Source organism: Podarcis tiliguerta, assembly GCF_965153285.1.
Source record: "Podarcis tiliguerta genome assembly, chromosome: 17".
Classification (NCBI taxonomy): Eukaryota; Metazoa; Chordata; class Lepidosauria; order Squamata; family Lacertidae; genus Podarcis; species Podarcis tiliguerta.
The window spans coordinates 37,987,844-39,127,871 of NC_139550.1; the positions used below are offsets into that span (position 1 = coordinate 37,987,844).

The window sequence follows — 1,140,028 nt, forward strand, 5'->3', positions numbered from 1 at the left end:
TGGATGCCCTAGAAAAAGAAGAAGTGAGAAAAGATGTTAGATAGCCTCCAAAAACAGGAGCTGTCACCACATTGCCCTCCTTTGATTTCTCAGCCTGAGTGTCCTGCCTGTCTCCTCATGTCCCAGCACTCGTGCAATAGTGGGAAGAGAAAAAGTATTGACAACACACCCCTGGTCAATGGTTTGGGTAATGGGAGCTGCAGGTTAGCATCGGTCACCACTTAGAAAACCTCCCAGACTTATCCACGACAAGGCTAAGGCAAAAGCCATGTTTAAAGACGTGGATGTTAACCGTTGGCTAGGACGCTGGACCTGGAAGTCTAAACTAAACCCAGCCCAGGTACAGATATTCTGGTGACCCCTGGCAAATCACACACTCTCAGCTTCAAATGGCAACTGGTGCCCTGTATCCCAAAGATGTTGTAGGACAGATTTTCAAAATGTAGCACTTCAAAAGCTGTGTCTCTTCTTTGTTTGCTTCTCTCTTTATTTGGCATCCTCTACTCAGAGTCTTTATTAAGCTCCAGGGATGGTTTACTCATGGCGGTGGTGGATGGTTGATGGAGGACCCTGGGTGGGAGGTAGTGAAACGCTGGTCTCCCAGGACAAGAGGCTGGGAGGAGAAAGATCCAAGGTGGGAGCCAGGAGGGGCTACTACCTTCTGGGGGTGGTAAGGGAGGACTCCATACTCTATTAATTCTATTAGTATTTTTGGTAGCGGTTTTTGTTTATTTGCATTACTTTTCTATATCTTTTTGTATTTTAAAAAATGTAGCACTTCAAAAGCTGTATGATGATGAACCAAAACCTATAAAAGCCTCCAATTGGGGCTTTTACTGCATCAGCATCCACCTTACAAAATGCCCTTCTGCCCCAAAAGTTCTGTAGGAAATAAAACCATGTACCTCCTTTCACCAGTAGGTGGAACCCTATTATTTCTTACAAGATTTACCAACTATTGGCTGTTGGGATTTTCTGGTTTTTTTAAAAAAGGACTTTTCACATTTCACTCTTTACACTTCAAAGAGCAACATTTCAAGCTTTTAGCCTAGTTTATGTTGCACTTTATAAGTTGCTTTGTATACAGTTCCCTTTTAGAAAAGCAACTAATAATTGCAAAAGTTTTGTAATCCACTTTCCAACAAAACGGCCTCTAAGCAGGATAGAGCAAAGTCATAACACACACTTGCACAACAAATGCAGCAGGAGAAACAAGATATTTAATTTTGAGCCTTTTAGACAAGTATTTGAGCCTTAAAAAGTTTTTAATGCCCATCCAAATGCACCTGGGTAAGAACAATTCCTTTTTTAAAATTCTAAACATGCAGGGCAATTGCTGGGTGTCATGATGGAAAGGAGTTTGATAAGCAAGAATGGCCATGACCTGAGAATGTAAACAGCAGGATTCTGGGACTGGGGCTGCAGGCACTACAGAAGGGGTGGATGGGGGCGGGGGGGGGGGGAAGAAGAAGGGACGTTCCACCCCCTTCCTTCATAGTAAACAGGCTGAAAAAGTGTTGCTTGTTCTCATGGCTTTAATTGCTCCAGATATACCAACCAATAAACTGAACCAGAAGAGGGAAGGCAGGTAAGGCTCATGATGGGCTCACATGAAGTGATGACATCACGTGGCAGATAAAGCTCCAAGTCATCAAGGATCTGCAGCAAGTCACCGACAGAGGCATTGCGATTCATCCAGGCCCACATAAGATGCTGCGTCCGCCCATCCATCTTCTCATACAGGCGCAGCTCCACCTGATCCCGTACAATCCTGGAAGCTGAGGTACAAGAGAGCAAGGAAGAAAGGCCAGTTATGGCGGAAGTATCTGCTGTCAGGAGGCAATCCCAATATTCTGCCATGAGAACAATCCATGTGCTATATTACAATTCTGTTCTACTCAGATTTCAACAAGGCCCAGCAATATTTGTCTGCATTTTGCATCATCCACTTAACCTTCTTTCCCTGTTATGAGCAACTCCTCAAACTATACCCCTAAGACGTCTATACCTGGATGCTGCCTTTTGATTCAAGCTCAGGATAGGCAACACGACTAAATCCAATCTCGGGAGCTTTGAAAATTTAGCCTCAAGCCCACCCCCACTTCCCTTATGAACTTCAGCAGTTTATCTTTAGGGCAAATGCCTTTTCTCCCCCCCCCCCCCCCAGGTATCAACAGCACAGGAAGTTGCTTTATGGAAAGGGTCAGACTATGGGGCACAGAATCATTTGACTTTCAAAAGCACTCTATTGGGCTCATGCAGAGGTCTCTCTCACAACCTATTTACCTGCTCCTGTTTTGGCTATAAAGTTGGGATGTGCTGGATACTGCTGGTTTTGCAGATTGCAGACTGACCAAGGGCTCTGAGTAATCAGGTTTGACCAAGGCTACCCCAATCACAGTAGGCCATGTAGAAGAGCCAAATCAATTTCAGACGTGGTTCTGCTCTCCCACACCCATTTTCTACATTTATATTGGTTGCCGCCACCATTTTGTCAAGCAAATTTTCCAAACAGTAAGAAGAAATACTCTTATTCCCAGGAGGCGTCCAAACAGTAAGGATGTGTCCAGCCTGAAACTGGAAGCTATACCACATTTATCTCAGCTCCCATGTCTGTGGTCACTATTTCAGCTGCACTCAGTGCTATTTTTCTGGAAAAAGAGGTGCTGGAACTCACCATGAACACCTCCCTTGTTCTCTTAGAATGGCAATGACACCGCCTGAGAGGTGCCAGAACTGAGATCCAGAGCGTTCCAGCTGAAAAAAAGCCCTGGCTGCACTGAAGGTCAAAAGCACCCAGACAATTGTAAACTGGTTTCAGTATTAAAGATTCCATGGCAGAGAGAGATTATAGTTGGAATTGGGGGGGGGGGGCGATCATAAAAGAAGGAATAGAAAAAGATTTCATCACATTTTTACCCTACAGCTTAGCTGAGTTACAAGAAGTTTAAGGTTATATTGTTCAAAGCTTTTAAACAGAAACCAAAGAGGCTTCTGAGTCAGGTATCATCTCAGCATCTAGGTGAAGGCCACACCCTCACCTCCATTCAATGGGAATGTAGACAGAGCCCTGGTCGGCACAATTAAAACAGCAAAACCATGTGATAACCTGGGGAGAAACACCAGTTGTGTGAACCAGCACTTCCACAGGGAGTGTGGGGTGAGCTGTTGATGCATTGCAGGGGGTCAGACTAGATGACTCTTCATTCCCTTCCAACGTTACAATTCTATGATTCCAACGCCTGCCTCTGCAGTTGAGATCCCGCAAATAACGGTGGTGGCCTGGACAGTCACCACATGGAAACCCTGGTTCATTCAAGGGATGCTTCAGCCCACATGCCAAAGGGCTGCAAATATGCCAGGGAATATGCCTGGCCTCAAAGGGTGGTTGTTTTTAAGCAGTTTCCTGTGAAAAGTCACATTTGGTTCTGTTATGAAAAAATACCTAGAAAGCTGGCAATTATTATTATCAATAATATTAGCAGCTCTCCCACATAATGCCAAACCAGCTATGCTATGATTTTTTTCAACCCACTTGAAGCGCATGCACCCAGAGAAGCAGGTTGCTGCCCACAAGTTTGGGCCTCAGTCAGTAGCCTATAAAGGGGCCACCCACAGCACTGTGTTGTTTTTTACAGCCAATGTGCGAACAGAGCCTTAATACAAAAAGGCAAGTTGAGGCAGCCGATTCAAATGGCACATTTGGAGTGCTATTAAAGGCATCATGGGGAGCAGGCAAATCTGACCCATGAGAGACTCCCACTGGGATAGCCTCCTGGGCAAGCCCAACTAAAAAAGACAGGAGGAGCTGCACAAGAGCGCTTCATTAACCGAGGATGCAGGCATGTCTGCCTCGCTTGGATCTCCTTTAGCCACCCAAACACAATGGGCTGACCCCCATAACACAGCTGCCCTTCAGTAATTTCATTTCAAAACTTTATTTGAGCTGGGCCGGTGCAGGGGTGGGGTGGTGGGTGCGGGCACGCTTAAGTGAAGACTCTGGTGTTTGCTTGTCGCCATTCTAGCCAAAGACTTCTTCCATCCTGGGAGCCCTTGCTATGCCAAACCAGATCCACCTTCCCAGTCAGTAGCTTCTCAAGCAGCTGCTTTTTGTACTCCTGACTGGTGAAGGGGGGGATGAACTTCTAACCTTACACAAGATCCTCCCTGCACCTCAACAGCTCCCTCCATCCTCCTACCGCCATCAGTGCTGGCACGGACTGCAAACTTGATCCCTGCATGAACTGATCCAGAGCAATTTCTGCCCTGCGAAACAGAGACCTTCCAGCTGTAGAGAAGGTTTTGTGCAGATCACCAGCAAATTATTTTCCTAGAGGGCCACTTTGAAGAGGGGTTGGAGGATGATTGGCCAGTCACCTTCAACATCTCAAAATGGGTTGCCAGAATGTCCCACGGCCACAGCTGCTGCTCCTTCCACACATCCCTTTTGTCCTGGGGTGGATTTGCCACCTGGAGGCCAGATTTCCCCCCGACCTCTAACTGTTGATCTTCAGTTTGTGCAAAGCAAGAGCAATGGAAGGTGCCCCTTTTGAGCTGCCTGCTCTTCGATGCCTGGCAGCTGGCCGAGTTTCACAGTCGGCAGAGACCCCGAGGGTCATCTAGTCCAACCCACTGCCATTCAGGGATCTCAACACAAACGGCGCTGTATTGGATCAGACTAAGGGCAGTGCAGAAGTCTAATACGTAGTTGAATAAACAACAACAACGGCAACGCCAAGCGCATCTCGACCGGCAGCAAGCATTTCCCCCGGGGCAGCCCACCTTCTCCGCCCGCGGCCCCTGACCAGGGAAGAAGAACCCGCCACCACCTCCTCCTCGCCGGAAGAGCGGGCGGCGGCAGCGACAGCCCTCCGTCAGGCCGGGGCCGGGCAGCCAGTCCGCCTGAGGGCCGAGGGGCCCGTCTCCCTCCCCCGCCCGCCCGCTCACCGAAGCGCTCCCACTCGGCTCTGCCCAGCGCGTCCATGACTTCGTGGAACTTGCACATGACGGCGGCGGGCAGCTCGTAGAGGAAGCGCGACGCCCCGGGAGCAGCCATGGCCCGCCGGCCCCGACTGCCACTCTCCGCGCCCGCCGCGCCCCGGGCCAGGCCATAGGAGAGCCGGGCGCCGACGACGGAGGAGGAGGCCGGCCGCGGGAAAGGGGCCACTTCCCCTTTAAATGCCGCTCCGGGCGGGGGAGGGAAGCGGCCCTCCGCCGCGCCGCTCTGCGCCTGCGCCTCGCAGGACTCGCGGACGGGGCGGAGCCACGTCGAGCGCCACCCAGCGGGCGTCTCTATAGCAACGGGGCCGCCATTTCCGCTGCCCCGCCTCGCGGCCCGAGGAGGAGCCGCCGCGCAGCCGGGGGAGGCGGCGCCGGCCATGTCGCTGCCGCCGCCGCGGAGCCTGAGGCGAAACGGGCAGGGTCCCCTCTGGGCCATTGGGCCAGGCCGGCCCGCTTCTCTGGCAGCTGCTTCGGTCGCCTCCTGGACGCCGCAGCCCTGAGCTCATGGATGTAAACCGAAAGATGGACTTGCTCGGGAGTAAGTTCAGTTGTACACAGCGGGAGTTATTTCCGAGTAAATAGGAAACCCAGGGCGGCCTCCTTGGGGATATTCTGTTGAGACTGAGGGGAGCGCGGCTGGCAGCCCAAAACATCTGGAGGGCACAGGGCTGGCAAAGCTGGTGGAGCAGGAGACTTCTACAGTCTTTTCAGTATGTTACAACATAAAACTGCTGGAGCAAGTTAACATATTTTGTTCCCTTGTGCATTAAAAGGACCGTATGTAAGAATATAAGTGGGTTTGCTTCGTTCCATAGGATTCACACCTCAGAGTGCAATGGCAGGCAGAACTTAGAGCCAGCTTCTGTCTAGATGAGTCTTTCCCAACCTTTGGGCTCCAGATGTTACTGGACTACAACTCCCATCATCCCTGACCAGCTAGGGATGATGGGAGTGGTAGTCCAACATCTGGGGGTCAAAGGTTGAGACTCTATGGAATTATGCATACACATACACACATTGGGTGATAGCTGACTAAGTCAAACTGAGAAGTTAGTCACAACAACTTAAGTCCATAGATTTCACTCTCATAGTATGACTTAGGTGGAATCTACACACATATAAAAACGCTGTGAAAATGCTTTTTAAAAAAAGTTTTGAAAATTACATTGAATATGGCACATCTCACTGTCGCCATCTAGTGTCACATTTGCATACTGCACAATACAACACATTTAAAACGTTTTATTTGCAGCTATATAGCTGAGTGGATGAAATATACAACCCAGACTTATAAGTTTTTTTGTATTTAAAGCCCTAACAAACACAGTGAGACTTACTTCTGAATAACTATACAAAAGAATGAGCCTTCATCAAAGATTCCATCCTCTCATACTCTCCAAGTACCAAGTCTTCATTTGTGTTGCCATGTATGATTGTTGAGACTACTTGATGTGATGACAGAGAATGCTCAATTGCTCAAGGAACTGTATAGTTTTTAAGTCCAAATTCTGTGAGGGAAGAGAGAAGTGTCAAGTTTAGCTGAGGACGCAATATAAAGGCGAAGGGATTTGGAGGGCAGAGACAAGGAAGGGTGTAGGGCAGACAATGGACAGAAGTATCTAGGACAGGTGGCAGAAAAGAATTGAGAAGGCATGTAATTGATCCAATGGGCCAATCAGCACAGGGCTGTAGAAGGAACTTCATAGTACAGTTGTACCTTGGTTGTTGAATACCCTGGAACTTGGACATTTTGGCTCCCAAACGCTGCAAACCCAGAAGTGATTGTTCTGGTTTGTGAATATTCTTTTGGAACTCAAACATCCAACAGGGCTTCTGCGGCTTCTGATTGGCTGCAGGAGTTTCCTGCAGTCAATCAGAAGCCAGGATTTGGTTTGCAAACATTTTGGAAGTCAAATGGACTTACGGAACAGATTCCATTTGACTTCCAGGTATGACTATATTAAGGTTAGGAGGAGCTGTTTGAAAGGAATGCTGTGGCAGATGATCAGGAACCATTATAGTTACAGATAAGGCAAAGTAAACAACCCAGAAAGCTAAGGAAATGAGAGTGCTGCCTTAACCCTGTTTGTGCCAATGAACTGTTTTCTCCTTTGTCCCTTAAGCCTAAGCATATTTCCCTGGAAGCAAATTTTATTGCCATCATTTGAAGTTGCTTCTTTGTAAACACATAGGGCAGCAGCTTTTTAAAATCAAAAGTCCCATCCTGTCTAATAAGGCAGTAAGTTGCAATTTAAAGCAAACTAACAGAAGTTGTTCTGACTTTAAATAAATATTAAGCACTGCCAGGCTGAGTGCCAGTATTAGAGTACTAACTATAGGTTCATGTCAACAAATTAAATCTACTTTAATCTCTGACAAATATTAGAGGATGTAGAATCTAGAGAAATTTTTGTGTGGAATTGGCATTACTACAGATGTCACATTTGTAAGAACTCTGTCATTTAGCATGTTAGTGCCTACACTTTGGAACTCCATACAGTGGTACCTTGGGCTAAGTACTTAATTCGTTCTGGAGGTCTGTTCTTAACCTGAAGCACCACTTTAGCTAATGGGGCCTCCTGCTGCCGCCACGCCACCGGAGCACGATTTCTGTTCTCATCCTGAAGCAAAGTTCTTAACCTGAAGCACTATTTCTGGGTTAGCGGAGTCTGTAACCTGAAGCATATGTAACCTGAACAGTTTCAGGTTAAGAACGGACCTCCGGAATGAATTAAGTACTTAACCCGAGGTACCACTGTATTCAAAGCCTTTATAATTTTTACCTCAGCAATCCTTACTCTAACTCTGTAAAGAGAGGCCATTAGGCATGGCTGTGGTGTCCGTCTTTAAGGTGCTTTGTTGTTTTCTCTCCAGAGCAGGACTGGCGCAAGACATTTTGGCACTTGAGGCAGCCCCCCAAATGGTGCCTCCCACTCTCCACCAGGGAAGGAAGGGTCTACATCAGGGACAAGCAGGGGTGGCAAAGAAAGATTGACATGAGGATTGGCTGCCCTGGTGGACCTGTTGCCTGAGGTGGTCACTCCGCTTTGTTGTCCTGCCCCAGAGAGTTTCTGCCCTTGCCCACAGCAGTGGGCTGCAATAGCAGCATCTCTGAACAGGAACAGAGACACAGGAGTCAGAAGAAATGGAATAGCAGCAAAGGTTCAGGATTACTAGCAAGCCATAAGTTTACCTTGATGGTTAGCTAGCAAGAACTGGAGAATGCAATTTCAAAAACATTCTTATCAGGCTAGGGTTGTGATTAATATGTCATAGTGTACTGAAGTGCACTGAGGAATCACATGCCAGAAGTGTCAGAACTGCACCTTTGTACAGCTCTGACACTTAACAGAGCCATGGAAGTAACCAACCCTCTTTAGCAGGGCACATTTGACAACTCTGCATGTGTGCATGTTGGGTGACCCAAATGAAGCTAGTCTGGTGCAGTTAAATGACGGACAGACTACCCTCTCACACCAAACCATGTTTCTGACAGCACATCCTCTGTGGGGCTGTTGCTACCCTAGCCAGGCATGGGACAGGATGTCTGGCCAACTGAGGAGGAAAGCATTATCTTTGCCATGGAAAGGCACTCCTTAGTCATGATCACTTGATTGTATGTTTCAGAAACTGTCCTTTAGAGTGACAAGAATTTTGCCCATCCTCAGAGCCACTTGGGGCTAGGTGCTGGCATACAGTAGACGGCATAAGGCACTTAGTGACTGTCTAACTTATCACCTGTGACTGTTGAACCCTGACATTTGCTTTGGCAAGAAGAGACTGCCTGTGATCTGCTATGGGGCTTTGCAAAACTTCTGAGGACTATTCCTTTCAAAATGGGTTGGCAAAAGGGAGATCATGGTGTGCTCATGTCAGCAGCATTGCTGCATGGCGCCTTCACACCACATCTATTTATCCTTTCCACCTAAACCCAAGAAAGCTGTCTTGGTTCTAAATCAGTGTCTGTCTGTCATCAGTAATGGTCAGTTGGAAAGCAAGACACGGAATAGGGGTTCAGCCTGTGCTGGGTGCGGTAACACTCCCCCTGAAGACACAGGTTTGCAATTTGAGTGTGCTCCTGGACTCAGCCCTCAGCATGGAAGCCCAGGTCTCTGTAGTAGCCATTTGCAATTGCAGAGTCAAAGCTAGTGTGCCACCTATGCCAGTTCCTTGCCACTGTGACACACGTCTTAGTTACATCCCGTTTGGATTACTATAACATGCTCTATGTGGAGCTGCCTTTGAAAAGTGCTCAGAAAATTCAACTAGCTGTAAGAGCTGCAGCCAGGTTGCTGACTGGGTTAATTATGGGGAGCAGACAACTCCCAGTCTCTTGTCACAACAGCTCCAGTGGCTTCCAGTCTGAATCCAGGCGCAATTCAAAGTTCTGCTTATGACCTACATAGCCCTATATGCCTTCGGTCCAAGCTATCTGGAAGACCCTATTCCCTCATGCAAACCTGCCCAGGATTTGAGACCTTTGGGGGAGACCCTTCCCTTGGTCCTGCCACCCTCACAGGGACGCTTGGTGGGGATTGGGGAGAGGGCCTCCTTGGCAGCAGCAGCTGCTCCCAGATAACTTTGGAGCTCTCTCCCGAGAGAAGCCAGACTAGCTCCCTCTTTGCTGTCCTTCCACCAACAGGTGAAGCCGTTCTTATTCCAACAGGCTTTTGTTTTTGTTGTAATTACTGGTAGGTGTTAGTAGATTTTATATATGTATATAGCTTTAATTCTATTAATGTTTAATTGTTTTTTAATTATTATTTTTTCTGTAAGTTGCCTTAAGTCAAGGAAAAAGGAGGGGTATAAATAATCATCATTATCTTTCATTTTTAAAAAACACAGCTTCTAACCCACCTAGAAAGGAAATTATGGGACAAAGTATGCAGGTACCTTCTAAACATTTTATGTGAAATGAGAGTAAGTGTAATATGGCCACTTCATTTATTTTTTACTAAAAATGAGGAATGTTGCAGCAACACCATCTCTGTGTGTAATCAGTATAGTGTGATCACCACAATCAGGACACAGGTGACTTCCTATGACAAACATAAGGTTGTCTGGTGTGGTCTCTCTCTTTTTGTGTTATGCTGTGCTCTCCATGGGAGCCATTTTGTGACTAGCACCGAAGCACTCCCCAAATCCAAAATGTGCCCACTAGACAAAAAAGGTTGGCAAACCTCAGTCCCCAAACGCCTCCATTTTGGAACATTTAGGCTCCATTTCGGAAGCCGAATGGGCTTCTGGAACGGATTATGTTAGACAACTGAGATTTGACTGTAATAATTTTATTTTAGAGCTGTTATCCACCCATAGACCATGGGGACTTCGAACCCTCAGTCAGGTTATGAATACTAGTATTTGTTAAAGTAGGGATGCCAACATGATGCTCTCCATATGCTGTTGGACTCCAACCTCCAGCAGCCTCCAACCACCATGGCCTCTGCTCAGGGATTATTGGAGCTGTAGCCCAGGAACAGCTGGAGGGCATCATGTTGGCCATCCATACATTCAAGTGCATTCCCATCTTACTAAACCCACAGATAATTCTGAATCTGATAATCAGTTGAGGGGTTTAAAAAATGGGGGAGATATCATAAGGGAGGTATGTTCGTCACCACTCTGGTGCTATACCTGAGATGACCCCTTTAATTTCACCTATATATTCTTTAGCAAAAAATAAAAGTAAAATACAGGCCTTCACATGGGGGGGGGTGTTTGACACTGTTGCTGGGATAGTGGTGCAAAACCATCTCTTGCTCCCACTACCTGGTGCTTCCATGTTCACAGTTTCTCTCTCCCTCTCCCTCTCACACACGCACACTCACAGTTAACATTTTGTTGGGTAAGCAGCTATTCTGCGGTGCCCCCACCACCACCCACCATGGTAGGCCAAGGTAGATAAATTCTGGAATGTAATAGCTGGTGGGTAGTCCTTACAGATGTGGGAAATATTTAAAACATTGCAAGTTTTCAAAAATGAAAATTGTTTTCCATACCTGGTGTTCTGATTGGGCTGTGCCATTGGTCTAAGGCAGTGGTTTTCCAAACTGTGTCCAAGGGATTCCTAAGGTTTCTTATCCAGTTATTTTAATCAAGAGTACAAGACAAGCTTCCCTGAAGGACAATGCTAGAGCTGAACTGAATTAAATTTATTTTGCCACCCTCTTTGTGAGTAGCAAAATGGGTGGTGGTGGATTTTGTAATTTTCCAGGAGATGGTCTGCTGTTCTCAGATGCTAAGGCTGTTGAAGTAAGATTCAACTTTCGGTTCAGTTGGCTTGGGGGGCGGGATTTGGGGAGGGGGGACATCCTCTGCCTAAGGCAGCAAAATACATTGGGCTGGTCCTGTGAAGCAGTCTAACTGAACTAACAAACCCTGGGGCATGATTTCTCAAATAGCCACCCATGAACATTTGATAGTGCTACAAGGACTCCACTGACACACTTGGCTACAACACCACAATTGTTTTATGACTCCATCTGCTATCACAGCTTAGAGACTAACCTGAGAACCATTTCCCTATAAGAGAGACTTCCTATAACAAGAAATAAGACACTGTTTGCTATGCCTTTGCAAAGGAATATAATATAATATAATTAACAGTACAAGCCCTCTTTGTGTCAGTGTATTGTTTTGAGTGTGGAAATAGTCATCATTTTGTGCCATTTGAAAGAGATCTTCCTGAAAGTGACAAATTCTATGTTTATAAGTATTCTGGTGTGTTCTCTGGTCAAGACTGCCTTTCTGCTCAGTCCAAAGTTCTATGTAACTCAAACTTGGGAACAATGTTTTGAAAAGCAGAATATAAATCCCTGAAACAATGTACTCCTGCATCAGTATAAACTGGCACAAACAAGAGGGCGCTTTGCAACCAACTAAAAGACATCCTCATCCACAACAGAGAAAAAAATATTATATTTTAATGGCAGGGCAGAACAGTTCTACCTTGGTAATGAAAGGCTCAAACAAATCTGTAACATTTACATAGGTTTATAATCCAATTCTAGCACAGAATACAGTACTTACCAACATGAGATGCAACTAGATTACTGTGTAGAATGCATGCTGAGTGCTAAGACTGGGCCTGAACCTTTCTTTTTAACATAAAAAATAGAATTTGTTTCTTTTAAATGACCTTACATATATAAAAATGCGGTTGTCACTGTATCTTTATTGGAAGGGGGGGGGGATAAATCAAGTTGCTTGTTTTAACAACCAAAATAAGATAGAAACACCCATAAAGAAAGGACTGCTTTCTTGTAAGGCAAACGTTTTATATAATAAATAGGATACAAGGGTAGGGAGGGAGTTGGTGGATTTCTTTAAACATATACATGTACATTCAGACGGATTTTGTTATTTTCTTACTGAAATAATACAAATTTTCATTTAATAAATTTCTTTTTTTCCTTTTTTAAATATAGTCAGTGCTTTCAGTCTTTTTTTTTTTTTTGGCTGTACACAAAACCTACAAAAAGAGCAATCCGTTTTAAAGATTTATTAAACAATCTACTCAATAGTTCTTAAAAGTAATTGTCCCAAAAACACATCAACCAAATGCAAGGTGCGATCCAGAAGTATGGGTGTGGGAGCACAGGAGTGAACAATGAAACATTTTTAACTTGATTTCTAAAATTGTCAATCCCCACACCTACCCAGTTCTATCTGGAGGATTCTTGGAACATTTTTATTCCCCTAAGGCTAGATATTTGCTGTCCTAGAAATAGGAATTAGTAACATTTGGCGTTAAAAACAAATCAATGGGCCTCCTTTAGATACAGCCCCTCTGACAAGATGTTAAATGCACCTCTGAATCTAGCAGAAAGGTTCATAGCATTCCCCTTTATTGCCCTTGAGGTGCCAGGTCCTTCTGGTTTATTTACCCCCAGCCAAATGAATATTCATGTGAAGGAATCAAGCCACCTCTTGCTACATGGCCCACATGGTGGTGGACTGTTAGAAGAAGCTGTACAAAATACCCTGGGAATGCCTGTTTAAAAACGCTCTGCTTGTCACATCCCCAGTTAACCTCCCCTTTTTTTACTGCCAACAGACAAGACAAAAGTAAAGTATACGCTCTTCCTCCCTTAAAAATATATATACATACGTCTGAAACACTCAAAAGCGTTTGTGCCTGGAACAATTACTTTACAGAAATGTTCACGATACACACTCGTGGACCATAAAGAAAAAAACACACACAGAGATTTTCACCGACATTCCTTTTTTGACACCCCCCCTGCAGGGTTGGGGGGAGTGAGGGTGGGGAGATAAAACCCTACACACAATTAGAGTCCCAAACACCACAGGTTTTTTTTGCAACCTCCCCCCCACAAAAAAAAAAAGGTTATGGGGGGGGGAAGGAGGGAAATACAACCTCCCTCCCCCACAACAAAAAATTGTGTCTCCAGAATTTAAAAATAATAATTAAGGAGTCCGAAAGAGGAAGAAACACCACTGGCTAGCGAGAGAGAGAGAGAGTCGGCTACGTGAGGATTAAGAGCTGTACAGGGTAGCAAGCACTCAGCATACATTTAATAACAGTCCTTGTACTATTTGGTCATATGGTGATCACTACTGAGTTGTGAAGCAGAAGGAAGTTGGTTTGTTGTTAGCGGCATGTCAGTTGACGGAAGCAGGAGAAGAGAATGCCCCCCACCCTTCCCCCTGCCCCAGTGCGATTGAGGAGGGAGTTTGCCAGGTTTGTTTTTTTGCACTCACAACGAACCCCCCCCTCCCAAATGAGACATATTTCCAGGTTGTTCACCTACTCCTCGTGCAGCTACACACAACTGCAGCAAACACGGCCAACCTGCAGAGCTTGGAAAAGGAACTCTGGGCCCTTGATTGGAAGAAAGCCTTATGCAAGTTGATCTACGGAGTGAGAAATCCCCTCTCCCTACTTCAGTTCGGAAGAATAGTCTTCATTCCCCGCCCACCAGAAGTGTCATCTGCACTTGTCTAGATATATTTATTTTGGAAGAACAGCAGATTTAAGCTACTACCTCAGAATATTGCTGATTTTGGCAACTTGCGGGTGGAAGTTGGCAGAGAGCAAACTGTCCTACCCAGCCCTCTTCCTAAGGGTCCCTTGTGGGATGTGGCGAGATCTGGGTAGGGAATAATAATAATAATAATTTATTATTTATACCCCGCCCATCTGGCTGGGTTTCCCCAGCCACTCTGGGCGGCTTCCAAAAGAATATTAAAATACTGTGATACATCAAACATTAAAAGCTTCCCTAAACAGGGCTGCCTTCAGATGTCTTCTAAAAGTCTGGTAGTTGTTGTGCTAGCAAGCTTTCAAATGACTCAGCCTTTGAGCTGATGAATGCCAGTAGGGTCCCGTTATCATTGGTGCTACCAGCACTTGGACATTTTAGACATTATATACAATTATTTATGAGAAAGCAAATCTAATGCCCCCAGATTATCAGTCATGCAAGCATGGGCAGCGCCAGGAAGACGGGAAGCACAAAATCCTACTCGAATAATTCCCTGTCCACGCTGTCTGAATTAAAAAATATAGATTGTGAAATGACTTGTTTCTGTTTGGAAAGACTGCAGTATGAGAAAGAAAGCTCAACCTCCAGACACTCCTTCTTTGCTCCCTTTTCTGGAGCCGCCTCTGCATGTAAGCAAGATGAGAATTACATAGCACTTGTGCCGGCCAAAGGCCTTTGGAAATGAGATCTGGACTTCTGCTAAATTGAGGGGGGAAAGGAGTGTGCGACATGTTTTCAGTTGGTGGGAGGGGAGAGGTATGTGGAGTGTTGCCAATTCATGCCTGATGCCAGAGGAGTGCTCTCCCTCTCTGTGTGTGGAATTTAACAAGAATTTTGTTTTCTGTAAGGAGGAAGAGATATGCTCTAGACTAGAGGAACAGTACTTGGGGGTTCAGCTGAGAACCAAAAGGAGTTTTCAAACAGCAATGCTATCATGCAAAATTATTTTGCTACTGACGTGGCCATTAACTGACACAGACAAATCATGCTAATGGTGCTTGTTAAGATTCAAGTCCAACTGGATATAGGTTTGTATGGTCAATTGGAGTCCCTCCTTATGTCCTCCCTCCTTTCCCAAATGAGTGCCCTGCCCTAGAAGTTGACGGAGTGCAAAAAAATTAAAATGTTGGCTATACTCAACCACCTTGTTGGTTTTCCTCTCTTGAGACAAGAGAGGAAACCCCCTTTCAGAAATGGAAAACAGCCAGGGTTAAAAGGCAGTTCAGCTTTGTAATGGAGAAAAATTACTGGCAGGCAGGTTTGATGGGTCAGTTTTATTTCCCCTTGTCCTATGATATCAAATACCAAGAAAAATGGTCAAGAAGCAACATATAATAAATTCTCAACAGACCATATCATTCCTTGCTTGTTGGTCTGTTGTCCTTTTGTTTGATAGTGGTGCAATAAGCGGAAAAAGCAACCCCTCATTTATAATGCAATATACAGATATATAAAATTAGACATTTTTTCTGTGTCTACTTGGGTGCCTTAAAAAAAACAACACACATACACACAAACAAACAAACAAACAGAAAGTAAATCCCCAAACAAAAGAGTTAGGCCTAATGTTAAACTCTACACATTATTGGATAATAATTGAAACCGACGAAAAGTTTATTTTCACTTGACACAGAAACATTGGGTGGTTCACAATGCTAACAAGGTAGAAACCTTTTGCGCAGTCTCTCAAACGCCAGGCACTATCCACATTCGTCTTTGAGGCTGAGCTGGGTGGAAGTGGGCAGAGCTGGGAGCAGAGGTGGAGCTCACAACTCTCTATCCCTGTAAATAAGAGGACCTAGATTGCCAGACCACAACTGGTGTAACTCACTCTGGGAGAAGCAGCCAGCAGCAATAGCATCATTAGGTTAGTGGGGGATGGGGAGAGGCCAGGACTTACTTCACACCCCACTATTAACTTTTCATTGCACTTTGAAGGTCTTTTTTCTTTGGGCTGAACTAAATTTTTGGTGGAAGACCCAGATGTGAAAACAACTGCAAAGTGGAGCAGCAGAAAGGATGCCAACTGCAGCAGTTGGGGGGAGGGAGAGAAAAGAGAGAAGGGAAAAAGGCACGCAGGATTATAACCTTCTTCCGGGTTGTTGTTTCTCCAGTGCAAAGAAACTCCCTGCTCTGGCCACTTTGTAGTTGTCTGGAAGAAACGCAGGTCTGCCACCAACATCAAGTTTGGCCTTACATCACTGACAAAAATCTACTCCTCTTCTTTTTCCAGTACTACATCACACCAAGAAGGAGGATAATGGCATGAAGATGCCATTCTTTCACTTGTCTGGAATGTGGACACATGGGATCAGGATACTCCATGGTTTTGCAAGCTCTTTAAACCTAGATAGTGGTATGTGATTAGGCATTGGGGTGGTTCTAGTGTTGAACTGGGTATTGCTGTTCTAGCTTGGTATCTTCCAACATGTACACTTGCCCCTAGACACATTTTCTATCCAAAAACATCTAACTTCAATAAGTTGTACACAGAGGCTTTCTTTTAAAAAATATATGGATCTCTATTTGTAGCTTTTGTTTAGTCTCCCCAGTTGGCTACATATGGCTCATAACCCCTTCTACCCTCACTGCCAGTACCATGTGGTTTGCAATGGGCTTGTGGCTCATTGAAGACAGACTATTTTTCTCTCTTGACTTTAAAGTGCATCAATCTCTCCATGAAAAAACAACCAAAAAGAAATAAAATATTTCTCCCATGAGGGCAATTGCCTGCCTCAACAAATCAATTTGCTTTTGGACAGTAAGAAGCAGCTGGGAGGTCTGCCACCTGTACATGTTTTTGAAGCTGGGATAATTTTGGAACACAGAGGTGAAGTCACATCTATCTGTGACAGAAAGAGCCACGTTTTCTAAATGGTCTCTGCCAAATAGTGAGGAAAGCCCGAAGAGACCTCTTCAAAGCCTAATGTTGGCAACACTGATTCTCTGTGGCAGTCTACAGAAGACATAGGTATGGTAGCAAAACATACCGCCCGATAGCTCCAAATGCTGCGTGTGTTTCCTGCAAAGCTAGATCTCCACTTTGCAGCATAAGAGAGGCTGTTATGAATCCCAGAAAGGTAGTGGAATGCAACAATGGCCTGCACCTGAAGGAAGTTTAGACCAAGGGCACTCTCAGGGTTAAACTGTCATGGTAGTGGCAGACCTTCTTGTTTAAACACATCTGTCCCCAGCCATGTATAGAACAAGGAGGTGTGGGTCTAATTTTCAGAGCAAAAACAGCACACATGAAGCAGGTGGAGGAACCTGAACCCACCCTGGGCCTGCTTACCAACCCCATGCCGCCTCTCCACAGGCACTGTTCTCCCATCCCATATGATCCAACATGTAATCAGATCTTAGCTGGGAAGAAAGCTGAGAAGAGAAATGTATGTGCCAGAGAGAGGGTGTGCAAGGAGAAAGCAAGAGGCACATGTGCCCACATGTTATCTCCCCCCTGCTTACACAATCATTTTAACAAATACAGATTTGCTGCCACCTAGTCTGACTCTCAGTCATCAGCTGGACTGAGTGGAATTTCAGAGAAGGCCCATTCTGAGAAAGGAAGGGTTGCTGCCACCACTATGTTTATTCTGCCCATTATTTAGTCCCAAGGTTGCCCTGTTTTTTTCAGGACGGCAATGCCTGTCAGATGCAGCCTCAGGTGAAAAAACCTCCCCAAAGAACTTGAGACCAAAGGGAACTATATTTTCTCCACCCCAGGTTTCCCATAGCCTGGTGAATACTTGTTCCTTTCCCACCCACCCACCCCATTATATTTGTGCCTTTAAAAGAAATAATCAAAGAAAAGCCCTTTGAGAAGTTGTTGGGGTTTTTTTTTAGTTATCACAAAGACATTTTCTCCCCCACTTCCTTGTACTTTCTACCATGTTTCCACAGCAGTATCCTCAGACAGCCACTTCCATCCAAGTGAATGATGAACTGGCCTTCAGACTAGTTACCTTACCCTTAGAGCGGGAGCGGGTGGGTATATTCCAGAGTCTGTGATTAGCAGCAGACTTCAGTCCAATCACTAGCACAGGATTTCTCCCAGAAGAACAAAAATTAGAAGCCATCCCCAACCTTTCTGCCAATTGCTGAGTTATATACATGGGAAGAAAAGAAAAATCAAAATTTGGCTTTGACTGTGGTGCCAGCGCAGGAAGCCAAGCAAAAATGAGCAACTCAGTAAATTGTTGCAGTGAAGGTAGTCCCAATCCTAACTGGTCCTCCCACTATGAACCTGGAGTCTCTCAGTTATGACTAGTGCATTACCCTTTATCTATACTTAATAAGTGCAAGGGGGGGAGTCTTTTGACAGTTGCCACACATGGAAGGAATTTTACTCTACTTATCTGGTGCATATTTAGGCAAGTAGGGGAAACATAAAAATCAGTTGTCTCCACACTGAGGTCTCTCTCTAAGGGCCCGAAATAGGCATGCCTCCAGAGAGCCTAAAGCGAGATCCTTCAACATTTTTAATTCCAAGAATCTGCAGGAGGCTCCAATTTTTATTGGAAAAGAGGTGCTGAGGGAGAGGGTGGCTATACTGGCCACATGGCCATTTTCTTGATCTAAATTCTGCCCCTCTTATGCGGGGGGGGGGGGGGGGACAGTACTGTGCAGGTACCTGTATCCCCTCACAAACAGGGAAAATAGCAGCTTGGATGGGATGGGAATTAAGCTGTGTACACATTGAACATTTAAAGTGCACCCCCCAAAAAAAGAATCCTGGGAACTTTAACCTGTTAAGTGTGATGGGAATTGTGGTTCTTTTTAGGGGCAGGCGTCTTTGGGGAAGTCATGTGCTTTATATGTACAGTCGTACCTCGGGTTAAATATGCTTCAGGTTGAGCATTTTCAGGTTGCATTCCGCAGCGACTCAGAAGTAACGGAATGGATTATTTTCGGGTTTCACCGCTCACACATGCACAGACTCTCAAAATGACGTCACGCGCATGCGCAGAAGCGGCGAATCACAACCCGCGCATGTGCAAACATGGGTTGCATTCTGCTCAGGATGCGAACAGGGCTTGGAAGGTACCACTGTATGGTGTGTATGCAGGTACCACTGTATGGTGTGTATGCACCAAAGACAACCAGCACAGGGGTTGGATGAGAAGGAGAGAGTTAAATACCCTCTTCCTCAGCACTGCTGCTGTGATCAAAAGCAGAGCCTCCTGCGGCTTTAAGTTGTTGTTTTTTAAAAATAAAAATAAAAATCTGATTATGAAGGTCCAGAATCATATCTATTTTGGCCCTCAAAGAGCTGCAGAACAAGATGGGGCTTGAATCATAGAATCATAGAGTTGGAAGAGACCACAAGGGCCATCGAGTCCAACCCCCTGCCAAGCAGGAAACACCAATCCCCTGCCAAGCAGAAAACAGCTTGTTCTAATCCTTTTGCACCACCACAAAGTGACAACACTTTCAGAGATAACTCTTTCTAGTTCCTGCCCAGACTGCTGACTTGGACCCATACTCCCCCATCTTGTTCTTGGGGTACTTTGCTACTGCCTAGAATGGAGGGGGGCACAGATCCTGTCTGTACTACATATGCAGTTAAAAACAAAAATAAGCACACTGAAGTGGTCAATGCTTCCCTACCCCTCCTCTTCTATCTTCTGCAGACAGAAAAACAAAACAAAGGAGACATCCATTTGAAACCAAGTCCCCTCCCCAAGGTACACTACTCTTCTGTCCCTGGGGAGTGAGGGGTGTGCTCAACTGTCATGGAAGAGCTTGGTTGCCAGCCATAAGGAAGTCCTTGTAAATGACAAATACTAGGCTTCTCGGTGAAGCCACTGCCACATATCAATCCCAGCACAGAAGATCAGGTAGTTTTAGAAACATTCAGCTACCTTCCTGCCCCAGAACTAAGGTGGAGAGGTCAGCCAGAATTCCATCAAAATGTCCCGCTCCAATACACACAGGCACACACTTTCATGCCATTGCCTCACAGAAGGTGGGCAAAGGCCTCCATTAGTGCAAACAGTTCCCTAAACTAACATCATTGACAAGAACTGGAAGAACATCTCATTTTAACTCTTAGCATATGACAAGCACACGCACACACGTACACGCTTCAGCACACTCAGATTGCTTCAACAAAATCAAAAGGCCTCTCCTTTTGGGATAGACGTAGGAAAGGAGGACATTCTTACAAAGTTGCCCCCAGTATCCCAGTGGTCTCTTAGCAGCACAACTGTCCTTGGGGGAGAGAAAAACTTTCCTATCTGCTGGTCTAATTGGCAAAAGGGGGATATTGGTTCCCCAGTGCGCCACAGTCCCATCTCTTTCTCTCTCGTGTGTACACACACATCCTACTGAAAACTACAGAAATCCAACTAAGACTGGACAACTACATTACATGGCACTAGGGAGGTGGAGTGGAATACACACATGCCCACCCTCCCCACAATCTGTCCACCAGGCCTCTGTAATATGGAGGGCAAGCAGGATCAGGGCGACAGGCCAGAGTCTGGAGCTGCCCCTCCCCTGCCAAACAGCTTGCCTTGTCAGTAGTATATGCAGCAAAGCATGGCAGAAGGGGCTGGTGGGGGTGTGGGGGGAGAGAAGAGGGTGCCCCCATTCTGTAGAAAAAGTGCAAAGTGGCTTCCAGCTCTGGGAGGCATGTCTCTGCACCCCACACTGTGCTTGTCTGTATTGAAAATGGGGGAAGGATTGGAACAGAGGAAGAATAGTTTTGGAGTAGCTGAATGGTTGAAAGCCAGGGCACTCTGGGGAAAAGGGGAGTCCTGCCCAGCAGCTGCCTGGAGTCTCATCTGGGTGTGGGGAGCTGGGAGTGCCTGTCTCTCTCTTTGTTTCCTCTGGCGCTCACTTGCTCACTCACCCCCCTCAAAGTCAGCTGACCCGCTCTGACACAGGTGTCCTGGTGTCCACGGCCTCGTCCCTGTTTGTGGGCCGGGGCAAGGCCGCGGAGGACGACACAGTGTCTTTGCGCTCATGTTTGTAGGGCACTGCTGTGCCGCTGGGCTGAGTCTTAGGTGGCTCCTTTGGGCAGCCATCACTTTCCGGAGCCCTCTCCTCTTTGCAGCTCTTGCTGCTCAAGTCCTGGGGCTCAGCTGGAAGGCTCCTGCTGTCCTTGGGGCTTTCAGGGGACTGAGAAGGGGAGCTGCCCTGGGCCTCCGAAGGCGGCTGATGGGGAGGATGGTGCTGATCCTTCTTGCCAGGGGAGGAGGAAGGGGCAGAGGTTGGTACGGCGTTGCCACCCCGCCCTTTAGGACTGCTTTCCTTGCTGCGGCGCCCTGGGCTCTTGGCAGCCGTTCGCTGTCCCTTGGGGCTCCGCTCCCCAGTGTTGCTTGGAGGAGGTGGGCTTGGCTTGGCTATCTCTATGCTAACAGCCTCACGTGTCTTGCGCTTCTTGATGGGCAGCACTGTCTCCCGGACCGCCTGGACAACCGGCTCCTTGACTGCTTTCTTTTTGGCTTCGGCAACTACCACTGCTGCTCCACTGCCTGGCTTACGCCCCCGTTTCTTAGGCACAGCCTGGGGGTCCGATTCAGATTTCCGCTTGCGCCCAGGACGCTTGATCACCATGACCTGTGTGGAGGTGGTGGCGCCACCGGTGCCTTCTGCCTTGGCTCCTGCTGGAGAGGACTGCAAAGGCATCTTGACCAGCAGTTTTCCAGAACTCTTTTCAATCACCCGCTTCACTTGCACACCTTCCGAGGCAGCTCCTCGGGGCTTGGCAGAGCCGCTGCCCTTTGGTCGGCCCCGCCCGCGACCTGTGCCAGCCGTTTTAGTGATTTTGGGTTTCTTCGGAGGCTTCTGTTCTCGCCGTGACGGACTCCCACGTCCAGTCACCGTGAAATCGAAATCATTAGGATCCAGAGAGGTGTCCCCCACCTTTCCAAAATAGGCAATGAGCTCAACTTTGGAGCGGAAGGCCTTGCCCTGGGGGCTGCATTTGCAAGAGCCGGAGATATGAAAAAGGACAAAAAGAAAAAGGGAGAGGGGAGGAAGAACAGAAGGAAAATTAATGGAATCACACTACAAATGCATACTTCAAGTTTACTTCCTGACTTGAAAAAGTCTCTGCTTTTGAGGAAGGTGCACAAAACCCTGTAGTGGACAACCTTGTACATGCTCTGTACTTAACTGAATAAATCCAACATTTATGGAGGTGTCCAATAAATCCATCAGATTGGTAACAAACATACTTAAGAAAGAAGTAGGGTGTGAGGTCGTTTGATTGCTTTTCTGTAGGCTAGGCTCAGTTTCTCCTCACTTTTGCTTCTGTACCTGGCATCCGGAGGGGGCGGGGTGGTGGTGGTGGAAGGAGAGTGACAGCTAGTTTGTTAATTTTGTTTTGGGGTTTCTTCCCTACAAACACCTGGTATATTCTCTGATTTAAAAAAGTTTATCTGATGCTTTATTATTTCAGGCCTATCCCTTCTTTCCTCCCACTTTAAATTCAGTGGGAGAGGGAAGTGGTTTCCTGACTGCCACAGTGGACAGCCAATCACTGCTGGGTAAATTTAGCTTCTTCTAAAATGGTGTGTGTGTGTGTGTGTGTGTGTGTGTGTGTGTGTGTATGTGTTTCGTGTGCAATGTCACAGGAAGGCTAGCTGCTGGATTTAATGATGTCCAGTCTCCACTGCTAGATAACAGGGATAACCCTGCTCATGAATCTCACTGAGAAATCTGTCTAGCCACTGCCCTGGGTGCTATCACATCATCTTCAGCTGGGAAGCACCTTGGAGAATTGCTGCCAGTCTGCACAGACAATCCTGGGCTACAGAGACCAATTATTATGGCTTGAGCTTCCTATGTATGCTGAGCCTGATGGTGGACTTAGAATCCTAGTCTTGCAACTAGGGGCTCATCCACACTTTCGCTTGTCCCATGCCTGAAAAGGATGGGTCTGAGCGGTTTTCCACTTATCCTGTGCACAGGTCCGAGCAGCTTTACATTTGCTCTGCAGCTTTCCCCTGGAAGACACGTTCTTCACCACTGAATCAGAACAAATGACATTCCACAGAAAACCTGATTGCCATTTGGTCTGATTCAGTTCAAGGGAAGCAGCAGAGCAAATAGAGTTGTGCTTGAGCCCTATGATGGGGAATGAGCAGAGATTTTATGAGAAAATGGATGCAGGTGGTCTTTCTAATGCTTTCAGGCAAACATGAGGAAAAAGAAAAATGTTACCTTTTTAAATCAAATGACGATGACTGAAACTTCCCCTTCATTCAGTGCATGGATTCAAAATTAGTTTTTCAAAAGTAACACAAAGCAGAAAGTATGCTTAGGCTGTCAGTAGGTTTTTAGAGACTTTGGCAGCTGTACTAATTTTCCATTTTTAGGAAATTATTAATGTATGGAAGATAAATGTTAAGGGGGAAATGACGTTAACTCCACCTGCAATCTGAAATGGTACAGGGGAGTTAATATGCACATACACTCACACTGTGGGATTCAATAGAATTAAAGTACCAACTAGTTGAGCTCACAACAAGCAAATGGTCAGCAAGAGCTATGGTCTGCAAGTTATGCTCCCAGAGAGTGTGGGGACTAGTTATGGTTACTTACTGGTGAGAAGAAGGCATTGCACATGCTCAGAGGCACTTCTTGCCACATGTTCCAGGGCTGAAGCATGGCACAAATCAAATTCTGGAACTAGACCTAAGCACTGATTTCAATTTAAGCCTTGAAAAGCAGTACATGTTGTGAGCAATACACATCCTCCACTGTCACTCACTTGATAAGGTAGACGTCATACTTCCCCGCTGAGCGACCAGACTTCCTCTGCTTAAGCTTGCGGGTCCAGCCTTCCGGCAAGGTGGGGTCATCATACATCGGCCCACGGTCCCGGATGACAGAACGGCGCTGTTTTGGAGATGCAGAGGCTTCGGGTACAGCTGGAGCAGTCCCAGCTCCTTCCGACATCTCTGCCTTGCCTGCTTCAGCTGGTTCTGCAGAAGGCTGTGCAAGCTCATGCTGCTTTTCCTCTTTTCGCTCCTTTTTGAATTTTTTGGCTTTTGGCGACTTATCCTTGGGACTCTGTAAGTCTTGGTCCTCAAATCTTTCTTCCCTGCAAGGGAAAGAAAAGCTCATATTAGTTCTAAGTATGCCTCAGAGCAAAATAGATAAAGGATGTATGGGTGAAGTCAGTGCTCTTTTTCTGGGGGGGGGGGGGACGACGCAGGGGTACACATATCCCTAAACATTTTGTGAATCTAAGTTTGACCTCATTTAGAGGCAGTATTTCAATATGAGTAGGAAAATGAGAGTACCCCTAAACATTTTTAAAGAAAAAAGCACTGGAACGATTCATCCAACTACAGCTACAGTCAGCACAGAGCCAAAACAACACTTATAAAGCACACCCACCCATCACATCTTTTGGGAGCACAGTCTCAATCTACTGGGGATTCAGTAGATAGAAACAAGAAATTTGAGCACTCTGGTGTAGCATAAAATGATTATGGGCTATTAATGGGTTGAGCCTCAAAAATTCCTAAGATTTATTGCAGACATCTCCTGAACTGTTAATATGACGCCATTGTACTGGGCACCAGGAAGGCCTTCTTTAGGACAACATACTCCTGTATTGGAAGAACGGAACACATTTTTTCCAGCAAAAACAATGTAAATAAACACCAGCCCTAAATCACTGCCTTTCTATTCATCTTTGAAAGTGAAAAAATAATAATCATATAAGAGTACAGCCCCATACAGAAAATTAGTACATAAAATGTTTTACTGCTTTTTTTATATAGCTGATGCTCTATTCTCCCCTGCTAAAAAACCAAGGTTGGGATTTTTTTTGCTCCCCACCCTCCATTTGACTGTTCAGAGGGAGGACATAACGATGAGGAACTCTACAAGGCTTGGTTCTTCAAGAGCTTGGTTCACCCCCTGTTAAAACTTTTCTGCTCTGGCAAAGAAGATGAAGTAACATGCAGCAGCAGCTCAAAGAAAATATTGTATTTTTCGCCCTATAGGACACACTTTTTCCCCTCCAAAAATGAAGGGGAAATGTGTGTGTGTCCTATGGGGCGAGTGCAGGCTTTCGCTGAAGCCTGGAGAGGCTTCAGGATGCTATCTGCAAGCCTGGGGAGCCCGCGGGAGTTCCCGCCGGGCTCCCATGGCTTGCGGACAGCAGCCTGCAGCCCGAAACCTGGGGAGTGCAGCGGAGCACGCCCCAGGCTTCGGGCAGCTCTCTGCAACCCTGGGGAGCCCAGCGCGACTTCCCGCCGGGCTCCCAAGGCTTGTGGACAGCAGCCTGTTCTGGGGGCTGGGGTCGGGGGAAGCTCGGGCCTGGGGGGGAAATAATTTTTTTTCTTTATCCCCCCCCCCCAAAAAAAAACAGCACTGAGTGTTAGCAAAACAGCACTGAGTGTTAGCAAAACAGCACTGAGTGGTTAGCACATCAACACAGCTATCCTCCTCTTCATGCATTCTGGCAAAATCTTCATTGAAGATTCATTCACTAAGTGACATGGACAGATAGACTTGCAGTCTGTATACTAAATTAAATAACTCTGGGAACTCCTGCAACTGCCAAAGCGTGTTGGAAACTGCTATTTTAATTTCACGTGGTACGGTGAAGGGAGGAGGCAGGGGGGGTCCTTGCTGATATCTGGCAGTCACCCAACCAGTTAGACTCCACTTATGAGCAGAAACCCAGCCACTTCCTCAGAGAGCTTGTATTAGACCACAAGCCCCTGGCACACAACAACATCCTGCCTTTTAGCTGGGGCACAGGTACTATTTATTATCATTTTTTTAAAAACAGAAAAGTAAAATAACATATCAGATGATGTATCATGTAAATCAGTTAAGCTTCATGTTTACAATTCTGAACAAGCCAGGAATGCAAGTCAGCATTCAGCAATGCCAAGTGTTACCCTATTATTATGCACCTGCTAAAGCATTTTTTTTGTTTAGACAAGCCTACCCATACACGTACATTGGACATGTTAATCAATCTCCTTTACTGGCACAGAGAAAGTGCATCGTATACATAGATCAGAACACAATAGCAATAAACGAAATATAGCAGGAGATATTTTAGGATAAAACTGTCTAGACATCATGAGGTACGAAAATGGCTCTTAGGACCCATGGTAATGTAATTTCATGGCATCATTCAAAAATCTTGCCACATTCTCCACAATGTCATTCCTTCAATTATCCAGCAGATAAGACACCTTGGAAGAGTCAGTGCGATAAATCCCCTCCTTCAACAAGGGGGCCAAATAATTATCATATATTTTTATATAAAATGGGCAATAAAATAAAACGTGTGTGATGGATTCGACCTGTTTTGTGACACAAGGGCAGTATCTTTCAGAATATGGGATTTTTGGAAATCTACCTTGCAAAATTGCAGCTGGTAAGATGTTACATCTTGTGAGGGAAAGAGTTCTGCGTAGGTGAGAATTGTAAAGGTGATGTAAACAGAGAGTGTCCTGGCCAAACGAGGGTGGAATTCCCAACCCCAATGGGGAACAGATTTTATTGCCTGCGCTGCTAAGGGTTGGGAATTCAATCTCTAGGATTTTGCGCTTGATTGTCTGGAATGCTTCCAACTGTGGGAGCAAAAGCAGCGACTTGAGTGATAGGCCACAGGTTTTGATTTTGCTCTCAATGCAAGCTAACCATTTGGAGTGGTGGGATTCTGTCAGCATGTTGAAAATTAAAGACAACAGGTCGGACATGAAAAGTAGGCGGAGTCAGAATTTTATAGTGGTGAGCCACGCTTTGGTTCCCAGCAGCCCTTGTCCAGTTTCCAGAAATATGGCTGCATATGGCACACAATTTGGCAGCCCCAGGATTTTGCACAGAAATTTGGATTGGATGCATTCCTCTTCTTCTTTGATGATCACTCGTAGCTGAGTAAGATTCCATGAACAGTGAGTCTGTAAGTGACTTGTGAGGCCAATTCTAGATCCAGACATCCTTCCACAGTGGGGACATAGGTTTCTGAGTGGGAGTTGATCACGGTCAGGGTTTGCCAAATGTGCCTTCTCTCAGCTCATTTCTCCCTTTCGTCCTGAGTCTGGGAGTCTTCAAAGCCCATGACACCTTTGATAAAGGCTGTTCTCCAGTTGGAGTGCTCACAGGGCAGTGTTTCCCAGTTATCAGTGCTTACATTAGAGTATCTGCTCCGTTAAGTGCAAGCTTACAATTGTATTTCCAGAAAGTGTTATATTGGAAGTGGATGCCTAGGTATTTAAAGTTTTTAACCCATTCCAATGGCTTTCCACTGATCTCCCACCTATGAGGCTTCCAAGATCTTGAGAAAACAAGCACTTTAGATTTTGCAAAGTTCAGTTCCAATGTTGGTTATACAATATTCCTGGCAGCGGCACAGGAGCCGCTTCAAGCCAACCCTTGTGTGAGACAAGATGACTGAACTGGACAAGTATTTTTATTATGTACAGTGGTGCCTCGCAAGACGAAAAGAATCCGTTCCGCGAGTCTCTTCGTCTTGCGGTTTTTTTCGTCTTGCGAAGCAAGTCCATTAGCGGCTTAGCGGATTAGCGCTATTAGCGGGCTTAGCGGATCAGCTGATAAGCGGCTTAGCGGATCAGCTGATAAGCAGCTTAGCGGATCAGCTGTTAAGCGGCTTAGCGGCTTGGGAAAAAAGGGGGGGGGGGAAAAACCCTGCAGGAACTCGCAAGACATTTTCATCTTGCGAAGCAAGCCCATAGCAAATTTGTTTTGCGAAGCACCTCCAAAACGGAAAACCCTTTCGTCTAGCGGGTTTTCCGTCTTGCGAGGCATTCGTCTTGCGGGGCACCACTGTATATTTTAAAAACTGAAGTTTTTATATTTTGAATTTTTTAGTTCCAAATGCTTTAAACACCTGATTTTATTGCTATTTTTTAAAAAATAACAGTAATAGAATTTTCTATTATACAATAGCAACAAATTTTGCATATAACTTAAAATTTAAAATACTGATGAAATCTGGTTATGTAAACTGTTTAGAAGTTTTGATGATTAAGTAGTATACAATTTGTGTTAAGCAGTCCCAGCGAGATGTCTATGGGATGCCTGCAAGCAGAACTTGAGTGCAGCAGCACTCTCCACCCTTGCAATGAGTGGCATTCAGAAGCATCACTGCATCAAACAGCAGTGCTTTCCTTCTGAAGAAAGAACTAGCATGGCTATGATTCACATTGAATGGCCTGATCTCTTTTAACTTCCCTGCAGGGCTGCTGACAGGAGGCTACAGGGAGTACAAATAAAGAAGGCTCCATGCCAATAGAGGGTCCAGTCTATTAGCTTTCATTTTTTTATGAGTGTGAAGACTACTCTAATGCTTTAGCACATCTATTACAAAGGATGCCCAATCACTTAATCACTGTTGCTAAGCAACCTGAGGAAGGAATGCTGACCACCCCCACTTAGGACACAAGAAGGGGACCCTCCCGGAGCAACAGGAGAAGCTGGATGGAGCAGGATACTGGGGTGTATTTGTTTAAGCACTTTGCTCATATCCACATTATGTCGTTCCTCAAGTCTACTGCCTTTACAGAATAAAACACAACTGGTTAGCTTTGGTATGTTTTACTCAGAAGTAACTCCCTTGAAATAAAGGAGATTTCCTTCCTACTGAAAAAACATTGTGATATTGCAGCCTCTCTACCCCACAGAGAGTGTACTTTAAGGATTTTTGTTTAACAAGGTTGGCAAAATGTGTATTTTTGAGGGGTGGTGGTGGTGGTTTTTGTTTGTTATTATTTTCTGGACTGGCAAACCTTTGGTTTGTTTGAGTTTTTTACTGTAAGTATCAGGAATATGAAACACTGCAGTTAGCACAATGAGGCTGTTTTTTCTGGCTTTGTTTATATGATTTGTGAATGAAATGGCCCATCTAGTCCACCTTCACCATCTTGCAGTGGCCAACCAGATGTTTGTGAGAAGCTTGCAAGCAAGGCAGAAGCACAATGGCACTGCCCCCTTAGTTCCAGCAACTGGTATTCAGAAAAATACTGCCTCCGATCATGGAGGCACAGCATAGCAATGGCTAGTAGCCATGAATTTGTCTAATCGTCTTTTAAAGTCATCCACATTGGTGGCGATCACTGCCTCCTGGGGGAGCAAATTCCATAGTTTCACTATGGGCTGTGTGGCATACATTCGTATCTTTTTTTTCCACCCAGGAGCTCAAGATTACATGTGTTCCCACCACCCTTTATACTTGCACAGCCCTGTGAGGTAGGCTAGGGTAAGTTAATAGATGCATAAAAGCAGCAGCTCTTGTCCACAGATTGCAAGGCAGGGGATGCAGGGGCCCCGATCCACAGTCAGTATCTTTCTGTATTGATGTATGAATGCCCTGTACCAAGCCCTCTGAGCCTGAGTAGACCAGAGCCTACTCATCTGGGAATCTAGACCCCTACTGACCCCAGCATGGAAGCAATTCTTCAGTTTTATTTTCCATCAACTTTTCCACTTTAATCCTTTTTTCCAATAGTTGGAGTGGTCTGGCTAGCTCATGGGTAGGCAAACTAAGGCCCGGGAACTGGATCTGGCCCGATCGCCTTCTAAATCCGGCCCACAGACGGTCCGGGAATCAGTATGTTTTTACATGAGTAGAATGGACCTTTTTATTTAAAATGCATCTCTGGGTTATTTGTGGGGTATAGGAATTTGTTCATTTATTGTTCATTTATTTGTTCATTTGTTCATTTATTGTTTTCAAAATATAGTCCAGCCCCCCACAAGGGCCCCCCTGCTGAAAAAGTTTGCTGACCCCTGGCTAGCTCTTTTATGTTCGAAATGCAAATCTGTTAGAATGGTGGAATAATCTCCAAGTAACTTTCTCATGGGCTCCTTTGTTCCCTGATATCAACAATAAAGTTCCTTCTATCATTGGTCCACACCACATTCTAAGGAAGTAGCTTGGCTTTTACTAGTGTGAATCACCCCAAAGCCTTTTATCTCCTTGGGAACTACGCAGATCAGTTAAATGCTTGGGTTAACCAAAGGGACTAACCTCTCTCAGACCATTTTTTTCTGAAAGGAATTAAGCTCTGAAGCCTAAGTAGGTAAGATGCAACTAGCTAATATTAACTGACTTCCTTGTTTTATTTGGAAGTCTATGTGATTTGTTTCCTTTATCCCCTGCCCCATTTTCCTAAATAAAACTTTCCTAAATAAAAATACATTGACAGTTGGCTTCATTAGTTTAAAAATTCTGTGGAATTTATTGCTAAATTTTCCCCAAGATGGTATTAATCTTTGTGTTCTAAAAATTAATTCACAAGCTAATGTTGATGGTTGTATACTATGGACTTGGGGAAAGTAAACCAAAAACTTTCTTTTTACTTGTTTCTAAAGTTGTGCTTATGGAAGAGGCGCTTGTCAATGTGGTTGAGAGCTCCAAACCTCAATGTGGAGAAGAGCAGAGTCATCCTAACTGATTCACCAAAATTTCTAAGACGTCCTGTGCTAAAAAATGGCTACACTAAGAGAAATTCATGGTGGTATCTCAGAACTATCTAACCTAACCTGTTCTGTTTAAACCAGGGGTTGTCAACCTGGTCCCTACCGCCCACTAGTGGGCGTTTCAGGATTCTCGGTGGGCGGTAGGGGGTTCTACGCACAAGCTGAATCCTCCTTCCATCGAGCCCTGGTGGGCGGTAAGGAAATTTTACCATCAAGAAAGAAGCATTAGTGAGCGGTAGGTATAAAAAGGTTGACTACCCCTGATTTAAACCATGCCCCTCCTCCACACCATTTCTGCAAACATGTAAGGTGGCTTGAAAGTAGTTTAGACGTATGGCAGAGCAGAAAGGTTTGACATGAACTGTTAACCCAGTTGTATTTCCTGCCCGAGTTCAGTTCCAGCACCTACCAAAGCAATAAAGCTTTCACTTCCTTAGTGGGGCAGAATGGCAAGTGCTCATCGGTCAGAGGGCTGACTTTGATGAGGCAGGAGAAATAATACTAGAGCAGTCTTAAGAGACTCAGCATCAAAACCTCAAGTACTATGAGACTCTTTGAGCCCAGACTCTGAGATGCTACTCAGCTCCTTGAAGCTGTCATGAGAATGCACAGCATGCGTTTCTTTGGTCCATTTCTCTGCGCCACTCTTGGTCTCTCTCTGACACACATACACAAAGCTTCTCAGTTTTGCCTACACACAAATTGCACAACACTGCCTACAGACTTGAGAATCAGTCAAGGGTGAGGGACACTTAATTTTAAGTATCAGTTGTGTTCATTAGAGACTCCAGTGTTCACTACTGTCAACACTTTAACTCTGTTAACTCCATTTATAAACATTTAATTAATATGCTAATGCTTTCGGCAGATGTTTTAATAGGACCTATAATAGACTGTGGGTTATGGACACATGCAAGGTCTTTGGTCATTTTTTAAATTTTAGTTTATTGTTTTTAATTAGATTATGATGCGGATATACTGATTGACTGTTTTTATTGGAAAATCAATAATTTATTTATTTTTTAAAAAAAGAATGTAAGGTCATGCTTTACATGTATCCCACAAAGCTAGAGCTGCCATACGTCCAGAATTTCCTGGATGTATCTAGGATGTGTCTGCCAAAAAGAGCATCCAGGCAGAATTTTCAGAAATCAGTTAGAATGTCTTGCAAAATCTGGGCATATGGCAGCCCATATCGGAAGTGTTGATTTTTTTTGTGTGAATTCCCCCCAAAATAGCTCAAAAACTTACTTTTTTCTGCCAAAACAAAACAAGCTCAACAACTTTTGTGTCCAGATTTTCACTTTTTGAAATATGGCACCCTACACAAAGCAGACAAGATGGTTGCATGAAGAAACCCTAAGATACATAGAAAGATTTTGTTATTGTAAAAGTCACCCCAAGACATTAACAGAAGGACATGAATATGAAATTAAAGCCAATACTAATATTATCTCCAACATTCCTAAACCAGTCACTGTCTGTACTAGGGAGAAGATAGGAGTTAACATATTTTTCATTGGAAATAAATATTTCATGCTTAAACTACCATATGTTTGTTCTAATGTAGGATTACATTTCAGAGTGTCACCAGATGGACAATAATGCCCACCAACATCCTCAGTAAATTACACAAGAAGTTTATTCCTCCTCTGGGTTGTATTGCTTCTTTCCCTGCGGAGATCTGCATGGTATTGCCAGAGTGTGCTATTATCATTTGAGAATGGTATTGAAGAATAGTATCAAAAACACACAGACACACACAGATACATATTTTTCTACAAAATATATCCTTTCAAGTGTCCTGGTCAAACACTTTTTACCAGGAACCTATCAGCCCACACTCTAGATCAGGTGTGGCCAATACGATGTCTTTCAGATGTTGTTGAATTCCAACGCCTATCAGCCCAGCTAGCATGTCCAGTGGCCATGAATGGAGTTCGAATCCAGCAACATCTGGAGGACTCTGGAGGGCTTTATAACATTTTGCTCACACCACAGGAAGTCCTGAGTAGATGCACCCATGTGACGGAGCCTCTCCGTTACACTCTGGCAATATGTATTATAACCTCTGGCAACATCTAGGATACCCGAGTCATTTTTAATACCAGTTTAATAACTACAACATGAAATATTGATAACAAAGAATACGCAACAGCTGAGATATTGTAATAGCTCAAACTCCTGTACAGAATTAATACAAACTTATTAAGACAAAAATAAAAAGGAGCATGGTATATAATTTATAAAGTGGCAATAGCTTTATAAATAATTACAGAACAGCTGTAATTCTAGCAGGGTATACAGTCACTCTACATCAGCGAGCACTGAGGGAGTTTTCCTCAGTAATGTTTTCCAAACTGTTTCCCCCCAAAGAAGTAAAATAACTATGGAACATTTGTGATTGAGTGGATTAAACCGGTAGGTGTGTGAGAGAGACTCTGAGCTATTGAGCTTTATGTGGATGTAGCGACTAAGTCAAATTTCCATGATTTCCCCATAATTTCTCTCTTTGAAGCAAGCTCTGACGCTCTCTGAAACTACCTCTGATGCAAGCAAGCGTAACAGTTATAACACAATTCACTGTTGGGATAGGAAAATCTATCACTTCCATTTCTCACTGTTTCTTCTTTTCCCAATTGTAAGTTCGGTTTGCCCGATTTCTTCATAAGTTTGCAAAGAAAGGGAGGGAGGGAGGAAGTTCACATGAAAAGTTGCATGCAATTCATGCACATTTCTCGTAATATATTATTATAGATTTGGGAGGGACCTCCCTAAATTCTATAAATTAATAAATGGTAGGATTTTGATTAATTGGGATATAGATTAAAGTACAAGCAACAGAATTGTGCTAGACAAGGAATCCTTGGGCTGGCTTATGCAAACCAGCCTGGCTGGCCTAGAAAAAACCTTGGACAGAAGGATGCCAGGTTAACTAGGTGGGAAGTGACAGGAAGTGACAGGAAAAGAAGGGGAGAAGAAAGACTGGGATCCATCTTGGATAGGCTGGCTGAAGGCTGGCTGAGAAAGATGCCTTTGACTCTAGGACTGCACTGCTGTGGGGGACAAGCCCCTCTTGAAATGACCATGCTGTATGATCTGGACTCCTCCATGCAGATTGAAGGTTTAAATAGGTGAATAAACCATCTTGCTACCGCTTGGCACAGCATGGGGAGGGGCACCCAACTTTTGTAACAATATGCATTTTGAAACACAATTTTGCCCTAAAAGAATGCTTTTTGTACATTATCTTCACTACTAAAGGCAATCCTCATTTTGTGCGGGGGTTCAGTGCTGGACCAGAGTGTGTGTAAGCCCACTCCACCCCTTTTCATGGTGTCTTTATGACGTTTGGGGACTACTTCTAGGTTTGGTGCAGTGTGTGTGCGCAATCACGCATCATTTGGACACACCTAAATTGAGTGTTGCCTGTGTATGTATTTTTGTACATATTCTTCAGCTGGAGATCTGCATCGCAAAATTGGGAGAAGTATGTATTTTTAAGAAGAGCTGTCTTTCAGTTCCTGTACTGGTTCAGGAAGTTCATATGTGGAAGGTTCACATTAAAATGCAATCTGACCTCCATCCCTATTTATTTATTTTTATTTCATTCCAATGGAAAGATAAATAATTGGTTTGATTTGTGTAAGCCAGGTGTATCCCATCTTATATTTGTGCATCTGTGTATCTTGTTGATCTCAGTTTTGACTGATTGTGCTAGTGACATCTTTGGTCAAACTATAAAGCCTGATGGTTGCCCAACAACCACTGAGCCTCTTGGGCTTGCCAATCAGAAGCTCGGCAGTTTGAATTCGTGTGATGGTGGTGAGCTCCCATTGCTCTGTCCCAGCTTCTGCCAACCTAGCAGTTCGAAAGCACACCAGTGCAAGTAGATAAATAGGTACTGCTGCAGCGGAAAGGTAAACGGCGTTTCCCTGCGCTCTGGCAGTTGCCACAGTGCCCCATTTATTTCGCTTTCCCTTACCACATTCATCATCTCCCATTGAAAGGATACCAGGGGGGGGGAGGGGGGGGAAATTAACGCATTTCACCACCTGTTTTTGATAGCCAACAGTTGCAAACCGAATCAAATTAGCATTTCATATTTCTCTGCAGGACATTCCCCAAAGTTGCAATATCAGGGGCCCAAAGTGTTGTTGAATTTCAGTGCTTGACATGGGCACAACCAGCAACTTCCCCCAGGACTGTGCACAGGGATTCTTATGTACTTCCTAAGAAATTAAATGTATAGAATAAGTTTAAGAAGTCTGGCATGACAGATGAAAATGCATTGGAACTAGATGCACAAAAATAAGATGGGATATACCTGACTTACTAGAAGTACATGTGAAAAGGATCTAGGGGTCTTGGTGGACCACGTGCTTAACATGAGTCAACAGTGTGATGCAGCAGCAAAAAAAGCTAATGCTATTCTAGGCTGCATCAACAGAAATCTAGTGTCCAGATCAAGGGAAGTAATAGTACCACTCTAATCTGCCTTGGTTGGACCACACCTAGAATACTGTGTCCAATTCTGGGCACCACAATTTAAGAAGGATGTTGACAAGCTGGAACATGTGCAGAGGAGGGCGACCAAGATGATCAAGGGTCTGGAAACCAGGCCTTATGAGGAGTGAGGAGACTAAGAGGTGATATGATAGCCATCTTCAAATATGTCAAGGGCTGTCACATGGAAGATGGAGCAAGCTTGTTTTCTCCTGTTCTGGAGGGCAGGACCTGGACCAAGTTAAAAGAAAGGAGATTCTGACTACACATATGGAAAAAACTGTTCAAAAGTGGAACAATCTCCCTCAGGAGGTTGTGGACTCTCACTCCTTGGAGGTTTAAAGCAGAGGTTCGATGGACATCTGTCATGGATGCATTAGCTGAGATTCCTGCATTGCAGGGGGTTGGACTAGATGACCCTTGGGTCCCTTCCAACTCTATGATTCTACGATTCTATGACCTGCTTGCTCCAGCATGATCAATGACGGATTACTGCAATCAAGTACCAGGCCCTAAGGAAGCCAGACTATCCTCCCCCAGGGCCAGGGCTTTTGCAGTGACGGCTCCGACCTGGTGGAATGCTCCGTCCCACGAGACTAGGGCCCTGCAGGACTTGATCTCCTTCCACAGGGCCTGTAAGACAGAGCTATTCCACCTGGCCTTCAATTTGAATTAGCCTGATCCTCTATTCCCTTTTCCCTTTCCTCTTCTATGAAGAAACCCTTTCGGGACCCCACATTTAAATTCTTCCCTGGTCTCCTTGCTGGCCCTAGTAGGACCAACTTGGCCAGTTAGCCCTGGTGATCATTCAGTGTCTACTGACTGGGGTCCCCCCCAAATGACCCCTGAATTTTAGAATTTTATTGATATTGATGCTGCATTTTATGCTGTTTTTAAGTCGCATTTTAATCAATGTTTTATATTTGCTGTTAGCCACCCTGAGCGTGGTTTTTAAACTGGGCAGGGCGGGGTATAAATAAAGAATTATTATTATATTATTATTATTGGTGATGCTGGAAGCCTTGGTCTCACAGATTTTTTAGGGTCACTCTGGCAGCAGCTGGGGCAGGAAGGGATGCTCAGAAAGGGAGACGCTGGTCCAGCTGGCATTATCTAGGTCACTTGTAATCTGTGCCAGGCAGGGATTCCAGAGCCAGTTGTATAAGACGCAGCACTAGAGCACAGTAGAATGAAATGCTCTAAGTAGCAAGCCAATACAAGGGTTAAATGTTTTGCTCTTTGAAAGTCTCAGATCCACATTCCCAGCACCTCATTCTGCCTCCTTCTTGCTATTTATAGAGATTCTTGCCTTCTGATGTAAGAGGGGTTTCCCTCCCCTCCAAAATAGCTGCTGTCTTCAGTCTCTGGGAACTCCCCATTCATGCTACCAGCTGAGCTGAAAGGTGTGTCAGCCCAGTCTCTGTCGTAGAGAGCACTGAATGCTGTTTGAGGAACAGCCTTTAGGATCAACATCAGGAAAGGAGTAAACTTTTTGTGGTCAGGGCTCAAGGAATTAGAAACAAACAGGGTGATACACATTTCAGATGAATGTAGGTTTTAATGGGAGAAGGATAGATAGGTAAACAGTTGCGCATGAGCCAGGAAGTCAGCACTCATCCCAGCCATAAACTCACTGAGCGAGTTAGGTAAGCCACTCGCTCAGCCTCAGCTTACTTCAGTAGAATGTAGGGTAATACTGATAAGCTGCCTTACCAGCCTGCTGAAAAAGACCCTGCTGTGGCGATGAATTATGGCATCTGACGTGGCTGCAGACTACCTCCAGCGCTGCAGCCAGGATGCCCCTGAATTCTAGTTGCTGGGGAGCAGAGGCATTGGGTTAGCGACTGTGAGGACAGAGTATTAGATTAGATGGGTCTGATCCAAATACTAGTCGGTAAATTTGGGAAAGACTACTTTCACCAAGGATTCCTGGTTTTTATTTTTTAATTTACTGGGGGAAATGTCACCTCTGAAGGTTATTCAATAGTTGGACAATCATTCTGCACAAGGAAAAATACAAACAGTCTCACTGGAGCTACAATTGCATACTGCCACAGCGCTGGTCAACTTAAAAATTGAAAGTGTCATATTTGAATTTGGAAGCACTGAAAAATGCAGGCAGGTGCAAGCACCAGGAAAGACAAACTAGTGCTACAAAAAAACAAGAACCACTGTGGGAGGGGGAACTATCCAGCAACCAACTTCCCCCGCTAAAGAAGCAGCCACTGCATGGTACAGTGAAACCTAATGTATTTTTTCAATAAACGGGAATTCCAAGGTTTAGTAATGTTTCTGTGCTAGCTGAAATGTTTGAATCATTTTTTAAAGGAAAGATGTGAACCCTCAACAGTCAGAACTTAAATGTTGGCTTCTTTGAACTTGTATTGTTTAACTTCTAAACTACTCTCTGGAACTAAAAAGGTTGCAAACAGGGTGCTTTTTGCTGCTACAGTATTGTTCTAAATAAAAGCTGTTATCGACAAATTCTTCAGTCTATGGGCCATAGGTTGCCCACTTTTGCTGTGTAAGGGTACATCTTAAGTAACTACCCTCACTGGCCCAGAATAACTGGCACACATGAAGCTAGCAACAGAAATACAATGAAACATTTTTTATGATTACCCCCCCCCCAAAAAAAAAACACTGTATCTAGATGGATATACAATAGTGACAGGAACTCTGAAGCAGATGGTTTGGGGGGGGTAAGGGGATTATAGAAAACACTAATTTCTTAAAACATTCTTATTCTAGCCTCTATATCAGGAGTGAGGAACCTTTTTTCTACCATGGGCTGCATTCCCTTGTGGATAATCTTTAAGGAGTCAGATGCTGTTGGTGGGTAGGGTTTACCTTTGCTACATGCAATTTGTAATATTATGTATATGCCTTTACCATCCTCAGTGCCAGGTTTGCTTTTAATATGCTGGGCCACCAATTTCTTGCCAATGTACATGTAACACACAGTACTTCCAAGACGACAACCTTCCTGTGGAGATAAAAGCACAGCCCCACTCCATCGACAACATGGGACATTCCCTACATGTGAGTAATGCTTTATAAGGCTTACATTTTTAAGCAAACAAACAAAACCAGCTAAGGAAAACTGTTCGTAACTGTCCTTAAATGATAAATGAAATTTGCTCAAGTTTTTGAACTTTCAGAGAGAGAGAGAGAGAGAGAGAGAATATCTTGCAACTTGTCTCTTCCCTATTAATCCACTGAGCTAGAAACTCTTTTCAGCAAAAATCTTAAAGAGTCCCTAGGGCCAAAGGGTGTTTTGGATCTCTCTCACAAGGTGGAAAGAGAGCTCTCCCGGACTTCCGGCTGCTACGGAAAGGAATGTCGGTGTGCTAAGTGACATGGAGCTGGCAGAAAGGCTTTTGAGGGCAGCGCCAGAGTTCAGCGCACCCCAAAAAACTCCCACAGGAGTGCGGGGACCCAAGGGTTCCTGCAGAGTGAAATTTCTCGCCCCCCGCGCCCCCAGTGCCTGTTTAGCACACGGGAGGAAAGGGGGAGAGGCTTGAGGGCGCTTCAAGGCACCATCGCAGCCCCTGCCAAAGCTACATTCCGACACCCAAGAAGCAGCAGACCTTCCTAATTAGAGGTAAATGCCAATAAAACAATTTAAAGGCGTAATTAGACCATAAAACTTCAATTTGGCGAGACGGAGATAAAAGAGGAAGTCAGTCTCCAATCTTTGCGGACAGGCTCTGCAAGGGATTCTTTTTGTGAATGGAACTCAACTTTGTTTATTGCTATGGAGAATTGCTACAGCTAAATCTGACTGAATTGTCACATTCTAATGGCTTGCAACTGTATCCAGTTACCCAATGAGATATAAGTGGAAATCTACACAGCTGGAGGTTTAAGCAAATTTTATAAAAATTTGGAGGAGCTAAAGAAGAAAGGGAGCCTGAAGGGAACTCTTGCACATTTGGAGGCAACCTCCAATGTAGAAGTGGAAAAGAGCCTGGAACAGCTTCCCAAGTATCCTAAAGTATTCTAAAGTACCCCAAAAAGAAACTGGAGAGCTCTCCAAATAAGAGTGGTAAATCAAAGCCTCAGCTGCTTGCAAATTGGAACTTTAATTGCCTGTGGATAGGTAGCAGTGCTTTGCCGTGGTTCAGCTCCTACTTGGATGGTCACTCCCAGAGGCTGATTCTTGAGGAGTGCTTCAATGTGGAGTTGCTGAGGGCTCAATTTTATCCCCTATGCTATTTAACATCTACATGAAAACGCTAAGGAGTCATCCAGAGGTTTGGAGTACATTGTCAGCAATATGCTGGTGACATTATGCTCTACAAATACAAGATGGGTGACACCTGGCTTGAGAGCAGTACATGTGAAAAGGATCTAGGAGTCTTGGTTGACCACAAACTAGACATAAGCCAACAGTGTGATGCGGTAGCTAAAAAAGCCACTGCAATTCTGGGCTGCATCAATAGGAGTATAGCATCTAGATCAAGGGAAGTAATAGTGCCACTGTATTCTGCTCTGGTCAGACCTCACCTGGAGTACTGTGTCCAGTTCTGGGCACCACAGTTCAAGAAGGACACTGACAAACTGGAACGTGTCCAGAGGAGGGCAACCAAAATGGTCAAAGGCCTGGAAACGATGCCTTATGAGGAACGGCTAAGGGAGCTGGGCATGTTTAGCCTGGAGAAGAGGAGGTTAAGGGGTGATATGATAGCCATGTTCAAATATATAAAAGGATGTCACATAGAGGAGGGAGAAAGGTTGTTTTCTGCTGCTCCAGAGAAGCGGACACGGAGCAATGGATCCAAACTACAAGAAAGAAGATTCCACCTAAACATTAGGAAGAACTTCCTGACAGTAAGAGCTGTTTGACAGTGGAATTTGCTGCCAAGGAGTGTGGTGGAGTCTCCTTCTTTGGAGGTCTTTAAGCAGAGGCTTGACAACCATATGTCAGGAGTGCTCTGATGGTGTTTCCTGCTTGGCAGGGGGTTGGACTCGATGGCCCTTGTGGTCTCTTCCAACTCTATGATTCTATGATTCTACTTCTCCTTTACATCTGCAGGTGAGGCAGTGAGTGTGCTGGATCACTGAATTGCCTCAGTAATGGACTGGATGAGAGCCAACAAACTGAAGCTCAATCCAGCTAAGACTGAGGCACTGTTAGTGGATCGGATGGGTGGGAGATTGCCTGCTCTTGATGGGGTTACACTCTCTCTGAAGGAGCAGGCATGTAGCCTGGGGGTACTCCTGGACCCTTTGTTGTTCCTTGAAGCTCTGATGGCCTCAGGGGGCACAGAGTGCCTTCCATCAGCTTCAGCTGGTGGCACAACTGCGCCCCTATCTGGACAGGGATAGTCTAACTTCTGTTGTCTATGCTCTGGTAACGTCTAGACTGGATTAATGCAATGTGTTGTATGTAGGGCTGCCTCTAAAGATCGTTTGGAAGCTTCAGCTGGTGCAGAATTTGGTGGCCAGGTTGCTCACCAGAACAAGACAGATTGAGCATATTACACATATCCTGGCCCGACTGCACTGGTTGCCAATTAGTTTCTGGTCCCAATTCAAAATGCTGTTTTTGATCTATAAAGCTTTAAATGGTACAGGATCGTAATAGCTCAAGGACTGCTTCTCCCTATATAAATCATCCCGGAGTCTGCGTTCATCATCTGATACCCTTCTTCATGTTCCTCCTCCATGTGAGGTCCAAAGGATGGCAACACAAGAACAAGCCTTTTCTGCAGTGGCTCCATTTGTGGAATGCTCTCCCCAGGGAGGTTCACCTGGCGCCTTCATTATATATCTTTAGGTGTCAGGCAAAAACGTTCCTCTTCAACCAGGCCTTTGGCTGTTTAATATTCCACAGCCTTTTAAACGTGTTTGTGGGTGGGTGGGTTATTGCGTTGTTGATTTAGTTTGACCTATTTATTTGTGCTTTTACCTTGCATATTTATCTTGTGATCCACCCTGAGATCTTATGATGAATACAAATATTATTGTATTTGTCAAACAAACAAGCAAATAACTGATGGATACAGCCCCCTGGTTGTCTTTGTGCACATTTATGGTACAGAGGCACAGTCCTAGAAACCATTTACATGAAAGTAAGGGTTAACATACAAGCCACAAGTTTTGAAATCATAGCAACAATAGTTGGAAACCTACTATCCATTTCATTCCCATTTTACAAGTAAAGAACAGTACTGTAGTTATTAACCTGGGTAATATGGAAAACTTTAAATCAAGCTGTCAACTTGGATTCCACCACAATTATAATTCACTGCCAAGAATTTTCTGAAGGAACTGGGTAAGAGGACTTTATAAAGACACTTTTTTTGGACTACCTTCTTGGACCACAACATGCCATCCTTCTCTCTTCTGGGGGTTGGGTTACAGGTCCAGTTGAACAATGTATGTCCATTCATTTGGATGGTTCCATATCAGAGATTTATTTTTTTAAAAAAGGAGGACAATTACATGCATGCAGTCACGAACGCATACCCCAAAATATACTACAAGGAAGGTTAACCATAGCAAATCAATAAAAAATCCAGCCAGCCTTCTCATTAGATACACTGAATCTAGTTCTGTAAAAGAGAGATTTCTAAATGGCTGCAATTCCCATTTATAGCACAAGATGGCACTGGGGTATGGGAAAGAAAAGGACTTTTCCAGATGTCCAAGGACTTGCGATGCAACACTGCCAGTGAGGAACTAAGGGTCAAACAAAAGCTTCACAGGAAATCTGGGATTAGGGACATCTCCCCCCCCCATCCTTTATTTAAATTTATTAGCAGCCTCAAAATAGCACTCCAGAAGAAGGTGCACATTAAAATCCACCTCCTGTTGCACCTAATAGCAGCATGGTAGTGGGTAAAAGATGTGGATATAAATCAGAGAAAGGGTTCAAACACCTTCTCCTCAAGTTGCATCAAGTCTGAACCTCAGTGGGGTGCTTTCTGCAGCTATGAAGAGTGTTGTGCTCTTATATAGGATCTTTTCAATGAAATTCTAAACTCTTAAGACCAAAAACCTTAGGAATTCTGAAAACGAAAACAGCTCAGAAATGCCACCTGTACATTAAAGCAACAACCAAAGCACTCTGATCTACTTGCAAGTTCATTACTTTGATGGGTAAAGTTGGAATGCAGATAACAAGCAAAAAATCAATCTCTCCGGGCCATGATAAAAGCCCTGCAGAGAGCTCTGTTTATCAACACTCAATTACCACTACAAGTTATATGCAAAAACATAATTAACTTCATCCAATGGTGTGATAAGGAGCAGAAAAACAGCAGCAAGAAAGGGCAGTTGATCTTTTCGCTGTCCACCAGGGGTGCCAACAATAGGGGGCAGAAGGGGCTTCAGCCCCCTCAATGTTTGTGGGCAGGGGGCCAAGCCCCCCCCCAATATTGAGGGGGCTGCCATTCCCCGCTGCTGTCAGGTGAGCACTTGTGTGTGCTGGGCAGAACACGCAGGGAGGGAGATCCCCCTCCATGCTCCCTAAACTCCTGCACCGCCAGAGAAGCACTGGTGCAACAGGCGGGGCAGGACACAACACGTGATGCTGGGCCCCCTCAATGTGGCGGACAAGTAGGCACCCCTGTTGTCCACCATTCCACAAACTGTGGAAGAGAGAATCTGGAGCAGGGAAAATGTAAACATGGACAGATACTATACTATACTATACTATACTATACTATACTATACTATACTATACTATACTATACTATACTATACTATACTATACGGAGCTTCACTAAAATGCTTAAATGTTTCTTTGATTGTCCTTGAATTTTCCTACCACACTTGTCATCCTCTCCTAGCACATCTGTGTGGTGCACCACACCCTTGGAAAACCACTGCTTTAGTGTAAAAGAGGTTTGTCCCCTCTGTGACTCGTGCAGAGCCAGAATTATCTTCTGGCATTTTTAAATGACATTTTTGAAACATATCAAAAATAATATTTTTGAATCCTATCAAACAACAAAAACCCTATTGAATTAATTATGTACCCCTGATCAAAAAACATTATAAGCTGGATGTATTATTTCAAAAAAGTTTGCTTAGATGTTTTATAGGGTGTCACATTATGTAGAAGAATGAGCTTGTGGTGGTCCAACCATTTGTCAATACATTTGATCTAATGATGGTTGTATTTTTATCCTTTTCTGTAATAGTGATGTCAGCACACTGCCAGCACACCGCGGGACATGTACAAATTGCCCCACATTCATCCGGAGCTACAGTCAGAAGTCAGAATTGCACGTTGTCCTGACCCAGACGTTGTTTGATTGATTCACGTGTTTGTACAGTCGTACCTCGGCTCCCGAAGTGAGTTTTTGAAGCCGAATGTCTGATGGGGCTTCCACAGCGTCTGATTGGCTGCAGGAGCTTCCTGCAGGCAATCAGAAGCCGCGCTTTGGAAGTCAAACGTTTCAGAAGATCAATGAAGTTTTTAAAATTTGATGTAGCATTGTGTTTTAATTAGTTGGAAGCTGTCCAGAGTGGCTGTAGGAACCCAGTTAGATGGGCGGCATATAAATAAAAAGTATTATAACTATAATTATAATTATTATCATGTCCCCACACAGTGAGCAACATTTGCCATGGGATACAGCAAGTAGGGCTCCTCTCCTAATATAAAGACCTAGGCCTGAGATTCCCAATCCTATTTGGCCTACTGCCCACTTTTCGGGGGGGGGGATACTCAGCACCTCCCCCCCCCGAAATCTACCTTTTTTAAGTGAAAAAATAGAAAGATGCAGTGACAAATTTGCATTCTTTTATTTATCTATATTTCTACCTACATCCTATAACATAGTAAAGAAATATGTTGTTGTAAATAAGATACCTTGAAGCTCAACATTATAAAATTAAAACCAACCACAGTAACATTCGTATTACACACAGAAAATTCAGATAACGAAGGATAATATTAAAATTAAAATTAAAATTAAAATTACGAATAACATTATCAATAATCCTAATGAAAAGAATGAACCTGGTGTGCTATCAATTAATGTCTGGCTCTATTTTGTCAGCAAGCTGCGATCCATTTCCTGAGCCTAGTTGAGCCTAGTTGAAACCCAGGAAAACCCCTCACCTCCAGCACAACTGGCAGATCCAGGGGAGGTGCTGGCACTGTCCCGCAACGGCACCCGACCTTGCGGAAAGCATCATTATCCAACAGATTAAACATGTACGAACCATTTTTCAAACTTTTATTTTATTTTTTTCTTTCTTTCTGCTTCCACTGCCCCCTTATTTTTATTCAATGCCCCCTCAATTCCACCCAAGGCTACTACCACCCCTTAGGGGGCTGTACTGTCCACTTTGGGAAACACTGACCTAGACAGATTGGTGTTGGTAGAGCAATTCTCTCAGATACATAGGGTCCCAAGTCGTTCAGGGATGTTTATATCAATATAACCACCTTGAATTGGGCCTGGTTATGTACAGGCAGCTGGAGCAGACCCCACAAAACCAGTGTTCCATGACTGTGCACCTAAGTCCCCACCCATGAGCACTCCAGCAGCAACACTCTGCACAAGCTGCAGTTTCTGGACCTTCTTCAAGGGCAGCCCTACATAGAATGGACAGCAGCAGTCATTTCAGGAGGCTATCAAAGCATACAAAACTTTGGCCAGACTATCCTAGTTCAACAAAGGCTGCAGTTGGTGAACCAGCCAGAGCTATAAAGTTATCAAGGAAAAGAGCACACAAATGCTCAGCATAAACTCGCAAAAATATAAATTATGTCCCTGGCACTGAAAGGCCTTCCTTCATTGAATCTAGGGACACCACACGGTTTTGTAAGAAAAATATCTCAATAATGCTGAAAGTACTAGAGAAGCATTTAGTCCTCATGACAAAGAGCATTTCCAGACAAAAAGCTCCTAGCACCCTAAAAAAATGTTCTTCCATTCCAAGGTTCAGGTGAAATTTTTCCAAGAGGCTTTGGGGATCTGAGTGCTTTTAATGAAAGAGCTAATGCCATGCTGTTTTAGGGTAATTATCTGGATGTTTCTAACAGGGGTGTGTGGGTGTGATGTATTTTGTATAGTTGTATTCCATTAATGTTTAATTGTTCTTTAATTATTGTTCCCCCAACCCATGTTTTTACTGCATTTTATCTGTAAGCCACCTTGGGTCCCTATCGGGGGTGAACGAATAGGGCTGCCATATTACTGGGATTTCCGAAAGGACACTTGCAGGGTGTCCTGGTTTTTACTTTTTGAAATATGGCAACCCAAATGTTGGGAGATTCGTGATAAAGAATGCATCACTTCACAGAATGCATAGATAAAAACTATAGAAACAGCTGCCACAGGATTCAGTTTAGCTTGAAAAGGAGATTAGACAAATACATGAAAGATAATGCCATCAACCACTACTATTCACAATGGTTATATGCTGCATCCAGTACCAGAGGTAAGATACCTTTGAATACTAGCTGCTAGGGAGCTCCAGCAGGCATTAGCTACTGCAGTCATGTTCTGCTTATGGGCTTCTCAGAGGCATCTAATTCGCAAGTGTGGGAAATAGGATGCTGAACTAAACAGTTTTGGTCTGATGTATCAGGGCTTTTCTTACTCCTTTTCTATTGACACTATCCCTTAGTTTAGAGCAGCCTTTCTCAACCTGTGGGTCCCCAGCTATTGTTGAACTACAACTCCCATCACCCCTAGCTAGCAAGGCCAGAGCTCAGGGATGATGGGAGTTGTAGTCCAACAACATCTGGGGACCCATAGGTTGAGAACCGCTGGTCTAGAGAAAGCAAAGCCAACATGATGTCCTCTAGATGTTTTTGGGCTCCAACTCTCAACAGTCCCAGCAAGCATGGCAAATGACCAGGGATTATGGAAGCTGTAGTTCAGCAACATCTGGAGGGCACCATAGTGGCTAACCTTGTCCTAGTCCTTTAAAGTAGCTTCTATAAAGTTAATTAATATTTAATATGAACACAGTAAGAAAATTATTAGGCAAATATAATTCTAGTATCGTTTATTACAATGATGCTCCATTAAAAAAATAAGAATTTAGGTTTCTGAAATCAGGGTAATATCCTAACTTTGCTGCTAGTCCATTTTGGAAATGCCAATGTCTAGATACCATTTCTAAATCCAAACATAATCTTTGTGAGTTTACTACCATTTTACTACCATTTTACTACCTGCTTTAGGTATACCTGGGTAAGTATTAACTCCTGTTTGCGTCTGTAATTACTGATTGAATAAAATCCAGTGGGTTAGGGTACATTTATTAATCAAACAATGTGGTTTTAAGTGCTAAATTGCACATAGAATAATAGAATTGTAGAGATGGAAGGTTCCCCAAGGATAATCTAGTCCAAACCCCTGTATGCAGGAATCTTTGGCTACAGCATTTATGGCAGATGGCCATCCAACCTCTGCTTAAAAACCTTCAATAAAGGAGAGTCCACCACCTTCTGAGGGAGTACGTTCCACTGTCAAAAGCCATGCAAGACACTGTAGGAGGACGTGTATACACATAATAAATTTTATGTTCTAATAAAGGGTAAAAATCTAGGGAAAGACCTTTTTTCTTCAAGGGTTCAGAATTTGTCTGCTCAACATGAAAACTTCTCAACTGATTAAAACAAGGTTGTCCTAACTCCTTTGTGCCTCGCAGAGCAAGATTGTCAGGCTAAGGACAACCTAGATGTTACATCAGGACGTGGGTGGCGCTGTGGTCTAACCCTGAGTCTCTCATGCTTGCCAGTTGTAAGGTTGGAAGTTTGAATCCAAGTAACGGGTGGGTTCCAGTTGCTTTCTTCCAGCTCCTGCCAACCTAGCAGTTCAAAAGCATACCAGCGCGAGTAGATAAACAGGTACCGCTGCAGAAGGAAGGTAAATGGCATTTCCGTGCTCTCTGGCACTTGTCACAGTCCTCTGTGCTCCAGAAACTGTTTAGTCATGCTGGCCACATGACATGGAAAAGCTGTCTGCAGATAAACGCTGGCTCCCTTGGCCTGAAAGCGAAGATGACCGCACCCTACTGGACTGGACTTACGGTAACCATCCAAGGATCCTTTACCTTAATCTTACCTCACCTAGATGCTACATGGTTTCAACTTTGCATCTGCCAAGACAAGGGATATGTGAGGACTGTGAGGCACTTACAAAGCAAAATGGACAGCAGAGTGTATAAGAAATCATGTTTCATGTGTCCCTACTATCCCATCAACATTTCAGGGAAAACAAGTTTCCCAACCCTGTTAGAACCATGCATTTGTCAATATAATGCTTCCTTTGTCATGTCTAATTACACTCCAAATAAGGATTTGCCCTAGTTAGGGTTTTCTGACTTGCTGCTCAAAGTGTTTTACTTTTCTCAAACTCTTCCTGTTTGCATGTCTTGTTTTCTCTGTAATAAACAACAACAAAGCTTACTTCTTTTAAAAAAATGTTTTTTATTAAAGATTTTCCTGGTTTACAAAAGTATGTACAAGGTCTCTTTTTCAGGTTGTAAAGTCTTTTCTACAGATCAGTTACATTTGATATTAAACATTAGTATTGTGTACAGTATAAGGTTGGGGAAGAAGAAGGGGGGAGAGGAGGGGGTGAAACTTCTATTCTTTTATATAGTATACATGTGGGGTTTTGTGTCAGTGTCAACTAGGTAAGTTCTTCTGTTCACTTATTTCTTGGTAGTGAGAGCCCAGGATGTGGATAGTTGTCTGCAGTGAGGTTTGTTTGCATTTGTGATGTGGGGGGAGGGCTTGTTGGGTCAAGTAAGCCAGATTGATTTGTATGCTGTTGGTGGGTTCCTGTTGTCTTGTGCTGTGTATATGATAAAGGGGAGCCATTTGGTACCATTAGGTAAAGGTAAAGGTACCCCTGCCCATAAGGGCCAGTCTTGACAGACTCTAGGGTTGTGCGCCCATCTCACTCAAGAGGCCGGGGGCCAGCGCTGTCCGGAGACACTTCCGGGTCACGTGGCCAGCGTGACATCGCTGCTCTGGCGAGCCAGAGCCGCACACGGAAACGCCGTTTACCTTCCCGCTAGTAAGCGGTCCCTATTTATCTACTTGCACCCAGGGGTGCTTTCGAACTGCTAGGTTGGCAGGCGCTGGGACCGAGCAACGGGAGTGCACCCCGCCGCGGCGATTTGAACCGCCGACCTTTCGATCGGCAAGCCCTAGGCGCTGAGGCTTTTACCCACAGCGCCACCCGCGTCCCTAAAGGGGAGCCATTTGGTACCATTAGTTCATGTTTACTCCTGAGAGGTCTCTCCAGTGTCTGGCTACGATGCTTCTGGCTGCTGAGAGTAGGTGGGTTATAAGCTCTTTATAATGCGAGTGGTCATTATACTGGAAAATGCTCAGTACGGCCAGTTCTGGGGTGAATTCAAATACCTGTTTAGTTATTTTGCATATCTCTTGTAGGACTGATGTCCAGAAGGGTTGGATTTTGGGGCATTTCCACCACATGTGGAGGTATGTGCCTGTGGAAGTGCAGCCTCTTCAACCTTTTGGTGAGGTTCCTGGGCATATTAGTGCCAGTTTCTGTGGTGTTAGCTACCACCCGTAGGTGAATTTCAGACTGAGTTCCCTTCTTTTGTCTGAGATGGATTTAAAGGGAGGTTTAGACCACATTCCAGTCCGTTGGGTGGGGTTAATTTCATAGCCTATGCCTTGCTCCCATTGTTCTTTGATTGCGACAAGAGGGTTTGTAGGATTTTGGAGCACTATATTGTGGATACCATCCCTTTGCCACGTCCCTCTGCTGTTAGGAGAAGGTTTTCGAAGGTGGTCAAGGGCCCCCTAGTGGCTGATGATTTTACTGCTGGATTGTTTAAGGAGGTTGTGTAGTTGGTGATGTGTTAGCCAGCGTATTTGGGTATCACCTAGTTTGTTTTGTATTTCTTGTGTTGGTATGGGTTTGTTTTTGTAGAAGTATTTTAGACAGTATAGGCCTTTGGCTTGCCAGGTTTTTATCTGGAAGTTTTATGCTGTGTGTTGGAATACATTGGTACCTTGGTTTACAACCACAATCCATTCCGGAGGTCCAGTTGTAAACCAAAACAGGTTGTAACCCAAGGCGTGCTTTCACCAATGGGGCATCCCCCCCCCAATTGCTTGTAATCCAAAAAAATGCATTGTAATCCAAAAAAAGGGACATACACTCCTGGGTTTGATGTGGTTGTAATCCAAAATAGTTGTAATCCAAAGCGGTTGCAAACCAAGGTACCACTGTAGTGGGTTATGAGCCAGGAGGGTTAGTGGGGCTGGGGACAGTTTGCCTACTTTTTCCGATTGTGTGAACCTGTTTAGTGTTGTGGGGATTTTCTTTAGTTTGTTTTGGAGAAATGGGTATGCTGTTGTGGGGGGGTGTTTTCGATTGTGTCTCTCTCTAAGTGGACCCATTGTTTTGTCTCATCTTCTGGAATGTATGGGATTATGTGGCACACATGGTTGGCAATGCAATATGATTCTATATTAGGGATTCCCTATCCTCCTTTGGGGCTTATTCTTGGCTTTTTGTGTGAGTAAACGAGTGTAGTTTTTAAATAAACGAGTGTAGTTTTTCTGCCATTCCCAGAGTTGGGTTTGGGGAATCCAAATTGGGAAGTTTTGGAATAGGTAAGTTAATTTTGTCTGAGAGGGTGAAGTTGATGTTGTTCCATTTCCTCACGTCCTAGTTTATTTGTCACCACAGGGGCTTGTAATTGTGGAGGTATAGTTTGTTGAGGTTTGTGGTTATTTGTATCCCTAGGTATCTGAATTTTGTTTGCCAGAATTTTATCTCTGCAATGTTGGTGAATTTCTTTTGGCTCAACAACTTTTGGGGAGTGCTCCCCCTAGCAAAAGGTCAACAAGTTCCAGCACCTTGTTTTCTAGAAACAAAGCCCTGGTTTGGGTGATCGCTGTGTGTATGGGATCTGGTATCGTGACCATCAGGTTGTCTGAAGAGACCTAGTTTGTAGGTTTTACCTTTTATTTCCACACCCTTGATACTGGGGACTGCTCAGAGTCAAATTGCTAGGGGCTCTAGGGCCAGGATACAAACTTGCTTCTTGAATCCATGTCCAAAAGGAATCTGTGCTAGTTTTAAGACAAAGAGCCATCACAGTTACAAATTATAGGAAGGCAACAATAGCATCATATTCTGTCAACAGGCTTTAACAACAGCACAAGGCCAAAGCGTGTGGCTTCCTTGCAATCCTGCCAATTTTAGACAGAGATTCTCCCAGGTACGAGCAGCTCCAAATGCCTTGCTTTGTTTTGTTGGCAGGTGCATGCAGGTCAGTCGTTACTGCTTAGCTTCTTCCATCATGATTAACCTCTGGACAAGAAGTTGACTGGAAGTCAAAAATGCCAAGCTCATTTGATGCAAGTAGTTTATGAGGCATCTGTCAACTAATTTGGCACAAATGGCTTCCCACTTTAGAAAGTGCACGCCACCCCACTCATTTACAGCCATTACAGTTCTATTGCCAACAAGTTGAGCGGTGTGCAAGAGTACCAAACATGTGATTTTGTATACAAGTGACTCAGGACGACTTTCTAAAAACAAGAGACAAGGAGGCATGTCAAGCTTGTAATTTAGGCAGTCACAGCGTGTAATTTAGCACCATGTCATTAATTGCTACATTAATAATAAATCTGAAACCACTGGACAACAGGAAGAAGAAAAACCTTGAAGATGGCAGAAGCACTCTGTAATCTATAGAAGTTAAACTGTTTACTATGGAAGACAAGCTACAAAACATCACACAACTTCTTCATCAAAAATATTTGCTGAATGGCAATAGTTAAAGCAGGTGTTGCTCATAAGGCCATGTGGGTTTAAATCATGTGTGATAAAAGTCTTTCCATACTGGGGAAAAGTTGTTTCTTCCAAAATACAGAACACAACCTAAATGCATAATATTAGCCATCCTTGACCAAACCCAGCCTAGAATACACACACACACACTCATAAAGATCAAAGCTCCAGATTGAACCACATGGCACTATGGTATTATTTCCATAAACAAAGTGCAGAACATCCTTTGCAAACAAAAGCATTTTTGTTGCTTTCAGCAGCTTGCTGCAATTCAGAGCAATATGATTTACTCTAGGGTAAAAAGAATGCTGAATGCACTTAATCGTCTTGCTGGTCAAATATAACAACATTCTGTCCCTGAAAGTCTTCTTGCAGACTGCTTAGAAGCTCCAGCAGGATCAGAGCAGGCAACCTATTTGAACATTCACACAGGATTTCTGCAGCCTTCAAGTAACAATTAACATTTCATAGCACTGGTTCAAGCTTATGAAACTCACTGTCTTTCAGAATAACCAACTTCACAGGTTTCTGGCAAGGATAAATAGGTCCTTAGAACAAAAGTGGGATATAAATAAGACAGAAACACAAAGCAACAGCTCAGCCCTTGGCTGCATCTGATAAGCCCATCTCTTCTACAGTCTACAGAGTTTCTAGAGCCAGAAATGTAGTGCCCACTATGCATAAAACACAGGGACCCAATTTGGATGGCAAAATCCAGACACAACACTGTTAACTGTAGAATGACAAATGCATGTTCAAATGGACGTATTTTCCTGCAGGAAATATGGAAGCAGGAAGGCCATCTTTTCCCAACAGTCTCTTCAAAATGGAATCTCCAAAACACAGATAAGTAGTCGAACAGCTTACGTAGCAGAGTTATGCTTCCAAATTCAGAGCCTGGCACCATGTTCAGCCCCTCAAACTAAATTTTAGACAGGTTTGGGGCCCCAAGGGCAGTTATTCCAACTGATTATCACTATTGTTATCAACTTCAGGAAGCTTGACCAAGTAATCTGTCATGCATATTACCATCCTGAGCTGCTATTTGGCCTCTGACTGATACAGGCTCTGACTGATACCCCCACGTCTTGGCCTTTTTCTCTACCTTCTTGGTGAGCTGGGCCAAGCATAGTTGGCCTCACAATAAGAACTGATTCCTATAGAACAGTATTGCCCAACCGGGGGCCCCCAGGATATTCCAAGGGGGACACAGGTGAAAATTGCATAAATGGGGGGCCACTGCATGAGTCTAGGGACCACAGCGGAAAGAAGTAAAGAAAACACAGAAGTGATCGAGAAAACAGAAAAGAAAAAAAACCCAGAGAAGTGAAGAAAATAGAAAACAGAGAAGTAGAGTGAACAGAGAGGTGACTGTGCTTCCCAGTGGATGGATCACCACGGACATGCTGTGGCAGCTTTGCTTCCGCTTCCTTCTCCCTCCCACTTCTGCACTCCACCTCTGTGCGCACTAAGCTGTCCACATCTCATTTGTCACGGGCAAGGTGCATGAGGTGCTGTTTCTTCATGCAACTATTTCCGAGAAAGGAGGTATGTTGCCACAGACCATTTTTGGATAAAGAGTACAGTATCTAAAAAGTTTCCACAGCTTTGGAATAAAGCAAAATTGTTTTTCATGGCATTTCCTACTTTGTATTTGGTAGAATCAGGTTTCAGTCGTGTGAATTATTTACTCAGCCTAACGCGGAACTGCCTTAAAGTAATGGACAGAGGTGATCTTTGGTCATCCCTCAAAGCAATAGTATTGGATATATAAAAAGCTTGCTTCTAGTCATCAAGAACAAGGGTCAGATTGATTGAGAAATACCTAAAGTATAATTTTTTATGTAATTGTATTTTGTATAAATTATAAAAATTATTTAAAAAATGTTCTCTTTACAAACAAACCATTTAAATAGCTACCTTTCTATCAGTAGGAAAGGGGGGCCACAGGAAGGAAACAAGGTCAGAAGGGGCCATGGTCAGAAAAAGGTTGAGAAACACTGCTATAGAATCTTAGACTTGGAAGGGACCCTGAGGCCCAACCCCCTGCAATGCAGGAATCTCAACTTGTGAAGGTCCTGTAGCTTGCTGTCCCCAACCAAAAGTTGTTGAAACAACTCTCCACATCCCAGCTTTTCCCTTTCTTTATCAAGGAGACCATATGCCCTGAAGGCCAGTTTCAACAATACTGAATTGCTTCAAGAGAATTCTGAGATCAAGACGTATTTGCAGCTAGCTTTGCTGTAGCCACCAACTTGGGACAGAGAGCAGGTTCATGAGAATAAGGCAGCCTCCTCAAATGACTTTCAGTATTTCCGTGCAAATCTGTAACATGGAGTTGCCATGAGAAAGTCGAGGTTGGGGGAAAAGGTCTATTAGCTTGTACCTCCGTATGCATAAGGGGGACGCGGGGGACGCTGTGGGCTTGCCGATTGCATGGTCGGTGGTTCGAATGCCCGCGGCGGGGTGAGCTCCCGTCTTTCGGTCCCAGCTCCTGCCCACCTAGCAGTTCGAAAGCACCCTTAAAGTGCAAGTAGATAAATAGGTACCGCTTTCTAGCGGGAAGGTAAACGGCGTTTCCGTGTGCTGTCCTGGTGCTGGCTCACCAGAGCAGCTTCGTCACGCTGGCCACATGACCCGGAAGTGTCTCCGGACAGCGCTGGCCCCCGGCCTCTTAAGTGAGATGGGCGCACAACCCTAGAGTCGGACACGACTGGCCCGTACGGGCAGGGGTACCTTTACCTTTACCTTTTTACCGTATGCATAAACAGCTTATCAATGTGGAGGTTTTAGACAGCTTTAAGGTTCCTACCAGGTTGTTCAGCACTAGCTCCAAAGCTGCATTTAACCTACAGAGCCAGAATCATTTAACCAGAGTTCTCCTTATTCAGGGCTGAATCAAACTCCATGAGCCACTCTACATCATGGGGCTTCAGCACTGAGTGTTCAAATGGCAACATTCACCACTGCTGGAAGAAATGGTTTTAATAATAATAATAATAATAATTTATTATTTGTACCCCGCCCATCTGGCTGGGTTTCCCCAGCCACTCTGGGCGGCTTCCATAGAAACAAAGAATACAGTAAAATATCACAGATTAAAAACTTCCCTGAACAGGGCTGCCTTAAGATGTCTTCTAAATGTCAGGTAGTTATTTATCGCTTTGACATCTGCTGGGAGGGCGTTCCACAGGGCTGGCGCCACTACCGAGAAGGCCCTCTGCCTGGTTCCCTGTAGCTTTGCTTCTCGCAATGAGGGAACCGCCAGGAGGCCCTCGGAGCTGGACCTCAGTGTCCGGGCAGAACGATGGGGGTGGAGACGCTCCTTCAGGTATACTGGGCCGAAGCCGTTTAGGGCTTTAAAGGTCAACACCAACACTTTGAATTGTGCTCGGAAACGTACTGGGAGCCAATGTAGGTCTTTCAAGACCGGTGTTATGTGGTCTCGGCGGCCGCCCCCAGTCACCAGTCTAGCTGCCGCATTCTGGATTAGTTGTAGTTTCCGAGTCACCTTCAAAGGTAGCCCCACGTAGAGCGCATTGCAGTAGTCCAAGCGGGAGATAACAAGAGCATGCACCACTCTGGCGAGACAGTCCGCGGGCAGGTAGGGTCTCAGCCTGCGTACCAGGTGGAGTTGGTAGACAGCTGCCCTGGATACAGAATTGACCTGCGCCTCCATGGACAGCTGTGAGTCCAAAATGACTCCCAGGCTGCGCACCTGGTCCTTCAGGGGCACAGTTACCCCATTCAGGACCAGGGAGTCCTCCACACCAGCCCGCCTCCTGTCCCCCAAAAACAGTACTTCTGTCTTGTCAGGATTCAACTTCAATCCATTAACCGCCATCCATCCTCCAACCGCCTCCAGGCACTCACACAGGACCTTCACCGCCTTCACTGGTTCTGATTTAAAAGAGAGGTAGAGCTGGGTATCATCTGCATATTGATGGACACCCAGTCCAAACCTCCTGATGATCTCTCCCAGCGGCTTCATATAGATGTTAAAAAGCATGGGGGAGAGGACGGAACCCTGAGGCACCCCACAAGTGAGGGCCCAGGGGTCTGAACACTCATCCCCCACCACCACTTTCTGAACACGGCCCAGGAGGAAGGAGCGAAACCACTGTATAACAGTGCCCCCAGCTCCCAGCCCCTCTAGACGGTCCAGAAGGATGTTATGGTCGATTGTATCAAAGGCCGCTGAGAGATCCAGCAGAACCAGGAAACAACTCTCACCTTTGTCCCTAGCTCGCCGGAGATCATCAACCAGCGCGACCAAGGCAGTTTCAGTCCCATGGTGAGGCCTGAATCCCGATTGGAAGGGATCCAAATGGTCCGCATCCTCCAGGCGTGCCTGGAGTTGTTCAGCAACCATGCGCTCAATCACCTTGCCCAAGAATGGAAGATTTGAGACTGGGCGATAGTTGGCCATACTGGCCGGGTCTAAAGATGGTTTTTTAAGAAGCGGTTTAATGACCGCCTCTTTCAGCAGATCTGGGAATGTTCCCTCACAGAGGGAAGCATTCACCACCCCGCAGAGCCCATCGCCCAGTCCTTCCCGGCTAGCTTTTATTAGCCAGGATGGGCAAGGATCAAGGAGACAGGTGGTTGGTTTCACGCGTCCAAGCAGCCTGTCCACATCCTCGGGGGTAATGGATTGAAATTGATTCCATGCAACTTGACCAGACAGAGCTCTAGCACTCTCCCGCCCCGGCCCTGCTCCCACGGTGGTGTCTAGCTCCTTCCGAATATGAGTGATTTTATCTGCAAAAAACTTTGCAAAATCATTGCAGGAGATCTTGGGGTCTTTACAAGGCCCCGGTGGTAAAGGTGGTTCCGTTAAGTTGCGAACCACCTGAAAGAGTCTCCTGCTACTATTTTCTGCAGATGCAATAGAGGCGGTGAAGAAGGTCTTCTTCGCCGTCGCTATCGCCACTTGGTAGGCTCGACGTTCAGCTCTAACCTGTGTCCGGTCAGATTCGGAGTGAGTTTTCCGCCACCGACGCTCTAACCGTCTCAACGATTGTTTCATCGCCCTCAGCTCCGAAGAAAACCACGGGGCTGTCCGGGCTCCATGCAATCGGAGAGGGCGCTTCGGAGCCAGACAGTCGATAGCCCTGGTTAACTCTACATTCCAGCGGGCCACCAGGGAATCAGCTGAAAGGCCATCAACATGGGTTAGAGCATCCCCTACCACTCTCTGGAAACCATTTGGATCCATTAAGTGGCGGGGGCGGACCATCCGAATTGGTCCCACCTCCCTGCAGAGGGGACGGGTCGCAGAGAAGTCCAGTTGCACCAGGAAGTGATCTGACCATGGCACTTCTTTTGTTTCACTTTTACTTAGTGTCAGATCACCCACGTCACTAGAGGTGAACACCAGGTCTAAGGCATGTCCATGACTATGAGTTGGGCCAAACTTATTCAGGGACAGCCCCATGGAGGCCATGCTTTCCACGAAGTCCCGAGCAGCCCCTTGTAAGGTCGTGTCGGCATGGATGTTAAAATCCCCTAGGACAACCAAACTAGGTGTCTCCAGGAGAAAATCCGCCACGACCTGAAGCAGCTCGGACAGGGAATCCTTGGTGCAGCGGGGAGGTCGGTACACCAAAAGGAATCCTGTACTGCCCCTATTGCCCAACTTCCAGAACATGCACTCAGAGAGCTGGATCTTCCCAGTAGGACGCCTGGTGCAAGCTAGTGACTTCCTAAAAATCACTGCAACCCCCCCTCCCCGCCCACATGACCTGGGTTGCTGTGCGTAAGAGAAACCTGGTGGGCAAGCAGCGGCAAGGACAGGCCCATCTGCTTCCTCCAACCAGGTCTCTGTCACACATGCCAGGTCAAATCCTCCATCCACAATCAAGTCGTGGATGGCAGTGGTTTTATTCATCATTGACCTGGCATTGCACAGCAACACTTTCAGGTCATGTGGGTTTCCCCTGTTGATTCCAGTATCCATCCGGTCAAGGCCAGACCCGGAGGCAGGGATAGTCTTCAAACAACGACTAAACCTGCCTCCTCGGTAATGACATGGTCTGGTCTTAGCGTAACTCCGCCTCCTGCCCATGATCACCGAGATCGGATGTCCCAGTGTTTTCCCCCCTGTGAAACTTGTCCCAGCCATTGTGTTGGCTGGGGAGCCACTCCCAGGCAGCCCTGATCCCACCCCTTAAAAACAAAACACAAACTATACAGAACCAATAAAACAACAACAAAAAGGAACAGAACAATTGTACTAAAATTAATCCCCAACCAACTATCCATCCCACCCACCCACCCCCAACAAAGGAAAAAAGAAAAAAAGGAATAAAAATTTAAATTGCCACCGACTGCTTGAGGACATTTTAAAGCACATTGACCACCTGGAACAGGGAAGCAATGGCAGAACACTTCCCACACTTCCCCAAAAGTTTGTTCCAGATAAGGGCCTGGGCCACGCCCCCTGGGCCAGTTGGAGAAGGCCCTGGAAGGGAGCAGGCCCTGCAGTCCTCACCCAGCCGATGGTCCGAGGCCTCACTGCAGCAGGAGTCCCTTTATAGCCGGGAGAGAGGGCCTGGGCCACGCCCCCTGGGCCAGTTGGAAAAGGCCCTGGAAGGCAGCAGGCCCTGCAGTCCTCACCCAGCCGATGGTCCGAGGCTTTCCTGCAGCAGGAGTCCCTTTATAGCCGGGAGAGAGGGCCTGGGCCACGCCCCCTGGGCCAGTTGGAGAAGGCCCTGGAAGGGAGCAGGCCCTGCAGTCCTCACCCAGCCGATGGTCCGAGGCCTCACTGCAGCAGGAGTCCCTTTATAGCCGGGAGAGAGGGCCTGGGCCACGCCCCCTGGGCCAGTTGGAAAAGGCCCTGGAAGGGAGCAGGCCCTGCAGTCCTCACCCAGCCGATGTTATTAAAACATTAAAGCAGCCCAACACCCAACTTTTTGTTATAAGCAGGAAAGTAACCCAGATGTTCTAATCTAGAGACAGAAAACTGGCAGGCCAGAGATTCAACTTGATCCCCATCTCATTTGGGAACATCTCATTTGGCTCTGTTCTAACAGTCTCCCTGGCTCTTCTCAGTACAAGCAGAAACACAGGGCAAGAGCTTATTACTATTATTTATATCCCACCTTTTCCCTAGCCCGGGATTCTTTAACCTCCTACCAGGCTCTGTTGGAGCTCCTCCTCTCACACTGGGGAGGAGGCAGCTGAAGAGCCTTTTGCCTGCATCTTAGTGGCTAACAGGAGTGCATCAGCAGGCAAAGCCTGTGTTACCAGACTCAGCTTTTGCTCATGTCAAAATATAGTCCCTGCTAAAGGGTCAACTGTTAATCACAGTTCCAACCCCATTACTACTTCTAACCACATTTTTACCAGTCTGACCACCCACACATACCAGTCTGACCACCTACACAAGTCATTTTATTTTGTGGAGGGCCTTACCAATACATTTTGTTTAGGTTGTGCTTAATTTGCCTTGTTGAAGTTGATTCTATTGTACGCCACTTATTGTACTATCATAAATTGCAAGCCATCATGAAAACCCCATTTATGGGGTAGCTGGCAGGGTAGAAATTTGGAAGTAAATAAATCTATTTCCTTGACCCAGAAAAGCACTTGGATCCTAGCCACCAGATGGCTCCCTGACAGAGCCAATTAAGTATGGAAAGGGGAGAAAGAAAAAAAACTTGAAACCAAGTTTTCTGGAAATAACAAGCTTTACACATTCTATCAGACATAAGCATTAGCTGTTCAGACGGGAACAATATGTTTTCTCATCAGTTGACAGAAAGGTGAAGAACTGTTTTTTAATTTTTGTTTTGAGAGAAATGAATAAACAAACACCGTGCCATACATGCATACTAGGCAGTGAGAGGCAGGCCTGGCTGTATAGCATGGGCAAACAAAGAAGAAGAAGAAGCAGCAGTTATAGCTCATGCCCACAAAGTTTCACATGGCTTCCTCCCGGCCAATGTGCTCTCTCTCTTCTCTTGGGTTCTGCCTCTTCTTTCATGGGGTCGGGGCAACACAAGTACTAGAATGAGAGAATAGACAACTGGGAGTTGGGTTCCCAGAGGACAGGAAGCGATGGGAAGCAGCTGCTATTCAAGACCAAGGCTGTTGCTGCTGGAGGGTAGGGGAGCAGCAGTAGTGATTGCTGGGAGTGGGCTGCATGGAAATAAAGAGCAGTGTCAATCCTGACATGTAAAAAAAGGAAAAGGGTTTTGGGAAATGATACATAATGAAATAAAGAAGGTGTTGAAATGGGCTATTCCCAAATGACTTGAAGCTTTTCATATAGGGATAATAGGGATGGACTTTCCAAAGCAAATGACCAAACTACTTATGTATGTGACAACAGCAGCTACAATTGTATATGAACAGAATGGAAAGAAGAGAAGGTTCCAATGAAGGAGGAATAGCTTTTAAAAGTAATGAACTATGCGGAAATGGCAAAGCTGACAATAATATTAAGAGATCAAAATGATGAACTTTTTATAGAAGACTAGAGGCCTTTTTAGGACTCTTTGAAAAAGTACTACAATCAAATGAAATTGCAGGCAGGATTGGAGATATGAGAAGAGGAAGAAAAATGATAAAGTTATTTTATCAGGTGGATTTGTGTAATAGATAAGAGTTTGATAAATAACACAGTAGAAAATGGTTTGGATAAAAACACCGTGGAGGCAGGGTGGGAATTCAATATAGTGGTACCTTTGCTTAAGAACAGTTTAGTTTATGAACAACTTGGATTAAGAATGCTGCAAACCTGGAAGTAGGTGTTTCGGTTTGTGAACTTTGCCTTGGAAGCAGAACATGTTCCGCTTCCTGTTGAGTGTAAATTGAGTGCCCCGCTACTACGGGAAAGCACGCCTTGGTTTAAGAACGGACTTCTGGAACAGATTAAGTTCGTAAACCAAGGTACCACTGTACATGAAACAATGTAACTATTTAATTTGAAGTCAATTTACAAAAAATTAGACATTCCAATAAAAAGCATATTTAAAAAAGGAGTCAATCCTACTTATGACATTTCCTATATTTTTCAATGGAGCTCAAGGTGACATACATGAGGTTCCCATGTGGCCTCCCCACATGTAGACTCGCTCAGGTTCCACAAGACGGCTGCAACATATTTTATTTATTGATGTATAAAATTTAACCTTTCACCTTTCAGCTCAAATGCACACTCTCAAAGAGTCACACAACATATCAAAATCACAACATACTAAAGCAACAGGAGACAACAAACAAACAAACAAAGAAAGAAAGAAAAGGTAGTAGGAATTATCAACAGAAGCAGATAAAATAAACAAGGGACCTGGGTGAATAAAAAAGGTATCTGCTTGGTGCCGAAAAGATAGAAGACTCTCTGGGGAGATGGTGCCACAGGTAGAGTGCCACCACCAAAGAGGACCTATCTTCTGGTCACAACTGGCCCAAATTCAGAAGATGGGGGCACACAGAGAGGGATCTCATAAAATAATCTAAGAATTCAGGCAGTTTCATGTAGGGCACCCTACCACAGAATCATAGAATTGTCGAGTTGGAAGGGTCATCTAGTCCAACCCAATGGTGGAATCTTTTTGCCCATGAGATAAGGTGAGACAGAGGGCTCAGGCAGCAGACTGAAGTGGTGACAGGTTCTCAAGAGTGACAGGTTTTGAGCTTCAGGGTTGTTGTTTCCAAAGTTAACTGCCCTGTGCAACTTTGTGCATAGCAACAACATCATGAGGAGCCAAAGCTGTGGAAGCCCTGTTCTAGGTGGTCCTCATGTTTCTCTTTTCTGTCAGCATCCAAAACATTCAAAGAACTCCGTTGCTTGAGAGCTTCCTAACCCCTTCTGTGCAATGCAGAGTCTCCTTGGCCTGCTTAGCTTGGCTCAGAAGCAATCCAGCTGCTTCCTGTGTTGCTGCAGCTATTATTAAAGCAAGGGGTGGAGTTTAGGACTTGGGAGTTTTTAAGAAACAGAAGCAGCATGCAGTGTGCTAAGAAGACATTTTCCCCACCTGAGTAAGAGATTTGCCTTAAAACAAACTAAAGGGATGGAGAGATGCGTGGAGATTATTGGTGTTTACCATAAGACAAGGCCGTAGCTAAGGGGGAGCAAGACTGGTTTTTTGCCCCAGGTGAAGCCTCCAGAGGGGTGCCACTGAATGCAGGTGGGGAAGGTGCCAAACTGGGTCTTTGACCAAGATGAAATAAAGCCTAGTTTGAAAGTAGTTTGGGGAAATAAGATGAGGTCAGTGGGAAAAGAACAAAGTAAAGCAGAGATGCCAGGAGCTGGAGAAGTGGTACATTAAAATGCAACGTTCCTTCATTGTGTTTTTCTCTGAAGTTAAATGCAGAAGTAGATGGTATCTCAGTCAGAAATCAAATGCTCTTTAAAACAAGTCAGTTACACATATGCAAGATTGAGCAAAATAGTCACCCCACTAGAGACTCTTCCAAATAGTCTTTTAGTGTCTCCAGCAGGAACTTGTGCAATTCACTTGTGTTAGATCTAAAATAACTAAAATATCTAAACACCCACATAATACTGTGGTATTATGGCAGTGAAGTGTAACTTTTGAATAAATGTGTTTTTAATATAAAATAAATATAAAATAAAATAGCTCTCCATTCCCTGTTTTGTTTTGCTTTACTATGACAAATTCAAAGTAGCATCCGTAGAAGACTTGCACAGGTAGAACAGGCTCTATCACCCCCATCGGCAGCAGAAAACACACAGATCATGAGGCAGGGTGTCAAACTACCCCTTCTGGACAATCCTGACATCAGATGTCAACTGAGTTCATTGAGCCACAAAACTCTGCAGTTTGCCGCCTATTTGAGACTCATGTTTGCGGGTTTCTTCATAAATCCAATGGCTGGCCTCAGAAATGGCTGCAAATTATCTGTACCCTCTGCTGTTGCTGGAACCTCCCTGACAATTCCTTTAGCCCAGAATGGCCATTATTGCCCTGATGAAGAGGACAAAAGTCTCATGTGATTTTGTTAATAAGACATCATATTTCTTATCTTTTAAAAAACATATATATATATATATATATATATATATATATATATATATATATCACACACACACATATATATATATATATATATATATATATATATATATATATGCGCTTTGTTCTCATGGGAACCACTGCCCCTATGACTAGGACAGCTACTGGAGCATCTATTAACAGAACCCTCGGCCACTCTTAATACCTCTTTAGGTACGATATTTTATATATAAACAGCCCTGCTGAATTTAGATGTCATGGGTTTCCCCCACTCATCTAAGGCAAACAACTCCCCCCCCCCCCTGTGATGTGGGGAGTGCTTCCTTCTAAGGTAAAGGTAAAGGTACCCCTGCCCGTACGGGCCAGTCGTGTCCGACTCTAGGGTTGCGTGCTCATCTCGCTCTAGAGGCCGTGAGCCGGCGCCGTCCAAAGACACTTCCGGGTCACGTGGCCAGCGTGATGAAGCTGCAGCTGGCGAGCCAGCACCAGCGCAGCACACGGAAACGCCGTTTACCTTCCCGCTATAAAGCGGTACCTATTTATCTACTTGCACTTAAGAGTGCTTTCGAACTGCTAGGTGGGCAGGAGATGGGACTGAACGACGGGAGCTCACCCCGCCACGGGGATTCGAACCGCCGACCATACGATCGGCAAGTCCTAGGCACTGAGGTTTTACCCACAGTGCCACCCGCGTCCCTCGTGCTTCCTTCTACTGCTCTGGTAATTCCACTTCCTTTTCTGAAGGCAGAGAGAGACCCATTGCCAGCAGGGGGACAGAGGGACAATACACTCTCCTGGGCCTCCTCCAGAGTCACCTTGTAAGTACATGCCTTTTTGATTCAGGGATTAGCAACTGCAGTATGCATTCAGATTAACAAGACTGCATGCCTCTTCCAACTGGCAAAAAAGAATGGCTGCACGTCAGGTCTTGGGACAATGAGAAGGAACCCCGTCCAGGAGCCTATGGCAGCGGGTGCAAAAGTGGCCCCTTTTAGAAGCCAGAATAGTGAGACTGAAGAAGAAGGGCGAGATGAGGAAATGTCCTACCCTTTTGTTGCTCCCTGAAGGAAGTGAGCACCATCTTGGATCAACATTCCTTTCAGGCAGGAGACACCATCATGGGACATTAACAGAAATAAAAATTGCTTCTCAGACTTGTGTCTTCCTACAAGATCTGCCATATCCAATGCAGAACTTGGTATGAAGAGCATTGACATCAATAACAGGTGGAGGTGATCCGTACTCTGACCTGCCCATTCTGACCCCTGGGGCAAACTCAGAGCTGTTATCACTACCACACATGGTCAGAAGTAGGTAAGTTGGAAATTCAAGAAAACACACTTAATATTTTTTAATATCACATCTAAAAAATATTCTTAGACCACTGTTAAGCATTTTTATTGGAATGCATTATTAAAACTATAAACAGAAATAGAAATATAACAAATAAGATATCATTTTATTATAATATTTTAAGACAATTTAAAAAGGTGTTTTGAAAATTTGAAAATATTTTAAGATATACAACCCATTAGCATACACTTCCTAAAATGTCTTTTAATGGTTATCATACTAATTTTATAACATGCCAAAAGTGTCACTTATGATGTTCACTTCCATTTCATTTCGCTCTGCAACTTTGTATCTTTTAGTGTGTGCGTTTTTAGAAACTAAATGGTCAGAGGACCATCCTGAAATTGTACAACTGATGGTTCCTAAAAATACATTAAAGTCGGCTTGGCTATATATAATGCATGCAAGTGTGGTTCCTAAAGACAGACACCTGAAAAAGTTTATTACAAGCAGAAACTACTCAATTTGACTGTTTCCATTCATTACATTACCAATTAGATTAACAAAACTATTTATTTTTAGAAATTCATTTTTAAATGGAAAAGTACAGCAGTGGAAAATTTTCAACACCACCAGTTTTTCACACTGAATGGGTGGAGGGATGGAGAAGAGAAGAGGTCGATCAAATTCTGGCGCTCAATTTGGAAAGCTCTGAAAGCTCCAGTGTCCAACAGGTTTTGACTAGCTGCTTGCTGCCTCTGGGAATTTCTTGGTAGGTTTAGTCCCAGGTTCACACACCCTTAGAAACCTCTCCTCAAAATCTTTCACAGTAGAGACTTCCACAGGAATCACATGGAACACTGATTCCTGCTATCCCCTATGAAAAATGACTAAAGGCTGTAAATTCAGACCTGGAAAATAGTATCCAGATGAAAGAGTTTATATAAACACCCACACACCCACACACCCACACACCATTGCTAGGATCAAAGTTGAAACCCCTATGGCAGCTTTTAAGGAGAAAGTAAGAGACACAATGTCAAACTGCAAAAGATGAAAGCAGATGAAGACTCAGTCAAGCATCTACTCTTGGATCATGCGGATTGATCCTAAGGATGAGCCACCAGGTAGAAAAAAGCCTGGAGAAAGAAGTGAGACAGATAATGACACCATTAAACATATCCATTTTTGTACTTACAGTCTCCTCTCCTGCTAAACACTCTCCCCACAACGAGGGCTGGGCGATGTAAGGTTTACAACATCACAATATATCGCCAGGCAAACAATGTGATCTGGCGGTACATCACCATGTTCCAAAACCTGCTTCCTACCACAGCACTGCAAGGCGTCAGGGTGAAATTGCTGAGGTGGTTTCACCCAGTGCCTCACTGCACCAGGGAGAAAGCAGCTTTGTGCTCCCCAAGTTGAGCAACCTGCCCTTCTCCAGATTGCAGGATAAGAATTGAGGCTGCTCAGCAGGGGAACGCAAAGCCTCCCACTCCCCAGCTGAGGGAGCCCCCGATATTTCTCCTGCTTCCAAGCGAGCAAGCAGGAGAAGCTTTGGGACTGTTCGGCTGTGGGCTGGGAGTACCGACACACCACTGGCTTTCACGAGCCAGCAGTGGGCTGGGGGCTCCATTAACTGCTTGGCTGAGGTGGGCGGTAACCTAGTGCCCTTCAGCAGAGCAGTTTCAAAGAGTCCCCATCCTGCCACCAGCTGGTGCAAGCCAGTGGCGTGTAGGGGGCTCCATAAAACTGCCTGGCTGAGCAATGGCCGATGTATGCTTCTCAACCAAGCAGTTTAAAGAAGTGAAGGGAGGAACAAGCTGTATTGGCCCCTCTCCGATGCAGCATGTTTCTCCCTCTGCGCCGGTTTGAGGGCAAAGTGGGATGGCAGCTTCACTCAGCAGGATATCGCTGGTGAAACTCCCGCTGCCCCTGAGTCCCTCTGCCTCCAGTGCCCGGCTGCAGCTTGTTTCTCCCTTGGCGCGCTGAGCACTGGTGGCTAAGGAACTGAGGAGGAGGCTGTTTCACCTGTAATATACCACTGAGTGAAGCTGCCATTGCTGTCTGCCCCTCATACCAGTCCTGGGCGATGAATTGTTACATTGCCCAGGCCTTCCCCACCTGTGTTCCTTCTGATGTTCCTAGACTACAACTCCCATCATCCCTGACCATCGGCCACGCTGGCTGGGGCTGAGGAGAACTTGAGCCCACTAACATCTGGAGAGCCACAGGCAGGCCCAAGCAGAGCTTGTCAGAGGCCTGGGGCAAGGATCTTGTTCTCAGCATGACAGTGTAAGTCTGGCAAGCCCCTGACAGGACCCCACGGCCAGGCCAGCCCTCCAAGGCCCAAGGCAAGTAGACCCAGCTGCCCCACAACCTACATAGGCCTGACCACAGGTTCCCTAGCTCTCCTTATTTATGTGTATGTGTGTTTAACCAAAATTATTAGTACTTTTTTATAATAAAAAACCAACAACAACCATCCGTGTGCTTATGTGACAAACGTATTTTCCACTTTTTAAAAGAAGATACTAAGGGACTTGGAGCTCCTAAGCTGCAATTGTGCACCCTGAACTCTTGGAATAGGGTGGGATATAAATCTGAATTAATGTGTCAGTTTTTAAAAAAAGCTAAATTGAGATCAGCCAGGCCTATGCTTCAGTAACATGCACAGAAAATTAATTTATTTTTCACATGACAAATAATAATCCTAAATGGTTCGAACACTTTGTTGTTGATACACACCATAAACAATAACTGGTCAAATGCTATGGACTAGTCTCCACCTCACATCTGATGCCTAATGAGAAAGCAGTTGAAGAATATCCTAAGGCTGCATGAATTTGCTATCCGAAACAAATTCTAGATTTTAAAATGTCATAGTAGTAGCTTAGCTCAGTTCCCCCCTCTGCACACAGCAGACCTCTGCAATGTAGCATGCAATAAATTATCTCTTGCTTCCAAACAACATTAATGGGCAGCTACAGTCAGCATTGTGACTCAGTGGAAATGGTACTCTCTTACTTCTAGGATATATTTTTTACTCAGATCCAGTCCAATTACCAACCCATCCAAGTTTCCATTGTGACAAGCAATTTCAGTGCAGGCTGAGTAACATTTTTTTAAATCTTCATAATCTTCATAATATGGCACACATGGAAGACATAGATAGAAAACAGCTGCTGTCACAAAGGTCACACCATGAGTTGAGGGCAAGTTAACCTTTGTCCTGGCCTACTGAGCCCCCTATACAGTGGTTACATACGCTTCAGGTTACAGACTCCGCTAACCCAGAAATAATACCTCGAGTTAAGAACTTTGCTTCAGGATGAGAACAGAAATTGTGCTCCGGCGGTGCAGCGGCAGCAAGAGGCCCCATTAGCTAAAGTGGTGCTTCAGGTTAAGAACAGTTTCAGGTTAAGAACAGACCTTCAGAACAAATTAAGTACTTAACCCAAGGTACCGCTGTATTTTAAAATGCTGCTGAAGAACGAACAATGTTACCTAAGATGGTTCTTGTTGCTGAGTCACCATTTCAATTCAATAAATATCATTTGAAAATGGAGTTTCATTTCCAAACATTAGTGCAAAAGCATCAAGCTCCTGAAAACCGAGACTGTTAATGAGTATAAACAGATTAAGAGTTTTCATATGTTCGATATGTCTTTTCTCTTGCTTCTCACTCACAGAGGGCTGCTCTGCACCAGGAGTTGATACCATGAATTTAAACCTTACTTCACTTGTGGCATTGCTACAAGGCACAGCTTCCCATCAGAATCCCTCTCCTGGGTTAAGGGCTTGTGGTAAAGCAGTCTTTTATTTAAGGACTAGCCTGGTACAGGAGCGAAACTAGGTTTTATTTCACCTGGATCAAAGACCCAGTTTGGCACTCCCCATGTGCATTTGCACACACACACACGCGTGCGTGCACACACACAGAGGCTAGGGGCCTCAATGGCGCCCTATGGAGGCTTCACCCGGGGCAAAAAATCTGGCTAGCCCCCCCCCCCATGGCTCTGGACTAGTATATATACAGAAACCAGGAAATTCATACACAGGCAAGTGAGAAGGCTAAGGACAGATGGAGCACTCTGTCACTACTGTGCAGCCAGCATAGAGAGTACGTAGGCTGCAACAGTAGTATAGTTGTCAACCGTCCCTTATTTGGCGGGAAACTCCCTTATCCCACCGCTGTTGACCGCTGCTGTCCTGGATTGATGATGTCCCTTAAATTTCCCGGGTTTCAAAGGAAGCAGCTCCTCTCCTTCCCTCCCTCCCTGCCGACCAGGGAGGAGGGAGGCTCCAACTGTGTTGCTTGGCTGCGTTGCTCACCCAATAAGGAGTCTAAGAATGACTGGGAGGGTGGAGCTTGCATACCTTGTGCCAATCAAATCGGCCGCGTTGCCTGGGGACTCGCCTTTGCTCAGCGCTTCCCAACGGAGAGGTGGCGGTGGTTTTCCTTGCTGCATCCCCTTTGCCGGGTTGCTGCGCTGTGGGAACCACCACTTCGTTTGGTTGCTGGATGGGCTTACTGCCTTTCACTCGGAGGGGCTCAGAAGTTGAACATACCTGTGCTCGGAATCGGATGGATACGTCATCGACGGCCCACTCACTCTTGCTGGGGAAAAGGTATGTCAGGAGCGGGGGCACATGGTGGGGGGGGAGGAAAGGAGCTGGTTGAGTACAATGGCGGACGGGGGGGGGGCTTTTAGATTTGTTTTGGAGGCTCCTTCGATTGACTGTTATGGGGGAAAGGAAAGGAGCTGGTTGACTAAAATGCCTTATTTTGGCTGCTGATCCCTTATTTCCGAGGCTGCTGGTCCCTTATTTTCAAATCTGTAAGTTGACAGCTATGAGCAGGAGAGACACACTCAGCATGGAAATGCAGCTTTTGTCTCTCCTCTGCCATCCCCCAGCAGACCTGCAAAAAATGCTGCAGGATAGTAGCTTCCATGGGCTACTATGGGTGATTTAAAGAGATTTTGTCTCAGAGTAAAATAAGCTGTCTTGGTTAATGTGATAATCCATGGACCCTTTACCTCTCTAACTTCATGCAGCCCCCGCTTCCCCATTCAAAAGGCAACATGACCACATTTTACCTGAATATCTACTACATCATCATCATCATCATTATTATTTCTTCTTCTTCCAGCCAAGGTTCACAGAACAGGTTTCTTGCTGCCAACAGCTTACATAGTGGCAAGGCTCCAAAGATTTACTTCAGGCCCACCTCAGGCCTGAGCATGTCCTGAGAGATTTTTTACTTGCTTTTCCTTGAAATAGCAAAGCCCCATACTATATTACATACTACAGGTGACTTCCCACTTACACAGGGGTTATGTTCCCAGGTACGGTGTATATAACTGAAAATGTGTATAGCAGGGAACACCATCTAAAAAGCCCGTAAACACCCTCTAAACCCCTGGAAACTCATGAAAATCCCTTTTAAAAACCCAGCAGCCCTTCCAAACTGGCAAGAATGGTGGCAGTGGTGGCTCTATATCTTCATCATCACTGGAGGATGTGGAAATGACGACAAGAGGCATCCTGAAGTGCTTGGTAGTGGGTCAGATTCACTTGTTGCTGCTGCTGCTGCTGGCGCCTTGCAGAGGAACATGGTGATAGGTAGCTGGTGCTTTGTCTCTTCAGTTGGTCAAACATCTCCTTGTATGGTCACACACTGCCTGCAATGGCACGCTTGATCTTCAGGATGCGTTCCATGGAGGGGTCATACTGCACAATGATATAATTCACATGGTTGAGTGTGCCAAAGAGTTCAGAAAAGCTCTCCAGGGTCTAGGTGGATTGGTCATCCTGCTCACCATCCTCCCCTTCTTCCCCGCTTTCAGAGCTGGAACTTGATCTCAGCTCTTTCAGGCTCAAGGCCTGTTGTCCCTCAGTCAGTTCTTCCACTTCCTCCTGGATGAGGTCAACAAAGCCAATGTCATCAGCACCATCTTCACAATGTTCTCCACCTCAGTGGTAATGTCTGGAAATTCCTTGATACCATGAACACATTCCTTCCAGAGTTTGCCTCAGCATGTGTTCATGGTTTCAGGCTTGATTGCATCCACTGCCTGCTTTGATATAGGTTTGATTGCAGTTTGCAATGTTGAAGGACTTCCAGAATGACGTGAAGTTGAGATCCAGATCAGCATCCACTGCATTGATCAGCAAGACAAAGGTGAGCCTGGCATCATGAGCCTTGAAGCAGCGAATCACCCCTTGATCCAAAGGCTGGATGAGTGAGGTTGTATGGGGGGGGGGGGGAGGCAACCGTGACATCATCGTGCACAAATTGCAGTCCCTGCAGGTGACCAGGAACACTGTCTACCAGCAGTAGCACTTTGAATTCCAGCCCATTCTCCAGCAAGTAACGCCTCCAGGGTGAATAAAAATCAATTATTATTTTTTAAAAATCAGATTTTAAAAAATTTTATTGGATTTTTTACTTATTTAAATTGGATTTTAAAAATAAAACGCTTCTGGAGGAAAAATCTTTCTAAAGATAGTTTTCTATTTAAGTTACATTATAGTCCAAAGGCTATTCATCAGGAAATAAGGATTTGTTTTAAGTTTTTTCATGTGTGCTAAAACTCAGTCTAAGTTTTTTTTAAAAAAGTTTAACCACATCAGTTAACAAACATTGATACATATGCTATAATGTAATTGTTTTAGTTAAATAAGTTGTTTAAATTGTTTTAAGGAAATGATTATGTTTCTCCTTTGAATAAAGTGTAGCAGAAAAGTTGTCCAAATATAAACAGTTAACTTATTAAACCTCACAATAATTTCATAATTATCTGTCTATGTATTTCTAATAGTATAACCAAATCAGTAATTTGTGATTTAACTGTAAAAACTACTCTGAAAATTTATTACTCCAAAAATGAGTTGTAAATATTAAGATTATACCAGCAAGAATGAGTCTTTCTGTAAAAAATTTTTTAAATCAAGTCTTATTGACTAGTGATTTAAATTGTGATTTAAATCAAATCCATCCTGAATCCTCACTTCCAGAATGAAGCACTTGTGGAACCAGTCCAGAGAGCTTGCAGCAGTCAGACAGGCTCTCTTGTTGGACTGCCAGAAGACAGGCAGCAGGTGATTGTTTATGCCTTTGAGGGCACAGGGGTTTTCAGACCTTTACAGTATACCTGGCTTGATCAAGTGTACAGCCGCATTGCCACAGAGCAGCACAGTCACCCAACCCTTCACAGCTTTAAATCCAGGGGCTGTCTTCCAGAACAGGCCGGTCTCCTCCACCCGAGGTGCTTCTACTGAGACACAAGTTGAGCTGAGGACTCCACGCACTGCCCTTGCCTTCTGCCAGCTCTGTGCTGGGGCAACGGCGTGTGTGCCCACAGAGAGGTCTCTGAGTGCCCCCTCTGGCACGCGTGCCATAGGTTTGCACCCACTGAACTAGGCTGTGCCTGTTTGGGGACTGAATACAAGTGAAGCACAAACACCAGCATTAACGTAACTATCCCAAAACAGTCTTCTGCTCTCCACACCTTCTATAGTGTACAGGCTTGGGAAAACGATTTATAGGAAACTGATGGTAGGGGAGCCTGTAAGGTGCCAAGTTCCACCTCCAACTAGCAACTCTGCATCTAATGCTGGACTTTAAAAACAAAGCAATACACGGTGGGGGTGGCAATTGTGGACAGAATGCAACTTGCATGTGGTCCAATCCATCAAACATTTCACAGCCGGTTACAGTTTTATTCATTCCCTAAGAACTGAGAGCAATATACATGAGGCCGGGCAAAATCAGGTGCTGGTTCTAGTACAAATTATATATCTGGCTCAGAAAAAAATGTTGGTAGCTTTTGTAGTGGGGTTACATTGAATTGAAACATTATAGCCCCCACACAGATGCCAACAATAAATTGAATCCATGGAGCTGCAGTAATGCTTTATAGGCTGGCCGTTATGCATCCAAGGTCTGCACAGTAGCATAACTGCTGCCTGTGTGGTTCAAGGTCTAGATGCTGCAGATGTCACCCCAAGGAATACCAATACAGGCAACACAGCAGCCCAGCTTATAGGAGCATTAACATTAAGGTTAGCTTTAAGCTATCCACTATCAAGGGTGATTTCTGCCCAGTGTTCGAAACTCCCATTGTTCTAGGTGCATTTTGTGACAGGGAATTTCATTAGCGTGAGCCAGAACATGAGCCTAAGACAGGGGTCCCCAAACTAAGGCCCACAGGCCGGATAAGGCCCGAGGGACTCGTTTATCTGGCCCACAGCGACCCCCGCCGCCCGCTGCTGCCCGTACTTACCGGCACTGCACTGCACGGCTGACCATTTCGGGTCAGTTGTGCATGCACAAGTGTTATTTCCAGTGCACATCCAGGTCGGAGGCCTGCGCACATGCACACAAGCTATTTCCGGTGCTCCTCTGACCCGGAAGTATGCCGGAAATAGTGTGTGTGCATGCGTATGGGCACGCACTCCTCCGCCCTCTGGCCCGCTGCATGATTGGCGCTGGAGACACTGGCCTGAGGTGCAGTAAGTTTGCTGACCCCTGGCTTAAAATTTCAGATTAAAACTGCAGAGTGGAAGGAAAGGAAGACCTTTTTCTGCCTCTCCACTTCCAGATACTCTCTGAAGACTGGAGAAGAGACCCTCTTAAGAATATCAAGGGGTGGGGAGGGGTGCGCAGGGGAAGGAGTAGACAATGTAAAACATGAACACAATATGTTAGCTGCAGTTCATTCATTTTCAGCTTTGAATTCTTGTTATAAAATTAGTGCGCCTAGACATCCTGCTGTTACGCCCATAACCTAGGTTTAAGGTGCCATTTAGCTCCTAGCTTTCATATCTCAGTTTCTAACACTGTTTCTGACAAAGATGATTCCAACCAACCAATCCCATCCTTCCTTGTTATAAGATAGAAACTCTTAGTGGACTCTTAAGTCCACTAAACAAAAATCAGCTGAAAACACTGTAAGAAGTGAGTCCTTTGTATAGGACTGACTCCTGCTGTTTGGAAAACAGAACAACATGACACTAACACAAGCTGCCAAGTCTATATTTTTGTTACACAACATACACCCTGAATTATCTTGATGGCCTCTTTTTAAGAATCATTGCAGCTTGTAAACAGGACTGAAATAAATGTACTAGAAGGGCAGTATACAATTCAAATCAATGTTAACTCTCCTCCAGCCAGAAGATAGCTAGCTTCTAAAATAGCAAATCTCTTTTATGAAAATGACAATACATCGATCCAGTATTAGTTCTAAAAACAGTTCAGCCCAGATTTTCTATTTTGCCACCAAGTTTTTCAGTGCTGTAAAAGGAAGCTAAATATATTTTAATGCGCTCTGGTGTTTTGCATTCTAACACTCAAAATTGCAGAAGTTATATCTTTTGTATTTCAGTTTTCGTCTAAAGATAAAAGTTGCTAGTTCCCACTATTAGAAGAGATAAGAAAATTTGGGGAAGTTGCAGGGTTTAAAATAAACAAAAGTAAAACTAAAATTTTAGTGAAAAATATAGACAAACCGTAAAGAACGATGAACAGACAAGTACGGGATTAATAATAGGATAAAAAGGTTAAGTATTTGGGAATTTGGTTAACATCAAGAAACCCTAACATATTCCAAGAAAATTATATTCAGCCATGGAGAGAAATCAAGAAAAGTCTTGAAATATGGGGTTAGAATGAAGCTTTCACTGATGGGAAGGATGTCAGTCATAAAGATGAATGTGTTACCGATGATACTTCTCTTATTTCAAACTGCTCCAATAATCAGCAATGGAAGATGCTTCAAAGCATGGAGGAAATATATTTCTAGATTTGTCTGGCAAGGGAAGAAACCAAGAATTAAATATAAAATTATGCTAGATTGGAAAGGAAGAGGTGGATTCTCATTACCAGATTTATGACCAGATTATGAGGCATCATTTCTTTGCTGGTTAAAGGAGTGATTAGACTTGGAAGGGTTAGACTTGGAAGGACATTACAATACGTTTGACAATATTTATGGTATGGTAAAATTAAAATGCGTAAAGGTTTTATGCATCATGCAATCAGGAAAAAATATATACAGTATGGAATAAATATAAAAACCTGTTGGAAAGAAAGAAACCTTTGTGGCTCTCTCCTATTGAAGCTATATCTTTGAAAAAATGAAAAATGAATGGACAACATATACAGATTTGTTAATGGATGTAGACTGAGAAGTAAAATGAGAAAGGTTTAAATATGTTACAATATTATCAACTTAATGAGCAATTTGAATTAGATAAAATGAATAGATTTATGAATCAAACCTCACAATTTGAAAGAGAACCTATAGAGAATGTACAAGTTGTTATTGGAATGGGAAACAAAAGACAAACTCGTAAAATCAGCAATGATACACTGGGCAAGGAATATAGGTCATAACATTGAAATAGCAGCATGGGAAAAATTATGGAATACAGATTTGAAATTTACAGTGTGTTATACACTAAAAGAGAACTATATGAAAATGATGTATAGATAGTATCTGACTCCTAGTAAATTGGCTAAGATGTATAAATCGGAATCAGATACATGCTGGAAATGTAAAGAAAAGGAGGGTACCTTTTACCATACATGGTGGTCATGTAAGGTAGCGAAAGCTTTCTGGGAAATGATTTATAATGAAGTGAACAAAATGTTGAAGATATATTTTATTTTTTAAAAAAAACCAGAAGCTTTTCTTCTAGAGATAATAGGCTCAGAGGAACCCAAATATCAGAAAAAAAGTTTATGTATGCAGCAACTGCCCAGATGATTTATGTGCAGAAATGGAAAGAAGAAACAGTTCCGACTAAGGAGGACTGGCAGAAGATGGAGTATGCAGAAATGGCTAAACTTACGGGAAGAATAAAGAACCAGGAAGAAAAAAGCTTGAATAAAGAATGGGGGAAATTTGTGGATTATTTGAAAAATTATTGTAAACAACTTAAAATGTTAGCAGGGTTAACATAAAATGAGCAGTCAAGATATATGTGAAAGGGAGATCTTAAAAGAAAAATAAACAAATATAAAGAGTATGTTTGATTTTTAAAAAAATTGTATTCTTGTTATAAAATTGAAAAATGATTTACTTTTTTTTAAAAAAAGTTTCTAGTTCTCATGGTGGCAGGAATAAAACAGATGCATGGAAACTGCATGATCAAAACTCAGAAACCCAACAAGATGACAGAATGTACTGTTTAACTCATGCTTTATATGGCTTAATTCATTATTGCTGAATGCCTGGGGTGATCAACGCAACAGAGGCCTTTTGATGAACAAGCCCTGCTAGTTTTTTCGAAGTGGTGAAAGCTTTGATAACAATTTGGGCACAGAGAGAGTGGGAGCCCACATATTCTTCTACCCAGTTAGCCACTCAGCTGAAGTGTAATGCACACACACTTTTGGGGGGAGCCTATTCAATTCCCCTCACACAGAAAAAACAAAAACAAAACAAAAAGGGAAAAACACCCTGTGCTTTCTGTGTCTTTTCTTTCAAAATTCGAGACTGCGGAAGCAAAGAAAGCACAAGTTACATTTTACTGCTGTGAGAGGTGGAGAATTGCAAAACCAGAGCAGGCACATACTTTGGTAATTAGGAGATCTCCAACCTAAGTTATGGCCTGCGTGAAATCACATTTATTTTAACAAAACAAAGATGTAAAACACAGAGCTGACTGAATATCCTCAGCTGAACTCCAGTTGGTATGACAGACATTTTTCAGTCTGTACAACTAAGCCAACCTACACCAGTTAAGGAACTGGTTGACTGCTATTTGCGTATTCCACATGCCTGAGTGAAGAACAGGGAAGGAGAGACACATTTTTGCCAAGCGTATAAACACAATGCATAAACATAAGAATGCCAGATCAAGGGTCCATCTCAGGGGTCAGCAAACTTTTTCAGCAGGGGGCTTGGGGGGGGGGGAGACTATATTGGGGGGGTGAACAAATTCCTATGCCTCACAAATAACCCAGAGATGCATTTTAGATAAAAGCACACATTCTACTCATGTAAAAACACACTGATTCCCGGAACATCCGTGGGCCAGATTTAGAAGGTGATTGGGCCAGACTATTCACCTACCCATGGTCCATCTAGTCCAATACAGTGGTGCCTCGCAAGACGAAAAGAATCCGTTCCGCGGGTCTTTTTCTTGCGGTTTTTTCGTCTTGTGAAGCAAGCCCATTGACGGAGTAGCGCTATCAGCGCTATTGGCTAAAAAAGGGCTAAAAACGGCTTTTTAAGGGGGGGGATTAGCGGTTTTGCTGCTAAAATGCTTTTAGCAGCTTAGTGATTCAAAATAAGGGGTTTTGGAGCAAAAAAAAAACAACCCGAAAATTTTCGTCATTTTTCATCTTGCGAAGCAAGCCCATAGGGAAATTCGTCTTGCGAAGCGCCTCTGCAGACGGAAAACCCTTTCGTCTTGCGGGTTTTCCGTCTTGCGAGGCATTCGTCTTGCGGGGCACCACTGTTTTCTGGTTTCCCATAGTGGTAAGTCAAAAGCCATTAATACTGTTTGCACCACGGCAACTAATTACAGTACAACCGTAAGCACCATGTGTAACCTAGTCGGTCAATATGGGTAAAGAGGAAATGGGAAGGGATTCTGTTGTTTTTAAGTGCACAGAGGAACCCCACCACCTGTATTGGTCCTTCAACATACCCAGCCTAAAACAGAACAAACAAACAACATACACACCCCCCAAATTTTTTACATCTATGCATCTATACACTACTACTCATCACTGCAGCACAGATGTCTGTGGACAACCCTGCCTCCACACTTCAGAGATTAGCAGATGCTTGCGTTGGGGTTCAAAACCACCCAAATATGTTTGTCTCAAACACACAATCACTTTTCAAAACACTTCCATTTGCAAGCCTTGACTCTCCCTTCATAAAAATCAGTTGAATCATAATGGACGGATTTCAGGTACAATTTAAGATAACGGCCTTAAAAACCCTTAACTCCACTCCCTTCCTTTCTGCTTTTCAGCATTGTTCATCATTTCCCTGTCTTTCCATCTACTCCAAACCCTGAATGCACTCACACAGGCAACATGGAAGAAGAATCTATGCACAGCAGGATCACAGCTGGGAAGATTTTAGAAAAAATAAAGTACAAAGTGGTTCAGTTTAAATCATCGTGGCAAATGGCTGACTTTAAAATGGGAGTTAAATTTTGTAATTCATGCATTTCTTAAATAAGAATGTGTATTAACTGGTTTCTATCAAAATACAATTAACATATACCCTGTTTGTGACAAAGTAAAACATTATACTACCTAGGAGATTAATCCAAAGCCTCTGGTCATATAGACCACTAAATAATTTTTATTAACAATTTTCTTGGTTTACAAAAGTACATGCCTTTTCTCTTTTTTTCAGCCTGTACAGTCTTTTCTACAGATCAGTTACATTTGTTGTGAGACATTAGTGTTGAATGCAGTATAAGGCATGGGTAGGTAAACTAAGGCCCAGGGGCTGCATCCGGCACAATTACCTTCTAAATCCAGCCCAGGAATCAGTGTGTTTTTATAAGAGTGGAATGTGTGCTTTTATTTAAAATGCATCTCCGGGTTATTTGTGGGGTATAGGTAAACGTTCAATTTTTTTTCTTCAAAATGTAGTCTGGCCCCCCACAAGGTCTGAGGGACAGTGGACCGGCCCCCTGCTGAAAACGTTTGCTGTCCCCTGGTACAAGGCCAGGAAGAAGATGGGGGGGAAAGGAGGGGTGGCGGTGAAATTTTTATTTTTTTACAGTGTACATGTGGGGTTTTGTGTCAGCATCAACTGGGTAGGTTCTCTTTCTATTTGCTTATTACAATTCCTTGGTAGTGAGAGGGATTGGGGGGGGGGGGGTCCAGGGTGTGGATACTTGTCTATGATTGTCTGCAGTGAGGTTTGTTTGCATTTGTGAAGTTGGGGGGGGGGCTTGTTGGGTCAAATTGGCCAAATTGATTTGTATGCTTTCAGTGGATTCTTGTTGTGGTCTTGTTGGGCTGTGTATGAGATAAAGGGAAGCCATACTGGGGTGAGAGTGTCCTCTTCTATTTGTCCCCATGTCAGTTTCAGTCTGTTGGGTTAGCTTTTCTCATAAGGCTATTTCCCATTTGGTACCAGGACTCTCCAGTATTTGGCTATGATGCTTTTTAACATCTTTATGCACCCCCTCGCCCAGCTTGTCCGGAGTTTTGGGTTGGAGTGCCATCAGTATGCTGATGACACCCAACTCTATCTGTTGGTGGATGGCTATCCTGACTCGGCCCCAGACACACTGATCAGATGTTTGGAAGCTGTGGCTGGATGGTTACGTGGGAGCCTGTTGAAGTTAAATCCTTTGAAGACAGAGGCCTCTGGGTGGGACGGGGCGATATGGGATTGAGGGGGCAACTCCCATCTCTTGCAGAGGTGCAATTAGTGCCAGCATCGTCGGTTAACAGTTTGGGTGTAATCTTTGATACCTCCCTCTCTATGGAGACGCAGATTACAGCTATAACAAAGGCGGCATTTTTCCATCTCCGCCAAGCTAAGCAGTTGGCTCCTTACCTCTCTCGCCCTGACCTAGCCACCGTGATCCACACGACGGTCACCTCCAGACTGGATTATTGTAACTCGCTCTACGTGGGTCTGCCCTTGAGACTGACCCAGAATCTCCAGCGGGTGCAGAATGCCGCGGCGAGACTCCTTACGGGGTCCTCGCTGTGAGATCACATTCACCCGGTGTTATACCAGCTGCACTGGCTCCCGGTGGATTACAGAATCAGGTTTAAGGTGCTGGTTTTAACCTTTAAAGCCCTATACAGTGGTACCTCAGGTTAAGTACTTAATTCGTTCCTGAGGTCTGTACTTAACCTGAAACTGTTCTTAACCTGAAGCACCACTTTAGCTAATGGGGCCTCCTGCTGCCACCGCGCCGCCGGAGCACGATTTCTGTTCTCATCCTGAAGCCAAGTTCTTAACCCAAGGTAATATTTCTGGGTTAGAGGAGTCTGTAACTTGAAGCGTATGTAACCTGAAGCGTATGTAACCCGAGGTACCACTGTACTTAGTTTTTACCTCAGAAATCAAATATTTTTCCATGTAGAAAAATAGGCTTTAATTCAGGTACATTTGATAGAGGGTCATGAATATTAAAAGGCATCAAATTTAACATTTTTATAATCAATTCAATTTCCATCTAAGCCAAACTTTGAAGAAATTTCACTTTCTATATATTTCAATTTTATTTTATTACATCTATATTCCACTTCTCTGTCAAGGAACTCAGGATAGAGTACCATATTTTTCGCTCCATAAGACACACTTTTTCCCTCCTAAAAAGTAAGGGAAAATGTGTGTGCGTCTTATGGCGTGAATGCAGGCGGGAAAATCCCCCACATAGGCTCCGCGCGGCTCTTGCGGGCTTTTCTACAATGTGGGAGAAGGGCAGCCTGTCACTGAGGGGCTGTCCTTCTCCCACCTCGTAGAAAAGCCCGCAAGAGCCACGCTCCCTTTAAAGAGGGCACGGCTGTTGCTGGCTTTTGTGGGAGGTGGGGGAAGGGACAGAGGGCAGCCCCTCAGTCCCTTCCCCACCTCCCAGTAAAGCCCCCAAGAGCCACGCTCCCTTTCACGAGCCGCGTGGAGTGTATGTGCGGCTCTTGGGGGCTTTTCCCCCAAGGAGGGAGAAGGGCAGCCCGTCAGTGACTAGGCTAAGGTTACTAGGTTACTAGGTTAGGCTAAGATAAAATGACTGACCCTATATATTTATATATATATATATATATATATATATATATATATGAAATCCAATTTTTAAATTATTATTTTTCTCCTTATTAAGCAAAGAGAGTGAGCTCACTCATCCACCCAGCTGGATTGGACAACAAGTATCAATAGTGAAGAGTAGATCCATTCAAAATAAGTTAGAATATGCCTCAATTTATTTTATTTTATTAAGCTTATCTATGTACCCGCTTCGGGAATGCCTGTCACCTAGGTAAGTAATTTCAACTGTGTAGACAGCTAATAGCATCACTTGTATCTATTCCATGTATGTGCACATAGGAGCTACTTCACTTGATCATAAAGTATACAAATTACACAAGAATGTGTAATACATGCACTCAATAAATTATTATTATTATTATTATTATTATTATTACTTATTAATATTAATTTCATTTGTTAGTCCCTTTATAGACAAAAGTCTCCAGCAAATTAACAAATAGGTACGTGTCAGAACAGTTCAAAACTCCTTATCAAATGTACATGTAGTTTGGGTTACCTGATTTCTTAAGTCACAGAAACAGGAGAAAAGTGATGGCTTCACAACAGGGGGAGAGAATCTAGTTGTTTGGGGTGGAGTGCAGTTACAATGGAGAATGGATAGGCAACTTGAGTTCAAGGTTCAACCCCCCCACCAAAAAATATTCTAATCTGGCCACTAGCACACCCACACACCCAAAGGTACCTTTTCTTTTCACTTTTCATGCATCTTGGCTCCTGCTAGAGAAAGCATCTGAGTCAGAAGCACACAACTGTCTATAGCACCCTCCTTCTCTTCAGAAGATTTGATATAACCTTTCATGTATCATGAACCTCAGCTACTGGGTCTACAGCACAAACAAGGGCTGTATAATTCTGATTCCATATTACAAATAGCAACTGAGGGTCTGTCAAGCAGATTACAGTTATTTCTGCAAGATGACTCCCATGGTATCACGGCACGTGTCCTTGCACTCACCTCAAACAAGAGATCATATGTAAAGCACCAAATACACCAATAGCAATAGATAAATAAATAAACAGAAATAATAATTAGGGCTGTCAAGCAGTTTAAGTGTTTAAGTTTACTGTCTTGCCCTTTCACAGATCAATTCATTACACTGAGATGTACATTGTTTATCCTGTTTGCGCTCTGCATCCAGAGGGGAAGTTCAAAGTAGATTACACTCTAAAAATCTGCAAACATATAATTATAAACAAAACAAGGAAAATATATTTGCATATTACCATAACCTCAGTGCCGTGCCTTTTCTAATATACTGAAGGTATTACTAGAAAGAAACACTATTGAGACAAGAAAAGTTCCAACAATATTATTTTCTCATTCCGTTATTTGGAGGAAACCTACAGAACTAAAACAAACAAATCAAAACAAATACACCCTTAATTTTCAGTCCCACCAATTAGCTACTTTGTTTAAGGCAAAAGAAACTGAAGATCCATGATTTGATCTCCTTTTTTAAAAAACAAAATCATTGGGGTGAGAGGCAAATTGAATTGGAATAGCCCGGCTTGATCCTCCTTCTATGTGTCATTTAACAAATCTAAATACCCCCCACCCGCTGAAAACAGCTACAGGGGGCTTGCTATTTACGGGCCCAGTTGCACTGGCTGCCGTATGTTTCTGGGCCCAATGCAAAGTGCTAGTGTTGACCTATAAAGCCTTACACAGCTCAGGACCTCAATACCTTAAGGACTATCTCTCCCCCCCCCATACAAACTGACCCATACAAACTGACTCTGTTCTTGTCATCTGAGGCACTTTTCTATGTCCCCGGGAGGTTTGGAGGGTGGCAACACAAAAACGGGTCTTTTCTGTGGTGGCTCCCCATCTGTGGAATGCTCTTCCCAAAAAGACTTGCCTAGCACCATCATTGTATGTCTTAGGTGCTAGGCAAAAACATTCCTCTTTACCCATGCCTTTGGCCATTCAATAATCTATGGTCTGTTAAATGGGGGGGGGGGGAGACACTGTTATTATGATTATTTTATGGTTATTTTATTATTATGTTTTTATTATTGTGTTCTGTAAAGTGTGTTATTAATGTTGTACACCGTCCTGGGATCTTTTGATAAATAATAAAATAAAATAAAATATTTAACTAGTAAAACTGTGTAGAAAGCATTAAAATCCATCCTTTGCTCCAATCAGATCCCTCATTTTGTTGTTTAATTAATAATATTAAAAGAGACAAGCGATCCAATCAAAGCTCTTTAGCATCTTTTCAATTTTCACCATAAACATTTATTTTAATGTATTCACTGACTGAAGTTTACAAAACTCAAAAACAAAAACAAGAAAAAACCTCTCAGAATTGTTTAGTTTGATAACAGTACAAAACAGTGTCAGCAAGGAAAGGCTGATATTTTTTTAGGGGGGGGGGAGATGAGTTCCCCACCTCAATTTCCAACTACAGCAAACTCATTGGAGTGACAATACTGATTAGACATGATTGCAAGCAGTCTCTTTTATACTTGATTTTATTCAAAAAATAACCTTTTAAAAATGTTTTTGAATGATGGTATTCCTGGGAAAAAGGTGGTATTGAATTTTTCTTCTTTTTTAAAAGTCCCATGACCATGTATGTCCGCAATATGCCAACACTTCCACTTCTTCTAAACAACGAAAACTAGAGCACCAACATGTGCATTTATAAAGGGGCTCATGACAATCAGACCAAAGCATACGGAGCTATGTTGCTACAATACGCATTTGCTTTCAGGGGCTGGCTTTGGATTTTTCAGAGTACAAATCTGAACACTATGAAAACTCAGAGCTGGTTTGGTCAGAGACCATGGCAAGGCACCAAAAAGGAATGTGCACATCATAGGCAATAACAGCTCTGAAATGCTGCCTTCAAATCTGCAGGAAGCTGGGACTTGTGTGCACAGCGTCAGAATTCTTTCCCTCATGCACCTCAGTTTCCCATTCCCATTTGCTTGTGCCCTGGCTTAAGTGGAGGAGTAAACAACTGAGGTACACAAGACAAAGAAAGAGAAGAAAGATTTTATAACATATCTAAGACATACTTCAAGGGACGTGGGTGGCGCTGTGGGTTAAACCACAGAGCCTAGGACTTGTCGATCAGAAGGTCGGCAGCTCGAATCCCCGCAACGGGGTGAGCTCCCGTTGCTCAGTCCCTGCTCCGGAAGGTAAATGGCTTTTCCGTGCACTGCTCTGGTTCGCCAGAAGCGGCTTAGTCATGCTGGCCACATGACCCGGAAGCTGTGCGCCGGCTCCCTCGGCCAATAAAGCGAGATGAGCACCGCAACCCTAGAGTCGGCCACGACTGGACCTAATGGTCAGGGGTCCGTTTACCTTTCAGACATACTTCACCATTAATACTGACTAGATGATGTCTCCAACATTCCACTCAGTTCATGCATAAAGCTTTCTTCTGCTGTCAAAGCAAGTCACAATAATTATATTTCTTTCCTTTTATTTATGAATTGCTTCCCATGAAACACCCCAAAGCAATTAACAATTTAAAAAAAATGTAAATTCAGTTTCTAGTCCAATGTAGATAAAGACTGGCATGAACATCTCTATTTAAAAGGCTTGTTGGAAGATGAACATCTCCAACAGGCACTGAAAAGATAATGAGGACAATGCCTGTCAGGGGTCTCTCTCTCTCTCTCTCTCTCTCTCTCTCTCTCTCTCTCTCTCTCTGTGTGTGTGTGTGTGTGTAAGTTCCAAAGGGGAGGTGGTGCCACATTAAAGGTCTGTTTCCTACATTGTACATAGCTTTACTGAGATGGCATCCTGCTGGTAGCCCTCTCCAGCAGAACATTTGGGTGTATAAGGGGTGACATTTGTTGACAAGGCACATAAAGAAAGAAGTCTGACAAATATAACAAGGAGGAGGAATGGGGTGGGGGTGAGGAAATGATGACTTTGGAAGTGTTTGCCTGCACCCAGAGCTAGTGAAGAGGGATCTTCCAAAGCCTCTGCTATTGCCTGTGTGAAGAAGAGTTTAGAGCAGGGACCAGCAAACGTTTCCAGCAGGGGGCCGATCCACTGTCCCTCAGACCTTGGGGGGGGGGCAGACTATATTTTGGAAAACGAATTCCTATGCCCCACAAATAATCCAGAGATGCATTTTAAATAAAAGCACACATTCTACTCATGTAAAAACACCAGGAAGGCCCCCAAAATAACCCAGAGATGCATTTTAAATAAAAGGACACATTCTACTCAAGTTAAAACACACTGATTCCCGGACTGTCCGCAGGCCGGATGTAGAAGGCGATTGGGCCAGATCCAGCCCCTGGGCCTTAGTTTGCCAACCCATGGTTTAGAGAGCCCTTTGCTTTGGGGTCATAGGATAATCATTATGCAGAATCAATGCTGCTAGCCCTCCGAGCAGTTCAAAAACATGACTCGTTTTTAAAAAATAGCTGCTGGCTCTTAAGGCACAGCTGTGTAACACCAATACAGTCATACCTCAGGTTACAGATGCTTCAGGTTGCGCGTTTTTGGGTTACGGACGCGCTGAAACACGGAAGTATCAGAATGGGTCACTTCCGGGTTTCGGCGCTCGCGCATACGCAGAACCACTAAATTGTGCTTTGCGCATGCGCAGAAGCACTGAATCACAACCCACGTGTGTACAGACACAGCGCTGCGGGTTGCAGGCACTGCAGGTTGCGAACGTGCCTCTCACACGGATCACGTTCGCAACCCGAGCGTCCACTGTAGATACCTTCTATATCAGCCATTCCAAACCTGGTACCCTCCGATTTTTTGGACTTCAGCTTCCACCATTCCTGATCATTGGCCACATAGGCTGGGGCAGATGGGAGTAAGAGTCCAACTGCAACTGGAGGGGTTCCAGGCTGGAGAAGGTTGTTCTATCCTTGTATGGCATAAACAGGGGGGAAAGGCTTTAAATATACGGACAACAGTGTCACTTGTTGAGGAGCTCCATCTGTGAATGTCCATTAAAGCTAGCTTCTTCTTTCAGACAGAGAAGGGCTGGAAGTGGGGCCACTTTTCCAAATTACAGTTTTAAGCAGAAGGCAAACTCCTGCAAATCCTTATCATAACCAAAACCATAATGGGGAAAGATTAATTCCTCTCCTTTAGATATCAATGCAAATGTTAACAGCTCAGCATTACCATGTCTGCCATGAAGAGGCACATACAGAAAGCCTTCATCATTTTTTATTATTAAATTCAGATCATGGTAAGCAGTTCTACAAGTAGCTCATGCAGAAGATCAGAGAAGATGAAGTGACATGGAAAATAGCTGACTTTAGTGTAGCCTTTGAGGCTATATACCGTATTTTTTTGCCCTATAAAGGTAAAGGTAAAGGTACCCCTGCCCGTATGGGCCAGTCATGTCCGACTCTAGGGTTGCGTGCTCATCTCGCTTAAGAAGCCGGGAGCCAGCGCTGTCCACAGACACTTCCGGGTCACGTGGCCAGCGTGATGAAGCTGCTCTGGCGAGCCAGCACCAGCGCAGCGCACAGAAACCTTCCCACCAGAGCGGTCCCTATTTATCTACTTGCACTTAGGGGTGCTTTCGAACTGCTAGGTGGGCAGGAGCTGGGACCAAACGACGGGAGCTCACCCCGCCGCGGGGATTCGAACCGCCGACCATGCGATCGGCAAGCCCTAGGCACTGAGGTTTTACCCACAGCGCCACCCGCGTCCCTGTTTTTTGCCCTATAGGACGCACTTTTCCCCCTCCAAAAATGAAGGGGAAATATTTGTGCGTCCTATGGGGCGAATGCAGGCTTTCGCTGAAGCCTGGAGAGCGAGAGGCGTCGGTGCGCACCGACCCCTCACGCTCTCCAGGCTTCAGGAAGCTATCCGCAAGCCTTGCGAGCCCGGCAGGAGTTGCCGCCGGGCTCTCCAGGCTTGCGGGCAGCAGCCTGCAGCCCAAAGCACGGGGCGCCCGCAGGTGTCCGCAGGCCTTGTGAGCCCGGCGGGATTGTTCTTTCGGTGCTCATTCACCCTAACCCTAACCCTACCCCTACCCCTAACCCTTTCCTCCCAAAAAAACGAGGTGCGTCCTATGGGCCAGTGTGCCCTATAGGGCGAAAAATACGGTACCTTATTAACAGCCTCACACCCCTAATATTGCTACAACTTGGTGCTGTCTGATGAGTTTTGCTTTCTTCTCAACATAAAAGTACTACTTTTAACAAAACTCATACTGCCATACTTCACATAAAAAATAAAAAATGATGTGTATATTTAGTAATAGCTCTTCCACGCTGGTGCAAAAAAGAATGCAAACCAGACCAATGACTGTTCACAGAAAACCTGAGTATGAAGGTTGCTCCAGCGGACAACTTGGAAAAACGACAGGTATAATGCAATGAACAGGGTTTGTGTATATTTTGTGCAGATTTCAATATTGCCTGCAACATATACCTGTGAAGACTTGCTTGAAAACTGCACAATGTCTACTGAAATCTCCAAAGCCAGAAGGTGCTGAATAAGTCAGGAGTGGTCTAGTGGCCAGGAGGAAAAGCTTCAGTGCTCTGTTTAGCTGACAAAAGCATAATCATGTGAATGAAGCAAATGTATACAGTCATATCTCGGGTTAAAGTAGCTTCAAGTTAAGTATTTTCGGTGTGCACTCCACGGCGACCTGGAAGTAACAGAGTGCATTACTTCCAGGTTTCGCCGCTTGCGCATGCGCGAACGCTCAAAATGATGTCACGCGCATGCGTGGAAGCGGTGAAACGTGACCCGTGGATGCGCAGACGCACAGTCACGTGTTACGTTTACTTCAGAATGCAAATGGGGCTCCGGAACGGATCCTGTTCGTATCCAGAAGTACCACTGTACAGACATTCTTTATTTGCATGTTTCAGCTCACTTTTAAAAATAACACATACACAGTGCTGATAAGCTAATTGATACCTTTTTCCTGATAGTTCAGATGTTGTCCATTTATCCACTCAGAATGCACTAAAACCAAATACATACGCCTCTTTAATATGCCTACAGAAGCCTCTCATACAATGGACATGTTGGCCTCTAAGGCACCACAGCAACTCATTTCTTTATCCAGCCACACAAACATGCTGTAAAACTGCTGCATGTAAAAACAATGCAGCCTGGACAAATGTTTCCGCCCATCAAGAGTACAGCCCAGATTTAGAAGCTGTGTCATCATATCAATAGTGCTGCAAAGCAAACTTCAGTGACTAGCAGATCTCTGCTACTGATGCAGGTGAAACAGGAAATAAAAATTGCTTTATAACTAGAGGGCCCCTCCACCACCGCTGTAGGGGGAAAATCTCCTAGAACCACATCGTTTTATTTTATTTTTTTACCCTAAAGCCACCGTGGAGCCTATATTCCTTACACATTCTTCAAAAAGATTGTGTTATAAGAAAAAGTGCAGTATTGTTCAATGCTTCCTTCTATGTCAAAGTCAAAATGGGTTTTTAAGTAGTGAAGAGGCAGGCAAGATTAGACGCACATCTCAAATATGTGTTTTTCCAACAACTTTCATTCTACCGTGGTACCTCGGGTTAAGTACCACCCAAAGTTAGACATTAAGGAATTTATAAAAAAAAAAACTTTAACAAATCTACAGGATGTGGAAGTCTGACAAAGGAATTCTATACACCAATTATGTGCAGCACTGGAGGTTTTTTTTTGGGGGGGGGGGATACACAACCACAATGCCAGCAGAACTGGAACAACTATACAGTGGTACCTCTGGTTATGTACTTAATTCGTTCTGGAGGTCTGTTCTTAACCTGAAACTGTTCTTAACCTGAAGCACCACTTTAGCTAATGGGGCCTCCCGCTTCAGCATCAACACACACAAGACCTACAAAACCCACCTTGTATTTAATAACTGACTTGCTAGCCAGAGGTGACCAAGAATTGCATATATCTTGGAGTTATAGGAAAAAACTATAGAAACTACAGGCTTTGGGGAAACTTTCAGCAGAGGCCTTGAGGTATTATATCAAAATCAGAGAGCAATAATGTAGAAATAATGAAATAACAGAAGATTTCAACATAAAGAAAGGGACTAGGCAAGGCTGCCCTTTGTCACCTCTATCGTTTATTATGGTATTAGAATCATTAGCGATTGCAATAAGGAAAGACCCAGAAATAAAAGGAATAGTAGTAGGAAGTAAATCATATAAAATAAAGGCCTTTGCAGATGATTTGGTAATATCTACCAAAATTCCGGCAGAAAGCGTATTAAAAATATTAGATAGAATTTCTGAATTTGGAATGGTGGCGGGATTAAAAAATAAACAAAAACAAAATGCTAGCAAAAAATATGTCTGCATAAGCGAAAAAAGAGCTGCAAATAAATTCGGGATTAACAGTTAACAAGGCTAAATATTTGGGAATTTGGTTAACAAATAAAAACAGTAACCTATTTAAAGATAATTATTTAAAGATATGGAAAGAAATCAAAAAGGACTTAGAAATATGAAATAGGCTGAACCTATCGCTCTGGGGGAGAGTATCCACAGTAAAAATGAATGTGCTTCCTAAGATGATGTTTTTGTTTCAGATGAGCCCAGTGACTGGGGGTTCAGGATGTTTCAAGTCACGGCAGAAAGACCTTTCGAAGTTTCTTTGGCAATACAAAAAACTTAGAATTAAACATAAATTATTAATAGACAGCAAAAACAGAGGAGGACTTGCACTGCCAGACCTGAAACTTTATTATGAATCGGCTCGCTTAAGTTGGTTAAAGGACTGGATGACACTACAGAACCCAGACTAACTTGATCTGGAAGGTTTCAATAACCGTTTGGGGTGACATGCATACCTGGGATATGAGAAAGTAAAAATTCATAGAGGCTTCCTAAATCATGTTATAAGGAAGCCACTATGTAAGATATGGGGGAAATATAAAGATCTATTATAGGGGTAGGTAACCTAAGGCCCATGGGCCACAAGCAGCCCACAGGGGTAGTTTAACTGGCCCACAAGCCGCCCCCCAACTGAGTCGCCTGATCGGCGAGTCCCCGCCACTGCAGTGCCGGAAACTGCATCTGCGCAGAACTGGAAATCATGTCTGCACAGACGCCAGAAATCACGGGCCACAGAGGGATCTCCGCTGCAGTGAACAGGCCGAGGCAAGGTAAACTTTGCCGACCCTGATCTATTAGAACCCAGAACTCCCTTTGGAGGCAACAGCAGTAAAAGAAAAAGTATGGGTACAAATTGGGCTACATATAAAGATCCAGAAGAAGAAGAAGAAGAAGAAGAAGAAGAAGAAGAAGAAGAAAACAAATTGAAAGTGAAATAATACGGGGAAATAAGGCAACACCTGACGGGCTGGCAACAATATCATCAACAGAGGTAGTTACAGGTAGGTAGCCGTGTTGGTCTGCTGTAGTCGAAGAAGTGTGCATTTACACAAAAGCTCAAACAGTGGTACCTCAGGTTACATACGCTTCAGGTTACATACGCTTCAGGTTACAGACTCCGCTAACCCAGAAATAGTGCTTCAGGTTAAGAACTTTGCTTCAGGATGAGAACAGAAATCATGCTCCAGTGGCACGGCAGCAGCAGGAGGCCCCATTAGCTAAAGTGGTGCTTCAGGTTATGAACAGTTTCAGGTTAAGTACGGACCTCTGGAACAAATTAAGTACTTAACCTGAGGTACCACTGTAACAATAACAAACTTAGTTGGTCTCTAAAGGTGCTACTGGAAGGAATTTTTAAATTTTGTATCAATAGAGATATTCAAGAAAAACGATAAAAAAGGTTTTGCAATGGAAGAATCAAAAATAGATAAAGAACGAATACAAAATAAGAAAAGAATAATTTCTAGAATGTACAGGCTTAGAATGGGAGATAAAAGATGAAGAGGTAAAAGAAGTAATGATTAAGTAGGCAAAAGATTTTGGCAAAAATATCCAACTATTGGCATGGGAAAGATTCTGGAATAGAGAATGGAAATTTATGGTCTGTTATACACTAAAGGAAAATCTGTTGAAGATGTTCTACAGGTGGTATATAACTCCCAGAAAACTATCTAAAATGTATAAAACAAGCTCTAACACTTGAGGTAAAAGAAGTAATGATTAAGTAGGCAAAAGATTTTGGCAAAAATATCCAACTATCGGCATGGGAAAGATTCTGGAATAGAGAATGGAAATTTACGGTCTGTTATACACTAAAGGAAAATCTGTTGAAGATGTTCTACAGGTGGTATATAACTCCCAGAAAACTATCTAAAATGTATAAAACAAGCTCTAACACTTGCTGGAGGTGTAAACAGGCAGAAGGGACACTGTTTCACATGTGGTGGGGTTGCAGAAAAATTAAGAACTTCTGGGATATTATATATGAGGAGTTGAAAAAAATGTTTAAGCAAACCTTTATAAAGAAACCAGAAGCTTTCCGTTTGGGCATCTTAGATTCAGATATCCCAAATGAAAAAAAGAGAATATTCTTATATGCTACAATGGCAGCAAGAATATTAATAGCTAGAAATTGGAAAAGTGAAATAGTACCAACAAAAAGGGAATGGCAGGATAAATTATTTGAATATCTCGAATTGGCAAAATTGACAGATGCGATTAGGAGACAGTCTAACCAAAAATTCCAAAAGGAATGGGAAATTTACAGAGATTATTTTAAAAACTGTGTTCCCAAGTCAAAACCTGGATTTGCTTTGATTAATTTTCACAAAACACAACATGGATTGCAAGTATTGTATGCTGAAAACAGCAGAAATGAAGAAAGGATAAAAGGAGCAGTTTAAAAAATATACAAAGTAAACCCACATTGAGGACGGAAGCCTATTAGAGAAGAAAAGGAATTGAGATTAAAGAATAGGGTGACATAAGTCCGTATGTAATAACTTATCTATTTATGGTTGTATGTATGCTTTTTGTATTTTTTTTTTCTTTTTTGTTTGATGTTGTCATTTTACTATTTTGGTTTATTTTACTGTCTGTGTTTGTTCATCAAGTAAGAAAACTAATAAAAAGAAAAAAAGAATTGGATGCAAGTGAAGAAATGGGTAGGCTAGTAGCAAAGAAGGAACAAGTAAGTTCATCCTCCACTGCCAATGTGGAAACACAAACTGCAGGCGGCTCAGTTGGGGGGCAGCTCATGGGCTGGTTAAACGACCCCCATGGGCCACTTGGGCCTTAGGTTACTGACCCCTGTAATAGATCTTTATATTTTTCCCATACTGAGGCTTGCAACTTGTCTGGGCTCATTTGCAAAGCTCCACAAAACAACAGTACAGCACCCTCACTCCATCAGTTTTAGGAGCTCAGCCAGGAACCACTATGTGGTTACATCCTCTTATGCTGCTTACAACCACCATTTGGAGCACAAGACACCAAAGGAAAGGACAGCCCATGCAACACAGCTCCCACCACAGTTCAAAGAGCCCACATAGCCCTCCTGCTGTGGGAAGTAGGAAATGGTATTGCAAGGCCCACCAGGGGGAAGGGAACAAATGTCCCTACTCACCTTTTATGTTGAGGGGGAAAAGGAGCATGCACTCAAACCCACACTGAACAGCTCCCTAATCACTCAGCCGCAACAGCAGACAGGAAATACACATATCATGGGGAACTGTCAGTGCCCAGCCACAAGACCCAGTCATAGGTAACAGGAGTCCAGAGCCTGTAGGAGCCCTGCCTGGGCAGGGATCCCCAGGTTCAAAGAAAAGGCACGACCCCACACTTGGAAACTGAGCCAGTCAGCTACACAGATTGATAGGCCAGCTCTGCCATGTAGGATCCCAGAATGGCTCATTGCCAGGCCTCACAGAAGTTCTTTATGTAAGAGGTGCCCTTTCACTCTCTGTTTCCAGTCACCAAAGTTCCCTCTTGTGAGCTCTAAGAGTGCATGACATGGGGTCATATATAACTGCATGTGGGTTTGTATACTGGTAGTAGTGCACCGGGACGAAGTGTTGGGTTACACCATGTCCCAGAGTCAGCAATCTTTTTCAGCAGGGGGCCGGTCCACTGTCCCTCAGATCTTGTGGGGGGCCAGACTATATTTTTGGGGGGGCAGGGATGAACGAATTCCTATGTCCCTCAAATAACCCAGAGATGCATTTTAAATAAAAGCACACATTCTACTCATGTGAAAACACCAGGCAGGCCCCACAAATAACCCAGCCCAGAGATACATTTTAAATAAAGGGATACATTCTACTCATGTAAAAACACGCTGATTCCCTGACCAACCGCAGGCCGGATTTAGAAGGTGTTTGGGCCGGATCCGGCCCCCGGGTCTTAGTTTGCCTACCCATGCCACATCCAGTGCTGAGTTAGCAAATAGGGGCTGTTATTTCCCTGCCCCCTGCACATCAACTGAAGTCAATAAGCAGCAGTGAGTATGCCTTTCCTCTGTGATGCCTACATCCCACCCATTCCTTTTAGGATGGCAATCTCTGCATTTCACAGCAGAGTTTCTGACAAATCCCATATAGTGGTACCTCTACTTGTACGTTCACCTCCAGTTACGTATCCTTCAGGATACGTGCGCAGCAAACCCAGAAGTATTTTTCTGGGGTTTGCCACGTGTGCATGCACAGAAGCACTAAACCATGCCGCGCGCATGTGCAGAAGCGGCACCTCCGGATACGCACACCTCGGGATCCAACCGGAGCTCCAGAATGGATCCCGTGCGCAACCAGAGGTACCACTGTAGCTGATAAGCCAGCAAAACATGAGTGTAGGATTGTGCCCTGAATTACTACTACTTTTTAAAAGTAGCCTAAACTACTAAAAAAAAGCAACTTCCAGTCAAAAGTTGCAAAGCCTCAATAAACATCTTCATAACTACATCTGCAGAAGCTGAATATAAAAACCCTACCCTTACCCCACCCCCACAAAAATCTATATTATTAAACCCCCAAACACTTATAATGGGAGATGAAAGTGCTTTACAAATTCTGTTTCTAGTGTCAATATGAGTTTAGTGTGATGTTGTCCCCCCCCCCCCCGAGGGAAGCTTTTTTATATCCTATTTGGTTCTACAGAAGGTGTGGGAGTCTTTCTGCAAATCACTTCCATAATTCAAACTATAACGTGGCTACTCATGAAAAAGGCAGATTTATGACAGGAACCACAGGTCAGCACAACACTATTTAATTGACTAAACTCAAAATACGATACTTTCACAGACATAAAAAGGGGTTCAACAGCAACTTGTTAACTGAAGCCAGGGATCAACCAACAGTTTTCACAAAAGCTGGAACTGAGGATGTGTTCACATTTCTGCCTTAGAGCCAGTAAGTTGTGCCTGCCCCGAGGCCTTTCACAGCACTTCCCCCCAGATGTTCACATCAACACAGCTTCATTCCTTTGTTTTTGTACATGTCAAGGGGGGAGAATGTTCCATGCAAAGGTGATCCTAATTGGTCTCTAGCCAAGGTGTGAATGGCTTCAGGACTCCACTCCATGTGAAGCTGCTTTGAGAAATAATGCATCAAACAGTAGTATTTTATTAAAAAGTACAGGATACTTATGCATTTAAAAGCCAGCACTGGAAAAGAACTGAGTACACAGTAAACAGGAGTATGGACAAAACCTTAGGCTACAGGTTCTGACCCAGCATCCTGGAACCCACAACAGCTACTTTTCATATTTTGGTTGTGGGTGTTTGAACATCCTTTCAGTAATGCACACAGTGCTTCAGCTGTAGAAGGGCCAGGAAGTGTGTGCATATATATAAGCTTGCAGAGTTTCATTTCCAGTTTCTTCTGCATCTGCACAACACCAGCTCATTCCCTTTTTGCAAACCACTTCTTTTCAAGATTTTCAGTGTTCACCTTCTGTTGGCAAGCCCCTTTTGATCTGCATCTACCTCCATAAAAGCCTCAGCATCAGGGCTGTAGGGCCACGGGCAAGTATTGGTAACATCATGATTTTTTTGTGGCAGGTTCAATTGTAAGAAGAAACATTTAAAACGTATGTTTGCATCATATCATTTTCTTCCCCTCCCACATATATAGGTAGATTTATATAGATATAGATATATAGATATAAATATATTGTTTGACTAAGACGTATTTTAAAAACCAAAACACTTTTTATGCCAGGGAAGGCGCACCAGATTATACGGCACCAGATTTAAAAAAAATGAGGCTTGAAGAAGAAGATTGCTCTGAATTTTCACTTCTTTGATTTCAGTTTTAACCCATGACACAGCTTGTTGCAATTACAAAATGCCAATTCACATCCTCACAGAAAGAAGATTAAGGCATTTAATCACTTGCAGAACAGCTTCAACCATAACTAACTACCACATAGGACCAATTGATACATTATTTCCATATAGGCACACCTGTACCTGTAAAGCTCAAATGGTAATATAAATCTGTTTTAGAAGATGGACAGTTGTCGGACAAGCCACTCAAGTGGTTCATCAGCTTTAATTTCCTCTCTTTGGAATATTCATACCTTTTCTCAACAACGGATGGGGAACACTTGAGGGCACCACCATGTATTTTAGAACTAGCATGAAAAGCAGCCCTGAAGACATTATACTATTAGCTCCCAAACTGTTTGTCAAGGAGACCCATCTAACCAAGCACAACAGGAGCATCCACTGTTGGGGGCGGGGGGGGGGGGGCTGACTGCTTTCAACATCAAGAAAGGTGCAGGGACAGGAGAAAGCAACTTTTGCAAACCTTACCACATCACACTGAATAGCTGAGGAGACAAACGACTTGAAATGACAAGAGTTTGAGCAGGATAAGAGTTCATCTCCCTCCATGCCTGTTTTGATGCCAATCAATGGATGAATAAACATGGCTAACTCCATCATGTTGTGTGTGGCCCTCAATTCCACAGCAAACAGAGATATTGCGGCACCCCTTCGTTTCTTTTGAATATTGATTCTCTGTTAGTCTCCCATCAGTCCACGAACAAAACATTTAAACTAATCCTCAAATGTGTTTTTTTTCTAAGTTCTTAACAAATGGTTACACTGTGTTTTGTGATGCAGTTGTGCAGGGAGAGCGGCAGAGAACCAGAATGATACAGATGGCACAGCAATAGAAGCTGCAAACTGCACTACAGCACAGTATGATCTTTTCAAATAAACAGACACCAAAGCTGGAAGCTTGGTACATAGTACAGAGGAGAAATTGTTAAGGATCTAGTCAGCTTGCAAAAATACAATCCGCACAACGTTGCCAAAGCCAACAGAAAGCCTGGTTTATCAAGCACCCTTGCACAGCCAGCTTTACAACTTGCTTTTAAGCAGCTCTTCGCCTGCTTCCCAGGCCTCACAGTACCGTCTTCTTCCTCATCAACAAGAGAACATCACTTCCAATTCTAGTGGCCCAAAGCATACTTTTCCAAAGAATGGTCGCTGCTACAGCATTTAACAAGCTTCTGACCTGACCAATAATGCCCAAAGAGTGGCACTAAAGGGTTTTCACCTATAAACGTGAAAAACGACACTGGAAGCCTATGGCATCATCCACTTCTGAGAAATGATGCCCTTTAAAAATGAGCTGCAATTTAGGCCCAGTTACATATACTTTCCCCCACCCACACTGGGGTATCTAGGAAACTATCAAACATCTTTTTTGCCAGTAACAAATGCCAATGTCTATATATGCAGAAAAATAGGCATCTTTAAGCTACAATGTACAGTGGTACCTCGGGTTAAGTACTTAATTCATTCCGGAGGTCCGTTCTTAACCTGAAACTGTTCTTAACCTGAAGCGTATGTAACCTGGAGCATATGTAACCCGAGGTACCACTGTATAGGGGGCTCAGTAGGCCAGGACCACTGTATTTTAAAAAATAACCTCTGGGTTGCAGCCTTTGGATCCAAGCTCTTACTAGGCCTTGGGAAACTGCCTTTATCTAGCACAGGAAAGTTTAAAAGAGCTGAACAAATGTTTCAAACTAGTAAAATTTGCTAAATTGGAAATATGGCCTTAAAGATGACACATAGCTCCCTTTCCTGTTCGCTTTACTCTGCCTCACTTGCCCCTGGACACCCCCCTTTCTTTCCCTAAACCCTTAACACTGTTCACAGTCGTATCTCCACCATACACATAAACCATTTCTGCATGTGAACACTTAAATATTTGTCTTTTCTTCCTGAACCTTGTAGCCTCCTGTGTGTTCTTTAGATCCATCTTTGATTGAGGAAATTCTGTGGGGATCTGTAGGATCTGGAACTTCACGTGGAGTTTTCCTATTACAGTGGTACCTCGGGTTACAGACGCTTCAGGTTACAGACTCTGCTAACCCAGAAATAGTACCTCGGGTTAAGAACTTTGCTTCAGGATGAGAACAGAAATCGTGTTCCAGTGGCGCGGCAGCAGCAGGAGGCCCCATTAGCTAAAGTGGTGCTTCAGGTTAAGAACAGTTTCAGGTTAAGAACGGACCTCCAGAACGAATTAAGTTCTTAACCCGAGGTACCACTGTACATGCCTTACCACACTAGCTCTCACTAGGAACTTGCGCAGGGGCCATGCTCATTTTCTCTGTATCGTTCCAATTTTAGTATCTGTGCTACCGAAGCGAGCACGCTCTCAACAGGCACTTGAATCAATATTTTCTTTTCTAACATTAACATTTTAGGGACATTCAGGTAGGTAGCCATGTTGGTCTGATGCAGTTGAAATAAATAAAAAATTGTCCAGTAGCACCTTAGGACCAACTAAGTTTTCTCTGGGTATAAGCTTTCGTGTGCATACACACTTCTTCAGATACACTGAAACAGAAGTCACCAGACCCTTATATATAGTGGGAGGGTGGGATGGGGTTTTTCTCAGAAGGGTAGTAGGAGATGGTTGATTGACTCAATGGGTATTTTAGGGACATGGGGATTTCCCCATCACTAGTCCAGGCTTGTGCCCCAGGAATGTCACTTCAGTGCTGCTAACACAATGGTTTGACTTCCCCTCTGAAGGTGCACTCCATTTTCTCTTGAAACAGACGGATGCTAACAAGAGTCTAAAGTCGGAGCCAGCCTCTCAGCTGCAACCTATTCAAGTCCAGGTTTTAAAGAAGGAGGGAGCAGACAGCTTTCTGTGTCATGTGGCCAGCATGACTAAACCACTTCTGGTGCATGAGGATACCGCAACAAGTACCAGAGTGCATGGAAACACTGTTTACCTTCCCACCACAGCGGTGCCTATTTATCTACTTGCACTGATGTGTTTTCGAACTGCTAGGTTGGCAGAAGCTGGGACAGAGCAATGGGAGTTCACTACCATTCTGTGGATTTGAACCGCCGACCTTCCAATCAGCAAACCCAAGAGGCTCAGTAGTTTAGAACACAGCGCCACCCACGTCCCTAAAAAATCTCAACTAAACTATCCATAACAGATGGCTAGGTTGTATATATGTGTAAATAAGCCAACTATTATAAAGACACCACAGTCCACTGTGCCTCATTTTAAAAAGGAAGCACAGACCTTGGCTAAGTGCCTGGAACCCCTGGAATCTCATACCACTTGGAGTTTGGGGTAGCATGCAATAGTAATCTAACTCTAAAAGCAACAGGAAATTGTGTGGCATGAGGAGGAAAAGGAAGATAAAAAGGAAAGGGGCAGGTGCTTTGCAGCTGAAGCTGCCATTAAAAACAACCACAGAACTTGTATGCCAATCAAACCACCCTTACCACAAGTTATGCTGTTAACAAATTATTGGACTCAGAGACACTCCAAGTTGCAACAACAAAATGCCACCTAGTTGCCCAAAGAAAACACATACCTTGCCATCCCCTCTACTGGGAATTTTTTATTGATGCTGCTAAGCTTTGGAGCTTTTCCTTCTCCAGAAGGCATTAAGAACATAGTAGCCTAAACAAGCAGATGAAGCAGTAGGCAAACAAACATAATGAGCATGTTTAGAACAGATCCCTGAAAACTCAATAACGTAGAATCCCGGCAGAACAAGGCATGCCTGTGCCTTGGGCAGAATGCCAGCGACATCCAGCCCCTAGTTATCCCATGCTTTTAGTCAGTGTCTGTCATTACATGCATTATTAGCCTCCCAATGGACTATCACAACACACTCTACATGGGCCTGCCCTTTAAGGCAGTTCAAAGACTTCAGCTTGTATGGAATTTTGTACCCCATCTTTTAATGAAAGCAAGCCATAGACAGCATGGTCCCTTTCACACTAGGTCCCCTTAACACCACTGAGGCAATGTTCATGCAGTACCATTGAAATACTTCAATGCTTGCTCATTTGTTTAAAATCATAAGCGTTTTTACTCATAATTAAGCTCCATAAATTTCTAAATCAGTAAACGCGGCCTGTTTGAAATATGTCCTTTAGTCAGTTAGTCTTTTGCTGTTGTCTGTCATTTAATGCCCTTTAATTACACATTTCCTTTTTTTTAGTCAGTGTGATTTCACCATTTTATTGTTGTTGTTTTTTTTCATTTTTCTTTCTTTTTGACACAATAGTTTGCTTCCATGCAACTATTTTACTCTGAAATTGATGCCATTAATTCATTAGGTCATCACGGAACATCATGGTAATAATAATAATAATAATAATAAATTTAACAACTACTTTTATTATATTCAGAAAAGAAATGTTAACAACAATAAATAAATGTTTCACCATCATAATCAATAAAGGAAATTGAATCATTGCAGTTCTTAGGTAAGTTACCGTATGATAAGACTTTACTATGATTAAATAAAATAATTTTAAATTGTGTATGTAAGTTGCCTAGAGGCATTTTTGTATTTGATGACTAATTGATATATAATAAGGTGGCATTGCTTCCAAACCATTGCATTACTGTGTTTTCTACATTGCCCTCTCTCCCTTCCTTTCTATTAAAAAAAAAAACTAAACCTGCTTTGTGGCAATTTTTTTTTGTCTTTGACTGGCTGCTCCTCTGTAGACTGGAAGTATTGCTGTACCTGCTAGGAGGCAAGTTCTGTGGGGTAGCTGGTGATGTCCCACCTTTCCACACTGCTTGTCTTGTATTTTTTGTCTTGCTACATGGTCCCTTCACTCATAGTCAGTCTTGCTTGCGTTTAGGGCAGCGTGGAGCCTGCGGGCGCCCAAGCCACTACGTCACTCCCAGGAGAGACGCATGGCTCAGGTGGGCTGCAGGCCCTGCGGTGAGTGCCACCCGGCATTTTGTCACTCCCCTCATTGGTGACATCTGGGGCAGCGTGCCCCCACTGCACTCCCTTCCTCCACCCCTGCTTCTGAATGCCAGTTATTATCTTTAAAGTCGTAGGTGGCCTAGGCTCTGTGTACCTTAAGGAATACCTTTGCTTGTATATTTTCCCCAGTCTCCCAAGTAAGTGGGTAGGCCCTGCTTTCACCAAAATACAATACCAGGAGCGTGGAGTTTGGTAACTTCTGTTGTGCTCATTGGAACTCCCTGCTCAAGAGAGATCCACCAGATTTCTTATCAGCTGCATTTTTGTCAGCAGATACAACAGTTTTTCTCAGTCACTGATAACACAATTGTGCTTACTTGTAGATATTTATTATTGTTTTAACTCAGGGAGGAGTAACCCTTCAGATGAACAGAGGCAGTTAATACTGCACTGTTTGCAAACTAAGTTTCTTGAACTACCTGTGAAAGACAAATGTATCCAAACACACATTTAAGTCTACAAGATAAAAGGGCAGGGGATACAGTTCACCCATTATTATCATCGCAGGGCTGTTAGCAAAAAAGTGATGCTTTTGGGAGGCGTGACCAATTAAAGGCTACTCATTTCTGCAGAACTGTGAGAGATTCATATTGGTAAAGAATTCAAAAGAAATTCCCGAGTTTCCACTCTCTGCAAGATAGGCATGTTGATCCTACTTTTAAGGTAGCCAACTGTGGTTAATTCTAACAATAATGAAGCATGTCTGCCTTGAGCAAACATTTTTATAGATCTACAAAAGTGTAATATCTTGCCTGAATAATTAACTTTTGAAAGGCACAATGCAAAAAGATGCCCGGTATTATCTCATCATAACTTGCCAATAAGCGTTGATGTAGTGCTCCTTTTTGAGTGTTCAAAGCTTTTCATACCCATTACCTTAGTAACATATTCAACAATCCTATATGGTAAAGGTAAAGAGACCGCTGACCATTAGGTCCAGTCGTGACCAACTCTGGGGTTGCGGCGCTCATCTTGCTTTACTGACCGAGTGAGCCAGCGTACAGCTTCCGGGTCATGTGGCCAGCATGACTAAGCCGCTTCTGGCGAACCAGAGCAGCGCACGGAAACGCCGTTTACCTTCCTGTCGGAGCGGTACCTATTTATCTACTTGCACTTTGACGTGCTTTCGAACTTCTAGGTTGGCAGGAGCAGGGACCGAGCAACGGGAGCTCACCCCATCGCAGGGATCCGAACCGCCAATCTTCTGATCGGCAAGTCCTAGGCTCTGTGATTTAACCCAGAGCACCACCCGCATCCCTATATGGTAGGCTGGTATTATTCCAACATGGAGCTGGGATGGAGAGTATAGTGGTTTGCTTAAGGCTACTTAGCAAGTTCATGCCTAAGGCTCACAAAGCAATGTTGGGTGCTTATACACTTTCCAGAAACAAGGATTGTCAGTAGGTCATGCTGAAACGCTGATTCAGGCGCCAGAGGTGTTTTTGACAACACTAACATTAGCAACTAAAATAAAAAAAATTCATGCTGGTCAGTAATTGGCAGCCATCTAGTAAAAAGGCAAACTGCTAGCCTAGAAGAAACATTCTGCTTGCATATTTTATATTTCAGGCTCTATTCACCTAGTGATGTGTACAGGAAACAATAAAAGGTGTGTGTTTACAGAGAAGAACATCATGCCTCACAATAGTTAATTGTGACTTTAAGGTGCTGGTTTTGACCTTTAAAGCCCATTGCAGCCTAGGACCCACGTACCTATGGGACCGCCTCTCTTGGTATGCCCCGGGAAGGACCTTAAGGTCCACAAATGACAACATTTTGGAGGCCCCAAGTCGCAAGGTGGTTAGATTGGTCTCAACTAGGACCAGGGCCTTTTCAGTACTGGCTGTGACTTGGTGGAACGCTCTGTTACAAGAGACTAGGGCCCTGCGGGACTTGACATCTTTCCACAGGGCCTGCAAGACAGAGCTGTTCTGCCTGGCCTTTGGTTTGGATTCAGTCTGACCCTTATGTTTCCTTCCCCTTATGGTTTTGATCTATGGGATATTATTAAAATGAGGCTGCATTTTAAACTGTATTTTAACCTGTATTTTAATTCCCCCCTCCCCTATTAGCCGCCCTGAGCCCGGCTCTGGCCAGGGAGGTCAGGGTCTAAATAAAAATTATTATTTATTATTATTATTATTATTATTATTATTATTATTATTATTATTACAACTTTGTCATGGAGTAGAGGGGCACAATGCTGGGGGGGAATATGAGTATTGTTTGGGGTTACACCCACTAAGGATGAAATCTACAATCTCATGGCCTACGGACAAAGCTATGAATCTGATCATTAGTGTTTACAGGAAAACGTTCAGGTCTTCAGGTCTAAATCAAGCACTCAAGTTTGGCCTGAACCGTTTCAACCCCCTGTGGGCATCCTTAAGGGATAAGACTACAACTTTGACTCCATTATTAAAGAGTTACTGTAAGTGAATCTCTATATATTGCCTGCACTCACTCTTTCACTTATTAAACATTTGTCAAAATCTAAATTCCGAAAGATTTGGTTTGATTTCTTAAGTGCTACCATATATGCTATGGCAGATAGATCATAGTCTCGGTACATCCAATTGTGCGAGGGAACTGTGCAATGGAATTTAGCCTCAGTCGCCAAAGTTTAGTGTTATAAGCGTCGGTCACAGTGAATCTCAGGCTTGTGCACATTCCACCCCATCCTCACGTACAACCATGAAGACTGAAGAAGCTTTAGCTTCTGTTTTAGATTACCCGCAGCTTGCTATGACATCAAATCCAAGAAAAATGAAGTTTTAACTGTGGTTAGAGCAGGGTGGTCTAACACGTGGCCCTCAATGTGTGGCCCTCAGCAACATATGTCACCCCCCCCCAGCCCTTGTGCTGCTTTCCCAAAGCCATTAAGCAAGGTGCTGGGATTGGGGAAGGAGGTTTGAGGGCTCTGGCAAGGTCCTAGGGTCCTTCAACCTCCTTCCCAAAGCCTAATTAGCACTTTGCCAGCTTTGGGAAGGAGTTGGGAGGGCTCTAGGATGCTGCCAGTGCCTCACTACTCCTTCCCAAAGCCGGCTTCCTCGCTTAGACAGCTTTGGGAGGGCAGTGCATGGGCTGGGTGTGTGGGTGTCAAATTTTTGCCCCACTCCCCCTCACATGACAAGGCAGTGTGCATGTCAAAGTACTCTTGCGGTCCACTTGGTATCAAAAGTTGGACCACCCTGGGTTAGAAGAAATAAGTTAACCTCAAACCATTGTTTACAAAGCTGGCTTGCTTTCACTTACAGTTAAGATTAATAACAATTTAAGGTTCAGGCATAATGCTGAACTGGGCTTAATCTAAAAGAGAAATGGAAGCTTCCAAAATCCCCTCATAGCTATGCCAGAGGACAACAACAGTAGGGGCTCACTGCGACTTGTGCTTGACCATGGTTTAGCATTACATCCAATAGTATATGACAACTGGTTTTATTGTAAGACCAAGTACCTTACATTATACCCTTTATTTGCTGAAATAGTTTATATTCTCCTTCAAATATTTAACATTGCTGTGTTACCTTCTGTGTTACTCAACATATTTCTACACAGACACCAATTTAATACACATGTGAAAACAGTGCTCAATATGTTTTAAATCCACTTGTCTGTACTTGTCTTTGTCACATATTTTAGCCCAGCAACTGAAAAATTACTTTGCGTCTTAAATGATGCTCCAGTGGAAAGGTACAACCCTCATACTACAGTCTTCATACTACAATAAGAGAAATGGCTATATTAGCTACAAGAGACTGGACCAATATATTTGACTTAGAAACAAAGGGTGGGGATGGGGCGAGTCATAAGGAAGTGGGATGAGAAAAATAAACTGGTCACCTAATTCACACTTAGATATAGGAAGACACAATTACAGATACACTGTTGTTGTAAATTATATAAGCAGCTCTTCGTGCAAAAGGCACATATACAGTTTCCCACAACTGCAGCCTCTAAATGAGCAACATAAGATTCTTGGTCATCTGCAATCACAGCCAGCTCTACTTTGATATCTGGATCACACCAAGTATGAGGCATTTGTGGATGTGACTGAGGAATTGTAATTGTGAGTCCATGACTGAAGTCCATGACATACTGCCATCATTATGACAACACAACTAGATTTTACACAAATCATTAACAACTCCATGATTAAACCAATAGCCCAGTTTTCCACAAAAGCTTATTCTTCGCTAATTTATCTCATGACACAGTATTTAATATAAAGACAGATAGGTAGATAGATAGGTAGATAGATAGATAGATAGATAGATAAGTCATATTTCCATGTCGTGGGGCTGAGACAAAAGGAACTGACATAAATTTGGCATATTCATAACATTCATTCCAAGAATCTGAACAGAACTGTAACTTATCGTCAGATTACTTAGGCCTCTGGGCAATCAGGATTTTTCCAATCCCAGATTTGATACTATGGAATTAAAGAGTAGTATTTGAAAGTTCTCTGCTCTAGAAGTCTCCTCAATCTACAGCAGGCTATCAGTCAACCCAGGGAGCACACACATGACAGCGTATGTAGGGTCTGGAAAGCTCAACCTCAAAAATAAAAGACTGGTATAAGACACCCAGGATGACAGGATGACAACAGGACATCACTTAGGACTAATCCTATATGTGTGCAGGGGATATTGTTTTTGTTTATTACTTTGTTATGTATTTTGTATTTTTATATTCTGCCCTATGATCCTCAGATGTAGGGTGGTGTAAAAATGTAATTAATTAATTAATTAATTAATTAAACAATCCTCTTGCTATTTTTCCCTACTTCAAATAAAGGGGCAAAATGGTTGAAGATCATCCTTCATCCTTCTCCTTACACCTTTTGTGTACATATGACCTCTGAGTAGATTCAGCGTATTTAGGGATGGGGGAAACACACTGCCTCTACTAACAGACACCCTGGGATCACCAGGAGGGTCCTGCAAGGAGTTATGGGTATGTAGATGATGGGTATGTAGTACAGGCAACTTCTGTGGAGAGTTTACAGGCAGAGAAATCCATCCATTCTATTCTGCTAGCACTGACAAATCAGATGCAAGTGAAGGAGCACCTGCTTCAACAATTTGCCAGTACAATGTTCACTAGGAAGCAGAGTATCACCAAACAGAGCCAAAGGGTGTTCCCCCCCAAAAAATCCAAAGGGGGGCACCCTCTTAACAGTGCCACATAGGCCAAACATTTGCTTCACAGCAAGATGTCAGATTATGTTTTCAATAATAACATCCCAATTATAGAAAACTCTCTCCAGTTTAACTGGTGTTGATCCTGATGCATTTGCAGCACCAGTTAAAACACATTTATTTGCTCAAGTCTTTGGTGGAGATGGATACACTTGCCCTTGCAGAACCTGTTTGTTGCTGTTGTTTTAAGGTTATATTGTTTTTATCTAAATTTGGTTTTATCGTGTAATTATATTTTATATTCTACTACCACTCTAGAATTATTCTAATGAAGAGTAGGCTTGAAATCCTCAAATAAACAATAAATTTCCAACCAGATAAAGAACACCAATATTATAAGTGCTTTTTAATAAACAAATACCTGCTAAACATCTGTTAAAGGTAGAAGAACTGAAACTGAAATTCTTGGGGGGGGGGGGGAGAAAGAAGAGTACCCCCAGTGCCCCACCCACCTCTAATTTCTACCAGAGGCATGCTCAGCAGAAAATGAGTCACAAATATTTTGTATTTTATGCACCTTCCTATGACACCGCAAGCGTGCATATTATTAGTGTTCACAACACAGCAATTTCATGATCTTAATCTATCATGTCCCCCAGGGCACTGGTATTTTACTTTGGGAGTAGCTACAACCCTATGGGAGAGCAGAGATTTTCCCACATCAACACTAACATACCTGTGTAAAACTGAGTTCTTTAGACAAGTTAGATGTGAAACATGGTATTAAGATTCAATACCTGGATAGACAAGGTCTCACACAAAATTTAAATTAACATTTCACAAAAAGCCTACTCTCAAAATACCTCCCCCAAACTTACGACCTCTGCCTCACTTGTGAAAAGTGCCTGAAGTTTTTACCTTTTCAAGTTTCTCTCTGCAAAACTTGGCGAGAAACACAAAACTCCTGATATATCAAATGAATTATATGAACACCCTACTAGAAGCCACACCTTTTGTTTCACACCCAAATCTTCACCATGCAGTAAACAAAGGCTCCAGGACATACATTTGTAGCACTGTACAGAGATTTATGCGGGATAAGGTGGGGCAGATATTTTAACACAAGGAAGCAGCAAACATTCATAGCCAACTTATGTTTGGAATATATGCACAACATGAAGCAGATGCACTGCAGTGCTTATAAGGTTTTATGAGTAGAAGGATGGAAATGCCACCTAAAACCATAAGGGTGAAGGTGACAAACATGATTGTACCACTCCAATGTCTGACATAAGCACACTCAGTTGTCTTGAGCTAGGAGAGGATGTAATTGGAGAAGCAACTATCAACCAAAACTACAATAACACTGGGAACCTGGTTTACAAAGAGCAAGCAGTGATATTATGGACTGGGTAGGAAAAGTTGCAAATAAATAGTTTGACAACTAGGATTTTTTAAAAAAATTGTGGCCAATTTAAGCAAGGATAGGATAATACCTGCAAAGCCAATACATAACAGAAGCAGATAATAAGTGTTAAATAACTTATGTGAACAACACAATTTATTTCAAAAGTTATTCAGGATAAAATCATTAGTGATATTTTTCCCCTACAGCCAAAGCACAAGCGGTGAAGGCAAAAAAAAAAAAAAAGGAAAAAGGATGAAGACCAGTTTTTATCCCTCTCCATATACCTACAGACCACATATAGTTGTTTTGTGACTGAAATGTTGTGATCACACAAGACAGCTAACATGAGAGGTCATCAAATAATTGGTAAAGAATTGGTAATCATGGCATCTGAGGATTGACAACATCAAAGTACAAAGAAAATGACAGTTACCATAAATAGAGTGACACCTACTTTCCCCTTCCCGCTCAGAGGCAGAAGACAAGTGGCACAGGCCAGGCCACAAACATGAGCTAACAAGGGCCAAAATAGATGCCCATGTGTTTTTGAAATACGTGTTTGCCTGTCTGGCTATAAAGCATGAATGGAGGAATTTATTTTTAATACCAAAAAATGTGCAAGTGGAATGGGAACAAAATTCAAACCACGCACTGTCCCTACCTCGCTGGGCTTCATTGCTTTGACTTTTTCTCCCAATCAGCAAACTTGCTATATTGGGAATGGGCTAGGAAGGAAAAAATCTTTAAGATAAGTGGCAAGGAAAGGTAAAGCAGGGGAAGAGAGTTAATTCTCATCACCCAAATGCTTTTAGTATTAAAAGTTAACTCCCTCACCCAATTTTCAAAACGGACTGGAAAGTTTGTGATTAATTAGCACATGCACAGTTGGTTCGACCCTCAACGAATGAACCGCTGCCTCTGCCTCCAATTACTTTCTCCTCTCTCTCTCTGGAAGATGCAACAGTAAGGGCTAAGTCTGCTGGGCAGCCCAACGAAAAAGTTTATGTGAACAAGAAGATATCCACTTGTCCTTTCTTTCTGGACTACACAGCAGGGAGAACTGGGGCCAACAGGGCTGCCAAAAGTGTGTGCACAACCACATAAGGCAGAAGCAACCATCTCCCAATCATTCTGCTTGCTCACACTCTCTGTTTAAGCAGTATGGTGGGAAGGCTGGATACTGCCAAGTCAGGCAGTGTGAGCTGCTGCCGCTGACCAAACATGAACATGCTCACGCTGTCAGTGGTACTGGATCCAGCACTCAAAAGGACATCATAGATAGGGCAAGTTCTGCATCAGTTATCTTTCTACTGGTGGTGTAGCTGCAAGAAATCAGCCCAGGTAGCCCAACTGTGCAACCCAAAAAAGAGGGAGAGCAAGCAAGTAAGCAGAGTTGGCAGTTGTGCTTGTAAAAAACACAATCGTTTCTGGTTGCTCATTCATTCTGGGAAGATGCATTGGGCCCAATTCTCCACACCTACCCTAAAGAGAGAGGAAATAAGTGAGTGGATCAGGGATCGGGAACCTGCGCTCCCCATGTTGCTGGACTACAATTCCTACCGTCCCTGATCACTGGCCATACTGACTATGTCATGCCAAATACAATAACTCTAATGGACCAAAGAAGCTTCTTACCCTGAGGTTGAGCCTCCCAGAGCAAAAGCAATGATGGTGATAGTCTGAAGGCAATCACTACTCTTGCAAGAAGCAGCTACCACCTCCTCTTGCTTGCATATTCTCTCTCTGAGGGCAGTGAAGACAGACAGCAGCCACTTGTGTACCACCCTGAGTAAGGGTGTAGGGGAGCAGCCACTGCCCTTACTCATCCACCAGCTCTGGGAAAGGAGACCAGGCAGATTGGGCAAGTCGTGGCTGTAAGGAAAGTTCATGTCTGCTTCCAGTTAGTTGTCAGCCATCTAGAAGGCCCTACCAAGGTGCTTACTCTTTCTCTTTGAGTGGTGTGGCACAAAGGACAGGGCCCAGTAAGCCAACCCATAGCAAGCCATCAGCCACCAACCCTGTTTCCTTGCCCTGCCTCACTTTCTGTGTGATGCAGTGAGGAGGTTTGAACTTGCTAACCCCAATCCTCACCACCGCTTTGCCCAGTGGAAATGCACAGGTGAGTCAAGCGAGACACACACACACACACTGGGCACCATGGCACTTGGGATGGAGCCCAATCCTCCTTGCTGCACAACCCAGAAAATGAAAGTGAAGAAAATGGGCAGAGGCACCAGCTTACGCTGAGGGAGGCCCAAACCACCAAACCACACACAGCCTACAGGGACACGCGCACTCTGCCCACTGCGCTGCCCACTCTCTGTGGGCAACGATGGGGTAGAAGCAAGCGGAGTGAGAGATGGAGATAAAGTGGGCCTCAGAAGCAGGCTGCCAGGTGTCCCCATCACCTGAAGTCCCAGGGCGGGCTGGGCAACTTGGCATGAGGCGCTCGCCAGAGGGACTGGGGAGGGCAAGGCACCTGCCAAAGCAAGAGGGCCACGGCAGGGATGCGGGACGAGGGGCCACGGCTGGCAGATGCCACCAGGGAGCGGGCACAGGTCACCTCTGACCTCAAGCGCGCGCCCCGCGCCAGTCCCTCCCCTCCCCTGCCCCCCTCCGGGGGCGCGCCCCGCGCCCTCCTCCTCGCCCCTCCCATTGCTGGGCAGAGGGGATCGCTGTGACGCACTCGAGGCCCTGGGCGCGCAGAGGGAAAGGGGAGGAGGAGCGACTGCCAGCGGAGAGAAGCCAGCGGCCGCAGCCCCGCCGCGCCGCCCCGCCGCCCTCCCCGCCGCTGGCCATGGTCCCGCCCGAGCCCCCTGCGCAAGTGGTGCGATGGTCCAGCCCGGCTCTTCCCCACCCCCTCTCCCCGGGTCACTCACAGTCTCTCCTCATCTCCGCTCGGCGCCGCCGCCATTTTCTTCGCAGCGAAAAACCCGCGGGGGGGGAGGGGGGAAACCGAGCCGGAGAGGAAACCCGGAGAGCCAGACCCCGCCCTCTTCGCTGCAATTGGATGCCGATTCCCATCACTCAGGGTACCTTCACGGAGCTATTGGCCGGTGCTCTTCTACACGGGCGAGGCTGCCCTGTTCCCGGCGGCCGTTAGAATTGGCGGGAAGTGCTGTCAGTAACAACGATAAAAAGTGGGTGGGGGACAGGTGCCCGCGCTGCCTCTGATTGGTTCGTGAATGTTGTCTGCCTAATGATAGGCCCGTTGGTTCATCCTTCACTGACGAAGAGGGCGGTGCGGAGTTGCGGGCAAAAGGCTTTTTGAAATGTAACGGATCTAACGGTTTTTTCCTTTCCCTTTTCTCGAAGTGCCTCAGCGGTCCCTCCCCTTTCTGTGTGGCTACGGAGGATCCTGGCCTTCTCAGGGCAAAGCGCCTTCCAAACACTGATCATTGATGCCAAGACCATGCCTGTTACTTGGTCTTGAATGTGCCCATCGAGATATACCAAGGTCATGTTTCTGCAGCCATTACTCACCCCATGAGGACCCCATGCCCGCTGGAATGTGGGTGCAGCCAGGCTGGCCCACCCATGAGGCCAGGTGAGGCAGTTGCCTCGGACAGCAGAACCCACAGGAGCAGCGGATCCCGAAGGAGAGCTTTGTGGTTCACCTCGGGTGCAAATCTGGCCATGTGTGTAGCCTAGAACACCAAGGTCTTCTGGCACGCTTGTACTGATGCTCTCCCTCAGTTACTCACTATATTGCCACGCTAAGGCCACCTTCCTCCATCCCTCCCCACTAATTCGGTCACTCATTTAAAGCCTTTCGATGGTTCCTGAAATGTACAGGTAGTCAAAGATAAGTGCCCAGCTCTCATGTTGAAACAGCAGCACCAACACATTAAATCTCCCCTCATAATATTGCACTCTTGTCTTCTAGTAAAATAGCAACACAGTCTCAACGTATTTTCTACTCCTTACAACATGAATGCAAGCCAACTGCCATGCCTGATATGTTCCAAGCATCTGAAAGAAAATTATATCATGTAAGCAATTTTTGTTAACAACCAAAACAGTCAAAACAGCCGCTCAGGCCCAAGTACCTTGAGCACAGCATCTGCAATAACATGATTGCCAGGAACAGATTCAACACAGATAAGTATATGGACCTTGCTCTGTGCTGTGCTGCAGATGTAGCATGACTTTGCCCACAGATCTCAAGGGGGAAGTAACCATGTTACGATTATAGATGGAGAATACAGAGAAAATCTATGCATGCCCTCTAACATTTCAAAGTTGAAAATAACAACCATGTGGTAGCTTAAGTTTTCCTTTGGTAAACAGATGAAATACAGGTATCCCTCTGGAAGCTGTTGCCAAAGATGAAAATAGGGGTGCATCTGTATTTATAAAACCCTTATTTTTGCATCAAGATTCAGAGGCTGTGCTTGTTGCTTCCTTATATACTAGTATATATTCACTGGTAAAAGTATTGAAACTACTCATACAGTAAAATTTACTTATTTAATTCTTTGTAGTGATGAACAAATACATTTATAAAATTATGGTTTGAAATAAATGTATTTGTCTTAAAAAAGACAAATTTTAAGTTTATTATGTTTATTATGTGGCATCAAACTTCTGACTGCCGTGGTGAATTAGTAGTTATAGGACATACATTAAAAGTATTACAATCATTACAATGAAATGCACTTGTAAAGTTTAATTTAGACTGCAATCCTAAACTCACATAATTGGAAGTACCGTAATTCTCATTGAACCCAATCAGACTTACTTTTCAATAGACATGTATAGGGCTGCAGCTTCAAGCTCTTTGAATTATTGGCAGAGTTGCGGTAGCAGTGTAACTTAGACTTCATACATAACTGCTATAGCTAAACTTCAACCAAGTATTTTGAGATCAACAACACAATTTACACTGAACTAAGTTGTAGGGCTATCTTAAAAAATGAGGGAAAGGCAGATCCAGGAAAATACACAACAGTCAGCCAGATGTTGACACCAACCAAAATTATACAACAGATTATTAAGCAATCGCTCTATGAGAATTGTTTACAAGAAGCCACATGAGTTTTCCAAGGATGTCATGTGACGCAAACCTTATCTACTTAATTTTAATTGACAACCTTCTAACTATAATTCTATGATCCAAAACAAAGTAGAAATATCAAAACAGCCCCACATAAGTTCATCCCACACAGGAAGAAGGGTAAAGGAAGAATGTGCATGCAAAAGTGAGAATGTGTGAAGGAAGGAATCCTTCAAAATCAAAACCTTATACATATTGTTGTTTGACCCAAAAATGTATTCACTATCTTACAAAGGGTTAGTCAGCACAAACAAGCAAGAAATGCATTTATCCTTCTGCCATAATACATTTGATATTACAGTATTTTAGATGCCACAATTTTTTTGTTCCTTTTGCAGGAAAAGGAGGGGAAAGAAAACTCAGTGGCAGGGATGGTGAAGGGCTTGCATAATGCTGCCAGCAGTAGGCAATCTGGCCAGGTTGATAGTAGCGTCCCATGGTGGACAGCTCCTTGCCTGCGCCTCACTTCAGCGAAGCATGCAGTCATGACCAGGACTTGAAGGGGGGGGGGGGGAGTATGGAAAACAAGAGTAAGCTCCCATCCCTGTGACTTGCCATGTGTATTAACTGTAGTTGCATCTGCCCCTAGTGCCTTTCAGGCAGAAGTGGAATAAAAACAATAAAATAAGTTTTAATTGCTCCCTTTGCAGCTTCTGCCAAGTAGTTAGAATGTGGCACCAGCTTCTATACAGCCATAAATCCCAGTATTTTCATGAGACAATTTGCCAGGGATTCACACAAAAAAATGGGAATGTCCCAGGTGAATCAAGACTGTGCTGACCTTTAAGTCTATATATAAAAGCAATTCTACACACTCGGTCTCTTTTCTGTCCCCTTCAGTGAGACTAAAGGGTAAAGCTTTTCACATGTTCCGCAGTAAGACTTCAGAATCTAGTTGTAGCAGCCACTTAAAGTCACATAGTGGTTCACAGTAGGGTTGCCACTTCTAGTTATCAGAGGGGTGTATATTATTATTTTTTAAAACAGATGAATAACAAGCACCAGATTTGTTACTTCTGTTTCTAGTGTTTTCAACTCAGTACTTCAACAGTTTGCCACCAAGCCTGCCCACTCCTTACCTAATGGCCTTGCAACTTAGTGTTACCAACATTTCTTTTTTACAAGGCTTTTGAACCCTTAACAAAACAAGAGACAAAACAAAAATCCAGCAGGTGAGTTTCTCCCCTCAATGTACATACTTTCCAGAAAAAGCCTCCCCTGTTGAATTCTAGACTCTCATGCAGTTGTTAAAACATGCAACAAGCTTTCCAGAAAAGCAATTACAACCCATTTTCATTACGATACCAAAGTTGACCAATTCTCAAAAAAATTACTGCAGAGTCATGTGTGACCACAAACATGCCAGTGCCTCTGTTTTTCTCAACGTGACCTCACTAAGATTGGAGACACATTCTCTCATCCACTTTTGCTGTATAAACGCTCCTGGGTCAGTCAGCTCGATCACACAACTCGATCACACAATGATTGAATATGCTTTTGTTATTTTCTCATCCTAATTGATAGTTAACTAGTAAAGCTGTTATAAATTATTTATCCCCTAAAAGTATTATTGCAACAACCTTTTGACTCTTGCTATTTAAAACCTTTAGTAAAATACTAAAAAAAAGTAAGCAATATATCTATAAAGAGGTTAAATTGATATCAGCAGTGAGGACCACATAAATGAAGGGTCAACTAGTAAGTTAAACTGACGTTTCCAAAACACAGGACTGCCACTGCCAGCCAGGATAAACAATGCCGAGTTAAATGGAACAATAGTCTGAGATTGTGTAAGGCAACTTCCTATGCTAACAAAACTACATCCATGAGGAATATAAAATTTTATTATGTAGAAATAAAATAATTATGTATGTTATCCTTAAGATTAACTATTAACATTTTTGTGTTCCTTATATTGAATGTGTGAGAGAGGAGGGTAAACAAACCATAAAGAGCTATAATTTTATGTTTATTCCATAAAAATAAAATAGTAAATATTAAAATTTCCAATGATAATATCTTTTAAGTATTTATGGGGTGCCTTTAATGGCTGAAATCCACTGTAGACACCTTTGAAAAAATATACTTAACATATTTAACAAAAACATCAGAACAAAAAAGTATTACACTAAAATAAGCACTAGAAGAAGACATAATACTATTATTTTTAAAATCAACTCAATAAAATACTAAACTCCAGTACTAATTACAGGTAAGAAGTGAGCAGCCTATAAAACCTATGTAAGCAATATTCAGACATAATCACAAGATTTATACATGGAAGGTTAGGAAAAAGGAGCTGACAGCATTTCAAAGGGAAAATGTAGACTGGGTTTTACAGTATTAGGCAGCAATCCTATACTCACCTGGGAGTACGTCGCATTAAACTCAGTGGGTCTTGCTTCAGAGTAGACATGCATAGGTTTCCACAGTCTGCTTAGAGTAAACCAATATTGACCAGCATAATGTTTTGGTTTTGGAGTTTTTCTTGTGTTCTTATAATCAGACAATTTATCCATTATGGCATAATCTCACAATTTTGTAATAATTGTGTTATTCTTAGTATAGTTGATGTCTTCCAAACTTCTGCGTAAAGAGACAGCTTGTACTCCTTACATAGAAGTGTAATTGAAAATGTTTGTTTTGGAGGTACTTGTCTTTTTCTTTTTCTTTTTTTATGTATGTATGTGGTTCCCCCCCCTTTTTTTTGCATATTCAATGTGTGTGTGTGTATGAAATATTAAAATATGTTTAAAAAAATAAAAGAAGAAACAAACTTCTGTGTAAAGGAATTTAACAGCCACTGTAATATAACTGGCAAATTGATACAGTAGCCTTTGCTTTCCCAGTATTAAAAGAATACAGTCATTTGATACAGTACCACTGATTGTCCCTATTTTTTTTTTTTAAAAAGTAACTGTACACACTCATTTTTTTAGTTTCTTTTCTCGGAAGATGCCCAAATAGAAGCCCAACATTGTTCTTTAACTCCCACAATTCAAAAAGCAGCTAGGGAATTTGGGCACAAGCTTTCGGGGAGGGTTGGATAGTGCTGTTATATGTGCGATATTTTTCTTGTTAAGGGAGATGGCACTGAAAAAAATTGAGAGCATATTGTTAATTCTATTAAAATCAATAGGATTATTTTTAATAAACAGGCCCCATTCAACATAGGCATACCATTTTAAGCATAGAAAGTTAAACAAATCTCAAAGGTTGGTTTTCAATCATGTTAACATCATAATTATGGTTTCAGTATTTTCTCACTATACACAGAATGTATGGTCAATTGCTATATCAGAAAAAATAACAAAGAGATTTTGTGCATTGAATAACACAAATGCTGAAGACAATTTTGTTGAAATATGACATCCTATTATAAAATACTTTATTGATAACCCTGAAGAATGGCAACCACTGAAATCACAGACTGGACAGAAATAGACTGATCTGTCCTAGAGCAAGGAAGGGGGTAAATTGGGATTTTCTTTTTCTTTTTCTTTTTTATTGTTATTGTTACAGTATTGTTATACTGTATAATGGAAATTAATAAAACTTTATTTATTTATTTAAAAAGCATTTTCTTACCATACACTGGATATTTTGTCTGAGATAAATTTATTTGATCATAGGTTTGCATTCATTCATTCATTCATTTAACTATCTATATGTGATCACCGTAAGTATTAATTTTCCTGATCAGTAACATGTCTTAAATACATTGGCATTTTACATTTGGGCAATTTTTTTTTTAATTGCAGCCTAAAATCTTATTATAAGATATAATCTTATCCACTTTCTTGAGTTATTTAGGCTATAGTCCTAATCCTACTTAATAGAAGCAGATACGGTTAGGATTGTTCTATTAGTCATCACTCCAGCAGCAGAGAGAATAATAACTATCGTCACACACGTATTAAAATTACTTTTAAAAAAGTTTTTTGTTTATTTTCCATTTATTTGTTTTAAATATCATTTTTGTCTACAGATACATGGGGCTTCCTACAATTTTGATATATTTTGAGTTTAAAAATAAGCAAAACCATCTATCTATCTTAACTTGTAATGTATATGTTTGGTTCTCTCTGACACCCCCATTCTAAATTATATAGGGATGAAATTTGATTCAATTGACATTTAAAGGCAAACTTATCTAATCCACACACTCTGAAACAATATGAAAACCGAACTCCAGCTATCTCTCAAAATTCAGACTTCTTCAAATTTGGCAGTGCAGTTATTCAGCCAAGGAGGGTTTACAAAAATGCATACAATGATGTAAAATGTCTGTACAAGTGCATATATTGCTTAAAATAACATACTATTCTGAAGGAAATTGCTAAGCAAAAATGTGTATGTTAGGCAAAATTGCATGGAAATTTACAATCACAGCGCTGATGAATTTTCAGGAGAACATTTTTTTTAAAATGCAAACTGATGTGGAAATGTGAAAAACTGAACTCACATTGGGGCAGCACGGCGGGGGGGGGGGGAGAGAGAATCAGATAAACCATCCATTCATTCATTTTATTTGTATGCCACTTTTCCACACACAAAATGCTCAAAGTGGCTTACAACAAAGAAACAGGGATACATTTCAAACACTACAAAAACAGTTTCATAATAGCATAGCAAAGCAATAACATAGGAACAATATCATAACATAGCAAAACAATAACACAACAATTTCATAATAACTTAGCAAAATAAATATATAATAACATACAAACATGCACATTTCAATACTATAAATATAACAGCATCACTTAAACAACATGTGGCATTTAATAGCAAAAATAACAAAGGAGCTTCACAGTTATACCTTAGTCCTAGAATTCCCCCTCCCATGATGTTGCTCCTGCAGCAGCTTCTTATAAGATGCCCCCCCTCCCCACTTACGCGGGGGTTACGTTCTGTTATGTTTTGAATCGGTTTGTATGTACCAGTCTATAGTGGAAAGAAACACAACCAAGCAGTACATCTCGACCTAAAAATATTTTACAACAGGAAATAAAGGATGCTGACAGTGTACATATATATTTTTATAAATAGTAACAACAATAAACTTGACTGTAGTAAATAAAAAACGAGGAAGTGGTTATACAACAGTATTCAACCACCAATTTCTAGTGGCAGATTTTAAAGCTGTGGCCACTAAATTTTCTTGAATGCACTGAACTCATCAGTTTAGACTATTTGTATACAGTAATTCAGGAAGAAGAGAAAAGATGAATTTGGGGAGAGAGAGTCACATTATTTGGTTTCTTTACACAGATTCAAGCTTGTTTTTATTATGTATTTTACCTAGCCTTCACCAAAAGTTTCCAGGGTGGGTTATAGTAAATAAAAATACAATTAAACAACAACTCCACCCACAACTCTGAAACAGTCATAGCATAGAACATATTCTAGGGCCATGGTGGACAGGGGGTGGGGTGACCATAGAGCAGAGGAGTAAGAGGAGGCTTGAGCACCTGGCAGTTGCAGGTGCTGGGCACCTGGCTGAGGTGAGCCATGAGTGCCCAGCAGACAAGTAGCAGGAGATGATGGCAGGGCAGAGTGCAGAGGCACTGGGAGTTTTGCCTCAGGTTGCAAAATGGCCCAGCTCCGAGAATAAGTAAGTTTTTCTTGATTTTGCTGTTTTATCTTTTGTAAACCACTTTGAGGTTTTTAAACATAACAACAACAACAACAATATACCACCCTATACCCACAGATATAGATTTTATTAAATAATATAAATAAAAATAAGGGACTGAATGCTGGAGGGACACTCATGGAATCAAGTTAGGAAGGTTTCCCTCCCAGCTGTTTAGGTTTGAAGACAAAGGGTTGTCTCCAGCTTTCCATTCTAGAGGGAAACAGTTGTAACTTAAAGAGACCACATCCTATTTCTTAAACATTTACTGCTGTAGGGTTTGGGAGTCTCCTGCTGTCCCCAGCTGTGAATGGGCATCTGTCAATTTTGGTTTCACTTTCTCATTTTTCTCAATGTTGGTTCACCTTTACACATCACTTTGCATACTTTATTATTTCTTTAATCCTCATAAAAATTAATCCACATTTTAAGGTGAATTTATCCTAATATACACATTTTAATGCACTTTTGCCTAATAGACAAATATTGTGCCAGAATGTGCAAATTAGGCAAGTTTGCATTTAAATGTGGACTGAATTGAATTTCTCCTCCATTCCTTTTGTGGAATAGTGGTGGCAAGATACCCTCCTGCACTGTGCATAGTTCTGAGGAGAAGGAGAAAACAATGGCAGGGCTATTTTGAGAGAAGCAGGTGCTGGCTCAAGGGGATACTCCTTCTGCAGGAGTCTCCAGCAGGGCCAGTATTTCCAGGGCTCTCTCTAGCAGTGGCTCCTGTCCCCAGTTTTGTCCGTTGTCTATCATAAGGGTCCAAATCTGAGCCCAGGTCAACTGCATTGCTAAGATTCACATTACCTGTACCGTGTTGGTTTTTAAAGAAACTTGGGAGGCTGTAGAACGATTAGAGGAAGAAGGTGCTTAACCCATTCCCTGCCAACTCTCTTTCCATTCAAAATTAACCCACACCACACTCTGTTTCTCCTTACAGGAGTCCTAATGCATACTTTGGGTTATCATATATCTGGAAACAGATACTGAGAAGGAAAAACAGCCAGCAGAGAAAGACCCTGCTTTCTACCATTTTTCTTCCCTATTCAAAGCTGTAGCCTGCCAAGGCAGATTTTAATTTGTGATCACCACCACCATCATTACTGCTTCATTGCAAGTTCTTTATGTGCAAATGTATAGTTTGCCTTCTGAAAAGCTAACACTGCAGCAGAGGGCACTGTTATTCCATTATAGCTGCTGACTTTGATAGAGCTATATAGAGATGCAGAGGCCTTAGAGAAATTCAACTGTACAAATAAAACTGAGTATCCATTCTGAATATCCAAATTGCAATTAGAACTATATCATATTCTGGAAAAATAAATAAATAAAATAAAGTGGGTGACTATATAATTCACATTTTAAGCAAAGTCATAAAGGAGTTAGCTTGCTCCTCCAAGAGATAAAATTAGGAAAGGTTCACTTTCTTCAAATCCATATCAGATACAGTGGTACCTCTGGTTACGTACTTAATTTGTTCCGGAGGTTCGTTCTTAACCTGAAACTGTTCTTAACCTGAAACACCACTTTAGCTAATGGGGCCTCCCGCTGCTGCCGTGCCACTGCTATGCGATTTCTGTTCTCATCCTGAAGCAAAGTTCTTAACCCAAGGTACTATTGCTGGGTTAGCAGAGTCTGTAACCTGAAGTGTCTGTAACCCGAGGTACCACTGTAGTTTACATTAGGAGCAAGGGGTGTTTCCTCACAGTTTCAAAGATAAATTGGATATCACCGAATAAATTGGATTATCACAGGATAAATTGGATGCATATTTCATATCAAACAATAGTGTGGGTAAACTGTATGTGACTTCAATGTACATTTAGATTCTGATAATAATTCCTGATTATGCATTTCAATGAATGCTTATGTGCACAGATCTCATTGCTTAGAGCAAGCAAGGAAATGTGGGTTGCATGGTGAAGGAAGTTTAAAAGGATGATAAGTTAACTCTTCAAAAAGTAGGAGCAAAATGCAGAAGCAGTTGTGTTTTTTTAAGTTACAGGTCTGTGCTTATGGAAATGGGGTCCAACTTGGTTTCGTCTGCTGGGTAGGGGGAGAATAAGCTTAAACATATTCAAGAATAAGTAAAAATCAATTAGTAGGATGTGACAATGGAAAAAGCAATTTTGCACTGCAGTTGAAATTGACTGGTAATAGGAAGTACAAAATGCATTAATTCTAAAAGTTAATTAATCATTCTCACATAATTATATAAAAATTCCAAAGCAACCTAAAAATAGTAAACACACCATGAGCCCTACTAATATACATTGGAAACTCCAACTGTTCTATTTAGAAAAAGATTCATACTGTTAAAACCATAAAACTTGTGCACTCAGATGGTGTTGCACACAGGAGTTTTACAGGATTGCTGCTTAAAAGCACATTTTAAACACCATTAAGACAATTAATAAAAGGTGAGTTGACCAAAGCAATTAATTGCCACAAGATTTCCTGTGTCCAGTACCATAGAAGGGTTAGGAAAGAATTAGATTCACTTAAAGTGCAATTCTGTACACATTTGCCTGAGAATAAAACATCACTGAACTCAATGGGGTTTACTTTTGATTAGAGTTGTATAGAATTGTGCTGTCAGGGGGGTTAAGATCTATCTGTTATTGTGAGCCATGATGGCTAAAAATGAAGCCAGTTTTTAAAATTATCTCTGATTATTTCAGACCAGCAGCACAGAATGTGTATTATGTGGATCTTGCCCTGGTTGTGAACTTCTCTGGACAATTAACACACTGTACAAATTCTTACATTCCTCTTTCAACACTCAAGCAAGTTTATAGGTCTTATGGCTTTGCTTTAAAATGTGTACCCAGTGAAAATAAATGTCAACAATCAGTTTGAAGACTTTACAAATTCAGGAAGTGGGATGAATGTAAATTTAATACACACATATATATAATTAAAAGTAAAATCCCAAGAGTACATATCAGGCAAAGATAAAGTAGACCTTCTAGTAAGCAGCAGGTGATTGGGCCTCTCTTGTCTGGTCCCAGTATCTACATAATTAATTAATTAAACTTTTATACCACCCTTCATTCAAAGATCACAGTGTCATTCACAACACAAAAATACAAACTGAGAACACAAACAAAGACAAATCAATAACTCCCATCCTACCAACACATTTAAAAGTCCATAATCAGCCATAATCCTCTGGCACCCAAAGATAGTTCATCTATCAGAGTTTTTTCCTCCCTCCAGTTAGGAGAGTAAACTTTATTTTATAAGCATTATTATTGCAAACAAGACAATGCAAATTAAGCAAATATATTGAAAAGTGTTTTATTTAAATTGCAAAAACTGGATTTTATTTCTATGTATCCTGATAACGTTTGTCTTCCAGCAATAATGTTGGCAGAATGCCTTTGGCAACGGAATGCCCTTTATATTTTGCAAATGGCCCTACTCTGTGTTGTGTTAAGTTTCCTCCTTGCCCTTCCTGGAAGTGTGAAGCAGGGATGAGCTAGGCTTTAATTGGACCGGGACAGCTGTTGTGTGCTAATCCCCCAAGTTTAATTTCTTCCCATGTTCTCTGCCACTCTCTGAGGATTCAAAAGGATAATCCACTCCTCCTTTGGCCACAACCTCTTCTACACTCTCCTCAGAGTCAATAAGGTTAGAGTCTATTAGCTATTGCAGGGCTTTGTTGGACTCCAAACCTGTTCATAAAGACCCTTGACTTCCTAACAGAGTTCTAGTGCTTTGAATAGTTGCGCAACAGAAAGGAATCCAACAGCTGAAATTGTTCCTACCATGGAGATACACTGATGTTAATTTTTTCCAACTGTTGAATATCTGCCTATTGTTCATTTGTTAAAAGTGCAGCATCACTCCTAGGAAGAAAATCTGGTCGCCCTGCTTTCAATTCCAACCTGCTCCTTCAAGAACAGCCATTATGCCGTGGACTTTGCACCCCACCCTCTAAATTTCTACTGTCCATCACTCCTAAGATGTATAGATGAGGAGGAGGAGGATATGTATACCATCCTTCATCTGAAGATCACAGGGCAGTTCACAAGACATGAGACAAATATTGATTTGTTTAAAAAAAAAAATTCTCATTCTGTATTTTTCTGTTGTGAATAATAATACTCTGCAATTTTACAAGAAGTAAACTGAAGGCAGCTCTCAACATAGTAAAGGCAAGAAAAAAACACAATCACACACAACCAATAAAATACTTTAAAAAAGTAATTAAAACCATTTTGAAGGATGGGTCAGAATTTATAAAAAGCACCCTGGAATAAATCAGACTTTGTTGCCTGCTTTAATGCAGGAAGTGAAGGAGCCAGGTAAGGTGTTTCACTGTCCAGGTGCTATAACACCTCCCTCCCCCTGTCCACTTGTCGCACCACTGGTGGCAGGAAAACAACGATTAGGGTCTCTGTAGAGAAATGGAGTTAATGAACAAGTTCATATGTCAAATCGTGGCCTCAGGCTACTTAGAGACAATAACAGCACTGTAAATTGACAAAGAAACAGGCTGGTAATTAGTGAAGTTGTTAAAGGATAACAGTAATGTTATCTGACATCCTGGTTCCTGCCAGAATTTAGGGGAGGACACATTCTGAACCAACTGAAATGTATGAATTATCTTCATGGGTAGCTTCATATAGTTTGCAATAAAGTTGTCCAACCTGGAGGTGACTAGGTACGGCTGCCATTTCAAAAAATAAAAACCAGGACACCATGAAAGTTCTTGAGCTTTTTTCTTTTGTTTTCTTTTTTATTTTATTTTTACAATAATGTCAAAAAACTTGATTTTTCAATTGACTTTTATTACTTTAGTGTACAGTGCAACTTGAACATTATCCTTTAATTACCCCTTGTTTAGTTTTTGTTTATTGAACTCAGGGGTGTGTCTTAGTTAAAATGCTGGTCTCTTTCCTCCTATCCCCCCTTCACTTTTTCCCGTTATAACAAAATAGCACAACTTTTATATAATGCCATAACCCAGTGATAACCCATGCATCCTTCTGGAGAGCAAAAGCAAACTAAGGAGGAAATAATAACTGATTTCCCAAGCGCAGTGAACAAGAAAGAAATAAAAACAGACAGAAACTATAAACAGAAACTTTTAAATTTGAAGGAAATTGCACTTTTAGTAACAACAAAAAATATACACAAATCAAGTCAGGGAAAACATTAAAGGCTGGAACGCAATGATTTGACAATGGCATCTTGTGCATTCCCCACAAAAAGTGGGCAAACAAAGGATGTCAATGCACTGTAGGACAATTGTTGTCTCTGTGTTCTGCCTGAGTTAAAACAATTTTTGAGGCCTAAATTTTAACATAATTTTTTGGCTTGCAGTGCGCTGCCATTTACCTCATGATCAGTGTTTCCAGCCCTAGTCTACCAACCTGCCACACAGCCCCAGACCAGATCTCTCTTATTATAGCTTTTTCTATAATGCCTCTCTATCCCTTGCACATTTTAAATCCCTACATCCTTTTCTTTCTTGGGGTGTGTGCATGCGTGAGAGGGGGCAATTCCGTGACCTCAATCCTGAGATCCTCTTGTTCTACATTTTGTGGTTGGCGCCCTTCCTGTTCCTCACCTAGTGTGGAAAGGGTGGGGTGGACTGGATCATGCTGTGGGTCTCAGGAAAGATGCTAAGCCTAATACCTGATCCCTCTGGCTCAGAGCCGATGGGACAGTAAAGTAGGCCATGGAATAATGGAGGGTGGGTACAGGAAGGGTAGTAGAGAAGGGTAGGTTGAGATGAGAGATGCTCACATAAATTGGTATTGATAAAGAAGGATAGAAGTGTCTTCCTCCACTGTAGTGGTCTGGCTTCAGTTCCAGCATGGAACTACACTGTCTTCACTGTTGTACTCAACCACCGGCCTGTCAGTACTGTGAAATTATATTCCAACCAAAGAAGAATGGTTGAATAAATTATGCGAATACTTGGAATTAGCTGATTTGATAAGACAAAAGCCAAAAAATATAATCCAGAAACAATGGAAATGCTTAAATGATTATCTATGTAGACAAGGAATAAATGTAAGGTATTGGTTATGTTTAGAATAGATTTATGAGAGATTTAGAAAACTTATTGATTAGAATATTTGTGTGAGATTGTATGGAAAAAATACGGAATAACAAATACAATCTTGCTTAAAATGTATATAGGAAGTGCAGTGTAAGCGATGTAAGTCAATCAATGAAATTTTATTATTATTTTCATATTGAGATATTTGTAGAATAAATCTGAAAAATTCTTCCAACTTTTCTTCTTTTTTTCTTTCTTCTTTCTTTTTTTTCTTTTCTTCTCCCCCCCCTTTGTTCCTTTTTTCATATATATGTGCTTATTTATTATTATTACTATTAGAAATATATATGTATGTAATATTTTGCTTATATTTTGTAACAATTATGTTAAATGAACAATAAAATTATTTTTTAAAAAGGAATATGTTTGCACTATGTACAGCAAGCTTGTACTATACACCCTATGGAAACAGGTTTGAGTGTGAAGGCTCTTTTGTAATGAAGAGTGTGTGGTGTGGATTTGGTGGTTGTTTCCCCTTTTCTCCGGCAAGATAAATCCTGCATCCTGCTGCTGCTGCTGCTGCTTCTAGCCACAAACTTTGACCTCTGTAATCCAAGGCTGGAAATATTCCAATATAGCGGCTAATGCATTATATTTTGGGGCTCATGAGCTCATGTCTTCTCTGGGATGGCCCAGCTGGGGCAAAGGTAGTATAAACAGCCCTGTAAGAAATGCAGGAAGATAGAACTTTGCTGCCCCTCCTGTGATGAAATACATTTATGCTACTTTCCCAAGTTCCAATACCCTTTTAACTAAATGAAGAAATGGGCAGCAGTATCCGGACGACGTGAGGGAGCTGTGAAGATACAAATACAAGCAGGTTTGATGCTCAATAGAAAGGGCAGGTTAAGCCTCCCACTCCAAGTCATAAGAGAGATTACAGTGTATTTCTGTGTGCAAACACCTTGGTATAGCACACAAACCTCGAAATATATAAGCTCTCCAGCATACATGCAGACTACTCATAATAATGAGAGGCATTTTATTGAGGAATTTCATAAAATTATTTCTGGCAAGTAGATAAGGGTGATCTGCACAATGGCATACTTGGTAAACTGAATCTGGTGTTCTCGTGCTTGCAGCATTAGTTTCAAATAAATGAAGCAATTGATCCATTTTATCTAACTGTTTTGTGTTTGGAGGCACCCACAAAAACAATTGCAAAAACCACCCCCAAATTGGGGATATATTTTACTGGAACTGGATAGGGTCTCATTTTAGCAACTTACATTTTAAAAGATTGATTAATATTTCACAAAGCAAGCAGTGTTGTAAGGGGGAGCAGGGAAACAAACATTGGACATTCCAGAAAAAAAATGAACATGAGATAAGCTCTCAAGTACAGAGTACAGTATATAGTCTGTGGCTAATGAAACACCTGACACAAGGGGAGATGTTTTATCCGTCTCTTACAAAAAATGCGCACACATCCTGTCAGTGCACCTTAACATAACTCTTACGCTAACAACAAAACCAGGTCTAATTATAGCCTAATCACTATGCTCTCCCAGTACAGTAGAGAGAAAATGGGAGAAAACCAGTTATTAGCCCTGCCAAGAGCATCTCTGCACCAGCCAATGCCATTCTACCAAAGTTCCCTATCCTATTCTACACTCTATTTAAAGTTTATTCTTAATTTTAAGTTTAACCTTGCGCATTGTCCCTGGACCACTGCTTAGACTTATTTATTTGCAGCATTTATGAAATTCTGTTCCAGTGAGAAATTTCTCAAAGTATGATGTGATAAAAAGAGCAGATACAATTAAACAGTGTAGAATAAATGAACAAATAAATAAAAACATGTAACTTACATATAATAAGTAAAACGGCAATTTAAAACTGGGGAGTGGAGTGGAGGCAGATAATGAAGTAGTTTAGTGGGCTTCCCCATGGAGGTTGTTCTGTAACCACTTAAGATGTTTCATTAAGAATTAAGCAGTATACAAATTATGCTAATTATGTTAAATAAACAAATAACAGTGTAGGCACCACCATTGAAAAGTCTCCATTCTACTGTGCCTCAGAGACCTTACTTAAAGGGATACAGAGCAGGTCCCAACAGCTGGAACCAACCTGGTTCCTTCAATTCTCTGAGGCCTCCTCTGGGTACTTCCTCCAAGGTTGGTTCAGAGGGTTACAGGAAGGAAGAGGGCCTTTTCCATTGTGGCCCCTACTTGTAGAATTCTCTTCCCAGTGAGGTCTGCCTGGTGCCACCATTAACATCCTCTGAGTGCCAGGTAAAAATTTATCCCATGCGCTTGACAGATTAGGATTATTTTAACATTGATTGTAAAAATTTTTGCTGCTGTTTTACCTGGTTTGTTTTATGGGTTATTGTATGGTTTTTATTGTACTGCAATACTCTTATGCCATGCACTATGCAGGTTTTTTAAAAAAGTGTCAAATAACTAATTAATTGAAATAATAATAGAGAATTTGCAGGGGCTAGCTACATGTAACATGCAAATCGAGTACTTTTATTTTCTTTTAAAATTAATTACAGTTTTGGAGTGAGGAATTTAGAGCCAAGTAGTAGCGAAGTAGCTCAACACTTCCTTTGCCTTTCAGTTTCTGCACTACAAATTGCCTCCCCCTCCTTTTCAACACACACACACACACACACGCAATCCCAAAGCAGCTTTTCTAAATAGAACAAACCTAGGCTGGGCTCTAATCCAGGGGGTGCTGCAAAGGAAGATTGTTGTCTCTGGGTGATTTACAATTAATCAGCTGGGTTTCCAATGACAGCCACCCCACCCTGCCAAATTAGGCCACTAAAATTAAGAAAGCTTTAGGGAGAAAAGAAGAGCAGACTTTTGTGTGAAAGGAATATGAGCTCAGTTCTGGTACGGAAAATAAATTCCTGAGCCGGGAGCAATCAGAGGCACTCTTTTCCTAAATTTCCTCTCCACTGAGTACTTTTTAAATACCTGGCTCCAACTGGTGGATCTACAGGTTGAAATGAGAAAACAAAGCTCATCTTGAAAACCTGAAATTTGACCACCCTGTTCTAATACATTTGTAGTAGTACACTCCTTCAGTGACTTCAGTCTGAAACAGCTGTAAATTTTTCAAATAAAAAACTAACATGCACAATATTGAGGGTGCTATCCATTTTAAGCATTTTAGAGAATGGGAGGATATAAGTGTATAATAATAATTACTATCAAAAATTTATAGCCTGCTCATCATTAAAATAATCCCAGAACTTGGTGCAATATGAAAAATCAAAAGTATATAATCAAATAAAACATAGAACCTTCAACCCAAGTCATACTGATCCAGGAGGGCAAGCATGCCCATCTCCACCATAAACAAATTAACCACATCAACAGAAGCCAGGACAAATAAATTTGCTTTTAACTGGTGCCAGTCAAACCTGACATGCCAGGGTACTCCATCATTGGGGGCCCACTCCTGAGAAGGCCCTCTCATGCCCCACAGCAAATACTTGGTAAACATGGCATAGATAAGAGGGTGTTTCTGGATGTATCATTGGAGGTTTTGAAGCTGACGTTGGGTGGCCATCAGTTATGGATGCTTTAGCTGAGATTCCTGCATTGCATAGGGTTGGACCATATGACCTTCAGGGTCCCGTCCAACTTGACAGCTCTATGATTCTGTAACCAACAGACAGGTGTATATGGGGACAAGCAACCCATCAGGTATCTACTGTAAATCCTAAGCTGTGTTACAGCTTTGTATGTCAGAACAAACAGCAAACCAGCAGCTAGGGTGGTTCCATCAGAACTGGTATAATATGTTATTGGCCACAGCCTGCACCAACATACTGCTCATTCAAATTAAACTATAGTTTATTTTGTCTACTGTTTGTGATCTGCAAACCAGTCCTGTGTGTAGTTCATTTTGTCATAATTAACACATACTCGATTTTTCCTAACCATTCCTTTATTTAGAGATATTTTGCAGGTTTCCAATATCCGGGGGGGGGGGGGGACCCAATCAGATCACTATTTAAAATAAACAAATGCACAGCTGGCGGGAGTGGTGGATGGTTTTGTTTTTAACCAACTGCTGTTTTACGTAAGGAAATAGGTACAAGGTCTGAATTACTTTTAATTATAATTTAGTGGTGACTAAGGACAGATCATGAAGCTGACGCTCCAGTACTTTGGCCACCTCAGGAGAAGAGAAGACTCCCTGGAAAAGACCCTGATGTTGGGAAAGATGGACAGCACAAGGAGAAGGGGACGACAGAGGACGAGATGGTTGGATAGTGTTCTCGAGGCTACCATCATGAGTTTGACCAAACTGCGGGAGGCAGTGGAAGACAGGAGTGCCTGGTGTGCTCTGGTCCATGGGGTCACGAAGAGTCGGACACGACTGAACGACTAAACAACAACAATGTCACTAGAACAAGTTCTGGGGGTGGATATATAAGCATACTAAGGGCCAAGCTTGTATGGATGTAATTAACATGGATGGTATAAAAGGAAAAAAGAGCACATGGATTTTAACCCCCACCCCCCTGATTCTGACAAAGATGCTCCCCTTGTTATTTGCACTAGGAAGGAAGCCTCCAGAAGATCACCTCTTTTGTACCTCTTTTTAATAAAAGTGGGACCAATATGGAAATAATTGCTGATGATTTTCAACTGACCTAATGAGTGTTGTATCAATAACCACCATTAATTGATTTACTGTATTACATTTTATTTACTTACTGCATTTATTACATTTTTATTAGGATTGAAGAAAAATAAGCAAGTGGGAAAAGAGGAAGCAACAAATAGCAAGGAATAAGACAGATTGACATTTATATAAAAACTGAAGGACTAGAGGCCATTGGTTTATACTGAACATTTTTATTAAAAAAACCCACACCTGTCATATATACTGTAGACTGTCCACCTGGTAGAGCACCTTATTGGTTTTATACATATATGTAGTATTTCAAACAATACTTGGTGAAAACAAGTTATCTCCCTGAAGCACAATTAGCACTGCTGCAATAAATGTATGTACATTTTGCTGTGGCTCTCAAGGCAGGATTGTGGCAAACAATGACCAGGAAAAGAATGGCCAGTGGAAGAAGTTCCAAATTGGAGGTACATGTGCTAGGGATAGGTTCATTAAATTGCCAAAATCAGATACTTTCACCACTCCATTGATTTGTATAGGACCAGAGGAATGGAATTAGGATAGGAATTAATTCAGTTTTTCCCTTCTGCTGAATCAGGGCTGGTAAGTAGTAGCACAAAGGTAAATAGTGGTGTCAACGGAGAAGTCATTCACATTGCATTCCAGAAATTAGACACATAGGTGTGACTTTAGCAGGGCTGTTGAGAGCAGATGGAGTGCTAGTCTCAGTTCTGGGAAAAGCTCATAAGGTGAGTTAGAAATGGATCACACATCCCAAGTGTCAGGCTGGGGTAGCAAAGGGGAGGTTTGGCCTCATTGAAGTGCCTCAGTTCAAACGGAAGGAAGTTTGGATCTAGGATGGCAAGGGACGGCAGCCTGGGCTTGGGAAGTGCCAGCAGAGCCTCTGCTGGAGGTGCCCAATGAGGAAATAATTTTCTCCTCAAACTCAGCTTCTTAGCTGGTCTTGTTATCTGACCTGCCCTCCTCCCCCTTTGAGTCCTTAATCGGGCTCCACCGTCCGATTAAGTACCTCCAAAGCGGCTTGTCAGGCAGCTAAACCTGTCTTTCCTTGCCCCTTTGGCTACAACTGCTCTGCAGTCCTTGAGGATAAGCTTGGCTTAGCTGAGGCTTTCCAGCCTTAAGGACGATTAAGGAAGACAGGAATGCCGGGGGGGGCACAGATAATTTGTAGCCATACAAGAAGAGACCTCGGGACCCCTCAGGTATAAAGGCAACCTGTACAACCACGCAGTGACTCATGACCCGCTCGCCATGGTACCCCGGGCCGCCCGGCTGCTTGTGACTCCGTCCTCGCAAAGGGATGTGAACTGAAGCCAGATTCTCTTTCTCTTTCTGCCCCATCTCAAATAGCTGCCTCTCAGCCTGCCTTTCCCACCCATTCCCAAGCAGGCCCTCTGTTTCAGTTTTCTCCGCTCAATCCATCTTACTTTGCACACACTCCACTACCCTCTCAACTCCCAGCCCCATCATTTCCATCTCATTGTCCCCACTGCAATCCCCACCATGCACAAAGCCCGCTCTGACGCCCAGGATGACCTCCCGGAAAATTTCTTCATCCCAGTGCCCTTGGATGTTGCCAACATCACAACTCTAAGTCCTTTTCTGGTACCTCAGACTCATCTTGGTAGTCCAGGCCTCTTTATGAGCATGGCTGCCTTCATGTTCCTATTGGTTGTACTTGGGGTACCCATCAACATCCTCACCATCTTCTGCACTTTCAAGTACAAGAAGCTGCGCTCCCACCTCAACTACATCTTGGTCAACCTTGCTGTGTCAAACCTGGTGGTGGTCTGCATTGGATCTACCACTGCCTTCTACAGCTTCTCCCACATGTACTTCATCATGGGCCCTCTTGCTTGCAAGATAGAGGGCTTTGCTGCCACATTGGGGGGTAAGTAAATGTTTTGGAACTTAGTAGCATTGGGAAGAATGAGGAGGATGAGTGGGTGGATGAGAGAGCAAGAAGACACAAGACTGGGAAAGCTACAGGATTGTAAGGGATGAGTATGTGGGGCTATCTGAGGATTTCAGGGTACTGTGAAGTGACATTGTCAGTTAGCAAGCCAGAGACAGCTTGAATAAGGGCAATTGCACATTGTGAATAAGACAGCAGAGACTGAGGTTTGGGGAAAGCAAGGAATTGATAAGTGGCTGTTTTCTGCATCTGCATTTCCATATGCATAGGGGGCTGACTAGACTATCCTGTCCTCTGTTTTTTCACTCCCAACCAGGCATGGTGAGCCTATGGTCCCTGGCAGTTGTGGCCTTCGAACGATACTTGGTCATTTGTAAGCCTCTGGGAAACTTCACCTTCAGAGGCACCCATGCCATTGTTGGTTGCGTCGTAACATGGGTCTTTGGCTTGGTGGCTTCAGTACCACCCCTGTTTGGCTGGAGCAGGTATGTGCTGGAGAATAAGGTTATGTCAGGGAGGGGAAGGCTGAGCTGAGATTATGGGAGCAGAGGCAGTCTGGGTTAAGGCACTAAGATGGAAATTTATACCTTACATGGAATTGCCTGAGGTACCTCACCAGTTCTTTGCCATGCCTAATGTATTTAGAGTACAATTAACACCACTCGCTGCTATTAATGGAAACCTATTGCTGAAAAGTGTTTAACTTCCTTAGGTATATTCCTGAGGGGCTGCAGTGTTCGTGTGGTCCTGATTGGTATACAACAAACAACAAGTGGAACAATGAATCTTACGTCCTGTTCCTCTTCTCCTTCTGCTTTGGCGTGCCCCTGTCTGTTATCGTCTTTTCTTACGGTCGTCTTCTTATAACCCTGCGGGCAGTGAGTACTACCTCTTTCCTCCCTTCTGCTCCCCTCTGATGAGACACAGCACTAAGGAAAGGTAGCAGACAGCACCACCACCAGGGTGAAAAACTGCTTGGGTGTGTCACTGTCCAAACTCAAGAGGAGTGTCTAGATAGGGATGGGTAAGAACAGGTGAAGCGGCTGTGGAATGCCGCAGTCCACCAACCAGCATTAGCTCTTTCCAGTCTTGTTGCCAAGTATGCTTTTTGTGGGAGAAGCTAAAGATCCAACATGGAACTTTCTATATCATGCGTAGGCAAACTAAGACCTGGGGGCCGGATCTGGCCCAATTGCCTTCTAAATCTGGCCCGTGGATGGTCCAGGAATCAGCGTGGCCAGATGGGTGGGGTATGTATGTATGAATAAATAAATTATTATTATTATTATTATTATTATTATTATTATTATTATTATTATTATTATTATAGCAGTGTGTTTATACATGAGTAGAATGTGTCCTTTTATTTAAAATGCATCTCTGGGTTATTTGTGGGGCATAGGAATTTGTTCTCCCCCCCCCCTCTTCAAAATATAGTCCGGCCCCCCACAAGGTCTGAGGGACAGTGGACTGGCCCCCTGCTGAAAAAGTTTGTTGGCCCCTGTTGTATATTAAAAGCAAGTGTGGCCCCTCTTTGGCCTGCTTCCCCTCAGGGAGGCTCTGGTGGACTGCAACCCCTGCCTGGACGGGGATTTGAACTCGTGTCTGTTGTTTCCTGAAGTGACATGTTCTTGACCTCCATGCTACACAGGCACAGGTTAATGTAAAATTCTGTAGGTGCCACATGCCTAAGGGCCAAATGAGATGTGATATTAAATGTGTGAATGCATGTCAGGTGTCTAGTTAATGGGCAGTCTCCAACAAATACATCCCATCAGAGTAAGGGTTTATGCTTGCACAGTGGAACTTCCTCCCCCTCTCCTTCCCGCATGCAGTCCATAGCTTCCCAAAATCTGCTCCAGAGGATTGGGGGAACCCCTAGAACAGATTTAAGATGCACATGAGAGGGGGGGGGGAGAAAACTCCGTTGCACAAAAATACTTGAACTGGCAGGAGACTTACTTTGTGCTATGTTGGATACAACTGAATATCTCTCAATAACTGTCACCAGGGAGCCTAATAAGGATTGGTACTACATCATACAAATAGGCAACGTAAACAATCTACCCTGCTTCTGCAATCCTAATTAAAATGTCCCTAGCTGATACTCCCCCTCGGGTGGAGAAAAGAAGTCATTGGGACTGTTGTGGGGGGAGACATTCTCTTCATTGTGCATTCATGATGCATCGCACACATGATTTTATTGGGGTGGTTATATGCAAACTCTGTTTTTATTGATTGATGGATGGATTGTTTGGATTTGTTACCCATGCTTCACCAGAGTGGGCTACAGCAATTTAGATATACACTATTAAAAACATATCCCAGGGCAGGTCTCAGCAATTTAAATATATATTATTAACGGTAGTTTTAAACAAATTACAGTCACAAGAATGGTATGGGGCCTAAAATATATATATCCCCAGTGTCAAAGGCCACAGTAATATGCATCTTCAGTATGCAACAGAACCTACACAAGGAAGGTGCCGGATGCCCCTTTGTGGGCTGGAAATCCTACACTTTAGGGGCCACCACAGTGAATGCCCTGAACTTCTGAGGGTGGTGCACCTACTTCTGCTCATGCACACCAACTTACAAAGCTGATTGAGGGGACTGGTGTCACGCACACAGATTGCGTGTGTGATGTCACATGCCTGCGAGCGTCCCGAAGGTCAGCTTCTCCTCCCCTTCCTGTGGTTGCCAAGGGAAGAGGCCCCGGCTCCTGCCAACTGTTGCGCCAAGTGCTGTGCACACTGAGGGGCCTGATCAATACTTTTCAAGCAAGGCATCAACAGATTCGGCTGCAATGGCAGCTGTATATGTGTGTTGAGTTACATCTGCATACTTTCATGCACTGCACACATATGAAGGCACGCCAGCGTGTACAAATCTGTGTACAGATGCAGAGTTCCTGCCATCAATCTTCTAAACCAACACTTCCCAAACTTACAATGATCGCATACCCCTTATGGGAGCTTAGACTTACCAGCAGCCGCCTTTCGGGTGAAGATAATTTGGGGTTAGTTTTAATAATACTATTTTATCTTTGAATTGTCTGCTGCAGCTAAAAAAATCAATGTTAAAGTAACATTAAAATTTCTGTTTGCGTACCTCTAGGGGTACATGTATTGTGCTTTGGGAAACACTGCTTTAAGGAATTGCTTCCCCCTGTATCAGCTAATACAGAAAGTGCAATGAAGAAAATATGAAGGAACTGGAAGGAGTAGGAAGAGGAATTAATATTTGTTTTGGGAATAAAAATATGGGAGGAGTCCCATTCATTTCAGTGGGGTTTGTAGAGGAAAGCTGCTCAGTGGATTATGTTCCATATCAGCTAGGAGGTAGTGTAAGAAAATAATGGACTTGCACTGAAGGGAAGATTTTTAGGCCGAATGTTAGCAAACTCGTAAGAGCACAAGCAGTGATAGTTGTGGAACCTCTGATCATGGAAGGTTTAAATAAAAGGTAGAATGACGCCACTTGGCAACGCTCTATGGAGGAAAAACCAGGTTTCAATCAGATAAACCACAAGGTCCCTCCCAATGTAGTGATTCTTAGCCAGGACCTTGCATTCAGAAATCTACTCCATGGGTACTAGGCTCCACCATGAGAGACAGAGGTTGTGGTGATAAGCATAGCCAGTGTTTTATTACAGCAGATTCAACCCCCTTCACCCACTCAGGTAGTGCCTTTGCTCACTGTAGACCTAATCAATACACCAGGGCTGCAGTTTTCCATTTTCTTTCTCCATCAATATGGCAACCCTGTACTGTGTGCAGTCTGCCGCCTGGGCTTCAGTTATTCTCACTCATGGTTAATCATCTCCCCACCTCATCAGGTTGCCAAGCAGCAGGAACAGTCAGCCACCACACAGAAGGCTGAGAGAGAGGTGACCAAGATGGTAGTGGTGATGGTGATGGGCTTCCTGGTGTGCTGGCTGCCATACGCTTCCTTTGCATTGTGGGTAGTGACCCACCGTGGAGAACCTTTTGATGTTCGTCTGGCCTCCATCCCCTCTGTCTTCTCCAAGGCCTCCTCTGTTTATAACCCTGTCATCTACGTCTTCATGAACAAGCAGGTTAGCACGGGAAACATCTATAACCAAGCTGGTCTGGGTAGAAAGAGAGAGTGGCACATTTATCCCTGGTCCTGAATGGGGTAACTGTGCCCCTGAAGAACTCACAACTGTCCATGGAGGCACAGGTCAATTCTGTGTCCAGGGCAGCTGTCTACCAGCTCCATCTGGTACGCAGGATGAGACCCTACCTGCCCACAGACTGTCTTGCCAGAGTAGTGCAAGCTCTGGTTATCTCCCGCTTGGACTACTGCAATGTGCTCTACGTGGGGCTACCTTTGAAGGTGACCCAGAAACTGCAACTAATCCAGAATGCAGCAGCTAGGCTGGGGACTGGGAGTGGCGGCCAAGACCACATAACACCGGTCCTGAGGGACCTACATTGGCTCCCAGTACATTTCCGGGCACAATTCAAAGTGTTGGTGCTGACCTTTAAAACCATAAAGGGTCTTGGCCCAGTATACCTGAAGGAGCGTCTCTACCCCCATCTTTCAGCCCGGACACTGAGGTCCACCTCCAAGGGCCTTCTGGCGGTTCCCCCCCCCCCTGAGAGAAGTTAGCTTACAGGGAACCAGGCAGAGGGCCTTCTCAGCAATAACGCCCACCCTGTGGAATGCCCTCCCATCAGATGTCAAGGAAATGAACAACTATCTGAATGTTAGAAGACATCTGAAGGCAGCCCTGTTTAGGGAAGTTTTTAATGTTTGATATTTTAGCGTTTTTTTAATATTCTGTTGGGAGCCACCCAGAGTGGCTGGGGAAACCTAGCCAGATGGGCAGGGTATATTATTGTTGTTGTTGTTGTTGTTGTTATTCCATACCTCTTGTATGCTCTGTTGGATTTCCCTGGAATCATTTAGGGCTCTGGCAATCTCTCCTCACTGCCCTGAATGTTCATTTGTGCCCCCTATGACCAGGACTTCATGCAAAGAATATAAAATCCATCACTTGGCTTACATGTCAACATTTCTCCCTGAGCTTATCAAGGACTCTGGCATCGTCTCAGGATATGCACTCAGTGCCCCTCTGTCAAATTACCTGACCTACGGAGTATGCATAGCAGTACATGTATTTGGAGACATTTCCGTTTTGAAGAGAGCTCTGTGATTTTCACACTGAACTTGGGGAGCACCCTATGGTTCCCTGCTAGGTTGTCCCTAAAGTGTCAGTAACAGTGGACAATGAGAAGGTCAGTAATTGTTGAGAAGTTTCTCTGAAAGACGGCTTCTGCACCCCTGTCTGTCTTCGCCTGCAATGTGTAGCCACAGAATAATGTTAGGCATGTTCAGGGTTGCGCTCTGAGAGGGGCACTGTTGTGATGGAACAGGTCTGGCAAATGTGTCACAATCTTCTGCAATGTGCAGGGGTTCCTTGGCAGATGAACAGATGTGAACAGGCTTCCCTTAAGTTTGAAAATCAGAGCTGGAACCCTGGCATTCAGTACTGCACCTCTCTCGTATGGACTAGGGCTCAGAAAACTGTTGTGTCCTTCTTCCCTAGGGCTGTGACATCCCTGCTAATTAACCCTCTCTCCCTTTCAGTTTCGTTCCTGCATGCTGAAGCTTGTCTTCTGTGGCAAAAGCCCCTTTGGGGAGGAGGAGGATGTTTCGGGTTCCTCCCAAGCCACCCAGGTCTCGTCGGTGTCTTCCAGCCAGGTGTCACCAGCGTAACCATGAGCAATGCCCACACCACCCACTCTACCTCCAGGGAACACTTCTACTGTATGCAGCAACACCCTTTGCCCTGCACAGCAGGATGCGCCCAATGTGTGCATTACTCCTGCAAGGGTTCCATTGCAGTTCCATTCGTTGCATCTGGCATTTGGTTTCTGTACAGGGCACTCACATTACATACCCCAGCCGGCATTGCTCCACCCGTCTGTACAATTAATGTTGCACTACAAACAGCTGTTGTGCTCATGGACTGCTCTTCCTGTCCCACTGAGGTGAGCAAGGTTATCGGACAGACTGAAAAGCTATGGATGGCAATCAGGGGAGTCACTACCAGCTGCTGCAGAACAGTCAAGACCCTCGCCTTGTGGAAGTGACATCTGGCTGGTCCAGCCTTCCTGTCTCTGCCACTGCAGGCAAATCTGTAAAAAGAAGAGCGTCTGGGTTATATGTGAATGTCTTTCTGAGCTCTGGTTTATGTGCATTAGGAACTGGGTGTGCTATGAACGGTTAGCTTGACAAACTGCAGTGCATGTACTCATTTACTTCCACCTCCATGAGAGAACAGTCCCTTCTCACCAGCATCAGATCTGGCACATCTGGCCACAGGTGCCTGATTTGGAGGAGGGAAAATTTTATCCTCTTAGATAGTAAAATTGCAAGTCAACCTTCCCTTTCTCTTCCTCCTCCATATTTCATTACCTCCAGCAGGAGGCAGCAAAAATATATGTCAGTGCTTCCTGATAGTAGGTCTGATAACCCTCAAAGCAGAACACAACACCACAGATGAGCTTTGTGTTCCAGGTAACCCTAAACCTCTGAATGCAAACACTTTTGCATGGCAGCTGCAAGGCATGGATCACTAAAATTGCCTGATGACTTCCATTGGAGCAAATGCCAGAGATAGGTTACTGGGCTCTGTGGACCATTCCTCCTGAATTCCTTCCATTAACACAATGACTCATTGGGGTCTTCAGAATCAGCATGTCAGAAGACACAAAACCAGTTAACCAGTACCTCTTGAGAAGTTCCTGTCTAAAATATATTTTAAAACCTTCCATTAAAAAGGATGGGGATTTAACAACCCCTCATAGCAGGATATGTGAATACTGAGGAATTATTTCACAGGGCTGTCATGTCATTATCAGATATAGCTATTCCTTATAGTTCTCAGAAAAGCAATTGACTGCACCTTAGGCCACAAAAGTAAGAGCCAAAAGTGCTTTGAACATGTTAACATATTCAAAGCACGTTACATACGTTATCTCAATAATCGTAACACCAGCCCCTTAAGGCAGCCTGGCATTATGAGCTATATTACTGAAGGAGAGCTGATCAACATGGTTTTGCCTAAGGATACCTGGTAAGTTCATAGCTAAATCAAGATTTGAAAACTGCGAACATCCTGACATATAGTGTATGTTCTAAACAAATAGTAAGGGCCAGGAATAAAACAAGGTAAAAAACCCCCTCATAACTTACTCTTTTAGAATGCCTCATGACTTCATGTGACCTCCAATACTTTGAGTTTCCTGGGATGGATAAGTTACTTCCCCCTCTGCTCTTTACCTGTCATCCCCTCATGCCATTGCCAGGGTAGAAAAGAGAGAGAGAGAGAGAGAGAAACAGAAACAGGACTCATTAGGGAATAAAAGTGAAGGCAGTCTATAGAGCTTGAGGGGCCAGTCATGCCCCCCATAGCCTGCTGATAGCAGTAGCTTAAGAGGGCTGTCATGAAAGGTAAAGGGGTCAAGGGCTACCTGCCTTCCCTATCATTTGAGCATTGAGCAACAACCTTCGGCACTAGATAAACCAGGCTGATAGGCTTCAAACTTTGCCTCTGCTGTGCAGCCCCCTTTTAGCATACCCAAGAAGCAGACAGTCATTGCAGGGCAATGGTGGTTGTGTTTTGTAAATATCCAATAACCCCTCAAAATCCACCCACATCTCTGTAATTCCCTTCTATCTTCATGATTATCACCTTATAAATGGAATACCTCTCCCCAGTCTCCCCCAGTTACATGAATAAATACAATGGAGATGCAGCTTTGGAATCCACAGTGATGGCTGGTTATTTGCAATCGCATATTGTTGCTAGAGAAATGCCCATTGCATGCCCCGCCTTTTCCTTTCTCTATACATCTGTTGTGTGCCACCCTGTGCCATGCATCCTTATGACAGATACTTTCACTCTAGCCTGTTAAAGCAAGGAAAACCTGAATATCCCTATGGAACAATCTATAAAATTGTTTATAACTCTTGCCTCTTGCATTTTGGCAAATCCTCCATAATCCCCTTGTCTGAGATCACATAGGCAGATAGCCATCAGGGGACGTTCCTGAATCTGCCAGTGTTTGCCCAGATGCTCTGCACAGAGGACGCCTGCGCAGCATCCAGATTGTCTTATCAAATGCAAATGCTTTGTGTAAACTGTGTCTGGAACCATGTAAAACTGTCTAATCCTCAGGAATGTCACACCTTGGCCTGCCTGAGTCACTGTAACCCCACCTTATTGTGATTTATTTCTGACTATTCGGAAAGGAGATGCAAACCTTTAAGAAGAGATGCTATTGCTCTGTTCTGGGTCCTTCACCTGACAAGGGGGGCGGGCTGGGTCTCTGTTGCAACAGATAATAAAAGATCAGCTTTGCTTTCACTGGATTTTCTGCCTCAGCTCATTCATCTCTGACTGGTAATGAAATCGGGGAGTTGGGCCATCAAAAGGAACCCCCTATTTTCTGGTAAAAGTATGTGATGATAAAGTCTCCATTTCTTCCCTTCTCTGAGTGATGGGGGCTGGGCTGTGTGGAAAAAACAGCAACCCGTCCAGGAAGGGCCTTGAATTCAAAACACAAGGAGCCTGTACATGGACAAGTTGCTAACGTGAATCTGGGACAGGAGTCTCCCTTGCCCAGCCCCTCCTGCGGAAGCCTTGCCCTGGGGCCTTGCCCCCTGAAGAGTGTCAGGCGCGCGGCCGAGTTCTGCTAGTAGTGAACTTTTTCTAACTGTAAATAGTTCAGAACTAGCGGAATTCCTGACGAGAGCCCAGAAAGCTGGGGGCAAGACCCAACTAAAAGACGAGATTCATCACAGCAATACTCTTGGCAACTCGTTCTACAAGTCAGGATCCCAGATCTCTTACTGAAGGACTGTTAAAATAATCCACCACCTAACAGTCCTCAGACAGATACTCTACCTCCCCATTCAGATTCCACTTAAAATCCACCATGCTGGATCCACAGATACTTCTGATAACCGAAACCACAGAAATAGTATCATGTGTCTCCATATTTGCGAACTTGCAGTCCCCCACACTTTATCTAGCTCAGAAGGACATGGGCCCCAAACTATAGAAAGTATACTTAGCTTTCAAACTGTAGGTTCTGCCAGGTTTCCACAGCTGACAGAGGTACATGCACGTAGTTATACCCCACCATTAGATGTCAGAAACTGACAAAGCCAGAGAAGGTATATGGAGCAGTCAAAACCTTTGGCTGGGAAAACAAGATAATCAAGAGGTCTGGATGTGCAGTAACATTACGAATAAAAAGCACCATACTGTGGAAAGAGGTGATGAGCTGCAGAGACCTCCACAATATGCAAAAGCTGGAGGGTGTTGCACATATACGATCCGAAGAGAAACCTGAGCATGCAATGTATTTTTTTCTGTTTTGCAGCTGTGTGATTTGTGTGCATATTGTATTGTAATGGCCATTGGCTACAAACAATAAGATTGATTGATTGATTGATTGATTACACATATACATGCATACCAGCAGAGTCTGCCAGGCACTTGTGGTCTCTATCCCTTGGTGGCTCACAAAAAAAAGAGAGTACAACATCCCATAAGCAGCACAATTATATCTTGAGCTGATTGATCAAAGGTGTTGGGTGTGTGCTCTCCCTAGAACCAACTACAGGTGTCATGCAGGGAGGAGTGAGCCCAGTGCTTTTTTCAGCTGGCACTCACTGGAACTCAGTTTTGACACCTCTCAGGTGGGCACCATTGCCATTATAAGAGAACAAGGGAGGTGTTCATGGTGAGTTCCGGCACCTCTTTTTCTAGAAAAATAGCCCTGGCTGAGCCCCTCCCTCTCTCTTTCAAAGCACATGTGATTAATCATCAGGAGAATCTATAGCTGAAGGCACAACAGGTAGCCACAGTAAATGCTTTGTTTTTTCATAATTTAATCACAAATATATCCAAGGACAGACATTTTTGAATCTTCCCCTCCACACTAAAATATATACATGAAATGTCATCATTGAAGTAAAGTGCAATTGCACACACAAGCAAAGCATTTTCATTGCATCCACCATGTTGCATATTAGAAAGTAACCAAGGTCCTTCCCCCCCAGTGTGCACAGTTGCGCAAGTCATTTAAATATGCCCCATGCACTGAACTGCACACAAATGTACACCCTGCAAATATAACTGAAACCCCCTTCCACCCAAAAGCGTTACCCCAAAGCGGAAGCTTCAATGGTCCTCTCCTTAAATGTGACTGACCCTGACATCCATACCAACAACCCAAGGTACCTGTCAGGATCCGGTCCCCGCGGTGTGCCCCTGGCGCTGCCTCCTGGACCTTTGCTGCGTGGCTCTTTCCACCTCAGCTTCCTAGGGCTCTGCCCCCTTTTCCGTGGCCGGGAGATTAAAGTTTCCAGTTTCCCTTAATCGGACTCCCCCGGAGTGACCCAAAAATCCCCTGGATTAGTTGGGGCCAAGGGGGTGGGTGTCACCTCCCATCAGCTGAGCAGCTTGGACTGAGCGAAGCTCACTGCAGTTTAAGGGGGAGGAGAATTAGGGCAGGTGTGAGCCGGCTGGCAAGTAGAGAAGGGGAGCCAGCGGAGTCACATGGTTAAAATGGGGATCAGGACAGAGCGAGGCATTTGGATGCCTGTATGGAGCATCAAAATGGCGCACACACCAGATGCCGTTCTCACTGAAATGAACAGAAAAGCTCTTTTATAGTTCCTGTTAATTTAAATGGGGCTTTCAATGGAGATGGTGCCCAGTCGCTCAAAATAATGTTTCTTAATCCGCTGCTCAGAGTTCACATCTTGAGTCATAGTAAGGGTTACCGGCGGTGGGTGTTACATGTGGAAGCCAGAGACAGCATCTGCCATTCAAGAATCCAGTAATCTAGTTCTTCCTGTACCACAAAAACAAGTTCTGGGCGATAAATCACAATGATACCATGAAAACATTCTATTTCATAGAATCATAGAATCATAGAATCATAGAGTTGGAAGAGACCACAAGGGTCATCGAGTCCAACCCCCTGCCAAGCAGGAAACCCATCAGAGCACTCCTGACATATGGTTGTCAAGCCTCTGCTTAAAGACCTCCAAAGAAGGAGACTCTACCACACTCCTTGGCAGCAAATTCCACTGTTGAACATTTCCCTTCAACCTATATAATAGAGCAGGGATGCAGGAGCTTTCGACCCTCCTGGTGTTGCTGGGCCGCAGCTCCGATCATCTCTGACCACTGGCCCTGCTGGCTGGGGTTGCTGGGAGTTGGAATCCCAGAGCACCTGGTTCCCCCTCTCTGCAGTAGAGTCCTCTGGCTGTGTGAGTGCAGGATATGGAGTCCAAGAAGTGTGTGTGGTCCTTCCTGTTGGATTGCCAGAAGCCAGAAGGTACATACTGTATATTCTTGACTTTTTAGTGGATTCTGATGATCACATTATGGGGACCGAGAGTTCAAAAGAGCCCCATCTCAGACAAAAACAATATTCCGCTGAACAGCCTAATACAATATATGTACTTTATGGTCTGGATTCTTAGGCACTGATATAAACACAAGTTCACACTGAGGTAGTAAACCTGTATCTGGAAATACCCCTTCCAATTCCAAGTGGCTCAGATGATGGAATGTAGATATATAAATAAATTCCTCCTCATAGAAGATTAGCATGTCAGAGAGAATGCCATGCTAGACAGAGCCCCTCTACCTGACATGCAAGCTTTCTTTATGCAAGAAATTTATTTTGTGGGTGCTCATCAGCCCTGAGAACTAGGTTTCAGTCTCTTTAAACCAAATACTGTAAGTCTTTGAGTCTGTTGATGTGTAAGCAACAAGCATCCAATGAGAGAGCAGAGCAATATCGCTTGAGTGGTTTCTTTTGCTCAGGGCAGTTAGAATCTTGTTTTTGTGAAAGAATGGAGAAGAAACACAGGCTGTTAAAACAAAGTGAGGTCATTTTCAAATTGCATTTGAACAGTGCTATACACACCAGAAAGGGGGCAGGCATGTCTTCACCTGATGCACATTGCCTGTTTGGTTTCCCAACACCTGCAATCTCCCCAGCTCCTGTTCATGAAGCTATCCTTTGTGCATGCACAATGCTTTTTTCAATGTACACACCTCAGCTTAACTGCAAAGTGAATGTAGCTTACGTTTTCAAATCGGATGGAAGCCAGTTTGAGAATAAATGAACCAAACAGGAGTATTTATCAAGAAAATACAAGATAGATATGTATTATGGCTAAGGTCATGTGCACACAGCTTCCAACACCAGTGGCGGAAGCCCACTGAAGCGAGAGTGAATGGTAATGTGTACACAGCCACATTGTTATAAGGTCTAAGATATAAAATACAGTGGTACCTTGGGATGCAAACGGGATCTGTTCCGGAGCCCCGTTTGCATCCTGAAGCGAACGCAACCCGCATCCGCGCATGCGCGTGCCACGTTTCACTGCTTCCGCACATGCATGTGACGTCATTTTGACTGTCTGTGCATGTGCGTACATGCACACGCAGCAAAACCTGGAAGCAACGTGCTCCGTTGCTTCCAGGTTGCCACAGAGCACAACCCGAAAATACTTAACTTGAAGCACATTTATCCCAAGGTATGACTGTAAATGTTCATAAATGTACCAGGCAAACACATAAATAAATAAATAAATAAATAAATATATAAACCACATGTCTGAAACAGTATAGGAAAACAGTCCTGAAACCATTTTGATTCTCCCAAAGTGACCTCAAATGTTTCTCTGCAAGGAGGAAGGAAATGGGAAAAGATCCCCATTGTCTTTTGCTTACCTGTCTTAAGTGTGTATTTGTGTAGGAATAGGGTGAGCCTGTGACCTGGATTTGGGAACTGAGTATTTACCATCACAAAGGAATGGCCAGGTTGCCCAGGTAAATGCAATCAGTGACTGTTATTAGGTATCCTGGCAAACTGTCCCTTGAGTGATGTATGTAAGATGTATTGAGGGTGGCCTTGAGCTACGGGGGGGGGGGGGGATTTCAAAAGTTTATATAAGGACTTGAACACCAGTGTTCTGGGTTCCTCCTCCCTCCTGCATGGGGGGGGGGTGAGCATCCTGTTGCAACAGTTTAATAAAGACCAGGCTTACTAGCTGCTTTGCTTCTCAATATTCTCTGGTTGGCCTCTGTTATTTTTCTCCTACCGATAGAGAACCTACATAAGGACTCTATATGGGATCTTGGATACCCCATAAGGGGAAAAGGAGCAGTTTTTTCTAACAGATTCAAGAAGATGTGGGAAGGGGGAATGAATTGCACATTTATTCCCCCTTCCCACATTCCCATTCAATCTGTATCCAGTGCTCTCCCGCCACTGATTTAGTGTGCAGTGCGCACAAGACTGTTGTTTCTTATGAAGTACTGCATTTTGATGTGCTTCAGCCAAGCCACCTCCAATCGAAAATGTGGGAAATAAACAACCTAGCTGCATTTTAAGCTGGTGCAGCTCTAAAGGCAGCAGTTGAGATCAATGTTATCTCATTATGTTTATGGGTTAGTGGAGGAACAGGGACCCCCAGACCCCTGGGTGCCAGATTTCCCCTCTAAGTGCTGGGGTTAAATCAAAGCCATGAAGATTAAGGTGAGCCAGACAGAGGGGCAGAGGGAGATGATGGCCCAGCCATTAACCCATCGCAAAAGACAAAAGACAAAAGACCCTGCCAGTAACCCAGGGGGAGGTTGCGAGGGCAATGTGGGCATGATGTCACACAGAAAAGAGTTGTCCTTTTGCACAGAGGTGTTTTTTGGCAAGCTGTTTTGGGAACAAGAATGAGGAAGTTAAAGAGAACTCCATGCGGTGCTCATACCACCCAACATTTCTCCAATGAAAATAGGGATGTCCTATTCCATAATAAGAAGAATAAGAATAATTTTATTACTGCCCATCTGACTGGGTTGCCCCAGACACTCTAGGTGGTTTCCAATATATGCTGTATTTTTCGCTCTATAAGATGCACCAGACCATAAGACGCACCTAGTTTTTGGAGGAGGAAAACAAACAAACAAACAAAATTCTGAATCTCAGAAGCCAGAACAGCAAGAGGGATCGCTGCGCAGTAAAAGCAGCTCTCCCTCTTGCTGTTCTGGCTTCTGGGATAGCTGCGCAGCCTGCATTTGCTCCATAAGGCGCACACACACATTTTCCCTTACTTTTTAGGAGGGAAAAAGGGAGTCTTATAGAGCAAAAAATACGGTATATAAACATAATAAAATATTAAACATTAAAAAACCTTCCCTATACAGGGCTGCTTTCAGATGTCTTCTAAAGGTTGTATAATTATTTATCTCCTTGGTTCAGAGGTTGCATAACTCCATACCCTCCAACATTTCTCCAGTAAAAATAGGGACGTCCTAACGAAAAGCAGGACATTCCAGGATCAAATGAGAAACTGGGACGGCTTCTGTAAATCCAGGACTGTCCCTGGAAAATAGGGACACTGGGAGGGTCTGAAACCCTCCAAGTGTCCCTATTTTTCAGGGAAAGTCCCAGAATTATGAAAGCCATCCCAGCATCTAGGCCTAGGACCCTCGTACCTACGGGACCGCCTCGCCTGGTATGTCCCACGGAGGACCTTAATGTCCATATATAGCAACACCCTAGAGGTCCCGGGCCCTAAGGAAGTTAGATTAGCTTCAATCAGAGCCAGGGCCTTTTCAACACTGGCCCCGGCCTGGTGGAACACTCTGTCTCATGAGACCAGGGCCCTGCAGGATCTGATTTCTTTCCGCAGGGCCTGTAAGACAACAGAGTTGTTCCACCTGGCCTTTGGCTTGGAGCCAATTTTATTCCCTCCCTCTCTTTCTTTTTTCCTTTCTTTCTCCTCCTGTGAAGTGGCAGCATCTTAATGTTTTAATGTTGTATTTTAATCTTGTTTTTTAAGTTGTATTTTAATCAACTTGTTTTTATTGTTGGTTGTTAGCCGCCGTGAGCCCGGTCTTGGCTGGGGAGGGCGGGGTATAAATTGATTTCATTATTATTAGTAGTAGTAGTAGTAGTATCTGATTTGATCCCGGAATGTCCCTCTTTCCCCCACCAGTGCTGCTGCCGCTGCCCTTGGGCAGGAGGATGAGCCGGTGTTTGTCCTGAGCAGTGGCAGCTGCAAGGGAGCACCTCTTGCCTCTCCCTGGCCGCTGCCACTGGCCTCCTCCCAGGGGGAGAGGCTGGAGCCACCCAGCCCAGCCCCACATGACACACCGGCTCTGAGGGGCAGGCAGAAGGCAGGGTCACCCTGGGCATGAATGGGGAGCGCAGCAGCTTTGTGCACTCGCAGCTAATCTGGCCACTTTCTAAAATTAATTTATTGGTGTGTGCTTTTCTTTTTGCAAATCTACCAAAGAATAAAATCAAATCAGGATTAAGGGGTTTTCTCAGGAGGGTGGAGGGTGTGTGTGCTGTGTCCCACTGGTGTTGTGGTGGTGGAAATACTATGCAAGTGGGGGGAGGGACAAAAAATGTGGGGCCAAGGAAGGCCAGTTGGGGGGGGGAGTGAGAAATGTGCCTATTTTCCGCTGAGGAATGTTGGAGAGTCTTGGCCAGGCATAGGTAAACTCAGCCCTCCAGATGTTTTTTGAGACTACAACTCCCATCATCCCTGACCACTGGTCTTGTTAGCTAAGGATGATGGGAGTTGTAGTCTGAAAATATCTGGAGGGCTGAGTTTGCCTATGCCTGGTCTTGGCGCTGGCTGGAGGAGGCTGCAATGAGAGACTGGAGGCCACGTCTGGCTGCCGCTTTGAGCCCAAGCTCACGGAAGAGAGGAAAGGCGCAAGGAGGGACATTCTTGGCGTGTAATGTTCCTCACCTTCTTCATTAAAGACTTTAGGTGAAAATAGGTGTACAATAAGCCATATTTCTTAAAGATTCTAGTCTCCGCTGTGCCTTGATTTCTCAACCGAAACATAACCCTGGGTAAGTGCCTGGAACCCCCTGGAATCTGGCTGCTGTTTGACAGAGATGGAGAGTGGCGTGTAATATTATATTGGGTGGACTGTGTAAGTGCTTCTGTAGTGAGCATTAAGTCTAGAATTGGGGAAGGGTGAATGCTCTCAAAATGAATATTATTCCCAGGTTTATTTATATTTTGAGAGGGCTTCCAGTTTTTCTATCTGGATCATACTTCCAAAAGATAAACCCTGTTTAGAAAATGTATTTGGGGCTTAACAGCACCCAGAATATCCTTGCAGAGAATGCAGTTACAAATTAAAGAAGGCAGTTTTGGAATTCCAAATTTGGAACTATATCATGATGCTTATTTGCTGTCAAGTATTAAATATTGGAAAACCACTGTTGGTATAAATTTTCTGACATGGGTAACTCTAGAATACATACATAGAGCACCTTTGGTTGGTTGGACAATACTAGGATCAAAATATTCAAAATCCCAGGTGACTCTGGAAACCACTAAGTCAGTTAGATGGACTATATTGTCTAATAAAAACAAATTTGATTCATTCTCACATGCTAAACTTTCTGTGTGGAGAAACCCTACTCTAAAAATTGCAAAAAAGATAGTAACATGGAAAAACTGGGTGGAAGCAGGTGTGTTGACTTTGGACCAGCTGATAGATGAGGAAGATGAATTTTATACTTATGCTGTTTTAAGACAAAAATGTCGTCCATCAGATGAGGCCCAGTGGCAATATCTTCAATTGCAGCATCTCCTAACAAGAGTTTGGGCCGTCAGCCTTCTCAGCTTCTGAGACACCTGAGATATTGGAGCAATTGGATAGCTCACTTGAAACTAAAAAGCCAGTGATTACTTTTAAAAGATATTTATTACAACAAATAAGTTTGGTGTGCAAACTTTAAGAAATGATTGGAATAAAGAATTGGAACTTTCAGTATTATCCAGACAGTGAGAAAGTATTTTAGCCTCGAAACTCAAGATATTGATGGAGTTTAAATTAAGACTTATACAACAGAAAATAATATTCAGAATGTAACTTTTAGCGGAGAATATTCTTTTAACTATATACCTATTGTATGGAAGTTAAAAATGGGACAATTAAAATGGTGACCAAGAGACTGATACTGATGAATTGGAAAAATGAAGATATGATCCCCTTTAATCAGTAGATTGACAATATGACAATACTCGCAACTTATGAATGGACTGCTTACAGACATAGACTTTGGATAAATATGACAACATTTGGAATGAGTTTATGAAGAATGTAGTAGGATATTAATATTTACATATGTATTAGGATAATAACATCATATATATTTAAATAAGAATGTATGGGAGTATACTACATTGAATTTTTATATGTTGTTTCCTACTCTACATTTTTCTTTTCTTTTCTTCTCTGTATCATTTTATTTCTTTATACTGGTAATTGAAATTCTTTCAATAAAGTATTAATACCCAAAATAATATGGAATTGTCATGCTTTGCTCATTCATTTCTTATGGGACACTAAACCACATGATGCCACCAACCCCTCGTTGTCATCCTGTATCCCCCTCACCCATTTTGGTTCTTTAGTGTTTTAAGTCCAGCTTTTTTCAGAATGTAAGAATAGAACCATATCTTTAGCACAACCTTTTTTTTTAAGGCAGGGTTTTGAAATGGGCAATATAAACTCAGGAAATAAAACCTATCATAGACCATCACACTTTCAGTATGACCTTCATTTTATGACCCAATTATTTTTAATCAGTATTTTTATTACACTATACTGTATATTGATCTTCAGTGAAAGAGAGGCAAAGCACTAACATTATTATTTTTTTAAACTAAGAAACCTTTTTCTGTCAACATAATTAAAGGTGGTGACTAGATAAAGATATTTTAAAAATGATAAAATTAAATATTAACATGATAGCTTCATGGTGCTACAACACTGTAACTCTCTTTCATAAAAGAATAAATTATAACAGGAAAAGTATTGCAGTCCTAATTAAAAGATCAATTTAAAATGGGTTATAGAATGATGCCCCCCTCAGCGGTTCTAGTGGTTGACCTGTCTCAAGCCCATGGCTGTGGACAGAACAGAGTGGCCTGGGCACACAGAAACAGTGCAATACTCTTGGTACTACAGAAAATCAGTTGCAATTCTGCTTGCAGCTTTCAAAGGAAGAGCAATGACTGGGCACTGGAGCTACTTGTCTGGATGCAGCCCTATTTAGAGTTGGCTGTTGTGTTGCTGTACAGTTACACACATCTCTATGATTCTGTAACTGCTGACACCCTGTGAGTGTCCTTCACTGCTTTCCTTATGAACCTTTGGAGAATTACTGAATCCTGGCAGCTGAGAGATGCAGCAAAAGTACACACTGTTCAACAAGACTTATATGTAACATGATTTTGTAAGAGAGGTTACCTCCCTTTGAAAGGTATCCCTCAGGGAAGGCTTAAATAAACAGAAACATCTCAGGCAACTGAAGTGGCCACTTGGTGCGTTGGTGAGTATGGATGAGAGCCAGTGTAATCACACATTTCAGTGGGCCTACTCTGAGTATGATTAGCACTGGTTATTACCCACAGAAATTAATGGGGACTATGAAGCAACTTAAGGGACGCGGGTAGCGTTGTGGGTAAAACCTCATTGCCTAGGGCTTGCCGATCGCATGGTCGGTGGTTCGAATCCCCATGGCGGGGTGAGCTCCCGTCTTTCGGTCCCAGCTCCTGGCCACTTAGCAGTTCAAAAGCACCCTTAAAGTGCAAGTAGATAAATAGGTACCGCTTTCTAGCGGGAAGATAAACGGCATTTCCGTGTGCTGCGCTGGTGCTGGCTCATCAGAGCAGCTTCGTCACGCTGGCCACGTGACCCGGAAGTGTCTCCGGACAGCGCTGGCCCCCGGCCTCTTAAGTGAGATGGGCGCACAACCCCAGAGTCGGACACGACTGGCCCGTACGGGCAGGGGTACCTTTACCTTTATGAAGCAACTTGATTTCCGTATATTCCTATACAGCTTCTACTCATTTCATTGGGGGGTGATGAAAAAAAATAAAAATGAGAGGCACAAATACAAGATGGGTGACACCTGGCTTGAGAGCAGTACATGTGAAAAGGATCTAGGAGTCTTGGTTGACCACAAACTTGACATGAGCCAACAGTGTGACGCTGCAGCTAAAAAAGCCAATGCAATTCTGGGCTGCATCAATAGGAGTATAGCATCTAGATCAAGGGAAGTAATAGTGCCACTGTATTCTGCTCTGGTCAGACCTCACCTGGAGTACTCTGTCCAGTTCTGGGCACCACAGTTCAAGAAGGACACTGACAAACTGGAACGTGTCCAGAGGAGGGCAACCAAAATGGTCAAAGGCCTGGAAACAATGCCTTTTGAGGAACGGCTAAGGGAGCTGGGCATGTTTAGCCTGGAGAAGAGGAGGTTAAGGGGTGATATGATAGCCATGTTCAAATATATAAAAGGATGTCACATAGAGGAGGGAGAAAGGTTGTTTTCTGCTGCTCCAGAGAAGCGGACACGGAGCAATGGATCCAAACTACAAGAAAGAAGATTCCATCTAAACATTAGGAAGAACTTCCTGACAGTAAGAGCTGTTCGACCAGTGGAATTTGCTGCCAAGGAGTGTGGTGGAGTCTCCTTCTTTGGAGGTCTTTAAGCAGAGGCTTGACAACCATATGTCAGGAGTGCTCTGATGGTGGTTCCTGCTTGGCAGGGGGTTGGACTCGATGGCCCTTGTGGTCTCTTCCAACTCTATGATTCTATGATTCTATGATCCATTTCATTATGGATCACCACTTGTGTTTCCCACTCCAACGCCATTAATGGCACCAACAAACTGCTGCCTTGGGTGTTACCACCTCCCAACAGTGGTGGGCTTTGGGCTGTCAGATTTCAATGGTGCCCAGAAGCACATTGCTCCAAAACCGCCTCTGCTCCCATGTCCTTCTGAAGCAGTCATTCTCAAGGTGTAGCCCTGCCTTCTTCACACAACAACCCTGACAGAGACCCCAGTTAGCTTATGTATATGAGTTACAAGAGAGAAGTGAATACAGTGGTACCTCAGGTTACATACGCTTCAGGTTACAGACTCTGCTAACCCAGAAATAGTACCTCGGGTTAAGAACTTTGCTTCAGGATGTGAACAGAAATCGTGCTCCAGTGGCGCAGTGGCAGCAGGAGGCCCCATTAGCTAAAGTGGTGCTTCAGGTTAAGAACAGTTTCAGGTTAAGAACGGACCTCCGGAACGAATTAAGTACTTAACCCGAGGTACCACTGTATTGTCAGAAAAATTAGGGGCTGTTGTTCCAACTGGCCTGGGCCCCAACTCCGTCAGCATCTTGGATGAATGGCAGCGGTGCTTTGTGGTGCCGCAAGGACACACACCCTTCCGCCTTTCCCTTCCTGTAGCTCTTGACTTCTTTGTGTCCCCCCCCCCATCTTGTTTCTTGCGCTCACCTGTGCACAATGTTGCCAGGCTTTTAATCTCCTCTGATCTCCTGTTTAACCCTAATTAGCAATTAAGGTTCCATTAATGTTTTGTCCTGCTTTCTATTTATACAACTGGAGAGGAGAGGAGTAAAGTCCCATCTCATCTCTTCCTTTTACTCTCTCCAAAGAATGGGCTCACCCTCCATCCTGACAGGGCAGTGGCTCATAACCCCCTCTCTCCCTCCGAACCTTCAAAGACTTGCCTGACCACTCAATGATTTTCCTGCCTGTAGGATCAGTTGCAAATGTGCTGGATGCTGCAATGCATGATTGACAATTGTATTTTTGTTGCCTTTTTATTTCTCATATATTGTATTACAATTTGAATTCCATAGAATTAAAAATGTGATACAGTAAAATACAGCATATGAGAAATAAAAGAAGCAATAAAAATACAACTGACAATCAATATGAATATTTAATGCAATGGTTGAGCATTCTTTCATCTTCAGTGTCAATTCTGCAGACCACAGAATTAAGCTTGAAGATCACAGTCTGGGAACACCTGTGACAGGGAACTATCCTGCCTACGAAGGTGATCCAAATACAGCTGTCAGCAGCAATATAGGACAAAGAAAGCAAGGGGAGTTTTTGAGCCACAACCACACTCTTGTTTAAATGCAATTTCCTGGATATTTCTGATAGTTAGGCACATCAGCTTTCCAATGTCAGCCCTGTCCCTGCTCTCAGCAGAGCATTGCTCTTTATTTCGTTCCCCCTGCTGGGTGCTCCAGTTGGACCTTTGCCCTGACCTATACACTCAAGTGATATAACAGCAATTTACTCTGGAGCAGCAATGGAAGTGACCCAGCCCAGCTTAATATCTGCAATGCAGGAATCACAGCTAGAAAATCCTCAAGAGACGGCCATTCAACCTCTCTTTAAAAATCTCCAATGGAGGAGAGTACACAACCTTCCAAGGGACTTAGTTGAGACTCCTGCTTTGCGGGGGGTTGGACTAGATGATCCTTGGGATCCCTTCCAGCGCTAAGATTCTATGGTTCCATGAGCCTGTTCCACTATCAAACGGCTCTGAGGGTCAGAAAGTTCTTTCAGATGTTTAGTTGGAATCTCCTTTCTTGTAATTTGGATCCACTGGCTTGGTCCCTGCCCTTCAGAGCAGGAGAAAACAAGCTTGCTCTCTCTTCCGTGTTGTAGCCCTTCAGCTATTTGGCCCATCACAAGGAATATGGCCAACCAGAGTCTATGAAAAAGTTCCACTTCATTTTGCCGTCTTCACAAAACTTCTAAGTCATCAGTGTGACCATCAACATGTGGGATCCGCACCTTTTAAAAATATCCTTATGACTGCTTGTTTTCCAGACTCAGCCACCATGGTTCTTGATGCTATATCCACACGATTCAGATGCCCCCTTACCATTGAGATGTAGTCATTTATTGTAGTGGCTTCTTCAGGTGGAAAAGTTAAGAGGCCGTGCCATGTTACGGCCTCCAACCCTGTGTCGTTCAGGGGGTGCATTGCGGAGCACTAACCAGGACACCCCAACATATTCTGCTTTTTCTCCTACTTGATTTTCTGCCCCGGCCAACATTCAATCAGCATCCGGGTTGCCATATTTTGAAGAGCAAAAAAGAGGACACATTTGTGCCACCGGCACTGCCACGTGGCCCTCGCACTCTCCCTCACACACTCAGTTACAGACACACATACATTGCCCCCCCCCCACTGAAAATAGCAGAGCCGCCACCAATGCTGCTTTTGCTGCCCCCTACTCCTCTGGAGAGATTCAGCCTGCACTTCCCTCGCCATGAAGCGGGCAGCAGGGCTCACGGAGGGATTCCAGGCTTCCTGGCACAGGGGAGCTCGGTGCTGTGATCCTGGAGAGATGGCGCCAGGCAAGGAGCTGGGGGGACCGGGGCGGGCAAGCAATGAATAGGTGTGTGTGCTGCCGCCCCCCAATACATGTCTGCACTCCCCGCCTCCCCCTAACTATGCCACTGCACACACACACACACACACACACACACACACACTGTCCCCCTATTTCCCCCTCCCCACTACCTTGGGCAGCTTCCCAGCCAGTTTGAGGGACACAAGTGCATGCATATGCTCCCTTGGAATGAAAGAAAAATACCTGGACATGCTTGCAGATTCTAAAAATTCACCCAGAGATTTTTACCCCTGGAAAAAAGAACGTATCCAGGAAAATCTGGACGTATGTCCATCCTGACAAAGCCACTGAGGTGTGTGTTCCCCTTTGCATTTTTGCTCTCCTAAACATTTTTTGCGCTTCTACAAACCTTTGTGTTCCTTCAAGTCTACTGACTCCTCTCTTCCCCCACCCCACAGGAAAGAGTTATTTCTTTCTTTTTACATGCAACCTGCTACAGTTCAATATTTTGGGAGTCAGAAACTCCTCCCAACAGACCTATACCTCTCCTCTCTTTTGAGTGTTGATGACTTTAGCTGCACAGACATCTGTCACCATTTTGTGACGGGTTCCGCCCCTGCACGGCCATTTTGCGACTAGAGGGCCTCTTAAGTCTGTGCAGCCATCTGACAGAGGGGGCTGTTGCATTCACAGTGCTGTTTTATGCCCAGTGAAGCAATCTGTGCTGTGCTTTGAGGTGCTGTTTGCCAACATGTCCATTTGGGCTTCTGTCAGTTCCTCCTTTTTTCAATCCATGTTTCCACATCAGTTTGAATTTTTTAAAAGTCCTTATGAAAATTCATTGGCATTTTAATGCAAATTTCTCCTAATATGCACATTTTTTACAAAGCAGTTTCTCATAGTAGAATGCATTTTTATATATCTTCACAAATATATGCATTTATATGCATACTTTACCCTGGCATATGCCTTTTAGGACAAGTTCTTTGGCTGGAGAACTGCATTGCAAAATTCAGAGAAATGTGGATTTTGAATCAAAATCCCCTCCCCACCCCGTGCCTCCCGCACCCCCCTGAAACATAACTGCTGACTTATAGGTTGCTTCTCTGAAACCCACATTCCTCTTCCCTGGAGCTGACTTTCATACTGCCTAGTTAAACGTCCTGTGTAATAGCAAAGGTATGGAAAATGGACATGGCAGGGGGCAGTCATACATGCTGTGCTACTCACAGGAGCGAATGAAGCCAATTTGTTCAGTTATTATGACCAGAATTCCATAAAAGAGCTGGATTTTACCAGATTTTCAGATGGTTTTTCAAATTGTGGGTGCTAAACACACACACACATTTGGAATACCAGTTATTATTCATTTAGTTAAACATATCAGACATATATAAAATTTTATTGTACACAGAAAAAAAGGAAATAGAAACACTTGAGTGTCTGATATGTTTAATTAAATAAATAATAACTAGTATTCCAAAAACTTCACTGGAGTCTCAAAGTATTCCCAAAAAAGTGTACCTTCTTATGTTTTCTCATACCTTATTATATCTCCCTATCACCAGATGGGACTAAATCTTTAACACAGCCAAACAAAAGAGCTAATATGTGAAGACAATAAAGAAAGATCTAAAGGGTTTGAGACCTGGGTATCTTGAAGGACCACCAACACTTCCTGATTTTATGCTTATCACCTGAGGCCCTTGATGGAGTCTCCCCCAACCCCCTGCCTTCTGAAATTAGGCAAGTAGTGACAAGTAAGACGGCATTCCCAGGTGTGGCCCTCTGAGTGCAGAACACCCTTCCAGGGAATCCCATCTGGCACCAAATGGTGTCTTTCTGTTGCCAAGCAAAGACATTCTGCAACATGTTATCCTCAGCATTAGTCTGGCTTAAATTCCTTTTTGCTGTTTTATTGCTCTGTTTTGTTTGTTTCTTTCTTTGTTTGTTTGTTTGTTTCATTTATTAATTACATTTGTATGCATGCATATTGTGGTTTTTCCCTGCTGTGGTTGTGTTAACTCTATACTGTTTATGATGTTTATGGTCTGCGAACCAACTACACTAAACTACTACTACTATTGCATTTATAGTCTGCTTTCCTCCAAGAAGCTTGAGGTGGTGAACAGGGTTCTCCTACCCATTTTCTTCTCCCTGTGCCATGCTCCCGTCCCCAAGCACGACAACAGTGGCTCTTACTTGAAACTAAATATAGATATTTATTCAGGCTAATAAATGTGCAAACTTGGCAGCAGGATTTGAGTCCAAAAGTCATGGTCCAAAGGGACACAAGCAAGGCAAGAGATGCAGAACTGAACAGAACCAATGAATATGTCCCAACAGTCTCCCTCATCTCCTCCCCAGCTTTTGAATACAAGATGGGGCAAGCTCACTTACAAGGCTCTCTTCCCACGAGACCCCTGCATGTTCAAATGCACACTGCTTCAGGGTGAGTGTGTCTGATTTCACCTATGGAAGCAATGCTCCCTTGTCTCCAGCTCTGCCTCCTCCCCCTGTTTTGCTCCTCACCCTGAATGGGTGAAATACTCCCCCCATGCTCTTCCCCAATGAGGTGCTACACTCCATAGGAAGGCTGAGGAAGAGAGACAGTGGATCTGCCTTCCCCCTCCCCAACATCTGGAGTCATAAGGGGAGGACCTCCATCCTGTTTTTAAGCCTCCATCCTGTTTCATCTTCTCTTCTTCTTTCATCTGTGGTTTATTTATTATTTCATAAAATTTATACATAGTTCGATTGTTAAAAAACCCCTCAAAGTGGTTATGAAAGGAAGACAATAAAATCAGGGTGGTATGCAATGAAAGCCTTACTCAGAAGCAAGAGTTGATAGCTGAGGTGTGTGAACTAGATGTTAGAAGCAGGCAGAAGTCAGAGAGAGAAAGAAAGAGGGTGGGAGGGAGGGAAGGAAGGAAGGAGGGAGGGAGGGAGATATCATAGAATCATGGAACTGTAGAGTTGGAAGGGACCCCAAGAGTAATCTAATAGAACCCCCTTGCAATGCAGGAATCTCAGCTAAAGCGCCCATGGCAGATGGCCACCAACCTCTGCTTTAAAATCTCCAGGGAAGGAGAGTCCACCACCTTCCGAGGGATCCCATTCCACTGTCAAATGGCTCTTGCCATCAGACAGTTATTCCTGATGTTGAGTTGGAATCTCCGTTCTTGTAACTTGAAACCTCTGGTTCCCTCCAGAGCAGGAGAAAACAAGCTTGCTCCATCTTTCATGTGACAGCCCTGGAGATACTTGAAGATGGCTATCATATCTCCTCTCAGTCTCCTCTTCTCCAGGATAAACTTACCTAGCTCCCTCAAACATTCTTCATAAGGCTTGATTTCCAGACCCTTGATCATTTTGGTTGCCATCCTCTGCACTTTCCAGCTTGTCAACATTGTTCTAAAATTGTTTTGCCCAAAATTGGACCCAGTATTCCAGGTGTGGTCTGAGCAAGGCAGAATAGAGTGGCACTATGACTTCCCTTGATTAGGACACCATACTTCTGTTGATACAGTCTAGAATGGCATTAGCATTTTATTTATTTATTATTATTTTTGCTCCTGCATGCATCACACTGCTGACGCATGTTGAGCTTCTGGTCCACCAAGACCCCTAGATCCTTTCCACATGTCCTGCTAGTAGGCCAAGTGTCCCCCATCTTATATTTGTGCATCTAGTTCTTCCTGTGTAAGTGAAGAACCTTACATTTGTCCCTACTGAAATTCATTTTGTTAGCTTGGGACCAGTTCTCCAATCTGTTAAGGTCATTTTGAATTCCAATTCTGTCTTCTGTGGCATTAGTTACCCCTCCCAATTTGGTGTCATCTGCAAATTGGATGAGCATCCCCTCAAATCCTCCATCCAAGTTGTTTATAAAGATGTTGAACAACTACAGGCCCTGTGGCACCCCACTCGTCATTTTTCTCCAGGATGATGAGGAATTATTATTATTATTATTATTATTTATTTATTTATTTATTTATTTATACCCCTCCCATCTGGCTGGGTTTCCCCAACCACTTTGGGCGGCTTCCAACAAAATATTAAAATACAATAGTCTGTTAAACATTAAAAGCTTCCATAAACAGGGCTGCCTTCAGATGTCTTCTAAAAGTCTGGTAGTTGTTCTTCTTTTTGACATCTGGTGGGAGGGCGTTCCACAGGGTGAGTGCCACTACCGAGAAGGCCCTCTGCCTGGTTCCCTGAAACTTGGCTTCTCACAGTGAGGGAACCACCAGAAGGCCCTTGGCACTGGACCTCAGTGTCTGGGCAGAATGATGCGGGTGGAGACGCTCCTTCAGGTATACTGGACCGAGGCCATTTAGGGCTTTAAAGGTCAGCACCAGCATTTTGAATTGTGCTCGGAAACGTACTGGGAGCCAATGTAGGTCTTTCTTTGTTCTTTTCTTTCTTTGTTAGAGCCTTTATTAATTTTCCAATAAAAAAATCCAATTAACATATCAAATCATAATCCAAAAAAAATATAAAATAAAATAAAAAAGATCAAATTGTCTTCCAAATTGTAATTTTGATTTTAATTTTGATTTATCGGCTTCCCACAGTCTGAACCTCGAAGCATATCCAAATCTCAGTCCTGCCTCTCATTGATATTTCCATATCTCAATTTTATCTCTCCAGACTTCTTTGCTTCTGGCTCTGCGATCCTCAATCATGTCAGAAAACAGATAACCTAGGCGGTCCAGAAGGATGTTATGGTCGATGGTATCAAACGCCGCTGAGACATCCAGCAGAACTAGGAAACAGCTCTCACCTTAGTCACTAGCCCACCGGAGATCATCAGCCAGTGCGACCAAGGCAGTTTCAGTCCCATGATGAGGCCTGAATCCCAACTGGAAGGGATCCAAATGGTCCACATCCTCCAGGCATGCCTGGAGTTGTTCAGCAACCACTCGCTCTTTGGTTTTGGTCCTCCAACCAGCTACAAATCCACCTAACAGTTACTTTGTTCAACCCACATTTTGCCAACTTCCTCACAAGAATATCATGGAGGACTTTGTCAAAAGATGTTTGATTTCTGTTTGAATCCAAGGCTGCGGTTATGGGGAAAGCAAGACTCCCTTGGGGTGTTCATGCTGTGAACCCCTCCATCACAGGCTCAGGTTGTATATATGTTTAATGAAACATCTAACATAAGGACCCCCCAGTCTCCACTGTGGTTCATTCTAAAGGAAACACAAACCCAGAGAGCCCTGGAATCTTGCATCGCTCGGAGCTTGGGGTGGCATGCGCAAGATGATTGTCCTTCTGCTTAAGGAAGCATTTTGTGGGGTTTGTTTTGGCCTTGGCAGAGGACAGGCAATTCTGAGGCATATTGCTTTGTGGTTGGTGAGTCCATGGTGGGCTGAAACCTTGCCTTCAGCGATGAACAGCTATCTCCGGCTGTAGGAAAATTGGGCCAAAACGTCCTTTGGCCTAGTTAGAAAAATGGGCCATTAGGAAATTGCAAGGAAGGACCGTTCTGAGAGGGATTAGCTGAGCTCTTTTGACTCTCTAATCACCCTTCCATGCTCATCCCTCACCTGAAGTGTCCGGCAAAGACACCCATGGTGACGCAGGGTACGCGTGAGTCCTTCATGCCATGGTAAATGGGGGGGGGGGCTGAGACAGGGAGGGGGCCAAATCGCAGCCCAATTAAGGGATAAAACATTTAAGGGCTTTGGGGATCTTGTGCTCCAAGCTGGGTGCTTAATCCACCTGGGGGGGTAGGTATATAAATGAGTATTTGTCCTGGACCCTGGCACAGACAAGCGGATGGGAGAGACTGAGCGGTAGCGAGGGAAAGAGAGAGGAAAACAGAGAGCAACAGAGACAGAGAGAATCTAGTAGGAAAGAAAAAGAAAAAGGGAGGGAGTGGGACAGGGCAGCAAACAAGTGCAGGTGGAAGGTGGGAAAGAAGGCAGCAAAGGCCATGACAGAAGCCTGGGATGTGGCTGTATTTGCTGCCCGCCGGCGCAATGAAGATGATGATACCACCAGAGACAGCTTGTTTACTTACACCAACAGCAACAATACTCGGGGTGAGCCCAGCAGCAGGGCAGCAGAAATGGGGGGGGGGTTGGAAGCGTAAAATTGGGGATTAGATATGGAGGTGCAGTGGCATTTAGTTGAACCTTGATAGAGCAAGTGATGCAGCAAGGGGGATGGTTAGTTGGTTACAAGCCTGTCTAGGGGACAAGTGTTCAAAAAGTGGAATTTGCCCAAGTTTTTTGGGGAAAGGTTCTGGAAAGTTTTTGGGACTAGACAAGGAAGGGTTCTCAGCTGGTCCAGGTGGAGGTCTCTGTGTGCAACTAGAGAGAGGTGTAACCTTATCCACATTCCTGGTGTATGACTTGTGAAGGGGAAGGACCCTGTACGGTCTGCAAGGGAAGGGACACTAAGAAAATATGGGAAGATGCCTTCCCAAGTCTTGGTACAGTAGATTCCTGATGGATTATCTTGTGAGGCAGGCTGGGACCCCTCCAACTCCTAACCTTTTCCCTCCTTCGCAGACCCTTTTGAAGGTCCAAACTATCACATTGCACCACGATGGGTCTATAACATCACTTCTCTCTGGATGATCTTTGTGGTCGTTGCCTCAGTCTTCACTAATGGTTTGGTATTGGTGGCCACTGCCAAATTCAAGAAGCTACGGCATCCACTCAACTGGATTTTGGTGAACTTGGCAATAGCTGATCTGGGTGAGACAGTTATTGCCAGCACCATCAGCGTCATCAACCAGATCTTTGGCTATTTCATTCTTGGTCATCCCATGTGTGTGTTGGAAGGATACACCGTGTCTGCTTGTGGTAAGAGGCCAAGGGATTTCTTATTTACAATAATTTCTGCTTAATGCTCTGCCATCCTATTCCTTCCCCATGTTATCCCTCCTGGCTCATATATTTACCCCCATTTAATCACAAGCCAGAGTCCTGTTGTCTTCCAAGATCACCACACTCTTTCCACCCTGCTTCTCCTTGTCAGGAATTTATGGGGTAGAAGGAATGCCAGCCCCACCCTTATCCCTGCTTGTCTTCCTCCTATGAATTCTGTGCATTCCAGAACTCTTTAGCTATGGTGCTTAGCAAGTGCAAAAGTTTGATCTACAATGCCCTCAACTATGATTGTAGTTGCTGAGAAAGCCAGGTAACGGGAGATGAATTGGGACAGTCCCAAAGTCTCATGATAGAATCCATACTCCCTTTTTGTGACAACTGCTCCCTCTGTTCTTTCCTCTCCCACAGGCATAACAGCCCTCTGGTCTTTAGCCATTATCTCCTGGGAGCGTTGGGTTGTTGTCTGCAAGCCCTTTGGAAATGTCAAGTTTGATGCCAAATTGGCCATGGCTGGCATTGTCTTCTCCTGGGTGTGGTCTTGTATTTGGACAGCACCGCCCATCTTTGGCTGGAGTAGGTGAGTGTGAGGAGAGACTTGGACCGGCAGCAGCTGTGGAGAGAAGCAAGTAATGTAAGCACATGTACATAAAAAGAAGGGCTGATGATGGGGACTGGGAAGGTTAGACCCTCCTCCATTTCAACTGTGCTAGCAGGACAAGTGCCACAAGCTTTGCCAAAGTAACACAGAACTGGTCAAGCCAGGCAATGTCCACCGAGAAAGATTATAGGGAAAGAAGAGGTCATGGAGTTCCTTGCTGTGAGAAATCTGCCCCTTTTGCAGTCCGTGAGATATTACATGTAGCTTTTGGCATGGGGAAATTTTCCTGGGGTTGTGAAGCTTAAGTAGGGTATTCTATTCAAGTACTGCCTCAGGCAATGGGCATTTATGTATAAGGCTTAAAGCAGTTTGTGTCAATCAGCTTGTCACAGGAATATTCAAACTATAGAATGGTTAGAATGTTTATTCATATCACAAAGGCCACCACTCCAGGTGTGTAGCCAGGATTTGCGGGGGGGGGGGAGAGAACCTCAGTTAGCTATGTATTTTTTTAACCCCCCCCCCTCCCACTACGCCCTTGCACTGCTCTGTTTTCTCTTTTGAACTGCTCTGGATGAGAGACAGTCGTTCTCTCATCAAATAGTGGTGGAAGAGACTCAAAGGTGATTTAAGTCCTGTTTGTGAAAATGGTCTCCCTCTTTCCTCTCCCTGTCCTGCAGGTACTGGCCCCATGGTCTGAAGACATCATGCGGTCCAGATGTATTCAGTGGCAGTGAGGACCCTGGAGTTCAGTCTTACATGGTTGTGCTCATGATCACCTGTTGCTTCCTCCCACTGGCTGTCATCATTCTCTGCTACCTGCAAGTGTGGCTCGCTATCCGTGCGGTGAGCACCCACCCTATCCTAGGACCCCACCTCTGCATGCCCTGACTCTCCCTCAGGCTCAGAACAAAGCTTCACATAGGAGCAGTCACCCTTAATCCTGTCCCTTTTGCTGACTCTCCTATTTCTGAAACTGCATCTCTCCCAAACTTGAGCTACCATACCTCTGGGATCTTTGTCTGGGATCAAACCACCAATTGCTAACATTCTACCATGCCTTCATTTTACTACTTCCACTGTGGAATCCCCTTGGTCACATTGCAACCAACAGTAGAATGTTCTCTCCGTAGCTGCATGCCAGACAAGACCCCACAAATATAGTGGGATTTTCATTTCTGTAGCAGACCCCACTCTCTGCCCCTGCTTAATTTCTTGGTGAGCCCCTGTTATCCAGATCCAGTTGGCACCCCCCCCCCCTCATTTCCACTGGGTTCCTTCCCTTTTCCATTGCTTGTGAGAAGATAGCCTGGTTGAAACATACCTGGATATAGTCTCCCATGAGACCTTCTCTTGTTTTACCTAAACCAGGTTTGTTGCAGGTTGAATCCCTCTCACCCATGTTCTGTGTGTGGGAATAATCTAAACACCATCTTTAATCTCACCTCCTCTTCCTCTTGTACAGGTTGCTGCCCAGCAGAAGGAGTCGGAATCTACACAGAAAGCTGAGAGGGAAGTATCAAGGATGGTAGTGGTTATGATCATTGCCTATTGCTTCTGCTGGGGACCATATACGATCTTTGCCTGCTTTGCTGCTGCCAACCCAGGCTATGCCTTCCACCCCCTTGCAGCTGCCCTGCCTGCCTTCTTTGCAAAGAGCGCCACCATCTACAACCCCATTATCTACGTCTTCATGAACAGACAGGTAATCTGCTATATTGTAAAATGGAGAATTAAGAGGCTAGCCAAGATATTAAAAGTACTGAAAACCAGAGTTGTACGGGAAGGGATTTATGGACAGAAAACCCCATGTAGGATGAATGGCCTTGTAGATGACGCATGTTGTATAACTATACACACTGGAGTCATGTAGAACTGCTCGCCAGTTCTGATTAACCTTGTCTCCATTTCCTCCACCCACTCGCCCTCTCTCTTAGAATCATGGAACTGTAGAGTTGGAAGGGACCCCAAGAGTAATCTAATAGAACCCCCTTGCAATGCAGGAATCTCAGCTAAAGCACCCATGGCAGATGGCCACCCAACCTCTGCTTTAAAATCTCCAGGGAAGGAGAGTCCACCACCTTCCGAGGGATCCCATTCCACTGTCAAATGGCTCTTGCCATCAGACAGTTATTCCTGATGTTGAGTTGGAATCTCCGTTCTTGTAACTTGAAACCTCTGGTTCCCTCCAGAGCAGGAGAAAACAACCTTGCTCCATCTTTCATGTGACAGCCCTGGAGATACTTGAAGATGGCTATCATATCTCCTCTTAGTTTCCTCTTCCCCAGGCTAAACTTACCTAGCTCCCTCAAACATTCTTCATAAGGCTTGATTTCCAGACCCTTGATCATACTATGACTTTCCTTGATAAGGACACCATACTTCTGTTGATGCAGCCTAAACTAGTATTAACCTTTTTTGCTCCTGCATCACACTGTTGACTCATGTTAAGCTTGTGATCTACTAAGACCCCTCAATACTTTTCACTTGTACTACTGACAAGCCATGTGTCCCTCATCTTAGTGCAGCTGGTTCTTCTTTCATAAGTGTGGAATCTTACATTTGTAGAACCTTACCTCTTCCTTTCTCTCCGGCAGTTCCGTAACTGCATATTGCAGCTCTTTGGCAAGAAGGTTGATGATGGCTCTGAGGTCTCCTCCACTTCCCGTACTGAAGTCTCATCTGTCTCTAATTCCTCTGTATCACCATCATAAGAGCCCCATGCCTGGATGGACACCGTGACAGAACTCAGCCTCCCAGGAGAGCCCCAGTGATTGTGAGCCTCCCCTTCCTTCTGTGCCGTATGGATTCCCTTTGAGCATATGAAATACTGGCCTGCCATCTCAACAGATCCTCTCCTTTGAACTTAGACTGTGCCCCAGGCTGGGGTACTGCTGTTTCTCCTGTGGTTGGGGGAGGGAAATGTTTCTGTTTTTCTCCGAGAATTGTTTTTGGATGGGGGTGAAGGATGCAGAATTCCATGCTCAAATATACCAGCATTGTGCACCTTTCCTGGGACATCAGGGGTTGCTTGGACACTCCTTCCCCTCAGCTGTGATCCTTAAGTAGTCTCCCACTTGTTACTCTGTCTCCCAGAAGGGAGCAGAACTAAGGGGGCTCCTTGTGGGAAGTATATAGCTTTTGTAAAGCAACTCTGTCCAAGGCCCTTCCTTGAAACTGCCCCGAAGACCACACATCCCAAGTTCAACACACTGATTCCTGTGGATGAATGAGTTGGTGGATGTGAACCAATGTAATTCACAATATGACCATGCAGCACCTATTTTGAATCCCTTTTGCTCTGTCCTTCCTATAAAAAAAAATCACTGGTACCAGAGAGTGCATCACAGGGGTGGACAGGTGAATAAAGTTTGTCCTCCAAGGTGTCTGTGCCTCAGCAAGGTTGGGTGTATTGAGTTCTAGCTCTGTCTAGGAGCTGACGTAATTCTAATGTGGGACAGAACCACGGAGAATCAGCATGAGCCACCTTGGACACCACTGAGGACTTAGTGCTTCTCCCCAACACGGCTCAACTGGAACCTTTCTGTACATAGTGTTTGATACTAAAGCCTATTGTGTCCCTGGGACATCTAGCTAGAAATGCAATGGGGGGAAATGCGGGGGGGGGGGGGGGACTGACTGCAGCAAGAAGAATGAGATAGAGAATAAAGATTTTTAACTTCTGTATAAAAGCTCAGTTTTTATCCTACAAACTATGTAACCAAACAGTGTTTGATGCATGGGAAGGGGGTGCAATAGTTGCCAGAGTAATAACTGTGGAGAGAGGAGAGTAGTTTTCGTTGCTTGCAGGTGCAATCAATCAATCAATCAATCAATCAATCAAGACAACCATGAGGCAAGGTGAAGCAGTTGCCTCTGGCAGGAGGGTTTTCAGTACTATTAAGAGTTGAAGAATGGGGGACAAGAGATCTAACCCACCAGGCATAATCCATTGGGAAGTTCTTGTGTGCAAATTCTATTGACATGAGCAGGAGCTGAATATGAAAAGCACTGCCATGGAGAGTGCCTTTTGTTAATTAGGGGGTAATATGATGCAATTAGGTTTTTCTACCTCAGGACAAGTTCCATTTGTGGTTTTTTTTCCATACTCAAGTCAGCTTTCAGAACATGTGTGTGTCCTAGCTCTCTGCCCACTTCCTACTGAGTCACCTTGCTTAGCATGGATACCACCACCCAAGCTCCTTACAGATTTTTGACCCATCTTGGATGTTGCAACCTAGAGTTAGGCTTATCACCTGGAATGATTTTTCAGTTAACTATCACATATAGCTTGGCATAGCCACAGGGAGAAATAGACACGTCAGAAAGCACAGGGGAATAGGCTCTTAATTTTTAATTAATAAATAAACGAACAAGTAGTTAAATAAGCATTAAATAAGCATTAAATAAGGAGTGTTGGAGAGCATCAGGATGGATAAGGAAATATGTGTGCCATTTTGTTCTCTGTCTACCAGGCAGAGGGAAGCCATGTTCTCCATTCCTGTTGACGAATGACGGGCAAGTACTTCCAGGCAGCGCTTATGATGACAATCACAAGCAGAGTGGCCAGGGCACGCCAGCGAGTGCGCAGGAGAGGAAGGGAACAGGCTGAAATAGTAGAAACACACACCAAGAGAATGGTGGCAATGGTCAGCAGCAGGTTTATGAGCTGTCCATAAAGTTTATACACACTGGCCTGGGGTAGCTCCATTGCCTCCTGTTGCTGGGTTTGCTGCTGCATTTCGAGTTTGGCCAGCCGGGTCTGGTAGGAGTCCAGCACCTCCTGGCAGGGGTAAAAGGAAAAGGCATGAGGTCCAGATCAGATCAGGTTCTAGACCACCTGTCCCCACAATGGCTGGTCTTTCCCTCAGATAAACCTGTTTGGGTTCCCACACCCTTATTTCTCACCTGGAATGTGCAATTCTTAAATTATAATGCTATTCTTTGGTGGTCCTATCATATATCTTGTTAGCAATCTCAATTTGCCAAGTGCCAGTTCTTAGGTGGTCAAGTGGCACAATGCTCATACAAAAGGGAGGCATCAGCAAGCTCAGGGAGACCCCAAGGTGTGCAGAAGTAGTACACAAAAATATTTGGTGAACATAAATTGGGGAGGGGGGCAAAACAGCCCAATGGAGTTCAAGCACATTCTGTAGCAATAGAGTGCTTACTGAGAGATGGGGAAAAGAAAATCCTTGGGAACAGGGGTGCCAACTTGAATAAAATATTGTGGGGATCCAGGTAAGCCCCACCCTGCATAATCAATCACATGAGGCAGTGCATGCAGACCATTTTAATGGGAATGCACATCAACTTTGTGGGGGCCCAGCCCCCCCAAATATTTTATTGTGGGAGCCAAAGCCCCCACAGCCCCTAGGAGCTGGCTCCTGTGATTGGGAAGGGGACTGAAATGGAACATCCTGAATGGGAGCATTCCCCACTGTATAATTTTGTTATAGGTCCCATAGTTGATGTGATAATGATGTTACAATATATGCAAGTGAAATACTTGCCAATAAGGAACGTATCAGCATATGGGTAATAAAACCATCCACTGGCCAGCTTGAATCAGTACACACCCACCCACCTTGGGTATCACTCTACAAAAAGGTCAATGCCACCCCACCCTCCAATATTCTAAGCTATATAATTAATATTGACCTGAATCCTCTGAGCTTTCTAGCATTCTACTTTGACATAGGCAATACGACATGACATCCCTGTGGAAACACAGGCTGCATCTAAAGCTGACTGTTATGGCCTGCCCCATAATGTGATATACCTCATTGCCTCTGCATCCACACATTCTGTCATGGCCAATAACATGAGGATCACTCCATTGTCCTACTCGCTGCCCTTCATAATAGTGCCATGCATACATCTTGGGCTCCTAGACATGGGAGCTCCTTACCCAGATGTCCCGGGACCTCTCATAAGACTGATAGACCATTTTCTCCTCCGTGCATGCCAGGTCATGTTTGAGGTTGGTGATCTCATTGAGATTTATCTGTATCACATCATTCACCTGCACTTCGAGATGGTAGTACCTGGAGAAGGGTGGCACAGTCAAGGAGGGAGGAGTGAAGTTCTGCAGTCTGGTCCTTTATCCCTTGCTTCCCTCTTTGCACACACACCCCAAGCCAGCTGGCTGATCTTATTACAGCCTGAGCTTAAAACACTGCCGGTAAATGGATTATGATTGAGTTGGCTCTGTTCCCTCATTTGACACTTCCAGTGACAAGACACAGGTGAGCAGTGAAAGAGAGATGGCCATGATTACCCAGCAGACTCAAGGGCACCAAGTAGTGTGTGGTAAATATTAGGGCGCTGAACCAAAGAAGAAACACTTTTGGGTGTCCTTGAAGATCAGGCCCCACGTGAGCATGTTACCAGGATAGTTTGACACCCAAGAATTGGTACTGGGGGAAATGTGATTCTGGCTGTGTTGAATTTGCTGTTATGCTAAGTATTCTATAGAGTATAGAAAAAATACCAGGCAGGTTGCTCACTGCTGAAGTGGAATTGTTGGGGGGGGGGCGGTTATCAAAGCAAACTCTTCTATAACACTGCCATTCTATTTGAAATGACAAATGTGTTTACTAGCAAATCAAATGCTAGCTCAGCCATCAGCCTTGCCCCTCATCCTATGCATCAGATGGATTGTCTACTTTTCTATTTTTTAAAAAGTGTTGCATAAGCAGATAGTTCATTACCTTATTTTTAAAAAACTTTTTTGAGACATCACTGGCACAGCCAAACAATATTGTGTTTCTGCTTCAGACTTGCCAAACATTTTCCCCACCCAGAGCTTAAGCTTGGAGGAAAATAGGCACATTTGCATCAGCTGCCATTAATGTGCTTTCAGAATGTCCATTGCTCTAAAAATGTGCCCTTTTGTGGAGGCTAGGTATCTCTTCTTTGAACTGAAGACATTGACATTCAGAATTCCTTCATTTCTAAGGACATGATAGCTCTTCCCTTTTCCTTATTACAAGAAAATTGGGACCTTGGTTCCCATGTAATGTAACAGCAGCAGAAAAAGCATGGAGATCAGAAGGAATTGGCAAGCTAGATCCTGTACCATGGTATAGGTACAGTATAAGCTATGGGGGGAAAGGAATTTGCTTCTGTGCCTCTGTGTGAATCAGCGCTAGTTCCAGGTTTTTTTTTTTGTGGGGGGGCCAATTCACACTCAATGCACCCCTCTCCAAAGCATCACTATCCAGTTCTTTGCCCTCTCCCTCTGTTTCCAATCCACACAACTACCCAGAGGCAGAGCACAAGGGGAATGGAAGTTGCTTCTAACCCATCTCACCCTCTGCAGTGTGGACCTCTGCAGTTACCCAACAATGTGCTGGCCCTGGTGTTGATGCAGATGGAAAAAGGGAGTGTGGCACACAGTTCAAAAAGCCCATGTATCCAGTAATAGAAGTCTGATCACATTCCTTGGTGGGCAGTCTTGTGGCCAGGCCTCAGACCATGCAAATGATCCAGTGAATGGCAGGCTCGATCGCCTGGCTCCCAGCTATTGGCCAATACCAGCAGTCCTGGGATGGGCGTTCCCCTGGTGGTGGGCTCAACCAGCCAATGGGAATGCTTGGGCCCACTCCCAGGGGGCGTTAAATTGCGGCCTGCCCAGAGGTCTTCCCTGCCTTTTTTTTTTTTTGGATCCCCACCCCTTGATTTGATTGCTTTTAATTGTGCTTTCACCTTGCTATGAACCAAGCCGGTCACCATATTCAGGGCTGGGCAGGAATTTTTCCATTTGGCAAACTGGCACTCACCATCTGGTTCTCACCTTTCTCATAGCAAATCACAACTTTGTAAGGCGGTTAGGAATTGGGTAAGCCTAGATCTTGGCTGGAGGGGAGGTTGTAGCCTCTGCCTGCCCCCTTTGGGAAAGGGTATCCTGTTAAAAGGATCCAGGAGGAATGGTTCTGTCTGACACCTAGGCAGGGGCGGGGGCCTCACCACTCTTCCAAAGGGGGCCCTGTGGGGGGGTACCCCTATTTGATATAGGTCAAAGGGCATTTCCCCCCTCCCCAAGATGTGATTTATCCTTTGATGCACTTCCAGCAGATGCACTGGAGTGGAATAGTAACGGCTTTACCCAATGCTTATGCCAAACCATTCTTTACTGTAACCAATTGTTACAGGCAAAATTGTTCAAGGCAAAAACCCAATACAGTGGTACCTCGGATTACAGATGCTTTAGGTTACAGATGCTTCAGGTTACAGACTCAGCTAACCCAGAAATAGTACCTCGGGTTAAGAACTTTGCTTCAGGATGAGAACAGAAATTGTGCGGCGGTGGCAGGAGGCCCCATTAGCTAAAGTCGTACCTCAAGTTAAGAACATTTTCAGGTTAAGAACAGACCTCCAGAACCAATTAAGTTCTTAACCCGAGGTACCACTGTATGCTGTTGTCCTGTGTCATTTCCCTAGAGAACTGTGGGGTCATGGGGCCTTGGCACACAACTCTAGATTCTGGCCCTAACAGCAGAGCATTGAAGATCTTGAGCCACAGGCTCTGAACCTGTGAGACTGAGCAGGGGGACAAGGAGACAGGAGACCAGGAAACATCAAACCTGAGAATGGGGTGTCAGGAGATGGGATACTGGAGCCAACTGCCCTCATTAATGTGGGTGCCCACCTCTTCTTCTCCTCCTGCAGCAGTTCCATCAGCTGCTGTTTGTCAGCCTTCCATGACTCATCCAGCTTGTGCCACTCATCCTCCAGGACCTTGTGGTCTTCTCTAAGATCAAGCAGCTGAGCTTTCAACTCTTGAACCCTCTGCTTGATCTCTTCCTCAAGGATTTGCTTTGAGGAAGCCTCTTGAGCAGACCTGTTTTCTTTGCTCTCCGAGATGGAAGGAAGGAGTTCCTCAACAATGCAAGTTTCTGTAGTGCGGTTTCTGGGCATGCTGAAGGATGGCTGGTGAGACATGCTGTTCCTGGGAGTGGTGAGCTGCTGCTGGGCAGGAGTAGCACTGCTGCTGCTGTCCTGGCTTGTAAAAATCCTCTGTTCCAACTTCTTCAGCTGAGCCCAGGAATCCTGCAGACGCTGTTCTAGTTGGGCAATATTGGCTGAGGAGCGCTGGTTGATACGTTCAAAGGCCTGCCGGATGGAAGGTGCTTTCTCTCTGTCTGCCTTGCCCACCAGCTCCACATAGCATGAGGTATTGTCATCCCGATTGGCTTTCTCCACCCGCAGCATCTCAGATAAGTGGAATATGCGATGGCGTAGGACATCCTTTGGGTTGCGGTTGCTTAATTGGGAAGCGGTAGAAACAACAGAGACACTGCGGGGCCGAGGGGGCTCCACCTACCACAGGGACGAGGTGGGAAGATGATCAGAGAAAGAGCCAATGACATCAGCTATGAATTCATGCTGGGTCCCCACTAGCTACATCACAAGACACTGAATTATACTTCATCTAGAATGCATTCTGCCATGGCCATTATTGATCTTTTTATCTATCCCACAAAGCACTCTGCTGTGCTTCCTCTAAGGACTGATACCATTTACAATTTTAATCATAAATTTAACAATACAATTAAAAATAAATTGGGCAATAATATTTGAATGTACATGATACTGCTCCAGTCACTTGGGATGAAGGACTGGGGTGCTGAACAAGAGACAGCTGACTTGGCAAGCACTCCTTGTAGGCTAAACAGTCACTCAGGTTGTTCACCACCAACACTTCCTGACTCCTTGATTCAAGCTAAGCAGGACTAACATCACAGTTCCTATTGAAATTATAGCCTTGAGCCTTGTTCACCATCTTCCATCCTCACTACCTGCCTCTCCCCACAATGGGATTAGGCACTTATTCTTCATTGGCATTGGGGAGGGACCCAGGTTTAGTGAGTGAGCAGGACTTGAGGGGAAAAGCCTTCCTTTGGTCCCTGCTGACTGCATTGGTAAGGCATGAGAGAGAAATGTTTCCTGACTTCTCCTGTCATGGGTCTCTGTGCACACAGTGACATCATAGTGTTTTCTCCCCTAAAGCCATGGCAGGTGCAGCTCCTGGAACCAATTATCACAGATAGTGGGCAGTTAATGTGTGGAACATGGGCTGGGGCTTTTAAGAGTCTCCCCAAGAGAGCCACATGCCCTGGGGGAAATGAGGCTGTATCTTTTGGTCACTCACTGAACTGGCAGAGTCTTCTGCTTGCTGAAAGGATTCTCCCTTGGTTGAATTACAGAGATCCACCATGGGTGCTGTAAGGAGACAGGCATGTGCATCAAGAGCAATTCATTCAAGAAATGAAATTCCAACTAAAGATGCGGAAAAACTTTCTGACAGTAAGAGTTGTTCCACAGTGGAACTCTCCTTGTGGACTCTCCTTCCTTGGAGGTTTTTAAGCAGAGGTTGGATGGTCATCTGTCGCAGATGCTTTAGCTGAGATTCCTGCATTGCAGGTTGGACTAGATGTTCCTTGGGTCCCTTCCAACTCTATGATTCTATGATTCTATCTCATCCTGGACCCAAGCCAAGGGCCCCAAGAGACACTACGCAAGGGACAGTATGTGTCCACCTTCATCTCCATTACTCCAAGTCTTTATCAACATTGTCATCATCATCGTCATCATTATCCTTAATTATTAAATGAATATTAGACATTTCCCATCCCATTTGTTAAGTATCAAAAGCTTACAAACAAACACATTAAAAGCATAATAATATATTCTAGAATTTTCCCCTCCCCCAAAAAATGTTTGTGATCAGGAACACTTTGGGGAGGACCGGGGGGCCCTGAATGCATGATTTTGAGGGGGTGTGAGCCAGGTAGCCTCCAAGCAAGGATCCCCACCATGCCTGTCACTGGGGGTCTTTGGGCCCAGGAGCCCAGCCTGTCCTGGCCTCCCCTCACTGAATGACCGGCTGGCCAGTGCTGGGAAAATTCATCCGCCAAGGGCTGTGTTGGTCGCCTGGGCTCCTCCTGCGTGGGTGGGTGGGCAGGTGGCACAGCCTGGCGCCGTGAACCGCCTGTGCCCTGGGTGCCAATAAAGGACACAATGCCACTGTTTGTGATTGAAATGTGAACAAGTTCAATCCTCTTAATACAGGGATGGTGCACCTGTGGCCTTTCAGATGTTGTGGACTCCAACTCCCATCAGCTCCCCCAGTCAGCATGACCAATGGTCAGGGGTGATGGCAGTTGTAATCCAACACAGATTCCGCACACCTGACTTCATATAATGCAGTTTCCCCTTCCCACTAATCAATCCTAGAGCTCTGCCAACAAGACTTTCTACAAGAGAATTTCCTGGTGCATTGTGCTTTATGTGTTAGAGTTGTATGTCCTTCAGCTTTCTGCCTGAGGCAAACACCTCATTTGCCTCATGGTAAGATCTCTGCGGGTGGCGCTGTGGGTAAAACCTCAGCGCCTAGGACTTGCCAATCGCATGGTCGGCGGTTCGAATCCCCGCGGCGGGGTGCGCTCCCATCGTTCGGTCCCAGCGCCTGCCAACCTGGCTGACTGACCGGACCCAAAGGGTGCTCATCAATGGTTCCTCTTCATCCTGGAGAAGAGTGACTAGTGGGGTGCCACAGGGTTCTGTCTTGGGCCCGGTCTTATTCAACATCTTTATCAACGACTTGGATGATGGACTCAAGGGCATCCTGATCAAATTTGCAGATGACACCAAACTGGGAGGGGTGGCTAACACCCCAGAGGACAGGATCACACTTCAAAACGACCTTGACAGATTAGAGAACTGGGCCAAAACAAACAAGATGAATTTTAACAGGGAGAAATGTAAAGTATTGCACTTGGGCAAAAAAAATGAGAGGCACAAATACAAGATGGGTGACACCTGGTTTGAGAGCAGTACATGTGAAAAGGATCTAGGAGTCTTGGTTGACCACAAACTTGACATGAGCCAACAGTGTGACGCAGCAGCTAAAAAAGCCAATGCAATTCTGGGCTGCATCAATAGGAGTACAGCATCTAGATCAAGGGAAGTTATAGTGCCACTGTATTCTGCTCTGGTCAGACCTCACCTGGAGTACTGTGTCCAGTTCTGGGCACCACAGTTCAAGAAGGACACTGACAAACTGGAACGTGTCCAGAGGAGGGCAACCAAAATGGTCAAAGGCCTGGAAACAATGCCTTATGAGGAACGGCTAAGGGAGCTGGGCATGTTTAGCCTGGAGAAGAGGAGGTTAAGGGGGGATATGATAGCCATGTTCAAATATATAAAAGGATGTCACATAGAGGAGGGAGAAAGGTTGTTTTCTGCTGCTCCAGAGAAGCGGACACGGAGCAATGGATCCAAACTACAAGAAAGAAGATTCCACCTAAACATTAGGAAGAACTTCCTGACAGTAAGAGCTGTTCGACAGTGGAATTTGCTGCCAAGGAGTGTGGTGGAGTCTCCTTCTTTGGAGGTCTTTAAGCAGAGGCTTGACAACCATATGTCAGGAGTGCTCTGATGGTGTTTCCTGCTTGGCAGGGGGTTGGACTCGATGGCCCTTGTGGTCTCTTCCAACTCTATGATTCTATGATTCTATGAACCTAGCAGTTCGAAAGCACCCCTGGGTGCAAGTAGATAAATAGGGACCGCTTACCAGCGGGAAGGTAAATAGCGTGCCGTGTGCTGCGCTGGCTCGCCAGATGCAGCTTGTCATGCTGGCCACATGACCCGGAAGTGTCTGCGGACAGCGCTGGCTCCCGGCCTATAGAGTGAGATGAGCACACAACCCTAGCGTCTGGCAAGACTGGCCCGTACGGGCAGGGGAACCTTTACCTTTACCTTTAAGATCTCCTTTGAGTAGGGGTTGCATATATATTAAGCAAATAGATGTCTTGGAGGACATTTAGAGGTGGGTGTGAGGGGTGATGAGCCAGCACCTCAACCCCAAACAGTCAAAGTGATTTACCAACTTCTGTAACCACTAGCGATAGAAGGATAAAGTCCTAATTAATGGAGGCCCCAAATATCTGAAAGTCTGCCTCCTCAGGTGTTAAGAAAGGCAGAGAGGGCTGTATTGGTTATTCCACCTGTGACATACTATCTCACTGAAGATGTGAACTAGGTAATGTGACTTATTTTCTCTGTGTTTAAAAGTTTCATCTCTCCCTGTTGACAACACTAGGTAGGCCTGTTTGTGGTAGTGTTTCTTTATTATACTACAGCCAGGTGTTTTACTTATGTGAAGGATGCTGTGTGTTCACTTATTCCCCCACACAGAGATTCAATTTAAGGAGGATGCACTTCTGGAACAAAACTAGACTTTTAATTAATTACACTCATGGAGGTTGGAAAAGATTGTGAATTGAACCAATGTATGGTGAATTTGCTCTCACTGAATCCTTGCCGCAATAATGCTTGTACATCATTCTGATTACATAAAATACTTGGAATGTGACAGATTTGGAATGTTAACAGATATTATGAAATGCCAAAAAACTTAGTGAATGCTAGGCCCAGACTAATTGGTTGTCATTATGACCTATATACTAGAGCCAAGGCTGTAACATAAATCAGTCGCTTTGGACAAAGGCCAAAATTTCTGATACGTCATGCCAAAAAAAAAAAGTACCGTACATACTGGTAAGTACCGGTACTTGCATCATTGAGTCATACATGTATCTACCACTAGATGGCAGATGACTGATATTAGCTGGCCATATAGCCACGAAATTGCTAAAATAGGCCTGAGGTATTGCACAGCCATAAGCTGTTCCCAAGTAATCTGCCTAGAAGTCATGTTTCACCAGTTTCCAGCTGCAGACATAAAGTCTAGCTCCACCAGAATAATAGAGAGACTGTCTTCAGGCAGATATTGAAGTAGGTATCATAAATGAGGGTTGGGGGGGGGGAGAGAAACAAAAACTATGTGACTTGAGTTCATTAAAATTCAATTACATTACATTTTGCTTTCTCAAAAGTTGCCTTGGGTTTCTGCTCAAAATCTCCCTAGGAAGCAGAGATTTGCAGCACCAGGACATTTTGCTATTAAAGCAAGTGAAAAGGTTTATATTAATAACCACTTATGATTTATCATCTTGGTAACCCAGCTTTGTGCACAAGTGTGCATACAGTAATTCTTTTTTTTTTTTTTTTTTTTTGTTCAGTATCTACAGCATGGGTGTCAAACACAAGGCCCGTGTAGCCGCCGCTGGCCGCCAGCCTTCACCTTTTATTCTCGCTTTTTTTTTTTTTTTTTTTTTGGAGCCTGGATAGCTCAGTTGGTTAGACCATGGTGCTGATAACACCAAGGTTGCAGGTTCGATCGCTGTATTCATAGAATTCTAGGATTCTATGATTCTACAAGAAAGCCGCCTCTTCAGCGCATGCGCGGCAGCCTACAAGCCAGAGAACGTCTGCCCTCTAGCGGCGCCACGGCCTCCGATGAATTTGAGTTTGACACCCCTGATCTACAGTATCTACTGTAGTATAAGAATAAAGTGCAGATTGCTCTCCACTTACAGCCCACTTTTTGAGGGCGATATCTGATGCTGAACAGGCCTCCTCCATTTTCTTAGTTCACATGGGCCTCTGACTTTCCACTAGAGAACAGCAGTAGCCTGAATTAGCCATTTGTATTTTGGACTCCAACTTCCTGGCCAGCATGGCCAATTGTTAGACATGATGGAAGTTGTAGTCAAGCAATATCTTGAGGGCCAAAGGTTGCTATAGGTTGATGTTTTATTATGTTAGTTGGCCAGTCATTTTCTGCATATGGGGTGCTTCTTATCTGTGTCTTTTATAGGTTGTGCATAAAAGCGATGCTGACCAGGTTACAGTTATTGAAGCATGTGCTACAGTCCATGAAGCCCTTGCAGCTGCTGCTGAGCTGGCCAAACAAGGTAATGGAATGCTGGGTTCTTTCCGCCGCCCCCCCCCCCCTTGTGGAATTCTCTGATCTTTTGCTTCCTCTTAAGCATCTATATCCCTTTATAATCAAACACTTGGATGCTGCCACCATAACCTCCGATGCCATAGCCATCAGAGGCCAAATCACCACTGCTGAGGATCACTAGAGAATAAGCAATTTACTCATCATGTTTGCTTCAAAATGACTGGGGAATGAAGGTTGTGACTGTGGAACCATGGCACAGGATGCTTGTGAAGAGAAACTATTCACGACAATTCTGGTTCCTCTTGCTTTTTTGATGACATGTTGTGTCTGCAATTGCCAGTTGTACAAGTGTGGCTATATGTTAGCACTGGAATATCACCACTCTTCCAAATGCCCTGCAATTAAAAAAAAAAAGTGGAAGGCCCTCCCAAAGGAGGCGAATCAGTCTCCTTCACTGTGAACTTTTAGGATATACAGTGGTGCCTCGCAAGACGAAATTAATTCGTTCCACGAGTCTCTTCGTCTAGCAGTTTTTTCGTCTTGCGAAGCAACCCTATTAGCGGCTTAGTGGATTAGCGCTATTAGCGGTTTAGCGGCTATTAGCGGCTATTAAAGGCTTAAGGGATTAGCGGATTAGCTGCTAAAAGGCTATTAGCGGTTTAGCAGCTTAGAAAAAGGGGGTGGGGAGCAAAAAAAAATCTCAAGACTTGCAAGACATTTTCGTCTTGCGAAGCAAGCCCATAGGGAAATTCGTCCTGCGAAGCGCATCGAAAAACGGAAAACCCTTTCGTCTAGCGGGTTTTCCGTCTTGCGAGGCATTCGTCTTGCGGGGTACCACTGTATTTAAAATGATTCCTGTTTACTTGGCCAACTGATGGCTGAAAATTCTGACCCTAGCAACTCTGTTATGATTAGTTTGAGTGTAGGTAATTGCTTTTAGGAATTTTAAACTGTTTTAGAAGGTTGTTTTAAACTGTTTTTTTAGTTGTGCACCATGGACTCTCTTGGTGGATGGCTGTGTGCCTTCCCCTGTGCTAGGACCTTAATAAGAATCTGCCAGATCTATCAGCAAAACTTGGGTTGTAGGGATTTCCCATCAATAGGCCACTGATTGATGCTAGCCTGCCCCCATCCTTCTGCCTGATCTCAGGAACTTTATGTTTTGCAGGCAGGGTGGTTAAGTACTTGCACAAGCTTGGGCTTATTACCATCTGAGTATTCCTCCTTGGGTTTGGCTAGGTCCCTGGTTATTGAGGAGACAGTACCAACACCACAAAGTTTGCTCTCTGTGCCCACTTGTATCTACCTGATATCCCTCTGCAAGAGTTTCTCCAAACAATTTATTGACAGCACAGGTTTGTCTTCTACTTGTGGGGAGAACACTGCTGCTGCTACACTCATAATAATAATAATAATAAGAAGAAGAAGAAGAATTTATACCCCACCCTCCCCAGCCAAGACCAGGCTCAGGGTGGCTAACACCAAATATAAAAACAATTGGTTGAAATACAGCTTAAAAAACAAGATTAAAATACAACATTAAAACTTTAAGATGCAGCCTCATTTCAGTGGAAACTCAAATCTAAAACGTTTTGGGGATGAAAACGTCAAGTCTTCACCAAGGCTAACTATCCAGACAGGTTCTACATGGGCCAGAAAAAAGCCAGGGAAGTCCCCAAATACGAGTTCCAACAGAAGGAGAAAGGAAAAAAGAAAGAAAGAGGGGGAGGGAATCAAACTGATTCCAAGCCAAAAGCCAGGTGGAATAACTCTGTATTACAGGCCCTGCGGAAAGAAATCAGATCCTGCAGGGCCCTGGTCTCATGAGACAGAGTGTTCCACCAGGCCAGAGCCAGTGTTGAAAAGGCCCTGGCTCTGGTTGAGGCTAATCTGACTTCCTTAGTGCCCGGGACCTCTAGGATGTTGCTATTTAAGGTCCTCCGTGGGGCAAATCGGGAGAGGCGGTCCCATAAATATGAGGGCCCTAAGCCACAAAGGGCTTTAAAGGTCAAAACCAGCACCTTAAATCTGACCCTGTACTCCACCGGGAGCCAGTGCAGCTGGAAAAGCACTGGGTGAATATGATCCCATGGCAGAGACCCCGTGAGGAGCCTCACTGCAGCATTCTGCACCCACTGGAGTTTTTGGGACAGCTTCAAGGGCAGCCCTGCATAGAGCAAATTACAGTAGTCAAGCCTGGAGGTGACCGTTGCATGGATCACTGTGGCCAGATCGGGGCGGGAAAGGTAACGGACCAACTGCTTGATGCGGCGAAGGTGGAAAAATGTTGCCTTGGCTGTTGCTGTAACCTGCACCTCCATGGAAAGGGAGGCGTCAAGGATTACACCTAAACTCTTAACGGAAGGCAATGACACTAATTGGGTCCCCACAAGAGAAGGGAGTTGGTCCCTCATCCCTATGCCATCCCGACCCAGCCAGAGGACCTCTGGCTTCGAAGGATTTAGTTTCAATCGGCTCCCACGAAACCATCCAGCCACAGCTTCCAAGCATCTGGTCAGTGTGTCCGGGGCCGAGTCGGTGTGACCATCCATCAGCAGATAGAGCTGTGTCATCAGCATATTGGTGACAACCCAGCCCAAAGCTCCAGACAATCTGGGCAAGGGGGCACATAAAGATGTTAAAAAGCATCGGGGAGAGGATTGCGCCCTGTGGCACTCCACACACCAAGGAGTGGTGCAATGACATCTCCCTCCCTAGCACCACCCTCTGTCTCCGACCAGAGATAAAGGAGCACAGCTATTTTCAGGCTATGCCCTGTATTCCCACGTCGGCGAGGCGGTGGTCCAGAAGATCATGACCGACGATGTCAAAGGCTGCTGACAAATCTAAGAGAATCAGCAGTCCCGACCCGCCTCAATCCAGTTGTCTACAGATATCATCTGTTAGGGCGACCAGAGCCGTCTCAGTCCCGAAACCAGGATGGAACCCAGAATGAAATGGATCTGAAATGTTATATGATTGACAGCTTTGCAGTAGCCTGTTTGTGAACATCTAACTTTCCTCTTTCCCACCTCCCTCTTCCCACCCTAAATAGCCTCCTGTCAATTGAAAAGAGAGGGTTTTTTATAGAAAGTTTGGTAGAGCTCTGTCAACACTTTGTCACTTTGAGCTCAGGAAGACCAGAACTGAGCAGAGGCACACTCCCGCACTGGAAGGTTATCCCAAGGCTAACTTGCATAGCCCTGCTCACTGGAGCAAGTAGGAAGAAAAAGTCATTGTAAAAGTCCTCTTCCACTGTAAGGGGGAAAGTGTACTTTGGGAACACACAACGAATGATATACAGATTACCGTAAATCTGGCCCAGTTGGCTTGCCAGTCATATCTGCATGTATAAACAACTTTGTAGAATCATAGGCTTGGAAGGGACCATGAGGGTCATCTAGTCCATCCCTCTGCAATGCATGAATCTTTTGCTCAATGTGGGGCTCAAAACCACGACCCTGAGTTAAGAGTCTCATGCTCTACTGACTGAGCTATCCCAGGATAGTTCCTCATAACTTGATTATGTCTCCTTTCTTAAGCCAAATAGGGGTGCATTGGGTTAAGAATCAATGACCATGTTTTCTGTGTTTGTAGGCTCCTTCGCCCAGGAAAAATGGCATAGATAAATCTAGTAGTTAAGTAGTAGGTCCCCTGTAAGCTGTGAAGAGCACCTTTGCCAACAAATACTGCTTTCTGCCTTTTGATTGGTGGAAGGGATAATGGAATTATGAAAAGTGAGGGTTTAAAAGAGCAAAGGTGTCTCTCAAACATTAACTTTTTGACTTCTTGTTTCCAGTTTTGACATAAATGCTAACATTCACAGGCTTTGACCTGTCCAATTTACCCTTTTCCCCAACCCTAAGCCATGGTACTTGATTTTTAAACTACTCTTGTATTAACTAGGCTCAAAAGCTTCCTGGCAATTATATGTGGACCAAATAGTACTTGTCTTACCTGAACCTGTTGACACCTACTCCCGTACCTGGCTCCTACCCTACTTGGCTTTCTTCTCTCATGCCTGACATTCCAGGGCCCTGTTGCGTAGTAAATGTTTCCTGGCTGTTTCCTACCAGAAGGTATTGACATAGAATTAGTTTTGCCTACAGAAATGCAACGGGATGTCACATAAATGCTTTTGCCTAAAGTTCCTGTTGTGATATTAATTCTACTCGCAACCATCTTCCTGTTTTATATGTACTATATCTGCTATTCACAATGCACATCCAGCAAGTCAATAAAAAACAGCACGTTCTCAACTGTTACCTTTCTGGATAATTTGCTTCATAACAGTAAGAGGTAGTGAAAGGACAGAAAAAAAACTGAGGAAGGTTTGAGCATATGCATGGAAGGCAGGGGGAAAGAGAGAGAGAGATTTTTAGAGCAGAACTAGATGTTAAGACAGAAAACTGGAGCCCCACGTTGGGTTTCTCCCCACCCCCTCAGTAATATGTAGTGAAAATTAGCCATGGCCAAATGAAAGCATGATTTTGCTGGGACAAACTTAAGTTCTATTGGCTACATTTCCCCTGGACAAGAGCCTTGCTTTTATTTGTAAAAAAATTATATTTTTTTATATTGGAAGCAGGATTTTGCAAGATGCACTGTACTGCTGTGCTGTAGTAGCATACGTCATCTCTTGCAAAACTTAGCTTCACAATATTGTTGAAAAGACCCAGAGGGTTGAAAACAATACTTTGCAGCATTTTACAGGAAACAGATTTAAGCAAGAACAAACAAGGTGGTGAATAATATTGTGTGTGTGTGTGTGTGTGTGTGTGTGTAAAAGGTAAGAGGTCCTGGCTCAGTAAATAATAATAATAATAATAATAATAATAATTTATTATTTATACCCCGCCCATCTGGCTGGGCCTCCCCAGCCACTCTGGGCGGCTTCCATAGAAACCAAAAATACACTAAAATATCACACATTAAAAACTTCCCTGAACAGGGCTGCCTTAAGATGTCTTCTGAATGTCAGGTAGTTGTTTATCACTTTGACATCTGCTGGAAGAGCGTTCCACAGAGCGGGCGCCACTACCGAGAAGGCCCTCTGCCTGGTTCCCTGTAGCTTTGCTTCTCGCAATGAGGGAACCACCAGAAGGCCCTCAGCACTGGACCTCAGCGTCCGGGCAGAGCGATGGGGGTGGAGACGCTCCTTCAGGTATACTGGACCGAGGCCATTTAGGGCTTTAAAGGTCAGCACCAACACTTTGAATTGTGCCCGGAAATGTACTGGGAGCCAATGTAGGTCCCTCAGGACCGGTGTTATATGGTCTCGGCGGCCGCCCCCAGTCACCAGTCTAGCTGCCGCATTCTGGATTAGTTGTAGTTTCCGAGTCACCTTCAAAGGTAGCCCCACGGAGAGCTCATTGCAGTAGTCCAAGCGGGAGATAAGCAGAGCATGCACCACTCTGGCGAGACAGTCCGCAGGCAGATAGGGTCTCAGCCTACGTACCAGATGGAGCTGGTAAACAGCTGCCCTGGACACAGATTTGACCTGTGCCTCCATGGACAGCTGTGAGTCCAAAATGACTCCCAGGCTGCACACCTGGTCCTTCAGGGGCACAGTTACCCCATTCAGGACCAGGGAATCCTCCACACCTGCCTGCCTCCTGTCCCCCAAAAACAGTACTTCTGTCTTGTCAGGATTCAACCTCAATCTGTTAACCACCATCCATCCTCCAACCGCCTCCAGACACTCACACAAGACCTTCACCGCCTTCACTGGTTCTGATTTAAAAGAGAGGTAGAGCTGGGTATCATCTGCATACTGATGAACACCCAGCCCAAACCTCCTGATGATCTCTCCCAGCGGCTGCATGTAAATGTTGAAACGCATGGGGGAGAGGACAGAACCCTGAGGCACCCCACAAGTGAGAGCCAGGGGTCTGAACACTCATCCCCCCCCCACCGCTTTCTGAACACGGCCCAGGAGGAAGGAGCGGAACCACTGTATGACAGTGCCCCCAGCTCCCAGCCCCTCAAGACGGTCCAGAAGGATGTTATGGTCGATGGTATCAAACGCCGCTGAGAGATCCAGCAGAACTAGGAAACAGCTCTCACCTTTGTCCCTAGCCCGCCGGAGATCATCAACCAGTGCGACCAAGGCAGTTTCAGTCCCATGATGAGGCCTGAATCCCGACTGGAAGGGATCCAAATGGTCCGCTTCTTCCAGGCGTGCCTGGAGTTGTTCAGCAACCACTCGCTCAATCACCTTGCCCAAGAATGGAAGATTTGAGACTGGGCGATAGTTGGCCATCGTGGCCGCATCTAAAGATGGTTTTTAAAGAAGCGGTTTAATAACCGCCTCTTTCAGCGGGTCTGGGAAGGCTCCCTCACGGAGGGAGGCATTCACCACCCCACGAAGCCCATCGCCCAGTCCTTCCCAGCTAGCTTTTTTAAGCCAGGATGGGCAAGGATCCAGGAGACAGGTGGTTGGCTTCACTCGTCCAAGCAGCCTGTCCACATCCTCGGAGGTAACAGATTAGAATTGATCCCACGCAACTTGACTAGACAGGACTCTAGCACTCTCCCACCCTGGCCCTGCTCCCACGGTGGAGTCTACTTCTTCCCGAATCTGAGCGATTTTATCTGCAAAAAACTTTGCAAAATCATTGCAGGAGAACATGTGGCCCGTACTGGGCCCCAATGTTGCAGGTGGTTCCGCTAAATTGTGAACCGCCTGAAAAAGTCTCCTGCTGCTGTTTTCTGCAGATGCAATAGAGGTGGTGAAGAAATTCTTCTTTGCCGTCGCTATCGCCACTTGGTTGAGCTCTAACCTGTGTCCGGTCAGATTCGGAATGAGTTATCCACCACCGGCGCTCTAGCCGTCTCAACAATTGTTTCATTGCCCTCAGATCTGTGGAAAACCACGGGGCTGTCCGGGCTCCATGCAATCGGAGAGGGCACTTCGGAGCCAAACAGTCAATAGCCCTGGTTAACTCCACATTCCAGCGGGCCACCAGGGAATCAACTGAAAGGCCATCAACATGGGTTAGAGCATCCCCTACCACTCTCTGGAAACCATTTGGATCCATTAAGTGGCGGGGGCGGACCATCCAAATTGGTCCCACCTCCCTGCAGAGGAGATGGGTCGCAGAGAAGTCCAGTTGCAACAGGAAGTGATCTGACCATGGCACTTCTTTCGTTTCACTTTTACTTAGTGTCAGATCACCAACATCCATAGAGGTAAACACCAGGTCCAAGGCATGTCCGTGGCTAAGGGTTGGGCCAGACTTATTCAGGGACAGCCCCATGGAGGCTATGCTTTCCACGAAGTCCCGAGCGGCCCCTTGTAAGGTCGTGTCGGTGTGGATGTTAAAATCCCCTAGGATGACCAAACTAGGTGTCTCCAGGAGAACATCCGCCACGATCTGAAGCAGCTCGGGCAGGGAATCCTTGGTGCAGCGGGGAGGTTGGTACACCAAAAGGAATCCTGTACTGCCCCTATTGCCCAACTTCCAGAACATGCACTCGGAAAACTGGGTCTTCCCAATAGGACGCCTGGTGCAAACTAATGACTAAAGGAGCATCTGCCTTGTATACAAAACATCTCAGCTTCACTCCCCAAAGGCACCTCCAGGTTGGGCCAGGGAAGCCCCTGCCTGAAACCCTGGAGAGGCACTGCCAGTCAGAGTGGACGGCCTTGAGCTAAATCCACCAGTGTTAGGCAACTGACCTGGTGCAAGGCAGCTCCCTGTGTTCCCACTTGAAAGCTGTGGAAAATTTGTGGATCTTGACAGCTCTGCAAGGCTGTAGGTTGTGTTTTTGCTGCAACAGGCTAATATGGCTGTCCTTTTGGAAAATGTCATATCGATGGAGCCATATAAATTAGCAGTGTTCTTATTAATCATCCTCACCGGTATTGGGTTTCTTTAAAATCACTCCCTCCTTCCCCTTCAGAAGTCTGTGTCTTTTGGGGTGTATATTTTATCTGTAAGCCACCTTGAAACCTTGTGAGGAAGAAAGGTGGGGTACAAATAAATTTTTTTTAATAATAATAATAATAAATATAAAGGAGCAGAGAAACACCATGCCTATCTTTTTGTTTGTCTTTCTCCTTTATTGCTATTATTATTATTATACATTTTTTAGAGAGTGCTTGGTCCCCTTGGAAAAAATGACCCCTTATCGCCCATCCACGTTCCCTTTGAAGGCACTTGAAGGGGGCTCTGTCTTCCTCTGAGGAGAGAAAGCAACACCTGTAAGTATCATGCAAGCGACCATTAATTCCTGAACTTCCCGACCCTCCCTCACCTCACGCAGATTTCGGAGGGCGGGAGGATTAGGGAGGTTCCTACTAATTAAATCTGCCGAGGCTGCATTCTCATTGGCCTACACACACGTCACTCAGCGTGCGACCGGCCCCTATGTCGTTGACCGTTATAAAGGGGAAAGCACGAGGAGACTGGAAAGCGCGTTGGCCGCCAAAAGAGGGGCGGGGCAAAAGGCTTCCGTAGGGCAGACCTGGGAATAGAATACGGGGCGTGGCTCCCGGAGGATCTAGCCAAACAGAAGGCAGGAGGGGCGCAGTTTTGAGAAGCCGATAGCAAAGCGTATCCCATATAGCACAGCCCACTCCCACCAGGCCTGCTGCTCAGCCTATCATATCAGAGGAAGAGCGTTACGTGAAAGAACCGGCCAATTAGAACTGCGGCGCGCCGAGTCGGTTGCCCGGAGAGACCAATCAACGTTATCTCCCCAACGCTCTGTCAGACATAATGGCGCGCCAGGAATTTCAAACGTTCGAGGGGGGAGGGGGAGGAGCGGGGCTTATAAGGGGCGGAGCGGGCGGAGGATGAATAGCCTGTTGATGGCGGCGGCGGCGGCGCCTGGCGCGGCTGGCCCGCGGAGTGTCACTGCCTGACGCCGGCCGCGCGGAGCGGCGCCTGGGGACGCCGCGTGCGGAGAAGAGGGAGGCGTCCCGCCCTCCCGCCTGAGGCGGAAATCCCCCGCGTCGGCCTCTGCCGGGGACCGGAGGAGTGATCTTCGCGCCCAGCCGCGCTGCCGCTCTGCCATTGGAGGACGCGGAGGCGGAGGCCACGCCCCTCGCCCGCGAGGTGAGGGCGCAGGTGTGTTTGCGCGCCGGCGGTTCTGCGCGCGTCGAGCCCGGCCTCGGCCCGCGGGAGCGGCGTCCTTTCGCCTCAGCCCGCGTTCAGATCCGAAAGTGACCGCCGAGTGCCTTTTCATTACGCCTCTGGAACCCCAGGGCGTTAGAACACTGGGCCGGGTGGGGGTGGGGGGTTCGGGGGTTTTTGTGGGGAGGGGAAGCGGCAGTATTCTCAAAGCGGATTCGCGCCAACAATATTCCTTGCACGAGCTTGCAAAGCAGTTTTCTCGGCCCTCTTCCGGCTTGTTGCCAGTCACGCAGTAGGGTGGTGTTTCCCACCTTTTGAGATGCGTGAAAAAGCGAAATAAGCGGTCATTTAGAAGACGGGAAGGGGGAAGTAAACCCTTCAGAAATCCACAGCAGGGCAGTATTTTTTTATTGGGACCAACCAAAATGTCGCAGAACAGTGAGGTTTTGAGATCTCGGAAAGTGGCAAGGCGTCACGCAAAGCACCGGGTGGGGGAGAAAGTGTGGGGTTTTGTGGCTGGAGCACAGGTTCCGATTTGATTCTGTGGCTGGAAGCACAGCTAAAGGTGGGTACCGTGCTCCATTACTTAATACAGAATGTGAAGCAACAATCTTCTGCACTATGAAGAAGTGAAGTCAAGTTACACATTCCTAGACTGCTTAATCTGGATTAGTTACTTTGGCCAATGCCCTAGCATGTGTTCATGGGTAAAATGGGATTAATGGCAGGAGGTGGTCATTCTTCTGGAGTGCAAGGATGGTAGGTATGCATGTGTTGTTTCTCCAAGACAGGATATTACAGCATTTTTCTGCAATTGTTCTTACTGTTTATGGGAGCATTCCTTTGATACTTGTGGTATCTTGATTGCCGCAGTTTTGACTCCTGTTGCTTACTGCCTTTTCAACTTTGGGTTTCAGCTGTTTGACTGTGTCCTCCTTCTCACCCGCTCATACATTCAGCTCTAGCCTAGTTCTCTTTAAAATGGCCAGTTTGCCTTAGGGCTATACCAACTGAACCTCCAGGTGAAAGCTTGTGTGATGTAGTGCTCTTTCATACGGTCCATTCTCTTGTGAGCCCTCGCCTGTGGTATTAAATTGGTACAGCCCTGGCAAATCCATTTCACTTTGGCGGCAAGTAAGCCTCTGCACTTATTACAGTACTAACATTGCCCTGCACTCATTGAGTCATTGACAGACTCATAAAGGTAGCGCTGTAGTCTGTAACTCTCATTGCATTGGTGTGGAGGGAAGTCAAGTGGTGGTGGATCAGCTTATGTGTCATCAAAGCAGAAGTCTCTCAAGCCTGTCTGAAGACTGTTGTGAAAGCAGAGTTTAGTTCTAGCTTTTTTAGCTGTATCCTCATTTCCTCTAGTACCCACCGTAGGAACTGTGGTAATCTTACTAGACTTAAGGTGTCATAAAGCTCTTTGTTTTCTTAGCAAAATGATCTGGAGAAGATACAACTTGCTTCATTTCCTGTGATTGCAAACTGCAGTATAGTATTTGGTTCCGTGGGTACTCCTGGAGCGGGACAGGTGCAAATAAGGTGTTCTGGGTTGTAAAGGGAAGTCTGGCACCCTTCTCCACCTTTGCTATCCAGTACTTCTCCAGCTAGTAACATCTATTTTCTGGGGAAGGCAGAGGCATGCTCCTTTGTCTCAAGGTAGACTGGTGCAAATAACATTTACTTTCTAAGCAAGTAACTATTTACAAGTCTGTGGTGGACCATTCTTTGATGGAGTTGTTTTGTTACATCCTTTAAAATGCTTGATAATGTTAAGGAGTGGATGACAACATTTTGTTATATTTTGTAATGGGGAGCAATGGAAATCAAGGCACATATCTTCTAGGTCAGCATATAGCTTGGTTTTGAATGTCTGGCCAATCAAAAAACATTTTCCGCCAAATGCCTGGTAGTAGAAGATACATTGATCCTGAAGGAATTTTCCTAAGTGGAGGCTCATCCGTTGCACTCTGGGTGTGCTGACCCCTGCGATTTCCCTAAATGTAAACCTGACTGTGTAATTTGTGGTAATTGTCAAAGCATTAACAGCAGGTATTAACTAATAACAAAAAGCAAGTTGTGAACAGTGACATGAACTCTAATCTGATACTCCACCCGTTAGACAGTGATATTTTATTCTGATTACTGCTTGTGTTATTTTTTTAGAGAAGCTTGCAGTTATAATGGTTAGCCAGTGTGAAGCTTTGTTCTGCTGCTGTTTGCCCCCTCACTATTACAAGGAAAGCAAACCTCACTCCTGACCTTCCTAAGCATGGCTGCATGCTTTCTCTGTATCCCTACCACTACCACCACCAAATTTTCCATATTCCTTATGGAAGCTTGCATATTCCTAAATGATACTTCCATGCACAGAGGCGGTACTGGATGCTGTGTAAAGAATGACAGTTGCCTTCACTCTGGGGTTCTGAGTATCTGAAAGGCATCTCCCCAGTTTCCAGACATCCCTTGGTCTTTTCCTGTAAGTCAGTTCTTCTCATAGGGAAGATGCTACTTCTATCTAAATTATAAATTATAAAACAATGTTGTCCCCTATATCCCTAAGAAGCAACTCCTTCCATGTTGTAGTCAGTACAGTCTGTCAGTAGCAGCCTCTCTTAGTATGCTTCAAGGAGCATGTTCCATAGGCAAGGTTTTGCATGGAGGTGTTTTCACTGGATGTTCTTTTGAGTTCAGAGGGTCTATCAAAGCCAAGGTCTCCTCTAGAAGCAATACATTTATATTCAGCCACATATATTGTGAGCAGGGGAGCTCTCATTAAACATAATTTTAGGGCAGGTTGAATTTGCCTCTCCCAGTGGTACTATTATCTTTCCATCTGATTCCCTCTTGGTCATTAATTATGCCATGCTGAAGTCCTTGGAGAAAGAAAGTGGGATACAATTGCTGGGCTGAGGACTGTGATGTTTCTGACCAAATAGGCACCAATGTTTGGCACAGTAATGGTCTAGCTGCGACCGTTGCATGATGAATCATACATGTTAATTGATTTTTAAGTAGTTGTGCCTGCATGCTGAGATAATGGATTAAAACTCCCAGTAAATATTTTATAGGAGGGACACGGGTGGCACTGTGGGTTAAACCACAGAACCTAGGACTTGCCGATCAGAAGGTCAGCGGTTCGAATCCCCGCAACGGGGTAAGCTCCCGTTGCTCGGTCCCTGCTCCTGCCAACTTAGCAGTTCAAAAGCACGTCAAAGTGCAAGTAGATAAATAGGTACCGCTCTGGCGGGAAGGTAAACAGTATTTCCGTGCGCTGCTCTGGTTCTCCAGAAGCAGCTTAGTCATGCTGGCCACATGACCCGGAAGCTGTACGGGCCAATAAAGCGAGATGAGCGCCGCAACCCCAGAGTCGGCCACGACTGGACCTAATGGTCAAGGGTCCCTTTACCTTTACCTTAAATATTTTATGCCTTGGTGTCTGGGGCTAACATCTAAACTATTCTTTCTCAGATGCCTCCCAGAACAATAACTCTTTGCCTGACTTTGAATCATTAGCTCCATAAAAGTTCAAAATGTGTTGGGGTGCAGTAATCAGATTAGTGGAGGCTAGTACTCTAATTTTGTATCTTTATTTGCTGTTTGGGTTTTCTCAAGCTCCTGGCTAACTCCTAGCTAATGCACATCTGAGCCATCTTTGGTCTGTTTTGTCCATGGTGGGGGTTAGGTCAAGTCAGACTTGTAAATGTTACTGTATGAAGCCACAAATTAAACCTTACTTGTCTATAAAATATGCCTTACCACATACATGTCTATACAGTTAATTGCCTATAACTGTTTTAGAGGTTTTACTGCAACCAAGCGGCATATATTGTTAAATAAAAATGAGTAAAATATGTCTCTTTCTTTAGTATAGGTCAAAGTAATCAATAGATTAGACTTGCCTGGAGATGTTACTCATCCATGCTAAGAGTTGGCCTAAGAACCCCAGATTTTAGTTGGAGCCCCAGTGGCATATTTGAGTTTTGAATGAGCAGGGGAGATGAAATCTGGGTGTGCAAGGGATCTCCATAATGGGATTTAAAAGGGGATTGACTGGCAGCTCTGTCTATTGGATAGAGAAGCCTGATAGTTTTATCTTCTGTGCTTCCACCTATGCTTTCCTGCCTCCTAGCAAATATTTATCTGTCATTGGCCAGGGGCAGCATGCCAGCAGCCTCCATGGCCCAAGATCCAGAAAAGCTTCAAGCAGAGGTGGAGCGACTGGTGGCTGAGCTGCAGGAGGCAACCCAAGAAAAAGTCCAGGCTGCACAGTATGGGCTGGCTGTGCTAGAGGAAAATGGTGAGCTCAAGCAGCGCTGTGGTGAGCTGGAAGGCCAGTTGGAGGTGCTACGCATGGAGCTGGTCCACATGAAGGAGGTGAGTGAAAGTTTCCCCTGTTCTGCCTTGGGCAAGGATGCCCTTAACATGTTTCCAGCTTGGGCAATGAGCTCTTAACCATAATCTCCCGCCTCCTTCTATCTTGCCTAGGCTTTAGCAGAGTCCCACAGCAGTCACAAACGGGCAGCAGCTGATGGCGAGAGCCGAGAAGAATGTCTGCTCAGAGAAACTGCTTCCAAAGAAGCCTGCCTGACTCAGACCATTGAGGAGCTTCAGAACAATGTAAAGCATCTGAGATCCCAGCTGGACAACAATGGGGTAGAAAATGAGCGTATTGGTGTGGCTCTGCGGGACTTGAGGAAGGTAATGTGATTGTGTTAAGAAACTGCGGTGGGGGTGGTCCATACGGGTTGTAGTTCAGGACTGTCTAGCACACAAGTCTGTACATATGTATTTTCTAAAGTGTATTAGGTTAGTTGCTAAATTGATAAAGGAATGAAATATTTGTAGTAAGCAGTTAGCTGCATTTTGCACAATTCTGTTTCCACTGTTTTATTGATTGATGTACCACCTATATGCCATAATAGTTTCTAAGTTAGGAAGGGGCAGATGAGGCCCTCAAGTCATATAAAGCACTGCAGCCCCAGTATCTGGCTACTGTAAGTCCTGTTTGTTTCCATTCAGAAAATCTCACCAACCACTGCCCATGTGTATCCAAGATTATTTCTGCAGCCATCAAGACTGGAAGTTATATTTTTTGTTCTTTAAACTAATGAAAGCCAGCTACATAGAATACTGAACTAAATGCTTATGGGTTTAGAGTTTATAAAGCTAGAGTATCCCACCCATTCTGGTGAGCTTGATGAACCCTAGAGGTCATCCGAAACTTGAAGCTGGGGAGGTGCTTTGGGGAATCATCTCAGAAATCATGCTGTGCTTTAGAGGTCTTCTGGTGGAGTACAGGGTCAGATTTAAGGTACTGGTTTTGACCTTTAAAGCCCTTCACGGCCTAGGACCCTCGTACCTACGTGACCGCCTCTCCCGGTATGCCCCACGGAGACCCTCAAGGTCCATAAATAGCAACACCCTAGTGGTCCCGGGCCCTAAGGAAGTCAGATTAGCTTCAACCAGAGCCAGGGCCTTTTCAACTCTGGCTCTGGCCTGGTGGAACACTCTGTCTCATGAGACCAGGGCCCTGCAGGATCTGATTTCCGCAGGGCCTGTAAGACAGAGTTATTCCACCTGGCCTTTGGCTTGGAGCCAATTTGATTCCCTTCCCCTCTTTCTTTTTTCTTTTCCTTTCTCCTGCGATGAGGCTACATTTTAATATTTTAATGTTTCAATATTTTAATGTTTTTTAATTTTGTTTTTAAGTTGTATTCATTCAACTTATTTTTATTATTGCTTGTTAGCCGCCCTGAGCCCGGCCTTGGCTGGGGAGGGCGGGGTATAAATATTAATAATAATAATAATAATAATAATAGTTGTTGTTGTTGTTGTTGTTGTTGTTGTTGTTGTTATAAAGCACAACACAACTATGGTAACCCTCATAATGGGAGGAGGGCCGGGGCTTGTCTGTGTCTCATTGCTTCCAAGGTTTTTGAAGTACCTCAAGCATGTTCTACTTCCATCTCCAAGTTTCAGGGGAGGTCTGCAGTGGTTGTTTGATTTTGCAGCTTGAAATGTGTGTCTAATGCCTCAGAATGATAGTGTGGCAATTCCCCCAGACTTTGAGTTGGGAGGTAACTTGGAGGATCATTTCCACATTTGTTCTATGTTTCTGAGCTGCTCTGAGTGCTCACACAGTGCAAAAGCAGGAATAAGGTTTTGCCCTTCTGCTATTGAGAGGACCAAGATCTTGGCAACCATAGAATTTAGCCTTGGTAGCCAGCCAACTGAAATGTGTGGGCCTCTTTGGTAGTGTATAACATAGAAAAACAGAATAGCAAAAAAGGGGGAATCTAACACAATGGTCCTACAAGCCAGAGTGCAAAAATGGTTAGCTGTGAAATGGGAAAAGTAGTAGTGATTTGTTCCTGGAGTATTAAGACGTCCATGAGAATGTGAGACGTTGCTCCCTGCATTTTGTTATTTCTACAGTGTACTCTGGGTGAAATTCACCGTCATGCCATAAAAATGTTCTGCTGTGGTTGACCACCAATAGCAGCTTGTACTTGCAGCTTGATGTAAGTGTTAGATATACTTCTAAGTGTGAAACCATGTGGACACTTCTCCCTCACTTTGATTTAATAATCAAGTGCTCAGGCATTACTGGGCCATGTTAAAAAGATGAAGGGGACCACAGGGACAATCATGCTAGCTCTGCCTCCCGTTGCCATGCTGGTTATCCTCCAAGTTGGAGGACAAAGCTTTGAAATGGGGGTTGGGTGGGGTCCCTGTGCTCAAGAATGTAAGAAGAATCCTGCTGGAGTAGGCCATCTAGACCAACTTTCTGTCCTCACAGTGGCTAACTTGATGACTGTGGGCAACCCTCAAGCAGGACCCAAGCACAAGAGGACCCTCCCCTCTTTAATTTCTAGCAACTGGTGTTCAGAAGCAAAGCTGTCTCCCAACTATGGAGGCAGAGTGCTACCATAATGGCTAGTAGCCTTATCCTCCATGAATTTGACCAGTCCTCTTTTAAAGCCATCCACTGTGCTGGTCCTCACTGACTCCTTTGGAAGCAAGTTGCATGAGCTGTATGAACAAGTACTTTCTTCTGGTGGAGGCTCCTCATGCAGCTTTGACCCCCAGAAAAGCAGGGTTTTAAAGCTTAATGAGGAGCCTCCATGAATTAACATGGAAAAAGAAAGCTTTAAAAAGTGTTTGTAGGTAGGATGAAGTTGCTTTGGGTATTGGATCTTGCCATTAACCTATCCTATATCAAGTTCTTCCTTATCCATTCCTGCCTTGATGCAATACCATATGATGGGTGTTTTGTGGCATGTCTGACTTGGTTCCTGTTTTCCCCTGTCTTCCCAGGAACGTCAGATCCTAGAATCCGAGAAGGCCCGGCTATGTGAGGAGATCAAACAGATCAAGACACGGGAGCTGCGTCAGTTGCAGGACTGTGCTGAACTTGAAGAGGAGAACATCTCTCTGCAGAAGCAGGTCTCCGTGCTCAAGGGCAGTCAGGTATTGGTATCTTCCACATACTATAGTGGGCCTGGCACTGTACACTTGAATGTGTGCCTTTCATACAGTGGTGTGGACCAAATGTAAACCACACTGTTGTATAGCATCTGCTTTATAGGAATACTGCTTCAGTTGTCTTCACCTGCTTGAATTTTGCAAATGTATGTTTGCTTTCACCTACAACCATGTCCCAATGGACCTTTGCTGGCTTGTGGATGGAAGTGGGGTGATACTAATACAGCTGCTATAGAGACACTTCTAAGATGGCTGAACTCTGAGCCTTGATTAGTTGATTCTGAACCTCAGCAGTCTAGCAGTATTGCAAGAGCAATCTTATAGGACTTAAAACATGCAACCAACCATCATAAACAGTCTAAAAATATTTAAAGCTGTAGTTCAAAACGTTAAGGGTGGAATTCAATGTCGTACTAATATGAACATTCTACCAGTGCAAGAATTCTGCTTGCAGGGTAGAATTCTCCTCTCCTCTTCCCCATTTGCACTGTTCTGAAGGTTCCCCTGACCCTCCCAAGCTGATATGGGGGTGCAGGAGGAGGCAGGGAAGCCACATTGTGCTACTAGGACTTGTGCCAGCTCCTGCTAGTGCAACATTAGTTGAATCTAGCCCTGTTTTAAAGTGTTAGCCATTTAAAATCTTAAAACCTTTTAATTGTCTTGGAGAATTTAAAAAAGAAAGCATTTGCCTGCTGCTAGAAAGACCGTAGTACAGTCATACCTTGGATCCTGAACGCCTTGCAAGTTGAATGTTTTGGCTCTCGAATGCCGCGAACCCGGAAGTGAGTGTTACTTTTTGCAACCCGAACGTCCAACAGAACTTCCGTAGCTTCTGATTGGCTGCAGGAGCTTCCTGCCCCTTGGTTTTTGAACATTTTGGAAGTTGAATGGACTTCCGGAACAGATTCTGTTTGATTTCTGAGGTATCACTATTAGGAACGCGAAGCAAGCCTCTTATAGAATCATAGAGTTGGAAGGGACCCTGAGGATCATCTAGTCCAATCCCCTGCAATGCAAGAATATTCAGCTGTCCCTTACAGGGATTGAACCTGCAGCCTTGGCATTATCAGCATTATGCTCTAACCAACTGAGTTAAGGGTCATTCCATATCAAGTGATCCAGTTTTTTTACCTCATGTCATCCAGTTTTCTTAATATTTTCTTCCTTAATATTTTGTAATATTAAGTTTAAGTTTTGATCAATCAACAAGTATACATTGGATCACCTTATATGGAATGACCCTTAAGAACCTTCAATAGTTTAGGCATGGCAGGGGATGCCTCTTGGAAGGCCTGCATGTTAAAGTACTATTAATATTTGTTGAATTTATATTTGTGTTCTCATTTTTTATTTTTATGTTGTGATCCCCTCGTTATCTTCATATGAAAGGCAGTATACAAATTGAAATTATATACAGTGTGTGTGTGTGTGTGTGTGTGTGTGTGTGTGTGTTTGCGTTTGCCTTTGTACCTGGGATCTGTGCAATTAATTGGGTTTGGAGGAAGTATTTTTTATCAGATTGAACGTATTTCTCCAAGGCTCTTAACTTCAAAGGGATCAGAACTCTTAAAAGCTCTGGGGGGTGTAATTGCTATACTCAAGTTTGCACCCCACAATACTGATTTCTCTGCAGTGGTGTTAATAGTTGGGGAATGGAGCAGGCCAGTTCTCGCCATCCTTCCATTCTTAAGTTCCTTTCCCCTTGCTTTTTACTGATGCTTAATTGCTCGCATAGTCCAATTTCTAGATTCGAATACCTGTTGCTATGTCTCTTTCTGTGTTGAGTTAAACTAATTTTTTTTATAGTTCCACAATTATGCAGACATATTGACTTTGCTGATGCCCTTGTTTCACTAAAAAGTACAGGACCACCGCCTTTGCTACTAGGATATAGGATTTGCATTTTAAAATTATTTTGAGCTTGTTGCAGAATAATGTGCAAGATGAATAAAACAGAATTGTTTAATAGCTCTGTCAGGACTGGTCGTTGTCCTCTTCAGATCACCACACAAATGCTTCTTGTTCTTTATAAAACTTTTTATTGCATATTAACAAAACAATCTTATAAACGGTTCTTAAATATTCTTCCTCAGAGTCACTTCTTTCAGATACCTTCTGAGCTCTGCTTCTCCATGACCAGCCACCCTCAAAATGGCGAAGGCGCCTCTCCCTTCGTTTTCCCGCTCTTTTTTCTAACCTCCTGGCCTGTATCTCCTCTCCTCCGAATCTGAGCTAGAACTTAACCCTTGCCTTTCCTGGGAACAGCCAGCCCCTCCCTGTTGTTCCTCTTGCTCCCTTCTATTAGATTCACTGCTCTCCCTCCCCCCTTGGGGAATGCTTTCTCCCTCTGATAAACTGAAAACTTCTAACTCTTCCCTGACATCACCCCCTCCCCTAAGCCCCCCTTCCTCCTCCTCGCTCTCCTCTGTTTCTGAAGGACCGAACCCTCTGAACTCTTCTTCCTCGCTATCTGTCTTTTCAAAAATTTCTTGAAGATGCCAGTTATGGGGTTTTGGCTTGTGGGGATATTTTCTATGAAATTCTCTCTGCAATTCTGGAACGTTAATTTTTTCTGCTGATTCCCATGAGTTCTCAGACTCATCTAACCCCTTTCCATGCAACCAAATACTGTAATTTCCTCCTACTTATTCTCGAGTCTAATATCTCTTCCACTTCAGCCTCCTCTTCCCCCATCATGGTGGGAAAAGGAGGTGGTTCCCTTGAAATTTGATACTTATGTGCTGGTACAAACACTGACAATAAAGATCTATGAAATACAGGGTGTATTCTCATATTTTCAGGTAAATGAAGCTTGAAAGTGACTGGGTTAATTTGAGCCTTTACTTGGAAAGGTCCCAATCTCCTTGGTTCTAGCTTTTTACACCTCCCTCGTATTGGTAGTCCCTTGGTAGACAGCCATACCCAGCTCCCTACTTGGATTTCTTCCCCAACTCGCCGGTGCCTGTCTGCAGCTCTCTTGTAAGCCTCTTTAGCTTCTTCCAAATCCTCTTTCAATATCTCATGAATGCACCTCAACTCCTCTATCATTTGTTCTGCTGCTGGTACTGCTAACTGCTCCTCTTGACCTGGGAATGCCCTTGGGTGCAAGCCATAGTTTGCCACAAATGGGGCTCTGCCCGTAGACACATGCATTGCATTATTATACGCAAACTCTGCTAGACTCAACTTCTCTAACCACCCGCTCTGCTGATAACCAGCATAACACCTCAGATATTGTTGTAGTGTTGCATTCGTTCTTTCAGCTTCCCCATTGGTTTGCGGGTGTCTCGCCGACGTGAGGCTTAACTCCACATCTAGTAACTGCATTAACCTCTTCCAAAATTGTGATGTAAATTGGGCCCCTCTATCTGAAATGATTTGTGATGGCAAACCATGCAACCTAAAAATATTATGTAAAAACATCTTTGCAGTTTCCTGTGCGGTCGGAATTTTGGTACATGGTATGAAATGTGCCATCTTGGTTAGCATGTCAACCACCACAAAGATCACTGTTTGCCTATGGGATGACGGTAGATCCGTTATAAAATCCATAGACACCACATCCCAAGGCCTTCCCGGCGTGGGCTTAGGTTGCAACAACCCTGCGGGAGCTGCTCTGGGTGCCTTGGCTCGTTGACATACTTCACAACCTCTTACATATTGCGTTACCTCCTCCCTCAACTTTGGCCACCAGAACTGTCATGTGATCTGATACAGGGTCTTTTCTCTACCAAAATGTCCTGCAGTCGGGTTATCATGATGTTGCCTCAACACTTTACCTCTTAATTCACCTGCAGGTACATACAGCACCCCTCTCCTGTACAACAATCCATCTTTTTCTTTGAAACCTTCCTCTTCCCCTCTACCTTTTCTCAGTTCCTCCATTTTCTTTTGTGCAAACTCATCTGTTACTGTCAATCGCTGGAATTCCCTGCCGTCCACTACTACGGCTGCACACCCCCACTGATCCGATCTCAGTATTTCTCGCAACTTGGGAGGTGCTTCCCCTTCCATATACTCAGGTTTGCGCGATAGCGCATCTGCACGAACGTTTTGATGCCCAGGTATATACTCAATCCTAAAATTAAACCCAGCAAAAAACTCCGCCCACCTAATTTGCCTTTGGTTTAGCTGTCTAGCAGTTCTCCAATACTCTAAATTCTTATGATCTGTTTGTACCACCACCTGATGTGACGCCCCTTCCAAAAAATGTCTCCACACTTTAAAGGCAGCATGCACAGCTAAAAGTTCTTTATCAAATATGGTGTAGTTTTGTTCTGATTGATTTAATTTTCTAGAGTAGAAGGCACAGGGTCTCCAGTCCCCTTCCTTGTCCTGTTGCAGCAGAATGGCCCCAATAGCCCTATCAGAGGCATCAGTTTCTACCTTCATACGTTTACTAGGATCTAGGTGCATAAGATATTTTTCTGAAGCAAACACCGCCTTTAGTTTATCAAAGGCCTTCTGTGCTTCCTCAGACCATCTGAATGGCCCCTTGCCTCTTAGACAATCAGTCAGTGGCGTTGTGATTTTGGAGTAATTACCTATGAATTTACGATAGAAATTAGCAAATCCTAAAAACCTCTGTAGATCTTTCTTAGTCTTAGGTGCCTCCCATTCCACCACTGCCTGAACTTTACTGGGGTCCATGTGCACCCCTTTGTGGGAAATGCAATATCCCAGGAACTCCACCTTTTGTGTATGGAACTTACACTTCTCTAACTTCACATATAACCTGTTGGTCCTCAATCTTTCTAACACCTGTGTGACATGTTTTACGTGTTCCTCCATGCTTTCACTATATATTAAGAGGTCATCTAAATAAGAGACACAGAACTGATCCAGTATACCTGCTAAGACGTGGTTGATGAAGGTTTGGAATACCCCTGAGCCATTTTGCAAGCCAAAAGGCATTACCAAGAATTCAAATGCACCATACTTAGTACAAAAACTGGTTTTCCACTCATCCCCTTCTCTGACCCTTATCAGATTATATGCTCCTCGTAGATCAAGCTTGGTAAAGACTTTGGCTGACCTTACTCTCTCTAAGAGGTCATCTATACGTGGCAGTGGGCACACGCGAGGCTTCATTTGGCTGTTAAGGATTCTGAAGTCACATACTAATCTCGGTGCCCCTTCCTCCCCTTTCTTTTTGACAAAAAAGACGGGAGCACCCCCCGAGGCTGTGGACTCTCTAATAAAACCTCTCTGCAAATTCTTTTGCAGGAACTCCCTCAATGCTGCAGATTCTACTTCCGACATGGCATATATCTTGCTTGGTGGCAACTGTGCCCCAGGGACTAGATCTATCTTGCAATCATAGGGCCTATGTAGTGGAAGTTTATCCGCTTCTTTTTCACAAAAAACATCCCGATAAGCAATATATTGTGACGGAATCTCACTTTCATTCCCCATCAACTTCCCTTCTACCTCTGTTCCCATTACTTCCACTGAGATTTTTCCCTTTTGCCCCAAACAATGTGTCATACAATAGATTGAACCAAAAACCAAAGACCTTTGATGCCAGGCAATCACCGGATTGTGACGATTGAGCCAACTCATGCCCAGCACCATCGGGTGTCCAGCTAGTTTGGTCACATGAAATGCCCTGGTCTCTGAGTGATGACCCATATCCATTCTCATTGGTGGAGTCTCATAAGTCACTTCTCCTGACAGTAGCAGTCTGCCGTCAATTGTTTTCACTCGCAGTGGGAAATTCAAAGGTAACAAAGCGATTTTGTGTTCCTGTACCAATTTCTGGTCTATGAAATCTGCTGACGCTCCTGAGTCTAACAGCGCCTCTACCTGGACCCTGTGTCCATTGGGTAGTTGTAGTTGCACCTTCACCGTTAGTCCTGGGATAGGTGGTTCTGCGTGAGAGCCTTCTATTGCTTCTCCACCCGGCTGCAAGCTCCCATTTCCAGCCGGGGACATTCGTTTCCCTGATGCAGTTCCTTTGGGCAATTGTCTTCTCCCATGTCTGCTCCAGATAGAGACTCCCATCCTTTACGATTGCGACATTGTCGTGCTAGATGCCCTGGTTTTCCACAGACGAAGCAACGCCTCATGTCTCTTCCTCTCCCTGCATTTCCTCTTACCATGGAAGAGGTAGTAACTGGGAGGGGTCTGGCTGCTCCTAATTCCATGGGCTCTGGCCGCTCTCGTCCTGGCATATTGCCCGCTCTGCTCTCTGTACTTTCAATAATATTGTTTTCCCGCCACCGTGGTCGCCATTGTTCCTTCCTTTCATTAGCCCTCCGTTCCACGCGTAGGCTCAATTGCAGGCACGTTCGAACCAGAGAATCCAAGGAACTAGGCTCTGGCATTTGGGCCAATTGGTCTAAAATCTCATTATTCAGTCCTTCCCTAAAAAGGGCTGCAACTGTTGGGGAATTCAGATCCCATTTTAATTTCTGCACCAGCAAACTAAAGTTGGACCAATAAACTCCCACAGTGTCTTTTCCTTGTCTCATTCTCAACAGCTGCCTTGCTGTGGTTACTTCATGCGCAGGGTCTAAGAAAATCGTGTCTAGATACTGCAGAAACATTTGTAGATTTCCTAGGGCGGCATCCCTTCGAGATATTAGGGGTATAACACAGTCCTTAGCCCTCCCTTCCAAGAAATTAATCACATAAGCAACCTTCTCTCGCTCAGATTGAAATTCTTTATCCTTTATCTCAATTATGTAAGAAATTTCTGTCTTGAAAGCCATGTATTCAGAGCTTTCTCCCTTGAAGCTACGCGGACGTACAGTAAATGTTTTACTCACTCTATCTCCACACGTCGCTTGCAGCATGGTTCTTTGTTCTCCCAGTGCTGCTGACAGTACGTCGACTTGACTTTTCAACTGTAAGTTCTGTTGCCATAAGTCCTGTAATGTTAGCTGGAGCGCTGGGGTTTCTCCTTGCCCAACTGGCGCCACAGCTCCCTCCATTTTGGCTTCTCCTTCTTTACGTATAGTGAAGAGGCGCAGAGCAGAAGGTATTCTGTCAGGACTGGTCGTTGTCCTCTTCAGATCACCACACAAATGCTTCTTGTTCTTTATAAAACTTTTTATTGCGTATTAACAAAACAATCTTATAAACGGTTTTCAACTTTAACTATTCTTCCTCAGAGTCACTTCTTTCAGATACCTTCTGAGCTCTGCTTCTCCATGACCAGCCACCCTCACAATGGCGAAGGCGCCTCTCCCTTCGTTTTCCCGCTCTTTTTTCTAACCTCCTGGCCTGTATCTCCTCTCCTCCGAATCTGAGCTAGAACTTAACCCTTGCCTTTCCTGTGAACAGCCAGCCCCTCCCTGTTGTTCCTCTTGCTCCCTTCTATTAGATTCACTGCTCTCCCTCCCCCTTGGGGAATGCTTTCTCCCTCTGATAAACTGAAAACTTCTAACTCTTCCCTGACAAGCTCTTAAATGCCTGTCCAGCTTATCTACGTCATGAATAGGCCACTCAAAACTCACTCAGGTTTTCTTGTTTTGGTGTCTGGAACTGTGATGATAGGAAGTTCCACAATACAGGTGCCTGTCCACAATTCCACATGTCTGTCTGACACTTACATAAGAGGACATGGAAGAAGGGCTTGCTGCTGGATCTTAAAGGATGGTGGGGATTGTTTTCCATCTGTTGGTGCAAAAAGAAAGTGTAAGCATGTGTCATATTCAGTCATGCCAAACTGGTCCAAGTGATGTTGAAGCTGAAAGATGTGGGTGTCAGTAATGGCAGGGCCTGATGAGCAGCAGCCAACCACCTCGTATTGTGCCCTTTTTTCCTTCCTCAGGTGGAGTTTGAGAGCATCAAGCATGCCCTTAGCTGCCGAGAGGAAGAGCTGGTGCTTGCTGGGACTCAGCTGCTAGAGCTGGGTCGTCTCCGGGACCTGGCAGAACACCAACTTCAGGAGGCACTAGAGGCTCTGCAGGCAGAGCGTGAGCAGAAGCAGGAATTGCGGCGAGAGCTGGCCATCTGCACAGGAGGGCGCCATGACTCCCTAAGCAGCTTGCAAGCCAACCTAGAAGAGCTTAGCCACAGCCGTGCAGAGGAACAGGATAGTGGCTTTGCCAATGCCAGCAGCCTTGGGAGCATGGCTTCCACACCCCACAGCATCCGGCCTGCACCTGGTCTTGTGGCAGACCTCTTCAGTGAGCTTAACTTGGCAGAGATTCACAAACTGCAGCAACAGCTGCTCCAGGTAAGCAGGTTTAGCTCTGTGGATCAGGGAGAGGTTTGGTTTCAATATGAGATGACTAACAACGTGAATTGCATTCCTGTTGCACAGCGGAGCAAGATGTGCTATGTTTTAGGCCAATGCCAATGGTTAGCTATCCCCACCCCTCACCCTACCCCAGCTGGCTAACTTGGGGTTTGCAGCTCTGTTAGAGATTTAGTCCACTGCCATGTACTGTGTATCCAAATTCTGAAAAAGTCCTTGCCCCAGTCTCTGTAGTTACTGTGTAATACTTCAAGGGAGGGAATCAAATTGTTGAATGCTCCATTGTAGAAAAACAAAGCTAGTATTGGCAAGAAGATTCTAGTTTAGTCTTTGCCCCTGGTGATTTATATTTGAATGTGCAGAGACTTGTTTTTTACAGGAGGGCATCATTTAAACCAAATTCTTCTTCCTTGGACAGTCCATCTCTTACTTTGGCTAATAGGCAGTTGTCATTGATCTCCCACACAAGAGTCCTCTGGTGCATGTGGGGAACTTGTTAGGAGGGATGTGCTTCAGTTCTCATTTTATGCTGGGCTTGGGGAATAAACAGCACTAGCTGTGCAAAGCCCAGTGTGCTGATGCAAGGCAAGACCCCTTGTTTTTCCTCTTCCACCTCCCCTCCTGCCCAGAGCCCTCTTGTACCTGCAAAGAATGCAGAGCCTAGGGCTTGCCGATTAGAAGGTCAGCAGTTCGAATCCCCGCGATGGGGTGAGCTCCCGTTGCTCAGTCCCTGCTCCTGCCTACCTAGCAGTTCGAAAGCACAAAGTGCAAGTAGATAAATAGGTACCGTTCCAGCAGGAAGGTAAACATCGTTTCCATGCACTGCTCTGGTTCACCAGAAGCGGCGTAAGTCATGCTGGCCGCATGACCCAGAAGCTGTACGCTGGCTCCCTCGGCCAGTAAAGCGAGATGACTCGTCTGCAACTGGACCTAATGGTCAGGGATCCCTTTACCTTTACTTATCCTTTGCTTTTATCCAGCCACACGATTGTCAGAGAACCTGGGGAGAGTGAGTGGTCTCTTGTGCCCAGCAGAATTATTCCCTCCCTGTACGCAAGCTATGAAGAACTTAAAACCTTGTTGACAGCGGCAAGAGTTATCATAGCTAGGAAATGGTAAAAGCAAGGTGGATGCTGAATAGAAGAATGGTACAAAGAAGTGTGGGATATAGCGATTAATGATAAATTAACGTGTGCTATTAAAGTAAGAAGGGGAATATGGAAGAGAAATGATTTTGAGAAAATATGGAGAATATTTCTGGAGTTGTTAAAACAGAAAGGAGTCAAACCATCTCAAGTCTTAAATTTTTGGAAATTTATCATGATAAATGATAAGTCTCATGGTGGGGTGCACATTTCTATTTGTATTTTTTCTTTAAGGAAAAATAAAAAATTAGAGAATAATAATATTCCCTCCCCATTCACAGAGGATGCAGGAGTGGGATATTTTGGTGTTGACTATCTGGCAAGGGCAACTCCAGCTAGATTTGTAGACCCTTGATTTTTCCATCTGTAATCCTGAAGTGGTCCAGTGCAGCATTGGATGGCATCCCCTAGAACTGCTTGCCATTCCGTTTTGCCTCAGGCACAGAGCATGAAGGTATTACAGCACAAATAATGGCCACCATTCCAATATGAGCAATCAGGCTGTGATGTCAAAAAGTTGGTTCCTGTTCTTTAAAGCTTAAAATGTACTGCAATGGGACCAGTTCCTCTTTCTGTAGGGCGGGGAGCATGGGTGTGGCAAAAGCTAAGAAAATGCTAGGCTGGGAAGTGATTTTCTAAGCAAGGTTTTAGAGATCAAAATTATGGCTTGATAGTATTGATCCACAGTGAACTCAAAGGAGCTATTCTGACTGCAAGTCGCTCAGATGCCAGAGGCATTGCTTTCGGGTTTCTACTCTGCCAATAATCTTGTCTGTGGAGTCTGCTGTTTGTTTCTGTCTGTCTGTCTGTCTCCCCACTCCGGTTGAGCTGGAAGCTTCTCAGTCGCCTGTAGAGTGAGTGGCAGGAAGCCACTAAAGTTATTCCGAGCAGCTGCACATCCTGCCCAGCTGGCGTCATGCTCTGGCCTGACCCTGTTGCACTTTCCCCACCCCCTTCAGACTGCTTGTCTGCAGATTATCTCTCCCTCCTGCCAAGCCAGTTGTCTTGGCAAAGGAGGTTTGAATGCTGTTCTACTCTTGCAAGGTGTTGGAGACATTTGTCCACTTTTTGTCTAGAATGCAGCTCTCTCTTCTTCCATCTTCCTTCTATTTTTAACAGCTTATCTTGTATTAGAGATCACCCACAGTTTGGAGAGCCTCCTGAAGGTGAATGCTATGATAGTTGATTCTGGGTCACTTCCGGCTAGCCTCATTCTGGCCGCCCTTGGCCAAAGGAAATACCTGGCTGCGAATCAAAAGCCCTGAAGCTCAGCTTCTTTTTGTATGGCTCTTTAAAGCCCAGATGGAAACTTGAGACCTGGGAGTGGCAAGCTCTATAAAGAGAGAAGCCTGTCTCTTCTGTATTGATCCCTCCAAAAGGGTCACGGTTTCGGAATAGAACTGAGCAGCCTTAATCTCGGGTAAGGCTGCAAAACCAGCGCTGTCCTTGCTCATTCAGAGCACTTGCCTATTAAGAGTGTCCTTGCCAGCTACTCCCAGTTTAGTTCCTGTTTTCCATGCCAGGATGTAGCTCTGCAAAATACACTGCTCTTGAATATGTCCCAACAACTTAGAGTTCTATTGGCCTCCTTGGATCTGGATTTATCTTATGGCACATGCCTTGTGTTGGGAAACATAAACACCAAACTCTATTCCCATCCCCTTTCTAATTTCCTGTTTGCATTATTAGGCAGAAAATGAGAAGGCCTCGCTCGCTTCAGACCTGCAGGACCTTAAGAAACAGCTGAGCAGCACCCAGGAGGCTCTAGCCCAGCAACAACTGTGCAACAACCATGAGGTGGAGCAGTTTCAGACCCTGGATGCTGGCCCTAGCAATGGCGGGGACCACCCATCACCCTGTAAGAGGGAGCGCTGCCATGAAGAGTTAGAAAAGGCCCAGCTGGCAGCCCGGCAGGAGAGAGAGGCAGTTGCTCAGTTAGAAACGGAGTTGCGGGTTGCCCGAAGGATGGCACGGGAGAGTCAGTCACGGCTGGCGCAGGCCCAGGAAGAGCTCCTGGGTTTTTCTGAGGAGATGGCCGCTCTGTATCATCATGTCTGTGCCTGCCACAGCATCACCCCTCAGCGTGTTGTGTTGGACTATTACCGGGAAGGTCGTGGAGCCCGGAGCATGTGCAGAAGACGGTCCTCCCGAAAACTCCTACTCACAGAAATGGAGACAAGCAGCAGTGGGGACCAGTCCCCAGCCAGCAGCCCCAGTTCCCCCTGTGGGTTGGAGCCCCTCAATGTGGCCAACCTGACCGCCGTCTTGCGAGAACAACTAGGGCACCTGCAGGTGGCGCTCTCCCTGGTGCATCAGCAGGGCCTGATGGGGCACAGCGCTGAACTGGAACGTGACAAGGAGGCGCTGGTGGAGGAGGTGCTGAAGCTGAAGTCCCTGCTGAGTACTAAGCGGGAGCAGATCGCCACCCTGCGCACAGTACTCAAGGCCAACAAGCAGGTGGGTGCAGGAGTAGCCTGGTTGTGGTGCGAGTCAGCCCTGAGTGAATAGGATGGGGAGGGTGAGAAAGGTGTGGGCCTGCAGATGGGACTGGGAGCACCCTCGGCTAGTGCAATGAGCACTTTTGGTGGGTTGCCCACTGCCAGTAGCACCTTTTTCATCTTGCTGCTGCTCCTCCTGCCAAACAGTGCAGGTAGAGGAAGAAGAATGGAGTTCTGCTAGGCTACTGGTGCCAAATGGGCTCATCAGTGAGAGTTATGGGAATTTTCTTACACTGACTGCAAAACTGAATGTGTTAAGAAGTCACAAAACAGGTATCATCAGACTGTGAGTATGTTGTGTCTAAAAGTTAATGAATCTTTGCCTAGGCAGTATTTTGCGATCTTGCAAATTGCAGAATTATATATTTATTTTACACAGGTTTCTTCTGTCTATCATGGGAAGAGCAAGGGATTGTTCCAATTATTTTTATTGATTTTCCAAATTATTACAAATCATTACTGAATTAATTCAATACAATTTCCAAAACTGATTTCCCGCTCTTCTTGCAAGATATGTCCATGATAGACCCCCGTTGCTGTTAGTTCTCAATTTCTAGTTAAAATCACCCCATAATTCCAATTATATTTTCCATCAGCTGCCCCTTTACAACCCTGCAAAGAGCAAATATATTTAAAAAAACTTAGTGTGTATATTTGATTGCAGCATGTGTAGTATTTCAGTAAGTTATTATTTCGGCATTTATTTTCCAGCTTGAATATTTTCACATGTTCAAATCAAAGTTCTTTCCCTGGTTCACTGATTTATTACAGTTCTCCTGTCTCCTCCATCTGTGCTCGCCTTACCCAAACTCGCATTCCTTCCTACTGATAACAGTGTCAAGCTACAGCATAAATTAACTCACAAAAACTGTTTACAGAGAGACCATTTTAAGAGCAACCCAGCCATTGGATTCCATCACTGCAATGCCTTAAAAACATATTTTCCATTACATATGTCTTTCTCTTTAAATCATCCTCTTTGTGTCTTCCATCCTTCCATCATGTCAGGTTAACTGTGGATTGTTATTAGCTGCATTTTCTCCTCCCACAACAGAAATATTTTGATGGTGGCTTACAACAATGAAGGCTAGAAACATGTTCTAAAACTAAGATTCTCTGGAGTGGAATTGTATTCCCAACCTCTCATTCAGTGCTCCCACATGGTTTTGGCCCAGAAATAGGCCTGGATGTGATGTGACATGGCCTGAGATCACAGGCCCTTGCATACCATTTGTTTTAATGTTTCATAAGCTGCTTTTTTGGAAAGCCACCAAGAAACAAATAATAACAACAACAATCAAAGAGCAGCAGACTGGGGAGGCAGGCTACAGGTCTGCCTAAATAATAAGGTGCTTTTCACTAGCCTTTGGAAAGCTGATGGGTATGGGGCTAAGTGGGCCTCCTGGGTTCCAGAGTTTCGGCACAACAGCTGAAAAAAAACCTTGACACATTTAACCACTAGCTGTACCTTAGATGGTGGGGAATGCAGAGCAGGACACTTTATCTAGGTACCCAGACAGCAGGCCCTGCCTTCCAAATACCAGTGCCATATTTAAGCTCTGGACGGACTGACAGCATCCAGTGCAAACCAAGAAAATGCACTTGGAGGGGGTGGTGGCTTATAGCAACCCTGTTAATAGAATTTCCCATTCTCTGGGAGGGGTTTATCCACCCCACTTCCTTTGGCTGCAGTCCTGGGGCACTCTTACCTTCCTGTCCTTGTCCTGTTCTGCTGCTCCTCCCTGGTCCCACCAGCACTGTTCTCTTCACAGCCCTGCATTCCTAGCAACATTGCTGCTTTCCTCACTGTTTGCAGCATGAGCCCTGTGCTTAGGCTGTTGCTAGGGTTCCTCCAACTTTCCAGGCCTGGGAAAGAAGGCAGAAAGGGCTGCATCCCAAAAGAGTGGTGGTCTGGGCTTGCATTCAGTGTTAGAAACTCAGATAATTAAGCTAATCACCAAATGGCACCTTAAACCTATGTTATGGTCACCACAACATGATGTCTAGGCATCATTTTTTGTTTAAAAAAATTGAAGCTTGTTGTTAATTTTGTTTCTATACCACTTTACATTTTAAAGAAAAAACATTGGTGGTTTACAACACATTAAAACATCAAGTAAAACAAACAATCCAGAATAAAACAAATTCAAGCTTCAAGGAAAACACTTCAGATCCTACTCCAAGTGACATTTTTCTTTCCCCATATTTATTTACCTACTTATATAAACGACTCCACAGCAGAAGTACTCTAGGAAGCCAGTTTGGAGTAGTGGTTAGAGTGTCAGACTAGGACCTGGGAGATCACAGCCTCTGAATCTTCCTCACAGGGTTGTTGTAGGGATTAACTGAGGACAGAAGTTAACCATGTACTCCTTGGAGAAAAAGGTGAAAAAGGTCAGATATAAATGCAATAAATATGCTCTTCAGCTTATCTGCTTAAGAAAGCTGGAGAGGCCAGTCAGGTGGAGATGTCTCCCCCACCCCCAATTTTTTTTCTTGATTTTCACAAAATTAAAAACACAAACAAACAAACATAACTCATAACCTTATTAAAACTAATCTTCTTAAGTGACTTCCTTGTATCCCCCTATTTGAATTTCAATGCTTATCATTTTAACGGTTTTCCAAATCAAAGTTCTTATAATTTTAACTTAATCGCTTAACATCACTCTTTCTTCCCAATTCAGCATTAAACATAATAATTCATCACATTACTTATTTAAGTCCAAAGCCTAACTGGTGATTGCAAGCTTTTTCCAATTAATTTAACTTAACATATTTAACTAAAATCATTAAATTTCATCCATTCTTCCTGGTCCTCCTCCTCCTTCTGGTCACGGAATCTTCCGTTCAGGTCGACTAGCTCCAAAAAGTCCATCATCATCATCATCATGATGAAAATGAAAGATGGAGATGTCAGTTGCCAACCTGGCATCCAGAGATCTCCACGTGGTTGCAGTTGAACCTGCACCTGTTGAAAAACACACATGACGAATTTCTGACACAGCTTGCATGTGTCCCTGGAGCTTGCATGTGTAAGACTGGATATTGGGAATACTCCTTGCACATATACCAGGATTGAGCAGTCCTGGGATCTTTCAAGCACCCTAGGCTGGAGGCTCCTTGCTGGAGCATCTTCTCTTGCTTTTAAAAAAAGGGCTGAAGCAAGAATGGGGCCACCCATGAGTGTAATCCTAGAGACACATAAACTTGTTCAGTCTCTGAAAGAAGGTGCCCTGTTGATGTGTTCCCTGTTGCTGACCTGCAAGTGAAGTAGCCTCTTGAAGGTATTTCCTTATCAGCAGGCTGGTAGCCCCATGTGCCTGGCTCTTCCAAGATTGTTCTTGTGGGTAGAATGGTTCCGGCTGCCTGTTTGAGTCTCCTATGCAGAGCAGCATAGAAGGGTGTGTGCGCTATGTTTGTGTGCCAGTGCTTTAATGATACTTTCTGCATACGGCAAAGGGTGTTTCCATGGGAGAGAAGCTATAGGTCAAAGAATTGGAAGAGACTTCAATGGTCATCTAGTTCAACCCCCTACAATGCAGGAATCTCAATTAAGCATCCGTGACAGATGGCCATTGAACCTTTGCTTTAAAACCTTCAAGGAAAGAGAGTCCACCACATCCCAAGAGAATCCCTTCTACTGTCAAACAGCTCTTACTGTCAAAAAGTTCTTCCTGGTGTTTAGTTGGAATCTCCTTTCTTGGTTCAAGTCCTACCCTCCAGAGCAGGAGAAAACAAGCAAGCTCCATCCTCCATGTAATATCCCTTGAGATATTGGAAGGTGGCTATCATATCTCTTCTTTTCCAGGCTAAACATACCCAGCTCCTTCAACCATTCCTCATAAGGCGTGGTTTCCAGGCCCTTGTTCATCTTGCTCATCCCTCCTCTGCATATGTTACAGCTTGTCAATATCCCCCTTAAATTGTGAAGCCCAGAACTCCAGGCGTAGTCTAACCAAGGAAGAACAGAGTGGTAGTATTACTTCCATTGACCAGACACTAGACTTCTGTTGATGCAGCATAGCATAGCATTTGCTTTTTTTGCTGCTGCATCACACTGTTGACTGAGGGTCAGCTTGTGGTCTACAAAGACCACTAGATCCTTTTCAAGTGTCCCCCATCTTTTATTTGTTCATCTGGTTATTCCTGCCTAAATGCAGAACCTTACATTTGTCCCTATTGAAATTCATTTTGTTAGTGCATCATCTGACCCTTGGCAACCTTCCCTTTTAGACTGCAGAGGCCGCCCTCTCAAACCTTAAAGGCCAGTTTGAGGGCGAGAAGGTGCTGGTGTCGGAGACCATGGCCAAGCTGCGTCATGAGCTGAAAGCCTTGAAGGAGGATGCTGCTACTTTCTGCTCCCTGCGTGCCATGTTCGCCAGCAGGTTAGGAACGGGCATCCCAGGGAGCTGTGTGCATAGTAGAGAAGGGGCAGTGGGGCAGAGGTTGGAGGTAAGCCACCTCTTGAAGTGGGTGGGGGCTGGCATTGAGCCTTTGATCTACTGCTGCTCCTGTTTCATGTTGGAATTGTGCCACTATCCTCACACAAGTGCTGGAACTGAGGACTTGCCATGTAGATTGGAGGAATCAAGTAATAGTGGTATTGACTGGTTGTGGACTAGGAAGGCTGGTTTCACACGATGCATAGAAAGAGATGGAAAGCTGCTTAGACCGCAGAAGTTGCACAAGAGAAGGAAGCTGCAGGGGCGAGGTAATGCTCTTTGAGGGGGTGCTGAACTAAAACAAAACTCCAAGATGTGCAATGTTTGTCATATTCTGTGACACCAAAGGGTGGAATATAGAGCCTATATATTGCACAGCATAAAACAAAATTTCTTAGATTCCTCATAACTTGTTTTGACAGTTGGCCAAACTATTCATATTATTGAAGCCCTATTCCTATAGCTTCTGAGATATTGCAAGGCATTGCTCATGCATTTTCCAATATAATTTCACAACCATAAGGACTAGAAACCACCCTTAATTTAAAGGGAGCCAAGATTTCAGCAAGCAGTGATTAGTGTCCAGTGGGATATTCCATTCCTTTTCTGGCATTTGATGGGACCCTGAGTATATGCAAAGCACTGAGAGCTGGTGTAAGGCCTGCCCAGGATTCTGTGGTGTTGATCCTTTTTGACACTCGCCTTGAACTCACCACCTCCATCTGTCTCCAGGTGTGACCAGTATGTGAGTCAGCTAGATGAGATGCAGCGGCAGCTGGCAGCTGCTGAGGATGAGAAGAAGACACTGAGTTCCCTCTTGCGCATGGCCATACAGCAGAAGCTGGCACTCACACAAAGGTTGGAGTCCCTGGAGAGCCCGGCTGAGGTGCCACGGGGAAGTAGCAGGAGGGCACTCAGGCCAGCCAAGGGTAGTGCGGTAAGAACAGTTGGAGCAATGAGTTCTGCTATGGGTGGGTGGTGAAACAAAACCCCCTGAAGCCATTTACCTGCTTAGGATGCAATGCTGCCCAGCTGCCTTTGGGAGTGATACACAACTTCTTCAAATTTATCAGTTCAAATTTCGCATAGAACTGTGGCAGGGTAAGAGCCCTGAGAAGGTGTAGCCTTGAGTGATGTATAACCAGCATACTTGTTCAGCTTTAATAACACTTACTTATCCAAGCAATTATCTCTGGAGATGATAAACCAGGAGAGTCAGTGTGGTAATGTGGTTAGAATGTCAGACTAGGACCTGAGAGACCAGGGTTCAAATCCCCACTTGTCCATGAAGCTCACCCCCAGTCACTGCCTCTCAGCAGACTGTTTTGGGGATTGTATGAGGAGCTCCATAGAGAAAAGGTGGGATATAAATGCAGTAAATGAAAATTAAATGATGACACACGTGAGAGCCAAGGCTCTATTGTCCACGGACCAATAGCAATCCCCTACCCCACCTTCCATGCAGCCTTATGACTGAGAGTTAATGTGGCACTGAAGCCTTTGTGAACCCACTAGGTGGCCTTATGCCAGCCCTCAGTGTCCTCCCTCCCACCCCAGTCAGCAATATTGCTCAATACGTTGGCACCTTAAACAGTTCAAGTGCTGTGTGAATGCTTAGCTGTAATAGGAGTATCTATGCCAGGGCCAGCACAGGAGAGCTATAGGAAAACAAGCAGTACTTTTTAATGCATCTTTCTAACTGCCTTTCTTCTCTCCCTGGTCCCCGTTCTCCTTTCAGAGATGAGACAGCCAGTATCCAGTGCAGGATTTCCAGGCACTTCTCATTCATTCAGTGCCTTCCATTGTGGTCACAGAACTCCATTCATTATTATTATCTTTTGCATAACATGGAGAAGCCTGGCACCTGCAAGCTGTAGCCCATCAAGAGGAACCCTGTGCCAGCAGCAGGCCTCCAGCCAGTGTTTGCTTCCTGCCCTCGTGCCTTAAGAGTTATGTGAAGATGCACACACCTTTTCTCTGTTTGCCTCAGTGCTGACCTTCCTAAGCGCCTCTAACACTGTGCCTTTTTGTGAGACACTGATGTCTGCCTTAATGACCAGGGCTGCCTGCTTTGGGTCTGGCTGTGAAAAGATGGGTTCTTCCCTTCTCCTGAATTTCTTTGCCCTGCTGTACTCTCCCAGGCCCATCACTTCTCTACCTGTCTCTCCATGGGGTTTTGCACATAGTTAATGACTACATTGCTGACTGCACGGATTGTGGGGAGAAGGAAAACTAGCACCATGCAGCCATGAGACATGTTGTGAGATGGACCCAGCAGTGTCTCCTGTTAACCTCACCATCCTGACACCAGCAGTATAAGAGTATGAAACAGTTTACTTTGTAGTCTGGAGCAAGATGAGCCCTGGTTGTTTGCCTCAAATAAAGAATTGATTTCCCTGCAACCCTAGCCTTTTTTCCTTAACTAATTCAGAGCATTAAATCATAGTTATTACAAAATATGATAAATAACATAAGATTACTAGAAAACCACTCTTTGATTTTAGACTATACCACTTAAAATGGTACTATAACAGTGTTCCAATTCATTTATGTACAGTAGCAAGAAAGGATAATCTAAGTTGGGGTTTTGTGGCTCTTTCAGTGTTTGTCTTGGACTCCAACTTCAGTCAGCATGTCAGAGAGGATGGGAATCCTGGAGGGGCTACAGGTTCCAATCTCTGGCCCAAATGGAAGCCATGTTTTTAAATACCATATTTTTCACCCTATAGGACGCACTTTTCCCTCTCCAAAAATGAAGGGGAAATGTGCGTGCGTCCTATGGGGCGAATGCAGGCTTTCGCTGAAGCCTGGAGAGCGAGAGGGGTCGGTGCGCACTGACCCCTCTCGCTCTCCAGGCTTCAAGTAGCTCTCCGCAAGCCGTGGGAGAGCTGCGCGACTTCGCGCAGTTCTCCCACGGCTTGCGGAGAGCTGCCTGCACCCAGAAGCCTGGGGCGCGCTGATCTCAGCGCCCTTCGGGCAGCTCTCCCACGGCTTGTGGATAGCAGCCTGTTCTGGGGTCGGGGGAAGCTCGGGCTTCCCCCGCCCCGGGGGGGGAATATATTTTTTCTTTATTTCCCCCCCAATTAAAATAGGTGCACCCTATGGGGCGAAAAATACGGTACATTGTCCATTTGCCTTCTAAATTCCATAAGCTTTGGGTAATATTCAACTATGTTTTGCTCAGAGGAGACCCATTTAAATTAATGAACATAACTAAGTTAAGTCTTTTTCATTTTAATGGATCAAGCTTGAATAAAACATGAATGCCACCCACTCCCACTTGGTGATCTTCATATCCACATATGGCGCGGGTGGTGCTGTGGTCTAAACCACTGAGCCTCTTGGGCTTGCTGATTGGAAGGCTGGCTGTTTGCATCCCCACGATGGGGTGAGCTCCCGTTGCTCTGTCCCAGCTCTTGCCAACCTAGCAGTTCAAAAGCATGCCACTGCAAGTAGATAAATAGGTATCACTGTGGCGGGAAGGTAAATTGTGTTTCTGTGTGTTCTGGCATTCGTCATGGACCTCCATGCACCAGTAGCAGTTTAGTCATGTTGGCCACATGACCCGGAAAACTGTCTGTGGACAAACACCAGCTGCCTCGACCTGAAAGCGAGATGAGTGCTGCAACCCCATAGTCGCCTTTGTCTGGACTTCACTGTCCAGGGATCCTTTACCTTTACCTTTTACCTATATCCACATATCCTTACAGCTTCTCTAACCATTCTGCTGTCCTTGGTACACTTTTCTGTTTAATAAATAACATCCTAGTTTTGGTGGTTGCATAATACTTTCCTTCCACTTTTGTCTTTTTACCAAATTCACTTCTAAAGGATGACAAACTTTGCTAGACCTCTTGGGGCAGACCCTATCCTTAATTCCTTTATCCAAGCTTTTGTTGCCACCATGCTACAAAGTAATGCAACTTCTTTTTCTATGGTCCTTCTCACTAAGGATATTTTTAAGAATCTTATTGTGAAGGCATCATGGCTGGGTGGAGATGGCTTTCTCTGTGCAGGGAAAACTGTGTCTATGACTTCAGCCAAGAAGACTAGCCCATCTGGCTTGCTTGCACAGCTTTCAAAAACTACTTTGTGCTTCAAGCAAATTGTGCCAGGCACAGTGTGTGTGGTGTGTGTGTGGGCCTCTGTGCATTTAAACAAAAAGCAAATGGACCACAGCTTGAAGACGAGGAGGCAGTGTCAAGAGGTCAGATATCAACGAAAAGAAAAGAGCTCACTCTGAAACTCACCTACAGGTGGTACCTAACACCAAGAAAACTAGCGCTAATACACCCAGGAACCTCACCAAAATGTTGGAGAGGTGCACCTCCACAGGCACATACCTCCACATGTGGTGGGAATGCCCCCAAATCCAACTATTCTGGGGAACAGCCACACAAGAAATATGTAAAATAACTAAGCAAGTATTAGACATCACCCCAGAATTGGCCCTACTAAACATCTTCCAAGACAATGCCCATTTACACCACAAAGAACTCATAACCCACCTACTTTCAGCAGCCAGAAACACCATAACCAGACACTGGAGAGACCTGTCAGGAGTAAGCATGGACCAATGGTACCAAATAGTATGAGAAACAGCCCTACTAGAAAAATTAACCAATAAACTGAAACTGACATGGGGACAAACAGAAGAAGATGCCTTCTTCTAAAAAGGGTATGGCTCCCCTTTATCACATACACAGCCCAACAAGACAATGACAATAATCCATCAACAGCATACAAATCAATATGGCTGACCTGATCCAAAACACCCACCCACCCCACTCACACACGAAAACAAAGATCACCACAGCCTATCACAAACAACCACGCCCTAGGCCAACCCTAACCTCTCTCACCACCAAAGGAACACAAGTGAACAGCACAAGCAACGCTGACACCAAACCCTACATACATTAAGCATAATAGAAACATCGCCACCCGACCCCACCCCCACCCATCTCCCCACCCCACCCCTTTTTTTCCCCTCCCCCTAATGTCTCAACAAATGAAACGGATTTGTAAAAATGTTACATGGAAAAAATACAAGAGACATTACACATACTTCTGTAAAACAAGAAAATCTTTAATAATAGTTAAAAAAAAGATCTGTAGATGGTTGATGCCCCCTTCTGGCAAAAATGGAAAGTAGTAACACACAAAAGCTTGGAGGCTTGGCTAAGCCCCGCCTCTTGCTCAGGTACTTGGAGCAAAGCTGGGTTTGTTGCTGTGCTTTGTGTCAAATGGGTCTCAGCCCTTCATCCTCTGGGCTAAGGCTGTGGGAGTGTTCTGCAAAAAGGGAGGAAGAGAAGCTAAGTCATTAGAAATGTTGCTGTGCAGAAGAAGCATTCTTCCTTTGTACACTGGAGTGAGACACCTAGTGTGTGCAACAGATCATACTTCTGTTAAGTTTCCAGCATGGAGAGATTCACCGTAGTAGTGCTCCCTCATCAGTACCCAATTTGCCATAAATCTATCCCAAAATATACATAAATACACATACTCACCAATAGAACAATCCCAAGACAGCTGATCATAATATAAAGTTCAGCATATACTTGCCCTCAATCAGTCAACTCTGCTACTGTGGCCAATGCTGTCATTCAAAAGGTCAGGTAGAAAACAAATACTTTCCCCTGGTGCTGAAAGCTAGCTAATGCCACTTCTAGCCATTTGTTTTTCTTGCTGCTGCATTACACTGTTGCCTCAAACTTATACCTTCCAGGTTGACTCCCCTCAAATGTCTACTTTTTCACTTAACTTTTCCACTACAGTGGTACCTCGGGTTACATACGCTTCAGGTTACATAGGCTTTAGGTTACACACTCCGCTAACCCAGAAATAGTGCTTCAGGTTAAGAACTTTGCTTCAGAATAAGAACAGAAATCTGGCTCCGGCAGCGCAGCAGCAGTGGGAGGCCCCATTAGCTAAAGTGGTGCTTCAGGTTAAGAACAGTTTCAGCTTAAGTACGGACCTCCGGAATGAATTAAGTACTTAACCTGAGATACCACTGTACAGCCAAACTCCATCAGCCTTTGAAAGAAAAGTGTTTACAATATTCCAGATTTGTGCACGAAAAAACAGTCAAAAATAAAATGTGTGCTGCTCCACTCCAGCCAAGGATTGTTTATGTGCAAGGCTGATACTTCCTTTCCTTTTCCTTTCCTGACTCCTGTATGTATATTTAATACGGCTGTTTTATGCAAGAGCTTCTGCAGAAAGAGCTAATTAAAAACTAAAATATTATGGACATGCCTTCAACAGCAACCAGTAGAAAAGGGCAGGCTGCATTCTTTCCTCTGGGTTGATGGAAACAGAAGTAGGGGGTACATTGAGAGATGGTGCTTAGTGACATTTTACTACATGTGGAAAAGAAGTGCCAACAATGTGCTTCAGTACACCCAAAGTCAGGTAACATACATTTTATATCTGATATTCCCTTACTGGATGATCTGTTGATTGGGAAAATCTAAATTTAATGGGGGGGGGAGTGTGGTCTGCCACTTGGATGAAGAGGATGTCACGCACACAAATTGGAAGTGGGGAGTGAGTTTAATTGTGAGACTTGCATCTGCTGGTTTTTAAAATTTATTGATGCTCAGAGATACACAATAATACATACCCCTTACAAAGTTATCTCTTTTATAATATACTGGTATAAAACAGCTACCTAGTCTAAAAAAGAACAAAGGCAAAAAGGGGAAAAGACAGGGGGGGGGGACCTAAAGAAAGAGAAAGCTGGTATTACAATTAAATCCCATCAGCAGAATAGGAACCAACTGACAGTGCCCAAACTCTACCACGTGTACTTCATAGCATGTGTACTTCATTGCTGTCGTTGGTATAAAGTTGTAGGCAGATAAAATGACTTCCTGCAATGGATATTACAATTCTATTATTCTATATAAATAGAGGGTCATCTAGTCCAACTCCCTGCAATGCAGGAAGCTCAACTACAAATCTGCCTAACAGTTACCTCATCCAGACCATTTTACCAGCTTCTCTGCAAGAATATCATGGGGGGCTTTGTCAAAAGCCTTAATGAAATCAATATCCACAGCATTCCCCTGATTCATCAAGCTTTCCAAAAAAAGAATTGAGATTTGTCTGGCATGACTTGCTTTTGAGAAACCCATCACAGCCTCCATTTCTAAGTGCTCCCAGACTGCTTAATTATCTGTTCTAGGATTCTGTTTCATTTCTTCTAGCCTTTTCCTAGGTCTGATCTATCAGCTGCCAACTTTTGTTTCTCCCAATACTGGGATTGCTGCTTTCTCTCTAGCCCTGGAACACATGGATTTTTTTGTTTTGTTTAAAATGATGCATTATTAAGTGTAGTTCCTCAATGTGGGGGGAAGTCCATACCTGTAGGCTTTTCCTGGTTGATGTCTATGCATAGTGTATGGATGTCAGAGATAGACATCCTTGCATGGGACTTCCTTCATGCAATAGATGTGTGAAGGGGGCTATTGAATACAATATGCCATAAAAACACATACAAAGCACATCCTTTCCCTCAAATAATTCTGGATGCTGTTGTTTGTTAAGGGTTGCTAAGAACCGTGAGGGAGTAAACCAGGGTGCCAAGAATTCCTTAAATGTGCTTTAAAGGTATAGTGCAGGGGTAGGCAAACTAAGGCCCAAGGGCTGCATCCAGCCCAATCGCCTTCTCAATCCAGCCCACGGGTGGTCAGGGAAACTCATGTTTTTACATGAGTAGAACGTGTGCTTTTATTTAAAATGCATCTCTGGGTTATTTGTGGGGCACAGGAATTCGTTCATTCATTTATTTTTAAATATATAGTCCAGCCCGGCACACATGTTATTTCTCAGTCCCCCCCCCCCCTTCTCTTGAAGCAGCCCCGCGGACTCCTTCCCGGTCCACACGCAGACAGGCTGCGGGCTGTAAGATTGCAATCCTAAGGCAGGTTTTCAGGACCGGCCCACCCAGGAGGTGGTGCCTCAGGCGGCGGAATCCTGCCGGAGACGCGGGGGGCGGGATCCGATGAGATCTCCCCACAGCGGCCACTTCTGCCTCGGATCTGCTAGGGGGGCTCTTGCATTTCTAGCCCCCTTTTCCTTCCAAGGGGCGCGCGGAGGAGGCGGGGGAGCTGGGAGCGGGCGCCGGCCAGGTCCTCCCTGCCGGGGCGGAGCCGCCTCTCTCTGCCCGCCCTCCGGGGCGCCTCGGCTCCGCGTCCTTCGGCCGCCGCGTCCACACGCCTCTCGCGCCATGGCTGGCGCCGCCGCGGAGCGCGCTGGCTGGCTACTGCTGCGCCGGGCGGGCGCCTCGCTCTCCCGCTGCCGCCGCTTCGCGACGGAGGCGCCCGGCGCCCAGCCCAGGCCTCCGTACGGGAGCCGCCAGCCGCAGGCTCGGCGGGGCGCCGCTGCCGCCCCCGGCGCCGACCAAGAGGCTCTGGCCGGCAGCGCGCCGCCTCCCGGGCCGGACCGGCCCACCTTCCTGTGGGCGCGCTACGGAGAGCTGAAGCGGCTGGTGCAGGGTGAGCGAGGGGCTTCGACTGGGGAGGAGGAGGAGGAGGGCGCCCGGCCCCGGCTCCCTTCCCCCTGGGGAGGCTGCCGCCCCTTTGGCTTCTCTCCCGTCTCTCCTCCCGCAGGACCCCCCGTTTCTTCTTTTCCCTTTCCATGTACTTTGTAGCAGCGCCCTTCCTGTGGTCCCTTTTGGCCGACCCGAGGGAACCCGGTTCCTGACACATTTTTAAGCGAGGACTGGACTCGCGAATCTCCCTTGCTGCTTCTGTTGCGGTGACTCTGCTCCGGAGCCTTCGTGCACTCGAGCTGGGTCGTGGGATCCCCTCCCCTTTCTTTTGGAGACATGTCCGGGCAGAAACAGCGGGGAAGGGGCTGCTTTGTGTCTGGCTTTTCAGGCAGGGCTTTGGAGGGGGGAGGAAGAGCGCAAGACCCGCACGGCGGCTGCAACAACAGGGAAAGGCTCACAGTTCCTGTGGCGTGGATCTGTTAAGTCTTGAAGGAGCCGCGGGACTCTTCTGCAGCAAGAACACCAAACACAGTGAATTTTAAAGAATTGGAGTTGTTTTATTACAGTAGTTTTAATTGATTTAAATTTGCACGCAAAAAACAGGTAAAACAAATCTTTGGAAGAAAGTGGCATCCTTTCTTTGTTTTTAGATTATGCATCCATGAATCTGGAAGAGCCATTCCTTCCTGTGTGGGAGAGAAGCCTCTTCTAAAATGATGCCTGCTACCCTTGATTTTTGTAAATATTTGCGTATTTTAAAAAAGTATTCTTTCTTTAAATCTGCCTGATTAATACAGGTGGTGGAGGCACTTATAAGACTGACTGGAACGGATGATTAATCTGAACATGGTAGTACTAATCACCCCCAGTCCAAAGAAGCAGATCCTGATTTCTCAAAAATATGATGCATACATTTTGGGTTCTCCTTCTGAATTCCAGGTATCGGGGGCGTTCTCCCAGTCCTTGTCAGGGACCAGCCAAAAGTATGCATCTAGCAAGCTTGCTGGGGCAGGGGAGAACAGTGCAATTTTAGAGTGCCCCCCTTATAAACCACTAAACATAGATTAGTTACTCCTTAACATGATTTAATCAATCTGTTCTAGTTGCAGCCAGGGATGGGCTATAGCTCAGTAGCAAAGCTGCTGTTGTCCCTTCTATTTTCTTCCTCTTTCTCCCTTTTTCTGTGGTCAGGATTTTTATCAATATTACAGAGATCGGGAGGAGGCATGGGCTGGCGAGTGGACTTAATTGTGCAATTTATGTTAAAACTTGTGATAAACAATTAGAAGGTAATGTAACTTCATGGTATGAGAATACCACCATTACATTACCACCATTACTGTTCCCCAGCCCCCAGCATCTTTAGTGCCTGAAGCCTTGGAGAATTGTGGTAGAGAGCATAGATGCCTCAATTTAGCTTGAGACGACTTCCTATTCTCACCCGTTTTTATACATGTTCATCTGCGGAATTGAAGATTCTAACAAACCCTGTACAGATGGTGTTAGCTTCAAAGTAAACCAGTGTGCTTTTGTATATTTAGTGTAACGTTAACGGTATTTAATCCAGTTTTGTAATAAGGATGGACATACTTATTTGGATGCACAAAGTGATCAAAGTCCTGCTCTTAATTCCTGACTTTCTCCTAAGTGCTACAAAAATTGCCATGTCTCTCTCTCCTCTCTTCTTCCCCTCCCACTGTCATTCCTCTGCACCTCACAAAAATATGCATTACAAAGCTTAACAGTTTCTTCCTTCCTTCCTGGGCACTGCCAGTTTCTGGAACTGTGGCATCACTACCCACAAAGTTTATTTGACCACACCAGGCTGTCTGACCCAGCAGTTCCCTCTGTGCTTTGCCTGTTGACCACAAAGAATCTTATGCATTTCAGCATTTGCTGAATACAGTAATTTTTATTTCCAGCTCAACCAGTTTATTGGGGGGGGGGGTGACAGAAGGCAACGTGTATTCCGTGCTCCGAGATGAGCTGACTCATCACTTGGCATAAGGCAAATTCGTCATTAGTGTGCCTGCTTGCACTTGATAGGGTTAACTAATGCAGGATGTCTGCTGTTGCACAAGTGCTACGTGTTTCGAGCAGCAAAGTGTATGTGCTGCCCAGGTATAGCCGTCTGTATTCTTAAAAGACTGAGAGCTGTGTGGACAACTGGATGCTTTATATTTTGGCTGTGAACCAGTTCTGCCACTTGTTCAAGCTCCTCCCTGAAGGACTGAGGAATACAAGGAGCTGCCTTCTACTGAATCTGACCCTTGGTCCCTCTGGCTCATGTGGACAGGCAGGGGCTATCCAGGATCTCATACTCTCATACAGGGCTCTCCCCAGCCCTGCCAGGACATGCTATCGGGGATCAAGCCTGGGACCTGCGTGCAAAGAAGACAGTGTAGTTGAGAATGGCCAAGATCCATTCTGTTTCCAGTGGTGCCCATCCAGCTTCCAAGCCAGCTATGAATGTGAAGCCATAATAGTGCTTAGAGAAAAACTAATTTGGAGGAGCAAAGGGGTGGCAAAGGCTATTATGGGGAGATTTAATCTTTGTTGTCTAGCAGGCAGTCCCAAACGTTGGTTCATGGAGATAAGCTTCATTTAGGTGGTTAAAAGAGTGACTGTGGATTTGTGGTTGAAGAAGGGATGTTTTGCCTCCTGAGTTGGAGGCAGGAAGCCTCTGAATACCAACTGCTGGCCATCAGAAGTGGGGGAGGAGAGTGCTGTTGGCTTCGGGTTCTACTTGTGGGCTTCCTGTGGGCATCTGGTGGACTACTGTGAAAACAGGATGTTAGAATCATAGAATCATAGAATCATAGAGTTGGAAGAGACCACAAGGGTCATCGAGTCCAACCCCCTGCCAAGCAGGAAACACCATCAGAGCACTCCTGACATATGGTTGTCAAGCCTCTGCTTAAAGACCTCCAAAGAAGGAGACTCCACCACACGCCTTGGCAGCAAATTCCACTGTCGAACAGCTCTTACTGTCAGGAAGTTCTTCCTAATGTTTAGGTGGAATCTTCTTTCTTGTAGTTTGTATCCATTGCTCCGTGTCCGCTTCTCTGGAGCAGCAGAAAACAACCTTTCTCCCTCCTCTATGTGACATCCTTTTATATATTTGAACATGGCTATCATATCACCCCTTAACCTCCTCTTCTCCAGGCTAAACATGACCAGCTCCCTTAGCCGATCCTCATAAGGCATTGTTTCCAGGCCTTTGACCATTTTGGTTGCCCTCCTCTGTACACGTTCTAGTTTGTCAGTGTCCTTCTTGAACTGTGGTGCCCAGAACTGGACACAGTACTCCAGGTGAGGTCTGACCAGAGCAGAATACAGTGGCACTATAACTTCCCTTGATCTAGATGCTATACTCCTATTGATGCAGCCCAGAATTGCATTGGCTTTTTTAGCTGCCGCGTCACACTGTTGGCTCATGTTAAGTTTGTGGTCAACCAAGACTCCTAGATCCTTTTCACATGTACTGCTCTCAAGCCAGGTGTCACCCATCTTGTATTTGTGCCTCTCATTTTTTTTGCCCAAGTGCAATACTTTACATTTCTCCCTGTTAAAATTCATCTTGTTTGTTTTGGCCCAGTTCTCTAATCTGTCAAGGTCATTTTGAAGTGTGATCCTGTCCTCTGGGGTGTTAGCCACCCCTCCCAGTTTGGTGTCATCTGCAAATTTGATCAGGATGCCCTTGAGTCCATCATCCAAGTCGTTGATAAAGATGTTGAATAAGACCGGGCCCAAGACAGAACCCTGTGGCACCCCACTAGTCACTCTTCTCCAGGATGAAGAGGAACCATTGATGAGCACCCTTTGGGTCCGGTCAGTCAGCCAGTTACAAATCCACTGAGTGGTAGCATAGTCAAGACCGCATTTTACCAGCTTCTTTACAAGAATATTATGGGGCACCTTGTCAAATGCCTTGCTGAAATCATGTTGCGCTAGATGAGCCATTGGGTGATGGACCCAGCAGCCTCTTATTATTATAGAATGGCACTGAATGGCCTTCATATTGCTCATTTAAGTAAGGGGGAATCCAAATGACTAGTTCTTAATTTCTAAGAATAAATAAATAAATTAAGGCTTGGGGTGGGCTGAGGCTGAGGTCTATTTAGGAGCCATCATGTCTGCTTTGTACCTTAATCCTGTATATGTGGAATCTACCTGTGGTCACTCAGTAGTAAGGAAAGGCATGCACACTATACATAGTTAGAGGCATGTTTCTTTGTTGTAACTTAATGGATTTGAGGACTGGAAAGCACATTCAGAGGCTGAGACGTGGCAGACATAAAGCCCTGAGGGTAACAAGGACTCCTGGCTATGCAAGATGCCTCCTGAAATGTTCAGTAGTAACAGATTGCTGGTGTGCAAGAACAGACTTAGAGGTGGGGAGACTCTCCAAGGAGGTCAGATAGACAGTCGCTTGAAGTATTGCAATAAAATGAAATCCAAAAAAATAAAAGAAGTAATGCAAATTCAATTAAAAAAAAAACATTATCAATATTTAATGTGATGGATGTACCATCTCCCTCCTGTCTTCAGCCACAAATCAACAGACACACCACAGACCACCTGCATGAAGCTCATGAACCACTGGTGGTCCATGGACAGAAGTTGGGGAACCCTTGATTTAAAGCATTCTTATACCACCTTAATGGTTATGGAGAATCATGGGAACTATTTTTTTAAAGATGCTGAGAACTGTAGCTTTGTAAGTTCAACACCCTGAACTAACTAAGTATGGTACACTGGAGGGGGGGGCAGGAGGAGAGTGAGGCTGAAATGGAGATGGTCCAATTTTGTGATCATTTGGGCCCTAGTTCTTACATAAATGGCATACCATGACACAGGTAGTGGTTCACATGATGGGTTGATCCTTCATACAAAAACACTCCATAGAAAGCTGGCATACTGGGGAGAAGGCTAAGCTGGACCCCTTCTCCCTGCCTTGCTACTTCTGTATTAAAGGTTTTCTTTTTTAAGGAGAAGCATTTAGTTCTATGACTCCTAGCAATCATCTGAAGTTGTGCAGCTCAGATACAGATTTATCACACCATTGAGAACTAGGTTCTGGTCTCTCCCTATTCTGTGATGGAAAACAAGGTCCTGATTAGCTGAAACAGGACCTGTTTTTTCAGGGATCTGACCCTTCCCTTAACAACTAAATTCCTATTTCTTAGCCTTCTGCTTTTCAGAGAAACCAGTAAGAAAATGGCCATGCACTCCTTTCAACCTGTCTATAGCCTGGTTAGCACATAATGCTAAATCATGTTTTACTTAGCTCAAGTGGTGTTTGTTTGAATGCCTGATCTCAGCCCAGCTGGGTAACCATGGCTTCTTTTCTGGTTACAAACCACAAAATGAAGCCATGGTTTGTTGTTGGCTTAAGAACCATGACCTGTTTTAACTGTGGTTTGACATTATTTCCAAACCCAACAGGCTTGCTTAACTATGATTTGCTTGTTTCCTGCAGCCACTCATGATGACACATAGGCAAGAGCATCTGGAAACCAAAGCAAGCTTTGGAGAAAGGAGCCACGTCTTATTTGTTCGTCTGCAAGATGATTTGTTGAATAAACCATGGCTTAGCATTATGTGCAAACGCAGCTGTAGAGGACTTATCCCACTAACTTTGGTTCATGAGTGAGGGACATGTTTTGTCAGTTACCCACTCTCTAACAATCTGCCTCCTGAGATATTTTATTTTATATAACAGACCCAGGGGGTCACCCCACCCCTTGTTTCTGGCTTGGGAGTCATCTTTTCCTAGAAGAATTCTCCCCTTCTGGCTAGAATGAAACCCAGGTAGTCTGTATTCCCACAGGTTCTACCTTCCCTGGCACAGACTTAGCCTTCCAGTCTAAATACCTTCTCCAGACTCTCAACCCAGTCTTCCTATCTAAGCTGTGAGGCTCCTTCCTCTTGCTGTAGATTGTCTCCTCAGTGTGGTTGTTCAACTCAAATCAGAACCAGTTCTCCCTCAGACAAATTCTATCCGAATCCCTTTCTCCCATCTCAAATCAAGCCCTATCTAAAAACTCCCTCAGAAACTGTTCCTTGTATTCTACCTCCCATCCATGCAATGAGTCAGGTCCCCTCCCCTCCATCCCTGGATCACAATTTTATTACCTTTTGGAACTAAATAAAACCATATATTTGGCTATTTTTGGTGAATCTCTATGTTTCAAAAAATGGGATTTCCTTGCCTTATTATGGCACTGGGAGTGCAGTATAGGTTGTCGAATGGAGAGAAATGTATAGAAAAGGTGGTGTGTGCGTGTCATTGCAGCATAGCACGCAATCTCAGGAGGCCAACGTTTCTGATGTGTTGAGTACCCCTCCCTTTGTAAGAGGCATCCATTTGGAAGTGTGTGGTAATTGCTTGTGCTTCCATCTTCCTCCAGATTTGCTCCCCCCAGGGGTCTGCAATCTTCTGAACCCTTCAACAATCTACTCCAACAATGAGATTTCCCTGAGTACTATCGGAGTTTATGGATTTGACTATGACTACACACTGGCGTTATACTCACCTGCCCTCCACTCTTGCATCTACAACACAGCTCGGGACATCCTTGTGGAGCAATATAAGGTACCTCTCGAGCTTGCATGTCCTGTTGACTAGAATACGAGAAAAGTAATTGGCAAAATTGGAGGGTGCTTGGCTTGGACAAATGGTGGTGACTGAAGGTTTGAAAACCTTTGGGTGGGGGTGGGGAGCCTGTGGTCCACAGGCCAAAGTTGGCCCACCAAGGGTACCTGCTTGATCCATGAGCCCGTTTCCCCCAAAACTTGCCCTCCTGCCCCCACACCTGACATCATATGTACACTTAAACCATGTTCACAATTGTGCATTGGCAAGGGAAATCAGGCTTCGGATATACTGCCCGTCAGCTAAGCAGCGCTGGATTGGTGCTGAAGTGCTCCCTGTGTGGAACTTCCTCACACACCGGATGTCTGCAGAAAACAGGTTGTGGCTCTACCCCCCATCAGCTGGTGGGCAGTAAAACTGGAGCTGCAGGCATTTTAAAGCACAATGCAGGACTCTTGTACTGTACTTTGAAGTCAAAGGCACTTGCTATCATGGTGACACCAGGTGGTTGGCAGCCAAGGCCAGGATCTGACCAGTGGAGCTAGAAAGGTTCCCCAGCCCTGCCTTAGGCTAAGCAAGACATGAGAGGAGGAGGCAGCCGTGTTTGTATGCTTGTCCTGTTCTGTGTAAACTGTATGTGTTTGGTTTTTGCATCAAAAGGGGCGTTCAGGTGGACGAAGCTGAACCCTCTGCTGTCTTTACCTCACCATGCTCTGTCACTGCAGGCACTTTTCTGGCAGCTCAGTTATCCAAAGTGGCCCAGGCTAGAAAAGACATTTGAAGCAATGGGGAAAGGGGAGGGTTTAGCACTCCTCATACAAGTGCTAAAAAGTTAACTTTTATCTCTTGTCTTATATGTGAACAGGGCAGACAGACCAAGAGGGCTGCTCCTTTCATGCCTCCTCTGCCTCTTAATGGGTAGAATGTGCATTTGCCCTTCATGCTTGGGAACCTGTATGGGCTTCCCAATGTTATTGGACTCTCAACTCCCATCATCCCCAGAAAGCAGCACGGCTAATGGATTGGGGCTGATGGGAGCTGTAGTCCATCAACATCTGGAGGGCCACAGAGGTTCCCTATCCCTGCTGTCTGTGCTTGCCTCTGGGATCCCAATGGTAGCTGATAAACATGGATAGCATGGTTCCAAGCAATTCCCCGCATTGACTTCATCGAGAAAAAGTATTATCTTTGAAATCCGCTTCCAAATGACACTTGAAAGGCTCTAGACTTTTTAAACTGATTGACCACCTTGCAAATTGTATGTTTTGTTCTGTCCCATCAGTATCCAAAGGGCATCCTGAAGTATGAATATTGGCCGAACTTTGCCATCCGGGGCTTACACTACGACATTGCCAAGGTGAGACAGAGACAGGTGGCTTGTCCTGTTGTTGTGGCAGGAGAGCAGAGGCTGGAAGAGCAGAGCTGTGTGTGCATGTGTCAAATCTCACTTTAGCCTGAAGTCACCAGGTGTTCTTTGCCAAACTGCAGTGGCCTAATGCAGTAGTGTAATCAACGTGGAACATTTTAAAAGTCTTCTTAAATAAATGCTAAGCATTATTACTTGTCACCTGTGCAAATAAGGGCCACTTTCAGCAGGAGGTTAATTGTAAGCCAAGGGAAGAGTTTGTTCTTTTTTTCCATTGTGGTCATCCATGTAGCACAAATGTGGGCAGGCAATGCGTTATACATAGGGCTGCCTCGGAAGGCGGTTTGGAAGCTTCAACTGGTGCAGAACTCGGTGGCCAGGTTGCTCACCAGGGCAAGACGGTTTGAGCATATTACACCAATCCTGGCCCAACTGCACAGGCTGCCAGTTAGTTTCTGGGCCCAATTCAAAGTGCTGGTTTAGACCTATAAAGACTCAAATGGCTAAGGACCACAATACCTCAAGGACCACCTTCCCCCACATGAACCTACTCAGACCCTGCAATCATCATCTGAGGCCCTTCTTTGTGTGTGTCCTCCATGTGAGGACCAGAGTGTCCTTTTCTATGATGGCTCCCTGCTTGTGGGATGCTCTCCACAGAGAGGCTCACCTGGTGCCTTCATTACATATCTTTAGGTGCCAGGCAAAAATGTTTCTCTTTAATTAGTCCTTTGGCTTTGGCTGATCAGGGCGGTCCAATTTCTCATACCAAGTGGGCTGCACGTTGCCTTGTCTCATGGGGGGTGGGATCATCAAGATTTGACTCACACACCCGGCCCTGCTTTGGAATGAAGGCACTTGGCTCTGGCAGGGTCCTAGAGCCCTCCTTCCCAGAGTTGGAAAAGCACTAACTAGGCTTTGGGAAGGAGGCAAGAGGAATCTAGGACCCTGTCAGTGCCCTCACACCTACTTCCCAAAGCCCAGCGCCTTGCTAATCCAGCTTTGGGAAGGCAGTGCAAGGGATGGGGCATCAAATGTTGCAAAGGGCCACCGTAAAAGGCTTTGGGGGCCACATGGAGCCCTTTGGCCATGCGTTGGACCACCCTGTGTGTTCTTTTAAATGTGTTTGTGGGAAGAGTGCTATTGGTTTGTTATTGCTCTTGTTTTTATAATGTATTTTGTGTTCATATTTTGTATTTTTATGTGGTGAACCGCCCTGTTATCTTCAGATGAAGGGTGTTATACAAATTCTATAAATAAATAAAGTATTGTTTCCTGAACTAATTTGCAATATGGGTTTCCTGTGTGCTGACTCCACATTTCTCTTCTGTCTGCCATACAGGGCTTGCTCATGAAGATAGATGCCTTTCATTACATTCAGCTGGGCACCGTTTACCGGTAAGTGTTGCTCACATAGAGCAGAATTTCATAGCTGAGATATTGGAATTGAGGCTGTTCCTAGACCTAATTTTTAATATTCTTCTGTGTGGTCATGCCTAAGATATAACCCTGACTCCCAGGAAATAGAATTTTCAAGTTGGGAAGCAGTCCCGAAGGCATGCGGTCCTTTTAATTTCCCTTGAAAACTCTGGTTAAATTTGTGTTAGCCATGGCTAGCTGTGGTTCACATGGAATATTAAACCATGGTTAAGTCAAACAAAGCAAGGAAGAGGGGAAGGAGCATCCATCCCTTGCTCTGGCTCAAAATTTGCAAACTAGTTTGTAAGGAGACCGCATCATGTCTGCACCAGTCAAACTGGAATTCATAACTTCGTAGCCACATTACTCACGTGCAGTACTTTGATTCAGCTGCTAAATGATGCTCTCCTGGCGACACTTCAAACTCCTAAACCTTTCCCCTTTTTGGCATTCTCCAGGGGCTTGAAACCGGTTCCAGATGACGAGGTGCTGGCGCTGTATGACGGTACCCTTCATATCCCCCTCCACCAGGCTAGTGGCTTCTATGGAAAGGTTGGTTCCCTTGCTAGCCCTGGAGTTGGTTTGAAGGCCATCGGCCAGTGTCTCTCGTTGCTCAGTTTCTGACTGAGATGTGGCAAGAGGGGACCAGGTGCCAGCAGAGTGTAGCTCCTTTTATTTGCCTTCCTATGTATCTCTGCTATCCAGGGTCCACCAAGTTATAAAGGGAGCTTAGTTGGCCTCCAGTTGCATCTACTTTCTAGGCTGGACCTCCATATTCACATGATTTCTCTACCAAGTATTTGGTAGGGCATTGCATTGTCTCAGGAGTTTTGCAGGGAATACTGCAGGATGCATGGCAAACTGAGATGCTGGAGTAAGGATGAAGTGGTCTTCTTTGAAAAGGGGCATCCATAGTGAAGTTTTCGTCATGTTGGCAGAGCACCCCACATGCCAGTACTGGCATTGCCCTTGGAGCCAGTCCTAGATGTACATAACCAGAAGTAATGTGTCGAAGAGGTGTGAGCCTCTCTAGCCGAAGGTGTAATGTTGCCCTGGCTCAGAGGACTCAAGCGCCATCCCACTCCCCAAGAGTCAATGGCAGATAAAGCAGACTTGGTCCCTTTAAATAGGGTTGCCATACGTCTGGTATTCAGCCCTCGTAAACAGCGTCCGGGTGGAAATCGATGAATGTCCAGGAAAATCCGGGTGTGTGGCAGCCCATGTCAGAAGTGTCGGTTTTGGTGAATTTCATTAAAAACAATGAACAGCTTAACAACTTTGCCCCCCACCCCACCCCTGCAAAAAAGAGCTCAACTTTTGTGTCCAGTTTTTTACTTCATGGGCGCAGAGCCAGCAACTGAGATAGAGCTGCAGCTCCTGTTTAAGGTTCAGTCTGAGGATGACTGTTGCTGAAGGAAAACCTGAGCTCTGCTCTTACTGTGCAGATAGCCTGAGCTCTGTGTGTGTGTGTTTGGCTCAACATGAGAGGAAATTGTTACTTTATTTTATTTATTCATTCAAAGATCTAAGGATAATCCACAGCATAAAAATACAAGATAAAAACACAAAATGCATAATAAAAACAAGAACAAACCAAACCAATGACCTCCTCCCCCCACTCTCAATGCACCACTTTCACATCCTAAGGTACCACCGTCCTGGTCCTGATCCAGTTCGGAACATTCCATAGGTGCTATTTTATGTTTTCTAAACAAATGAACGAACATGAAACTATGCATTTAACATAGTGTGTTGTTTGACACTCAAAATGCAGTGTGGGTAGGCAAGAACTTCCCGGTGAAATAGTCTCACGGCAGCCCCTTTCCCCTGCTCATGGAGGGTGCTCTGTACCTCCTAGCTGCCTTTATCTAATCTTCATGTCTCTTGCCTTCCCCATTTTTCTCCAGTCTGGATCTATGTACAGTGGTACCTCGGGATGCGAACGGGATCCGTTCCAGAGCCCCATTCGCATCCTGAATAGAACATAAGACGCATCTGGGCGTGCCGCGTTTCGCCGCTTCCGCACATGCGCATGACTTCATTTTGACCGCCTGCGCAAGCGGCGAAATCCGGAAGTAATGTGCTCTGTTACCTCCGGGTCGCCGCGGAGCACAACCCGAAAATACACCCTGAAGCTTATTTATCCCAAGGTATATCTGATAAATCAAATGATGGAAGCGGAAGTAAATATGCTCACTCTCACTTAATTGTGGATTTTGAAGGTGGTTGGTGAATGTAGGGCTCTGATGTGTAGCTGGACTGGATGAACCAGGAATTCTGCAAAGTTGGACACTTACAGTCCCTGCACTAGCAAGAAATGGGTGATGAGTGCAGGCAGTTCTGACTGAGAGTTGCTGTTCAAGCCAGGAACAATCTTTTGTTTCTCCTTCCGTCCCTTGGTCTTCCCAGGGTCCAGCCATAAAGCAGTTTATGGACATCTTCTCTCTCCCTGAAATGACCCTCCTGGCCGTAGTCAATGACTTCTTCATCACCAACGACATTGATTACGATCCCATCCATCTCTACAAAGACGTAACGGTGTGTTTCCCTCCACTTTCCTGTATATTCTGCTCTTGTTGCTGAGTGTTGAGATGTAGGCTTGTGTTGAGAATTGGCAGGAGGATTGTTGCTTGCTAGGTGTCCTTTTTTTGTGGGGGGGGGGGAGGACTCTGTGTTCTCTGTGGTTTACCCTGCAGGCAAATTGAGGAGGAGGATTTGAGTGCTCTCAAGGGCTCTGTTCAGTTCTTTCTTTTTTACTACTTTGTTGTGGGAGGGAGTGACGTATCTCGCCACAGCAGAACAGGCTGTCCTGAACCAAGGAGAGAATTGGGAGGGGCTGCCTGCTTAGCTGCCAGGCAGGCTTATCAAGGAGCCCAGCTGCCCCAAGGCACACGGCATGGGCCTCTTTCTCCTCCTCTGCGTGTGTTTTGAAAAGGCAAGTCTCCTTCTTAGTTGTATCTTTGGAAACTTGAGACATCTGGCTCTGCCTCTCAGACTCCCAGCTTCTCTGGAGCCTGCCTGTCTCCTTGATCCAGGGCAAGAGGTCAGAACAGGCATTGTCATAAATAGCATTGCTCCATTGCTGCCTCCATGCACGTAGGCCCTTTGACTCTTCCAAGAGACCTCTCTATTGAGCATTCATTCCAGTTTGTTTGCAGGAAGATTAGATGGCAAATGCTCATTAGCAAGCCAACTTTCTGATTTGTTTGTGGGGAGATTTGATGAAATTGTGTTACCCCACACTTCCCAGTGCATTTGTCCATCACTTTCCTTATCACAAGAAGTCTTAGGGGGGGAAGCAGGTTTGCTACACAAGACCTCCCAATCAGTGATAATTGCACAATTCTATTAGCCTCCCTGAATGTGAATTTGCCTGTATCTGATTGAATTCCACCTGAAAATAGGGACAAGCTTAGGGACATGCTTGTATTCTACAGTGAGGGGGGAAAGTATTCGATCCCCTGCTAAATTTGCCTGTTTGCCCTCTGATGAAAAAATGACCAGTCCGTAATTGTAATGGTAGGTTTATTGTAGCTGTGAGAGACAGAATAACAACAGGAAAACCTCCAGAAACCCAGAGGACAAAAGTCAGAGATTGAAGTGCATTATAATGAGTGAAAGAAGTATTTGATCCCCTATCAACCAGCCAGATGCCTGGCTACCTGGTATCTTCACTGTACGTAACGAGCTGAGATTAGAAGCACCTGCTGTAAGGGAGAGGTCTTACCTGTAATCCCAGACCTTTGTCTTCTGGGTTTCTGGGGGTTTTCCTGTTGTTATTCTGTCTCTCACAGCTACAATAAACCTACCATTACAATTATGGATTGGTCATTTCTTCGTCAGAGGGCAAACGGGCAAATTTAGCAGGGGATCAAATACTTTCCCCCCTCACTGTACTTGTTCATATGAGAAAGATATTTCAGGTATTTCAGAAGTCTGCACCCAAAAGCAGAATTCTTCAGCTTGCCTAAATTACATAAATCAATCACATTTGCACATTTGTCGCATTATTTTGCACTTGCTGATTGTGCAAAAGGCGGCAGAGAGCTTTGCCAAGATGCCACAACTGAGCACCCTCCCCCCATAGCTTCTAGTATGTCATGACACCTTCAGGCTTAAGGGTTAAAGGTTTTTCTTCCTCAGACTGTGCAGGATCTTGGAATGCACAAGTCTTGAGACTTTCCTTCTGGGTCAGACAGGCAGTCTGAGTTGCTTAGCCTTCCTGAATGGAGTTTGGGGTTCTTCTTGTTTTGAGCCATATGGTCCTCTCCAAGCAGTTCCTGTGGTGCAGGCGTCTCCTGTGGTGGTTCTTCCTCCTCCTGCCTACTTGTGATGAGGATTATATATATGGACATTCCTATTTCAGGGGCTCAAGACCTTCTGGTCCCTTCCAGCCCTACTGGTTTTTTACCTGTACCCCATGGATGTTTCTACACCACAAATTTGTGAGTGTGTTTTAAAACAATTATCATGACCCCCAGCTAAGGAATCCTAGCAGCTTTCTTTGGCTAGATACATACCAGGCTGTTAAGGCACAGATCCAGTTCCCCCATATGTTCTTGTCTGCACGCCTATCCACGTGAGCAATGGAAAGCACTGTCACAGTATTTCCTGTCCACGTTGGTGGCTAGTAGTTGATGGGATGTATTCACACTGTGTCTTATTGTCCCCTCCTCTCAGTACTTCCCCACCTTCCCTAAGTTCCAGAAACGTGAGGCCCATTGTGGGTATGCACACATGTATTCATTTTCCTATGGAGGCAGCCAAAAAAATTTTGGATACAACTTTTCTGTTATACCAGATTTGCATTAAAAATAGATTATTATTTTTTTTAAAAGACCACTGAGGAGAGCTGTCAGGTAGGGGTGTGCAGCAAAATGTCACCACAAATGTAAAAAAAAACCCTGTCTGCAGAGTGCCAATGGGATGTTGTCAGTGCCAAAAGTGTATACACATGGAGTGCTTAGAAACCATTTTAAACCACTGTGTACACACCACTTTTTTGGAAAGTAGCTGGGAATTTCTCTGTGTTTGAAAGAGGAAGAAAGACAGAAACAGGCAAGGACCAAGCTAGTTGTAACTGTAGCAAGGTCTGCTGCATTTATTTAAACAGGTAAAAACACCCGTGGGACTTCTCAAATCAGATTTGGGCTGTGGTTCAAACGGAGAGGTTTTCCCCTTGTAAATGCACCCCCCCCCCCCCGGACACACTGAAGCCGCTATTTGCCCTGCGGAGGAAAACAAGCAAGTATCAGTGTCTCTGAACTCCCTCCACCCACATCCCTGTCAGGGAAAGCAGGGCCAGAAAGGAAAGGGTTAACCCTCTTCCTACAGTTCTGGAGTCCCAGGTGGATTCTTGTTACCCCCCCCCCACAAAAACTGGTGGCTACTATTACTTTTTTTTCCTTTCTCTAAACTGGTTTGGCCATCGGAATATGTTGTAAAGCAATGGAGCAACAGAGGCAAGTGATTTGTGGGAGGCTGGGGCCAGTTTGCAAAAGTTTGCAGTGCCTCCCCACCCAACTAGGTAACCCAGCTTGGGATAGAGGGGCCAGTGGGGTGATTCCGGCTCTTAGCCCCCCCCCCCTTTAGCCCAAAGCCAGCTTGGAAGGGGTGCAGAGCAAGGGAGCAGTATAGCCTTCCTTTCCAAAGTACCATCTCTCGAAAGCAACTTTCAGGGTGTTGGTGAAGCATTGGAAACGCAGGTCTGGGGGAGCTAGACCAGTGTGCACACTGTTAAACTTGTTTGTGTATTTCTGAGGTGTTTTTTAAAAACTATTATTAAAAAAAGTTTTTCAATAGGATGCCATCCGGGATGTCCATATTAAAGGCTTTATGTACAAGTGGATTATGCAGGATCTGGGTGAGTATCCATCTGCCAAGGGGCTGGAGGCAGGGCAACCACGCAAGCAGAGGGCTGCAAGGGATGCAAATGGCCTTTCCAGACCTGCTGCCTTTCCCAAGGGAAGAGCGTCCACCCACTAGCTAAGCTGTAGAACAAAACACACTGGTTAGCTAGCCTAGTGTGTCAGAAGGGAAATGTTTTTCTGCATGAAGTGATTTAGCAGAATGGCACAGAGGCTTAAGCAAGTGAACCGAGCAGTGGACTGCTTAAGGGAAGGCAAAACCAAAGATCAGGCCTGGCTAGAGTCTCTTAGTCTGTGCATTCTCTGTGCCTGGACCAAGCACATTCCACACCAAGAAAGCTAAATTCTGCAGTCACAGGAGAAGCCAGGAGACTGAAGCCCCGCCCTTCGTCTCAGAAATCAGAGAGGGATTGGCCAGGTGCTTTCATGTGCATCTGCACAGCCACAAGGGCTGGAAACTTGCTTTAAAGGGGGGGGGTTGCATTGTGCCACATTGTGTACTTTTTGTTCACTTCCACAGGGTAGGCATATACACAAAGCCCAGCCTAAGTCAGAAAACGAAAACAACAATCCTTCTAGCACTGCTCCTTCCCACCCAGTGAACCTCGTTTCAGTTTGTCTCTTGGTTCTGTCTGCATGGAGAAGTTTTTAATGCCCATCTTCCCTCTGCAGAGAAGTACATCCTGCGTGGGGATGAGACATACGCCGTGCTGCACCGCCTGGCCAAGTGTGGCAAGAAACTCTTCCTCATCACCAACAGCCCTTTCAGCTTTGTGTGAGTCTGAACATGGCAGGGCTGCAAGCTAGAAGTAGGCTGGGCATTAACATTGTCTCTGCTTAAATGCTGATATTGAACCACTCTGTTGGGATCTCTAGGGCTCTCCTGCACCAGCTGCTCCTGCATTTTCATAGAATTGTAGAGTTGGAAGGGAGCCTGAGAGTCATCGAGTCCATCCCGCTGCAGTGTAGGAATCGTAACTAAAGCATCCAGGACAGGTGGCCATCCGACTTCTGCTTAAAGACTTCCAATGAAGGAGAGTCTATCAAACAGCTCTCGCCATCAGAAAGTTCTTGTTTGGTCAGAATCTCCTTTCTTGTAGCTTGAAGCCTTTGGTTTGGGTCCTGCCCTCTGGAGCAGGAGAAACTAAGCTTGCTCCATCTTCCGTGTGCTGGCCCTTGAGATAGTTGAAGATTTTTTTAGGTTTGACCTAAAGTGTTACACTACTAGCCCTAGCTCTTTTAGGCGGCTCAGGCAGACAGCTTACACTAATTTGACAGTCTCATGGCAGATACGAGAATAAAGGAGGAAGGTGAACAGGGAGCACTACTGTGGGCTGTGAGAAAGGAGTGAATTGTAGCCGCTTTGAGCCCGGGTTTGGCCGGGGAGGGCGGAATACAAATAAAATATTATTATTATTATTATTATTATTATTATTATTATTATTATTATTATTATTATCTCCTATTATTAGCCCTCTGCCGATTCTACTGCTGGAATATCTGCTGCCCTTCTCAGGCTTCCTTGGTCTCTGTTGCAAGAGCCCATAGAAGCTCCCCCTGCTGTCTGCTACTGTCTCCTATTCCTAATGTGCCTTTTTCCTCCTTTCCAGCAATAAAGGGATGCGGTACATGGTTGGTAAAGACTGGCGGGACTTCTTTGACGTGGTCATAGTCCAGGCAGACAAGCCTCATTTCTTCAATGACTGTGTCAAGTAAGTGTGGCCCACTCTCAAGCTCCTGCTGTGGGTTCCAGATCCTGTATGCCACATTGAGGGATGAGTTCTAGTGCATCCACCTTGGGCGGTTGTGGGGCAGAGCGCATAGCCTGAAGTCTGGGAAGCAGTGCTGGCCCTCGCACACATGCACCGTCTTATAGATCACACCACTCAGTATAGAGACTTGAGCCTTAAGAACCTGGTAGGTTGCCCCTGGCCACTTTGCAGAGAGCCAAATATTCGTTTGTTTGCTTTCCGTTGCTGGAGGTGGGGGCATTCTGTGTAAATTTGAAATCCTGCTATCTACCCAACTGCATCATTTTCCTCCTTTCTTTCTTTTTTAAAAAGTGACTTAATACTGACTTGCTTGATTGCCCTCAATATTCCTCTGCTTGCTTTTGTGTGGGGTGGGGAAGGCTTACACTGGCTTGGGACAGAAATGATTGTCTGCTTTTATGAAGATAGGGGTGCTTTGTAAATTATACATGACTTCTGAATATTCTGTTTTCACTTCCTGTCATTCTTCCCCTTCTTTCCTGTCTCTTGTATACTTTCTTCTCCTTCCCTTTTTGTGTCTTATTGACATTTAAACCACATGGAACGGTTTAAATAAAACCACATGGAGGTTTTATTACAATCAAGAGGTACATATATTTTTGTTAAATAAGTAAAAGAATGAAAATAAGTCTTTAAGGAGGTGCATCTTAAATTGCACTTTTTATAATATTGCCAAAATGCAATGCAAAGTCACAGCTCCTGGTTTTCCTTGGCTCCAAGAGCCGCTTCACACAAGAATTTGCAGAAAACATCTACACAATCTTATGTGTAGGTTCCCCACAGAAACAGTGTGAGGGTGGGCAAGTGAGAATGATTTTGTGGGTTTGGAGGCCAGATGCTGGGTCCCAGGAGCTCATGCCCCCCAGCTCTGGGAGAGCAGAGGGTCTTGTTGGCACCCCACCCACCACTTGCTTCTCTCCTCAGACCTTTCCGGCGACTGGATGCTAATGGGGATCTGCAGTGGGACAAAATAACTAAGCTGGAGAAGGGGCAGGTATATAAGCAGGTGAGGAAATGGATTGTGGATGATAAAAATGTCATGGTGGTGGGATTGTCTGTCTTCTGGAAGAATGGAATTAATATACCAGATCTTTCCATGCTTGTAACTTGGGCATGTCAGTCCTTCAGCATATCATCTTCTGTACACACACACATACACTTTTCTCCACTTGGTTATTCTTGAGGCAGTCAAATCAGATACCTAAGGGATGGGGGAAGTAATCTCCTCTCTCGCAGGTCTAATCCAGTTCCACCCTATGACAGGAGCCTGTATGGCCCTTCAGATGTTATTGAACCACAACTCCCATCAACCTCAGCCAGTATGTCCACTGATCAAAGATGATGGGAATTGTAGTCTAGCAGCATCTGGAGGATCACAGGTTGCCTATCCCTGCCCGACAGTTTCAAGTAGGGTGTGAGGAAGAAGTCGGGAATGGTGTTGAGCTGGCCAACAGGGCCACTTTTAACAGCCACCCTTTGCTAAGTTGTGTGCGCTCGCTCTCTCTCTGGTGGTGAGGACACGGCCTAGTCTGGGCTCACCCTCACCATGGCACAGTGGGCAAGCAAGGGAGAGGAGAAAAGCCCACTGAGGGCTTCTTGCTCAGCGCTCTCTGTTTCTGGAGGTTGGCACCAGGCTGCCTTCTCCATACCAGCAAGTAATTCCATATCTTTTGTCAATTCTAGGTCAAAATTCAGCCTCTTATGTTTAACCTCATTCTATATTAATGTAAAAATTGTGTAGCCATTTTGTTCCTGTATTTATAGAAGTCCTTTAACTGACTTCACCTGTCTGGTGATTTTAATGCACCCTTTCTCATTCCAAAAAATAAAATATAGGGCAACCTTGTTGACTTCCTCCAGCTTACAGGCTGGCGTGGATCCAAAGTTCTCTACTTCGGCGATCATCTCTACAGTGACCTGGCGGTGAGATCTTTGGGCCTTTTTCTCTGGGGCAGGAATGGAGTGTGGCCTGTGGGAGCTGTGGCCTGACTTGAGTTGAAGGGAGGGGAGGGGGGTGAAGTTGCTTTGGGCTTGCCTATGCCTTCCTCCTTCCACTGTACCTGTCTCCCCACAGGACCTGATGCTGCGCCATGGCTGGCGAACAGGGGCCATAGTTCCCGAACTGGAAACAGAGACCAAAATGGTGAACACAGAACAGTACTCACAAGCACTCACCTGGCTGCAGGCCTTGACCGGCTTGCTGGAGCGCATGCAGGTAGAGGAGAGTCCACTTGGTGGCTGAGAATGGAATGGGGAAAGGGCACAGAGCTCTTCATGGAGGGTTGCTCTTGAGAGATGGCAAAGGATGCTAAAATAGTAGAGCAATAATCCTAAAATCCTAGAATTGTAGAGTTGGACGGGACCCTGAGGGTCATATTGTCCAACCCCCTGCAATGCAGGAATCTCAACTAAAGCACACCTGGCAGATGGCCATCCAACCTCTGCTTGAAACCCCCCAAGGAAGGAGAGTCCACCACCTTCTGAGAGAGTCCCTTCCACTGCCAAACAGCTCTTCCTGTCAGAAAGTTTTTCCTGATATTTAATCGGAATCTCCTGTCTTGTAACTTGAAGCCATTGGTTATAGAATCAATCCATTGGTTATAGAATCAATAAGGTGCCCTAAAGACCAGTTAACATAGAAGAAATGAAGTTTCTAGCTAGGTTATGGGCTGTGGACATGAATCAATAGGTAAAAAGGCAGATTTCTTCTGCAGAAGTTGGTTTAGTGAGTTTTAAGGCAGGATGGGATCATCAGATGCTTTTCTAACCACTTGGTTTGTTTCTCCAAAAGATGTTCAAGGATCCAGAAGCTCAGAAGGTGTTCCAGGACTGGATGAAGGAGCGACAAGAGCTCAGGTAGCATTTTATCTCTGCCTTCCCATTAATTTTGCCTGCCATTCCTCCTCTGTAGGTACTAACTCCTCTCTCCATCTTTGTGCATATAAAATTCTCACCACCTAAACAGACTAACTTTTTTACTTGGAACCTCGGATCTCACCATACCTAAAAGAAAGGCCTCAGCTCTTTTTGGAAAGGTCTTCCAAAATATTTTTTTCCAGTTCATTATATATCATTTCCCAATATTCTTTGGCTCCACCACACATGATTGAAAGTCCCATCCATAACTTTACACTTCCAACATTTACCCAACTCTGACTTATACATTTTTGCTAATCTGGTGTCAAGTACCATCTATAAATCATTTTCAAATAGTTTTTCTTAAGAGCGTAGCAGGTTGTAAATTTCAGTCCTGTTTTCCACAGCTTTTCACACAAATCTAACTATATTATGGCCTACATCTCCTGCCCAACTAATCATTGCCAATTTCACCATTTCATCCTGTCTCTCATTCTTGTAATAACATACATTTTAGAAATTGACTTATCGTTATTTTCTATCAGCTCTTTCTGAGGTATGTTCCATGAAACCTTATTGTTTATTGACGCCAAATGTTTCATTCACTTGGCAGTATTGCAACCAATCTGTCACTTGTTGCCGACTCCTTCCATCTTCTTCAGGCTTACACTAGTATCTGTAAAGTCCAGTAATTCTCCATACGTTGGCCATATTTTTTCCATATTAAGTTTTTCACTGCAATTGTTTTGATGGGTCAAAGCCACAAATGTGTTTTCCTTTCTAGCAGGTTTTTATATTTTCCCCAGACTCCATAGATATTTCTCCTAATTCCATGATTCATAAAATTTTTACGTATTCTTGCTTTGCCATACCATAGATATGTATGCCAACCAAATTTAACACCACACCCCTCCAAATTGAGCAGTTGAGTGTTCTTCAACTTTATCCATTCTTTTAACCAACACAAGCATGCTGCTTTATAATATAAATGCAGATCTGGCAGAGGGAAGCCTCATTTTTCCCTAGTATCAATCAATATCTTATATTTAATTCTTGGTTTCTTCCCCTGCCAGATAAATCTAAAAATATTCTTCTGCCAAGAAATATCCTTCTTTAAAACAGCTTAGGTTATTAATTATTGGGGCAATTTGAAATAAAAATAACTTTTCCAACAACACGTTCATTTTTATGACCGAAATTCTACCCAACAGAAAGCTGAGATTCTTGAAGAGGTGCATCCTTCAGCTATCACTGCATGCTGCAGTTTCCATGAAAACACATTGTCCTGTTGCAGCTTGCTAGGTCACCTAGCTAGGTACAGAACCTAGGAAGCCAAAGATCTAATTTTGTATGCTGTTGCCTAATAACTCTTTCTCTTTCTCTTCTCTGTGTCCCCTCAAACTTGCTGCAGGGCACTCACCAAAAACCTCTTCAATCCTCAGTTTGGCAGCATCTTTCGCACCTGCCACAACCCCACCTATTTCTCACGCCGCCTGTGCCGCTTCTCGGACGTCTACATGGCCTCGCTCAGCTGCTTGCTCAACTATGACCTCAACTACACCTTTTACCCAAGACGCACTCCCCTGCAGCACGAGGCTCCCCTCTGGATGGATCAGCTGTGCACTGGCTGCATGAAGACTCCCTTTTTGGAAGAGATGGCTCATATCCGCTAGGGACCTGCGCAGGCAGGGCTGCAGAGGCTCACGACTCTGCCTAAGTGCAGCAGTGAGGGCTGACTTCTTGAATTAGAGTCCCTGCGGGTTATTCGTCCAAATTTACAAAGCAAGAGTGCTTCCTAGGAATGTCTGAATTGTTACGGCCTAATTCATCTTTGCCAAGTGGTCTTCAGTATCCAGTCTTGCTTGCAGGCATCAGAAGTGCCTTGCTGGCTCAGACCAAGGTCCAACTAGTCCAGAATTCTTTGCAGGATTCCCAGGAGCTAAGTAGGTTCTTGGGCCTATCTCAAATTGGCCAGGAGCCCAACAGCAGAGTTTTGGTTGGCCTTCTTCCTGCAGGTGCTCTAGGAAGCTGGGAAGCCTGTCAACTGCTTGTCCGCTGGTGGAGCACCTTGGAATGGCCTTGCAGTCCTCTCTGCCCTGCCCTGGGGTGGATAATTTCACAGGCAAACTCACTCAGCAGCTGCGTGGGGGTGGGGGTGAAATGTTATTTTTGCTCCAACTCACAAAACTACTCCGCCCCCACCCCTTGCAGGGGTGTTCTGAAGTGCTTGAAGTTTACCTTTTCCCCACTGTTGGGTTTTTGTGAGGGTGATTTTTGCTTGCAACCATGGAAGGTCTGGGGTACTGTGGGGAGGGGCTGGGAGGGAAATATCCTGTCTCTTGGTGGGGGGACAGGAGGTGCTAATGGGAGGGTAGGTGTTTGTAGCTCGTAAGTCAAATTTTGTACCTTTAATAAAGTTCAGGGTGAAACCTGTTCCTGGTATGTTTATTTGCCAGAAAAGGGGGGTACAGGATCAGAGGTGGGGGGGGACGTGTTTTGGCTCCCAAACGTTCCCTCTTCTACTTTGTCCTAACATGTTTACTCTTTTCTGAACCATTTGCCTGTGATGAGGAGCGGTTTTGGGGTGCATGTATATTCCTCACTTTAAAAAAAATCCTTTTCAAAGTAATCTTCCATTCTCTTCCTATGTAAATTAAGTAAAGTGTACATTAAGATTTCTTACTCTGTCTAGCGTATTCTGCTAAATATGAGGGTCAATGCAGAACTCTGAAACTGCCCCTGACCAACAGGAAATGCTGTTCACATCCTTGGTCTTAATAAGCATTTCCCACACATTCTTAAAATTTAACTTGAAGGACTAGAAACACACTCTCTAATGGCAGCAGCTGTGTATTGCACAGTCCAGGGCATGGATAGGCAAACTAAGGCCCGGGAGTCAGAGCCGGCCAAACTGCCTTCTAAGTCCAGCCCACAGGTGGTCTGGGAATCAGCATGTTTTTACATGAGTAGAATGTGTCCTTTTATTTAAAATGCATCTCTGGGTTATTTGTGGGCATAGGAATTTGTTCTCCCCCCCCCAAAAAAAAAAACAGTCTGGCCCCCACAAGGTCTGAGGGACAGTGGACCAGCCCCTGCTGAAAAAGTTTGCTGACCCCTGGTCCAGTGTTACTTTGCTGCCACCTCATGGCCACATAATAAGCTATGTGGAGAGTGATGTCTGGAATGTTACTTCGTGCCATGTGCCCACATAGAAAGACGATGCTACCTTCAGCTGTTTTAGGCACACAGAGCTACAGCCTTGTTCAGCCATTTGTTCCATGGGAGAGAATGGAAGGTGACAGTCCAAATTTCCTCTGCATTCTCCTAAAATGGAACTATTGCTACATCCTTTCCCATAGCCCCAGAGCTTCCGTTTAACTTGCAATACTTGCTTTGCAGGGTGGGGTGAGGTGCTGTTCTTTAAGAGGCTTGATTTGGCTCTGGGATCTCCTGCTGCAGGTCACTAAAATAGTTAACAAAGTGCTTTATAATTTTCTTTACCTTCTAAAAGCCAAGGGAGTAAGCGCTCATTTTCCCCAGAACAGCAGTAAGAATAATGAAACATTATTCTTTATATGGATAATGAAACATCATAAAGAAACAATGAAGCTAAACAGGCAGCAATCCTGCACACACACAGGAAGAGGTCCCATGGGGAGTAAGTTTGCTTGGCCCTGCACTGTAAGCTATTGAGCCCCAAGAGTGTCTTGCTGAGAGCCCTGGACAAACCTGCGGCCACGCTGCCCCTCTCCTCTCACCCCTGTCATTCCTTGCACCATAAGACTTCAGGAGTAAAGGTTGAACCCCCCCCCCCCATAAATACATATGAAGGCTTTCATATTTCTGCCAATATTTTGTTGCAAAATAAAGTCTGCTCTGTATACGGCTACATGCTGAGAGGCATAGGAAGTCCTACAAATAAACTGAGTTGTATAGGCTGTCCCTGGCACCTGAAGTCCCCCCCCCCCCCCCGTCCCCAACTGAAATTAAGGCTAGCTGCAGTGCTGAAGGTTTGACACAGACCCTGGACTGGCTCCAGTAGAAAGCTTTTTTGAAGTCAAATTGGGGGGCAAATGTTAAAAGTTGCCACTGAAAACCCACAATGGTTTCTCCTGGTTGCAATAGGCTCTCAGAGTTCATGGTCTCTCTGCCAGTGCCAGGCTATTTTGTGGTCTAGGCAAGACTACTTGCACCCACCAAAAAAATTGCTAACTTCAATTTTCAAAATTAGGTGTCTTGTGTGATAGGGAACCTTAAGAACAACGGGAACATTAATTCAGGAGCTTTTGTTACGATATGAAGAGAAGTGCGGTACTTGTGGTGACAGACTTTTGAAGTCTTTGAGGTATTGCTATAAGCTCACAGCACATCTGTGCCATAAGCACACAGCACATTCAGCATCATAGAGTTATAAGGGCCATCTAGTCCCACCCCCTGCAATGCAGGAATCAACTAGATCATACATGACAGGTGGCCATCCAACCTCTGCTTAAAAGAAGAGCCCAGCAGCTCCCGAGGGAGTCCATTCCACTGTTGAACAGCTCTTACTGCCCCAAAGTTCTTCCTGATGCTTAGTTGGAATATTCTTTCTTGTAACTTGAATCCATTGGTTCAAATCCTTTCTCCAGAGCAAGAGAAATCAAGCTTGCTCCATCTTCCATGTGACAGCCCTTGAGATACAGTGGTACCTCGGGTTACAGACTCTGTTAACCCAGAAATAGTGCCTCGGGTTAATAACTTTGCTTCAGGATGAGAACAGAAATTGCGTGGTGGTGGCACGGCAGCAGTGGGAGGCCCCATTAGCTAAAGTGGTGCTTCAGGTTAAGAGCAGTTTCAGGTTAAGAACAGACTTCCAGAACGAATTAAGTTCTTAACCCGAGGTACCACTGTATTGGAAATTGGCTATCATATCTCCTCTTTTCCATGCTAAACATACCCAGCTCCTTCAACCATTTCTCATAAGGCATGGTTTCCAGATTCTTGCCCTCCTCTGCACACATTCCAGCTTGTCAATATTCTCCTTAAATTGTGGTGCCCAGAATTGGACACAGGATTCTAGGTGTGGTCCAACCAAGGCAGATTAGAGTGGTACCATGACTTCCCTTGATCTGGACACTAGATTTCTGTTGATGCAGCCTAGAATAGCATTCGCTTTTTTGCAGCTGCATCACAGTGTTGACTCATGTTCAGCTTGTGGTCCACCAAGACCCCGAGATCCTTTTCACATGTTATATTGGTTCAGCTGCTTATTCCTGACTATTTCTAGAACCTTACACTTTTGCTTACTGAAACTCATTTTATTAGTTCTTGGTTTCCATGGGTTTTCCCAGTCTCATTGGCTTCGAGCTCCTTCTGCTCTCCCGGGCCGAGGTCTCTGCGCCAACCTGCTGCCTGCCGGGCTGCAGAAAGGGGCGCAGGAGCAGCGCCGGGCGGAAAGGCCGCGCTGGGGCTGGGGGGTTTCTTCGCCGGCTGCCCGGCTCTCTCTCCCCCCGGTGGCGCCCGATGCCCCTCCAGCTCCGCGCCGGCGAGGGGGGCGCGGGCCGGAGCGCGGGCTGGGCGGCGAGCGCCAGATCCAGTTTCCCTCCGCGGGCGCGCGCGGGCGGAGGCAGAGCCGAGCGGCCAGGCGGCGGCCGGCCGGGGAGCGAGCGGCGCGTTGGCCGCGGGCGCCTGTTCGTGGGCGCGGATGGCGGCGGCCGGGCCACGCGGCCTCCGGGCCGGGGAGGTGGCGGGGGCCGGGGAGCGGCGAGGGGTCGGCGGCGTGACCTGGCAGCGGGACACCGCGGGCAACTGGATCCGGCGCCTGGAAGCAGCAGGTGAGGGGCGCCGGGCCGAGAGAGCAGCTCCGCCGCCCGAGCCGCGCATCCTGAGCCCCTTGAAGTGTCCTCGGGGGGAAATGGGAAAACTCCTTAGCAGAAGTGAAAGTAGGGCGGGCCTCTTCCTTTTATTTCAAACTCTCTTCAACTCTCCTGGGAGGAACAAGCCGCAATCACCCGCCTCCAGATCTGTTAGTTGGTGAATGCTAAAGACACTCTTAATTTATTTTTATTTTTTTAATGTTTCTGGTGTGCTGCTGAAATAGGAAATGAAAGAAGCAGCACGCCCGTCCTTTCTAACTATTCAAAAAGACAGCACAGTTGAGAGAGTGGTCGGGGAAAGGACAGAGGATTAATCACCTAAAAATATTGAATTGAATTGACAAGCCCTAATCTGAAACCAACGTGGCTGAAGATTGGGAAAGGAATTTGAGGATGGGGCAAAGTTGCCCTAGTCCTGCCTGACGCCATTTCTTCTCCAACTCCTCTGCACCGACCCCCATGTCCTCTCCCTCCTTAGGATTTCACCTGGACCCCCCATGCGCCCAGCAGGGGACCTGAGCAGGCGGGGAAGAAGGCCCCCTTTCCAGAACATAGCTGTCAACTTTCAGATTTGAAAATAAGGGACCAGCAGCCTCCCCTGTCCCGGGGACAGTCCACGGGAGATCTAACAATCTGGGAAGCAGCGGGAAACGGCTCTGGAATAAGGGAATTTCCCGCAAAAAAGGGAAGGTTGACAGCTATGTTCCAGCAGGAGTTGCAGGCCTGGCCCTCCAACTGCGAGGCATTAATCCTCTTCTTCTTCTTCTCTGCTCCTTCCAGCAGCTGCACGTTCAGAAAGCGCAGCCAAGGGTGCTGAGGGCCAGCCTGCCGCCTCTTCGCGGGCCACAAGCCCTGCCAAAGGCCCTCGGAACCAGCAGCAGCTGCATCGAGAGTTATTGTTCACCCATCGCAAGTATGGCTAGAAGCTCCCGGCCTGCTCTCGCTCTCTCGTGTTTCTTGAGTGTCTTTCCAGTGGGTCTGTGCTGGTTGCTGGGCAGAACAACCCACACCTCTGGGTTCTTTCAGCTTTGTTCCCATCCCTCTTAAGGCCTTTCCAGGTGACTGTGTTTCTTTCTTGCAACGTTAAATGTATAGCTTGTTGAGAGGAAGCCAGAGATCCTTTATCAAGGAAATCCATTTTCCAGCACTCCAAACGCAGTATCTTGTTGCTCAGAAAATTGCTCTCCTCCCCTTCCCTGTCTCCACTGCTGGTCTGCCTATTGCAATGGTTTTTGCCATCTAGACCCACTTTGTGGAGGTGTCAGGAACACCTGTGGCTTTGTTAGCGATGGGCAACACTCCCGTTTCTCTATGCCATTTCACAACTTTAAAAATAAATAAAAGTCAATTTGGATGGCATTCTGCAAGCAGAGTTATACACATATAATAAAACTTTCCTAGTTTATTCTGGACTGAAGTGCTGGCCTTCAGCCAGAATAACATTTCCTATGTATCTGTAAACTTGTGAGAAAAAGTATTCTGAAGCTTCACAACTATCACCCTAGTTTATCTATCCGTGAGAGAAATGTGTTGAGGTATTAACTCAAACGATGATACTTCACCTCCTTCCCTAATGTGAAACTGCTGTAACAGTTTGTGCATATTCATGTTTCCCATTTTGAGAGAGAAACATAAAAAATTGTATTTTTCTAGGAATGAGGAGAGTGTACCCAATTTTGGGCTTGCAGCTCATGGGGTAATGGCCCTAACGAAGTTGGTGCTGTGCTAGTCCATTCCAAGCATATTTGCATATTTGTTATTTAGGTGACAGCTTCTCTCCCACAATGTAAAGTTAAGGGAGAAGTGGTAGGTGGTTTATTGTAGCAATAAACAATATCTAAGTGGACTTTATTTAAATTATGTTGGAGGTGTAACACCCTAGAAGCAGGCTGATTTCTTTATGTGACAGAATTGGGGGGCGGAGGGTGGGAACCGGCTCAAACCATAAGTGCTCGAGGGCCTTAGTATGATGGACCACTGTCCTCAGTTTTTCCAAATATTTGCCCACTTTTTGAGGGTCCTCTTGAGCTACTCAGTAACACAGCAGAACAGGTTCCACTCAAGCATGTTGGTAGAGCATGAGACTTTAAATCTCAGGGTTGTGGGTTCGAGCCCCACATTGGGCAAAAGATTCCTGCATTCCATGGGGCTGGTCTAGATGAGCCTCAAGGTCCCTTCCAACTCCACTTTTAGGATTCTAATGCCAGGGAAAACTCTTTTACTCCTTCTAGCAATTAATGGATGGCTGCATGGAATGTGGGCTGGGCTTGTGATTATTAAAAAGAGCTGATTCCCCCCCCCCCCATTATATTTTAGGGTATCTGGATTCTTATTTTTTAATAATAATACTAGTTTAAAAGCAAAATCCTATACCAATCTAGCCAGAAGTTAAGCCCCATTGAGTTCAAAGGGGCTTTTCTCTCTGATAAGTGGGTATAGAATTGCAGCCTGACTCAGTAACCAAAGAGTTATGGAGAGTCTAATGTTTATTTCCCCTGCTATCTTACTGATGCTCACATGCACGTCTGGTTCTTCTATTTGCTTTTACATTTTTGCCTTTTTCTTTGTGTGTGTAAGTAATTCTGGAAGGATGGGAAGAGGTTTAGCAGAGGCAGGAATCAACAGCATTGCGGAAATATTTGTTAATTGTTAGCCTATGTGTGAATAGTGTAAATGTGAGTAAATAATTATATACATACATCTACATAATTCCTCTCACATTTGCTCATGAATGTGTTTATGTGAGAGAACTAAGTGGGAATGGACACAGATAAAATATTGTGTCTACACAGAGAGAGAGCTCCAATTGATAATAATTTTTGTGTATTACTTTAATATTCCACCTTTCCTCCAAGAAGCTCAAGGTAGCATACATGGCTTCCCCTCCCCCTGTTTATCCTCATAACAATCCTGTGAAGCAGGTTAGGGCGAGAGACAGGGACGGGCGCAAGGTCATGCCGTGGTGCGGATTGTGGCCTCCCGTGTCTTAGTCTGGCATTCGAGCCCCCGCACCACCCTGTCCCTGATAATAATGCCAGCTCTGAATGTGCTGCCCCACTCTTGCTGCACAAGTCATGCCCACTGCCAAGCTGGAGAAAACTGTGGCACTATCCTCTTCCACCCACCTACCTGAGAGATCGCCATCCTTCTGCTCAGGATTCTCTTTGTAACCTGATTCGCATCCCCAGCCCAAGAGGCTGCAGGTGTCGCCTTTCCTTCCTCTGCTGGCCTCCAGCCAAGCCCAGCGTCACCCAGGAGCTGCTTTCCCTGGCCACGCTCACTGGCCTACTTCTGGGGCCAGAACAGGGCAGCTTGGCAGGGGGTGGGGGGTGGTGGCTCTGCTCTGCCCACAGAAAGAGCAAAGCCCACCACTCCCTCAAGCCAACTCTGATAATGGGGAAATTGCTCCTCAAAGCAATTGGGGGCAGGCAGTGAGGGAGATGGCGGAATCTGTCCATTTCTGGTCTCACATTTTTCTAACCTTATGTTCAGTCATCCACATGTCTTCAGAAATTTTCAAGTAAAATAAAACAAAATAAATCCTCATGAAAATTCCTTCAACATTTTAGTGTGAATTTATCCTAATAAACAACTTTTATATTCAATTTTGCCTAATGTACACATTTTTGCATGCACTTTCTCATAATATATGCCATGCATTTTTGTGTTGTTTTCATAATTTCTTTTCCAAAAAAAGAGTACTGATTAAATTTGTATACCACCCTTCATCGCAAGATCTGAGGGTGGTTCATAATATAAAAATACAAAATGAGAATACAAAATACACGATAAAACAAAAACAAATAACCAGTTCTCCATCAAACACATTAAAAAAATGATAGAATGTTAATCAGCCAAAATCTCATTATTCTGTCCCCATATTTTTTATTCCCCTTGATTTCCCCTATAATTTATCAAAGTGATTTATCAACTATCATCATCATCAAACCTTTTATTGGCATCACATACAAACATCCATAGCAAATCAATACAGAATTCCCACCTTCCCAGTGACACAAAACATTAGTCAAACGAAAGAGGCAAAGCAGGCTAACATTACATCTCTATGTCTCCAGGGAGATCAGACGTCTGCAATGTGTTTGAGTGCCAAAAAACCAGATAAAGATATTTAGCCACTAACTTGGTGAGCTCCTGATTATTCCCCAGTAATAGAAAATGTATGACCTCTAACTCTGGTTTCCACCTGGGGATGCAGAGTTGATCTAGGAACTGCTGGCACAGATCAACATATAGTTTACATTTAAGAACCATATCTGTAAGAGTTCCCACCTGATGGTCTTCACATGGGCAAATTCTTTCTCCTTCCACCATTCCCGAGAACCTTCCCCATATGAGGTTTGAAGGATTTAAATTAAACCTGGCCAGCAAAAATGCCCTTCTTTTTGAGGATTAAGCAAAAATTCAAGATCAATTGTGGTTAATTTCATATGCCCAAGAAAGCTGACAGTTAAGAGGGGAACATGTTTTCTCTGCTGCTGCTACGGCTTTTAGTTCCTGGCATTCATTGTCCCACAACCTAGTTTTTATTTTAGCCTTGGCAGATGGTGGGGACATCAATTGCAAAAATTCCACTGACAACCCAAGTTGCTGTACCATTGTAGCCCCGGGGAAAGAAAGGGATCTAGCAAAACTTCACTAAGGAGAGGATCTTTATCTGTTGTGAGGCAGATGTTTAACCAGCATGTAAGAAATATCCCAGGCTACCGTCTCTACCTTGTGTGACCTCCCTCTAAACACAAGGCTGCATAGGGTACACAGCGTGGGACAGTAAAAATCTTGAAGAGGAAAGCTGCCTGCACTCATTCTACCAGCTGGGTAAACCCTGGCAGCCAGACTGGAATTCCGTAGAGCAACTGAGCTATATCTTTGGCGTTGAAGACCTTGAGGGCAGAGGGGATATGCGAATTACCTCTTGTTCTAAAGAAACGCCTTGTGGCCTGCATAGACATCTTACTGACTCACCGCCTTTGCATGGTGCGAGGACCAGAGAAGCCTACGATGGAATGTGATTCCCAGGTAGCTGAATCTGAATACCTGCTGGGTGGGTTCCCCACCAAATACCCAGCTCTAGCTTTTGCGTGAATTCCCAAAAACCATTATTTTGCTTTTATCAGAGTTCATGCACAATTTCATTCTGGACAGATAGTCAATTCAGGAATTTAACAAACGTTTTAGGCCAATTCTTTTCCGTGAAAGCAAAATCATATCATCAGTGTATAGAAGGATGGGAATGCTTGATGCATTGAGTTTTGGGCTGTGGGCATCCACCTTGTTTTAGTAAAGAAGTGAGGTCGTTAAGAGAAAGATTAAAAAGAGAGGGAGCGAGTAAACAGCCCTGCTTTACTCCTCCATTTATAATGACAGGATCTGTCATTACATTCCCTGGTGTTGTTCTTATGCGACAGGTGTTCTTTGCGTAAAGCTTTTTGATCAAGTAAAGTAATCTAGGTTCTAGGCCCATTGTCTCCAATTTGGACCATAACAGCCCCCTGTCAACAGTGTCAAAAGTAGCCTTGATATCAAGGAAGGCCACATAAAGACATTCTTTTTGAAGCCACGTGCATTTAGCGGCTAAATGAGATAACACCTAACAGTTGTGTAAAGTAGATTTCCCTGGCCTGAACCCTGCCTGATCTGGACCTATGATGTTATTTTATTCTTATCAAGCCAAGTAGTTAGTTTATTTAACAGATGTTTAGCATACCATTTCCTGATGTTTGACAGTAGACTTATTGGCCGATGGCAGCTTTTTGTCACCCTTTTTAAAGATTGGGATAATTATAGATTGCTGCCATGAGTTAGGTATGATACCAGATCTATCTATCATAGTGAATAGTTCCTCTAGTATTGGAGCCCACCACTCTGGCTTGGCTTTGATCAATTCAGATGGAATAGCATCAGGGCTGGCAGCCTTTCCTGCTTTCATCTGGTCAATTAAAGTTATAACTTCAGTGATGGAGACAGGGGACCACTCATCTGCAAAAGTAAAAGTGGTATGGTCTTGACTATCAGGTGGAATACAGTCATCAAAGAAAACCGCCTTAAAACGCTCTACCCATTACAAAGATGGAATCAATGTCAGTGAATCATCCTGTGTCTGTGGGGAGTCTTTACAATTGAGGGAGCTATTTCTGGTCGCCAGAAGCACCAACCCAGTCTCAAGAGATGTTGCCTTTTATAATTTGCTGTTGATTTCCTCCACTGTTCTGGCAGTCAGCAGACCGTGGTCCGCGAGTGTTTCTGCACAGAGCGGTGCCCCCTCTGATAGTAGTTCATGGGATAGTTCATGGGCGCTCGTCTCAGCATTCTCCCCTGGGTGATCTCCACCCATTAAAGTGTTCCCACCTACCTGGGAATGTGCTCTACTGGATGTGGTAGGTTCTGAATTCTGTGCTCTTACGAAATCATCCAGTTTACTCTGCTTGCACTTCTGCTGTGGGCTCACTTGTGGAGAAGAGACCGGTCGCTTCTTTCTCCTAGTCATTTTCCTGGAGATGCAGCCGCTACTAATTTCTGCTGTAAATCGGAAAGCTCGGCGTCCTCCCAAAATAGAGCAATTAATCTCCACTCCTGCTGATAAGTAGTTGGTAGATTGAGTGGAGCTGGAGCTAATTAAGGCTTTCTCTGAGACTTGACAGGACTTTCTCTAAGACTTTTAACTTGAGCTTTTAACTCAAGCTTTGTGAATATATTAGTTAAGGAAAAGCTGCCAAATGTTGTAGATAAAATACTGAGGCTGATAAAAGCTGATAAAACTAATAAAAACTAATAAAAACCGCACAACTGATGTGGAGCTCAAGTCAGTGCTTCCACTAATGACGCCATCTTGGTAAAGTATCTTTATCAACCATAGTTTCTTCTGTCCACTAAACCAATCTGCCCGCTGCCACGCCTCAGGTGCCAGGGCTCCATGGTGGGGGCACTTGATTGTGCCCCCTCAAAATTGTGTGCCCAGAGCCACAGCCCCCTGCTCCCCCCATGCTATGCCTCTGCTCCCAATAGCACTTCTCCATGCAGAGGACCTGTTACTTGCTTGCTCTTCTACTTGCCTTGAGCATACCTGATGAAGCCTTTTTGATAACCTCTTGCAAGCCTGATCTCATTCTGAGGGTTGGCCTAGCCTGTCCTCCCTGCCACCGCATCTGTGATTTCCCCTTTCTTCCATTTCTATACATGCCCTTCTTAAACCTTGGCTCACCTCTAAGCTCCTTAAGCAGTCACACGGGTTTCTCTACGTGCCTCTCACTTTTCTTTATTGTTAGACTTATCTGCCATTGTGTCTTCATTATTTCACCTTTAAGAAACTCCCATTTTTGAAACCAGCCTTCTTAAAGTCCATAGCATAGTTGGACATGCACTCTGGACTTTAAAAAGGGTGCTTTTAGTAAGTTTAAGGAACTACTGGGTGAGATCCCATGGTCAGAAAGACTTGAAGAGAGTCCAAATTGGATATTTAGTATATTTAGGTTGCAGGAGTGCTCACGATAGTGTTTGTTTCTAAGAATTCCAAAGCACCACATTCCCCCCAAATCTCTGTGTGTGTACTGAAGGGCAAACTCAAATCTACTCGCTCACCTGCAATGAGATGCCTTGTTGCCTGTGACTACTAGGCAAGGGTTTAAGCACAAAAAGCACACTATCCTTTGTACTTTCTTCAAAGAAACCTGGAAATTGTAGTTTCATTGAGACAAAAGCCCAATGTATTTTATATATATCGATGCCTAAGCAGCTGAAAATCTAAAATCCTTTTTACTCTCTGCCTTTTGGCAAAGGGAGCCAGGCTGCTTCTGAAGGTGTTGACGCCATTAAAAATGGGAAAACAGTCAGTTTGTAAATAAAATACTGTAGTTTTACTATGCCAAACTGTTCCTGCTTTGGCTTTCCCACCAGAACTGTGTGGGTTACACTTGTACTTTGTAACTTACTGAGTTGCCCAGAGTAATGCAACAACTCCAGGCCAATGTTGTGGAGAGTAGATTAGGAACATTAACACACAACCCTGTTAGCTTTACAGGGATCCTTAGACGGTTGAAGTCATCTTACACCCTCTTAATTCAGTAGCACTGGCTTAAGCCGTGAATTTGTTACTTGGCTCAGTGAAGGCAAAGTAGGTTGGCAGGTGGTTGCCACAGACATTAGGGAATGAGCTGCTGAGGGTGGGAAGGGACAATTTACGGCTGTCTTGTTTTGACTTCCCTCCTCTCAGAGGCCTGAGCCTTCGTTCTAAGCCAGAGCTGCTGCAGGTGCTGGAGCACCGGAACCGGCGCCGGGACGGGGTGGAAAGTGGCGTGGAGCAGCCGTCCCTGGAGCAAGAGCTGCTGCGCTGGCAGCAAAGGCGGGAACAGGTAACGCCCAGAGAACGTGACTGTGGCTGTCTTGATGCGGCTCCCGCAATCTCCTGAAAGGCCACTTGCCAGCACTGCCATGGTGTGTGGGTCTTCTCTATGGTTCACTCAGAAACACCTCAGAGAAACAGGGTTTTTTTTTGTCTACAGAACCAGCAACAGGAAGAAACAGGTGATACGGTTGGGAATCAACCAGAGTTCATCCAGGTCCGGGAAAACCTACGAAGGACACACTATCCACGAGATCCCCCTCCTCTGCGTGCAGCCCCTCCCCCAATATCCAGCCCCTTCCTGCGCCCTCATCTCACTAATCGGCAGCCCTTCAGGATCTCAGCCCCACGCTCATCTGTGGTCCCCAAGCCTCCAGCCCCACAGCTTCAGGGCTCCCTAAAGGGCTCAAGTCTCTCCTCAGCTCCCCTTGCCAACACATGAGCTTCCTGCCTCCCACCACACTTGTCACTAATACGACCAGACACATTATGGCTCCCTTCTGCTCTAGAGCTAGAGAGGCAACCCCACAGCAGCCTTTGTCCTAACTGGCTGGGCCTATACTGCACCCAAGAGCTGGAATAACCTGAAAGGGAAGGGGGCCAGGGGTTGCTCTGATCTGGATCCCCCTTCTCCACACCACTTGTCAGTCAGATAATAAAAGCCCTCTTAAACAGAACGTCTCGCTGCTTGTTACCTGCAGTTTTAGAGAATGACCTGCTACTTCATCTGAGGGAAGGGAGGAATAAGCAGCAGCAGTGACAATGGAAAAGGTGAATTAGTGATTGTCCACACAGAGATAAAAATGAAAGACACAATCTTTAAAAATACAAAAACAAAACCCTTTGTGGGGTTTATTGGATATTTCATGTTTGCACACATGTTTAAAGAAAAAGCTATTGATAAGCTACATATATCCCCTCATTTCTCTTTCCCGCTCATGTGAAATAGCCACCCATGCCCAATTAATAAAGCACAAGTTACAAAAATAGCAGATTAAAAATACTCCAGATTAAGCTAGCTGAAGTTTGACCAGGGAGGTGGGGAGCTGCCATGATTTGGGGAGGTTGATAGGATCCCTCCATCTTTCAGCCCCTCTATTCTACCCTCCACTTGGGGGTTACAAACAAGAAGGCACTTAGTGACGGCCTGAGAGAGATTTCCCAGGCTCTTTTTGAGGAGACGGCCTAGGTGTACAATGTGCCCCCATAGCTGAGGCCTCACTGCTGAAGAAACTTCACAAAAGGGTTGTCGTCAGCACCGCCCTGAAGGAAAAAGTAGATGAAGGCCAAGAAGCCAGCCAGCAACACAAAGAGGAAGAGCTGGGGCCACAAGGGCAGGTAACGTTTTGTTCCTGTGGCCCCTTCTGCTGCTTGGGTCTGGCGCTCGGGATGGATGGCACGGCGTGGCTCCACCCCCAGAGTGGACAAGCCAGGTGATTTCCGGTAGAAGATGCTTTGGTAGGAACTGCTGTCCCTGAAAAGGCAATTCCAGAGGAGAGAGATCATTCCTGCCACCTTCCACTAGGGCTTAGCATGAGCCCCACCCACCCTGCATAAATTAAAGGTAAAGGTACCCCTGCCCATACGGGCCAGTCGTGACCGACTCTAGGGTTGCACGCTCATCTCGCTCAAGAAGCCGGGAGCCGGCACTGTCCGAAGACACTTCCAGGTCACGTTGCCAGCGTGACGAAGCTGCATCTGGCGAGCCAGCACCAGCGCCGCACACAGAAACGCTGTTTACCTTCCCGCTATAAAGCGGTCCCTATTTATCTACTTGCACTTAGGGGTGCTTTCGAACTGCTAGGTTGGCAAGACCTAATTTATGCAAGACTGCATAAATTAAAGTCTCCCTAATACAGATTGTCATGGTACCCACCGCATACGTCAACTTTCCAAAGGGCAATGGCCCCATGTCTGCCAATGACCCCTCTCTTTTCACATTTGTAAGTGGCTGGCAATTCTAGCCACAAGTCTGGGTATGTCTCCTTTCTGCTCCTTCTACACATCTCCCCTTCCTTGTACCCAGCCAGTGGGGAAGCCTTCTATAGAGAATGCAAGAGGCCACCCTAGGGCTAGGTTGAACTGGAAAGCATTAGCAAGTGCTGTTCTTCCTAGGTGTGTTCTTCCCTGCTGTGGCATTGACAAAACAGACAACAGTGTTTCAGCAAACCATTGTGCAATGACAGATTTGGGCAACTGCCAAAAGCAAAACTTCCTTATCACTAATTAATATGAGGCACTATCCATGGATTAAGTCTCAGTGAAATTAAGAAGCGCTTCAGAGCACAGTAATGCTGTTTCCCAGCTCCAGTTTGTTTCAGTGGAGCTCATAAAAGAGAACACCCTGGTGAATTGTTCTGCAAAGGTCCTTCCTGCTGAGAACTGGTGTAGCACAGTGGCTCTATCACCTGAGCAATGAATCTAGACATCCCTCATTCTAATATCATGTCTGCCCAAAGCAAGCCCTTTCCCCCTCTCTCCACCCATCCCCTGGCCACAATCATTCTGGCTACCTTACAGAGCAGAAGATAAATATGTGCAAAGTGTTTTGAAACTCCGGAAAGCACCACACAGATGCTAAACTTTTATTATCATTATATAGCTAGTTCTCAGTCGCTCCAGAAGACAGGATTAGAACCAATGGGTGGAAATGGAAAGCAAGCAGATTTTGGTCTAACCATTAAGAGAAATTTCCTAATGGAAAGTGTTGTTTAACCATGGAATGGGCTACATTGAGAGCCAGTGGCCTTTCCTTCACTGGGGGTGGCCAGGGCTAGATGGCCACCTGCCAGCGATGGCTATAGTTGCTTCTGGCATTGCAGATCCTGCACTGAGCCCGGAATTAGGCTGAATGGCCTCCAGGATCCCTCCCAGCTCTCATGCTGATTATGACAATTACAGGGCTTGGCATCCACTGCCTGAGGCAGCAGGCTCACCTCTAGGCACTTGGTAGCACCACATTTAGCCAGTCCTGTGACCACCCCTAGTTTTATGTCTAGAGCCAATTTAGGTTCCAGAACTCCTTAGTAGCCTGAGAATAAGCTTGAGCCCTAAACCTGTAGGAAAGCCATCTCCTGGCTAGAAGGTGGTGCCAGACCCAGGAAAGGGGGGGGGGGAATACTGAGCATCCATCCAGCATGGGCCACGTCTGCCTCAGCAAGGGGCCAAGCATCTCGCTCCACCACCAGCTCTGCCTGGAATATTGTTTCCCGCAGGTGCCTCTGCATTATCCCTGCTTACCTCACAGATGGGACATCCTTCTGGCTAGAATTGTAGGGATACGGCTCTGCAATCTGAAAAGATAGACAGATGCCCATCAGCACAGGGCAGCTATGAAGGGACCCTTCCCTGGGTGAATTGGATGAAGCCCAGCGTGGGTAGCTTCCTCGTTCTTGCCACAAAGGTGAGGAACAACCTACTGGTTGGCGGGCACTTGGTGCCTCTGGACGTGCTCCACTGGTCAACGATGACACGTAACTCTGGTAGGAAGATGTGGACGTCTCAGAAGAATTGGCATCCCAGTCTGGGGGAAACAAAGACAAAAAACAAAGCCATTAGATGGAATAGGCAAGAGTAGGGATGGGGAAGGGCGGGCCAGGAGATCTCCCCAGCCAATAGTGCAACAGCATTTTTCCAGGGGGGTTGTGATAGCCACATCCCAGCTCTTGTGAGTGCTGTGCTACCTGGGGAAGGGAGACCTGGCCACAACAGAGAATGTGCCCCCTCTGCTTGCACCCACCCTTCTCCCATTTGAGGTTCTTGTTGCCACCAGATAAGAGATTATTTGCCAGGCTGCCCCTTATCAAACAGTCTCCATAATTTCCCTGGGGTCTCTCTGTTGCATCCTTAGGAAGCGGAAGTTATTGCTATAGGCATCAAGGTGTTTACATTAAGCTGAGACCACACAGGTTTATGAAACCAGAGATAAATTTACTAAAATGGAGACATATTGAATTTAGAATGTGCAAATATCACAATGAAAGAAATGCAACTCCCCCAAATTAGAGAAACTAAAAATATTCCCTTTGGAGCAAACCTAAATACAAAGTGGATTAATGCAACCCTCTATCCCTAACCTATTCAGACCCTAAAACTCACCAGGTTCTCAGGAGAATCCCTATTTATGGGTTGCAGCCTTTTCCCTTGCATTGCCTGTATCCCCAGCCATCCCGTTTCTTCTTATCATTCTGAGATCCCAAAGAGGCCTTTGCTGCTTCTTACCAGGCTCAGCAAACTTTTGTATATCATGTGTGACCTCCCTGATTTGAAGACCCTCCTGGTTCCATCTGTTTTCAGAAGCTCCCCATTTCAATCACAGACCCTTCCCTTTACATGTTTCAGATGAGCCCTCGGATGAGCAACGTGCAGTTCATCACATCAGCAGTGACAGGTCCCTTTTTCTTGATGTTTAGGGCCTTAGAAGCAAACGTATACATTCCCATATGATACACAGATAGTTCAGGACAGTAAAGCTCAATTCCTTAACAGGTGTATCACAGCTAGGAAGGATTAACCCTCCCTATGTGCTGCAACCTCCCATTTGGTCAAACTCCATGCAGCAATTAGGCTTGGGAAAAGATCTTCAAGTGGAGGCCGGATTCAAGATTAATTGCTGCAATGAAGGTGGGGAATCTTCAAAGAGATTTCTGCAATCTTCATGAGAACTGCAGCTGGAAAGGGAAGCGGCAGTCTTCAAAAGGGTCACCCTGCTCCCTGCCAGCGATTAAAAAGCTAAATAAAAAAACCCCAAGCCTAATTGCTGGGGAGTGAGAGAGCCTGTGTGTCAGGTGCTGGTTGCACCCACTTTTGCATTGGCCTTAACCACCACTAGCAGGCGGTTAGGGAATGTGGCCTGCAGCCTGAAAAAGGCTCCCCCTTCCTGAGATGGAGTGTAGTGCTAAGTATAGTATCAGCTGATGGACTGAATTCAAGCCCACTAGATGATGTAGCCTTCTGGTCTTCAGCTGGTAGGTGGGTCACAATAACAGCAGAATTACCACCATATAAATACATGGTAAAAAAAAATCAGAAATGGGTCCCCAAATGCAAAGGGTAAAAGTGGATCCTGGGTCTGAAAAAGTTGGAAACTACTGGGGTAGCCAACTCCTGCAGAAAGTGAGCCCCATAGCACTAGCAAAGCCCCTGCACAGCACTTCCCAAGCACCCAACCATTACTGGATGTTTGGGAAGTGCTGTGCAAGGGACTTGGGTTATCCCACTCCTCTGCCAGCTGCCCATCTGTTTAGTCATCCAATGGCAAAATGCTGTTAAGTGACTGACAGCTGGGTTGTCCCACCCACCTGTCATGGTTGGCGTGTGGGAGGTGGGGGCAGATAAGGATCTGGCCTGACAGGGCAAAGAGGGTTCCCCACCCCTATGCTTCAGCTCTGATTCTACATGGCTGGTTTCTCTAGCCCCCCGTCTGTCCTACCTTCAGTCGCATATGTGGAGCGTCCTTCATGGCGAGGCAAACGATACTTTTCACTCAGGTAGGACCTGGTGGGACTGGAATCTAGGGAAGGACAGGGTGGGGGAAGATATTTAGCAAAAGGGTTTTCCTCTCCTATTAGATTTCATGGCTTTGTTAAAAATGAGATTTCTAGGCTTTGTGGCTGTGGGGAAATGTTAATAGGGAGAGTGGGAGACGGGCAGCAACAGCAGGCAGCAGAATAGGCTTCAGCACACTGCATTTCTGCACTCACATTATGTGGATTGTAGATTAATCTGTTTGAGGTGCAGCATGTTGGTTTTTACAGGGCGTGCCTTCCTTGTCGCAGCTAACCCAGACTGTCGGAACACTGCAAAATCAAAACTGCTCACCTAAATTCACCGATACTTAGTTGCACTTTGTCCCATCAACAAATCATTGGGACAAGAGATCCTAGACTAGCTTAAAGTTAATTTTCATAGGATTTTGCTTTGTAAACCGCTTTGAGGGGCTTTTTTATAATCAACTAGTATATAAATTTTATGAAATGAAATAAATGACTAATCTTAGTCTACGTATGAGATACTGAAGCCAAGCTGAGACAATATAAACCGTTTGGCTTATCAATTTTAATTACTGTATTTTCAGAAAGCAAGACTTGAATGTGGAGACCAGTGGAGCCCCCTACCTTCATTTATATACTCAGAATAGTATTCCTTGGATCCTGGAGAGTCATAGTTTTCTGTTACGTAAGTCCTTGTAGAGCCAAGAGCTGGAAGGGGCAAAATGAATTGGAGAGTTTGGTTTGGTGGCAGCAGTTGTCCTTTGTTCCCCAAAAGTACTAGGAAACTGACAACACACCCAGGCTGTGCTGCCCTGCCCTGATCTCCCCTGAAGAGATGGTCCCCTTAGTGATTCCACCCTGACAAAGCTACCCTTTTTGCTCCCCACATCTCCTAGATTGATGCTGTAATGGTCCCTAAATTCCTCCCTACAAACCGACTTTCTGTTTTACTGGGAATTCAGGAGTTGTTTCTAAAACGTCTCACCTTCTCGCCCATAGTTGAGGTTTGGCCTGCTCTGAGGACTCACAAAGGTCTCTCGGATGTAGCTTTCGCTGGTGGATGGCTCTATGTTTGTAAAAACACATGGGAAGGAGGGGCATTAGGACAAGTGTCTGACGGGGTACCTTTCCCTGTTTTCCCCCAATTATTCTCACCTGTGGACAGTGATCCTTTTCCAGGTGAAGGACGCTTTCTACGCTCAGTCTCGTATTCATAGACTTTCTTTTCATAAAGTTTCCGGGTTGATCCTGAAGGATAGAATCCAAGCTGAAGGTTAACTCCTAGATGACAAAAGTTTACTGCTCCCACAAGACTCTCACCCATGCCTCTTTCAAACAGCTGCCCGCTTCAAAAGCCCACCTGACCTTGCAGCCTTTTCCACACACCCTCTGCCGCTTGAGGATCACGGCAATATTGATGGCATGCAAATACCTCAGTTAACCAACAAGGTTTTTTCAAAACAATTATCCACTTTGGCAGCTTTCTTTTCCCTCCATTCTATCTTCTAATGTTAAGGGACAAACCAGGCAAGATAAAGGCTCCCACATTTGTTCTTTGTGGCTGCTTTTCTTAGTCCCCTTGAAAGCACGGGCTGGTGATTATTGATTTTTAAAAGGAGGACATGGTGAATTCTCCCCATCGTACGCTCCATTCTTCCAGACACCTCTCTCTCCAACCTAGCCATACTCAGAATAAAGAGCTGGACAGGAAGGTGTGTGACAGGAAGGATCCACCTTCCCTTACCCACTGTTCCCTTCTGCTATGTAGAAGGCAGGCTTTTGGGTGGCTTTTTTTCTAGAAAAAAAGGTGTTGGAACCTTGTTCTCTTATAATGGCAATGGCGCCCACATGAGAGGTGCCGCAACTGAGTTCCAGCAAGTTCCAGCTGAAAAAAAAGCCCTGGGTGGCCTGATCCAAGACAAGACTGGGCTACTACATCTTTACAAATTCAGCATACAAGAGGGAATTTCAGTACGTAAAGCTGAAAACCCCTCCCCTTGTTGGCATCTCTCTCGAGAGACAATGGAGTGCGCCTAAAAGGGGGGTGGGGAGAAGACAATTGGTGTGTTAGCAGCAAACCTGGGGTGCAAACCTGCCCAGTCCCAAAGGAAAGCGGAACAATATGTTTGGCACCAGCTTGGCTGCAGGAGTTGCCGGAAGGAGGGCGTACAAGGTGCCACCCAACCGTCTTCGGGACTCTACTCCAGATTGGTTTAGGATTTATTCTTTAGCCTTTTCTTCTCCTGAAGAAGTGGAGTGGAGGTTTAGGATCAGAGATTTCCTCCTCCTAGATGGGTTACTTTCCCAGGTGGACAAGCCCTGGCATCTGTCTCTCATTTCCCACAACAGCACATGCAGAATCCACCTTCTTTACCATTCTTTACTATTGTCTGCTCAGTCCAATTCTCTTTTACATCTGTCCACTCTAACAGATTCCCCTGTTTACACTTTATATGTAAGCTGTAGGCCTGGCTTACTGAGTTTTCCCTTTCTAAGCTCCAATCTATTTCATTCCCCTGAGAGAGACAGGTGTAGTGCTAGAGTCCATACCAACAAGAGGCCCGTGTGGGATGCTGTATTTCTTCAAACGGGCAATAAGCTCTTTATCTGTCAAACCTTCATACGCCTCCATGGTGCTACCTAGAAAATACAGAATGGGGTTGGGGGAGCATGAAGGGAGAGTTACACACAGTACTCCTCATGCCATGATTTTAAGAGGAAATAAATAGATATAAATATATTTTTAAAAGACTACACCAGCAATTAAAACAATTCACCCTGAAACAAAATGCAAGCTGGTAACAAATGAGATTGTGACAGGTTCCGCACAAAGAACTGTTTCATAAGTGGGGATGATTTCAGTGAAGTGGGCAAAACGAAGTCAGGCACTCACAAAACCAACTACATAAGAATGAACTAAGGCAGGGAAACAAAAATAGTCTGCAATCCTAAACACAGTTCACAGAGAATTAACTTCCATGGAACTCAATGGGACTTACTAGTAAACATTCCTAGGATTGCTCTGTGCATCCAGTATCCAATAAAAGGGATTGTGAGGGGAATGTGACATGAGAAACCATGGAAAATTAAGTGCTTTTTTTCTCCACTGTCCCAAGAGAGGTGAGACAGGCCCCAAAGGCAGCACTGCCTCAGCAAGAGCTCTTAACACTTACAAGCGATTGATTGCTAATGGGTTGGGCAGGGCAGGGCAATGTGATTTGAAGCAAAAGCAGTTTATTGACCTTGAAAGGAACAGTTGCCAAAGTCTATAGAAAGGGCATGTAATTTCCCAACTGCTCACCAGGTGGTGAGAAAGGGGACTGACCTCCTCCTGCTCTTGTAGAATTGGCTGCAGATAGAATACATTTCAGGCACATCCAGAGGGATTTAATACTAAATATGTGATTTTCAATTATTATTTTTCTTTAAAAAAACTGAACTGGGAAAATATCCAGATTCAGCTTTCACAAACACGTGTACATATACAAACACCCACACACATTTTTAAGCCCTGCTAATTTTAAATGCTATAGAAACATATAAAAATATTATTTCCTAAATGTTTCTGCAAAAATTCAAAGTATGTGGAAGGGGATGCCAGATTCAATTCTCCTGTTTGCCTGGTACTGGATAGCTGGATGTGTCACCTGGCCCCTTGTCCATCTCTCCAGGCAGGAAAGGAGACCTGGGCCCCAGAAGCCTATTTCCAGCTGGCCGCCTGGGTGTTTGATACACATTTTATACATAATAGTGGAAATTTTACAAATATTACAAGTTTCTTTTTAAAATACGTAAACATTTTAAGTGATTTTAAACTTTTGGTACTGAATAAGGTACAATATGAATGGTCTCCTCTTTTAAAAAATGGGAGCAGTTGAAGGTGGGGAAGGGAACCCAAGAGAATATTTGCCGTATCAATCCAGACTACATAGATTTGAAGCAGAATGAGCTACGTGCAGGCAAAGTCCTGAACTCCTCCCAGCTGCACATGTTCGCCCCGGAATGGAGAAGGCAGTTCAGCAGGAAGAGCAGGCGGAGGCCGGAGGCGGGCAGGCAGGTGCCCGGGGTTTCTCAAGAGCGGCAGCCTGGCAAAGCCGGGGGAGGCGAGGGCGAGGCGCCGCCAAAGGGCCGCGGAACTCGGGTATCGCATCGCTCCCAGGACAGAGGCCTGTCGGGGCTCCAGAGCATCCCTTAGCCGGGACGCGAAGGCCGAGGGAGGAGCGTCAAGCGACCGCGGCCAAGTTTCCCAAAGTCAAGGCCGCGGGACCGAGGCGGCCAAGCCGACGGCGGCACGGCCTTGGGCGACGCGGCTGGGGAGCGGGCGGGCGGCACTCGGAGCGGGGAGGGAGCGCGGCACCCGCCGCGCCCCACGTGCTCCATCCCGGCGCGGCTTGCCCGAAGGGGCGGCGAGCGAGAGGCCCCGCTCGGCCTTGGCGCTGCCCAGCCTTCAGCCCTGGCCCCTCTCGCGCTCCCTCCGAGGGGCCCCGGCTGCTCTGCCCCCCGGCGCCCCGGCTCGGTCTCGGCGTCCCTCGCTCTCCGCGCTGCGCCTGCCACAGGCAGCGAGCCTCCTCGGGAGAAAGGCCTCGCCCGCCGGGCAGCCGCCGAATCCGGCCACGGCCGGCCGAAGGGCGCTCGGCGGGGCGGGCGGGGAGCGGCGAGGGGGAACCCGCCGAGGGAAAGACGCGAGGAAGGCGAAGCGGGCGCCGCGCCCTACCTGCTGCTGCTGCCTCTGCTAGGGGCGCGCTGGGCCGGGCACCATCGCCGAGTGACTCAGGCGGGATCTCGCCTCGCCGCGCCCGCCGCGCCGCCCTGCCTCTCGGACCCCGCCCGGCTCCGGGGCGGGCCTCCCTCGCGCGCCCTTGCCCCGGGCTGCTTGCCAGCTCGCGCAGGCAGCTGCGGGCCCGACCAGGGAGAGGCCGCCCGCCGGAGAGGAGACGCCCGCCGCCTCCCGGCCCGCTTGTCCGCAGCGGGGCGCACGAAGCCGGAGGCCCCGGGGATCTTGGCGGGGAGGCTGGGGAGTCTCTCCTCGCCTTGGCCGAGCGGGTGGCAAGCGGGACTCCGGCCTGATTTACTGCGGCGCAGTTTGGGGGAGAAGGCGAGAGAAGCCCCTCCTCAGGCAGCCGGACATCTAGCAAGGAAAACCCACCTCTTTATTTTATATCTATGAAAATTTTATATTTAATTCTCGGTTTCTTCCCTGCCAGACAAACATAGAAATATATTTTTGCCATTCTTTGAAGCATCTTGCTATGCCTACTATTGGAGCCGTTTGAAATAAAAATAGCATTTTAGGCAAAATATTCATTTCTGTAACCAAAACTCTGCCTATTAGAGAGAGTTTCATTCTTCCCCATAACTCAATATTTTTTCTTACATCTTTCCATGTCTTTACATAATTATTTTGAAATATATTGGAGTTTTTCACTGTTAACCATATTTCCAGATACTTCACCTTTTTCTCAGTTGTCAGCCCACTGGCCATCTGCCAACCTTTTTTTGCCTGTGCATCCATATTTTTCACTAAAACCTTAGTTTTAGTTTTATTTGTTTTAAGACCTGCAACTTCTCCATATTTCCTTAAAGGTAAAGGGACCCCTGACCATTAGGTCCAGTTGTGGCCGACTCTGGGGTTGCGGCACTCATCTTGCTTTATTGGCCGAGGGAGCTGGCATACAGCTTCCGGGTCATGTGGCCAGTGGGACTAAGCCGCTTCTGGTGAACCAGAGCAGCACACGGAAAAGCCGTTTACCTTCCCGCAGGAGTGGTACCTATTTATCTACTTGCACTATTGAGGTGCTTTCGAACTGCTAGGTTGGCAGGAGCTGGAACTGAGCAATGGGAGCTCACCCCGTCACGGGGATTCGAACCACCAACCTTCTGATCGGCAAGTCCTAGGCTCTGTGGTTTAACCCACAGCGCCACCTGCGTCCTTCTGTGCCACCCACATCCATATTTCCTTAATTCCTCCAATAACTTAGGTACACTTGTCAATGGTTCTTCTACAGAAAACACCACATCACTTGCAAAGGCTTTTATAATTCCGTTGGCCCATCCATATCCCCTTTATGTCAGAATTATTTCTTACCCTCCGCATCAACACCTCTAGGACTGATACATGATTGAAGCAGTGATAAGGGGTCCAGTAATGGTAAAAGATGATTGCCTCAAAAGATGGCAGAAGGATATTTCTAAGTTTGTCTGGCGGGGGGGGGGGGAGGCCAAGGATTAAACATAAGATATTTACAGATATAAAAGAAAGAGGCAGTTTTGCCCGCCCAGACCTCAAACTGTATTATGAGGATGCATGTTTGGTGTGGATTTGGGACTGGATAAAACTGGAATAGGAAGAAACATTAGATTTGGAAGGTCATGATAATAGATTTGGATGGCATGCATACTTATGGTATGGGAAAGGGAAAGTGCACAAAGGATTTTACAACCATATAATCAGGAGATCACTAATGAGGTTGTGGGAGAGATACAAAGATTTAATAGAACAAAAAACACCTTGGTGGTTATCACCAATTGAAGCTTCGTTACTCAAACCACTTGGCACAAAGGGGAAGTGGCCTACATATAGAGAGAGATTTGCTGAAAGACCAAGAAGGGAAATGGAAATTAAAAGATTATGAGGAAATATATCATTTTCAAAGTTGGTTACACTACAGACAATTACATGAGATGTACAAGGAAGACAACAAGAAAGGGTTTAGTTACACAACTTCTACATTTCAAAAGGAAGTTATAGAAGAAGAAGTGAAAATGCTGAAGAAAGCATATAGTATCTTGCTAGAACTGGAGACAAAAGATGAGGAGGTCAAATCGGTCATGATCAAACAGGCACAAGATATAGGACATAATGTACAATTTGAGGACTGGGGAAACTGTGAAAAATAGATTTAAAATTTACAAACTGTTCTCTTTTGAAATAAAATTACATGAAAATGATGTATAGGTGGTATATAACACCAGTACAGATAGCAAAAATGTATAAAACTGGGTCAATCACATGTTGGAAATGTAAAGAAAAAGAAGGGACTTTTTATCATATGTGGTGGGAATGTAGGGAAGTTTAAAAAAAACCTTGGGAAATTATATATAATGAATTGAAAAAAATGTTTAAATTGACATTTGAAAAAAAACAAACCAGAAGCATTTTTGTTAAGGATTGTAGGACAAGACTTGCTAAGAAAAGTAAAGAACTTATTTATGTATGCTACAACAGCAGCAAGAGTCTTGTTAGCACAACAATGGAAGAATGAGGAAATACCATCAAAAGAACTGTGGCAAGAAAAATTGATGAGCTATGCGGAATTGGCCAAATATAAACTGCGTGAAAAGGACAACTGTGACTTCAAGGAAGAATGGTAACTTTTTACAAACTATATAAAAAGACAACAAAATGAATTGGACTCTTTGGCAAGTTTTGAATAAACATTCACAAATTTATTAGCTGAACATGTGATAGATAAAGTAAGGAAATGTACAATTTTACAACATGCAGAAAACAATATATGTAAATAAATCAGGGAGGGGAGATGAGGGAAGTCCTTGGGGGGGGAAAGGGGGGGGAAATAATGTAACTGATTAAGAGGATTGGTAAATTGTTATGTGGAAATTGGTTAATAAAAATATTTTATTTTTTTAAGAAGAAGAAGAAGAAGAAGAAGCAGTGATAGGGGGGGATCCTTGCCTTGTCCCCTTCTGTATCTTACATTTTTCCTGTAATGGCATTATTTACAATCAGGTTTGCAGTTTGTATAAATTGCCTTAATTCCTTTTATGAATATGACTCCTAATTCCATATTATTATTTTTTGTAATAACTTAATCATAAATGACCAAAAGCAAAAAGAAATTCAATAGGGACTAATCTGAGGTGCTGCACCAATATAAGATGAGGGATACGTGGTTTGCTAGTCGTACATGGGAAACGGATCTAGGGGTCTTAGTGGACCACAGGCTTAACATGAGTCAACCTGAGAGTGATGCAGCAGCAAAAAGTGCTTGGAGCACTTCAGGGTTCAGAGCCCCTGAGCCAAGCTGCCTGGCAGTTCTGGAGGTATAGCTGATCTTCCTCCAGCAGGTGAAATGCAAAAGTCAGGCTGTCAGTTCCCGGGGGGGGGGGCGCTCCTCCGCATCTGAGAGTGCAGAGTGCAGTGGGGGGCAGGTCTGAGGGATCCACTCCCTGCTCTCATTTTATCCTATACCCACCCCTAGGGAAGGGATGTGGAACCCCAGCACATCCGCAAAGAGAAGAACATGGGACAGGTGAGTTCGTCCCAGAGCCACTGGCAAGGCTATTCTAAGAGTTTTCTCTTGTATTCCAAGTCCTACTACAGGGGAGGGACACCCCAGGCTTTAGGGGCTAATCCTGGCCTTCTCCCCAGAACATGGCTCCCCAGGGAAGGTGCCCCTCCCACTGACAGCTGCCCCCTCCCCTGCCTTGCCCCGCAGCCCTGCTTCCTCCATCGGTCGCTAGGGGGGTTGGGTTTCCAGATGCTGGCCCAGATGGACTGTGGGTCGATCCAGCCATCTGTCTCTGTACATCTTTGGACTAGCTGCCCCCCCAGCTCATTCCTGCCCTCTTCTGTCCCAAAAAGGAGACCACTTGCTCACCTGACGCCATGGACTGCTCTGGGCCTTGCAGGGGGGCCCACCCTGTTGCTGCATCTTAAGCACCTGAACCTAGAAGAGACAAGACAAGAGAGCGACTCAGAAGCCGGCAGCCCCAATTCTTGGGGGATGTTTGTGTGTGAGGAGGGCCATATGGCCCAATTCCTTCCATCTCTGCAGTTCAGTGACCTGAAAGGGCATCACTAGGAAAGAGGCAGCCCAGACCACAAAGGGCTGGCAGAGAGAGAAAGGAGGCCCCAAGTGCTCTGGGTTCAAGAGCTCCAGCCCAAAGGAAAGAGAAGCATTGCCAGCTGTTTAAGGGCTGCTCTGCCTCATCTTCTTAGGACAGCCCTGCCCTTCCTAGAGAGGGAGGTGACCCCTAGGAGGGTCCTCCAAGCATCAAGGTGTCCCAGAAGAGGAGCAGAACATGAGGCAGGTGGTGGAGTCTTCCTTGGAGCCAGAGAGACCCCCAGGAAAGGGGAGAAGGCTGAGGTCGTAGGGCAGCTGGAGATATGCAAAATGGAGCCAGGCAGAGGTGTAGTTGGAGGGCTGGACTAGGAGGACCTGGGAGAGCAGGGAGAGCAGCCATGAAGCTCCCTGGTGGACCTTGGGCTAGCCTAGCCTACTTGGCAGGGCTGCTGTGAAGATAACAATTGGTGGCTGGGAGAACCATGAAGGCCACCTTGAGCTCCTGGGAGGAAAGTGGGCTAGGAATGTCCTAGTAAATGTAAATGATGAGAGAGGAGAGGAAAGGGGAAGGCAGGGGAACAATGTGGAGGAGCTGAGCTCTCTGGAGAAGACTGGCCGGGTTGATTTCCAGAGAGCCAAGGCTGTGCAGGGGACCCCAGGACTCGCCCCCCAGGAGACCAAGAGAAAGCAAAGGAATGCTACTTACAGTCTGCACATTTTGTTCACGGAAAATTCCACCCCCTCTCTAAAGTAACTAACTATCTAAAATGCCTGCCAAAGCCTAACTCTGACCCCACCCCCAGCACTTCGCCTAAGCCTAAGCCCAACCCCTGCCCTAACCCTACACTTACCCCTAACTACTCCTCTCTACACAAAATAAATATACAGTGGTACCTTGGGATATGTTACCCGAGGTACTGTATATGGTAACGTAATTTTGAGTTACAAACGTGGCAAACCCGGAAGTGTATACTTCCAGGTTTCACCGCGCGCGCATGCGGAGAATCACTCTGCGCGCTTTGCGCGTGCGCAGAAGCACCGCCTCCAGATATGGACTTTTGGGGGTAAGTACGGAGCCCCAGGATGAATTAAGTTCATATCCGGAGGGTCCACTGTATACAAAATATATACAAAATGTGCACATGTGCACAAAATAAAAATGTAAAATAAAAAATATGAAAATAAAGAACGGAAAGTAAAATACAAAAGTAAAATAAATGTTTAAATAAAAAGTAAAATAATAAAATCAAAATAAATCGAATCAGATAAAAGTAATTAATCAAATCAAAATCAAAATAACAATCAAATGAACCCCTCTCCTTATTGTCTCCAACCACCACCAACTCCTCTCTCTACTACTCAACTCGCCTCACTACTAACCCACAATGGCTGCCTGCAAGTGTGTGGCCTTTAAGGGAGAAGCAAGAGATGTCACAAAGGAGGGCAGGTCCTTGTCACCGTGGCAACAGTGGCCCCTCCTGAGAGGTGATGCTTCTCTGTCAGAACTTCTGTTCTGCGTCCTTCTGCAGGTCTTCTGTCCTGGGCGGCATCTCCAGGGTGGGCTGGGAATGTCCCCCCCCCCATCCGAAACTCTGGAGAGCTGCTGCCAGTCAGTGCAGGCTACTTGAAGAAGGATATTGAGCAGCTGGAAGGTGAGCAGAGGAGGGAGACCAGGATGATGAAGGGTCTGGAAACCAAGCCTGATGAGGAATGGTTGAGGCAGTTGGGTATGTTTAGCCTGGAGAAGAAGAGACTGAGAGAGGAGAGCCATCTTCCAATATCTGTGGGCTGCAAGAGGGAGTAAGCTTGTTTTCTGCTGCTCCCGAGGGGAGGGGAGGAGAGGAGATTCAGACTAAACATTAGGAAGAACGTTCTGATGGTAAGACTCTCTGTGACGGTGGTGGACTCTCCTTCCTTGGAGGCTTTTAAGCAGAGGTTGGATGCCAATCTGCAAGGGATTCAGCTGCAATTTGGGGAGCACATAGCACTGGCCTACTTTACAGGGTTGTTGTAACCACACAGGGCTGCTGAGCATCCGAAAGTGCCTGACAAATGTTCAGCCTTCTATTTCATTGTGAGGAACAGCTGCAGCGCATCAGGAGGCGTCCCTCAACTTTTGTTTCTTCTCTCTCCTGCAGCCAAAGGGGCCGGGCTGGATTACCAAATAGGCAGAGTAGGCACTGGCCTATGGGCCCCACACTTTTTAGGGGTCCCGCGACAATGGATCAAAATAATATTTTGATCTTGAAAGAAAATGACAATCAAGCTTTCTTAGTTCAATGTTACTCCAGTGTGCGCATGAGGCCTGCCCCCCAACCAGATTTTGACTGCCAAGGGGCCTCCACAGGGTTTAATTCAGCACTGCCCAGTGAACGGCCCAGTATACCAAAAGGAGCATCTCCACCCCCATTGTTCAGCCCGGACACTGAGTTCCAGCTCCAAGGGCCTTTTGGCGGTTCCTTCCCTGAGAGAAGCAAGGTTACAGGGAACCAGGTAGAGGGCCTTCTCGGTGGTGGCAACTGCCCTGTGGAACGCCCTCCCATCAGATGTCAAGGAAATAAACAACTCTCTGATTTTTAGAAGACATCTGAAGGCAGAGGAGTAGGAAGGGGAGTAGATGGGTGCAGAACGCCACAGGTGTTTCGTGAGCCCAATTTTTTTTAACAAAAACCCTCATATTTTTGTCATTTTGTCACCCCCCTCAGTGATGACACCCGGGGTGACCCACACACCCCGCACCCCCTTCCTCCACCACTGGCTCTTCTTGTGTTCTAATTAAGCTCTTTAAGAGTGGGTGCATATCTGCACCGGTGCTTGTTTTTTGCAGTTGTACTCACACAGCACCTCAGCTTCCTGCCGTCCACATCAATAGTGGGCTGCAAATGAGCGAAATTAAGTAAAAAAATTAATTCATAATAAATTCTCATCATGAAAAACAGGTTTTAAGTGCTTATGCTCACAATGTTAAGTAAATAAATCAGAAAATAACACTTGCAACTGTAAGTATCTTATATTTCCTTCTTTTAATAATTTCAATTTGGGGGTGACAATAAATTTTATGCCCTGGGTACCACCTGACTGTGCTATGCCACTGGGGACAGAGGGATCTTTTCCCATTTATGAAGGAAGTGTCCCAAGGGTCACAATTTGGGAACACCATTTATTTATTATAGATTGGACAACCATATATAGATAAATATCTAATATACTAAAATGTTCTGTCTGCATATCTCCACCTCTCTCTTCATTAAACCTATGGACAGGCGTATGTCAAACTTTTGGTCAAAATAACTTTTGACTTGGATGCTGGCTGCAGGCTGATCACCACTGCATAGAAAGGGAAAACGTTACAGAATTTGCAAATATCGCAACAGTACCAAAATATGTGGACTATTGCAGAAAAAACGACACATAAGTTGCAGCTCTCCAAGGGCTGAATAATACATGGTGGGATTTTATTATTTATACTTTGAATACAGACTTAATTGTCTGCACCATTATGTGAAATTTCGCTATATCGAAGGACTTCTGTCCTCTAAATGTTAAATTATGTTGGAGCTGTGGGTCTTGTTCTGCTACTATACAGTTACTTATACTGTATACATTTCTGTTTCCCAAGGAAAGGATTTTTGCAACCCATTTTCTGAGAACCTTGTCAACACTTTCGTTTCTATTCTTCTGGGATACTTATTGTTTCTGTTTCCCAGAGGTTCCTGGAGGGCAGCCTTAGTCATGGAGAGGGACTGAAAAGAGGGTAAAGGAAAGTGAAGAAAAGAGGATCTAAAGCTGAGCTCTATGTAGCTGAGGAAGTGGAACCCTTTGGCAGTTTCTGATCATGAAAAGGCACCACCATTCGTTTGTTCACACATTACCTTTGTATTTCTTGGGTTTCCAAATCTTCAAATGTTAGCAGCAGCATTCAGCGGAGCTGCCTGATGACTCTGGAAGGCTCCTCTCCAGAAAACGCTGTCTGGCAGCCACTGGTCTCAGAGATCACTCTAAACCTCTTGTTGACTAGCTGGATGTGCGTGTGCACAGCCATGCACACACACAAATAAATACATTTAGGACACCCATAGTTTTTTATTGGAATTGATTCCTATATTATTGCTGATGCGAAGAGTTTCTGAGTTTTATCCAAGTTTAATGACTCAAAAAAGAGGAAAGGGAAGGCTCTTGTGTGTAGTGTAGAAGCAAATGCGGCATTTAATATAATCATAGAATTGTAGAGTTGGAAAAGACCTCCAAGCACCATCTAGTTCAACCCCCTTGCAATGCAGAAATCGCAACTAAAGCATCCATGACAGACGGCCATCCAACTCCATGTGACAGCCCTTTAGATAGTGGAAGGTGGCTATCATATCGCCTCTCAGTTTCCTCTTGCCCAGGCTAAACATATCCAACTCCCTCAACCAGTCCTCATAAGGCTTGGTTTCTAGACCCTTGAAGTAGTCTGGCAGGAAAAGAGCCTGAAGCCTGAATTTTAAAAGGGAGACAGTAGAATTTGAGGTACTAGCAGAGTTACATGTAAACTTTAATACACTAGATCTAGGGAGCTTTAACACACCCCTCCCCAGGAACAATTAGAACTATCAAAATCTTTAGACATTCCTCTGACTAATATGAGCCTTAGATCACCAGAAATCCTAAAAAGTCTCTAATAATGAATTACAGAATATTGTGTGTGTTGTTCCTGGGGGGTTTTCGGGGGGGGGGAGGGATGATGAGCAATCTTAAAAGAAGGGGGGATGCAATTATCTAGCAGAATTTCAACAATTAAAATGATGGCTGTTCCAAAATTTACTTCTCTGTTTTACACATTGCCAATGGAGGCTCTACTTTATATACTCCAGTGATGGCAAAAAAGAGAGGATAGGGTACTTTCAAAATAAAAGCCCTAGGACAGCCAAATATTTTTGATATAAGGACAGTGGTACTGGTGGCTGGGCCATACCATATATTAAAAATTACTATGAGGCTTGATGTATTTTTTCAAGGAGGAAAATGGTGGGCAACACATCCAAATAGAATACCACTTACTGAATTGACCCTGGGAACTCAGCCAGCCAGAACTTACCCAGTCCTTGTTCCACTGGAAAGCCAGAGGAAGGGCCTGGGTTGTGATTTGTATACTTCTACTGCAGAGCGCCATCCCTATGCCTGCTTGTGGCTGTTGTTCATGCTGGGAAAAGCCAAGGGGACTCGCAACTTGAGTTCCTGCCCAGTGAGGAGTGTGGCATCATCTGACATCTGGACCCAGCACTTTGCTTGATGTTTGAGGTTGCTTGTCTGCCATCTCCCCTGACCTTGGGGGAAGCATCCCTAGTGGGTATTGGGGTCCCCTGGTCTTTGGACACAGATTCCTCCTCCTCCACCGATTCTGGACCAGGCTTGGTTCTGACAAGGTTTTACAATGCTTCAGGGAAATGCTCAGCTTAAGACCAAGAGGCTTTTGTTTTAATAACTGTGGTGGATCAAATACTGAGGACGTGTGTTTTTCTCATACAAACCTTGGGCACTGGAGGCCTTGTCAAGGGTTGCTCATTTAGAGGGGCACAGAGAAGAAGACAATCTCTTGGATATGAAGAGAAATGGCTTCTGTGACTCAGAGCAGAGGTGGGGGACCTGTGGGGGACAGTTGTTGGACTCCAATTCCTCATCATCCCTCACCACTGACCATACTCCCTGGCACTTTTAGTGTTAATGGGCCACACCTGGGGGAATGTTGGTTGCTCCAAAAAAATGGGATGCTATCCTCAGGGCTACACATCTGGTGCACAAGATTTAGGTACCAGGTAAGATTTTCCCTGTTGTCTTTGTCCATGGAGTTTTCTTGGCAGGGATACTGGAGTGGCTTGCCGGTTCCTGCTCCAGGTGAATCATGTTTGGTCAAAACTCTCCACTATGACCTGTCCATCTTGGGTGCCCTGCTTAGCATAGTTCATAGCTTCTCTGAGTTATTCAAGCCCCTTCACCACGGCAAGGCAGTGATCCATGAAGGGGATCCTCAACTGATTGGTTCAAAATTGGGAAAGGAGTACGACAAGGCTGTATATTGTCTCCCTGCTTATTTAACTTATATGCAGAATTCATCAGGCGAAAGGCTGGGCTGGATGAATCCCTAGCCGGAATTAAGATTGCCGGAAGAAATATCAACAACCTCAGATATGGAGATGACACGACCTTGATGGCAGAGAGTGAGGAGGAATTAAAGAACCTTTTAATGAGGGTGAAAGAGGAGAGCGCAAAATATGGTTTGAAACTCATCATAAAAAAAAAAAATGAAGATCATGGCCACTGGGCCCATCACCTCCTGACAAATAGAAGGGGAAGAAATGGAGGCAGTGAGAGATTTTACTTTCTTGGGCTCCATGATCACTGCAGATGGTGACAGCAGCCACGAAATTAAAAGACGCCTGCTTCTTGGGAGAAAAGCAATGACAAACCTAGACAGCATCTTAAAAAGCAGAGACAACACCTTGCCAACAAAGGTCCGTATAGTTAAAGCTATGGTTTTCCCAGTAGTGATGTATGGAAGTGAGAGCTGGACCATAAAGAAGGCTGATCGCCGAAGAATTGATGCTTTTGAATTATGGTGCTGGAGGAGACTCTTGAGAGTCCCATGGACTTCAAGAAGATCAAACCTATCCATTCTGAAGGAAATCAGCCCTGAGTGCTCACTGGAAGGACAGATCCTGAAGCTGAGGCTCCAATACTTTGGCCACCTCATGAGAAGAGAAGACTCCCTGGAAAAGACCCTGATGTTGGGAAAGATGGAGGGCACAAGGAGAAGGGGACGACAGAGGGCGAGATGGTTGGATAGTGTTCTCGAAGCTACCAACATTAGTTTGACCAAACTGCGGGAGGCAGTGGATGACAGGAGTTCCTGGCGTGCTCTGGTCCAGGGGGTCACGAAGAGTCGGACATGACTAAACGACTAAACAACAACAGCAAGATTTTTCCTATTCATCTGGTAATTTCATTTTAGTTTCTTCTTCTTCCTCCTCCTCCTCCTCCTCCTCCTCCCTGCCATTCACCCTGAGGTCCCAGGGCAGGTTACAACAATGTTAAACACAACATTAGCAACAATTTAAAACAACATTAAATCTCAAAACTAGGGTGCCTCCTAAAAAAAATATATATCTCAAGTCAATTGTCAAACGCCAAGGTAAAAGGTTCTACTGTTCCAGGTCTGAGTGCTGCTGCTGCTGTTAAATGTAAACCACGTTGAAAATTTTTGCTTAAAAACCCCTCAGGGGAAAAGAAAGTAAGTCAGGGGCATAAGCAAGCAAGCAAGCAAGCAAGCAAGCAAGCAAGCAAGCAAGCAAGCAATGATCAATCCCGGATTCCGTAACTCATCTGCCCATTTTAGGGACTCTAGATAAGCGGCTCTTTTAGGCAAGTGCCCTCTAGAGGGCAAAGAGAGATTTGCCTCCAATCGAATAGCTCCGTCCCTTCTCACCTTAACTGGTGGATGCGCTTTCACGGTCCCTGCCGGATGGAGCTGCCCGCTTTGCCCCCCCGCCCCGCCCCGCGCCGTCTTTTGTTTCTGTTCTTCACTTTCGTTTCTATTCTTCTGGGATGCTTTTTGTTTCTGTTTCCCAGAGGTTCCTGGAGGGCAGCCTTAGTCATGGAGAGGGACTGAAAAGAGGGTAAAGGAAAGTGAAGAAAAAATTATCTAAGGTTGAGCTCTGTGTAGCCGAGGAAGTGGAACCCTTTGTCAAAATTACAAAGTGAATTAATACAACCTAAAAAGAAGACCATCTCTAAAATGTACAATTTGCAGTTAGAGTGGGAACTGAAGGATGAAACAACCAAAGAAGTAATGATAAAGTGGGCAAAGGATTTTGGTCATACAATCCAACTGGAAAATTAGGAAAGGTTGTGGAAAGTGGATATCAATTTCACAGCCTGTTATATGATAAAAGAGAACATGATGAAAATGTTTTACCGCTGGTACCTCACTCCGGAAAAATTGGCTAAGATTTACAAAAAGCAGTCAAACGTATGCTGGAGATGTAAGAGGGAACCTTTTATCACACATGGTGGGGATGTAAAATTGTAAGGAAATTTTGGAAAGAGGTATATGAGGAGCTGAAAAAATTATTCAAGATTTCGTTTGCCAAAAAGCCAGAGACTTTTTTGTTAGGCCTAATATCAAATGACATTCCCAGAGATAAGAAAAATGTATTCCTTTACACAACAGCAGCAGCCAGAATACTGATTGCAAAGAACTGGAAGGGGGAGGAAACCTGCAGGGGTAAGCAAGGAAATAATAAAAGAATCAGCCGAACAATAATTAAATTATAATAACACAAGAAGACGGAAGAAGTTAAAAAAAATTGAGATCACACATGGGTGGAGGGGAACGGGGGTATAGGGGAATCTGAAATATTATTTATGATATAAAAGCTTCAATATAAAATTTCTAACTGTGTTGTATTTGTATACAGCAAAGACAAGTTTAGAGTAATTAGGTATATTTAAATTTACTTAATTATGTAATAGGTTTACGTTAGAAAATGAATATGGATGTTGAATTTGATGTTTGTAATTTTTATTTTTTCGGTTTTGGAAATAAAAAAAATAAAAGAAATAAAAAATAAAAATAAAAATATATCTCTCAAGTCAATTGTCAAACGCTAAGGTAAAAGGTTCTACTGATTCAGGTCTGAGAGCATGGCTGCTGCTGCTGCTGTTAAATGTAAACCACTTAAAAACCCCTCGGGGAAAAGAAGGGGCATAAATCAATCAATCTGTAATGATGATAATGATAATCAATCCCGGATTCCGTGACTCATCTGCCCATCTGAGCGGCTCTTTTACGCCAGCGCCCTCTAGAGGGCAAAGGGGGGTTGCACCCACTCGAAGGGCTCCGTCCCTTGGCTGCTGAACTGATGGATGCGCTTTCCCGGTCCCGGCCGGGCGGGGCTGCCGCTTTTGCCCCCCCCCCCCCGCCGCGCCGTCACGTCCGGGGCCGGGCGGGCCGGGCTTGCCCGAGCATGTTGCTTTCGGTTTCCCCGCAGTCCGCCTTGAAAAGCCTGCCGCGCGCCGCCGCCCAAAGTCCTCGCTGCGTTTGTCGGGGGAGTCGGCAGGGAGCTGTAGGTCACCCGGTGAGTTTGACTTGGCCAACTGGGGGGGGGGGACCCCGGGAGTTTTCTTCTTCTTCTTCTTCTTCCTCCTCTTCTGTCCTCCGGTGCTCAAGGGGCAGGTGGAGGAAAGGAACTGCTGAGAGGAAAATCGCCAGGTGCTGTTCTTCGGTTTTTTAAACCCTGGGAGGAGTGCGATTTGCCACCCGGTTTTCTTTTGCTCCCCCCCCCCCCCGGAAGCGCCTCCCAATGATTTCCTGCACTTGCTCCCGAGTTTGTCGGTGTGCATTGGGGGTTTATAGCATGTAAATTGCTTTCCTAGACCGAAGCCCGTCCGGTTGAGCCTTCCTGCTTTCCTTTGGCGGCCGGCCGGACTTCTCTGGCCTGACAGGGAGGCCCTTCCCTTCTTCTTGGTCCCGCTACTTAGCACAGTATTCAAAGGGCTGCTGCCCCAGACCAGGGGGCTCCATTGGGCTCGCATAGCTGTTGATCCTGAAACCCCTGTCAGCCGACTTAATTGTATGCTTTAGACTTTGAGATTCAGGAAACTGTATACTTGTTATCAATGTATGTTGCCTTGGAAATGTTACTGTCTTGAAAGGTCACTTAGAAACAACTTAAACCAAAAGATAAATAGATTGAATAGTGTATCCAACATAAAGCCATATTGTACTCTGAGTAGAACCATTGACATTAAAGGACATGATTAGTGCTGGCCCATTAATTTCAATGGGTCTTCTCAAAGCAAACATTGGATACAACCCAGTAAGTTTTGCTAATAGGAGAGGAAAATACATATTGCCCCACAATGCAGTTTTAGCAGTTTGTTGTGTCTCTAGGCTCATCCTCTCCTGTTGTCGTCTTCTGCTTATTTTTTTTAAGCACCAGCCACTTGTCTTCTGGAACACGCTGCACTCCCTTCATCACTGGGTGGTCCTTTTGAGTTAACTCTCCAGTTCTGTGATGTTGTGTGTGCATGTGACAAGAAGAGCATTCTACATGTTTCCATGCTGCATTCACACATTATGCCTCCTGCTGTTTCATTCTTGCATGCCTTTTGAATGGAGCTTTCTTCCATTGCCAGATGATGAGAACAACACTTTTTAGAAAGCTTTTCACTGTACTCCAGAAACCCTTTATGGGCAGTGGATTTGGACCCTATTGGATCTGATGTGAAATTATAGATTGCTCTGAAAGAGAAGTCTGCGGTCCAGGGCTCCTGTCCATCACTCCGGGGCAGGGCAGGGGCCGCTCCCAATCAAAATGACAAAAATCATTTTAAAGCATTGAAAGTACTCAGTTAACTGAGGTTGTGCCCCCCCCCACCAAAGTCTGCCCCTTTTGGGGGGATATTTTTACCCATGATTTCCCCAAAACAACAACTCTTGAGAGGGAGGGGGGCAGCTGTCCCCCTGCCTCACCTTGGCTGTGCTCATGCCTCAGTCTGATTTTGTGACTGGGGTGGCCAGAGGTAGTACGCAGAGGGACATCATCCCATTGTCAATCCTTTTTGGTGTATTTAAAAGTTTATCCATAGTGACAGAATGCCCCACCTGTGCCCACAGAGAGTGTCAACATACCAAGGATTTGCTCCTTCAAATGGCACCTTGAACCAATTGCTGCCTAGGAGGCAAATGCCAACTTCAGCCTTCCTGGCCCCTCTTTGCTGCTCCTGTTCCTGCACCAGGTGTACTGCTGCCTGTTGAGAAGCCAGGAGGTGGAGCGGGCTAGTCTTGCCCTGGAGAGCAATTGTAAGAACTTTGCTGCATTTGCAGCTGTTTCCAGGGAGAAACCTCTGGCGTGGAGAGTTGTTTTGTGGTGGGAGTACAAATGCAATTTGTGCTCAATTCGTGGTGTATCTGGGTTGTTGCTGTTTTATATTTTTATTGACGATTTATTCTACTTTTGTATTAAGGCTGTAATTTCTCCTTTATCAGTCTGTTCACTGCTGGTGTGGGGGACTGAAGTGTTATGCATGCAAGCCTGGGTGGAGCTGTTAACCTCTGGTGAAGAGATGAGCGACTTCTGAAGTTTGGCAGTGCAGCTGAGACTGCTGTGGCATTTGTGTGAGCTGAAGCTCTGTCTCTCCACATGTAGGGGAGAACTGCGCTCATGTTATTGCTTTTCCTTATGGCCTGGTGGTGTGGATTTAATCTCTGCTTGCGTATATAAAGATTCTAATGTTCTTTTCCTCTGTGCCAGCCAGCCATGGCAGCTCTGCAGGACTTCCAGACATTTGTCTTCCTCGATCTTGAAACCACCGGCTTGCCCCATGACCAGCCTCGCTTGGCTGAGCTCTGCCTCTTTGCTGTGCACCGCCGTTCACTCCAGTGCTCTCCGCTGCCGGGCACCCCCCAGCTACCCCGCATCATAGAGAAGCTCACTCTCTGCGTTGATCCCCAAAAGCCCTTCACCCTTGAAGCAGAGAGGATTACTGGGCTGAGCAACCGAAACCTGGAGGAGAATTGCAAAGCAGATTTCAACCGCGGTGTGGTGGATATCCTAAAAGGGTTTCTGTTGCGGCAAGAGGGCCCAGTCTGCTTGGTGGCTCACAATGGCCTTGGCTTTGACTTCCCCCTGCTTCGTGCAGAGCTGTGGCGAGTGGACGCTGACCTGCCCCTGAGCACCGGCTGCCTGGACACACTGCCAGCCTTGAAGGAGCTGGAAAGATCTCCTGGCATGAGCTACCAGCTTGGGGCACTGTTCCAACATTTCTATGGCCGTGAGCCTATCAGGGCCCACTCAGCTGAAGGTGATGTGGTCACTCTTCTGCTAGTGTTTCTTGCCAAAGCCCCTGAGCTAATGACATGGGCAGCTCGTAATGCGCAGAGCTGGGGGAAGATTCTGCCCATGTACCTCCTAAGCAGAAGCAGGAACTGATAGCAAGAAAGATGACATGACCTCTTTCCCCACAAGTGCGCATCCACACAGATCAAACCTTGAAGTGTCCTCCTGTACTTCCTGTGTGCAGTGGAAATGTGGAAGATGTTTGTACTGTGAGAAGTTAGTGATGTACGGCAATGACTCTTCTTGTGCCCAGACCTTGGTTTGGGGTGTGTGCCTGCAGCATTTCTAATCTTGTATTGGACACCTGTTGATAAAGTGGCTAATTTCTTATCTATCGCTTGGCTCTGGGTGGGGTTTCAAGGTCAGCTGCCTCTTAAAGGAGCCCTGGGATCCCATACAGGCTCTGAGAATGTTTGTTTGTAAGAGATAACAGGGGCTTGGAAAGAACCACGGCATAGTGAAGGCCCTGCATCCCAGCCCCTGTAGGAGTCCATCCACTGCTGTTCTGAGGGGGTCCTAGGGTCTGAAGGAGCCATACGTATTGCTTATTCTGTCTGTAATCCAGCTGGGATAAACACCTCCTATCCTTCACTCGTGGGTTTGGTCACTGCATTTGGAGCCAGTAAAAGAACCAGTCCCGTTGGCAACACGCTGCAATGACCAGCCTCGGAAGGCCAGGCAGATGCAGCAGGTGGAGTGTTTGCCTTGGAATTGTGGGGCTCAGTGTCACATCTCCACCATAAATCTCAATGGGTAACTTTGGGCAAGGCACGACCTCTCATGCCTGATGGGCGCAGTTTTTAAAAGGTGAAACCAGTGTTGCCTAAAAACAAGTTTTAGCTACATTTTAGTAGGTTATTGAAATTACTTTTGTAACTGCTTTGAAATAGCTTAGGGGTTTAGAGAAGCCGTCCCAGTTTCTGATTTGATCCCAGAACGTCCTGCTTTTTCTTAGGATGTCCCTGTTTTCATTGGAGAAATGTTGGAGCGTATGGCAAAGGAGTGTTATAAGGATGAAAGGTACTAAATAGATATTTGGTAGTATAGTTTAGCAATGATGCTTCCCTGTTTCAGATAGAGGGAGTCCCCAGGACACATTCTTCCCACTCCAGACATGTTCTCTAGCGGGGGGGGGGGGGGTGTGGCTAACCTTTGGACTCCATACTTTCCATCCAGCATGGCCAACAGGGATGATAGAAATTTGTGGTCCAGCAACATCAGGGTTTCCTGTCCCTGGTCTAAAGGTACTTTGATGCAGCCACGTTGCTAACATTAGGCATGCTTGGGGTCTGATCAGTGCCTGGGTGGGCTACTGCTTGGAAGCCCCATGTATGATGCTCTGAACTCTGAGGCTGTAGTCCCATGCACACAGTTCTATGGGGTTTTCTGAGCAGACATGCCTCAGATTGCACTGCCAAGGAAACAAAGGGTATGAATGTGATAAAACGAATTAACAAGAATAATTTATCCAAACTTTTTTGTAGGGGAATTCATTTTTATTTGGGGGGGGGGGATAAGGCACAACCTTCTCCCATATGTCTACAGTGGTACCTCCGCTTATGAACTTAATTTGTTCTGGAGGTCCGTTTGTAACCATTCATAACCCAAGGTGTGCTTTCGCTAATGGGGCCTCCCGCTGCTGCTGCACCCCCGGAGCATGACTTCCACTCGCATCCTGGGGCAAAGTTCACAACCGGGAGCATCTACTTCCAGGTTAGCGGAGTTCATAACCTGAAGCATTTGTAAGGAGGACGGTATGTAACCCAAGGTTCCACTGTATTTACTGAAGTAAAAAGTCTATTCACTAAATTTGGTGAAAAGGTGATAGGGAGAATTATTTTTGAAATGTGCATGTATGGCTATCTTTCTACAACTCTACATTATAAACAATTGTGAGGTTTTTGCATTGTCCCTTCTTACCTACAGAAAGACAACAGATGCCAAGGATTTTTTTTCTTCCTGAGGTTATATGGAAGTAGGGTATAATTTAGGTGTCCCATCATTAATCATTGTATAAAGCAGCTATTTAAGTATTACGATTAATTAAAACATTCGGAGCATACCAAGTTACATATGAATTGCCATAATGAACTTATGTCTCATGAGCAGTAAACATACTTAGCATTTTAGAGTGTTAATTTCCCAAATACATTGTTAATCACTGTCCTCTGTAAAGTTGCTCTCTATTATTATCAATGCACACCAGTGCTTTATGGGGCTGAAATTTGATGAACTGGTGTCAAATCTGAACGAGAAGTCCTACAAAAGAAATTTATGAGGCAGGTATTGGGGCTTCCTCCTGGGACTCTGTTGACTCATCCGAGAGCTGAGTTGGGTCTCCCCTCAATAGCGGCCAGAATTGATCTAGCCTATTTTAGCTACTGGCATAGACTTTGAGGACCATATTCTCACCAAGCTCAGCTGGTTGGAGCAGCTAAGGACAGGAGGTTGGGTACAAAAGTGTCAAGACAAGCTTAGGGCTTGAAATCTGCATCCCCTCCATGAAATATTTATCCCTTAGCAAACGTAGAAATTGGATATTTGACCATGACGCCAAGCAAGCCAGAGCATTCACAATTGCTGCCTGTTATTCTGTTTGGGACCCTCAAATTAAGGACAACCATTCAAGGCCTCACTACCTTGGGATGCTGACTTCCCCACATAGGGCCTTTGCATAGGGCCTTTGTTGAGCTTCGGTTTCAGCAGATGCCCTCAGCATCCTTAGAGGGGAGATACCTTGGAATACCTCAGATGGCATGGAAACGCATTTATGGATGTAATCAGGTCGAGGATGTCTTGCACCATTTGTTGGTTTGCCCCTTATATACGGTGCCCAGAGAATTTTTATCTCCTATTTTTATTGGTTCTCAGATTGATACCCCCAGGAAGTGATAGTTAAACTCTCTACAAATTACTTATCTGTAGCCAAATTGCTCTGGCAGCTAAGAAGCTTTGCTTGTTATATTAATGCATTGTGATTTTAAATTTTGTGTTCTAAGCGTCTATGCTGTAGACTTTTATAGACTTCAGTTTGTGATTTTAGAGGAAAGCCTTGCTTTTGCCCTCTGTGTGTGAAGTCTTTGGCTATATACAATTAATTCAACTGAATGAATGCATCAAAAAAATATTAACAATGAATTGCAGAATATGGGTGGGGCAGACTGAAAGCGGCTTACCGCTGGCGATTGCAACCCTATACTCACTTACCTGGGAGTAAGTCTGTTGAACTCCTCAATGAACTTAGTTTTGCATAGACACCAATAGATTGTGCTGAGGTATGTTTTGAACTGGGGACTTCTTAGTTCACAGCTCGGTCTATTAGCTGCTATGCTCTCATCATTACCACCAGGTGCCTTCCATGTTCAGTTGCTGGTTGTCAGTATTGGCTGTTCAGGAGTATTTACAGGTGGCCTTATATTTGCCTTATATTTGTCTCTGTTGAATCATGCTTTGATTGGCCTGATCTGCTGCTGGATTAACTAAGACTTTTCAAGAAGTCATTTGTGCTGCTCACCATTGCAACATCTTATGGGCAGTGAATTACATAAATAATTGTGGGTTCCTCCTAGGATATACTTCCTGTTTATCCTGTAAGCCTGTTGCCTGTATATTTCATTAGTGGCCTGATTTCTTGTGTGTGCCTCTCATTTACTCTGTTGCAATGCCCAATAAAAGCTCTTTTTAAAATTGCTGTTAGTCTTCTACTTTATGTTTTGCAGTGTCAAATGCCAAGGCCAAAGGTGTACAACATTTAGTCAGTTAATCGGGTAGATTAAAGTAGTGCCTGACTGAGCAGATTTTAAAAAACTGTTTTTAATGCAGGTACTTACAAAATCTATCAGTCACAGATGGCATTTTCCTACTTCTCGTGCATTAGGGCAGTCTTTGATAACCATTAGCCCCAACCACCATAACCAGTAAGGAGGCATGATGGGAGATGTAGTCCCAAAAAATGTACCTAGAGGCCCATTTGTTCTCCATCCTAAATGAGTGCACTGGCAGTTAGTGCTTTATCAGCTCTGAATTTCCAGATTAAAATGGCAGGAGTGTCTGTCTGGCACCTCACATTCTGACTCAATGGATTTTAATGGGGGAGGGAGAGGTTTTTGAGTCGGGGGGGGGGGGAGGCAAGGCATATAATGCAGTCACATTTTCAGCCTGATTTCCTTCGCCCAACAAGCTTCATGTTTAAATACATGAAACTCTCACACTTGTGATACCAAGACAGAATTACCAAAAGAGTCAGTGTACAGCAGGGTTAGCGTGTTGGAATAGGCCTGGTGAGTCCTGGGTTCAAATCCCCAATCAATCACAAAGCTCCCTCAGTGATGCTCATCCTCAGTGATCCCTCATCATCGCCCCAGCCCAGCATACGTCAGAAGCTTGTGAAAACCAAGTGGAAAAAAGAGCAGCATTTGCACCACCCCCAACTCCTGGGCAGAAGTGCTGGATTCTTCTTTCTTACATCTGTACTGTTTCTTATCCTGTGACCTCAGGTTGGAAGAGTGACGTTTCACCTTCTACTTTCAGAAAGCCTTTCCACAGCAAAGTGAGGTGTGTGATTCTCCATCTCCAGTCCCCAAATAAACTTGACTGGCCCTGGCTACCTACTATGTGTCTGGAGGGACATTTGCTGGTCTGCATCAGGCAGCAATATACCTCGGCCAGCCCTGCACAAGTGCCCCAATGCTGAAGGACCGTGCACATCAGCCAAAGTATCACAGTGTCTTTTGCACAACTGTTCCGGGCACCCCTGCATGCATACAGTGGTGCCCCGCAAGACGAATGCCTCGCAAGACGGAAAACCCGCTAGACGAAAGGGTTTTCCGTTTTGGAGGTGCTTCACAGGACGAATTTCTCTATGGGCTTGCTTCGCAAGACGAAAATGTCTTGCGATTCCTGGGGTTTTTTTCCCGCTCCCCACCCCCTTTTTCTAAGGCACTAAGCTGTTAATAGCCTTTTAGCAGCTAATCCGCTAATCCCTTAAGCCTTTAATAGCCGCTAATAGCCGCTAAACCGCTAATCCGCTTGCTTCACAAGACGAAAAAACCGCTAGACGAAGAGACTCACGGAACGGATTATTTTCGTCTTGCAAGGCACCAGTGTATTTTGTCTATGCAGGGTGCTGGCCCTGCCCCAATGGATGTCAGTCTTGCCCCGACCCCCTGAATGGCAATAAGGAGGCCTCCAGCCAGCTTCTGGTTTGTTTATTGCAAGTGAAGACAAGGAGGAATAGTCAACTATAATTTACGGGTGCTTGTTGGCATTTCTGTTTGTATCACTGAAAACCCCCAATAAGTTCAAGGGTTCAGGGTTCCCTGCAATACTTTTCACAAACACCTAAGCAAGAAGAACAAATGACCTCAGAGTTCCAGATTTCAAATGTAATGCTGTTTCGAAGTGGCAGGCGTTTCTGGAAGGACAGCTGATGGCATTCTTGTTTGTGCCTTGCAGCAAAGCCTCCTCCCAGCCCTTAGCAAACAGGGCTTAATGGAGAAATCAGTCAGTCAGTCAATCAGTCAGGAAAGGCTATTTTTTCATCTTTCAATTGGGTGCGATACAATATGGGATTTTCCTGCACATGACTATTTGAAACACATGGGTGTTGCTCAGAAGTACTGCTGTGAGGAAACATTAAGAAACCCTGGGCACAGTTTCCTCAAAATCACGTCTGTAAAGCATCACCAGCAAAGGCCTGGCCTTCTGTTTTTCAGCAGCCCCTACCTGACACAGAAGTATGCAAGCTTGTATTTACATAAATGGGGATGAATCCTTGTGCTGTATCTTCACAGTAGCCTTGTCAAGGTAAAGACTGTAGTGTTATACCTCTCAATTATCCTGCTTTAAACAGGACATCCTAGCATTACAGAAGCCCCCCCCCCCCCGGCTTCTGACTGGATCCCGGGGGGGACATGGCTAGCGCAGGGGAAGGGTGTGGCAATAGAGGCCACCAACCAAAATTTTACCACCCACATGACCAAAAATAAAAATAAAAATAATGCAATAACCTGCTTCCACACCAGAGGTAACTTCAGATGCATATTGAGTTATTTTTACTTATCAAATGTTCTGCATTAAGCTGGGGGCAGGGATATAAAATGTAAAAAAGGAGGGGGAGATTAAATGTTCTATAAAGTTCAGACTGCAATTTCACTGCTGATAGCATCGTGTGGATGCTGTGAGCAGCACCAGTTCAACCATAAACACCTTCCGAAAGCTATGATGGGCAGATACTTTTCTAAACTGCTGAGTGGCGGGGCTCATCCAGACTTGCCCTTGTCCCCCCAGCTTTCTCCCCCACCACCCGAGGAAACCTGATCTTTACCGCTGAATGGGAACAAATGTCAACTGGGTTTTCTCCAGATTGATGTTTGCTCCGATTTGGCGCTAAAGAGGTAAGCGGAAGTGTGGGCGAGTCCTCACACGGACCTGAAGTGACTGGGTGAATCAGAGACCAGAGGGATGCTATGAAAGGGGCCTTGGCTTTCTCCAAGAGGTTTGGCAATTTCATCTCACTAGGAGGATTTTGGGAGACATAGGGCTCCCAAATAACAAATGCAAATGCATTATTTGCTAATGCATCCATTACCTGAGCAGGTGTACAAACTTGGACAAGGGCATGAAGGGACAGGTCTGCAGGACATAGGTGGTTACATCCATTTTAGTTCATTCTTACATTTGAGTTTAAGAGATATAAAACATGATAATAATGACACAAAATAAGGACACTTCAAATACTTATTTTTTAATACATTTTCTTTCCCTTTTTATTTGGTTTTTATCCACTTTTTTCTCTATACCTTTTGGGTGAGGGGGCAGATTTGGGGGATTAATGCATATTTTTCCTGTCATTTTGCTGCTGTTGTCGTTGGTATTTTTGTCATTTAAAGATGGAAGAAAAAATCACGATATCGACCGGGGCAAAGAGCCGGACAAACTGAAACGCACAATTACGGCACGATCAGATACACAGACACTGAGTAATATATAGTCAGAGTGCCTCTGGGAATGTTGGGAGGGGGAGATGGGGAGGGGGATGCTTTGGCTGCTATGGAAAATAGGTTGGTTTGGAGGCCACAGGCTGCAGATTAAGAGTACAGGAGCAGGAATTTTGGGTTAGGCCAGGAAAAGAAATAGGTCCATAGGAAGAGAACCATAAAGATGAGAAAAAGAAAGAGGTGAAAAAGAAGATTGGGAGAAGGGTAAATCAGACAGTGAAATGAACTGGAGACTGGGGGAAGGAGGGGTGGGGGGAGATCAATATTATCCTGATCCTAAACAAATTTACTTGGAAGTAAACCCAGATGGAACCAACTTCCAGCTAACTGCTAAAGATTACGACCTGAAACCACAACCACAAGATTACACCCTACAATTCTATGTGAATTAATCAAGAATAACTACAACACTTCCTCACAACTGTCATGGTGCAGCAAAATCCCCATATAAACCATAGGCCTCCTTTCTGTGTATGAAGGGCAGTATACTAATAAATAATAATAATAATAATAATAATAATAATAATAATAATAATAATAATAATAATAAATTATTGTGAGTATGTGGAACCACCAACGGGCTCAGTACCCTGTGGAAATTGTGCAGAGGCCCAGTCTGCCTGGGTTCCCCGTTGGACCTAGACATTTCTGAGCCACAACAGATGCTCAGAAGTAACATGGCAGCTCTACATACAGGTTCTGTGTGGAGGTGTCAGTTCATACAATCTGTACGTCCTGTGCAATTCCTGTTGGGCTGTTTGCCTGACAGAAACCCCACACGCTTCTCACAACGGCCTCAGAACTAAGGTCGTGGGGACACACCTGAATCACCCTGACTGTGAGTACAATGAGTTGAGAAAAGGGATCCAAGTGGCTCCACTTTCAAGTATCTTGAATATGCAATCTTAGAAGGAGAAGGAAAGGGGGGGGGGAGGAAAAAGGTTGTATAACAGAGTCTCCCCCTTGGTCCTCCCCCCGCCCTGAGCTGTGGGCCCCAAGCTGCACCGGTGATCATGGCATACATGCTGGTATAGGGGGAAATAATGTAGCCCCCAGAAATACAACTCAGTGGGAATGATACCCCACCCCACATTTTGCCCTTCGTCTCCCCTCCAGAATAAATCCTTCTGCAGAGATTACGTACGCACACACACAACCTCCAAACCGTAACAAACACAGCAATGCTGTGGGTCCCCCGTTGGGATCACCCTCCTTTTAACACCCCACATCCCTAATACAGACCAACAGGGAGGAGAAGCAGGAGACAATTTCCCCCAATATTTTGGTTGCCCTCTATCCTGACCCTTAAACTTTTGGGAGGAGGGGCTGGGAATGGAGAAGTGAGTGTTAAAAACCTTAATTAAAGCGCTGAATATAATATTGAACCCCAAACCCCTTAATAAACCCCAAATCTGCCGGGCATTCCGACACTGAAGATGGCAACTGAATCTCCTCCAATCTCAGACCCCTCCCCCACGACCGGCTGGTGTTCCCGGGGGGCATGCGGAGGGGAGATGGAGGAGCATTTGCCAAGAGTGGTGAGAGTCATGCCATGCTTTCCACAACATTGGGTGGGTGGGGTTCCAAGGGAATGGCGGGGGTAGGTTAGAGAGGAGACGGGAGAGCGAGTAGTAGCTGGGGAGTTGGGGGTCTGGAGCCGAGATGGCGGGGGTAAAAAGGGAGCCGTGTGAAGCCACAGAGCTGTCCCAGGGGTGGGAAATGAGATCGGGCAGAGTGTGTGCGCACGAGGCAATGGGAGAGGGGGCGGTCTATCTCTAGTTGTAGTTTCTCATATATATATAATATATATATATAAACAGCACAAACATCTACATTCATTTGGGAGGGGGAGGGATGACACCCCACCAGCCCCCTCCCAGTGCAAGCACCCACCAGCCCCCCCTTTCCCCTGCTCAAGGGGACATGGGGGGCAGGGACAGGATGGTAGCTTCCTCCACACAACGCCTCCTACTGGGGGTAGGGACCTGTGGGGAAAGAGAGAGAAAGAGAGAGAGGAGAGAAAGTAGATGAACACAGAAAATAGGAAGCTTTCCTGTGACAGAAGCAACACTTGCACACAAAACACCCCCAGGAGCAACTAAACAGAACTGAAACGTATCTCTGAAGTGTTTCTCCAGTGTGGGTGGAGGGAAGGGCTCTTCCTGGCTCAGCGGCTCAGGGGAGGGGTTGTCCCCAACCACGGCATTGTCACCCCTACCCCCCTGGCCTTGGAAGACCACCACACAGAGCCAAGAGGCCGATGGGCGCCAAGCAATGATTGTCTTCCTCGCAGGCCTGGCATGACAGGGCAAACGCAGAGGCCCAGGAGGACACACCACTGCTAGTGACTTAATTTTATGTTGATGTAGCCTATTTCCCCTGTTTCTGGGCCTCCCTCCCCCCCCCCCCGTGGATCCTGCTGCCTGAAGCAGCAGCCTTATCTTGCCAGCCCTGGGTAGGGCCCCAGGTGAATTCTGGGGCAGGTAAGATGGCGGCGTCTGCTGCAGCTGCTTTGCTCAGTACTTCTCTTTTCAGCGCTGGGCTGCCCCTCTTGCAGCGCTCCCTGGCCAGCTTGCTTAGGGCAAGAGCCTGGAAGGCCCCTGGTGAAAGTTCCCCTCAAATGGTGGCAGCCCTGGCCGGAAATTTATAGGCTTCCTGAGTCTGAATGGTTAAGGGGAGAAGTTTTATTTCCACGCTGGGAAGTTGGATACAAAATGCATTTTAAGACATGAAACTCTACTAAGTGGATTTCAGATATGGGCTAGCTTCCATTGACAAGAAGCCCAGCTGTTTTAAAATAAATAAAATAAAGTCCCATTGCTAGAGAGCAGTATCAGACTCAGTTGCCCAAACTTCATCAGACTACTTGCATGAGTGCTGAGCCGGCAAACTTTTTCCCCTACCACAGCTCTTCTGAAGAGTGTCTTAGCTCAATATCTGGTGCAAATCAGTATTTGTTAACAAAGAAAACTGACACGCAGCCAATTTTCTCTTATTTCTGATTATGAGGGTTTTTCTTTCTGGCTGGGACCATGGCATACACAATTTTACCAATTAAAATCACTCCCCCACCAACTCATACAACACATGTATGATATTTTACTTATTAAAAGAATTCATTTCTCTCAGTTGTTGTTTGTCAGCAGAGCAAAACATCTAAGGCATGGTGCAAATTGCAGCTTGGGTGTGTAGCGAGTGAGGGAGGGGGAAGCTTAATTTGGAAAGGAATTTAATCCCTCACTCCCTAAGTACCACAGTCCCAATTTCATTTGGGGTGGGTAGGAGAGCTGCTATTAACTTTTTGACCCAAAGGCATATATAAATTTGCACAAAGGAATCTTGACATCATTCTTTACGGCTGCATGCAAAGGACAAAGCCTTGCTTTCATTTACATCCTGACAAAGGACTCTTTGCTTATTGATTCAGCTGAGAGTGTGTTGTAGAGCAGTTTGAGAAAGCCTCGACTCTCGGAGGTCCCTGGCCAGGCTTAGGAAGCTGCCTTCTGTGCACCAAGAGCTGAGGACGACTCCTCAGGGAAGGAGACACGCTAAGGCAGAGGGGGCTTCTGGCCATGAAGACCAACGGAGGGGAAGGAGTCCTAGCAGCAGCCAGCTGCTTCTGTAGTCCATGATGGAGTTCAAATCTGAACCTGATATCTGGGGCAAATGTGCCTAGAGACCTACAGACACACACAGACCAACAGACCATTCAACAGTAGCCAAAAGGCTCTCATATCAGGGATCACGGTCATTATGTCAGCAATCCAGATCAGGTGAGGGGAATGTTTGGCCCTCTAGATGTTTCTAAACTACAACTCCCATCATCCCTGGCTGCGCTTGCTGGGGCTGATGGGAGATGTAGTTCAGCAACATTGTAAGACCAAAGGTTCCCTTCACCTGAATTAGATGCTCACAGTCCAGATGTGTAGGATGTTATTCTCCTCCAGATTCCACACCTTTCAGCCTCAGGCACAACTGTGTATTAGGGTCTACGCTGCTATAATATACAACTGGATAAAAGGTGCATGTCCCAAATATCAGTGAGCTGCCAAATAAGACCACATTTGTTGCTAAATGCCATGTTACTTCACAAAGCATAACAGCTAGCAGCCTGCTATTATTATTTTTTGCATGCTTTGGATGTGGGGAAGCATTCGAATCTGGGTGTGCTCACATTAGTAGCTTGAAACGCAGTGAGGTCATTTCATCTGGTTGTGTTTCTAGCCAGATTTGCATGGAGTTGTTCACATCGCAGAAGGGGCACAGATGTATTTACCTGATGCACATTACCTTTTGGGTTTCCTCACCCTATAATCACACACCCACACCCAATTCCTATTCAGCTGGCACCTGTGCTTGTGCACTCTTCTGCACAACGGCTTTTGGGGTGCCACATTCTGAGGGTTGTTCATGTCTTAAAGGGTGTCAGGACTGTGTATGAGAACTACAGGTTGACTTGCAAACTGTCCCTTTCATAAAATTGGTGTGTGGTGATCAGGTTCCAGTGGTCAAGGAGTGACGCTTCAGGGCCCTGCATAGCTCCTTGTTCCTCCTCCATGACCAGCAAAACCATAATAAATGACACAAATGTGCTTAATTTGCAGAACATGGGTCTCGACTGCAGGACTCAGCTTTTCCTGCAGAGTAATATTTTTAACATGTTGCTTGCACAGCCTTATTCAAGGGCGAGAGAAGAGAATTCCCCCCCCCGCCTCCCTGTCCAGCCAGCCAGTAGCACAACTCACCCGCCTACATCTGGTTTGCGAAGGAAGTGGGCCCGCCTTGGACACCTTGCTGCCCATACTCTCCCTGCTGCCCATAGCCCTGCTGGCTGTAATCAGGCTGGTAGCCACCCTGCTGCCCATACGTGTCTTGCTGCCCATAGCCTGGCGCTTGGTTGTAGGCGTCGCCAAAGGCCTCAGGTGCTGGCGGCTTCTCCTGGGCAGGTGGGTACTTGACGAAGGGGGTGCTCCAGCCCGTCTCTTTGAACACGAACCACAGGTTCCCCAGCCAAAGCACCAAGTTCAGGAAGCCAAAAACCTGGGGACAAATGAAGACGGGGTGGAGAAAGGACAGTTAATTGCAGAGCCTTCCTCACCAATCCCAGTTCCCTGCTATTTGAGAAGCCTCTTCTGGAAGAGTGTGTGTGTGTGTACATGCACACAGGGCTGGGCTGGAGACAGGTGGGAGGAGTGGCAGATTTGGAAAAGGAAGAGAGGGACATATCGTGTGCCTTTGCTACTCCTCCTTCAGCTGTGGATGCAATGCCATTAGCTGCCTGCCTGGGCCCAGCGCCTCTCTTGGTGACCCCACAGGGCAGAGGAGGCAGAGGGGGAGGGGTGCGTGGGCCCAGCCACTGCCACTCCTGCCACCCTCAGCCACTAGCTCAGTTGCGCTGGTCCCCAGCATCGTCCCCACCCAAAGCCGGGTGAGGGGTTTAACTGCTGCCACCAATGCTGCTCCTGCTGCCACCTGTTGAAGCACTCTTAGCAAAGTACCATTCCCGGGAGGACTGCCATTTTCTGATTTGCCTCGAGCAGCAAAATGTCTTGGGCCTCCCTGGGTGGGTGTGCATGTTAATGCTGCAAAACAGGGGAAATTTTGAAGCCCATTTGCAGAACAAAGAAACTCTCATGGGCACCCTGCGTGCATACACGCTGCAACCTACACAAGTTTGCTTTACTAAAGAGTTAGGGCTTGTCCCCATTTCCACTTCTTCCGTGCCTGGAAAGCACAGGTCTGAGCAGTTTCCTATTTGCCCTGCCACTTTCCCCAAGGAAATCTGTTCTTTACCACTGAATTGGAGCAAAGGTCAATCTGCAGAAAACCCAACTGACGTTTGCTCCGATTCAGTGATAAAGATCGGGTTAGTTGAGCCCTTAGGATCTTAGCCCATCTAGTATTTCCTACACTGACTGGCAGCAGAGTTTCAGTCAGGAGTCTTTCCCAACCTAATCTGGAGATGCTGGGGATTGAACCTGAAACCAGGTGCTTTACCTGTTTGCTGTCTTTCCAGTCTTCTCACTGAAGAGAACCCTAGAGCTTCTTAGAGCATAGTTTTGTTTTAGGAAGACAACCACGTTAACTGTGTGTGCCTCCCCCTGCCCTTGGATCACGTCCAATACTCAGCTGATGCTGCCTGTTTGCAGGGCAAGAGGGGTGCGAGTGGGCAAGTACCCACCAGGGAAGACTGTCCTTTATTAGGACCTTCTCCTTGGAAACCCCCAAAGGTTTCCCTGCAACAGTTTGAAGATTACCATTTGCTCTAATACTTCATAAACATTGCAGCTCATTTATTCATAGGTGCTTAGCCACAAGTAGATCAGCTAAAGGGCTGCTGCAGTGCTGCTCCCTTGGAATGGCTCCCACCAACAGCCACATTCTCAAAAATTAAATCTCAGGCCTTCCATCATTCAATCATTTTTGCCGCTGCAAACTGAAGGTTGATTTTTATAAGCACCTACACCAGATTATATCTCATCTGAAGAATCACTTTGGCTTTATTTTGGTCAACATGACCGATGAGGTGAGGCAGAAGACAGTAAATGGCCAAGCGGCAAGGGAAGGAAGACTCCTAGCCTTACTGGGGCAACGGAGACTCAGCCATTGCTTCTTGAAACATTCTGATAAGGATGTAAGATGAGGGTCTTCCCTTTCCCCCTTAGTCACTGCTCTGGAGACAGCAGCCAAATATTACCTCCCCTCCACCCCACTGATACATCAGCCAGTTTGGAGAGGGAGAGATCTGTTCTGGCAACCCTGGGAAACTATGGACTGCAGAGCACTGACATCTGTCAGTTCCCCCTAAGACAGCTACTCTTCTGAAAGCTAGCAGCTGTGCCATCATCTTTGCAGATTATGAAATAAGATTAGAGGATGTTCCAAGCTTCTCTTTTAAGGCTGTAGTTCTTCAAGTCTGCTTGGGGTCCTGTGCCACATTGAACTCAGTGGGATCTACATTTGAGTAAATATGCAATATGTATATAAATGAACAAAAGCAATTCTGTCCAGAAAGCAAACATCTTTTCCTCTTATTTCTTGCTGTAATTTATTTTTATTGTTGTTTATAATTCTTTATATATCATATTTTAGTATCATATTTAGTATATTTATAATTCTTTATATATCATATTTTAGTATCATATTTAGTATATTTATTGACAGGTGGATAAAGAACATCAATCAATCATTGGCAAACATACATACCCACATATTCCTGCATGCATAGATTATTGTTATTCTCTTACACTAACATGAACACCAGCAAAACTCACCCAAATTAAAGAACTCTCAGTCCCACTGATAAAAAGTTGTTGCCAGTGATTAAAATGGGCCCCAATGATTATTCAATTAAAGTTTCAAATGGATTAATTTTAAAACCAAATTAAAGATGTGGTGTCCTACGCAGATTTACTGTATTTTTCGCCCTATAGGACGCACTTTTCCCCCTCCAAAAATGAAGGGGAAATGTGTGTGCGTCCTCTGGGGCGAATGCAGGCTACTTGGCTTCAGCGATAGCAACGCGAAGCCTAGGAAGCCTGCGCTCCGGAGGCTTCGCGTTGCTTTCACTGAAGCCAGGAGAGTCTGCTCTTTGAGGCTGGTGGTGGGGGAAAGCAGCGCTTCCCCCCATCGCCAGCCCCAGAGGATCGGGGGGCAGCGGGAAGGCGCGTGACGCCTTCGCGCTGCTCCCCGACCCCGCTTTGAGGCTGGCGGTGGGGGGAAGTAGCGCTTCCCCCCATCGCCAACCCCACAAGCTGGTTCGAAAAGCCTGCAGGAGCCACGCACTTTAAAGGGTGTGCGGCTTCTGCGGGCTTTTCTATGAGGTGGGGGAATTGTCCGCTGCTCCCAGAGCTGCGGGGGGGTGGATCATTCCCCCCCTTGATTCCCCCCCCTGAAAACTAGGTGCGTCCTATGGGCCAGTGCGCCTTATAGGGCGAAAAATACGGTACTTTGAGGAAACATAACAGTATGAATGATCTACCACCCTACAAAATACGGAACTACATATATACACATGAATACCACACACACACACACCACCACCACAAAACACATAAGACACCTTTACAGCAGCTGAATGCTCAAAAGCACCCAGAACTGGCATGGCTGAGCACTGGCCCATACTGAACAACTGGCATGAGGCCGCTGGACCTGCTCCTTCTCTCCACCCCTGCCACCGCCTCACCTGCTCTCCCTCCTTTTGCTCTGGCCCAGACAACGGGGGGGTGAAGGGGAGGAGCAGCAGGGGCACCAATCTGCCTGGCAAGCAAGCAAGCAGCGAGTAGCAACAGCAAGAACATTAGTGTGGCGTCTGACTCACTGAAAGAGAGTGTTTTGCCCTAGGGCTCTCCAAAATCTGGAACTGGTACTGAACGCACAGGCTATAAGATGCCTTCTTAGAGGCCAGAGTACAAATATACACAGGTTGCCCATCCTATGGCTCAGCAGCATCCCATCCTCCTTGATTCCAGGGCTCAGGAGTCTGCCCTGGCTGCCCTTAGGCTCAGTCACTGAGATCCTCAGGGGAATCACTGTTAATAACCCCCCATGACTTAGATCAACCTGGAGCCATGCCTTCAGTATTGTGGGACCAATCTTATGGAACTCCCTTCCATAAACCCCTGAAGTCAGACAGATCACCTCCCCACTGAACTTCTGGCACCTACTGAAGACTTTTTAAAATTCCATCTGGGATTCTAACCGAGGTTCCATTGTACAGTTTTAACTTGTTTTTGTTTTTGGGTTGTATCTTTGCAGACTGCTTAGAGATTATAGTAGTTAAGGGGTATATAAAACATTGAAGCAAGCAAGCAAGCAAGCAAGCAAGCAAGCAAGCAAGCAAGCAAACAAGCAGATAAGTGCTTGGAGGACTAACCACAGAGGTGTTGAGGCCGGAGGTGACTGGCTCCCGCAGCTCATTGCACTTGTTGCCTTCACTCCGGCACACAGCCATGCCTTCAATCACATTGTCAGGGTCAGTGGCCTCCTTGACATCTGAAAGGCCCTTGGCCCAAGCACAGGAGCTCACCAACCACATGAAGGTGAAAACAGCCGTGACGATGAAATCCTGCAGTGGGGGGTGAGGAAGGGCAAGAGGTTACAACTATGGTTGCCAAAAGATGAGGCAGGTCCTTGTAGGAGAAGCAAGTGGCTACCAGTGGATTGTTAGGACCCAATGGTACTCAGACCCTGGACCAAAGACACTACCCAGTGTCCAAAGAAAATCCAGGAAGAGGTGGAGTCACCGGGGCCCACTGTGAAACCACTGCGCTGGTGATACTTGTCCATTTGGATGTGTCTCACTCAGCTTGGGCTAAATATGGAGCTCCCCCCCCCACACACACTTGTCCAGATCCCCTAACCCAGACCCAGTTCCTGCTGCAAAGCTCCTTAGCTGCTTTGGGCCTCCTGCTTCACACTTGCTCCCAGGACCTTCTGGTCTGTTCAGAATTGGTGGAAACACACAGAGAATTTCTGGTGTGCAGTAAACTAACCAGCTGGTCACAGTCAAGCCACTGTTTCTAAAGCCCCAGGTAGCTAGCACAACAAACACAAATGGTTTGTCAAGCCCCTGCTGAGCCCCTCATGCATCACTGCTGGCTGCACCCAGCATGGTGGGTCACCATCACCCTAAAGTCCAGCTGCACATCAATATTCAGAACTTCAGTTCTTCACTCAACTTTCTTCCTGTAGTCCAAATACTTTAGAAACCCTGCCTTATTCCCTCCATCCCTAGACCAAGCTTTATGGCTCTGATGTTGCAGCATATGAGGCAGGAAAACAAGCACCTTGCCCAGAATATAACTATCTCATAATGTTGCCACTACTCTTTGACGGTACTGAGTTAGACACTGCTAATGGCCATTGGTCTAACGGCAGAGGTGGCTCTGGCAACAGGCTTTCCTAATGTGCCACTACTCACAGCACCCTTCAGCTGCTGTGACGTCGGCTTCTGGTTGTTAGGAAGTGTCAGGGTTTGGGGCAGTTGCCTAAAGGGTCCCTGGGTCATCCTGTCCCTGCATTCAGCCACATGTCTATGCTGGAGTTTGGGCACTCCACACCCTGGAGTTTGGGCACTCACAATCATGGGTCCCTTGTTGTTCTCCCTGTACTTGTCCTGCATAAATACGTAGACTACAATAACGGCAAGGGAGTAGAGGAAGGCGAAGACAGCAATGGTGACAAAGAATTCAGCAGAGGAGGAGCAATCTCCAATCAAGAAAACTTTGTCCTTGTTCCCTTTACAAGTAGGAGCTTCAAAATACACCTGGTGGAGCCTGGGATGGAGAAAAAGAGTGAGAGTCATCATAGCATCACAGAACTGGAGAGCTGGAAGGGACCCCAAGTGCCATCTAGTCCAGCCCCCTGCAACGCAGGGATCTCCACTAAAGCATCCATGACAAATGGCCATCCCACCTCTGCTTAAAAACCTCCAAGGAAGGAGAGTCCACCACCTTCCATCAGAGCTGTACATACCCTGGGCTGTTGCTCTTTGAATTCTGCACCAAAGCAACACACATCTGGTGCCAAGAGAAGCTGAATTTTGAGTTAGAGGATTGTGCAATTATGAATGACTTAGGGGAGGAGTGCTTGAATCTATCTTATCTGCAACCTTTAAGACAAAGGTCTGCAACCTTTAAGACAAAAAGAGCCACTTGGACCCATTTCCGAAGGAAAAAAAACTGGGAGCCGCAAAACTCGTCATTATAAAAATAACTTTTTTGCCACTTTTTTATTATTTATTTGTTTGACCCCTCAGAATTACTCCTCCTCATAGAAATAAACGTTAAATTAACAAGTTTCCTTTTTGTGTGTGTGTGACCAGCGTACATGCCCCCTTTGAATGTAGCGGGCGGGCGGGAAGGTGACGTCGGGACGGTGCGTGACTAACGCACGCACCACCCCCATGCGACGTCACAGCCAGTACAGCGCCCGCCACAGTGGGGAGTGTCGGGGCACACAATGTGCCTCCTCCCCTCGCTAGTATCCGCCCCGGATCCACGGCAAAGGTGTAAAAGAGCCACATGCGGCTCCGGAGTTGTAGACCCCTGTCTTATACCAAATCACTCATTAGTCTGACTGACAGCATCTCAAGCCAAGGTCTTTCCCAGCCTTCTTATATGAGGTTCTTTAAACAATGCTAAGGCATTGCACCAAGAATTGCTTTTGGGGAAAGTTGTTGATTGTGTTTGCATTTTGCACAGATAAGTGTTAAATGAACAACAAATAAACTCAAGGCAGGAGGTGGAGAGAACAGCCCCTCTCCCAACAGCTGGGGCTTGGTGTTGCAGTCATCCCTTCCACTGTGGTTGGAGAAATTCCTTGCCCTTGATGGTGGATTAGCTGCCCTTCTCACACTATAGCGGGGGCTGCTCCCCCCCCCCATGTTATGCAAGGATCTGTGTGCGCTTACTGAGTGTGAGCTTGATGTTTGTGTCTGCTACCAGTGTGTGTTTACCAGATTTTGAGGTTGTGCAGTACCATGCAACTTATGCTTATGTAGTTGGGAGTGAGTGGATGGAAGCAGCGCTATACCTGCTCTGGTACAGGCCCTCAGGTGAGAGATGGGAGAGGAGTATTACATCGTTCAGTGGGGGTTGGGCATGAGTCCATTAGTGCTTCAGAGATTAGGAGCATGTATGTATGCTTGGCAATGACCTGTTGTGTGTGGGTTGTGATGTTGTTGGGTGTGAGTGGATTATGCATGAGTGGTTGATGGAGGTGATGCTTGAGACAGGGAATGGTTGTGCGAAATGGATGGCATTTGTTTGCACATTGTATAGATGGAAATTTGATATTGTGGCGTGCTCTGATTTGTTCTGTTTTTATATTACCTTTATGTATATGGACATTGCTTATATATTTTGTAATGTGACTCATCTGACATGGTTTCATGGTGCTTATTGGCTACAGTATATATAAGCTTATGGATTTATCTACTGTAAACCACTCTGAGATCTTTTGGACAGTAAGTGGTTATAAATGGAAATAAAAAAATACAAGAAATTGTATTTTATAAGCTGTAAGCTGCCTTGTTATATTTTATGAAAGAGTGGGTTATAAATTTTCAAATACATGAATAAATAAAACTGTATGGATCTGCCTCTGAATAATCGCTGCTGAGGATTCAACTCACCGGAAGGGGTAGGCAAACTCCACCTTTATATCAAGATCACTCTCAGTCTTGTTCGCACATTCAACACTCATGCGGAATTCTCCACTGTAGCTGCCACATGTTGCAAATGCAAAGATGGAAAAGAACTGGAGAGGGGGGGGGGAGAGAGAGGCAGCAAAGGTTAGTGCTCAGAGGATCCTGGGCCATTTCACCACAACCCGTTGATCTTCTGCGTGGATCCCGATCAACAAAGGATCCTGCTTGACTTCCCAGCATAGTTTGATGTGACAATTCTATACGAGCATAAATGCCTGTGACTTAATACCATGGTTTACCACCATTTAGCATCACCACATGTGACAACTTACATACGCATGGTATTATTCCATGTAGGAAGACAACTAGTGGTGCGTGAGACAGGAAGAGGAGCTGCAGGAAAGAGGCCTAGAAATGTTCACACAGAAACCCACTGGTTTCACAAATGATTGTACCCATTGTACTACACATCAGCAATGGTTAAAAAAAAGTATGGCCCTGCACAAGCAAAAAGTTGACGTGTGGTAAGAAATGGCATAGATTTCAAACCTACTTGGTGGTCATGTATAAGTAATCTGCACTTCTGGGAAGGAGTTATAAAAGAGTTTAAAAATGCAAAGAGAACTCCCTTTGGAAACACTTGTTATTTTATTGGAGAAAGTGTAGGCTGTTCTACAAAGGAAACAAGATTGTAAAATTGTAGCTTGCAGCACTTAAGATCATTGCTAGTTACTGGAAGCTTCCAACAACAAAGCAGTGGCTATGGGAAATATGGCAGCGGGCGTCAGTGCACAAATGTGCATATTATAACATCAACGAGGTGGTTTAAGAGCGGGTAGAAACCCCTTGGAACAAGAATGAATCTTCTCTCTGTTCAGCCATTTTTTCCACTCCAAACTGACCCCCCCCCCAGCTGCATCCCCCTGTTATTTAGGGAAAAGATTAAACTTTGGTTCTGATGTGAACAGATGAATATGAGTTTTCATTTCTAGCTATTAAAGCTGTTAAGGGTGGTGGTAGTGGGAGAAAATATGTGTCAGCTGCTGCTACATATATGATTTATAACCACAACTTATCTTTCACAACTTCTCCCAGTCTCCTGGGAATTATAGCTCACTGAGGGTGCTGAAAAGTCTGTTAGAGAATCCCAACGCTGCCTCACTCTGCCATCACAGGAACACAGTTGCTTCACCCTCTTTAAAGGGAATAAATACTGAACCACTTATATGCCTTTGATGTAGGCATATTCTAAGCACTTGGAAACAGAGATGGTCCAGGTGACAGAGAGGCAGTCCCAAACCTTGGCTCCCAAACACCTCCATTTGGAACATTTCAGCTCCCAAAAGCCAAAAACCTGGAAGCAAATGCTCCAGTTTTTGAACATTTTTTGGAAGCTGAACGTCCGACACAGCTTCTGCTTGAGTGCAGGAAGCTCTTGCAACCAGTCGAAAGCTGCGCCTCAGTAGTCGAACATTTTGGAAGCTGAACAGGCTTCCAGAATGAATTACGTTCGACAACTGAGGTTTGACGGTATTCAGAGAGACCCAATCTTGTCTAAGCTTTATTTTCCTAACTTTACACACCCCATTAGAACCCGCTTCTGCTGACATGCTGGTTTTCTATGTGGAAGGGATTTTTGTGCATGCCATGGTGTCGTGTGTCCTGACACTGTACAGCAGGGATGGGAAAGATGTTGTTGGTTAGAGTGTTGGACTAGGATCTCGGAGACCAGGGTTCAAATCTCCACTCGGCCACAAAGCTCACTGGGCGGCCTTGAGCCAGTCACTCACCCTTCACCTGACCTGCCTCACAGCGTTTTGGTGAGGATAAAACAGGGAGGAGCAGAACTCTGTATGCCACCTTGAGCTCCTTGGAGGAAGGTGGGATATAAATGCAATAAATAAATATGTAAATAAAATACTCAAGAATGATCTGTAGGGCCAAGTTTCCTGCCTTTGATGTACAGCCCAGTTTCAGATTAACCATCTCTGTGTGAACTAGGCCTTAAAAAGGAATGAGGCGGCACTTAATATCTGGAGCACATCCAAGTTTCTCTGACGTTTATTTGTTTTTGTTTGTATTAATGCTTTATTGAAATTAAAAGGAAACAACGAACAAAAGATTTATCCATAAAAAAGAAAAGAAAATGGTAATATTTGTTACATCATATCACAATAAGGTCTTCTTGCATTTCTAATGACTTTCCATCACCCCATTGTGCATCTACCACTTAATCTATCTAGCGCACTGTTTGTTTTCATTTTCTTTTGTTAATTTTCATCAGTAATATATTGTCTTATAATTATCCATCATACCACATAAGTCATTTGAGGTCTGTCACTGATGTCATATTATTACAATACTCCTTAAGGTATTTTTTGTACATGTCCCATTTTTTAATAAATGTTTGATCAGTATGACCTCTCAGTTTCTGTCATTTTTGCCAACTCGGCGCACTCTAGCAGTTTACTTTGCCACTCCAGTTTAGTTGGAATTTTCTCTCCTTTCCAATTCATAGCGATTAATATTCTTGCAGCTACCGTGGCATACAATAATATTTCCCTCGCTTTTCTAGGTATGTCTGTGCCTGGTATCCCCAGGAGAAAAGCCTCCAGGTTTTTTTTAATGAAGGATACTGTAATCATTAAAAAAAAAAAAAATTAAGGATACCGTAATCATAGGGACGCGGGTGGCGCTGTGGGTAAAACCTCAGCACCTAGGGCTTGCCGATCGAAAGGTCGGCGGTTTGAATCCCCGCGGCGGGGTGCGCTCCCGTTGTTTGGTCCCAGCGCCTGCCAACCTAGCAGTTCGAAAGCACTCCCGGGTGCAAGTAGATAAATAGGGACCGCTTACCAGCGGGAAGGTAAACGGCGTTCCGTGTGCTGCGCTGGCTCGCCAGAGCAGCGATGTCACGCTGGCCACGTGACCCGGAAGTGTCTCCGGACAGCGCTGGCCCCCGGCCTCTTGAGTGAGATGGGCGCACAACCCTAGAGTCTGTCAAGACTGGCCCGTACGGGCAGGGGTACCTTTACCTTTTACCGTAATCATTCTTCTCTGACGTTTATTTGAGTTGAGTGGTAAGGCAGACCACCTTGTGCCATTTTATGTGCCTTGGCTCTTGACACACAATGTATGCACACACCATTTGAGAGGACGTTCCCTTCTCACAGCCAAAACTCCTTTCTCATGAAAGGCCCTCTTGCTGGAATCATAATGTCGCAGAGTTGAGCACCAGTTGCCTCCTCTCCTGTGGAGGCCTCAGGACCAGCCCCTGTGGAGAGGAATGCAAGACTTTCTTGGGCTACTGGCTTTTCTTAGGCCAGCAGGAGGTGCCGGGGGGGGGGGGGCAAACAGACAGATGGTTCTTTTCCAGCTGCGGCTGCTGCTGCTGCTGCAACCTTCTGGGGCTCTGAGCAGTAATCCCAGCCTGGGGGCGGGGAGGCTTTTGGTTCACGGTCATCCCGGATCAGCTGAGAAACTCACTGTGCAATCATAGGTATTTTTAGAGTTGAGCGTGAGCTCAGTATAAAATGAGAGATATAAAGAGGAGGGGAGGGGAGTCTTCTTCCCCCTCCCTTTAATCTCCTCCTTCCGGTGGCTGAGCAGGGACCAGATATTAACCCAGCACCTGACCCACTTTGCCGTCTGCCACCCGGAGAGTTTGTGTCGCCATTCCTGCGCTCAGCTTCAGGGAGGAAGGAGATACCCAGGGTTTTAAGTGCATGCTTTGCTTTGATGAAACCGGTTTCTTTCTTTCTTTTTAAAGTATGTCATTGTGAATTTTATAGCGAGGAGCTTAAACATCATTCTAATTAAGTGGTTTATAAAGAAGCAATTACAGTGAACAAATGGGACTGGCAACATATTGACTGTTGCTGTTCAGGATACTCCAATTTCTCCCTTCTCCTTTCAGGATACTCCAATTTCTATCCCCTCCCCACCTCGCCTTCCAGAGTCAGCTGGCATTCTGTGCCTGTGCAACATGTTTGGGTCCCATTGAGCTGTTTTGGGTTTCTACTGCCCCCTTAGGGCTTTTTCCACCTAACATTTTGTTTTGGGGAAATCCTGCGGTTCCCTGAAACCTACAAATACCTACCTCTTGTGTGGATGGTGCTATATTGGCTACATAAGGATCCATCTTTGAAGACTTTCCTTTTAGCATATACTGTATAGGATAAATCAGTAAAAGAGGGGGAGACTGGGCAGGACGGCTCCAGAGGAGGATGAGCAGAGTTGTAATGCTTCAGCCATGGTTGGAAGGAGTAACATTAGCACACCTGTGTTTCATGTGCACTCATTCACGCTCAGTGTTAGGGGGCTTTTGGTGCATCTGGATATGAAGCCGGCTTCCAGGTTAGGTGCAGTGGAAGGATTGGCTGAACTGCACAAGCAGCCTGAGCTTGTTTCTTGGGGTGACAACATTTATAAAGGTGCCAGTGAAACAGTGTGCAATCTGAGCATTGCACTCCTGTACTCGTTACAACATGGTGAGGACTGTGTACTACAGCTGACTGGAGTGGCCCAACATCCTGGGCCCATTTACATGATTATGTGCATGTTGAGCTTCTCATAAGTTTGCAGGACTGTTGGAAACCTTTGTGCAGCAAGTGTGACATACATCAATCCTAAATAGTAGGACAAGCATTACACTGGAGGACACCCTTCTGCAGCCTTGATCTGCTTCTCTGGTAAAAACCACTGGGAAGGTGCTTGAGGCCACTGCAGAAGCTGCGCTTTCTCCTCAATTCCTCTTCAGGAATTGCAAGGGCATTAAAGGTACTGACAAACCCTATCAAAATCTTAATGCAGATGTGCCTCTCTAGACAACTTACTGCACGGCACACAAGAAAAGATGGATTAAGAATTGCCAGTGGACCTGAAAGATAAAGGGATTTAGGATTTATCTAAAGCCTCTGTGGCAAGAATTGCATGCATCTGCGAAAGAACAAACCAGGGAAGGTGTCTAGGGGTGCTCCAGGTGGCAGCACTAAGGAGGGCTCCCCATTGCCATTGCTCAAGTCCTTCTGGGTGAAGTGCCAAAGCACTAATTGGCAGGGAAAACATGGGCAGCTGCAGATTTTGCCAGCGAGGGAGGTCTAGAATTGTTCCAGACCCTAATGAGATAGAGGCAGTACCGTGCCACTTTAAATAGCTGTGGCTTCCCCAATAGAATCCTGGGGGTTGTAGTTTATGAAGGATGCTGAGCACTGTTAGAATACACTCTTTCCCTCACAGAGCTACAATTTTAGAGTGACTTAACTATCAATTTTTCTTCCCAGTGAACTCTGGGAGTTGTAATTCTGTGGGAGGAATAGGCAACTCTTAACAACTCTCAGCAGCCTAAACTACAATTCCCTTGACTCTTTGGGGGAAGCCACTACTGCTTAAAGTGGCCTGATATTGCCTTAAATGCATAGTGCAGATGGGGCCAAAAGGCCCGAAATAGTGGGGTATCAAAAGCCCAGAAGGTCTCCAAACACTGTTGTGGTTAATGCTCAGAGTGCTATACACTTCTCTTTCTCTTTCTACTGCAGGAATGACAAGAAGTGGTGTTAGCTGAGTTTCCCAACCACCACCACCACCTTATCCTCCTGCTTTCTACCTAAGTCCAGCATAGTTGTACTTATTTGTAAACAAGCATCAGGAGAAATGCTGACAGTGGCAGGATCCCAAAGGATGTTTGAGGGTTTACTTATACAGGTATATATCATTGCAAAGAAGCTGGTAAAATGTGGGTTGAAAGAGGTAACTGTAGGTGGATTTGTAGCTGGTTGACTGATCAAACCCAAAGAGTATTCCTTAATGGTTCCTTGTCATCTTGGGGGAAAGTGACCAGTGGTTCTGTCCTGGGCCCATTGTTGTTCAGTGTCTTTATAAACAACTTCGATGAAGGAAATCTGCTCCTCAGATTTGCAGATGACACCAAACGTAGCTGATGCCGCAGAGGACAGAATCAGAATTCAAATTGACCTTAACAGATTGGAGAACTGGGCACAAGCTAACAACAAGAGTTTCAGTAGGGACAAATGTCAGGTTCTGCACTTAGGCAGGAAGAACCAGCTGTAATAATATAAGATAGGGGACACCTGGCTTAGTAGCAGTACATGTAAAAAGGATCCAGGGGTCTTGGTGGACCACAAGCTGAACATGAGCCAACAGTGTGACGCAGCAGCCCAAAAAGCGAATGATATTCTAGGCTGTATCCACAGAACTTTAGTGTCCCAATCAAGGGAATAGTATCATTGTGTTCAGACCATACCTGGAATACTGTGTCCAGTTCTGGGCACCACAATCTAGAAAGGTGGTTGACAAGCTGCAACGTATGATCAAGGTTGTTGACAAGCTGGAACGCTGATTAAGGGTCTAGAAGCCAAGCCTTATGAGGAACGATTGAAGGAGTTGGGTGTGTTTAGCCCGGAAAAGAGGAGACTGAAAGGAGGTATGATTGCCATCTTCAAATATGTCAAGGGCTGTCACATGCAGCAAGCTTGTTTTCTCCTCCTCTGAAGGATAGGACTCGAACCAGTAACTTTAATATCAGGAAGAACTTTCTAACAGTAAGAGCTGTTTGACAGCAGAGCAGAATTCCTCAGGAGACAGCGGACCTTCCTTGGAGGTTTTCAAGCAGAGGTTGGTCATCTGTCAGGGATGCTTCCATCGTGATTCCTGCATTGCAGAGGGTTGGACTAGATGATCCTCAGGCTCCCTTCCAACTCTACAATTCTAGGAAGGCTTAAGCGTCACCCAGAAAGCTGATGTTCTGAATTTGTGGTAGGGTTAGAGCTCAGTTTGGTCCACGGTTCCCTGCTTTACAGCAGTTCCCCAACTGTGTCCTTTCTCTCTCTCTCCTTTGTGCGTGCATTTGAAGGGGCTGGGGCAAAATGTTCAGAATGGGCATGTGTTTTTAGGGTACATTGTGTGAGCTGAAGTAGTTACTTAAGGTTTAATGATGCCAACAACATCATTTGGAAGAGGAAGCGGAAACCTGTGGCCCTATACTCTTCTCATCACACAATAGCGCTATGGAGGTCCTTTGTCTCCTTTGGTTGTGCTTGGTGCATATTTGGTGGGTGCAAGCTCCTTCCACGGCTCATCTTATGTTCTTCTTATAGACAAATTCATGGAGGACAAGGTGATCAAGGGCTACTAGGCACAGCGGCCATCTTCCACTTCCACTGTCAGAGCTTAAGGCCTCTGAATGCTGGGAAGGGCAGGAAGGCAGAAGGCCCTTGTGCTCAGGTCCTGTTCTGGGGCTTGGCACAGGCATCTGCTTGGCCAGAGGCTGGACTAGGTGGGCCATTGGCCTAATCCAGGAGGCTCTTCTGATGTTCCTTGCTTCCTCCTTTGTTCCCTGAAAATTAGGGAAACTGAGGGATCTTTTTTCTGGACTTTTGTACTCTTGATTCTTTGTGCATGTTTTTTTTAATTTGAACAACCTCAAGGATGGCCTCTCTCCATATAAACCCTGAGGTCATCCTCTGAAGCCCTTTCTCGTGTGCCGCCTGCACATGAGGTCAGCAGAATAGCAACACAAGGAGAGGCCTTTTCTGCAGTGGCTCCGTTTGTGGAATGTTCTCCCCAGTGAGGTTTGGCTGGCACTTTCATTATACATATTTAGGCCCCAAGAGAAAACGTTCCTCTGCACCTAGGCTTTTGGCTCAGTGACAGCCAATGTCCCTTTAAATGTGTTGTCAGAAGGGGGGATTCTTTGTTTCTGTTCTTATTTTTATTATGTCTTTTCTCTTTTTCATGTTGTAATTTTGTGTTGTGAACCACCCTGAGATCTACAGGTATACGGTGGTATAAAACTTTAATCAATCAATTAATAATATAACAACCTAAACATTATATCTTGCCTTTATCTGTGAGGGAGAGGCCTGGGGAACTCCCCGCCCCCCCCCCCATTACTGGCCATCTGGCTAAGGCTGGTGAGAGCAGCATTGCAAAGAGACCCAGAGAGGCTACAGGATCCACCTGTCTTGACCATGGCCATTCTTTGTGGCTTGTAGCATTATTTCATTATTTTGTGGGTTGTTCTGACTAAGCCTTTCAAAGCAATTTCTATTGTCTCCATTTTCAGTGGCTTACCTAGTTAACAAACTGTGACCATGACTCTGTAAACCAAGGTAATGCTTTAGCTTTATCAGATCTGTATCAGATGTGGCTATGAATTGCAGTTGTGTTGAGCTCTAAGATTACTCTAAGCACAGTGGGGGAAATATCTGATATTACTCCTGATTCTGCTCCTTGGGATCTAAAATGGCTGGTTCTTGCACCACAGTTGCAAATACTGTACTACACGAGGGGTTTGAACCCCTTTTGTTGTAGCTAAGAAGACATTCCAGATAAAATTACATATGTATTTTCACCTTAATGAAATTAGTCTACCACCAGTTTTGTTCTCATGGTTAGGGCTCCTGGATCAGAATTACTGCTAATAGATACTGCTTGGGTCTATTTTAAGGCAGATTAGTTAATCCACAGCATGCTTGAAGCTTGATTCTCTGGTCTCCTCTGCATGGCAAACAAGCTGATTTGACGAGGCAAAAGAGCTGCTATGTGCAGATTAACACCAGCACAACAAAATACCCAGGAAACTGGACCAGGGCAGCAGTGGTGTGAGGCCCCAGCAAGTGGAGTTGGAATGGCAGAGAGACACAGACAGAATGGACCCTTCACAGGTGCCATCCATCAGGAAATTATCCTGCACAAGACCTATTGCTATGCTCTTGCACAGCTCCCCTTCCTTTCAGGCAGACAAGGTTACTTCCCAGAGGATTGTGTCCTCGGTCAATTAGGGAGGAGCACCTGGATTTTCCATCTCATACACCAAGACACTCCAGCTCCCACCAGCTTTTTGAAAGGCTGTTCTTTCAGGCATTTGTTTCTACATTAATGATACTTTGCTGTTGGTTACTGATGATCATTCTGCTTATGAAGCCCCCCTTGTCAGGCCACAGTTGGGAAAATGCAGCTTCAAATCCCCCCTCAGCCATGAATCTCACTGGGTAGCCTTGGCCAGCCACTCTCCGCTAACTCCCTTACATAGTTGTTGCAGTGATTAAATGGGGGGGGGGCGGTGAGTGTGGAGAACCACAAGCAGCGCCTTGAGCTCCTCAGACACAATGAGGCATATAAATGTAATAAATAAATGCTGAGCAGAGGGCAAAACCTACCAGAAATTCGTTTTGTACAAATGAACAGGAACTGCACAAGAGGTACTGCATGCTTCATTGTTCAGTTGTAATTACCATTGTTTGGAAAACAACATGACAGGTATGTGCCAACAGCAAAAATAAGTAAATGAATAAATCTGTTTTCAGTAATCCTAAGAAGGCATGTTAGCATCATCTCTTTCTCTCTCTCTCTCTCTCTACACATACACAGTGGATAAGAGACTATTTCTTCAAATACTGATATTGTTTAAAATAGTTATTGTGCTTGTTGTCTGCAAATGCTCCAGGACATGTGTGTAAGAATGAATTTTTTTAAAAAGCCCTCTCCATCTTTTATTGGGGAAAAGATCAAGTATTTCTCCAGAATCTGGATTTGTTCAAATCCACACAGCCAAGAAGTCAGTCTAGATGTGCCACTGGTTATGAAAAGCTTTAGGAATACTTGACATTCTGAAGGTGCCGGTGGGCAGCCTCCATAAGAGATGGGAGTCTGCAAGCTCTCTCTCAGGTTGAAGACAGAGGCCGGGTGAAAGCAGAGCTCACAACAACCTCTCAAGCTGCAAGGTGAGCCCATCTTTCTCCCAGCTTTGCGACCCAAATGACAGATGTATAGATTGATGAATCAAATACTGGCTCAGAAGTCAGTGTTGCAGGGATAAGGACCTGTCAAGCCCGCTTGTTGCAAATATAGACCTCCAGTTGCTGCTGGACTCCCACTCCCACATCCCAGGGGACGTGTTGACTGGGGAGTTCAATGACACCTGGACACCAAAGATGCCCCACCTCTGATATGCATGTAGATAAAGAAATGATCTCATTTGCCTGCTTGAATGCATTGCATTTAAGTGAACCGACCTTGCCTAGGAAAGCTCTTTTTCCTGCAGCAAAGCAAGCATGATTTCAAGGAGCAGCCCCAGATGTCCTTCCCAAATATTAAAGTCGGTTAGGTAAAAGCTGTGTAGCGCTTCCCTTCCTGCATGAAGGAGACATTTTTGTTTCAGAAATTTGGACTGGAGATTGCACTAAACTATGTGCTGGGTTTCCCACAGCCCTGTGATTCCCTTGGCATAGAGCAGGGCAGGATGTGTCCTTTGCCCACTCCTGCACATCTCCATTCCCACAGTCCCCTATATGTTGGGGGCTGAACTCAGTTAGTTTCGCTGCATGGTCTAGAACCCAGAAAGATCAGGGTTTTAATAAATTGTGCTGGGAGCCTACTTGAGCACAGCAGGCTCTCCACGGCAGACAGCCAGTCCCTGACCCGTGGGGGAGGCCACAGGGGCATCTCAGATCTCTGCTTGGACAATGGAGAGGAGAGGACAACTGAATGGGGAGTTCAGGTGACAACGATGTTCCAAACCAGGTGGAAGTGTGTCTTTTTTCTTTTCTTTTTAAAGCACATATTTCAATGGGTTCCAACAATCACATTTTAATCTTGAGCATTTGGACACCTGCAAAATCTGTCTGGGACTCTTGACACATGTGAATATCAGCAGTCAAATTTTGGACATTCATTGTATCATATAGAAGAGAAATTGAAAGCTTTTTTTCAGCTTGGTGGCACATTCCCCCATAGGCCAGCTGGGGCGGGCTGAGGGGGTACACGTCTGTGGTGAGAGGGGCAATGAATGTGACTCTTTTGTACAGTCCATCACAGTTTTCTTACATCTCTCTATCCAGGCAAGCAAAAGGCATCATTACAGTCCACAGACACATTCCAGGGAGGCACGAGAACAGGAGGAGCAGAGTGGAGGGCCAGTGGAGGGGGTGTCCTCAGGGGCAGCGGCCTTGGGAAAGTCCTAGGGCCCAGACTGACAGGCCTGGCCACTAGGCCTGAGGTCCCCCCCCCCCCCCCCGGTATGGAATGTTCTGCTTAATGGCAATGCAGAGGCTTTATTATAGAACCTGGCTGCTGCAGAGGAAGTGGCAGAACATCATTTTATCTTGTGGCTGGTTCCAACATTAATTCTACTTGAGATCAAAAGGCCAAGGAACAAGGTAAATGTTTCCCCCCCTCAAGTCTTATAATCTGTTCTCCACCATGTGAAATGAGCTGCTTGGGTTTCCCTTCCTCCCCCAGCACAGTGTTGTTCTTTGACACTTTCCTATCTGAGCCTGAGGTGTGTGCCTCTTGTGACACCACTTTAACAGATGCACCCTTTCCTTACATCAAAACCACCATCATTTCCAGGATGCAGCCCTCTGCTGTTTCCATGCCTCCTGCCAGATTGCCACAGTGACTGTGGCATGTGGGAATGCCAGCTGAGCAGGTAAATAAGAGCCTGGCCTGCTCCTGTGCCATTAAGGATAGCTGGACCTGTAGCAGCCTGCCAGCAAAGTAGTTTACCTCTGAAATGTGGAGAGGAAGCTACTGCTCTCTCTCCTTCTGTCCCCACATGATGTTAAGGCACCACAAGTTCCTTCTGTTGCTCTTACTGCTGGGACAGAGCAGGGTGGGGTGGGGGGTAAAGCAAGATGGGTTCCTTGTTCCATGCTTCAAAGCACTCTGCATTAAGCAGCTCAATCCTGCTGGGACAACCAACCTAAAGACTGACAGATAGTAAAAAGTGGGAGAATTTGCTGTTATGGATATTAATTTTTCATACCTTTATTTTTAGATATTATGACTGATGTGGAAATTGTGCAATTTGTTGTGCACTTTTGGTTGTGTTTCATTTATTGTTTATAGCTCCTTTTGTTGTGTTTGTAATTATGAAAATCTTTTCATGATGTAAGCAACCTTGAGCAAGGTTTTAACTAAGGAAAGGTGGCATACAAATAAAATTATGATAATGATGATGAATCCAGCAAAGAATGGGAGGAGCAGAATGGACAGCCTCTTTCCCAGCCCGTCTTTGGCCTACACAGAAGGTGACTAAGTAGAGGACTTGGACTCACCCATTCTAGCAACTTCACAAAGCCTAGAGGCTCCTTGAAGATCCGGAACTGCCCGACGGCCACCAGCTGTGAAGAGAGAAAGGACAAGTTTGGTTTAGAAGCTGCTGCCTTGTAGGAACTGCCTAGGGACCTAGGAAGCTGCCTTCTGTGGTGTCCCACCGATGTCATCACTGTCTACTCTGAGCACCAGAATTTCTGGCAGAGGATTCCCAGCCTCATCTGGAAGTGCTGGGGCCTGGGTGCAAATGCTCTCCCACTGAGCTGTATAGGATGCTGCTGCTGCCTTATAGTGATCAGGGCAAGTCCCGTCTACGTCAATGAGCCCTCCAGGGTCACAGGCTATCTGGCTATGCTGGGAGAATCCCAAAAAGGATCTGAGTGCAACTGTGGAGGCAATTCAAAGTGTCTGGAGCACACCAGGCTGGTGAAGACTGATCTATCACAAACATTCTCCAAACAATAATTAACTGGATTAAATATTTCACAGAAGCGGCATACAAAGAGGAATTTGTTCCTGGAACCCCACCGGGAATCGGGCACAGAACGGCAGGAATTCAGCTAAGTTGGAATCATGCCTGAATCATGGCACTACCCATATCCCAGAAGTCCTGGCCTTCACTGCATAATCAGCAGCATCAAGGAAGGGGAGGTGATAAAAACAAAATAGCCCTGAGTCTGCTTTGAGCCCAAAATACCAAAGAGGCTGCCTCTTAACTGCACTGGCTTTCCAACTAACCTCCACCAGTAAGGTAAAGGTAAAGGGACCCCTGACCATTAGGTCCAGTCGTGACCGACTCTGGGGTTGCGGCGCTGGGGGCAAATGGTTTTATCCCACTTCGGCACAGTTTGAACTGAAGCATTTAACCTTTCCCAAATCACAGAGATGCAGCACATTTACCGGCTCTCAGATGAAACTCCCTTTCATGTCTCTGTGTGAGTCTCTGCTCTGGCCTGACCCCTTCTAACCAGTGACTCATGAGGAGAGATAAGAAGGTGAGCTCCTCTTATGTGCTCTAAAACCAAACCTTTGCACCTTATGTTTATTTATTTTGACAATTTCTATATCACTTAATTATAGTTGCCTCTAAGCAGCGTACAGGATATGGAATACAATGGAACAAAAAATGTGCTATGACTATAAAATCAAGAACCCAATTTAAAAGCCTGTGGAATACAGAAGTCTTGAATATTCAGTCATTCTCACCACCCATATATAACACAGCACTTCCCTAATGTATCACATCTTATCCATATCACACATAACCTCTTTTGGACTCAAAGACAACAATATTTTCTTACCAAAATAACTTTGGTTGCTAACCTGTTAGCCTTTTATTAGCCTGACCACTGAAGCTGAGTTTTGTCAGGTAACCACCAGTACTGGTGTTTAAAAGGCCAGTAATATCCGAGCTCAATCTCTGGATTGATTGGCTTTGATTCTATCTGTCAGATTCCACCCAATGATCCACCAGCTTCCTCCTGGTTTAGGTAAAAAGGTAAAAGGTAAAGGATCCCTGGATGGTCAAGTCCAGTAAAATTTGACTATGGGGTGCAGTGCTCATCTCACTTTCAGGCTGAGGGAGCCTGCGCTTGTCCACAGACAGCTTTCCGGGTCATGTGGCCAGCATGACTAAACAGCTGCTGGCGCAACGGAACACGGTGACAAATGCCAGAGCACAAGGAAATGCCGTTCTCTTTCCCACCGCATCTACTTGCACTGGTATGCTTCAGGGTTAGCCCCTGACTTGGCCAGATTTTCCTCTGGCTATCTCCTGAACTTTGTCCACACACGCCCTCAAGGAACAAGTAATTTGATTCTAATACCACCGTAATTGAGGCAACCACATACCAAGCACTATGCCATCATAGCCAAAACAGTTGGAGGGCACCAGGTTGGGGAAGGCTGCCACAGAGAACTATTTCCTCTCAAAGACCACAAAAAGCAAGGCAAGACGCATCCTCTGCCCTGACGTTTCTCTGGGTGCAATTAGTCCTGCAGTACACCCATAAAAAAACCAACTTGTAGGAGAGATCAGCCTCTCCTACCTTGCACAACACAAAACACTCTGCCCTTCTGAAGGAAGCAATTCACCATCTACTGAAATAATACTTAGCATTTCCATGTGCTCACGCATTTTATAAAAGTAATGCTTACAACAACTATGTAAGGTAGGCCAGTGTTATTGTCCCCATATCACAGATCAGAGCTGAAGGGCCAGTGATTTACTTAAGCCACCTTGAGAGTTTATCTGCTCTGGGATGGGCTGAAACAATATCCATCCAAAACAGCCATTCTCCATAACGTTCTATGATCCGCACACTCCAGTGGAGGGAGGTGAAAGTAAAATAAACTACAAGAGTAGCACCACCCACATATAAACCCCTTCTCAGCCTTTACCCACAAAAACATCACCACTAACTTCAAAGTCTGTGCATCCCATAGCCCCACCATGCATCATCTCTCATGCTTACAGTTGGCGAGCTCCATTCTAGTTATGACACACACATCCCTGATTTGCACACTCAGAGGCAATGCGACAACACTGCCTACGCACATCGCCCAAGACCCAAACTGTCCTCCAACCACCGGTCTATATTTCCTCCTTGCAAAACAGAGCAAAAAACTCTCTTGCCCATGAGCAATTAACCCCCAGCTCATGACCCAGCACAACGCTGCACCTGCACAAAATCATCCCTAACCCTAAAAAGACATTCAAAACAACCCATCCTGGGCACCATCACCAGTAACCTCAATTAGCACCTCTGCTTTACATCTATCACGCTCCACTGAGAAAGTGGTTCTAGTCAGAAGCACAGCTAACAGTTCCCCATCCCAAGACGTTAACATAGTGGAGTCGGATGCTCCTGGACACCCATTCAAGGGCTGCATACTTTGGCCTCTCTAGCTGGGCCAGCTTGGCAAGCAAAGACACATCAAGCAGTTCCAGATCTGAAATCACAACACCTTAAAGCACACAAACATTAACACATGTTTAAAAGACAAAACAAGCCCAACAGTACCAAATTTAGCTACATTCTATCTACCAGATGCTGCCCAAACCCCAAAACAGCTATGATTCACTGACCAAACACCTTTTGAGGTTTATGGAAATATGTTCTCTTTTTCCTCTGCTGTGTGAAATTTCTAAGTGAGAAAAGAGAGAGTGGGGCTGTGATCCTAAGCACACATATATGGGAGTAAACCCTCCAAAATGCAGTGGAACTTACTTCTGGGTAAATGTGCACAAGACTGAGCTGTGAGAGTCTTAATGCAAAGAAACTGCCCACACCCTCTTCAGGATCGCAGCCTCTCCCAACACAACGCAAACTGACATCTCAACTCCCCATTTCTGGACTCTCTCCTTACCAAGCAGTTCTGCAAATGGCCACCACCAGACACCCCCCACCCCTCTGACTCCTTGACTAGTAGCCCCACTGTAAAGCCAAAAGTCCAACCTAATTTCTGGGTGCTCCGTCCAGAAATTCCCTCCCCAAACATGAAGGCCACCTTCCTGTGCTCAACTCCCCCAGGCCAGCTGCCCAAGCGAGTGAGCAGCAACCCCCGCAGCTCCAAAAGCGACACCCCCATCCTATGCAAAATCCCTCCCCCCCCATGCATCTGACTGCAGTTGCTCTGGGGAAGAGTCGTGCGAAGACGCCCCTCCGCGGCATCTCCTCCTTGCCAGCCCCCGGGCTCGCAGCACGGGTCGGCCGGATTGCGCCCTCCAACCTTCTTTATTGCCCGACAGCCGCCTCCCACCTCGTCCTGCCACAGATCCTGGAAAAATAAGAGAAGAGAGCCCCCCCCCCCCGCTGCGCCTTGAGGTTCTTCTGCAGCCATATTGATGCTTCTCCAACACCATCTGCTGCTGCAGCAGCCGGAGAGGGGGCCCTTCTGCCCGACGCCTCCCGCCGAGAAAGGCCGCCCGCCCCCCCCTAACCTGCACTCCCCCCTTCTGTTGCAAAACAACTCCACGTGCCCCCCAGCCCTTGCCCACCCCAGCCTGCCTCCCGCCCCCCCGCAGGGTGCACTTGCTGCGGCCCGCAGAGCCCCCTCCGCGTCCCCCCCCCCCCGCTTTCTGCCGGCGGCGGGTCTTGCGTGCGGGGGCAGCGATCGCCCTCCCCGCCCCTGTTTACTGCAACGGAGAGCATCCCGCCCCCCCGCGTCCTTCGGCTCCCCAAGCGCCGTCCCCCCGGGCGTAGCTCTACTGCATCGCCCAGCCATTTTCCTGACCCCCCCCCCCCGCTTTCCGATCTGCTGCAATGACCGCCGGCAGCATCTTGTCGCCTCGCCGCGCCGACGTTACTGCAGCCCCCTCCCCGAAGCCATTGCGGAGGAAGAAGCGGGGGGGGGTCCCGCTATTTCGAGGGCATTTTCATCCCAGCAGCCTCCGCCCCCCCCGCCCTCACTGCAGCAATTGCTCCGCAGCCCCCCCGCCCTGAGCTCCGCGCATCTGCTGCAAATCGCGGCGGGGGGGGAGACTGGCTTACCCCCCCGCCCCCCCGTCAAGGGGCTCCTGCCCGCAGCCCGGCCGGGGGGGTCCGGGGGGGCGTCGGGGAGCCGCTCGCCGGGTCTGACTTGGAGGCTCACCTGGTTGACGACTTCCATCTTTGCGGGGAAGGCGAGCGCGACGCAGCAGAGCGCCGGGGAGGTTGGCTGGGGCGGGGGGGGGGGGCAGCTGGGAGGGCGGGGCGAGGGGGGGCTGGAGAGCCGGAGGCTGACGTCACAGGGCGGGCGGGCGAAGCTGAGCGGGAGCCATGTCCTTCGTGGGCAAAGGGAGAAGAGGGCCGTGGGAAATGGAGGCTGCTGGCGGGGGGGGGGGGGAGCTGTCTGTCTGTCTGTCTGTCTTGGCCCGTGTCCCTAAGGAGCAGGACCCTCGTGGTGCTTGATGCAAACCCCTCAATATGTAGAAGGCAGCGGCGAGCAAGAAGCGGGTCTGTGCCCCGAGACCCTTACAGTCCCAGGGGCGGCAATGGAGGGAGCTGCGAGGGAAGGTCAACGGGGAAAGGGGCTCTGTTCGGTTCAGTTTCTCTGCAAAATGGACTGGCGGCTTATTAAAATGATAAAAAGACAACTATGCTGCATCACACATTGTATTTGTTTTCTAGATCTTTTGCTGGCTTGGAGGAATTTTGCAGGGTGTGTGGAAATGCTGTGCATTCATTCTGTCTGTTGCAGCAACAGTGACGTGTAGGAAATTACAGGGCGACAGCGACTGTTAGGCATCGGTTGCCTGTTCTCCAGCTATATGTGACCTGCCCAGGATGGCTCTGGGTTACACAGGCCCCTGGATGCCATTTTGCTTCACTGATGTGAGCTGCACAATGGTCCACGATTTGCTAGACTAAAATATGGCAAGCCTGGAAGCTGCTTCACTTGTAATTTCCAGTCCTGGTCCCAAGAAGGTGGGAGCTGATACTCACTCTGAGGCTGCAATCCTAACTCCACTTACCTGGGAGTAACCCCCGTTGTACAAAAGAGGAGAGAAGTGAAGAGACATGGTCAGACTTGCAGTTTGGCTGACCTTTTTGTTTGGTCAAGGAACATACCTATTCCCTTGCAGGGAATCTGGCAGGAGCCACATGCTGCCTCCAGGCGATGAGGAAGCCATCAGTGGGTGGAACAGGATCATCACATTTGAGACCCTTTCTGCCACCCGCTTCTCCCCGCCCCCCAATGGCCAGAGGGCTGACATGATTGCTTGTGTCTGCATGGGCATAGCCACGATTTCTGTTGGGGGGGGAACCTCAGCTTTCCCCAACACCCTCCAGAGGTTGTTGGACTACAACTCCCATAAACCCCTGAGAACATGCTGTCTGGGGCTGATGGGAGTTGTAGACCAAAGCACCAGGAAGACACCAGGTTGAGGAGGCTGATCCAGCTGCCTAGAGGGAGCTGCAGTTCTACTTACGGTTCAGCCGGAGCAACTTTCAAATCTTTCTTGTCTGACTTCCCCCGGCAGATTCCACTTGGAGCTATCCAGGGTGCTGCCCGCTTTGCTTGTTAGCTTAGGTGGACCTTGCCCTCTGCTTTGCCTGACTTTGCTAACCTGAACTTGCTCTCTGCTTTGCTTGACTGACATTGGAACTGGGTCTGGCTCTTTGGAATCTGACCTCAGCTCTTTTGACCTTGCCCTGCTAGAACCTGACCTCTACTTGACCAGACATTGTTTTGAGATCCTGAACAGGCACCAGCCATGTGACCTTGTTTCTCTGGAGTATGTGCCTAGCACACCCACCCACCACTTAGGATACAAACCTAGGAAGAGTTACGCAAGTTTAATAAAACCCAGCGGGGTCCTATAGAGGCAGCAGCCAAGGCTGGCTGTATACGAATATATGCGTTCAAAGTAATTCTTTGACTCTGGGAGTTTTGATGTCAGCAATCTCAGATTTCCAGGCAGTCTTACATTGAGAAAAGTGGTCCTGCTTCGCATCTTCTGCCTTCTGGGTGGGATCTTATGAGTAAATGTGGACTTACAAAAGTCGCAGTGTAACTTACAAGCCCACCTTTGTTATTATAGCTAGTCTAATTAAGAAATTGGCATGAAACCCAAACTGGCTGCACTGCATATGGAGCTGATGGGAGGATTGTTCCCTAGCAAAGCAGTTTAGCAAAAAAACCAAAACAAAACAAAACCCCACTGCTAAGGGGAATTGTGTAATTTCCTTGTGGGGATTGGTGGTGGTGGTCAGTCCACTGAACATCTGTCTGTATTGGTAGGTGACTCATGGAAGGCATTCTGTCCAACCTTTAGCCATATAACTGAAAACCATTAATGTGACCTGTTCGATTATCCATTCAGGTGGGTGGTGGACCCTCCCTGCTCTCCATGTACGTGAGTACAAAACAAGGGCCCCGTAAAGTATACTGGATTAAATTTTGATCGCATTTATGAAACACCGTATTCTACAAAGAGTTGGTGGAGGTTAAAGAAAAGGAAAAGTGGGAAACTCAGGGAGAAGAACACCTTATTTTTTCAATTGCCCCCCCCCTTCTGTCCAGTATTAGAAGCTGCAACTATGATTTATAATGTACATAGCTGGTAGGAACATGACTGGCAACCCCCATCAGTGCCTGGACCTCTGTGGAAAGACACAATGGGATGAACCGACAGCAGCCCCTGGTCACAAGGCCAGCCCCCATATTGGATGGGATACTATGGCTGAATAATATGGGTATGAATAGGGGAGCAATCCTAAACATCTTGTGATGCCTCTCTTATCTTCTTCTTTTTGGGTTGATGTGCATCACATAGTCTTATAAGAATAAAATAATATATATATATATAAAGAGGCAGCAGCATCTTTCAAAGCATCTTTTTATTGCTTCTGATAGAAAAAGACATTGTCTAATCGCCTTGGAACCCCCCCCCAACCTCTTCAAAATCCACAATCCTTGCTCAGAGGAAGAAATCCAGAGGTCCCTTTCTCTTTCTGGACCACTGGGAAGGAGTCAAAAGCCTGGAGAAGGGGCAGCAAGGAGCAGACTGCCTAAACCAGGAAAGTAGTAGGACAACGTTTCTAGCGGCTGCTTTTGTATCAGCCAATGGGAGGGCAGCATTTTGTCTCCCATCCTTTGGCAGTCACTCCCACCATAGCACAGCTTTGGGCAAGCCTATGCCTGTAGACTACAAAGGTTGCAGAGTGCTAGGTATCTCGCTGCAGCAGTTCTCCTCCTGTGCCCCGCCAGGGGGCACTTCCTGGTCAATAAGAAGTCACGCAGGCCATCTCGTCGCCCAAGTCCTCTTCCTCACGGGAGCGGAAGGGCTCCTCATCGCTGTAAACGGGACCTAGGCTCCCAGCCCCACTGTGCTCCCCGTCGCTGCTGTACAAGGCGTGACCACCACCACCTCGGCTGCTGCTTTCGCTACCAGGGACCTTGCGACTCAGCAGGTCTGTGGCAGCACTCTCCATCTCATCAATGGTCATGTGGCAGGCATCAGCAATCTCCCGCTTGGTGAAGGCCACAAACTTTGGGTCCCGTGCATAAAGGCCTAGACCCTCAGAGATGAGCACCTGGAAGAAGAAAGATGAAAGGGGTCTGCTAGTCAAAGTTATGCAGTACACAACCAACCAAGTCAGTAGCTCAGTTTGGACATCACACCAAATCATGGTTAAGTAAGCTTACCTATGTTGTCTAAATTGGTAAACTAGTTTCAGTCAGCTGGCAAACTGGAAATAGAAATCATGGTTTGAAGTGACCTTGAAAACCATGGTTTGTGCTCACTGTGGCTTAGGATGATTCCTGAACTGACAAACCATACTTATGGTTATCACTCTGCCTCAAGAAGCTGCTGCACAACGGAGGTGGGAGCACACTTATGAAACCAAATAAGCAACCATGGCCAGCCTGTTGTATATTTGGAAGTTCAAACCATGGTTTGGATTGTAAACTATGGATAACACAATTCATGGATCGGCATGCTGTCTTAATAGAGCCAGTGGATTCCATAGGTGAGAGACCCAAAGAGCCAGTGGATTTCATAGGTGAAACTGTTGTCCTCCAACATTTAATACCACAAGCCAAACACTAGAATGGATATCAAATCCAGTAATTTGAGAATCACATATTTCTGCTAAAAGCAAATGCCTGATTTTAGCCTGCACAGTGTTGGGGATGCGCTAAAAAAACTTGTAAAGCTGTGCCCAGTACAGCCTTCGAAGGCAGCCAGGAGTGAGGCTCTGGCTCTTTCTCATTCTGCCATTGCCAGTAGAACCAGAACGAACTCTGCATAATAAGGATGACACCAGCTGATGTGCACTTTTGGTTTTAGGCTGCAAAATCTGGCTTTATTTGGCATGTAATTTGACATAATTTTCAGTGCAGCACACATACAACCCTCCTAGCGATAAAATCTCTTCTGCCCTAAGCAGCATACCAGAGGACTAAACCAGAGGAGCTTTCCATACTGGGGCTGGTGATATCCTTAAGTAAGAAAGGTTCACAAGCTGGAGGGAAGGCACAACTTGCCACTCCCACCCCCCACATTGTATTTATGTGTGGTTGTAGGCACACTTGCATGAGGCTGAGTAACCAAGGGAAAACAAAAGGATTTAAATACATACCAGTGTTTCACAAACTTGGGTCCCCAACTCCCATCACCCTGAGCTAGTAGGATCAGTGGTCAGGAATGATGGGAGTTGTAGTCCAACAACAGCTGGGGGTCCAAGTTTGAGAAACACTGATTCACCCACCCCCACCCCAATCAAGGTGACAAAAACTATTCTTGCAGGAGGGATGAGGGGGCAGTGGAAGGTGGGTCCCAAAGAGCTTCATCCCAGAGACAGAGAAGTCTGCCTTGCACTCACCGCCTCCACCAGGCTGTCGGCACTGCCAGGCTTGTCGCTGTAGCTGTGCTTGAGTGGGCCGGGCACACGCAGCTGGCCATAAGAGCGGTAGGGCAGCTCAGGCTCATTCATGTACCAGCGCCCTCGCGACATGGGCGGAAGGCTGTTGCTGTTCTTCTCCCAGCTGTGCCCTGGCAACCCGTCCTCCTCCACCAGGATTAGTGGGGCATAGAGCAACCGGCCCCGCTTAGGTGGCGTGGCCCACGACTGTGAGGATGCTGTTGAGGAGTGGCTGCCACTGTGCCACGAATCATAGCTGCCATAGCCCTGGTACAGAGGAGAGAGCTGGTGAGATGGCCAGTGGATGGGATGGCCTCAGCAGTAGAACAGAAGTATGGTACGTATTAAGTCAGTCTCTCTCTCTCTCTCTCTCTCTCTCTCTCTCTCTCTCACACACACACACACACACACACACCCTGTGCAAGAATTACCTGTGCACGTGCGCGGCAGGGTGGCGCATTCTGGTGGTAGGTGCCTGGGATGGGGATGTCATCACAGCTGCCTTGACGCTGCAGGCACTGGATGCTGAAGGCTGGTTTGCGGCCTGCCAAAAGCAGGGAGGTGGGGAAAGGAAGGCCAGAGAAGGTATAAGAGGCCACAAGTGTGGGGTGGCTGCCCTCTGCCACACCAGCCCATTTGGCTGAACCCACTGACCACCAAACTGTTTGTTCATTTGATATATTACACACCAGTGTTTTCAGAGGGGCTCACAATGTTTTTAAAAAGGTTTTTAAAAACAAAGACACACCAAGAAACATAAACTCTCACGCCACAATAACATACAGAAGAAAGGACAGCAAAGCAAACAAAAGACAAAAAAACAAAAACATACAGCCGAGACAATAACTCTATAGTGGTTTAAAAGGCCTGTTGTTTGTTTGTATATCTGGGGGGAAATGTCTTGTTGTTGGAGGGAGGTAGTGTGAGTTGTGGGGGGGCAGAGGTGAGTAGGCCGTATTGCTGAGTCTCTTCCAATTCCTGGATCCAGCAAGGAATAGCAAGGCCAGGTTCTTTGTAATGGCCACCTAAGTATGGGTCATTAGTATAAGTGAGGAAGCTGCTCTGTCCCTGCTCCCTCACCTGCCTGGTAGTGGTAGTGAGAAGGGAAAAGAGTTGTGAGATCTGGCTAGAAGAAGCCAGAAGGCCAGAGAGGGGGAGATAGATAGATGATAGATAGATAGATAGATAGATAGATAGATAGATAGATAGATGATAGATATAGATATATATAGATATATATGTCTGCTGCCCCTCATTCCAAATAAGTTGAACCCTGGGTAAGTGTTGAGAACCCCTGGAATCTCACATTGCTTGGCGATTGGAGTGCCACGCAATACCGTCTCTCTCTACATATACACAGTGATACCTTGGAAGTCAAACGGAACCCCTTCCAGAAGTCCGTTTGACCTCCAAAGCATTCGGAACCAAGGCACGGCTTCCAAGGCAGGAAGCTCCTGCAGCCAATCGGAAGCTGCGGAAGCCCCATCAGACATTCGGCTTCCAAAGAACATTCGCAAACTGCAGTTGGCAGCGTTCGGGAGCCAAAATGGACGAGTAGCAAGGTGAACCCTGAGGAACCATTAATGAGCACTGGTCAGTCAACCAGCTACAAATTCAGCTAACAGTTACCTTGTGCAGCCCCCATTTTACCAGCTTCCTTGCAATAATATAATGGGGAACTTTTTCAAAAGCCTTACTGATTCATATTCTCTATGTCCACAGCATTCCCCTGATCCATCAAGCATGTAACTCTATCAGTGTTTAAATGCTCCTCTCATGAAGAAAACTCCCTGTGCATAAAATAGCTGCATTCTGACAGAAGACTTCTCCCTGCTAGCTTTCTATCTGCAAGAAGCTACCCACCCACTCCCAGGAGAACTTGGAACCAAAGTTTGAACTAAAGTCTGAAGAAGTACTGTCTATGAAAAGCTTTTCTGCTTGACTCTGCAGCATATACGGTGGTACCTCGGGTTAAGTACTTAATTTGTTCCAGAGGTCTCTTCTTAACCTGAAACTGTTCTTAACCTGAAGCACCACTTTAGCTAATGGGGCCTCCGGCTGCTGCCATGCCGTTGGAGCATGATTTCTGTTCTCATCCTGAAGCAAAGTTCTTACCCTGAGGTACTATTTCTGGGTTAGTGGAGTCTGTAACCTGAAGCGTATGTAACCCAAGGTATCACTGTATTTAAAAAGGGGGTGTATTTATGACCCAGAGGAGCCATGCAATCCAGCCCTCCTCCTCCACTTACGGACTCCCAGAGTCACTTGCCCAGGAGACCCAAGTTCCCTGCCATCCTGACCTGTGGGTGTGGGAGGCAGGAGGCGCCTGCGCTTGGGTTGCCTGCCGTCCAGCATGCCATTGACCATCCCATTGTTGATGCGCCGGGAGGGGAGGGGCAAAGAGCCGCCATAGCTGTTGTCCCAACGACGGCGATGGGGCTGAGGAGTGTGAAGACAGGGCTGCCTGCGTAGGGAAGAAAGCACACAAACCAGTGAATGACAAAACAGCCTTCGTTCCTAATGGCCCTGGAACCCTCGTTCTTTGCAGCCTCGGCGCTGAGTGAGCATGCCGGCCCCAAGGAAGCAAAGGCCTGGAAGGGATTTGAAAAGGCCATCAAATCCAACCCCCTGCCAGTTCGGGAAATCCACTATGACAGGTGGTCAACAAAACCTCAAACGAAGAGTCCACCACTACCATCCGAGGCAGTCTGTTCCACTCTCAGTTTGCACCAAGAGGAATTTCTTCCTGGTGTTGGGATTTGCCATAATCACTAACTGTCCACATACTGTGGCCCTTCAACAATGAGGGCCATATATCATAAAGACACCAATGTCTATGCTGTCCCTCAGTGGCGACATTGGGTCCGGATGCCCCTTTCACGTAGTTATGGTCCGCGGATGGAGGAAATTATGTGATTCTTTACTATTTGACTTCTGCATGAAGGAGAAGGATTGCAGCAGAAGGTGCCACATTATTCCTCCACTGAGATGTTATCTGGAACAAGGTGGAACTGGACTACAGGGAAGCAGTCATTTTGTTATGGCAACTTGCAAATAAGGCCAGGGCCATGTCCAAAGTTGTTCTGTTCTGTCCCAGGACCAGACTCTTACCTGTCACGGGAGGCCAGGCTCTCAGAGTCCTCTTCCCGGCTATAGTATCCCTGCTCCACTGAGGTGTCCTCCCTGTAGTCTTCGGTGTGTGTGGCTTCTTCATGCACTGTAGGTGGGATGCCGCTGCTATCAGAGCTCCGCCTGAAGAGGTACAGAGGGCTGTAAGGAACTCTGGAATCCTGGCTCCTGCCTCCCCACTCAGCCACACCACACCCTTCCTTCCCCCGCAAGCCCAGGACCTCATCCCGGCCGGCACCTGCTCATCCTGCGCCGGGTGGGGATGTTGGGCAGTTCAGCAGGTTCCTCATTGCCCCCAACGTTCTCCTCATAGTGGGTTGGTCCATTAGTCATGTGGGAGAGGCTGACGCTTGAGGGGTGCCGGGAGCCCACAAGGCCATTCATCAGAGTCTTGTTCTCCCCGTCTGGTGAAGCAGCTGTGACGTGGTGGTCAGGTGCACTGCCATACAACGCCTCAGAGCTCTGTGGGAAGAGAGAAGCCTGGGCATGTCATAAAAACCAACAGTGCTTCTGAACAGTCCATTGCTGCCCTCAGATCACTTCACACATTACAGGAGCACTGAAGGTCTGCAGCACAAAATCTGGCTGCTTCTTTAAAATATGAATGTGTGAACTTTGATCTCCTTCATCTCTCCAGCTCCTGACCACTTATGCATATTCTTTCTTCCTCAAATTTGCATTCTGCCAGTCCTTCCCTCCTGAGGCTCCTCTGCCCTCCGACGTTCTCTCCTTCACTACTCTGCCTGGACCATCCTTACTTGCAGCTCTAATATGAACTGGCTTTTCTTTATGACTTCCAGTGCAAATCTCCAGCCCTGATATAGGGATGCCAGAGAGATCCCATGCTGAGAACAAGGCTAATGTTTTCTGGCTGCTCCAGCCAGAGGCAGCTTCCCTTTTATAATGGGAATTTGGGCTATGAGCAACCCTAGCATCTTCCTACCTCTGTGCCTTTCCAGACATCTTTTTTTATTGAGCATTCATCATGATTTGTTCTCATGATGCTATTGCTGCAATTATATGCAACCATGCTTTCAATACCATTGCGCCTGCGGATGTGCTGGGGTTGTCACAGGTTTCTGTCAGCACAAAAGTGCCTGAGCTTCTGGAGTCGGTATTGACAAGCCATGAGCACTTTACAACTTTGCAGAAAGAATTCTTATTTCCTTCCTCCAAATCTCTCACAACCTTTGTAATTTCTTCTCTTCTGGAATTTGGAACAACATATTGTACACACGTCTGTTCTCTCAGCAATTCAGTTGCAGCCTTTTCCAATTTGGGAACAGAACAAGGGGCGTGGAAAAGCAGCGGAGAACTGGTTAGTGGAAACATTTCCAATTTGGCATTCCACACTAAGCTCTCTGGGAAGGTGGTTGAAAGAGCAGAAACCAGGATTTACCTTTCAAAAGAATTTGCTCTCCATCACTTTTTACGTAAAACGATTCTGTAAATTATTTTCAAATCTGCTAATTAGATATACTATGACACTCTATCATAATAACTGAATAGAATACAGTTCTGGAAGTTTGTATACAGTAAATATTAATTTAGCATCCTTTAGTTTGAATGGAGGGTGGTAGCAAACAAAATTAAAACCAAGAGGAAACAAGAGACTATGCAGTGCCTTAAGTTAAAGCAGCCATCCCCAACCATTTGGGCGTAATAAACAAGAGTGATGGGAGGCGCATTCCATCAATGCCTGGAAGGCCATGGATTTCTCACATTGTCTAAGCTTTGTCTAACTTCATCTATCTCTTCTATAGATTTCCTGGCAACTGGCAAGGAGGCCCCTGGTGGTTATTATTCCACTGCCTTCCTCACTGAGCTGCTCCATGTGCTCCACCTCTAGAAAATTATTTCCCAACCTGAGATTTGATAATAACTACTGTGAATGTGGCGTGAAATGTCCCTTCTGAACTCCAGTGGACAATGTTTTTGGCCCTATGGTAATCTTCCTCTCTGGCGATCACTCGTAGCCAAGTAAGATTGTCTTCCATGAAAACGGTCTTAACAGTGAGTCTGTAAGTGGAGGTCAATTCTGGATCCACATGTCCATCCACAGTGGGGACAGAGGTTTCTGGGCAGGAGTTGATCATGGTGAGGGATTGCCAAGTGTGCCTTCCTCTTAGCTCATTTCTCCTTTTCGTCCTAAGTTCAAGCTTCTTCAAAGTCCATGACACCTTTGGTCAAGGCTGTTCTCCAGCTGGAGTGCTTGCAGGCCAGTGTTTCCCAGCTATCAGTTATCCCTATGGTAGTAGTCCATGATAACCAATACTCTGTCTGCTTTTCTGCCCTGCTCAATTAGTGGGCAAAGAGGAGGCATCACTGAGGTGATGAACCTATATTTGGGCTGTACCATGGGAGCTGCCATGACTGAATTCTGCTCTGTTAAAAAGAGAAATCCCAACTTTAGCATTCTTCCTAACATGTGTTTTCCAGGTGCAGGGAATGTTTTGATATGGAGCAGCATTCAGTCATAGGATTCTTCCATATGTTGAGTCCAAAGTGGTGCACTCCAGATGGAGGTTAACTCACTCAGAGAAAACTAGACCAAAGGCTCACCTTATAGGTCACGGTTTCCTCCTCACACACAGTTTCCTCAGCTTCCTCCTCTTCTTCCAGGTCACAGGACATGGCCCGGCGGATCTCAGGCCCCAGGTCTTGCAAACTTTTCAACCCAGCCTGAATGGGAGAGAAGCACCGAAGCAGCAGGATCAGCCAGCCTGGTATCCATGTTGCATTCTCTGTTCATTAGGGCAGCTAAGAGGCCCACAGCAAAACAAGGATACTCACCTGCAAGGCAGTAGAGTTGCTTGGGGACCCATCTGGACCAAGCATTCCTTTCTCCTTCCGCTTACGGAATTTACGGAAGTAATCCTGGATCAGGAATGTGGCATAGAACTTTCCAACAGTGACCTCCTCCTCTGCCAAGGGAAGACGTTAAGTGCACTCTTGTTAGGAATCTGTGGCTTGTTTTTGGGAACATCTGTATTTCCAAAAAGCTCCATGGAATAGGTGGGCTGGTTTTTAAAGGTCACAGTGTCCTATGGCATCTTAAAGAGTACAACCTTAATTTATGGTGGCAGTCTTGAAGGTGCCACAGGAGCCCCTTTATTTCCTCTGAAACAGATTAACATGGCTCTTCTGCAGATCTGAAGGTCTATTTTTCCCAAAGATGATCTCCATCTTGCGCCAAATACAATATGACTTTATTTCCCCCCAGAGTGGCTGGGGAAACCCAGCCAGGTGGGCTGGGTATAAATAATAATAATAATAATAATAATAATAATAATAATAATAATAATTGCAAAATTCTTCATATGTGCAAAATCCTTCATAAACAGGGCTGGCAATGGGCAAGACTGGCACCTGCTCCAAGGTCCATGATTGCTGGAAGTGCCCATAAAGCCAACACAGCCTCTGACTTCCCCATTTCTCTTGATACTCTGGAGGTATGTGGGTAGGACACATTAAAGCATGGTGTGGTTTTGCCCGGTGCCTGCTGTAGATCACTTACTTGGTGCTCTGCAAACACGCAATACTCTCCCAGTCCCCTAGGTCCACTGAACTCCTTGCGTCATTGCTGCAGGAATCCCAAATATCACTACAGCATCATGTCTTCCAAGCTTCCTTTCCTTATCCTTTGTTGAACTTGCCAAGGTGGCCCTCAGAAGGTAAAGCAAATGCCACCTCCGGTTGCTACACAACAATGCCCTAAGCAACCTAGAGATTACTTCAGTGCTTGGAGCAGCCCTGAGAGCAAACCAGCACCCTGTTAAATGGGACTCAGAGTAGGTTCTGGATGGAAAGCCAAGAGTGCTTGGTTCAGTTTTTATCTCTGGGCAGTGGGGATGGAACAGAGTCCGGTTGCTAGGACAAAGGGGCACTGACCTTCCGGTGGAGGGATAACTTCATCCAGGATTTTGGGCTTGGTCCGCTTCCAAATCTTTTTGATTACAGCACGAAGCTCCTTATTTGCCACATCCAGGTCTCCTACAAGAGTGGGGGGAGAATGAGGACCACACCACACATTTAAAGCACATGGCTCCCCCACAAAAACCTGGGAAGTATAGTTTACGCCCAACAGAGCTACAATTCCCCAAATCCTTTAAATGTGCTTTAAGTTTGTGGGTTGGATCTGAACAAAACCCCTCTTCTAGATTCCTGCACTAGGGGGTTACAGTAATGCCTTGGCACCAATCCGTGCCCTTGCAGTCTACTCTGGGGTTTGCCTGTGACTTCTCAGGACCCTGCAGCTCAAGCCCAAGTCCTTGCAATGGCTGTTCCACTGAACTAGTCCCGCTTACATGATTCTCTCCATCTATACATATGACTGGGGTGGGGAGGTGACAAATGCCCCCCACAGATCACCCCTATTGCCTGCTTCTGTGGTTAGGCAGATGTTCTGTGGAATATGAGCAGTGGGTTCTAGTCAGTTATGTTTCTTGCTGCATTTTTGTGCCTTTAAAATGTTTTTTTTAAATTGTGTTTTGTATTTTGTTGTCTATATGAATTATGTAAAGGTGGTGCTGTGGTCTAAACCACAGAGCCTAGGGCTTGCCGATCGGAAGGTCGGCGGTTCGAACCCTCGCGACGGGGTGAGCTCCTGTTGTTCAGTCCCTGCTCCTGCCCACCTAGCAGCTCAAAAGCACATCAAAGTGCAGGTAGATACATAGGTATCACTCTAGCGGGAAGGTAAACAGCGTTTCTGTGCGCTGCTCTGGTTTGCCAGAAGTGGCTTAGTCATGCTGGCCACATGACCCAGAAGCTGTACACTGGCTCCCTCAGCCTATAGAGTGAGATGAGCGCCGCAACCCCAGAGTCATCCGCGACGGGACCTAACAGTCTGGGGTACCTTTACCTTTATGAATTATGTAAGAAATTTGATTGGATGAGTAATCCCAATACAAAGATAATGAGTAACAAGCAAGCGAACAAACAAATGCCCAGGGTCACCACTGGGGGTGCCTTGTGAACAACGAGGTGTGCATAGGGTGGGTGGGTGGGGGTCCAAGCCAAAGCGGAGTGGGGTGAAGGTGGGGCAGTGGAAACCGCAGGTGGTCTGACCCAAAGGACAGTTGCAGGAGGTGGGGAAGGAGAAGTGAAGCTTAGGACCAGATCGTATTTTTAATGCTGGGTCTTAGCCCTGGAATTTGGAATGTAGGGTCTGCAGAGTGTGGCTGAACAGCCCGCTTTATTTGTGGCCACCATTGACCCTTTCAAGGTATTTCTTTCCACAATCCTGCAAAAGCCTAGCAGGGAAGGAGAGAAGTTTCTAACTTTCCACTTTCTCTTCTGTGGATTTCCAGGGAAGGAGTATTTCAGCCAGGTGTGTGGCATAAGATGGGAGTTGCAGTTGCTACTAGCAACTGGGCAAGTGGATTTGCATAAATCCAGTTACGTGCTTGGAGAAAAACCATAATTCCCGGAGAGTATAAAATGTTCTTTCTCATTAGCTAGTAACAATTCTGCATATACTGAGGACAAGCGCCATGAGAACCGTCTTGCACCTCACCTTCTGTTTTGATCTTGAGGGATGTCCGCACCAAGGCAAAGAGAGTGGCATTGAAGGTGACAGTTCCATCGGAGTTCAGGGGCATGTTCATCGCCACCAGCCTCTGCAGAGACAAATGAATTAAAAGCAAGAATCCTTGTCACCTGTCCTCCCCAGCTACCTCTCTACTGCAGCCCCATCCACCTCATTCCCTTCATAAAGTCCTCCAAGGGAACCCATGAGGACTGATAGGCTCTGGAGCTAGAACCCGGCCACGATGTTCTCCTAGGAAGCGAGAACCCAGGAGTCACACTCAGGTGGGCCCCTTGAGATTACCTTGCAAGCTACTCGGTGGGGGCAGAGTTTCCCAAAGCCCAGCGGGGGCTGTATCCGGCGTAGTAGAGTCACTACATCAAGGTGCTTGATGCGGCCCCTGGAGGAAGAGAACTTATTTATTAGTTGCAGGTTTGATCCCTGTAAGGGACAGTTGCATATTCCTGCATTGCAGGGGGTTGAACTACATGGTCCTCAGGGTCCCTTCCAACTCTAGAATTCTGTGATTCTATTATTTATTGCATTTATATTCTACTCTTTTCTCCATGGAGCTCAAGGTGGTGTACATGGTTCTTCCCTTCCTCATTTAATCCCCACAGCAATTGTGACTGACTCCAAGGGGAGCTTCAGGGCCAAATGGGGATTTGACCCTAGTCTCCCAAGTCCTAGTCCAACACTCTAACCACTGCACCACATTGGCACCTCAAGTGGGTGGTAAGGAGCTGTGGGATAGGTGGGGTGCTGCTTCCCTCAATGGGACTATGAGTGGTGGCAGACTAGCCATGGCCTAGAAAAGACCCCTATTCCTTATCTGAACTATGTGAAGCAAAACCATTGCTCTCCTCCAGCTCTGCTCCTCTGGGTCAGGAAGTGACAGGTCCAAGTACACTGTTTAGCAGGGGCATCTTACCCATAGGGGCTAATGGCGCGGGGCGCCAGGGCACCAAGTTCTGGAGGGCGCCAGGGAAGAGGCAGAGGCTGGACACAGCACCTCCTGGCATCAGCTCGCCGCCCTCGCCTGCCTCTGCCATGCCACGCCAAAGCAGCGCCACGCCCGGAGCCTCCGTCTGCCGTGGCCACCGCAGCACGAAGCGGCCAGCTGAGTCAGGAGGTGCCGTGTCCAGCCTCCACCTCTTCCCCGCTGGAGAAGCCGCCCTCCAGCCGCTGCCTGCCTCCTCCAGCCCCGCCAGCAGCGCCGGAGCACCAGAGGGAGCATTGCACCATGGCGCCAGATATGCTTAAGATGGCCCTGCTGTTTAGGGCCCCTTGTGGCACACAATTACACTGGCAAAAATGTTAAAATAACTCCCCTCTTATTGCCTGAGATTTCAAGATATTGTATCACGGGACCTCTGCAAATGAAGCTATAAACCAGGAGAAGGACAAAACGTCTCTCTGCTGCCCCTAGTAGAAAGTTCCAGAATTTCTGGATGATCGGAACATTCCATTGCATTTCCAGGTAAGTAGTTACTGTAATTGCAGAAAAAAGACATGTGTCTCTTACTTGGCAGCTGGATCGTACTCTGACCAGATCCTCTTGAATTCATCAAGATGGTGGGGACCCAGAATGGACCAGTCCCGGGTCAGATAGTCAAAATTATCCATGATGACAGCAACAAAGAGGTTGATGATCTAGAAGAGGTGAAATGGCGTGAAGGTCAGTGAATGCACCCAAAGAGCCCATGAGAGGCAAGGAGAGCAAGACCTCAGAGGCAAACAGCCTGTTCCTCTGAACATCAAGATCACTAGGACCTACTCCCAAGTAAGTGTCTTTTGAGTTGTAGCCACCATTGGAAGGCTTTCCATGAACCAGAGCTCATAAACTCTTATGGAAACTGCTTTCGGGGCTTTGACTCAATGTTGGAATGTGCACAATTAGCACCATGTTGAGGACAGATAAATGAAAGTCCTTCTTCAGACAGTTGGACTATGGAACTCACTTCCCCTGGATGGAATGGCTTTAAAAGAGGATTAGACAAATTCACAGTTGAGAGGGCTATCAATGGCTACTAGCCAACGTGGCCATGCTCTGCCTCCAGAACTGGAGATGGCAATGCTTCCATGGGAGGTGAGAGGGCTGCTCTTATGCTCACGTTCTGCTCCCTGGCTTCCCACAGGCATCTGCTGATGCTGAGCTAGAGGGGCCATTGGCCTGATCCAGCAGGTTCTTCTGTTCTTATGAGGAGAGCGCATGAGAGCACGGGCAAAGCCCATTTCCGTCAATCCACATGTTTAGGATTGGAAAATGCCCAGTGCCAGCTAGAGGCAGTAGTGAAAAAAATGGGTTAAATCTGGCACAGACCATCTGCCTAAGATTTAGTGCTGGTACAGGGATACCACCAAAAGGTGTAAGGCACACACTGAGGCACTTTGCTGTTCCTCCTGCACTGTCGTTCTCTTGCACATTGGCTAAGCAGAGCCGTAGCAGAAACATTTTGAGATCTCTGGGCAAGGACAGATAAGAACGCAACCAAGGGATGAGGAGGAGAATTTTGAGAGGACAAATGGCAGGGAGGTAAAGGGTTAAACTTTAATGGAGAGCAGGAGCTCTCTCTTAAAGGAAACCAAAAATATTCTGCCCATTCCCGGCCCACCGCAGTCCCCCGCCTGGTGCAAACAAGGGCTTTCACGTGTTGGCTACAACTGGGAGCCTGGCTTTGCAAAGCAGGATTGGCATCTGTTTTTTTGGAACTGGCTGAGGCGGAAGAGAGCCGAGGGAAGTCTGCTGCAGAGTCTCACCAAGAAGGCGCAGAGCATGAAGAAGCTGATGAAGTAGACAATGGCAAAGTTGCTGCCACAAGTGAACTCCTCGCCAGGCTCATAGTCGGACTCAGGGTCACAGCGTTTGCCAGGCAAACTGGCCAGCATGATCTCCTGCCAGGCTTCCCCTGTTGCACACCTGGAGGAAGAGAGAGGTGGGAAGAACATGGTGAAAGCCACCAACTGGGGCTAAGGACCGAGGCACCCTGTGGGAAAGGGGCAGAAGCTTTGCTGCGGGGGGCACTTAGGAAGATGTCATTATTCCTCAGGGGCTCCTGTTTTTTCCAGTCAGCTCACTGGTTCCACACACCGAGGGACCACCAGAAGGTCTTAAAATGGGCTTAAGTTGTTAAATGCAGAAATACTTTTGCTTTGTGGAGGCAAAGAGGCACCTGAAGAGCAGCAGCACCGCCTGCGGGAAGGTCTGGAAGTTGTTGTTGCGGTTGATTGGCGTACCGTCCTGCATGGCCACTTTGCCAAAGGTCTGAAAGGCAAGGAAAGCACTCTCAGAGCCATGCCAAGATGCCATGAACAGATTCCAGCTGCAGAATCTCTGTGAAGCCAACTGGAATACAAACCATTAAGCCCTCCTCTCCCATGAACTAGTGGAGAATGAAACTGCACCAGCACCACACAGCTAGAACTATGACAGGAAGCAGGATGGTGATTACAGCACTGGACCAGGTCCAAGGCTTTCCTGTATGTGGTGATAAGCGAAAGCCCACTTAATGTTTCTCACAGGCATCACTCATTCAGCCTGCATGCTACAGAATCCTATGCAGTACTCCGGTTGGAATAGCAGGCATGCACATGTGTTTGTGCATGTATAAGTAAGTGTGCTGGGTGTCCCTTTTCTTAAAGCATGTACCCACACACATGACGCACCCAGAGCCCCTTGCACAATAAAGGCACACAGTTCTAGCAAAGCCCATTCATAGCACACAAATTGTGGCATGAATTAATTTGCTTCTTGGCAAGCTTGGAGAGCAGTAGGGGAGGCTCCGTCCGCTCACCTGCATACCGATGACTGCGTAGATGAAGAAGATCATGGCAATAAGAAGGGCAACGTATGGCAAAGCCTGGAGGTGGAACAAACACAGAGTGAACTGGGAGTACTGGACCCACCCACCAGCTACCAGGCTCAGACATGCCTGGTTTAGCCCAGTACACAGCACAGCCTATAAAGATGCTTCTGTTTGTGCTCAGCATTTCTCTAGCATGCTCTTCTCCTCCCTATGTGTTGGATGGAGCACAGCACGCTTTGATCTACTGTGGGAGGGAAAGGCCACATCCCAGGAAATCCCTCTGACCTGGAAGGATTTGATGAAGGTCCAGAGCAGGGTGCGGATGCCCTCTCCTTTGCTGAGCAACTTGACCAGGCGCATGACACGGAAGAGGCGGAAGAAGGTGATGGAGATGCGAGAGCTGTCCTCCGAGCTCTGTGGAGGCAGAGAGAGAAGTCAGGTTGCAGCACCCACATGACGACAACAAAGAACTCCATGCAAGTCAGGCATGAGGGATCGTGGCCGTCCAGATAGACTCCACTCCCAGCAACCCTGGTCCTCATGGCTACAGCTCAGGGATGATAGAAGCTGGAGGGCTGCAACATCTGGAGGGCCACAGGTTCCCCACCACTCCTGTCTGATGTATAGACATGCTACATGCAACTTGGTGCACAGCAGATGCAAAAGGCAGGGAGCCTTTTCAGGCCCAGGGCCACATTCTGTTCTAGGCAACCTTCCAGCGGCTGCATGCTGGCACATGCTGTATCAAGAGCAAAATTGGGAAGGCAGCAAATGTAAATTTTGCTTTTGTACAGTAGATTAGTTTCTGCACACACTCGGGCATGCCTTTCTACCCTCCATCCAGACCAGCAAGAGGCATGATCAGAGCTCAAGGACACATTCCAGACAGGCAAAAATGCTTGTGGTGCAAAGCAAGGCCAGTGGGGGGGGGTGTTGCTTGTGGGCAGGGGGCATGGCCAGGAGAGGTCTGGAGGGGAATGCTTAGCACTTGAGCCTGAGGTTCTTCACTCCTGAACCGAACCCACCCACGTAGGGAAGATCCTTTTGGCTCAGGTCAGGTCATTTCCCCAGCAATCCACAGGTCAGCAGCAGCCTGTGGGAGTTCATAAACAGAGCCTGGTGTCTGTCCAAAGCACCTGGTGCCAGGAGGAACACTGCCTCTGCACAGGGAGGCTCCATATAGCTGTCCTAGGCAAGACATATGTATCTTGGGATCCCATATTCACACAACCACAGGGCATCCTATACACAAGACAAAGGAAACAAAAAGCCCTTTTAGCATCTACCCTGAAGGCAGAGCAATCTGATGGGAAGGCCTGCTACAACTTCTCCCAGGTTCAGAGCTGCCTGCTTTGCCCCGGCCCAGGATCAAGGGGAAGAGGGTTGCCAGGCAACTGTGCTATCTCCTTTGTTGGGCATCTTTCTGCTGCTGTGGGTGACATAAGGAAGTGCCTGCTTGTGAAAGTGGCAGCAGTGGGGTTGGATTCAGCAAGAAAGAAGGTGAAGCAAAAGCCCCAGATCCAGGCAGCCCACCACTCAGGACTACCTTGATAATCACATGAACCCTGTCAATGTTTGCACACATCGGGCCAATGCTGCCTTTGCACACACAGAAACCTCATGCCAGATGCATGTTCACCCATCCAAGGGCAGGCACGGTGTGTCAGGAGGACCCAGGGCCACAGTAGATGAATGGTGTCAGGTGAGGGAGGGTTCAGCCTGAGCACCACCAACCAGCACTAGCCAAAGCGTAAGATTACAAAAGACCAAGCACGCCTGCAAATAAAGCCCCCTGATGCCAAAAGGCAAAATGAACCAATTGATACTAGTCCCTGACTCCCTATGAAAGCAGAGTGGGGGCAGACTGGCTGGCTTTGCTGCTCCTTGTGCTGATTAATACGCAATTTTGCTTTGTAATTATGCAGTTTTGCCTTCCCCCACCTTGACGGGCATTAGGTCTGGCAACACATCAGCTGCCAACACCTGGTGAATCATATGTGCAATTACTCAAACATAGCACACTCACAGCTATAGACACACACACACACACACACACACACACACAGCATTTGCACACAGTTGCCTGAATTTGGAGGCCCTTAAATGATCACTTGCGACCCCCATGACACCCAGTTACTCTCAATATCTGACCCTGCCACCACAAGACTGCTTGTTACCCCCAAGCTTACACCATCTGCAAACACTTAATTTATTACATGATATACTGCATTTCCTCCAAGGAGCTATATGTGGCGTCTCTCTCCATTTTAGCCTCACAACAAACCTGTGAGGTAGATTAGGCTGAGAGTTTGCCACCCAGCTTCGTGGCTGAGTAGGAATTTGAACCTGGCTCTCACCAGTCCTAGCCTGACAATCACTGCACCATACCGGCTCTCTTATGAACCTGTTTGTTGCATACACTTAGCACTGACGCAGCTAGCCCTTCCACCACCCCTTTCCAAACTTTCTTGAGATTAAATACATGTGCAATACCTCTCCAACATGACCTCCATTCTAACGCAGGATAATGAAGGGAATGATGATGGCAAAGACGAAACGAGGGTTCATAACATCCAATGGGAGACAGCGGCATGGCAGAGAACAGGTGAGAAAGTGAGAGAGAAATAGCAGAATGGATACATAGATGGATAGACAAAAGGCAAAGAGACAGGCAATTATAAAGGTGGATGAATAAATGAACTCCAAAAGATGCTTTGCTTTTAAACCATCTAATCAGTTTGGTTTATTGCATTATGCAGACGCAAAAAACTTAAACTGGGATCTAGCACAAAATTTTATATCTTTGTTTAAAAGCAGATTTCCAGACCTCAGGGTACTATGTTTGAGTTATGCTGTCAAAAAGATACAAGTATTCAGGGTATTCATTCCATACATGTGCGGTGCTGCAACACATCCAAACTCTTTCAGCAACTTTGCTGCAGGTGTGCTAACATTTTCCAGCAGAAGAAAAAAGCTGAGGCTGTTTCAGAGGACACATTTCATGTTGGGAATGACTCACGTTGACTTCAGTGACTGCGATGTCAACTACACTCCCGACCACGATCAGAGCATCAAAGGTGTTCCATGCATCACAGAAGTAGTGCTGGGGGAAAGAGAGAGAAAAGGCCACTCTGGAACAAATCCTGCATAGATTCTTGTGGAAAAGCAGCCAGAGCTAGACCCACATGCACTTCTTTTTCCTATAGGTTCTAGAATTATACAGAATCATAAAATCTTTGAATTGCAGAGTTGCAAGGGACCCTGAGGAGAAACTTCTGTCCTTCTCTCAGTTCCGCTGATAGAAGGTAATTCCATGGTTACTGTCAATCAGATGGTCTGACTATTAATCACTCTGGAAGATAAGAGGGGTTGAATGGGAGGAACCTCAAATCCTTTGACCTCTGCTGTCTGCACCTGGGGGCTTGGCTGCAGGTTAGAATGAGCAGGCAAGAGGGGGAGCTGACATCTCCGTAAGAACCCCTTGTGGGTTCCTTCTTAAATGCTTACGGGACAAGATAAACTGTCTTAGAGATATTTATCTGTCTGCTGGTGAAAAAATATAATCTGAAGTCCTGTAAAAACTGCTTTCTGTTTCTAAGTATAACAAAGGGGAAAATGGCCGTTCAAACGTCAAAGGCAGAGTGAAAAGCCTGATTTATGGTTGGCTTCCTCCCACTGTAGACTTGCTGAATTCCAAGTGTGAACAGCATTCTGGGAAATGCTGCAAGACCTACCTGCTTGGGCTGGCCTTTGGAGCTCAGGCCTGTTGGAAACAGGTGGAGGGTGAGGAGGGAGTGAAATGAACATGAAACTTGATCCTGGTTTGCTTTCTTATGCACTCTGGGCCTTTGGTGTGAGTTGGGCTATGTATCGAATGACATTCATCATACATTTTTTTCGGACTCCTTGGAAGTGTTAGCTTGAAATGCAGAAGGCTCCTTTTGCAATATTTTTATATGCTATAGGATCTCATGCAAAGAGGCTCTCTATAGATACAATAAATCCCTGATGTAGATTTCTCCCAAGAAAGGCCATTTTCACAGAGAAGGCTTCAATTACTCTGGAACTTCTCTTGCCAGTGCCTGGATCCAAAGATTGGTAAGGTCAGGCATTTGCTGAGGCCTGAAAACTGATAAATGGCCACTGGCTTCACTTTCCACAGGCACCAAAGAGCATAGGAGGCAATGGGAGGAAATTCTTGGATTGCATGTCCTGTCTCTTCCAGGATAAGGGGCAACCTTGAGAGTGCCTTGCCTGATACTCCACAAAATCCTGGAGTCAGAATTGCATGTCACACTAGTTGCTGGAGCAAATGATCATTATCAATGCAGGGGATTGAAACTAAAAGCCTCAGACCCTGTGGGATTATTATCACTCAGCTGGAAACTTGTGAATACTGGCATAATGCCAAGATTCCTGCCAAGCTCCAGAATTAACTTGAAAACATATGGTTGTTTATGGTGAGACTCTAAGCCAGGTGTGGAGGACCTGTGACTCTCCAGGTATTGTTGGGCTCCAGCCAGCATGGCCAATTATAAAGGTTTGATGGGTGCTGTAGCTCTGCAAAATCTGGGGGGCCGCAGGCTGCCCACCTCTGCTCTAAGCAAAGTATCTCTTGAGTAGAACCCCCAGCTCCCAAACCTTGGGCTTGAAGGCAATGATCTTCAGCACCATCTCGACAGTGAAGAGGCCTGTGAAGACCATGTTGAGCAGGTCCATGACATAGTTGAAGGGCTGGGACTGTTCGTAGTGCTGGAAAAGGAGAAAATGCACAAAGCATGTAGGAGCACCTTGGGGATCTTGTGGTCCTCAAGCTGGGAGCTGTTGTGATTTGGTGCTTTGCAACCTTGTTCTCAAAATCCACCCAGCATTCCCAGGTTCTTTTGGGCTCCTATCTACCATACCACACATTTGTTGGTTGGCAGCCAGAGGCCCTTCCACTGGTCCTGATTTACTGATCAGCCATGGCACACTGTCTGTGCACACACCTTTCAGCAAGTTTGTACCATGGACTCTGTCTTGTCTCCATCACCTATCTTTCTACCTTGTTGCGAGGTGTGACCTGGGCTTCTCCTGCCTTCTCCCCATCCTCTCCAGCACCCCACCTTCCACTCAAGGGTTGTTCCCTTTGGAGTGAATATTGCCTCAGCTTCAGAATGCCTGTCTCCTTTAGTGTGCTTGCCTTTGGGGGTCAAAATCCCAAAGTATAAGTATGCCATGCACTTCACTGGTCCTAGGTATTTTGAGAAAGCAGGATGGGGGGGGGGAATCCTGATCTACCCTCAAGTCCCACTGGCTCATATTCACTCTTCTGCAGGGCTTTTTTAAAAGCTGGAACTTGAAAGAACTCAGTTCCAGCACCTCTCAGGTGGGCACCATTGCCATTCTAAGAAAATGAGGGAGGTGTTCATGGTGAGTTCCAGCATCTCTTTTTCTAAAAAAACAGCACTGCTCTTCTGGATGGTCTCCTTTAATACCAAAAATAGCTGTCCACATGAACATCTCCCCCAGAGCCAGCGTTTCTCTGCCCTTGAAGCCCTGGCACCTCACAGCCATTGAACACCGCCACTGTGCATCACATTCCCTTTGTTCTCATGACAAAGTTCTGATTCCTGCCATCACTACAAGCCTTGGTACTCCAACACCTCAGTCCTTTTCTCTCTCTATTTAAAATAAAGACAATGGTGTGTTGTTGTTGTTTTAAAAATGATACAAGTATCAAAATATGCATGTACAATAGGCCCCTCTATACAATAGGCAAAATATTACCCTGTGTATGGGTTGTTTAAGCATAAATTCCCTTTCCCACAACACAGACTTCTCCCACACCAAAGTGAGCCCTATTCTACCAAGTGAGCTTCTTGGTCTCTCCACTTCTCTTTACATTCTGAACTGTGTGCCTGTCATCTCACACCTTTCTCACTAAGAATCAAACTAGTCATGGCAGGGGCTGCCTTGCTTGTTGACTCATGTGTCTGCTCCACTGATGTTTGGAAATGGGGATTGTGAGGTGGATGGGCCTAATTCTTTCTTTAAAAAACAACAAAAGGAGCTTGAAGGTAATGTGTGCCTCTTCTCTCCTGATCTTATCTCACGGTGCTTCAAGCCCACTCAGTTTCCTACATTGGGAGCCAGGCTGAGGCAATGGAGCACAGGAAACTAAGGAAGGGAAGAGGGTTCTGTTTCATTCGTCCACATGCTCCTTTTGTTGTGTAGATTTTTTGGCTTTAGACATGAACAGGACAAGCAAGTGAAGGACAAATGTCCCGTCTCTTTGGCCTCATCTGCCTTCCATCACCAATCTCCCCCTCACATACCCTCACTGCCCTTCTCATTGTTACCTGTTCACTCTCACCTGCACAGCCAGTGCAATGGTGTTAAGCATGATGAGCACAAACATGATGTATTCAAAACCAGTTGAGTTGACCATGTACCAGAATTTATACTGGTATTTGTTCTTGGGGATGTAGCGCCGTAACGGCTGGGCCTTCAGGGCATATTCCACGCACTGCCGCTGTGGAAAGTAGAAGAGTTTTAGCTAGAAAACAATGAACAACCCTCCACTAACTGCCCCATAAACATCATCACCACTTCAAGGTATCTTTGAAAGCTCTCCAGATCCCAGGCATGTTAGGGAGGTCTTATTCAAAGATATTGGTTCTGGAGCCCCAAGTTGACATTTGATATAGACTTAAGGCCACAAGGAGACTAGTAGCCTTGCTGCATGAGCAATAGATGCTAGTACCATAGGTCTCTGCAGGCAATCAGTTTAGACCTCTGGCAAGAGCAACCTGTTATTCCCCTTGTAGATTGCTAGGTGGGGAGGAAGAGGAGGGACAGAGAGGGGAGGGTGAAGGATAAGGGTGAGAGAAAAGGAGCGAGAAGGGATAGTCCCACCCACTTTTGGTTCTGGTCCCGTCCCCTGAGAGATTATACCCCCCCTGCCAAGGAAATTCAGCCCTCAACAGAAAATGTTCCCTGCCCCTGCTTTATTCAGTACAAGGAATTGCGGGACAGTGACTGGAGGGAGAGAGACAGAAGGAAAAAGCCACAGTCTCCACCAGCTCCATCAGAACTGCACAAATTTGAAGTAATCGACTGCTGAAGTTAATGTGGCAGCAGAACAATGAGGATGGGTTGGTCATGGTGGCAGTGAGGTTGGGAATAAGTGGGAATGGTGATTTGCACCAGCAGAGCATGAAGTGAGGAGAAAGAGATACCTGGTTCTTGTCCAGCTCACAGTTCTTGTATTCCTGTTCTCCCTGTGCCCGGAAAGTGATGATGACGAAACCCACAAAGATGTTCATCATGAAGAAGGCAATGATGATGATGTAGACAATGAAGAAGATGGAGATCTCCACCCGGTAGTTGTAGATGGGCCCCTCGTTTTCTGCATTGGCATCGATAGCCTTGTAAAGTAGCCTGGCAAGGGCAAAGTGGTGAACAGAGAGCATAACAGTGAAGAGGAGAGACAGACCCATAAAAAGCATGAACTACCATTCTGTGGACAGGATATACGACCATTTGGATCCCTTCCAATCAAGAGCCTGTGCCTCATCATGGAACTGAAACTGCCTTGGTTGTGCTGGCCGATGATCTCCAGCAGGCTAGCGACAGAGGTGAAAGCTGTTTCCTGCTTCTGCTGGATCTCTCAGTGGCCTTTGACACGATTGACCATGACATCCTTCTGGACCGTCTAGAGGAGTTGGGAGCTAGGGGCATTGTTATGCAGTGGTTCCACTGGGAGCGGCCTCCAGGCAATAAAACACTGGTCTTAATGGATCCACATTGGTTCCCAGTACGTTTCCAAGCACAATTCAAAGTGTTGGTGCTGACCTGGCACCCAAATTTCCAGGGCCAACACCCATAAAGGAGCCCCACTGACCAAGATCGCCATCTTGGCTGTGACTTGACATGGGGTGTGGATAGGCAGTGATAGCACACCTAAGCCCTATGCTCTGTTAAAGCACACCTCAGAGTTCCTGGTAGCAGTGCAGGATACATTTTCTCTGTTCATGTAAAGTGCTAAGGGTGTGAGTGTGTCTCAAAGCAGCCCTTGCTTTGCAGCAGTCAGGCTCCTACATCTTACTTCCCATGCCACTGAGGCATAGTCTTCCTGCCCAAGTAACTGCAGGCAGAGCTGTATTCCTCAGAACTCCCACCAAGGCACCAATTCAAGCTTCCCCAGTTGACTCAGCCCCTGTTCATGAGACAGAGGCTCCACCGAACTCTACAAAGCCTCATGCTAGCAACCAGCCCAATCTGAGCAACTCCTCCACAAATGTGGTGTTCCTGTTCCCTGCCCTCCCTGCTCCCCAGCTGCCCCTCTCAGAATGCCAGCCTTTTTCTGCTTTGGACTTTGCCACTTGCCTCTGGTGGATCCACCTGTCTGGTAGAGCCTTCCCTCCTAATACTTGGCCAAGTTGCCCCAGGAGTCCCAGAAATTGATGCCAAGTATTGGTCTAATCCAGTCAGGAATTTTTATAGACTGCAAAAAGTGTGGGAGATGATTCAGAAGGCAGACATAGGAAGAGGCGTGGAAAAATGGGTGGATTTCCTTTCCAGTCTTCAATAAGTCACACAAGCTTCTTTATTATGGCAGAAGACAACGGGTAGAAAGCTAACAACACGATAACTTGCGTGTGGCAAAAGAGCTGTGTCACGCTTTATCATGTTCACATTTTTGTTTTACATAGTGACATGCCAGAGAATTATGGGAATGGTGAGAATCATCACAAACACAATTATATACACACATGTGTGCACACCCTGTGCACAATCCCCAGTAGAGTAACTCACGCTGGCCAGCCTTCAAAAGTAGAGACAGTGAAAAGGGCCATCATGCCCGACAAAACATTGTCAAAGTTGAAGTCACTGTTGAGCCAGGCACGCTCCCGCACCATTGGGTGAGCCACATCTCCATCCTTGTAGACAATGAATGTGCCCCTGTGTGCAGAGGAGGAGGAGGAGGAAGAGGAAGAGGAAAGGAAGAAGGAGCAGAAGGAGCTATCAGTATGGGCTGCACCTGGGAGTCATTGAATTTAGACAGGCAGACCAGATCCCAGAGTGTAACCCTAACACAATTTCCAGCTGCAAAAACCACAGTTCCTTTTACTGCAAAGCTACCCAGACACCCTCCTTTCTGCCTCTCAGACCCCTCTCTCCTATCTTAGGGACAAACTAGATGCTAATAGTCTCCCACCTTTCTCTTTTCTTCCTCTCTTTATTTTTAAACTGAAAAGCAGATACATGGAGGCAGCTGGTCTGAGTGGAAGAATAGCAGGGATTGCTTAACCTTTTCCCTTTTTGCCATTTATTTCTTCAAAATTATCAGCAGCAGCTTGGGGAGGGGAAGCAGAAAGACAACAGGAAAGGAAAGGGTCAAGGAGCACCTCCTCCCTGCTACTCTTTGGGTCACAATCACAGACTCAGAGGTTAGTTTTCAGCAAAAGAAACAGGAGAGGGGAAGGAAGAAAGGTAGGAGGTTATTACTGTATCTCCCATGTGATGTCTTGTTTGGGCCTCACAGACACCCACAAACAACCCTTAATTCACAGGCCATTACACGGTACTAGATCACCTAGCTTTCATCTCAGATCAGCCATACATGGGAATCCATTACATTGCTGCAACATTTTGCCAGTTGAGATCTGTCCAGGAGTGAGGGAAAAAGAAAAAGGCAAGAAGAAAGCAGGGCCAGAGAGCTGCAGGCAGCAATGTTAACAACAGGCCCCGGTTTGATCTGTGGGGTGGCTAGACATCTTGGTTGGTGTTCTTGGTATTAGGCTAAAATGCCAATGCCGCCTGGAGAACTTGGTTGGGGAAGGTAACGGGACGCTCTGCTCTTCTTGAGGGCAGGGCTGAGACTTACTTGCATTCATACGGAGTGTGCTTGGCCTCATCTGTGCAGCTGTAGAACTTGCCCTGGAGAGAGAAGTGGCAGGAGATTGGAGATCGGGCACTGATGGGGAAGGAAGGTATCCACCCTGGGGAAATTCTTATCTTTCTACCCTGTGGGCTGCCCCCCACGGCCCTGGGCATGGAGGAAACAGTAAACTAGCCTCACACAGGGTGGGGCAGTCAGGGCTTACCTTTACCCTGCCCTGTAATGAGACACCCACTTCTATCGACTTTTCATCTTAGGGTAGAGCAAGATGTTATGCTCAGCCCAGGTCAGTGTCAGGTTGTCATCCATCTCCCTGTAAACTTGCCTCAACCTCATCATATCATGTACTTCCCCACCCCAAGTCATTGGGGTCGTGCTGGCCCAGTGGAGGTGGGAGGTGGGGAAGGGCCTGCCTAAGCTTAACAGAGAAAGGTTCACAACAGTCTTATGTTGGGCATTATGTCTAGTTGCTCTTTTCACATTGCTTTTCCTTTACAAGATCTCCATACTTCTCTGTCTTTCTCTCGGTCTCCCTTTCCCTCTCTTGCTCACTGTCCACCTTCATCAAATATGGCAGTGTGTGCTGAGGGAAGCTACCAATCAACTAGCTGAAAAACAAGAGCAACACTTTGCAATGCAGATGATTTACCGTATATCATTATATGATTATTATTACTATGTTTACCCATGTAACTTCTATGGCTGTGCCTTTGCCCATGTATTTTCTTTCTTTCTCTTTGAGCTGATTCCCCCTCCCTCCTTGTGATGACCTACAGCTGAAACAAATAAGCCGCCCGACTAGTGTCTATAATGAGGTACAGGATTGGTTGCTAAGGTGATGGTATTTGGAAGTGTTTTGGGTGCAAGCCCCAAAGAAACACGCCCACACTCAACATGTCCTTGATCCAAGCACATATACACATCTTGCACACACTCATTTAATCCAAACCGCCCCAAATAAATTAGCACTCCTTACCTTGAAGAGCTGAACACCGATGCAAGCAAACATGAACTGCAGCAGGGTGGTGACTATCATGATGTTCCCAATGGTGCGGATGGCCACAAACACACACTGGACCACGTGCTGTCAGAGAGGGAGGCACAAGGGATGTGAGGGGGCCAGGAGGGAACTTGGGCGACCCTGTGGGTGTCAGGGCTGGTGCAGGACATTTTGGCACCTGAGGTGAACCATAAAATGGTGTCCTGCTCCCCACCAGGGAAGAAGCGGGGAGTGGAGATTGACATCGGGAAGAAGGGGGAATAAAGGTCTACCTTGGGATCCACTGCCCCTGTGGATCCTGCCACCTTGAGGCAGTTGCCTCGCCCTGCCTCATGGATGGGCCAACCCTGAGTGGGCTGGGGAACACAGGCACCACATCTTCATGCTGTGGGACCTCCTTCCAGATCCACATTGTAGAGCCACCACCTGCCCTTGCAAGACGTCCCTCACCTTCAGCCCCTTGGCCCGGTTGATGGCTCGGAGAGGGCGCAGCACCCTCAGCACTCGCAAGATCTTCACCACAGAGATGGCACTGGAGCTGAGGTGGAAAGAGGAAGGGAGGTGTGGGAGAGTCTTGGGTTGAAAAACCAAACTGCTTACACCTTCTTTTCATTTCCTATAAAATAGCTCCTAAGAACTTAGTAAGAAGAGCCCTGCTGGATCAGGCCAAGAGCCCAACGTAGTCCACCATCCTGTTCTCACAGTGCCTAACCAGATGCCTCCAAGAACCCTGGAAGCAGGACCTGAGCACAAGAGCCCTCTCCCTGCTTGTGAATCCCAGCAAGTGGTATTTCAGAGGCTGGAAGCGGAAGATGGCCATCCCAGCTGGTGGTGCATCACTACGCAACATTGCCCTTTCATCCCGGACCAGGCCAGCACAATCCTTTTCTTCTTCTTCTTTTCGGGGCCTACTCCCAAAGTATCTTGACCATTCCCCAATCAGACTTACTGGATGCCAAAGGAGATGAGTGAGACACTGACAACCAGCAGATCAAGGAGATTGAACCAGTTCCGGCAGAAGGAGCCTTTGTGCAGGAAGGCGCCGTAAGCGGTCATCTAAGGACAGAGACATGCTAAGCACCCCGGCTCCACCCAACTCCTCTTTCTCAGAACTGTGGCTGGAACCCAGAAGCTTGGAGATTAGGTCCCCAGGTGCCCTGCGCCAACCAAGTGACCCTGCCTTCCCCCCACCCAGGCTCAGTCCCTTTATATTCAAGAGCAGATGTGCTAACTTAAGAGGCAGATTGGGGAGGGGGCTGATGTCCCACCTGGGTGTGATGTCACACACATGCACAAGCACCAAGCATCCTGAGGGCCAGCTTCTGCTTCTGCTTCTCCTTCTGCTGCTGCTGCTGCTGCTGCGCCTGCCAGGAAAAGAGGCCCTGGCTCTGCCGACATTGTGCAGCCTACAATGAGCGCTGAGCACCCCAAGTGCCACACACACATTGGGAGGACCCAGGGCCTCTTTCCTTGGCAGCCAGAGAAGAAGCTGGCCCTGGAAGCTGGACCCTTGGGTCCCTCGAGCTCAGCCCTGTGTCTGCACTGACTGGCAGCAGTTTCAGGAAGGAGGCATTCCCAGGCTTACCTGGAGATGCTGAGCATTGAACCTGGGATGCTCTGTGTGAAGGGAAGATGCTCTTCCATGGAGCTGCATCTTCAGGATCTCTTTAACAGCTAAGGCTGAGTCACGTGAACCTGAGTTACGTGACTCATGCTTAACAATGTTGATCAAGACCAGCCTTCTTTGCAAGAACCGCAGCAACCAGCAGGCATGAGGCGGTCTGCAGTCTACCAAAGATCTTGGTCTCCTTATGCCCACCACTGTTCTGCACAGTCCACAGCTGTGTTGGAGCTAAATTCATGGTGGGTAGTAAGAGTCAAAGGCCTCTAGACAGGAGCTGAGAAGTGCAGCCCTGACCTTTCTCTCCTTGTTGCTGGGAGCCACATCTTCTCTCCCACCCCCCTACTCCCCAATGACTTGTTGCTGACCCCCTTCCCCACCCCAACCCCAACCCTGATTGCCAGCCATGGGGCTATGAGGGCACTAGCAGAAGCAGCTAAGGTCTGGTTGTTCGGTGCCACCCTGCAGACGTGGCCCACGTGCAGCTGTGGGCAACCCTAGAGACTTGGCCACTGGGGCATCCACTGAGGGCTGGCTACTCTCCCCTTCCTCATCTTCTGGTACCTTGAGTAGGATCTCAACAGTGAAGATAGAAGTGAAGGCATAATCAAAGTATCCCAGAATCTGTGTAATGAGAGGGGGGAACAGGAGAGGGGTGGGGGAGAAAGAGAATGGAAAAATGAGGAAATAAGAGAGGAGTGTGAGAGAGAGAAAGGGCGGAGCAGAGGGTGAGACACTCTTCTGCCTCTAGCCCCCTCTCTTCCATTCTACCCAACCACCTTTCCATATGGCATGGCTTACATTGTTGCGGAAGGAGTGTGCTCGGATAGGGTCCTCTGCTGCCAGGGAGATGCTGCTGAGGATGATGAAGACAAGGATGAGATTGGTGAAAATGTGGTGATGGATCAGTTTGTGGCACCCAACACGAAGCCTGGCGAGAGAAAGAAAGGCGGCCACCCTAGTGAGCCAGCAACACAGAATAGGAGCAGCCAAGGCACATGCAGACTCCCCTGCGAATCAGGAGGTGGAGATGGGGAGCTAAAGGGCGATCCTGGCAGATGTGGGCAAGATTAGAGGGAAGAGGCTGGGTGGTGCCTTGGAAGTGGGCTGGACTGACATGGGGAGAAAAGCCAGCAGCAAAATCTCTGAAGCCAAGCAAAGATTGACCTTGGGATTTGCCTACTCCCTTGACCTTGGGTTGAGATACCTGGGAAGAAGGCTAAAACTCCACCACCAGCGTGAACCCTGGCAGTTCTGGGTCTGCCCAAGCATAGCCAGACAGTGCCTCCAGTTGTCCCCTACTGCTCTTAACCAATGGGTCCCCAAAGTGGGACCACAATGAAACCAGGATCTCTGGCAATTTTTTTACCATAGTCTTACACTGGTTAGTCATGCCCTCTGCCCCAGGAACCCAGGCAGCACTAGAAATCCCTTGCCAAACCTAGTTTCAAGGATTCTTTGGGGTGGAAGACACAACAGTTAAATGGATATATAAATTAGTAGCATAGATATGCTTCTACATGTAGGTTATTAGGGCACTCACACCAGGGACTCTGACCTGCACAGCCCTGGCACCAGAAGAGGAAATTCCTGGACCTTACCCTACAACTCTTGCAGAATTGTGAACAAACTGAGGTCACATTCCACTGAAAGAGAAAGCCAGCCCCACCGTCTTCCTCCTTGGTTCATGCCTTTCTGTACTCACGGATTTGTCTTGCTAAGGCAGAAGAAGGAACTTCCATCAGGAATTGGTAACACCTTCTCTGTGGGGGTTTCCTCCAGTTTGTCTAGGTGAGACTCTGCCAAGCTCTGCTGATCTCCTTCTGCCTCTTCTTCCTCTTCCTCCTCACCTGAAACAAGACATGGTGTAGGATTAAGCAAGGACTGAGGAACCTTTGGCCCTCATCTGAAGCTGAACTACAACTCCCATGAGCCTCGACAAGCATGGCCAATAGCCTGGGGCGATGGGAATTGTAGTTCAGCAACATCTAGAAGGTCAAAGGTTCTCCACATTTGGTTTTAAGGATTCCTCGGGAGCCATATTCATTACAGCAGTGTGTGTGTGTGTTAATGAGAGAGAGAGAGAGAGAGAGAGAGAGAGAGAGAGAGAGAGAGAATAATGTCTAACTATTATGAACTGATGTGATAATTATATAGTACAGTCAAACCTTGGTTCCGAATGCCTCTGTTTTGGAACGTTTTGGCTCCTGAACGCCGAAAACCCGGAAGTGACTGCTCCAGTTTTTGAATAGTTTTTGGAAGCCAAATGTGCTATGTGGCTTCTGTTTTGAATTTCCCTATTGTATTGAGGCTTCTGCCTTCAGTTTTCGGTTGTCAAACCTTTTGGAAGTCAAGCGGTCTTCTGGGGCAGATTACGTTTAACATCCAAGGTTTGACTGTACCATAAATGTGCATGGTGCACGACAGAATAACAGAGTAACAACAGAGAAGAGGTGCAATTGCCCCAAGAAACCTACAATTTAACAGTTGATACAGGAAGGGAGGAAGGTTGAGGGGAGGCTATGCAAAGGCTAATGGAAAAAGTGAGCTGCAGCAGGAGAGAAAGAGGCTGCATAGAACCACAGAATTTCAGGGTTGGAAAGGACTCTGAAGGTTATCTAGTCCGACCCCCTGCAATGCAGGAATCCCAGCATCCCAGACAGATGGCCATCCAACTTCTGCTTTAAAATCACCAGGGAAGGAGAATCCACTACCGTCCAAGGGATCCCATTCCACTGTCAAAAGGCTCTTACACCAGAAAGTTATTCCTGATGTTGAGTCAAAATCTCCTTTCTTGTAACATCAAGCCTTTGGTTCCCTCTGGAGCAGGTGAAAACAAGTTTGCTCCATCCTCCATTCAAGAGCCTTTTTGATATTTGAAGATGGCTATCATATCTCATCTCAGTCTCCCCTTGTCCAGGCTAAATATCTCCAACTCCCTCAACCATTCCTCATAAGGCTTGGTTTCCAGACCCTTGATCATCATGGTTGCCCTCCTCTGCACACGTTCCAGCTTGTCAACGTTCTTCTTAAATTGTGACGCCCAGAACTAGGCACAGGGCTCTAGGTGTGCTCTGACCAGGGCAGAATAGAGTGGTACTATTAAGTCCCTTGAACATTATACTTCTGTTGATGCAACCTAGAATAGCATTAGCTTTTTTGCTGTTGCATCACACTCTTGACTCATTTTCGGCTTGTGGTCCTCTAAGACCCCTAGATCTTTTTCACATGTCCTACTGGCATGCCCAGTGTTCCTTCTCTTATATTTTTGCAGCTGGTTCTTCCTGCCTCAGTGAAGGACCTTGCCTTTGTCCCTATTGAAATCCATTGTGTTACTTTAGACCCAGTTCTCCAAGCTTAGAGTCTGAACTCATGTTTCCATTGATCCCCTTCCTGGTTCCCTGCAATACAGTAGCTGCCTTTTATACTTAAGGCTTAAATATCCCAGAGGAGCTCAAAGGCAATTTATGTTGATGCCTGATAGTTGTTTACGTGGAAGAGAAAAGCTGGGAGGAGGAGAGGCAGAATAAGCAGCCTGGTCAATTGTAAGTTTTACATTCAATTACAAACCAGGCTGCAGTCAAGAGCTGCTTTGGTCTCGTGTGTGAAAACATAAATAGCCTTTTTGTCTCCGCAAGGTAACAATCCTCATGATTGTCATAGTACCATACACAACGTTTCTTTCCTCACCTGCTTCTTCACTGCCTTCCTCTACTTCCTCCTCCTCTTCCTCCCCACATTCCACCTGAGGAGAAAGCAGACTGGGCATCACCAATGAGAGCAGGAGAGACTGGACTTAATACAACAGTTTCTGTAGTATTTGCTGGCTATGGCTACAGACAGAGTGAGGAGAGAGGAGTGTCCAGTTCAGCCTTTCTGACCTTCAGGACTAAGGCAGGAAACTCCTCCACCCTGGACTTGGGCAGACTGCCACCACCCTAGAGGTGGGGGGTGGGCACTTCCTCAGGAGGGTTCAAGTGCGAGGCTGCCTTAGACGTGTGTGTGTTTGCGTGTGTAATGGGGGTGGGGGTGAGATCTGAATGAAAGAGAGAGATCCTTCTCAAAAGTTTCCAGGCTTCCAAGTGACTGTTGTGCTTGCACGAGGGCCTGTGCAGAGAAGGGCATGACAAGCACCTCTGCCTTGTACATGTGCGCGCATGCAGCTCAATTCAGGATGCATTTTTTCCTGCCAGGGGCACTTCCAGATCTCCTTTTTATTGTGGATCCATGACAATCTGTGTTCACGATGGTTTCCGAGCAGTTGTACTCAATCCTACTTTTAATCCTGTCTGTGCCTGCAGAAGCTTTGGGGCAGACGCACTGCTTCATTTCTAGCCAGCTTCAGTAGCTTCCTGCTGAAATCCTGTAATTTTTCGTACCATAAATGCTCTAGGATTTATTTTGTCCCACTTTTATTGTGCTATGGGGCAAGAGTGCCTCTCTAAACAGCAATAATACAGCAACACTGGGAAAACATGCCAGAGTAACAAATAAAGCAGAAGGATGTGGTTCAGTATAAATCCACCACTACTGCACTATTATTGTACCAATGATATGCCTGCAAAGAGAGAAAGAGGCCCTGGTCTTCTACAACCTGCAGAGTCTGTTTTATCACCAAGCAATAAAGATGAGGAGTCAGCCACAAATGATATGACAGGAAAAACACACTTCTTCTTCATATGTCTGCTCCATCCATGTCTAAAGCAGGCTGGGGGGAGGGCAGTCTAAGCAACACCAATTCTTATATTAAAATAGATGTGTGGATGAGACACTCCCACTCCATTCCTACCAGAGCTTTTCTCCTCAGCCCATCACACTTTTACCATCAGAACAGCGCTGAGAGAACAGTGTGCTGAGCCTAACTCACTTTCATGGTCCTTTTGTTGTAAAAATTAGACCTCTCAGTTCCTGCTTTTGATTCAAACAGAACAGACGTGTGAGCTGCAAACATGGCTGCACTGCCTCATTTACTTCAGCCCTTTAAGGAGGAGCAGGGCAAGTTACCTCCATGCAACCTGTTGAGCCACTACAGCTCTCCACCATGTGACTAAAAGCTAGCAAGCCAGTTCACACATGCACACCTGGTTGAGGCCTGTGCTTACTAGAAATAGGCAGAAGAGGGCACTCTCTCAGAGGCTGAAGCAGACATGATGCAAAGGCCATAATTAAATCTCCAGGCCTTTCTTTGTCCTCCACCCCCTTAAAAGCAGCCACAGCAATGGCTCCAGTTATCATAAGAGGTGAGGTGTTGGGTGTTTATCATTCCCCTGTGACATTTTTTGATCTGACCACACTCCACTGAAGCTGTCATAAACCCCAGGGGTGGGGGGATGGAGCTTTATGTACCTGGATGAAGCCTGTATTTGGGTGGAGGATAGAGGTAAAGGTAAAGGGACCCCTGACCATTAGGTCCAGTTGTGGCCGACTCTGGGGTTGCAGCGCTCATCTCGCTTTATTGGCCGAGGGAGCTGGCATACAGCTTCTGGGTCATGTGGCCAGCATGACTAAGCCGCTTCTGGCGAACCAGAGCAGTGCACAGAAACACCGTTTACCTTCCCACCAGAGCGGTACCTATTTATCTACTTGCACTTTGGCATGCTTTCGAACTGCTAGGTTGGCAGGAGCAGGGACTGAGCAACGGGAGCTCACCCCATTGCAGGGATTCGAACCGCCGACCTTCTGATCAGCAAATCCTAGGCTCTGTGGTTTAACCCACAGCGCCACCCACGTCCCTCTGGGTGGAGGATAGGGGGTCATAATAGCTGTGTGTGTGGTGGGGGATGGAGAGTGGGGGGTTGCATGAAGGGGTGTTCGGTCTTGCAAGTCGTTGCCTGAAGTCTGAAGTGGCACAGCCCAGAAACAGGCTGTGTTTCTTTACAGTGCAATCCTTACATCTGGTCCATGCTGCTAAACAGGGTTAGGTTGAAGTGCCAATGACCTTCTGCAGGTGGCGACTTTTGGTACTCAGTAGGGTAGGAAGCTTCCACCAGTGGCAGATTGTGGAAATTCTCCAAATGGGTCTTAGCAGGCTACCAGTGGCTATACCTGTGGCACAGCAAAATCTGAAACAAAACCCCTTCTGCCCTGGCCAGCACCATGCAGAATCCATTCTGGCTTGTTCTGGACAGGGGAGGAGGTGCTGGGTGCTTTCTCTTTTAGATTTGGCCATGCCACTGGCCAGCAGCAGCCAGCAGGGTTTCAAGTGCAGTGGTTGATCTGCCCTCCTGCTGCTCCCTGGGCAGAATTCGGATCGTTCTGTTAGTGAACTAGGCCATAAAGACACATAGAAATCAGCTGGCTAAGGCTGGTGGAAGTTGTAGACCAAAACCTCAGGAGGACATTGGATTGGCAAAAGCTGCCTTAGACAGTGATAATGAACAGAAAGTTATATATCTATTACTCATGTGGAATTGCTGCCTACTGATCTGTGGGAGGACTACTTGCATCTCTAGAAGCAACAAGGTCAGAAAAGAAGGTCAGGGTTTCAGTTCTCACCTTCACATTTTTCTCTTCTTCTTTCTCATTGCTCTGCTCCCCCTCTGGTGGTGCCTCTCTGAATTGTGGCAGGGAAGAGGGGGAAAGATGAGAGTTATAGAAAAGGGTAGGAAGGAAAATCTAGACTCTGCCTCAGGGGGAGGAGGACCCAAGGGGGAGGCGGGCTTCTTTAAATGTGCCCTTTCTTTCAGAACAAAATCATCAGAAGGAAGACTTACAATGAGCAATTTAAAAACAATACAAATAAAAACAAAGCTAGAAACTGAGCAACATTTGGTCAGTTCACTTTCTTCTCCAACCTGCCACCCCCCCCCCCCGGATTACAGTTCTCACTTCTCCTTGTGTTCCCCCTCCTTGGAGGTATTGATGTTGTCGCCATCTGCCAGATTGTCCACAGCAATGGCCAAGAAGACATTGAGCAGAATATCTGGGGTTGAAAGTTCAGAAAAATGTAACCTGATGCAATGGGGTAATAACCACCCCGAGCCAACACACCCTCAGGATGAGGGCTGTGCCCCCGTTAAAGACATGTGAACAGATTAATCATACGAGTTTTATTTGTTCATTCTAGCAATCAAATCTATATAAGCTGTAAAAGCAATAGTTCTGAAAGAAGTTGTATACTATTCTTTGCTGTTAGATTATGCACTATGTATCCTAGTCAGCATCCTCTTAGGAGAGGCATTTCATCCTGTGTGTGAGGGAAGCGAGAGTGTCTCTTTCTAGATGATGCTCCTCATCTGCAGTTTCATAAGCATTTAAAAAGAATATATGCTGCCCAATGAAACCATGTATCCCAGCATTCACAGATGCAAATGCCCTCACTCCTGCTGCCTGCCCTGTATCCGATCCCTATTTAAGCACTGCAGTAGCAACCACTATTCCATCCTAATGTAACCATGGGAAGGTCAGCTTGATTTCTAACTTCAGGGTCTGGAAAGGTGAGGACCTGAATTAAATTTGGGGGCCCGACTCAGCAATTTTTCATCAGCAATCTAGCAGCCTAGCATCAATCCTCTTGGACTTAAGGTCCATTAATCTTCACCGCCAATCAAAGGATACAGTTGCCGCAAATGAAGAGGATGATGAAATAGACACAGACCAGCATACCTGGGAAATAGGGGCCGCCATAGGCCATGATCCCATCATACATCACTGCATTCCAGTCCTCCCCTGTCAGGATCTGTGGCATGAGCAAAGGGAACAGCAAATATAATTAAGATAGTTCCACAATTAAATGTTGTTGTTTTTTAACTGCTTATTTAAAGTACTTATATGCTGCCCGCCAATACATTTATCCCAATACATTTATTACAATGCAATTTAAAACAAATCAATAATAAAATCAATTAGAGGTAATAAATAATGTAATTAGCACAACACTCAACTCTACAGCAGTCTTCCTTGTGGTATTCCAGGGATGGGGAACTTGTGACACTCCAGATGAATGCAAGATAAATACTCACTGTCATATAATCATCCCGTAAACAAATCAGAATATGTGCTTAATAAAGACCAGACCCAAGACTTGCTCATACTTGCTCATCTTGCTGCTTTCCCCTGGGGAAAACCCACTCTTAGTGCTCAGTTGGAGCAAACAGCAATTTAAGTTTCCCCCAGACTGACATTTGCTCCAAGTTAAAGAGTGAGTTTTCCCTAGGAAAGGAAGACGGGGAAGGAGAAAACTGCTCGGTTGGACTCGTGCTTTCTAGGCATGGGATAAACAGAAGTGTGGAAGAACCCTTTGTCTAACCACCAAGTAAATTTTGAGCAAGCAAATTAGGATGACTGTGAACAAACCAGTAATCATTTATGTTAAATTCTTGGAAATATTTAGGGACTATGAGATAGTTCAGATTGTGAGCTTAAAATATAACAAAATAAAATATTCAGAAACAGTATAAACATGAGCCGATCTTTGTATATATCAGCTTCCTACCATCTGAATCTCTCTTGCTTATAGCCCCTAAATGGCTAGCAGCACCTTACTCTAAAGGCGCCAATAAAAACTTGGATCTTAGAATATGGTATCCTATTTTCAACTACTGAAATCTCAATACCTAGCCTCTGTAATACGGTAAGAAATGTTTCAGAACTATTGTTGCTTATCCTAGTGGGTATGCTTTATATAATGATATCCATGTGTTATTAGAAGTATTTGTTTAGTAATAAAAATAGAAGATGAAAGCAAATATTCTCTTGTACCTGGTTACTGTATACGAAACCAAAATTGAACCTGACACAGTTTTAGGTATGCACTTTGTTAAAGTGCTTTTATCAGCTACAGGTGGTAAATTGGCAGCCTAGGGCTTCCAAAAGACTGTGATTATAAACTGAGAACACAAAGTCTAAATTCATGACACCATACATGTCTTTCTTTCCCTATCAACACTTAAAACCCCCAGAAAGCTAGGACCAGTCACAGTTTTGTGTTGCTTCTCCCACAGAATGTGTAATTAATATTATTATAATTGTGGTGATGAGGTGGGGTAAACCAAGGCCTGTATTTTTAGAATTTTAGGGTCAGCTAAATTAGAAGTGATTATGGCATACAGATCTGAGGGCAAGAATTGAAAGCTTAATGGAGATTGAAAGGATCTCTTTATTTCTGCTGTGAAACCACTACACCCCAACTGTTTTACTTCTGGTGGGATATATTTCCCATTTTGGAGTCCCAACCAAGAAAAGAGAGAACTGAGGTGCAGAGGCTAATAGGGTTAAAAGCTCAGGTTGGCGCTCAGGTTGGTCTGCACTCCTGCTCCTTCCTTATATGCAATTGGCCACAGAGCCGATATGAGCATACTAGTTTTGCCTCTCGTTCCGTAATGGATACCCATTAAAACTGTAACATGTGATTCTATGGAACTTTAAGCTCTTTTTTCTTCTGTGCACCGGGGTCAACAACCCTTCAATTATTGAAGGGATCACACTGCTTCCTTGTACTGTTCTTTAAGTCTGTTTCAAGGACACAACTGAGTGGCTTCTAAGGTCACCCAGGAGTCATGGGAAGCTGCATTGACAGCTGTTGCCATTCCCTCCCTCTTGAACGTTTTTTTAAAATAATAATAATAATAATAATAATAATAATAATAATAATAATAATAGTGGGATGGGGAAGTTGACAGGATTGGGATCCAGGTGGGAAATAAGGGGCTTCAACCCTTTGTCCCTTACATAGCCCAATCCCCAGTAAGCACCCAAACCTGTCGAAGGCTGGTCCCAGCCCCCCCCACTTGTACCCCATGTGTGTTTTTACCTGGAAGACTGTGAGCAAGGCCTGGGGGAATGTGTCAAAAGTACTGCGCTTGGTCTGGGTCTCATCAAAGTTGAACTTGCCCCCAAAAAGCTGCATGCCCAGCAATGAGAAGATGATAATGAAGAGGAAAAGCAAGAGCAGCAAGGACGCAATGGACTTCATGGAGTTCAGCAAGGAGGCCACGAGGTTGCTCAGCGAGGCCCAGTGCCTGGAAAGCAAACCAGGGATGGATAAATGGGTCGAGGGACTTGGGGCACTTCAGCTCACAGGTAAGAACCAGCACTACTAGAATAGGGATGGGGAAACTGGCCTCGCTGGCCTCCAACTCTCACCAGGCCCTGCTAGTATGGCCAATAGTCAAGGGACAATGGGAGCTGTACTCCAACAACATCTGCAGGGCAACAGGCTTCCCTCCCCTGATGTAGAGGAAGCAGATGTAAATTGATCTTAGCTTCTGAGGGAAGAGGCTAATATGTGCAATAAGTACATACTGACCACCTGCCTAGGGTTCTATAGTAATACATCTTCAGGCCATAAGCAAATCAACCTGAATTTTCTAGCAGGCAACCACCTTGAATTAAGCTAACCCTGAGTGCATGCCCCAGCCCTAAGCAATGCCACCCAATCACCCATGACTACGACCACCACCTGACCTGGTGACTTTGAAGATCCGTAAGAGGCGGACACAGCGAAGCACAGAGATTCCAAGAGGTTGCATGATCTCAAACTCTACCAAGACAGTCTCCAGGATTCCACCACATACCACAAAACAATCAAAGCGGTTGAAGAAGCTGACAAAATAGGCCTGTAGTCCCAGGCTGTACATCTTCAACAGCATCTCCATGGTGAACAGCGATAACAGTACTTTGTTAGCATAAGCTGTGGCAAGAAAGAGTAGAGGGTCAACAAGAGGTATATGGGACAGCCTTATGCTCCTAGTCCTCAATGTTAATTAAGTACCACACAGTACACTGGGTGTCAGACAGACTGGAGGACAGATGCTTTTTCACAGTTTCCATCTGCAAAGTGGGAATAATATGTTGAAGACTCAAAATATTTTGAGCTGGACGAAAATGGCAGAGCAGAGAGGAGTAAATGGAGACTCCTCAGCTCTCCATTTGACCATCTTCTGCACTTCCCTGTTGATCCTTTTCTACAGAGTAACTCACATATACAAGGCACTTTGGAATGGATGGGGATGAGATCAGCTGCCCAAGTATTTTTCAGCAAGCCTACAAGTTCAAAACAGGGATGGTCAACTGGTAGCCCGCAAACTAGACTGACCAAGCAGCTGTAGGATTTATATCATGCACTTCCAAACAATTCATGCATATCAGCTCAAGTATGCGCAATTTCAATATTCTCAGGGACCATATCATTTGTTCCCCAGATATCAGTCCATCCAGAGGTAGGAAATCCACACAGATGTGTAAGCGGTCATGCTCCATATTAAAGCTGGTGTCAGTTAGGATTTCCAGTTAGGAAGAGCATGTGCTCAGGGCAGGCAATGCATTGCATACAAACATATGCAGTTACATATTACATACTCGGCACAGATAAATCTAAAGAGAGGAATGTAAAATATCTGAATATCTGTGTTTCTTATGGCTTGGACATGTTTTTCTTTTACTTGCAAATAGAACTGTGGGCAAAGTTTTTGCTATGTCTTGGTAAAGGTTTGTTAGGGCAGGAAAGAGCCAGATAAAATTGCCTTACAATAGGGATGGAGAAACGGTGCCCCTTGAGGCATCAGTGGGCTCCCTTTACCCCCCCCCCCGCCCCCAGCCAGCACATGCTGCCCAGTGTCAGGTCACGGATGATGGAAGTTAAAAGTCCAGCAACACCTTGAGGATCATGGTTCAGCCACTCCTGCTACAGAACAAGAACAGTAGATGGCAGTCAAGAATTTCTAAAGCAGTGTGTGGTTTTGTTTAAGAGAAGTGGAACAACCAAATTTTGTTTCCCCCCAAAATCCATAGTTGGGGAAGGGAGGCAACAACCCCCCCCCCACCTCAGCCAATTGTATATTAAAAATTAATTCAAAACCATGTTCCTGCTTCTCAGTCCTGACCACAATCACTAAGCTACCCTCTTAGGCCACATCCATACCATACATTATCCACTTTAAACAGCAATGGTGCTCCAAAGAATCCTGGGAACTGTAGTTTGTTAAGAGTGTGGGGAGTTGTTAGGTGACCCCTGTTCCCTCACAGAGCTACAACTTCCAGAGTGGTTTAACAGTCAATCCCCCTTCCCAGCGAACTCTCTTTAAAGAGGCATGATACTGCTTTAAATGCACAGTGCAGATGGGCCTTAGAGGCTCTCCCTGCTCTGCGCTAACTCCTGGACAATACTCCCTTGCTGGCGCTAATACACATTCCCTGTGTCTTGCAACCCTACCTTGGATTTGCGTGAGCCAATCAGGCTGATTGTAATGCTCAGAGGCAATTGTGAGAGTGTTGAGAAAGACAAGGAGCAGGACCATCCAGTAGAAAGAGACAGATTTGACAGCCAGGCGACATTTCTTCCGGAAGAGACGGTTGATGCGTCGCACTCGGCGGCTGCAGCAGAGGGGGGATGGGAGAGGGACAGATATCACTGATGAGAGCCAGAGAGCAGGAGAGCCCTGGGCAGAGGGAAAGGCAGCTTTCATCCTACTCACCCAAATTTGGTCTTGGAGAGCTTGCCTCTGTGGAAGACAGGAGAAATTCAACAAGAAAATGAAACACAACTCTCTCTCAGCTGCAGTTGAAAGCTGAGAAATTACAAATTGATCAAGGATACAGGGGCAGCAGTTCTTAGAGGAGGCTCACAGACACTGTCAGCATTTCACATTTTACAGATATCCCAAACCCAAATTAGGGTTGCCAGGTGGCACCCCCGACATTTTATTTATTGATTTATTTTGCTAGCCTTTATGCTACACCTTTAACTGCAACCTGACAGGCAGAAATGAAGCAGATGAAAAATGTCTCCCATCACTGCATCTTCATGCCAAGAAAAGATTTCAGGCAAGAACACTAAAAAATAGCGTATCTCTTTCTGTTTCTACTATCAGGTAGTAAATATAGGACCGTCGCTAGAAGAATCACCTTCTAAAGTTGTCTCAGCTTTACCGCAGTTGCTCAGTTTTATGATCTGGGCTGGAATCTGACCTCTTGTAACCACTGGGTTAAGCCATGGTGCACAGAGGTTAAAGCAACAATCAAGAGTTGGGACAGCCCAACAATGTGTCTCCCCCTCTGCCCATCTCTATTCTGCCCTACCCTAGCAACTATTTTCTCATGTTCAGCTGCCAGGGGTGCCCCTACTATGAGGCAAGATGAGGCAGTTGCCCGAGAAAGCATATTTTGAGTGCTATCAAGGGAGACAGAGTGGGACAGCGGGTGGTAACTAGACCTGCCAACGAAAGCCACTGCAAGGGCTTCTGCTTTTCTTCCCCTCGCCTCCCCCCATCCCTCCCTCCTCCCCGCCAAATTGGCTTCAGCAGAGATCAGGATAACCCCCAGAACAGTGTACAGGGGGACGAGAGGGCAGATTATTCCACCAGGCAAGCAGGAATGCTTGCACTGACAGAGTAATCTGCTTAGCATTATTCTGAATTCCTCCCAGGAAGCAACATATGGGACCCAATCCACTTGGACTTTCTCATGTGCAAATCTTACTAAAATGAATATAAGCTGCTGAAGAGCACTGATAAATTGTGCCATATTAAGTCACAGCGGTAAAGGAACTGTGTCATGTTTAACTTAAGGGCCTAAAAATGCCTGGTTACATTCTTGGCAAGACACACTCGCCCTTCAGTGCTGATTTGGGCACCATTACAAAGCCCTCTTGCCTGAAAGGAGAGAACACACTGTGGTAAACAGGAGGAAGTGGTTAGCAATGTAGGTTAGGTTCAAACTATGAAGCTCTTTCTAGGCTTATTTTAAATCTAGAATCAAAGCTATCTGGATGGTAAAGTTGCAGCCTCTCCACATTTGCCCATAGTCTTGTTTTCAGCACACTGAGCTAATTCGCTCAGCTGCCTAGCTGCCACTGCTGCTCTGCCACTCCTCCATCTCTTCTATTTTACACGGAGTATGTGATGTCACTGTGGTGCTCAGCCTCCTTCATTCAGCATGGAAACAGAAGAGGAGGCAGAGTGGTGCAGCAGCACACAATCATTGGCAGAGAGGAGAAGTGTCAGAGCATCTCAGCAGCAGTGCCCACCTGCCTTCTTGCTTGTCAGCCCACCCACTTTACTTCATGCAAGACCACCTGCCCAGGTGACTGAGCCCAGACTAGACCTGGAAGAAGAGGGTAGCAGCAACAGGAGTGCCTTCTATAAGCTTCAGCTGGTGGTGGCCCAGCTGTGCCTCTATCGGGACAGGGATAGTCTAACTTCTGTTGTCTACACTCTGGTAACCTCTGGGTTAGATTACTGCAATACATTATATGTGGGGCTGCCTCTGAGGATGGTACAGAAACTTCTCCTGGTGCAGAATTCAACAGCCAGGTTGCTCATTGGGGCAAGACGATTTGAGAATAATGCCAATCCTGGCCTGACTGCACTGGCTGAGAGTTTCTGGGGTCAAGTGCTGTTTTTAACCCACAAAGCCTTAAAGAGCTCAGGACCACAATGCCTCAAGGACCATCTCTCCCCATATTAAGTGACCCAGACCCTGCAACCATCTCCAGAGGCCATTCTTTGTGTGCCTCCACAGAAAACCCAGAGGGTTGAGACATGAGAGCAGACCTTTTCTGCAGTGGCTCCATTTGTGGAATGCTCTCCCCAGGGAGGCTCACCTGGTGTCATCATTATATATCTTTAGGCGCCAGGCAAAAACGTTCCTCTTCTCCTAGGCCTTGGCATTTTAAATTGGGGGCGGGGTACTGTTTTTGTTTGTTAATACGTTATGTTATTTTGTGGGTGGTTTTTTTTTTTTGTAAACTCCCCTGTGAGTCAACCCCAACCCAAAGAAACTGAAAATGTAACATTACTGTACTAATCCATTCTGCCCTCCCTCCCTTTGACTAAGGAAACTCACAAACTCACAAACACACATCGCAGCAGTTGTTCTGGTGATGCTCTTCCTCCCCAACATTCTCCGTATTCACCGAGGTGGTTTCACTGGCAGGGAGACTGGCTGGAGAGAGAGAAAAGCAAGCGGGATTTTCAAAAACAGCACAAAGTCCTCTCTGCACCATTTCTTATAATTATCCAGGCCCACTGCCTGGCATTAAAACCACAACACTGACTTCCCTTCGGCGTCATGAATGTGACATTGGTCACATTCATCATAAGAGTAGGTTGAAAGTTTGAAAAGTTAAAATTTTGGCTGAATTAATGAAATAAAGCAAACTGCCTTTTGTAAGTAAGAAGTAGTTTGAAAAATGGCTACCACCTCTGTTGCAGTGACAGTGGTGCTGAAATTCCCAGTTGCCATTGGCTGGGGCCACCATTTTACTTTCCCCATAATGCCCTTGTGAGTGATGGATGTCATCATGTGGGGGGCGGGAATGGCATCTGCCAACAGCTGTCCACTGGGAGCAGCATAATGCAGACCAGAGGCCGTCTCTGAGACAGAAAATTCACTGCACTCCAAAACATCCCACAACATGAGCTCAGCCCAACACAAGAAATTTGTTTTTGTTGTTGTTGCTCCCAAATGTACTTCTAAGGCTGAATACAAAAAAGTAATAAGTAGTTTGAAAAAGCCTTCTCTTCCAATGGTGTACACATCCTGCCACCTCTTATTAAACAAGTTTTGCAGGTGTTTGAAACAATTCAAAAACCTGCTTCCCAAGAGGCAAAAATCAGGAAATGTGTAACCATATTAAGCATTTTCAAACTGCATTCAACTTTGGAAGACAAAAACCTGTCTCCAGCTTAAGCATGAAGATGGATGTAACATAAAAAGAAAACATGAATGAAATCAAAGTAGGCTGTGGATGAAGCATAGGTGGGGGATTGGACAGAAATACATGATGCGTTTTGAATATATATTTTTCTGCTTAGCTCTTAAAGAGAATGAAACATGGCTACTTATGGAAGAAAATGAGGAAATTACTGTGGGTGTCGGTGGAGTGACTGCTGTATCTGAACCATTTCTTCTTCTTCTTCTCCGTCAGGTCTGCCACAGTCACGCCTTCCATAAGCAAGGCAGGGATGAATGACAGGATGGAGGGATGAATGGGAAAGGAAATAATTTAGGGAAAGGGGTAAATGAATGAAGAATAACAAACTAATGTGAATTACATAACAAAGACAATGGAGAAAAGTGGACAAGTTTCTCTGGCTCTCTTCAGATTGCTTTTTCTTATGTCAAAGTTGCCAAGATTAAACAAAGAAGCAAGGGCTCCTCCACCCCCAATTTGCACTTCCTAGTACTGAAAGCTACAGGGGCAGACTTGCGCTTTCCACACGGCAGCTGATACTGTGCTTTCTGGGGATCCAGGGGCGAGCGAAGGCATAGGGACACCCGGGGCGGGGCTAAGCAGGTGCATGTGTGGCATTGCTACGTACGATGCATGCACTGTATGTAGCGACGCTGCACATGCGCTGTACATAGCAGTTTGCCAGCGGCGCCACTCCAGCGCTGTACGGATGGTGCCAGGATCATCTGCTCGCGGCTGCAGCCACGAACGGAGGATCCTCCACATGTGGCTGTGGCTGCGTGATGGCTGCTTGCACTGCAGCGGCAGCGCAAGCCCCCGCAGGGTGCCTTCTTGTCACACCCCCCCCCCCCAGACAGGGTACCTGGGTCGCACCGCGCCCCCATTGCGCCCCCACTGTGTACACCCCACTAAGCTCCATCCAAACAAATGGGTGTGACACAGCCATGAACCTTTATGAAGGTACAATCTGATACAATATTTTTCATCATATTTCAGTGCAAATGTTAAAACTGATCAAAAACATTATTTTAAAGTAGTGTTGAACAAATTTTAGAAGTTTACTAAAAAGTGTTTTAGTGCTAACTAACAGATCAGCAGAGAAAAACGGGCACTAAAATGGTGCTGATTGAAAAGGCAACATGTCATTTTTAATTCTAAAAAAGTAGATTTTTGCTAGAGCACTTTCCCCTCATTTATCTATTTATATAGCTCTGTCTAAAATAGACATAAGGAAACAACAAAGGAGGGGGGATGGAGGCAGTGGGAAGCAGGGGAAACACTTGTGATTATTTTCATTACACGTACCTGTGCTATTTTTCTAGAAAAAATGGTGCTAGTACTCACCATGAATGCCTTCTTTGTTTTCTTATAATGGCTATGGCACCTACCTGAGAGGTGCCAGAACTAAGTTCCTGTGAGTTCTGGCTTAAAAAAAGCCCTGATATATTCTTTGCCTTAATTACAACAGGTCCACACTTTAAAGCTCTGTGTCTGAGCTCTCTCTCTCCCTTGCTCCAAAGCTTTCCCTGTGAAAACCCACTCTTTACTGCTGAATTGGAGTAAACGGCAATCTGCTGAAAACCCGCATTGCTTTTTGTTATGCTTCAGCTTTAAAGAGCAGGTTTTCACAAGGAAACCTGTGCCTGGAAAGTGCAGGGCTAAAGGTAAGTGTGGATAAGCCCCTAGTTGGAGCGCACTGGGACTCCTCAAGTTGCCTCCATTTCTGAGAGGGGAGGCAGAGAGGCAGAAGGGTGAAAGGACCCAGATTCTCCAAATTTGTCCTCAGCTGACTGGGGAGGGAATACAGATGAGATGAATAGGAGACTCATAAATATCTGTCTACTCACAATGCTGACCTTAGTTGCTCTTACCACTTGCTCAGCGACCCCAAAGTAACTAATGAGGTCCCAATGAACTAATTAACTCAGTGCCAGGGGTTTTACCCTTGGAACTCTCTTCCGTTTTCCCTTGCTGCAAATTATAGCCATGGGGAAGGGTACGCACAAGTAAAAGCATGCTACTAATTGGCCAATTCTGGGCATTGCTGAAGGAAAGAGCACAACCCCGGTATCCCTTCCCTCAGCAAACGGCAGAGGGAGAAAAATAAAGAGACAGAGGGATTGGCCTGGCCTGCCCTTCTCTTCTGTTCCTGCCACCCAGTCGTGTCCCCGACTGCCAGATCCACCTGCTTCCCCAGTAGGTACACGGCATCCGACTCCCCTCCCTCCTCTCCACAAGAAGGATCCCTTCCCCAGCTGCCAGTTTGCTCAGGTTCTCACTAATCTTCCATCGCTGCTGCTTGGATTGATTCCTCTCTAATCCCCTCACCCAGAGCTGCCACAAGGCCCAGATGGTAGCATCCAGGCCACTGACTAAACTGTCCCCTCCTTCAGCAGGGCACTGGTCTCTGGCAAAGCAGGGCTAGGAAGCTGGCAGCGGGTGGCAGGCGGAGCCCTTACGAGTGTGCTTCTCGTCTGCCTCGTCCCCTTCCTCGTCAGGCTCGATGTCCTCGGCCTGCGTGATCCAATCCAAATAGCCCTTCAGGTCTTCCTCCATCTGCTGCTTCTCCCGTAACTTTTGGAAGTCACCCCGGGCCTTTGCCTTCTCTCGCTCCTTGGAAAATTCTCTGTGGGGAGAAATGGGTCAAATTAGCCGCACAGGCCAGCTTAGCCATCTGCTGAAAGACACCTACTGGTGCAAAGCCCGCCTGCCAGTAGCACAGCCTTTGATCCAGCTGGTTGTCATGTGTTTGGCACAGCCGGAAAGCTCTCTCGGTGCTTAAGGGACACACAGGGCTGAATAAAACATCAGAAAGTCAGAGCAGGGAATGGGAAATTAAGTACAAGCTCCCACCTACCTCCACAAACATATAATACATACACTCCAATGTCAGGATCATCCACGTGCCAGCTACCCACAGATCTGGCCACCTCAGCTAGGCCACAGATGTCACAGGCAGACAGCAAACAGAAAATACACCACAGATGGTCAACCTGTGACATGGGGTTATGACAGTTCGTGGCACTTCTGAAGCACTCCTGAAATCTGCAGCACTCCTGGCTATGGCATACGAGAGTCAGGCCTGAATTCTTGCCTGACACGCTAGTTCTGCACTGCTCTGCTCTACAGATCCATAGATTAGAGGCGAAACCATAACAAGGCACAGGGTGACAAAAGAGCAGCCCTGCCAGATCAGACCAAAGGCCCATCTAGGGCAGCATTTTGTTCTCACAGAGGCCAGCCAGATGCTAATGGAGATTCCACAGCAAGACATGAGCACCACAGCACTTTCCCACTCATGGATCCCAAACCTGTGAGGTAGATTAGGCTGAGAGACAGTGAGTGGCCCAAGGTCACCAAGTGAGCTTCATGGCCGAGTGGGGACTAGACTGTTGCTCTTCCAGGTCTTAGTCCAACACTCTAACCACCATACCAATAGGGGTCTCTATTATAACGTCTAACGCTTTGGGCATGGCTTGTGTCACACTCAAGGCTGCCCCAAGACATTTTGGAACCTGCAGTGAACCACAAAATAGTGCCTCCACTCTGGCCAGGAAAGAAGGGGTGAGTTAAGATCTACATCTGGAACAATGGGGAAATAAAGATCTATATCAGGAACAAGAGTTGGAAGAGACCAGCAGCACCTCCTGTTTGCAAAGAGGCTGCAGTAGAGGCAGCGGGGGTGGGGGGCTTGCCAAGGAGATCTTGCTCTCCAAGAAGTGTGCCGCAGCTGTTGCTGCCACTGCAGCAGTGGCAACAGTGGGCGATGCTTTCCTTGGAGGGCGGGTCTGCTGCCCCTGTGGATCCTGCTGCCTGAGGTTGTCGCCTCACCTTGCCTCATGGCTGGGCTGGCCCTGTGCACACCTGCTAAAAAAAATCAGTCACCACTGCTATTATACACTATATCAAAGTGGCCTGACAAGTCGGTAACTCAGCAGAATGGCTCTTCCCTTTGCCTGGCATCTGGCATCAGTCATTCTGGCCCTAAATCCATAACCCTCTAGCTTCTTCTGCTCCCTTCAGTGGGGGGGGGGGGGGCGAGCGGTACAGCATAGAACCTGGACCACATCAACTGTCATATGCTAGGCTAAAAGATATCATACCAACTCATGGTTCACGCTAAGCAGTTAACTACACAAGAGAAGTCATGGTTTAGAGAGGTGGTCTGCTACCATTTCCCGTTTTATCAGTAAAGGTAAAGGTACCCCTGCCTGTACGGGCCAGTCTTGCCAGACTCTAGGGTTGTGCGCTCATCTCACTCTATAGGCCAGGAGCCAGCGCTGTCCGCAGACACTTCCGGGTCACGTGGCCAGCGTGACAAGCTGCATCTGGCGAGCCAGCGCAGCACACAGAACGCCGTTTACCTTCCCGCTGGTAAGCGGTCCCTATTTATCTACTTGCACCCGGGGGTGCTTTCAAACTGCTAGGTTGGCAGGCGCTGGGACCGAACGACGGGAGCGCACCCCGCCGCGGGGATTCGAACCGCCGACCATGCGATCGGCAAGTCCTAGGCGCTGAGGTTTTACCCACAGCGCCACCTGCGTCCCACTGTTTTATCAGTAAAAAAAAGGTAAAGGTAAAGGTACCCCTGCCCATACGGGCCAGTCTTGACAGACTCTAGGGTTGTGCGCCCATCTCACTCAAAGAGGCCAAGGGCCAGCGCTGTCCGAAGACACTTCCGGGTCACGTGGCCAGCGTGACATCTCTGCTCTGGCGAGCCAGAGCTGCACACGGAAACGCCATTTACCTTCCCACTAGTAAGCGGTCCCTATTTATCTACTTGCACTTAGGGGTGCTTTCGAACTGCTAGGTTGGCATGCGCTGGGACCGAACAGCGGGAGCGCACCCCGCCGCGGGGATTCGAACCGCCGACGTTACGATCGGCAAGCCTTAAGCGCTGAGGCTTTAACCCACAGCGCCACCCGCGTCCTACTCAGGTTTATAACTTCATTCTACTAGGTGTGTCTTTGAGAAGGTAAGCAACCATTGTAAACTATGCTTTCTTAATTCAGATATCAGACTAAACCATAGTTAACAAATATAGTACTTCAAACCAAGTTTTCTGGTTTGGTTTGCCCAACAATAGTTTGTCAATTTAGACATCACACAATACCATAATTACATTTTCTGGTTTTATTTTATGTCCTTCCTACCCTCTTTTTGCTTATGCCTCATTCTTCCTATCTGACTGTGAACCCGTGGGAACGGGTTTGTCCCCTCACATTACTTTAAGCACCCAATGAATGAATCATAACAATTCCACGATTTATGCAAGCAAGTGATACTACATGCTACCATGAAAAACCAAATATAGAATCACTACTACTAGACTTGCGAGGTGGAAAGTGGGTGTCAGTGCAGAATCTTTCCCACTAAAATATAACCATTTGATACTGCAAATGAGCAAAATCAATTCAACAGATATTACAAAGTACAAATGCAACCCATGCTACCTTTGGCAGATTCTGGATCTCTCACAGAAGTCACCTCCCCATTTGAATGCTGGTGGAAGCATTTTGTGTGAATGGTTACATGCTATCTATTTATCCAGCTATCCAGTTACAACATGTATGTAGGCACAAGAAGCAGCCCTCAAAGGCATCCCAGAAATACACTGGCTGATTCACATGCTATACTCACTCCAAATCAGACTTACCCACTCAGCACACCCAAAACCAGATTGAGCACGAAGAAGGAGCCAAAGATGACAAGGCTGACAAAGTAGAGCCAGGGCAGCTCGTGACCCATTGCATCCTGCATCTGGAGTAGAGAGAGGGACAATAAGCAGAAAATGATATGGATTGCTCTGTATGAGCCACTGGCAGTGCTGCTCCCCCCCCCCCAGTGGAGGAAGGTGCCTCACCCAGTAGAGCACATCGGTCCAGCCTTCCATGGTGATGCACTGGAAGACTGTCAGCATGGCAAAAAAGAAGTTGTCGAAGTTGGTGATGCCACCATTGGGTCCTTCCCACTTCCCACGGCACTCACTATTGTTCGTCAAGCATTCCCGTCCGTGCCCAGAGAAGGCACAAGGTGATGGGTCCTCCTCAGCCTCCAGGTCTGCAAGGGATGCAGAGATATTTTTTTTGGGGGGGGGGGTGGACAGACAGGGAGAAGAGTGACAGGTCCATTCTAGTGCTGAACCAAACTATGTTTCACAAACATCTGCATATCTCTCAAACTGTGCCCTGTATTTCCAACACCCCCCACCCCCCACTACTAAAATACACACACAGCAAAAATTCACTTGATAGTTCAATGTTCTTTTAACATTTAGGCATTTAAGCATATCAGTAGACAGCTTTTAAAATCCAGTCATGCATTTATGTTGCTGAAAATGAAACTGGCTATTTGGGTTAGAATCATAGAATTGTAGAGTTGGAAGGAATTCTGAGGGTCATCTAGTCCAACCCCCTGCAATGCAGGAATATGCAGGTGGCTTGTATGGGGATCAAACCCGTGGCCTTGGCGTTATCAGCAACACACGCTATCTAACTGAGCTAAGAGAGGTTGCATGTGTAATAGGGAGCCCTCGGAGCACCCACAATTGCCTAGCCTTGACTCCCATAGGTTCAGGTCGGGGTCACAAGCAAGAGACTTCAGCCAGGAGATAGAAGCAAAATGGTGGCCTGTAGGCCTGATCTTTATTGTTGCAAGACTTTCCACCACCACAAACACGAAGCAGCCAGAAGCCCCAAACATTGTTACATCAGTTTTAAAAGTTTCCCATAATACATTTCCAGAAGCATCATCAAGACATCATCGCTACGTCACAGAAAAGGTGTGGTCACAGGTAGAACCTGAGATCCAGGAATGTACCTGTCAATCAAATATAGTCTTTCACAGTACAAACTCCTTGCAAAGGTCCTGCAGACAGACATGACTGTACATCTCAGGAATTATGGTGGGCTCACCAACCCCTCCCCTTATACCTCACTTCCCTGGGTCCTAAACGTCATTGGAACTGAGACTGATACAATGAGTAATTTCTTGAGCCAGTACGTAGATACATTTACCAGTGAATTACTACATTTGGTATTGACACTTCCCCTGTTTTCCCTTGTTGGAGGCCTGAGGCTCCGTGGGGAGGCGTGGGCACCTTCTGCAAACTCTGCTGTTAGTCCTTTTCTCAACTTTAGGGACTGCCCGTCAGGGCTCTGCAGCCTCTGACCAAACAGGCACCTTGCGAATGGAGCTTTGAACCCAAATGAATGAGGTTTTGAGAATGTGCAGTGAAGATTCCCTGTTCTTGCCTCGTGATGAGGCAAGGCTCGGGGGGGTGTCTCTCAACCTCTCCCATTCAATTTCCCTGTAACACATGAAACTCACTATGTAGCTCCGGATCACATTGTGAAAGGCTCTTTCAAGTTTATAACAACAACAACAACAAAGCAGATGATGATAAAAGATAGCTGCAAATCGGTATGAAAAAATGTTTGAAAGAGAAGCCTTTCACATTCTTCAGAACTGCAGCTCTCACACTGAAAACTGAATTCAACAGAAATTCATCCCAGCAGTGCTATTCCCCATTCTGGAAGGAAGGAGTAGGATTATTCCCTACAGTTCATTTGCACACACTTGGATTGGTCTCTCTCCCTAAAATTTAACATTTTTGGAGGCAAGAATGATCTACCTACCTCCCCCCCCCCCCTTGCAGAACTATACCTGAACCAACGATGAAGCAGGTCTTGTGCATGCGGCCGATAAAGAGCTCCAAGCCAATGATAGCATAGATGATGATGACGAAAAGGACAAGCAGCGCAATGTGCAGGAGGGGCACCATGGCTTTCATGATAGAGTTCAAGACAATGTGCAGGCCTAGTTGGTGGAGAGGATTCAGAACATGGTGTTAACTTTGCAGAAGCATGATGAGCAGGGCTGCAACATGCAGCGCAATCACAACTGGCCATGTATACAGGGGCACATGGCTGCAGGTGGAGAGCTCAGTCTCAGGAGCAGAATACAACCAGAAGGGGTGGAGGCATTCCCCTTCACAGCACAATGAACATTTGTAGAGAACCTGAAGCTAAATCATTTGCAGATGAATTGTCTCTGGGTCAAATTTCATACACGGCATTGAAGGAGCTGCTCCTGCTATCCATTGTGCAATGTGCTTGCAGCAGTGCAGAGCATGGTGAATACGGCTGTGTGCTGCTGTGCATAGCATGTAATACAATGTGGAAGCATGAACTAAAATGCAAGTGGTGCTTTAATGTGGCCCTGCACAGCAGGCATGCAGTTTGTGGGAACTGTATTTAAGGAGACTTGCAGAGTGGCTGTAAGTCACAATAATGCAATCACACGGAATGTGTTGATGTGCTGCCTAGCAAGACAGCATGCAAATATGTGCACGTGGTATGCTCTGGGTAATACTGTGTGTCTGCATGGAAGCCAACATGAAGCTCAATGTGCAGGTCTGATTGTATACAGTGCAATGCCTGTGATGCATTGTAGCGTATTAAACATGAGCTGCAGTATAGTACTGCAGTGTGATCTAGTGCAGAATGATAGCATATGTTTTGGCAAAATAAAGTGACTCTGGCTAATGCCACGACATGTAGTGAGGTGCAATAAGGCAACCATTATGTGGCATATGCCCCAAAATTGCTGTGAATGGTCTTTATTGCTCTGTGGTATAGCAGCGCAACTGTGCACAATGCAGTGTGGATATGGCATCACAAGAACACTGCGACAACACATGGTACAGCACCTCTCTGCTCAATAAGCTACTCTGGCAAAGCAAAGCAGAGTGCAGCCACTATGCAGCTAGCAGCAAAACCAATACAGTGGTACCTCGAGTTACAAATGCCGCAGGTTACAAACTCCACTAACCTGGAAGAGTAACCTCGAGTTGAGAACTTTGCCCCAGGATGAGAATGGAAATCAAGTGCCGGCGGCACAACAACAGCAAGAGGCCCCATTAGCGAAAGCAAGCCTCTAGTTAAGAACAGTTTCAGGTTAAGAACAGACCTCTGGAACGAATTAAGTTCATAACTAGAGGTACCACTGTATGTACAGTTAGGCACATGATATGTGGTACAGCAGAAATACCATATACAGTACAGTGTATATGTAAAGGTAAAGGTAAAGGTACCCCTGCCCGTACAGGCCAGTCTTGACAGACTCTAGGGTTGTGCGCCCATCTCACTCAAAGAGGCCAAGGGCCAGCGCTGTCCGAAGACACTTCCGGGTCACGTGGCCAGCGTGACATCGCTGCTCTGGCGAGCCAGAGCCGTACACGGAAACGCCGTTTACCTTCCCGCTAATAAGCGGTCCCTATTTATCTACTTGCACTTAGGGGTGCTTTCGAACTGCTAGGTTGGCAGGCGCTGGGACCGAACAGCAGGAGCGCACCCTGCCGCGGGGATTCGAACCGCCGACCTTTCGATCAGCAAGCCCTAGGCACTGAGGCTTTAACCCACAGCGCCACCCGCGTCCCTTCTTCTCAGTGTATATGTACAGTGTATAAATGCAGCTCAGAGCATCAACCCAACGGCATCTCAATTTGACCCAAAGCAGTGCAAATAATGGTGCACTGATTGTTATTGGCTTCTTTCTTCAGAGACTACTACCAAGGAAACATATGGGGGGCCCTCCAGACATCCTTTTTATTGCACATCATGATTATTTGCGCTCTTGATGTTTTTGGGGCAGTTACATGTGACCCCACTTTCAATACTGTTTGCACCTGCAGAAGTTTTGGAATGGTCAGACGGCTTCATTTCCAGTCAGCGCATGCCCGGTAACCTCCATCTGAAACCCCTTAATTTTTATACCCCAAATGTTCTGGTTTATTTTTGTCCTCCATTTGTTGTGCTGATAGCTCCTCTGGCTAGCATTGGGGAGACATCACACAACAAACTAAAGCAGACTCAATTAACCACTACATGTATGATTATTGTGTCAAGAACATATTGCAGAAAGTTCACCAACAATTAAGCACCAGTCCGGAGGCGCCCTGTTTGTAAAAGAGAAATATGCTTACTAGGGACACCAGAGACGAGGCGCAGAGGTCTCAGGACACGGAAGGCTCTCAGAGCTTTGACATCAAACCCACCCGGCTTCCCACTCATGTGATGAGCCTCTCCAGGCTTGTGGGAAACTTGTTCCAGGATGACACTGAAGAGACTGGGGGGGGGGGGGGAGAAAGGACCATGATGAGACAGGCAGGGGACCTTTCTTCCCATGAAGAGCCCACCCAAACACAGATAAAAGAATGACAAACTAGCTTCTAGCCCCATAGACCCATTTATGGCCTTCACTCTCTAGGGCTAACAGTGTGAAGCAGGCCCTGGGGGGTATTATTGTTATCATCATCATTATTATATCCACTCCATGGTCCCAGAGCGGGTTACGACAATTAAAACACAATGTTGAGGTGACAGCCATTGATAGACCAATCCTATATTTTAATCCTTTTTAAAACTACCTTAAGGAGGGGGTGGTCAGATCTAATTCTAGAGATCGGTGTTCTTCATTGGATGAGGACTCAGAGTATTGATCCTCAGGCAATAAGGACTATCCCCTTTTCAAGATCATTCCCCTTAACCTAATCCCAAAGGGAACTAAGGATTTGGGGATTGTCTGGGGAGATGCTTGAGCCTCCCCCCCCCCCCACAAAACACCAGAGCTGGGCTCTAAAATGTGGGGTATAATAAAGGCAATTAAGCATAATTCCTTTTGCTCTCCTCTGAGCAACAATAGCTGGCCTCCACATATCTGATAAATTACACTTGAATCCTCAGGGCATCGTATACAAGGTTATTCCATTTTATCCTCAAAATAGTGAGAAAGCGGCCTGGGCTTACCCAGTGAGCTTTACCACTAAGCAGAGAAGAAATCTGAATTCAGCTCTCCCTGGTCCATGCCCAACACTGTCTACTGCTGTACACTGCTGCTCAACAGATGGCTCATGATCCATGCCAGCATCTGACACACCATGGCAATAGGTCCTGGGGCACACATTTAATATAATGACGTGCAGCCATTTTGGGTGGTAAAATGTCCTTGATGGCCCTGATGATGGTGGAGGGGGGTTTTACTTGGGACTTCTGCAAAGAAGGCTTGCCTGAGGGTTATAGCTCCAGGAGAAATATCCCACCCCCGCCAGTGGATGGCTTGGTATGTAGCACATATTGCAGTCTGAATTGCATGGGCCATGTGTAGGGGACCTTCGGTCCTCCAAATGTTGCCGAACTAAAACTCCAGTCAGCCCTAGCAAGTATGGCCAATATGTAGTTCAGCAATATCGGAAGGGCCACATAGACCCCACACCAGTCATAGGTTAATTTGTAAGCAAATGAACAAGTGGGATGGCATAGCCTTTTAGCAGACTTGCCATGTCTCTGGAGCTGACCTCAAGTTTCAGGATCTTTATCAGATGGCGAGAAACCTCCAGGCACAGCAGGGGGTGTAGGAAACTGCCTTGAAGTAGGTCTGCCCAGTGCAAGGCGGGCTCTTTAGGTTATTTAGGTTATTGGTTCCCCCCCCCCACCTGATCCTTTCCACCAGAGGTGCTGGTTCTGAACCTGGATCTTTCCATGCGCAAAGTGTGGCCCCTCCCACTGAATGAAGAGGTCTGGCTATCGTCCTCTTTTATTTGTGTTATTGATTTTTATAAGTATATATACCACCCAATACTTTTTGATTCCAGGGTAATTAGCAATCACACAAAAACACCATTAAAACTACAATAAAACAGCATAAGACAATTTAAATGTACTGTATCTAAGAGTCACGGTGAATTTGGATAAAGTGTTATCTACATGATCTCTGTTGGGTCATATATGCAAGATAATTGCCCATTTTGTTTATTTTATTTAAAATGAAATAAAATTAATATATATAAAAAAGACATGATGAATAATTGAAAAATGTTTTCAACTGGCACCTAAAAGGTAGCAAAGAAGGTGCCAGTCAGAACTCTCTGGAGAGGATGTTCCCCAAACTGAGGACCACAACCAAGTATATCCATGTTCACCAGCTGCTTCACCTCTGGCAGCAGAGGCATCTGGGGAAGCACATTTCAGGTGGCTTCCATAAATGGGCAACTTGGTGTGGTGCAGGGATTCTTTTGCTTGAGAGCTTTTACAATTAATTCCATGTCCTTCCCCGGCCTCATGTCCATCAGACTCCCCTTTCAGGCACCAGGGTGCCAGGTGTCAACCCTTGTCCCGACCAGGGACCATAGTGGGCCTCATTCCTCTCTTAGCAGGCCCCACACTTTGAACTACCAGGTACCACCCCTTAGGTCACAGGTAGGGATGGGTGAATGTCTATTTCAGTTTCTCATTTTCTAGGCTTAAGCACAGCTCTTCACATTTCAACATCAGTTTGCTTTATTTTTTAAAAGGCCTCATGAAAATTCATCAGCATTTTAGTGCTGCTCTGCTCGTTCCCTTCTACTTTATTTGATGTTGTGTCTGCATGGCCTATTTACAATAAGAGTCCTATTCATATGTTCAAGGCATAAGCATTTAGCAATGGGCACTGGCTCTGGCTAGCTGACCATTTCAAGTCCCTTCAAACACAAGACTCGGGCCTCTCCCTTCCTACTAACATTGCCAGGTACAGACCCCCAATAGGGCTTCCTGTACTTTTAACTGTTTGAAAGAATTATGGCAGCTTTGTCCATCACCGTGGTAAGAAAGGACACATCCTTTGGCACACATTTTACAGAAACAAGGGCTTTTCTCAGGACCTGGATCTAATTCCTCAACTTCGTTCATAATCGCTTGCTATACAGACTTATTTGCATTAAGATGCTGCAGAAGAGCTGCGCTACTGCAGTTTCCCCAAATCTCCCCTCTCTCTGTTGCCAGGCAGTCCATTTGGAGAGATATACTTGGGACTTTTGGCAACCTGCAGAAGTGATTTGCACTCACTCATCATGCCACGGAAAAAACTCACCCCACCACAACGATGACAAAATCAAGAAGGTTCCAGCCATTGCGGATGTAGGCGCTGGGATGCATGACCAGTCCATAGGCAAGGATCTTGAGGAAAGTCTCCACCGTGAATATGATGAGAAAAACATACTCCACTTGCTCCTGTGGAGGAAGAAGGCCAGTAGGCCCAAATTATACTTCCAAGCTTCTGCTGCTTGTGTCCTGAGAAGCAATCTATCACTTTACAGTAGTACCTCAGGTTACATATGCTTCAGGTTACAGACTCCACTAACCCAGAAATTGTACCTCGGGTTAAGAACTTTGCTTCAGGATGAGAACAGAAATCGTGCTCTGGCAGCGCGGCAGCAGCAGGAGGCCCCATTAGCTAAAGTGGTGCTTCAGGTTAAGAACAGTTTCAGGTTAAGAACGGACCTCCGGAACGAATTAAGTACTTAACCTGAGGTACCACTGTATTGGGATTTGAAACCAGTCACATGTTCCAAAGTCAGGACAATCCCAAAGAGCTCCACTTGAAAGCTCCAGTTCTGGAAAGTTACACTAGAGAAAGAGACTGGAAATTCCCATCAAGGGAAATGGGCAAAAAATTCTCTGGATTAGCATTATCTCAGTCCAACACCAGCGCAAGCAGCTTACAGAGTGGGCAAGGAAATAGGAGGGAGAGAAAAGAGTTGGGAGTATCACACATATACATGGCTACAGGAATAAGTGTGGCCACTTGCACACGCACTCCCCAGAAAAGAGGAGCACGCATTTGTCACTCACGGCATGCAAAATTCAATATAAATAAACACAAAAACACAGAGAAGAAAAGATATGTGGAGCTATAGCACATAACCCAGAAATCCTGATCAATAGGCCATCCCTATCACATCTTTACTGAGACCCACTAGTAAGAGAACCAGAAACACAGTGCAGTTAGCACTACTTTCTGCTTCTTTCCTTTTATACCAATAAATGTTATCCTCTCCTTCAATGAGAACAGAATCTCTGGACTCTGTCCTGCCATTGTAAACAACAAAGCCCTCCCACAGTGGCACAGTACATGTACTGTGTGAACTGTAAAAAAATTAATTCTTAAAAAAATGGCTGGCAGAGAAATGAGATCAAGTTCTGTCTTTGACTTCACTGGTGTCAAGCATTTCTGGATTTACCCTGGAGGGGAGAAACAGAGATCAGAAACTGGCCCCCATCCAGTTTCAGTCATGGATTATTCTGGATTTAGTCCAGGGAAGCTGAGATCAAACTCCAGCCCTGACCCCAGCTGCAATCAGCAGATGACTTCAAATTCACAGGGGAGCTTCTGTGGTCTCACTGCAAGACCCTCGGTCACCAGAGTGAACTAGGAAGCTGTGGGGATGAGGGGGCAGGGGGCAGCCTGTTGCCTCAGCTGCCCCCAGTCAGGTGGTGGATTAATGGTTATTAAGAGATAATAGTTTTAATTAGCATTAACGTGTTGCCTCAGACAGAAATCAAGATGTAAAAGTGGAATCATTAAGGAAGAAGGAGGCCACGGCAAAGGAGTTTACTGGACTACAAGGTGAAGAAAAATAAGGAGCAGCTGCGTGATCCAGGATTTGGGGTATCTCTAGCCGGAAGGTGGCATGTGGTGGGTTACAGCAAGGAAGCAGACCTTGGAGACAATATTCCTGGCTTCACATGATGTTGTCTTCCTTGGGCCTACCCATCTAGTTCAGTACCTGTACTATCTGACAACAGTTTTCTGAGGTCTCCAGCTGTCCAAAATCCTTTTCACTGCATCCTTCAGCATGCAGAATATGTGCTCTGCCATTGCACTATGCTCTCCCCCACTCCCCACCCTTCCCTCCAAGGCTTTGGGAAAGGCACTCACCAAGTTGTGGTTGGAGACATTCGAGTCATCCTCAGGGAAAGGGATATAGACTCCTAAGGCCACACAGTTGGCGAAGATGGTCATAAGAATGAGGATATCAAAGGGTCTGGGAACATTCAGTTAAGGCAACAAACAGGAATTTCTTCTCCCTCCTTCCCCCAAGGAAAAAGAGAGGGCCTCCCCACCCCCACCCCGAGTCAGATGTCTCCCAATTTGTAAGAATAGGATGCTTCCATTCAACGATGCTGATGGCAGCACGGCGGATGGGATTGTTCAGCCTGAGACAGAAGAGGGCTCGTGGGGAACGGTGCACCACGTTGGTCCCCTGGGTTTTGTGCTTGTTGTGCTGGAGACGCTTCTTCTGGGCACTGCTGCCTGTAGAGCCCAGTGTATCTGAGCCCCCACCAGCAAGTGTCCATGCCAGGGCCTGGCCTGTTGCCTCCACAAAAGCCTCGGCCGCCGAGCGTGGGATCTCGGGGGTGCCAGCTGCTGCAAGGTGGAAACAGGGCAAGGGGGAGTTAAGGATGGATCTAAAGGCTAACTGCCCTGTTTCTTAGAAAAGGCACAAAAAAGAAATAAGGTTCTGAAAAACACAAAAAGGTTGGTTAATATAGAAATATGGCAGAGCACGTTCCACTGTGGGAGACTTTTCCAAGACTAAGGCCTCTGTGAGCTCAGGCTGAAAGAAAACTTCAGATGTTTGCCTGGCACCTATGGTTTGGCCTCAGGACTTCACACTCATTCATTTCCATTATCAGTCCCAGTTATACATCAAAACACCTCATTCTGATTGCAACACCAAAGCCATACACTTCTCTGTTTTTTTTCAGCTGCTGTTCCAATCTTAAACAGTGTCCAAGCCTCCTGCTCTTTACTTTTGAGAACCACTATAATGCAAAGGTTTGCCTGATGCCCCCCAAAGCTGGACCCAGATCATTCGTCTTCTACCAGCCCCTACTTACCACTGTCTTATTCCTCTCAGTTTCTTCTGAACACACCCCTAAATGCTGCAATCCCAAATGCACTAAGTAAACTCCTTTCAGTAACACTTACTTCTGAGTAAACATGCCTAGGATTGCACTGTAAGACTCCTACCCACCTCCCAACAGCTTGTCCCTAAACTAAACTAAACACATCTACATCTACTCACGTCCTCCGTTGCACTCGGACATCTTGCTGCCTGGTTGTGGGGGGTGAGAGGGCAGATGAGGAAATCTCCAGAAGATGCTAGCACTTTAGACCAACTACCTCTTCCCCTTGCAAGGGGGGGCTTCCCATTCTTTTGGCCTTTCTCCCTGGGCGGGGAGGAAGGACCAAATTCACCCTACGTGCTCTCATGGGAGGGCAGGAGCAGGAGCCTTCCAAGCCCTGTAGATGCGCTCCTTGCTTTCCACAGCAGTGCTCCCGCTGAAAAGGATTTGAGCCCCTGCTCGTGTCTGCTTCTCTCTCACACTCTCTCTCTTTCTGTCGCTCTCCCTGCTTCGTTCCCTAGCTCTCGGTTGAGGATTAAGGCAGATTGCCTACTTTAAAGGGCAGCGCAGGAGGCAGGGAGGAGGGAGCTCACACAGCTGGTTAGGTCACTGACTGTTGAGAGCTGGGGACATCCCAGCCACACAAGCCAGCCTAGGCCTGGAAAGGGGTAGTATGAAAGATGTGGCTGAAATGGGAACAGCCTTGTCATAATCCAACACACCCTACCTGAGTGTTGTGTAAAAGCAGCATAAGGGAGCTCTTGTAAATGATGGATCTCTCCGTGACCAAAACCAGACCGACACCAAGTCTTTTCTGACAGCAAGTTTCCTTTCTTCAGACAGTCTGGCTTCATACCTCCACCCTCAGTCACCCTGGCACAGGTTACACACAAAGAGCCCATTTGCATGTCTTTTTGGGGTGCAGGATGGGATGGGATACTGAGATGGTTGTTCCCAATGTAGGGCCTTGCTCACTTACCTCAGGGCATTCTGGGGTGAACAGACCCAGCTTTTGTACTCCTGTGCACACTACCGCACAAACACTTTTACCTTTAAAACACATTCAAAACACAACCTTTCCCTTAAAAGAATCCTGGGCGCTGCAGTTTACCCCTCAAAGAGTTACAATTCCCAGCAGCCCTTAACAAACTAAAGTGCCCAGAATTTTTTGAGGAGATAATCCGCTTCTAATGTGCTTTAAAGGTATGGAGATACAATGTCTTATGAAAAGGACAGCAACTGGCATAATTAATTGGTGAGTCAATAAAAATATTAAAATTTACTATTGTTATTTCATAATATCGGGTTGCTTCTTAAAAACAATATTAGCCTGATGCCAACAAATGTGGAAAAAGAAGATAAGGTAGTCAAACAAATGTAAAACATTGGCACAGACTATACATGTATGAGATACAATTACTCTAGATCGAGTGCACTCTCAACACTGGTTTGGGAAGCAGTGTTTTGTCTTATGTTTCACATTGTTTCATGTGAAATACTGCATTTTAATGTGTTTTCCCCAAAACCAGCTTCAGAAAAAGAATGACATTAAGCCCATAATGTGTATACAACCTTTGTTTTCCTGCCTTCTGGCACAGGACAGGAAATGTAAAGCATTGCTTTCTGGCTGGTATGTCAAAATTCATGAATGGCTCACACGTGCCAACTCTAAACAGAGGTGGACTGTACCACTATATTTCATTGTTTGATTATATATATATATATGCATATACAGTGGACAACTTGGGTTGCGAACGTGATCCGTGCGGGAGGCACATTCGCAACCCGCAGCGTTCACAACCGCAGCGCATGCGCGGGTCATGATTCAGCACTTCTGCACATGCGCAAAGCACGATTTAGTGCTTCTGCGCATGTGCAAGCGCCGAAACCCGGAAGTAACCCGTTCCGGTACTTCCTGGTTCGGCGCGGTGCACAACCGAAAAACGTGCAACCTGAAGCGTCTGCAACCCGAGGTATGACTGTATAATATATGGAAAGAATGAAACAGAAAGACAGAAAAGTGAAAGGAAAAGAAAGGGGAAGAAAGGACAACTAAATATAAGAATTAAAAAGGGTGAGAGTTTATTTACAGTTAATATTTGAGCAGGTGCAGCTTTTGTTAGCTATACATGGCAATTTGCACTTGATAAAATGTCTCCTTTCATATAATGATTGTTGATGATCCCCAGCAGGCTAGGGACAAGGGTGAAAGCTGTTTCCTAGTTCTGCTGGATCTCTCAGCGGCCTTTGATACCACCAACCATGACATCCTTCTGGACTGTCTAGAGGGGCTGGGAGCTGGGGGCACAGTGGTTCCACTCCTTCCTCCTGGGCCGTGTCCAGAAAGTGGTGTTGAGGGTTGTGTGTTCAGACCCCTGGGCTCTCACTATGGGGTGCCTCAGGGTTCTGTCCATGCTTTTTAATATCTACGTGCAGCTGCTGGGAGAGATCATCAGGGGGTTTGGCCTGGGTGTTCATCAGTATGTGGATGAGACACAGCTCTACCTCTCTTTTAAATCAGAACCAGTAAAGGTGGTGAAGGACCTGTGTGAGTATATGGAGGCAGTTGGAGGATGGATGGCAGCTAACAGATTGAGGTTGAATCCTGACAAGATAGAAGTACTGTTTTGGGGGGACAGGGGGCGCACAGGTGTGGGCGACTCCCTGGTCCTGAATGGGGTAACTGTGCCCCTGAAGAACCAGGTGCACAGCCTGGGAGTCATTTTGGACTCACAGCTGTCCATTGAGATGCAGGTCAATTCTGTGTCCAGGGCAGCTGTCTACCAGCTCCATCTGGTACACTGGCTGAGACCCTACCTGCCCACAGACTGTCTTGCCAGAGTGGTACATCTCTCGCTTGGACTACTGCAATGTGCTCTACGTGGGGCTACCTTTGAAGGTGACCCAGAAACTACGACTAATCCAGAATGCGGCAGCTAGACTGGTGATTGGGAGTGGCCGCCAAGACCACATAACACTGGTCTTGAAAGACCTACATTGGCTCCCAGTATGTTTCTGAGCAGAATTCAAAGTGTTGGTGCTGATCTTTAAAGCTCTAAACCATGGGTGGGCAAACTAAGGCCCGGGGGCTGGATCTGGCCTAATCGCCTTCTAAATCTGATCCGCAGATGGTCCAGGAATCAGCATGTTTTTACATGGGTAGAATGTGCCCTTTTATTTAAAATGCATCTCTGGGTAATTTGTGGGGCCTGCCTGGTGTTTTTACATGAGTAGAATGTATCATTTTATTTAAAATGCACCTCTGGGTTATTTGTGGGGCATAAGAATTTGTTCATTTTCTTTTTCTTCAAAATACAGTCTGCCCCCCCCCCACAAGGTCTGAGGGACAGTGGACTGGCCCCCTGCTGAAAAAGTTTGCTGACGCCTGCCCTAGCCTTGGCCCAGTATACACTGAGGTCCAGCTCCGAGGGTCTTCTGGTGGTTCCCTCACTGCGTGAAGTGAGGTTACAGGGAACCAGGCAGAGGGCCTTCTCAGTAGTGGCTCCCACCCTGTGGAACGCCCTCCCCTCAGATGTCAAGGAAATAAACAACTACCTGACTTTTAGAAGATATCTGAAGGCAGCCCTGTTTAGCGAAGTTTTTAATGTTTGATGTTTTATTGTATTTTTAATATTTTGTTGGAAGCCGGCCAGAGTGGCTGGGGAAACCCAGCCAGATGGGCAGGGCATAAATAATAATAATTATTATTATTATTATTATTATTTACTGAAGTTCTCACCCTGGGCCAGCAGGGGGATACTGTTGATAGTTATGCAAATAAGGGATCGAAAGTGACATTCAGTGACTGGATAGTTTTAGAAAATTGTTACAGTTATGTTGTACTGGAGCTCTATATAAGCAGGCTGACTGAACCCTTCAGTTCAGTTCTGTTCTGGCCTGTGTATAATCAAGAGCTGTTTGAAGAATTGCTGTGTCGTCTGATATGTTCACCTACAACTTAACAATTATTATTATTATTATTATTATTATTATTATTATTATTATTTAAAAGTAAAGGAGCCTTTGTATCTTGCCATCCTAGAGTAAGAATTGGAAAAACAGACCTAGAATAATAGAAATGCATTGTAGTATGAATGAATTTTGTTTTGTATTCTTTGTTTTATAGAATACATATAATAATGTTATGTTACTAAGCAAATTTAATAAAACAGTAAAAAAAAAAAAAAATAGAAATGCAGAGTTGGAAAGGACCCCAATGGTCATCTAGTCCAACCCTCTGCAATTCAGGAATCTCAACTGAAGCATCCATGACAGAAGGCCACCCAGCCTCCTGAAGTAGTCCGTTCCACTGCTGAACAGCTCTTACTGTCAGAAACTTCTTCCTGATGTTTAGTCAGAATCTCCTTTCTTGTAACTTGAAGCCAGTGGTTCCAGTCCTACCCTTCAGAGGAGGAGAAAACAAGCTTCTTCCCTCTTCCATGTGACAGCCCTTAAGATATTGGAAGGTAGCTATCATATCTCCTTTCAGTCTCTTCTTTTCCAGACTAAACATACCCAGCTCCTTCAACCATTCCTCATAAGGCTTGTTTTCCAGAACCACATTTTACCAGCTACTCCAGAATATCATGGGGGTCTTTGTCAAAAGCCTTACTGAAACCATGAAACACTATATCCACAGCATTCCCCTGATCCACCAAACTTGTAACTACAGTGGTACCTCGGGTTACATATGCTTCAGGTTACAGACTCCGCTAACCCAGAAATATTACCTTGGGTTAAGAACTTTGCTTCAGGATGAGAACAGAAATCAGGCTCCAGAGCGCGATAGCAGCAGGAGGCCCCATTAGCTAAAGTGGTGTTTTAGGTTAAGAACAGTTTCAGGTTAAGAATGGACCTCCGGAACGAATTAAGTACGTAACCAGAGGTACCACTGTATAAGCATATACTGCAGCAAAATTAATAATGGGATCCATATTACAGATGGGTGATAAAGGAGGGACGTTAGGCCTGAAAAGGTTTAAGAGTACTGATTAAGGTTGCAATCCTACCATGGCCATTCCCAGGCAAGTGGGGTGAGCCTTGTAGCCTTGGAGGACTCATTTTCTGATAATCTTTTGGAAGAGGGCTAAAAGGTTATCCTGGACACTCCCTCCTCCTCAAGTTACAGAGCTGTGAGCTTTGGTTTAACTGGTTTTACCTCTTTACAAGGGACGCGGGTGGCGCTGTGGGTAAAAGCCTCAGCGCCTAGGGCTTGCCGATCGAAAGGTCGACGGTTCGAATCCCCGCGGCGGGGTGCGCTCCCGTTGTTCGGTCCCAGCGCCTGCCAACCTAGCAGTTCGAAAGCACCCCCGGTGCAAGTAGATAAATAGGGACCGCTTACTAGCGGGAAGGTAAACGGCGTTTCCGTGTGTGGCTCTGGCTCGCCAAAGCAGCGATGGCACGCTGGCCACGTGACCCGGAAGTGTCTCCGGACAGCGCTGGCCCCCGGCCTCTTGAGTGAGATGGGCGCACAACCCTAGAGTCTGCCAAGACTGGCCTGTACGGGCAGGGGTACCTTTACCTTTACCTACCTCTTTACAAAGGTGCCTCAGCATGAAGTAAGCTGGGCTGCAAGCTGGGAATCCTGACAGAGGAGGGCCCCAACCTTGCCCTGGCACACGGGGCATTTCTCCTGCTTAAGCCCTACTGAATGGAAGGTCTGTGATGTGGCTGCATTCATTTAGAAGGAGCTTGAGTAAGGGAAGGGTCTGGGTGGATTGGGCCCTTAGGGTTAATTAGTTGTGGGTGGTGGCACCAGCGCCATTTGGATGGTTCTCTTCAGGTGGTCAAATATTGTGACAGACTTTGTGGTTTTTAGAGTGCTCTGTCTTTTTATTTTTTCCTTTCTGCTTTTCACACTGCTTGTTTTGGTCTGGGTTGATTGCTTGGCAAAATTAGCCTATTTTATTACATTTTTATAAACAGTTCATTGTAATAAGGTGCATTCATCTTTTTAGCGTTAGTTGATGTTTGATTTGTTTTTGTTTTTTTGTTTTCATCCTTGAAAAATTCTGGTGCTATAACCCTTAAAAAGGCAGGTGCTGAAGATGGCTCAGTTTAAGGCCTACTGCGGAAAGATGTGTTTCAGTTGCTAGGAAACAGTTGCCTCCAATTATCCACCTTCAACTCCCTCCTCTCCCCGCCCAGCAGCAGGAGTGTCTAAGGAGGTACAAAGACTACAATGCCCAGCATGCTCTCTGTTCTTGCTGGATTGGAGACCACATGGTGTAGCTGAACCATAGTTCTTATATAGGCACACTCATAGGTCTCAAGTTTTGGGTTCACTTTGGAAGCTTTTTTATCTCTTCCCCTTTACACCCCATCACAATGAAACATTATTTATTATTATTTATTACTGAATTTATATACTGACCTATACTCAGAGGTCTTGGGACGGTTCACAGAACAAGATCAACGTAAAAACTGCAATATACTATATAGAATCAAAACAAAAACAACAACCCAACCACTCTCCCACACACAAAGAGCCACATTCTAAAACGACATAGGATGTCAATCAGATCAACCAAAGGCCTGGTTAAAAAGGAATGTTTTTGCCTGGTGCCTAAAGGTGTATAATGAAGGTGCCAGGCAAACTTCACCGGGGAGAGCATTCCACAGATGGGGAGCCACTGCATAGAAGGCCATTTTAGTATATTTGTGCAAACTGCAAGGTGAGGAGTTTGTCCTCTTTCTAAAGCAGGAATCATTCAATGTCATTTATTTCAATTACCGGTATTTATTATCTACTATTACATTTATTTCCCACCTTTCCTCCAAGGACCTCAGGGTGGCGTGTACACAGTTATGCCATGCCAATGGTTATTATACCCCTCCGCAATTTTATCCTCACAACAACCCTGTGAGGGAGGTTAGGCTGAAAAGCAGTGAATGGTTGAGTTTGCGTTGGGACTCTTAGAGGGAAAATTATTTTATTCATTTATAGCCCACCTTTCTTTCAATGCACTCTTCCCCAAACCTACTTACCTTCAGCAAAATGGTGGTCTTAAGACCATACCTAGAATAATAGGCGGGGTATAAATAATAAATTATTATTATTATTGTTATTATTATTCTTATTGGGGGAGATTTTGCTCTGGAAAGCCAAACCAGTCCAGCACTGCCTGCAGCCTGCAGGGCTCACATACATTGCTGGGCCATTTTGTAAGACACTCCAAAGCACAGACGAACCTAAGAATACAGGGACAATGAATTAACACTGGCATTTATTGAGCAATTTATGTAACTTCAAATTCAAAATTATAAAGACTTGTGTTAGAAAGAGTAGGAACCCTCGTCTCTTTAGTTGCTATCTGTTGTGTGATGGGGACACTCACTGCTGCCTAACCAAGGAAAAAATAATGACCTTAAATTAATCCCCATTACAAATAACCTTATTGTTTTGCATTTAAGCCCCTCCTCCTGCCAGGACTGCGCCGCTCTTCCCCTTGCTCGACCGGGGCGGAGAAGAGCCTCCTGGACCACAAATCCCAGCATGCTGCGCGCGGGGAGACCCGGCACTACATTTCCCGCCTTCCCCTCGGGCGGGCCCCGTGACCCAGGCGCCGGGCCCAGCTGAGAGCAGAGGGAGCGGTGAGTGCTGCTGCTGCCGCCGCCCGACTGCGGGCTTCCTGGCTGGCTGGCTGGCTTCGTCCCTCCGGCTGCCTCTTCCCCTCGGCCCCGGGGTCCCGCTGCTGCTCCTGCCGCCGCCCCCACCTGGGCAGCCCCGCGGCCCCTTCCTCCCGCGGGCTCGGCCAGGACAGGCGGGCTCTTCCCGGGCGCCCCTCGCCGAAGGAGGGCTGCCGGGGGCGCCCGGGCCAAGGCCTGATCCGAGCGGGAGGCAGCGGCGCTCCCGAAGGCCGGCTGCCGGAGACCGAGGGGGCGGGAGGGGCTCGGGTTTCCCCCAGTGGGCGCCCGGTTGGCCACCGTGAGAACGGGGCGCTGCGGGGCCCCCCTTTGGCCTGATCCAGCGAGACTCTTCTCGGGTTCAAGGGTAGGAAAGGGGCACGTGCCAAAATTCGTCCTCTCAAACCACTTGGCTTTCCATGGCTTTTATCGCGCGTCGGCGAGGGGGGGGGCGTGTGTTGAGGATATGGACATATTGCCGGGGTGCAACCAGAGAGCAATGATAACGTGCGGAGCGGAGCAGCTGTTGACTCTCCTGCTTCTTCCCGAGGCCTCTTGCTGATCTTTGTCTTTCTTGTGCTCTGGAAGGAAGCTGAGCTTCAGTCGTTTGCCCCTCAGCTGACAGAGGAGAAGCAGGGCGGGTGGCAGCGCCCGTGGAAGCTGCCGTGGTGACAAGCTCTCCTGCAGCATCAGTACTGCTAGGTTTACTATGTTGCTGCCTAACGGCAGCCCCACACACCTTCTGTGTGTCTTACAGCATGGCTACAGTTGTGAAGTTAAAGTTTACTCTGTGTTGTCCCACGTGTTCCAAAAACAGGTAATCCCTTCAGTTGCTGTGCCTCAAACCAAGAACCCCAGAAGAGCCTGGCTGGTTCAGGGCAATGGCCCGTCTGATCCTGCGTCCTCTTCTCAAAGTGGCCTGCTTATGGGACGCCTGCACAACCAGAGTGCAGCAGTATTCTCCCCATACGCAACTGGCATTTAGAGGCATATTGTCTCCAGCAGTGGTGGCAGAATAACAGCAATTGTGGCTGGTGGCCATTGATAGGCTTCTCCTCCTCCAAAAGGGGAAAAGCAGAATGAGGGCATCTATACTGTATTGCAAGTTGTTCACAGGCATTGCCCACTTTGGCCTGTACATCCTCCTGATGCCTTCAGGCACCCATTGTAGTGACCTCCACATGTGGGACTCCCAGCTCCAGCCAGTATGGCCAGTGGTCAGGGACGATGCGAGTTGTAACTCAACAATACGTGGTGTTGCCCCTGCTTTAGAAAACCAGAGCCACTGGAATAGGGGGATCCTGCCACAAACCACAGCCTTGGTTGCTAGTATTCTGATGTGGTATTTGTGTTATTCACATCGCCTTAGAATTTGACTCCCTCCATCCACCCCACACCCAGCTGGTGATAGAAATAAAAATATGACTAGAAGGAGGCAAGAGAGAGGCTTTTGAAATCATGAATGGTGTAGCAAGAAAGGTGTTTCTTCTCCCAGGTTCGTCTTCTCTCAGAACACTAGAACTTGAGAGCGGCATAGGAGACATGATAGCAAAAGGGAACTTTCTGCTACAGAGGCCGGACACCTTTGAATAGCAGGTACTAGTGAGGAACAACGAGGAGTGCCTGTTGCTTTGCTCTTTTCCTTTCTAAAATTTATTAGAAATGCATAAAATGACTACATACAAATGCAATAAAACCGAGAATACAGTACAAAGCAGTACATAATGTAACAATAGCAGTTCCAAAGCAGCTCAAAAAACCAGCCACAATCTGTTGATTAAAACCTGAGGAAATAAAATAGGTTTTTAACTACCTGCGTATATTATATGAAGCTGGTGCCAGGCAAATGTTATTTTAGGTAAAGGTAAAGGGACCCCTGACCATTAGGTCCAGTCATGGCCGACTCTGGGGTTGTGGCGCTCATCTTGCTTTATTGGCTGAGGGAGCCAGCGTACAGCTTCTAGGTCATGTGGCCAGCATAACTAAGCCGCTTCTGGCGAACCAGAGCAGCACACGGAAACGCCATTTACCTTCCCACTGGAGTGGTAGCTATTTATCTACTTGCACATTGACATGCTTTGAAACGGCTAGGTGGGCAGGAGCTGGGACCGAGCAATGGGAGCTCACCCTGTCACTGGGATTCGAACTGCCGACCTTCTGATCAGCAAGTCCTAGGCTCTGTAGTTTAACCCACAGTGCCACCTGCGTCCCTACCATGTTATTTTACATGGTCTTACATTGGCAGGCCATATAGGTTCTCTCCAAGAGTTTTGTGAGGCTGGTGGGAGAGCTTTACTTTCTTTTCCCTTTACATATAAAAAAAAGGATACCAGGTTTCAGCAAAGGTATTTTCCTTTATAACCCCATTTGCAACTCTTCTAAGCCCAGTTAGTTGTCCTGAACTAGCTGTATCCCAAATCATTGAACCACATCTCAAGGGGTAGCTGTTGCCTTCCTGGTTGGCTGGTGAGTTTCCCAGAAAAAATTGTCTGTCCCCCTTGGGGGGAAATTGCCCTCTGTGGCCCCTGGCTAGGAATGTCCTTTGTGCTCTTCATATGGAGAGCTGCGCTTTGTTCTGGTCTTCACCTCTACTATAGACTTGGTTGCCTGTGGCAAGAATTGCCTCCAGGCAATAGAACAATGAAATCTTTTAAAGCAGAAAATCTTTCAATTGTGCCTACCCCCTTTCACACTATTGTAAACCACTTAGAGGCTATTCTAGTTAAGCAGCATGCAAATTGTTTAAATAAGTAAGTAAAACGTGGGCAGGCAGGTATGTATGAGATATATTTGTAGGCAACTTACATTTTGAGAGATTATTCACAAGATTGGCCTAACCGGCAAACAGGAGTAAAGTTGCAGAAAGAGGGGGTTAATATTCCAGCCTGTTGTAGAGGAAAAAGGTGAAGATGAATTTGTCCCAATGTCGTCATGGAACTTGCTGCTTGTAGGTACCCCAGCTTAAGCCCTGCTGCTATAAGCATCCAGATTATTGGTTGTTGTAATGCTTCTTCTTTTGCACAGGGTTTCCTGTATCCATAGATGTATTGGCATCATGGAAGAGGTGGACAAGATCCTCATACATTCCCTTCGCTTCTCTGGGACGTAAGGCCATCTTTATGCTGCCTGTACTTCTTCATAGTAGTGGGTGGGTGTGGTGAGAAGTCAGGTGCTCTGGTGCGTGGTGTCCATAGGAAATCATGGGTTTGGCGGACAAAGACAGAAAAGGGTTTGGAAGCATGCCTTCATGCAGGATTTGACGCAGGGGTGTAGGGTGGCTGGCTGCTGTCTCCTGTGGGATTTCACAGGCCTGGAGCCTAAAAAGCTGAAGTCAGTTTCTAGAAATTCAGAATACTTTTCCTGGTGTGAACTCTAATAAAGCAAAGGCTGTGGTCCAGGGAATGGGGTTTCACAGGAGAGCTAATAGACCCAGAAGCTCATGCCAGGGCTTTCTCTTAGGCCAGGCAAGAAATTAATTGGGGTTAAAAACTTACGGCTTTTGCTGTGTTCCATTGGCTCTTTGTTTTTGCTTGGGGAATCATGCTTTCTTGCCGATGCTTTGGCTCCAGCTGGGTGTTTCATGGCTTCTCAGAGCTTCGTGGGAGCAAGCAATTGGCAGTTGCCTAGTGACCAAGGTTGGATTAATCAATGGTATTGCAGAAGCTCATAGGTGGCTCTGTGACTCCCTTTGAACAGCAGTAATAATGTCCATGTGTATTATTATTATTTATTTAATTTGTTCACCACTCTTCATCCACAGATCCCAGGGTAGTTCACAGCATAACATTACAATAGAAAAACCACAAACTACATATTGGAATTAGAACAAGAACAAACCAATAACCCCCCCCCCAACAACAACACATTTAAAAGGGCATTTAAAAGGCCTGGTTGATGAGGAACGTTTTCTCCTGGAGGCTAAAGGTATATAATGAAGGTGCAGCCAAACCTCCCTAGGGAGAGCATTCCACAAATGCAGAGGAGGCCCGTTCTCATGTTGCCACCCTCCAGACGTCTGACGGAGGAGGCACACAAAGAAGGGCCTCAGAAGATGATGTAAGGGACCAGGTAGGTTCATATGTAGAGAGGCAGTCCTTAAGGGATTGCTCACTGGGGCAAGACAGTCTGAGCTTATTGCACCAATTGTTGCCCAAGTGCACTGGCTGCCAGGGAGTTTCTGAGCCCAACATCTACATGAAGCTGCTGAGTGGGGTCATCTAGGAGGCTTATATTCCCCGTGTGCTGTAGCCTTAGCCACCACTCCTACACCAACTCTTCTCTGAAGAGGCTCTTGGCAGTACAGGTAGTCAGTTGTCTTCTTGCAGTTCAGGGCCCTGGGAAATTATTATTATTAATAATATTATTAATATTATTACATTTTGTTGTTCTATCTTGCCCAAAGTGACTTACAACCAATGAAACAAACAAACACCCCAGTTTAGATACATTCAAACCAAGGAGCCTGTATCCCATGTCCCCACAAGCTGCTTATTGGACAGGTGGTACAATGGCAGCAGAGGACAAATTGCAAAAAAGTATGGCAGTTGGCAAGCCATTCCCACGTTCTTCCATCCTACTGAATGGATCGGAAGATGTAGGTAGGCTCTTCTGTTGCAGTAAAGGAAAATGGTCAGTGCAGGGGACTCTAATCCCTGTGTCCTTCTCCCCTTCCAGGGATATCCCAGAGGAAGTGCAGAGCATCCGGGAGTTTACCACCGAGTTGATAGTTGAATCTGTGGTGCGATGTCTTCGTGTCATCAATCCTTCTGTGGGGTCAAGTCTCTGCCACGTCCTGCCTCCAGGGATGTCTGCTCGCTTCCGAATTGGCATGAGCCTAGCGCAAGCTTGCCAGGTAACTACAACTAAACCAGGGTGTGGATGCATTGAACAAAGCAGGCTCTTCATCTCTGAAAGTTTGTGCAGTGGTAGATAGTCTCTCATTAAGTGCCATGAGTTCTGGGCTTGAAGGTGTTGTGAGAAATCTGGTGTAGTATAGAATTTTGTTTGCTGGAAAAGCAAGCTTCTAGGTCTCAGGGTGGAAAGCCATGGGCCACTTTTGTTAAAGGATCCAGAAGTGGCTGGTCCGTGACCTCCAGTTGTGTTTTCCTGCCCTATCCAAAAAAAATTCTGGCACTCAAGCAAGAAACCTAGATTGTGTTCACAGCAGACAGTTGTGCAGTTGACAAAAGGTTTTTGTTTTGTTTTTTAGCAACATTAAATTATCTTCTCCTCACATAAATATAGCCCATGCCACTATGGTGCCTCTGTCCACCTCAGAGAAGTTATTGGAGAAATGCTAGCAAGACTGTGTACTTGAATAATAGCCCAAATTCTGTGACAAGAAAAGCAGAGATGTTTTACTAAATTTGCATAATTATTACATTTTCAAGTTGCCTTTTCTAACTATTGTGTTTAATTTATTCTGCCTTTGCTCATCTTTGTGGCCAGGAGCTAAACAAGGCTCAGAAGCTCAATCCCCTCTGGCTTTAGAAATTTCTGATGGCCTTGAACATTCACATTTTTAATAGCCATAAGGGCTAGAAACTTGCAACAACAACAGCAAAATGCAGAGAATCCAAGGGCAGAACTAAACATGACAAGTAGTAGACACCATTCTTTTCATATTTCTCATGATCCTGCCATTTCTCTCTGTTGCCAGCTCACTTCTGGTATCTGTGCTGGAAAGAGGGAGAAGTAGCTGGAGCAAATGACTATAGCGAAAGGTTTTCAGCTCTCCTTTTACTATTAAATAAAAATGCATTTCTGTTACGTGAGCAAGTAAGTGAATAATGGCTGGTCTGCATTGTTGCTTAAGGACATGCAGAATATCCCCTGTCTCCCTCCTGCTTTCTGTAGAGAAAGTCTGTAATATCCTCACTTTGACTTCTCTGAGTGGGGTTTTCCAAGGTGGGATGTTATTGGGCACCTCCATCCCCATCCCAGACATGGAAAATGTGGGCTTGTCTTGCAGGGTTGCTGTAGGGGTTAAAACAAAAATTGGGTTTGAATACTTCAAAGCACCACATAAATGCTACGTTAGGAAGCCACTTGAGCATACTTCAGGCCAATTAGTTTGCTTCACAGTATCAAATGGTGGTGCTTATGCCAAACCTCCTTGTACATAGATAACTAGCATGCCAGGGAGAAGGGTCAACTTGGCTTTCTCCCAGAGGTGTTGTTTCATTTGTATGTGTAAAATAAACTTCCAGACAGACAGTGCTCGCCCATCCCTTGCAAACCATGTTACCGTTATGGCTGTTGCTCTGAGGTCATAGGATATGTTGCAAGGGGAGGGGAGGACACTGGGTGTTGGGAAAGAGCAGAGGAAGGGAAAGTCAGCTGACACTGAGAGAGGAGGAGGGAGAAGCTGAGGGAGCATAGCTGTCAACTTTCAGATTTGAAAATAAGGATCAGCAGCCTCACCTGTCCCGGGGACAGTCTATGAGATATCTAACAATCCGGGATAGCAGCGGGAAGCAGCAGGAAACAGTGCTGAAATAAGGGAATTTCCCGCAAAAAAAGGGAAGGTTGATATCTATGGAGGGGGCGGGGAGCAGAGAAGGAAGCAGAGGAAGAGTTGGCAATTTCTGTGCCAAAACCAGGCCTAAACCCCATTTGAAATGGATATAGAAAATCAGTTCCTTCCAAAAGTGCCTGGATCTGGTCTGCGACCACTCGCTCTAGAACCTTGCCCAGGAAATGGAGATTAGCCAGTAGTTAGTTAGGTTTTCCGAATCCAGGGAAGGTTTCTTAAGGAGTGGTTTTACCACTGCCTCCTTCAAACAGGCAGGGACCTCCCCCTCTTGTAAAGAGGCATTGATCACCTCCCTGGCCCAGCCAGCTGTTCCCTCCCTGATGGTTTTTATCAGCCAAGAGGGGCAAGGGTCTAGAGCGCAAGTGGTCACCCTGACTGATCTGAGCACTTATTTCACAAATAGGGCACCATGACACTTTCTCCTTTACCCATTGCTACCCACCAAAGTTCAGATAGTGGGGAGAGACTTAGCAAGGTCTCAGGCTGACTGCTGAGTTCTGGCAGGCTTTTGTGGAACCTGAGCCCCCCCCCCCCCCCCAGCCATGCAGAGCTTTGTCAGTCAGCTAGCAAGTCGCGAGAGACAACAGGCAGGATGGCCACATGGCCACCAGGTGTTTGAGTTTTGGGTTGTGTGTGTGTCTGCTTTTTCTTTTCTTAATAGTTCTCATTGAAAATTGGTTATGTTAACTGCTAGAAATATTTTTAATATCCATGGGACTCAGCGAGCAATTGCCAAGTTGTCCTTCATCATCCATTGTTGAGAAGTAGTTGCATGGCATTACAGTTCACAAATGGCTTGATTTCGCAGGACTGGCCTTCCATGGTCCTATCCTGGACTGTGTTAGCCAGGCGGCCTCTTGAGAGTTCTCATGTGAGCACAAGCACCTTGGACTGTTGCACCAAGGAAGCAGGGCTCCTGGTCCTTTGAGCCAGCTTGGAACACCTTTATTTTAGATGCTCCACCTCTCTTTGAACCAGGCACCAAAGAGCCTCACTCCTCGCCTTTACCCAGCAGGCCACTCCCACTCGGCCCCACTGTGGGACTGACATGTTACTTTCCATCATTTAGGACCTGGGATATCAAGGGGAAGTTGGCTATCAGACCTTCTTGTACAGCAATGAGCCCGAAATCCGACGCCTCCTGCTCTTCCTGGTAGAGAAGCTCCCACGCGATTCCTCGGAGGACGCCAACCAGCCTGTGGGTATGGAGGAAACTGGGCAAAGACAGGTCCCGGGCACAGGGAGGCCAAGTGGTGGCAACTTCTCTAACCTGCTGTGTCCTTGCAGGCAAATCAACGACACTTCACAGAGCCATTGCTGCTGCCATCAAAGAGCAACTGGCGGTCCCCTGGGTGCCCCCTGCCTGCCGTACCCCCCGCTTGCAGCTCTTACAGGTGTGCTTCCTCACCCCTCTTATTAGGCTTATGGCCCCACTCCCCGGGTTCATGGCTTCATAAGCAAGATCTGTTGCTGAAATTTTATTTCTAAGACTGCTGACTTCCTTAAAAATGAAAGCCTTTCCAGTCCCCATGTTGTGGAGAAATGCAGAAAACCTTTGCAAAAGGTCATTTTGGATTTTGGGTGCATATGACTATCTAGGGTCTGGTCTGCACTGTTGGGGCTTTTTTCCTTGCCGATAGATTTTTTCATAATCCGCAGAAACCCAAATACTGACTTCTAAGGGACGCGGATGGCGCTGTGGTCTAAACCACTGAGCCTAGGGCTTGCTGATCAGAAGGTTGGTGGTTTGAATCCACACAACGGGGAGAGCTCCCATTGTTTGGTCCCTGCTGCTGCCCACCTAGCAGTTCAAAAGCACATCAAGTGCAAGTAGATAAATAGGTATCGCTCTGGCGGGAAGGTAAACGGTGTTTCTGTGCGCTGCTCTGGTTCGCCAGAAGCGGCTTAGTCATGCTGGCCACATGACCCGGAAGCTGTCTGCGGACAAACACCGGCTCCCTTGGCCTATAGAGCGAGATGAGCACCGCAACCCCAGAGTTGTCCGCGACTGGACCTAACGGTCAGGGGTACCTTTACCTTTGCCTTTAAACAAACCATGCAGAAATATGTAAATCAATCAAATTTCTATGCATCCATTGGTATATCTTAAACAAGATATTGCTGTATTTTTCTTGTTGAGCATGTAAACTCCTTGAGCAAGTAATTCATTTTATAACCCCACTCCTTGCCACCTGTTTTATATTTCTCTTTCCAGAACCTGTAAGCCCAGAATCTATTTCCGCTTACAGTGTTTCTTATCTTTCAGTGGGCTGAATGCTGATTCAGACTCTCTCCCCTCCCCCCTTATCCTTGCTAGGGTTCTTGCCTACTGAAGCGATTCCAAGCTCAACCCTTGGTCCTGCCTCGAGAGTCGGACCCCTTTTTGGGGAAGGTGCCCTCAGGTGAGTTTTGCCCTGTAGCTGGGGGCGGGGGGGAATAAGTAAAATGGAGGGCATGGAATGGCAGGTTTTTCCCGTTCTCCATTTGTTTATTTCCCTCCCACTCATGTAAGGTTGCAATCATGTAAGCAAAGCCAGCATAAATTTGGGGCCCACTTAGTTCCTGCATGGAACCCCTCTTGATATGTCTAGACTTGTACGGCATTGTTTTCTTGCAACAAGTCTCTGCCCTTCCCCTCAGATCCCCTTTGATTAGAAAAGAAGAGGGTTTTCCAGAGTGCTGAGAGTCCCCCCAAGTTAGGGGAGGCCCTTTTTTTAGCTTGTAGCTACCCAAAGGGCTCCTCTTGCATCCTGCCATTCATGGCTGGGTAGATGGTGCCACCAGCAGTATGTCCTTGGTGGATCTTTGGCAATTGCATTCTGGGAGCATGTGCGTACGTGGGATTGTGAATAATAATGATAATGATGATGATTTTATTATTTATACCCCACCCATCTGGCTGGGTTTCTCCAGCCACTTTTGAAAGAAATGCCATGCCAATTTCCAGTATTTGTTCATGCAATCGGCTTCCCCACCCATGGTTGTCTGGCCAACTGAAAATCAGAGCCCAAAAAACATTTACTTGTTTTTCTTCTACTTCTTCATTGTATTTATTTTATTTTGCAACACAAACACACATAACACTAAAGAAAAGGAAAAAGGAAACTTAAAAAGGAAATACAAAAACCAGTACAAACCAAATAATGAACATATAACCATATTTCAGTTCTTCTTTTCTTCTAGTTGACTTCCTTCATCCTCAGCACGGTTCTACTTTCATATTTAGTTAACTGTTTCCTTCTCACTTCATCCCCCCCCCCTTTTCTTTCTATTTTAAGCTTTCACACCATAATTAGTTTTGTAAAAGTTAATCAAAACAAGTCCAGGTATTAATCTGTATTTTCCCTTCTTTTTGGAATTTTTGTTTAGACTGACCCCTATTTGCATCTCTCATTCTAGCCAACGTAATGTAATAATAGAGAATAATAGAGAAATTAATAGAGGAAGGAAAAACAATAGAAGAACCCAAAGAAATTTGTGAAAAATTTGCAAACTATTATAGGAAACTATATCAAGAAGAGATGGAAAAATACTTAGCACAGAACAGACTTCCAATGATAGCTTGTGGAAAAATTAAGCAATTAAACTTACCAATAACGATGATGGAGGTGCAACAATCAATTTCAAAAGCAAAGACAGGAAAATCTCCAGGTACGGACGGCCTGTTGGCAGCATACTATAAGAAATTAGAAGATACACAGTCAGAACCAATGAAAACAGTCATGAATTAAAAGAAGGAAGAATACCAAAATCATGGGAAGAAGCGTACAAAAAAAATATATAGAAAGGACCCTCAAATTTGGAAAAGTGGCAGGATTTAAATTAAATTAAAAAAAATAGCAACTTATTTAAGGATAATTATATAAATATCTGGAAAGAAATTAAAAGGGATCTAAAGATTTGGAACAAGCTAAAATTATCATTCTGTGTAGGAAATCAGTAGTGAAAATGAATGTGCTCCCTAAAATCATGTTTTTATTTCAAATGATACCAATTATTGGAGAAGTAGGATGTTTTTATTGGAGAGGTAGGATGGCAAGAGATTTATCAAGATTTATTTGGCAGTATAAAAAACCAAGAATTAAACAAAAAATATTAATAGATAATAAAAATAGAGGCGGATTGGCACTACTTGATCTAAATTTGTATTATGTTTTGGCCTGTCTAAACTGGTTAAAAGAATGGATGATATTTCAAAATGTAGACTTATTGGACTTAGAAGGGTTCGACAGCCATTAAGGGTGGCATGCCTACCTAGGACATGAAAAGGTGAAAGTCCACAGAGGATTTCTTAATCATATTATAAGAAAGTTGATATATAGAGTATGGGGAAATTATAAAGAGTTATTAGAACCCAAAACGCCCTGGTGGCTCTCACCTTTAGAGGTGATGGCAGTGAAAAGGAAAAATAAGGAATCGAACTGGGCCACGTATAAGGATTTATTTGAAGAAAAAGGTAACAAATTGAAATTGAAAAATTATGAGGAAATAAAGCATTGCCTGACAGGGTGGATTCAGTACCACCAACTAAATACAGTGGTACCTCGGGTTACATAAGCTTCAGGTTACATACGCTTCAGGTTACAGACTCCGCTAACCCAGAAATAGTGCTTCAGGTTAAGAACTTTGCTTTAGGATGAGAACAGAAATCGTGCCCTGGCGGCACGGCAGCAGCAGGAGGCCCCATTAGCTAAAGTGGTGCTTCAGGTTAAGAACAGTTTCAGGTTAAGAACGGACCTCCGGAATGAATTAAGTACTTAACCCGGGGTACCACTGTAAGGTGTTCAAAGCAGATTTAAAAAAAGGTTTTGCAAGTGAAATTTCAATATTAGATAAAGAATTATTACAAAATAAGACAAAGGCAATTTCTAAAATGCATGGAATCTTATTGGAATGGGAGGTTAAGGATGAATAAGTAAAAGAGGTAATGATCAAACGGGCTGCAGATATAGGTAAACCTATTCAATTATCATCATGGGAAAAATTATGGAAGGAGAGTTGGAGATTCACAGCTTGCGAGGTGATAAAGGAAAACTTGTTAAAGATGTTTTACATATGGTATTTAACACCAAGCAAAATATACAAAATGTATAAAACAAAATTAAAAAAGTGTTGGAGGTGCAACCAAGTAGAGGGGACGCTACTACATATGTGGTCATGTGACAAAATTAAGGGCTTCTTATTGGGTATACTAGATTCAGCTATCACTAGTGAAACAAGAAAATATTCCGTTACACAACAGTGGCAGCGAGAACCCTAATTGCAAAAAAATTGGAAAAATGAGACAGCACCAACAAAAAAAGAATGGCAAGAAAAATTATTTGATTACATTGAGTTGGCTAGAATGACAGATGCAATTAGGGGTCTGTCTAAACCAAAAAACATTTTATCCCTAGAATCCTGAGAGTATGTTCTGCTGAGTCCAGTGGTCCTTAGTCCCAAGTTAGTGCACATAGGATTACAGTGTAAAGGACTGTGAACGCCCTATAAACCTCTGGGGACCCTTGAAAAACCCTTTAAAAAACCAGCAGCACTTACCAGACTGGCATGAATGGTGACAGTGGTGGCTCTCAGTCTTCGACAACACTGAAGGATTATGTGGAAACAGCAAGGCAGGTAGACCAGTCCCCCAAAGTGCTTGGCTGTGGGGCAGATTTACTTGCCTCTGGTGGTATTTTGCTCTTTTCAGGCTGTTTTTGCCCTTTTTGCAGTTTAAATTGATTTTTTAAATTATTTCCCAGCACCACATGTATATGTGGTCATGCGTGAGTTGAATGCATGTAGGTGGGGAAACACCTGTAAATTCCTTTCTCTATAAACACGTAATTTTTGGTCCAATTCGCCATTTCTGAATGAGGAACTTGGAGCAGGCTGCTGAGTGCAGGACTTGCAGGCCTCCTCCTGGGTTAAGAAAGGGGAAGAAAGTTGGCTCAACTTGATTGACCCCAAGGCAGGGGCTGGGGCTAACCAGTGTGTGTCAGTGTAACTGGCCTCATCCTCTTCTCCCTAGAAAGGAAAGAGTTCTTTGTCAAGTTCCTGCCCCCCGTGTCAGCCCAGCTGTCCCGACCTGCATCCTTGATGCCATCCCTGTTGGAGCTTAATATGGCTGAGCTGAGCACGGCCCAAGACTGGGAGAACGAGTGGAAGAGCCAAGGCCTTGGATCACGCATGACTCCGGAGGTGGGCACAATGGGTGGCACTCGGCCTCTTTATCCTGACTCGGTGGCTGGTGGCAGCAGCATGGCCATGATAGTTTGCATTGGCTGCCCTCTAAGGAAGGGTAGTGCCCTGTGTTGTGCAGGGTGTGGGTGAGGCCAGAAAAATTGTGACTTGCCTAAGACCACCTTAGTGATTCATGGAAGAAATGCATCTGAACCAGGAACTACAGGTGTGCAGCTCATTCTCTCTGCTATTACATGGTAGTCGTTGTAGCACTCTAAAGTCACACCAGAAGTGGGCTCCTCTGTCTGAGTTTCCTTTCTTCCATTATGTATGGGTTGTCTTTTGTTCCCTCTCTGACATCCACATCTCTTGAGAGGAGAGGAGAAACTGTGTCTAGAGAAGTCAAGGTACCTTCCCTTTAGATCAGGGAGGGCCTTCCAGGTGTGTCTGGACAGCAGCTCCCATCATCCCTGATCATTGGCCAGGTTGGCTAGGGTTGATGGGAGTTAGAGTCCTGCTCTGGTAGGCAGGGGCAAGCAAATAGGAGAACTACGACACATAAGCACACACACTCCAATTCAGTCCAGTCCTGCTGCTCTGCACTTTTGGGACTTGGGAGGAGCTGTGCTCCCTCTTTACCCTTTAGCTATTGATGGAATATTTTTTCACCTTCCTGCTTACCCTGCTTGCCTCTTGAGCACACCTCAAAGGAGCTGCAATAGCCCGACCCAACACTCATCTCCACTCAGCAGAACATGCCCACAGTGAGGCGCTGAAGAGAGTGGTTTGTGGAATGATCTGAAGGCCACAGGGATGGGTGGAGCCCTGGTTTTCCAAATGGCAAGAAGGAGATGCTACTTCTTGGTTGGCCTACAGCAGGTCTGGAGTTCTCCGGGGAGGTCTGTCTAGGATACGACATACAAAACCAGAGCCACTTTTTAGTAAGACACCAGAGCAAGAGGCTCAGGGAAACTGCTGCAGGTCTGGCAGTCCTCCTCTCACGTCAGCTCCATTGCAAAAGGGGATATTCTGCAACCCAATTTCCAAAATGAATGCAAAACATTTTAGAAAAAATATATAACGGTGAGCACTTGCAGAAAGTGCAGTGGTAGATCTTGTGTGCCTGCCCTCTACGTTAGATATTTTTTTCCTCCTCCTCCTTTTAGTCCAGGAATTTCTGGTCATTATAGAAGAGAGATTTCTGAGTGCTCTCCCAGCTAGGAGAAATGGATCTTCCCTTAGGTTGAGAGAACTTTAGAGATCCCACCCCTGACTTCAGACAAGAAGGGAAGTAGCAATCTTATCTCTTCCTGCCTCCACCGCACACTCAGATAATTGTCCTTCCACGAGGTCCTTCACAATGTGTGGAATGCCTTCCTGGATGCCTGAGTTTTCTGAGAGGACCATCCGCATTCCAAAGTCTGGATCTTACTAGAGGTGTTACGGTTTGGCCTTGGTAGAGGGGAATAGAATCCGCTCGCCCTGATCCCAGCTGAGGTGGCTTGTGTTCCCAAGATTATTTGCTTGCCACTCCCCACCCAGTCTCCAGTCTGCACTGCCAAACCCCGCCCCTTATTTCCCTTTGCCCCCCCTCAGGAATACCACCAATGGAAGCGTCAGCGGCTGCAGCGGCGCCTCCTGGACCAGTTCCGGCAGGCCTCTCCTCGTGCTGGGCCTGCCCACCAGCGAACAGCCCAGGACCTGATTCGGCTCCTGGGTGCTTTTGGTGATGGCCGTGAGCATGCTGGGGCTCTGGCCAAGGGCTCTCGCTTCACCCACACTCAGCACTTGGCCTATAAGCAGGTATGAAGGGGGTTGGGGAGGGCCTAGAATGGGGGGTGGGGTGGGCTTAAGGCACAACAACAACGTTTTTTTGGATCAAAGTGATTTGAGTTATTCAGCAGCACCAGCTAAAGAATCTCATTTGTTGAGGTAGGTTGGGGAGCAAGCAAGGAGGGGTGGAGCATGCAGGGGAAGAGGTGATGGCCTATGATTACTCTCGGTTTGGTCTCCCAACAGGAGGCAGAATCGCCAGTGCAAGTGGAAACGCTGCCAATGTCCCGGACATCAGAACAGGTAAACCAAAGAGGGGGGGGGGGGCTCTAGTGAGAGCCAGTTCTGTTTGCCTAAAGGCAAGAGCCCAGATGGGGAAGGGGGTTGTGGCTAAAAAATATTGGGGCATGCTTTATGCCATCTCATTCTGCTTTTTGAATTAATAAAAACTGCATGTATGTGCCCACAGGCAAGGGGGCACATGGGAGGTGATGGTCTCTTAGGTATATTGAGTCTTAAGCTGCTTTGGGGTTTTATTACCATCGCCTTGAATTGTGCTGCAGAGAGAACAGGAAGTCAGTGCAGATGTTGGGGATCCTCATGTCACATATTGTCAGCAGCTTGCAATTGGTGGCAGGAGCTGTTGAAATAACTTGGTGAACACATCAAAGAATCTTCTTTTAAAAATAATAGGACCCAGATTTCCTCTTAGAATCTTCTCTTCTCTTCTTGAATTCTTATAATTCTGATACTCTGGGAAGAGCGGCAGCTTTACAAATCCTTTGCAAATAAAAGGACTTGAAACATTTGTCTGCCCCCTTTTTCCAGACATTCATCTTTGCAAGAATAACTTCTTTAAGATCTTCACACCACAGCTGATCATTCCTCAGCATTTGTTTACATCTTGTCAGCAGGGGTGCCTTTTTACTTTAATCCAAATTGTCCAAATTTGGATTTGGGGGGTGGGGGTGGGATCTGCAACGAAATGCAGCTGTTTACCATGGAAGACTCATGATGGGTTTTTGGAGCCAGAGCGCTGCTTCTTTGACCGCTATGCTAAGATCTTCGCCTCCACCAGCCACTTGTTTCGGCATTAACAGGCTTCCATGGGGTCACGCACCTCCATTACAAGAGGACAACTTGCCTGTCACCCCCTTTTCCCCCACGGTGGGCTCTGTGGTGGGTTGTTGTGGTTTTACATGGAGGAAAAACCATGTGTGTTTTGTCTCAATGCCTTTTGTTGTGCATGTGTGTTTTCTAATTGTTGTGTGAATATCTTTTATTCACACATCTTCACCCAGAATAGTGGCAATTTTTGGAACAGGGAACTGGATATTCCAAAAAGCCTGCCATATACTTTTGATGAAGGGTGGTTAAGGAATTTCAAGTAATAACAAAAAGAAATTATACTTGTAATAAGAGATGGGTTGAGCTGTAGTTTTGCATAAACGCAGGGTTTATTAAGACAGGATTCCAGCTCTGATTCCTCAAGCATCACTCCCCCCCCCCCCACTTACCTTCTCCTCACCCCCTTTCCACCCAGGACTTACGGGAACGCCAAGCAACAGAACTGGAAGCTTTGGAAGGTGAACTGGGCCATCTCATGGAGCAGATTGAGGCTCTTGAAGGCCAGATCGCCACACTGGGGTTGACTCTCACACAGGTGAGAAGAATCAGTTGGGGGATGGCAGCACCACTGTCTGGCTGAGCCCCACCAGCTAAAGGGCCTCTAGGACCTCCTTCTGGCTCTCAGCAGCACTTGCAGCACCTCTGGCAGAGGAAAAGCTGAAGGACTCCCAAGGCCCTGATGGGGCATGGTCTCCAGAATGAGCTGCCTAAAGGTTTGTGGTTGGCAGAGTGGGAGAAATATAGCCCTAGCCCATGGGGCAGATCTCCCGAGGAAGCCCCTCTGAAGCAAGTGGGGGCTGTGCAAGGACACCACGGTGTTCGTGGGTGCCTGCCCCCTCCCCCATTTGGGCTTCACCTTGGGTCAGTCCTGAGGGGGATCCATTTCTTCTTCAGGTGGAAGGGGAGGTGCGGCAGCGGCAGCTGGGAGTGACAGAGCGGGACCAGGTGCTGCGAGTGAAGGGCTGTGCTGTACAGCTACTTCCCGATGCAGAGAACAACATGGCTAAGCTGCAGGTAATGGGCCAGGCAAGAGGAGGGCAGAAGCCCCTCTTTCCCTTGTTGGGAGTGGAGCAGCCAGGAATGAGGAGGCTGCAGAGGGTGGGGGTGCTGGCTGGAGTTTCCATGGGCACCATTGAGAAAGGTTTTAGAAACCTACAGGTGGTTCAGTGGCAGGATGCTTGGTAAAGGGGAGACAACAGATGGATGTGGACATGGGTGGAGGAGGCTGTAGTTGTAAGTGGAAGCAGGGAAGAGGAACACCCTGAATCCGCCTTTGGAGGGAGCTTTTATTAAGCACCGTTGTCCACCACCCACTTGTGCACCCATCTTATCAGATGTCCTCAGTGGGATTGGAGCAGTAGGGGAAGGAGGAAGGGGTTTGGTGCATGTGGGTGTACAGGGTCTCACCTGCTATCTCCAAAAATGGCATAGAAGACCACATAGCAGATGAGAGAGCCCAGGAGGCTTAGAATCTCAGGTTCACTTTTGATCTCCTGCAGGTGGTGGTGGAGAGCAGCGCACAGCGGGTCATCCAGCTGGCCGCCCAGTGGGAGAAGCACCGGGTGCCTCTGATCCAGGAGCTCCGGGAGCTCAAGGCCCTCCATGACTCCAAGGAGGTGACGCAAGCGGAAGGGTGCGAGGAGTCCTTCAAGGGTTGGGAGGGAGCCTGGGCAGCCGTGACACTCTCTTGTCTGTTCCTCTTTGCAGCTGGAATCATCACAGCGCCTGTCAGAGATCAGGGAGCTGCATGAGCGGATCCGATCAGCCGCGGATGAAGCAAAGCGCAAGGATGATCTCTACAAACAGCTGGTTAGCGACGTGTCTTAGGGTGGTGGTTTGGGGTGCAGGGCTCCTGGCAAAAATGCACAAGGTGATTTATGGTCCATTGCTTCTTGTGCAGTGAATATTCCACAGAGAATGAATAATGAGAATCCTTTCCCCACTCCACATTTTACTGTTACTCTGTAATTGGGATATAGTTGCTAACTTTAAATGGGTGACAGTATCTCAGAAAAATGCTTACAACCACCAGTACTGCTGAGAGGACTCGCCTGTTTCATAAGTCAGTTTGTTAACTTATACTAGTTACAATTCCACCTGGTCTCATTGAACAGGTGAACCTGTGTCCAGGCTACATCACATTATGGAACGCTCCCTCATGAAAAAAACAAAACAGAATCCTGCCCATTGAAGACTAGCATGCCTGAGGGAACTAGGCTGGCATTCCCCCTTGCATGTTAGCTTTCTTTGTGCAGGGATTTGTTGTGCGAATGGTGTAGTCCAGGGATTTGTTGGTCATGGTGTAGTCCAGACACGTTTGCCACCTCAAGTGAGTCCTGGGTCTCTGCACAGTGGGATGGGGCTCAGGGGTAGAAACTCCTTAGTCTCTTCCAGGAGCCCCTGTACCATTTGCACATCCGTCTGCTTGTTGTAACCCAGTCCCATTCCTGCTTTCCACTCTGTCTCCAGCTTATGGAGCTAGAATCCCTTCCCAAGGATGTCTCTCGCTCTGCCTATACCCAGCGCATCCTAGAAATTGTCGGCAATATTCGTAAGCAGAAGGAGGAGATCACAAAGGTAAAACAATGGGCACCTGTGAAGTTCTTTCTCAAGCCTTGTCTTGCGTCACTGTACACAGGTGAGAGCCCTGTGTGATGAGCCCATGGCAGAAAGCTGGTGGGGAAGACTGAACATTTCAGGGGTCCTTGCATATTAAAAGCAGCGGTGACATTATCTGCACATACATAACATTTAATGTCAAGGAAAAAGTTGTCCTAACCTGGTTTGAATGTGCAAATAGTGATGAGTAGTGAGCTTTCACGTTTTGCCTCATATGCAGTACTTTTCCATGATGGATCCTCACACTTTTAAGCTCAGAGTCAACAAGCTGAGATAGCTCAGTTGGTAGAGCAGAGCCTTCCAAACTTTTTCATGTTGGTGACACACTTTTTAGACATGCATCATTTCACAACACAGTATCAGTTTTACTAGCAAGCAGGAGGTTAAACTAACCCCTCATAAGATTGTTTGCACAACACACCTCACACTGCAGCTGACACACTAATGTCACAACCACAGTTTGGAAAGCTCTGCAGGAGAACTTGAGACTCTTAATCTCAGGGTTGTGGGTTCAAGCCCTAGGCAAAAGCGTCCTGCATGGCAGAGGGTTGGACTAGATGACCATCACCTCTACAATTTGCTGATTCTATGTGATGCATATAAAATATAGCCATTTTTTAAAAAAATAGCCTCCAAAATAAAGCTTCTGTCTTTGCCACTAGGAGGGAAAATGTTATATTCTAGTTGTAACTGTGAGCCACAGGAAATGACAAAAACATTTCCTCCTGCCCAGTTCCTACCTCAGAGGTGGGATGAGGCTCTCTAGAGCAGGGGTCAGCAAACTTTTTCAGCAGGGGGCCAGTCCAATGTCCCTCAGAACTTGTGGAGGGCCAGACTATATTTTGGGGGGCAAATGATGCAAGAGCCCCATGAGCCCCAGTGGCTGCTTACCTGTCTTGCGAGCAGCAGGGACTGGCGGTGGTGGCAGAGGGATGATGAGCGGCACGCGAAGGGCTCCGGAGAGGGGCTGCTTAAAATGGGGGCCGCTCAAATGCCACTGCTGCTGCTGGCACCAACAAAGCCCAGCCCCCTTCCTCTCTAGGCAGGGCGAGGAGAAGCCAGGAGGAGGGAGGGAGGCGGTGCCGGCACCACCACCATGTGAGGGAGAGGGAAAGCATGTGTGCACACTGGCGATCCTTGCAGCGATTCCCAGACCGTCTGCGGGCCAGATCCAGAAGGCAATTGGGCCTGATCTGGCCCACGGGCCTTGGTTTACCTACCCATGCTCTAGAGTTACACACTGTTGTAGCCCTTACTAGCACTTGTGATTTTGAACCGATTTTGTGTTTATAACTTCCAATGCAAAGCCTAGAGCACTTTCACCATAGAAGTATCAAAGGGCAGAGCGTTTGCTGTTCCGAATCCATAGGTGGATACAGTGGATGTCTCCCCCTACTTCAGATCTGGACTATGTATCACTCTAGACTTTTTCTATCACTTTGGTTCTCACAAACTCCCCTTGGCACTATATAACACAGGGTTGGTACCCTGTGTGGAGGGTGTTCAGGAGACAGTTTTCAACCAAGATGCAGAACATACACTGGGAGGGGAGCGGCCAGGGAAGAGTGTGTAGCTTTCCAAGCAGGGGGTTGTGCCTTTTCAGGGAGCAATTTTTTGGAAGTGTGGTGTACCTCTGACTGAGCATTCTGTATGGCAACAACTGTGGCCTCCTCTGCTTCCTCAGCTCCCTCTGCCCTTGATGGAGAGGCTATAGCACAACGAGAGTCAGTCTGCACAGCAGGATTTACAATCTTGGCACAGTAGTAAAGGGTTTTTTGCACCCACTTCCTGCACATTTAACTATGCTGATGTGCCTAACTGATCAACATATTAGGAAGCTGCTTTATAATCTCTTCCTCCGCCACTTTCTCCTTCAGGAATAATACCTATTGGATGTCGTTGGAAAGTGCATTAAACCAATGGTGATAGATTTAGTAGCTTTAAAAAATCTTCAGCCTGTTTTTTCTTTGAATTGACTTTTAAAAATACATAGGGTGTACTGTTGGTCACCCCTAGGGTTAAGCTACATGACGGCAGATTCATCTGTTGAAATGAAGTACTGCCACAATTTACCAGGCATGCAAGGGGTGGGGGTGGGGTTTGAACAGCATAAAGGCCATGCAGGTGAGGGGGGTGAATCCTCCCACCCCCTTGGGTAGTCTCCTCTCAGCTTCTTCCTATCCTGGCACTTTTTTCGCAGCTAGGCTCCAATTTCAAAAATGGCTGAGAGGGAAAACACTTGAGCCGAGCTATAGGGAAGGAAGCGCTGAGCAGAATGGGCTGGGTGTTTGCAGTCCTCACATGGCTGTGCCTTTGGCTGCTAAAACTGGGCTACCCGCTCCTGGTTTGATACATACTTGGAGCAGTTCCAAGTTTCAGATGCATGGATCTGCAACTTTAACATGCACATAACCCCTCCCTGCAATAAATCTCCACCTACAACAGACAGACCCAAGAAAACAGACAGACCCCTGGCACTTCAGATGTGAGAAAGTATGTCTGTTCTGCCTCCATCCATCTGTTAACATTTTTCATTTCTGTCCAGAACTTTTGAATGAGAGTCCTATATTGGATATACTGTAAGTTTTAATTTTATCTGTTGAGTGTGTGTTTTCTTATTAAAGATATTTGTAAAGCATTCTGGGGGTTTTGTATAAGGGGTGGTAATGTAAGTTGGATGGATGGATATACACACTTCATACTCTTTTGTACGTACGAAAGGAACTTACAGACATACAAAAATCTACACCCAAACATTCTCTCCCATGCAGATAATAGAGATAAGAAATGCACACTTGCTAAGAACCAGGCTGGGCACATTCCCCCTCTTTCACACTACTATTCTTCATTCTCAGGCTGATTTAAACCCAGTTGTAAACTGCCCTGTGCTCCTTTGATGTAGGGCAGTACACGAAATGAAATGAATTAAAAGTATTTAAAATAAAACAAAAGCGGGTGGGTGGGTGGGTTGCCAGTTTAACAAGAAACTAAGCAGAGTCCCCCTGAGATTGCTGAATAAATGGAAGCTGCCTTAAAGATTTAAAAAGGATGCCACTACTGCCTTTAATTCATACTAAGACAAGGGACCCTTGCACTCCCATGGGGCCTGCAAACTCTCATAGCCGACATGCATGTGTCTGATCATGCGAAGATGGCGCCCCTCAGCAGCATTTCCCTGTGCCAGGGATGATCCTGTCATGCAGGCAACCAGCAGGAGCCCAGCTATGGTGACCACAAGTACTATCCCTCACCCCAGGACAGAACCAGCTGTTAGTTTACAGCCTGTTGTTGTTACCACTGTTGTTATCTGTCTTTGTTCCCGAGTTTGAGTTTTCAACCTATTAACAGTCTCCATTTTCTAATGCCTGCTATTTGTGCTTCTCAAGATCTTGTCAGATACCAAGGAGCTCCAGAAGGAGATCAATGGCCTCACTGGGAAGGTAGACCGGACCTTTGCTGTCACTGATGAGCTGGTTTTTAAGGTGAAGGCAAGGGATCAGATTCTGGGGGGTGGGGAGATGGAGAGCAGCGCTTTGACTGACCTTCCAGTTGCTAACTTTTCCATCCCTCCCTTCTGCATTCTTTCTTTCTGCAGGATGCCAAACGCGACGAGGCTGTGAGGAAGGCATATAAATATTTGGCAGCACTGCACGAGGTAAGCCTCAGCAGTAATATATTAATTCATCTATAGATATAGAGCTGCAGTTAGAGCTACATCCCTTTCCAGCTGACTCTGACTCTTCCTCTTCCTTAGAACTGCAGTCAACTGATTCAGACTATTGAGGACACCGGCACCATCCTGAGGGAGATCCGGGACTTAGAGGAGCAGGTGAGGCCTGCCAGAAAGTGGGTGGAAACAGTAACATTACTCTCTTGCAGTAATCTGAACTTCTGTGTGGAGGAATTTTTTTCAGAAATTAGGATACCAGGAAATATCTTTTAACAACTCCCTCTTTAGAAATAAAAATGCAGCTGCCAAACATGGACCCCTGTCCCTCTGTTCTAGCTTCCAGTCATGCTTTCTCTCCTGCTTCCTTACCACCACCCCTGTGCCGAAAGCTTGCAGATTCTGCCATCTGTACACATCAAAGTCCTTTTGATTTTTTAAAATTAATTTTTAAACTTGGGGGTTCTGGTCTCACTCGCTCAGAAGTTGAGATTTCAGTCTAGAAAGAGGGACATTCCACGCCTGCTCTGCCTATATCCTCCCGCCTGTTGTCTGCCGCTTCTGCTCTTTTGGATGAGGCTGCCCCTTGATTCTCAGCCCTCATTATGGACTCTGTCCGTTGTGATTCTGTAGACTCACCATGCACCTCAGATATTTTTTTTACTTCCAGATTAACAAAAAAAGCATGACTCTTGCTGTTGAGGTTGCAAGCAGGAAGTGTGGGTGCCTGAACATACTTCCTGTGGACAGGATGTGGGACCTCAGTGGCCTCCAAATCTGTGTCTTTCTCCCCCTTTCCCATGATGAGTAGGAATAGAATTACGATCCCAGGAGTTGAACCTGAGCCCTCCTGCATCTTGCCAATCCCACCTGCCACTCGCACGATGTTCCTTCCTAGATTAATGCTGCAGTCTTATTCACATGATATGCACGAGGTGTGGTAGGTGGGGGGTTGTTTTAAGCATTACCAGATTTAGCAGGCAAACTTGGTTCAGCACTCAAGCAGAAATAAGTGGTGTTGGGTTTTTTAAAGATCCCCTTAACACTTGCTTTATTTATTTTAAAATATTTATAGGCTTCCATTCTGAATGCAACTCTTACATGGCTGCTTACATAACACAACTGGGATACCATCATAAAACAATAGTTCTCCCTGCTGAACACTGCTACCCATTCATAAAATAAAATGTCTCTTTTCCCAGATTGAGAGTGAAACCAGCAAGAAAACCCTGAGCAATTTGGAGAGGATTCTCAGTGACTACCGGGCCATGAAGCAGGAAAACGCAGCACTGCTTAGCCGTACCCGAGAGACGTGAAGCCCCCTTCCCAGTGCACAGCTACAGGGGGCTGGTGGGGTACCTGGCCTCTTTTTAAGTCAAGACTGCTGTGCCTCTATCAAGGGACGGGGCACGGGGAGTATGAGCAGGGCTCCTCCTTCCAGGCTCTCTCTGCATTGTAAGTTGCCTAAAACCAAGCCAGCGTGCGGCACATTTTGAGGTGGAGGGTGGGATTGGTCCCTAGTGCCATTTTTCTGACATAGATTGTATATTGGAGAAGTAGATGTGGGGAGTTTCCTCCATTTATTATTTCCAAGCAAACCTCCTATCATCTCTTCTCAAAAACCAATAAAATCTCTTCTTTTTGCAGCGTACTTGTGCTGGCTGCGTGTGCAGTAACATGGGGGGGGGGGTTACAGGGGAGGCTTGCATAGGCTGCCATTTCCCCCCTCTTCTGGATTTGATCTTTTTGCAATATTGCTTTCTTGTCTGGAAGCAGGCTCAGTTGTGGGTTGTGTGTGCATGCTGAGGAAAGCTGGTGGCTATAAGAAGCCAGCTTGATTCGGGGGGGGCATGTGCACACACACACTCGCTGCCAGGCCGCCTGCAGGGGGAAGTCTGCACTGTGATCCTTCAGCACATGGTCCCTAAGGAAACAAAAAGTGCGGAGAGGACTCCAGCCTGTGGTGGATGCGCCTTTCTGTTCTTGGCTGGCCCAGTCTCTCTTGGGTTGCAGAAGACCCTGCTGCTGCTGCTTCTTGGCTGTCCAGACATGGGTGTGAATAAGTGGAGTAACGCTGGTTCCTTTTCTTCTGGTACTCAAACTCGTCCAGCGTCCACACGGCTCCTTTCACATTCTCCACACGCACAAAGCACTTGTGCAAGCTCAGGTTGTGTCGAATGGCATTCTGTTGGTTGAGAAAAGATGGGTAGGGTGCCCTGGCCATTAGACCCGCCTTCTCCTTTACCCCGACTTAACTCTCGTCCCTCTGCCAAAGTCTCCCTCCCTCAGGTGCCCTTCAACCCTCTTAGCAGGATCTTCAGCCCCTTAACCCTGCTCTATGGCGTTCTAGAACTAATATTTTATAAAGTACTTGCTATAGAAATGAATAGAAATGTTTCATCTGCAATAAACACTGTGATCCCAGGAATATACAGTAAAATAAACAAGCCATCTTACACTGCCTCAGTTTGCCCCAAATGCTAAGCTATGTATGCTGTGGCTTAGTGGGTGCTTCCCAAACTTTTTCCTCCCATAGAGGGCTTGAGCTTTGCTTAGGGTCTTAATTATTAATTTTCTGTTGTAACAATGGTAAGGCATTGTGCTTTTATTGCTTCTTTTATTAAGAACATTTTTATATGGTATTTATTGTAGTGGTGCAGTAATAAAACTGCTAGCACATTTGCAAAGCTAAGCAAGGTCCAGTATTGTTTATAATTGAATGGGGGACCATTGCAGCAGGTTGGCGTATATGGCTCTTGGGGTCCCTTCCAACTCTAAAATTCTATGATTGTATGATTCTATGTATTGCAATTTAAATTCTATGGAATTCAAATTCAAACAGTATAAGAAATAAGAGAACCAATGAAATACAATTAAAAATCATTATGACTATTTGACGGATAGGTGAGCCATTTCCTGTCTTTAACAGCAAATCTGCAGACATGTCGTGGGCTACTTGGGTGAAACTCAGTCCATGGGCCACACTTTGGGAACCCCTGGCTTAGTGTCAACATGCAAGTGTGCTGATGCACAGTAAGAAGACTGTAGCCACTTTTGTCCTCCTGCACTGCCAAGCCTTAGTTTGACATAACATTCTGTGTGACTTCAGTCTTGTGGCTTGTCTTGTGCCAAACCAACCATAAGCAGTAAGCCAAGAACAAACCTTGTTTAAAGCACATGATTTGTTTGAAGAGAGACAAACAATGAGCCTGGGTTTGTGTATAATGCTAAGTTAAACTAAGGCTTGGCTCCAGGTAGTGTTGCAGGAGCAAGAGAGGAGTGAAGAGGCTGCCATTTTATTACTGTGTACCAGCAAGCTTGCTCATTAACACAAAAGCCATAGCTTGGCTTAGCATTATGTGCAAGCCAGGCTACTGAGTCACAGTTCCAGCTAACCAAGATCAGTCTACTTGAAGATTTTCTACTGGGGGTACTTAGGACTAAGCCATCAGCCTTCCCCATGGTTTCTTGGGCAGTAGAGAATCAAATACCTTTATTATCTCTTGAGTGTTACAGGGTGGGGTGTGTTTCTGAGGCAAGGTTCTAAAACTCACCTCTTTCAGTCTGTTCATTATTATTATTATTATTATTATTATACTTATAAAGTGCTGTCCCACATTTTTCACCATTCATTTCTGTCCTGGTTCCCTAGTCTGGATAAATTGTTTTTCCAATTCTGCAAAGTGTACACATCAAAGTCCTTTTGATTTTTTAAAATTAATTTTTAAACTTGGGGGTTCTGATCTCACTTGCTCAGTAGTTGAGATTTCAATCTAAAAAGAGGGACATTTCATGCCTGCTCTGTCCATATCCTCCCGCCTGTTATCTGCCTCTTCTGCTCTTTCAGATGAGGCTGCCCCTTGATTCTCAGTTTAAGAATGGGATCCCCTTACCTTCCAGGTGGTTACATTGTGCCTGAAGTAGCCAAAGTTGTTAAACCAGCGATAAATCTCACTCAGGCTGAGCTGCTTCTTAGGAGATTGTAAGATGGCCTGCAAGTAATAGGCAGGTATGGTTAACAGCCTGGTTTTGAGGCAAAGGTATCTCAGCGTCTTCTTGAAAAGCAACAAAAGGGCCTTCTGTGCTCCCAGTATTGTTGTGCTAAATTGGATGCATGTAGAAGGTGATGGGAGGGAGGGAGGTTCAGTGTGCCTGGCACAGGGCTCACCTATGTACCCACAACTATGTCCTATGGTGGCTGTAAAAGGCCTCAGTAAATAACACCTCAAAAATCCACAATGCAGAAAGGACTGCTTGTTCTTCCTGCTCAGTTCCTGGTTGCACTGTCTTCTGAACAAAGGAGAGGTGAAAAGAGCATCCCTCACTCTCTGAGCAAGTATGATGGTGACTGATGCAGATGCCCACACCCTTTTCTGCTCTTTTAGATGTGGCAGCCACTTTGTGTTATGCCAGGTGTGCATTGCAGCCATGTGATTCATGCTCAGAATTCTAAAGATGCTCACTAGCCCAAGAAAGATGGCAACCCCTGCTTTTTGAGAGCCCATGCGAGCATTGTACAGTAAGTTATGGAGCCTGAATCAAAGGGTAGGCTGAAATGTTTTGTTTTCTCTGACAGCTGCCATGCACATCGCTGGAAGTGGGCCCCAGTGGGTACTAGGCTCAACTCAACACTTGTATGTTGTTGGAGAGCTGTAGCCAAGCATTCTATGTGTGACATATGCCTGTCATTGTACCTCTTAAAGTACTGATGCCTAAAATAGCTGCTTGAGTTGCTGACAGCTAGGTCTAGCCCTGCACAATCCCCCACTTGCCACTAATTACACTTCCATGTGAAGTATGTGATCAGATGAATGGGCTTTTTAAAAACCCAAACCGAAAGACCCTTTAGATGCCCTTCAGTCCTCACTCGCTTAGTGATCCAGGTAGAACTTTTTCTGTCAATGCAGATAGAGGTGACCTGAAGTCCTCCAGGGGTTGATGGACTCATAGAATCATAGAGTTGGAAGAGACCACAAGGGCCATCGAGTCCAACCCCCTGCCAAGCAGGAAACACCATCAGAGCACTCCTGACATATGGTTGTCAAGCCTCTGCTTAAAGACCTCCAAAGAAGGAGACTCCACCACTCCAACTCCAACTCTCACCAGCCTCAGACAGCATAGCCAGTAGGCAGGAATGATGGGAATGAAGTTTGTGACTCATGTCAGGCTTGTGCCCACCAAGACCCATAGGTTCTTTTCACAAGGGATGATCTGGAGGGCCAGATTCCCCATCCCATTCTTTAGGGGTGTGTTGCAACCACACAGTGAACTTTTCAGAAAGTTGTTGGCTACAGGAAACAGACACAAGTGGAAGGCAACCGAGTACAGAGAAGGAAGAGGTTTGTGGGCAAAGGATAGTGCTGCTGAAGCCAGGAAGTAGAGAAGGGAGGCAATAGCATATAGGGGCAACAAGAATGGTGCCTATTGCAAGGACATTCCATCATACTGTATCTGGAAAACAACATTCATATTTTGGGGTTTTGATCTGGTAAAAAGCTGCATAGCATTTAAAAAATATAGTTGTATCCTATATGTATGGGATTTTGTATTTACCTTTTGCTAAATAACTTACCCAACGAATAAGGGCAGCGTACGTGAAAGGTGGGCGGTTGAGAGTGTGACGGTAATATTCTATGCTGGGGCTTCTCTCTGTAGACAGAAATGAGGCTGGAGGTGTTAGTAGGAGCAATTCTTTGCTGGAGATTTCTGCTTCCAAATCATCTTCTGCTTGAGAGCCCAGTCAGCCAAGACACTCTTTCCTAAATGGCAGACTTCAAACCTGTGTGAGATCCCTTAACTCTACAGCAGTCAAGACTGACTGTGGCGACTTGTGGGAAAGGGCACTCTGCTCATGCTCAGGGACATTTCTTTGTATCAAGCCTTCAGATGCAGCATCTAAATGGCAGGAGGCTCAGATTTTAGGATGCTTACTCACTTCTAACTCAAACTGAGGCAGCATGACAACAAGCCAGCCTCAAATCAGCTTCAAAAAGGAATGGGTGCCATTTTACCCCTTTGTTGCTCTTGTCCTCTTGTTCAAGGAGGACCGTAGAACACAGATGATTCCATTCTGACTGTCCAGGACATCCATGAATCGAGCTTAGCATTGTCAAGGTCTCTATATGATGTTACCAGGGACTGATAATATGGGCATGTCCTTTAAGAGGAATACACATTACTAGTCCACAGAGCACTCCAAGAACCCCAAGCAGAGGTGAGATGGTATGCTAACTGACTCACCTGAATGGCTAAGAGTAAAACATGGTGTGAAATTCAGTGCATGGACTCTGATGTTTCCACTGTGTGTGGCTAGAATTACTCCTGAACTGTTCCCATTTCCTTTCTCAGAAACTGGCATTGTTTTCAGTCACTGCAACCCTGTTGTGGCTCCGACAACCCTCCCCACACCCTAAACAGACAACAGAATTTTATATTTCATGCCCACTCCTGAAATCTAATGGCTGGAATGTGCCATCCATTTCTAGAGCTTAGTGAAGGGGATGGAACCTGGCCTCCATTCTCCACCAACACATCTCACCTGAACAGAGGTGGGCTCCATGGCTGTTAGAGTGGCATTCCAAACCCTCAAACTCATTCCTTGGCCCTTCAGACTGGCATGAAATGATTGGCACTGGTGCATCTGGATGCTGTGAAAGGAAGGCAGGTGCCAACTCTGCGCGCATGACTAACAGTTTCTGCTTCTCTTGTGCCAGCTAGATCATGGGGGAAGGTGGAGAAGAACGCACAATCAGTTTCTAGATGCACCACGCATGTCTCCTCCTGCTTAGTCATAGCCTAGGTTATCAATCGGATGTAAGTTCCTCTGAACAAGGGACAGAGTGCAAAGGGTCTGGAAAATCTTTTCATTGTTTTTTAAAGAGCAAGTTTTGCCTTTGTTGTTGTTTTAGAAAGCAGCAGTGGCCATGCCTGCTGAAAACTCTCTGATTCAGCAAACTGAGCTTTTGCTTCCTCAGAAGACTTCATTGTTCTCTCCCCAACCTGCGGTTGTCTACTATTCACTTGCCATTTCTTTTTTAAAAAAAGAATCTTGCTTTCCTCTTGCTCCTTTTTCACCTAAATGCAATCTCCACACACCAACTCTGGAAAAACTCATGGCTTTGGGAAAATAATGCCAACTAGTGGGAGCCACAAAATAGTGGGATGCTCCTGTTCAGGTTCCCAGCCATTCCATTCTATTCCACTCCCTCTTCACCCCACCATACCTACTGGGCATGTGCTCAGCCCAAACTGGGTCATTTGAGAGGTTCCCCCACAAGATGTTAAGATTTACTGTACGTGCTTCCCAAATCTTGCTCCCTCTTGTGTGTGAGTGTTGCCATTTTGGCTACATAAGATGCTATACTTGGAGGACCATAGGCCTAGCAAGCTCTCTGTTCTGCAGGCTTCCTTCACAGTGACTGTGTCAGCGTCCACCCCCCTCCCTCATCCCACCACCTGCCAACTTTGTCCATACCTGCAGAGCTAATTTGTTCACCAATTCTTCTTGCACCAGCCACTCTCTGCGCATTCTGCACATGACTCTGCAAGAGAAAACAAGTCCGAGACATTCAGCCACTAGGTTCAACTGTCTTGCTTTCTCCCAGGGACAATGCCAAGGACGTGCTCGCAATCTCAGGCCCATCCTACAAAAATCCTGGTTTTGTGTTTTGTTGTGTTGGGGTAACAGGAAAGCATATCAGAAGGAAGCAGGCCTCTCAAACATAACTGTCCTTTATTGCTATGTAACAAGAATGGAAAATGAAACTAACTGGAGCTTTGCAGAATGCAAACTACAGGAGTTCAACAGGTCCAAAAAGTACTACATCGAAGCATAACGCCCCTTGGCCTACCCAAGACCCCTCTCCCCTTAGCAAACAAAATATTTTAACCAACCTAGAGGTGCCTGTTTGCAGTGTGGTCTCTGTATTTTGCTGATGGGACTCTGATTTGGCAGCTGCTGTGGGCGGAGGGGGTTCTCTTACTTCCATCACTTAGTGGCTCTAGTATCGCCACAGGAGGTGTGGCAGGAGCATCCACTTTTGCCCACGGCCCTGAGATTAGGAGTCTCATGCTCTACCAACTGAGCTATCCTGTTTTATTTCAGTGTATTATAAAAATATATTTTGTAATGGGTATGATTTTTGGTATACATTTGAATAATATATTTAATAAAGGAAGCTGCAATGGGAGGTATAGACCTGTTTACCTTCTTAAAAAATTAAGGCATCTAGTAGGGGTGCTTTTGGTACCAGAAACGTGTGGTTTTGAAAGAGGTATTCAGGGCAGTCAGACAGCTCACCTTTCCTCATGGCTGTGAAAGCAAGGGGTGTTGTCCATCGGTGTTCCTTTCGCAGGGGACCTCTCTCTGGGATGGAGTGCAGGGGGGGCTGGGAACTGAACCCAGTCCCATTTCTCAGTGTTGTTCCCTGAAACAAAGGGAGACAAGAATAGGCAGGGAAGCTGCTGTATTCCCACTCACAAATGCCCTCCTTCCCCTGCCTCTACTTACTGTGGGGTGGGGCGGGGCCTGGACTTGCTGAATGGGCTCCCTGGGGTAGCAACAACCCAGAAGGGGGCAGGACGACAAGGGGCCGTTCACTGCCATCTGTGTGAGTGACCTGAGGAAAATAAGAGAGTCAAATGAAATCCAGGAATCTCAGTTGTGAATCCTCCTGGAGTCTTTAAGATAGGGATAACCCAAGACTTCCATGAATCTTAGTGCTCATCCACATTTCTGCTTCTCCTGGGTTGGAATGGTTTTTCCACTTGTCCTTTCTAGGCACAGATCCAAGCAGTTTTGCATTTGCCCAGCAGCTTTCTTCTAGAAAACATGCTCTTTACCACAGAATCTTTCCGCAGGGCCTGCAAGGCAGAGCTGTTCTACTGGGCCTTTGGTCTGGGCCCTGTCTGACCCCCTTCTTTCTTTCTATGGGACCCCGTGTGTAAGTGGCCTCCTTGGTTCTTTCCATTGGCCCATATGGGACCAGCACGGGTGGCCGGGCCTGGTGAACATTTAATTCCTTACACCTACAGTTATGATTTGTGGGTTCCCACTTAATTTTATTTTGAATTTAAATGTGATTTTGAATTGTATTTTAAATCTAATTGCTTGATTTTGTGTTTTTAATGTATTATATATTTGGTGTTAGCCGCCCTGAGCCCAGTCTCGGCCAGGGTATAAATAAAATTTATTATTATTATTAGAATCAAAACAAACAGCAAAAGCAAAAGCAACGCGAAGCCTCCGGAGCACAAGGGGAGTTCCCGCTGCACTCTGGAGGCTTCGGGTTCCTTTCGCTGAAACCAGGAGAGTCTTCCTGGCTTCAGCGAAAGGAACCCGAAGCCTAGAGAGCGAGAGGGGTCAGTGCGCATTGACCCCTCGCGCTCTCCAGGTTCCTTTCGCTGAAACCAGGAGAGTCTTCCGGGCTTCATTGAAAGGAACCTGAAGCCTAGAAAGTGAGAAGCCTCCGGAGTGTGGTGGGAGTGCTCCCTCTGCGCTTCGGAGGCTTCGTGTCGCTATCGCTGAAGCCACGGAGCCTGCATTTGCTCCATAAGACGCACACACATTTCCCCTTAATTTTTGGAGGTGAAAAAGTGTGTCTTATAGAGTGAAAAATACAGTAAATATGTGTGAACAGTGATTTTTTTCTGGGGAGACGCAGGGGTATGCATACCCCTAAACATTTTGTGAATCTGTTTGGTCTCATTGAGGGGCAATATTTCAATATGAGTAGAAAAATGACAGTACCCCTAAACACTTTGTTAGAAAAAAAGCAGTGTGTGTGAATATACCAGATTTCTTAAAGGCGCTTGTTTCTGCTGTGCCTCCTCTTTCCAAGGAAGTACAAACCCTGGTTAAGTTCCAAACCCTTGGAATCTCTTGCTGCTGCTTGGCAGAGACTGAAGTGGCCTATAGCAGTATATTTACCAAAATCCCAACAGGTACACCTTGGCAACTGTCTGATCAGGACAACCTCTGGCACTTGCTATGAGTGGGGTTGACTCCCCACCAACTTACTTCTTGCTTGCGTGGTGCAGCACAAGTCAACACTGTTGGCCGCATCTGAGCACCTCTTCTTGGACTGGGCTGTGGTAGAGTACGGGGAGGTGGACTGGAGGATGGCTTGGAGCCAGGCATCAGGAATGAGGAACGCCTGCAATAACATTTCATGAAATTTAAATTTCTCATTAAAGGTATTGTTATGAGTTTGTGGAGTTCCCGGACTCCCTTCAAATTCCTGGGTGTCACACACTGGATTTAGCATGTTAAAATACAAGCCAGGAGCCAGCCTGGTAATAGCCCACTAAATATGAGTTAATAGTGGGACAAAGTGGGTGGCGCTGTGCCAGAGGGCAAATGGGAGGGGCCTCTCTCTCCACTCATAATTAGTTAGAAGGACAAAAGCCTTTCAAGTGGAGTTTTAGAGTTGGAAGGAGAGCAGTTGTTTTAAGGATTACAGCTGGGGATGATGTGGGTAAGGAGGAAATATGAGTGCAGTCTTAAACACAGCAAGCTGAGCATTCTTGGTTTCTTTTTGCATCCAGCAGCAATGGGAGAAACGGGATCCTCTTGGAGTGTAATGTTTTGAACCCCTGCATCGTAGACAGGGACGCGGGTGGCGCTGTGGGTAAAAGCCTCAGCGCCTAGGGCTTGCCGATCGAAAGGTCGGCGGTTCGAATCCCCGCAGCGGGGTGCGCTCCCGTTGTTCGGTCCCAGCGCCTGCCAACCTAGCAGTTCGAAAGCACTCCTGGGTGCAAGTAGATAAATAGGGACCGCTTACTAGCGGGAAGGTAAACGGCGTTTCCGTGTGCAGCTCTGGCTCGCCAGAGCAGCGATGTCACGCTGGCCATGTGACCCGGACGTGTCTCCGGACAGCGCTGGCCCCTGGCCTCTTGAGTGAGATGGGCGCACAACCCTAGAGTCTGTCAAGACTGGCCCGTACGGGCAGGGGTACCTTTACCTTTTTATCGTAGACAGGGTGGGCAGTGTGAAAAGTCTATATAGGGCTTGCACACCATTGTTCTGGGTCCTCCTGCCTCCTGCGTGTGATAGTGAGTACCCTGTTGCAACAGTTAATAAAGATCAGGCTTACTAGCTGCCCTTTTTCTCAATATTCTCTGGGTGGCCTGTTATTTTCTCCTTCCAATAGGGGACCTACTTAAGGACTCTATACGGGCTCTTGGATACCCCATAAGGGAAAAGGAGCAGTATTTTCTTATAACAAGACCTTAAAATTCTTCTAACATTACTGTTTGGTTTTATATTGTTGTAAACCACTGTGATATATTTTTATGATACAGTAGCATATAAATATGAAATAAATAAATTACAAACTAGACTGATTACAGAGAGCTTATAAACAAAATAGTGTAGTACTCAGTGGGTAAAGTTTATTCACACAGAACACAAAGTGCTCTGTATGACAACCAGCTCCCCGTCTCCCTTTGTGTTTCAATATATTCCACCCCTTCTTCCCTAATTTGCTAAAATTATAATAAATATTCCAAATTCTGCTAAATGCAAAGGAACTGCTAGGGAAAAAAAGATTATTGTTGTAACTAACAATGCATAAACAGAAAGATCTGCCTAGATCTCTGGGTTATTTGTGGGGCCTACCTGGTGTTTTTACATGAGTAGAATATGTGCTTTTATTTAAAATGCATCACTGGGTTATTTGTGGGGCATAGGAATTCTTTCTCCCCCACTTTCCCCCCCAAAATATAGTCTGGCCCCCCACAAGGCCTGAGGGACAGTGGACCGCCCCCCCCCACCGCCGGCGCTGAAAAAGTTTGCTGACTCCTGGCCTAGATCATAACTGAAATCTCGGTGGTGCCTCCCCATTCAAGAGAAATATACAGGGTAACAACTGGGGAGGAGTGGTTGAGACTTGGGACACACGCAGGATAAATCCAAGGGAAAGTAATAGGCTATGTTTTTCAACCAGGAATGAGGAAAGGGTTTTTTTGAGGAGGGATCCAAAGAATGGGAGAGATTTTATATCTTCACCAAGGACATAAATATGGTTGTGTTTATTACATAATTGACTTAAGAAGAGTCCATTCTAATATGGAAGGCAACACTTGTGTGAATGTTGTTAAAGCAGGATAGAAAATGGGAGACAGAACTACAGCTCTAGAGACTCCTATACACGTCATCTCAGATGTAAGTCTCCCTGAGTTCAGTGGGGTTTACTCCCAGGATTGCAGCTATGTTTAGTATTCTGGGCAAGGCAAATTTTAAATTCAAATTGCAGCAAAACCAAAGGAAATGTTCCAGCGTATTTAAACATCATTTGTAGAAGCAGTTTGGCAGGTAAACAGATTTGCTAAGAGTTGAGTCTCTTCTGAGTTCAATAGGACTTACTTCTCAGACATAGATTTCAAATTTTGTTCTCAGGACAGATAAGATTGCCCACATATGCTTTTGCACAGGTGCATGGGTATTGGTTGCTACCCAGCCTGGTGCAATAAGTGATATTATGTCTTATGGTTGCCTTTTAGCTAAGACTGATGGAAGACATGAGCCTTTAAATCCGTTAAACCAAGAGCCAATGCAGGAACCTAGTTTTGCCATCTCTCTCCCTTATATCTGCAGTGTGGCACACCTGGATTTTTGCAGGTGAGGGAAGGGGGACAACAGTACTGCAAAGGGAAAGGTCATGAGGAACTGCAGCTGTTTTGTCTCCTGCCGCATCAGGAGGTTTATATGATCATATATAGTGTCTGTGGCGCAAGAGGACAACTTTTGCCCATATGCTATATGACTTAGTCCCTGGTTCATACAGCAGCCCGCAGCCAATGTCCAGAGTCTGCTGTGCCACAATAGAGAAAGGAGACACCAGTCGTCTCTTAGAGCAAGGGACGACAGACTTCAGGCAGGCTTTTTTATGAGAGTACCAAACAGCCAGTGCAGAAAGCACGCTTAAAAATTCTGAGCCAAGGAGGTTATTTTTCAGTGTATAAAATTATGCATGGCATGGAGAGAATGGATAAGTTTTTCTCCCTCTCTCATAACACTAGAATTCATCCAAAGTTGAATGTTGGAGGATTCAGGACAGATGAAAGAGGTCCACCTTCCATAGTCTGGAACTCATTCCCACAGTGATGGCCATAAACTAGATGACTTTAAAAGAGGATTAGACAAATTCAGGGAGGGTAAGGCTATCAGTGGCTACTAGCCATGGTTTTGCTTCACCTCTTCTCTTGGAGGCATCATCATCATTACTCTCAATACTGGTTGCTGTAAACTGCAAGAAGGGAAAGTGCTGTTGAACTCAGGTTCAGCTTGCAGGTTTCCCATAGGCCTCTGGTTGGTCACTGTAAGACTTGGATGCAGCACTAGATGAGCCATTGGCCTGATTCCTCAGGGTTCTTAGCTTCCACATGGAAATCCACTCCTGATTACTCTACTGAGAGTCAGAGATGTGTGTCGAACTACACAGTCACCCAGAAATTTACCTGTAGATCTCAATCTATTTTATGCCCATGCCATCTAACCCCCCAAATAAGTAACAGACAGTGAGCATGGCAGGGAAATGAAAAGATCAGTGCTGCAGATTGTCAGTGCTGCAAGAACTACTCAGGAAACACATAGTAAGTAAAATAGGCATATGCACATGCTTTTAAACACCCCTGCACATGCACCTGAGAAGACTTCTTCAGCTAGGTGTATTGCCAGGGAAGCAGCCAGTAGATGGTGCTCCTGTTTTTCAATTTAGTTTCTATTTCCATATATAGTCACTGAGATAAGGAACGCAGCTGCAGGCATGGGAAAGAAAGGAGTGGCTTTGCTCTGAGCCAGCTCATACTTCAACTTCAAAGGATGGGAAAGGGATTCCAACATGAACACCTGCCGCAGAAACACTGGGAAGCTGCTCCAGGACGCTATATAAGGCCCCAACTCCATCAATTCAATGAGCTCTTGATATGAACCATTCCAGAGGGTGAAGATAAGGCTCTTGAGCCTAAGTTAGAACTGTCTGCCTGCCTGAAGCCCCAGAGATCTCCAAGGGCTGGGGAAGATGTGAAGCTGAAACTATTTTGTGACTATATCTGTTATTATTTCTCTCACCAAAAATCTTTGCTTATTGCCTATACTAATAGCATTATATTTTATATTAGTTATTATTGGCTTTATAGTTTTTGTTAGTTATTACTTTATTCTATATTGTTAATCTGCCTCTCTGCTAATGTCCTTTAATTATCTTTGTTTTGTATATTAGCACCTGTTTCTGTTTCTATGGTTATTATTATAATTGTTAATAAAGGTTGCTTCTGCTGCCTAAGTGTACGTATGTTGCCCTCCATTTGCTGAGATCCAAAGAACCTGCTGCTTGGTGGTTACTACGGCCGGGTGGCCACTAGGGAGCAGCACACTAGATTTCCCAGATTCCCACACGCACACACAGTTGCTTAAATGTCTTTATGTATGCATATTTTGCTTCTATATCTTCCACATTTGATGCATTGGCAACAAACAGTGCTGACTAAAGAGAGTAGTGGGCATAAGAAACTGTTCTGTATCACTAGCTGACATAACATCTTCCCACTGGGCCATAGTTTGCTTGCAAAAGGACTAACTCCTTTGTTCTGCCAAAAGGCAACAGAAGCCTGGGAGACGTCAAGCAGTAGCGTAGCTAGCCAGGGGTAGGTGGGTGGGCTTAGAGTGGCAGGGGGGTCTGTAGGGTGGCGTGGTGGCTGCTGTGCATCTGGGGGTGGGATTCCAGGCAGCAGGGGAGCTTGAGGGCAGCGTGACGGTAGTCGGGTATATTGGGCGCTGCCTGAAATTGGCTGCCCTAAGAAAAGCTCAACAACTTTGGTCCACCCCAAGCACTGGTGGGAGATGCTATGAATTGATATTTTATGTAAAATGAAATGATTTGGGGGGAAAGGAGCACCTGTCAAGTAAACAAACACCTAAGTATAATAGAATAGGTTTCTGAAGATGCTGAGGAAAAGTGCATCCTTTTGAAAAGGTGTTTTGTCCAATGCTGGTCTTACAGAAGGGAGACCCACTGAAATCAATAGACATAACTAATGTTAGTCCATTTAGCTCAGTGGGTCTTCTCTGAAGAGATGATTATGGGAAATGTTTAATGCCTTTCTTGGCCATAACATGGGGCTCCATTTTTTAAAGAAAACAAAACATATAAAACATCAAAACACAACAATACGATAGAGCACAATTCAAAAAATCATTGGCAGTTAAAATTTTCCAACACAGAATATGAAATTTAATGCCTGCCAGCAGCACTTTAAAATTTTGCCAGCACAGTTAATTACTTTAGCTATATATTTTATTTTATATACTTTAGTATATATTTTTATTTATTTAATCAAATGGATATAATAACATATAAGCAATAAGGAAATAAAGGAGGAATGCAATTTAGTTAAAATTAAACATGCATACACACACAAATATACAAATCTGGGTAATTGCATCACAATCCCTTGGAAAAATAACATTGATATTGGAAAGTAGTATCATGCTCTTTTAAAATATTTGTTTTACTTGTAAGTATCAGGGTGTTGCCCTTGGGGTCTTAATGATATTCTCACTTGAAGCTGAAGAGTTACTAAGAAATCCGTTTCACTGGAGGCGTTTGAACATTGTTGCCACTGTTTAAATGACAGAATTGTCTGCCATATAGCTGAAAACAAATCTTTTTTTGATTGTCCTCTACTGTACCTTAATTTTGGAGTTGATTTTTCAGCAACAGCTATGGACAAGATTTGACTGTACCATAAATTTAACCCTATTAGACGAAGGGCATTTTAAGTTTGAGAGTGGTTTAGCAGACATGGCTTGCCTCTCCAAGAATCCTAGGAGCTACAGGTCTGTGGAAGTGCTGTGAAGTCATAGTGTGAGATCTCTGTATCCCTGCATGGGGCTACTGGAGTCGCTTGCATCGCATGCATGGCGGACAGAAGGGTACAAAACCAGCCTACTACATTTAGGCACTGTAGAGATGAACTGGATGAGGAATTTGGATGAGGCATTGGTTTGTCCAGCTCCAATCCGGAAGTGCTATTGACAGGCGGCATTTACATATCATGTTTCCTAAGGACTACACAATAAAAATAGTATTATAGGACTTAGGGATTGGTTTGGATGATGCCCATGGCCCCCCAACCAAGCCAGTGGTTTTGTAGCTACAAAATGAAGGCCTGTTCAAGAAATAACTGAACTGGTCTACCCAGTTTCTTTGTTAGGTTAATGTAGCTGACTCAGGTAAGCACTCCTAACTGCACAACTAAAAAGGTTGCCATGCTACCATAGAGACAACTAGGTTCATGATGTTCTCCAGGAGGGGAGTAGGTATTTTCCTCACCCTGTCACCTGACCAGCCACAAGGAGAACAATAGCCAGAGCCAATGTATGAGAGAGTTTGGCTGAAGCTGTAGGACCTCTGGAAATGGAAACCTAATAGGAAAACAAGTTCTGTTGGAGTGCCAATGCCTCGAGCCTTCCACCCTGTGCTCAGATTGTAGATACAGTATGTGTAGTTTCTGTTGAGCTTCATTCAAAGAAAACCGAACCTCAGGTGGGCACTGGAACCCCGAAAGTCTCTCACTGCTGCTCAGAGATTGCGCCGCACACAACACTAGTATATCCATGAGTTATCAGTGGAATATATTATTATTATTATTATTATTATTATTATTATTTACTACAACATTTATAGTGCTCATCAACAGAGTCCTCTAGCTGGTATGCCGGTGTAAAAAGCGCCCCCCCCATCAAGATTCCCCCCCCCCCGCTTCAGCCTTCCTCTAACCGCTAGACGCCACACCCTTCCCTCAACCTGTTTTGATGTCATCTTACTTGTTATCAGTAAGCTTTGCTTATGTTCATTTCCTAGAAAGGGGGAGAAAATGCCACCCCGCAATGGGTTTCAAATTGCTGACACCTGTTCCCAGCGTATGTGCGTCATATGGTATTGGTGCCGAATGCTGAGTTCTTTCCTATACGTCAAACTGAGCATCTAACCGCTTCCGTGAGGTTAAAAATTCCCTTCACATGGTAGCTTTAGTGGACTGAGGGTTCGAAATACAATGGCCCACTAAAAGAAATATCCAGCTCGAGCATACAATGTGCATTCAGGCCCAACTAACACAGAGTTAAAGCATTTGAACCTTCTTTAACCATCTGTTTTAAGAATTCTTAAGTTACAGAATAGTAAAAGGATAGGTCTTCCTCACTTTCCAAAAACATAGGTCCCATCTGCCATATTATGCCACTTTAAACAGTCATGGCTTCCCCCAAAAAATCCTGGGAATGAGCTTGTTAAGGATGCTAAGCATTGTTAGGAGACCCCTAGTGCCCTCGCAGAACTACAATTCCCAGAATAGCAATCAAGCCCTCTTGTCAGGGAATCATAGGTACGTGAGGGAAATAGGCACACATGAATGGCTATGACTATAATCAATGAGTGCCAGTTATTCCATGTCCATTGAGATTTTATTCCAATGTAAGTTGTTTCTGAGTCTCAAACATGCCTCCTTGTGTCTCCTTATGGATGCATTTTTGTTTATGTGGGATAGCAGCAAGGAGATAAGCACAGTAAACCAACTGGCTTCTAATGTGTGATGGTTAATTCAGTTATCGAAACTGCAAGCCAAATTTATAGAAATTATCAGCCATTCTGAACTTCTATATTAGTGGCAAGAAATTACATTTAATGAAGGCCAAAAACAGATGCTGAAGTATAACAGGGACCTTCAAAAAAATGCTAGTTCACCCCCCCCCCCATGTCAGCCAGGCACTTGTCATGCCCTTCCCCAGTGGGCTATTCCACCCCACGCCAGATTCCATTTGGGTTTTCCAAATTAGTCAACAATCAGTGTGCGCTGAGTATGCTCAGTTTTTACTGTGCTGTCATGGGGGGGGGGGTGTCTCCCTTGTTTGTTCTTTATTTTTGCAGTTATATCCCACTGCTCGTAGAATCATAGAATCATAGAGTTGGAAGAGACCACAAGGGCCATCGAGTCCAACCCCCTGCCAAGCAGGAAACACCATCAGAGCACTCCTGACATATGGTTGTCAAGCCTCTGCTTAAAGACCTCCAAAGAAGGAGACTCCACCACACTCCTTGGCAGCAAATTCCACTGTCGAACAGCTCTTACTGTCAGGAAGTTCTTCCTAATGTTTAGGTGGAATCTTCTTTCTTGTAGTTTGGATCCATTGCTCCGTGTCCGCTTCTCTGGAGCAGCAGAAAACAACCTTTCTCCCTCCTCCATGTGACATCCCTTCATATATTTGAACATGGCTATCATATCCCCCCTTAACCTCCTCTTCTCCAGGCTAAACATGCCCAGCTCCCTTAGCCGTTCCTCATAAGGCATCGTTTCCAGGCCTTTGACCATTTTGGTTGCCCTCCTCTGGACACGTTCCAGTTTGTCAGTGTCCTTCTTGAACTGTGGTGCCCAGAACTGGACTCTCAGCCTAACCTACCCAACATGGTTGTCGTGGCACACATACTTCTCTCCATTTTACCCAGACAACCATGTTGGGTAGGTTAGGCTGAGAGTCAGTGACTGGCCCAAAGTCATCCAATGGGCTTCCTGGCACAGTGGGAATTTGAACCCTGGTCTCACAGGTCATAGTCTATCTCTAATCAACACTCCAAACCAGCTCTTTTTTTAATAAAGGTTGTTATAGTTCTATAAACCTTGGTTTCCCACCAAACCTGCTGAGTGCAGATACCTTCCTATTTTTCCTCATTGGCCCCATTTCGGCTACAGTCATGTTGGCAGTCACCATCTGAATTTACTATTATTATATCATATGGGATGGTTGATCTAGAAGACTCCTAAAGGGTTTGCTGTGAGATGCTATGCAGTCACCCTCAATTCAGAGACAGAACATATAATGGGAGAGATGTAGGATCTCTCTCTATATGCGATGGAAACAGTATCCCCACCCCACCCCCCAGCACGCAATAACCCCTCTAGTCTACAATTAAAACCATACAATTGTTCTATTGACTTTTGCTGGGAATTCTTGTCTGGAAGAGATGGGCCATGATCTATTAATTGCCCATTGCTGCCTCAGATGTATTATTGAGGAGATTTGTGGAGGAGAAACAGCAATGGGAAGGGAGTGCTTCACCCTCTGCCCCCACACCTGTCACTTTTCTGTTGGAACTCACCTCCCACCCATCCACATCCACAAGCAAGGAAGCACCTGGAACTCCTTTAAGGTAAGTGTTTGGTGGAAATGAATTGTGGGGAAAAGTAGAGGGTTGGGCAAGAATTAAACACAATCTTCTCCACTCCAACAGAGTTTGCTCTAATAGAAGTGGCCATTCATTTTTATTGGACATTGTTGCATGTACCGTATAGTGTAGTTCTACCCTCATGCCTCTTGGTATGAGAGTAGAACTGAGGTATTCAGGATCCTTGCCCCCTCTGCTTGAAGGCTCTAGCTATCCCATATTGACTTTCCAGCTGGAGGTGGGGACAATACAAGTACATGTCTAAATAGACCTTGAACTGGTCCAACAGCCTTCCTGGTTAAGACTAATAGAAGCTATAATCCAAAATATCTGAAGGGTGTCAAGTAGGGGAGCATTGCTCTGGGGCAATTTGTGATATATAATAAATATGATGCATATAATACGTGGTTCAATTAAACTACTGAGTGCAATATGTTACTGCAAAGAACCAAGAGAAATTACTGAGATATTCCAAGATTTTCAACAGGAAATGTTACATCACATCTCAAATTGTAGCTAATTTATATTAAATCACCCAGAGCTGCAATATCAGAAAGTGAATTCCCTCCTTTTTTCCTTGCCTTCTCTTCCTTCATGTCTAAATCCAATAGTAAATTAAAAATGTATATATCATGCTACCTTTGATCTGCCTTTCAAGTTGCAATGAGGCAAGACAATTAAAAGTCTCAACAAATTGAAAAAGGTGACGGAGAGACTAAAATCAAATTAATAATACCATTTTAGGAAACCATAATTAATATTACATATGGGATGTTGTATGTCACAACATTTTGTCAAGCATTTTAACTCAAATTTAGTGGAGGAATAAATACATTTAGAAATACCTAAAGGTAGAGAGATACCCTTTAGACCAGGGGTTAGCAACCTTTTTCAGCTGTGGACCAGTCCACCATCCCTCAGACCATGTGGGGGCCAGACTATATTTTTTTAGGCGGGAAATGAACGAATTCCTATGCCCCACAAATAACCTAGAGATGCATTTTAAATAAAAGCACACATTCTACTCATATAAAAAACCAGGCAGGCCCCACAAATAACCTAGAGATGCATTTTAAATAAAAGGAGACATTCTGCTCATGTAAAAACACGCTGATTCCCAGATCGTCCGTGGGCCAAACTGAGAAGGCGATTGGGCCGCATCCGGCCCACGGGGCTTAGGTTGCCTACCCCTGCTTTAGACTCCTAAAAAGGTTGTATAACTCAATAAATGATTAAGCCAAAGTAAACTGCGCCAATCAAGCAAATGTGAATTGGCTTTAGTAAGCTCTATGTTTGAGTTTTCACCATGCAAAATATTTCCAAGTGGCTTCAGTAGAGAGGGATGTTCTATGCACACCTCCTTTTGTACATATGGAAATGCCCATCACTGCTATCTGTGGAGAAGCTTATTTGCTAGTTGATTTCATTTATCATTATTGTTTTCAGCGCTGAGCAATTGAATGCCTCTACAAAGCTTTTTCTTTTGTTTGTCCCCAGCATCTGATACGTGCTGGATGATACGGTCATCATTAACATGGCTTGTAGCCACTGATAACCTTATCATCCATGAATTTGTCTAATCCCCCTTTAAAGTAATCCAAGTTGGGGACCACCATCACACATTGTAGTAGGAAATTCTCTAACTTAACTATGTGTGATGTGAAGAAGTACTTCCTTTCGTCTATTGTTTCTCCTGCTATTCACCACGAACTCCTAGCTCCAAAATTCGATATTCGTTAGTATTTAAAAACTAACAAAGCTGAGTGAGTTACCTTTCTCCCACCCCAATAGACACTGCAAGCCTATGCACCAGTGTTAGCAGGTACACAAGATAAATGAGAACATAAACAGCTTCATTTGGATGGGGTGCCACTGAAAAAAAATAAGGTGTGTAAATTCTATACCCTGGAGAAGTGAAGTTACTATTCTCAAATCCAGTAGTTTATATTAAAAGTAACTTGAGCCAAGTGATGCACCTCAATAGAAAACAATGTCATCACTTCAAGTTCTGTGACAGGTGAACTTCAGGTCTAACAGAATATAGTCCGTTCAGCCACTCCGTTGCTAGAAGGACAAATAACAGAATCTGGCCTTGCTCATTTTCAAGCCAGAGAGTGACTGCTGCAAATCAGAGGTCGGACTCTATCTCACCGGCTTATAGTCTAATAATTCTAGACTGACCCAAATTGAACTATAATCAACGATTTTATTCATCCCATTTTATGGTATCTCCCCCTTCCTAATGCAAAGAATGGTTTTATCAAATCCTTCAAGCTCAAATATTCTGAAAAGCAAATCAACTTACCGCCTGGGGCTTTTCCGATCAGATGAGGTCAGCAGATGGATAAATTGTGAAGAATCCTCAAAAACAAACCAGTATTTATATCACGAGGAAGCCACAGGCAGGCCTTGTCACAGCCCAATTTCTCTATGTACTCTGCTTATCACCAAGGGTTGAGGTACTTTTTCTCCTCTGACTATATGGAAATTATGAAAAATTCGATCTTTTTGTCTGTGTCAACCTACCCTTTTGCTCAAGAACAACATTTTTTTCTTTCCTCATTTGAGAAATCAAATGCAACAGAACTGTCTCTGACTTTAGCTTAACCACACAGACACAGAAATGTAGGTATATGGGTTATGCGAGTTTGTGTGTCACACAAAATTATACAAATACACAGGAGAAATCACACTAGACCATTTAGAGGAAATATAACTATAAAAAGGACAATTGATTGTGTAACATTTCTAATAACACTGACCCACAGAACTTTTACGAATGAGTTCCACATTTCTCACTGCCACAACATCCTTCAACCACCACCATGCACTGGTGAAGCTTATTTGAAATCCAAGGGAGCATTTGCTTTCAGTTCAGTTCAGTATATGGTCGAATATTTTTAATCATGTATTACTTATAATGTGGTATCAACGCTTCAAAATTCACCTCAGCTGCCTGCCTCTTGACCTGCCAAGCTGTGAACTGCATACTTTAGTGTGCACATGTGTACATGAGCAGGTTTGTGCACTAGTGAAGTGATGCAACCCCCCCCCCCCACCTCCTCACTCCCAGGAATGGTATTCAACTAAGTTTTACTCAGAGAAGAGCCACTGAAATTAATGGACCTAACTTAGGCATGTTCATTAATTTTAATGACTCTAAGTAAAACATACTTGAATACTATCCCAGATATTTAATTTCTAGAGACTTGGGGAAAGTGGCTGAAACCTGATATTTTAATTATTTTGGCAGCACACATAATTTGTTAAAAAGTATTCACTGATAAGCAAAATAGGAATAGTGATTTACTATATTTTCTGGAAGCATCTGTCTCTGATAAATAGGACAAAGTTCCATGAGTGGTACAGTTAAGCAATTTTAGATTCAGGATTTAATGGTTTTATGAGTGCGGACTCTAACTGGTATTTCAACTTGTGCATAGCCAGCACCTTAGGTTTGAAAGCCATCCTGAACCTCATGCTCCTGAGGGGCGGGGGCAGGGCACTGCAACTCCTGTTCTGACAGCACCACTGACAACAGCATCAAACCACCAAGGCAGGGGAAAATAAAATCCAATTACTAATGTACTTATTTAAATAGTTTGTCTGCAAGGTGACCATATACATGGTACTTAACCAAAGAAGAAGGAAGGTATCCCTATCAAAAGGAGAAAGATTCCAATTTAGAAATAATTGATATACGGTAATTTAATTCTTAATCAGAAATATAATATACCCCACTGTAGCTGTCCAGGTGCTAATTGCTGATAGGCCTCGACTTCCCTTTCCATAGTTATTTATCTTAAAATTGCTCCTTGACCAGACAGCTCTTTTGATAGAGGACCTCTTCAAACAGGACTGTTGTCTTTTAAGGAAGACACATAGCCACCCTACTCCTTTCTCCCCTTATGCTGGATTGTCTTGAACATTAAATCCATCAAATTCACACTTGTGAGGGAAGCTTTGGCACTTTTCTTTGTCCCCCCCCTCTCACCGGTGTCAGGCACCATGGCAATGCTGGCAGTGATAGAGCCGAGTCCGGCATATGTTTGGCGCGCAGCACAAAACTGCCACCTGTTGACAGCCACAGTATGAAGGGGAGGCGGGGAGTAAAGGACATTTGCCTTGGTGACTATCATCAGCCCTGCAGGAAACTCATCAAGGAGAAAGAACTACAATTCCCAGTGTGCCTTGTAGCTAAGTTAAGGTGTTAAGGTGCGTTTGGAATATTTTAGGATTGGTCCTTGGAGGAGGAACGCAGTGCTGCCATTGCAGACTTGTATGTGTACTCTCTCTATTTTTTCATTATTTGTTTAATTTGTTATTTATTAATTGCATTTATACCCCACTTTTCCTCCAAGGAGCTCAAGCTAGTGTACATCCTTGTTTAATTCCCCACAACCTTGTTAGGCCGAAACTAGAAGCCTTCTAAATTAGTAGTAGTAGAAGTAGTAGTAGTATTCTCTGTCTTTTTATCCTGACAGGGACTCAATGTCTATGTTGACAGTGGCATAGCTGGGGTTGCTGGTGCCCGGGGGAGTGCAAGTGTTGTACACTGCCCCCCCCCCCCCCCCGTGGACTGGGCAGCCCGTGTGGAGGTTGAACGGAACAGTTGCCTAACACAAAAAATTATTTGCAGCCTCAAAAAGGGTTAATTAAAAAGCTTAACACACTTATTAACAACACTAGCCCAATATACTTTATGCATTGGCCAGTCTTTTAAAGAGCCCACAAAGCTTAGAATCATAGAATTGTGGAATTGGAAGAGACCCATAGGGTCATCTAGTCCACCCCCTGCTATGCTGGAATTCTCAACATGCAGTCCCCCATCCAATTTGAAACAATACCAGACGCTGCTTAGCTTTACAAATGTGTTGGCAATTTTATTTCACTATACTGAGAGCCAGAGTGGTATAGTGGCTAGAGCATGGGTAGGCAAACTAAGGCCCAGGGCCGGATCCAGCCCAATCGCCTTCTAAATCCAGCCCATGGATGGTCAGGGAATCAGCGTGTTTTTACATGAGTAGAAAGTGTGCTTTTATTTAAAATGCATCTCTGGGTTATTTGTGGGGCATAAGAATTCGTTCATTTTTCTTTTCAAAATTTAGTCTGCCCCCCCCCCCCCCAGATCTGAGGGACAGTAGACCGGCTTCCAGCTGAAAACGTTTGCTGGCCCCTGGGCTAGAGTTTTGGACACTCCCCCCCCCCCGGCCATGAAGCTCACTGGGTGACCTTGGACCACTCACCATCTCTCAGCCTAACCTACTTCACAGGCTTGTTGTGAGGATAAAATGGGGAGAACCATGTGCACCACCTTGAACCTATTTGGAGAAAACGTGGCATAAAAATGTAATCAAAAATAATAATATTGAAGTTACTAGGAAGTCCCAATTCACACAGGAACATACACACACTGCTGGAAGGAAGGTTCTGGTTTCTGAAATGCTATACAGTGATACCTCGGTTACATACACTTCAGGTTACAGACTCCGCTAACCCAGAAATAGTACCTTGGGTTAAGAACTTTGCTTTGGGATGAGAACAGAAATTGTGCTCTGGTGGCGCAGCGGGTGGCCCCATTAGCTAAAGTGGTGCTTCAGGTTAAGAACAGTTTCAGGTTAACAACGGACCTCCAGAACGAATTAAGTACTTAACCCGAGGTACCACTGTATTGGGATTTGAAACCAGTCACATGTTCCAAAGTCAGGACAATCCCAAAGAGCTCCACTTGAAAGCTCCAGTTCTGGGAAGTTAGATAAAGCATGTGTTACTGTTTGTTTCCTTTAATTTCCTGTAGGAATCCCAATTTACCAATGAGGAGATAGTAGCTTTCAGCTCCTGATGAAGATAATTTGTGTGGGGTGTCTATGGTTTTTTTTGGGGGGGAGGGGAGAAATCTCTAAAAACTTGCACAACAAAATATAGCACAAAAATAAATAGCCCTCAGCCACTACCCTTCAAATCAGGTTTAGCTACAATCATGACCCCCCCCCCAAAAAAAACCACCTCGGTTCGTTTTCGGGCTTACTCCCAGGTAAGCAGGGAAGAGATTGCAGCCCCGTTTGCTTTAAAATAAAGGGATTGCAGCCCTGCGGCGCATCTTCCCTTCCTTCGGGAGAACTCCGCGGCCCTCGGCTTGGGGGGCGCAAGGAGGACCGAGCGAGGGAGACTCCCGAAGGAAGGCGAAGCTCGGGCTCTCCCTCCGGGGGGGGGGCCGTGGAGCCGCCCCAGGTGCCCCCAAAACAGCCTCACGGCGGGCAGAAATGCCACAGAGGAAGAGCTCCCCCACTGCGCCTCTAATTCCGCCCTGCCGAGCCCGTCTCAAAGTCCGCCTGAGGCCGAGAGGCGAAGAGCCTCGAGCGCCCCCACTTTCCCGCGCTTTGGTGGCCATAGAGTAGAGTCCTCCAAGGCATGTAGAGCGGCCCTGGCGTGACCATGGATGCCCAAACCACAGCAAAGCCGAAGAGTCGCTTTCTTCAAGGCACGAGTGGGACTTAAACTGCCCCCTCTCGTAAAAGGGAACAAACTCTGCTTCTCCTTCCCACTGAAACTACACCCCCCAGCAGGCATTGCGGGAGCCTCTTCATTCCCCCCCCCGAGAATCCCCCTAAAGGGCCGGCGATGGGCATGGCGGGGCGGGGAGGCTCGCCCTCCTTCCCTCTTGGGCAGCCCCGGGCGGGCGGGCGGGCGCAGGGCGTCCCGGCAGCGGCTTCGAGGCCCCGTCCTCGCGGCTCCAGGCTGGCCTGAAAGAGGCGCCTGTGTGTGTACTGTATAACATTAAATATATTCAATATGGTAGATGTGTACGTAATTACCGGTATATAGATTCAATTGCGGATATTAATTGTGTGGTTTAACTGCCATGTTTTGCTTTCAGCTGTGTCCTGGGCCCCCAAACTAGTCCTGGGCTCTACAGCTGGAACAGTCAAAAACTGGACTCTGGACTCATCCAGGCCTAGAGCAGGGACCAGCAAACTTTTCCAGCCATGGGCCAGTCCCCTGTCCCTCGGACCTTCTGGGGAGCCGGACTATATTTTTCTTGGGGGGGGGGGGGATGAACGAATTCCTGTGCCCCACAAATAACCCAGAGATGCATTTTAAATAAAAGCACACATTCTACTCATGTAAAAATATGCTGATTCCTGGACCATCCGCAGGCCGCATCCGGCCCCGGGCCTCAGTTTGCCTACCCATGGTCTCTAGAGTGTAGCTCACGCTCCATAGAGAAATATTTTTGTTCTGAAATTTAGTAATGCTACTTTGCATTCCTCACCAGGTGTGGTAATGAATTTGCCCAACTGTTACTTTGGGTGAGTTGACTATGTGGCAGCAGAGCCATTTGCCTCCTAGTGGAGTTAAGATGGCTGAAGTTACTGTGGTTAGAGACCTGTCCAAACACAAACAGTATTTGATTCTTCAAAAGAAGCTGGTTTTTGGCTGTTGCTGGAAGACAGAAAACTCATCTGAAACACACCTGGTACTCAAAATCTCCTGAGAAATAATGGTTGCTGCTCAAATGTCCCCTTCCGTAGTTGCTTCCTAGTTCAAGGGCCAAACTAGACGTGATGTGCAATGCTTCATTACAAACTCTTGTATATACAGTATACCTCCAGAGCACATTTGAAGCACATTTCCTCCCTCAAAGAATTCTGGGCCCTGTAGTTTGCTAAGGGTTGCTGGGAATTGTAACTGAGGGGTGAACTACAGTACCCTGGATTATTTGAGGAAAATACTGTAATGTACTTAGAATGTGTTTTAAATGTACATATATGTGTGCAGTTTATGTCTGTATGTGTGTGTTTTTAAAATGCATAGCACACACAAGGGGAGGGTATATGAGGAGATTAGGTTTAAACCTTTCCTCCCTTCAGTGTTGCTAATGAAAATGCACCCCCAATGTCCTACTAGGGAACAACATTTACAACTGGGGTTGTCCCCACAAGCTAATAGCCTAGGGGGATTATTCTGGAGACCACAACAGGAAAGGAAAGGGTGTACTGAGCTGATGAAAATCTGGGTCCCATGCCTGTTATTTAAAACAAAAACATATGTGGTTTGTAAGTGTACATTTAGTGCCCAATGCAATTTGACCCTTCATTTTAAAGAAGAAAGAGCTATAACCTCCCCTAATTAGCACTTGCTAGCTAAGGTGCACTAACGGAATTGCCATATTTTGAAGTGGCCTCTGATTTTAGGCTTTTAAAGCCAGTTTGGTATTCAGATTTTAGCAGAACATCCATATGCTGTGAAGCAGTTCACCTATAATTAAGCTGTTAGGACCTGAAGAACAGGCCACACTGTTCTTTCCTGCCCCCTCCCCAAGGTGACAACCCTATACACAAAGTAGGCCATGAGGTAACTCAAGAGAAGCAATGTGTATTTGTCAGCCATCTCTTAGTTCTTACTGGAGAGGATGATCTGTGTTACACAATAGCTTTCAGAAAGGATGTGGGGTTTGTGCACTAAGTTTAGATGGGCTGCTTTCATGTGGGTGAGGCCACATCCACACCATATAACTAAAGCACTCTTACACCATTTTAACAGTCACAGCTTCCCTCAAATAATCCCAGGAAATGCAGTATAGGGGAACTAAGAGTTGTTAGGAGACACCTTTCAATATTCTTTGCCGGAAGTCATTTACTCTTAAAGTGGAACAAGAGTGCTCCGATGTGTAGCGGGGGGGGGGGGGAGCAGCGGCCATCGCCCTGCCCCCGAGCACACATTCAGAAGGGTGCAACTGGGCCACAGTGGGTCCGAAGGTGCTAGGAGACTGGGAGGGAGGTGGCTCCCTTTTCTGGCCTGGTAATGCATGGTGTGTCCAGTGCACATGTCTCCTGGGTGGCCAGATGAGCTGTGAGTGGGCAGCCAGCCAGGACCCCCTACTGGGGCAGAGCCCCCTCTCACTGCCCACCCCATCAGTGCCTTGGGGTGGTGTGCCACATGCTTCTTGCACCATGGCTGCCACTGCCATGCATGCCGGTCACTGCTGCACCGGGCAGCCCCCTCGGTTCACTCCTTCCCTGGGGCCACTGCAGAGCCATCAGCCAAGCTGCAGACACAGTGGACTGCCAGTGTGAGCCTTGGTGAGTGGCATGCCAGCTCCTGGGCCTGACCAGTGGAGCTTCCTGGGGGCGCGCTACAGGTGAGCTGCAGCACCCCACCCCTTTTGCACCTTTCCCTGGGCACTGGCAACTGATGCTACACCACTGAGAGTGCTACAAATGTATGAAGCAGCTGCTACCCAATATTTTGCATCGTTATTCCAATGTGCACAGCCCTTTCTTTTTCTATCTGGACAGATAGTTTCTACGGTGCAGAAACTAGATTCACTAGTACATGTAATGTGAAATGGCCATGCTTTAGCATTAGTGCATATGCTCCATTTATCCTTGTTTCTTGGGAATGACCCCTGTTTCCTGGTAGCTTTCTCTGGCTGCTTTTTAGGCAGATGTTGGGAATGCCTTTTCTAAACACTAGTGTACAGCGACATGCACTATTCCAGCCCCTCTAACATTTTTCCAGGGAAAATAGGGACACCCTATTCCATCCCCTCCAACATTAATCTAATGAAAATAGGGATGTCCTATTCAATCCCCTCCAAGATTTATCCAGCGAACGGAAACCAGGACATTCCGGGATCAAATCAGAAACTGGGACAGCTCCTGTAATTCCAGGAGTGTCCCTGGAAAATCGAGACACCTGGAGGGTCTGATGTTGACCACACAAAATATATGTAACTAGAAGGGAGAAAGCTGAACTCAGTGCAGACTACAGTCCTATGACAGCAGAAAGGAAACAAAGCCATATAATAACTGTATGACAAAAACTGTATGCCAGTATTGCCAGTATATGCCAGTATTGCAGATAGAAAAACATACTGGGCATTATCCAACTAAACAGTTCTGCTAGCGAAAGGAGTTTTAGCTGCGCAGTGGAACTTCCCCACCTTCTTCCCCCTGCATGGGGTGTGCAAAGCAAGTAGAAGGAGGGGGATTTCCACGGCGCGACTAAAACTGCTTGCACTAGCAGAACCGTTCAGTTCCATACCATCATATACATAAATCCAATGCTTTTTTCTGGGGGGGACGCAGGGGTAAGCATACCCCTAAACATTTTAATAGCTGTCAACGTTTCCCGTTTTTTAAGGGACATTCCCTTATTCCGAATGGGATTCCTTGCAAGAAAAGGGAAAAGTTTACAGCTATGCATTTTGTGAATCTATGTTTAGCCTCACTGAGGGGCAGTATTTCAACATGAGTAGGAAAATGAGAGTACCCCTAAACATTTTTTTAAGAAAAAAGCACTGCATAAATGTGTATAACCATAAAGGTTTGTGTGTGTTTTACTCCATGTACACGCAGGAATCTAGCATCCATATGCAAGCTTGCATTTAAACAGCAAAGTGGCACATTTTGCTAAGCCAAAGTGATCATGCAGGCACCTGGAGAGGAGCTCACTGCCACTTTGCACCTCCCTGGTCCTTTTTGCACAACAGTGTTGCACTAAATTAAGTCAAGATTTGGCTTGGTGTGTTGCCTGAACTCGGACTTGTGTTTTAACATTCTCCTTATTAGGGATCGAATAATCTTTCAGTTTTGGTTCTCTCCATTTATATCCCCCCCCCCCCATGTTAAATTCAGTTCTCCACATTCATTTTACATTTTTTAAAAAAGATCCTCATTAAATTTCATTAGCATTTTAGTGTGGATTTCTCCTAATAAACACAGTTTTACATGCGTTTTGAGTATACATTTTTGCAATAGTTTCCTATCCCTCCTCATCACTGACCACATTCACACACTGAGAACCAGACCATTTTATGGAGTCAGTATAATTCCAATTCACTCTTTGAAAGCTTTGCATTACAAGCAACCCCAACCAATTTTGAAAAAAATGAAAATCAGCCCTGGAAGGCTGCATTTTTCAACAAAGTGATACATGGCAGACAGAGAAAGGTGCTTAACTCTTTCTTGTCTGGCTGTTTTTCCCCTGATCAACACAGCTGTTCTCCTCCTCACAATGGAGTTCCAAATGAGTTTGTAAAAGAGTATGGTAGTTATACATCTGGAGCGCTGCAGCAAGGGAAGCAGAGGGGATGTAAATGCTTTGAGCAATAACAAATCCACAGTAGGACATGGTTAATTACCCTCTCCATTTATTGTATTCCTCTGGTCAAAACAGAAGCTTCCTAATGCTGATTTTCATTAAAACAAACAAACTAGGTAACTGTTGGAGTAAAGGTTGCCCCATATCTATTGCAGATTCTGGAAGACATGCAATCCCATACTAGTTTGCATGGGTGCCAGTTTAAGAACCCATTTCACTTCTGCCCTAACAATGGACTCAATTATCCATTTTCTAAAGTGGTCACTCAGTTCATAAGTTTTCTTTCCACTAACATTTGTGAACAAGCTGTTGACTTAACAGAACTGGAAACCCATGGATATGTGCTTGTCAATTCTGGATTGTCCTTCATGCATCTGATGTAGTGGACTGGTCCGCTAGAGGTTATGCCGTAATTAATATTTTGTAAGGGTGTTTCCAGTCAGGGGTTTAATACTGTAAAAGGGTCACTGAGATATCACAAAATTGGCAGCGGGTTTTCTTTAAAAGGAACTTATCAGATTTCCCTCAGAAAGCGTAAATCTAGATTAAAATGTGAAGAAATACAGGCTGGCATTTTGATAATGTCTTAAACACATTCCAAAAATGTTGCATGCATGAGGAGCATCAGTCCAACCGTAAACACCCATCTGGAGCCAACAACCTAGTATTTAAGGTACCACAAATCTTTGTGTTGTTTTCACACAGACAACACTGCTAACGATTCTACATCTATGGCACCACCCTTGACTCCCTGACCTACATTTGAAATACTGTACAGGGCAATATTTTTCTAATCTGTGACTGAAGTTATGTGGTAAGGTACAAGGAAGACAATTAAAACAAAATACAGTATTCACTATTTCTCCCCTTTTTCTATTTGCAAGTAACTTTTTTTTTTTTTTACTGATCTAGGTCTGTGAGGACAGTGCAAACAGGGACAAATTATAAATGCAGATATTTGTCTACTAGGATTAAAGATGTGCCTGGTATATAAGTCATAGAAATTTATTGTGGCAAACACAAACACTGCCTGCAATTACCTATGTGGCTTTCTCCAGGAGTTATTAAATTTACACAACAATGCACATCTAGATGTGTGCAATGCATTAACAAACTGTGTGTGCATATGTGAGAGAGAGCACCATCAACCGCTGATCTGAAACACCTGGGGGCTTCACACTTATTCTACATGGCTACAGGTCCAGTATGTAAATACAGGGAAAAGGTCAAGAGCACTGATTAATTGTTGCCTAGATGACTGGATGTAAATTTTTTAAAAAAAAATCTTAGCGTATATGATAATGTCTCAACAAAATGTGTGTGTGTGTGTTGCTTTTTAGGTCCAGTCCTAGGATGAGCAACGTGGGACATAATCACAACATAATCACACCTGGGACAGCCAAGAAATAAGCAAATAATAGCTTCCCCACTACCACCATTCCTCAACACTGAATTAATGGTTGAGTGTGAAACACTCCAGTCTTTTCAACACCTCACCTTAGGGTATTTTGGTGGTCTCATCCTCTTGACACGTCCTGGAGGTAGTATGCTTACTTGGAAGGTATTTGCAGACAGAAGAAGCCTTCTGAGCTACCACACCTGAGCCCACCTCGTTTTATTGGTGTGGCCTCTTACGTCATTCTTCAAGTCCCTCCCTAGCTGTAAGGTGCAGCCCCTCTAAGAAAAAGGTGGGGATCCTTTTTTGTGGGGGGAGTGAAAAGCTTTGATTCTTCAGCTTTTATTTTTTTATGGGTCAATTTCTCATATACTCTCTTGAAGACAAACAAATATAAACACCTGAGGTAAGCAGCCCTTGCTGTGACATACTTTCACCAGGGCTTGTTTTCTTTTTTTCTCCTACTAACAGTCCCGCCTGAGAAAGTGACATCGTCCTGCTACTTGCACTGCAAGAGAGTATATGAGAAACTGGTGTGGCAGCTGGGTTGGCAGCCCCTGTTAATCTTCTCAGCATTTTAGTAAGGAAACTACAGTGGTACCTCGGGTTAAGTACTTAATTCGTTCCGAAGGTCCGTTCTTAACCTGAAACTGTTCTTAACCTGAAGCACCACTTTAGCTAACGGGGCCTCCTGCTGAGGTTCTGTCCTGAGCCCATTGCTGTCCAACATCTTTATAAATTACTTGGATTAAAGAATTGAGAGAATACACATCAAATTTGCAGGTTATACAAAACTGGGTGTCATGGACTGGCTGGATCCAGAGGAGTAGTGGGAGGCACCAGCAGAGGAATCCCCAAGGGAAGAAGGCTCAGAGCCAGGGGATTAGTGGTGGGACAACAATGAGTAGTCAGAGAGAGAAGAGGGAGAAGACTGGGAGGAGGTTCGGAAGCTGAAGAGCACTTAATGAGCAGGAAGAGTCTATGGCAGAGAGCAGTCCAGACTCAGAGGCAGGAGAGGAGGGGGACCAGGAGACAGAGATGAGGCAGGCTGCTGAAGAAGACAGGGGGTCTCCCCCTCCTGCTGCAACCAGCTCCCCTCCCCCCTGGTCTCCCAGAACCCATAGAGGTATGAAGGGGGTGGAGCAAATAGAGACAAGACATCAGAGCCTTAGGCCGCTGGGGAAGGAACTGCGACAGGAGCTTTGGTGAATGGTGGGGAGGCGGGGACCTTTCGTCCTCACAACTGCCTCATTGGGGCAAGACCTACTGGGAAGAGTTGCTGTGATCACTAGGCCTGCACTGTTTTGGGTTCTTTTAATAAAGTGTTTTAACTTCACTGACACCAGGTGTTTTATTGCTGCCCTTAACTTCAGCTCCTGACAGAGAGGTAGCTAATGCCACTGAAGACTTGGGATTCAAGATGATCTTAACAGATTGGAGAACTAGGCCAAAACTAATTTCAATAAGGACAAATGTAAGGTTCTGCACTTAGACAGGAAGAACCAACTGCACAAATGTAAGATCTGGCTTGAGAATGAGGGAGCTGGGTATGTTTGCCTGGAAAAGAGGAAACCAAGAGAAGATATGATTGCCATCTTTCATTATTGAAAGGACTCTCACATGGAGGATGGAGCAAGCTTGTTTTCTCCTTCTCTGAAGGGTAGGATTTGAACTAATGGATTCAAGTTACAAGAAAGGAGATTCCGACTAAACATCAGGAAGAACTTTGACAGTAAGAGCTGTTTGACATTGGAAGAGACTCCAACGAGAGCTGGTGGATGGTCACCTGTCATCGACACTTTAGTTGAGATTTCTGCATTGCAGGGGGTTGGACAAGATGATCCTTGAGGTCCCTACCATGATTCCATTATGACATAACTGTTAACTGTAATGTAAACTGTGTTGTCTATTATCTAAAATAATTTCAACCTATGGATTCCACATAATTGACATAGAACAGAATCCCTGCTTCACCCATAAGCATGCACTGAAAGGGTAGGGGATGGGGAAGAATTGAAGGACTCTGTAATCACCCTGATTGTGAGTACAACAGAATGTCTAAAAGGTGTTAAGACTTTGGCAACCCCAGCAGCAATCCTATGCACCGTTTTCTGGGAGCAAATTTCACTGAAGTCAGTGGAACCTATTCCCAAGTAAACACGCATTGCATCAGGGTGTGATCCACAGAGAGTGCTTTTGAATGTGTTCCATCCAGGGCTTTTTTCTGGTGGTACTCAAGGGAGTGTAGCACCAGCACCTTTCCCTCCCCCAGTAAGTGTGGCACTTACTGCAACAGCTTCATGGTGAGTACTGGTTCTATCAATCTGGGAGGAAGGATATACAGTGGTACCTCGGGTTAAGTACTTACCGTAATTCGTTCTGGAGGTCCGTTCTTAACCTGAAACTGTTATTAACCTGAAGCACCACTTTAGCTAATGGGGCCCCCTGCTGCTGCTGCGCCGCCACCGCGCAATTTCTGTTCTCATCCTGAAGCAAAGTTCTTAAGCCAAGGTACTATTTATGGGTTAGCGGAGTCTGTAACCTGAAGCGTATGTAACCTGAAGCATATGTAACCCGAGGTACCACTGTAGAGTGGAACCTCGGTTTTCGAACGTAATCTGATCAGGAAGTCTGTTCGATTTCCAAAATGTACAAAAACTGAAAATCAAAGTGTTGTCGGCAAAGTGAATGGTGAGAATGGAAAAATGTGCCACGGAAGCTGTTTGACTTCCAAAGTGCATTTGAAAATGGAAGCATTCACTTCTGGGTTTTTGGTATTTGGCTTCCAAAACGTTCAGCAGCCAAGACATTTGAAAACCAAGGTTCCACTGTACAGTGTTTAGGGAATGTTCTCATCTTGGGCTTTTGATTAATAAACTTCACTTTCTGATTTTGTATATATGATGCTATTTATAACACACCTAATCAAGCTTCCTGTGCTGGGTGTAGCAACCAACAGCTAGCTAGCTTGTGTATTTTTTGCTTATGATCACTAAACATACTAGATGTCTGCAGCAACCTGCTTTTCTGTTAAATATATTTTGATAAAACAATTCTGCTTGGCTATTCTGGGCTTGTTCTTTTAAACTGTTTTCCACTGTAATAACACACTAGCATGGTTTGGTGTTTGAAGGGTGGAGGAAGAACACACAAGAACACGGCTGTGTCTCATAAAGAAGAAAGTGCCTAGGTTTTGCCAAAAATGTTCTGTTTGGTTTTATCTTCTCTTCTTCTTCTTTGACGATCACTCGTAGCCAAGTAAGATTGTCTTCCACCAACATGGTTTTAATAGTGAGTCCGTAAGTGACTGTGGAGGCCAATTCTGGATCCACACATCCTTCCACAGTGGGGACATAGGTTTCCGGGTGGGAGTTTTATATGCCCTTTTTAATTATTTAAATAATTTATAGAATGCATGAATGCTCTTTGAATAATCAGTGTTGTCTGATTATGACTGGCTGGATCCAGAGCAATCTCCATGCAAATAAAACAGGATGAATGCTCAAGAAACAGGTTGTCTTGAAGTTCCTGTCATTGGTGCATTAGTGGCAGATTTAATAATGTCTCATCCACATATTGTTCTATAATAAATATAATAATATTTTTTTTATTTATACCCCACCCTTCCTGGTTCAAAAAAAGTGGGCTCAGGGCGGCTAACAACAAATTTAAAACACTGAATTGTAATACAAAATAGAAGCAGCATAAAATACAATATAAAAGCATGAATAACAATAAAATTCAAAGTTCAAAAATCAATTTGGGGGAAATCCATCCAATAAATATTAGATAGTCACCAGGGCTAGCTGGCTGAATTAGTCCTACTTGAGCCAGCAAGGAGGCCAGGGGAGAATTAGCTGTGGGGTCCCAGAGCGGGTAATCTTCATAAAAGGGAGGGGGAGGGAAGAGAAGGGAAATAAAAGATCAGGCTGAATTCAGATTAAAGGCCAGGCAAAATAGCTGTCTTACAGGCCCAGTGAAAGGAGGTTAAATCCTGTAGGGCCCTAGTCTCATGGGACAGAGCATTCCACCAGGTCGGAGCCATCACTGAAAAGGCCCTGGCCCTGGTGGAGGATAGTCCAACTTCCTTAGGGCCTGGGACCTCTAAACTATGGTTATTCATGGACCTCTGTGGGGCATACCAGGAGAGGTGGTCCCATAAATATGAGGGCCCTAAGCCACAAAGGGCTTTAAAGGTCAAGACCAGCACCTTGAACCTGACCCTATACTCCACCGGGAGCCAGTGTAACTGGTAAAGCACTGGGTGAATATGCTCCCATGGCAGAGACCACGTGAGGAGCCTCACTGCAGCATTCTGCACCCGCTGGAGTTTCTGGGACAGCTTCAAGGGCAGCCCCGCGTAGAGCGAATTACAGTAGTCAAGCCTGGAGGTGACCATCGAATGGATCACTGTGGCCAGATCGGGGCGGAAAAAGTAAGGGACCAACTACTTGATGTGGTGAAGACCAAACTGCGGGAGGCAGTGGAAGACAGGAGTGCCTGGTGTGCTCTGGTCCAGGGGGTCACGAAGAGTCGGACTAAACAACAACAAATGGTATATTTCCAAGGTGTCCTTCATTAATCCTTTTAGCTCTCTGGACACATTTCCTTCCGAATCTCCATATTCTCTCCTTTGAACACAAAGACATTTTCTATCAACAGAATGGCCCCCATCATTCCAGAAGATATTGGCCTCAATCAGCATCTTGCTTTTTTGCATGGAGCACACTACCTTTATTATTTCCTGTATGGCAGTGTAACCACAAGATCACTTACTGCCTTCCTTGCTATTTCTATTAGCATGTTTAAAGTTGAGAGTTATAATCTTTGTTGTGAAGATGCAATCACATCTGGACTGTTTGATTTTTCAGCCTCCTAGCAGACACCTATTTTGTGCTTAGCCTTTTAGTTAGGTGGGTTGGATTTGTCCTTTTTATAAGCAAACAGTTTAAGTTCTTCTTTTATTGCTGTTCCTATATTTGGTTTTTATTTTATTTATTTATTTATATCCCATTTGATTATAAAAAAGAAAACCCCTCTGAGCTGTTTATAATTTTCCTGTACCATACTTTGTAAGTCGTTTGAGTCATTTTCGTGTAAAAAGCAATGAATAAACTTAATACAGTGGTGCCTCGCAACACGAAATTAATTCGTTCTGCGAGTTTCTTCGTCTTGTGAATTTTTTCGTCTTGCGAAGCACCACTGTGCATTGACGGTTTCCCATAGGAATGCATTGACGGTTTTTTAAAAAAGGCGCAAGACGTTTTCGTCTTGCGAAGCAAGCCCATAGGGAAATTGGTCTTGCGAAGCAACTCAAAAAACGAAAAACTCTTTCGTCCTGCGAGTTTTTCGTCTTGCGAGGCATTCGTCTTGCGAGGTACCACTGTAAATGAATAAATAACTCTCACAAATAAGAAAATACCAGATTGATTCCCAATTTGCTTAGAGAATAATCAGTGAGATCTACTGCTGAGATTACTATCAGGTTTAAAGACAGTGGCATAGCTGATATGTCTACTACATTTAGAATCTCAGTATTGCACCTTGCCAACAAAGAGACATCACCTTGCCAACAAAGGTCCGTATAGTAAAAGCTATGGTTTTCCCAGTAGTGATGTATGGAAATGAGAGCTGGACCATAAAGAAGGCTGATCGCTGAAGAATTGACGCTTTTGAATTATGGTGCTGGAGGAGACTCTTGAGAGTCCCATGGACTGCAAGAAGATCAAACGCATCCATTCTTAAGGAAATCAGCCCTGAGTGCTCACTGGAAGGACAGATCGTGAAGCTGTGATTCCAATACTTTGGCCACCTCATGAGAAGAGAAGACTCCCTGGAAAAGACCCTGATGCTGGGAAAGATGGAGGGCACAAGGAGAAGGGGACAACAGAGGACGAGATGGTTAGACAGTGTTCTCGAAGCTACAAACATGAGTCTGACCAAACTGCGGGAGGCAGTGGAAGACAGGAGTGCCTGGCGTGCTCTGGTCCATGGGGTCACGAAGAGTCGGACACGACTGAACGACTAAACAACAACATTGCACCTTTCCTTGTTTCTGCATCTAGAACTTGTATCAGCATCTGCCACTAAATTTTCCCACTACCCAGATGCCCTCCACATTCTGCTCCTCTTGTTGATACAAGTACTGTACAAGTAGATTATAAACTATGCCTTATATTTCTGCCCATTTCCCAGGATACTCTGACCTTTGCTTCTGCAGCTTAGCAGTTTCCTGCTCTCTTAAAAGATCCTTATCCATTCTCCTTTGCTGCTACATATTTTATGCCTAGAACTCCCTTCTTGAGTGCATACACCTCTCATATTTCAATTCTTGTTTTCGTGATACTTGTATTTAGAATCAACTCTCCTCCAATAAAACTAAGCCTACGTGGGAGCATGTGATGTCATTTGTTCACATTCATCCCTGGTTAAATTTATTTATTCCCCACAATCTTTCTTTCTTTCTGTTGTTGCCCCATCCACACTGGTTTACTGTGTGTTTGCAGCCATTTGTACTCCCATTTAATTTGTATAGTCCACAAGACATTAACCACCCCCGGGCTCCAAACTGCTCCATTCAGGATCACAGGTTATTGTTTTGGTGATTTGGATGGGTGGATCAATTGTTACTAGTCCTCTTTCCATGCCCTCTACTTCCCCAATTCTTTAATTTATATTCTGTCTGTGCTTGTAACTATTTTAAATACACTCCTAAGTAAAGCTATCAACACCCAGTAGCTCCCAAATATCTCTAGGTATGTGTATGTCCTAGTATTTTGGGGTCTTGCTTCACCATTGAAGATGAAGCTGGAAGCCACAACCCTAAAACCTCTGTTATTCCAAGGATTTTGCTCTCCCCACCCCCAGTTATTTTTATAAGTATTACATACTTTAGGACGTACTAGTCCCAGAAGATAGATCCATCCCAGAATAGTGTTGAAAATATGGGCTGCAAGATACTTCTACACACCAACTTTTGAATTGGTCTCTAATTAGTTATTGCTAGGAGAAAGATTTCCAAAGATTTCATATGCTAATCCCTATAAATTAAATATTTTGGCTACTGGGTTTTTACTTCAATAACAAAGATTTGAATTGAATTGAAATTAAGTTACTTTTCTCCATCTTAATCCAAATAAACAGCCCTAAATAGCCTCGGCCCAGTATACCCGAAGGAGCATCTACACCCCCATTGTTCAGCCCGCACACTGGGGTCCAGCTCCGAGGGCCTTCTGGCAGTTCCCTCCCTGCGAGAAATGAGTTTACAGGGAACCAGGCAGAGGGCCTTCTTGGTAGCGGCTCCCACCCCTGGAACACTCTCCCATCAGATGTCAAGGAAATGAGCAACTATCTGACTTTTAGAAGACATGTGAAGGCAGCCCTGTTTAGGGAAGTTTTTTAATGTTTGGTGTTTTATCATGTTTTTAATATTCTGTTGGGAGCTGCCCGGAGTGGCTGGGGAAACCCAGCCAGATGGGAGGGGTATAAATAAATTGCTGTTGTTGTTATTATTACAAATAACTACAAATGCATTTTCAACTGTTCATCTTGAAAATACATTTGTTGCATAGTACTTAATTCCTATCAGGAAGGTTGCTGTCATTTTAGAAATGTGTGGCGAATCCTAGAATGTATCTGCCACATGAACAGTTGGGATGGAAGACTTCAGGTCAGCCTTACTGGAGAACTGGATCGGACACCTTTGCTACCATGTACAGATTTTCGAAATTCTGAAAATTCAGGATTTTGGCTGCGCTGCATAGTGCGACAATAGAAATATATGCATGTATGGAGGGCATATTGAGTTTAAAAAGGTGATGATTCGTGGGCACTGGCTTGTATTCGACTAACCCCCTTTCCGGGCGCCCCTGGAGAGGCGAGGGGGTCACGCTCGCTTACGGGGGGCCGCGTTCTTGCGCTTGCCGGGTGCCACCCTGGATGCAGCCGAGCCTCGCTTTCGGAGCTTAATGTTTGAGGACGTTTTCGGGTCGGGCCCGCTGCCAGGCACCATCTCCATCTCGGCGGCTTACGTGCCGGGGCTGACGGAGGCCCGGGGAACCCGCGCCCTGCCCCGCCGGCCCCTTGCTCTCCATCCCCGCTTCTTTCCGCGCCCATTTGCTGGCCAGCCGCGTCAAGGCGCACGGCGCGCGTGGCGGAGCGAAGGGACAGCGGCGCCCAGGACCCGCTCACGGCCGGCCGGCCGGCCGGCGGGCGAGGGGGACCCGCGGGCGGACGCCGCGCACCTGCCGCCGCCGCCGCGCCGGGGCTTCCCTTCCTCGGGGCCGGCGGGCGCCGGGCTGGGCAGCGGCCGCCCAGGAGGAAGGCGCCCTTTCTCCGCGCTTCGGCGCGCTCTGGAGCGGAGCCGCGGCGCGAAGAAGAGGCCCGCCGCCTGCCCTCCGGTCGCCGCGCCGCGATATCGCTCGGCGAGAGGAACCTCCGCGTCCGCGGCCTCGTCGCTTCTGAGGGAGGGAAGGAGAGCAAGGCCTGCCTCGCCGTTCCATTGGCGCCGGCGCCGCTCTGCCCGCCCGGCCGGCCGCCCCGCCTCCGTCCCGCCGCCGCCCCCGCCGCCGCCTGGGCGAGAGCAGCCGCGTCTGTCTGCGCCGCCGGCCTCCCTCCGCCGCTCGCCATGGCCCGCGCGGGGGCCGCCTCCTCCCCCGCGCCGCCGCCCCCGCTGCCCGCCTTGCCCCTGGCTCGGGAGGCGGCCGCGGCGGAGGAGGAGGACGACGACGAGGAGGAGGAAGACCCCCCGTCCCGGACCCTGCTGCCCCGCTCCTCCCCGGTGCCCAGGCCCCAGCACCCCGCCGCCGCCGCCGCCGCCGGCGGGGGAAGCAGCTCCTCCTCGGGCGACGAGGACGAGGAGCAGCCGCAGCCGCAGCAGCCCGAGCCGCGCCAGCCGCCCCCTCGCTTGCCAGGGCCCCTCTGCCCGCAGCCCCCGGGCCCGGCTGGCCCGCTCTCCCCGCACGGCCAAGGGCAGCAGCAGCAGCCCCCGCCGCCTGTCCCCGCCGCCGCCGCTGCCCCGGAGGAGCCCTCCCAGAGTGCTGCAGGCCGGCACGTGCTGTTCGCCGATGCCCTGGGGCTGCCCTTGGCCCGCTGGCGGCGCTACCAGCCCTGGCCGCCCCCCTCTCCCGAATCCCCCCCTGAGGTGGTGCCCCCCTCGGCCTCTTCTCAGCCCCCCTCCCCTCCTGCCCCCTACTTTCTGCCCTCTTTTGTGCTGCAACCGGCGGGGCAAGGTGAGGAGGAGAAGCTTGGGCGCCTGCGCCAGGCCAAGGTGGAGCTGGAAGAGTTGCTGCCCCCAGAGCCAGGGGAGCCCCGGGTGTTGCGTGGCACCGTGCGGGTGCTCAACGTGTCTTACCACAAGGCTGTGCATGTGCGGGCCAGCCGAGACCGCTGGCAGAGTCACCGGGACTACCCTGCCCTCTATATTCCAGGGGGTTCACCCGACGGGGGCCTGACGGACCGCTTTGCTTTCCGCCTGGAATTTGGCGATGAGGATGAGGAAGAGGAAGAGGAAGGAGGGCCCCGGCTTGACTTTGTGGTGCGGTACCAGACCGAGGAGGGCGTCTACTGGGCCAACAATGACGGCAGGAACTACAGTGTGGTGCTGAAGGGGGCTGCACCTTCCCAGGGTGTGCCAAAGAGGTCTGGCAAAGAGGGCGAATCACGAAGACTCAAGAGCTGTATGAGGCCAATCAAAATCAGGTAATGCCCCTCAGTGGTCTATGTGCCCATTTCCAAAAGCTCTTGGCACCTGCACCCAATCCTTGGCCTGGGCCCTTCTGCTCTCACATCCCTCATGAATCCACTAGATACTACTCTGTTCAAAAGAGGGGGTTGGAACCAAAGTTTCTTGCTTCCTTAGCCCTGTGAGATATCGCTCAGCCCCTTTCAGGATAGAACATCTTGCCCAGCAGTATTGTTTCCCAGTTTGCTTGGACCCGATGTGCAGTAACCTCTAATATTTGCAAATTGGAGATGCTCTTTTAGGTCACAAATTTCCTTTTGAAGAGAGGGACTAGCTACAGTTTTTTGTTTGGCTTTTTTTTGCTAAAAGGAAACATAAAATATATGGTGTATTAATTTAAGCACTAAGTAGGCTTGTCTCAAAGGCTCTCCTCCTATCTCTGAACTGCTTTTAATGGGTCCCCTTTTCCTCTTTGTCTCTCACTTGTACCAATGATTCTTTAGTGAAATAAGGGCATCCCTAGGGGAGGTGCAAATAGTTGTCAGAGGTGTCAGCTTGGTTTTGGCCCCTCCCAGATAATGCCTTAGGGTATTTTCACACATGGCCCTAAAAACACCATTGAGTTCATATGTTAATGTGTAGAATGTGGAAGAGAACCATTTTAAGGCAAACATGTATACTAGTTACTGTTGGTTTTGCATACTGATTACAGAAAAGCAAAGTCTTTTCAAGGCAGTTCAGCAGTTAGATGTGGCAGGCATGATCACTGCACACACTGGTGTTTGTCACTTGTAGATAACATACAGATGTTTAAAGTCATCTGTACAGATGTTTAATCTGTACACATTAATTTGTCAATCTTGGTTGGTCCACGTTTTTTAGGCCTTGTTCTTGCTTTGATGTTAAATCTATGTGTGACTTATACCACTTCAGACTGAAGATGGAGGCTCATATGAACCATCACCACCCAACTGTTCTTCCCTGTACACATGTCATTGTTTGCTGATAACCCAAAATCTGCTATCTAAGGTGATCAGCCATTTGGTAGGCTGAAGCCAATTGCTTCACATAACAGATTTTGTGGTATCATTAAGGGATAGTGACTTTTGAGTTATATGTTTACCACTATACCAGAAGGGCATTGCTTGGATTTTACTGTAGGAAATGATGGTGTGTGCATGCACAGGTGTCGCCCCACTTACATGGGGGTTACATTCCGGGTCCCCCCCCCAATAAGTGAAATCATGTAAAGTGGGAAGCAGCCTCTAAATGCCGATTTCCTCCTCTCCAGCTCTCTCTCCCATTCTCTCCAATCCAGACCAAAATATTTAGGGGCTGGAGGATGCATGAGAAAGTGGCTGTTGCTGTTGCGCTACCCCTCACGCCAGCTGTTAGGTGAGGAGGCTGAGCAGCGTAAACAAAGCCCTGCTGCTGCTTCGGTCTCTTTGGGGCTTCCTCCGCCCTCTCTGACATCCTCTTTGGGCTCTGGGAAGAGTCTCCTTGCAAGCCACAAGGACTTTTCAGCTCTCTCCTACCATTTTCCGGTGTGATTCTATTTATTTATTTATTTTATTTCCTGGCACCGTGTGTATACACAGTTGCACATGAGTAGAATGTGTGTAAGTGGGGAGATGCCTGTAACTTCAAGTTTAGCCTTTAGTGGCTTGTGTGAAAACCAACTTACGTGAAGAACCCAGAGCCAGCACTACCCCACTTTGTTAAGTACTGTAACAAAGTAGAGTGTGACAGACATTGTGATCACCACCACTGCTAAGTATACAAACAGAATGATAAACAGTTCTGTGTTCCCCCTCCATTTCCTTCCTTTGTTGTCTTAGTTTTCATGAAGAACCCAGAGAACTTCAGGTTTTTGTTTGTGGTAGACAGGCAAAAACTACTGAGGCATTTCAGGGCTACTGTCCATTTAATTACACGTTTCCTGTATTTCATTACTTCCCGTTGATCAACAGAAAGCAATAAAGAAGGACTTGCAAATGGGATACTTTATTAGCATTAGACAGAACCTTTGCTGACTGGGACAGATTTGTGAGCAAATGTGGTGCAAGAATACTGTCCATGGGAAAGGCCATTGAAGGATATTAAAAGACTGCATTAAATGTGATGTGTAGCCTTTGTCTTAATTCCTTTTTTATGCTAATAATCAAAATTTTAATTGGACCAAAGGGCTCCAATCTGGAAGCAACCCCTCACACACTCTGATTCTCAAAAAAATATATAAAATAAAACCTTCCTACTACTATGTAACATTGATTTGGCCTGTGGTGTTTCAGAAGGCACTTCCACTTTGCCAAAGCCTTCAGACGCAGGATAGAGTAGCAAGCTGGAAGAAGATAGTGCTCTTGTACCTTTAATAGTTGTACAGAAGAGGAGATTTCAGCAGATGTTCCTTGAATGACAAGCTATACCCGCTGAAATCACAGGAGTGTGAAAGTGTAGAATTCCTATCCTATTTTTTTCATTTGGCTCTGCTATAACAGGAGGAGAAAGAAGATGGCTGGTTAAGCAGATAGGGAAACCACAAGGGGTGGGGGAAGCAACAACTCTAGAATTGAAGTGACAGCCAGCCTGTTCCCTCAGTTGTGGGCCTGGAGAGGGAGCAAAACGCTCCCACTACAGGGGCCAAAAACAATTCCCTTGACTTGAAGCAAGGTTTCTCTGTGAGTAACTATCTGCTCATGACTAAGGGTCTGCTCACAAGCAAGTCAAGGTAGCAGGGACTGGGTGTGACTGGCTGGGGAGAAGAACATGGGAGTAGCCAGATTTTTTTGCAGGCTTTTGTTAGGGCAGGACAGAACCTCAGTTAGTTAAGTATTTTTATTGATTTTTATTGATTGGGGGGGGCAACTCCCCCCCCCGGCTATGCCCATGGAGAAGAAGGGGAGACCGAGGAAGAAATTCTGCAACTAGAGAGAGGTGGAACCCCTTTCCTGCTGGCTCGGGCCAAAGAGGCTTCAACCATCTCCTTGCTCCCTCGCATTGTCCTATTAGCACTTTGGGAACAGTACAGAAATGCAGAGGCTTCTTGGAAATCTTCAGGGTTATTGTAATGTGTGAGGTCTAACCATTTTGATCTGTTGTATGTTCCCCGGATAATGACAAGGGACTTGCCTTTTTTTTTTTTTTTGTCCTAGTTATATCTGGGAAAGCACAAGCAGTTGTTTTTCTTGCCTTGGGATAGGTTCAAAATGTTTGTGTTCCCTTGAGCTATGTCTTCTAAAAAGTGATGGTAATACCATGGTACCTCGGGTTACATATGCTTCAGGTTACATAGGCTTCAGGTTACAGACTCCACTAACCCAGAAATAGTACCTCGGGTTAAGAACTTTGCTTCAGGATGAGAACAGAAATCATGTGGCGGTGGCAGCTGGAGGCCCCATTAGCTAAAGTGGTGCTTCAGGTTAAGAACAGTTTCAGGTTAAGAATGGACCTCCGGAACGAATTAAGTTCTTAATCCGAGGTACCGCTGTAATTAAATAATACTTATTTCTAAAAGTATGGAGAAGGATGAACATGTATCCATCTTGAGCCTTAGGATAGAAGAAGTGATTATCTAGAAATTATTAGATTATCTAGAAATACAGGATTTTGGTGACCACATAAAGCATGGGAGGAAGAAGAAGAAGAAGAAGAAGAAGAAGAAGAAGAAGAAGAAGAAGAAGAAGAAGAAGAAGAAGAAATGGGTTAATTTTTGCATTTTATTCAGTGCTAGCATTATATGTGACATTTCACAAAGCATAAGGGTCCCTGCACTGAGGAGTTTTCAATCTGAAATTCAGTATAGGGGAAACAACAAGGGGAGGGAAGTGGAAGCATGGGGTAAACACATAACATGCCATTGTTTCAGTTGTACATGCTTTGACTTAGTTACAGAACTAAGGAATTGTGCCAAATGCTTCATGGAAAAGATAGATTTTGAGAATGAATTTAGGAGACATAAAAGGCCTCATACAGGTGTTCTGGGATGCAGGTCCAAGCATATGGGAGAGGAAGGGAGAGTTTTGTTGTTGCAAGAATTTGTAGCAAGCACTTTGACTACTTTAAAAGCACTATGTGAAAGACTAACTTCTATTATTAAACATTTTAAAGCATTGGCTACTTGATTGATGTTTTGCATATTCCATTGGTATTTATGTTGTTGGCTTGGAGGGAAAGAGTGCTGAGATTATTGGGACTAGGATGGGTGAAGGGCAAGGGTTCATAATGTTTTCTTTTTATTATTACAAAAGTATTTTTCTTCTAATAAAGTAAAAAACAAAATTATATATATTTTTATCAAAATATTTAAAATGAATATTAAAATGTGCATGTGCAGAGGGAAGAAGTAAAGACAAAATGCTTGAAACTTGTTTTATTTGCAGCCTCAGATGGAAGCATGTGATCTTTGTGGTCTCTTGACTCTACTGATGATAGTATATAAAGTGAGCAGATGGTATCAGTGGAAATCCCCACCGCCCTTCACCTGCAGGATTGTGTTATATTTGTAACTTGCTTTCTCAGGTGATATTTCTTAACTAGGGTGGAAACGACCACAGAACCATGCTCTGTTCTGTGTCTCATGTTGTAGACTGAATCTGGGTGGAGACAGATAACATTTTAACAATGATGACAGCAACCTCTTCACTAGTGGGGTGTAACTTACCTTAAGTGCACATATAATATTAAGTTGAATGCTGGATTATTCTCCCTTCCCCTCATGCTTCAGACAGCTATCTACTTTTCATGTTTTTATGTTCATCTTTCACGTGGACTCTCCTTTCTTGGAGGCTTTTAAGCAGTGGTTGGAGGGGCATCAGCCATGGATGCTTTAGCTAAGATTCCTGCATTGCAGAGGATTGGACTAGATGACCCTTGGGGTCCCTTCTAACTCTACAATTCTATCATTCTATTCCTCTCCCCACCTCCCAAATAATCTAACAACGTTTCAGATTTGCTCTGTAGATGGAGGAGAGGTTTATTGGTGAGGTCATGGACACTTGTTAATAATTTTCCCCCGTTGCAAACTAAATTATAATGAAAACTTGCAGAACCATTTTTAAGTTTGTCTCAGGATGGAAAAATATACTTGTGTTTTGAGGCTTCTGTTTTTGAACGCGCCTCAGAAGTCGAACGGCTTCCGCTGTGTGTTTTTCAATTTTCTCAATTGAATTTGCAGACAGCCTTTTGCACCTTGGTTTTTGAATGTTTTGGAACTCGAATGGTCTTCCAGAACAGATTATGTTCGAGAACCGAGGTACCACTGTACCAGTTATCTTTGAAGGGGACAAACCAATGATAAATGCTCCTGTGCATGCCTCATTGAAATGAGCAGGGACTGCTTTTGATCAGCTCCCATTCATTTCAATGGGGCTTGGATCGAAAAAGCTTCTGTTGGATTATGTCTTAAAATTTCAAGCAAAGGGCAGGGACAAAACAATAGCAGCACAGAAAGGCAGGCAGAGAGAGAAATGCACGCACATCCATGAATTCTGCCAAACTCTGTAAGCATCTGAATCTCTTCCACATCCTCCCATTTTGTTGATAAGATAAGGATCAGTTTATCAGTCCCCACTTGCTTTGTTGGGTGTTCTGGGCCTTTTCTTGGAATTACTTTATGTTCAATTAAGTTACATAGCACCCAAACCCAGAGCTTGGGAATTTGTCGTTATGATTGTATGGGCTTTGCACTAACAAGTAAAGAGCAAAACTCTGCAGCAGGGTAACCTCAGTTCTACAGCAAACAAAGCTGAATACTGAGACACGTATAAATTCTACAGAATTCCCATATATTTGCTTATTTGGCAAAAAGTATTCTGCTTCCGCTACATGGAAGAAAGAAGAATTTGGCAGGATACTGTCCTTTTCCCTGACAAGTACCGTATTTTTCACCCTATAGGACACACTTTTCCCCCTCCAAAAATGAAGGGGAAATGTGTGTGCGTCCTATGGGGTGAATGCAGGCTTTCACTGAAGTCTGGAGAGCGAGAGGGGTCGGTGTGCTTCCTAGGCTTGCGAATAGCAGCCTGCATCCCGAAGCCTGGGGCGAGCTGAGCAGCGCGCCCCGGGCTTCGGGCAGATATCCGCAAGCCTGGGGAGCCTGGCGGGAGTTCCCGCCGGCCTCCCCAGACTTGCGGATAGCAGCCTGTTTTGGGGGCTGGGGTTGGGGGAAGCTCGGGCTTCCCCCACCCCAGCCCTGCGCCTGGGGGGGGGAAATATTTTTTTCCCCTTTATTCCCACCCCCAAAAAAACTAGGTGCGCCCTATGGGCCGGTGCGCCCTATAGGGCAAAAAATACGGTAAATATTATTTCTCCATATGCCTTTTGAGCTTTCATCAGACATTGGCAGCACAGCTTCAGGTTTCTATTTGCAGCCGTCAGGGTTAGAAACTTGATTTTAAAAAATAAAGCAGAGGTTTGGAAGATGCTGAATTCTGAGCTTTTCCTGCCTTTCTGTGCTATACCCATAGTTCAGACATGGCTATAGGACATATGGAAGTTGTGTTTGATGATGGACTCTAGATAGCTGCACCTGTTGAGGAAGGCAGAAGTAGTTCAGTAACCCCTTAAATCTTGCTTTCCCTTGGGGATGCGTGAAACTACTGCTAACTAAGTTGGTCTTAATGCTTCAGAAAGATTTAAATGACAAGAGACTGGTAGTTTCTCCAGTAAAGCATTCAAGGTTTCAAAGACCCACATTAACCTGAGTGTGGCAGTTAGTTTCTAAGAGATTGTTACTGAGGCTCAAGCATGCCTGGAAGCCATATTTTTTTCTGATCAGTAAACCCGGTCTACCCACCCCCCTTCCTAGACATTTAGAGTTGTGACTGAAATATATGCTGCACATGCAGTGTTAGAAACTCAGCTATATAAGCTAATCACCAAATGACACCTTAAACCAGTGGTTTTCAACCAGGGTGCCATGATGGTCAGGGGTGCTGCGGGCAACATTGACCTCTGTCCCTCTTCCCCTCCCTCCTCTGATATCCTCTCATGTCTCTGCCTCCCAGAGGCTTGCACAGCTGTTTATTGCAGCAGCCCTGGCTTTGTTGCCTCTGGAAGGCACCTCTGTTTGGGGTGTGGGGAGGGTTAGCTTAGAGACCAGGGATGGAAGCAGCAGCTGCCCAGAGGACTCTCAAGGAGAGGAGGCTGAGGGAACACTCCAAAGGGTGAGAGCCTGCTAGCTCTGCAGGCAAGGGGTGACATAACTGGGTTCCTGAGCCCCTCAGGAGTGTCACAGGAAGAATGTAGTTGCTTAAGGGAGCCGTGGACTCAAAAAGGTTGAAAACCTCTGTCTTAAACCTGGGTTACAGTTGCCACAATGGAATGTCTAGGTGCCATTTTTGTTGTAATACTGTTTATTGTTGTTGTTGTTGTCATAGGGATTAATTTAAGAGTGCGGTGAACCATGTACTCCTTGGAGAAAAAAAGGTGATGCAGTATATAAATGCAATAACTAAGGTCTTCTGCTTACCTGCTTAAGAAAGCTGGAGAGGCCAGTCCGATGGAGATGTTAGTCACCAACCTTTCATTCAGAGATCTCCACGTAGTCACAATTTGACCAGTGCCAGTAGCAAGATGCACCTGGTGCCTGGGGAATTTCAGACACTGTGCACATGTTCAGATGCACTCCAGCTACCTTTATTACTTCTTTACCTGCTCTGAACCTGAGTTCTGGTGTTGAAAGCACATTCTGGGATAGAATTGTAATGGGATCTAGCTCAAATTAAGAACCCTCTTAAATGTTTTCTGGGCATGGATTAGGATCCTCAGGTTTTATTGAGGATGTCTGGGATGGCAAAGGAGCCTTGACTCAGAAGACTGTGTCTGGAGTGGATAAGGGAAATTAACAAAATCTTCTTTAAATATCATTTCAAAATATATTCACAATGTGTTATCTGTCTGTGGTTCAGTTGAGATGCAAGGTGCTTCCATGAGTACCCCTAAAAAATTTAAATCTTTTTAGTCATTCTCATTATGGGGTGCAACCTCAATTAATTGTTAGATGGTGAAAACAGAAAGAATCACATCATTCCCCCCCCCCTTTTCCTCAGAAGAGCTAATGAAATTGGCATTTGACAGGTAGGAGAGTTCATGGATTGCAGAGGCTGTCCAAGATAGGGAGGCTTTGTCCAAAAATGCATGCACAGTTTTAGACAGTTGTGTACAATGTGGTAAATGAGGCTGAAGTGGCACAATCTGTTCTATGCACAGAGCAGGCTGCAGCTACCACATACCAAGTGAGAAAGAGAAGCCCAGCTATCTTGTCGGTTCTACAGAATGCAGTGAAAACATTGCTTGCTCCTCTTCCTTGAGTAACAAGAAGAATTTGTTTACCTGCCCAAGGGTGGGTCAAACTAGGCTACCATGCTAAGAGAATGAGGTTGTCACCTTCCTCTTTCCACCTACAGTGCCTCTGTCTTTAGGCAAAAGGCTGTCCACTTGCCCTGTTTTTTTCTACAGCTACATCCAAGTAAGGGTGGAGGGGTAGTATTGGAAGGGGCAGGCAACCTGTAGAACTTTCGTTCTCCTTTGCATTTTTCCATTATGGGCCATTATGGATACACTTTGATGGAGTTCTTAGTCTGGGCATATAAAATCTAATTTATTTCTACTCTGTAAATTAATTGAAGGTAAAGGTAAAGATAAAGGACCCCTGACAGTTAAGTCCAGTCGCGAACGACTCTAGGGTTGCGGCGCTCATCTCGCTTTACTGGCCGAGGGAGCCGACGTTTGTCCACAGACAGTTTTTCCGGATCATGTGGCCAGCATGTCTAAGCCACTTCTGGTGAAACCAGAGCAGTGCATGGAAACGCCGTTTACCTTCCAGCTGGAGCGGTACCTATTTACCTACTTGCACTTTGATGTGCTTTCGAACTGCTAGGTTGGCAGGAGCTGGGACCGAGCAACAGGAGTTCACCCCATCGCGGGGATTCGAACCACCAACCTTCTGATCATAACAGCCCCTGAGGAAAGTATGGTCTCTAGCTTAAAGCAAGCAGTGTTTGGGCATCTGAATTCCTGAGTTCTGTTCCAAAACAAGAGAGAGTTCTACACAAGTTGTGACCTACCAAGTTTATCAGCCATTGGTGGCAACTTGCCCGGTGCTGGGTCCGCCCTGCCCCCCGGCTGTTCCAAGTGATCTGCAAAACCAGGAATTCCAATGAACCCCCGGAAATCTGCCATACTTGGTTGGTGGGTTGTATTTGATCTGTTTGTTGAAATGTATTTTGCAAAATCTGTGAATCTTGTCCCCCAATTTGAAGAAGACTGAGAAGAGAAGGGGATGTAAACATTGAATCTGTGTCAAACTTACATTTTCCATTGGGTGATAAGACGCAAGTTACTAACTTATCACTGCCACTCACACATGTCTGCTCTCACTGTCTAGAAATCCTCACAGACAGGCAGGTGACACATTTGTTCTTTACCTTGTCTGTGTTCCTGACCTCAACCTTTCTCCTCTGTCATCTTCAGAAAGGTTTTGATTCCCCTGAACTGTGGTGATTTGCCACAGTTATTTGTCTACACCGGTGTGAGTGAAGCTCTTTGTTCGTTCGTATGAAACTCCTCCTACCCTAAGACCCTGTACAAAGTCTTTTCTCTAGATTCCTCTATCCAAGGATGGACTGTTATCTGCAAGAAGAAGAGCCTTAGTAGTCCATCCACATAGTCTTCACTTCCTAGAGAAGGTTGCTTGACTCAGTCTTTTCTGCACTTAGGGGGATAGTCCTCTTCAGAAGAAATTTGGGCTGCCAGGAAAAACTGCTTTATGCCTGTTGCTAAAGTGATCTTGTATTACTGAGTTTCAATTTTTTTTCTATCAATCGTTTTAATTATTACTGTAGCGGATCCATCTAACCACCCCCAATTTAAAGAGAGTGCACCCACCTCACTGTACGCCAGTTATACGAAGTTAGAATCATAGAATCATAGAGTTGGAAGAGACCACAAGGGCCATCGAGTCCAACCCCCTGCCAAGCAGGAAACACCATCAGAGCACTCCTGACATATGGTTGTCAAGCCTCTGCTTAAAGACCTCCAAAGAAGGAGACTCCACCACACTCCTTGGCAGCAAATTCCACTGTCGAACAGCTCTTACTGTCAGGAAGTTCTTCCTAATGTTTAGGTGGAATCTTCTTTCTTGTAGTTTGGATCCATTGCTCCGTGTCCGCTTCTCTGGAGCAGCAGAAAACAACCTTTCTCCCTCCTCTATGTGACATCCTTTTATATATTTGAACATGGCTATCATATCACCCCTTAACCTCCTCTTCTCCAGGCTAAACATGCCCAGCTCCCTCAGCCGTTCCTCATAAGGCATCGTTTCCAGGCCTTTGACCATTTTGGTTGCCCTCCTCTGGACACGTTCCAGTTTGTCAGTGTCCTTCTTGAACTGTGGTGCCCAGAACTGGACACAGTACTCCAGGTGAGGTCTGACCAGAGCAGAATACAGTGGCACTATTACTTCCCTTGATCTAGATGCTATACTCCTATTGATGCAGCCCAGAATTGCATTGGCTTTTTTAGCTGCCGCGTCACACTGTTGGCTCATGTCAAGTTTGTGGTCAACCAAGACTCCTAGATCCTTTTCACATGTACTGCTCTCAAGCCAGGTGTCACCCATCTTGTATTTGTGCCTCTCATTTTTTTTGCCCAAGTGCAATACTTTACATTTCTCCCTGTTAAAGACTATCATTTTTCAATTTACCACAGACTATCATATGAGGGACTTGTGTGAGGGGAAACTTAATGATTTAGAGTCTCAGGCAGGAGTTGATCAAACAAAAAGGAAAAGTTTATTAAACAAAGAGAAGTTTGTGAAACAAAATGGGTCAGGAAATGCGTTCTTTCAAGTAGAAGTTAACTTATTACTAAAATGAGGTAAAAAGATATCACAGGCTTAAACATAATACTATAGGCACAGCTCTTCTTAAACTTCAGTTGCTAAAAATCAGGTAGATGTTCTAAAATATGTGGCAAGATGCTTAAATCAGTTTCTGTTGCTTAGCTATGACAGGTGGCTCCATGAAATATTTTTATTATGGCACAGTTTCCTTCACAGATTAATACTGGGCTTCATGAGCAAGAGGCACTTTTCCTCAGGTACCCACTCACTTAACAATCCCACTCCTGAGGCATTCCAAAATGGCATAAGAGAGCCGGGGGATCACCTCCCCCCGGTTACTGGCTTGGGAGTCTTCTGTGCCTCGGAGAACGCTCCCCCCCGGCTGGACTGAGACCAGGTTCTTCCTCTCCTGGCTCACTCCTGGCTGTCTGTCTTTCCCAGACCCTCAACATGGTCTCAGTCTAGCCAGGCTCACTCAGCCCTCCCAGGCACTCCTGTCTGTATGTCTTTCCCAGACCCCTATCTAAGCTGCGAGGCTCTGTCCTCAGGGTGAATGTTCACCCAAATCTGAGCCAGTTCTCCCTCAGCCCAAACCTATCCTACTCCCCCCTATCTTGCTGCCTAACTCTCATCTCCAATCCAGCCCTGTCCGTCTCCCTTTTATTCTCCCTCCCAAAATGCCTTCCTCCCCGCTCTGTGGCGAGCTGCCTTTGCAGCCAATCAGAGAGAGGCTCCAGCCCTCTGGTGGAATTTCAAGGGGACTGCATCACCAGACTCTGGTCTGGCTCTGGTGTCCGTCACATTCAGCTTCCAAAAATAGTTCACAAACCGGAACAGCTACTTCCGGGTTTGCAGTGTTTGGGAGCCAAAATGTTTGAGAACTAAGCTGTTCGAAAACCAAGGTACAACTGTAAAATAAGCACAGGAGAGAGAGAAAGAGACTGTTCTTCAAAGGATCTCAAAGGAAGGCATATTGGAATGTGCACGGAATCCTGTGATGCAAACCCCCCTAGCAAACCCCAGAAAAACAGTTTTTTTGTAAGAATTTGTGGATGCAGCAGGTATTATAGGTATCTGCTGGTTCTGGCACACCAAAACTCAACCAGACCTATTTTCCTGAAAGCAGGCCAGTCGGTCCAGTGAATATGAATTCAATTCCACCCCACCCCCCCCCGATGAAGTAGGATTTCCATGGACGTACTGTGTATTGGGTGTTAGGAGAGGGGTAGTACTTCTGGCGGGGGACATGTGGTGCTCCTGGGGAAGTTTGCCCACTTTTGTTCTCAGCCTGCACTCACCTGTGGCTCGTTGAAGCTGCCAGCACACACCAGCGGCTACACCCCAAGAATGGCTTCGACCGGCTGGCTATACCAGGTGAGGGTAACCAATGGGTCTCGAATTCTCATGAGTTAAGGACTTCTCCTGCATGTGAGGACAAGCTCTGGCTGATTGAGTGAACAAGAGCAATAGTGGGTCCAGTGGTCAAGAATGTGTTTTCTGCACGTGCTGTAGAGGGAAGTGAGGGGCAGATGGGGCTCATCAACCTGGGAAGGTAGCCCATCCTAAACCTCTGCTGCCTTGCAGGACATGTTTGGAAGAAGAAACGGCTAAGGAACAAAGCCTCCACAAATCTGGAGTGGAGTCCCTAAGATGCTTGGATGATGCCTTGTACGCCTCCTCCTGGCAACTCCTGCAGCTAAGCTGGTGCCAAATGTATCGCTCTGCTTTCTTTTGAACCACACCAGCACGGTCTTGTTGTCTGGGCAGCCTTGGGCCTCTATACACACTGCCCAGGCTTGTGCCTCAGGGACATCACTTTGTTGCTGCTGACGCAGTGGTTTGACTTCACCCCCGGAGGCAGACTCCATTGTCTCTCAAGACAGACAAATATCAACAACAACTGTACCTTTTTGGCCCATTCCACAGATAGGGGTTGGGGTGGGTTTTAAGGACATTGCTGCAGGTTATTGCTCACTGAACTTCTCTTGCAATTAGTGAGATCATGCTCAAGAGATTATTTTAATAATCTGATTAAAAACAACTACACCACAATCACTGTTGGTTCAACAGACAAGATGGTACCAGAAGACTGGAAACCTGAACAGTTACTGCTTCAGCAGGCAGAGCCCACTGTAAGGTGGAGTGGAGGTGTCTGCAAGGTGAGGATGAAGAACAGTTTTTACAAAAATGGGTTTGGAAAACTTTACAGGGATATTAAATATTCTAGGGATTTGGTGACAGAAAGCCAGCGTGGTGTAGCCATTAGAGTGTTGGACTAAGTTTTGGAAGTCCAGGGTTCAAATCCCCACTTTGCCATGAAGTTCCCTAATTGACCTTCGGCCAGTCACTGCCTCTCAATCTGGCCTACCTCACAGGGTTGTTGTAAGGATAAAATGGGGAAGAGGAGAACTATGTATTGCCACCTTGAGCTCCTTGGAGGATAGGGGGGACATAAAGATCCCTTCATGGATCACTGCCTTGCCGTGGCGAAGGGGCTTGAAGAACTCAGAGAAGCTATGAACTATGCCAAGCAGGGCACCCAAGATGAACAGGTCATAGTGGAGAGTTTGGACCAAACGTGATCCACCTGGAGCAGGAACCGGCAAGCCACTCCAGTATCCCTGCCAAGAAAACTCCATGGACAAAGACAACAGGCATATAAAAGTTATGACGCTGGAAGATGAGCCCCTCAGGTCGGAAGGCGTCCAACATGCTACTGGGGAAGAGCGGAGGACAAGTACAAGTAGATCCAGAGCTGATGAAGCGGCTGGGCCAAAGCCGAAAGGACGCTCAGTTGCGGATATGCATGGAAGCGAAAGGAAAGTCCAATGCTGTAAAGAAAAATATTGCATAGGAACCTGGAATGTAAGAACCATGAACCTGGGTAAGTTGGATGTGGTCAAAAATGAGATGGCAAGAATAAACATTGACATCCTGGGCATCAGTGAACTAAAATGGACGGGAATGGGCGAATTCAGTTCGGATGACTATCATATCTACTACTGTGGGCAAGAAACCCGTAAAAGAAATGGAGTGGCCCTCATAGTCAACAAAAGAGTGGCGAAAGCTGTACTGGGATGCAATCTCAAAAATGATAGAATGATCTCGATACGAATCCAAGGCAGACCTTTTAACATCACAGTAATCCAAGTTTATGCACCAACTACTGGTGCTGAAGAAACTGAAATTGACCAATTCTATGAAGACTTACAACACCTTATAGAAGTGACACCAAAGAAGGATGTTCTTCTCATTATAGGGGATTGGAATGCTAAAGTAGGGAATCAAGAGATAAAAGGAACAACTGGCAAATTTGGTCTTGGAATTCAAAACGAAGCAGGGCAAAGGCTAATAGAGTTCTGTCAAGAGAACAAGCTGGTCATCACAAACACTCTTTTCCAACAACACAAGAGACGACTCTACACATGGACATCACCAGATGGGCAGCATCGAAATCAGATTGATTATATTCTCTGCAGCCAAAGATGGAGAAGCTCTATACAGTCAGCAAAAACAAGACCTGGAGCTGACTGTGGCTCAGATCATCAGCTTCTTATAGCAAAATTCAAGCTTAAACTGAAGAAAGTAGGAAAAACCACTGGGCCGGTAAGATACAATCTAAACCAAATCCCTTATGAATACACAGTGGAAGTGAGGAACAGGTTTAAGGATTTAGAATTGCTGGACAGAGTGCCTGAAGAACTATGGATGGAGGCTCGAAACATTATACAGGAGGCAGCAACGAAAACCATCCCAATGAAAAGGAAATGCAAGAAAGCAAAGTGGCTGTCCAATGAGGCCTTACAAATAGCGGAGGAGAGAAGGCAAGCAAAATGCGAGGGAGATAGAGAAAGATACAGGAAATTGAATGCAGAATTCCAAAAAATAGCAAGGAGAGACAAGAAGGCCTTCTTAAATGAGCAATGCAAAGAAATAGAGGAAAACAACAGAATGGGAAGAACCAGAGATCTGTTCAAGAAAATTGGAGATATGAAAGGAACATTTCGTTCAAAGATTACCATAATAAAGGACAAAAGTGGTAAGGTCCTAACAGAAGCAGAAGACATCAAGAAGAGGTGGCAAGAATACACAGAGGAACTATACCAGAAAGATATGGATGTCTCGTACACCCCAGGTAGTGTGGTTGCTGACCTTGAGCCAGACATCCTGGAGAGTGAAGTCAAATGGGCCTTAGAAAGCATTGCAAATAACAAGGCCAGTGGAAGTGATGGTATTCCAGCTGAACTATTTAAAATTTTAAAAGATGATGCTGTTAAGGTGCTACACTCAATATGCCAGCAAGTTTGGAAAACTCAGCAGTGGCCAGAAGATTGGAGAAGGTCAGTCTACATCCCAATCCCAAAGAAGGGCAGTGCTAAAGAATGCTCCAACTACCGCACAATTGCACTCATTTCACACGCTAGCAAGGTTATGCTTAAAATTCTTCAAGGAAGGCTCAAGCAGTATGTGGACCGAGAACTCCCAGAAGTGCAAGCTGGATTTAGAAGAGGCAGGGGAACCAGAGACCAAATTGCAAACATGCGCTGGATTATGGAGAAAGCTAGAGAGTTCCAGAAAGACATCTACTTCTGCTTCATTGACTATGCAAAAGCCTTTGACTGTGTCGATCACAGCAAACTATGGCAAGTTCTTAAAGAAATGGGAGTGCCTAATCACCTCATCTGTCTCCTGAGAAATCTCTATGTGGGACAAGAAGCTACAGTTAGAACTGGATATGGAACAACTGATTGGTTCAAAATTGGGAAAGGAGTACGACAAGGCTGTATTTTGTCTCCCTGCTTATTTAACTTATATGCAGAATTCATCATGCGAAAGGCTGGGCTGGATGAATCCCTAGCCGGAATTAAGATTGCTGGAAGAAATATCAACAACCTCAGATATGCAGATGACACAACCTTGATGGCAGAAAGTGAGGAGGAATTAAAAAACCTTTTATTGAGGGTGAAAGAGGAGAGCACAAAATATGGTCTGAAGCTCAACATCAAAAAAACGAAGATCATGGCCACTGGTCCCATCACCTCCTGGCAAATAGAAGGGGAGGAAATGGAGGCAGTGAGAGATTTTACTTTCTTGGGCTCCATGATCTCTGCAGATGGTGACAGCAGCCACGAAATTAAGAGACGCCTGCTTCTTGGGAGGAAAGCAATGGCAAACCTAGATAGCATTTTAAAAAGTAGAGACATCACCTTGCCAACAAAGGTCCGTATAGTCAAAGCTATGGTTTTCCCAGTAGTGATGTATGGAAGTGAGAGCTGGACCATAAAGAAGGCTGATCGCCGAAGAATTGACGCTTTTGAATTATGGTGCTGGAGGAGACTCTTGAGAGTCCCATGGACTGCAAGAAGATCAAACGCATCCATTCTTAAGGAAATCAGCCCTGAGTGCTCACTGGAAGGACAGATCGTGAAGCTGAGGCTCCAATACTTTGGCCACCTCATGAGAAGAGAAGACTCACTGGAAAAGACCCTGATGTTGGGAAAGATGGAGGGCACAAGGAGAAGAGGACGACAGAGGACGAGATGGTTAGACAGTGTTCTCGAAGCTACAAACATGAATCTGACCAAACTGCGGGTGGCAGTGGAAGACAGAAGTGCCTGGCGTGCTCTTGTCCATGGGGTCACGAAGAGTCGGACACGACTGAACGACTAAACAACACAACAACAAAATCATATCCCTCCTCCTCCTCCTCCTCCTCTTTCGCCTAAGGCTGCTGCTGTACTGAGTTGGGTCTTCTACCTATGTGCCCCTAGGAAAGGGTGTTGCCACTGCAGTTGTTCCCTGAGATGCTCCAATTTTCTGCTTTTGTCTGTGGAGACATTCTAGGAACTGGGGCCCTGGTCTGCTGCTTCCCCAGACAGACGAAACCATAGACTGCTTACACATTTCCACTCTTATGATCTAATGAGCAGAAACTGCCACAGCTGTTTAACTGAGTCCTTAAATCCTTCCCCTCCCACACCTTGCAGGTAGACAAAAACTGAAGGTCTTGACTGGTTTCTAAAGACACAACTTTTCATCCGATTGTTTGCTCAGATCACTCCCCCCACGTTGTACCACAAGCCCCTGCATGAAACTAGAGAGTACCATATGGGAGAAGACATTAAAATCTGCCAGTTGGAATTAAGGCACTGCTTTCACTTTTCTAAGAACTTGGTTTGGTTTCTGCAGCTGGGTTTTCAGGGTTTCATTTGCAGTTGATATGACAGTTAAAACAGTTTATAAAAATGCAGCGAAAGAAAGAGCAGAGAGTGAGGGGAGAACTTGTCTCCCCACTTTAAATATATTGCCATTGTAGACATTTTATGCCATGCTGTTTTGAGTGCTGTGTAGATCATATCCACAGGGCTGAGGGTAGGTTCCCTTTTCTATTGGCCTTTGAACAAGGCCTCATCCAGAAAGGTGATTTGCATGCTTTTGGTCTGATGCTATTATGTTTTTCTAGAGTTTGGAGTGTCCCAAGGATAGAAAGGAAGGGCCCAGTTCGATGTAGATGATGAGTGTGTATGTGTCTCCATGTACTGGTTTTACATTTAGAGCTGCTGCATGATTAATTAGGTCATCACGTGTTCCTTGTGTCCTCTTTGCTCAGGATTGGGATTGGCAATTACAACTCAACATGGTTATATGCTGCTGCCTTATGGAAATCTACATATTGTGGGAAATGGTTTACCCATGGGACTTCTGGGAGAGACGAATGGTGATTCGGTTGTCTCTCTGTTAGCTGCAGTAGACAGAAGATAATTGCATGGTGATTGATAATAGTCAGACACATAGTCTGGCTATTAAACCACTCTGGAGATGAGGGGTTAGTGTCTTGGACAGGAGTTAGGACAAAATGGCAAGCTGAGTAGTAGTGGCAGTGGTTGTGGTTGTTAATACCACACACATCTGGCTGGATTGCCCCAGCCACTCTGGGCGACTTCCAACACATAAAAATGTAATAAAACTATCAACCATTAAAAACTTCCTGATAGAGTAATGCCATCATGCCCAAACGTCACATAATCCCCTTACAGGCTCTCTCTTTAAAACATCCTTGGGACAAAGAAACTGTAATGAGAGACACCCACCCACTGAGGAAAATCTACAATTTGAAAATCTGTGAGTACTACCTTCTGTTGTTGAGAAAATAGAAAGGAATCAAATTGTTAATGTGTCTAAAGCGAAGTGGAAGGCTTGATTTATGCTGGATAAGGAAGATTTAAAGGAACAATAGGAATTCTTTACTCTTCTCTTACCAACTTTCAGTTGGCCACGTGACCCGGAAGTGTCTCCAGACAGCGCTGGTCCCTGGCCTCTTAAGTGAGATGGGCGCACAACCCTAGAGTCGGACACGACTAGCCTGTACGGGCAGGGGTACCTTTACCTTACTTCCAGTTTGCGAAATTGAAGGTTAGGTGGCCATCATTAGCTGTGAAAAAGGAATCTTTTTGTTTTGAGATAATGCATCTGCAGCTGTGATTTTAAGGGGAAAACATTAAAGTGGATTAAGTGGCTAATAGAACATTTAAAAGCATCCTGTATGACAAAGGTACTTTTGGATCAACCAGTGACCATTGGTATTGTTAAACAGTTGATGGCTGAACAATTAAAAATGATCAGATCAATGTTTGATCAAGGTGAAGAAAATGAACCAGAGGAATATGAAGTAGAAAATGGAAATGGGGAATACCTCAGCACTGCCTCCCCCGGCATATCCAAAAGGAATTCAGCAACATCACAAAGATAAAACTCTGCCACACCAAATTCAGGTACCTGGGGGTACAAATAGCCAGAAACCTCAACAAACTAAATCTCCACAATTACAAGATCCTGTGGTGACAAATCAACAAAAACTTGAGGAAATGAAACAACACTAACTTCACTCTCAGAAAAAAATAGCCATGATCAAAATGATCTCCCTCCCAAAACTAACCTACTTATTCCAAACCCTCCCAATCTGGGTTCCCCCAACCCAACTCTGGAAGTGCAGAAGAAACTACACTAGTTTATTTTCTGGCACAAAAAGCCAAGAATAAACCCCAAATACCTGCACCTTCCCTCCTCAGAAGGAGGATGGGGAATCCCCAGCATATTACATTGCCAACCAAGTATGCCACATAATCCAATATATTCTAGAAGACAAGACGAAACAAAACAATGGGTCCACTTGGAGAGCAACATCGTCAAAAACACCCCCACAAAAGCATACCCATTTCTCCAAAACAAACTAAAGAAAATCCAAAAAACATTAAACAGGTTCACACAGCAAACTCTCCCCAGCCCCACTAACTCCCCTGGCTCATCACCCACTATTCCAACACGCAGCACAAAACCTCCAGATAAAAACCTGGCAAACCAAAGGCCTACACTGTCTAAAAGACTTCTACAAAAACAACAAACCCATACCAACACAAGAAATACAAGACAAAGTAGGGGACACCCAAATACCCTGGCTAACACACCACCAACTACACGCCTTCTTAAACAATCCAGCAGTAAAAGCAGCAGCCTCTAGGCCCTTGACCACTTTCAAAAACCTCCTGACAGCAGAGGGACACGGCAAAGGAATGGCATCTACAATATCCAAAATACTGCTCCAAAATCCCACAAACTTCCTTGACACAATCAAAGAACAATGGGAGCATGACATAGGCTATGAAATCAACCCCACCCAATGAACTGGAATGTGGTCTAAACCTCCCTTTAAATCCATCTCAGCCAAAAGAAGGGAACTCTGAAACTCACCTACAGATGGTACCTAACACCACAGAAACTGGCGCTAATATGCCCAGGAACCGCACCAAAATGTTGAAGAGGCTGCACCTCCACAGGCCCATATCTCCACATGTGGTGGAAATGCCCCCAAATCTAACCCTTCTAGGCATCAGACCTACAAGAGATATGCAAAATAACTAAACAGAATTCACCCCAGAACTGGCCCTACTGAACATTTTCCAAGATCATAATGACCACTCACATTATACAGAGCTTATAACCCACCTACTCTCAGCAGCCTGAAGCCTCAGTAGCCAGACACTGGAGAGTCCTGTCTGGAGTAAACATGGACCACTGGTACCAAATGGGAAACAGCCTTACTAGAAAAGCTAACCAACAGACCGAAACTGACACGGGGACAAATAGAAGAGGACTCTTTCACCCCGGTATGGCTTCCCTTTATCTCATACACAGCCCAACAAGACGACAACAAGAATCCACCGAAAGCATAGAAATCAATTTCGCTAATTTGACCCAACAAACCCTCCCCCCCCCCCCCACTTCACAAATGCGAACAAATCTCAACAAACCATCCACACCATGGACTCCCCCAATCCCTCTCATCCCTGATGGTATGGTGGTTATGATACTCCCTCTGGAAGAAGATTGTGGGGGAAATAAAATGGAAGATCCTAGAGGAGGAGATTGGGATACTATCCTAGACATTACAGGAAATGGAATACAGCAGGAGATGGAACTGAATATACAGAACTGGACATGAACTAGTGAATATATAATGAGGGTAGACAAATACTGGCCCACTGTGTGATCACAGAGGAGAGACTCTAAAATAGAGTCTTAATACTTAATATGAAGTAATGGTGCTAGGAATTAATGGAGGTAAATTTAAAAGAAAAATTATGGTTAAAATTTTACTTAATATGAAGTAATGGTGGTAGGAATTAATGGAGGTAAAGTTAAAAGAAAAAATATGGTTAAAATTTATAAATAGGAAACCTATCTTGGACTTTTCATAGGAAAAATAAATCAATCTTTCTGAGAATCCTTAGCCTAAAAGATAATTGTTAAATAGAAAATGGAGGAGATGGATGTTTATATGGACCGAAGGTTTTTAAGTAATCAGTTTTATTTTTTTAATAACTGGCAGATGGAAAATCAGAAGTTCTTCTTTTGTGTCTTTCCCCCCTCTTCTTTTAAATTTTATTCTTCTTTCTCTCTCCTTTTCCTTTCTTTATTTTTATTCTCCTTTCCTTCCTTTCTTCTCTTTATACTTATTTGATTTGTATCTTCTGTAGTAATTTTACTGTATTATGGGAAAATCTTAATAAAATACCTTAAACAGGAAAAAAGGAAATGGTTTATCCATTTGTCTGTTTGTTCTCTATGCATTCAGACACCTCTTGAGAGATCATTGCTAGGCTTGGCATGAGAGTTCCAGAGATTGGGGTGGGGGGGACAGTCTTTGTCAGTGTTGGGACACTGGGTACCAAGATGGCAGACAGAAATGTCATTTTGGAATGACTTCACCCATTTGGGGGATATAAGTTCATCCGTCTCCCACAATATCATGCCAAACTCAGCATAAAGGTTCCTGATGTGAGGTCAGTGAGTTTTATTGTTATTTGGATGGTGTACCATTTTGATTAAAATGGCAGACTAACACATGACTTTACCTGAATTTTGACGTGACTCATAAATTACACAATCCATCTAAAAATCACAATATATTTGGGGTTTCTAAAAATTCCCAGGTAGTTCCAGAAGTTACCCACCAGTATATTAATAAAGTATGTTCACAAGAAAACTTTTAAAGCTACACTGAACTCAGGTTGCAGCACCAACGTTGCTCTAGTAAAAGCAGTTATTTGTGTCATGTTGGTTCCCACTGGTTCTTGGGGCCAACTTAGCAATGGATGTAACTTAGAACTGCACTCACTTGTCTGTCTTCTTTCTCGTTACAGGTCAAGTGAAAACGAGCTGCGAATAGAGGACATAGCTCAGACAGTCTGCACTGAAGGTAGGTCTTCCTTGGATGTTTCTGGTCTGGCAATCTAAAGCTGGTCAGAAAATGGTGCTGGGAATGGGGTGTGCAACTGCATAGGATAAAAGGTAAAGGTAAAAAGTAAAGGATCTCTGGACGGTTAAGTCCAGTCAAAGGTGACTATGGGGTGCGGCGCTCATCTCGCTTCAGGCCGAGGGAGCCGGCGTTTGTCGACAGGCAACTTTCCAGGTCATGTGGCCAGTATGACTAAACTGCTTCTGGTGCAACGGGACACTGTGACAGAAACCAGAGTGCACAGAAACACTGTTTACCTTCCTGCTGCAGCTGTACCTCTTTATCTACTTCCCCTGGTGTGCTTTCGAACTGCTAGGTTGGCAGGAGCTGGGACAGAGCAACAGGAGCTGTCTTGCGGATCAAAAGTGCTGATCAGCAAGCCCAAGAGGCTCAGTGGTTTAGACCATAGGATATATAAAATTGCCTTGTTCTGAGTCACAGTATTGGTTCATCTAACCCAGTGCTGTCTACTCTGATTGGAAGCAGGTCCTTTCCCTTTCTTCTATCTATTATCTTTTTAACTAGAGATGCCAGACCTGGGATCTTCTGCAGTGAAGGCATGTGTTCTTACTCTGAGCTAAGGCCCCTGCCCATAAGAGAAGGAGATGGATGTGATCAGGTGAAGCACCATTATCTTGCTGCTTCTCCAGTTATTATGGTATTCTCTTGAAGCCACAGGTGGCATGCAGGCCATGAACAGAAGAAGCCTAGGTCAGACCCAGGTATCCCTCTCATTCATCATCCTGTCTGTAGACATTGGCCAGCCAGATACCACAGGGGCATTCCCAAGCAGGCCTTGATGGAGGTTACTCTTTTGGCCATCATTACCTGAGCCTGTCCTGCTTGTAATTATTTTTAATGCTGTGGATAATCAGTATAATTCAACTAAGTTTAACTTACTCATGCTCATTAATTTTAGTGGTTCTACTCTGAGTTTAATACCACCCAATATTGCTCTGGTTTCTCTTCAGTTTGTATAAATATTCTGAAGTGGTCAGTCCTGCAGGTTAATTACTTAATTTCCTGTCATATGAAAATATTTCCTTTCCTTGCAAACACGTTCAGTTCTCCTCAGTTACTTCAGTGCTAGTGTGTGGTTCCCCGCCCTCCTTTACTCACTCCAACCTGACTTCTCTGTGGTGGGGGTTATGCATTTATCAATCCACTTTCTGGATATTTAAAGCACTTTGCACTGTCAGAGTTGCTGATATTGGATATCTAAATAAAACAAAACAAAACACTTCACATATGCTGTCTTGGAACAAAAATCCCACAAGGTGTGCCAGTATTATGGTTCCATAGAGCTGAACTGTATTTTATACTTGACATGGGGCTGCTGCCAAAAACGGCAACCCTGTGTCAATGTTCTCCATGAAGCATAGGATCATTGTGTAGTGTCTTGACATCATCATTTCAATTCATTGGCTGCCCCAGTAGGGGTGAGAAAACACATGATGTTGTCACAAGAATTCATAATATCGTAGAATTGTGGAGTTTGAAGGGACTTTGAGGGTCATCACGTCCAATCCTCTGCTATGCAGGAATCTCAGCTAAAACATCTGTAACAGATGGCCATCCAATCTCTGCTTAAAAACCTCCAAGGAAGGAGAGTCCACAACCTCCTGAGTGAATCTGTTCCACTGCTGAACAGCTCTTACTTCATGTAGAGAAATTCATGCAGAGGTACTGCTGGAGATGTCTAGAGTCTCCTGTTCTGAGACTAAGATAGTTAGCAGTTTGAGCCTACTTAAAAAGCTCAGAGCTGAATTTGGGATCTTTGTGGTAGCCACTACTCTATGCTAATTCCCAAGGAATCAAATGCTTAATATACATGAGAGATATTTATTGTATATCCAAACAGACATATATGACATTAGCAGCTTTTTCTCTGAACTCCAAGTGATCCTTTAAATTTCTGGTTTGTGTATTCTGTCTCATTAAAGAGCAATTTTTAATCCTTCATTCACTGTTGGCTGCGGCCCTCAAACATCTTATTACTAGACTAGCCCTGTGGACGCTGATGGGACTCCTCCAAAGTGAGTGCCTGGAGGCTAGTAGCTATGATATAGTATCTGACTGGAGATCCTCTGGGAAACACTTAAGGTTTCCTATTTCTAGGCTCACATGTAGAGGGATTTTGTCTTATGTCATGCCCTTCATGGCAGCCACACCCCTGTGGCAGCCATTTTGTGAGCAGTGCCCATTGCATTTTCTCAACATTCAGAATGTGCCCATTGGTCCAAAAAGGACAGCAGTCCCTGATTTAAATATTTTACTTAAATGTTTTATTTCATTTTTTTATATGCATTTGTGTTCAAAGACCTTCTGGTACGATACAGATTTTAAAAATCTGCACCATGAAATAAATAGAAATGAGATTCTAGTGCAGTCTGTTAATCAAGTTATTGCCCAGCCCATTAATTGCATCTGTGCAAGGCCCATTGAACCAATTAATCTATTTGAAGAATTTATAAGCCACTCATTATTTAAAAATATCATGGCAGTGTACAATAAATCATTAAATACAAAGTTCAGACAATAAGGATACATTCAAACCAGCATGAGTAATTTCCAATAATGCTGCCCTAAAAAAGCCAGGGTGAATAAAAATGACGTAAGGAGGTACTTAAAAGAACCAGTGGCTGGCACTGCCCTCGTTTCCAGGGGGAGCTTAGTCCAAAGTTACCACAGCAAAAGACCTGCCTCAGATCTAAACAAATTTTGGGGTGCCTCCCTTGATGACCTATGGGGTATGAGCAGGATGACATAGAATGATGTGAGGTTGTACAGCAGCAGCACTTGGCGGTTTATACCAAAGGCTCTGCTCTTGGGAAAGGCAAATTCTGTGAGAAGAAACACCAAATATTGGGACCTGCAAAGGGCAGACCCTGCATTCTCTCAGGAGCTTGTAGACTGAATAATTGAAAATAGATCATAACATTGTAAGCTGTATAATCATTGCCAGGGTGATGGCTCATCCCCTGCCCTCCAAGCTGCTGTTGTTCTTGCTTGTTTTCAGTTTTCATTTTAATAGAGCTGTTCTGCCCTAGAGCAGTTCTAAGAAAAAGAGCAGTTAAAAAATAAAAAATCCACCCTTCCTTCTTTCATTTTGACTGATGGAAACAAAATCAGAGTAAGAGGTGTGGCAGTATAGGGTACCTTGTGAAACATCACTACATACACATAAAAAGACACCACCTGGTTGCACAATGCACTTTAGCTGGGTAACATGCAGTTTTATATTGGATTTACTTCCCTTATCTGATTAGCCTGATAGTCTAAATTTAATGAGGAAAAACTGGGGGCTGCCAGTTGGATGAGGAAGATATTACATGCATAATATACACACGAGTGGCTTCAAATCCATATTAAAACCCTGTGTGGATGAGCCCTAACATAGCTACGCCTCTGTAAATTGTTATACTTTTAAGTATGTCTTTGCAACCAAAAGGGCCAGAAACCTATGGGTTTTAAAAATATATAAATATAAAAGATGAAATTGTCAAGAAACTGAACTCTGTGCCCAGGAGCAAATTCTATGCTCTCAGAAGTGTAGAAGTACCCAGATTGTGCCCAGCAGTTCTGAGGCTGGGAGTTGCACACATTACTGAAAAATGTTTCCTTTCCTTTCCTTTCCTTTCCTTTCCTTTCCTTTCCTTTCCTTTCCTCTCCTCTCCTCTCCTCTCCTCTCCTCTCCTCTCCTCTGCAGAAAAGAAAACTGATAGAGGCTTGGCCAGTGAATCCCTAAACTTTCCTGTTCTGCAGCCCCCACTCTCAATGACACAGGTAAGGAGTCTCAAATCACTCTGGAGAGCCAATGCTCAAGTAGGGAACCTGTGAGCCTCCAGATGTTGTTGCTGGACTTCAGTTCCCATTGGTCCCAGCCAGCATGGCTGAAGGACAGGGATTGTGGAATTGGTGGTCAGGCTACATGTGGATGGCTGCAGGTTCCCCCTCCCTGTTCTAGCATTGGGCTGAGCCTCTGAGGAGCTTCCTTTCTGCTCCCTCCTCTTGATTAAAGCTTGTGTCCAGTTATTCAGATTCATTTACAGTTTGCTCTGTCCAAACTTATCTGCCAAGATAAGAAACAAGCTCCATGACTTATTCATCACTGCAACAGTGTTGTGAGTTGAAACCAGTAAATGCAGTAATACAGTGGTACCTTGGTTTTTCCGAATGTAATCTGTTCTGGAAGACCGTTCGAGTTTTTGAAACGTTCGAAAACCAAAAACTCAAAATGGAAGCCTCAAAACGGAAATCTCAATACAGAAAACTCAGTACGAAGGCCACATTTCCGGTTCAACTTCCGAGGCGCGTTCAAAAACCGAAGCATTTACTTCCAGGTTTACGGCGTTCGAGTTCCAAAATGTTTGTCAACAGAGATGTTAAAAAACTGAGGTACCACTGTACTTAAATACTAAATTCAATACAGTGGTACCTTGGGTTACATACGCTTCAGGTTACATATGCTTCAGGTTACAGACTCCGCTAACCCAGAAATAGTACCTCGGGTTAAGAACTTTGCTTCAGGATGAGAACAGAAATTGTGCTCCAGCGGCGCGGCAGCAGTGGGAGGCCCCATTAGCTAACGTGGTGCTTTAGGTTAAGAACAGTTTCAGGTTAAGAACGGACTCTGGAACGAATTAAGTACTTAACCCGAGGTACCACTGTATATGCTTCTTTATAACCAATGTGGTGATCTGCAGTTGAGGCTGAAGGCAAATGAAAGTCCAATTTGGAAGAGTCCTCAGTGTGGTCCTGTCCTGGTGGAAACGGGCTGGTTTGTAGCAGGTTTGTAGCAGAAGTGCGGTTTGGCTAGCTCTTAAAATGTTCCTAAGAACCTGCTTCTCCAGATACAGTGCTGAGTTCTTAAAGAGCACTATCACCTGCCTTGTAACAGTTACTGTTCCACTCATGCCATGTTGATGTTATCTTTGTATTTTGACAGTGCTAACATATCTAGCTCAGAATTTTTGATGTCCTCATTGGAATCCACACCTTCCTTTTCCATAATGTAATATTTTATTTATATACCTATTTTCACCTCACATTTTATCTTATCTTATATTTTGTTTGTTTGAAAGTTTCATATCCGACCTTTCAATCAAATGACCTACAAAACAGCTTATAACACATTAAAATTATACAAAAATTACCTAGCAGCCTTTTTTATCTGTGGCTGCTGATGGAGCCCATAGTGGCCTTAGCCTTCTTTCTGGAGTTCCAGGCCAACCTTTCCTACAAATTGGCACAGATTAATCACATGTATGACAGAAGGACGGAAGAGGGAAGACATGGGAGAAGGCTCTCTGGCCTATTCCATCTCATGCAAGTCAAACCAGGGGTGGTGAGCTCTTGAGCCAGATGTGGCCCATAAAGCTATTTTTAGTGATCTGCTGGCCCTCTGCCAAAACCATTGTGGGGGAAGTCCTCTTCTCCCTCTGGTGCAGTGCCATTACAACAGGAAAAAGCAAGGAGATCTAAGATTGGAGCTTTCCTCTGCTTGTTTTTCTACCTCATGTTGCTTGTCATCCGCACAGCAGTGCTGGGGTAGGAGAAGAGGAAAATCAAGGTGAAGGAGAGCCCTTTTTCTTTGGAATCACACAGGCAACGCAGCAGTGGGGAAAAACTGGACCAGCTGTGTGTCTGCCCACCAACCACCTTGGCATGCAGCCTTGGGGGGGGGGGCAATCTTCAGCCCTTGGGCTGAAAAGGGTTAGTTGCCCCTAACTAGCCCATTCCAGTGCTAACTAGCCCATTCTGAATAAGTTGGAGTTTGTACAGTAAGTTGTTAATGTTTCTGAAAACAATATAAATAAATTACAGCTCCCCAAAAGGTCCCAGTGGCTGCTGCCAAGGCAAAAAGTGTAGGCACAACAGCAAACCAAAATAAAGTCCTTAAACCAGTTGTGGGAATACTGTTGTATATTTCTATGCTACAAGAAATGGGATGTGGGCATCTAGGACTTAAAAAAACACACATTTGTATTAATTACATAAAAAGGACATATGATATTTTATATCCAGAATAATCAGTTTTTCAGTATTTTGCCATATATCTAAAATATATTTAGTACCGTATTTGAAATATTAAACTTGTTGCTGGACATTTTCTTCAGGTTTAGCTCTATTCTGCTCAATAAAACAAGTCTAAGGTTACAGTTCTGCACACACACTTAAAAAGATAAAGGTACCCCTGCCCGTACGGGCCAGTCTTGACAGACTCTAGGGTTGTGCGCCCATCTCACTCAAGAGGCCAGGGGCCAGCGCTGTCCGGAGACACTTCCGGGTCACGTGGCCAGCGTGACATCGCTGCTCTGGCGAGCCAGAGCCGCACACGGAAATGCCGTTTACCTTCCCGCTGGCAAGCGGTTCCTATTTATCTACTTGCACCCAGGGGTGCTTTCGAACTGCTAGGTTGGCAGGCGCTGGGACCGAACAACGGGAGTGCACCCCGCCGCAGGGATTCGAACCGCCCACCTTTCTATCGGCAAGCCCTAGGCGCTGAGGCTTTTACCCACAGCGCCACCTGGGTCCCCCCGCACACACACTTACCTAAGGATAAATACCACTGAATTCATCAGGACTTATGTCTGAGTAAACATGTATAAGACTGCATTGTAAGTTTTATTTTTAAAAAATTGGTAGTGTGTGCTTAGCTCTGGACACTTGAAGGACTGCCTCATGACCTGTCAAATTGTCATCAGGGCCTCTGAGGGGAGAGGACCTTTTCAGTTGCTGCCAACAGGCTTAGATTCTCTTGCCTGAGAGATCCACCTGCATTCCTCCTCTTGACCTTGCAGATGGTAAGGACTCCTGTATTTCAGAAGCCCTTTAATAATATGGCAGGTTAAACAGCCTGTTGTCTGTTGCCACTGGTATTTGTTGCTTGCTGCTTCTGTTTTAGGTGGTTACACTGCTCTCTTGTGTTTTAGTATTATAGAGAACTTAAAAAAAAATCTAGGTGTTTTGATTTTATTAGGTGCCTTGGTATTTTGCAGAGAAGGGTGAGAGAAAAATGCTTTTAAATTATTGGTTTTCAGCCAGTGAGCCATGGCACCCTGGGGTGACTTGAGGAACATTCAGGGGGTCTCCAGGAGGCCATCCTTTCATTAACTTGCAACCCAGACCTTCTTCCTGCATTGTCTCCCTCTCTTTCTTTCTGAGGAACATTCAGGGGAGCTGGCAGCTTTAACTTCCAGCCCATTATCTTCCCAAAATAAAACAGTAGCAAAAAAGTGGGGAAACACTTTTGCATGACTGTCTGTCTTCTTAGTATCAAACTTTATATTGGTCACAAACCAGCATAAAATAAAACATACAGATTTTATATCTTCTTAAAATCTCTTCCCCCATCCAAAACCAAAAACCAAAAGTCCTTCCAGCTTCAGTAACCAACAGCTCCTTAGCTTTACAGGGAAGGCTTGAGAAACGCAAGAAAATAGCTAAGTAGCTTGATGGCGTGTGTGCTCTATAAGGAGGGATTTAAAAATAACCCTGAAAGTGTGGAGTGTTTTCTGTGTTTCTCTCTCCTTCTACCCCCAACATCCCTCCCCCCTTCTTCTCTACTTCTCCCTTCAGGCAACCCCACTCTGCCTTAACAGTCACCCAGCTGTATGGGGACAGGGAGAATTTTTATTTTTATTACTTCAAAAACGGGACAAATTGGGGGCCAAAGAGGACAGGGGACTCTGTGTCCCCCAAATGGGACTCTCCTGTAATTATAAGGGACAGGTGGCAATCCTACTTTAATGTGACCTCTGCGTTCCCCTTTATTTAATAGAATTATTTTTTTAAAGAGAAAGAGTTCTCTCATTATCGAGATCACTATTTTTAATAGGTTTAATCATTTTTATTAAATACAGAAGGCACATACCTGTATGAACACAAACTCCCCTGAAACATAAATGAAGAAGATCACAGGGATACTTAAAACAATAACTGACAGCAGGGGTGGATAACCCCAGTATGGGGGCCTGATGAGCCACTCACAAGGACATGTCTTGTCCCCAAGATTCTACCATTTTTGGTAGTGGTGGCAAAAAGAAATACGGTAAATCACAACATTGGGGAGGCCCAGGATTATTAAACTGCCCAGTCCAGCCCCTGATGGGAATACAAATTGTCTTCTCTTGAGTAATAAAATCAGTGCTTTGAGCAGAGAGGGGCCTCTGTATATTGCCTGATATGCCTGGGGTGTGGGGTGGCCACACCCATGGCTGGCATGCAGTCCATGAGGAGGAGGAGAAGAAAAGGTTAGCCACCCCTTATTTAACAACAACAATCTTTATTACGGTCCAGAGACCCAACAAAACATTACAAATCAATACACAGCTCATACAGCCTACCTCCAGGTTAATCAAACATTTTGTTTAGAATATAGGGCTCATTTGTTCTTTCAACCACCGATAAAAACTTTACCACTGCCAACGTTCTAGCTTTTGTCCGGTCTTCCAGTAGGAACCTGACATAGTGAGCCTCTGATTTTCCCAGGAATACTTGGGTACTGTCAGGTTTTTGATGTAAGATGTTAACTCAAAGACATGCCCATATTGAACTCCTGCTGCCAGCGGACTACAGACTGCGTGTGATCGAGATCGCAAGTCACTGTGTGCATTGTCCCATAATCTTTGCTTTAAAACCTTTTGGGCGCCTTCATAACCCAGGTAATACAGTTGCGGGGGGGGAGAGAGACCAATAGAGGTGGCTTTTTTAGTCATGGTTTTCTGCCATTTGCTGACAAATTCCTCATTGGTCAAATGTTGGTCAAATGTTGGTACAGACCCTTCCCTAGATTAAACACTGAAATCCTGAGCCAATGTTTTAAGGCAGCCCACCACGCTCTAGCTGAAATTGGGCATTCACCAGCTTCCAACAGAAGTACGGAGTTGGGGACGCAGTTAGGTACCTGCAGCAGAGATCATATAAATTTTGCCTGAAAGCCATCTAGCTTTGGCAGGTCCCCATTATGCCAGACATTTGCTGCATACAGGAGTTGGGAAACGGGCTTTGCGTTGAAAACCCTTAAGGCTGCTGGAACATATTTGCCGCCCTTTATGAAGAAGAATCTATATATGGCTAGCTTTGTAATCTCCGCCTTTTGAAGGGAGGTTTGCCAATGGTGCTTCCAAGATCCTGTATGATGGAATGTGAGCCCTAGGTAACTGAAGTATTTTACCTGTTCAAGGTTATGGCCATCCAGCACCCATTTAGACTGGGAGAAACACCCCCCCCCCCAATTTAAAGTTTGACAGCTACAGTATATCCATCCCATAAACTTTTCTTAACTGCAGTATACTTAATAACTAGACTCCATTGTTTGGTTCACAATGATTAGATGCAGTAGGAAACTGATTTAAAGAAGCCATGATGTCATCACCAAAGCGGTGCATGGACACACACTGGCCGCCTGTGGGCAACCTGCTAAGCCATGGTTTAACATTCTGGGAATAAACCTTGGTGCACCTTGTGCTCCCACATGCCTTCCTCCCTCTCTTCCACCATTGCAGCCACAAGGGGGTGTTTGGAAGCTTTTGCTTAAATTTCATAGCCATTTTCTCTCTTTTTCAAAATTTTATTTATGCATTTTCAAAATTTCAATACATACAACTTACAGTTATCTTTAATTATCCCATATCCCCTGACTTCCCCACCCATCCCTCCATGGCTTCCTATTTGTTTCTTGTTGAGCTGCATATTCTTTAATACCACCCAATTTAATTCTATACAATATTCTAATTGTTTTTAACTGCTGCTTATAGGTCTAGCCCTACATGGAAGTTTATTTGACTATTATATTTCTTTAAATACTCTCCAAAGTGTTTCCACTCCTCACTTATATGTGATTCATCTTGATTTCTTATCTTCCCTGTCATAATTGCTCACTCCACACATTCGATTAACTTATTTTGCTAGTCCTCTTTTGTAGGGATTCCTTTGTCCTTCCACTTTTGTGCATAGATTATTCTAGCTGCTGTAGCTGCGTTGAGAAAAAAACAAAGTTCCCTCTTAGGAATTTCACCATCTGTTATACCCAGTAGGAAAATCTCTATTCTGGGGGGAAATGTCAGCCTTAACATCTTTTTAAATTCTACATAAATCATTTCCCAATATTCATTAGCTTGTTTACATGGCCACCACATGTGCATGAAGGTCCCCTGCATCTTTTGGCATTTCCAACATAGTTTTGATTATTTTTTATACATTATCACAAGTTTGCTCAGAAACCCGTTCATAGCCATTTTCTCAACATGGTTGGTTCAGTTTTCTTTCCAGCAGCTTGCAAATGTTGTTCTTGTGGCGACCAGAAGATTTTCTTACACTTGTTTTACAGAGATTTATAACTGTCCAGTATGTTAAATAGTTCTGAATATCTATTTTTGTAGCACTCTCTTAATTCAAACCACCCACCAATTGGGATCCCTGTATTAATAAAAAATTCCAAACGTCCTCTTTCAATTTTACATTTCATATATGTTTCTCATTTCTATACATGAACTCTTTCTCCCATCACCCTCTCAATGCCATGCAAGATGATTTTTGAACACATTTTTGCCTCAGCCTTGAAATTTTTTCAGGGAATGAAGTTTCTATAAATGTTGTATCTTATTTTTTGAGAATTCAATAAATGCTGCATTTGGAGATATTGATAAAAGGAGATAAGCTTAAATGTCATATTTACAGTATTATTAAAGTACTATGGTTTTAAACATACCACCATGTACAGTTCATTCAAACAATTTATACCTCACTCTTTAGAACTTTTTCTGACAATTTTAGAACCAAAATTCCTCAAAAAGAAAAATAATATTCTTCCTAAATTTTAGAAATATTGATTTGGTAAATCAAATACAATGGACTAGGGCAGCCTTTCTCAACCTGTGGGTTCCCAGATGTTGTTGAACTACAACTCCCATCACCCCTAGCTAGCAAGGCCAGAGCTCAGGGATGATGGGAGTTGTAGTCCAACAACATCTGGGGATCCACAGGTTGAGAACCGCTGGACATGGGGAAGCAAGGGACTTAACTGCAGCAAATCACAAATCTGCTCTGCAAGGCAACACTCTTCCTGCTTTGAATGGGAAACCCAGCCTGTCCCACACTTTCTCTGGAACAGTTGGTAAGGCCAATGACTTCTCATCCTCCTAGGATTTCTGCTCTTGCCTTCCCCACATTCTCCTCCACTTTTCTTTTTTGTGTGGCAAATATTGTTTAATAAGACTTGTACTAGCACTCAAAGTGCTCAGGGTGGTAGGCACCTGGACTTGTCTCACTCTAGACCTCCGAACAGTCCTTCACTTGAGTGTCTGGCTCCACATCTGGGAAACCATCCCTGGGCCATGCTGACTGGGGATCATTGGAGTTCTAGTTCAGCAACATCTGGAGGCCCACAACTTGTCTAGTTCAATGGAAATGCTCCATCCACTACACACTTCAAGTATATTTATCTGAGAGCCAATAAACTGAAACTCAATCCAGATAAGACAGAGGCACTGTGAGTAAGAGGTTCTCTAGACTGGATGGGAGATCCCCTGCTCTGGTCGGGGTTGCACTCCCTCTGAAAGAGCAGGTACACAGCTTGGGGGTTCTGCTGGATCCTTTGCTGTCACTTGAGGCTCAGGTAGTCTCAGTGGTGCAGAGTGCCTTCCATCGGCTTCAGCTGGTGGCCTAGCTACGCCCCTATCTGGACAGGGATGACTCTGTTGCCTGCTTTGTTGACCTCTAGGTTAGATTACTGCAATGCATTATAGGTAGGGCTGCCTCTGAAGATTGTATATCTTTAGGTACCAGGCGAAAATGTTCCTCTTCAACCAAGCGTTTGACTGATTAATATTCTGCAGCCTTTTAAATGTGTTGGTGTTTTTTTTTTGAGGGGGGGGGAAGCTATTGGTTTGTTGTTTTCGTTTTAACTATTTGTGTTCTTAACTTGTATTTTTATCTTGTGAACTGCCTTGAGATCGTTCGGTGGAGGGCTGTATATAAATCAAATAAATAAATAAAATACTTCTGGATCCATTGCTGTTGCTTGAGGCCCAGGTGGCCTCAGTGGAACGGAGTGCTTTCCATCCGCTTCAAATGGTGGCCCTGCTGTGCCCCTTTCTGGACAGGGACAGCCTAACTACTGTTGTCTATGCTCCAGTAGTTTGGATTCCTACAACATGTTAGAGTTTCTGGGCCCAATTCAAAGTGCTGGTTTTCCAGCAGCTCTGGATCACAGTACAGTGGTACCTCGGGTTAAGAACTTAATTCGTTCTGGAGGTCTGTTCTTAACCTGAAACTGTACTTAACCTGAAGCACCACTTTAGCTAATGGGGCCTCCTGCTGGTGCTGCACCGCCGCTGCCCAATTTCTGTTCTCATCCTGAAGCAAAGTTCTTAACTGAAGGTACTATTTCTGGGCTAGCGGAGTCTGTAACCTGAAGCGTATGTAACCCGAGGTACCACTGTACCTCAAGGACTGCCTCTCCCCATCAACGGAGGCCTTCTTTGTGTGCCCCCTCCATGTGAGGTCTGGAGAGTGGCAACACAAGAATGGGCCTTTTCTGTGGTGGCTCCTTGTTTGCAGAATGCTTTCTCCAGGAAGGCTCATCTAGTGCTTTCACTACATATCTTTAGGGGCCAGGCAAAAACATTTTTCTATAATCAGGCTTTTGGCTGATTAAACATTCTATGGTCTTTTAAATTTGATTGTGAGAGAGGGTTTATTGGTTTGTTTGTGCTTTTGTTGTATTTTGCTTTCCAATTTTGTATTTTTATGTTGTGAACCACGCTGTGATCTTTGGATGAATGGCAGTATACAAATTTTAAAAACAACAACAGCCACAATAACAACGTAATTACTGCCACTCCATGTTCCTTCTGGAAGAAGGTTAGGATGTAAATTTAATTAATAAATAAATGCAATAATAACTCAAAGGGGGCTTTTTTACAATCAAGCAGTGTATAAATTTTATGAAATTGATAATACATAAATGATAATTTAGTAACAAATTAATTAGAAAAATAGCCTCCTTAAAAAACAACTTGCCCATTTGCATTAGATACAAACTGGAAGGAAAATGTGGCCAAGTCCCAAGTGCTGGCAAAGTCAGGTTCCCCAGTTGGAGAAGCAGCAAGGAACCCAGAACAGAGGGAGCAGCAAGCAGGCCACGGAAGGCCTGGTAGCTTGCCTCAGTGATGAGCTGCACATGTGAGAGAATGTGGGGAGTGGCATGAGGTGACTCTGCAACTCACCTGAGCCCAGGACCAGGAGGATTCTGGTCTGGGGCAAGTGTCCCTCTGAGTGAGCAGCTGTGGTGGCAGAAGTAGCGCCTGACCCACAGGGCTCCTGGCAGACATTTTGCCCTTACTTTCTTTTAGGTGTAAACCGGATCATTAGACTAAAATGCCATGAAGATTTTCCCCAAACTATGTTCATGAAACATTTTGCCAAGCAAATGTACTCGTGGAGTCCCTAGCCCTGGAACTGTTTGAGATTTGATTAATACAGTATCTGTTGGGACAATTGGTCTGGAGTTGAAAATGGAGGGTAGACAAGCAGTACATGTGAAAAGAATCTAGGAGTCTTGGTTGACCACAAACTTGACATGAGCCAACAGTGTGACGCGGCAGCTAAAAAAGCCAATGCAATTCTGGGCTGCATCAATAGGAGTATAGCATCTAGATCAAGGGAAGTAATAGTGCCACTGTATTCTGCTCTGGTCAGACCTCACCTGGAGTACTGTGTCCAGTTCTGGGCACCACAGTTCAAGAAGGACACTGACAAACTGGAACGTGTCCAGAGGAGGGCAACCAAAATGGTCAAAGGCCTGGAAACAATGCCTTATGAGGATCGGCTAAGGGAGCTGGGCATGTTTAGCCTGGAGAAGAGGAGGTTAAGGGGTGATATGATAGCCATGTTCAAATATATAAAAGGATGTCACATAGAGGAGGGAGAAAGGTTGTTTTCTGCTGCTCCAGAGAAGCGGACACGGAGCAATGGATCCAAACTACAAGAAGGAAGATTCCACCTAAACATTAGGAAGAACTTCCTGACAGTAAGAGCTGTTTGACAGTGGAATTTGCTGCCAAGGAGTGTGGTGGAGTCTCCTTCTTTGGAGGTCTTGAAGCAGAGGCTTGACAACCATATGTCAGGAGTGCTCTGATGGTGTTTCCTGCTTGGCAGGGGGTTGGACTCGATGGCCCTTGTGGTCTCTTCCAACTCTGTGATTCTATGATTCTATGATTCATTTTTTGGTCTGCAACTGCTTGCATAAAGTGTTCTACGCTGCAAAGTGTAATACACTGGTGGCATTTCTTAACATTTAGTATGAGCAAAAAAGAGAAGTCCCTTGCAATCATAATGATGACCCTTGATGTTAGCAAGGTTTCCCAGCAGCTCCACAAATGGTTGTGTTTATTGCTTTGAATATAAAATCACATTCTGCCATTTTCTCTATGTATCTTTTCTTCTTCCTCACTTTGCCTAGATTCCAGAACTCACAATCACCACCAACTCCCCAGAAAAGAAGGAACCTTCTAAAGACAATCTTGTGGATTTCACCGATTCCCCACAGGCCCTTGCTTTCAAGGTCCATCCCTCATCTCATGAGGAGCTGAAAGTGCCCTGGGGCTTGGTACTGGGAACCGAAACCCTTCCCTTAGGGCAGTGGGATGTGCCTGAGTTCAGCAAGTGTGACCTCACTACAGAGGGCTCTTTCATGGAGGAATGCATGGAGGAGCAATTGAGAAGGTACCAAGAGTTGCCCTACCGCTTGGAGGAAGATGCCATAGACCGGGAGCTGGAGCAGCTTTATCTGTCCCACTTGAGCCGGCTCCGAGCAGAGGAGCTTGGAGGAAGAGAGGAGTGGGCTGAGGAAGGTTCAGGCAAACCTAGCAGCCCTGCACCGTCTCTCATTGCCTTGCGGCAGAGTGTCTTGACTGACCGTGACCTGATAGTCAACTGGACAGGCCCCGAGAGAGCACTGAACAGCTCCCTGGCAGAGGAGATCATGCTGCACTATGCCAAGCAACGTGGTGATGACTCCAGGGACAGTGAGGAGGAAGGATGCACGCCAGGGTATGCAACAACGGCACCATCTGAGTTGGTAGGACCAGGTCGTGATAGTCCACCTGTCCTACTAGAAGGCTGCTTTCTAAACCACCTGGAAGAGGGAAATGTCCAACGTGGCTTATCTAAGGACTCTGACTCTCCTGTCAGCTTGAGAGTGGTGTCACCCAACACCTCACGACCTGCCACTCAGGAGGCCATGGTGATGCCTCTGGTAGTCCCAGCCCGGACCCTAGTGCCCCTTCCACAGCGGCCCACAGATCTGCTGTCCAGCCCTCTTGGTACCCATGGACAGAAAAAGAGTCAGGGCTTCTTGATAGGGCAAGGTAGCCTTTGGTTGGGTGAGGGGCTTAATGTCCACAAGCCTCCTGAAGCCAGTCCTGGTTCTCATAGTGAACTTGAAAAGATCTTGACACGGTCCCTGCGGTTTCTCAGCCTCTTTGTCTTCCTGCCTGTGGTCTTCAGCAGCTGCATGCCCCTCGTAGCCATTATGCTTTACCTCCTCCTGGACTGGTTCTCATAGTTTGGCATCTCTCTCTGTGAGGTGTTGGAAGGCCCATAAGAGGACTGTCTGCAGCTTGGCTCCATTCCTGTTTTCTTCTGAACAACCATGGTTTGATTGAGAGAAAGAGAGGGCAAGTCAAGTCCTCCTGAGAAATCATGGCATGTCTTAGTTGCGGCTGCTTATAATTTCCCAAAGTTTAGTGCACTTTTCTTCCTTTTTGTTTTGTGAAATCATTTGAGGATGATTTTTAAATGCATTCTTTACCCATGAGAAAATTCCGAGGGCTAGCTCTAAAAGATGGCATGGCTGGACACCCCATGAGTAGCAAAGAGCCTCCCATCTCCACAACATATTGTTTTCCCTTGGCATGAAACTCCCAAGAAGGGCAAAAGTTATGTGAGAAAATTCTTGGGTTGCCCACCCCTGCCACTTGAAAGATAAAGGGACCAACTAAGGCTGCCTTGCCCAAAGGCCTGTCAAATGCTAGATCCATTTCTGTGTGGTAATGTTTCTAATTTTTGTCCGATATGAATTTGCAGGAGGCATCTATTTGCAGGAGGAAAGCATTGCATTTTTCTTCCCTGGAAATAAATTTCCTTGTTGGGGTTGGCAGACTTTAATCTGAATTTTTAAGCCTTCTCCTTTATGGTGTTTGGCTTTCAAAGATTGAAATACTAAGCATACATACCTGGCAGGAGTAAGTCCCGTTATTTAACAGGAGAAAGTATACAATTGCCCTTTAATACTTAAGAGATGCACTATGAACAGGTTTCAACTTGTTCCTTGTTTTGTTGGGGGGGGGGACTTATTGAAAAGAGATAAAACTAGACTCTTTGGAAAAAGGAACAAGCATTCACATTTTTAAAGTCTAATTTAAATTTACCCATGTCAGATTTTTTTAAAGGGCCTTTTCTTATTTAAATCATTTTAAAAATGAATTCAGTGTATGCTTCCTCTGAGCATAATACTGCAGAGTATGGCAACTAGATTTCTGGGCAGGCTAAATCTTGGAGGAATTGTTGGTTAAGTACCATTCAGAGTCCTTTTAGTAGAAAAGATTAATAATAATAATAATAATAATAATAATAATAATGTCCCTTTAAACTTGCCCTTGACCACCCATATGTGAGGGAAAAAAATGGTGAATGGAGCAGAAATAAGCTAGCTGCCTCAGTTTCTAGAATACTTTTTTCAAGGGCTAAAAATAAAACAAACATACAATATATGAAGAAAATATTTGAGTTGAAGTTACTCCACTCCTGCTTAATCCTGAACCATAAAGGAAGTTTTTATAGCTCTTCCAGAAAGTATATATGCTTGTACTTTTGACAGATTATGGCACCCAGTATAGCAATTTTATTACTTCAATTTAAAAATAACAAGAAAATGTCCAAACTTGCCCTCAAAAAAACCCTAGAATATTTGTATTCTTGGGAGCGAGGAAAATTGTAAATATTATTTTTCAAAATACCTTAGCATAGTCCAGCAGGACATTCTCCTGTGCAAATGCCAGTGAAATTTAAAAAAGCTTTTGTATTCTTCCTTTTCATTTCACTGAAGTTTCTGCAGGTGAACCTGGATTGAGCCCTCAGTTCCCATAAACTGGCATTCCTTTTTTCAAAAAGGCAAACATCAAGATGCTTTCCATTTCAAACAAGATGGTAACCCTTTCAGTGTTCTGTCCACCAAACCCCTGCAGAATTCAGCCGCTGCCATTCCAGGTGGCTTGTCTAAAAGGTGGTGCAGCACATTTCCTCCATGCCACAAGCCCGAGCCACACCCGTTTCTTAATGAGATCCTCCAGACTGCTGGTTTAATCTCTGCTTTAAGGACTCCTTTCTGCTCATGGATCTACCCTTGCTTCTCTGCCACCAGCAGGGTCCAGTATAGAGGACTACAGGAAAGCTGCCCTAAACAAATGGCCCCCTATTTATTTTTGTACCTGGTGGGAAATCCTGACCTTTTCTACCATAGAACTAACCCTAAGATAGAGAGTTTATTTATTAACCACTAGCAGTGCAAGTCCAGAGTGCTGGGGGTTGAAGATGAAAATAATTTATTATTCTATATCAGTGTATGTGTCTGCAGCAAAACAGTAGATTGAAAACACTGTCTTCATGTGCAATAGGCTAAACTGGCATTGAACCTGCCATGAAAAGACAAGCCACTTTCATGCTGCTAAACATGCTTCGTTACTTCCTCTTGAATGTTGTGCTCTCAACAGCTGCTGTGATATAGTTTGTGAGGCCTTGTGGAGGAAGAGGGAGGTCTTTGTGGGGGTTCTGAGGCCACTTCCCTCTGCTGATTCAAACTTGGCCATGCTTTCTCATCCAATGGCAAATATTCTCATGTAGGGAATGTAGGTATTTTTGGAAGGTGGAAGGTGGAATGTTGCTTGTGCTTCGTGAATGGAGATTGGAGTCCAGTCCTGATTTTACAGTCATCAGTGGAAAAATCTGTATTCACCAAACGGAAGCTAAGTTCAGAATGTAACTAACAGCTACAGCGCTGTGTGTGTGTGTGTGTGTGTGTGTGTGTGCGCGCATATATATCTTTGTTGAGTTGTCCCATGGTTATGGTCTTTGTCCTTCCCAGGGGGGTAGGAAGGGGGAGGCGGTGGGGGATGGTCTGCCCCAGGTCCCTCACTGAGGGGGGTGACACTTGGCACGCCACCCGCCTGCCCACGAGTCCCAAGCCTACCCCAAGCTGTTGGGGTGAGGCGGGGAGCTGCGCCGCTTTGCCAGCAGCATTCCCCCCTTCCCCCTTCATTTTGACAGCTTGGGGGAGGCTTGGGAGTTGCGGGCGGGCGGCGGGCCAAATGTCCACCATGGGCAGCTCGCTCTGCCCCCACAAGCGGTTTGCTCCGTCCCCGGCTGCAGGGCACACGCGCCGCTCTGGGCACCCAAGCGGCTATCCTGCGCCTGGGAGGGCACCCCCCTCAGGAGCACACCCACCCTGGGCAGCGCGGGCATATGCTCCACCGCTAGTCCTTCCAACACTGATTTCTCTTCGGCCTTAGCCAATCTGTCTGCTTCCCCTAATGGAGACAATATGTCTGAAGACCAGTTCCACCTCACAACAGTATTTGAAGTCTTTTGAGCCACCCACCTGGCTGTAATGCATGTGTCACTTCCATTCCACCCATCTGCAGAAGCATTAGGTAAAGCCAGAGGCATTCTTGCAATGAGGCAAGGTGAGGTGGCTGCTTCAGGTGGCAGATTTTTGGGCAGCGTTGAGGGTTGTACAGTGGGAGGCAGACAGATTTGAGCTTATAGTGTATAATCCAACAGGTAGAACTCCGCACAAGGGGAGAACTTCCCTGTGGAATGTGTCCCCTGTTAATTTATAGTGAGGGAGGAAGTACCTTTGAATTTTTCTGTATTAGACACCAAAATGTCTTGCAACTGTCTAGGTGAAAACTAAGGCTGTTTCTCATGTTACAGTGCAAAGCATGCTAGGCTGCCTCGTTTTTTTAAAACCATTTTTAGGCCAGGTTCTTACTCAGAACTGCATCTGGGTTGTTCCATTTTAGACTTCAGTTACATGTAGGACTTACATGATTGAATGCCCCTCTGTCTAAAACTGCACATAGAAAACTAGCACATAATAACATTTTTCCTTACATGCCAGTTTCCTTGTGCAGAGATTTTTTAAAATTTTGTTTGAAGAAATGCTTGGTTATAAATGTTCTCACTTGCAGCCTGAGGTAGGTGCAGCTTAGGTGCTGGTTTACTACCTCAGTAAGAACCTGGGTCTGAGTGTGTTAACAACAGCAAAAAAGTGTGGAATCAGCATTCATACATGGAACTGCTGCCTCACTTGGCTTCTGCCAGTTCCCATGTGCTGTCTATAACCCCTCACCAACTGAGTCGTCCCTTTCCAAGAGTCAGTGGTTTCTGCTCTCTGAACGGCATTAATAATAATCAACCCAGCAGGAACCGTATAAAGTTTCAGATAACCTTTACCATGCATATCAAGAATGTCCTGGAAAGTGTGCATATTAAAACAGGTTAACTTGTTATTAATAGGCCCCCTTGTGCCTTGCCTGTAATGTGTGAACTAGCTGTAACTGGCATTGACCTCTTCTGGATCCTGAAATGTACAGGTTAGAAACAACAAGCACAGAAAAGCCAGCCTCAAATTATTGAGGGAGCCAGTTCCTTCTGTGTGTGTTCATCCTCAGAACAACCCTCTGAAGGTAGAGGCCAGTACTTGCCCAAGGCCATCCAGTGAGTAGGGGTTAAGTTGGACTTCTCAAGTGGAAATCCAACAATCATAGATTCTTAAGATTTGGAACCGACCCCAAGGGTCATCTAGTTCAGCCCCCTGCAATGCAGGAATCTCAGCTGAAGCATCCCTGACAGATGGCCATCCAACCTCTGCTTAAAACCCTCCAAGGAAGGAGAGTCCACCACCTCTTGTGGCAGTCTGTTCCACTGCCAAACAGCTCTTACTGTCATAAAGTTTTTTCCAAATGTTAGTCACAATCTCCTTTCTTGTAACTTGAAGCCATTGCCTTGAGTCCTGCCCACAAAAGCACGAGAAAACAAGCATGCTCTCTCTTCCATGTGACAGCCCTTAAGATATTGGGAAATGGCTATCATATCTCCTCTCAGTTTCCTCTTGCCCAGCCTAAACATACCCAACTCCCTCAACCATTCCTCATAAGGCTTTGTTTCCAGACTGCACGTTCCAGTTTGTCAACATCGTTCTTAAATTATGGTGCCCAGAATTGGACACAGTATTCCAGGTGTGGTCTGACCAAGGCAGAATACAGTGGTACTATTACTTCCCTTGATTTGGACACTATACTTCTGTTGATACAGCCTAGAAGAGCATTAGCTTTTTTTGCTGCTGCATCACACTGTTGCCTCATGTTAAGCTTGTGGTGCAGTAAGACCTCTAGATCCTTTTTGCATGCACTGCTAGTAAGTCCATCCTATATTTTTGCATCTGGTTCTTCCTGCCTAAGTGCAGAACCTTACATTTGTCCCTAATGAAATTCATTTTGTTAGCTTGCGCCCAGTTCTCCAGTCTGTTTAGGTCATTTTGAATTCTGATTCTGCCTTCTGCGGCACTAGCTACCCCTCCCAGTTTGGTGTTATCTGCAAATTTGAATTTGCAGATTTCAGTTCCTTATCCAAGTCATTTATAAGGACGTTGAACAACAACCAGCTCAGGACAGAACGCTATGGCACCCCACTTGTCACTTTTTTTCAGGATGACAACAGTATTACTGTTGCTTTGGCTCCCTTTGCTAGAAGAATGTTTTCTCATCCAACTAGGGAGAATAATGTGGTGACATAGAAATGGACAAAGGTACACACATACAACATGTTTCTGAAGGCACATGAAGCTACCACCTTCTTGAAGCTAAGCAGATCTTAGGTCTGGTCAGTGGCTGGATGAGTGACCACCTGGGAATTACATCTATGCCCTTTTGGCTTCCATGGTGGAAGAAAGGTGGAGTATAAATGTAAGAAGATAATCAATCCATATCGGATGAGCTAGGAAGAACTGATAATATTTGTTGTCCCCTGTCAGTAGGATTGCAGGGAAGTGTGTCAGGGCCTGGATGTTGTGCTTATTTTGAGATGGGGCTCACACTAAGCGCTGTGAGAGCTGCTAGTCTGGAGGATGATAGTGTAAATTGGGAAGTCCAAATCTCACCTCAGCTACTATAATTAGTTATTAAATTCATATACCACCCTTCATCCATCAATCTCAGGGTGGTTCACAATATAAAAATATAAGATAAAAACACAAAATACACAATAAAACAAAACACAGACACACAAACTCATTACTGAGATTATATACATGAAGTTCTTTGAGCATGCAGAAAAAGCAGTATTTTAAAACTATGGTCCCAATCTATTTAAAACTAGTTGCCCTTATTGAAATTGAACCACAACTAACTTGACCCATTTATTTCCATGGGGCTTGCAAGTAACTAGTGAATTGAATCATGGTCTAAGTATTAAGAGCTAGAGCAATTGCATATGTTGGGAAGACTAGTCCAAATCTCATTTTAGCTGTAAATTTGCTAGATGGCCTTAGGCAAGTCATACCCTCTCAACCTTAGCCCTCTATCTGGTATATGGGGATAATAATTTGACCCTGCAAGGTTGTTGTAAGAATTGCTGAGATTATGTAAGGGATTACTTTAAACACCCATCTGAATGATTATATAAATACTACATTAAGATGAGGTATAAATAAAAATGTAATTATTTTCTTGGTTCTCAAATTTTATTGCAAAGCAAGACTGGCACTAATATTACCACGTTAGATAGTGTTCATTTGGCTTCTGTTTTAAAATTGTTGTTAGGTTATACCTTTCTGCCAAGAGTCTGATCTAATAGGGTAAGGGGTACTTTCCTGGTCACCTTGTGGCTGGTTGGTCAGTCTGTGCTGACTTCTTCCCATGGTGGAGCAATGAGTCCTGCACACCAGTCTGCCATTATTGTAAATTGCCCGTTGCATATGTAAAATGTATTGTGAAGAGTTGCACTCAATGTGTGAAAGCTAGCAATAGGTACTTACAGGACTGATTTGCTGTGATCAGATTCAATCCATGCAGTGAGAAAATGGTTGCACTGTTTGAATTAAGACTTAGAAATGAACTCTTGTGCATGGGTCCTTGAGCCTGAGCTGTCAGAAGACTCAAGAGAAGTGGCAATGGTATGGCCTCGAAACAGTGTTGCATAGTGACACACATTAATTGATAAAACCCCAGCATTCTTTCCTCAACTTTCCATCCCAGAGCCTTATTTCTTTCAAGTATTTTCTCAACCACAAACTTCTGCTGTGGGAGTAGATCTCTGTAGAGACCAAGAACATGGAGGATGGTTGGGTGTCGTTTTTTCTGTTGAGTACCTGTTGCCCTTTGTCACTAGCTATGGAGCAAAGGAAAGCATGGACCATGTTTTTTCAGGGGTGTGTGTGTGAGAGAGAATGTGTGTGTACTGTATGTACATCAACTGAGCTGTGCCTGAATTGAAAGCACTAATAAAAACATCCTGACCACAGCATGTGTCCCTGGCAATTTTTTGGGTTGGTATGGGTGTTTGCTGAACTGCCATCTGTACTGTGACCTTATGCAAGCTTCAGTGTCAACTTAAAGGCATACATTCAGGTAGAGGAGAAATGCTCCAGATTTGTAGATGCTGCCTCCCTCACTGCCCTGTTTCCTTGCATCAGTGACCCAATTAGCAAGTTGGAGAGAAAGTATTATCTTCAAGAATGATAATAGATTTGCATTGAATTTATGCCAGTTTAACCAACATGAGTCTCTCATGAGACTTTTTTGTTGCTAAAGATTCCCAGCCTCCCTCACAGGGCTAGAGTTCACTGGGGAAGACTGCCCAGTCAGGGTTTGAGAGTCTAGCATAGACATAAAGGAACATGTCTCCTGAAGTCAATGATGTTCTATCAGCCCAGTCATCTGTGCCTGAAAGTACCACGATGCTGTTTTAAATTGTACCTCTTATTGTCACCAAAACTGGGAGGACAAAGCCATTCTATCAACAGGGGGAGGGAACCTCACTGATATCAAAAAGCCATGGCAATCTATTGCCTGAGAGATTTCCATGCACATCCGTAAGAACATAAGAAGATCCCTGCTGGGTCAGACCAAAAGCTGCCTATATACATTAGCTTGGAAACCTGTTTCCCACAGTGGGCAGAAACCCACAAGCAGGACATCAGGGCAACTTGTGTTCACCAGCAAGTGACATTCATAAGTGTTCTGCCGCATACTGGTGGTATTGTATAGCCACCAATAGCTTTATCCTCCATGGTATAATCCTGCTTTAAAGCCACCCATGTTGGCAGCCATCACTGCTACATCTTGTGGTATAAAAGTTCAGCACTTTGGAAGTTATTTTGAGCACCAGGAGTCAGTTACAGAAACAATGTGGACAAGAGTGCCTTTGAGCATGTGTAGGGTACTTTTATCAGTTTTATATGATGTAGAACTTGAACTTCCAAGTCAGTCCCTGTGGCTTTCAAATAGCATGTTTTGGCACCTGTCATTTCACTCTGAAAGAGGCTTCATCCACTCCAACTGAGACTAAAGAAGAAATCTTAAAACTAGCATTTTAGTGAGATTTTTTGCTTGATCTGTTTTCAAGAAAAAGCTGCAAGTATAGGAGAATTTTAGGGTGAGAGAATATACAGCTGTATAATCAGAGTGGAGGTCCTTCAATTTTATTGTACAGAAGACATCTGTTCTGGTCTCCTGGTTCTTTGCAGCCCAGCATATTTTCTTACTTTGCAATAGGCCATTAGCAAACAGCAGCTCTTTAGACCAAATGCTGCTCCCTGACTGATGCCACCTGCTTCCCCCCAAAATTCCCAATGGCACAGTTTAAGTGCTGAACTCGTGTCTGGTTCTGGTAATGAACTAAATCTGGGCCAGTCAACTGAAGTGCAGTATCTCTGGCTTATCTAGACAGAGCAAGCCCTTCTGGGTCAGAACATAGGCCTCTCCAGCTTCTGCTTTCCCACAGTAGTCAGCTAAAGGCTTCTGGAAAACCCACACTATAAACGCAATAGCTATCTTTCACTGTTCCCCAGAAATTGGACACTAATTATTCTTTCTGACAATTCAACATGGTAGTATCTGGATCCTCTTATTAACTCTGCTATTCCTGATGTTATGGAGGCTTTGTTGTCCTTTGCACACCAGGTAAATATCATTTCTGTTAATCTTACTAAAAGCTGAGAGAGATTTTATTCAATGCTTCCCATTTTATTCATAATGTTACAGTGGTAATGCATTTTACCTTAACTGTCTTATTCTTGTTAGTAACCTAGAGAATATTTTATATTGAACAGTGGTATATACATTTATTAAATAAAAAAAATCCTAGCAGGACCAGCCAAAGACATCTCACTGCCTGAGGCAGGTCAGCAAAGGGCTCCCCACCATCACACACCTATGGCTAAAGTGCATAATACCCAAGGCCAGCTGAATTATTTCGGCACCTGATGCAGTCAAAATACTATATAATCTTTGGGTTTTTTTAGAGAGGTACATGTACAAATGTACATATAAAACCATAACAAATATGAGAAGAACATGTTGGCTGTATAAAACAAATTGTCAATAAATGGAAAGACATCTACTGTTGTTAATTCTCATTATTGGAAGTAACCACATTGCTGCTTGGGATGCTGGTGGCCCAGGGGGACTAAGAGATTTAGTAATATAATTAATGAATGGAAACCATGTACCATCAAAATTATCCCATTTTGCTTTACCCTCAATAACTTGTGTATGTTGGGTCAAGGGTTCAAATTACACTATGTCCCAAATGTTTTGTACTATCCCTCGTTTGTGGACACAAAGCCCCTCCTTCCAATGTCTAGCTGTAACCAGTAACATCACTAATAATTCTCTATATACTCAGGTCCTGCTATCCAAACTCTGAATTCTCAGGAAATTGTTTGTTAGGTGAGCATTCGCATAACGGGGCAATGATTTCTAGTGGTTCCTATGGGGAAATTTCAAATGCATTCCCAAACACAGAATTCTGACCCCAAATGGCAAAATCCCACTCCAACTAACCAACCAACCATCTAGGAAATCCTGTTGAAACCTTGCAAAAGGCAAAAAGGAAGGAAGGAATGCTTTCTTATTTGTCAGGTAGATCCCCCTCTCTCCCACCATGGTTTCTGGTGAAACAGCTGCTGCAGACCAGCAAAACACAAAAATAAAGGCTTAGTTAAGGCTGCTTGTTTGTTTACTGTGCTACACACAAGTCTGGCTGTTTGGGTATTTCTATCTGGTGTACTAATTCTTGTGTTTGGATAAGTGACTAGGAGCGTTTGGATCTTGGTACCTGTGTGTATTGAATTCCATTATTATTATCACTTTCAATGGAGTGCTAGAATAAGATCTAAACAGAGGGTTTGGTTGGTAATTTCGCCAAATTTAGAAAACCAACCACGTTTGAACATTTTTCAGCTGTAGGGCAATCCCACCACACGTGAAGCACCCATCCTCTCTCACCGCATCCCCTATTATTTATTAACAAATTAAATCACTTAACCATGGGCTGCACTTTCCCGACACCCGGTCGCCTCACTCTTGGCCCCGATTCCTGGAGGGAAGGAGGCTCGAGAGCGGGCGGCTCGGCTCAGTCCCATCTTTCTCCTTCGTCCAGGTGCTTCTCTAGCCACCTGCCGGCCTTCCTGCCATCACCCCCGTGTGAGCTCGGCGTGGCGCGGCGTCATTTCAAGATCTGAATTGCAGAAGTTTTCCCGAAGGTGCGCAGTCCAAGTGTCCCGGGTCACGGGGGGGGGGGAGCCGTGGAGAAACGGGCTCGTGTGCGCGCGCAGCTCCGCTCCCCCGCCCCCCCCGCCCGGAAAGAGAGGGGCTGGGAAGAGAAGTCGGCGATCCCGGCTGGGGCTGCCCGCTGCCTTCTCGCGCCCCCCCCCCCCGCCCTTGGCGCGCTTGGTCTCTCCCATCAGCTGGTCCTGATGTAGTAAGGGGGGAAGAGCCCCCCCGCCCGCCCGCCAAGCCCCTCCCTCCGCTGCCGGGGCCGAAGCCGTCCGGAAATCCCCGAGCCCGCTCCCTCCTCCGCCCGCCTCTCGGCGCCGGGCGCGCGCGCGCTCCCCGCTGCTGCCCATTGTCCTCCCGCCTCGCTTCCGCCGCCCGCCGCCCGCCCGCCTCCCCGGGGAGCCGGAGACCCCGGCCCAGCCCAGCCATCTTCCGGCGGACGGGCGCGAGATGCCTTGAGTGGCGCGGCGGCCGCGGGGCGCTCGGAGGAGCCGCGCCATGGACGGAGGCAGAGCCGAGCGCCGGGACCCGCCGGGACTGGCGGGGCAGAGCCGGCCAGGAGGCGGTGCGATCCGGCGCCTTGGCTTGCCCTGATGCCGCGCTCCGGGAGAAGGTCTGGCGAGGTGCTGATTTCTGCGGTCGGAATGGATCCGTCCGGCTAATTCTTCTTCTTCCTCTTCCTCTTCTTCTTCTGAGCGGCGTTCCAGCTGCTCGCTGCCTTTCGGGGTGGAAATGGACTGATCCGGGGGGGTCTGGGCGGAGGGAGAGCAGGCAGCCTGGATTGTGCTGCTGCCTGATTGACTGGAGAGCAAAGGAGAGCGGCTGGGATTTCCGGGGGGCGGCGGGGGGAGATGAAGTAACCTTGGTCCAGACATGGCAAATCGGGATCCGTCCAGCCGGATGCCTCCTTCCGCCGGGCGGCGGGCGCTGCTCCCCGGCTCCCCCAAGCCGCCTCCCCAGCGAGGGCCGCTGCTGCCGCCGCTGCCCCTCTCCTAAGCCTTCGTCCCCATGGCGAGAAGCGGCCGAGGCTCCGATCTCTCTTCCAGAGGCATCCCTTCCCAGGCTGACTACAGAGGACAATAGCGGGGCCAGGATCCGGGCCTGCCGGAAGAGAGCGAGCGGGAGGGGGCCTTCGCGATGACAGCCTCCCCATCCCCATCCCTGCCTGGCAGGAGGAAGCAGGACTGGCCCTGTCTCCAAGGCAACAGCTCCGGCATCCCAGCCTCCGGATAGGGCGTGAGCCCTGAGCAACCCGGACGGGGAGGCGGATTGGGACGCGTCCCCCAGCCAGCCGCTGATTTCTCAGACCAGAGGAGCGAGGTGAGCAGGCCCGCCGCCAGCACCCGCATGCTTCCCCCTGGTGATGCAGGGCTGGGATCTGTGCCCCCCCCCCCAGTCCAGTCCCTCTTTCCTGGCATCGCTTTGTCTGCTTAACTCTCCATCCATCCAGATACAAACACATATCCCCTGCTCATCTCATTCATCTGGCTGCTGCCTGTTAGTCACCATGGCAAGCCCCTCTCCCCTCCCTCTCCCCTCCCTCTGCCGCTTCTTCATTTGACTCTTGCTTTTCAGATGGAGCCACCACCTGTTTCATTTCTGCCTCTGTGTGTGTGTGGAGGTGGAGGGAGGGTGCTTTTAACACCCCATGTGCTCATGACCAAGCTGGGTGTGGGAGTCTTATTTCCATTTTGCAAGAGCTACAGGCACCCCACCTTCTCCTTGCCTGTTTGTTCCTTTTGTCTGCTCCGCCCTGTTGCTCCTGAAACCCCCCCCCTTCCATGGTGGCTCTCCCCCCCCCCCCCCCCCGCTTATATGGAGCTCTTTGAAGATAGGCGAAGAGGTGGAGAAAAATCTTTAGCAGACGTAATGCTCAAGCACCCCCCCCCCCCCGATTTGTTATTCAGGGAGCATTCATATATGAGAGGGTTGACCCTTTCTGTCAACGGAGACCACTTTTGTAACAACCCAGCCTCCAACACAGCAGCAGCTTTTTAATACTCATTTTCACCACTGAAATTTGCATCGAGTTTGTATCCAATGAGATACAAAAATATGGAGCAGATTATGGGCAGAGATTATGGGTCTCTTTGTTCCATCTCACCAGGCCTTCTCTCAGTTTGACAAGCAGTTAAGGGGCAACTCTTAGTTCATTTCGGTGGACTGTTCTGAAATAAAAAGCACATTATTCCCAAATCTGGAGAAAAACTTTGATGTGGGGCTCACTTCCTTTTCTCCTTCCCCTACAGCAGATACCTTGGTGTAAATTAGTAGTAAACTAATTGTAAATCAGAAGTATTTCAGTTGGAACCATTTGTTTCTAAATCCCTGTCACTTAATGTAAAGTAGAATTGACTATTAGATATTTCCTCTCACCCAAGTAGAAGCCAGATATAAAATCAGAGGTGATGGCATTTGAGGTTATGGGTCTGGTTTGTTTGCATTCAACTTTGTGCTAGTGCTGGTCAGGTGAAAATATGTTGTGAATGGTTTGAATTTCTGTTGGAGCCAATTTACTAATCCCTGTAATTGTGCTTGTGTGAATGCATAAACAGACACCTTGACAGCAAAATCAGACAGCAAACCTTTATACAAGTTACTTATTTAGGCCTCAAAGACTAAAAATAAAATAAAATGATCTAGTAACTTTAATGGGTGTGTTTGCAAGGTAGATATTGTTACTGGTAGGAGGACATTACTTGAGACAATAAAGTTACCCTGGCTGAAGCTGATATAAATGAAATGTTATTTCACTGACGTCAAGGTTGCTTACTATCCCTGCCACTCTTCCTTTTGAAAGTAAGCAGTGAGCCAGGTATGTATCAAAAGTTTAGCAACTGAAATCATGATAGGATTTTTGTTTTATACTTTTGTGTAAAATCTTAGTAAATCAATTGTAAGGCTATGGTAACTCACTGGAGTCACTGGAGTCAATTGGTGTGATTTCCTAGAGTGAATCAGTTTAAATTTCTGAAACTAAAAGGTGTCTAATCCCACTGTTGACTTAATTTTAATAATAATGAGTCAGTACATATGTGTGTGGAAAATTGGTGACAGAACATCCATATGTGTTTTAATGTGATATATTACCTGAATGAGTATTCATTGGATTGTGTGTAGTAAGTGTGTTTCATTGGAAGTGCTAGTTTGTCACTGTGTGTGTGAATGAATGTGTGTGTGAGAGTTCTAATATAACAGAGGCAGGCTTGGCAATAATTATCTGTGGTGTTGAATGGCTGTATTGTGCAGTCTTTATTAAGACTGTTTATTCAGAAATACCACTGACTGCAATGGGACTTGCCCTCTACTCAATAGGTTTAGGAGTTCAGTCTTTGTGCATTCTTGCCTGCCAGCACCTGAGTTTGAGGATGTGTTTGTGCATTGTCTGGGCCTGACTGAATACAGGTATCTGTGTCAAAGTGTGTTTCAAATCACACATATGTGCATGACCATAGCAGGATCTTGATATTTTTGTGAATGGATGTGATTCCGTGGATAGTGTGTGCTTAGGTCTATAAGTATACTTATTCATAATTAATTTCCCATTATTTTCTCTTTGTTTACTCATAAACCCTATGGACTAACTACGTTAGTCTTTAAATGACACAAGACTCTTTGTTTCCTGCTTGCCCACCCCCCCGCCACCATCCCATGACTGTAAATGTGACTTTGTGTTTTCTCAATAAAGTGATATATCTGCCAATTAAATTGGACAGTGGTATGCACAGGTCAATCAGATAATGAACATCACTGAAATAATTTGTGTGTCTGGCAAGATATAAGTGCATTGTGCTAAGAAACAGATGGCCGTGAGACTCTTCCCTTATTCTTATCTGTAAGTTTTTACAGGCGTGCAGTTGTGGGCTTGTCAGGTTCCCTGTGGTTGTGTGTATGACTCAGTGAGCTATCATGCGTGTTGTCAAAATGTGTGTATGTCCCCAAGCATATCTGCTGTGCATGTATTGTACTGATTGTATTATGAGTGTGTCAGGATGTGCTACTTACCAGTGGCGGAGAGGAACTCCCTTCACAATTCCCATTATAAGCAGCAGGTGTCAGTCCTGGAGCAGCCGTTGCTTGGCTTGACACTGGCCCCACCTTCTTTGACAGGCCTCAGGCTGGTGGCGTCATCTGTGTAGAGGGAGTCCTCAGATATACTGCTGGAGCTCTGGCACATAAAATCAGGAAGCTAAAGGGGAGGCATATAGCCTAAGGATCAGCAACTGGCCTAAAATCCAGGCCCTTCAACTGCTCGGCTCCCCAGAGCCAGCCTACGGGCAGGAGAGGTGTGAAGACAGTGGTTGCTGTGGGTCCCTGGCCCACTTCATAGCCCTCAATAGCCCTCATGTAAAGTGAGTTGCTGAGCAGCAGTTTAATGAAGCCTTTACCACAAGCCAGAACTATCTATCTCCCCTCTGACATAAACCCCATGTAATTCATATCAGAGATTGTGAGATCCTTGACATTTCCGTTAAAAGGATCTAAGGCAGCAGGTCTGAAAAAGAGTGCCAGTCAGAGCAGGCGGCACTTGGCAAGAGGGGCCAGTGGTCTGCTTTTTAACAAAGTGTTCATATGGAATGGAGTTGGTCCCCACCACCCAACAGCTTGAATTTAGTTGGAATGACCCAAGCGGAGGCAGAGAAAGAGTCCTTTGTCACATGTGGAGAATATCTTTTTGATCCCTCTGGGCCACAAGTTGGATACAAAGCATGTAAAATCAATTTATTCATATGAACATTCACTGCTAGAGTTTGTAGGCCAGGTGAGGGGGAGGGAGAGAGAAGCATCATTGACACGTGTATGTATTTGTGCGTGCTTATGTGGAAATTGTGTGTGCTCACAACTATTACAAGCAGGAGTGTGTAAGCCCACAGTGGATACGTACAAGATAAGCCACATGCTTTGTTTCCAAGTATACATTACTTACACATTGTGTGTTTCTGTGTGTATATTTGTTTAGAAGGTGCATGTGTGTGAATTTGTATATGTTCTGCTGAATCATAGAATCTGAAATTGTAGAGTTGGAAGGGACCCCAAGGGTCATCTAGTCCAACCCCCTGCAGGACAGGAATCTCTACTGGACTCCCTCGGGAGGTGGTGGACTCTCCTTCCTTGGAGGGTTTTAAGCAGAGGTTGGGTGGCCATCTCTCAGGGATGCTTTAGCTGAGATTCCTGCATTGCAGGGGGTTAGACAAGATGAAACTTGGGGTCCCTTTCAATTCTGCAATTCTATGATCCATAACAGACGGCCCTCTAACCTCTGCTTGAAAACCTCCTATGAAGGATGGTACCTCACCTTCCAAGGGAGTCAGTTCCACTGCAGAACCGCTCTTTCCCTTCCTGATGTTTAGTTGGAATCTCCTTTCGTGTAACTTGAAGCCATTGGTTCAAATCCTACCCTCCAGAGCAGGATAAAACCAGCATGGCAGCCCTTGAGCTATTGGAAGATGGCTATCATATCTAAGACTCCTCTTGTCCAGGCTAAACGTATCCAGCAATCTCAACCGTTTCTCATACAACTTGGTTTCCAGGCTCTTGGTTATCTTACTTGCTGTCCTCTGCACACATTCCAGTTTGTCGACATACTGTACTTCATTGTGGTGCAACATATGCATAAATTTTTGAATTGACAGAGTGACAATTTTCATAAATTTATGTATGTAAAATTGCATAAATACATTGTACGTCAGGTGTGGGGAACTTTTACCCCTTCAGATGTTGCTTAACTACATCTCCCATCAGCACCAGCAAGCATGGCAAATGGCGTGGGATTTGTAGAGGAGCACAGTTGTATTGGAGAGCCGCAGGTTCGCTTCACCTGTTGTGCTTATTCCTGTGGTGGGGGCACACACAGTATTATTACTCATTGCAATGTATTATATTGAGAGCTGGCATGTGCGCGTGTATCTTTCATTACATGGAAGAAAAACCTTTCAACATGAACAAAAATGGACAGGCTTCACGCCGACTGGCTGGGTTGGGTGCTCTGCAGATGGTTGGAGCAATGGGTTCCCCAGACCTACTGTTAAGATCTAGAAAGCCTTTGCCAAGCTATCTTGCTTAGTAGCAGGGGTAACTTGACCTGAGGGCTGTTGCTGAGGGAGGGAATTTTCTTATTATTGTGATTGTTATTATTATTACTTTTGTATACCGCCCTATACCTGCAGGTCTCAGGGTGGTTACAACATAAAAACACAAAATACAAAAGAAAAAGAAAAATAACCCCAATAACCCCCCCCACACACACACATTTTAAAAGGGTGTTGGATGTCAATCAGCCAAAGGCCTGGTTAAAGAGGAACATTTTTGCCTGGTACCTAAAGATATGTAATGAAGGCACCAGCCACGTCTCCTGGGGAAGTAAGAAAAGACTTCTCCCAGACTGAGCTGGAGCTTCCCCACCTCCCTCTCCCCTTCAAAAGCAGTACCACTTCCTGAATATTGCCCGTAGTTGAGGCAGAGTAGCATCACTCTAGACGGGTGGGGAAAGGTTTCCCCACTGCCCAGGATAGCAACAGCTGAGTCACCTCACTATCTTTCCCAACACAATCTGTTTTTTTCTTTAGAAGTGAATGGAGCCAGGGGTGTTAGGGGAGGGGTAGTACCTCTGGTGGGGGCCACATCATGCTCCTTCTGGGGTAGTTTATACACCATTGGTCTCCTCCCTGCACTCAGCTCTCACCTATGGCTCCTTGAAGCTGTCAGCATGTGGCGGCAGCAGCCACACCCCAGAAATGCTTTGGTTCCGGTTAAACCAGGTGAGGGTAGCCAATGGTCTCAAACCCTCAGTGAGTCAGGAACGTCCCCCTGCATGAGAAGACAAGCTCTGGTGGATCATGCAAATGAGTGATTCTGTACATTCTGTAGAGGGAAGGGGAGACAGATGGGGCTTCTCCACCCGGGAAAGGAGCCCATCTAGGAGTAGAAAAACTCTGGTCCTAAACCCATGCTGCCTTGTGAGATAGCTTTGGGAGAAGAAAAGGCTAAGGAGTGAACCCTACACAAATCTGGAGTTGATAAGATGCTTGGATGGTGCCTTGTACATCTCCTTCCATAGGTGCCAACTCTTCAGCCCCCCCCCCATGTCTGTTGGGATGGAGCTGAGCCCACCCAATCTTAAGGGGTCAGAGGAGGCTGAGCGCAGAGATGTGCTCCATGCTTGGCCTCCTCCTGATACAACAGGCAGCCTCTGGTCCCGCTGCACCACCTTATTCCCTAAGCGATGCCCGTCCCCAACCAGTGCTGCTGCTTTCCCCTGTAGGGAAGACCCACATCAGTGCCTCTGCTGCTTGCCCAGCGCCATTCTCATGATGGAGTGGCCAGGATGGTCTGGAGCATCCCAGGGGCTTTTCACCAGGGCAATGGGAGGCCCACAAAGCCTCCTGGAGTGGCGGCAAAAGGACGACTCCCCTTCCCAGCAACGGGTCTCCCAATGGGTCCCCACCTCTGCTGCACCTCCTGATCCAGCCTCAGGAGCAGGGTGAGCGGGGACTATCAGTCCCATCCTGCCTCCGCCCTGTTCACCAAGCTCACTTCCTCTGCAGGGCCAGCTGCAGTGAGGCCAAGGAGCCAAGAGCCAAGCAGTGTGCCACGCCTCCCCCCAATGCAAGAGTCACATGTGTGAGGTTGTCATTGTGTGTGTGACACGCAAGATGAGCCCCCCCCCCCAATGCTAGGCACAACTTGGCACCTCTGCCTCCTTCCAACAACTTCTGCAGCCAGGCTGGTGCCAAACACTTTCCTTTCCTTTGGACCACATCAGCAAGGCTGAGAAGGAGGTCTTGCCTTGGCCGCCCAGGACCTCCCGACACACTGCCCAGGATTGCACCCTGGACAGGTCACTTTGGTGCTGCCAACACAGTGCCTTGACTTCACCCCTAGAGGCACACTCCATTGTGTCTCAGTACAGACTGATGCCAACAACAAGAATGGATCCAATGGAGTTCAAAATGTGCCCCACAAACACTCAGGGGACCAATTAAATGTTATGGTGTGCGTGTTCTTCTCACTGGAAAGGCAGACACTTTACAAGCGTCTTACAATTTAAGAAGACTTCATCAGAGTAGGAACAGGGCAGCCGCCTGATACCAAGTCAAATCCGTGACTCATCTAGTCCATTATTGTCTACACTGACTGGCAGCAGCTCTCCAGGGTTTCAGGCAAGAGCCTCTCTCAGCCCAGCCGGGAGATGCCAAGCACAATGCATGTGCTCTACAACTGAGCTATGGCTATTCCCCCAAAGGCGTAACTGACTATGGGGCTGAATGCTCCAGGGTATGCAGATGTGGCATTTCTGTGTGTCAGGGGGAAGCCAATGTTCCTAAGTGATAAGGACACTCACAACAACTTGACAGAAGCAGGCAAATGCAGCCCACACTACTACTCCAACCCCCTTTCCTGACAGCTTCTCCGCCCTCTAGCACTTTCTCACTACTCTTCCCAGCTCCACTACCACCGGAGGCAGACTGACTGCCAGGACAAGTGGCTGTTGGGCATGATGCTGGTGGATTCTCTGGGACAGCTCAGTTGGTAGAGCATGAGATTTAGGGCTGTGGGTTCAAGCCCCATGATGGGCAAATGATTCCTGCATTGCAAGGGGTTGGACTGGATGATCCTGCTTGTCCCTTCCAGCCCTACAATTCTATGATTCTGCACCAGACCCTCAACTTATCATCATCATCATGTTATTTCTATGCCACCTTTCCACAGTTAAAGCAATGCTCAAGGTGGCTTACAATATGAAAAGATTTACATAATTACAAATAAATCAGTCATAAAAAAGCAAAGTAGTCATAAAAGTCATGCTGGCCACATGACCCGGAAGCTGTACGCCGGCTCCCTCGGCCAATAAAGCGAGATGAGCGCCACAACCTCAGAGTCAGCCATGACTGGACCTAATGGTCAGGGGTCCCTTTACCTTTACCTAGTCATAAAAATAAATAAAACACATTAAAAACTACATAACCAAACTGAAGAATTTCCACATAAAAATAAAGATACAAAAAGTTAATATCAGTAGTATCAGTTAATATCAGTAACAACAGCAAAAACTTCCAACAAAACCTCTCCCAAAATACCCCAGTCCTTGCTGGGCAGCAGCCGCAGTCCTGATGAGGCCCACCAGGCCCGTCCTGGGCCAGGAGGAGAGAGGCAGGACCAGGGCCCTCAGGCACTGGCAGGTGAGCTTAGAAGAGGAAGGGGAGGAAGAGGAAGCAGGAAGCCCCCCTTCTCTCACAGGCTCTCTCTACTCCTCTTATCATTTCAACCACAGACAGGCCAATTTTGTGACCCTGATAAAAAAACAGGCATTAGATGGACAATGGAGGAAATAGCCAAAGTGCTGCTGCTGCTGCTCCTCCTTTCACTGGCTTGGTTTGGATATATTGGCTGTGTGTGTGTGTGTGTGTGTGTGTGTGTGTGTGTGTGTGTGTTTGTGTGTGTGTGTGTGTGTGTGACCTGCTTTTCTCTCTTCACTGAAGATAAGGCAGAAGCACACTAGATCTGTCCCAAGTCCCGTGTGGGTGCCTCACCATATTTTATTGTTAACCTTAGAAAATGCTTGTTTCTAATTTTTGCTTTTGTTTTTAAAACAAGACTTACTCCATGCCTATCCTCCATGTATATTGTACTTCCTCTAGTCTCCCACCAGATTTCTGATAAAGGACCATGGCTGCCCATCTTCAGCAATACTGCAGCACCAGGTGTCCCCAGAGCATCCCTGTTTCTTTTGGTATTACTACTTCTTTTCGTGGCAGAACTCTTGTGCCCTTAAATCTGCAGAAATGTAGCAGCTGAAGCTTTCCCCCTTTGTGAGCCAGGAAAAGTTTCACCAGTATATTTCTGCATGTCAGGCAGCTGTCAGGAGCCCTACCAGAAAACAACCACCGGAAGGCCATTGCTCTTCCTCCCCCCAACAAACCTTGACTCCCTCTCCAGTGGTCCAACTCTGGCCATTAAGCTGGCGGCAGCAGCACCTGCTACTCAGCCTTCCAGATCAAGCTGCTGGTATTTACCATATTTTTCACCCTATAGGACACACTTTTCCCCCTCCAAAAATGAAGGGGAAATGTGTGTCCGTCCTATGGGGCGAATGCAGGCTTTCGCTGAAGCCTGGAGAGCGAGAGGGGTCGGTGCGCACCGACCCCTCTTGCTCTCCAGGCTTCGCACAGCTCTCTGCAAGCTATGGGAGCCTGGCGTTGGGCTCCCGCGGCTTGCGGAGAGTTGCCTTCATGCTGAAGCCTGGGCGCTCTGAGCTCAGCGCGCCCAGACTTCGCGCAGCTCTCCGCAAAGCGCAGGAGCCCGGCGCTGGGCTCCCGCGGCTTGCGGAGAGTTGCCTGTTCTGGGGGCTGGGGTCGGGGGTTGGTGGAAGCTCGGGCTTCCCCACCCCAGCCCCGCGCCTGGGGAAAAAATAATTCCCCCCCCCTTTATTCCCCCCCCCCCAAAAAACTAGGTGTGCCTTATGGCACGGTGCGTCCTATAGGGCGAAAAATACGGTACTCACCTCCTTGGGCAGAGCAGACTTCAAGTGGAAATAAGGACATGCTTGTAACACCCCTATTCTCACCAAGGAAAAATCACTGCCTGAACCTCTCCCCCTTCCCACTTTTACATATCCCTGAAAGCTTCTCTATGGTTTTTCCTGAGCTGGAGGGTTACATATTAGTAAATCGTCTATTAACAGTTTGCTAATGTTTAATATTTCATATTTTACTTATATAATAGCTGTGACTCAAAATGCATAGCAACATTTACTATCTGGGCAGGCAGTTTTGGAAGGGAAGTCTGTGCTCTGGCATTTTGTGCAGGAACCAATCCTGGTACACAAACTACATTTGACATGAAATATGTCCTTTGCATCTAATGTCCCTGGATTTTTAAATTTAAAAATATGCAGATAGAACCAACTGGGAGTGGCTGATAATTAATGGGCCAGAGCAGGGGGAAATTTAAACCCTTCTCTTCCTTTGCTGGTCTCAAACAGAATTCATCTTTTAAAGTTAATATGTACTTAGGGTGGTGGCAAATACCAGCTTTGGGAGAGGGACTTTTCTCAGGAGCATTATATTTTCCCATCTACACCTGGTCTGATCCCATTAACCATTCCTTCCAGTTGATACTATTTGCTTTTTTAAAAAGGTGTCACATGTGGTTTGGCCCCTAGGGCATATATGAAGGGGACCGGTTAAAGGCAGTACAGGCAGCGACTGTTTTAGGCGCATCTCATATGTGTGTAACCATGCTCATGCGCATTACACCGAACCCGGACGTGACCCCAAAACATTACAAAAAAGGGGCAAGGTGGGGCAGGGGCGGAATGGAGTATTTGCAGGCTTTTTCAGTGATGTTTCCAATATACATGATTTCACTTAAATGGGTCCTGTACCTGATAGGGGATTGGAGCTGCCCTTCCTGCGCCCCCATCGCTGAGCTTGGGGTGCAACAGGGGCACCAAGGGAGCCCAGGTGGAGCAAGGCTGGTGGGAGGAGGGCAATTTCACTCCACCACACCTGTCTGTAGCTAAGGGACAGGTTCTGATCTAGTTCTCATGGCGATGGCAAGCCTCTATCTGGATTCTGCAGCTTCTGACTACAGGTGGGGAGCATGTGATGTCACGTTCTTCCACAGAAAAACAATTCCCCAGCATGTCAGGGAAGAGGCAAGAGGCATTTCCTATGTCAACATTTCCCCTCTTTTGATAGAATCCTAGAATTGTAGAGTTGGAAGTAGGGCTGGGCGACGTATCAAGACATTGTACAAAATCAGTTCAAAGTCTACATCATGGTAATGGTTTCATAATATTCGACACGGTGATATATTCCAAATCATGGTGTGTATGTGCGCTATGTAAAAAATTGTGATGTGGTTAAAACCGTGAAGCCTCTTGTCACTTCTCTCATAATTCCTGCCGCCCCTGTTCCTCTGTACTGGAAAATAACAGTTGCAACAATATATTAAAGGTAAGTAAAAATGTATCAGTTTTAGACTGCTAAGTAGTAGCAGTTGCCAAGACATTACCCCCATTTGCCTCTACGGTGGTACCTCGGGTTAAGTACTTAATTCATTCCGGAGGCCTGTTCTTAAGCTGAAACTGATCTTAAACTGAAGCACCACTTTAGCTTAATGGGGCCTCCTGCTGCTGCCACGCGATTTCTGTTCTCATCCTGAAGCAAAGTTCTTAACCCGAGGTACTATTTCTGGGTTAGTGGAGTCTGAGACCTGAAGCGTGTGTAACCTGAAGTGTATGTAACCCGAGGTACCACTGTATATAGTTATGATATACAGTCAAACCTCAGTTGTTGGATGTAATCCGTTCCGGAAGCCTGTTCAGCTTCTGAAACGTTTGACAACCAAGGCACAGCTTCCGCCTGGTTTCAAGAGCTTCCTGCACTCAAACGGAAGCTGCATCAGACGTTCAGCTTCCAAAAAACGTTGAAAACCTGGAGCATTTACTTCTGGGTTTTCGACGTTTGGGAGCCAAAACGTTTGAAAACGGAGCCATTCAGGAACCGAGGTTTGACTGTATCAGTTTATCGCGATGCTTAACTGGTGATAAAAACCAGGCATTTCTCAGCCCTGGTTGGAAGGGGCCCCGAGAGTCTTCTAGTCCAACCCTGCAGTCCAGGAATCTCAACTCAAGCATCCATGTTGTGTGGAAGAACATTCCGTCATGCCAGTCCCCACTTATAGTCTGAAGCGGCACAGCCCTATCATAGATTTCCCACTTCCGTGAGTAGAAACTTTTTTCTCTTTTTCTCTTTACTGGGCTGGTAGTTTGTTTGTATTATTGCCCCAAAGCCACATTTATGGCATTTGGAAAACACGCGGGCTTGGGGCCTAACTAGGTTTTTACAAGATGCAGTTCTGTTCCCACCAGGGATAGTAAGAGGAAAGTGACTCCCACAGATTCTCCTCTTGAGCCCTTCAAAAATCTGCTCTGGGTGGGATTGAGGGATCCTGTAAAGCAGTATGAGATAAAGCACACTCTCCTTCTGCTGTCAGGTTCCTCCACTGAATCTCACCAGTCCCTAGGCAGAACTCTTCCATTTACGGATGCCTAGTTAGGATCCTCAGTCAGTTTTGTCAGTCAAAATACTAGATATGAGCAGATGGGTATGCCAGTGGGCCAGTCTGCCTGACAGTCTTCTCTTTTCCTCCATCTTTGCCCCAGGTGAGGAAGAGGTCTCCTGGCTCTATTCTAATCTGTGCTGCAGCTTGATCCTTTATAGCTTTACTGAGTAAAACTGGGTTTACATCCACGTATGGATGGGACTGTTGTGTTAATAATTCAAGGATATAACGGGGTGCATGCCATTGTATGGCACTGGGGTTTTGTAGGTTGTGTACACACTTGGGTGTTAGTAGTGTACATGGGTTGCACAGAAATGATTTTTCCATGTGAGCTTTTGGGCACTTTCATCCACACAGGACCACTTCCAGTTTAAATCGGTCTTGATATGTCCCGCCTGCGCTAGGGAGATGCATTCATTCTATGCATTGTTGACCCCTCTCCCCAATGACTACTTCCCTGACCTCCAGAAGTTCCAGCCACCTGAGGTCCATCATAGGCACATGCCCAGGTATTTCCTTTTTAAAAAAATAGTTTTGTCCATGGATTAGCACAATAACAAATGTCCGCCAAAGTTTTAAGCATTTTCCACAGTGGGCAAAATAGCCTATTTTAAACAACTGCTTTTGAAATACTTTTTTTTTTTAATTTTACCAGAGTCAACAGCCTTCTAAGGAATGCCTCTGTAGGCCAGGCAGGTGGGAGGCTCAGGTGCCTCTGATCTCCAAACACAAGAAGTTGTGGGGCAGCTCAGAGAAAAGCCTGCCTTGCCCCACCCTCCAGTCTCTGCTTCTCAATTTGTATTGTATTATTTTATGTACTGTGACTTTCCATTGTTTTATTGATTATAGTTTAGAAATTATTTATTATAATTGTTAAGAGTGGATTTCTGTTTAATTTTTATATGCTGATATTTAATATTATTCTATACTATTTCAATGGATTGTTGAATATTACTTTATTTTATATAAGTTGCTTATTTTAAAGTTATGTTTTATTATCACATTTTTGTATTGGATTAGATTGTTATAAGGTGTACATTCTTTTTTCTTCAACTTGTAAACCACCTTGGGTATAGAAAAATAGAAAGACGGTATACAAATTAAAAGTGATGATGATGATGATGATAAAAGTACATTCCACACATGGTCAAGTCAGGATGGGAAGACTGATTTGGGGGAGAAGGATTTAAATACAGTGTTTTTCTATTTCTTTCCTCTTTCCTTTTCTTCCTCTTGTACCTGCAAAGGCCATTTTATTTTTAATACAGCTGTTTTGTGCAAAGGCAGTTCTGAAACAAAACAGTTGTTTTTTAAATAAAAACAAATTATGGTGAGTTTGCCTTCGTCAATAATGGGTTGAGCTAGGCACATCACATCCTTTCATTTAGGCTGATGACTATTTTGACACAAAATGACTATTTTGTGCTCAGGTGATGAGGGCTGTGGTGATAGATGAAACCAGCAAAACATCACCAAACCTATAAACCCAGCCCATAATGTGCTTCAGTGTATCCAGTCTTAGGCAACATGCAATTTTATGTTGGAATTCCTCTCCTTAGCACATTATCTGCAGATAGGGGAAATCAGAATTAAATGGGGTTGGGGTTGAGTGTTGACTGCTATGCAGATCAGGGATGCATCAAATCCACTTTAAACTGCTGTGTGTCGTCTTCTTCTTTGGCGATCACTCGTAGGTCAGTAAGATTGTCTTCCATGAACACGGTCTTAACAGTGAGTCCGTAAGTGGCTGTGGAGACCAATTCTGGATCCACACATCCTTCCACAGTGGGGACATAGGTTTCCGGGTGGGAGTTGATCATGGTGAGGATTTGCCAAACGTGTCTTCCTCTTAGCATGTTTCTCTTTTCATCCTGAGTTTGAGTGTCTTCAAAGTCCATGACACCTTTGGTAAAGGCTGTTCTCCAAATGGAGCATTTACAGGCCAGTGTTTCCCAGTTGTCGGTCTTTACGCTATATTTTTTTAGATTTGCCTTGAGAGAGTCATTTAACCCCTTTTGTTGACCACCAACATTATGCTTTCCATTTTTAAATTCAGAATAGAGTAGTTGCTTTGGAAGATGATAATCAGGCATCCGCACAACATGACCAGTCCAATGAAGTTGATGTAGATTTGGGGCAAGGTGACAGGTGAGTTGTACACATGCATCTATAGTTTTGCTAGGTCATTTCACTGACAGGGCTTCTGTACCCTTATTTGTATCGCCTGTCACGGCATGACAGGGATAAGGGAAATCACATTCTCCTTTCCCTGGGATCCTTCAAGACACAGGTGCTCTCCTGGGCTTTGCACCTCGGAATAGTTTTAAGTATCAGAGCTTTGTTGCAGTTTAGTAAAAGTGCTTGAACATTCTCCCACACAACCACACTTTCCATGGTTCACTAAGGAGAGGAAACAACAGTCAAACCAGTCTACGTCTGCTGTGTAGAGATAGCTTATTTGTACCTTAGTATGATTGTTGACTGTATCCTGGTATTTTTGCATGAGTGTGGGAGAGAGTTGGATTTCCACCTGTTGAGTTGCTGAGGTAGCAGCTGAGCTGTAGCAAGTGGCAGGTAATAGTGTTTATCATATTTTTCAAAAATAATAATATAAATATCACAATATATTTAGCACAATATCAAGAGAACGCTGAACATACGGATATTTCACATTAAAAAATCATGTGTAATTTCTTTATTTATACAAATAAAGTTAAGGATAAGTAAATTAAGAAATAAGAAAGCTACATCTTTACTTTGTACTTCCATTTTCTAATAGTCAGTACTGTAAAGGGGTTTAACCCTTTCACAAATCTGAGATTCTTCTTCTACAATCTCTAAGTCTCATTGTATCACTAAGTTTAAATAACTGTGCTAGTTGCAGAAACATCCTGTAACTAAAAGAGTTTCCCCCCAGTGTCGTCCCCCCCAAATTTTCCCACTGAAAAGCTGGGTTGGTGGAGGGGAAGTCCTGAGAGCATCTTTACACATCTCTACTCATCTGGGCAACCCCCGAGGACTGGGTTCAAGTGCTTTAAGCACATCTGATCAGACATCTGGGGAAGGAGTGGAATGCTAAATTTATATTGGCCCCTTGGCAGGAAAATAGTGCATGACTGGTTTACCAAGCTGTTAAAGGCACACTCTGGTAAGTTACTACTTAATACACAGCCACCTGTTTTTACTTGATGCCTGCTGGGGTGGGGGGGGAAGGGTGGCTAAGGAGAAAGTGTGTGTGTGGCTAGAGCATGAGACTCTTAATCTCAAGAACAAGGGTTCGAGCCCATGGCTGGGTGAAAGATTTCTGCACTTCAGGGGGTGGACTAGATGATCCTCATGGTCTCTTCCAACTCTACAGTTCTGTGATATTTGTGTGTGTGTGTGTGTGTGTGTGTGTAAAATTCAACATCTACACAATCTGCTTACTGATTTCACTAAGTATACATAGGATTGCTAGCTTTGTAAAATGAGCTTCTTCTGGTGAAAGACCTTATTGGGTAGGATAACAAGGTAGCAAAATTCTTAGGTGCACTGAGAGTGTAGTTACTATTGACTAACAAAATTGCTTTGTCATTTTGAGCTGAAATTGTCTTCATCCACAAATTGTAAACTCATCAACTATTTATATATATAAAAATTTAACTTGCAGTGCTAAATTTAGAGAGATTACTCTCTCCCATGCAAGTGCAATAAACATGAGATCATTCTTAGAGCACTTTCCTTCTCTGACTCCCTGACTCTTGTATGTGACTCAAAACGTACCAAGCAGCTTTGTAGAAACAATCTCTCCCTTGGCCAGTGTCAAAATTAAGCAATGCTTTCCAAATCTGTGTATTTTTTCATATCAGTTTAACTGTCATGGCTTCTTCCAAAGAACCCTGGGAATTCTGTTAGGGATCTCAGTTACACAGGTCTCCTCTTGATATGGCCTATGTGTGTGGACCTGCTAGAACTGGTGGCAATTTCTCTCTCTCTCCCCCCCCCCCTTTGTCCCAGGCTTTTCATTTTGCATCACCACCAGCCCATAGAGAATATTGAAGTGACCATGACTTTGGGTCAATATTAAAAAATATTTGACTGACTGATTGACACTGGGTGTGTTTTATGAATTATGGAGTTGGAAAGGTCCCAGGGGTCATCTAGTCCAACCCCCTGCAATTCAGGAATCTCAACTAAAGTATCCATGACAGATGACCATCCAACCTCTTAAAAACCTACAAGGAGGGAGAGGTTACCATGTGTTTTGAGGACTATTTGGCTCTTTGGAATAGTTGGCCATTTCACTCTAGACTGGTGGATGGGACTTGAGACTCTCCAGCTCCCATCAGCCCCAGTGGCCAAGGAGGATGGGAGTTGGGACTAGCTGCAGATGGAGGAGCACAGGTTCCCCATCACTTCCCTAGAGGGCACTAACTACAGTCAAACCAACTTCAGCTGATATAACAGTATTACTATGCAAACAGTTGCCATAGTTCTTATCTTAATTATTCACAAAAGAGCCTTGTGAGTTAAGACACAATTCTTCTCAACTTATAGATGGAGGCTGAGAAGACAGGGACTTGTCCCAAGACCATCAAATTGGATGCTATCCCTGACATGTCCAAAGCTGGCTCAGTGAAGTAGGGAAAGGAAAAGGATTAATTATTTCTTGTCTAAGATGATGTGTTTCTCCAGATTGAGCGAGGGCATTTTGAGTTGGCCACAAATGAATATTGTGAAAATCCAGCTCAGCCAGTCACTTTCTCCCAGTTTCATCTACCTCATAGGAGTGTTGTAACAATAAAGAGGAAGCTCATGTATGATAAGCTCCTCAAAAGGAGGGGAGGACAAGAATATAATATATATAACCAAGCAGGCAGACCAGTAAGCTGCTTACTGTAACATGAGCCCTCAAATCCACCACAGGGTGTTCTAGAGTTCACCTGGCTCTCTAGTTTGTGTAGACATCCCTCCACTTAGCCCGACAAAAATCCTTGTGTCAGTCATAGATGTTTGTCCTTTCCTTCCAGGAGGCGGAAGGGGATCTCTCCTTTGAATTTCAAAACACCTGTAGTTATTTCATAGAATTTGGGACAGGTTTGGGAGCTCATATAGAACATAGTATTAAAAAAGAAAGAAAGGGAAAGGGGAAAAAGTTTGTGTTACTACCATGAACTAATGCTTCCTTACTCCCCTTTCCTCCAACCTTTTCCCCACAGACAATGCCCCCCTTTAGCACTGGGGTCATGGGCCATCACCGGGCACGTCGCCGCTGAGCCAGTTCCCCCCTTTCCTTTCCCCACCTAAAGATGGCCAGTGCCAACGAGACTGAAGAAGCCCATGGCTCAGCGCCCCACGCAGCCTCCACCTATGCCAAGCTGCTGCTCTTGGGCCTCATCATCTGTGTGAGTCTGGCAGGGAACCTGTCCCTCTCGCTGCTGGTCTTGAAAGAGCGTGGCCTCCACAAAGCACCCTACTACTTCCTGCTGGACCTGTGCCTGGCTGATGTGATCCGCTCAGCTGTCTGCTTCCCCTTTGTCCTCGTCTCAATCCGCCACGGCTCTGCTTGGACTTACAGTGTGTTGAGCTGCAAGATTGTGGCTTTCATGGCTGTCCTCTTCTGTTTCCATGCTGCCTTCCTCCTCTTCTGCATCAGTGTCACACGCTACATGGCTGTGGCCCATCACCGCTTCTATGCTAAACGCATGACCTTCTGGACATGCGTGGCTGTCATCTGCATGGTGTGGACTTTGTCCGTGGCCATGGCCTTCCCACCCGTCTTCGATGTTGGGACCTACAAGTTCATCCGTGAGGAGGACCAGTGCATCTTTGAGCACCGCTACTTCAAAGCCAATGACACCCTGGGCTTCATGCTCATGCTAGCTGTGCTGATCTTTGCAACCCACGTGGTTTACATCAAGCTCCTTCTCTTTGAGTACCGCCATCGCAAGATGAAGCCTGTCCAGATGGTCCCAGCTATCAGCCAAAACTGGACGTTCCATGGGCCGGGAGCCACTGGGCAAGCTGCAGCCAACTGGATTGCTGGCTTTGGCCGTGGCCCCATGCCTCCTACCTTGTTGGGCATCCGGCAGAATGCTCACGCTGCCAACCGGCGCTTGCTGGGCATGGAAGAATTCAAGGCTGAGAAGAGGCTAGGCAGGATGTTCTACGTCATCACTTTGCTCTTTTTGGTTCTCTGGTCACCCTACATTGTGGCCTGCTACTGGAGGGTATTTGTCAAAGCCTGTAGCATCCCCCACCGCTACCTCTCCACAGCTGTTTGGATGAGCTTTGCCCAAGCTGCTGTCAACCCCATAGTTTGCTTTGTACTCAACAAGGACCTCAAGAAGGGCTTGATCACCCACATTCCCTGCTGGAGGACAGAGCCTGAACTGCCCAGAGAGCCTTATTGTGTGATGTGAGGAGTGCCAAGGGTTGGCGAGAAGGCATCTGCCTGTGCCAAACTGAATTTGAGTTTCATTTCTTTCTTATTTATATATCACACAAGATGCCAAAAGATGGGTCGTTCTGCTTCCCCTGCAATTTTGGCCATGGTTCCCCAGAGTACTTGGTGTCACAATGGACTATGAGCGCTTCAGTTATCCCAGGGCAAATATCCCAAACCACTCATTAACTACAATGAGATCAGAGCTGGATTCTGGTCTCAGCTCCCCTGGGGTAAATCCAAAGCTATACGATGACAGTAACTGGTCCCCAGTAGTGTTCCAGCCAGTGCTTAGAAGGGGTACAAAATATCCTGTGCATCATGGAGCTTTCCTCTTTTTATAGCCCACAAACTCTATCCAGTTGCTTCAATCAGACACTGCAAAACTCCATAGAACCAACACCAGAAACTTCTGTGTCCATTATTTCAAAGTGTTTGATCTAGCAGCTCTAAAGGTGTGTCTGGCATCACTGAAAAGAGGCCAGATTTTTGTATTTGGATCTCCCAGAGTGAAGCCAAATCCATCCCACTCACTGGAGCAAAACCACTTCATGCTCAGCAGGGCTGATTTGGCTTTACAGCTGGAGGGTGTTGATGGAAGCAGGGCTCTGATGATGGAATCTGCTTCTGTAGAAGATTAACTCTCCCATTCAGTTATTCAGTCCATCAATTAAATCAATTCCACACGGTCTCAGAGTCTGAGGCTAAGTTTAGGGGGGCCCCACAGGGAAAGGAAGGATAGAGGGGCGGGGGAGGAAAGGAGGCAGTAGACACAGCTGTTTAAAGGAATGCCATGGAGCTAGCCTTGACTTGGCTCCTTGTCAGTCAGAAGCTGTAACCAGGGAGCCTTGGAAACCCCACCTCAGTTGCCATGGCAGCAACCAATCCAAGGCCCTGCAGACCATGTCACCCTGGAACAATGCAAGCAGGAAGATGCGGGTGGGGTGTGGGGGAGGAGGAAGCCACCAAGAAAATCCTAACGCATTCCCTGAAGAGTGGGAGAAGGCAGAGACATCAACATGCAAGGCAGACAGTGGAGAGCATCCAAGGCTGCAGAAAGTGTAGGGTAACCACAGGAGAATCATGTGCAACGATGTCAATATGGCACATGCCCTGCTAAAATGGAAAGCAAAAACACTACTGTTGCAAGGCATGTGCCACTATGCTCCCGCCACCCGTTTATTCTCACGCATTCAGATCACACTGCACATTGCTTCCCCCTTGCCATGTCACATCATAGAACTGTTTGCACTGTTCTTGTGAGACAATACCAGATCATGTGTGGAAAGCTCTCCCTTCCCAGAGTTGCTGTCTCGTACCTCTGGGTTTATTCCAGTGGACAAGTTGTCTGTGCTTTGGGTCATTGACAGAAAGAGGGCAAATAGCCCTATGGCTCAGAAAAAGGCCTGGTTGTTCTAGTGTCTCTAAGAAGGGAGGGTGTCAAGCCTCGAAAAAGGGGGTGTGGGAGGAAGTGTTGCTGTCTCTGAGAGAAGAGGGGTACACTGGGTGGAGTGAGTGGGAGAGAGGACTCCAGTTCTGGGTCGCAGTGGTTGGCTTGTTTATTTATCTATTTATTAAAGAGAAAGGGAAATGTGGGGGTTGGAACTCCTGGGGCCTGAAGATTAGAGAATCTGGGAGTCCTGAGCTTGCTGGGTTCACCCTTAGTTGTGATACCCATCGGTCCCATTTTGGCTTTACCCCTCAGGCAGGTACTCCCAAAATTCAGGAAAATGAATTACCAGACATATTTATTGAGGAGTGAAGGTGGGGAGACATGGGACATCCTAATTCAATGGGACTATTGTTAATGCTGAGGTGCTCCTCATGGGGTGGGGAGGGGAGAGAGGATTCAGGAGGAAAGAGGGGGTTGAGAAATGAGGCCTAGAAGAAGCACTGCTGGGAGTAACGTCAGAGAAAAATGGAGGAGGATGAGTGGAGGGATAAGTCAGGGAAAGTATTAGGAGCAGCGCAGTTTGGGAGGTGGGAGTAGGGATCGGAAGGTGGGGACATCGCGAACCAGGTGAGGATGCAGGGATTGGGGCTGTCTCCCACTTGTTCCCCTTCAAAGGACCCAGATGCTGACTTTTGCCTCTGAAGACAAGACTGTTCGTCTTATCCTCCAGTCCTGCACCCACTGAATGGCCTTAAATCACTGGCCAGCATTATGGCCACCCTGCAGAAAACTGTATTTGAAAAAATATGGGAGATGAACACAGATTATTTCCAGGATGCTTTTTCTGGAAAGAGACTTGAAAGAAGTTGAAATGTTTTTGTTTTTAAAAAGGAAATCGAATAAAGAAATTGCAACTTTAGTGGGAGAGGGAGGGTTGGGTGGGGGGCACAGGACAGATGGATGGATGTGTGTCCCCTGCAACATACACTTCTGAACTTCTTTCAGATGGGGGCAGCTTGAGGGGGTGGGTAGGGAATGACTGGATTGAGGGGTGGAAATTGATTTTTGGGGTGGGGACTCTGTTCTATCCTGCCCCACCACCCCCTTTTTGTGTCAAATTTGTTTCCATTCCCTCCTTTTTCTGGGGATTTTCTCATTTTCTTTTCCTTTCCTTTGTTTTTTTATATAAATATATAAAAAACATGGAATGAAATGCAAAATTCCTGGGTGATTTTTTGAGTCAGAAACAAAAAAAAAAGTGACTACAAACATTCCGCTGAGGGCTAACATGACATGGAAGATCCACAATCAGAATTCCCAGCAGTGTTGTTAGGCTTAAAGCAGCCCTGCATGTGTTACACTTTCCCCTGCACTACTTCTTTGATAGAAATTGCCCCCCCCAAGGTACTATTAGGTATGGAGGGAGAAAAGACAGGTATGTTGTGGGTACTTGCCCTCCCTTCCCTGCTTCTAACAGCTGGTGGGGGTGGGGGTGGGGTGTAATTTCCCCCAGGGGACCTGCACAGGAAAAATGCTTAATTCCTCTCTCCCTGTGCTGTGGCCCCAATTATGTCATGTGAGTTGAACCTGGAAAATACTGTCAGAGTTCTTGGAAACTTCAATTTTGACCAATGGAAAGTTAAAGAGCACGAGGATTACAGTTGACATCTTTACTGTGTTCAGATGGTGCTTTTGAAAGAGCAGAATGCCTTTTCCAACAGTGAAAGTTAAAGACTGCAAAGTGAAAGTCTTCTTTTGTGCAGAGTGCCTTCCTCTATGATGGGAAGCACTTTAAAAACGTAGACAGAGTGCCTTGGAGTATAAGCAGTATGTCCCCTTCAGCCGTGGGGAAATAATGGAATCACCAACCCCACAATTTGTTGTCACTCTGCAGACTCCTCTTCTGGCAAATGGCCAGGATGAAATGTTGACAAATTGGCAATCCTAATGGGAATTCTCAGCTGTAATCCCAGATGGGATTTAATGCAATAAACAACTTTGCACATGGGAGCCCATCTGCTTTCAGTGTTAGGGCCCCAATATAGGGGCAAATGATATTAATGCATTTGCATGTAGATGCACTGGCCAGTGAGACAGAAGATGTCTCTCTCTCTTACTTTTCCCATACCTCCAATCTAGCCTTTATGATTCTGGATGCAACACAAAATTACCACTAGGAAGGCCTGAGTCCCAACTCTTAAATAATAAAAAATAATAAACCTATATATATATATATAGGCAGCAAAAAATGAACATTTGAAAAGCTTTTGTAAATAAAAAGGTCTTGATCACCTGGCAGAAGCCATCTAAACCTGGCTGGCAATGATTTCTTAACGGGCCCAGCAACAGGGGCTCCACCCCTAGCACAGCCCACCACTAGTAATAGGGGTGGTTAGTCTCTCTTCTACCCCAGGAAGAGGCTCTGGCTGAGCCCTTCCCTCAGGATCCTCAGCCACTCAGTACTATTTGTCTGTGTCTCCTACTTGGCAACAAGTGGCGGCAGGGTGTAATAAAGAGGCAGGGCCAAGCCTCTCTTGCTGGTCCAAATGCACAAGAGGTGGCTAGGTGTGTGACAGGGAGAAAAGCCATAGGAACAGGGTGGTATTGTTATAAAGGCTTTTGGCCCATGACTTGTGATTGCCTATCCCTAGTGTATAAATATGGTCTTCTCTAGAAAAGCTATTCTATATGGGCACTTCCATACTGCTATTTTTGATCACATGCCAGCAAATTCTAAATGTGCAATTACAGTTGAGTAGGGAATCTTATGCAACAAGTCCACTCCCCCAAAAGACTGGACATTTTGTGTTAAGTTGATGGGGAAATGCGCTAGGATGAGCAGGGTAACACTTGATGTAATGTCAAATTTGGCTGCCCCACAAACAAATGGGGATGAATGTTCACCTCACAAACAGAAGGTACACAGAAGAGCGACAACCTATAGCTGAGGGAACAAGGGTGTCTCACATCCCGTGGATCTCCTTAATATCTTTACTCAAACAGAGGCAGCCATGTTTCTTCTGGCACTTAAGCCCAATCAGGAAACACACGCTCTGGCAGATAGCCAGTTAAGCCAGTCCCAGAAAAGGTGCATTGCTTTTGTCTGGTCTCCAGAGCTGCTAGACTCCACCCTGACATGCTCTGCTCACATTCCACCAGATGTTCTCTGCCTGCCAACCTGGCTCCATCCACAGCACCTATCTTGAAATAAGAAGCTGGCTAACCTGACACAAAACAAAGAAAAGTTGACACGGAATTTAGAGAGACTGCAGTCATTCTTAATATTTATTTATTTCTCAATCAATCAATCAATCAATCAAAATGTATATACAATTTGATAGTAAAGAAACCTCCAAGCAGTTTACCAAGATGTGTTGGTGCTGCACTATAAATGTAACAGGTTTCCCCACAACTGTAGGGACCTTGCCATCCTGTGCTGCATTTTGAGGTGACCAGGGAAAAGCTACAATGCTCTTAACTGTGTGGCATTTCAGAACTGCTGCATTGGTGAGAGGGATACGCCACTTTCCATTCTTGAGAAGGAAGGTAGGACATAAATGTTATTTAGCACAGGAAACTTGGTTTTTATTTCTTCTAACCTTGAAAAACCCCTCAAGGTATAAATAAAACCAGTAGCTTAAAATATTCATTATTTTTTAAAATTATGAATTTAAATGCAGGTCAACTTTACATATCTGGGTCAGCCTGCTGAAACAGATTTTTTTGGCAGGTGCCCCAAACAGTACAGCAAAGGCACTTGCTTGATGTCAAGGTGCAACTTGTGGGGGGTGTTCATCATAGGAGAAAACATGCCAATGTAAGCCACGTTTTAGCAAAGACAAAAATATCTTTATAAAAAACATTATCAGCAGGAGAGGCTATTTGGACAATGGTGTGCTAAAGGAAGAAAAGGAGACTGCAGAGCTGAATGAATTCCTTGCATCTGGTTTGGAGTGGAAGCTTGCAGGATCTTGGAGCTCACTTTCACAGGAAGGGAGCCTGAGGATTTGAGGCAAACAGCAGTGACAAGAGATGAAATTCTAGTCCCTATGGGGAAAGGCTAATCTGAGGCCTATGCCATCTGGTATCCTATTGGCTTGGCAGTCACCCACTTGGCTTTAAACTGCCTTAACCCGTTTCCTGTGTTCCCTAGGCAACCCCACCCCCCATATTTTAATGTGAACATTTGTTTCAGGCAGTGATCAATATCACAATGACTTATCTTTAGGGCAATTAGCATATGTAAATGAAAACTACCAACCACCAGGATAGCTGACAACTAATTTAGAGCCTGTACAGAACACTTCTAGTTCAGAGCTGCCTGGGCTTCAGTCTTGAGGAATCCCAGTTGACAAGGACAAAGCTTTGGTTGCACAACCTCCCTATCATCCAACTGCTTCTTTGGCTTTCCACAAATCAACCCTGGGAGAAGAATCCTTGCTTCCAAAAGCTGGGTCATAGAACTGTAGAGTTGAAAGGGACCCAGGGGTCATGCTGCCATGCACCCATGGCAGATAGCCACCCAACCTCTGCTTAAAAGTCCGCAACCTCTCGTGGGAGGCTGTTCCACTGCTGAACAGCTCTTACTGTCAGAAAGTTTTTCTGAATGTTTAGTTGGAATATCCTTTCTTGGTTCAAGTCCCATTCCCTGGACACTAGACTTCTGTTGATGCAGCCCAGAAGAGCATTAGCTTTTTTGGCTACTGCATCACCCTGTTGACTCATGTTAAGCTTGTGGTGCACTAAGACCCCTAGATCCTTTTCACATGTACTGCTAGTAAGCCAGGTGTCCCCCATCCTATATTTGTGCATCTGGTTCTTCCTGAAGAACCTAACATTTGAGCTAATTTCCTGCAAGACGTTGCAGAAATCTCATGAGATGCCACATAAATCTTCTGAGTTCACCAAGATCTTGCCAGAAATCAGGGCTGATGCCAGTGCTGCTTCTCTGCCAGTGCCAAAGGTGCCAGGGGCCCCACAGGGCACCACCTTAGGGACTTCTGCCTCATGGCCCTGGCAAGTGGATCACAGGTCTAAACTGTAAAAGTGCCATTCAAGAGTGCCATACAGCAAATATGCCACAGCCTCACAAGTTTTTGGATGGCATTACCTGGAAGCAGGTCAGGAATGTTGTGTGAGAGTGAAGCAGGAATGGAGACCTGTCTCTAGACCACGTCCTGCTCCTATCCAGGTATGGCACAAACTCAAACTGCCAAGGCACTCACCTACTCACCAAACGGTCACCTATGATTCAGAAAGAACACTGACACCCCTAGATACTATCACTAGTCCCTGGTTTTTTTCCTGGAAGCTCTCTTTATACTGCCCTACAATTCTGTCTTCCCCCAACATTTAGCTTAAAAGGCCAAAGTTGTACTGTGCCAGTTTCTGTGAGGGGCTGAGATGCAAATGAGGTACAGGAGTCTATTATTTTTAACATATTTAAGTATTGTCAGACAATGTTCTTCATCCAGCATAATGGAGTAGCCAGTACTTACTTCTAAGCTAGATGAAAAACAAATCTCTACATAGAAATTGTGGGCAAATCCTAAAATGAGTTAAGGTTTAAAAAGGTTCACGTGAAATTACTATCAGTATTTGGATTTCAAAGATAACCCTAATCGTTGAAAATGTAATCTACATTAAAAAGTAACTTATTCTCAGTTATAGCTGAAAAGGCCATAATCAAGTTCTCTGTTTAACATAATATTATTTGCATGTACAGAATGACATTTTTGAGTGCCCCAAGTGCTTTGCATATTACCTCAGTAGCTCCTTGGAGACACCGCGATAAAATCTGAGGGCTCTGGGGGAGTCGGAAGGGACATTTTAAATGTGGTGAACTCACTCCTGCTCTTCTTGTCCTTGTTCTTTGCAACATACTTCCTTTACCACTAGAAGCAATCTCTAGGAGAAATTGCTTCCATCTTCTTCTTTACAGGTCCAGCACCCCCAACAGGCATACTATAAAATGAAAACCTGCTTCCATAGCCTGTGCTCACATTGCCACCTTGTGGAACCTGCTCCCACAGAAGCCTTCCTTTTCCCATTATGCCACTCCAGCTGCAACCAACTCTCTTCATTCCTTTTCTACACAAACATCACTGTAAGACTGCACCATACATGCACTCTTAGGGGAAAACTCTTTGCCACATAGGATATTTTCAGCTTCCTCAACAGGTGCCTTATTATACTACATTTATTTTTATTTCTAAGCCCAGGTAAAAAATGAAGGGCTATTCCAAAAATGCCTCTTGATCCTCTTCATCAAGTTGCCTCATCAGGACAGATTTTTCTTGCATTGAGACAGATACTGATCTCTGTTGCCAGGTACTGTCTCCTTCTATCAGCAGTAGCTCTCCCGGTCCTCGGGAAAAACTATCTCACTGCTGCCTAAGATCCTTTTATCTGGAGTCGATGGAGATTTAATGCTATGACCCTAACCCTACTTACCTGGGAGTAAGCACCATTGAATTGATTAGTACTTAAAGGTAAAGGTACCCCTGACCATTAGGTCCAGTCACGGACAACTCTGGGGTTGCGTGCTCATCTCACTCTATAGGCCGAGGGAGCCAGCGTTTATCCGCATACAGCTTCCGGGTCATGTGGACAGCATGACTAAGCCGCTTCTGGCAAACCAGAGCAGCACACAGAAACGCCGTTTACCTTCCCACCAGAGCGGTACCTATTTATCTACTCACACTTTGACGTGCTTTTAAACTGCTATGTGGGCAGGAGCTGGGACCGAACAATGGGAGCTCACCCTGTTGTGGGGATTTGAACCGCCAACCCTCTGATCGGCAAGCCCTAGGCTCTGTGATTTAGACCACAGCGCCTTAGTTATGAGTAAAAAGGGATCACTCCTTTGTATTATTTTGTAATTTGTTTCTTAAAAGAATGACACCGGAATATATACTTGCACCAGGAATGTTCAGAATTATGAGATGATGCTGCCATTCTAGTGTATTTCAGCCTCATTTTACGGTCACTCCCACTCAGTCCAAGTGTTCCACAAATTCCTGCCCTAAATCCAACTGAGTGTAAAAAAAATCTTTTGGAAAGAGCCTCAGCACATTGGTGGAGCACATACATTTGGTTTTAGATTCAATCCTTGCCACCTCCAGCAAGGGCATAGATCAGGGATAGGCAACTTAAGGCCCATGGGCTAGATGCGGCCCAATCGCCTTCTCAATCTGGCCCGCTTTGGTCCGGGAATCAGCGTGTTTTTACATGAGTAGAATGTGTCCTTTTATTTAAAATGCATCTCTGGGTTATTTGTGGGGCATAGGAATTAGTTTATCTTTCCCCCCCAAAATATAGTCCAGCCCACCACATGGTCTGAGGGATGGTGGACCGGCCCACGGCTGAAAAAGGTTGCTGACCCCTGGCATAGATGGTGAACACCTCTACATATGATCTGGGAGAACTACTGTGAGACGCCTGGGTAGCTCAGTTGCTTAGACTGTGGTGCTGAAAATGGCAAAGTTGCAGGTTAATTCCCCATATGGGACAGCTGCATATTCTTGCATTGCAGAGGGTTGGACTAGAATCCTCCGGTTCCCTTCCAACTTTACAATTCTATGATCACTCTATGATCTCTGATCACTAAACTACATGGGTATTTGTCTGTGACCCATGCATTAGACCGAATCAGACAAGTATCACTGCAGTTTATTCTAACAATGGTTCTTCCAGATTCTGTGCAGAAGCGCTTTCCATGGATGTGCTCCACCGAAGAGCCAAGGCTGTTCCTGAAAGAAATGTGTTTACACTCTACTGAGTTCCAGTGCAGCCTCCTCATGTCAGTTTCTGTCCTGGATACAAGCCTCCTTTACTGTCTTTTGCTTTCTTATGTCTCCTCCCTTTTATTTCCAAGTCTCGAAGGAGCTGCAACATTCTGCCAGGGTTTCTGCCATTTGTTTTCTGCATCGGGCATCGAAATGTCGAGGAACTGCCTGCCTTCTGTCCTCCCAACTGGAAAGGCAGTTCCTCACTTTCCCTCTGCCCAGGTACAGGACGTCATACTCACCCTTCCATCACTTTACACTGAGTTATATTGGCCCTTTTAATGTCCTTTCACGCATCCCGGAGAGGCCCTTTCCGAACTCTTCGCAACCTCCCCCCCCCCCCGCACCTTATTATTATATTTTTATTAATTAAACCTGTAAACTGCCCCGTAGACCTCAGGGCGCTCCACAACAAAACATTCCGAAACCGCCCGGTGCCGCCAGCAAACGCGGCTACCGCTTCCCTCCGAGTCCTTCGCGAGCCCGGCGGCCTCCCTCTGTGAGGCGGAGGGACATCGGAGACGCGAAGGAAATGGCCTCTCGGGCCGGGTCTCGAATTTCCCGCCTTCCGCGCGCCCTGTGTTTCGCGCCGCTTCTCTCGCGGGAACTCCGCCTCGCGTCCCTCGGCGCCTGCGCCAAAGGAGCACAACCGCGCCCGATGAGCCCTGGGTGCGCATGCGCTTCCCCGGCCAGCGGGCAGAACCGAGACGCTTCGTCCTTCGCCGGACGTGGCCGAAACGCGGCCCGTAGAAAAGACCTCGCCGGGGATTGGGCGAGCGACAGACTCGTTGACCTATCAGTGCCCGCCTGCCTCCCACGTGGGAGCCCAGCCAGCCAGTCAGCTCCGGGGCCGGGCGCGTGTCGTCACTGGCCCGCCCCCGCTCGCCAGGGACCAACCAGCGGCAGCTGCGCAGGCCTCTCGCGCTCGGGCCGTTGCGAAGCCCGTTTCGGGGCGCCCCTCCCCCCCCCCGCTGGTCCGGCCGTTGGGCCCGCGGCCTCGGGCGACGCCAAGGAGCGAGCGGAGCCGGCCATGAGCGGCGAGGGCGGGGCCTGGGAGCCGGCGGCCGCCAAGCAGCGGCGTCTGGACCCGGCGCGCCAGTCGCAGAAGGAAACCGAGGCCGCCCAGGCGCTGGCCGACATGACGGCCTGGAGCGGCGGGGGCGCCGGCCGGCAGGGGGCGCGCGAGGCCGCCGCCGCGCCGGAGGATGCGGCCGGCCAGCAGGAGGCGCGCGAAGCTGCCGCCGCCGCCGCCGCCCTCCTCCCGAGCTCCCCCGCCGGGGACTCGGGCGCGGAGGGGACCCCGGGAGCCGCCGGCGACGAGGCCAAGGGCAGCCCCGGGGCGGGCGACGGCCGCGAGAGCCGGCGGAAGAGGAAGGAGGCCCGCGAGAGGCGGAGGCCCGTCGAGGCGGAGGAGGAGTGCTCCATCATCTCGGTGGGGGAGGACGACGACGACGACGAGGAGGAGGAGGAGGAGGAGGAAGGCGGGCCCGGAGGGAGGCCGCCGCCGCGCAAAACGGAGCAGTACCTGGAAGCGCTGGAGGCCGTGCAGTTGGAGCTGGAGGCGGTGAACCAGCAGGCCGGTCGCGCCTTCGCCCAGCTCAAGGCCAAGTTCGGCCACATGCGCCGCCCGCACCTGGAGCGGAGAAACCTCATCATCCGAAATATCCCCGGCTTCTGGGTCACGGCCGTATCCTGCCGCCGGAAGAAAGCGGGCTTTGAATCAAATAAAAAGCAAAATGAGGATTGTGCTGTTTGTACTGGGTAGGGTGGGCAGGAGCGGGAGAAATGGGGCTGGGCCGAAGGGAACATGGACGCGTTTGAAGCTGCCCTACGCTCAGTAGGGTGGCTGCTCTGTCCAGCCCAAAGAGGACTGCCGAGGCTTCTCCGAGGTTTTAGGCAGACGAAGAGTGCCCTGGGTTTTGAAAGTTAAGGCCCTCTGTATCGCTGTCCCAGAGCCTCGGGAAAGCAGTTCTCTCTTGTTGGGCTATTATGAGCGCTGGATCTTGTCTTGGCCAGCAAGAAGCAAATTGCTTCCAGAGGCTTCAATAAGGTATTCCTCCCTTTCTGGATTTCCTCTTGTCCTTCTGCCTTGGCAGGAAATGACAAGCTTTAGCAGACTACTAGGAATTGCAATTTTTATATGCAAATTTTCAGGAAAGTGGTTGAGTGGAGTTTGTTTTCTTGATGTGGAAGAGAGTTCCTCAAAAATATATAGTCATCTCTTCCATATGATGGATGTGAGAAGTGCAGTCTCAGATTTTCCTGCTATTTATTAACTATATTTGTATATACCCCTTCCTACCAGAATCTTGGACTGCAGTATGTCGGTTTCCTTCCTTAACTTTAATTTTACAGTTTCTCAACCATCCCCAACTTTCAGCCATGATCAATGACCGGGATGAAGACACCCTGAGCTATATGACCAATCTGCAGGTGACTTCAGCAAAGCTGGTGCATGGGGGCATTGATAGATAGTCAAGTTATGGAGGGAAGGAATCCAATTGCAGCCTGGAAACCTGGGTTCTTTCTGTTTGAAGGACAGTGCCGTGGGTCAAAGGTTTCAGGCTAGCCTTATGATTCTGACATTCTTTGATATGCCAGGTTGAGGATTTCACCCATGCAAAATCAGGCTGCAAGATCAAGTTCTACTTCAACAGCAACCCCTACTTCCAGAATGAGGTCATTGTGAAGGAGTTCCAGTGTGGTTCATCTGGTATGCAGTAGGGACAATATTTATGGGAACAGAACCCCAGATATGATGTGCTGTTGCTCACATCTTCTCCATTTGTGTCTCCATCCTTTCCAGGAAGACTAGTGTCCCACTCTACACCTATCCGCTGGTGGCGTAGCCAGGATCCAGTAGCACATGGCCGGAAGAATTTTGGCCGCAGTTTCTTCACTTGGTTCTGTGACCACAGCTTCCCAGCAGGGGACCGTATTGCCGAGGTGGATAGTATACCCTGTCCTAAATTGCTCCTTGCATCCTTATATCCACACTCTTTAAACTCTTTTCTGCTTTCTTATAGATAATTAAAGAGGACCTCTGGCCTAATCCGCTGCAGTACTACTTGATGGGGGAAGGTGGTGAAAATGGTGAAGAAGACAGGTGAGGATGATTTGGTTGGTTGTTTTGCTGGCCTTATTCCCACTGTGTTTTCCAGGGGGGAAATGAATTGGAAAAAGATTCCTATGCAAATAAGGGTAATTAGCATCTAAAATTGTCTGATGCCTGAGTGATCTAATTTAGTAAGTAAGCAAGGTTTATTGTACTAGCCAAAGGCCATGACAAACCATACAAACACTATCATGGAAAGAAATATCTGTATAACTATATAAAAAACAGCCACTTCCTGAACTATCAGAATAAAATGCAGATGCACACATAGATTGGGGACTCCACACAGAATCTAATTTACAGTGGTACCTCCGGTTATGAACTTAATCCATTCTTGAGGTCCGTTCGTAACCGGAAACCACTCGTAACATGAGGCACGCTTCCGCTAATGGCGCCTCCCGCTGCTGCTGCGCTGCCGGAGTGTGATTTCCGCTCGGATCCTGGGTCAAAGTTTGCAACAAGGGGCATCTACTTCCGGGTTAGCAGAGCACGTAACGTAATCGCTTCTCGGCCTTTTGGCTAAGATCAAGTGTAGAAAAGTAACCCAAATAATTTGTATGGGGGACGTTGACAACACTGTAGTGTTTTTATTATGTTTAGTAAACAGAAATGAAAACTTGGAAACTGCCAAGGTGGCCTAATATTTTTTTGCATCCATTTATAATTACTAATGAACATATGAAACAGAAAAGTAAAGTACTGATAATGGTTTCCTGTGAATGCACCAGTCCTACCTCCTTTACTCTTCCTTGCTACCATATGACAGAAACAAGTCATGATCCCTGGCTTTTACATCAGAACCAGGTTATCGTGGGTTTATTTTACTCCAAACTGCTCATACTTTGTTTGAGTGAAACAAACCATGACCTCACGTTTGGACATCGTGCTAAGCCAGGGATTGTAGTTTGTTTCACTTCTGTGCTAGTACAGAGGAGTAAGGTAGAAGAGGTTGGTTACATGGCTCATGAATGATAAACCATTTAATTATGTTTTACCATGACATGCAGTCTGGGCCACTGGGTCTATTGGGTTGTGGTAGGAGTGATACTGTGGGCAAGAATAGAAAGCTGCTGTTGTGTGTGTATGTGAACTCTGTCAAGTTTTGTGGCAGCAGAAACTGCATGAAGTCGCAGGGAGGCTGACTTATGAAGAGAGGGATTTGTAATTTGTAGCTGGGAGGCCAGCTGAAAATGATGGATAAATGCTGACACATTCCCTCCTTCCCTTGATGTTTAGTGAGACAGAGAATGGTGATGACTTTGTGGTGATTGTAGATGATGATGGTGAAGAAGAGGATGCGACGGATGTGCATGAGATCATGGATGAGGAGGAGGGTGGGCGAGGTAAGTAGTGGTGGAATAGGGCTGCCCCCCCAAAAAAAAAATTGTGGCAGCTTCTGGACATCAAAGAGAGTATGCTAAATGAAAAATCGTCCTGGCAAGTCAGGGCTTGGGGCAGGGAGGAGGAAGATGTTGATCCAGAAGGGAATAGATGGCTAGCTTACCTCAGAAGCCAGGGAATGGGATTGAGGAAGAATGGAAAATCAGAAACGGGAAGGAAAGGGCAGTTCTGGTTGGTAGGCTAGGATAAGAAGTATCTTGATGTCTCCCACTTTGCTGATACAGGTGAAGCTGTGGAAGAGGTCCTGAGTGGCCAAGAAGAGGGTGTTACCGGTCCCTGCTCCTCTCTCCGTGAGGAGCCAGATGGGAAAGATTCTGAGGCAGAAGATGATGGCTAGATCATTATGGAAAGACTGTCTGGTTGGACTTCCTCATGGTGACCTCAGTGGCACTTTGACCAATTGCACTTGGACATGGCAGGATATGGTGGTGGGAAGTTTCAGGAGCAGTCACATTGGTTATTTTGTACCTTTATTTATTGCAGCGACTGCATTTCCCTCCCTGCCCTGGGGGTGTGTATGTTGCCACACACCAGCACTCCCCCATCCCCATTGTCTGATGCTTAGCATCTCTTCCTACCTGCCTGCATGGGGGCTATATGCATACTTGCCCTGTCCCCTGTTGGCTACTCAGGGTATAGCCTGCCCAGTGGCCTTTTCAAAACAGCTCAGGGTTCCTTTCTTCCATTCAGCATTATTAAGCTGCTGACTTTCACACCTTCCCTGCACTTCTCCCTGTGAGGATTCTACTCATCCTGTAAACACTTCAGCTTTAGAATGCCCTCTATAGGCCAGTTAGTGCCTCCTGCAGTTGAAACATAGCCCTTACCCTGCTTCCTCCCCAAAGAGTAAGGCCCAACATTTTTGGAATTCTTCTGACAATAGTACTCTGCCAATTCTCAATGGGTTTAAAATGGTCCCTGCTGATTCAGATGCAGGCCTTGCACCTGGAGGCTTTGCCGAAGCAATAACAGCTCCCTAGTTGCACAATGTTCTGCTTGGGGTTGTTGTGTATGAGGGAAAAGAATGGCTGGCTGGGAGGAGGACTGAAGCGCTCTGCTTTTGTGCCCAGGGATTTCCCAAATGTTCTGGGGTACTGTGGTGGTGTGGGAATATTTCTTGCAGCAGCATGGCACTATAGACATGTATGTGATGTCACCCCACTCTTTAACTATGTATTTATGCATAGTTTCCTAGCAATGTTTCTAAAGCATCATACCTGGTTGGACCCCTTCCTTATCCTTATCCCCATGGAGGCTGCTCTATGCAATGCTACTGATATTTGTAGAAAGGCAACTGTTTTCCTTGGCTGAGTTTTTTGTATATTTCGTATCAGGACTTTGTACGTTTGTTTTTTTTTTACTACAAAAAAGCACTTAATATACAAAGAGCTTTCCAACTTGGTGTGTGGCTCCTTTCTTCCACCAATGCTTGTTGGAGGTCCACAGCCACAGCTATTCGCAGAAAATGTGTGGAACACAGTTATGCAAATAGGCATGTGCCATCTACATACTTCAGTCTGCACTATACATTAGAGTTCTTTGCAGTACTTTATTGAAAAGAGGAGTAGTGTTGAGCAGTAGGAGAGTGAATAAGTGTGGGAAGGTGATTTCTGAAATTTGAAAAATGGGCTGATAAGGTATTGGTTGTAAAAGCTGCACCTCAAAGGGGTGATGAGTGCAGGTTCAGCATGTCCAGCCACAATATTTTCAGAATAAGTCCCCAAAGAGCCCCCTCCACACACATGGGACTTTGATTTAAGAACTTTAATAGGGAAATGTTGCCAGTGTGCACTGAAGTACTCTGGCTTACAAGAGAGGTTAAATATAAGATAAAAATGTTTCTTTGGATGTGTTTGAAGCAAGAGGAAGAACAAGCAAGTCATAGATCCTCTGTATGGAGAAGACTGAGAAATCCTATTGGATAACAGAAGGCAGAACTGCTCAACACCTACTTTGCCTCAGTCTTCACCCAAAAGGAAGGCAGTGCCCAACCTGGTAATAACAGAATAAATGATAGAATAAATAAAGGAGGGAGCTGCAGCCTTAAAAAGGGAAAGAGGTGGTAAGGGAGCCTGATGAGCTGCACCCAAGGGTACGAAAGGAGCTTACAGAGCTCCTACAGAGCTTTTGTAATTGAGAATTCTTGCAGACTGGAGGCAGGCAAAAAGTGGAAGAAAGACCCTGGTAACTACTGACCAGTCAAGCTTGACTTTGATACCAGGAAAGGTCCTTGAACAGGGGAGCACTTGGAAAAGGATGCTGTAATCACTAAGAGCCAGCATGGTTTCTCAAAACAAGACATGCCAGATTAATCTCTTCTGTTTCCGAGTTACAAGCATGATGGCTGTTTCTCAACAACTAAACTAAGATGTACAAACATTAAACTGCCAAATACCAGCAACACTGGCAGTTGTTAAAGCCTGTCAGTAGTGGAATCATGTTTTGGTTTATTAAGAGTGCATTGATGGGGGGCGGGGAGGGGAGGCTTTTTTGCTTGCTGCTTCTTTTTAAATTGCATCCGATAAAGCATCTCAACGTGATTTCTCAATGCAGTACAAACCACATACAAAACTATTGCATACATAAAAGACTTTAAAAAGTCAAATTCAGATACCGACTTGGAAAAAAATCTTCATTTAGAAGGTTCAGTTGAATGAGGAAAGTCTTCAGCAGGTGCCAAAAATGCAACAGACAGTGCCTATCCTATCTGATAAGCAAAGGGAAGTAGTTCCAAAGGCCTGGTTCCGACATCATGCAGAATGGAACTCCTGATAGAATGATATCTGCAGATTTTCTTCTGCAGAATGTAGTGATCAGCTGGATGTATCAGGGATAAACAATGTTTTGGGTAACCTGGTTCCAAACTGTATGGACATTTGGTATACCAGCACCAATTCCTTGAACTTAGCTCAGTAGCTAATGCAGCCAGTGCAATGCTTTCAGTAGTGGCATAATATTATGGTGATATTCTGCCCAACTCTGCAGTTGAGCCATCACATTTTGCACTAGTGGCACCTTCCAGGTCAAACTCAAGGGCAGCCCCGCATAGAGCACATTGCAGTAGTCCAATCTGGAAAGTAGTGCATGGACGACAGACAGTGGCCAGGGCCAGTAGCTGTCTTGCCAAGGTGGAGTCACAGAGGTCACCTGGGCCTCCAGCACCAGAGATGGATCCAGGAAAAGCGCCCGCCCCCAACCTCCTGCCCAGATCCTAAACCCGCTTGTTCAGGGGGAGTTTGAAACCATATCAAGTCAGCCCATCAGGTTGAGTTACTTTAGCCATGCTGCTTCTTAAGACGCAAGACATATTCGACGTGGGGAGCGCTCAAATATGCAGCCGCCTCCTTTTGCACTCGGGGCGGGAAGGAGGAGTCCTGCCTTTGTTTCTTTTTTAGAATGTTTGAGTTCATTCTGGTTGGAGAACAATGGCTTGGCTACAAGGCAGCAACTTGAGCGACGGGATATTTTCTGGAAAAAATACGAGATGGCTGGTAGTTTAGGAATTTAAACTTTGTATTCAGAAACAAAAGCAATCCTCTCTCGGCCCCTCCTTACCCTTAGAGGAATTGAGCAGCCTTCTCCCCGGCGGACACGCGCCCGTTCTCAGTCGCCCAGGTGACTCGGCCGCGCCTCTTTGCAAGCCGCCAGCTCCGGACTCCGCCCCCCCCCCTCCCCGGGACCGGCGCGGCTCCGTCCGGCGGAAACAGGCGCGCGGCCCCGCCCTCCCGGAGGCTCCTCCCCGGCGAAGGGGGCGGGGCCTCCGGGGAGAAAGATGGCGGCGGCGCTGAGGAGCGTGAAGGTGAGGGGGCGGCGGCGGCGGCGGCGGGGCTGGCGCCCCACCCCGAGAGCGAGGCCGGCGCTCCTGAGGGCCGTGAGAGAGGCCGAGGGCGATGCCTTTCCCGAGATGCTGCCGCGAGGAAGGCGCGTGTCTGGGGAGGCGCCCTCGCGCGCCCACTTGGGGTCTGCCCGGCGGGCAGCAGCGCCACGAGGGAGCTTCTCCCAGGGCAGTCATGGGGTGGTCTTCCCTTTGCTCCCACAGCTTTATGACAGGCGCCCCCCCCCTCTGTCGGGGGGAAGGAATGATGGGCACCGCTGGCGCCTTTTTCAACCCCAGGGAGCCTGGGCAGCACCGGGGGGGACTGAGTCTGAAGGCATCGAACACTTTAGAACCTCTTGCTTCACCTGAAGGATAACTGTCTCTTGATTCTCTTGACTTCCAGGGAATGGTTGGCCTGGTGACCGGTGGGGCTTCGGGCCTAGGCCGGGCCACGGCAGAGCGGCTGGTGCAACAGGGAGGCAGCGCTGTGCTTGTGGATCTGCCCAAGTCCGAGGGGGAGAGCGTGGCCAAATCGCTGGGAGAGAGGTGCATCTTTGCTCCGGCTGATGTAGGGATTTTTCAAAGGGGGGTTTGATAAAGAGTTTGTACCCAGAGAGGAGCAGCTGAGTTAAGTGGGTTCCTCTCCTTTCCCAGGTAACATCGGAGTCAGATGTGAAGGCTGCCCTAGCACTGGCACGGGAAAAGTTTGGCCGTGTGGATGTGGCAGTGAACTGTGCTGGGATTGCAGTGGCTGTCAAGACCTATAATATTAAGAAGGACCTTCCTCACAACTTGGAAGACTTCCAGAGAGTTATTAATGTGAGCATTAAGAAAACCCTAGTCCATTCTTGTTATTGGTTTGTCATCAAGTGTTCTTGCTCCAACCATTTCCCTAACAATACTTGCCTCACAAAAACAGCAAAAAAATTGAGATACCTTACTGAGCAGTGGGATCTGTAACAAAATGTTGTCGTGTGGAGTGTTCCTCTTCAAGATGCCTGTCAGCCAGCCATACTCTGCTCCTTTTCAAGTTACAGTGGTACCTCGGGTTACATATGCTTCAGGTTACAAACTCTGCTAACCCAGAAATAGTGCTTCAGGTTAAGAACTTTGCTTCAGGATGAGATCAGAAATCATGCTCCGGCGGTGCGGCGGCAGTGGGAGTCCCCATTAGCTAAAGTGGTGCTTCAGGTTAAGAACAGTTTCAGGTTAAGTACGGATCTCCGGAACGAATTAAGTACTTAACCCGAGGTACCACTGTACTCCTTTTCATCCTCCTTTTTCCATTTCCAATTCAACTCTCCCCCCACCCACTACTCCCTCAACTATTTCTCATAAGGTTTGGTTTGCAGACCCTTAATGATCTTGGTCACCCTTCTTTGCACCCAGTATTCTTAAATTGTGGTGCCCAGAACTGGACACAGGACTCTAGGTGTGGTCTGATCAAAGCAGAACAGAGTGGTACTATTACTGCCCTTGATCTGGACACTACTGTTGATGCAGCCTATAATAGCATTAGCTTTTTTGCTGCTGCATTCCCTTCTTACATCTCAGCTCCTCTGTAAGCTCCTTTTGCAGCCACACTGGTTTCTTTTGGTGCCTCCCAATTTTCATTCTTGTTGGAATTGTTAGCATTTGTGCCTATAGTTTACCTTTAAGAAACTTCCAACCATTCAGCCTCCCTGCTATTTGAGTATTTCTGACCATGTGATCTCATGGTGTTTTTGAAATCAGCCTTCTTAAAGTCCAAAGTGCACATGTCTGACTGCACTTAGCTTTCCCTTGCCTTTGTATCATGAAACCAAGTAAATGATTGCTTCCTCCCAAATTTCCTAGTACTTCCATTTCATCAGTCAGTTACTCCCTGTTGGTGAGGACAAGGTGATAGATGATCCTCTTGTTGCTTCTTCTACCTTCTGGGAAATGAAATTGTTAGTGAGGCAGTGGAGGAATTTGTTACATTCTTGGCAGAGCTTGATATCCAACAGATATTGAGGTAATTGAAGTCTTCTATGACTATTACCTCTTTCTTTTTTGAATGTTTGGTAATCTGCTCCAGGAAGGAATCGTGCAAATCTTCAGTCTCGCTTGGAGGTCTATAGCACACCCACAATAAAGTTACTGTTGTTTCCCTCTCCTACAGTTTTTACTCATATAATCTTTTACATATAACACTATTCATCCCTTCCTGTTTGGTCTATTCCTTTTAAACAAGTTGTACCCCTCAGTTTCCACGTTCTAGTCATGAGTCTGACCCCACCAGGTTTCAGTAATGTCCACTATATTGTATTAAGAACTCAAATTCATCTTGCTTGTTTCCCATACTCTGTACTTTGGTATAGAGACAAGCAGAACAAGTCATTCCTTCCAGCTACTTCCTTCTTGTAGTTTCCTGCCCTTTAGCAGGTTTCTGTTGCAGGACCTCAGTTTCCTGTTCGTGAGTGAAACTATTATCGCCAGTACTGGGGGTTCTCCTTTCAGCTGTCTTCCTGCCCCTCAGGATTTGGATTAAAGCTTTCCTGATCAGGTTCATGAGACTCTGAGCAAAGACCTTCTTGCCAACTGCTATGAGGTGCCACCCATTTCTTGCCTGAACTCCTTTCTCAAGGAAGCAGAGACCTTTCCTGACAACACCATGCATACAAACGATGCAGCCAAACCTTTCCTGACAACACCATGCATACAAGCCACTGTTTTCCTTTCAGTATTTCCCTCTTTTCCTGGGCCATGACATTCAACAGGGAATGATGGAAAAACCGCTTGTGCTTCAAGGCCCTTCAGATTCCTGCCCAGATTATAATAGTTGCTTGCTGTATGTCAAAGGCTGTGTTGGGCAGTATTGTTTGTACCCCCATCAGAAGGAAGGATTGAGTTTAATATTAATATTTGACTTAATGATTTTGAGTGACAAGAGGGTGTTTGCTAGGCCCAGAGTTCTAATGTGATGAAGTAAAGGCGATGTCTTTCACTATTGGTTTGAAAGGGGTAAGGAAGGGCCAAGCTTTGGGGTGCATAACTTCCACCTGCCTGTGTTCCTCAGGTGAATATTGCTGGAACATTCAACGTAATCCGTCTAACTGCAGGTGAGATGGGACGGAATGAGCCCGACTCAGATGGGCACAGAGGGGTAATCATCAACACTGCCAGTGTGGCTGCCTTTGAGGGGCAGGTAAGTCTCAAGCCTCCCCTGCCAGCTGTATGAGACAAAGGGAATCCCCTGTGTTACAACACGAAAGAATCAACAAAAGGCAACACGTGGGCTAATAATGTATTGGCAATATTTATTAAACACTATCAATTGTTTCTTAATTCATAAATAAAAGCCATATAATACGTGCAAGAAGTCACAGGAAGAACTGTTCTGTTTGCTGTTTGTTGTTGCTGTGCTTACAGCACCACCCGGCTCGTTCATTCTCAACCAAACTTTGATATAGATATGAACTGTGGAAAGGCTTTCTGCCTCAGCTTCAGTGTTTCTTTGTGGTTAAACACCATTCTAAGCTTGTTGATGTAATATTTATTTGACTTCTGTTAGTTCATGACTTCTTGCACGTATTAGCCCACATGTTGCCTTTTGCTGATCACATCCACTGCCAGCTGGCCTGGTTGGCAACACCCAGCTGACACTACCTTAAAGCAGTATGCACACAGGTGTCCTATGCTTAGTGCCATTCTTACAGAAGAGCGGGACCATAAAGGTCTTTGTTGGATTGCAACTCCCACCAGCCCCAGCCAGTATGGGCAGTGGTCAGGGGTTATGTCTGGAAGACCTGAAGTTCCCCACTTCTTCTGCACAACATCAGTAGAATAGTCTAGGGTTAATAATTGCTCTGCTTTGTCCCAGAAACATGGAGACTGTTACTGAGCAGAGGAAAACATCTTGTATCTTAAGCTTGATAAAACAGATCATCATCATATTAAAATTCATAATAATTCTATGCCACCCATGCTCCAAGTTGGGCAGATGTTGTATTGACAGGATTAGCACCAGGTACTCCCACTATGTGTGCCCCAGCTTCTACTGCACTGTACAAGGGATGCACCTGACAGATGACAATGCTTTGCTGGCATTTCTGGGAGCGCTGTTGCCTTACTTGGGTTGTGTGTACATATGTGCCCGTTCTGAATGTGTAATGGCAGGGGAGTACAGTAAAATGGAATATTCATTTCATAAGGTTAAAGAAAATCACAGGTTTGCTCTTGATTCACAAGATGACAAGAGACTTTGTATTGAGAGGCAGGGTTTAGGCATCAAAGCTGAATTAACTCAAAGATGACCAGCCTCTAGCTTTGAGGCAGCCAGTGATTCAGAAAACTTCTACCCAGTAGTAGAGAGAGTGAGAGACTTACAGGTTTGCCTATGAAACTCGGGCAGGCTTGTGTTCTGCCCTGTTCTCCTATACCACACTGGTCTGCAGACTAAAGGTGTACCAAGGCTGAGGCAAGGGGCTATATATGTTTTTCAGCAAGGAATAGAGTAAGGATTATCTTGTACCAAAGACACTGGCCATTGTTATGTTACCTTCAGAGTTTCCCCACAGCTTTATAAAAGGTAACCTAACAATGGCCAATGTCTGCTCCTGGATGTTGCTGCACCATAACCCCCATCATCCCTGGCCATTGGCTGTGCATTCTGGGTGAGGCTGATAGGAGCTGTAATTCAGCAACATCTGGAGAGTCGAAGTTTCCCCACACTTGCTTAAAGGAGTTTGGATGGAGGGCTGGGAGGAAATTTCCCCCCAAACCTGTTTAAGGACTTCCAGTGACTTGCTTTCTACCCCCTCACCTTGCCCCAATTAAGAGTGACTTCAGATTACTGCCCTGCCCTGCTCAGGCTTCCTATACCTCTGGCAGGCTTGTTGCAGTGCTACGCAATCTCCACACCCTCCACATATGCATTTCAGAGAACACTTGTGACTTTAATAAGGGTTTAGAGCGCCATTGTTTTTTTTCCCTCCCCAGGTTGGCCAGGCTGCCTATTCCGCTTCCAAAGGAGGCATTGTGGGAATGACACTGCCCATCGCTCGGGATCTTGCACCTTTGGGGATCCGAGTAGTTACCATTGCACCAGGTAGCACTCCTTCCTTGAATCTGGGCTTTGGGTAAGGAAGGTGCTCTTGGAGGGTGCTCAAGGCTGTAATGGCAGGATTGTATACTCCACAGAACTTGGTACAGAATTCATTAGTGGGGGTAGTGCTATCTGCATACATTTATGCAAATTTGCCTTTTCCATATCCTATCCAGAATATCTTGTATATTTAGTCATAGCCATAGGGCTGTATGTGGCACTGAACTTCTGGAATCCTTATTGAACCACCTGTCACATTTCTGATTTCAGCAGGTGCTGACCATGCACTTTTGAACCTATCTTTGCAGCTGTAAGTCCTAGAAACTCATTTTAAAACAAAAACTAAGCTTCTTAGGAAGCTAAATTCTGCACCCAGCAATGCATTCTGTGCTCCAATAATTGTGGCACACTCACACAGTGCTCTGCTTAATAGGCATTGTAAAAGTGTAAAGAACAGAGACTGGGGCAACCCTGAGTGTGCTTTTGTTTTTTCCAGGTCTCTTTGCAACACCTCTTCTGGCATCACTTCCTGAGAAAGTGAGGACATTCCTGGCACGGCAGGTGCCCTTCCCAAGTCGTCTTGGTGCTCCGGAGGAGTATGCCCACCTGGTGCAATGCATAGTGGAGAACCCCATGCTCAATGGTGAGGTGATCCGGCTTGATGGGGCTATCCGAATGCAGCCCTGAACTGTAAGCTTGGCCCTGGAAGAGCGAGAGGGTTTGCTTCCCCATCACAAGTCAGGGATTGTTTCTCTGCCCACTGGACCATAATCATGGTACTTTTGAATCTGCTGATCATTACAGCTGCCTCTGCTATGCTTCTTCAGCTGGAATCTAGGTTAGCAAAAGCAAATGATTAACATCTGGACTATAATAAATGAATTAATTGTATGTTCCTCTTCTCTTCCTCTTCTCATCCCTTGCTAGTGGGACAGTCTAGAAAACCCTATGCTGTAGTCTTCTAATCCACTAATAAGTCCCTGTTCCAAATTTGCAATGCAATCCAGGAGCCCTGTCTCTGTTTTACTACCAAAGACACCTGTGATTCTGTTTGGTGTTGATCTTCTTTGTCTCTTTTACTCAGTCTATGATGAGGATAACATGCATGTGCAACACACACACACACAAATCTGAGAGTGAAGGAAAGCAAAGTCTTATTAAAACAAATTGTGCAAATAAAGTAGGCAACTTATTTCTAAAGCTTTCAAATTATTTAGAGCTCTTGGGGGGGGGGGAATAGCAGTAGTAGTGTGGAGTAGCAAAGCAAGTCAGGAAGTATGAAAGGAAGAGTGGTAGTTAGAGGGGAGTATGTTAGTGTGGGGCAGTGAAGTCCTGTACCCTGGCTATGACCACAACCAGTTTATACTGCCTGTTCTCTGGTTTTTGAATTATAAAACTCAGATGCCAGACTTCTGTAGCCAGGAAAAGCTGTGTATCAGATAGTGTTGCTGCCCATGAAAGCTGAGAATCGCAGCTTATGGGGGCAGAGTGGCTTTCTGGACTCCAGCCTTAAGTCTTGCTACTGCATAACTGCAAGCACCAGCAAGTATGGTCAGGCCCTGCTGAATTTGTTTTTAGCTTGCAGGCATTAACATACAATAAAGGGGTTTTATTATACTTTATATTGTATGGCAATGATGATGAGGTGTATGTTTGTATACCACCCTTCATCCAAAGATCACAAGGCTGTTCAGAACATAATGTATTTTATATAGACTTGTTCACTTCTTAGATATTTTATATTAAGAATTTATGAATTCTTAAAATAATGTTTAGTCCCTGTTGAGAGCAAGAAGCTGAATGTGCAGTTTGTCCCGATGGCTTTGATCTTGTATTTCTTGGCTGTTGTGGATAAGCAAACCATTCTGAGCTAAACCACCTACAGATCCCAGAAATACTAGCACCTGATCCTGAGGAAAAGCTGTATAGAGATGTTCCCTTGGAGTTCCACATTCTCTTGTTAAGGCACTCTGTTCTGTGATGTGTGTGCAAAACAAACCACCCTAGCCCCTTACTCTAATTCTCTTCTCCGAGGACCCATTCACACATTAGGGAAGCCGATTCACTCTACACTTCACTTAACAATCATATGGTAAGACGTTTATGCAAAGTAGCTTGCCATGTGGCTGGGCAACATTTTACACTGGTATAGACATCCACGTGGAGCGGTCTTCAGGCAATAACATGGAAACTATGGTCTAACAAATATCGGTTGCTTTGTCCTTGTAATTCTACATTACAGCCAGCAGATGACTCCCTTTGTAAATACTGCACAAAAAATACTTTACTGAAAGCAAAGCCTTTATTCCAGCCAGATTTGGAACTGGGTTTGTTATGCTTCAGTCAGCGGCTGCTAGTGTTAAACTGCAAGTGGTACTGGGCTGTGGGTACATTGGAGTAGACCTCTTTCTCCATATACTGTAAACTGTAAAACAAAGAACAGAAGTGTGTTCAGTGGAAATGTTTGTCACTTCATTAGTGCCAAGGAAGAGTCAGCCTTGGCGTCTGTTTTCAGTAGCAGGACGCAACCTAGGAAGAAAAGATGAAAATGCCTCTGAATATGTGCCTAATGCATCTCCCTCACCTCTGGACCACAACAAAGAGTAGTAAGGATTAGGGGGAAGAAAGGCATTGAGCGCAGGTGGTGGTGCTTCTAGACAATGCTCAGCCTGTCCTTCAGGGTACCTGCAATTCTCTACCTGAGGAGGCTGCCTCATTTCCACCTTCCGGGGGCAGGGAGGAATCTTTCATCCTTGGCCTACTCACTTTGACCTCTGTGCATCTGCCAGATCCTGGTTGTAGGCATCCAGGCTCTTCCTCAGCTGCTGGCGGAAATTCTGCTCCTGCTGCTCCATCTCCATGGCGGCACGGCCAGCCAACTCCCGCTGCCGGTCCCATTCAGCCTCCCTCTGCTGCTCTTCTTCCCGCAGCCTCTAATAGAGTGGGAGAGAATAGGCTCAGGCATAATGCGGCTGATAGAAGTGAAAACTATTTCACCCCTGGGTAAAATCTCTACTCTTGCTACAAACTCACAAGCCACTGTTCTCTCAACCGTTACCTAACCCCCTCAAATCTTAATATGGAGTTGGTACTGTCCTCCCTTACAGGGCTATTGTAAGGTGTTCTTGAGTTAAGCAATGTGAAAGCTAAACTGTGATTTATATTTTGTATTTTGAACTGTGATTTATATTATATATATATATAGAGAGAGAGGGGGGGGGCAAACGGAACCTTTGTAACATTCCAGCTGCCTACATCTGTCACTTCCTACTGGCATAGGAAAGTACCATTAGAAGCTCAGAAGGATGCAAAGATAAGACTCTGATCTTTCATCTGGGAAAGAAACACCATCCAAAATTTTGTAACCCCCCCCCCCCAAGCATAACAGAGGAATTCAACATAGCACCAAGTGGGGTGAGTATGCACAGAACAAGGTCTGCTTGCGCAACAGGACTTCCCATCTCCTTCCCCTGTGTGCCCCCTAAACCTACTTTGGGGGTTCCTCCAACTCTCCAAAGCAGATTTAGGGGGTGATGGGGTCCCACCGCGTGTGCGGCCCTCATTCCATGCATGCGATAACTTAGTTGAATCCCACAATAAGGAAAATGCTCTTAAAATGCATAGATAAGGGCTGTGCTTAGGCCAATGTACCTGCTGCTCTCTTCTCTCCTACATAATGGACCATTCTTGAGCTTACAAGGGAAAGCATTCCATGTTACTTAGCTCCACTGTGCTCTGGACAGGTAATGGATTGCCACCTAGTGTACACACACCTTGCATATTATGCAAAGACCTACCTACTCATCTGTATTGCCCATGTCAGCACATTCCCACCATTTTCTGGACATCCTCTTAGTTGAATTAGTTACGAAGGAACTTGTGTAACTCACAAGCTTTCTTGCTGCAGCATCAGCTATGCGGCCACTTGCCTGCTTCTCCTTACACTGCTCCTCCTGTGCTTTCCGCACAGCCTCCACTTCTGCAGAGGTCATCCCCTTCCAGCGGTCCGTGATCACACGGTGTGGGCCCACAAGGCTTTTGGCGATGTCAGGGTTTTCTGTCAGGAGGTCACCTGTCAGGTGGTTGTAGATTTCTGCATAGTTATTGTCCTGCTCACGCTGCTGGGCCAGACGCTGCTGCTCAGCAACCTCTGCAGCCTGGTTTGGGAAAGGAGTAGATGGGATGCTGTTGCATCTAAAGCCTTGTGCTCATGTCTTTCTAGCCCAGCCTTTCCCAACTTGGTACTCTCCACATGTGTGCACTACAACTTCCACTAGCCTTGGTCAGCATGCCCAATGATCAGGGATGATGGAAGTTGGAAGTCCAAAACATCTGGAGGTTGAAGAACGATGCAGATGAATAGCTAATTAATGTAGGAAGATGGTACCTGGGCTCGATTAAAGTCAGCTATTGCCATGGCTTTGGCCTTGCGACACTCTTCCTCCAAACGTGCCAGTTCCAGGGCTCGTAGGTCCAGCTCTATCCTCTTTTTGTCCTCCAGGCTGTCTACAAGGAAAGCAGGTGTTCTGGCATGCAGTCAAGCTATGTACACACACACCTGATCCTCCCATAAGGCAAAGTGAGGCAGTAGATTGGGAATGGCATAAGAGTAGCAGAATGGGAGACAGACACTAACTGTTTCAGTAGGGCTTGTGATGCTGGCAGTAAGTTAAGTGATGACTTCCTTCTCCAGTTCCAACAGTGGAAGACTGGTCAAGGAGAAACATGGTCACTGCTTGCATTAGCACCTGTTGTTGACTAGACAAGCCAGTGCTCTAACTTAACAGCGTACCACTGAGCTAACAGCAGAACATGAGAAGGCCATGTCAAAGCAATTCCACCTAGGAATTGTAGGGCAGGCAATTCCCAATCATTCCAAGATACTGCATGCACCAACCTGCCCTGCCTCCTTGTGGTGACAAAAATGGCACGGGGATCCGTGGTCGTGTATGTGCCAATTGTGCTGGTCTGTGCACACTTTTGAAAAGTACTAGCACACACCTGGCCAAGAAACATACACCAGAGAGTTAGTTGGCTACTCTGCCTCTATCCAGAGCAGGGGTTCTTAACATGGGATCCATGGATTGGCATCGGGGGGGGGGGGGGGCTGTGTCAGGCACAATAAAGATAAGAAAGAAAATGTTTCCAGTGCAATGAAACAAATTGTTCGCAAAATTGTGTGTGTGTGTGTTGATTTCTACCTACACCCTACAACATAGTAAATAAAGATGTTGTAAATAGGCAAGCAAGTTTCCCAGGACTGGGTGAAGCTGAAAAGTGTTCACCCAAGCCTGGGAAAACCCCCGCCTCCAGCAGGACCACTGGGTCCAAGGGAGGCATTGTCGCCATCACGCAACAGCACCCAACCTGGCGGTAAGTGTCATTACATACCCACCGTGCCCTTATTTTTATTCAGTGCCCCCCCCATTGCACCTGAGGCTACTATCACCCCTCTGAATCGTTCCAGCGCCCCCCAGGGGTGGTATCACCCACTTTGGGAAAGACTGCTCTTAAAGATTCACCTCCAACTTATCAGTCCAGTTGGGTAAATCTTTTTTTAAAAAAAACAAAAATATATATTGATACTTATACAAAAATATACACCCATTACAAAGTATATTTCTATAATATACTGAGATAAAACAGCTACTTAGTCTAAAAGAACAAAGTCAGAAGAAAGAAAAGGAAAGGAGAAACTTAAAGAATGAGAAAATGAGAGAAAAGGAAAAGAAACCTAAAGAAAGACGAAGAAGAAGAAAATAAAAGGACTTCCAGCTCTATGTTATGCAGCTACATATAATCATTCCTTAAGAGCAAAACCAGTATTCCAGTTGGGTAAATCTTGTTGGTGCCAAAAATATGAATGGGAGAATTCCTGGATGCCAAGACCCAGTTTTTGGGCAAGAACTACAAGAAAGAAGATTCCACCTAAACATTAGGAAGAACTTCCTGACAGTAAGAGCTGTTCGACATTTGCTGCCAAGGAGTGTGGTGGAGTCTCCTTCTTTGGAGGTCTTTAAGCAGAGGCTTGACAACCATTTGTCAGGAGTGCTCTGATGGTGTTTCCTGCTTGGCAGGGGGTTGGACTCGATGGCCCTTGTGGTCTCTTCCAACTCTATGATTCTATGATTCTATGAACTCTTTGGTGAGAGAACCCCAGCAGAGATTTAAAGTCATAAAATATATAGCAAAGTAAAGCATGGAAATGCTTGTAGAAAATGCAGAATTCCTTCATTTCCAACTTGTGAGTAATACAAACGGTCTTAAGAAGAGCTTAAGGGAAACAAATAAAGCTTGCAGTTCTACATTTTCACCCAGAACTGAGGCCAAGTATGTCGCAGGGAAACTGGGTGTGCAGAATGATTTACTCCACCTGAGGCACTTGAGTGTCTTGGGCAGGGCCAATGCTGGGACTAGCTAGATGTTATTCTCCACATTCCTTTGTCAACCACAGCAGCTGCATGGCCTCCTCCCACAGAACCCCAGCTTCGCACTCCTGTGTCCCCAAGCAAAGGATCTCGAGGGCATTTCACACACCCCATCCTGAACATACCAGCATATTTACGGTCAGCAAGGTCCTTCTCCCGTTCACTTCTCTGCTCCTCCAGGATGCGTTTGTTCTGCTCCTTTAGAAGTTTTTGCCGAGCGTTCGCATTCAGGTCCTCACCAGCAAAGCGCTGCATGCTAGAAGGGCCACAGCGAGGGTCATCGTCACTCACGCGGGCTGGGTGGCCTTTGCGTGCCGCCTCTGGGTCATGGATGTCCCACTCCCGGCGCATGGAGGGCTGTTGCTCCCGCTCGCGAAAATCCAAGACAGCCTGGTGAAGCTGCTTTTTCCGTTGGCGCTCCTCTTCTTCCAGCATTTGTGCAATCTTGTCGCACTGCACCCGATCTGCATCTGCATAAGAACAGCACAGGATGCTGTTAGTCGTTGCTCTGTCTGCCTCATGAGAAAGAACTGACTGACAAACCTGGAGATATAAAGGGAACAAGACAAGGATGTCCATTATCACCATTATTGTTTACCGTATTGGCCCAAATATTAGACGCACCCGCAAATGAGACACACCTTTAAAATTCAAGGCTTATTTGCAGATGCAGGCTGCCTCCCGGCATTACCGCCTCCTGGCACGACCTCAGCAAGCCAGCACCAGGGGGAGGCTTGGGAGCGGCAGGCAAGCTGCGCGCCCTTGCCTCATGCTCCTGGGCTGCTTCCTGGGGGGGGGGGGGGAGAGCCGTGCAGTAAGGTCGCAAATATAAGCCGCACTTTAACTTTTCATGGCCGGAATTTCGAAAAATACGTGCGGCTTATATTCAGGCCAGTACAGCATATTGATTTGGGAAATGTGCAGAAAGCAAAGAAATTGGAGTTCGAGTTGGGCATCAGATATACAAACTTAGGGCTTTTGCAGATGATGTGGTATTATTTGTTGATAATCCTTTGGATAAAATGAAGATAGTATTAAGGGAGATAAAACTATTCGGAGACCTAGTTCCTTTCTATATAAACAAAGACAAAACTGAAATCCTAGCAAAAAATCTGACACATCAAGAGAAAGAGGGTCCAGTCTTGGGAGGGACTGCTGTCTCCCCTCCTCTGAGGACTGCTGCTACCGCTATAGCAACAAAGAGGATAGCAGAGAGTTCTGCAGGGACCAGGTCCCTGGGCAGGCAGGCACAGTGGGAACAGCTACTGCTCCAGTTGAGCATCAACCAGCTGCTGGGGCAGCATTACAAAGCCTGCTTGCCCTGAATTCCACCTACCTGGCCCTGCAGTCCCTCCTTGGGGACTGCCATCTCCCCCCACTCGGAGGACTCCTGCTGCTGAGAGGGGGGTGGATGGCTGCTGGGGCAGTTGCTGGGGGGGAGGTCATCCCTTTGAGTGTCACACTTTGAGGGTGGGATGAAGGCGTGGGCCAGCCCCCTTGTGTTAAAGTCATCATTTTATTGGGGATGGGATTTTTATTTGTATTGGGGTTGCTTTAAAGTGTTTTTACTTGTATTGCACTGTATCTTTTTTTTTCAGTTGCATATTTTGTTTTAAGGGGGAGGGCAGGGCTGCCTGGGAGTGGGCCCAAGTTGACAGAATGGCTGGGGCAGGTTCCACTGGGTAGATGTACACCCAATCTCAGTGATCACTGATAGGAGGAGGAGTTATGCTGGGACCAGACCATGTCATTACTGAGGAGGTAGGTATAGTCATTGTTTGAAGGCTATCCCTGCCTCTGGGTCAGGTCATGACCAGAAGGATACCGGAATCAACAAGGGAGACCCACATGACCTTAAGGTGTTGCTGTGCAATGCCAGGTCAATGATCCACAAGACTACGGCCATCCATGACTTGATCGTGGATAGAGGAATTGACTTTGCATTTGTAACAGAGACTTGGTTGGACATGGCAGATGGGCCTGTTCCTGCCGCTGCTTGTCTGCCAGGTTTCTCATACAGACAGCAACCCAGGTCATGTGGGCGGGGAGAGGGGCTTGCAGTGATTTTTGGAAGTAATTAGCTGACACCAGGCATCCTATTGGGAAGACCCAGTTTTCTGAGTGCATGTTCTAGCCACAGACATGCCTTAGACCTGGTGTTCACCTCTGTGAAATGTGGGTGATTTGACACTAAGTAAAAGTGAAAAAAAAGAAATGCCATGGTCGAATCACTTCCTGGTGCAACTAGGCTTCTCTGCGAACCTTCCCCTCCGCAGGGAGGTAAGACTGATTTAGATGAACCCTGCCACTTAATGGATTTGAACAGGAGTGATAGGGGATGTTTTATCCCATGTTGATGGCCTCTCAGCCATCTCAGCCTGGTGGCCCACTGGAATGCGGAGTTAACCAGGGCTATTTGGCTCTGAAGTGCCCTCTCCGATTACATGGAGCCTGGACAGCCCTGTGGTTTTCCCCAGAGCTGAGGGTGATGAAACAATCATGGAGATGTCTAGAGTGCTGGTGGTGGAAACTCTTCTGAATCGGACCAAACACGGGTTAGAGCTCAACATATTTAAATTTACCAAAACATTTACCTGTGTGACACAGAATCAATTTGATGCACCATCAGAAAATCCAGTGTCATGGTAAAAGAAACACGCACTGAGTTCCAACATAGGAAGACAGTCATGTTCAGGCTACATTTCTGCAGGTATACCAAAATTGATGCCAGTGAGTTTAACACCTGACAGTACAATAATTCATCATTCAGATATTAACTATCTTGTTAGCTAAAAGCAGGCCCAAACTTCCCAATGAAGTTTTATGTTGATTAAAATCATTCTTCATTTTAAACATTTTATTTTTTCCTGTTTTTTGTGTACTACAAATACAATATGTGCAGTGTGCATAGGAATTCATTCATATGTTTTTCCAAAATATAGTCCAGCCCCCCCACAAGGACTGAGGGACTGTGAACCGGCCCCGGCTGAAAAAGGTTGAGGACCGCTGGTCTAGAGGGGCTGGGAGCTGGGGGCACTGCTATACAGTGGTTCCGCTGGTACCTCCTGGGTCGTGCCCAGGAAGTGGTGTTGGGGGATGAATGTTCAGACTCCTGGGCTCTCACTTGTGAGGTGCCTCAGGGCTCTGTCCTCTCCCCCATGCTTTTCATCATCTATATGAAAATGCTGGGAGAGATCATCAGGGAATTTGGGTGGGTGTTCACCAGTATGCAGATGTCAAGATACTGTCAGTGGCTCCTGGCTGGTTGCCCAGGAAAGTATAAAAACAAGGGAAAGTATCTATCGGTCCTTTTTTATTTCAATCTTTACAGAGAGAGGCTACCCAGCCTCTTGGATAATGGTGTTGTCCCAAGTGAATCTCCACACACCCCATCTCTCCCACTTCCTCATTCGTCAACGTCATCACCTCTTCTACGGGTGCTGCTACGTGTCCCCTGTCTTTGAGTTCTTTGCTCTCCTACCTGTAAGGCTCTCCGGGTTCTGGGAGATGGAGGGTCTGGAATGTTTTCTAATGACAGCGTGTCAGCGTGTTGCTCTGGCTCTCCCATGATTTCCCAACTTTCCCCCTCATCTGCCTCTGGGCTGCAACCTCCCTCAAACCCCTGTTGTAAATCTATACTGTCTTTCTCTTTCTTCTCCCTAGAAGGGTCAGGATAGGTAGGCGATCTCCACCATTCCTCCTTTGCCCAGTCCCTGACAGCAGATGATACCCAGCTCTACCTCTCTTTCAAATCAGAACAAGTGAAGGTGGTGAAGGTCCTGTGTGAGTGTCTGGAGGCAGTTGGAGGATGGATGGCAGCTAACAGATTGAATCCTGACAATACAGAAGTACTGTTTGGGGGGGGCAGGGAGTGGGCGGGGGGGATTCCCGGGTCCTGAATGGGGTAACTGTGCCCCTGAAGGGCCAGGTGTGCAGCCTGGGAGTCATTTTGGACTAACAGCTGTCCATGGAGGCGTAGGTCAATTCTGTGTCCAGGGCAGCTGTCTACCACCCTACCTGCCTGCAGACTGTCTCGCCAGAGTGGTGCATATTCTGCTTGGACTACTGCAATGTGCTCTACATGGGGCTACCTTTGAAGGTGACCTGGAAACTACAACTAATCCAGATTGTGGCCGCCCTGACCATATAACACCAGTCCTGAAGGACCAACATTGACTCCCAGTATGTTTCCAAGCATAATTCAAAGTGTTGGTGCTGATCTTTAAACTACAACTAATATAGAATGTGGCAGCTAGGCTGGTGACTGGGAGTGGCCACCAGGACCATATAACACTGGTCCTAAAGGATCTTCACTGGCTCCCAGTACGTTTCCAAGCAAAATTAAAAATGTTGGTCCTGTATACCTGAAGGAGCGTCTCCACCCCCATCATTCAGCTTGGACACTGAGGTCCTCTGAGGGTCTTCTGCTGGTTCCCTCACTCCAAGAAGTAAAGTTACAGGGAACCAGGCAGAGGGCCTTCTCAGCAGTGGCACCCTCTCTGTGGAATGTCCTGTCATCTGTTGTTAAGGAAATGAACAACTATCTGACTTTTAGAAACCTCTGAAGGCAGCCCTGTATCAGGAGGTTTTGAATATTTGAGGTTTTACTATGTTTTTATATGTACTGTAAGCTGCCCAGTGTGGCAGGGGTATAAATAATAAAATGATGATGATGATTAAACGGACATTAGAGTGGAGAAAAGGGTGAAATATTTGAGTATTTGGTTAACAAATAAAACACATCACTTTTTCAGAATAACTATGTTAAAGTATGGAACAAGGCAAAACAAGACTTAGCAAGATGGGGAAGGATGAAAATCTCACTATTAGGAAGAGTTTCAGCTATTAAGACAAATGTATTACTGAATATGCTGTTTATAGTTTTGATTACAGTGGTACCTCGGGTTACATATGCTTCAGGTTACATACGCTTCAGGTTACAGACTCCGCTAACCCAGAAATAGTACCTTGGGTTAAGAACTTTGCTTCAGGATGAGAACAGAAATCGTGCTCTGGCGGTGCGGCAGCAGCAGGAGGCCCCATTAGCTAAAGTGGTGCTTCAGGTTAAGAACAGTTTCAGATTAAGAATGGATGTCCGGAATGAATTAAGTACTTAACCCGATGTACCACTGTATACCGATTATTGGTAATGTGAGGTAATTCAAATACAGTGGTACCTCGCAAGACGAATGCCTCGGAAGACGAAAAACTCGCAAGATGAAAGAGTTTTTCGTTTTCTGAGTTGCTTCGCAAGACGGATTTCCCTATGGGCTTGCTTCGCAAGACGAAAACGTCTTGCGCCTTTTTTTTAAAGCCGCCAATGCATTCCTATGGGAAACCGTCAATACACATTGGTGCTTCGCAAGACGAAAAAATTCACAAGATGAAAAAACTCGCAGAACGAATTAATTTCGTCTTGCGAGGCACCACTGTTATGGCAAAGAGGGTTATCAAAATTTATCTGGCGGGGAAAAAGCCAAGGATTAAATTTAAAATATTAACAGATCTTAAAGAAAGATGTAGATTCAACCTGCCAGATTTAAAATGAAACTATGAAGCTGCCTGTTTGATATGATCAAAAGAGTGGATATATTTTTAAAAATGCAAACCCCACTGAGGTTGATGCATTTATGCACTTTCTTTCATTTGAATTTAACTGTTGGGGAAACTGACTTGCTCAGGCCCCAGACCAATGCCCGGAGACAAGTGAGATAAATGACCTCACAGAGAAATGGGGCAGAAACACTTACCGAAAGCTTCATCACGTCGTTTCTCTGCAATTTCTCTGAGTTTTCGCTCTTCCACCTGGGCCTTCAAACCTTCCACATCCACCTTAAAAGTGACATTACAAGTTAACTGCTGCATTGGATGTGGCTGTTTCAGAAGCAAACAGAATGCAGGATTTTGCATGCTGCCCTCTCAAATAAAGACAACAAAGAACATGCAGGAACCTGAAAGATGCAATGGCATAAGCTCTCCTATTTCATGTCAGCTAGTTTAGAATATAGCTTTGAAGCTGCTGACCAGAGCTATTTGGCTTCTATCTTTCTGTACCAGCTTTGCTGATTTCTGGTTCATTACTGGGCTCAAGTCAAAATGCTGTTTTTACATTTAAAGAAGCCCCAAATGGCTTAGGATAAAGAAGGACCACCCGCTACCACATTAGTCTGCCTGTTCTCACAGTTCCTCTGGTAGGACCTGCTACATGTCCTACCACCAACTGATGCAACAGAATAGGGTCCGGTTTTACCTAATTTCCTGCTGCTTTTGGTTATTTTTTTATCTGCTATCCTGGCTTTTGTGTGTGGTTATGCTTCAATATTTTTACTTGCTTTATTTTTTGCTGTAAGCTGCCTTAAGTGCCTCTGTCCCCTTTGCTATCAATTATCCTATCTTTCTAACAGATCTGATGCTTTTAAGGCTTAAGGTTTAAGCTTTTGGCCTGCATATATAGAATATACGACCATTGAGCATCTAGACCATGAAATATAGGTGCTCCTGAGGAGTGATCAGGAGTAATCTATTACGTGAAACACTGAGATGAACACTTGTCATCTGTAAATGATGCCTGTAATAATGGAATACAGAAAATGAACAGTCCTTGCTTTCACTCATAATACTTCAACCCCTGAAGTTGGAACCTTATTCATGAGATTTTTTGCTGAGAGTTTATTCTTGTATTTATGAATCACTTCCTATGAATCAATTATTTATTGCATTTATATCCCACCTCTTTCTCTAAGGAGCTCAAGGTGGTTCATGGTTCTCCCCCATCTCAACTAAGCCCCACAACAAACCTGTGAGTTAGGTTAGGCTAAGAGGCAGTGAGTAGCCAAGGTCCCTAAGTGAGCTTCATGGCCAAGTGGGGATTTGAACCAGTTCCTAGTCTGACACTAACCACTGTACCACACTGGCTCTCCAAAGTGATTAATGTATAGTCCGGATGCCCTTAAGATTTTTGGACTACAACTCCCATTATCTCCAGCCAGCATAGCAATTAGTCAGGGATGAAGGGAGTTGAAGTTCAAAACATCTAGAAGGCAGCATGTTAACTGCCCAAAGCCTAGCCCACATCCCCAATAAATGACCTCTTGCTGTGTCTCACTGAACAAGCTGACAAGCTGAAAGCTGAGTAAATTCAGAAAGGAGTGTTCAGGTTAAGATGTCTGTGCACAGGGATTACTTCCTACAGGTATCTCAGTTCTGAGGGATAGTTAAGGAGTCCTTCCCAGAACTTTGAAATCAAGGCAGTCCTCCTCCGAAAACATGGCTCTATAAGCCCTCCATGTCTCACCCCCATCGTGCGAAAGCGAGCATTAAAGATGCGGCTCTGTCTTTGCTTCTCCCGGTTCCTGCGGGCTTCAATGGCAGCTGCCTCTTTTATATCTGGCTGGATGTCCACTTTATACATCTTTGCACCTGTAACTGAGGGTTGTGTTTTCTTGTCAGAGGAAGAGAGATTTAAGTTTTTAAGTTTTTAAAGCAGACCCAGTTCCATCCCATTGCTAACTAATCTTATCTGAGTGGTGGGAATAGATACCTAGGCCTGTCTCTCTATCTATTCTGGAACAATTTGCAGATAGGTCTTGGGTAAACATGGAATAAGCTTTTCTCCAACATCAGATCTGCCTAGTTCAGCGCTGGGAAACCTTTTCAGCCAGGCGGGCCAGATTCTTATCTGTCCCCACCTCATGGACCAAGCTTGACAGGTGGGTTGCTCTGTCCACCTGTCAAAGTACTTGGGAAGCGTTTCCCAAGTGCATGGCAGCCAGCTAGTTGCGTTGAAACTTCAGTGCGAAGCACTTTGCAAGGCCTCTGCTCAGTGCTTCTCAAGCATTGAGCGTATGACTGGCAAAGCTGATTGTGGCAGGGATCGCCTGCATGATCAAGTTCCCCATGAAAGACCATATCTCTACTTCCCACATTTTGTGGTTTGGAGAAAACAACCTTATAAGCCAGAGGTTTCCTAAAGGTGATCTAGTGATTGCTGTCTTCTCCAGTGTTCTAACACAAGACTGCCTTTATTTCAATCCCCCAACAAAGCAAAATGTTGAAAACAATTCACTTTCCCCTTCCTCCCTGGTGGGGAATGGAGGCACTACTTGGGGTCCACTTTAGGTACCAATAAGGGACGTGGGTGGCGGTGTGGTCTAAACCACTAAGCCTAGGGCTTGCTGATTGGAAGGTCGGCGGTTCAAATCCCTGTGGCGGGGTGAGCTCCCATTGTTCAGTCCTAGCTCCTGCCAACCTAGCAGTTTGAAAGCACGTCAAAGTGCAAGTAGATAAATAGGTACCGCTCTGGCGGGAAGGTAAACGGCATTTCGATGCGCTGCTCTGGTTCCCCACAAGCGGCTTAGTCATGCTGGCCAAATGACCTGGAAAAACTGTCTGTGGACAAACGTCGGCTCCTTCGGCCAGTAAAGTGAGATGAGCGCCGCAACCCCAGAGTCGTTCGCGACTGGACTTAACTGTTAGGGATCCTTTACCTTTTTTACCTCTAGGCACCAAAATGTTTTGGGCTGACCCTGGCTGGTGCTGTGCTGCTTTATTGTAGTTATTTGTATGGTTTCAATAGATTTTATATACAGTTTTAATTTTATCAGTGTTCTATTGTTTTTTAACTATCCCCCCCCCCATGTTTTTATCAATAAACTGCCTTGAGTCCTTGTCGGGAAAAAGCAGTGTGCAGACCCTCCAAGTGTCCCTATTTTCCAGGGCCCTCCCCGATTTAGAGAAGCTGTCCTGCTTTCTGATTTGATCCCAGAATGTCCCGCTTTTCCTTAGGATGTCCCTATTTTCACCCGTGAAGTGCTGGAGGGTATGCGGCGTCTGTGCGCATATCATATCATATATCAATGAGCGCCCTGGACCTCCCAACCGCTGTCCCGCTCTCACCTGCTCCCTCCCGAAGTTTGCGGCCTCCTGGTTGCTATGCCAACAAGCCAGCCTGTTCTGAATTCCGCGTCGATTTATGCAAATCGAGAAGCGGAGGAACCTATCAGCCAAAAGAAAAGGGCCGGCGGGGCGGGAGCGCCTTGGGAAGAGGGAGGACCCACGTAGGCAAACCCCAGCGGGCCATAGCGCCCTATCAGCTGTCGCCTTTCCGAAGGAGGTGGGACCCGCGGCTTGGGAGCAGGCGGGCGCCGAGTCCTCGCGAGATTTCCGCGCTCGCGTTCTGGTGGCGGCCGAGGGGCCTGGCGTGGTCCGGCGCGGGGCCTTGAGCTTCTGGCCGGGCGGCGTTGGCCCGTGTCCCTGCCGGCCCGGAGTCCCCTCGCGTCCCCGCCCCGCCGTCCCCCGCCGCCGAAATGGGCTTCCTCAAGCTGATCGAGATCGAGAATTTCAAATCGTACAAGGGGCGGCAAATCATCGGGCCCTTCCGGCGCTTCACGGCCATCATCGGGCCCAACGGATCCGGTGCGCGGGCGGGCGGGGAGGCGGCGGAGGAGGAGCGGGGTCGGGGCTGGGGCTGGGGCGGCGCACCTCCGTCCCGCGAGGGGAAGGCCTGGGAGGGATGCCTCCGCCTTGGGGCGCCAACTTGGTTCGCGCGTTTCTGTCAGCTGTGAAGGACCAGCCTCTCGGATGCGCCGCTTTGAGAGAGTTTTTCACATTTGGGGCGACATGTTGGGGGGTCGCTTTTTCGTTTGTCTGTTTGGCACCAGGTGTCGCCCGCTGACAGGCGCACCTGCAGACCCCCCCCCCCCCCCCGTCATGCAGTTGCTGAGAAGACAAACCCGACCAGCTGGGGTTTTTTCTTCAAAATAATGGTGCAGGTAGAGGGAAGGCATTAATGAGAAGCAACTTGGTTATGAAAGTTTGGGGTTTAAATAGCTGGAGGAGGCACCCTACTGCGGCAAAGGGTGTGTGGGGGGGGAAGGCACTCCCCCCAAACTGTGTGAAATTTGAGAAGGGACAGCGTTAAGCGGCAGGGTTGAGGACATTCTTAGTGGTGATATTTGTCAGGAAAGGGGAGTGCTTATTTTTTTAGAGAGAGGTTCAAATCATGGGGTGCCCATCCCAGATCAGAAGAGGCATCCAAAGCAAGAAATAAATTTGTATATGCTCAGAGGCAATCTTCACAGGTTACAGGGATGTGGTATGTGCTACAATGGTTTTAGGGCCCAGGAAGTGAAAGCTCATATGACACCCTGAGGGAAAGGCATATGGCACTTTTGCTAAAATGCATCATGGTTTATTTTGTTGTCCTCCATCCAGGCAAGTCAAACCTCATGGATGCCATCAGCTTTGTGCTTGGCGAGAAAACCAGCAATCTGAGAGTAAAGACGTTGCGAGACCTGATCCATGGAGCCCCTGTAGGGAAGCCAGCTGCCAATCGGGCATTTGTCAGCATGGTTTACTCTGAAGATGGTGCTGAAGATCGTACCTTTGCAAGGGTCATAGTAGGTGAGCTTTGGGGCAGGGTGAGGAAATGGTTGGGTGTGTGTCATGCTGTAGTATTGGAGTCTCTGGTAAGCAATGTTGCTGGGTGGCTTGAGCAAAGAAGACTGGGCTGCTCTGAAAGGGGTCGTGTGGGGGGAGGTCCTGAAGTGAGTCCCATTGTGTTCAGTGGGGCTTATTTCCTTGAAAGTGTGAATAATAGTGCAGCCTTTACATGCTTACATGAAAGTAAGCCCCTATAGAACTTATTTCTGAATCGCCTATCGGGCCTAAATCTGCTAGTGCATTCTTCCAAAGAAATCCCATCCTGCTTTTCACATTTACTTGTTTTCTGTGGATGTCCTTTGTAATACATTCTTCCATCCCTATTATCATCTTCAGAATTGGGGAGTAGGGTTGAGGAGCTTCTGGAACTTGGAAGTCTTGGGTTTCTAGTGTTGACTGAATGAGATGTCTGTCTTCTAGGAAGTTCATCAGAGTACAAAATAAACAATAAAGTGGTACAGCTGAGCGAATACAGTGAGGAGCTGGAGAAACTGGGCATTCTAATCAAAGCTAGGAACTTTCTAGTCTTCCAGGTAAGCCCTCCTCCCCCTTTATAATCTCCCCAAACAGACGTGCTATAGTAGAACATAAATTTATTGGCATTTCCCCACTCAGAGTCCACGTTGACAGCCATACATGAGCAGACGTTCTCGTAACACTTCCAGAGTTGCTGACACTTGAGCAAAGGTTCATTTAAGAACATAAGACCTGTAAGATCAGGCCAGTGGTCTAACTGACTCAGTGTCTTGTTCTCACAGTGGCCAATCAGATATCTTTGGGAAGCCCACAAGCAGGAATTAGGTGCAACAGTACACTTAATTGGGATTTCCAGCAACTGGTATTCAATGTTACACTACCGTCAGCAGGTAGTATACAGCCATCATGGCTACTGGTTGTGCTTTGTGGGATATGGAATGGGCTCCACATGGATTCTGGGACGGGCTCATGTAATCCTACTAGGAGGAGAGCAGAGATGTGAGATTCAAGCTAATAGGATCCAGTGATGACTAACCTTTAATTTAACAAATAATTATTTTAACAAACCTTTCTGCTGTGAGGAAGGGCTCTAGCTCTGCAGTGGAGCAGTACATACTTGTTGGTTTGTTAGTTACATTTATATACCACCTTTTCTCCAAGGAGCTCAAGGTGGCATACGTACTTCTCCTCCTTCCCATTTTATTTTCACAACAGCAACTTACCTGTGAGGTAAGTTAGGCTGAGAGTGAGTAACAGGCCCATGTGAACTTCATGGCTGAGTGGGGAACCTGGTCTCCCAGGTTCTAGTTCAGCTCTCTAACCAACAGGTTCCTGTTCAGTTCACAGCATCTCAAGGTATGACTGGGAAGGACTCCTGTTTAAAACCCTGGAGAGCCACTACTAGTCAGTGTAAACAGTGGTTGACTCTGTCCAAGGCTGCTTCTTATCTTCCTATATTCCTCCTTCTAATAGTGCTATTCTAGTGCTACCCTAAAGTACAAATGCAGACTCCATTGCCTCTAGCCTATTGTTTTGCCTCTAGCCTATTGAGCTGGGAAGCTGGCAGCAGTGTGGTTCTGAAAAGACAGATAAAAAAATCAGACTTACACAGGGTCTAGCTGTGCCACAGACTCCCATTGCTTGTGTCATTGGTGGCACCTGTGTCTCTGATTTGTCACATATTATTCAATCCATGCCAGAAGAATGGAGGTGACTAGATAAGATGAATCCCTTGGCTTGTTCTGATGCTGCCTGTTTTCACTGCCCCAGGGTGCGGTGGAGTCTATTGCCATGAAGAACCCCAAGGAGCGCACAGCACTCTTTGAGGAGATCAGTCGCTCGGGGGAGCTGGCTCAGGAGTATGACAAGCGCAAGAAGGAGATGGTCAAGGCAGAAGAAGATACTCAGTTCAATTACCATCGGAAAAAGAACATTGCCGCAGAGCGTAAGGAGGCTAAACAGGAGAAAGAAGAGGTAAAAACTGAAAGCTGCCATTGGACTGTGCTTTCCTTATGGGTCCAGAATGTTGTCACACTATTCCTTGGCACTTCAGTTGTGGAAACAATTTATTTTTCTGCAGTTTGAGTGGAAATCCAATCTGTTTTCGACCACCTCTTCCACATCCTTATTCTTCCTCGTTTCATCTCCTCAGCCACCAACACTGCCCTCAACTTCTGCTGATTTTTTAAAAAAAATCCAGTTCCAAAGAGCGAAATCACTCGTTCCACTCCTCAGTCCCCTGGGCTCATAAAATGTCATGGTCAAAGTGGGCCAGTTCTGGTTATGATAATATCAACACCATCTCTTTCCCCCTATCTGGGTGAAGCTGCTTATTGGTCCTCAGTTGGGTGGGAGTTGCCTCTTAGGTACTGTATTGCTGTGATTGGTGGCATGGTTGTGCCTTCCGTGTGTTCTGGCACCAGCACAACAGTTTAAGTGTCTGGGATTTCCCCATTCTAGCTCTAGGTGAGGTCTGGCATTTCTTTTGAGAATGGATAGGACCTGGCATGCCCTTCTTGCTATGTCTTCCTCTTTCTGTTATGAATCCTTAACCCTCAGTTCCCTGTTTTGTTATCTAAACAATTTTTTTGCCCATAAATATGACCTTATACTCACTTCCTTTTCCTGATTAAAATTCTAGTTTAAATAATAATAATTTTATTCTTTATACCCAGCCACTCTGAGGAATTGATCTTTTATTTTCAAGCATCTTCATTCTCCTCCCCTCCTTATTGTCTCTCCTTATCTCTTCTCTTTGTTTGCTGCCTCATTCTTTTTGTCCTTCTGTGACATTTTTTCCTACTTAAATATAAAATTGGCCTTACAGCTGTCTTCATCTTCCCCTCACCTCCTTTGGCTTCAGGGTGCCCTGCCTTATTACATTCATATTTTGCCCTCCTTGCTCTCCTTTTAAGTACTTTTTAAAAGTACAGTACTTCTGAATTCCTAGATTCCCTGAGAGGGACTGCGTTTAGTGGGACATAATCCCAGGTAAGTAAAGATAGGATTGCAGCCTAACAGTGCAATCCTAACTATGTCTGTTGAGAAGTAAGTCCTGTTGAATTCAATGAGGCTTACTGCCTGGTTAAGTAGAGATAAAATTGAAGCCCAAAAAGTGTGGTGATGTTGCTGTTAAGGTAAAGTGGGTTTAGTTTGAGACTCTGTTCAGTGCTTCGGATTAGAGGTCCTTTAGGCTTGCAGCATGCTTTGCCACAGCTTATGCCTTATGTTCTCCTTTTTTGGGGGGCAGGCAGATCGGTACCAGCGCCTGAAAGACGAGGTTGTGCGAGCTCAAGTCCAGCTGCAACTCTTCAAGTTGTACCACAATGAAGCTGAAATAGAAAAACTGAACAAGGAGCTGGGCTCCAAAAACAAAGAGATTGATAAGGATAAGAAGCGGATGGACAAAGTGGAGGATGAGCTCAAGGACAAGAAGAAGGAGCTGGGCAAAGTGATGAGAGAGCAGCAGCAAATCGAGAAGGAGATCAAGTAAGCTGATAGGTTTTAGTATAGTGGGAAGCAAAGAATCAAATTTCAGAATTCTGGGATCTACTATAAAAGCAAAACCTGGAGATTTGGTTCTACCAACCCAGATCCAATCACCATGAGGTCTCCTGCATATACAGGATCTGTGTTAACACAAATCTGGTGTACCAACAAACCCTAAAATTGAACCGGACAACTGGTCAATAGTTGCTTAGTTGCTGTGGTTTTGCGTGTGGGGACTTTGAGGCTAAGGCCAGGGCTAACTAATCCCAAATAAAATCTTTCCTTGATATCCCTGTCCTAAAGCAAATTGATTTAGAGTGTTGTCAAAATTTTTATGTACAGCAATAGATTGAAAGAATATCTCAAGCAAGATAATTTTAGTGATACTACAATTAATCTACTCCAGAGATCTTCAGACAGTGTTTGGGGAGAAACTTAGGGCGTCCTTGGAAGCTCATCAGGAGCGCTTTGATAAGAAGAGCATTAATGCTAGACGCATTATCCCCAAATTATAGAACTGTTTTATCTACTTCTACAACAGGGGTGGAGAGACTGTGGCCTTCAGATGCTGCTGGACTTGAACTTTGATCACCCTTACCATTTGCTGTGCTTTCTTGGGCTGATGGGAGTTGTAGTCCAGGAACATCTGGAGGGCCACAAGTTTCCCCATCTTGACTTTATAGCATGCTGATCTAGAATGGGAGTTTGTCTTGGGCTTTCATGGAAACTGGGTATGCAATTGCCATACATAACAAAAGCATGGTGTTTTGCAGGGAAAAGGATTCTGAGCTGAACCAGAAACGCCCACAGTACATCAAGGCCAAGGAAAATACATCCCACAAGATAAAAAAGCTGGAAGCTGCCAAGAAGTCCTTGCAGAATGCCCAGAAGCAGTATAAAAAGCGCAAGGGTGATATGGATGAACTGGAGAAGGAGATGCTATCTGTGGAGAAGGCCCGGCAGGAGTTTGAGGAACGCATGGAAGAGGAGAGCCAGAGCCAAGGCCGGGACCTTACACTGGAGGAGAACCAGGTATGGTCAAGGGAGTAGCTGAGATGGGATCTGTGGCTCCAGACAGTGTTGGAAGGAGGAGACTGTTAGTTTGCCTTTCTTGGTGCAGAAAGTATTGATCTGATGTGTAGAAGTCTTTCCTATTCTAATTAGTTCAAGAGGGTTTTGGAAGCTTCTGTGTGTGAAAGAAACTGGTGCAAGCTGGAAGTTTCTAGCTGACACATAAGTGTCTATTCTATTCATGATGTTTGGGTTATTCCTTCAGAGAAGCTGAGTACAGCTGGCTTAAACTGGTCCTGTTATCTCTTTCTGTCAAGGTCATGCTGCCTATAATCAGAGGCCAGAAGGAGCTTGGGTTTCGCTTTCTATCTCTTTTCTTCTGGTCTGGTGTTCTGTATATAGTATGCTCAGTGTTAAGGTTTTAGTCTTATTATAAGTTATTATAAATCTACTGCAACTGGATTCTTTATAGACAGTGCCAACCCTGAATGTATTGGATTTGTGACCGTTATGCCCATTTGCCTTCAGTAGCAGTAAAACTTTGCTGGATGAAGTATTAATTGCCTCTGATCTATTTTTGGGGAATCCTGCAACGTGTTTAAGTTTTTACTCTGCTAACTATATGTTGGAATCTGCTCTGGATCAATATGAGTAGTATTCATGTCAGAGACTTCATGTGACTTTGGAAAATAGAAGGAGCTACCTTATACTGAACTCCTGCCCTAAGCAATTTTAAAAATATTTATGCAATTTATGTTCCACCCTGCTATAGCAAAAAATACTCATGGTGTCTAAAATGCAATACAGTCAAATAGCAAAATAAATTGTATCAGTAAGTTAGAAGTGATTTAAAAGCAGCAGTTTTTTTAAAAGCACAAGAAGTCATAGCTCCCACCCTCCATTCCTGCTGAAATAAAAATAGCATTTAAAGTAAGGTTACCAGACGTCCCCGTTTCCCAGATTTACAAATTAGTCCCCTGACAAAATCCATCTATTCAGTAGGAAGTTGAAAAGTGTCCCCGGATTCATTGAAAAAAAATCTAGTAACTTTAATTTAAAGTGCACCTAAAAGAGGGCAATGAAGGGGCCAGGCATTCCTCTTGGGGGAAACTGAGAGAGAAAGTTCTCTCAAAGGCAACCACCTCTGTGTCCTGGGCAACTGTCTCCAAAATGTTCCGCTCTCTTTGCTTCCTACTTTTATCAAACAGGTGAAGAAATACCACCGGCTGAAGGAAGAGGCCAGCAAGCGAGCAGCCACACTGGCCCAGGAGCTGGAGAAATTCAACCGTGACCAGAAGGCAGATCAGGACCGCCTTGATCTGGAGGAGAGGAAGAAAGTAGAAACTGAGGTGAGTTGTTTTCCCTGTTGGAGCAGGCCTTCCCCATTTCTCTCCTATTTCTAGGACTTGGCCTGCATTGCCACCACTCAGGATGTGCATTGCCCCATCCTTTTAAGTAAAAACAGAAACTCACCTGCACCTAGAATAACTAGATTTTGTCCTGAATCTGCATGTTTATAACAGTTAGACAAACTGAGTGAAGTTGCTTAACTCCTCTCTTACTTTGCATTTATCTTTTACTGATCAGCTTAGGTTTGCTCTGCTTCTGTGTTATGTGCTGTCGCTTTTTTATGCACCCCCACATAATTGCACCTAGTCCCTCTCAAATTTTTGCATAAATGAGTTCTCCTGCATTCCTTCCCATTCTCCCCATCACTTTTCCCGTCCTTCCCTTCCCTTCTCATCAGTCATCTCAGACTCCCCCACCCCCTGCCTTTTTGTCATCCCATCGCCAAAAGCCGTGTCAAAGAAGAGAGAGGGCTTTAAGCACAAAATGTGTGAGGAGCCATAACAGCAGCTTGTATATAGATAGGCATCATATATTGCTTGAAACATTGGTGACCATATATTGCATCATATATTGCTTGAAACTGTTGACACTGTATTCCTGATTCCACAAGGCTTTATACAGCTGGATCTGATCCAGTTCCGTAGTACAGATCAAACTGGCCTTGAGCCTTTGGATGAATTGTCCAAAACCGGTTTCAAGTCCATATTGTGATATCAGTTTCATAGTTTTTCACCTGGAAGTATATTGCGAATCATGGGGTGGGTGCTATGCAAAAATTACAATGTGGGAAAAACCATGAAGCCCCCCAAGGCTTCTCTTGATTCCTGCATCCTGTTAACTGCTGGCTCAGCTCTCTTCTGCCTCCTGCAGGGGGCAGTGAATCGCAAGAGCAGGCGCCGGCAAAAAATCACAATGTGAGAAAAACCGTGAAGCCAGCCAATGCCTCTGAGTAGCTCCATCCTTATTTCAGGCATCATGATATGGGTATTTCATTTTATTTCACTTTTTATTTGAATACCAGCTTTCTATATTGCTATACACAAGGCAGTTTACAGCAACAAAATATACAACAAAGAATACACACCTTATAATACCGTATTTTTCACCCTATAGGACGCACTTCCTTTCCCCTCCAAAAATGAAGGGGAAATGTGTGTACGTCCTATGGGGCGAATGCAGGCTTTCGCTGAAGCCTGGTGCGCACCGACCCCTCTCGCTCTCCAGGCTTCAGGAAGCTCTCCACAAGCCGTGGGAGAGCTGCCTGTTCTGGGGGCAGGGGTCGGGGGAAGCTCGGGCTTCCCCAGCCCCGCGCCTGGGGGGGGGGAGAAATTTTTTTTTCTTTATTCCCCCCCCCCCCCAAAAAAAAAAACTAGGTGCGCCCTGTGGGCCGAAAAATACGGTAATCTGATCCAATACAAAAAGTTCTAATAAAACATAACTTTAAAATGGAACAACTTATATCCAAAAAGTAAAATTCAATCCATTAGATTGTAATCTATTAGTAAAAGTAAATAATAGTAAATTAATCTATTAGAATAGTACACAATAAAATTAACTCTCAAAACATCATATCATGATGTTTAGCTGGTGATATATCACAGTGCTGAAAACCAAATATTGTCCAGCCCTGATGTAAGTGCAGCCCTCTCCAAGATGGCAGCAGCAAGGCCAGCTCCACTGGGTTCTCCCATCTCCCACAAGCACCATTCTCCGTCCTGCCTTCCTTCAGGGGGAAGCCCTGGCTTTCTTCATGTGCTCCAGTGGCAGAAGGGGGAGTGGACCCAGTGTCAGCCACTGACTGACTGAGTCCGGCAGCAAGAGTGCCAGTGGCACAGCCGTCTCTTAGACGGTTGGGCAGTGGAACCAGCCAAAGCAGGCAGTGCCTACAAAGTGAATGGTTTGCATAGGAATGGCTGGCAGACAGATACAAGGTGAAATGTATTGATTGTTGTGCTGCGAGAGGGAGGAAAGAGAACTGCTATTCCAGTTGGTGATGGGCAGGGAAGTTCAGCCTGTGAATTGCAGCACCCTGCTGGGACTGCAGGGAAAGGGGTGGGATAATAATCATAGAGTTGGAAGGGACCCCAAGGGTTCTCTATCCAATCCCCTTCACTTCATCCATGATAATAGCCATCCAGCCTCAGCTTAAAAAGCTCCAAGGAAGGACAGTCCACAACCTCCCCAGGGAGACCATTCCACTGTTGAACAGCTCTTGCTGTCCGAAAGTTCCAGATTGTCAATATCCTTCTTAAATTGTGGCGCCCAGAACTGGACACAGTATTCCAGGTACGGTCTGATCAGGGCAGAATAGAGCGGGACCGTTACCGCATTTACTTGAGTCTAATGTGCCATCGAATCTAATGCACACCTCAGTTGGCAGAACCTTGAAACAAAAAAAAAAGTATTTGCTGGCGAATGTAATGCATGTAGACAAGAGGTTCACTCCTTACAACAGACAAGCTGAAAGTTTTGAGGTGCTGCAGGCTTGGCAGGGGAGAGGAGCCAAGCAAGGTGGCAGGGCTGTGCAGATGACAGGGAGCTGTCCTCCTCTCCTCCTCCTCCTCCACCTGCAGTAGCTTCTTGAGGGGGGCACAGCTGTGCGCCCCTCAATGGAGCAGTTTAAAGGACCCCACACCTTGCCTCTGGCTCGCACTAGCCAGTGGCTAGGTGCAAGGTCCTTTAAACTGCTCCATTGAGGGGTGCACAGCTGAACACTCCTCAATGGAGAGATGGGATGGAGCTCGTATCCTGATGCCGGCTAGCGCAAGCTGGCAGCGAAGTGCATTTTTACGCAAGTCTAATGCACCATCAAATTCAATGTGCATCCAATTTTTCACAGCCTAATTTGGCAAAAAAGGGTGCACTTTAGACTCAAGTAAATACGGTACTTCCATTGTTCTGGACACTAGGCTTCTCTTGAGGTAGCCTAGAATAGCATTAGTTTTTTTTGCTGCTGCATCACACTGTTGACTCATGTTAAGATTGTGGTCCACCAAGACTCCAAGATCCTTTTCACATGTACTTCTGGCAAGCCAAGTGTCCCCCATCTCCAGGTAAAGGAGTTTGAATAGCTTACTCCATGACAGTGTGGGAAACCTCCAGCCCACAGGCCAATCTCGGGCCATTTCCCCCAAATTACACCCACTCAGCCATCAATTGACATCATGGTGATGTCAGCTGATGGGCAGGGAGACATGGTTTATTCCTGTCTTGGCTGCATGCCCTGTTCCTGGCAGGGAACAGGATTGTGCAGTCAAGGCAGTAGGGTTTAATCTCCATGAGATCAAATCCTGCTCAAAAGCCCCTTTTGAAGCAGCTCATGTTGTTCTCCCGCGGGCAAGTGGCAGCAGCAGTGGGAAAGAAAACACTTCACCACCAGCCAACTGCCTGCTTGCAGGAAAATCACATGAGCTGCTGAAAGCAGTGCTTTTGAAACCCGGTGCTAAGCAGGATGGTTCTCCCTTCATGTGAGCTGACGCTAGGTGATGTATCAATATATCACCCAGGACTGGTATGAGGGGCAGACTGTGATGGCAGCTTCACTCGGTATATTGCATGTGAAGCCACTGCTGCTCCTGAGTCCCTCTGCCCTGAGTGAAAACCAAGCATTAGCTGGGTGCTGGAGGTAGAGGGACTCAGGAGTGGCGACAGTTTCACCACCGATATACCACTGAGTGGAGCCGCCATTGCACTCTGCCTGCATACTTCATCGGTGAGGTGCAATACAGCTTGTTCCTCCCTCTGCTTGTTTAAACTGCTTGGCTGAGGAGCCTTCTGCTGCCGTTGCCGTTTTACGGAGCCCCTGACCTTCCCCTGGCTGACACAAGTCAGCAGCGGGGTGGGGGCTCCTTTAAAGTGCTCCTGCTCCCCAGCTGAGGGAGCCCCAATCCTTCTCCTGCTGATGGGAATTTGGACGACACCAGGTCAGGGAAGACTGCTGTCAGAAGATCTTCTGAACTCTCTTAGGAATTAATTGGTTTAGCAAGTTCTCAGGAAAGAGGTATGTCAGGTCTTGGGGGACTTTTTACCCTCCAGCTGTTGCTGAACTACAACTCTCATCACCTTTTTTTGTTGGGGCTGATGCAGTTCTGGAGGGCCAAAAGTTCCCCACTCCTGCTGTAAGGGAAGCTTGAAGGTTTGTATTTCCTGCTTCCATGAAACAAGTGGATTCCAGAGACGTACAGCCTTTCCATACCCAAGATCAATCTTTCACCCTTACTTGGAATGCAGGATATGCTTTTTATGTTTTCCTCTTCGTATAACCAGAGGAGTTTGATCCTCCCACAGCTTTTTTACCTTGTCTCCCCTTTGCTCTCTGTCTGTCAGTCTCTTTATTTCCCTAGAAGAGGGCTTCAGTGCCTCTTAGGTGATCTAGCTTAAGTAAGTGTTTGTGGCTAACTAATTTAAGACCAATAGATTAAGTGACCTTGTCAGTTGGTAATATTGCTTGTTAAAGTGGTTCTCATTCAAGGGGGGTCAGAGACTGGTCTTTGGCATTGGTTGAATAGGGCCCTGGCTTTGAGCTAAGCTCCACTGGTGCTTGCTCACATTTGGCTTATTCATTTTGTTTTGTAGGCCAAGATAAAGCAGAAATTGCGGGAGATTGAAGAAAACCAAAAACGTATTGAGAAGCTGGAGGAGTACATTGCTACTAGCAAGTAAGGGCAAGGAAGGGGCCACATAATATTGTGTGCCTTAAGCAGACTCTGGTGGGGAAAGGATAAGGAAGTTGGGCTCTCTTTTGGGATTGCTTAGGAGGCCCACTCTTCAAGTCATCATATTAGTCCCTCCCAGCACAGTGCAACCAAGCCTGATGCAGGCGTGGAGTGATCAGGGAGTTCTTACGGCTCATTCTTTAGGCAGTCCTTGGAGGAGCAAAAGAAGCTGGAGGGGGAGCTGACGGAGGAGGTAGAGCTGGCCAAGCGCCGGATCGATGAGATTAACAAGGAGCTGAACCAGGTGATGGAGCAGCTGGGGGATGCTCGCATTGACCGGCAGGAGAACAGCCGGCAGCAGCGCAAGGCTGAGATCATGGAAAGCATCAAGCGCCTCTACCCTGGCTCTGTGGTAAGTGTAGAAGGACAATAGCAAGCTCCTCAAGGCAGAGCCGAGGGTATATGGCAGAGGGTGGGTGGGGTAGAATTGGAGGCCAGGGCCCCTCCTTGCCTCATTCCATTTCCTTGTTTCCCACAGTACGGGCGCCTAATTGACCTCTGCCAGCCGACCCAGAAGAAATACCAGATCGCTGTCACCAAGGTCCTGGGCAAGAACATGGATGCCATCATCGTTGATTCAGAGAAGACTGGCCGGGACTGCATCCAGTACATTAAGGAGCAGCGAGGAGAGCCTGAGACCTTCCTGCCCCTTGACTACCTTGAGGTGAGGCCTAACAAGGCCTGGGCATGCAGGTGGATTACTGCAGAGATAGAGAAATCTCCATGTTTGTGCTAGCCTGCCGATGATCAGGTGGTATCTTTTTTCCTACCCTGCCACCTGTTCAGCTCCCAACACTTTCTAAAGGTAGCTCCCTCAGACTCATTCTGAGGTAGGCTTTGCACAGAGCTCTTGCCCAAGGGACTCAGTTTTTCCCCCTTTTGCTCCTTCCCATGTAGCCACCTCGCTTCAACGATAAACTGCTTTTAAAACAAAGGTACACATGTAAAGTTATGAAGGTGATGGGGAAGGACTGCCTCCACTTCAGTAACGTTGAGTGATCTGCAGACTGACATAAGCTTGTCACTGTGCATCTCTGCCTTCCCCCTGAGACAAAACGCCTATATATTGCAGGTGAAACCAACAGACGAGAAGCTCCGGGAGCTGAAGGGAGCCAAGTTGGTGATTGACGTGATTCGCTACGAGCCGCCTCACATCAAGAAGGCCCTGCAGTATGCTTGCGGGAATGCCCTTGTGTGTGACAATGTGGAGGATGCCCGTCGCATTGCCTTTGGAGGGCACCAGCGTCACAAGGTCTGAGAAATCTTGCGAGCCACTCTTAAGTTTCTTGCCTCAGCCTCCTCCAGAACTACAAACACAGTCCTAGTCAAGATTCTACAGCAAGGAACCTTGAATTTCTGTTAACTGCATAGATGTATTACAGACTAAGAAAACGTGCTGGTATTTCCTTTATTTGGTTTCTGCTTTTTCTAAAAGGACACCAAAGCCCCAGCTTCTTGTTAATGAAAAGCTTCCTCTGGTCTCATCTTTGGCTTTGGAAAGTTTACCAAAGCTTGTTCATTCACAACTGTCTTTACAGCCAGGAGGGCTAGATACTTTTAATGAAAATTTAAAGATGAGATTTTTCAGGATGCTAAACTGTGCACTCAGTTCCCAGTTTGGTGTTTGCACAGAACTGCAGAACACCCTTGGCCCTGTCTTTGCTGTAACTCAAAAAGTGCTGCTTCCTTCTGCATATTGTGTACTGTAGCATATTGTTACTGTAGCCATCACTAGCTGTGGGAGACTGATAGCCAAGACCTGAGGTGGCTGCTTCTTCTTGGCGTGACTTTCTGTGTTCCCCTCTTTGTCCTTTTCCAGACTGTAGCCCTGGATGGGACCCTCTTCCAGAAGTCTGGGGTGATCTCAGGAGGTGCCAGTGACCTGAAAGCCAAGGCCAGGCGCTGGGATGAAAAGGCTGTGGACAAGCTGAAAGAGAAGAAAGAGAGGCTGACAGAGGAGCTAAAGGTTGGAATGGCTTTTAGTTGCCAAGTTCTGCTACAAGCTCTAGATAGCATCAATAGAGAAATGTTGCCTGGGAAGAATTTGGGGCATCATTGAAGATTATTGAAGGATAATCTGGCAGTATTTAACTTGTTTATATTTTTAACAGGATTTATATACCACTTAATTGTAAATAAGACCTCTAAGCTGTTTACAAAGAATACAAAATACATATTAAAATTGTTAGGAAAAAGCAAAGTTAAAATCAAGTTTCAAAAAATTAAAGTACAAATAAAATCAGCAGTTAAAATATACAGTGTAAGCTAAAATTCCAGTTAAAATACTTGTTAACTTTTCATGGAGATACATCAAACCACTGAGCACTTTAAAAGCAGTAATTTTCAAGACTGGGAGAAGTGACAGTCAAGGCAGTGAGTACTTCCTTGTTCCTTACTTTCTCTCAGAGCCTGACAAGAGTTTATGGTTTGGAAAGAGACTTTCAGACAGGAATTGAAAATGATGGAATGTTCCTCTCTACAAAAATGGCTCCCTGAATTTATAAAACTAGCACATAAAAGTGCAGTCTAGGCTATGGAAGGTTGTTTTCTGTCTGTAAAAGTATTCAGTTGTATAAATTCCCAGTTGTAGTTTGAAGTGGTGCAACGCAGGCAGGTGATTACCACCTTTTAGGCTGTCTTCCTCAATATCCTTCCTAAAAAGTAAGTCCCACTGAACTCATTGGGGACTTCTGTGAAAACAGGCTTAGGATTACCGTATTTTTCGCCCTATAGGACGCACTTTTCCCCCTCCAAAAATGAAGGGGAAATCTGTGTGCGTCCTATGGGGCGAATACAGGCTTTCAGGAAGCTATCCGCAAGCCTGGGGAGCCCGCGGGAGTTCCCGCAGGGCTCCCTAGGCTGCGGATAGTAGCCTGGCGTGTGGGGCACCCTGAAGCAGACATCCGCAGCGTGGGGAGCCCTGCGGGAGTTCCCGCAGGGCTCCCCACACTGCGGATAGCAGCCTGCTGCACGGAGCGCGGGGCGCGCTGAAGCAGAGCGCCCTGCGCTTCGGGCAGACATCGGCCAGCCCCACAAGCTCGGGGGACAGCAGGGGGGGAAATAAAGGAATTTTTTTTCCCTTTATTCCCCCCCCCCCCAAAAAAAAGCTAGGTGCGTCCTATGCGACGGGGCGTCCTATGGGGCGAAAAATACGGTATACTGCATGGTGCATCACTGGCTGCATTTGCATGTGATATAATGTTTAGCATTACAAGGACGAGTCACAGTGAGCATCAGACTCATATGCTCTCCCTGCTGCCGCTCCCATTATGACTGCAAGGAGTTCAGAAGCTTTTGCTTCTTTTACATTAACCACTGCTTATCTTGACATCCAAATCTGGGGAAAGTATGGTTAGTCTCATCCAACCAAGTGGAAACAAGCCAATTTCAAAGCCAATTTACAAAGTTAAGATTAACTGCTATTTAGTTCAAAGTAATGATACAATTTATGGTTAATCTAAAACAAAAGTGGAAGCTTCCATTCTCCGTTTGGCCGTACTGGAATAGGAAAGGTGGAAGCACTTGAGCTGTAACTCATCTACATAACATGAAACTATGTTTTAGCATTGCACGCAAACTGGGCCACTAGCTCTTCGCAATTGTGTGTGTGTTCAGTTAAATAATTTTTATTAATTTTCAATTACAAAAAATCCAATATATGCCATATTGTATTAGTGCCAATTCACAATTCCAATTCAAATATAATTAAACAGCCAATTACATAATCATATTGTTTTTACTCCTGCATGCTAGATTTCAGGGTACGGCATTTTTGTTTTCATTCTGCTTCCGAAGGTTTGTTTAATCCAATTCCATTCAATCTTAATCACAATCCCTTACCCACAGCTACAATGTTTTTAACATTTATATTAAAACATTTAGTATTCGTATATAAATCGCATTTAGTGATTTATATTCCTGCAAGAAAAGTACCTGTGCATGAAGTTTGTTTTATATTTATATCAATTTATTTTGTCCATATTGTTTCTTCTTAGTGTCCTCCATGACCTGCACCGCTCAGCCACTTCTAGTCTCTCTCTCCCCCTTTGTCTCAAAAAGCAAGGCTGTTATTGCAATTCTGTCATATGCCATATTTATTTCGTTACAAGAATAGAGATAGTCTGGCAATGCTTCGACAAGCCTCTGGTTTCTCTCTCCTTTCATCTTTTCACAATAACGATCTGGTGTCCCACCAAAGCCTGGCAAGCCTTCAAAGACCCCTCTAAGGCAGCGATACAATGAAAAATAAATCCTTCTGAATGGTTCAAATCCATACCCATTTCATGTACAGTTCCATTAATTTTTTAACAATCGGGGTGGGTTTGCCAAATCATTTATGTAGCAAACAAGATGTATATAAAAAGGGTAAAGGCTCCCCCCCATACCGTCGTTTACAATGAAAGAATTTTTTCTTTCTATTTCATATCTCTATGTCTTTGTAGCCATTTCATTTTATCAGGTGATAATCTTGACCCATCTATCCCAGCATGTGTCTGTAAATTAGTTCAAATTCTACTCTAATAAACAAAAGAACCTTTGCACCTTAATTGCTGTGTTGAAGGGTTATACTGATAAGCAAAGTACTTTGGCACTCAGCTCCTCCTGCCTCCTGGATTCCATGCCGGAGGGAGAAGCAGGTATCAAGGTGATCTGCAAGTGAAGCTCACCCCCCCCCCCCGGGTCTTGGGGGGAGTTTGCAAGGACAGTTACCCTCAAATGATCCTTGTTTATGCTTTGCTAACGATCTCCACTAAAATGGGAGTGGCATCCATTAAGGCAAACCGGAACCGGAAGCCACAAGCATGTGTGTTCAGTATAATTTGTCTGCAATCACTCCCCCAATGGACACCTTAGTTACACAATTTGTATTACTGTTTTTCCTATGCTCATGGACTGTCCCCATTGCTCAGATCATCAAGCATTTTTGGGATCATCAGGCATTTTTGGGAATAACTGACTTAAATTGATTCCTTCAGTCCTTAGCTAGGGGGTGCCATTGCGCCATCAAGTTTACTTTTAAAAAAAAGATTTCCCAAACAAATAGCGATAGCTTTACTAGGGATGAAAAGCTATTCTGTATATGTGCCACACATGCATAACTTGGTTCCAGGTGTATCCATCATGAGACTTGTTCACCAAAATGATTGAAGTGGACACATTCCAGAGGAGCAGCTGTACTTAGTATATTTTAGCAAAACTGAAGAACAGTGGTACAATAAATACTAACTAGCTTTCAGATGCAGTTGATGAAATAAGACACTTGTCTACAGAGAAACATGCCTCAGCAAACCCTTTTTTTCTTCTTCTTGTGTTACAGGGCACCATCATTTTTGCTTGAAATTACACTGTTCACGCAGTGCATAAATGCATCTTTTCAGGGGACTGGGTCTAGCTACCTGTCGGGGAGCTGTTTTCAGCTTTCTGAGACAGCATTGGGGCTCCTCCTTTACGCCTTATGAATTTATTCCTGGAATTTAGCTGCTTCACATTGGCTGCAGCATAACAACAAAATTGTTTTCTCATTCCATTTTTCTTTTTGCACCCCACTCCCCCTACATCTCCTTTTCTCATTTCCAGGAGCAAATGAAAGCCAAGCGGAAGGAGGCAGAGCTGCGCCAAGTCCAGTCCCAGGCCCATGGCTTGCAAATGCGCCTGAAATACTCCCAGAGTGACTTGGAGCAAACCAAGACCCGTCATCTTGCTCTCAATCTCCAGGTATGACGGCTTGCTGGGACCCTGCATCCTTCAGGCCTCCAACTTCCAAGGTAGCTCTCTGAGTTTTGTAGGGGATGCTGCCTCTTGCCTTAGAGCTAAAGCAGTAGGTGCAGCAGAAGATGCTTGGGGATGTTCATTTGGAGGGCTGTCCTGTGCAACCATCAAAGACTACCAAGGTTGGGCATGCAAGTTCACCCCTCTACTGGATATAAACTCTGAAGCCCCAGTCTTGCCATGATCAATTTGCTTGAGAGAGATTCCTACCATCCGTTCCTTCTGAATTATATCCCTAATAGAATGCTGTACCCAACAGGAAAAGTCCAAGCTGGAAAGTGAATTGGCCAACTTCGGGCCCCGCATCAATGACATCAAACGCATCATCCAGGGGAGGGAGCGTGAGATGAAGGAGCTCAAGGAGAAGATGAACCAGGTATGATGGATCAAGACAAAGGGCTAGACCTTGCTGTTAATGCTTGTTACATACATTTATTTATTTATTTATTTATTTATTATTACTACTACTATTACTTTTATTATAAATTATTATTATATATTTCTATCCTACCCTCAATCCCAAAAGAGCCTAAGGTGGTTGTGTAACTTCTTAAGGAAAATCTATACAATGACTAATGTATCTGCAGCAGTCTTTGTCAACATAGTGCACCTGCAGGCTGCACTGATAAGATTTGTAGTCCCAAAACATCTGGCGAGCACAAGGTCAATAATGTCTGCTGAACAACTACATATCTAAGCAATATAAAAATCATCTCCACAAGAGGCTGCCTTGACTGTGTGCCCCAGAATCATCACACAGAGGCTGTGTGGCATTTCAATCAATGTGGAAAAAGTTTCCTGAAAGTGGATATTTGGTGTTAAAAAACCCACTCAAAACTACTCTGCTCCATCTCATCCTGCTCCTCTCACTTTAGTTTCTTCCCATCTTTGCCAGGTGGAAGATGAGGTATTTGAGGAATTCTGCCGGGAGATTGGGGTGAGGAACATCAGGGAGTTTGAGGAGGAGAAGGTGAAACGCCAGAACGAGATTGCCAAGAAAAGGTAACCAGCCCAACTTTGTGCCCTCATGAAGTCTCCCAGGTTGAAGAATGTGGAAGCCGTGTGAATGCATGGATGGGTTTGGATCTGAGACCCAATTTTAACCCCTGTCCCTCTGCAGGTTGGAGTTTGAAAACCAGAAGACCCGTCTGGGCATCCAGCTGGACTTTGAGAAGAACCAGCTGAAGGAGGATCAGGACAAAGTGCACATGTGGGAGCAGACTGTCAAGAAAGATGAAGCTGAGATAGAGAAACTCAAGAAGGTGCCAGGGTGGGCCGGTGGTGGCTAGGAGGGTTTGGTCCAGCAGCTACCTGTGGCTTGAAGGTGGGGAAGAAGGCAGTAGAGTCTATGGTCGAGCTCATAGTCTCTCTGTTTCTCTCTGCCCCCCACTTAAGGAGGAACAGCGGCACATGAAGATCATTGATGAGACCATGGCACAGCTGCAGGACCTGAAGAACCAGCACTTGGCCAAGAAATCTGAGGTGAACGACAAGAACCATGAGATGGAGGAGATTCGGAAGAAGCTGGGCGGGGCCAACAAGTGAGTCTTGGCTTCTGGGGGCAGAGGCTAGGGGATGTAGGAAGGGAGGCTGTGGAGGGATGCTTGATAACCTTTCCCTTTCTCTAAGGTGGGAAGTTTGTAAAATGGCTGGAGGTGAATCCTGTGCTAGATCTGACCAAATGCAGTAGCGTCCTCCTTCTAGGGGCAGCCAGCCAGAAGCCTCTGGGACAACTCCCCTATGGGTTGTCCCTAGCATCTAGTCCTTGGAGGTCCACTTCCTCTGGACAGGAAGGTTCTGTTTAACTGTTGTAGTTGATAGCTGTTGATGGCAAAAATGTCTCTATATTTCTCTTCTTTTTTTATTTGATTCAATTTAATATTTGTACTAAACATTATCCATATTGACTTTTGCTCTCAGGGAGATGACTCACTTGCAGAAGGAGGTGACAGCCATTGAGACCAAGCTGGAGCAGAAGCGCAGTGACCGCCACAATCTGCTGCAAGCCTGCAAGATGCAGGACATCAAACTGCCCCTCTCTAAAGGCACCATGGATGATATCAGTCAGGAGGAGGTAAGCAGAGTCTCCCCCGTACAGCAGAGGGTGGGTATGAGGCCCAAGCAGGAGAGTGAGATGGTTCTCTTTTGTTTTGATTCGGGTGCAGGGTGGCTCCCAGGGGGAGGAGGCAGCCAGCAGCTCACAGAGGACTTCCAACATGTATGCGCGAGAAGCTCTCATTGAGATTGACTACAGTGACCTCTCTGAGGACCTGAAGGTGAGCTTCCCCTTGGGCCTGCTCTTCCTGGGGAATAGTTGAGGGGGGGGGGAGGTGGCCTTTTGTCCCCAGGCTAGTGGCAAGTCCACAAAGCAAAAATGTACATGTGTTCAGGTCACTTATATATTCTTTTACTTATTTAAAATATTCATGCCCTGTCATTCTGTCAAATGATCTACGAGGTGGCTTCAATCCAAAATAAAAGCTGCATTTAAAACCAGCATAATAACAGAACTGCAGGGCAGAATGAACAGTAATAAATTAAAAATGAGTAAGAAAATGCTGGAACATTGTTTGTTAGCTTCCCCCGATCCCTACAAAAACGTAAACCAAAAGCTTTAAAGTACTTCCACAAGTCCCTTAATGAGGAAGCCTGGGGAGTTGCTCTCAGGAAGGAATTCCAGATTCTAGGTGCACGTAAATAACATCGGCAGCACTGGTAATGGGGGAATTCAGAGCAGCATCTTCAAAGTTGCATCTGAGTGAATGGGCTGGTTCACGTAGGTGACAGCCAGTGCCCAACCCCTTTAGGCCTTTACATTCCTGATTCTGCTTGATAGAGGGTTCTCCACTTGTCAATCTTCCCCTGATTCTTCAGGGATAAAATGGGGCTGTCTTCCCTATGTTCTTTGTCATCCACATGTCATCGTCCCTTTTGTCTCCGCTGAACCATGGATGATCCGTGTGCCTCATAAACGTAAGTTTGGAACTTCTGTTTAGAAAAAATGTTTTTTTTTTATCTTTTAACTTTGCAACCTGACTTTCTCTTTATCTGACCCTTTTGTTCTTAAAGAAGTCTTTAAGAAAATTGGAATCTGGAGTTGATTGTGTACTCTGACCTCTCAAGGATCGCTCCTGCATATGCCATAACAATTGTCCGTGCCATAGATTGAGTTAATGGGCAGGGGAAAGGGATCCTGATTGGACTGTGCCCCAGAGAGTTTGCCAGAAGGGCTTTTCTCTCCCATATAATTAGCCCCAAAGGTCCTGAGGATTCTCACCCCAGACTTCGGTTGGCTAGAGAGGGTAGTGGCATGGGGGCGTCACTAAGGCAGATGATGCATCGGGGTTCTCTGGCAATTTCTGGGTTTGTGGGGGGGTGGGGATGATGACTATTAGAGTCTCTGGCTGCCTGAACCGCCTCCCATCATTCCCGCCTACAGGATTCCCAGGCTGAAGATGAGATCAAGCAGGAGATGAACCAGCTGCAACAGAAGCTGAATGAGCAGCAGAGCATTTTGCAGCGGATTGCTGCTCCTAATATGAAGGCAATGGAGAAGCTGGAGAGTGTGCGGGACAAGTTCCAGGAGACCTCTGATGGTACTGGATCCCTCTCCTGACCTCTCTTTAGAGGGCTGGGGACCCGGGCCGAGGGCTTCTGCTGGAGGGCTTCTGGGAAGAGCCATGCTTACACTTCTTCCTTTGCTCTGGTAGAATTCGAGGCTGCCCGGAAACGTGCCAAGAAAGCCAAGCAGGCATTTGAACAGATCAAAAAGGAGCGCTTTGACCGCTTCAACTCCTGCTTTGAGTCAGTGGCCACCAACATCGATGAGATCTACAAAGCCCTGTCACGAAATAGCAGTGCCCAGGTGAGGACACCCCTGGCCTACCATGGACAGCTAACAATGTTATAAACGCTTCTTGTGTGTGATCCATGTTTTGACAAACATTAAAGCCAGGGAACCTAAATTCTGAGTTGAGCAAAGCTGAATTCTGCGTCCGGTATGAATTGGATAAATGGAGGAAATTTGCACAGTGTCTTATTTTTATACTGTCCTTCCTGCTAATATTTACTCTTTAGCACCATTTATTCTGTGCTTTTTATTCATGTGGAGGGCAATAAGCTATTTCCCTGCCTTCAGAGATCTCAGCAGGCAGCACCCACTTACATCCAAGCATATCTTCTGACCCATGGGAGCTAGCAACTTGCTGTTCTATCTTCTCATTTTTCAAACAATTTTAAATAGAGCAGGAAGTCAAATTCAACACCTAGAGCCGCATTCAGCGCTTTTTATGTATCTCCACAGAATTGTACCATACATACAGACAAATACTATGATGTTCAAATATTTTAGGGATTATTAAGGGTGGCATGTCTTTAAAATTGGATGAACCCTATAAAGAGTGTGTGTGTTTTCCTCCCATGATCGACCAAAGGTTGTTTTATTGTAAATGGAAGCCAATTTACTACAAATTGGAAATCAAAATTCCATTAACCATGGGAATCAGATTTTGAGAGTTCACTGCCAACAGATTATAGAAATTGTGTTCATGCAAATTTGCTTTCTAGTTGCAAACAGAATTGTCTTCTAAAACATCAATCTAAACCCCAGAAGACTGATTACAGCCTAGCTACTGTTCTTTTTATTCATATGCAAAATATGCTATTTATTCATGTGTTGGGCTTTGAAATGCTGTCCCATATTGTCATCAGACAAATTGTACCAACTGGCATTCGCTTGAGCCTTCTAGTGCCATGCTTTGTGGAGTCAGGCTCCTGTGTGCGTATTCCATGCTGCAGGGGGAACTGTGCATGCTGCCTCAGTCAAAGCAGCTGCAGGAACACACTTGTTTGCTTGCTTGCTTGCTTGCTTGCCTGCTTGCCTGCTTTCTGAGGAGTGGGGGACCTAATAAAGCCCTCATTGCCCCTAAATAGATGATGGACTCTGTTGTCAGCCAGCTCCTCAGTGGTGGCTTTTTGCAACTATATTTGATTATTTTTAATAATGTGCCACGTTTCTTGGCTTGCTGAGTTATACTAGAAGTATCCAAATTAGTTTGAATTCCACAATACTGTTGTTGCCCAGAAGCCTCTGAGGTAGCTCTCAACCCACCCCTCTTGGGTGTATTGGACTAGCAAAGCCCTAATACATCCATCTTTCCATCTTCCCTTACAGAAGTTTATTTTCATAGGGTCTCGCTCTGTTTCATCATACTGTGAAATTGATCTAAGCAGCTGTCTTACAGCACATTAGATCATCAGTCCACTTAGCCCATCCATCACTGTCAACGCTGACTGGCAGCGGCTCTCTGATTTCAGAAAGCCTGGAATTTTCCCCAGCCCTGCCTGGAGATGCCAGGGGTTGACCTGGGAGTTTTTCAATGCAAAACATGTGCGCTACCCCCTGAGCTCTGGTCTTCCCCATTAAAGATGGTTCTGAGGTATTGACCACTGGTGTGAAGATTTCTGATTGTCTCCCTTCATCCCTTTTTCTCTAGGCCTTCCTAGGCCCCGAGAACCCAGAGGAGCCTTACTTGGATGGCATAAACTACAATTGTGTAGCCCCTGGCAAGCGCTTCCGGCCCATGGACAACCTGTCTGGTGGGGAGAAGACAGTGGCAGCCTTAGCTCTGCTTTTTGCCATCCACAGGTAAGGTCAGCCTTTTACTAAGGGGGCGGGGAGGGACATTGCACACTGCAAAGGTTCACAGTCTCATGTTCTCTCCTGCATCTGCAGTGGATGGGTAGGAAAGGCCTCTGCCAGAGACGCTGAAGAGCTGCTGGTCTTGGTGGACCAGTGGTCCATCTCTGTGCAAGGTGGCTTCATATTGCTGGCTCTCTCTCTTTATCCACAGCTACAAACCTGCTCCATTTTTTGTCTTGGATGAGATCGATGCTGCTTTGGACAACACCAACATTGGGAAGGTTGGTAGGAGGCTAAATCAGATGGGGCAGCTGGACATTACTGGGTCAGATTTGAAGAAAAGCAAAGGGAGGGTTGGGCTGATCAGTTCTCCTTTTCACCCTTCTCCCTCTGACATCCCCACAGGTGGCCAATTACATCAAGGAGCAATCTACGTGCAACTTCCAGGCCATTGTTATTTCCTTGAAGGAGGAATTCTACACCAAGGCCGAGAGTCTCATTGGTGTCTACCCTGAGGTATGGAAGTGTAATAGAGAATTATCTTTCAGTACTGCTGACACCTGTCCACTGCCTGCCTGTATTAATGACAGTAATGTGTTTGGACCCCCCTCTGACATCCATTCCTTTTTAAACCTTGTACAATCTAGAGAGATGAAGGCCTCAAAATGATGTGACCTTGCCATGAAGGAAGGTGAAATAGGGTTGGGCGATGTATGGATTTCAGATTGGGATATATCAGCAGCTAAATTCTGCGGTAGGGATGCAGGTGGCGCTGTGGGTTAAACCACAGAGGCTAGGGCTTGCCGATTAGAAGGTTGGCAATTCGAATCCCCGCGACGTGGTGAGCGCCCGTTGCTCGGTCCCAGCTCCTGCCAACCTAGCAGTTTGAAAGTACGTCAGAGTGCAAGTAGATAAATAGGTACCTCTCCAGCGGGAAGGTAAATGGCATTTCCATGCACTGCTCTGTTTCACCAGAAGCGGCTTAGTCATGCTCGCCACATAACCCAGAAGCTGTACGCCGACTCCCTCGGCCAATAAAGCGAGATGAGCGCTGCAACCCCAGAGTTGTCCATGACTGGACCTAACGGTCAGGGATCCCTTTACCTTTACCTTTTTAAATTCTGCGGTATACTGATACAGTTGTACCTCGGAAGTCGGAACAGAATCCATTCCGGAAGTCCATTTGACTTCCAAAACATTTGGAAACCAAGGTGCAGCTTCCTGCAGCCAATTGGAACCCACGCCACCTGCGTTGGATGTTCGGGTTCCGGAGAACGTTCGCAAACCGGAACATTCACTTCTGGGTTTGCGGCGCTTGGGAGCCAAAACGTTTGACTTGCAAGGCGTTCAGCTACTGAGGTACGACTGTATATCACAATGTCTGAAATGTATCTGGTCGCTTCTTCCTCCCCACCTTAGGGGAGGAAGAAGCAGTCAGACACATCACCCAGGCTTTCAGCTGAGCAAGCCCCTTAATGTACCACTCTGGCTCCACGCAAGCTGGAGGGTAGGGTCACAGGGGCTTCCTTAAACTGCTCAGCTGGGAGGTGGGAAGGCTCTCACCCCCCCAGCTGAGCAAGGCCCAATACTGCTCTGGCTCATACAAGCTGGAGGGTCTCAGGGGCTCCTTTAAACTGCTCAGGTCAGAGCAGAAAGCTTCCTGCCTCCCAGCTGAGTAAGTCCATCTGTCTGCATGTTTGCCTCCACGCGAGCAAGCGGCCGCTCTCTTACTCCTGACCACCGCTGCCAGCACAGCAGAGACAGGTGGACTGTTCTGGCAGTGGCTGGGGGACTGCGATGTGTTGCCAACTCAAAAACTCTGAAACCGGTATTGCAATCTGAACGTAGTATCAGTTTCAGACAATAAGTTGAAAAATCGCCCAGCTCTAGCCCAGAGAAGGGGGTGTTTGGGGCACCATGAAAGGCAGCAGCTTAGGAGGCAAACACTTTTTGGGGAAATTCTCTGGCAGGTGCCTCCTTTCAGGGCCTGGGGGTGCTAGTCTGCATAGAAGCCCTCGAGGGAAGACTTCAGACATAAGTATGTGGGGACAGTCAGGTTGCAGTTGCTCAGTGACGAGTGAAAGGTTGCTCTTTTTACGTGCTCGGAGGTGCTGTTTTTTTATTACCTCATATCTGCTTTAGTTTTTTGTTTCAGAAGAGAGATGACCAAAAAATGGAGGGGGTGATAACCAAATGGATGTTTGGAAATATTACAAAGTTTAAAAAGAAACAGAGGCGTACCTAGGATCCCTTGCACCCTTGGCAAGGGGGCTGTATTGGGGTGGGGAGGCCATTCCAATAAAAATCACTTTACTGCAATAGTCACATTAGAAATTACTACATTTTACACTACCCAAGTACTCAAAGCTTCCAGAGTGAGGACGAGGCAAGGAGGAAAGGTGAAAGAATTCACACACCTTTGTGCTGCAGTGTGAGACGGGCAGAAAGCTTCTCCCGTGTTTGATTCTGCCATGATAGCAGCAGCACGTTGCTGCACACATAGTCATATGCTTCATAGTCTGATAGGTGGTTTTTGCAGGGGGTCCGTCTGGGCCTGTGCCCCCAGCAGGGGATGGTTTCACCAACCCCTAGATACTCCTCTGAAAAGAAAGAAGGGTGGGATTAGAAGACTAAGATAACCTGCCGTACAGTTGGTTTCCCCACTCCCCTTCTCCTAAAAATCCTGCTCCCTCCTTGTCCAAGGACAAGAGCGACTCATGGGAGCCTGTTTGCCCTCAGGAGGGCTGCTCTGTTGGGGTGATCAATGAGAGTAAAGGAGCAGCTGTCACATGACTTTCCCTTTCCTCTCACAGCAAGGAGACTGTGTCATCAGCAAAGTCCTGACCTTTGACCTCACCAAGTATCCGGATGCCAATCCAAACCCTAATGAGCAGTAAAAGCAGAAGAAAGAAGCTGGACACCAAGGCTCACTGTTTTTTTCAAAACCTTCCTCCGTTGCTCCCCTTTCTGCCCTCCAAAGGCCTTAACTGTTGTCTGCCCTTTATTTATCCTACAGAATGTTTAGCGGGTTTGGGAAGGGGAAGTGTTGAGGGACTGGGGTATTAATGATGACTGTAGGATAGCATTTTTGTGTGCTTAATAGCAGATTGTTCCTCCAACTGTAGCTGTAGAGCAACAACACCCTGTTTTTAAAATAAGAAGTCAGCATCTCTTATTGCTGGGGATGGGAAGAAAAAAGGAGGAATGTTGTTCCTCCCTTGTACCTTAATTTGCTTTTAAAACTCTTTATAGGACCAAAATCATGGTGGGTTCAGGAGGATTCCTCCTGTGCCAAGCTCTCACCTGTTAAGGTGTGGCTTCAGATCTTGCTTTTTTCTAGCCTGATATCATGTGTATATGTGTTTGTGTGTGATTGAAATTAAAATATGTTACTTCCATCCTCTAGTAGTATTCTTGTAGCAGATCATGTGGGAGGGGAAGGTTGGTCAGGTTGGGATGGTGGTGGGAGAATGCACATTAATTCCTTCTATCAAGGTGTGCCAAGGTTGGGCCAGTGTCACCAAGCCGCTTGAACATTATTCTACACACACACACACACACCCCATAAATCCTGGATATTGCATGAGTGCTGACAAATATGTCAGGGATGGACGCAATTTACTAACAGGGTCCTTATGCATACAGTTCAGGGGAGGGTGTTTGGTTTTTTCCAAGGCAAAGACATATCTGATACCAATTTGTTGTTTGCTAGCAACTGAATTGCATTGTAATTTTGCAAGGGGCAGTCAAACTGTTATAATGACACTCCAGATGTTCTGATTTGACCTAGAGCCGTTGCTGGCCTTGATGGACCTGTTAATTCAAGGGATTATAATAAAAACCATGTATATGCCATTTCTTTAAAAAACCAAATCTTAAAATTCTGTGCCCAATCAAGCAAATTCTCTACCAATGAAAGCTGAATTCTACAGTATATATAGTTTGAGCTGCGTGTATCTATTTTTACATGATTCTGGATAGTTCTTCATAGAATTGTAGAGTTGGAAAGAGGGGCTGAGCATGGAAACTCGTAGACAATGCTTGGTGACATCTCAGAAGCCAGAAGGGCAGCTGAGTTGGATCCTGGTGGGCAAGGAACGGGGCTTCAGTCATTTCCCTTGCTCCTTCCCTTTCCCTAAACGAAAGCCAAGATCTAATCAGTGCTTTTCTTCTAGAAAAAAGGCGGCCAGCATTGCATATCCTTCAGTACCCCCAGAAAAAACACACACAATGTAATTAATATTCTGCTGTTTCAATATTTGTCCTGAAGTTTGAATATCTGATGTGACCAAACAACATTCTTTCAACGGTGATACGTTCCTGTGGTGGCTGCTTTGCACAATTGTTTGCCTCATTTGACCACACTGCTGCTGCTCCTGCTCAATCCAGCTGTCTGTGGTTTTGTTATGGAAGTTCATGACATCATGTCGGCTTATAGTATTGTGACATCAACAGAATCGTAGATTGTTATAGCCAATGGGATCAAAAGACAATAAAGGCAACAACAATAAATGGAAAATGGGGCCAGGAATGGTTCAGAAAATGTTAATGGCTTATCTCCCTATCATCCCTGACCATTGCCTATGCTGGCTGGGACTGGGGGGGGGGGGGGGTTGTAGCCCAAAACGTCTGAAGGTTGGGGAAGACTGTACATGAGTGTGAAAAACTGAGTACAGAAAGGAGAAATCACACAATCCATTATCTTGGCTTAGCCCTAGGCTGGTTGAAGAATTTAGGCGGACTTGGTGCCCAATTTCCACTGAAAATATGGGTCCTATATGACATTAGATTGCCTTTATACTGCTAGGATAGTCTCCAAGCCAAGACTAGGTTCTGTTTTCCAGTGGCAACTAAGCCTTGGAGACCGAAGGGACTGAAGCCAACACATTCTAACTGAATAGATAATTGCTCACAAGGCCTTACTTTGTGGGTGTAGTTATGACCCTGTCAAATGTTCCTGGGAACAGGTCAAAGGATGGTCTTCAAAGCAATTTGGTGAGTCTTGGAAGATAACACATGGGAGGCAATGGGAGGTGAGATCTCTACATACGACACAGGGCAGCTAGGAAGTAAGGCTCCTTCGCAGGAGTAATGGATTGCCTCAAGAAGAGTTTGCTGGTGTTGACTGTGATAACAGAAACGGGTCCTGAGGATCGGTGACACTATGGGCACTTTGCAGCCTGCTGACTCTTAGCACCAGTGGAGCACACTTTGATGCCATAGAAACCACTGATGTCAATCCCGTGACTAAATGTTGGGGTTTTCTGTCAGGAAGATGGCAGGTGAGGGCAAAGCAGGCTTGCTCTATGCCCTGCAGATTCTCCTACATCCCACAGAAAACCAGGAGTCATTTGCTTCTCACAGGCTTGGAGGACATTTTGTTCTGTCAAGGGTTGCCGTTTCCCACCAAGGGCTGCAGTCAGAGCCCCAGATGGGCAAAGCACCTCCACCCCCACCCCCTTCAGCAGCATGAAATGAAGCCACGGACTGTCGTTTCCCCACTCCTGGCTGTGTCGACAGCGATACAGAGGCAGAACATCTTCTGCTGTCTTATCTATGCTCAGACCTCTGGCTTTGTGGCTCTGCAGTGGGAGTGGTAACGAACCCTGGGGCTGGGCAGGTGGCATAGGAGCCAGCTCCTAGGAGCCGTGGGCGCTTCAACCCTAACCCTAACCCATAATAAAATATTTGAGAGGGCCACCCCTCCCCCCAAGGTGATGGGCATTCCCATTCAAATGGTGTGCATGCACTGAGTCGTGTGATGGATTAAGCAGGGCAGGGCTTACCTGGTCCCCCACAATATTTTATTCAAGTTGGCACCCTTGGCCGATGGGAGAGGTGGGAGTGAGGAGCTAAGGGTTTCTCTGCTTAGTATACAGAGACCTTCTTCTATCCACCCACCCTCTGAATCCTTGTCATGGGGGAATTCTGGTGTGTGGCTTACAGTATTTGTACAGCAGAAGCAGGAGGTGCCAGAAGCCCAGTGCATCTGGTCTGGTTCTTACCCAGGTGGGAAACCTGCCTGCAGACTGTATAGCATGGACTGCAGGTGATTTAATGCTGCATTTAAAAAAAGTCATTGTTCCTTAAAAAACCTCAGTAACTAGCAGAGTGGAGAGGAGGCCAGGCTGCAACAGCCCACATGTCGACTGACCTCCTCAATGAGACCTGAACCCCAGTCAGCTGCAGGATATTTATAATGTTATATAGAATCCCTCCTCCCCATTTTCTTGCCTTCTTAATTTAATCCACATCCCTTTGCTTTATGGCTTCAGGGTTTTTGAACTGAGACAACAGCACTTTTGCCCCTGTAGCCAACTCATAAATATTTTTTACTGAACCACAAGGAGAGCCTGGGAGTCAAGAACTACTTGCTCCTATTAAGGAAATGAGGTGGGATTATTTAAAATAAGAGCTGGGTGGTGAGAAGAGGGAGAAGTCTGCATGTTGACACTTAGCTGGGCACGAACTCTGTCCCCTCGCAGCACTTAGAGGGCATGGCTAGGAGCTGCTCGTAGTCCAGGTTGCCCTGGAAACTTCTTGCTGCAGTTTTTTACAGGAAGCTTGTATTCTCTAAGGTTTGGAATGAGACGACTTGATGCCGCTTATTTCATGGAAGAGCTCAACCTGCACCCCCCCCCCCAATAAAGGCAGCTGCTGCCCTTGCTCTGTGCCTGCTTGGTGCTGGGAATCAACAACAGAAAGGCGGTGGCTGGTAGTAGCATTCAAGAAGAAGAAAGGTGACTTTTAAAATCCAGTGGGCTCAAATAGAAGTCCTCTCTGCCTCAGTCTACTCTCTCTCTTTCTCTCTCTTATTTTGGGTGGGACTTGATTGTCTTGGTGGCTTCCCACCCTTCTATTTTCGCACAGCTGATATTTTTTAAAATCTCCACGTGTCTTGTTTCCATAACAACAAAACTGCTCTGCTACTAAGTGGGCTCATTCCCCAAAGAAGGGGGATGGGGTGTGTGAGGGAATTTGACCTTTTGACACAATCAGAGGCAAGGCACAAAGTAGTTCTGGTACAGTGTTCAGGAAGTCATGGTCAAGGTATTTTGGTAACTAAGGTAGATGAGCCAAAGAGCAACCTCCTCTTCAGTAAGTTAGCACGAGTCCAAGTCACCAGCGAATTCTCCTGCAAAATCTCAGTTGAAGTCAATGAGAACTCTTCCTGCAGCTCAATTAATTTCAGTCTTGGGGCCTTTTCAGGAGAGCTTCTAGTACGGGGGGGGGGGGGGGGAATAACTGTGTGAGTCTGTTGCAACAAAAATAACTTCAGAGTCTTGTGTCACCTTAAAGATGAACAAATTTATTATAGCAAAAGTTTATTGGACTCCAGTTCAATAAAGCTATGCCATAATAATACTTGTTCATATTTAAGGTGTCACAAGATTTGGTGCAAGCAAGAGTTTTTGGTGGATTAGGCCCCTCAAGGCAGTCTTTTGGTCACCCAGCTAGACTTCATGTCACCTAAGATGCTGCCTTGGCTCATCGTAGACACCATCTTTTAATGTCTGTGTCATGTGTTTTTACACTTTGTAAATGGCTTGTCTGCCTTTTTTTAACATTAAGCAACACATACATTATTATTTTTAAAAATCTCCTTCTCTTTAAGGGCATTTGGCATCAAAGCCCACCAGAATCCTCCACCAGACTCTGTCTCCATTACTCATCGATTTATAGCAAGGGGCTCCAATCTTGGTGCAGTGTGTGTGTGTGTGTGTGTGTGTGTGTGCGCGCGCACACACACACACACACACACACTCTGAGTGTACCTCCTGGTACTGATTATGGGTTAGCTAGGCCCTGAGTCATTGCAAAACCCCACTCACCTCCCTAGCCTGAGAATTTGGCTCCCTCTCAGCTCTGTTTTCCTCTCTTGCCATTTTTTTACTGTTTAACCATGACTGGTATGTGTGTATGTGTGTGCACATTGTTTAAGAAAAGGGTGGGGAGAGGCAGATCTTGGGCTTCATTAAAAAGGCTGTGGAATGCAGCTACATCTGACTCCTGGGGCAAAGTCCAACAGGTAGCTAAACACAATTTTGTTGTGAGAACTTTCTGATAGATTACTCCACATGTTGCTGTGTACCCATTTAAAGCACACAAACACCCTGAATCCTGGGAACTGTTGTATACCCATCACAGAGCTACAATTCCCAGCACCCTTAAGAAACTATTGTTCACCAGATTTTTCTTTGTTTCTTGGGGGGGGGAGGGTTATACGCTTTGAATGTATAATATGCAGGCTGTCAGTGTCATTTACATGTTGCACTTTAGAACCCCACATATTCTGGAACATCTAATTTTTTATCTTCTCCCCTCTTGCTAGAAAGAAATGCAGCCTTGCTAAAGAAACACTGGAAATATATAAACTTATGCAGAGGCTGTGCCTGAGCTACCACTGAGAGAAAGCTATGGGGGAAGTTGTCAACTCCATAGATGACTATGGGGTTGTGGCACTCATCTCACTTTCAGTCCGAGGGAGCTGGTGTTTGTCCGCAGACAGCTTTCTGGGTCATGTAGCCAGCAGGACTAAACCACTTCTGGTGCAACAGGACACTGTGACAAGTGCCAGAGCACACGGAAACACCGTTTACCTTCTCACCGTAGTGGTACCCATTTATCTACTTGCACTGGTGTGCTTTTGTACTGCTGGGTTGGCAGGAGCTGGGACAGAGCAATGAGAGCTCACCCCGTCGCAGGGATTCGAACCGCCAACCTTCTGATCAGCAAGCCCAAGGGGCTCAGTGGTTTAGACCACAGCACCACCCGCATCCCTACCATAAATAATAATTTATATATAGTATTCAATATATGACCCCCTGTAATCTGAATTGCTGCACTCCACGCCGAAGTACATGGTGAAAACCAAGCCATAGTGATTATTGGGCCCATGGATCTTCAAAATACTGTGAGGCAGAGTTTTTATATTATTATTATTATTATTATTATTATTATTATTATTATTATTATGTTGCAAGATATCAAGGGTCTGGAAACCAAGCCTTATGTGGAATGGTTGAAGGAGTTGGGTATGTTTATCCTGGAAAAGATATGATAGCCACTTTCAAATATCAAAAGGGCTATCACACAGAAGATGTTTTCTCCTGCTCTGAAGGGTGGGACTCAAACCAGTGGATTTGAGTTACAAGAAAGGAGATTCTGACTAAACAGCAGGAAGAACTTGGAGGTTTTAAAGCAGAGGTTGGATGGTCATCTGTCATGGATGCTTCAGTTAAGATTCCGGTATTGCCGGGGGCTGGACTAGATGACCCTCAGGGTCCCTTCCAACTCTACACTTTCATGATTCTTAGAGGATTATTTGTAACAGGAAAACTGATTTGCAGGGTTATTTTAAAAAAACAAAACCCTGAGGTGCATTGGTGTGACTTGCTGCACTTTGCTTGCTCTGAGTTGCCGGCTGTGAGGCCAGTTCAGTTCGTGTGCTGCCAATGGTTTGTGCAAGCCTGCCTCTGAGAAGGGGCCCTAAGATAAGTGGCCCTGAGCTTGCAGGGTTATTGGTGAGCTTCTACTGCATTTCCGTGAATTGGAGCTGGGCACTTGCACCCCCACTCCACCCCTGGGTGATGGTGATCTGTGTGAATTAGCGAAATAGAGTTGCCATTTGGATTTCCCATCTCAAGCAACAAAACGTCTGGCCCCCCCCTGCAGCCTCTCGTGCCATAGCCCAAATTGCTTGCAATTTAGACCTGTGTGTTCATTTTCAGTGACTCTCCAAAACCATACTGTATTCTGCAGAGTATCCAGTGATGTCAAATGCTGTGCAAAAATAAACTATAGATCTTTTAAATTGTTATTTTTAAGCTCATTCATTAAGCATGCCCAGGGACGCCTCAGCAGGGCAAAGCCACCTTCTCTTTGCCAACGGGCCTGCAGAATGCTAGTCTTGCTTCAGTTATCTCTGTTGGTGAAGCTCCTGTCCTATGTGCACATCCCTTTGGGGATGCAGGCCAAACTGTATGAAGGATAAATTTTCCAGTTCTTCCAGTAGTGTGAACTACAAAGGCAGAAGACTCTCACTGGCTCTCTTAGCATGCTCTTCCTTAGTGATGCACTAAAAGAAGCTGGTTCAGCTTGTCATTCAGGTCTGCATTTGTCTGGGAGATTACGTTTTTCCTGATGCTTCTTGGTGCTGCTGCACAAAAGCAGGTAACGCTGAGTGGGCTTTGATCCTGCTGTCTCCCTTGGGGATGGAGGGGAATATCTGTCTGGCTGCATTGACAAATCTGGGGGATCAAACAGGCAGCTTCAAATGGTTTCTCTTCTTGCCTACCTTATTTGATAGCAAAGGAACCAGAAGTCTTTGATTCTAGCAAAACTATGTTAGTTCTAATAAAGATTGCAATACCTAACCTGGTTCCACTGTGTTTGCGCACTTCATCAGATCAGCTCACCAGTGGGGGTGGGGTGGGGGCTCCCCTGTGGATGAGACAAAGACTGCCAGCCCCCCCCCCCCAATCCCACATGCATTTCAAAAACCATATTTTATGTGTTGGTTGGCATCCTTGCAGAATTCATGTGTTAGCTGGTTTATTCCGTTATCCTGCTATTGAATTATTTCCAAAGTAGAACTTGGTATATGCAAACCTCCATTCATTTAAATGTTAATATGGTATGGGGGCGGGTTGCTGATCCTATTTATATTGTTCCCCTCTTTAACCTTCCTTCCTTGAATTGAATTTTAGTTTTGAAGGCTTCATGGGACAGGAGCCTATATTTTTCTTATGCTATAAAAGCTATATAAATGTAATCTGTGTGTGTGTGTGCGCGCGCAATATTATTATATTAGAAGTTAATAGGGAGCTGTCTTATATCACAGCAGACCACTGGCCCTTCTAACACAATGTTGTTTATGCCAACAATTCCTAAACTCTTTCCCCCACAAACCACTTGAAAATTTATGAGGATTCTGACAAACCTCTTTGTTGTTTTTCTTCCTGCTGCAGCAAATGTATTGCACTGTGCTAGATGCTGCATGGTTTTTACATGTATTTTTACAGGCACACCACAGACCACCTGAATGAAACTCATGGACCACCAATGGTCTGTGGACCAGCCTGAGAACTCTACACTGAGTGGTAGTAGCTCTCCAGAGGTTCAGATGGAAGTCTTTCCCAGCCATACCTGAAGATGTCCCAGGTCGAACCTGGGGCATTCTGCATGCACTACCACTAAGCTGTGACCAAGGGAAGCCTGCTATCTGAGGGAGGCAAAACCCCTAACTGACAATTCTCCTGCCTATTTTGCATTGGCCCAAAGACATAAAACAGCATTGCCTTTCCTACCATATCATACATCTGATCAGTGGTGCAGGAAGCCTCATGTTCTTCCCACCCACCCCACCGAGTGTAATGGCAAACACACCCTTGAAAAGCCCCTGGAGAAGAAAGCTGTGCGGGGGCAGAGGAGGATTTAGGCTGGGGAGAAGAGTTGAAACAATGCGTTCCTGCTCTTTGCTGCTCAGCTCTTGCTGATACCCCCAGGAAGCAGCTTTTCTTCTCTCTCTCTGTTTTAAAGACTACTTGGGCTGGTGTTACCTATATTTGTGTGCATGCACACAGGACAGTTAAGCCTATGAGTTGGTGCCGGGAAGCTCAAATCTCACTTCAGCTGCAACCTAACTAGGTCCTGTGAGGTAAACAATGATTCTCTCAGACTTGAGTTTCCATCTTTGTTACTGGCCTATGTTACAAGTATGTTGGAGAGGATGTCTGTGACAAATGTATGTGAAGAACTTTGGACACCTAAAAGTTGCTGTATAAATGCTAAGTTATGAATTTATCTGCCTACTCCTTTACGTCTGCAATAAAGGTGTTATACATCTCAGCATTGTCTGAAAATTATTTATTGGCCTTTAGTTCTGCATCTATCATATGGGTGTTGCTGTGGAAATGGAAGGGGCACAACACACTAAACATACTCAGAACAAGGCCACTGCCCTGCCTTGTGTGAAAGGGACTAATGTGGCTCACATCCACGTCCGCCCCATTTTTACAGACTGCCTCCTCTCCTCCATACGTAACTGTGTGCAGTACTGTACCCCAATGGTGGCCAAGCGCCACAGTCGCCTTTGACTGGACTTCACCGTCCAGGGGCCTCTCCCTTTTTACCTAGTGCACACATAAACTGCTGCTGAAAAGGCCTTCACGGATTATGGCCCTGTTCCAGCTGAAGGGCATTGCGACGGGCAATGCAAACCTATATATGTCTATTCGTGAGTAAGCGCCGTTGCTTTCGGGGGCGCTTCTTCCCTAATAAAGGGGGTCTCTCGCTGTGCCTTTGCAACTTGCGTCCTGCTGGAAGCCAGGGGCTCCTCTTGCATCAGGGCCGCGTTTCAGCACTTGGGGCGCCCATTTCTAGGGGCAGGTCTGAAATTGCGCGATCATCTCAGAATGCGAAGCCTCACCTGCCACGAGCACAGCGGCAAAGAGCCGCATCCCTGAGCTGCCTGCTTGGCTCCCGGCGGGGCGGAAGGGGCCTGGGGAAACTTGCTTGCCCGGGAGCGCCCCGGCCCAACTCCGCGCAAGCTCCCCTCCCTCCCGGGCGCGCGCGGAGGGGCAGCGGGAGCCCTTCCCGGGCGGCGGGCCTCCTGCAGCGGCGGCGGCGGCGGCGGCGGGGCGGGCTGGGGTCGGCCAGGCCGGGAGGCGCGGCGGCCGCCCTCCGGCTTCGCCCCTCCCGCGGGGCTGGAGCTCGCCCTGGGCTCGCCGGGCGGCGCGCTCGCTCTCTCGCTCGCTCGCTGGCTGGCTGGCTGGCTCGCAGTGCGCAGTGCCTCTGCAGCGGCGGCGGCGGCGGCGGCTGGTGGTCGCGCTCTTTCGGCGGGGCTCCCGCAGGAGGATGGTGTCGGTAGCCCGGCAGCCCTCGGCGGGCCGCGGGGCGGGTCCGTAGCTGGTGCGGGGTGGTGCCCTCTGCCGCGATCGGGAGCCGGAGGCGCCGGGCGCCGGGCGCCGCGCCAAGCGCCCGCGCGCCCCTCTTCCTCTCGCTCTCCATGGACGGGGGAGCGGGGGGCGGCCCGGGGGCGCCCGGCGCCGAGAGCCCCAACCGGGCCGTGGAGTACCTGCTGGAGCTCAACAACATCATCGAGAACCAGCAGAAGCTGCTGGAGACGCAGCGGCGCCGGATCGAGGAGCTGGAGGGGCAGCTGGAGCAGCTGAGCCAGGAGAACCGGGACCTGCGCGACGGCGAGAGGGACCGGGAGCGGCACCGCGACCGCGACGCGCAGTACCACCACAAGGAGCGGGAGAGCCACTACCAGAACCGCGCCGAGCGGGACGGGCAGTATCCGAGCCGGGAGCGGGATGCGCCCCAGTACCCCAACCGCGGCGCCGAGCGCGAGAGCCAGTACCAAAGCCGGGCGGCGGAGCGGGAAGGGCAGAACCCCTATCCGAACCGGGACAAGGAGCGCGAGCTGCAGCACTATGGGAACCGGGACGGCGGGCAGTACCCCAACCGGGAGAGCCACTACCGGGAAGCCTGCCAGCTGCATCGAGAGCGGCCCCCGCAGTGCCACCCCCCGGCGCGCGAGAAGGAGCACGAGTACCCCCGGCCCCCCCGGGAGCGGGAGCGGGGGCAGCTGAGCCGGGGGGCGTCGCGGAGCTCCAGCCCGGGAGCCGGAGGGGGCCACAGCACCAGCGCCAGCACCAGCCCAGCCACCACGCTGCAGAGAAAGTAAGGAGCTGCTCCGGCCCCCGGCAGCCCCGCCGGCCCCAGGGCCGCTCTCATTGCACAAGCGCTTGGGGAGGCCGTAGGAATTGGTGGATGCCGGGCAAGCAGAGTCAGGGAGGCCGGCTCCCTTTCTTGCATTGCAGGGGGTCCTGGGGTGCATTTTTGCTTTTTAGGATTGTGAGGTGTGGTGGTTTGGGGAGCATAGCTATGTCCTGGGACTGCCCTCCTGAAACCGCTCTGCATTTCTCTGCTGCCTCTGATCTAGGCCTCTTGAGTCTTGTTGCAGTCACAGTTATTTCCCAACACCGCCACATGCATCCCAATCTGCACCCATCCCTTGCTAGCCTGGCAGGGTCCATCCTTAAAGTCAGGTCTCATTCATCCTCCTTCTTGAACCCTCATTCCCTGTTGTGTGCACTGGACTCTGTCTGGGATCGCTCTCCCCTGCAGACCCCTGCTTAGCCTGTCTGGAACACCCATCAGTACCTTCCAGCCAGAACCATGGGTGTAGCCGAGGGCAGCTGGGGGTTCTGCTCCCCCAAACAAAAGCCTGCCCTGTAAGAAAAATCCTAGCTACGCCCATGACTAGAACCTGCTGACCCTATCCTTGAGCTGGGCTTCTTCCCTTCCTGTTTTACACCAGCCTCAATTTCTTTGCTCCTTGCCAGCTTTTCCTTATTCCAGAACTCACCTCTCTGTACAGAGCAATACTGCTCTGTGCTACTGCCAGTAGATATGCTGTGTTACTCTCACCTGCCACCCTGGGTCCACCATCCTTTAGGAGAATTGCTTTTCAGTTGCTCTGCAGGGGGGGGCGGGGGGCGGTCTTATAACTGCAATGGACTGCTGAATGTGCTCTCCTGCCAGTCCTGCATCTTTCTCACTCTGTAATATACCAAATGGCTCTCCCCACCTCACTTTTTGGGGATTTAACTGTGCAGTGGATCCTAACTTAATCTCCTTGAAAAACTGGTTCTTTTGCATTAGTGCTCCTAGATGATTCCCTCCACATATTTCAGGACTCCCAGCATTGCAAACACAAATCCAGGGCTAAAGTCCTACTTATATTTATTTGCGTAACTGCCCCCCCAGCAACCTTCTGAATCTTAAGGTGAATTTTCTCTGTCCTGTGTAAGGGAAAAGAGCTGCCTCTGAAAGTGACAGGATTTTTCTGTTAGTCCCAATAGCCAGTCTCTAACAGAGGGTCCCTTTAGTGTTTCCTTCTAGCTATTTGGTTTGGCGTGATGTTAGGCAGGGCCTTTTGCTTCTGCTTAATAGGAATGTGTATGTGGTGTACATACACTAGGGATGGGGAACTTGCAACCCTTGAGATGCCCAGTCCCCATGCCAGAGTTCAGAATTGGTGGAAGTTGGAGTCTAGCAACATCTGGGGGGCACAGGTTTCCCCATCCCTGATACACACACATGTATAAAAGCCCCCTTCCCTCTGAGTAATCCTAAGAACCAGCCCATTGGCATAGTTTTCACTAGTGGGGTGGTTGACAGGAAAGAGCTACTGCTTAGGACAGGGACTGGATCCTCCCAGCCCCCAGATCTTGCTGAAATGTGGCTTAAGGGTTACATCCAAAAAAGTAGTGTTGCTACCGAGTGAACCATTGCTATGATGAGCGGTGAGGGTCTGAACTGATGCTTGAGGGATGTGCATGTGTGGGTGTGAAATGATTTTGCATGGGTTGCCCAGTGTTATGTACTGAGTATTGAGTTCAGGGACTAAGAAAAGAATATTGGGGGGATGAGGTACCTGCTGATTTGTGGAGTGTGTAGGAACCATGCCTTCTAAGTGCCTAGGGGAGAAAGAGTAGGATTAAATGACTTGGAGTGACAAATATAGGAACCAGGACTGCTGGGTTCCTGGTACATCAACCCTGGAAGAGAACAGGATTCGTGTCCCCCTGCCCCCTTGGCTCACATCACCTTCTTGCTCCAAGAATAGGGAGCTGGTGGTTCTCTCTGTGTTGCTGGAGTTCAACTCCCCTCCCCAGCCAGCATGGTCAGGAATGATGGGGGAGTCAAAAAAATCTATGGCAAGCCACAGATTGCCCATCCCTGTTCCAGATGCACTTGGTAAGAACCATGTTGAAATAATTGCACACTTGGCACCTGGGGCTTAAAAGTTTCCATCTGCTCCTCAGTGGTAAAGCACATTCTTTGTGTGCAGTCAGAGGACCCCAGGCACAACCTTTGGCAGGTCCAGGTCAGGCTGGGAAAGACCCCTTGGTGGAAACCCCCAGGGGGCTGCAGCTAGTCGGGGTCTGAGCTGGACAGACCAATGACAGTTTCCTACGTTAGCTTACGAAAATGCATGTCGTAATATATTTGATACTCTGTATGGTGTTATAAGACTCTTTCTGGTCAACAGTCCTTACAATTGCCATGTAAGGTAGGTCAGAAGTATTTTTCATGTACTGAAGACTTGGGGGGAGGGGAGATTGAGAGAACTGACTTTCCTAAGGAGCAAAACAGGCGAGATGTGAAGCCGGCATTTCCCCACCCTTTGAACATGGGTGCAGGAGTTCTTCTGAAGCAGACTGTTTGAAGAGGCACACCTGTTTATTTCAGCCCTCCGGCCCATGTCCTCTTTGCTAAGGCTCCCCCTCCCCTCTCCCCCTCCCCACATTGTTACTAGTGCATCTGATCTCCTCCAGCAGCACCCCCTGCTCTGATGCTGATGCCTTCTGTTTGGGGGGATATGGGGGTGTTTGAACTAAATCACTGTACCTGGGAAGCTGATCTCCAGGACAGGAGATGTTCTAGTTGCCCACGAGTTTTGGCTGAAGAGATTAGGATGCAGTTAGCCCTGAAAGCTTTGGGATCTGCTTTGGAAATGGCAGCAGGAGAGGCTGTGTGGGGTGGGAATTGACGAATCCAGCCGTGTGTTCTTTCTCTCTCCCTCCTCATCCCCGCCTCCTTCTCCTGGATAGAAATTAGCAAAGTGGTTTGATGCTGCAAATGACTTAAAACCAGCACAAATGTGTCTTGCCATTCCCGCCCACTTGCTACCGACACCAGGGAGGCGCTTTTTGAGAGCCTGGAGAGGTGGGTGGCTTCTCTGAGCCTCTTCTCCTTGCTGGTAAAAAAACCAGAAGTGGCTAGAGGCACCTGCTCTGGCCTACAGCCTTTACTCTGTTTTTTGCATTTGAGCTGGAAACTGAGCACCGCTCCCTTCACGCCCCTGCCTCTAAGGTCGCTAGGAGCCAGAGCTGGTGCAGCATAGTGGCTGAGTAGGATGTGTGATCTGTGTATCCTTTAATTCAGTTCTCATCGCTGAGTGGTCTTAAGCAAACTGTCACACCTCAGCCCTCCCTCTGTAATACGGGGGTGATACTAACACTGGCCCACCTTAACAAGGTTGTTGTACAGAGTAGTGAGAGATGGTGTGCAAATGCTTTGATCACTCAACAAAGCACGATAGGAATATACTTCTTTCCCGGCACTTGGAAGAGAGCAGTGGTCTTCCAATGCCGCCCATTTGTCAGCCCCAGAAGATGGTGGTAGCCCAGCCAATTTTTTCACCTCTTCCACCTGAGGGAGATTGGAAGGGAATGTATTTTCCCATCAGTCCATCGCGGTTTGCTGCATGGGATGAAAACATGTGGTTGTTGAAAGCTTCTCTGGGATTGATTTTTCTCACTCCACTGCCAGCCATCAATTGGAAAAACGGTTGCGGTCCACTCTGGAGGCAATTGTAAGTCTGTGCTTGGGAAGCCAGGGAACTAACTGTTCTCGATATAAAGTCTGCCCTGCTTGTTTCTTAGCATAGGTGCATAAGCAGAGCTACAAAAGCCGTTTGTCTCATACCGTGAGACAGAAATGTCTAGGCATGTGAGTAAAAGCGAGAAGGGAGCAATAGCTAGCCTGCCCAATGGCCCCTCCCAATTGTGTGCATGGCTCATCAGATATTTCTGGGGAATGCTGAAGAGTATGTTTGCATTACGTAATTCTGGTGAGCTGCAGAACCACTAGCCCCAGAGTCAGTGCTGTGAGAGAGGCAGGGAGAGTTAGGAATGATTTAAGGCCAGATTTTCTGGGAGACTCTGGCCAGATCTCAGGCAAGGAGCCTACAGTTCTGGCTAGTGCTGCAGCTATGTTGATCTGCGTCAGTCTGTGGGATCTGCTCTGCACTCCCAACCACAGGTGCAGCGGGCTTATAGCCCAAAGTGGATGTTGGTAGCAGGTTGATGCTCTTCCTTGCACATCTCCCTTGTTCCCTTTCTTCTGTCCCTCTAGGTGAGAAAACAGTGTTGTGATGCAGACAAGATCATTCATTGATATTAGGATTGCAACTAATGTAATCAAGGTGGCACCCTGACTCGCAGCATTCCTACAAATCAAGGTTAGGAACTGGTTGTCACATGATTGCATCAATAGGAGTATAGCATCTAGATCAAGGGACGTAATAGTGCCACTGTATTCTGCTCTGGTCAGACCTCACCTGGAGTACTGTGTGCAGTTCTGGGCACCACAGTTCAAGGACACTGACAAACTGGAACGTGTCCAGAGGAGGGCAACCAAAATGGTCAAAGGCCTGGAAACGATGCCTTATGAGGAACGGCTAAGGGAGCTGGGCATGTTTAGCCTGGAGAAGAGGAGGTTAAGGGGTGATATGATAGCCATGTTCAAATATATAAAAGGATGTCACATAGAGGAGGGAGAAAGGTTGTTTTCTGCTGCTCCAGAGAAGCGGACACGGAGCAATGGATCCAAACTACAAGAAAGAAGATTCCACCTAAACATTAGGAAGAACTTCCTGACAGTAAGAGCTGTTCGACAGTGGAATTTGCTGCCAAGGAGTGTGGTGGAGTCTCCTTCTTTGGAGGTCTTTAAGCAGAGGCTTGACAACCATATGTCAGGAGTGCTCTGATGGTGTTTCCTGCTTGGCAGGGGGTTGGACTCGATGGCCCTTGTGGTCTCTTCCAACTCTATGATTCTATGATTGCCGTTTCTGCAAGGACCACCATGTGGCCAGCCAGACATATTTAAGTCTCAACAACAGGCTGGTGTGTAGGACCAGCTGCAGGTTGCTAAGAAAAGGGACAAGTTTCATATTGCACGAAATGTATTCCTGTTGCCAAGAGTGGCAGCCGTTCATTTAATGCACTCTCTCCTCTGTACTGCATCTTTTTAAAATAATAATAATAATAACTTTTTATTAGATTTCCAATATTTGCCCAATATTACCACACTTTTGCCAATTATACAGATTTGAATCAAAATAATTCAATTAATTCAAAATTTATACAATTTAATAAAAGTAGTTTCCCGCACTCCTTGATCAATGCTTTTGTCCAGTTCTTATATTGCTGCAGTTCATATTTTTCATTAACTTCTAATTACATTTCAGTTGGTATATTAATCATTAAGATAACGGCTGCATTTTTAATGATTACTATTCATGTTATTATCTAACTTTTCATAGGATTTCAAATGAGGTGCTCTAATTATTTTCCTTTTCTCTGCGTGTGTCAGCCTCAATATGTCCAGTTATGAAGTCCTTGGCCTTTGCTGCCCTCCAACTGCTGTTGTCTCTCATCTTAACTGGGGTGCGGCTATAATCCTGGAGAATTCTCAAAATATTTCACTAGCTCCCTCCCATTGTGCTCTCATCTTGCTCGGTGTTTTCGGACAGCAACATACTCCAACAGTCCACCTTTCTCACTACTCAGTCTTGAAGTTTCTACAGCCTGAGAAAGAGGGATCCAACTTCTGCCACAGGGGATCTTGGAGTACTTCATTTTAATCAATAACCACCAACGTCTCTGTGCCTCACATGTTTGCAGCCCCAAATTCCTTTCATCTTTACAACTGCATTTTGGCCAAAGTTCACTTGAGTTATATATTTTCTCTGTTGTTTTTAAGAGGGGATGGTAGAGAAGGTATCCACTCTAATTTCCCAATATAATCCATTCCAGCGTTAGAGCTCTCCCTTCCTTCCATCTCTTTAAACCACACACAGCTAACTGTTCTTTTAATCACAAGTTTTATTCCATACTGCAAACCAACCTCATTTTACATCTTTAAAATTTTGCGTCTGGAGAAGTTTGCCAAATAATTAATAAAGAAGCTCAAAGTAAACAGGAAACCAGAGGCTCCCCTCTCCGCCATCCACCGCCCACACCGAATAAAATCTTTTCTCAGTTCCAAAGCTCAGATCAATGCAGCTGGATAATTCTGCAGTTCTGATGACAACATCTTCTCTTGGAGTGTGCCTGACTTTAAAGCCAATTAGAAATGCAATTAACAGGAGAACCTCTGCTTCTTAATGCAGGGTAGGAGGGCTTCACCAGGCAAAGTGCTTTTTGCACTCAGTGCCTCCCTGCCCCCTGCATTACATGCCAGAACGAGAGCCAGGTACTGAGACTGTGAGTGAAGCCTGCTCCACCCTTCCCTGGGAGGAATGTCCAAAAACGATTTACCCTCTATCATTCTTGTTTTCCTTCGCCTTTGATCCCTGCGGTGTCGTGGGGGGCTGCCTCTATTAAGGCAGATAGGCACCAGAAACCCCTCTGTACTGTATCCAGGGGAACTTACCCATCTCCTGACAACATTATGTTCTGTATATCCCCAGCTCTTGCCGATAGCAAACTATGACACTGAAGCGAGGAAGAAACAGGGATATCATAGACATGAGTAAGTGCTATATCATAGAAAAAGTGGATGTGTAGTGGCTGCTTTTGGCAGCAGTCACACATGTAGCGTAATATCTAATGTGGCCTTAGGTGAGATCATGTCCCAGAAACCAATTGTAACATTAGGGAGGAATCTAGATTGTACTCTTACTTCATGCAGGGAGCCACATATATCAGAAGCAGTGTAAAAAACTGCACTTTTGTGCAGCTTCCGGAGAGGTAAGCACTGCTTGAACGCTACTGCTCTAGTGTACTCTGTCAGAATAATGTTCTGTCTGTTCTTCCTGAGAGAGAGAGTCAGCCCTGTCTGCATCCATGGAAATATGCCACAGGTAACATTAACAACCCTCCCAGGCCTAGCAGCACTGTGTTCTGAGGGATCCAGGTAGAGGCTTCAGCGGTGTTTGCCAGGCCAAGAAGACCTTACAGAATGCCCCCTTTCCCCCTTCCCCAGCCATCACCATCATTGATTGCATTTCTATCCCACTTTTTTCTCCAGGAAGCTCAAAGTGGTGTAGATGGTTCTCCCCCTCCTCATTTAATCCCCACAACAACCCTGTGAGGTAGGTTAGGTTGAGATACAGTAGGTTAGGTTGCCCACGGTCACCCAGTGAACTTCATGGTGGGGGGGGGGATTTGAACCCTTGTCTTTCCCAGGTCCTAGTTCTAACCACTATACCACCCTGGCTCTCAATAATCAATTTCCAAAAGTTCTGTGCCAGTTCAGTTTCCTAGATCAAGGAGGAAGAAAACAGGTGAATGTTGCTGAGTGTCCCCATGACCATACTCCTCAGCATGTAAATTCTGTGGCCTTTCTTTGTTATCTGCACAAGGGTCCTAACTAGCAGCAGACCTAGGGGCTATTTCACACGTGCATGTTCACCCAGGGGGGACTGGAGCATCAAGTGATGCTTTGCATGAATGAGTAAGCACAGACCAGACCCACAGAAAGAGCTGTCCTCACACCTCGGAATTACCTTAAGCATAGTGCTTGTCTCTGGAGCCTTCTGGCTCATACTTGCAGATATGAGTGTGCTTTTTAGTTGGTAGGATCTTGCTGGGGTGTAGGAACTTTTCTCTTGGCTCTTGGGGAGTTATCATTGCCTTTGCTTGTTGCAGAACTGTGGCAGGATAGTGCTTCACATACATTTCCCCAATGTTCTTACTGCCACTTGTCTCACAAACACAGACTCCAGTAGCTGCACATCAAAGCTTCCTCTAGGGCATTAGTGTCGGGTTGCAGTGTAGGTCATTTCACCCTGTGCTGCAGCTCTGTGCATGAAGGCAGTGTTGCACACTCTTGGGAGCTTGCTCCCAGCTGTTCCCCCAGCTGTCTCTCCAGCAAGCAGCTGCTTTCTGCATCTTAATAAAACAATACATCTCTTTGCAAACAGCCCCACCCTTTCCCAAACCACTTGGAGAGAGTGCCTGCTTTTAAAAAAAAACTTGTCTGTAGGTTTACCTGGAAATAAGTCCTACTGGTTTACTCCTGAGTAAGGAAGCGAAGCATGCATTGGAAATCATCTGAAAGAGAAAACCAGCCCTAAGGAGCTGTTTAGGAAGACTGGAGAAGAAATGTGGGTTGTCTCAAATTTGGGCCTCTTTTTTTAACACTTGAAATTATTCCAAGAGGGGGAAGCGGTGAGAGGAAAAGTCTGAGATTGAAGCTGTGTGGCAGGCAAAGAGGAGGATTACTGTGTGATGATAAGGGTTTGGGGCTTTTAAGTTGTGCACAGGATCTTCATTTGAGTCAGGGCCCGCAGCCAAACTGTTTTCTGCAACAGGGCAGCCTTTGCAAATTGGGTGCCCTTCGGATGATTTGGATGGCAACTCCCATCATCCCATCCGTTACTAATGGCTCTCTTTGTTCAGCCCCAATGGGAAGACCCTTGAGGGGAAAGATTTGGTACTCTCCAGTTGGGCAACTGCTAGCATTAGAAGTTCTTATGTCCTGAGAGGTAAATTACAAGGCCTAGTTCTCATTGAGGTGGTGAACCTATTGGGACTGTCTCACTTCAGACAGTTGGTGTGGACTTGCATGATGGAATGACCCTCCACCCACACAGAAATTCTATTTATAAAATAAATCTGTCAAGGAGAAGGCTTCTAAGCTAGCTTTCGCTTTGACATGCCTGTTTTCTACGTGGAGGGATTTTTCAAAAATGACAAATAAATATGGAGCAGCATTTTATCAGTCCAGTTCAGCAGTCCAAAGTGGTACAGCCCAGACATTGATTTACCACTCCTAAGCTTAACTCTCTCCAACACATAGCAGTAAGGATGTTCATTAAATTGTAAGTTTTCATATTTCATTTCAGGCAACAGTCCTCTTCTTTCTTCAGACATTCAGAAAGGTGCTTTCACTGAAAGCTTAACAATATATACATGTATTTAATAGAAAAAACTACTCTTGTGTAAGTTATTTTTACACTTCTTACAGGATTTGTAACATGGGTCATTTGCAAGAGGGTCCACAACTAGTCCAGGGGGGTTGACAATATTTTTTCTGCTCATCAGGTGAGGTTCATTCATGAGCAGTCTGTTAAAAGGGACAGGAGTAATTTCCTTAGCATTGATGAGGTTTACAATATGATCCTAAGTGTGTTTTCTCAGAAGTCATCAGTAGGACTTGAAGTGCAGCCAATTGTGTAGGTTTTGGTGTTAGTTAATATTTGTATGTAAAAGTTACTTTTAAGGATTTTATTTCTTTGCCCCATCAGCCCTGAAATCCATTCCCAGAGTGTTTCATCTAGGCAACATCCCAGTGCTGATGGCAAGTTCTCTTCTTGTACCTTTCAGAGCTTATCAAGACTTCCTTTTGTGCTACATTTCTAAGCACAGGACCGGCCTTTTTAAGCTCTATGTTTGAGCCCCCCCCCACCTGGCACTTTCCCCAGGAAAACCTGTATTTTACCACTGAATTGGAGCAAACAGCAATTCATGGAAAACCCAATTGCTGTTTGCTCTGATTCAGCAGTAAAACATAAGTTTTCCCAGGGGGAAAGCTCTGGGACAAAAACAAAAAACAAAACCACATGCTGGGACATGGAGCTTTAAAGTGCGAACTTATGCCTGGAAAGCATGGTGCAAAAGGAAGTCTTGATGAGTCCTCATACACAAACTGGGTATCAGCCCTTAGTTATAAATAAGGTTAAAGAGGTTGACATGGTCTAAATTCCATTGAGTAAGTGGGGCTTACTTCAGGCACATGGGTATAGGATTGTAATCTAAATTGATCTCTGCTTTTATGCTGTGAACTGCCCTGAGTACTACAAATGAAGAGTGGATTACAATAATAATAATAATAATAATAATAATAATAATAATAATAATATATTGCATTGCCACTGAGCCAGAATTTGAGTGACTAGTGGAGTTATGGACAGGGTGAATAATCTGGGCTGCTGGAACCTCGCTGGCCTGGTTATCACTGCGGTGGTAAATCTGTGTCTGTGCTGGACCACTTCAGACTGCAGCTGGAGCCTCACTTAGTGGGATGGCCAATTGCCTCTGCAGCACCTGCTGCTCTTTCTCCAGGCCAAGGTCTCTTGCCAGCCCTGATTACAGGATCTTCCCTTGGAAGAATCCCCCCACAACACTCCAAGGAAAGCGCAGACTTTGCCTCATCACCACAGGCAAACATGAAATTATATGTTTTCTTAAGAAAGCATAAGTAAACCAAGTAGGCATAGAATTAGACACAGAAAATAATATGCAACAAATTTATCACATTTATATTTTCCTTGAAGGAATCCAAGGCAGTGCATATGCTTCCCTGCCCCCCATTTCATCCTCACAACTTTGTGAGGCAGGTTAGAGGATTAGCTACCTATGTACCAACATTTAAAGCACATGACTTACTCCAAAGAATCCTGGGAACCGGTTTACCCCCAGAGCTACAATTCCCAGCACCCTCAATAATGTGCTTTGAATGTATGCGGTATATTCAGCCAACATCACCCAGTGAGCATCACAGCTAAAGGAAGATTTAAACCTTGGTGTCTCCAGACCTATACCGACACCCTAAGCCACTACACTGCACCTCACTGACAGCTAGCTTATCTTAAATTCAATTGTATTTGTAAGTGGTAAACTTACCTTGGCCTCAAATGCCTTTGCTAAAGCCAAAGTTTGGGTTACTGTTTGTAGAAGAGTTAGCCTGCAATGGATGTGGTCAGCTCCATCCTTATTTCAGACATTGTGATATATCGATATATCACAATGTTTAGCTGGTGATACAGTATATCACGATCTTGGAAACCAGATATCGCCTGGCCCTATGGAAGAGGACCATGGCTGCTGATCCCACTGCTGAGTTTGTCATACCCACTGCCACTGTTGCCTGTTGGGTTGTGGAATGTATAAAAAGAGCCTATTTGTGTCTACAACTGTATGTGTACAGAGCCTGCGTGTAGGGAAACCTGTGACCCTCCAGGCACCATTGGTCTTCAGTGCCTCTCAGCTTCAGCCAGTGTGGCCAGTGCTGATGGGATGATGGGAGCTGAGATCCAGCAACAACTGGAAGGCGACCGGCTTCCCATCACTGGGGTGCATCTTCCACACACTCAGGAAGTCTGATTGTGCGTAGATGTGTCGCAGGGCCTTTTATGCTGAAGATAATGGAGTTCAGGGATTGGAGGTAGCAGATGCACCAACGTCAGCAGCAAGATCAGTGAGCCTGGTTCCCCTGCCACATTTTGAGGGTATGCATCTGTGTGGGTGGGAAATGTCTGAAGAGTGCATCTGGTTTTTTTAAAAAAAATACTTCCATATGTAGTAATGTAATGAAACAAGTTAACTAAGACTAAGGAGCTGGCTGGTGATGAAAACAACAGGTGTATGGGACTGAGGTGGCAGGAAGTAGTCATACTAGATTACAATGTCCGGTTTTGTTGAGGTCAGCATAGCATTCCAAACCCTGACTTCTGAGGGAAAATGTGGTAGGATTTGTTGGCAGTTTCCTGTATGCCAGATGTGACATTGTCAAGGGTGGCTTCTTGGTTTGAAGGCACTCCTTACATGGGAAACGATGCAGGTAGACTGCTTGGGCTTCCTCTGTGTCTGCCCACTAGGATGGGGAACTGGTGGCCTTCCAGATGTTGTTGCTTGTGGTCCAGCTTCATCTGGAGGGCCACAGGTTCCTCATCCTTACAATTCATGCACTATCCAGGATGGAGTGTGTGTGCGCTTTTGCAGCTGTTGCTGGCCAACTGCTGTATCCCATTCCCCTCCCTTGCTGCTGCTATGTGGTAGCTTTTGAATTCTCCCTGTCATTTTCAATCAGAGTGTATCTCTGTTGCAGCTGGATGACTGGCTGCGATGGGGACAGTAAGGTTTGATTTGCAGCAGGGGAGTGCTGGGCCGCAGCGGGATGGGACTGCGATGCGGTTGGCGAAGCCCCTGGTGTATACCGAGAGCAATCAACACTGACATGAGCAACCTTATAATAGCATCAACTGGCACCCCTTGGCTCCCTTACATTCAACCACTTATACAAGTTAGACTCCTGTTTTCATACCAAATACACACTGAGAATATGGGGGAAGCCCACCTTTTCCAAGAAGAAGACAACCTGGCTGTGGCTGATGGGAGTTGCCTTTGTCATTTATATACACAACCTCACTGTCATGCTGCACTTGTTCCTGGGCTGAGCTTGCTGTTTACACTGCTAGGATCAGTTTCTCACTCAGAACGCTGGAGATCTACCCTTCATGCACTCGATTCATTCAGGCTTTATTGGCATAACTGAGACAAGGAAATCATAAAAGAGAAAAAAAACCCCATCCATAAAACATTGGTAATCCAGACATTTTAAACACATAAAACATATAGAAGACTCACTAGCCACTATTAAGTACAATTAAGTAGTTTTAAAATTGCTTTAAAAATATTGGCTAAATATCCTGAAACAATTGCAGCAGTTTTGGGAATATCATCTCAACAGATATTGAATTACAAATTATTTGCAAGTAGATACTTTGAGCATCAAAGGTGTGGAGGAGCAGCCACTTCACAGGGCATGTTCTTAAGGATGTGTTACTGGGATCCAGTGTGCTAATCCTGATTTAGGGGGCCAGCTGGATTGGGAGCAACCTATTCAGGTGACTTTTCTCGTTTAGGAGGTGCTGGGTCCAACCCTGACTCAGTTGGTGCACAGACTGGCAGCCTTGGGGACAGTGAATAAGGCTGTGACTTTTTAGGGGGGGTTTGACTATTGAACAGAGCTCCAGATTGGGCAGCTGGTTGACTGGCTCTGGGCACTATTTTTTTTTTAAATCTACTCTATTATTTTTTTAAAGCAGCCAGTCCCCCTCTGTGACAGAGTTTGGAAGGTTGCCAGGAAACCCCAGTTTGCTGACACCAAGATGCTGCTGCTTGCTCCCTGGGGCTGTGTGAAATGTCATCAGTTCTGACCAGCCTGATGAGTGCAGCTCCAACAGCCTGTACGTTTATGTATGTGCGTATTTGTTGTTTGCGGGCAGCCAATGCCAGAAAGCCTGCTGGCTCTAACTCGCACAGAGGGTTAATTTAGCCCTTGCATATTACATCTATATTTGTCTCCCCCCCCCCCCCGCCCCCAACTGCAAGATATTCTTCATCCTGCAATGAGAGCTTTGAGGGAAGAGGACTGTTATCACACAAGAGCCCTCATCTGCCACTTTCAGGAGCAAAAACATTTTGATCTGTTGATTTGAGTTTACCTATATGCTGCTTTTCCACAATTAGCTGGGCCCAAAGTGGCTTACAGCAAACATGCAAAACATTAGAAGACAAATATGCCATATACAGAGCATGTTGGTAAATTAAAAAATGACAAAAAGCAGCAATTTAACAAACAGCACAAATTCAATATTGCACACGCACAAAACAATCTAAGTTTAAGTTTATGTACGAAGCTAAACAAGAGTTAACTGGCAATCAAGTTCCTGGTAGTGTTCTTCTTGCATTCCATGGAGCCTGGCTTAAATACATACAGTGCTCTCATATCCTTACCCCAGAGGAGGCTGACCGCAGCAAAAGGCAAATGGTGAGGGTGGCAAAGGTGGTCAGTCTCTTCCCCAGCTTCCTTCCAATTGCTGGTGCAGGTCTTAATGCCTTATTTTGTCTGTCTGGGGTGTTGCAATCCTCCATGTTCTAGAGCTGGGAAGCTTAAGCATGAAGGAAGCAGCAGAGTCCCAGGGAAAGGAAGGAAGAAGAGGAGCCTCTATTTGGAGGGGGGGGCAGGTAAGCCTTTATTTTTAGAGCCCATAACTGCCAATGCTGTGTTTTGTTTTCCTCCCCCGCTTCCTACACAGGGCACACTTTGTCAATTTTCTCCCTGACAGAGCCCCTAGCAGAGATCAGTGTCTGGCTGCATAATCAGCCTGTGGAGTGGAAGTGAACATGGCCCTTGGGGAACAGATAAGGCAGGCTGTAGCCTCGCGTGCCCTTTTTGGCACTGCTGCAGCATCCAGCAGATCATTGCAGTGCCAGGCCGGATCACTGGCTTCCCTGCCAGCACCCCCTTGTTCCTTAATGACATTTCCTACGCAGCTGGTCCCAAGGCAGATCAGGGTAAGGAGCTGCAGTTGAGCTCCCGTTGGTTAACAAGTTGGCGAATTCTTTTTGCGTCCTCGTGGAGGCTGGAAGCCAGAAGCAGATGGTGCTGCTGGTATGTGTCAGGACAGCAGGCCTTCACTGGGTAGTTGAGGGGTGCAGCGAGAGCTTCTTCCCCTGCCACTCCAGCACCTGTTCCTAGGAAATCAGCCTCCTGTAACCCCGTCAGTTGGGTCCAGAGACTCAGCAGGAGCAGCTTAGTGGCTCTTTCCATAAACTAGATCTGTGTGTGGATAAGGAGCAAGAGGAAGGCTTGGTACCACTTGCTGATTTCCTGATTTGGGATTCTGAGTGTCCATTAATTTGCTCCAAATCCAGGAGGAAAGCCTGTTGTTGTCTTAGAAATTATTCTGTTCCCAAAAGAAACTGCCACAATTGTTCTTAGACTGAAAACCATCTCTTTGACCTGCTCCTTTCTCTGTGTTATATACGAGGGATGAGCTTTCAGACACGCTGCCCCTCCTCTGCGCCATCTGATGTGCCGTCCTCAGTCAAGAGCTGCACCAGCCTGTTCTGCTGGCTCAAAATAAGCCAAGGGGAAAAGAAAATAGTAAATGTGCTGTTTTAAACTTCTGTGGCTTGCAAGTTGATTAATCAAACAATTTTTGTGTGTGCAAGTAATTTGTCGGGAACTCCATAGTAAGCGTGGTGAAAGACCTACGGGAGCAGGAAGGGCCCCCGAAACAGGGCTGCTCTTCTGCTTGCCAGTAGAAGCTCTTGCGCCTTAGGCCAATATTCTCCAATCAAAGGACTGGGGGTGGAGAAAGACAGACAGAGACAACTATGTCACGTGACTTGTTTTGGTTCTTCAAATGAATCTTCGGTTCATACTCAAACCTGCAGTCAGACAGAGGGAAAGGAGCAAGTTAGGTGGTAAGCAAGCGCCTCGCTTTGCAGTGCAGCCAGCAAAGTCTTGTTTGGCGGAGCTGTTTTGCATTAGCCCAGGACTGCGAGTGAGAATCTCAGCTGCTGACGGGCTGCCTGCTAGCTCTTCCTCCTCCTTCTGCTTCTCTTGTGTGAAGCAAGCGTCAAGGAAGCTTGCGGCAGGCCTTTGGCGGACAGGAATGAAAGTTTATATTGTGAGGTGCTCCTGCTCCACCCTGAAAGGCTCTTTGGCTTGTGCTACTATATCCCTGCCCTGTGCGTTGTTTGTTGAGCTACCCCATGGCCTAGCTCCAGATGATGTCTTAGCCTGGCTGAGTGTCTGGTGCTTCTGAGTAATCAGCTACTCAGTAACCTCTCTCTGAAGGAAACGTTTTCAGGTCATTTTCCATATGGTGGATGTTACTGGGATAAGAAAATTGAGGAGGGGGGATGATATCAGCCTGCAGTGAATTTCACTTTTTATGTAAAGGGGGAAAAGTGTCTCTTCAGATTATTTTTCTGTGGTTGGAGTGGGGTGGCATGAGACTTGCCTAGGGGTGCAGTTCTCCTTCTCATCGACAACAAGGCGAGTTGTGACATCTCTGTGGTGGTGCACTGCCATTGCAATTTAGCGTTCCATTGCCTGGTTAACCTCTGGGTCTCTTTGAGGGAGACTTGGCCAGCAAATTTCTAAAAGGAAAACTGCAGGCTCTCAATCAGACACACTGCCACACCCTGCCCCACTGTGGTGAAAATGTCTCTAAGCGCATGCATCTAGAAGCTGATTGCGATTACTTGATGGCGATAAATGCTCTGCGCACAGCCAGAGGTTACTACTTCCCATTTCCACAACAGAGCCAAGGCACTTAGACATAGGTTCTAATGCTATGCTCTAGTGAGTCCTGACTCAGCTTAAATTCTTACCTTTGTTCAAAGCTGGAATAATTAGCTCTTTAATTTTCATGGTTTGGCTTTGGAGAGGCTGATTTTTTAAATAAAAAAATAAATGATGAAACTAGAAACAAATGTTCCCTGACCTTTTAAGAGCTCTAATATACTTGGGTTTCTTGTTTTTGGCAAAACTTCACTCTCTGAACCTCTCGTGGAGGAGGCACATGACGAAGGGCCTCAGATGATGATTGCAGGGTCCAGGATGGGGGGAGGCATCCTTGAGGCATTGCGGTCCTGAGCTATTTAAGCCTTCATAGGTCAAAACCAGCACTTTGAATTGCACCCGGAAACTAACTGGCAGCCAGTCCAGTTGGACCAGGATCAGTATAATGTACCCAAACAGTCTCGTCCCAATGAGCAAGCTGGCCACCGAATTCTGCACTAGCTTGAAGCTTCCAAACTGTCTACAGAGACAGCCCTACGTATAACACATTGCAATAATCCAACCTAAAGGTTACCAGAGTTTTCATTAAGAAAGAGAAACTCCCTAATGGGATGAGATGTTAAAGGCCTGTGATCTCCTATTTTTTAAAAAAGCCTGTGGGTGAGGAGAGGTGAATTGGATCAGGACTTCAGTATTAGGGAAAGGGTCTTCTACTACATTATTTCCCCAGTGCAAATCATGCCCAGGTTCCCTTGGCTTCATAGGAGAAACGCTGGGGAAATGGTGTAGCAGCGGAAAGAGTTAATAGCCCTCAGCATTATAGCCTTGATCTGTTCTGCCTCCTTAGAAGCTGCTTTAAAAAAAGTAAAAGAGATGGCAGATCCACTCCTGGATCTTATCGAGTTTGGCCCTTAGTCCATACTCTCTTAACATTTCTCCAGTGAAAATAGGGATGTCCTATTCTATTATTATTATTATTATTAATTTTATTTATACTGTGTCTATCTGACTGGGTTGCCCCAGGCAGCTTCCAACATATATAAAAACATAATAAAATATTTTAAAACTTCCCTATACAGGGTTGCCTTCAGATTTCTTCTAAAGGTTGTATTATCGCATAACTCCCGTACCCTCAGATGAAAATAGGGATGTCCTACCATACACTTCAACATTTCTCCGATGGACGTTCTGAGGAAAAACGGGACATTCTGGGATCAAATCAGAAACTGAGACGGCTTCTGTAAATCTGGGATTGTCCCTGGAAAATAGGGACACTTGGAGGATCTATTAGTCACCAGCCCTTTTGGGTGCAGTTGGGGGGAAATGTACAGGCAGTCTTCCGTTGAAGTATGAAGTAAACCTTGCTCCCACCTTTCAGTTTTCTACCAGTTAGTGCAGACGTACTGGGAAGGTTGATATGGCATTTGTCTTTATTTTGTTAAAATTATAACTATGTAAAAGTACAAGGCTACTTGTATTTAGGCTTTTAATAATGATAGCTGAAGTTCTCACAGCTTGATTTGGTACCAGTTTGGTATTTGTGAGCTTTACTTGAGCATTCTGAAAACACTTGTCTTTTTTCAGAGAATTCTTTCCCAGATTATAATACTGTCACATGCAGATGTAGGTACAGTGGTATTTCAGGTTACATATGCTTCAGGTTACATACGCTTCAGGTTACAGACTCCGCTAACCCAGAAATAGTGCTTCAGGTTAAGAACTTTGCTTCAGGATAAGAACAGAAATTGGACTCCGGCGGTGCAGCAGCAGCAGGAGGCCCCATTAGCTAAAGTGGTGCTTCAGGTTAAGAACAGTTTCAGGTTAAGAACGGACCTCCGGAACGAATTAAGTACTTAACCCGAGGTACCACTGCATTGTTTTGTCCCCTGGGTATTGGTTTCACCTGCCCTGCATCCAGCCCATAGTACCAGCCATTGTGAAGAGCACTTGGAAATTCAACCCCTTGCCCCAGCCCTGCTCCAATGCCAAACACATGCAAGAACAAGAGAGGTGGGGAACCTGTTGCTGGATTACAACTCCCATCATCTCTGACCACATTGACTACATTGTCTGAGGCTAATGGGAGCTGGAATTCAACAATATCTGGAGGGCCACAAGTAAGGCTTTTTTTCCAGCTGGAACTCGCTGGAACTCAGTTTTGGCGCCTCCACTGCCGTTATAAGAACACAAGGGTGAGCTCATAGTGAGCTCCAACACTTATTTCCCCCCCTAGAAAAATAGCACTGGCCACAAATTCCCTGGCTTGAGATCTGGACGGGATGAGACACTGACTGTATATGCTGAATTTGCAAGAAATAATCAAGACACTTGATTGAGCACAACAGAGAAGAAAGCAAGTGGAAGGCTGCTTGATTGGGTAGTCTGTGACCATGAAATTCACAGCAATCAACTTGCGTTTCATTGACAGTAAGCAGTTATTATTAAATAATTATTATTTACTCTGAATGTGTGCCTGCAAATCAACTGGCTTTGGAGCTTGAGTAGCTGTATGCAACTAGTCAAACCCAGAGTAGAGCCACTGAAATTGAGGAACTTCTGTTATTCATGTCCATTAATTTCAGTGGGTCCTGCTCAAAGTATTGAATGCAACCAGGTGAGGGTTTCATTATAGGATATCCTTAAAGAACTTATGCACATTTGCCCATGGGTGCCTGCTTTGCTGAATGTTGACCACACAGAATCAGAAATTTGGAGCTGAAAATGCTGATATAGCGCAGTGCTCCAAGTTGGGGAAATTTGTTGAACCAACTAATGACATCACTAGCTTTTCCTTTCCACATTGGCTAAAATCTGACCCCCACTTCTTAACCTTACATGAGTAACTTTAGTCCGTAGTCCCTTAAGGTAAAGGTAAAGGACCCCTGGACGGTTAAGTCCAGTCAAAGGCAACTATGGGGTGCGGCACTCATCTCGCTTCAGGCTGTGGGAGCCGGCGTTTGTCCACAGACAGATTTCTGCGTCATGTGGCCAGCAGGACTAAACTGCTTCTCACGCAACAGGACACCATGACGAGTGCCAGAGCACACAGAAATGCCATTTACTTTACCGCTGCAGCGGTACCTATTTATCTACTTGCGCTGGTGAGCTTTCAAATTGCTAGGTTGGCAGAAGCTGGGACAGAGCAACAGGAGTTCACCCCGTCACACAGATTTGAACTGCTGACTTTCTGATCAGCAAGCCCAAGAGGTTCAGTAGTTTAGACCACAGCGCCACCCGTGTCCCTAGGTACAGGCACTGGTGGAGGAAGAGGAGTGGGGGGGAGAGCGCACTGCCCCTGGCAGCACAATCCCAGTGGGATTGCGCCAGCCCTGCGCCTGCCTGCTCTCCGCCCCCTGGTGCTGGAGCATGAAGCTCCGCCACTGGGTACAGGCTCATTCGAGAGGAGAGTGAAAAGGTTATGCACCATAATATGGTACCTCTCCTACGGAGGTTCCTTTGTGTGCCACTGACTCCTAATTCCCATATAACATTTATCACTTTGCCAGTTCTATAAAGATACTCTGTTGACCCAAATGTGTTTGGTTTGCTGGTAAAAATATACTCCCCTTACACCTCTTAATGGCTGCTGGAGTCCTCAGGTAGGCCAGAAGTCCAGGCAGCAGAGGGATCACACATTAGGATTTTGAGGTGAAGGAACCATGGAATTAAAGTAGCTACGGACTGGGATTGGGTGTAGAGAATGAGGTTGTGCCAAAATTTCAAGTTCAGTTATGTAGCAAAATTTCCATGGAGCTATTTTTAAAAACTGTTTCCTGAGGTGTGGGGAGGACATGACATTTCCCCCCAAAATATCATTATTTTTTGGCGTGGAGATTACCTTCTACTGTGAAATTGTGAACCTTTCCCCCCACCCTTGACAAACTGTACTATGCATGGCAGTTGCCTTTTTGAAGGAGGCGAAATGTTTGCCTCTGTGTACAAAACAGGGGCCTGTGTGTGTGTGTGTGTGTGTGTGTGTGTGTGTGGTTTCACAGTGGCCTAGCGTGGGGAGGGGCTGGGGAAGCCATGCCCCCCGGCACGCTTTTTTGAGGGGGCACAACCAGGTCTCCCCACAACAGGCTCCGTCATCGAAGCTGGAGGCAGAGAGAGAGAGGTTGCAGGCTTCCGGGCTGGCGGGGGGCAGTGATGCCTCCGTCTCCTTATGGCCAGCGAAGGGACACCTGCCTGGGCCCCACCCCTGGGCAGGAGGGAGGGGAAGGGTGCTGCCACCACCAGCCACCAAGGAGGGAGGAAGAGGGCATCCCCCAGGGGCAGAGGTGTGTGGGGGGGGGAGCCTGTGGCAGCATCACTGCCCCCCTCCTCCGCTAGGCTCTGGCTTAGGCGTGCGCCCCCCCTGCCGCTTTGCCAGGCTGGGATCCGACAGTCCGACCCAGGGCCGGATTGAGGTTTGATGAGGCCCCAAGGAGCTCCTGAAGGTAATGGGGCCCTTTATGTGTCCAGCTGTCCTTTGTCAACAACAATTTTTGCTGTTTTCTGTGTTGAATATATGCTATATGGTAATTTAGGGACCTAAAGCCATTTGCACGTAACCAAACATATATTTTATCAAAGTAATTGTTCAACTGAAATACAGTTAAGAAGTATATTAATATTGATTTTTTGGGGGGGGGGCACAAGAGAGTGGGGCCCTAAGCTATGGTTTGTTTAGCTTATACGTAAATCTGGCACCTCTCAGAGCCAGGCCGGGCTGCCAGGCAGCGTGTGTGCCTTTCAGATCAGCCCCATCAGCCTGATCTGAAGCCGCGGTGTCAGTGACGAGGGCAGGGCTGGTGCGGCTACAGCAGGCTCCCTCCAATGTGCCCCGGTGCTCTGCACCCCAGTGTGCCTGCCCCAGGCGCTGGTAGCACATGCTATGCTGCTGCTAAGAAAACCACAACCAACTTTTTTCAGCTCATTACTGGTGGGCTTTGAGGGGAAGCTACAGAAGTTGGTTATCCCCATTATTCACCCCTAATCTCCAATTAAAGGACTCCAATTTTATTATTTAAATAATAGTAGTTATATTTATGCATTTTCAAATTTAAAGTTGCACACATTTATAAACATGGATTTATGTATCCAGTCTGTATGGGCTCCCCAATCTATCCTTCAGTGACATTCTAGTTCATATTTTTTGGATTTCTGCATCCCCAATAGACTTTCCACCCTTTTTCGTCCTCTCTATTCATTTACAGTATCTTGTCCTTTGCTGGTCCTAAGTTCATCCAACCTGGAAAGTAACTTTTTAAATATTTTCCAAAACAATCCTACTCACTCCTTATTTTTTCCTTATCCCAGTTTCTTATTTTGGCCATTAAACCTGCTAATTCCACACATTCTATTAGTTTATGCAAGCATTGGTCCTTTGCCAGAGTTGCCTCCTCCTTCCAGTACTTTGCATAAAGTATTCTTGTGGCCGCTTACAAAATAGATTTTAAACGTTCTTTGGAATCTCTTCCCCTATTATTGCTGAAAGAAAGGCTTCTGGCTTCTTAGGAAAAGTGAGTAAATATTTTTTTAAATTTCTCATAAACCATTCCCCAAAATTTCTTTGCCAGAAGGACTCCAATTTTAATACTAAAGAAAAACAGACCCACTCCCACCCCAGCAAATCCACCTTTGTCATTGTGTGTCTCCTTGAAGTCTGGGTGGGACCATTTTCTAATACAAAACTCTTTTCTTCTGAACCCTCACCCACACCACAACACTTTACCTTCACGGTGACCTGAATCATAATCTCGCACTGACCATTCTTGTCTCTTTGTTTTGCAGGTCGGATGGGGAAAATTCAAGAACTGTCAGGTCAGTTGCACTGTTTCTTTTAAGAAAAAGAAAAACACATTCCCTATCTCCCCTCCCCCACCTTTCCCTCTCTTCCTGTTATGTCCACCCACCCACCCTGATTGCTCCCATCCCACCCAGAGACCTGCGTGGTTTCTTATGTGTGGTCTCCCTGGATAAATTTCTGAGTTTGGATCTTTTCCTCCATGGAGAAAGGGTTAATACCTGGATGTGGCTTGGACTGAACACACACTTGTGGGAACCAATGGACAGGGCAGAGAAAGGTGTCCTTGCCCACGGGAAAAGGGTTGTATTTCCTTAGATAGAATGGCATACAGCAGGATGTGGAATGGCTAAGGAAGCATGCTTTGATTTAAATCAGATTCCCGTAGTCTTAAAATACTGTATCAGGCATTGATGTATTACTTCTTGAGTAAGGTTAATAATAATGAAAACAATGCTATTGATAATAATATACACATTATTAGTAAAACATATAAATACTCATCAAGCACCTATTGCTTTTCATTGAACAAGTAAATAACCTTGATCTCTGCCCACTGGCTTAGGAATTAAAGCAGACATGATGCATGAAAAATGAAGGTGGGATAAGAGAATATTATTATTATTATTATTATTATTATTATTATTATTATTATTATTATACCCCACCCATCTCGCTGGGTTTCCCCAGCCACTCTGGGTGGCTTAAAGCATATCTAAAAACATAGGAAAAACATCAAGCGTTAAAAACCTCCCAATGCAGAGATCAAGGAGATAGTCCTGGCAGGGGGTACAGTTTGTAATCCAGCAAGCCAAACACAAGCTGCCACCCATATATTAGGTGCTCAGTCAGGTGCTTGACAGTTGCTGTTTTTATACTTTCCTAGGCAAATCAAGAAACACTGTAAATTCAGTGAGGCCCTGGGAGGCCCCTGTGGTTTTGGCAAGGCCTGGGCAAGAGAGCTACAGTGCCCCTTCCCCCCAATACACATATCTATGAGAAGCCTGGTATGGGCGGCAAGAGGGTGGTAGCAGCAGTGCTGGACTGGCCAGCCTGGGATTCACTGCTCCTTTCCCAGCACTGTCAGGGATTGCCGCCGCTGCCACAGTCTTGGGGAGGGGAGTGCAGAAAATAAGTACAGAAAATAAGTACAGGGAGGCCTAGGCTGGCCCAACTCTGTAGAGAAGGAACTGTTGCTTTTCCTCCTTGCCTGTCTCTGCCACATGCTCTGTCTCCTTCTTGGGAAGCTGCTCAGTTCTATTTGGCTGATTTCCCCCATGTGCCCCATGCCAGGTCACCAGGGCATGTACTGTGTGTAAGAGAAATCATGCCCAAGGGAGACTGTGGCATCAACAGGGTCCTGAGAGATGCAGGGTCTCAGTGGTTTTGTTTTGGGAGCTCTGGCTGGCCATAGGCCCTCTGGTCAGCGCATGGGCCCAGTCAGATGCTCCACTATGCTAACCAACAAAGCTGGGCTTTGTATGGTGGATGGACTGTCTTCAGCTCTGTGGGCCACATGTTGTGTGGGCTTGGACCATCTCTTGGTGGAGGGTAGAGTGGCATGGCTGTATCTCTGGCATAGGCAGTGGGAAATTTTCTATTCAGTGGAATCTAGTCCAGTGAAAAAATGACATGGAACGAAGCAACTTGGGGCTCTGACATGTGTGGGGTGCAAAGCACTCATCTGTTCTAGTCCCAGCTGTAGTACAGGTAAGTGGGAAGTAGTTAGTGACTACGACAGAGCTAAGAAAAGATTATAACATGTAGCCTTTACCTCTTGTTCCCATTCAAAAGCTGCCATTGGGTCACAAGATCTTTTTAAAAATTTGTTTCATTTATTACATTTCTACCCCGTCTAAGTAATGTGGAATTGGCCTACATAGATTTCCTGCAGCTTCTTCATTTTGTCCTCACAACACCCCTATGAAATAGATTAGCCTGAAAAATAGCCCTTGGGGAAGCCACCCCAAGAACTCTGTGGCTAATTGGTGGGCTGAAGCCGGGACCTCTAACCGCTACACCCCTCTGCCACGTTGGGCCGCTTTACCTTTGCATCGTTAAGGGCAACCCCTTTTTGCCTAAGCTTGGTCACATTCAGTTGCAAATTGGATGTGCCAGGAAAGTTGCATTGGTCCTGGGATCTGTGTTGGCTCCTCCTGTAGCAAAAATATTAGGAATGCTGACTCCAACTCCCGGGTACTAGAGACCAAGATGGCAGAGGGGAGAGGAAGAGGGGAAGCACAATATGCAGAATAGGAATGCTGTGGTCTGTGGGCATCCCACAGTCTCTCACTGTTGTGTGCACTTCCAGTGGCATGGAATTCGTTTGTACCATAAAGGTGGGGTTGCCATATTTCAAAAAGTGAAAATCCAGACACAAATGTTGTTGAGCTTTTCTTGGCAAAGTAACATTATCCCCATGGTTTTCAGATTATGTCTATATTTTCCCAGCTGCAGATTGGCCTTGTAAGAGCTATTTTGTGTTGGCTATTTTGCTGAGAAAAGAGACTATTCCCTGAGGGTAGGGCTACAGGTGGATTTCTGCACAATAGTGGCAATTTCAGTTGTGAGTCTCTCAAAATACTGTGGACAACCTTTTGAGCCCTTAGCATGGAAGCAAAATGGTCTTCCTGTACTCAAAATACCAAGATCAGATTCTTCACTTTGCTGCTGACTTAGTCATGCGGATAACTTCATCACTCTAAGACTATATCTGCACTTTGGGAGTGTGGGAGTCTCTATATATCGAGACTGTCAGTTCTTTGGGGCAAAGACTGTGCTTCGTTGTGTATCTTGTGTCACTTCTCCCACAGTATCTGAGGTCCCTGATTGGTGAGGCTCTCCCAAGTAGTTGAACGACGAATTGTATTAATGAATAAACTGGTAAGCTTTCAACTGTTCTCTTGTAAAAGCAAAATACACCTGGAAAGTCTAGTGCCAAGGTATATACAGATATTGATACCGATAAAATCAACTATATCCACACTAAAATGTGTGTGTTGTGTTCATGCATGCACACGAGCAGTAATTACTTTCTGGTTTAACTAGGGAAAATATTTCTTTCTATTCCAAGCTTAGTCAAGGGAATTAAATCCTATGGATTGGAGCAAGGGCAGGGAAGTTACTGCTTGAGCGCTTGACTTCTGTTGTCAACTTTTAGGATGTGCCTGAGTTGTGCTCCTATTTCCTCCATGAAGTTGGATGAGCAGCTGGGTAGGGGTGGGGCAAAGTTGTGGGTGGGAAGTAAAGCCAAGATGACTTGAGACTGCTTTCTTTAGGGAGTAAAATGACGACTGTTCTGTCCCCAGAGTTCTCCACTTCAGAGTCCTAAAGCACTTCATGGGTAAGAGCTAGCAGCAAGGAAACCTCCCTGGTTTTTCTTTAATTATATTTAGGGTGTGCTCAAATATAATGTTCTTCCCTTGGGGAGGCTTACTGTGATTAACGTTTAGGAATTGCTCCTGGTATGAATTAGGATTATGTATTTTAATTTCTGGCCATTGGGAATGGTGCCTGGTACGTTGAGGAAGCCAGATTTCCAGATTTTCCAGCAGCTGCTAGGAATAGAGGGCTTCAGAAGCAGTTGTAAGGCATGGGTGTCTAAGCTTTTCGGCCCCGGGGGCTCCATGCCAGTTGTGAACATGGCCACCAAAAGCTGGTACCTTCACACACACATCTCCCATACACCAAAGCATGTGCATATGCACACACAGTATATTCTGGGAATACACATACATTGTATGGGTTTATCTACACCACATACTTTAAATCTGGCTTAATAGTCATTCCCAAGAACTGGGGGAATTGCAACTGGGGGGAGAGGGCAGGGATGGATGGGGCTATGCTAGACAACTCTGACAGAATCAATTTAGCGCAGCTAGACTCTTAACAACTGTGAGTCTTGTAAATAAGTCCCTGCCCCCCCCCCAACTCCACAATACTTACTAGCCTGCAAAAATACTTATTAGCCTGCTGGGGGCTGGCTGAGGAGATGGAGAGCTATGTCCCCATTGCAGCTACTGTTTGTAATACTGTGCTGGTGTGGAAGTTGAGGCTTCCCTCCTCTGGCAGCCCTCTTGGCTTCTGTGCTTGAAGAGGGACAGAGCATTCTCACTCACATCCATAGAACTCAGTGGAGTCACCTGCATGAATCATAGAATCATAGAGTTGGAAGAGACCACAAGGGCCATCGAGTCCAACCCCCTGCCAAGCAGGAAACACCATCAGAGCATTCCTGACATATGGTTGTCAAGCCTCTGCTTAAAGACCTCCAAAGAAGGAGACTCCACCACACTCCTTGGCAGCAAATTCCACTGTCAAACAGCTCTTACTGGGCAAAGACTGTTCATGAAGTTCTTTATCACCTGTGGCAACTGGACAAGTGCTTAAATACAAGGCTGGTACAAAATTTCTATGTGGGAGGTGAGAAATAATGCAACCCTGACAGTAGAGAACTTGCCCAAAGCTACACCTTTCATGGCTAACCTCCTAAATAAAGTCAGGTTGAAGTCTAACCTCCTAGTAAAGGCAGAATATCGCCAACATGTTGCCCCACTATTGAACGAATTGCTCTGGTTGCCAGTTACCTACTGGGATAAATTCAAGGTGCTGGTTTTGGTGTATACTTCTTCTTCTTGTTTAGCGATCCCTCGTAGCCAAGTAAGATTGTCTTCCATAAACACAGTTTTAACAATGGCTCCATAAGTGACTGTGGGGGCCAGTTCTGGATTCACACGTCCTTCCACAGTGGGGACATTGGTTCCCGGGCAGGAGTTGATCACGGTGTGGATTTGCCAAACGTGCCTTCCTCTTAGCACGTTTCTCCCTTGCATCCTGAGTTTGAGTGTCTTCAAAGCCCATGGCACCTTTGGTAAAGGCTGTTCTCCAACTGGAGCGTTCGCAGGTCAGTGTTTCCCAGTTGTCAGTGTTTATACTACATTTTTTAAGATTTGCCTTGAGACAGTCTTTGAACCCCTTTTGTTGACCACGAGCATTACGCTTTCCATTTTTAAGTTCGTAATAGAGTAGTTGCTTTGGAAGACGATCATTAGGCATTCGAATAACATGACCAGTCCAACGAAGTTGGCTGTTGAAGAATCATTGCTTCAACACTGGTAATCTTTGCTTCTTCCAGTACACTGATATTAGCTCACCTGTCTTCCCAAGAGATGTGTAAATTTTTTCAGAGACACTGTTGGAATCTTTCGAGGAGCTGGAGATGGCATTTATAAGTGGTCCATGTTTCACAAGCATATAGTAAGGTTGGTAGTACAATAGCTTTGTAAACAAGCATTTTGGTTTCCCTGCGAATATTCCTGTCCTGAAACACTCTGCACTTCAATCGGGAGAAAGCCGCACTTGCAGAGCTCAGGCGATGCTGGATTTCGGCATCAATGTTGGCCCTTGTGGAAAGATAACTGCCTAGGTAGGAGAAGTGATCGACATTTTCCAATGTTTGCTGGTGCAGCACTTTGGTTTTTTGGATGTTGAGTGATAGGCCAAGCTTTTCTTAAGCTTCTGTAAAGATATTTAGGATGGTTTGGAAATCATCCTCTGAGTGTGCGCACACTATGTTGTCATCAGCATACTGAAGCTCTATGACGGAAGTTACGGTAACCGTACTCTTTGCTTTCAGCCTGCTCAGATTGAAGAGCTTTCTTTCCATCTGTTCGATATATGATATCTACTCCGGTGGGGAGTTTCCCTTCGACAAAGTGTAGGATCATGGCAATGAAAATAATGAACAGAGTTGGGGCACCTGATCCCACTGTGAATGGTTATCTGCGATTGTTATCTGCGATTGTTGTGGTCATATTATCATGGAGGAGCTGGATGATGTTCACAAATTTATCTGGGCAGCCAATTTTCAGAAGGACAGTCCACAGGGCATTATGATTTACAGCCATACGCAGAACCAGGATACCTGAAAGAGAATCTCATCCTGCATATGTCCAGGCCATCACTGTGCTCTTCAGGTGAGGGCCTCCTGCAGGTACCATGTTATCAGGAGGTCCATTGTGCACAATGTAGGAATCAGGCCTTTAGTGTTGTGGCACCTGCCCTTTGGAATTCCCTCTCCTTGAACATTAGACAGGCTCTGTCTCTGTTGTCTTTTAGGCACCCTTAAAACTTTCTGGGTGGTCAAATGGCAACTGTTGCAATCCATGTGTAGTTTTTAGCTCCCCCCCAACCCCAACCCCCATAACTTTTCAGATCCAAATGTTCCAGCGTTTTATTTAAATCCCCTTTTCTTGTGCTGCAGTGCTAGGGTGTCCTGGCAGTGTGCCAACTTAAATTCACTTCTTGACAGGGCTTTTTTCAGCTGGAACTTGCTGGAACTGAGTTCTGGCACCTCTCAGGTGGGAGTCATTGCCATTACGAGAGAACATGGGAGGTGTTCCTGGTGAGTTCTGGCACCTCTTTTTATAGAAAATAGCACTGCTTCTTGGTGATGTAGCCACTCCCATGTACTTCCTGTTGGTGTAATTTGGTGGCAATGAGCAAAGGCTTAGCATATCTTTATACTTTAGAAAAGTGGGGAGAGAAGTTTGCCCTTGGGCGCCATGGAAGAGTGCTGCTGGGAGAGCAGGCTCACTCTCTTTTGCTACTGGACTGACTGGCATTTGGTGGAGCTGGCTGGTGGTGGTGGCAAGTAGGTGCATGCATGTACGTGAGTGGAGTAAGGAGTAAGTGAGGACAGTGGTTATTTCCCCCTTTCCTTCTGCATTCGCTCTTGGGGCTGCAAATACATCTTTGGCCAACTGTGAGGTAAAGGGGGGGAAGAGGACTAGCAAGAAAGGGGAGGGTGACTCCGGAGGGAGCAAGAGGCACCAGTGGCATCAGGAGTAAAGAGAGACATCCACAGCCGTCTTAAGTTTTTGGTGGCAGCTGTTAGTGGTGAGTAGGCGACCCGATTCCTGATTGTATTCCCTGTCCTAAAAGTCAGGTCTGTCTGGAGTCTCCACCTCTTGCTTTTAATATTTGTGCGTGTCTCTTTTTCTTCCTTAAACAACAAGCTTACACATAAGCAGAGTTATATAGGGAGAGCCTGATGCCCTGGAGTCATAGTGCAACTAACTTCTGCTGATTTAAAAAGGGGGGAGGTTTGAGGGCAGCTGGGGGGGGGGGACTGGAAGTGTCAAAGGGGGCCAGTGTGGAATCAAAAAGATGGGAGGATTGAAGAACATTTTTTAAATGGGCAAAGCAGCAGACGGTCTAGAACAGGTCTGCACAACATTTGGCCCGTGGGCCACTTGAGGCTTGCCAAAGAATTTCAGACAACTCACGAAAAATGCAGAGGATGTAAAAGAAAGTAAAGATGTAATGAGTGCTTTGTCTGTCCCCCACTGAAGCCACCTTCCACTAGTCACTTCTGTGCCCGTCATGCAACTTGGTGAATGGCTTGCCACTGTGCACTCTCTTCTGTTTGTCACATGACCAGCGGCAACCAAACATTGTCAGTCTGTCTCTAGTGATTTTCATCAGGGAAAAGGGTGGACGCCATTCTTCTAATCTGGATCCCTTATGGCTACTTTCTGTAAAGAAAAAGACATAGGGAATCCCAAGCATAAGATTCAGACATGCCATTAAAATACCACCTAACCCTCTTTTCCATCTCTGTCTCCTTTGTTTGTAGGGAATGTGGCAAAAAGTGTTGGGGCTGCAGTTTTGGCAGGGGAGGTTTCCCTTCACATCTTGCTCTGTAATGTTTTATTGACAGCAGGATTACAAATTGCTCCCCTCGTGCTGCATTGGTCCACTGAGCTGTTTCCACCTTTGGTTGCTTTATTGCAATGATGCAGTCAGCCCATGTCCCAATGCGACAGCAGACGAGCATGAATGGATTGACACATTGCTACATCTCACGGGAAGAAAAGTTCAGGTGATGTGGCAGAGCATTGTGGGAAAACTGCAATGTGGCAGGACCATATTTTCATAGGGTGTGCTAAAGAAAAGGCAGAGTTTTCATGCTTATCTGCTGCAGAAAATTGTGTGAGAATGCTGTGCTGTCCACGCCACATCCCATAATGTGCCATTGTTTGGCATGCTGCTTTCTAAAAAGGTAAATCTTATGCAGATCGTACCTCATTAAAGAAATGAAAAACATTCTATGATTTCTGTAGTTGGTCTGTTTTGCTAGGTATTTTATGGGAGCAATTCCACAAATTGAAATGTTACTCTAAAGGAGCAACAGCCACCTCAGAGCCCAAAATTCTGCGTTGAGAAACCACAGAGCACTGCAATGCCTCCGCACAGCTCTAGCACAAAAGGGTTTGTGCTGGACCCAAAGGGTGCTCATCAATGGTTCCTCTTCATCCTGGAGAAGAGTGACTAGTGGGGTGCCACAGGGTTCTGTCTTGGGCCCGGTCTTATTCAACATCTTTATCAACGACTTGGATGATGGACTCAAGGGCATCCTGATCAAATTTGCAGATGACACCAAACTGGGAGGGGTGGCTAACACCCCAGAAGACAGGATCACACTTCAAAACGACCTTGACAGATTAGAGAACTGGGCCAAAACAAACAAGATGAATTTTAACAGGGAGAAATGTAAAGTATTGCACTTGGGCAAAAAAAATGAGAGGCACAAATACAAGATGGGTGACACCTGGCTTGAGAGCAGTACATGTGAAAAGGATCTAGGAGTCTTGGTTGACCACAAACTTAACATGAGCCAACAGTGTGACGCGGCAGCTAAAAAAGCCAATGCAATTCTGGGCTGCATCAATAGGAGTATAGCATCTAGATCAAGGGAAGTTATAGTGCCACTGTATTCTGCTCTGGTCAGACCTCACCTGGAGTACTGTGTCCAGTTCTGGGCACCACAGTTCAAGAAGGACACTGACAAACTAGAACGTGTACAGAGGAGGGCAACCAAAATGGTCAAAGGCCTGGAAACAATGCCTTATGAGGATCGGCTAAGGGAGCTGGGCATGTTTAGCCTGGAGAAGAGGAGGTTAAGGGGTGATATGATAGCCATGTTCAAATATATAAAAGGATGTCACATAGAGGAGGGAGAAAGGTTGTTTTCTGCTGCTCCAGAGAAGCGGACACGGAGCAATGGATACAAACTACAAGAAAGAAGATTCCACCTAAACATTAGGAAGAACTTCCTGACAGTAAGAGCTGTTCGACAGTGGAATTTGCTGCCAAGGAGTGTGGTGGAGTCTCCTTCTTTGGAGGTCTTTAAGCAGAGGCTTGACAACCATATGTCAGGAGTGCTCTGATGGTGTTTCCTGCTTGGCAGGGGGTTGGACTCGATGACCCTTGTGGTCTCTTCCAACTCTATGATTCTATGATTCTATGATGAACTCCCCTTATGGGTGGAGTGTGCCTTATGGGTTATGTTTCCCATACCGCCACCCTTGGTGGAACACATAGTCTGCTGCCTCACCTTTGGCTCATAACAGACCTGCTTTTGATTATGACTGGGCATCACTGCTAAGCAAGAACAACCCTTCTGATCTCTCCAATAGCACAGTGGAAGTTTGATGGCAGACAAGCTTTTCTATAGGGCTGTTGTATCATGGCAGCAGTAGGGTAATATGGTGACTACTCTGGAACGGTGTGATATGACTTGTTTGGCCTGATGTTCTTTCTGATGAATTTGTGGGAAAGCCGGGGAAAGCATTTTGTGCTGTGATGGTGTTCGATGAGAACACTGCTGTGCAATGTGACTTTACTGCAGAGCAGGAAGCTCTGGGGTGATTCTTGGTGTTGGTGCTCAAAGGTTTGAGCCCAGTACACTGAGGCAGGAGGAGAAAGGAATCAGTTTGTCTTGGCTGTTGCTGCACCAGCACCCACTGAGTGCCAGCAGAACATGTTTGAACAGCAGTTTAATGGGCTGCCAACACGCCCAGGCCGGCTTCATTAGCTAAAAGCCTGTCCTTGCTGGGAGCTTTGCCAAAGTTTAGCAGGAGTTTGGCAGACCACATCCCTGCAGGGGTCGGAGGCAGTGACTCTGGATAGCTGGGACCAGAGTTGGAGCTTCCCAAAGGTGCACGGATGGTGGCAAAATCCAGCAAGGCCAATAAACGGCTCCAGCCTAGTGGTGAGGCCTTAGGCCTTACTGGATACCCTCATCTGCCCATACTGACTGCTTTCCCATCCCTCCGGAAGATGAGCAAGGAGAAGTGGGGCATTGGGTCACAGAGACCGCCATCTATCTTAGTACTGTCCACACTAACTGGCAGCAGGGCCCCAGGGTTTCAGGCAGGGGACATTCCCAGCCCTGCCTGGCGATGCTGGGCTTGAGCCTTCTGCATGCAGAGCAGATGCCCTGCCCTTGAGCTGCAGCCCTTCCGAGCCGTGAATGAACTATTGTGGGACTGCATCAGTGGCATGCTTTGGGGGCAGGACCAGAGCCGACACTCCGGGGGTTGCTCCTGATGGAGGAGAGCAAAATGCAGCCCTCACCCCATTCTCCCCTTCATTCGTCCTTGTGCCTTCCTCCTCCTTGCCATGCCCTCAGCTCCTTGCTCTCTCCAGCACCCCATATTTTGTATATACAGTGGTACCTCAGGTTAAGTACTTAATTCGTTCCGGAGGTCCGTACTTAACCTGAAACTGTTCTTAACCTGAAGCACCACTTTAGCTAAAGGGGCCTCCTGCTGCCGCCGCGCCGCCGGAGCACGATTTCTGTTCTCATCCTGAAGCAAAGTTCTTAACCTGAAGCACTATTTCTGGGTTAGCGGAGTCTGTAACCTGAAGCGTATGTAACCTGAGGTCCCACTGTATTAGTGTGTGAGAGGTGGTGGTGGGGAAGTGCTGAAGTTTCTCCCAGGGACATACCATTCCTGTGACGCTTGCTGGGGGAGGGGAGGGAGCTGTTTCCAGCACCTTGCTATCACCGTCCCCCCCCCCACCTGCTGTCAGCAATGCAGAGCCCCAAGGAGCCGCCTTCACATGCCACTGTCTCTGTGGCAGAATTGGTGGCTGCGACTGACTGGGGAGACAAGAAGCTCTTGGTTGTTTAGGAGAGAAGTGGGGTTTTGCCACCAGCTACACAACTCCAAATAGGGATCTCTCCTCCCGCGCCCCCCCCCATTAAAAAAAAATGTCATTACTCCAAAGTCAGGGGCCCATCTTGTCCTAGTTGGGGGGGATTGAGAGCTGGGAGCCAGGACTCCCTGGATTGCACCCTCAGTCAGAAGCGCGGTTGGTGTTGCTAAGCGAGCTCTTTGGCATGCCAACCGCAAGGCTAATGTAGCGGCAGGTTGCTAGGATATATTCAGGGTGGAGGGGAGGGGGTGTTGGGAGATGACAGTTCGGAGGAGGGGGAGTGACAGCGTGCAGGGCCGCTGCCAGGAAGTGTTGCCACAGCAACCAGAAGCATACACAGCACCAACTTCCCAACAGCTGTTTCCATGGTAAGGACCATATTTCTGCCTCCGGTGGCAAAGATCAGCCCCACTCCACCCTGGTGTGGGGGCAACTGATGTTACAGGATGGCCTCAGCCAGTGCCGAGATGCACCTGTTTCTGGGGAGGAGCACATGACTGTTGAATGTGACTATTTGGAATGCCAAACTTAATCCTGCAATTATGACCAAGAACTGCAAGAGATTCAGAGAAGCCTGAGCAGGGTTTCATGGCAGGGGATACACCTTTTTCCTCTCAACAGCTGTTGGGAAAAGAAACAGCAAGCTTTTGAATAAGCATGATCTGAGCAAGGCAAAGGGTGTTCCACCCCCTGGAGACAGATTGCCCTCTCTGCTTGGTGTTGCCATTTCCCTGCTCCATCGCTCCCCCCCCCCCAAGGGGCTGACTTCTGTTAAGTTAGATCTAAAATAAGTACACATATCACAGAAATGGAAGGCCTCCCTGTCTCTGGGCTGTTAAAAAAAGCAAAACAAGAAGTTGCCCCATATTGGGGAAGAGAGCTTGCCATGTTTGCTCTGTTCCAGTTGCTTAGCATCTCTGCGAGTTCCCACTCTGTACTCCAAGCTTTTCAGCTGAGCCTGCCTATCCTACGGCCTCCCCCCCCCTCCATAAATAGGAAGGCACGACTGAATCTAAGGTACCTGTGCAGAGGCCAATTAGCACTGATTGTGGGTTGCCAGCTGCCCAGCAGGGTGGCAGAAGACCCCATGCTGGCATCTGAAAGGGCATGGCTCTTCCAGGATAGCTAGACTGCTGGGGAGATGCATGGTCTTGGCTCCTGCCTAAGCTCTGCTTCACTTCCTGCTGCTGCTGCTCAGTCATCTCTTCTCTTCTCTTCTCTTCTCTTCTCTTCTCTTCTCTTCTCTTCTCTTCTCTTCTCTTCTCTTCTCTTCTCTTCCCCGGCTCCCAAACCTTCACTGGCAGCGGCAGCAATGATGTTTCCTAAAAAGGACAGGTAGGAAGCAGGTGTTTGAACGGGTGCCAAGCTGAGTAAAGCCATGGAGACCCTACAGTGATGGATTCTTAGATACAAATGGAGCTGGCAGCCGGGAATTCCCTTAAGGTGGAAGGCAGGCAAACTGAGGTTTTGCTGCAGAATATCCCACGTTAAGCAAATTCTGGTAAGCCACAGTCAGAGAGCGGTTACATAAACAAGGTGTCCCGTGCCAGAGGTGTCTGTTCCATTCAAGGAGTATCGCAGTGAAGTGGTCCAGACGAGAAAAGATGAGCTGCAGGAAGCCACCCACTCCAACTGTCACCTGGTGGAAGAGCCCTGTGCCCCCTTTGCATCGGCAGAAGCATCAAATCACCCAAAGGCGGGGGCCAAACTGGTTAGCAGGGCAACTGGGAAAGGCAAGGCGGGTTAGCTAACAGAAGTGGGTACAAGTGGGACCAAACTCAGAGGAAGCATATAGCAGAAAAAGATGGAAGAGCCATGAGCAATGAAATGTGTGTGTCTTCGTTGAACAGAAGCCTATTTTTCACTGAGGTAATAAAAGCTATTTCTGGACTGTACCATTAAAAACTGCAGGTGGAGGAGGCTAACATGATGGAATTCTTCTCTGTGGAACAATGTACCCTGCATGTGACACACTGGTTTTCTCTGTTAAGGGGACTGAGTGGTTGTTTGTTTGGTTGATTGATTGATTGTATAGTGGAACATATAGTGGTGCAGCGATAAAACTGCTGGCATATTTGCAAAGCTAAGTAGGGTCTAGTATGGTTTCAAAGTGGATGAGGAACCATGTGTTTCAGGGGGTTGGATTAGATGACCCTCAGGGTGACTTCCACCGCCTTGCCCCATGATTGCAGGGCCCAGGGCCATATGACATCCCTATGCCCCATGTGATGCGCACATGCCACCACAGAACGTTTTTAAGGGGTTCAGCCCCTTCATTGAAAATGCTGGGGGGGCTTGGCCCCCACAGACCTGCAGAGATGGCACCCCTGTGTTTTGACAAGAAAGGAAAATTTATATAGGTGTAGGGAGGTGAGGAATAGAAGCAGCTAAGGAGCCATTGAGCTGCTTAGGCCCAAGAAGGCCCTTGGTTTCCACAGAACTGTAGTAACACACACGGAGTCAGACTTTACCTCAGATGCCAGGTAGTCTACAGGTTGAGCTCACTCCACTATCCAGCTGTTGGTCCAGGACCAGCACAGCCTCTCTTGACTCAGACAATATTTTACTCCAAATCTCTTAATGTCCACCCTTCCCCATGGCTTCATGTAGATTTCAAACAGCAATATAAACCTGTGTAGCCAAGCTATGTCATAAGGCCAAGCTATGGTGACTCAGTGCTATTGTCTGGACATGATCCTGCACGTGGGAACAGTACCACAAAATTACTGTGCCCTCCAACTCCCAAACCATACAGTCAAGAGCATGGGTAGGCAAACTAAGGCCCGGGGGCCGGATCTGGCCCAATCGCCTTCTAAATCCAGCCCACGGATGGTCCGGGAATCAGCGTGCTTTTACATGAGTGGAATGTGTGCTTTTATTTAAAATGCATCTCTGGGTTATTTGTGGGGCATAGGAATTCATTCATCCCTCCCCAAATATAGTCCAGCCCCCCACAAGGACAGTGGGCCAACCCCCTGCTGAAAAAGTTTGCTGACCCTTTGGTCAAGAGTGATGCTGTGGTCAATGGTGCCAAAAGCTGCTGAGAGTTCAAAGAGGATCAAAGAGGATTGTATTCCCCTGGTCTTTCCCCCATGCCTTTCTCAGTAAAGATCTTCAATCATGGCAACCAAGGCTAATTTGGTCCCAAACCCAGACCTGAACCTAGACTGGCATGGATCTTGTAATCAAGTTTCTTCCAAGAGCGTCTAAAGCTCAGTGAACACCACTAACAATCACCTTCCCTGAAAAGGGGATGTTAGCGTTGGGCTGGTAGTTGCTTAAAACCTCTGGGTCCCATGTGGGTTTCCTGAGGAGTTGGCACTCTCACTTGTCTTTCAAGGCATAAGGCCCTGCCCCATCTGCACCTGGTCACCCTCCCCTCCTTTCTCCTAGCTGCTTGAAATAGGGTGGGGGTGGGGGCATGTAGGAGGCCCATTGTCCAAAGCATCTTGCTGAGATCCTCTGGGTTCACTCTGCAGCAACGGCTGGTGAAGTGAGCAGTTGGGGCTGCAGGATGTAGGGTTTCATGGGACGTTGGGAGGGTGCTTTCCCCCAACACTAGAAGGATTGGGAGTCTCCAGGTGGGCTGTGGGAGTCTCTGAAGGACAGCAGAATTTGTGTGTGTGCCAAAATCAGGGTGATGGCCACTTCCTAGAATCTTTTTTATGATAGTATCCTCTCATTTTCCCTCAAATGTTCCAAAATCTGATTCATCGTAACCATTTAAATAATTCAACTGAATATTTGAGAGTTGTACATTGAACACTGGGATATCTCTCCGGAATAAAATAAGTGCACACGAGCATCTTTGTACAAGCTGTGTGTGCACATGTGTGTGCGCACAGGCACATCCACTACAAAGTTGGGAGTGCTCGGGATTGCTCTATACACAGCATTACTTCAAAATGCCCACAGTAGCTAAATCAGGTTAAATGTCCAGAGAAGGTCTGAATTTGCATAATTCATTCATTTAAATTACATAATTTGAGGGTTGTGGAATAACTATTGCCATATCCCCTGCTTGCAGGGCTTCTTAGTGAAAAGTAAAGGTATAAATATTTGTATAGGACTAGCAGAAGGTGAGTTTTTCAAGAGTGAGATTGGGGTACCCTGGGAGGAACAAATCTGGATAGGGAAATGCAGACAAGAGGAGGGGATATTGGTTGGGGTTGGGGGTTGGGTTTTTTGGAGCCCTGGTTTCTATGGAGATGAGAGGCTGGTGCCCTCCAAAGTCAGCATCATTTCTAAAATAATCCTGCCTGCTCCCCACTCCCCCCAGCTTGTTTCCTGGTTTTAATTAGTAGCTAGTGTGTGAGTCACAGAGAACTGGAGGGAAAGGGTGTAATCAGGGGAGACAATGGGTCTGGGGCGCTCCCTCCTCGCACAGAGCCTGAGTACGTGAGGGGGTGTGCAAGTGGGTGCGACATCCGACATCAAGCCAATGTCGTGGTGGAATATGGGAAGCGTGTGAGTGTGGTGCATGCGTGCACGTGGGTGTAGCCAAGGGGGGGGAGCAGGGGGACAGCTCCCACCCTAAATCAATCAAAATCAGTACAAGTCAATACAAATCTGAGAGCCTGACCCCCAGCAAAAGCCTGCCCTCCCCTAACAAAACTCCTGGCTACACCCATGTGCATGGACCTCTGGGGGGATGAGAGTGTAGTACATGCAGGGGGGAGAGAAAAAGGTTGCCATTGTCTTTCATAGAATCATAGAATTGTAGAGTTGGAAGGGACCCCAAGTTCAAGCCCTGCAATGCAAGAATATCAACTGAAAGATCATTGGCAGATGGCCATCCAACCTCTGCTTCCATTGTTCAGCAGCTCTTACTGTCAGAAAGTTCTTCCTGATGTTTAGTCAACATCTCATTTCTTCTAACATGAAGCCATTGCTTCAGGTCCTACCCTCTGGAGCAGGAGAAAACAAGCTTGGTCCATCTTCCATGTGAGAGCCCATTTGATATTTGAAGATGACTTTCGTATCTCATCTGTCTCCTCTTTTCTAGACATACCCAGCTCCCTCAACTGTTCTTATAAGGCTTGGTTTACAGATCCTTGATCATCTTGGTTGCTCTCCTCCATACATCTCTCAGATTGTGAATATCTTTCTTAAGTTGTGGTGCCCAGAACTGGACACAGTATACCAAGTGTGGTCTGATCAAGGCAGAATAGGGTGGTACTATTATTTCCCTTGACCTGGACACTAGACTTCTGTTGATGCAGCCTAGAATAGCATTGGCTTTTTTTGATGCTGCATCACACTGTTGCCTCATGCTAAGTCTGTGGTCCACTAAGATCCCTAGGCACTTTCCACATGTACTACTGGAAAGCCAGGTGTCCCTCATCTTAGATTTGTGCAGCTGGTTGTTCAGTGTGTCCCTATTGAAATTCATTGTGTTATCTTGGGCCCAGTTCTCCAACCTGTTACGGTCATATTGAATCTGGATTTTGTCTTCTGCGGTATTAGCTACCACTCCCAGTTTGGTGTCACCTGCAAATTTGATTAGCAGCCCCTCAAATTCATTCATCTAATTCATTTATAAATATGTTGAACAACAATGAGTCCAGGCCAGAACTCTGAGGCACGACCCCACTTGACTCTTTCTTCCAGGATGATGAGGAACCGTTTGTGAGCACTCTTTGAGTTAGCTACAAATCCATCTAACAGTTAAGGGGAACAGGATTTTTAAAGAGTGGCAAAGAGCGATTTCAAGATATATTTGGCAGGGCAAAAAGCCGAGAATTCAATTTAAGTTACTTACAGATGTGAGAGAAAGAGGAGGCTTTGCCCTGCCTGATTTGAAATTATACTATGAGGCATCATGCCTTTGCTGGTTGAAAGAATGGATAAAATTAGAAAATAAGGAATTGTTAGACCTAGAGGGGTTTGATAACAGATTTGGATGGCATGCGTACCTATGGTACCTATGGTGTGAGAAGAAGAAAATCCATAAAGGTTTTGAGAACCACATCTTCCGAGGTCCTTTGATTGAAGTTTGGGATAGGTATAAAAACCTATTAGAACCTAGAGTACCACACTGGTTATCTCCATTAGAAGTTATGAGTGTAAGGAAAATTAATATGAGAGGCAATTGGATCACATATGGCCAATTGTTATTTAAAGAAGGAGGAAAATGGAAAATAAAACCATATGAACAGGTTAAAGAACATGTATATGACTGGTTGCATTATTTTCAAATAAACGAAATGTTTAGGAAAGATATTAAGGAACGTGGTTATGCAGACAAGGATTCAAAATTTCAGATAGAAATAATAAATAATGATTTTAAAATTTTATCCAAAATGTATAAATTGTTGCTAGAATGGAATTTGAAGGACGAGGAAGTTAAATCGGTAATGATACATTGGGCCAGAGACATTGGTTACAACATACAATTAGAAGATTATGCTGGGAAAGATTATGGAAAGAAAATTTAAAATTTACAGCATGTATGACACTAAAAGAAAATGTTATGAAAATGTTTTAAAGATGGTACATAACACCGGTAAAATTAGCGAAATGACATGTAATAAGTGTTGGAAATGTAAAGATAAAGAAGGCTCCTTTTACCATATGTGGTGGGAATGTAAGAAAGTGAAAGGCTTCTGGGAAATGATATATAATGAATTGAAGAAGATATTAAAATACACATTTGTAAAGAAACCAGAGGCCTTTCTGTTAGGAATTTTAGGAAATGAGATAAAGAGAAAGGACTGTAAATTTTTTCAATATGCAGTGACAGCTGCAAGAGTATTACTGGCTCAGAAATTTAAACAATAGGAAATACCGACGATGGAAGAATGGAGAATGAAGCTGTTAGACTATGCTGAGTTGGATAAATTGACTGGGAAAATTAGATATCTAAGAGACCAAAAGTTCATCAAGGACTGGGGAAAATTTGTGGAATATCTGAAAAGTATAAGTGAGGGACAGATAACACTAGAGGGATTTAAAGAAGCACTGTGAAATTTGAGAAGTATTGTTTAAAGGGAATAGAAAAAGAAAGGTTTAAATAATGACAATACAAACCTAAGGAATGCGTAATTTAAATAATGACTATGGATGATTTACGGAAAAGCTGAAGGAAGTCCAGAAAAGAGATAATTTGTGAAAAATTGGATGTGAAATTATTGTGTGTTTTTGTTTTTGTTGTAAACTAATAAAAATTATTTTTTTAGAAAAACAGTTACCTAGTCCAGTCCACGTTTTACCAGCCTTACTGAAATCAAGATAAACTAAGTCCACAGCATTCTACTGATCCACCAAGCTTGTAACTTATCAAAAAAATAAATGAGATTCGACTAGCATGATTTGTTTTGAAGAAACCCATGCTGGGTCTTAGTGATCACATAATCCTTTTCTAAGTGCTCACAAGCCAACTGTTGAATTATCTGTTCTAGGACCTTTTGTGGTATTGAAAGCAAGCTGACCAGTCTGTATTTACCTGGGTCTTCTTTGTCCCTCTTTTTGAATATGAGGACAATATTTGCCAACTTCCAGGCTGCAGGGACCTCACCTGTTCTCCACAAATTCTCTGAAGCTCCTTTAGTACCCTTGGAAGCAGCTCATCAAGCTCCGGAGATTTGAATTCATTTAAAGTAGCTAGGTGTTCCCTTTCCACCTCTTCTCCTATCTTGGGCTGTAGCTCCCTCCTTACACCATTTATTCTGTTATCACCAGGTTGGGCACTGCTTTCCTTTTGGATGAAGACAGAGGCAAAGTAGGTTTGATCAGTTACTCCTTCTGTCAGGAGTGCTCCATATGTCAGGAGTGCTCTGATGGTGTTTCCTGCTTGGCAGGGGGTTGGACTCGATGGCCCTTGTGGTCTCTTCCAACTCTATGATTCTACGATTCTATGATTCCTTCTGTCTGTCGCTCAAAGCATTTCTCCATCTTCTCCATGCAGAGGACCTGTTACTTGCTTGCTCTTCCTTTTGCTTTGAACATAGCCAAAGAAAGCTTTTTGTTCTTTTGAACCTTTGGCCTGCCAGACCTTCACCCTGCAGCTGTTGGCTACTCATGTATACTCCTCCTTTGTGATTTCCCCTTTCTTCCATTTATTATACATAGCCTTCTTAACTCTCAGTTCATCTGTAAGCTCCTTATCTTACTTTTCTTTCTTGTTGAAATTGTCTGCCTTTGAGCCTTCAATATTTCACCTTTCTGAAACTTCCATCCATCTTGGACTCCCTTCTCTTTGAGTAGGTATGACTATGGGATCTTACTTAGTAGTTCTTTAAGCTTTTTGAAATCAGCCTTCTTAAAGTCCAAAGTGCATATCTGACTACACTCAGCTTTCCCTTGGCTTAGTTTCCAGTTGGGACATGAGATGATTGCTACATGTTGTTATTTGCTTTCTCCAGCACATGATCTTGGAGGCTCTATCCAGCTTGTCATGGCTGTTGTCCTTCGTGTGAGGACCACATTTCACTCTGAAGGTACATAATTCAGTAGCTGAGCACAGGCTGCCAACAGGCCCAGGTTCAATCTTTGACATCCCTGTCTTGAAGGATTTTAGTGAGCAGGGCAGAGTCTGGAAACCCACCTGCCGAAGAAGATAATACTGAGCTGGGTAATTGACTCAGTGTGAAGATGTACATTTTGCAAATGCCAGATAAATTACATGTGCATCTTCCTAATAAAGCTGATGTACATTTAATCTTTTTAAAGTGGTGTTTATTTATGCATCTTAAGTTGTGTAGCTTCACAATATTCACAGCAGTCTTTAGTGAGCATGATTTTGCCTAGATTTGTGTAAGAATGTGGCTGTTGGCGTGTGTGAAAGTGTGTATCTTTGATTTTATTATATGTGTATGTGTTATGACATATTTTGTGTATTTTTAAATGTGTCATATTCTGTATTGGCTTGCTTGCCTGAGGTGGGTGTTTTTGCGCAGGCGTGCTCAGAATTCACCAGCGAACCTCATCACTACAACATCTCTGGGGAAATGGGTGGATCAGGTTTCTCTATAGGGATGGCAAAATGGACCTGGAGAAAAGTTGCTGTACATTTTAAACACATATTAAGTCATCAGGTTAAATCCTATGAACTGGCTCTATGTTTGCATAAGGACTGCCAGTTATGGTAAAACTGTGTCATTTCTGACACTTCAAGATTTCTTGCAAATATGCCCATGCATAACCTCACGCCTTGGCAGGAATCATCAGGGATAGCTGCATTAGCTTGCTCCTGTCGACTACACAAGGGCTTGAGCCTGGGACTTCATGGACTGATCTGGAACTTTTGTTTGCTCAGAGCCTGCTTTAGATACAGAGGGATACACAACACCAGAACCCATGATTGGCAGGCAGTATATAAAGATTCTTGATCAGCCAGGCATGGTACAAGTACAGGAAGCCCGGTCTTCTACCCTTGCCCAGTCAAGAGAAGTATATTTTACCTGCTGCATTTCAGCCCAATTCCAGCTGTTGACATCAGGGCCCTGGGTTGGAGGACACACTCTCTGGGTCTGGATTGAGGTATAGCTGTGCACAAGCTTCAGCCTGGCTCTACACTAACAAATGGTATGCAGTATTATGTTGAGCAAGAGCAAATAATGAAACCCAACTCCATTGGGGAAACGTGAGTGGATTAATGGACCCTTGTGGTGGCAGGAGAGGAAGGGCGACTGCTGTAGTTGACAAACACAAGAAAGCATGTGCTAATGGCAGTTTTTTTCTTTAACTGTTAAGAGAGGTTTCTCCCATCTCCACATTTTCTCTGCTATCCTAATTCCTCTGTAATGCTGGGGTTTGTGAAAATCTGAGCATTCCCCTATGTGAGTCGGTTGAGACCTTACTTTTCAGGGCTAGTCTACATAAACGGTTGTGGACAATGAGCAGCATGCTTGCATACTAAGCATTAATATGAGAGGAGCTATTTAAGAAAAATAGCAGCAGTGACCTCAAGGGGGATGGGAGTAATGACTGTTCAATGTGTCCATATGGACAAACTTTGCAAATAAGATACAAATAGCTGGGGCAAGTTGCAGTACAGTGGTACCTCGGGTTAAGAACTTAATTCATTCTGGAGGTCTGTTCTTAACCTGAAACTGTTCTTAACCTGAAGCACCACTTTAGCTAATGGGGACTCCTCCGTGCTGCTGCTGCATGATTTCTGTTCTCATCCTGAAGCAAAGTTCTTAACCTGAGGTAATATTTCTGGGTTAGTGGAGTCTGTAACCTGAAGCGTATGTAACCCGAGGTACCACTGCACTAGGCATTTCTCTCTCAAGTTGCATCTAAATCACCTCTTTTCTCATTTTTCACTTTTATCACTCATTGTTCAGGTATAATACTCTTTGTGCACATCTCATGAAAAAGAGCTTCCTATTTCTAGGCTGTAGAAACTCAAGTTTTGTTACCAACAGCCAAATGGTTAGTTGTGATAGCAAAGATGTTGGCTGTCAAAAGCTGTTACTGGTTTGGGGTTTTTTTGCCAGTACCATACTGTGCCATCACCCAATGAATGAGACACGTGAATGAGACACCCAATGAAACAGCCATGTGATTATACAGGATGCAGCTTTTACATTAAAATAACTTACAGGATACAGAGTTGAGTGGAAATCTCTACCACATACAGGACCCATTTAATAATTCCTTAAGATACATCCTTGGGAAGAAAGAGAGAAATTTGGCTTTTGCACCTATGCTATAATAGGGAACAAAAATATTCTGACATAGAAATACATGGATGGTCATTAATAAATGTTTATTCATTTATATAGAAAATATGAATAGACCACCCCTTATACAAAATATCAGAATGGCATGCAACAAAATTTACAAAAGAGATAAAATACCATTAGAAACAATACAGAGTGATCATAAAAATGATTGGCATGTCCTAAGATCTGAAGCCATTGAATAGGCCTGTCAACATGAAGAAGGCTTCAGGAGTCTCCCGAAGGTTAGAAGTGAGAGTGCCTGACGCCTCTGCTAGAAAAGCATTCTACTGCATGGTGCCAGTGGGCAGCTGAAGTTATTTGGGCTTCTGAAACATGGGGGACAACTAACAGGGTTCGAAAGATCTCAGTGACTGAGCTGGCATCCCAGGGCTCAAGCAGTCCTTAAGATAACTTGGACCCAAGTTCTTCAGGGCTTTGCATAGTAACACAAGAACTTTGGACCTGTCCCAGGAACGTGCAGTTTATTGAATGGGATGCTCCCTTGATGGCTGCATATGATTCATCATAGAGAAAAATTTCCATGCAATTCACTTGTAGACTCCAAAACAGGGGTTAGCAAACTTTTTCAGCAGGGGGACGGTCCACTCTCCCTCAGACCTTGTGGGGGGCCAGACTATATTCTTTGGGGGGGGGGAATGAATGAATTCCTATGCCCCACAAATAACCCAGAGATGCATTTTAAATAAAAGGAAACCCCAATGACATTCTTACTGGTGAGGTCTGTTTTGTTTTTGATCTATGTTGAATGCAATGTTGGACACCATCCCAGAGCAGTTGACGCATCTGGGTCTCTCTGACCTAAACTACTGCACAGCTAGATACCAAGCTTTGAACTGTGCTGAAAAGGAAGAGGGGGAAGATTAATATCATGCACATGAATTCTCCCTGTTCATGCATTCATATAGTAATACATTGGCAACACTTGAGCCACAGGTAAGGCTCTGAATTTTCATAAATTGCTCCCGTACAAATGGCCTAATAATACTGATTCTGAATGCAAAATGCAAAATGGTAGGGAGAGCTATAAGATGGGCTGATGTGCTCTGGATTAGTTCCTGCAAAATAAATATATAAAAATATCTAGTGGATAAAATAAAGCATGGGCATAAACCAACTGCTCCCTGCTAGTAGGGATCCCCACAAGCATTCTCCTGAACCTCTGTTCCATTGAGCCTTACCTTCCTCTCTATCAACCCCCATCCAAGTAGGCAGAAATCCACCAGATGGGTACAAATTGGATGTGCAGGACCCTGCAGAGTGGGATGATTTTAAATCAGCAAGGTAATAAGGGCTGATTTGATCAGTGATTTAATTCCAACTTCAGACTTCACATATTCAGACCCTATTTTAGTGGGACATCACGCATTTCAGAAGCCCTCCCCAATTTCTGATTGGCTCTGTGAACGTCCCGCTTTCCCCCACTTAGCCGCTGGTGGCAACTGGCACAAACATATTTTTTTGCAAGCAGAACCAGGAAGCACGCACCTTTTCCTATCTCTATGAGGTGCCTGCATGGTGCTCATCATCCACCACAGAGGCTGCTACCTGGACTTCTCCAAGCTGTTGGCCAGGCTGGTGCCCAGTAAACTGCCCATGAGCAGGTGGGTAATACTCCCTGAGGGGATTTCTGCTGGGACTTCCTTAGCGGGTCTCTCCCTCTCCCTCTCCCTCTCCCCTTCCCGGCTTTAGGGTCTGCCATATACTCTGCATACCTCAGTGCTAGGATCCTCACCCCACCCAAGTGTATTATCCATTGATTGCAATTAAGTGGACTTTATTTTGCAATATTAGAAAGATCTAAGAAAAGAAAGAGCTTGCTAATAAAAAGATCTCCTAAGCTCTCTCAGAACCTAATTAAAAGTTCTTTGTCTAAGGCCAATGGGCATTTGGAGAGCAAGTGTGGAGATTAACCAAATGGGTACCTTAGAATATAAGTTAAAATACACCGCTCTTGAGTAAGGTCATGGGGAAAACCCCTCTCCATTTTGGGGTGCGTGTGTGTGTGCAGGCAGCGCAGAGCTTGCAGGTGCCCAAAGCGCCACGCCACTCCCAGGAGAGACACGTGGCTGGGGCACGCCGCCCCTGCAGTGTCGCGCCCAATGCTCCCCGCCCGCCCTAGCTACGCCTCTGGGTGTGTCCCGTTTTATACATCTTGAAATCTTAGCAGGCTGAAGAATCCCTAGCAAAGAAAGTGGGAGGAAAGAGCAGAGGAAATGGCTGAAGCACTTGGTACCCCACTTCCCCCCTAAAAGCTTTGCTCCTTTCCTTTGATCACCACACCGCTTGGATTTTCATATTGTATTTCTTTTTGCCATTGTGCAACCCCCAAACCAAGGAGATAATTATACATCCTTTGGAAGGCATCTGAAGGCAGCCCTGTATAGGGAAATTTTTTAATGTTTAATGCTTTATTATGTTTTTAATGTTGGAAGCTGCCCAGAGTGGCTGGGGCAACCCAGTCAGATGGGCAGAGTATAAATAATAAAATTATTGCTGTTGTTGTGTATTATTATTGAATAGGATGTCCCTATTTTCCTTGGAGAAACGTTGGAGGGTATGCATGTTTCCTGAAAAAAACATGCATACTAATTGGTAGCTTTAACAATTAAAACATGTCTGTTTGTAACTGAGCCTGTACACTACTCAGTAGCATAATCTGAAACGTCTTGTAGTGCAACCTCATGCCTTTTGCGCTAGAGAATTTTTATTTGCTTAGGGGAGCAATTGTGAAAATAAGGATTTCTTTAGTGACATAGAGCGTTCCACATTATCAGGGGTGGCTGGCTACAGGGCAGCACACCTAGCTGGGGCTCAGCTGAGAGACTGTTTGGGACCTCCTGTTCTTGTGTCCATGCAAATAAGTTTTTTAGTGCAATGGTGTAAAATGACTGTTGAAAGTAGCTAAGCAAAACAGGAATGAAAGGCTCCAACAAAGGAGGAAGTGGGATATTGAGACCAATTACTGAAAGACCAAAAGCTCTTTAACAAGGTGCAAGCTTTTGTGCATGGGGAAGACTGAGTGTGGTAAACATTGACAGATCATGGGATCGTACCAGGTCCTTCATCATTTTTAATAGCACACTGCCCAGAAAAGCTGCTGTTCTGGAAATGGCTCCTTTAGGCGGCTTGTGTTGCTCCAGTACAAAAAGCCAAGTCAGACAACCAAGCTGCCTCCAAGTGTCATCTGTATCAATCACCTAAATGATGAGAGAGAGAGAGAGAGAGAGAGAGAGAAAGAAAGAAAGAAAGATTGACTTCTGAAGTGCAAAAAGGGAACTAAAGCAATTGCCTGGGCTCAGTGTCTGCAATACATTTGCAAAGTCAATCTTGTCAGAAGATCCCAATCTGATCCCAATCTGATTTGTAGTCTTGGTTGACCACAAACTTAACATGAGCCAACAGTGTGACGCGGCAGCTAAAAAAGCCAATGCAATTCTGGGCTGCATCAATAGGAGTATAGCATCTAGATCAAGGGAAGTTATCGTGCCACTGTATTCTGCTCTGGTCAGACCTCACCTGGAGTACTGTGTCCAGTTCTGGGCACCACAGTTCAAGAAGGACACTGACAAACTAGAACGTGTACAGAGGAGGGCAACCAAAATGGTCAAAGGCCTGGAAACAATGCCTTATGAGGATCGGCTAAGGGAGCTGGGCATGTTTAGCCTGGAGAAGAGGAGGTTAAGGGGTGATATGATAGCCATGTTCAAATATATAAAAGGATGTCACATAGAGGAGGGAGAAAGGTTGTTTTCTGCTGCTCCAGAGAAGCGGACACGGAGCAATGGATCCAAACTACAAGAAAGAAGATTCCACCTAAACATTAGGAAGAACTTCCTGACAGTAAGAGCTGTTTGACAGTGGAATTTGCTGCCAAGGAGTGTGGTGGAGTCTCCTTCTTTGGAGGTCTTTAAGCAGAGGCTTGACAACCATATGTCAGGAGTGCTCTGATGGTGTTTCCTGCTTGGCAGGGGGTTGGACTCGATGACCCTTGTGGTCTCTTCCAACTCTATGATTCTATGATTCTATGATTCTATGATTCTATGATTCTATGATCCTTGTGGCAAATTAGAATTACCTGCAGGTGACCTGTCAGAAAAGATTTTGATACTTGTAAGAAAAGTGGTTCTGCTTATCTCTGTCTTTTTCTTTCTGGCCATCAAATATAATTTGCACAGGCATGTTTGGCTAGGCAGGCTAGTAAAAAATGTCCATAGGCTAGCAACTTTTTTTGGACTTAATTTTCAAGACTAGTAACATTATCATGCCATTCTCACTGTATTCAGTTTCACGCCCACAGACATCATCTGCATAATAGACTATAAATGCCATACTTCACTCATTTCTCCATCTCCAAAACGCACACTTTATGTTCTTGCATAACGGGTGCATCCATCATGGACATCTTTCTGTGCAGCTCTTGTCCATTTGCAATGCTGTTTTATGCATGAGAACTTCCCAGTAGACTGTGTGCAACAGGGTCTCCAAGACATGCCTAGGAGCCCCTCTCGTGGAATCTACACATGCTTATTTTTGTACACACATGTGCAGACATGCATTTGAATGCCAAGCTATTTATTCACCAACAGCTCCATTTCAAAAGCCAGCTCAGGTTGCTTAGTAACAATGTTATAGTTTGCTGCTCGCTTACAAAGCTTCATGTACTTTAAAAGTGAGGGAATTAATAGCTGAGGACATTCTAAACCTTGTGTTGCCTATCTTAAAAACACGTTTTAAAAAACCCTCTTCCAAAGCAAGGAAGCACAACATTCCAACATAGCAAATACTTTGCCTGGGTGGCCATTTTGTACAAGAAATATAAAGTGCCCCCTTCAGACATGCCATTTGAAAGAGCCAGGAGCAGGCCTGAGTTTCTTATTACATCTGACGATTCTTTAGAAGCAACTATACATGTATCTGGCAAACATGCCGGTTCTACAAACTGAATGGCAATTGTTAGATGCACTAGGAATGCAAAGGAAAGAGTGGTTGTGAAGAGGGGGGTGGGGTGGGGGTGGGGTTTCAGCTCTTGCATTGCCTTTCTCCTCTCCTTAACCCTTCCTGCCTACCTGCCCCTTCCCCGTCCATCATCCCCTCACGCTGTCAGCACCCACATTCTGTTGTCTTCACTCCCACCTCATCTCCGTGCAGTAGCATTATTCATCTTTGAAATGTTCAGTGCACAACAGCTCAGAGTATGACAAAAGGGACAATGTTGGGAACTGGCTATTATAGAGGTTGTATAGAGCTATTTTGCGAAACGCTTGACCATCTTTGTATTTACCCTCACACCAAGATCATTGCTGTTCTCATTTTACAGATGGGGAACTGAGTCTGGCAGAGAGTGACTTGCCCACGGCCGTACATAAAGGCCATAGCAGTCGGGCTCACAAGATTCAGCACCCGCTGGGCACACTTAAGCCTCTTGTTTTGTGTCCTGCTCTTAGTGGATCCCGTGAGAGCAGTCCTTCCTCTTCTGCCTGATGTTCTTCCAAATATTCAAAAACTCTCAACAGATCCCCCTTTAATCTGTCCTCTGGGCTAAACGTGCCAGTTTCCTCCAGCCTTTCCTCCTGCGATTTGTCTTCTAGACATTTGTCATCCTCACAGCTCTTCTCTGAATCCTTTCCAGTTGATCAGCATCCCTTTTGAATTGTGATGCTGAGAAATGAACACTGTTCTTCAAAGGAGATCTTACCTGAGCCCAACTTTGAGCTACTTCCTGAGATTTGGACACATACAGTTTTTGCTTCAGTATTATTCTGTGGACTTGTGCACCTTCCTGTTCATTGGTCTAAAGTTACCTTTGCAAAAACAAGTTAACCTAATTGTTTCTGTTGGGAATATTTGATCAGAATGGTGTGTGATTTTACTGATTAATGTTCAAAATTGTGAGGTTTGGGCTATGCAGCATATTTGTCTCCTTTTCATATTGTCCCCTGGTTCAAAATGGTTTGGTAGACATTAGAAATATATATTTTAATCTAGTAAAATGTGTTCCACACATGTAGCCCTAGTTATTTTGAAGTGTTAAATTACCAGGGAAAGGTACCCTATCCTAAAAGGCTTACAAGTTTCAGGATGTATTAGAGCAGTGGTTCCCAATTAGTTAATTACTGAGGACCCCCTATTTTTCAAAAGCAAGCCACAGACCCCCCTACTTTTGAAAATTTTGATAACTCTATGGTAGTTACCTGCAAAGCATTTTTTAAAACATAATGTTAGGTAGCTCCTAATAAGTAAAGGATTTTAGGTATACTAAAAAAACAGACTAGGGCTGAGCAGTATCTGGTTTTTAACATTGTGATATATCAGCAGCTAAACATTGCAATGTAGGAACGCGGGCAGCACTGTGGTCTAAACCACTGAGCCTAGGGCTTGTCAATTGGAAGGTTGGCGGTTTGAATCCCCGCAACGGGGTGAGCTCCCGTTGCTCGGTCCCAGCTCCTGCCAACCTAGCAGTTCGAAAGCATGCCAGTTCAAGTAAATAGGTACCACTATGGCAGGAAGGTAAACGGTGTTTCCGTGTGCTGCTCTGGTTTTGCCAGAAGCGGCTTAGTCATGCTGGCCACATGACTTGCAAAAACTGTCTGTGGATTAATGTCAGCTCCCTCGGCCAGTAAAGCGAGATGAGCGCCACAACCCCAGAGTCGTTCACGACTGGTCAGGGGTCCTTTACCTTTTAAACACTGCAATATATCACAATGTCTGAAATCAGGCATGGGGATGCGGGAAGGAGCAGCCACAGAGATCGGATGGGTGGGGGAGAGGAAGTGGGGTAACCTCCACCACATGGTTTGGGTGGGAGGGGATGGGGGTGCATCAACCCACCATCAGTGGGGCAGCCAGCAGTGGGGCAGCCAGCAAAGCTGCACGTCCACTGTGGCTGCTGCTGCTTTCCTGCTGACTGAGAAAAGCTGCTCTGCCCCAGTGCCAGGGGAAGTGAGGGCAATCGGCTGCCCTGGTCTCCCTCAGCGTGAGAGAAGGCAGCTCAGATCAGCAGCGTTATCGGTTGAGATCATCGTGCGATATCAGCGGTGCCTTGGAATTGGTTGCCCTGCTCTCCCTTGTGCGAAGAGTGATATATTGCTGTGTACTGTCAGGTCAAAATTGTTATTGCGGTGTGATTTCAAAACCAGTTTTGCCCAATATATTGAAAAATTGCACAGCGCTAAAACAGAACATAAAATTTGTGACATTACCATGGAAAATGACAAAAAAAAAATAATGTTGGGGGGAGGCAAGAGATGGGGCCTCACGCTCCCTAGCTGCATTCCATGGACCCCCAGAGGTCCCTGGACCCCTAATGGAGAACCACAATATTAGGGAATATTTCCCCCTCTATAATCCTTCTTAGTTGTTAATATGGTCAAGTGAGATTTTGCTTCAAGTCTTATCTATGCGAGGGGTCATGAGAAGGAGAGAACAGAAGGGGGCCCCGTCTGTGCTGGCATCACAGCTAGGGAATGCTCTCCTTAGAGAGCTTCATATTGAGTCCTTTCCTTGCTTTGAGAATGTTAGATAAAACTCACCTGTTCCGCCCGGGATTTGATGTGTCTTGAGAAGGTTTGAGTGTTGTTGCTCTTAACTTGGGCGGGGGATAGAATTGGTTCTTTGAATTGTTTTATGATGATGATTGTTGTTTTGTAATTCGTAATTTTATTGTGGTTCTACATTGCTTCAATTATTTGTGGAGAAGTGACTAATAAATGTAGTCAGTCAGTAAATAAACTGCTTTCTGCAAAAAACAACAGTATCTAGTTGTCAAAAATATCAGCAAATTCCAGATGAATTGAACTTGACTTTGAAGTCACCAACCATACACAGTGCCATAGCTTTTGAATTGGCTTTTTTCCTGCCCATATGACAAGTGTTTCACTTTTCTTTTTCTTTTTAGACTGGCCCCCCAATTCTACACATCCCCAGGGTGTTGGGATACACATATACACACGCCCAACCTCACACTAATCATCTGGTGGGCAAAGGAATAGATTTCTGGATGCAGCAGCAGCAGCAGCATACGCACTTCTTCTGTTGTTGCACATGGGAATCTGCAAATGGACAATAAACATGACAAGTGGGACTGTTAACAAAATGTTGGCTGCTGCTCAGGGTTCCGTTTCCCCTTCCCTTTGTCAGTCAGCATTCTCTGTCTACTGAGTACACCTAGTCCTCATTGGGCTGCTTTTGGGATCACTACTTAGAATTAGTTTCGTAAATATTTTTACTTCTTTCTGCAAATCTTGGACTTCCATTTTATGCATTTTGCCAACCCAAGGATTTGCTCATGGAAAAGTGTTTGCTCCCCTACTGTTTACCGTTTTCCCTGTCCCAAGGGCTAGCATTCTGTAGTAACTGAGCATGCTCAGTCCTCATTGAACCACTCTCAGTTCCACCCCTTAGTGTAAACCAGGAAAGGACCTATCCAGATGGGTACATGGTTCTCGCTTTACTTCTTTGATCTGTGCATCTGTTACAAAGAAAAACTGTATTTTGCAGACCTCAGGATTACCCCAGTATCTGCTTCTTGTGATGCAGCAGAGCCTACCTGAAAGAGAGAGAGAGACCACCTGTCCTCAGGCTACTGCTTGTTTACTAGAATGGCAGATCATTTCTAAGGTCTCAGCACTCATGACCACCACCATCAAAGTGTTTCAGTAAGCACTGATCTACAGTTAGAGACCTGGGCCTTAAGGACAGAGAGTGCAGGGACAACTCTGATTTGGAGAAGCCGTCCCAGATTCTGATTTGATCCCAGAATGTCCAGCTTTTCCTTATTACTCACCTCAGCACCAAAACACAGGCAAATGGGAGAACATTGCATTTTACAAGAGGGCAGCAGAGAGAGAAGGAAGAGAATTTGCCTTGCCCCCCCCCCCCCCCCGCTGAAGCAGCTGACTGAAGGAGGGAGTCTGTTGAGAATGAGTGTGGCCCACCTTGGAAAGCTCTAAGCAAGGGTTGGCATTGAGATTGGCATGGCAGGGCATCTGCTGAGGGCCTACTAGCAAGAGCCCCCAGTGATGAGGTAGACTCATGGAAAAGGAGGGCCAATGGAAGGTGTCTTCCCAAAACCCTCCCAAACCTGGAGCCAACACTGCTTCTGGGAACCAGCTGAATCTTTGCTCTGCCAGTTGCCTTTTCCGCAAACTCACTTCTCAAGAGGAAAGGTCGGCACCCCTGACATGGGTGTTGCTGACGGTTGTTCCACTTGCTTTAACCTGTGATTCACCCTTCCTATAGTGTATACACATGGCAAAGCAGACATTTGTGTGATCATCAGGAGAGCCTTCTTGGAACAGACCAAGGACCTGTCTGGTCCAGCATTCTGTTCCCACAGTGACCAAGCAGGTTCTTTGGGAAGCCTGCTAGCAGGCTATGAGGACACAAAAGCATTTTCTACTGGAGACAGCATTTTGGTGCCATGGCTAGTAACCATTGATAGTGGTATCCTTCATTAATTTGTCCACTCCCCACTTTAAAGCAATCCAAATTGGTGGCCATCACTAGATTTTGTGGGAATGAATTCCATAGTTCAACTATATGCTGTATGAAAGAGTAGTTTCTTTTGTGTGTCCTGATTCTTCCCCCATTCAGCGACATTGGATGCCCCAACTTCTAGCATTCTGAGAGAGGGAGAAAAACTTACTTGTATCCCATTTTTCTCCACAGGGGATGGTGTGCATGTGGGGGTACATGGAAGCCATTTGCTGTAAATTTCATGTAGAAAATTAATCTTGTGTGAAGCAGCCCTCAAGGACAGGATTCTGGGCAAAAGCATTGGATCTGGTCCAATATGTTTGCTTGTATACTTTCTCCATCAGTTGCCTCTGGGTATTCAAATGATATTTAAGTAAATTAATTAATGACAGTATGTTAGCTTTAAAAAAGCAACTCTGAGACTATCATGTGCTGTGACTTTTTTTTAAAAGAACAGTAAGGAAAGCATTTAAAATCATTAAAAGCACAAATGTAACATATACAGGTAAATAAATGCTGCAAAATATATTGTGCTTTAAAAAAAGCATATGTACCAGCAAACAGTATAAAGCAAAGTATTTAAGAGATGCTCAGTATAAACTATATGTTTGTGTTTAAGCAGTATTAATTATCCAATGTTCGTTCTAAAATTGGCTGCCCGCAAGAGCAAAAATAGCTGTGGATTCCATGATGTGAGTATTCCGGTTATATAATGAAAATTCTACTTGTGCAATAGTGGGTGTGCCTGTATTCAAAGCAGGTTTAAATTTTGCGACAGCCTTGCAAATAAGCTTGCAAAAGTTAATTTCCCACAGAAATATTTCCTAGCCTGCTTGTCCAGACGTGTCTATTGACTTACATAAGAATAGAGCCTCTGCATCAGGCCAGTGGCGCATGTAATCCAGCATCTTGTTCTCACAGTGGCCAACCAGATGCCTCTGGGAAGCCTGCCAGCCTCCCCCTGGGGAGCCTCTCCCATCCTGAGGGTTCCAGCAAGTGGTCTTCAGAAGCGTCTTGCCTCTGACTGTAGAGGCAGATGGCAGCTATCATGGCTAGTGAAAGTGAACACTGGTAGCCTTCCTGTCCATGAATCCGTCTAACCCCCTTTTAGATCTCTCCAGGTTGCTTCTTCTGGAAGTGAATTCCATAGTTTAACTTTGCACTGTGTGAAGAAGGACTTCCTTTTGTCTGTCCTGATTCTTCTAATGTTCAGCTTCTTTGACTATCCAAGAGTTCTAGTATTATGAGTGAGGAGAGAAGAAAAATCTCTATCCATTTTCTCTATGCCATGCACATTTTTATGAACTTCTCTCATGACGCCTCTCGCTCGCCTTTTCTCTAGAGCTAAAAAACTTCCAAATGCTGTAATTTGAAGGGTTTCTCCTATGGACTGGCACCTGACCACCAAAGAGTCCATTTGCAGCTCCCCCTGCCCACTCAGCTGGAACAGAGGCTGGAATCTGGACTGCATCATGAGCCGCCAGCACTCAGACGTGAATAGGGAGCAACTACAGGCTGGCATCTAAAACCATCAGCCAGCCCCAGGGTCCATCTGCAGCTTTATATTTTTTTTAAAAAAGATGAAATCAGCCATCAGCTTGCAATGACTGTCCATTTTTATGAAGGTGCCATGCTGTAAAAATTATGTAAGTGGGACCTACAACAAAATGTTGCAGTGCAGGATTCCAGCCAGTCAGACATGTCCTCTTCCAGGATTCCACACTTACTTACTTTGCCAAACATTTATTAGGCATTACAAATATAGGCCATCATAAAACATCTATATATAATTTTTTTAAAATATATACAAATAAACAGCCATGTAAAAATATGTAGTAATGAGGAATTCATTGGAGTTTCTTCCCGCTAAATAGTGCCATTCACCACTCTGAGAACTACTATTGATAAAAACTCAGCCACCCATGCAGTTACTACTGGGTTAATGTCAGACAGATAGAACCTGATGTTTTCATTGTGCCGTGATGTTTGTTGCTGTTGTTTAGTCGTTTAGTCGTGTCCGACTCTTCGTGACCCCATGGACCAGAGCACGCCAGGCCCTCCTGTCTTCCACTGCCTCCTGCAGTTTGGTCAAACTCATGCTGGTAGCTTCGAGAACACTATCCAACCATCTCGCCCTCTGTCATCCCCTTCTCCTTGTGCCCTCCATCTTTTCCAACATCAGGGTCTTTTCCAGGCAGTCTTCTCTTCTCATGAGGTGGCCAAAGTATTGGAACCTCAGCTTCACGATCTGTCCTTCCAGTGAGCACTCAGGGCTGATTTCCTTAAGAATTGAGAGGTTTGATCTTCTTGCAGTCCGTGGGACTCTCAAGAGTCTCCTCCAGTACCATAATTCAAAAGCATCAATTCTTCAGCGATCAGCCTTCTTTATGGTCCAGCTCTCACTTCCATACATCACTACTGGGAAAACGATAGCTTTTACTATACGGACCTTTGTTGGCAAGGTGATGCCTCTACTTTTTAAGATGCTGTCTAGGTTTGTCATTGCTTTTCTCCCAAGAAGCAGGCGTCTTTTAATTTCATGGCTGCTGTCACCATCTGCAGTGATCATAGAGCCCAAGAAAGTAAAATCTCTCACTGCCTCCATTTCTTCCCGTTCTATTTGTCAGAAGGTGATGGGACCAGTGGCCATGATCTTTGTTTTTTTGATGTTGAGCTTCAGACCATATTTTGCGCTCTCCTCTTTCACCCTCAATAAAATTCCTCTTCACTTTCTGCCATCAAGGTTGTGTCATCTGCATATCTGAAGTTGTTGATATTTCTTCCAGCAATCTTAATTCCGGCTAGGGATTCATCCAGCCCAGCCTTTCGCATGATGAATTCTGCATATAAGTTAAATAAGCAGGGAGATAATATACAGCCTTGTCGTACTCCTTTCCCAATTTTGAACCAATCAGTTGTTCCATATCCAGTTCTAACTGTAGCTTCTTGTCCCACATAGAGATTTCTCAGGAGACAGATGAGGTGATCAGGCACTCCCATTTCTTTAAGAACTTGCCATAGTTTGCTGTGGTCGACACAGTCAAAGGCTTTTGCATAGTCAATGAAGCAGAAGTAGATGTCTTTCTGGAACTCTCTAGCTTTCTCCATAATCCAGCGCATGTTTGCAATTTGGTCTCTGGTTCCTCTGCCTCTTCTAAATCCAGCTTGCACTTCTAGGAGTTCTCGGTCCACATACTGCTTGAGCCTTCCTTGTAGAATTTTAAGAATACGTGATTTTAAGCCGTGATGTTAGACTACCCAAAAATGGGATAGTATGTGTTTGCGTAGCTCTTTGTGCAGCGGTCAGTAGAAAAGAATATGTTGGCCACTGAGAACAGGGTGCTGGCCTGTAGTGGGCCATTGGCTTGATCCAGGAGGGCTCTTCTTATGTTCTTCTGAATGAGTTTGATGCTAGTATACAAAACATCACCTCACTTTCTGGTGGCCCCACTTTCTGTTTCTTCTCTGAACCCGTCTGCTTATACTTCATTTTTACCTAAATTGTGAAACGCTGCTACCTCCCAATGTAACATGCTGGCCTCACGTTCACCTTTGGCCAGTCTCCATTGGGCCACTGAGGCTGGGGGCATCCTCTTCCCAGGCTCTTGTGGGGCAGTGTGAGGAGGCATCTCTCTTTGGGCAGCAGGGGGAGGAAAGTTCAGAGACCAGAGGCAGCAGCTGCAGCTGCCCGGAAGACCTCAAGGAGAGGAGGCTGAGGGAACACTCCACATGGGAGGGTGTTCAAAAAGTGTTGAGGGGCTGCTGGCTCTGTAGGCAACGGGTGACACAACTGGGCTCCTGAGCCCCACAGGGGTGCCACAGAAAGAGTGTAGTTGGTCAAGGGAGCCATGGGCTCCAAAAGGTTGAAAACCTCTGGTGTACAAGGTAGAGGGTTGGACTAGGGCCAGAGAGACCTGGGTCTGAAAATACCTACTCCAGTCATGACACTTACTGGGTGACTTCAAGCTTATCACTTTCTCTGGGCCTTACCTGTCTCACAGGGTTGTTGTGAGATAAAAATTAGATGGGAGTGTATTATTATGAGAATGGTGTGCGCGATAGAAAGGGGTTAAATATACCAATTGTAGGGAGGGAGGGAGGGTGAGTCGTGACTTGGCAGAGTCAAAGGGAATGTATGGCTTTATTATGGTTTGTTGGAAAAGAATATGTAAGGAAAACAATAAAAAATTACTTTTTTTAAAAAAAAGAAAATTAGATGGGAGGGGAGACCCTGAGTACCTTGGAAAAGGTGGGGAATAAGTGTAGTGAATGAATAAATAAATAACCAGTCTCCGGCACCCTATGCTTGCACTAATATTTCACACTTTTTTGGGGGGGGGAAACCCCAGAGTTTTCTTTTTAATTTTGGCTGGTGGTGGCAGAAGATGCACATACCCCAACTGTACATCTGAGGTGTGGGAGCTACCTCCATTCTACCTAACTCTAGAAGTTTCAGGAATCCTGTCACTCTCTGGTGCACCTGGACACTGAGAAATGCAGAAATGGCCCCCTGGAAATTTCCAAGCATGAGAATTCATGAGAATTACCAAAAGCAGCTCAAGAGGTGGTGTGTGTGTGTGTGTGTTTAAATATCAGGCTATATTTTTGTGGCTATATACTTTTCTGTATATAGTTGCTTGTGCGGAATATTCAGAAGCATTGCAGGCAACCCTGCCATTCATGCCTAACAAGTAACATCAATTGTGTTTGATTGGGGGGGGGGGGGGTCAGCCGATGTAATATAAGGTACAACAGTTTTCACTGTGTTCTGCTTCTAGTTGACTTTCAAAGCATGTCTTTCCTGGTCTTAGCAACTGGAGGAGGGGTTGGCTCTGTGCCCCTGCATACCGTCAACCTCCACACACACCTCTGAATGCTCCTACAGTCAATGGCTCTGTGACAATTCAGGGTCTTTGAGAGCCAATGCTGCCTCAGTCCCTAAAAAGAGCCACTCCTAGGCTCTGGGCTCACTTCCAACATAACGGAGGACAAACCTGTGGTACACAGTCGACCTGACCATATGGCTCCTGCTGCCTCCAGCATATTGAAACCTGTAACTCAATTGTAAAGTCTTGCTAGGGCACTGAAGCTGTGCCAGCTGGCTCTCTCTTGCCGTGACTCTCATAATTAAGGTTGCCAGATGCTGCTCCAAACTGAGCTCCTATGCTTTTACGAGCTGCATTGCAGGGAGAGGTGGATTCTCTCATTCTTTACTCTGCTGCAGTAAAAGAAGACGAAGCAGCTACCAAATCTCTCTGTGTGATGCTGCAATTATTAAAGGGAGCATCCTGCAGGACTAGGTGCTGACAACTCTGCTTCTGTTTATAAATGATAAACTGAAGCAGATCAATAATCGTAAGGCATCTTGTAAAAACTAAGACTGCAAATCCAGATCTGGTATTGCAGAGTCCGTCTGGAGGATGCTCCACAGCACTCTTTTTTTAGTGCCTCAGATCCACACAACTACGTCTTAGGATAGGTGCAGATGCAGTGAGGAGGGTGCTGTGCCCGTCTCTTCAGGGCAAACATAATTTTTCTGTACCTGCTTCTGGCGTATTAATGAGCATGTGTCTCCTTTGGGAGACTGTTGTGAGGCTAAATTTAGGAAGGGCAGGAGGCAAATGTAATTATAGTCTGTCTGTGTTAACATTCTTATGTTAATGAACGTATCACCTTAATACTTTGCATAAGTGTATCAAAATGCGACAGACATGGGACTATTGGTGCTGGTGGCATGTCCTGATCTGTGGTGTTACAGTGGGGGTGGGGTGGGGGGAGGTGACGGCAACTGCAGAGCAGCCTCTGCTCACATAAACCAAGATTAATGCTACACAGAGGGCAACAGGATGTTGACAACACTTGGAAGAAATACAGGCTGGCATTTTGGTGCCAACAGCATTATGTGGTTGCGCAAAAACAACAACAGAAACCCTTGCATGCAAGAGGAGCCCTGATCCCACAGTAAAGACCTGTCTGAAAGCACCAAGAGTCCAACAGCGAATAAGCCAGGCTTCAGTCTATTGATCTAAATGGCCTAACCCTAAAGCCAGTTATCTGAGAGTGGTAGGCCCCACCAAGCACAACAGGGCTTACTTCTGAGCAATATGCATAGCATTGCTCTGTAAATGTACAGTATCTCTTGCTGCTCTACTCTGACTACCTTCGTGAACAAATCAGCATTGAGATAACACCGTCCTTGGCTCATACTGAGCGTTTGCTGGGCATTTATGGGTGCCAGATGCATGCTGGGTGCTGCACAAAGCATACATGTGATGCAATCCCTGCGCATGGGGGAGAGGCCAAGGTTTGAGCCACATGCTCCGGAAGGGGATAGGAGAAGGTCAGGAGACAAATAAGAGATGATGTGATGGCCAAAACCGTGAGCTGCAAGTCCCAAAGTTCCCTGTTGGAATCTCACCTCTGTAATTCTGTCACCAAGAAGGCAGCTTTAGGCAAGCACCTGTTTGTATGTGCCCCTCCCATCACAGTGTCAGTACAACCATTTTATGCTTGCAAGGGGGATGTGTGTGTCTTGTGACTGTAGTTATGCCAAGTAGAAGGACTTGTTCTCTGAAGAAAATTGTGGCTTGCACGTGTGGAAGCGGAAGAAAAGTGAATCAAAGTATTATATTCCCAGAACAGCTGCATGAATGTGCTCCCCACCTGCCTCCTTAGTCTGGCTCTGCTTCTGCCTGGTTGCGCCCTTGGTTTCCCCTTGGTTGGGGGAGCTATGGCCTTCAGCTGCACTCCATCACCCCGGACAATCGGGCATGCTGCCTGGGGCTGATGGGTGCCGGTGCCTCAGGACATCTTTGACATAAGGAGAGCCAGCCCTTGTGGGATGAATGACCAGAGTTCACACTTACAGCGGACTGAGGGCTCATCCCTGGGACTTGCCTCAGTCTTGATGCTCAACCCTGGGCTAGGTAAAGTAGTGAGTACTTTCAAGAGTGTACAGAGTGCCTGTTGCTGCTAAGCAAAATCAGCTGGAGTTAGAACTAGAGGAGCTGCCTAGGTGAAGCCAAGGAAATGTGAACAGCAAGAGTCTAGTGGACGGGGTGTTTCTGTGCAGTAAACACTGCCCTCTAGTGCGTATTCCCTCAAAGGATGTGAACGCTGTGCTGAATGAAGCAAGGTGGTCATTTGCTTTCCCCCCTTTGGGATCAAAGGGCACTGAGCATTCCTAAACAGAGATGGGGAGACTGAGAGTCCTGCCTCCCAGTGCAAAGGACAAGACACCACTTCCTTCCCCAAGGTGGGTCCTCACCACCTCTGCACCAGCCCTCGCCAATCTGGTGCTCTCCAAGATGTTGTTGGACTGCAATGTCCATCAGCTCCAGCCAACACACCATCACGGGGTGTTTCTGTGCTGGTAGGAATTGCAGTCAAACAAACAACGGGAGGGCACCAGATTGACAAAGACTGCTCTATATCTTCTTTTCCTAGCAAAATAATATATGTGGTTTGTAGCATTTCACTCAGTTTTTAAAATACATATTTGTATATGTTTTTGAACTGTGAACTGGGTCAGAATTGGCCTGAATATAAGCCTCACTTTCTCCCAAAATTCCAACGGTGAATAATTAAAAGTGCGGCTTAAATTCGCAACCTTACAAAAATGAGCTTTTATGATATCGCTGCTGAAACAGACATACAGTAAAACGGAACAAAAAATGTTTCATTGCCGAATTGCGAGCTTGAGGCTGTTCATTAGCCATTTATGGGTGTGAGTGTCTGCAGAATTGTAGCAACTGAATAGCAATTTGTGATTTTAGCGATTGTACAGTAACTTTTGCTTGCAAGTTCAAAGGCTTAAATTGGCTCAGAGTTACAATTCTACCAACCTCAGCGATTTTCAGCCTGTAACCCAATTTTAAGGGAGCGGCTTATATTCTGGGATTGTCCTTTTTTCTCCCCCCCTTTGAATTTTACAGGTGCGACTTATTTGCAGGTGCGGCTTATATTCAAGCCAATATGATATGTCCTGATCTGTGCATTTATTTGGGACATGCAGATCAGATTGGTTTGTATTGGAATTCATGTAGACTGAATTTCTCAAACATCTTCCTTCCATCCCCTAACCTCCAATGTAGAGGCAAAGAAAACACCAGGTATGTTCAAGTTGTGCTCAGTGAATTCATGGTATGAAAATGCCAAATGAACTGTCATTGCTCTGTGGTCTGTTACACCCTGACAAAAGAAATTGAAAGTGATAGTAATCAAGACACAAATTCTTCCCTATGAGCCAGGAAGCAGCTTTGTACATGTACATAGAACAAATACACATACTTTCTAATTGCATGCCATCTCACCCCTTAGATCAGAAGTTCTCAAACTTTTTTCTCTGGGCCAGATTAAAAATTTGCTTGTGCCACACTGATTTTTTAATTGATAATAAGTACTTTGGAAAACAAAAAGAAACAACTCTTAGCAGTGCTTGATATACAACCTAGAACACAACTACTTTATAATATGATCAGGGGACATCCAGAAAGTGTTAAAAAATGCAGCTACATAAGAACATGAATCATTCCCAAAATATAATAATGATTGTCCTTGAATCTTCCCACCACACTTGCCATCCGCTCCTGCTAGCAGCTAGAATAATATAATGTGCCACACCCTTGGAAAACCACTGCCCTAGATGTTAAAATATTTGGAACTGAATAACTGGCGTACATTAAAACACTTTGAGATGTAATTGGGATCTTTCCTGCTGACCAAAAGAGACCCCCATGTTTTACTATGAGTGGCTTGATACAAGCTAGTAAAGCAAAACCTCAGCCTCTCACAATGGATAGGATTGGGAAACCTTATTACTGAGTGGGTGGGATGGTTGTATACTGTGTATGTGTGCATGTGCATACACAGATTTGCCTATTTACGACTTTGGTCCTTGTAAACAAAACAACAGAGTAGATGCATCAGGTAAAAATAACAGTTAAGCGGGAGGGAATGATATAACTCTCAGATCACATGGGCAGAGGGGGGGGAGGAGTATGTTACTTGCCATTAGTTATGCTATGTGCACGAAGCAATTGCTGTTGTCAATACTTGCAAAGAATCTAGCAAAGGCGAGTTCTGTTCTTAAGTTTATCTAGATTGGGTAATAGTGGAGAGCTAGGATGAGAGGTATGATGGTAAATTATTAAGTGCAGGAGCTCAATAGGACAGCCCTCATAGCCGTGGCTCCAAGAAGAGGCAAAGAGTCCAGGCAGCTGAGGTTCAGCTTGTAAAACATAGTGGGCATTAGGAAAAATTCTTCAGCCAGCTGAAATGCAATCTTTAGCTTTTAATTACAAAAGGAAATGAAAGTAGTGTCAGCCTCTGCTAGATTCCCTCCCTCATTCTTTGACTTCCTCTATTCTAAGCTGTTAAATCAAAAAACAAATACACTTGAAAGCCTCCTTATCACCTCATTCTCTTGCCAGAAAAGAAGGCTTTGATACTTTGGTGCTCAGGCGGATAATCTTCCTGCTCTTAAAAGTCATGGAGCTGCACTCTGTCCCCCATTCTGATTCTATTACCCCACTGGCCTATATTACTCCCCCCCCCCTTTTCTGGAATAGGAATCAGTTTTAACTGATGAGGGGTAGGGTTGCCAGCTTTTCAATCTGCCTCTGCTGCTGTACCTTTAACAGTCACTAAACCTAGTCACTAAATTTGCACACTAAATTTGCGCATCTGCATACTGCAAAAAAGTTCTCTTGTTGATTTCTGCGGATCAAGCAAGCCAGATTTTTGTGTTGGCAATGCTGAGCTGGAGAAGACAGTTCTTATTTCTGTGCCTTTCTTGGTTCCCTTCCTACCACAGGTTGTGGATAGGTTTTCTGAGCAAGTTCAAACAGTGATAGAACCTAGTAAGAGAAACTGACAAACGAGTGGCATGTGTCAGTTGATGTATTTGGGGGTGTTTCTTTTCTATGCAAATGGCCACAGTATGAATTACTGTAAGCTGGGAAGGTACAGGGATGTTTGGACTCTTGGATGGGCTGTGGCTGCATTCACTAACACCCATTGCCAAGGTGCCAACTTGAACAAAATATTTTTTGGGGGGGGGGCAGGTAAGCCCAGCCCTGCATAACTGATCACATGATGCGGTGCATGCACACCATTTGCATGTCAATGCCCATCACCTTTGGGAGGGCCCAGTCCCCTCAAATATTTTATGGGCGGGGACAAAGACCCCTTGGCCCCTAGGAGTTGGCTCCTATGCCCATTGCAATGGGGGCAGGCAAATAGCAGGTTCCAAGTCCTTTCATTCTTGTTTGGTTTCTCCTGCTGTTTTGCTAAATTGTAGTGATTTGCGAGTGGCGCTGTGGGTTAAACCACAGAGCCTAGGACTTGCCGATCAGAAGATCAGCGGTTCAAATCCCTGTGGCGGGGTGAGCTCCTGTTGTTCAGTCCTAGCTCCTGCCAACCTAGCAGTTCGAAAGCACGTCCAAGTGCAAATAGATAAATAGGTACCACTCCGGCGGGAAGGTAAGCGGCGTTTCCATGCGCTGCTCTGGTTCTCCAGAAGCGGCTTAGTCATGCTGGCCACATGACCCGGAAGCTGTACGCCGGCTCCCTCGGCCAATAAAGCGAGATGAGCGCCGCAACCCCAGAGTCAGCCACGACTGGACCTAACGGTCAGGGGTCCCTTTACCTTTACCTAGCGATTTGCTGCTGGGTCAAGCATTACACTTCTCGTATTATTTTATGTCCTTTGCTCTTTTGATGAGTCTGTTCATTTCAAACAAAATTGATATAAGCTGAAAAATGATTTTCTAAAATGGTCTAATGAGATTGAATAGTTCCTTTAGAGGGAAGCGCCGTCTTTGCGCCGTCTTTTCCCCCTCCGCCCGCACCAGCTCTCAAAGATCTTGCCAACAAAAAAACAGCATTTAACATGTTAACTCAAGTGCTCTCCCTCCCCCTCCCCTGCCCAGCCCGGGATTTCCGTGGAAGGCGATCAGCTGACGGAGGGGGAGCAAAGGAAGAGCGACGCCTCGCTTGGGGGGGGGGGAGATCACCGCCCCCCCCCCCCGCTGGAAGAAGTGGGTGTGTTGCGCGTGGAAGGAGAGAGGTTTGCGGGAAGAGGAGAGACAGAGGCGGAGATGGAGCGCGACGTGTGAGTGGAGCTCTGGCGGGGCGGGGACTCTGCCCCGGAGTACCTGCAAAACGGGGCCGGGGCTGCCCGGAGGAAGGAGCGGGGAGGCAGAGGAGGGCCGGCCACTTTCCGGGGTGCATGATGCGCTGCCTTGGGACTTTCCCCAGAAATGCGGGGCTTCTCTCGGCCAGGAGTCGCGGCGCTGCTCACTCGCAGAAACCATCCCCCCCACCCCGCTGCAATGGAGAACCTGGGAGCGGGGAAAGGGCGGATCCGTGGAACTCTTTCAAAGCCCAAACACGAAACAGGAAAGCAAGGCAGGAATAATAATAACAACAATACAATTACTTTATTAATGAAGTGCTAAACCTCTGTCTCAAGGCAGTTAGCTGGGGGGGATCACGCATATTGCAGCCGTCTGCTAAGCTGAGGACTTTCTCTTCTGGGGCTGTGTGCTAAGATGGGGCTTGTTGGTCCGGCCTGCTGGAATCGCAAGCCCTCCCTCTTTCTTATTCATGGCTGATTCAAGTGACCCGTGGCAGGGCATTTTCTTGAATTCCTGTTGAGAGCCATGTACAGACCACCACCCCCCCCCCGCCTATTTCCTCATCCTTCTTATTCCCTCACTTGAGTTCTTCAGTGTTTTATAATGTGCAGTAAAATATGTACACAGGAAGCAAAACTTATCTATGTTGTTTGTCCGGGTGTTCTTAACTGTGCCTGTGGAGGAAGTAGTGGTAGAAAGAGAAAAGAGAAGACTGGTTGGGAAAGAAAGTGACTGGAGCAGGAGCAGGCACTGGTTTTGTGCAGAAGCAGCATGCCTCTGGACAAAGAACGGAAGACCCATCCTTTCGAGTTTTTGTTTGCAAGCAGCAGGAGCAGTGGCGTAGCATGGGTTGCTGGTGTCCAGGGCAGGGCAAATGTTGTGCCCCCCCCCCCGGGGACTGGGCAGCTGGGGTGGCTCCGGAAGACGGCAGGAGCTCAGCAGGGAGCCTGCTGTGGAGGTGCCTGGTTGCACCCGTCTCATAATTTTGTGCCCGGGGCCACCGGCCCCTAGCCCCCCTCCCACTATGCCGCTGAGCCACACTTGGAATCAAGAGCAGCAGGTTAGTCATAGGGTTGCCATATTTTGAAGAGCAAAATGAGGATGCTATGACGGCCATTCAAAGCAAATAAATGCAATTTGTCTCAAATTTTACCCCTGAAAAAGAGGACGTGTCCTGGAAAAAGAGGACAAGCCTAGGACAGGCCCGGGTCTTGTTCAGAAAGAAAGTGCTTAGGACCTCTAAGTCCCTTGACTTCTCCTGTCAGTGCCTGGGCACTCAGGCCGGCCTTGAAGTCTCACATCTTGGGCTTTGCTTTGTAATCTGCACTGTGTCAGGACTGGTTGGGGTTACTGAGCGTTGAGGCGAAGACAGTCTGGACATGCTCAATGGCACATATGCTACTTTTGCCCCGGCAAGCCACTCATTGAGATGACTCGACAGGAGGCTCAAAGCCTGCTTGCTCCAAAGGGGGAGGCGTGGGAGTTGGACTGCATCTTCCCTCCAGGCTCAGGGTGGGGTACCTTTTGCATCCTGCTGCAGCATTTCCTAGAGGCGTCCAGAGCAGCCATTTCTTATCTGGGAGAAAGTAAAGGGGTCGCTGTGCCTTCTGCTCACAGCCTTTGCCAGTTGTATACCCTTTTATTTTGTATCTGGGGACTTTAGTGGGAGCCAGTGAGAACCAAAGCTATCCTGATCACCCACCCTTTTACATGCTTAATCATAGCCACTCTGGAATTCCAAGTTTTGGAGGGGAGGGGTTGCACTGGAATGCAACAGAGAGCCCAGAAAGCGGCTTTTAGACAATTAGGCAGATATTCCAGGACTGAAATCGGGGGCTGAAAACAGGATATGAGGCAAAGTCTTGCTTAGGATGAAACAGCACAAAACATGTTGAAATGGACCCGCCTTGAGCTCTGGTGGCAGCTGCCCTGCCCTTCCAACGTTTCTCCTTTGCCTGCTTCCTCCTTTGGGGTGGGGTGGGGGTGTTAATCTTCACCCCTTTCTCCAAGTTGGTTGCCTCCTTCGTGTTTTGAAGAGAGAGCAACAGGGCTTTTGAGGGGAGGGAGAAGGGGCTATTATAGGAAGAAATGTGGACCTGGGTTTCTCATCCTCTTCAGTGTCCCTCTCTGGAGTCGCACAGGGGAGGGTGGTTGGGAGAGGCAGAAACTTGCTGCTTTCATCCTGATCCCTCTTTGCTCTGAACTCTGCAGTCCCAATGGTCCTTCCTGCTCCTCCTGTGCAGCTTCCCTAGCAGATCCTTCCTTCTGACCTTGCGTGACCCAGGCAGCTCAGTGGGCATGCTTACCAACATGTACACATACTCTCCAGTCTTCCCTGCCTCCCATCAGGTGCACCCCCAAGTGCTCACCTTCGGAGCCTTTCAGGTGAGACTTGCTTTTGCCCCCGAAGCTTCCCCTCCTGCAGCTGTCATCTCAGAGGAAGGGGCAAACTGCTGGCTAAGAGAGGCGTGGGGCTGGCAGAGACCCACAAGGCTGCCAAGAGAGTTCCATGCCATGTTGCACATGCAGCTGTAGTCAACCAAAGACCTGCACATCAGTTTTCCTGGAGGGTGAAGGACCCCTTTGAAACATCACTCCATGTGTATTGCAGCCTAGCCCTGCTGGCGCTTCACCCTCAGCCCTGGTGCCCTGCACTTCTGACCAGGATCCCTCTGCTCCACTCCTCCTCAGGAACAAGGACCTCGGCTTGTTGTCAGCCTTGTTGGCTCTCTCTAGGCTAGTTCCCTGCTTTTTCTGTCTCACCTACTGTAGCTTTTGTCTCCTTGATCCCTGAATACCTCCCCACCCAAGTGCTTTCTTGCTCTTTCATGCCAGGCGGCCCTCAGTTCTGTGACCCGCCAAGTGTTCTGCTGCCTATCTCTTCCTGCACCTGTAGCTGCTGTGGCCTCCAATCCTTGTCCCCAGGGAACTGCTGCTCTCTGTTTCTCTTTCTCTTTCCCTCCCTCTCCCCCCCCCCCTTTCCATGGCCCAGTGTGTGGCTGAGTCTCTTCGTTTGGCCAGGGGGTGTTGCTATGTTTTTTTTCTGTTTGTTCAGTGCTGTCCTTCTTTTTCTTGACTTTGTGTTTTTTCTTCTCTTCCTTCCCCTCTCTCTGCCCATCCATCCACCCACTCCTTCTGGCATATTCCTTCCATCTGTGTCCACACATATCTCTTCCTTCATTTATTTCCCTACACACATCTCCCTTCCTCTCTCTCCCTCTCTTTCTGTCTCTCTTTCTCTCTCTCTGTTGCTCCGTCTCTCTGCTGCCTTCTATAGGTCGTCCACGTGTCCCACTCTGCACCAGTACTGCTGTTCTGCTCAGTCGCTTCTCCACTCGCAGCTAGCTTCCCCTGCCAGGCACACAGGCTGCAGGTAAGCCACTCACACCCACTACCCGCAACTTGCTCACTCCAAGCCATTCCCATGTCTCAACATGCTATGCTTATCCACAAAATCCAGTATTTCCTAGACTTCCTGGTTCCCCTGACAGCCCTGAGGGTTGGGTTGCTTGTAGCTCCCTAGGATGCAGAAGGCTGGGGGGGGGGTGTCATAGCACAGTGGTGGAGCCCCTGCTTGGTATGCAGCAGCTCCCAGGCCCTGGCATTTCCAGGTAGGGCTGGAAATGCCAACCTCCTGGCCACTTTAGACAATCCCGAGCTTGATGGGCCAATGCTGTTGCTCAGGGCAAGGCAGCTTCCTTTGTTCTTAACATCAGACGGAATGGGCTGGATTTCTGGGGTCTTTTCCAGTAATAGCAGAATGTTCTGGTCACCAAGTGGGAAAAGAGCCAAGATGATGGGGGTACTGCTGTCAGCTGTAGATAGTTACTTCAGCTGCGGCGAAGGGTTTGGCAGGCCCTTGGGCGAGATGCCTTTGGTAGTTCCCCTCTTCTGCGCTGCTGTCACTGCTGCCAGGGGGCTCTGGAGGCTGGCCTTAGGCCCACAGGGAGTTAGCAGGCGCCCAGCAAGACAACTGGTGTTGGCCTTGTGAACCTGTGGGGCTTTTGTCCCCATAAAAGGAAATACTGGATTTCATTTCCTCCATGCTTGCAACATCCCTTTGCATTTGCCTTACCCATGTTTCTCAAACTTGGGTCCCCTCCCCAGCTGTTGTTGGACTACAACTCCCATCATCCCTAGCAAGCAGGACTAGTGGTCAGGGATGGTGAAGTTGTAGTTCGACAACAGCTGACGACCCAAGTTTGAGAAACACTGCAACCCTTCACTCCACCCTAGACCCTGCTAATCTCCGTTAACATCTTAACACAAACTACCTTCTCCCTCACACCACGCTGCAGCCTCAGGTTACAAAATAAGGACACTCTCATCTCTGTTTATGCCATGGAGATAAAGAAGCTGGGGTGTGGGCCCATTTTGTGCTCTGGGGCTAGTTTTGACAAGGGGGCTTCAGCTCACGCAGAGACTGTGTGTGTGGACGCATGCAAGTGTTTGCAAGAGCCTAGAGCAAGTGTGTCAGACAGAAGCTGTGTGAGCAAGACTGAATGTGCAAATGAGTGATCATAAAATGACAGGGTCCTCAGCGAGTGTGTTGAGGAGTTTCAGCAAGCCTGCCCAGAGCTGCTGTCTCTCTGTCTGTCTTTTTTTCTTTTGCTGATCTTCAACAGCAGTTTGATATACAGACATTAAGTAGATGTAACTTTTCCTTGTATGGAGATAAGAAGAGACGGCCAGCTTTTGAACTGTCCCCCTTCTTGCTGTGGCTTGATCTGCAGCAGTTAGCATGGCAGGTGGGAACATGGATCTCTGTGCCATGAGAAATGCCACCTGCTAAATCCTGGAGTTCAAAGTGAAACCACAAAGAGATAAGTTGGGGGCTGGGTAGGTGGGGGAATGTTTCACGCACTTAATGTCTACCTGTTAGACTGCTGTGAAAAGCAGAGGTTCCCTGCCAGAAAAGAAATTGGCAGCATTATGACTTTTTGTGGGGGCAGGTGTAACTCTTGAACAAGTCTACTTCCTACATTTGTAACAATTTCTCTGTAGCAAATAGCCATAGCCAAATGCAAAAGAGGACAGGCTCCTACAGCTACCACTGTTTAGAAGACGGGATTCCAGCAGGTGCTGAATTGGCCTTTTCTACACAACTCTGATGGGTGCAAGGGTCCCCTCTTCTCTGGCCTTTGGCCATGCTGATAGGAAAGCTGCCTTTCCCACGTAACTTTAAGGGGGAAGAAGATCCATGTCCTCCTTTTTACACATCATAGCTATCAGAGCTTTCCTGGTTGCTAACACACACACACACACCCCCGGTGCTTTTAACAGCTGTGTGACAAAGGAGAGATTCAGCTTTCTTCACCTGCTGAATTTCTGTTTATCATACAACTATTAATTATACAATAGCTGGGCAAGCAAAAGTAATAGAGGAATAGAAACAGACAGCTCATGTGCATAACGAGTGGTTGTGACGGACTCTGTGCATACATCTGCCAGACCTGCAGAGTTTGTGGCCCATCACAGCCTTTAATGAGAGCTCCACCTCTCTTTTAAATCAGAACCAGTGAAGGCGGTGAAGGACCTGTATGAGTATCTGGAGGTGGTTGGTGGATGGATGGCGGCTAACAGATTGAGGTTGAATCCTGACAAGACAGAAGTACTGTTTTGGGGGGACAGAGGGCAGGTAGGTGTGGAGGCCTCCCTGGCCCTGAATGGGGTAACTGTGCCCCTGAAGGACCAGGTGTGCAGCCTGGGAGTCATTCTGGACTCACAGCTGTCCATGGAGGCGCAGGTCAATTCTGTGTCCAAGGCAGCTGTCTATTAGCTCCATCTGGTACACTGGCTGAGACCCTACCTGCCCGCAGACTGTCTTGCCAGACCTTTAAAGCCCTAAACGGCCTCAGTCCTATATACTTGAAGGAGCATCTCCACCCCCATTGTTCAGCCCGGACACTGAGATCCAACTCCAAGGGCCTTCTGGCGGTGCCTGCTCTGCAAGAAGTGAAGTTACAGGGAACCAGGCAAAGGGCCTTCTTGGTAGTGGTGCCTGCCCTATGGAACAACCTCCCATCAGATGTCAAGGAGATAATTATACAACCTTTAGAAGACATCTGAAGGCAGCCCTGTATACGGAAGCTTTTTAATCTTTAATGTTTTATTATGTCTTTATATATGTTGGAAACCACCCAGAGTGACTGGGGCAGCCCAGTCAGATGGGCGGGGTACAAATTTTATCATCATCATCATTATTATTACATATATCTCACTATGGCTGATAATCCTTATGAGGCTCTAAACAATGTCTTTTGAGTCCCCATGTATGCCAAGTGGTCCACATTCAGTCATACTTTGTGCAGAGCTGGTCTAAACTGTAGGCTGGTTTGGACATAATACATGTATTTTGGTCCTTGTTCATAGTGCTTCACCTCCCCAGTAGGAGCTAAGATAAGAGAAACTTAATGACTGAACCAGCACAGATGACTAGTAACAATTCCCATAATTTCAGCAACTTTTCATGTTTCTTTGCAAGATAGTCTATCTCAGGAAAGGCAGTAGTGCTTGTTTTGGGGCAAAAAAAGTTTTGTGAAAACTACTCTACCGTCATATGGTCATGATTGTAAGTTTTGTGATGGAGAATCTCTGGCCCTCTAGATGTCTCTAGGCTACAGCTCCCGTCATTTCTGTTTACTGGCTATGCTGGCTGAGGCTGATGGGAGCTCAAGTTCAACAACTTCTAGAAGGCCACAGGTTAACTACTCCAGGTGTACAGGAAAGTAAGTAAAAAATTCAGTACTGCACATGAATTACAATTGCCAAACACAACTGTTCACGTGGACAAGGCAGTGCTAATTGCTTCTGCATTTTTTAAGCAGTTGGCTTAACCATGCAGTTCAGTTATGTTATGTATATGGCTTTATGTATTCCGTTTCTGCTACACAGAAGGTATCCCAGGTCTCTCTGCGTTCTAGAGAGGAAAGAATCATTTATGGTGGACGGAGGATAGCATTCTCATAGGCAACTCCAGATGTTCTTAGACTACAACTCCTTGACCATTAGCCAGGCTGGCTGGGGCTGATGGAGTCCAAGGACACCTGGAGGGCCACAGGTTCCCCATTCTTGGTTTAGGAATAGAGAGTTGAACCAGACCTTCTGAGAGGCAAAGTGAGTCGGCTGCTTCATAGAATCATAGAATCATAGAATCATAATCATAGAGTTGGAAGAGACCACAAGGGTCATCGAGTCCAACCCCCTGCCAAGCAGGAAACACCATCAGAGCACTCCTGACATATGGTTGTCAAGCCTCTGCTTAAAGACCTCCAAAGAAGGAGACTCCACCACACTCCTTGGCAGCAAATTCCACTGTCGAACAGCTCTTACTGTCAGGTGGGAGGGGCCACTAGCTCAGCAGTAAGAGCAAGTGCAAAAGTTCTCTGGTTCAGACCCTGTCATCTCCAGTTGAGCAACCTCAAGTTGCAAGGCTTGAAAGAACTGGCAAGCCACTGAGAACTGGAGAAGATCACACCAAGCTGGATGGACCCAGTGGTCTGACTCGGTATGGCAGCTGCGTATGCTTATATGAATTCCATTAAGGGCTGCAGAGTGCTTGGGCAGGAAAGTGTCCAAAGATTGTTCCCATGTCAGCATGTGGACGAGAATGCCCAGGGGCGAGTGGGGGCAGCTCCAACGCCAAAGTGGCTTGGGCTGATCCTGCTTTGTAAAGCTCTTTTCTCATCTTAACCTTCAAGTTAAATTACCATTCATTTAGCCTTCGTTTTATGAACAAACACTTATATATAACACAGGGGATTATGGGAGCTGTAGTGCAGGGAGACTCTGGGGTGCTATTGAATGTCTTGTCTGTCACAGGATTGTGGAGTAAAGGTTGAGACTTTTTTGTCCATTTTTTTGTCCCAAAACCATAATCAATTTGTATAAGATGACATGCTGGGCATGGTAATATTTGGTGCAGACAGAATCATGGGATCAGTTTCCACAGAGTTCATGTATCCAAGAAACAGTCAAGCATTATGAGCATTCACAAACTTTTCTCTTGATTTGGCTCCAGCTACTATTTGGAACAAAAATTGCAAAGAAATTATGAGGAAAATGCAGGGCCTGGTAACTCTGGGATATCATTGCCTTGACTTGACCATACAAGGTTGTGTAGTGGAGTTTTGAATATGATTCTCCCTCACTCACTTTCTGAGTAGAATGTCTTACACAAAATTTTAAAAGAACAGTACCAAAAGAATAGTGCAGAACAGAGTCACCAGGTTTATTTTTCTGGCAGGGGCTCCTGTGTTGTCTGACATTCATTAGGTGAAGCTTTCTCCCATCACTGCATCTGCCTGCCAATAAAAAATTCGCCTGCTGAATTTCTGTTTCTTGTGCTGCTAGGAGGAAAAAATAAACGGCAGCCTGATCTATGTGCACTGGTGCCCAGAAATAACCCTGTGGAAGGACTCAGGACTGCTTGCCTTTGCTCTTGTGAACAGAATGAGAGGAGTGGGGAGAGGAGAGAATGAATAAATGGATGGATGGATGGATGATAATGAATATTAATAAGACAGTGATGTATTCTGTAAACAAAGTGTGATGGTGCAGTAGTATTTGAATGAATCGTGTAAGAGAAAAGTGGAATTAAGTTGGCAGACAGGATAGTTAAACGAGGATTTATTTTGGGTTGTCAGGCTGCAACCCAGAAATCCATGCTATACCCTTAAGCAGGGCACCCGGTTCCTTTCCCTGTCCTGTGTCACACACTTGGAGGCTAGGTTCATTACAGTATTGGGGGAGGGCAAGAGAACTGAGGGGGGGAGTGGCAGGAGAAAACACAGCTGTGTCCACCCCCCATTTCCTCTGTTGCATTAAAGGTACAATGCAGAGTTCCAGGATGTGACCTGGAGTCAGCAGCCAGCTTGGTCAGTGGCCAGGGATGATGACAGTTGTAGTATAACACCATTTGGAGGATGAAGAATGATGGAAAAATTGTAGGTGCATTCTCTTTTGTGATTTGGAGAATTCTGTTAAAGAAATGGGGCTTTTTCCGGGTTTTGGCTTAGCAATCTTTAAATGGCTTGTGGGGAGAAATGAAAAGCCAAAGGTTTGTTAAGTTTCCCTGCTTGCCTTCCAGCTTGAAAGATGCATCACATCACCATCTCCACTCCAGCCATCACCCTGCTGTCCCCCCCCCCCCGGCAATGGAGGGTTTGTCTGCAGGATTATAATCCTTCTCTGTCTGTCTGTCTGTCTGTCCCCTTCCCATTTTCTAGGGATGATGACGAGGCTGAGGACGTCCACCAGTTTTGTTGCCCTGCCTCTGAGTGCAGCAGCCCCTCCTCTAGGTAACCTGGAGGGGGTGCCACCATCCCCCTTCCACGTCTTGCACTTCTAACCTGGACCCTGAGACCTCACTACACCAGCTTCAAACCCTGCCCCCCCCCCCCGGCACCCCAGGGATGGGCTCAGAGGCCGTTCCAGAGACACCCTTTCCCTCCTGCATAGATCAAAGGAGGGGCTCATGGCAAACAGCTCCTGCCTTTACTCAGCTTGGAAGCAGGCAGGTTCATCTCATTTGTCATCTCTGAGTTTGGTCTTTTGCCGTCTCTGTTCTCTTGCTCTTTGCATCCTTTTGTATTTTGATATTTTGGTTCTTCGGTTGTGTGAGCTTTCTTACTAGCTCTTATGCCCTTAATAATCAGTCCAGCATACAGAAATTTAGCAGGGGAAGTATTTGTCATCTCCATGACAAAGGGTGGGGGGAAATGTCACTTTAAAAAATTTATTTGCAACAAGAGCAGGGGCCGTAAACAATAGCAACAAAAGTACTTCTCCATTTGAACTTGACTATCAACCACCTTCCCCCACAACGGGGGGTGGGGGGGTGTTGCTTTGACCTCTACTTTTGTGTCAGTGACACTCCCTCACTGTTCCAGACTTTGGTTTTGAGCTTTGAATTGGCTTTTTGAAACCCCAGATTGCCAACATTTCTGCAATTGACCCTGTCTTAAACAGCTACCTGATAGGCAGAAACAGACTCCTACATTTCTTTCTGGTGGGGGCTGCTTGCAGGAGCCTGGCTGATACAAAGGTGGCAACCCAGTTTCACTCTAGCCCCCCCCCCCCCTTTTGGTCATCTTTAACCCTCTTACGTTTTGGTGTAGCTAATCTCTACTGTCCATATCTTGACTTTAGATCTCCTTTTATCACTCAAACTTGCTTCTGCCATTCTGTTGTAACATTGCTAAAGAAAGAAAGAAAAGAGGACATGCTCCTGCTGCCAACGCCTCCCTGTGGCCATGCTTGCTTTGCTTCCTAAATCCAGACATGGTTGAGTTGCCAGTTTCTACAGTGCCCCTTCTCCTCTGCCTCTAACAGCAGCTGGCAGGCAGAAGTTAAGCTGGTGAGACCTTTCTTGGTGGGGGTAAGGAGATGGGAGAAGCTTCACTTACTATTTATGGCTGGCATAAAAGGCACTGGAGCAGGGCTGTTTCAGAAGCTGGCAACCCTACTGATTTGTGAGGGAGTTGGCTGTGCTAAGGGGCTTGGTCCCAGAGGAGGCAGCGATGGCAGCCAACTTGGATGGCCTTAAAAGAGGATTGGACAAATGCATGGAGGAGGAGAAGGCTGTCAGCTGGAGGCAGAGATGCTTCTGAATATCAGTTGCTGGAAACCACAGGAAGGGAGAGTTGCCCTTGGGCTCGTTTCCCACATGCATCTCGTTGGCCAGTGTGAGAACAGAAGGCAGGACTAGATGAGCCATTGGTCCCTCTTGTGTCTTACTGGTGTGGAAGGTGCCTTTCACAGTCCAAGGAGCAGTCTTCTCAAGCCAGTCTGCAGGTTCAGAGGATACAAATCCTACTTAAGGGGCTGCATAGGAGGCTGACACTTGAAGGACAGAGTCTTGCTTTGAAAATGAAGCTGGATAGAATTTTATTTGACCTTTAACCTGTAACTAAATATTGAGTTGACCTTTCAGCTCCTGTGTCATTTTTGACGCCCTTTGTAAAAGCTGACCTGTATTCTGATGTTTAGTATTTGCTGTTGGTTGTTTGGTCTGTAGGAAACATGGTTCAGGCACCAATCCTGACCACACTTCATTCATTCAAGGAAGCGCTCATTTACTTGGGGGATGGGACAGGTTCTGAACTCATAATTTCACTTTCTTCAGTGTGTCCTTGCATCATGGCTGTGGTGGTCTTCTAATCTCTTCACACATTACATTTTAAAATTGTGAAAAGCTTGTGTTACAGCTGCTGCATCAGGCAGGCACACTTCCTGGGAGCCTCTGGCTTCCTGCCGAGTCTACACGGTACACTTTTACTGCCACATAATGGGGAGACTGCCCCACCCCTGGTCTTGTCTCTGGAACGGACTCTGCCAAATATCCCTAACCTCCCCCAACCTTTTGCTCCAATCTCAGTTTACACATTTTTCTATGCAGACGCATAAGCCTTAAATATTACCCCCCCTTTCCTGCTTTTTCACCCCCCCCCCACGGGGAAGAGCATTTCCAAACAACCTTTGCTGCGCCCCTCAACTCTAAATGCAGTTCTTGCACTGGCCTCTAGGGGTCCCCCTACATGCACTTTTTCTGCCTGTCGCTGCTCCGTCTCAGCCTTCCTTGCAATTTCAGGATGCTACCCGAAAGAACATGGAAACCAACCAAAAAGAAAACCCTCTTTGGAATCAGCTTTGATTGTTTGTTCCCTGTGGGACTCTGTCCAAACTGGGCACCAGCCTCTACCCTGCAAGACTATGTGCCCTTGGGACCATCTCTCTTTTCCTTTCTCTCTGTTTCTCCTTCCGGGCTTCAGGACCTGCTAGCCAACCCCCCAGGGAGCCACCTTGGAAGCAGCAGCTCTCTGCTTAATCAAGCAAACTGTTCCGGCGTCACAGACACTGGGTGTGGGCCGGGAATCCTGGACACTGGAGGATTTTGCAGGCTGTGAAGTGTGCAGACTCTGCGTTCTTGTGCTGTGGGAGGGGGCACTCTCTGTTTTGCTTGTGCTGTCCCCTGGGTTGGCACCATGCATAAGATCTTGTATTCCCATCTGGGCCACCTGTGGATTTCATTGGAAGAAAAAAATGGCTAGGTGGAGGCAGGGCGGGCGAAGAAAGCTCAGGGGGTATTATCTACAATGAGACGTTTTGCCAAATCTGCTCTACTACTGCTGAGATTTTGATACTCAGTGTGGGAAATGTTTCCGACTTTCCCCATATTGTCAATGTGAAAAATGAGTGTGCGAGTGGTGGAGTGTTGGCTGAGCCAGGGCCACGTGTGTGCAAGTTCCACTCGTGGTTCCTGGAGTGGCCACAAGAGAAAGCCGTGTTAATGGCACATGCATTCTCCAGTTCAGTGGATTAGACAAACTGGTGGCTGAGGTGGTGGGACATATGGAATTCTGCCTGATAATAATCCCTGTGTGCTTTTCTGGGGGAAAGAGTCTTCAAGGGATGGCCTCTGGTGCAGACATCTGGGGAAAGTCAGTGACAAGGCCCAGGCTTTGCTTGCCAAAGGTCCCAGGTTATTTCCATTTAAATGGATTTGGGTGGCAACTGTGGCGTTGCGTCCTTTTTTGGTGCCCAGGGTACACGCGCACGTGTGTGCATGGGCAGGGCAAGCAGGGCTTTCGCTGCCAGCGGTGCCAGGCACGCATGCACAGGGCACAGAGGGTTCACAGAGAGCTCACACACCAGCTCAGCCCTGGCTGCTGAAGGAGGAGGAGCCCGATTGGCCAACGCAGCCCTTGGTGAGCAAATCCCCCCGATTCAGCAAAGGGACTGGGGACGCGGTGGGCTCTGGAGCGTCAGGCAGGGCAGGCTGGGGATCCCTGTGTGGGGGCACCTGGCTCGCACCCCCTAAAATTGGGTGTCTGGGGCTGTGCCCCCCCGGGGGTCCCACACTAGCCCCTGGGTGGCAGGGCTGCGAAATACCTTTGCCTGAGTGCTGAGCCTTTGAGCCTCCAGGTGCTGCTGGACGTTGCTCCCATCAGCTCCAGCCAGCATGGCCAATGGTCAGGGTTGATGGGAGCTGTAGTCCAGCAGCATCAAGGAGTCTCTGGGTTTCCCATTCCTGGAGTAGACTGAGCTGCTTGATGGACCACTGGCTTGACCAAACCAGGTTCATGCATACATCTGTTCTCCTACACATCAATGGTTGGGCAGAGCGGCTTTTTCAAAGGCAGCAGCCGCCTCTCCTTTAGTGAAAAGGACTCTGGGAAAGCCACGACTTTAATCCGATTCTGCCGCTGGGGCAAAGCAAAGAGGTAAGCAGTAGTAGTTTAATCCTCATTGGTGTGGCAGTGTGAATTACAGCTGCTGTTTGCAAAGTAGGTGCTGATTCCTGTGTTACCATGGCAACATGCTTACCATCGCAAAAATTGGCGTGTGGTGGGGAGGGATCTACATTTCTGCACAGCTGGGAAAGTACAATCATGGTTAGTTCCCATGCCAGCACTTTACCTCCATCTTGGTAGTTCAACCACATGGAAGCACGTTATTTGATGACAACTGTGTCACCGTCGTAATATATGAATCAGGTGACCAGAAAGCTCAGATTCTGCTTTTGGACTCCAGAGAACTGCTACAGCTGAGCATCCACAGAACACGACAGTTCTGTGTAGGAAATAATGTGTGATGATAACACATGTCTATATTTTGCTGTGCTATGGCAAAATACATGTGTCCTGTGGTCATGTGGGATATTCTTACATGTGGCTTGCATGTTATTTCCTGCATGGACTTGATTTCTGTTTTCTGGAATTCATCATGTTTGAAGCACTCCTGACCCTACACAGAGTCTGTACATTTGCATCTTAATTGGCTTGCTCTACTATATGTTGACTGTACAGTGTTTGTGCCTTTTCCTAGCTGGGTTTTGTAAAACAAAACAAAACAAAAAACAAGATCTACTTTTTTCTTGCTGCCCTAAAACCCCAATCTATTAACTATGGTTAAGTACAGTAAACGAGAGCAGGTCATGGGACCCTGCAGTTCTTGATCCCCCTCATCTGGCCGTCTTATTCATAGTTATTTCTGCATTGACTGTAAAAATGGCTGTCCCTAACTAGGGTTTCTGCCTTAAACAGAGTTTGCCAACTAGTTTCAAATGCTGATTAAGATGGGAACTCTGGTTTGCATTATCCATGGTTAATGCTGCTGTGATAAGGGTGTGAGCCCAGTCTTGATCTCCCAATAGTCATGATATCAGGAATGATATCCCTGTCCCTGCTCTCTATTACATACTGACACTCAAAACTACATGTTACGAGGAATTTATGGCTTCTGCAATTCTACATCTCCACAATAAAATTTCATTAAGCAAGAAGCAGGACATATCACCATACTGAATATTCCCACTCCCTTGGAAGTATTACAGGGGACACAATGAATGGAGATGTTCATCTACAACAGCATTCCTTGTAAGGTGCAGGCTAAAAAAGAGGTTTGCTTGCTCATACAAAATCGTTAACGAGGTGGGGCAGAAGAAAAAAGCATTGCGCTCTGTGCTGGGTGAAGAAGCAGTTCCATTCAAATTCTCCTTATTTCTACCCACTTGACCAATATGTTTTCACACACACACACACACACACACACACACACTGCCCACAACCATGAGGGCTAGATGCTTGCTTGTTTATTTTTTTAAACGAAAGCTCAGATTCTCAGGATTCCACCAGTATTGGATTCTGGTAAGCCATAAAGCGCGTTCTGCTGTGCAACTGTGGGCCTTGGCACATTTTAAAAACCACTTTCCCCTTCTACAAAACTATGGCAATCTTCTGCAAATTGTTGAAACTGCACTGAACTCCTCCCCACCCTCCTGTACCATTGGTGTGAATAAGGAATGTAGCTAGCACTACCTGCCATACAGCAGCTGTGCAAAACAGGAGCAAACTTGATGAGTTGCACCATTTCAGGTGCAGTGTGTGCCGCACCAGTTTACAAGTATGCAAAATGGGTGTGTACTGCAATGAGGTTTCTTCATGTTAACCTGCCTTTGTCCTCATTCCCCTCCTGTGCCCCTGAGGGTTTTCCTACTCCCTGTTGGATCTTGAGTGCACAGTATGAGACTTTGCACTGCCCCTACATGCAAAACAAGCGTGCCTTGCACACCAAGGGAAGGCTGTGTCTTATGAAGCGGCCATAATTACTTTAACACACTGACCAGTTGCTTGGTCCCACACTAGCTGAATAGCCATTTGCCAGCCAGTTATGAAAATGGGCTTGGACATATTGTGCAAACAGGTGCTGCTGGGGGGGGAGACTGGGGAGGAAAGCTCCTCTCCTGCCCTGCCCCCACCTGCCTGTGGAGCATGTCAGGAATACATGCCTCTCTGGGGCAATTCCCTCCCCCCACCTGTTTTGGTCCCCTTTGCTCAGCTCCTCAGTTTCCCTGCCAGGTATAGGCTGCCCCACATTGACGTGTACTGCTTGAAGAAGCCCGTTGCTCCATGTCTTCCCACCCCAACTTGTTTCTGTAAATAAGAAACAAAAGAGGCTTTATGACAAATACTCTTGTGTACAAAAATGATTTCGGTCAATAAATCTAAGGCTTCTGTCTTCTCTGAACCAAACAATAAAGAAAAGAACAATTAAATGGATCCTGCAGACTGCTGTTGCCTCTCCTCCCTTCTTCTCTCAAATCTCGCATTCTCTGCAAGGCTGAGTCGGAGCTGGGCTGCTGCTTCTGAGACATTTGGAGGGTGGGGAGCTGGAGGATCGGAAGGTAGGGAAATGGAGCAGGTGGCTTCCCTCTGTTTTGCTGTCCTAAAGCTACTTTTCCACAGGCTTTTATTTTTGCCCTTATTAGGGAGCGGGTAGCAGCTTCCTGTCCAAACGTTACCTTCTTCATATTTCTCTCCCCTCCCCAGTGCCGCGTTGGGGGCTTTGAACAGATCTCTTCACCTGCATTTGTGGGGCATCTCCTGGACCACTTTGTCACAGAACTATAGGTGTATAAAATATAAACTGGTAACCACAGCGTCTCCATCTAACCCCATGATCTCAGTAGACAGAGAGAGACAGATGGCAATAAAAACTTCTGCTTTATTCTAGAGGTAGCATTTGAGGGCTGGGTGAGGGTTATCTTTTTATGCCCAGTACATTTTGGGAAGGTACAGTCATTGCATTCATTTAGACCAGGCATTAAAAAATACTTCCTTACGGCTTTTCTGCACAATAAGTTTTTTGCCACATAAATGTGACTTTCATGTCTCATTTGTTGCGGGCATGTGGGAAGAGGAGTTGGCTGTTCCATATGAACTGCATTCACAAGAGAGAAGCCTCAGAATTGGCCAAAAATATTGCACCATTTCAGTATAAGAAAAAGCATGCAACGGGGAGCAACTTTCAATCAAGACAAGTGGCCAATAACTGTTGACTTATCTAGCTCATATCTAAAACCCATAATTCAGTAAAATATCTTTTCCAGTGGCAAATTCTGCTGACAACAGGACACAGCCTAATATGTTCACGGGGTGCTGGTCATTTCATTGTAATCCTTATCATATCCTCAGCCTATTGCATGTGACAGGGAGATGCAAAGACTAATGTGTCATATCAGAATGTTAAATGCAGATTAAACCTTCATACACCAAAGATTGGTCTAAGGTAGGTATAAGTTTAATACATCTTGCTTACTTATGGTGGATTCCCTCAGCTGGCCGTTGCTGGATCTCATTGAGTGCATGCTGTACAGTTATAATTAGCAGTGTTTGCACTCTCTTTTTTTTTTTTAATAATATTTATTAAGATTTTTCAACAACGTAACATCAAAACAAAACATACCCACAAAAAACAAAGAAAAGAAAAAAGAACAGCAAAAGAAAAAAAGGAAAAACAAAAATCAAAAAACCCTCTTCCCCATCCCCCTACACAAAAATCCCAAAAAACAAAACACAAAAGTACCCCACACAACACAAAGTCTCACATTCCCTTTTTTCCTTTAACTTGTTTCCATGACTTCCTCCCACCTCCCTCTTTATATTCCTGATTTTAATCTAATCGGCAAATTCCCTCCGACTTTTGATACTTTTTCCCTTATTTACCTTTACCTCTTTTTTTTTAAAAAAAAACCAATAATAATATAAAGAAAAAGAATTTATCTTAAAACTTCTGATCTTAGATTCTATAATTATATACCCTTATATCTTAATTTTTCATTTTCTTTATCTTACTCCTGGAACCAGTTAACTTCCTTCCGTCATCCCCTCAAAATACTTATTAAAACCATATTTTATCAATTTTACTTAATAATCTCCAATTTTTCCCCCATCTCATCCCCCCGGTTTTAGGTGCTGCCAATCCTTTTTACAAATTTTTAAAGTCTTTCCAATCGATAAATTCAGTCCATCAGCCAGGCTGCCTGGTGTCCGAGGCCTTTAAATCATCTTTCTGGCCTGTCTGGAGAGTCTTTTTTGAGCTTAAAATTGTGTCCCAAACCACATTCCCCTCAACCTCTCCATTAACCTTTATGAACAAGCTTGCCCGAACTCTGTAATTCCTCTTGTAGACCAAAGAATTGTCCAAAGTTTGCTCCACACACTCTTTAAGGTTGCTGAAATTCACCTCTTCAAACTTTCTCAGAGTGCCAATTTCCAAGATATATCTTATCAAACCTGTGTCTCTTAGTCCATACATGGCACTCCTTATCCAGATCTGTCCTTTAAACTCTTTGCTCTCATAATCCACTTTTTGTCCATCAACTTGAGGCTCTATTACTGTATTTTCCACCAGGGGTTCCTCTTGTAAAGACGGAACCTGTTCTGTTTGATCCATATTCTTCTCAGTTGTCCTTCCTTGTTGATTTAATTCCAATCCTTGGGCCGAGTTTAGTAATTTTTTCCCTTCTTGAGCCAGGCTGTGAACATTTTCCTTCAAATCAGAAATGCCAAATTCCAAAATAGACAGGTTTTTTTGAAATTGCTCAAACAGAGCTGCTATTCTTCCCTCCATGTTCCCAAGTCTGTTCTTTCAATGTTATCTTGCTGTCAAGGTCGAATGCTTATTTAGTCTGTAAAGTTGCAGCCTGTGTGAAAGTTTCTATCCAAAGGTATAACAATTGTAACATTCCAACATGAGTTTCTGTAACTTTCCACAGCCACAAGAACAGTTGTCATTTAACTCCTTTTTTCCTTTCCCAAACAGTAAACAACAGATTGAGTTCTCTCTTAATCCTTTTCTTCTTAATAATTCTTAATAATTTATTTCTTGTTATAAAGATTCTTTTTCTTGTTTTGGCCGCCCGGTCCCGGGCTCGAGATGGTAAAGATAAGTTCAAAGTACCCTGCTCTGCAGGACTATAAACTGTTAAAAGCAATCTCCCCCTCTTCCCTGCTTCCGAGGGGGGGTTTAAAGGGCTTAGGTGACAGATTTATTACCTTGTGAAGTACTTTTTAAAGGCTCCAGTTCTCACACTTTTGCCTTGATCTTTCTACAAAGTGGAAGGCAGGCTTCCTGTTTTAACCTTCCATCTGATGCCGAGTTTCAGTAATTTATAATCCAATTTCCATTACTTACGAGAGTTTCTTTAATCCAGATGTCCACAGGAAAAGTTAGCGCTTCCTGACAGCAGCTGTGCGGCTTCACTCCCTGAAAACAGCGATCGATCCAAAGTGCCGCGCCGCTCACCCCACATCGCTCCGGAGCCCGTAGCCGGGTCTCCCCGCGAGTAAGGGAGGCGCTACTGGCACCAGCTGGATCCCAAGTCCACGGTCTTCCTCCGACCGTGGTTTTTAGCGGGTCTCCGCCTCGCCGTAGGCGGTCAGACCCTTCTTTTCAGAGAGCAGTCTCCTCCGAGACGAAGGAGGTCTGCTGCAGCCAGGAGCGCCAACCCGGAAGCCAGCAGTGTTTGCACTCTCGGCAGACCCCTATCTAGGAACATCCATAGGGCACCAGGTGGGGGCTACCTTAGGGACACAGCAGCAGCAGGTTTGAGAGTGGGGTGCACAAGGGACATGGAAACCCCTGCTCACCGAAGCTGCAGCTGGGAGCATCCTCAAGGGGCTGTACGCCACTCATTCAGACAGGCCACTTGGATGAGCAAGTGGGATCCCCATCTGAACCAGCTCTGAATCCTCAGAGAGATTTCCCAGGGCCACAGAGCATGTCCTGAACTCTTGGTCCTCCAGACCAACTTCATTGGTGGATTCATATCTATCTGAATTTTAGATTGGAGCATTCTGGAAGAAGAATGACAGGCTGATGCCAAAGAGCCAATTATGAGTTCAGTCCCAGGCCAGGATCTCATGCCATGAAACACCTTTGTATGAAATTGGGTTTTACTGTGAGGCAGAGATTCGGCAGGCAAAGCAGCGGCTGCATGGGCAAGGTGGAGCTGGATTGCTCCACACCCTTGGTATATTCCTGTGTTGCTTTGGTTCTCCCAGCAGTTGAGCCCTGAAATGCACTTTGTAGGAGGCAGTGTGTGGGGTGGAAGAGAAATGGTTGATGCCCTGAGCTTTGCAAAGCGAAATATCTCTAGGGGGGTGTGCTTACCTCCCACCCAGGGGTCCTTTGCTGCGGAGCCACTTCCACAGTTTACCATAGGTGAACTGGTAAGTTTTTGGAGCTGAGACATTTTTCAGACTTAGTCCAAGCAAGTCTGGGTGGTGGATTGTTTGGCTGGCAGAAATCTCCTGGGATCAGATATCAAAGGGAAGGGAGAGGTAAGCAGGTTTGTGAAAGGGGTGTCTCCCATTTGACATTCACTACCCACCAGTCAATTTTACATTGGTTGGAAGGAGATGAAGTAAACTGGGGAGACGGGATTCATGGCTTCCCTAGCAATCCACCCTACGCAGAAGCATCTGTGGTCGTGGGGCTGCAGCCAGGCAGCCCTCCATCGTGCCTCTCAACCCAGTTCCAGTGGAGAAAGAAACACTTCTCTCCCACACCATTGTTCTTTACTTTTTAATTGCCATTTGTACATGTTTAAGTCCTTGTAAGGGACGTGGGTGGCGCTGTGGGTAAAACCTCAGCGCCTAGGACTTGCCGATCGTTAGGTCGGCGGTTCGAATCCCCGCGGCGGGGTGCGCTCCCGTTGCTCGGTCCCAGCGCCTGCCAACCTAGCAGTTCAAAAGCACCCCCGGGTGCAAGTAGATAAATAGGGACCGCTTACTAGCGGGAAGGTAAACGGCGTTCCGTGTGCTGCGCTGGCTCGCCAGATGCAGCGATGTCATGCTGGCCACGTGACCCGGAAGTGTCTTTGGACGGCGCTGGCTCCCGGCCTATAGAGTGAGATGAGCGCACAACCCTAGAGTCTGGCAAGACTGGCCCATACGGGCAGGGGTACCTTTACCTTTTTTAAGTGCTTGCAGCCCCCACCCCCAGACCCAGGCTTCTTCCAGTCCCAGCCACGAAGAGATGTCAGTAAGGACGGGGCTCCTGTATTGCTTCAGGAATGGCGCAGAACCAGAGTTGGCGTAGATGCAGCTTGCCAGGAGAAAACCTCCCCCAGCTGAGATTCTACAGAAAGTTGGAAGGTGCAGGAATTCTACACACACACATCCTCCAGCATCTCTTTTTCTTAAGTCTCTCCCCAGGTTTAAAGCTGCATACAGCACCACATACACGTGTGACTGTTCCCTTGGAGAAGCCGCCAACCCCAACCCCCTCCACCTCCACCTCTTGTGTGTCAGGGGACAGGGCTCATCCACTTACCGGACTTCGTGACGCCTGCAGCTGGGGTTGCAGTATTTCTTTCTGTGGCCAGGCTTCTGTGCCTTTAAGATCTGCTTGACGTCCTGAATTCTAACAGTTGCAACTTTCTGCACCACTGTCTCAATATGCCTGGCAAAGCTGTACCTATTAGATGTCTGCCTGTTGAGCAGCTCTTGGCACAGGATGCCCTGCTGGGAAGATGAAAACTGGCGGCTTTGCTCCAGTTCTTGTAAATATTTCCTCACAACAGTTTGAGAACTTAACTTGCTGGAAATTCTGTGTTAACACCTGACTGTGTTCTCTTCTTTAGATTTGCTCACTACTGCATCTGGATGAGACACCAAGCTGCCTGTTCATTGTTATTATTGTTTAATTGTACGTATCTTAAACTTACCCAGCATTCAGGTTGCATCTTTGCAGGCTTAACACTAGATGGCAGCAAAATTTGAGTTCTGATCTGCCTTCCTCCTACTTGGGGGCACTTTGGGAATTGCACGGCCGTCCACCCTGCCCCCCCCCGCCCTTCTTTAGTGGTTAAGGCAAGGCCAGTGTGGTTTCAGGGAGAGATGGGCAAATGCGGGTGCTAAGGAGTGGGGTTGGGGTGAGCAGAGACTGAGCTTTTTCTCGGGTGGGGTGGGGCTGGAAATTGGACTTTTGAATCCTGGCTTTTGTTCACAATGTTGGGCAGTGAGCTTGTGGTTCAATCACGGAGACTCAGGACTTCTTCTCTCTGCCCCAGGATTCAGTGTATTCACTCTGTTGTATTTTGCTCTTACTAAGTTCAAAGTAACGCATGAGTTGGATGTTGCTCAGTGGGTCATCTAGTTGAACCCCTACCTCTTCTACCAAGTTGAAGTGCGCCACCCAGAGGGTTACTGATTCTAAAGAAGTGGCAGGTTTGGCCCCTCGAATTCTGCTTCTAGAAAATTGGAAGAGAGAGTTGATTGAGGGAGGAGCTTGTGCCAGTGCTCCCTTATGCTGCTCTCAGAGTTGGAAATCACTGTGTTTAAATAATTGTGCAACCCAGAACTTTGGACCCAAAATAGGTATACACACACACACAGAGAGAGAGCGGAAATACAAATATACACAGGTATTAATAATTTGCCATTCTGATTTCAATTGAGAATATTTGAAATGAAATGCTTTATACTTTTTGGCATCACTTGACATTGTTTTGTTTTCAGTAGCCATCAAATATGAAATCTCTTCAGCTGTTGTTTCTCAGATACAAAGTACTATTATATGTCAGCTAACAAATTTTATTAAAATATCAACTGTCAAATATTAAATATTGAAATAAAATAGCATAGACAGCCAAGTCCGCAAATCAAATATTCAGAGACTATCCTTTGAATATGCAGGATTGAAATTCACAGAGGATAATATATAGAGGAATGTTGGGAGCAAATTGATTTCAGCTCTAGTGTTCTTAATCCTGAAACACAGACCCAGTTCACACATCACATGAAATCTGATTAAAATAAACTGTGATTATCATAGAATCGTAGAGTTGGAAAGGATCCCCAGGGTCATCTAGTCCAGCCCCCTGCAATGCAGGAATCTCAAACTTTTCACATGTACTACTGGCAAGCCAGGCGCCCCCCATCTTATATTTGTGCAGCTGGTTATTCCTGCCTATGTGAAGAACCTTACACTTGTCCCTCTTGAAATTCATTGTGTTAGTTTGGGCCCAGTTCTTCAATCAGTTCTGGAATCCCGATTCTGCATTTTGTAGCATTCGCTGCCCCTCCCAGTTTGGCGTCATTAGCAAATTTGATGACCATCCCCTCAATTCCTGCATCCAAGTCATTTATAAAGACGAAAAGCAATGGCCCCAGGCTCCAACTGTCACTTTTCCCAGGAAGATTAGGAACCGTTAGTGAGCACCCAATTTGTCCATCACATGATATTTCAGTTTGAATTAAACAGTGGTTTTAATGTGAATGAGCATCATGCTGTTGCACATAGCTCAGCAGTTCCCTCAGTGCTCCTGTGCTGTTGCTGCTCCATGGGCTGACTTGTGGTGTCATCTAAACCTGGGCTCATGATTTGTTTTCTTAAAACAAAACATGAGAAGTGAGTCAAAGAACAAACGGTTACTTTGAAGGAAATAAACCACACGTGCTGTCTGGGGACATCGGGAGGGCTATCCTCGTTTTTGTGATGTCTAAAGGAGGCGCCCACAGCTCCCTGCTGTGACTGGAGCAGACACAGGTCCTCTACCAATGTGTGTGGCACCATCAATTCTCGTTCACCCCTCAGTGAGACGGTGATAATTCTGTTATTATTTTTATTTTTAATGGATTTATAGTTTGCCTTCCCATGACAGGTTACAATATACTGTAACAATGCAATGAAGATCTGAATGGAGCTGGGGAAGGTTTGCAGCTTCTGCTTCCTGCTCTTAAATGCCATGCTGCAGGTGGGCAGACACAGGGCAGGGTGAAAAGGGGAGGTTGATTGCCCTGATCTTTCCCCACTCCTCAGCTGGCATTTCAGGGGCTGCCCTTTGGCTCTCCCATTTTGACCCACTTCCCACAGCCCTGGTTATAAAAAGACCGGGGGGGGGGGGATGCAGCTCTGCTGTTGCCAAGCAACGCTGCCCTGTGACTGCAGAAGGGAGCATCCGGCCCTGTGCGTCTGCAGGGATCCTCTGCCTGCCTGCCTGCCGAGGTTGGAGGGAGCGGGGCAGCGCACAGGACCCGGCAGGTAGAGCCTCTCTTTCTGTATGGGCAGCCATGCCACTTGAAGGTGGGTTTGCAGTGCTAGACTTGCCGACACCCATGCCCAGTCTTTGCCAGCACATATGGAGGCAGCTGCCCCCGCACTGCTTTGAGGGCTGCTTCTCACTTGGCATTTTATACTTGGATACAGAAACCAGGTACAAAATTATGCTTGCCTGGTAGCACCTGGCAACAATACCCATGCAGTTAAATAATTGCTTTTTTTGATTAAACACTTGGCATTTTGCAAAGAATTAAGCCTCAGCTTCAGTGTCTTTTGCTAAGAAAAGTGGGTATTTTAACACATGCATGCTATTTACAGCTGAATTAAGGCAGTTATTTTGTAACTGGGTCCAAATGAAAGAGACGTCCAGTCTAAATTGCACCTTAATTTAATTGTTTACATTTGTAGCCTTCCCAGACCCAATAGCTTGGGGTGTGTTAGATAATACTTTAAAATGCTCACCGTATGGATTTGACTTGGCATGCTTAAGGGCATATTCCCGATTTAGTTTTAGATGTATTGATGGTATTATTTATTAATCAATTTCATTAATTTCTATGAATTCTGAACTGCCCTTTGCCAAAGGGATCCCAGGGTGATTCTGCAGATCTACACAATTAAAACATCAGCATATGTAATGAAATAAATCAATCAAAACATTAAAATCTAAAATTAAAGTCAAAAAAAATTATTCCGTTTAAAACAATCCAGACAATTATTTCATAGTAGTGGATGTAATTTCTTATGTATGCTGCTGGACACACACAATTATTGATTGACTGACTGATTGGTTTGTTTGTTTGTTGCTCTGTTGTTCCTACTTCTATATCCCGCCTTCCTCCAAAGAGCCCATTTCCTCCTCACAGCAACCCTGTGAGTTAAGTTAATCTGAGAGGCAGTGGCTGGCCCAGAGTCACCCGGGGGGGGGGTTTAATGGCTGAGTGGGGCTTTGAACCCAGGCCTCCCAGGCCCCAGTCCATCACCCTCTTTTAGGCCTCTAGAGGTCATCACCAGCTCTTTCAGCCGAGCTCTAAAGGCAATAGAAAGTCAGTTCATACACTGCATATTCAGCTACAGTTTTGATATGCATGTGCTTAATACAGAAGCCCAATCAGTTGCCCATGTTTAATTGATTGACTAATTGAGTGGATATTTTTATCATTGTTATTTGTTGCTAAATTTATTTGTTGCTAAATTTATCCTTCACCAATGGATCCCAGGGCAGGTTATAACTATTTTTAAAAAAATTAAAACCCAGAGTTTAAAAAGTGAAAACAAATGACAGTCACAGGAAGAGAGTAGGTCTTGAAAACACCCATCTCCGGGGTCAAAGACCAGGGGGATTGGATTCTGCACTTACTCCAAGGAGCTCACGAGCAGCTTGCTTCTATCTTTATGATTACTACTACTATCATTATATCTATGTAAATGGAAGTTTACAAAGAACAGGTATGACAAGAGGGTTGCACTCTAAAATATTTCCCAGGAAACAACAGACATAGGAAAGAAATGGAGGCAAGGATCAGTAGCGGGGAAATATGTGGTGATTTCTATTACGTGGACTTAAGCTGAAGTATAAAGACTAGTGGGGTACCTGTATTTTACAGGGCCTGATCCATATTGCTTTAGCAGCAGGGATTCATAGATTCATAGAATTGTAGAATTGGAAGGGGCCACGAGGGTCATCTAGTCCAACCCTCTGCAATGCAGGAATCTCACCCAATGTGGGGATCAAACTCATGACCCTGAGATCAAGAGCCTCATGCTCTACCAACTGAACTATCTCAATTCCCATTTTCCAAATGGCAGGGATAATGACTTGCCACAACACATCCATGACAGAAGTGGGACTTGGACTATTTCCCACACCATGCTCACCTTCATTCTGGCATGCCCCCGGGCTGAGAGAGTGGAACATTGACAAGGAAGCAGGGACAGCATAAACTCTCAGCTCTGCGGGAAAGAGTGTATGGCTGGCACACCTACACCACATATATGTACCTGTCTTCTACAGTTTAACTGACGCAACTTCCTCCAAGGAATCCTGGGAACTGTAGGTTGCTGAGAATTCTGCATGTGAGACTCTAACAACCTTCACCAAACTACACTTCCCAGGAGTTCCTGAGGTGAAATAATCACCATTAATTCAGTTCAAATCAGTAAACCAGAGGTGCTGTTTTGCATCCAGCTTTGCTGAGAGTTTATTCCTCAGCTGTTTTCTTCCAAAGGACAAAGCACAACTTCAGGAGTAAATAAGGTATCTGTATGGATATACAGTACAGTATTGCACAGTCTCTACACCACAGTCAGGTGGGTCTCAGGATGGGAAAGACGCACATTGGCAGTGTGAACTGTGTTACAGGGGCTGGTCCTGTAGTTGAAGACATCTTCTTTTTGAAGCATTGTGCAATTTAAAGAAAAAGATCCATATGAAGGGAGAGCCAGGCCATGGAAGTTGCCCATCAACACTGAACGCCCTAGACAACAGGGCACCTGGTCCTAGTCTTCCCCAGCATGGAGAGATGCACTGCAGTGCTGTTTAAATTGTAGTAATTATTTCTGCCAGTCTACATATCTATCTCTATTTTCCATTTAAATTATAGTAAAAAGATTCTTTCGTTTAACAAAATGTATATGGTGTATGATTGTATGTTTAAAGCAGGCACCAAAAAGAGAACAGGGAGGCACCTGCCTGATGTCAGCAAGCAGGGAGTTGTTACAAAGTACAGGTGCTGCCACATTAAAATATTACAACTCTAATTAGTATAATACAACTATTTTAATTTAAATAGAAATACAATGCATCTTAGCGGGGGAGACTGTGACTAGGTGGCTTATTTGCTTGCTCAGTCCAGGTGATAACTATTAGTGGTCAACTTCGAGGCCTTTGCTCTCACTTCTTGAAAGTATTTTTGAACCTGATACAAGGCCACCCTACCAAGTGCCCATTTTCTTTGCGTAGCTGTTCCCCTTTTCAGAGAGGCAGCAGCACCTTTTTGACATCTGCAAACCATTAAACCACCCACCACCCACATTTCAGACCTACTGTATTTGCATGTTTAGCAACCAAAGTTGCTCGCAGCCAGAAAAGAGGGAGAGAAACAAAACCCTCAGAGGTTCATGTGTAGGCAATCAAGTCTATTGAAGAAAACTTTGCTGCATGTCATTTCAGGCATGAAGGATTGGTGTGAGAGGCATGGCAAGATCCGTAGAAATAATAATAATAATAATAATAATAATAATAATGCATTGTACAGATATGAACATTTCTTCTATACCTGAGACCTTAGAATTCTTATAACAGCCCCACTTTGGAGTCATGTGAGATGATGGGGCATTTAACAAATGTCCATGATGAGACAAGATTGGTCCATGAGCCAGGGGTTTCCCACCCCTCATAGTAAAAAAATAAAAATCACACAAAGTGTTTCACATACTTCCGTTAATAAACTTTGAGACCACTTTAGCAATCAGTATTGCCATCTCCATCCTGCAGGTAGTGACTTTGTAGCAGAGACATAAGAACATAAGAGCCCTGCTGAATCAGACGAAAAGCAGATCTAATCCAGCAGATCTTGTTTCTCACAGCGCTAGCCAGGTGCCCATTGAAAGTCCACAGCCAATACCCCTCTTCTGCGCTTGTTCTCCAGCAACTGATGTTGAGGAGCATGATTCCTTTGCTGTGGCTTGTGGCTCACACAAATAAAGAGTCTCTCTCTCTCTCCCCCTCTCCAGGAGAGTTATAATGCCCCTGAGTCTAGAAGCAGGATAGCACCCTACACCCCCAATTACTTTTCTCCTAGCTGATCCCACTTTCAATACAGGAGATAATTTCTGTAAGATTTGTATACTGGGAGCCCCCTCTCCGTATCCATTTTCTCAACATGGGGGCCAATTATTGAGAGGAGAGAAGACCAAGGAAAGGGGTGGCAGCGAGGTTGGAGAAAGCTTGGTTTATGTTATCTATCATATGCTCATATGCTATCATATGTTCACAAATTTGTAAAATTTAAATTGAGTTATTGTTTTTTAAAGCCACTGACTGAAGAAAAGGGTTGGCATTACAGAGTTCAGTCTGGCTGGGCTTCTTGCTTTGGTTCAGTATGAGGTGAACACGAGATGGATGCTGTTAAGTGCTGCAGGAAGGCTGGAATTCAGGAAAAGCCAGTTGGAAACCAGCTGTCTGCTCTGTGTTGCAGGACCCTGGGGAGTTTGGCTGCAGCGTGAGCGTGCATTGAGTGTACGTGTTGGCACGGGAGGTGGGGGGCACACAGCTCCCTCCCTCGGCTGGCGGAGTCGCCATTCAGGACAGCAGGTGCTGTGGGGTGTCTCTGGTCGCCGCTCACTCAAACAGGGCTGGAAATCTGGGGGAACAGCTGAGGCTCCAGAGAGCTCAAACGCGGCAGCAAAGGGCTCTGGGAGCTCAGCTCTGCACAGTGAATTTGAGGGGGGGGGGATTTCTACTGCCAAGGACTCTGAGCGTTGGTGTGGACTGAACGACTGGAACTTGGTTGCGTTGTGCCTGCTGGGACCTTAATGGGGGTGGGCAGCATGCAAATGATTTCTCCTGACACAGCCAAGGAAAGACAACCTTCACTCCTCTCATGCCACCACAAGTAGTTTGCTCCCTGTGACTCGGCATCTGCCCCCGTCCTGGACGCTGGATGTGGCGGTACTGCATCTCGGTGCGCACCCTGAGGTATCTATCCTTCCCAGCATATTGGCATGAGTCATGGGGAAAGAGGGCAGCGCCAGGTTAGAAGAAACAAAGTGGGTCTTCGCTTAGATGCGATCAGGAGGGGGCGGGAGTGAGCATAATGGAACTCTGCAACAGACACTGGGATTAGTTTGGAAGATATGGGGACACCTTGCATTCTGTCTGCTTTGCCCACAGATGGAACCTAAAATGCATTATTTGGTTCGTTCGTTGCCTATCTAGCCTGTTCTGTTCCTGGGACTAGGGAATAGCACTTGGCACCCCATTCATCTTCCCAATGTCACTAGGAAGGAGGTTGCTCTTGTTCCCGTTTTGCAGATTAGGGGCTGGCACTAGAGAGCTAGAGGCTGGCTCATGGCCCAACCAGAAGAGTGGTCTCTGGGGCTGCTCAAAGTTTATGCTGTGTGTCTGCTGCTCACCCATCCCATTCCAGAGGCAGCTGCCCTTCCACATTGGATTCTGCTTGGGCTAAGGCAGCCTTACCTTTAATTTAAATCAGTGTCTGTCAGGGTGCAGATTCTGGATGGTATTAAAGGTGTTAGAGAGAGAGGCAGGCAGGTGTAACCTCTGGAAGGCACAACCCACCAGGAAATGGTCCTCTGCAAGCTTCAGAGCTGGCAGTGATAAGGGGATGGTGGTGCCGGCACTGATGGAGAAAGCCGCTGGCTCTCATCTTTTCTGTGGCAAGAGGTAGTGACTATGGCCCCTATGGCTGAAGGGTGTGAAAGGAGGCCAAGCCAGACACTGAGAACAGGTCCTGCCAAGGAGGACACAGTGACTCAGGAAGAGAAGAACTGCCTGGGGGATGTGCTGTTTGTTCTTCAGCTATGACAGGAATGCACACTGGCAGGGCACAATGCTTGCTGTCTACTGGTTCAACAGGCTACTCCAGTCCCTGCAGGGGGCACTCCTAGGGTGCCTCTCAGGTGTCTTGGCCTCTAAGCAGAGGTGGCCCCATCATGAGGCCAGGCGAGGTGGTGATTTGGGGTGTCATTAAGGGCTAGAAGACAAGGCAGAGCTGATCCCGCAGGTTCCCCAATGAAATTAATGGGAACCATGCCTGAGAACTTCATGACAGCTTGACTTGAGGTTCACGAGAGGGGATGCCATTTAGATTTTAGGCCTCAGTACCAAAATGTCGTGGGCTGGTGCTGGAGGCTCATGATGCTGGTCAAATGAGCCAGCTGTTGCATGACACTCCTGGTGATGATTGGGAAGAATGTATAAGGAACTAGGCTGTGTAACGACTTTGTAGTCAAGGGAATTGGGTGGCAGGGGGAGAACTGAAGAGGAAATTGAAAGAGGAAGCTGCCAGATGGGAACAGAACACTTGGGTGGGGCGTCTCAGTTGGAAACCCCCCTCCCCCACTACAAGGGACATGCAGAACTGAAGACTACAAGAAAGCCATGTCCTTGATGCAGGGGAGACGAAGGCAGTGGAATTAGAGTGAGGAGCAGCTGTGCTGGGATGAGTCTCCATGAATGATTAGCAAGTAACTTCCTGCTATATCTGTGTTGGTTGGTGTTAGACAAAGAAGTTTGGGAAGCAACTGCAGTTTCCAGGACCAGCAAGAGCAGGGGGAAGTTACAACAGCAGCTGTTCCAGGCCTAAAGATCAGGCCCAGGCCGAGAGGCTGCTATAGCAAGGAAGGGACTAAAGCCTGGGGAAGAAGAGCTGCCTGCCAGGCTGGAAGGGGGATGTGAGACCTTTCAGCTGGACGGGTGCCATTCCCTATGAATCATGAGCGAGAGGAGCACCCAGGTCCTGAGCGCAGTTACTTCTGGGTTATGCTGCATATCATGGGGTGGGGGGTGGGCTGGAAGCAGTGAAAGACAGGCAGTGAAAGACACACAGAGACCCTGCAAGTGTCCCTATTCCTTAGGGTGTCCCTATTTTCATTAGAGAAATGTTGGGGGGTATGGAGTATCCAACCTGCAAGCCGTCTGAAGGCAAACCTGTATAAGGAATGTTTTTTTTTAAAATGTTTAATGTTTTATTATGTTTTTATATATGTTGGAAGCTGCCCAGAGTGACTGGGGCAACCTAGTAAGATGCGTGTGGTATAAATAGTAAAATTATCATGATGGAATGGGACGTCACTATTTTTGCCAGAGAAATGTTGGAGGGTATGCACTGGGTGGGTTGGAAGCAATGTCCAGGCTTGTGCTGCTTCCCATCTGCACACACACCCATCCTGCATGCCCCCCCCATATTCACCCCCCTCCCTTTGGCAACCACTCCCCTTTAAAAGAAGATACACAGTAGCTTCAGGGAGGTGGCCGTGTTGGTCTGAGGCAGTAGAAATATATATAATTTTTTTTTAAAAAAATGTCCAGTAGCACCTTAGAGACCAACTAAGTTTGTTCTTGGTGTGCATGCAGACTTCTTCAGATACCAGATATTTCGTGCATGCACACGAAAGCTCATACCAAGAACAAACTCAGTTGGTCTCTAAGGTACTTCTGGACAATTTATTTATTTTATATATTTCTACACAGTAGCTTGACTGAACGACTAAACAACAACAACACAGTAGCTTGTGTAATTTCAAGCCGCTGCCAGGCCACTCCTGCCTAGGAGGACCCTGGCTGTAGGTGTTTAGGGTTGCAGCTGTGGCAGCCCAGGTCTTGGTAGTTTCAGTTGACAAGGATAACAGCTACAAGAGATGGATGGATGGTTGGGTCCAAGATTGTGGTGGTGGTTGCTCCCAGTTTTATGTTTACAGGTTTCCAGTGCAGCAGGCTAGAGCTGCAGGAAGCTGAAAATGGGAGTCCCTCACGTTTTATCTTTTTGCACTGTGACTGTTCTCAAAAACGGAGTGTCTCTGTTTGTTTGATTGCTTTTTATGAAGTCAACACTAGATGGGAGCCCTGGCTTCAGTGGGAAGAAGATTTAAGTAATCAAATGAGGGAAACAGATGTTGGGGAAGGTCAAGTGGGGCCTCTTGCTGCAGCTGCTCAGATCCAAGGTAGCCTTTCCATGAGTCCCTGGGCAGTAGATTCAGGTTATACCTGAAGACAAGCAGAGGTAGCCAGCTGTGATCCATGAGATGCAGTCAGTTGGTAAGTTCTCTCGCAGAAGGAACAGGAAAGGAAGTTTCAGGAGGGCTTGTGCCAGAGGATTTCCCAGCGAATTTCAAGTGGGGGTGGGGGGGTTCACTTTTGTCAAAACTGGCCCACCAATTTGGCTGTATTCGATTTCATTGGGAGGGGCAAACTTCCAAGGTATGTGTAGTTATAACTGAGGCTAAGGGTGTGCGGCACAGTGAATTTTAAGAGCATTGGTTGTGGTTACTTCTGTTTATCTCTTAACTATAACAATATCATCAAGACAAAACAAGCAGGCACCACATTTTAAAAGCAAATGCTTACCAAACACACAGGACTATTTAATTGTGTATAACAGTAGTCACTCAGAGTGCACAACCTGCAAATTGGTCAAAGACATCAGTGCTCCAGAAGATCAATTGCATGTGTCTAAAACACTGGAGAAGTGAAAAGTCCCCTTTCTGAAGCAGCATGCCTATTGAGCAAAATATGTACAAGTGAGAAGGCGCAGCTGGCATGGGGGGGGGGTGCTTCTCTAGCCCCATAGCCAGCCTTATCATGAGGGTTCAGGGTGGATAACATCAACTTTCCCAACATGAGAGGTCACCCTTATTCCCATTTTACAGTTTGAGGAACTGAGGTAGAAAGGGGGCCACTTGCCCAAGCAGGGATGCCAACTTGAATAAAATATTGGGGGGACCCAGGTATGTCCTGCCCCACATAGTCACATGATGTGGTGCACACGCAACATTTGAATGGCACTTTTGAAAAAATTGATAAATAATTTAAAAACACACACATTTGAATGGCACTGCCTATCAACTTGGGGGGGGGGGTTGGCTCCCTCAAATATTATATTAGGGGGTGAAGGGACCTCGGCCCCTATGAGTTGGCTCCTATGTGCCCAAGGCTACCATACTGAACTGGGATTCGAATTCAGGAATTCCACGTCTGAGGTGCCAGCTCCTGAACTATGTTGCCTCCCATGCATGCAGAGGCTCAACAGCTGCCCCCTCCCTCTTAGTTGCCATTCCTTTTCCAGACCTGGGGATGGGTTCCCACTTTTTAAAAGAATGACTTTGTTTCTGCAGCTTTTTAACAGTAGCCTAAAATTCAAAAATGGGACGCGGGTGGTTCTGTGGGTTAAACCACAGAGCCTAGGACTAGCTGATCAGAAGGTCAGCAGTTCGAATCCCAGCAACGGGGTGAGCTCCCATTGTTCAGTCCCTGCTCCTGCCAACCTAGCAGTTCGAAAGCACGCCAAAGTGCAAGTAGATAAATAGGTACCACTCCGGTGGGAAGGTAAACGGTGTTTTCGTGCGCTGCTCTGGTTCACCAGAAGCAGCTTAGTCATGCTGGCCACATGACCTGGAAAAACTGTCTGCGGACAAACGCCGGCTCCCTCAGCCAGTAAAGCGAGATGAGCGCCGCAACCCCAGAGTCAGGCACGACTGGACCTAATGGTCAGGGGTCCCTTTACTTTTACCTTTAAAACTCAAAAATATAGCAGCTTGATGTTTTTGCTGGCGGAGAAAAGCTTCTCCTGATAATTTTTTGTATGCCAGGCTGCTATGAAGCCCCCCCACATTATGTCTTCAACAGCTGCATATTGGGAAGAATTTCACATGCTAAATTTGTCTCTTGTGTAACCATTAAAGGCAGAGGTGCTCTGACAGGGGGAAAAAGATAGCAACTCAACTCCCTAATACATTATTTCTGCTCTCAGAGCTGGAGACAGAACTGTTGAAGATCAAGATACAGAACCTTTATCTTCTTTGCAGTGGACCACCTGGCAGCAAAGGAGAGCTTGAAGTCTGTAATCACAACAAACATTGAGCAGTTATTGTGAGCTGTGGCTGGCCTGCTCTGCTCTGAGCACACCTGGTTTTAGTACCTGGGCAGCTGTCCCAACTCCAGGAAAAGGCTCTAGGTTAAAGGCTGCTCTGCACAATGCGATGGGACGTCATGATGTTGCAGCATGGCACGTGCACACTGTGCACCCACAGTCTGGGGCCCAAGTCAGCGCTGCTGGGAGAGAGAGAGTTTTGGTATGCGGGGGCACTCAGTCATGGGAGCCCCCACCTGCAAGCGAAAGTGGAGCAGGCCAGGTTTACCAGCTGAGTCTGAACTAGCTCTCTGGTTTCTGCTGCTTGCTGTGTCTGTCATAGTTTATGGTGAATAGGGCAGCCACTTCTGCATTACCACAGATATGAATATGCTAATATTTATGTATAGATACAAATGTAAAAATAATTACTATCAGAACTTAAGAGAAGCAGTGTGGGATAAGACCAAAGGTCCATCTAGTCCAGCCCTCTCTTCTCAGAGAACGGCCATCCTACACTGCATCCCTCCCTGCTGGAGAAGACCGTCTGTGGCCACTGCAGCCAGGTAACCTCTGTGCCTGCTAAGGCTGCCGCCGCCCACGTGCTCTCTGTGCATGGGTCGTTATCTTTAAAATAGCCCTTCAAAAAGAGGATGCCTTCCAATTAAGGACTGTTCTCTATAAAGTAGAACATATCGTCACTTCAGTAGTGAAAACAAATGAACACTATTCATTCTTGTGGGAGAAAAACGGTCTAGTAGTTTAGAGCAAAGGAAGGGGTCTGGGACCAGAACTTGTGGGTTTGCTCCATAGTTAAGACACATACTAGGAGTGTTAGGCTGTGCCAATGTGAGAGTAATTGTGCATGCAGTGTTTGTAAGAGAGAGAAACTTTGGGCTATTTATAGTGTGGGTGTGACAGATGACATGGCCTTTGTGTTTTGCGTGCTGGGTGTGGAAATTCTGGATTGTGGGTGACTCTTTGGGGGCTGTTCTCCTTGGCCAGTGGTTAAGCCTATTCAATCATGTCAGATGAGTTTAGCAAGTGCTCACCCAACTAATAAGATGCTAGACTGACGCAAACCTTCCCCAGCACAAACTGCTCAAGCAGGAATGTCCTACAGCTAGTGACCAATAGCCCTTCCTGTTCTGTATCCTGATCATAGAATCATAGAGTTGGAAGAGACCACAAGGGTCATCGAGTCCAACCCCCTGCCAAGCAGGAAACACCATCAGAGCACTCCTGACATATGGTTGTCAAGCCTCTGCTTAAAGACCTCCAAAGAAGGAGACTCCACCACACTCCTTGGCAGCAAATTCCACTGTCGAACAGCTCTTACTGTCAGGAAGTTCTTCCTAATGTTTAGGTGGAATCTTCTTTCTTGTAGTTTGTATCCATTGCTCCGTGTCCGCTTCTCTGGAGCAGCAGAAAACAACCTTTCTCCCTCCTCTATGTGACATCCTTTTATATATTTGAACATGGCTATCATATCACCCCTTAACCTCCTCTTCTCCAGGCTAAACATGCCCAGCTCCCTTAGCCGATCCTCATAAGGCATTGTTTCCAGGCCTTTGACCATTTTGGTTGCCCTCCTCTGTACACGTTCTAGTTTGTCAGTGTCCTTCTTGAACTGTGGTGCCCAGAACTGGACACAGTACTCCAGGTCAGGTCTGACCAGAGCAGAATACAGTGGCACTATAACTTCCCTTGATCTAGATGCTATACTCCTATTGATGCAGCCCAGAATTGCATTGGCTTTTTTAGCTGCCGCGTCACACTGTCGGCTCATGTCAAGTTTGTGGTCAACCAAGACTCCTAGATCCTTTTCACATGTACTGCTCTCAAGCCAGGTGTCACCCATCTTGTATTTGTGCCTCTCATTTTTTTTGCCCAAGTGCAATACTTTACATTTCTCCCTGTTAAAATTCATCTTGTTTGTTTTGGCCCAGTTCTCTAATCTGTCAAGGTCGTTTTGAAGTGTGATCCTGTCTTCTGGGGTGTTAGCCACCCCTCCCAGTTTGGTGTCATCTGCAAATTTGATCAGGATGCCCTTGAGTCCATCATCCAAGTCGTTGATAAAGATGTTGAATAAGACCGGGCCCAAGACAGAACCCTGTGGCACCCCACTAGTCACTCTTCTCCAGGATGAAGAGGAACCATTGATGAGCACCCTTTGGGTCCGGTCAGTCAGCCAGTTACAAATCCACTGAGTGGTAGCATAGTCAAGACCGCATTTTACCAGCTTCTTTACAAGAATATCATGGGGCACCTTGTCAAATGCCTTGCTGAAATCAAGGTAGACTACATCCACTGCGTTCCCTTCATCTACCAGGCTTGTAATTCTGTCAAAAAATGAGATCAGGTTAGTCTGACATGACTTATTTTTCAGAAATCCATGCTGACTATTGGTGATCACAGCATTCCTTTCTAGGTGCTCACAGATTGTTTGCTTAATGATCTGCTCCAGAATCTTCCCTGGTATTGATGTTAGACTGACTGGGCGGTAATTATTTGGGTCCTCTCTTTTCCCCTTTTTGAAAATAGGGACAACATTTGCTCTCCTCCAGTCTGCCGGGACTTCGCCTGTTCTCCAGGAATTCTCAAAGATGACTGCCAGTGGTTCTGAGATCACATCTGCCAGTTCTTTTAATACTCTTGGATGCAGTTCATCTGGCCCTGGAGACTTGAATACATCTAAACTAGCCAAGTATTCTTGTACTATCTCCTTAGTTATTCTGGGCTGTGTTTCCTCTGCTGAATCATTTCCTCCAAATTCTTCAGGTCGGGCATTGTTTTCTTTATCGGAGAAGACTGAGGCAAAGAAGGCATTGAGGAGTTCAGCCCTTTCTGTGTCCCCTGTTTGCATTTCACCATCTTCTCCTCTGAGTGACCCCACTGTTTCTTTGTTCTTCCTTTTGCTACGAACATACCCATAGAAGCCTTTTTTGTTGCTTTTAACCTCTCTAGCAAGCCTGAGTTCATTCTGTGCTTTAGCTTTTCTGACTTTGTGTCTACACGTGCTGGCTATTTGTTTGAATTCCTCTTTGGTGGTTTCCCCCCTTTTCCATTTTTTGTACACATCCTTTTTTAATCTTAACTCAGTTAAAAGTTCTTTAGATAGCCACCCTGGCTTCTTTAGGCACCTTCCATGTTTCCGTCTCATTGGTATTGCCTGAAGTTGTGCTTTTACTATCTCCCTCTTAACAAACTCCCAGCCATCATGAACTCCCTTTCCTTTTAGTATTACTGTCCATGGGATCTCACCCAGCACTTCCCTAAGTTTTATGAAGTCGGCTTTCTTAAAGTCAAGAAATTGAGTCCTAGTATGCTTGGCTGCTCCTTTCCGTTGTATAGTAAACTTCAGAAGAGCATGATCACTTGCGCCTAATGATCCTTCCACTTCTACCCCACTAACCAGGTCATCAACATTGGTTAGGACCAGATCTAAAATGGCTGTTCCTCTTGTTGCTTCTCCCACTTTCTGGACAATGAAGTTGTCTGCAAGGCCAGTGAGGAATCTGTTTGACCTTATGCTCTTGGCTGAGTTTGACATCCAACAAATATCCGGGTAATTGAAGTCCCCCATTACTACTATCTCCCTTCCTTTTGCATGCTTGGCCATCTGTTCCAGGAAGGCATCATCTATGTCCTCCGTTTGGCTTGGGGATCTATAGTAAACTCCCACAATGAGGTCACTATTATTCTTCTCTCCCTTAATTTTGACCCAAATGCTCTCACTTTGGCTTTGAGATTCTAAATCTTGGATCTCTTCACAGGTATACACATCCCTGACATATAACGCCACTCCTCCTCCTTTCTTGTCTGGTCTGTTTCTCTGAAATAGATTGTATCCCTCCATTTTTACATTCCAATCGTGGGACTTATCCCACCAGGTTTCAGTGATGCCTATTATGTCATATTTAGTTTGCTGTACCAAGAGCTCAAGCTCATCTTGTTTATTTCCCATGCTTTGTGCATTAGTGTACAGACATTGAAGTCCATTAGTCATTCCCCCGTGTCTCTTATTTAAGGATTTTTTCCTCCCACCACTAGGTCTGCTTGCTGTTTGCTCCATTTGGTCTATGACATTTGGATGATCATCTTCATCAATTAATAGACTCCTACCTTCAGGAGCACTGTCTCCCTCCCCCGCATTAGTCAGTTTAAAGCCCTCCTGATGAGGTTTCTTAGTTTTTTGGCAAAAACATTCCTCCCAACCGTTGTGAGGTGCAGCCCATCGCTTGCCAGAAGTCCATCCTCAAGAAACTGCAGTCCGTGATCTAAGAATCCAAACCGTTCCTGTTTACACCATTTGCGAAGCCAGCTGTTTACTTCCACTATTTTCCTCTCTCTCCCTGGGCCACGTCGTTCAACTGGGAGGACAGATGAGATGACGATTTGTGCATTTAATTGCTTCAATTTCCTGCCCAGAGCCTCGTAGTCTCTTTTGATCTTCTGGAGGCTATTGCTTGCAGTGTCATTGGTTCCCACATGAACCAAGAGGAAGGGGTATTTGTCAGTGGGTTTTATGATTCCTTGCAGTCGTTCAGTTACATCTTGGATCTTAGCCCCGGGGAGACAGCACACTTCCCGAGACATCTTGTCAGGCCCACAGATCACTGCTTCTGTTCCCCTCAGTAAGGAATCCCCTATCACCACTACACGCCTTCTCTTAGGTTTGGTCAGGGTTCTTCCGTGAGCGGTCCGTTCCAAGGTCGCCTGCACATTCCCTGAGGACTGACTTTGCTGCTCATCTTCATATACGTGATCGACTGTAATGAGGGAGAGATCCTCAAATGGAGTCTGCTCTTCGTCTTCCATGCTAGGGGAGAGGACCTCAAGGATCAGCAAGGAGGAGAAGGACCACCCCCTACACCTTGTGCCCTGATCTGTAGCAGCGGCCTTATGTGGATTATAACACAAGGATTCTGTTGGGTAAGCAAAAGGAGTTCCTTTTGAACACACCAAGCTGAAGGTGGCAGGAAGAGAGGTATAAATTAAGAGTTGCAACCAAAGGTGGTTTAAAGTGACTTTTTGGAAGATGCGGCAGGTCCTGCCTGGCCGGGGGGGGGGGCGGCTTCTTATCTCTCTAGTGCAGGGGTCTGCAACCTTTAAGACAAAAAGAGCCACTTGGACCCGTTTCCGAAGGAAAAAAAAAACCTGGGAGCCGCAAAACCATTGCGACATTTAAAGCATGCACGCCGCTGCCCTCCGATCTGACAGCAGGTGGGAAGGTGACGTCGGGACGGTGCGTGACTAACGCATGCACTGCCCCCATGAGACGTCACAGCCAGAACAGCGCCCGCCACAGTGGGGAGTGTCAGGGCGCACAATGCGCCTCCTCCCCTCGCTAGTATCCGCCCCGGAGCCGCGGCAAAGGTGTAAAAGAGCCACATGCGGCTCCGGAGCCGCGGGTTGCAGACCCCTGCTCTAGTGAGTGTATCTCTCTTTTCACACATGTTTATATTGACTTTAACAACTTGGCTTAATCCCAAGGTTCTGGTGGGATTTCAGTTGACCTGCAGTTTGATACGAAGAAATTAATGTCCTTCTCTAGCCTGTCTTAGTTCAGTGTAAGGATGTCCCCTAGGATTATTGGTGTATGAAAATATTAGTTATTGCTTGTGGTTTAGCTCTGTGACTTTACAGAGAGAGAGAAGCATGAGTTGAGGTTCAGTGACACAACAAGCCAGACTATGTCTTGTTCGTTTGTGGCATGGCAGAAATCGGAATAACTTTTGAGCAGCATTTTGAGCACATCAAACCATTAAACTATCATTAATGTGATGAGAGAACCAGGTCAGTACTGCATATGCAAAGCATTTTGAATTCTCAAAGTATTTGATCAGTGTGAAATTAATGGTAACTCACAGAGCTCAACATGGAAGAACATAAAGCCCTTGTTGGATCAAACCAGAGGTCCATCTAGTAATCCTTTTTCTAACATGTCCAGCCCAATCCCTTTAGGAAGTCCATAAACAGGACACGAGGGAGGCATCTCTCTCTCATTGTTTGTCACCCAGCAACCTGGAGGTGCTCTGCCTTAAGCGTTGGGTATTCTGTATTTAGTAGAGGTTGATATGCCCAACTGCCATAAATGTATCCCATGTTTCTGTCAGATCTGTGCATTATTTAATAAATTGCAAGTGGTTATGTTTCTGGTTCTGCACCTTGAATATATGTCTGTGGTTCTCAAACTGTTTTCTCTGGGCCACACTTTCAAGATAAAAATTTGCTTGCATTACACCATTTTTTTATTGATAAGGGAAATACATTGGGAAACTCCTGGCAGGGCTTGATTTGTAACATAGAACACAACTACCGTACTTTGTTATATGATCATGGGACATCTGGAAAGTATAAACCAACGCAGCTACGTCAGAACATGAATCATTCACATAATAAGGTAAAGGTATATATAATTATAAAGGAGCCTCTTACTTAAGCAGTGCTTTTTTCTGGAGGTACTCTGCTTTTGCTGGGTAAATATATTAGGTCTAATTTGAGGCAAACAAACTCTCATCTCCTCATCAACACAAATAAGCCCTTTTCTTTTCTGATCTTTCATATTTGTCAGAGTTGAAAATTCCTGTTTGCAACAGTATGTCATGGTGAACTGTAGAAGAATAGACAAAGCCCTCTCTTCAAACGGCGATTCTGGGTCACAACTAGGATTGTCCTCAGTATCACTTGATGCTTTTGCTCTCATTTTGAAAAAAATATAAATCCATATTCTAAAAAATATGTATTTTGATACTATGTGTTCAGTGTTTTAATTTGTTGGAAGCTGCCCAGAATGGTTGAGACAACTCAGTCAGATGGGTGACAGACAGACAGACAGACAGACAGACAGACAGACAAACAAACAAACAATTTGTCCTTGAATCTTCCTGCCACACTTGTCATCCTCTCCTACCACCTGTGTGACGTGCCACATCCTTTGAGAACCACTGATATAGATTTTGATGCTTTATTGGAATATACAGTGGAGTACATTCAGTGAGGTGTCTTTGCATTGACTCTCCTGACAATAGCACAGTTTGTGACTTTTATATTTTGTTGCACATATTGTTGATGCATCAGTGAAATATGCAGCTTTAGATATTTGTGTGTGTGGTTTGTTAGTAAGACTCTGCTGATGGTTGAGTCAATGTGTGCATTTTTTTAATGTTACCATGTGTCTGTCAGAAGGCATGTGCCTGCCTATGCTCGTGAACATGTGTCAGTGTTTGTATTGGCACCGGTATGGGGGGTGAGGATAATATCCCTAGACACACCAGGACTGACTATCCCCGACATGTGCTCACTCCCATAGCCAATGTGACTTGAGAGGAGTAGTGATTATAATCTCGACTCCAGCAGCAATTGGAATGGCAAGAAGAGTTAATTGGCATTGAAATGTTATTTATTGAGCAGCATAACACCCCCCTCTCTTTTCTGGAGCCTTTCTGTGAGATAGCTATTTTGGAACTGTTGCCATGACAATGGGCAGGCATGCAACAATTATGGCGACTCCAAATTGCTGTTCTATTTAGGGGTGACATTTGGGAGGGGTTCTACAGCCAGGTAACGTCTGCTAAAACAGAGAAATAAAAAAACCACCACCCTGTGTTTTGACTCCAGGATCCCCTTCTTAAGGTGGTCGACCTTGAGCTTAGGCATAAAAAGCAGGAGACTTGGCTCAATTGCTTTCTCCTCACACATCCTGGGAAACTGTAGGTGGGAGTGGAAGTTCCCTTCACCTCCTGCTTTTCTCAAGGGGTAATTGGATCTGCAGCCTCTGCACTGGCCGCAAATCCAGGGTTTCCCAACCTCCCCTCTTATATGTCAACTGCTTTGTGTGCGCAGGAATGGTGTGTGTGTGTGTGTGTGTAAGACATAAAGTGTCTACTTCATGGACAAGCTACAGCCTCATCTGTATTGCAGAAATAAATGAAGAATTCCATTTGTTCAGAGAGAATTCTCTCCCTCTGCTCACAGAAACGTGCTTATCCTCCCATAGTCCAGCCCCAAGTGGGAGGGGTGTCTCTGTACTTCTGGGCCACTCTTTCCACAAATCCAGGCTGCACACCCTCCCTTTTAAAGCTTTTGAGCATCTCGACTCCCATAACATCACTATGGTGATGATGGTACCCATCTTCTTCCTTGCAGCAGCCATAGCAACCCAGCATCTCACCCCCTCCGCTCATCCCCATGGCAACCACATCCAAGGCCTGCTCTGCTTCATCAATAATTTCCTAGCTGTGTTGCTGTTGTTGTCAGTTGTTTGAGGATGGGGAACAAGGTGGGAGGGCAGTTGCAGTTCAGCCACAGAAAAGAAGGAAAGATATGGTCTGTCTGCATTACATGCAAGTGGGGTGCAAGGGGTGTGTGAAGACAGAGGGGATTGCAGTAGTTTGAGGGTTCACTCTGCCCAGTGTTTATATATTTGCATAAGATGGAGAGAGCATTGCTTGTACATGAACATTTTATCTTTGCAGGTTATTTTACAGTTTCTGTTTTTAAAATTTGTGTGTTGGATGTGTGTTATGGCACACTTGCACGTTCCAGGATTTATTTATAGCCTTGTAAGACTGGATAGATGGAGCAATGCTCAAAAGGGGCTCACAACAGGAAAATATGTTTTTCAACAACCCAATCCTATCTATGTCTTCTGAGAAGTAAGTCCCACTGAACTCAATGGGGCTTGCTCCCAAGTAAGTATGTATAGGATTGCAGCTTCCATCTGATAAACTGTATATTGTCAATGATTAATAATATGGTCTGAGGGTTGTAGGAGTGATAGCTTAGGTGTTTGTGTTGTAAACATGGGTAAAGGCAATATTGATCTGAATGTTTTTATCACTTTGTATATGTGTGTACATAAACAGTTATATAGTCACGACTATTTGACCCACCCCCGATACTTGTCACTGCCTGCCAGTGTTTCTTTGCTCACATGTATGAGCAGTATGCAGTCTTGCTTATGTTCATGCTTCTCTGTGTGTGCATGGGAATGATTGAAGGCTTGTGAGTCTTAGAGAGTTTTCTGAGTTGTTTTCGTGCTGCTTCCTCATTGTGTGTGTAGGTAGGTAAGTTTCCATGCTCACAAAGGCACACAAGATTTGGGCCAGGAGTGGACCTATGTGAGTGTCTTTTATAGTAGCACCCACACAGCTAAAGAGTACATACATAGAGTATCAGGTATGTTAATTTCACCCCAGTATTTTGAGTTCATCTCATGTAACCACATGAATAAGTGCATGTTAACTGTGTGATTAGGCAGTTTATTCAGGACAAACAGAGGACAGTATTTCTTCATGTGACACTTAACCAGCTTGTGGAAATTATTGTTACAAGACATGGTGATGGTTAGTAGCTTATGTTTCTTCCCCACTGTAATAGCTATGCTTTGTTCATTCACTTATGGGGCAACATTGACATCAAATTGTAGATCTCTGTATGTGCATATTTTAATGGATTTTAAATTTTTTTAAGAAGATCCTAAAATACATGTGTTCAGGTGATTTGACCCTTCCCTGCTTATGCAGCTATGTCATGTCTGCTTAGGTGGATTGACAATAACAGGATGTAGAAATGTCAAAGAATGTTACACCCCCATAAAATGTGGGATTGCAATTCCTCATGTAACTTACAGCAGGAGAGTGATGACTGGGCAGCACTAGGACTTATCAGCCTGTCTTGGGAATAGATGGAGATTAGATCTGTCAATAAGCCATGAAGGGTACAGGGAACCTCCAATATCCTGGAATATTTAATATTACATGTTGAGTTAAACAAATGAAGTGTACTTGCCACCTGGGCGGGTGGGCGGGTGGGGACATTTTAGTCTTGGAACATTTTACTTTTATTTTATTTTGCTTTTGAGCCAGTTGCTGAGGAAGGAAGGAGCATGGCCACCTCCCCCCTTTATCTAAGCCTTGAAAATAAAAACAATAAAATTTGTGCACTGTAGATGACTAGATAGCATTTGTGTAGGGCTCTGCCGCCTGTTTCCACTACACAACCCTCCCTGACACAACCCTCCTCAAGCCCCACCACAGTTAGCAGAATGTTTGTTATTTCAGCAGCTGGAAGCCGTGAGTCAGGGGAGGGCAGTTACCTTTTCAGTTCCTGCTTGTGGACTTTCTGCAGTGGCAAATGGGCTGGCTGCTGCTGAAAACAAGGATGCTGGTCTAGTTGGCTCCGTGGTCTGGATTGAACTAGACTCTTCTCAGCAGGATGGTTTCCTTGGTATAGTGTTCCAGATTATTTCTTTCCCCCACCCCAAAATTGAAGCTTGTCAGGCTACCTTTTCAACCCTCTCCCCATCATCTCCCTGGTGTGAATAAGGTGGCATTAAATGAATGAGGAAGGGAAAATGAGCTCAGCATTTTGGCTTGGCTTGGAAGGTTACCTGTTGAAGTGTATGACCTCCAACTTACCATTTTGCCAAAAATGTTAGCATGATTTGAGAATTAAACCGTGCCCTATCTGAGGGAGCTCCCTCACCCCAAACATTTTGGTGCTTAAGGAAGACAGTCTAAATGGCAACTTCCCCTTCACACACACACACAAACACACACTCATTCACAGGGAGTGCATTCTCCATTTTCCCCGCACAAGAACAAGTGTTGTGCAAATGCACTGTCAGGGGCTTCCTGCAGGGGATGTGCCCCGTGGTCAGATCTATCTGCCTGCTGCTTTTTTGGGGTCTCAAAATTTGCCCCCTGAGACCGCTGTTGACCATATCTCCCCCCTAATTAGCTGCTCATGTACCTTCCCCCCCCCATCACCACTTGCTTTCTACAGTTGGCAATAGGACAGCAGTTTAAGGCCTGAACACCTCAGAAATTCAGCAGGTGCAGCGTCTCCCAATGAAACAAGATGTAACAAAAGATTGCCATCTTTTTTGTGCTTCTCCCTTTTGTAGCAGCCTAACAAGTAAAAATTTAGCATGCAGAGCTTTTCCTGCACTAGGAGAAAACATCAATCTGCTGCTTTTCTGTGCTTTAAGCTTCTGTCAAAAGAGGGGCCATTCAAAAACTGAAAAGATGGGACAACCCATTTCCAGGTTTGAGAAGAGAGGGTGGGCTGAATGACAATTGTTACAAACAGCTGACTAGATCAATAAATTAGACATGTATGTCAAATTCACATACTGACTTCCTTAATAATATTGGTGCCTGTTCTGTCTCAATACAAAGGAGGCGGTTTAGGGGCATTTTAGTTTGAAAGCTGAGTAAAGGGAAGCATGATAGAGGTATATTAAATTTAGTGGAGAAAGTAGAGACTAGAGTCATCCAGTGGAGCTGGCTGTTGCCAGATCTAGAGAGACCAAAGGACGTGCTTCTTCTCATCATCCGTTGCTCAACTGTGCAACTGGCTACCAGAAGATGGAGTGAGGACCTTGAAGGAATTCAGACACATTCTTGAAGGATAAGGCTATCAGTGGCTACTAGGTATGATGGCTATGCATTCTTTCTGGTTATGCTGGTGAGGTGGGAAGCAGAAGAGTGTGCTCTGGGCTCTTGTCTGGCTTGTGGTACTGGTTAGCCATTGTGGTAAACAGGATGCTATCTATACTAGAAAGGCCGCTGGTCTGATCCAGTGCAGCTTTCGTAAGCTATTACAGTGGAGAAGCCTATATTTCTGGAATATGTCCCTGTGGATGTGCAAAGTGAATTTTTAAACCACCAGGCCCTTGGCTGATTAACATCCAGTACCCCTTAAATGTGTTGTGGGAGGGGGTGGGGTTATTGGTTTGTTTTTGTTCTTGCTTTTGTTATATATTTTGTGCTTTTTTTATCTTGTACTTTTATGCTGTGAACCGGCCTGAGATCTATGGATGAAGGACGGTATACAAATTTATTTAATTAATCATACTAATCACCCAGCCAGAGCTTTCCAGAACTGCAGGGGTGGCATTGCGGGTTAAGGGACCTGGCAGCCACCAGCTAGACAGGCGGGAATTTATTCTTTTTTCGAAACTTTGTCCTAGCCGAAATCCTCATCCCGAGGAAAGAGAGAGAGAGCGAACCAAGGGGGGGGGGGTCCCCAAATCCCGAAGCCTGGCTCCTCCCTGGCCCCGCCCGCCGGAGAAGCGCGGAGTCGAAGGGAATCCCGGCGGCCGCGCGGGGTTCCTTGGCCCCCATCGCGGAGGCGGCGCGCCTGGCGGAAGCGGGCCCGCCCGTCTGGGGTCCGGGGAGGCGGCGCCCCTCGGGGCCGGCAAGGAGGGCGGGCCGGGCGGCGCAGGCTCCTCCTCGGCTTGGCGCGCCGCACGCAGGCAGGCAGGCAGGCAGGGATGGAGGAGCGGCGGCGGCGGCGGCGCTGCTCGGGGGCTCCGAGGAACCGCGGCGGCGGCTGAGACCCCGCGGCGCTTCCCCGCCCGCCGGCCGGTCGGTCCGGCCATGTGGTGCCTGCAATGCTCGTCCGAGCGCCGCCCGGGGCAGCTGCAGCACAAGCTCCTGCGCGGGTGAGTGCGCCCCCCGGCCCCCCCCCCGGCCTCCGCCTCGCCCGGGCTGCGCGGGGAATATTGCAGCCGGCAGAGAAATGCCGCCGCCTCTCTCCCCCCCCCCCCAATATCAGTCCTCCTCGTCAGGGAACTCCCCGCTCCCCATCTGCTTTTTCCTTCAGCGGATTCAATGTTGCGCGCGGGGGGGGGGAGTTTTCTCCCATACCCCACTGGGTGATGCCCACCCATCCAGGAAATACCCCTTTCGTAGCCTCTCACATCCCCCCGCCTCACAATTTGTCAGATTTTAAAATTTATTAAATTATCTTAGCAGGAAACCTTTCTGATGTCTCATACGGGTCTCCCACATAATTTCTCCTTACCATCCCCCCTCCACTTATTCTGCAGGAATCCCCTTCTCCCCTCCTGCCTTCCTTACCAGTAGCAGGAGCCACGCGCCCCAAAGATGCCCCTTGGGCAGGAATGTCCCTTGCCCCCCCCCCCCCCGCTGTGCCCATCGTCTGTTTGGAACTGCCGTCCTTCTTTCCTCTGGATTTTCCTTGGGTTTCTCAGCAGACAAAGGAACATGGAGACAATTGCTGGGGGGCTGCCCAGCAACCTCAGCCTGCCCCTCTGCCATCAGGCCTGGTTGCCCCCCCCCCCTTCCTTGGTCTCGGTGTCACTCTGGTAGAACTCCGCAGGAGGGTGGATGGGGACAGACACACACTGAATTGGCTCCTCCTGTTGCTGGCTCTGGATCCATCTCCTTGCCTTCTGCCTTGGCAATCCCAGCGGAAACAGTTAGCGCTGGAAGTTACCTTATACTGGATCAAACCACCTTGCTCAGTCGACTTGTAGGGACAACCGAGGATCTTTCCCAGCCCTTCCTGGAGATGCTAAGGATGGAAGCTGGGGCCTTTTGCCAAGCCAAGGTTTGGTTTAGTGCAGTAGTGGTTAACATGTTGTACTGCGACCAGAGGGACTAGGGTTCAAATCCTTACCCAGGCATGAAGTTCATTGGGTGCGTCTTGAGCCAAGACACTGTCTCTCAGTCTAGCCTACCTCACAAGGTTACTGTGAAGATGAACTGAAGAGGGGCAGAACCACCTGTGCCCCCTTGAGCTGCTTGGAGGAAAGGAGGGATATAAAAGTAATAACAAGAACATCAGTCAGTCCCTCAACTCTCCACAGGTCAGGTCTTTGAATGCCTTTTGCAAATACCCACAGGCTCCCTTTTCCATTTCTTTTTAGCTCCATTGCTGGGCTTGGCCTCCCTTTGGCCTTCAGGGCTTGCGCTCCGGCTAGGTTGTGATGTGGGCCTCCCTCCTTTTAGTTAGCTAATATTAATTGTATGAGCGAATTGGTCCTCACTCTGGGTTCCAAGATATAAGGAAGAATTTTTGAAGACCTCACACCTGGATGAGATCCCAACTTGGACCGTGAAGGGAGAAACAGATTTGGGTGGAGAAGTTAAATTCTAAGGCACTACAGCAGTCATGAAATAGGTTTCATCTTTGTCCCAATTGAGTTCCTCCACCTTCACAGCCATGGTCCCACCTACCATCACAACCTCTTACTATGCATTAATTAATCTGGAATGACAGCTGTGCCTTCCTCTGTACGCACAATCGCCAACATGGATTTGGGTCCCTTACTTTAGAGGGATAACATTTTGGCATGTCTCTGCTTGTAGACAACTTTCCGCTTCTAAACTCAACATGGCGTCTGCCCATGTGGTGGTGTGAATCCTTACATTTTGCAGCCAGCAGTGGCAGCGCTTATTTCAGGTGGAATTCGCCAGAACTGCTATCTGGCATCTCTCTGCTGGGCCCCAGAACTGGGGGAGGGACCTGACCAGCCTGAGCAAAGCCCAGCTGCCCCTCCAGCAGGTGAGGAGACCCCCCTGGGGCTCCAGAGAGGGGCAGCAGGGCTTTGCTGAGGCTCTTCAGCCTCCCAGCTAACAGCTGACCTGCAGGGGAGCCTCACCTCTGCTGAGGATCCCCCTTGTTGCTCCAGGTCACCTGGGAGGGGCAAACTGCTCAGCTGAAGTGCGGGGCAGCTGCATGCCAGCGGCCTCTGGTTCCCTCTTGGGGCTCTGGGGTGGGTCTTCTGAGGGAGTTGCGTTCCAGACCCCTTTTGTGTAGAAAAAAAGCACTGAGTAGTGGGGACATTTTAAAATGACATGACTGAACTTTGCCAACTACAGACTTTCCTCATGGTTGCAGTGTAATCCCCCACCCTTAATCTGGTGACAAATGCGGTGGTCACACTTATAAGAAGAGTGCATGTACAAGTATGCCAAAATTTAGCAGAAATACAGTGGGGAAAATCAGGATGTGGGTTTGGGTGTGGCTTCCTAAAAATCCTAACCTTCATAAGGGGGTGGGAAAACAATCTAGTCCTCATGTTTGTGAAGATTTGGCAGTTTCTGTTTACCGTATTTTTCGCTCTATTGGACGCAGTTTTTCCCCTCCAAAAATTGAGGGGAAATGTATGTGCGTCCTATGGAGCGGATGCAGGCTTGTGCCATAGCCGCGCGCAACCCCTCCGGCAAGGAGAGGCTGCACGGGGCTATGGATTCTTTAGCCCCACGCAGCCTCTCTCCACGCGGCTAAGGGGGAAGCCAAAACAGCGAGTGGGATCCATCCCGCTCGCTGCCTTGGCTTGTTCCATAGCTGCGCACAACCCCTCTGGCAGGGAGAGGTTGTGTGCAGCCTGTACGCTGCTCTTTGGGGCTGGGGGGGGAAATATTTTTTTCTTGATTTCCCCCCCTAAAAACTGGGTGCGCCCTATGGTCCGGTGCGCACAATGGTGCGAAAAATACGGTATATTTTGACTATGTATTTTGTGTTTTTATATTGTAATTTTATATTTTGATCCGCCCTGAGACCTGCAGGTATAGGGCAGTATAATAATAATAATAATAATAATAATAATAACAACAATGGCATCCTTACAGCATGTTGGCATTGCTTGCTGAAATCAGAAACCAGAGGCGTGGTTGGATATAAATCCCAGGAGTGACATTACAGCTCCTATATAGTCCTTTGCCCCTCCCCTAGCAAAAACAGTATAAATTTAGACACAGCAGTAAAATTACAGAATTCAGCTTTTGATGTTCAAGAGTTTGAGTTATATTGGCAAAGAATATGTGTAGCCCTTCTCATAAGTATTATTATTATTTTTTAAATTTGTATACTGTCCTTCATCCTAAGATCTCAACATAAAAATACAAAATGAGAACACAAAACACATAATATGTAATCGAACAAAAACAAACCAAATAACTGCCCTCTTAGAAACACATTTTAAAAGCCATAGAACAGGGGTGTCAAACTCAAATTCATCGGGGGCCGCATCAGCAGTTTGGTCACCCTCAAAGGGCCGGTTCTATCTGTAGGACCATGTGTCCACTCTTTATTATCATAAATTATTGTCACTGCATTCAATTATTACTGTTTTTTGTAATAATGTAGACGGTCCACTTTACATTTATTTTAAGGGTGTTTGGAGTGTGCGCGCGCGCCTCTCTCTCTCTCTCCCACTCACCCCCCCCCCAGCCACCCCATATTCCCAAAGAACAACTTGATCACGGGCATCGTCGGTCCTGGAAAGGCTGGCTGTGCAAAGATGGAGAGGGAGGCGAAATGAAGTGGAAGGGAAGCCCCGGGCTGGTGAAATCCAGTGCGGAGGAGAAGAGGATGCCTCCCGCAGGGCGAGTTTGCACGCCGGGAAGGATTGGGAAGCAATAGCAGGACGTGCGAGGAGAGAGGGGCTTTCGAAGCCACCCACCCTGGGAGCGGACTCTCCTTAAAAAATAAATAAATGATGATGATGGATTCTTAACATCTGGTGGGAATTTTATTTTCTTTCTCTTCCTGCTTTCTCCTCCTCCCACCACCAAGCTCGCCGCCGCCATCACCATAAGCATCTCTTTGCATTTGATGTGCGATTCTGGGAGGGGGGAATGTAGAGGAGTTGGAGGCAAGGCGAACGGATATAATAACGCAGAGAGTTTGGCGAGGAGAAGACGCGGATGCTCCAGATTGCTGGCTTGCTCCTGGCTGAAATCAGAAATCCGATTGTGCACTGGGTTGTGATTGGAAATCTAATCAGATCCTGGGATCGGCAAGGGGGGAGAGCGTGAGAGCAGCGGAGGGGGGGCAGAGAGGGAGAGAAGAAAAGAAGAGCCCCAAAGTTGGCGTTACTGAGAAAATAATTTCAGGTGTTGCAAGGGGACGCACCTCGGTGGAGGGCGGAGGGGGAGACACGGGAAGCGCGGCCGTGGGAACCCCCAATGTAACGTGGACGCACATGGATCCGCTCGCAGAGAAGGAGCCGCTTGGCCGGAGCTGAGCAGACATAACAAAATTGTGTTACTAAACCAAACAGCGGCTGTTTCAGACAGATGGGGCTGCTGCTGGTGGTGGTGGTGGCGGTGGCAGCAAGGGAAACCTTCCGCAGAAGCCAAAAACGCTTCTCTCCCACCAAGAGGGATTCCAAGGTGGCTGAGGATTGGAAGAAAAGGGGAGTTTGGGGGGCAGGCGGGGAGGACCCAGCATCCCCAGAGAAGATCCGAGGAGAAAGACTCCCCCTCCGCGGCGCGGAGAGACCTGACCTTCCGCTTGCTCTTTCTGAGCAGTGAGCGGGAGAGAGGAGCCAGCTGCCCGCCTCGCTTCGGCCCCCAATGACGAAGGCGCAAGTTGAGAGACGCAGGGACATTTGAAGCAGCAGCCACGTCCTTAAGAGCGACGGGGGGAGGCGAGTAGGGAGCCGCACCATGTAAACTTTCTTGTGTCAAAAATTTTTTTAAAAGCGAGAATAAAAGGTGAAGGCAGCTACACGGGCCACATGACGAGGTCTGGCGGGCCGGATTCGGCCCGCGGGCCTTGTGTTTGACACCCGTGCCATAGAATGTTAATCACAGCTAAAGGCCTGGTTATAGAGAAACGTTTTTCCTGGTGCCTAAAGATATGTAATGAAGGCCCCAGGCGAGCCTCCCTGGGGAGAGCCTTCCACAACTGGGGAGCCACTGCAGAGAAGGCCCCTTCTCATGTTGCCACCCTCTGGACTTCTCATGGAGGAGGCACACAAAGAAGGGCCTCAGGTAATGATCACAAGGTCCAGGTCAGTTCACATGGAGAGAGGCAGTCCTTGAGGTATAGCAGCCCCAAGCTGATTTATAGGTCATAACCAGAACTTTGAATTGGGCCCACAAGCTAATTGATATCCAGTGCAGTTGGGCCAGGATTGGTGTAATATGTTCAAACCATTTTGCCCCCAGGGAGCAACCTAACCGCCGAATTCTGCACCAGCTGAAGCTTCCAAATCATCTTCAGGGTACTGACCTCCATCTAATTCATTGCAGTAATTCAGCCTAGAGGTTATCAGAGCATAGACAAAAAAGTTAGGCTATCCCTGCCCAGATAGGGGCACAGCTGGGCCACCAGCCAAAGCTGATGGAAGGCAAACTGTTTTTTTCTCTTTCTTTCTTTCTTTCTTTCTTTCTTTCTTTCTTTCTTTCTACAAAACAAACTTTGCTTGTTTCTTTTAATTATATTTTTAAATAAATGAAAAATAAACCTAGTGTTCTACAAGAAATTCAAATAAAATATTGGAAATTGAGATTATATATGCAAAATAAATAAAAACTCTAGTGAGGAATTGTTTTGGCAAAGCCTCTGAGCAGTTTTAACCTAGCTCCGCTTCTGCCCCTCTTCAGCAGTTGTGCCTGACTTCAGAGGAGAGGAGGTTGTCTTTGTGGTCATTTGTTTTTCACTCTATTTGTCTGAGGCAGCTGTTTCACAGTTACAGAATGCAATCCAGGCATCCACTGACAAGACACCTGTTGCAAGAAGATCTCCTTTTCCCAGCATGCAAGCCACAATTCTGCGGAAATGCAATTTTATCTATCCCCAGCAAATGCACCTGTAGCAGGTGTAGAATGCAACGTGGAATTTGATTGCTTAATTTGATTGCTTGCATTTCTTATTACTTTGCTTAAAGACCCAATGTCCTATTGCATCATTTTGTTTCCCAACATCATTTTTAAAAGTCTTGAGAAGTTTGAATGTTTCCTGTTTTATAATGGATATCTCATGCAATATAACAAAAAAGGTGAACCCCACAAGGCTGCCTTGTAGCAGAGCATGGGTGTAGCCGGGGGGGGGCAGGGGGCAGCTGCCCCCCTAGATCAAGTAAAGCAATAGAAATACTTAACTAACTGACCAATCACATCAGTTCTGCCCCCCTAGCAAAAGTCCCACCTCCTCCAACAAAAGTCCTGCCCCCTCCCCACAGAAATTCTGGCTGTGCCCCTGCAGCAGAGAGGCCCATATTTTGGTACACTTCATCATTATCATGTTTTCAAATAGCAGCAAACATTCAGTTGTCCCACTGATCAAAAGTATGCCCCCCCCCCGAACCATACACTATTTGGGGTAAAGTTGGTTCTGGATTTAGGGTGGCAAAATAAAATAGGGGTTTTATTGCTGTCTGGAAAGGCTCTAAGAGAGACCATGTGATTTGGGAAGGGCAGCACTGGCAAGAGTTTATAAATTCCAGCATGGCACCCTATTAGCAGGTGTGATCGGAAGCTCAAGGAGGGGCAGCAAAGGGAGCCAAGATGCTGCTCCCCCCTGCTGCATCCCTTAGCAATAGAACAAGGAAGTCGACCTGACAAATGGCATTCCATCTCATCTCCAAGGGAAATTGTCATGCCTGGAGCCCAGCCATATGGAATTTCAACTCTCAGCAAGATGCAGCCGCTTCCAGGGTGGGCTGCAGCTGCAGCAGCTGATGTCTCTCAGCCCCATAACATTTGAAGACAAGGAAGTAAAGGAACGTTTCTGGTTGGGAACCTTTGCGGGGTGGGGGAGAAAAGGAAGCATATTTAAAGGACCAGAGAATGGAAATCCCTTTAGCTGGGATGCAGCCCGGAAATCTGGTAGAAAAGAGTGTGGCTTGAATATGTTGAAATGTGTATTGAGGCAGGATGTGCTGGACTTGGTGCTGATGACAAGGAAGTGTCTTTTCTTTCTCCGGCTTTGACCAGGAGAAGACAGAAAAGGGCTCTGCTGAGATTTGAACTTGCAGCTGCCCAGCGTACCAGAGTTCCAAGCTTCTGTTTCAGCTGGTGACAAAGGCTTAACAAGGAGGGAAAGAGCAGCCCTTGCCTCTGCCGCTTTCTGTTCTGTTCCTTGGTCTCTGGCACAGTCCAAACTCGCCATTGTTTGAGGGTCAGGGTGGAGGCTGTGATCTTACATTGCCTGCTGGCACCTTGTACATTCTCTTTGGTTTCCACGATGGTGTGTGTTTCTTAGCTTCTCTGTAGTATATTTTGCTCTGTACTCTCTTTGTTGGACACTCACTATATATATTTTTAGTATGTTTTTCGTTATTTTTACGAAACAAAGTAATATTGTTCATATTGCAAAACTTAAATCATTTTGTTTTTAAAAGCATTCTCTGTGTGTGTGTGTGTGTGTTTATCAAAATGATGTACAGTGGAACCTTAGTTCTTCAACTTAATCCATTCCGGAAGTCCGTTCGACTCCTGAAACCATTCGAAAACCAAAGCACAGCTTCTGATTGGCTGCAAAAGCTTCCTGCACTCAAGCGGAAGCTGCTGTTCCTTCTGGGTTTTGGGCATTCAGGAGCCGATTTGTTCATCAGCTAAGCCATTTGAGAACCAAGGTACCACTGTATGTAGTACACCTACCACAGGAACACATTTTTTTTCTTTTGAGCAACATTGGACTGTTAACCCACACTCTTGTGATTTTCTACATGTTCATTGTCCTTTTTCCTCACAGTGGTCAATGAATCTTGTGCAACACTTTCTCTAACCCGCCCCCCCCCCCAAGTCTGTTGTGTATCCAGGGAAGCTTTTCTTGATAATACTGGCACATCGTGCTTATAATTATTTATTGCACATGATGCTTGCTGCTGAGCTTTCTGATAGCATACTGCATGCTTCATAGGGTTTTCACAATGACAGTTGTGCATATTTCCTGTGAATCTCTCTCTCTCTCTCTCCTCAATCCACACCTCATTCACCAGGGTTCAGTTAGTGAATGCAAAAGCTGGACTAAATTCATTCTCTGGTAATCTCTCCGTCTCTGCTTTTCTCCACCCCCCATCTGGCACATATATTCTTTATGCTCTCTAGCCTCTCAAGACTTAAGAAGACCTCAGGGAGCAATTTGGCCTCTTCTTATGTATTTTTTCTCTCCCTCTCTCTGTGGAATCAGCTAACCCATTATTCTCATATGAGCTGGAGACCTGGCAGATATAATCATGCCTGTGTGTGGCAGAAAGCAGTTGTGGGTAAAAGGGGCGCTTGGTGAGTGTGTGCCAGTTTGAGGCCCCTCAGGTCCCAGGGTAGTTATCACAGCGGCTGTGGGCTGCCCACCCTTAATGGCTAGGACTTAATAGGACCCCAACTGGGCTGCTCCCTTTGATGCTGGTTGATGACTATCGAACAAAATAGTGGAAGGGCATTACAAGAAAACTGTCCTTTTACGGCCTTTCTCCTGAATATCTTTTAAGTCAGGAAGGGCCAGAAATATAATTAAAGAACTAATCTGGGACATAGAATTCCAAAATGATTGTAACCGATCTTCTAAAATCTATAAATCTCTACATGAACCTCATCCCACAAATTACTTAAGTGCAGTGGATAACCCTATACATCACTGGGGTTTTTCCAGAGCATTTTTTAATGTTCTCCCTTCAATAATAATAATAATAATAATAATAATAATAATAATAATAATAAAATTATTTATACCCCGCCCATCTGGCTGGGCTTCCCCAGCCACTCTGGGCAGCTTCCAACAAGATATTAACATACAGTAATGCATCAAACATTAAAAGCTTCCCTAAGTACTGCCCTCAGTACTACTTGAGGGCAGATATCATGACATCCCAATTGAACAAACTTTGTGCCCATGAAACTCTAATGAGATTGAATCCATTGGACACGTTCTTCTATACTGCCCATTGTACTGTGATACCTGAAGAGAGCTAATTTTACCATTGTTAAGGAAATTACCTGGCTGCTCAGAGGAAACTTAAGTTAAATACCTTCTTGTCGATAAAGATCTGGATATCATTAGGCCTGTTGCGAAATTTTGTTTTATGGCAACGAGGACAAGACAGGCTGTGGTGGCAGTCATGACTGGTGAGTGAGTACTGATTTTAATCTATGGAATACAGATTTTAGCTGAAGGAGTGTTATTTTTAGTGTAACTAAGCTTATAGGGAATAGTTAATTACACCCGCTTCTTCATGTGAGTGAGGTATATGATGCTGTTGTTGTTGTTGTTAACTTTGCTGTATGGTTTTTGACCGTAATAAAGATTGCTTGCTTGCTTGATTTCTGAGATATGCTCATCATCTTTCTTTGTGTGGGTATTGGTATAGCCATGTGGCTTGTGTTAGCTGTTCCCAGAATCCTTTACTGTGTGCTGGAATTCTGGAGTAGGATTCCAGGGTTCCTGAACAGTGAAAAGTTTGAAATCATTGCCGTAGAGCACGACAGAGTTCTGCATTTGCCGAAGTTAAGAGGCATTCCGCCCTCTTTCTTACACACAGAAGAGGATGCCACATCTAAGATACTGCAACATGTTCCTGCATCTTCTAAGAACAAAGTATGCTTCTTGCATCTTCTCTGTGTTGGAGAGGTCTACATAACCTGTGACCCATTGCCTTATATGGCAGCGCACCAGAGACTCAAAGAACTTGTTGTTTGCCTACTGGGACTGCAGAAGCAGGGAGTTGATAAGAACCTCACAAGTCACTGTTTGTGGCTGATGGGCTGTGCTCAGTTTGGTGGCTCATGAGTTTTAGAATTGAGTAAGTGTGCTTTTTATTAGATCAGGCATGGCTTCTTAAGCAGGATGTATATGTGTGTGCTTTGCCACCCAAGGCTTCGTTAATTAAAAATGAAGGTGCAATGTTAGAACAGGAGCAGTTTCACCAGACGGATGTCTGCTTCTAAAACAGAATATGTGTGTAAGCTCTGCAATGTAAAACAAACAAACAACCCAACTAAAGTCCTTTTTAAAGGAATGGAAGGATTAAAAAAGTAGTAGTACTCAAAGTACTATTTTTAAAAAAAATATTTTTAAAAAAATATTTCTAAAATATTTATACTTGTTTTCTCATTGTGGCTATATAGATATACTCTGTGTGTGTGTGTGTGTGTGTGTACACACACACACACATTCTGCAGGTGGCCTTATCAAAGTCACTATTTGATGGGAGATCCGAATTGAGCTAGGCACTCTTGCTGTGCTCGCCCTTTCCTGGCCTTGCCTACCATTTGTATATAGAGGTAGCATTAGCACTTGGCCCTTGCTTCACACTCGTGGATCTGCTTCGTGCCGTCCAGACATGGCACCCTCAAGGCAGCCTGTGCTGCATGGAACAGACACACGCAGGTGCCTATGGAAATTCCAGCTCCTTCATCCAAACAGCAGGCAAGGCAGCACACGGGGCAGCACATGTGAACATTTGCCTATAGCTAAGATTCTATTGTGAGCTGATGGGGCCCATGAGCTTCCCCGGAACTAGAGTTAGCAACCCATCTTGATTATTGCAACGCAACACAGGTAACAATGCTATTTTAAAAATTTATTAGAATGTGATTGTACAAATGTCATTATGGGCACCTAGTGGGTAGTGCCTATGATTAAGTTCCCGCAGAAGGTCAGTGTCAGGAGAATTCAGAATGGGAACTGGCCCATCCCATTAAAGGTTATATATCAGACTCCCAACATTTAAGAAGACTGCTTGGGAGCCAAATGGCCAACTTCTGCTTCTCAAAACAAAAACAGATGCAACATGGGAGATCAGACATTGCATCACCTGACTATTCTCCCCTCCCCCCTTTAGGTCAGAAGCAGCCTGGGGTAGCGGAGGGGCTCTAGCTTTGATTGGATCTGTGATGCTGCGGGTGTTTAACCCTTTCCCCTTATGTTGCTTCCTGGATCTAAATCACCCTGAAGCTGCTGTTAGCCCCAGCAGAGATAATAGCAGCTTCGTGGTGCATGTTTTCTGTCAATCAGGGAAATTACATGACTGTGTGGCTGGCAGGCAAAGGTTCATTCTTTTCACCACCAGCACTTCTACAGTGGTGATAATATTGGCAGCTGATTGAATTGGCTAGTTTAGGATAATGGGACAAAAGAACCACAGATGGGGTGCAGTGGCTATGGTGCCCCCCCCCAGTCTTTGTCAGTGGAGCTGCCAAGTCTTGACCTTGGTGTGTCAAGCCCCCCCCCCCCCCCCGCAGCTCAGGGATGAGCCTCTGTTGGCTCCTGGAGCTGCCGGTTCTCTCTCTCATTGAAACTGCTGTGCAGAGCTACTGTTCAGATTTTAAAGGGCAACCAGAGGGGAGTAAATGCATTTTAAAATCCAACTTGGTGGTTTTGATAAGAGACCAGATCAGACAACAGCATTTAAATAATGCCATTTTAAAAAAGGATCTGAGGCAAAACAGGAAAGGAACGATATTGCACGATTCCATGGCATAGTTCCCTTTCTGCTTCCTCTGCTCCCTTTATAAATTGGCCGCTAGCTACCAGCCAGGACTACTGCTGCCACCTTCTCTCTCTCTGACAGTGCTGGGGCAGCAGGCTGGCACCACAGAGGTGGGTCAGGGCCAGCCAGATAAATGTGGCTGCCTGAGGCAAAAGACAAGATGGCATCCCTGCCCTGCTTGCCCTCCAACAACCCCTGCATATAAAGAAAACCAGACTCGCAGTTGCACCTGACTTTGGTACTGGCAGTGGGGCAGGATTCTCCCCTGCACCTGGAGGCAGCAAGCGAGCTTAGGTGGCTCAGCATTTGCCGTCTGAGCAGATGCCTCACTCTGCCTCCTGGTAAGGTCGGCCTTGGATATAGGAAGAAAGCAAGGCACCCAGAGGCCCAGATGAAGCCTACCTAGGCCCTTCTCAAACCTAGCATGGCTTCTCTTCTTTCCCAGTCTTCCACGGTGTTTGTTGAATCTCTCTTCCTTTTTTCTTCAGCGTGGAAGGAGACCCGCCTGGAAGTGAGGCAGGCACTATTATAGTGGACAGCCTGGGCAGTCAGCCTCCATATCGTTGTGCCCCTGAGGTGACCAAGATTGAGCACTACGATTTGGCACCCTCTTCATCGTCCTCCTCTGTCTGTCACACTCCATCACCAGGCATTCCGTGGGCTCAGCGGGCTCGGCTGCAGCCAGCCAGTGTGGCGCTGAGAAAGCAGGAAGAGGAAGAGAGCAAGCGTTCCAAGGCACTGTCAGACAGCTATGAGCTCTCGACAGACCTCCAGGACAAAAAGGTAATTGGTGTCTTCAGCATGCACATTTTATAAGGCCAGGAACCCCATCTATAGCAAGAAGCCCAAGGCAATCTAATGATTTCAGAAATGAGAGCCAGAGGCCTACTGAGGCCAACTAGACCAGCTTCTACTGCCATTCTCACTTGGCACAGTGCAGTCAGGAAAGTTGAGGCCATTGCAAGCCTTTGCTCTTCTCGTAGGCCTCCAGGTGTTGCTGGAATATATCGCCCATTATCCCTGGCCATTGGCATGCTGGCTGGGGCCAGCTGGATTTGGAGTCCAACAATATCTGGAGGGCCACAGGTTCCCCATCCCTAGACAAGAGATGGCCCAGTAGTCTGACTCAGCAGGAGGCTGATTCATATGTTCTAGGGGATGAAAGTGAAAGCGCTGTCCTTTGCTGTGGCATCTTGCCCATGGTCCTCTAGAATCCTGCCCCCTCCTTTGCTGACGAGGTCTCTCCCAAGCTGCCCAACTCTCTTTTCCATAGAACTCATTGTTTAATCCAAATTATTTCCCCCACTCTCTTGCCTGAATCCCTGCCCTCACCACCACCCCTGTTCCTCTGTTGCCTACTGCAGGTGGAGATGCTGGAGCGGAAGTATGGGGGCTATTTCCTGAGCCGGCGAGCAGCTCGCACCATCCAGACAGCCTTTCGCCAGTATCGCATGAACAAGAAGTTTGAGCGCCTGCGAAGCTCGGCGTCTGAGAGCCGCATGTCCCGGCGCATTATCCTCTCCAACATGCGAATGCAGTACTCCTTTGAGGAGTTCGACAAGGCCCAGAATGCCCCTTACTTTGAAGGCAAGCCAGCCTCACTGGATGAGGGGACCATGGCTGGTGCTCGACCTCATCTGCTGGACCGTGGCCTACCCTACGGTGGCTCCTGTCGAGCTGGCTTGGATGGCAGCTCCCTGCATTCCTCTTCTGGAGGCTTTTGCAATGACATCACTGAGCTAGAGGACTCCTTCTCCAAGCAGGTAGGCTATGCCAAACTGTACGCCACCCTTGCCTTTTCCTTTGCCCAGCGAAGACCTTTCAACAACCCCTTTGGCTGTTCTCTTGATTCCTTTGCTTAGTCATGACCTCAAGCTCCCCCCTCCCGCCCCATGGACTTTCATCAGCCCTTCACAAATCCCCTCTGTTGCCCTACCACCACTGTGAATTCCCGGGATCCAATAATAACAAGTTTTAAACAAATCTGGTGGCTTCCATTTACGTGAAAGGTGATTCTAACTAAACATCAGGAGAAACTTTCTGTTTGACAGTGAGACAGGCTCCCTTGGAAGCTGGTAGGTTCTCCTTCACTGGAGGTTTTTATGCAGAGGTGGCCACTGATGCTTTGGTTCAGTTTCCTGCATTGCAGGAGGTTGGACTAGATGGCCCTTGGGGTCCCTTCCAACTCTACAATTCCAAACGCACTGAGTGCCAGCACTGGGGGTACCTGTTTTTTATCAGGGCATAACCAAAGCTCCTCTCAGATTTCATTGAAAGGAAAAAGAGAGATACAAGGAAAGACATGCAGGTGGTATAGCCACTGGTCTTCAACTGTTGGGTCGGGACCCACTAATGTGCCGTGGCCTGATCTGAAGTTGGTCACAACTACCACCCTGCAAAGATTAAGAAATGGGTCCCCAAATGCCTGTTTGGAGTAAAAGAGGATTCTGGGTGTGTAAGGAGTGAATCTGCTCTGAACCTCTTGGGTTCTCTTGGATTGTAACTCTGAAAGCAGGCTTTGGTCGCTTGCTAGTTTGCGTTAATTTTATTAGGAAGTCTTGTATCCTGCTTTTGACTCCAAAAAGGTATCCTAAGAAAAACCCCCAATGCAAAATCGGTAGAGGATGCAACTAATATTTAAACACTTACATTTTCTGTGCTGGTGTTTTCTTTCTGCTGTAATACTGTTGCTTCCCAATGTTTTCTGCAATATCCTTCATATTTTTTTAGATCTGATTTGCGGTGTGGTGTTGGTATTGGAGGATGATTTAACCATTTGCCTGTTCACTATGGAACAGCACTATTAAGGATGTTCAGGTCTATTTGCCTTCGATTAAAACTCTCCTCCTTGCACTTTTTGCATCTCAGTACAGCTGGGGGAATTAGTGAAGAATTTCCTCTTAGTTAGTTAGCTTCTGTTCCCTGAAAAAGGGAAGGGACTTTAATTATTGGTTTCTTTTCATATTGTTTTTCTTTTATACATTATAGTAGGTTCATGGCCAAAGCCATTATCCAGCATTGCTGGATAATATGATGCTGTATTAACACTTCTGTAGAACTCACATTTTAATTCCTTTTGCCTCCCATGGCATAGAAAGCAGTCCCTCAGCCGTGCTCAAAGGTTCTGGCGTGGTAGAGCCCCAAACTGCAGCCTGCATATGAAATCGTGTACTGTGTTTCCTTTGTTGTCTTTAACTGATTTTGATAAATGGATAAACTTCTATTTTTCTACAATACTACATGTCCCGTGCGATGATAGAATACTGCACTTGGCCTCCTGCAATTGTAGCATGCTTTGTAAAAGATTATTCAAAGTGTGATTTGATTTTCGAATAGATTCTTACTTTGTATAGTGCACAGAAGGTGGGTTTCCCTGATGCAACAATTTTTGGTTCCATTCCTCCCCCTCCCCCATTTTCTTCTTACAAAGCCCTGAGTATAATCCCTCCTGGCTAACTTCCTTCTGTGCCTTCCAACAGGTGAAGTCTTTGGCAGAGTCGATTGACGAAGCGTTGAACTGCCACCCACTGGGACAGGAGGGAGGGGCTGGCGGACCTTCCTTGGAAAAGAGTGAGTCCAAGGAGCAGCAGGGGGACAGTGCTGCCACCTCGTTCAGCGACGTGACGCTGTATCTGGATGAAGGAGCTCCCACGTCGCCCATCTCTCTGGAGCGCCCACCCAGCACTGACCCACCTGAGCCCACCACCGTGCCAATCCCACCGCCACCACGGCCAGAGTACTGGGGTGGGCCACAGCGAGAGGACAGCCGTGAGAACGGTGGCAGCCGACGCAGCACGCCTTGTATGGAATGCAGGGACTATCGACTCCGCGGGGCGCATCTCCCGTTGCTCACCATCGAGCCTCCCAGCGACAGCTCAGTGGATCTGAGCGACCGCTCCGATCGAGGTTCTCTCAATAGGGGTCTCATATTTGAGCAAGATGGTTGCAGTCCCCATGGCACCCTCAAGCACGCTGGCGGACCCACCCGTTCCCCACACCCACACCGGCATTATCACCCGGAACAAAACCAGCCACCCCCACCTCTGCCAATACCGCCCCCTCAAGTCCCTGGGCGCCTGCCCCCACCTCCGCCGCCGGACAACTCGGATGGGGACAACGACAGCCTCAACAGCACCACCAACTCCAACGAGACCATCAACTGCAGCTCGGGCTCCTCCTCCCGCGACAGCCTGCGCGACCCTCCCCCGCCTGCCCCAGCCGCCTCCTCGGCTCCCGGGGGGCCCTGCAAACAGACCTACCAGCGGGAGACGCGGCACAGCTGGGACTCTCCTGCCTTCAACAACGATGTTGTGCAGCGTCGCCAGTACCGCATCGGCCTCAATCTCTTCAACAAGTATGAGATGCTTGGGCGGAGTCATGGGGAGGTGCCCATGGAAGTTTCAGTAGTAGAAGGGTAGCCATTTTGGAGGGAAGCGTTGGGCCTTACAAGGAAGCAGTGGGCTTATTACGGAGAAGGCTCTGTTGGGCCTATTTGCCCCTGCTCTACAGCTCTGTCTCCTGCACTCTTTCCACACAACTCTCTCTTCAACTAGAGTTGAAGGTCTGAGGCCAGCTGGAGGACATGAGAGAAAGCATGAGGGAAAGTGGCGGCGGCGGCGGTGGTACTACCCCGCACGTCAGCTGTTAGGCGGGCAGGCGGAGCAGCCTAAACAAAACCCTTCTGTGCCTCCGGTCTCTCTGGGGCTTCCTCTGCCTTCACAGACATCCTCTTCAGGCTCCGGGGAGGGTCTCCTCATGAGCCACGAGGACTCTCCAGCTCTTTCCCGCCATTCCTGGTATTTTTCTATTTATCCCTCCCCCCCCCCCGGGTGCTGCAGGTATATGCAGCCAAACACGAGTAGAATGCGTGCAAGTGGAGGAACGATGCCTGTACCCAAAGTGGCCTGTGGGCAGCTTGCAAGCAGGACCTGCCGTCAACAGTGCTTTCTCCCCACTTGTGATTCCCAGCAACTGATATTTGGAGGCTTGTTGCCTCTGACAGTTGAGGTAGAACAAAGCCACCATGACTAGTAGCCATGGATAGCCCTTTCCTTCACAAGCAACTCTTCCCCTGAGCTGACCCACACCCTGAGCAAGCAGGGTGTACAGCCAGGCAGTAGGGGAAATGACCAGATCGCTGGATATTCTGTTTCACCCGGGGGGGGGGGGGGGTTGCTCAAGCACATCATTTACTGTGGGGCATCAACAATTTCTCAGTACTTCCTAGTTGCCATGGTTTTTGTTCCACCCCTTCCCCTCTGGCTTCCCCTTTTTGTGTTTTGCCAAAATAATAATCGGAAGAAATTTAAGATGCAAATGTGAACAGATAGGCTTACACTGAATAACTCCTATTGGTCATGTGGTTTGGGGTTTCCTGCTTGCAGAATTTGGATGTTTGAGGGGAACAGTGTGCATGGACTTGACAATAATAACTTCGATGAAATTGCTGGGCAACCACAATGTACAAGCATCAAGATGGCACAGTTCCTCTAACGGAGGATGGTTTCTCTTTGTGTGTTGTCTCCTCTCCTTCCAGGCTCAGCTAACAGGCTGAACCCAAACAATATTTGGCAGGAACAGGCAGTTGAAGGAGGAGAGAGACTGATTAGTTGCTGCTGACTTTTGGACTGCCAGGCCAGCTGCTTGGATATTGGTAGAGAGGCCCAGGCAGCAAATTTGGGGTCAGTTTAGAGACTGGGAAGTTCAGGTGCTGAAATCCGGTTGAAATTCCTGTTTTGCAAAAATCTATGTTGTAACTATGAGCCACCTCCCCGTGACACCTCATTCCTCAGGAAGGCTTTTGCTCCATTTTGTCTATTTCTGCCTCGCATTACCCTCCTTTTTTATTGGCCATGTTTCTGTGCCTTTATTTATTCACCTTAAAGCTTTTATATACTGGTTTTCCTCACAAATTGGTTTCCATTTATTAACAAAACAATATTTTTAAAATGCCCCATCATCATAATGCAATTTAAACACCAATAATTAAATGATGACAATCAATGTGGAAGACAGAATCAAAGTAAACACTGCCTTCAAAGGCACAAGAAAGGCTGGAGCCATTGTTGCTTCTAAGGTTGGGAGGGAGTTTCATAACAGGTGCCACCATAGAGAAGGCCTTGCTGCAGGTCTCCACACTGAACTGCACTCCGTGGTGGAGCTGCCAGCAGGACCCCTCCTGTTGATCTCACGGTGCTGGGCAGAGGTGCTTCACCAAATAACAGGCTGACATACAGAAATGTAAGCAGGTGAAACTTTCCCCACCTCTTGTCATGGAACTAAGTGATGGGGAAAACTTCCACATGCTGAAATTTCTGCATGTCAGGCTGTTTTTAAAGGCACTTGTAACACAGCCAGTAGAAAGGGGGCAGCCTAATAGCCTTCCTGTGCCCCCTTTGGTCCTAGCCCACTTCCCTTCCACCTCTCCCAACTGGTTGATAACTCCCTGCAGTTCACACTGGTCTTCTGGGCCAAGGAAGGGGGCGGGGAAGGCTCCGATCTTGGCTTCCTGTTGCTCTTGGTAATTTAATTGCTACTGAGCAAGACAGCATCTGTTCCACTGGCAGGAGGCAGGCTCTGGAGGGCTGGGAGGCAGCCATCACAACATATTAACCAGCTGGAGTCATGACTCACGTTGAATCCTTGGGGCAAAGTGCCAAGCTGAGGGAGCTGCGTAGCCTCCCTCCCTGGGAGACAAACCCTGCTCATTGGCAGATGGTTTGCCTGGCAGAAGAGGGATTAGAATGAGGCCCACTCAGTATGTTTTGGTACTGGGAACAGAAAACCCAGAATGGTAACACCCCTCCCCCATTAGTCGAGGTAGATTGCTGTCCATCAGGGCCTTCTCTGCTGGGAGCCCCAGTGTAATGAGCAGGAGCTTCTCATGTGACTGCCCTGTCAAGTCAAATCCAGTTGCTGCCTCCCACTTGGCGGCTTTTAATCATGGCTCAGAATTTGCTGCGTTGGCATGAGTGCCAGAGCTTGCTTCATGGGTCTTGCCATTGCAGGTGCTCATTTCTGGAGAGATCTGCACCGTGGGCCAATATCATCCAGTGGGGGCATCTGCTCTCCAGCACACCTAGAGCAACTTTTGTGCCGTATCAATACCTCATAATTAACACTTCCCTCATTGCTTATGCTATTTGGGAAATACTGGTAAACCAAAATGAGGCTGAGAAAAACTTTTCTCTTTGGGACCCAGATGTTAAGTTGCATCCCAACACACAAACACAAACAGGCCCCATGACCTCTTTTTGCCTCTTTTCCATGTTTATTGGGGTGTGGGGAGACATGGTTGATGGGGAACAGTATTGCCTACATCTTGTGGCCACTGAAAGAATTCAGTACTGAAGCTTGAACCTATAAGCATGTGACAGAAAAAGATGGTGGACAGTGCCATTTCAGACTGCAGGAGAGGAAATTTTGGTTTCTAAAAACCAATTCTCTGTTAAAACTCCCTGAAAATGGTTCTTGTTTACTTAAAGAGAAATTATGTGTGTTTCATGAGGAAACATTCAAAAATGGTACCTCCTATATATACCTCCTAAAGACTGTATGTGGTACAGTCTAGTCTATCACCTCATTCTGCTGCATCTGTAGACCAGGTCCCAGCCAGTTGAGAGTTTTTAAGACCAACTTTGTGACTTACTTAATTTGCACCCACCCCTGCACCAAAGTTGGCCTTAGCCTTTTCACCCTTTTGCAGCCAGAGGCAAAGTTAGTGCCCCAAATCAACTAAATTACATTCAGTCTCCTTCCTCCCCTGTGGGGGATTGGGTTGAACATTTTCATTAAGGAAAAGGGGAGCATTATGTGACTCCATGGTAGGAGTTAGCCATGGTCTGTAGAAATGGCAGCCCAGCTATCAGGATCAGCAAGGACTCAAACTTGGTCTATGCAAGGTGGAAGGAAACTTGGTCTATGCAAGGTGGAAGCCTCTCGGTCTATGCAAGGTGGAAGGAAAAGGGACTTAGTTTTCCACCAAGCCAAGTGGTGTTCAAAGCTGCATGCTCCACTGTTTGAGCTAAGTGGTCCCCACGGTGATTATCCATTACCATGTCTTGGCCATGGGGCAACTTGTGATGTTAGCCTCTTCCAGCAATCTGGGGTGTCTGCTGCTGCAAATGTTTCTTACCTGCATTGACCCTGGAACAAACAGCTCCTGTCAAGGGAGTGCAAATGTAACCATTGTCTTCACAATGTGGTTTCCTTGATACTTGCGTATCAGCTGTTGAATTAAGCGAGAACACATTTCCTGGTATTCAACTAAGTTTCATTCAGCATAGACCCATTGAAATTAAAGAAGATAACTCATTTAGGTCTGTCAATTTCCATATGTCTACTCTGAATAAAAGCTAGTTAACACCATGCATTCTGTCCTTATCCTTGGGAGCAGGGTGAGATGTATTTAAGGGTGCTAGTGAAGCAGAAGACCACCTGAGAGTTGCTTCCCAGGATTTTTTGCAACATCAGTAAGGACCCGGGGCTGCATCGCTCAAGATGCTGTCTCTTGGAACAAGGAAACAGCTTGCCCCAGCCTAGTTTGCAGATGTATTTACTGGGTCATTTATAATAGCCATCGTTTAACTTATACCAGCCTTGGGCTTGTGCACATAACCAAATGGCAGTGTGAAGGCTGAAGTGGAATCAAATGGAGAAAAGAGCCGTTAAGTAGTCTGCAAAAGCCGTTGACTAAAAGCAGTAAATACAAGACACATTAGGTAATTTAGTCGTCTTCCCTCACCTGTTTCCGTACTCACCCCACTCCAGATAAGCGCATATAGAAACCATACCAGGCCGGGTCCTTTCTGCAGTCCTGTCCTCTGCCTGGAACATGTGGGTTTAGGTCCCCCGGCAAAGCTCCCCCACCCCACCCGGACCCAGATATCTTCTTCTGAGGCTCTCCTTTGTGTGCCTCTTCCTCAAGAGGTCCAGAGGGTGGCAACATGAGAACGGGGCCTTCTCTGTAGTGGCTCCCCGTCTGTGGAATGCTCTCCCCAGGGAAGTTCGCCTGGCTCCTTCATTACACACCTTTAGGCGCCGGGCAAAAATGTTCCTTTTTAACCAGGCCTCTGGTTGATCTGTTTGACATCCTATACCTTTTTAAAATGTGGCTCTTTTCGGGTGGGGGGGGTGTTATTGGGTTGTTGTTTTTATTCTGATTATATATGTTGTGATCTTTTCTGTGAACTGCCCTGAGACCTTCAGGTATAGGGCGGTATATAAACTATGATGGTGATGATGATGATGATGATGAAATAGGTGTTCTGCCCTGTATAACTGAGCTGGGGGAAGTGGGCTCCAGGTGAAAATGGTTCCAGGTGTGCATAAAGGCTCCTTCTCATCCCACCGGCAGGAAACCAGAGAAGGGAATCCAGTATTTGATTGAGAGAGGCTTCCTGTCAGACACACCGGTTGGCGTGGCGCGCTTTATCCTGGAGCGGAAAGGGCTGAGCCGGCAGATGATTGGTGAATTTCTTGGCAACCGGCAGAAGCAGTTCAACCGGGACGTACTGGAGTAAGGAGTTCTGCTTGATTCCTTCCCCCTCCCCCTCACCACGGTTTTAACTTTTATAGCTCATCCTGTTCCCCAAGGCTCACAGTACTTACTGTTGTTACATTCTTAAAAGAGAGAGAAGTGGTAGAAACACCGTAAGCTACCTTACACAAAGTCATAAGCCACCTCTCTAGCAATGGTTCTCCAGGGTTTGGGACAGGAATCCCTAGATGCTGGGGATTGACACATGTCAGGCCAGCATATCTCCCCCCCCCCCCCTTGCTGCTGTGTGTCACTGTCTGTCTTCTCTTGCCTCGCAGTTGTGTGGTAGACGAGATGGACTTCTCCAGCATGGACTTGGATGATGCTTTGCGAAAGTTCCAGTCTCACATTCGGGTGCAAGGCGAGGCACAGAAAGTGGAGCGCCTCGTTGAGGCCTTCAGGTAAGTTGGAGGTGCTGCCATCTTTCCAAGGTTTCCTTCTTCACCGAGTCTAGAGCAGTACAACTCCCCATCATCCTTTGGCTCTCACCATGTTGGCTACTGGGAGTCCAACACCCCACCTGGCGAGCCCCAGGTTGAGGAAGCCTGGTCCAGAGATGGAGCCATGGGCAATGAGGAGCATGTGGTTCCCTCCCAGAATATCTTTGGTTAATCACTGCAGTAAGAGTGAGGTTGTACTGGGATGCTACAACATATAGTGCCTGAATTATCCTGGACCAAGGGGCATGTAAATTATTTTTTTACTGTTAGCAACGATTCCTATATATGGAACACTGAATTTGTTTTTGTTGAAATTAACTATGAGCAAGAGGAAAAACAGCAAGAGTTTGAAGGATAGCTAAATAAACCATTCAGCACTTAAATGGGCAGGTTTACGTGCTGACTCTGGTGTATAAATTTTGACTTATGTGGAGCTGGAGTAAGTTTCTAGCTTAATTAGATCCCTTTCTACAGCGTTTAAAAGCTGTTGTTTCGATTGGTCATATATGCGCATACATCTCCGTTTGCACGTATCCCACCCACTCCATCCATCTGCTGCAAGAAAGAGCGGACAGGGAATATGTGTGTAGCTGTGCATGCGTATATGAGCCTGACAAAGCAGTGCGAGGTGGGCAGGCACAAGCAGGAGGTGCCCTCTTTCACCCCATTGTCTGTTAAGACGGCAGAGCATTGGCCAAAGTGGGTGGGCTGTAAATCTGACTGAGTAGTATTTAAGGACTTGACCCTGGATCCTAATACCACCTTTTCAAACTGTGAACTCTGTCCTGCAAATCCATATTTTTTGTCTGACTTAAAAGTTGCATGCAGTTGATGGTAACTTAACCAATCTGTCACTTGATCTTTTACCTCTCCTTACTGTTTCAATTTATATTCCTCCCTGGTAACAGTTAGCAAGTCTCTATATGTACTCCAATTTGTCTCTGTGTTGATTTTTTTCCGTGCCAGAGCTTCCATTGGTGACAACCACATTGGTGTTTTTCTTTCTAATAGTTTTTTGTATTTTCCCCGTACCCTATAAATATATTTTTCTGATTATATGATTTGAGAAGCTCTTATATATTCTAGCCTTCCTGTACCACAGGCACTCATGCTATCCCAATTTTAGGTCATGCCCTTCCAGATCCAGCAAATAACTGTCCTTTAGTAAAATCCATTATTTCAACCAACATAAACATGATGTGTCAAAATACAATTGTAAGTCAGGGAGGGCGAAACCACCTGTCTCTTTGCTATCAATCATAATCTTATGTTTTATCCTGGGTTTTCTCTCCTGCCAAATAAACTTAGATAGATCTTCCTGCCATTCCTTAAAGTTTCATGTATCATTGACTATAGGGACTGCCTGAAATAGAAATAGCATCTTTGCAAATCACGGACCTGTCCCTAGTAATCACAACACAAACTGAAACGTGGATAAGCCCTAAGTAATTGAATTTGGTACCCATTGAAAAATGGGACAAATTAGTTGTGACTTAAGTCCCATTTATTTCATTGGAAACCAAGTGCAACTAACTCAGTCTGGATCCAACCTATGTCTCTAAATAGATTAATCAGTGAATTACCTGCTCATAGTTACATACATTAGCCTGTTACAAAACATTTGTAATATGAGTTTTTGAATTATGATATTGAAGAGAATGTGAGAGAACTTGTGTTTTAATAAAAAAAAAGCTACTGTTAATTGTTAGAAGAAAAGGCCATATTTTTCTTTTTTTGTTCCATATTATAGTAATGCACCAGCACCAAAACAACCTCAAAAAACAAAGAATGTCTTTTAATTTTCAGCTTCATCGATTTTAAAATTGGGCTCCACCAGTAAATCAGCTTAATCCTTTGGTAATGAATCTGTTGATTAATCCAGCTTAGAGTGTGCAACCCTGCTATTTATATGACTAGAAGGCTGCCTGTAAATGAATGTAGTAGCTGTGAGTTTTATTCTTCCATAATGGGATGTGGAATTTTCATACATATTTATAATTTGAAAATAGAATAAGAGAGCCAATGAACCCCTTTAATTTTAGAACTTCCTGCCTCAGTATGAATTACACATTTTTTGGGGGGGGGATACTATTTTTAATTTAGAACCCAGAATGGTTAGAGAATGGCTTTTACTTTCAGTCCTCTAAAACCCCCCTTGTAGGATCCTGGGACCCCCATATCCCTCACAGAGCTCAGTTTCCAGAGTTCACTGGGAAGAGGGATTGACGGTTAAACCCTGAGGAAACCACTCACCTTCAGCAGCAAAATCTCTTGAGCTGCTTCGGACTCTTCTCTTCCTCTGGTCTTTTGTGCTGATGGTTGCTTTCTTTTCGCCTTGGCTTCCACTGCATTTTGTTTCAGCCAGCGCTACTGTGTGTGCAATGCCCCCTTGGTGCGCCAGTTCCGGAATCCAGACACTATCTTCATCTTGGCTTTTGCCATCATCCTCCTTAATACCGACATGTACAGCCCCAGCGTCAAGGCAGAGAGGAAGATGAAGCTGGATGACTTCATCAAAAATTTGCGAGGTAAGCAAGAACAGCACTCAAATGATCCTTTCTGGCGTTGTCTCTTATGCTTGGCTCCTCATGATCACATGGTTAGAATCCCAAAGGAGTCCCCTACTTCCCTGGGAGTTCAGGGAAAGCACAAAATGTGTCAAGCATAAAATGCAGCTTCCCAAAAGCCGTGTGTGTGTGTGTGTGTGTGTGTGTGTGTGTGTGCGCGCATGTGTGTTTTAAACCCAACAGGTTTCTTGCCATTGTGGCTAAAAAGGCAGCTTGCAGGTGCATGAACAATGCCTGCTAAAATCTCAGAAGCCAGAGAGAGATCTGTAGCATACATTCCAAGTGTCCCGATTTTCCAGGGACAGGAAAATCCCAGAAGTCATCCCAGTTTCATTTCACCACTGGCAGGAAGTGAACTCTTTGGAGACTATACCTGGCACAGGACAACCCCTTTATCTCCATTTCAGCTTCCTGCAGGCCACTGGCAGGCTGTTTTGTCGGCTGCTCTGGGCGCTACAAAAGGGAAGAGGTGGGAACGCCAACTTGGAAGGGATTTTTCCTTTGTTTGTTTGCTCTTTACCCTCTTTCTGCTCCCTTCCGCTACTCCTACCGGGTTCTCATTTTCTCCCAGCTCCATAGAGCTCTGCTTTCCCTCCTCCCAGCATCCATATTCTGGGCCCTTTGTTCTTTGTTTTTTGGCCTACAGCAGGGGTCAGCAAACTTATCGCGCCTTGGGCCGGTGTCTCCAGCGTCGATCGCGCGGAGGGCAGGGGAGCGTGTGCCCATACGCGTGCGCACACGCTATTTGCATGGCACTTCCAGGTCGGAAAAGCACTGGAAATAGCTTGTGCGCATGTGCATGGGCTTCCTCCCACCCGGACGTGCACAGGAAATAACGCTTGCGCATGTGCACAAGCTATTTCTGGTGCTCCTCTGACCCGAAAGTGGGCAGCTGCACAGTGCAGCGTATGTAAGAGCGGGTGGCAGGGTTCATGTGGGCCGGATAAACGAGTCTCTCGGGCCTTATCCTGCCCACGGGCCTTAGTTTGGGGACCCCTAGCCTACAGCCTGGAAGGCTTCTGGATGTTCTGGGGGAAAGGCTTGAACAGGCGGAAAGGCATTTCTCAAGAGGAATCTTGTTTTTGGAGGTGGATCTTTCTGCAGACTCATCAGAGGAGTCCCTGGGCGCCTGTGCTAAGGGGCCCTGGGGTTTGTCCTGACTCCCGCAGCAGCAGCAGCAAGTCCCTCAGCTGCGCAGGTGTTGGGGCCCTGAAAGGCCAGTTCCAGCACTCCCAGGAAAGGGGGGAAGGGGACCCCTTGCAGGAAGGCCCTTGAAGGGCTGGTCTCTCTAGGACAGACTCCGGACCTCCCTGCAGCCCCACAGCCTCCCTCCTCCTGCCACGGGCCCTCAGGGCCCCTTCAGCAGGGGCAGCAGCAGCAGCAGGAGAAGGGCCTCGGGAGAGCAGGCATGGCTCCAGCAGGGCTGCGAACCAGATGCCCAGGGGAAGAGGAGGAGGGCTGACCCCTCTCCTTCCCTCTCAGACTCCATCCATCCCTCATGCTACTGTCAGGAGGGGAACTCTGCAATCCGCTGCACCTGCTGTCCCTGACTCTTCTCTCCCTAGACTGACAGTGATGGGCTACAAAAATAATGATGGTGGTGATGACCAAACAGCGATTGGTTACTTCAGCAGAGCAGCCACCACCCTCCTATTGAAATGAGAAGAAAGCACAACCTAAGTTAACGTGCATCTTGCTCGTGTGCCTTGTGGTATTTTTAAGGCATAGAAAATGAGGGTGAACTTAACCTCCCTCGCAGACAACCTTTCAGATCAAAGGAAAACTCTTACATGCCCTTACAGATTGTACAGGAGGGCCAGGAATGGATGGAGGGAAGGAAGCAAGCTTCATTCTTTATTGTTTGTGCAGTCTTACTTTTTTGCAGCACCACAGATATAATAATCCTCAGGATTTAGCTCACTCAACTTCTGACCCTGTAAGTCCACATGTTGTGTCTTGGCATAGATGTTTTCTATAATTCCATTTCTACCCTTCATTTTCAGTAGAGTAGGCCACGCTTGGGACAGGTGGGCAACCTCACAAGCCCTGTGGTTTTCTAAGCCAATACTGACCTAATTATGTTGGTTATCTGGGTATTCAATTCATTTCCTCATGAGTGAAAACTCTTTACTGATATGTCAGTCTCAGGTAAACACAGTTCCCGCACTTGATTCCACTCATCAGCTTTATAATTCTAACAAGAAGTCTTCATTAGTATATCAGAAAGGACCCAGGATCTGGAAGATCGTTAATTAAGGCTGAAGACAAATAATTGTTTTTTCAGAGTCCTGAAAGTAATTGGAAAGGATTGCTACTTGTGATGCAAATGTCCAGGAATTAGGTATACGATCTGTGCTGGGAGGGCTTGCGCTTCCCACAAAGGAAGACGTTCGCAGTCTGGGAGTCCTCCTCAGGTGGAATTCAGCAGCATGATAAGGAGATCATTCCATCCGCAGAAGGATGTTTGCTTGCCAGACAAAATGTCTCCCCTCTCCTCCCCCTGCACACTGTTCTGGGGGTTCTCCCAACACTCCTGAGCAGATCTGAGGAGGGAGGAGAGGGGCGAAGTGCCATTGCACTAGCGGGAGTCCTTGTGCTGGCTTCTGAATCCAGCCCTTGTCACTGAAGTCTCAAGTGGTTTCTATGGCTAAAAGTGATTGTGCCCAGTAACTCAAAGCAGGGTTTTTAGTGTGACTGTTCCTGTTCTGTGGAAGAGAGACAACAAATGCCCAGTTAGCTGCACTTTCTGAAAACAACTGAAGACACTTTTGTTCTAACGTGCTTTCCTTAGCTGGATAAATGGGTCTTTACCATGGATGTCAGTTTTCTATGGTTTTGTTTTCATTTTAAATGTATTTGCTGTTTCTGTGTTTTTAATTGTTCTTAATTTCATTTATTGTACATTACCATGATATGGTTTAGAAAACGATTAATAGATCATTAATAGTAACAGACCCCATCATGGGACTGAAACCGCCTTGGTCCTGCTGGTCGATGATCTCCTGTGGCCTAGGGACAGAGTTGAAAGCTGCTTCCTGGTTCTGCTGGATCTCTTAGCAGCTTTTGATACCAGTGACCATGGTATCCTTCTGGACCATCTAGGGGATTTGGGAGCTGGGGGCACAATTATGCAGTAGTTCCATTCCATCCTCTGGGGCCATGTCCAGAAAGTGGTGTTGGGGGATGACTGTTCAGACCCCTTCGCTGTCACTTGCAAGGTGCTTCAGGGCTCCATCCTCACCCTAATGCTTTTCAACATCTATATGAAGCCTCTTGCTTTTACTAAAAAGAGATCCAAGGTTTGCTGTTGGCTTATTAAACCTGGCATGTTAGGGTGAAATAAACCACAATCCTTTATTCAGTCATAATGCTAACCTTCCTGGTTTGTTTATGCCCCTTGTGCAAATGAAAGACCAAAGCAGTAGTGATCAGGCTGTGTGCACCAGCAGATGTAAGCCTGGCTAGTAGTAGCATTAGATAAGTCATTCATTCCTCCAACCTCTGTCTTCAGTAATGAAATAATATTATTAGCTTACCTTGTTGCAAAGACTCATGGGAATAACCTATGAGCCGCTTTTGCTTTTGAGAGTGACTAAATCTGGCCTAGTCTTTCCCTGCAGCCTATGGACTTGCTCTTTTGTTGTTGCTTCACCAGGGGTAGATAACGGCGAGGACATTCCTCGTGACCTGCTGGTAGGGATTTACCAGAGAATTCAGAGTCGGGAGCTGCGCACCAATGATGACCACGTATCTCAGGTCCAAGCAGTGGAGCGAATGATTGTGGGCAAAAAGCCGGTGAGTTGGAAGAGGCTGTCTGAGGAGATGGATTTGGGTTTACTGAAGGTTTCTGCCCCTCTTTTGGCTTCACTCCTAACATTTTCTGTCTGTCTGTCCCACCCAGGTTCTCTCTTTGCCCCACAGGCGCCTGGTTTGCTGCTGCCAGCTGTATGAGGTCCCTGACCCCAATCGGCCACAGAGGCTTGGGCTGCACCAGAGGGAGGTCTTCCTGTTCAACGATTTGTTGGTGGTAAGGTCAGGGCAGGGAGCTAAGAGCAGGTTTTGGTGGTGGAGTTGCTTGTTTTGAGCAGATTTGGCTGCCTCACCATGCACCTGCTTTGACATGCCTGGGTGAAGTTGGACCTTGTGGACATTGTCACAAAAATCTTCAAGATTTCTTGGAAGAAGCTATGACTGCTGAGCTGTGCTTTATACTTGCCTGTCTGTCTGCTGCCTCCTGGTTCTCTCCTGCAGTGCTTTTGTGATGCCACATGGCCATTGCCATGAGGTAATAGGCTGTCTCAATGCAGGAGACTGACTAATTAAAAAAAAATGTTTTTGTCAGTAGCACCACATAGTAAAGAAAAGGACTCTGTGGATAAATTAAATTAATGAATCTGTTTTAAACATCCATGGGATGTTTCCATCCAAGCTTCTTCTGAGCTCCCACTCTGCTCTGAAAACATCCATAGGAAAATACCTTATGGGTTGAACAGACAATAAGAGCAAATAATTTCTTAACTTGTAGGTTAGACTGTTGCAACTCAGGAAAGAAGCAGGTTTCAGCCAATTGGGTGACTGTAATTCTGAGCACTGTGCTTGGGTTGGTGAACAGTTAGATCACTGCTCTCTCTACTCCTCATCGATCCTTTGCTTTCCCACTGCATCTCCTCACACCATTTAGGTGACAAAGATATTCCAGAAGAAGAAGATCCTTGTGACCTACAGTTTCCGCCAGAGCTTCCCTCTTGTTGAGATGCAGTTGCAGCTCTTCCAGAATTCATGTAAGTTTCTCTTAACCATAGGTCATGATACAGAAGCCTAGAAGCCTGGTTGTTGCACGAGCCCAAGGCTCAACCAGCACAACATACTATCTGCTCTCCCAGATCAGCATCTTTTCTCCATTCTCTCTGTGATTAGTCCCCTGAGCTCTTCTCAGTGATCCACACTGATGTTGTGCCTTCAGCCCCATACCTATTGTGGACCTCATGCCTCGTGCCTTTGTCTGTAGCTGGAGACGTTTTGGTCCCCCATCTTGGAGCAAACCCTTTGTCTGGGCTCAGCTCTGTGTGGCCAGTTACCCGCATTGAAGGGGAGGCTGAGTAGTGGGGCCCACAGTCACCCAGCATCTCACTCTCTGCCACCCAGATTACCAGTTCGGGATTAAACTGCTCTCAGCTGTTCCTGGTGGGGAGAGGAAAGTCCTGATCATCTTCAATGCCCCCAGCCTGCAGGATCGGTTGCGCTTCACCAGTGACTTGCGGGAATCCATTGCTGAAGTGCAAGAGATGGAGAAGTACCGTGTGGAATGTGAGTGATGGGTGGGGATTGTTGAAGGCCAGGAGGGGGGACATGGCTAGGAAGGGAGGCAGCGGGTGGGATAAGGGATGAGGGTTGCTGATGGCATCATTGGGGCAGCATCCAGCAGCCCAGGTTTGCCAGAGTGGACTGGAAGACATTCAGGGAATAGGATGACTTCTCCCACTGGGCTAGATAGGCAGGGCCTTTTGAGTCTTTTGCCTCCTCTTCCAGGGGCCACCCTCCAGTTCTGCCCTACTTCTGGTCAAGTTAGCAGGTTCTTTTTTTCTCTGTGAGGAAAACAATTCCTTTGTTGTTTCTCTTTTGCCTTAATTCTTGCTTCTTCTTGTGTTGTTTATTGTCTGTAGGAGTTGGCTGAGACCAGGTTTTGTTTTGTTTTATTTTTGGTGTCATGGCTGCTGAGCCATGTTTCATTGATATTCTGCCACTCCCACTGCAGCCCCCTATGAGTGAGGGGCAGGATCCTGAGGGTTCTCTTTTCAAAGTCCCCAGACACAGGGAATATTTCATATTGCCTTCTCCAGGTGTCATGAGTGGGGTCCTCAGCAGTGCTCAGTCCACACACCTTTCTGAGGTTTTCCCCAGGAAAAGGGAATTTCCTAAATTTATGTTATGGATAATAATATATATTTCTAAGGAAATTAAAGGCTCTATACACAGGTCTAGGGGTCATAAGAGAACCAGATCCCAATCTAGAAGGCATTCTACACATAAGTACAAATGCAAGCACCTGCCTAAGAGACAGAGGGACGCAGGTGGCGCTGTGGGTTAAACCACAGAGCCTAGGGCTTACCGATCAGAAGGTTGGCGGTACGAATCCCTGCAATGGGGTGAGCTCCCGTTGCTCGGTCCCTGCTCCTGCCAACCTAGCAGTTTGAAAGCATGTCAAAGTGCAAGTAGATGAATAGGTACTGCTCCGGCGGGAAGGTAAACGACATTTCCGTGCGCTGCTCTGGTTCGCCAGAAGCGGCTTAGTCATGCTGGTCACATGACCCGGAAGCTGTACGCCGGCTCCCTCGGCCAATAAAGCGAGATGAGCGCCGCAACCCCAGAGTCAGCCACGACTGGACCTAATGGTCAGGGGTCCTTACCTAAGAGACATGAATGGGGCAGATCTCACAGGTCTCAAAGCCCATGTTTTCTGCCATGGGGTTTTTCCTCTCATGGGTACACTCCTGCATTGACAAAGAGATTAAAGACCCCCTTCCTCATAGCAAACACAGAAGGGAGATCTAAAAGTCATAAAATGAGGAGATCCCACAGATTTCCATCAAATAGCCTATCTCCTCTTCTAAGCTCCTCCAGGAGTTTTTCTCAAGGCTGCTTCTGCCAAAAGTGTCAAAGAAGGAGTTGGAATCTGCACCTGAATCCCCCCCCCCCCCCGCCACTCACAGCCCTTTCTTGGCAAAAGCCAGCCAGATTTTTCAGCTTACTGAGGAACAGCCTGTTGAACCCTCAGCCTGCTCCCAGGCTACGGGTGTTAAATATTTTTTCCTTCTGCCAAAACAGCTACAGTCCTTTTTCTATAAGTCTTCAGTTGTGTTTTGCAAGACTGAGTGGGATTTTCCCAGTAAGTTGTTCTAGCTTTCCTTTTCATTATTCCCCTCATCACTAATTCCCTCAGGGTTTTTTTTAATGGGATTTAAAAGCCCCCCCCCCCCAATTGGGTAACTTGTTTGTTTTGTAAAATTTATGTATGACTTGAGTGTAAGAACAAAAAAGCTCAAAGCAGTTTACAAAATGAAGGGGAGGCCCCTGTTCTGTGTGGAGGCATTTACAAGCACAATTGGTCCTTCTAAATGATGATATTTATTTAATTACCTCATGAGGATATTTAGGAGTTCCCTAGAGGAATTACCTTGCTGGATGAAATGACAAGATGCGCTTGTCATTTTTCGAGCTTCAAGAGGCTTCTTCCTTAACTATTAAATATATATAGTTGCCTCTCTTTTCACAGTTTTCAACTCATTTCTTAAGCAACCCCTGAAATACACTCCATGTAGTTTTCTGTACAGTATGTGTAACTTGGCTATAGCTAATGCATGAGGGTAGATACAACCTCAATATGCTAGTCTGTTTTTTCTGCCTACATGTTGACAGTTCAGTTAAATAAAGTGTACATTATTAATGCAAAATAAATTTTCCTCATTCCTTTCTTTGACAGATAGTTCCTTTGGAGAGTTTTGAAGATTTTTTAAATAGAATGAAAGACAAGAAGATGCTTTCCTCCTTCCGTTGCCTAATTAAGAGGAACAGCAACCCCCAAGCTTTCTAGTAGTCCATTACATCCTTTCAAATGGTAGTTCAAGTATGGGGGTGGCTGGCACTGCATTGGCCCCCATGGCATGGCAGGATCCTGCCACTGTGCAGAGGTTGAGAAGCTTCTCTAGCTAGAGAAGCTGGTACTAAAACATTCAGGAGTATTGTTAGCTGAATGTACTGGTGTATATTAGGCAAGTTCTTTCTCCTCTTATCAGGATTCAGGCCTTTTGGGCAGAAGTGATTTTTATAGCTCCATTTTAGCTCAGGTCTCCAAGGTTTCCAGATCTGCTGAATCTGTTGGTACATGGATCTTCTCAGTTAGGGTCCAGTGTTCCATCCTCACCCAGACCTCTTCCACCTGACTGCTTGGAGGCTGAAAGGATCTGGTTGACCTCACTGGATTTTACTGGCTTCCAGAAGGGCATCAACCAAATGTATTTACTGCACTACCTGGAAGTCTTACCTGTCTTGGTGTTCCAGGTCTGGGGTGGGTCCTCTCTCGCATGACATTCATGATTTTCTTCCATTTCTTCAGGAAGGGATAAATAAGGGACTTAGCACCAGCACCATCAAAAGACAAGTGTTTTTTTTCTTGTCTGGATAGGGATCTGTTGTCTTCCCATCTGATGTTTAAATGTTTCCTCAGGGGGGTTATTTGTCCTGCACCCTGGTCATATATCGATTCCTTTCTTGGAATTTAAATTGGGTTCTTAGAGCTTTCATGAGTCTGCCTTTTGACCCCTTAGTTCCTAATCCAGTTTTTTTAACGTTGAAAATTGTTTTCCTAATAGCCATTACTTTGGCTCATTGGGTTTCAGAGTTGGGGGCCTTGTGCTCTGATCCACAGCTCAGCATTTTTCATCGCAATAATTTGTGTTATGTCCAGACTCTTCTTCCATGTCCAAATTTAATTCAGATTTTCAGAGAAACCAAGAAGTGGTGCTTCATTCCTTATATCCTCTTCATTCTCTTTTGGAGTGTGAATTCACATATTTTTGCTGTCCTGGTTTGAATGAGAGTATAAGTGTTGTGCTATGTAATTTCCAAATGCAAACTGTGTCTGTTTTGGCATAGGTTTTTGTGCTGGGCATCGTCACCATGGCTGTGCTTATCCTGCGGGGGGTGGGATGACATTATCAACTCTGCCAGTTAGTTCTGGGGGGCAGGATGGCTCCTCCCCTGGAAGAGGAGGCAAAAGATTTGAAAGGCCCAGTGGGAAGAGTCATCTTACTCACTGAATATCCTTCAATCCATTCTTCAAACAGAAATTCATGGGAAGCACCACTTTCCGTTTTTTGAAAAGAAGCCCTGACTCAAATAATTGTGAGGCTGCTAGGCTAGCCTGAATTGAGGTTTGTAATAAGCCAAGGGGGGGTAAGAAGAGGGTTTGAGAGCGGAACTGTGTGCATTACACAATACTTAAGTGATTCTAGTCCTCATTGCTATGGAAATGGATATGAAAATGGGTAGTAGTAGTAATACTACTACTACTACTACTAATAATAATAATAATAATTAATACCCCACCCACCTGGCTGGCTTTCCCCAGCCACTCTGGGCAGCTTACAGAATATATAAAACATAAAAAGCATCAAACATTAAAAACCTCCCAATACAGGGCTGCCTTCAGATGCCTTCTAAAAGTTGTATAGTTCTTTATCTCCTTGACATCTGAAGGGAGGGTTTTCCACAGGGAAGGCGCCACCTTTGTCATTTTCCATTTCTTACACATGCCCTTCTTACATCTCAGCCCATCTGTAAGCTGCTTATGCAGCCACACCAGTTAGATGCCTCCCACTGTTCAGGGATGATGGGTATTGTAGTTCAACAACACTTCAAGGGCTGCTGGTTCTCTTCCCCTGTTTCAGATAAAACCCTGCAAATGTTTCATGATTTTTGTTTATTATTTCCAAGCATCACTTGTAGACTCCTGTGGAGTCCTGTTTGTCGGGGAGGGCTGAGAAGCATCCAGCAGAATGACCCCCAGATCTCACTGCCTCTCTCTTTTCCTTCTACACACAGCGGAGCTAGAGAAGCAAAAAGGAGTGATGCGGCCCAATGCCTCCCCCTCATCTGGGCCCAAGGATGCCGTGAATGGGACCCTGACTCGCAGCAGCCTGGAGGATGCCTACACTGTGGGAGAAGGGCTGAAGCGCAGTGCCCTCAGCAGCTCCCTCCGGGACCTCTCTGACGCTGGTGAGGGGCTGGGGGGCAGGACCTTCCATGGCTCCAGGAGGGGAGAGCCTAGTGGGCTTCAGGCTGGGATGAAGATAAGGAGGGAATTTCTGGGTTTATGCTGATGAGAACTTTAAAAGAAACATCACTAGATTCCACAGGAAATTAAATTTGTGACAGGTCTTGGGGTTTTGCTAGCATGCCAGGCTTTGCCAGGCATCCTTGAGGGCCTCTAAGGTAGACCATCGCATGACATCACTGACCGCCTCCCCCCCAGTGTGTTAGAGGCCTTTGCATGCCTCTAGTAAAGCTTCGTGAGCCATTTTGGGTTCCTTTTTTGTAGATTCCAGACTTTGGGCCACTTCATACCAGTTTTCTGGTAGGGCGTTTTTTGAGACTACCACTTCAGGGTTTAGATGTGGCAGTTGCTTATTTGAATGAAGAAGTAAAATCCCTACGTGTAGGAAAATGGCAGGCCATGGAGAAGTCTAGGCTGAACCTTCTCCTTGGCATGCTAGTTTTTATTTGCTGATGTCGACCACACAGTGCCACTTGCAATGCACTGGAGCAGGGGGTTACCAGAAAAGCCTTTGACACTTGATTCCACTGAAGACTCACTGTCTTTCACATGGATGTTTTGGTGGCATCCAGATTTTTTTAAAAAAGCTCAGTTCTTCTCAAACTTTGCTTGATTTTGGTTCCACTCCAGAAACCAGCCCATCTCTAGAATGTAATTATTGTGGCTCCCTCTACTGGCTAAAAAGAACATGTAACGTATGGATAATGTTTCATCCACCATGACTTTAATTCTAATCCACAAATCTGACTAAAAAACATTGAGCCCCGGGATTTGGGATTCGTAGTGTTGGTTGGGTGGCTGCTGTTTGCTGGTGACTCCGTGCTTTTGGTGGATGGATGTGTGTCTCTCTTGCTTTTTGGAGCCAACCTGATTGTGAGGAAGGGTGCTCATTGAGCATTCTGATTTGTTCACAGGGAGATTATTGCTTAATGCTGCCTATCCCATCTTGAGAGGTTAGATGACCTTGCATCAAAGCAAAGTGCTACCCCACACATTTTCCTATCACTTCTGTTGTAAATAAAAATATGCCCTTTTCCCTTATGGGGTATCCAAGAGCCCATATAGAGTCCTTACATAGGTTCCCTATTGGTAGGAGAAAATAACAGAGGCCAACCAAAGAATATTGAGAAGCAAAGCAGCTAGTAAGCTTGATCTTTATTGATCTGTTGCAACAGGGTACTCCCCTCACACGCAGGAGAGGAAGAGGACCCCCAAAATTGCTGTGCAAGGGCTTATAAAGACTTTTGAAGTTCCCATCCTCTAGATCAAGACCACCCCCAGAAACATTATGCATACATCACAGAAGGGGTGTAACCTAAGACCACCCCTCAGATACATCCCACCTACATAAGAAATTTAAATGTTTTTCTCCTTGTCACAGTTTATCTCCTGTCTGGCAAGTTACTTGATTGGATTGCCTGGGGTGCCTGGCCATTCTTTTGTAGTGGTAAAATACTTATTTCCTGGGCCAGGTCACACCCTATCACACTTCCCTTACTGCTAAAGTCTGAATTGTTGCACAAGACCTCTCACTCAGCTATAATTGCTCAGCTCGAATGCAGTGGTCTGTGCCTGAATCCCACCTAAAATAGCAGCTTGGAAGTGCCTGAAGAAACCCAATGTGTGTGTGTGTGTGTGTGTGTGTGTGTGTGTGTGTGTGTTAAAAAGGGGGCAGGACACTGCGGAGGGCATACTTTGACACAGATAATGACACAGAGCAGAAGAGGCCCCCTGCTTCCTATAGGCCCGTAAGACCATGGCCGCCCTGCATCTGACTGACGTGGGAGAGGGAAGGAGACTCTCTCTGTGTTTTAGGTCCTGTCTTCTGCTAACTCTTCCTCTGCTCTGTTGCTGTGCTTTGTGGGATTGGGTTGCGGGATGGCTGGGGGCTCTTGGCCTGGGCTCCCCTTTTTCCCTCCCCTCCAAAGTGGGAGTGTTGGCTGTAAGGGAGGGGGAGGGTGGAGTTCAGGTCTCGCTAACCCCTGCTCTGTTGCAGGCAAGCGGGGCCGCCGTAACAGCGTGGGATCCTTGGACAGCACAATTGAAGTAAGTGGGCTGAAGGAGGAGGAGGAGGAGGAGGAGGAGGAAAGGGAGCCAGAGATTGAGGGTGGGGAGGGACACAGGTGGAGTTTCCCCAAGCCTTCCCACTCTCTGCCTCGCAGCCTCTCTGTTCTCTCTTTCTTTCTCTCTTTCGCATTTACTTCCACTCTTAGCAGAGGAAGACACAGAGGTTTAAGGGATGTGGGAAGTCATTGCTTTGGTGCAGAAGAGTTGGCGGACTCGTCCCAGTCTGAATTACTTTTAGTTGAAGCCAACCCTTCTTCAGGCAGGCAAAAAGTATGGCCATCTTTGAGTATCAAGTCCTAGCCCCCTAGGTGTGGGGGAATTATAGGAGCCAGTTGTCTAATACCCCATCTTTCTCTCTGTGTGTGTCTCTCTTTCTCCTTTCTGCTTCCTTCCCCTCTTTCTTCCTGTTTCTCCACCCACCTACATCCCTTCAGGGGTCTATTATTAGCAGCCCGCGCCCCCACCAGAGAGTGCCCCCGCCTCCCCCTCCCGAGGAGTACAAGCCCCAGCCTCGGCCCCCCTCAAACTCCTCGTCGTTCCTGGGCTCCCTTTTCGGCAGCAAGCGTGGGAAGGGCCCCTTTCAGACGCCCCCTGGCCAGGCCTCAGCCTCCTCCTCCTCGGCCTCCTCCTCTCACCACCACCACCCTCACCACAGCCACCCCTCCCTCCCGGATGGCAGCCAGTCCAAGCTGCAGGCCCTCCACGCCCAGTACTGCCACGGCCCCTCGGCCCAGCCCCCTCCTCCCTACCCCCAGCAGCCCCCTCCTCCCCAGCAGCCGGCCCCACCCCCGCCCCCACTAGCCCTGCCCTCCAACCCCCTGCCTCCCCAGGTCCAGCGCTACCACCACTCCCAGCAGCCCCCGCTCTCCGCCCCACCACAGAAGCAGGCCGTCCCCGCTTTCCCCACCCCACAGCCCCACCACCACTACACCCTCGGCCGGCCCGTCCAGCAGAAACGCGCCCACCAGATGGCTGCTGCTGCCGCCGCCTCCCAGCACCCCCCTTTCCTCCATGGGCGCCAGCCCACCTCGCCGCTGCCCCTTTACAGCCCCGCCCCCCAGCATGCCCTGGCCCACACTTACCCCCAGCAGCTGCATCAGTCGGGGGTCAGTGGGCAGCACACCCTGCATCGGCCCCAGGCCCCAAAGCACTTTATCTTCAGCCACCACCCTGCCCAGCTCATGCAGCGGCCGCCTCCGCCCCCCGGCATGGGGCCCTACCCCGGACACCACGGCCACCCTGCGCACCCGGCCCAGCAGCACCACGGCCAGCCTCCCATGCCCCCTCCCCATTCCCCCATCCCCCCGCACCCTTCCTACCCGCCCCTCCCGCCTCCCTCCCCTCACACGCCCCTCAGCCCCCACTCTCCAGCTGCCCCTACCTCCCCCCTGCCCCAGCACATCTCCATGCACCAGGGGGGCCCTCAAGCCATGCCCTCCCAAGGGCCCCCCAACCCGAAACAGAAGCCGGTCAACAGAATCAGCACCGTCGTGTGAGGAACACCGCCGCCACGGCGTTGATAGGTTATAAATATATAAATATCGGAGCTCGGGGCTTCTCCCATCACAGCTGTGAGGTGGTCAGGAGGGGTGGGGGCCAGTGGGTGTCTAGACCTTTTTGGCCATTCCCCTTCTTCCTCCCCACTCCATACCCCCTCCCTCTTTTTCCTAGGATCAGAACTGAGAGAGGGCAGCCTTCCAACCAATGCCTCCGAAAGGAAGAAATTGGGATCTGCAACCCCGCTCGTGGCCTGAGGGTGGCGCCACTTAGCACTTGGGCTTCTCTGTTCCCTTCGTGTCACCCCTCCCCCTTTCTGGTCAGAAAATGGGGTGTCTGAGGACTATGCGGCAACTTTTCAGAGACGTTGAAAACATGAGGTGCGAGAGGGGAAAACTCTTCTGCGTTTGTGCAGCCATTGTGATCTGTTGCCACGCAGAGTGTTTCCCTTGGACTCTTCCCTAAATGTGCTACAGATGGCGATGGTATGGTGTATGTATACCTCATTCATGCAAACAGCATGCGAAGCAGTAAAGCTGTTTCTGGGTGGTCTAAAAAACCAGGTGCCAGGGCGGATTCCAGCCTCTCTTCCCTGATACGCTAGCTGGGGGGGGGGGGGATTTGACAGTGCAGTTTCCCCTTGCAGTTCAAAGTGGAACAGTCCAGGAACAGTTTAATTGCACCATCTGCTGTTTTTGTGCAAAGCAAGTCAGACATGCTAGTGCCAGGGACAACGTGTGCAGTGTGGCAGTTTTGAAGGCATAAGAATAAGCTGCAGAGTGGAACTTGCACTTTTGCACGATCCCACTCTCTCGAATGACTGGTACTTCTTTTGCTCCTGGCGTTGGGCTTTGCCCCAGCATTTGCCCATCCGCACCAAGTCTCCGTGAAATGTTAGCCAAGTAGCAGGCAGTCCCCCATGGCTGCCTTCCGTGTGTCTTGTTTACATAGCAGGTGGCCATTTATCAGACCTGCCTGAAGAGCATTGCTTTCAGCTCAGAAGGATGACCGAAGGAGCCTCTGGCTCCCCACTCCCCGCCCAACTTAAAATATCTGTCTGCTCCAGTTTTTAATAGCAGCTGTGAATGAACGGTAGCAGATGGCCAGAGCAGCAAATTAAAGGTGGGTATGTTCCAGAGCGGGTGGGTATGTAGGGACGCGGGTGGCGCTGTGGGTTAAAGCCTCAGTGCCTAGGGCTTGCTGATCGAAAGGTCGGCGGTTCGAATCCCCGCGGCGGGGTGCGCTCCCGTTGTTCGGTCCCAGCGTCTGCCAACCTAGCAGTTCGAAAGCACCCCTGGGTGCAAGTAGATAAATAGGGACCGCTTACTAGCGGGAAGGTAAACGGCGTTCCGTGTGCAGCTCTGGCTTGCCAGAGCAGCGATGTCACGCTGGCCACGTGACCCGGAAGTGTCTTCGGACAGCGCTGGCCCTCGGCCTCTTGAGTGAGATGGGCGCACAACCCTAGAGTCTGTCAAGACTGGCCCGTACGGGCAGGGGTACCTTTACCTTTACCTTTATGTTCCAGAGCAGGGTTTCCCAAACTTGGGTCTCCAGCTATTGTTGGACCACAACTTCCATCATTCCTAGCTAGCAGGCCCAGAAAATAGGGATGATGGGAGTTGTAGTCCAATAATGGCTGGCGACCCAAGTTTGGGAAACCCTGTTCTAGACCAACAGTTCTGTTTGCAGCCAATTCCCCACTTGGGATTTGATGCCACAAAAGGCCATGCAAGCTTTGCTACTGTATTGAACTCTCGATTGAGTGTTTAAAGGAATTGGCTGAGGCCCAGTTCACACAACCTAGGAACTGCTTCTCTGCCACTTCTTTCGGGCTGCCCTGATAAGCATTGTGATGATGAGTCTGCTGGAGAAGCTGCTACTGCCCTACTCCCAGCCACCGTTAGGTGGGCCATACACACGCAGCCAGGCCAATGGTTCTTCTACCCCAACAGCAGTTCTGAAAGCTGTCTCTAGCATGACTTACTTTTTAAAAAGCAATGTTCAGTCCATCTAAAGCACTATTTCCATTAGTTTCTCAGGGCTCAGCCCTGAACATCCCCAGTCAATTGAAGATGGGAATGTAGTAACTCTCAGCTATACAAAGAGGGGCAAAAATGGTTACCAGTCTCTCTCTTTTTTGAGCCGTGTGGGCTCCTGGGCTTGACTTAAGCATGTAGTAGTTGCATGGAAGAGAAGCCTTGCTCTATGCCAACGGGGTCTGGCACTTTTTTCTGTTTTTGCAGGTGGGAGCAATTCCTCCCTTGCCCAGGTGTTCCTGTTTGTGTCCCCCTTGCCTACCAAGCAGCGGGGGGGGGGGGGGGAGCGGAGAGAAGTCTCAACAAGGCAGGGCAGCTGCAGGCAGATCCCTTGCTTCCCAGTGAAAGGCACGGCAAGCGCCTCGTTGCGCTCTGTGGCCCCGTGTGTCCTGGCACGGGGCCTGCAGGTTGCTTCTCTCCCCTCCCCCTCCCCAAGCCTTTTAATGTTTTGCTGCCTGGATGCTTCCAGCATGCTTTCTCCCCACCCCTGCTTGGTGGCATCTGTGGTGGTCGCCAGGGGTTTTATCTTTCTGAAGGTTAGTTTTTCATAGTTTTATAAAGTAGCTTTTTCCACTTCTCTGCCTGTTGGCTTGTTCTGTAGGAGGGAATGGAGACGGGGCTTTGGTGCTCCTTGGCATTTTGCAGAAAGGAGGCTCTCCTCTTTAGTTTGCACAGAGTTTATGAGTTTCTGCTGTTTACAAGGAAGGAAGGAAGGAAGGAAGGAAGGAAGGAAGGAATATGTAGAGCAGGGCAGATCATCAGTATTTGGGGGGAACTTGGGAAGGAATCTGTCTTGCCCTCTCAGTTCTTATTCACAAAGGGCTATTCTTACTCCCTTCCCACCCCTATCAAGGGGTTTGCACTGAAAACATTTTAAAAGGGTGGGGGGTGTTATCTATTCTTTGGATATATTCCCTCACTGAACTGCATAGAGAGGAATATAGGAGTGGAGGGTGGGGTGTAATTGTCTCCTCCCACCCAGTCCTAGAGTGTTTCTCTGCCTGCCAATAGGGGAGAGGCACTGCCACCTGCCACACACACTGGTTCCTTGGGAGCTTAGATGCACTTTAACCCCCTACTTCCTCATTCCTTTGCTTCTAGAAAAAGGTGGGATCCGGTTTTTCCTGTCCCAAACCAAGCTAATGGAGCCCATTCATGCCTCACCTTTCCTCTTACTCTCCCTTCCCCAAAGACACTGCCTTGAGCCACTACCCTCCCCAGTCCAGTCCGTGTGGAGACAGGACTCCGGGCAAAGGGATATGGAGGTAGGCTCAAGGGGGCCAGAGGATGATTTCAAAACATAAAAGTTACAGTGCCTCGTCTGTATATTTTTAAGGAGATGCTATGAATGTTGGTGGAAGAAATTATTTTACATTTTAAAGTGGTGCTTCTGATAGTAGAAGCACACTATTTTTCTAAATAGAAAAGTGGAGGCCCAGCCAGAGTAGTGACGGGCAATGGCTGACCCTCTCTGAAGGCAGGCTCTTCTTTCTGCAGTGTGTGAGCAGAAGGACCCGGCTTCAGAGGCAGCAAAAGCTGGAACCTTACAGGAACCAGAATTATTTAATAAACCTAATTGTTGCTGCACTCTACACGTGAGTTTCCTCAAGTCATGCCAGTGGGTCACATCAACCAGTTTTAGGAATAACTGCTCAACAAAAGCAGGCAGGATTTCTGGCCTCTAGCTCTTCGGAGGATGGGGGAAAATAATCAGAGGACCAGTTAATGGAGGCTTTTAGGAGGCTCACGGACTCTCAGCCTCCATTCCTCAGCTTCTCCATCCTCCGCTAATTGACTCCACAGCCTTGAAGGAACTCAGGAGTCCTGCCTGTGGGTGGTGGTGGTTTTCGCCCTGCTGTGGTTGCTCCCAGTTCCATCCTGCGGGGTCTGGGCTCCCTTCTCCTTCCTTCCCTCCCCCCCCCCCCATTCTCCATATCAGATCTTCCCACCCTTTGCCCTCCCCCCAGCATGCACTTTATCCCTACCCTGCACTGCACTTCCTGTGTTGGGTTTGTTGCTGTACAGAGATTCCTGTGTATATACTATATATTATAAATAGCAACCTCTTAAGAGAGGAGGGGGTGGGTGGGCTCCAGCCCATGTATTTTCTGCAGCATGGGCCACACTCTGCCCTTTCTCCCAGAATTCATGGCTGGAAGACTCCAAACTGACTGCATTTTTTTTCTTTTTGTTTCTTGCTGTCTCCCACCCCCTCACCTCTGGTCCACTTTGTACATAAGAAACTGTATATTTGATGCTTCATAAATTGACCAAATGTCCTTGCTGTGTGAAGGAAGATGTCTTGTGTGTTATTTTAAGATTACTGGGCATTTTGGGGGGAGGGATGGGAAACAGAGTGTTGGTCCTGCAGCAAAGTTCCTCCTTGTTCCATAAACCAGCCTAGTGCTCTCTGGAGCTGGTCGTGTTTTCCCACCGTTTCAGAGTGTAGAGGAGATGTACATAATTCGCAAGAGCCTGCCAGGGCAGCAGGAGCACCACAGAAACAGCAGGCTTTCTCCAAAGCTGTACATTTACCATAAATTCAGTAAGACAGGTAGCCATGGAGTACTGACTACTGCTAGAGGGCAAGTCACCTTTTGTTTAACCTTTCTAATCCTTGTGACTAGAAATAAGCTATGCGAGTGTTGAGACTTTCAGTCTTTTGTCTTAATTCAGAACTCATTTTTAATCAAGCTCTTTCTTCTCAGCCTCTTTGCACACCATACATACAAATAAAAACCATCAGCACATTTGTAACAGTACACAAGTTTATTCCAGGAAACTAGCAGGTGAAGCCTGGGTCCTACGTGGCTCAGAGGTGCATGCAAACTTGGGGTTGCGTAGAAGTTGTGCCTCCCCTTTCCTGCCAACTAGGACTGGGATAGTGCCCCCAAATAGGTGGCACTATTGCACACAACTCCTGGGAAAAGGTAAGGCTAGATCTCCCTCTGCAGCAACTCTCTTATCATCATCTGCTCTGCAACAGTTGATGTCCCACCTCTATAGTTGTGAGCGTCTTCAAAGCTACCTGTGCCCATTTCTCTGCCTAGCCAGCATCAGCCACTTTCAGGGCAGTACTGAAGAATAAAGACATTCAGCAGCAGATCCACATACACACCACTGCTTGCTTAGTGCTCAGGCAGACACACATAAACAAATTGCTTCACTTCATATTTTTAGCAAATGCACCAACATTTGGAGATGGAAGAAAACTCTCCTGCACTTAGGACAAAAGCTGCCAAGAATGTAGACTGGCCAAACCAGCAATGACTGAAGGATACAGCTGTGGAGAGAAGGAATTCAAAATGTGGACAAAAACAGTAATTTAATACCGACTGGACTAGCAAGGCTGGAAAAGCATGAATGACCAACGAGGCAGTGGATGAGGACCAGGCTTCAGTTCAGCACAGAGATGCTGGCTCCATAGTGCCAAATGCTTAACTAGGCAGGCTCTTGCTCTGGGCCAGAACCAAAGAGGGCTCAAGACCTCTCCGCTCCAACTGGGAAACAGCACCAAAAGGCTCAGAAATGAAGGCTGGCGCGGCTCTGGGTACTCAGTGGGTTGGAGCCATCAGAAGCAGTGGGTTCCCCTCACCAGAGCTGAGTCTCACGGATTTCTGAGATAGTTTGGCTGGCTTTTTGCAATGCCTATAAGAGAAGAAAAGACCTTGCTGAGTGATTAATAGATGTTCTAATGCCATCTTTTAACCCAAACGGGCTGGGCTTTCAAGGTAGTGGTGCCAGAGCATGGACTCTGGTCTGACTCTGAAGGCAAGGGGACTTGCCGCAGGGTTTCATTTGTGAAGAGTCAGTTCTCCTGGATATTGGCTTTTAGAAGTTTTCAAAAGTCAGAGCAGCAATGCAGTTCTTTCAGTATTTGGGAAACCTAAAAGTAAGAAACTGCTGCTGAGCCAGAGAGAACTTTCCCCATCTCCTGTCAGTCCAAGGAGCCTTGCCCTCCTCCCCTCACCTTGAGCATATTGGCAGCCTCATTGCGCTGCTGAGCCATGTCCTCGGACTCTGTCAGCAACGTGTCCAGGAGCTGTGGCTTGTACAGCTGGCCCACGAGTTCACTCTGAAGGTGGTCTTTGACGTAGTTCACCAGGAAGTGCATCACTGTTTTGGGGACACTACAGGGGGGACATAAGATATATTTTGTTATAAAGCTTGTGAGATCTTGCAGACATCCGAGGCTTACCTTGCTAGGCCACAATTCCCTTCTGGCCCCAGCCTTACCTCCCCTGCTGGCCCTACAGGGCCAGGTAGATCCATCACCTCTTTAGGTGACACCCTGGACCAACAGCTGCTACTTACCCAATTACATCATTTCTTATTCAAAAAGTATTGAGCTGTGAACTGGTTGCAATAGTCACTTCTGTAGAAGTCAGAATATTTTAGTAATTCTGAGTAACGAAGAGGATGGGAATCTTTAATTTACCCACATGCACAAAGATCATGAAGAAATCCAAATCTACAGTGTACATTTGAAGGACACAGACATCTTGTGCTATCTCCCAGTACTTTGCATGCTCCTTTCTCAACTCCTAAGGAATCCTCCCCCCCCCCCCCCAAGTAGGGAACATTCACTTTGTACAAAAGAATCCCAAACCCAGATGCTCTCACAACTGGACACATCTGGCCCATATGTGCCCATGCTCTTTCAGTATTCCTTTGCCAACTTGGAGTTACCTGTCTTGTATGCTTTTGCGCACAATGAGGAAATAGGACTTGATAAGACGGCGGATGACCTCGCAGTCTCGCTGTTCACGTTGGCTCAGTTTGCGTGTAGCAGGCATGGGCTAGGGAAAGTCAGGGAAGACTACTGTGAGAGGAAATTGCCAGAGGTGGTGGTGATAGCAGAGCTGGTGGAACAGTTTCTACGCACTTGGCCAAGATCAGTGAGACAAGATATGGCATATTGCATGGGGTGGGCAGAGAACAGGTAATCTGTACAGGCAACTCCCAAATTATGTGAGGGTTACATTACAGGCCTCCCTGCATGTAACCAAAACTGTGTATATTGGGAACACCCTGGAGGAGCAGTGGGGGCAGCTGAGCTGCTCAACGAGCCCCACTGTCCCTCCAGCTCGCAAGAGCTTGGGGGAGGCAGCGGGGCTTGCTTAGCTGACATGCGGGTAAGCAGCTGCTGTGCTACCCCACACATCAGCTGTTAGGCCAGATGACCTCAACAAGGCCCCACTGGACCCTCCCCAGAACCCAAAGAGGATGTCCTCAAGCCAGCAATGTCCTCTTTTCAATTAATGTTCTTGCCTCTAGGTCACCAACCCACCTCTCCACCTCACCAACCCTGTACTTCCAGGTTCCCGCACAGCTGACCGTGTCTAGCAGGTTGACTGCATGGGACCGACTAGGGCTGGAATAGACTGAGGTCTGTGAGGACCCCTTGGGTCTGTCATCTGCACTAGGTTCTTCCGCTTTTTCACTTTTCCATCGCCGGGCACCATCTGGAACAGATTCAGTCTGAGAAGGGAATAAATGGGAGAGTGGGCTGTGGGGTTATTCTTAGGGCAGGCGTCAAGGCAGTAGAAAGGGTGGCAGTGGTTGGGTCATACCTTAGAACTGCTCACTGAGGCAGAAACGAGAGCTGTGTCAATGAAGTCTGGGTGCTTGGTGTTAATGTAGGCCAGTTCAATTGCAACCAGATTGTGCACCTAGGAGAAAAGGCATTGGCTGTTGGAACATTTGGCCCAAATGTGGAACAGGAACCAGCTTCCGCTCCTCCAGTCTCTGAAGAAACAACCATCATTACCATCTCATTTGTGATGGGCAGCCTCCTGCGAAGGACTCCCGTCACCACCTCCACAATCGCCTCGTGCAACTTGGGGAAACGCAACAGCTCCTGAAAAAGGAAAAGGAATTGAGAGAAGCGTTTGGACCTTATTTATTTTTTAAAGACCTACCTTTTGGCTCTACAATTTGTTTGCCAATGAAGCTTACAAAGACACCAATTGAAATACCATTGTGCTGCTAATACACACAAAAGATACATTAAAAAAAAAACCAAGCACAGCACAGGATATAATAAGGAAAAATCTTTATAAAAAGCATTTTCCATAAATAGTCAAACTTTGTTCGCTCCCCAGCCATTGGAATTCAGACTATAAGCTTATGGAAGGCAGGAACCTGACTTTTGTTTATTTTGCACCATCAGCTTATGCGAAGCAACATGAACCAACGACAACTTGTAGGAAAAGTTTTAAAAAACTGCATTACTTATTTGCATCATTGTATGCTGAAAGAATGATTTTATGGCAAAACCATCAACATTATGGGAAGAAAGACAATGTTATGAGGCCAGCTTCTCACTTATTTCAGTATTTCCAGCATAATCCAGAATCAGAGAGCCGGAAGGGACCCAAGGGTCATCTAGTCCTACCCCCTGCAATGCAGAAATCACAGCTAAAGCATCCATGACAGACAGCCATCCACCAAGGAAGGAGAGTCCACAACCTCCCAAATGAGACTGTTCCACTGTCAAACAGCTCTTGCTGTCACAAAGTTCTTCCTTATGTTTAGCCGGAATCTCCTTTCTAGTAACTTGAAGCCAGTGGTTCCAGTCCTACCTTCCGGAGCAGGAAAAAACAAGCTTGTTCCCTCTTCCATGTGACAGCCCTTAAGGTATTTGAAGATGGCTATCATATTTCCTCTCAGTCTCCTCTTTTCCAGACTAAACATACCCAGCTCCTTCAACTGTTCCTCATAAGGCTTGGTTTCCAGACCCTGAGTCATCTTGGTTGCCATCCAAGAAGCTTGTCAACATCCTCCTTAAATTGTGGTGCCCAGAATTGGACACAGTATTCCAGGTGTGGTCTGACCAAGGCAGAATAGAGTAGTACTATTACTTCCTTTGATCTGGACACTATACTGCCTGGAATTGGTTAGAGCATGGTGCTGATAATGTCAAGGTTGCAGGTTTGAGCCCCAAATGGGACAACTGCATATTCCCACATTGCAGAGTGTTGTACTAGATGACCCTAAGGGTCCCTTCCAGCTCCACACTTCTATCATTCTATGATGCGTTCTAGAATAGCATTAGCTTTTTTTGCTGCTGCATCACACTGTTGACTCATGTTAGCTTGTGGTCCACCAAGACAAGCCAAGTGTCCCCCATCTTATATTTGTGTAGCTGGTTCTTCCTAAGTGAAGAACCTTACATTTGTCCCTGTTTAAATTCATTGTTAGCTTGGGCCGAGTTCTCCAATCTGTTAAGGTCATCTTAAATTCTTACTCTGTTTTCTACAGAATTAGCTACCTCTCCCAGTTTGGTGTCATCTGCAGATTTGATAAGCGTCCCCTCAATTCCTTCGCTCAAGTCATTAAAAAAGATATTGAACAACAATGGGCCCAGGACAGAACCCTGTGGCACCCCACTTGTCTTTTCCCCCCAGGATGAAGAGGAACCATTAATGAGTACTCTTTGGGTTCGGTCTGCCAGCCCGCTACAAATCCACCAGTTACCTCATTCACTTCACATTCTACCAGCTTGCTTGCAAGAATATCATGGGGGAACTTTGTAAAAAGTCTTACTGAAATCAATATACGCTATGTCCATAACATTCCTCTTATCAACCAAGCTTACTCCATCAAAAAAAGAAAAAGAAAAGAGGTTTGTCTGACTGTGAAATGACTTATTTTTTGAAAAATCCATGCTGGGTTTTAGTAATCACAGCATCTTTTTCTAAGTGCTCACAGACCAAACGTTGAATTATCTGTTCTAGGACCTGTCCTGGTATTGATGTCAAGCTCACCAGTTGGTAGTTACCTGGGTCTTCTTTTCTTCCCTTTTGAAGATGGGGACAACATTTGCCCACCTCCAGTCTGCAGGGACCTCACCTGTTCTCCACAAATTCTCTGAGGCTCTGAGATTACACCCACGAGCTCCTTTAGTACCCTTGGATGCAGCTCATCAGGCCCTGGAGATTCAAATTCATTTAAAGTAGCCAGGTGTTCATTTACTACCTCTTTTCCTATCTTGGACCATAGCAGCCCTCCCCTTACATTATTTATTCTCTTAGCACCAGGTTTGGCATCACTTTCCTTTTGGGTGAAGGCAGAGGCAAAGTAGGTGTCGAATAGTTAGTTCTGCCTTCGCTTTGTCACTTAATAGCATTACTCTGTCTTCGTTACTCCATGTAGAGGACCTTCCACTTGCTTGTTCTCCCTCTGCTTCGGACATAGCTAAAGAAACCTTTATTATTTTTTAACCTCTCTTGCAAGCCTGAGTTCATCAGAGCTTTAGCCAGCCTGACTTGCACCCTGCAACTGTTGGTTACTCATGTATACTCCTCCTCCTCTGTGATTCCCCTTTCTTCCATTTCCTATACATGGCCTTTTTAACTCCCAAGCTCATCTCTCCATTTAGAAACTCACATGCAACTGGGACTCCCTTCTCTTTGTGTATTTCTGGCCAAGGAATCTCACTCAATTGTTCCTTCAGTTTTTTGAAATTGGTTTTCTTAAAGTCCAGAGTGAATGTCCGACTACACCTAGCTTTCCTTTCCTCTGTATCGTGAAACCCAGAAGGACATGATCCATTCCTCCCAAGTTGATTGATATGCACCCAGTTTGAGCATTTACAAAGAATGAAAATGCTAAAGGTCTCTAAACCCCACAAAATATTGTTAAGACCTGGAATGTAACCAAGTGGGAGCCACTTACCAGTCACATGTCTGAAAATGTGTGTTCAAAGCAGGACTTGCTGCATTACTCTGGGTAAACTTCTAAACAAATCATTAGAAGATTTACTTATACTGTACCTTTGAACCAAAGTTGTCACTCCAAAGTTGCTCATGATTGCAATCCACACATAAAGTGCTAATATATTAGGGAAGGTGGAGGTGTTTACTTTTACAGCCGCGGCCCAGTAGACCTCAAGGAGCGTCTGCACCCCCATGGTTCAGCCCGGACACTCAGGTCCAGCTCCGAGGGTCTTCTGGCGGTTCCCTCACTGCAAGAAGCGAAGTTACAGGGAACCAGGCAGAGGGCCTTCTCAGTAGTGGCTCCCACCCTGTGGAATGCCCTCCCCTCAGATGTCAAGGAAATAAACAACTACTGTATCTGATGTTTAGAAGACATCTGAAGGCAGCCCTGTTTAGGGAAGTTTTTAATCACTGATGTTTCAATGTATTTTTAATATTTTGCTGGAAGTTGTCCAGCGTGGCTGGGAAAACCCAGCCAGATGGGCAGGGTATTATTAATAATAATAATAATAATAATAATAATAATAATAATTTTTAAGTGGGGGTATTATTCTCCTTGTGAGGTAAGACTCAAAGTGATTTTGAGATAGTCATGTACCCATAGAGATTTCAAAGTATGAGAGGCTCCCCCCCCCGCCTCTTCTTAAGATGTTATTAGTGGTGCCTTCTTACTGCACTTCATTGTACAGTGGTACCTCCGGTTGCAGATGGGATCTGTTCCGGAGCTCCTGTCGGATCCCGAGGTTTCTACAACTAGAGGGACCGCTTCTGCGCATGCATGCGACGCAGTAGAATGCTTCTGCACATGCATACATGGCAAAACCCGGAAAAATACTTCTGGGTTTGCCGCGTACGTATCCCTAAGGATACGTAACCGGAAGTGAACCGGAGGTCTACAATTGACCAGTTGAAATGAGGTCATCAGCAGGCTACGAAGGCCTCTCCTGGAAGGCAACTCCTGAAGGCTGCTTAGGCCTTGGGCACTACCACCCAGGCAGCAACCTACAAAAAAGCAATGATTGCCATAGCAACTGGCCTGGCTCTGGCAAGCACCTCTTCCCTCCTCTTCAGCTCAGTCCGCAGGGTAATAATAGACAAAGCAGGAATCCTAAGGTGTGGAGGTAGAGGAAGGAAATTGGGGCAAGTTGCTGAAGAGGGGCACCTGGGAGTGGGCTCAGCCAATGATCTTTCTGAACTGAAGCTCAGCAGGGCTTCCAGAGTAAGGAAGGGTGTGGAGAAAGGAGATGCAGGCTGCAATTTTCTCTTCCTTTGCAATATATACAAACCATTCCAGTTATAGAATGGGACTGAGCAAAATATTTCCAATTCTAACGAGCCATGTAGGGCAAGGCTCTGTTTCTTCTGTTTGAAGTGCAGCAATACAAAGCTGTAGAGCAAGATTTAGCCAACAGGGCAGCTCATGAGCTGCTCCACTATTACACAGTAGGACATCTTGACAGGTGGTGGGGCTGCTACCTGTCTATCACCTGATATCATCAGGACACCAGGTGACCCAACTTCGAAGTTGATCCCAGTGGGGCTTTCTGCAAGCGCCAGTCATGACTGTGTGCCAAGCAGCAATAGGGAGTGCACTTTAGAGTTCTCAGTTGTTCCTTTGCAGTTGTAATTACCTGCCTCACACATGATGTCCACACATGAGGCGTGGGGCAGGTGGCTGTGGTTTAGGGGAAGACAGCCTCTGGAAAATTAGGACCTGCTGGCTAGAAATTTCTCAGTGCTGCTTTAGAAGGCCAAAAGTATTTGGAAATGAGCACAGTTCTTTGTGAGATCATCGAGCTCTTTGGAAACGCAAAGGTCGCTTACATTTGGCAGGAGAGCCTTTGTGAAGCAAATGTTTTACACAGACGCCCCATGGAGTTAATGGTGTTTACTTTCATGTAATGCATGCACAGGCCCTGTTTGAATCTGTAGAATCACAAATGCCTGCAATAAACCTCTGGTGGTTCAAAAGGCCAAACAAATGGCGTTCTGGAACCCTTCTAACCAGCCATGCTCTTGGGAATGGCCCTAGTGTCAAGAAAGCCATACCTGCGTGTTGTAGGTGGAGCAGTGCTGGATGATGCGCTGCAGCTCCTCATGCACCAGCTCCACACAGCGAAGGCTTGGCTCCTCCAGGCGCTTGATCTGACGCTTCACAAGTAGCTCAAAGGAGACTTCCGGGACAAAGAGGGCTGGACGGGGTCCCTGCAGGGTGGAGAAACCCCATCAGTATAAGCTGCTACCCAGGTTGGGCAGGAAGCTGCTCAGCCAAGGCATGAGAGGCCAGAAGGGGCCATGATTTGAGCCCACCAATGCCTAGCTATGGGTTGCCACAGGCAGCATCTCCCAAAAAGTCATATTCAGTTGAAGGGTATTTCTGCCTTAGAAGGGCTCTGCTAGTTCTACTGGCATTTATATTTTCCAAAGGAATTGTAATCACTGGCTTCTTTGTCCCAGCATGCCTTGCTGCAACCAGAAACCTTTTTTTTGCACCAAGAACCTTTACTCAGAAACGACTCTCACTGCATTCAAGCGGGGTCAGCCCAAAACAAATTTGCAGAAGAATCGCAGCTCAGTTCTGCAAAAACTCCCCTTCATTTCATTTTTGGACATTACAAATGGCAGGCGGGACTTCCAGCATCTGCAGCAACCTTGGTCTCTCTTCCTCCCTCTTCTTAAAGTACCTAACATCCAGCCTGAAGAGAGCTCCGGTCAACTTAAAAGGCTACACATTGCTTCAAGATTTCAGGTCGGGACTAATAAAGCTGGTTTTACTTTATCATCATCATCATCATCATCATCACCATCTCTCCCTTCGCCCTAATGTCCCAGGGTGTGTTATAACAATTTAAAATACAACACTGAAAACGGTTTAAAAGCTTAACAGTTACAAAAAAGAATGCAATCACAAAAGGGTGGGTCCTGAAAAATACAGCTCAGGTGTCAAATGCCAGGGCAAAGAGCTCCAACTCCAGCATTTGCCAGCAGCTGTAGAATGAAGATGCCAGGTGCTCCTCTGTGGGGCAGGGAGTTCCACAACTTAGGGGCTGCCACAGAGAAGGCCCTCTCCCAGGCCACAAACACACAAGCTGTTAACTACCACTGCTCCACCAATCTTTTCTTGGGGGGGGGGGCAATTGTTTTTATTGGTTTTCCAAATTATTACAAACCGTTAACAAATTGATTCAATTTAATACTATTTCCAAAACCAGTTTCCCGCTCTCCTTACAATATATGTCTAAGATAGACCCCCATTGCTGCGTTCTCAATCTCTAGTTGATATCACTCCGTAGCTGCCAATAATATTTTCCATCAGCTGCCCCTTTACAACCCTGCAAACGGCAAATAGATCAAATAAACCTTAGTATAGATATTCAATAATGGCATGAGTGGTATTTCAGTAAGTTCTTATTTCCAGATTTCGGTGTGGTTTTTCAGCTTGGATCTTCTCTCATCCTTGTTCAAATCAGTTCTTTCTCTGCTTAGCTGATTAATTGCAGCTCCTCTGGCTCTGCTCACACTACTCAAGGTCAAACGTTTTCTTCGCACAGATAAAGAGTCAAACTGCAGCATGAAGTAGCTCTTGAAGTGAAAAACGTTCTGGAAGCAGCCTGGCCATTTAGTTCCAATACAGTGGTACCTTGGTTTACAAACTTAATCTGTTCCAGAAGTCTGTTCTTAAACCGAAACCGTTCTTAAATTGAGGTGTGCTTTCCCTAATGAGGCCTCCCGCAACTGGTGCCCTTCCACCATCTGGTTTCCATTTGTAGACCAAGGTAAAGTTCGCAAACCGGAACACTACTTCTGGTTTTGCGGAATTTGTAAACCGAATTGTTCATAAATAAGACTGTTCTTAAACTGAGGTACCACTGTACTGTGATGCCATATAAACATATCTTTTTCTGTACAGATGTACCTATTATGATATGTGCCACTATGTCAAGCTGCGTCCCATTTGATTCAGTCTCTTCGTTGCCTCCATACCTTCCATCATAGCAAGGCCAGCTGTGAATTTTCTTAGTCTAAAGAGTTGTAAATCACAGTAGTTGCATTTCTTCCTCCCGCAACACCGAACACCGTCAAAAGATGGTCATCAATATCACCCAGCCACTCCTTGGTAGAAGAGGGGCAGGCATAGCAGCACCTGTCAGGGAGGAATGGCGGAGACCTCCATCCCAGGAAGCTTCCAGTCAGGGCAGATAGTAGCTGCTGGGGGAGGAGCGGGCCCTCTGAGCTCAGCTTTGAGGGAGCACATTCCAAGATCTCCATATACTTCTGTAAATTCTAACAAAAGGACTGAAAGAAGCTCTCCTGTGTGTCTGGTTTCACCCAGCAGTTAACCATGTGAGCTGTCCATTGGCTTCCTCATGACAATACCTTTTCCAATACTTTATTCAATTCTCCTGTTTTCCACCGCAAAGCAGTCTTTTATCAGACATCACATGCCTCTTTTTCTCATTATTCAGAAGAGGGCAGAGAGAGCCAGATGCAAAAATCGTAACAAAACATGAAGTCATCTCTCCTCCTTTTCCGTTCACAACTTCTGCAAAAACATCAAAATGCCATTCAAATACCTTTAAATGTTCCAATTTTTTAGGTGGCTGATTTAGTCTCAGCTTATTTGCATATCTTGCACAGAGAGTGCTTCATAGTTTGTCCAATTAGCCAGATTAGGGAGGAATCTTTCAAAAAATCATGTTGGTAGCGGAGGCTTGTTCTTTGGCAGCGGGCTCACGCCCAGCACCACCCCCATTCTGCCTTCTGAAGGAGAAACAGGGTCAAACAGATGCTCCAGCAATCTTGACACTGAAGAGGGTCTGTAAGGAAGGAGGCAGTCTTTCAAGTATTGGGGGCCTAAGTTGTTCAACATTGTAAGAACTAACATGAGCACTTGAACTGGGCCCAGAAATGAACTCTCAATCAGTGCAGCCATTTGCAGGACACGGCACTAGTCCTAGAATTGCCCATGGGCAGAAGCCAAGGGGGCTTGGCCTGTGAAATAAATAAATAGTGGAAGGGTGATGGATCACTCAAACATAAAAATCAGGCTTCGATTAGAAAAGGTGTGGCTTCCAGTAGGAGCCAGAAGTATACATTCAGGTTTACAAAGCCTTATTTATTAGAATCATACAAGTCAGTAGAGCATGAGACTCGGAATCTCAGGGTTGTGGGTTCAAGCTCCACTTTGGGCAAAAGATTCCTGCATTGCAGGGGTTGGACTAGATCTTCCATCTCAACAATTATATGATTCTATAAGTGGGGATTGTAAGAAAATGTTGCCATGTATCCATATAAGTGCTCTTGTTCAGGGTTCCAGGCATCTGCCCTCAGCACCCACCTTTTTTTTTAAAAAAGTTTATATTTATGTCTGTGTCTCTTTATATATGCAAACCTCAGGAAAGTGGATAACCCACCCCCCTTGTTTCTCAGTGGCTCTATTTTGGCGGCAAAACCATCAACACTTATGACCCGAGTTAACAGGAGGAGCAGAAGGCCACCATGACATGGGCAAAAGAATGGGTTTTTATAGGTATGCCGAAAGAAAGAGGAAATGCTCCAGTTATTACATTACTATAGATTTGGGGGGTAGGAGAAAGAGCATAGGGACGCAGGTGGCGCTGTGGTCTAAACCACTGAGCCTTGGGCTTGCCGATCAGAAGGTTGGTGGTTTGAATCCCTGCGACGGGGTGAGCTCCCATTGCTCTGTCTCAGTTCCTGCCAACCTAGCAGTTCAAAAGCATGCCCCAAAGTGCAAGTAGATTAATAGGTACCGCTCCAGCGGGAAGGTAACTGGCGTTTCCGTGCACTGCTCTGGTTTGCCAGAAGTGGCTTAGTCATGCTGGCCACATGACCCAGAAAAACTGCGGAGCAGACAAACGCCGGCTCCCTCAGCCTGTAAAGCAAGATGAGCACCGCAACCCCAGAGTCGTTTGCGACTGGCCTTAACTGTCAGGGGTCCCTTTACTTTTACCTTTAGAAAGAGCATAGGTTCTTGCACCAATAGGTCAAAGTATCATTACAGCATTGTCTGGAGAGGATACGTATCATTACAGCAAGGAGTTACTCTGCAGTTTGGACAGGCGGTTACTACAGCAACTTCTGGGAAGACAGGTTGTCATGGCACTATCAAGTACGGAAGAGGGGTTGCTCTGCAAATGAATGACTACAAGAAAAAGAGGGATTTTCTACAAGTCTGGATCCCTTAGCTGAAGCACAAAGAAGAGAGTAGATGCTGTAGAAGTAAGAATGGCATGGACATATTGCAACAAGATTGCTAGACTAAAAGGGTTGAATTTAAAAAAACAACCCATAACTGTTGCTTTATTCTGAGATTCCAGCTCTGTATCAGAAGTGCCAAATTGAGACACACACCTCTGGAATATCAGGAACATCTACCACAGGATGATGCAGCCTCCACCCACTCAGCATACTTAGACAACACATTTTGGCTGGCTCAAGACTGCCCCCACCCAAAATCGCAAGAGAGCCTGGGGGTCTCTTTGCCTTCCCCTCTACACACGAATGGGGAGTCATCCCAAATTACAGACATGTAGCATGTACATAGCGCTGTGTCTCACTCCTCCTTAGAAGGCTGCAGTCTGGGCCCATATCATCATCCCTTTCTTCGAGACTGCCAGAGGGCATGTGCGAAGCGAGGCTGAGAGAGTGGCTTGCCTCAGGCCACCTGCCAAGTTAACGGCAGAGGTGAGATTTGAATTGAACTCAAGTACATAAGAAGAGCCCTGGTGCATCCCAGTAAAGGCCCATCTTTTCCAGCACCCTGTTCTGTGACCAACCAGATTCCTGTGCTGGGAGCCCCACAAGCAGAGTATGAGAATGACTGCCCTCTCCCGACCCCCAGTTTGTCGTTGGGCCACTATGCAATGCAAGCTCTCTTAGGCAACGTGCCTCCCAATTTATTTTGGGAATTCTAGATGGCATAGGATGATGGGAGAGAGAGAACAAGCTGAAAGCAGAGGCCAATGGGTGAATGGCCTCAGAGGCATGCCAGTGGTGGCTTACGGTGGCATTTCGGATGGCTGTCAAGATATCCAGCATTGTAAGTCCAGCCAGAGGATCAATGGACTCCAGGGTGCGACCAAACGTCTCATGGAAAATGTAGCACATCCGGGCCCCTCCGCACCTGACAGGGAGGGAGAGTAGGTCAGCTTCAGAGTGCACAATCCCCCTTATGGATCCACATTGTGAGGCTCCTCCCCAGTCCCAGCCCTGCCAAGAGAGGTCACTCACAACTCAGAAGTCTCAATGTTGCGTGCCGTGCCCTCAATTGTGTTGCAGTACTCGGTGGCAAATTTGGTGATGATCTGAAGCAAGGTGGCGTTCTTGTCCTCAATGGGCTGCCCGTAGCTCTGTAGCACAGACTGGTACTGGGCTGTCAGCACATTCACCCGGGTCTTTAATTCAGGCAGGCAGTCACGAATATGGTGCATCAGCAGCCTTGGAGGCAGGGAGGAGAAGGAAATAAAGCAGCATTCTCAGTAGTTGCTGACACGGATGACCAGTCTGGCCTAGACTTTCAAGGTTTCTACGTCCTCAAGGTTGTAGAAACTGACTTTCTGAAGCACCAGATGCATCAACAAAAGGTTCCAGTGTTCAGAGCACGGAGCCTTCTGTACGCAAAACAGATAAGCCAGTTACCTGCACCAGATCCTGGCCAGCCCCTTCCTGCTCACTCAGTCCCTCCCAACATCCAGCTCCTTTATAACCGCTGTGCCTTGGCACCCCCTCACCTATTGAGAGTCTTAGCCAGGTGACGTGTGCCGTTTCGGTTGGCAAGCGATGGGTACTTCTTCTGCAAGAAGCCCTGCTCATCTTGGAGGGACTCACTGATGCTCTTGTTGCTGTTGATATCATGTTGACTCCTAGTACAGGAAGCAGGGAGATCATAGCAACAAACTAACCGACACAAGTTGGAGTGATGTCTTGCAGCAAGGGTCTATTCCCCCAACCATGCCACCCAAGACAATAGATAATACATCCTTCAAGAACGTCCTGCCCTACTGGAAGTGGGGTTCTGCCATCAGACACTCCAAACCTGAGCCAGATCTCATATTCACTGTTATCCAGCACTACTGACCTGTTGACCACCCCAATGATGCCCAGCTTGACAGGAATAACCCGACCCATTAGCACATCCATGGCATCTGTCCCAGCATCCATCAGGTCCAGCTTGGTGATCACAGCCAGTGTCCTTCGCCCTGCACAGGATCAGCACAGGATGAAAGCCTGCTCCTTCCTTTATTCCCTCTGCCCCACCCTAGTCTGCACATTCCTTGCTCCACCCCCCTCCTTTCCCTACACATGCATCCTCTCAGTTTCCATCACTATTGGTCTGCCCCAGTTCTCCCACCCCATTCCAACATGTGCAGCAACTTAGCTCCATCATCCTGTTGCTCTTCATGGGGACCAAGCACTGACCTCCTGACCACCAGCACATGCTCCTATTAAACTGAGGCGCACGACAACACATGCCATACCGTCAGGGTCAACATCACGTGCCAGCTTTAGTGCCTCTGACGTGGCCATGTCTGTATTGGCAGCTGTCACAGCCAGGATCAAGCAGTTTGGGTTGGAGATGTAGGACAGGATCATGTCCCGTACTTGAACCTCAATATCGTCGGGCTGATCCCCAACGGGCACCTGCAGTACACAAAGGAAAGACTAGGAATTGCGACAAGACTAAGGAAGACACCCACAAAAGGTCACACTCCAGGTTCTCTTTCCAGCTTGGTATCACAATGCACCAAGCACTGGAGTGAAGTTTACACAGTCGCCTCCAACTGTGTTTCCACCCTGAGAGCGGAAAAGCCAGATCAAAGATTTCTTACTGGAAGAAAGGAAGCCAAGCCTCATAGGAAGGAAGAAATCAGAGAAAGAAGGCCTGGCCCCATGAAGCGAGCCCATTACATTCACAGTTACATACACAAATGATGAAGCTGAATGTAGTTGGGCATGTACTCTTGACTTTAAGAAAGCCAATTGTCAGGGGTTCAGGAGCAGAGGCACAGGAAAGGGAGGAAATAGAGAGCGAGGGGGAGGAGTCCGAAGGAAATGTCAGCGATGACAGCGGTCCGAGGTCTCTGAGTCTTTCCAGCGAATCGGAAGATTCACAGAAAGGGGCTCCCATGGTCAGGGCAAGGGGGGTGCCTAGGGGGACACCCCAGGAAGAAGGGGCCAGAGGGGACTCAGAGAGCAGCAGTTGGAAATCAGGACCAGCGTCCACACCAGAGTGCAGTAGGGGGGAGGAGTCCCAGGCATCGGGATCAGGCGGCGCACTGCCAGCGGGAGGACATGAGTCAGGATTGGCCACGCCTCCATCGGGGAGCAAGGAAACGGTCGAGAGGAAGGTTGAAGGCTGGGCGCGCGCGCCAAGTTCAAATGTACAGGAGGGCGGCACAGTTGGCAGCCCGGATAGGGAGCCAGGTCCCAAAGCCCGCCGAAAAGAGCGGGAGGAGTCAGGGGGGTCAACGTCAGCGTCAGAAGAATCCAGGAAGGAAGGAACCCCGGGGGGTAGCAGAACCCAGAGGAGAAAGGAGAGACGGAAGAGGTGGAGTAAGGCTAGAATCTTAAACTGGTGTACAGGGGGCGGAGATTCAGATGGAGCTTCGCCGATCTAACCCTAGACGTAGAGCTGGGGCGTTGCGGATTGAAAATGGAAACTGTACTTCAATAAAGACTTTTGTACATTACTACCGGCTAACGTTGGTCCTCTGTGAGCTGGGACCTGGAGCCAGCTCTGACACCAATTTAAAAAGCTTAAGGAGCCACTGGATGAGAAACCATGGTCAAATATACTCAGAGAGAAGAGAGTCCAAGGTGGATGAGTTTCTTAAATGTGAAATATCGAAGGTCCAAATGCAAACAATTCCAACAAGAAAGATGGTCCAACAAGCCAGACAAATCTCATTTCACATTTTCATAAGCATTACAAGCTTGGTGGATCAAGGAATGCTGTGGACTTAGTGTAGGGTTGCCATATTTCAAAAAGTAAAAACCAGGACACCCCAAAAGAGCTTTTTTTAGACAAACCCCCAAAGTTGTTGAGCCCCAAAAACATGATTTTTTAATAGACTTGTCTAAGATCCAGGGCAAAGCATGACATTTCGGAAATTCTCCCCAGACGTCAATTCCACCTTTGAAATCCCAGTAATGTCCAGGAAAATCCAGATGAATGGCAGCCCTAACTTAGTGTGTCTTGATTTCAGTAAGGCTTTTGACAAAACCCCCCTTATATTCTTCCACAGAAGCTGGTGAAATGTAGACTGCATGAGATAACCATTAAGTAGATTTGTAGCTGGTTGACTGACCAAACCCAAAGAGTGCTCATGAATAGTTAGTTCTTGGAAAACATGGACAAGTGTGGTGCTGCCACAGCATTCTGTCCTGGGCCCATTGTTTAAATGACTTGAGACGAAAGAATTGAGGGGTCGGTGTCCTCCCACAATAGGGTGTTTAATCTCCACTCCTGCTGATAAGTAGCTGGTAGGTTCAGTTGAGCTGGAGCTACCGTAAATTTCGCTCCATAACACGCAGTTTTTTCCTCCTAGAAAGTAAGGGGAAATGTCTGTGCGTGTTATGGAGCGAATGCCTACAGATGGCGGGGGAATCTGCTGCAGTCGTGAGCAGTCCGTGGCTCGCTTTGAAACAGCAAAGCGGGTGTAAGCGGCTCCTGTCAGCTAGCGGAGCCGGAGAGGAGGGAGAGAAGCAGAGCGGGAGTTGGCTGCTTTAAAACAACCCCTGCTCTCTGTCCCTGCCTGCAGTTTTTTGCTGTCCGATTTTGGATTAGCCACTGTAGGGGCTGTGTGTGTGTGTGTGTGTGCTTGAGCTATCGTTCTCCTCCTCCTGCTTCCCCTTCACTCTCCCAGCGCCCCCGCAACTTTAGAATTGACACTCTGTGTGTCTGTGAGGGCTCCTTCTCCTTCTCTTGCTTCCCGTTCACTCCCCCAGCGCCCTGCGCCTTTAGGGCCATCTCTCTCTCTCTCTGTGTGTGTGTTTTGACCTCACTGCGCTTGTTGGGGGAGAGTGTTGGTCGCAATTCTTCTTGATTTGTCTCAGAGTGGTTACTATCGTGGTTTCCTTGCCGGGGAGGAGGGAGAGAAGCAGAGCCTGCTTGTTTTAAAGGAGCAAAGCCGGAGAGGAGCCTCTCCTGCATTATTAGCAGCATCCTTCTCCACCCCCCCCCCCACGCGTGCTCCTTGTTCCCTTGAGTGCTTTTCCTTCCCTCCCCACTTAAAACGTGGTTACAAAGCACGGATCCACATGGATCCTCAGGATTTTTGCACTGGGTCACCCCAAATTCACCATCAGATCACATAGCATGTCCATGGCTACAGATTGCACCAAAAAAATCATGCACCCACTGTTGCCTGGGGCTGCAGTGGTGCAAAAACGTGGTTAGAAAGCATGGATCCACATGGATCCTCAGGATTTTTGCATTGGGCTACCCCAAACTCACCGTCAGATCACATGTCTGTGGCCACAGCATGAACCACAAAAATCATACATCCACTGTTTCATTTAGAATATTTTTTTCTTGTTTTCCTCCTCTAAAAATGACGTGTGTGTTATGGTCAGGTGCGTGTTATAGAGCGAAAAATACGGTAATTAAGGCTTTCTCCAAGACTTTCCAAGACTTTCTCTAAGACTTTTAACTCAAGCCCTTAACTCAAGCTTTGTGAATATAATAGCTGCCAAACGACAGAGATAAAATACTGTGGCTGATAAAAGCTAATAAAAGACTGATAAAAATAATAAAAACCGCATCAACTGATGCGGAGCCCAAGTTGATGCTACCACTAATGACGCCATCTTGGAGCTCATGTGAGGGGGATGCTAATCAAATTTGTAGATGACACGAAACTGGGAGGGGTAGCTAATGCCACAGAAGACAGAATTGGGATTTGAGATGAGCTTAACAGGTTGGAGAATAAGGCCCAAACTAACACAATGAATTTCACAACTGTCATGTTCTGCACCAAGACAGAAAGAACCAGCTGCACAAATATAAGATGGGGGGGGGGGCACCTAGCTTGCCAGTGGTACATGTGAAAAGGATCTAGGAGTCTTAGTAGACCATACATGAGTCAACAGTGATGCAGTAGCAAGAAAAGTGAATGCTATTTTGGGCTGCATTAACAGAAGTATAATGTCCAGCTCAAGGGAAGTCATAGTCTTGCTCTATTCTGCCTTGGTCAGATCACACCTGGAGTCCTGTATCCAGTTCTGGACCCCACAGTTTAAGGATATTGACAAGCGGGAACTAGCGTGGAGGAGGGCAACCCAGATGATCAAGGGCCTGGAAACCAAGCCTTATGAAGAATGGTTGAGGGAATTGGGTATGTTTGGTAAAGGGAGACTGAGGAGATATGATAGTCATTTTCCAATATCTGAAGGGTCATCACAAGTAAGATGGAGCAAGCTTGCTTTCTCCTGCTGTGGAGGGTAGGACTCAAACCAATGGATTCAAGTTACAAGAGAAAATATTCCGACTAAACATCAGGAAGAACTTTCTGACAGTAAGAGCTGTTCAACAGTGGATTCTATGAAGTTAAGTGTGTGCACCAACTGTAGCCTTCATTTTCACCTATTTCCTTGCATTGGTCTTCTGCTTCCCCCTTCTCTCCTGCTCTTGATCCCCTCTCACTTGTAAATAAACCTCCTGTATTTCAACTGAGTTACTTTCAGGTGCAGCATGTATTTCTTTCCCAGATGCGGAGCGTTCACAGCTCACTGTGCCAATTGCCAGCTGCTCCCCTTTCCCCAACCACCTTAATTTTCTGTGTTTTGCACAGAAGTGGCAGCTTGTACAGGGAGCGGAAAGCCCCTCTGTGCAGGCTGCCACTACTGCTCAAAGCACAGAAAACTAAGGTGGTTGGGGAAGCCAGCCTCACCTCTTTTCCCCTTCCTGGTCTGTTTATTGTTTTGAACTGTATACCATATGCAACAACAGCAATGCAGTTTCTGCAGGATTCTTTGCTATAAGAAATAGGGATGACTCTTCCGTGTGTGTACAACAATTCTCAGGATGCAATTGTCTAATTCGTGTCAGGTGTCAAAATGCCTCAGGCCTGCCCTCACTCTTCTCCCCTCCCACTCTCAGCTGTTTGTCACTCAACTGGGAGCAAGTGGCTGGGCAGAGGGTTGCAAGGGAAAGGAGTGGCTGATGTGAAGGGGAAGCACCCTATCAAAATTTCTCCCTGCAGATGCGACTGCACACTTGATTCTAAGGCTAGAAATCCCATACTCATTGCCAATTGCCATTTCCACTGTTAGCGTTGCTGAGGAAGTGGCCGGCACCTCCCCGCTTTCTCTGGAAGCCAGTTGCCCACGTTCTCCAACGCCTCTCACCTTGGTGATTCCTGGAAGGTCAACTAGTGTCAAGTTGAGTACATGTGGGGAGTAGATCTTCAAGTACAGGGGCTCTGGGCTGATTCCCTGCATGCATTAAAAAAAAATCAGTTAAAGAAAGATCATATGGCAGCTCAAAGAACAGGGTTCTCACCAGAGTGGGGAGGAGCTCAGAAATGCCAGTACCTTATTGGTCCCAGTGGTCCGCTCCGTCTCAATTTCAATCTCCTGTCGAATCTCGCTGAAGTCAGTGAAAGTCTGGGGGGAAAGACAGGGACCAAGAGAGCTGGCTGTTGCCAGTCTCAACCCGGTAAGCTTCCAACAAAAAGAACAAGGCCAAATCCAAAAGATAGAATCTGGAACATTGGTAAAAAGGAAATTTGGCTACAAATTTCGGAGTGAAAAAAGTGGAGTGGAAAATCCAAATATTAAAAAGTATGGGAGAAAGTAACAAATATTAAAAAGTATGGGAGAAAGGAAAGATAACTGCTAGAATGTAACAACCTTCTCCCCTCCTATGCACGTTTCTGTTTTTATGTCTAAAGAGGACACACAGAACTCAGAAGACAGACTTGTGTCAAGGAGGAAATATAACAGTATTTTTTTAAAAAAGAAGAGAAGGCCTAATATTTATTATTTATTTGATACCCTGTGTTTTCAGGAGCAAGACAACCCCCTATCTCCCCTCTCCATTCATATATAAAGGGGGAAAGGTAGACATTTAAATTACAGAATTACAGAATCTGGAAAATACTTGCGTGCAAGCAGGAAAACAGGGGGAAAGGGAGGACAGTAAATAGAATTAGCAAATAATTTACAAACTGGACTTTAAAAAGAACAATAATATCCTAATAAGCAGTGGTTTTATTCATGTTGGAGTGCCCCAAACTTCACCTAATGAGTAAGTTAGGAGTAAAAATCTACAAGAACTTAGACAAAACAACAGCTGCACTCAAACACAAGGGATAGTATCCATAGCAATAGAACTGTAATAGAGTAAAGGAATAAATTAACAAAAATCAAAGGTGACTGGTGACTAACACCAGGGGATAATGACGCTACGATAGACTTAATAGAAAGAAGGAAAAGGCAAGTGAGATGACAACACAGAAAAAACACCCACCCCAGGACAAGCGAAAAGAGGGTCCATGCAGGAAGGAGAAGTTAACATCACAGAAATCCAAATCATTTATGAGAAAATATAAAAAAGACTTTGGAGAACTAGTAGAACATCAACAAAAGGACGTAGACAAAGGAGAGAAGACAGGTACAGATGGAGAGGAGCAATAAATTATTTACGACTATATTAGCAAATAGGCTTTCAAAAGTGTTGAACGAGTTGATCCAGGATCAAGGAGGATTTCTACCAGAGAGGCAATTGAAAAATAACGTAAGGAACATTAGAAATATAATAGAATATTTGGAGGTACATAACGAAAAACAGGCTTCCCTGATCTTCCTCAACACAGAAAAGCATTTGTCAATATCTCCTAGGCATTTATGAAAGAAGTGTTTAAAAAGAATGGAAGGTGACACCTACTTAAGAGGCATTATATAATGAACAACAGGCAAAGGTTATAATAAACAATATCATCTCAGAGAAATGCAACATCAAAAAAGGACCAAGACAAGGGTGTCCATTTTCTCCGTTATTATTTATCCTTACCTTTGAAATTTTCTTGTGAAATATTAGCAATAAAGTCAAACCTCGGTTTTCGAAGGTATTGGCTGCCAAACATTTCGGAAGCCGAACGCTGAAAACCCAAAAGTGAACGCTTCCCTTTTTGAACGCGCCTCAGAAGTCCAATGGCTTCTGAGGCGCGTTTCTCCATTTTCCCCACTGAACTTGCTAACAGCCCTTTGATCCTCGGTTTTCAAATGTTTCAGAAGTCAAATGGACCTCCAGAACGGATTACGATCAAAAATTGAGGTTCCACTGTAATGATAAAATTAGGGGAATGGAAGTGGGCAAACAAAATGATAAAACAATAGCTTTTGTGGATGATATTGTCTCAACTCTGGAACAGCCTCTATAAGTTATACTAGAATTATTAAAGGAGATAATTGAATTTGGAAAATAGGTGAGTTTTAAAACCAAAATGTTAGTTAAAAACATGGATAACCAAGTTAAAATGAAATTAGTGGAAATTACTGGCTGGAAAATAGATAAAAAAGTGAAGTATTTAGGAGTGTGGGTATCAACAAACCATCATAACATCTATGTTATGAATACTGCTATGTTATGTTATATTGTTATGAATGTTATGTTCATAGAATAACTATGAAAACTTGGAAAATTCTTTTTATAAAAGATTTAGATATATGGGGCAGAATAATTATCATCTTACTATCATGTGTTTCGCTGTAAAATACTACGCATTGATGATATGATAAAACAGAAAAGCAAATAAACAAATATAAAAAACAGAAAGGAAGTGAGAATGGAGAGGAAGAAGAAAAAGAAGAAATTGGGCTCTTTGCTCAATACGTCACTGAGCAGAAAATCACAACATTCGGAAAATGGCCCTTCTTAAGATCATTTCTAGAATTCTTTATTGTGGTTTATTATTTACAAAACACATACTCTGGAAGAGAAAGCATAGCAAATAAAAAAAATTAAGGTTTAGTTTTTTTAAAAAAAATAGGATGCAATATGTAGAAGAGTCATTCAAGAACTGCATGCAAAAAGGGAAGTCAATACTAACAAACAAGATTTTAAACTAGGTCAGAAATGGAAAGATCCTGCCATTCCTTACTGCTTCAAACTTAGACAAAAAATACACATCTAGTGTGTGTGTGTGTGTGTGTGTGAAATTCTCCCATTTCTAAGAGACTAGCTGCAAGCTCAGTCTCTAGCTTAACAGCCTCCAGTCCTTTCCCTTTTGAGGCACTCTGAAGTCCTGAACTCTTTGGACAAAAAACAGAGAAGGAAACACCAGATGAGTAAAGTTGACAGGCTGGTAGGCAAAGTAGGGAATAGCTGCCTCTTTCCCTCAACAGGGACATTACAGCTCCATTTAAAACATGAATGAGGAACCTATCCCTCCAGATGTTGCTGGACTCCACCTCCCTTCAGTCCCAGTCCACATGGCCAATGGTCAGGGATGAAGGGAGTTGCACTCCAATAAAGATCTACCTGGAGTGGCAGGAATTTCCCATCCCTGGTTTAAAATAAGGAGGAAACAAGGTGGTGGAGCAAGGCAAGTCTGTCTGAAGGGCTGCAACCTCCCCTTTTCCTTCCCCACCCTATGTTTCATTCCAGGTGGAAGTTAATTTTCCTTGTGGCATGCTGCAAGAGGAACTGCTTTTCCTCCTTGAGAGTTGTCCCAATTGCTGCATCTTGTCTGCACTTCATGGAATGGAGAGTCTTGTTTCATTCACTTGCACGTTTCCGAGCACAATTCAAAGTGTTGGTGCTGACTTTTAAAGCCCTAAACAGCCTCGACCCAGTATACCTGAAGGAGCGTCTCCACCCCCATCCTTCTGGCGGTTCCCGCATTGCGAGAAGTAAGGTTACAGGGAACCAGGCAGAGGGCCTTCTCGGAAGTGGCGCCTGCCCTGTGGAATGCCCTCCCAACAGATGTCAAGGCAATAAACAACTATTTTACTTTTAAAAGACAACTGAAGGCAGCCCTCTTTAGGGAAGTTTTTAATGTCTGATGCTGTATTGTTTTTAATATTCAGTTGGAAGCCGCCCAGAGTGGCTGGGGAAACCCAGCCAGATGGACGGGGTATAAATTATAAATTATTACAGAGCATGAGAGAAAAGGACCTGCCATTAGAAATCACCTGTGTCTTTTTCAAAGCGATTGCCCCCATGCCTCAAACCCTGTTCCCCCGTGATTTGGGGGAGGGGAGAAACAATTGAGTTTGGCCCTGGGAGGAGAGTCCTCTGTTAGCCTGAAGCGCCTGCACTTTTGTCACGAGGCAGCTGTCTGTCCTGCCTAGGGGACTGGACCTGCTCTGACCACTGCTGCAGCCCTTTACACCACTCATGCCGTACCTTGTGCTTGCAGTGCAGGAAGGTGGCCCACTCATCAGCCTGGACACCTGCAAACAAAGAAAACCAGAAAAAAATATGTCAGGGAACCTCTTTGGTATCCATCCCTCTCATGGAAGGATGCCAACTGAAATAAAATATGGGGGGCATATAAGCCCCACCCCACATAATCACAAGACAGAGAAAACACAGACCATTTGAATGGCAATGGCTATTAACGAGGGGGGCTCAAATATTTTATTGGGGGTGCAAAGGGACCTCAGCCCCTAGGAGTTGGCTCCTATGCTCATGAGATGGAAGACTACACTGCAAAAACGCTTCCCAACAGCCAAAGGCAGGCTGTTGTGCTGCTTTGTGAAACAGACCAGCCATTGCCTTCTAGAAGAAACAAATCCAAACCAACCCTAGTTCTTCTCCCAATTCCCATTCCAATGATCAGTCTTGCAAATGGTTGTCTCAAACACAGGGCACTCATCCCCAGTTCCTCTTGCATCCATCTTCTCTCTCACTCAGGACATTCTGGCCTAAAACTCTCCACTTAGAAGCCTTGCCCCCGAACTCCCAGGTGTGGACTTGATGGCTGGGGCTACTCAGGGAGGGGATAGCAACCTGTTCTTTCTCAGTTATGTGCTTGGTTTAATTTCCACTAAATTTTTTGCCATGGCCAACTCCTAATAGTCACAACAGAGTTGAGCTATGGCTCAAATTAAGCCTTTGTTTGGGTCTCTGTCAGAGACCACCCCCAATCCACACATCTTAGGCATCCTGCCTTTAGCAAAAGTCAACATCTCCAAGAGATACCCCCAGAAAACAGTCTATAAGGTGTAAGCAGTGACAAGCAATGCAGCATTGCCAGGAGCTGACCTTCTCAACCCTTTAGTGAAATCCCTAAGTTTCAATAGTTTTCAAGGAAAAAGAACTAGTTCTCCTCTAGACTGGGGGAAAATAAGAGTTTGGATAACTTTCAGTAGGACTGGACCCACTAGCCACATGCACGATCCAACACTCCCCTCTCAGAACCAAAGCCAAGCCCCAGGCATCCCCTGCTGGGATGAGGACCCAAATCCCCAGCTCTTGTCTTACCGCTTTCTCCACTGGCTGTCCGCCTTCTCTCCTCTAGTGTTGGGACATGCACCAGTTGCAGGATGAGAGGCCGGCGTGTGACAATGCCAGAGCCACGAGGCAAGAAGTCCCGGCCTACAATGCTCTCCAGCACAGAGCTCTTCCCACTGCTCTGTGGAGACAGGCAGTGTTAGAAGTAGAGGATGCAAAGTAGTAATAAGATGCAATGTTGTCCTAAGAAGAAAGCAGTTTCACTCTAGGGAGTTCTAGCCTGTGTACTGGTACAGAGAAAGAAGACTGGACTGCATAACATAAAGCATTCCTGGTGTTCTTGAAAGCTACCACATAGATCACCTCAAGGCACTGTATCCATCTTATATGAAGAGAGCAGGTGGAGGGGACACAGTTCCAAGCAACATTTTCTTCAGCTCTTGCTCTTGTACCGAATGGCAGCTTGAACTACAGACATTAGCAGGTAAAAATGTTTGTTTCCATCCCTTGAAAACACCAGCCTACTAGTTTAAACAACAACTTATTCTGTGAAAGGAACAGGACAGACCACTTTTTAAGGTAAGATGGCCACCCTAATTAACACTTATCTTGGGACCCCTGAAAACAGTGCAGTTGTGGCAGGGTGAACATTTGAGATTCTTAGAAGAATTCTTCATCAAACAAAAGTTGCCAGAATTCTAAGAGAAGCCATGGCAATTAAACAAGGATAATAAAACCAGTATTAGCTTGTAGTATAGCTACCACTATAATGGGATGGCTTTTTATTTCAAAATCCAGAGATAATATAAAGAAAACTGAGATAGAGATCAACTGAGTTGCATCTATTACATCCCATAGAAGGAGACACTGCTTTCATGGCACTGCTGAAATGATAGGCTATTTTTAACTCTGTGCTTTTCTGTATCTATCCATCCCTCTCTCCCAGGATTGACAAGGCAAGCCTTACCATTGGAAACAGTGAGTTGGCAGTTTGGGAAACATTAATAAATGATCAGTTATTCTCATCATTTTGTTACTGAGAGATGAAGGGGAGGAAATTGCCAAATAGATTTCTCCACCTTGGGCTGGCCCTAGCGGATCCACCTGTTTTAAGAAAGCCCCACAAGTGAGTTAAATGTGGAATTGTATCATTAGCAGATCCTTCCATTTTCATCAGACACGCACTGATGCCTCTACAAAAATTCCTAGGGATTAATTTGCTGTCAGTAGAACTGGAGGCTTCCACACTACACTGCGAAAGCCACTGCATCAGGAATGAAAACAGCCCTGCAAAAAATCCATATAATGCAGTAGCTTGATTTCCAACACAGTCAACTGTGTTTCTAGCAAGTCCACTAGCTGGTCACACATGTAATACCCACCCACCCACCCCTTCCAGGGTACTCAAAGACAGAACGGCTCAGAGCCTGGAAGTTGAGCTTGACTATCATGACAATGAGCCTTTACCATAGCCTTGTAACAGGGCTTATGCATTCCATGAAGCAATCCTTTCTTTTATCTGTTCCTACAGCCTATTGATTTCACTGGGGAAACCCAGCCAGATGGGTGGGGTATAATAAATTTCTTTATTTGTTTATTTTTCTCCACACTTTTCATACATAATTGCATAACCCTTTTCCCTGCCCCACCCATTAGTGGCCGAGCAGCAGGGTCAGGAGGCGGCGGGGCTGCGGAGGCAGCAGCAGGCGGGTTCTCACCTGGGAGCCAACTACCGCGATCTGGGGCAGCTGGATGACTTCGGCTCCCACCGTGTTGAAGATCTCCTGCAGCTTGTTGATGACGGGGATGAGAGTCTCCATGGCGACGGAGGCGCCGAGGGAAAGGGGCTCCTCCCTGCGAAGAAAGGAAACGGGGAGCCGGCGGAACTCCCCGCCACCCGACCCGCGCGGGAGGTGGGCTCGAGCTCCGCTCTCCGCGCGCGCTCCTTCCCGGGCGCCCCCTCCCTCGCCCGCGGGGAGTCCCTCTGCGCCCGGCGGCCCCCTTCCCTCTTCCCCCAGGAAGCGCGGCCCCGCTTCGCCCGACCTTCGCCTCCATTGGCCGGCATTTTTAGCACCGCTTCTCTCTACAGGCTACCTACGTGTCTCTCAAGCGAAAGGTCGGCTCCATTGGCGGCGAGATTGACGGCGGGGCGGGACTACAGCTTCATTGGCCGGCTTGAGCACCAATCGACTGAAAGGGTTTTTCAAAAGCCCGACCATAGAGAAAGCTTCAGCGGGGCAGACCGGCCTCCGGCACCGGGGGAGGACCCTCTGGAAGGCGGGGCCCGACGCCTCGCCCGGAAACGCGGCCGGCGGAGCCGCTGCTGTGGCGGATTCCCTCCGCCCGGGAAGCGGGGGGGGGGGCTGGCGGGGGGGGTCCGCAAGGCGAGGGAGGCGCCTCTCACCGAGAGCCCCTTTTCCCGCAAAAGCTCAAGGCAGGAGGGGGGGGGGATGGCCGGGCGTGAAGAGGCGCCCGCCAAACCCAGAAACGGGTCACGTTCAGCTTCATTAGACGCTCCCGAGTTGTCATATGATGTGTGAGAGAGAATCCTTTCTCCGTCGTTTTCTTCACTCCCTTCTCGCTTCTGCCCCCGTCTCTTCTCACCTCATTTCTAAACCGGAAAGTCCCGGCATGTTTTAGGCCCGCATCGCAGGAGATGCGCTTCTGCCCCTCGATCCTTTCAGTTTCCCTTTCCGCACTTTTAAAACCCGCTGTTCCCCCGACTGCTTCCCGGTCCCGATCCCCTTGTCCCTTGAGCTCCGCGTCTGCTGACATGAGGGAGAGTTCTTGAAGGTGGTCTGCTAACCCCAGTCCAACTGGTTCATATTGTAAGATCTGGTTCCCTCATACCGGCAGGGCTGTAATTTACAAGGATGCAACTATGGACATAGGTTCTGGAAGCGGGTTGTCATGGAGATTGGTATATTGTTGGCAAACAAGTTATCAATTTTTGATGGAGCCGATGCTGAACTTCTCAACAATTAATTCTATATGTGTTGCTTGCTGCTCATCTAGTGATCTCTCATGGGTGGAAGGTTGCATCTTGTTATTCTGTGGATTCTATGGTTTTAAACAGTCATTCAGCCATTTCTGAAAAACTGACTCACAAAATGCATGCTGCTTGCGATGCTGCTGACCCCTCCGACTTGCTTCTGCTTGGGGGCAGTTACTGATTTATATGACCAAACAATCTCATTTTTGGCACATTCCCACTAAATTTGAGTTTGACAACTTTCCTGATTATTTGATATGTTTGGTATAAATATGAATTTTGTATTCCATTATAGAATATATTTTACATCACTCAAACTTTTATATGCTTTCTATGATTGTAATTCTTCCTGCTCGTGTGACTTCTTTGATTATTACTTTTAGCTTGCTGAATAAAAATAAAACAGCAGCTGAGTACTCTGCTGTAGTTTCCTGGTACTCCCTTTCAGTACTTCTAAAATATATTGGTAGAGGGTGGATGAAACCCTTATTCTTCCTGCAGTAATGTCACCTCCTCTAACCAGTACTTGGCATATCAGGAAACTTTATCTGAAAGTCTGAAGACTTGTTAATCCAGAAGAGGTGCCTGAGGAATTGGGGGGGGGGGTGTTTTCCCCACTAATTATTTGGGGAAATGAAAAGTATGCACATTAGAGCTGTGGGAGTAAATGGAAAAACCAGGATTAAGTATGACCTTTGTAAATGGAATTACTGAGTAGTAATCAGTTGCACAGGGTGATGTATACCCTGGGGCTTGACCCTGATGTTGTAAGCAGAGGCTATGATGTGGAAACATAGGGAATCTGGTGGTTTGTGTTTTTGGAAATAATACCTGAGACTCCCAAGGAGGAAAAAGTAATTGCCAAGCAGATAAGTGAGGCATTCATTTGTGCTTGAGGCACAAAGAAGCGACCCTCCAAAGGCAAGGAAGGTATTTACTGTGGACTTCCTTGTTTTTGCATTTGACAATTCTGGTTTCAAAACTTTGAAGCCTCACGCATGTCAGGCACTCCAATGCTCATACACTTACAAAACAATTCCTCTACCTTTCATTCATTTGTTCTCTCTCTCTCACACACACACACTGGTTTTCCCCGACAGGGACTCAAGTAGTGATGTTAAATTCTCGAGAATAATTTTGATGAGAATATTATCAAATCTTCATTTAAAATATAATTCACCATTCTAAGGTGATGGCACCACTAACTGTCATGTTAAGGTTTGGTATAAGGAAACTCAGTAGTTAAATCATATTTTATTCTTCAATTAGAACATGTACATATATGATAATATATTTCAATATGTCAGTCTCTGGTAAATAGCACCTTATACCCTTGAATGGCACTGCAAAAACCAGTTACTGGCACTAAATAAAAATCTAGAAACATCAACTGTTTAAATCAAGGCCACCTCACATGTTGTTACACATAATTGTATAGGCCTAGGTACTTTAAGTGTACAGTGGTACCTCTGGTTATGAACTTAATTTGTTCCGGAGGTCCGTTCGTAACCTGAAACCGTTCTTAACCTGAGGTACCACTTTAGCTAATGGGGCCTCCCGCTGCCACCGCTCCACCAGCACGCGATTTCTGTTCTCATCCTGGGGCAAAGTTCTTAACCTGAGGTACTACTTCCGAGGTTGCAGGGTTTGTGTTTGTAACCCGAGGTGTTTGTGACCATTTTTTGCTCTTTGAAATATGGCAACCCTAATTTGCCCCCACCTAAAAGAAATCCTGGCTACACCCATGGCAGGTTGGTCATAGCAACAGTGCCAATTTGTTGATATAATCAATGAACAATTACCATGTACTAAGAAATTTATCCTTCTTACCCTGTCCATTTATCATCACGCTGCTGTGTTGATTCAAACCTGCAATTTCCCATATCTGGGTGAAACCACCGGGATGGGGCATTACAAACCATTGAAACAATGGAGAGACAAGGAACCAGTCATTTTTGTTTCCTCTTCTTGGCAGGCCTATTCACACAACATGTGCATGGTTGGTCCTTAATGCAGGAGCCGGGAAGCTGTGACCCTCCAGACATTGGAAGCCAACTCCCATCATCAGTCCCAGGCAGCAGGGATGAGGGAAGTTGTAGGCCAACAACAATAATTCACACCTCAGAATACTGTGGGTTTGTTCCCACAATGTTCTTTGCTGGACACTGTAACATGAGAGGATGAATTGCTTGTGCGGATCAGCTGTCTTGGGTTTAAGTTCATATATGAGACATGCTAAAACAAAGGAAAGACTGTAATTCTGTGAGCAGGGTCTGCATTGTTTTAGAAAATGTTAGAGAGAAAACATTAGACTGTTTTATTATGATTAATTCTTTGTTGGTCTTCTATTTTCTTTCAGTTTCCTTTTAATTTAAAATGTATTGCCTCTCGTAACACTTTTTAGGGAGTTACTGAATTAAGGTATCTATCTATCTCTCTATTTATCTACAAGCAACATTTAAAATTGCCAATTATGGAGATCACAAGTGAAATTTGTTGTATCTCTTTTTAAAGTTGTAAATAACAACTTCAGCTCTGACCAGTGAGAGGGCTAAAACCAGTATTATTGCAAGGGACAGTCTCACTCATTACATCCAAAGACTTGTTGGTCGAAAGGTAAATAAACTGGATTTCGCCGCTCACGTTTTTTCATTTCTCTTAGTTTTCCCTTGGTTTTTCATCAGGTGTATCTGCTTTTCTTGATTATCTTTCAAATCTTCTTCTTGGTATTTTTATGAGTTTTCAATTTAAATTTGGCTAAGCTTTCTTTTGGGGGCTTTCTCAATGTCCATCATCTGCCCACAATTTACTCTCCCTGTTTTATTATGATTCTTTGTTGGTCTTCTATTTCCTTTCCGTTTCCTTTTAATTTAAAATGTATTGCCTCTCCTAACACATTTTAGGGAGTTATTGAAGTAAGATATCTATCTATCTGTCTATCTATCTATCTATCTATCTATCTATCTATCTACCTACCTATCTATCTGTATATCTAAAAGCAACATTTAAAATTGCCAATTATGGAGATCACAAATGAAAATTTGTTGTATCTCTTTTTAAAGTTGTAAATAGCAACTTCAGCTCTGACCAGTGAGAGGGCTAAAAACCAGTATTATTGCCAGGGACAGTCTCACTCACTAGAATCTGGCTCGCTCCTTCCACCACCTGTTGGTCATAAGGACACATAAAAAAGTCCCTCGGCGCATTAATACAGTGGATACAAATGGGTTTGTTTTCAACATAGGATCATTGCGCATGGGTGAGATAGTAGTACCGGCCCCACTCCCTAATAACAGGGTTGCTGGGGGGGGGCAGTACATAGTCAAATGACATGGCACACAATTAAATGGCAATGCCCATGGACTTGGGGTGGGTGTTTCCCGGCCCCCTCAAATATTTTTTTTTGGGGGGGGGCTTAAGAGGATCCAGGGTGTGTATCATTCCTGGATCGATGTCTTTGCTTGCTTGGCTATGTGTAGCACCTGCTGTGCCTTTTAATGGCATTTTGCCCCTGTATCACACTGATCTGAGCATTAAAGATTTTGGTAGACATTGCAGCCTGAGTTTGAACTCTTCTTTGAGTGGGAGCCAGGAAACTCTCCTCCACAGTGTGCTTTTTTGGAGGTTCGCCTTATGGGAGGGGCCCCAAGGGCCCCCAAATGGATAGCCTATCGCTTTAAGAAAATGCTAAGAAACTGTTTTATCTATCTATCTGTCTATCTACAAGCAACATTTAAAATTGCCAGTTATGGAGATCACAAATGAAAATTTCTTGTATCTCTTTTTAAAGTTGTAAATAACAACTTCAGCTCTGACCAGTGAGAGTGCTAAAACCACTATTGCCAGGGACAGTCAGCGGCGGAGGAAGCCGCTCGGGCGCCTGGTGTGCAAGCTGACAATAGGGGAGAAAACATTATGCACTTTATAATTAATATAAAAACCCTCTCCATAATTTCGTTTCTCTGCATTTACCTGTTGAATGTGCAAACTGACTCCATTGAGGGAAAACAATATTGCATTTGAAGCATGGTAAAAGTCCAGTCTGTGGTGTCCATTCACAGGTGAAACGTACTGCTGGGCATTGCAGTGATCTGGTGATGAATATTTATGTGTCTACCAGCCCTGAAAGCAAACTACAAAACTAAATACTTGTGTCTGCACTAGTTATTTCTGAAACGGTCTTCAAGGATCGCCCCACATACAGCGCATGGCAGTAATCCCACTCTGGAGGTTACCAGAGCATGGATAACTGGGGCAAGACTATCCTGGTTCAGGAACATCAATGGCTGGTGAGAAGCGCTCTTGGGTCTTTTTACCCAAGCACAAACCCAGGTTGCAGCACGTGTGCCTTCAAGAGGGAGCTGCAAGCAGCTTTATGATGAGTGTAAGGTAAAGGTAAAGGGACTCCTGACCATTAGGTCCAGTCGTGTCCGACTCTGGGGTTGCAGCGCTCATCTCGCTTTATTGGCCGAGGGAGCCGGCGTACAGCTTGTGGCCAGCATGACTAAGCCGCTTCTGGCGAACCAGAGCAGCGCACGGAAACGCCGTTTACTTTCCCGCCGGAGCGGTACCTGTTGATCTACTTGCACTTTGACGTCCATTCAAACTGCTAGGTTGGCAGGAGCAGGGACTGAACAATGGGAGCTCACCCCGTCGCTGGGATTCGAACTGCTGACCTTCTGATCAGCAAGTCCTAGGCTCTGTGGTTTAACCCACAGAACCACCCACGTCCCTATGCTGAGTGTACCTTACAACAAATGCCAAACAGAAATTCAACAGGTGAAGCTTTCACCAGAATGCAAAGATGGTGACAGAGTTGGGCAAGTTTTGCTTGCCGTTTAAAAGTAGGAGCCCTGCCAGAAAGAAAGAAATAAGGCAAATCTTCCTATATAAATGGGACTTCAAGACCACGCCATCCGTTTTGGCTCCTCTGCCACTTGGCCCCCTCCTATTCCTCACTGCCAGCTATTAGCTGCTCCCCCCCCCCCCCCCCGTGGCAAGAGAGACAGAGATGCAGCAACAGGGATGGGGAACCTGTGTCTCTCCCGGTGCTGCAAGGACTACAACTCCTATTATCCCTGACCCTCAGCCATGCTGGATGGGGCTGAAGGGAACTGGAGTCCAGCAACACCTGGAGAAACACTGATTAAGATTTTGCTGGTGTTTGTGTAATTGATCAATACGGTAAACCGGCTCAAATATATTTAATCAGTTAACACATGCAGACTATAAAGTAAAGTACAATGGATAATTTATTAGAGCATCAGATTCTATGTACTTTGTCTTATATCAAGGCAGTCCCAAGCTTGGCTGCTTCTCAGCACCCAAGATTTATCAATGTCCAATAGTATGTCCAGAACACAAAGCAACATCTTGGCTCTAAGGATGGCATGTTCAGCGCCTCCTCTGACATCAGTAGCCCATGGGCAAGTCCAGAGTCCAGCCAAGACTATGGGGAAGCTTCCTGTTGCAACCATCTGTAAAGCCACAGGAGGCCCTAACAGGTCCCTAGTTTCCACCACCAAGCAGAGATGCTCCAGGAAGGAGATGATGGACACACGCAGAATCTAGGCTTCATCTGCTCTCCATCAACTGCAAAAAAATAAAATATATATATTTTGCATAGAATGAAACATAAAATGTCAACACTACACTTAACAGTCCAATGAACATGCCACTCCTTCTGCCAATACAGTGGTACCTTGGGTTACATATGCTTCAGGTTACATACGCTCCAGGTTACAGACTCCGCTAACCCAGAAATAGTGCTTCAGGTTAAGAACTTTGTTTCAGGATAAGAACAGAAATCGGGCTCCGGCGGCGCAGCAGCAGCAGCAGGAGGCCCCGTTAGCTAAAGTGGTGCTTCAGGTTAAGAACAGTTTCAGGTTAAGAACAAACCTCTGGAATGATTTAAGTACTTAACCTGAGGTACCACAGTATCCTCATTCTATTCCAGTCCTTGAGCTTCCCTTTTACTCTTGGCAGACTCTGGGCACCTGGTCCAATACATTTTGAGGCCAGAAAATATACTGTCTCAATTAATTTATTCTTATCAGAGCACCAACTGAATGCAAAGGACTCAACAGAGAGGAAGGGAGGAATTATTCTTATCCTCCTCCTCCTCCTCCTCCTCTATATAGTATCATCAGCATGTGTAGCACTTTGCAGAAAATATGAGGGGACAGATCTCTGCCCTGACAGGCTTGCAGTGCTCAGGTTTAGTTAGAGGCCTGGCTGCTGCAGTGTCCCTGCTCCAAGGGCTTCATGGGAAAGGTGATGGGAGGGAGGGCTTGAAGGAAATAAGTGAGGAGGATGCACAGAGGGGTTCTGAGAGGGGGTACCAGGCATATGGGGCCCCAGGGAGGAAAAGGCAGAGTTGTTTCGGGGAACAGGAGACGTCTAGAGGTTGCGGAGCGAAGATCACAGGCAGAGATGTCTCAAGATACAAGAATGCTGTCCTAAGGATGGGAGAGCATGGCCACAGAGGGTTCTGAAGGCAAGAGCAAGGCGTTTGTGATGCATCCGGGAGCAGGCAGGGAGGAGCATCATGTTATGGGAGTGCTGTGAGAGATGAATGATTTTGGCAGCTAAGTCAGCAAGGGAGACAACAGAAGGTCGGGGTGAAGAAGGGCCCCAGCTCAGTGGGAGAGCAGCCACTTTGCACGCAGATGGTCAATCCCTGGTAGGTCTGGGAGCTACGCCTGTCTGTCCCCCTGAAAAAGTGCAGGTGGTCCTGTGCTGAATGGATGATAGGCAGATTCCCACGTCCCCAGGAAGTTGTCCTCTGTGCACACTGGTCCAAATTCACGAATAAGGTCACACCAAAATAGAAAAAATAGGCTATTACATATAGTTGAAATACACACAAATTCAAATGTTCATCTAATTAAATGAAAAAAAATGTTTTCTGTAACTCACATTTCAGAACTGCCAATGGTGAATGACACAATGTCCAGTAAAGTAACTGGATCAAAAAAATCATGATTCATTACTTACGCTGGCAACATCACAGATTGACTTTTTATTTTTTAGATTTTTTAAAATGTGGGTTGTAAAACTGGTTCTTACATAGGAATTTACAGTTTGTGGAGAATATTCTCCGGAGAATTTTCTAGCAGAGAATATTCTCGAGAATATTTTCATTCTTGATAATATTTTCTGGAGAATATTCTCACCTCACATCACTAGACTCAAGGCGGCTTACACATTCCTTTCAGGAGTTTAGTTGTCAGATTTCCGCAAGTGTCTAGCCACTGGGGAGGGAGCAAAAGGCTAAGCCCCCAATTCCCAGCCTTCTTATTGATTTGCTGCCAAAACATAGTCCCATACTAGTGTTCCATGCCAGCCCAAGCTCCACAAGTGGTGCAAGATTCCAGGGGTTGCAGGTGTGCTTCCCAGGGTCTGGGTTTCCTTTTGGGACAGTGAGGCACAGCAGAAACTGTAGTGCCTTTGTGATACATGGCGTTACAGTGGTACCCTGGTTCCCAAACACCAAAAACCTGGAAGTAAGTTGTTCCAGTTTTCCAACATTTTTTGGAAGCTGAATATCCAATGTGACTGTCAGCTATTGTTTCTGGGGCGCCAGCACCAGTCAGAAGCTGCGCCTTGGTTTTCGAACATTTCAGAAGTCAAATGGACTTCCGGAACAGATTAAGTTTGGTGCCTTTGTTTTTGTTATTTATTTTGCGTTCTTGTTTCTGAGGCTTTTTCCGTTAATTTGTTTTTGTGACTGTGTGGAACCCAGTTCAGCTACTGATTGATTGATTGTGTGACTGCAGAAATGGATAAAAGCCCCCCATGCAAACAATGACTATCATCAGTGCAGGTAAGAAAAAAATTAATTTTAATCTTTATCATCTATAATACTGTCTTATTTGTTTTATAGTACAGTACATTCATTGATTATTGCTTTCATTTTATGGATCAATGGCCTTGTTAGATAGTAAAATTCATGTTTAATTGCTGTTTTAGGGGTTGTTTTTAAAAGCCTGGAACGGATTAATCCGTTTTGCATTACTTTCTGTGGGAAAGGGCACCTTGGTTTTGGAACATTTTGGTTTTGGAACGGACTTCCAGAATGGGTTAAGTTTGAGAACTAAGGTACCACTGTATTTACACATAAATACAACCTGCACCTAGATGGAGGGCTTGCAGAACATTAATAATAATAAGAATAATTTATTATTTATACCCCACCCATCTGGCTGGGCTTCCCCACCTATGAGGGTCTGGCTTCCCCCTTAAGGGGGGGGGGATACAAAGGACAGCAAAAAGCCATCATCTGTGTCTCTTAGTTCCAGCCGGCCATTCCCAGCTCACCTGGAGTTCCGCCCTGCTTCTCCTTGCTGCTGACTCCAAGGACATCCCTCCAGCCTATGTCATTCAAAGTTGAAACCCGAAACCTGGCCTTTCCGCTGCCCACTAGCCCCCCATCAAAGCAGGGGTCCCAGTACTCCATGCCTGGCAGTCCTGCCCTCTGGTGGTTTCCTTGAAGGTTCCTGCCTTAAATCCATACTTAATCTACCATTGGCCAGGTTTATTGACTTCTTATCAGCCATTGTTGTTAGGAGGATCAGTTCTCAAATCCAGCCTTCTTCTCTCCTACTTCCCCAGCAAAAAAAACAGCAATGAGCAAATCTCTTAAACTTTTATCCTTTGTTTAATCAATGAAAGGAACAATTAAAACAAAAACAGATTTGAAGCACATTCCTCTCCTTAAAGAATTCTGGGCACTCTAGTTGTAATTCTCAGCAACCATTAATAAACTACCGTGCACATTATTCTTGGGGGGGGGGGGATAATGTGCTTCAAACGTGCTTTGCAAGTATAGTGGGTGCCCAGACACCCCACCCCAGAAAAGAGAGAGGACATAGGAGGAGGAGAGCTGCTTATCAAGAGGCTCCTTCCTGGCACTGAAAATATTTTGCCTTTTAGTTAGTAAGAGGTCAGTGCACACAGTACATCCTTTACATCAGGGATGGGCAACTTGTATCTGTTAAGGACTGTATATGGCTGAAACCTATCTATTTGTTCTCAAGCAGCTGGATTGAGGATCTCTGACCATGGTTGGATCCAGGCTTTTTTCCAGCTGGAACTCGAAGGAACTCAGTTCTGGCCCCTCTCAGGTGAGCACCATTGCCATTCTAAGAGAATGAAGGATGTGTTCTGGCACCTCTTTTTCTAGGAAAATAGCACTGGTTGTCTCTGCCTTGCAGTCACCAAAGTAAGCTATCCTCTTTGTCCAGTCCAGGATCTTTATTTACACTACAGATTATAATCAGAATCAATATCAGCTCAACTCTACAAAGGAACCCAAGCAGTTGCGATCGGGATCATTCCGGGATGCCAGTGAAAGCAGCTGGGGAGCAAGGTGGGTTGCTGGCAGTATCCCAGAGAAGAAAGGGCTGTTGCAGCCCTGTGCTTCCCGCAGCGCAGGAGCCAGCTCCCAGGGCCGCAATAAAATATTGGAGGGGGCTGTCCCCCGCGAAGTTGATGGGCATTGCCATTCAAATGGTGTGTGCGCACCATGTCATGTAGTTGCTTATGCAGGACGGGACATACCTTGCCCCCCCCCCATATTTTCTTCAAGTTGGCACCCCTGTCCCGCAGTTGTTTTCCAACATCCTCAGGCCGGTTTGCAACCTCGGCCTCAACCAAGGAAGCCCTTCAGGCCAGGGACCAACTCTCTGTACCGCCTGAGAAGGAAACTGCAGGCAGTTCCAGGTGAGATGCAAAGATCCTCAGCAGATAGCCGAGTGGCTGCCCTTGCCTGCCCTTGGGGGGGGGCCACGGTCCATGAAGCCGGGCAAGTGCTCTCTGCCCTCCCGTGGAAAGCAGGCCAGCACCCCGGGAATAATGGTGCTGGTGAGGGAAGAATAAGCCATGGATTCCTGGGCCCTCTTGCCTTGTGGGGGCCCCGCGGAGAGACTGTTCCCACGGGACGGGGAGGGCCCGTTTCGGGTCTGCGCGGCGCCTCGGGCTTCCCGGGCGGCGGCTGGGCGGGTTCCCGGGCTCCCCGCCCCGGGGAGGCGCCCTGGCCGGCCGGCGACAGGTAAACGCCTCGGCCGGGCGGGCGGGCGGCGGCCCAGAGGAGAGCGAGCAGCGGAGCGCGCCATGCGGGAGACTTTCCTGCGCTGCCCGCTGCGCACGGCGGCCGGGCGGGTCCTGGTGTCTCTGCCGCCGGGCGGGGAGTTCCTGCTGGGCACGCCGGAGCTGGTGGGCCGGACGAGCGGTGAGTGTCCCTGGGCCCGCTCCGCGGAATCCCGGGGGTCATCTAGCGCAACCCCCGGCGGGGTGGCTTTGGGGCGGGCGCCTTTCCCCGAGATCGGGGGTCTGGATTCTTCAGGTTTCCATCAGGGTTCGAGAGGCGCCAGGTCTCTCTTCCTTAACACCATATATCTGAAGCAGGACACACACATTCGCCCCCAAATTCTGACACTGGTTTTCTCCCCGCAAAGCTGCAGGTCCCAGAATTCAGGGGCGCGGGGGGCGTATGTGCTTTAGGGAGATGCTGTGTATGCAGCCTAAGGCTGCGATCTTGTATACACTCTGGGGGGAGGAATCTTCACTGTATTTATGGGATTTACTTCTGAGTAGATTTACACAGGCTTGCTCTATCCAGTGTACTTGCCACGTTGTAAAGGTGAACGTTGGTAGTATTCCATAATTATGGCCTTTCCGGGGACTCTTGTTTGCTTTTAAATCACTTTCAATGCTGAAAACAACAGGTAGTGACAACTGTGTGACAGTTGCCTGGGGGGAGGAGCAGTGTCGGATTTACTATGAGCTATACAAGCTATAGCTTGGGGCCCCAAAAAAATGTAAAGGGAAAAACAACTGGATGTACATTTCCAAAATATAATGGCTTTAGATACCTATTAGGTATCCATAAATTACCATATAGCATATATTCAACACAAAAAACAGTGACAATTGTTGTTGACAAAGGACAGGTGGACACATAAAGGGCCCCATTACCTTCAGGAGCTCCTTAGGGCCACATCAAACCTTAATCCGGCCCTGGGGGGTGGGGGGTGGTTCTGTAGCCAAAGTCTGGCAGGAACATTTCCCACTCCTGCCTAGGTTTTGCAGAGAAAAGATGTGACATTGTTGACAAGGCTGCCCCATTTTAGGAACAGAGGAGCCTGCCTTGTATCATGCCAGACTCTTTGTCCATCCAGCCCAGTTGTGCCTCCTCTGACTGGCAGTGGCTCTCTGGGGTCTCAGACAGAAAGGTATTTCCCATCATTTGCTCCCTAATCCTGCTTAAACTGCAGGGAAGGAAACCTGGGACCTTCTGCTTGTACTCTGCCCCTGGGCTGCACTCTCTTCCACCGGCAGACTTTGCTTCTTCCTCTTCCCCCAGTTGCATGGCAATAACTTCAGGGTTTGCCACATGCATATCCCCAAGGATAAGTAACCAGAGATGCTTGTAAGTAGAGGTCTTGCTGTATTCATGTTAATGCAGTACTAATTATTTTAATGTTTTATTAAGGGTAATGCTGTTCCATCCTCTGAATGCAGTTAGTCTTGGTTAATATTTGCCCTACCTTTCCGGGTAAACAAGACAAATTATCTCTCCACTCTTAGGACCAGAATAGTTTCCTCACTGAGGTTAATCATTTAACACAGGTGGATGTGGAAAGAATGCATGCAGACTTAGAGAACCACTAAAGGAACACAGGGCCAGACGTGTGAGAGAAAAACTCCTATTTCCAGGGTTCATGTTGAGAGTGCTGTTTTGTTTTACAGCCAAAACAGCACGAACCATGCACGAGACAGGTGTCAGTAGACATGGGAGGATGGGACAATGTGAAGTTTATAGAAGTACGAAAACAATAAGAAACAAATAGAAAAAACAGTAGGGACCCCCAACAGCCCAGTGAGAACTGAGCTCCTTAGTGGCCATGGATTGCAGTCCAACTCGCAAGTGTATATGTGCAAATGTGTGGGAAATCAAGAGGACATTGAATGGAAGAGGTGGAATCCTGAACAGGGAGCACTCCACACACCCCAACATTTTGTTTTAGGTCTCACTCATACTTCCCTTTTTGAAAAGTCTTGTATATGTGTGTTTGCAATGTGAGAGTGAAAAGCCCTTTTATACTGAGGAGTGAAAATTCATTTCAGTGGGGCTTGAGCAGGAGTAGATCCTGGTGGTTTTGTTTTATAAAGGAGTAAATCTGGTTGTCACCTGCATGCATATTGTATTTCATTGCTTAGTATGTTTGTCAATATATCCCTTTGTGTGGGATCCCTTTGTGTGCATGCTCTCTGGTGTGACTCTCATGCTTTCTCACAACTATCCTCTAGGGCAGGATAGAAGTAAAAATACTGAGAATTTTATAGAGAACATTTTAAGATTTCAAAGTGTGTTTGTTTTATCTGTAATCCTTTCACCAGCCCTTAAGGCAGGTCAATATTATTCCCACCTTGCAGATGTAGAGGTGGCTAAGGCTGTGAAAACAATGGATTGTCTAAAATCACCCAGTACATTTATTGAAAAGGGTGATAGCTGAATTGGGGAAGCTTTCTAGCTCACATCCTTATCTATTATATCAGTTAATTTTACTCATTTCACAGATTGGGAAAAGATACTGAGAAAAATTCAGTTTACTTAGTACTATCTAGAGAGTTTGTGTAGCAGATCTTGGTCTATATAAAAAAGTATCTACTATAGCTTATGAACTTTCTCTGCAGATGGAAAGATTAAAGGTAAAGGTAAAGGTAAAGGGACCCCTGACCATTAGGTCATAGAATCATAGAATCATAGAGTTGGAAGAGACCACAAGGGCCATCGAGTCCAACCCCCTGCCAAGCAGGAAACACCATCAGAGCACTCCTGACATATGGTTGTCAAGCCTCTGCTTAAAGACCTCCAAAGAAGGAGACTCCACCACACTCCTTGGCAGCAAATTCCACTGTCGAACAACTCTTACTGTCAGGAAGTTCTTCCTAATGTTTAGGTGGAATCTTCTTTCTTGTAGTTTGGATCCATTGCTCCGTGTCCGCTTCTCTGGAGCAGCAGAAAACAACCTTTCTCTCTCCTCTCTGTGACATCCTTTTATATATTTGAACATGGCTATCATATCACCCCTTAACCTCCTCTTCTCCAGGCTAAACATGCCCAGCTCCCTTAGCCGTTCCTCATAAGGCATCGTTTCCAGGCCTTTGACCATTTTGGTTGCCCTCCTCTGGACACGTTCCAGTTTGTCAGTGTCCTTCTTGAACTGTGGTGCCCAGAACTGGACACAGTACTCCAGGTCAGGTCTGACCAGAGCAGAATACAGTGGCACTATTACTTCCCTTGATCTAGATGCTATACTCCTATTGATGCAGCCCAGAATTGCATTGGCTTTTTTAGCTGCAGTGTCACACTGTTGGCTCATGTCAAGTTTGTGGTCAACCAAGACTCCTAGATCCTTTTCACATGTACTGCTCTCAAGCCAGGTGTCACCCATCTTGTATTTGTGCCTCTCATTTTTTTTGCCCAAGTGCAATACTTTACATTTCTCCCTGTTAAAATTCATCTTGTTTGTTTTTGCCCAGTTCTCTAATCTGTCAAGGTCATTTTGAAGTGTGATCCTGTCCTCTGGGGTGTTAGCCACCCCTCCCAGTTTGGTGTCATCTGCAAATTTGATCAGGATGCCCTTGAGTCCATCATCCAAGTCGTTGATAAAGATGTTGAATAAGACCGGGCCCAAGACAGAACCCTGTGGCACCCCACTAGTCACTCGTCCAGTCGTAGCCAACTCTGGGGTTGAGGCGCTCATCTCACTTTATTGGCCAAGGGAGCCGGTGTACAGCTTCTGGGTCATGTGGCCAGCATGACTAAGCTGCTTCTGGCAAACCTGAGCAGCGCACGGAAACGGCATTTACCTTCCCGCTGGAGCGGTACCTGTTGATCTACTTGCACTTTGAGGTGCTTTCCAACTGCTAGGTTGGCAAGAGCAGGGACCGAGGAACGGGAGCTCACCCCGTTTCGGGGATTCAAACCGCCAACCTTCTGATCAGCAAGCCCTAGGCTCAGTGGTTTAACCCACAGCGCCACCCACGTCCCTATGTAAAGATTATTTAGCTTTAAATTTTTTTATGGAGGATAGGGTTATGGGCAGCTGTCATGATAGCTGAATACAGTCCCCATGTACAGAGTGTTGCAGGCGGGTAGGCATCCTTCCCTGCCCTGATGCCCTCTAGTCGTTGTTGGACTACAACTCCCATCATCCTTGACCCTTGGTCAGGCAGAATGGGGCCAACATCTGGAGGATGCCAGGTTGGAGGAGAAGGCCGCAGTCGAGGGTAAGTTGTTTATTTCTTGCTCTGCAGTCTGCTTGTGAACTTCCAAGGCTGGGCACTGTTAGAGTGCTGGAATAGATCAACCCTTTAGTTTGATCTGTATTATATAGTTGTTATATATTTGGATGGGGAAGATGGATAGAAGGCTTCCAAGAGGTGAAACATCTATCTAAGCCATGTATAAACTGCCTGTTCCTCCTTAGTGGCATTTTGCTTTCAGTCTATGATTCTAAACTAGTTTCAGAATCAGAACAATGCATGCAATTGGAAGCTCTTGCAGAATAAGAATACATTTTCTGTCCTGTGTTGCAATTTTGTTTGTCCTCCGCTTCCCACCTTTGCGGAAGCTTTGCTCCTGGGTGGCTGAAGAACAAGCTGCGGGGTTCACTGCAGGAATTGCAGGGTCGGATTACTGCAGCATGGCTTTCACTAAAGGTCACGCTAGCCTCCTGGCAGGAATTTTTATTCACATCTCAGTGAAACAGGTCAGTTTACTAACATACAAAGGTCATTCAACTCACCTAACAGGGCTTGGAAGTTGGAATAGCTAGTTCCTCTCACTGTTGCTGGTATTCTTGCTATCCAGCAAGAAATCAGGACTGTTGGCATCCTTTGATCTTAACATTTCCCCTGTCCCTCCATTCTTAAGCAAGCGGCATCTGATTAGAAGATTGAACTGAAGAGGAACATTGTTTGTGAAAGAGCCAAGTGAGGTGGAATTGGGGTTAGCTCAGTGCTGCAAGTGATGGGGCCAGGGCTGGTGGCTTCCTGAAGGAGCCCTAGATGCTCCCATTGACTTCTATGGGGAAATGAAATGCTGCATATGTCAGCTGTTGCATTGAAGGGACCAGGTCTTCACAGACGGACCTCTTGGAAGTTCTCAGTGACACTGTGCGGTTCCTATGGGCCCCCTCATTCTCTCAACCTGTCCCTGATATTTTGTTAGTCTTGAATCAGTAATAAACTGCTCCCAGATTTATGTGGGTACTGAATCTCACAAACTTGTATACTGCATTATGACATTTATGATAATCTCACAGTATTTTGGGAGTTACACATACTTACAGTTCAAAAACACATAATTATGAACAGGGCTTTTTTTCTAAAAAAATGTTTAGGGATACTCTCATTTTCCTACTCATATTGAAATACTGCCCTTCAATGAGGCCAAACTTAGATTCACAAAATGTTTAGGAGTAGGCGTACCCCTGCATCCCCCCTGAAAAAAGCACTGGTTATGAAAGTGAAGTATGAAACGCGCATTTCATCTTGTTGGAAAATGGCGTGTGACTAGGCCAAGCTTGGAAATCTGGACAGTTGAGGTCATTAGTGCTTCTTTGTGAGAAGATCATATTATATCTGCGTTAAAGGAGGAGAATACCTGTCTTTTGAGTAATTACCTGCCTAGAGTCTAATGCATAAATATTGGTCCTCTTTTTGGTGCCCTCAGTGAAGCTGAGTGCAAGTCAGCTTACACAACCATTTGGGTGTGTAGCAGCCATGGGAGGGGGGCTTTGTCTTTCAGCTGCCTCAGTCTGGAATGAGCTAGTCAGGCACCACAAGGCCGTCATGCAAGGATCTCACTCACAAGAAGGGCATGATGGAGGTAACTCATCTTTTGTCTCTGACATACAGACATATGCCAGTAAAATGAAAGATCAATTTTTATTCATCAAGAATAACAGCCCTCAGTAAGCCAAACCTCCATGAACCTGTAAAATCCTCTTAAAAAGTTACCCGTGCTAGTAGTCACTACTATCAGACTCTCTGAGTGCGTGCTTGCCACAAGTCCTGTGGAGCCAGGCAGGATGGGGCAAGGGTAGAGGAATCAGAGGAGGAGGATTCAGAGCGGGGGGGGGGGGGCTGTAGACAGCTTGGGCAGGGATCAGAATGAGGGCCCTATCCTGGAGTTGCCAGACGTCCCAGAAGAGGAGGGAAGTCCACTGGGCCCATCTCTCCTTCGCCTCCAGAGACTCAGCCAGCTAATCAGTAGAGCCATCTGGGTCTGGGGTGGAGGAGGAGTCAGAGGGATGGCCGGGAGTCCTATAGCCAGCTTCCCTCCCCCCAGCCCCTTAGAAGTGTTAGGTTGCAGAGTCAATCTTCTTTTCATTTGGCACAAGAACCATGTGAGTGACAGGCTCTGCCTTGCTCCTTTAAAAGTTGAGCAGACGAGGCGGGTCAGGTGTTGGGTCAACTGTATTCTCGTGTCTGCTAACGTACCCCTGGCCTCAGGGGTGTTCCTAAGAGGTGGCCCACTCTTTGCCCATCTATGCCCTTGCTTTAGCTGCCAGCTGTTTTGGCTGTCTGGGCCTCTTCTTAGCATCCAGCTCTCTGCTGTTCCTTTTATCAGAAGGAGGAGTGCACTAAGCTGATGCTAGGAAGAGGCAGGCCTTCTTTCTACCACTATGGGGAAAGTGCTGCCGTGGGCACTTAAGTCTGGACCTGGGCTGACCTGAAAGCATGTTGTTTGTGCATGGCTTCCCTTCCCTTGAGGCTGGTGCAGATGCCCTGGTGCAGAAGTGTAGGAAACTGAGGGGCTGGGTTTGGATGCTTGCCATTATGGGTGAGAGCTGGTGCTCAGAGGATGTGTCCCCTGACCATTCATATATATGTGGCTTTCTCGGTCACATCAGCTTCCTCTGCAGCAAAGACGTCATCGGTGCCACAACTGGTTATTCTAGTTGACCCCCTAAGGACTGTATAGGGTCTGAAAAAGTCCGGTTTGTTCAGTGCTTCATGGGTCTTTGACCAGAATTTTACTGGCCTGACCAGAGTTTTAAATTTCCTGGCCAGCTGAACTGGGAGCTATTAAATGCCAGAAAAAACCAAGTGTCAGTGGCCCAATGGCTTGGCAGCTCTCCCTCCTGCTGTTGCTGATTTTTTACCTGCCTTCAAGTGTCAAGGCTGGCCTGAGGTGAAGGACAGGATGGCCTCTACTATTCCAAGTACAGAAGCAGATTGGATTGAGGGTTCAAGGTTATTTCAAAACTTGTGATCAGGGGAGGCCAGGTAAGCCATGTCCCGCATAATCAATCACAAGACGCAGCACACATGCACCATTTGAATGACAATGCCCATCAACTGGGGGGCTTCAGATATTTTATTGGGGGGGGGGGACCTCACCTTGGCCCCTAGCAGTTGGCTCCTATGCTTGTGATGGGACAGCATCCTCTTTAGGGCAACAGACTGGCATTACTACTACTACTGTTTTATTTTATGTTCAGTTTCATATATAGAAGGGGGGAAAGGGGGGAGAATACAAAATAGATAAAGCTGCAAAAATTAAAAAAAAATAAAATACCCAGGCCTAAAAACAAGAACATATTTCAAACAGAACCAATTGAAGTCATAAAGTTTCAAGTAACACAACTGGGTTTACATTATCTTGAACGTTTTTGCTCCAATAAACTATAAACACACCATTTTTTACACACAAAATGTTAGCTGGCCAACTGCCTTCTCACCATACACACAATATCCCAGATGTTAATTATCCATTCTCAGTCATTTTCTTCCAATTAGAACAGGCTTCCTCAACCTTGGCCCTCCAGATGTTTTGAGACTACAATTCCCATCAACCCTGACCACTAATCCTGCTAGCTAGGGATCATGGGAGTTGTAGGCCAAAAACATCTGGAGGGCCGAGGTTGAGGAAGCCTGAATTAGAGAACATAGTATATTTCTGTCAGCCATCAATAAATGCTGAGCTAATTCCCCACTGTGTGCCAGTACTGTACCTTTAATATAACTGAGTAACACCCACCTAGTGGATGCAGGGCAGCCTGTATGGCTCACACATCTGTCCTGCAGCTCCTTCTGCCTGAAGGAGCATCCTCCTCCTCTCCCTCCGCGTGGTGTGTGGATTGGACTCTCAGAGGGAAAGGGCAAATAAATGAGCAGAGATGGGGAGCAGGGGGCCCCAGCATCCAGGAGCCAGTATACAGTCCTGGCATTCCTCCTGACAAGGGTGTTCTAACCTCCTCTCCCCCAGTGTGAAGAAGGACAACAAGGACAACTGTGAAGTGCTTTGCAATGGCCAGCCAAGACCCAGGAGAGTAAGTGGGCAGCTGAGTCATACAGTGCAGGAATTTTGCATATCTGCAATAAAGAGCCTTTGCTTGCAGTCTGGTTCTGAAAGACAGTGAGAGAAGGTGGAGTCAAGGGTTTCTAACCCATCAGCACTTGCTCAGCACCTGCGCCCTCTGAATAATGGATCTCCCCTCTCCCCAGGTCAGGGATTCTGCATTCCAGTCCAGGAGATGGTTGCTGTAAGGCTTGGTGCTACCAGGGATGGAGAGGAGGATCCTCCAGAGGCTGAAAGCTGTTTCACAGGTGAGCAGGATAGAACAAAGCAGGAAGCTTCATAGGAACCTGTATGGGCAGTTTTATGCTACAGAACATGGCATGCAGCCTCAAAAGTCAAATATGAAAGTTACCATATTGTTCGCTCTATAGGACGCACTTTTCCCCCTCCAAAAATTAAGGGGAAATGTGTGTGCATCCTATGGAGTGAATGCAGGCTCCATGGCTTCAGCGATAGCAACGCGAAGCCTCCGAAGCGCAGAGGGAGCGCTCCCTCCACACTCCAGAGGCTTTGCGTTGCTTTCGCTGAAGCCTGGATAGCCGCCTGAAGCCTTCAGCGCGAGTTCCCGCTGCGCTCCGCAGGCTTCGGGTTCCTTTTACTGAAGCCGGGAGAGCAAGACTCTCCTGGCTTCAGCAAAAGGAACCCGAAGCCTGCGGAGCGCAGCGGGAACTTGCGCTGTGCTCCGAAGGCTTCAGGGATCTTTGAGGGTTGGCGGTGGAGGAGGCTTCCAAGGTAGCCGCCCGAAGCCTCCAGAGCGCAGCGGGAACTTCCGCTGCACTCTGGAGGCTTCGGGTTGCCTTCACTGAACGCGACTGAACGCACCTTGTTTTAGAGGGGGAGAACAAGAAGAAAAAAATCTCCCCCTCTCTGCGCAGCTCCCCTTCAGCGAAGCGGCAGGAGAAATGGAAGGGGCTCCGTTTCTCCTGCTGCTTCGCTGAAGGGGCGCTGAGCAGAGAGGGGGAGATTTTTTTTCTTGTCCCCCCCCCAAACAAGGTGCGTCCTATGGTCGGGTGCGTTCTTATAGAGCGAAAAACACAGTAAATCTTGGGTGGAAGGGTCCAAACAGTAGAGCTCACTTCTGGGGGTACAATACCTTTGGTGGCATTCGGAATAAGGTTGGATGGACATCAGTCAGGGATTCTTTATGTGGGACATGCTATTTCTGGTGAAGAGCTATTGGACTAAAATGGGCCTTTTGCCACCTTTCCTCCCCTGTGTGCTCCCCAAATTCGCCCGCTGGGTTTTTAGCACTGTGCTTAGTTCCTCCCCAGATGTCCCATTGCTCTCTTCCTTGTTCCATGGTACAGTGAATTTTATAACTGCTATGAACTCCTGACCACCTGATCATTGATTTAAATTTAAGTTTCTAGTCTTTACGGCAGTAAAGAGGGGTGGAAAGAAAAAGTTATATTTCTGCCACATAGAAGAGGGTGGAGCCTTGATTAACCATAGAAATAGAACTTCTTTACTCTAGGCATCTTCCTGGTTCTACTGTTTCCAGTCCTTGACTCTCAGTCCTGTCAGGGAGGAGGATTGAGAGGTAATCTCAATAGCCACCCTCTTTCTTCAGACTGTGAGCAGGAATTATACAACTGTGTATACATATGAAAGTAAATGTATATACTATTTCCAATGAAAAATGTGTAATTAATGCCCCAGGCCATCTCCTGTATGCTCCACACCTTTTAAGGGTTGGGCCACAGGAGGCCTCCCCCTCTTGGCTTCTCAAGATCCCACACCAGCCCTCTTGTCCATCAGTCTTTCTCACTTCCTCTTTCCCCTTCCTCCAGTTTTCTTTGTGCAGCGGGAGAAGCAAGAGTGTTGGCGCCTGGGGATGCTGGAGTTCACTGCCCCTCCCAAGTCTCAGCTGGCAGTACGCTGGGTCAATGCCCTGCAGAGCTGGATCCATCACCACGGTCAGTTCTCAGGTGGCAGTGGAAAGGGCTGGTAAGAATGGTGCTTTCCTTTTGGATGGCAGCCTTCAGAGACAGGCCATGGTTGCCATGACAGAGGAAGGTTGCTCCTGAGAGCAGGGCTTAGTTTTCAAGAGGAGAGAGACAGCAAGGCCCTCCCAGTGTGTGGGTTTGGTGGGGACTGTGGTAAGTAAGTAGCAAGGGAAGGTGGGCTTTCTTCATGAGCTTGAAGGCACTCATGATGGCTATTTCAGCTAGTTCAAGGCTGGACTCTGGTTTGGATTATTAAGTTTTGGAGTTTTGACAGTGACTTTAAATCAAGTCTCCACCCCTCCCACGTATGGACACTGAGCAAAATGATAGCTAAATGGGACCCCATGCTCAGAAGCGATGTACCTCTGAATACCACTTTTTGGGGGGTGGGAGGCAACATTGGGGAAGGCAGTTTTTTCATGACTTGAATGTGTGCTTCACAGAGGAAGCTGATTGATGCTTGGCTAGATGGGCCTTTGGTCTCATCCAAGAAAGTTCTGATGTTTTTCCTCCCTTTGCTTCAGGAGTTACACGGCCCAAGAGCCTCCTTGTCTGCATCAACCCGGTTGGGGGACGCGGGCGAGCAGTGGAAATCTACCAGGGTCAGGTGGCCCCACTCTTCACCCTTGCCGGGATCCATGTTCAAGTTCTGGGTAAGTCCCATTTTTCTTGACCATCACTCTCCTGCTTTCTCTGTGACACGGGCCTCTGCCCCAATCCCAGTGACATGACCTCTGACCTTCTCTGCACCTTCCCAGAGACCTGCCATGCCAACGAGGCTCGTGACTACATCCTGCAGCAAGACCTCAGTGACTTTGATGGGTAAGGACTGGCCAGCATCTAGGATTGTCACTTTTGCATCACCAAAAAAGAGGACAAAGGAGAACATATATGTTAATTTATACGTATTGATTTAGAAATACTTACAGATTAAATAGAAATATCAAGGGAAGACTGTGACATGGTGATCTGTTTGCCTGTTCAATCTGCTATCTAGATACTAAATGCCCTCCCCATTAGCATTCTTTATATTGCCAGACTTGGAATGGACAGCTCTTCAAATTGAGGACTTTCCTCTGTAAAAAAGGACATATTGTCACCTGACCTGCATCTATGTTCCCTGCTGTCTTGATGACCCTCAGCATCCTGCTTTGAGACCCCACTAGAAGTCCACCAACATTGTGTGCTCAGATCAATCTGCTACAAGTGGGCACCAGGAGTCCTGCAGAAAAGTGCTTGCAGGCCTTGTGATGGGTCAGACTGGGCCGTGGCTGTGCTTCTGGGGTGTGTCTGTAGCTGTGCTGGGCCCCAACAGAGGCCCCACAGCAGAGGGGGAGGTCCTGGCCCAGTTGCTGCTGCAGCGCTGAAGAGCAGAGGCCAAACAGCGCACACAACATGACACAACCATGATATTTTTTCAAATATTCTACAAAATATTTCCATTCTTCAATTTTTCCCCCCTATTCTGTTCTTTAATTCTCACAGTCTAGCCCTCTCAGCACATTCCATTATTTTCATAAGCCATTCTTCTTTCCAGTTTTGTTCACAGACTATTCTTGCCGCCGTCATAACATACATAAACAAATTAAACAATTCCTTCAGAAGCTCTGATCCAATTAAACCTAACAGAAAGGCCTCAGGTTTATTGGAAACCATCACTTTAAACATTAAAAAAAACTCATTATACTTCATTTCCCAATAACCTTTCGCCTTTCTGCAGATCCACCACATATGAAAAAAGTTCCACCCAACATTTTACACTTCCAAAAGGTACTTGATTTACTCTTATACATTTTTGCAATCTTATATGGTGCTAAGTACCATCTATACACCATCTTCATATCATTCTTTTTAAATGTATAATAGACTGTAAATTTTAACTTAACTTTTCAGAGCTTCTCCCAAGTGGCAAATTCTATATTATAGCCCTGGTCTCTTGCCTATTGTATCATAACTACCATATTTTTCACTCTATAACACGCACCTGACCATAACACTCACGTAGTTTTTAGAGGAGGAAAGCAAGAAAAAAAAAAATTCTGAATCAAATGTTGTACTAAACTATTTAATAAACAACTAGTATATCAGAATCATATTACAACCATGTAAAGTGAATAGCAGTCAACAGTGGCACTAAGAAACATCATCACTGTCATTAACAAATGAAGAGAGAATTTACCTGCAGTCTGTGAGATGGGGCTTACCTGTACCTGCCCCCCCCAATATTTTATTGAAGTTGGAAGAGGGAGGGAGGGAGGGAAGAGAGATGGAGAGCTCACATTTGTCCTAAGCAAAGCAGCCAACTCCCATGGGCCTAGGTGCCTTCACCCCCCATTAAATATTTGAGGGAGTCATCCCCCACCCCCCATTGTGGTATGTGAGGTGGGGCTTACCTGGCCGCCCCCCAATATTTTTTGAAGTTGGAAGAGGGAGGGAGGGAGGGAAGGAAGGAAAGAGGGAAGGAAGAGAGAGAGGGGGGGAGCTCACATTTGTGCAGCTGCCTTGCCTCGCTGGAACCGGAGCAAAAGGCAGGAGCCTTGTAAGCCGCTTTGCTTGAATTTACCGGTGAGGTGCTGGGGGAGGGACGGAAGGGGATGCCCTCTTTGTCCCTCCTTCCGGCTCATTGTAAAGAAAGCAGAGTAAGAGCCGCTTACATGTGTGTAAGCGGCTCTCCCTTTCCTTGAATTACAGTCAGCCCATCAGACTATAAAGTCACCTTGCCAAAAAGCCATAGAGCAGGCAGACACGCTGCGCAGCTCTTGCTTTAAAGAGAGCTGAGGAGAGTGTCAGCAGCTGTTGCCGGCTTTCCAGGGAGCCGGAAGAAGAGAGGTTCCTTTCCTTCTCCCGCCTCGCCGAAAAGCCAGCAAGAGCGGCTCCTCCCGCCTGCATTCGCTCCATAACGCACACACACATTTCCCTTTACCTTTGGGGGGGGGGAGTGCGTGTTATGGAGCGAAAAATACGGTACTTTAATCATTTTGTCCATTTTGTCCTTTCCATTCCAGAAGTATTCTATACATTTTCAAAATTAACTTCTCATATTTGTCTAACAAATTCATATCAAGCTCTGATCTACAGTAAGAAAACCCATTCACCAAGTCCTTTACAAGTAGTTCATTCACTTGGTAATATTTAAAACAGTCAGATACCCATTCCCGAATACAATCTATTTTTTTTGTAACTTGATACATTTCCCCCCATATTTAATCCCACCATGGACCTTTCCACTTGGGAACCACAAGGGAGGTTCTCTCAGTGCCTGATGTAGTCTATCTCATTTCTCCACAGACTGGTGAGCGTGGGGGGCGATGGCACCTTTAATGAGCTAATGCACGCCTTGATTGACCGGACACAGCAAAAAGCCGGGGGATCAGAGAATGACATTGATGCAGAACTCTTGTCCCCAAGGCTTCGTATTGGCATCATACCTGCAGGTGAGCATATGGGCCCTGGGTGCTTGAGAGAAAGAGTGTTTGGGATTGAGGACCTGCAAGGTAGCAAGCACCTGTGGGCACCCAGTGCTTTCAGGTGGTCCTCTTAGTGCCTGCCAGGCCACTGGGAGAACAGGATACTTCAATACGACCGGCCTTGGGTCTGATCCAGCAGGCCTCTTATGTTCTTGAGATTTAGCTCTGCTCATCTGAAGATGCGGGGAAAAGTAAGGTGCATTTCCAGGGGTTTTTTTGCAGCCAGGTAATGTCATAATAACTATTTAAATAATAATAATTTATTATTTGTACCCCGCCCATCTGACTGGGTTGCCCCAGCCAGTCTGGGTAGTAATCTGTTGCTCTCCATTTCTACCTCAGGTTCTACAGACTGCATCTGTTTTGCAACTGTGGGAACAAACGACCCCATCACCTCTGCTCTGCACATTGTTATAGGTACTGATTTTCCCTTTCCTACCCATTTATTCCATGGCTCATGGCATTCAACTCTTGGGAGAATGGAGTATTGACATATCTTGGCTGGGAACTTTGCAAGGCTGGGTTGGGGAAGCAAATCCTCCCTGGTCTGAGGAACCCCCCACCCCCACTGAAGTAAAAAAGTTGGGAGGCCAACTGATAGATGAGCAGAGTTGGCACAGAAGATAAGGACATCCTTTTGGAGGCCCTTAGCCTTTGCAAATGATACTGTAGATCTCGGCTACTGTGTTCCAGTAATTGCTGAGGAATGCAAACAGAGATCTGTACCTTGGTAAACATAGATGCTACTTCTTTTTCTGATGGAAAATGTGTAGCAGAACACAATACTGGGTGGTGGAACTTAAATATAATCTGGAACCTTAGTGGCCTTCTTCTGTTTTCTAGGGGACAGCCAACCTATGGATGTCTGCAGCATTTGGCACAATGGAAAGCTTCTACGTTATTCAGTCTCCCTGGTTGGCTATGGCTTCTATGGTGATGTAGTGAGCACCAGTGAGAAGTACCGTTGGATGGGCCCGATGCGCTACACCTATGCCGGTATGCAGGGGAAGGAATCCACTGTGATAAGCTGAACAATGATGCAACTGACAGAGGGAGCATGTACACTGAATATCTGGACCAGCCCACTAAAATCCTCTTTCCTAGGCTTGGCAGGGCTCTCTGGCTTGGGGCAGGCGACAAGGATAGGCCAGGCCAGCAGTAAGATGAACCTTGTTGCCTTATAACCAGGGAATGTGGTACCTTTGAATTACGAGTGAGTGTCTGTTTATGACATAGTGTTAACTGTAAACTTGATGGATAATTTGCATGATGTAAATTTGCCCCCTTTTTTGGGGTACATTTTCTCTTTATAGTTGTACTTATTGGTTTTCCCATAGTAGTTTGCACAGCCTCCCGTTGGCATGAAGAGTGGCAGGAGAACCATTGCCGGGACAAGGAAGCGACCCAGAAGCGGCAGCCTCATAATTTACAGTGAAGAATTGGCCTAGCCAGAGGAGCAGCATGGGAAGGAGGAAGGCGGCCGGAAGTGGCAGCCAGCTAACCTGGTAATCTGCCCCTGGTCCAGATAAGGCAGTGGTGGCAGCGCCAGAAGATCTCAGGCCTCCTGTGACCCTCCTCTTGCCAGACCAACTCTTCCTCCCACTCGGCTGTGGTGGCAGCATGTGGTGGGAAGGTAAGGGGTTCGTTTGGGGAGGAGGATGTGGGGTTTGGCAAGGTCTAGGGGGAGTGAGGGTGGGAGGATTGGTGACAGCCAAGGAGGTGGGGGGAGGCAGGGTTGGCAAGCAATGCAAGCCAGAGCACAGTCCTTGGTATTTAAATAAAAGCTGAGATTGTTAGGATTATGTATCAGTTATTAGAATCTGCTCTGAAGTGCTGCCTGCCAGTTGAAAGCAACTCTCTCCCTGTTCTCTCCAGGAGCCAAGGCACTGCTGAGGAACTGCAGCTATGAAGGCACCGTGGAATTCCAAGTGGCCAGAACGGAGGAGGCAAACCCAAGGGACCAAACGCGCTGCCGCTCTGGGTAGGTGGAAGTTTGACAGTTGGCTTTACAATAAAGACAAGGGCTGGGATCAGAAGTGACACCACCCCTCTCTTTCAGGTGTGTGGTCTGTTCAGAGTCTAGCAAAGAGTTACCGGCTGGGACAGAGGAAGAAAACCTTTCAGAACCGGAGCAGCACGTAGGTGAGAGAACTAGACATTGAGACTGATACGCAGCCGACTGGCTGGGGCTAGATCTGGCTCAGTTCCTTCATATGCTTTCCTGTAAGGTGAAGCTGCTCTAGGGTCTGGGCATAGAAGCCACGTGCCCCGGATCCTACTTTATTTTTAAAATTCAGCTGCACCCTCTTGTACCAGAACCATATATGGGTGTGACATGCAAATGTGAGACAATGATCTGATTATATGTATGAATTCCATAGGATTGAACAGATTAGAAATTCTAACTTTACTGTCACATGTTTTTAAGCAGAATTCAGCCCTTCTTTGTCCCCGTCCCCCCCAATTTAAATGTATGAACAGCATCTACAGAGGCCCCAGAAACAAGAGAGACATTTGCCCTGACCCAGCACGCTTCCATGAGTGCGCACGTATCATGTGTGAATGTGTATGTTGCCTCTATCGGAACAGGCTCTGTGCATCTCGAGACACATCCATGGCTGCCGCTAGTTGTATGCAACTAGAGCTGGCTTTGGAATTTTCCTGAGAATATCCACTTACCTTTTTAAAATATTTTTTAAAAGCAGGTTTCTTCTCCTTATAACTGCAAAGTATTTAAAATAATTTACATAGTGCTTTTAAATGTTCAAGGTACTTCACTTACTCAGGTGTTGCCAGCCTTTTTGGGCTTGTGAGCACATTTGCAAAATAGAGAAACCACACACATACCACTAATAAGCACACGCCACAAACTATTCTATGGGATACCTAATTTTTTTGAAGATGGGGGGGGGGGGGAGACCCTGCAGGTGCCAGGAATGGCCTATGAAGGGTGTATTCAGGGGCTGCCAGTATATCAGTTGCAGGGGCACATATGCAAAATATTTATACCCACTTTTTATCCAGAAAGGTTCCTAGAACAACATCAGATAAATAAAAAAAAGTATACAGTGGTACCTCGGGTTACATACGCTTCAGGTTACATACACTTCAGGTTACAGACTCTGCTAACCCAGAAATGTTACCTCGGGTTAAGAACTTTGCTTCAGGATGAGAACAGAAATCGTGCTCCGGCAGCAGCAGGAGGCCCCATTAGCTAAAGTGGTGCTTCGGGTTAAGAACAGTTTCAGGTTAAGAATGGACCTCCGGAACGAATTAAGTACTTAACCCGAGGTACCACTGTACTAAGCTATGCCAGCTCTTTGCATTTTCAAAGTGCCCAAGCAGTGACTGCTCAAGAATTCAAGCTAGAAAGGTGACTGAATATGAAAAATGCAGCACTAGAAAATGTGTAACTACAACAGTGAGGCTTTGAAGGTAAAAAAAAAAAAAGGCTTTGCTGAGTACAGAGTTTTGCATTTTTTCCGTTTTGGAATACGCAGACACCAGGTGATGTCTCGCCCCAAGCCCCATGTCTCGCTGCAGTGGCCAGATCTGATTCAAGAAAGTGTTCTTTTTCATCTTGCATCTGAGCAGAAAGTTTTATCATAGCTACATTTCCCACTTCTAAGCCAGAAGCTGCGCATTCCCAGGAACTGTCTGCCATGCCACTGTTAAAAACCCAAAGCCTTTTTCTCATAAAAGGAATGTCACGGCAAAATGCATATGGCATTCTATCCCTGATTCATATCTCATCTCAACCACAAATTTGTCGGGTGGCCTTAAGCAAGCTGCCATCTCCTGCATTCAGGCATCCTACTTACAGCTGGGAAGACTAGTTCTGGCCTACTTTACAAAATTGTAAAAATTACTAAGCTAATGAATGTTTAAAGCACTGTGGATCCTAAAGTACTATAGAGGTGCTATTACTACACACGGAATAGTCTTCTAGGGCTGTGTAGCTACCCTGTTAATTTCCAGGCTCGGGTGTCACAGCACTGTGAGGCAAGGAATGGCCAGAGTGAGGAATCAACTCTTTATTGTCAAAAGTACCCTTACAATTTAGGGAAAGGCAGGTCTACCAGTCCTACGTCTCTCAGCTATTCCTAGGTGTGCACCCAATGAGGCAGTTGGCACAACAGAGAAGCTCCACCCCCAACCTCCGTTTATGGATCTTCCCCACCTGAGCTGCACATAGGCAGGTGAAGACTCCACCTGCAGGCAACCTGTTTCTGCTTCTCCCTCTTCAATCCTCCCCTGGTGCTGGGAGCCAGTGGAGCAGGAGGAGGAGGAGGTGTGGAAGCCCTGGACTCTACACTAGCCTAACTGTTCTCCCCCTCCTCTTGCAACTGTTCTACGTTCTCCGTTCCTGCAGCTCCTGCTGCCTCTGCCTGTCTGCCTCCCTCGGATCCCTTCTTCCCAGTCAGTCTCCAACACCCCTTCCTCTGGTGTGTACTCATCAGAATCCAGCCAGTCCCTCACATCAGGATAGACTACATAGACCCTGCACTGGCCACCTCACTTGCAGCAACCACTTAGAGGTTTTCTCTACAATCAAGCAGTGTATAAATTTTATGAAACCAAAAACATGTCTTCTATTTCATTGGGAGACCTCAAAAGCAAACCAGTAACTCCCACCCAGATTGTCATCTCCCTGTTCCTGCAAATGCAGTGGCACTGAATTAAACTGGTTTGAGACGCTTGCCTTTGTTTGGGGCGGAATGTGGTAGAGAAACACAGAAGGGAATCCCTAGGTCTGAGCAAAGTTTGCAACCTCAAATAGGAATTAATTGCCTGCTCTAGGCTAATGGGCATTGTTGCTGTCTTTAATCTCCCACCATCAGGATTTCCTGAGCCAGGGCTTAGCCCTGGAAATAGCTTTTAAATGCCAGTGCTTGGCTGCAGCACATGGGAAGTTGTATTGAAGGAGGGAGTTCCTCACCTTCATTCCCACGTAACAAATTGCTGCTGCCACAGGGCTGTCAGGAGTCTTGCACCCTAGAAAAAACATTTTTCAAACAGGCTGTCCAAGCAGCTGCTTTGTCCCAGCTAAAGCTGCCCAGGATAACCTCTCTCCTCTTCCACCTCCCCCCCCCCCAGATGGCGAATGGCAGCAGGTTCAGGGTCGTTTCCTGGCTGTCAACTTGACCTCCATGAGCAGTGCCTGCCCCAAGAGCCCGGAGGGACTCTCCCCCTGTGCTCATCTGGCTGACGGTACAGCAGACCTCATCCTGGTGCATGAATGCTCAGCACTCTCCTTCTTGCGACACTTGACTCGGCACACCAATGGCTCAGACCAGGTATGGTGAAAGCCTCTGCCTTCCCTGCCCTTGTCTCCCCACAGAGCTGGGGGCAGAACCTAAAAGGCCAAGCCTCTTTCTGACAACCGCAATTCTGCCCATGTGGATGCAGTTACAACTATGAAAACTCAAATATGCGTGAAACTCAGCACCCTGTACAACAGGCATATATTTATTTCTGCTCCAGAACTGAAGCCCCCTATTTGAGACTGGAGGTCAACTCTTTATTTTAGAATTTGAACATCTTTTGAGGCAAAGTCTGAAGCCCCTGGTGGAGGGTTGAAGTGGTAGGGGGTACAGAAAGGGGCTTGAGCACATTAAACTGGCAGTTGGAAATCCTGTCGGAATATAACCTGAACACAGGAGACTTTTCTAGGCAACTACATTGTCCTCTCTTAAGCAAAATGAGGAGAACTATGCTGTCAGATGCAGGGGACACCTTTCCTTAACAGCCCCCCCCCCCCGATTTCTTTCATCTTGGGCCCCTGGGCCCTCCTCTCTTTAGTTAACAAAGAGCATCCTCCATGCATTTAAAGGGTGAGGCCATGGAGGCTTAGAGTGGGGCTCTGCTCTCGTGGCACCACTGCCCAACTTAGGTTGGTAAACACACAGGATTGGGCCTTTTCCATAGTGGCACAAAGGCTTTGGATCATCTTCACCCGAAAGGTATGCTGGGCCCCTTTCCATCTATTGCCAGGGGATGGTGAAAGCTAGTTTTCTTCTGGGCTTCTAAAAGTGGCTGAATTGTTCCGGTCATGATACTCCTCCTTCTGGTATTTTATTCCACTGCAGTGACTTGAATTGACACGATTGTGTTTTCTTACATATTCTGCATGTAACTTTGGGGGCTCCCAGGTCAAAAGGCAGTATTTTAAATAAGGGGAGGAGCCACAGTTCTCCTTCAGAGCATGTGCTTTTGCACAAAGAGCAGCCAAGGAAACGCAAAAAGCATATTGGGTATTAAGAGTTGCAAAATGCCACCTGCCTAAGTTCTTGGACAGGCTACTACTGCTCGTCTGCCTTGGGCTGAAAGGACCACTGCTCTGAAAGTAGAAGGCAGCTTCATACAGAGCTTTGCTTAAAGCCGCAAACGTTTGAGTTAGAGCTGGAGAGGTTAATACTTATTCTGGTAATGCCATGAGCTTCAGAGATCAGAGGGTTTAAAAAACCCCTTAAATGTACTTTTCAGTTTGACCTGCCTTTTGTGAGTGTGTACCGGGTCCGGGCTATTCGTTTCACCTCAAAAGTGGAAGACCATATGGATGGAGAACCGGTTGTAAGACGACGCAAGGGGCTGTGTGGGGGGCAGTGTCAGGAAGAACCACCCACCAGCTGCTGGACCTGCGATGGTGAGACCCTGCAACATACCGACATCAGCGTCAGGTAGGTTGTCTGGATAGTTGTGGCAAATATTCTTCTGCCGTACTTCAGGGGCTCAGGTGTTAGCAGAGCAATCTACAGCCAACACTTAGAAGCTTGTGAAAGAGACTTCAGTGCCACACAGACATAGCCAGAAGTATCAGAGCAGCAGCATGTGATCAGAACTGGGACTGGCAGGTTTGTTGTTGTTTAGTCGTTCAGTCGTGTCCGACTCTTCGTGACCCCCTGGACCAGAGCACGCGAGGCCCTCCTGTCTTCCACTGCCTCCCGCAGTTTGGTCAAACTCATGCTGGTAGCTTCGAGAACACTATCCAACCATCTCGCCCTCTGTCATCCCCTTCTCCTTGTGCCCTCCATCTTTCCCAACATCAGGGTCTTTTCTAGGAGGTGGCCAAAGTATTGGAGCCTCAGCTTCAGGGTCTGTCCTTCCAGTGAGCACTCAGAGTTGATTTCCTTCAGAATGGAGAGGTTTGATCTTCTTGCAGTCCATGGGACTCTCAAGAGTCTCCTCCAGCACCATAATTCAAAAGCATCAATTCTTCGGCGATCAGCCTTCTTGATGGTCCAGCTCTCACTTCCATACATCACTACTGGGAAAACCATAGCTTTTACTATATGGACCTTTGTTGGCAAGGTGATGTCTCTACTTTTTAAGATGCTGTCTAGGTTTGACATTGCTTTTCTCCCAAGAAGCAGGCGTCTTTTAATTTCGTGACTGCTGTCACCATCTGCAGTGATCATGGAGCCCAAGAAAGTAAAATCTCTTACTGCCTCCATTTCTTCCCCTTCTATTTGCCAGGAGGTGATGGGACCAGTGGCCATGATCTTCGTTTTGTTGATGTTGAGCTTCAGACCATATTTTGTGCTCTCCTCCTTCACCCTCAATAAAAGGTTCTTTAATTCCTCCTCACTTTCTGCCATCAAGGTTGTGTCATCTGCATATCTGAGGTTGCTGATATTTCTTCCGGCAATCTTAATTCCGGCTTCGGATTCATCCAGCCCAGCCTTTCGCATGATGAATTCTGCATATAAGTTAAATAAGCAGGGAGACAATATACAGCCTTGTCGTACTCCTTTCCCAATTTTGAACCAATCAGTTGTTCCATATCCAGTTCTAACTGTAGCTTCTTGTCCCACATAGAGATTTCTCAGGAGACAGATGAGGTGATCAGGCACTCCCATTTCTTTTGCTGTGGTCGACACAGTCAAAGGCTTTCGCATAGTCAATGAAGCAGAAGTAGATGTCTTTCTGGAACTCTCTAGCTTTTTCCATAATCCAGCGCATGTTTGCAATTTGGTCTCTGGTTCCTCTGCCTCTTCTAAATCCAGCTTGCATTTCTGGGAGTTCTCGGTCCACATACTGCTTGAGCCTTCCTTGTAGAATTTTAAGCATAAACTTGCTAGCGTGTGAAATGAGTGCAATTGTGCGGTAGTTGGAGCATTCTTTGGCACTGCCCTTCTTTGGGATTGGGATGTAGACTGATCTTCTCCAATCCTCTGGCCACTGCTGAGTTTTCCAAACTTGCTGGCATATTGAGTGTAGCACCTTAACAGCATCATCTTTTAAAATTTTAAATAGTTCAGCTGGAATACCATCACTTCCACTGGCCTTGTTATTTGCAGTGCTTTCTAAGGCCCATTTGACTTCACTCTCCAGGATGTCTGGCTCAAGGTCAGCAACCACACTACCTGGGGTGTACGAGACATCCATATCCTTCTGGTATAATTCCTCTGTGTATTCTTGCCACCTCTTCTTGATGTTTTCTGCTTCTGTTAGGTCCTTACCACTTTTGTCCTTTATTATGGTAATCTTTGTACGAAATGTTCCTTTCATATTTCCGATTTTCTTGAACAGATCTCTGGTTCCTCCCATTCTGTTGTTTTCCTCTATTTCTTTGGATTGCTCATTTAAGAAGGCCTTCTTTTCTCTCCTTGCTATTCTTTGGAAATCTGCATTCAATTTCCTGTATCTTTCACTATCTCCCTCGCATTTTGCTTGTCTTCTCTCCCCTGCTATTTGTAAGGCCTCGTTGGACAGCCACTTTGCTTTCTTGTATTTCCTTTTCATTGGGATGGTTTTAGTTGCTGCCCCCTGTATAATGTTGCGAGCCTCCATCCATAGTTCTTCAGGCACTCTGTCCAGCAAATCTAAATCCTTAAACCTGTTGTTGTTTAGTCGGGGTCACCAGATGTTGGGTTGGAAATAACTGGCAGCAGAGTCGAGGGTGTCCATGTGGGAGGCGTCACAAGCTTGAGACTAGGAGCCTGTCCCTTTTATTGTATATTGGGCTCTATTGCACCATATATGCTAGGTGCTGATTGGATGCAGTAGGTTACGTGTACAAACATACATTTACAGTTTACATGCATACATACGCATCGATAGATACAGAGAGAGAGAGCACAAGAACATGACAACCTAAGATAACAACCTAAGATAGATAGGGATGTCTTACGCAGGGATTATAAGAGTGCACTTAACATTCTTCTAGTCTGTGGTAATAAACATGGGAAGTTTATAGTTAGATTAGAGGGTCATGACATCAGCTAAGCTTAGGATCTATCCGTACCAGCGCACCATGCCAGGGTCGAACAGGCAAGGCACAAAGTGTGAGCTTTTGCAGCGCCTCTGAGATATGCAGCAAGGGAACAGACAGACACACGCAAAAAAGGGGGGGGGAAGAATCCCTTTCTTGGCATACACAGGGATCCAGAAAACCCACTCTACACCTCACTTCCACTGTGTATTGATAAGGGATTTGGTTTAGATTGTATCTTACCGGCCCAGTAGTTTTTCCTACTTTCTTCAGTTTAAGCTTGAATTTTGCTATAAGAATTGAATTTTTGCTATAAGAAGCTGATGATCTGAGCCACAGTCAGCTCCAGGTCTTGTTTTTGCTGACTGTATAGAGCTTCCCCATCTTTGGCTGCAGAGAATATAATCAATCTGATTTCGATGCTGCCCATCTGGTGATGTCCATGTGTAGAGTCGTCTCTTGTGTTGTTGGAAAAGAGTGTTTGTGATGACCAGCTTGTTCTCTTGGCAGAACTCTATTAGCCTTTGCCCTGCTTCATTTTGAACTCCAAGGCCAAACTTGCCAGTTGTTCCTTTTATCTCATGACTCCCTACTTTAGCATTCCAATCCCCTATAATGAGAAGAACATCCTTCTTTGGTGTCATTTCTATAAGGTCTTGTAAGTCTTCATAGAATTGGTCAATTTCAGTTTCTTCAGCACCAGTAGTTGGTGCATAAACTTGGATTACTGTGATTGGCAGGTTAAGAAGCAGTAAAAAGCTGACTGTGGCCCTTCCACAAGTGTAGCCTAGTCAAGCACAGGCATGGAAGTTGCCAAAGATGCTTAGGGAACTGGACAGCTGTTATACAGCAGTCTTCCTTCTATTAGGTAGTGCTGCTAATGACTCTCTCTGCGCTTCTCTCCACAGAGTCCATGGGAGGCTCATCCATCTCTTTGCCCGTGGCATCGAACAGGCACCCTGTAGGCTTCCTGCTGATCCCAGAGAGGGTCAAAGCTAAATGACAGCGCAGCCTGTGACTTCTGCTAAGAATCTACAAGGCCATGAACAATGAGGAGCCACTGCCTAAGCATTGTTGGGGAATAAATTCCAGACTGGTATCTCAGGACCTGTGAGTAACAGTGCAGCTCCAGAGAAACTGTAACCAGACACTGCTGCTCCACGTTCAGATTTGCAGAAGTGCCACCTCACACCTACCATTTTAGGGTGCTGACCCTGGAGAGGAACAGCCCATGGTGCTCTGCCTGCTGTGCAGATACCAAACCCCAGTGTCCTTCTGGTCCTCATCACACTGGAAATCAGTTGGCAGAATAATTGAATATCTAGCTCAGCAGTGCAGAACCTCTGACTTGTGGGCCAAATTTAGTCTGCCAGGCTACTTCCCCCAAACCACCCCTCCCTGCTCATTTGTTCATAGACAGAAGTGGTTTTTGAGTCCCCCCTCAAGCCACTTGAAATAAATGCAAGGACCACGGTCTCCTTGTAACAACTTCCATTTACATACCAGCATCATATATAAAACTGAGAAGCAGTTTGAACAGGAATGTAACAAGTAATGCAGCAAAAGCAGAGCTAGTGCAATTGAAAGAGCAGCTTGTGTAGCTGGAACAGAGGGCAAGGGTGCTGCCTCCTGCCCCACCACAGACTTCCCCCATAGAAAGAAGCAGAGGTTGAAATGGGACACCTGGCCCAGCTGCAGCCAGCAGTCTAAGAAGGAGCGAAACTAAAGAGGCAGAGCCCACAGTAGAGAAGATGACAAGGCCCACACCTAAGCGCAGTGGATGCTGGAGGAGTGCACTGGTGTCCAGGGCCAGCAGGTGGTCCTAGGACAAAACCACCGCTTTTCAGGTGTAGGCAGCAGGAGCTGGGGCAGAGATCCCTTGGCCCAGCCTGGTCAGCTTGGCTTCTGCAGCGAAGAGCAGCTGTCACCCCTTCATACAAGCTACCCAGTTGGAGGTCACAGCTTGTGAGGATTGACCCAGCGGTAGGTGCCTTCATACTGGAACCCCACCTTCTTCATCAGCTCATCTGCCTCTGCGGGGCCACGGCTAGAAAGGAAAAAGGCTCCCCGTTAGTAATTCTGGTTGCAGCCAATAGTGAATCCATCTGAATGCTTTAGACTCTGTGGATATGAGCTGAATTTGTAATGTAAAAGTTTTTCTAAGTTGGTTTTGATGCTGTATGGATGAATGCATACAAGACTTAACATATACAGTGGTACCGCCGGTTGCGGACGGGATCCATTCCAGAGGTCCGGCCGGATCCCGAGGTTTTCACAACTGGAGAGACTGCTTCTGCACAAGCACGTGGGGCAAAAACCCAGAAATATACTTCTGGGTTTGCCACTTACGTATCCCGAAGTTTACGCAACCAGAGGGATACATAAGCAGAGGTACGACTGTATGCATGTATCTGTCTTGGAAGACACTTTGTGTTTGGTAGTTGTTTTTACAATTTTCAATGAAGTTGGTTTAAAAAAAAGTAATGCTGGATGCAGTTGTTTCCTACTTAAGGCTTTTTACATCTATAGGCCAAATGCAATTGTCTCCATCCCTGAAACAGCATAGCAGCAGCATTGATTATGATCAAAAGCTGACCAGAATCCTTTCCCCCCCCTCCCATTTTCAGACATTTATGTATTGTATATAAGTACTAAATACTACCCCCCTTTGCTGATTTCTGGGTATCATACTCACTTAAATTAGCACCCCACATCAACTATAAACATGCACTCAAAACACAGGTAAGTGTAGAAGTGCAGATGGCAGCTCCCTTTCCCAAAGCCAGGATGCCTGGAATTCTGCCATTGTCTCTACCATTGGACCAGCTCTCCTCCCAAGCCACTGTGCAGTTCCCACCATCTGGGTATCACTGGGGATCCAAGAAAGTTCACCATGCATTACAATAATCACATTGGAGAATATATTTTCCGCTCAGTTCTGCTCAATTTGTAGGGTGGACAGTACCACCAAGGCCACTCGCAGAGCCCCCGCCCCCCACTACCCAAAGCCCAGTAAGCAAGGAAAGCCTGCTGGGGGTGCAAAAGCGAGGGGAGAAGAAATAAATGGACAGGAGGGAATGGTGGGGGTTCCCCACTCTTCATTTATTTATTCCTCCTCCCGTGTAAAGTTGTGGTAGTGTAAGTAAAGTGAATGTAAGTCGCAGGCCCACTGTTTCTATTAACCAAATAAAAAATTAATTTGGTCAAATCTTAACACAAACTGGATTCATTTTAATCAAGTCCATATATAATAAAAAAGCATATAAAAACACAAGCTCTGAGACCCTTAACACAATTTGAAAAATTTATTCCACATAATGGGTAGAGGGGAGAAACGATTAGTTTCTAAATAGTACCTTATATTGCTTAATGTAACTTAAAGACCTATGGAACCTCTTAAAAAGATGGGGGAACTATATATTGGCACACAAATTCTTTCCAAGGATTGGAATAAAATATGGGTGTTGTGACCCATATTGTGAGGGATATCACACTCCATGCAAATGTCAAAAATGTTTTGTTTTGTGTTACCTGATGGTTGGAGGCGTTGCAATAAGCTTGGTGCATTTATGTTGGAAATGTAAATTGATGCAAGGTTTTTGGAATTTAATTTTGACAGAAATGATTAATATTACTAACAAAACTATTGTTCTCCAAAAGTAACATTACTGAATATTTTTTATGATACTGATGTAGATATATTGTCAAAAGAATTGGTCTTCTATGTTGTTGGCAGCTCGAATAATAATTGCAACTCAACGGAAAACAGTCCCAGACCTTACACTGGATTCTGCTTTCACTCATTCTGGAATGTGGCCATAATGGAGGAAATTATCCATCACTTCAGATTTCAGCAGGGAATAGAACCTCCAGACACTTTAAATATGATTTTGCCTTCTATACAGTAAAAACATGGTTTTCAAGATGACCCTCATCACAAACCTGGCAAATCTGGAACTAGATTGGTAACACTAATAGTTTTCATTTAGACTCTGTTATCTTAACCCAGAATGTGCAACTGTCCTCATTCTACATATCTATTATATAGTTTTGTTCTCCATGTGTTAATTTTCACATGTTGTTACAATTGCTCTGTCTGTTTTATATACATGTAAGACAAAGGTTTTTTTAATTATTATTTTTTTACCAAAAAAGAGAGAAAGCCTGAGGGCCATGGCCAAGCCCATTAAGGAGGAGGGGGCAGGAAAGGGGTTTAGGGGGCCCATATGCAGTGTTCAAAACACCCATTGTTCTAGGCACATTTTGCAACAGGGAATTTCGTTAGCAGTTTCTGAGCTCTGGGCGCAGTACTGTGCCTGAGATTTCAGATTAAAACTGCAGAGTGGAAGGAAAGGAGGACCTTTTCTGCCTCCCCACTTCCAGCTACTCTCTGAAGACTGGAGAGGACACCCTGTGAGGGGGGTGGGCAGGGGAAGGACTAGACCATGTAAAACATGAACACAATATTTTAGCTGCAGTTCATTCATTTTCAGCTTTGAATTCTTGTTATAAAGAAAAAAATGTGCCTAGGCATTCCGTTGTTGCGCCCATAACCGAGGTTTAAGGTGCCATTTCACTCCCAGCCTTCATGTCTGAGTTTCTAACACTGCCCTTATGCACATGTTGACAGCCATCACCAAGATCTCCCCTTGAAACCTCAGAGTGATGGGCCAACCATAGAGCCTGTTTTAAAAGAAGCAACTGCCATGCGTATTTAAGCTCACCCCTCTCTCTCTTCCAAACTCACCTGCCGTAGCAATAGGGAATTGGTTTGGTTTTCTCTGCCTCAGTCTTATGGAGCAGCGGAGTGAAAATTCGCCAGGCCTCACGCAGCTCATCACTGTGGGGAGGAGGAAAGTGCGGGGTTGGGTTACTGAACTCTGAAGAAGTCATCTACCTTAAACTGCAGTAGTAGTTCAAATGTTTTTCAGTCATCATGTCTTGTGGCAGAGGTGGGAAACCCGGTCCATGGGCCTCATTAGATCTGGCAGGGGTCCTCATTTGGCACATGAGGTCCTCTTACTCAAACCATTCTCACTTGTCCCACATATGTAATGTCAGCTGTGAGGCAGATAAAGGCGCAGCTGCGAACAGAGCTCAAAGTGGACTCCTGCTGATTCCTTAGCAAGTCGTGCCTGCAGACAGCAAGTCCCACTGTGCCTGTTTGCAAATGGACAAGACAGAGGGGAAATGCCCATTTGCACCTGTGGATCGAATGCAAAGTGTGCCTGCCAGCAGACAAAGCAGGGCTCCCTGGATCCCCCCAATATTTTATTCAAGGTGGTACCCCTGGGTGCCAGCATGTACCTGCGCACAAAATGCATCTGACTCCCACAGAAAACATCCAAGATGAGGCGCTCATAAGCATCTGGGAGCTTCACATCCTGTAGAAAGGAGACATGAGCAAGAGGTTGAATGTGCTGTGTACCTCGGTGTACCTCCATTTTTTGAGAGGGTGCCTTCTATTCCTTGTAACTGTCACTGGAAGAAAGAATTTGAGAAGCAGGCAGGACACCTCCTGAGCAGAACACTGCAATGCTAAGAAGCCTGGGAATCTAAAGTGCTGATCCCATATGTCTGTCTTCAACATAGTGGCTGCCACACAAAGCAATAGACTTGCATGTCTGAAAATGTGCCAGCAAGGGTCTCACTTTCCAGAAGGTGGGGAGGGTGGGTGACAACCGCACCCCTCAAGCCTCCAGACCCTTGTGGTCCCTGACAAGCTGAGCACTTCTACCCCTCCACCGCCACTACTGCTCATCTCCTCCTGCTACCAATCCACACACTGTCATGCTTCTGCTCAAAATAAAGAAACAAAATTCCGCAAGGTCTCCAATAGGTCTGCCATGCACCTTTTTAACAACTGGAAAGGAAGCCTCTTTTACAAAATTGTTATTACTCAAGCACAGAATTTGGGAGTTTCCTTAGCCTATAAAGAGAGAAACTCTTGGTACCTTGTAGCGGTTGCCATAGGTGAGGTCCAGCTCAGATTCTTCTGGGTTGAAGAACATGCCCGGCTTCTTGGTCATCATCTTGGTATAGACGGCCTCATTGGGCTGAACACGAATCACCAGTTCATTGCGCTTGCACTGGCGCTGGAAGATGTCGCCCGGCACCTCCCGGAATTGCAGCCGCACCTCAGCCTTGCGCTCATTCAGCGCCTTGCCGCAGCGCAAGACAAATGGTACTCCTGGGAGAAGCAGGTTCAAGAGGGAAAGAGACAAGTTGGGGCTCTGATCCCTGTTATCTCCCCCACCAGTAGGCCTGGCGCCCCAAATCAAGGATGTCCAGGCGTTGGTCTTTTACCCCTCCCTCTTTCCCTCCCTCCTCCTGTACCTACCATCCCACCGTTCGTTGTCCACGTAGAGGACAGCGGCAGCAAAGGTAGGGGTGGTGGAGCCCGCTGGGACTGTGGGGTCATCCAGGTAGCCCTTCTGAGCCTCCCCTTTGCCAGAGGGATCTCCCACATACTGACCAAGCACCACATTCTCAGGCTTCACCTCCGAGATACACTTTAAAACCTTCACCTGGCAGAAAGACATGAACATGGTCTGAGAGCCTCACAAACTACCAAAAGTGATCTGAAAAAGGTGGTGTGCGTGTGTGTGTGCGTGCGCGTGTGTGACTGTGGGGACTCAAAGCTAAGAACTCAGTATTAACATAAACTGCTTACTTCTGGGCAATTTCAAGATTACAAGTTTCAGAATTAATCTCCTACATGGAAATGGCAGATGTTAATGTGCCACACACATTTCTCCAGTGGGCACTGGGTTCCTGTGGCATGTACACATGGCAAGACACATGTGCACCAACCATTCATGACTGAGTCCCTTGCGTGAGCACCATTTCCCACCTATAGGTGACAACCACACAGAAAATTAATCTTGGCTGAAAATGCTCTTCTGAGTACCAGGAAAGGATAGAAATCCTGTGCCCCAAAATAACTAGCCTAGTCTGACAGCCAAGGGTGCTCAGCCACTATGGGGCACCAGCGTCTCCACTCAGGGCTTGTGAGCAACACCTTTTCTATTTTGTTTTCTTCTTGTGATCTAAGAGGATTTATATACCACTTCAACCTCATCATCAATGACCCATCATCAATAAACAGTTTAAAAACCAATACAGTATACATGTCTGAGTAGGCTTGCCTAAGCAGAGAAGTTTATAGTAAGTGTCAAAAACAGCACAACCCAAAGGCCTGCCTAATGTTAATTCTGAAGAGAGTGGACCTTCCCAAGGCAAGCGGGCAATTCATTTTCAGTTGGAAGTGAAGGAAGACAGACACAGAAATAGTAACTTGCTCAAGGTCATTCAGATCAGAAGTGCTGGGTCCAAATTCTAGTTCCCATCTAAGACTCAGTCCTAGACATGCTCCTACCTTTTCATCACGAACATCATTGGAGTTGGTAGAGGTTGGTTTCTCCATGGCAACCAGGCAAAGCATCTGGAGCAAATGATTCTGCATTACATCCCTGCAGAGGTGGCAGAAGGAATCAGTATAAAGCTACAGGAACAGTACTGAAATCACCAGTCATGCCCCTCTCTCAGTCATCACCATCCCTATGCGCTTCCTGCTTCTGTTTCTGGTGGCCTGGTGCAGCCTAACTGTGAGGTTTCCTTGTATATCTGCACACAAGCAGCGTCTTGAAAGCAAATGGGGTGACTGGAACTGGGGCCCAGACAAGCATGAGGATCAGCAGAAAAACCCATGTGGCTGTCCTCTGCAGCAAGGCAGTCTGCACAATAAATTTGACAGGAGCACAAAAATCATAGAAAGCTGGGTTAGGTGGAGAATTTCAAAGCCAAACTATATTTTATCTGGGCAGATATGGGGTTTCTGCTTCATCTGTCATCTGGGTGAATTACAACTCTGTGGAATTTTAGTGCCACATCTGTGGATCACTGTAGTGGTTTGCACACCTCAAACACACCAAGTAAATGATTCTACACCCTCCCTCGCCCTGTCCCCCCACTCTCTCACCGGATAATACCAAACTCATCAAAGTAGCCACCCCGTCCCTCAGTGCCAAATGGCTCTTTGAAGGTCAGAATGACACAGGCAATGTTGTCACGGTTCCAGATGGGGCTGAAGATCCGGTTTCCAAATCTGCAAATGAAGGGGGAAATGACCTGAGACTCAGGCTGAGGCTGCAGGGCAGAGATGCCCCAGTGAGCAGCAGAACAGAGGGGCTCCACCAAACACTACTCCAATGGAGACCATACCCTGTCCCTAATCCACTTGAGAAGGTGCTTTATTGGCAGAAATTTGAAGAGACTTATGAAGCACATGGGTAGAACCAAGCCTGAAGGCATTTGTCAGAGGACTGAACAAAAAGTGCCTGCTTGAGCCCAGGTAGTTGCTGCCGAGGTCCCATGTACACCCACTGCCACAGCCTTTGAAAGCTGTCCCCCAAATTCCTTGTTTTACCTGAGCACCATCAGGTTTTGCACCATCTCCTTGCCCAGGTAGTGGTCAATGCGGTATATCTGGTCTTCACTGAAAAGTGCGGAGATGTGATTCGACAACTTGTCAGAGCTTTCCAAGTCCTTGCCAAAAGGCTTCTCCACAATGACACGGTTCCAGCCCCTGGAGAATTGGGAAGTAGAAGATGGCAAAGGCCAGTTTTAAATGTGGGGTGTTACAAGGTAGTGTGGGGGTGTGAATCTAAGTGAGTCCTAGAGCCCTCTCCTCATACTGCACATGCACATACCCCCCCGAAAAGATATGTGAATCAAGCAGATTTTCATAGGTGTGAATTATTTTTCTTTGCAATATTTATTCCATTTTTACCGGCCTTCATGAGGTTCAAGGTGTTTTGCAGAGCTCTGAAATCCTACACCAGGATAACCACAAGTCTTGCTCAGCTCTTCTCCAGTTTCCAAGGTCACCAGTCACAGCTGATGCATTTTTAGCCATACATTTTCAATCCATTTCCCCCCACCAGCTTATTTCCTCCTGCCAAATGTTTTCATTAGTTTTCAATATAGCAAAATACAGATTCAACCAACATAACTTGTATAACCAATGGGTAAGGAATGTATGCACATTTTACAGTACTCCTCCAGTTTATTTAAAAATAAACATTAAAAGCACAGAATCTCCAGATATCACAGCCCATTTCAGTGATGTGTTCAACAGTTCTGCCTTTAGCAGTTCTGCACAGCAGGCCTTCCACCACCAATTCTCAAACTGTCACTTTGAGATGGTTTACAAATTGGTTTTGAGGCACATGAATATCAGCTCCCAGGAGTGGCTTCCTTGTAAGTATACTGGCCAGTACCATAAGCTGGGAGTTCGGCAGCTCCAAGACATGCCCCTCTGTTTCTTTCCAGAGTGCACTTCTTCCATGTTACACAAGCTGCTCAGTGCATGTGAGGGATCTGCATTCACACGGATCAGGTATAAATCAGCTCTGAATGAACTGGTTTGGGGGTTCCAGCTTCAGCTCCTGGGAAGATGACAAGCTAACCTGATTGCTCTGACCTCCTTCCTCCCCATTTTAGCAACTTGAAGCCATCCAAGAGCAATTAATTACTCCAATAACTAAAAGCATAAGAGCAAAAGAAAACTGCTGATAAGCTACTACTTTGAAGTGAAAGACAGAGCTATAAATCTACCTACAGAGGAAGAAAAACAAGCTTCTAGAATGGCTTCAAAGTCATCTTACTCCTCAAAAGAAGACTGTGAATCTCAATAGGGGATTTTAAAGCAATTGATTATATTTAGAACTCAGTGAGAATGGATATAGGGCTAATCTTCTAATTAGCTTTAAGTCAAGTTTTATGATTGAGTATTGCTGTATCAGAAAACTTAACAAAGATATTACATGCATGGAATAATAAAGAAATGAGATATAGGTTTTATTTCCTTTTATAAAATACTTTACTGATAACCCTGAAGCATGGCAACTACTGAAATCACAGACTGGACTTTGACAAACTGATCCATCCTGGAGGGGAGAGGAGTGAGTTGGGATTTTGCTTTGTAGCCATTTCTCTTCTTCTGTAATTCTTATATAATGGAAATAAATAAAACTATTTTTATCTGGTTTTTTTTTAAAGAAGAAGAATGACCTGGTTCAAAACAAAGGACAGGCTGGAAGTTCTGGCTCTTGCTCAAGAGAGTAAGCGAAGCACCTCAAAAGAAGAAAGAGTCATAGAAGCCAACGGCATCCTTTGGGCAGCGATGCCAATGAATCAGAGGCCGGGGACCAGCACGCTCTACACTACACTGAATGAAGGGCTGGGGATGGCAGGCTTGCATGTTATCTCCTGCCCTGGATGTACATACTGAGGCCAGGAACGGCTCACACCTTCCATGACAGCAACTCTTGCCTCGTCTTCATCGAAGCTGGACTGACATTTAGGGCTATTTTTACATGCATCACGTGATGGCAAACTTGGAGCTTGCCACTGACTGTGTGCTCAAGAGGGAACAAGCCACAGCCAGTTGCTGTTTCCTGGGGACTACCTGTGCTAGTAAACCAGTGGCAGAGGTAGCAGATTCCGGAAGCACTCTCTTCATCCCACTGCCACCATCTGTGCCATGAAGATCACTGCTGTGCTCACTCCTTGCTCTTTTAATTACAGTGGTACCTCGGGTTACATGCGCTTCAGGTTACAGACTCCGCTAACCCAGAAATAGTACCTCGGGTTAAGAACTTTGCTTCAGGGTGAGAACAGAAATCGCGCGGCAGCAGGAGGAGGCCCCATTAGCTAAAGTGGTGCTTCAGGTTAAGAACAGTTTCAGGTTAAGAACGGGCCTCCGGAACGAATTAAGTATGTAACCAGAGGTACCACTATCTGTTCTTGCTATTAGTGTATGTGAGTTTATGCATGCAAAGAAAACGGACAAGAAAGGGTTAATTCAGGTGTGTTTGTCCTGCACCTTCAGCTGCTCCTGAGTGAGCAAACTTGTGTGAGTGAGTCAGAGAGTGACCAAGCAGAAAATGAAGTAAAAAGACCCTTGTGTTTCTAGAAAGGTAGCCCCCGCCCTTCGGCTAGAACCTAACGTGCTGGACTGCTGCAGGGAGCAAGTGTTGCTGGAAAGACCTTTTTTTACTTTTGCCATAGGCTGTCTGTTGGGAATTAACAGCATAGTAGGATTACTATACGCTACAACTGGATGTAACTGCTAAGCTGAGGAACTCCATTATACCTGTCCGTTAAAGAACTGACCCTACCCAAATTGTCCAACGTTTTTCTTTGACACCTCCATTCTGGGTTTTCCATTTGCATAATCTGGTGGCATGTCATTGGGTACTCTGCACATGCCCCAACACTCGCTCTCCCTACCTGCCCACCTGCCACCCCACGTAACAGGATCAGGAGAGCCAGCAGAAGGCTTTTCCCACATGACTGGAAGGGGCCCCCTGCAGACGGCCACCAAGGGAGGGAGAACTCCAGCCAGACTCGGCCTCCTCTGCCTGAGCAAACTTGCCCCAGTGCCCTCCTGCTAGCCCTGCCCCCACCCTGGCTCCCTGCCAGGCCCCAAGTCTTACACAGTGCTCATGCAGCTCTCCCGGATGTTGCCGGTGACGTCTGCATAGACGCTTGGCGGAAGGGCCAGGTAGAAGAGGCGGTTTGCCTTCTGGCCATTGTGAAGGCTGTTCAGGTGAGCATTCAGAGCTTGGAAAGAGGCCCGGTCGTCATACTTTCCTGAGACATAGGAGTTGCGGGCAAAGAAGTCGTTTAATTTCTCTTCTTCTTCAGGGGTGGCCTGGAATGATATAAAGATCTGTTATGCTGCAAGGAGGAGGGCTGCCTGTACACCCCCAATCTTTACGTCCTAAGAATGTTTCAAATTGCCCAAGACAGGAGCCGTTTCCCACCAGCCAGCCAGGCAGAAGAGATCAGCTTATTAGCAATCACTCCTAGCGGCAAATGCAACAAACTTAAGCATGTGAACAAGTCCTGTGGGCTGAGGAGGCAGCAGGTGAGGAGGAAAGTCTCACCTTGAGGTGTGGCTGGCTCTGTTTGCGGATGTCGGCAACAGTGAGCTGGGACCGGGCATAGCCCACCACGTAAGTGTCATCAGGAAGCAGCCCATCGCGGTACAGCCACCTGCATGGGAAATCAGAACAGTCCCAGTTCAAGCGGGCAGCCACATGGCAGAAGGAAGGCAAAGCCTCAGGGGCAGTGAACTTACCAGACGGTTGGATAGATCTTCTTCTTGGCTAGATCACCCTGCAATTATGAAACAGAGGGGGGGGGGAGTCATCATTATCACAGAAAGCATAAGATAAAGAATGTGTGCTGAGGCAAAGGCCGAGGGGTGGCATGTATGGGGTGGAACTCAAGTGACTCAGAACAGAAAAGTCCCTGTTTAAATCCCTGCTTCCAAAGAGCCAGCCTGCTCTTTTGAGCTGGGCTGAGACTCCAAGAGAGAGAGAGGAACAGCCTTCCTTCCAAATCCCCATGCACACGACCACTGGTCTAACTGAAGTATATGGTCATGTAGACACACTGATAATAATCACCAATTAATTCCTGCTGGTATATCTGTGGTCATCAGTCAATAACTGAGGAAAGAAGAGTTAACCAGCCGTAAGATGCAGGCTCCTCCTGCCTTTCCTAAATCACAGGAAGGAGAGGACTCCAGTCTTGCACTGCGGTTAGCGCAGGATGCACTGCACCACCACACTGCAATCTCCCATAGTTCCCTGCTCCCAAAGCACTGGCACTGGGGTTGGCAAGGGGAAGGACGAAAGGCAGCCCATCTCTGCCCTCGCATCTTTTCTGAAGACCTGACCACACTTTATAGAACCAGATTTGGGGGACATTCAGGAAGTATAGGAGGTTTGCACCAAAAGCTACAGCTTGGCCTTCCACTGCCAAACCCCTCCCTGACACGGGTGCTCACTCCTTCCTCCAGCCTGAGCTCCTCCCTGTGCCTGGCAGTGCCACGCTGCATGAAACACCCCTGGCAGTCGCCTTTGTCCTTCCATCACATGGCAGGCAGCAAGCTTTGTTACCATTGGCAGAAAGCCCGGCTGCAAACCTGCCTAGTCATGCAGCATTAGCCCAACGGGTGCCCATGCCTGTGGGCTTTTGGTCCAGCCCCTCATGTTTGAGGAGCATGTTTGAGTCAGCAGCCGATCAGCTATCTGGTTGCTAAGCAGCAGAACACCCTGCGTGCCACCTCAAAGACTAACACCTTTATGCAGGGCGAGGCCCCGTGGACACAGAGTACACATGTTCCACGGAGCCTCTTTCAAAAGACTCACCCTGTACATCCAATCAGGTCAGACGTGTCCAATGAAGGGAACTGTAGTCCATCAAAGGCTACACCAGAGTAAATCTGTCAGTCTTTAAGGGGCCACAAGAGAAACTTGGAGTTTTTTCTGCTACCAGAGATGAACACTTGCTCACATTCATCCACTATGAATCTTGCACCTCCTCCGCTCCCCCTTTTTCTTCATTCTACTGTTAAAATGTCACAGATGATTTATTTGTTTCAGGGATTTTATATGCCACCCTTCAGAATATTTATCCCAAGGTGCTAGGAGGAGGAAGCAATTCTGTTTTCCAGGTCAGAAAATAGTGAAAAGTTCTGTGACATATCCCAGCAACACCCCCCCCAAAAAAACAACAACAACAAAATCCCCTGGAACAACCCAAAATGCAACTCAGATTACCAGGATCATAATGTTTCCGGGAAAGAGAAAGGCATGAAACCTGGTGTTGAGCGTAAGAGGCTATGGCCTGCACGTGGTCCAAGGAGGAAACACCTGGCTCCTCCTCCAATCTGCCCAGGAGGTCCTCTGAGGTGGCCACTGTTGAGGCTGTGAAGATTTACGGCATTCTTGGTGGTGGCCTTTAAAGCCTGGCCTTTAAAGATCAAATTTTAAAAACTGGGTTGTATTCAACTAAGTTTTACTCAGAGTTGATCTATTAAAATTAATGACCCTAACTTAGTCAAATTTATTACTTTCAATGGGCCTACTCTGAGTAAAACTTACCTGACTGCACTCTTTCTATTCAGGAAGGCTTTTGTCCTCCAAGATGGTTTGAATTTCTGCTGCTGTACTGTTTGATTTTGCTGGTAGCTAACATAAATGCTGGGACACGGGTGGCGTTGTGGATTAAACCACAGAGCCTAGGACTTGCCAATCAGAAGGTTGGCAGTTCGAATCCCCGCAACAGGGTGAGCTCCCATTGCTCGGTCCCTGCTCCTGCCAACCTAGCAGTTCGAAAGCACGTCAAAGTGCAAATAGATAAATAGGCAGGAAGGTAAACGGCGTTTCCGTGTGCTGCTCTGGTTCGCCAGAAGCGGCTTAGTCATGCTGGCCACATGACCCGGAAGCTGTACGCCGGCTCCCTTGGCCAGTAAAGCGAGATGAGCACCGCAACCCCAGAGTCGTCTGCAACTGGACCTAATGGACAGGGGTCCCTTTACCTTTAACATAAATGCCAAGCATTTTTTTTTTTAAAAAAAACCCTAATATTTTATTAATGCTTTTATTGATTTTTTTTATGTGAATCGCTTTGAGAGATTTGTATTAGCCTGATAAGCATTAGGAATAAATATATAACCAATAAAAACAATTAAATAGGTCTGTTGCCCATTATGTGCCCTCCTAAGAGATTTTCAAGGGTTCTCTAGAGATTGATTTTTATAAATCCAGGTGCCTTCTGACCCAGAAACTCCCCTCCTAAACCCAGATGTCCTTATTCAGAGGGGAGGGGAATGCTGAAATGTTGTTTCAACAAGCTGCATGGCAGGGCCAGCCGCACCCCCAAACTCTTTTTGCTCTATTGTGTGCACAACCTTTTAATCTCTCACTGTACAGGAGTCCAAGCCCGCCCTCATCTTTCAGCAAGAGGACTATGGCTTTCTCCTGCCCTGAAAAGAGGTTTGCCTGTTGCAAAACACAAAACCTTTGTGAGGAGCCCTGGGGCGGCTCCCTGGGCATGTTGGGCATGTCAGCAAAGGTCTGGGCGCCCAGCCCTGCCTCCAGGCATCAAACCAGCATTCCTGGCTTCTCTGTTCTTCAGCTCAATAAGCACGAGCAGAAGTGTGTGAGAAAAGAAAGGTTCCTCAATGAAATTGCCAGGTGGCACAGAATAAGCCACATCTCTGCCCATCCCAAAAGGTTTTCCAGTCCCAGAGGTGGGGTAGGCATCCTTTGTGCCCCCCAGTCCTGATTTAACATTTTAATGCATTTATTTTCAAGTATTTCTATATACTGCTTTTCATCAGAAAAGATTGCAAAGCAGCTTACAAAGATCTGGCTGTAGAAAGCTCTGCAGCACTGGGCAACGTCTGCCACACCACCAGGTTTAGAATAAAGAACTGGATGACCTTGTGCCCGCTTGCTTACTTAGTCCGAGGCCACCTCAGCTCCTGGCAACCAGCACCCCCTGGCCAACCCCAGAGGCACCATTTGCCTGAAGAACGTGTAGCCAGGGCTGCTGCTGCAACAAAGAGACGCGGTCTTCAAAATTCACCATTCACCAGGCACGTTCCACACCTGCTCAAACATGAGCAAGCCAAGATTTCTGGCTGCTTGCTTTGTACCTGAGCTAGTCTGTGAGAAGTGGAGAAACTTCTCTCAGTTTTCCTGGCCTGAGCCCTGCAGAGCTTGCATCAGAAAGACTGTCTGGGCTGCTTGGGCATTGGGTGACAAGCAGAGGAGGTGGATGTGAAACTCTGAGGGAGCCGCCTCCCCGCCCACCCACCAGAGCCGCCTGGTGGGAGCAAAGAGGAGCTGTGCGCTTAGGATTATTAGGGCAGGCAAGAGGGAACCCATGGTGGCAAAGGGAACCGCTGTACCTCCCCACAGTGGTGGAGGGTGCGCTGTGGTTCCCCGCAGCAGCAGAGGGCTTTGCCATGCCTCCCTGCAGCGGCAGAGGGTGTGTCACGCTTCCCTGCAGCAGCCAGACTAATTGCATATTAGTTCGTGCTTTTGGGGGGAAAGAAAGAAAGCACTGCTGCATTGGAGATGGCAATTAGCCATTCTTTTTTTGAGCCTGTAGCCCAGGTTCCAGGAGTATTTTGGCTCCTAGTTTTTATACCTGAGTTTGTAACACTGTGGACATGAGAGGGCATCAGAGGTGGGAGGGACAGAGGCTGGGGCTGCCACAACACACCTGACCACCATTCGAGTCTCCCCTGGGTGCCATGGTGTACTGGTTGGAAACCACTGAAGTAGGTTAGCAGTGCTTAGCAGCAGTGGCGTAGCGTGGGGGGTGCCAGGGGTGCGAGCCGCACCGGGCGCAACATTTGGGGGGGCGCAAGTCCAGAGGGAAGGGACAAGCAATCGAGGCTTGGTTGGGGGGAGGGATCGTCGTCTCCGTTTGGCTGGCCCCCCTCGAGGAAGCGGGAGGGAAAAGAGCCGCGCAGCAGCAGCAGGGAGGAGGAGGTGGAGCAGCAAAGCCGGGAGGAGAGCGGGCCCGTCCAGGAGGAGGTGCGATGCTCGGGACCGATCGGGGCTCCGGTTCGACAGGCGCCGGCGGCCGGCTACAGCCTGCCGGCCCGCGTCTTCCTTCCCCCTCGGAGAACTCAGCGGAGAAGGGCAAAACTAGTTTGAGTTGGTTCTGCGGAGTCTCTTTGGCTCTGGCGCCCCCCCTACCGCTTGTCTCCCTCCTGCCATACCAGTCCCAGGGGGCACCGACCCCCCACATTGACCCTAACTTCCATGTGGTTTGCTCCTGAGTAGCCTCTGGTTGGGCAGAAGAGCTTGTCCACCTGGAAAGGCAGCCCACCTAGGAGAAAGAAAACTCTTATCCTAAACATCTGCTGCCTTGGGAGAGATCTCCCAGTGGTGGAGTTTCCTTCCTTGGAGGTTTTTAAACAGGTCGGTTGGCCACCTGTCATGAATGCTTTAGCTGAGATTCCTGCATTGAGGGGGTTGGGCTAGATGACCCTTGGGTCCCTTCCAGCTCTGTGATTCTATGAGAGAAGAAAAGGCTCAGGAGTAAACACTACACAAATACCGAGTGGAGTCCCCAACATGGTTGGATGGCACCTGGAACACCTTCATCAGTGAGGCCGAGAGGGGGGCTGTCATCTGGGCAGCAGTCAGTGGCGTAGCGTGGGGGGTGCATGCAGGGGGTGCCGGCCGCATCGGGCGCAACATCTGGGGGTTAGGGTTAGGGGGCGCAAATCCACGAGTTAGGGGGCGCAAATTACTTTCCTTGCCCCGGGTGCTGACAACCCACGCTACGCCACTGCTTAGCAGTAACAGATCGCCCCATCAACAGTACAATACAGACTCCTCTCCCCCCTCCCCCGCCGTGGATCCCCAAACATCTATCCCCAGACCTTTCTTGAGCCACATGGCTTCTTTTCGTTTTGGCCTCAAAGTACAATGCCCCACTGCTGCTGCTACAAGTGCCAGTGACCTACAGAAGCCCTCGCTTTCCCTGTATCCACCCAGGGCTAGAAGCTCCTTATCTAATGCAAACACTACTAAGTCAACTACCTGCTGTGACCTGGGCCAAAAAGGTGTGAAACATCCAGGACACATGAGGTTTGCAACTGGATGGAGTGTGGGCACACAACTTTCTTTCTATGTGTACTTGTTGCTACACAGGTCAGGTGATCTGTTTATTGCCTTTGCTAAGAACCTCCTGAGCTGGTGCCAGGAGCTTAGCCTGCAAGTCTCCCTGCCTCTCCCTTGTGAGCCACCTGCTAGGGCTGCCAGCTCTAATCAGCTTAATTTCTACTTAAGAGGTGGAGCCGGTTCTAATGTGCAGCTCTGCAAATTGAATGCACACTTGCTTATTTCATTATTTATTTGCTATCTGGTTCTCATTTCTTACCAGTGTTGAGAATACAGTGGTACCTTGGGTTAAGAACTTAATTCGTTCCGGAGGTCCGTTCTTAACTTGAAACTGTTCTTAACCTGAAGCACCACTTTAGCTAATGGGACCTCCTGCTGCTGACATGCTGACGGAGCACAATTTCTGTTCTCATCCTGAAGCAAAGTTCTTAACCAGAGGTACTATTTCTGGGTTAGCGGAGTCTGTAACCTGAAGCGTTTGTAACCTGAAGCGTATGTAACCCGAGGTACCACTGTACCCTGATATTCTGCCATCAGCTTTGGCTGGTGGCCCAGATGCATACCTTTCTGGACAGGGATAGCCCGGGTTCTGCTGTCTATGCTCTGGTAAACTCTAGGTTAGATTACTGCAATTTGTTATACATGGGGCTGCCTCAGAAGACAGTTCGGAAACTTCAGCTGGTGCGGAATTAAGTGTCCAGTTTGCTTACTGGGGCAAGGCAGTTCAAGCATATCACACCAATCCTGGCCCAGATGCACTGGCTGCCCATTAGTTTCTGGGCCTATTTCAAAGTGCTGGTTTTGACCTTTAAAAGCCCTTCAACAGCTCAGGACCACAATACCTCAAGAACTGCCTCTCCCCCTATGAACTGACCCAGACCCAGCAATCGTCAATTGAGGCCCTTCTCTGTGTGGCTCCTTCATGAAAAGTCTGGAGGGTGGCAACGTGAGAACAGGCCTTTTCTGTGGTGGCTCCCCACTTGTGGGGTGCCCTCCCTAAGGAGGCCCACCTGGCACCTTTGTCACATATCTTTAGGCACAAGGCGAAAACATTCCTCTTCTCCCAGTCCTTTGGCTAATCTATGGCCTCTTAAATGTTTTTTGGGGGAGGGGGGATTATTGGGCTTTTCGTTTAGTTGTTATTATGTAGTGTGTTCTGTATTTTATGTTGTAAACAGTCCTGTGATTGCCTCATGAAGGGCAGTATAAAAATTTAATAAAGAAATAATACAAGAAATCAACACAGAAGGATTTCTCCCTCTAACAATGAGTCTTAGTTTTGGATGATTAGACTGTAGGTGCCTGTCTCATACATCGATATTTCTTAACAGACAGCTATGTTATGCTTTAGGTAATATGCAAATTTAATTATTATTTAATTGACTAAACAAAGAGACACTTGATCAACTAAAAATTTGTTAAAGCTGCTAACAGGCTTAGTGGTTACAAGTTACAGACATCAAATCTGCAATTCTCATCTAATTCCGTTTCCAGGCCTCAGCTTTCTCACCTGAAGCACTTATAAAAACCTTGTTCACCATTCTTTCCCTGTCCTTAACCTTAAAAGCAAAGCCCAGCTACCGTTTGATCCCCCCCCCCCCGTGTTGCCGGACTGCAATACTCATTTCCTTGGCTTCCAGCGGTGCTGACAGAGACTAGTGGGAGTTGGTGACCCAGAGCTAGAAGCTCCAGGTGAGTCCCCTCTGCTTTAAAGTCTAGAGAGGGAAAGAATAATCTTGGTGAGTATTTAGACAGGCTACTTACTGTAGAGGTTGTGTATGGTGTGGAACCCTCACTTTTGTGCCACAAAGCCTGATCCTGTCACAGGCATTTAGAACTGGCTTGGTATTCCAACCAATACACAGTATACACACCAATACACTTTGGCTGCAATCCTAACCACACTTTCCACAGAGCAACCCCCATTTAATTCAAGAGGTTTTGCTTTTGAATCGACACAGGAGGTGTAAGCTACCAGAACACAGCAACTCCAGGGAGGAAAGGTAGTAGCAAGCAATACTTCCTTGTACATTTTATTCTTCCCTGCAGTTCAGGGCTTCTGCTCTGCATTGGCAGGTCCAGTTCAAGCCCTGGCATCTCCAGGCAAGGCTGGCAGAGGCCCCCACCTTCAACCCTGCAGAGTTGCTGCGAGTTAGTGTAGAGATAGACAAGGATGAGTCAGAAGGAACCAATGATGTGATTCAGTACAGGGCAGCCTCCTATTTGCCCGGTAATCTCCCTTGGTTAATTGCATGGGCACTGCCTTGCACAATGGCCTAAAAGATCTCAGTCATTCACAGTTCTTCTTGAGGTGATATATACCTGTGTCTAAAGTACACCACTTCACGAGGCAAGGTGAAGCAGCAACCTTGCGGGTGCCCCCACCCACGCCCCCTGCTGCCTCCGCTACTGCCATTGGCGCTGAGTTCCATTGAGATCCTATGAGATCACTGTTATCTTTCATTTCTACAGCACTTTGTGTTTTTAAGGGGGAGGGATATCCAAGTGGTTTACAACCTACATTAAAGCATCAAATAAAACAATCCAGAATAAAACATCACTGAAGAAAGTCTGAAACACCTTAAAAGCCCCACAATTAACGGAAAACTAAAATATTATTGTAAGATTTCAAAACAAAACATTACTAAAGGAAGTCAAATACGAAGTGCACATTTAAAACAGCATAATTATCAAGAGAATAAAATAGTATAATAAGCATAGAACATATCTGCTGCTGTCGCTGCCCATCTTGTCAGCTGTGGAAGCTCAGGCTGGATGTCCTGGGTCTGCTCCAAGAGGCAGCCAAGATGGTCTCTGGCCTCTTCAGAAGCCTCCGCTTTTGTGGCGAAGTCAGTCTGGGCCACATGGGAAAAGGCCTGCAAGGCAGAGGGCAGGTCTTCCCAGACTCACAGCCAAGGCGGTCTGGCTGAAATCTCACAAGCCCTTGTCAGAACCCATGGTCATCACCTCTGCGCAACCGAGATAAGGCATGCTGCAGCAGGAGGAGCACATCCCGCTTTGACTCAGGTAGCGCTTCAGACGGCAGAACACCAGGAAGAACTGAGCTCCACAAACCTGCATTTAGAAAACTATGTCATAGTCTTGTCTTCTCCCGGAAGCACTAATTTTCTCTACGTAGGGACTGTATGTGAGTACGCGTGTACAGTTTGTGTAGTATATGCACCCCTCTCAACCATCTATATGTTTACTACCTCACTGGGAACTAAGGCAAAATCCTTGCTATGAATGGCAGCAGCAGGACAAGAGCCCTTAAAAACATGACGTGCTTTATCACACTGTCATTTCCTGTGACTAAGATTCTGAGCGGCAGTTGCTGTTTAGATGCAATTCTAATCTCCCAATCCTGCTAGTCTTTACAAATTAGTAGTGACCAAAAGGCAAGGCCTCATTTTTCCAAAACACCTGTTGTTTGTTGGCGATCATTCCTTTGAATCAGCTAGCTAGTTGCCCGCAATAGCCTTAACACCGCTGGGGAAAGCTGGCATCTGGAACTACCCTAACTAACACTCGGGTGCATCCAGATGGTTCAGTCTTGGGGAGTGAGTGTGCCAAATATGTGCTTTCAGACCAAACACCGGCTTGCTGCTCAACCACATGCCTGACAGGAACAGGCTAGACTGGCCACGTTGTGTCTACGGTCCACAAGGCTAACAACAGAGGTGTCCTGGTAGAAACCGTTTCTGTTTTCCCCAAGAATGCTGTCTGTCCTTTCAATTATATATCATGGCTCCAAACTGGTAGCGTTTTCATTCACTGAGAATAAGCAACAAAGGAAGACTGCTACCTCCCCACATACCAGAAGGCTCGCTTCCCTCTTTTACCTACGGAGAGCACCACACCTTGTTCCCCAGTGACTCAGCAAAAGCTGGAGCTTCTCCTTTTGCTAAAGTTGTGCTCCCTGCGCCTTGAGCACTCAGACGGCTCCTTCTCTCTCCTGTGTGATGAACTGCAACCGTGCAGAAGGCGGCCCAAGTGGTCTTAGGCCAACCCACTCCAGAATGGAAAACAGGAAAGAGACTCAAAGAACAGAGATCCAAGAAAAAAGCAGAAGGAAATCATTTTGGCAGCACCATGCAATTCACCAAAGTACAGGCATGATTTGTACTTATGGCGGAAGGCTCCAAAATGCCATGAATGTGCCTGAGGCCAGAAAAAGCACAGGCACCTTTATTTTAACCAGAAGAAATATAAAAGAGATGCAGTCATACCTCGGGTTAAAGTAGATTCAGGTTGAGCGTTTTCAGGTTGTGTTCCGTGGCGACCCAGAAGTAATGGAACGGGTTACTTCCGGGTTTCGCCGCTTGTGCATGTGCAGACGCTCAAAATGTCACGCGCATGCGCAGATGTGGGTTGCATTCTGCTCAGGATGCTAACGGGGCTCCGGAACGGATTCCGTTCGCATCCAGAGGTACCACTGTACCACTGTGGGTCTTACGACTGCATCTTTCATCCTCCAACCATTCCCATTTAGCATCACTCCCTCTCATCTTTGGACAGTCCTCTTCATTAAACAGTTATAATGTAACACATTTGTGAATTAAATGCCCTTAAACATGGGCAGAGTGCATTTCCTGCTGCTGAACTGCTGAGGAAATGCAGCCTATTCCAATGGAACTGAAGACTGGGGCTTCATTCCAGGGTAGACAGAGGGCTCCTTTAAACCTCTGTGCCTCTCTTTGTAAACTGAAAGGGTCCACATCTCCCTTGCCACTATTCCCAGAACAAAAAAGACCTTTAACAGCAACTAACAAGTATAGCTTATGTTGGTATTCCTGACAGTACCCTTATGACAGCACCCCATTATCTTGCTGCACCCACTCATTTTCATATTTATTTATTTCATATTTTTAAAGAAAAAAATCAAAGTGGTTTACAGTATATTGTGTGTGTGTCATCTTGAACATGAAAGGAAACAAAGACACAAGGTGGGCTATGACTCAGGAGTAGCAACGTAAGAACCACCTGCGGAATCAGGCCAATGGCCTGTGCAGTCCAGCCTCCTCTTCACTCGGGGCAGCCAGATGCTGTGGGAAGCCGCAAGCAGGATCCAAGCAAAAGAGCAACTCTCCTCCTGCGCCTTCCAGAAGCCGGCATTCGGAAGCTCATTGCCATCAATAGCCTAACTGGTCTAATCTTCTTTCCAAGCCATCTAAGCTGGTGGCCATCACTGCCTCTTATGGGAGTCGAAGTTAAAGTGAAACTATGAAAAGAAGCACTTCCTTTTTTTCTGTCCTGGATCTTCCAACATTCAGCTTCGCTGGACGTCCCCAAGTCTAGTGTTATGAGAGAAGGAGAAAAACTTTTCTCCTTTTCCCCTTTCTCCGAGCTACACATAATTTTATGAACTTCTTACTTCCCTTTTGTCTAAACTAAGAAGCCCCAAATGTTGTAACCTTTCCTCAGAGAGGAGTTGCTCCAGCCCTTTGATCATTTTGATTGCTCTTTTCTGAACCTTTTCCAGCTCCACTATATCCCTTTTTTGCTGAAGCAACCAGGACAATACACAGTATTTCAAATGTGGTCACACGACAAAGTATATTTACAGGGATTAAGTTTTGTGAGTGTAGTAGGTTTGATTCTCACTGCAATTGCTCCCCAGCAAAACAATCCCTTGCATAGGCAGGGAATATTTTGCAATCATAGCAAGGGGACAGAATGGTGAACAAGCCAATGGTGAGGAGCCAAACCACTTTAGGCTGATCTTTCCAAGCACTGGATTACCAACACATTGCTAAATCCATGCAATGCCAGGATTAGCCACCTACCCCTTCAAGCATGCTCACAAACTCCAGAAGGGATGCTGATTACACACCACACGGTAATTGCTGTGCAGAGTTATACAACAGCTTCCCAGCGCAAGGAGGCACTTATACAAGGGGCAGGAAGAGAAGCCAGTGGCTGCTTCAGGGCAGCGTGACTGAAGCACCTGTTTTTGGTATTTGGGCCACACCAGCATCCTGTCACCAGGCACAAACCTTGTGTGGCTGTGAGTCACAGCTCTGGAAGGGAAGATGCTAGACTGGGTCAAAAGGGGGTGGGGGAGGAGAGCAAAGTGGGACCACAGCAGAGCCACTGCTGTGATGGGAAACAGCTGGTGGCTCAGTGGTGGAGTGATGAAAAATGCAAGAGATGACCCTCTGGAGTTCCAGGCTGATCCAACAGACTAAGGAAACGTGAATGTTCCTAACACAATCCAGTTCCCTTTTCAACAGAAAGCTTCTACTGAGGCATAGTAACACACGGCATGGGATTTGGGATTCCCACCCACTGAAAAAAATCATCTGTGTCAAATTCTGCCCCCATAATATGTGGGTTCAATTAATGAAATGATTTTAGAATGTTGTATCATTTTACTGTTGTTAGCCCGGCTTCAGCTGGGGAGGGCAGGATATAAATAAAATTATTATTATTATTTATTATTATTATTACTGATGTAATTGGGTGGTGCCAGCAAGAAAATGTGCAACATTATGATGTCAGAACAGAAGACATTTTTAGGTCACACAAAATTTCTCCCCAACCTGAAAGTTTTGAGGAAGAAAAAAGAAGAGGGGATGAAGAAACAGATGCCTGTATTGTGACGTAAACACTTGCATCCTGCTTTTAAACACTAGTTAGAATAAAAGTTAAGTTACATTCTGTGGCAACTTTTTCTCAGTGCTGGAGTACCCTCCATCCCTATTGGTTTTAATAGTCTACTGATTTATTTCTATAGTTTTAACCTCAAAGTTCTATTGAGCTACCTCAGGCTCCTTTAGAAGGAAGGTGAGATACAAATTTAATGAATGAATGAATAGCTTAGAGTGCTATAAACAAAAAAGCCTCTCAAATACAATTATAACAATACATTATTTCTTTATCATTATGTTCCTCCAAGAAGTGCAAGGTGGTCACATTGCTCCCCCCTCCCCTTATGAAGACCAGTCACAGGATAGATTTGGGAAACCCACCTCCATGCCCTGGGCATATGGCCAATGGAATGGAGGGCCAGCCCCACTCACCTGTTCCATACCTGTGTGTACCTTTGCCATTTCCCATGCCCATTGCACAGCCATATAGCCATCTAGAGATCAGGCCGGCCACGCTGGAAAGTTTTGTCCCAGTTTTGGTTTTATTTATTTCATAAAATTTATATACTGCTAGATGACAAGAAAAGACCTCAAAATAGAAAGATCCTAAAACAGAAGGATGCCTACAGTATATATCAGGTCCGCAGTGGTCCAAAGGAACAAAACTCACCGAAGCCCCCAGGATGATGAAGATGTGGGTGTCTGACTTTTGGAAGTCATTCCCTTTGCACAGCTCTTCGCGAAGCATCCCACAGATGTCTGTCCGAGACAGCTTCTCCGGTGGTGGCTGATGATGGCTCATGGTGGCAGCCTTGTCTCCTGAGGAGAAAAGGTGTCTGTCAAAGGCGGCTCCTCCCCCCTTCTTCCTGACCCGATCCCCTCCGGCAGGTGTTGCTCAGGTGAGCAGTTCCTCCTCCACCCCTTTCCTGCCAAGGCACCCGTCTCAACGTGGCCCGAGCAGGGCTGCTTGGCGGGGGTGGCTCTGGGGCACTTCAGGCATTCTTCTCTCCCAATACAAGCACTGACAACAGACTTCCTCAATATCCACTTGGCTTCTCTCCCGCTACTCAGGTCCAAGACGATGAGCTGAAGACCAGAGCAGAAAAGTGCGCGGGGCCCAAGGGAAGAAGACCCACCAAGGGCTGCCAGGAAAACACGTGGGTCGCATCTCACGGCCTGCCAGCGCCTCGAACCCGGGAATCAGAGGCCGAGCGCATTCACACGGGCGGGGACGAGGGCGGCGGCTGGACTGCGCGCACCGCTCCCCGGAGAAAGCGGGCGGAGGCGGCGAAGCGGCTGCCAGACCCGGGCTGCCCGGGGGGGAGCCGCGCCGCGGCCGGGCGGGAGACCCCTCGGGGGTCGGGGGCTGCCTGCCCGCCTCGCTCCTCCGCGGCCTCCTCCCGACCCTCCGCCCGGCCCGGCCCGCGCCTCTCCCGCTCCGCCGCCATCGCGGCCCCCCGCCCGGCCCCCCGCCCGGCCCCCCGCTCCTACCTGCTCGCAGTGCCGGCGAAGCCCCGAGGCGCTCCTCGCTCACGCTGGCGCGGCTGCCCATGGCCCGCCCGCCCGGCCCGCCCTCGCCCCTCCCGGCCCGCCAGCGCCGCCCCTTTCTCCGGAAGGGAGAATCCGCCGCCGCTGGCCAGAAAGGGGGAAAGCCGAGGCGCAAACGCTGCGTCTCGACAGGGGCGGAGCAGATCAGTATTGATTTTTATTGATTTAGGGGAGCAGCTGCCCTCGCCCCCCCCCCCGCTACGCCCATGCATCTCTATACCGGCTGCTTGGCAGCCAGAAATCCCCTAACTCTACAAGTTGTTTGGCAGAAATTCTACAGGTTTTATTTCACCCTTGCAGCAAGAGTTGCACCTTTCCGTCGTACCAGAATCAGTGCTATTTTTGCAGAAAAAGAGGTGCTGGAACTCACCACGAACGCCTCTCCCTTTCTCTTAGAATAGCAATGGACCCACCTGAGAGATTCCGGAACCCACCTGAGAAGGGCCAGAAGGGAGTTCTAGCAAGTTTCCCCTGGGAAAAAGCCCTGCCAGAACTCAAAGCAGAGGAGCTGGGGCAGAAGGAAAAGGTTGCAGCCTTATCCTTTGAAAACACCCTGGCCTCCTTCCAGATACAGGCTGGTATTTTGACATACTTCCTGCTGATATGCACCTATGAGTTGAAATGCACATGGCACCCAGAGTCTAGCTGCTTGTTCATTTATTGTTTTCTTTTATATCCCACCTTTTCACTATAGAGCTCAAGGTGGCATACATGGCTTTTCCCCCTCCAACAATCCCGTGAGGTACATTAGGTGGAGAGATCAGGAGTGCCGACTTGGCCTGTGACCATGGGTGCCCGGGGCCGTGGGTGCCATGCATGGCCCTGGCACCTGAATTCATGGGGAATTTTGTGTTCAGGGGCCCAGGGAGTTCTCACCTATCTGAGAGAGATGCTAACTGGCCCACAATTAATCAGAAAGCTTCATAGCTGAGCAAGGAGCCTGAGTCTGCCTGGCCTACTGGGCCTGCCAATGGGCTCTGTATCCCTATATTGAGCTCCAAGTCATACAACTGAATTCATTAACAGAAGATGTGAACCACTAGGGATAAAAAGTTAAAATAACTACAAGATGATAGAACCATAGAATTTTAGAGTCTGAAGGGACCTTGGAAGTCATTGAGACGAAGGCCCTGCTCAGTACAGTTGTACCTTGGTTCTTGAACATAATGCGTTCCAGGAGTCCGTTTGACTCCCGGAACTGTTCGAAAACCAAGGCGTGGCTCCCAATTGGCTGCAGGAGTGTCCTGCAGCCAATCGGAAGCTGCGCTAGACATTCAGCTTCCGAAAATTGTTCGAAAACTGGAACACTCACTTCTGGGTTTTGATCGTTCGGGAGCCAAGGTGTTTGAGATCCAAGGTACAACTCTAGATTCAGGTAGGTAGCCGTGTTGGTCTGATGCAGTTGAAATAAATATTTTTTTTAAAAAATTATCTAGTAGCACCTTAGAGACCAACTAAGTTTGTTCTGGGTACAGTGTTACCTCGGGTTACATACGCTTCAAGATACAGACTCCGCTAACCCAGAAATATTACCTTGGGTTAAGAACTTTGCTTCAGGATGAGAACAGAAATCGTGTAGCAGTGGCGCAGCGGCAGCAGGAGGCCCCATTAGCTAAAGTGGTGCTTCAGGTTAAGAACAGTTTCAGATTAAGAACAGACCTCCGGAACAAATTAAGTTCTTAACCCGAGGTACTACTGTATAAGCTTTCATGGGCATGCACACTTCTTCAGGTATCTGAAGCTTATACCCAGAACAAACTTAGTTGGTCTCTAAGGTGCTACTGGACAATTTTTATTTTTAAGTTTTTAATTTCAGAGTACAACTGTATAAGAATCTTGTAACCACAGCATCCCTGGCAGATGGCCATCCCATTTTCACTGAAATACCTCCAGGTATTTCAAAGAGAGAGCCCACGACCTCTTTAGGTAGTCTGCTCCATGGATAAACAACTTTGACTATTAGGCAATTTCTCTTAATAGCCTAAATCTGCTTCCTTACAATTTTCATAGAATCATAGAATCATAGAATCATAGAGTTGGAAGAGACCACAAGGGTCATCGAGTCCAACCCCCTGCCAAGCAGGAAACACCATCAGAGCACTCCTGACATATGGTTGTCAAGCCTCTGCTTAAAGACCTCCAAAGAAGGAGACTCCACCACACTCCTTGGCAGCAAATTCCACTGTCGAACAGCTCTTACTGTCAGGAAGTTCTTCCTAATGTTTAGGTGGAATCTTCTTTCTTGTAGTTTGGATCCATTGCTCCGTGTCCGCTTCTCTGGAGCAGCAGAAAACAACCTTTCTCCCTCCTCTATGTGACATCCTTTTATATATTTGAACATGGCTATCATATCACCCCTTAACCTCCTCTTCTCCAGGCTAAACATGCCCAGCTCCCTTAGCCGATCCTCATAAGGCATTGTTTCCAGGCCTTTGACCATTTTGGTTGCCCTCCTCTGTACACGTTCTAGTTTGTCAGTGTCCTTCTTGAACTGTGGTGCCCAGAACTGGACACAGTACTCCAGGTGAGGTCTGACCAGAGCAGAATACAGTGGCACTATAACTTCCCTTGATCTAGATGCTATACTCCTATTGATGCAGCCCAGAATTGCATTGGCTTTTTTAGCTGCCGCGTCACACTGTTGGCTCATGTTAAGTTTGTGGTCAACCAAGACTCCTAGATCCTTTTCACATGCACTGCTCTCAAGCCAGGCGTCACCCATCCTGTATTTGTGCCTCTCATTTTTTTTGCCCAAGTGCAATACTTTACATTTCTCCCTGTTAAAATTCATCTTGTTTGTTTTGGCCCAGTTCTCTAATCTGTCAAGGTCGTTTTGAAGTGTGATCCTGTCTTCTGGGGTGTTAGCCACCCCTCCCAGTTTGGTGTCATCTGCAAATTTGATCAGGATGCCCTTGAGTCCATCATCCAAGTCGTTGATAAAGATGTTGAATAAGACCGGGCCCAAGACAGAACCCTGTGGCACCCCACTAGTCACTCTTCTCCAGGATGAAGAGGAACCATTGATGAGCACCCTTTGGGTCCGGTCAGTCAGCCAGTTACAAATCCACTGAGTGGTAGCATAGTCAAGACCGCATTTTACCAGCTTCTTTACAAGAATATCATGGGGCACCTTGTCAAATGCCTTGCTGAAATCAAGGTAGACTACATCCACTGCGTTCCCTTCATCTACCAGGCTTGTAATTCTGTCAAAAAATGAGATCAGGTTAGTCTGACATGACTTATTTTTCAGAAATCCATGCTGACTATTGGTGATCACAGCATTCCTTTCTAGGTGCTCACAGATTGTTTGCTTAATGATCTGCTCCAGAATCTTCCCTGGTATTGATGTTAGACTGACTGGGCGGTAATTATTTGGGTCCTCTCTTTTCCCCTTTTTGAAAATAGGGACAACATTTGCCCTCCTCCAGTCTGCCGGGACTTCGCCTGTTCTCCAGGAATTCTCAAAGATGACTGCCAGTGGTTCTGAGATCACATCTGCCAGTTCTTTTAATACTCTTGGATGCAGTTCATCTGGCCCTGGAGACTTGAATACATCTAAACTAGCCAAGTATTCTTGTACTATCTCCTTAGTTATTCTGGGCTGTGTTTCCTCTGCTGAATCATTTCCTCCAAGTTCTTCAGGTCGGGCATTGTTTTCTTTATCGGAGAAGACTGAGGCAAAGAAGGCATTGAGGAGTTCAGCCCTTTCTGTGTCCCCTGTTTGCATTTCACCATCTTCTCCTCTGAGTGACCCCACTGTTTCTTTGTTCTTCCTTTTGCTACGAACATACCCATAGAAGCCTTTTTTGTTGCTTTTAACCTCTCTAGCAAGCCTGAGTTCATTCTGTGCTTTAGCTTTTCTGACTTTGTGTCTACACGTGCTGGCTATTTGTTTGAATTCCTCTTTGGTGGTTTCCCCCCTTTTCCATTTTTTGTACACATCCTTTTTTAATCTTAACTCAGTTAAAAGTTCTTTAGATAGCCACCCTGGCTTCTTTAGGCACCTTCCATGTTTCCGTCTCATTGGTATTGCCTGAAGTTGTGCTTTTACTATCTCCCTCTTAACAAACTCCCAGCCATCATGAACTCCCTTTCCTTTTAGTATTACTGTCCATGGGATCTCACCTAGCACTTCCCTAAGTTTTATGAAGTCGGCTTTCTTAAAGTCAAGAAATTGAGTCCTAGTATGCTTGGCTGCTCCTTTCCGTTGTATAGTAAACTTCAGAAGAGCATGATCACTTGCGCCTAATGATCCTTCCACTTCTACCCCATTAACCAGGTCATCGACATTGGTTAGGACCAGATCTAAAATGGCTGTTCCTCTTGTTGCTTCTCCCACTTTCTGGACAATGAAGTTGTCTGCAAGGCCAGTGAGGAATCTGTTTGACCTTATGCTCTTGGCTGAGTTTGACCTCCAACAAATATCTGGGTAATTGAAGTCCCCCATTACTACTATCTCCCTTCCTTTTGCATGCTTGGCCATCTGTTCCAGGAAGGCATCATCTATGTCCTCCGTTTGGCTTGGGGATCTATAGTAAACTCCCACAATGAGGTCACTATTATTCTTCTCTCCCTTAATTTTGACCCAAATGCTCTCACTTTGGCTTTGAGGTTCTAGATCTTGGATCTCTTCACAGGTATACACATCCCTGACATATAACGCCACTCCTCCTCCTTTCTTGTCTGGTCTGTTTCTCTGAAATAGATTGTATCCCTCCATTTTTACATTCCAATCGTGGGACTTATCCCACCAGGTTTCAGTGATGCCTATTATGTCATATTTAGTTTGCTGTACCAAGAGCTCAAGCTCATCTTGTTTATTTCCCATGCTTTGTGCATTAGTGTACAGACACTGAAGTCCATTAGTCATTCCCCCGTGTCTCTTATTTAAGGATTTTTTCCTCCCACCACTAGGTCTGCTTGCTGTTTGCTCCATTTGGTCTATGACATTTGGATGATCATCTTCATCAATTAATAGACTCCTACCTTCAGGAGCACTGTCTCCCTCCCCCACATTAGTCAGTTTAAAGCCCTCCTGATGAGGTTTCTTAGTTTTTTGGCAAAAACATTCCTCCCAACCGTTGTGAGGTGCAGCCCATCGCTTGCCAGAAGTCCATCCTCAAGAAACTGCAGTCCGTGATCTAAGAATCCAAACCGTTCCTGTTTACACCATTTGCGAAGCCAGCTGTTTACTTCCACTATTTTCCTCTCTCTCCCTGGGCCACGTCGTTCAACTGGGAGGACAGATGAGATGACGATTTGTGCATTTAATTGCTTCAATTTCCTGCCCAGAGCCTCGTAGTCTTTTTTGATCTTCTGGAGGCTATTGCTTGCAGTGTCATTGGTTCCCACATGAACCAAGAGGAAGGGGTATTTGTCAGTGGGTTTTATGATTCCTTGCAGTCGTTCAGTTACATCTTGGATCTTAGCCCCGGGGAGACAGCACACTTCCCGAGACATCTTGTCAGGCCCACAGATCACTGCCTCTGTTCTCCTCAGTAGGGAATCCCCTATCACCACTACACGCCTCCTCTTAGGTTTGGTCGGGGTTCTTCTGTGAGCGGTCCGTTCCAAGGTCGCCTGCACATTCCCTGAGGACTGACTTTGCTGCTCATCTTCATATACCTGATCGACTGTAATGAGGGAGAGATCCTCAAATGGAGTCTGCTCTTCGTCTTCCATGCTAGGGGAGAGGACCTCAAAGCGATTGTGTATTTCTAGACAATCAGAGCGAACCCTGGGCCTCCTACTTCTTTGAGTCACGTTTCTCCACATATCGGGCTCCTGTGTTGGTGAACTAGCCTCCTTCTCAGGGGAGTCCCCTGTCTCCTCCTTGGTGGAGACGGTGTGCTCTGTTGCTTCCAAGAAGAGCTCCAGCTCTCTAATTCTTTGGAGCGTAGCTACACGTTCCTCCAGTTGCTGGACTTTGTCTTTTAGGAGGGCAATCAACATGCAATTGCTGCATGTAAAGCTGCCTGCAACCTTTGGCAAGATGGCAAACATTGCGCAGGAACCGCAGGCGACTGCAGCTGTTCCCTCCCCCTCCATCTTGAGAATGTGTCGTTGGGCTTGAGACTAGCTCCCCTAAATCTAAAAGATGGTTGAAATTGCGCGCGCCGACAGCTAATCCCACAGCTAATCACCTGCCTCAACAGAAACCCTGCCCCCTCTGACCTTTGACCAGGGAAAGCAGCTAATCAGCCACAAGAATCACACACACAAGAAACCCCTTTTGGCTCCTTCTTCAGCCGCTGCCCTGCAAACACTGCCCTGCAAACATTTTCTTCCATTTGCTCTAATCCTTCTCTCTGGAGCAACAGAGAACAACTCAACTTCGTTTTCTACATAAAAGCTATCTCTGAAGATAGCTACCACATCTCTCCTTAACCCACTGTTACAAGCTTTGGGTGTTAGGGTTTGTGGGTGCAAGGCACCCATAATTTTTAGAGTGAGTAAATGCTAGAAATTAATAAATGATTGAAGACTTCCGCTGGGTGCCAGATGAAATTTAGCCGTGTTAAAATGAAAGCTGAATCAGTTTCCTAGCCAGGAATCCAACTATGTTTGCTAAGGATTAAAGCCTTAATGTGCAAACTATTTTATTTAACCTTATAATAATACCCTTTTGAGATCACCGGATGTAATGTTTCTTGGCACTCTATAAGGAGTGGTGGGTGAATTTTGTATTTAGTGCAATACAGTATGTAGCATTTTTTAATCCCCATAGGAATGAATATGGGAAGAAGTAAAGGTAACAGAGACGTAATTGGGGTAGGATTTAAATATGTTGCCGGCCTGGAGGCATCCCAAATGTGTGAGGTATGCATGGGATAGGCCTTTTTACTTGGCATGATAATATATGCAGTTGGCTTACCTACCTAGCATTACATGTACACCAGACATGGCTGTATATATTTTAGTTGTGAGTTTGACCAGCTTGATCAGTGTGAATGAAAAATCTGTGCTTTTGGCTCTCCAACTGCTGTTGGACTCCCATCATCCCTTACCACAGGTGCTGGTTCTCCAGGCACCTGGGTTCTTGAGAACCTACAATATTTCCCATGAAGGGTCCAGGCACCCACAGATTGCGGCGGTGGGCACACAGTGTCACCATGCTGCATGGTGTGTGCATGTGACATCACATGCTGCGGGATGTGTTGACGTTGCACGCACACGCCCCACAACATGGTGGCGTCATGTGCACGCACCCCTGCGGCATACACAACCCCAGCATGCATGGTTGCAGAGCCAAGCCAGCACGCCTCTGCTGGCTGGGGCTGATGAAAGTTGTAGTTCATCGTCATTCCTGGACTCAACACAAGAATGCCCACATTTGTTGGAGTGCCTGTGGGTGGTTCTCTAGGAGGGTAATTCATAGTGGAGTGAAACAACAGTTTTGGATAAATTCCAAAATCCAGAGCAGAGCAATTATGTTTATTAGGCCAAGAGGAATGTCATAAAACAGTGAGCTAGCTGCTGAGTCTTTTCAGACCTAATAAATTATTTCACTTTCATCATGATGTCATTGTTTGCCATGTGTGGTGTTGAAGCCAGATTTCCTCAGGTGGTGCAGAGGCTGTGAACATATTACAATTTACTCTGGTCTGCTCCCATTGCATGTGCATGAAAAAGGTTGTGTAAAAAAGGTAGTGTAGAAAATTTTGCATAAAAAAGGTTGTGTAACAAGAAAAATGGAGATAGACATAAACACTTTCAGTTTCATTTCTCTCCAGTGAAAACACTTTCCTCCAAGCTACCCTTTGCCTCTGTTCTATCACTATCCCCTCATGGGAGGAGGGGCTCCCAATCCCCTGCTGTCAAGCTCAGAGTAACTGCTTTGTTAATCACCTAATACTGTACAGAGCTTTCCAAACTTTTAATGTTGGTGATGCACTTTTTAGACATGCATCATTTTGTGGCACAGTGATTCAGTTTTACTAGCAAACCGGAGGTTAAACTAACCCGTTTCCAGCCCCAGGAGGAGCACAGGGAGCATTCATGTGACACACCTACACACTGCACACCTACAGACTAACGTGTCACAACACAGTTTGGAAAGCTCTGTTCTATTTACTTTATCCTAAACCTGGGGAAAGGACTGTACAGTAGTTCAGTGGTAGAACATTAAAACCTATTAGGAAGTAAGAACACACAATTGGGATTCAATATGACCTTAACAGACTGGAGAACTAGACCCAAACTAACACAAGGAATTTCAATGTAAGGTTCTGCACTTAGGTAGGAAGAATCAGCTGCACAAATATAAGATGGGGCACACCTGGCTTGCCAGTAGTACATGTGATCTAGGGGTCTTAGTAGACCACAAGCTTAACATGAGTCAACAGTGTGGTGCAGCAACAGAAAAAGTGAATGCTATTCTAGGCTGCATCAACCAAAGTATAGTGTTCAGATCAAGGGAAGTAATAGTACCACTCTATTCTGCCATGGTCAGACCACACCTGGAATACTGTGTCCAGTTCTGGGCACCACAATTTAAGAATGATATAGTCAAGCTGGAACATGTGTAGAGGAGGGCAACGAGGATGATCAAGGGTCTGGAAACCAAGCCTTATGAGGAATGGTTGAGGGAGTTGGAGATATTTAGCCTGGACAAGAGGAGACTGAGATGAGATATAATAGCCATCTTCCAAAGATGGAACAAACTTGTTTTCTCCTGCTCCAGAGGGTAGGACTTGAACCACTGGCTTCAAGTTACAAGGAGATTCCGACTAAACACCAGGAAGAGCTTTCAGACAGTAAGAGCTGTTTGACATTGAACGAGACTCCCACAAGAGCTGATGGACTTTGCTTCCTTGGCATTTTTAAAGCAGAGGTTGGGTGGCCACCTGTCATGGATGCTTTAGTTGAGATTCCTGCATTGCAGGGGGTAGGACTAGATGACCCTTGGGATCCCTTCCAACTCTACAGTTCTGATTCTATGAAATCAACAGGATTTTCCTTTGAGAAAACCTAGTTAGGATTGGGCTATAAAGCTGGAATCCTAAACTTGGGGAAAGGACTGTTCAGCACTTCAGTGGCAGAGCACCTTTTTTGCACACACAAAACCCCTGGTTCAATTTCCAGCATCTTCAGGTAGGTCTGGGATTGTTCCCCATCTGAAAATCTGGAGAGCTGTAGACAGGAGTGGTGGCCCAGTGGTCTGACTGGTATGTGGCAACTCTGATGCTCCTCACATGCTCACTAGGAAGCAATTGCGCAGCGAGACATCTGAATAAAACATGCTTAGGATTGCGCCGTAACAGCCCAGAGGTCTCACATGTTTGCTCAGAAATGCATCCGCGTTCAACGGGGCGTCTGATCCCCGAGTTGAGACGGCAGCCTAAGCGCGCCGGAAGTCCCCGGCAGGGCAGTCTCGCCTCGGAGGGCCTCCGCGCACGTCACTTCCGCCCCGCCTCCTTCTCCCGACATCCCTTTCGAAGAGGCAAAGCAAACGGCGAACCCGGAAGGAGGAAGCGGCGCCGGGACGGACGAACGAAGCGGGCTCCGAAGCTGAGGCGCGGCTCGTCCCCGCGCCCCCCTCCTCCGCCGCCCCGGGCTCGCGCCGCGGCTCAAGCCCCGGAGGGTGAACCCGGCCCCCGAAAGAGGCCCGAGGCCTCCGGTGGCCCCGGAGCGGGCGGGCGGGCGGCCTGCGGAGCCCCTGGCGGCGCCGGTCTCTCCTGCCCCCGCCCCCCGCCGCCCAGGCCGATCTCCCGGGAAGGACTTCAGGTCATCCAGCAAGCTTGGGGGCGAGGCGGAGACTTGAAGCCAGGTCTGCTGCGTCCCGCCCCCCCCTCCCCAGAACTGGGCGTGAACCATTCGCGCTCCCTCTTTGAAACGCAGGACTCCGATTTTCTCTCCCCCAGCTCCCCGCCTCTTGGTTAGGCGCTGAAAGGCTGCTTCTCTCTAGGACAGGAGATTTTGCCCTATTTCTAACTATGATAAGCCCAGGCCTGGGCAGCAACATTTTGCGGGTTGGTTTGATTAAATGCTGCTCTATTGCAAAATGAAAATAAAACAAATCTTTCCATATAGAATGCCATGATGTCAAAAAAGAAGTGTTCTAGCGTAGCCTTTTCCCTGGCATACTGATTTTCTGCGTGCAGGGAATGCTTTTGTTTGTTTGTTTGTATATATGGAGAAGCATTCAGTTGTATGTGCCTCCACCTACAATGTAAAGTGGAACAGCCCAAGTATAGGCAGCTTATCCCAACAGTTCTTTTATCTCCAGCTGATGACCTGTAGCTCAATAGATTTCTGTATTTGCTTTTTAAAGGTTTCCGTCTTGACCATTCTCTCCACTCCCCAGAACCTATCTGAATGAGTACAGCCCAAGGGGGCTGGAGTTGTGACATGGTACAACCAGGCGGATGCCCGGCTAATGACTGTGGCATGATGGGCGATGATTCCTCTCTGGGCAAGGCTGCCACCATTCACCTTCCAGCTGAGCTGGCAGGTCATGAGGTTGTGCAGCACTTTCTGGCTGAGAACAGAGATCTCAAAGGTGAGAACCTGGTGAACTGAGTTGGGCATGCAGCTCTGCGTAGAAAATGATCAGTTGGATTGTTGAAATGTTCACTTTTTTAATTCCAGCACTCAGTTTGAACTCAGTACATGATTTCCACCATGAGTGTTTCTGTGACTGGGTGCTGTCAGAGTAGGTGGCTCACTTGTTGTTGTTTAGTCGTTTAGTCGTGTCCGACTCATCATGACCCCCTGGACCAGAGCACGCCAGGCACTCCTGTCTTCCACTGCCTCCCACAGTTTGGTCAAATTCATGTTTGTAGCTTCGAGAACACTGTCCCACCATCTCGTCCTCTGTCGTCCCATTCTTCTTGTGCCCTCAATCTTTCCCAACATCAGGGTCTTTTCCAGGGAGTCTTCTCTTCTCATGAGGTGGCCAAAGTAATTCTAGTGAGGTGGCTCACTAGAATTGTTTAAATCAGAATTCTGCAACTTAGTGTCCTCCTGATACTTTGGACCCGAACGCCCATCATTCTTAACTATTGGCTATGCTGGCAAGGGCTAATGGGAGTTGTAATCCAGCTTCTCAAGGGTACCATGTTTGAAAACACTAGTTTAGATTGATCAGATTCTATATTCTCACTTTTGTTAACTTCAGTAGCGCCACATACATTTGTGAAGTAAAACTCTTGAAGTGGACTTAATGGGATTTGACTCCTGGGAGTGATGTGACGGGTTCAAACTGATATAGCTAAAGTTAGTTCAGCTTGTTTATTTCATTTCAATACTGGCCAGTAACCAAAATTCTCTGGGCTGTTTACAATAAAATATATACCATATTTTTCGCCCCATAGGATGCACTTTTCCCCCTCCAAAAATGAAGGGGAAATGTGTGTGCGTCCTATGGGGCGAATGCAGGCTTTCGCTGAAGCCTGGAGAGCGAGAGGGGTCGGTGTGCACCAACCCCTCTCGCTCTCCAGGCTTCGCGCAGATCTCCGCAAGCCGTGGGAGCCCGCGCCAGGCTCCCGCGGCTTGCAGAGAGTTGCCGGCATGCCGAAGGCTGGACGCGCTGAGCTGGGGCTGATGGGCGCATACTGGCTGGGGCTGATGGGAGTTAAGAGTCCAACAACACTCAGAGAGGGTACATATTCCCCATCCCTTCTCTGAGTAGTTCCTGTTTTTCCATGCCAGAAAAAGACTAATTCATGCATTTTGTTTTAAGGTCCAGGTTTAATTTCATTAGAGATTCCAAAAGGTCCTCCATCCCTAAAACCATTTTGGGATATGCAGGAATATCTTTGTAGCTCTTACTTTCCTAGCATGGGTGGTAAAATGTGGTAGAGAAGAGGTGTTTCAGCCACCTTTGGTAGAATTAGGGTCTATAGCGCAGGGACAAATGAGTAAAGTGGGTGGGTGTTGTTAAATCACAACTGATTTGCAGCTGGCAGTAGAAGTATATTAATGCTGATTTTGCTGTGGAACTGGCCTATGAAATACTGTTTATAAAAACAGAAAATAAAAAGCAAGCTAAAAGCAGTGGCTTTTGAATCTAAAGTAATTGGAATCTTGCATACCTAAATTACAGCTGTCTGTTCTTTTTTAATAATGTTTTTATTTATTTTCATGGTACGGAAGATAAATTTTCAGAAAACAATTGTTACAACAGTAAACAACAAATAACTTGTCCTGACAAAATTACAGACTTTAATCATGCCATGTGCTGAAGTTTCATTTGATTACTCTAAGAGATCACATCACATTTTTGCATGAGTGCTGGGTGGATTCCTGCCACAGTCTGAACAATTTATGTATTCAATAAATTCTAACCCTTCAGTTCAAAAATATCCTGAGCAAATTTACTTGAGACTGACTTCTTAGTTCTTAGAATGACAGAATAGGTTATTATATACTACTAAAACAGAGGACAGAGAATTCTAGGAGTGTAGACTCTTTTTGCAGAATGGAAGTAAGCAATGGCTTGGTTTACATGTAATGCTATGTAAGCCAAATCACAATTTAACACAAGTGAGCAAACTCTTCCACTGCTTTGCTCCTCCGTTATTTTGTTGATGCACTGCACCAAGCCATTGTTTGGCTTACTATATTTTCCAAACTTGGGCTCTTGGTTTAGCTTTCCCAAGCAAACCACAAGCTGTCAGCCAAATATGCAATTCTATGATTCTATGTTTCTAATCGTGGGAGAAACCTTAGCTTGGCTCACCTCAGCAGCAAAATGACCGGAGAGGAGTCATAGTCTGCAGGCCCTTGGCTTGCTTGCACAAAGCCATGGTGTGGCTCAGCATTGCAGGTGAACCAGGGCTTTGACAGAAGGCACACCCTTCCTTATGCATCTGCATTCAGTCCCATAAGCAGACGGAATGGAATGATTCCTTTCCTGGTGGAGAAGCAGGCACCTTGATCCCACAAACATCCCTTGTCTCTCTTCTGCTGGTAGAAGCTATCCGACAAAGCAACCACATGCTGCGGGAGCGCTACAAGGAGTTCCTGCAATTCCAGGCTTCTCACAAGGAGGAGAAGGAGTTCCTCATGCTCAAGTTCCAGGAAGCCCGACTTGTGGTGGAAAAGCTGCACTTGGAACGCACAGGGCTGAAAAAGCAGTTGGAGCAGGCTGACCAGGAACTGGAGCGACTGAAGGAGCAGCTGGTAAGAGGGAGGGCTGAAGTGTTGAGGTGGGGGGCTCCCTTCAATGCCTCTATCCCATGCTTCTGTCTAAGGGCAGCTCCTCTGACAAAGAAGCTGTGTGTGTTGACATCATGGACAGAGGAGAACCAGGAAAAGCAGTGAAACAATTTTAGTTATTTTATGTGTATCAGATTTTTTGCTTTCCTGCTCACAGACAGCATCTCAGCCATTTCCCAAAGAGAGAGAGACCTCTGGAGCACAAGAGGAGCCAGACACTGTAACCCTTACTCAAGGAGAAGCTGTACTTGCTCTGGTAAGGAGAAGCATTGTGTAGCTAGGTGAGTGGGTGTAAAGTCTGAGCTTGTCCCGAAGAAATAATACAAGTCACAGCTATCAAAGCTACACACACACACACACGTTCTTATCTTGTAGATTGTGCTGGGAGGGTTGGACATTGGATCACAATGGTTGATGTGTTGTAAATTATGCACTTTCCTCTCCCTTTTCCAGTTCCCTGAGATGCCACAACAGAAAAAGGAGAGGCTGGAGGAGGATTTGAAGGAGCTCCAGGAAGCCAACCAGGTCTTGCAGAAAGACAAGCTAGCATTGCAGGCTGAGATCTGTGCACTGCAACAAGCAGTGAAGGGCACCTCGCCCACAGAAAAGCCTGCAGTAAAGATGAAGGTGAGAGTTGGTGGGGGAAACAACAGAACATCTGAAAGGGTCACGGGTAGGCAATGGAGACAAAGCTCCTATGGAGTTTAGAATAGGGGTGTAACTGTTTGCCTGCAATCCTTCCGTTCTCACCTGCAACCCTGGCACCCCCTTCTTAGGGTCTTTCAACATTGAGAATTGGGCCGTTGAGGCTTAACAAAGATAGATTGAAAATAAATTTTATTTTATAAAAAGGAAATTTGCATACTTATTAATGTTGTTGAACAGAATCAATAAACAATATATTCATGGTAGGCTAAGTTTAAAGCCACTACAAATAGTAAGAACTATTTGTCTTCAAAAAGCATGCCTTGGAACACATGAAAAACCAGGCTGCAGTGCAACTGGTCAGCCTAATAGTGGAGGGAGAAAGATGTTTGGCTGAATGAAGGGAAGGGGATGATCTGGCTCAAGGGGTGGTCAGAGAAGGGAAAGGGATACTCGTGAGAGCTTTTAGAAAGGGAAGAGAAGGTTGTCAAGAGGAGGAAATGAGTTTGGACCGTGATTAAGTGAAGCTCTGGGGAAGTTTTTAAAGTATGAATTGAAAGTGGATGGGGGACTTTGGGGCAATGGCTGAGAGTAAAGATTCCATTCTTGCAGTGGGTGGCTATGGGAAGGAGAATATGAGATTCTGAGGAGAAAAAGCAACAGAAGAAGAAAAGAGTAGTGTAAGGGGACGAAGGAAAGTACAGTGGTACCTCGGTTTACAAACTTAATCCGTTCCGGACGTTCTTAAACCAAAACTGTTCTTAAACTGAGGCACGCTTTCCTTAATGAGACCGGCTGCTGCCAGTGCCCTTCCACCATTCGGCTTCCGTTCTTAGACCGAGATAAAGTTTTCAAACCAAGACACTATTTCCAGTTTTGCGGAGTTTGTAAACCAAATTGTTCTTAAACTGGACTGTTCTTAAACCGAGGTACCGCTGTAGATCTCTCCAAGAAACAGGGATCTGATTGGGCTCAAAAGCAGGAAATGGGAGAAGAGTAAAGAGTAAAGGTTTGGCCAGCTGATGGGCTTTCTGAGAGGAAGGGGAACAGTATTTGTCCTGAGTTCTGTGAGGTGGCTGCTTGATGTATTGGAGTTGAGGAAGGAGAAGGGCAGAGGAGAGTCTACAGGAGAGTTCCTGGACAGGAAAATGATGTCCCTTTGGGACCCAAAAGATTCCTTAGCAACAAGGAATCTTTTGGATCCCAAAGGGACATCCCAAAGGTGAAAAGCATTTCCTTTTAAAACTTGTTGGCCTTAAAAAAGAAGAAGCGTGGCAGTGATTGGGAGCGAAGAGTTTTTAAATGGTGATAACCAGGAAGTGGTCTTCCTAAACTTTAGAGAATTGGCTTCCAAAAATGCATCGTTCTTCTGCTGTGCCAAGGGAGGGAGAGATGGGTAGCATAGCTCTTGGGCTCTTCTGGCAGAAGCCTCAGGCTATTGAAACCTCTTGGTTTTAAATATTAATTAATTTTCCATATCACCCTTCATCTGACTATCACTGGACAGTTTACAATATAAGAACACAGAAATACCTTCAATAGTAACAAATAAACTACCCCCCCAGGTTAAAAGGCCTTGGATTTTTAATTTTCCAAAAGGAGAAGGCAAATGTTTTCGCCTGGTGCCAAAAGATATGTAACAAAAGTGACAGGTGAGCCTCCCTAGAGAGAGCATCCCACAAGCAGGAGCCACCACAGAAAAGGCCCATTTTTGTGTTGCTACCCTCAGGACCCCTCATGGAGGAGGCACATGAAGTTCATATGGGGAGAGTCAGTCCTTGAGGTCTTGCGGTCCTAAGCCATTTAAGGCTTTATAGGTCAAAAACAGCACTTTGAATTGGGCTCGGAAACTAATTGGCAGCCAGTGCAGTTGGGGCATGATTGGAGTTACCGTATTGGCCTGAATATAAGCCGCACCCGCAAATAAGCCACACCTTTAAAATTCAAGAAAAAAATAAAAAAGGCAATACCCAAATATAAGCCGCCCTCTTAAAATTCTGTAGGCACTCACATCTGTTCCGTTTTACCATATGTCTCTTTCAGCAGCCATATTATAAAAGCCAATTTTCATAAGGTCTCAAGTTTAAACCGCACTCTAACTTTTCATGGTTGGAAATTGAAAAAAAAAGTGTGGCTTATATTTGGGCCAATATGGTATATACTTAAACCTCCTTGCCCCAGTGAGCAACCTGGGTGCTGAATTCTACACCACTTGAAGTTTCCAAATTGTTTGCAGATTATCATAAACTCTAATAATCTAGTTTACTAGAGCAAGACAACCAAAGTTAGGATAGTGACCTGAAACACAGGCCCAAATGAGGGTCTGAGTGAGTGATTTGATGCAGGGAAATAGACTGGAAAACATCCATGTCCCTGCACTGACATCTGCATGCAGATCTAGCAATCATAAGAATCAGTATTTTCTGACAAACGGTAAGTCCAGTTGTGGCACAAACTTCTGCTGCCCCAGTGGGAATCCACAATTACCAAGCTCAAAGTCAGCGGTCAGCAAACTTTTTCAGCAGGGGGCCGGTCCACCATCCCTCAAACCTTGTGGGGGGCCGGGCTATACTTTGTGTGTGTGTGTGTGGGGGGAAATGAACTAATTCCTATTCCCCCAAGATACATTTTAAATAAAAGCACACATTCTACTCACGTAAAAGCACCAGGCAGGCCCCACAAATAACCCAGAGATGCATTTTAAATAAAAGCACACATTCTACTCACGTAAAAGCACCAGGCAGGCCCCACAAATAACCCAGAGATGCATTTTAAATAAAAGGACACATTCTACTCCTGTAAAAACACTGATTCTTGGACCGTCCATGGGCTGGACTTAGAAGGCGATTGGGCCGGATCCAGCCCCCAGGCCTTAGTTTGCCTACCCATGCTCTAAGTCCACGTGACGTCCTGACACAATGGATACAGCAGCAGAGAAGCTCCAGGACCACCCACAGTATAAGAACTGTGGCTACTTGTCCACTTGTTTAGTAATCAAACAGATGTCAGTTAGGCACATCCTCTCCTTCCACCAGCACTGTCCTGGTAGCGATGCAGGTGGGCCACCAGCTGAAGCTGATGGAAAGCCCTCTGCACCACTAAGCCCACCTGAGCCTCAGGCGACAGCAAAGGATCCAGAAGTACCCCCAAGCTGCATCCCTGCTCCTTCTGAGTGTGACCCCACCTCCCAGCCATCTGGTCTAGGGAACCGCCCTCTAACAGTGCCACAGTCTGATCTGGATTGAGCTTCAGTTTGATTAGCTATTGTGGGGTGAGAGAAGGAAGAATTGGCATTTTAGGTGATCATTTCTTGGCTTAACACTAACAGGAGTCTGGTGAAAAGTACAACTGATAAGGGAGGAAGGCAAAGGTTTACAGTGAAGGGGATGGCAATCAGTGCAGTTAGCAGGACATATTGCTTAAATATGCCTTGTGAGAGTTACAATAAAGGAATCTCTGTTCTTGTCTCTCCCAGCCAAAACAAAAAAATCCTTCTCAGATACAGGCTATCATTCTTAAAGCAAAATCTATGGGGTGTTCCATAACATATTGAATCTGGTAAAGATTAACTTATCTGGTTACCTTTCCAGGAGAATGGAGTTGCAGAAGAACAGCCTGTGGAATTGGAATCCTTGCAAGGCTCAGGGGCCAGGTAAGAGCCCCCTAGCATGGAGAAACCAAGAGAATGGTCCTTGGGAAGCCAGACCATATGTGCACCTATTTATTCTATGTTATCAAATTTATAATAACAGACTTATACACTGCCTTTTAGTCAAGTGGCCCAGGTAGTTACAATAAAATATTAAAAACATTACAAAATAACTAACACCGAAAAATAGCCAAAGGAGCACATTTGTAAGATCAGCATAATCTCATATGAACCCGAATAAAACAGATCAACAAACGTTTAAAAGTCTGGGGAAATAAAAAGGTGTTTCTGGCACTAGGCTAAGACAACAAGATAATGCCTGCCAGGCAAGCCTTTCTAGGGGCAGCGCCTCCAAAGCAGGCTGCCAGCCCAGGGTCTTTTCCCCAGTAAACACCTGTAATGTCTTAGAATGGTTGGGGGAACCTGGAGAGGGGCACCTGGTGATCTCATGGGATGCTCCTGTTTATATGCCTGGAGTTCATTTCAGGATGCTTCCAGGTTGCAGGCTTTTGTCTAGTGGTACACAGTACCCATTACTGACTGTTAGATAAGAAAAAATGAAAGCAAGCCAGCCCAGCTTTTTCACCAGGTACAGTGGAACCTTGTTGAATGTAATCCATCCTGGAGGATCGTTCAACTTCTGAAATGTTCAACAACTGAGGCACAATTGCTGGTCAGCAATTTCCTTTTAAAAAATGGAGAAACACGTCTTGGAAGCCATTCAACTTCCGAGGCGTGTTTGAAATCAAAGCGTTCACTTCCGGGTTGTCAGTGTTCAGGTTCCAAATTGTTCAGCTTCTGAAGCGTTCAGCAACTGACGTTCCACTATAGAATTAAGTCACCTAGGCAGTTCAGACTGAAACCCAGCATAGTTGTACTTTTGTACCAATAACCTATTGCAGAGCTTTCCAGACTTTTCATGCTGGTGACACACTTTTTAGACATGCATCATTTCGTGACACAGTAATTCAGTTTTACTAGCAAACCAGAGGTTAAACTAACCCCTTTCCAGCCCTGGGAGGAGCGTGGGGAACGCTTGTGTGACAGTGATCACAGTCGAATGTGATTGCCAGCCTTAGTCTCAGAAATCTCATTCTGCACAAAACTCTGGAGTTGTCAAAGCCAAGACTTAGTGGGCTGGTGTTCTGTGGCTAGAGATTTGAGAGTGTTTGCAACTGGCTGAGAGTTGATGCTGCAAATTAGGTTGTGTGGTGTGTGTTTTTTGCAAACTCACAGTGTATTACCTTTCTTTCTTTACAGAAATAGTTCTGGTCAGGACCAGGCTGAAGAGCTATGCAAGAGGCTGAAGGAGGTAGAGGATGAGTAAGTTCATGTTAATATGCTTATACTTTCTCAGGTATGTCCAGCCAGGCAGGCAGAATGTTGGAAGACATCTAGGGAGTGAAACTTACAAATGTTGGCAAGTAGTGTGTTTTGAGGAGGGGAGAGCCCATAAAGGAGATGTCCATGAATCCAGCTGTTAGTTAGTACAATGAGAGGAAGTCACAGCTGGGGCTATGCAAAAGTCATTTGGCAGGATTTGATCCAGGGAAGCCTCCTTCCACTTAAATGAGGCCAAGCGCCCGCCATTTATGTGGCCTGGTCCCTGAAGCAGGTGAGAGGAGTAACTCAATATTGGTTAATCCCTGCCATTTAAGGAGAATGGGCAAAATCCATGTGGCCAGGACATTGAGGATGGGATGGTAAAATGGTTACTTCTGAGCCAGAAGCCACAGCAAAGTTATTAGCAGTTACTGAGGTGGTAAACCTGCATTTGAGCTGCACCAGCTCACACTGCATGTATGGATTTCATATAATGAAATGCTCATTATATGAACCTACCGTCAGGAAGAGGACTTGGCTAGAATTTCTCTTTGTGATACATTATTTTCTCTGTGCTGTTCATTTATGGAGGAGTGTGCATTCTTGAGTCCCCACCTATAGTGTGAGGTGGTGCAAGCGAGACCCAGGATTATTACCTCAGTGAGGAAAATATTTTAGAGCAGGGCTGCTGGAATCTCTGGCCTCCCAGGGGTTGTTGGATTACAGTTCCCATCGTCCCTGATCATTGGCTTTGCTGGCTGGAGCTGTTGGGAGTCAAACAATACTTTGAGGGATAAAGGTTTCCCATCAGTGCTTCAGAGTGCGTGTGTATTAACAGAATCATCAGGTCATGACAGAATCCAGAATCATACTTTCCCCCTCCGCCCCAACCTTGTGTAAGGACTGTCAGTGGAAGCGTGAAGGACAATAGCAATTTAAGTCTTGGGGGCTGAAGATTGGCAGGTGAAAGGGTGGCAAATGTACAGTATTTGCAACACCCAAAGCAATGGAAGGTTTTGGAGGTGTTGAGGTGGATGCTACTATCCCTCAGAATAATGAGCATTATTGAGTAAATCCTAGGATGAATGTCCTATCCACAAACAACCCCTCCTCCCCCAGTGTAGCTTTGGTAGATCATAACTAGTATATTTTGGACAGGACATCAAGGGTTTGCTACTGAGTGATGGAACCTGTAGTGGCTAGGACTGAAGTAGAGTAGAGGACATGCTATCTTGTGAAGTTCAACAGCCGCACATTTTATCATTCCAACCCCCAGGAGTTCAGCCCTTCGTCAACAGCTGGCATCAGCCAGAGAGGAGCTCGTGCGTCTGGCAGCATGGGAGCATGAGACCCAGCAGCAGCTACAAACACTGAGCAAGCAGTTGGAGGTGAATTGTCACTCTAGTATGAAAATCTTGTTCCCACAAGCTTCAGAGGTTCCTGTCTGTCCCACTTCACAGGTACTGACTGACCTGTGATCTGTTTCCCACTCTCATTACAGCAGGCAGGGGAGGACAAGGCCTCAGTAAAGGCTCAGGTGACTTCCTTGTTGGGGGAGTTGCAGGAGAGCCAAAGTCGCCTGGAAACCTGCACACAGGAAAAGAAAGAGCTGGAGGAGAGGTGAGTCACGCAGGAGACTTGTGTGGTCAGGCTGTGTGGTTGGCAAGTGGCTGGAGGGAGGCCTTTTTGCCTGCAGTGATGCAGACATTATGAAACAATGAGCTGGGCCTGCTCTGTGGGACAGGGAGGTTGGCTCCACTGTCTTTCCCCTCCAAGCATACTGACCTCAAACTGGAAGAGATCATGTGACGTCCTTTGTGCAGCAGGGGTCTGGATGTGTCCTGTACCTGGCGCCCTAAATCTGGAGCAGCCACATTTGCTTGATTAGCTCATGCCTCTGTGAAAAACACTAGGTGTTTTGAATACCAAAATCAAGACCCAGTCTCAGAAAAATATAGGAGACAGCTTTGATCCATTAGAACTGGCAGTCCATTAGAGTGGAAGCCTTTTTTTTTCTTCCAGTGGTTAGGTGTCAAACCAAAAAGCAAGTTGGGAACTGCTGCTGGCCTTCCATGTGCTTTCTCACAGTGTATGGGATCACAAAAATAATGACAAAAAAATGTTGAAGAGCTGGGGATGCTTCTTTGATACTTTCACCTCTGTCACGTGCCTTGGTGAAGAGGTCGGCAGGTTGCTTCTTCAGGAATGCAAGCAGCTATGATGGAAAGGTCAGAGAGAACCCCACCCTCCGTTACATGCACATCCTCAACAGTGGCCCACTTTCCATGTGAAGCCACAGAAGAGGATGACAGCACCGAGTGTTATGATGAAGAAGATTCAAGGAGTTGCGTAGAAAACCTATTGAATCAAACAATGCTGGATCTAGTGCTGTCATGGTACATATTTTCTGGGGTGAAAAGGCAAGGGTAATTCTGTCTACCCAGGAAATCTTGGCTAGCAGGTAAAGAGCTGTATTTGTCTTTTCTGCTGTGCTACAGGGTCCGTGCAGCTGGCGAAAGACTCCAACATCTTGAAAAGGAGGCTGAAGCCCGCACCAAACAGCACAGTGTGCAAGTCGATCAGTTGCGCCTGCAGGTGCAAAATCTAGAAAGTGCCTTGCGAGTGGAGCGGCAGAGTGCCACAGAGGAAAAGTGAGTGAGAGGATGGGAGAGCCAAGAGCCTGGGGGATTTAGCCCTGTGGCAAGTACCTATAAACTGATCTATTCCCTCTCTCCTCTATAGGAGAAAATTAGCTCAGCTGCAGGTGGCCTATCACCAGCTCTTCCAGGAGTATGACTCTCATATCAAAGCCAGTCTAGAAAATGAGAAGTGGAGCCAGGTGGGAGAAATGATGCTTTGTAATGAAAACCTTAATTCTATAAAGGGTCCCTTTTCCACTTTGTCTTGGTGGGGGCGGGGAGGTAGACTGAGATGTCATGCTTCATTTTTCCTCTAGCAACATGCAGCACCCGATACTTTATAGAGCTGCCCCATTCCTTCCAACCCATCAGAGTTCCGGTTTTCTCATTTTTCCTGGCATTTGTAAAGCATTTGCCCCCCATTCCTGTGTTGGGGTGGCTAATACATGACCATAGACCATATCTAGTCCCTTAAAGTTTAATAATAATGATGGTTCCCATGTGTCCCATGCCAAAAGTTGCTTTAGGGCCCCCAGCCCCTCAAATCTGTCCCTTAAAAAAAAAATACTATACTGATAATTCCTGTTTATCATTTGCAATAAAGAAATTTGTGCCCAAAGTTGGTTTTAATTCTTAAAAAATACTGACAATTCCTATGCTCTGATGCCAAAAGCACCCCAATTGCTTTTTTAAACTTGAAAAAGAAAACAGGTGGCAAGCCCCATGCCAAAGATCATCGTACTCTTATTAAATTTAGTAATAATGAGTGACAAAAATGGTTTAAAATGGGTGTCATTTATTGAGGGGTCTTTTGGAAGGCTTACCTTCTTTTGCAACAACTTTACACTTCAGCCTTGGCTCCTAGAGGGTTGGTCATTGTGGCCCTGGGCCTGAAAAACTTTAGCCACCCTTGTTCTATATAGTTTGAAAAGGTTTGGAAAGGGCAGTATTTTATTTGATAAAATAGTAATAAGAATAATTTCCTAGTTGTATGGCTTGTGGCGGAGTGGGTTCTCCAGTTACAAAAAGGTATGTGTGTATATATTGTGTTTATGTATCAGTCACACTAAAGTCAGAAAGAAATTTACAGTATTTCTAAAGTAACTATAGTGGTCTGTTGTACTAAATATAAATGCATACCCTTTGTATACCTTTTTAAAGAGTACAGTGGTGCCTCGCAAGACGAAAAGAATCCGTTCCGTGAGTCTCTTCGACTAGCAGTTTTTTCGTCTTTTGAAGCAAGCCCATTAGCGGATTAGCGCTATTAGCGGTTTAGCAGCTATTAGCGGCTATTAAAGGTTTAAGGGATTAGCGGATTAGCTGCTAAAAGGCTATTAGCAGCTTAGTGCCTTAGAAAAAGGGGGTGAGGAGCGGGGAAAAAAACCCCCAGGAATCGCAAGACATTTTCGTCTTGCGAAGCAAGCCCATAGCAAATTCGTTTTGCGAAGCACCTCCAAAACGGAAAACCCTTTCGTCTAGCGGGTTTTCCGTCTTGCGAGGCATTCGTCTTGCGGGGCACCACTGTAATCCCAACAAACTTAATAGACTTTAGTCATGTAAAAAATTAAAACAGTCTTAGTCTGATTTAATTAATTTAGAACCATTGGCATGGAGTCCCCAGCAGAAAGTTGCCTACAGTGCTGTAGCATTATTGAACTCTGTCCCCTCCTCAGGGTTTGGATGTGCGGGCTGCTGAATTGTCTGAGCAATTACAGCAGGCTGAAGAGGCTCTGGTGGCCAAGCAGGAACTGATTGACAAGCTGAAGGAGGAGGCTGAGCAGCACAAGGCTATCATGGAGACTGTGCCTGTGCTCAAGGCACAGGTGAGTAGGGAATTAAGTTTGCCATGGGGAAGTAGCCATGCTGGAAAAGGGATTGGTGTGCATGTTTGTGGCAACCTGGGGAATGTGAGTAGTGCAGTAAGAGTTACCTGTCACCCTACTTTTTATTCAGGCTGATATCTACAAGACAGACTTCTTGGCAGAGCGTCATGCTCGGGAAAAACTACATGAACAGCGAGAGGCCCTGCTGGAGCAAGTTGCTCAACTGCAGAGAGATTATGAAAAGCTGCAAGCAGAATCTGAGGGAGTCAGACGGTGAGTAGGGGATGGATGAAAACACTGACACACCTAGAATGTAGTAGTTTGTCCATATCAGCTGTGGTGTTGGTATCTGTGTTAAGCTTCTTTTGATTTTGGGCAAGGTATGAAAGTGGTCTGTAGCCAAAGGCAACGAACCTTATACAGTGGTACCTTGGGTTAAGCACTTAATTTGTTCCGGAGGTCTGTACTTAACCTGCAGCACCACTTTAGCTAATGGGGCCTCCTGCTGCTGCCGTGCCACCAGAGCACGATTTCTGTTCTCATCCTGAAGCAAAGTTCTTAACCCGAGGTACTGTTTCTGGGTTAGAGGAGTCTAACCTGAAGCGTCTGTAACCCGAGGTACCACTGTACGTCTTTCACTTTTCCTGGGAAAGGGTTAGTATTACAAATAAACTGAATTGTGGTTATCTCTCCCCAAACAGTTCTCTGATGGAAGAGATGAGGAATCGCCATTCAGAAATGCGGCCACAACCTCAGCCAGGTGTGTTTTAGTGTTGCTTAAGGAAAAAAAAATCAGTTCACACACAAGCACATACTGCTTATGTTATTTCTAATCAATTTGGCTTGTTTTAAGAATTCCTTTAAAAAAACCAAAAGCTTTATTGCCTGCCTTTATTTATTGCTGGTTAACCATTCTGGCATCTTGAACCTGCTGTCATTTTCCCACAAGTGTGGCATATATTCCTCCTAAGCATCTAGTATTGTGTTTTTTAAATATACTCCAAGCATCCTGAAGAGATTTATCCCTCTTGATTCCCTCTTCTGCTTTCTTGAAGGAACTTACAGCTATGAGAACAAATGTGAAGTGTTGTCATCACTGCTAGCATGAGGGAGTAAATATACTGGTGCAAGCAGATTGACTACTTTTCTTGTCCTTCCAGGTTTCCCGAGGGGTCCTGCCCCATTCCACCCCCAGCTTCTAACAGTGAGAAGACAAAGCCTTGCTGAAGAACCAATTGAGTTCTCTTGTCCCAAGTGCCAGTACAGGGCTCCAGACATGGACACTCTACAAATCCACGTCATGGACTGTATCCAGTGACACTGATTGAGGAAGGGAATGAGTGTTCCATTCTGTGGTATCATTTTGTTGCCTTAAGCCAAACCAGCAGTACAGCTAAGAGTTTACCTTGGAGCAAAGATCATTGCCTGTTTCCTCCCTACCTGTATGTCATTAACTTTTTTCCTTCTATGAAAATGGTAAAGCCTGCTGCTGTCCTCCTTCAAAGCCTGGCTACCATAGCCATGGGGTTTTCACTGTTTTAGGTTTGTGTGAAATAATGTGTTTGATCTACTGTATGTCAAGAGGATTCAGCCATCCCTTTAACATAACAAACAATACATATCTCGGTAGCTCTGTTAAGGGTGCTTCTCCATGAAGACTGCTCATTCTTGCTTTCTCTAAGTGCCTCCCAAGATACAGAAAGAATCCTCCAAGCTACATACCCTAACTGTGCCTTACACATTTCCTTAGCCAAGCTGTGATGAGGAAGCCCATGCAATAGAGAAAGAGAATAGTTTATTTCTTTTGCTTTCCAAGAGGTATGCCCAGTTGAAACTGCTTATTGGGGTTAGTTACCAGTATTTCTACAGTATGAAGAGTCACTATACGACTCCTACTTTCTCTAAAGTCAATTAAAGTTAAGTTCAAGATCAGCAATGACTTTTCTACTTATACCCGGCATATTCCCTCCTCTGTTAACAGTGTGTAAGTACTTCACCCTTCCAGATACCACAATAGTTGTAGAAATCAACTTTATTAACTCAATCACCAATAATTTACAACCCAAGGAACAATCCATGAAGCTGAGCTTGGTGCTGCTCCTCCAGGTTTCCTCTGCTCCTCCAAGCCCGTGATTGGGTTTTAACGGAGGTGCTTCATAATGAGAGGAGAGACCTCTGGCCCAACCAAATGGCTTTTTAAGTCACCCACCCTCCTTTTGGACCAGCTGCTCAGTCTGACCAAAAGCTGGGAGAGCTCAATAACAAGCAGAACTATTCCAATAAATAATTCAAGTTACCATCTTCTCCAAAATCAAGAGTGTCCACAATTTACCTGCTTGCAGGAAATGACTTTAAAATTGATCACATCAGATGGCAGGAAGGAACCAGCCACCAACTGATAGTGTTCTGAGGATCATTTTGCACACTGATCCAAAGGCTCGGGTGCTACCCTTTTCAATCCCAGAACCTACAGTGGATAAAAGAAAACTATTTTGCCACCTCATGATGCAGCTTCAGGGCTGGCGCTGGAATTATTATCCTGAGGGGAGGCACTGGCCCCACGGGGTGTCACTTCAATGATACGGGGTTTGTCAATGATGCGAGCGGTCTGGTTGCCCTTCTCCACAATGCCAATGATCCAGGCTTGGTGTCCTTCTCCATATTTGGGAGATTTGATCTCTGCGCAGAAGCGAGCAGCCTGCTCTCGGGGTAAACAGATCAGCAGCCCACCTGCCATGTAAGAGAGCAAGTTACAGGTCACTTACAGGTTTAAATTCCCTTCAACCCCACCTTCAGCTCCTGTAGCGCAGGCTATCGATCTTACCAGATGTCTCGGGGGATGTTCCTTGTAGTAGCCGTGACCGGTTGCCACACGCTTTGCTAATAGCAGCCATTTTGGCAAGGATAGGCAGATTGTGGATGACAAATGACACCTCACTGCGCTGCTGTTTGGCCAAATTCTGTGCATGACCCAGAATACCAAAGCCTGTAATATCTGTAGCAGCATGGGCATTGAAAGTGTGCATCAAGCTGGCAGCTGAAAGACCAAGAGCATGAACATTTAAAAGCAGAAGTAATGGCAAAGTAGCAGTCACAATTGCTGCTAGCAATCTCCAAACAACCACTGTCTAGCCTATACCTAATACAGCAAGAACCAATCACTACATCAGCTGAAGGGTAGTAGCAACATTATGTGTTCAGCAGGGATGCAGGAACCTTTGGCTTTACATATACGATGTACATTCATTCTTCATTAATACCTGCCCATCAAGGTATGGGGAAATCAGGTCCACTCAGGTCCTAGAGCCTCATGTCTAAGAGGATGGAAATCTTTTCAGCCCAAGGGCTGCACTCCCTTACAAGCCACTTTCCAGGGAAAACACTTTTTTGGAGTAATGCCATAACATTATATATCAGTGGAAAGATAATTTAATGAAGAATGTAATGCAATAACTTTTATGAAGGATTATTTATTACAACAGCAGTCATAAAGAAGAAACATGAAACATAGAAAAAGATATACAAGAATTCTCACCACGTCAGTTAATAGTTGGGTAACCTTTAGCTTTAATTATGGCCTTAAACACCTTCCTGTGGAGTGAACCAAGTTTTTTAGTTCTGCAGCTGTAATAATATGAAACCAAGATTGAATTATTGCCTCCATTTATTGGGTTTTCTTGCTGGGTTGCTTCTGACTAACAAGTTTCTTTAGTTGGCTCCATAGATTTTCGTCTGGGTTATGTAATATTGGGCATTTACATTCCCATTAATAATGCAAATTATGCCCACACCTTTTCCTATCGTACAGCCCCAGATCATAACACTTAACTGGGTGTTTCATGGTTCTTGCAATGCAAGTAGAATGGAAATCTGATTCTTCTCCTCATGTATTTCATGCCATCACTACCAAAAGCAAGGAGATTTGGGTCTCATTCCTCCAAATAGCACTGTCCCATTGTTCTGCTGTCCACTTAACATGGGTTTTAGCCCAGTTTGATCTTTTCAACCTTTGTTTGAGATAACAATGGCTTTTTCCTTGGAATTCTAGCATTTAGACCGTATTCCTGCAGTCTGTGCCAAACAGTTCTTGCACTCAACTTCATATTACATTGCACCATGTCATCTTGTATACACCCAGATGATTTTATTCTGTCCCATATACACAAGTCTCTCAATTCTTCCATTGTCACCTGCTGTTGTGCACCTTTTCCTGCCTTTTCCAGTCTCATTTTGTAGTGACTGAGTCTCCTTACACCTCTTCAAAAATTTAGCAATGCCACCTTTGGTTAAGTTTCCACCAATTTTTCTTCTAATTTCTTCATAATTGTAGCCTTGTTCACTTAATAGTACTATTTTACTAAATGAAAGAACAAACAAAACAAACAAACAAAAAAAAACCACAAAACAAAACACAAAAACAACCAGCTTGATAACATCAATAGCTGAATCCTACTGTGACCTGATTGAATCATTGCCCAGACAAGTTGACACCTGATTGGCTCTCTAAACACTCATGCTCATTTGCTACATTGAAATGAAGGTCAACCTAAGCAAGCTGTGCTTCCTTTTTCTGGTTATTTGGCTATAACTTTTGACAGATAATTGAACAAACTTTGTTGCATTACATTCTTCATTAAATTATCTTTCCATTGATATGTAATTTTATGGTATTACTAAAAAAAAAAGAAGAAGTGATGTTAGGAGCCATCAAACCTCGGAAATACACGTTTTCCAAAACGTTTCCACAATTTGGGCCACTAGTGTACACCCAGTTCTGTCAGCAAATTAAGTTATGGACTCAATTCCCCCTTTGTTTAAAAGTATCAAATTTTGAAGGGCACTAGGGCTGGGCAATATCTGGTTTTCAATATAACGATACAGCTAAACATTGCGATATACCAATACATCACAATTATCTGAAATAAGATGGACTACGTAGAGGCGAACATGGTAATGTCCTTGCAACTGCTACTAAGTTACGGGTCTAAATCACCACACACTAAATCATCACTTTCATCAGCAGGCAAGCCAAAATGCATCCAAACAGGATGCTTTGGGGCTTGAATATTCAGGCCTAGGACAATCCAAAATACAGTGGTGAATCAGAGTGAATACAAATAATCTGGGAAAATATTGGAACAACAACAAAATAATAATCTAAATTTGATGCATATAATTATATGAAAATTAACTCAATGATAGCATGCTTCAACCAAACCATTAAAGATTTCTGGAGAATATATTAATGTTCTATGCAGTTTTAGGGGCAAATTAAAAATTTACAATATTAAACTTGCATATGATTAACAATTCAATCTGTTTTCTACTAATTTAAGAGTAATTTATGTAATTTACTAGTGCCAAGTTGCATCTCCTTCCCAACTCAGAGGGCCAACTGCAATTCTGTGCATGAGTAAGCCCTCCTGAGTTCAGCTAAACTTGCTTCTACTTTCCTGGGAGTAAGCCCCATTGAATTTAGTAGAGCTTACTTCTGAGTAGACACACATTTGCTTGGACTCCTTACCAACAAGCACCCACCCTCCCCATCATTCTTGCCTCACAACACTCAGCCTCCCATTTCAGCACGAGGCAGCAACTGTTAAATCTCCCCCCTCTTCATTTCTCCCCATTGTGACACAGAAGGGCCCCCATCACACCATTCTCTCCCTTTTTATCAAAGGGAAGGAGGAAGGGCAATGAGATAGCATCCTTTAAATTAAAAAAAGCCTTTTTCATATGAGGGAAGCTATTTAGGGTGAACCAACTATGTCTTACACAACAACTTGTTTTTTTGTTCTTACTTTCATGGGGACGGGGGAGAAGGGGCTGCATCAAAACTTCAGACAATAGTAAAGGGAGGGGAGAGAAAGGCATGCGCATGCACACGCACGTGCGCGCGCACACACACACACACACACACACACACACAGTGCAGAAGGGGAGAAGGGAATAGAGAGAGCCTTAACAGGGCAACTTGGTTTTTTGTTCTTTCTTTTACATGGGGAAAGGTACTGCTCCCAGCCTCAGATGGGTAGTAAAGGCATAAAGGAGGGGAGAGAAAGGCTTTGCAGTGTGTGTGTGCGCGCGCACACACACACACACGCGCGCACGCACACAGAGTGGCAGAAGGGGAGACAGGCAGTAAAGGCATCAGAGGGGAGAGAGCTGCTTCAGGCACACATGCGCAGGGGAGTAAAGAAAGACTTAAATAACAGGGCAACCTTTTTTGTTCTTATAGAAAACAACCCTGTTTGTTCTTTCACTGGGTAAGGAGAGGGGAAAGGGGGCTTCCAGCAAGAATTCCCAAGCCAGCTTAGACCAGCATCTCTGCAAACCACACCTACCAGCCTGTCACACTGGGTACTAGCCTACTTTAAGCAAGCAGAACCTAGTCTTTTAAGTTGCTGCTGCTGCTGCTGGTTTCCCAGCTACTTTCATAATCGTCACCTGCAGAGGTAGTGGAGCTGAGCTGGGGCTCGCTGCAGAATTGAAACATTGTGATAGCTGCTACACCTGCTCTTGTGAGTCGCTTGCTGCTTCTGTAGGAGGCACCGGAAGCACTAAGAAGCACACAGGTTTTCTCAAATTCATGATGTTTGCCAGGTAACATTTTATGAAAGTTATCATGATGTGTACTTCCTAATCGATTTTGAACGATATATTGAAAAATCACCCAGGTCTAATCTGCACACATATCTGCAGACGGAATCATAAATCACCTGAGCTTTATTACTTTCATCCCAATGGTAGCTCTTTGTGATGAGAAATACTAATCAACTGATTAATCAACTGTAAAAAAATAAAAATTATTCTTGTACATAAAACAAGACATTCCATATTTCAACAAATTTTCTCCTTTAAAGATGAAGGTTAAAAGATGAAGATTAGAAGAATTCAGAAGGTCCTGGGACTCGAATGCCCCAAGAACTTGAGAAGTACATGGGCAGACTTTCAAGATTTATTTGCTGCCACAGTGGTGTCAATCCTTTGCCTTATAAATGAAGAACAAGTCAAACCCCACCCCACCCCATACCTGTCCTGTTCAACATGGCCATACTGAACATGGCTTCCTGATATGCCAGTTCAACATCTTCTCTGGAGACCACCAGCTTAATTTTATTCCACCGTTCTGGCTGAAATGGAAAAGTAGTATGTTAAGAAATTGTTTTGAGGCTGCATTTCTCACTAACAAATTCAGGGGTCTCAAGTTAGTACAATGCAACATGTCTATAATAACACCATCTCCTTGATCAGGAAGCCTCTTGACCTTGGGATGTGCTTAGGGAATCTACTCCTTGTATTGGGCTAGAGAGAGGCAGACTGAGGGTGCTGATTGCCCTGTTGTCCAGCAGCATCCCTGATCTAGCTGGCAGATGTAGTCTTGGGGATACTAAAATGATAATCTTGAGGGATTTCAAGATCCACGCGGAGGCTGCTATCAGGCCAGCTCGAAACTTTGTGGCCTCCATGACAACCATGGATCCATCTCTGATAGTTATCGGTCCAACACACCAGGTGTGGCACACCCGATGTGATCTTTGCCCCCAAGTGATATGAGGGATGGACTGAAGATAGAGGGAGTACAATGCATTCCGATGTCATGATCAGACCATTAGACTCACGGTGGCATTTCTCCCTGTAAGGGTGGTGGGCCAATTCAGGTAGCCTGTCCTCAGAGATTGATGAAATCAGGTTCCTGAATGCTCTGTGATTTTCCATGGACAAAGCTGGTGACCCTGTCAAAGTCCTGTCTTGCTTTTGAAACAGGTGGTTTTTGTACACCCACACTGGCATTTTGTAGCCCAAGCAGCTCCTTGGTACTCTGAGGAGATCCGGATTATGAAACAAGCTGGACAAAGACTGGAGTGCAAGTGGTGCACGTCTCATTCTGAAGCTGACCAAACACTGGTAAAAACACACAATTGTGCCTACTATGTGGCAGTGTAAGCTGCAAAACAGGCTCTCTTTGCAGCTCGCATTGTCTCCTCTGGTAGCTAGCCAGTGGAGTTATTTCAGATGGTCTGGAGGTTACTGACTCCCAGTGTGGAGAAGCATTCGAAGACCCCTGTGACCAACTGGCTATGCACTTTGAGGATAAAGTCATTCAACTTTGGTGTGATATCGACTCTCCATTTGTTGAAAGTACCCAGTGCCGCTATTAAGGTTGTATTGTGGGATCACTTTCACCTTAAGCAAGGAGCTCATCTGGACAAGGTGCTGGGGCAAGGAATGCACCCAACCACATGCCCCTTGTTCCTCCTAGCTTATTAAAACTATACATACAAGAGGATCCCCTGCAGATAGATAGATAGAGGAATACAAATGGATGCGCAAGGTTTCCCACAGATGAGCACTTACATTATCTAGCCACTGATGAGCATTTACAGCCACTTGAGTCCCCAGTGGTTTAGTCAGCACAAGAACATCCCCTGGAACAGCACTGTCTGGCCTAAAATCATAAGAAACAGGAGCTCACACTCAGACCTACTTGTTTATGTTTAGCAGTTATAGCCTGTCCATAACAGAGTTCTTAAAGAGTTCTTAGTGTGGTGTCTAAACCTGGGTCCAAAGTTTATCTCCCCAAGTCAGGAACAAGAGACAGCTTTCCGATAGATTGGGAGAGGGGGAACCTTCTTGTCCTAGCAGGCAAAATCTTTAGTTCACTCTGCCCTACAGGCCAACTTTGAATGGTGTATGGTCCAGCCAACCTGTCAAAATTAGCCTGTGGGGATGGGAGGAGACAGCGACTAAGCAGAATTGAACTAAACTAAGCAGAATTGAACTAAACTCAGGAGTTCAATTTTATTTTATTTTTTGTCACAGGATCAAGCTGCATCTCTTCCTGCAACACACACAATGACAACTGTGACATCAAGTGTGCAGCAAGTGGCCATAGTTTGGGGGGAAATGGCCTGGGAGACCAAGTATGACCTCTGGTTCCCCATCCTTGCTGCCGACCATGGCAACCTTCAACCCTGTTAAGTCTGAAAGAGCTGAAAGAGACAACACCACCCAGCAATTCCACCAAGTCTCAGTAATATAATGCCAGGTCAGCTGCTGCCTCAACCATCAAATCATGGCTGAGGAAGCATTAATATGGTCCCAAAATAAACTTGCATACAGACAGCTTACAAAGCCAGTACTGGTTATCTGAATCACAGACTGGATCATTTGTCTTCAGAGCATTATGTACATTACTATAGTCTCATCTTCCACATGACTTTATGATCACTGTGACAGCCGAAGCAGCAATATTGTTAGTCCTGGAATAGTTAAGAGGATTTGCCAGCCCCCAACCCTACTGTTTTTGCTCTAAAGTGGCATGGGCAATCCCTAGCTCAACTCTACCATTTCATTATTTGATTCAGTGATCCCAATGTCTAGCAAGCATCCCTAAACCTTTCAACTGTTAAGATTGCAACACAATTACCTCTCTTGTAAAGACATCTATGGCATGAATTTTCAAATCAGGTCTCTCCCAATGAGATGCATTTACTCACATGATGAACTCATTGGGCTGGCATACAACCGTTGCAACTCCTCCAACAATAATCCAAGGATTCAGGACAGTCTGCCCACCAGTTACTGAGGTGCCACCATCTTCTGCTGCATCCCGAAAGCCCTTGATTATCAGTGGCATTATTTTCTCCCGCTCCTGGGTGAAGGATAAAATAAAGGATTGAGAAAATCAAGACTGATGTGGAAAGCTGGGTCAGGGATACTAAGGACTGTTTCCTACCTGTATGTTTCACAGAAAGGCAGGGTCTATAAAGCACTTACTCTGTGAAGTGTCATGCAATCACATTTCAAGCACCAAACAAAGCCATTGTTAAGGAAGCTAAACTATAGGTTTTTATAATGCCCAAGTTGACAAGCAAATATTTGCAAATGGCCAGCCATTGTTTGGTGTGATAAATGAGCCGACAAGTCACCATCTCTGGTGAACATCACAGAAACAAGACTGCCAATGGAAAACCTAAATAAAGCATGGTTTGACCTTTTTGTCTGGAAGCCAGAATTATGGTCAACACAAACTACAGTTTGACATGTCTGAACTAGGTTTCTGATCTTATTCCTTGCAAATAATCATTCACTTAAATCCTACTTTAACTGGCAGTGGCTCTCCTAAGTATCAGGCAGGGATAATACACATCACCTATTACCCAATTATTTAGCTGGGGCTGCCAGGGATTGAACCTTAGACCTCTGACAAGTGAGGCATGTGCTCTATAAATTATTTGCCTTAAAATGTTCAGAGGTATCTATTTCCAGGCCGTAGCCAGGCTGAAACAAACCAAAGCTCTGCAGGTGAAGCCAGACAAAGAAGTTCCTTTTCTGAAATCCACTTGTGCCATAATTACCTACCATAATTATGTCAAAAAAATTGTAATTAAAATATTCATTTTCCCTATTATTTAAGTAAAATGTATTTCTAGAGACAAAATTATCCATTATACTTCTCACCTCCTCAGTCATTTTCTGGCTTACACTCAGAAGCATAAGCATGTTGTCACATTCTGTGATGCCCATGGCGTAGAGGTCACTCAGCACGTTAGCACAGGCAATGCGGCCCTAGACCAGACACATGCAACAAAAGATATAGAATGAGGAAGATGACACACAAGGCAACTGTCCTCATGAACTGTCTCACATCACAAATGTACCATGTTCCACTACAAACATGGCTAATTCTTTTTTATCCAGTCAAGCCTGCTCACCATCATATACGGGTCCTCCACTAGTGGATAAAAGAAGTCTGTGGTCTGTACAAGGGAGAGACCTCCATGCCTCAATGGGATCACACAGGAGTCCATTCCGATGCCTGTGGAGAGAAGGGACCCCAAGCACATCAGCACCTTTAGAAGTATTCCCACCCCAAACACCTACTTGTTTTAGGCCAATGACCTCTGTGATCTCTGACCACTGGTCCTGTTAGCTAGGGATGATGGGAGTTGTAGTCCCAAAACAGCTGGAGGGTCAAGTTTGGCCATCACTGTTTTAGGTAGTCAGAACAGCCCTATCTTCAGCCCAGGTCTACAAATGCAGCCAAATGAGGAATAATGTCCTAGAGTCCAAAGATTGAGATAAACAACTACCTGACATTCAGAAGACATCTTAAGGCAGCCCTGTTCAGGGAAGTTTTTAATGTATGACATCTTAGTGTATTTTTGGTCTTTGTGGAAGCCGCCCAGAGTGGCTGGCGTACAAATAAATTATTATTATTATTATTATTACAGTAGTACCTTGGTTCTTGAACTTAGTCTGTTCCGGAAGTCCATTCCAAAACCAAGGCGTGCTCTCCCATAGAAAGTAATGCAAAATGGATTAATCGGTTCCAGGCTGTTGAAAAACTACCCCTAAAACGCTTCTCCCCACTGCCCCAATCAGCATGATCTTTCAAGATCTCTCTCTCTCTCAGGTCAAGGCAGCTGGGCTTCAGAGCGCTGCCAGGGGGCTTCTCCCCACTGCCCCAATCAGTGCAATCTCTCTAAAAATGGAAGCGCAACACTAAAATATTTCCAGAACTGGAACGCTCACTTCCGGGTTTGCAACATTCGGGTTCTAAGTTGTTCATGAACTAGGCTGTTTGAGAACTAAGGTACCACTGTAGAATGGACTTTTGTACGGAAGGAATTATACAGTACTTGTAATTGAATACTTAAGTGGTCTCAAGTGTTTAACGCAGTCTCCACATTACATAGTTGCAATCTTTGAAATAATTCTGTAAGATGTATCAGCGTTAATTACATGTGATTTTTTTGGAGTGGGGGAGACAAATTCAGCCTAGAGCTTCTGGTGAAGGTTAGACTTTAAAACTCCCCTACGTTAAGAAAACGACATATTCGAGTAGAAAAACAGAACGGGGGGAGAGGTCTACGGAGGGCCAGAGCCTTTCTCCCGCATCAGCAAGCTACCCCGCTGCAGGATATGGGGCACTGATTTAAACGGAGAAAATCCGAAAAGCGCCTCCCACCCCCGCAGCACTGGCCTCCCCCTTCCGCGGCCTTCGGAGCGCCCTCCCCACCGCCTCCGCGCCCAGCCTCACCGAGGGTCCGGGGGGCCCCGCCGACGGCAGCCGCCTCCCCGCCGCCCGCCTCTCCCGCGCGGGCCCCGCCGAGTCCCTCCAGGAGCCTGAGCAGCGTCTCCTGAGGGACTTTGCAGCCTCAGCCGCGCAGCTCCCCGTAGCTGGTGAGCCGCCAGCCCGGGCTGAGCCCCAGCGCCTCGGGCTCGAAGGGCCGGTAGCCCGGCGGGCCCACGGGGCTGGGGGCGGCCGCCGCCGCCGCCGCCGCGGCCAGAGAAGGAAGGCCGGCCGAGGGGGAGCCTGCCAGCGCCGCCATGACGCCTTGCCGAGGGAGAGGGCGGCCGTTGGGCGGGCTGAGGAGAAAGGGCGGGAACGCCGGCGGCCTCTCGGAGCTCTCGCGAGGGCCGCACTCCCGCGCAGGCGCCCCGCCGCTCCGCCCGCTGCTTCCGGCTCCGCTCGAATCAGGGGCGGGCGGGAAGGTGGCGTCCGGGGCGGGAGCTGCTCCGCCTCGCTGGGCCGCCCGGACCCCGCGGCGCCAGACTCGGACAGTCGGGTTCCAGGGCGGGCTGCGCTGCCCTCACGGGCCCTGGAATGCTGCTGCCGCTGCCTCTTCTGAAACGTGTCCCTCGGCCAGCTCCGCATCTTGTCAAGCCCCCTCTCTCCTCGGGAGGCGCACCTGCCAGATGGCCCCGAGCGGGAGCCCAGCCGCCTCACCCCCCGCCCCCCCCCCGCCCCCCAAGGGACGCGTCCAGTGCCCGAAAATTAAGACACGCGTGGGCAGATGGCTGCTGTTCTCATGTCCTGTAACACATTGAGTTGGCTACAATAGGAAACGAGGCTGGGTGTGAAAGGCCCTTGGTTTGTTCCAACAGGGCTCTTCGTTGTACATAAATTGCATAGCCACTGGGTAGCACATAAATAAGGGTAAGTTCTACCTCAGTGGCAGAGCATCTGCTTTGCATGAAGAGGTGAAAGGTTTTAGGATAATACTGGTTGGTATCTGTCTCAGGAGACAGTGGAGGAGTGAACCTTTGGGGGCAAAGTCAGACTCTGTTAAGGTTGCAGCTCCCGTATTATTGTTGTTTAGTCTTTAGTCGTGTCCGACTCTTTGTGACCCCATGGACCAGAGCACGCCAGGCACTCTTGTCTTCCACTGCCTCATGCTCATAGCTTCAAGAACACCGTCCAACCATCTTGTCCTCTGTCGTCCCCTTCTCCTTGTGCCCTCCATCTTTCCCAACATCAGGGTCTTTTCCAGGGAGTCTTCTCTTCTCATGAGGCTGCCAAAGTATTGGAGCCTCAGCTTCAGGATCTGTCCTTCCAGTGAGCACTCAGGGCTGATTTCCTTAATGGATGCGTTTGATCTTCTTGCAGTCCATGGGACTCTCAAGAGTCTCCTCCAGCACCATAATTCAAAAGCATCAATTCTTCGGCGATCAGCCTTCTTGATGGTCCAGCTCTCACTTTCATACATCACTACTGGGAAAACTATAGCTTTAACTATATGGACCTTGTGGTAACGTAACCGTCCACTTGCCCTCTGCCACTCGGCCACACTGCCCTATCTCTGCTCTCCGGCAAGACAGGACCCCTGAGTAGCCCAGGCAAGCGGGGGTTACTATTTTACAAGACAGGACAAAATATACTGGTAGCTGCCACCACCCCTTTAACCCGGGGAACTCCAAGCCACAGCCCCAAGGGGAAAGGCTGCGCCTCAATTAGTACCGGTTCCCCCTAACCCTGCAGTTTATATCTGCAGGCAGAAATACACACGGTAGGCGTAACCAAGCGTAAGGCAAGGATTAGCTGATTCCCAGAAAGACACACAACTAAAACAGTTTCTTTTCTTAAAAATTTATTTTAAAAAAGAAGAACATAAGAACACATGCAAACTTGCAGGCACATCACTTGAGGGTTACAGAAGCAAAATAAGAACATTGTAAAATATAACTAACTCTCTACTTACATCACACTACTTGTAGGTTAGGATAGAAAAGTCTTTAAGTCCGTAGATGAAAAGAACAGCGATTCTCCATCACAATAGGCTGTGATTGTCGGCTAATTAGGTGTAGCTTCTAGCCGGGCTCAATGCGGATTGCAAAGCGCACTTGACCATTCATTTCCCAGGTCTCTTATCCCCAATACACACGTGGGAACGGACCCCCAAGACCAATCATAACTTTAGATTATTTTCAAATTCACCAATGACTGACTTGCTGATTAATCAATCTATCTCTTGGCAGCTGGGGCAATTAAGAACCCAGAGCCAGATCAAGGGGTATCCTCCCTTCCTGGATGGTATGCAGATGTAGGCACTTAGGAAGATAACATCAGTGCGAAAATGTGAATAACATAGGACCCAGGTGCCAGATCCTTCAGTAAATCAGCTTCCTTTCCCACCATAAACTTCTCATCCTGGACGCCTGTTAGTCTGGAGTTAAAGCAACAGGGCTTCTTTCCCAGGGTCCTTGTGGCTTGTTGGTTTCCCACAAGGCTTCACTCCCTTACTTGACCAAGGAATGGCTTTCAGAAATATACTAACTTTACTACAGACCTAAACTAACTAAACTCCATGGACAAAGACAACAGCTCCTGTATAGTTGTAGAGAATGTTATGGGAGATACATGTTTTGTTGCAACTGGGACAGATGAAGGCGTCTTGACCTAAGTTACTGTAAGGCTGATCATAGAATCATAGAATCATAGAGTTGGAAGAGACCACAAGGGCCATCGAGTCCAACCCCCTGCCAAGCAGGAAACACCATCAGAGCACTCCTGACATATGGTTGTCAAGCCTCTGCTTAAAGACCTCCAAAGAAGGAGACTCCACCACACTCCTTGGCAGCAAATTCCACTGTCGAACAGCTCTTACTGTCAGGAAGTTCTTCCTAATGTTTAGGTGGAATCTTCTTTCTTGTAGTTTGTATCCATTGCTCCGTGTCCGCTTCTCTGGAGCAGCAGAAAACAACCTTTCTCCCTCCTCTATATGACATCCTTTTATATATTTGAACATGGCTATCATATCCCCCCTTAACCTCCTCTTCTCCAGGCTAAACATGCCCAGCTCCCTTAGCCGTTCCTCATAAGGCATCGTTTCCAGGCCTTTGACCATTTTGGTTGCCCTCCTCTGGACACGTTCCAGTTTGTCAGTGTCCTTCTTGAACTGTGGTGCCCAGAACTGGACACAGTACTCCAGGTGAGGTCTGACCAGAGCAGAATACAGTGGCACTATTGCTTCCCTTGATCTAGATGCTATACTCCTATTGATGCAGCCCAGAATTGCATTGGCTTTTGTAGCTGCCGCGTCACACTGTTGGCTCATGTCAAGTTTGTGGTCAACCAAGACTCCTAGATCCTTTTCACATGTACTGCTCTCAAGCCAGGTGTCACCCATCTTGTATTTGTGCCTCTCATTTTTTTTGCCCAAGTGCAATACTTTACATTTCTCCCTGTTAAAATTCATCTTGTTTGTTTTGGCCCAGTTCTCTAATCTGTCAAGGTCGTTTTGAAGTGTTATCCTGTCCTCTGGGGTGTTAGCCACCCCTCCCAGTTTGGTGTCATCTGCAAATTTGATCAGGATGCCCTTGAGTCCATCATCCAAGTCGTTGATAAAGATGTTGAATAAGACCGGGCCCAAGACAGAACCCTGTGGCACCCCACTAGTCACTCTTCTCCAGGATGAAGAGGAACCATTGATGAGCACCCTTTGGGTCCGGTCAGTCAGCCAGTTACAAATCCACTGAGTGGTAGCATAGTCAAGACCGCATTTTACCAGCTTCTTTACAAGAATATCATGGGGCACCTTGTCAAATGCCTTGCTGAAATCAAGGTAGGCTACATCCACTGCGTTCCCTTCATCTACCAGGCTTGTAATTCTGTCAAAAAATGAGATCAGGTTCGTCTGACATGACTTTTTTTCAGAAATCCATGCTGACTACTGGTGATCACAGCATTCCTTTCTAGGTGCTCACAGATTGTTTGCTTAATGATCTGCTCCAGAATCTTCCCTGGTATTGATGTCAGACTGACTGGGCGGTAATTATTTGGGTCCTCTCTTTTCCCCTTTTTGAAAATAGGGACAACATTTGCCCTCCTCCAGTCTGCTGGGACTTCGCCTGTTCTCCAGGAATTCTCAAAGATGATTGCCAGTGGTTCTGAGATCACATCTGCCAGTTCTTTTAATACTCTTGGATGCAGTTCATCTGGCCCTGCAGACTTGAATACATCTAAACTAGCCAAGTATTCTTGTACTATCTCCTTAGTTATTCTGGGCTGTGTTTCCTCTGCTGAATCATTTCCTCCAAATTCTTCAGGTCGGGCATTGTTTTCTTTATCGGAGAAGACTGAGGCAAAAAAGGCATTGAGCAGTTCAGCCCTTTCTGTGTCCCCTGTTTGCATTTCACCATCTTCTCCTCTGAGACCAAATTCCCTGCAGGCTTGGGCAAAACAGTTGATGGGTCTCTGTAGAGCTGCCTCTGTGTGTGCTGTCAAGGCTGCGTCATCTGTAAACAGTATCTCTCAGATAAGAACCTGCCACACTTTAGTCTTGGCATGGAACTGTGCTAGGTTGAACAGAACCCAGTTGTTCCTTGAATGGTGTACACACCATTTTCAGTCAAGCTGAAGGCATAGGACATCAACAGCGACAATAATATGGCAAAAAGAGTTGGGGTGAGAACACAGCCCTGTTTCATAGCATTTTTTATAGGGAGGGCATCTGAGTATGAGCTGTCATATTGGACAGTGCTACGCATGCTCTTGTGGAAGGACACAATCCTCTTGTGAAGCTTAGGTGGACAATCTATCTTGTTGAGCAGTGTGACGAGTCCTTTTCAGCTGATGAGATCAAAGGCCTTCATCAGATCTATGAAGGCAATATATGAAAGGGTGTCTCTGCTCTTGGCATTTCTCCTGCAGCTGACACAGCGAGAAGATCAGGTCAACTGTTGACCTCTGAGCTCTAAAACCTTATTGTGACACAGGATAGATTCTGTCAGCGAGTGACTGTGATTTGTTGAGAACTACATGGGTTGTACAGCCATGATGGTCACCTTTGTTCTTGCAGAGGGTCATGATGCTTTAGTAGCGCATGTCTTGTGCCATGGGACCTTATTCCCAACACTGTGGCGGTGTGTGATGAGGAGGATTTAAAAGTGGCTTTCTCTTGGGATTCTGTCCTGTCCTGGGACTTTACTGCATGCCTGAGATTTGATGGCATTCTTCAGCTCCTTGAGAGTGGGGGAGCACCTTGCTCTTCCAAGACAGGATACTGTCGGCTGCTGTGTCAGAGACCATGTTTCTCTGCAAGGACAGTTATTGGTAGTGCTCTGCCCATTGCTTCATCTGCTTCCTGCAGTCTGTGATGATCTCTCCAGACATGGTTTTCAGCAGGCCAGTTTTTTTGGACAATTGGTCCAAAGGCTTTTTTCACTGTACATTTTGCAAGTGTTGCCGGTGTTAGCAGCAAGTTGAATGCTCAGACACAGCTTTAGCCAGTAGTCAGCACATTGTCTGGCAATCTGCTGGGCATCACTCCTTCCCTTTCTCACTGTAGCAAGTATCTTTTCATTCACAAAAGCCTAACGCCTTTGTAGCAATAACAGGCTCCATGTCCTTTCAACAGTACTGGCTTTTTGGAGCTATGGAGGTAAGGCTCCGCTTGTGCTGAGGCACACCTCACACCTGGCATGCCACAGCGTGCCAAGGAGCCTTGCACCCACGCTCCACAAACTTGTGGCCTCTTGGCAAGTAGACAGGGTTTTCCCCCTGACCTTTTGTCCTTTCATATGATCTGTTTACTAGACAGAACGCTTGGCTAAAGCATAACAAGGAACACAGACATAATCCACTTTCACAACGCCTATGGGAAACACCTGCTAATGCTCAGAATGTGTTTATATGGAATATATTAAAGTTCAGAGTGGTTTCACTACCTCTTTTTCTAACTGTATTTTATCCAATAAAAAGAGGCTCCGCAAGGCTGGCTTTTCAGCTTGCTCCTGCACAGCTCACTTGCATCCAACCTTTTGTCACCCTCGTTATTCCTACACCAAGCCCACAGGTAAGGATAGCATCAAAGCAAGCCAATTAGTGTATATCAAAGCAAGTAAATATAAACACATATGAGCTCATTGCTACAACAACTACCAATTAACGTTGGAATTATATTGACTACCAAGATGGCATTAGAAAAGCTTCTGGAAAAGTTCACCTTTGGTTCAACACACTTGTGATCCTCTAAGACCTTATGGAAGAACTATTGAGCACAATGCAGACATTGCAGAAATTAATACAGACCATTCCAGCCATACTAATCCTGACTCAGACTGGCAGTAAATCTCCACGCTCTAAAGCAAACAAAACAAAAAATGTTATTTGATATTACTAAAGAATTTTAGACAAGCAATTTGATGGCTTGCAACCTGTGTGGAGGAGGAAGGACTTCCATCCCCCAGAAGCTCAGCCATCAAATTATATATACTGTTTTAAATGTTTCATGCAAATGGGGCCCTATTATTTTGTGGAAACTGAAAATTTGTTAAGGGGGAATAATTGAGGGTGTCAAAATACGGACATTATCAAGTTTTGATTTTCATCTTTATTATCTACAGAACAGGACATTTGAACTGCGTGCTGGAACATGTCAGTGGATAGAGAGAGAGGGATAGGAAGGAAGGAAGATAAAGTTCCTAAAGGTAAGAGTTGTTAAACCATGGAACAGACTGCCTTGGTAGGTGGTGGGCTCTACTTTACTGGAGGTATTTAAGCAAAGGCATCAGGGTGGCCAGCTGTCAGGGATGCTGTAGTTGCATCCTGCACTGCAAAGCCTACATTGAGCAGGGAGGTTTGTCTTGAGGACCTCCATGCTGGAGAACAGCAACAATTGACAAAAGATAGACATAATACAGTGGTACCTTGGTTTTCAAATGCCTTGGTAGTCAAACGCCTTGGTTCCCAAATGCCGAACCCGGAATTGTTCTGGTTTTTGAACATTTTTCGGAAGCCGAGCATCCAGTGTGGCTGTTAGCTATTGTTTCCAGGGCGCCTGCACCAATCAGAAGCTGCACCTTGGTATTCAAACATTTCAGAAGTCAAACGGACTTCCGGAACAGATTAAGTTTGGCACTTTTGTTTTTGCTATTTATCTTGCGTTTTTGTTTTTGAGGCTTTTTCCGTTAATTTGTGTTTTGTGTAGAACTCAGTTCAGCTACTGATTGATTGATTGATTGATTGACTGATTGATTGACTGCGGAAATGGATAAAAGCCCCACATCCAAACAATGAATATCACCAGTGTAGGTAAGAAAAAAACCCTAATTTTAAGTTTTATCATCTACAATACTGTCTTATTTAATTTATAGTACATTACATTGATTATTGCTTTCATTTTATGGATCAGTGGTCTCGTTAGATAGTAAAATTCATGTTAAATTGCTGTTTTAGGGGTTGTTTTTAAAAGTCTGGAACAGATTAATCCATTTTGCATTACTTTCTATGGGAAAGTGCGCCTTGGTTTTGGAACACTTTGGTTTTGGAATGGACTTCTGGAATGGATTAAGTCTGAGAATCAAGGTAGAAACAGGAAGAAACACTATGGATGGAATAATTGCCACACACAGAAAGGAAAGTTTGAATGCTTCATCTGTAGATGCAGAAATCATTCAACGTGTCATTATGAACGGAAGTCATTAAAACTGCAGCTGCCATACAAAGGATTGGTATTTGGACTGGAGCATAATTGAAATTTATAAGAGTTTGGAACGCAGAAACGTCATCAAACCATTAATTCTAGTATGCGGGGGGCCACCTAATTGTATAATTTGGCATCTCAGTGATTAGTATTGTTAATTGTATTATAATTTGGCATTGTAATGAGGCTATTACTGGATTGTTGTAATTGAAAACTAATAAAAAATATTTTCAAAGTTTTAGTAAAATTCTACCTTGCCTCCCCAAGGCAGCTAACAATATACAATGCATCATGTACACTATAACAAAATGCAGTGGTACCTCGAGTTAAGTACTTAATTCGTTCCAGAGGTACGTTCTTAACCTTAACTGTTCTTAACATGTTCTTAACTTTAGCTAATGGGGCCTCCTGCTGCTGCCGCACAATTTCTGTTCTCGCCCTGAAGCAAAGTTCTTAACCTGAGGTACTATTTCTGGGTTAGTGGAGTATGTAACCTGAAGCATGTGTAACCTGAAGCGTGTGTAACCCGAGGTACCACTGTAAGCCAGTTAAAAGGCAAAGTGGGAGATAAAACACCATACTAAATTAACCAAATCAGTTTTTAAATGCTCACTGCAGTCCTAGACACATTTTCATGGGAGTAAGGTCCACTGAAACCAATGTGACTTACTTTTGAGTAGCTATGCATGATTCTAATAGGCAATGAAAAATAATTAAATAGAAGGATGACTCAACCTCCTCCTCTGTGTGTGATAAAACTTGGAATTTTGACTGAAGGGCAATTAATCTTTTGTTTTGTGTAGGGTGAATTAAAAATAAAATAAAGACCCAGGAACCGCATGTTGTGTTAGGACCAGAGAGACCCAAGTTCAAATTCTGATGGAGCCTTCATGAAACTCAGTGACCGCTATCTCTCGGCCAAGCCTATCTCATGGGGTCTGGAGGGGAGTCAGAACAAGGTGTGAGGTCCGAAGCTCCTTGGCCTGGCCTAAGAGTGGGTTAACAAATGTAATCAATGCATTCAGTGTATTCAAGAAACAATACAGGAATTGATAATCGTATGGGGGGGGGAGCTGAGGGGGCGAAGCAGAAGAAACGAAACAGCCTAATTGCTCGCAAGTTTCGGCGCAGGAAGAGAGGCGACTTCGCTAGAAAGCCAGAATTCAACAGGTAGCAGACATCCCAGTGCGGAGCTGCGGGGGCCAGGAGGGAAGCTGCACCTGTTGGATGTCGGGGCGCCGAGGAGAGGAGATGCAGCCCGCCCTCCGCCGCCGCGGCGACTTGCAGCGGGGTAGCTGGCCTCCGGTGCCTCTCCTTCCCTCCAGAAACGCGCTCTCCCGGCGCCGGGGAAGCGGGCAGCTCCGGCTGCGGGGCGGGCTCTCGGCGCCGCGCAGAGCGAAAGCGAAAGCGGGCTGGGCCGGCTGGGCTGGGCTTTGCGCGCTTCGCCCTCCTCGCCGTCGCCTCGGACCATCCCGGGCGGGCAGAGCCCCCCGCCTCTCGCCGCGCGATGCACCGGGCAAGGCAGGACGAGGTGGAGGTAGGCGGGCGTCGGAGGGAGGGAGGGAGGGAGAAGAAACCCCCCCGAGCTGGGGCGGAGGAGCCGCCGGCTCCGAGGGCAGACCAGAGGGCCCTCGCCGCCCGCCCTCAGCAGCCCACAAGGCAGGCAGGCAGGAAGAAGCAGCCATCCTCGGGTCGCGTCCGGAGGAGCGCTGCCCTCCAAGCTGGAGGCTCCGTTTAGCTGCGGGCAGAGGACGACGGACCTCGGGTTCAAACTCTGGCGCGGGCGGGGGACCCGCGGAGAAGCAGCCCAGAGCTATCCTCTTTCTTAATCTGTCATGTTGGCAAGTTCTATACACTGTAATCTAATACGTATTTTAAGGTGCCAGTCTTCTCGTGACGGGACTGCATCTGTTCTCCATTTTTGTGCTATCACCATGAATGAGAAAATGTGCCAGTTGCTTCCTTACATTTCCAACATAGGTCACTTTTATCATGTGTCATTAAGTATTGGAATTGTTTGGAATAAAAACCTTTTTGGGAGAATATTCATTTTTATCACCGAGATTCTCTCCATTAATAATAATTGCATTCTGCCCCATATATCTAGCATATATATGTTTCAAAAATGAGAGAGAGAGAGAAAACATCAAGTAATACTGAGGAAAATCCTAGTTGTGATCTGGAATCACCATTCAAATAGCCTGCTAGAGAAGACTTGTTTAATTTGACACCGAGCACACCTCCCAAAAAGGTAGTTTGTGGACAATATGTGGCTAGCTATCTGAGCCCCAGTTTTACATGGGCTGGAGATGAAAACATCTCTCAGCCTATGTGTTTGATCTGTGGCGGGATGCTTTCAGATTCCAATGTTGCCCCAAACAAGATGAAAAGACATCAGTTGTCAAACCATGGAAATCTGGCAAACAATAATGTTCAATATTTTGAAATGCTTTTGGAACAGCAGAAATGCCAACGTTCATGTTTCTAAACATGGTTAAAAGTATCAGTTAAGATGCAAATCTTGCGAGATGGCGGAACTGAAGGCTCAACAAACAAAATCACACATAATAGTTTCCTCTCTTGCTTCCACTTCTGCTTCTGGGCTTCTTTGTGCCACAGACTCTCCCTGCTCACTAAACCCTGTTGCCCCTTCAGCTTTTGATACCTCCTCCTCCCAGTCTTCTCCCTCTGACCACTCATCATTTTCCCACCACCACTCCTCTGGCTCTCAGCTGATGCCTCCCACAATTCCACTGTGTCCAGCCAGAACATGACATCAAGTAAAAGAAGAGCAAGGTGCTACATATCAAAAGTTTAGTATTTGAGGGCTTGACTAAATACAGCCTCCAAAGCAGAAATTTGCTTGTGCTCCAGGTTATAATTACCAGTATATGTAATTCCTTGGAGGTTGGGGGAATAGCTGTGTTACTGTCACCACAAAAATAGCAAAGGTTGTTGTGGCACCTTAAAGACTAGCAAATATATTGTGATGTAAGTGTTCATGGGACAGAGCTCACTTTATTAAAAGTGTTGTCTTAATCAGAATCTAGAACAGTACAAAACTTTAAGAAATAGAGGTCTAAATCACAACTTACAGCTACTTCCCTTCTCCATCTTGTCAGTACTCAGTTGAAAAGTTTACTCCCATCTCCATGGTGCAGCAGCTGCCTCTGCTTGTCATTATTGATTGTCAATAGTTAGCATAAGCCATAATTAAAACTCATTTCAAAAGATGATTTCTGGTGTGAAAGCTGAGTCACAAACTTTATGTGCCAGTTCAGACAGCATGCCTAACCATAGTTAAACTTCATTAATCCAGTTGCTCTTGGAGGAAACTGATTTTCTAGATCCATTTCAGTCTGGGTTTAGGCCCAGTTTTCACAGAGAAACTGCTTTGGTCGCCCTGTTGAGAGAGAGACAGGGAAAATGTGTCCCTGTTAATTCTCCTCTACCTCTCAGCGGCTTTTGATACCATCGACCATGGTATCCTTCTGGAGTGGCTGTCTGAGTTAGGGGTGGGTGGCATGGCTTTGTGGTGGTTCAGGTCCTACTTAGATGGTCATTCCCAGAGGGTTTTGTTTGGGGAATGCTTTTCAGCTCTGCAGAAACTTCAATGTGGGGTTCTGCAGGGCTCACTCCTATCCCCCATGTTGTTTAACATCTACATGAAACTGCGGGGTGGGGTTATCCAGAGGTTTGGAGTATGTTGTCAGCAGTATGCGGATGACACTCACCTGTACTTCTCCTTTACATCTGCAGGTGAGGCAGTGGAAGTGCTGGACTAGTAACTTGCCTCGGTAATGAACTGGATGAGAGCCAACAAACTGAAGCTCAATCCAGATCAGACTGTGGCACTGTTAGTGGGTGGTTCCCTAGACTAGATGGCTGGGAGGTTGCCTGCTCTTGATCCAAAAATTGAAAGGCACTGAGGCATACAGCCTAACACCACCTTCCAACCTTAAGCTGTCTAAGCCAGAGGTTGGCAACCTAAGGCCCATGGGCCGCTTCCAGCCCATGAGCTTCCTGGAACCGGCCCACGGCCGTTCCGTGGATCGGCATGGGGATTCTGTGCTCCCCCCCCCCCCCACGGCGCCATTTTTTTTTCTTGCCGTAGGGACTGACTTCCCGGTCGGTGCTGGAAATAGTGTGCGCATGGGTTCTCCTCTGTCCTGGAAGTGTGCCGGAAATAGCTTGAGCGCATGCATGGGTGCGCATGCTCCGGCCCACTGAGAGGTCTGTGGGTGAGTGGATTGGCCTGGCCTCAAAAAACGTTGCTGACCCCTGGTCTAAGCTAAGGTTACCAGATTTTTTTCAATGAATCTGGGAACACTTTTCAACTTCCTACTAAATAGATGCATTTTGTCAGGGGACTGATTTGTAAATCCGGGGACTGTCCCCGGCAAATGGGGACGTCTAATAACCTTAGTCTAAGCCAATGTGTGAGCACCTTTGCATAAAGACATCCTTGCCCTGTCAGTGTCCCCTGGTCTGTACACATGCGGAAATGAAAGGACGTTGTGCTGGTGTGAACAGCACCAGGAAGAAAGAGCTCTGAAATGCATAAAACATAACCCCAGCAACTTCACGGCTGTCTAAGGCAGTGCGAGTACACCCTGAGTCAGACCGTGAGTCAGTCACTGACTGGCAGCAGCTCTCCAGGGTCTCAGGCCCTGGTGATGCCGAAGATGGACTAGAGACCCTCTGCCTTCAGCACGTGTGCTGCAGCCCTCCAAGCAGCCTGGAGGAAGTAATGCATTCCCCCCCTGCTCAGATTATTGTTGTATTGAGGACAGGACTGCGTGTTTCCCAAACACAGATTAGGCAGTTGGTGGTAAAATAAGAGAGAAGGCATTCAGCCCCTTCCCATTTCTCCCCTCTTCCCAGGCACCAGCCTACCCCCTTCCAAATAGTGATTATTTTTGTCTTTGAATAAGGAGATCCTGCTAAGGGAACAATATCTAGGGTGGTGGGAGAGAAGCTGTGAGCAGGAGAGGATTAGCCACCCCCTCCTTGCTGATTCTGCTCTGTGAGTGCTCCTCCGTTAATATTATAAGGTTAGGAATCACATCTTTGCCTCATAACAAGTAGGCCTGCCCTCAAAAATTTAAAATTGCAATGTATTTGCAACACAAGCACATGATTTCAGGGACAGGAGAGAATTGGCAAAACCTCTGCTTTCACTATGTTATAAGAAAAAATGGCTCTTTCCCCCTTATGGGGTACCCAAGAGCCCATATAGAGTCCTTAAGTGGGTGCCTTATTGGTAGGAGAAAATAACAAAGGCCAACCAGAGTATATTGAGAAGCAAAGCAGTTAGTAAGCTTGATCTTTATTAAACTGTTGGAACAGGCTCCCCCGCTCACCCCACACAGGAGGGAGGAGGAACCCAGAACGATGGTGTGTAATTCCTTATATGGACTTTCGAAATTGCCCACTCTGTAGCTCAAGACCACCCCCAAAAACATCATACATACATCACAGAAGGAAGCAGTCTCCTGCAGAAATATATCACAGGAGGCGGTCTACAGCAGAAATCCTGTCTGCCAGGATACCTGACAATGGTCACTGATTGCTTTACCTGGGCAGCCTGGCCATTCTTTTGTGATGGTAAATGCTTTTTAATTCCTGTATCCAGGTCACAGGCTCACCCTATTCATACACAAATACACCCTTAAGACAGGTAAGCAAAAGACAATGGAGAGGCTTTCTCATTTCTTCCTCCTTGCAGAGAAATATTTGAGGTCAATTTGTGTAACAGCTTTTAAAGGCTTCAGAAATTGCCCAAAGACTACCAAAAAGCATTATACAGGCATCACAGAAAGAGGCGGTCTACAACAGAAATTTGCATGTATGGCTTGTCTCCTGTCTGTCAAGATATCAGAGAAAGTTTAAAAGGTAAAAGGTAAAGGTACCTCTGCCCGTACGGGCCAGTCTTGACAGACTCTAGGGTTGTGCGCCCATGTCACTTAAGAGGCCGGGGGCCAGCGCTGTCCGGAGACACTTCCGGATCATGTGGCCAGCGTGACATCGCTGCTCTGGCGAGCCAGCGCAGCACACGGAAACACCGTTTACCTTCCCGCTAGTAAGCGGTACCTATTTATCTACTTGCACTTTGACGTGCTTTCGAACTGCTAGGTTGGCAGGCGCTGGGACCGAGCAACGGGAGCGCACCCCGCCGCGGGGATTCGAACCGCTGACCTTTCGATCGGCAAGCCCTAGGCACTGAGGCTTTTTGATTGCCTTTTCCTGGCCAGTCTGGGCCATTCCTTTGAAACAGTGAATATCTTGACTACAGAATCCATTTTCACAGATTATGCATATCTGCTCTTTTGACAAGTCTGCCTGGATAGTTATCAATGCTCGTTACACGTTTCACAGAGGAGAGGCTCAGGATTTCCTGCTTTGTGACTAGAGGAGTCTCAAGGCTGCCTAGGGGTCAGACATGGCTGCGGGATTGCTGTCTGTACTATTTTAGCACAGGTCTTACTAGTGATGTAGAAAAATTGGGGCTTGGCTTTTGCTGCCCTTTTGCTCTGAGTCCCCTAAGTCCATGATCGGTCAGGGAAGAATGGATGGAGGCAGAATCCAGTGAAAGCAAGGCAGATCTTTATTTTTCTGTTGCGACAGAGTCCCCACCCCCCTTTCAAGGAGGTGAGAGACCAAGAACAAGTGCGCAGGAACCTTTAAAGACTTTAGACATTGCCCAACAAAGATCACCCTAAAAGCATCATACATACATCACAGAAATCTGAGTGTTTAGCTTCTCTCCTGTTTGCTGGGATATCTGATAATGTTTTACTGATTGTATTACCTGGGCAGCAGCCTGACCATTCTTCTGAGATGGTAAATACTTTAGTTCTTGAATCCAGGTCACAGGCCCACCCTATTCATACACAGATATGCCCTTGACAGGATTTGTAAGTGAAAAGAACTACTGGGAAAGGTTTCTCCAATATATTTCCTTCCTCAGAGGAAATATTTGGGGTTATTTAAATTCAAGATAAGCTTCATGATTGCTCTCCTGTACTGTTTCAGACATATGTGTTTACCTTGTGCATTTATGAACATTTATTATATATTTGATACCTTAGTGTTCTTATAACACTGGTGAAAGGTATATTTCATCAAGAAATTGGTTGATTCATAGAGAAATAAGGCTAAGTGAAAATATCCACTGTAAATAGACACATCTGGATACTTTGTTACCATATAACTGAGTTATGTTGCATAGGCCAAGGCCATTTGCAGAAGGGTTCCTATTGTATTACCTGTTCTTACATGCAGGGAGTTGGCTGTTTTCTGGACATGTATATGTTTAGATGCACCTATTCCTGTGATTTTATAATGGCATGGCATTAATTTCTCTAACAAGGCAAAGGTGCCTCAAAATGCAGCCACTTCTCCTTGGTGGCGCCTGAGAGGCTGGAATGTGGCAGCTGGGTGTCCTGCATGCTGGCAAAAACAATCTGAATCATTCACCAAGGAAAGCTGAATTTCTGCTGCCTTCACAGTACCAGGACTGGCAGTACCCAGGCTAATCTCTAATCTTGCATGTCAGCAATCTTTTTCAGCTGTGGGCCGGTCCACCGTCCCTCAGACCATGTGGTGGGCCGGACTATATTTTGAAAAAAAAATTGAATGAATTCTTATGGCCCACAAATAACCCAGAGATGCATTTTAAATAAAAGCACACATTCTACTCATGCAAAAAAGCGCTGATTCTTGGACTGCCCGCGGGCTGGATTGAGAAGGCAATTGGGCCACATCCGCCCCCCGGGCCTTAGGTTGCCTACCCCTGGGCTACCCCATGTCTTCCACCTCCAGACCTTTGGTTTCATTAGAAACAGAAACCTCTGGCATGAGCAAAAGAGCCATCAGCACAGCAGATGTTTAAGTGCAGTGAACGTATCTGCAGAAGAGGAATAGAGCCTCAGCATGACATCTCTCCCTACGCAATATAGTGTGGTCTGCCACATGTTCTATTTCCAAGAGCTTCAGCAAACTGTGAGCAATTTTCCTCTGCTGTTGCATGAGGATGGTGTCATGGAGACTCTTGAGGTCATGTTTATCTTGTGCAAACTGAAGGCATGGGGGCAAAGGTAGGAGGAGTATCCCTTGTTCAATGCTGATGCAATCTCAAACAAAGTTGCCCTCGCTTGCCAGCAGGGCTGCCTGCCTAGTGATAAGGTTCGCCTGGTGCCTGCATTACATATCTTCAGGTGCCAGGCGAAAATATTTATCTGTAACCAGGCATTCATCTTATTAACATTCTAGGGCCTTTTAAATGTGTTTGTGGGAGCAGGGTTATTGGCTTGTTTTTGTTTTGTTATTTATTTTGTATTGTCATTTTGTATTTTTATTTGTGAACCGCCCTGTGATATTCAGATGAAGGGTGGCAAGCCGTCTGTTAGGGTGTGTGTGAGTGTATCTGTCTGCTATCAGGTTTCCAGTACAGCAGTTGGGCCCGAAGGGGGGCAGGGCGTAGAGGGCACCCGCCTGCGTGGTTCAGGGTAGGAGAGGGGCAGGGAAGCTGCTGCCCACTCCCTCTCTGCTCTCTGCCACTGGGTCAGGCCTGACTCGGCCATGGAGGCAGAGCTGCTGGGGACGGGCGCGCCTTGCTGGGGCTGATGTGAGATGCTCTCTGCTGCCAAGTCAAACGTGACCCGGTAGTGGAGCTACTGCAGCCGGGCGCAAGGTGCCTCGCAGCCAAGGAGGGTGGGTAACAGCATTGCTGCTGACTCCCCTGCTGTCCATCGCTGGGTCAGACCTGACCCCTCAACAGAGCTACTGTGGCTCAGCGCACCTCGCTGCGGCTGAGGAGGGCGCTCTCTGCAGGTCACCGCAGAGCTGCTGCCACTGGGCGCAAGGTGCCCTGGCTGCCACCCACTCGCCTGCTCTCCTCCCGCCATCAGGCCTGACCCGGGTGGCGGAGCTTCACCAGGCACAGGCGCCGCAGCCAAGACGCGGCTCCTTCTGCCACGGAGCCCGGTTCTGATGAAGGAGCCTGCTGTGGGGGCGCCTGTTTGCACCCCCTCTCAAAATTGCTCCCGGGGCCACGGCTCTCCCCAGTTCCCCCCATGCTACGCCTCTGTTCCAGTAGGTATCTGTTGTCCTTGGAAATTACATCTGGAAATGATGGTTTTTTTGTGCTCCTAAATTACATTTTCATACATGTGGGACATTTGCCTAGGCTCTCCAGATGTTGTAGAACTCCACCTCCCGTCAGCCCCACCCAGCATGGCTAAATGGTCAGGGTGATGGGAGTTTAAGTTTAGCAATGTCTGGAATTCACCACATTTAACACATTTAAGATGGATTTAACACACTGATAGCCATCACTTCAGGGTTTAAAATAATAACAGTAATAGAAGGTGCAATTTCTCCCTTTCTGCCATTCCAACTTAAATTATATGCACAGAGCTGCTATAGAACCATAGTACTGTAGAGTTGGAAGGGACCCCAAGGGTAATCTAATCTGACCCCCTGCAATGCAGGCGTCTGACTATGGCAGAAGAGAGTGGTACTATTACTTCACTTGATCCGGACACTAGACTTCTGTTTATGTAGCGTAGAATAACATTAGCTTATTTTGCTACTGCATCACCCTGTTGACTCATGTGAAGCTTGTGGTCCACCAAGATTCCTAGATCCCTTTCACATGTACTACTTGTAAACCAGGTGTCCCCATCTTATATTTTTGCATCTGGTTCTTCCTGCATAAGTGCAGAACCTTAATTTGTCCCTATGGAAATTCATTTTGTTAGCTTGAGCCCAGTTCTCCAATCTGTTAACGGTCACTTTGAATTCCAATTGTCTTCTGTGGCATTTGTTACCCCTCCCAGCTTGGCGTCATCTGCAAATTTGATGAGCATCCCTTCAATTCCTTCATCCAAGTCATTTATAAAGACCTTGAACAACAACAGGCCCAGGACAGAACCCTGCAGCACCCCACTTGTCACTTTCCCCCACGATAACGAGGAACTAGTAACCTTTGTGTTCAGTCAGCCAGCCAGCTACAAATCCACCAAACAGTTCATCCCACATTTTAGCAGCTTCTCTGCATGAATAATCATGGGGGAGTTTGTCAAAAGCCTTACTAAAATCAAGATACACTATGTCACTAGCATTCCCCTGATCCACCAAACTTGTAAGTCCATCAAAAAAAGAAATGAGATTCATATGGCATGACTTATTTTTGAGAAACTCATGCTAGGTCTTAGTAATCACATCATCCTTTTCTAGGTGCTCACAGACTGACTGTTGAATTATCTGTTCTAGGACCTTTCTTGGTATCAATGTCAAGCTCACTGGTCGGTAGTTACCTGGGTCTTCTCCCCAACCCCCTTTTGAAGATGGGGACAACATTTGCCCTCCTCTAGTCTGCAGGAACCTGTTCTCCAAAAATTCTCAAATCATAGACAAAGGCTCTGAGATTACATCTGCGAGCTCCTTTAGTACCCTTGGATGCAGCTCACCAGGCCCTGGAGATTCAAATTCATTTAAAGTACCGCATTTTTCGCTCTATAAGACGCACTTTTCCCGTCCTAAAAAGTAAGGTGCGTCTTATGGAGTGAATGCAGGCTGCGCAGTTATCGCTGAAGCCAGGATCAGTGCGCACCGAACCCTCTTGCTCTCCTGGCTTCAGAGATAGCCACGCAAAGCCTCTTCAGGGCAATGGGAGGAACGCTCCCCCTCCCCTGAAGAGGCTTGGCACAGCTATCCCTCAAGCCGTGGAGAGGCGCTGCGCAGCTCTCCCTCTCTGTGCAGCGCCCCCTCAGCGAAGCGGGAGGAGGAACGGAGCCCCTACGCAGAGAGGGAGAGAATATTGTTCTCCTCCTCTAAAACTAGGTGCGTCTTATGGTCGGGTGCGTCTTATAGAGGGAAAAATACGGTAGCTAGGTGTTCACTTACTGCCTCTTTTCCTATCTTGGACCATAGCCCTCCCCTTACATTATTTATTCTGTTAACACCAGGTTTGGCATCACTTTCCTTTTGGGTGAAGGCAGAGGCAAAGTAGGTGTCGAATACAGTGGTGCCCCGCAAGACGAATGCCTCGCAAGACGGAAAACCCGCTAGACGAAAGGGTTTTCCGTTTTGGAGGTGCTTCGCAAAACGAATTTGCTATGGGCTTGCTTCGCAAGACAAAAATGTCTTGCGATTCCTGGGGTTTTTTCCCCCTCCCCCCCTTTTTCCCAAGCCCACAAGCCGCTTAACAGCTGTTAGCTAAGCCGCTTGACAGCTGATGGCTAAGCCGCCTAACAGCTGATCTAAGCCGCTTATCAGCTGATCTAAACCGCTAATAGCCTTTTAGCAGCTAATCCGCTAATCCCTTAAGCCTTTAATAGCTGCTAATAGCCTTTTAGCAGCTAATCCGCTAATCCCTTAAACCTTTAATAGCCGCTAATAGCCGCTAAACCGCTAATAGCACTAATAGCGCTAATCCGCTAATGGGCTTGCTTCGCAAGACGAAAAAAACCGCAAGATGAAGAGACTGGCGGAACGGATTCTTTTCGTCTTGCGAGGCACCACTGTAGTTAGTTCTGCCTTCGCTTTGTCACTTAATAGCATTACTCCGTCTTCGTTACTCCATGAAGAGGACCTTCCACTTGCTTGTTCTTCCTCTGCTTCGGACATAGCTAGAGAAACCTTTATTATTTTTTAACCTCTCTTGCAAGCCTGAGTTCATCAGAGCTTTAGCCAGCCTGACTTGCACCTGCAACTGTTGGTTACTCATGTATACTCCTCCTCCTTTGTGATTCCCCTTTCTTCCATTTCCTATACCTTTTTAACTCTCAGCTCATCTGTCAGCCCCTTATGCAGCTACATCAATTTCCTTAGATGCCTCTCAATTTGCTTTTGGGCCTTCATTATTTCTCCACTAAAGATGTGGGAGTGGGGTTTGTAACTGCCACAGCCTGGGATGAAAGTGTTAAATGACGCACACACACAACTGTTTGTTTGTTTCAAACCTGATGTGGTTGTTAAAGTTGGGTTTTGTGTCGCGTCTAGTTTAGCCCCAATGAAAGGAGTGAACTTTAGAAACAACCCTGGCTAAGCTATGCAAGCTTTTTCTTTTTCTCCCTTGACCAACTGACTAACTGTGATCTTACACTTCCGGTGCAGCTGGAGAAAAGTGTTCGTCGACTGCGAGAGAAATTTTATGGGAAGGTGAGCATCAAAACGGCTACGGTGCTGATGAGGCAGTTCTGCAACAATCATGAGCTCGCTTGTAGTCGCATCATTCTCTGCAAAAATGAGCTGGAAGGTGAGTTAGCCATTCGTGCTGGTTAGAAGCACTGCATTGTATGGGAGAAGGGGATGCCTGCAGGGCCATAAGAGGCATCTCCATATTGCAGCTGGGGAGGCAGAGAGTGCTTAGAACCATAGAACCATAGAGTTGGAAGGGAACCCAAGGGTCATCTAGTCCAGTCCTCTGCAATGCAGGAATTTAAACTAAGGCATCCATGACCAAACTGGGGGAAATTACTGTCAAATATAACTAGAAAGCGTAGGGCTAGTTAATGAATGAAAGGGTTAAGATCATAGAACTGTGTTCCTAGACTCAGTTAGGTCACGCCCCTCACCCAGAAGCGTGGAAATTAAGTTTCTTCCTGGGTTCATTCTCTTTCACCATGTGAACTCACCGAGATAGGACATGGCTGAGCTTGCTCACTACAAGCTCAGACTGCGTGCCCAGAGCTATTTCACTATAATTTGTAAACCCAATATTTTCTACCTGTGTACTTCTTGCTGTGACATGGAATAGTACATGAACATGACCTTTGGATTTTTGTAAGTAAAGCCTTTAAACTTGCTAATGGTGTGCTCTGTTCATTGCAAGACACGAGGGGAAGTGCTGCAAGCAGCTAGAACAGGATATTAAAAAGGTCTAACAGCCTATATTCCTCACACTTCACTGTGCTGCATGATTCAGTGTTTTTAAATTCTGCTGAGGGCTCTGTCCTGCTGGAGAGTGTGTGTAACTGGGCTTTGGATCTAGGGATCCAGCCAAGTCCTTTATTAATTACCCCACACGGATGATCTATATCTACTTTTGTCCCCATATACCCAGCCACACACCCAACCTCTGCTCCCATCTTCCATGACGCCTGGGATTGATGGGAGTTGGAGTCCAACAACATCTGGACGGATCCCCTATACCCTGGGCTGCAGGCTGCAGTGTTAAAGTACTAGGTTAGGCAAGGTTTTGTGTAACTACAAAAAGCACAAGTTGATGCCTCCCTGAACAGGTTGCCCAGCCTACTACTACTAGGACATTCCTTCCATGCAAGACCCATATAAAATAGTAGAATTATAGAGCTGGAAGGGACAACAAGGGTCATCTAGTCCAACTCCCTGCAATGCAGGAATCTCAAAGTATTCACGACAGAAGGTTGTTCAACCTCTGCTTAAAAACCTCTAATGAAGGAGAGTCTACCACCTTCCAAAGGAGACAATTCTACTGTCAAAAAGCTCTTACCTACAGAAAGTTCTTCTGTTTAGTCAGAATCTCCTTCCTTATAGCTTGAAGCCATTGGATCAAGTCCTGCTCTCCAGAGCAGGAGAAAACGAGCTTGCTCCATCTTCCACGTGGCAGCCCTATTGGAAGTTCTTCTACTGTTACCCTGCAGAAATGGGGAGCCTCTAAAGAGGGCACCCACGTGAATGAGGGCAGCCCAGCAGCTGCAGCACATCTGCCTGGCACTCCAAGAAGTGCCTTCACAGTACATATACAACCGCCATCTTATAGAGCACAATATATTGATGAAGCTTGCTAATGTCAAAGGAGACTGATATATGGGTGACCAAAAGAAAAAGTAGAAGGAATGAATGAAGATTGTTCTGCCATTGGACAAGACAATCCTTAAAACAGTTTATCATTTATTTAAACAATGTCTATACCGCTTAACTATAGTCGTCTCTAATTGGTGTACAAGAAATACAATACAGAAAAGGTAGAAGTTCCTCTGGTCTCTCGCTGCACCAGCAAAATCAAGATACCTACCCACATGACACTCCCAGAAGCTCCGTTCATATACTATGAAAAAGAATGAAAGTTTATTGATTTCCCCACATGCCTTTTTCCTCCCCTGTGTCTCCCCGCTTCTCATTCCCCACCCCAGCCCCATACTGCCCATAACAAAGATGTCTCTAACTGACCTTCATGACTTTATGATTTGAAATTCAGAGACACTGAATGTACTTTTTATGCATGAAAATCTTTTAATAAAAGCAAAAAGAAAAGAAAAGGTAAATGTTCAAATAGTAAAATCAGACTTCAGTTACAGTGCCTGCTGGAATAAAGAAGTCTTCAGTGGGCACTGACATTCAGCAGGGAGGCAGGGGCTGTCTGGCCTCAACTGGAAAGAAGTTCCATAAAATTGGGTCTACAGTACTAAACGCACAGCTCCAGGGGGATCTGAGCCATGGGGGACCAGTAACCGTGACTCCCTCCAAAACCTCAGTGGCTGGACAGCAATATAAGGGATTGGGCCTCCTGGATCTGAGGTGTTAGTGGCCCTGTAAATTAAGACCAGAACCTTGAACCTCACCTGAGCCACTATAAACTTTTGAGCACCTGAGTTAAGTGCTGGCAATAATCTGTCCCCATCCACCTTTTGCACCAGCTAGAGCAGGGCTGTTTTACTAGAAAAAGAGGCGCCAGAACTTGTTTTTAGGGGAGCACCCACCCAAAGTTGTTGTTGAGCTTTTTTAGTGCTTTCTGCACCATCAACACTGCAAAATAAACCCGCCTCTGATGCACAGCCGCGAGCCGCACAACCCCAAGGAAGGGGCGCAACACTAAAGCCCTGAGCTGGAGTCTCCAGGCCAGACCCACACAGAGTGCATTGCAGCAGTCGATTAGAACAAAGGGTACAAGTCGATGTAAACTGACTAGTGTTTTATACAGCTCCCTCTCCTCTGGTCACAGAATGCTTTCAATTCCTAGTGTCAGCACATTTACATTTCACAGTTTCAGACCTCCTTCCTAACAGCAACTCACACTCAGCCTGCTCTAACTTTGTGGTGTTGCTGTTTTTTAGATACGGACCCAGAAGATGGAGAGAGCCTCGATGATGATCCTGTGGCTTTGGTAATTCTCTGTCTGTTTATCTTAGGCAGAGGTGAAAAGCTGGGAAAAAGTAGATGAAGAGTAAGGAGTCAGAAGCTACTTTTAAGGGGCAATTATAGATACTGAAATGTTAAACAAATGAAGCTCTTATTAACCCAACAGCTGTGCTATCCTAATTTAATAACTCCACTCGCCAGCTAAAGCAGCTGAGGGCAGCCAATGGGTCTTCCCATTGGTGAGTTAGGGACGAGACCAACAGTGGGCTCCACAGTTAAGAAGGCAGTTTGCTGTAGAGGAAAGTGAGGGGCGGGTGGGAAATGTCAACCTGGGAATGTAACCCGTCTAAGAGAAGCAGAACACTGCTCCTAAGCCTCTGCTGCCTTGTGGTTATACTCATTTATAAGAAAGCCTTCAGGAGTAAACCCTGAGGAAACATCCATACCGGCTGCCTTGCGGAACATCACTGGGAGAAGAAACGGCTAAGGAGTAAACCCAACACAAATCTGCAATGGAATCCCTAAGACTGTTGGGTGGCATTTTGTATGCCTCCTTCTGGCAACTCATGCAGTCAAGCTGGTGCCATAAAATATACAATCAGAGCAGATTGCAGCTCATGAGTTAAAATTGAGATATATACATACACCCGTGCAACTGAGATTTGGGTTACCATAAAAAATTGACCCTGAGGCGCCCCAAAGGGCGACTTCAGCATTTCCCTAGTAAGTTATTTTATTCTAGAGGATGATCTGTGCCTACAAATCTGGGCGCAGAATCTGGCTACCAGCCAAGTCATCTTGTGATCTTTGCCTAAGAGGAGAGAATTAAGTTTAGACTTGTCTGAAAGATCGGCGAACCTCTTCAGCAAAGGATCAATGGTGTCTCTACGAATCTCAACATAAAAAGGACATCAAAAAAATATATGTTTGGGGCTTCCTTTTCCCCTAATGGGCAGGCGCAAAGTCTCTTCTATAGGAGCCTTCCAGAACCGGTGAGGGCAAGGCCAAGCTTCTAGCAAGAGTGAAAGCCCTCTTGCGCTTCTGGATGTGAGGAAATAGAGATATGTTGCTGGAGCGGCTACGTATCTTCCGTTTCCTATGATTTGATTATCGTACAGTCCTGTTGTCTCTCTATGTCCATGATTCTTTTAGCCATTTCTATGTATTCTATCAGTTTTGTCTGCCATTCTTCCTTTGTTGGTATCGCGCCCTACTTCCATTTCCCAGAAGTTCTTTGTTATTTTGCAAATCCACCACATATGATAAAAGTGGAGGACCGTGACTCCGAGGAGACCTGGAAGGAACGGAGGGCAGGAAAGGGAGCAGGGGGAAATGCTCCAGTCAGAGGTCCCATTTGCTCCTGTATCTTGCTTTAAACAGTCATGGCTTGCCCAAAAGAATCCCGGGAAGTGCCGTTTGTTCCGGGTGCTGAGAGTTGTTCAGAAGCCCCTCTTCCCTCCCAGAGCTGCACTTCCAGAGTTCCTGGCAAGAGGGGCTGCCTGTTAAACCAGCCTGGAAATTGTAGCTTGGTGAGGAGAATAAGGGCTGCCTATGTGTATGATTCTGCTTGAAGTGTGTAGTGCAGATGGGGCACAGAGCAGGACCTCTCCTCCCACTGGGGGGCTCAGGTCCCCACCAGTAAGGAAGAGCCTCCCATCTGGCTCCTAGGAAACATTGCTGGCTCCTATGTTTTCACAGAATCATAAATGTGGAGAAAAACTCAAAGGTCATCTAGTCCAACCTGCTAATGCAGGAAAGTCACCGACTGCAGCAACAGATTTGAGGCACCACTAATTATATGTTTGTGTTTATCATTTTTCTCACCATGAAAATGATCATGGTGTTCTCTTAGAATGGCAATGGCGCCCACCTGAGAGGTCCCAGAATGGAGCTTCAGCAAGTTCCAGTTGAAAAAAAGCCCTGCCTGGGAAAATGATGGATCATATAGTTACTGTGTCATGAATTCTGAGCGTTTGTTATTTAATAATTAACTGCACTTTCAGTCTTCCTGATCAATAGTCTTTTGTCACTTTCAGAAGTGTGTATGTCACCTAGATATGTATTGTGCTTCTTATTTCATGGGTCTAGTTCTTCCTGCTGTCTGGTAGCCACTTTCAACACTTTTCTTCTTCTTGTAGAGAGTGGTGGATAAACTGGAACAAGAAGAGGAGCAGAAGAAACAGGTGATTTGGGAAGGAGGAGTGTATTGTGTAGGGCAGAGCCTCACTGGTATATCTTAACTGACTTGGCAAACCCTTTTGGAACTGCTTTTTGACTGGTGATGGGAATAGTAAGAATACTCTCAGAATACTTCTGGGGTGTGTGCAGTTCAGGTAAATTAGGGTCTCCCACTAGAGAGACCATTAAAACTTTCTTTTTCTGAGCTGCTTGTGTAACATGACTAAGACAAGCCAGCCAGGTTAGTTGCCGCTGATGCTAGTAAGAACAAGAAGCAGAAAGATCTAAACGGGTAGGCACAATCCTACCAACGAACCAAATGGGAAATGTGCAGGAGAACCTTCCAGAGGATGGCACCCAAAGAGGGAAAATACACCATTTGGATTTTTCACAGGCACCAACATATCTTGAGCCATCCTTTTATGTAACAATGATACCAGCAGCTCAATCTCACATTTGTCTGCCAGCCACTCGTCTTGTTCCCTGAATTTCTAGCTGCATTAATAAAAAATCAAAACAGAAAGCAGTGAAGGTCTTATTCCATATTCTATTCACTTCCAATAGCTGGGGCGAGACACACAATTGAGTTGCACCCTGATCTTAGGTGGTTCATTCCAATGTCATGTCTTTCTTTTACTTACATCTTCTTTAATTCTTTTAAAAAGAAAAGAACGCCAGGAGAGGACCAGGCGCAAAGCAGGAATAAACTCTTAAAAATTCAGTGGATGTCACTTGCTTAGGTTTGTATGTGTGCATATGCAGAGTATGTTGTCTGTATGCATGTGTGCAAAATATGTTGTGTGCACAAGCGCTGTGTTTTTAAATCTGGTCCTAATTTTGTAGGATGACCAGAGAAAAACCTCAAGAGTTATAAACAGCATGTAGCATTTGAGAAGGATATGCTCAGTGAATGTTTTTGTGTTCAAACAATGTGTACTAGGTTATATTGATTTAATAATGTTGTGCATCATAGTTTATTTCTTTACTTGCAGAAACGAAATGACAAGAGTGATGAGAAAATAAAGGTGAGAATAGGTCCAGGGCTGGACTGTTGTGGTCACTGGGACAGAACCATTGGGGGTGGAATAAGGAAAATAAGGGAAAGATCAGAGAAAGAAAAAGAAAATCCACCATACTGATGTGCCGTTAAGTCATAATTAAAACTTTATTACATTGGTACGGAGCGTTAAAGCAATCAACAGCTGCCATCATTTCTGACCATTGGTCATGCTGGCTGGGACTCATGAGAATTGGAGTCTGTTACAGAGAATTGGGAAGGTTAATGTTAAATTGTTAGAAAATGCTCAAAATGTTGGCATTCCAAAACCTCAGTCCTTCCTATGTTCCTGCATTCCTTAATGAGCAACCAAGGTTGACCTTTGTAGTTGAGAAAACAAGGTCCACATGCGTTGGGCAGGTGACATTTTGGGACATCCCCATGGTTAGCATGGCAGCCATGAAGTCCTGAGCCACCCCACAGCCAGTCACGTTGGCATGGATGTTGAAGTCCCCCCAAACCAGCAGCCTGGGAGTCCTCAACCCTGCCTCCAAAACCAGCTCTGTCAGCTCAGGCAGGGAGACTGCTGGGCAGCGAGGCGGGTGGTAAACCAGCAGAATGGCAGGAAGAGCAGTGGCAGAGGCTTGAGGTGGCCACAGACACAGAGAGAGAAGGAGCAGGGCTGTGTCTCCTACTCTGCAATACAGTATTGATTCGGCTCCTTCCCCTCCCCCATTCTCAGCGCAGGAATGAAGTCGAGAAAAGGCTGGAACAATTAAGGAATTTGAGTCACAGTGAAAAAATGCAAGGAGGGAGGTATAAATAAAGGGAAGAAAGGGGCAGGAACTTTAGCTTCTGCAACTGACTTGCTTAACTGTTGGATGTACCGTGTGCTGTTTCCTTGGTTATTGAGCAATAAAGTTAATTCCTGCCAAGCCATGCCTGTTTCTGTTACAGTGTTGAACCACAGACAGGAGGGCTACCTGACACAGAATCTCTAATCTGTCCTGATTGCCCAGTGCCAGGAACACACACTCTAGATCCTCCCACAACTGGACGGAGAGCCTGGAGAGATGGAGTCTCTACAGACCACAGCAACTCCTCCTCCCCAGCCCTCAGGTCTGCCCTGTTGTTCACTGAGTACCCAGGTGGGCACAGCTGGGTGAGACCAACTCCACCCTGCTCAGCCACCCAGGTGTTCGTGGTACAGACCAGATCAGCCTCCATGTCCATCATCAGATCATGGATGAGGGAGGTCTTACTCAGAGCCAAACCAAAATTCAACAACAGCAGCTGCAGACCCAAGGGCTGGCTGATAGGACAACCGAAATTCTCCGGACTGAAGCAGGGGCTGGCACACGGCACAGTCACTAACTGCTTGTATCGTGTGCCCCTTACCTGGTCTGCCCCACCTCCCACACCATACGTTCCCCTACCCAGAACCACTGTGGTTGACCCCCTGCTCTCCCCACTTATTTTCCTCCCAAACACATCTCTTCTTCCTCAATAAAAACAACACCCCCCCCAAATTAAAAACAGTTAAAACAAAACATTTAAACCAATTGTAGCTGTTAGCCCTGCCTCTGCTTTGCAGCTGGTGCTACAGCCAGGAGATGCTAATGGGCTGCAGGTGCAGAGGCCACCAGATTGCAGCTGCTCTCAGCTGATGCAAGGCTAGCCAGGAGGGAAGGGGAAGCTGCTGGTGGTGAGAGCACGGAAGTCTCTCTTCCTCTCCTGTTCACCTTCTTGCCACAACCAGCAGGCCCTTGGTTCTTGGACTTTCCTTTTGCCCCAAGCTTTCTAGACACAGGTCCACACTTTAAAGTTCTGTGTTTGAGTGTTTTCCTTGCAAAAACCTGCCCTTTAATGCTGAATCAGAACAAACAGCAATTCGGGTTTTCTTCAGATTGCAGTTTGCTCAATTCAGTGGTAAATAGCGAGTTTTTGTGAGAAAGTGTTGCCGGGGTGGGGGTGGGGAATGCATTTGCACACAGTACTTTACGGCCTGGACATGTGCCTAGAGACATGTCACAAAAGGAAGTCTGGATCAGCCCCTTGTTTCTCCCTCAGTGCTGGTCAACATACACCCAGGCCCATCCACTAGCAACAGGGCCACAGTAGCTTTCTTCTTCATCGTCGTCTTCTGACCAGTATCTCAAGTTGGATAGGTGTGAGGGAAGCGGGTTTTTCCCTTGGCCATGAAGGAATTTCCTGGCCCTTGGAGGACCACCCATTCATACGCTTCATGTTTATTCTTCCCCAGGAGGTTGCTCAGCAGCTGAAGTGCTTGCCTCTGACGCAGAAGAACCTGCGCATGTTTGACAATGCCGAAAAGAACCGCATCCCGCCTGAAGACCGCCAGTTTTCCTGCCAGCCCTGTGACAGTATGTGGTGGCGTCGAGTCCCAAAGAGAAAACAGGTGTGTGTGCATGCATGACCATGTGTCGTGGATCATCTGCCTGAAAGGGTCAAACTGATGGCCACGTAGAACCACTGAGGTAGCTCAAGTAAAAGGGAGATGGGTGTTTTCTCAGGATATTAGCCCTTCTTTACCCTCGCTTCTCCCATTCCTCCCTCTTTTGTCTCTCCATCTTTGCCTAAATTTAAAAGGAAAAATAAAAGTATGTGTGAAAATTCTTTGGCCCACAGGCAAAATGCATCTCCCAGCTTCCTCTCCTTATTCTGTCCCTGCACAGCAGTTAGGCTTGAAAAAGGGCTTCCAGTGGTGCTAATGAAGGGTTTTTCAGCCTAATTGCTAGGGTGTGTGTGTGTATGTGTGTCACACACTGGTTAACCCTCCCCTTCCAATGTGCTGACTTCTGATGACAACCCCCCCCCGACCCAGTAATTGGGGTTGGAAAAATTAAAGAAGTTCCATTGGCTCCTTATTCCTATGCCAGAGAGAAACTATTTTCAGAGGTGTTGCAACTGAGATAATCACCTTCCCCCAAAATTGTCACTTATGTGGTGAGTAGACTTCAAAAAGGGAGGGAAGACCAAGGAGACATGATGGCAAGAGACCTGGGTTAAAACTGGGTCTTCCACCAAATCCACATACAGCATGGATAGTGTCTCTATAGAGGTGTTTTTTGAGGGAGGGGAGTGAAAGTGGAGCATGGACAAAGAGTGGGGGGCTGAACTCTATATGTGTTCTCTTCTACTTTTCACTCCAAGACCACTGCTCCCAGCCACCACCCCTCCCCGCAACCAGAAATAAAGCAGCTGCAATCAAGGGTGCAACAGTATTGGGGCCACACCTCATATGGGCAGCTTGCTCTATAGAGGACTTCAGCAGGACTTGAACGGAGTCTGCTGCCATTTCATTTTGTGGTTCATTGCTGGAGTTTGGGTGCCTTTTTAGCTTCTCATTTGATGCCCTCCACAGGTGTCCCGTTGTCACCGGTGTGGGAACAAGTATGACCCAGTGCCTGAAGACAAAATGTGGGGCACAGCAGAGTTCACTTGCCCCTCGTGTGGACGCACCTTCAGGTGAGCAGCACGGACTGAATGACTCAAGAGTGTAGGACAGAGGGGGACTTCAGTATCTGCATTGGTCTTCCATTGTTCCAGAGGGCAGGACTGGAACCAATAGTTTCATGTTAGAATTTAGACCATAAACATTAGGATTATTTTCTTGATTGTACCAGCTGTTGGACATTGAAACATCAGGCTGTCTCAGAAGGTGGTGGGCTCACCTTCTCTGGAGGATTTTAAGCAGAGGCTGGATGGCCTCCTGTTATGAATGGCATAGCAGTGGAATTCCTGCATTAGCAGGGGATTGGACATGGACTGCGTACACACTGTACCTTTAAAGCACATTCAAAGCCCTTCCTTTCCCTCAAAGAATTCTGGGCACTGTGGTGTCCTAAGTGTTAAGTTGAGGACACAGTGATTTCTCCAGAGCAGCTCTTTATTGTAAGCTGGACAGACTGAACCGCAAACAGCTCAGCCGGCCTCCTTTTATAGGAGCCGGCTGTCAACATTGTAGCAACAACAACCCAGGGTTTCCCGCCTAAAATAACTGACGTGGACCTGAGTGAAAACTATCTACAGTAACCCCCTGCTGGCCCAGGGTGAGAACATCAGTACATAACACTAAGGGTTGCTAGGAATTGTAACTGAGGGAGGTAAACTACAGTGCCCAGAATTCTTTGAGGGAAAGGAAGGGCTGTGTGCTTTAAAGGTATAGTTTGCACGCAGCCACTGTCTCAGGAGTAAGATCCATTGAACACAGTGTGACTCTTCTGCATGTGTAAGCATAAGACTGGGCTCTAGGATTGGGACCGGCTGGTGAAGAGTGGGTAATAAATTTAATAAGTAATAATAAATAGCTTTTACCACAGTCAGCAATCTTGTTTGGCATATAACTAAGGATATTGAGACAAGTCATCTTGTTATTCTAATTGACCTTCCTTTCTTTAATTGATCTCTCGCTTATTGCTCAGAATCATAGAATCATAGAATCATAGAGTTGGAAGAGACCACAAGGGCCATCAAGTCCAACCCCCTGCCAAGCAGGAAACACCATCAGAGCACTCCTGACATATGGTTGTCAAGCCTCTGCTTAAAGACCTCCAAAGAAGGAGACTCCACCACACTCCTTGGCAGCAAATTCCACTGTCGAACAGCTCTTACTGTCAGGAAGTTCTTCCTAATGTTTAGGTGGAATCTTCTTTCTTGTAGTTTGGATCCATTGCTCCGTGTCCGCTTCTCTGGAGCAGCAGAAAACAACCTTTCTCCCTCCTCTATGTGACATCCTTTTATATATTTGAACATGGCTATCATATCCCCCCTTAACCTCCTCTTCTCCAGGCTAAACATGCCCAGCTCCCTTAGCCGTTCCTCATAAGGCATCGTTTCCAGGCCTTTGACCATTTTGGTTGCCCTCCTCTGGACACGTTCCAGTTTGTCAGTGTCCTTCTTGAACTGTGGTGCCCAGAACTGGACACAGTACTCCAGGTGAGGTCTGACCAGAGCAGAATACAGTGGCACTATAACTTCCCTTGATCTAGATGCTATACTCCTATTGATGCAGCCCAGAATTGCATTGGCTTTTTTAGCTGCCGCGTCACACTGTTGGCTCATGTCAAGTTTGTGGTCAACCAAGACTCCTAGATCCTTTTCACATGTACTGCTCTCAAGCCAGGTGTCACCCATCTTGTATTTGTGCCTCTCATTTTTTTTGCCCAAGTGCAATACTTTACATTTCTCCCTGTTAAAATTCATCTTGTTTGTTTTGGGCCAGTTCTCTCATCTGTCAAGGTCGTTTTGAAGTGTGATCCTGTCCTCTGGGGTGTTAGCCACCCCTCCCAGTTTGGTGTCATCTGCAAATTTGATTAGGATGCCCTTGAGTCCATCATCCAAGAAAAGATTGGCTGATATTTTTTAGAGGGTAAACCTCATGGTCCCTTCAAAATCTACCATTCTATGATTCTAATCTGTGTTTAACAAAAATATAAGTATGCCTTGAGGGCTGGGAATCTTCAGAGCCTGGAAATACCTCTTTCAGCTAAAGGGAGCAAACAAAACAGTTTGCCAGTTGAAAAGGCTATGAGTTTCTTTCCTGAGTTAGCTAGAAACAGGCGTAGCCTTTTGTGGCAGGGGGTGCGCAGTTTGTCCTGTGGGATTCTGCTGTCTGTTTTTAGGAGGGTGCTTCTTCCAAATCGTTGGTATTATTTGTTCTGGTGTCGCTTCACCCAAAGGAAATTAGATGTGATAGTGCTCTACCCTAGAATGCTTGGCACTGGGAGAAGTGGGGTTTCTGATGTGCAGTATTGATATTTTGAGCTAGCTTGATTCCTTATTTCTTGGTATAATTTTCTGCGCAGTATAATGGTCTTCCTGAGAGCTCCATGAAATAAAATGGCAAAAAAATAGTTAAAAAATGAGGTATATCAGAACATGACAGAAAATAAGTAAATGTATCAATAAATAAAGGCACTCCCTCCATCTCTTGACTGCAGTGGTTCGGCCCAGATGGGGACGCCGTCTCCCTGCTACAGTTGCCACAGCCCTGTTCTCCCGAGTTTTATCATCCCACCTCGCAAGAAGCTGGGACCAAGAAGCAGACAGCAGCATTCGTGTTTTGCAGAGGATTGCTACAACCGAAGAGGTGGGGCTGAATGTGCAATGAATAGGCATTGTGCCATGGGGTGTCCCTTCCCTGCTAGGGGGCCACCATGTGTTGTTGACCTGCCATGCCAAGTGGCATCTGGTCCCAGTTTGCAGGAATGGGACCAGAGTAGAAAGAGTTAGACGTTGGAGCAAAATTCCAGGTATATTATTTGGCAGAGGGGAAAAAAGTGCCTTCCTGTATTTGCCCTTTTTCTGTGGCTCTACAAAATGTGCTTCATGTTCATGAGAGACAATGTGCAGACTATTTCTCTGGAGTATTGGAACTTTTCCCATACTGCTGCCATGATCAGCACAGAAGGAATGTTGGCTGGGGGAGGGGGGAGGGGTAGAGCTTGACTGCCTTCTAGAAAGTGTGGAAACAAAGGAGTGTAGGAAGGTGAGTTCATGTGTGGCTGGTCCAGCAAAACATTTCACCTCGTGTCCTCCTGTCCCCTTACAGAGCCCCATATACCAGGAACTCACTGTGTGCATCCCCAAAGCCGCGTCAAGAACAGCTTGCCCAAAGTCATCTACCCCAGCGAAGAGCATGATAGTACTGGCTCCACGGTGGCCACTTGCTTAAGTCAAGGCAGCTTGGCATTCTGCGACATCAATGAGCTCATCCTGGAAGACCTGAAGGAAGAGGAGGCTGGCGAGAGCAGCAATTAACCCCCTGGATGTCTGGAGTGGGAATGGATGGGAGATGAATGCCAGGTTGCAAACTAGTGAGCATGGCTGGGAAGGGGGTCTTTTTTCTTCTTCAAGCTGAACAGTTCTAATGATGCACATGAATTCCCCATTGATCATTTCTGGGCTTCTCTTTGGCTCTGCACTTTGTCTTATCTTCTCAGTGTGGCTTTTCTTTGCTTTTGTTGTCAGTCTTATTTCTTTTCTGGAGAGCTCATCTTCTAGATATATCTTAGCCATAGATTTAAACTGGTTTTAATAGTCATTTTCTCTCCTCGGTTCTCACCACCCTGACCCACTACAATTCCTAGGATCCTTTGGGGAAACTAGTAAAGAAGGCTAGTACTGTGTGGATGTGTTCCATCTTACGTCCAATCAGCCCTCCTTGACATCTCCCATTGGAGCCAGTTGTCTGTGGAACTTGACGATGTCCTAACTTCCAGTGGTTAAACTGACCTTAAAAGAACTAAGAGGCTTTTCAAAAATAACACTTCTGTCCTGTTCATCATGATCTTTTACCAGCTCCTTGAAATTTCATATGCAGTTGGCATGAGAGGATCATGTTTGTGTGTTCTGGTGGGAAAACTACTACTGGTCTTGTCAGTAGTTTCCATTAGCTCAGAGGTGGTTAACCTGTAGCACTATTGTCCCGTCAGCTCCAGCAACATTGAAAATAACCATGGCTGATGGGAGTTGTAGTTCAGCAGTAGCTCAGAATGAGGTCCCCATTCCTCTATCAGGTGGAGTCACGATTAGAAAGAACGCATGCTGCTTCAAGCTCTAGGAAAACTCTCCAAACCCAGCAAGACATGGAGGAGGCCAAGTTTCTTTTTATTATGTTGCTACAGCTTTAGGAACTAAAGTGTAGGTGGCTGAGATTGAAAATTTCCATACTGTACTAGTAAGGTGTCTTTCCTCAGGGAGGTTGCAGAAAGAATGGGAACATTGCAGCTTGACCTTTCTAGCAATGCTCTCTGCCTCCTAGAGCTTGTGTGGCTAGAAATAAAAAGGGTCGGGGTGGAGAAGTTGGAGGAGCCTGGTTGGGGTAGCTGTGCTCTGTTAACAGTCCTGTTCAGAGAACCCAGTTCCCTTCCCATTGAGCATGTAGAAAAGGCAGTTTTATGCGAATCTTTCTTAATTGTTATAAAAACTGTATTGTTGTAAACCACTTTGGGAAGCCTTTTTAGGGCTGAAAGGCAATATAGCAATGTTTTACCAAATAAGGTAATCTGTGCAGGATTTGTGATATTAGCATTGATCTTGGAAAAACAAATCAGTACAGGGTGCTGTATCTTAATCTCCAATTTGAAAGGTTTCAGATCTATCTACAACACTCTGTCTCATGTTTATGGGCAAATATTTTCTACCATGTATGTAGATATTATTTCTTGCCCTGGTGCATTAAAAAAGTGGGTGCAATTAAAATTATGTTTTCTTCCCCACCATTGAATTGTTGCCTGGTTTCTACAGTTCAAAGGGCCAGCAACCTGTATAAAAATGATCAAAAGACTGGTCTGTGAATTGTTTCTGGGATAGCTCAGTCAGTAGAACATCAGACTCTTAATCTCAGGGTCGTGGGTTCGAGCCCCATGTTGGCCAAAAGATTCCTGCATTGCAGAAGGTTGGGCTGAATGACCCTCATGGTCCCTTCCAACTCTGCAATTCTAAAAAAAAGACTGGTCTCCGCTGGGAAGACCCACATGGGACAGTGCCCAGAAGCACAGTCCTTTAATCACAGACGACATAAACACTCACCCATTTGTAGCACAATTCCCCCCCCCCCAATAACAAAAAGTTTTTCTCAATGTTTAACATGTTGCTCTCAATCTATATCCTGCCATCTACAAGGATGGGTTATTTGATATGTGCTTGAAAACTCTGACCCTCTATTAGGTTATCCACACCTTTTCCTTCCTCCATGTGCCCCAGATGAATGGAGGGAGTGATGGTTGTGATCTTGGTAAATAGCCACCCATGTATCTGTGTGTGGATCAAGAAGAAAAAACAAGTACTCGGTCATCATTGATTCTAGAATAAAATGTCACGCGTATGCAGCCTTAGAGTTAGTCAGTGGCAGCAGATCATTTTTTAAAACCCCTGTTTCTAAACTTTCTTAGAAGTAGGACAGTAGCTCAGCACTAGAGGACATGCTTTGGATGTCAAAGGTCCCAAATTCAATTTGTGGCATTTCCAATAAGAAGAGTCAGGTGATGTGCAAGATCCTTTGACCCATGGGAGCCACTGCTAAACACTAGTCAATTGAAGAGGTACAAAATGAGAAAGTATAGACAAGGGCCTGGATGCACACAGTTCAGACAGGGACCAAAGAAACTTAAATCCATACTCATTTCCTCCAAATCCCTTTCTGAAAACGTGATTGACATTTGAACCACATTTTACATGCATATGTGTGCTGCAGCTGAGGCCATCTGATGGCAGCCGGGCTATGTATGTGCAGCCCCAGCAGCTGGCTCAGGAGGGAGCTGGATCTGTGGCACCTGCTTGTGCACATCATCCAGTTGGGAATAAGCTGCAGAAGCGAGGAGTCACACACAGATGGCTCATTCCTTGATGGAGTGGTTAAGAGTACAGTGGTACCTTGGTTCTCAAATTTAATCTGTTCCGTAAGTCAGTTCCAACACCAAAGCGTTCCAAAACCAAGGTGTGCTTTCCCATAGAAAGTAATGCAAAATGGATTAGTCAATTCCAGACTTTTAAAAACAACCCCTAGAAGAGCAATTTAACGTGAATTTTACTATATAACGAGACCACTGATCCATCAAATGAAAGCAATAAACAGTGTACTGCAGTCACACAATCAGTAGCTGAACTGGGTTCCACACAGTCACAAAAACAAAACAAAAAGCCACAAAAATGCAAAATAAGTACCAAAAACAGACAGACTTCAGCACAGCACTCTGTAAGGAGACAATGAGACCACTTCAGAGCAATTATGGAATAACTGCATTCAGAAGAACTGAAGTCTCAGGTTGTTTGGAGTCTTAAATTCCTGTGTGTTCATGTAGGGATACAACACACCGATAGAGGAAGCAGCACTGCAAAGCGGAGTGGTGGTTGTTGTATTTTAAAAAAATACACCACAAGAGTGATTCAAACGCCCTGAAAAGGCAGCCTTAGTCTTATGAAGAGGGAGGATCTACGGTATGCTTTACACTAAACAGCAAGCTCTACGTTAAATTTAACATCAACGAAAGGCAAAATATACACTGAAAACAAAGCAACACAAACCCTTAAACCTCCTGCAAAATAAAACGACCCCTTTGTCTGGTAAGAAAAGGCTTTGGTGAAAGAGTCTCATTCTGTGCAAGGGGGAGGGGGAAGCAACCCCGGAAAAAAACGAGGTTGAGGAAGAGGAGAAAGTAGGCAAACATTTTCAAGAGGGGAGGGAATCCATACAGCGACCCAAAGTCCCAGGGCCTTGGATGGGCAGGAGGCTGCCAAGATCTGGCTGGGGGTGGAGGGGAATCAGGCTGGGAGATTGGGCAAGGAGATCAAGCACGGGCAGAGGAGCCAAGAAAGCATCTGCCAGCGTGTTTGGGAGTTTGCAGGATGGAAGGATGGATAAAAGCGGGTTACTGAACTCAACTGGAAGTCGTGCCAGACATTTGGCTTCCAAAAATCTTCGAAAACCAGAACATTCACTTCCGGTTTTCAATCATTCGGGGACCTGAACGTTCGAGTTTCAAGGCATTTGGCTTCCAAGGTTCCACTGTATCCAGGAGGCTGGGTTTGTGTGCCTTGTCAAAGGACATTCACAATCTGGAAGAACTCTGCTAGTAGTCAAAAAAAGTATACCCAACCAATCTGAAAGAACTAATAGACTTGCATACTTTATTTTTAGGGCCGATTGTGGACTTCTTTGCCAGAAAATTTCAAATTTAAGTGAACAAAATAGGTTTATGCAAAATAAATACATTTGTCTTCATTTATGGGATTTGCATAATATAGTGTGAGTTCTAATTAATGCCTAATTATTGTATTTTGCTGTTTCCTTTACATTGAAATGAATGTAAGTTATGTAGCTTACATAAACAGTTGTCAGTTACACAAGTTATGCACCTTAAGCTGAATAATGGACAGCAAGATAAATAACAGAATATTTGGCAGAAACAGAACTGTAGTGGAACAGAAACAGTGCTTGTTGTGTCAAATCCAGACTGGAGTGGAAATCATGGCTTTCTTTCGCCGCTAGCTCTACTGTGCCTCAGGTTTCCATCTCTGATAAAAGGATGAGGAGGCCCTTTCCTTAAACCTTTTTCAATCAGAATAGATCACCAGGAACTGTGTTAACTCTAGAGTTTATAGCATGAATGGGGAGCCTCTTGCCAGGACTTTACCCGCTCCTCACTTTCTCGCTCTGCCACCTTCACATAGCAATTGGGCATATAGTGGTACCTCGGGTTACATACGCTTCAGGTTACAGACTCCGCTAACCCAGAAATAGTACCTTGGGTTAAGAACTTTGCTTCAGGATGAGAACAGAAATCACGTAGCAGTGGTGCAGCGGCAGTGGGAGGCCCCATTAGTTAAAGTGGTGCTTCAGGTTAAGAACAGTTTCAGGCTAAGAACAGACCTCCAGAACAAATTAAGTTCTTAACCAGAGGTACCACTGTATACAAATGTCCGTTTTTTAACGCTGAATCAGAACAAATGGCAATTTGGGTTTTTTTGTGATTTCCGTTTGCACAGACTCGGCAGTAGAGCGTGGGTTTTTGCAGGGAAAGCATTAGGGCAACCAAAAACAAAAACATGCTTGGACACAGAGCTTTAAAGTACACACTTGTGCCAAGAAACACGGCACAGAAGTCTGGATGAGCCCAGAGTCTGCTACAGCAGTGCTAATGACGCTTCTGTTAGCATTATGAAAGTGGCGATCCTTAAATCGCTGCAGTGTTGTTTTCTACCACGGGGTGTTTCAGCCTCTGCAAGAGTAACCAGTTCCACAATGCGGGGAGGGAGGAGTATACAGCAGCATGGAACAAACCACATAATCCTGGATAGTTAAGAAATCATAGTTGGAACACACTGTCATTTGCAAAGTTTGCACACAGCAACAAACTGTGCTTCTAATTAGGGGAACTGAAGTTTTTTATTTCCTTTTTTGGCATGTGATGGGGAGAATGCAACCCCCCAAGGCTTCACATGTTACAACAAACAGGGTTGTTACACCTGGAGAGTGAAGATGATGCAGTCCTATACACCTCCACTCATTGACTCATGTGTGGCTTACTCCCAGGTATGTAAGTATAAAGCTGCAGATTTAAAACATGTGTCGTCAGATTTAAAACATGTGTTTCTAGACGAGTGCTTGCAGGCCATTCAGGTACCAAAGGTTTCTGGCAACAAGCTGTTTTGTTTACAGTATTTGTTTGTTTTTAACTTCACTGGATTTCCTCCAAAATTGACAAATCCAAATTTAATGAGGTGGAAAGTTCAGGCTAGCATTTTGATGCCACTTATGTGGACACTGTGAAAAACTTGTAGGTGTAAGGAGGCCCCACCTAGAAGCACCCACTGAAAATAACAAACACCTCCCCCCCCCATATGCTAATTCTCTCTTCAGTTTTGCTGAACACCCCCTTCGCTTTTTGATTTCCAATTTTTTAAAAGGTGCTGACTGTTAATTGTTTAAGGTGCTGCATGTACATTTAAAACATCATTTGGCACCTTCATTAATTATTTTCAGTTATTTTTTAAAGGGAAAAATGTTCTTTTAAAATCTGGACAACTGCTCAGGGAATGCCACAAGCCCCCCCCCCCCCCCCGCTAGCATAGTGCACCCACAGTTTCTACAGGTCACTGGCACTAGAAGGAGCTTGCTTTGAGAAGGAGGCTGTACGTCTGACTGAGAACATGGCAAGTGAGCTTTCAGAGCTCAGTGACTCCTGTTTTTAAATATCTAGACCTGCCCTTGGTATGCGTCCTTTCTTACTCCCAGGTACAGAAATCAGGTGCCTTGTGGAGACCGGATCATCATGGCCACCTTGCGGAGTGAGTAGGCACCACCACGAAACTCTGCCCAGTAGACCCCGTCCTGATAACGGCTTCGGTAGTGCCCTCCTTTGTACCAGACACCATTAAGGTTGGAGTGGGCACACATATTGTACCACCAACCACCTTTCTGGAAGTGGGCACAGTTGCCTGTGGGAAAAGAAGAGGGGTGGGGAATAGATAATTTATCATCAAACCATGGGCATGGCCAGGATTTTTTTTTTTGGGGGGGGAGGGCAGAACCTCAGCTATGTATTTCTATTGATTTTTTTTTTTGGGGGGCAGCTGTGCCCATGAATCAAATCCTGAAATCAGATGCTGTTAGAATAGAGATGGGGAATGTCTAGCTTCTGTCAGCTCCAGGCAGCATGGCTAGTGGAGAGGGAGGATGAGAGAGGTCATCCAGCAACATAAGGACGGCCACACGTTCCCCACCCCTGCAGAATTGGCAACCAGGTTGCTCACTGGGACAAGATGGTTTGAGCATATTACACCAATCCTGTCCTGATTGCACTGTCTGCTAATTAGTTTCCAGGTCGAATTCAAAGTGCTGCTTTTGAGCTAGAAAGTCTTAAATGGCTCAGACCCACAATACTTCCAGGACCACATCTCTCCATATGAACTGACTCAAACCATGCAATCATCATCTGAGGCTCTTCTTAGTGTGCTCCGTGAGAGGTCTGGACTTCATAGATGGACTCCATACAGTGCTATTAAGGGTTCTGCCCTTTGTTAGCCAGGTGTCTGCTTAATACTTGGGAGCTAGCATAAGCAGACAAAGTTCTCTTGATGGCTGGGAATCTCTCTCCAGCCTTAGAATGCAGCATCCATCAGTCTAGGAAGGTGGCACCCTCCAGCTGAAACAGTTTAGAGCCAGTTTTGCAGTTCTGAATACTGTGGGCAAATGAGACAGAGTTTGGAGCTGTGAGCTAAAGCTCCTTGGAGTGCAGAATATCATGCTCTTGGAATCTGATACAAGAGAAACAGGTCTAATAGCTACTATAGGAATAATGATTTGCTTCCACAACCGCTTTGCTTGGATACTATATTTTTTGTCTACCTCTTCTCTATACTTTCAGACACAGCGGCTGAGTGCCCAGGCGGGCACGTCTGGGGGTCGGGGCATGGAGGGTGACATGAGGAGGACGCAGCATGGCAGGCAGGCACCCTTCCAATCAGTCCAGATCGATGATAAAAAAGGATAAAAGTGATAAAAAGATAAGGAACAAACAAGACCGTCCTCCCCAGCTCTTGGTGTCCTCTTTTAGCCATCTCCCTTCTGCATCCTTACCTGAGTAAGCATCATGGTCACGGTCGAGGGTGCTGAACTGTCGGCCATTATGCCAGGAGAGGGAATCACCAGCGCTGCCTTGATAGCGCCCCAGTCGCAACCGGTAGAAATCATTCTCAGGTTCTAGGGCAAAGGTGCTGTATTCTGCGTATGCCTGTCGCCCACTCCAGTCTTCCATGGTAACCCTCAGCACGTACGAGCCCTGGCGAGTCAGCCAGTGAATGAACTCGAGACCCAGCCAGTGTTCTCCTTCCAAGTTCCCAAAACCATTCTGAAGGTGGAGCAGGGCAGGGGGAAACACAGCAAGTAAGATGTTAGCAGGTGGGCACTGGCTGTAGGGGAACAGTTGGTGCTAGCCATAGGGTAGAAGAGTGAGCTAATACTCCTACTTTCTTCCCAGACCACTTTGGGGCCTGTGGCACACTTGCAGAGATATGTGGGATCCTTTTGCAGCAGGAAATCAGCAAAGCATACATACACCATGCTAGCTCAATGCCCAAAGTCAGCTGCCATGTGTGGTGATGACCTGAGTCCAGAAGCAAGACATGAGAGTCAGAGGCTGCAGAGTCTCCTGCTAAGGAACGAGATCCTGGGCAGGGCTCTGACTCTGCTACTGGAGACCAGGAGACAACTGAGGCTACATGATGGAGCCAGATTCAACCCATACCTCTGGAGTAATGGAAAAGAGAGAAGGAAACCTGAGAAAAATCTAGGAAGCTTTCACCCCTTAATACAGAGTTCTCCTGATAAGAGCATTCTATGGTCCACTTTGCCAGCAGGTCCCCGAAAGATCACATATTTTTATCTTAAGACTAGATACACCCACCCACCCACCCACCCACACTGCAAGAATGGGATTGCCATGTGACTGAACAAACATGGCTGCCCTCATTATCACATCTATTTGGGCCTTCCTCATGTTTTCAGTCCATGACTTAATGTGTTTTTGCCTCCATCTGACTAAGTGGGCATAGCACAGCAGGTGGCAGAGTAACCCTTGCTTTGTGTCAAGACCAGATTCATAGGTGTGCTGCTGCAAACCTTTTGCATATCAGGAATTCCTATCCCCAAGTATTTCCTACAAATTCAACTTGGGGCAACTAAACTGAAGGCTGAATACCCATGAAAGAGCAGTATATCTGAACCTGGCCTCTGGTATCACCAATCACCCGCGACTCTGATTTCAGCCTATAAGTCCCAGCTCCACCATGAGCCTCCAGATCTCTGACTCTAACCCCAAGTGACCCTCTGCATCCCATAGGTCCACCTTTTCCCCCTGCCCAGCTTTCCTCACAAGCTTGGACCCCTTCATCTCCTTGCTCTCCCCTTCATGTGGCACCTGGAGCCACATCCTCAACACACCTTGTAGTGCTGCCAGGTGATAAAGAAGTTGACCGACCCATCCTGCCGCCGCTGGATAACGGTCCAACCACCCCCATCATACTCCTGGTCACACCAGGTCTGAATGATTCCCCGGGCACCAGTTGGTTGTAGCATGGTGATGCCACTGGTCTGCCCATTCTGTTGAGCTGCTTGACAGTCACGCCATGGCCCTGTGCCAGAAAGAGAAAAACTAATGAACAGGGACCGAATAACACTGTGTGATGAACAAGATAAAGGTAAAGGGACCGCTGACCATTAGGTCCAGTCGCAAATGACTCTGAGGTTGCGGCGCTCATCTCGCTTTATTGGCCAAGGGAGCTGGCGTACAGCTTCCGGGTCATGTGGCCAGCGTGACTAAGCTGCTTCTGGCGAACCAGAGCAGTGCACGGAAATGCCGTTTACCTTCCCGCCAGAGTGGTACCTATTTATCTATTTGCACTTTGACGTGCTTTTGAACTGCTAGGTTGGCAGGAGCTGGGACCGAGAAACGGGAGCTCATCCCATTGCAGGGATTCGAACCGCCGTCCTTCTGATCGGCAAACCCTAGGCTCAGTGGTTTAGACCACAGCACCACCCACATGTTCACCCGTGATGAACAAAGTAGGGGCAGCTAATTACAGGGACTAGTTTGGAGGTTATCATTGAGTTCTGTAGCACAGATAGGGTGATGCCCTGTCTCACTTGGATGGCCTTTTTGGGTATTTCCAGATGGGATCTGTGCTTCTCATGCATGCAAGTTTTTCCCCCAGTGTCCACACAACAGTGTTGGCATAAAAATGCCACCCCATATGTAAAAAGGAAAAGGAAAAACCTGTTGCCAGAAATCCATTTGTGATATCACAACACTGAGCTCCTATTTAGAAGCACTCTCTGTCAGAGCTAATCTACCTCACATGTTTATTGTAACATAAAACATTTCATAAAGGATAAGAGAAACAAAGCAGGGGAAATGCACATTTTATTGGCCAGATTTGGGTTGGTGAAGGGCTGTGCAAGCTTTTGAGTTTCATAGAATTCTTCATCATCAGGCAAATGCCTCAGGGGTCTTCCAAACACCAGTGGGAAAATAAAAGCTTTCTTCATGAGCTTACCTGAGGTATATTATTATATATTAGTAGAAGATATATTAGGAGAATCTCAGGCGCTTCATTTAGTAAGTGTACTTGAAAGCATTGCAGGGCTCCTATGCAGGTCCCAGTTATTTAAATGGACACCACAAGTCCCAACAGATTTGTGCCTCCAGCATTAGTTGGCCACAGGCCATAGGAAGGTCAGACCCAGGGGCAGGCATACTGTGATATACATACCTTTTAGTTTTGCCCACCAGTAAGAGATACAACTGCCTCTATCTATCTGGCTTGCAGTAGCTAATGGTATGTGTAGGAATAACGGATGATGACAGGAGGCTGGATGCAGGTGACCTGTGCACAGGCAAGCTGCCAGCTAGCTCTGCCGAAGCTCCTTTTATTGGCACAATATGCAAAACCAGACAGATACATTTTGGACTGTGTCCTTTACACATCTTCCAGTCCTGAGATCGAAGGGTGGTACAGGTTATTCTGGCACCTGTTTCCACCGCGTCGCTTTCCCCTTGCACAATGTTTAATCGAAAGAGACAAAGGTCACAGACAGGGCATGGCAGACTACTAAGAGAGCAAAAGGTTAGATAGAGGGCATGATGTTCAGACAGCTGTGGTTTGACTGCGGGCGGAAATGTGCTCCACACCCAGCGATCATTCCTTCAGTATGCAAATTTATGACAATAAATCAGTGGCCCTCCACTAGCAATTGCTCCTTGAATTTCACTCAAATGTCAGTACTAGGCCAGGGGACTGGAGGATCCCAAATTAAGAAGGCGGTGGTTTTGCTTGTGTATGCCACACCAGTCCTTCTTGGCTCTTGGCTGCGGATGCCTCAGGGAAGGAGCAGGAGGTCCCCATGACATAAATGGGAGGAAAGCGGAGAAATGAGATACCATTCACAGGCTACCCTATCATGGAGTGTATAGCTTGTCACATTTCCCAAAAGAAAATAGATACTTTGGATTTGTTTCAGATGTTAGACCATCCGAATAACCATCAACTGAGTAATTGTTAGGTTGATGGTTTGCTAAGAGCCCAGGATGATCAGTTAAATGTTTTATCAGGGATAGCAGATAGCAATGGAATAATCACAGTGGTAGCTGGCAGTCGCTTGCCTGTTTTAAGAAGGTAATGCCAGCAAAATTTGGGATGCTAACACTCCAAAGATATTTGGGGGTCAGATAAACAGAAGCACTTGCCATTTGAGTTTTGGGGAGACATTAGACCTACAGCCCCTGCAGGTACAAAAGTAGCATAATAGAGAGAAAGCTGGCAAAAACATGTCTGCCTGACCTCTTGGGTTCTCTGTGCAGGGAGCTCTTATAGAGAGGAACGTTAATCCACTGTCCACAGGAGTGGTTTTAGCATCTCATTGGTTCTTTGTGTGAACTAGGCTTCATGGCGGCAGAGGTTGGTGCTGTTGGCATTTGCCCTGCACAGCCTCTGCCCCGCTGCTTCCTAATAGACTTGCTCTCTTTTTCTGACCTGTGGATTTGGTGGGCACAACAGCAGGCGGCTGAAGAGTGCCGCCCTGTGGCACTGCCGCCTTGTGTGGCCGGTCTCGCTGGATGTCATTGACGGCATCAAAATGGACCCTGCTCTCATTGGCGATGCTTGCAGGGTTGTGAGGCACCACTGGCACCAGGGGGGGCTGTGGAGAAAAAGGAGAAATAACTCACCCTAAAAACATAGGAGAACTAAAAGAGTATAGTTCGAGTGCAGCATCATTTAGTTCAAGGGCAGCAGGGGATTTAGAGCACGTTCAAGTGGCTCTTAAAGGCACAGGAGCACAACCAGAAAATAAGGTGGCAGTTCTAAGTGTGATAAATATGCTTCCAGGAAACCCAAAAGCTAGACTAGGACCGACTGTATTTTGTCCTAACTCCACTAGAGCAATTTTTTAAAATTAACAACATTTGTAGACCACTTAATCCTATTTTTCAATCAAGAAAATTTTGACAGCTGAGGTTAACTAAAATATTTATCAAAAATGCTGATGAAATCAGCAAACTTTAAAAACAAGTAGATATAACAAAATTATAAAAATATAGACAAAATCTAAAGAATTTTTAAAAACATACATAATAAAAGTACATAATAGAAGTCTTGGTAGGCCTACCCAAAGGAAAGCCATTTCTATCAAGCAATCAGAAGCATTGCAGTGATGGTGCCTGCTTGTTGTTAACAGGCAGGGAGTTTTGCAGCATGAGCAATGCTGCCACGTTAAAAGACGGATGCCTTGTAAGGGCAGAATGAAAATTCCATAGACTGAAGTGGTCGTGGGCAAGTGAGGGGGGAGATGGGCAAATAGCAGCGACACAAAAAGGGTTCTCCCAGGGCTCATTGCCCACGTTGGAAAAGGTTGTAAAGAGGGAATTAAGTAAAAGGGATTAATGTCCTTTTTCTATCCGGGCTCTTGTGCTGTCAACAGTTGCTGGACATGTAGAAATGGAGCAACCATTTGCAGACATAGAAATAAAGTGGGGGGAAACTTTACCTCCAATAAGCTGCTGAAAAATCAGGTTGTGTGGGAGGGCCACCATAGCGTTTTTCTATGCAGGGTTTAATTTGAACCCGGGCTCAGGCTCAGAAACCTTTTTGAACAGGGAGCAGCCATGGGGCAAAAAGAGATTGGCTCTGAGCATCAATCAAATACTTCCATTTTTCAGTAAATTAGGGATGGGAACTTGTAGTACTGCAGGTGTTGGACTATAACTCCCATGACCACTGGCCATTCTGAGATTCATGGGAGTTGGAGTCCAGCAACAACTGGAGAGTCAAAGGTTGCTTAGCGCTCCTTGCCTTCAGGCTGCAGATGGGGCTCACATGCCGGAATACTCCTCCATTCAAAAACAAACATGGAAAATTAGCATGTATGGGAAGAAGCTATGCTGGAAATCTTTCCCCTAACATGCTTGTTTTGTACATTGATTTGTTATTAATTATTATTATTATTATTATTATTACTATTATGGCTACAGCAGCATTCTGCCATGTGAGTTTGAACATACAATTTGAAGCGGTACACTCAGCAAAAGTACTAGACCATGTACATCTAGGATTAGAGGACACAGCATTCCGGAGGGAGAGTGTAGCTTGGGGCCTAGCTATGGTTTAGAAAACATCAGCTCCTGTCTTCCTGGCATTGCTGTTGTCACATCCCTTCCCTTTTCGCAGGGTCAGCATCAGCACCAGGTATCAGGACTCCACCATCGGTGAAGTCTGCCCTGGCCCTTCCTTATTTATGATTTCAGGCACAGCAGGCCAAGTAGCACCAGATGACTGGCTCTAGCGACCCTTTTAATTTCTCCCATTTCTGTCTCCCAGTTCAGTTTGAGCAGTACCTGTGGGCTCCCCCGGCCACTGGCTCCTTGCTGGCAGTCTCTCTCCAGTTGGCTGATGAGGGCACTCTGGTTGTTGACCAGGGCAGCCAGGGCATGGTACTTCCCTTCCAGCTGGCGATAACTGGCCGCCACGCGCAAGGCCTCGGCAGAGGCGTTGGCCACCCTCCCTTCAAGCTGCGAGGTCTGCACTGGCCGCTCTCGTCGCTGGAGGATCTCATGAAGCAGCTGAGTGTACAGCTGGGTGACGCGAGCATTGATGTTGCGGCTTTCCTTGCGCAGGGCCTTGACTTCACTCACCACGGCCCCGTCCACCTCCACTAGGCGGCGCAGCTCCTCCATCTGGGCCTGCTGGTGGTGCAGCTGATCACGCAGCTCGGCCACCTCAGAGCGATTGAGGCCCGGGGGCTCCGGGGGAAGGCGCACGCTGCTCCAGCACACGGCCCCCGTGAACTTCTGCTGCGGCAAGATGAAGGTGTAGGTGCACTTCGGCCCCGTCAGTGGTTCGACACCTGACAGGCCTGGCCTGGCCAGACTCAGCACCACCACCAGCACCAGGTACTGAGGCGCCATGCTGTAGAAGAAAGGCGCTTGTAAGAGTTCTAAGGTGTCATAAATAAAACAAATGTTCAGAAGTGCACAAGGTAAACAGACCCATAAGTACATAAACCGCAGGACTGAAATAGTACAGGGGAGCAATCCTGATCTTGACTCTTAATGATCCCAAATATTTTCTGTACAGAAGGAAATATTTGGGAAAAACCTATCCCAGTAGTTATTTTCACTTGTGAGTCAAAAGGGCAGAGTTTGTTTATGAATAGGGGAGGTCTGGGACCAAGGTTTCAGAAACTAGGGTAGCAACAATATGTTATTTAGCAGCAGCAGCAACAACTTGTGCTTTTGGTGGTAGGGCAATATCCATTTCCATTTTTTAAATTATTTTTAATGGTCTTGTGAAAGAGGGATACTTAGCTATATCAATCTGGTCTTTGATTTGATGAGTGTGGGTGACCCTGGAGGTTTCTATAACTGCTGTGACAACCACACATTTCCCTGGCCAAAAACCCCCCACAGCAACAATGAAATACTGAGATTATGATAAAGTGCTCTTGTGCAAGACCTCTACATTGTTGTTTTAAATCAGATGAACGTGTACACTCTGATTACAGACCCTGAGGTAATTTGTCTCATTTACTGAAATAATAGCTTCTTCAAATATGGTTATTGAAATTCAGTTATTCCCTCTGAGGTGTAGGTGGGTTCACGCATGACCCAAGACCAAGATTCAGCTCAAAAAGGATTTATTGGAACATCAGGAACAAGAAGAACAAGAATGACAAAAGGGGCACTTGGCAAAACGCAAACACCAGCTGTGGATAGGTCGCCTTAATGCTGCAATTAGCAAATCACAACACTGGCCCCATCTCAGCAGGGATTGGCAGCCTGCCAGCTACTAACAATGTCATTGGAGGGTTTTAGAATCCTAGAATCATAGAATCATAGAGTTGGAAGAGACCACAAGGGCCATCTAGTCCAACCCCCTGCCAAGCAGGAAACACCATCAGAGCACTCCTGACATATGGTTGTCAAGCCTCTGCTTAAAGACCTCCAAAGAAGGAGACTCCACCACACTCCTTGGCAGCAAATTCCACTGTCAAACAGCTCTTACTGTCAGGAAGTTCTTCCTAATGTTGAGGTGGAATCTTCTTTCTTGTAGTTTGGATCCATTGCTCCGTGTCCGCTTCTCTGGAGCAGCAGAAAACAACCTTTCTCCCTCCTCTATGTGACATCCTTTTATATATTTGAACATGGCTATCATATCCCCCCTTAACCTCCTCTTCTCCAGGCTAAACATGCCCAGCTCCCTTAGCCGTTCCTCATAAGGCATCGTTTCCAGGCCTTTGAGCATTTTGGTTGCCCTCCTCTGGACACGTTCCAGTTTGTCAGTGTCCTTCTTGAACTGTGGTGCCCAGAACTGAACACAGTACTCCAGGTGAGGTCTGACCAGAGCAGAATACAGTGGCACTATAACTTCCCTTGATCTAGATGCTATACTCCTATTGATGCAGCCCAGAATTGCATTGGCTTTTTTAGCTGCCGCGTCACACTGTTGGCTCATGTCAAGTTTGTGGTCAACCAAGACTCCTAGATCCTTTTCACATGTACTGCTCTCAAGCCAGGTGTCACCCATCTTGTATTTGTGCCTCTCATTTTTTTTGCCCAAGTGCAATACTTTACATTTCTCCCTGTTAAAATTCATCTTGTTTGTTTTGGCCCAGTTCTCTAATCTATCAAGGTCGTTTTGAAGTGTGATCCTGTCCTCTGGGGTGTTAGCCACCCCTCCCAGTTTGGTGTCATCTGCAAATTTGATCAGGATGCCATTGAGTCCATCATCCAAGTCGTTGATAAAGATGTTGAATAAGACCGGGCCCAAGACAGAACCCTGTGGCACCCCACTAGTCACTCTTCTCCAGGATGAAGAGGAACCATTGATGAGCACCCTTTGGGTCCGGTCAGTCAGCCAGTTACAAATCCACTGAGTGGTAGCATAGTCAAGACCGCATTTTACCAGCTTCTTTACAAGAATATCATGGGGCACCTTGTCAAATGCCTTGCTGAAATCAAGGTAGACTACATCCACTGCGTTCCCTTCATCTACCAGGCTTGTAATTCTGTCAAAAAATGAGATCAGGGTCGTCTGACATGACTTATTTTTCAGAAATCCATGCTGACTATTGGTGATCATAGCATTCCTTTCTAGGTGCTCACAGATTGTTTGCTTAATGATCTGCTCCAGAATCTTCCCTGGTATTGATGTCAGACTGACTGGGCGGTAATTATTTGGGTCCTCTCTTTCCCCCTTTTTGAAAATAGGGACAACATTTGCCCTCCTCCAGTCTGCTGGGACTTCGCCTGTTCTCCAGGAATTCTCAAAGATGATTGCCAGTGGTTCTGAGATCACATCTGCCAGTTCTTTTAATACTCTTGGATGCAGTTCATCTGGCCCTGGAGACTTGAATACAAGATGGGTGACACCTGGCTTGAGAGCAGTACATGTGAAAAGGATCTAGGAGTCTTGGTTGACCACAAACTTGACATGAGCCAACAGTGTGACGCGGCAGCTAAAAAAGCCAATGCAATTCTGGGCTGCATCAATAGGAGTATAGCATCTAGATCAAGGGAAGTAATAGTGCCACTTTTTCAGCAGTGCAATTTTACCAACTGTTGGTCCAAAGGCTTTCTTCGTGCTTTCATACATTTTGTTTTGCTGGTGTCAGCAGCGAGTTGGGTGCTCTGACACAGCTTTAGTCAGTAGTCATGGGCACATTGTCTGGCAATCCACTGAGCATCTCTCTTTGCCTTTCTGAGTGCAGCAAGTGTCTTCTTGCAGGGTGCAAACTTGTAGTTCACAGGAACCCACCACAAATATTACAATTAATGTATGCTAAGCTGTGATAGGTCCACTTTCCCAATATGTCAGGGCCCATTTAAAATGTTGGAATGGCCGTAGTATAGGGAACTTTTGGAACAAGAGGGAGACAGATTAAAACTGCAGAGCTTTGAAAAATTAAAAAATAGAGTGCGAGATTGGCTCCATTATTATCAAATAATGGAGGCATATAATTTGGACAAAAAACTAGGCTTCCAGGTGGAAAAATCAAAATTAGAAACAGAATTGTTAGACCCCAAAGTTAAGAACTTGTCAAGAATGTATAACTTGCTGTTGAAATGGAATACTCAAGATGAAACGGTGAAATCTGCTATGATTAAATGGGCACAAGATGTTGGACATAACATTATGATGGCTGACTGGGAACAGTTATGGACCACAGGTATGAAGTTTACGGCATGTAATGCCTTAAAAGAGAATTTAATGAAAATGATTTACAGGTGGTACATGACACCAGTCAAGCTTGCAAAAATCTATCATTTGCCCGAGAATAAATGTTGGAAATGTAACGAGACTGAAGGTACATTCTTTCACCTTTGGTGAACGTGCCCAAGGATTAAGAATTTCTGGGAGATGATTTATAATGAAATGAAAAAGGTATTTAAATATACCTTCCTGAAGAAACCAGAGGCCTTTCTCCTGGGCATGGTCGGCCAATTGGTGCCAAAGAAGGATAGAACTTTTTTATGTATGCCACAACAGCAGCAAGAACACTCATCGCGCAGTATTGGAAGACGCAAGAACTACCCACCCGGGAAGAATGGCAGATGAAGCTGATGGACTACATGGAATTGGCAGAAATGACTGGCAGAATCCGAGACCAGGGAGAAGAGTCGGTGGAAGAAGATTGGAAAAAATTCAAAGTATATTTACAGAAATATTGCAAAACTAATGAATGTTAGAAGGATGCTGGAATGAAGTTATATGGTTTTAGCAGAAATGTTATAAAGAATTAAGCAAAAACTGATTGTTAATGGGCCAAAGTGGAAAATTAAAAGGTAGATTGTGTTAAGATAAATTATAGAACAAAAAATTGAGAAAGATGGAAAGAATTTGCTGAAATAGCTAATTGAACTAGAATACAAAAAAAGGGAGTTGTGAGGAGGTCGATGAAATGAGTAAATGAAAAGTAAAGATATGGAAATATTAGATGTGTTTTTAAATGTTTTTGTTTTTCTTTTTGTTGTTGTTTTGTATTGTTTTTTGTTTTTCTTTTTATTTTCGATGTATTGTCTGTTAAATTTTTTATTGTTTTTTTCTTTTTTCTGTAACTATTAAACCTTTAACAAATATTATTTTTAAAAAAATGTTGGAAGAGTAATACTAAAAGCATCTATATCACTGGAGATTAAACTATTCTCCCACTATTAAAAAAATAAAAAGCCTTTCTTCATGAGAAAAGACAGAACCAGCATAAGGAAAATACAGGATGCAATGGCTGGATGATACTCCATAAAAGATGAACACCCCATTACTACTATTCCCTATCATTCATCCCTATTTGGTCTATCTGTGTCACCAACTCAATTGCCTATCAGACACCATTCTTTGCCTTATTTGTTCTTTGTGTTTATTTCAATGGAGCCTAGTCATGTCAACTGGTCCTTGCAGCTTCCCTTATTTTGGACAGGGACCCTGTTTTTGGATGGTTCCATTGTTTCAAAAGGGAATTTATTGCAGTAGATGATACCTTCATACACTGAAATGAATATTCCCACTGCAATGAAGAGAATCAGTCTACTTTCCTCCCCCAAAGCAAGTGAATATTGTCACTGTGGATCTGGATCAGCCTTTCTCAACCTTGGGTTCCCAGATGGTGCTGGACTACAGTTCCCATTATGTACAGCCATACAGCCAGCAAGGGCAGCAATCAGGGATGATGGGAGTGGTAGTCCAACAACATATGGGATCTCAAGGTTGAGAAAGGCTGGTCTAGAGTGAGTAGCTTTTTCAACTTTTGTTTTATTTTCATAATAGCATTCTTTCTTGGAAAAAGCTTCATCAGCTGACTTATCCCCCCCCCGGCGGAGGATGGCAGGTGCAGGGGGTGCGGTGCACACTGGGTGTCAGCCATGAGGGCGGGTGACATCACCCTACAGGTGGTGCCCCCTGATGCTCACGCGGGCAGTGGGCTGCTAGGGATGCTGCTGCGGTGGGAGACTAGCACCCCCCCGTGCTCACCGTGTGGGCGGCAGATGCCAAGGGAAGCTCACCATGCGGGCGGCTAGCAGCGCCTCCCCCCCATGCCCACCACGTGGGTGGCGGGCGGCTAGGGACGCTTGCTGTGCGGGCGGCTAGCCCCATCCTGTGGGCTGGCTAGCCCCGCCTCTGTGCCGCTCCAGGTGCCATGGCAGGTAGCTCTGCCCCTGATTCCCCCTCAGAGTGGGGCAAGCCAAATAGCAAAATGGGAGATTGAGAAGAACTTTCAGCTGTTGAAGAACCAGGTTTCCTTCCGGTCCTCCCTTTCCCCTCCTTTGTCTACAAACAAAGTAAATAAAGTAGATAGAGATTTTAATGGGGTGTGTGTGCTGCGTTGTTGCTCTGAATTTACAGGACTGGATCTAAAGGCCTTGTGCTTCAATGCCAACAGCTGTTGCCAATATGAACTGGGAAATGGATCCAGTTTGGCTCAGGAAAGGCCATTAAAGTCACCACCACTGAGACAGGCAGCTATATACTTCCTCCTTCTTGGCTGCTGCCTTGCAGTTCCCATTAATGGATCTGGAATTCCACAGTAGGGATGGGATGTAGCACAAGACAGTTCAGTTGGAGGCACATGAAAGTTCTTTTTCAAGAGAGTTGAAAGTGGTTTGGAACAAGTTTTACTTCGTACAGGGAACACACGCACTCCTTTCTCCCCCATGCATGATGCAGCCACTAGTCAAACCTGCAAAATCTGTTTATTGGAGATGAAAGTTGGGCATGCAAAGCATTACAAGCAATGATCCCTCCATCAAACTGCCTTCAGCTCAGTGGAAACACTTGTGCCCAACCTTCCAGGAAAATGAGAGAATGGAGAAGAGCCTGCACCCTCAGAAACAGGCAAGTCTTGCCTCAGGAACCAAACTAACCCATCTCTGCTCCATAGGGCATAATTCTGAGAGGCTCCTCATCTTTCTTATAATCCATCCATCACCCAGACTGCTTTTGGTTCAAGTTCACCATCTTCCTTGTTAGGGTAGCTGGCTGAAAATAATCCTGAAAAGGATTATTTAAAAGTAGTATAGAAGGCAATGTCAGCAAATCTTCTATACAACAGCCAAAGGTTCACGAGCCTCCAACCTCTTCTTTCTCCTGTCCACCCTATATCCCAAAGTACTTCCACTCAGACCCTCCTCCTCCTTACCCCATAGCCAAGTCTATACTCCATAGGACAGAATTCTCCATCAAGCCTGAACGCCTAAGGGTCAATTCACATTCATCATGGGACATTCAAGAAATCTAGCCAATTAGGTGAAATAAATTATTCAGAGGACAGTTGTTCAGTTCTGGAAGAGAAACCGGGAGTAGCTTGTGTCTTCCTTCACAACTGTCCCCCTTAGAATCATGGGCGTAGCCAGGATTTTTGTGAGGGAGGGCAGGACTTTTGTTTGGTGCGGGGGCAGAACCAACATGGTCAGTTAGTTAAGTATTTCTATTGTTTTACTTGATCTAGGGAGGCAGCTGCCCCCCCCCCCCCGGCTAGGCCCATGCTTGGAATGCACTAGATTCACAGGAAAGGAAGTCTGGATTCTCCACAGGAACCAAAGGTGAAGGCCAAGATTGTTACACCTCCTCATGTTGCACCTCCCCATGTGTTCCAGGAAGCTCATCAACCTATTTACCGGTAAAGAAATATTAAAGGGGCACATATACATTTTGATGTGTGTATATGTGTGTGTGCGCATGCTCACACATGCATGCACACACTCCTTAATTTAAAAAAACTCCACAAAGAGGAAGAAAAGTATGTTGGGAGATCTTTTGGGGAGTCAGTAAGTGTCTTCTATGGCTGGCTTTCTCCTGGTTCAGAATTAAGCATGCTGATAACCTGACAGAACCAGTTTTTCATCCATTGCATTGAATGCATTAAAGGCTCTTAAACCAGCCCCACAGCTCTTAGGCAGATATATCTGTCTCTGAAACTGAGTAGCTGAGCATTCCACAGAGACAATAAAAATACTGCATGTGAAGGTTCATGTTTTTACAAATACCAATGATTAAAAGATACATTTCCTTGTGCTTTTGCACAATTCCCATACATGGATGCTATTAATCTGTGAGAGAATTCAGAAGGAAAATCAAACACATGCTACATGGCTCAGTCAACATTTGTGTTTGTAGCTGACAGCAAAGCTGACATAAACCTCATGTGTGATGATGCTACACTTTGCCTGCCAGTGCTGTGAAATGCTCTGTGAGCAAGCAAGGAGAAACACAGAGTGGGGCTTCACTCTAACCAACTCCAGGCAGGGTCTAGGGAGGAATGAAGAGCACAGATTTAGTTAGAGCAGTGTCTCCCTGAGGCTTGAGGGGAGGGATGTTGAAGAGAACAAGCGCCTGCCCGCCTGGTTACAGATGGCGCCTCTTTCCTGTGTAAACACAGGGTCCATTCCCAGGCTCCCTGGGCAGCGCCATATGGGGCTTATCACTGCTCTTTAACCTCCTCATCACCCCTGACCCTGTTCTCATGTCAGACGTCAAGAGGAGAAAGGGAGATTCAAATAGTAAAATGCAAATGGTACCAATGGATGGTTCTCTGCAGAGGGGAAATTCCATTCTCTAGACGTGGCCTCCTTCAGGCAACTTGACTGAGGAGGATTACTTGCCATCTTGCCTTTGACCACATTTCTATATGCCACCACCTATCTATGCCAGAAGAGTATCTGGCTGGCATAGAAATGTGGTCAAAGGCAAGAAGGCAACCCCCAGCCAAGCTGCCTGAAAGAGGCCGCGTCTACACATAAGGGCTATTTCAGACTTCTGTTTGTGCTGCAATTTCTAGGCACAGGTTTGGGACTTTCAGGCAGGGGTCCAAGTAGTTTCCCTTTGTCCTGCCACTTTCCCTGGGAAACACTGTTCCGATCCAGCGGTAAAGAACAGGTTTTCCTGGAGAAAACAGAGGACAAAGGGGAAGCTTCTCGTACCCATTCTTGAAAGTCCCAAACCCTTGCTTAGAAACTGTAGCACAAATGGAAGTCTTGAAGTTACTTCAACATAGAAATTGTGGGAAAATTCCATTTTGGTCACATTTATGGTGGAACCTTTTAAATTTGTGCATTCTGAAACAGCATGGGAACACAAACACAGCCATCCTTCAAAGTTCCAATTTTTCTTTATTTTATAATGCAGTTCTCCAGCCATGTAATGTGTACAAAAATGTTCAAACATTGCAAATTTTGGATAAGATGGATTGTTTCAAGAAGTGGCAGAAAGATATTTCCAGATTTGTTTGGCAGGGCAAGAAGCCTCGAATAAAATTTAAGATATTAACTGATGCCAAAGAAAGAGGTGGATTTGCCCTGCCAGACCTTAAACTTTATTATGAATCAGCTGCTTTTTGCTGGCTGAGAGAATGGCTGCTTCTTGAAAACACTGAAATGTTGGATCTAGAAGGCTTCAACAATGCATTTGGCTGGCATGCATATTTGTGGTATGACAAGGTAAAAGCACATAAAGCATTTAAAAATCATATTGTTAGAAAAGCATTGTTTAATGTTTGGATAAGATATAAGGATTTGTTAGAAAAGAAAACCCCAAGATGGTTGTCACCAATGGAAGCGAAGGCACAGAAAAAACTCAATATGGAAGACTGGAAAAAGTTTAAAGACTATTTACAGAAATACTGTAAAATTAATGAATGTTAGAAGAATGTTGGAATGAAGTTATATGGCTTTAGTAGAAATGTTATAAGGATTTAAGTATAAATAGAGTAATATAATATTAAAGGAAAAAATAAGGTTAGAATGTGTTAAGATAATTATAGGATAGAAAACAGAGGAAGATGGAAAGGAATTGCTGAAACAATTGACAGAAGTGGAATACAAAAAGGGAGGTGTGAGGAGGTTGGTGAAATAAGTGAATGAAAGATAAGATATTGAAATTGTTTCAGTGTTTTAACTGTTTTTGTTTGGTTTTGTTAGTTTAATGTGTTAGTGTTATGTAGTGTCTTTGTATTGTATTGTATTGTTCCATTTTTGTTTTTGTTTTTTTGTTTTGTAGTGTTTAAATTGTTGGAAAAGTAATAAATATTATTATAAAAAAAATGTAATGTGTGCAAAAATGCACACACTGGCTAGTGGGAGCGTGATGCATGGTGGTCACACAACTGAGGAGGAGGAGGGGGTGGCCGACAAGTGCAGGAGGTGGATCCAGCTACCCAGAGTCTGACACCCTGAGGCAACTGCCTCACCTGCCCTCGTCTGGTCTGAAGGGGCCCAAAATAGTTAGACTCTAAGGAGAAAGAGAACCCCAAAGCATGACCTTTTATAGTTGCTGCTTTCAGGTTTTCAAACTTAGTCACAAGAAACTTGAAAGCTGATATTCTCAGCCAGGGGTCAGCAACCTTTTTCAGCCATTTGGTGAGATGCATTTTAAATAAAAGCACACATTCTACTCATGTCAAAAGACGCTGATTCCTGGACCATCCGCTGGCTGGATTGAGAAGGCGATTGGGCCTTAGGTTGACTACCCCTGTTCTCAGCAATCTGAATTCCAACAGTGACTTCAGAAGAAGAAAAGAGCATCTCCTCCAGCCCATTTACAATTTTAAAATTGTAAATGCAGAAATAAAAACAATTCCATAAAGCATGTGTTTCATGATCATGATTTACATATGAATAGAATTGTCTGGCATGTGATAGAAATCAAGGGATTACTGCTCCAAGGCTTTTCTGATTTGTTAAGCAGCACCTCCCAGGTCACCTTCTCTGCTCCACAAATAGTTCTCTGGACCCTGACCAGAGTGCTCCTGAGCATCTAGATTTTTTAAAATAAATATTTTTAAAGTCATATTATAGTGCAGGCTTCCTCAACCTTGGCCCTCCAGATGTTTTGAGAATACAGTTCCCATTACCCGTGACTGCTAGCTAGGGATCAATGGAGTTGTAGGCCAAAAACATCTGGAGGGCCGAGGTTGAGGAAGCCTGTTATAGTGCTACTGAACATGCACATTGTGCTTTCCCGTGTGAAGTGAACCTGCTTCTTGATTGTTTTTAATGAAAATATTATGCAAAGTAGGAAAATATGTAATGCAAAGCACACTTCTCCCTTTGATGCAACTGTAACATTAAACTTTCTGGGTGGAAACTGTAGACATAATCCAGGACATTGGATCTCCCATTTCAGTCCCCTCAAATATTTTATCCCCATAACGTGATCTTGGCCTTTGGAGTTGGCTCCTGTGTTCCATTTGTGGCATGAAGGATCTTTCAGATCTACTATATTCCCATTTCTAAACAGAGATTTCACCTTAGACATCAGTATGGGCTGACTCAGGGATGTATAACATAGTTGGGATACTGTCTTCATTATTCACAAGTATCACTCCTCTCCCTGCCTCCCCACACTCCAAAAAAAATTCAAGCGTTATGAACAGAATCCAGGAATCCTAAAATACACATTTGCTCTCTTGCTCTCAGACACAGAACTGAGCTGAAGGGAAAGGAATAAAAATACATCCATTAATAAGTAACTTTGTTCTAAATATAGATGAGAACTGGAAACTTTTCTGGACTGCTTGGCTTCTGTGTAACTTGGAACTGTGCATTCTCCCAGCCCAATCAAATATATTATTGGCTTTACCTGGCTGCTTATTGCGTCCGGCTGCTTCAGACAGAACTCAAAGAGTCCAATACCTTCTTTCAAATCAACCCACTTCAACTCACATTCTTTCCAGAGCCAGGAACTCCCAAAGTCCTGGCTCTCTGTCTTCCTTGCTCGCCAGGGCCTCATCCTGCCTTGCAAATCAGACATCATCCCAGTGCCAGAAAAAGGTGTTAAATTCTCTGAGCTGCACACTTCAGCCCATCAGAATATGACATCCAACTTCCTCTTATGGCAGTTTTAGTTGTGTACTACTATTAATAAAGAATTAAATGCACGAGGTGTGATCTCCTCCATCCACCCCTTTGCCCTCTCACGGTACTACAATGATCCAGCAGGATGGCGAAGCAAGTGCGGGGTGCAGCTTGCTGCATGACAGCACATGTGACAGCCTTGATGAGGGTGTGGGTGCTACTTCAAAATGCATGGACAGCTCCTGCAGGGCAGCCACTTGGTCCACACCTTCCTCCTACATGAGACACTATAAATCCGTGTGTAGTGGGTGGGGCACAGAGGCAGTTGCCCCAGGTGCAAAATTGTTAGGGGTGCAAAATGTCAACACCCGGTACAGCTGCGAGCTTCCATCACTGGGCTCAATTGAAAACAGCTTCTCCACAAAAACCTGAAAGTGACCTCTCCAAACAACAGAAAGACTCTTTTCTTATCTCTGCGGCTCCAATCTCCTAGGTGACAGAGACACTGTTAGGCAGTTGAATGCTGGGCATGGCCCCGGGCGCTGGAAACCCAAGCTACACCATTGCTACAAGCTAGGCAGTTATGCACCAGTGGAGGCCTTCTTTTGGAGAAGAATGCTCCTGACCTGGCCCAACACTGCAGCCTGCAGCCCAGGTATAGGGGACCTCCCTTGATGTTGAATCCATCAATCCCAGGCACCACAAGCACATCATCAAGGACGATGGATCAACAACATCTGTAGGGTCTTCAGAAGGTACTGTCCAAAGCATAAAAGGTGTGCAATGCTATCTAAAAAGTGTTAACTGCAGCATCAGGAAACTGAACATGCTGGAATGGGTAACTACTGACACACTTACACCCAATGAATTGTCTATGTATGTGACTGTCTGCAGTGAGTCTTACTGACTGCAGTTTTGTTCCTTCCACACAATTTGGAAGCATTTCCTGCTAACAGTATCATTGAACTGGCTTCTCCTGAGCTTATTTACTTGGGCAGTGGGAGCTTTCCCATGATCCAAGAAGCTTTTTCTTACTGGCTACTTGATGTTTATACTGGCTGAGCAGAACAGCTAACACTTCTCCTACCAAAGGGGCCTCAGCAACAGAGGAGCTATCAAAGCTATCTTCAGCACAAGTTGGTGGGTATATTAAAGCAAAAAGGTGAGAGCAGTTTAGTTCCCATTGCTTGCACAATAGACCCTTTCTCCTCCCGTTGAAATCTCTAAATAATTGTACTGTGTATAGCCATAATAATGTCAGAGAAGAGAGAATTTTGGTACCCTTTGCATACTAGAATTCGTTCTTCCATGACAAAAGTAAAAGTTCTGTCTTCTCTGCTATCTGGTCACCCTAGCAAATTAAGACAAATTAAAACATGGCAGCAAGCTGTGGGAGCTGTTGTGGGACCTTGAGTGAACCCCAATATTTTTCTTCTGTTAAACATACGCTATACCAGTTTTAAAAACACAACAGAACTTTGCTGTTTCTGTTTGTGTGCACCCAAGGGTTGTTTAAATACATCTCCATCAGCAGCAGTGGAACAAGCCAATCCGGCGCCTGGGGCAGAGCACTTTGCGAGGCCTCCGAGGAGTCTGCCTGCCTCCTCCCACTCAGCCACCCTACAGCTAAGGGGGAGGTGGTGGGCTGACCGTTTGGGGCAGCATGGAGCCTGCGGGCGCCCAAGCCACTGTGTCACTCCCAGGAGAGCCGTGTGGCTTGGGCACGCTGCAGGCCCCGCAGTGAGTGCTGCTCTGCATTTTGTCACGCCCCTCAGTGTTGACACCCAGGGTAGACCACCCCCCGCCCCCTTCCTCCGCCCCGTCCATCGTATCAACACCTCTGTGTGTTCACACCTTGGCTGGAGAGGTGGCTAGAGAAGAATTAGGACTCCAGTTGGAATAAAGCTGCTTTGAGAAACAACACATCTAACAGTAGTTTCCTACAACAAAGTACAAGTAGGCATTCTGGGTAGGGGAACATGTGGATTCCAGCAACAGCTGCAGATTCTTCTCCCATAAGTCCCAGCTAGCAGAACAAAGTGGTCAAGGGTTTGTAGTCCAGTATCATGTGGAAGGCCACAGGTTCCCCACTGCTGTGTTAAGGGTATAAAGACTACCAGGAAAGCAAACTGCATCTTGCCCACAGTGAATTGTGAGAACAGTTTCTGTATCTAGACACTTGGACACATGCATGATTTCCCCCCACTTCAGATCTTACACCAGAATCACATAAAATGTTTCCCCCCTTTCTGGTGAACACTGAAAGCCACTTTCAAGAGCCAGACTAAACATTAGGGGAAAAATTGAGATTGTGCTTACCTGTAATTCATAGGGCTTCAGGTTTCCAAAGTTGAGCTTTTCTGTGAACCTCCTTAAGTGTGTGGATGGTCTCTGTTAAGCTTGTCAGTTATCTAGCAGCAGATTACAAAAAGGGTGGGAATGCAGATCTCCTTTAAGAAGAAGAAAAGAGCAAATGGGGAAATCCCAGCCGCTCCATCTACTCCAATCAGCACATCCTTCCCACACTAGGCAGTGCCTAGCAAACCAAGTCTTTCCCTCCCCAGGAGGCTAAGCAGCCTCCTGGGATGGGAATATCATTCTTGACCTTATAATCAAGAGCTGTAAATATTTACTTCTTGCTCCTTCCAGATGCTTGTTCAGGCCCTGTCCCTGCTGAGAGGAGCTGCACGCATGCTCTTGCGCTGGCTCTCTGTGTACACATCTGTCTCTCTCTTTCAGTCCGCTCCTTCAGTTGAGAAATTGGAGTTTGGCAGCCACAACTTTCCAGGTCTCGTGAGCAGCTTCCCCTCCCAGCTCCTGCCTGCGCAATGGAATAGTCCCTTCAAAAGAGGAGGTGTGGCACATCATATGGACAAGAGTTTTATTGGCACTTGGAGCATCTTGGCCTGGCTCCATCAAATTTACCCACAACTTGTCTGCAAAGCAGTTCTCCAAAACAGTTGTTTTAGCTTAAGGATAGGAAGCTGTTTAAAAAAAACCAAAAAACTATCCTGGTGCACATAGTTAAGAATGTGTGCTGTGCATCAGGAAGCCCCTGGTCCAACAACCCCCAACTCACTAGGAGGCAGAACAGATAGTGTATGATCAGATCTCACTACACTTCATTTATCTTGAAAAATTAAGCTGGGAGGGAATGAATTAGGGGCCTCGGCGCTGTCCTCCCACCCCATTCTCTCTCCCACAAGATTTCCCTGATTTTTCTTGCCCCTCTAAAGCTGTCTCCATAACCTGTGGCCCTCCAGATAATGATCAACTCCTGTCATCCTAACTTGGCATCGTCAGGGATGAGGGAAATTGTAGTCCGGAAACACAGGGCCAAAGCATTCCCCAAGCCTGCCGTACTCCACTGTTTATGCCCCACAAGAAATAGGAGGAGACACATATTGCAAGGTTCCTGTGGGGTTGCCTTGTTTTCCCCCTGTGGCAATGCTTTTAATCATAGACAGACAGACAGACAGACAGACAGACAGACAGCAGAGGTGGAATTAGGGAGGTCACTGGTGGAGGAACGCAGGCGGGGGGAGCGCACTGCCCCCGGCCCCATTGGGGAGGGGGTACCATCACTGCCGCCCCCGGACATGCGTCGCGCACCCCCACCGCGCCAGGCGCCATGCCCCTGCGGGTGGCGCGCCACACCCCCAGAATGCAAGCAGGCCCCACAGGAGACATGCCATGTCCCTGGGCACGTGCCATGCCCCCGGGACATGCGCCAGCCGTGCCCATGCCTGCTCTCTGCCCCCGGTGCCGGAGTATTCAGCTTCGCCACTGAGGGAGGCACGACTGGTTCTGTCACACTGTGCACTAAGCCTAGAGAGGCCACATGGCACCACAACTATGACTTAGTAAATTAGCACCATGGAGAGTGAGAGGCAGGGAGGCACTGAATTTTGGCCTTGCAGCTGAAATTTTAAAGACCAGATTCCAACCCTTCAAGTGCCTACCTGGGATACCCAGGGTAGCTAGGAATTTAGGAACTGACGTTTCTTGTAGTATTGAAAAAGTAGTGGGAGAAAATTAACATGCTAAATTTCTCTGGAACTGAATGCAGTTACAGAAACAGGAGCAGAGCCCAGCAACCCTTGGCTACTGAAGTGAACCATCTAAGAGTACAAAGCAGAGAAAGGCAACCTGTGGCCCTCCAGATGTTGTGGGGACTTGAACTCCCATCATCCCTTACCATTGGCTGTGTTGACTGGGCCTGGTGGGAACTGGGAATCCAGCAACATCCAGAGGGCCACAGGCTCCCCTTCTCAAATATTGTATAAAGATGTTTTGCATATTACTAGTCCTATGTCTGTTACAGTTATTAATTCACAACTGCACCTGAAGATGCTTTAATAAGTCTGAAACAGCCCATTAGCAGATGTGTGTGTCAGTGTTATTCATAATACCCTGCCAATAATACAGTAATTTTAAAGTCTGGAAAATCAAAGGCATATTACTAGCACTGGGAGCTTTCCAGGAGACCCTGTGGTTAACTTTTCAAAACTGCCATCCCTAGAACATTTTAAGTGCCAAAAAGGAGCAAAAAATAGGCTTCTGGTGGAGTTGTAAATCAACCAATGATAGATTCCTCAGCTGTTTCCACTTAGATGAAACCTAATGAGAATGGCTCTACGTTTTATATGACAGTCATATATGCTGCAGGACATTGCTGTTTCTGTTGGGAAATAACCATGGAATACCAACTATTCCTGGAGTCCCACATGTGTGGGAAACTGCAAAAGAAAAATGGCTGACTGCCTGAATTGAAAACGTGTGGGCCTTGGTTCTAGTCAAAAGAGCCCCCCCCCCAAACTGGAATATACCATATTGGTCCGAATATAAGCCACCCCCCCCATATTTTGACCGTGAAAAGTTAAAGTGCAGCTTAAAATTGTGACCTTACAAAAAATGACTTTTATGATATCGCTACTGAAACAGAATGTTATGGTAAAACAGAACGGGTGTGGGTGCCTGCGGAATTTTAAGGGAGCTGCTTATATTTGGGTATTGCCCTTTTTTCTCTCCTACCCCCCTTTAATTTTAAAGGTGTGGCTTATATTCAGGTGCAACTTATATTTGGGGCAATACGATATTTAGTGTTTGCAAAGCATGGGGGAAAATGGTTCTTAGGCTCCCACTCTCTGAGAAAGGCTCTACCACTCTCAGAGTCATTGGACCACAACCTTAAGCAAGTTTAAATGCTTTACTTAGTAATCAGAGGTCTCACTCGTGCTTTGTTAAATGCTACAGCAGAAACAACACAGGTAATGTAGTGTTGGTTGCAAAATAGCCAAGTGTTCAAGGGTGAGAAATGAGTCACAATGTTAAGAAAAGGACCAAAACTCAGCAGTGGAACACACTCCTTATATGAGGGAAGCAGAAACATCAGCACATCAGGTGCTGTTGGAGTCCAGCTCCCATCAGGATCAAGGTGCACGGGGAGGAGAGCTTAACAGGTTCCGAAACCAATGGGTCCTGCTAAAAATCGCTGCCACCTTCCCCAAAGCCCTTGGAGGGAAGCTTCCTTTGGCGCCTCCTCAGGTAACAGCAGCTTCTGTGAGGGATTTTCAGTTTCCAGTATAGAAACACAAAAAGACATACCATAATAACAAAGAAAAACAATAACACCCCCCTACACCCACACACCACTTAAACGTCAAAATGTCAAGTTGAGTTCTGAAATGGGAGTCCCAGGTGGGCGCTGAAGGGCCAAAGGTTCACTACATTTGCTTTAAAACAACCCTTTCCATTACTTGCTGCAGCTCCATCCAGCGACGACTTGTATGTGTGAGTGAACTGCCAATGTTCTCATACCAGAAACAGAACTAGGTATCTCCTCAGACACCATGCTTTTCATTGGAGTCAGAGGAACGTATGAAGCTGCCTTATGGTGAGTCAGGCAGACGACTGGTCCACCTAGCTCAGTGTTGCTTACACTTGTGGGCAGTGATCACTCCCAGCCCTACCTGGAGAAGCCAGGGATTGGTCCTGTATGCAAAATGCAGGTGCTCTGCTGCTGAGTATTTGCACCTTTCTTGATTCCAAGGCACTGGGCAATACATGCATATTTGTGAAGCAATCCTCACCATTTCTGCTATGCTTGTGTTCGCTTTCCTGTTTTTTACCTGCAGCAGATCCTGACTTGTGTCCTTGGTCCCACTCCTGATTCTGATTTTAGGACAAAGGAATAAATAAGGTATAGCAAACATCTTACAGCATCCCCAAAGTTCTAGTATGGATGCTTTTCTATTATGAGATAATAGCCTTTAACTGAGGCAGGACTACAACTCCCACCATCCCTAGATGTTGACAATGCTGGCTAGGGCTGATGGGGACTGAGTGTAACAACATATGGAGGGCATCCTAGTGGCTCTCCCTACACTTTGGAAAATAGTTGTAAAATTGCCTTTTATAACCCCTTATTGTTTATCACTTACAACGTTTGCTCTTGTGGGTTGAGCACATTGTCTATTGTTTTGTCTATATGATTGTCTATATGATTGTCTGAGACCTTCTGCTGAAGGTGGGTAAGAAATCTAAGGGATAATATAATGGTGAGTAAGAAAAATAGTGGGCAGACAGATCGTTGAAATTTGGCCAGCTGGCAAGATAAAACACACATAAAAATATATCACTAAGCTTAGGGCCTAGCCTAAGAGTTCTGTGTTGCTCTTCCATAACCATTTAAAAAAAAAAAACCTATGAAAAGCAGGCTTGAAAGGCTCTTGATGGAGGTGGACAGAAAGAGTGGATGATCTCCCATTGTCATTCTGCTGGTTGTCCTCTAAAAATCACTTCCCCCAGCTGCTTTCCCACCCATGCACATAACTTGTTATTAATTAGGATAACCCTAGCATAGATAACAGGATAGGATGCTGTTGCTTTTGAGAAAACGAATGGGCAATTTAGAGATTACTATGAATAGTGTGATATGATTGGGAGGGGCACAGTTTTACTGAAAGTTATATTAGCTTCACATAGCCATTAAAGTGGGCACGCAGGGACAAGTATGGTGGTGACAGAAAGAGCAGAGTCCTGGCAAAGCATTTCATTCATCTCTGAGCTTAGAATTCTGGCACACCATTGTTGAAGTTATGGTAAAGAAGATTTCATACTCATTTCATCCCCAAGTAGGGAACTTTTTGCATGACACTATGGGAATCCTGGTAACTGCGTGGCATCATTTCCCATCACCTTGGGCATGTGTCATTGTTGCAGCATTGTGATGGGACAGAAGCATGCTAATGTGGATTGTAGCATAATTGGTAGGAAAGCTTGGGAAACCTGGAATAATGTGTGCCTCTGTGTGTCAACATGAATCACCAAGGGTTCATCAAGAGTGGGACGGAGGACCTGGGATTCTATCAGATGAAAGGGAAACTGATTTGCTTCAGGGCCACCATATTTACAGTACATGGCGTTCTGGCACTTACACTCTCTACTGTCTTTGAGAATAGGATCTCCTGCATATAGCCCTTCTCAAAGCGGCCTTGACCTCCTTGTTGCGTAGGGTGTAGATCAATGGGTTCAAAACAGGTGTGACTGCTGTATACAACACAGTCACAGCCCTGTCTGTGTCCAGAGAACCCTCTGAGTGTGGCCGTAGATACATAGCTCCAGCACAGCAGTAATGGAGGGTCACTACAGTGAGGTGAGCCCCACAGGTGGAGAAGGCACGTTGGAGACCTTTTGCTGAGCGCATGGCCACCACTGCCCTTAGAATGAGAGCATAGGATATCAGAGTTAAGGCAAAGCAACCCATGATGATGGAGCCAGTGACCCCAGCTAACAAGGCCTCGTTGAGCCAGGTGTCTGAGCAGGAGAGTGCCAGGAGTGGAGATATATCACAGAAGAAGTGCTCCACCTTGTTGTCTTGACAGAAGGAGAGCTGGGACATCATGATGGCATGGAGGAGTGAGTGGAAGAAGCCAGCTGTCCACACCAAGGCAGCTAGGGTCCAGCGCAACTGGCGATTCATCAGGACAGGGTAGTGGAGTGGATGGCAGATGGCCAAATAACGGTCGTAGCCCATGATGGACAATAGCATAGCTTCAGTGCTGCCTAGAAAATGGAAGAAGAACATCTGGGCAATGCACCCTGCATAGGGAATACGATTGCTATGGGAGGCTAGCCCCACAAACATCTTGGGGACGGTGGTGGAGAAGTAAAAGATGTCAATGAAGGCCAGATTGCCAATGAAGAAGTACATGGGTGTCTGGAGCTGCCGGTCCCAGAAGGTGACTCCTGCCACCACCAGGTTTCCAGAGATGTTGGCTAAGTATAGGAGCAGAAAAAGACCAAAGAGGAAGCCATGAAAATTATGGGCATCTGACACACCGATCAGGATGAATTCAGTGACTGATGTCCCGTTCTGCATCAGCCTGATGAATTTAGAAAGAAGGGATGAAAATTCTTTAGAAAGAAGGGTGAAAAAAAGAAAATCACCAAGACATTCTGGAAAATGAGAGTTACCTTAGCTTCTGTGAGTTACCTAGAAATTGCTGTAAACCCAATCTTATAAGGCCATTTACATTACACCATGATCTGCTCTCTCAATGATACAATTTGGTTCTCATCACTCTGTCTTCTGCTTCCTGGCCATTAGCAATTATTATTATTTTATTCCTACCCTATTTACTCGATGCAGCTTAAATCCCTCCCCCCAATTATTATATTTTTTTTGCATGGATTCTCCAAAGAATCAATTCAGCTATTGGGTTTAAATGAATAAACAGACATGTCAAAAGTTCTACTAAGACTGTAATTCCAGCCCAGTGTGCAGAGAAGATTCTCTTACATCTCACCCGGGAGTCACGAGCCTTTGCATGATTATTTTGTGCTTTGATGTTGATATTCTTCCCCACAGATGGGGGCAATTTGGTGTACAAAGGAGAATTTCAGTGATGTATCTTTCCCTGATGCCCTATCTGCATCCATTGCTATCGCAGGAGGTTGTGAAGGGGCTCCCATGGCAGTTCCAAGCTTCAAGGCCCTCCAGATGTAGGTCCACCACTAGGTAGAGGTTGGGCTAGCTGGCCCTTATGGACCCTTCCAACCCTACAATACCATGATGCTGTGATTCTGTGATTCTTTCAACAGTCCAGCCTCCCCTCCTGACTGGTCAACACCTTCCTCTACTGCTAGGGAATCTCACCACACCATTGATGAGGTGTGGCAGGGAGCTGTTGTGGGACTGTCTCCCTTTCCCATGGCTTCTCAAGGCCACAAATGGAGCCCTGTCCTCCCTCTCAGGCCACTCCTTGCTGGCAGCACCCTCTGCAGCCTTTTACTCATTTGACAGCAACTGCAGCTGCAGCCTTGAGCCATTTGGGACCCCAGGGCTCACAGCATCTGACCCCACTTCTTTCTCAGATGGGCGCAGGACTGCTGACTCTCATATCTGCTCACTATATGTACAGTAATTTCCTCTTTATAGCTTTGATTCAGATTCTTTATAGCTTTGATTCAAAGAACACCTGAGACAGGGACATTGCTGATGCTCTGCAGATGTGGACCTGATCAGTCCCTTGGAGGGGTGGGTCCCTGGGAGCCCCACAAAGCAGCAGAAAACAATAAATTGTTATTTTAAAATATTAAATATAAATAAGGGAGCAGAAGGTTCAAGTTATATTTTTACCAAACTATGGAGTGAAAATGTGACTTAGAAGCCACTGTACCAGCTGACCTGGTAGGATGTGGGTCTTCTTCTCTCCTAGATGAGAAAAGGTCTTTCCGATGTTGAAGGCGCTGTGCTTTCTTCGCAGTGGCAGAGCAGAAACTGGGAGCAGACACCTGCTCAGGGACTTGTAACTTGCTTACAGCTGAGGTGAAAGGGAACTATTTCTTAACTGGTTGGCTGTGGTGCCACAGGCCTTTGGAGAACAAATATACACACGAGAACCTTCCTCAGGAGAAGGAGGAGGCCACATCCTCCCATTGAATGGAAGAGCTAATAAGCCACAGCATCTGTAGAGGACAAAAAACTAGAGTGGTAACCCCAAAACACCCCAGGGAGCTCAGAACAGGAAATGTTGGGGAGAGGGATGGGAAATGGAGTGGGGGAAGTTGGGGAATGGAATGGAGTGGCTGGAATCATGGACAGAAGTACTCCACACTGCAATCTTAATTTTATTTATTTTAAAGTTTGTTTTTTCCTCCCAGGGTCAATAAACTGGTATTCAGCAGTGGAGTCAAACATGGCTGTTGTGGCCAGCAGACACGGATAGCCTTATGCTCTATGGATTTGTCTAATCTTTGCTTAAAGCCATCCAAGTTGGTGGCCATTGCTGTCTCTTGCGGGAGCAAATTCCAAAGCTTAACTGTGTGAAGAAACGTGCACAAAATTGCCAAAAAAGAGAACGAAAGAGGGCACTAATTTACATAAAATTTACATGAAATGTTCATGTGGTGATTAATGTATAGACACACATGTAGCAATAATGGATTGGATGCCCCTGTACACCCAAAATTGTCTTTTGCAGGGGGGGGGTCATCAGTGTGTGGGTTATTCTTCCATCTGTCAAGCTGCAGTGCTTGTGCTGATGGAACATTAATTCCACCTAACTGCTATAATTTAGAAAGAAACCCAATGCATCTCATCATAGTGGAGAAGGCATCAGATGACTTTTTTGCCAGCTCCATCAAGGCTACTTCTAGGCCTTTTTCCTGTTTTCCGGTTCCATATCTTTAAAGCAGACTTGGACTGAACAGTCCTCACAGAGAGGACAACTCCAAACAGAGGACTCTTCCTTATAAAGCTGGGCACATGGTCACCCTAGGCCAGTGGTGGCGACCTATGGCACATGTGCCAGAGGGGGCACTCAGAGCCCTCTCTGTGGGCATGTGCACCGTCACCCCAGCACAGAGCTGGCAGAAGGCGAGGTTGGCGCATCAAGTCCTTAGCTCAACTTGGGCAGCCGGAGTGCCACGGGCACGGCGGGTCGGTGCAGGACACTGCGTGGCAGGAGAGGGATGTGATGCCTGTCTCCAAAATGGAGGGCACAGCTATTCTTTGGCCTGAATTCATTGTGCCCAACTGCTCAGAGGCTTCCGGAGCATATTGTGGTGATTAGTATTTTGTTTGAGCCGGTTGCAAAATAGCACTGGCAATGATTATGGTGGGCCCTCAGTTTCAGATGCTGCTGCAAGGTTGAGGCCAGTTGGGGCTGGGCAAGGGAGAAGGACTAGCCCGTGGGGCAGCCCCCACGGCCATTTCAGGAAATGGTGGTGAGGTGAGGGGGGCACCAATCTGCACGCACTCAGAGGGCCACGCCAAGAACGCTTGCTTGCTCGGGCTGGAGGTTAAAAGCGGGGAATCCTTAAAGTGTGGAATTCTCTGCCAAATAATTTTAAGTCAATGAAAGCACTTGGGATTGCTTTCCTTACTTTGTTTGGATCATCTTAATGCAAACTTCTACCTTTCAATAAAAAGTTGTTTGTATCATTGAAAGCTCTGTTGTTGTGTTTTTCTTTTAAGTCAAAAGATGTTAATGTATGAGTTGTTTTTTCTAAACTAAAACCTCAGTATTCAGGTTAAATTGCCGTGTTGGCACTTTGTGATAAATAAGTGGGTTTTGGGTTGCAGTTTGGGCACTCGGTCTCTAAAAGGTTCGCCATCACTGTCCTAGGTGCCTGGTCACAAGTGGAGGAAAGCCCAGGAGGAATTATGTTGTAAACTGCCCTGTGATCTTCGGATAAGGGCCGGTATGTAAAATCATCATCATCGTCACAGCAGCTCATTTCTCCTTGAATGTGCTTTGTTTTTCCTATCCTAGGCCCCATTGTGCTCATTAGCATGCATTGCAGCTGAGGGCATTGTTACGAGTGACTGTCTCTGTGGATTATTTATTCCTGTTGCGTCAGCTTCTTCTAGTTCTGGGACTGCATTCTCCTGGTGCAAAAAGTGCGGTGGAGTAGTTTCAGATCTTGTCTAATTAATGGAAGGCCAAGGACGATAACTTTTAATTAGATCTTTTCCCAGCTGACCTTCTTTCATTTCTGTTCACTGCCATTGCTTCCCCTCTCTGCTGAAGTTCTGGTGCTGTGTTAAACAGACCCCTTGGTGGTGGGTGAGCTGGGTGGGCACCCAGGATGCTGAACTGAGGGATTCCAAGCTGAGCTCAGTGGCTGTGCTTCTTCTCAGTGGCTGCGCTTCTCAGTGGCTGTACTGCCTAGAGTGAGCGACGGTGTGAAAAGGCAGGTGTTCCCAGGAGCTTTTTCTTCAAGGTTCTACAAGTTAGAATCATAGAATCATAGAATCATAGAGTTGGAAGAGACCACAAGGGCCATCGAGTCCAACCCCCTGCCAAGCAGGAAACACCATCAGAGCACTCCTGACATATGGTTGTCAAGCCTCTGCTTAAAGACCTCCAAAGAAGGAGACTCCACCACACTCCTTGGCAGCAAATTCCACTGTTGAACAGCTCTTACTGTCAGGAAGTTCTTCCTAATGTTGAGGTGGAATCTTCTTTCTTGTAGTTTGGATCCATTGCTCCGTGTCCGCTTCTCTGGAGCAGCAGAAAACAACCTTTCTCCCTCCTCTATGTGACATCCCTTCATATATTTGAACATGGCTATCATATCACCCCTTAACCTCCTCTTCTCCAGGCTAAACATGCCCAGCTCCCTTAGCCGTTCCTCATAAGGCATCGTTTCCAGGCCTCTGACCATTTTGGTTGCCCTCCTCTGGACACATTCCAGTTTGTCAGTGTCCTTCTTGAACTGTGGTGCCCAGAACTGGACACAGTACTCCAGGTGAGGTCTGACCAGAGCAGAATACAGTGGAACTATTACTTCCCTTGTTCTAGATGCTATACTCCTATTGATGCAGCCCAGAATTGCATTGGCTTTTGTAGCTGCCGCGTCACACTGTTGGCTCATGTCAAGTTTGTGGTCAACCAAGACTCCTAGATCCTTTTCACATGTACTGCTCTCAAGCCAGGTGTCACCCATCTTGTATTTGTGCCTCTCATTTTTTTTGCCCAAGTGCAATACTTTACATTTCTCCCTGTTAAAATTCATCTTGTTTGTTTTGGCCCAATTCTCTAATCTGTCAAGGTCGTTTTGAAGTGTGATCCTGTCCTCTGGTTTGGTGTCATCTGCAAATTTGATCAGGATGCCTTTGAGTCCATCATCCAAGTCGTTGATAAAGATGTTGAATAAGACCGGGCCCAAGACAGAACCCTGTGGCACCCCACTAGTCACTCTTCTCCAGGATGAAGAGGAACCATTGATGAGCACCCTTTGGGTTCGGTCAGTCAGCCAGTTACAAATCCACTGAGTGGTAGCATAGTCAAGGCCGCATTTTACCAGCTTCTTTACAAGAATATCATGGGGCACCTTGTCAAATGCCTTGTGGAAATCAAGGTAGGCTACATCCACTGCGTTCCCTTCATCTACCAGGCTTGTAATTCTGTCAAAAAATGAGATCAGGTTGGTCTGACATGACTTATTTTTCAGAAATCCATGCTGACTATTGGTGATCACAGCATTCCTTTCTAGGTGCTCACAGACTGTTTGCTTAATGATCTGCTCCAGAATCTTCCCTGGTATTGATGTCAGACTGACTGGGCGGTAATTATTTGGGTCCTCTCTTTTCCCCTTTTTGAAAATAGGGACAACATTTGCCCTCCTCCAGTCTGCCGGGACTTTGCCTGTTCTCCAGGAATTCTCAAAGATGACTGCCAGTGGTTCTGAGATCACATCTGCCAGTTCTTTTAATACTCTTGGATGCAGTTCATCTGGCCCTGGAGACTTGAATACATCTAAACTAGCCAAGTATTCTTGTACTATCTCCTTAGTTATTCTGGGCTGTGTTTCCTCTGCTGAATCATTTGCTCCAAATTCTTCAGGTCGGGCATTGTTTACTTTATCGGAGAAGACTGAGGCAAAGAAGGCATTGAGGAGTTCAGCCCTTTCTGTGTCCCCTGTTTGCATTTCACCATCTTCTCCTCTGAGTGACCCCACTGTTTCTTTGTTCTTCCTTTTGCTACGGACATACCCATAAAAGCCTTTTTTGTTGCTTTTAACCTCTCTAGCAAGCCTGAGTTCATTCTGTGCTTTAGCTTTTCTGACTTTGTGTCTACACGTGCTGGCTATTTGTTTGAATTCCTCTTTGGTGGTTTCCCCCCTTTTCCATTTTTTGTACACATCCTTTTTAAATCTTAACTCAGTTAAAGGTTCTTTAGATAGCCACCCTGGCTTCTTTAGGCACCTTCCATGTTTCCGTCTCATTGGTATTGCCTGAAGTTGTGCTTTTACTATCTCCCTCTTAACAAACTCCCAGCCATCATGAACTCCCTTTCCTTTTAGTATTACTGTCCATGGGATCTCACCCAGCACTTCCCTAAGTTTTATGAAGTCGGCTTTCTTAAAGTCAAGAAATTGAGTCCTAGTATGCTTGGCTGCACCTTCCCGCTGTATAGTAAACTTCAGAAGAGCATGATCACTTGCGCCTAATGATCCTTCCACTTCTACCCCATTAACCATGTAAAGTATTGCACTTGGGCAAAAAAAATGAGAGGCACAAATACAAGATGGGTGACACCTGGCTTGAGAGCAGTACATGTGAAAAGGATCTAGGAGTCTTGGTTGACCACAAACTTGACATGAGCCAACAGTGTGACGCGGCAGCTAAAAAAGCCAATGCAATTCTGGGCTGCATCAATAGGAGTATAGCATCTAGATCAAGGGAAGTAATAGTGCCACTGTATTCTGCTCTGGTCAGACCTCACCTGGAGTACTGTGTCCAGTTCTGGGCACCACAGTTCAAGAAGGACACTGACAAACTGGAACGTGTCCAGAGGAGGGCAACCAAAATGGTCAAAGGCCTGGAAACGATGCCTTATGAGGAACGACTAAGGGAGCTGGGCATGTTCAGCCTGGAGAAGAGGAGGTTAAGGGGTGATATGATAGCCATGTTCAAATATATGAAGGGATGTCACATGGAGGAGGGAGAAAGGTTCTTTTCTGCTGCTACAGAGAAGCGGACACGGAGCAATGGATCCAAACTACAAGAAAGAAGATTCCATCTCAACATTAGGAAGAACTTCCTGACAGTAAGAGCTGTTCGACAGTGGAATTTGCTGCCAAGGAGTGTGGTGGAGTCTCCTTCTTTGGAGGTCTTTAAGCAGAGGCTTGACAGCCATATGTCAGGAGTGCTCTGATGGTGTTTCCTGCTTGGCAGGGGGTTGGACTCGATGGCCCTTGTGGTCTCTTCCAACTCTATGATTCTATGATTCAACATTGGTTAGGACCAGATCTAAAATGGCTGTTCCTCTTGTTGCTTCTCCCACTTTCTGGACAATGAAGTTGTCTGCAAGGCCAGTGAGGAATCTGTTTGACCTTATGCTCTTGGCTGAGTTTGACATCCAACAAATATCCGGGTAATTGAAGTCCCCCTTTACTACTATCTCCCTTCCTTTTGCATGCTTGGCCATCTGTTCCAGGAAGGCATCATCTATGTCCTCCGTTTAGCTTGGGGATCTATAGTAAACTCCCACAATGAGGTCACTGTTATTCTTCTCTCCCTTAATTTTGACCCAAATACTCTCACTCTGGCTTTGAGGTTCTAAATCTTGGATCTCTTCACAGGTATACACATCCCTGACATATAACGCCACTCCTCCTCCTTTCTTGTCTGGTCTGTTTCTCTGAAATAGATTGTATCCCTCCATTTTCACATTCCAATCGTGGGACTTATCCCACCAGGTTTCAGTGATGCCTATTATGTCATATTTAGTTTGCTGTACCAAGAGCTCAAGCTCATCTTGTTTATTTCCCATGCTTTGTGCATTAGTGTACAGACATTGAAGTCCATTAATCATTCCCTCGTGTCTCTTATTTAAGGATTTTTTTCTCCCACCACCAGGTCTGCGTGCTGTTTGCTCCATTTGGTCTATGACATTTGGATAATCATCTTCATCAGTTGATAGACTCCTACCTTCAGGAGCACTGTCTCCCTCCCCCACATTAGTCAGTTTAAAGCCCTCCTGATGAGGTTTCTGAGTTTTTTGGCAAAAACATTCCTCCCAACCGTTGTGAGGTGCAGCCCATCGCTTGCCAGAAGTCCATCTTCAAGAAACTGCAGTCCGTGATCTAAGAATCCAAACCGTTCCTGTTTACACCATTTGCGAAGCCAGCTGTTCACTTCCACTATTTTCCCCTCTCTCCCTGGGCCACGTCGTTCAACTGGGAGGACAGATGAGATGACGATTTGTGCATTTAATTGCTTCAATTTCCTGCCCAGAGCCTTGTAGTCTCTTTTGATCTTCTGGAGGCTATTGCTTGCAGTGTCATTGGTTCCCACATGAACCAAGAGGAAGGGGTATTTGTCAGTGGGTTTTATGATTCCTTGCAGTTGTTCAGTTACATCTTGGATCTTAGCCCCGGGGAGACAGCGCACTTCCCGAGACATCTTGTCAGGCCCACAGATCACTGCTTCTGTTCCCCTCAGTAGGGAATCCCCTATCACCACTACACGCCTCCTCTTAGGTTTGGTCGGGGTTCTTCCGTGAGCGGTCCGTTCCAAGGTTGCCTGCACATTCCCTTAGGACTGACTTTGCTGCTCATCTTCATATACCTGATCGACTGTAATGAGGGAGAGATCCTCAAATGGAGTCTGCTCCTCGTCTTCCATGCTAGGGGAGAGGACCTCAAAACGATTGTGTATTTCTAAACAATCAGAGCGAACCCTGGGCCTCCTACTTCTCTGAGTCACGTTTCTCCACATATCGGGCTCCTGTGTTGGTGAACTAGCCTCCTTCCCAGGGGAGTCTCCTGTCTCCTCCTTGGTGGAGACGGTGTGCTCTGCTGCTTCCAAGAAGAGCTCCAGCTCTCTAATTCTTTGGAGCGTAGCTACACGTTCCTCCAGTTGCTGGACTATCCAGATGTTTTGGGACTACAACTCCCATCATCCCTAGCTAACAGAACCAGTGGTCAGGGATGATGGGAATTGTAGTCCCAAAACATCTGGAGGGGCGAAGGTTGCCTATGCCTGGTTTTGACTATATGCGATTCTGGCTTTGGGCACAATTCTTGGAGTGTAACCCCCTTGTAAATTGCAGACTTATTGTACTATAAGCACTGTAAGTACTATATACATGATAATAAAGTCAAGCTGCAAGCTGGAAGAGGTCAACTGGATACCTTTTTAAATTTATAACATTTCTTTATTATTTTTTAAGATAAAAAAATGGGCATTATGAAAATAAAGATTGCTTACCAAAAGACAGGAATGGTGACAATTATTAAATGCGGAGTAAGGCATTTGCTAGGCTTGGTCACATTGTTACTACAGCTCTATATTCTGGGGGCAATGGGAGTTTTCAAAGTTATGAAAAAGCAGCAAGGGAAGAAGACTGAAGAAACAGCTACCGTAGCCTGGGAGCCGATGGATACTGTCTCTTTCTCCTGCCAACCTAGCAGTTCGAAAGCACATCAAAGTGCAAGTAGATAAATAGGTACCACTCTGGGGGGAAGGTAAACGGCGTTTCTGTGCGCGGCTCTGCTTTCGCTAGAAGCGGCTTAGTCCTGCTGGCCACATGACCCGGAAGCTGTACGCCGGCTCCCTCGGCCAGTAAAGCGAGATGAGCGCCGCAACCCCAGAGTCAGCCACGACTGGACCTAATGGTCAAGGGTCCCTTTACCTTTTTACCACTCCAGTAGAGGACCTTCTCCTTGTAGCTGAAGAGGGAGTGTTGATGGTCTGGGAAGAGAACTTGCAGCAGAAGCCATTTCACCAACATAATAAAGAATATAGAACAACTCCCTGAGCCTACAGTTTTGTGAGAGCCATCCTTTGAGAGCCATCCAGCCCACTTGACAGGGACTTCATGGGATCCTAGAATTGGAGCACTGAAATCAGAGGCTGCTCACTCTGGGCCCTTTTCATAGGCAGAAAACATGGAGGTTGCAGGCCGGTGGTCCTGGTATGTTTTGCAATGCCACACAAGCCATGCAACTTGGAAAAGTGTGAATTTCAAAGGGCAGCTGTCTTTTGGTTTGTGTGTTGTTTCGGAAAATGTGTATTTTGAAATTTTGTCTTTACATGCAAACAAACAAATATCCTATTCTTTTTATTAAAAACCCCCCAGTATTTCAGATCTGGCATAGTGTTTACCCGGTACATCCCAATGTTGAATACAATTAGTGATGACCAGTAATTTTTTTAAAAAATGTACCTTATCATTTTGTAAGTCAAATATGATCTTTGCTTCTTTTCTAATTCCATGATCTGATATTTCAAAAACTTGATTTGTTGTTGTTTAGTCGTTTAGTTGTGTCCGACTCTTCGTGACCCCATGGACCAGAGCATGCCAGGCACTCCTGTCTTTCACTGCCTCCCGCAGTTTGGTCAAACTCATGCTGGTAGCTTCGAGAACATTGTCCCACCATCTGGTCCTCTGTCGTCCCCTTCTACTTGTGCCCTCCATCTTTCCCAACATCAGGGTCTTTTCCAGGGAGTCTTCTCTTCTCCTGAGGTGGCCAAAGTCTTGGAGCCTCAGCTTCAGGATCTGTCCTTCCAGTGAGCACTAAGGGCTGATTTCCTTCCGAATGGAGAGGTTTGATCTTCTTGCAGTTCATGGGACTCTCAAGAGTCTCCTCCAGCACCACAATTCAAAAGCATCAATTCTTTGATGATCAGCCTTCTTTATGGTCCAGCTCTCACTTCCATACATCACTACTGGGAAAACCATAGCTTTTACTATTTGGGCCTTTGTTGGCAAGGTGATGTTTCTGCTTTTTAAGATGCTGTCTCGGTTTGTCATTGCTTTTCTCCCAAAAACTTGATATAGACACCTTAAAGCAAGGATGGGGAGTCCTTGATCTGCCAAATGTTGTTGGACTGCCTCCCCCAGGGGATGATGGGAACTGAAGTCCAAGACCTTCTAGAGGGCAACGGGTTCCCTGCCTTAAGGCATTCCTACTACATATGCCAATGTACACCTTGTGTTAATGTTCAGTGTTATAAATTGTTCACATCTGTCTGTACTGAGAGAAAAAGGAGGAGTGTACCTTAGGGGTGAGGTCAAGCCGTTGGAGAGTTACAGTGCTTGCTGTGGCCACAGAGACTGAGACAGGAGAAACATGTTTTGTTGCAGGTGGGGCAGACAAAGGCATCCAGTTTCACTGTTACAGATGCGCTATGGCATTTCTTCTCTCTGTGCTCCTCCCAGCGGTCACTACTGGTCTTCTTCTGGTCACTACTGAGGATATTCAACCTGTCTCCAAGCATTGCGGTCATCTGCAAGGGAATCCCATACAACGGGGTTGATGCTGCCAGTCTTCATGTCACATTTGCAGACATCTTTGTTGCACAGAGTTGGTCTGTCAATAGGCTTGGTGTCTGAAGACAGCTCCTCGCAGAGCACATCGTTTGGGATCCTACCTACTTCCGTTCTGTGGGCCTGACCAAGCCAGCATAGATGTCACTGGGACAGGAGTACAAACATGCTGGGAATGTAGACTGGGGAGAAGACATCTTTGTTTGGGACTGTCCTGCCAGGTAATGTTACAAATAAATGAGTGGAATTCAACCTTGCACTATGTTGATTGTTCTGTCTGCACAAGTGCATCAGCTTGGCAGGTGGAACAATCTGCCTCCCCTCCTCATGTGTGCTGTTTTGTGGGTTCTCTTGACCCCCTAAGTCAATTTGGAGGTTGCGGGAGGAGAAGAGCTCCATTGCATAAGTGGAAGTCCTTGCACAGGGCTTCTGCTGATGGTGTTCATGAGGTGAATCCTGCCCATTAAGTGGTTGTTGTTATTTTAAAAACTTTCTACTGTTTGTGTTACTGTTTTCCCTTCATGACTTTGCTCTGTTACCTGATTACATTGGTGTTTAAAATAATTTAATAATAATAATAATAATAATAATAATAATAATAATAATTTATTTATTTATACCCCGGCCATCTGGCTGAGTTTCCCCAGTCACTCTGGGCAGCTTCCAATCAAGTGTTAAAAACAATACAGCATTAAATATTAAAAACTTCCCTAAACAGGACTGTCTTTTAAAGAGAAGATAGCTGCTTATTTCCTTCACATCTGAAGGGAGGGTGTTCCACAGGGAGGGCGCCACTATCGAGAAGGCCCTCTGTCTGTTTTCCTGTAACCTCACCTTGCAATGAGGGAACCGCCAGAAGGCCATCGGTGCTGGATCTCAGTGTCCGGGCTGAACAATGGGGGTGGAGACACTCCTTCAGGTATACTGGGCCGAGGCCGTTTAGGGCTTTAAAGGTCAGCGCCAACACTTTGAATTGTGCTCGGAAACGTACTGGGAGCCAGTGTAGGTCTTTCAAGACCGGTGTTATGTGGTCTCGGCGGTCGCTCCCAGTTGCCAGTCCAGCTGCCGCATTCTGGATTAGTTGTAGTTTCCGAGTCACCTTCAAAGGTAGCCCCACATAGAGCACATTGCAATAGTCCAAGTGGGAGATAACTAGAGCCTGTACCACTCTGCCAAGACAGTCTGCTGGCAGGTAGGGTCTCAGCCTGCGTACCAGGTGGAGATGCTAGACAGCTGCCCTGGGCACAGAATTAACCTGCGCCTCCATGGACAGCTGTGAGTCCAAAATGACTCCCAGGCTGCGCACCTGGTCCTTCAGGGGCACAGTTACCCCATTTAGGACCAGGGAGTCCCCCACATCCACCCGCACCCTGTCCCCCCAAAACAGTACTTCTGTCTTGTCAGGATTCAACCTCAATCTGTTAGCCGCCATCCATCCTCCAACCGCCTCCAGGCACTCACACAGGACCTTCACCGCCTTCACTGGTTCTGATTTAAAAGAGAGGCAGAGCTGGGTGTCATCTGCATACTGATGAACACCCAGTCCAAACCCCCTGATGATCTCTCCCAGCGGCTTCATATAGATATTAAAAAGCATGGGGAAGAGGACAGAACCCTGAGGCACCCCACAAGTGAGAGCCCAGGGGTCTGAACACTCATCCCCCCCCCACCGCTTTCTGAACACGACCCAGGAGGAAGGAGCGGAACCACTGTATGACAGTGCCCCCAGCTCCCAGCCCCTCTAGATGGTCCAGAAGGATGTTATGGTTGATGGTGTCAAAGGCCGCTGAGAGATCCAGCAGAACTAGGAAACAGCTCTCACCTTTGTCCCTAGCCCGCCGGAGATCATCGACCAGTGCGGCCAAGGCAGTTTCAGTCCCAGGGTGAGGCCTGAATCCCGATTGGAAGGGATCCAAATGGTCTGCAACCTCCAGGCGTGCTTGGAGTTGTTCAGCTCAATCACCTTGTCCAAGAATGGAAGATTTGAGACTGGGTGATAGTTGGCCATAATGGCCGGGTCTAAAGATGTTTTTTTAAGAAGTGGTTTAATGACTGCCTCTTTCAGCGGGTCTGGGAAGGCTCCCACGCAGGGGGAAGCATTCACCACCCCATAGAGCCCATCGCCCAGCCCTTCCTGGCTCGCTTTTATCAACCAGGATGGACAAGGATCAAGGAGACAGGTGGTTGGTTTTACTCCTCCAAGCAGCCTGTCCACATCCTCGGAGGTTTAGGATGATTCTAGTAAGATGTCATGCGTTTTTGTCATCATCTATCTCTGCCCCTCTCTTGATTAAAAAACAAAAATGTTGGTGCTTCTGACAATTCTCTCGAAGTACTGACTTGACCAATTATCTTGTCTTACATGTAGATACTAGAACATGATGGTGACAGACAGTGATGAACATTGAACAGGAAATAAGATAAGATTTAAAAGTAAGAGAAAACTTAGCAGAAGAAATCCAAGGATATCAGTCGGAGGTAGTCTAAATATTTTTGGACTACGGCTCGCATGATCGGACATGCATGCAGGACTTTTTCCTGGATCTGACTTCCTCAGCTCAAGAGCACCAAGTCCAGCGGCCGCATTTGCCTAGCCTCCTCCTGGCAGCCCGCTTGACCTCAGTATTACGGAGACTGTAGATGCCAGGATTGAGGGTAGGGATCACCACCGTGTAAAAGACAGAAGCCATCTTGTCAGTCTGTGGCGCATAAGTGCCACCAGGCCGTAGGTACATGAAAATAAGAGTTCCATAGAGCACCCCCACAGCCGTCAGATGGGACCCACAGGTGGATATGGCTCTCCTTGACCCTGCTCGCCCCACACTGCAGAGGATCATGCCATAGGAAGTGAGGATGGCTGCAAGAGTGCTGCTCTGGATGGTTCCACAGACCACATAAAGCAGCAGCTGGTTGAGGTCTGTATTTGCACAGGCCAAAGCCAGCACTGGAGGGATGTCACAAAAGAAGTGGTCCAAAGTATTAGCATTGCAGAAGGGCAGGCAGAATGCCATGCCGGAGTGGATGGCTCCAGAGGTCACACCAGCTGTGCAGGACACTGCCACTAGGAGGCGACAAAGGCGCTGCGGCATGGCTGCTCCGTAGTGCAGAGGGCGGCAGATGGCTGCATAGCGATCATAAGCCATAGCAGCCAAGAGGCAACACTCAGCATCAGAAGCAGCTGCAAAGAAGAACATCTGGAGGGCGCAGGCGGGGAGGGGGATGGTGTCGTGTCCTTTCAGAAGGCCCAGGAGCAACTTGGGGGCCACGGTGCAGCAGGAGCACAGGTCCATCAGGGCCAGGTGGCTCAGGAAATAGTACATGGGAGAGTGCAAGGATTGCTCAGCCCTGATGAGGATGGCCAGAAACAGGTTCCCGGCCAGGCCAAGGAGATAGATGGGCAGGAAGAAGCTGAAGAGAAGGAGCTGAAGGTCACGCTGGGAAGTGAAGCCCAGGAGGACAAACTCTGTCACCACAGTGCCATTGTGATGAGCCATCGGATCTGTTGGAGGGAGAAACGACTTTGAATCCTTTCCTCCACACATTCCATCAAGAGAGCAGACCCAGCCCTCTTTTTATTAATGATAAATAAATAACAATTAATTATTATTTTATTGCTCAACCCTACATGCCCAGACATTCCTCAAGGTGGATGCCCCATTCTCTTCCACTAAGAGTAAATAGAAGCTCATAGCCCTGGGCATGATTTACCACTGAGCTGTTCAGAACCACAGCCTTCATTCAGCCATGAAAGATAGAGATAAAGAGACCGGATGACCATTGTTTCAGCTCCAATATTCAGAGGAAGGGAGTGTATTGGGTGTTAGGTAGTATCTCTGGTGGAGGACACATGGTGCTCCTTCTGGTAGTTTGTCCGCCTTTGGTCCCTACCCTGCACTCAGCTCTCACCTGTGGCTCCTAGAAACTTTCAGCATGCAACAGTGGCTGCACCCCTGAAATGGTGTTGACTGGCTGGCTAAAGCAGGTCAGAGGAGCCAATAGGTCTCAAACCCTCAGTGTGTTAGGGACTTCCCCTGCATATGAAGACAGGCTCCAGCAGATTGAGCAGACGATACTGAAAGTGGGTCCAATGGTTAAGAAGGCGGTTCCTGCACATGCTGTAGAGGGAAGTGAGGGACAGGTGGTGCTTGTCAACCTAAGAAGGTAGCCCATCTAGGAAAAGGAAAACTCTGATCCTAAACCTTTGCTGCCTTGCAGGACATCTTCAGAAGAAGGAAAGGCTAAGGAGTAAACCCTACACAAATCCGGAGTGGAGGCCCTGAGACTGTTGGGTGGCGCTTTGTACGCCTCTTTCCAACAACTCCTGCAGCCAAGCTGGTGCCAAATGTATTGCTCTGCTTTCCTTTGGACCACATCAGCAAGGCTGAGGGGTCTTGTCTGGGCAGCCCAGGACCTCCATGCACACTGCCAGGGATTTTTTTTCCAGCTGGAACTCAGTTCCAGCAGCTCTCAGGTGGGTGCCATTGGCATTATAAGAGAACAAGGGAGGCGTTCGGGGTGAGTTCCAGCACCTCTTTCCCCAGAAAACCAGAACTGCACACTGCCCTTGTGTCCTAGCAGGTCACTTCAGAGTTGCTACCACAGTGGTTTGACGTCCAACCCAGAGGTGCACTCTGTTGTTTCTCAGGACAGAGAGATACCAGCAGTTCAGAGGAAAGCAGGAACTCCTCATGCCCACCAGATGGTGATGGAACACTTATCATGGAGAGCATGGAGAGTGGAATTGTCATGGACATGGACACACAAACATACAGGATGGAATCCAGTGCTAGTCCTTCTCAGAGTAGACCCATTGAAATTACTAAACTTAAGGTAGTCATGCTTATTATTATTATTATTATTAGAATTTATATTCTCCCCAATATCCAGAGTGCTCAAGGTGGTTCACAGAACAAAATCAAAATATAAAACCATAAAATATATAATCAAAATAAAAACAACTACCCAATAATGCCCCCTCATTATCTGAATGGGTGTTAAATACAACCCACAATCACCATAGCTTTACTCAGCTCTACACGGTATCCATTGTCTACATAACTTTTTTTAAAAAGAAGCTCCCCAAGGAATTTACAGTCCAAAGGCAGGGAAGAAAAGGGAAGGGAGGAATGGGAGATAAAAGAATAACAAGGGATGAATATGCCCAGATGTTGTTATAGGTATTTAAGGTTCATGCCAGTTGGGAATGTCAGGCAATAGGTTGACACTCTATGGGAAAGGCATGCTTTGAGGAGGTATTTAAAAGAGCAAGCAGAGATGGCAGCTCAGAGGTATCTGGAGCTATCAAGGGAGAAGGAGTGGAGAGACAGCAGGAGACAGCAGAGTTGGAAGAATGAAGATATGGGGGGAGTAATTGAAGGTCAAAAGAGAAGGATGAGAGTAAATTCTTTGAAGAAAAGGACAAAGAATTTGTACTGGATGCAGGAAAGCTTGGGAGGTGAGAGGAGCAACTTGAGCAGAGGTCCCTGAGGGGGAGAACCTGTGGCCCGACAGATTTTGATGAGCTCCAACCCCTATTATCCCTTACCACTAACCCTTCTGCTGGGAGTTGGAGCTCAGCAACATCTGGAGAGTACCAGGTTGGTGAAGGCTGCCATAGATAATAAAAGTTTCCCTATCCAAGTGCCTGATACAAGTCCAAAAACATCTGGAGGGTCGCACCCTCGGAGGAAAGCCAACCTTAGACGCAGAAGTGCTTTTAATAAGCTCTGGAATCTTATAAGGTAGAACTGGATGTGATTAAGTTTAGAGTCAGGAACTGGTCACTACAAATGTTGATCTGATATCTCTGTTCCTACAACAAACTGCATCCTACATGCCAGTTCATTCCTTTCAGCTGCCCCCACAGAGCTGTTTTCCTCAACCGGTGGATGTTGCTGGACTACAGCCCCCATAATCCCTCACCACTGGCCATTCTGACTGGGTCTTCTGGGAGCCTGAGCCACAAAACAGCTGGAGAGACCCTTACCAAAGATCAGAACAGGCCTAAATTCCGTTATTTACTTCCCAGTTCCCATCATACCTGTGCAGAAAGAGGACGTGTGTCTTTGTTAGTTCTTGTGTGATGCAGCTCAGGCTGCTTTTTTTAAAGCTTTCTTATGCTGCTCTGGAAGTCATGATTTGCCTCAATCTTTTTCCTGTGGGAGAGAGAAGATGATCTAATGCTCCTTTCCCTTGGTGCAACTCCCTGAAAAAGACCCCTTTGGGGACAATTGTAGTTTCTTTAGCTAGTACTGGTGTCTCTGCACTCAGAGGGACTTCTTATCCAGCCCAGAAGCCTTTCCCTTTCCAGCTGATGATTATTCTCCCACTAATTAAAAGAAATGTACAGGATTGATTAATAAAAATAAAATAAAATTAGTTTGCAAGTTCTTGCAGGTTAACTCTGTGTCCAGGGTGGCTGTCTACCAACTCCATCTGGTACGCAGGCTGACACCCTACCTGCCTGTGCACTGTCTCACCAGAGTGGTTCTTGCTCTAGTTATCTCCCGCTTGGACCACTGCAATGAGCTCTATGTGGGGCTACCTTTGAAGGTGACTCAGAAACTACAACTAATCCAGAATGTAATAGCTGGGAGTGGCCACCGAGACCATATAACTCTGTTCCCGTAGGTGACAGCTCCCTGGGGGCCACAAAACGCCCCATAAAGGGGCTGGGCACCCACAAATTTTGGTGCCAGGGCCATGCACACTGCCTGGCTCCCATGGCCCCAGGCACCCACAGTTACAGAGCCAAGCTGGCACTCCTGACTAGTCCTAAAGGATCCACACTGGCTCCTGGTACGTTTCTGAGCACAGTTCAGTGTTGGTACTGGCCTTTAAAGCCATAAATGACCTTGGCCCAGTATAACTGAAGGAGTGTCTTTGCCCCCTCATCCAGCTCTGGTCCAGAGGTCCAGCTCTGAGGGCCTTCTGGCAGTTCCCTTGCTGCAGGAAGTGAGGGTACAGGGAACCAGGCAGAGGGCCTTTTTGGTAGTGGCACCTGCCCTGTGGAATGCTCTCCTACCAGATGTCAAGGAGACAAACAATTATACAACTGTAATTCTATTACAAAAATGAGAGGAGTTGTGGAAAAGAAACCCAAAATTCATGGTGTGTTATTTAATTAAAGAAAATTTCATGGAAATGCAGTTTTGATGGTATTTAACCCCTTCAAAATTGGCTAAAATAAAAGTTACAACTGCCTTCATGGATCACTGCCTTGCCATGGTGAAGGGGCTTGAAGAACTCAGAGAAGCTATGAACTATGCCGAGCAGTGCACCCATGATGAACAGGTCATAGTGGAGAGTTTTGACCAAACGTGATCCTCCTGGAGCAGGAACTGGCAAGCCACTCCAGTATCCCTGCCAAGAAAACTCCATGGACCAAGACAACAGGCATATAAAAGTTATGATGCTGGAAGATGAGCCCCTCAGATCCCAAGAAGTCCAACATGCTACTGAGGAAGAGTGGAGGACAAGTACAAGTAGATTCAGAGCTGAAGAAGCGGCTGGGCCAAAGCTGAAAGGTCGCTCAGCTGCGGATATGCCTGGAAGCGAAAGGAAAGTCCAATGCTGTAAAGAAAAATATTGCATAGGAACGTGGAATGTAAGAACTATGAACCTTGGTAAGTTGGATGTGGTAAAAAATGAGATGGTAAGAATAAATATTGACATCCTAGGCATCAGTGAACTAAAATGGACAGAAATGGGCGAATTCAGTTCGGATGACCATCATATCTACTACTGTGGGCAAGAATCCCATAAAAGAAATGGAGTGGCCCTCATAGTCAACAAAAGAGTGGCGGGAGCTGTACTGGGATGCAATCTCAAAAATGATAGAATGATCTCGATACGAATCCAAGGCAGACCTTTTAACATCACAGTAATCCAAGTTTATGCACCAACTACTGGTGCTGAAGAAACTGAAATTGACCAATTCTATGAAGACTTACAACAGCTTATAGAAGTGACACCAAAGAAAGATGTTCTTCTCATTATAGGGGATTGGAATGCTAAAGTAGGGAATCAAGACATAAAAGGAACAACTGGCAAATTTGGTCTTGGAATTCAAAACGAAGCAGGGCAAAGGCTAATAGAGTTCTGTCAAGAGAACAAGCTGGTCATCACAAACACTCTTTTCCAACAACACAAGAGACGACTCTACACATGGACATCACCAGATGGGCAGCATCAAAATCAGATTGATTATATTCTCTGCAGCCAAAGATGGAGAAGCTCTATACAGTCAGCAAAAACAAGACCTGGAGCTGACTGTGGCTCAGATCATCAGCTTCTTATAGCAAAATTCCAGCTTAAACTGAAGAAAGTAGGAAAAACCACTGGGCCGGTAAGATACAATCTAAACCAAATCCCTTATGAATACACAGTGGAAGTGAGGAACAGGTTTAAGGATTTAGATTTGGTGGACAGAGTGCCTGAAGAACTATGGATGGAGGCTCGTAACATTATACAGGAGGCAGCAATGAAAACCATCCCAATGAAAAAGAAATGCAAGAAAGCAAAGTGGCTGTCCAACGAGGCCTTACAAATAGTGGGGGAGAGAAGGCAAGCAAAATGCAAGGGAGATAGTGAAAGATACAGGAAATTGAATGCAGATTTCCAAAAAATAGCAAGGTGAGACAAGGCCTTCTTAAACGAGCAATGCAAAGAAATAGAGGAAAACAACAGAATGGGGAGAACCAGAGATCTGTTCAAGAAAATTGGAGATATGAAAGGAACATTTCATACAAAGATTACCATAATAAAGGACAAAAGTGGTAAGGACCTAACAGAAGCAGAAGACATCAAGAAGAGGTGGCAAGAATACACAGAGGAATTATACCAGAAAGATATGGCTGTCTCGTACACCTCAGGTAGTGTGGTTGCTGACCTTGAGCCAGACATCCTGGAGAGTGAAGTCAAATGGGCCTTAGAAAGCACTGCTAATAACAAGGCCAGTGGAAGTGATGATATTCCAGCTGAACTATTAAAAAAATTAAAAGATGATGCTGTTAAGGTGCTGCACTCAATATGCCAGCAAGTTTGGAAAACCCAGTAGGCCAGAGGATTGGAGAAGATCAGTCCACATCCCAATCCCAAAGAAGGGTAGTGCCAAAGTATGCTCCAACTACCGCACAATTGCACTCATTTCACACGCTAGCAAGGTTATGCTTAAAATTCCAGAAGGCAGGCTTAAGCAGTATGTGGACCGAGAACTCCCAGAAGTGCAAGCTGGATTTAGAAGAGGCAGAGGAACCAGAGACTAAATTGCAAACATGTGCTGGATTATGGAGAAAGCTAGAGAGTTCCAGAAAGACATCTACTTCTGCTTCATTGACTATGCAAAAGCCTTTGACTGTGTCGACCACAGCAAACTATGGCAAGTTCTTAAAGAAATGGGAGTGCCTGATCACCTCATCTGTCTCCTGAGAAATCTCTATGTGGGACAAGAAGTTACAGTTAGAACTGGATATGGAACAACTGGTTGGTTCAAAATTGGGAAAGGAGTACGACAAGGCTGTATATTGTCTCCCTGGTTGTTTAACTTATATGCAGAATTCATCATGCGAAAGGCTGGGCTGGATGAATCCCTAGCCGGAATTAAGATTGCTGGAAGAAATATCAACAACCTCAGATATGCAGATGACACAACCTTGATGGCAGAAAGTGAGGAGGAATTAAAGAACCTTTTAATGAGGGTGAAAGAGGAGAGTACAAAATATGGTCTGAAGCTCAACATCAAAAAAACAAAGATCATGGCCACTGGTCCCATCACCTCCTGCCAAATAGAAGGGGAAGAAATGGAGGCAGTGAGAGATTTTACTTTCTGGGGCTCCATGATCATTGCAGATGGTGACAGCAGTCACGAAATTAAAAGACGCCTGCTTCTTGGGAGAAAAGCAATGACAAACCTAGACAGCATCTTAAAAAGCAGAGACATCACCTTGCCAACAAAGGTCTGTATAGTTAAAGCTATGGTTTTCCCAGTAGTGATGTATGGAAGTGAGAGCTGGACCATAAAGAAGGCTGATCGTCAATTGATGCTTTTGAATTATGGTGCTGGAGGAGACTCTTGAGAGTCCCATGGACTGCAAGAAGATCAAATGCATCCATTCTTAAGGAAATCAGCCCTGAGTGCTCACTGGAAGGACAGATCGTGAAGCTGAGGCTCCAAGACTTTGGCCACCTCAGGAGAAGAGAAGATTCCCTGGAAAAGACCCTGATGTTGGGAAAGATGGAGGGCACAAGGCGAAGGGGACAACAGAGGACAAGATGGTTGGATAGTGTTTTCGAAGCTACCAGCATAAGTTTGACCAAACTGCGGGAGGCAGTGGAAGACAGGAGTTCCTGGCATGCTCTGGTCCATGGGGTCACGAAGAGTCGGACACGACTAAACGACTAAACAACAACAAAAAGTTACAACAATAAATGTTGGAGATGCAAATCCCATGAAGGAACTTTCTTCCACATGTGGTGGACGTGCCTAGAAATTAAAAAATCTGGGACACAGTCTTCGACGAGTTAAAAAATATATTAAAATTAACATTCAATAAAAACCCGGAAGCATTCCTACTAGGGATTCTAACAAATAACATTCCATATGACAGAAGAAGAATATTTCTCTATGCAGCAACCACAGCTAGAGTATTAGTGGCAAAGTATTGGAAGAGCGAGACTATCCTTTCAAGAGAGGAATGGCAACTGAAACTTTGCGAGTACTTGGGACTTGCAAAAATGACAGAATCAATAAGAAAATAAGTCAGCAGATAATCTTTAAAAAGAGTGGGAATGCTTCAGTAATTACTTAAGGAAACAAGGTTCCACCTCTGAGATTTGGTTGTTTTTGGAATAACTCCGTAAATAGGGATACATCGCTTCCTCATACCAAGGTGAGGAGAAAACATTAAATGCAGGGCGGGAAATTAGTAAGATGAAAGTCCACCACATCAGAATAATTAAAATAGATAAAGAGATTCAATCCATATGGAAAGGTATCATATATGAGAAATGCTATGATAGGACTGAATCGTATTGAATTGTATCTAACAAAAGATACTTATTGAATCTTTTTAAATTTTTTGTTATTGTCTTTGTTTTTTCTCGTTTCTTCTTTCTTTCTTTTTTATATATGTTGAGATGTAAGGTTTCAAAGTCTGATATTATTTGATTTATATAGAAGTTAGCAATGTATGTATTTGTTATCTATGTATTTACTTGTATGTTTTAAAAAGCTGAACAAAAACAAACAAACAAAACCCAAAATTATACGACTGTTGACTTCCTGCTTGAGCCACCATGGTCAACAGCAGTTCCCATGATAGCAGAAGCTGGGCGTTCAGCCAATTAAGGATAATCTGAGAGTAATTATCCTTGCAAGCCCCCCCTCCCCAGGTTGGGGGGCTGAGCTCACACTCGCAGATCGTCCGATACCTGCTTTTCACTTCTACAATGCGGGGGCAGAGGATACTGAATGCATAGCACTGCACGTATCGGTAACTCTCCAACGCAGTCACTATGAGCAGCAGTTCCTCTGTTTTTTAAGATAGATATGAATTTGGACTTAAGAAACAGACATGTTCTGGAAGGAGATAAGATAACCTGCTAAATGAATCAGCCACTGAGTGCCAAGGTCTCGATCTGGAGAGGACTACCATTACACAGTGGTACCACCCGTTACAAACGCTTCAGGTTACAGACTCCGCTAACCCAGAAGTAGTACCTCGGGTTAAGAACTCTGCTTCAGGATGAGAACAGATATCGTGCAGTGATGGCGCAGCGGCACCAGGAGGCCCCATTAGGTTAAGAACAGTTTCAGGTTAAGAACGGATCTCCAGAACGAATTAAGTTCTTAACCTGAGGTACCACTGTAACTGGATTGGAAGGTGGGTGGAGGGAAGCCTTTGTTTCATCTCTATATATGCACTATGTGTTTTTATGATTTGGTAACCCTTCACAGAAGAAAGGAAAATAATTTCTAATGGAATATAATTGGATTGCAACTATTAATGGTATGCGAGAGGGAATCAACAAAAACATAATTTGTACGGACTAATTGAAAGAGTGGAACTGTGTGGAATATGGGATGTTTTGTATAACCCCCTAATGAGGACCCTGACTTTGATTTATTACGGCTCGGGAGAGATACCAGCTTGTTAAAGGACGGTAGGAGATCGAAGAGAAATGCTGGAAGTCTGCCCGGAGCAAAGGATAGATGCAAAAGAAAGATGGCGGAGAAGATTGCACAGTAAGAAATGAGTTCTCGGAGTGGTGGTGGTGGTGGGATGCCAGCAACAGGAAAGGAAAGACAAACATTAAAATGTATTCATGCCATGCTATCCCAGCAAGGAGACTACCCAAAAACCCCCACCATTCAGGAAAGAAGATACAGCAACAGGTTAGGAAAACAATGGGAGGGACCTCACCGTTTCGTCCAGGAACCGTACCCTAGTTTTCATAGCCTTCACCACAAAGACCGCTACCACGTGAGAAATCCGTGGATCAGCGTCCACCAGTAAAAACTTTACTTGGTCCTCAGAGTTGACTATTGATTTGGGAATAGTTTGTAACATCGCATCCCTGAAGGCCGAATAGATGGGACAATACAACATGTAATGTGTGAGATCCTCTTGGGTTCTCATATGACAAAGACATATACGTTGCTCTGCTGGGATTTTTATAATTTTATTGTTATCTTTTAATAATGTTTTATGGTATTTTGTGTAAAGGCATGGACCTCACAAATTCAATAATAAATAAAATAAAATAAAATAAATACATGTACAAAATACAAAATGTATTCCACACAGAAAATTACAAGATATAAACCCCTCTGGCAAACTAACAGAAATGGAACAGTTAAACATGAATGAAAGTCATTATGTCAATGGCTGTGAAAATAAAGGATTAACATTGGAACTGTATTACTTGGATTAAATAAGAATGGAAGCAGGAAGAAGGAATAACAACAGCATCTCCCCAAAATCAGAACATGGGAAGTCACCCAAAAATGTTTAATTTCATATGGAATAATTTGCTCTTTTAATTGTATTATGATTTGGTATTGTATTTGTGGCTCATAGCGAGATGAACGCCGCAACCCCAGAGTCAGCCACGACTGGACCTAATGGTCAGGGGTCCCTTTACCTTTACCTTTATTGGATTATTATTAATGAAAAATTAATAAAAAATATTATAAAAAGCAAAACAATTATACAACCGTCTGTAGACACCTGAAGTCCGCCCTGTATTCAGGGGTGGAGGAAGGGGGGTGCGGTAGGTGCAGGCCGCCCTGGGTGTCACCACTGGGGGGGGGGTGAAAAAATGTCGGGTGGCACTCACCACCTGCAGCCACGCATCTCTCCTGGAAGTGACGCGGTGGCTTGGGCGCGTGCAGGCTCCATGCTGCCCAGATAGTCCGCCCACTGCCTCCCCCCCCCAGCTGTAGGACGGCTGAGTGGGAGGAGGCAGGCAGACTCTGGAGGCCCCATGGTGTGCCCCGCCCCATGGATGGCTTGTCCTGCCCTCACCCCAACCCTATGGGTGGCTCGCCCTATCCCCGCCCCGCCCCAGGCGCTCAAGCGGCTTCCTCCACCACTGCCTGTATTGGGAAGCTTTCAATGTCTGATGTATTGTGTGTTCTTTAATTCTCTGCTGGAAGCCACCCAGAGCCAAGGACTACTATTATTATTAGTAGTAGTAGTAGTAGTAGTAGCAGTAGTAATAGTAGTTCTAGTATTTTAGTACACAGACAAACCTTTGGAGGAAGTAGTAGAGTGGTCACTTAAGGGTCGCCAAAAAAGAGGACACACACACAGAGATTTGCATAAAAAATGTATATTCTGTATATGCAAATTTAGAGAAGATTACCATAATTTAAACAGAAGTACAGTGCATCTCACCCAAGTGGGGGAAATGTTGACAAATGAACTGTGTGCCTTCCCAATCAGTTGTTCAGGTTCTCATTGCTGAAGGACAACTTCAATACCTGGGTGCTCTTTTCTCAGTCTTTGTCTTCAAAGCAGACTCAAGGAAGACAGGGCTTCAAGCAGGGAACACCTTCAGACTGGTGGCTGCTTTCTTATAGCCCTTCAAAATAGAAGACTGTCCTCTGTAAAGTAAGATGCATGGTCACCCTAGGAGGAAGTTAAGTTTTGCAAAAACCTGGCTTGGCATTCAGACATGCATCTAGTTATATATATTTAGATGGCAATCCAGTCAGATGGGCAGGGATAATAATAATAATTAATAATAATAATAATAATAATAATAATAATAATAATAATAGGAATTAGCTATGACTGACTGCTTGACTAGCTTCTCTGAATTGCCCAATGCCAGTTTCCACTCTGGCAAGGTGGAAGAAGCCTTTAATCACTGACAGCCTCTCATCTAAAGGGGGAAAAATAGAGAAAAGTAATTGAAACAACCCCCATTCTATGGAAAGAGAACCCAGCATTAGGGTGATTTAGAGAATTACTGTATTTTTTGCTCTATAAGACTCACTTTTTCCCTCCTAAAAAGTAAGGGGAAATGTGTGTGCGTCTTATGGAGTGAATGCAGGCTGCGCAGCTATCCCAGAAGCCAGAACAGCAAGAGGCATTGCTGCTTTCACTGCATTTTGTTTTCTTGTTTTCCTCCTCCAAAAACTAGGTGCGTCTTGTGGTCTGGTGCGACTTATAGAGCGAAAAATACGGTATCTGAGGGGCAAATTGGAGGCTATCCACCACTCCCTGTGCACAGGAAACAACAGAACAGGCTTGCAAACTTGCAGACTTGCAAACAGAAGCCTTTCATTTGGTGTTAGAAACCCTTGCTGAATGAAATGTACTTGTGACTAGATCTTATTGAAGGATCCTGCCTATAGGGAAGCAGATCCCTTCATAATATTGCAGTTTAGTCTTGTGTGGAACCTATTTTGATTGTATGCAATGCTTCAGTGGTTCTGACCTTGAGTCAAATCTGTTTTAAATGTAGGGTGGTTACTTAAACATTGCAAAAATGAAGATGCAATACAGCCTAGATTTGCATAAAATTTGCTAGCACATATTAAATTTGCATAATTCTTACAATTCAAATAAAAATGCAATACATTTCACTATAGTGGGGAAGACAGTGTTTGTTTGTTTGTTTGTTTGTTTGTTTGTTTGTTTGTTTGTTATTATGGCAAAACAGCCAGCATATTAGAGAGAAGACAGTGAGCAGATACCCAGTGTGCCTCTTCAGTCTGCTGTCCTGATGTTACTAAGTGCAGATAGACAAAGCTCTCCATTATTATGGTCTTGGAATATTAATATGGACTTGGACAGGACACCCCTTCAAATAGAGGACTGTGCTCTGCAAAGTAGGAGACATGGCCAGACTCCTGATAGGAGAGCTTCATGTGTGAATGTGCCACTGCATTATTCTTACAATTATAATCAATATGCCATAGTTATGCACTGAATGGCTGGACAGTCAGCCATTCAGTATGTCAGCCTAAGAAGTGGCATCTCTTGGCATGGAAAATTCAAAAGACAACAAAGGGCTGACCCATAGAAGAGGGAGCAAGCTTGTTTTCTCCTGCTCCGGAGGGTAAGACATGAAGCGATGGCTTCAAGGTACAAGAAAGGAGATTCCAACTGAACATCAGGAAGAACTTTCTGACAGTAAGAGCTGTTTGACAGTGGAATGGTCTCCCTTGGGAGATGGTGGACTCTCCTTCCTTGGAGATTTCTAAGCAGAGGTTGGATGGTCTTCTGTCATGGATGCTTTAGTTGAGATTCCTGCATTGCAGGGAGTCAGACTAGATGACCCTTGGGGGCCCTTCCAACTCTATGATTCTGTGATTCTGTGACATAGAAACCCTTGGATCAACGTGAAAACCATTACCTCTCTTTTCACCAGTTATTCTCATCAACACTTCCTGTGTGAAATGCTGTGATCATAAGGATTCTACATTGATGCCACACGAAGGCAGAAACCATCCCCATTCATCAGAGGCATTCACAAAATACAGGCTTACATCCTTTAGGAGTTTAGTTGACTTTGCTTCCAAAAAGCTTCCTCAGGGCTTCCTTCATCTTGTCATTTCTCAGAGTGTAGATGAAGGGGTTCAGCATGGGTGTAACCACAGTGTACATGATGGCAGCCAGTGTATCCTTCTCAGCTGAGAAGCTGGTTGAGGGCTGGAAGTAGACCCAGATGACAGTGCCATAAAATAGGGTCACCACAGCCAGGTGGGACCCACAGGTAGAGAAAGCCTTCCACTTTCCCTCCTTAGATGGAACCCTCAACACAGCCATCAGGATGCGTGTATATGACAGGACAATGAATGCTAGAGCTCCATTAACAATCAGAGCTCCTTCTGTGTGCACTATCAGAGTGTTCAGATAGGTGTTGGAGCAAGAGATCTTCAGCAATGGGAAGACATCACAAAAGAAGTGAGGCACTTGATTGGAGGCACAGAAAGAGAGGTGGGATGTTAGGAGGGTGTGCAGGAGAGCATGGAGGTGAGAGGTCAGCCAGGAGGCAGCCACCATTAGTAGGCAGGTCCTGTTGCTCATCACTGTGGTATAATGCAGAGGCCGACAGATGGCCACATAGCGGTCCAGTGCCATGGATGCCAAAAGAAAGCTGTCACTGATGCCAAAAGCAATGAAGAAGTACATCTGGGCCAGGCACCCACCATATGAGATCTTCCTCACTCCCGAGACTGTATTGGCCAACATCTGGGGCACGATGGTTGTTGTGAAGCAGATGTCCACAAAGGAGAGGTTGCTGAGGAAGAAGTACATGGGAGTATGGAGGAGGTGGCTATCCAACCTTATGGCCAGTACAATAGTCAGATTTCCCAGCACTGTGATGATGTATATAATCAGGAAGGTAGTGAAGAACAACAGGTTCCAGTCTTGCTGGCTCGTGATGCCTAGGAGGATGAATTCAGAGACAGTGGTCCTGTTGTCTATCTCCATCCTGTTAGAAGACTCTATCCTGCATTGCAGAGGGTTGGACTAGATGACTCTTGGGGTCTTTCCCAACTCTGCAATTCTATGATCCTATGTAGGGAAGTAGAAGAGAGAGTGTAAGACAATGAACACAAGGCAAAGAATGCTGGAGATACACAGTCATTGCAGAAAAACCTATCAGAGATTAAAAAAAAATATTGTGAGTACCGTTATTCTGCAAGAGAAACAGGAGATACAACATGCTTTGAATCATGAATCTTTCCCATCCCTGCAATTTTTCAATCTCCTTTTGAAAAACAACCCAACCCCCCATAACCACAAATAAAGTTTGTGAGACAGCTTGTAAAAAAGATCATGTTGGAGGAATTGCAAGCCCACATTAAAACAGTTGATTTAATTCAAAGAAGTATATAACTCTGGTAGGGGAACATCCCTCCAGCTGCAGGCTGTGGCGCCCCAGCCAAGCATGGGGAGGAAATAACTCCCTCCTCTCTAGGTGGAGCTCGCGTATGAGCCCAGCAAATGCACTCAGCCCCAGTCAAATGTTTACCTAAAATGTGCATCCCACTCCCAAAAGGCAGACCTCTCAGGCCCACCAGGCATGAGCACAAGCAAAGTCCTGAACCCAAAGTTGTCACATTTCCCCAGCTCTTTTCTCACTCACATTTTCCTTCTTACCTGCTCATACTCAGTTCACGCTATGAGACCATGCCACTCCCAGAGGGCTGAAATCTATAAACCACTTGATTGTAAACAAACAAACAAGATCCCTGAAGCAGTTAACAAAAAACTAAAACTTTAAAATGGTCGATAAAAATATTTTAAAATATGCAAATGGTGCTTAAAATCAATGGTAGCGAAAAGGAAATCAAATACATTTACCGGTAACTTCTGAATAAAAATGTTTTAAGCAATTACTGAAAAGAGCACAGTGTGGAACAAGAATTACATGGCACCTGGAACTGTGTCCGTTGCACAGATTGAAGTAGTTGGGGATGGGGATATAGGGGGTCAGGCCATCCTCCAAGTAAACTGGTCCCAAGCTCTGAAGGCTTTTGAATGAGACGGTGTCTGGCTTTCTAATGATTCTAGGTCCAACCAAATCCTCCACCCAAAGAAACTGAATGCCCACCCAGATGGGTGTTTTTGCAAGTGCACTGATGCAAAGGTAGTCCATTGTTGGTGGGTTTATACTGGACCATCCACACATCCACCCACTTCGTCAGGTGCTCCCCGTGTTTCTGCGTTATTGCTGTCTGGAGGGGCACTCTTGCACTACAACACAACAACAGCAGAACAAAGCCCTTCATAAGGTGACATTTGCCTGATCCAACAGGCTCTTTTTACGTTCTTGTGTAAAAACCTACAGCTTTCCAAGAAACTGAGGAAGAGAGTGGGATCATCAACTCCTAACCAATAAATTAGCCCTGATCTGTTAATCCCCACATCCTTTTTCTTTCTATAAACCCAATGAGAATTGCAATGCGTCTTGGATTCTAGTCTTCCATTCTCCCAAACCTCATTGGAATGATGCTCTGTATTTCTAAATACAATAGATCATAAATCTCATCTTTCCCACTGGCCAATAACACAGCACGAATTGAGTCTTACCTGTGGTAATTTTGGAGGAGGCTCTTCTTGCTCTAGCCTTGCAGTGAACCGCAGGTGAATGAAAGGAGGTAAAAGCACAGCCAGTTGACATTGGTCTGTAGTCTGTGGCTGGTTTTTCACCCTGTGCAGCAGGCAGGACGCACACCAAGCTGGGAAAAAAGCATCTTAGATCCTTTCAGGGGTTTTTTAAGCACTTTCTCAAATCTGCTGGGAAGAATTCCCAAGGGTGCAAAGAGACAGAACTATTTAGAATACTTCCTGTGATTGCAACTCCTATGTTTATATGTAGTTTTGCCAAATCTATCCCTTTGTGTAAAGCAATTTCCCCATATACAATGCATTTTAATGTTATTTTAACAAATATGTGTATTTTATGCCCACTTTACCCTAGTACATGTATTTGTGTACACATTATCTGGCTGAAGAACTGTGTTACAAATTTCAAAGAATGGCTGTGTTTCACTTCACATTATTGATTTGAAAAGTGCAAATTAAGTAGGTTTGCCTTCAAAAGTGAACTGAATCTCTCCCCCACCCGTTGCCTCCTCCAATGGATAGAGTGGAGAGATGATGCTTCTGAACCAACTTCAAATCAGGATACTTGGTTTTTTTTGGTCCTGTGTTCCTGTGGGAGGTGGGTGAATTGTGAGAGAGCAAAAAAACAATTGTCTTTTGGTTTGGCACTCTGGCACAAACCAGCTGATTTGCACCAGAGCACTGAACCACAAAATGGGGCATTCTGAAATCCATTCAGAAGCCAGTCTGTAATTTCAGGGTGTCCTGCTCAAATCAGGACAGTTGATGGGTATGTGTTCTCAGGTCTGGCCTAAACGTAGAATCACAGAATTGTTGAACTAGAAGGGACTATGAGTGTCATCTAGTCCAGACCCCAATCTTTGGCCCAATGTGGGGCTTGAACCCATGACCCTGAGATTAAGTGTCTCATGTTCTATCAACTGGATGAACTCTAAATGGATTTTACTATGGAATGCTGAATGTATATTCAAGGTCCTGTAACAGAATTGTCCAGCTTCTCCTCTGGTACATGCCCTGTGTGGTTTAACCCCACTCAATTTTGTTGTTGTTGTTGTTGATGATGATGATGACTGAATTTATATACCGCCCTATACCCAGAGGCCTTGTTGACTCCATCTCTCTCGAGGTGCATGCTGGAGTGAATTAAAGGCCACATGAGCTGCTCTGCCTGAATCAAAGATATCTGCATTTACATATCCCCACCTTCGTGTGGGGAGGACTGTTTCCTATAGATGTTGGGGACTTTGCCCTTTATTGACTCCTCCAACATCACAACTCCACCATTTGACTGTTTCATTCCTCAAAACACCTGTGTGATGAACTTTTCCATTTCACCCTCTGTTGTCTCCATTTCCCCCCACATAATAAGATGTCTTGCTGCTCAGTTTCAAAAAATAATTATTGGAATAGAGCACCATGAGATGAGTAGTGGCAAAATGGGTTGAGCTTAATATAAGAATTAAAATATGTCTTGAAACCCCAGTTATGGGCTCATCCACACTTCTGTTTGTCCCTTGCCTAGAAAACATGGCTCTGAGCTGCTTTCTGTTTGCCCCGCGCTTTCTAGGCACAGCTCTTAGCAATTTTGCCCTTGCCCCACCATCTCCCCAAAGAAAATCCATTCTTTAGCGATAAATCAGAGCAAATGTCTATCCGGAGAAAACTCAATTGACATGTATCAGCTGGAGCTTCTGAACCAGTCTCACATGGAATGGGTTACAGCAATCTAGCTTGAGGTTACCAATGAATGGACTACAGTGGCCAGGCTATCTCCTTTCAAGAATTGCAGTAGTTGGTGAACCAAGACTCCCCTAACCACAGGACATGGGGCTTCTAGTGGCCAGCACCGCCAAGGTAGGGCAAGGGCACTGGCAAGGGAAGCTGGACAGGAACAGGCAGCACTCTGGGGGGGGGCAGGCTGTGTGTTGCGCGCATGCTCAGAACATGCACAGCCCTGCGAGTCGCCTCATGGGTGGTGTCCTCCACAGGCAGGCCGCTGCTGCTGATCGTCTGCTTGACCCCCGCTGTCGCTCACCTGGCTAGCTGCCACCTGCCACCAACTCCCCACCCCCCATGGTCCACCTACAAATGTGTCCAGGCTTCTGCTTTTGGAAATATGGCAACCCTGGCTGGGTAGGAAAATAAAGATGCACTAAAGACAAAGTTTCCAGCTATGTTTCCCATCAATTAGTAATGATGACCATGCTAATGCAATTGATTTCAATAGGCCTACTCTGAGTTTGATTTAGATGCCACCCATTGCAGTGGACACACACACACCACCAGCATTCTAGGGCAAATTTATTTTCACACATCTTTGCACACATTATTTGGTTGAGCAAATGCATCATTGAATTTGAAGAATTGTGATCTTGGAAGGCTAGTTGTGCTTTGGTTTCAGAAAGTGCAAGTTAGGCGGGTTCACATTTAAATCCTGAGCAAACCTAATTTCTTCCCTCCCTCCCCAGTGAAAGAGTCAAGTATGGCTGCTTGCTCTCTGCCTGGCAAGTGAGCAGGTATCACAACATTGAGCAGCAACAGCTAATGATAATAGCAGTGAAGAGTTAGACTCAGTGAAGGAGGTGACCCATGGAGAATGTATTGCCTGAGAGCCCTCCAAAGCCTCACCAGAGAAATTTATGAGACAAGAAGTTGCATTTGTAAACATGGACACTCGAAGAAGAAATAAGCCAGGGGTGGGGAATTTGTGTCCCTCCAGATGTTCTTGGACTCCAGCTCCCATCTGCCTCAATCAGCATGGAAACTGGAGAGGGAGGATTGGAGTTCTTGACAAACAGCTTCTGATGGGCCTGTTCCCACAGCCCTGAGGTAAACTCATGCCCACAGAAGCTAGTGCCTCTTTTTAAAAAAGTTTAAGCATTCTGAGTCTGTGCTGGTACATGGGCATATTAAAAGGCAACTCTTAAAAACACAAAGCCAAAAGATGACACTAATGTTAGCATTTATCTGTGAAAAGCTCCATGCTGCCCGTTCTTCACCAATGACTTCGGACTCCAAACTGTCAAGTATGTAGTGCTTTGAACTTTACAATGCAAAGATCCTTAATATCAACAGGAAAACCCTATCGTGAACCACCTTCCACTCCAAGCATCCACAAAATACAGGCTTACATCCTTTAGGAGTTTAGTTGACTTTGCTTCCAAAAAGCTTTCTCAGGGCTTCCTTCATCTTGTCATTTCTCAGAGTGTAGATGAAGGGATTCAGCATGGGTGTAACCACTGTATACATGATGGCAGCCAGTGTGTCCTTCTCGGCTGAGAAGCTGGATGAGGGCTGGAAGTAGACCAGATGACAGTGCCACCACCACAGGGTCACCACAGCCAGGTGGGACCCACAGGTGGAGAAGGCTTTCCACTTTCCTTCAGCTGGTGGAATTTTCAACACAGCCATCAGGATACATGCATAGGAGAGGGCAATGAACAACAGAACTCCACTGACCACCACAGCACCTTCTGTGTGAACTAGCAGGATGTTCACGTCTGTGTTAGAACAAGAGATCTTGAGCAACGGGAAGATGTCACAGAAGAAGTGAAGCACCCAATTGGAGGCACAGAAGGAGAGGCTGGACATCAGGAAGGTGTGCAAGAGAGCATGGAGGTGAGAGACCAGCCAAGAGACAGCTACGAGGATCAGGCAGACCCGGCTGCTCATGACTGTGGCATAATGCAGAGGCCGGCAGATGGCCACATAGCGCTCCAATGCCATGGATGCCAAGAGAAAGTTGTTGAACGTTCCAAAAGCAAGGAAAAAGTGCATCTGTGTGAAGCACCCACCATGTGAGATCTTCCTCACTTTGCAGAATGTGCCAGCCAACAACTTGGGCACAATGGTGGTTGTGAAATAGATGTCTGCCAGTGAGAGGTTGCTGAGGAAGAAGTACATGGGGGTATGGAGGAGACGGTCATCCAGGCTTATAGCCAAGACAGTGGTAAGATTTCCAGTCATTGTGGTGATGTACATGATCAATAAGAGGGCAAATAATAGTCCATTCCAGTCCTGCTGGCTTGAGATGCCAAGCAGGATGAATTCAGAAGCAGTGATCTTGTTGTCTTACTTCATCCTTTTAGAACATCTGTAGGATGCAGAATAAATTACATTTAAGCCATTCTACCAAGATCAGCATAATTGCTGCAGCCTGTATAAGGGTTTTGATGCCACTTTGGCCATGTGTGGCCTGGGTGGGAAGCATATTTAAATTCAAGGGATGGCAATGCATAAATATAAATATAAATATAAATATAAATATAAATAATATAAATAAGTTGGTGTGCAAACATGAGCCTTGTGCTTGGCAGATAGACAGAAGATGCTGGCTGAAGTGGCAGTTGGGCTGCTCGTTTTGACTAATAAGCAGGGTAAAGGCTGTCTAGAACACCAGAGCCACGGCAAAGAAAGATACAGAAGACAAGGAGAATTTTTGATCCAGTTCCTTCTGTTTAACTGCTCCTACACTCTTTCTTAGGGACGTGGGTGGCGCTGTGGGTTAAACCACAGAGCCTAGGGCTTGCCCATGACGGGGTGAGCTCCCGTTGTTCAGTCCCTGCTCCTGCCAACCTAGCAGTTCGAAAGCACGTCAAAGTGCAAGTAGATAAATAGGTACCCCTCTGGTGGACAGGTAAACGGCATTTCCATGCGCTCTGGTTTGCCAGAAGCGGCTTAGTCATGCTGGCCACATGACCCGGAAGCTTTATGCTGGCTCCCTTGGCCTATAGAGCGAGATGGGGCGCTGCAACCCCGGAGTCGTCTGTGACTGGACCTAATGGTCAGGGGTCCCTTTACCTTACACTCTTTCTTATTGGTTCTTTGGGATCTGGGATACAATTATGATGTAGAAGTTAACTTATTATAATTGTGAAATGAAAACTATCTTGTATAATAAGAGATTTGTTGAAAAAATAGCTAGTTTTATTTCTGACTGGATGTTGGGGGAAAGGACGACTTTTCCTTAAACTACCTAGAATAATGTCTCTTGATTTAATGCACTATGCACTTATTTTGTTTTGTATTCATGAGTGTGCATGTGCTTGTAATTTGAACTGTAGTATTGAGGGGAAAACATGAAATCTCACTTTCAGCCAAGGCAAGAAAGTTCCCAGGAGACTGCCTGATCACCTTTAAGGATAGGGAGATGAGAAACCAGATTCTCCAAAAGAATAGAGAGAAGAGACTAAATATCAAAGGAAATTACATAATTATTTTTAAAGACATCCCGATCAGCCTTCTTAAACGGAGAGACCCATATAAACCGACAGTACAGATCCTAAAAAAGAATAACATAGAATTCAGATGGGAATACCCGGAAGGGATCTCCTTTGTCTACAAAAGTAAAAGACATAGACTTACGAGCCTGGAAGAATTAGGGAAATTCTTGAGAAAATACAAAGAGCTACGAAGTGAGGACGAAGAAGCAAGAGGAGTGGAACCAGGAATGGAGGCTGGAGGAGTAGTGGATCCGGAGGAGATAGAAAAAGAAAAAAAGAAAGAGGAAGAAGAAAAAGAAGAAGAGGTAGACGGATTATAAAATTTATAACAAAGAATTCAAAATGGCTAAAATGGAGTTGAATTTATGGACTTGGAACATCAATGGGATTAACGATAAAAAAACGGAATAAAATTGAACAACATTTAAAAAAGAAAAATTTGGATATTATCTGTCTACAAGAAACTCATGTGGCGAGAAGGCATAAAAAAATTCTAATCAATAAAAGACTGGGAAATGAATTTATATCTTCAGATCATAGAATCATAGAGTTGGAAGAGACCACAAGGGCCATCGAGTCCAACCCCCTGCCAAGCAGATAAGAGTAAAAAGAGAGGGGTAGTTTTGTACATCAGGAAAAATATTGAAGCTCAACGAATTTTTAAAGATGAAGAAGGCAGAGTTATGGCAGTTCAAATAAAGTGGCAAGGAGAAAAAATAATAATTGTCGGGATCTATGCACCAAACGGAAATAAGACAGACTTTTACAAAAATTTAGAAGAAAAACTGTTCGAACATATGGATCAGAAAATCATAATAATGGGAGACCTGAATGGAGTGGTGTCAATGGAAATGGACAGATTGAAAACAACTGGGGTGAGCAAAGATGGGAAATTACCTAAGACTTTCTTTTCGATGATAAAGAACTGCAATTTGATTGATATTTGGAGACTTAGACACCCACTGGAGAAACAATTTACGTTCTACTCAGAACCAAATCAATCTCTGTCAAGAATAGATCAAATTTGGGTCTCAAATGAACTAACTCCAAGAATCTCGGAAGTTGAAATTCAACCAAGAGTGATTTCGGATCATAGTGCAATAAAATTTGAACTAAAGGGCTTTGAAGAAAGAACGTATAGATGGAGAATGAACGACTACCTTTTGGATGATCAGAAAGTAGTAGAAAATGCTCAAAAGTATCTGTTGGAGTATTTTTTGAATAATTGCAATAAGGGAACAAAAATGAACATGGTATGGGACGCCAGTAAAGCAGTGATGAGAGGATTTTTTATCTAGCAGAATGCTTTGAAAAATAAAAATAGAGAGAAGAATAAGAAGGAAATACTAAAACAGATAATGGAGAACGAACAAAAATAGATAAAGAAACCAAATAATGAGAAGATAAGACAGAGTATAAAGACCCTACAAACACAATTTGCAATGATAACAAATAAGGAAGTAGAAGGGAATATAAAAAGAATGAGACAAAGAAATTTTGAATTTGCGAATAAATCAGGAAAATGACTGGCGTGGCAGATTAAGAAAAGAAAGGAACAGAACACAGTAAATAAAATTATCACTGAAACCTGGTGGGATAAGTCCCACGATTGGAATGGAGGGATACAATCTATTTCAGAGAAACAGACCAGGCAAGAAAGGAGGAGGAGTGGCATTATATGTCAGGGATGTGTATACCTGTGAAGAGATCCAAGATTTAGAACCTCAAAGCCAAAGTGAGAGCATTTGGGTCAAAATTAAGGGAGAGAAGAATAACAGAGACCTCATTGTGGGAGTTTACTATAGATCCCCAAGCCAAACGGAGGACATAGATGATGCCTTCCTGGAACAGATGGCCAAGCAAGCAAAAGGAAGGGAGATAGTAGTAATGGGGGACTTCAATTACCCGGATATTTGTTGGATGTCAAACTCAGCCAAGAGCATAAGGTCAAACAGATTCCTCACTGGCCTTGCAGACAACTTCATTGTCCAGAAAGTGGGAGAAGCAACAAGAGGAACAGCCATTTTAGATCTGGTCCTAACCAATGTTGATGACCTGGTTAGTGGGGTAGAAGTGGAAGGATCATTAGGCGCGAGTGATCATGCTCGTCTGAAGTTTACTATACAGCGGAAAGGAGCAGCCAAGCATACTAGGACTCAATTTCTTGACTTTAAGAAAGCCGACTTCATAAAACTTAGGGAAGTGCTGGGTGAGATCCCATGGACAGTAATACTAAAAGGAAAGGGAGTTCATGATGGCTGGGAGTTTGTTAAGAGGGAGATAGTAAAAGCACAACTTCAGGCAATACCAATGAGATGGAAACACAGAAGGTGCCTAAAGAAGCCAGGGTGGCTATCTAAAGAACTTTTAACTGAGTTAAGATTTAAAAAGGATGTGTACAAAAAATGGAAAAGGGGGGAAACCACCAAAGAGGAATTCAAACAAATAGCCAGCACGTGTAGACACAAAGTCAGAAAAGCTAAAGCACAGAATGAACTCAGGCTTGCTAGAGAGGTTAAAAGCAACAAAAAAGGCTTTTATGGGTATGTTCGTAGCAAAAGGAAGAACAAAGAAACAGTGGGGTCACTCAGAGGAGAAGATGGTGAAATGCAAACAGGGGACACAGAAAAGGCTGAACTCCTCAATGCCTTCTTTGCCTCAGTCTTCTCCGATAAAGTAAACAATGCCCGACCTGAAGAATTTGGAGCAAATGATTCAGCAGAGGAAACACAGCCCAGAATAACTATGGAGATAGTACAAGAATACTTGGCTAGTTTAGATGTATTCAGGTCTCCAGGGCCAGATGAACTGCATCCAAGGGTATTAAAAGAACTGGCAGATGTGATCTCAGAACCACTGGCAATCATCTTTGAGAATTCCTGGAGAACAGGCGAAGTCCCGGCAGACTGGAGGAGGGCAAATGTTGTCCCTATTTTCAAAAAGGGGAAAAAAGAGGACCCAAATAATTATCGCCCAGTCAGTCTGACATCAATACCAGGGAAGATTCTGGAGCATATCATTAAGCAAACCGTCTGTGAGCACCTAGAAAGGAATGCTGTGATCACCAATAGTCAGCATGGATTTCTAAAAAATAAGTCATGTCAGACTAACCTGATCTTGTTTTTTGACAAAATTACAAGCCTGGTAGATGAAGGGAACGCAGTGGATGTAGCCTACCTTGATTTCAGCAAGGCATTTGACAAGGTGCCCCATGATATTCTTGTAAAGAAGCTGGTAAAATGCGGTCTTGACTATGCTACCACTCAGTGGATTTGTAACTGGCTGACTGACCGAACCCAAAGGGTGCTCATCAATGGTTCCTCTTCATCCTGGAGAAGAGTGACTAGTGGGGTGCCACAGGGTTCTGTCTTGGGCCCGGTCTTATTCAACATCTTTATCAACGACTTGGATGATGGACTCAAGGGCATCCTGATCAAATTTGCAGATGACACCAAACTGGGAGGGGTGGCTGACACCCCAGAGGACAGGATCACACTTCAAAATGACCTTGACAGATTAGAGAACTGGGCGAAAACAAACAAGATGAATTTTAACAGGGAGAAATGTAAAGTATTGCACTTGGGCAAAAAAAATGAGAGGCACAAATACAAGATGGGTGACACCTGGCTTGAGAGCAGTACATGTGAAAAGGATCTAGGCGTCTTGGTTGACCACAAACTTGACATGAGCCAACAGTGTGACGCGGCAGCTAAAAAAGCCAATGCAATTCTGGGCTGCATCAATAGGAGTATAGCATCTAGATCAAGGGAAGTAATAGTGCCACTGTATTCTGCTCTGGTCAGACCTCACCTGGAGTACTGTGTCCAGTTCTGGGCACCACAGTTCAAGAAGGACACTGACAAACTGGAACGTGTCCAGAGGAGGGCAACCAAAATGCTCAAAGGCCTGGAAACGATGCCTTATGAGGAACGGCTAAGGGAGCTGGGCATGTTTAGCCTGGAGAAGAGGAGGTTAAGGGGGGATATGATAGCCATGTTCAAATATATAAAAGGATGTCACATAGAGGAGGGAGAAAGGTTGTTTTCTGCTGCTCCAGAGAAGCGGACACGGAGCAATGGATCCAAACTACAAGAAAGAAGATTCCACCTAAACATTAGGAAGAACTTCCTGACAGTAAGAGCTGTTCGACAGTGGAATGTGCTGCCAAGGAGTGTGGTGGAGTCTTCTTCTTTGGAGGTCTTTAAGCAGAGGCTTGACAACCATATGTCAGGAGTGCTCTGATGGTGTTTCCTGCTTGGCAGGGGGTTGGACTCGATGGCCCTTGTGGGCTCTTCCAACTCTATGATTCTATGATTCTATGATCATTGACGTCCCAGAAGTAGAAAACCCGAAATAAATTAGAAAAGGATTCTTGGACTTCTATAGTCAATTGTACAAAAGCAAGAAAAAGAATAATATGAGAAAGATAGACAGATTTTTAAAGGAAAAAGAAGTGCAGAAGATCCCGACGGAGAAAAAAGATTTTTTGAACGCCCCAATTGAAACTGAAGAAATAAAAGAGGTAATAAAGGAACTGAAAAAAGGAAAAGCCCCAGGACCACATGGATTTACAGCTAGATATTATAAGGAAATGAGACGCATCCTACTTGTACCATTGAAAGAAGTTATAAATAACATCTTAAAGAACAGTGAAATCCCGGAAACATGGAAAGAAGCCTTTATCATATTTATCCCAAAACAAGATGCAGATTTGACGCAGGTCAAAAATTATAGGCCTATTTCGTTGTTGAATACTGATTATAAAATTTTCGCGAGTATATTAGCAAAGAGAATGAAAAAAGTACTGCAAGAATTTATACATAAGGATCAAGCGGGTTTTCTTCCTGGCAGACAGATGAAAGATAACATAAGAAACATAATAAATATATTGGAATATCTGAATGCCAGGAATGAAAAACAAGCTATCTTAATTTTTGTAGATGCTGAAAAGGCCTTTGACAACATATCATGGAACTTTATGCTAAAAAATTTAGAGTATATGGAAGTGGGTAAGGAATTTTATAATGGGATAAAGGCAATATACAGTGGTGCCCCGCAAGACGAATGCCTCGCAAGATGGAAAACCCACTAGACGAAAGGGTTTTCCGTTTTCAGAGGTGCTTCGCAGGAGGAATTTCTCTACTTGCTTGCTTCGCAAGACGAAAATGTCTTGCGATTCTTGAGATTTTTTTCCGCTCCCCACCCCCTTTTTCTAAGGCGCTAAGCTGCTAGTAGCCTTTTAGCAGCTAATCTGCTAATCCCTTAAGCCTTTAATAGCCGCTAATAGCCGCTAATAGCCGGTAAACCGCTAATAGCGCTAATAGTGCTAATCTGCTAATAGGGTTGCTTCGCAAGACGAAAAAACCGCTAGACGAAGAGACTCGCGGAACGGATTAATTTCGTCTTGCGAGGCACCACTGTATACAGAACAAGAAAGCGAAGTTGATAGTAAACAACTACACTACAGAAGATATTAAAATAACCAAGGGTACAAGGCAGGGATGCCCATTGTCACCATTATTATTCATTATGGTGCTGGAAGTTTTGTTAAAATCATTAAGAAAAAATGAAGATATAAAAGGGGTGTCTATAGGGAAAAATGAATACAAAGTTAAAGCATTCACGGATGACCTGGTAATGATGGTAGAAGAACCAGTGGAAAGTGTCAGAAGAATCTTAGAAGAAATAGAGCAATTTGGTCGAGTTGCAGGATTCTATCTCAACAAAAAAAGGACAAAAATTATTGCTAAAAACATGAATCAAGAATTAATTGAGGAAATACAACAAAGGACAGAGATAGAAGTGGTGAACAAAGTGAATTATTTAGGAATATGGTTAACCCCCAAGAACATTGATTTGTTTCAAAACAACTATTTACCTGTGTGGAACCAAATAAAAAGGGATTTGGAGGTGTGGGGAAGACTGAAACTGTCCTTTTGGGGGAGAATATCTACGATAAAAATGAGTGTGCTGCCAAAGATGCTATTCCTTTTCCAATCATTGCCGATAATCAAGGGGGCATCAATTTTTAAAGAATGGCAAAAAATAATTTCAAGATATATCTGGCAGGGCAAGAGGCCAAGGATTCAGTTTAAGTTATTAACAGATGCGAAAGAAAGAGGTGGCTTCGCCCTGCCAGACTTGAAATTATATTACGAAGCATCATGCCTCTGTTGGATAAAGGAATGGATTAAATTAGAGAATGGAGAGTTGTTAGATTTAGAAGGATTTGATAACAGATTTGGTTGGCATGCATATTTATGGTATGAAAAGAAAAAAATTCACAAAGGTTTCGAAAACCACATCTTTCGAAGATCATTGATAGAGGTGTGGGAGAGGTACAAAAATTTGTTGGAACCTAGACTCCCCCACTGGCTTTCGCCATTAGAAGTGATGAGCGTGAAAAAAATCAATATGAGGGGGAGGTGGATAACATATGGAGAAGTGGTAATAAGAGAGGGGGGGAAATGGAAAATGAAAACTTATGAAGAGGTGAAAGAATTTGTTTATGACTGGTTACATTACTATCAGATTAATGAAATGTTTAAAAAAGATTGTAAAATGTGTGGGTATGAAGGCAAAGAATCAAAATTTCAAGCGGAGGTATTGAATAATGAGTATAAAAATCTGTCCAAAATGTATAAAATGTTGCTGGAGTGGCATACAAAAGATGAAGAGGTAAAATCAGTAATGATACATTGGGCAAGAGATTTCGGTTATAATATACAATATGACGACTGGATGAAATTATGGAATGAAAGGTTAAAATTTACGGCATGTACTGCGTTGAAAGAAAATGCAATGAAAATGGTTTACAGATGGTATATAACGCCAGTTAAACTGGCTAAAATGTACAAAACATGAAATAAGTGTTGGAAATGTAATGAAAAAGAAGGTACTTTCTATCATATGTGGTGGGAGTGTAAAAGGGTGAAAGGCTTCTGGGAAATGATATACAATGAATTGAAAAAGATGTTAAAATATACGTTTGTGAAAAAACCAGAGGCCTTCCTATTAGGAATGGTAGGAAACGAAATTAATAAGAGAGACTGTAAACTGTTTCAATACGCAGTGACTGCTGCAAGGATACTTCTGGAAGCAGGAAGAAATTCCAACAGTGGAAGAATGGAGAAGGAAATTGACTGAATATGCAGAATTGGATAAATTGACTGGGAAGATTCGATATCAGAAAGACCAAAAGTTTATCGAGGACTGGGGGAGATTTACAGAATATCTGAAAAACATATGTGATGTATAGACAACGCTTGTTGGTTTTGAAGAGACTCTGTGAGTTAGTAAGAAATATTGCAAAAAAGAGAGTAAGAGGAAAAGGAGTTCTAAAAGGCAATATTATGTTTAGAAATGCATTAACAAATAGAATTTTTACGAAAGATTGACAGAGAAACTGAGGGAAGTCGAAAACTAAAGAATGAGTGTTAAATAATGTGTTGACTGTATAAAATTGTTTGGAAAATGAATAAAAATTATTTTTTTAAAAAAGCAAATACTGGAATACATCTGTAAAGCAGAAGCTTTGAGATGCACAGCAAAAGAATGGGCAGCTAGGCTCAAACTGCTAAGTTAAATGCTGTGTGCTTTCTTCACACAATTTAGACAAAAATGGATCATGCGTTTTCCCAATTAGCTTCATTAATATCTATACCTATATCAGTTCCACATTGTCAGGGACTAGGTGGATGACGATGAGGGGTGAGATGCTTCAGAGGAAGAAGGCTCAGAGCCCAGGGATTGGTGGTGGGACACTGAGGAGAGATCAGAGGGAGAATGGGGGGTGGGATGGTTGGATGCTGAAGAGGCAACAGGCTTTAGTGAGCAAGGAAAGCCTCTTGCAGGGAGCAGTTCAGACTCAGACATTGAAGCAGAGGAGGCAGGACCAGAAGCTGCAGAATCATGGAATCATGGAGCTGTGGAGTTGCAAGGCACCCTCAGGATCATCTAGTCCAACCCCTGCAATGCAGGAATATGCAGCTGTCCCAGATGAGGATCAAACCTTGGCATTATCAGCCAACTCTAACCAGCTGCTCTGGTGTAGTGATCAGATGGGATTACTTTGAGGAATTATAAAATATGCATCAAGCCATTGTGTCCACAATGAAAGCATTGCGTTGACTGGGTTTGATTCATTGACAATAATTTCTGATCAAATCCCACAAGGCTCTGCCTCTCTGGCCATTTTCTCTACTGTCCTATTTCTCTGCCTGACAGGCACATATCAGCATTCCAGAACCCAGGCATCCTCAGTACATAAAGAGAGTAGGTTACTTTGATGTAGTTCAATCTTTAGATAGATCTCTGGGCCAGGAAGAGAGTTCACAAAGAGATGGTAAATACTACCCATCCTTCCTTCCTTTACTGCTTGTTTCTGACCTCCGGGTTTGCTGGATGCATTCCTCCTTTCTAGTCCTGTTTTATTTAATTTACTCCCAGATATATATGCATGCTCAGAGTAGTCTTTGTAGTTAACAGAATTTCTTCTGATCTGATCTGACTTTGTCCCATGTGGGGGTTTTGAAATGCTCACAGGAAATCTGATTGGTTCTTACAAACACTGTGTAAAAAGTTCTTTTGTGAATAAAATGACCTGGGCCAAGGGGTGGACAGGAATTATTATTATTGGCACCCCTCCCAGAGTCTTGCTGGTCGTGTGTATTCTATTAATCAGAGTCCAATCCTTCCATGCTTTGGGAACGCTACATCTGGTGTGACCTTTTTATGATAGTTGGGCACTTTCCTGGAAGGTGCTTTGCGATTGTTAAAAGGTCCTCCAGGAAGCAGTGGAGGAGGAGGAGAATGAAGCAGGGTGGGAAGTGCGATGGGGGAAGGAGTGGGTGGGTGGGTGAGTGAGTGAGCAACAGCAGCTGCGGGATGGTGGTGGGGAGAAAAAGAGGTGGCAGCACGGCATACCAGCGCAGGCCGTCTCAAAAAAAGCACTGCTCCTGCCTCTGTCACCTGTCTTGATAATATTTGGAAATGCTCCAACAGGCAAGAAGGGAAGATTCATTATCTTGGCCCTAATGCAGATATTAGAAGAAATATGCCCAGGTTAGAGGCCCCAAACTCCTATCCTGTTAGCAATCTATTTTCCAGAAACCAAAGAGATTCTCCATTAACAAATGCTCAAGATAGCCCAGGGTCTAGGGGTAATTATACGAAAAGCAAATCATGATAACTTTAGCTCTCCTTTAAGATACAATACCTGACTAGAAAACATCTGGAAAAGTCTTAACTTTCTTTCCTGAAAGCTGGGATTTTGGGATAATAAGAAAGCAGATAAGGATTTTATTTGTATGTTCCAGCAAATTGTTATAGTAAATTTGCAAGCAGAGTTTCTTTGCTCAAGCTGCTATCACTCTGGATTTGGCACACAGAAAGAACTGTCAATTAATAGGCAATCAGGGGTAAGAAACATGCGGCCCTCCAGATGTTGCTAGACTACAACTTCCATCATTTTAAAAAATCACTTTATTTGGTGGAAATTCTCAGTAATAATAATAATAATAATAATAATAATAATAATAATAATAGGAGAGCACAAATGGAGGCATGATAGACAGATATAAACTGCAATATTCACTAACTAACTTGGTTCCTGAACAAACTTCTAATGAGCTCCATTCCCTTCTATAATTAACCACACGGGGTTTTTCTTAAAGACAGTAGAAATCCTTGGAGAGTTGAGCCCCGAAGCATCTGGGGACGCAGATGAACACAGCATAGAAGGGAGGGAATTATCTGGATATCTTGGGTGCAATTTCCTAGACAGGGTTATCTAGTCTGGTTCCTGCATTGAGCAAAATGAACTGGATTTGCAGCTATTGTACCTTTGGATCAAAGGGGATGGCTAACTGCCTCCCCTTACTGCACCAAAGCAACTTGGCCAAATTCTCACCTAGCATAAATCAGACTTTGTCAAAAACTTTGGGGCAATAGCCCTTGCATCTGTTTAGAAAGGCAACTTTTGAAATTATCTCCAGGAGAAAATGTAAATGTATGAATAACATTGAATAAACACAGAACATAGCATTGCCTTAGCAATTAAGCTCCAATCCTATAACATGTTTACCTGAAGTCCCCTTGAACTCAGTGGGGCATTTGCACTGTTAAGTTATCTAAATGCAGCAATAAAAACACTGCTTTGGGCAGATCCACTCCATACACTTTCATTCAACACTTGGCTACACCCAAAAAAGTCTGTGGTCTGTAGTTTGTTAAGGGTGCTGGAAATTGTAGCTGTGTGGGGGGTAAACTACAGTTCCCATGAGTCTTCAGGGGACATAATGTGCTTTAATGTGATCACCTTACTCTGTGGCTCATCCCCTCAGGCCCACACATCAGGCAAGCAAGGAGAGGGGTTTGTGCCTGGAGAGAGGGGACGGAGGACTCCCCCTAGCTGGCCCAGCTGCAGCAAATTCCCCCAGTCTACCAACTTTCCCTCTCCACATGGTATCATCTAGCAGTTTAAGGTGGCAATCCAAATCCCTAGCTGGCAGCACAGGGTTGAATGGGATGGTGTAGCTGCCACCACACCCACAGCTCATGCCAGACAAGAGACCCAGATTGGTCCTGCTACTGTCATGGACGGATGGCAGCAGGGCTGACTCAGGATTCAGCCTGCCCTGTGTTGGCCCATTTCCCACTGCCAGTGCAGATGGGAATACCACTGCAGTAGCTTCCCTCTGGCTGCTTCTTGGATGGCTGCACTGGGGCAGGGGCATAGCCAGCTGCTCCGGCACTTGGAGCGGGGGGGGCGGGCAGGGCAATCCATCCCTGGGGGCGCTGTGGCGATCTGCACATGGGGGCATCGCATGGAGGTGCTGTGGCAATCTGCCCAGGGGAGCGGCGTGGCAATCCGCCCAGGGGGGCAGGGGGGCGAGCTGCCCACAGATTCCGCCTGGTGGGCGCAAGCCCCATGCTGCTGTTTCAGGCAGCACGGGGCCCAGAGCCACCGTGTCACTCCCAGGAGAGACGCGTGGCTTGGGCGCGCTGCAGCCCAGGCCCCACGGTAAGTGCCGACTCCCACAGTGTGCCATTTTGTCACCCCCCTCAAGGGCGACACCCGGGGTGGACCGCACCCACCACACACCCCTTCCCACGCCCCTGCACTGGGGTGCTCCTTCATGGTGAGGCCCACACATCAGGCAAGAGAGGCTTTTCTGAACTATTGAGCTGGGTCTCTGCTTGGTGTCACCTCAGGGAACTTCCAAGTTTTTAAAGAAGACTAAATAAATGCTTGTTCTCTTTCTCCCCCATGTGTTGGCCCCCAAGGGATCCGTGTCTCTGTCTGCTACAGAATCATAGCTCATGGGGATGCTGCTTGAGTGAGCTTTATGGTAGCTATAAATATAACCCCCCTTAATTTGTGCTTCTCATTGCTGCATATTAGAACACAACTTTGTTATTTGGCTTTTTATCCAGGTCTTTGTTGCTTTCTGCTGCTCCCAACTCCCTCTATGATGAAGCCATCTTTGGACAGCTGAGCACAGCTGGGCAAGTAACCTCCATGGAACATGGTCAGGGGTTTAAATATCCAGCTTTTGAGTTACTATACTTAGAATTCCTGCCGTATCTTTGTGTGTGAGAAAGGGGATCTTTGGAAACAGGATGAAGGATGGCAGCAGCACCATTCTTTTCCCCTTGGCCAGCATGAGATCCTTCTCAATTTACAATGAAATAAACTTCCACAACTCCTATGAAGCTACCTCTTGCTTTGAGCTGGCATGCAGCAGGAAAATTATGATTCAGACAGCCAGGAAGGGTTGGAGAGAGGATGGAGGGATTTCTTTCATTTTTCTCCCTCCCTACTCTGTTGTCTACTGATCAACCTGTCTGCAGGCTTATCCACCCTTACCTTTCTTCTGCTCTTTCCAGGCACAGTCTGTGCTTTAAAGCTCTGCATCTGAGCCCCTTTGTTTTGCTCCAGAAAGCCTAAATTAAGGTTTGCTCTGATTGAGCACTAAAGAGTGAGTTTTCAATGGGAAAACTCTGGAGCAAAAAAAGCAGGGTGCTTGGACACAAGAGTTTTAAAGTGCAGGTCTGTGCCTGGGAAGAGCAGGCCAACAGCAAAGTGTGGATAAGCCCGACCTTTAGGGTCCAGGGAGAAGGGGGTGGATACACAGATATATAAGCACCATTGATGTACTTGGGGCTTTAAGGAATAAGAGGTAAAAGAGCAAGGAAAAACAACAACAGGTGCCTGTTTCAAGGAAGAGAGGAGGCAGGGAAGTTAACATAGATGCAAATGTGGAACAAGAAGAATATAGGTGATGGTTACATGTATCTGGGTTCAGGGTAGATCTGGGTAATATGACACCCTGAGCAAAGAACACATTTGGAGCCCCCCCCCCATATTTCTCATTTTCACAATCATTCCTTTTGGTGCAGTTCTTCTTCTGGTTGCTGCTGCTGCTGCTGCTGTTTTGTGCCTCCTCAGCTTGGCGCCTGCACCACCCTAAACCCGGCACTGCTGAGTTTAGTTCCTGTAGAGCAGGTGTGGCAAATCTTTCCAGGGGTTGTATGCCAGTGGCGGGTTGCCCACCCCACACCCTCTCACACACACACACCCTTCCATGCACCAGCATGCAGGTCACACACAGGCACACACAGAGCCCAGCTCCTCCAGGTGAGCTGGACAGAGCCATAAGGAGGAGGTGTGATCATTCCTTGTCCAGTCCTCAAATGATCTTTTTTTCCTTTGCTGCTGCCAGCAGACTTGATGGGGGGAGCAGAAATATTTGCTTGGGTGGCCAGATTAGGCTCCCAAACTGAGGGCTAGCCACCACTGCTCTGCTTTAATGGTGTTCCCCAAACTTGGGTCCGATCTTCTTAAATCTCTCCTGTTTCAGGGAAGGTGTTGATGTAACCCTCAAGAGCAGTGTTTCCAAAACTTGGGCCTCCAGCTGTTTTTGGACTGTTTTTGGACAGGATCACACTTCAAAACGACCTTGACAGATTAGAGAACTGGGCCAAAACAAACAAGATGAATTTTAACAGGGAGAAATGTAAAGTATTGCACTTGGGCAAAAAAAATGAGAGGCACAAATACAAGATGGGTGACACCTGGCTTGAGAGCAGTACATGTGAAAAGGATCTAGGAGTCTTGGTTGACCACAAACTTGACATGAGCCAACAGTGTGACACGGCAGCTAAAAAAGCCAATGCAATTCTGGGCTGCATCAATAGGAGTATAGCATCTAGATCAAGGGAAGTAATAGTGCCACTGTATTCTGCTCTGGTCAGACCTCACCTGGAGTACTGTGTCCAGTTCTGGGCACCACAGTTCAAGAAGGACACTGACAAACTGGAACGTGTCCAGAGGAGGGCAACCAAAATGGTCAAAGGCCTGGAAACGATGCCTTATGAGGAACGGCTAAGGGAGCTGGGCATGTTTAGCCTGGAGAAGAGGAGGTTAAGGGGGGATATGATAGCCATGTTCAAATATATAAAAGGATGTCACATAGAGGAGGGAGAAAGGTTGTTTTCTGCTGCTCCAGAGAAGCGGACACGGAGCAATGGATCCAAACTACAAGAAAGAAGATTCCACCTAAACATTAGGAAGAACTTCCTGACAGTAAGAGCTGTTCGACAGTGGAATTTGCTGCCAAGGAGTGTGGTGGAGTCTCCTTCTTTGGAGGTTTTAAGCAGAGGCTTGACAACCATATGTCAGGAGTGCTCTGATGGTGTTTCCTGCTTGGCAGGGGGTTGGACTCGATGGCCCTTGTGGTCTCTTCCAACTCTATGATTCTATGATTCTATGATTCCCATCATTCCTAGCTAGCAGGACCAGTGGTCATAGAAGATGGGAATTGTAGTTCAAAAACAGCTGGAGGCCCAAGTTTTGGAAACACTGCTCTTGAGGGTTACATCAACACCTTCCATGAAACAGGAGAGATTTAAGAAGATTGGAAGGGAGAAAGAGAGGAAAGGTGTCAGAGTAAGTCTTAGTGGCTGGTGGGTCCTGATCTATGTTAACATCTCCAAATGTCACCTCTCCCTCCATTGAATAGTATTGAGCCTGAGCATGTCACACTCCAAGTGGCCCTGTCACCAAACTTAGGAAATAAAAAGACCAGGTGAAGTGGAGGGAAAAGACAGAGGAGGGGATTTGTTCTTTAAGGCCAGAATAAAGCATGAAGCTATAAACAAGCTTGTATGTCCAGGGTGGCACTGTGGGTTAAACCACAGAGCCTAGGACTTGCCGATCAGAAGGTTGGCAGTTCAAATCCCAGCGACGGGATGAGCTCCCGTTGCTCCGTCCCTTCTCCTGCCAACCTAGCAGTTCAAAAGCACGTCAAGTGCAAGTAGATAAATAGGTACCGCTCTGGCGGGAAGGTAAACGGTGTTTCCGTGCACTGCGCTGGTTCGCCAGAAGCGGCTTAGTCATGCTGGCCACATGACCCGGAAGCTGTACGCTGGCTCCCTTGGCCAATAAAGCAAGATGAGAGCTGCAACCCCAGAGTCGTCCAAGACTGGACCTAATGGTCAGGGGTCCGTTTACCTATGTCCAGCTGAGGCCAGGCTGAACTTCCCTTACTGGCATAGGAGCCAACTCCCAGAGGCCAAGGTCCTTCCCCCTGCATAAAATATTTGAGGGGTCCAAGCCCGTCTGCCCGCCATTGATGGGCATTGTCATTCAAATGGTGTGTGATTGATTAAGCTGGTTGGTGCTTAAGTCCCACCTCCCATATTTTATTCAAGTTGGCACCCCTGCTTACTGAGGTTGTTGCTTGAATAGTAATTGATGGTTTTCACTTCTTTGGCCAATGGATGTGGGACAGAGTGTCCTCCCCCCCCCCCCTTGTAATTATGATCCTAGGGAAAGTGACAATTGAAGTATGTGAAATCATAGATATTGCAACATACTTTTAAAAAGCAAGGTTCTACCCCTATATAATGCAGATATAGGAGGCAAAATTTACATGCCACAATCTGCAATAGTTTTATGAAATAATGAGCCTGCTCCTGCTTCCCGTTGCTCATAACCAATGCGATGGAATCACAGCTGTGATTTACATTTAGGGAAGCAGGGATATTCACAGACAGGGTTGGCACCAGCAGTTGGCATTCTGGGGTACCTGTCAAGGCCCACATCACAGCAGACGGCCTGCTGTTGATCTTCTGAGCCCCCTGACCCCACTGCTTTTTCTCCATGATGCAACTGCCTGCTCACCTGTCCTCTCTGACCCTGCAGGCTGTCAGCAGAGTGATGAGATGGAGTAGCCTCCTTTGCTTCCCTTGTGCTTTACGCTCTGGATAGTTGCACGGATTGAGCTGTGCAGGGAGAGGGCAGATTTCTTTTTCATGCTTTCAAAAGTATGCATGGCATAGGAAACCCTTTTTGTAGAGAATGTGCCTAATAAGGCTTTAAATACATCATATGCGCTGGGTGAACTGCTTGCAGAGACTTCATGAATTTTAATCTAGTTCCCTTTCAGGCTCCTCAGAGACATGGCCAGTGCAAACCATTCCACTCACTCTGACTTCATTCTCATCGGTCTGTCCTCCCAACCAGGACAGCAGAAGTTCCTCTTTGTCATCTTCCTGGTGATGTATATAGTGGGCATCCTAGGGAACCTCCTGATCATCCTGTTGATCCTTTGTGATGCTCATCTGCACACCCCCATGTACTTCTTTGTGGGGCACCTTTCCCTGGTGGATGCCTGTTTCACCTCTGTCACCGTGCCCAAGATGTTAGTCAACCTGGTGTCAGAAGCCAAGAGCATCTCTTATGCTGCCTGCCTGACTCAAATGTATTTCTTCTTTGCCTTTGGGGTCACCGACAGCTTTCTTCTGGCCTCCATGGCTTATGATCGCTATGTGGCCATCCGTAACCCCCTGCAGTACACCATCATGATGAGTCAAAGCCTGTGTGTGGGTTTTGTGGCCGGCTCCTGGATTGTCTCCCACCTCCATTCTTTGTTGCACATAATCCTGATGTCCCGCCTCTCGTTCTGTGCTTCCCATGAGATTCCCCACTTCTTCTGTGATCACCAGCCTGTGCTGGCTCTGTCCTGCACTGATACCAGCTTAATTGAGATGTTGATCTTCACAGAGGGGGCCTTAGTGGTGCTGAGCCCCTTTGTCTTCATTGTGATCTCCTATGCCCTTATCCTGGTCACAGTCCTGAGGCTGCCTGCGGGCTCTGGGTGGCGCAAGGCATTCTCTACCTGTGGAGCTCACCTGCTGGTGGTCACCCTCTTTTACGGCACAGTAATTGGGGTCTATTTCCAGCCCACTGCTCGCTACTCAGCAGAAAAGGGAAGGGTTGCCACAATCATGTATACCATTGTCATACCTATGCTCAACCCTTTTATATACAGCCTGAGGAATGACGATGTCAAAGGAGCATTTCGCAAAACTCTATGCAGGAAGGTGGGAACACACTGAGTGCCTTTCTTCCAAGACACCTTGCTGAACAACACCAATGTTTGAATCACACCATCCACTGTAACTGAGTTTTCTGGGATTCATGGAACAGTCTCCACGGTTTACAACCACATTTACATGATGTTAAAAGGTGAATTTCCCTCTGGATTCCAATAGCCATTTTACACAGGGAAATTGTTAGATAAATGCTTGTCAGTGTGCCAAAGGTAGCCATGTTGTCATGGAGTCTACCACAGGGTCACTTTCCAATCATTCCTTTTTGACTGTGGTTTGAGTGACCAGGAAAAAGTTGGATATGGGAGTATGGTTGGGTGGTTCAGAGCAAGGGCACCATCTGGGGGCCAGGGGGCCAAACACCCTCAAAAATTCAAGGGGGCCCAGGCACCCCTCAATATTTCACACACGCCGCCTAGCCCCCAAAGTGGGGGGAACCCAGCACAAGTGGTTGAGAGCAAGCTAAAGACCTGGGGGAGGGGGAGCTGGCTGGAGCATAAAAAGCAGGGAGCTGGGAGGGAAATATATGGTATTTTGTTAAAGAATAAAATATTGTATAATAAAAAGGAGAATTTCCTGGATGTCAAGATCCAGGTTTGGGGCAAGTACCCTTTGGTGAGAGCCCCAGCAGAGATCTAAAATCACAAAACATGCAGGGAAGTAAAGCGTGGAAATACATAGTCTTCTAGACCTTTATTGGAAGCTGCCCCTCCCTGAACTGAATATTGTTACCTGCCTGTCTGAGGTGGGAAATATATGTAGGAGCCACAATAAAATGAAAATGTTACCTCACCATTGCCTAGATTTTCCTATTTTCTTTTGCCCTGGGCTTGACGGGCACTTCAAACACATACAAAAACAAGGGGGTGAAGGAGCAGATCTAGTCCATCTTCAAAAAGCAGCAATTTCACATTTGGAGCTACAGGTGCTCCTTAATGAAGGGGTTGTTTATGTGTGAGCCCCCATATTTTAAATAAGCATAAGAGACACACACAAAAAGGTGATCCATTTGGGGTCCTTCATACTGGTGGCTTTTAGTGGGCATATTCTGCAGAATGCCATCGACACAATAGGATATGCAGGTCCCACTTACCAAACACAATGCATTCTCTGGAAATCATTTGTTGGGCAAACGCCAGTTGTTTTGTTTTGTTTTTGAACATATTTATTGGTTTTTCAATTGATTTACAGCCATCCTTTTCATACACGACAACATTTACAATAAATATTTGAGATCTCTCGACATTACACCATTGAATATGTATGCATAAACAAAAAAATGTTTCAGCAGGAAGTTAAGAACCTGCACCAACTGAAAACACAGTAGCCTGTCTCTCCCTGAACATCTGCAAGTGCAACCAGTTACCTTCATGATCACAAATCATCATGAATGCTCAATTCAAAAAACATCTGGAAGGGCCCTATAAAAGGGGGAAACAATTCATGTTGATATTTATTATCCTATACATTTATTTATCTCCAAGGCACCTGATATTGTCTCAGGCACCATACAAACACCTCTGGGATCATAACCAGGTCACAAAAGGAACAAGTAATGTGAAAAGAAAGCTTACAGAAAAACACTAGATATATTACGAACAATACAGATGTAGATACATTTGCCAGATGAAAAAGGAGTTGTCAAGAGGGGAAAGGGAGAGCAAAGAGTTTCAACCAGATTTAGAGACTACCATAGTAGACAGTAGCAAATTGACTATTATGTAGCTTTTTATATTATAATTATGAGATCATGCATTTGGATATCTGGCCCCAGAACCAAGCTGGATGCAACAGTGGAAGACTCTCAGTGTTTGTTCTCAGGGAAATTCCTCAGAGAAAAAGGATTCTTTCCCTGGAAAATGGTATAGAGAGAGATCTATATATAGACTCTAATGGTATAGAGACTCTAATGGTATAGAGAGAGATGATCCTGTTCCAATTTGGAGCCCCCCCCCATCCCACATCTGCTATCCATTTTTTTTTTTAAAAAACACAACAACTGTGAGAGATCTTATTCACGGAACTCCTACCATCTAGTTGTACCATTTGTCACCATTAGGGATGAGAGAGAAATTCAGGGACCTTCAAAGCCTCAGGGACTTCAAGCCTCTTTAAGCAGAGGCTTGACAACCATATGTCAGGAGTGCTCTGATGGTGTTTCCTGCTTGGCAGGGGGTTGGACTCGATGGCCCTTGTGGTCTCTTCCAACTCTAGGATTCTATGATTCTATGAAATCCAAAATTTCTGAAACAGTATGAGAACCAATACATGGCCATCTTTTGAAATTTCTACTTATCTGACTTTTGCAATGTAATTCTCCAACAAAACAGCATTTACAAAAATGCATATATTAATGGAAAGTATTAAAAAAAGATATTTAAAGAAATAACATTATTATATTAGGAGAAGTGGTTTGCAAAAATGTATGACTTGTTCAAAACTGCATGTGAAAATGTGCTTTCTTAAAAAAGGAACACACAAAAATGCTGACCAATCTTCATTAAGACTCTTTTTAAAATGTCACACATTGTTGCAGAACATTGTGGAGAACTGAATTCAAGACTGGAAAAATGAGAAATGGAGAGAATCTCAACTGACAGATCCTTCCACCCATGAGTCTTCCCCATGAGTCTTGGGGCCCCTTTTCCAAAAGGGGAAGCAAGAAATAATGGCCAAGTGGAAGAGAAATCATTGGCTTCACTTAGGGCTGGAGACCCTATGGCCCTCCAGATGCTGCTGGACTTCAGTTCGCTCCATCCCAACCACACCTGAAGGGCCACAATATGGAATCTGACTAGAGTGGGTTATTGGGGAAACAGTAAAGAAAGACAGATAGAGGTGAAATGATTTTCAAAGAGAGAAAAAGCATCATATTACCAGTTGGTACTTCAATCACCTATGTCAGAGGTTTTCAACCTTTTTGAGCCCATGGCTCCCTTGACCAACTACACTCTTTCTGTGGCACCCCTGTGGGGCTCAGGAGCCCAGTTATGTCACCCCTTGCCTACAGAGGCAGCAGCCCCTCAACACTTTTTGAACACCCTCCCATGTGGAGTGTTCCCTCAGCCTCCTCTCCTTGAGAGTCTTCCGGGCAGCTGCAGCTGCTGCCTCTGGTCTCTGAGCTGCCCATCCTGCCCCAAAGAGAGATGTCTCCTCACACTGCCCCATAGGGGCCTGGGTCTTGTCTGTCTATTCCCAATAGCAAGGGCTGGCAGACTGGCTGGCTGGCCTAACCTCGCCTGCCTGCCTGCCTGCCTGCCCGCTTACTTTGAGGCCAGGCTGAGAGGCTCCATTTGCTTGTAGTCAGGGCTGCTGCAACAAACAGCTGTGCAAGCTTTTGGGAGGCAGAGACAAGAGAGGGCATCAGAGGAGGGAGGGAAGGAAAGAGGGACAGAGGCCAGTGTTGCCCACGGCACCCCTGACCATCATTCAAGGCACCCCAGGGTGCCATAGCACACTGGTTGAAAACCACTGATCTAGTGGAAGTTCATTGCATGGCTTGTTGAAAACCATTGACCTATGTGATTGAAAGGGGTGGTGTTGATGTGCCCAGATACACAGCTGCCTTCATTTTCATGGTGAGTTGAATACAGATGACCCCTGTGGCAAATTACCAGAGTACCCAAATCACAACACCATGGAGAGCCAGTGCGCCAAGTAATGAGGAGTAATTTTATCATCACCATCCTTTTCATTTGGGAAGCAAAGAGCTGCTCTTTCATCTAAGGCAACAGTTTGGGGTGAAACTGAAGGTTTCCAGCTTGGGCAAAATGCCAGAGGAATCCTGAGGTTAGTAAATTCCCCTTCATCTGAAGTAAATACAGTACTCCATTGGACTATTTCAAAGTTATCTAACCCAAGGATCCTTATTTAAGCTATCTACTTTGGAATCAGATGCAGTATCTTATGGTTAAGGAAGGCAACGTTTTCCATTCCACCCTCTCAGCATTTCTCTCACTGTCTGCTGTGCTGAAATTACAAAAGATATAATTTTGCCACAATGGACAGCGAGCCAAATTATGAAGCTTACATAATTTGCACAATTCATTATGTAAAATGTGTATGTATTGTTGTCATCACATTATACCATTCCATTCATTTAAATGCGAATGAAATGAAATGCAAATGGGGACGCACAACATCACCAGTTATCTATTATCGGAGGACTGAAAGCAACAAAAATAGCAAATACCTCCTGAATTTGCTACACTGATTTCCATTCCAGACAGGAGAAGAATAGGAAAACACCAGGAATTTCTGCTCCTGTTTCTGTTTTTGATGGAGTTTTCCAACATCCCTATTCATAGTGCACTTAGGCTGAGGACAGGTTCCAACACAGCATACAAAGCCATTTCCCCTCAAATCATGCCCACCTGTACCACAACTAAGTCATTTATGATGTCATACATGATGGGGCAGGTAAGGATGCAGCTCCAAAGGAAAAAATGGGGTCATAAAGTGAGCTCCCACCTGTTCATTTGCAAGTGGGGCTCACTGTCAGCACCCATCAGTTGACTGGTCTTGACAGTGAGTTCCACTAGGATCAGCTGTGATAGGGACAGTGCACCTTCAAATGGGCCTGCAGACTGGTGGTGACAGAATTTCATATGACTGCATAATCTGTAGGGGGTGGGGGGATCCACTTTCCCACCTCCATAGTAGTGGACACAGTGGGAATGGAAGGAACATGTTAACTCTCACCGTTGCTGTTGAGAAAAGACTCTCTTTCCCAGGAGGTGTCTAAGGGCCCCTTTCACATCTTTATTCCTTAGGCTGTAGACGTAAGGGTTGGACATTGGGGTGATTACAGTGTACATGATAGCAAAGACTGCTCCTCTTTGAGCTGAGTAACTGGAGGCAGGTTGGAAGTAGACACCAATGATGGCCCCATAGAGGAGCACCACCATAGTGAGATGGGAGCCACAGGTGGAGAAAGCTTTGCGCCTCCCCAAGGAAGACAACCTCATGACAGCCACCACAATGCGGACATAAGTGAGGATAATGAAGACAAAGGGTCCAAGGATGATAAGTCCACCTTCAAAGAAGATGGCTGTTTCATTGATGCTGGTGTCTGAGCAGGACAGCTGCAGCAAAGGGTCGTGGTCACAGAAGAAGTGGGCCAAGTGGTTGTCTCCACGGTAACTGAGACGCAGGAGGAGGCCAGCATGGAGCATGGAGTGGAGGGTAGAAATAATCCAGCAGCCGGCTACCAAGTGTCCACAGACCTTCTGGTTCATCACCGTAGTGTAGTGCAGTGGATTGCAAATGGCAACATAGCGATCCAGAGCCATGACACTCACCATTAGAAGGTCAGTCACACCAAAAACATAGAAGAAGAAGAACTGAGCCATACAGGAGTAGAAAGGGATAGTCTTGGAAGTGGAGATGATGTGAGCCAGCATCTGGGGCACTGTGACTGAGATGAAGCCCATGTCCACCATGGAGAGGCTACGCAGCAGGAAGTACATGGGAGTCTGGAGTCGGGCATCCAGAGAGATGAGAATGATCATCATGATGTTGCCCAGAAGCCCTGCCCCATACATCAGCAGAAAGAGTAGGAAGTAGAAGGGCTGCTCTTCAGGCTGGGAGGAAAAACCCAGAAGGACAAACTCAGCAACATCTGTGCCATTCTCACAGTCCATGGGATCTGCAGAGAGAACCAATCATCAAGTTAGAATGAACAAGAAGATCTCAAAACCAGTTGTGGCTGATCTCCATTGGGACTGATGAAGAGAGAGGAAAGCAGGGATGCCAACAGGTGGATCAAGAGACAATGAATCCGACTTTTGTCCCCACCTTCCTCTCTGCAATGTTTTTCAAGGGCAAAACTGAGATTGAGAAGAAGGAAGCTGACCATCAGGGCCACCCCTGGACTGGTTGTAGGTGGAAATGGGGGTTGTCTGGGGGTAGGCTGAGGCTCGCAGGGCAGTGAGTTATTTGCCCTAATGGGCCAGATTCCACTTCTCATCATAACATCACCTATGACCACAAGGCAAGGCCATCTAGAGGTGGAAGAAAATGCTGAATTAGTTGACATAGAAAATTTTGAGGTCTGGATTTTGAATTTGAAAGCTGTCCACAACAGCTGAAATTTTAATGCTTTCTAAAGTGCTGTAGTGTTGTTTAATCTTAAAAACTAACAGCTCACAGATGCTGTCAGATACTAAGTACCATTGCGCTAGCTGTGAAATATAGTCCATCACTGAATACTGTTGTGTAACAATTATCAGTGAAGGAGGACAATGAAAGGCTTTAGGGTGATACCCAGACATGACTTCCTTTTGCAGAAATGGAACTGCCCCTTCCTCTTTCTCCTCTGTGCATTGCCTGCATCCCCTCTAAATCTGCAGTGGAGGTTGGAGAACAATTGCTTAGCTGAACAGCTACTATTAATATTCCCCTGTATCTCCAAATATTGGGATTTGGATATTTGTCATTTCAAATGCAATAAACTGTAAGTGCATTTATTATACAGTGGTACCTCGGGTTAAGTACTTAATTCGTTCTGGAGGTCCGTTCTTAACATGAAACTGTTCTTAACCTGAAGCACCACTTTAGCTAATGGGGCCTCCCGCTGCTGCCGCCCGATTTCTGTTCTCATCCTGAAGCAAAGTTCTTAACCTGAAGCACTATTTCTGGGTTAGCGAAGTATGTAACCTGAAGCGTATGTAACCTGAAGCGTATGTAACCTGAGGTACCACTGTATTCTTATTATTTTGCATGGCAACAGTCAAATAATCCCAGATACTAAGTATTGTTACTTATCAACTGTCAAATATGAACAGCCAAGCATCAAATACTGTATTTTTCCATGTATAACAAGCCCCCATCTATAAGATGCCCCCTATTTTGGGGGACTCCAAATTAAGAAAATGGGGGGAGTTTGCCCTGTGTATAAGACAAGCCCCAATTTTTAACCTAATTTTTAAATAAAAAACCTAGACTTATACACGGAAAAGTACGGTAAAATATTTTCTATATATTTATATATATAATGAATGTATATGCTGCTGTTATATGCTACTATCTTCTCTCAGTAGCTTACAACATATAACAGCAATTTAAAACCATATTAAATATGAAACAATACACTAGACAGAATAGCAGCAGTGTGGCTGTAATAATAATGATTTTATTATTCATACCCTGCCCAGCCACTCTGTGCAGTTCTAACAGAAGCCATTCTGCATATTATACTTCATATATTCCAGAGCTCATGTTTCTAACATGGATTTAGGTTCTGGGATTTTGTTCTTGGCTGAGAATAGTTCCTGCTTCCAGGGAAGGTTGTTACATGAATAAGAAGGGGAAGAGGTATCTGTGGATATTATATTATTATTATTATTATTATTATTATTATTATTATTATTATTATTATTATTATTATCATCAACAATCTCAGCTTCCCTCCAAGGACCTCAAGATAGTGTGCATGATTTTCAACCCCTCAGCCTCCATTTGACCTTCACACCAACCCTTTGAGGTAGGTTAGACTGAGATGAGTTCAAGATCATTCACTAAGCCTCATGGCTAAATTGAAATTTGAACCTTGATCTCCCCAGTCCTAGTCCAACATTCTAATCTCTAATCTCTGCATTTTAACAGCAGTGTTTGAAATTCCCATTGTTCTAGGCACATTTTGCAACAGGGAATTTCATTAGCTCGAGCAGTTTCTGAGCTCTGGGTGCTGTACTGCGCCTAAGATTTCAGATTAAAACTGCAGAGTGGAAGGAAAGGAGGACCTTTTCTGCCTCCCCACTTCCAGCTACTCTCTGAAGACTGGAGAAGAGACTATTAAGAGGGTGGGCAGGGGAAGGACTAAACCATATGAAAAATGAACATAGTATTTTAGCTGCAGTTGATTCATTTTCAGCTTTGTATTCTTGTTATAAAAAGTGTGCCTAGACATTCCATTGTTGGGCCATAGCCAAGGTTTAAGGTGCTGTTTAGCTTCTAGCTTTCAAATCTCAGTTTCTAACATGGCTCTCTGTAAACCCCAAGCAGAACTGATTATTATTACTTAAAATACTTAATAGAGGACAAGGAACCAGAGATTACCTTAAAATTGGCTAAATTCTGTGCTGCTGCTATAAAATTAAGGAGACAAGCTTTGAATGACTCTAAAGGCCTGATGTCTTAATATATTTTAAATTAGTAATTCAGGTTTTAATATATGTTTTAGCTGTTTTATATCTGAATTCTTTATTGTGTATTCACTCATAGAGCTTAATTTTAATCTATTTATTTTTGTAAGCTCTCTGTTGTTGTACATGCTGCACACTGATCAGTGACCAAAATAAATCAATTCATTCATTCATTCAACATGGCTCTGCAGAAGGAAGATGAATACACTGGAAGATGTAGAGGCAGGGACTGTGGAGAAGAAAATGTTGAGTTCAAAAGGAAAAGAAAAGAAAAGCTAGAGGTTGGGGTCTAAGAAAGCTGTGTAAAAGATGGAGAAACCCTGGAAGGGAGAGAGAGAGAGAGAGAGAGAGAGAGAGAGAGAGAGAGAGGAGGAAGCAGCCAGGTCCCTCCCTGCCTCTGCTGCCAAAGCATCTCTAGTCTCCACTCTGGCACAGGGAACAAGGCTGTCCAAGGCAGAATAGCAAGCCTCTCTTCTCTCCGTCAGAGTGCACAGCTTCCAAGGAGATGTCAAGTTATTTTGGCACCCGAGGCAGCCTGGGATTGAACCTGGAACCCACTGATCTGCGGCCCTTCCCCTGTGGTCTACTGCCAACTGCCGTTAAAAACAATATAAACATATTTATTCCCCCTAGCCATATAGCCTTTTTCTACTGGTTGTGTTCCCATATAAAGTGTGGAAGGAGACACTAACAGGCTGTGTGGATGAGGAAAAGCTGACCCTCCCTGGACCCCACCATCTGTGGTCCCAACTCCCAAGCGGTTTTCTTCCAACCTCACTTTCATAGTGACAGTGAGCCTGGCTGGTGAAAAAAATGCTCAGGGAGATGCAGCTTGAGGAGACAAGAGAGAGTAAAGCTCAGGTGTCAGGTCCTCTCACCTGCATGTGTGTGTGTCAGATCTCTACAACTTAGCTGTTTGATCCAGTGATTTTCATGAGCAACACTGTGATACACAACACTGTGTGTCTGAGAAACCCCACATGCTTAACTTGCCAAACAAATGGTTGTTGGTGGCATTGGGGCATCCCCAAAAGTAGAATCAGTTTTAAAGTGGGGAATGAGGCAACTAAATTAGAAGTGTGAAATGACCTTCCTTTCCCTCTGACCTGCACACATACATTGCTCACAGGTACACAATAGCATTTCTGCTCCAATTCCCCCCCCCCCCCGCCCCCAGCATCAGAGGATTTCCATGCTTCTTTTGGACCTGGGCTAAGAAATTCAACTTCTTACCTCACATCCACCTGGACAGACAATGCTTTCCAGAGCTTGTTGTTGGTATTGTATGAATGTTAAACAGCAGTAAAGGAGGCACCACAGAAACATCTTGGCACTCCCTGCTTACCTGTATCCTGATGCTCCTAACTTCACAACAAAAATCAATCTTCTGGCACAAAATCAAAGCACCAAGCACAATGGAACAATGTCAAAGTCAGACACAGCTGATCTGTTTGGAAGAGCCAACAAGAAGCCAGGAGGCATCCATTTAAAAATCAGCACTGAAGGTCCCTGGAGATGTTTCACATGACGTATGAATAGCTCTTGGGATCCTGCTGTCTAACTCCAGAACAAACTCAAACTTAAAGGGTCCGTCACATGGGCAGTCTCCTGCCACTGTAGTAAATAGTTTTAATGCAGGTCATCCAAGTTCTACTCTTTATAATCTTGTTAGAGATCTGTGGGTGCTGGATGCTTGGGATGTGAAAATGGGTCTTAGTAACCACAGCATCCTTTTCTAAGTACTCACAGACTGACTGTTGAATTATCTCTTCTAGGACCTTTCCTGGTATCAATGTCAAGCTTATCGGTTGGTAGTTACGTCAGTCCTCTCCCCCCCCCCCTTTTGAGATGGGGACATTTACCTGTCTCCGGTCTGCAGGGACCTCACCTGTTCTCCAAGAATTCTCAAAGATCATAGACAAGGGCTCTGAGATTACATCCACAAGCTCCTTTAGAACCCTTGGGTGCAGCTCATCAGGCCCTGGATGTCAGAGAACTGGACCTTCTCACAATCAGTGAAAGCGAGCTGAGCAGAAGCAGATTGGTCATCCCTAGAGGAGCAGGAGGAGAAGTGAAGGCCTTCATTTCTGGACTCATCTATCCATCCTCCTGCCCAACCCAGTGGGGAACCTTCCCTAGGGAGCAAGGTCCTGGGGTAGGAAACGTCCCCATGAGCAGGGTCTCCAGATGGGACCAGCAGGAGGAAGAGCTGGGCCATGGGGTGGGGAGTGGGCTTCATTCTGCAGATGCCCATGCTGTTGCGAAGGGTGGGCCACATGTAAGCAGGATCACAGGTGGGCCCAGGGAGCCTGACCACTCGGAGAGTCTGGAAGACCCTTCCGCAGGAAACCGGGGCAGAGGGGGATGCATGTGTGAATATTGTGGCATGGGAGGGAGGGAGGAAGAGCGTTGCACCCACAAATGCATCTCCTTGGGAAAGCATGCCTGGTGCCCCTCCAGAGGAAGGAGGAGAAGGATTCCCACAGGAGGGGGAGAAGCAGTTAGTCAAAGGAATTCAACCTTTGTACGCACAGAGAGAGACAGAGAGTCACAGAGAGCAGGAATTCAGCACCAAGGCTCAGATTGTGACACAGAAACAGAAATAGAGAGAGGGGAATCACCCCGATCGCATAGACTCACGAGATTAGCCGAGAAGCGCGAAAAGTACAGGAAGAGAAGGTGGGGGTTCTCCTGTTGGGGGAGAAGGGGGCGGATATGTGGTTTATGCACTTATGTGTGTGCACTCTATTATTACAACGCTTTCATTCTACAAATCACTTCACCGGTGCACTCTACAAGCCTTCTGAGTTTCCTTCCATGGGACTTTTCACATCACGAAGTTCAGGCAGCCAAGGGAGCCTGTACAGCGCTGGAGAAACATCATCATCATAATCATCATTAAACTTTATATACCACCCTTCATCCCACAATCTCAGGGTGGTTCACAGTTAATGGAAAGAAACACGGGCCAATGATAAGATGTGCTCAAAGCACTGCACCCACCAAAATTCTGAAGTGCTCTGAGAATGACACAGAAAAATGGGAGGCTCTTTCACAGAGGCTCTTTCACATTTCCAGAAATTGGAGGACAGAATGTGGCCCAGCACTAGCTTGAAAGCCATTCACATTCCATGAAACACATCTATGAGCTCAGCGAAACCTCACTCCAGTTTCAGGAAAACATTTAAATAAATACACATTTAAAATTCACCCACCCAGTGGAGCCTCATAATCAGATGCTTTCTGTTTTTGCCATCAAAATGAGCTGTTCTATTTAAGTCTCTCAATACCATTTTATCAGCAGCTGGATTTATTATGGTCTACTCATCTGCTAGGGGGATGCGGGTGGTGCTGTGGTTTAAACCACTGAGCCTTGGGCTTGCCAATCGGAGGGTTGGCAGTTCGAATCCCCGCAACGTGGTGAGCTCCCATTGTTCGGTCCCAGCTCCTGCCAACCTAGCAGTTCAAAATCACATCAAAGTGCAAGTAGATAAATAGGTACCACTCCGGTGGGAAGGTAAACAGCGTTTCCGTGCACTGCTCTGATTTCATCGGAAGTGGCTTAGTCATGCTGCCCACATGACCCGGAAAAACCGTTTGTGGACAAACGTCTGCTGCCTCAGCCAATAAAGGAAGATGAGCGCTGCAACCCCAGAGTGGTTCGTGACTGGACTTAACTGTCAGGGGTCCTTTACCCTTACCTTTTACTCATCTGATATTGTGTCCCTCCTAATGGGCCATCATGGGCCATTCAGGAAGAAATGTTGGCAGCTTCCAAGTGCTCAGTAATAATAATCTTGCATTCGTTGAACAGGATCAAACACCATTCATGCTCACTGTATTGTTGCTACTGTTTGTAAGATTTATCCAGTAAAAAAAGAAATGAGGGAAATGATATTGGTTATGAAAGTACCTGGATCCGGATTATGACAGGTTCATTAGTTTTAGAGCCAGATGTAGCCAGTATTGGTGTGCAAAACATGTCCCTTCATTTCCGTAGTTTCTCATTTTCCACTCCATGGTGCACAGACTGAGGCTGCTCACACTATGACTTAAATTGCACATCTGAAGCACCTTCCCTCCTGAAAGAATTTTGGGTACTGTGGTTTGTTAAGAGAGGTGGGGAATTGTAACTCTGTAAACTATAATTCCAGAATTCTTGGCGGGGGGGGGGGGGCAGACTAGTGACAGGACATCCTCCATGACACCTGAGGGCAGCAGGCTAGTTTAGGGGATGCAGGCCAGGTTGCAAGGAGTGCGTAGCTCTGTCCACCAACAAACGGCAGAAAATCCTTGGCTGCTGCCACTTCCATGCCACAAGATATCTGCCACCTGAGGCAGCTGCCTCACTCTGCCAGATGGTGGGGTGGCCCTGAGCCCAATATATTTTGCTGCTTGAGGCAAGCCAACATACATAGCAGAATATTCAAGGATGGCCAAATTATAATTAGGTGGTTTGCAATTTAACAGAACCACCTGCGCCATCGGGGCCTTATAAGGCCCCCCAGATCTCCTGCAATGATTTTGCAAAGTTTTTTGCAGACAAAGTTGCTCAGATTCGGAGAGAGGTAGACTCCACCGTGGGAGCAGGGCCAGGGCAGGAGAGTGCAAGAGTCTTGTCTTGTCTAGTTGCATGGGATCAATTCCAATCTGTTACCATCGAGGATGTGAACAGGCTTCTTGGACAAGTGAAACCAACCACCTGTCTCCTTGATCCTTGCCCATCCTGGCTCATAAAAGTAAGCCGGGAAGGACTGGGTGATGGGCTCTGCATAGTGGTGAATGCTTCCCTCTGTGAGGGAGTCTTCCCAGCCCTGCTGAAAGAGGCAGTCATTAAACCACTTCTTTAAAAAAATCTTTGGGCCTGGCCAATATGGCCAACTATTGCCCAGTCTTGGGCAAGGTGACTGAGTGGGTGGTTGCTGAACAACTCCACGCACACCTGGAGGATGCGGACCATTTGGATCCCTTCCAATTGGGATTCAGGCCTCATCATGGGACTGAAACCACTTTGGTCGTGCTGGTCGATGATCTCCGACGGGTTAGGGACAAAGGTGAGAGCTGTTTCCTAGTTCTGCTGGATCTCTCAGCGGCCTTAACATCATTCTGGACCGTCTAGAGGAGTGGGAGCTGGGGGCACTGTTATACAGAAAGTCGTGTTGGGGGATGAGTGTTCAGACCCCTGGGCTCTCACTTGTGGGGTGCCTCAGGGTTCCGTCCTCTCCCCCATGCTTTTTAATAATCTATATGAAGCTGCTGGGAGATATCATCAGGGGGTTTGGGCTGGGTGTTCATCAATATGCAGATGATATCCAGCTCTACCTCTCTTTAAAATCAGAACCAGTGAAGGTGGTGAAGGTCCTGTGTGAGTGTCTGGAGGCGGTTGGAGGATGGATGGTGGCTAACAGATTGAGGTTGAATCCTGACAAGACAGAAGTACGGGACAGGGTGCGGGTGGGTGTGGGGGACTCCCTGGTCTGAATGGGGTAACTGTGCCCCTGAAGGCCCAGGTGTGCAGCCTGGGAGTCATTTTGGGCTCACAGCTGTCCATGGAGGCGCAGGTCAATTCTGTGTCCAGGGCAGCTGTCTACCAGCTCCATCTGGTACACAGGCTGAGACCCTACCTGCCCACAGACTGTCTCGGCAGAGTGGTACAGGCTCTAGTTATCTCCTGCTTGGACCACTGCAATGTGCTCTATGGGGGGCTACCTTTGAAAGTGCCCCGGAAACTGCAACTAATGCAGAATGAGGCAGCCAGACTGGTGACTGGGAGCGGCTGCCAAGACCATATAACACCAGTCCTGAAAGACCTACATTGGCTCCCAGTACGTTTCGGAGCACAATTCAAAGTGTTGGCGCTGACCTTTAAAGTCCTAAATGGCCTTGGTCCAGTATACCTGAAGGAGTGTCTCCACCCCCATCATTCAACCCGGACACTGAGGTCCAGCACTGAGGGCCTTCTGGCGGTTCCCTCACTGTGAGAAGTGAGGTTACAGGGAACCAGGCAGAGGGCTTTCTCGGTAGTGGCGCCCACCCTGTGGAAGGAAATAAACAACTATCCGACTTTTAGAAGACATCTTTAGGGAAGCTTTTAATGTTTGAAGCTTTATTCTGTTTTTAATGTTTTGTTGAAAGCCACCCAGAGCAGCTGGGAAAACCCAGCCAAATGGGCGGAGTAGAATGTATGTATGTATGTATGTATGTTACCATTGGGAAAGGCACCTGACTGCGCAAGCAGGGAGGCAGTAAGTATAACAGATGTGTGACTAAAAAAGCATTTATTTATTTATTAAATTTGTATACTGCCCTATCCCTGGAGGTCTCAGGGCGGTTCACAGAATAAAATCACAATATAAAAGCACAAAATACATAATCCAAATAAAAACAAGAGCAACCCAATAGCCATGAGACCTGCCATCATGCATAGTTTGATCTTTAAATGGAAGCACCCTGAGGAAGGTCTCCTCCTTTTCAAACTTCTAGGCAGATTTCTCAACAGAAACTCAGCTCTAAGCATCTCTTACACCCTGACCCTCAGGGTCCCTTCCAACTCTACAATGCTATGATTTTATTATATTTCATCATACTTAGGTCCAGTGGGTGGGGAAAGGTTCAGCTTTTGAATCTACATATGCCGATCAATTAAACTATCTTAATGAAAGGCATGGATTTAAATGGGAATCATTTGATTCGGCTGGATTTCCTCATATTGTTTTTCAGAAAATAATGGATTTTACTTTAGTATAATTAAAATAGCATGATGGTTACGATACAATGGAACAATGTTAATCCAGATTAAGCACATTTTCATGGTATTTTAATCTAGCTTGACTCAGTCTCTGGGTAACCAATGATTTATAAGTGCATTTGTTCAATGTCCTTTCAGGTTCCTCACCTTCAGAGTACAGTGGTACCTCGGGTTACATATGCTTCAGGTTACATATGCTTCAGGTTACAGACTCCACTAATCCAGAAATAGTGCCTCGGGCTAAGAACTTTGCTTCAGGATGAGAACAGAAATCGTGTGGCGGTGGTGCGGCAGCAGCAGGAGGCCCCCATTAGTTAAAGTGGTGCTTCAGGTTAAGAACAGTTTCAGCTTAAGAACAGACCTCCGGAACGAATTAAGTACTTAACCCGAGGCACCACTGTATGTTTCTTTCTTTCTTTTTTTAAAAAATGGCGCTCTTCATCTTGTCGTAGAAATGATGAAGTCCTGCTCCGTATGCAAGAATGTGTGATCCAAAGCTGCCATTTCCCATTTAGCAAGGTCCCAGTCAACTGCAACCTCCCAGAGTGAAGCAGAATGATGCTTAAATCATTTGAAGTATGGCTAACAGGTATAAACAGACTACAAATCAGAATGGCAGTGACCATTGACCATTTTGAAGAGACAATGCAGTTCCATATTTCCAGCAGCAGGAGCAACAGAGAATCTGGGAGGAGGAAGATGGATAAACCCATGTAGGAGAGTGCCATGCAAAATGTCTGGCTGGCACCCTAACCATGGGGCACAAAAACTGGCTCTCCACCCTGACAACCCTCAATGGTGTCTCTCTCAATGGGCTGTTCAGCAGCTCCACAGTGAAGCAGAGCACTGTATAATCCAGTGTATGACCCCTTCCTTCAGAGACAGAGATGGTGATAGAAGTCTGGTGGTTGTACAGGAAAGGTGTCTTTTACCGATCCCTCTCTGGCTGTGTCTCAGCAGGCAAGGCCTGAGGTACCTGTCCAGAGACTTGTTCAGGTTCTGGTGAGCTGTATACCATAGATGTCACCATCACAGGTCCTCTCACGGTTTAGGCAAGTAGCTTCGGTGGAATTCTCTGCATCACGGACATTGTACTCTCCTTTTTTACAGGCTGTGGATTTGAGGTAGTAAATGACTCCAGCCATTCCTCCCAGGACCAACATGGTGGCAGCAGCAATTGCTATGACAGCAATAATGTAAAGCCAATGATCTGCAAAGGAGGAAGCAGAGTATTCTTAACAGCGCATTCAGTGTGTTGCCTTACAAAAGGAAAGTTTTCTCCTCCAGGTGTTTCCCCACTCACTCAGCCTTCCCTCCTGCTGTTTTTCAACTTGCAGGCAGGGTGGGAAGAATGGCTGTCGGTATCTTTTCTCCTGCAAGTGGAAAAACAGCTGGGGGTGCCTGTGATTTTGAACAGAAAAACAGAAAGAAAAAGGATAAAATGAACTCCCACTCTTCACCACCCTGCATTCCTCTCCCATATTTTCAGCTTCTGGTGACTGCATTTCATTTTTCTAAGCAGCGAGGCAGGAGATTGTACCCCCACTGTAACATTGTAGGCTTCTCCATACAACCTGTTGAGCATTCATTCTGATTTGCTCTGCACAAAGCTTACACAGAGGTTAGGTGATGTCTGGTCTTTGCTGAGCATTCATTCTGATTTGTTTCTGGGAAGGTTACATAACAATGAACATCCATCCAGATTTGCTTGCATGGTGTGTATACTCATCTATCACTTGCTCTCCCCACACTTTTCAGTGCATTTTCCCATCACTTTTCTAACCACAAAGAGTTTGTTTGTTTGTTTGCTTGCTTGCTTGCTTTAATAATAATAATAATTTATTGTTTGTATCCCGCTTATCGGACTGTGCTGCCCCGGCCACTCTGGGCAGCTTCCAACATATATAAAAACATAATAAAACATGAAACCTTAAAAAGCTTCCCTATACAGGGCTGCCTTCAGATGTATTCTAAAGGTTAAATAGTTATTCATCTCCTTGACATCTGATGGGAGGGTGTTCCACAGGGTGGGCACCACTACCAAGAAGGCCTTCTGCCTGGTTCCCTGTAGTTTCACCTCTGTGAGGGAACTGCCAGAAGTGCTGCATCCCAGTGCCTGGGCTTAACGATGGTGGTGGAAACACTCCTTCAGGTATACAAGGCCATTTAGGGCCTTTGAATTGTGCTCATAAATGTACTGGGAACCAGTGTAGGTCTTTCAGTGTGATATGGTCCCAGTGGCTGCTCCCAGTTACTAGTCTAGCTGCCGCATTCTGGATTAGTTGTAGTTTCAAAAATAGCTCCACGTAGACCACATTGCAGTAGTCCAAGTGGCAGATAACCAGGGCATGTACCACCCTGGTGAGACAGTGCACAGGCAGGTAGGGTCTCATCCTGCATACCAAATGGAGCTGCCCTGGACAGAGAATTAACCTGCGCATCTATGGACAGCTGAGTCCAGAATGACTCCCAGGCTGCGCACCTGGTCCTTTAGGGGCACAGTTACTCCATTCAGGACCAGGGAGTCCCCCACACCTGCCCACCCTCTGTCTTGTTGGGGTTCATCTTCAATCTGTTAGCTGCCATCCATCACTTTTTAAAAGTGTATTTGTTGTGTTTTAATCCACTTTAATAGTGCAATCCTAAATTTCCAGTATGCATTTCTATGCCTGCTGTAAAATACTGACAGCCTAGTTTTCTTCCCCTGGCATAGATTTAAGCTTCCAGGACACACACCTGTTAAGCACTTGCACCTGCTGCTCACATAGTCTTGACTGACCTGCTCCTTTGCCAGCACTCAGTTGGGGTGGATTGTCTAGCTCTGACTTCTAGCACTCAAGATGCAACCAAAAGGGCACGTATTTCAAATCCTTTCTGCTATGTGGCCTCACCTTCCACCTTGATCTCCACCTGGCTGTGCTGCTGCCCATGCTTGTTGCTGGCTGTGCACTCATACACACCACTGTTCTGTCCATCTGCGCTGGCAACAGTCACTGTGCTGTTGTTGCCACCGTAGTTGAGGTTGGAGGCCTGAGGCACCTTCCAGGAGTAGCTGACAGCTGGAGACCCATCCGCCTGGCAGGTGATGGTAAAGTTTTCTCCCCTTCTGATGGGTAAGGTACCACTGACAGCCAGAATGGAGATAACAGGCCTGTCTGGAAACAGAAGAGAAGGAGGCTTAAGGTCAGCCAGCAAACCCAAGAAGAGGCTACCTTTCTTTGCTCTTCATCACTGTGATATTTGGGTGCTGCTAGCAAGCTCAGTTGAAGAGTTACCAGGTGTAACTCAATTGAACACCCTAACTTTTCCATCTGAAGCACTTTCCCAGCCTGGAGAGGTATCAGTGGAAAACTCAGAGGGAGGGGAAATGAATAACTTGTGGTTTAGTCCACCTGGAATGCAATGTTGCATTGCAGTGTGGTGCTCCAGCAGCAATGCCTTCTGAAAATTTTGGAGAAATACCACCCACCAAAGAAAGCAACAGAAAATTGGACACTTGGAAAATTGAATACAGTCATACCTTGGGTTGAATATGCTTCATGTTGAGCGCGTTCGAGTTGCGCTTCACAGCAACCCGGAAGTAACGGAGCGTGTTACTTCCGGGTTTTGCCGCTCGTGCATGCGCAGACGCTCAAAATGACATCACGCATATGTGCAGAAGTGGTGAAAAGCAACGTGCGTGTGCACAGATGTGCCGTTGCTAGTTATGTTTGCTTCTGATTGCGAACGGGGCTCCGGAATGGATCCTGTTCGCATCCTGATGTACCACTGTAATATTTTTGGGAAACTGGGCCAGGACTTTGGTCCAGCCTTGGTTTAGACTGATGACTCACCTTTCAATTTTTGCTTCTCTCAGTTTCTACTTTTTCCAGTCTTATCTTAAGCTGAGCTCCACATTTCTGCATCAATTTGCATTTTTTAAGTCCTCATGAAAATTCTTCAGCAATTTAGTGCAATTTTATCCTCGTACACATGACTGTATGCTACTTGGCTTCATATGCACATATTTGCAAAGCAGTGTTCTCTAATAAATGCATTCATATGTTATCTTCATTAATATATGCATTTTTATGCCTAGTTTCCACATCTTTGTATAATTGGAGAATTGATTGGAGAACTGCATCACAAAATTTGGATACGTGTGTCTTTTGTAGGATAGCTGTGTTTCACTTTGTGTACTGTTGCAGAAAGTGTGAACTAGGTATGTTCACATTTAAAAAAATTTAGTGAAACAAATTCCTTCACCTACTCACATTCCACTTGCACATTCACCAACCATCTCTCAGTTCCGTGGCCATTGGTGGCCTTGCATTGGTAGATGCCAGAGTCATTCCTGCTGACATTCCGTTCTCTGTAGAACTCCTCAATGCCTCCCTCCTTGGCACAAATGACCAGCGGGGTGGGAGTCCCATTGGCTTCACAGGCCAGCGAATGCAAAGTCCCCTCAAGCCAGGTCTGGTTGCTTGGGCAGCTGGACTCATCCATTTTAGGTTTGGCTGAAACACATTGATATAACAAGAAACTCCTCTTGACATAAGCAGGGTGAGCCTCTGTATGTACACAGCTGCCACCAAACTATGTCACAGAAGGCTACATTATCCACCAAACAATGCCTAAATTAATGCTCTGCAATGAGGGGGCTTGGTTTCAAAACAGATTTTGCTTTGTTGCCATTTCAGTTGGCGACCTCCAGATATCATGGATTACAGATCCCATCAGCCCCTGAAACCATGGCCAATCGTGAAGGACGATGGGAGTTGTAGTTAGAAACTGGAGGGCACCACATTGGCTACCATGTTGGTGTTTAGTTGCTTAGTCTTGTCCGACTTTGTGACCCCCTGGACCAGAGCACGCCAATGGCTACAAGGAGAATTTTTTTCTGGTAAGGATTTCTGCACCAGACATTTTAGATGCCACTCTTGGATGCTTGGCTTAGGGTCAAAGCTAAAGTGTATCGCTTAGGAACAGAGAGATTTGGATACAGAAGGTTGAAATATACTGTATAACACATATGCAAGCAAACAAATTCCCCTCAAAGCGGCTCAAAACCTGGGAAACCTCCCAGACTACAGTATTCTTCTTCCTCCTCACCTGGCAAAAAGGGAAGCTCAACCCACCTGAAGTAGGTGGCAGGAGGGAAGTATAGACTCCTAGTGGAACAGGATGCCACCCAGCTTAACCAAGGACTAGGGCCAGTTCTCATGCCAGGTGAGGGTGAGGGGGTGACTGGCTTGATGTGTTGCTTCTCCAGAGACCACAACCAACACTCACTTTCCACTGTAACCACAACTGCCTTAGCCACTGTCCCAAGCCGGTTTGTGGCATTGCACCAGAAGGTTCCATTGTAGAGTGGGATCCCTTGTCCTTGGCTAAGGTAGTATGTCATGCCATCTTTGGTGCATGTAACCTCTGGAGGCGGAATCCCCTCAGCTTTACAGATAAAGGAGGGCAGCACCCCCTCCACCAAGATCCAGCTACTTGGACAGCTAGATTCATCCATTTCTGGTTTATCTGAAATGTTAAGAGAGACAGTGACATTTTGCAAGAATTCCTAGACAGATTTTTGTGGCAGCTGTGGAAGCAGTTCTTTCTGGAGTTAGTGAACTTGAAAAACCACCAGGTGGGGCAAAAGCTATAAACATGTTGCATAAGAAACACCCACCCATTAAGGAGGCAAATTCAGAACAGATGGTGAAGCCAAGCTGCTGGAGGTGTGGTCAGGGGAGATTTCCCAAGAGCCACATAGAGCGGGCTGCCTTTGGCACCCTGGCCTGAGGATCTCCCCTCCATGCCATGCCTCTTTGTAATGGAGCTGAAACCAAAACAGGCCTCTGCCTTGCCAGTGTGCCTCAACCCTTTGCCCCAGGAGGCCACAAACCCCCTGCCTATTGCTACTCCACAGTTTTAGGCTTGATCTTTAAAGAGGAACAATGGTAGGAACAAATCATAAGCCAGCTGAAAAAAGAGTTAGGGCTGTTCTGATGAACAGGCTTCAATTTCAATATTCACTTTAAAGAAATTATATTCAAAGCAATAAAATAAATTACACACCCACTCACGCCCAAATTCTCCCATTTCTAAGCATTTGTGTTTTTTCCTACTGCTAGTCAGCCTTTGGTGGCTTTTGCTGCTTCTTGTTGGCATTTCCCTTCCTCTGTCTTCTTTCGCAGCCCTCAGCTTCATTTTGCCACACTGTCATTTAGTAGAACTTTGTTCCAAAGAGCCCACAATCTCCTCATGTCAGGTATGCCATTAACAACAGGACTAAGCCACTCTGTGGGTCAGTGAGGACTGTGAGGGCAAAAAGAAGCCAAATGGAAGAAGGACAAAGGCATTAAAACAGCAGTCAGAAGCTGCTTGCACCAAGAGCCAGAAATCAGCTAAAACAAGAAGCACTCGTGAAAAAAACACACACAGAACAATGCAACTTTGTTTGGCTGGGTCCTGAAAGCAGCCACTCAAAAACCTACCAGCATGGCCTCCCCATTTGACAGAAGGTCAGGGCTCACTTACACTCCACTTGAATGCTCACAGCTCTGGTGCTGGAGCCATGCACATTTGTGGCTGTGCAGAGGTAGGTGCCGGCATAGTCTCTGGTGACACTCTGGAGATGCCCAGGGCTGTACGTCACACCATCCTTAATGCACTCAATGGTTGGCTCTGGCTCTCCCCCAGCAGAGCAGGTGAACATTTGCTCTGTCCCTGATGTCCAGATCCAGCTATGGGGGCAACTCAAATCATTCATCTCAGGCCCATCTAGAAGACAGGGAGAAAAATAGAATCTGATTTTACAGTGGTAATTGTGGTAGGATAACACATCCCTGCTAGTGGCTCCCAGTTGCGGCAGCCAGAGGAACTGCTTGACAATTCCCGCTGAAGACATATGGGCCTCAACAGAGCAAAAAATATACCCTCTATACTTCTTACGTTTCTGGTGGGAACTTGGTCACCTTTTGCCACTATAAAGCTAGACAAATTTTATGGTCAGTTGTCTACTCTTACATTCTGTTAAAACCTGTGGGATTAAAGTATGGATCATCTGCACATGCCTAGTTGCTGCTTCTGCTTGGATTCTTCATCATCAGCTGCACACATCATGCATGCGAGGTGCAAGTTACACTTACACTCAACTCTGCTTGTGACCATCTTGCTGCTTGATCCATGTGTATTGGTAGCGTTGCAGTGATAAACACCAGCATGGCTTTGTGTGATGTTCTGCAATTTGTTGGAATTGTACACTTTACCATCTTTCATGCAGGAAACATCTGGAACTGGGACCCCATGAGCTTGGCAAATGAAATCCAGTTGGCTGCCTTCAACCCAAGTTTGGTTACTTGGGCAGTCAGACTCACTCAGCTGAGGCCCGTCTGCAACAGAGAGAAGATGGACAATACATCTACTGAAAGCTGGGCAGGAATAGCTTGTCTTACACCAAAAAGCAGCCCAAATGACCCCATGGTCTTATAATTAAGGATGTGGCCTCAGGTGACAGACAAGGCCAGGGAGGAGGATGAGTTGATCAAGTCTGTGTCTACCACACTGCCAGCTGAAGAACCCGAGTCATAGAATCATAGAGTTGGTAGAGACCACAAGGGCCATCGAGTCCAACCCCCTGCCAAGCAGGAAACACCATCAGAGCACTCCTGACATATGGTTGTCAAGCCTCTGCTTAAAGACCTCCAAAGAAGGAGACTCCACCACACTCCTTGGCAGCTTTGGACCTGCAGATCCTGGACCAGGACTTTAAGAGACCAGGGCCAGGGGACAAATGCAGCCCTGCAGGCCTCTCCACCCAGCTCTCTTTCTCTTCTCCCCAGGCCAACTTCCTGGAGTATTTAGCCTGGCCAAAATGTATACTCCCCCCCCCAACCCAGAGTATACTTGAGCCCTGCTCATGCTTCTTGCTTGCTTGGGTGGAGGACTGAGAGGGGCATGAGAATGTGCATGGAAACCGGCATACTAGACAAAGGTAAAAATGGTGTTCACCATTCAGTACACTTTTGCTTCTGGTCTCATCCAGCACTGGCTTGCCTAGAATGGGATGTAACCCTAGGGCTGAAAAGCCCCCCCCCCCCCCAGTAGTAGATGGTCCGTCCGTCCGTCCGAAGTCTGAGCAGCCAACTACCTCCCACTCCATAGCTCCTGCCCAGTGGTCAAGGGAACAAGCAAGGCAAGAAGCAGAGAAGCACTCACTGGCAGGCAAGCTAGCTGCCACTTCAGAAGCCAGGCTCCTTGGGCAGGAGGGGCTGGAGCCAAGGGCGTGCACAAGGCTTCTGCCAAGCTTGAGCTTTCGTTTGAGCAGGTTGCTCACTGAGGGTCTCCAAGGTGCTGCCACATTGTGAGCTCCTGCTTGAGATCAAGACCCAGTAGGCTGTTCCACCTGACATACGTGATGCTAAATTCAGAGCCATTGTCCCCGGGTGGCTAGCTTGGACCCCATTCTTGCTTGCCTCACATAGATCATAACACAGAAATTTCACTTACATTCCACGTAGATGGTGACTGTTCTGGTGATGGAGCCGAGCTCATTAGTGGCAGTGCAGTTATAGACGCCGGTTTGGGTCCGGTTAACCCGTTCCTCTTTTTCCATGTTGTGAGCCACACCTTCTTTGGAGCAAACCACAGTTGGCTTGGGGTTCCCCTCAGCCAGGCAGTGGAGCGTTTGGTGTGTCCCCTCTACCCACGTATGGTTGCTGGGACAAGCGGACTCATCCATTTCCGGCACATCTGCAATGTGCAGAGGGAACACACACATTGGTTGAGGCTCTTCTCTCTTTGGGTAAGAAATAAAGGGGGGGGGAGGTTTAATGTTGGAGAATGTTGGTCTGGAACATTTGGGTGGTGTTGGGCAGATGGTTACTTAAGCCTCATTGGTACAGGCAAGTGTATGTGAGAATGTTTTAAGAAAAGCTGGGCCTTGCATGAGGCAGATCGGGTGACTGCCTTAGGCAGCTGGTTGTCATAAAAGGGGGAGCAACCCAAGGTAGTTGCCCCACTCTGCCTTGTGGCTGAGCCGGCCTCGCCTGTTATGTTTTCGGCTTCAGATATCAAAAAATCCTGGGCTGACTCTGGCTTCAGAATTTTATTGTCACAAGCCGCCTCACAAGTGGACTCTTTGTTATTGCATTTGCAATTGTTCAAGATAAAACCTATTTTGGAAAGAAACTACTTTTGCCATTTTATGGGTCTTTATTGTTTGTTTACAGATAGTTGCCTTGGTGATATTATCTTGTGTCAGATTCAGTATTCATTGAATCACCACCACTGTATTGTTATACTCTGTGGGGATTATGGCGAGAGTTCATCTGTTTGCATTTACAGATAAGGATAGAGAGAGAAAATAACATCTAAACTAACTTCTTTGAATTTGGGATATGACAATATGACCAATGACTGGTCTTAACGTATTAATACGCACAGAAAACAGTTGAGAATGCATTTACATGCAGCTTGGCTTAATGAATATTTAAAAGTAGAACACATTCTTCGAGGCTGACGCTTACAAAAGGCACCAACCCTCTTAAGGACGATGAAGCATTTTGTAGGGAGCGGTCATTAATTCTTAACAAATGCTTGTTTGACCTAATGTTACTCATTATAGTAGCTGCGGTAAATGAGAAAGAAAAGTTGGAGGGATGTATCAAGACACTCTAAGACTCATTAAAGCAGGAACAAGAGGCCGATACTCTTGCAACAAAGATGAAAGAACTTGATATCAATATCAAACAGTAGTCAGAGCAGATTAATGAATTTAAAAAGTCAAAATTCTTAAGAGATCAACACAATTACAACAACAAGCAGGTGTACTGGTGGTTTAATAAGGGAACTACAAATTTCAAGAAAATCACTCGGTATGATGCTTCATCTTTGAATTCTGATTAGGACACATCAGAGCCAGCCTTATGTCAGGAGATGAGGGACTTGGGGTTCAACATAATGCTGGTGGAGGCAACTCATCCTTGAGAGCTATGTGTAGACCTAATACCAGACTTAATACCAGAGCTTTTAAGAAGGAAGCAACTACACCTCAGTTCAAATTTTCACTCCCGCTCATTGAGGACGTACCACAGGTAGCAGTAATTAATTTGTCCTCTAGGCCACTTATGGCTATAGAAACTGAAGTATTGAATCTGGGCTTATCCTTTGCCCCCTCTCCACAATATAACTCTTTTCAGACGCAGGTTGGTCTGCATAAACTTATACGTGTAACGAAACCTAAAGCATATTTTGGCGATGAGTCTCCCCACATTGTGAGTCATTTTTGACCTGTCACATTTTATACTATCTTTACTGGATCCCGCCATTCAGACTTTCCAAAACACAGTTTTGCAGATTTCTTGAATAGAGGACCAATCAGTTAGAATTTTCAATAATATGTCAAGGGCACAAAGAATAGCTTTAAGGGATCTATCACAGTTATCAATAGTTATCAAACTGGTCGATAAAGGGGGAGCTGTTGTGGTTTTAAATACAACAGACTACAATTTTTAAACACAATGACAACTTTCTGATACCACATATTACACCCCCATTACATGTGAGCCTACTGGAGGAGCGGCCTGGGGAGCGCAAAGACAAGCAGCCAGGCTCTTCCCACTCTGAGCCAGAGAGGAGAGGCATGATTTTTGTACCCACCTAGGCCTGCACACCTGGCCAACCAACAGATTCCAAGATCCAAAATGAAGACCTTGCTTCCAATACCATCCAAGTCAACTCCCTTTCTCTGCTTCTGTGACAGAAGCCAGGACTGGTGCCATGCCCACCCCCCCATCACCAGACCCAGTCCCAGGAGTCCTTGACACAGCCACTATGGCATATAATCACATTTTATTGGCTCTTCCTGACAGGCGGGAAACTGCAAATGTGTTAAGTCTGTCTCCTTTTCTCCTTCTGGCTGTTAAATTCTGTGTCTTATTATCACTGCATGTGAAGCGGCAGTAGCAGTGGGAGTGTGATAGGCCTCGCTGGATTTCTGTTTTTGCAGGAGTCTGCAAGTGTCAGAGTGTCCTGGCACCTGCTGAAAGAGCAGTTAGGCTGGCATCCAAGCAGCTTGCAGTTGTGGCAAGGGGGCAAAAGAAGAACAGTATCACTGGGGAAAGGTATGACCTGGCTGCATACCAGGGGTGCCATCTTGCGGGGGACTGAGGGCCCCCCAAATTTTCAAGGAGGGGACAGCCCCCTCAAAATTCTGTGGTGGCTTGTGCACACCTCATGCATGCACACCATGCAGCATGTGTGACTGACGTCAGTGTGTTGCACAGTGTGCACACATGGCATGAGCACATTGCACAGGGTGCTGACGTTAGTTGCACATGCCATGCAGTGCTGGCACCCTCAATTGCAGGGATAAGCCAGCATGCTTGCTGGATGTACACAGTACATTTAACACACATTACACACATTTTCCACCCCCCAAAAGACCTATGTTTAAGTGCCCACTTAAGTGCACCACATACATTGCCTCAGCAAACTGTGGCTGTGTACACCCCATTCATTTAAAGCATATCTCCCTCCCCCTAAAGGAACTGGAGTTTATGAAGAATGCTGGGAATTGTAGCTCTGTGAGGGGTAAACTGTGGTTCCCGGATTCTTTGTGGGTGGGTGTGTACACCGTCCCAATCTGTTTCTGAGGTCTGGCTGCATAAGCCATTCAAGTGGCAGCAGTGAAGCAGAAAACAATAGGAAAGGGCTGTCATAAGGCCACCTGTGGTATCACAGAAGATGCTGTGGGATTCACTTTTCAGGTGACACAGGGCAGGTGCCAGAGGTGGCAAAATGCCTCAGGCTAGGCAAGTTTGGGAAGGAGTACAAAGGCCTGGTTCTTCTGGTTGTGGAGGTAGAAAGCTGTTCAAGCCCTGCTTTCCTCCATATTCAGCAAATATGGAGAAAGGTGCAACCCCGTTTTTCTCTAGCTCACCAGGTGGATCTCTACCCCTACGTCTCCCACCTCATAGACCCCTTATGCCTCCTGTTCAAGTTTTCTGGAGATGTGGGGCAGGCATTCACACATGTGACCTCTGACCTTGCAGTTTGAAAACAGAGCATTGCTGCTTGGAAGACACAGCTGTATGGATCTGCTGCTGCATCTCATATACAGTATATATACAGTGGTGCCCCACAAGACGAATGCCTCGCAAGACAGAAAACCCGCTAGACGAAAGGGTTTTCCGTTTTCAGAGGTGCTTCGCAGGACAAATTTCTCTATGGGCTTGCTTCGCAAGATGAAAATGTCTTGCGATTCTTGAGGTTTTTTTTGCTCCCCACCCCCTTTTTCTAAGGCGCTAAGCTGCTAATAGCCTTTTAGCAGCTAATCAGCTAATCCCTTAAGCCTTTAATAGCCGCTAACAGCCTTTTTAGCAGCTAATCCGATAATCCCTTAAGCCTTTAATAGCCGCTAATAGCCGCTAAACCGCTAATAGCGCTAATCCGCTAATAGGGTTGCTTCGCAAGACGAAAAAACCGCTAGACAAAGAGACTCGGGGAAAGGATTAATTTCGTCTTGCGAGGCACCGCTGTATTATGTTTTTACCGTAAAAAGAGCAAAGCCAAACATTATTGGAAGGGAAGTTCTCTACTCACAGAAGACAGTAAGATTGGCAGACGTCTGCTTAAGGATGGTCTCACCACCAATCCCCCATTCTGCTTCACATATGAATTCCCTCTCATTATCTTCCTTCTCAGCTATAAGGGTGGACTGCAGAGAGAGCTGGTTGCCAGACACCAGGGTCCTTCCGGAAGCAATTTTGATTTGAAGAGAAATGCCGGGTGGCTGAGTATCAGAAGAATTGCATATAATGGTCACAGAATCATTCACAAGAGTCTGAGATGGAAGGATCTTCAAGGAAGGCTCAGGGAAACCTGCAGTTACCATGAAGAAGATTGTTATTTGTATAAGCACTCAAAAATGCTCCCTCTGGTTTCCAGCTAGATGCTGGTGAGCGGGAGTGTTTGTTTTGAGCTCTCTGGCTGTCTAGTGCCAACTGGAAGCTACCGGTACGTCAAAATGTCAAATGCCAGCCATTATCTGAGAAGTCTGTGGCCATAAAGCTGCTCTAAAATGAAGTTGCCCTTAGGGGGAAACTAGACGGGGTGGTTAAATGTGTGGTGTCCACCAAAACCAGCTTTCACATGCCTTCACCTCCAATTTACAATGCCATGAATCTTCCACGTTTCCCAGCTTCATTTCATATCATTGTCTGCCAAACAAAAAACAAGGTCCGTTTTTTCTAAATCAGGAGCAAGGAAGCCTTTTTATCCCATGGGACATATTCCTTATGTTCCTGGGCCCACATCATGCCAGCAGTGGGCGAAGCCAGAGGCAAAAGTGGGCAGACCAATGCATGGAACAATGCAAGAGGCTGCATTTCCAGCCACACAGAAGTCCAAGGCTTCTACACCCACATCTTTCCATCCTCCTGTGAGGCAAGCAAAAGACGTCATCACAGTGCAAGTTCCAGCAAGACCAAAAGGCACGAGAAGGGTTCGATGTGGAGGTGCTAAAGGGTGTGGCCTGGGGGGGGGGTCTGAAAGTGAAGCAGAGAGGCCTGGACAGCTCCTTTTTGGGAACACAGCCAACCACATATTTATCATGACACCTGGTTTGTTTAGACCTCAAGGGTCCCGATCCAGAAAGTCTTTTTTGCTGCCTCCTCTAAATGAGAAATGAATAACTAGGAAAACTTGAATGGTAATGGGAACCGTGGGAACTGCAAAATCATCTGCCAGTTGAAAATAAGTAAGCATGAAGAATAGGTCTGTCTGGGATAGAATGTGTTCTGGTCAACCCATCATGTATAACTATGTGCATCTAGAATTGGAGCAGCTTGTGGATGCTTTAAAATTAAGAAAATAATGCAGTCATTCATGGTTTGCTCTTACTGCTGCTTTAGCTGTTCTTCCCAAATGATATTTTTGTAAGAATCTGGTGTGTTTTTAATTACATGGCATATTTATTTCTTAAAACTGCCTTGAGCTCTTTAGAAAAGTGAAAAATAAACCTAGCAAATAAATGATGTTTACCAATTTACCATGTCTTCTGTGTGTTTGTGAACTGCTAACGACTCAAAGAAAAGCTGCCTGCATTTCCCCCTTTCATCACTGAAGCCTCCTAACGCATTTGCAGAATGTTCCATTTGCTCAGGTGAGGTTGGGGGCAGCTTGTCTCAGGGTACTTGAACAAAGGCTGTGAGTCAAACATCCCTCGCAGCTTCATTAAAGCACCAAGCTCAGAGACCAAAAAAGAAAGAAAGATTGAGGGGAACAGGCAGTGTCTTTGTCACAGAGTTATTAATAGACTCCCACTAACAGGATTATAATAACTGCATATTTCCTGCATGCCCACCGGCAGTAGAATGCCTTTCCTGAAAACAGAACTGGAAATTGGTAGTTACTCAGGGGAAAAAAATACAAGCTATGTTTTTTGTTCTGAGAATGAGGTCCTTGCTAAACTGGCTCACATCAAGAGCCTCTCAAATCCAGCACCCTGTAACTAATTGTATTCGCGCAGAGGAAGTGACTGAAAAGCTGTAGGACCCAAGGAAGGGAGCAGGCATTCTGAAGTGGTCCAGCTTCTTGTGGCCACTTTCAGCATCAGAAAATAGCTTTATGTAAACTGGTTGGACTGCATCAAGTGCCCTGAAGTTTCCTGAAATATTTACTTGCTAATATGATCAAAGAGGTTCATGAAAGGCTGGGAAACTAGACAAAAATGGGGGAAAGAGCCCCTGGATAATTGGGGGCTATTGATTCCTTCTGTTTCATTTCAAGGTACTGTTTCAGAAGTTGGGCACCTTCCCGACTCTCTGCTGAGCAATCGCAAGACTCCAGGTGGGCTCCAGGTGCTCCCCCAGGACTTGTGCTCCTTTGGAGAACTGAAGATGCGGAGGAGACTGTTGTAGTTTTAAGAAATATTATTCATTCACATATTTACACCTTCAGTCTGTGTGGAGGGAGTCCAGTTCTTACAGCATGGTCCTCTTAAGAGGGGCTTGTCCCCCACAGCAGAGCAGCACTGGAGTGCAAGGCATCTCTCTCAGCCTGCCTTCAGCTAGCCTGCCCAAGATGGATCTCCCCCTTTCTTCTTCCCAGCACACCTTGCTCAAAAGACTATCTATTCCTCTGCCACCTCAAACACACATCCTGTCACCATGGCAAACTCTATCTGCCCAGTCCCAATATTCCTCTTAGATAGGCCATCAACACCTTTTGTCATGTTAATGCCTCTATCCCTAGCTTGGAAAGGAAGCTTAGCCTGTTTTTCCACTGGCCTCCAAACTTCCCTTCAATACGCTATCAAAATCCTACGATTATTAATTTCTAGGGTTTAGGGGGGTTCCCTCAAATCTATAACAGTACTAATAAGTGAAAGCAAAAGGAATCCCAACTGCATAACGAACAAGGGTGGTTCTGTGTTGGGACCAGCTGCTTGCCACCACTCAGCCAGCTGAAGACACGCTTTCCAGCCCAACAAGGAGTGCAAGTCAGCAAGCTTACGTAGCAGCCAGCCAGTTGCCCTGGTGACAGAGCTGGCGACAGAGGCATGGAGGAAATACCCCCCCCCTTGCACTGGCAACGTGTTTGCACCTTCCTCTGCCTGTTTCTCTCTCTCCTCTACTTTCTTTCCCCCAGTTCTGCTGCCTTGCAATTGACCTCACCGCGCCTCTCCGACCTCTGATTTGGTCTTGCATCGTTTATTCACATGGCTTTTTAAGAGGGAGAGAAACCAGGAAAGCTGGTTCCCATGTTACGCTAAGCCAATGCTCTGGTGTGTTTCCTCTCAGTGCAGCAAAGAGGGAGGAGGGCAGGCATAGTTTGAACACCCAGCACCAGCAGCACACTGGCTCATTCCCAGTAAGCCAGGTTTGGCGCTGGCTGACTGCTCATGTGCATACCAGGATATAGGGAAGACAACAGCACTGAGGCAGATGGACCAATGACTGGACTCTGCCTAAGGCAACTTCTTATATTCTCATGTCCTCATGATGCTGGACACACAAATTTTAAATACACTAATATAGAAGTGTGTGTGTGCTTAATGTGTGACAGTCTCTTGTAAAAAACACACAGCTTCTGCCAGTTCATTCTTCAAATTCTGAGCTATTTTCTTTCTCATTTTACAGTAATTCAAGTCATTAATTTTCAGTGAAAATTCCAAAATTAATTTTCATTCTTAAGAGGAGAAGAAATAGTATACAAACGATAAAAAGCTTGCAACTCACCAAAGACCTTTAGGACCTTGATGAAGGCCGCCTTCTCCAAGAAGGGCCCTTCCGGCCTCAGGTCCAGGGCTGCATGGCAGGTGACTTCCTCCCCGTGGTCGTCCTGCCGAGCAGCTATGGTGTGAGTCACCACAACATCACTGGCTTCATTGTCCCTGTGGTCCTCAAAGGTCTTGACATACAGCTCCTCCTTCCCTTTATGCAGGGTCACAGTGAGGTTCTGGACGGGGGCAACGCTGAAAACCCGGCATGTCAAGTTATATTCCTTACCCACCTCCATCATTGGCAATGGATCCAACACTACCTGCTCTGGAATCTCTGGAATGATATGTGGAAGCACATTGGGATGGGATGGTAAGAAAAACACTGGGGCTTCATCTGAGCAGTGGAAGGCTTGGTTTGTGGTGGGCGGCGGGATGAGCCCCTCCCTCCCAGGGGGGCTCCCTTCAGAGGGACCGTCGGCCTCCCCTTGCTTCTTGCCTCAGACTTGCCTCATGTTGTATTTAGTTTCTCTCATTGTGTTGTTTTGTTACAGTTTTCTCTCAGTTTATTATTAAAGCTTGTTTACATTTACATGAGTCACATTTCTCTCAAAGAAAAAGAATCTTTGCTTAGGGAAGGTGTGAAATGTCCTAAACTTGGGTGAGTGAGGGGATATTCCCAGTCTGCCAGGAGGATTGGTTTTGCTAATCACCCTCCACCTCCACAACAGGGATTACACATGAATGGCAGCTGCTGCTGTTGAAATCCCACAAGTAGGCCACATCCACACAATACATTTAAAGCATTATGATGCTACTTTAAACACTCATAAACCCCCCCCCCAAGAATTCTGGGATTATTAGATGACCCCTCTCCCCCTCCAAGAGCTACAATTCCCAGAGTTCCCTGCGCAGAGCAATTGAGTGTTAATTAACCACACTGGGGGGCTGCAGAGCTTTTGGCACAATAGGGAAATGCATGAGAAAAAGGGGGTAATTGTTCAATGCACAATTGTACATAACCTACCCATAAATAAATCAAAATGAGTGCTCAGTAAATAGCTAATATCTTTGTGCAACAAATCAGGATGACTGCTCCATAGACAGCAGAATCTCCAGGAAGAGTAAGAACTCAAGGTGAAGGGACAGAAACAAAGGAGAGGTAGGCTGTTTTCTGCTTTACTTGATGATATTTGCTATTTGCCATTCCCATGACCCTCAGGCTCCTCCTTAACCCCTAGACATAGCCAGGTTCTGCCGCCTGACATGCCATCCTTAACCTTCCACTACTATGTCACCAGGATCCATCCCTGCTGACCCTCTGCATGAGGCCCATTCAGGCAGTCAGGGTGGAGAGTCTAGGGTGGTCAAACACCCTACTTTACAGGGGACAGTCCGTTAATTAAGACTTTCAAATATTATTGGGAAGGTCCTCTGCTTGCCTGGCTGCCTAGTCCAAGGCCAGCTTAAAGATGAAGCAGCCTAAGGAGGGAGAGCAGAAGGCACCTGGAAGTTGCCTCTCAACAGACAGGAGACTGAACTGGCCCACTATCCACAGACTCTCCATGATGTGAGCTGCATTAAATTTCTATTTAAGCTCCGGTCATTCTTTTTAAATGTATGCATTTATGCAAATTTTATGCAAATCTCTGTCCCTCTTTGTCCTATTTTTTATGATGCATACAACAAAGGGCCACCACAGCGATCAGGAGATCATCCACCAGATCCCAAGAAAACTCCTTTGGAGTCAAAGGCAAGCATATTCACGCCTATTAAGAAATTTGCATTTGAGCCCCTCTCCTTGCTCCTAAGAGGCGATAGACCTCAGAACTTTCAAATGGTGCTGCTCATGCTGGGATTTGAGAAAGGAAGGGATCTTAAGCTGTGGGGCATCCACTGCAATGCCATCCTCCCTTGGGAAGGAAACTAGCTTGGCCTGACGCCGTTCATCTTGTTCAGTCTCTGAGGCCAAACTGGCTTGGATTTTGTATTTGCCTAGATCAGAGACTGCATAGGAGCAAGCCACTACAAGTTCCCTAGAGAAAAGGAAAAAGATGCAAACACCACATTTTGTTTGTTTTTTTAAATAGCCTTTGCTTCATAGCTACTTACGATACACCGTGATGCTTGCATGCACAGATCTGTTCTTTCCGTAGCAGCTGAAGGAGCACTCTGCAGTGGGCACCCACTCCGTGATGTTCACAAGCTGGAAGGCTGCCCAGCCGGTCCCGTTGTCTCTCTTCTCCTTGATCAGAGATGTCTCCAAGCTTCCCCTGGCATCTGCTTCCTGACAGCTGGCACTGCAGTTCAGCCAGAGAGACCCACCATGCACCACCACAGGGTTTTTCGGCCAAATGGTCACATCAAAAGTGTGCTGTTCAGCTCCTGAAATAGTGCACATGCTCATAAGTGTTTTGTCAGGGAGTTGGCAAAAAAGAAGAAGGTCACACAGAGATTGACAGGGTCCTAAAACAGAGAGGATCTAATATTCCTTGCATTTGGGGCTTGGGCTGCTCTACCTGCCACAGCCATTGCCCACCCGAGCCAGGGCTCGGACTGTCCTCTGTTTTGCTCTCCAAGATGTGGCAGCCCTACCCAACTTGCACTCCCCAGCAGGCCCATGCAGAGCTTGTCTGAGGCCCAGGGTGGGAGTCCCAAGTCAACTGGGAGGTGCAGGGCATTTTTGGCATGACAGTGTAAGTCTGGCAGGCCCCTCATGCTCCTCCAGCTGGTCTGAGGCCGGAGTAAGTGTACAGACCCTCCAAGTGTCCCTATTTTCCAGAGACAGTCCCCGATTTACAGAAGTCACTCCGGTTTCTGATTTGATTCCAAAATCTCCTGCTTTTCCTTAGGACTTCCCTATTTTCATCCAAGGGTAAGGAGTTATGCGATCCCCAAGTCAAGCAGATAAGTAACTATACATCTGAATGCAGCCCTGTATGGGGAAGGTTTTTTTAATGTTTAATGTTTTATTATGTGTTTATATATGTTGGAAGCTGTCCAGAGTGGCTGGGGAAACCCAGTAAGATAGATGGGATATAAATAATAAAGTTGTAGTTGTTGTTGTTATGGAATAGGGTGTCCTTATTTTAATCAGAGAAAAGTTGGAGGGCGTTAGTGTACCTGGCTGCCACTGCTCTGCATGGGTCTGCTCTTCAGCATGTTACCGAAGGCAGAATGTGGTCTTAAAAGTAGACTATGGACAGAAAGTTCCACAGCACTTGACTGGACTTTTGTATTTCTTAAGTGAAAGTTGAAACTCTTAGGAAGCTTTCCTTTGCTCATACTAAATTTTGCTTGTACAGAAGAACTTCCTGACAGTAAGAGCTGTTCGACAGTGGAATTTGCTGCCAAGGAGTGTGGTGGAGTCTCCTTCTTTGGAGGTCTTTAAGCAGAGGCTTGACAACCATATGTCAGGAGTGCTCTGATGGTGTTTCCTGCTTGGCAGGCGGTTGGACTCGATGGCCCTTGGGGTCTCTTCCAACTCTATGATTCTATGATTCTATGAGTGGTACCTCGGGTTACAGATGCTTCAGGTTACAGACACTTCAGGTTACAGACTCCGCTAACCCAGAAATAGTACCTCGGGTTAAGAACTTTGCTTCAGGATGAGAACAGAAATCGTGCAGTGGTGGCAGCGGGAGGCCCCATTAGCTAAAGTAGTACCTCAGGTTAAGAACAGTTTCAGGTTAAGAACGGACCTCCAGAACAAATTAAGTTCTTAACTCGAGGTACCACTGTACTATGTATAACTATTGAACACTGCAGAATTTGCTGTGTTCCACTGGAATCCACTGACTGGGAGCGGCTGCCATGACCATATTAATACCAGTCCTGAAAGACCTACATTGGCTCTCAGTACGTTTCGGAGCACAATTCAAAGTGTTGGTGCTGACCTTTAAAGTCCTAAATGGCCTTGGTCCAGTATACCTGAAGGAGCGTCTCCACCCCCATCGTTCAGCCCTGACACTAAAGTCCAGCTCTAAGGATCTTCTGGCGGTTCCCTCCCTGTGAGAAGTGAGGTTACAGGGAACCAGGCAGAGGGCCTTCTCAGTAGTGGCGCCCGCCCTGTGGAACGCCCTCCCGTCTGATGTCAGGGAAATAAACAACTATCTGACTTTTAGAAGACATCTGAAGGCAGCCCTGTATCAGGAAGTTTTTAATGTTTGATGCTTTAATATGTTTTTATATGTGTTGGAAGCTACCCAGAGTGGCTGGGGCAACCTAGCCAGATGGGTCAAGTATTATTAATAATAATAATCCCTTTTCTGACCCCTGGTCCTGTGCTTCACACTCAGTTTAATTTGTTGTTGTGGGTGTCTCATCTTTCCAGTCCTAAATTCAGTTCTCCTCATTCCACATCAGCTTGCAAAGTATTTTGTTTAAAGTCCCCATGACAATTCATCAATTAGTTTCTCTTAATATACACAGCTTTGTATGAAATTTTATCTCATAAACACAGTTTTGCAAAGCAATTGTTCCAATTACAATGCATTTTCATACATTATTTCCACTAATATATACATCTTTATGCACACTTTGCCCTAGTGTTTGCCCTAGTATAGATTACTCAGCTGGAGAACAGCACTGCAAAATTCTGAGAGGTGTGGATTTTGAAGGATGGCTGTGTTCAGTTTGTGCATTGTTTCAGAAAGTGAAAATTATGCAGATTCACCTTTAAATGCAAACTTAATTGAATTCTCCATCCCTTTGTTGTTGTTTAGTCGTGTCTGACTCTTCGTGACTCCATGGACCAGAGCATGCCAGGAACTCCTGTCTTCCACTGCCTCCCGCAGTTTGGTCAAACTCATGCTGGTAGCTTCGAGAACACTATCCAACCATCTCACCCTCTGTTGTCCCCTTCTCCTTGTGCCCTCCATCTTTCCCAACATCAGGGTCTTTTCCAGGGAGTCTTCTCTTCTCATGAGGTGGCCAAAGTATTGGAGCCTCAGCTTCACGATCTGTCCTTCCAGTGAGCACTCAGGGCTGATTTCCTTAAGAATGGATGCATTTGATCTTCTTGCAGTCCATGGGACTCTCAAGAGTCTCCTCCAGCACCATAATTCAAAAGCATCAATTGACGATCAGCCTTCTTTATGGTCCAGCTCTCACTTCCATACATCACTACTGGGAAAACCATAGCTTTTACTATATGGACCTTTGTTGACAAGGTGATGTCTCTGCTTTTTAATATGCTGTCTAGGTTTGTCATTGCTTTTCTCCCAAGAAGCAGGCATCTTTTAATTTTGAGACTGCTGTCACCATCTGCAGTGATCATGGAGCCCAAGAAAGTAAAATCTCTCACTGCCTCGATTTCTTCCCCTTCTATTTGCCAGAAGGTGATGGGCCCAGTGGCCATGATCTTCGGGTTTTTTGATGTTGAGCTTCAGACCATATTTTGCGCTCTCCTCTTTCACCCTCATTAAAAGGTTCTTTAATTCCTCCTCACTTTCTGCCATCAAGGTTGTGTCATCTGCATATCTGAAGTTGTTGATATTTCTTCCGGCAATCTTAATTCTGGCTTGGGATTCATCCAGCCCAGCCTTTCGCATGATGAATTCTGCATATAAGTTAAATAAGCAGGGAGACAATATACAGCCTTGTTGTACTCCTTTCCCAATTTTGAACCAATCAGTTGTTCCATATCCAGTTCTAACTGTAGCTTCTTGTCCCACATAGAGATTTCTCAGGCTCGCTGTAAATCCAGGAATGGAAAGATCTGCCGATTTTGGTTCTCTCAGTTTTCCAATTTTAAATTTTGTTTGTCACATTTCTGCAGCAATTTGTGATGGTTTTAAAATCCTCATGAAAATTCTTCAGCATTTTAGTGTGAATTTCTCCTAATAAACACATTTTTCTATGCAGTTTTGACTAATGTATACAGTGCTGCTAGCAATTCCTCCTACTATAATGTTTTTATATGATATTTTCACCAACATATTCTATAATACTATGATTCAATTTAATGCACTCCCCCCCCCCCAATACATGCATGTTTGTAAACACTGGACTCATTGACACATCACTTTCCCTGCTGCTTCCACCCAGGAAAACCCACTCTTTATCACTGAAGGCTCATCCAGACTTCCTTTTGTGACATGTTTCTAGGCACAAGTTCATGCTTTAAAGCCCGGTGTCTGGGTGCTAAGCCCACTCTTTACTGCTGAAAACAATTCCTTGAAAAATCAAATTGCTGTTTGTTCCAATTCAGCATTAAAGATCAGGTTATCCTGTGGAAAGTGGCAGCAGGAGGGAGAGAGCACCCACTTCTGCTCCATCCCCCCTACACTGCTATGTGGCCCCCGATAGATTGCCCCCCGCTTTCAGAAGGGAATTATGCCCTCCACGGGGGTGGGGGGGGTGGGGGGGGATGTTTCTCCATCCCTGAACAAGAGAGTCCATAAGTTAAGGAAAGTGATGAGCAGATACAAAGGAGATCTGCAGCATTCATAATTGTGTGGAAGGAAGACCAGCTTGAAATGGCCCAGCTCTGCACCCTGTGACATGAAGTGGCTGCTGAGAATCTGGGGTCAAGAGGCTGCTCCTCCAACATCTAACTCAGGGTCACCAGAGCTGCAGAAGATGAGGAGTGGCAGGGAGAGTTGGTGAAAGGAAGGGGTTTTCTGGTGGAGGCGTGAGGGGTTCCACGGGTGGAGCAAAAGGAGCAGAAGTATCTAAGAAGACATGCTGGGGGGTTAGGAAGGAATTCCATCCATCCATCCATTTCCCGCCTTTTCCGTTAATGGGACTTAAGGCTCATGGACAAAAATAAGAACTGCTAAAAACATAGAAAAAACAATAATTAAAGAACAGTTAAACACTGATAGAACACACATACACACACACTATTCAAACATACAAATAATTACAATAAAAACAGCATAGCACCAGCCCTTTCATTAAAAGCAGTCAGTTACCAAAAGGTCTTCACCTCCTGCCAGAAGGACAAGAAGGAGGAAACCATTCTGGCCTCCCTAGCCAAGGAGTTCCAAAATTGCCCAGGAGCAGCCACCACTGAGAAGGCTCTCCCCCCCACCAAGTGTGCCTGTGAGGGGGCTTCCCACAAAGAGCTCAGGGCCCAGGCAGGTTCGTATGAGGGAAGAGGGTCTTTCAGATAGCTTGGACCTCAGCCATAGAGGGCTTTTTAGGTCGTAAGCAGGACAGTTTGGAATGTGCCCGGAAACAGACTGGTAGTCAGTGGAGTCTACAGTTTTCAGTGAATGCCTTTGATGCTTTCAGGCCCATCTTATTTTGGGTGATTCTAATTTTTAATTGTAAATTTTAAAAGAGTTTTAAACCACATTTTAAATTGATGTAATATGCCCAGGGACCTTAGGGTGAAGGGCGGGTAAAAAATAGCAACAACAGTAACAGACACAGAGCAATAATTTAGATACGTCTCTGTCCAGAGGTGCTTTCAAGCTAAACTTTGACACAAGCATGGCAGCAGAGAGCAGGGAGGAAGACATATGCATTCTGTTCAGTTATGTATAGTTGTGTCAAAGAGATGCACAGCAGTGTGTGATGTATGTGTGTGTATATACAATGACCAGATGCATAAGAAGAGCCCTGAGGCTGGATCAAGCCAAAGCATCCTGTTCTCCAGCGGCCAACCAGGTGCCCCAAGGGGACGCCCACAAGCAGCACCTGTGTGCAGAAGGAGAGGGTTTCTACACCTTTAATCGTGGAAAAGCTGCCATCTGTCAACATTTTCTGCCAAAGGGAGAGGAGTCCTGCTGTTCTCCTTTGCTTCTAGTTGTGTGAATGCAACAAGAGGGAAGTAAATTGTTGCAAGGGTCCCTGAGTCTACAGGACAGGGCAAGGGAGCCAGAACTCCACAATCATGACTTCCAGCCCCTCCCTTTCAGAACCCTGTCTTTCAACTCCGCCAACACTTGAATTGAGACTTCTTTGTTTTTGATGCTGTGGTATGGGAAATAAGAATTATTAATTTTTTGGCCCTGACCATATGCAGAGTATCTCTCACCACAACCATCCTCCGTGGAGTGAGAATTAAACTTCAGAACTCCATTCTAAAAGCCAGAGATAAAACCTCGGGGCAGACTATGATCCCAGTGGACACTTTACCCGGACATCCCCTGGAAGAGAACCCAAAGCACCTCTGGGAACACACAAACACAATTTTCTTAAACAGCGGGAGGTTTTCTTACAATCAAGCAGCAATATAAATTTTGTTAAATACATGCTGTGCTTAAACCATCGGTTGAAAGAGCTTGAAACAAAAGCTTTCCTCACTGGTTCACTTTATACTATAAGCCAAGAAGAAGGAGTCTTATCGTTTCCCAATGAAAGCCGGGGGGGGGGATGCAGGATGCAGCATTAGAGGATGGTTTACAAAGGGGGGGACGACCCGCAAGCTGTCTGGTCACAGGCACGTGCCGAGTCCCTGTAAGAAATCTAGACAGAGATGCCTGTAAAGTCCCCAGCAATTGCGCGCGCGCCTACACACACACACCCACCCACAGACAGACACACACCCGGTTGGAGAATGACCTCCTTGTTTCTAGCCTCGCACAGCCCAGGCGAATCCATCCAGCTGCATCCATCTCAGCAGATTCCGTTAGTGGCGAGGAAAGGCGAGCCTCCCCTCCAAGCCCCCTTGCTTTGTTACCAGCTCCCCGAGAAGCCCATCGCCATCGACTGGAGGAAAGGAGCGCATCGGCTGAGACCTTACCTGCCAGCCCCAGAAGCAGCAGCAGCAGGAGGAGGAAGCAGCAGCCGAGCAAGAGATGTCCGAGTTTCTGGGTCTTCATGGCTGAGAAAGCAAAGCTGAGCTGGAGAGAGAAGCCTAGAGAGCGGAGGGGGGAGAAGGCGGGGGGGGGGCTCTGGATTGGTTTAGCGTTGCTAACTTGGTATCTAAGGAAGAGGAAGCAGCAGAGGCGGCACAGAAAGCAGCAGAAGCTGGAGACCTGCTCTTCTCGGGGGCCAGAGGCTGCGTGTTTCTCTTCCCACCCGCCTCAACTCCTCAGGAAGAGAGCCGGCCCCAGAGCATCAGCAGAATGGTCCACCCATTCCTGCATCCCATTTCCCCTTGTGGGCAGCGTGATGGATGCCACAGATGGAGGTGGGGCGGGGAAATGCAGGACCCCCGCTCGGATTGCCACAAGCACAAATGGGTCACCTGGAAAAATGGGCAGAAGCCCACCTGCAGTTTAGTAGTCTTCCAGGTGCGGGTTGTGAACGGCACAGAGGAAGAGAAAGAGCCGGAGAGGGAGAAGGAGATGAGGTGCTTGAGATCTTGGTGGAGGAGTCAGAGAACTTGTTTGCACAAACCTCTTGCTCTTCCAGCAGGGGGAGCTGCCTGACTGCCGGTCTCACATGGAAGGTCTTGAGCCTTCTTGGGTCAGCACCTCCCTCTTAAAAAGCCATGGCAGCAACAGAGCAGAGGTGATGGGGGGGGGGCTGGGGGGGCGTCACCCCGGGCACAGTTTTGCAGATGCACAAGGCAGTTGTGAGCTGTTGTGTCCTTTTCAGCCCCCTTCCAGCTGGAGGGCGCTTGAGAAGGACACAAACAGCCCACTGAGCCCTGCCAGCCCAACGCCTTTCTTTCGAGTCTCACCAAGTGCTGCTGGCCTCACAGGGTGCCATGCATGCACCCCTCAAAGCCAGCTGGCCAGAGGGTGGGGATCGGTCCGGAGGTGTGCCCCCATCCCCAAGGTGTGCCCCGCCCCCATGGTGCACTGTGAGTGCCCTGGCACACACTTGCCTGCCCAGTGGGGAACGCTCTGCCACTGCAACAGGAAGATAATATGGGGGAGGAGAAGCAAAGTATAGTTCTGGGTGGGTGAGCTGAGCCCAGGGGTGGGTCTGCTATGAAACTTTTTTTGCACTTGGGCAAAAAAAATGAGAGGCACAAATACAAGATGGGTGACACCTGGCTTGAGAGCAGTACATGTGAAAAGGATCTAGGAGTCTTGGTTGACCACAAACTTGACATGAGCCAACAGTGTGACGCGGCAGCTAAAAAAGCCAATGCAATTCTGGGCTGCATCAATAGGAGTATAGCATCTAGATCAAGGGAAGTAATAGTGCCACTGTATTCTGCTCTGGTCAGACCTCACCTGGAGTACTGTGTCCAGTTCTGGGCACCACAGTTCAAGAAGGACACTGACAAACTGGAACGTGTCCAGAGGAGGGCAACCAAAATGGTCAAAGGCCTGGAAATGATGCCTTCTGAGGAACGGCTAAGGGAGCTGGGCATGTTTAGCCCGGAGAAGAGGAGGTTAAGGGGTGATATGATAGCCATGTTCAAATATATAAAAGGATGTCACATAGAGGAGGGAGAAAGGTTGTTTTCTGCTGCTCCAGAGAAGCGGACACGGAGCAATGGATCCAAACTACAAGAAAGAAGATTCCACCTAAACATTAGGAAGAACTTCCTGACAGTAAGAGCTGTTCGACAGTGGAATTTGCTGCCAAGGCGTGTGGTGGAGTCTCCTTCTTTGGAGGTCTTTAAGCAGAGGCTTGACAACCATATGTCAGGAGTGCTCTGATGGTGTTTCCTGCTTGGCAGGGGGTTGGACTCGATGGCCCTTGTGGTCTCTTCCAACTCTAGGATTCTATGATTCTATGATTAATGAAGCTTAAGCTTCAGGCCCCCTAATCCTGGAGGGCTCCAGTAGAGACTTTAGCCCACATTGTCTAGGAGAACCAATTTGAGTGGCACAACTCAAATCTTTCTATGATGCATCATGCATGAATGTAACAGTTGTCTAATTTTCATCCCCTGCCCCATAACTTGAAAACTATAAGGCATAGGCAAGAAAACTATAAGGCATAAGGATTTTTTATTCACACTTTGACATGTGAGATAATACAGTAATTTTATTCAAAATTTGAGATGCAATAGTTGTTTTTTAAAAGAACAACCCGTTGTAGAAGAGAACAGTGGTTACCCAGACCTTGTTTCTGGTTGCAAAGGGACCTCCATTATATCACAAACTTCAGGACCCCCGAAATGTAGGTCTGCCACTGGCTGTGTCACACACCTCTGAAGAAAAATAGCAGTATATCTTAATGCCAGGGGTCCAGCAATTGGGGCAGGGGACAAGTGAGAGGAAATCTCCTTGGGGGGGGGCATGCGCTCCCTTGACTCTCTTCTGGCACTGCCCATACTAAAAGACCCACTCCCTCCAGGCCCTTCTTCCTGCATGGTGACAGCTGTCCTCAAAATGGGGAACTCCTTGAGAAGACACCCTTTTTCCTGCTTATTACTTGCCAGGTGTGGTTTGCACAAAAGGAATATGATAATGATGATGAAGGTGGTGAGGATTATGGTAAGTTCATCAATATGGTGCATACAAGACTTGACAGAATAACATTCCTCCTTCAGGAGGAGGGGAGGGTATTAACTGGATGGATGGATGGATGGATGTAAGTCAGATTTTGCAATCAGCAGATTTTGCAATCTAAACTTTAACATTGTCTATCAAAGGAGACACAAGGGTAATGAGACAAACAAATGCAGTTACATGTTGTCAGAGCTGGCTCCAGGTCCCAGCTCACAGAGGACCAACGCTAGCCGGTAGTAATGTACAAAGGTCTTTATTGAAGTGCAGTTTCCATTTTCAAGCCGGAGCGCCCCAGCTCTACGTCTAGGGTTTAGATCGGCGAAGCTCCATCTGAATCTCCGCCCCCTGTACACCAGTTTAAGATTCTAGCCTTACTCCACCTCTTCCGTCTCTCCTTTCTCCTCTGGGTCCTGCTACCCCCCGGGGTCCCTTCCTTCCTGGATTCTTCTGACGCAGACGTTGACCCCCCTGACTCCTCCCGCTCTTTTCGGCGGGCTTTGGGACCTGGCTCCCTATCCGGGCTGCCAACTGTGCCGCCCTCCTGTACATTTGAACTTGGCGCGCGCGCCCAGCCTTCAACCTTCCTCTCGACCATTTCCTCGCTCCCCGATGGAGGCGTGGCCAATCCTGACTCATGTCCTCCCGCTGGCAGTGCGCCGCCTGATCCCGATGCCTGGGACTCCTCCCCCCTACTGCACTCTGGTGTGGACGCTGGTCCTGATTTCCAACTGCTGCTCTCTGAGTCCCCTCTGGCCCCTTCTTCCTGGGGTGTCCCCCTAGGCACCCCCCTTGCCCTGACCATGGGAGCCCCTTTCTGTGAATCTTCCGATTCGCTGGAAAGACTCAGAGACCTCGGACCGCTGTCATCGCTAACATTTCCTTCGGACTCCTCCCCCTCGCTCTCTATTTCCTCCCTTTCCTGTGCCTCTGCTCCCGAACCCCTGACACATGTACTTAAGTATTGTTTCAGTTGTGGTAAGAACACAGAGGGTCTCTCAAGATATTTGTTTCTTTTTATATTTTTTTCAAAATACTCACTATTTACTGTGAAACAAATGACTCACCGTGTCCTTACCACAACTGAAACAATGCTTAAGTGTGGGATAATCAACATCATATAACCAACATGTGGGATAATCAACATCATATAACCAACATGCCTAAGTCTAATTAATGCACGAAGGGGTTAATGTTATAGAGTAAGCTGCTCTGCCAGGCTTAGCTAGTTTATTCCCCTTCACCATGGAAGGAAGGTAATAAAACCTATTGTTCCCTCCCAGTCTACCTGAGAAGCTAAGGGTGTGAAGAGGTCTGGGCTGGTTGCTCTAAGCTTAAAACACATGACTCTTACAAGCCTTTAATGTCTTCCTATACCAATAATTTAGGCACTTTCACCACTGTAACTAAGCAAAGTTCTACTGCCTGTGTTTTCTGAATGCTGTATAGAAAAGCACATGAACCCGACCTTTGGAGAGTTTGTAAGTAAACCATTTTTTAATTTATCAAATGTGTGGTCTTTCCTTATGCTAGGAGAAAAGGGGACTATTTTGGAAAGAATTTGGGCATATTTTAAAGGTCTAACAGCCTAGATTTCCATGCTTTAATTTGCTGGATGTTTTGTGGTTTTAAATCTCTGCTATGGTTCTTTCACCAAATTGTACCAACAGTAAGTCACCACAAAGGAGAACACAAAAGACAAACACATGGGCGAGGTGTCGCTGCCCCTCCCCTAGCTAGGCTCTGCAATGGCATTTCCTGGAGGAGTCCTACCCTACTTCCTGATGATGATGCCCTGCAAGGGCTTTTTCTCAAAGAATGACCTAGCTAAGCCTGGCAGGACCGCTTACTCTGTGGCATTAACCCCTTCATGCATTTATCAGACTTAGACATGTTGGTTATGTGAGGCTGGTAATTAGAAAGAAAGAAAGAGACTTGCTGCTGGGAGGGAGAGGAAAGTGCACAGCGGCAGCACGAAAAGGGTGGGTGGCAGCGGGGATGCTTTGCCTCAGGTACCAGAATGTCTCCTGCTGGCCCTGCTTTGGGTATGAACATTGCTGTGAACCCCTTCAACTGAGCCCAGAAATGAACTGTCAGCAAATGCACTGTTTTTGTGCACTCTGCTTTGATATTAGTACATAATACACACAAATAATTTTAGGAGTAGTGGACTTACAAAAAAGGAATGTCTAAAGGGAAATTAAATGTGAAAATTTATTGTGAGTGATGACTAAGTACTTAATGGTAGTAATTCACAGAACAGTCTTCATGACACAGACATTGTGGCATTGGCAAGCCAATTACAAATATAATGCACTTAAAAAAAAAATGTTTCCATCAAGTCCACAAGTAATTGCACTGAACCTCTTGATAAAGTGTAATAATTCTGCAATTCCACACTGTAGCCTGTCTTTGAAGTTTATTTTCTTTGAGTGTCCTTCCTAGAACAAACTTCAAAGGGAGACTGCAACATGAAACTTCACACACATGCACACAGAGACACACACATCCAGGATAATACTTTGTGCATCTGATAAAGCAGATTAATTCATAATAATACATAATATTAGTTGTTATTGTATTAGTTGTTAAGATGAATCAATACACCTTGTTTTTACGTACCAGAAAACTGCATCAGCAAACTCCTAAGGATAAAATGGTAGAGAGCTAGAGAACCATGCCTCTTCCATTGTTCGAAAAAGGCTGATGTCCCTCTAGATACACTTTAGTGGGAAAGGAGAAACACATAGACTTAGGCTTCTAATGGGCTGAGATGAGCACTACCAAACGAGAAGGTGGGCAGATGACATAATTGTAGTGACAGATGGCTCACCCCCTATTTAGGAAGGAAAGCAAGGGGCCATATTGGACCCTGGACACCTTCAAGAATCTGGTCTTGTGGGTGTGCTGATAAGTCTTGCCAGCTCCTGGAGAGGATTCTTTGGCAAGCCTTCTTGTTCAAAGGTTGTTCCAATGGCAAAAGCTAGGCTGCCTAGATCCATTTCATTTTGCTCTCCTCTCTGGGACACAAGGCAAACTTTCAGAGAACCTCTCAATTCCCAGCACAGGGCAACCTTCCCCAGCTCTGAAATACAAACTGTGCAGCAGGTACAGCTAGAAAGCACTTCAAAGTGGCCTGACCCTGGCTTAGGTGCCACTCATTCTTGCCTCAGCCCATACCTGCTTCTGGAATTGTGTGCATGTGCATAAATTAGCTCTGTTGCAGAAGAAACAAAACGACCCGACATGCAGAATAAACAAAGCGACCCGCCTCTCATGACGCGTTGCTCTAACTACTTTCTCTTTTCCCTCTCCCTCGAGACCAGCAGAGCCAAGGGCCCAGCCCCTTCCGTCTTTCCCTGTGACGTGGATCCCCCTCTCTCTGAAGCGCCCCTTCCTCCCCAGACTCACTGCTCCCTTCTCGGTCCTCTGAGGAGGACTCAGTGCTAATCAGTGGAGACCGCTCCCTGTACCCCCTGATTCTTTCCTCCCTTGCTGCCTGCAGTTCCCTGACATTAGTAATAATGCAGTGAAGGAGTATGGAAAAATTTGAAGGTTAAAAGATGCAAAATACATTAAGATATTAAGATAAAGATTAAGATAAGATAGAGGGAAAGGATTTGCTGATTAAACATTTGGATTGGAATACAGTGAAGGGAGGTGTGGGGAAGTCTGGGAAATAAGCAAATGCAAGATATATTATGAAAATGGAATTTTTATCTGTTTTTCTTTTTCTTTTTGTATTTTTGTATTTTTTTCTTTTCCTTTTTAATGTAAAAGTCTTAATAAAATTATTAAAACAAAAAATAATAATAAAACAGGGGTTTTTTTCAGGCAGAAATTGGCATGGAATCCAGATCCAGGAAGCCTTGTGGCCACTTTTTCTTCAAAATAAAAGTAGCCAGTTTAAGCACATTTTAAAGGTGGGTTGGTTGTGATGCGTCATTTGGAATATTCAGATGGTGAACAGACATGTGTGTAGAGTATCCCTTATCCTATGTGACTATGTGACTATGTGACCCTTAGTCACATAGGATAAGGAATACAGGAAGGCCACATTCTAGTCACATAGGATAAGGGATACTCTACACATGTGTTTTTTATTTTTATAGTTTTCAATTGTTTTTAACTGTTTTGTGTATTGTGGGGGAGGTTATTTGGCTGTTTCTGTTTTCACATAGTAATTTTGCTAGCACAGCAAATACAATGTAGGAGGCAGCAGTTACGGGCTACTAGTCTCGGCAGCCACAGCAGGCACAGTGATTCTCCAGCCGTTCCTCTTCACCCCTGGAGACTCACTCTATTGTCTCTCAAGACAGATGAATGCCAACAACAACAACAAAATTGGCTTTTTAATGGCTTTTGAATAAGCTTTGGTGGTTAGTTTTTAAACAAGCCCAGAGCATTCTGCTATTTGTCTTAATTGTTCTGTTGTAAATTGGTTTAAAAATAGGTTTTATGCCACCTTGGAAATTTAGTGTTGAAAGGCAGGATAAAACCATATTGAACAACTGGATAAATGTCTTCTGCTGGCCCCTTCCCTTCTCTCACCTCAAGCTGTGGGCTGGCTTGAGAGGCTTGCAATTGCTTTTTTGTGTGGCAGGTGCTTCTCAGGTGCCTTATTCTATAATCCTTGACACGCTTGCAGAAAGCTCCATTCAACTCAGTGAGTTACTTATGAGTAAGCATGCCCAAGATTATGCTCTTATAGTCTGATTGGGAACAAGGAGCTGCAAGGGTTATTCCTAGCAGCAGCCTGCATCTCAGTAATAGGAATAGTAGTCTGGGCATATGGGGGCAGTTTCAGCCTGCACTTGAAGGTGCCAGATGGTTGCAAAAAGCCTTTTTGGGGAGGCGTGCAGGCTGGCTATTTCAAATTCCAACCCAAAAGCACACTCTTGAATCACGTAGAGATGAACTGCACCCCCTCCCAAAAAAACCACCCAGAGAGGGGGCATGGGTGTAGCCAAGGGGCAGCGGCCCCCCTAAATCAAGTAAGTAAATAAAAATACCTAACTGACCAATCCTGCCACAGATAGCTTGGTTCTGTCCCCCTAACATAAAGCCTCCCCCCCCCCCATAAATCCTTGGTATTCCCATGGAGAGAGCCCTGTTATATTGTGGGAATATCCGTTATGAACAGATAGGAATTTGGCCAAGTATGTACTCTTACTGAACTGTATAGTTATTTTGACACAAATTTGGGGCTGTTCCCTTCACTGAACTGTAAAGATGTTTGGGCAAGACTCCTCGGGGGCAAATTAAATTGGTTTAATTTAGGGCTCATCCACCTTTTTGCTTGACCCATCTTTTGATCTCATTGTGCACCGATTAATTCCCCTGGACCTGAGACTTTTTCTTGCTGCTCCATTGCTGGGCCTTGTGAAAATCTGAGCGCACCTGCTGAACTGAAGCTCTGTTTAGTGAAATATCGCTTCGGATTTCCCACACACCTGATAAGATCCAATTCAGCAGGTAAGATTGAATTTTTGCAAGGCACAACTACGAAAGACAATAAGACCTGGGGAAATTTGATGGCACACAATGCGATCAAAAGACAGGTCAAGTGAAACTCTGGGCGAACCCTTGGTGTCTCCCTCATTGGTGCTAGTTAGGTGTTATGAGTTACACCCAGGCAGAGATCCATTTTCAACCCCTTTTCTACCAAGCACTTGGGGAATTATCACGGTCCCTAATTTAAAAGGGCACACACACATTTTTTTAAACAAAGCTACAATCAGTGATGGGGGGTTGCAGCTGCCCACCAACAGTAAGTTGTTCTGGGCAGCAGACTGAGCACCTGGTGACGGTCTCTCTGTTACTGTGAGATGCATAGTATTTCTGCTTATAGTAATCACCACACATAAGGAGACCAAATGTGAAGAAGTATAGGGTGGCTTTATACTGCTATACATTTGTGCGGGGGGGGGCGGGGGGCTAAATGATAGGATTTTAATTATTTGAAGTGAAATGTAGGTGGGTTCCCATGAGGCAAGACGCAGTCAACTACAATAACCTTTATTTAACTACATAACTGGGAAACAGGGGCAAAGCAACTGCTTATATACATTTCTGAAAACCTGGGCCACTCCCATTCCCAATGTGATTGGCTGTCTAAACTCCCAAACTACGAATCATGACTCAGAGTTCAAGGGCCAATGGCAGAGGTCCAAATCCTGAAATGTTCTGTGATTGGACTACATGTATTGAATCAGAACACAGGAGCTCAGAATCCTTAGTCCAGAGTCAAGCTCAGGCAAACACAGACCACTGAATACCCCAAGTATTGTAGGGACAACAGGAGGTTGGTGGAAAGGTACAGGCTAATTTTCCTTTCCAAGTCAGGGACTAACCTGGGATAGAGGCATTAACATGACAAAAGGTGTTGATGGCCCATCCAAAAGGAATCTTGAGCCTGGGCAGACAGAAGTTGCCATGGTGATGGGGTGTGTGTTTGAGGCGACACAAAAAGAGGGTCTTTTGAGCAATATGTGCTGGGAAGAAGGGCGAGATAAAAGACTAGGATCCATCTTTGGTAGGTTGGCTGAAGACTGGAGAGATGGCTTTGACTCCAGGGCTGCACTGCTGTGGTGAACAAGCCCCATTTGCCGTGTCTCAATTCTCCAAAGAACACAGGCCCTGTGTCAGTGCCTGGAACCCCATAGACTTCTGCTGTTGCTTGACAGAGAGTAGAGCTAGCGCCCAGCTTTTGTAACAATATTTAACAGATGGGGAATTTCAGCCAGTGCAGCTTTGCAATGACATAATCACAACTGCAGCTTTCGCCAGCCTGCTACCCTCCAGATGTTTTGAATAACAACTTTCCATCAGCCCAGCCTAGAAGGTACCCACCCGGCTGGCAAAGGCCGTATATGGAGCGGTATCTCAGTTCAGTTGCAGGAGGGCTGACTGGCGAAATGAAGGACTCAGGAGAATGAAGAAAGCAGAGAAATAAACACTGGAAGTTGGAAGGGAGGTGGTTGATCCTGGTAGACAAGTGCAGGGTGCATGTAGGGTACATAACTGTCACTGCACAGCTCTGCTCTCTTCTCTTTTTCATGCCTGGCATCCCAGTCCCCCAGGTCGCTTTCCCCTGGTGACTCCCTCCCCACTAGGCACTGGAGAGCTGCAGCAACTTCCTCCAGGCTGTGTGTCACACTGAGCCACTTTTGTGCCTGCTGGAGGTGGCCCTTGACCTATTTGAGGCATGAGGAACATGACTCACACGCGTGGGGATTCCAAACAAAGCAAGTGAGGAAGAGATTAAGGGCTGAGTGCAGCCGCCTCCAGCCTCATGACTTTGTGATATCTTCCCTGCCAATCCCACCTTGCTTTCCTTTCAGTTCACTCCAGACAAAAAGGACTTAAATTGGTGTGGGTGGGTGAGAGAGAGAATTTTCTCTTTAAGCACAAATCTGCCACAGCAGAGCGTATGCTATCACCACCCAGGGCAGGTCTGTGACACGCAGGACACACAGGAGCAAGGGCGAAGAGGGAGCCCAGTGGGGCTTTGCCAGCCCTCCCTCATGTGCCAGAGCCCAGCAGAGGAGAGGGACAGCACCATTGCTGCCTACTCTCCTCTCCCGCCCCTGGGCCAGGCCTGACCCGGAGTGGAGCTGCGGCCAGCTGGTGGCACTGGGCCATCACACAAGGAAGCTGCTTCCACCGGAGCCAGGCCCTGGAGGCCCTGCCTAGGCACGGCTTCCTGCCCCACAGCTCTAGCCTTGATGAGGGAGCCTGTTGTGGGGGCGCCTGGTTGTGCCCTCTCAAAAAATGCATCCAGGGCCATGACCCCTGCAGCCCCTCCAGGCTACGCCACTGCAAACCTGATACTCTTTTCCCATGTGCCAGGGAGGTGACAGTGCCAAGCAGACTCTGTGTAAACATATTTCATCTGTAATCCACGCTCTTCCTACTCCTTGTATCACATTCTCCTCCTACCTGCCCATACTGTTTGCCTAGGTACTCCTGATAAGTGAGGGCCCACCAAACTAGAAATGATATTATTCGTGTATTTAAGGTTTGTCGGGTGAGCACCCACTCTCCCCTGAATTGGATCAGGATTGTGGGGAAGCAAAGTGTTAAATTCTGCCACAGTCCTGATATACCACACCTATCTGAAAAAGCAAAACAAGTAGACATATAAGGTCCAGAATTGTCTATTTGCTTTTTACACCCTTGAATAACATCCAAGATGCTTCATAGAGGTGCAGAATTCACCTTGCGGCACTTCAGAGTGGGATATTGATATATCTTCCCCCTTTCTTTGAAAAGGACCCTTATGGCTAAGAATAATTCAACACAGGGATGAGTGGAACCCATGTGTAGAACACATGAACAGGTTTTTCAGTGCAAGTACATATATTACACACATACTGAGAAACTGTACCCAATCTGAGTCTTCAAGAATCCACCCGAATGGAAGACTCCCAGAAGTGATGAGGACCATGCAGATTTTGTGCTAATTCTACACTGAAACACTTTATACAAAATAATTCTGTAATATGCAAAACCCCCACAAAAAACTCACAAATTTTAAAAATAGCTTTTCCTACATAGGTTCCTACATTCCCACTCACTTTATGTTCAAGATCAGTGCTGTTTCTAGAAAAAGAGGTGCCAGAACTCACCATGAACACCTCCCTCGTTCTCTTACCAGGGCAATGGCGCCTACCTGAAAGGTAGAACTGAGTTTCGGTGAGTTCCAGCTGAGAAAAAGCTGTTTAATATCAAATGTATTTGTCATACATAGCTCCAGTGGATGGTGGGGTGCCACAATTCTCAGGTGTGGTGTAGTGGTTAGAGTGTTCGACCAGGAACTGAGAGACCAGGGTTCAGATCCTCACTCAGCCATGAAACTCCCTGGGTGACCTTGGGGCAGTCGCCTTTTTTTAGCTTAATCTAACTTACAGGGATAAAATGCAAGGATAAAATGGGGAAGGGAAGGACCATGTATGCCATCTAGACTCCTTGGAGCAAAGGTGAGATATAAATGTAACAATAAAATAAACTTTTAAAATGGTGGTCTCACTGACCTGTGGACACTGACCAAAATCTTCCAATAAAGGTACTGCACTGACCAAAATCTTCCAATAAAGGTACTGCATTTGTCTCCTTCGTCTTGTACTTGCGTGGAGAGGGGTGAAGCAGTGACACACCTTTGAGAGTTGGAAGTTGATATTTTTCAGAAAGAATGTGGCATGTGCCTTGGCTTGCTTGCATGAGCCTGGAGCAAGACGTGCTGCAGCATGAGGCGGAAGAGCAAACTGCATCCCAGATCTGGTGTTTGGAGGCAAGTCCTTCCGCCACATCATGATTCGGCCTGCCCTTGCGTGGAGCACACTTGTCCAGACTTTTAAGAAGCTAGCAAACCACCTGGGATCCCGAGTTCAGGCTTGTGCAGAGAGGTGGGGACAGCCACCTTCGCTTGCCCCAGGCCTTGGAGGACGAAGGCGGCAGAGGAGCCCTGCCAAACCTATGCTGTCATGGCAAGAACGCCCCATGCCAGAACACCCCAGCTGACCACAGACTTAATGGACAAAATGCCCCTGCCCGTCCTTATGCACTGCAAGGCTTCGATAGTGTTACTGTGTACCTAGATCAGATGAGGTGGTGACATCTCATGAACAAGACTCCTGCCCCAGGTCTCAGACAAGCTCTGCACAGGTCTGCCTGAGTTTCTCAAACACCTGGGTGTAAAGGAGGTTCTGGTGATAGCAGCCGTATCCTAGTCTGACCTGATAAATTGCTGCCCAGGGACCTTATGGTGAAGGGCAGCAATAAATCAAATGAAGGAAAACCACAAATATAGACTTGTTCCCCTTTAACACGACTGAGTTGAAGTCATGCACTGTAGCAGTGGGGCAAGACAAATAGGACATAAAAAGCTTCACTGCACTTTTCTTGTTTCTTCACTTGGATGCAATGCGCAAAGATTCCTCTAAAGGAGAACCTTTCCCACCTCGAGGAAAAAAATGCCCTTTTTGTTTTTCTTTCATTGGTATGCATTTGAGCTCAAACTTTCCCTATCAAAGTGACTCAGTGTCAGTTGGTGACAACTGTGCACCAGAGTTTAAGCAGGATGTTGACAAGCTGGAAGGTGTGCAGAGGAGGGCAACCAAGATGATCAAGGGTCTGGAAACCAAGCCTGATGAGGAACAGTTGGAGGAGCTGGATATGTTTAGCCTGGAAAAGAGGAGATTGAGAGGAGATATGATAGCCATCTTCCAATATCTTGAGGTCTGTCACATGGAACAAGCTTGTTTTCTCATGCTCTGGAGGGCAGGATTTGAAACAATGGCTTCAAGCTGCAAGAAATGAGATTCCAACTAAACATCAGGAAAAACTTTCTGACAGTAAGAGCTGTTCCACAGTGGAATGGTCTCCCTTGGAAGGTGGTGGACTCTTCTTCCTTGGAGGTTTTTAAGCAGAGGCTGGATGGCCACCTGTCATGGATGCTTTAGTTGAGATTCCTGCATTGCAGGGGGTTGGACTAAATGACCCTTGGGGTCGCTTCCAACTCTACAATTCTATAGGCAAGCCAGGCGTTCCCCATCTTATATTCGTGCAGCTGGTTGTAGACAAAGCTTCTGAAATATGAGAGGTCCTTAAAAACAATGAATGGGTGGCACATCATCCAGACAGCTACTGTGTCACTTGGGCATCTGATTGGTGCACCTCCAGGAGAAGGAAGAGAGCAGTGGAGGGAAATAAGGCTACTGGCCTGACAACATGCCTCTCCCCACCTCCCCTGGGTGTCAGGCTCAAGACCGATTGTGAGTCCGGCTTGTGTTCCTTTTTTTAAAAAAAGGTTCACAGTACTTTTCCATGTACAAAATGCTTCATAGTTGCTTTATGCTCATTGCTTCTGTATTGGATGTTCATAAAACACAAGTTGTGCGGTCGTCTTTATCACTGTGACAAAGCTTTTTCGACTTACTTAGCTTGACATTTGTTCTGCCCTCCTGGGTTCTATTTAGAAGCTGCAGGCACCCAGACCAGATAGTAGACGAGAATGCCCACCAGCAGGAGAGATAGCATGGCTATAGAAGAAGCAGCTACAACTACAGCTGTGCAGGATTCTGAAAGTGAGAAGAAATGTAAGAGAAGAGGAAAGCAGGGAGGCAGGGCAGGCAATGTCCCTAAACATCAGCAAAGGCAAACTAAATCAGCAGTGGGGAGCCTGTGGCCCTGCAGATGTTGCTGAAATGCATCTCCCATCAACCCCAGCCAGCATGACCAAGAGAGAAGGTTGATGGGAGGTGTAGTCCAACAACATCTGGAGGGCCAAAGGTTCCCCAAGGGAGAGAAAAAACACAAACATTCATCATATTGCCCAACTTAGGCCAAGGTTCTCCGGAACATTAATGAGCAAATCGAATACTTCAGTTTCAATGTGTTCAACAAACTTGGGGTCACAGTTCTCAAACAGTAAATTCAATGTCACTTTATGTCCCACAAAATTAGCTCTGAACATGCAGTGAATTTAGAGAACATTATTGCTGAATGGGCATATCTGATTATATGTCAGCATCAACTTTCAGTACCTGAAAAGTTATATTGTACTTTGGAGGTTGCCCTGCAAAAATCTGCTCTTTAAAGCTGAAGCACAACAAAGGGCAATTCAACTACAGCTCCCATCAGCCTCAACTTGGGGGGGCTGATGTAGTCCAAAACACTTGCAAAGCTGGAGAAGGCTGGTTGGTTAGGAAGGAATCTGTTCTCTCACCAATGTATTTGTATTTGTTTGCGCATTTAAATTATCTGTGACAGCTATGCACTTATGCTACTTGAGGACAATGGTTCTTATACATTATGGTGAGACTGAAGCTGCAGAATCCCAAAGTGGAGAAACTCACTTAAATGTTGCAAGCCCTAAGCTGAAGCATTGATTCAAATAAAACAGTGGCTTGTTGGTTTGTTAAAAAGGTGACTCAGAGCACGTTAAGCCTACAAACTCACCAGCAGTCCTGAGTGCCACCTTGTGGGATGCAGCAGTGAAGGGCTTTTTGTTGGGGCTGAAATCCAGCATTACGTGACAGGTAGCCGACTTCCCATGGTCCCACGGTCCCAGGGTGATGGGGTGGGTGACTGTAACGTTGGCACGCTCAGGCCTGGTATAGTTCCAGAGTTTCTGTGAATGTAGCCTCTCTGCCCCTTTGAAGAAGGTCACTGTGAGCTTGCTGAGGGGGGCCACTCTTACAATGTGGCATTTCAGGTTATAGTGCCAGCTTTGGCCTGTGGAAGACTTCTGGAGCTCCATGATCACCTGCTCTGGAGGGTCTGAAATAACACATAAAGCAAGGGAAACATTAAGATTGCCAGGCAGCCCACTGAGCTTCCATGTTCCTCTCCTCTGTCCACTGCACTGCCAAGATCTGAATGCGCCAAATGCCTCTTGGCAGTGCCACCCTTGATTCACACTGAACTTGTTAGTGTTGACTACACCATCCTCATCAGACCCATGGGGGACAATGTGCATGTGCTGAAGATCATCTAAGCTTTTTATTTTTAAAAGGATCTCTCGCCTGATGGTTTGCAGGTTTGTGATGGCCAATGGTTTTTAGCAAACAAATTTGAATCACTGTACAAATTGACCTAATCCGCACCTCCCAGAATATGCTTTGTGCAGATTGCCACCTTCCAAATGTGCTGGTACAATTCTTAGTTCAAAAACATTACCAAAATAAATCTTAAAACTAGTATTGTAGGGCAGAAAATACATTTAGAATTGCAATTTTGGGAGAGAAAAATGTGTTTAAAGCCTGTATTTAAATGCTAATTTTCATACTGATTGTTTTGTTTAAAATTATAGATTAATATGAAAATGAGACAGAACAGGTTTGTGAGTAAGCGTGTACAAAACTGACATGGGACGGAAATAGACTGATTTGTCCATTTTATTATAAGTATTTACCAACAGCAGGCATGTGGCCCAAGGAGAGCACTGCCTAATCTTCCAAGGGCCACATGGCGGTGGTGAGCCAGAGGCAAGAGTGAGCTGAGCAACGACTGTGACTCTTACCCTTGCAGAGCTACATCTGAAGCCTGCAAATGCCAGAGGTTTCCACACACATACAAACCGCAAGCACACCTCTTCATTCAGCAAGCAGACCTAGTGGTGGGAGGAAAAAATCCTTAAATAGGAGACACGGGGGAATGATTAATGGACTTCAATGTCTGTACACTAATGCGCAAAGCATGGGAAATAAACAAGATGAGCTTGAGCTCTTGGTACAGCAAACTAAATATGACATAATAGGCATCACTGAAACCTGGTGGGATAAGTCCCACGATTGGAATGTAATAATGGAGGGATACAATCTATTTCAGAGAAACAGACAAGACAAGAAAGGAGGAGGAGTGGCGTTATATGTCAGGGATGTGTATACCTGTGAAGAGATCCAAGATTTAGAACCTCAAAGCCAGAGTGAGAGTATTTGGGTCAAAATTAAGGGAGAGAAGAATAACAGAGACCTCATTGTGGGAGTTTACTATAGATCCCCAAGCCAAACAGAGGACATAGATGATGCCTTCCTGGAACAGATGGCCAAGCATGCAAAAGGAAGGGAGATAGTAGTAATGGGGGACTTCAATTACCCGGATATTTGTTGGATGTCAAACTCAGCCAAGAGCATAAGGTCAAACAGATTCCTCACTGGCCTTGCAGACAACTTCATTGTCCAGAAAGTGGGAGAAGCAACAAGAGGAACAGCCATTTTAGATCCGGTCCTAACCAATGTTGATGACCTGGTTAGTGGGGTAGAAGTGGAAGGATCATTAGGCGCGAGTGATCATGCTCTTCTGAAGTTTACTATACAGCGGAAAGGAGCAGCCAAGCATACTAGGACTCAATTTCTTGACTTTAAGAAAGCCGACTTCATAAAACTTAGGGAAGTGCTGGGTGAGATCCCATGGACAGTAATACTAAAAGGAAAGGGAGTTCATGATGGCTGGGAGTTTGTTAAGAGGGAGATAGTAAAAGCACAACTTCAGGCAATACCAATGAGACGGAAACATGGAAGGTGCCTAAAGAAGCCAGGGTGGCTATCTAAAGAACTTTTAACTGAGTTAAGATTAAAAAAGGATGTGTACAAAAAATGGAAAAGGGGGGAAACCACCAAAGAGGAATTCAAACAAATAGCCAGCACGTGTAGACACAAAGTCAGAAAAGCTAAAGCACAGAATGAACTCAGTCTTGCTAGAGAGGTTAAAAGCAACAAAAAAGGCTTTTATGGGTATGTCCGTAGCAAAAGGAAGAAAAAAGAAACAGTGGGGTCACTCAGAGGAGAAGATGGTGAAATGCAAACAGGGGACACAGAAAGGGCTGAAGTCCTCAATGCCTTCTTTGCCTCAGTCTTCTCCGATAAGGAAAACAATGCCCGACCTGAAGAATTTGGAGCAAATGATTCAGCAGAGGAAACACAACCCAGAATAACTAAGGAGATAGTACAAGAATACTTGGCTAGTTTAGATGTATTCAAGTCTCCAGGGCCAGATGAACGGCATCCAAGAGTATGGGAGGAATGTTTTTGCCAAAAAACTCAGAAACCTCATCAGGAGGGCTTTAAACTGACTAATGTGGGGGAGGGAGACAGTGCTCCTGAAGGTAGGAGTCTATCAATTGATGAAGATGATCATCCAAATGTCATAGACCAAATGGAGCAAACAGCAAGCAGACCTAGTGGTGGGAGGAAAAAATCCTTAAATAAGAGACACGGGGGAATGACTAATGGACTTCAATGTCTGTACACTAATGCACAAAGCATGGGAAATAAACAAGATGAGCTTGAGCTCTTGGTACAGCAAACTAAATATGACATAATAGGCATCACTGAAACCTGGTGGGATAAGTCCCACGATTGGAATGTGAAAATGGAGGGATACAATCTATTTCAGAGAAACAGACCAGACAAGAAAGGAGGAGGAGTGGCGTTATATGTCAGGGATGTGTATACCTGTGAAGAGATCCAAGATTTAGAACCTCAAAGCCAAAGTGAGAGCATTTGGGTCAAAATTAAGGGAGAGAAGAATAACAGAGACCTCATTGTGGGAGTTTACTATAGATCCCCAAGCCAAACGGAGGACATAGATGATGCCTTCCTGGAACAGATGGCCAAGCATGCAAAAGGAAGGGAGATAGTAGTAATGGGGGACTTCAATTACCCGGATATTTGTTGGATGTCAAACTCAGCCAAGAGCATAAGGTCAAACAGATTCCTCACTGGCCTTGCAGACAACTTCATTGTCCAGAAAGTGGGAGAAGCAACAAGAGGAACAGCCATTTTAGATCTGGTCCTAACCAATGTCGATGACCTGGTTAATGGGGTAGAAGTGGAAGGATCATTAGGCGCAAGTGATCATGCTCTTCTGAAGTTTACTATACAACGGAAAGGAGCAGCCAAGCATACTAGGACTCAATTTCTTGACTTTAAGAAAGCCGACTTCATAAAACTTAGGGAAGTGCTGGGTGAGATCCCATGGACAGTAATACTAAAAGGAAAGGGAGTTCATGATGGCTGGGAGTTTGTTAAGAGGGAGATAGTAAAAGCACAACTTCAGGCAATACCAATGAGACGGAAACATGGAAGGTGCCTAAAGAAGCCAGGGTGGCTATCTAAAGAACTTTTAACTGAGTTAAGATTAAAAAAGGATGTGTACAAAAAATGGAAAAGGGGCGAAACCACCAAAGAGGAATTCAAACAAATAGCCAGCACGTGTAGACACAAAGTCAGAAAAGCTAAAGCACAGAATGAACTCAGTCTTGCTAGAGAGGTTAAAAGCAACAAAAAAGGCTTTTATGGGTATGTTCGTAGCAAAAGGAAGAACAAAGAAACAGTGGGGTCACTCAGAGGAGAAGATGGTGAAATGCAAACAGGGGACACAGAAAGGGCTGAACTCCTCAATGCCTTCTTTGCCTCAGTCTTCTCCGATAAAGAAAACAATGCCCGACCTGAAGAATTTGGAGCAAATGATTCAGTAGAGAAAACACAGCCCAGAATAACTAAGGAGATAGTACAAGAATACTTGGCTAGTTTAGATGTATTCAAGTCTCCAGGGCCAGATGAACTGCATCCAAGAGTATTAAAAGAACTGGCAGATGTGATCTCAGAACCACTGGCAGTCATCTTTGAGAATTCCTGGAGAACAGGCGAAGTCCCAGCAGACTGGAGGAGGGCAAATGTTGTCCCTATTTTCAAAAAGGGGAAAAGAGAGTACCCAAATAATTACCGCCCAGTCAGTCTGACATCAATACCAGGGAAGATTCTGGAGCAGATCATCAAGCAAACAATCTGTGAGCACCTAGAAAGGAATGCTGTGATCACCAATAGTCAGCATGGATTTCTGAAAAATAAGTCATGTCAGACTAACCTGATCTCGTTTTTTGACAGAATTACAAGCCTGGTAGATGAAGGGAACGCAGTGGATATAGCCTACCTTGATTTCAGCAAGGCATTTGACAAGGTGCCCCATGATATTCTTGTAAAGAAGCTGGTAAAATGCGGTCTTGACTATGCTACCACTCAGTGGATTTGTAACTGGCTGACTGACCGGACCCAAAGGGTGCTCATCAATGGTTCCTCTTCATCCTGGAGAAGAGTGACTAGTGGGGTGCCACAGGGTTCTGTCTTGGGCCCGGTCTTATTCAACATCTTTATCAACGACTTGGATGATGGACTCAAGGGCATCCTGATCAAATTTGCAGATGACACCAAACTGGGAGGGGTGGCTAACACTCCAGAGGACAGGATCACACTTCAAAACGACCTTGACAGATTAGAGAACTGGGCCAAAACAAACAAGATGAATTTTAACAGGGAGAAATGTAAAGTATTGCACTTGGGGGGGAAAAATGAGAGGCACAAATACAAGATGGGTGACACCTGGCTTGAGAGCAGTACATGTGAAAAGGATCTAGGAGTCTTGGTTGACCACAAACTTGACATGAGCCAACAGTGTGAGGCGGCAGCTAAAAAAAGCCAATGCAATGCTGGGCTGCATCCATAGGAGTATAGCATCTAGATCAAGGGAAGTTATAGTGCCACTGTATTCTGCTCTGGTCAGACCTCACCTGGAGTACTGTGTGCAGTTCTGGGCACCACAGTTCAAGAAGGACACTGACAAACTGGAACGTGTCCAGAGGAGGGCAACCAAAATGGTCAAAGGCCTGGAAACGATGCCTTATGAGGAACGGCTAAGGGAGCTGGGCATGTTTAGCCTGGAGAAGAGGAGGTTAAGGGGGGATATGATAGCCATGTTCAAATATATAAAAGGATGTCACATAGAGGAGGGAGAAAGGTTGTTTTCTGCTGCTCCAGAGAAGCGGACACGGAGCAATGGAGCCAAACTACAAGAAAGAAGATTCCACCTAAACATTAGGAAGAACTTCCTGACAGTAAGAGCTGTTCGACAGTGGAATTTGCTGCCAAGGAGTGTGGTGGAGTCTCCTTCTTTGGAGGTCTTTAAGCAGAGGCTTGACAACCATATGTCAGGAGTGCTCTGATGGTGTTTCCTGCTTGGCAGGGGGTTGGACTCGATGGCCCTTGTGGTCTCTTCCAACTCTATGATTCTATGATTCTATTAAAAGAACTGGCAGATGTGATCTCAGAACCACTGGCAGTCATCTTTGAGAAGTCCTGGAGAACAGGCGAAGTCCCAGCAGACTGGAGGAGGGCAAATGTTGTCCCTATTTTCAAAAAGGGGAAAAAAGAGGACCCAAATAATTATCGCCCAGTCAGTCTGACATCAATACCAGGGAAGATTCTGGAGCAGATCATTAAGCAAACAGTCTGTGAGCACCTAGAAAGGAATGCTGTGATCACCAATAGTCAGCATGGATTTCTGAAAAATAAGTCATGTCAGACTAACCTGATCTCGTTTTTTGACAGAATTACAAGCCTGGTAGATGAAGGGAACGCAGTGGATGTAGCCTACCTTGATTTCAGCAAGGCATTTGACAAGGTGCCCCATGATATTCTTGTAAAGAAGCTGGTAAAATGCGGTCTTGACTATGCTACCAACTGGCTGACTGACCGAACCCAAAGGGTGCTCATCAATGGTTCCTCTTCATCCTGGAGAAGAGTGACTAGTGGGGTGCCACAGGGTTCTGTCTTGGGCCCGGTCTTATTCAACATCTTTATCAACGACTTGGATGATGGACTCAAGGGCATCCTGATCAAATTTGCAGATGACACCAAACTGGGAGGGGTGGCTAACACCCCAGAGGACAGGATCACACTTCAAAACGACCTTGACAGATTAGAGAACTGGGCCAAAACAAACAAGATGAATTTTAACAGGGAGAAATGTAAAGTATTGCACTTGGGCAAAAAAAATGAGAGGCACAAATACAAGATGGGTGACACCTGGCTTGAGAGCAGTACATGTGAAAAGGATCTAGGAGTCTTGGTTGACCACAAACTTGACATGAGCCAACAGTGTGACGCGGCAGCTAAAAAAGCCAATGCAATTCTGGGCTGCATCAATAGGAGTATAGCATCTAGATCAAGGGAAGTAATAGTGCCACTGTATTCTGCTCTGGTCAGACCTCACCTAGAGTACTGTGTCCAGTTCTGGGCACCACAGTCAAGAAGGACACTGACAAACTGGAACGTGTCCAGAGGAGGGCAACCAAAATGGTCAAAGGCCTGGAAACGATGCCTTATGAGGAACGGCTAAGGGAGCTGGGCATGTTTAGCCTGGAGAAGAGGAGGTTAAGGGGTGATATGATAGCCATGTTCAAATATATAAAAGGATGCCACATAGAGGAGGGAGAAAGGTTGTTTTCTGCTGCTCCAGAGAAGCGGACACGGAGCAATGGATCCAAACTACAAGAAAGAAGATTCCACCTAAACATTAGGAAGAACTTCCTGACAGTAAGAGCTGTTCAACAGTGGAATTTGCTGCCAAGGAGTGTGGTGGAGTCTCCTTCTTTGGAGGTCTTTAAGCAGAGGCTTGACAACCATATGTCAGGAGTGCTCTGATGGTGTTTCCTGCTTGGCAGGGGGTTGGACTTGATGGCCCTTGTGGTCTCTTCCAACTCTATGATTCTATGATTCTATGATTCTATGATTCTATGATTCTATGATCCACCCTCCAGACAAGCGACAGACATTTTCATAGTTCAAGGACAGATTCCTCCAGGAGGATGCAGGAGGGAGTCTGAGAGGGACATGGCATGGGTGGGGTCACCCTGAGGGTCAGAAAAGAGGCTGGGGTGGGGGGGACATTTAGTCTCCAGACCTGAGGTACCGCCACCCCTGCCTATAGCTTTAAAATATTATGATTTTGTGGCAAGGGGCAGACTCCTCATAATCCTAAATGTAGTAAATTTAGCTGATTTTGGGAGTATGCAGGGAAGATGCCAGGCCAGTGGGAATACAGGCTAAATCAGTTCTCCTGTTCAGGAGATTGCAAAAAGAGATGCCATTAAAATAAGCACAAGGAGAACTAAGTGGCAGGCCATTAAGATCAACGGACCATGCAGATGAGAAGTGGGCAGAAGTAGACTTCCGGGTTGGTGCCTCCGGCAATGGCGGAGTTCCTCTGATCGGGAGGAACTTGCCCCGTGGGAATTTGGGTCTGTACCGCCGCGGCGAAGGCAGAGACCCGTAAAAATCACAGGCGGGAGAAGCCTGTGAACGTGGGATTCGACGGGCACCTTTTGCGCCTCCCCTACTCGTGGGGAAACCCGGTTTTGGGGATCCGGAGCGACGTGGGGTGAGCGGCGCGGTGCTTCGAATCGTCTGCTTCTTCCACGGAGCGAAGCCACATAGCTGTTGCCGGAGAGCATTAACTTTTTCCTGTGGACAATTTGACTCCAATGTAATTACCCGTGAGTAGAGATGAGACGGGAAAATCGGATTTTAAAAGTTTAATTTGGCATCGAAACGGGGAGGTTCAAAACAGGAAGTCCACCTTCCCTATTTGTAAACAGACTGAGGCAAGGAGGCTGTAGGCTGAAGTCTTGGAAAGCCTTTTGTAAAAGTCTAAATTTCTATCGGTAAAGAGCATAAAACCTCCCTTGGAGGCAGGAAAAGAGGGGGGGGGGAGTTGTGGACTGAGTATGCCTGCAGGAGAGAGTGAAGGGAGTTAAAATAAAGCCGCTCTGACCCTGGAAATGGGCTGCCAGTAGGACTGACGTTTTGGAATGTTCATTGACAGTACAGTGGTGCCTCGCAAGACGAAATTAATCCGTTCACGAGTCTCTTCGTCTAGCGATTTTTTTGTCTTGCGAAGCAACCCTATTAGCGGATTAGCGCTATTAGCGGTTTAGCGGCTATTAGCGGCTATTAAAGGCTTAAGGGATTAGCGGATTAGCTGCTAAAAGGCTATTAGCAGCTTAGCGCCTTAGAAAAAGGGGGGGGGCGAAAAAAATCTCAAGAATCGCAAGACATTTTCGTCTTGCGAAGCAAGCCCATAGAGAAATTTGTCCTGCGAAGCGCATTGAAAAACGGAAAACCCTTTCGTCTAGCGGGTTTTCCGTCTTGCGAGGCATTCGTCTTGCGGGGCACCACTGTACTTAGAACGTTCCTTGACAGCTAGTGAAGGAAGAGAAATACATTGTTTCTATTGTCCCTGGCTGCTTCTAAAAAGGAGTAAAAAGTAACTGGAATTTGAAATTAACTTTGGATGGTATGAGTTTTGTTTAAAGGGGAAATTGTTTCCCTCTAGTGGATGTCTCCGAAATTGGTTACTTTATAAGAGCTGGGCTAAGGGACTTCCAGGTGCAAGATAAGAACTGTGAGAACTTGAGATTGACCTTGAATTTCTCAAGTGTTATGGTAAATGGAAAGAAAAAAAACAGGTGAAATGTCGACAGAATAGGCCTTAGTGGATGTATTAGTGAAAATAAACGATTCGTTGGAACAGCTTCACAGGAAAATTGACAATCTGGGACCAAAAAAGGTGGACACTAACACAGAAACCATTCAGAGATCGATACAGGAATTTATTTTGACATGGCAAACTGCGGATGAAGCCAGGGAGAAAACCCTTGCTGCTGAATGTAAAACAATACAACTGGAGTGTGAAAGAGCCCCATCCATTCAGAAGCAATTCGATGTGACATCTGATATGATGGAAAAACAGAAGAATTTGAGGACCAGAGCCCTATCTGAATTGGGAAAGGAAAGCTTGACAGAGTTTCAGGAGGAGACTGGACTAACATCGGTTGAGAAAGAGAGGCTTTTGGGGGCCAGTATGACTGCCAAAAATGTGAATTTATTTAAGGGTAACTGTGAAGGACGTTGGTTTGAAGAGAAGGGGGATTGGGAAACATGGTCAAATCTGAAGTTGATATTGTTGGGCTGAGTTGTTGTGGTGGGGATGAGGCTTGCAGTGATGCTGGGGATGTTGCCTTTGTTTCAAATAGTGCAAGCCCTGGATGGGATGGATTGTATCAGGAGGTGGCAGAGGGATGTTTTTGGAGTTGTTTGGCAGGGCAGGAAGCCTCGAGTAAAACTTAAGATATTGACGGATGCTAAAGAAGGAGGTGGACCTGCCCTGCCAGACCCCTAAATTTTGCTGTGAACCATCTGCTTTTTGCTGGCTGAGAGAATGGTTGTCTCCTGGAAGCACAGAAGTGTTGGATAATGGCAGATGAAGTTGATGGACTGGATGAATTGGTGGAAAAGACTGGCAAGACCTGAGACCAGGGAGAAGAGTCGGTGGAAGAAGACTGGGAAAAGTTTAAAGAATATTTATAGAAATATTGTAAAATTAATGAATGTTAGAAGAACGTTGGAATGAAGTTATATGGCTTCAGTAGAAAGGTTATAAGGAATGAAGTATAAATAGATTAATAGAGTATTAAAGGAAAATAAGGTTAAAATGTGTTAAGATAATTATAGGATAGAAAACAGGGGAAGATGGACAGGAAGTAGAATTAAGTATTAATAGATTAATTGAGCATTAAAGGTAAAAATATGGTTAGAATGTGTTAAGACAATTATAGGATAGAAAACAGAGGAAGATGGAAAGGAATTGCTGAAACAATTAATAGAAGAGGAATACAAAAAGGGAGGTGTGAGGAGGTCGAGGAAATAAGGGAAAGAAAGATAAGATGTTGAAATTGAAATTTTAAATGGTTCTTGTTTTGTTTTGTTTTGTTTGTATCTTTTATTATGTTTGTTCTTTTTTATTATGTATTGTATTGTACTGTATTGTATGTTTTTTCTTTTTTGGTTTTTTGCAGTGTTGTGTTTAATTTGTTGGAAACTTAATAAATATTATTTGGGGGGGAAAGAGAGAGAAGTGGGCAGAAGCAGAAGAACTGAGAGGGGAAGGTTGGCAGGGTAAACGGGGGCAGAGGGTGTCCTTTTCCAACAGAGATTTTGGGAGGAAGGGTTTCTGGGAAGAAGGGGAGGGAATGGGCAGAGCTCCATGCAGGGACGGAAGGGCAGCAGCCAGCCTGCCTGGCTGGCAGAAGCAGGCTGTGGCAGAGGGATGAGGGGATGGTGCTTAGGATGCCTCTGAATCCTCTGCCTCTGCTGTGCTGCTGAGAAGGAGAATGCTGTGAACTCTCCCTCCATTGAGACTCAAGTTGCAAATATGTGTACAATGAACCATATATCTTAAAGACACTTATCTCCGCTGTGCCTTAATTTCTCAACAGAAATGCAACCCTGGTTAAGTGCCAGGACCTCTGGGATCTTGCTACCTCTCGGAAGGGATTGCGATGGCCTCTGTAACAATATCTATATCAAGTCACATGTATGAGAGTGTAGAGGGACGCTTTTTTAAAAAAATAATGGGTGGCTCCCATTCCCCCCCCCCAGTGCAGCTCCTGACTGGGTGGTGAGAGAAGTAGAAGAAGAAGAGTTTGGATGTGATATCCCGCTTTATCACTACCCGAAGGAGTCTCAAAGCAGCTAACATTCTGCTTTCCCTTCCTCCCCCACAACAAACACTCTGTGAGGTGAGTGGGGCTCAGAGACTTCAGAGAAGTGTGACTGGCCCAAGGTCACCCAGCAGCTGCATGTGGAGGAGCTGAGATGCGAACCTGGTTCCCCAGATTGTGAGTCTATCGCTCTTAACCACTACACCACACTGGCTCCCAGGGGGGGGGGAAGGTACTCTCAGGCTCACCCACACTTGTTCTGTTCCTAGAGAGCATGGAGCTCTAGGAGACTTGGCACTTTCTCCACACCCTTCCTAAGGAAAATTTGCTCTTCAGCTCTAAATCAGAGCAAACTTCAATCCAGAGAAAACCCAATTTGCCATTTGCTCCAACTGAATGTGAAAGAACAGTTTTCTCCAGAGAAAAGCAGCAGGAAAGAGGAAGTGTGGATTAGTCCTCAGATACAACATTGAGACGAGGCTACGTAGGTTGTAGAGGCCTAGTAAGCCTCACAAAAACCTGTGCTTGTACAGACTTCTGCTTGTCCCACATCTAGAAAGTACGGGCCCAAAAGGTTTTCCTCTTGCCCCATTCCATTCCAAGGGATAACCCACTCTTTAGCGATAAATTGGAACAAATGGAAATCTGGGAAAAACCTGAATTGCCGTTTGCTCCGATTGAGCACTAAAGAGTGGTTTCCCTGGGGAAAAGCAGCAGGACATGAGGAAAGTGTGGATAAGCCCTTAACTCCTCAAAATCAGACACTTGTGCTGCCATAGCCACCATGCCCCAAACTTTCCCTGGTACAGCCACTTACATGCCACTCTACTTTGATTATTTGATGCCTTTTCCAAGAAGGGCCCTTCCGGCCTCAGGTCCAGAGCTGCGCGGCAGGTGACTTCCTTTCCATGGTCATTCTGCTGAGCGGTGATGCTGTTGCTTGTCACCACAACATTGCCGGCTTCAGGATTCCTGTGGTCCTCAAAGGTCTCCACATACAGCCTCCGCTCCCCTTGATACAAGGTCACGGTGAGGTTCCGGATGGGGGCAACATTGAAAACTCGACAAGTCACATTATACTCCTTACCCACCTCCACCTCGGGCAGCGGATCCAACACTACGCGCTCCGGAGCTCCTGGAACAGAGTAAAAAGTGACAACTCTTCATTTGTTTATCTATTTTAGAGGGACAGAAGAACATGAGGGTGAAGGTTCTGCCTCTCTGTGTCTCCTCTGGAAATAATTCTTCCTGCGTGCTCCCAGGACAGAGGGTGGTGTGCCCAGGCCTTAAGGATGAGGCCCATGAGGTCATGAGGCAGCCCCTCTCAGCCCACTTCCAGCTTCCTCCTTTGCAAAGTGTGTTGAACCAAAGGTGAAGTGTTCCAGGAGCTTTGCTAACACCAACTTGGTAGTCAAGATAACCCAGAATTAACTGGTGGTTGTTGTAGCAGTGAGCTGATTTATGCTTATATTCACTTGCTTTGATATAGGCTAAATGGCTTTGCTGTGATGCTTACCTGTGGGCTTGGGATACTGGGCTCTGAGCCCAGGAAGGGGAACTACCTGTCAGACTTGGGTATTTGCCACCTATGCCCTCATCTGGGCAGGTGAAGCAACGGGAAGCCTTAGGCAAAGTGACAAATGCTGCTTTGTGTATGAAGAATGTTATGCACTTTGCTTGGGCACAGACAAGCCATCTCTCTGCTGTGGTGTCTGTCCCAAATCTGCAAAGGAAGCTGGCAGGCTGATTTGCAGTAAGTCTATACCTTTCTTTACAAAGCTCTGGAACTGATCACTCTGGCGCCTTGGACATCCTTCTCTGGTATACCTGCACCCCACCCCTCCCACCAGGCCTCTTTGGACGGACAGCAGAGCCAGAGCAGTCTGGGCGTGCAGTCCCTCAGAATTCCACCAGAGGGCCAGAGCCTCTCTCTGATTGGCTACCAAGATATCCAGCCAGAGGGGAGGGAGGGAGAATAAAAAGAGCATTTTCTGAGGGAGTGTTGAGCTAGAGATAGAGACCTGGGCGTAGCCGGGGTTTTGGTCAGTTAGTTAAGCATTTCTCTTGTTTTCCTTGATTTCCCATTGCCCTCCCTTGGCTAGGCCCATGCATAGAGATAAAGCTAGAGATAGAATTTTCAGAGACAGTTTTGGGAGGGAGAGTTGTTGAGTTGATTCTGCCCAATGTGTGTAACATCCACTCTGCGGAAATTATCTACAGCGAGAGAAAGGAGAGAGCCAGTGTAGTGTAGTGGTTAAGAGCAATGGACTCATAATCTGGTGAACTGGGTTCGCTTCCCTGCTCCTCCATTTCAGCTGCTGGGTGACCATGGGCCAGTCACACTTCTCTGAAGTCTCTCAGCCCCACTCACCTCACAGAGTGTTTGCTGTGGGGGAGGAAGGGAAAGGAGAATGTTAGCCGCTTTGAGACTCCTGAAGGGAGTGAAAGGCAGGATATCAAATCCAAACTCTTCTTCTTCTTCTTTTGGCTTAGCCTGGAAGACAGTGTGGAGTTTCTTGGGAGAGCATTCAGACAGGAGCTAACTGGAGGGTTAAGGCTGAGCCAGGAGAAGTAGAAGCCGTGAGGACACCGTCTCCTTGGGTCTCCTTCCAGCGAGAAGGGGAGATTCCCAGCCCAGCAGCCTGGCCAAAGAGCTGCTTCCGTCCGGACAAATGGAGAGGTTGAGAGACAGAGGCTGGCTGGCTGAGGGAAGTCCCTTTCCCGGCCAGCAGCAAGGGACAGGGGGCTCTGCCAAGAGGCGTCTCCTGCCCCCGCCACCAGCGGAGAGGCTACTGTGGCCGCGGCACAAGAAGCGCCACTCAAGGGGGTCCACTGGACCTGTCCCTCCTGGAGTCCCATAGCCTGGGGGAAGGCTGCTCTGGCACCAAGGGGCTCAGGAGCTGGAAAGAGGTTGTCACCAATCCACTAAGTCTGCTGGGACCAGAGCGAACTCTGGGGCCCTGTGCTTGCTGTCGTGAGAGAACCTCAGCAGAACGCAAGGCGAGCAAGAAGTCACTGAAGAGGACTTGCTCTTGTTTTGATCTTTTGTGGGCTTTTGGCCCTGTGCTACCTGAGGAAAGGAGCGCAAAGATGGATCAAGGGCCTGCTGGTCTTGTCATGCTTAGGCATGTTTCACCACCACCCCTCCATCCAGGGATCATGGGGCATTTAGTGTCCAGCTCCTTCAGGATGCGCACAAGAGACAGAGCTCCTGTATGTACATTCTGCAAAATAATCAGCTGAATTATGCAAAACAGCAGCCTGACATGCACAAATAACGGGGAAATGGAAATTTGCTTTGTTTGCTTCCATCACAAATGTTATCACTTCAAGTCCCTGAAGCCAGACTTCCTTGATGGGTGCCAAAACCAGACTGGGTGGGCTTTGCAGGGGAAGGTTTTCCTACTGGTTTGGTCTCGTTCAGATCCAAAGAGGAAAGGGATAAAATTTTGGGACTGCACTTTCAAAAACCTCTGGAAATAAGTGAATCAAGAGTGGAATTGTTCAAGGATATTCCGAAACATCTTCTAGACCTCAGGTCCAACTACAGAGATCTGGTCACTCAGCTGAGAAGGAACAACATCATCTTCAGGTGGGAATTTCCTGAAGGACTTTCTTTCAGCGTAAAAGGAAGGAAGATAAAAATAAGATCAGTGGAAGACAAGGATAAATTTCTAAAAGACTACGAGGAGGACCTGCAGAAAGAATCTTTAAAAGAACAAGACCCGTCGGATCCACGAGAGAGGAAAAAGATAGACATTGCGAAAGCGATTTTGAACCTGGACAAGAAGACACCACCGGGATCAGAAGATAAAGAGGATACATTGGGAGCATCTGGAGGAATATAATAGAATAAACACAATATGTCTCTGCAACTATTAAGTTGGAATTGTAACAGTTTGAACTCGGTTAGAAAGAGGAAATCGATCTTTCATATATTAAAAAAAGAGCAATTGGACTTGATTTGTCTACAGGAAACCCACGTGACTAGGCTCCACAGGAAAATTTTAATTAACAAAAGATTGGGCCAAGAGTTTATCTCATCGGACAAAGTTAAAAAAAGAGGAGTTGTAATATATGCCAAAGAGAGCCTAGCACCAAAATTTATCTTTAAAGATGAACAAAGAAAATATTGATGGACTCAAGGGCACCCTGATCAAATTTGCAGATGACACCAAACTGGGAGGGGTGGCTAACACCCCAGAGGACAGGATCACACTTCAAAACAACCTTGACAGATTAGAGAACTGGGCCAAAACAAACAAGATGAATTTTAACAGGGAGAAATGTAAAGTATTGCACTTGGGGGGAAAAAATGAGAGGCACAAATACAAGATGGGTGACACCTGGCTTGAGAGCAGTACATGTGAAAAGGATCTAGGAGTCTTGGTTGACCACAAACTTGACATGAGCCAACAGTGTGACGCGGCAGCTAAAAAAGCCAATGCAATTCTGGGCTGCATCAATAGGAGTATAGCATCTAGATCAAGGGAAGTTATAGCGCCACTGTATTCTGCTCTGGTCAGACCTCACCTGGAGTACTGTGTCCAGTTCTGGGCACCACAGTTCAAGAAGGACACTGACAAACTGGAACGTGTCCAGAGGAGGGCAACCAAAATGGTCAAAGGCCTGGAAACGATGCCTTCTGAGGAACGGCTAAGGGAGCTGGGCATGTTTAGCCCGGAGAAGAGGAGGTTAAGGGGTGATATGATAGCCATGTTCAAATATATAAAAGGATGTCACATAGAGGAGGGAGAAAGGTTGTTTTCTGCTGCTCCAGAGAAGCGGACACGGAGCAATGGATCCAAACTACAAGAAAGAAGATTCCACCTAAACATTAGGAAGAACTTCCTGACAGTAAGAGCTGTTCGACAGTGGAATTTGCTGCCAAGGCGTGTGGTGGAGTCTCCTTCTTTGGAGGTCTTTAAGCAGAGGCTTGACAACCATATGTCAGGAGTGCTCTGATGGTGTTTCCTGCTTGGCAGGGGGTTGGACTCGATGACCCATGTGGTCTCTTCCAGCTCTATGATTCTATGATTCTATGATTTGGCAATTGAAATTCAGTATCATGGACAGAAATATTTGATTGTAGGTATATATGCACCGAATGAAGGAAAATCTGAATTCTTCAAAAAGTTGCATGAGACATTGATGGACTATTTGGAGTACAATGTGATTTTGATGGGTGATATGAATGGAGTAGTTTCTACAAATATGGACAAGGCACAAAGGCAGGTAGTCACCAAAGATGGGAGACTACTGAAAACTTTTTTTGAACTAACTGATAATTTGGACTTGGTAGACATCTGGAGAACCCCCCTAGGAAGAGAGGGAACCTTCTTTTCTGAAGCCAAAATGACTTGGACACGAATTGACCAAATTTTGATCACTAGAGGACTGGCACCGAAGACAAAAAAAGTGGAAATCTGCCCAAAGACTTGCTCCGACCATAATGCAGTAAAGATGGTGATGAACTTACTACCAACTGGTTCCTTTAGATGGAGGATGAATGACACTTTGTTTAGAGATGAGGAAATAATTAAGAAGGCCCAAAAAACTTTGAAAGATTATTTTGAGATAAATTTGAACACTACAGTGGACAAAAGAACAGTTTGGGACGCAGGCAAAGCTGTTATGAGAGGGTTTCTGATACAACAGAATGCACTCAAGAAGAGACTACAACAGGAAAAGAGAGATAAGATTTTGGAAAAGATTAAAGAAGGAGAAAAGAGATTGAGAATAAAACCAAAATCACTGGAAATTTTAAGAGAGATAAAACTACATCAAGTTCAATATATGCAAATGATAAATCAAGAGATTGAATGGAAGATTAGACAAATGAGACAGAGAACTTTCGAGTCAGCAAATAAATGTGGGAAGTTATTGGCGTGGCAAATGAGGAAGAGACAGAAATTAAATACGATTACAAATCTGGAAGTGGAAGGAAGAACTATACAGAATCCAGTTGAAATCAGGAGTGCTTTCCAAAAATACTTTAAACAGCTATATTCTCAACAACCACAGAAGGAATCGGACATAGAGGAATTTCTGAAAGTGAATGGGCTACCGAAAATATCTCAAGAAAATAAATCTAAATTGAGCTATAAAATAACAGAACATGAGGTGGAAAGTGCCATTCAGAATATGCAACTGGGCAAATCTCCGGGACCCGATGGACTGACTTCGAGATATTATAAAATATTGAAAGACTGGTTGATTCAGCCCTTGAAAGAAGTCTGCAACGACATACTACAGGGGAAAAAGGCATCTGAAACGTGGAAAGAAGCTTTTGTTACACTTGTACCAAAGACAGAATCTGAAAAGCATCAACTTAAGAACTACCGCCCTATATCATTGCTTAATGTGGATTACAAAATATTTGCAGACATTTTGGCAAGAAGATTAAAGAAAGTTTTAGTAGAGGAGATTCATAAAGACCAAGCAGGCTTTCTCCCGGGTAGGCATTTATCTGATAATGTGAGGAATGTAATAGACATTTTGGAACTTTTACAGGAAAATATAAACACAAAAGCAGTTTTAATATTTGTGGACGCGGAGAAAGCCTTTGACAATATTTCTTGGAGTTTTATGAAGAAGAATCTCCAAGGAATGGGGGTAGGCCAAGAATTTGAAAACGGTATAGGTGCAATCTATTCTGAACAAAAAGCTAGACTAATTGTTAATAATGTTGTGACAGAGGAGTTCAGAATAGAAAAAGGAACACGACAAGGTTGCCCAATTTCCCCATTGCTTTTTATATCAGTCCTGGAGAACATGATTAGAAAGGACCAATTGGTCAGAGGGATACAGGTCGGAGCTAAACAATATAAATTAAGAGCATTTGCAGATGACCTAGTTTTGACATTACAGGAGCCAGAATCTAGTGTGAAAAGAGTTTTAGAACTGATTCAGGAGTTTGGTCGATTGGCAGGTTTTAAACTGAACAAAACTAAAACAAAGGTTTTGGAAAAGAACTTAACAGAAACTGAGAAAGAGAGGTTTCAGAATGAGACAGTGTTGACAGTGGTTAAAAAAGTAAAGTACTTGGGAATTACTATGACAGCTAAAAATGGGAATCTATACAAAGACAATTATGACAAATGTTGGACGGAGATAAAGAAAGACTTAGAAATATGGTCAAATTTGAAACTCTCATTATTAGGCCGTATTGCTGCGATAAAGATGAATGTATTGCCAAGAATGCTGTTTTTATTCCAGACATTGCAGATTATTGATAAAACTGACTGTTTCAAGAAGTGGCAGAAAGATATATCCAGATTTGTCCGGCAGGGCAAAAAGCCAAGAATAAAATTTAAAATACTAACGGATGCAAAGGAAAGAGGAGGCTTTGCCCTGCCAGACTTAAAACTTTACTATGAAGCAGCAGCTTTCTGCTAGCTGAAGGAATGGCTACTTCTTGAAAATACAGATATACTGGACTTAGAAGGATTTAATAATGCTTTTGGTTGGCATGCATATTTATGGTATGACAAGGTTAAAGTGCATAGAATGTTCAAAAATCACATTGTCAGGAAAGCACTGTTTAATGTTTGGACTAGATATAAAGACTTACTTAAAAATAAAACCCCAAGGTGGTTGTCACCAATGGAAGCAAAAGCTCTAAAAAGGCTCAATATGGAGGCCAACTGGCCAAAATATTGGGAGATTTTGGAGCAAGAGGGAGATAAATTAAAACTGCAGAGTTTTGATAAACTAAAAAGCAAAGTCCGTGATTGGCTTCATTACCACCAGATAATGGAGGCTTATAAATTGGACAGGAAAATTGGTTTCCAGGTGGAAAAATCAAAACTAGAAACAGAACTGTTAGAACCCAAAACTAAGACTTTGTCAAGAATGTATAACTTGCTGTTGAAATGGAATACACAGGATGAGGCAGTGAAATCCGCAATGATCAAATGGGCACAGGATGTTGGTCACAACATAATGCTGGCTGACTGGGAATGGTTATGGACCACTGGTATGAAATTTACGGCATGTAATGCCCTTAGAGATAATATTATGAATATTATGTGCTTGCTGTTGTGAGAGGACCTCAGCAGAACGCAAGGCGAGCAAGAAGTCACTGAAGAGGACTTGCTCTTGTTTTGATCTTTTGTGGGCTTTTGGCCTTGTGCTACCTGAGGAAAGGAGTGCAAAGCTGGATCAAGGGCCTGCTTCCATCACAAATGTTATCACTTCAAGTCCCTGAAGCCAGACTTCCTTGATGGGTGCCAAAACCAGACTGGGTGGGCTTTGCAGGGGAAGGTTTTCGTACTGGTTGTCTTTCAATGTGGAATTCTTTCCTTCAACAAAGTCAGAATCCGTGCATCTCCTAAAAGCTATTTCTGTTTTAGGATTATCATCATCACCCGTCTTTGTTTGTTTTGTATACCGCCCTTCACCTGCAGATCTCAGGGGAGTTCACAACGTTGTTTTAGGGCTAAACTGGGCTGGCGGAGGTGGAGCTGGGAATGTCCCCTGCCTGAAACCCCGGAGAGCCACTGCCTGTCAGTGCAGACAATACTGAGCCAGGTGGGCCAATGGTCTGACTTGGCCTGAGGCAGTTTCCTGTGTCCTGTGTCCATTTCATTTTAACCAAATGCTTTTGTGCACATTTAATATGTCTGCCAGGCATCTTGGGGAATCTGCTCTCAGTTACAGTACTGGGCTGGATGGGCCGATGGTCTGACTCTGTATTTCTTATTTTCCTTGGCAGGACTCATGACAGCTTACAGATAAGAACAAGAACCATTAAAAAGTCCATTATTAAAATACAGCTGAATATTGGTAGAATTAAAACGATATAACTATATGAAATCTGTTTAAAACATACCAATAGTTACCATAAAAGCAGCACAGCACCAGCCCTTTCAATAAAAGCAGTCAGTTCTCAAAGGGCTGTTGGAAAAAGAAAGACTTCCCTGCCAGTGGGGTGCACATTCAACCACTTTCTTGTCTGGACTCCTGCTGAATTTGAATCTGTGGCTCTAAGCAGAGGAAACCCCTCCCTGTATTTCACTGAGTAAGCTCCACTTCCCTTCAAGGTGAGCTGAATGATTATTCCAAGGCAGTCTAAAATATGACTTACGGTAAACGGTGATGGCTGCTTCCTGAAATGTATTACTTTGACATGTAGCATAACACTGTGGTCTTGGTTCCCAGCTGCTGACGTTGGTGAGGCTGAAGGCTCTCCAAGTAGGTCCGTCCCCTGCTGGAGCATTGTTTAAGCTGGTCTCCAGGGCAATGTTCTTGCAACTGGCACTGCAGTTTAATACAATGGAGCCTCCAAATTCCACCACAGGCTTTATGGGCCAAATCCTCAGAAACTCCTGCTCCTGCTGAGCCCCTGAAAACACAACAGATACAACTTGCATGAAAATGCAATAATATAGCGGGGAGGGTATATAAATGTTGAGGAAATGTTTGGGGGAAGCAGGGGCACTGCGTAGGGCGGAGTGGGGGGCACGCCCCCATATTTCTGATTAAAGGGCCAGGACACCCCAAGTTCTCTGCAGCCGTGCATGCATGTCATGGTGTGCTGACGTTGCGTGGCCCTGGGCCTCCTTAATTGCGGGGGCAAGGCGGTCACATGGGAGGAAGTAAGGGCTTGTCCACAGTTCCTCTTGCTCCACTGCTTTCCCCTGGGGAAAACCACTCTTTAGCACTCAGTCAGAGCAAATGGCAACTCAAGTTTTCTCCAGATTGACGTTTGTTCCAATTTAGTACGAAAGGACAGGTTTTCCCTGGGAAAGGAGCAGGGCAAAGGGAAAACTGCTCAGACCCGTGCCTGGAAAGCATGGGTCAAGCAGAAAACTGTAACCCATAAGAGAGGAACAGACAAAAGACAGAAAAAGGTATGCCAGGGATGGGCGAACTTGGGGAGAGTGTAGCAGGCCAGGAGATCACTAGAGGCCCAACTGTCCTTTGTGGCTAGGAGTGCCTTTTACCAGCTGCCTGGTTTGCCAAGGACAGCCATTCCTAGACAGGGAAAGTCTGTCCACTGTAGTACATGTTTGTAACCTTGAGGCTAGATTGCTGACATGCACTCTATGTGGGGTTGCCCTGCATCTAGTTCAGAAGCTCCAGCTGGTGCTGAACACGGTGGCCAGAAGGCTGTTGGGAGCTTCTGGTTGAGAACATGTGACACCATTGTTAAAACTGCTGCCACTGGCTGCCTATCTGATACCAAGCCATGCTCAAGGTTCTTGTATTGATTACAAAGCCCTGAACAACTTGGGTTCGGGATACCTCAGGACCATCTGCAGGAGTGTATCTAGTCATTCCCTGCGCTGGTGAGGCTCATATGACAACAATGAGAAACCAAGCCTTTAATCTTATCCACCCACTCCTGTGGAACTCTGTACCAGACATGGGGGAGGAGGGGATCCTCAGCAACCGTGTGCACACGCTGCACATGCTGATTTTAATTGTGCAGCTCACGCCACTCTCACACAACCTGTGGCATGCGCATGATGTGCTGACATCACTCGTGCATGTTATGTGGCACCAGCCCCTTAAATTGTGGTGGCAAGGTGGCATCCTTGCTGCCAATAGAGATTCAGCGGATGCCTTCTGTGCCAACTTTTAAGCAGCTGTTGAAAACCTTTCTGTTCCACCAGGCAATTAAGAGTACGTCTCCCACTATAGTCTATTAATGTTTCTTTTTAATTGCTTTTTGCTTACAACTTATTGTTAACTGCTTTTCACATTTAATTTGTTTTTAACTTTTTGTGATTTTATTGCCTGGTTTTATGTTTTTATATTGTTCATAGATTAACTGAATTGTATAGTTGGAAGGGACCCCAAGGTCCAGCCCCCTGATATGTAAACCACTGTGATATATTTTTATGATGCACTGCTATATAAATATATTTATAAATAAATTACAATAAGTATCAAGGTCCCAAACCATATAGAACCTAAAAATTAACAGCAGCACTTTAAATACTTCCAGATGGTCACTAAATCAAGTGTATACAGAGGTACCTCGGTTTACGAACTTAATTTGTTCTGGTAGTCCATTCTTAAACCGAATTGTTCTTAAACCAAGGCACACTTTTCCTACTGAGGTCTCCCGCCGCCGGTGCCCTTCCACTGCTCGGCTTCTGTTCGGCTTCCGAGGCAAAGTTCGCTAGCCAGAACACCTACTTCCGGTTTTGTGGAGTTCATTAACAGGACTGTTCGTAGGCTGAGGTACCACTGTGCTGGAAATTAGGTTTGTGCAATTAATATGGAATACACACACACACATATAAGCAGTTTGTGTTCCTATACAGTCTTCAGAGTTAACATGATGTTCCCCTCAGACAAAGCCACTCCCGACCTACAGAGGGGGTGGGGTTGTGGGCTCTCGCCCACGTCTACGCTCTCATGGGGCTAGGGCAGCCCCGCGGGATGCAGGGATTCCCCAGGCTCATTATTATGCATCACATCCGGGCCAGCCAATCAACGGCCGGGAGGGGCGGGCTTAGCCAGGTCTTCTTAAGGTCAGGGCAGCCCCAGCTCGCCCCTTTCTTTCCTTTGCAGCAGCAGCGATTTGCAGCGTTTTTTGCTTTGGCTCTCTCTTGCGGTTTGCTGCCGTGGTTTTTTCTTCCGTGGTTTTTCTTCCGTTGCCGATCGCACGTGTTTGCAGCAGTTTGCCCTCCTTCTCAGCGACACGCCGGACAGTTTTCCTTCTACCCTGCGACTTGGTTGCGGTGCGCTGAGGTTCTGCATCAAGCCCCAGGATCGTCAGAGCTTCCGAGGTGGCCTTGGGAGCGGGCAGCGGCGAGGTCGGCGAGTTCAGGGCGGCTGTTTAAGGCACCGCTCTCCGACTTCAGGATCCAGCGCTTCCTCACCACTGCGGGAGTGGAGAAGCTCCCGACTGCCAGCCAGATTCATCCGTGTACGGAGCACAGGCGTGAGCAGCCCCGGCGCTCACGGAGGTTTTTGTCTTCGCTTTACTTTCGTGCCTCTCCCGGGGGGGGGGGAACGTGCTTGGCGAGCTCGACTTGTTCTCTCAGTGCTTTGTCTCCTCGCACGGGGCTGCGCGTCCGGTTAGTGCCCCGGATCACTCGTTTAGCAGGGCTCTCGGCAGTAAATTGATTTGTTTCATCCTGGGCACGTTTGCTTCCGCGTTCGCGAGCTGCGCGTCCTTTTCGTGCTCAGCATCGCTCAGGGAGCGGGGCTCTCTGCAGTAGATTAGTCTATTTTGTTTTATTTCTGGGTACGGTCGCTTCCGTGTTCGCGGGCTTCCTTTAAAGCAGCGGTGCGTCCCTGGTTGCCGCGGCAACACTCAGGAAGCGGTCGCCATTTTAATAGCATCACGTGGTCATGCTGCAGCGGCCATTTTGGTTGAGGCACAGGCGGACGCCATTTTGAGTGTACCAAGAGGGCATACTTAGGCAGCCATTTTAGGTGTACCGAGAGGGCATACTTAGGCAGCCATTTTAGGTGTGGCATACCCACACCTGCCGCTCAACACTATTGCATTCGGCCTGAGTGTAGTAAGTTAGCGCAAAACTCTGCCTGTGCGTGCCTGAGGAGTCCTTGCAGTAAAATACCAATAGCTTTAAATAAATAATAATTTGGACGGAATTTCCTTAAATAATAGCAATAAATCTAATAAAGAATTTTAAACATAATTCTTAAAAAAAATTAAAAAAATCTACTACAATAAGAGAATACGTTAAATAATAAGAATAATAATATTTCTTTAAAAAAAATACAAATAATAAGAATAATAAAAATAAAAATAAATAAATAAATAATAAAAATAAATAAATAAAAACTTATAATAATAATACACATGGCCCATTTAGGGGTCTCTCTCAGAGTGTCGTCGCTCGGAGACACCTTGGATAGCGGTGAGGTGGTGTATCAAATCCAAACTCCTCTTCTTGTTTGATCGGAGGGCAGACAAATTGCAACACACATCGACACTACGCACACACATATGCTCATTCATAGTTTGAGTAACATGGCAAACAGAGCTAACGCTCAGACACCCCAGGCGGGTGGAGCCATACTGCCGTTTGCGCAGGGTAACCCACAAGCTTTAGTTCAACTTTTTTCAGCGATCCAAAATTTTTACGTGCAATGTGGGCCTCCGGTGGCCTCAACTTCTACCATAGTCGAACTATCCCAGGACTGTATTGCCGATACCCCCCCCCCAGCCAGCAGGGCCTAGCAGTGCCCTCCACATCCATGGCTAGTACAACGCAGCAGGGTGGGGGTCCACTTAATCGTCCGCAAACGCGCCTGCAAACGGCACGCGCTCAGAAGTCAAAGCCCGCGGCCCAGAGGGCCAAGCCTGCCCAGCAGAAGTCAAGGGCCGGCTCAAGTAGGGCCAGGCCACCTCGGTCCGCTCCCGTGGGTGCGGGTCAGGTGACAATTGGGGTGCCTAGTGTTTTTCAGGAAACAGAGCGGAATCCTTCCGAAGGGGCATCCTCGGATGAGGAGCTGCCCCCCCAGCAGGCGGCTGAATCAATCAGCGACCCAACACCACAAGACAGTACATCCCGCGGAGGAAAACGGAAAGCGAAGAGGAAGCACGTCTCCAAGAAGAGTAGGAGAAGGGACACTTCGGATTCTGAGGACGTGACAGGTACGTCTTCTTCTGAAAGTGATAGTGACACGCCCATGGAGACATACTGGGGGGAAGGGGAGGAAACTGGTGCTCCCCTGTGGGTACACGAGAGGCGGGCCAACTCACACCGGAAAAAAATTAACGGTACGCTTGAATGGAAAGACGGGGCACTGGTGGAGGACGTTAAGGTCTCTACTCACTCTGCGACTGACTTCATCCTGGGTAATCACCTTTCCAAGAGGAAGAGGGATAAGATACTAAATGGCGATTTTGTAGATATGTTCTCTTTGCTTCCTTCGGTGCAAATAAAGGGCAAGGGCGAGAAAAGGAGGTACTATGGTAAGAAGAGATATAGGTCGCCTCGGGTGGAGCGCACATTCGAAAACTGGCTCAATGGCTACCAGGTGTTCATGGGAATAGTGTTAGGGGGCTATCCAAAACAGGGCATGCACCTCGCATCTTATTTAGCGCATGTTAGAAGGGCCCGTGAGTTAGCAGGAGATGAGGCAGCCATCGCGTACGACGAGGATTTCCGTAGGAACGCCTCGCTCTTGTCCTCCACACGCTGGGATCAAAAAGACAACAACCACTGGATGGAGCACGTGGGGCCCAACATCGAAAAGAAAACTCACGACCAAGGGAAACCCGGTAAGGTGGACGCTAAGCGCCGCAAGCAATGCTGGGATTTCAATAATGGCTCCTGTCAACGCATCGCTTGTAAGTATTTACACGAATGCGAGAAATGTCTGGGCGCCCACTCAGCATCGACCTGCTACAAGAATAGGCAGCAGCCCTTTCGGGGCAGCAGGGGTCACCCACAACAGGGAAACCAGGGTGCCCCCGCAACTGCACCCGGACCCTCTCGAGGCACCATGGGGAATCGCTACTAACCTATCTCTAGATCTGGCTCTATCCCCAATTAAACTCCATCCCCTAAGATCCCTGTTAAAACTTTACCCCAACAGGCAAGCCGCTCTTCTACTGGAAGAGGGTTTTTCCCAAGGTTTCAGAATCCCAGTAGCCTTTACCCCTAACTCAAATTGCCCCCCTAACCAAAAGTCTGTGCTAGAGAGGCCGGACATCGCCATAAAAAAGATTCAGAAGGAATTATCGGCCGGCAGGGTGGCAGGTCCATTTTCAGAACCTCCAATTGATAAGCTGCACATCTCACCACTTGGCATTGTTCCAAAGAAGGCCCCTGGGGAATTCCGTTTGATACACAACCTTTCTTACCCCAAGGGAGCCTCAGTTAATGACGCCATACCCCAGGAACTGTGCACGGTGAGATATGCATCGTTTGATCAAGCGGTGAGGTTGGTTCGAGGTTTTGGCAAAGGCGCCTTTTTGGCAAAATGCGACATCGAGTCGGCCTTTCGCTTCCTCCCAGTTCATCCAGAGGACTATCGTTGGTTGGGCTTCAAGTTTCAGGGTATGTACTTCATTGATAAAGCGATGCCCATGGGGTGCTCCATCGCCTGCGCTGCTTTCGAAACTTTCAGCACCTTCTTGGAATGGGCGTTGAAATTTAGAACCGGTTCTGAAGGGGTGGGGCATTACTTGGACGACTTTATCTTGGTCGCAAGGAATGCAAAGGGCTGTATGATCTTGCTACAAGCCTTCAAAGCCATGGCTGATGAGCTGGGCGTCCCCTTAGCAAATGAAAAGACGGAGGGCCCGGTCACTACAATGACCTACCTGGGCATCGAACTCGATACCGTGGCCCAAACTTCTCGCTTACCAGCTGAGAAGTTGGCCGCCTTTAAAGAAATCAATTCACAGCTACTACCCTTAAGGAGAGCCCTGGAGAGTGAAGTCAAATGGGCCTTAGAAAGCATTACAAATAACAAGGCCAGTGGAAGTGATGGTATTCCAGCTGAACTATTTAAAATTTTAAACGATGATGCTGTTAAGGTGCTACACTCAATATGCCAGCAAGTTTGGAAAACTCAGCAGTGGCCAGAGGATTGGAGAAGGTCAGTCTACATCCCAATCCCAAAGAAGGGCAGTGCTAAAGAATGCTCCAACTACCACACAATTGCACTCATTTCACACGCTAGCAAGGTTATGCTTAAAATTCTTCAAGGAAGGCTCAAGCAGTATGTGGACCAAGAACTCCCAGAAGTGCAAGCTGGATTTAGAAGAGGCAGAGGAACCAGAGACCAAATTGCAAACATGCACTGGATTATGGAGAAAGCTAGAGAGTTCCAGAAAGACATCTACTTCTGCTTCATTGACTATGCAAAAGCCTTTGACTGTGTCGACCACAGCAAACTATGGCAAGTTCTTAAAGAAATGGGAGTGCCTGATCACCTCATCTGTCTCCTGAGAAATCTCTATGTGGGACAAGAAGCTACAGTTAGAACTGGATATGGAACAACTGATTGGTTCAAAATTGGGAAAGGAGTACGACAAGGCTGTATTTTGTCTCCCTGCTTATTTAACTTATATGCAGAATTCATCATGCGAAAGGCTGGGCTGGATGAATCCCTAGCCGGAATTAAGATTGCTGGAAGAAATATCAACAACCTCAGATATGCAGATGACACAACCTTGATGGCAAAAAGTGAGGAGGAATTAAAAAACCTTTTATTGAGGGTGAAAGAGGAGAGCGCAAAATATGGTCTGAAGCTCAACATCAAAAAACGAAGATCATGGCCACTGGTCCCATCACCTCCTGGCAAATAGAAGGCGGGGAAATGGAGGCAGTGAGAGATTTTACTTTCTTGGGCTCCATGATCACTGCAGATGGTGACAGCAGCCACGAAATTAAGAGACGCCTGCTTCTTGGGAGGAAAGCAATGACAAACCTAGACAGCATTTTAAAAAGTAGAGACATCACCTTGCCAACAAAGGTCCAAATAGTAAAAGCTATGGTTTTCCCAGTAGTGATGTATGGAAGTGAGAGCTGGACCATAAAGAAGGCTGATCGCTGAAGAATTGATGCTTTTGAATTATGGTGCTGGAGGAGACTCTTGAGAGTCCCATGGACTGCAAGAAGATCAAATGCATCCATTCTTAAGGAAATCAGCCCTGAGTGCTCACTGGAAGGACAGATCGTGAAGCTGAGGCTCCAATACTTTGGCCACCTCATGAGAAGAGAAGACTCACTGGAAAAGACCCTGATGTTGGGAAAGATGGAGGGCACAAGGAGAAGGGGACGACAGAGGACGAGATGGTTGGATAGTGTTCTCGAAGCTACCAGCATGAGTTTGACCAAACTGCGGGAGGCAGCGGAAGACAGGAGTGCCTGGCGTGCTCTGGTCCATGGGGTCACGAAGAGTCGGACACGACTGAACAACTAAACAACAACAACACCCTTAAGGAAGGTGACTCTGAAGCAAATTCAGTCCCTCTTGGGTCACCTTAACTTTGCCTGCCGTGTTGTCTCGCCCGGTCGCCCTTTCTGCGGACGCTTGGCTAAACTGTCAGCAGGCTTAAGATCGCCACATCAGAGGGTACGCCTTTCAAAGGCAGTAAAGTCAGATCTCCAGGTCTGGCTACAATTCCTTGAGGACTATAATGGAATTTCACTCTGGCAGGATAGCATGGCCCTCCAAGCCGATTTCCAGGTTCACTCTGACGCAGCGGGTTCCCTGGCGTTCGGGGTTTTCTTCAGAGGGCAGTGGTGCGCGCAGCGATGGCCCCCCTCATGGCAAGGAAAGCCCATACTTCGTGATTTAACATTTTTGGAATTTTTCCCTATACTGGTTGCAATCCATCTGTGGGGGGGGGGGAGCAATTCAGAGACCGCAGGGTATGCTTCTGGACAGACAAGCAAGCTGTGGTGGCTGTGTTAAATAAGCAATCTTCTCGTTGCCCTAGAGTAGCCTCTCTGTTAAGGTATTTTGTTCTGTCCTGCCTCCAGCTAAATCTTTACGCTTCAGCCAAATTCGTACCAGGTATTGACAACAACATTGCGGATGCTCTGTCTCGCTTCCAGATGAACCGCTTTCGCACGTTGGCGCTCGATGCGCAGCTGCTGCCGCGACCATTTCCGGAACAACTCTGAAGTATTGGCAACGAGAAGCCCTAAAGGGAGTATTGTCAGCGGTCGCACCTTCGACTTTGAGATCCTACAGCAAGGCGTGGTTGGACTTTACATCTTTTCGTCAAAAAAAGGGGCTGTTTAGGATGGGCAGACCCCCAGCCCAGGCAGAAGTTATAGAGTACCTTGTTCGCCTCCGCGACCTAGGCCGGGCCCCCAAAACCCTCAATATCCATTCAGCAGCAATATCATTCTTCTCCAAAACTCTGTTTTCAGTCGACCCATGTGCACACTTTGTGGTCCAAAAGATGTTGGAGGGCTGGCGCAGGGCACACCCTCCCAGCTCCGACAGCAGGAGACCCATAACCCTTGACTTACTCACGGAAATACGTACAAAGCTTAGAGCCATCTGCTGGTCTAGTTATGAGGCCAGGTTATTTTCGGCAGCCTTTTCCTTCGCCTTCTTTGGAGCTTTACGCATAGGCGAGGTGGTCTGTGAGGATCAACCAGTTAGTAACAGCAGGGGTCTCCTCTTGGAGGATGTGACCTTGGGAAGCGCGGAGGTAATCATAAAAATTCGCAGCTCCAAGACCGATCAGCTCAGCAGGGGGGCCTTAATCCGCCTGCAGGCGACTCAAAAGCCCGGCCCCTTCCCTGTAAAGGATGCTAGGAAGTTCCTGAGTTTGAGACCAAAAACTAAGGGCCCCTTTCTTATACATGCAGATGGGTCCCCCCTGTCTAAGCACCAGTTCACAAGGGTTATGCGCAAGGCGATCGCAGCCATTGGGCTTCCATCAGAGGAATACGCGGCACACTCTTTCCGCATTGGTGCGGCTACCACCGCTGTGCACATGGGTTTACCGGCCGAGAGGATAATGGACTTGGGGCGGTGGAAGTCGAATGCCTACAAGGGATATATCCGAAAACCACGCTAACTCCCCCCCTTCCCTCGTGCTCCCCCCTGACCCGGCTTTCTCGCTTTATTATTCCAGGTGTCGGGACTGTGCGTCTGTGGATCGTTGGGCATAGCATTGTCCACTGGGCAGGTTTGAGAGCGAATGCCACGGGTTGGCGTGCCGAGCATCACCTTCCTGCGAACGTTGTGGTTTCCTGGGTGGCACGCCGGGGGATGCGTTGGGAGGAATTCCTCCCAGTTGTGTTAAATAAAATCGCAGCGGAGGGCCCACCCGAGGCCATCGTCATCCAATTGGGCGAGAACGACTTGTCTTACAGAAAAGGGGTCGATTTAATGTGGAATATTATTAGGGACCTAGAGGAGCTGCGGGCAGCCTTCCCGACCCTGTCTATTCTATGGTCATCTTTTCTTGAGAGGCGCTATTGGCGGGACGCCACAGATCAGGTGGCGGTCAGCAGGGCCAGGAGGCTCCTGGAGCGCTCGGTGGCACGTAGAGTGGCCGCGATGGGTGGTCAGGTCATCACCCACCCAGGTATCCAGTTCAACAACGAGGCACTCTATCGTGGGGATGGCGTGCATCTGTCCGATGCCGGTAATGACTTATGGTTAGCGGATATTTTTCAGGGGATCAGGGATTGGTTACAGGTCTGAGGGTATTGGCGGCGAGCTTCAGCTCGGTGGCGGTTAGGCATTGGCAGGGGGTATTGTTATGCAAATAAGGTCAGGGGGGAGGAGCGCCATCACCTCCCCCACATCTCGAAGGGTAGTTCGTTAAAGGACTCCGAGGGGCGTCGCCTCGTCCGAAACCTACGGAGGCTAGGGCCTAAAGCGCGCCCCCGAGCAGTAACCCCTGGGGGAGCGCCTACGGATGTGCATCATGGGGGGCTCCCCCTGTTGGTGCTTAACCCTTCCCGGTTAGACCGGATTGAATGTTAGGGCCAATGCCTAAAGCCAATACCACTCTTACCTGTAATCAATAAAGTTGTGGCCATTTACGCCCATTAACCTTAATTTCTGGTGTGTCGTGTCTTTATTTCTACATCCGTGGGAGGGGGCGGGAATTGCCACGCAACACCATCTCAATGCCTTTTCCTTGTAAGTGCATGTTCACCAGATACAGGTCTTTTCTATAAATCAGGGGAAATTGTCACGTGACAAAGACACCTGAGAGCAGAAGCAGCCAAGCAGGCTGGGAAGTGCTGAGACGGCACAGTCATTTGGGCCTCCTCAAGTTATTCAGGCCTAACTGCTAACTGGGAGTCACTCTGGCAGGGGACTTGGCAGCCATTTTCTCTTTTGTTCTCTCTGTAAGATTTCAGTCAGAGTCCGTCCGCCTCAGTTGTGAGCAGAGTCAGTATGGAATCTCAGTCAAACTGTTTGGAAGCATGTTGTTTATGAAGAAGTTTATTTTAACTCAATAAAGCTCTTATTCTTTCACTTAAAAACTCTGCATTATTAATTTACACTGCGCATCAGAAATGAGGCTCCAGACCAAAGAGAGTCACAGACAATTTGTTTTGGTGTCTTGGGTTGGGTGAATCAATTTTCACTTTTGCTACTCCCCTTTCAGTGCCCGCTGCTTTCACATTGCTTTCGTTTTCAGCCATGCTCATAAATATTTCTGGTGTGCTCCTGAATGGAGCATGGCCTTATAAGTTTTCTCCCTCAGATTTGCACAAAACCAGCTATTTGCACAAATTACTGTATTTTTCCATGTATATATTTTTCCAAGTTTAAAATTGGGGGTTGTCTTATACACAGATAGTGCATATGGGGGATTTCTTTATCTGGAGTCCCCCAAAATGGGGGTCATGTTATACACGGGGGGTTGTTATACACGGAAAAATACGATACACAAAAAATGGTGTGCCAGAAATGGCCTGACTGTACACTTTTGTGTATTTGCTGGGTGGAGTTTTGTGTGTGTTTTTAAACCCACCATGGTGCCCATGCAGCCATCTGTGTGCCTGCCCCACCTGTATTTCATAGTATAGCAGAACCAACAAATTAGAAGGCAGGGACAAACACAAAAGGGAATGCCTGCTGCTATGGATGGGAAAGACCTAAGCTGCTCCTCATACACTGTATGTGTGGCAGTGGACTGGGGGGGTCAGCCTCTAAACGATGCCCCAAAGTGGACAAGCCCCTATAAACAACCCACAGGCATATCAGAATAAATGCTCATTGCAGTACAACTTGACTTCCCAGCAAATCAGAACGAATATCAATAACCGCTAAATATGCTTTGTGCAAGCAAATCATTGCAAATGCTGAATAAATAGCTCCTCTGGAGGAGCCTTTTGAAATGGGATTGAGCTGAGTGTACAGTCCCAGTTTCGGAGCACCGACCTGGAAATGCCGTGAGGGTCACAGCACACCACAGAAAGTCAATGCAGAGCTTCCAGGATCTCATTGCTGTTAAGAAAGAGAGAAAAGCAGAGTTTTAGCTTCCAAAAGAATTCTCTCCAACCAACCTTTAAAAGGAATCCAAGGTTTTCCCCTTGGCTGACTTCTTCTGGGTGAGAAGCATTGCCCAATGACCCATTGATGAGTTTGTAAAGTTGTCATCAACACCAACCCAAATGCTTAGGAATGTACATGAAATAATGTCAAGAAATATAAATATATAACCAGCAATTTTCTCATCAGGGGCATATGAAGCCGCTTTGGGTCCATTGTGTCCAGTACTGTCAATTCTCTTTTCAAACATCCTCTCAGTGAAGATCTGTCAGGATCCCAATCTAGTTTTTTTTTACACTCCAAGTTGATTTCTTTTTCTTTTTCAGCAGTCTTGTAATGTTTAAAGTTTGTTGCTGCTGCTTTCTGTTTTCCTTTAGATTACTGCAGTTTAAACATGATCTTTTGCCTCTCTGACGCCTATTTTCCCCTCTGCATTTTCATGGTGTGAAGCTACCCTGAACACCCTTTGAGTAGCAGAGCAGGGCATTAATTACTTACTTGCAATGCAAGCGTGGGCATCGTCAATCATAGAAGTAAGTCCCACTAAGTTCAAAGGGACTTTCTCCTTTGTGTGATTGCAGCCATACTTACTCTAACTTCATTCTTTCCTTTCATTTTGACTTCTTGCTGTCTTTTTAATTGATTTTAATTTTTAATCAGTTTTGTAATCTTTTTCAATGAGGTAAGGGATATATACATAGCAGATAAACAATTGAATTGACTTTGTTTTTCTATTAAGTAGCAACACAAACCCCATAGATTTACTTCTTTTCCTTCACCATGTTCCTCTCCTCCCCTTGCTCTAGGAAACTCAGAGACATACATGAGGTTATTCAATTTTATTCTCAACAGCTGCCGCGTCAGGTTGGCCAGGCTGAAAGAATGATGGGCCAAAGAAGACCACCCAAGCAGCTTCTCTCAAAGGCAGCAGTTGGGCTTCCATTATCCACCCCCACCTCTGGCCAGCTAGAAGAGGAAATCCCAGGCTTGGTGCACTTTTCCCAGTCCCCAAGAAGTGACAGAGAGGGGGCTGGCTCACTTACCTGCCGGGATAGTGACAAAAGTGGCTGAAAGAGTAAAGTGCACCCAAGCAAGACAAAGGGCAGGCGGTGAGGCTGGTGTTCTCTCCTTGCTGTGAGACTGCAGGATGAGCTATATGAATAGAAGGAGAGCAAGCAACATGCAGGAAAGATAAGGCGGCTTCTGCTGGTGGTGGGCTGAGGGCGCTGTATCCTTTCTGCTAGAGGAAGATAAGTCAGCCAAACTCAAGAGTGCCTAGAAAGAACATTCTGGAGGAGCAGGCTAGGCACAGCCTAGCCAAAGCAACTGCTTTTCGTAAGAGAAAGAGTTGGGGGAGGAGGTGAATCTATCAATTTTGCTTTATCTCAGTTTCTCATTTCCCCGGCCTTCTGTTCAGTTATCCACATTTTGCATTTGTGATGATGTTTTTAAAAAGGATTCCTTATTAACAATTGTGAGCATTTTAATGAAAATTTCTTGTAATATACGCATTTTTGTATGCAAATTTGACTAATACTTTCACTTTCCTCTCGTGCTTTTCAACCAGTGCACCGTGGCCCCCTGGGGCACCTTGAATGTTGGTCAGGGGTGCAGTGGGCAGCACCAGCCTCCATCCCTCCCTCTTTCCCTCCCTCCTCTGGTGCCCTCTCACGTCTCTCACAAATCCAGAGATTTGTGCAGCTGTTTGTTGTAGCGGCCCTGGCCTTAGAGAAAGTAAGCAGGCGAGTGAGGACTTTCAAGGAGAGGAGAGGAGGCTGAGGGAACCCTCCACAAGGGAGGGTGTCCAAAAGAGGGGTGGGGGCTGGCAGCTAAGCAGGCAAGGGACTGCACCATAACTGAGCCCCTGAGACTCGGAGCATGTTTCCCCACAGGGGAGCTGGAGAAAGAATGCAGTTGGTCAAGGGAACTGTTAACTCATAAAAGTTGAAAACCTCTGCTCTAGTACATGCAATTTGCATACATTATTTGGCTAGAATGGCATCACAAGAGTCAGAGAAGTCTGAATTTTCTAAGGATAGCCATGTTTCAGTTTGCATCTTTTTCCAGAAAGTGTAAATTGGCTAGGTTTGCATTAAAATCCAAACCAAATCACTTTTCTCCCCATCCCTAACAAGAGTTCAGCATGTGCTGAAGGCTGAAGTTCTGGATGAACACAGTAGGATTTACTTCTGAACAAACAGGCACAGGATTGCTTTGCCTTGTATAGCATCACTGAATTGTAGAACTGGAAGGGGCCCCAAGAGTCATTCATTCATTGCATTTATATCCCACCTTTCTTCCTCCAATGAGCTCAAGGTGGCATACATGATTCTCGCACTGCTCACTGAATGCCCACAATATCCCTGTGCGGTAGGTTAGGCTGAGAGGCTGAGGTCACACCAAATGAGCTTCATGAAAATGGGGATTCGAATCCTGGTCTCTTCCAGGTCCTAGGCCAACACTCTCACCCCTCCGCCGCACTGGCCAACCCCCTGCAATGTAGGGTAAGGTTACCAGATTTTTTTCAAAGAATCCGGGGATCCTTTTTTTTTTTTTTAAGAGAAAATAATTATTTAAAAAGTTATTATTTTTTTAAAAAAAGAAGTAATATCTTCTCTTCTGTGGTCTCCTCTATTGCGTGGCCTTCCTCTGGGCCCCAGCCTGCTCTCTTGGAGTGCTAGCCGCCATGGAGTAGGCTCAGGTCGGGCCAGGACTTGGCCACGTGTCCTTGCCCTCCCAGGGCTCTACTACCTCTCCTCCTCAGTGGTGGCAGCGGCACGGCAAGGTCGGGGCTCCCCTCTTTTTTCTCCTTCCTCCTTCCTTCTCTCTCTTCTCCTTCTCCTCTCCTCCTTCTCCCTGTGTCAGCTCCAGGGTTTTCCTGGCCCCGGAGTGCTGCTGGGTAGTCAGCTGGGTGCTCTTGCTCCCAGTTTGATTTGGGTTGCAGGGGGGTTCCCCCAGTTGACGCGCTAGGCGTCCCTAGTTCCCTCTCAGCAGTGGTGGCTGCAGCAGCAGTCTCAGCAGCCCAGAACCAGCCTGGTAGCGCAGTTGGCTCTGGCTGGCCTCAGGAGCTGCTCACTATCGTAGTGCCCGCCATTTTGCCTTGCCGGACGTCCCCATATGATGTGTCTTGTGCCGTTGAACCAATCACGAAATATTCATTCCCTACTAATAAATCTACAACACTTAAAAAAGAAATCTGGGGACACTGAATGAAATTCGGGGACAGATTTATAAATCCAGGGACTGTCTCCAGGAAACAGAGACGTCTGGTAACCATAATGTAGGGCACATTGTCTCGCAGGTTCAGTAAGATGTTAAAAGTGGCAAGGGGGGGAGTGGACCACAAGGAAGACTCATGTCACACCTTAAAACCTGACAAACAGTCAGAAGATCCTACAGCTCAAAGGTAGGGCTCTCAAGCACCAGCCTCATTTGCACTTCAGGCTTCCTATACATCTGCTCCCGTTATACAAATTAATTCCACTGGAGTCATTGTGGTTTCTTAAACAGCAACATAGACCTACTTTTTTAAAAAAGGCAATGCACAAAATGGACAAGCCTCACATCTGTCAATTTGCCAGCATAAACAGTTGGAAATATGGCAGTGGAAAAAGTTTATATTTTGCTACAATAGTGTTTGCATGATTAGGTAGATCAAAGCGTCAAGATTTCAATAAATGGGGGAAATACTGTAAATAATTATAATCAAATTTTGTTTCAAGAAAAAGAAGTGCTGGCGCTCACCATGAACCTCTCCCTTGTTCTCTTAGAATGGCAATGGTGCCCGTCTGAGAGGGGCCAGAGCTGAGCTCCAGCTGAAAAAAAAGCCCTGATAATAATAATGGTGTGGTGGAGACCAGCTTATTTCCAATTGTGTTTGAATACAAAGGAGAAAGAGTTAGTGGTGTTTTCCCCGAGGCTGTTTCTGCCCCACCTTTTAAAGAGCAAAACATCTGTATACATGATATGCATGGGAGAAACTGCATTTTTAAAACAACTTTATTATCCCTGAGGTTATCCAGAACACCAAATGGCTCAGGTATCTTCCAGGTGAATCCCCACAGGACTGGGGGGCAGTGGCTACGTGAGTGCAGCCCCCCCAACATCCTAAGGCTGTCAGAGGAGATTCCCAGAGGAGGCCTCCACTTTCCACACAGGGCAAAGGGCCCTTCAGGACGCCTTGCGACACGGGAGGCAGTGGGTGACTTGTTCTGCCGAAAGGCATTGCCTTAAAAATGCCTCTGCAGAAGACACTGAATGCACTTCGGGAGGCGCCCTTTGCTACTCGCCAGCAGGTGGCGCCCATTCACAGATCCTCAGGCTGAAGGATGGCGGTTTTTAAACGCCCCTTATTTCCAAGGAGAGGAGATGCAGCTGCTCCTGCTTGAAGTCTGGGCCTCCAAAGGGCTTGACTGTGACTGAATGCCGCCTCTTCTTAACGAGATTGTGACATTCTTTGCAGGGGAAAGAGCAGAAAAAGTAGTGTGGGGAGATAAATGGGGCGGCCATGACCACTACTGGGGGGCAGACAAGGATTTTACTGCACACCTGAAAGGCACAAACCTTGTGACTGCGATTTGGGACCTCAAGGAGGGGGGGGGGGCTCTCTGGAGGTGTAGCAGCCTGCTTGTGGTTAACGCTTAGCTGGAATGAAATATTCAATGCGGCAATAGAGAAATTAAAATAATAATTTATTTGTCAGACAAATAAATGATAGGCACAGTGGCATATGGTTACCAAAGCTCCGCCCACTCCAGCCCTGTTGGCCAGCACTTATATTTCCTTAGCCCAGCCCCCTTGCTCCTCCTTTGGCTGCCTCTGTCCAATCAGCCTGGTTGAAATTCCTATTGGCTGTTTGCTAGAACCAATCATAAGAGATACACCCATTTCCTATTACCTTTTATGGGAGACAAAGAGCTATACAGTGGTGCCTCGCAAGACGAAAAGAATCCATTCCGCGAGTCTCTTCGTCTAGCGGTTTTTTCGTCTTGCGAAGCAACCCTATTAGCAGATTAGCGCTATTAGCGGCTATTAGCGGCTATTAAAGGCTTAAGGGATTAGTGGATTAGCTGCTAAAAGGCTATTAGCAGCTTAGTGCCTTAGAAAAAGGGGGTGGGGAGCGAAAAAAAATCACAAGAATTGCAAGACATTTTCGTCTTGCGAAGCAAGCCCATAGAGAAATTCGTCCTGCAAAGCACCTCCAAAACGGAAAACCCTTTCGTCTAGCGGGTTTTTCGTCTTGCGGGGCACCACTGTATTTCCTTCTATCCATAAATGGCAGACAAGTAGCCATATATCTTACATTTGCCTTGACAAGGCACCTTAATTACCAGATCACCTTTTGCCCCTGTTGCCCCTGCATTCCAAAACAAATGACTAAAACAAATGGCTCATGGTATTAAATTCTATCTAAACAGAGATCTTGGGTTCACATTCTCACACACCATCAATGAAATAAGAATCTAACATAAGAATCTAACATTTCTTACTTTCTAAATCCTTTGCATAATTACATTAAGCCAATAAATCTCATACATAACATAGATAGCTTTTTAGAAGAAAAGGCCTTTGCAAAGTAAAAGGAACTCAGTAAAAAGAAGCCTCTTCAGTTTACACCCCCCTTTCCCAGCCAGCTGCTTTTCCCATTAGCCCTTCTCAAAATTTATTGCCCTTTAACTTTCTCAGGATACCTTAAACCTTGGGAAAATATGGCTAGAATCTGATGGGAGGCACATGGTATTATTTTCTGTTAAACAATAAATCTTACTATTTACCAACTCTTAATTAGTGTTTTTGCAGCTTGATTGTATTCTGTAATATGTAGGGTCAGTATAACCTTTGCTCCCAGCCTGTAATTCCCTTTTACAACTTTGAGAAACTTGTCTCCTGCTACTGCTATAAATCGGGGGGGGGGGGCTTGTTCAGGAGAGCAGGAAGAAAAACAACTGCCAGAGTACTTAGCCAGCTGGTTTCTGCCTGGCATGAAACATACAAACATTTGCAAATATATCTTTAAGCTCATTTTAAAATACAGGCCTTGATCAGATGCCTCAGAGGGACCCTGCTGCCCCCTGGAGCCCCCCCTGTCGGCTGAGGCTACACACCATTCTGGGGGTCCCATCAGCTTCCCAGAGGGGGAGGAGGGGCAGGCCTTGCACTGGCTTCCAGGAGTTTCCTGGGGGGGGGGGTAGCCTGGGGTGCAACTGGGGCGGGCGGTGGAAGCATAATGGAAGAGAAGAAATTTTTGAAAAACCCATTCAGAGCTGCTTCATGCGTTGTGTAATGGCGCTGGCTGGCAGGTGGGGTGCAGGGCAGCAGCAGTGCCTCCCCTGGACCCGGAGGTCGTGCTGGAGGGAGGGGGTTTCCCTGGCTTCGGGGATAGCTAATTGTGGTGATTTAAGAATGCTGCTGACAGAAATAGAGCCAAACCTGAATAAATTGATAGCAGTGCACTAGGTTCAGCCTTCTCATTAGGATTATTTTTAATGTTATTCATAATTTTTATTTTAATGTTATCCTTCTGTAGCCTTACTGGAGTTCAACGACTGGGTCTGCGTTGCTCTGGGACAGGAGGAAGGAAGTCAAATGACACCGAGTTGGTTCAAAGAAAGAGTTTATTCTGCTCTCCGGATAGCAGAAGGCACTTGCGTGGTGAGTCCACAGCAAGTACAAAGAAATGAGAAGTTTCATGCAGTACATATATCCTCCAGGCACCCTCTCACTCCTCCCCTCAGAGCCCAACCACGTCAGCCTATGTACGCAGGTTGACATCACATATGTTCCTGCTCCGGTACTCTCAACCATAAAAGGATCTTCCTTCCTGTACTTCTGACCATAAAAGGATCTTCCTCTTCCTACTCTTATCTGGGAAGAGGTCGTGATCTCCGGGAACACGCTTTTGGTCCCCACGTATTTTGTGGTGAGCACATAAGATAAAGGATTGACGTGTTTTTTTTGTTCCCCTAAAGCAGGGGTCTGCAACCCGCGGCTCCGGAGCAGCATGTGGCTCTTTTACACCTTTGCCGCGGCTCCGGGGCGGATACTAGCAAGGGGAGGAGGCGTATTGTGCCCCCTGACACTCTCCACTGTGGCGGGCGCTGTACTTGCTGTGACGTCGCATGGGGGCGGTGCGTGCGTTAGTCACGCACCGTCGCATGGGGGCGGTGCGTGCGTTAGTCACGCACCGTCCCGACGTCACCTTCCTGCCCACTGTCAGATCGCGGCTCCGGAGATATATTTGTTTTAAATATCGCAATGGTTTTGCAGCTCCCAGTTGTTTTTTTCTTCGGAAACGGGTCCAAGTGGCTCTTTTCGTCTTAAAGGTTGCAGACCCCTGCCCCTGCTGATAAAGGAGAGAGCTTGTTTATGCAATTGTGTCCTTATTTTGCTTTTGCTCAACAGCTCAAGTTTTGAGCATTTAAAATGCTCTTTTTTGAAAGAACAAAAGGGGGGGGGGGTTGAGTCAGTTTTAAACTTGCTACACAGAAACCCATTCCTTCACTTCGTTATCTTAATTTTCTGTGTGTAATGTGAATGTTACTATGGTTGATTTTACATTACACCAGAGGTGGTTTAGTCCTGCTGGCCACATGACCCAGAAAGCTGTATGTGGACAAACGCCAGATGAGTGCCGCAACCCCAGAGTCGCCTTTGACTGGGCTTAACCATCCAGTATTGCCTACAGACATTGGTCCAGTTCATAGAATCCAGCTGTGCACTTAGGGAACTGTGAGGCAGAGACATAGCCTGTGTTTCAATTTGTACAGTCTCTTTTCTCCCAAGTTCGTTCTGTTTGTGAGGGGGCAAAATCACTTCAATAATATTTTTTAAAAAAATAAATAAATTATATCTCGCCCATCTGGCTGGGTTTCCCCAGCCACTCTTGGCAGCTTACAGCACATAAAAAATCGTAAAACATTAGGCATTAAACATTTCCCAATACAGGGTTGCCTTCAGATGTCTTCTAAAAGTCAGATAGATGTTTATTTCCTTGAATAATAATAATTTTCAAACAGCCAGAAGATTGAATGCTCACATCATAGGTTACCCCAAGATTAGGTGATCTGGTTTCAGGATTTTCTGGCTCCTTTTCAGGGGCAGCAGGAGCAGGTGGAAGACTCTGGGCAAGATGCAGCTGATGAGTTCCATCAGCAGAAGTCCTAGGCAAGGCCTTCCCCAGGCATAGAATCATAGAATCATAGAATCATAGAATCATAGAATCATAGAATCATAGAGTTGGAAGAGACCCCAAGGGCCATCGAGTCCAACCCCCTGCCAAGCAGGAAACACCATCAGAGCACTCCTGACATATGGTTGTCAAGCCTCTGCTTAAAGACCTCCAAAGAAGGAGACTCCACCACACTCCTTGGCAGCAAATTCCACTGTCAAACAGCTCTTACTGTCAGGAAGTTCTTCCTAATGTTTAGGTGGAATCTTCTTTCTTGTAGTTTGGATCCATTGCTCCGTGTCCGCTTCTCTGGAGCAGCAGAAAACAACCTTTCTCCCTCCTCTATGTGACATCCTTTTATATATTTGAACATGGCTATCATATCACCCCTTAACCTCCTCTTCTCCAGGCTAAACATGCCCAGCTCCCTTAGCCGTTCCTCATAAGGCATCGTTTCCAGGCCTTTGACCATTTTGGTTGCCCTCCTCTGGACACGTTCCAGTTTGTCAGTGTCCTTCTTGAACTGTGGTGCCCAGAACTGGACACAGTACTCCAGGTGAGGTCTGACCAGAGCAGAATACAGTGGCACTATAACTTCCCTTGATCTAGATGCTATACTCCTATTGATGCAGCCCAGAATTGCATTGGCTTTTTTAGCTGCCGCGTCACACTGTTGGCTCATGTCAAGTTTGTGGTCAACCAAGACTCCTAGATCCTTTTCACATGTACTGCTCTCAAGCCAGGTGTCACCCATCTTGTATTTGTGCCTCTCATTTTTTTTGCCCAAGTGCAACACTTTACATTTCTCCCTGTTAAAATTCATCTTGTTTGTTTTGGCCCAGTTCTCTAATCTGTCAAGGTCATTTTGAAGTGTGATCCTGTCCTCTGGGGTGTTAGCCACCCCTCCCAGTTTGGTGTCATCTGCAAATTTGATCAGGATGCGCTTGAGTCCATCATCCATGTCGTTGATAAAGATGTTGAATAAGACTGGGCCCAAGACAGAACCCTGTGGCACCCCACTAGTCACTCTTCTCCAGGATGAAGAGGAACCATTGATGAGCACCCTTTGGGTCCGGTCAGTCAGCCAGTTACAAATCCATTGAGTGGTAGCAGAGTCAAGACCGCATTTTACCAGCTTCTTTACAAGAATATCATGGGGCACCTTGTCAAATGCCTTGCTGAAATCAAGGTAGACTACATCCACTGCGTTCCCTTCATCTACCAGGCTTGTAATTCTGTCAAAAAATGAGATCAGGTTCGTCTGACATGACTTATTTTTCAGAAATCCATGCTGACTATTGGTGATCACAGCATTCCTTTCTAGGTGCTCACAGACTGTTTGCTTGATGATCTGCTCCAGAATCTTCCCTGGTATTGATGTCAGACTGACTGGGCGGTAATTATTTGGGTCCTCTCTTTTCCCCTTTTTGAAAATAGGGACAACATTTGCCCTCCTCCAGTCTGCTGGGACTTCGCCTGTTCTCCAGGAATTCTCAAAGATGATTGCCAGTGGTTCTGAGATCACATCTGCCAGTTCTTTTAATACTCTTGGATGCAGTTCATCTGGCCCTGGAGACTTGAATACATCTAAACTAGCCAAGTATTCTTGTACTATCTCCTTAGTTATTCTGGGCTGTGTTTTCTCTGCTGAATCATTTGCTCCAAATTCTTCAGGTCGGGGATTGTTTTCTTTATCGGAGAAGACTGAGGCAAAGAAGGCATTGAGGAGTTCAGCCCTTTCTGTGTCCCCTGTTTGCATTTCACCATCTTCTCCTCTGAGTGACCCCACTGTTTCTTTGTTCTTCCTTTTGCTACGAACATATCCATAGAAGCCTTTTTTGTTGCTTTTAACCTCTCTAGCAAGCCTGAGTTCATTCTGTGCTTTAGCTTTTCTGACTTTGTGTCTACACGTGCTGGCTATTTGTTTGAATTCCTCTTTGGTGGTTTCCCCCCTTTTCCATTTTTTGTACACATCCTTTTTTAATCTTAACTCAGTTAGAAGTTCTTTATGTTGGCTTTTTCGCAGTATAGTAGCGCAGAGAGCTTGCTGGGGAGAGCTTGCATTAAAAAGAAAAGACTCAAAAATAACTTAAACAAGGTTTAATAAGAAAAACAAAAACTCCTTAAACACTAAATACATCTACAAACAAACACGACCCAACCACCAACCCATCCCCCAGGGTAAAATGGCAGAGCTAGGTGCTGCTCCTTATATATTGTGGCCAATTCCCAACACAGCTTAATCAATGCAACTCAGCAGCACCTGCTATGCTTCACAGCTGTAAAGCTGGATCTCGTTAGTTCACTCTGGCCCTTGCTCCGGCCCCTTAAAGGTATACACATTGGGTGAAACAATGATGAACCTTTAGATTTAAAGAGACAGTTCAACATTTCCCCTGCGGTTCATCATTGTGGAACAAAAACATAAAGCATACTTTGTACATGTTTTTCATGTGTAACCTTTGGCAGTGCTTTAGTAAAAATGTCTGCAATTTGATTGTCACCTGGAACATATTTAAATACAACCATTTCATCAGCAATTAGTTCCTTTACAAACTGCAAACGTAATCTTAAGACTCTAGTGCGCTGCGTATTGGTTTCTGAACATAGAATAGCGAGTCCACTCTGGGAATCAAGGTAAACTTTCACTGGTAGTGTTACTTGCATCTGTAGGTCTGCAAATACTTGCAGATACCATTCTACATCACGAGTGGCCTGAACGCATGCACATAATTCACTCTCTGTTGTGGAGAGACAAATAATGGTTTGTGTCTGGGACTTCCATTCAAAAAGACAACCGTTATAACAAAACACCATACCAGACACACCCCTGCAATTATTTTGTTCCACCGCATGAGATGCATCACAGAAAATTTCAAAACCTTTGTCAATACTTGATGTAAACTGCAACCTATAATGTTTGGTATGTTTAAGGTACATTACCACTCTCTTAAGAGCAGAGAAACATTGTGTAGTGGGCTTTTCCACAAATTTTGCCAGAAAGTGAAAAGCATAAGTTATATCTGGTCTTGAGATTCTTTGAATGAAATTTAGCTTGCCTATAGCAGAACGATACAAAGTTTTGTTAGGAAATGGCTTATCTTCACCTGTAAAGGTGAAACCACACACCATAGGCGTTTCCTTCCCATTTGCATTTTCTAAACATAGCATTTCAACAAGATCATCAATTTTTGCAGTTTGATGAACCAGAAAAGATCCATTTTTGCCTTTCTCAATTTGCATGGATAAGTAATTTTTAGCTATGCCTAATTCCACCACATCAAATTTCTTCTGTAACTGTGATACTACCTCCTCATATTCCTGTTTAGTTTTTGTAGAAATTAACACGTCATCTACATACACACAAATTTTTGTTACAGAGTTTGCCCTTTCCTTTATGAACACACAATTGTCTGCCTTTCCTTGTGAAAAACCAATATCCAGCAATTCTTTTGCTAAAGTTTGGTGCCAATTTCTCCCACTTTGGTGCAGACCATAAAGGGATTTATTTAATTTGCATACCAAACCCTCAGCGGCATCTATGCCTTCAGGAACTCGCATAAAAATTTGTTCTTTTAAATCTGCAAACAGATATGCAGTTTTTATATCTAGGTGGTAAACAGAATGTCCACGTTGTGATGCATCTTTTAACAAGAGCTTAACTGTTTCATATTTTACACTTGGTGAATAACACAAATCATAATCTTCACCTGGAATTTGTTGAAAACCTCTAGCAACTAATCTTGCCTTGTACCTTACAACTTCATTTTTGTCATTCATTTTAGCTCTATACACCCATTTTGAATCTATAAGTCTCATATCTGGGGTTTGAGGTACAAAAGACCAAGTGTTATGCTCTTTTAAAGAAGCTATCTCAGAGTTCATAGCTTTATACCAATTTACAGCTTGGTGCTTAGGTAAATTTTGAACATCATTGTAGCTTTTTGGCTCAAAAACCGCCTTATTGGCATACACAGTATTAAAATGTTCATCTGCAAATCGTTGTGGCTTCTGCCTCTTTCTATCTGAACGTCTTAGTCCGGAAGGAGAGTCAGACTCCTCAGACTTAACAGGACTAAGTGAACTACTAGTTTTAGGTTGTAAACCATCACTGTCAGACTGAAGAGATGCCTGTAGGCTAAGCTCACGGTCAGAAAACTCAAGAGAATCTAACCTCCCCTTGGGTGCCTGTAACCTTAAATCATCAAACAAATTATCAGATTCAACAGGCTTTTTGTCTTCTCCCATTAATTCAGAAGCACCATTTCCTGCTGCTGCTCCTCCTGCTTCCTCTTCTTCCTCAGTTTCATTTATACCATCAGTATCTTGGAAAACAGCAACTCCATTCCAATTTACAGTTTGTATCATGCTTCTGGTAATATGAAATTTGCCAGTTGCTGGTACATAAATTCTGTATGCCCCCTGCTGGTAGCCCATTAATTTTCCCTGAACACTACGCTCACCCAATTTCTGCTTAGCAGGATAATGCATAATTACATCTGAACCCCAAATTCGTAGGTATTTCAGATTAGGGCGTTTTTTAAACAGCTTCTCATAGGGGGTGACATCTAAACCAGAATGATAACTTCGATTCCTAACATAACAAAACGCATTAAGCGCTTCAGCCCAAAAGTCTTTGGGCAGATTAGCATCATGCAGATAAGTTTTAACCCCTGCCTGCAAGTCACGCTGCACAACTTCAACAAGCCCATTTTGCCAGGGACTTCGGGGGCAAGATAACTCATGAGTAGTCCCCTGCGCTTCCAGGAATTTCTCAAAATCCTCAGAAACAAATTCCCCGCCCCGGTCAGAAAACAGGTTCTTAATTGGTTTGTTAAAGTGTGTTTTTACCCAGTTGCAAAAAACTTTGTACTTCTCAAATGCTTGGGACTTTTCAGCTATTGCATAAGTCCAACAATATCTACTATACTGGTCTATGAGGGTAAGCCAGTACTTAGAACCTCCTAATGATGGTGGGAGTGGCCCAACTAAATCACAATGTACACGCTCAAATGGCTCAGTTACTTTCCTTTCTGAGCACCTACCCTTACGTGCAACCTTGATCTTATTTTTGCAACAGGATAGACATTGCATAAAGAATTTACATGGTTTTAAGTTGAGGCCATTAACAATATTCTTTGTCTTAATTACATCAGCAAAATTCAGGTGTCCCAGAAGTCTGTGCACCTCATGGACACACCCAGAATGTGGCCTTACATTCCTCAACCCCTGGCTTGACTGTGCTGCTCTGCAATTTATAGGTGATTGGGAGTAGATGCGAAAATACAGTCTATATAAACCATCAGATTCCCGGGCATACAATAGACGTTTGTTCCCCTCCAAAAACTCACACATTGAATTTAAGAAACGCACAGTTATGCCTTGACGAGCAAAACACCTTACTGATAATAAATTGTCCACTGATGGGCAGTAAATGCAGTTTGCTATCGTAATGTTTAAAGAGTCAAGTTTAACAGTACCTCTGCCAAGCGACTGCAGGACTTGTGAATTGGCTAAATGTACATTACCAATTTCCTCTTCGAAAGAAATAAACAAGCTTCGATCATTGCAGACGTGCTGAGATGCACCTGAGTCCACAACAAAAGACTTCCACTTGGCACCTTTAAGTCCTTTACGATCTGTTGTCCGAGCATGAAAGGCTTGCGGCTCGTTTCTGTCTTTACGGAACGATGTCGGCTGCTGTGCTGACGACCTTGACTGACGAACAGAAACAGACTTGGGAGTACCTTGCTTTCTTTTGGATCTGCAGTCCTTTGCAAAATGTCCTTGCTTATTGCAGAACCAACAACGCTTGGCAGCTTTAAATGCAGTCGTATCACCACCAGCTTGCATGTGGCGTCCCTCATTACTTCTGGAAACAGGAGTGCTTATGGCACAAGCCTCCCTTCTGTCCAGCTCGCCCATTAATCTTGCCGTTACCCCTTCCACAGTTAATTGTGCTGGTGGAACGGCAGATATCTGGCTAGCTATACCATCAAAGTCCTCATTAAGGGAACAAAGGATGATAAAAACATACTGAATATCAGGTATCTCCATGTCCCTTCGAATTAATTCGCAGCGTATTGCCTCCAGACGTCTCAAGTGTGCTGCCAAATCACCACCAGGCTGCAACTTCGTCTGGTACAACTGCTTGAAATACGTCAATGCAGACGCTGACTCTTTTCTAACATGCACTGCTGCAAGACTGTCCCACATTTCTTTGGCAGTTTTCTTATTCCTTATATAGACTACTTGCTGGTCGCTGACTGCCAAATTAATTATCGCCCTGGCTTTCGCATCTCCTTTCGACCAAGCATCAGTTACAGGGTCAGGAGGGTCTTTAGTTACATAGGTCCATACATCTCTAGAGGTCAAAAGCGCCTCCACCCGAAAAGACCATAAACTATAGTTCTCATCTGTTAGCTGTGGGAAGACTAGAGCCTTCTCCGCTTCAGGAACCCGGTCAACCATTCTGGAACTCTTCCAGACCCACAAAAACTACGCTAACAGGAGAAGGAGTTTTCAAACCTTTCTCAGAGTCCATAAATATGCAGTCATCCACTCAGCAGCTGGGCCCATAACCAAAGATGTTGGCTTTTTCGCAGTATAGTAGCGCAGAGAGCTTGCTGGGGAGAGCTTGCATTAAAAAGAAAAGACTCAAAAATAACTTAAACAAGGTTTAATAAGAAAAACAAAAACTCCTTAAACACTAAATACATCTACAAACAAACACGACCCAACCACCAACCCATCCCCCAGGGTAAAATGGCAGAGCTAGGTGCTGCTCCTTATATATTGTGGCCAATTCCCAACACAGCTTAATCAATGCAACTCAGCAGCACCTGCTATGCTTCACAGCTGTAAAGCTGGATCTCGTTAGTTCACTCTGGCCCTTGCTCCGGCCCCTTAAAGGTATACACATTGGGTGAAACAATGATGAACCTTTAGATTTAAAGAGACAGTTCAACACTTTAGATAGCCACCCTGGCTTCTTTAGGCACCTTCCATGCTTCCGTCTCATTGGTATTGCCTGAAGTTGTGCTTTTACTATCTCCCTCTTAACAAACTCCCAGCCATCATGAACTCCCTTTCCTTTTAGTATTACTGTCCATGGGATCTCACTCAGCACTTCCCTAAGTTTTATGAAGTCGGCTTTCTTAAAGTCAAGAAATTGAGTCCTAGTATGCTTGGCTGCTCCTTTCCGTTGTATAGTAAACTTCAGAAGAGCATGATCACTTGCGCCTAATGATCCTTCCACTTCTACCCCATTAACCAGGTCATCGACATTGGTTAGGACCAGATCTAAAATGGCTGTTCCTCTTGTTGCTTCTCCCACTTTCTGGACAATGAAGTTGTCTGCAAGGCCAGTGAGGAATCTGTTTGACCTTATGCTCTTGGCTGAGTTTGACATCCAACAAATATCTGGGTAATTGAAGTCCCCCATTACTACTATCTCCCTTCCTTTTGCTTGCTTGGCCATCTGTTCCAGGAAGGCATCATCTATGTCCTCCGTTTGGCTTGGGGATCTATAGTAAACTCCCACAATGAGGTCACTATTATTCTTCTCTCCCTTAATTTTGACCCAAATGCTCTCACTTTGGCTTTGAGGTTCTAAATCTTGGATCTCTTCACAGGTATACACATCCCTGACATATAACGCCACTCCTCCTCCTTTCTTGTCTGGTCTGTTTCTCTGAAATAGATTGTATCCCTCCATTTTTACATTCCAATCGTGGGACTTATCCCACCAGGTTTCAGTGATGCCTATTATGTCATATTTAGTTTGCTGTACCAAGAGCTCAAGCTCATCTTGTTTATTTCCCATAACAGCATAACAGAGCTTCTCCCAACCTTATCTTTTCTAAAACGTTATTGTCTCACATCAAATATAAACGATCTCTAGAAAAGAAAACAGAAAACTGGAAACAGAAACACTGTATGTACTTATGTAACCCAAGAAAATTTTTAATAAAGCAATTTTTAAAATAACAACAGGGCTTCCACCTCCCTCTCCAAGCCTCCCCATTTATTAATTTTATTTACTTATTTCATAAAATGTATATACTGCTTGACTGTAGGAAACCTGAAAGTGGTTTACAAAAAAAGATAGAACAATAAAATTATCTCTTTTAAAAAATTTACAACCATAATTTAAAATATACAGATTAAAACCACAGTAAAATAGACTAAAACAAATTTAAACTCCTACAAACTTTCAGAATATCTGAGTAGGCTTGTCTAAATAAGAACATCTTCTGCAGGTGCTGAAAGGACTACAGTGAAGGTGCCTGAGAGCAAGGGGCATTCCAGTGTTGATGCTGCCACACTAAAAAATCAAGTGCTGACAGATGTGGGTCACGTGCAGCCTCTGTGAAGGTGCCAGTTCTGCCAACAGAAGTGGTCAAGTGGTCATATGTGGGGCAAGATGATCTCAGATGTAAACTGATCCCTAGTTGTTAAGGACTTTATATGCTAATAGGAACACCTTGAATTTGGCCTGGGAGTGAGCAGGCAACCAGCGCAGATCTCTGAGCAGAGGTGCTCTATGCTGACGAGGCGTCTCTTCTGCCAGCACTTGTGCTGCAGCATCCTGCACTGTCTTGCAGCTTCCAGACCAAGTGCCAGCGAAGCCCCACATACAGCATTGCAGCAATCCAGCCTTGAAATACACATGAAGCCACTTTAGAAAGTTGGTGTGTCAGTGCCTCCCAGGTGTTCTTTTACTGACAGGTGGTTGGACTAGATGACACTCAGGGTTCCTTCCAACTCTATACAATTCTATGATTTAATTGCAGGGTTAAACCTCTTTAAAATTTTATTGTGCTTTTAATTGTTGGGAGCCGCCCAGAGTAGCTGGGGCAACCCAGCCAGATGGATGGGGTATAAATAATAAATTATTATTGTTATTAATTATTACTATTATTAAAAATCTCTAATGTCTAAGCTATGGAAAGTCTACAGAATATATTAGTGAAATCTCCTTGAATTTTAAATTCAGAGCATTCCCATTTTTATATATGGTTGCATGATAACTGACAGAGCAGCTAAGGAAGCATAATCACAGCATATGCCGTCTGCCTCTCAGAAGACACCGTGTCCCACATACTGTTAGCAGTCTGCAGTTCTTCCTGGTAACAGAGACACACCATGCTGCAGTGAAAGTTTCATTCATTCAGGAGATGGCATGAACAGAATTTAGCAAACAATTTTATTCTCCAGGCAATAAGACAAGAACATAAAAATAAATTCATTGAGAATTACTTGCTAGGTTTTGATGCAAGAAAATTAACTTGCAGTCCCTTCAATTCAGTTGCTGTTTGGGTGCTCAGCCTCCAGAATAGAAGCTCAAAGATTTTTGAAACAGTGGGGTAATTATCCTATACAAGGTTAGATTTAAAACAAGGAGTCATTTTAAAAAATCTAGATGACAAGTTCAAGGTTCTGCAAGAGCGCTTTCCTCCTATTCTAATGTATGTAGACCATTTCATACATTTTAGGCATACACCCATAAAGCATAATTCACAAAGCAGATTTTGTTGGTGTTTCTACATATAAATGTGGCTTTGAGCCACATGTGCAAAAATGACACTTTAAACTCGTGGAAGTGTGGAAAAACTGAGCATGTGAAAACACATGACCCAACATTTTTCAGCAGTCATTTAAAAACATACATTATTTTTAAACCATTCTCATATCCTTCACATTAAAGACTTCAGCCTGGCCTGACACTGAAAAAGACAAGTTGTCTTAGAGTTATGACATGTAGTATCTTTAAAGAAGAGAATCCTGAGTTCATGGATCATGATAAAAAAACATTTTATGTTGACTATGCCACCACATAAGAATCTTGGCTTTCCTTTAAGACCCAACTGGTGCCAGATTGCACCCTGGAAGAGCTTGGATGGTCCAAGAAGGAGACAATTGTTTTCACAATGCAAAATGCAATCATGATCTTGCCGGCTTATAGTCCCAATGGGGCGAGGTGAAGGATCCAGGCAGACGCTTCATTTCACACTGCAGGAATGAAAATCTAAGTTCTGAAAGCATCCACTGCTGGGGAAATAGTCCATCCTTAATGAGGCTCTTCCATCTTTCCGCCTTCAACACGCCTGCCTGAACTTTGTGTTGCTTCTTACTGAGTAACTGAATGTTGTCAGCTATCTCTCAAAGCTTACCCCCTCCTGACCTGTAAGCATGAGAGTCCAACATTCCGGTTCTCAAAACTTCAAGATTCCAAGGCTTGGGTGGAAGAGAAGGTTTTAAGAAAACATAAAAGGGACAAGTTTCTGATCACAAGTCTTTTGTAATAAATTCCACCAGTCAGTGTCTGAAAGTGCAGAAACCATCCAAACTCCTTAAGACAAAGTCCAGTTGGGGCACTGCCCATCAGTTGTTCAGCATCTCAAGAATGCTTTCCCATTTTCTCCCCCTGATCACTGGCTAAGTGGGGAGGATGAACCTGAATAACAACTGCAACTTGCTGGCATGGGCTCAAGTTCCTCTTCGGTTTATAGCAGCCACCTGTCCACTTAAACATTCACAGACTATACGTTGCCATTCAGGCACTTTTGCTCCATGGGGCTTTCCGTTACTTGCTGCTGCCGCCGTCTTAGGTGGTACTTCTTGATCTTACTTCTGTAGTGCATGTAATAAGCCACCCCTACTGCAGAAGAAATAACCACTACACAGAGAATCCCAATTATGATTCCAAGGATGTCAGGCTGGTAAGCTGTGAAAGGCAAAGACAAGCGGGTTAAGGTTATGGGCCTAAGAATTCTGCAGGGCTGCAAATCTGCAGAACACACACAGCTTTGCTTTTTAAAGGGCAAAATTCAAGCCCTCATGATTGAAAGGACATGTAGGTTGCTAAACACCAAAAGCTCAAGTAAATGAGCCTGGACCAGTGGACCACAGAGATTCTTGCCTCTTTCGCTAGCTTTAAGACCTCTGGCGATTCCTACACTTGTGTTGCTGCTGAATGCTAGGTGTGACTATTCCTCCAAAACTAGCTGCTTTCTGGACGTTCCTGGTATTTTAAGGGTTGGAAGTCTGGTTGCAAATTGAAATGCTAAGACAATTGAGCTAATCTGCACATTTCCGAAAGTGGAATTTTGTGTAGGCTACACACAAATTGGAGGTTATGAAGCACTAAGGCCTATCAAAGGGAACACAGGAGCAAGTGTCAGAAGAGTCAAGTGCACTGATTTGGGAACCTGAAGGCATCACTATTACCTGTGGTAAGTGCACACTTTTATGTTGGTCCACTGTCGTCTCTGATTTTTGAGGCTGAGAATATGCGACTTCCAGAGGCTGGCACCTGACAAAAGCTGTTCAGCGAGCCAACAAGCATGTGCAAGATTTCAACAGCACTCACATCAAAACCCAAAAAGAGTCTTTCCATTGGACCTGTGCAATTAATGCCTGCGGGTTGTTTAGAAAACCTGGCCAGTGGCCTGGCTCGGCTTGGCATCCCATATCCAGCTGTGTACTATCTCCAATCCAGAAAAATTGAGGAAGATTCTCTCTGTTGGCCTCCTTGGGATCAATTTATAACCTACACTTTGGTCCTGCTTTTTAGCAGAGTAATTTTAAATAATTCCACATTCTTGGCAGTCTGCTACAAATCCAAACCATGTGAGTCTCTCTCTATCTCTCTACTTCTCGTGTGTGTGTGTGTGTGTGTGTTTGTGTGTCTGTGTGTTTCATTGGAAGACGATTTGGACAAGGAGGTTAACTTACATTCAACGTGTATGATCACATCTCTTACATCAAATCCGTAGGCGTTGGTGGCATTGCAATGATAGATGCCACCATGCTCTTTCGTGACTTGCTGCTGTATCCCAATGTTGTACGACACCTCATCTTTCCTGCATTCAACAGTTGGTGGTGGGTTTCCTGAGGCTGAGCAGATAAAGGTCTCTTCACTGCCGTCCTTCCAGGTCAACTTATCAGGGCAGCTAGAATCACTCATTTGGGGCGCATCTGGAATGGAGAAGACAAAGGTGGTTGTTTTGCCTTGGCCATAAAGGGATGAATTGCAGCATCTTATTTCATCATTGCAAAACCGCGTAAGATTTGGTGGTAATCTTGTGCCCTTTAGGCAGCGTGCACAGGATGCTCATGGATCCTAGAAGCCAGCTGGGTGCTCCAGTCTAGCAGCTTGCACAGAAACTTGAGAATCCCAAAGCTAGTCCATGCATCTGTATTCACTGCATGACGCATGTGTGAATAAACCACCAGAGGCCAAGCACCATAGACGGAAATGTCGTATCGCTTCAGATCACAGAATGCATTTCAGCTGAGCTCAGTTCATACATTCAGGGTCAAAACAGATGTGATGCCAGGAGTTAACATCCATAATCCGGTCCTACAATTATTATTTCTTCTTAAAGAAAACATGCTAAAAGAAACCACAGGAGGGGGAGGGGTGGGATTGAACCACAGCACTGGAGGGGGTACACACACACACACACACACACACATAGGTACTAGTATATCCCTTGCAGGCACCATTTAGTATCTCTCACTGGGACAATTTGGACCAATGAAATGGTTGAGGGAGGGAGGTTAACACACTCCCAGCTAAATGGCACGGGTCTGAATCAGCCCCTCCCTGCCCCTGGTTTCACTGTTTAAAAAGAACCGGACATCCAAACACAATCCTCCCAGCATCGAACATCACATCAGATGTGAATAATCAGGAGTTGATCAGGTTGTGTAAGTGGCTCCAAGATTTGAGAAACTGCATTGGGAACTTACACTGGAAAAAATTACGGCTATAGGACCTGTGCTTGGGCAGGAAAGACCTGATGGCTTCCAAGAATAACCTCCCGTTTTATAGGCCAGCTTCTCAAGCAATTTCCCTAACCCTTATTTTCTCATTCATGGAAATTAATGAATTAATCTTGCACAATAATTAACCCCACAAATTGTGCATATATCACATTGATCCCAATGAAAAGCTAAATCTATATTTGGTCTGCACCACTTTAGAAGGCAGGCGATAGTGGGGGCTGACATGACTCAGTGCTACTTGATGCAAACAAAAGATTAAAAACTAGCATATAAGGGAGAAGGCCAGGCCTCTTTTTGAAGTGCAGGGATTGATTGTTGTGCTGTTTTTGTTGTAATTATTTGTATGCTTTAATTGTGTGTGTGCGGTTTTAATTCTACCAATGTTTAATTGTTTTTTTAATGACGGGGAAAAAACCCTGTTTTTTCCTATGTTTTTAGCGGTTCTTATTTTTATCTGTTAGCTGCCTTGAGTTCCGTCAGGAGAAAAATGGGAATATAAATAAATCAACAACCACCATGTATAAAACAGCTCTCAGTCATGTGAGCCCCTGTCTACAGTCTGAAGTGGTACAGTCCAAGCACAGCCTGCCTCGTGCAGAACTAGGCCTATATATATGGACAACAAGCTGCACAGGTTGGATCATTCATTCCCACTGCATAATTTATTTATTCTTTGTTGCATAATGCGAAGAGTTCTGAATCTCTAGAGATGAAATATTGTTCAGAAGAGCATTTCCTACTCACAGAAGACAGTGAGATTTGCAGCTGTCTCTTTCACAACCGAGCGCCCATCAACTTTCAGCTCCACTTTGCACATGAATTGCCTCCCATTATCCTCTTTCTGGGCCGTCAGTGAATAGTGCAGAGAAGGACCATCTCCGGATAGCAAGATCTCCTGGGTGTCACTGATGTGCATGACGGCACCAGGGGACTTGGAGCCATCAGACCTGCACATAACTGTCACATTTGTGTTGACAGGGATTTGGGGGTGGTCAATGTGCAGGGTGGGTTTGGGCAAACCTGCAAGAGAATGTAGCAGAACAGCCATCACATATCTAGATTGCTTGACTGACTATAATTATTACACCATGAGCTAAACCCTATCAAGTTAAAAATTTTGGTGAATTTTTAAAATAGGCTTGAGGTAAATTGGCAGGTTTTAGCCATGATGGTGAAATAGCTTAGAGCTCTCCATGCTTAGAGGCAGTGTACAAAAGGTAACAGGTAATAGATAAAGACTCTGCTCCCTAGAATTGCATGTTGAAAGGCTGTTAACTAATGGGAGCCAAATGTCTGTCATTTTGACAGGCATGCAGGGAAGACCTATGCCTGGCAGCCCCACTGCAAAGGACTGTGCTTTATAGGTGTTGGGCCAACAAATGCTGGTGGAATGAGCTCAGGCTTAGCCTGCTGAAGAGGAGACTAAGAAGAAATATGATAGCCAGCTTGAAATATCTAAAGGGCTGTCACATGGAAGATGGAGCAAGCTTGTTTTCTCCTGCTCCCAAGGCTAGGACCTGAACCAATGGTTTCTAGTTACAAGAAAGGAGATTCCAACTAAACATCAGGAATAAGTTTCTGATAGTAGGAGCTGTTTGACAGCGAAACATGAGAGGTGGTGGACTCTCCTTCATTTGAGGTTTTTAAGCAGAGGTTGGGTGGCCACCTGTCATGGATGCTTGAGCTGAGATTCCTGCATTGCAGGTGGTTGGACTAGATGATCCTCAGGTCATTTCCAACTCTACAATTTTGATTCTATGAAATCCAGATATGATACTCACTGTAAACATTCACAGTACTCTCTGCAGTTTTGGTCACTGGCCCCAGAGAGACTATGCAGATCAACTGATGTTCTCCTGCTGATATTGAGGTCACCTGAGCCTGGGCACTCACTTTGTGCCCTGATATGTGGTTGCTGGAGTTCAATCTCTCCCCTGCAAAGAACAGCTGAAATGCTGCCTTTTGAACCGGAAAAAGTCCAGACACCTCACATTCCACAGGCATGCTAGTATTGATCTCTACAGAGCCCAAAGTTTGAAGATATGGGTCCATGGGGAAAACTGTGAAAACCATGAAAGAAATCGTATCAGTTATGAAAAGAGATATCACTCCCATAAACAGGCAGTGACCACTGATGCCAACAGAAATGAAAACAAAGCTACTGAAGAAATAAACTAGAGGTTTGCAGAAGTTAAAACAAGTGAGCTTTCCCAAAAAACAAAGGAAGGCAGTAAAGATATCCAGCCAGCCCAATGAACATCAAGCCTGTTGGCTTCGGTGTTAGTTGGCTTCCATGGACTTACTGCCCTCTCTGGTTTGCGGCATATGGAAATAAATCATAAGCAAAATTACAGGTAGCCACCTATACCAAAAAGATTACAACCAGTTGCAGTTTCATTCAGTACCCCCAGCCTTGCAGATACAGTAGCCCTGTCTGCACCACAATGCCATTGCATAAATAAAAATGAAATAGATCCATCATGGATGCAAAACAGAAGCAAGAAAGAGTGTCCTTTCTGACATCCAAGGGGATCTGTATGGGGGAGTGACAATGCAGGGGGGGAGGCTCCATTACCTCCAGAGTTTCTGCTTGGATTTATGCCCATTAGCAGTCAATGAATCTGCTTCTTTTGCCATTGTGCCCACTTCTTTTAGAGGATGTGGGGCCTCTGATGTGAACTCACCAACAGTCTCCAGCGATTTGCTGAGGGAATACATTTCCAAGTAGGGCCCTTCCGGCCTCAGGTCCAGAACTGCGCGGCAGGTGACTTCCTTTCCATGGTCATTCTGCTGAGCGGTGATGCTGTTGCTTGTCACCACAACATTGCCGGCTTCAGGATTCCTGTGGTCCTCAAAGGTCTCCACATACAGCCTCTGCTTCCCTTGATACAAGGTCACGGTGAGGTTCCGGATGGGGGCAACATTGAAAACTCGACAAGTCACATTATACTCCTTACCCACCTCCACCTCGGGCAGCGGATCCAACACTACGCGCTCCGGAGCTCCTGGAACAGAATAAAAAGTGATAAATCCTATTGATTTGACTTTCTTCAATAATGTTTTATTCTGGATTGTTGTTTTTTAAATGTTGTAAACCAGTTTGAGATTTTTTTCCATAAAAATAATGCAGTATAGAAATGAAATGAGTAATGATAGTAACTTATTTCATTTACAGATCACTTCCTATGAAACATGTCCAAGCAATTTAACAATAAAAAAATGAATAAACAATTGTGTATCAAATACCACCCAATCTTCATTGGTTAATAAAATTCAGAAGTAATGGAAAAAGAAAGGATACACGTTCTGTGTTTCTTTCTACGCCAGTCTTGGGACCGATCCCTCCTGGGCATCTCAGGACCAGGGGGCAGCGTGTCCAGACCTTAAGGATGAGACCCATGAGGTCTCTGCTTCAACTAGGCAGCCCCTCTCACCCCACTGCCGTCTTCCCTCCTGCCTCTGCAAAGATAATTTTGCTTGGGAACCAAGTGGGGCTGACAGAGAGGGCTGACTTGGGCAAAGCCATTAAGAGCTAAGAAAGGACAAAACTTCCGGGCATGCCACAGCAGGCTGAATTATGCAAAATATTAAAAGTGGCAGGAAGCATGCCCATTTGATTAATTTACATAATATTTACAGGTTGCAGAATGTACCTCTTCAAGGCACAGACATTTCCACTGTCGACTAAGACATCATCAAGGATGGGGCAATGAAGGGAATTCTATAACTTGGGGGCTACTGCAACAAGGCCCTGCCCTTTGTTCTCAGCAAGTGAACCTCTTTCGATGTCGGGTAAACCCTCCAGGCTTCTCTATCTGGTTCTCAGAACTCTCCTCAAGCTGCAGCCCCTTTCCCCAGACCATGCCCCTCACCAGCCCAGCTCTGCAGCCTCGCTGAATGATTTAGCCTGTTTGGAATATGTCCTTGAACTTGGATGTCTCTTCCTTGTCTGGATGGAGGATAGAGAAGATGCATGAGTGTAAACTGGACATTAATTTCTCCACCCACTTTTGCATCTGGCCCTGTCCACCACTGGTGGTGCCCCTGGGCTGTCCAGAAAAGAATGCAGCCCTTGGGCTGGAAAAAGTCCCCCCACCTCTGAGGTGGGGCAAGCAGCTGGGCCTTGGAAGGGAACCTCAACCTCTGGGCAAGTGGCTCTAAGCTGCTCGGGGCTTTTGAGGTTGGCACCTGCCTTTCACTTTACAAGGAAACTTCCAGGGCAGCTTAAAAAACAAAAACATAAAAACAAAGCTCTTTTAATAAAAACACTCTATAGCTGCACTGAATTTCAAATTGTTCTTTCTTTCTTTCTGCTGTTAAACTGCTTTGAGGTGCTTTATAGGAAGTAATTCATAAATAGAATCGAACAAATAATAATAACGGGAGGAATTGCAGTGCAGCAACATAGAAGTAAACATCAACAGCATTCAAAGCAGATTTAAATGAGGAAATAAAAGAGAAACCAAAGGCCTGGGCAAATACAGAAGTATCCTGCTGGTGCTGAAAATGCAAAAGCGTCAGCAGCACAGTGAACTACTCTGGGGAGAGAGTCCTGGAGACAGGGCTCCCATTCCAGAATCACAAATGACTGTCCAGGAGATCCCTACCTGGTCCCCTGGACAGCCACTCCAAGGTAGATTACCGGGTTATGTGGATTCAGAAAGCAGCTTTGCATGCTCAGGGTAGTAGCCAGCCACTTTCTTTCCTGGCCTCTTGCTGAATTTGAATCCATGTCCCTCCTATTTTCCATTGAATAACCTTCAAGCCAAGCAGCACTCCAAATCCTCTGCCCTTAGTGAATGATTATTCCAGGACTGCCCAGTATATGACTTACGGTAAACTGTGGTGGTTATCCTCTGATATTTCGGCTCTGTCCCCCCACAGGTAGCAAAGCACAACGGCTTTGGTTCCCACTCAGTAACACTGGTGAGATTGAAGGCTTTCCAAGTAGGCCCAGTCCCTGCAGCAACGGTCTGTAAGCTGGTCTCCAAGCCAATGTTCACACAATTGGAACTGCAGTTTAATACCATGGAATCTCCAAACTTCACTGCAGGCTTTTCTGGCCAAATCCTCAAGTAGTAGTCCTCTTGTTGAGCCTCTGAAAACACAATAGATACGAAATGGAAACAAGAAGAATTACCGACGAAAGAAGAGTGGCAAATGAAGTTAATGGACTATGCAAAATTAGATAAATTAACAGAAAGGATTCAAAACCTGCGGGATCAGAGATTCTTAGAAGACTGGAGTAAATATTTGAACTATTTAAAAAGCAATTGTAATCAACAGATTACGCTAGTAGGACTGCAAGAAGTTCTGTAAGGAGGAATGTGTAAAATACTGCAATGAAGATTATGAAGAGAATTAATAGTTAATGATAATTAAAAGTAATAGTGAAATTAAGAAATGCAGAATAAGTGATAAAGTATGGAAAATCTTCAGAGGCTTTTGATGGAAGTCTAAAATATTGTATAAGATAAGAATTTATGTTAAATGATTGTTGGAAATGATATGTTAAAAAATCAATTAAAATGTACAAAAAAAGAAAAAGAAAACACAATAGATACAACATGTACAAAAGTGCAATACTAAATAGTTCTTAATTAAAAAACCCCAATAAGAAGCAATAAAATGGTGAGACTACAGTGGGGAAAAGAAGCAAGGAAAAGGCAAAAGAAAGAAAGTAGTAATGCCAAATAAGGTGAAACTCAATAAGGTGAACTCTGCAGCTCCACAGATTGTTTCCCTTATCTCCTTCAGTCCAGAATACGCCTGTTTTTAGCCAAATCTTATTCATTTTTAAGAAACAGGTGTCCCTGCTCTAGAGAATGACTCCAGAGAGTGCCCAGTTTCTGTGCCAGGCTTGGCACCCAAAGTCCTCTGCCCCCACATCTTGTTTTAATGTATGACATATTAGTGTATTTTTGGTCTTTGTGGAAGCCGCCCAGTGTGGCTGGGGAAACCCAGCCAGATGGGCAGGGTACAAATAATAAATTGTTGTTGTTGTTGCAGCGGCCAGATAACGGACTCCGCGGGTGAGACAGCCCTCTCCTACCCAGGAGAGGTTGGCAGGACTAATTACCCTCATATTAGCTCTGAATTTCTGGCACGACTGGGGGTCCAACCTCATGGGAAACAGCCATTTCCCTCAGCAGGAAAGATAACTCAGCTGATAAAGCATGAGACTCAGGGTTGTGGGTTTGAGCCCCACGTTGGGCAAAATATTCCTACACTGCAGGGGGTTGGACTAGATTATCCTCATAATCTAACTCTACAATTCTGTGCTCCTTCTGGGGTAGTTTGTCCACCTTTGATCCCCACCCAGCTCTCTCCTGTGGCTCCTTGAAGCTGTTGGCATGACAGCGGCCACACCCCAGAAATGGCTTTGACTGGCCAGCTTAACCACATGAGGTCACTTCAGGGCTGCAAACACAGCAAATACAACGCAGGAGTCAGCAGTTACCAGTCTCTGCAGCCACAGCAGGCGCTATGATTCTCCAGCGGTTTGACTCCCCCCCGAGAGGCGCACTCCATTGTGTCCATTGAGACAGACGGATGCCAACAACAACAAATGATATTTTAAATCAGGCATAGGCAAACTCCGGCCCTCCAGATGTTTGGGACTACAACTCCCATCACCCCTAGCTATCAGGACCAGTGGTCAGGGATGATGGGAATTGTAGTCCCAAACATCTGGAGAGTCAGAGTTTTCCTATGCCTGATTTAAATCCATTAATGGTACTGATTAGCCATTGAAATACTGGAGTCCTTTTGCTTCTATTTTTAAACAGAGGCTTCTGTTGGTGGAACCAATGCCTTCTCCTCCCTCCCCCCCCATGATTCTTGAGAATTAAGAACAGAGGCACTGTGATAGACATGCTTTAGGTGTGACTTTAAATCTCCTTTGAGGAGACTTTAGGGCTTCCTTTTTCCTTTGTTTAATGACTCACTTTTTGACTTGCTCTTTAGACTGCTGCCAGTAGATCAAGAAGAGGAATTCCCTGCCACTCCTTATTCTGATTAGTGCTGACAGAAAATCAGACCCTTTCCAGGAATGGCTCAACTCACCAAGTGAATTGCAAAAAGAAATACTGGGGCGGGAAGGAGGGAAACATCAAACCCTTGGAATGCAAGGCCACACAAACACACTGACTAGGGAGCGCAAACCCCAGAAAACACAGAGGAACCTAACTCTGCCAACATGCGTATAAAGGTAAAGGGACCCCTGATCGTTAGGTCCAGTCGTGGTTGCTATCTCCCCAGAAGAAATATTCCTTATCTACATCTAACCCTTCCATCCCAATAATCTCACTTTGCAAATAAACTGAAATACCGGTAATAGTACTGGGACCTTCAATCTGGAAACCTCCATTCACATAACTCAGAGTGAAATGCTAATTTCTCAGGACCTCACTTAAGCAGATGTTTGCTTTGGCGAAACACTTTGAAGGACTGTGGGGGGTCTGTGATTAGATGTCTCTTTAAAAGAAAAAATTAGCAGCTGGGGGGGGGGGCGCTGAAGAAGAGCTTTAGACTGCCTCCCTCCCAAAGTAGTATTTGTCCCATAAGGGAAAACAAGTATCGTATGGTTGGCATCTGTCTGTCTCAGGAGACAATGGAAGAGTGCATCGCAGGAGTGAAGTAAAAAATGAATTGGGATTTTTATTTTGTGAGGTGGTGGGTTCCACTTAAAGGCTGACAGCTTAATTTAGAATAGGAAGATAACTGCTTTAAAAACCCCAGTAACAGTGCAGCTTATTCACCCCCACAAAAGGGGTAATATCGTAATTCAACCCTTGCCCACCTTGCTCTGAACACCTAGGATTCCTCGTGACTCAAGGGAGTATTCAGCATGGACCCTATAATCACATTTGCTGTGATTGGGAGTGGAGAATGATAAGCAGAAATCCCCTTTTAGTTATGAACTGTGAACATGGCAGGGTGCTTAAAGCAACTTGTTAAGAGTGCAACCCTATACGTCTATCATAACGTCTACTCAATAAGTTAAGTCACATTGAGAAAGTTAAGTGCTCAACAATTCACAGACACTAAAATATACCCCCCCCCCAAAAAAACCCCTGAGTGTGGCAAAAGGGATATAAAAGTTTGTGTTGGCTATATAACAATGCCACTCAGAAAAGCATTTTGGCGCAGTGGAGAGGTGACAAACACGAGCAGCCTTCATGGCGAAGGTGGGGAGGCAGAGCTGAATCTGGACTTTCCACATGCAAACTCAACAGTGTAGCCCAAGCTACTACAACTCCCATCATTCCTAACTACAATGGTACCTCGGGTTACAAACTTAATTCGTTCCGGAGGTCCGTTCTTAACCTGAAACTGTTCTTAACCTGAGGTACCACTTTAGCTAATGGGGCCTCCTACTGCTGCCGCTGTGTGATTTCTGTTCTCATCCTGAAGCAAAGTTCTTAGCCAGAGGTACTACTTCTGGGTTAGCAGAGTCTGTAACCCGAGGTGTTTATAACCCGAGGTACCACTGTATTCACCAATGGGAGTTGGTGGTGAACCTCAGGAGGTGGTGAATGCTCCTTCGTTGAAGGCTTTTAAGCAGAGATTGTATGGTCATCTGTCATGGCTGCTTTAGCTGAGATTCCTGCATTGCAGAGGGTTGGACTAGATGACCCTCAGGGTCCCTTCCAATTCTAAAACCCTATGATTCTTTTGGTCTAATATCTGGAGGGCACCAGTTTTTGGAAGCCTGTCATCAAATACTGCCTGTTTTGTCTGGCAAAGGGATGCACCTACACGTGATGCAGAACATTCATGATTAGGGTTGCAATCCTCTGCACACACAACTAGGAGTTGTTGTTGGCATCCATTTGTCTCGAGGGACAAGGCATCACCAGGGGTGAAGTCAAACTGCTGGAGAATCATAGTGTCTGCTGTGGCTGCAGAAACTGGTAACTTGTAACTACTGCTTCCTGCATTTTAAAAATGTGTTAGCAGCACCAAAATGACCTCCCTGGGGCATTTGTACGGAGGTCCTGGGCTGGCCAGATGGCAAGACTGATATGGTCTGCATCATGTCTGTATCAGAGTGAAAAAGTTTTTGGAAGCCACATGGCAGCAACTTGTATTTGCCACTGAGTGCAGCTCAGGGCTGGGCATTCCAGACTTCGTCTCTGGGGAGTTTCCCCAGGCCACACCCTCTAACTGGCCCTGTTCTGCACCAGCCCCCAGTGCATTTCCCTGCCTTAAACTGTGACGATGCCTCCCATGCGCCTGGCTGGGGAGGACGTGCGTGTGGAAACCCCCGATTCTTGTGCGGCTGGAACGCGTTCTGTGCAAAGATTAGAGTCACACCCATTGCTCTGCTCACCTTTTGGCCTTGCAACGCAGCCCCCTCAGGCTGAAAAAGGCTCCCCACCCCAATGCAAAACTATTCTTGCCTTTCTGATGAGCATATTATGTCTCAATCTAGCTCCTCTCAACTCCCATACATCAATACATATGGGGGAGAGGGGTCATTTGAATTGAGGGAAAACAGGCATTTGGAATTCCACAAGGAAGACTAAACTATAAAATGGCTTTAGTGCTGAGTATTTTCATTATATAAATTTGTGGGTTGGTTTGTTAGCTATTTCCCCCCCCCCATTCTCTGTTCTATGTAACTCCAGAGATGCACCCGCTTCCAAAGGCTGTGTTCTCTGAACCAGTGAAGCAAAACTGTGTCTCCACTCTTAAGACAAATGCAGTGGATATCTACAAGGCAACAAGAATGCAAACACAATGCTGGGAGAGAATTCTCTCTGGGCCCGGGGACATGAACATATGAAGCTGCCAGACAGCTGGTCCATCTAGAGAGTGGCCAAGAGTAGGCAAACTTCAAGCTTGTTTTTAATAAGAACCCCAAGATCTACAAACCCGAGGCAGGTGCAAAAGACATACAGCTAGAATTAAAGATCTGAGCATGTTCTCCTTCTAGGGATTTCTTTTTAGTACCAGAACTGAACTGAGCTCTGATCACGTCCTTTTACACACACACAAAAAGGTCTACCTCTTGTTTAGCTTTCTTCATCTCACCATTCTAATTTTATATAGAAAAAGAAATGTTGCTTTAAAAACAGCTGGGAGTCAGAAAGCTGCAAACCCAGAGACCAGTCAGAAGACCTGCCCTCTACCTAGCAGCTCTCTCCAAGGTCTCAACAGTGACTCTCCAGCCTTGGGATCCTTCTAGCTAGTGATACTACCATGAATTGGACCTGGGTTGTTCTGCATCCAAAGCATGTGTTTGAACCCTGGGCTTTTGCCCTCCTGGACATTTTACCTACATTGAGCTGAGCTTGAGGTGGCTGCCCAACAGGACCCAAACAATCACAGAACCAGAGAATGTTTCCACCAGAGATTGGAATGGTGTGCATGTTGTTGTTGTGATTTGCTCTTAGTGAATGTGAACTCATACTTTGGCACCATGGCATTTTTTTAAAAAAGTTTCACAACTGTGTCTGTTTCATCTGCTCTAACTGAAATTTTAATTGAAGCCAGCTGCATTTACATCTTTCTTGTTTCCTTCTTGTAATTTTGCACTACTAGAGTTTATGAACCATAGAATGAATTCATTTTCATTCACTTCTCACACTCAAGTCGTTCCATAGATATACTAATCAGTTCACTCACAGAATCAGGCAGAAGGTACCTTCTTTATGAGTAAAAAAAATATGTTCAGGGAGGAAAAAGTACACTCAGCTGTTTGTGTGAAAGTAGCCAGAAATGAATTGCTGCTGCTTTTCTCATTCCAGGAAGCACAACACCAAGGTCAAGCAAAGCTCAGGGTTTCCCCAGCTAAGAAAGGTGCAACCCTGCCCCTCCGCCCAAGAGAAGGGGAGGCTGGGGGGTTCACGGCACCCCCTTCCCTCCTCACACCTGGAGGGGCCAGCAAGCAGGGAGAAGCGGAGAGCCCGGTCACAGATTGAAGCGAAATAAAAGCCCTCTCCAACCTCTTTTCAATGCCGTGGCTCAACCCCGTGAAGTCCGGCTCAGAGAAAGTGCCTCTGAGCATACGGAGAGTGCATTTCTGACCCTTCGCCCCTTCTTCTAAAACAGAGGCTGAAACCACTGAGCCTCGCCCTCGCCCGCCCCGGGACCGGCGGACAGGGGCGCCCGGAAAGGCCGACTCCCTTCGCCCCTTACCTTGCGCGGCAGAGCAAGCGGCCGCGGCGAGCAGGAGGAGGGCGGCGGGCAGGCGCGGCATGGCGCGGAGCGGGCGCGGCGGCCGGAGAGCCCTTCAGGTGCGCAGGCGACGCCGAATCCCTCCCGCCAGGCTGCCGCCGGAGCATCCGCTGGTGGCGCCCGCAGCCTCTCGCCCGACTTTATACGCCCCGAGGCGGTTCCGGGAAAGGCTCCGCTCACGAGGGTCGGGGAAACTCCCGCCGCCGCCGCCGCCCGGCCCCCTTTCCAGGCCGGCCTCCTGGGGGCGGCGAGGGGCTGCGCTCGTCACGGAGCCGGGTCCGGCGCCGCCTGAGCGCCCCTTCGCCGCCTTCGGAGAGGCTTTCCGGGTCGGGTTTTTCCTTCTGCCCCCCCGGGGGGCACCAGGCGCCCCCTCAGCGCTCAGGAAAGCGGATCCTCGGGGAAGCCCCGTCTCAGTCGGGAGAAGGCGAAGCCGATCCCTCGGCTGCCTGCTCTCCAGGGGGCCTGGGGCGAAGAATTCTGTCCAAAAGCCTCACAAAGTCAGACTATCCTGGACAACTCTAAACATGAGTGAAACAGCCTTCCGGCCCCCTCCATAGTTGTGGGCGAGGAGCCGACCCCGTCCAGCGCCGAGGGCGCCCCGAGCAGCCCGGCCTCCCGCCCGCAAGCGCGCCCTCTGCGCCCCCGTCCCGCGGGCGGCAGCCTGGGCAGCTCTGCCAGGGGCGCCTGGTCCCCCCCCCGGTGTGCATGACGTGTATATGATGTCACGCAACACTGCCCCCCCCCATGTGGCCCAGGTTGAGGGATCGACCACATATGGATCGCACGCCCCTCATTCAGTGGCGGTGGTGGAGTTTTTGTTAACTTGTGGGGAGGGGGAGCCCTGAAGGGGAGTCACTTGCCCCCATCTGCCCCCAGAGGGTCTGTGGAGCCAACTGACCTCTACTCAAAAGGAAACTCACAGAAATAAAGGGACCTAATTTAGCCATGTCCATTAATGTCAATAGGTTTATGCTGAGTATGACTAACGCTGAATGCAACCCCCCCCCCCCTTTGAGAGCCTGAGGTGGCAGGAGGGAGGAATAGGCTGCCTTTCTTGTTTTGATTTTTGACTGTTGCTAACAAATTACTTTCCAAGGAAGAGAGCTTGGGGAATGCGCTGCTTCCGCCCACCCACAAAACAGCAGAATATATTGGCACGGGAAGAGGTTTTACTCATTGTCTACCAGTGGCCACTTTCCTTGCAAGGCAGCAGAGTAAAGGTGCATTTTTCTCAGGGGAGCAAGTGGGGCTTTTTTCCCAAAGGCAGCGTGGGGGAAATGCAAAGTTTGCATGGGGGGGCATCAGTCCCCTGGATAGATCTGCAGATCCGTATGTCCCTTTGCCTGCCAGAGGCTGGTTGATTTTAGGCAGTTCCCCGCTGGCCTGATGCAGTGGGGAACTTTCCACCTGGGCGGTGACAGTGCTGGAGCCCTCTTCTTGCAGCGTCCTCCCCGCATTGGCACTCAGCATCCAGACTCTTGCGGCTGCGGGAGGGCGAGGAGCAGCAGCTGTTTCTGTCACTCACACCACATGTCCCCTTCTCCCCTGGCCCTGCCTGCCAGCCGCGCTGCTACTGCTTTGGCCTGGGTGTTACTAATGGTACAAAACAAATAAAGCGGGACATTTTGCAAAATTTTAAAAATATGCCCGGATAGCCCTTTTAAACCGTAAAAAGAGGATGTACCTGGTAAAAACCGGACATATGACAACTCTACCCCAAAGGGGTGATTTCTAGTAAGTGGCATTCAGAAGCATAGAGCTTTGTTAGTTACAGATTGTTTGTTGTTGTTGTTTAGTTGTTTAGTCGTGTCCGCCTCTTCGTGACCCCCTGGACCAGAGCATGCCAGGCACTCCTGTCTTCCACTGCCTCCCGCAGCTTGGTCAAATTCATGCTCGTAGCTTCAAGAACACTGTCCAACCATCTGGTCCTCTGTTGTCCCCTTCTCCTTGTGCCCTCCATCTTTCTCAACATCAGGGTCTTTTCCACGGAGTCTTCTCTTCTCATGAGTCACAGAGAGACTTTGTTTTTTTAAAAAAAAAGTAAAGGTAAAGGACCCCTGACAGTTAAATCCAGTCGTGAACAACTGGGGTTGCGGCACTCATCTCGCTTTACTGGCCAAGGGAACCGACATTTGTCCGCAGACAGTTTTTCCAGGTCTTGTGGCCAGCATGACTAAGCCGCTTCTGGTGCAATGGAACTCTGAGACCAGAGCAGTGCATGGAAATGCCATTTATCTTCCCGCCGGAGCGGTACCTATTTATCTACTTGCACTTTGACGTGCTTTCGAACTGCTAGGTTGGCAGGAGCTGGGACCGAGTAATGGGAGCTCACCCCATTGCGGGGATTCGAACCGCCGACCTTCAGCCCTAGGCTCAGTGGTTTAGACCACAGCGCCACCCAAGTCCCTAGACTTTGTTAGTCACAGTTAATAGACCATGGTGCAGACCTGAAAGGGTTAAAAACACTTTATAGCATTATGATGTTATAGTTTTATATCTCTACAGTCATACCTTGGGTTACAGATGCTTCAGGTACGTTTTCGGGTTGTGCGTTTACGGAAGTATCGGAACGGGTTACTTCCAGGTTTCGGTACTCACACATGCACAGAAGCAATAAATCGTGCTTTGCGCATGTGCAGAAGCACTGAATTGCAACCCATGCGTGTGCAGATGCGGTGCTGCGGGTTGCGAATGTGCCTCCCGCACGGATCACATTCACAACCCAAGCGTCCACTGTATTTCATTTTAAAATATTGTTAATTTGGCAGGTAGGGGTAACTCTGTATGATGCCTGAATCCTTTCAAATTCCTGGAGTCTTGAATCCAGGGTTAAAATCTAATGGAGGAGTAAATTGTTGAAGTAGCCAGGCCAGCTTTTTGGTAATGGTCTTCTAGTATAACAAAGGATGTTACATATAGCATATATTCAACACAAAAAACGACGACAATTTGTTGTTGACAAAGGACAGCTGGACATCTAAAGGGCCCCATTACCTTCAGGAGCTCCTTGGGGCCTCATCAGACCTCAATCCGTCCCTGGTGTAGTTTGCAGCAGCAGCAGCAAGCACTGCAGTGGTTCTGGCGCAAGTTGCAGGGAGCCTGCATGGGGACAGCAGGGATTTCTGCTGGCTACTTTGCAGAGCTGGGCTTTCCTGGCCAATGAAAAGGCCGGCTCGCCTGCCTTGGACAGTCTCTTTTCCTGGAACACAGCTGGAGCTGCTGATGCTGCTGTAATCCAAAGTGAGCTGTGAAGTCTAGCCCTGCCCCCCACCCCCAATATAAGAGAGTCGGCCAGGGGCAGAGGTGGAAAAGTGGGTTGTTAATGTATCCTCTCTTTTGCACGTCAAATTATGGCAACCCTCCTTTGGTTGGCCCCTGTAAGAACAGGATGCTGGACTAGATGGACCATGGGCCTGATCCTGCAGGCTCCTCTTACATTCTTATATTGCTATTGGTCAAATGGTGCTGACTGTAACATGTTTTTTATATACATACATTTTTATGACAAAAATGATATTTTTTATTTCAGTGTTATAGCGCTATAAACACTATAATACAATAAACAAACAAACAACTATGATGTTTGTAGTATTATACCTCAATTTCTCTTTCTTTTTATAAAGAAATGCTGAAAAATGCTAACTAAAATGAATGCTAACTAAAAATCAATTAAACAAATAAATGGGTCAGAAAATGGTATTCACTGCAAGAATTACATTGAATGCGTGCTGCGTTTTGAAAGGCTCCGCCAACAAGTTCTCCCCTCCCCGCCCCCCCCCCCCCCGATCTCCAAGAACTCAAAGAGTAATAAAGAGAGCAGAACAGAGGCCAGAGGTGCCCAGTCGCAGTTTGAGAGGAGGAGTCTTAGAGAGGGTGGAAGGCAAGGACTTTCAGTCCTGGCAACTGCTCCATAGGGCCAAGACCTATGGGGAAGTGTGCTGAGACCACTAGGCTGCGTTGTATTTCGTTTCCTTGAATAAAGAGTTAATGTCACTGGCATCAGAGATTTGCTTCCTTTCTTGCAGACCTGAGTCTGACTCCAGCCCTGACACCTGGCACCTAAATCTAGGTAATGATGATGCCCTGGGCAAAGCATAAACAGGGAGCCATCCCTGGGAAGGCTTGTTCTCATGTGCCCCCCCCCTTCCTCAACTGCCACTGGCACAGCCGTGCCTGGGCTCCTCCTCATCGCCTCCTGCCCCTTGGGTATAAGGAGGGAGTTTTATCTTTAGCAGGCTTTTAGCCTTCATCACTAGACTAGTTTATTGAAACACTAACCCAAAAGGATCTATAGGTTGACGTGTATATGTGCAAAACAGAAGGAAGTGAGAGGGAAAGGAAAGAAAACCAGACTCATCTTACTAGGTCTGACTCGTGGAAGTTATTTGGTTTTCCATTGTGTGAGGGCTTAATCTGAAAAGAAGTCAGCAATCCAAGTCTATCACCCAGCAGACAAATGCTAGTTTTAGTTAGTTCACATGGCTGGTTCAGACCCCATCATCTTATATGTGAAGCTGGGTCTTGTGCTCCAGTGCACATCACAGCAGAACTCATTGGTCATTTTGTTGTCCATTTGCTCAGTTTGGAGAGATCCTTTTGGGGCTCACACCATTTTCTCAACTGAGAAGCACTACCATTTGGCTTCCTCTTTTCCTCTATATGTGGCTTATTGGCTTGTATCCAGATAAATTCCATAGGTGGGTTTTTCAATGTTTTCCATTGTTGTTCTATAGAGTTCCTGGTATCTGCTGCATCCATGTCAGAAGATCTTTTGGGCAAATTTTCTTCATAGTATCTGCACACATAAATAGTAGGGATAACTGAGGAGAGATGTGAATATGTTTTAATAACTGATATCTCATGAAAAAAATCATTTCATAATAGGGCAACCTGTGGGCATTCTATCAGAAATGGAAAAAGGTCTCTTAATTCCCACAACGTCTCCAACGTTTTGGTGAGGTAATGTAAGTAATATGAGGCAGCTGAACAGAGCTATGATACCACCGGTGTAACAAGTTTTAACATTCTCTCTCATGTACAGATACAGATTTGCATGGCTTAGAGTGTAAGATCAGTGATTGAAATGTGCTTCAACTCTGTTCCACCAGTCAGGAGCTTTCTGTGTTCCTCAACTCTGTATTGAATTTATTTCTGCTTGAAAAACAACAACGACATTTAGGCTACAAATTGGGGTTTTAATATACTGAATTTTATTTAAATTGTATTTTATCATTTCATACACACTTCCCAGAGAACAATTTTATTCGGAGGACATAGAAATACAGTGGTACCTCAGAACTCGAACGGCTCCGTTCTCAAACGTTTCAACTCCCAAATGCTGAAAACCTGGAAGTAAGTGCTCCAGTCAGGGGTGTAGCAAGGGGGGTGCAGTAGGTTTGGTCCACCCTGGGTGTCCTCACTGAGGGGAGTGACAAAATGGTGGGTGGCACTCACTGTGGGGCCCGCAGTGCGCCTGAGCCATATGTCTCTCCTGGGAGTGACACGGTGGCTTGAGTGCCTGCAGGCTCTGCACTGCCCCAAACAGTCTGCCCATTGCCTCCCCCTCAGATGTAGGGCGACTGAGTGGGAGGAGGCAGGCAGACTCTTTGGAGGCCCCAAGGTGCCCCCGTGGGTGGGTGGCCCCGCTCCCGGGCGCAGGGCATGTGTGCCGCCCTAAGCGCCTGATTGGCTTTCTCCGCCGCTGGCTCCGGTTTTTGAACCTTCCTCGGAACACAAACATCTGATGCGGCTTCTGCTGTGCAAAAACCTAGCTGTTGGCCAATCGGAAGCCGCACCTCAGAACTCGAATGTTTTGGAAGTCGAACAGTCTTCCGGAATGGATTACGTTCAAGTTCCAAGGTGCCACCTGTAGAGAAAATAAAATTTATCTTAAAAGATAAGGTCGAGGGCAGTAGGATTCGTGGAGACGTTCAATTCCATTCACATCTAAAGGGGCATTTCCCTAATCTGCCCTTTCCAAAACAAAACCATCGTTGACATTTTGCAGTGCACTTTTCCAGTCAAGGAAGGGCTTCAAAGATGCCTATACTGGCAAAAGCCACATACCAAACATTAGGGAAAACTACTTGGCAAATGTACCGGTACATACAGATATATGTTGATTAGGAGGATTCCACCCCAAAATGCTGGTGGACTTTAAAAAAAAACATGTGGAAAAGCAGAGAACTGTACTTAAGACTGAAAAACTGAGAGAAATCAAAATTGGCAGATTTAGCCATTCCTAGTTGGGAGTTCTTTTCAGTAAAGTGCAGGAAGGTACCAACTTCCATCCTGAGTAGTCTACTCTTTTTTGAAAACTGAAATTCCCATGATCCACTGATGTGCCTTCCATTTTATAACCTGACTGCAAAGTCAGGTTCTTCTAACAGTAAGGCACAGCTCAGCTCACCTGCTACATGAGGATGTAGAAGGTGCCTCTGCACCTGAGCCTTTGTGTGCTGCTAAGGCATCACATTTCCAAAATCAGCAGAATGCAGAATTAAAATGGTTGTTCTAGCACTCTCTTTCTCCATAAGAATACCACAATGCTTGTTCTCATGGACAAGATCTCAAGCTCAGTTGGTTATAGCGTGGTGCTCATAGTGCCAAGGTTGCAGGTTTAATCTCTGTATGGAACAGCTGCATATTCCTGCATTGCAGCGGGTTGGACTAGATGATCCTCAGGGTCCCTTCCAAAACTACAATTCTATTATTCTACTTATTTCCTCAAGTACTTACTTCTAGACTGAATTGCTGCAATGCTCTGTTTGGACTTGCTTTTAGAAACAGCCTAGAAATGTCCTCTGGTGGGAAATGGTGCTGCCATGCAGCCCCTACGGAATCAGTAAAGCAGTTGCCTGGAACTCAAAGATAGTAGAATATAACCAAACTTGTTCCGCCTGCATTGGCTGCCTCTTGGTCTATGGGTTCCGTTAAAAGTACAGTGGTACCTTGGTTTTCGAACAGCTTAGTTCCCAAACAACTCGGAACTCGAAAGCTGCAAACAAGGAAGTAGGTGTTCCAGTTTTCGAACTTTGCCTCGGAAGCTGAACAGGCTCCTGAGCTTTCACTTTTACCCTTGCGCAGCTCATTTAAGTCCCACCCCCCATCGTAATTAAAGCCTTCCGTTTCTGATTGCAGTGTTCTGAAGTAATATTTGGTGCTTTTGTTTTTGCTATTTTTGTGTTTTTGTTTGTGTGGCTTTTTCATTTTTGTGCCTGTGGCTTGTTTTTTGTTTTATGATTGATGGATTGCGGAAATGGATAAAAGCTCCTCATCCAAACAATGACTATAATCAGCGCAGGTAAGAAAAAATTTAATTTTAATTTTTATCATCTACAATACTGTCTTATTTATTTTATAGTACAGAACACTGATTATTGCTTTCATTCTATGGATCATTGGTATTGTTAGTAAAATTCATGTTTTAGGGGTTGTTTTTAAAAGTCTGGAATGCATTAATCCATTTTGCATTACTTCCTATGGGAAAGCGCACCTTGGTTTTGGAACGGACTTCCAGTTGTTTGCACTATCGACAATTACACGAAACATATGAAAAAGACAGTAAGAAAGGATTTAGCTATACAAGATCTAGGTTTCAAACCGAAGTGATTGAAGGGAAAGTGAAATTACTGAAGGCTGCATACAGCATACTGCTAGAATGGGAGACGAAAGATGAAGAGATAAAATCAGTCATGATCAAATGGGCACAAGATGTAGGTCACAACATCATGATGAAAGATTGGGAAAGATTATAGAAAATTGACCTAAAATTACAGATTGTTCTTTGCTGAGGGAGAATTATATGAAGATGATGTACAGATGGTATATGACACAAGTGCAGCTAGGGAAAATCATAGAATCATAGAGTTGGAAGAGACCACAAGGGCCATCAAGTCCAACCCCCTACCAAGCAGGAACCACCAAATGTACAAAGCTAGCTCAAATATATGTTGGAACTGCAAGGATTTATCATATGTGGTGGGATTGTAATTTAATTTTAAAAAATTGAGAAATGATATACAATGAATTGAAGAAAATGTTCCACCTAACATTTGTCAAAAAACCTGAAGCATTTTTGTTAGGGATTGTAGGGAAAGACCTGCCAAAGAAGCTGAAAAACATCTTCATGTATGCGACAACGGCTGCGAGAGTCTTAATAGCACAAGGATGGAAGACTGAGGAAACTCTGAGGAAAGAAGTATGGCAAGAGAAACTGATGGACTATGCAGAACTGGCAAAACTGACACACAAACTATGGGACAAGGATAACTGTGGCTTTAAAGATGAATGGGAACCTTTTACAAAGTACTTAAAGATGCAACAAAGTGAATTGGACTTCTTGGCAGGTTTTGAATAAACAATCACAAGCTGGACAAATTAAGGATCTATACAAATCTGGAATATGCAGAGAATAGCATTCGTAGAGAAACCAGAGATTGGAACTGAGGGAAGTCGGGGGGGGGGGGGAGGTGGGTTGTTTTATGGGAGGGAGGGGGAAAATGATATATTTTAAGATAATATGTTTTATTTAAACCTTTAATAAAAAATCTATTAAAAAAAGAGTCTGGAATGGATTAATCCATTTTGCATTACTTTCTATGGGAAAGCGCACCTTGGTTCTGGAATGGACTTCCGGAACGGATTAAGTTTGAGAACCAAGGTACCACTGTATTTTGATATCATGGTAGTGTACAGCAAAAAAACCACCACACATAATTTAAAACAGTACAAGGCAAAAAAGCTTCAAGCAGTTGGAAGTGAGGGTTCCTGCTGCATCTCTGCAGCCTGGAAGCGGAGGAGCCCAGCTCCTCTCTCGCTTCTCCACATGACCTCCGGGAATGAGCCGGGATAGGATTGCACTTCAAGGACACATCCCAGAACCCCAGAGGGGTGTGGCTTGGGGAGAGGGATGGAGGGCCGCATCCAGCCCCTGGGCTTCAGGCTCCCCACACCTGTTTTTAAAAAATGAAAAGGTAGCACCAAGGCAATCTGGTCTCCCCAAAACAGTTGGCTTTTTCTGTGCTCTGAAAAAAGGATGAAAATAGCACAGGGAAAATACAGGAAGGCAGGGAAAGATATTGTGAGAACGTTATGTATTTGCTCAGTAAAAAATGGGGGGGGGGATGCTTCCAGAAGGGAGTGTAATACTATAAAACAGGGGGCTCTAACTTTTTTGAACTGAGGAGCAAATGTGGAATTCAATAAACCACGATGGACACATAATGCACAGAAGAAAATTTGACAGTGCCCAGATCCCACCCCTACCCAAACAGGCAAAACACCAACACCCTAAAAATATATAACACACAGGCAAAAAAGGGAACCTGCCCCCCCCAAGGTCAACATTTACAAACAAACAAACTATACCTGCGCACCATTAAAAACAGAAGGGGCAGCGGTGCCTTGGTGGGTGCTAAAGGAGGTATTTGTTGGGGACTGCAGTTGTAAAGGGTTGTCCAGATATCACAAGCAGATGGTTGGCAGCAGCGGACATCCTTGGAAAGCCACCAGGGCTGCAAGCACCCTGGAAGGGCGTGTGGCCAAACCCTGCTGCTGTGCAGCTTCCAAGGAGCAGCTCCCCCACCCCCCCACCCTATCAGAGAGCAGCCCGATGGCATCTGCTGCCCAACTCCTGCAAACGACACCTGGACCTGGTCCTGTCTCAGGCCTCTTCCTTCAGGTTTCTTCTTCAACCCATTTGTCATGGGCCAGGAATCGGCCTCACCTGCTGAGCAGCAGCCTGAAGGAGCAGAAGGCAGAGTGACTCCACCTGCTGCTGCCTACTTGCTCCTGATGTGAACCAGCTGGCTCCAGCTTTCTTAGGCAGGGTTTCCTGCTTCAGTCAAACCTTGCTGCTTCTTGCTTCTCTTGACCTTGGATCCTCAGCTTTCTTGACCCCCGGACCATCTGACTACCTGAGCTGAGATGCTCCTGCCCTTAGGACTGGACTGAACCTTGTATATGGACTCTGCCTCCAGGCAAGGACCCCCTGAGACTTGGCTGGTTGGCTGGCCTCTCCTGCCACTGAGCTCTGCCGTTTGTTTTCAGCAACTTGATGGAGGCCGGAAGCCCTGCCTAAGAAAGCTGGATTGGCTAAAAATTACAGGAAGGGATACCGTAAATACAAAGTGTTTCATGCCAGCATCACATTTTCCATTTCAAGTATTTTAGAGCTGATTGTATGCGGCAGTGCCCTCTTTATGTATTCACATGGTGTATGAGGAATACATTGTCCTCTAGATCCAAACACACACACACAACACATAGGATAAGCAAACAATACTCCAAAGGGCTTATCTTGTGAACTTGACATTTAAATTGTTTAATTGTGACGAAAGGACAGGGTAGGGATCTCTGAAACATGGAGGGGAGGAAAAAGAAAAAGGAGAAAGAGGATATTTCCAGAGGTTGGGTCCCTTCCAACTCTACAATTCTATTATTCCCTTAGATTTAACAGCAAAACAAGCCTTTGACAGCAACAAACCCGTATTTTTTCAGCTTTGCTTGGAGGGCAGTCTCTCCCCCCCCCCCATTCTTCTCTCCAGGATTTCTCTCACATACCTGTAGTTGCAAAGCAACAGGGGATCCCATCTGGAGAGCCAAGCAGCCTCAGTCCCTCTCCCTGCCTCCCCATGTAAAAGAGCCTTCCACTTCACGGGGGGGGGGGGGATATAAATGCTGGCAGTTTGGGAGCTTCAATAGGTGCCCTTGGGAAGCCTTCACCCAAGGCAAAAACCCCGGCTAGCCCCCCCCCCCCCCCCCGCTCCTGTTAGCTACGGCTGTGCATTAGTAGTAGTACCCTGCCCATCTGGCTGGGTTTCCCCAGCCACTCTGGTTGGCTTCCAGCAAAATATAAGAAAATAATAAAATGTCAGACTTTAAAAGTTTCCCTGAAAGTTGTGTAATTCTTTATCTCCCTGACATCTGTTGTGCTTTACCTTGAATCTCCTTGTCCGGGGGCTCCCTCTCCCTGAGCTTTCTTCCATCCCAGAACTTACTCGTGATCACTACTCAACCTGGTCGGTCCCTATATTACTGCCAAAATGAACACATTTCCATTCCTTCAGAGGAGTTTGACTGCAAACTCTGTAGCTTTTTGGGCAGAGCCCACAAGTGTAATACAGTATGAGGTGTAATGAAAATGTGATTGCTGAACATGATGTTGTCAAAAACCAGGAACACGGATTCCTGATGACTGCCAAGAGAGTTCAATGAAGGGAAGGAAATGATTGTGATGACATACAAATTAAAGAGAGCCCACAAACAGTCTGCAGGCGACAGCAAGTGAGAGAAGAAGAGTGGAACAGTTCTCTGTCCCTGTTCAGTGCTCAGCAGACGTCCAGAGGAGAGAAGCCCCTGCTTCTGCACCCAGCATTGAAATGCAGGGAGAGATTGCCAGAGGTTGCTCTGCATGACTCTTCTGGCAGTTCCTAGGAGACACGTGGTCACATCTGCACCATAAGGCACATGGCTCCCATCAAAGAATCCTGGAAACTGTTTACCCGCCCCCCAGCTACCATTCCCAGTACCCTTAACAAACGATATTTCTCAATATTATTTGGGAAAGGCCATGTGCCTTAAATGCACAATGCAGATATGATGATGATGATTTTGCACACAAGTAATTTTTGTGAGCTTAATTTCAAATTTGCCATAAGCAATGTATCCAGGATCACTTGATTCCTCAGGATGGGGGCTGCAAAAGCATTGAGCATAATTGTTACTCTGCAACAGTCATTTTTCTCCTGATTAAAGAACAATTATATATTGACTATTTTTTGTAAACAGACTTGATTTCACTATGTTCTATAATGGCCTGACAAATAGACAGTGATGTGCCAAAATTGCACAAACAAATCCAATCATTTTCAAGGGCAGCCAAGTGAAAGTGGCGTTCCTTGTTTGTTAGTTTTTTATGAAGCCAAAGGAATAACAGGAAAACCTTGAACAGACAATTTCTAGGAAGGATTGCTTCCTTTTGATGAGTTATTCAGAACAAACTATCAACAGAAACCTCTAAGTGTTGCTTTCTGTCTCTTCCCAGGGGGTGGGCAGAAGATAGATTGTGGGGCATTCATGAACCACTGGACCACCTAAGATGTGCAATTAATTAAAAAATAATGATGAGCAATTAGTTTCGCTACAGAGAGAAAGTCATAAAATGAAGCCATCATGCACTTTTGCAGGGAGCAGGGACTGAGTAATTAAGATCCGGGTCTCAACTGCCATAAATCTGCTGGTGAAAAGGAAGCAACTTGTAAAGGAGGAAGAAAAAGCCAAGACAGGAGAAAGAATAGGTTTTGCTTTGAAAGAATAGGTCAAGGAGGAAGCCAGCTGCAAGAGGAAATGGACCTTGCCAAATGGGAATTCTGGTCAAACAAATTAGGCTATAAAAGCAAATGTATCTGGGAGTACGGTATGTCTCATTTAATCCAATGAGATACTTCGTTCTGAGTAGATATGCACAGGACTGGACTCTTTGGGCTTTTTTTTTTGTTAGATTATGAATTCCACTTGCCTATTAAAATAATCAAAGAGACTTAATTTTTTTTAAAAAAAGAATCATGGTAGAGCAAAACTACTGAAACAATGATCCACAACAGTTAAAGCATCCAAAGGTCTAGAACTCCCAATAGTGATGAAAGGGCAGGTCACTAATTAATGTTAATAAAAACCTCAGAAGCTGAACGCCTTTGAACTTGAACATTTCGGCTCCAGAACAATCGAAACTCGGAAGTGATTGTTCCAGTTTTCAAACGATTTTCAGAAGCCGAACATCTGGCACAGCTTCCGCAGCTTCTAATTGGCTGCAGGATGCTCCTGCAGCCAATCAGAAGCCATGATTTGGTTTTCAAACTGTTCCAGGAATCAAATGGACTCCTGGAACACATTAAATTCGAAAACCAAGGTACAATTGTATTAGGAAACAAATGTCTTTACAATCTGTTGAAATGGAGAAAGAGGGAACCCAGTTAATCCCTAGCAGAAGGGAGTTTCACAGTTGTTGGCCCACCATCCTGAAGTTCCACATGTCTCTTGTGCTCATGCAGCTGTTCGGACAGAGCAGGGGCTTTATCCAGGCACTTCATCTGAAACGTAACTGGATTCTAAATTATTTAATTTAATCCTAAAGTGACAGGGACTGAAGGTGGACAAATTATCAAGTGACCTGGTGGGTTCTTGCTGACCCAGTGAATGTAAGGGCAGAGCTCTTGCAATCCTCCATCCTTTTCTGGTTCCCACCCTACCCACTTTAAATTACCAACCTCCCCTTGGGAAACCTTTAAAGTGTGCAGAATATTTGGCCCTCCAGATGTTGCTGAACTGCAACTCCCAGCAAACATGGCCAATGACCAGGGATGATTGGAGTTGTAGTTCAGCGGCATCTGAAGGGCCAAACAGATCTCCCTCTCTGAGGTCAGAGTTCGTTTTTTCTTTTTGACAAGGGAGATCCTATGGCTCCTTGGAAGCCCTCGCAGGGATTACAGGGCCTTGGCTTTAAGGGACAAATCCAGTATGAATATATATAATTTTTATTAAATTTTCTGTTTTACAATTTAGAATATTCATTTAAACAACCTTAAAATATCAATGACTTCCCTTCTTCTCTTTCCATGGTTCATTTTGCATAACATAAATCCCTGCATATTTTATATAAACTAAACCATTCAGTATCCCATTACATCCATCAAAACTTATTTACACTGTTTAATTTATCTTAATGCTGCCAACGTTTTCAAATGTACACAATTTCCCTCCATATATTCAATAAACATTTTCCAATCTTTAAACGTATGTTCTTCTTGTTCTCTTATTCTATAAATTAGGTCCACAGGCTGCACATATTCCATCAGTTTAAGTTGCCATTCTTCTCTGGTTGGGACCTCACTCGTTTTCCATTTTTGGGCTAACAATACACGGGCCGCGGTTATGGCATATATATAAATAACCTTTTTTGACACCTGGGAATTTCCATCTGGAAAGTGCTTTAAAACATTTTTTTCAGTTCATTATAAATTATTTTCCAATGCTCTTTAACCCTTTTACAGGTCAACCACATATGAAAGTACCTTCGACCTCATTGCATCTCCAGCACTTATCTGATTCAGCCTTATATATCTTCTCAAGCCGACTCAGAGGTAGGTACCATCTGGAAATCATTTTCAAGTAGTTCTCCTTCAAGAATAACATGCTGTAAACTTCAGATCGCTCTTCCAAAGTTTTCCCCAGAGATTAAAATCTATGTTATGTCCTATATCTATTGCCCAGTCATAGAGGCTTTGACAAGCTCGTCTTTTGTTTCCCATTCTAATAGCAGATTGTACATTTTAGATAAAGGTTTTTCTGTGTTTTGTATAAGTTCTTTTTCAAATTGTGAGCTTTGGTCCAAGAAACCATTTTTCCTATCTATTTTAAACATTTCATGTAATTGATGATATTGTAGCCAGTCTGTAACATGGCTGCTTACATTGTCCATTGATTTCAGTTTAGGCTCTCCCTCTGTGAAATACAGCAATTCCCTGTAAGCTGTCTGTGTATATTAACTCTCTTTATTGTAATAACCTCAATAAGAGATAGCCATAAAGGTGTTTTCCTTTCAAGCAGATTTTTATATTTCTCCCAAACTTTATGCAAATTCTTCCTTCATGGTTCATAAAACTTTTAGAGATTTTCACCTTCCCACACCAGAGACATGCGAGCCAGCCAAATTTTAAATCATGGCCATCTAAGTCCAGGATGTCCGCATATCTAGTGTAATCCATTCTTTTAACCAGCACAAGCAAGCTGCCTCATAATACATTTGCAGGTCTGGCAGAGCAAAGCCTTCTTTTTCTTTTATGTCTATCATAATTTTATGTTTAATTCTTGGCTTTTCCCCTGCCAGATAAACTTAGAAATATCCTTATTCCATTCCTTGAAGCAGAGGGGATCTGAGATGTTGGGGTTCTTAGTTAATGATGCTATATTTCAAAAGAGAAATTTGAAGTTCTTATAGCAAAACATTTTGGCCCCTATCATCATCAGTGGCTGTGATAGAAATGATGCTGTTTCCAAGGTGGCAGTCATAGAGTGCTGAGGATGGGAAGCTCAGAAGGCTTCATTCTCTGAAGCAAAGTGATGCGACCTCTGTCCTCTGAGGACATGCAGTTTTAATGTACTCAGTGTGTAGCAACAGATTTCTCCACATTTTTGTCAAAATTGTCAATTGGCAGTTTCTAAAACATGTGCGTAGGTTGGTTGTGATTTTTAACTGTGTAAAACTATATGACATCCCATTTTTTGCATTCAGTAATATAAATTACATTTCAGGTTTGATGTAAAATATTCTGCCCATTCTGGTGCTTTGCAATATAGCTGTCTCCATGAGATACACACGGGATGTACAGTGTTTGAATGAGATAAAATTGCTTAAGTACAGCTGTCACCAACAGCTTATGCAGGAAGCTGGCAAAATGCTCTAACAGGAAGAAGAAGAAGAAGAGTTTGGATTTGATATCCCGCCTTTCACTCCCTTTAAGGAGTCTCAAAGCGGCTAACATTCTCCTTTCCCTTCCTCCCCCACAACAAACACTCTGTGAGGTGAGTGGGGCTGAGAGACTTCAAGGAAGTGTGACTGGCCCAAGGTCACCCAGCAGCTGCATGTGGAGGAGCGGAGACGCGAACCCGGTTCCCCAGATTACAAGACTACCGCTCTCAACCACTACACCATGCTGGCTCAACAAGGAGGCTTGTTGATAACAATGGGTAGCATTCTCTGATTGCCAGGATATAGTTAGGAGATGGAATAAGGGAAGTTGGAAGGGATCTTAAAGGTCATCTAGTCCAACTCCACTGCAGTGGAGGAATTGCAACTAAATAATCCCCGAGAGATGGCTATCCAACCTGTTTAAAAACCTCCAAGGAAGGAGAGTCCACAGCCTCCCAAGGGAGACCGTTCTACTGTCAAACAGCTCTTACTGTCAGAAAGTTATTCCTGATGTTTAGTTGGAATCTCCCTTCTTTAACTTGAAGCCACTGGTTCGAGTTCTACGCTCCAGAGCAGGAGAAAACGTGCTGGCTTCATCTTCCATGTGACAGCCCTTTAGATATTGGAAGATGGCTATCATATCTCCTGGCACTGGAAAGAAACATGCTTGCATAAAAAAGATAATCCAGGAATTTAGTCAAAGATGTTTCCAGTTCTGCTCTGTGTTCCCCTTTTCAATTCAAAGAATTCAAAGGCTGAGTCATATAATTCTTTAGTGACATATAGCTCTCCCCCTGAAAATCCTGCACCCATCTAGTTATTTATTTATAGACTGAGGACGAGATGGTGGGACAGTGTTCTGGAAGCTACTAACATGAGTTTGACCAAACTGCCGGAGGCAGTGGAAGACAGAAGTGCCTGGTGTGCTCTGGTCCATGGGGTCATGAAGAGCCGGACACGACTAAACTAATAATAACAATAATAGTAATAATAATAGTAATAATAATAATAGTAATAATAATAATAAATTTATTTATACCCCGCCCTCCCCAGCTAAGACCGGGCTCAGGGCGGCTAACAACCAAGAATAAAAACAAGTTGATTGAAATACAACTTTAAAAACAACATTAAAATACAACATTAAAACATTAAAATGCAGCCTCATCACAGGAGGAGAAAGGAAAAAAAGAAAGAAAGAGGGGGAGGGAGTCAAATTGATTCTAAGCCAAAGGCCAGGCGGAACAACTCTGTCTTACAGGCCCTGCGGAAAGAAATCAGATCCCATAGGTCCCTGGTCTCATGAGGCAGAGCGTTCCACCAGGCTGGAGCCAGTGTTGAAAAGGCCCTGGCTCTGGTTGAGGCTAATCTGACTTCCTTAGGGCTCAGGACCTCTCGGGTGTTGCTATTTATGGACCTGAAGGTCCTCTGCGGGGCATACCGGGAGAGGTGGTCCCGTAGGTATGAGGGTCCTAGGCTATGTTGCCAATAGCCCAAGCTCTGATAAACCTAGCCCCAGCCCAAGCTCAGGCAAGTGACTGAAATAAATTGGTTCAAGAATACTTGTTGGTTGGGTTCACAATACCATGAGCCATAGCCCTAGTCTACCCCTTGCCAACCTAGCAGTTTGAAAGTTAGGATCCAGCAGATACCTGGTTCAGCTGCCAATTCTTGATGCAGTCAGGCTATGCCAGCATAACTCCCAGCTGAGCTGAGATTGGTGGGCCTTATGCCAGCGTAAACCCTGAAAAATGGGTGCTCCAGAGGAGGGAATTTGTCCTGGATCCTAACTCCATCAAACCCTATTTTAAAGGCTTGCTTCCTCTCTGCCAAACCTAGGCCACCTCAGCAGCCAGCATAGTAGACTTGCTCCTAGCAGAGTTTGGAACAGGGGAGATTTAGGTCAGCCCCGAGGGTGAAGAGCACACTGCCTGCCTTGTCCCTGCCCAGAACGGGAGCATCTGCCCGACTGCTCTTCATCCTCAGAGGGAGCCCTCCACACTCGCCCAGGCCCTGCTGCTGACAGGCGACCACGTACTGGGAGCATGCAGGGGGCAACTGGTTTTCACCCCGCCCCCAGTATTCTGAGCCCAGAGCCACACCTCCTGCCCCCCATTACGCTATGCCATTGAATCGCCCTGAAACTCAGTGGGGCATACTCAAAGTAAGTGTGGAGAGGAGAATGCGATACAACTATAGCCTTAAGTATATATGATGCTACGTAATTCTCACCATGTCATATTCCCTCCCCACCTCCTAAATTTATACCACCACAGCAGGAAGTAGTGCTACATTTTCTGCTTTATTATTGCATTTAAATATAAGCACTCATCGTGCATCATGCAACCCAATAGCCTCAGAGGACAGTCAGGACAGCAGCCGCCAAGTTACATTCCATTTATTTAATTTTTTTATTAAAAAAACAACAACCTGTCACAGGGAAAGGGTTAAAGTATTTTGCTCATTTATCATATCCCACTAACTTCCCTCTGAAAATAAAAGTTGCCAACTTTTCAAACAGCCCCTTAGATGTAAAGAGAAGAAAACGTTAGCAGAAGGCACAGAATACTGGCAACAGCCCGTATTTTTTTGTATTGGGAGAGAAGGAGAAAACAGCCCATCGCCTCGTTAAGATATGAGCACTGACCATTAGGAAAGCCCATCCCATGTGGCTGATGCACTCTGACCTTCTGGTCTGCTCCACAAAGAAGCTTCAGGTCTGTTGTTGCAAAACGTGCCTAGTATTTCAGGGGAATTCACAATGAGATCAGCGCTAATCTGGTCAAGGTTTGAAAGACTCTTTATGGCATTGAAGGGTCAGGCTTCATTTGATAATCAGTGCCAAGAGCAAAGGAGTCACCTCCATGTGATTTAGGATAATCTCTGGGGTCATGAGTGACAGATACGACTCAGTTGCAGCAGCCTTTGCCAACCTGGTGCCCTCCAGGAGTTTAGGTGTTTTGGACCATGGCTACCATCAGACCCCAGCCGCACTGGAGGGCAAAGGATGCTGTAAATAAAATTTTCTTGCATGATCAGCAGTGGACAAACCAAATAATATTTTGTCCTTTGGGATCCATGATGTAGGTCATGAGGCAGCTCTCAGGCCCTGAGCAGCATCCAAGAGCGGAGGGCCCCACATTCCAGGGAAGCAGCCTCTGAGGCAGGGAGGGGAGTCCACTTCCGCCCTGGGGCCCGATGGGAAGGATGGGAAGTCCCACCAGCCACTTCACAAACAAAGTCCTGCTCAGCAGCTGAGTCCTACCTCCTACTATCTGGAGCACTTTTTCAAGCCACTCTGATTTTGTACAGCTGATGGCAGGGCTGCCCCCCCCCCCCACGAGGGCAGCAGGATCCGCAGGGACAGCAGAACTGGTCTGCAAGGAATGCGTTGCTCCTTGGTGTGCTCCTTGGAGGCTAGATCTGCTGCGGAACCCCCTCATCCCCCTCTGCAGGGGCCTCTCGGGGAATAGAAGATGTTGCTGGTCTCCTGCCACCCCAAGGCGTAAAAGTGGGGGCTGGCCTTGAGAACTCCGGGGCTCTGCACCTGCCCTGGGTCCAAGGGGCTAAAGCTCTTTGGGGCCCCTCAATCTTTCTCTTGAAGGGGCCCATTGTTGAGGCCAAACGCAGAGCTGAGCACAGAGGAATGTTAGAACGTCACACAATGTCGCACTCGTGACGTCAAGACAGTGTGCGACAGTGTGGACAAACGCCAGCTCCCTCGGCCTGGAAGCAAGATGAGCGCCGCAACCCCAGAGTCGCCTTTGACTGAACTTAACCATCCAGGGGTCCTTTACTTTTTCCTTTTACTGTATAGTATTAATTTGGGCGTGTTCGTGGTCTCACTGTGTGTAGGCAGCCTGTGTCTGGACTTTACCATGGGACATGCTAGAATCCCCCCCAAACTGCAAAAAAAAACTTCACAGATGACAGTAGAGTCTCATACTCTCATACTCTGAATCTATGTCTGAGTTACACATTGCATGTACTTTATTATGTGTGTGTTTTATTCAACTGACCAAAAGAGTTTTAAAAAAATAAATAAGGAAGTTTAATAATCTCACAGTTCTTCTTGATTATAGAACAGCTGCAATTCAAATATATTCAGCAACATTTACTCTCTGGGTCAGGCAGCAGAGATAGTTCCTTTAGGGGCATTTGATTCTGCTTCTGCATAAATTTAGCAAGGGGAGCTGGTTGCTGATATGGAGATAAAACAATAAGGGAGCTTTCAGGGGCTCCCTTTCTGAGTTTGAGGCTGATATTAAAAATTACTGGAACAGGGAAATCAAGTTAGACTGTTCAGCGTCTCTTCCTTCCCAGCTCCTTCAACCGTTCCTCATAAGGCTTGGTTTCCAGACCCCTGTTCATCTTGGCCACCCTCTGCACATGCTCCAGCTTGTCAAGATCCTCCTTGAATTGCGGCACTCAGAACTGGACACTGGACTCCAGGGAGAGGCCATTGTAGTCCTTGAGGAACTGTGACAATACTCACTGCTAGATCAGCTTGGACAGCTCAAAAGGCCCTGCCAGGGGCTGCTGTGACTCAGAAGGCAAAGTCCAGATGACCAAGAATGAGCTGTGCTTGCCTCAGTCCGGGAGCCTCCCTCTGCTGTTGGCCAGCAGTCAAATCCCACCGGCCTCCCCCCTCTCCCCTTCCTACAAATCCCTATAAGTTCTTATTGTTATTGATACAAAATACCTTTCACTTACTTACACATCATTTCACATCTGTAAAAACTAATAATTTTGGTATATACCGGTACATTTGACAAAACTTTAATATATTTTGAAATGTGCTTATTGTTGTTTTATTTTTATTTTGTATTTCATGTCATTGTTGCATGTCATATGCCACCGTGTTAAATAGTTTAAATAGGTGAAAATGAATAAAAACCAGGTTACAAAAAAAGGAAAAAACAATGCCCAGCTTTCAAGCCCCTACAGGCCTGATGCAAGATTTCCTCTTTGTCAGCTGCTCAACACGTGGGAACCCAGCAGGCAGGCGCCCGCCACCTCCTCCGCCGCCTCGCAGGAAGCCAACCATCATGTGGGCGCTCAAGAGTCCTGCAGCCCAGGCTTTTCCCCTCCTACCTCCGCCTGGCTGGCGGCAAAGAGAGGACCATCTACTCACCACTTCTCCTTCCTGTTCCTGTGTGATCAACTCTCACACAGTTCCAGCCACAGTGAGAAAGCAGCTGAAGCAAAGTTCACTGAGGGAAGGTGCCTCTGAGCAACTGCAGAGTGCCTTCACCTCAATTACTCAGTTACCCACAAACATGAAATTAAGGGGAGGTCTTCTAGACCTAAGGCAGGGACTCCCACAGAGTCTTAAGCACATCTGGACACATTTTTCTTTGGACATAATTCACTACTAGCGTCTATGGGAGAGAGTGCCCGTGAGCACATGCAGATACCTCACCACTGGGTATTCTGAGCCTAGGGGGTCTTTTCTGACCTCATATGTATATGGCAGGGCCTCTCCAGACCAGTGGGTTATTTTATTTCGCAAGGTGTATCCTGCTCCATGCCACTGGTGCCAGAATGGTGCATTAGTGGGAGTTTCATTCTGCATTGTTAGTTCTGAGATGCTCCCCCAGTGCTACTGTATTGCTGCCATCTGGAGGGGCACTCTTGAGGTATAGCGCACGACAAAAAAGCAGCCACCTCTGAACATTTGTGGTATAAAAGGCTACAGGATTTCAGCAAGAAGTTATGGGGGGAATACACTTTGGAAGCAAAGACTACCCCCAAAGTTTTGCAGGCTGCACAAATAGTATTGAAACACAGTGTGACGCGGCAGCTAAAAAAGCCAATGCAATTCTGGGCTGCATCAATAGGAGTATAGCATCTAGATCAAGGGAAGTAATAGTGCCACTGTATTCTGCTCTGGTCAGACCTCACCTGGAGTACTGTGTCCAGTTCTGGGCACCACAGTTCAAGGAGGACACTGACAAACTGGAACGTGTCCAGAGGAGGGCAACCAAAATGGTCAAAGGCCTGGAAACGATGCCTTATGAGGAACGGCTAAGGGAGCTGGGCATGTTTAGCCTGGAGAAGAGGAGGTTAAGGGGTGATATGATAGCCATGTTCAAATATATGAAGGGATGTCACATGGAAGAGGGAGAAAGGTTGTTTTCTGCTGCTCCAGAGAAGCGGACACGGAGCAATGGCTCCAAACTACAAGAAAGAAGATTCCACCTAAACTTTAGGAAGAACTTCCTGCCAGTAAGAGCTGTTCGACAGTGGAATTTGCTGCCAAGGAGTGTGGTGGAGTCTCCTTCTTTGGAGGTCTTTAAGCAGAGGCTTGACAACCATATGTCAGGAGTGCTCTGATGGTGTTTCCTGCTTGGCAGGGGGTTAGACTCGATGGCCCTTGTGGGCTCTTCCAACTCTACGATTCTATGATTCTATGAAAGCGGGGTTGCATATACTGGAAAGGCCCATAATCTGCTAAAGCCTGAGACCAACATACATTTAAAGCACACCCACCAGGAACTGTAGTTTGTTAATGGTGCTGTGAGCTGTAGCCCTGTGATAGGGTAAACTAAAGTTCCCAGGAATTGGGGTGTGTGGTTTAAATGTATTATGCGTCCACAACCCAGCTATTTCTTAAGAGCAATAGCAGTGAATAACCCTTTAAAAATGCTGTGGCAATCCAATCTAAACAAAAGAAGATGGGAGCAGGAATCTCACAGAAAGGGGAACAAACTTAGCCCCTTATCTTCGTAAACTTATTTTCCATCCTTCGCTCATCCAGTTCTATCTCCCTTCCAAAGGTCTCCTCTTCCCTCACTTGCTTTAAGCCCCTTATCAAAAATCAAGTTTTCTGGGAAGCCTTAGAACTTCGATCCTTCTCTGCAATTGTACACTATCGCCAAATTTTTGTGGTTGAAACAACCCCATATTCTTCCTTGTCCACTCCATGCCTCCATTTCTCACCCCAACACACACACTTTCCTTGCTGTTTCCCTGTCTGTTCCTGACAGTAAGCCCCTCAGTGTAGGAATACACCATCTCTCTTCTTAGATGGTGTTATATAAATTATAGTTTCTGTTGTTACTGTTTTTGTTTTTATTAAACGGTGGATTAACATCTGGCGTCCATCTAACCACCCTGCAAACTGCTCAAATGAATTAAGATAAGAGCTAATCCACACTTCCCCTTGAACCATGCCTGGAAAACATGAGTCTGAGAAGTTTTCCCCTTGCCCCATTCCTTCCCCAGTGCTAAATGGGAGCAGCTGTCAATCCAGATGAAACCCAAATTGCCATTTGATCTGACTGAGTGCTAAAAAGCAGTTTCCCGGGGGGGGGGGGGGCGGCAGTGGGAGAAGAGCCCTAAACACATGAGCCGTAAGCGCTTGCTGAACAGGAGCAGACATCTGGTTTTGCTGCTACTGGTGCAACATGGCGTTTATTCTCTCTGCGCCACTCCCAGCGGACACTCCTCCTGTGGTCACTTCTGTGGATATCTTTAAATCTTTTGCTTTTTGTTCTCCTTTTTTTAAAAAACAACAAACAGCAACAGCGGCTGTGAGGCAGGAGGCTGCCCCTGATCCAGACTGAGGATACAGCATTCACTGAGGGGAAGAATTTTAATACCTTTCCTTTGGCCGCTGCACCATTTCTCTACTGAAACTCCCCCCTCCCCCCCTTGCTATTTCTTGCAAATCGTAGCTCAGTTGCTTGGCTACATTACAACTGCTTTCTGTGAAATCAAAAGCCCATACGTACAGTGGTTACAAACTTAACTTGTTCCGGAGGTCTGTTCTTAACCTGAAACCGTTCTTAACCTGAGGCGCGCTTTCGCTAATGGGGTCTCCTGCTGCCACTGCGCCGCCACCATATGATTTCCATTCTCATCCTGGGGCAAAGTTCTCAACTCAAGGTACTGCTTCTGGGTGAGCAGAGTTTGTTACTCAAGGTGTCTGTAACCCAAGGTACCACTGTAGTTGGCTTCCGCCTGCGATGCTATTCATCCCATTCAGCGACTAATCTCTTGCCTGAAACAAGCTCCGGGCTCGGCTTGGCCTGCCTCCCTAGACGGTGCTTCCATCATTGCCTCAGCTCTCCCCAGGAGCCTTCTGGCAGTTGGGGTCCATCCAGGCCATTCATGCTGGAGTTGTGTTTGCAGCATGCTGAGTGCATCTTTCTTGTGCAGATGCTTTGCAGCTTAGGAATCTGCGGAATGGAGCCCAGGAGACCTGGGCCTGCTCCAGAGAGGCCTGTGTCTTATCCCAGCCTGGCCTGGCCACAGCTGGCCCCTCTCCCTGCAGCATTCCTGCCCCACCTCCTTCCCTTCTCTTCGCCCAGGCGCTTCCTTCTTTGTGCAGAAGAGATCATGTTTTCTCTTGAGCAGCGCAGGGGAAATCCAGGGGGTGGACACTGTGTTTTCTCACTCTCTGCGCAAGGAGGAAGTAGGCAGCTGAGGGGAGTTTTGAGGCAGCAGGAAGTTACCTTGTAAAGAAGGTTACGTTTCCGCTTTTAACTGAGAATATGGATTTGTCGGATGGAAGTGAAGTCCCGAGGCGTCTGCTGGGGACAGGCAATAAGGAAAGAGGGTTGCCAGCAGGGATGGAAGGAGCTCAACTCCAGTTCTTTCACATTCTCATTTTTCTCATCTTAAGTTCTGCTCTCTACGTTTTGCAGCAATTGGTGGGTTTTTTAACTCACAACATTTTAGTGCAAAGTTATCCTAATAAACATCTGCTATATGTAGTTTTGGGGACGCAGGTGGCGCTGTGGGTTAAAGCCTCAGCACCTAGGGCTTGCCGATCAAAAGGTCGGCGGTTCGAATCCCTGCGGCGGGGTGCGCTCCCGTTGTTCGGTCCCAGCATCTGCCAACCTAGCAGTTCGAAAGCACTCTCGGGTGCAAGCAGATAAATAGGGACCGCTTACTAGCGGGAAGGTAAACGGCGTTTCCGTGTGCAGCTCTGGCTCGCCAGAGCAACGATGTCACGCTGGCCACGTGACCCGGAAGTGTATTCGGACAGCGCTGGCCCCCGGCCTCTTTGAGTGAGATGGGCGCACAACCCTAGAGTCTGTCAAGACTGGCCCGTACGGGCAGGGGTACCTTTACCTTTATATGTAGTTTTCACTAATGTACACATTTGCCAGCAATTTCCCCTAGCATAATGCATTTTGTGCATTCTTTTCACAAATATGTTCATTTTTATGCACACTTTCCCCTAATAGGTGTATTTTTGTGAACATTTTTCGGATGGGCATAGCAAAATTCAAAGGAAGAAGCTGTGCTTCATTTCATAATTGTTTTGAAAAGTGCAAATTTGACAGACACGTGAATCAAATTTCTCTCCCCTTCCTAGCACAGCTTCAAGCTTCTGCAGCGTATGGGAAGGAAATAAATGTTCTATTTAAAATAATAATAACGAGACATTATTAAGTGACTATCTCAGGAAGCAGATTGTCAGATTGTCATTGAAGGCAGCAAAGTAAGGGGAAAGGCCAAGTGACCCACAGGACATGCCCACAATCTATGCAGAAATTATCCTGCGTGTGCTTCTGTTAAACAGCCAGTTCACACAACACACCAGCAGCTCTGTGGCAAATTCAGAACAGGTTAGAACGGAGTGTGCAGCAAGAGCAGTCATCCGATTGCACCCCATCCCATAGCCAGATCAACTTTCAAAGACTGAAAAAAAGGCAGGTCTCATGGGTGCATTGACATTTGATCAGGTGATATATGCCATTATCTGCTAGCAATGCCCTTCTGAGGACAGAGACAAGTCTCCATGCAGAAGAATGAATGGACACAAATCTGACATCAGAAATGGCCAGGACCAGCCAACACATGAGACAAGGTGAAGACAATTGAATATAAATATAGATGGGAAACGGCTATGTATAGTGAATACTTATCTACTTTTAAAAATTTTCACCTATGATCCTTTTCTTTTACTTCTTTATTTTTTCTTTGTTCTTTTTTCTCTCTGATATCCTATCTTTCATTTCACTCCTTTATTGTGAATAGCATTTTATAGAGGTATAAATAACTGTAAATATAAAAAGAGGCAAAGTATTCTCTAATTTTTTTCCTTGGTTATATGTATTTTCTTTTTCCTTTGTATTTTCTTTTGTTGTAAATATGTATGTTTTCTAATTTGTACTTAATAAAAATTACTTAAAAAGAAAGAGAGAGAGACAAGGTGAAGCGACCATCTTGGGTGGCAGGATCCGCAGGGGCAGCAGATCCGGCCTTCAAGGAATGCATTGCCTGCTGCTGCTGCTGCTACCACCATGGTGGCAACGACGGCTGTGGTGTGAGCCTGAGAGGCTGGATCTGCTGCCTCCTGGGCAGCCCTGGCCCTGCAGTGGCCTCTCCGTGATTAGGAGGTGCTGCTGCCCCCCCCCCCCCCCCCCCGTTCCTGATAAAGATCTTTATTCCCCTCTTGTCCCTAAGGTACTCCCCGCCCTCTTCTTTCCTGATGGTGGAGGTGTCATTTTGTGGTTTGCTTTACATCCAGCCCTGGACACAGCAATATTCAAAAGTCATTGGGGGAACACTCCAACCTCCCAAGACATCCAAGGCCTATGAGTGAGAAGTTGTCATTGTCATTGGCCTACTTCTGTTACGTCATGTTTTCTCAGTACCTGCTCACTGTGTTAATATACAAAACTCCCAGGGCATTTTGATCAGGGGGAATTTAGTCCCTAGTACTCAAGTTTTCTTGGGGCTTAGTATCACTACCCACAATGATTCTGTGGAGGACAAGAATTTTTAACAGATTATACATATTAATTGACTTAACCAATACCAGGATGTCTATATTATCAAGAACTGTTTCGTGAATTACCAATGGTACTTAGGAAATTACCATTATCTGTATTTTTCTACATTTCCTTTCCTTCTGACCTCACAATCTCCCCACTCCCACAAAAAAAACCCCTACATGTACTCAGGATAACATTTCATTGCGTAGTGGTGGACTTTAGCATCCTACATTCCAGTGGTGTCCTTGTGATGCCAAAATTTGGCGCCCCACGTGCCTCTGGTGCTCCATCTGAAATACTAGTTGTGGAATCTCCCGCAGCACCTTCAAGGCTCCATGCCCAGTGTGACCGAACCAGCCATGCTCCTCTAAATCCGCTTCTGACTTCATATGTATGTGGACTATATCCACAGCAGAAAAGCTTGACTGCTCCGGCAGCACTAGAGAGTCGGAGCTCTGATGTCTGGATCCAGGCTTGAGGGACCTTTGGCCCAGTGTCTGCCAGCACACCTGGTTTCCCTGGCTTTGTGTGCAAGCACTTCCTGGGCAAGCACACACTTGCCCCCCTAGGCGGGCACTTGCTCAGAGGAGCCCTGAAACTGCCACTCGCTTCTGGGAATGTCTTCCAGGGTAGGCAATGTCAAAGGTCTATATAAGGGCTTGCGCACTATTGTTCTGGGTTCCTCCTCCCTCCTGTGGGTGGTGCGTGGGGACCCTGTTGCAACAGTTAATAAAGATCAGGCTTACTAGCTGCATTGCTTCTCACTATTATTAGCATTACTGCATTGCTTCTCTGTTATTTTCTCCTTCTGATAGGCAACCTACTTAAGGACTCCATGTGGGCTCTTAGATACCCCATAAGGGAAAAGGATCAGTTTTTCTTATAACAGTAGGAACAAAGAGGAATGGGGGGGGGGTAGCCTTTAGTCCTGGAGAAGCTCATTCCACTTTGTACTGCTGTTCTTGCTCTAACAGCTGAAACAGAGTATTCCTCCCAGTCATTAATTAAGCACTTTTCCATGGTCAGCTGGGGAGAAGGGGAGAGGTCATTTTAAAAAACAGATTATTATTTTTCCTGAGGAAGCTCTTTCACTCCAGGCTGACACAGCAGCTTTGCCATTTTCAAAAGAAAGTATTTTGTGTGGTCAACTATTACAGCATTTTAGTTTGGATCAGGATGTTATTTCTTGCTGGGGGAGGTGCTTTGCGAGGGAGAATTAGGCTTCAGGGTTTCTAAGAATTTACTAGCCTCCTTAAGAAAAAACCTCTCCATAAAACGTCTTTCCAGGAAGGTCCTAGTATGACAGATGGGCCTTCCCTGATGCCAGAGTGCATAGTGGGTACCTGATGACACAAGAGGGCCCAATTAGATGTGAGATTAATTGCATGATTTGTTAGGGAGATACTGGGAATTGGTGGCGGGGGTGGAGTTTATCTCTTTGTCTCCCTGCCCCAATGCTCCTGACAAAATCATCACTCATTGGTTCCAACAAAGGCTTCCCTTGAAATGCAAATGGCAGCTTCAAGGCGGAAGGGTTTGTGGACCCTGCAGGGGCTTAGCGTGTGCCCCAGGAAGGGCAGGCACGCGGCGGGTGGGAACAGAGGGAGCCCGGCCTGCCAGCCCAGCCTTCCCCGCTGCTTCAGGGCGCACGGGCCCTGCCTTGGCAGCCCCCCAGATACCCCAACAGCAGCATTGGCACGCTGCAGGGGGCTCGCTTGGAAATGCGGGGGAAGCGGTCCTTTGCTCTGGCCAGCCCAGGTCTGCCTCCTTCTTTGGCAAGCACATGGGCAGGGGTCACTCTGGCCAGGCAGGGAGTGCTGTGTTGCTGTTCAAAACCACCTAACCTTAAACAGTAGGTATACTTAGATGCAGAAGAGGCTTTTATGCAAAGGTTTCAAACGCAGCAAGATACACTAAAATATTATAAAATTTAATTTCTTTGGAGCCCTCCCACTTAACCCCACTGCAACTCCTCAGGCCCACTCCTCCCTTCCCCCTGCTTGCCTGCATCTGGGCATCTGATCGGCGGCCGCTGTGAGAAGAGGATGCTGGACTAGCTGGGCCCCCAGGGGCTTGCGCTTAGCATAAGATCCTTCTGGATTTGGCTAGTCGGGGTCATGTTCTTTGTAAGAGCAACGAACCATAGAATTGTGGTGTTGGAGGGCCCCCCTAGGGAAATCTGGTCAAACCCCACGGCTTTGTATATTGTAATACATATTTGTGTTCATTTGTGACTGCATTAGTCTTTTAATGGTTTAACTCTCCGTTCTTTTTGAAGAGGGGGGGTGCATTGTGGTCCTGCCAGTTTAGCCATCCTCTAAGGAAAGAAAAGGGACACGGGTGGCGCTGTGGGTAAAACCTCATCGCCTAGGGCTTGCCGATCGCATGGTTGGCGGTTCGAATCCCCGCGGCGGGGTGAGCACCCATCTTTCGGTCCCAGCTCCTGCCCACCTAGCAGTTCGAAAGCACCCCTAAGTGCAAGTAGATAAATAGGGACCGCTTTATAGCGGGAAGGTAAACGGCGTTTTCGTGTGCTGCGCTGGTGCTGACTCGCCAGAGCAGCTTCGTCACGCTGGCCACGTGACCCGGAAGTGTCTCTGGGCAGCGCTGGCCCCCGGCCTCTTAAGTGAGATGGGCGCACAACCCTAGAGTCGGACATGACTGGTCCGTACGGGCAGGGGTACCTTTACCTTTACCTTTTAAGGAAAGAAAGGGACACGGGTGGCACTGTGGGTTAAACCACAGAGCCAAGGGCTTGCTGATCAGAAGGTCGGCGGTTCAAATCCCCGCGATGGGGTGAACTCCTGTTGCTCGGTCCCTGCTCCTGCCAACCTAGCAGTTCGAAAGCACGTCAAAGTGCAAGGAGATAAATAGGTACCACTCCGGCAGGAAGGTAAATGGCGTTTCCGTGCGCTGCTCTGGTTCACCAGAAGCGGCTTAGTCCTGCTGGCCACATGACCCGGAAGCTGTACGCCGGCTCCCTTGGCCGATAAAGCGAGATGAGTGCCACAACCCCAGAGTCATCTGCGACTGGACCTAATGGTCAGGGGTCCCTTTACCTTTAAGGAAAGAAAACTACTAAGGCTACAAATGCTGTTGCTCCTGCTACCAATTTGAGCAACTGTTTGCAGGGTTATGCTCACCTCACGCTAGAACTGGAAACGCAACACTAAGGTGGAACTGCATGGTACAATCTGTGACAATCTGGCAGGGGAGAGGAAAACACACACAAACAGAAAATGAAAAAATGGTGTTTTGCACCAGTGTATCTGAAAAGTTCCTCCTGCCTAACTGTCACTGTGGTAGTATATCTGGTGAATCTCAAGTGCAGGATTGTGTCCTAAGTCACTGGTCTGATATATTTGTTGCCATCTAAGAGACTTCTGCCACATCCAAGCTAATTCTCTTAAAAATCAAATAGTTATTTCAGTTTCAAAGGGCAATTCAATATAAACACAGAACAGCATTAGCAAATGAGGCAGGAATGTGCTGTTGGCTTGCAGGCTTCCGGTGGGGGTGGGGGAAAGGAGAACTATGCTTTTTCTAGTAGGGAGAAAATCCAGTATCTAAATAAGCCAGCTCAGTCTCCTGTTCCGGAAATATTTGTTTGATACAGAACTGATATCTAACTCTGCCTTCGCAAATTCAAAACGGGGGGTGGGGGGTGGCGGCAATTATTTCTTCCTGGTTTTGAGCCAATCTTCAACTATCACTGGGAAATTGTCGGAATATAAGTAGATGACAATGTCCTTGATAAAGTCTATTTAAGGCTCACAAACTTTCCACAGAATTTCCCAGGTTGGCTAAGTATTTTCCACAAGTCATTTCTTTGTCCCTTTTAACAAACATCCAGGGAGCAATTTTTAAGGGATACATATGACACAAAGAGATTCTGAACACTTTGTTGAGAAATTCTGTTTGCTGGAGAGGGAAAGACAGCTCTTTGCTGAAAGGGAAACTGAGTGTTTCATTCACTTCAACAAAATTCCCGAGAAATTAGCCAACTGAGAAAATCCCATGGAAATTCCCTGAGGTCTCAAATTTTGTATGTAAGGATGGGTCACTTGAAAATTGCTGGGGGTGTTGGAATCATAGAATATATATTTATAATAATTTTGAAATAGTGACTTTGTATTCATGTGACATTTTAAAAAGAAGCATATTTTTGTAATACTCTGTATACGGTAAGTGCCTGTTGTCACTTCAGTTTTTTTATACCACGTAGAGATTTTTAAATAAATTCAGCAATGTAGACATTAAATAATAATAAGCTGTTCAATCATAGAATTGTAGAGTTGGAAAAGCTGTGTGGGCTACTCATAGCACAACCTCCACAGCACGAACAAAATAACGAGGGTCCTAGGGACACCCGAGGCCCGGCCCCTGCCCCTTGGTGCCACCAGGCCCTTCCGACACCTCCTCTCCCTCGGCCACCCCTTGGTGTCCCCCACCAGCCCCTGGGCTCTGCGCTTTCTTCCCCTGGGGTTCCCCAACTGGTGCCTCCACCATTCCTTTGTCCAACCAGACCCGGACAGTTTTTGGGAAATTACTGAGCAGCCGTCTGCTAAGGCGATCATTCTGTCAGGGGAGGCATTTGGGCTTGCTAGATGGAATGATCCTCCCACTCCCCCCACTGCACTGCTCCAGGGCTCCCCACCGCCCACCCCCAGCAATACTGGGAGCAGAGAGAAAAGAGCCATGGCACAAGCAGAAATCCTTCTGCAAGGCTTCCACTACCAGGACTCACTAGCTGAACCTCACCTTGAATCTTTTTTTAAAAAAATTATAAGCACTTTGATTCATGTCTATTATTAAGTCTCAGAATATTACTTATGATTAAAAGTCATATTAGTTCAATCTTTTTTGTTTTAATTCCTGGATGCAGCACAGATCCATTCCTGGAAAAGCCAGGCTAGCTTCCTGATCAGGTAATGGCCCTCTACGTTTGGGCCATTAAGGTAACAAAGCCAGTGTCTCTGTGTCAGATGGCAAATGGGTGGGCTTCCCTCCATCAACCCACTAGTAGAAATACAAAGGCCTGAGTTGGGATCTCTTGGTACCAGTGGTTCATGTTTACTCCTGACAGGTCTCTCCAGTGTCTGGCTATGAGGCTTCTGGCTGCTGGTCATTATGATCTTGGAAGATGTTCAGTAGGGCCAGTTCTGGGGTGAATTCTGTTTAGTTATTTTGCATATCTCTTGGAGGACTGATGTCCAGAAGGGTTGGATTTTAGGGCATTCCCACCACGTCTAGAGGTATGGGCCTGTGGAGGTGCAGCCTCTCCAACATCTTGGTGAGGTTCCTGGGTGTATCAGCGCCAGTTTCCGTGGTGCTGAGTACCACCCGTAGGTGAGTTTCTGAGTGAGTTCTCTTCTTTTGGCGACAAGGACTTAAAGGGAGGTTTAGACCACATTCTAGTCCATTGGGTGGGTTTAATTTCATACCCTATGTTGTGCTCTCATTGTTCTTTGATTGCGTCAAGGGGGGCTTTGAGCAGTATTTTGTATATTGTAGACGCTATTCCTTTGCCGTGTCCCTCTGCTGTCAGGAGGTTTTTGAAGCTGGTCAAGGGCCTAGTGGCTGCTGCTTTTACTGCTGGATTGTTTAAGAAGGCATGTAGTTGGTGGTGTGTTAGCCAGGGTATTTGGGTGTCCCCTACTTTGTCTTGTATTTCTTGGGTTATAGAATCATAGAATCATAGAGTTGGAAGAGACCACAAGGGCCATCGAGTCCAACCTCCTGCCAAGCAGGAAACACCATCAGAGCACTCCTGACATATGGTTGTCAAGCCTCTGCTTAAAGACCTCCAAAGAAGGAGACTCCACCACACTCCTTGGCAGCAAATTCCACTGTCGAACAGCTCTTACTGTCAGGAAGTTCTTCCTAATGTTTAGGTGGAATCTTCTTTCTTGTAGTTTGGATCCATTGCTCCGTGTCCGCTTCTCTGGAGCAGCAGAAAACAACCTTTCTCCCTCCTCTATGTGACATCCTTTTATATATTTGAACATGGCTATCATATCACCCCTTAACCTCCTCTTCTCCAGGCTAAACATGCCCAGCTCCCTTAGCCGATCCTCATAAGGCATTGTTTCCAGGCCTTTGACCATTTTGGTTGCCCTCCTCTGTACACGTTCTAGTTTGTCAGTGTCCTCCTTGAACTGTGGTGCCCAGAACTGGACACAGTACTCCAGGTGAGGTCTGACCAGAGCAGAATGGGTTGGTATGGGTTTGTTGTTTTGTAGAAGTCTTTTAGACAGTGTAGGCCTTTGACTTGCCAGGTTTTTATCTGGAGGTTTTGTGCTGCATGTTGGAATCGTGGGTGATCGGCCAGAGGGGTTAGTGGGGATGGGGAGAGTTTGCCTAATTTTCCTTTCCATGCCTTAAGCCAGATCTTGTGGATAGTTCAATCTTTTGAACATTTAAAAAAATAATTAGGAGAGATAGGTTTGAAAGAGGGTGGGATTTTTAGCTAAAAGAAGCAGGCATGGGTTTAGAAAGGTTGTGAAACACTGGTGAAACAGATGCTGTCTGCAAGGTCAACCCAAGTTATTTTGCCACTAGCAGCAAAACAGAAAATGGAGTTTCCCCTCCTCGTCCTTTGCAGTCCACCCCCATTTCGCCCCCCAGCTGCCACACCTCCTTCCCCCCACGGCCTGAGGGAAGCCCCGTCCCACTGAAGGCCGTGAGCAATGAAGAGGCAGCCCCAGAGGAGCCGGCGAGGCAGCGCTGAGCAGCCCAAAGGCAACTGCTTCCCCCAGCCTCATGGCCGGCCACCCTTGGCGGTCTGCTTCTCATTTCCAAATGTATTTGTTTAAAGAAAATCCCCTCACACAAAATTTTCGCAGGTCAAGGGAAATTTCTCTCCAGTCTATGTACGAGAGCTGCCCCTAAGCAAGGTGGAGGCAGAAGGCGGGGGGGGGGGCAGGTTTCACACTGAGGCACTGAATATTACACATGGCTAGATTACACCAAATAGAGTCATGCAGTTTTCTTTTAACCCCACGGCTCCCCCCTGTGGTAGTCGCAAGAAAGCCAAGGAAGCTAAAACAGCCAAGACTCTTGTGGCACCTGAAAGACTAAGCCAGTGGTTCCTAGGCGCTGCGGGCAGGGGGCCCTGGGTGCTCCAGCCACCACACCATTCCCCATGAGGGGGCAGGCACCCACAGCTTTTTGCACCAGGGGCGCGCACGCTGAGGAGGGTGGGACGCAGAGGGAGCTCGCTGCGCCCCACCCCACCCCAGTGAGAAGGCTACCTTGGCAGCATCCTTGCACAGTGCTGCCTGGTTGAGGTGAGGGGCAGCAGCACAGCCACAACTCTCCTCCTTCTCTCCACCTCTCGGGTCATGCCTGACCCAGGAGCGCAGCTGCGGCTGGGCCTGAGGGAGCTGGCAACTCCCATGCGTGCAGCCCTGTGCTGCAGAGAGGTGGGGTGGCAACATGGCTGCCGCTGCCTCTCCTCCTCCTCTCAGGGCAGGGCAGGGCAGGAGAGGAGTGCCTTGGCCGCAGTGCTGCCGCTGCCGCCTCTCCTCCCCTCCGGCCCTGGGTCAGACCTGACCCACAGCGGAACTGCTGCTGGAGCGAGGAGGCAGCCTCCAGGGACGGAGCCAGGGGTGCCTGATCACACCTTCTCTCCAAATGCGTGTGATGTCAGCTCATGCCGTGGATGTGTCGACATCAGGCGTCCACGCACCCATGTTGTGTGCGGCCCCCGGCCCCCACAGTCCCTTGCTCCCTTGACCATCCAGTCCTTCCATGGCTGCCACGCGCACTGCAGGCACGGAAGTGGAGATTTCCCCGTTCTGCCCCATTCTGCCCAGACCCCTTTTGGCACCATTTCCGGCACTTGTGTACGTGGGAACACGCGTCAATGGCAACACAAGCCACTGCTCTCCATGTGGCAGCCCCAACTTCACAAAATTAGTGTGCGCATGGGGGTGGGGGCTGGAGAGGGCAAAACAAGATTAAGATCAGAAGCAGAAATATTTTGTTACTGCCAGGGGGAGGAAAGCAAGAAGCACACAACACATATGCAGACATGGTCCTTTCCTGCAATGTTCCCCCTGTCCCCATAAAGCTGGGTGACTGTTAAGGAGGAGCAGGGATGCCTATGTTTTCAATTAAACTGTTCAAGATGAGGTTTAAACTGTGCTCAGCACCGTGCTTTTAAATGCAAGTGGTAAGCTTATCCTTTTGACTGATACCTCACACACATGGGCCTGTAGGGTGATAAAATATAGTTCATCATATTCCCACACCTACCTAATACAACCCATCAGCCATTGTCACCAAAATGCTGGACAATGAGAGCAGATCTACTTCTACAGAGCAGCTGCCCCCATATTTAACTCTGGCAACTCCAAAAGGGAAAGATTAAGAAATGTAGTTTTTCTACAAGCAAATGTAGTTGTTATGTACTGAAGTTCTCACCCTGGGCCAGCAGGGGGATACTGTAGATAGTTTTCACTCAGGTCCACATATGCAAATAAGGGATTGAAAGTGATGTTCAGTGAATGGATAGTTACAGAAAGTGGTTACTGTTGCGTTGTAATGGAGCTCTATATAAGCAGGCTGGCTGAACCCTTCAGTTCAGTTGTGTTCTGGCCTGTGAATAAACAAGAGCTGTTTGAAGAATCGCTGTGTCGTCTGATCTGTTCACCCACAACTTAACAGTAGTCTTTCTGTAAACAAGCCAAACACTTAAAATTCAAGGAACAGGCCAGGAATATCCCAGAGGTTTCCAGGCCCCCATGGAGCCTGTGGTTTAGAGCTTTGCCTGCATTAACCTCAGAGAGGGATGCATACCCAGCAGCCTTTTTCAAAGACAGTGGAAATGCGCAGCCATAAACACTCCTTTCCCCAAGCACCAAGATTAGCCTATGTCTCTAGACAGTTGAGAGAAAGTGGTTCCGTGGGTGTCCCTTTTCCAAGATGGGGAAGGGTATCATGAGCATCTGCTTATCTACAGGGTCTGGTGGCTCCTCCTCTGAGACATGCGTCAGAGGCAAAACTTGCTGTTGCCAAGCTCAAGGGCAGGCATCCCCCTTAGGGAGATTTGTATGGGTGGCATACCGAAGCCTTTGTCATTTAGTACTCACGCTTCAGGTCTGTGACATTCATTTCTCAAGCATGAGGCAAGCTTACCACGATATACCAGTTGGAAACGTTTAACCAAATAAATGATTTTATTGGGAGAAAGGTGGGCAGAGAAGGGCTGCTGAACCCCAAAATCTGCACCAAGGAAAGTTACATTCAGCAACCTGTATAAATGCATAAATGGGGAGGGGAGCAAAATTTATCTTATTTTGCATAATTTATTCTGGTGCTGCAAATCATAGGGAAGGTCTCCCCACAGCGGCTGGGATTTTTAATCAAACCAGACTAAGTTTCTGAGATTTCAATGGACATTTTCCACATCCCTAAGGGCTGAAACCCTGGAAAAGACCCTGATGCTGGGAAAGATGGAGGGCACAAGGAGAAGGGGAAGACAGAGGATGAGATGGTTAGACAGTGTTCTCAAAGCTACAAACATGAGTCTGACCAAACTGCGGGTGGCAGTGGAAGACAGGAGTGCCTGGCGTGCTCTGGTCCATGGGGTCACGAAGAGTCGGACACGACTGAACGACTAAGCAAGAACAACACTCAGGATGGAAGTTGGTACCTTCCTGCACTTTACTGAAAAGAGCTCCCAACTAGGAATGGCTAAATCTGCCAGTTTTGATTTCTCTCAGTTTTCAGTCTTAAGTACAGTTCTCTGCACTTAAGGGCTGAAAACTTGATCCCCTCACTTTTGATTAATACAAAGATTCTTTTCTAGCTGAATTCCATGTCTGATACCATATTCTATGTGTTTTCTCTGCCAGAGCTCTAAGATCCACTCCAGCTGCTCTAAAGGTACTTGGCTGTTCACCAGGGGTGTGGGAAGGGGGGGGGCAGTGAGGGCGGGTGTCATCCCTGGGGGAGGGGTGACAAAATCCCCTCAGTGGTGATCCACTGCGCGGATCGCACCCCCTGGGCGGGATGCTCCGCCCCCTGGTGCACGGCATGTGCGCTGCTCCGGCTGCCCGAGCGGCTAGTTCCACCATTGCTCTTCACAGCAGCAGTCCCTGATTTTGTCTACAGCTAGTAATGGAATTCATGTGCTTTCAGGCTATCATCCAGTTCTGCTGAGTGCTGTCATATCCTGAATCACAGTAAATGATACCCTCTCTTGGTTGCTTCTGTGGGGGCTTGCTAAGAAATGGATCTTTTAGCCGTCTCCATTGTGCCAAGAACAGTCTCTTTGAGACTTTGAGCTTTCTTCCCCAATGATCATCTTCTTTTTAGGTAGTAGCAAATGGTGCCCAAGATGCCCAAGACCAACACCGACACGATCACCCAGACTGCAACCCAGCTGCGAGGCGCCTCTGCAATAATAGAAGACAGCACATTAGGTAATGGATGTAATGGGTGCCTGAATCCAGATTTCTGCATTGCAGGGGTTTGAGCTGGATGACTCCCTTCCAACTCTACCAGAGTCCCTTCCAACTCTACCATTCTATGATTCTAAGATGGAATTTGGCTGCAGAGGAAGAAGTGCTCAGTAAGTGGGGGACAAGCAGCAAGAAGGGCTTGTGCACTGGAAAACAGGCTGCTGCAACAGATGGACCCTGGGGCACAACCAGCCATGGAGAAATTCTGCATGAGCCTAATTGAAACCAACAGGATGTAGGAAGTATGCAAGAGCCATACAGTGCCTCACATTTCAGATCTCCTGTTCAAAACAGTGGTAGTGGTTGAGAGCGCCGCCTTCCCGCTGTTCCCCAACCTGGTCTTTGGCGCTGGCGGTGGTGAGAAGTGCTGCTTTCCGCACGGCCAGCCCCACAAGCTGGGGGGACAGCGGGGAGGCAGAGCGTCGCCTTCCCGCTATTCCCCGAGCTGGTCTTTGGGGCTGGCGGTGGGGGAAAGCAGCGCTTCTCCCCCCCAGCCCCAAAGAGCAGGTCGAAAGGAACCCAAAGCCTCCAGAGCCCAGCGGGAACTCCCGCTGGGCTCTGGAGGCTTCAGGTGAACGCACCTTGAACGCACAGAACGCACCTTGACTTAGAGGGGGAGAACAAGAAAAAAAAAATTTTCCTCTTCTCTCCCTCCTATGGTCCGGTGCGTCCAATAGAGCGAAAAATACGGTATGTCTTCTTTGCTGCCTTCACTGCCACTAGGTAGGCTTCATAATGAGCCCTTACCAGTGTTTGGTTGCATTCATTTGGATCTTCCCTCCATTTGTGTTCAAGTCGTCTTCCAGCTTGTTTCCTTGCCCTAAGCTCTGGAGTGTACCAGGAGACCAGTTGGGCTCCACGAAGTGGGAGAGGGTGCTCAGGGGGGTTTGTGTCAATGGCCCGACCCATTCGGGTGTTCCAGAAGTCAGCCAGGGCTTTGACAGGGGCACCAGTCATATCAGCTGGAAAAACCCCCAGAGCCACTGGGAATCCCACTGAATCCATCAGCCTCCATGGGCGGACCTTCCTAATAGGTCCCCCACCTGTGCAGAGGGAAAAGGTGCTAGCATCCTAAATCTCAACAGGAAGTGATCTGAACATGACAGGGGACTGATGTTGATGTCCGCCCCCCATCACCCTCTTCCTGCCCAGTCAAGAAAACAAGGTCCAGAGTGTGGCCTGCCATGGGCGTTGGGCCGGTGACATGGTGGGACAGCCCCATGGTTGTCATGGCTGCCATGAGGTCCTGAGGCGCCCCAGAGCCAACTGCCTTGGCATGGATGTTGAAGTCTCCCAGAACCACCTAAAAGTAGGGCCCATGTGCCCAGGAATCATAGGACCAGCCAGTAGTCAGGCTTCATGTGCCTTCGTGCCCAGGAGATCAAAGGACCAGCTGGGAGGGCAGAGTTAGTGCAGGGCCTGAAGATGCTTCATGGAGAAGCTCCCAACAATTCCTCACACGCATACCCTCCAAGTGTCCCAATTTTATGGAGGCAGTCCTGGAATTACCATCCCGGCTTTTGTTTTGATCCCGGGATGTCCTGGAATGTCCCTAATACCCCCACCAGCACCACCAGCACCAAGCTTGAGGAGGAGGAGGAGCTTGTCGCGAGTGATGACGATGGTGGCAGTGGCAGCTGCGAGGGAGCATCCCGTTGCCTCTCCATGCCTGTAGTAAAGTTAGTGTTTGCTTAGTAGCCATTCCTTGGTCAAGTAACAGAGTGAAGCCTTGTGGGTAACCAACAAGCCGCAAGGACCCCGGGAAATAAGTCCTGTCCTTTTAACCCCAGACTAACAAGCGACCAGGGTGAGAAAAGTTTATTGTGGGAGAGGAAGCCTTGATTTAATGTAAGATTTGACACCTGGGTCTTATGTTATGCGCATTCCCCTAGTGATGCTATCTGCCTTAATTGCCTGGGAATGGGGCATCTGCATAGACTCCAGGAAGGGAGGAAACCCCTTTGATTTTGACTCTGGGTTCTTAATTGACCCAGCTGCCAGGAGTTAGATTGATTAGTCCGCAAGCTGGTCATTGGAGAATTTGAAAATAATCCAAAGTTCTGATTGGTTTCGGGGGTTCCATTGCCACGTGTGTATTGGGGATAAAAGACCTGGGAAATGGCTGATAAAGTGCGCTCTGCAATCCGCATCGTGCCCGGCTATGTCATCCCATCTGAATAGCCGTCGTTACAACCTTTGTAATGGAGAAATGCTGAACTTTCATCTGCGGAACTTAGAAGGACTCTATCTCGCCTAACTTTCAAGTAGTTGTGAGTATGTGAGTTAGTTAGACTATGCAACGTTCTTATTTTTCTTGCCTGTAAATCTCAAGCGATGTGCCTGCTAATTTAGCATGTTTTCTTATGTTCTTTTTAAAATAAATTTTTAAGAAAGAAACTGTTTTAGTTTGTGTGCCTTTCTGGGGGAATAGCTAATCCTAGCCTAACGCTTGGGTTACGCTCTACCGTATAATTTCTGCCTGTAGACTTGTGGATACAATCTGCAGGGTGGGGAGAACCAGTACTAATTGGGGCACAGCCTTCTCCCTGGGCTGTGGCTTGGAGTTCCCCGGGATATAGGGAGTGGTGGCAGCCTTACCGGTGTGATTTTGTCCTGTTTCTGTAAAACGTAATCTTGCCTGCCAGCCCTGCTCAGGAAACCTGTTCTGGCCGGAGAGCAAAGAGTGGCTGGGGGCGAGATTACCACAATGCCCATCGCTGTTGGCCTCCTCCTTTGGGCAACTCATAGCAGCTGCTGGAGAGCAGGCGAGGAGGAGGAGAGGCTGCCACCGCCAAGGCCCAGGCCCAGCCCCGTGGGACGTGCAGGCTCTGAGGGGCAGGCAGAGCCCTGCCCTCCTGCGAGGGGAAGAAAGGGGGGAGCAGAACGCAATTGGTCTGGATTTTTAAAAAAATGCTTTGTGCATCTACATCTAATTTTGCCCCTTTCTAAAATGTATTTATGGCTGTGTGTTTTTCTTTTTGTAAATCTACCAAAGAATAAAATAATATAAAACAAAATCGGGATTAAGGTGTTTTCTCAGGACTGCTGTGTCCTGTTGGTGTAGCAGTGGTGGCCCTTGCCTTTTTTCTGACAGGAAATGGGGGGGGTCAAGTCCGGTCAGTTGGGGAGGAGTGGGAAATGTCCCTATTTTCATCTGAGGAATGTTGGAGGGTATGCCCACAGGGCAGCAATGCACAGATTCTGCACTGCCTCACACCACCTCAGAGGGATGTAGCTGAAGAGATGGCATTAGGATGCATCCCCATGAAGCTGTTTAAACAATACGTCTTCAGCTGAATGTATTTTCTTTTATGGAAAATTATCCTTAATTTCCAGTTTGGTACTTGAACATTCCTTGCAAAGGTTCCGCCTTTCTTTCCATTTATATCAGCCTCAACTGTGGAGGAGTAATGAAGTGCAGCCCCTCACCTTTGAAATTTTCTTAGTCTTATCAAATCTGAATTGATCTCCTGTCAGATCCCCCAAATAGTTCTCCACGCATCCTGACTTCAAATTCTCTTTCAGGATCATATACAGTGGTACCTCGGGTTACAAACAGTCCTGCTTACAAACGCTTCCGGTTACGAACTCCATAAGCCCGGAAGTAGGTGTCCCGGGTTGCAAACTTTGCCCCGGGATACGAACGCAATCCGCTTCCGGGGCCGTGGGAGGCCTATGTAGGGAATGCGCGCTTCAAGTCAATAACGCTTCAGGTTAAGAACAGACTTCCAGAACGAATTAAGTTCGTAACCCAAGGTACCACTATATGGTGAAATTTCAATTCCTAGTCTCCTGAGAAACTAATAACTTGAGATTCTTTGAGATGGGTGTGTATTTTAGGATGGATGGTTCTCATCCTGTACAAGTTTTCACCAGAGTCTACACAGTTTTCATTGGCATCACAATAGCAGCTCATATTCTTCCCTCATTTAATCTGAGTTTACCCATTCTGGGGGAAATAAATGAGTTAAAAAAGCAACAATGACTGGTATCAATGGCCCATTTGTGACATTTCTCAATTGCAAATAAAGTCCCGTCCTGGAAGCACCCTTGGATGAGGAAGGACGTTGAGAAAGTGCTACACTGGGGGAAGGGGGGGGGGCTGGAAAGAAAGTCATATGCAACCTACCTTCATACAGAATGTCAACCTCTGTCGAGCCATCACCATAGACATTATGTACTAGACATCGGTAAGTCCCATTGTGGTATTTTTGCGCTGAAGGGATTGTGATGGTCTTATTGTTATCTGAGTACTCCACGCCAGTCTGGGAGGGGAGAACCCATGAAAACTCTGGAAAGGGCTTTCCCTCTGCATGGCACTTCACCACAAGGGCTGCACCAGTTTTGTAGACCGTGAAATTTGTTGAGATGGTCACATTGTATGGACTGGCTGCAATAAGAAAAAACAATGGTTGATGAGTTGCAGAAGCCATCAGCCGCCTGCAAACGATATGCAAATGGTCCTTGCTTTACTATGAACACTTTTCTATTCCAATCCTCTTTTAATTAAACTAAAGTGTTCTTTGAAAAAGAATTATGCTTTAATTTGTTATTAAATAAAGCACTATGACGGGTTTTATTTTGTTAGCACTGCTGCTTAGATTTTGTAAATATAGTTAGATTGCAGTAGTGAAATAGTTTTAAAATTACTGTCATTGTTTTGAGTGATCTTTGTAAGCTGCTTTCAGAAGGCTCATCATAAAAAGTGTGATATAAATAGGTAAACAAATAAATCATAAAACCTAAGACAGCTGTGAGAGACCCTAGAGAGCCATAGACAGATGCTATGCCAGTCACAGCACCAGAAGCCAAGCATTGCCACTCCCCAAACACCACTCCCCAAAGACCAAACACTCCCCAATCCCAGTTACATTGTACCCAAAAAGGAATGACCGCTCCCCACATTAAATGGGGGGCGCCCTTCGCATGGTCGCACGCAGCCCCCTGGACCCTATGCGGCACCATTAGCACAGGCTTGGCTTCACCTCCCCCCAGGTGGGATACCTGGAGGTCTCCGCCTACCTCAGTCAGTTGCCCAATCCCGCCTGGGGAGGTGTTGCCAAGGTGATCAGGCCAGGTAGGGGGAGGGACTACCTGCCCACACAATAGGGGGAGGGTCTTACTTGGGAATCGCCGGTTGGCTCCAGAGCTTCTCCCACCCTACCCACCCTCAGTTAAGACTTCTTTTGCAGGTTAACCTTTTCTCCACAGGTATGCGGGCGCTGCTACGTCAAGGTCGCTGTTGAAGGGCCGGAAAGGAATTCTCCTGCATTGGCAGATTTGCCTTTCCTGTAGTAAAACGTCACAACTTTGGCAGTATCAGGCCTTGGGTGGAATCCTTTAGTCTATCTTTCCTGAACTGGGGGGGGGGGGTGCAGAAGTGACCCACGCCCCCCTCCTCTTTGCGGCTGTGATACCAGGGTTCCCCGTTAAAGGGGTTGTTTGAGGGGAGGCTTTGGCCATACGCCTAAAGGTCATCATTGCTCTCCCCTGTGATGGCGGCGTAACGGGGGCCGGCTCTCTCTGCTTGAACATATGTTCTCCAGAGCCAGCCCATCCCCCCCATACACTGGATAACCCTCATGTTCCCCAGATCCCCGGCGGGGGACTGGGAGGGATAAACGCCCAATGCCTGAGCCGAGGTCTACCCACATCTGAAACATAATGAAGTTGTGGCCAATTTTAATCCCATGCCACGTTGTCTTGAGTCGTTATTCCACATGGGGGCCGCCCAGGGTTCCTGTCCACGCAAAGGAAGATTCAGCACACTGAAGCCTATTCTGGCTTAACTTTGTTGTACTCCATTACCGAAACAGAAGGATGCCCTCCAGCCTTGCAAATAAGCTCACAAAAGATAGCAGCTTTTTACTTTGGCTTCTTTTACTAGCCCCATGCCGTAGAATCCTGGTCGCCTCCTGGGCCAGGCACGAACGGGGGGAGCCCACCGCTTCCACACTGCAGCCGGCTCACAGTGTTGAGCCGCCTCTCCAACTCTTGCCCTGGGGGTGGAGCTGCGCAGATCGCAGCGTCGGAGGAGGGCCCTGTGGCTGCTCTCCGATTCTTCCGGGGGATGAAGCTCCCTCCACACAGCTCCCTTGTGTGCCGGATGCCATCGCCAGAGAGGGGGACATAAAAAGGCTGGCCCAGTCAGGCCTTTCTCTGTCGAGGTTCCTGGTTGAGCCCCTTAAAAAAGTGTGCCTGGGCGGTGACCTCCTCACCCCCCCCCATGCTATGCCACTGCACTAGCCTGCTAAGTGAGCAGCCTGCGAGCTGCAGAGGAGAGGAAAATGCTTCTTCCACAGCCAGCCAGTATGGAAACACAATGTCCAAGCCTCTTAACAGGCCGATAAAATCAACACCCTGATTATAAAAAGCTCAGCAACTTTGATTTCCTGAAAAGCTCAACAAGTTTGGTCTGCCCCAGACACCGGCCGGGGTTGCTACACCGCTGCTGGTCCTCAACTCCTCCTATCAGGTAAGGAGGGTGAGCTGAGCCTGGAAGGAGATGACTTCTCCCCAGTCCCATCCCCTGAGAGATGAAGCAGCTTGAAGGTGATACAAGGTGACAGCATGTTTGTCCATAATGTTCAGGCCCATCCCACAATTCTCAAACAGGTTTTGTAGAGTTTTATATTGTCTCAAAAACAGACAACAATGGGACAAAAAATAAACCACAGGCAACAGTTTTGCTAATATTGTAATGTATAAAGCCCTAGACAGCTTAGGTAAGACTTTCTCCCGTATAGTGCATTGGTGGGGCCTTCTTGGTTATACCACAGCCTGCAGATGCCCCTCTTGAAGTCACCATGGAAACAGCCATCTCAGTTTGGGCTCCCTTCCAAGAGTGCTTTTCCCTCCAAAGGGTACTCAAGTGTATGCAGTACCAGCACCTTTTTTGTGTTGTTACACTAAGTGCCACACTTTTTAACCACGACAACTTCATGGTGAGTACTGGCACCTATTTCCCCACAAAAAAGACACTGCCCAATTCCATGGGCGTAGCTGGGGGGGCAGGGAGGGGCAGCTGCCTCCCCTAAATCAATAAAGATCAATAGTAATACACAGGTAGCTGAGGTTCTCCCCCCCCCCAACTAAAACCCTGGCTACGCCCCTGGCCAACCCTATGCAATAACATGCCCTTGAAGCACCAACAGCAATGTGCTTCCATCATTTCTAGAATACTTTTTTATTTACACTGGTCTTAGGGGCCCAATAAGATTTTATGTGGAATAATAGTTAGTGGTGGGTGCTTTATTATTTATTGTTTAATGGACTGACTTAAATGAATTTGTATTTCAGCTAGTTGTAAACTGCGTGGTATATAAATGCATTTTAACATGTAAATAAATAAAATTCTCAGCTACAGAAGTATCCTAAGCTAGAACAAATTGTTAGATACATGTGTGCGTAAATTACTTCTAAACTGGGCCTCCCAGCCCTGAACACATGACAAAACCAATCAGATGCATAGCAAATAGAACTTACCCACAATCTTCAAGGTTCTGTTTGCACTTTTCTGCAGTACTTCTGAGCCCACCTGGAGGCTAGCTTGGCAGAGAATGACATCCCCATCCTCCTGAGGCTTAGCCAAAAAGCTGTACTCCACAGAAATGCTGCGCTCCCACTTCAGGATATTACTGCCCTTTCTCAGGAAGATGCTGACATTAGAAGGGGAGCTGGAACCTCTCACTTTCAAACTCGGGATGCTGCACACAATTTTCTCCCGGTGATTAGCCACAATCTTGGAAGTAAGGTTGAGAACTGGGGTTGAGAACTCTGGGGGAAATAAAGATATGAATGGCCACCATCTGAAACGGTAAGTGAGGACTAACTAGTAAAGAGGCCTAGGAAATCTACAGCTCCTGGCTTTCTGGAGTTGGAAATGTTAACCATCCCAGTTGTTTAAAATAAATATAAACAATTTCAGGGCAATGGGAGGCAAAACTCTGTATGACAACTGAGCATCCTAACCTAATCAAATAATGGTGGACAAGGATGAGCTCCTATTGGTGGGTTGGTTGATTGACTGACTGCACTTATATACTGATTTTCAGGGCAAAGGCATTCCAAGGAAGTTTACAAAAGATAATTTATGTACAATGGAAGGACATAAACACAAGTATCAAAGGCTTCTTTTGAAAGTTCAGTTTGTTTTCAATAAAATATTTTCTTTATAGGAAACCACTACTCAAAAATTCAGCCCAAGCCATCCTCTTGTTCCAGAGGTTGGCCAAGGCTTTGACAGGAACGCCAGTCATATCAGGCAGAAAATCCCCCAGAGCTGTCTGGAAACTACATGGATCCCACAACCTCTGAAAGTGGGTCCCCTGCCTCTACAGAGTGGGGAAGAGGCTAAAAGCCTCTTTCAGATCACCCTCTTCCTGCCCAGTCCAAAAGACAAGATTCAGAGTGTGACCTACGATGTGCATTGGGCTGATGTTATATTGTGACAGCCCCATGGTTGTCATGGCAGACATGAAGTCCTGAGCATCCTGAAGCAGTGGCATAGCATGGAGGGGGCACGACCAGGCAGCCCCCCCCCCATGGCAGGCTCCCTCATTGTGATGGCCCAACACCGCCAGCCACCCCAGCTCCACTCCCGGATCAGACCTGACCCAGGAGTGGATTTGCCAGCCCTCTTCTTGGCTGGGCACAAGTATGCCCCGCCCGCTCCACTTTGCGAGAAAAGATGCAGCAAGCTCCCTCCACGCTCCACCCCAGGCAGTGGTAGCATATGCTTTGCCGCTGCCCTTAAGTTACGTTAAAGTGCTCCCAGAAGATGTTTTGTTGTAAGATTGGTGTTGCTAATACTACATGCAGCATGATTTTTGTAGAGCAGAGGAGCCGCTAAGATCATGTGCCCCAATCACCAAAATGTCTTGGGCGGGTCTTGGGTTTTCCTCCCTCTTTCCTCAGGCCTCACAGCCATGTTATGCAGCATACCATGTCTAATAACATGTGTACTCTGCTATTTTGTTATTGGGGTAATGGGACGACATGGAAACATGGGACCTATTTCCCCCCTTGACATTATGTGTGTGAGGAAGGAGGCTAAATTACATAGCCCCCAGATGCCTCCCCGCCATGAAATTCTGTGCATACTCACGGTAAACATAGATGACCACATTGGTGTCTAAGGAATCAAAGCCTGCTCTTTGGACTATGCATATAGGTTGAAGTTCCCATTCAGACACATTGGTGATGTTTAGAGAAATCCACCCATCGCCCTTCTGGATTCCTCCTTCAACAGACACCTCCCACTCCAACCGGGTGTAGCTGGCACATGTAGTTGTGCAGTTCAGATTCACAGAACCTCCAAATTCCACAGCAGGTGCCTCAGGGTGGATAGTCACATTGCAAGTGTCAAGGAAGTGCACTATAAGAAAGAAAGAAAAGATATGGGGAGACATCTGAGAGGGAGAACTGCACAGCGCCCCTTCAGCGAAGCTGGAGAAGGAACAGAAGGAGTCCCTTCTGTTCCTCCTCCGGCTTCGCAGGACAGGCGCTGCGCAGAGAGGGAGAGCTGCGCAGCACCCCTTCAGCGAAGTGGGAGGAGGAACAGAAGGGGCTCCAATCCTCCTCCCGCTTTGCTGAAGGGGCACTGCACAGCTCTACCTCTCTGCGCAGCGCCATTCGCTCCATAAGACGCACTCACATTTCCCCTTACTTCTTAGGAGGAAAAAAGTGCATCTTATGGAGCGAAAAATACGGTAATTAGTTCTTTCTCGTTTCTAATCAGTCCATCTAATATCTGCTTTTTCTTATTTTTTCTAATTTTCTTCTGATAGGCATTTTCTTGGATAAAAAAATCCTCTCATTACCACCTTACTAGCATCCCAGACAATCCTTCTATCAGTGTATTGATCTAAGTTTAGTTCAAAATAATCTTTCAGGGCTTTTTCTGTTTTTTGTCTTATATCCTGATTATCTAATAACTCCTCATTCGATCTCCATCTAAATGGGGTATTCCCCTCCCCTTTTTAGTTCAAGAATTATCAAATTGTGATCCAGGAGTGTTCTTGGTTGTATTTCTACTTTTTTTTTACTGTTATTGATAACGCTTTAAATAGCCATACCAAGTCTATCCTTCTGCTAGATTGATGGACCTTTGGTAAACTGAAATTCTCCACCATTTTGAAGAAGGTTGTGTGTAGTCTCCCTTCCTTTGAATCTGTTTTTCTTAAGATTTTATTCATTTCCAGGGAGACTACTCCATTTGTATCTCCCATTAATTAATCTAAATATAAAATTCTGATTTATTCTCATTCAGTGCATATATTCCAACTAAAACAATTTTTTCACCTTGTATTGTTATTTATACTACCATCATTCTTCCTTTATCATCCTTAAATAGCTGTTTTGGGTCCAGTTTGGGTTTAATATAGAAAACTACTCCTCTTTTCTTTGTAATGTCTGAGGATATAAATTCCTGTCCAATTCTCTTATTTATCAAGATTCTTCTGTGAGTAGATCTCAGTCTCTTGGGAGCTGGTTGTGCCTGATATATTATTATTCCGTGCCAACCCATCTGGGCTGTCCTGTTTCTCACCTTATATTGTCTATTGAACCTATTGTGTTGTGCTGACATATCGTATGATGGGTGGGAGAAGAGGGGAGTTAGGGATGGGCTGAAGATTGGGTGGTAGGTTATAGAGAGTAGCCTATATGTAGCTTAATTTTTTTTAATAAAAATGTTGAGATGTTTGGAATCTAAAAAATAAAAGGTAGAAATAAGATGATAGTGATAGTGAGAAGGCGGGGTTTTTTAAATGAGAATTTTTTAAAAAAATTAGAAAGGGTAAAAATACAAAATATAAGTAATCATAGAAAATGTGTGAAAGGAATAAAAAATGGAAACTAATGGTACTAATAAAAAAGTGGTTCATGTATATAATTAAAAAATGTATTTGCTGTAATTTTGACTCACAAGCAGTTTTAATTTCACTGCGGGGCCCGCTGAGTCTGGATTTCAGGTCCCTGGATTAGGGCCAAGGCAGGAGTCCCAGGGAGTGGCTTTCAGTGGTTCACGCCTCTTACATGGATGCCATTACAGTTTTTTGAAGAAATAATAATAAAATTATTAATTAATTCCAACGGGGGGAACCCGTGCTGTGTTTTTTCCTGTGGGGTGGTCTCCAGCACACTGTTCCCCCTGGGTCCCAGCCTGCTATTTTTGCGCTAACCGCCAGGGGGGTGGCCTCGGGGTCAGGCCTGGGCTAGGCTGTGCAATTCCTCACGGCCTCCCTGGCCCTCCCGGTACCCTCCTATCTAAGCTGGTGCTCGGCTGGGGGGGGCCCTGCTTTTTGTTTTCTGTTCAGCTCCAGAGGCCTCCAGGTCGTGGAGCTCCACTGGGCCGTTGGTGCTCCCGGTCCCAGCGGGGTTGAGGCCGCTGGAGGAGCTGGGGGCTCCATGCAGCCTCCCTGGTTGTCGCGTTGGGCACCTTGGTCCCCCCCCCAATTGCAGTAGTGGCGGCGGCAGTTGGCATGCGGACCAGCCAGGCAGCACAGTTGGTGCTGGTGGTC

General features: G+C 46.0%; 37 protein-coding genes and 8 long non-coding RNA genes across 112 annotated transcripts in view; 19 read left to right on the plus strand and 26 right to left on the minus strand.

The window, feature by feature from the left end:
• The window catches only part of IRAK1 (interleukin 1 receptor associated kinase 1), a 24,377-nt gene extending 19,146 nt beyond the window's left edge, over positions 1-5,231 (minus strand). For 2 of the 3 annotated variants that reach the window (XM_083421242.1, XM_083421241.1), the window contains exons 1-3: positions 4,948-5,231; positions 1,611-1,778; positions 1-8 (exon numbers count right to left, since the gene is read on the minus strand). The exon at positions 1-8 is cut by the window's left edge and continues 184 nt beyond it. In XM_083421242.1, coding sequence (XP_083277368.1) covers positions 1-8; positions 1,611-1,778; positions 4,948-5,056 — 285 coding nt within the window. In that variant the 5' untranslated portion in view covers positions 5,057-5,231. The remainder of the gene's footprint in view (positions 9-1,610; positions 1,779-4,947) is intronic. The other variant, XM_083421243.1, reaches the window with a different exon arrangement.
• A 6,673-nt stretch (positions 5,232-11,904) lies between these two features.
• Positions 11,905-107,504, minus strand: MECP2 (methyl-CpG binding protein 2). Of its 3 annotated transcripts, none has more exons than XM_083421083.1 (4): positions 107,282-107,389; positions 23,731-24,063; positions 19,396-21,933; positions 11,905-19,296 (listed from the first exon to the last, which is right to left on the minus strand). In XM_083421083.1, exons 1-3 carry the CDS (start codon positions 107,314-107,316, stop codon positions 20,874-20,876), a joined length of 1,428 nt encoding a protein of 475 aa, XP_083277209.1. In that variant the 5' UTR covers positions 107,317-107,389; the 3' UTR covers positions 11,905-19,296; positions 19,396-20,873. The 3 variants fall into 3 exon arrangements, with proteins under 3 accessions (XP_083277209.1, XP_083277210.1, XP_083277211.1); XM_083421084.1 differs by lacking the exon at positions 11,905-19,296 and adding an exon at positions 31,689-31,796 and having other exon boundaries at positions 20,714-21,933; positions 107,282-107,350; XM_083421085.1 differs by lacking the exons at positions 11,905-19,296; positions 107,282-107,389 and adding an exon at positions 107,439-107,504 and having other exon boundaries at positions 20,714-21,933.
• LOC310668170 lies at positions 65,486-82,165 on the minus strand. Its single transcript, XR_014506638.1, has 3 exons — positions 82,084-82,165; positions 79,992-80,048; positions 65,486-65,794 (listed from the first exon to the last, which is right to left on the minus strand). It is a non-coding gene; the product is annotated as an uncharacterized lncRNA (long non-coding RNA).
• LOC310668164 lies at positions 107,352-109,959 on the plus strand. Of its 3 annotated transcripts, none has more exons than XR_014506627.1 (3): positions 107,352-107,434; positions 107,718-107,949; positions 108,289-109,959. It is a non-coding gene; the product is annotated as an uncharacterized lncRNA (long non-coding RNA). The 3 variants fall into 3 exon arrangements; XR_014506629.1 differs by lacking the exon at positions 107,352-107,434 and having other exon boundaries at positions 107,549-107,949; positions 108,289-108,394; positions 109,797-109,959; XR_014506628.1 differs by lacking the exon at positions 107,352-107,434 and having other exon boundaries at positions 107,549-107,949.
• Positions 109,960-125,985: 16,026 nt separating this feature from the next.
• On the plus strand, positions 125,986-133,470 carry LOC310667295 (blue-sensitive opsin-like). The gene is made up of 5 exons (XM_083419130.1): positions 125,986-127,692; positions 128,033-128,201; positions 128,429-128,594; positions 131,555-131,794; positions 133,333-133,470. Exons 1-5 carry the CDS (start codon positions 127,305-127,307, stop codon positions 133,459-133,461), a joined length of 1,092 nt encoding a protein of 363 aa, XP_083275256.1. The 5' UTR covers positions 125,986-127,304; the 3' UTR covers positions 133,462-133,470.
• A 20,763-nt stretch (positions 133,471-154,233) lies between these two features.
• Positions 154,234-161,683, plus strand: OPN1MW3 (opsin 1, medium wave sensitive 3). The gene is made up of 6 exons (XM_083421107.1): positions 154,234-156,054; positions 156,526-156,822; positions 157,258-157,426; positions 158,128-158,293; positions 158,913-159,152; positions 160,045-161,683. The coding sequence occupies exons 1-6, from the start codon at positions 155,946-155,948 to the stop codon at positions 160,159-160,161; spliced, it is 1,098 nt and encodes a 365-aa protein (XP_083277233.1). The 5' UTR covers positions 154,234-155,945; the 3' UTR covers positions 160,162-161,683.
• Positions 161,684-161,786: 103 nt separating this feature from the next.
• TEX28 (testis expressed 28) lies at positions 161,787-180,874 on the minus strand. 3 transcript variants are annotated; one of them, XM_083421095.1, is made up of 7 exons: positions 180,525-180,874; positions 176,223-176,334; positions 172,463-172,660; positions 167,604-167,674; positions 166,101-166,771; positions 163,359-163,494; positions 161,787-162,230 (listed from the first exon to the last, which is right to left on the minus strand). In XM_083421095.1, exons 3-7 carry the CDS (start codon positions 172,515-172,517, stop codon positions 161,916-161,918), a joined length of 1,248 nt encoding a protein of 415 aa, XP_083277221.1. In that variant the 5' UTR covers positions 172,518-172,660; positions 176,223-176,334; positions 180,525-180,874; the 3' UTR covers positions 161,787-161,915. The 3 variants fall into 3 exon arrangements, with proteins under 3 accessions (XP_083277221.1, XP_083277222.1, XP_083277223.1); XM_083421096.1 differs by lacking the exon at positions 172,463-172,660 and having other exon boundaries at positions 180,525-180,869; XM_083421097.1 differs by lacking the exon at positions 172,463-172,660 and having other exon boundaries at positions 179,947-180,533.
• Positions 180,875-180,908: 34 nt separating this feature from the next.
• LOC310668102 (protein bicaudal D homolog 2-like) lies at positions 180,909-207,532 on the plus strand. Of its 3 annotated transcripts, none has more exons than XM_083421031.1 (9): positions 180,909-181,339; positions 185,506-185,725; positions 185,837-186,049; positions 188,669-188,821; positions 196,614-197,021; positions 199,877-200,644; positions 204,922-205,073; positions 205,863-206,067; positions 206,869-207,532. In XM_083421031.1, the coding sequence occupies exons 2-9, from the start codon at positions 185,513-185,515 to the stop codon at positions 206,872-206,874; spliced, it is 2,118 nt and encodes a 705-aa protein (XP_083277157.1). In that variant the 5' UTR covers positions 180,909-181,339; positions 185,506-185,512; the 3' UTR covers positions 206,875-207,532. The 3 variants fall into 3 exon arrangements, with proteins under 3 accessions (XP_083277157.1, XP_083277158.1, XP_083277159.1); XM_083421032.1 differs by having other exon boundaries at positions 181,177-181,910; XM_083421033.1 differs by lacking the exon at positions 180,909-181,339 and adding an exon at positions 181,930-183,827.
• Positions 207,533-213,280: 5,748 nt separating this feature from the next.
• LOC310668110 (5'-nucleotidase domain-containing protein 2-like) lies at positions 213,281-235,938 on the plus strand. Its single transcript, XM_083421065.1, has 14 exons — positions 213,281-213,631; positions 220,041-220,225; positions 221,508-221,582; positions 222,934-222,989; positions 223,469-223,562; positions 225,420-225,548; positions 228,813-228,873; positions 229,550-229,652; positions 230,488-230,589; positions 231,574-231,655; positions 232,486-232,572; positions 232,724-232,864; positions 233,441-233,505; positions 234,917-235,938. Exons 1-14 carry the CDS (start codon positions 213,364-213,366, stop codon positions 235,176-235,178), a joined length of 1,710 nt encoding a protein of 569 aa, XP_083277191.1. The 5' UTR covers positions 213,281-213,363; the 3' UTR covers positions 235,179-235,938.
• On the plus strand, positions 213,925-215,152 carry LOC310668169. Its single transcript, XR_014506637.1, has 2 exons — positions 213,925-214,315; positions 214,762-215,152. It is a non-coding gene; the product is annotated as an uncharacterized lncRNA (long non-coding RNA).
• LOC310668168 lies at positions 225,555-228,389 on the plus strand. The gene is made up of 2 exons (XR_014506636.1): positions 225,555-225,932; positions 225,963-228,389. It is a non-coding gene; the product is annotated as an uncharacterized lncRNA (long non-coding RNA).
• Positions 235,939-239,188: 3,250 nt separating the features above from the next.
• On the plus strand, positions 239,189-248,393 carry LOC310667286 (uncharacterized protein; the record flags this gene model as incomplete). Its single annotated transcript, XM_083419126.1, has 4 exons — positions 239,189-239,318; positions 240,141-240,273; positions 247,588-247,726; positions 247,877-248,393. 4 exons carry the CDS (start codon positions 239,189-239,191, stop codon positions 248,156-248,158), a joined length of 684 nt encoding a protein of 227 aa, XP_083275252.1. The 3' UTR covers positions 248,159-248,393.
• A 141-nt stretch (positions 248,394-248,534) lies between these two features.
• Positions 248,535-339,166, minus strand: EMD (emerin). 4 transcript variants are annotated; one of them, XM_083421143.1, is made up of 11 exons: positions 262,719-263,391; positions 261,827-261,895; positions 256,510-256,557; positions 255,759-255,848; positions 254,364-254,456; positions 254,194-254,274; positions 253,833-253,916; positions 253,148-253,228; positions 251,136-251,239; positions 250,957-251,009; positions 248,535-249,190 (listed from the first exon to the last, which is right to left on the minus strand). In XM_083421143.1, exons 2-11 carry the CDS (start codon positions 261,834-261,836, stop codon positions 248,935-248,937), a joined length of 900 nt encoding a protein of 299 aa, XP_083277269.1. In that variant the 5' UTR covers positions 261,837-261,895; positions 262,719-263,391; the 3' UTR covers positions 248,535-248,934. The 4 variants fall into 4 exon arrangements, with proteins under 4 accessions (XP_083277269.1, XP_083277271.1, XP_083277272.1 ...); XM_083421145.1 differs by lacking the exons at positions 261,827-261,895; positions 262,719-263,391 and adding an exon at positions 257,923-258,000; XM_083421146.1 differs by lacking the exons at positions 256,510-256,557; positions 261,827-261,895; positions 262,719-263,391 and adding an exon at positions 339,151-339,166.
• TREX2 (three prime repair exonuclease 2) lies at positions 263,518-277,575 on the plus strand. Of its 3 annotated transcripts, XR_014506625.1 has the most exons (3): positions 270,889-271,125; positions 273,304-274,846; positions 275,014-277,575. XR_014506625.1 is itself a non-coding variant. In XM_083421150.1 (2 exons), exon 2 carries the CDS (start codon positions 273,310-273,312, stop codon positions 273,979-273,981), a length of 672 nt encoding a protein of 223 aa, XP_083277276.1. In that variant the 5' UTR covers positions 263,518-263,664; positions 273,304-273,309; the 3' UTR covers positions 273,982-277,575. The 3 variants fall into 3 exon arrangements, 2 of the variants coding, with proteins under 2 accessions (XP_083277276.1, XP_083277275.1); XM_083421150.1 differs by lacking the exon at positions 270,889-271,125 and adding an exon at positions 263,518-263,664 and having other exon boundaries at positions 273,304-277,575; XM_083421149.1 differs by having other exon boundaries at positions 270,896-271,125; positions 273,304-277,575.
• On the minus strand, positions 282,536-309,799 carry SYP (synaptophysin). The gene is made up of 7 exons (XM_083421268.1): positions 309,703-309,799; positions 305,112-305,177; positions 293,023-293,147; positions 290,968-291,163; positions 289,762-289,953; positions 285,632-285,926; positions 282,536-282,871 (listed from the first exon to the last, which is right to left on the minus strand). Exons 1-6 carry the CDS (start codon positions 309,718-309,720, stop codon positions 285,636-285,638), a joined length of 888 nt encoding a protein of 295 aa, XP_083277394.1. The 5' UTR covers positions 309,721-309,799; the 3' UTR covers positions 282,536-282,871; positions 285,632-285,635.
• CACNA1F (calcium voltage-gated channel subunit alpha1 F) lies at positions 312,420-371,832 on the minus strand. The gene is made up of 48 exons (XM_083420945.1): positions 370,970-371,832; positions 370,050-370,308; positions 369,820-369,925; positions 367,972-368,111; positions 365,048-365,190; positions 362,728-362,880; positions 360,926-361,122; positions 360,719-360,822; positions 357,522-357,688; positions 355,236-355,313; positions 354,221-354,311; positions 351,845-351,871; positions 351,583-351,743; positions 349,836-350,061; positions 349,183-349,390; positions 346,989-347,109; positions 346,260-346,353; positions 345,927-345,984; positions 343,122-343,176; positions 341,137-341,281; positions 340,233-340,362; positions 339,996-340,055; positions 338,760-338,866; positions 338,261-338,348; positions 337,787-337,894; positions 336,796-336,848; positions 335,724-335,870; positions 334,145-334,346; positions 333,280-333,438; positions 331,566-331,676; positions 329,944-330,027; positions 329,418-329,438; positions 327,210-327,338; positions 326,913-326,978; positions 326,292-326,383; positions 325,879-326,038; positions 324,644-324,771; positions 323,422-323,518; positions 323,107-323,209; positions 321,483-321,584; positions 320,385-320,515; positions 320,154-320,273; positions 317,830-318,053; positions 317,574-317,714; positions 316,763-316,926; positions 314,894-315,006; positions 314,424-314,729; positions 312,420-313,130 (listed from the first exon to the last, which is right to left on the minus strand). Exons 1-48 carry the CDS (start codon positions 370,989-370,991, stop codon positions 312,819-312,821), a joined length of 6,213 nt encoding a protein of 2,070 aa, XP_083277071.1. The 5' UTR covers positions 370,992-371,832; the 3' UTR covers positions 312,420-312,818.
• A 6,417-nt stretch (positions 371,833-378,249) lies between these two features.
• CCDC22 (CCC complex scaffolding subunit CCDC22) lies at positions 378,250-401,951 on the plus strand. 3 transcript variants are annotated; one of them, XM_083421046.1, is made up of 18 exons: positions 378,250-378,383; positions 381,441-381,521; positions 383,091-383,268; positions 386,021-386,153; positions 386,239-386,345; positions 387,269-387,353; positions 390,962-391,131; positions 392,710-392,916; positions 393,133-393,189; positions 394,430-394,549; positions 394,909-395,028; positions 395,514-395,630; positions 395,722-395,823; positions 396,484-396,591; positions 400,020-400,115; positions 400,229-400,288; positions 400,388-400,462; positions 401,503-401,951. In XM_083421046.1, the coding sequence occupies exons 2-18, from the start codon at positions 381,472-381,474 to the stop codon at positions 401,614-401,616; spliced, it is 1,899 nt and encodes a 632-aa protein (XP_083277172.1). In that variant the 5' UTR covers positions 378,250-378,383; positions 381,441-381,471; the 3' UTR covers positions 401,617-401,951. The 3 variants fall into 3 exon arrangements, with proteins under 3 accessions (XP_083277172.1, XP_083277173.1, XP_083277174.1); XM_083421047.1 differs by having other exon boundaries at positions 378,374-380,012; XM_083421048.1 differs by lacking the exon at positions 378,250-378,383 and adding an exon at positions 378,734-378,783.
• Positions 401,952-402,093: 142 nt separating this feature from the next.
• On the minus strand, positions 402,094-425,668 carry FOXP3 (forkhead box P3). Of its 7 annotated transcripts, XM_083421113.1 has the most exons (11): positions 425,527-425,655; positions 424,767-424,841; positions 421,826-421,997; positions 410,319-410,454; positions 408,810-408,918; positions 408,600-408,726; positions 407,775-407,841; positions 406,839-407,013; positions 405,873-405,949; positions 404,194-404,292; positions 402,094-402,485 (listed from the first exon to the last, which is right to left on the minus strand). In XM_083421113.1, the coding sequence occupies exons 4-11, from the start codon at positions 410,436-410,438 to the stop codon at positions 402,225-402,227; spliced, it is 1,035 nt and encodes a 344-aa protein (XP_083277239.1). In that variant the 5' UTR covers positions 410,439-410,454; positions 421,826-421,997; positions 424,767-424,841; positions 425,527-425,655; the 3' UTR covers positions 402,094-402,224. The 7 variants fall into 7 exon arrangements, with proteins under 7 accessions (XP_083277239.1, XP_083277241.1, XP_083277238.1 ...); XM_083421115.1 differs by lacking the exon at positions 421,826-421,997; XM_083421112.1 differs by lacking the exon at positions 425,527-425,655 and having other exon boundaries at positions 424,767-425,360.
• Positions 425,669-435,726: 10,058 nt separating this feature from the next.
• On the minus strand, positions 435,727-439,844 carry LOC310668174. Its single transcript, XR_014506642.1, has 3 exons — positions 438,066-439,844; positions 437,404-437,565; positions 435,727-437,137 (listed from the first exon to the last, which is right to left on the minus strand). It is a non-coding gene; the product is annotated as an uncharacterized lncRNA (long non-coding RNA).
• Positions 439,845-440,635: 791 nt separating this feature from the next.
• On the plus strand, positions 440,636-511,285 carry GPR173 (G protein-coupled receptor 173). Of its 3 annotated transcripts, none has more exons than XM_083421025.1 (4): positions 440,636-441,721; positions 463,245-463,300; positions 467,049-467,125; positions 477,807-485,923. In XM_083421025.1, exons 1-4 carry the CDS (start codon positions 440,649-440,651, stop codon positions 478,908-478,910), a joined length of 2,310 nt encoding a protein of 769 aa, XP_083277151.1. In that variant the 5' UTR covers positions 440,636-440,648; the 3' UTR covers positions 478,911-485,923. The 3 variants fall into 3 exon arrangements, with proteins under 3 accessions (XP_083277151.1, XP_083277152.1, XP_083277153.1); XM_083421026.1 differs by lacking the exons at positions 440,636-441,721; positions 477,807-485,923 and adding exons at positions 454,287-454,703; positions 507,447-511,285; XM_083421027.1 differs by lacking the exons at positions 440,636-441,721; positions 463,245-463,300; positions 467,049-467,125; positions 477,807-485,923 and adding exons at positions 490,471-490,500; positions 507,447-511,285.
• A 7,580-nt stretch (positions 511,286-518,865) lies between these two features.
• TSPYL2 (TSPY like 2) lies at positions 518,866-523,765 on the plus strand. The gene is made up of 7 exons (XM_083421094.1): positions 518,866-519,539; positions 520,208-520,285; positions 520,454-520,565; positions 520,659-520,798; positions 520,879-520,958; positions 522,204-522,310; positions 522,593-523,765. Exons 1-7 carry the CDS (start codon positions 518,883-518,885, stop codon positions 522,703-522,705), a joined length of 1,287 nt encoding a protein of 428 aa, XP_083277220.1. The 5' UTR covers positions 518,866-518,882; the 3' UTR covers positions 522,706-523,765.
• A 2,002-nt stretch (positions 523,766-525,767) lies between these two features.
• LOC310668171 lies at positions 525,768-525,979 on the minus strand. Its single transcript, XR_014506639.1, has 2 exons — positions 525,924-525,979; positions 525,768-525,836 (listed from the first exon to the last, which is right to left on the minus strand). It is a non-coding gene; the product is annotated as an uncharacterized lncRNA (long non-coding RNA).
• Positions 525,979-532,144, plus strand: HSD17B10 (hydroxysteroid 17-beta dehydrogenase 10). Of its 2 annotated transcripts, none has more exons than XM_083421158.1 (6): positions 525,979-526,167; positions 526,589-526,753; positions 526,840-527,004; positions 529,226-529,354; positions 531,148-531,256; positions 531,750-532,144. In XM_083421158.1, exons 1-6 carry the CDS (start codon positions 526,141-526,143, stop codon positions 531,938-531,940), a joined length of 786 nt encoding a protein of 261 aa, XP_083277284.1. In that variant the 5' UTR covers positions 525,979-526,140; the 3' UTR covers positions 531,941-532,144. The 2 variants fall into 2 exon arrangements, with proteins under 2 accessions (XP_083277284.1, XP_083277285.1); XM_083421159.1 differs by having other exon boundaries at positions 526,083-526,167; positions 531,148-531,287; positions 531,750-531,992.
• Positions 532,145-533,331: 1,187 nt separating this feature from the next.
• On the minus strand, positions 533,332-546,709 carry RIBC1 (RIB43A domain with coiled-coils 1). 5 transcript variants are annotated; one of them, XM_083421103.1, is made up of 8 exons: positions 546,577-546,709; positions 544,976-545,100; positions 543,432-543,513; positions 537,807-538,151; positions 535,641-535,759; positions 535,144-535,410; positions 534,020-534,186; positions 533,332-533,678 (listed from the first exon to the last, which is right to left on the minus strand). In XM_083421103.1, exons 2-8 carry the CDS (start codon positions 545,090-545,092, stop codon positions 533,597-533,599), a joined length of 1,179 nt encoding a protein of 392 aa, XP_083277229.1. In that variant the 5' UTR covers positions 545,093-545,100; positions 546,577-546,709; the 3' UTR covers positions 533,332-533,596. The 5 variants fall into 5 exon arrangements, with proteins under 5 accessions (XP_083277229.1, XP_083277230.1, XP_083277228.1 ...); XM_083421104.1 differs by having other exon boundaries at positions 535,183-535,410; positions 544,976-545,106; positions 546,577-546,701; XM_083421102.1 differs by having other exon boundaries at positions 544,976-545,106; positions 546,577-546,701.
• Positions 546,710-546,800: 91 nt separating this feature from the next.
• On the plus strand, positions 546,801-573,470 carry SMC1A (structural maintenance of chromosomes 1A). 2 transcript variants are annotated; one of them, XM_083420958.1, is made up of 25 exons: positions 546,801-547,095; positions 547,894-548,082; positions 548,542-548,654; positions 549,868-550,071; positions 551,348-551,586; positions 552,360-552,618; positions 553,806-553,946; positions 558,523-558,605; positions 558,807-559,014; positions 559,141-559,326; positions 559,735-559,914; positions 560,482-560,628; positions 564,240-564,377; positions 564,691-564,807; positions 565,327-565,433; positions 565,552-565,693; positions 565,827-565,972; positions 566,352-566,505; positions 566,597-566,707; positions 567,880-568,027; positions 568,142-568,296; positions 569,927-570,078; positions 570,284-570,353; positions 570,478-570,588; positions 572,886-573,470. In XM_083420958.1, exons 1-25 carry the CDS (start codon positions 546,987-546,989, stop codon positions 572,967-572,969), a joined length of 3,693 nt encoding a protein of 1,230 aa, XP_083277084.1. In that variant the 5' UTR covers positions 546,801-546,986; the 3' UTR covers positions 572,970-573,470. The 2 variants fall into 2 exon arrangements, 1 of the variants encoding a protein (XP_083277084.1); XR_014506617.1 differs by having other exon boundaries at positions 546,815-547,095; positions 566,597-567,404; positions 567,871-568,027.
• A 9,541-nt stretch (positions 573,471-583,011) lies between these two features.
• On the plus strand, positions 583,012-734,980 carry IQSEC2 (IQ motif and Sec7 domain ArfGEF 2). 11 transcript variants are annotated; one of them, XM_083420946.1, is made up of 18 exons: positions 583,051-583,761; positions 605,473-605,502; positions 651,070-651,165; positions 705,200-705,494; positions 706,076-706,474; positions 708,191-709,065; positions 714,067-714,228; positions 714,528-714,650; positions 717,051-717,217; positions 720,912-721,051; positions 721,158-721,283; positions 721,938-722,037; positions 722,402-722,563; positions 726,857-727,030; positions 729,085-729,134; positions 729,590-730,678; positions 730,827-731,794; positions 732,183-734,980. In XM_083420946.1, exons 1-16 carry the CDS (start codon positions 583,082-583,084, stop codon positions 730,649-730,651), a joined length of 4,641 nt encoding a protein of 1,546 aa, XP_083277072.1. In that variant the 5' UTR covers positions 583,051-583,081; the 3' UTR covers positions 730,652-730,678; positions 730,827-731,794; positions 732,183-734,980. The 11 variants fall into 11 exon arrangements, with proteins under 11 accessions (XP_083277082.1, XP_083277072.1, XP_083277076.1 ...); XM_083420950.1 differs by having other exon boundaries at positions 583,052-583,761; positions 729,590-731,794; XM_083420949.1 differs by lacking the exon at positions 651,070-651,165 and having other exon boundaries at positions 583,052-583,761; positions 729,590-731,794.
• Positions 612,651-619,384, minus strand: LOC310668165. Its single transcript, XR_014506630.1, has 3 exons — positions 618,961-619,384; positions 617,511-617,811; positions 612,651-613,020 (listed from the first exon to the last, which is right to left on the minus strand). It is a non-coding gene; the product is annotated as an uncharacterized lncRNA (long non-coding RNA).
• Positions 648,077-651,063, minus strand: LOC310668175. The gene is made up of 2 exons (XR_014506643.1): positions 650,148-651,063; positions 648,077-648,455 (listed from the first exon to the last, which is right to left on the minus strand). It is a non-coding gene; the product is annotated as an uncharacterized lncRNA (long non-coding RNA).
• A 458-nt stretch (positions 734,981-735,438) lies between the features above and the next one.
• On the minus strand, positions 735,439-762,095 carry LOC310668105 (dynamin-1-like protein). Of its 4 annotated transcripts, XM_083421044.1 has the most exons (18): positions 761,924-762,095; positions 761,548-761,683; positions 759,860-760,010; positions 758,780-758,826; positions 754,963-755,034; positions 754,777-754,863; positions 749,907-750,069; positions 749,507-749,627; positions 749,160-749,291; positions 748,660-748,866; positions 748,432-748,552; positions 743,458-743,613; positions 738,459-738,548; positions 738,262-738,360; positions 738,026-738,169; positions 737,378-737,487; positions 736,659-736,818; positions 735,439-736,336 (listed from the first exon to the last, which is right to left on the minus strand). In XM_083421044.1, the coding sequence occupies exons 2-18, from the start codon at positions 761,647-761,649 to the stop codon at positions 736,280-736,282; spliced, it is 2,019 nt and encodes a 672-aa protein (XP_083277170.1). In that variant the 5' UTR covers positions 761,650-761,683; positions 761,924-762,095; the 3' UTR covers positions 735,439-736,279. The 4 variants fall into 4 exon arrangements, 3 of the variants coding, with proteins under 3 accessions (XP_083277170.1, XP_083277169.1, XP_083277171.1); XR_014506620.1 differs by lacking the exon at positions 761,924-762,095 and having other exon boundaries at positions 737,979-738,169; positions 761,548-761,908; XM_083421043.1 differs by lacking the exon at positions 761,924-762,095 and having other exon boundaries at positions 761,548-761,908.
• Positions 762,096-772,671: 10,576 nt separating this feature from the next.
• On the plus strand, positions 772,672-799,608 carry LOC310668113 (ceramide kinase-like). Of its 5 annotated transcripts, none has more exons than XM_083421071.1 (13): positions 772,672-772,872; positions 781,347-781,448; positions 782,991-783,116; positions 783,671-783,799; positions 783,905-783,968; positions 786,435-786,580; positions 786,956-787,030; positions 787,457-787,609; positions 788,489-788,594; positions 788,673-788,755; positions 791,711-791,910; positions 793,100-793,293; positions 796,736-799,608. In XM_083421071.1, exons 1-13 carry the CDS (start codon positions 772,704-772,706, stop codon positions 796,824-796,826), a joined length of 1,638 nt encoding a protein of 545 aa, XP_083277197.1. In that variant the 5' UTR covers positions 772,672-772,703; the 3' UTR covers positions 796,827-799,608. The 5 variants fall into 5 exon arrangements, 4 of the variants coding, with proteins under 4 accessions (XP_083277197.1, XP_083277198.1, XP_083277200.1 ...); XM_083421072.1 differs by having other exon boundaries at positions 772,850-773,052; XR_014506621.1 differs by having other exon boundaries at positions 772,851-773,052; positions 793,100-793,467; positions 796,568-799,608.
• On the minus strand, positions 797,304-821,511 carry G6PD (glucose-6-phosphate dehydrogenase). Its single transcript, XM_083421070.1, has 13 exons — positions 821,416-821,511; positions 820,595-820,743; positions 807,976-808,013; positions 807,782-807,890; positions 807,329-807,546; positions 804,256-804,414; positions 803,809-803,934; positions 803,206-803,299; positions 802,168-802,354; positions 801,782-802,017; positions 801,135-801,211; positions 800,575-800,667; positions 797,304-797,874 (listed from the first exon to the last, which is right to left on the minus strand). The coding sequence occupies exons 1-13, from the start codon at positions 821,474-821,476 to the stop codon at positions 797,784-797,786; spliced, it is 1,638 nt and encodes a 545-aa protein (XP_083277196.1). The 5' UTR covers positions 821,477-821,511; the 3' UTR covers positions 797,304-797,783.
• A 9,374-nt stretch (positions 821,512-830,885) lies between these two features.
• On the plus strand, positions 830,886-846,644 carry IKBKG (inhibitor of nuclear factor kappa B kinase regulatory subunit gamma). 8 transcript variants are annotated; one of them, XM_083421061.1, is made up of 15 exons: positions 830,886-831,241; positions 831,746-831,973; positions 834,389-834,597; positions 834,791-834,889; positions 835,087-835,260; positions 838,869-838,930; positions 840,188-840,250; positions 841,527-841,638; positions 841,752-841,870; positions 842,749-842,901; positions 842,993-843,089; positions 844,563-844,712; positions 844,843-844,985; positions 845,414-845,472; positions 845,873-846,644. In XM_083421061.1, the coding sequence occupies exons 2-15, from the start codon at positions 831,790-831,792 to the stop codon at positions 846,028-846,030; spliced, it is 1,782 nt and encodes a 593-aa protein (XP_083277187.1). In that variant the 5' UTR covers positions 830,886-831,241; positions 831,746-831,789; the 3' UTR covers positions 846,031-846,644. The 8 variants fall into 8 exon arrangements, with proteins under 8 accessions (XP_083277187.1, XP_083277186.1, XP_083277185.1 ...); XM_083421060.1 differs by having other exon boundaries at positions 831,779-831,973; XM_083421059.1 differs by having other exon boundaries at positions 830,900-831,241; positions 831,779-831,973; positions 841,755-841,870.
• Positions 846,645-846,729: 85 nt separating this feature from the next.
• LOC310668121 (selenide, water dikinase 2-like) lies at positions 846,730-857,065 on the minus strand. The gene is made up of 8 exons (XM_083421092.1): positions 856,759-857,065; positions 855,431-855,534; positions 855,177-855,284; positions 854,213-854,367; positions 853,071-853,161; positions 851,746-851,845; positions 847,537-847,749; positions 846,730-847,442 (listed from the first exon to the last, which is right to left on the minus strand). Exons 1-8 carry the CDS (start codon positions 857,048-857,050, stop codon positions 847,213-847,215), a joined length of 1,293 nt encoding a protein of 430 aa, XP_083277218.1. The 5' UTR covers positions 857,051-857,065; the 3' UTR covers positions 846,730-847,212.
• A 155-nt stretch (positions 857,066-857,220) lies between these two features.
• Positions 857,221-1,140,028, plus strand: part of SHFL (shiftless antiviral inhibitor of ribosomal frameshifting) — a 320,289-nt gene continuing 37,481 nt past the window's right edge. Inside the window, exons 1-11 of one of the 5 annotated variants that reach the window (XM_083421139.1) lie at positions 857,221-857,658; positions 863,346-863,429; positions 863,930-864,033; positions 876,548-876,689; positions 879,469-879,518; positions 881,632-881,676; positions 882,664-882,696; positions 884,932-885,087; positions 886,054-886,157; positions 888,632-888,780; positions 889,243-890,910. In XM_083421139.1, the coding sequence (XP_083277265.1) occupies positions 876,620-876,689; positions 879,469-879,518; positions 881,632-881,676; positions 882,664-882,696; positions 884,932-885,087; positions 886,054-886,157; positions 888,632-888,780; positions 889,243-889,451 (816 nt within the window). In that variant the 5' untranslated portion in view covers positions 857,221-857,658; positions 863,346-863,429; positions 863,930-864,033; positions 876,548-876,619 and the 3' untranslated portion in view covers positions 889,452-890,910. Of the gene's footprint in view, positions 857,659-861,234; positions 863,430-863,929; positions 864,034-865,815; positions 865,962-876,547; positions 876,690-879,468; positions 879,519-881,631; positions 881,677-882,663; positions 882,697-884,931; positions 885,088-886,053; positions 886,158-888,631; positions 888,781-889,242; positions 890,911-1,140,028 lie in introns of those variants that run through there. The other 4 variants (XM_083421140.1, XM_083421137.1, XR_014506623.1 and 1 more) reach the window with 4 other exon arrangements.
• On the minus strand, positions 860,135-1,061,016 carry LOC310668132 (intercellular adhesion molecule 2-like). 3 transcript variants are annotated; one of them, XM_083421123.1, is made up of 7 exons: positions 1,060,736-1,061,016; positions 1,059,582-1,059,647; positions 1,047,853-1,048,110; positions 1,039,582-1,039,899; positions 1,027,886-1,028,206; positions 1,026,864-1,027,005; positions 860,135-860,609 (listed from the first exon to the last, which is right to left on the minus strand). In XM_083421123.1, the coding sequence occupies exons 2-6, from the start codon at positions 1,059,643-1,059,645 to the stop codon at positions 1,026,896-1,026,898; spliced, it is 1,071 nt and encodes a 356-aa protein (XP_083277249.1). In that variant the 5' UTR covers positions 1,059,646-1,059,647; positions 1,060,736-1,061,016; the 3' UTR covers positions 860,135-860,609; positions 1,026,864-1,026,895. The 3 variants fall into 3 exon arrangements, with proteins under 3 accessions (XP_083277249.1, XP_083277248.1, XP_083277247.1); XM_083421122.1 differs by lacking the exon at positions 860,135-860,609 and adding an exon at positions 1,021,927-1,026,109 and having other exon boundaries at positions 1,060,736-1,061,015; XM_083421121.1 differs by lacking the exon at positions 860,135-860,609 and having other exon boundaries at positions 1,021,927-1,027,005; positions 1,060,736-1,061,014.
• On the minus strand, positions 892,182-916,828 carry LOC310668119 (angiopoietin-related protein 2-like). 3 transcript variants are annotated; one of them, XR_014506622.1, is made up of 7 exons: positions 916,346-916,828; positions 902,582-903,152; positions 900,723-900,888; positions 898,135-898,325; positions 896,773-897,043; positions 893,430-895,631; positions 892,182-893,294 (listed from the first exon to the last, which is right to left on the minus strand). XR_014506622.1 is itself a non-coding variant. In XM_083421089.1 (6 exons), exons 1-6 carry the CDS (start codon positions 916,354-916,356, stop codon positions 895,438-895,440), a joined length of 1,404 nt encoding a protein of 467 aa, XP_083277215.1. In that variant the 5' UTR covers positions 916,357-916,828; the 3' UTR covers positions 892,182-895,437. The 3 variants fall into 3 exon arrangements, 2 of the variants coding, with proteins under 2 accessions (XP_083277215.1, XP_083277216.1); XM_083421089.1 differs by having other exon boundaries at positions 892,182-895,631; XM_083421090.1 differs by having other exon boundaries at positions 892,182-895,631; positions 902,582-903,180.
• On the minus strand, positions 921,471-922,409 carry LOC310667287 (olfactory receptor 12D2-like; the record flags this gene model as incomplete). The annotated part of the gene is made up of 1 exon (XM_083419127.1): positions 921,471-922,409. The coding sequence occupies one exon, from the start codon at positions 922,407-922,409 to the stop codon at positions 921,471-921,473; it is 939 nt and encodes a 312-aa protein (XP_083275253.1).
• On the minus strand, positions 935,874-936,809 carry LOC310667279 (olfactory receptor 5C1-like; the record flags this gene model as incomplete). Its single annotated transcript, XM_083419119.1, has 1 exon — positions 935,874-936,809. One exon carries the CDS (start codon positions 936,807-936,809, stop codon positions 935,874-935,876), a length of 936 nt encoding a protein of 311 aa, XP_083275245.1.
• Positions 947,168-950,330, minus strand: LOC310668139 (olfactory receptor 1f45-like). 2 transcript variants are annotated; one of them, XM_083421136.1, is made up of 2 exons: positions 949,316-950,330; positions 947,168-947,400 (listed from the first exon to the last, which is right to left on the minus strand). In XM_083421136.1, the coding sequence occupies exon 1, from the start codon at positions 950,262-950,264 to the stop codon at positions 949,329-949,331; it is 936 nt and encodes a 311-aa protein (XP_083277262.1). In that variant the 5' UTR covers positions 950,265-950,330; the 3' UTR covers positions 947,168-947,400; positions 949,316-949,328. The 2 variants fall into 2 exon arrangements, with proteins under 2 accessions (XP_083277262.1, XP_083277261.1); XM_083421135.1 differs by having other exon boundaries at positions 947,168-947,422.
• On the minus strand, positions 955,050-972,295 carry LOC310667280 (olfactory receptor 1F1-like; the record flags this gene model as incomplete). Its single annotated transcript, XM_083419120.1, has 2 exons — positions 955,050-955,975; positions 972,220-972,295. 2 exons carry the CDS (start codon positions 972,293-972,295, stop codon positions 955,050-955,052), a joined length of 1,002 nt encoding a protein of 333 aa, XP_083275246.1.
• LOC310668200 (olfactory receptor 1K1-like) lies at positions 972,593-973,531 on the plus strand (the record flags this gene model as incomplete). Its single annotated transcript, XM_083421218.1, has 1 exon — positions 972,593-973,531. One exon carries the CDS (start codon positions 972,593-972,595, stop codon positions 973,529-973,531), a length of 939 nt encoding a protein of 312 aa, XP_083277344.1.
• Positions 977,659-985,531, minus strand: LOC310668138 (olfactory receptor 1B1-like). 3 transcript variants are annotated; one of them, XM_083421132.1, is made up of 2 exons: positions 985,371-985,531; positions 977,659-979,172 (listed from the first exon to the last, which is right to left on the minus strand). In XM_083421132.1, exon 2 carries the CDS (start codon positions 979,165-979,167, stop codon positions 978,223-978,225), a length of 945 nt encoding a protein of 314 aa, XP_083277258.1. In that variant the 5' UTR covers positions 979,168-979,172; positions 985,371-985,531; the 3' UTR covers positions 977,659-978,222. The 3 variants fall into 3 exon arrangements, with proteins under 3 accessions (XP_083277258.1, XP_083277259.1, XP_083277260.1); XM_083421133.1 differs by lacking the exon at positions 985,371-985,531 and adding an exon at positions 983,015-983,103; XM_083421134.1 differs by lacking the exon at positions 985,371-985,531 and adding an exon at positions 979,380-979,563.
• On the minus strand, positions 987,931-1,013,896 carry ICAM5 (intercellular adhesion molecule 5). 2 transcript variants are annotated; one of them, XM_083421014.1, is made up of 12 exons: positions 1,013,758-1,013,896; positions 1,013,311-1,013,391; positions 1,006,728-1,007,000; positions 1,004,635-1,004,952; positions 1,000,997-1,001,275; positions 996,902-997,144; positions 995,542-995,784; positions 994,931-995,173; positions 993,689-993,928; positions 992,671-992,913; positions 991,309-991,572; positions 987,931-989,627 (listed from the first exon to the last, which is right to left on the minus strand). In XM_083421014.1, exons 2-12 carry the CDS (start codon positions 1,013,387-1,013,389, stop codon positions 989,410-989,412), a joined length of 2,643 nt encoding a protein of 880 aa, XP_083277140.1. In that variant the 5' UTR covers positions 1,013,390-1,013,391; positions 1,013,758-1,013,896; the 3' UTR covers positions 987,931-989,409. The 2 variants fall into 2 exon arrangements, with proteins under 2 accessions (XP_083277140.1, XP_083277141.1); XM_083421015.1 differs by lacking the exons at positions 1,004,635-1,004,952; positions 1,013,758-1,013,896 and having other exon boundaries at positions 1,013,311-1,013,749.
• On the minus strand, positions 1,075,801-1,092,123 carry LOC310668114 (intercellular adhesion molecule 1-like). The gene is made up of 7 exons (XM_083421075.1): positions 1,091,800-1,092,123; positions 1,085,489-1,085,752; positions 1,083,339-1,083,659; positions 1,082,436-1,082,714; positions 1,081,399-1,081,674; positions 1,079,599-1,079,841; positions 1,075,801-1,078,588 (listed from the first exon to the last, which is right to left on the minus strand). Exons 1-7 carry the CDS (start codon positions 1,091,858-1,091,860, stop codon positions 1,078,404-1,078,406), a joined length of 1,629 nt encoding a protein of 542 aa, XP_083277201.1. The 5' UTR covers positions 1,091,861-1,092,123; the 3' UTR covers positions 1,075,801-1,078,403.
• The window catches only part of LOC310668136 (intercellular adhesion molecule 4-like), a 14,688-nt gene continuing 1,856 nt past the window's right edge, over positions 1,127,197-1,140,028 (minus strand). The window contains exons 2-6 of the mRNA XM_083421130.1: positions 1,137,613-1,137,882; positions 1,135,992-1,136,282; positions 1,132,636-1,132,896; positions 1,127,795-1,128,440; positions 1,127,197-1,127,453 (exon numbers count right to left, since the gene is read on the minus strand). Coding sequence (XP_083277256.1) covers positions 1,128,346-1,128,440; positions 1,132,636-1,132,896; positions 1,135,992-1,136,282; positions 1,137,613-1,137,882 — 917 coding nt within the window. The 3' untranslated portion in view covers positions 1,127,197-1,127,453; positions 1,127,795-1,128,345. The remainder of the gene's footprint in view (positions 1,127,454-1,127,794; positions 1,128,441-1,132,635; positions 1,132,897-1,135,991; positions 1,136,283-1,137,612; positions 1,137,883-1,140,028) is intronic.

Coding starts and splice junctions, on each gene's coding strand:
- LOC310668113 (XM_083421071.1), top strand. CDS start 772,704: ATGGATTCCTGGGCCCTCTTGCCTTGTGGGGGCCCCGCGGAGAGACTG. Junction 787,031..787,456: donor TGCTCTGCACATTGTTATAG/GTACTGATTTTC, acceptor TCTGTTTTCTAG/GGGACAGCCAACCTATGGAT. Junction 788,756..791,710: donor AGAACCGGAGCAGCACGTAG/GTGAGAGAACTA, acceptor CCCCCCCCCCAG/ATGGCGAATGGCAGCAGGTT.
- MECP2 (XM_083421083.1), bottom strand. CDS start 107,316: ATGGCGGCGGCGCCGAGCGGAGATGAGGAGAGACT. Junction 24,064..107,281: donor AGCGGAGATGAGGAGAGACT/GTGAGTGACCCG, acceptor TTTCCCTTGCAG/GGAAGAAAGATTTGAGGACC. Junction 21,934..23,730: donor TATGACGTCTACCTTATCAA/GTGAGTGACAGT, acceptor TTGCAAATGCAG/CCCCCAGGGCAAGGCCTTCC.
- TEX28 (XM_083421095.1), bottom strand. CDS start 172,517: ATGGTTCCACAGTCACAACCTTCATTCCCCAGTCATTTTGAAGCAAAC. Junction 166,772..167,603: donor CAGAAGACTCTGCCAGTTCA/GTGAGTGACCAA, acceptor TCCCTGTGGTAG/GTGGAGCCCCCTCGGCCCCG. Junction 163,495..166,100: donor CTGCAGGAGGAGAAGAAGAG/GTGGGCACCCAC, acceptor ACCCTTCTCCAG/GTACTACCATCTCGAAGTGC.
- LOC310668105 (XM_083421044.1), bottom strand. CDS start 761,649: ATGGAGACTCTCATCCCCGTCATCAACAAGCTGCAGGAGATCTTCAAC. Junction 749,292..749,506: donor ATCATTGGGGTGGTCAACAG/GTCAGTAGTGCT, acceptor TTCCTGTACTAG/GAGTCAACATGATATCAACA. Junction 738,170..738,261: donor CCTCAGTGAGCAGTTCTAAG/GTATGACCCAAC, acceptor TTCCCTTCTCAG/ACTGAATCTGTTCCAGATGG.
- GPR173 (XM_083421025.1), top strand. CDS start 440,649: ATGGCCCGCGCGGGGGCCGCCTCCTCCCCCGCGCCGCCGCCCCCGCTG. Junction 441,722..463,244: donor ATGAGGCCAATCAAAATCAG/GTAATGCCCCTC, acceptor TTCTCGTTACAG/GTCAAGTGAAAACGAGCTGC. Junction 463,301..467,048: donor TCAGACAGTCTGCACTGAAG/GTAGGTCTTCCT, acceptor TCTCCTCTGCAG/AAAAGAAAACTGATAGAGGC.
- TSPYL2 (XM_083421094.1), top strand. CDS start 518,883: ATGAGCGGCGAGGGCGGGGCCTGGGAGCCGGCGGCCGCCAAGCAGCGG. Junction 520,286..520,453: donor GCTATATGACCAATCTGCAG/GTGACTTCAGCA, acceptor TTGATATGCCAG/GTTGAGGATTTCACCCATGC. Junction 520,799..520,878: donor CAGGGGACCGTATTGCCGAG/GTGGATAGTATA, acceptor GCTTTCTTATAG/ATAATTAAAGAGGACCTCTG.
- TREX2 (XM_083421149.1), top strand. CDS start 270,910: ATGGATGCGCTTTCCCGGTCCCGGCCGGGCGGGGCTGCCGCTTTTGCC. Junction 271,126..273,303: donor AGGGAGCTGTAGGTCACCCG/GTGAGTTTGACT, acceptor CCTCTGTGCCAG/CCAGCCATGGCAGCTCTGCA.
- IQSEC2 (XM_083420946.1), top strand. CDS start 583,082: ATGGACGGGGGAGCGGGGGGCGGCCCGGGGGCGCCCGGCGCCGAGAGC. Junction 709,066..714,066: donor GGCCTCAATCTCTTCAACAA/GTATGAGATGCT, acceptor TCCCACCGGCAG/GAAACCAGAGAAGGGAATCC. Junction 714,651..717,050: donor CGCCTCGTTGAGGCCTTCAG/GTAAGTTGGAGG, acceptor ATTTTGTTTCAG/CCAGCGCTACTGTGTGTGCA.
- SMC1A (XM_083420958.1), top strand. CDS start 546,987: ATGGGCTTCCTCAAGCTGATCGAGATCGAGAATTTCAAATCGTACAAG. Junction 568,028..568,141: donor GTTCCAGGAGACCTCTGATG/GTACTGGATCCC, acceptor TTGCTCTGGTAG/AATTCGAGGCTGCCCGGAAA. Junction 570,589..572,885: donor TCATTGGTGTCTACCCTGAG/GTATGGAAGTGT, acceptor TTCCTCTCACAG/CAAGGAGACTGTGTCATCAG.
- OPN1MW3 (XM_083421107.1), top strand. CDS start 155,946: ATGACAGAAGCCTGGGATGTGGCTGTATTTGCTGCCCGCCGGCGCAAT. Junction 156,055..156,525: donor CAACAGCAACAATACTCGGG/GTGAGCCCAGCA, acceptor CCTCCTTCGCAG/ACCCTTTTGAAGGTCCAAAC. Junction 157,427..158,127: donor CCCATCTTTGGCTGGAGTAG/GTGAGTGTGAGG, acceptor CCTGTCCTGCAG/GTACTGGCCCCATGGTCTGA.
- LOC310668139 (XM_083421136.1), bottom strand. CDS start 950,264: ATGGAGATAGACAACAGGACCACTGTCTCTGAATTCATCCTCCTAGGC.
- RIBC1 (XM_083421103.1), bottom strand. CDS start 545,092: ATGTATAAAGTGGACATCCAGCCAGATATAAAAGAGGCAGCTGCCATT. Junction 543,514..544,975: donor CTCGCTTTCGCACGATGGGG/GTGAGACATGGA, acceptor GTCACTTTTAAG/GTGGATGTGGAAGGTTTGAA. Junction 535,411..535,640: donor CTGACTTTAATCGAGCCCAG/GTACCATCTTCC, acceptor TTCCCAAACCAG/GCTGCAGAGGTTGCTGAGCA.
- ICAM5 (XM_083421014.1), bottom strand. CDS start 1,013,389: ATGAAGACCCAGAAACTCGGACATCTCTTGCTCGGCTGCTGCTTCCTC. Junction 1,004,953..1,006,727: donor TGCAAGCATCACGGTGTATC/GTAAGTAGCTAT, acceptor ATATCATTCCAG/AGATTCCAGAGCAGGTAGTG. Junction 995,174..995,541: donor GGTCACAAGCAGAGTTGAGT/GTAAGTGTAACT, acceptor CCTGTCTTCTAG/ATGGGCCTGAGATGAATGAT.
- EMD (XM_083421143.1), bottom strand. Junction 255,849..256,509: donor GTCCCCTTTCTCACCACCTG/GTGAGCAGTTGG, acceptor TGTATTTTCTAG/GTAGCACCATGGAGGCGTAT. Junction 253,229..253,832: donor TTCTGAGTATATAAATGAAG/GTAGGGGGCTCC, acceptor GTCCTTCCCTAG/ATTCCAGTCCCACCAGGTCC.
- CACNA1F (XM_083420945.1), bottom strand. CDS start 370,991: ATGTCCGAGTGCAACGGAGGAC. Junction 326,979..327,209: donor CCTTCATCAAATCCTTCCAG/GTCAGAGGGATT, acceptor TTCCACCTCCAG/GCTTTGCCATACGTTGCCCT. Junction 324,772..325,878: donor TCATGCTCTGCGCCTTCTTG/GTGAGACTCTGC, acceptor CACCTCTTCTAG/ATCATCAACCTCTTTGTTGC.
- LOC310667295 (XM_083419130.1), top strand. CDS start 127,305: ATGCACAAAGCCCGCTCTGACGCCCAGGATGACCTCCCGGAAAATTTC. Junction 127,693..128,032: donor CTTTGCTGCCACATTGGGGG/GTAAGTAAATGT, acceptor ACTCCCAACCAG/GCATGGTGAGCCTATGGTCC. Junction 128,595..131,554: donor TTCTTATAACCCTGCGGGCA/GTGAGTACTACC, acceptor CCACCTCATCAG/GTTGCCAAGCAGCAGGAACA.
- LOC310668102 (XM_083421031.1), top strand. CDS start 185,513: ATGCCAGCAGCCTCCATGGCCCAAGATCCAGAAAAGCTTCAAGCAGAG. Junction 188,822..196,613: donor CCGTGCTCAAGGGCAGTCAG/GTATTGGTATCT, acceptor TTCCTTCCTCAG/GTGGAGTTTGAGAGCATCAA. Junction 205,074..205,862: donor CGTGCCATGTTCGCCAGCAG/GTTAGGAACGGG, acceptor ATCTGTCTCCAG/GTGTGACCAGTATGTGAGTC.
- CCDC22 (XM_083421046.1), top strand. CDS start 381,472: ATGGAAGAGGTGGACAAGATCCTCATACATTCCCTTCGCTTCTCTGGG. Junction 387,354..390,961: donor TTTGGGGAAGGTGCCCTCAG/GTGAGTTTTGCC, acceptor TCTTCTCCCTAG/AAAGGAAAGAGTTCTTTGTC. Junction 395,029..395,513: donor ACAACATGGCTAAGCTGCAG/GTAATGGGCCAG, acceptor GATCTCCTGCAG/GTGGTGGTGGAGAGCAGCGC.
- LOC310668114 (XM_083421075.1), bottom strand. CDS start 1,091,860: ATGCCGCGCCTGCCCGCCGCCCTCCTCCTGCTCGCCGCGGCCGCTTGC. Junction 1,082,715..1,083,338: donor CAAATCGCTGGAGACTGTTG/GTGAGTTCACAT, acceptor TGGTTTTCACAG/TTTTCCCCATGGACCCATAT. Junction 1,079,842..1,081,398: donor TGCAAATCTCACTGTCTTCT/GTGAGTAGGAAA, acceptor TCTCCATTCCAG/ATGCGCCCCAAATGAGTGAT.
- LOC310668138 (XM_083421132.1), bottom strand. CDS start 979,167: ATGGACTGTGAGAATGGCACAGATGTTGCTGAGTTTGTCCTTCTGGGT.
- FOXP3 (XM_083421111.1), bottom strand. CDS start 410,489: ATGAGAAATTTAAATTTCATGAAATGTTATTGCAGGCGTTCCTCATTC. Junction 408,919..410,318: donor CTGCACCACGCAAGCAAGAA/GTAAGTTGGTGG, acceptor TATTTTCCTCAG/GTCACTCACACAGATGGCAG. Junction 407,014..407,774: donor TGAACAAATTAGCTCTGCAG/GTATGGACAAAG, acceptor CCCATGATCTAG/CTGGCACAAGAGAAGCAGAA.
- LOC310668119 (XM_083421089.1), bottom strand. Junction 898,326..900,722: donor TGTGCCCACCAAATCCACAG/GTCAGAAAAAGA, acceptor TTTCTGGCACAG/GGCCATGGCGTGACTGTCAA. Junction 897,044..898,134: donor TCACCTGGCAGCACTACAAG/GTGTGTTGAGGA, acceptor CTCCACCTTCAG/AATGGTTTTGGGAACTTGGA.
- SYP (XM_083421268.1), bottom strand. Junction 293,148..305,111: donor TTGTGAAGTTGCTAGAATGG/GTGAGTCCAAGT, acceptor CCCCCTCTCCAG/TTCTTTTCCATCTTTGCATT. Junction 291,164..293,022: donor GAGTTTGCCTACCCCTTCCG/GTGAGTTGAATC, acceptor TCTCCATCCCAG/GCTCCACCAGGTGTATTTTG.
- LOC310668132 (XM_083421123.1), bottom strand. CDS start 1,059,645: ATGAGATCCTGGAAGCTCTGCATTGACTTTCTGTGGTGTGCTGTGACC. Junction 1,048,111..1,059,581: donor GACCCTCACGGCATTTCCAG/GTCGGTGCTCCG, acceptor TTGTGTTTTCAG/GGGCTCAGCAGGAGCAGGAG. Junction 1,028,207..1,039,581: donor TAATCAAAGTAGAGTGGCAT/GTAAGTGGCTGT, acceptor GTGTTATTTCAG/ACCCTCCAGAGCAGGTGATC.
- HSD17B10 (XM_083421158.1), top strand. CDS start 526,141: ATGGCGGCGGCGCTGAGGAGCGTGAAG. Junction 526,754..526,839: donor GCATCTTTGCTCCGGCTGAT/GTAGGGATTTTT, acceptor CTCCTTTCCCAG/GTAACATCGGAGTCAGATGT. Junction 529,355..531,147: donor TGGCTGCCTTTGAGGGGCAG/GTAAGTCTCAAG, acceptor TTCCCTCCCCAG/GTTGGCCAGGCTGCCTATTC.
- G6PD (XM_083421070.1), bottom strand. CDS start 821,476: ATGGGCAGCCGCGCCAGCGTGAGCGAGGAGCGCCTCGGGGCTTCGCCG. Junction 807,891..807,975: donor AAGATCTATCCAACCGTCTG/GTAAGTTCACTG, acceptor TTTCCCATGCAG/GTGGCTGTACCGCGATGGGC. Junction 803,935..804,255: donor CAAAACCTGATGGTGCTCAG/GTAAAACAAGGA, acceptor CTTCATTTGCAG/ATTTGGAAACCGGATCTTCA.
- LOC310668110 (XM_083421065.1), top strand. CDS start 213,364: ATGGCTGGCGCCGCCGCGGAGCGCGCTGGCTGGCTACTGCTGCGCCGG. Junction 222,990..223,468: donor CAGCTGGGCACCGTTTACCG/GTAAGTGTTGCT, acceptor GGCATTCTCCAG/GGGCTTGAAACCGGTTCCAG. Junction 229,653..230,487: donor AACAGCCCTTTCAGCTTTGT/GTGAGTCTGAAC, acceptor CCTCCTTTCCAG/CAATAAAGGGATGCGGTACA.
- IKBKG (XM_083421061.1), top strand. CDS start 831,790: ATGAGTACAGCCCAAGGGGGCTGGAGTTGTGACATGGTACAACCAGGC. Junction 834,890..835,086: donor GAGAAGCTGTACTTGCTCTG/GTAAGGAGAAGC, acceptor TCCCTTTTCCAG/TTCCCTGAGATGCCACAACA. Junction 835,261..838,868: donor AGCCTGCAGTAAAGATGAAG/GTGAGAGTTGGT, acceptor TTACCTTTCCAG/GAGAATGGAGTTGCAGAAGA.